This window comes from Hyperolius riggenbachi, chromosome 4 (genome assembly GCF_040937935.1).
Source record: "Hyperolius riggenbachi isolate aHypRig1 chromosome 4, aHypRig1.pri, whole genome shotgun sequence".
NCBI classification, from domain to species: Eukaryota; Metazoa; Chordata; class Amphibia; order Anura; family Hyperoliidae; genus Hyperolius; species Hyperolius riggenbachi.
The window spans coordinates 399787127-400846217 of NC_090649.1; the positions used below are offsets into that span (position 1 = coordinate 399787127).

At 43.0% G+C, this 1059091-nt stretch overlaps 3 protein-coding genes across 14 annotated transcripts in view; 2 read left to right on the forward strand and 1 right to left on the reverse strand.

Annotated features, from left to right (window-relative positions):
• The first annotated feature begins 187904 nt into the window (after positions 1-187904).
• On the forward strand, positions 187905-964516 carry SLC8A1 (solute carrier family 8 member A1). Of its 12 annotated transcripts, XM_068232265.1 has the most exons (13): positions 187905-188710; positions 190027-190096; positions 253191-253374; positions 438785-440621; positions 701438-701544; positions 724187-724204; positions 731374-731442; positions 753757-753887; positions 778507-778606; positions 800755-801030; positions 820737-820793; positions 950182-950325; positions 964247-964516. In XM_068232265.1, the coding sequence occupies exons 4-13, from the start codon at positions 438826-438828 to the stop codon at positions 964438-964440; spliced, it is 2892 nt and encodes a 963-aa protein (XP_068088366.1). In that variant the 5' UTR covers positions 187905-188710; positions 190027-190096; positions 253191-253374; positions 438785-438825; the 3' UTR covers positions 964441-964516. The 12 variants fall into 12 exon arrangements, with proteins under 12 accessions (XP_068088366.1, XP_068088365.1, XP_068088367.1 ...); XM_068232273.1 differs by lacking the exons at positions 187905-188710; positions 190027-190096; positions 253191-253374 and adding exons at positions 395511-395826; positions 951472-951618 and having other exon boundaries at positions 964247-964327; XM_068232264.1 differs by lacking the exons at positions 187905-188710; positions 190027-190096; positions 253191-253374 and adding an exon at positions 393545-393998.
• On the reverse strand, positions 964121-974591 carry MTLN (mitoregulin). Its single transcript, XM_068232275.1, has 2 exons — positions 974231-974591; positions 964121-964297 (listed from the first exon to the last, which is right to left on the reverse strand). Exon 1 carries the CDS (start codon positions 974449-974451, stop codon positions 974281-974283), a length of 171 nt encoding a protein of 56 aa, XP_068088376.1. The 5' UTR covers positions 974452-974591; the 3' UTR covers positions 964121-964297; positions 974231-974280.
• Positions 974592-1007539: 32948 nt separating this feature from the next.
• The window catches only part of LOC137570883 (two pore calcium channel protein 1-like), a 77674-nt gene continuing 26122 nt past the window's right edge, over positions 1007540-1059091 (forward strand). Inside the window, exons 1-8 of the mRNA XM_068279591.1 lie at positions 1007540-1007814; positions 1018235-1018317; positions 1025414-1025528; positions 1043178-1043306; positions 1045528-1045644; positions 1049189-1049307; positions 1055641-1055742; positions 1057656-1057782. Coding sequence (XP_068135692.1) covers positions 1007716-1007814; positions 1018235-1018317; positions 1025414-1025528; positions 1043178-1043306; positions 1045528-1045644; positions 1049189-1049307; positions 1055641-1055742; positions 1057656-1057782 — 891 coding nt within the window. The 5' untranslated portion in view covers positions 1007540-1007715. The remainder of the gene's footprint in view (positions 1007815-1018234; positions 1018318-1025413; positions 1025529-1043177; positions 1043307-1045527; positions 1045645-1049188; positions 1049308-1055640; positions 1055743-1057655; positions 1057783-1059091) is intronic.

The following is a 1059091-nucleotide window of genomic DNA, read 5'->3' on the forward strand; positions in this document are numbered from 1 at the left end:
AGTAGCGCTACACGCTCCGCGCCGAAAAATGGGTGTGGCCATGGACCAGAATGTAGGTGTGGCCACGGGTGGAGACAAATTTACATGAACTTAGCAATGTGGGACATTAGATTAGGACAGTGGTGGCGAAACTTTTGGAGGCCGAGTGCCCAAACTGCAACCCAAAAGTCACGTATCTATCTCTAAGTGGCAACAGCAATTTAAACTACATACAAACTTTTCAACTCATACATGAACATTATGGAAAATCCAAGGTTTAATGCTATTGTCTCATGATGATGATTCAGCTTTTCCATAGTCTCGCAGTTCGCAATCATGTGACCCCCAACAAGACAAATTCAGGAATCATGGGCCCCCAACAAGACAAATTCAGCAATCATGAGGCCCCCAACAAGACAAATTCAGCAATCATGAGGCCCCCAACAAGACAAAATCAGCAATCTTGAGGCCCCCAACAAGACAAAATCAGCAATCTTGAGGCCCCCAACAAGACAAATGCAGCAATCATGAGGCCCCCAACACAACAAATTCAGCAGTCATGAGGCACATAAATAGAGAGCATTTCACATAAATAGGCAGAAGATAGTGACAGGTGCCCCCCCCAGTAAGTGACAGGTGTCCCCCCAGTTAGAGAGTGACAGGTGCCCCCCAGTAAGAGAGTGACAGGTGCCCCCCAGTAAGAGTGACAGGTGCCCCCCAGTAAGAGAGATACAGGTGCCCCCCAAGTTAGAGAGTGACAGGTGCCCCCCAAGTTAGAAAGTGACAGGTGCCCCCCAAGTTAGAGTGACAGGTGCCCCCCCAGTTAGATAGTGACAGGTGCCCCCCAAGTTAGAGTGACAGGTGCCCCGCCCAGTGAGATATTGACAGGTACCCCCCAAGTTAGAGTGACAGGTGCCCCCCAAATTAGAGTGACAGGTGCCCCCCCAGTTAGATAGTGACAGGTGCCCCCCAAGTTAGAGTGACAGGTGCCCCCCAAATTAGAGTGACAGGTGCCCCCCCAGTTAGATAGTGACAGGTGCCCCCAAGTTAGATAGTGACGGGTGCCCCCAAGTTAGAGAGTGACAGGTGCCCCCCAGTGAGAGTGACAGGTGCCCCCCAGTGAGAGTGACAGGTGCCCCCCAGTGAGAGTGACAGGTGTTCCCCCAGTGAGAGTGACAGGTGCCTCCCAGTGAGAGTGACAGGTGTCCCCCAGTGAGAGTGACAGGTGCCCCCCAGTGAGAGTGACAGGTGTTCCCCCAGTGAGAGTGACAGGTGCCCCCCAGTGAGAGTGACAGGTGTTCCCCCAGTGAGAGTGACAGGTGCCCCCCAGTGAGAGTGACAGGTGTTCCCCCAGTGAGAGTGATAGGTGCCCCCCAGTGAGAGTGACAGGTGCCCCCCAGTGAGAGTGATAGGTGCCCCCCAGTGAGAGTGACAGGTGCCCCCCAGTGAGAGTGACAGGTGCCCCCCAGTGAGAGTGACAAGTGCCCCCCAGTGAGAGTGACAGGTGTTCCCCCAGTGAGAGTGACAGGTGCCCCCCAGTGAGAGTGACAGGTGCCCCCCAGTGAGAGTGACAGGTGCCCCCCAATGAGAGTGACAGGTGTTCCCCCAGTGAGAGTGACAGGTGCCCCCCAGTGAGAGTGACAGGTGTTCCCCCAGTAACAGTGACAGGTGCCCCCCAGTGAGAGTGACAGGTGTTCCCCCAGTGAGAGTGATAGGTGCCCCCCAGTGAGAGTGACAGGTGCCCCCTAGTGAGAGTGACAGGTGTCCCCCAGTGAGAGTGACAGGTGCCCCCCAGTGAGAGTGACAGGTGTTCCCCCATTGCCTCGCCCGTTACCTCTCTCCTGTGCCCCGCTGCCTCACAGCTCACTAGCTCAGACCTCACAGATCGCGGCGACTGAAAAGCAGAGCGCGCGCATAACACCCGCGTGGCAGAACGTCACATGCGGAAGTGACTGATTTCACTTCCGCATGTGACGTACTCCGTGCGGGTGTTATGCACGTGCTCTGCTTGTTTCAGTTGCCGCGATCTGCGAGGTCTGAGCTAGTGAGCTGTGAGGCAGCGGCAGCGGGGACACAGGAGAGGCCACACAAGAGGGAGCAGGCATGGCGCCCATAGCGCACGCCATGCCTGCATCACGGGGAGAGGAGCGGGCCACAACAGGAGGCCTGGCGGGCCAGATGCGGCTCGCGGGCCGCCAGTTGGACAGCGCTGACTTAGCCAATCTGGAGCACTGCTGGAGTCAGCTGACCGGCTGATCAGCTGACTCCCCTTCTACTTGCATAAAGGTCCTGTCGCCTGGCGCGCACGCGCGTAGCCCTCAGTCTATGTGCAACTGAGGGACCAGGCAAACCTCCAACATGTAACTGCGCGGTGGAGGCCGCCGGCTGAGACGCGGATACAGCCGCCATGCCGCTCACCGCCGCGGTGGCCTCTCCACTATCTATTACAGTGGGAAAATACAAATTATTGATGCCAAGGACCCCAAAGCTCACAAACTTGGTCATTGAGTGACTGTATGTCCAGGTTACAAAAAGTAGGCGGAGCCAAAACCAAATTTCACTGGGAAAATGTAGACTGCAGGCCTTCTTACACTGTTAATGACAGGGTTCCCAAACTTTGCCCAGATGGTTACTGGGTGACTGATTAATATTCAGGGAAGTGGGTGGAGCCTATAATAGCCAATCAAAATTCACCTGTTCATTTTCAAGGGGAATATTTAAATTGCTGCCATTTTTACACTGAAATGGAGAAGCCAAACGCTCTGAAACCCCCAAAGCAGAAACACTCCACTGGTGCAGGATCAGGCAAGCCACGCCAGAAGTAGAATCAACAAGGAAGGATCCGCAGTCACAGCGAAGTTGTAAAAGCTGGTATTCTTTATTGAAATACGCCACAAAAAATGACACACATAGGACCAGGGAATGACTGACGCGTATCGGGCTCAAAATCTGCCCTTAATCATAGTCATACAGATTCTAAAAGAGGTGGAGACTTTATAGCAGGAGGAAGAGGGAGGGGAAAACCCCACACCCAATCATTCCGAAAAAAGCCAACACCCCTTAAAGAGAACAGCATACATATTGTAATGAAAGACAACCCACATAGTTAAATAGAAATAGTGCATCATTACAAAAGTGCAAAAATGTAGCAAAATTTGTAAAAAACATCTCAATATTAAAATTTCATACAAGTAGTACAGGTAAGTATAAAAACTGGCAACTGAAAGAAAAGAGTGTGGTAATAACAGATGCCTCAAACCTGCAAAACTTTGCACAGTTGGTCACTCAGCGAATAGGATTAATATTCAGAAAAGTGGGTGGAGCCTACAAAAGTGTATAAAGCTTCACCTATTGCTTTTCAAGGGAATATTTCATTGCTGCCATTATTGCACTGTTAATGGCACAGGCCTCAAACCTGGTACAGTTGGTCATTGGGTGACTGGGTTCAAATTCAGAAAAGGGGGTGGGGCCACAAACAACCTATCAGATTTTTTCATTTCAATGCAAATTATTGATGCCAAAGACCACAAAGCTCACAAACTTGGTCATTTAGTAATTGTTAGGGTTAGAAAACTGGGTGGAGCCGACACCAGCCAAATACATACCCGGGCAACGCCGGGCAATCAGCTAGTATAAGATAAAACAGACATTAAAGACAAATAAAGATGTTTACTGCTTTAGGACCATAGATAGCTTCATACTTAGACAACATTTTTATCTTGCACTAAAACGCTAAAACAAATTTTAAAAAACATTCATCCATTGATTACATATAAAGTATTACAATTAAACGTTTCATTTTTGGAACTCCCTCTGCTGATTTGACTCACAAAGTTCTGTTAGTGGAAAGTTCCTCTTTGTTGTAAAAAAAAATTAAGTCTCTAATAAGCCCTATTGTTTTTTTATGAATATATTGTGTCTAATTTACTGGCATGTACAAAAAAAACCCAAAAAACAACTTTCTCAAACTTACAAACTTACAAGACTTGCTAACAAAGCTTGCTATTATGACCAGCAGATGGCGCTACAAACAAATAGTATAACTGAATTCACATTCCCATAATCTAATAAAAAAAAAATAGCTATAAAACTCAAAGTGCTATTAAAAAAAAATAGCATGGAAAAAAAATCACTTTAAAGAGGAACTGCAGTGAAAATAATGAAATGAACAAAAGTGCTTAATTTTTACAAGAATTATGTATAAATGATTTAGTCAATGTTTGCATATTGTAAAATTTTTCCTCTCCCTGATTTAAATTCTGACATTTATCACATGGCAACATTTTTACTGCTGGCAGGTGACGTCAGTGGAAGTAGCTGCTGCTTGCTCTTTTGGCAGTTGGAAACAGCTGTTATTTCCCACAATGCAACAAGGCTCGCACAGCGTGATGTCAGCACGATGGTCCTCACGCGTACATGCAAAAAGGGCGTCAGGAAAAAAGGGTGCCTGGTGTAAACGTTAATCTGAAATATCGTTTATAAAACAATTATATTTTAATACTTTGTTTACAATAATGTTTTACAAATTCAAATCATTAAATAATGTCTATGAAATTTTGTATTGGTAAAACGCTATTCTCTGTAGTTATGGACGGAATCTTATAATAACGTTTGTATATTCACAATGATGGTTATAATTATTATGATTTAAAATGGATTTTACATAAACGATGTTTGAATACTGTTGTTGTTTTTTTTTTTATCATTTAACCAGATCATTATCCAAAAACAAATCTTTACATTTTATAATACTATACAGTTTCTAAATGATATTTTGTAACAATTTTTTTTATAAAATTGATAAACCTTTAAAAAGTCATTTAGTAGAGATTAAAAATTAATTCACATATTTCAAGAAATAAAATCATTAAAAAAATATAAGTATGTTCGTAATAACTGTAGTAAAACATTAGTAAATATTACTAACATTTTACTACAACTAAACCTAAACCTATTCTCACACAGAACCCTCCCTCTACCTATCCCTAACCCTTAGACCCCCTGATGGTGTCTAACCCTAAGACCCCCCTGGTGGTGCCTAACCCTAAAACCCCCCTGGTGGTGCCTAACCCTAAGACAAGTGTTGGGCGAACAGTGTTCGCCACTGTTCGGGTTCTGCAGAACATCACCCTGTTTGGGTGATGTTCGAGTTCGGCCGAACACCTGATGGTGTTCGGCCAAACCGTTCGGCCACATTGCCGAACTAAGAGCGCATGGCCGAACGTTCCCCGAACGTTCGGCTAGCGCTGTGATTGGCCGAACGGGTCACGTGGTTCGGACCCGAACGCGCTCTGATTGGCCGAACTGTCACGTGGTTCGGGTAAATAAATACCCGAACCACGTCATATCTCCGCCATTTGTCTGTGGGTTTAGCTTTGGGTAGGCAGGCAGGGTAGTTCGCGCTCCAGCCACGCTAGCCAGGGTCCCCCCAGTCATTGTGTCGCTGCTAGGAATAGTAGTACACCGCTCGCTCAGCCACACTATATAGCATTGTGTTTACTGCCACTCTGTGTACCTCGCTCAGCCACACTATATAGCATTCTGTTTACTGCCACTCTGTGTCTGCTGGGAATAGTAGTACACCGCTCGCTCAGCAACACTATATAGCATTGTGTTTACTGCCACTCTGTGTACCTCACTCAGCCACACTATATAGCATTGTGTTTACTGCCACTCTGTGTCTGCTGGGAATAGTAGTACACCACTCGCTCAGCCACACTATATAGCATTCTGTTTACTGCCACTCTGTGTACCTCGCTCAGCCACACTATATAGCATTGTGTTTACTGCCACTTTGTGTCTGCTGGGAATAGTAGTACACCGCTCGCTCAGCCACACTATATAGCATTGTGTTTACTGCCACTCTGTGTACCTCGCTCAGCCACACTATATAGCATTCTGTTTACTGCCACTCTGTGTCTGCTGGGAACAGTACTACACCGCTTGCTCAGCCACACTATATAGCATTGTGTTTACTGCCACTCTGTGTCTGCTGGGAACAGTAGTACACTGCCGCTCACTCAGTCACCCCATTACTATATAGCATTGCTGGGATCTGTAGTACTCTGCTCACCCACCCATACTATTGTACTGCCAGTCACTGTGTATATTGCTGGGATCTGTAGTACTTCACTCACCGTCAACTACTATATAGCATTGCGTACTCTGCCAGTCAGTGTGTATATTGCTGGGATCAGTAATACTCCACTCAACGTCAACCACTATATGAGCTCACCATGAGTTCCTCAGAGACCTCCGCTGTGAGCAGCACTCCCAACAACAGCAACAGCAAACGCCCCACGCAAGCTATAACATCCACCCCAGCAGCCAGTGGTCAGTGGCCAGTGGTCGTGTGCTGCTGCTGCTGCTGGGTTAGCGTTGCCGGTCCTTGTTTATGGAACCTCTCATCTTTATTACATTTATGACTGCATGGCGGTAAAAAGCATGCTATCCGCACGCTTCTTGTCCTCATGCAAGGCCTGGGTTGTTGTGTCTCAAAAAGCGTGGCCTTCTCCTCCTGCGCCTCCTCCTCCTGTTCCATCACGTGTGCTGCTGCTGGTGCTGGGTTAGCATTACCGGTCCCTTTTCCTGGAACCTCTTCTCTGTATTACATTTATGACTGCATGGCGACAAAAAGCATGTTACCTGTGCAAAGAAACATGACATTTTCCACATTTAAAAGACAGTTTTTCCTTTGAAACTTTACAATCAATTTTCTCAAAAACTCAAAAACTTTTCCTCTTGTACCCACTCCCAAGGTGCACATACCCTGCAAATTTGGGGTATGTAGCATGTAAGGAAGCTTTACAAAGCACAAAAGTTCGGGTCCCCATTGACTTCCATTATGTTCGGAGTTCGGCGCGAACACCCGAACATCGCGGCGATGTTCGGCGAACGTTCGCGAACCCGAACATCTAGGTGTTCGCCCAACACTACCTAAGACCCCCCTGGTGGTGCCTAACCCTAGGACCCCCCTGGTGGTGCCTAACCCTAAATCTCCCCTGGTGGTGCTTTACCCTAAGACCCTCCTAGTGGTGCCTAACCCTAAGGTCCCCTTGGTGCTGCCTAACCCTAAGATCCCCCCTGGTGGAGCCTACTGCCTAACCCTAAATTCCCCCTGGTGGTGCCTAACCCTAAATCCCCCCTTAGTGGTCACTTTATTGTTTGAATAATAATGTTTTACAACGAGTAAGTGATAACATTTTAGTTAAATACGATAGATATGTTTAGTATGTTGTTTGTAACCATTATTTGTCAGATTTAGCTATTGCTCGGTTTATCAGATGGATAATAGTGTTTTATAAGTATTAAGTGTGAAAAAGATATATTATGATTTTGTTGTTGCGCAGTTTATTTGGTGGATAATAATGTTTTACAGAGTTTTAATTTTAAAAAAAAGTATATTATGATTTATTTGACGGCTTTATATGTTGAAAATAATGATTTATGAAAAGTGATTATTTAAATATTACATTACGATTTAACTCAAAACTATAAATACGTATTATTTTATGTGTAAGGCCCCGTTCACACTTGCGTTTTGGCAAGTAAACGGACCGGATCCTGATCGGATCCTGATCGGATCCTGACCTGATCCTGATCAGAACCGTACGGTTCCGATCCGGATCTGGTCCGTTTGTATCAGGCATGCATCAGGCTGCCATCCGGATCCGTGGGCAAAAAATAGTTAAATATAAATAAAAAAATGTTCGGGTCAGCAGAAGGTGCACCTGGTGCACATGTACAATCAGGTTCCTCCGCTGTAGGCATCACCTCCACCTCCGATATTCTGCCAAACAGCTCCAGCACGTCTGTCACTGCTGCTCCACTCCAGACATGCTTGGACCATGTGTCCCCATCCGAAATGGCCGCTTGGATACGCATAGAAAGTGGGGTAGAACGTCAGGTTTTTGTAGGCAGTGTGTTCTGTGCCTTTCGTTTCCCATTGGTTTCTGTGTTCCTGATGGTGCTGTCAGGCTCAGGTCAGGCTCCGGTCAGGATGCGTGGGATGGAGATACGGACACAAAAAATAGCGCATGTTGGAAAAGAGTCCGGAGTCCGGATCCGGTCCGGCTCCGTACTGTGCGGAACGTACGTATGTGAACGTCCGCATAGCCTTTGCATTGCTATGCGGAACGTACGTTCCGTTTGTACAGTATGCGGTCCGGATCAGATCCGGAAAATCCGGATAGCGAACGCTAATGTGAACCGGGCCTTAACGTTACTAGTCGGCGGTCGCCGGCGAAGTTGAAAACATTAAATATCATGGATGCAGTTTGAAAACATAAATTATCACGGGCGCCCTTTTTTCCTGCTCTGCGCCTGTTAAACGATATTTAATATGGGAGTCAATGGCGGCGCCCTTTTTGTCCACCTGCCTCATGTGCCCAAATTTCCTGCTTCCGGTCCTCACATCACACTGTGGCAGGGGTTTCACCACAATATCAGCCATACAGGGCCCCCTGATGATCCGTTTGAGAAAAGGAAAAGATTTCTAATTCGAAAGGGGGTATCAGCTACGTATTGAGATGAAGTTCAAGCCTTGGTTATGGTTTTGCCTGAAATTCTCTAAAAAGCAAGACTAAACTTTCTAAATCCAAATGTTCCAAGAGTGTTAAAGAGAAACTGTGACCAAGGATTGAACTTTATCCCAATCAATAGCTGATATCCCCTTTCCTATGAGAAATCTTTACCTTTTCTCAAACGGATCATCAGGGGGCCCTGTATGGCTGATATTGTGTTGAAACCCCTCCCACAGTGGGATGTCAGGACCATCGTGCTAATATCACACTGTGGGAGCCTTGTTGCATTGTGGGAAATAACAGCTGTTTCCAACTGCCAAAAGAGCAAGCAGCAGCTACTTCCACTGACATCACCTGCTAGCAGTAAAAATTTCACCATATGATAAATGTCAGAATGTAAATCAGGGAGAGGAAAGATTTTACAATGGGCAAACACTGACTAAATCATTTATAAATAATTCTTGTAAAAATTAAGCACTTTTGTTCATTACATTATTTTCACTGCAGTTCCTCTTTAATCGACCCTATAAGCAGACTTAAAAACAACAAATTGAAATCTACTCCCGTTTTGCAGCAGAAAATCTGGAGGAATTGGTAGCAGTTGAAAATAATGAATTGTCACAACTTTTCTAGTGCCAATCTCTGTTCCAGTGGGTTGGGTTCAGGTTCCAGTACCTGTCACTGGCTTTAGGATAGCTAGGGTAGCTGCCTCCAGGGGTTCTTGTTCTTCCATACCTAGTAACTGCCACAGATCCTGCTACATTGACTGCTTTTGGCTATTTAGGGATCCTAAATTAACAATAATAGAGATCCCATGGCTCTTTCTAGCTCCAGACTTCTATTTTCACCATATGATAAATGTCAGAATGTAAATCAGGGAGAGGAAAGATTTTACAATGGGCAAACACTGACTAAATCATTTATAAATAATTCTTGTAAAAATTAAGCACTTTTGTTCATTACATTATTTTCACTGCAGTTCCTCTTTAATCGACCCTATAAGCAGACTTAAAAACAACAAATTGAAATCTACTCCCGTTTTGCAGCAGAAAATCTGGAGGAATTGGTAGCAGTTGAAAATAATGAATTGTCACAACTTTTCTAGTGCCAATCTCTGTTCCAGTGGGTTGGGTTCAGGTTCCAGTACCTGTCACTGGCTTTAGGATAGCTAGGGTAGCTGCCTCCAGGGGTTCTTGTTCTTCCATACCTAGTAACTGCCACAGATCCTGCTACATTGACTGCTTTTGGCTATTTAGGGATCCTAAATTAACAATAATAGAGATCCCATGGCTCTTTCTAGCTCCAGACTTCTATTTGTATCATAACAATTCCTAGATCCTTTACCTATTCCTGCCTTCTCAGTTCTGAGAACCCTGACAGTCCTGAGCTCAGACTGCTCAGTGCTAAGAGCTCTGCCAGTGCTATTTCTTGCCTGGTAAGTTCTAAAACCCCTGCTGGTCATGGTTCCTGCCTGTCTACTCACCTCAGAGAAATCTGACAGACTTTTTGCTTGCTCAGTTATGAAACCCTCCCATGTCTGAGGTTTTCATCTGCTCAGTTCAGAACTGCCTATCTGAAAAAACTCCTGTCTACAATTTCTCAAATTTCTTACAATACTAGCAATTTTGGTTCCTGTCTACATCCATCCTGACCCTTGTCTGTCTTTGTTTGACAACTGAAGTAAGAAGAATATGGCTGCCATATGTATATTTTAAACAATATCACTTGTCTGGCAGTGGCAGCCCTCCTGATCTAATTGGCTGGAGCAGTTCTGAATAACACCAGAAACAAGCATGTAGCTAATCTTGTCAGATCTGACAATAATGTCGGAAACACCTGATCTGCTGCATTCTTGTTCAGGGTCTATGGCTAAAAGTATTAGATGCAGAGGATAAGTAGGATAGCTAGGAAACTGGTATAGCTTAAGTACTTAAGTACCGTGGTGATTGAAATCTACGTCATGTTTTGGTGGGCTCCTGGCTAGCCCGACATAGATTTCAATCACCGTCCGCAGCACGCATTCACCGTTCCCGTCGCTCCCCACTGATCGTGACGCTCAAACCCGACATTTCTCGCCGCATCTCAAAGGCTCTGCCTGTCTCTATGACGGCAGAGCCATGTGAGTCGGTCAGGAGACGATTTCATTGGCTCCTGGCCATGACTATCAATATAAGCCGCTCCCATTGGTTTACATGGATAGACACGGTTAGGAGCCAATGAAAGCGACTCCTGACCGGCTCACATGACTCTGCAATCATAGAGACGGCAGAGTCTATGTCCTTAGGATCCCGGCGGGCGGCGGTGACGGCGGTTGCGGCGGGTATGCACAGCGATTCGTCAGGATTCTGTCGTTCTTGTACCAGCGGTCTCTGGTCCTTAGGGGGGCAGAGACTGCTGGTACTTAAGTGGTTAAAGAGTACCTCAATTATAAATTACAGTTTGCTTTAAAACTAATAAATTGCCAAGATATATAAACTCACACATGATAAAGTTTGATTTTATCACCCGCAGGGTCTGTATTCCATATATAGGGCTTGATTCAGTAAACGGTGCTAACCCAGTTAGCACGCCTAAAGACTTTGGGCGTGATAACTAGGGTGCTAACTGGGTCAGCACCGTTTACTAAATTTACATCGCGTGCAAAGTCCCACACTGAAAACTTTGCGTGCCCACAGAGCGGTGTGCGCGAAATGTCGCATCGCAGTGCGACAAAAACGGTGCGTTAATGCGCCTATAAGGTCGCATTGCGTGCGACTTTAACGTCACATGGTGTGACATTAAGGTCGCACCCAATGCGACCTTATAGGCGCATCGGGTGCGCTGTTTTCGCGGTGCTCGCGCAAAGTTTTGCGTGCGGGACTGTGCGCGTGATGTGAATTTAGTAAAGGGTGCTAACCCAGTTAGCACCCTAGTTATCACACCTAAAGTCTTTAGATGTGAATTTATCATGCCTAAACTAACTTTAGGCATGATATAGGGCTTTTCACAGGCGTGCTAACACTTAGCACGGTTTACTGAATCGAGCCCCTAGTCTTGAAATCCATGCCCCCAGTGTGAAATTGGGCCCTGTGCCTTTTTTTTTTCTTTTCAAGCCATAGGTGCAAAGGATGCTGGTGGATTGATGTCATAACTCCACCCCTCATGTCCATGATATCTAATCTAGGCAGACAGACAGACATCTGAAATAAGAATTATAGCAGACAGACATGATAAGATAGGCTGCAGCAGTTTTCTGGTGTCTTCTTTCTCCTACACATTGTGAAAAGAGAAGTATTTTGATTCAGGCAGGTAGACAGCAGGGAAGGGAGGGGCAGGGGAGTTAACCAGGCTGAAGAGGTGGACACAATGCTTTCAGCTTTAGGAGGAATAAGGAAGTGCTACTTACAGTTATAAATGTGAGTCTGTTCTATCCAATATGATGTACCAGATGTAAACTTTATATGTACTTCTAACTTTACACAGTGCATAGACTACATCTATATATTGCCATTCAGACCTTTTTTTGGCTGGAGGTGGCCTTTAAAAGAAAATAAATATGGCAGCCTCCATATCCCTCTCGCTTAGGGGCATAACCATAAATCATGGAGCACCCAGCAAAATTGTGATGGGGCCCTCACATGTTACACCCTTTCACTTACCAACCCCTTGAAAACCTCACAGCCTGGGGGCCATCCAGAAAGGGTCATAAAACAAGTGAGGACATCAAAACCTTCACACCCATAACAAGTGTAGCCACAAAAACACCTGATCTGAAGGATGGACCCATTTACTCAGTAGGAGTAAAGTAATTGGGGCCCCCTTACAGCCCCAGGCCCCCCTGCAGTCACAAGGACAGCTCCCCTCTAGTTACGCCCTTTAATGGTTGGTTGTATAGGCTGTAAAACTTTTTTTTTCTTATTACCACTGTCTATGCTTCACAATCTCAGGGTTACAGCAACACAAAACTAAATATCCAGCATAAATGTTTGTGGCTTTATGGAGAGCTGTACAGCATTGTTTCTTTTTTCTTTTTATCTGCTTTCTGTGGGTTTTAGATTGTATTTGAGTGCCTTTTCTCACACTTGGTGGGGAGAATGGGGCACTAATTCAGAAGACAGTGACACTTTCACTCCTAAGAAACCCCGAAACTGAAAACTCGGATTCCTTAAACATTGAACCAAAACACGTGGGCACCCACGCTCCAGCTACACAGCAAATAGGCATGATACTTGACCTAAGGAAGCGATTGTACGGTCGCGAAACACGTTGTCCAAGTGCATAATAAACTGTTAACTTTTTTCAGTCTGATGAGTCTTCTTACAAGGTAAGAACATTAATTCTTACCATACATAACAGAAAGGTCTTTATGAAAAATTGTCTTCTCCTATGGGCGCCTCCAATATGTTTGCTTGTTTAATAAGTGTCACCCTACCTTGTGATGTATTCACCACTATAGCCCTATAGGGCAAAATTCTTCTGCGGCAGCAACCACCGAGGCCAAGTGGAGATGGCATTTCTCCACATGCATATATGACTGGTTGCCTTTATAAGCACCCCACAATTGTGAGTATATATTCTTTAAAACTTTGACCCTTTGTGCTACAATATCATACAATATTGGGCTCACTAGCCTGAAAACTATAATTTTGCAATACAAAGTTAATTTTAAAAGTACAGTGGCACTTTGCCTGCAAGTAGCATATTTCAAAATGAATAAGATGTGAAGTTATTAATTCTGCCTAAAGCATAATTCATATCAACGTTACAAATAATAACATGCAAATGTCATTAGGAACTGTTCATCAGAAACAGATTTTTCAATTTGACCAATGCAAGCTATGACTGACAGTTTATATCTTCATATTTAATTTTAATACATGAGCCTTCGCTCTTGACTCTCCCAGCTTCAACTCTTGATTTCCTATAATTGTATATCAAATTCAATCAACAATGACACATATAAGATCTTATAATCATGAGCCCTAAAATCATCATTTTCACACTGCCATCAATTTATTAAAATAGATGTACCTTTTTCATCAAAGCCATTAATTTCTAGAGGCAAAACTAATCCATAGCATGACGAATGATGAACTATCTGCATTTTCCAGCTTAGAATCTAGTTATGGGCTTCACTTGTTACAGAGCTAGACTTACTCAATGCAATTTTTGGCATGCAAGATTGTTTGATTAATTTTAAAGGGAACCTTAACTCAAAAAAACCCCCATGAGTTTCACTTACGTGGGGCATCTACCAGCCCCCTAAAGCCATCTTGTGCCCTCAACGTCACTCATGGCTACACTGGTCCCCCGCTTCCAGCTAGTTTCATTTTTGCCAACTGGGAGTCGGCCGGCCGCCATGCATACCTTTTTACTCATTCCCACTGGTGCAGAAAACTATCGTGGACATTAACAAGTAAGTTTTTACGCGTTACGGGTGCAGTGCATAAAAATGTATGCATGACACCTGTTGTTACAGGTGTCATGCATAAATTTTTACGCATTGCACCCGTAACGCGTTACGAGTAAAAATGTACTTGTTAACAGAGGCGGCCTTTGGGGGTGGCAAGTGGGGCGATCGCCCCAGGCCCTGCACATAAAGAGGGCCCCGCCAACCCATGCTCATTTTGGTGGTAGTGAAGAAAAGGTCTACAGAAGTCTAGCTGTTTGTGTTCTGAGCAGTGTGTCATTTACAAATACTCAGATTTTCTTATTTTCTTTTACACACCTTATATTTTGCACCAACCCCCCTTTTGTTGCTTAGGTTTTCGTCTTCAATATGCTTTACTGTTCTATGCCGTTTGCATTTTTGTAATGAATTTCTGCACTAACATGAGGCTTGCCAAATGTCAGATTAAGGTAACGCACGAGAGCCTCAGCCTCAGGGCCCCAGGGGCATTTAGGTCAGTCAAGCATGGACTGGAGCCGGAGGGGGCTCAGGCTGGAGCTTCCAGACTGGCTGGGGATTGGTGCTAGGTTTCATGGGGAGCTAGGGATTGGTAGAGGCTAGCTGGGGAGCTAGGGATAGGTACAGTTTGATTACATTACGTATTGTAATTGTTCCTATATTGGTTGGCTTAGGGGCCTTTCACAAATTTTTAAACAATAATAAGGAATAATGCTTTATGGCCCATACTGACGGGCTACAATTGTCGCCACAACCACGTGGCACGCGCTTGTTGCGGCGACAGGTCGCCCGTGAGTATGGCGCGCGCGCCCCGAACCATCGCTCGTCGCTGCTGTCCCTAGGCGATTGGCACGGTCAATCGCCTAGCGACAGTTGCCGCCGCAACTTCGCCGCAACTGTCGCTAGTCCGCGTGTGTATGCGGACTAGCGACAGCAACCTAATAGCCAGTGCACTGAGTTTCCGTGGGGGGGGAGGAACGTCTGCGACAGCTTCCATCGCATCACTAATCCCTCTTCCGTGGTGTGTATGCGGAGGGACCTAGCGACGAGCTGTCGCCGAACTGTCGCACACACGCTCCCGTGTGCTAGCGACTAGCTACATAAGTAGCTCGTGAGTATGGGCCATTAGAGGTTGACAAGTCCGTGACTGTGGTGGTTATGGTACATGGCCTTCACTTATGGCTCTAGGCCCTGCATATGACACTCGCCCCAGGCCCCGCGTACTCTAAGGCCACCTCTGCTTGTTAATGTCCGCGATAGCTTTCTGTACCAGCGGGAATGCGTAAAAAAGTACGCATGGTGGCCGGCCGACTCCCAGTCGGCAAAAACGAAACTAGCTGGCAGCAGGGGGCCGGAGGAGCCATGAGTGACTGCAAGGGCACAGGATGGCTGCAGGGGGCTGGTAGATGCCCCAGGTAAGTGAAACTCATGGGGTTTTTTTGAGTTTAGGTTCCCTTTAAAGTGGATATAAGCTTACACTAAAAATGATATAGCAAATATAATTGATACTTTGTTATTTAATGTTATTAAAAATACTTTTCCATTTCAAGCCCAGAGTTGGATTTCTGGATAGGTCACAAAGTCCAAGGTGTTGGGTGGCTATTGCCTAAGGGGGCGGCTGGACACGTAAAAGGGGTTGCTGAATATTGAAGAGAAACTTGCAAATAAAAACGAAAGGCTATAAATGGGGATCATCTTAAGAGGATAGGCGCTTAAAGAGAAACTGTGACCAAGAATTGAACTTCATCCCAATCAGTAGCTGATACCCCCTTTTACATGAAAAATCAATTCCTTTTCACAAATGGATCATAAGGGGGCTCTGTATGGCTGATATTGTAGTGAAGCCCCTCTCACAGGAGAGTGTGAGGACCATTTTCCTGGCAGTTTCCTGTCTGTGAACCTCGTTGCATTGTGGGAAATAGCTGTTTACAGCTGTTTCCAATGGCCAGAAAAGCAAGCAGCAGGTACATCGAGTGACATTACTTGCCAGCAGTAAAAATGGCACCATGTGATAAATGTCAGAATGTAAATCAAGGAGAGGAAAGCTTTTACAATGGGCAAACATTGACTAAATCATTTATACATAATTATTGTAAAAATTAAGCACTTTTTATTACATAATTTTCACAGGAGTTCCTCTTTAAGGTAGCTGTTCATGAAAAGGAGTGACTGCTGTACATGGACGTTAAAAACTGAATATGGGGCTGAGGATGGAATGGGAGAGGCACTGTTACACATAGATAAGGAGCAACAGGAAAGTTGGCCTAGGGGTGGAAAAGTGTAAATCCAGCATTAACAGCCATAAGCTATAATGTTTCAGATATTGCCGATGATTTTATGTACCTTGCAACTATGGCAACACAACACTCTTTTGTATAATGAGAATTCCAAGTTTGCATTTCTCTGTGTGATCTTAAGATGAAAAAATAATTTTTGTGGAATGAAAATGTTTGTGAAGTTCATTTTTGTGGAATGTACTGCCACAGGAGGTAGGCATGGCAAATTTTATATCTGTGTTTAACCTCCTTGCCGGTTATCCCGAGCTCAGCTCGGGGTAACCTGCGCAGGAGGATTTCTCAGGCCCCGCTGGGCCGATTTGCATAATTTTTTCCCCCTACACGCAGCTAGCACTTTGCTAGCTGCGTGTAGTACGCGATCGCCGCCGCTCGCCGCCGATTCGCCGCTACCCGCCGCGCCGAGCCGCCCCCCCCCGCCCCAGACGCCTGCGCAGCCTGGCCAATCAGTGCCAGGCAGCGCTAAGGGGCGGATCGGGGTTCCCTCTGACGTCACGACGTCTATGACGTCGGTGACGTCATCCCGCCCGGTCGCCATGGCGACCGGGGAAGCCCTGCAGGAAATCCCGTTCTCAACGGGATTCCCTGCATACTCTGATCGCCGAAGGCGATCGGAGTGGGTGGGGGGATGCCGCCGCTTAGCGGCTATCATGTAGCGAGCCCTGGGCTACATGATTTAAAAAAAAAAATTTAAAAAAAGTGCGGCGCTGCCTCCTTGCCGGATTTTTTAGACCGGCAAGGAGGTTAAGGGGGGCTTAGATGCTTTCCGTGCGTTGAAAGACATCCATGGCAATAATTACTAAGTTTTTCCTGGTCATGCTGTTCCAGGGATTTTATCTGATTGCCATCTGGAGTCAGGAAGGATTTTTTTTCCTTCTGGGGCTAATTGGACCATGCCTTATAATGGTTTTTCACCTTCCTCTGGATCAACAGGGATATGTGAAGTTGCAGGATAGTGTTGTTCTTTAGTTTCTGGTTGAACTTGATGGATGGATGTCTGTTTTCCACCCAAATAACTATATATATATATATATACATACCTCCCAACTTTTTGAGATGAGAAAGAGGGACACTTAAGCCACACCCCTGGCACACCCCTGATCATGCCCCCATCACACCCCTAGTCACGCATACCATAAATATTTCATAAGAAACCACACTGGTCCTTTCTATCCTGTTTCATTTTCCTTCATATTAACATTTTAAAATTATTAATATATCAATTTAAATGATGGGAATAAAGTTTACAGTCAATCAAATACATTTTTAGTAGAGAAATATTTATATTTACATAGAAAGAGGGACAATGTCCTGAAAAGGGCAAATATAAGGAGGAAAGAGGGACAGAGGGACAGGGCTCCCAAAGAGGGACTTTCCCTCCAAAAGAGGAACAGTTGGGAGTTATGATATATTGTAATGATCTGCTCTGCTGTCTGCACAGGCAGGCAGCTTTTTGACCATTTTTCAGGTCTGCATGCTGCAGGTCCCTGGAAAGGAGACCTGTTTTCACTCTGCAAGTTTCAGACTTGCTGTTCTGGTGAGGGATTTGCATTCACTCATCTGGTTATTGATAGCTCTGCCTCTTTTGAAGGCTTGCAGTATAAATGCCATTTCCTCCCAGAATTCCCTGCTGGTCATAAAGGTTTGGTTCTGCTGGACTTACCTTGAGTTTCAGCCCCTCTGCTGATTGTTTGCTAATATTGTTTTAGGGTAGTTATCCTTGGGAGTGCACTAGCATTCCTTCTAGTGCAGTCAGCTTGTTAATTATCTGTATTGCCTAGTTCTGTTTTATCTGTTGCGATAGCACTTTCTTCAACGGCGGCTGACAGTGAATCGCTCTGTCTGTTTGGATCGCATTCGCCCTAGCGGTAGAGGCGGTGGATCTTTTTGTATTCTGTCTTGGAGTGTAAGCCAGAGCAGCGGTTGCTACTGGTTTCTCCATCTGTCTGTCTGTTGGGATCGCACTCGCCCTAGCGGTAGAGGTGGTGGATCTCTTGGTACTCTGTCTTGGAGTGTAGCCAGAGCAGCGGTTGCTTCTGGTTACTCCTTCTGTCTGTCTTGCCCGGAACGAATGCTTGCTGTGGTCTGGGGGAGGCAACCGATTAGCAAGCGTTCGCTTTCTTTGTTTGTTTTCTTTTTTCGTGTTTCATTTGTTAGTCAGGGTTGGTATGCTTTGTCGCTGTTGCGCTTAACGTGCGGTGACCGTGCTTGCACGCGCGTTGTCGCTATTGCGCTTAACGCATGGTGACCACGTGTAGCTAGTCCTGTCTGTTCTTTCGTGTTAGATTATAGTTTGTTATTGGTTCTGGCTTTATTCATCCTATGATCTGTCTTTACTCAGTCTTGTGTCTCTATTAGCAATCGCTATTCTTGCGATTGCTTTCTCACTTTGGTCTTCGCTGTTGTATGTCAACCGTCGCCGGGTGGCGACTAGATTGGTGGACATACATACATTACATTTTGTCTCTGTACAATTTCTATCTGGCATCTGTGGCTGTGCAGAGGCTTTATTCCTCTGCACTCTACAGCTCCATCTGCCGGTTGGAATTCCTCTCTACAGGTGCATTTGCACCAAAGCTGGGTTCCCTTTCCAAGCGCTTGTGGAGGGTTTCCGTAGTGTCAGCGCACATGTTGTGCGCTGACCTCGGACGGAGATAATTCCACAATCATTACATATAAATATATATATATATATATATATATATATATATATATATATATATATATATATATACCAGTCCGTGTTTCATTAATTATATAGGTAAGGAGTATATCTAAATTAAACTTTAGATGTGAAATTTCAGAGTCTTTGTTGACACATCCTTCTACTACTACTTTACCAGCTTATGTCAGTAGACTTGTGTACCTGGACTGCTTCTCGTGAAAAGAGAATTACATAAGGAACCTTCAAAAAATAACCACAGCTACAGCAATAAGGAATTCCTTTCTGGCATCTCTTCAAAGTGCCCCTCGTTAGGTCATCAGGGTTTGACCTCATCATGCAATCCTGGGGGCCTGACCTGTGTGTAGCTGCACTTCCCTCACCCACAGGCATACTAACATACTCATCATGTAACCCTGGGGGCCTGACCTGTGTGTAACTGCACCTCCCTCACCCACAGGCATACTAACATACTCATCATGTAACCCTGGGGGCCTGACCTGTGTGTAACTGCACCTCTCTCACCCACAGGCATACTAACATACAGATCATGTAATCCTGGGGGCCTGACCTGTGTGTAACTGCACCTCCCTCACCCACAGGCATACTAACATACTCATCATGTAACCCTGGGGGCCTGACCTGTGTGTAACTGCACCTCTCTCACCCACAGGCATACTAACATACTGATCATGTAATCCTGGGGGCCTGACCTGTGTGTAGCTGCACCTCCCTCACCCACAGGCATACTAACATACTCATCATGTAACCCTGGGGGCCTGACCTGTGTGTAACTGCACCTCTCTCACCCACAGGCATACTAACATACAGATCATGTAATCCTGGGGGCCTGACCTGTGTGTAGCTGCACCTCCCTCACCCACAGGCATACTAACATACTCATCATGCAATCCTGGGGGCCTGACCTGTGTGTAACTGCACCTCCCTCACCCACAGGCATACTAACATACTGATCATGTAATCCTGGGGGCCTGACCTGTGTGTAACTGCACCTCCCTCACCCACAGGCATACTAACATACTGATCATGTAATCCTGGGGGCCTGACCAGTGTGTAGCTGCATCTCTCTCACCCACAGGCATACTAACATACTGATCATGCAATCCTGGGGGCCTGACCAGTGTGTAGCTGCATCTCTCTCACCCACAGGCATACTAACATACTCATCATGTAATCCTGGGGGCCTGACCTGTGTGTAGCTGCACCTCCCTCACCCACAGGCATACTAGCATACTCATCATGTAATCCTGGGGGCCTGACCAGTGTGTAGCTGCACCTCCTTCACCCACAGGCATACTAACATACTCATCATGTAATCCTGGGAGCCTGACCTGTGTGTAACTGCACCTCCCTCACCCACAGGCATACTAACATACTCATCATGCAATCCTGGGGGCCTGACCTGTGTGTAGCTGCATCTCCCTCACCCACAGGCATACTAACATACTGATCATGTAATCCTGGGGGCCTGACCTGTGTGTAACTGCACCTCCCTCACCCACAGGCATACTAACATACTGATCATGCCATCCTGGGGGCCTGACCTGTGTGTAACTGCACCTCCCTCACCCACAGGCATACTAACATACTGATCATGTAATCCTGGGGGCCTGACCTGTGTGTAGCTGCACCTCCCTCACCCACAGGCATACTAACATACTGATCATGCAATCCTGGGGGCCTGACCTGTGTGTAACTGCACCTCCCTCAGCCACAGGCATACTAACATACTCATCATGCAATCCTGGGGGCCTGACCTGTGTGTAACTGCACCTCCCTCACCCACAGGCATACTAACATACTCATCATGCAATCCTGGGGGCCTGACCTGTGTGTAGCTGCACCTCCCTCACCCACAGGCATACTAACATACTCATCATGCAATCCTGGGGGCCTGACCTGTGTGTAGCTGCACCTCCCTCACCCACAGGCATACTAACATACTCATCATGTAACCCTGGGGGCCTGACCTGTGTGTAGCTGCACCTCCCTCACCCACAGGCATACTAAAATACTGATCATGTAATCCTGGGGGCCTGACCTGTGTGTAGCTGCACCTCCCTCACCCACAGGCATACTAACATACTCATCATGCAATCCTGGGGGCCTGACCTGTGTGTAACTGCACCTCCCTCACCCACAGGCATACTAACATACTCATCATGCAATCCTGGGGGCCTGACCTGTGTGTAACTGCACCTCCCTCACCCACAGGCATACTAACATACTCATCATGCAATCCTGGGGGCCTGACCTGTGTGTAGCTGCACCTCCCTCACCCACAGGCATACTAACATACTCATCATGTAATCCTGGGGGCCTGACCTAGTGACCTGTGTGTAGCTGCACCTCCCTCACCCACAGCCATACTAACATACTGATCATGTAATCCTGGGGGCCTGACCTGTGTGTAGCTGCACCTCCCTCACCCACAGGCATACTAACATACTCATCATGCAGTCCTGGGGGCCTGACCTTTGTGTAACTGCACCTCCCTCACCCACAGGCATACTAACATACTGATCATGTAATAATGGGGGCCTGACCTGTGTGTAACTGCACCTACCTCACCCACAGGCATACTAACATACTGATAATGCAATCCTGGGGGCCTGACCTGTGTGTAACTGCACCTCCCTCACCCACAGGCATACTAACATACTCATCATGCAATCCTGGGGGCCTGACCTGTGTGTAGCTGCACCTCCCTCACCCACAGGCATACTAACATACTGATCATGTAATAATGGGGGCCTGACCTGTGTGTAACTGCACCTCCCTCACCCACAGGCATACTAACATACTGATCATGCAATCCTGGGGGCCTGACCTGTGTGTAAGTGCACCTCCCTCACCCACAGGCATACTAACATACTCATTATGCAATCCTGGGGGCCTGACCTGTGTGTAACTGCACCTCCCTCACCCACAGGCATACTAACATACTCATCATGTAATCCTAAGGGCCTGACCTGTGTGTAGCTGCACCTCCCTCACCCACAGGCATACTAACATACTGATCATGCAATCCTGGGGGCCTGACCTGTGTGTAACTGCACCTCCCTCAGCCACAGGCATACTAACATACTCATCATGCAATCCTGGGGGCCTGACCTGTGTGTAACTGCACCTCCCTCACCCACAGGCATACTAACATACTCATCATGCAATCCTGGGGGCCTGACCTGTGTGTAGCTGCACCTCCCTCACCCACAGGCATACTAACATACTCATCATGCAATCCTGGGGGCCTGACCTGTGTGTAGCTGCACCTCCCTCACCCACAGGCATACTAACATACTCATCATGTAACCCTGGGGGCCTGACCTGTGTGTAGCTGCACCTCCCTCACCCACAGGCATACTAAAATACTGATCATGTAATCCTGGGGGCCTGACCTGTGTGTAGCTGCACCTCCCTCACCCACAGGCATACTAACATACTCATCATGCAATCCTGGGGGCCTGACCTGTGTGTAACTGCACCTCCCTCACCCACAGGCATACTAACATACTCATCATGCAATCCTGGGGGCCTGACCTGTGTGTAACTGCACCTCCCTCACCCACAGGCATACTAACATACTCATCATGCAATCCTGGGGGCCTGACCTGTGTGTAGCTGCACCTCCCTCACCCACAGGCATACTAACATACTCATCATGTAATCCTGGGGGCCTGACCTAGTGACCTGTGTGTAGCTGCACCTCCCTCACCCACAGCCATACTAACATACTGATCATGTAATCCTGGGGGCCTGACCTGTGTGTAGCTGCACCTCCCTCACCCACAGGCATACTAACATACTCATCATGCGGTCCTGGGGGCCTGACCTTTGTGTAACTGCACCTCCCTCACCCACAGGCATACTAACATACTGATCATGTAATAATGGGGGCCTGACCTGTGTGTAACTGCACCTACCTCACCCACAGGCATACTAACATACTGATAATGCAATCCTGGGGGCCTGACCTGTGTGTAACTGCACCTCCCTCACCCACAGGCATACTAACATACTCATCATGCAATCCTGGGGGCCTGACCTGTGTGTAGCTGCACCTCCCTCACCCACAGGCATACTAACATACTGATCATGTAATAATGGGGGCCTGACCTGTGTGTAACTGCACCTCCCTCACCCACAGGCATACTAACATACTGATCATGCAATCCTGGGGGCCTGACCTGTGTGTAAGTGCACCTCCCTCACCCACAGGCATACTAACATACTCATTATGCAATCCTGGGGGCCTGACCTGTGTGTAACTGCACCTCCCTCACCCACAGGCATACTAACATACTCATCATGCAATCCTGGGGGCCTGACCTGTGTGCAGCTACACCTCCCTCACCCACAGGCATACTAACATAGTCATCATGTAATCCTGGGGGCCTGACCTGTGTGTAGCTGCACCTCCCTCACCCACCGGCATACTAACATACTGATCATGTAATCCTGGGGGCCTGACCTGTGTGCAGCTGCACCTCCCTCACCCACAGGCATACTAACATACTTATCATGTAACCCTGGGGGCCTGACCTGTGTGTAGCTGCACCTCCCTCACCCACAGGCATACTAAAATACTGATCATGTAATCCTGGGGGCCTGACCTGTGTGTAGCTGCACCTCCCTCACCCACAGGCATACTAACATACTCATCATGTAATCCTGGGGGCCTGACCTGTGTGTAGCTGCACCTCCCTCACCCACCGGCATACTAACATACTGATCATGTAATCCTGGGGGCCTGACCTGTGTGCAGCTGCACCTCCCTCACCCACCGGCATTCTAACATACTGACGCGCAAACATTTATATAAGGACGTGTTCGCAATTTTTTCTTGAATTAAGTCATTTTTTTAAGCCACAATTAAATTATGCTACAAAACTATAATAATCAACGTTGTTATTTATATAAATGTTGTCAAAGTGGAAGATATGAATGCATTTATTTTCAGGTTGGGCATATATTGTATGTCACACGAAGGCCATCAGAATCAGGAACGCGAAGTACGCTGATAGCTGGGACGATGACCAAACACAGTCATGTTCTCCTGGGGCCTCCCTATCACAGGAATGTCACCGGCCACTTAGTGATTAATGCAAGTCACACTGAAAGTGAAAGGTTACAATGGAGACCTCTCCACTTGCAATTCAAACAGTAATTCTAGCCATTGTCAAACAAATGGTTCCAATTGTTAGAGTGGTTTAAGAACACTTCTGTGGATGAGAGTGATTTATATGTAAATAACTATGCAGTGCATTGTGCGTTCATTACAAGTACTGATTTGCCTAATGCATAGCATGCAAACAGCTTAATTTAAACCGAAGACGTGTTCATACAGTACATACTGCTCAGTGTTCTCCCCAGATTTCTTATCCAGCCGGGTGGCATGAAAAAGAAGCCAGGTGGGGTGCAAGGGGGGTATGCAGGGCCGGGACTCTGCTTACAACATAGGAGGAGGAGGAGGAGGCATGCTGATATAACAGTCGGGTGCTCACCAAATTAGCAGGGTAAAGCACCCGTCTTAAAGAGCCTGGGGAGAACACTGAATATGGGTGTTATAGTTTTATTTCATACTGGGGTGATTATTGCATGAGTGGTTAAAGGACAACTGAAGTAAGAAGAATATAGAGACTGTCATATTTATTTCCTTTTAAACAATACTAGTTGCCTAGCAGTCCTGCTGATCTATTTGGCTGCATTAGTGTCTGAATAACACCAGAAACAAGCATGCAGCTAATCTAGTCAGATCTGACAATCATTTCAGAAACACCTGATCTGCTGCATGCTTGTACGGGGTCTAGGGCTAAATGTATTAGAGGCAGAGGATCAGCAGGGCTGCCAGGCAACTTATTGCTTAAAAGAAAATATGACAGCCTCCATATCCCTCTGACTTCAGTTGTCCTTTAAAAAGGAACTCCAGTGAAAATAATGTGATAAAAAAGTGCTTCATTTTTACAATAATTATGTATAAATGATTAAGTCAGTGTTTGCCCATTGTAAAATCTTTCCTCTCCCTAATTTACATTCTGACATTTATCACAGAGTGACATTTTTACTGCTGGCAGGTGATGTAGCTGCTGCTTGCTTTTTTGTCAGTTAGAAACAGCTGTAATCAACTATTTCCCACAATGCACCAAGGTTCAAAGACAGGAAACTGCCAGTACCACGGTCCTCAGAGTTTCTTCTGGGAGGGGCTTCACCACAATATCAGCCATACAGAACCCCCTGATGATCCATTTGTGAAAAGGAATAGATTTCTCATGTAAAAGGGGGTATCAGCTACTGATTGGGATGAAGTTCAATTCTTGTTCATGATTTCTCTTTAAACTAAGGAAGTGTTTGGGCAGCATGGTTGTGTATGGGCAGCATGGCGGTGTAGTGAATAGCACTCTTGTCTTGCAGAGCTGGGTCCTTGGTTCAAATCTTAGCCAGGGCACAATCTGCAGGAGTTTGCGTGTTCTCCCCATATCTGTGTTGGTTTCCTCCCACATCCCAAAACATACAGATGATTGGCTTCCCCCTAAATTGGCCTACACATACATACATACACTACACGATACATACATGGACATATGAGTATGGTAGGGATTAGAGTGTGAGCCCCTCTGAGGGACTGTTAAGTGACAGGACAATATACTCCATACAGCGCTGCGGAAGATGTTGGCGATATACTAAATAATATTATGAGAATAATATTATGGGGGTTGAAACACAGCATTCAGCAGCAGCCTCCATCCCCAGCAAGTCATCTAATCTAAATTGCAGCTGACTGCAGTGATTGTTTGTTTTTTTTATTAGGTCCCCTAGCTTGAAATTGAAAGCTCCCTGCACTCTCACAAGTCCTTTGGAGACTCTGTATTGTATACTCTGCACTTTATCAGATTAAGGGCTCGTTTCCACCATAGCGAATCCGCATGCGGCGACGAGATGCGGATTCGCTTGTTACACTGAAGTGGCCGGGGCTGTTTCCACATGTGCGGCGTGCGGGAGCGATTTGGCGGCGGGCCAAATCTGCACGACGGGACCCACAGAATTCGCCTGCGTCGGGAATCTGTGCGAATCGCCGCTAATGTATTTAATAGTAAAAACGCATGCGTTTGTTACATGCGTTTTTACCCGCGATTTCGCGTGCGATTTCGCACCTTTTTCAATGTTATTTTGCCCTGGCAGTGTCATGGTTAATTTCGCATGGCACCCTGCCATGCGAAATCGCACGCGAAATCGCGGGTAAAAATGCATGCGGAAACGCATCCGCATGCGTTTTTACAAGATGTTTACAAAACATTAGCAGAGACATACCAGTGGAAGGGCGATCATCAAAGTTAATGTTAAGTTCTCCAGGCATCAGAAGAGCTTGTGCTGAAGACAAGCAGTCGGGAAACAGGGGGCGGGGAGGCAGAACTCAGAGCCGTGCACTGCTTGATCCCGTGTGAGTCAGCCTCGGAGCTGCCTGAAAGGGATGGGACTGGCTGCTGACATTCATGCAGCCAGCCCAGGTCAGAGGAAACACATTGTGTGGATTCACTGGGGGAGCAGAGTCTGCCTGTAGCTTTAGGCTCTCCCCCCAGCCTCGTCACACTAGTATGCCTGCATGTGCATCCAGCCGTCTTCTGTTGTGTCTGAACGTGCTGCCCATTACATGGTCCCGCCCCTTACAACCCGCGTGAGGTCACACAGCCAGAGGGAGCGCTCCAGCAGCGTACAGTGTCAGCTTTGTGCGAGAGCTGGACGCTGATTGCTAGCAGGCTATGGAGTGCTCCTGCCTGCAGTTTAAAGTTTATAGAACCGACTTTTGTCAGGCGCGCAGGGTTTTAAAACACCCGGGCGGCCCACCCACCTAATTAGTCCTGGGGAGAACATTGCTGTTTTTAGGATTCAAAGTAGATCTCCAGGCCTGCAAGTAAAAAGTCAGCAGCTGTCCTGCAAAAGAAACGTATAGTTACCTGCACTGCCTTGTCCCTCAAAGCCGTTCCATAGCCCCCAAATCATCCGACCTCTGGCATGTAGTTCCGCCTCCCCAAATACAACTGCCGAGATGTTTACTGGTGGTTATCTCCCGGGAGAGCCACGCACCAGATGTCAGGTGGTTTGGGGTCTTTGGGACGGCTTTGAGGGACAAGGCCGCGCAGGTAACTATGACTTTCTTTGACAGGACAGCTGCTTGGTTTTTACTTTCTGGCTGGAGATCCGCTTTAAGATGTGTAAGCCAGATTTTAAAGGGTGACATCTTTCCTTTGCAAAGTTACATGCTATGGAGAGTGATAGAACCATAATCACACAGGCCCTTATTCTATACACTTTTCCTCCTATGTTTTCTCCTAGGAGATCATTTTTCATCTTCTGTTTAAACTAACTTTCCAGCATTCTGCAATTGAAAAAATATCAAAAAGTAGGTAAAACGTATTGCCAAAAGTAATGGGTATTTGCTTGCTTGCTGGTGGCTTAAAAGGCATTTTATTGATAAGGTGTGAAAAAATCACCCAGGAGCAAAAAAGGAAATTGAATGATGGCCACAGTGTCCAGGGATATGTTATTGCAGTCAGTAATGAATGGGGCTGGCAGTTTTCAGCGAAATTCCACCAATGGTCAAGCAGTTTTATCCATCTCTTATCCCTCCCCGAACATGTGATATGTACTGCATGTATATACAGCTTTACTAACTGTTGTATATATTATTTGCACCTTTCCTTCACTGAACATGTTTTGCTTCATATTTTGTGTGTTCTGTAGCATACACTGCAAAAGTGGCCACCAGGAAAGCAGGAAATTTAGGCTCCAGAGGTGCCACAGATGTTTTGGCACTGCTATAGGCTCCCATATAAATATAATTCACAGATGGAAATTTGGGGAACCTCCACCTGGAAATGATATTTGTATGAGCGCCTATGGTGGCACCCAAACTTGCAGTGTCTTTTTTTTTTTTGTCATATTTGGGGCAGGTGGGAATCAGGGGCATAACTAGACTTTATAAGGCCCCCCTGCAAAAAGGATTGCATGGGGCCCTCATAGTCCCCAAACCTCATGTGGTTCATGTTATCGGGAGCCAGTGAACGGCCGCAGAGAGTGTTCTGCTGTTAGGCAGCATCTGGAAGCAGGAAATAATTACAAACACTCCCTCTACTCTTTCGGGAAGAGGTGGCGGAGACAGTTTTTGTGAGCAAAAGCAGAGTTTTTTTTTGCCAATTGGCTGTACTTGCGGTTGGGGAGAGGAAGGAGGAGGGTCCCCCAAAGCCCCTGGGCCCGCCTGTCCTGGCAGGAATTGCAGGAGTGATTGTTACACCCATGGTGGGGACAGTTAAGATGAGGTATCGGGAAGGAGGTCTGTAGTGGGGGGTGGTGGTTAAGTTTTGGCATCAGGAAGGGCGTTTGCAATGGGGTGGGGGTGGTTAAGGTTAGGCGTTGGGGTGGGTGGGCTAGGCATCAGCAGGCGTGGTGGTTAGGCATTGAATGGGGAAGGAATCTGTGCTAGAGTAGGACTAGGTTTAGCTGTAGTAAAATATCAGTAACATTTACCAATATTTTACTATCGGAATTACCCTTGTAGAATAGTAGAATATTGGTAAATGCTACTGATTTTCTACTATCGGCTATTTCCTTGTGCCCATATTTCCTGTTGCCTTTATTTCGCAAACACCACCAGATCCCTTGTCAGTGATGCCTATAACACAGAGACATCATAAAACATTATGTTGTTGCTATACTATAAGTTGTAAGGTGCTGCATTCTAACTTAGTGCACTTAGGCAGGTAAATGGGAAAATTCTAAAGAATACCAGGTGGCCAAGCATCTAAAGCGTAGCCCACTACTCCTAGGACCAGAAGGATCAGTGCATACTAGGCAAGTAGGCATGCTTGTTTAATAACCAGCAGTTTCTAAAGAAATTACTTCTGGCACTGTAATATTATTTTTCGTTGACTGTTCTCAAAGTCAGAAAAAATGAATTTCTTAATTAATTTCATAGAGTATGCCAATAACAAATGATAGCAAATGTTCCCTTGTAAATAGACAGGTGTATAATATATGCCAGTATATACATGATAGAGAGGCATCAAATGTATTTTAATGACATGCATTTTCACATTAAGTATGTAAATATACAATACAAAATAGTATTAATTTTAATTAAAATGCATATAAGTAAAATAGCCAGTAACGATTATTTAAATTTCACAACATCCTATTATTTCTAATATGCATTTTTGCAGCTAATAACATTACCATTAAAAGATAAAAGCTCTACGAGTAAATCATGAAACGTCTTGTTTCTTCTTTAATTTGGTTGGTGTAATATTTTCTATGCCAGGAGCCATGGAATGAAAATGTTCATTTAAAAATAAATATCTTTAGAGAAGTGTAATCAATTATGTCTTCAGAAAACAACACAGAAGTACGTTCAATAATAGGCAACCGTCAGCTGAAATGATCAATTGATTTCTCAGAAATTCTCCTTGAGGAGAATTCAGAAACCGGCATGTGAGTGATTTGATCAGCTCTTTAGTGCTAAGCCTCTAATTGGCTGGTTGTGATCTTGTGGTCATGATTCATGTGTGATTCCCATGTAGCTTAAAACATGGTCACCAGGTCACATGATTGTGAGTAGCCAAACACAGACTTACAAATCAATCACCTGATCAATTCCTTAAATTCTTCTCTGTGCATTCTCCCATTGACTGATGGTTATGTCTAGAACTCATGGAGAAGCATGTGGTCAGTTTGGGCAGGTGGATAGATATGTAAGTCTCTGATTTGCTATTCATGATCATGTGCTAAAGTAGGATGTGATCACAGCAAATCAGGGCTTTGCAAATTGCAAATCTATCAGCTGATCAAACACAATCAATCACATACTTCTTCATGAGTTCTCCTAGACAAGACCAGCAGTACTTCCAATTCCTTTCTTTAGTAGAATAAATTCTCCTCTAGAATAAAGGCCCGTACACATGCTAGATGGATGTCACACGATGGGGATCAGGAATCAATCCCTTGGGAGACATTGCTTGACCGAGACTGTACAGACACATAGTTGGACCGTAGGCCAATGACGTGTTCTGTTGCAATGCTGGGAGGCGAAGCAGCGCAGATGTGACATCACAAGGTGGGCGGGGCGTGCAGGAAGAAAAGAGTTATCAACCCTGAATTGATCCACCTGGCCAATTTCTGGCCAATTGGCAGTTGGGGGCTGCTGCTCACACACCAGACTTTAAGCTAGCAATTGTTCTGGCCTAAACTTGATCAACTCTTGTTGTGAATGAGCGTTGCACATATAAAGGGATTCTGAGACACCTTTGTTTTAGCTGTTTTAGCTTTTCATGCACAGAGACCAGAAAACCCCAGTTAAGATGTAAGGCAGAAATTACTACAAGCTGAAAAGCAAACAGAAAAATGCTGGCTGAACACTTAATAACAAATATATAAACAAAATAAAACAAAAGATGGCTTTTTTACATTTGCTTGAAAGATTGAATTTATCCTTTAACATTTACAAATGTTCTGTAAATGTAAACGTTTCAGTGGCATATCTGGAATAATGATCTTTAAAATAGCTTTGTCATTGTGGACAGAAACATTTTATTACGCACAGCTAACTTCATGTTGAAGGTCATTGCCAGCCGCCTCCAGTAGGCCTTCTGTAGATTATTTCTCTGCCAATCTCCTTCTCTGCTTCCTCTAACCATCTACTCCTGTCATGAAGCAAAATACCTGTCTCCAATCCTCAGGTGTAAGCAGCCCTTCTCTGACTCACTGGCTGCATAGACTTCTGGGATAGTGATACTGAACCTATCGTGCTTCCCTGAAGTAACAGCCTTAGAATTAGTATGCAGCTGTGGCTGGAAAATGTCATCTTCTGTAAGAAGATTCTCAGACAGGTCACGACCAATTTCTTTAAAAAGCCAATTTCCAAGTTTGGTTAGTTTTCTTAAATTAAGTTTTGGATAGAGTAGGAATGGATTATGACATCTTTCGGACTTTAAGGGCCAATTCACATGGATGTCTATAGGGCGTTAAATTATGCTCACAGCACTCATTGTTTAAGCCCTGTCCATTCAAATGAATGATGATTAATCATCATTTGCACAAATGCCGTTCTTGATCCCATTTTTTCCATCCTCTCGTCCAGGATCAGCTAACCATGGTGCTTCCGCGTCCCCCTGCACGGGGTCTAAACATGATGCATTTGATGAATGATTGGCATCACCGCCGAAGGTTGTCCAATGCTTTTGTGCTCGTTAGTAGAAAAGAATTTGACCAAGTTGCTGGGATGCTGGTTCAGATGCCTGCCTGAACCAATCCTTACAGCTGCCTCTGTTCCCACTAGGGAAATCTTCTCTGCCTTTCTGCCACTAGGACCTCTATGCTTACTGTGAACACTGTTGGTCCATAGAACAAATCAAGAGTACCCTGCCTTCTGCTACATCAACCATGGTTTCCATGTGACTGTATAGGCATCAGTTTGTCAGTGAGGGCAAGCTGGGGACCAACGGCCCACTTCACCAGCTCAATTAAATTTTGTTCCGATTTTTGCCATTAAAATGTTAAATGCATATTTTCCCCTAAAATTATATTAGGTACATGCATTAGTAAAAACAGTAGGGTACCTACAAGGAGGCTCCAGGTTTTATCATGGCAGGGGTAACACTCAGGCAGAAATGATGGAGGTTCCAACAGCTTTAGGTAGCTCCTCCCTCTCATACTTGAGGTTGGATGGACCCTCTTTCCGATCTGTGACTCCCAGCATAAGAGGTGTTTTGACCGAGGCCTGCAGGTTATGTACTTCAGTGGTGTGGAAGCTCCTCCCTCTGGTCATGTAGCTTCGCCCCAACAGGAACATTTCTGTGGGCAGCTCGACTCGTTGTTTTCTTTTTTTACCTTAATAATGAGGACGTTTTAAACAGAAAGGCCATCTCTGGCAATTCTAGATGACTAAATGGGAATCTAAGCTGCTGCTAAGTATTAGGGTGTTGCATTGTTGGCAGAGGTGTCATATTCTTGCTTTTCTCCATTCCCTTGCTTCTGTGTACTACTGCATCCACACACCTGCACATACTGTATACTGCTGCTCTCATCACCAAAGAAAAGATCATCAAGGAAGTGTAGGTAATCTAAGAATCTGGCATATTTACTTTGGCTGCTCTTGACTCATGGCTCTCACATCTGAGCAAAGATGGATGCAAAAGATAAAACACCAAAGACCCACTGAAGAATCAAATATATACCAGATTCCGGTTGCGGGAAAAAAGGGCGCAGGCAGCTAGTGGACAAAAAGGGCGCCGCCATTCCCTCTCATAATAAATAACGTTTAATGGGCGCCGAGCAGGAAAAAAGGGCGCCGGAGATAAATAACGTTTACAAACGGCGCCCGGAGATTTTTAATGATTTATAACTGTGCTTGTGGTGATTTACGTTTATAATATGCACCCGTGCCGAATAACGTTTATAAAAATACTAAACATATTTATCTTATTTAACTAATTAAAACATTATTTAAAGTTTTATCCCTTACTGTTTGTAAAACATTATTATTCACAAAATAAAGCGATCAGTACGTAACGTAAATTGCAATATATTTTTTGCAGCCACAATTAGTAAAACATTATTAGCCACATAATAAAGTGATCAGTAAGGGGGGGTCTTAGGTTTAGGCTCCACCAGGGGGGTCTTAGGGTTAGGCACCACCAGGGGGGTCTTAGGTTTAGGCACCACCAGGGGGGTCTTAGGTTTAGGCACCACCAGGGGGGTCTTAGGTTTAGGCACCACCAGGGGGGTCTTAGGGTTAGGCACCACCAGGGGGGTCTTAGGTTTAGTCACCACCAGGGGGTCTTAGGGTTAGGCACCACCAGGGGGTCTTAGGTTTAGGCACCACCAGGGGGGTCTTAGGGTTAGGCACCACCAGGGGGGTCTTAGGTTTAGGCACCACCAGGGGGGTCTTAGGGTTAGGCACCACCAGGGGGGTCTTAGGTTTAGGCACCACCAGGGGGGTCTTAGGTTTAGGCACCACCAGGGGGGTCTTAGGTTTAGGCACCACCAGGGGGGTCTAGGGGTTAGGGATAGGTACAGGGAGGGTTCTGTGTGAGAGTAGGCTTAGGCATAGTTTTAGTAAAATTTTAGTAATACTTACTAATGTTTTACAACACTTATTACGAACGTAGTTATATTTATATCATCGTTATAAAGAATATTTTCAGATTTTATTATAAGAACAAACCATAAATGAAGGTTATTCACAATAATATATAATTATAACAATTAAACATATATTATCGTTTTTTGAATAAACGTAATTATAAGTTTCACTTTTCAAACAGGGAAGATTAACGTTTTCACAATTGCCGATTTCATGAACATTATTTAATGATTTATAATTTTGTAAATCATTATTTGTAAACGAAATATAGCACACTATTTTTATAAATGCTATTAATGATTAATTATTAATTAGCGTTTACACCCCCCACCCTTTTTGTCCGGGCGCCCTTTTTGTACGTACGCCAGATTCCTTACCCTTCCATGTAGGCACTTGCATTTGTTATAGGCTTAACAACTGCATCTGAAGGTGCATAATGATTGCACTTTTCATTAAGGGGGGATAATGGCTGCATTTGTTATTTAGGTACAAAATTGTTGCCCTAGTCAGAAAAGTACATGAGGCCGTCCTTGTGTTATTTAATGGTTACTTGTTATATGGGGTTTATATGGCTGTATGTGTTACATGAGGATATAGCAGCCACACATTTTACATGGGAAATATTAGGAATTAGATAAGCAATGCATTATGAGCACACTCATTATAAAGGGCATTATGGATTCACTTGCTATTGGCAACCATTGGTCATACAAAGTTTCAGCACACAACTAGATCACAAGCTCATCACTTACCAGCGCTCTAAATTACATAGTTAGTTTGGTTGAAAAAGGACATCCGTCCATCAAGTCTAACCAGAAAAGAAATTAAAAAAAAAAATACATCAATAAATAAAAAACTGAACCTGCACAAATCCCAGTTGATCCAGGGCAAGGTGAAAAACCTTACAAGGCCTGGGTCAATTAGCCTTAAAAGAGAAAAATTCCTTCCCAACTCCAGATGGCAGTCAGATAAATCCCTAAATCAACTCTTCCAGAAATTACCTAATACTTATAGCCGTGGATGCCCTTCAATGCAAGGAAAGCACCCAAGCTCTCTTTAAATGCAGATATAGAGTTTGCCATAATTACTTCCTGAGGTAAGATTTTCCAGATTTGAATCACTCTCACTGTGAATGAAACCTTTCTAAATAGATGGTAAAAACGTTTTTTCCTCCATACGCAAATCATGTCTAGAGATGGTCCGAACCTCCAAATTTCAGTTCGCGAACCGGGTTCGCGAACCTACCGCGAAAGTTCGGTTCGAGCGAACTTTTGCGAACCGCAATAGACTTCAATGGGGAGGCGAACTTTGAAAACTAGAAAAAATTATGCTGGCCACAAAAGTTATGGAAAAGATGTTTTAAGCGGTCTAACACCTGGAGGGGGGCATGGTGGAGTGGGATACATGTCAAAAATCCCGGGGAAAAATCAGAATTGGACGCAAAGCAGCGTTTTAAGGGCAGAAATCACATTGAATGCTAAATTGCAGGCCTAAAGTGCTTTAAAACATCTTGCATGTGTATACATCAATCAGGGAGTGTAATTAGAGTACTGCTTCACACTGATACCCCAATTTACTGTGTAACGCACCGCAAACAGCTGTTTGCGTAGTGAAGGCCATGCTGGACTGGTGCGCCCCATGGCTAGAGTGCAGGCCATGGCGGTTTTCAAGCCCATATGGTTGCCGGGCTGTGGTAGCTCAATGATAGAACAACAGTGACTGTCCAGCTGATCAAATTTGGTCTGTCCACAATGAAGCAATGACCTTATTATCTTTGGTGTGCCACCCCCACCCGAGACACTCATATAGCCGGCGGTCATTGCTTCATTGTGATACGCAAGCCCCTTCCCCGAGTCGAGGTAATGATCACGAAGGGGAATGGGCACATATACATGCCTTTTGTTTTGTTGTTGCAGCCGCAGTGCAGCCAGAAAAATTAGGCAGGCATGTACACACACTATAAAAATTAGTATAGCGGCTAATGCTAGCAGCGGCCTTAAAAATTCAGGAATCCACCTGGAGTCCTGGACCTTGTTGGTGGTGGCAGAGAAGGCAGTCAAGCGGCCTGCGGGCAGAGATGCTGTGTGGGGAGCGACTTAGTCTTGGGGCAGGCAGTCACACGGCGTGCAGGCAGAGATGCTGTGTGTGGGGACTGACTTAGTCTTTGGACAGGCCTGAGCGTGCTTTGCAGACCGGGCATCCATGGTCAGATGGACCCTTGACCCAACGCTGTGTGTCAGAGATGTCACCACTTGCCTTTCAACATCACGGTACAGTTTAGGTATCGCCTTTTTTGAGAAAAAATTGCGGCCTGGTATCTTCCACTGCGGTGTGTGGCTTTGCTTTTGCGTGCTGCTTTTCCTCAGGTGGTCGTCCCATAGCAGTTTGTGCTTTGTAATCATGTTCCTTTGTAAGGTAGTTGTCCCTACGCGGGTCTTGATCTTTCCACGGCTCAATTTTCGGTGGCAGAGAGTACAGATGGCAGTGCTCTCATCTGAGGCAAACACACACAAAAATGTCCACACCGCTGAGCCCTGGGGTGATGGCACTTTGGTGGTGGCTAATACAATGTGCAGTCACACAGGTGCAGTTAACAGGTATGCACGGAGTGGTATATCACACTGCGTGCACTAATGTAGGTAGGTGGGTGCACTGAACACAACAGGTAGGTATATGCAGTGATGGGTTTATAATGTGCACCTGCCACACAAAGACAGGTACCGGACAGGCACAGTGACACTGCGTGCGCTCACGTAGGTAGGTGGGTGCACTGTGAACAACAGGTAGGTGTATGCATTGATGGGTATTATAATGTGCAACTGTTACACACAGACATGTGCCGGACAGGCACAGTGATACTGCATGCGCTCACGTAGGTAGGTAGGTGCACTGAAGTGAACAACAGGTAGGTATATGCAGTGATGGGTATTACAATGTGCACCTGTCACACACACGGTAATCACTGAATATGCTGGGCCTGGCAGTGGCACACACAGGTGGAATTACCAAGGCTGGCTATGCAACACAAGTGTCTGTGGGACACACACACAAAAAAAATAGATCACAAGAACAAGATTAGCTCTCAAAAGAGCTGTTGAGGGGTGATTTTTTAGCAATAAGAATCAGCAAGGAGCAAGCTAAGAAGCCGACAGGAGCCTAACTAAGCTTTCCCTATAGGTCTCTGCACAGCAGCTCTCCCTTCTCTGATTACTGCAGGCACACGAGTGAGTGAAAAGCCTGATGCTGCCTGCCTTTTATAAGGGGGGGGGGGGGGGGGGTAGGCCTCCAGGAGGGAGTGTAGCCTGATTGGCTACAATGTGCCTGCTGACTGTGATGTAGAGGGTCAAAGTTGACCCTAATGATGCACTATGGGGGCGAATCGAATTCCCGGAAAAGTTTGCGTTCTCTCCTGAACGCGAACCACCGAAGTTCACCGCGAACCGTTTGCCGGCGAACCGTTCGGGCCATCTCTAATATTAACAAGCTGACACACCATTGCACTCCAGTGGTTCTGGGGGTGTGTTTAGCTTTCAGGGACAACAAAGGGATGATTTGCATATTTATCAGGGATGCATTGTGGGAGACTTCATATGCTCACTCCAACCTGGATAATCATAAACACCTTCTGTTTTGCATTACATTTTAAGTAACAAAGCGTTTTCCTCCTTTTTAGCTCCTTATACACTTCTAGGAGTTCTAGTTCACCATGATCTTGCTGGGCAATCTGTAACCCCTTGTAATGTTGGGTTATGGATAAATGTTACAGATGCGATTCATTTTTGAGATGTTAATGTATGAAGATGTCCAATTAGCACATTATCTGGCTACTGCAGGAGGTAAGAGGAAAACAACATCGATGACAAGGAATAGTAAGTGCCGTAGTGCACAGCACATTGTAAATAAAATTATACCTCCAGCAGCTTGAGGCAAATTAGGTACATGCTCTGGGTACACCCAGAAACAATTATTTTGTAGAAACCGGTTTATGTTAATTAAGACAATTAAACCGGTGAAATTGCTTATTAATGTCATACCTTGAAGATGTTTGGTAATGAGGCTTTTCCACGTGCTTAGCTGGCAGGCTGCTTGCTAAGGCTGATTCAGTTTCAGCCAAGCAATTCAATCTGCATAGTCTGTTTTAGACCTAATTGATGTGACTGTTCTGTCACTCCGCATCTATTCTTTGTTACACATTTGGGAGTCATCCAACTTGCTGTGGGAGATTATGCTGATGGTTTTTGCCAGCAATATGAAATGAGGTACCCTTTCAAGGTCTAGCCTTAATTTAAAGGATGGCAATACATGCTTGCCAGAAGAAGTATGAAGCTATGAAAGTACTAAGGGACTGGTATAGGACGGAAACAACTGTAATTTACTGATAAATCTATTGGTACAAATTATTAAAATAATGTAAAGCTGGGTGAATGAATGAATGAATGCTATTCTAAAGATTTACTCTTCTTTTCTACTAGTATCTATAGATGTCATAACTACATAATCTATTTTTGCATAGTTTGTAGATAGTTTGCAGAAGAACGTTGTTAAATATTATCTTTCAACTCCTTCCTATATGCAACTGCTATAACTTTTTTAAGGAAACTTGCTACATACCATGACAACAGTATATGGCTGGGTGTTCAAGACTCCCAGGATTCTCCTCTCCAGTGGCGGCTCCAGCTTCAAATTTTTGACGGGACACAAAGGGGGCATGATGGCTGGCTGGTGGGACCTATTTGGGTGATCAAAATCAACATTTGTATGGTGAGCTTTAGATATTTTTTGCCTAATGCAAGTGATTAAATTAAGGCTAACTAGTTCAGCAAGGATAGCAACCAAATGTTAACATCCCAAGCAGAACTCAGAGGCTTTTGAGCATGCTTGTGAGCCATCTCTTAATGTTAACATAGACTCCCATTGGCACAATGGGTTTGGGGGATGGTTATTTCTACTTTTTTTTAAGTATTTAGACCAATTTTCCTTGTTTATGCATACATGCTATTGAGATGTTATCTTTTTCAATAAGTTCAATACTGGAATGGAGTTACCCAAAATAAATAAAAAAAATTAAAAGCAGTTTAAAATATAAGATACCTTGCCTCACAGATGAAGATACACCAAATTCGGACAATACAATTTATTGAAAAAACCACAGGCAATGCGATTTGCAGGTTTACACCTCAGGTCACACCAAATATATAATATCTTGTGATAAGAGCTGAATGGCTTGGGGTGTCTATAAAACACAATCTATTGACCTGAGGAAGCGGATATGTACATGTGAAATGCGCTTGTCTGGTATTTTTTAATAAATTGTTTTGGCTAAATTTTGTGTATATATCTGGCCTTTTAAACTGCTTTCAATCTTTGTATCTAGTGTGGGGCACCTCCATTGCAGTATTTAGTATTGGACATCTTGTTTTTACTATACTTGCAAAAATTCCATTTTCCATTGGAGAGCAACCAATTCTTTCCAGGGACCAACAGTTGGATACATTTCCATTGCCGTTTGTGCTTACATACTACACCCTACGGGAATCCCAATCTCTTCTGTTTTTTCTCTGTCTGGAATCTCTACAGGTGACCCTAGACTTCCCCCTCCTTTTTTGATAACTTACTTATGAGTGAGGGTATAGTACTTGGTTCCATACTGATAGCTTCAGTTTTGTTAAATCATTTGTAGATTAATGTTAAACAATGTAAGAGGTTTTCATTCCCTCTATAAATGAAAACAGGCATATATTGATTATGATTAAATACTCACCTTACATACTTTGTATCTTGTATCATTTTCCCACAAATTAATCACCTAACTATGTTAGCTGGAGAAATAATATTTTTTATCTTTTCCTAGCTGCAAAAAAACATAGGGGTACAGTGGTTCTAATTATAAATCAATTGCCACTCCAAACACAGTCCATTAAAGCGGTATAAAACCCTGACATACTATTCAATAAAAACATGTTTTCCTACTTTTTATATGCCATATGGTTATCACATTTGCTTTTGTGCATAAGTATTATTCATTTAGAAATTATATGTTCCCAAGGTACACTTTTTTGCACTGAAAGCTGACTTTGCATTTTATTTATAACTGCTTTATTCATGTTCTAACAAGCAGAAATGCTTTCTAAATTGTCTGACTTTGTTCAGGGGACCCGGCAGTGTAGAAGTGTTTATTTACATTCCTCACTTGATACAATTAAACACAAGATAACATTATCTACAACTTCAGATGTGTCCAGATTTCTCTGCACTGAACTTTGAAGTCGTGTGTTTAACCCGTTGAATGCTGTTCTAGTAAAAAAAAAATGCTGGTTGTATATAATATGCTGTAAATAATCTATTAGAACAAAGAAGAAATGCTGGGTTTCATTCCGCTTTAAAGCTGATATATCTGACAGATACATACAGTAATTATCAAAGGTCTTTTGATTCACAGACAATACTGTAAATTTAAATACCCCACCTGAGAAATCTGTGGAAACTCTTATTATTCTTAGGGCTTGATTCACAAAGCGGTGCTAACCTACTTAGCACGTCTAAAGTCTTTAGACGCGCTAGCCAGGGTGCTAAGTAGGTTAGCACCGGATTTCTCAATCAGATCGCGCACTAACTTTGCGCGCGCAAAGTTTTACGTCCCATAGGCTGTAATGGGCACTTCGCGCAGAGCGCCCTGCGCTCTGTGCAGTCCGCGCGTAAAGTTTTACGCACATAAAGTTTTGCGCGCGTAAAGTTTTATGCGCGAAAAGCTTGTTTAGACGTGCTAAGGGGCTTTTCACAGGCGTGCTAACAGTTAGCACCACTTTGTGAATCAAGCCCCTAATGTTATAAACAAAATAAATTACTTAAATTTGATATGGTATGGGGATATTAACATCGCTATCTATCCATACTTAGATAGAGCATCTAAAGCAAGGAAAAGATCTCACATTGCATAAAATCTAACATACTGGCCTCCATGCCTTCTAGGAATATAGTGGATACTTGAAGAGAGTCAGATGGAAATGGAAGGGTATACATATACTGTATGATATTCAACCGGGCAGAGACATTCCTTGTGTATCAATGTTATTCTCACAACAACACAATCTAAAACTGAGCTACTATACTCTAGCACTATGGTACTCTAGAGCTATATCTCTTGAGCTTGTGAACCTAGCAGATCATGATTAATATTGTCTGACTTTATAGAAAAAACACCATACTGAAGGAGACTTAATGAGTCTAGTTTTACTATCCCAGAGGTTAGAACCCTCAACCAGACCACATTACTTAATATTTTTCAATTAACTGTAATGATGGAACTGGGCCAGATTACCCTTGGTTAGCACATTAATCCAATATAAGGGGGATCATCGCTCTCAAATGCTAACAAAAGAAAGGCCTCTTACATTTGTAGAAATCTAGAGCATAAGCTTTGGAAATAAATAAAAGCCAACCATTTAACTTATCAGGATCACTAAAACTCACTTCCATTCTACTTTATCTTCTTATGCTAGGTACACACAATTCCATTTTCTGACAGATTTACTGACATATAAATTATTTCAACAGATCAGATCTGATTTCCAATCGATTTTCTGATTAATTTTCCATATAAGTGAACTAAGAATTGTTCAGAAAATTGTTTAGAAATCAGATAGATCGGTATTGTGTGTACCTAGCCTAAGACAAAGACGAATAGTAAATAGTCTTGAACTAGAAACTGCAAGTTGTCAAATAAAAGAAAACAATAGACTTTTGCTTTCTACAAAATTGCAACTACCAACAGTGCGCCTTCATCGAACTCTAAAAATATATATAACTATAACACATTCAAAACTCATTATGAACAAAATATTTGAAAGCTCTGACATTTCCTCCTGCGGTACAAAAATGTAAGTCTACTTGTGGCTAGCTGCATCCATGTGTATCAGTTTTCATTCAATTTATTAGATTAGAGATTAGTGCATAGTTTGCATCTGATTTGCATTCAAGGTGTGAATAAATCCCTGGAGGGGCGGTGCACACCTCTGCTGGTTTCATTTCATTTTCAGCCTAGGAGCGAGGCCTATTTCTTGCTGTTCTTTGTAAAAAAATGTGTAGTCCATTTATGGACTAGCAGCCCCAGGTTTTAACTATGTTAAATTGTCAGTTAGTGTTAGGTCTCTTCCGAGAGGGCACATCATTGTCGTGGAAAAGTCTAGTATTGAACAATCTGTGCACAGGCTGTTTTTGAAGCTAACGACCTCCTTTGCTGCATCTGTTTTGAATGCAAGCTGTGTAAGTTGCCCATGTTTGGGCTCTACACATCCACGCAGCTAGTCAATTTGGGTGCAGCCTATATTTTAAAGAGAACCTGTACTGAGTACAAATATTTAAAATAAACACAATGAACATTACATAGTTACCTTGCCATCAGTTCCTCTCAGAAGCTCACCATTTTCTTCTGGCAATAATCCCTTCCAGTTCTGACAATATTTTGTCAGGTCTGAAATATATCAGTTTCTGTCAGTAAAATATCAGTTGCTGTCAGTTATAGCTGAGAGGAAAACTGATGTACCAGTTAATGTCCATGGTTCCCTATGGCTCAAGTGGGCGATGTTACAGTTTAACTGTGTGCTGAAGCAGAAAGCTGTTATGGGTAATGGCCATTTTCAAAATGGAGGACGGAAAATTCCCTTGATCAAAGTGAACAAACAGGACGCGGGACAGGAGAAAGACACTGAGGAGTAGACTACATGGAAGGTAAGTATGACTTGTGTATGCTTATTTTGACTTTTCATTTTCAGTACAGGTTTTCTTTAAAGTGCTGCCATTTCCTCCTGTTGAACAAAAATGTAAGTCTACTTGTGGCTATCTGCATTCATGTGTATCAGTTTGCATTCAATTTATTTAGATTAGGGATTAGTGCATAGTTTGCATCTGCTCTGCACACCACTGTTGGTTTCATTTCATTTGCAGCATAGGAGGGCTGCCTTTTTCTTGCTGTCATTATGAAAACTGATATAAGATCCAACTTCAATTTAACCTTAACAAATACATTATATGTGTAGTATAGGAAGCCTGTTGATTCTGGCACCAGTGGTAGACCCAGGTCTTCCCATGGCACAGCGTTTAAGGGGAGATTAGTCTTCACCAGAGCATCCTGCAAGAGTTGATGAGACACCAACACTCATGGACTACTGAGTACTTTGCTGCACCACCAGGTCATGGAACTTGGAATTGCCCCAGAAAATGAGAGAACAGGGAAGTACCCTTATTCACACTGCAAGAAATATGTGCTAAAGGCAAGGTGCAATCCGCATAATCACACTGCAAAAAATATGTACCAAAAAGTAAAGTGCAGTACCAAGAACAGGAAATATGTGCTAAAGGCCAAGTGCAATATCCTATAAATACACTGAAAGAAGCATGTGCTAAAGGCAAAGGGCATTACTAATAATCACGTTGCAAGAATTATGTGCTAAAGGCAAAGTGCAGTTCCCATAATCACACACACACAAAAAATAAGTGCTAAAGCAAAGTTCAATACCCATAATCACACTGCGACAAATATATGCTAAAGCCAAAGTGCAGCACCCATATTTGCACTGCAAAGAATATGCGCTAAAGGCAAAATGCAATCACGCTGCAAGAAATATGTACTAAATGCAAAGTGCAGCTTCCATATTCACACTGTAAGAAATGTATGCTAAAGGAGGCAAAGTGCAGAACCCGTGATCACAGTGCAAGAAATATTAGCAAAATTTGAAGTGCAGTACCAATAATCACACTTCAGGAATTCTGTGCTCATGACGAAGTATAGCTCCCTTAACCGGCAAAAAATATGTACAAAAAGAAAAGCGTAATACCCATAATCAGGATCGGACTGGGCCACAGTAGTACAGTTTTTTTCCTCGGTGGGCCCCACATCCAGGTTTCTGGTGGGCCCTCCCCCCACCCCTCGTCTGAGAGAGCTCCAGTCGCTGCCTGCAGCACAAAAAATTCTCCTCTCAGTACTGTAATCACTCATGCTGAGACCAGTGGCGTAGCTAAGGAGCTATAGGCCCCGATGCAAATTGTACAATGGGGCCCCCCAAGCACTCTATACATAACAATTGATACGATACACCAAAACCTGCCAATGGCAACTACAGTGTCAGAGGTGCAAGAAGGGGATGGGGAGGAGTTTGTTAACAACTATTCAAAGTATCTATAGAAGTGATTATTATGAGCACAGGACCAATAGAGAGTTAATACTGTAGTTAAGGGAGGACCCTTCGGGGCCCCTTTGGCCCAAGGGCCCCGATGCAGTCACAACCTCTGCAACCCTTATTGCTAGGCCCTTGGCTGAGAGGCTGCTGCAGGCTGGCTGTGCTATGGTGGCTCCGCCCCCCATGTGATGCTGGACTGGGGTGGCAAAGTTCAAAGACTCCAGCGTGATGTGTATCAGTAGAAGCTGTCAGCCAAGGCCAGGGGAGTGAGGTGAGAATTGTGCTGTAATGTGGTGCTAAAGCCTGGCAGCTTACACTGGATTGACCCTGCATTGAGAGCAGCCACTAGCCTGAAATAGATGCAGGGAAGCCATCCTGACACAGAGGCTGTCAGTCTTGGGTGTTCTTGGTGAATTCAAGCTGCAGGCTGCAGCCATAGGCGCACATCACGAGTCTCATCGGGGAAGGGGGGGGATGGGGTGCGGGCGCACATCACGGGCGTCATCGGGAGGGGGTGCGGGCGCACATCACGGGTGTCAGCGCAGGGGGGGGATGTGTGGGCCCCAGGTTGAAATTTCTTTGGTGGGCCCCCAGTGTCCCAGTCCGACCCTGCCCATAATCACACTGCAAAAAAAATGCACTAAATGCAACATGCAGTATCAGTAATGGCGCTGCAAGAAATATGTTCTAAATGCAAAATGCAGTACTCATAATCACACTGCAAAACATAAAGTGCAGTAACAATAATCACACCACATTAAATATGTGCTTAATGCAAAGTGCAGAACCCATAATCACACTGCAAAAATATGTACTAAAGGCAAAGTGCAGTACCCATAATCACACCGTATTAAATAAGCGCTAAAGGCAAAGTGCAGTACCAATAATAAAACTGCAAGAAATATGTGCTAAAAAAATGTTCAGTAATACCGATAAGCAACAAGTATGAATCTGAGTAAAGTGAATTCTGTTGAGCTGTTTTCAGTTATCACGTGTGCTCATTGTTTTGTTTCAAATAAGGTTGATAGTGTCTGGTTTTTGGCCCATGGTTCCTTTGCCCCAGTTGACCTCAACCATTCCTTTCCAGCCTGAGACAGCCATTCCCTGCCCCTTCCAGACAAGCTTTCCTTAGCAAGAGCTTTGTCATCGAATGATGTAATTCATATCTGCATGATTCATGATTGAATGTGCTTTTACATTATTAGTGCTGGAGCAGGGTTAACATCAAAGCACGTCTCGGTCTATTCACTGCTGAGAGTGCTGCAGCCCCTGCTTCTAAGTCACTGGGTAAAAACTATCCTGGTGGAATAGATCATAAGCACTCTTTTATTACTAAATATTAGGGTTATATAAGCCGTCTCCTATCTCAATTTACTGTCATAAAATGTTTGGCAGAGTTGGCTGCAGTGTATCCTGTACTCCAAGACCCAGCTAAAAAACTAATTACTTGAACATTGTTCCTGCTTCCTTGGGACCCATGCAGGCACAATGATTTTTAGTTGAAGAGATGGGTTGCTCTGACAACGTACTCTCGAAATGAATACACTACAAAAAGCACTACAAAATCAAGATATTAAGCTATTACGGTTTCCAAATGTAGGAACTCATGCTGCTTTAAAATGCTGCACAAATGTCAAATGGCAGATTAAAAGGCTTTCAGTTGCTAGCAGATCACAGGTTTATTCAATGAACAGTAGACAGACGTCCATATGTTTCTGAAGCTTCGCTCTCATTATCAAGGACACTTCAAAGATTCACATCATTCGGGCTGCATTCTGAGATAGATCAAGGTTAATTTTTGATTTCACTTTGTCCCTCCTGGTCACGTCCCATTCCTAAGCTTTGAAGTAGGTGTGTGTAGAGCGGTGTTGGTGAAATCACTAGATATTGAGGGTGTGTAGGGTGACCCTTTACATTGCAAACATATTATATTCCAAATTCATCTCTGCGGGTCTTACTCTTTTGACTCAGGACTGCTTCCCCCCCTCCACTCTCTAAACTTTGATTCAGGGTGATCAGCCAAAGCAAGAATTCCCTTGTGAAACAAGAATATTAGAGATATAATGAAACATTTGCTTAATATGCCAGTTATCCTCACCTCCACTTTGACTTTTGCAAATCACAGCAACTGATAAAAACATAACTTATCGCTTTGATTTTTGATATCCCAACTTCCATACCTCTGATGAAGGCAGTTTATACGAAAATGTTTTGCTCATCCCTTATAGAGATGGACATAAGATTCTTCAAAACAATAATTTCTTCATTAACCCAGGAAGTGGCAGCTATGCCCTAACTATTATTAAATCGCTTAGTGTGTTAATTAATTTAAAGCTAACCTGACAAAAACAAAAATCTCCCCTAGGGAATACTTACCTCAGGAGGGGGAAACCTCTGAATCCTAAAGTGTCTTCCCCCGTCCTTCTCTGGGACCTCTGAAGTGTGGTCTCCCTGCATACGCGATAGCTCCATCCAGTTGTGGATGTGTTACTGCAAAGGCACAGACGGGTCATACACAGTGGTGTGGACCCAATCTAGCCCATATTTTTCCCAAAAAAAGCCCAGTGGGACGGAGCTACTACGCCTGTGCAAGGCGCCGACAAGTGGGATTTTGGATGTCCTAGCACTGGAACGGAAAGGACAAGAGAAGCCTTTGTAGGATTCAGAGGCTTCCCCTTCCCAGGTGAGTACCCCGTAGGGGCACTTTTTTTTTGTTACAAGTAAAACTTTAAGTGTCAAGATCAGTGGAGATTTGCTGCTGATTATGATTTTTCCTCTCGTTGATTTTTTCCACTTATCTCTATAAATAAACAGCTAGTCTGCAGCATAAATATTTTTTATTTTTAATTATAGTGATTTCATTTTTTTTTAAAGTGCTCCCATTCAAAAGACAAAATGGCAGTGCCACTGAAGCTGTGTGTGTTTCTTAACATACCGCTGCATTTCACCAAGAGCTAAGAGCTACTTGACAAACAGCAGTCCTAGAGAAACTCAACACAGAGGGGTATTATTTCACATTGGTCAGGTATTAGTTAAGGAATTCAGTTTTCAGGGGTAGTTATGTCATTCCTCCAGCGTTATTCAGCTGGCACTAACCTTTTGTTTGCATATAATCCTCTTCTTTGCACAAAAGAAAAGAAACATCATCCCTTGACTCACCATTTCTTCTTTTCTCTAAAAGATTCCTTACAGCTTTAAAGGCGTTATCAGGAAAAAAAATGAGTTTCACTTACCTGGGGCTTCTACCAGCCCCACGCAGCCATTCTGTGCCCTCGTAGTCACTCACTGCTGCTCTGGTCCCCCTCCATTAGCTAGTTTAGTTTTTGCCGACATCGGGGTCGGCAGGCCACATTGCGTACATTTTTACGCATTCCCGCGGTTTAACGCGTAAAAATGTACGTGTTAACTAACCCGTAAAATGTATGTGTTAATGTTCCTGCACCAGCGGAAATGCATAAAAATGTATGCAATGCGGCCCGCCAAAAAGACTAAACTAGCTGACGGAGGGGGACCAGAGCAGCAGTGAGTGACTACGAGGGCACAGGATCGCTGCATGGGGCTGGTAGAAGCCCCAGGTAAGTGAAACTAATTTTTCACTCCTTTAAAGCTACTATCACTAAAAAAAATTTAAGCAGAACAGCATTCAAACAGTTAAACACAGCACTTTGTCCTGCCATGGAAAACCCCTTCCGCTTGGTATCTGATCCAAAAGTGGAGATAACAGTATATTTTGTTTATATTCATCAGTTGTTACATTGTGTCTAACAACTCAAATGAGCTCTCTATGAAGCCCTCTCTGCTTCAAGCATGCACACAGTTCACAACAGCTTACTAGAAGATTTTAATATATAATAAAAAGCAGCTTGAATAAGATTCAATGGCAGCTTTCAGAGCAGATAAACTGTACTTTGGAAACTTGTAATTAGTAAACAGACAATATTACTTGTGCACAAAAGCAAATATGGTAACTGTATGGGTGATAAAACGTAGGAAAACACATTTCTGTTGAATGTTATGTATGTTTCAGACCACTTTAAAGTAAATCTGTAGTCTTAGGCGGACAAATATATGGATACTTACCTAGGTAAAGGGATGCATCTGGATGGTCCAGATTCTTCCCATGTCCTCCTTGACATTGGACCCTCTGAACATATCCAACAAGGGCTTGTTGGAAATGTTCTTGTGGCCGCAATCCCCTTCGTAAACTACCATGGCTGCACTGCACCTGCATAATTATGGCCACGCCTGTGTAGTATGCCAAAGCTGCTCATCCACAAATGGCTCCACGTTACTACACAGGGGCGGCTTAACCTGCATGGACGCCACACAGCCACATTAGTTTATGAAGGGGTACACGGCTGCTAACTGTCAGAGGGTCCCGGCCAATGGCAGTGGTGTGGAGAAGGAAACAGTAAGCCTCTGGACTATGCAGAGACTTCCTTCTACCCTGGTAAGTATCAAACTTTTTGTCCCTTGGAGATACAGGTTACATGTGGGGGCTCAGGGCAGGATGAGTAGAGCTCTTATCATTGCCAATTAGAAGGCATAAGTTCGTAGCGCTCGCTATGCTACTTTGATAAGGAGTGCTATCTCTGATAAGGCATGTTATCTCTGATAAGGAGTGTTAACTTGGATAAGGCATGCAATTTGTCTTAGTGAATCAAGCCCAATGGCCCTCATTTACGCAAAGAAAAAAAAAAACATAATGCATGTTATACCAGTAAGGTGCACATTTCTTGTGTAAATGGCAGTAAAATGTATGTGCACATTTGAAGAGGACACATCTGAGGAGGAGAAAAAACAAGATCTACTTACCTGGGGCTTCCTTCAGCCCTTGCCAGCCTATCTGTCCCTCAGCGCGACTCTGGTGTTCCGGGGTCCCCTCTGTTGCATCTTCTGCACCTGCACAAGTGTGGCCACAATGCTCACGGTCGCGCTCTCATGGCCGGGAGCATTTTGCACAGGCGCAGCACTTCTGCACCTGCACAGAACGCTCCAGGGCACATGAGTGCAATCTCGAGCCATGTGGCCACGCGCTCACGCAGGCACAGAGGATGTCGACCTGGCGAGGTCAGCATCTGCAATGGAGGGGATCCCGGGACACCGGAGATGCGGAGAGGGACAGATAGGCTGTAGATCCTATTTTTGTTCCTCCTTGCACCTGTCCTTTAAGTGCTTAAAATTAATTTTTGTTAGCGTAACAGGTGGTAGTCAGGCATCTATAGTTTCCAAATGCTTCATTTGTAATCCACTAGCATGACTGGCAAGGAGCCAGACTGATCCTCCTAAAAGTTACTGCCCATAGCAGCAATCGTTAAAGTAAAAAAAATAATAATAAAAAAGACATGCTTTTTTAATATTGTACGCATGCTTGCAGACAGCTTACAAGACTGCAACTTGCAAGCAGTCCGCAAAAATGCTTACAACATAAATATTTAAACAAAAATGTTACCTCTTTTAGTGCAAAAAAATCGTACGCCAATTAAACACTGGGGAGGTTAATAACCACATTCTGCCTCCATCCCCCTCTTCACTTTGCTGTGTTGAAATTGCAAGCACTACGGTTTTGAGCGTTTGGAAACATGCCATAATCCATTGCTAACTCTACTAGTTCCTCTGACAGGTTGAAGGACCCGATTATATCACTCATAAAAATGCAAGCAACCGTCTGTATGAGAAGCCATGCATCAAATCAATACATCACACGACAGCCTTGATTCTTATCAGATTAGAGAATAAACCTCTTTGGAATAGAGGCTGCAATGTGATGCATCGATCACAACTTCCTGTGTTTCATGCAGGAGAATCAATCATAATGAATAGGACCAGCCCACTATCTGGCTGTGTGGTGCTCGCAATAAGCAGAAGATCAAGCAATATAGGAAGGATAGCACAGCATATAACAGCTGAATAGTATGGCCTGGGATCCCCAGCTGTCTGCACATTGTGTACTGAGCACAATTATCCACAATATATTAACAAAATCATTGGAGTTTATCTATTATTCAATTATTCTTCTTATTATGTCGGTGACATGTTACAGTGCAATCAGCATAAAAAGCTCTCAACTAAATTACTGCACATATGACTAACTGAAACAGTGATCTTACAAGACGGCATCGAGGTGGATGCAGCAAATGACCTTCATCCTCCTATGTGTATTAAATCTATTCGGGGGCCTGATTTGTTAGATGTGTTGCCAAGCAACGGAGAACGTCTGATGCTCCAACAACATTTAAGGTGAAGCAATTTCTGACCAGCTATGAACTGTAAGCTGGAATCAGTAAAGGTAAAAATTACACACATTTATCTAAACTGACCCCATGTCATAAAATGACCACCCATGTGTTTAACAAAGACTGTACGGTGAAACCCTAAAAGAGCACCTTGTATGGCTATAGTCTCATGTACCATAATAAAAATCGCATTATAGGACCTATTGTTCCGTCATTTATTATGTTGTCAGTAAAAGCACAATGAACCACATGCAATTCACATTTTTTTCCTGAGTGGCTTTAATAGACGTGGTCCCTGCACTTTGATTTGCCCAATAGGCCCAAGTGACAGACTTAGAAGGAGAGCGAGTAAGTTAGCAGCGTATGCAGCTCTGTACTACTGTGTGTAGCGTACGCATAACTCGCGCTTCACTCATTAGGATGCTCTGCTTTAGCAGCACAGCTTAATGAATCAACCCCATTGTCAATAAAATTCATATGAAAGCACCAGTAGGCTAAAAAATACTCAACATAATTTTGATAACTGTTTTCTTACCAGCTGATACAAAATGTCTCCGACCTGTCGTTATGTCGGGAACTCCCTGTTCACAGCTCATCATGCTCTGGACCTTCACATAATAAGCCCTGCATTCTCTTCCTCACAGCTTTCTCTGTGCTGGCTTCTACTCATCATTCAGGACTAGATTTAGCACAGGGCACTCTAGGCTCGAGCCTAGTGGCACTAGTGTGCTGAGAGTTGATGGGTGGCTGTCAGGGTTTGTAATGGTGTATATAATACAACAGCCATTTTGTATAACTTGTATACATTGGAAGCCATGTTTCGTTTTCTGTCTGCTGTGTACTATGTCATATGTGTATGTCTGTTAGGAGACAGTCTGGCAGCTGGCTTTGCATTCAATTTCCAGCAAGGAAACTACAGCCTACTATAATTGTCTGTGTCAGTCTGTGAACCCAATTTGAATAGACCAGCTAAATTGATTAGACCCCTGGACATTGTACTAGCCTCCAGCAAGGAAGCAGTTAATTAAATAATGACCTAACCATTTGCCCTGTATCTCCTGATGCCCTTTGCAAGGGCCTGCATTGCTTTGAACTCTGTATACATGTAAACAGCCCCGTTGTCCCAATATACCATCGGACTGACTGAGTCTTGGAAAGTTGAAAGCTAAAACAGGAACCTTTGGAATTTGCATATCGCAGCAAGCAAGGATGTGTCAGAGGTCTCTGCAAAAAGTGATGACACAATTTGGGGAAATTGGATTATTTCTGGAACTGCATATTAAGTGGCCCTGGGCTACAAATCGGCCTATAAGAGGCAACATAGAACATTTAGAACTTGTACTTCTCTGGAGCTAGCAACATGCAAGAGGTGCCCCAGCTACTGGTCAGAATGGCGTGCTCCTTGCAAACAACGCTCTGATCAGTATGCTGGCAAAGTTTGATTCCCGTTTTTATTTTTTTTATGAGCAAACTGTCTTGTTGTGTGTCTTTGTATTTTTACTTTGTTTTTGTAAATCTTTTGTATATATTTCTTTCTGCACTGTTCCACTTTTTTCTGGAATATTAAATATTTATTTAATAAGCTAGACTTCTGATGTACTAGCAGAGCTCATAGTCCTAGATAGAGACTGCAGTGTAATTTGTGTTACAAGTTCAGTGCCTGATTGTAATGCTGGGATTGTACCTTGCTTCCGTGTGATTGCATTGTGTGTGTGGCGTTCCCCTATTTTGGCCTAAGTGCGCAGCTGACCCAAATACGAAAACGCTGGACTGAGTGCAGGCCACTCGAGAGCAGAGTGGGAATTGTCAGAGTGTCTAGCAGCAGCTAGTGGTGGCAGAGTGAAGTGTAGTTGAGGGAGACAGCCTTGTGTTAGCTTGATTAAGGCTGCTTTCCCTCTCGATCTGGTCAACCCCCCAGTCGGGAACTGTCTCTACAGGCTTGCCATGGGGCCGGTTCCTGACATATTGGGTTCAGTGCCAGAATTTTTTTTTTGAACAGCACATGAGCCGGTCGCTAAGGGAACTGAAGAAAAAGATTTACAGTGGTTATTACCCCACCCTTCCTGCTCGAGATCAAGTCTGGCCAATTTCACCGAAAGCGAGGAGGGGGGAATAATGCTGCTGGATCGTCCTTCTCATTTGCACCCCAAACTATTGCAGACCTTTAACTGCGTGCGACCGATCCACGCCGATTGGCGTGAACACGGCGGCAGACCCTGGACCACTCCACGCCAACTGGCTTGAAGTGCTAGGGGAGATTTTATTCCTGCTTGAATGATGGAGCTCCGCTCCGTCATCAGCCTCCCACCTGCTAAGAGACTGTTAGACGGCAAAGCCGCCATCTAGTTACATAGTACAGCGCTGCGATCTACGGCAGTGCTGTACTGGGAGACACAGGAGTTATCGGCTGTCATAGGCTGATGCCTATGACAGCTGATCACAGTGATTGGCTGGCGGGCCTATAACAAAAATAAAAAAAAACAATAGTGCCATTTATTTAAAAAATATTACAATAAATATTTATAAACAAAATAAACATCCTGGGAGCGATCATAGCCCACCAACAGAAAGCTCTGTTGGTGGGCAGAAAAGGAGGGGGAATCACTTGTGTGCTGAGTTCTGTGGCCCTGGAGTGAGGCCTTAAAGCTGCAGTGGCCTTAATTGTAAAAATAGCCTGGTCACTAGGGGAGTTTAAGACCGTGGTCCTTAAGAGGTTAATAATTTTACTTCCTCTGCTTTTGGCAGAGCAGAATCTCAGATCCCTCCCCTCTGGCTGTCACTCTGTGTTCTCACTGTACTTTTTCTCCGATGTTTCCTGCTTTCCCCTGCACTGGTGCATTGATTTTGGCAACTCTAATTCCACTCCCAGGTCTCTGTCCATGTGCTATGCAAGGCCGTATGGTGACACTGGGGCTGATAGTCAGAAAAATACACATACAATGTATTGTATACATGATCTGCAGATGACCCCTGAGGGGGTTGTGGGTGCAATGGGGACATGGGAAGCAGAGAGAGGAAGAAAAGGGAGACTGGGCTGCAGTAGCAGCAACTATGGCACCGCCTAAAATGTGTGTGATAAAATGTGAGGAGGGGAGGGGGTAGGGAGAGTACCTAATGACATGTGCGTGAGATGGAGAGCATAATCAGATATTGTGGGTAGCGATGATCGTAATCAGTGATAATTAATATTACACAAAATTTCAAGTACATTTTTGCAATTATGCATATACGTAATTACAATTTGTAAGTTCCATTGATTTCGTATAGTCATTCCTAATTTCACATAAAATTTTGCGTAATTTTTGCGTAATTTGTGCCAAATTTTGCAGTGAATAGTAAAGCCACCGTACACACCAAAATTGTTACATATGTTAAGGAGAATAGTGGGAATTTTCCAAAAAGACCTTGTAGTTTTTGAGAAAATCGATTTTAACCACTTCAGCCTACAGGGTTGAAATTTTTTTGCATCTGAGCATCTTTCACCTCCCATTCATTTGCTAATAACTTTATCACTACTCGACACAATGAATGGATCTATATCTTGTTTTTTCCGCCGCCGCTTTCTGTGGGTGATACATTTTGCTGAGAATTAATTTATTGTAAATCCATTTTAACAGGAAATTTAAGAAAAAAAATGGGAAAAAAATCATTATTCCTCAGCTTTTGGCCATTATAGTTTGAAATTAATACATGCTACCATAATTAAAACCTATGTACTTTATTTACCAATTTGCCCCGCTTATTACACCATTTAAATTATGTCCCTATCACAATGTATGGCGCCGATATTCAATTTGGAAATAAAGGTGCATTTTTTCAATTTGCGTCCATCACTATTTAGAAGCCCATCATTTAATAAATCATATTGATATACTCCTTTGACATGAATATTTAAAAAGTTCAGACCCTTAGGTAACTATTTAAGGTTTTGTTTTTTTTATTATTGCAAAAAATTTTTTTTATTAAAACTTGTATGTGGGTATTTTTTGGTGTGGGAGGTAAACAGGGGATTTTTCATGTTTAAAAATGTATTTATTTAATACAAAGTGTGTTTTTGATGTAGTTTTCTATTATGCCACAAGATGGCAACAGTCAAAAAGTCCTGGGAGCAATCCATCTCGCTCCCAGGAAGAAGAAAGAAGACCAGAGCCCGTAGGAGTGCGCGCAGCCCAACTGGATAAAAATTTTCGTCCAGTTAGGCTGAAGTGGTTAAAAATGCACAGGAAAAATGGTTTTTAAACTCAGAAAAATGACAGATTAAAAACATTTTTCTTTGCATTTTTAAAATCGATTTTCTCAAAAATTGCAAGGTCTTTTTGAAATGTTTTTTTTTACTTGAAGCCACTATTCTCCCTAACATATGTAACCATTTTGGTAGCAATAGCATGTATGGAGGCTTTGCTATTAACCACTACTGTAAATTCCGCACAAAATTGTGCGAAATTACACAAAAATTATGCAAAATTATGAAATATTAGAATTAAATATGAAATTAATTACAATTTTCCCCAACATTTTGCGTTACGATTACGATGTATAATTGCGAATTACGACATAATTCTGCTCGTCACTAATTGTGGGGAACACATAATAAAATGTGTGTATTTGGCGTGAGGGGAAATCAAAGTGGGAGAAAACGTAACTGGAAGGAGGGAGGATAATATAAAATATGATGAGGACAGCATATAAGAGTGTCAAGTGTGAGCATTGTGTATGTGGAGAGGAGGGGGAAAGCGCATAGTGATAGTGGAACTACCAGAGAACAGCTAATATGGGGGTGGGGAGCACATCCAGAAGGGACCCCAACTTCTTCCTTCCATGCCACTGCCAGTAGCCTCCTCTTATTTAAAAGAATACATATATTGAATGACATTTATACATGTAATAGTCAAGTGTCTTTAGATCTGTTTAAAAATAAGTGTACCTTTGGATTTATTAAATAATTAAATTCAATTCTATGAAAAACCCGATCACAAGACAATAAATATTTTTCTTAATCTTGAAAGCAGATTTATAATTGTTTTTTTTTACTTTGTGGGTAACTACAAATTAACACGTGGCCAGCAAATATAAGCAGTGAAGTAAGATAAATTCCCCAGTTTTTCTAAAAAAAAAAAAACCTTCATAGGCCTCAATTCACTAAGCAGATTAGACTGTCTACTGACGGTTTGGTCAGTTGCATCAAAGGGAAATTCACTATTACCAAATGTTTTAGGCCTGTTTTTAGACCTGGGTTCAAACCATTTGGTAATTAGGTGGGTAAAGCAGGGGAAATGATCAAAAGATGCAATTCACAAACAAGTAGCTATGACTGGCATCCTTCTCCTCTGATAAGCTCTACTCTGCATACAATTAAACTCCTGCATAATTAATTCAAAGGGTTCCATCCTCCCATCTAAAATACCTCACAGAATTACTTTACCTACAGAAATCAATTGGTCTAATCTCTGTCAGAAAAAGTGGGTGTGGTTACTCCTTGTTAGACCAGGTCTAAAAACAGGTCTAAAACATTACACCAAACCATCAGTAGACTAAAAACCATTTGTAGACTAGTCTACACTGCTTAGTGAGTTGAGGCCATAGTGTAAAACACTAAGGCCCATATGCAATTCACTTTTTCTCCTTAGTTGATATTTTTACACTTTGTCATAAAATACCTTTTAAGCCACCAGAAAGGAAGCAAGAAAATACACTGAATAATTTTGATAGTACGTTTTTACCTACTTTTGGTATTTTTTCAATTACAAAGTGCTGAAAAGTTATTTTAAACAAATGATTAAAAAGTATCTCCTAGGAGAAAATGTAGGAGAAAAGATGAATTGCATATGGGCCAAAATCTTGAACCTTGGAAAAATGTCTGAACTACGTAATTTCATTAAAGAAAGCCTGACAGCAGAGTCCCCTCATGGAACTGACTACTCCTCTACAAATCTGAGAACTGACTGCTGATGTTACATTAAAAAGCACGTCTATAGTATATACCGTAGTAAAATAATCTGTGCAATAAAAACATTTCAGTTCTTGGGTGAGTAGCAGATTTATTTTCATAGGTTTCTAAACTGTATTAGACTGATATGGGGTCCTGGCTCATCATGGGAGTCCAAGGGGAATATTAATAAATGGATAAATATTCTCTGACTTTGTAATCTTTCCATTCCTGAGACATACTGTTTTACCATATTTTTAATGGTGTGAAGTTGTTTTTTAACCAAACTATGTTATGGAATTCATTCTATAAGTCCATGAAAACATTAAAAACATAGTAAAAAGATGAAGAAAACAAATTCACAAAAACAGTTTTAATAGTAGTTGAAAGTGATAGTAAATAGGCATAAAAAAGAGGTTGATTGAGATTTGGGGAGGATTTTATGTCCACATTAAACACTTTGCATCCGGACCTTGTTTCCCACTCATGGACCAGAGCAGTTTTGACAGTTTAGCTATGTCCTTATTTAATCAGAAATAACTGTATCCCACCTTATGACACAGAAATGAAATATATATTGTTTTTTACAAGACAAATAGGCTTTCATTGTATGCCATTTTCCCCTCAAACAATTTTGTTTTCTATGAATTTTAATGGAAAAACAAGCAAAAAATAGAAAAAAACACATTATTTCTCAGTTTTACCAATTCCAGTTTAAAAATAAAAAGTGCTACTGTAAAAAACACGCATTTTGTTTGGCTATTCTTACCGCTTATCACAAAACTTAGATTATGTCCCTGTCACAATTTATGGTGACGATGTCTGATTTGGAAATAATGCTACAGAGTGTATTTTTCACTATGAACTGAGAAAATAAAAGTATTTTTAATGGTAAAAATTAATCTCATTAGCTCGGGAAACATATATTCCTGTTCACCAATTAGTCCTGCATCAGATAGTGCCAGAAATGTGCACAGGAGCAAGCCCAATCCTGCACAGCACTACTTCTGCTACAAGACGTATATCTACTGACTCGTGGCTTAGATGAAGTCACAGAGGACGTAGATATACTGTAGTGGTGGATAGTGTTTAACCAGGCTATATAGGGGCTAAAAGCTAACATTGAGCCTGTGTCTATTGTGGTGGCTCTCTTCAGTTTGGGACCATTTGTTTTCTTTTTTTTTTTGATTCAAAGGTTTTTATTAAAATTTTTGTCATACATCAGTAAAGCAGAATACAAACAGTGTAGTAGTTGCATACATTTGTCAACATCAGCACAATTCAAGTTTTATGATTAGCCCATTAAGCCAGACCAAAGGCGCTAACACCCATTCAAGTCTTTAATGCTTCTTGGCCAAGCCTGCAGCGTAGCTTTAACTACTTTGGAAGGCATCAAGATGGGAACATGCAATAACAGTGTATTGTGTTGAAGCAACTGATGCCGCAGTATCAGACAGAACATAACTGTACTGAACATATCAGAAATTCGACAGAAAAAAGGGACCATTTGTTTTCTAAATGTGGGTATAGAAATCATTAAGGCAAACACAAAAAGAGTCTGTTTACCAGGGGATGGGTGAAAAAGTGCAAATGAAGCTTTTATTGAAAGCAGTAATGACAGACTCGCAAACACCCAAAAAGTTTTTAAAAGCTCCTGGGTTTTCATACGACGTTGTGTAGAATAACTGTGCCTTTAGAGGGATCACCTGGACAGGTTAAAAAAAATCTAAAAAAAGTAATCTTGGATAAAATAGATTTTTGATTAGTGAACTAGAAATATTCACTAACCGCTGGCAGCCCATCCAGACTGAAGGCAATGCTGGATGATAAGACTGCACTGTTTGAAGCAGTATTATTCCACCAACGACACCTAGAGGACCTGATTTCATTTCAGCTTGTGTGTTGTAAATGTATCAAATAAATAGATTCCATATATTATCATATTCATCAAGTTTACTTGCAATTCAATCCTCTATATAGTCATGTATCAACATGAAAATAGTGTTTAAATACCAGGTAGATTCACTGAATGTATAAATTCCTTAGGTGCTTATATATTACTCTACCACACAAGAGTTGTAGAAAGGCATAAAACTAAACTGTAAGACTGTATTATAAGACAAAACATATGTATGAAAGCTTTCAGAAAACAAGGACAGAACCACAACCCAGTGCAAAGCAAAAAGTTTATTAAGCTCAAATTATCAATTGGTGCAACGTTATGCAGTTTAATACCAAAATACAGGTACTAGGTTCTCAACGTGTGGTACGCGTACCCCAGGGGTACTTCTGATGGTTCCAGGGGGTACTCAGGCTTGATGTACTTAACCAAAAATAACTAATTTAGAGTTTTAGAAAATGATAAATTCTAAAATTGTATTTTAGCTAATTAAAAGTAATAGTAAATGTTTGGAAATGGATTAAACCAATTATTATGTACTATGATTAAATATATATTTGTCAAGGGGTACCTGTGGTAATGTTTACTATGCTTGGGGGGGGGGAGTACTTGGTGAATAAAGGGTTTTAAAAGGGGTACATACCAATAAAATGTTGAGAAACACTGCTCTATAGCATTCCATGCTCTTAAGATACACACCACCTTATCCACACCACCATCACTGCTGGCTCCGGCAAGACACAATAGGGTTTTTTTTGGACAGCACCACTCTGATCATAGACCACACTAGAGACTGCCACAGGTGAAGGTTTTTTGAAAAGGTCAACATGCCACCAAAGACGCCAAGAGATGTACACAATGTTATAGTAACAGGGGGCAGTAGCTTTGTATGCATCAAGCAGTCCCGATCTTCCGGGTCCTTGCGAAGAACGTATGCTTTGGGGTAGGGTCACCGTGTCACCGTGTTCATATGCTCACTTCATCTGCAAAGGCATTCAAGGCACATTGCTGATGGTGGACCAGAGTGGAGAGGAGCACTTCAGCTAGAAACAAAAATAGGCCATGCGCACCAACACATTTCACTTTCCCACAGTCACGGGCTTCCTCAGGGTGTGTGGAAAATGCATGTTTTGAAAGAGTCCATTACAGGTAGGTTGTACTTGCTTTTATATGTTTAATGACCAGTTCTGAATAGTCCTTGAATGCTCACTGCGATATTGGAAGACCAACCAACATAGGCTTTCTGGGAGTTTGCATTAACTTTTTATTCATTTTTGTCACCAACTGATGAAAAGGAAATTTCTAAATTTGTCCTAATTACTTTTTTTTATATAAATTCTGATGCAAAATCCTTCCTTCTATGAAATAAAGCACTCAGTGCATTTGTGAGAAAGAATGTAATCAATAAAATAATGTGTCTGACTATTTTATATTACCTATTCTTGTAGTATTTCCCGTCATATTAAGAAATAGCAGTTGTTGTGGTGATAGTATAATACAATCCCATTTGAAAAAAAAAGTAGGAATGCTGTGGAAAAAAAAAAAAATCTAATGACTTGCAAATTATGTAAATCCCAATTTAAAAAATTTAATTAAACTATTGCAGATGTTAAAAGTGAGAAATTTCATTAAAAAGGCTGGGGCAGGGGCATTGCGACAATGTGATGGTTTTACAAAATATCTATCCTTCTACAGAAAAAAATAATCAAACACATCCAGTGAGCCAGTCAAAAAACTGACTGAGATGCACATTTTCTGCTCACAATAAAAATACAAGCTTTACACTAATTGCCTCAGTCCCATTCCTGCTACAGTTTTGTGTCCAGGCGATATTAACGTTTTTACATGCAACTTTTTAAAAAGTTTTTACACTAATATAAACTGAACTAAGTACTTGTGACTTGTGAGGAGTAAGAATATAAGGTGGTCAGCCTGAAGCTTGAATATATGTTTCCCATTGCATCTTGCCCAAGCTCATGTGACTAAACCTTTTGATGATTGGAACCGCAATGGGTGTAAGGAAGTGGGAATGTTTAATAGTATTGATAATCATAATTCGCAATTGCACATAGTAATGCAAATTTTTTGGGAAAATCGTAATTAATTTTGCATGTAATTGTAATAATTTGTAATTTCTCTTAATTGTTTGTGTAATTTTTGCATAATTTTGTGCCAACTCTAGCAAATAAATAGCAAAGTTCCCCTGCATGCTATTGTAAGCAACATTTCTACATATGTTAAAGTGGATCCGAGGTGAACTTTTACTCATTGCATAATTGTGTTCCTTTCCTATTGTTTATAGGGCATTCCTCAAGCCAAATCCTTTTTTGGTTTTTGTTTTAATACTCTAATTCCCTATAAACTAAATAAACCACACCCACAGGTTTTCAGAGAGCCTTGGCAGTAGCAAGGGCTCATGGGAGCTCAGTCTGGGCAGGAGGAGGAGGAGGTGTTACTAGCCATTGATTTCAGAGGCAGAGGGGAGGAGGGAGGAGGGGGGGATTAGGTTTTTTCACAGGCTGAGTGCTCAAGATACAGATAAGCCTGCCTCTGTGTAATGTTTACAAACAACATGGCTGCTGTCATTGTATCACAGGAAGCAATAATCATTTTCTATTAAAGCTGTTTGCAGCTAGATTTGCTGTGTAAATCTAAACTGTACATAAGATATATAGACAAGTTACTTGTTATAGTTAGTTTTTCATCTCGGATCCGCTTTAAGGAGAATAGTAGGTAAAAGTAAAAAAAAATTACAAGTAGGTACAAGTACAAATTTTCGAAAAGACCTTGATTTTGAAAATGCAAGAAAATTTTTTGAAAAAAACACAAAAACATTTTTGACTTATACCCAGTATTCCTTTTAACATATGTAGCAATTCTGGGGACAATAGCATGTATGGGGACTTTGCTATTCACCGCCAAAGTCAGCACAAAGTTATGCGAAAATTCATGCAAAATTAAGAATGATTATACAAAATCAATGGAATCAACAATTTGTAATTATGTATAGGCGTAGTTGCGAAGAGTTACAGGAAATTTTACGTAATCGTAATAAGCTGATTACGATCATCACTGTTTAGTAGTGGGCGTCACTTTTTCTTCTCCATTTTCCTGCACTTCTCTAATTCAGATGTGTATGCTGAAGCATGGAAATATGTTTACACATGGTTTTCTCACTCCATGCAGTGATTTCCACAACAGAATGTGGTCTGTTTTAATCAGTGCCGTCTGAAGGCCCGAAGACTACAGCCATCCAATATTGACTTTTTGTCTTGTCCCTTTGCAACAGAAAAAAATCTATGTTTTCCCTTTTGATGTTGCATGTATATAGCTGTCTGTACCATCAGCCTGCAAACAAACAGGATGTAAGCCCGACGAAGGCTGCAAGGCCAAAAGCCTGCTTATTCTTATTCTTTTTAGTTAGCCAATAAATGGTATCATCCGGATTTAAAACTTCTTGCTTAAAATGTCTTATAGTGTACATAACTTTTACAGTCTTTAGTTGCCCCTGACTCAATTTTTATGAAACGTGCTACTGAGATGCTGGATAGTGTACTGGTTAAGGGTTCTGCCTCTGACACAGGAGACCAGGGGCCATATGCAATTCACTTTTCCACCTGAGTTTTCTCCTAGGAGATAATTTTTCATCTTCTATTTAAAACAACTTTCCAGTACTTTTCAACTAAAAAAGTACCAAAAAGTAAATGATAAAGTACTATCACACTTATTTTGAGTATTTTCTTGCTTTCTGGTGACTTAAAAGGCATTTTATTGACAAGTTTAAAAATACCACCTAGGAGAAAACTCAGGAGAAAAAGTGAATTGCATACTGTATGGGCCCAAGGCTCAAATATTGGCCCTTCCTGTTCAGAAAGCCAGCACCTATTCTATGAAGAGACCTTGTGCAAGACTCCCTAATTCTGCCACTGCCTGAAGAGCGCGCCCTAGTGGCTGCAACTCTCTGATTACACCAGGAGTAAAGCGCAATATAATTGTTCTGCCTCATGTCTACTAACAGCAAATGCAAAATGAGCATATGATTTTCTTAATGCAACTGCCTCAGCTTCAACATTGGCTATGATGTCTTTGCACTAATTTCAATTAAATATAGCATTTGAATGCCTTACAAATCATTGCATTCTGTTTTGATTTACATTTTAAATAGCATCTATTTTTGGGGGGTGGCGAACCAATTGTTCTAATCATAATATTGGTACCAGTAATAATATTCTTACATAGTATTAGTATATAATTGACACAGCAATGGTTAAATACTATTTTTATTATGTGAAAGCATAATTCACAGGTTTCTTCTGGAAGATGGCATAGCCTAGTCATGTGGCTGACCTGATGCATTGTCCTTTCAAGCTGTCTTGTACATACCCTTAGCTCTTATGACTGCCACAGAGCACAGGCTGTTTGGTAATAATTATCAGTTGTTAATGTTCTGCTTGCCTCACAGACATCTTGTGTGCAATAGCCTGACAGCAAGATAATTGCATTGAATACCACAGTTATGTAATATACACAGACATGTGGAATAGGAGCAATCACATTGTTTGCAGGAATGTAATAAGCACTGGGCAAACGTTAAAGGGCTATTAGGTACAAATCTATCTGGTAGAAACTGGTGTAATGGAGAACGTGAGTGAAAAGTGTAAATTTCATCTGTAAAATGACGCATCTACCAGCCACCAGGTTACTCATGGTTGGGCTTTCTGTATTTGCTGACCTATTGCTGCACAGTTTTTTAATCCTTGTGCTCTGTTCAGTTTTTATTTTCCCTTCTCTGTTCTCAGGCCCTTCTCAAAACTCCTGCTGTCCTTTGTACTCAGCTGTTCTCTATATACTGCATGAATAAAGTTTTGGAGATCTGACGGAAGACATTCACACAGTTCTAATACAGTTCCCCTTTCTTAAAAAAAAATAAAAAAAATGAGAAGCTGGTGTACTCCAATTTTTCCCTCCCTGTGGCTGCTACTAGGAGACAATATTTGCACTTCAAAATACAACAGTTGCTTGAGTTGGGAAATGCATACAGTTGAGCAGGTGAGCAAGGGGAAAAGGAGGCCAAAGCAATCGATCAATCGATCAACACATCAACGATGCTGACTCAAAAATGTATTAAAAATTAAAGGGAGTCTGAAGTGAAAATAAACTTATGATATAATGATTTGTATGTGTAGTACAGCTAAAAAATAAAACATTACCAGCAGAGATATGAGTCTAATATTTTTTCCAGTACAGGAAGAGTTAAGAAACTCCAGTTGTTATCTATACAAAACAGCCACTGATCTCTCCAACTTTCAAAGTCGCAGAGAGCTCTGTCTTCTGAAGCTTATTATCTCAAGTGTCTGTCACTGTATTTAGTTTGCAGAGGAAAGTTTAAACGTTCACTAGCCTGCTCTGTGAAATCATTTAGAATGCTGAGTGTAATGTGTAAACTGCAAATATTAGAGAATGATGCAGTGTTATAACAAAAAACTATATAACTGAAAATAAAAATATGAGAATATTTTCTTTGCTACTAATATTCTACAAATTATCTGTACTATACAACCAATTCATTATATCATAATTTTCTTTTCTGCTTCAGTGTCACTTTAAAGCATTACATATTAGAGAAAGAAGGCTAATGCATTGGTGCTCCTATTATTATTATTAAACTGTATTTATAAAGTGCTGACATATTACTCAGCACTGTACAATAAATAGCAAAGACATTACAATGTTACGCAGAGACATTATACAATGGTACACAAAACAGTGATGTAGCAATAAACAATGGCACACAGATTGCAATGAAGGGATAAATATAGCAGAAGATTCACTGATTGCATATGGTGGAGGAGAAGAGCACACTGGGAGGAGGGCCCTGCCAAATAGGCTTACAATCTTAACCACCTAATGACATGCTGACTTATAAAAATCTTGCATTCAAAACTTTCAAAACGTTTTCTGTTGTTATGGTTTGGAGTTCTCACACACTTTGGAAATACTGGCCCTTTAATTTCCATTGCCAAACAGTTGCATGCTGGGGGATCTTTTTATAATATATTCCTCCTCTTCTCTTTAATTCTCCCTCCTTCTAATGACATAAGACATTGCACTTCCTAGTATAGACTTCAGTGTGGGAGTGTCTGAAGACTCTGGGTGGAAGACGGGTAACGAATACATAATTAGCAAGAGGAGAAAAAAAAGAGTGAGGGAGGAAATGATGTCAGGATTAGCTTCATTCAAAGGTAACCAAGATGGAAACTGTCTAGAATAGGATTCTCTGCTTTTCCTTTATAAAATTCACAGGAATCATAACGTGGACAGTGCAAATACATCTGTTATGTAAGTAGAACTAATATTTATCTACTTTTACATGTGTTTTTTATTTCTAGGTTAGCATGGGTGTCACTTGTTCTTTAAAGGACAACTGAAGAGAGAGGTATATGGAGGCTGACATGTTTATTTCCTTTTAAGCAATACCAGTTGCCTAGCAGCCTTGCTGATCCTCTGCCTCTAATACTATTAGCCATAGCCCCTGAACAAGCATGCAGCAGATCAGGTGTTTCAGAATTTAAAGTCAGATCTGACAAGACTAGCTGCATGCTTGTTTCTGGTGTTATTCAGATACTACTGCAGAGAAATAGACCAGCAGGGCTGCCAGGCAACTGGTATTGGAAATAAATATGGCAGCCTCTGTATACCTCTTACTTCAGTTCCCCTTTAACCACTTAAGGACTGCAGTCATAAAACCCCTTAAGGACCAGAGTCTTTTTTTCCATTCAGACCACTGCAGCTTTAACGGTTTATTGCTCGGTCATACAACCTACCACCTAAATGAATTTTACCTCCTTTTCTTGTCACTAATACAGCTTTCTTTTGGTGCTATTTGATTGCTGCTGCGATTTTTAGTTTTTATTATATTCATCAAAAAAGACATGAATTTTGTCAAAAAAATGATTTTTTTAACTTTCTGTGATAAAATTTGTCAAATAAAGTAAAATTTCTGTATACATTTTTGTCCAAATTTATTGTGCTACATGCCTTTGATAAAAAAAAAAAATCTGTGTATATTTATTGGTTTGGGTAAAAGTTATAGCATTTAAAAACTATGGTGCAAAAAGTGAATGTTCCCATTTTGAAGCATCTCCGACTTTTCTGAGCACCTGTCATGTTTCATGAGGTGCTAAAATTCCAGGATAGTATAAATACCCCCCAAATGACCCCATTTTGGAAAGAAGACATCCCAAAGTATTCACTGAGAGGCATGGCGAGTTCATAGAAGATTTTATTTTTTGTCACAAGTTAGCGGAAAATGACACTTTGAGACAAAAAAAAAAAAAAGTTTCCATTTCTGCTAACTTGTGACAAAAAAAAAAATGAAATCTGCCACGGACTCACCATGCCCCTCTCTGAATACCTTGAAGTGTCTACTTTCCAAAATGAGGTCATTTGTGGGGTGTGTTTACTGTCCTGGCATTTTGGGGGGTGCTAAATTGTAAGCACCCCTGTAAAGCCTAAAGGTGCTCATTGGACTTTGGGCCCCTTAGCGCAGTTAGGCTGCAAAAAAGTGCCACACATGTGGTATTGCCATACTCAGGAGAAGTAGTATAATGTGTTTTGGGGTGTATTTTTACACATACCCATGCTGGGTGGGAGAAATATCTCTGTAAAGGACAATTTTTTGATTTTTTTACACACAATTGTCTATTTACAGAGATATTTCTCCCACCCAGCATGGGTATGTGTAAAAATACACCCCAAAACACATTTTACTACTTCTCCTGAGTACAGCGATACCACATGTGTGGCACTTTTTTGCACCCTCACTGCGCTAAGGGGCCCAAAGTCCAATGAGTACCTTTAGGACTTCACAGGTCGTTTTGAGAAATTTGGTTTCAAGACTACGCCTCAGGGTTTAGGGCTCCTAAAATGCCAGGACAGTTTAGGAACCCCACAAGTGACCCAATTTTAGAAAGACAACACCACAAGGTATTCTGTTAGGAGTATGGTGAGTTCATAGAAGATTTTTCTTTTGTCACAAGTTAGCGGAAATTGACACTTTGTGGAAAAAAAACAATAAAAATCAATTTCCGCTAACTTGTGACAAGAAATAAAATCTTCTATGAACTCACCATACCCCTAACGGAATACCTTGGGGTGTCTTCTTTCTAAAATGGGGTCACTTGTGGGGTTCCTATACTGCCCTTGCATTTTAGGGGCCCTAAACCGTGAGGAGTAGTCTTGAAACCAAATTTCTCAAAATGACCTGTGAACTCCTAAAGGTACTCATTGGACTTTGGGCCCCTTAGCGCAGTTAGGGTGCAAAAAAGTGCCACACATGTGGTACCGCCGTACTCAGGAGAAGTAGTATAATGTGTTTTGTGGTGTATTTTTACATATACCCATGCTGGGTGGGAGAAATATCTCTGTAAAGGACATTTTTTTATTTTTTTTACACACAATTGTCTATTTACAGAGATATTTCTCTCACCCAGCATGGTTATGTGTAAAAATACACCACAAAACACATTATACTACTTCTCCTGAGTATGGCGATACCACATGTGTGGCACTTTTTTGCACCCTAACTGCGCTAGTACCTTTAGGATTTCACAGGTCATTTTGAGGCATTTGGTTTCTAGACTACTCCTCATGGTTTAGGGCCCCTAAAATGCTAGGGCAGTATAGGAACCCCACAAGTGAGCCCATTTTAGAAAGAAGACACCCCAAGGTATTCCATTAGTAGTATGGTGAGTTTATAGAAGATTTTATTTTTTGTCACAAGTTAGCGGAAATTGATTTTTTTTTTCACAAAGTGTCATTTTCCACTAACTTGTGACAAAAAAATAAAAACTTCTATGAACTCACTATACTACTAACGGAATACCTTGGGGTGTCTTCTTTCTAAAATGGGGTCACTTGTGGGGTTCCTACACTGCCCTGGCATTTTAGGGGCCCTAACGTGAGGAATAGTCTGGAAAGCAAATTCCTCAAAATGACCTGTGAAAAGGACGTTGGGCCCCTTAGCGCACCTAGACTGCAAAAAAGTGTCACACATGTGGTATCGCCAAACTCAGGAGAAGTAGTATAATGTGTTTTGGGGTGTATTTTTACACATACCCATGCTAGGTGGGAGAAACATCTCTGTAAATGGACAATTGTGTGTAAACAAATCAAAAAATTGTCATTTACAGAGATATTTCTCCCACCCAGCATGGGTATGTGTAAAAATACACCCCAAAACACATTATACTACTTCTTCTGAGTACGGCGATACCACATGTGTGACACTTTTTTTCAGCCTAGTTGCGCTAAGGGGCCCATTCACGGGTCATCTTGAGGCATTTGGTTTCTAGACTACTCACGGTTTAGGGCCCCTAAAATGCCAGGGCAGTATAGGAACCCCATAAGTGACCCCATTTTAGAAAGAAGACACCCCAAGGTATTCCGTTAGGTGTATGGTGAGTTCATAGAAGATTTTATTTTTTGTCACAAGTTAGTGGAAAATGACACTTTGTGAAAAAAACAAGAAAAAAATCAATTTTCCGCTAACTTTTGACAAAAAATAAAATCTTCTATGAACTCGTCATACACCTAACGGAATACCTTGGGGTGTCTTTTTTTTCTAAAATGGGGTCACTTGTGGGGTTCGTATACTGCCCTGGCATTTTAGGGGCCCAAAACCGAGAGGAGTAGTCTGGAAACCAAATGCCTCAAAATGACTGTTCAGGGGTATAAGCATCTGCAAATTTTGATGACAGGTGGTTTATGAGGGGGCGAATTTTGTGGAACCGGTCATAAGCAGGGTGGCCTCTTAGATGACAGGTTGTATTGGGCCTGATCTGATGGATAGGAGTGCTAGGGGGGTGACAGGAGGTGATTGATGGGTGTCTCAGGGGGTGATTAGAGGGGAAAATAGATGCAATCAATGCACTGGGGAAGTGATCGGAAGGGGGTCTGAGGGGGATCTGAGGGTTTGGCCGAGTGATCAGGAGCCTACACGGGGCAAATTAGGGCCTGATCTGATGGGTAGGTGTGCTAGGGGGTGACAGGTGGTGACAGGAGGTGATTGATCGGTGTCTCAAGGTGTGATTAGAGTGGGGAATAGATGCAAGCAATGCACTGGCGAGGTGATCAGGGCTGGGGTCTGAGAGCGTTCTGAGGCTGTGGGCGGGTGATTGGGTGCCCTAGGGGCAGATAGGGGTCTGATCTGATGGGTAGTGGTGACAGGTGGTGACAGGGGGTGATTGATGGGTGATTGATGGGTAAATTAGTGGGTGTTTAGAGGAGAGAACAGATGTAAACAATGCACTTGGGAGGTGATCTGACGGCGGGTTTGTGGGGTGGGTGATCAGATTGCCCGCAAGGGGCAGGTTAGGGGCTGATTGATGGGTGGCAGTGACAGTGGGTGGCAGGGGGTGATTGATGGGTGATTGACAGGTGATCAGTGGGTTATTACAGGGAAGAACAGATGTAAATAATGCACTGGCGAATTAATAAAGGGGGGTCTGAGGGCAATCTGAGCGTGTGGGCGGTTGATTGGGTGCCCGCAAGGGGCAGATTAGGGTCTAATCTGATGGGTAACAGTGACAGGTGGTGATAGGGTGTGATTGATGGGTGATTGATGGATAATTAGTGGGTGTTTAGAGGTAAAAACAGATGTAAACAATGCACTTGGGAGGTGATCTGACGTTGGATCTGCGGGTGATCTGATGGTGTGGGTGGGTGATCAGATTGCCCGCAAGGGGCAGGTTAGGGGCTGATTGATGGGTGGCAGTGACAGGGGGTGATTGATGGGTGATTGACAGGTGATTGACAGGTGATCAGTGGGTTATTACAGGGGGATAGATGCATACAGTACACAGGGGGGGGGTCTGGGGGGGAAGTCTGGGGAGAATCTGAGGGGTGGGGGGGGTGATCAGGAGCCCCAGGGTGCAGTTAGGGACCTAATAAAAAATAGCGTTGACAGATAGTGACAGGGAGTGATTGATGGGTGATTAGGGGAGTGATTGGGTGCAACAGTGGTCTGGGGGGTGGGCAGGGGGGGGTCTGATGGGTGCGGTGGGCGATCAGAGGGAAGGGGGGGCAGAATCAGTGTGTTTGGTGCAAACTAGGGTGGCTGCAGCCTGCCCTGGTGGTCCCTCGGACACTGGGACCACCAGGGTAGGAGGCAGCCTGTATAATACACTTTGTATACATTACAAAGTGTATTATACACTTTGTATGCGGCGATCGTGGGGTTAACAACCCGCTGACGCTTCCGAACGGCCGGCGGGTTGTCGTCGCGGGTGGGTGGATCCTATTGGTGGTGGATGCGCGCGCGATCCCCGGCCCGAAAGAGACCCAGGACCCGACGCCAATCTGCATTACGTGGTCCTGGGGCTGCCACTTTGCCACCGCCAATCTACAGTGGGCGGTCGGCAAGTGGTTAAGGATGAGTCGGCAAGAGCAAAATTCTGTTTCAGCTGAGGCAAACTGAATCTGATTGCTAATGGATGCCGGCTGTGGCAGAGGGGGTTAACTCGCATCCACCAACACTCATTTTCAGTTTTGCCTAAAGGTGTCCATTAACGGTACAACTTTTTCACCAAATGCGATCTTTCAATGCCATTTTTACGTATAGAAAATTTGCCGTTTATGAAGGCAATCGACAGAGAACAATTCTTTCATCAATTGCTTTATAGGTGTAACGATCGGTGTCAGCACGCAGAGAGAATCTGATTATTGGTGATCTGCAGTATCACCAAGAATGCAGATATATACCTGATTATGAATGATCTGCAGAATTACCAATAATACAGATATAGTTCTAACCTCTGGACACCTATGTATACTCGTGAGTGTTTGGTGTAACAGTATGACTTTGAGTAACGCATCTGATGAGCAGGTGATCTTAGACAGTATAGGCAATACTGCTCACAGAGAGCACAGAACCTTCCAGCAGCCTGAGACTCTCCAAGGGGTGGAGTCAGGCTGAGGTAGGAAGGACCAGAGAGTGAGTGACACCTGAAGGTGGATGTCACTGACAGATCTGGAGGCTATCTCTTAAGAGGCGAGATAGCTCTCGAGGTCGGGCAAGCCAGGTCGGCAACATACGGACAGACAAAGTACAAAGACAGAAAACTGATTCGGTATCTAAGGCAGGCAGGGTTTGGCAACGGAATATCAGATATGCGAGGTACCGAATCAGAAAGTGGAGGGATAGTCAGGAAAGCAATAGGTCATAACAGATATCAAACAATGCCTAGTCTTGGGTGTGAGGTCCGTGGTCTCTACACCCTGGAACTAGTCTGATGTATAACAGAATGATAACACAAGTTCCCTAGTCTTGGGTGTGAGGTCTGTGGTCTCTACACCCTGGAACTAGTCTGATGTATAACAGAATGATAACACAAGTTCCCTAGTCTTGGGTGTGAGGTCCGTGGTCTCTACACCTTGGAACTAGTCTGATGTATAACAGAATAATAACACAAGTTCCCTAGTCTTTGGTGTGAGGTCCATGGTCTCTACACCCTGGAACTAGTCTGATGTATAACAGAATAATAACACAAGTTCCCTAGTCTTGGGTGTGAGGTCCGTGGTCTCTACACCCTGGAACTAGTCTGAAGTATAACAGAATAATAACACAAGTAATCTGGCTCAGTGTGAATTCCCAGGTCCTCCTGGTTCAAACACACTGTAGGATCTGACTAAGGTCTGAGTGCTTCCACGCAGTGATCGCAACGGCAGACAATTTGAGAGTGGCCAGCAGTAACCATATATAGAGCAGTGCTCTCTGGCGCGGCCCTAAAGTGATCAACCAATGGTTACCAGCTCTGAGGTCAGCTGACCAGCCTGGTCAGCTGATCCCCCCTTGGCCATCATAAAAGTTCTGCCTTTCAGCGAGCGCGCATGTATTCCTAAACCTATGTGAACTAACAGGCTCAGCCACCCCAGCTGCACGCTGCTGCGTGCAAACCGCCGCGCTGGACGCGGAACCAGCAGCCTCGCTATCAATACATGCGACGGCTTTTCCGCTTTCTGCCATGTCACTAGATGCACGCTTCCGCGGCGGCTTTTCCGCGTTTTCTCACAATAGGATAAAATCGATCCGAAAGTTGGAAAATATGATCGCATTTAAAGAAAGAATCATTTAGTCAATGTGAAAATTCGATAATTGCCTTTAGATTACTTATGATCATTCAAATTGCATCAAAAGATCGCATTTAGTGAAAAATGGTATCATTAATGGGCATCTTTAGGCAAAACTGAACTTTGTTCTCACCTGCTCATCCTTTCAGGGAAACATTGAAGCTCATCTCACACTAGTTTCACTTTGATTTCATGTTTTACCATTAAAACCAGTGGCATAACTACAAATCATGGTGACTCCAATGAAACTTTGATGCCCCCCATGTTCACTCCCCTTTTCTTGTCTTCCTGTGGTGCCCTTCATGGCCTTGGGACCCATCTCACAAGGGTTATAAAACATGGGTGCCCATCATGATTGTCACACCCATAACAAGTGTAGCCCCAAACACACCTGATCTGAAGTATCGGAGGAAGAGAAGGTTAATAGTTGGAGCCCCAACAGCTCTGGGCCTGCTTGTGATCGCAGAAGCTGCTCCTTTCTAGTTCCACCCCTGATTAGATTTGGTGATGGTTTTCACGTGTAGTTCTGACTGCATAGGTTTTCCTCATATGCTCGGTTTCTGTTGCCTGGTTTGTAGCAGATTCACTTCAGATATGAATAAACATTTATTAATGATATGTAGAAGTATTCATTTTGCTGTCAAAATAGTCTTATACTCAAGATGACTTTGTGCCCTTCCTGTTTCAATTATAATACCACGTGTTCATTTTAGGGTTAGCAAATCAAGCAAGGGACAAGATGATGTTGACAGTGTCTCTTATTCATGTACGTACATAAGGTATCACCAAGTTAAATTTCGACATATTCATGGTACATTAACTGAATTAGCCCTAACCCCTTGGAAAATTAAAAGAGGTCATAAAATCAAATATATTGCAGAGCAATGCTGAACCCAAACACCTTTTTATTCAAGTGCTGTCATTAAAATTGATATTTCTGTAAACAAGTAACGTGTAACATTTCAGTTTCTGCAATTTTATTGTATCTTGCCACTCCTCGTCAACCCCAAACATCAGATAAAATACAGTGTTGTATTATACAAAACTTGCAAATACCATAACTTCTAGTTATTAGCTAGATGTTAACAACTATCAAATAAACAATTTTTCTGTAAAACCCACATTCCTATAGAGCTTTTACCCAGCAACATTAAAATGCTTCTTAGAGGTCTCTCAGCACTGCCTGAGTTAAGAAATTAGTTTTGGTCACCCAGCTGAATGTAACAATTGTGTCGGCATCGGGGGGGGGGAGGGGGGATTGCAGAGCTGTAATGTGTAGCTAGGTTACACTTCTTACTGGATGTAAACGGTTTACTTTAGACTGCGTGGCAGAGAGAGAGACACACACACAGACTGGCACGCATACAGAGATGTAGGTGTAACGCTCGGTGAAGCACAGAGAGGTCTGATTACCGGTGACCTGCAGCGTCACGGGGAATACAGACGTATACCAGATTATATGTGATCTGCAGTATCACCGATAATCCAATATACTGGCTAACCTCTGTTCACCGGAGTAGAGTGTAGTGTTAGGTGTAACAGTAACAATTAGAGGACTAGGCCTCAGTACAGTAAGACGTACTGTACAGATTACTTCCGCAACCCTGAGCTCTCCAAGACGGGAGGAGTCAGACTGCTAGCAGGAAGTATCTTCTGAAAGTCACCCTCAGGCGGAAGGGTTACTAACAGAACGAAGAACCTCCTCCAATGGTGAGGTCGGTTCTCGAGGTCGGACAAGCCAGGTCGTACACACACAGACAGATAAAGTACAAGATCTAGAGGCAGAGGCGGAGTCAAAGTACAGGCAGGGTTCGGCAACGGGGTATCAGAAATATCGGAGTACAAAATCAGGAGGCAGAGGCGGAGTCAAGGTACAGGCTGGGTTCAGCAACGGAGTATCAGAGATAACGAGGTACAAGGTCAAGGTTCAGAAGGATAGTCGAGGCAGGCAAAGGTCATAACAAATAATCACAATCAAACTAGTACTTTAAGCTATCAACAAATCTAGCTTAGTGTAGGATTACAGCTCCAGCTGGTCCCGGCACACTAACGGATCTGACTAACGGATCTGGGTGCTCCCACGTATGTGAACGCAACGCCAGACACCCAAGAAATGAACAGCCAGCAGTATATATACCCATACTGCTCTCCAGCTCCACCCCAAACACAGGACCAATGGGGAGTGGAGCCAGAGTCAGCTGACCAGCCTGGTCAGCTGACTCACCCATTCAGGCATATCTACCTCCTGAGTGCGCGCGCGCGCGTCACTCTAAAGCCTGAGGGACTATGAGTCCCAGCTGCAGTAGCCCCGTTCTGCGGTGTCTCCGCAGCGGGGACACCTGCCCCAGCCGCCGCGTCCAACGCGGCGGCTTTTCCGCGTTCAGCCTGTCTCTCCACGGGGACAGCCGCCTCACGCTGGGAGGAGGCGGCTGCCTCCCCGTGCGAGCGGCCACTGCACGCGGGAAGAGCCGCCGACCGCTGGCTAATGGCGGCGGCTCTTCCCCGCTTACTTACAGTACCCCCCCCCCCCCCCCGAGGAGTGGACTCCGGACAGCTCCTACCAGGCTTCTCGGGATGCAACGCATGAAACTCCCTTCTTAACTCGTCCGCATGCATGCGGTTCCCAGGTACCCATTGCCTCTCCTCAATGCCATACCCTTTCCAATGCACGAGATACTGTACTGAGTTCTGTACAGTACGTGAATCAATTATCTTCTCCACCTCGTATTCAGGTTGGGCATCTACCAACACAGGAGGGGGAGGAGTGGGACCCACCTGGACCGCTGGCTTAAGAAGGGAAACATGAAAAGACCTTACCCCCCGCATGCTAGTGGGAAGTTCGACAGTATAAGTAACATTGTTGATCTTTTTGGTTATCGGAAATGGACCCACAAACCCTGGGACCAAGCTTATTAGAAGGTTGTTTTAGGGCCAAGTGACGTGTGGACACCCAAACCGGGTCTCCTGGTTGGAATCTCCACTCCACCGACCGTCTCTTGTCGGCTTGACCCTTCTGACTCAAAAAGGCCTTCTCCAGGTTATTTCTTACTGTCCCCCACAGGTCCTTGAATGACCTTTGCCAGACCTCCAGGGCTGGAAACGGAGTGGAGGCTATAGGCAATGGGGAAAATTTGGGTGATCTTCCCGTCACTACTTGAAAAGGCGAAAAACCGGAGGACAAGTTTTTTAAATTATTTTGGGCAAATTCTGCAAACGGCAGAAATCTGACCCAATCGTCCTGTGCTTCAGCTACATAACACCTTAAGAACTGCTCTAATGATTGATTTATTCTCTCAGTCTGGCCGTTGGTCTGAGGGTGATATCCAGACGAGAAAGACAGTTTTATGTCCATGAGCTGGCAAAAAGCTTTCCAAAAACGTGAGACGAATTGAACTCCCCTGTCTGAGACTATGTTTTCGGGAATACCATGTAATCGAAAAACATGCGTAATGAACAACTCGGCCAGTTCTTGAGCGGAGGGGAGTCCTTTTAAAGGTACAAAATGGGCCATTTTGCTAAATCGGTCGACCACGACCCAAATGACCGCCATTCCCTCAGACCTGGGAAGTTCGCCTACAAAATCCATGGACAGGTGGGTCCACGGTTCAGTCGGGGTGGGCAATGACTGCAAGGTACCGACAGGTGCCAGCCGGGAGGGTTTACTCTTGGCACATGTCACACACTCCTTCACATATTCCTTGCAATCCGCTGCCAGAGAAGGCCACCAGGCGCATCTGGCTACCAAATCTTGTGTTCTGGATGCCCCCGGATGCCCTGCATTCTTATGTGCGTGGAACATCTCCAGAACCTGAAGGCGAAACGGCAGAGGAACGAACAGAACCCCTGCGGGCTTCCCTTCCGGGATGTCCTGCTGAAAGGGACTCAGCGTCTCCCTCCAATCCTCCCAAGTTCCAGTGGCTGCCAGTATCAATCTCTGAGAAATAATGGTCTCAGGAACGGAGGGCTGTGCTGTCTCTGCCTCAAAGCATCTGGACAAGGCATCTGCCTTAACATTCTTGCTCCCCGGGGTATATGTAATGATGAAGGTGAACCTGGAGAAAAATAGCGACCATCGAGCCTGACGAGGGCTCAACCTCTTAGCCCCCTCGATGTATTCTAAGTTCTTATGATCGGTGTAAACCGTAATGGTATGCTCAGCTCCTTCTAACCAATGTCGCCATTCCTCGAAGGCTAATTTGATGGCCAGGAGCTCCCTATTACCAATATCATAATTCCTCTCTGCAGGGGAAAACCTGCGAGAGAAGTAAGCGCAAGGGTGCATTCTACCCTGCAAGCCTGATCGCTGAGACAGCACAGCCCCCACTCCTACCTCTGAAGCATCCACCTCCACAATGAACGGGAAGGACGTATCCACATGTCTGAGGATGGGTGCTGAACAGAATAGGCCCTTCAGAGTGGAAAAAGCATGTAAAGCCTCAGGAGACCAGTGAGTTGTATCTGCCCCTTTCTTGGTGAGACTTGTAAGGGGAGAAATGACTGTGGAGTACCCCTTTATAAACCGTCTATAGTAATTGGCAAAGCCAAGAAAGCGCTGAAGAGATTTCAACCCCACCGGCTGTGGCCACTCCAGCACAGCCGAAACCTTGGCAGGATCCATTGACAGGCCTGTGGTGGAAATTATATACCCCAAGAAGGCGACGGACGTTACTTCAAAGATACATTTTTCAAGTTTTGCATATAAGGAGTTCTGCCTTAACAGATTCAAAACAAACCTCACATGGTCTCTATGTTCAGAGAGGTTGTTGGAGAAGATAAGAATATCATCAAGATAGACTAAAACAAACTTCCCCAACACCTCTCTGAATACCTCGTTAATGAGTTCCTGGAAGACGGCCGGGGCATTACAGAGCCCAAAGGGCATCACCAGGTACTCGTAATGCCCGTCTGGTGTATTAAAGGCCGTCTTCCACTCATCGCCCTTTCTTATGCGTATCAAGTTATACGCGCCCCGCAAATCTAGTTTAGAGAAGATTTTAGCGTCTGTAATTTGTGTGAACAAATCGTCTATCAGCGGCAGGGGATAGCGGTTCTTGACTGTAATTTTGTTAAGTCCGCGATAATCAATGCAGGGTCGCAGGCCTCCGTCTTTCTTTTTAACAAAAAAGAAACCAGCTCCAGCAGGTGACCGAGACGGCCGAATGAAACCTTTGGCCAAGTTTTCACGTATATAATCCTGCATGGCTACTTTTTCGGGTCCCGACAGGTTGTACAAATGACCCCGGGGGGGGTACACATCCTGAACGGAGGTCAATGGGACAATCGAAAGGGCGATGTGGGGGCAACTTGTCTGCTGCCTTGGGACAGAACACATCGGAATACTCGGAATATTGGTCGGGTACCCCTTCCACCTGAATTCTGGTTTGCCCCAGGGTCAACTTCCCCAAACACTGCTGAAAACAACGAGGTGACCAAGTGGTTAACTGCCCTGTGGCCCAGTCTATTTGAGGTGAGTGGAGTTGCAACCAGGGCATGCCTAGGATGATAGTGGAGGTTGACATGTGCAATACAAAAAATGATAATTGTTCCCCATGAAGTACCCCTATAGTGACCTTCACCTCCGGAGTCTGAGACAGTGCACGATTCCGTTGCAGAGGGGAATCGTCCACTGCTGTGACCTGAATGGGGGGTCTCACAGGAGTAAGGGGAATACCCAACTCCTGCGCAAACTCAAAATTCATAAAATTGGCCGCTGAGCCCGAATCAATAAATGCCTCAGTGGCCATAGACTTATTCTCCCATGTAACCGTACAAGGGAGCAGTAACTTCTTTTCCTTAAGGGGTGCAGTTTGTGTGCCTAGGGTGTCACCCCCCACTATTCCTAGGCAAACTCGTTTCCCGACCTGTTAGGGCAGTTTCGCACCCTATGCCCTGCTGCTGCACAGTACAGGCACAGCTGTTCTGTCATTCTTCGCCTTCGCTCTACCTGGGTCAGTCTCGACCGACCAATCTGCATTGGTTCGGGCGGCGGCAAGGCTGGGGAGGGAGAGACAGGCGGAGAAGGTGTTACTAGGGGTGTAGCGGACGGTGCCACATATGATGTCACCCTGACACGGTGACTGCCCCTAGCCTGCCTCTGATGGCGAAACCTGCGATCCACTCGGATGGCCGATGATATGGCCTCATCAACTGTCTTGGGCTCGGGTACTGTTAACATTAAGTCGGAGACCTCCTCCGACAACCCAGACAAGAAGTAATCCATTAATGCAAAGTTGTCAAATCTAGCCGTGACTGACCACCTACGGAACTCTGCCGCATAATCCTCAACCGAACCTCTGCCTTGCCGCAATAGTTTGAGCTTCCGCTCAGAGGACGCAGCAAGGTCAGGGTCGTCGTAGATTACGGCCATGGCCTTAAAGAATTCTTCTACTGAGGTCAGAGCTATATCAGTAGAGGGTAGGTTATATGCCCAGGACTGGGAGTCGCCAGTCAGCAACGTCTTAATAAAAATGACCCGTTGGGTCTCAGTCCCCGAGGATCGGGGTCTTAACTCAAAATACGATAATACTCTACTCCTGAAATTCCGGAAGTCAGACTTGTGGCCGGAAAATTTGTCAGGTACAGGCATACGTATGTCATCACTAGGAGGGGATCGCACTGAATCAACTGATGTCTGGAGGGTTCTCACAGAACCTGATAAGGCATCAATTAAGGCTTTGTGTTGGCCTAGTGATTGATGAATGCTATCCACCGAAGTGGCCAGCATGGTCAGAGGATCAGTGCGTTCCATGAGTGTCTTTTGGTCTGGCGTTCTGTAACGCTCGGTGAAGCACAGAGAGGTCTGATTACCGGTGACCTGCAGCGTCACGGGGAATACAGACGTATACCAGATTATATGTGATCTGCAGTATCACCGATAATCCAATATACTGGCTAACCTCTGTTCACCGGAGTAGAGTGTAGTGTTAGGTGTAACAGTAACACTTAGAGGACTAGGCCTCAGTACAGTAAGACATACTGTACAGATTACTTCCGCAACCCTGAGCTCTCCAAGACGGGAGGAGTCAGACTGCTAGCAGGAAGTATCTTCTGAAAGTCACCCTCAGGTGGAAGGGTTACTAACAGAACGAAGAACTTCCTCCAATGGTGAGGTCGGTTCTCGAGGTCGGACAAGCCAGGTCGTACACACACTGACAGATAAAGTACAAGATCTAGAGGCAGAGGCGGAGTCAAAGTACAGGCAGGGTTCGGCAACGGGGTATCAGAAATATCGGAGTACAAAATCAGGAGGCAGAGGCGGAGTCAAGGTACAGGCTGGGTTCAGCAACGGAGTATCAGAGATAACGAGGTACAAGGTCAAGGTTCAGAAGGATAGTCGAGGCAGGCAAAGGTCATAACAAATAATCACAATCAAACTAGTACTTTAAGCTATTAACAAATCTAGCTTAGTGTAGGATTACAGCTCCAGCTGGTCCCGGCACACTAACGGATCTGACTAACGGATCTGGGTGCTCCCACGTATGTGAACGCAACGCCAGACACCCAAGAAATGAACAGCCAGCAGTATATATACCCATACTGCTCTCCAGCTCCACCCCAAACACAGGACCAATGGGGAGTGGAGCCAGAGTCAGCTGACCAGCCTGGTCAGCTGACTCACCCATTCAGGCATATCTACCTCCTGAGTGCGCGCGCGCGCGTCACTCTAAAGCCTGAGGGACTATGAGTCCCAGCTGCAGTAGCCCCGTTCTGCGGTGTCTCCGCAGCGGGGACACCTGCCCCAGCCGCCGCGTCCAACGCGGCGGCTTTTCCGCGTTCAGCCTGTCTCTCCACGGGGACAGCCGCCTCACGCTGGGAGGAGGCGGCTGCCTCCCCGTGCGAGCGGCCACTGCACGCGGGAAGAGCCGCCGACCGCTGGCTAATGGCGGCGGCTCTTCCCCGCTTACTTACAGTAGGTGATGATTGTTTACACACATTTGAAGCTATATTTCTGCTTTCTATCATTCTGAACTCATTTTACTCACAGTTTTACTGCTAGTGAGTACTCTCTCTGTATGCTGGATGTCCTGGGCACAGTCTGCCATAGTAATGCCCACAGTGACTCTTCTCTGTCATTTTTTTCTTCACACAAATGAAAAGATGAAAACAATTCCTTGTATTGCTATTTGCTAGTAATTACTGGAAATATATGTGGCATTTAACTAACTTTGATAGTTGTCCTCTCTGCTGTGATACCTGTAGTCATGTGACCAAGATTTGGAGTCTTCTTCTTTTCCACTTCCTGCAGAAAGTAAGGCATTTCTACATCAAGCAGTGCCACATTAGCAGGCCCGCGGTTCAATCGATTATCCATCAGATTTCTGCTGAAATTTGATTGAGGCTTATGCAAACTGGGTAGTATATCGATCACTGCTACATGAAGTTCAGATTAGGGAGTGATTCATTTTTTGACAGATCAGGCCATTATTGACCCTGTGCATAGCTAGCCTAGCTTAGCTGTATTTACATTACAATTATCCTTTACAGCCCAACTAAAACCAAAATTGAACAAGGAAAATTCTCATAGCAATCATGGTGTTTAGTGTAAAATATAAATATTACCTCTGGAACTGAACTTTGTAAGTTGAAAACCCATTCCAGAGCTCTGCTTGCCTGCAGCTGTGCACGTAGCCATGCAGGCTTAAATCCTCTCTTGGCTCTAGCTTGCTTTCACCAAAATAATGACTTCCAACTGCTCAACACTTCCTTCCTCTGGTTACAAATCCCACCTCCTCATGTAAACATGCTATAATGCAGGGATTCTGGAAAATATATGGAATCTATTGTGGTGAATTCGCTCTATTGACGAAAACTCTGCACAGGCCCTGGAGACCACAATAACATTGTGTGCCTTTTTCAGCTGCCACCCTGTGCACACAACAATTTTACCACCATTTGCTGAGTACACTCCAAATCATCTGTCTATGCGTGTAGACAATAGGTTGGTGAAAGGAGTAGACTTTGCAAACAAAGAACACAGAGACACCAGAAGCCCGGATAGTGTAGTATGTACAAATAGGGTCTGAAGAGAGTGTGCAATAGAGACTATGGTACTCACAAAGGTGGGTTGCAGCGATGAGCAATCGTCCAATGAACGCCTGTGGGAAATAAGCATCCCCAATCGGGTACGGAGTATTCGTACGTCAGTCGTTCTCTGAAAAAGCCTCAGGGGAGTCATCCCTCACAGAGGGAAATAGGAGGTACACTTGGTGGAGAGGCACCCAAAAGTATAAAAAAATTACAAAGTTAAAATCGAGGTGGCTTACCTCATAGACGACAACACTTACAGTATTGTTCAAGAAGTTCATTAGCACAAGGCAACACGTTTTGTGAATCCAAAATGTCTCACTTCATTATTTATTTAAGTATTTATATAGCACCAACATATTGCACAGCGCTGTACAGAGTATATTGTCTTGTCACTAACTGTCCCTCAGAGTAGCTCACAATCTAGGCCCTACCATAGTCATATGTCTATGTATGTATCATGTAGTGCATGCATCATAGTCTAGGGCCAATTTTAGGGGGAAGCCAATTAACTAATTAACTTATCTGTATGTTTTTGGGAATATGGGAGGAAACCGGAGTGCCCGGAGGAAACCCACACAGACACGGGGAGAATATACAAACTCCTTGCAAATGTTGACCTGGCTGGGTTAAGACCGGGGACCCAGCGATGCAAAGCAAGAGCGCTAACCACTATGACATCGTGCTTCATCAGGCCGATTATCTGTGCCTAGGGATCAAAACAGAGGAAGCTCGATGTAACACCCATACATATGGGAATACTTGGCAATTATACATGGATAAATGTTTAATTGAATAACCAAACGATTCGCTGTGAAACTATTTCAAAATTTGTCGAGTGATGCCTGTGCACTGTTAGTAAGGTCATGCAAATCAAAGCACATAACTTTGTATATGAGCAAGCAGCAACAATATCCAAAAGCCACAGTAGAAATGATAATAGCTCATATTGATCTGCTAAAAATATCTACCGGTAATATAGACTACTGCATGTAAAAATAGGCACATGCCATACAAAGTATAAAGAATAATAATAGGGAATAAACTTCTTGAACAATACGGTAAGTATTGTCGTCTATGAGGTAAGCCACGTCGATTTTATCCTTTTACAGTTTTTTTTGAATGCTTGCACACTAAAATTACAACTTTCCCACAATTTACAAAACCTAACACTCAAAGAGCAAAATACATTCTCAAAGAGGCACAACTATAAGCACATTGTCAGCTTCACACTTTTTGCAAAACTCACTAAACACAATTTGTGTACATTTTACTCAAAAATCATTCATATAGACACTTCCTTGCAATATCAAAGCAAAGGCTCTGAAATGAACACTCACATGAGCCAATTGGTTAAACACAGTCCTCAGGTGTGCACACACACAAGTGCATCATTTTGCACACACCAATCAGGTTTTTAAACACTATAAAAAGGCAACAAGACGCCTATCTTCAACAAAAATGGATGGTGTCAGAGCAAGAGGGAGAGTGCGGATGGGAGGAAGCATCCAGACAGAACAAGGTGGATGTGGAGGTGAAGGCAGAGGAAGAGGAAGAGGGTGAGGAAGACCCGGAGGAGGCATAAGACATGGACAAAGAAGGCAACAAAATCTTTCGAATGAAATTCATGCTACGCTTGTGGACCATGTAATAAACCATGCACTTACAATGAGGGAGGCTGGGTTAAGAGTTAAGCCTAACCTAAGCAGGTACACAGTGGCATCAGTAGTTTGCACATTTCGTCAAAAGAACAGGTGAGGAACCTATCTTCTGTCAGCAGTGTAGTAGTGTGTGTAGGAACCTTTTGTGAATACTTCACATAAATCGATACTACTCACACTGAGTGGTTGTCCAATTGCAACTGGATTTTTAGATTTTGAAGAAACCCATCACCACCCAGGTCTTTACTGTAAAGGTGGGTACACACATCAGATAAAAGTCTGTGGGAAATGAAAAATCACAGACCAATTTTACCCCCTACCATGTAGTATGAGAGCCATACCTATATAGTCTATTCTATTGATCTGAACTCCCATCAGATAAAAATCTGTGCAAGATGCTGTATCATAGATGATTAATGCAATTTGCAGGAACTGATCTTTTGCAGATACTGATCTTTTGCAGATACTGATCTTTTGCATGTGTACAGCATCTTTGTGTACAGCATGTTGCTAAGATTTTTATCTGATGGAGAGTTCAGCTCAATAGAACAGACTGTGTAGATATGCTCTCATACTACATCAAGGGTGGTAAGATTGGTCTGTGATCTTTTATTTTCCAAAGACTTTTATCTGATGTGTGCATGTAGTTTTAGTCCACTGGCTTCTCTCTACTGTAATATACATGTTTGGGTCAGCAGTAGAAGGAGAAGGGGGGGGAGGCAATCTGCAAAGAAACTTGGATCTACAGTGAAAAATGATGAAAAAAGGAAATAAAATACATTTTAAAAATTACAGTAAGGGCCTGTCTATGCTCATGCATTTTCACAATAAAAGTATATCAAACTGCTGTAAAATGTGCATATACTGTAGTATTCCTTTTTTTCCATATATATATATACTGTGTATATATATCCGAACATTTGTATATATATATATATATATATATACAGTTTATATTTTTTTCAGCCCTGAACTGAATTATTTATGTTTTTTACAGCTAGCCTAATGCTGGGAATACACGGCCCAGATTCTTCTTATCAATCGAGCCGCTGATGGCTCGATGGATAATTTCCGACATGTCCGATCCCCACGCGGATCGATTCCCCGCTCAGACAATAGCGGTAATCGAGCGGAAGATAAGGAAGCGCCCGCAGGGACGAGCAGGAATCGATCTAAGCGACCGCGGGGCAGCGCGGGGACGCATGGGAACGCGTCGGGAGTCGATCCGGCGGCTAATCGAGCCGCTGGATCGGACCGTGTATGCCCAGCATAAGAGTACAAAGGTATATTCAGCAAATACAGTATGATAACTGTAAAAAGTTTTTTTGTTTACTGTAAATAAATGCTTTTCTTAAATTGTCACAAACGGACTTGAATAGATGAAAAGCAAAAAACATTTTCATTGGTCTGAATAACTTGTACCATGTAGTGTTGAAGAATGTATTTTTACACTTTCTCTATGGAAATGCTAACAGTGTTTTAAGTTAAACACTGGAGTGTTTAAATGATTTAAACAGAATCTGCTCATATGATGACGTGTTTATCTGTTTGACAAGAAAATAGGGTTCAGGCAAGAAAGTGTACAGTTTTGACTAATGTGGTCCATTTTGCACATAATCTGAGGTGTTGTGCTACTTGTGTGTGGTGTTGTGAAAATTGTTTGAAGTGTTTTGAAAAAAATTAAATTTTTTTGAAAATTGTGCTTAAACAATTGTAAAAAACTGTAATTGTTGTATATTTGTGGGCGCCTCTCCACCGAGTGTCTATGCGTGTGTGTGTGTGTGTGAGTAAGTGTGTTTATGTGCAAGTGTTTGTGTGCCAGAGAGTCTGTTTGTGTGATGTGAGTGAGTGAGAGTAGTGTAATATACACCATATTACACCTACTCTACTACTACTCTGTTTGTGGCGATGTGTGTGTGTGTGTGTGTGTTTGACCATGCACATATGTGTGTGCATTTGTGTGTTTGTGTATGTGTGAGTTTGTGTGTGGTATGTGTGATGTGTGTGTGTGTGTGTGTGCACTCACACATGTGAATGCTTGAATAAATGTGTGCACATGCACACCTGTATGTGTGGGGTATGTGTGCGTGTGGTATATGTGTAGTGTTGTATTATGTGTAGTATGTGTGTGGTGTGTGCGTGTGTGTTTTGTGTATGCATGTGTGACCCAGGTCTCACAGTCAGTAAACCTGACATAGCTTGATTAGCTATGGGCTCTATAATGATTTGTGTATATACACTTTTATTTTTATTTATGATATATTATTCTGAATGAAGCATGTGTAACATGCACCATCAATTATTACAGCATATTTAACATGTCCACATTTCTAGGAATCAATATAATATTCTAGAAGGTAAATGCATATTTCATATGAACAAAGTGCCTGCACATACAGCTTACTGTGAGCGTCAAGATACCATGTAGCACGTCATGTAAATTATACCCTCAGCAAGCATACATCAACTATATCACAGGAACTTAAAGAACGGAATTTCACTTGCCCCTGTCTCAGCGGATAAATTCAGCCTGTTATTCCAACACGTCCTGCACACCTCTGCATCCATTAATCTTTTCTATCAACATTCAGCCATATCGATTCACTTCAAAGTCCTTTTATTTTCAACATACCTTTTTTCCTGAAAGCTATATAGTTCCTTAAAGTGGACCTGATACTCTTGCACAGGAGATAAGGGAAACCGTGAGAAATAAACCCTGTAGGTGTTAAGAGAGTTTATCCTGTCTATTTCCCCCTCATCTGTGACTAATCACAAGTTCTAGTTTGATCTCTGCCCTGTCACCTGACTGCCACGGCAGATAAAGCAGATAAGCTCATTTGAAAGCACAGGATGTTAACAATATGTCTGCTTCCATTAAAGCAGGAAGTAGATACACTGGAGTTGTAGTTCAGGATTTGTATCAGCTGTAACAAAGAAATGTTTTTGTTTAAGGGTTATTATGCTGTTGCTTATCGTTTAGAGCGGAGAGGAAGTTCTGAGGTCATGTCCGCGTTAAGAAAGTGTTTTCTTTTATTACAATTGCTAAAAACCTGGTTATTAATCAGCAGCCCTTTTTTTAGATTAAAAAAAATGCATTGCTACATCTACAAATACCACTGTATCACTTTGATCCTAAAATACCCACATCCTGGAACAAAGAGTTTGAAGATGACTTAGATGATGCTGTTTATTCACCGTAGCACCAGAGGAACCGCGGTAACGCTGCAGTAACATAGGTGCCAAATAAAAGTAGGCTTTTCTTTTTATCTCCTATGTGTTGGATGACGCTGAGGGCTTCCAGATAGTTACACTTTGACAGCTCGGAGTTACTGTTGGGAACAGGTCCATGTATGGAAGCAAATGCACAAAAGAATAGATAAGCTGATATTCAGCTATGCTAACCATGTTTAGAGACACTTAAAGGACAAGCATCACAAGTCCTGTCTTTCTGGTAAATGTAGAGGACCTATTGCATTGGGTCCTTTCCTAGTTGAGTCCATGAAGGAGCTGCAGGGACATTAGCACAGAGGTAAGTGTAATGAACTGCCTAGATGATGATTGAACATTTCAGAAAATGCCGCTGTCATCTGTTTCCAGGTGGCTGAAGCACTGTCAGACTTGTGGTTCATTAACATTCTGATTTGTTAGAGTTTATAATGGAATTCTGATGCAGCAATGCCCTGATCACCACATCTCGGCAAAATAGCAAACCTGGTGGCTTAATATTCATTTATTTCTCGGAAAGATGGCAGATCTACTCCGATACATATAGAAATCTCTGCGGGAAAAGAAAGGAAATCTAAAGGGACTTTTCTCTGTGACGTTTCTCAAGGTCATCAGTGCAAACAGACATCTTCCATGCAAATGCTACAGGCAATAATGTAAAATGACAAAAGAGGGGTGATATGTAATAACATGATGGCAAGCGTCAGAGAAGCTCTCTAATACATTGCTGTAGGTGGTTAACTGGTAGCATTTGATGCACAATAATGCAGAGCAACCAATCACAAGTCAGCTTTCATTCATCTGACTGCAGTAAATTGCTAGAAGTTAATACCTGATTGGTTACTTTCTTCATGTGGTTACTCTACACACCCTTATTTTATGAAATGATAAAAGAGCACAATACAGAAGATAACTTTGTTATACTTATCCTGTTTATACATTTACATTTTTAAATCCTAAGATCAATTATTGGATGTCATCAATAGTTTATGTACTTTGCTATGTGATACTGTCATCATTTTTAGCCTTAGAGTATAGGATATTTGAATTGCAAGCTAATGGTGGCCACTAATGATCCAATCTTTTTCAACCAATCTTTCCATTGCTATCTAATATAAGGGAACTGCCTATAGTATCCAATTAATATATTCCATCAGTTTACTCTTCTGCTACATAAATTTGGTAAGATTGGATGAAAGAGATTGGATCATTAGTGGCCACCATAAGAGTCTTGAAGAATTGTGTAAATTATGATTACTCCTGTTTCGTTAGTTTGAATTCTGAGGTCTGGAGTGATTGTGGAAGTTGTATCATTGTCTGTGAATTCTATTGTTGATAAGTGTTGCCCATTTTCCTATAGCTGGGGCTGGACACATCTACAGGCCCTAAACAAATTAGAAGTAGATTAGAAATAAAAAATGCAGATGCAGGAAGTAGATGCTGCAGACTGAGGCCTGAGCACACTTTTGTGTTGTTCTGCAAGGCATCTGGCTGTGAATTTTACAGAAATGCCTGACATCTCTGTTGTTCTCCATTGCAATGCTGTCCGACGTGCCTGCATTCAATTATACTGAATGGGACAATGCTACATTGTAGACAGAAATGTATTCAGCTAAGCGTTCTCAGAGCGTATGTCTATGTGATGGTTCAGTGTGACCATCACACAGTGTTGTCCATGCATATCACACTCTAAGGCCTCTTCCAGATGACCAGCTGAACTGGGCACTTGCTGAGCAGTTCACTATCCCATTTGCCGCCCATGAGTGCCATTCAGGGTGCAATTTTAATGTAGCCAAATGGCGACGGTTGTAACACCACACGTGTCAATGCTTGACATGCGGTGGTGTTACTACACGGCAGAAAACATTGTATCTGAGCATGACCGTGATCAGCTGTGACTCCATGGGGGAGGGGGGGGGGTACCTGTTGAACTCTGTTACTGAGCATTAGGAATGGTCAGAAATGCCCATTTTCAATTCCGCAGAAATTCCATTTTTTGCCATTTTACGGATTTCATTTTTCTGTTTTCCAATTTTCTGATTTCCGTTTTTACGATTTCTGTTTTTTACTAATTTCCACATAGTATTTTATGTGTTATTGTTTGCACCGGAGAACACAAAAAAACGGAAAATTGGTAAAAAACTGAATCTTGTGATTTGCCTTGCATTACCACGGTAATCCGATTTTAGCAGAAAAATTCTGCATTCTCTGATTGGTCCAATGCCTCCGAGTTCTGTGACTGGGCTAAAATTGCAGAGTTGCAGTAAATTGGATTTCCAAAGAATTCTCATTTCCAATTGCCGTTTACCGAATTCCATGAAATGCGGAAATTTCAATTCCATGGAATCCGATGAGCATCCCTACCAAGCATCAACCGGAGCCCGGCTGGTGCAGGAGATCAGCTGACAGGCGGTGAATTCACTGTCTTCAGCTGCCGATCTGAAAGAGGCCTAACACACATTGCTGTACTTAGATCATTAAAGCGGATCTGAGATGAAAAACTAACTATAACAAGTAACTTGTCTATATATCTTATCTAAAATTTAGATAGTTTACGCAGCAAATCTAGCTGCAAACAGCTTCAACAGTTTATGATTATTTATTCCTGTGATACAATGAGGACAGCCATGTTCTGTTTGTCACATTACACACAAACAAGCTGATAGCACCTCCAGCCCTCAGCCTGTTAAAAACTCCACTCATTCCTACTCTCTCGTCCCCTCTGCCTCTGAAATCTCTGGCTAGTAACCTCCTCCTCCTTCTGCGCAGACTGAGCTCCCATAAGCCCTTGCTTCTAAGGCTGAGAGTGCCAGGGTCTCTGGAGAAGCTCTGGGGGAGGCTTGTTTAGTCTATAGGGAATTAGAGTATTAAAACAAAACAAAAAAAAGTATTTGGCTTGAGGAATGCCCTATAAACTATATGAAAGGAACACAATTATGCAATGTGTAAAAGTTTATCTCAAAAGATCAGATCCACCTTAAGAGCAAACAGATGACCATGATGTCCATCATATGCTTACTTCTCTATAAAATAAGAAGTGTGATCTAATAATATCGTACTGTGCAAATGCTACTGTGACCTTCTGTGTAGAGATATTTCTTAGCATATTACATTTCCGAGTAAAGTAAACCCTCTGCAGCCTGCTGTGTAACATGAAATGATAGGTATCAGGATCGTAGTTCGGTGAGATGGGGCTCCCTAGCCTCCATCCCCAGGCCTGATCAGTTCTAAACTAATTAATATTACAATCTAAGTTCTTTTGAAGAAGTCTGACTAGGGTGCCACAGTTGTGTTTACCTTCATTATATCCAAAATCGATTGTGATTGCTGCCTTTGTAAATCACTGCATAAGTCAGACAATCCGCCTCCTTATGAGTTGGGCCTTATGGCATTTGCATAATCTGTCATATTTGTTTTTATGCCCTCAATATTTTTCTGTGTGTGACAACAGTATTGCCACTTCTCATTATTTCATTTTTGTTGTTGTTCTGGTTGGTTTAAAGGGTCACTTAAGTCTCTTTAAAAAAAAAATGAGTTTTACTCACCTGGGGCTTCCAGCAGCCCCCTGCAGCTGTATCATGCCCACGCCGACTCCATCAGATGCTCCTGGCCCCACCGGCAGCCACTTCCGGTTTCGGCGACAGGAGCCGACAGGCCGGGAACGCGAGTGATTCTTCGCATTCCTGGCCACAAGAGCGCCCTCTATGCTATATGCTATAGCAACATAGAGGGCGCTATTGTGGCTGGGAACGTGAAGAATCACTCACGTTCCCGGCCTGTCGGCTCCTGCCGCCAAAACCGGAAGCGGCTGCTGGCGGGGCGAGAAGCATCTGATGGAGTCGGCGTGGGCACAATACAGCTGCAGGGGGCTGCTGGAAGCCCCAGGTGAGTAAAACTCATTTTTTTAATGAGACTTAAGTGTCCCTTTAAATGGCATCTGAAGTGAGAGGTTTATGGAGGCTGCCATATTTATTTCCTTTTCAACAATGCAAATTGCCTGACTGCTCTTGTGATCCTCTTCCTCTAATACCTTTAGTCATAGACCCTAAACAGGCATGCAGATCAGATGGTCTTCTTACCATTTCCCCTTTAAAGCGGACCTGAACTCAGAAGTCCTCCCTGCTCTAAAAGATACACAACAGCATAATAACCTTTAAACAAAAAAAAAGATTTCTTTGTTACAGCTGATACAAATCCTAAAAGAAATCTGCACTGTTTCTACTTTCTGATTCATGGAAGCAGACATGTTTTTAACATCCAGTGCTTTCAAATGGGCTTATCTGCCATCTATGCCATAGGCAGTCATGTGACACGGGGGAAGGTCAGATTACAATTTGTGATTATACACAAATGAGGAGTGATTAGACAGGCTAAACTCCCTAATACATACAAGGTGCATTTTCTCTGTTTTACTTTATTTCCTGTGCAAGAGTTAAGGTCCACTTTAAGTTTGACTGCATTTATGCTTGGTTCAGGTGGACGATTCAGACACTGCCAATGCAGGAAAGATCAGCAGGACAGCCAGGCAACAGGTATTGTTTAGAATGAAATAAATATGGCAGCCTCCATATCCTTCTCACTTCAGTTGTTCTCTTAAAACAGTGAGGTTAACTGCTGATTATTTCATGATTAAAGTACACCTTGTCCAAGGAAAGAAAAACAATTTTGTCAAATTCAGCCTGGTTCCCTGAAGAGTAAATAGAAGCCAAAAGAAAGATCAATTTTGTCAATTTCAGCCTGATTTCCTGAAGAGTAAATAGAAGCCAAAGAGTTTGTAAGATTGAGTAAGGTTTCTGATACGGTTTTAGAGCTGGTAAGTTCAAAGGAACATCATTTTAGTTTGTCTTTGGATAGTGTACTGGTAAGACTGTTGCATTTGTAGGATTTGAGCCTTTAACCAGGGTTCAAATCCCGGCCAGTACAAGCCAGTACATAAAACAGTAAGAAGTCTTTGTGCAAGGCTCCATAATGATCCTGGTCACCTGTGAAGTGCACCCTAAGTGGCTACAGCCCAGAAGGGCTTTGAGTCCAAGAGGAGAAAGGCGCAATATACATTTTCTGTGTCATGTTTTAAAGATCAACACAACAGACTTGTCACCGCTATGCTATACAACAAGTAACTCTCAAAATGAAACACTTACACGTTGGGTATCAAAACATATCAGTTAGTTCTGGAGCAAGTAAGATATTTTAGGCTAAAACAATCAAATCTACTTATTTTAGCCAGTCTTTAGAAATACATAAGGGTGCAGGCACCACACTTTAACTGGGGGTACAGTAATGGGGATACAATAGGGCAATATCAGGGGCATAACTACAGGGGAGCAGCCCTTGTGACAATGCATGGGGGTACAGAGCTGCAAGGGGGCCCCAACTACTACTTCTCTCCCTCTGATAAAGGGGTCCAGCTAGTGGCTCAGCAATAGGGGGTGCAGAGGTTGTGACCGCTCCGGGCGCTTGGGCTAGAGGGGCCCTCCCTCTACTGCAGTATTGGCTCTTTATTGGTCCTATGCTGGTAATAATACCTTTTATAGATGCTTTTATAGATGCTTTTAATAGTTGTAGTCATTAACAAACTGTTCCCTATTCCCTCCATGAACCTCTGACACTGTGGTTGTCCTTGGCAGGTTTTGGTATTACTTGTTATGTATAAAGTGCTTGGGAAGCACAATGTAAAACTTGGGGCCCACAGCTCCTTAGCTACGCCCCTGGGTCCATCCTTCAAGTCAAGTTTTTTTTTTGGGTTACACTTGTTATGGGTGTGAAGATTACAATATCCACACCGTTTTATGACCCTTGCAAGATGGGCCCCAGGCTGTGAGTAATAATTTGGCAACAATAAGTTGGCGAGGGAATGGTGAGGCCCTATCAAAGCTTTGCCGGGAGGGGGGGGGGGGGGGGGCATGATTTCTTGCTATGCCCCTGTGCAGTGTAATGGTGTTTATTTGCTATATTCAACTGAATTAAAGTAGACTGTTATGTTAAGCACTTTACTTCTTTAAAATAACACAGAGTGATAACTTAATGTGCTGGGGGTGGGTAGATCAAACACATATTGGCATTTTAGCACTGGATGGTTTCGTGATGTTATCAGAGCTATGTGTGCATCCCGCTATGGGCCTGCACAGCACGACCTGCTGACAATGTCGTGAAAGCTGTCCATTTTCTTTGGCAACCTGTCACAGTTCCTTTATAACTCCCTGTTGTACTCTCTCAGTACATCTTCTGCAGAAATCTGTGTCCAGTCAGCATGATGCAATGTAACTAACACAAAGGATTCTGGATGTGCTGCCAGTGCATTTCCACAAGTTTCCGTCTGGAGAGCCATCCTCGAGGAGGCCCGGCATTGTATCTCGCTATTTCCTTTTCACATTTTTATGCAGTTATTATTTTGCTTAGCTTTTGTCTGCATGACACTATGCTAGGAGTCTGCAGAGCCGTGCTTCCTACAGCTGTGAGTACGCAGCCCAAAGGGAAAATCCTGTCATGAATAGATGCACAGACATTAAACAGCTTTCATCATCCACTCTCTGAGCTGAGAAATCTTTTCCACTTTTAACCAGGTTTATACACAGAAGTCCTACTGCCTGCATCTATATGGTCCTATAAGGCATGCAAAATTCAAGTAATTGAACTGAATTTTAATAGAACGGATAAAAGTGCTTTGTTTCACTCAAACCGATTTCACATTTCAGAATAAATGAATCACTCATTTCTCTGTGTGTTCCAAGTTCAGATGGTGATATTGCTTAACCTCTTCAGGACCATAGGCTTACACCCCCCTAGTGACCAGGCTATTTTTTATAATTTAGGCCCCTGCAGCTTTAAGGGCTCACTGCAGGACCACATAACTCAGCACACAAGTAATTCCCCCCCCCCCTATTTTTTGCCCACTAATGGCCCGTACTCACGGGCTGCAGAAGTGGCCTGTCGCCAGCACACGTGAGCGTGTGGGCGACAGGCCGGCGACAGCTCCTCGCCAGGTCCCTCCGCGTACACACGCGGAAGAGGGACCAGCGGCGAGACGGAAGCTGTCGCCGACGTTCCTCCACCCCCCGCCGGAAGCTCCATATACCACAATGGAGGTTGCTGTCGCTAGTCCGCGTACTCACGCGGACTAGCGACAGTTGCGGGGGAGGTGTGGCGGCGACTGTCGCCATGCGATTGAAACTTTTAATCGCATGGCGACATGAGCGACGGGCGACAGTTCGGGGTGCGCACGCGTGCGACAGCCCATACTCACGGGCGACCTGTCGCCGCAACACGCGCGCGCCGCGTGTTGAGGCGACAAAAGTCCCTCGTGAGTATGGGCCATAACAGAGCTCTCTATTGGTGGGCTATGATCGCTCCCAGCATGTTTATTCTTTTTTTATATAAATATTTATTTATTTATTTTATAATAAATATGGCTATTTTTTTCAAGGCCCGCCAGCCAATCATCATGATCAGCTGTCATAGGCTTCAGCCTATGACAGCCGATCACTGCTATGTCTCCCAGGGGACATCTGTGTCACATGGCTTTCCCCAGTACAGCGCTGCCATAGATTGCAGCGCTGTACCATGTAAATAGATGTCTCCTAGCGGCGATTGCTGCTGGGAGACTGATGGCGGAGCGGAGTGATTCCCCACCACTTTTTTGCCCACCAACATAGATTTCTGATGGTGGGCTCTGATTGCTGCAGGGATGTTTTTTTTTTATTATTTATGTATGGGGGTTTTTTCCAATAAATTTTACTATTTTTTTATTTATTTTTTGTTATCCCCGTCCTCCCTCCCCCCGCTAGCCAATGACAGCGATCGGCTGTCATAGGCATCAGCCTATGACAGCCGATCTCTCCTGTGCCTCCAGAGGGGACAGCCGAGTGACACGGCTGTCCCCTGTACAGCGCTGCCTTAGATAGCAACGCTGTACATTGTAAATAGATGACAGTTTCGCCGTCTAATAATCTCCTAGTTGCGATTGCCGCTGGGAGATTGATGATGGAGCGGAGCTCTGTCATTCAAGCAGAGATGATCTCCTGCAAAACACGCCCCCAGGACTTGATGCCAATCAGCGTTAGGCGGTCCTGGGGGAGCCACTGCGTTCACGCCCATCGGCGTGACGTGGTCATAAAGAGGTTAAAAGGAAAGAAATATGGCAACTTCTATATCCCTCTCACTTCAGATGCCCTTTAAGAAGTGGACCCCCAGATACCCACCCTCTATCCAGGGGAAGTGAGCATAGGGGTAATGACATACCCTTACCCATTTACATATAGAGTTGGTCTAAAATAAAAATGTAACCACGAATATCCTTTAATGTACTTAATAAATCATAAATACTTACCTTCAGTTACTCCCATGACAGTATCCTCAGAAATAATACCACACCATATCCTCTCAATACGCGAAGAACGACTGAGAACACCGCATGCGTCGATCCCTGCCCCAACGACCAATGAACAGCACCACACACATCACTCCTAGTCCTAGACTTGCTATACTAAGTTTAGCAAGCCCCGGGGCATCTTAAAAATTCCTTTCCAGTGCCCTCTATTGGTCTTTAACAGACTAATGAGGATTCCCATTGATCAGTCAAAAGACCAATTGGGGGTGGTTGAAGGATTTTTTAAGATGGTCCGGGGCTTGATGGTCCGATGGCCCCCACTGTCATCTGCAATAACACAGGGCAGGGTACCCACACAGCACCCTGCCCCTTGACACCAATAGGGGCACTGGAGGGGATTTTAAAGATGTTTTGGCTTGCTATATTTAGAAGTTTAGCAAACCCTGATACAACCACCCTCTCCACGACATCCTAACATTAAGAAAAAGAAGGGACACCGAGAGCCCAATATAGTGTAGTAAGTTGGGTGATGGGTAAATAGAAAAGTATATGATAGATATACTGACAAGTCAGGGTTACCAATTAGGCAACCACTGTGTAGGCAGGTGAGGAGATTAGGCCTGTCCTCACTCAGGATTAAGATGTCGCTCTCTGTGGATTAGGAGAAGAAAGGGAATTCAATCCCTCCACCAGGGGTGGATGCTGATATTGTAAGGAGAACAGAGGCGCCAACAGAATAAAATATATCTAAAAACTTTAAAATTCCTCAGGAAACGGTGGTGGACTCTTTTCCCCGAAGCAGACATGATACTGTCGGTTTTAGTACAAACAAATGTATTTATACACTCCAACATACAGCGCAATGCGTTTCGCGGGTATATTCCCGCTTCTTCAGGCAATAACGAACAGGAGTGCACACAGTGCAGTCTTAAGGTCACGATAAGCGCCTCTGTAAAATCAATTTAATCAAAAACTACAAGGTCTTTTTTCCCTCTTGTTCTTACTGTTCTCCTTAACATTCCCTGCAAATGTGGTGATTCCAGTCTGTATGGGGGCTTTGCTATTACAGCTAAAGTTGGCAGCCATTGACATCTCTTTAACCTGCTGGGCGGTCTGGACGAGCTCAGCTCGTCCAGTACCGCCGGAGCCTGCCGCTCAGGCCCTGCTGGGCCGATTTGGCTGAAATAAAAAGCAGCACACGCAGCCGGCACTTTGCCAGCCGCGTGTGCTGCCTGATCGCCGCCGCTCTGCGGCGATTCGCCGCGAGCAGCGGCGAAAGAGGGTCCCCCCAGCTGCCTGAGCCCAGCGTAGCCGGAACAAAAAGTTCCGGCCAGCGCTAAGGGCTGGATCGGAGGCGGCTGACGTCAGGACGTCGGCTGACGTCGATGACGTCACTCCGCTCGTCGCTATGGCGACGATGTAAGCAAAACAAGGAAGGCCGCTCATTGCGGCCTTCCTTGTTTATTCTGGGCGCCGGAGGCGATCGGAAGAACGCCTCCGGAGCGCCCTCTAGTGGGTTTTCATGCAGCCAACTTTCAGTTGGCTGCATGAAATAGTTTTTTTTTTATTAAAAAAAAACCCTCCCGCAGCCTGCCTGGCGATCTTAATAGAACGCCAGGCAGGTTAAAAAAAAATGTAAAACGACGGGAATCGACGGGAAAATCGAGTGCACGAACGCACCGTGTGTATCCAGCATAATGTTTTTGGCCATAGAACAAGCATGCAAATTAGGTGCTCTGATTAAAGTCTGACTAGACCCCATGCTTGTTTAAGGTGTGTGATTCAGACACTACTGATGCCTGAAAGATCCACATAACTGCAGTGCAACTGGTATTGTTTATATTAGTAATATGGAAATAAATATGGCAGCCTCCATATGCTTCTCACTTCAGGTTCCCTTTAATCTCTCAGAAGAGAAAGGAGAGGCAGGATGAGATGATCGGTATACCCCCTCCCAACCACTTCCTGTGGGTGATGATTGTCCAGGGGGAGAAGTCTGGGCACCAGTCTCTCAAATAAGATTGTACTGTCATTCAAACAGGAAACTAGGTCACAGGATAATAAAGTATTCTAAATATATTTATTAAAAAAAGTACAAATGTGCAATGTACAATATTTGACAATGAATGCAAATTTTCTAAGCACATTCATAAAAAAGGGAGACTGAACTAGGACCTTAGTGTTCATGCACACTGTGGCCCTGATTTAAAAAAGGCAAGTAAGAAATGTTTATACAAGCAACATAAGTTTCACTGTGCACACAAGCCACTCGCGTTATGTAAGTGAACTAACCCGACCCTGTCCACTTGTTCGGTACTGAAATGGTGCTGAACTGTGGTGTACAGTAGTGTTAATCGAACACCCAGTTATTCGGGCTCGGGTCGGCTCGGCCGGACATGGTCCAGATGTGCGGGATATTGGGCCGAACACCGAGCCTAATTGAAGTCAATAGGGACCCGAGCAGGCATGCTCGGGTCCCCATTGACTTCAATTAGGCTCGATGTTCGGCCCAATATCCCGCACATCTGGACCATGTCCGGCCGAGCCGACCCGAGCCCGAATAACTGGGTGTTCGATCAACACTAGTGTACAGCAGTATGCAGGTGTTCCATGTTCAATATGCCGAATTTGAACACCAACATTCAATAAACAAAGAAGAAGCTTTTCTCAATGTTTTATCTAAAAAATGAATAAACATTGATTGAGAAGGTCATAGTTTTTATCAGATTTAAATATTAAATTCAATTCCACTATTAATTCATGCATCTCATTTAGGGCAGCGACACACCACCTAGCACTTTTTGATTTGTTTTCGTTTTGTAAAAAACATTTCCATTGATTTGCATTCAAATCATGGTAAAATTGCAGCAAAATAGCCGAAATCTCGATTTTTCTAAAAATTTTAATGCAGGTCAATGGGATTGAAAAGGTGCTCGGTGGTGTGGCACAGCCCAGAATGAAAATGTTAAATGATGTGCAGTCTTGGTTGGTCAGCTGCTGTGCTAAAATAAATTTGCCACTGTAGGCTAAGAATGCTTGGCAAGGGCTTGGAACAAGTTGTTATTATTTCAGTTACCGCTCACATTACATTATACTGTCAAAGTGTGAAATACCCACACTAAAGCAGGACACACTGGGTAAGATTAACTGAAGGCTGGAAAATTCTGAGGAACATATCAGATGCAGCAGACCTGAACTGGATTTTTTTTTCTAAATGATCGTGTTTGCAGATTGCAACCCTTGCTTTGTATCAGCCTACAAAAAGGACGGCTAAAAGGTTAGTGAGATGCAATTGTGTGCATGCACCTACAGCAAGAATCCATCTTAAATAAATCTAGGGTAACTATTAATTTAGTCATTAGTAATTGCTTTTAGCAATGCTAATTATGAGCCAACATAATTTAGAGCAAAGGTTGCTCAAACCCACTAGAGCGATTTTTGTTGCGTTTAAGGAGCAATTCAAAATGCTAGCGATTTCCCTAAATGCTTAGCTAATGTTAATGGATGGGCCAAATTCCACTGGAGCAATTACGATTACCAAAATCGCAAATGCAGGACATGCAGCATTTTTAGCGTTTAGCAATTAGCATTACAGTTTCTGTTATTATACTTTATACATTATAAGACTAAAAGATAAAAAAAAAGTCAACATAAACAAACGCCCCAAAGTTTCCTATTTCCCCTTATAATATTTAAAGGGGAAATGGTAAGAAGACCATCTGGAGTCAAACATGACAAGGACCATCCGATCCTGAGCTTTGCCTGTGCATTGGGAAAAATTGGCAGCTCTCCTGATCAGGCCTATCTGAAATGACTACCAACAGAGGTGTGCAGAGCCCCCCAGAGGCAAATACACGAATGCAAACATGAAATAACAAAATGGGTGCAGCTAGCAATAAGTAAACTTACATTTCTATACAGCAGCCTGTCTTGGGAAGCACTGCCACCTCCCCCTGCTGTTTGCCTGTGTAATGCCAGAACTGAACAGGTGGATTTGGATGGACTTTTCTTTTTTAAAAAGCACTGCACTGCAGGATAGAACTGAAATTTGATGAAAGAAAGTCAAGCTTATGTCCTTGCCTTAGGAGCTAAAGTTCCATTATTCAGCATTGACAATCCACCTCATTTTAAGAGAAAAACTAAAAGCTGTTAAAGTATGATACTTTAGATTCTTGAGGCAGAAACATTTTACATTATTGTTTCTGTCTGCGTAGGAAAAAAAGATTGCTTTATTGTATTCATTCCGAGTCTGACAGTGGCTGGCATAAATCAATGAATAGGTATCTACAACAAAAAGTACTTGATGACAGGTTATCTTTAGGAAAGCATTTTAGCACACATAGAACCAAAAGAAACAGTCCTGCGCTCTCTTCACACACTAATGGCAAGGTGCTCAAAAGAGTGCTGCTCCAGATACTGGGTGGCGCCAGTGAGTCTGTGCAAAAATACAAAAGGAACAGGAGCGCACCTCTAGTGCAATAAAAACGTTTTACTAAAATTGACATGCTTTAAAAGTTACACTCACAGTGTATCAGTTGGTACATGCACCTGTCAGGCCTGCCAGCAGTCCTCTCCTCTCACCCGTGCTTGGCCAGAGCAGCGGGGACCAATGTTACTGGTGGGGAGCTGGAGGCGGTGGGCGGAGCCAGGACGCGCGGATGCCGTCTGACGTCACGACGCGTTTCGGCGTTAACCACGCCTTCGTCAGGTGACGCGATGGCGGGGACGGCAGTCTTTTATCTACCCTCGTGTGGGAGGGGAAGGAGGAGAAAACTAAACGAGTTTCCAATGCGCACAAGGAGCCGCCTCTCCAGGCTCGCTATTTGATACATAAATATTTTAATAAATACAATATAACAACAAATACATTTTACATTAAAAAACTGTTATAAAAATAATAGTGTGTGTCTCTATACTTATGGACAAGTACGAGTGAGCTATTTCAGCTGGACTCTAAAGATGAAAATGGCAAATGTGCACCCGTTGGAGTGCAAAAATATGCCATTGAAAATTGCTTATATAAAGCCACTGCAAGTATATAATACTGGCCGATGGGCATTAGATGCTGCAGGTTTACACATTGAGCGCTGCAGAGCTATGAAGATGTGAGTGCCCGAGACACGAGCAATCAGAGCGAGGCATCTAGCCGCTGATCCCTTAGATGACCTGGGAGGGAGGGAGGCTGAGTGCAGACTACACATCAAGCCCGGACTATCACAGGAGGAGGGGCATGCCCGGATTCATCTGTTGCATGCGACATTAAGGTCGCACTGGCCACAGAGGGGGTCAGTAATCCCCCACTGTATAGTGGGAGGAACGGAAATAGTCGCTTGAGGTGTCCTTGTGCATCAATTGCACACCCTGATTACAGTTAATTTCATGTTAATGACAATAAGAATTCTTTTCTCGCCACGGGAGGCTTCAACAGACACCTACTCCATTGCTAGAGTGGCGGGGCCGAAATGCTGGAATGTCCACCTGGTTAGATTACAAGGCCAAAAAAAAATTAACTAAACTGGCTATAGATGGAGCAACCAGATCATAATCATGTACATCGCTCTAGTTATATAAATAATATAAATGTCGCCTCCGTAATCAATTTGGGTCGGAGGCTACCCACTGAACTGTGGGGGAGGTGGATTAGCAAAGATAAATGAAAGGAACGGGCCACGTAGGATGGATATCAAGTGGCATATTTTTGCACTCCAACGGGTGCACATTTGCCATTTTCATCTTTAGAGTCCAGCTGAAATAGCTCACTCGTACTTGTCCATAAGTATAGAGACACACACTATTATTTTTATAACAGATTTTTAATGTAAAATGTATTTGTTGTTATATTGTATTTATTAAAATATTTATGTATCAAATAGCGAGCCTGGAGAGGCGGCTCCTTGTGCGCATTGGAAACTTCTTTAGTTTCCTCCTCCTTTCCCTACCACACGAGGGTAGATAAAAGACTCCCGTCCCCGCCGTCGCGTCACCTGACGAAGGCGTGGTTAATGCCGAAACGCGTCGTGACGTCAGACGGCATCCCCGCGTCCTGGCTCCGCCCACCGCCTCCAGCTCCCCACCAGTGACATCGGTCCCCGCTGCTCTGGCCAAGCGCGGGTGAGAGGAGAGGACTGCCGGCAGGCCTGACAGGCGCATGTACCAACTGATACACTGTGAGTGTAACTTTTAAAGTGTGTCAATTTTAGTAAAAAGTTTTTATTGCACTAGAAGTGCGCTCCTGTTCCTTTTGTATTTTAGCACACATACCCGGGAAGAATGTATAGCGCTTAGTACAAGCTCTGATATGTTCCAGGGAAGTGATTACGCAAATTTAAAATACAAGGTACAAATGTACCCATTCAATCTCCTGGCCTCTCTGTCTTATATATGATGACCTTACCTACTGCAAAAGGCCAGAGACTGATCTGGCCATTGTCACTAGCCCATATTATCTTGGCTCAGCAAGGCATGCAATAGATAATGAAGAAGTTTGCTGCCACACTCACTGAAATTACTAAGTAGGCAAACGAATTAGAGCAGACGGTCTGTGGAATGTATGTCCAGTCTTAAGCAGCCCATACACTCAGCCGATTTTCTGGCCGACCGATCGATCCCGATCGATCGATCGATCAATCGATTGCAAATCGGTTGGCCAATCGACCGATCGACGGCCGATTTCGATCGATTTCGATGGATTTCCATCGAACTTGCAGGGTGGAAAATTTAGGTCGATCTGATGAGATTGCTTATCAGTTTGCATTGGCCTTAATGGAAATCTGATGGCAAAAAATGCCATCAGATCGAATTTCAATAGATTTCAAACAGAAATCTATTGGAATTCTATCCTGGTAAAAAATGTTCTAAAAACGCATCAGATAGATCATCAGATGCATTTCTTATCTATCTGCTGCCAATCTGACGAGTGTATGGGCACCTTTATTTATAGATGAGCTCTGCTCTGAGAAAGTTTCAGAGTGAAGGGATCTGACCTGCTAAGAAATATAGCGTATATTATTATTATAGGGGAACCAAAAAAAAAAAAATTATATATATATATATATATATATATATATATATATATATATATATGTTCTTAGTACTTTTACACCATGGGTTTAAACATCATTCGTCTATCCTGAATACTTCTCTGCCTAAGCCGGGAGGTGTAATGAGTACATTTCCCAACAAGCACCAGCGGATGGCTACACTACGGGCTCGATTCACAAAGCAGTGCTAACCCAGTTAGAGACTTTAGGCGTGATAACCATTGCACCACGCTGGTCAAAAGCCAGTTTAGGCGTGATAAGTTTAGGTGTGATAAGTTTAGGTGTGATAAGTTTAGGCATGCTAAGTTTAGATAAGTGTAGATAGCGTGCAAAGTCCCGCTCGCAAAGCAGCGCTATTAAACTCTATGCAAAGTGCACCAGACTTTGCTAGCGCAAAAATTTTGATCAGCTGTGCACTGCGGTGCTAACGCAGTTGGTGCTTAAACTTATCATGCCTAAACTTATCTTACCTAAACTTATCATGCCTAAACTTATCACACCTAAACTTATCACACCTAAACTTATCATGCCTAAACTGAGTTTAGGCGTGATAAAGAGCTTTTCACCAGCGTGCTAACTGTTAGCACCGCTTTGTGAATCAGGCCCTACATCTCCCAGCATGCACTGGGGATGTGCTGGAACTTGAGGGCACTTTGAACTGTGGCATTGTGGCATTGACAGCTGCAAGATGGATGTTCTCATAGAGATGGGGCTACAGACCAGCCCCCGCAGGGTGGATCTGTCAGAAACAGTCTTATCAGTCTGCCGACAGCGTGTACACACGTCCTACTGTCGGCAGAACGCCCGCCCAGCGGGAGGATCTGACAGACCCGTCGTTAGCTAACGCGCCATTATTAGTTTTACATTCTCATGCAGGCTTATCAGTAACTGAGTTGCAAAAGTAGAATTCTGAGACTCCCCACATTGCTGTGGTTAGACTTGTCAGTCACTGAGCTATGCAGCCCTGGCTGAGCCACAACACCAAGCTCTCCAGAGTGCAGATTGTTCTTTGACGGCAAGAGATAAGAGCTTCAGATTCTGACCGAGCTAAAAAGAGAGAAACCTGTGCAGACTAAATATAGTATGTGCTACTTACAGACTGAAGTGAAAATTATGCAACAAGAGCTGTCTTATGTAAGATAACAGCTTCCACATTAGTTGAATGTAATGGGGTTATTCACATTTTTTACACAGACCACATTACTTTTGGTCAAATATTGATAATTGTCAATAAGGAGTTGGGAGGTTTTTGATTGTATGTTATGCTGGATTTATTTACTTTTAAAGGATGGACATTTAATGAAAATAACTATCAAAACAAATTAAAAACACCATCTCTATCCAAATGGGAATTAAATAGGCCTAGATAGCAATATTAATCTTGTAACAGATGCCCTAGAGCTAAAACTATAGTATTTATGTGAGGTACGTGAAAAAATACAATATCCATGTATATCAAGAATTTTGTTAAAATCATCGTAAAGCATAGGAACGATACTGAACTTTACTAACATACATTAGAGTTGAACTACCGGTATACAGTATAAATGTTCTATTAAATTATTGATAGACAAATGAGTATAACTGTAACAACATGGATTAGGATGAATTGTCAATCAAATGGCCACCTTGAGTAGTATGGAAGTCCCTGTCTTATTAGAGAGGGGAATGTAATGCAATATATGGGTCCGGTGTGGGAAACAGGTAATTTGACCTTTATGTTACTATGTTAAATTAGGCATCGCCTTAGATCCCAGGGCAATATTGCAGCTATGTAATTCAGATTGTTTAATTTTGGATAGCACGGTGGTGTAGTGTATAACACTCTCACCTTGCAGCTTCAGGGCCCTTTCACAAAGGAGCGGTGCAGTGCAGTATTTTTACCGCACCCCACCGACGGACAATGAAAGTCTATGGAGACTTTCATACTTCCGCCGTATGGTGCGACACAGTGGAAGTGACGGTTTAGCACCACACGGCTTCTGCTTTGACTTGCGGTGATCTATGCTCGGCCCGGAAGTCATGTTAGTCTATGGTGACGCACGGATATTGAAACAACTACCGACACAGTGCGCATGCGCGGAAGCGTATTTTTACAATACGCCTCCGTGCAGTTCTGCATACCCTGAAACAGGAAGTGACCGCGTCAGACAGGGAACACCGCATACTAACGCAGTGGTCCCTAAAGGCCTGTTTCTGGCGGACCGATGAGGATCGTCAGAAGCGACTCACCGCATCGCTAACGCTGGTTTACAGTGGGAAACCAGCCTGAGGGTTCATGGTTCAAATCTGGGTGAGGAGACCCATCTGAATGGAGTTTGTTTCTCCCATGTTTACATCGACTTTCTCCGGTTTCCTCCCACATCCTAAAAACATACAGATAGATTAATTGGTCCCCAAAAAATATTGGCCTTAGACGGCAATAGGAACAGAGACAATCTTGATACTGAGAGACAAGGCATGGGCAGAGAAGAATCAAAATGAATTGCAATTGCTAATACAAGTAGGGAATACATCCAGGGTGTCTTATTGTTACATTGCAACTACTGTATAAAGCAGGGGTGTCCAAACTTTTTAGGCCAAGGGCCATATCACCATTCTTGAGATTGTTAGGGGGCCAACCCAGTGAAAGTAAACACAATATTTGCTGATTTCCCCTAGGCACACTATGCCTACTACATCTTGTCAAATCGAACATTTTCACAGGAAAAAAAACGTATACTGCGTTCGTGTGCCCTTCTGTATGCGGGCATAGTGCCCTTCTGTATGTGGGCATAGTGCCCTTCTGTATGCGGGCATAGTGCCCTTCTGTATGAGGGCATAGTGCCCTTCTGTATGCGGGCATAGTGCCCTTCTGTATGAGGGCATAGTGCCCTTCTGTATGAGGGCATAGTGCCCTTCTGTATGAGGGCATACTGCTGTTGGTACAGTGAAGGCTGCTAATGAACGGCTGCTGCTGCTGGCATAGTGGTGGTTGATGGTGAGTGGCTGTTACTGCCTATTCTAATCACTATAGCACTACAGACAAGCGGAGGAAGAGGCAGAGCAGCGATACAAGGTGACACCTGCATGCAGCACCATAGCAACGGTCTGCGAGCTGCATGCAGTTAACAACATAAGAGAGCTTGGGGGAGCACTGGAAAGGTTCAGCGGGCCACATTTGGCCCCTGAGCCGGACTTTGGACATTGGAAAAGATAGCAAAAGTCTACACATTGTCATTACTACAAATAAAACAGAGGTTTAACCTTTTTATAGACAGGATGATGAGCATGAATGACATACTAAGTCACTTTAATCTGAACACTGACTTGCTCTGATGCACAAAGCTAACCAGTCATTCCACGTGTGCTATTAATAGGTGATAAACCATTGGTAGCAAGTGATAAGTCCTGGCCATTATGTGATAAGACACGGCTAGTGAGTGAGGAAGATGACAGACAGGCGTCCCCTGCTGTCACAGGATGTTTGGCACCTCAGAGTGCTCAGTAATTTCCAGCCTTTTAGAGCTAGTGATAAATGTGGATTCTACAATCAGTTTAATTAGCCATATTAATTTGTTAATTGTAAAGGTGTGTATTTATTCAGAACAGAGCTGTTAATAAATAACTGTGGCACTTTTATGAGCGGCAAACAGAACCTGCAATCTTCTTTATGCTGATGATAAACAATGTTGGGTGTGTAAAGGAGAGGACCCCTATGACCTCTCCCATTTGTCACCCACCCACGGTGCAGCCTGATCATGCAGCATTTCATCTCATCCACATTCACAGCTCTCATCTCTAGTCTGGCAAATGCAAGACTGCAGGGAACGCGAAATAAAAACTATACTGCCATCTAGATCGCTCATTGCAATTCACTGTTAAATAATATTTATCCTTGCTTGTAAAGTGGTTTGTTGGTTTGTAGTGTATGGACAGTTTCCCAGAAAATATTCTAATTACCACCTGACTTAAAGGTCTGGCTTAGCTTCCTTTCTAGTTTATGCCTCTATTTCAATCCACGTTAACCACTTAAGCTCTCAGTCGTTTTCACTTTATGCATCCGAGCAATGTTCACCTCCCATTCATTAGCCTATAACTTTATCACTACTTATCACAATGAACTGATCTATATCTTGTTTTTTTCCGCCACCAATTAGGCTTTCTTTGGGGGGGGGGGTACATTTTGCTAAGAGCTACCGTACTGTAAATGCATTTTAACAGTAAGAATAAGAAAAAAAATGAAAAAAATTCATTATTTGTCAGTTTTCGGCCATTATACTTTTAAAATAATACATGCCTCCATAATTAAAACCCACGTATTGTATTTGTCCATTTGTCACGGTTATTTCACCATTTAAATTATGTCCCTATCACAATGTATCGCGACAATATTTTATTTGGAAATAAAAGAGCATTTTTTCCGTTTTGCATCCATCACTATTTACAAGCTTATAAAAAAAAATAGAGAGAAATATTTCATCTTTACATAGATATTTAAAAAGTTTAGACCCTTGGGTAAATATTTATGTGTTTTTTTTTATAGTAATTTTTTTTTTGTTTTTTTTATTAAACATTTTATGTGGGCATTTTTGGGAGGGTGGGATATAAATAGTGATTTATTTTGGGAAATATTTGTGTATTGTAATGTTTTTTTACTTTTACTTGTAGTTTTACTTTTTGGCCACAAGATGGCAAACTTGAGTTTGTTTACATGACGTCACTCTAAGCGTACAATGTACGCTTAGAGGGACATAGCTTCAGAAAAAGCGTAGCTTCCGAGAGAAGCTGTCGCTTTTTTCAGCGGGGAGAGGAATCAGTGATCGGGCACTATAGCCCGATACATTGATTCCTGAGCTACCGAATCCACGGCCGGGAGTGCGCGTGCATGCACGCGCGCGATCGGCCGCGGGAGCGCGGATGTCCTCCTTGACGTTTTTATACGTCAAGGAGGACAAAGTGGTTAAAGATGTTTATGTATTTATTTATTTTTAAATAAAGTTGTTGTTTTTGAAAAGGAAAAAACCAACGGTGCAGCAATTTATGATAACCTCATCTCTTTCTCACTGACATCTATGCTTCTGTTACTTCTCTACTTCCCTCTCAGGCAGTTAACCTTCCCGCCACTTACACACTTACACAGGACTATATTTACTAAATATATAAGCTTAGAAAGGGTGGTCTAACCATTATGTATTATATGGTGAGAAAGGACATACAGTTAAAAACAAGCACCACCCTAATCCTCTGCACTGGAAAACGCTCTCTACCAGTACCACATGTAATGTTTTTTTGTTTTTTTTTATTAAACATTTTATGTGGGCATTTTTGGGAGGGTGGGATATAAATAGTGTTTTATTTGGGGAAATATTTGTGTATTGTAATGTTTTTTTACTTTTACTTGTAGTTTTACTTTTTGGCCACAAGATGGCAATCTTGAGTTTGTTTACATGACGTCACTCTAAGCGTACAATGTACGCTTAGAGGGACATAGCTTCAGAAAAAGCGTAGCTTCCGAGAGAAGCTGTCGCTTTTTCAGCGGGGGAGAGGAATCAGTGATCGGGCACTATAGCCCGATACATTGATTCCTGAGCTACCGAATCCACGGCTGGGAGTGCGCGTGCATGCACGCGCGCGACCGGCCGCGGGAGCGCGGATGTCCTCCTTGACGTTTTTATATGTCAAGGAGGACAAAGTGGTTAAAGATGTTTATGTATTTATTTATTTTTAAATAAAGTTGTTGTTTTTGAAAAGGAAAAAACCAACGGTGCAGCAATTTATGATAACCTCATCTCTTTCTCACTGACATCTATGCTTCTGTTACTTCTCTACTTCCCTCTCAGGCAGTTAACCTTCCCGCCACTTACACACTTACACAGGACTATATTTACTAAATATATAAGCTTAGAAAGGGTGGTCTAACCATTATGTATTATATGGTGAGAAAGGACATACAGTTAAAAACAAGCACCACCCTAATCCTCTGCACTGGAAAACGCTCTCTACCAGTACCACATGTAATGTTTTTTTGTTTTTTTTTATTAAACATTTTATGTGGGCATTTTTGGGAGGGTGGGATATAAATAGTGTTTTATTTGGGGAAATATTTGTGTATTGTAATGTTTTTTTACTTTTACTTGTAGTTTTACTTTTTGGCCACAAGATGGCAATCTTGAGTTTGTTTACATGACGTCACTCTAAGCGTACAATGTACGGTTAGAGGGACATAGCTTCAGAAAAAGCGTAGCTTCCGAGAGAAGCTGTCGCTTTTTCAGCGGGGGAGAGGAATCAGTGATCGGGCACTATAGCCCGATACATTGATTCCTGAGCTACCGAATCCACGGCTGGGAGTGCGCGTGCATGCACGCGCGCGACCGGCCGCGGGAGCGCGGATGTCCTCCTTGACGTTTTTATACGTCAAGGAGGACAAAGTGGTTAAAGATGTTTATGTATTTATTTATTTTTAAATAAAGTTGTTGTTTTTGAAAAGGAAAAAACCAACGGTGCAGCAATTTATGATAACCTCATCTCTTTCTCACTGACATCTATGCTTCTGTTACTTCTCTACTTCCCTCTCAGGCAGTTAACCTTCCCGCCACTTACACACTTACACAGGACTATATTTACTAAATATATAAGCTTAGAAAGGGTGGTCTAACCATTACGTATTATATGGTGAGAAAGGACATACAGTTAAAAACAAGCACCACCCTAATCCTCTGCACTGGAAAACGCTCTCTACCAGTACCACATGGAACACTCACACCATCACACAATACCTACACATGGCAAGGACCAACACTTGAAGTGTCTTACTATTACTAAGGGTCATACTATAGAGTCCTACACCAACTCCATTGGAAAAAATAAACAGTTTGAATGTGTTCCTTATAGTACACCTGTAGCATTAAAATATAAAACAAAGTTAGATACAGTAGAGTCTCAGTTATCTGGCATTGACAGGGACCTGCTGATGCTGGATAAGTGTGCTTTCTGGTTGCTTGGGATTCAATGTTAAAATAGACCTAGCTAATACAGTACTATACCTCACTTGGTTCCATGGCACCCCAACGTTAATATACTTTCAGTAATGGTATTTTAACACTCTATACAGAGTTCAGAGTTCATGGTATGTATATACCATGAACTACCATGAACTCTGAACTCTGTATGGAGTGTTAAAATACCATTACTGAAAGTCTTCAGAGTTCATGGTATGTATATACCATGAACTCTGTATAGAGTGTTAAAATACCATTACTGAAAGTATATTAATGTTGGGGTGCCATGGACCCCAGTCTTTAAGTGCAACAGAGCCTACAAACAGCCTAAGAAGTTGGCCTTCACCACTGTGAGCACTGCCAGTGATTTGTGCTGGTTGGTTGAGAGACTGCTGGTTACTTGAGTTCCGCATAACTGGGACTCTACCGTACTTACTTCAGTAGGGGGAAGCCTTTGGATGCTCCCCGATGTCTATGACCCCTCTGCTACTGGCCAGGACTATCGTCCTCTTCGCGGCCTGTGCTGCAAGCATGGCCTTCCATGTGCCTGCACAGTGCGGCTGCCCTTGTACACAGAGGGGACTGCAACCACAGCAAGCAATCCACAACATTAACGTGATGGATTCTTCAGAGCCTCAGAGGGTCTCATTGCAGCACAGGAGGGGCGAAGGAAAACCAGGGAAGCATCTGGACCATCCAGAGCAGACCATCTCTGGGCAGACAATCCACTTACTATAATTTGCCCAGTTATACCAGGTGTCTAAGAAGAGGAGAGCGCATTGATAAACAAGCTTAGTAATCATAGTGCTCTGATATGACCTTATTTGTGTGTATAATGAGGCTGACCAGAAACAGAGGAGTACAAGGGCTTTCTTTCCTGCACTGTGGGTGTGGCTGCTGCTGATGCCTGCGCTGCATCATTGCAATTGTTCAGACTGCCAGAGAAAAGAGAAGGCACAGACTGAATCTGTCATATAAGATTTAAGCCTATAGTGCATACAGTCTGTCATGTGGGAAGGCAATTACGTAATTTATGTGAGTCAATCAAGGGACTTATAGACAGATTAACTCAAGTGTAACGGAGTGCCTTCATAGAGCTAGGAACATCTGTGCTTGGAATGAGGATTAAAGAAGAACTATAATTTCTTCACCATATGTCTATATTCTCACTCATTATACAGCATTACCTTATAATGCAGAAGATCCTTAACATGGCTGATTCCTTTACAGATCATTTGCTGTTTCTTTTCAAGCACAACTGGCTGTAATCAGCCAGCAGTTCCTTCGCTATACTTTGGAAGATACCAAGACATTCTATTGTTAAAATGATGTATCTAGTCATGTGATCATCAACTCTTGCCAAGATTTTAAGGTTTCTCCTCAGAACACTAAATAGGATTGTGGAAGCTTATTTACACAGGCTCAGCAATCACTATCTGCGTGATCTAAGGACAGAAACAAAGGCAAGAAGCAACACATATGCCAGAATCACACTGCAGGCTTAGAAGTGGGCAGCAATCCCAGAGAGCATTAGAACCAAAAACCAAAGGGTCAGATTCACATGCCTTATGAATTAAATTTATTGAGGACGTTTTTTCTTTTCGTTACAGTGCAAGATGTAGGTGTGATTTTCCACTTCAAATTAATTTTGCCGAAAAAAAAGACCAGACCAAAAGTCAAAGCCATACATGCACTTTATTATCAGCACATGCTCATTGATCAAAGGAACCCAGGAGGGACACTATTACTAGGGTATTGCCGGGTATTGCCGAGAGTAGAATACCGGTACTGTTACCAAAATTCTACTATCACCTTACCTGACCTATCTCTCGCACTAACCCTCCTCTACCTACACCTAACACTACCCTCCCCCCACCTACTAATGATGCCAACCCCCTATGCCCCCGCCCCTTACCCACTACCTACACTTAACACTATCCTATAATGGATGTAAGGTTCAACTACATAATAGCCAAACCCCAGGTGCCCAGTTACTTACCACCACTGCTGTCTCCCCAATATCCCGTCTCTTACTAGTATTTCCATTGCCCAATTTACCCTTTTGGCACTCGATTATACTACAGCGCTGAAAATGCTTGTATTCTGTGAGATTCATTATTTTTTGAGGGCCTACTACAATACTGATATCAGAACAATATACTGTAGACAGGATGTACACACACACACACAAACACAGCCCCAGGACCCCTTAACACCAATTGGCATCAAGTCCTGGGGCTGCACTTTGCAGGAGATTGCACGCAGGCTGCGCGCGCATCTCCTGCTCGGGGGGCGGAGCTCCGCCCCGCCTTCAGTCTCCGAGCAGCAATCGCCACTCGGGAGACTGTTAGACGGTGAAACCACTGTATAATCATCATGTACAGCGCTGCGATCAGCAGCAGCGCTGTACTGGGGACAGCCGTGTGCAGACCCGGATTTACATCACAAGAGCCTATAGGCACAGACGTCCTAGCACCCTAGACTTTGCCCTCCATGAGCCTAGAGACACCCACCAAACCGCACCCCAAGTGTGCTGGCTGGCCCAGCTGTCACTTCTCCATTCCCTTGCCCATCACAGGTAGCTACAGGTGCCGCTTAATACTAAAGATAGCACTGTCTACATAATACTAAGTAGCTCGGGGTGCCCCCGACTGAAGGGAGACCTGGTCAGTGGAATGCTGAGACCTAGGTGAGTAACCTCTCATTTACAGTACATCAAGGCAGAGCGGGCAATTGTCACTTCAAGCATTTTTATTGTTTCTTCATGCCGCACCTAACATCCATCACACAAGTGTAAAAAAGTGATCAAACCTGTTGACACTGATGCTGGGGTGTGCAGGGTTCGGGTGACCAGGGGAAGTGAAAGGACGGCACTACAGCCGTTTCACGCCCACTGGCGCTTGTTCACATGCTTGTCCTTGGACACGATAGCCGCAGCACAGGGGTGCTCAGGGGTAAAGATTGCCTGGCTGTATAATGCTTATGCAGAGTTGCATACCCCTTTTCTAGAGTCTGAGTGCCGAGTTGTTATTGTTTTCTCTAGTGTACTAACCTCTCATTTACACTTCACTTGGGACTCTGCATAGTTAAGGCAGGAGGGAGGAGCTTGGGGAGGGGAGAAAGCCGCCTTTCCATCATCATGCGCCTGTAGGCACGTGCCTACAGTGACTTATGGTAAATCCAGCCCTGGCCGTGTGACGCGGCTGTCCCCTCCATGGTGTCAGGAGTGATTAGCTGTCATAGGCTGAAGTCTATGACAGCCGATCACAGGGATTGGCTGGCGGGGGGGGGGGGGGGGGAAGGAGGGCAGGGATACAAATGAAATAAATAAATAAATAAAAACATTTAAAAAACACGCATATAAATATTTACATAAAAAAATAAACATCTGGTGGCCGATCAGACCCCACCAACAGAGAGCTCTATTGGTGGGGAGAAAAGGGGTGGGGGATTCACTCGTGTGCTGTGTCGTGTGGCCCTGCAGCTTGGCCTTAAAGCTGCAGTGGCCTATTAAGCAAAAACTGGCCTAGTTTTTAAGGGGGTTTAATACTGTAGTCCTCAAGTGGTTAAGTTGTATAAATGTGCATAAAAATTGTACATAATTTGACATTAACACAGAATTATTTGTATCTCATTGACCACCCCTAACACACACAGACATGCATAAACACACATTTGCATACATTCCATCACCGAATCGTCAGGGGTGATTAAATAGGCAGCAGGAGAAAGTCATCTGAGGAATGACGAAGGTGACCTGCCATGGGTCCAGGTTGGTCATTAGGGATGGTCAAACATGACGATTTCCATTTCCAACAGAATTGCACTTTCCGAGAAGTGCCTTTCCGATTGTTGCGGAAATCAGAATTTACAATTACCGATTTCCACCAAATGTTTTTTTTTGTTGTTGTTGTTATTTTTGTCAATAAAGTTAGTCAGTTGTAAAAAAAAAGAAAAAAAATAGTGGAATTGATTATTTTTTGCAGATGTATGCTATTATACGTAATTCATATTTCCGATTGGCAACCGCTGTACGCGTCTGTATTCTCTGATTGGTTTAATACTTCCAAGTCTTGAGATTGGCGTAAAATTCCTTAGTCTCAGTAATGTGGTATTTTGTCAGAATCCTGATTTCCACATACCTTAGCGGAAAGCTGATTTCAGAATCTCATCCTTCCCTATTAGTCTTCTTCAGCACCTCAACTTTTAACAGGTTGCCAAATATTATTGTAATAAATAATGTGAATTGATTATCCCAGAAGAAAAACACAACAACAGTAAAGGCAGTTCAAAAGTGAACCAAAATAATGCAATTTTAAAAACTTTAAGGAGGAACTGTAGTGAAAAGTATTGGAGCAGAGTGGTAGGTACACGTAGATCTAACAAGTTAGAACCCTTTACTGAAGAAAATATGCAGAGATAAATTGTATACAACCCATCAGGAAATGCAGCTTACTTAGAGCAGAGAGGAATACAGAATTAGCACAGAAAATCACAATACCATAGAGATCATCATCGCACTTTACAGACAGTGACATCTTATGGCTGCTTTACTATACTGCAGTTATAATGTTGCTAAATCCAACAAAAATAACGTAAGGAATAAAATTGCTTATTTTTTACAATATTCATTTATAAATTATTTAATCAGTGTTTGCCCATTGTAAAATCTTTCCTCAACCCGATTTAGAATTCTAAAATGTACCACAGGTGACGACATCTTTAGCCCTGCCAGGTGATCTCCGTGCATAAAACTCAGTAAATGATCATTCCGCAGAGGCTGATATGGCTTGCTTGGCAGTTGGAAAAAGCCATTATTTCTCAGAATGCAACGAGGTTACACAGGAAACTGTCAGGACCATGGTCCTGACATCACACTGTGGGAAGGGGTTTCACCACAATATCAGCCACACAGACCCCCCTGATGATCTAGTTGAGAAAAGGTAAAGATTTCTCATGGGAAAGGAGGTATCAGCTACTGATTGAAATGAACTTCAATCCAGAGCGAAGTTCCTCTGTAAATTCTATTTCTAAAATATGATGTTGCGGTAGTAGCATTTGGGATAGAACCAGAATAATCAGATCAGAAGGCAGACATTTTCTTTGTAATAGTCTTTGTCGAGTTATTTAATGTTACAAAAGCACAGTGACTCTCTAACAGCGTGGCAGACAATGACTCCCACTGCAGGCCTCAAGGGCAAACTAAAGGTCGAATGAGCTTACTTATCCAAAATCTATTAATTCTGCTATTGTCTGCTGATGAGATACAAAGTGACCTAAACCTTGAGCACAGTTATATTTCCTTAGAGGAGAAAAACGTAATGAAAAGAAAATAAGAACAAATTAGACTGATTTGCCGGCAATAAAATCTCCATCATTTTCAGCAGGATGTGTATTTATGTAATGAAAAGCTGGCCATGTTATTACCTTTCCCTTTTATAGAGTAGTTCTGGCAATAAGCATTTTGTTCTTCATGTATTTTTCATGTCATGCACACAGAATGTTATATTTCCATATAGTAAATTTAGCAGTCGGCACCATCCAATATAAATGCTCTTTTATTCTTCAATATCCATATCAGCCATAATTGCAACGTTTCGGAGTGACAACACCTCCTTTATCAAGCTAAGCTGAATGTCAAATGCATCACAATACAAAATCATTATCCTTTTATACCCAACATGGAGGGCTACTAGCCAATAGCGCTGCTTTACAGCTCTCAACCTATCACTGCAGCCCGTGCTCAAGCCGGACCTGATGGGGAACTGCGCTGCTATGTGCCCATTGGTCGCTGTCAGTAGGCTCCCGCCCATTCCCATTTCAAATTTCAAACCCTCCGGTCGGCACGATGCGTCCAAACGGCCGCTTGTGCCACGCGTCTAACCGCCCGACCGCCCATTGCGGACCTGACGGGAGACTGCGCGGCATGACGCGTGCGACGGCCGCGTCCAACGCGTCCAAACGTACGCGTGGCTAACGCGCAAATAATGCACATGATGGGGGTGGGGGTGTAGAGGCGGTCCGTCATATGTTGGAGGTGGCATCTGACTACACCCAGGCACAGATTACATTTGTCTGTGCACTTCTAGAGATTGTACTTACATGCAATTATTTTCTGTTTGAGGACACGTTTTATATGCAGCTTAGGGGCACAGCTATGGGGTCGAATGTGGCCCCATCCTACGCAAATATCTACATGGGCATGTATGAGGAAATGTATGTGTACACTAACAGGTTGTTTCAACAACATGCCGTACAGTGGTTTAGATATATCGATTATATTTTTTGCGTGTGGGTGGGGCCACATTCGACCCTTGAGACCTTTATATCAGAATTGGCGGGACAGTGCCAGGAGATTAAACTTACGTTAGGAATAGATGCAAGCAATGCACTGGCGAGGTGATCAGGGCTGGGGTCTGAGGGCGTTCTGAGGGTGTGGGCGGGTGATTGAGTGCCCTAGGGGCAGATAGGGGTCTAATCTGATAGGTAGCAGTGACAGGGGGTGATTGATGGGTAATTAGTGGGTGTTTAGGGTAGAGAACAGATGTAAACACTGCACTTGGGAGGTGATCGGACGTCGGATCTGCGGGCGATCTATTGGTGTGGGTGGGTGATCAGATTGCCCGCAAGGAGCAGGTTAGGGGCTGATTGATGGGTGGCAGTGACAGGGGGTGATTGATGGGTGATTGACAGGTGATTGACAGGTGATCAGTGGGTTATTACAGGGAAGAACAGATGTAAATATTGCACTGGTGAATTGATAAGGGGGGGTCTGAGGGCAATCTGAGTATGTAGGCAGGTGATTGGGTGCCAGGCATGGGCTTCCGAATTCCGCGGAAGCTAAAATTCCGAAATTCCGCCGGAATTGGGGTTTCCGCATGGTTCCGCGGAATTCGGAATTTGCAATCCGGAATTCGGAATTTGCAATCCGGAATTCGGAATTCCGGCAAAATCGGAATCGGAATGAATTGACCAATCAGGAGATGCGGAATGAGTTGACCAATCATAATCAGCGGAGAGTTACTGCGCTAAAATAACGGTTTCAACATTTTTTTTATCCAAATTTACAAAATACAAATCAACTTTATTAACAATAGATATTTCAAATGAGCGATTGAGTGTTTCCTCCTAAATTTACGGAAATCCGTTTAAAAATTACGGAAGTCCGTTTAAAAATACGGAAAGTGCACGTGGCGGAATACCGCGGAATTCCGCGGAATGTAGCGGAATTCCACCGGAATGTATCGGAAGCGGAATTTCGGTAGTGGCGGTATGCTGAATTACCGCGGAATCGGAAATTGGCTCTTCCGACCATGCCTGTTGGGTGCCCGCAAGGGGCAGATTAGGGTCTGATCTGATGGGTAACAGTGACAGGTGGTGGTAGGGGGTGATTGATGGGTGATTGATGGGTAATTAGTGGGTGTTTAGGGTAGAGAACAGATGTAAACACCACACTTGGGAGGTGATCTGACGTCGGATTTGTGGGCGATCTATTGGTGTGGGTGGGTGATCAGATTGCCCGCAAGGGGCAGGTTAGGTGCTGATTGATGGGTGGCAGTGACAGGGGGTGATTGATGGGTGACAGTGACAGGGGGTGATTGACAGGTGATCAGTGGGTTATTACAGGGAAGAACAGATGTAAATATTGCACTGGCGAATTGATAAGGGGGGGGGGGGGGTCTGAGGGCAATCTGAGCGTGTAGGCGGGTGATTGGGTGCCCGCAAGGGGCAGAGACAGGCGGTGATTGATGGGTGATTGATAGGTGATTGACAGGTGATTGACAGGTGATCAGGGGGATAGATGCATACAGTACACGGGGGGGGGGGGGGGTTCTCCTCCTGCTGCCGATGATGTTGTATTTTACTACTAAAGTCTGTATTCCCACCGCCAGGGTCCACGGCTGCTTACAATTTTTGGGCACAATTATCAAGCTGTGATACCACCAGTGAGGTACCATGCCCTCCTGTCAGGGGCGAGCCTGGAGTGCCTGGCACCTGGGTGCAAGATTTTCTCTGGCGCCTATGGGAGTGGTTAAATTTACCGCGCCCAACCACATAACCACACCAGTGTCCTGCCTAATCACACCCACACCTTCCACCTCTTTCCGCATGCATGTGATACCCCATTCCTACCCCTCTTCCATGGGCTTGCTCCTGGCTGGCTTTGGCTTCCTGCGAGTCTGCTAGTCTCTGGACTGACTCAGGCTGAGAGGCTCTGCGAGTGCGATGCAGTCACACACTGCGTATTTATGGCTGCCTGCGGCCACCCTACTCTCGCTGTCGTAGGCTCCTCCCCCCGCCAAGCCCAAGCGTGAGGTGGGCTGCCTGTATCTTTCCCGTTGCGCCGCGCAGCCTGCCAGTGTTGCCAACCTTTCACGTTATTTTTTTACTGACAAATACCTAAAAATTTACTGACAAGAGATTATTTTTACTGACAAAATTTCCCCACTAAATGCACATAAGAGACAGCTTTTCCCCATGTAAATGCACATAACAAGAGACAGCTTTTCCCCATGTAAATGCACATAACAAGAGACCGCTTTTCACCTGCAAATGCACATAAGAGACCGCTTTTCACCAGCAAATGCACATAAGAGACCGCTTTTCACCAGCAAATGCACATAACAAGAGACCGCTTTTCACCAGCAAATGCACATAACAAGAGACCGCTTTTCACCAGCAAATGCACATAACAAGAGACCACTTTTCACCAGCAAATGCACATAACAAGAGACCGCTTTTCACCAGCAAATGCACATAACAAGAGACCGCTTTTCACCAGCAAATGCACATAACAAGAGACCGCTTTTTACCAGCAAATGCACATAAGAAGACAGCTTTTCACCAGCAAATGCACATAAGAAGACAGCTTTTCACCAGCAAATTCACATAATAAGAGAGATTTTCACCAGTAAATGCACATAATGACAAACAGACAGTGTCCCCAGAATATATAGCCAGGGATATATGTCCCCAGGATAGGTAGCCAGGGGGTATATGTGCCCAGGATAGGTAGCCAGGGGGTATATGCGCCCAGGATAGGTAGCCAGGGGGTATATGCGCCCAGGATAGGTAGCCAGGGGGTATATGCGCCCAGGATAGGTAGCCAGGGGATATGCGCCCAGGATAGGTAGCCAGGGGGTATATGCGCCCAGGATAGGTAGCCAGGGGGTATATGCGCCCAGGATAGGTAGCCAGGGGGTATGTGCGCCCAGGATAGGTAGCCAGGGGGTATGTGCGCCCAGGATAGGTAGCCAGGGGGTATGTGCGCCCAGGATAGGTAGCCAGGGGGTATGTGCGCCCAGGATAGGTAGCCAGGGGGTATGTGCGCCCAGGATAGGTAGCCAGGGGGTATGTGCGCCCAGGATAGGTAGCCAGGGGGTATGTGCGCCCAGGATAGGTAGCCAGGGGGTATGTGCGCCCAGGATAGGTAGCCAGGGGGTATGTGCGCCCAGGATAGGTAGCCAGGGGGTATGTGCGCCCAGGATAGGTAGCCAGGGGGTATGTGCGCCCAGGATAGGTAGCCAGGGGGTATGTGCGCCCAGGATAGGTAGCCAGGGGGTATGTGCGCCCAGGATAGGTAGCCAGGGGGTATGTGCGCCCAGGATAGGTAGCCAGGGGGTATGTGCGCCCAGGATAGGTAGCCAGGGGGTATGTGCGCCCAGGATAGGTAGCCAGGGGGTATGTGCGCCCAGGATAGGTAGCCAGGGGGTATGTGCGCCCAGGATAGGTAGCCAGGGGGTATGTGCGCCCAGGATAGGTAGCCAGGTGGTATTTGTGCCCAGGATAGGTAGCCAGGGGGTATGTGCGCCCAGGATAGGTAGCCAGGTGGTATCTGTGCCCAGGATAGGTAGCCAGGGGGTATGTGCGCCCAGGATAGGTAGCCAGGTGGTATGTGCGCCCAGGATAGGTAGCCAGGGGGTATGTGCGCCCAGGATAGGTAGCCAGGGAGTATGTGCACCCAGGATAGGTAGCCAGGTGGTATGTGTGCCCAGGATAGGTAGCCAGGGGGTATATGCGCCCAGGATAGGTAGCCAGGTGGTATCTGTGCCCAGGATAGCTAGTGAGTGACAGGAGCGCGCCCTGCCGCCGCCGCTCCCTCCTCCGCTCCCCCTTCACCTTTCAGCAGCTTCAGTCAGACCTCAATCAGCGTGCGACCCGACCAGGAAAAGGGCGCCGGACGCACCCGCTCTATATGCGGAAGTGATGTCACTTCCGCATATCAGTGCGGCGTGCTAGGTCCTAGCGCCCGCCCGCCTGATCGAGGTCTGACGCGGCGGCTAGAGGGAGGGAGCTTGAAGCGGCGGCGGCGGCCACAGTGGGAGAGCGGGGCCAGGCGGCGCCTCTCAGAGGCAGGCGCCTGGGTGCCTTGCACCCGCAGCACCTGCCCAGGCTCGGCCCTGCCTTCTGTGCTGCTGCTACTGAGTGCTTAGTACTCCTCCTACTGCCATTGATGTTGTATTTTCCTACTAAAGTTTGTGTTCCCACCGCCAGGGTCCAAGGATGCTTACAATTTTTGGGCAAAATTATCATGCTGGGGTATCACCAGTGAAGTTACATGCCCTTCTGTGCTGCTGCTGCTGAGTTCTTAGTCCTCCTCCTGCTGCCGCTGATGTTGTATTTTACTTCTAAAGTCTGTGTTCCCACTGCCAGGGTCCACAGATGCTTACAATTTTTTAGCACAATTATCATGCTGAGGTACCACTAGTGAGGTGCCATGCACTTCTGTGCTGCTGCTGCTGCTGAGTGCTTGTTCCTCCTCCTGCTGCTGCTGATGTTGTATTTTACTACTAAAGTCTGTGTTCCTACTGCCAGGGTCCACAGATGCTTACAATTTTTGGGCACAATTATCATGCTGAGGTACCACTAGTGAGGTGCCATGCACTTCTGTGCTGCTGCTGCTGAGTGCTTGTTCCTCCTCCTGCTGCTGCTGATGTTGTATTTTACTACTAAAGTCTGTGTTCCTACTGCCAGGGTCCACAGATTCTTACAATTTTGGGCACAATTATCATGCTGTGGTACCACCAGCAAGGTGCCATGGCCTTCTGTGCTGCTGCTGAGTGCTTAGTCCTCCTCCTGCTGATGTTGTATTTTACTGCTAAAATCTGTGTTTCCGCCGCCAGGGTCCACGGATGTTTAACATTTTTGGGCACAATTATCATGCTGAGGTACCACCAGTGAGGTGCCATGCCCTTCTGTGCTGGTGCCGAATGCTTAGTCCTCCTCCTGCTGCCACTGATGTTGTATTTTACTACTAAAGTCTGTATTCCCACCGCCAGGGTCCACAGCTGCTTACAATTTTTGGACACCATTATCAAGCTGGGATACCACCAGTGGGGTACCATGCCCTTCTGTGCTGCTGCTACTTAGTGCTTAGTCCTCCTCCTGCTGCCATTGATGTTGTATTTTCCTACTAAAGTCTGTGTTCCCACCACCAGGGTCCACGGATGCTTACAATTTTTCGGCACAATTATCATGCTGGGGTATCACCAGTGAGCTGGCATGCCCTTATGTGCTGCTGCTGCTGCTGAGTTCTTAGTCCTCCTCCTGCTGCCGCTGATGTTGTATTTTACGACTAAAGTCTGTGTTCCTACTGCCAGGGTCCACAGATTATTACAATTTTTGGGCACAATTATCATGCTGAGGTACCACCAGTGAGGTGCCATGCCCTTCTGTGCTGGTGCTGAATGCTTAGTCCTCCTCCTGCTGCTGCTGATGTTGTATTTTACTACTAAAGTCTGTGTTCCCGCCGCTAGGGTCCACGAATGCTTACAATTTGTGGGCCCAATTATCATGCTGAAGTACCACCAGTAAGGTGCCATGCCCTTCTGTGCTGCTGCTTACTGTTGGTGATGACACACCTTAGTCCTCCTCCTTCTCCTTCTCCTGCTACCGTTGATGTTATATTTTCCTTCTACAGTCTGTGATCCCACTGCCAGGGAGCACAGCCTAGTCTGCCACCACACCTTACTCCTCCTGCTGCTGCTGCTGCCGTTGTTATCTTATCCTCCTGCAGTCTGTGTTCCCACCACCAGGGTCCACAGAAAACTCTGCTGCCATGTCATTGCTATCGTTGCAAAAAAAAAAAAAAAAAAAGGTCAAAAACCTCTCCGGGTGTTTTTGTAGTGTCGTAGTGGTAGAGGACAGAGGTAGGTTTACACTTACAGCTGCGGAAAATGACAGTGGTTTTCCATGGAAAATTTCTAATGTGCGTTTTAACGTGCGTGTCACGCATGGTCATACCCTTATGGTGCGATCAAGCAATCCTGCTCATATGCAGCTCTGTGGTCCAATGAACAATTGAACACGGCTAAACTAAAAACAAATATATGTATATACTGTACATACATACATACATATATATATATATATATATATATATATATATATATATATATATACAGTATATACAGATAGATAGATAGATAGATAGATAGATAGATAGATAGATAGATAGATAGATAGATAGATAGATATCAGGCACTGCATGTCCTTCAGTTCGTTTGTTTGCAGTCTGAGTTAGTTTGTGTTCTGGATGACCTGAAACGTACCCAGGTTTCCTGCAGATTAATGTAGACAGAAAATTAACTGATGTCATACTGAATATGAACTGAAAGTTAACTGAAGTCAATGGCCTGCTGCCTTTACCAAAGTATAATTATGCTTGAAAAACAAAATGAAAACAAAAATGTTCCCTGACCAATAACAATCAAGTTTTCAGCTTTCAGCACAGTTTAGTATAATCAGACCATTAAAAGCTGATTTATGTTTGAATATAATGGACCACCAACTTAGCGCACTGCTCATTAATTAAAGGTCTATCCTGGGATTTCATTAAGCATATCTGTTATCCAGCAAAGGAGGTCATATTCGCTTCAACATGCAAGATGCAAATATCTGATAATGGGAAAGTGGAACACTTTATACACGAATAACACTGTTTACCAGTCTAAGTAGAAGTCATAAGAACAGAAGAGCATCCCTGAGGAAGAATTAGTAAATGCAGCAAAGTGCAAATATCAAACAATGCCCCATGGAACTCTGGGAGAAAAGTCTTAGCAATGGATGGTTTTCTGTTGATGCTTACCATTTACTAATAACCGGGTTTTCCATTATCATGATCACACATTTTTTAAAATAATGTGGACAACTTTCTGTGTTTCTTAAAGCAACAGTTAAAGATAATAATTACCATTATCATCATTGATTTATAAAGTGTCAACATATTCTGTGGCACTGTACAAAGTAAGAAACAAACATGAGGTACATAATAATACAGACAATAGTGTATAGCAATATACAACCCTTCTAGGGGCGTGTTTATGTCAATGTTCATGCAAAAGGAGGAAGAAAAAGAAACCCTGTATACAGCACCACTCAAAAAGCCATTTAGGTATCAAAAATATCACATATCTTTATTATCTCAAAATTGACAATGTATTGCACTTCATAGAATACTCAATCGTTTAAAAACACTTAAAAGATGGGGCACGAACCCAACAAACACTCTCTGCCTTAATACCCCTATGCATAGTATACTGTACAAGGTGTGTTTATGTGTGTATAGTAGTCAAATACACAAGAGCCTCATTATCCAGATAAGGAATAATGTAGCTTGTCCTCATAGGGCTCAGTTGAGCCTTAATCGGATAGAACCCGGGTTCAGTATGGACTAATGTAAGAGACAGCAATGTACTGTCATATGTGATGTGAAAAAACACAAATCTGAAATCAAAAAAGGGGGTTATAAGTGAACAACATGTGCAATCCAATTGAATATTATGAAGTTAGTGCATAGAAACCACTATAGGAAAATGCAGGACCAGTGAATAACAGGTGACAGCCTGTAGTGAAAGAAAGAGAGGAGACAATACTTAGCCCGGTATCATCGAGGTGGAGGCTGGCACAGCGGGGCAGAGAGAGGCAGAAGGTCCCCCTAACCAAGACGACTAGTTTCGCGGGTATTAGCCCGCTTTATCAAGCTGTGGGGGGAGAGACCGTCGGTCTCTCCCCCCACAGCTTGATAAAGCGGGCTAAGACGGTCTTATTATACCAACCCTAGCACACTACATGTATATACAGGGGTAGCGGATCAACTCTCTTTTTTTGTATGTCAATGTTCATGTTACCTATTTTAATTATTATTATTGTTTGATAAAGCACCAACATATTCCGTAGCGCTGTACAAAGTAAGAAACAAACATGGGATACAAAATAATATAGACAATAATATACACCAATATCCAAAATACAGAGTTGGCACAACATACAGAATCGGTACAAAATACCGATGTAGTAATTATGAATAGAGATGGCTCGAACTGTTAGCAGGCAAATCTCTATGGGGGCAGTACTACTTCCGGGTCGCTATGACCCGGAGTAGTACGGCTGCGCTGGGCCGGCGGTGCGCGTCTTTGATCGCGCTCCCATTGCCGGGCACTCTCTGCGCATGAGCGTAATGTCACTCCTGAGTGTGCTTAGAAGGGCTGTCTGGCCATCTTTCCTTCCCCTATGGTTACTTTTTCCAGGACGCACCAGTGTAGATCACTTACAGTATAATGGATGGATTGCATTCCAATATATTGTACAACTTAACTGTCATATACTGAATTCTGTCTAATGATCTGCTCCACTTTCTGGGAGCAGGAAATTTGGGTGCCGGAGGCACTTCAGAAGTTTAGGCTGCACCCTATTTCCTACCTGGACTATGTGGCTCACCTGATCTTTTGGTTTGGTTTTGTTAGCCACTTACTTGTGTTTTTTTCCACACCAGTTTTTCTGCTGTCTAAGTAGTTCTGCTTACTTAGCTTTTCCTTAGGGCTAGTTCACACTCGGCGCTCGGAGCGCCGCTAGCCCACGTTCGGCTCGCAATCACGATTTTAACAAAAAGTCTTGCGATTCTTGCGTGCTTTGCACTTGTGATTCCCGTTCAATAGAACAGGAATCGCAGCACAATCGGCCCCAAAACGATGCATGCAGTGCACGTTTGTGATTAATCGAAATCACAACCGCTGCAGTGTGAATGTATCCATAGATACATTATAGCAGCGCTTTGCTGATCGCCGGCGATCAGCAAAGCGCAGAAGAATCGCCCCAATGTGAACCAGCCCTGCACCTGCTGGTGCATCAGTCTGACAGAGTGGGGCAAGTCCATGTGTGATTTGTTTTGTTGTCTAGCCTGCACCTCTGTGTCTTCTTAGGTCCATCCATTTCCTGTAGATTGGTTGCATTGTCCAGTTCTAGTTTCCTGATTCAGAGACCTGCTTCGCCTGGAAGGTTTCCATTCATCCTGTACCTACCTTATTCTTGGTTACAGATTTCATTGCCAGCTACACATGTCTGTGGCTTGCCCTGATCCTTGACTTGTCTTTGACTATAGCTATGCCTCATAGAATAGTTTGTATACTGATTCTGATGTCTTATGATACACCTGTGTCTCCACCATTTGTTACCTGTGCTTTCTTTAGTGCAGCAAACTTTAGAGATTGCCACCTGGGAGAAGCCTCACAGCATAGTTATATAGCGTCAAACAATGGACTATTCTTGGACTCCATGCATGATTCTGAGTCCATGTATTTCCACTAGAGGCACAGTGATGTAACCTACAGTCCCTGTAATGATTACAAGTGGCCAGCAGTGCCCAGCTGATAATGACACTTAAATACATAATTAAGGCTTAATTACCCATGCAATTACCATTTCCTTCCAGCTTACTGCGTTTGATGATGCCCCAAAGGTGTTATCAATGAAACAACAACACATATCAGGGGATGTCCAAGAGATTTTTTTTCCGTTCAGCCCCTCCAGGTGACTGCAACCTTTTTAAGGCCCATACACACGTCGGATTTCCGCGAACGACGGGTCGTTTGAACGTCCCGTCGTTCGCCCGCTAAATCCGGCGTGTGTACAGGCTGTCGTTCGCTTGATAAGGGCGAGTTTAAACCCTTATCAAGCGAACGACAGCCTGTACACATGCCGGATTTAGCGGGAGAACGACGGAACGACGGGACGTTCAAACGACCCGTCGTTCGCGGAAATCCGACGTGTGTATGGGCCTTTAGACTCAATGCTAATAAGAAAGGAATTATCTGAACAAACTGAGAGAGGATAATAGTACGTTCACAGGAGATACTGTATGCACATTCATTGGTGAAGGTAGGACATCAAACAATGTGAAGTACACCATTCATATCGCCTTTGTGATCGCTGGGTGCTTGATCTAGGATGGTTTATCACCATCAAAAGTCAAATAGTCAATGCAACGGAAATTTTTTTCAAAATCGAAAATGCCACTTTTGATGCATTTTATCGAAAATTTGCAAGCAACACTGAAGCTGGTACTGTTGCATCTATGGTAGCCAAATAAATAACAGAACTTTCTATTGGGGAGATGGCTGTTTCAGAGACAGTGGTGAATATAAGGTGTGCTCTTCTGACTTAAGGTGCGTGCAGGCTTCAGTACTTAATTTCTCAATCAACAGCTTGGGACCGAGTGCTGTAAAAATGCATCACCAGCCTGTTGCTATGGAGAGTGAAGAAGGGACTGCAGCCTTGCAGCCAGTTACTTCAAGCCTGCTGGGTGAGTATGAAATCAGTGGGCCCCGCTGACGCATCCAGCACTCTTTCAGTGATGTTTCGAGGCCGCTGTACACCCAGCAGTTTCTTGCCACCGCCAGCACCAACAATCTAGGAATGATCAAAGATAAGCAAATTGTTCCGAATTGATGCAAATGTATGCACATTCTTATGCAAATGTATGCTGCTTGAAAACTGACCAATCAATTTAAACCTGAGTTTAAACTGATTGGTCCATTTTCAAACTGCATACACTTGTATAAAAATTTGCATAATTACGGAACAATTTGCATCTCACTGATCATCCCTACTGGGCGCCTTGACCGAGAACCATCTAGCGTGTGTACTAGGTTTGATTCTATTGAGAAAACAGAATACTATTCTTTTTCTTTATTTTTTTTTTATTTGCATTTTTCTAGCAAACGGCCTAGTATTTACTAATAGGTCCTATAATTACAAAAACTAGCAACTAGTTATTCAGTGAACGCACGTAGTGTGGGGCATAGATTGAAGTATTACAATTGCTTGGCATCTATTCTGCCTGTACGATAACCATTTAAAGAGTTGTAATTTATATCTAGCACTCTCACAAAAAAGTAGGATAAAAATGTATAAAATAATAGTTGCTATTGTTTATAAAATAATGAAAGGTATTTACCATGGGACTTTTACACATCAGTCGTGAAATATCTACAAGTGTGGTTTAGTCAATTGATGTGCCCTCTGGACATTAAACTGACGTATTCCGCAATGAATAAATCAGTTAACTTTTCTTCAATCAATGCAGAGTTCTTTTTTGGCAGGAACAGAATTCCACCAGAAATCAATTGGCCTTTCAAAAACAATTTTCCCCCTTGGATCTGCTATATTTAATTCCCACAAACAACTTTAAAATTAATTGCACGCTGCAGATGAAATAACTTGAGTCCTACCATTTTTTCAGGAGATTAATCATTAAGCCCTGGAAAACAGTACAGTAAACAAAGGAGATTTTCTCTAAACTTGCTTTTTGACAAGCTGTCACAACTAAAGCTAAAATGGAGAAGACGCAAAATACAATGGATAACATTAAATTAAACCCTGCACAGAAGCCAACTTTTCATATAGACCTTGCTTTGCAAAAGGGCAAAATGTTCAGCACTCTGCTTAGGGAAGCAGGGGTGATCTCCTTATCAAAGAGCATTAGCACTCGATGCCTCAGGCAACATTGCAGGGCTATTGCTATACAGTCAAGTCACTATGTGTATGAAGGAAGAGACGGCACACCACTGGCTATGCAAACTTGCTGTGTATTAGTCGAACAAAACACTACATGTTACGGATAAAACATCCTTCATCAGGTGTAGAACCGTCTACACCTGATGAAGGATGTTTTATCCGTAACATGTAGTGTTTTGTTCGACTAATACACAGCAAGTTTGCATAGCCAGTGGTGTGCCGTCTCTTCCTTCATACACATGGTATATGAGCTGTACGAGCAATCCAGCTGAGGCAAGGCACTGGCAAGTGTTCAGGGATTGTGAGACCTGAGGTAACTGTTCCCATACACCCAAGGGTGGTATACAGTCAAGTCACTAGCCTGCAGGCTAGCAATGCGTTCTGTTGCTATGCAGGAGGGGGGAGGACCGATGAAGCGGTGCAGGAGTGATGTCATGCATGCGGCGGCCAGGGTAAGTGGCGAGATGATGTCAGCCAGATTGACCTGCCAGAAGTGTCGGAAAGCATCAGGGGTAGCTGAACAGTTGCTAGATTCTCAGCAGAGGTGGTCACCATCATTTAAGCAGAGGCTTAAATGATGATGATACATTTCTCCAATTTATCAAAACCTTTCTGCCTTTGGAACTCATATGGCAGATTTCACAGAAGGAGTGTTTAAAGGGACTCCGAGCAGTGCAGTAACTATGGAAAGATGCATACCATTTTTAAGCCCTCTTTCTCCTCTTTCCAACAATATATAAACCGCCGCCCTACGCCTTTTAGTTTTCGCTATTTGCGCAATCAAAATCGCAGCAAATGCGATTTTGATCGCTAATATAACGAAAACTAAAAGGCATAGGGTGGCGGTTTATATGTCGTTGGAAAGAGGAGAAAGAGAGCGTCAAAATGGTATGCATCCTTCCATATTTACTTGTATCGCACAGAACGACTTTTCCCCAAAGTCGGCAGCTTCATTCAGCTGCCGACTTTGGGGAAAAGTCGTCCTGTGTAATACAAGCAACTATGGAAAGATGCATACCATTTTAAAGCTGTCTTTCTCCTCTTTCCAACGACACGTAAACCGCCGCCCTACGCGACAGCAGCGATTTCGATCGCGAAAATAGCGAAAACTAAAAGGCGTAGGGCAGCGATTTATGTGTCGTTGGAAAGAGGAGAAAGAGAGCTTCAAAATGGTATGCATCTTTCCATAGTTTCTGCACTGCTCGGAGTCCCTTTAAGAAATATAAATCACTAGTGGGTGATAAGCCACCGGCATGTATCCAAAACTAATATATTGGTTTGAAGTGTACTGGCCATTTAATAATGATACGTATAGTGATAGTGACATTTGTATGAAGGTTCTTATTTGACCAGCTTATGATATACCCAAAGAAAAATAAGGTACCGTCAAGTGGACTCAGAAAAGGGTGTCTTGTTAAAGAGGAACTGTGTTATCTTCGGTAGTTATCTTCAGGCGCTTTTGACCTTTCCACTGAAGGAAGAGGCGTTACCCAGAAGTGGATCTAAGCGACCACGGTCTTCGCCCACACCCCCTTGAGGGGAGTGCAGGATTTCGCTGCCTAGTGCCCAGCCAGGTCACAACTGGGATAACCTCAGCAAGTGGTCAGGAGAACAGCGACTCTAATATGTGAGATGAGCAGACGTAATCAGACAGTAGCCAGAGGTCCGGGGCAGGGGAGAGCAGCGTAGTCGGGTCACAGGCCAGAGGTCGGGGCAGGCGGCGATCAGGCAAAACAAAGTACAATCCAAGAGTCGGGGCAGGCGGCAATCAGGAGAGGTAGGGGTCACAAGCCAAGGGTCAAATCCAGGAGTCAGTTCCGCAAGCTAATAAAGTTTCCACGGGGCTTACGCCAAGCTGTCAGAACGAGCAGCACTGGAGTAATGGCCAGTGCTGCCTTTATACAGGATTTTGGCGCCAAAATTAAAGCTCTGCGCATGCGCACGCGTGCGCAACAGCTTGCGCGCATGCGCACACCGCGCAACGCCGTGCACCGCCAACCAGGAAGTCCAAACACAACAGCCAAGGACCCCCTGTGCGTGCGCACCCCGGAAAGGACACAAGACCGACGCCGGGACCTGAGATGGTGAGTGTGACAAACTGTAGTGGAAATAACATGAATAACATTTCTTATGTTTTACAATATGAATTTATAAATGATTTAGACAGTATTTGCCTTCTGTTCCCGCCATGTGATCTCTGCACAGAATGTTCGTTACTGAGAGTTCTATGCACAAAGGGAGATTCTGCTTGCATGGCAGTTGGAAAAAAGGCATTAATTCCCACAATTCAATAAGGTTCACAGACAACAAACTGTCAGGACCATGGTCATGACATCACACTATGGGAGGGTTTTCAGCACAATATCAGCCACACAGACCCGCACCCCCCGCCGCTCTTTTTGAGAAAAGGTAAGGATTTCTTGTGGGAAAACGGATATCGGCTACTAATTGAGATGAAGTTCAATCCTGGGTTAAAGTTCCTCTTTAAAGCTACATTATCATTCTTTGGATGCAGTTGACAATGACGTTTGTTGTTTCAGCAGTTTGTTGGAACTCAACTGTTGGTGATAATAAAGCCAAGTGGCTCTGTTCATGGAAGGATTTTAGTAACTGTTATTTCAGTTTTCCACTGTTCATGCACAAACACCAGCCAGTTGCAAGGCTTTCTAACAGTAATTACTAAACGGGAGAGTCAGCTTGGTATCAACGTTTGAACAGTCCCAGCTTTGTAGAAAGAGAACAAAGGCATTGCTGTATTATTGTTGTTAATGCAGTATACTTATTTGCTAATACATTGTGCAATACTTTCCAATAGATTACTCAGAGGTGTAAATCACACTTTATAACAAACACATTATTATGATGTATTGATGTAATGCTGACATTTTCCACACTGCTTAAGTGCATAATTCTGTCCCTGGCTGTACCTCAGAGGAGCTCACGACAGTGTTATGTCCCTGTCATAGGCTAAGGGTCAATTCACACGGGCATCTGACAGGCAGTGAAGTCACCCCCTGTCAGCTGCTATCCTGCATCGGCTGGGCTCTTGTTACTGCCCGGTACCGGCGCTGTACAGGCGGTCCCCCCAAGGAGGGATATCTGAGCGCTGCCGTAGCCATACTCAGGCTCAGGGCCGGGCCGACACATAGGCTCGAGAGGCTGGAGCCTCTGGGCGGAGCTTACTGCAGTGTGGGTGGGGCACAAGGAGCAGATCTGTGTTGTGCCTGGCTTGCCGCCCACCACCCCTGCTGTTTTCATGCTGCGTTCAGTCACCACTGCTGGCTGGCTGCTGGGGAAGACTACTGAAGCAGATCAATCAGCTATCTGCTGCTCGCTGTCCCCAGCCTCTCCGCCCTGTGTGCATAGAGAGGAGAGCGCCCCTCCCCTCCTGTCTTCTCCTCTGTCACTGTGACACTGGGGGGCGGGGCTGAGCACAGAGAAACCCGGGCAATTCAAGAATGAAAGAGAGTCGGAAGGAGACAAGACAGGTAGCTATGCGGGGGAGGGGGGAGAGGATCTGTGAGTAAGGGGGGTGAAGAAGTGTTCACAGCAGAACATGCAGGCATGATTCTGCTCACATGCAGCACACATTGCCTGTGTTACTGATGCTGAATGGATCCATTTCCCTTATGCTGCTGCTGCCACGAGTGTACATGAGACACTCACAGCTGGGAGCTCTCTCTCTCTCTCCCCTTCTTCTCTGACAACCTGAAGCTGCTGCATGATAATGTGGGGGTTGCTAGATAGATAACAGGAATAACTGCAGCATTATAGGCCAGAGCTGGGCTTCCTGGGCAGCACTTTACAGAGTACATAGTCATGTCACTGACTGTCCTCAGAGGGGCTCACAATCTAATCCTACCATAGTCATAGTGTAATGTCCTACCATATTATTATTATGTATTTATATAGCACTGACATCTTCTGCAGCACATTACAGAGTACATAGTCATGTCATAGACTGTCCTCAGAGGAGCTCACAATCTAATCCTACTATAGTCATAGTCTAATGTCCTACCATATTATTATTATGTATTTATATAGCACTGACATCTGCTGCAGCACTTTACAGAGTACATAGTCATGTCACTGTCTGTCCTCAGAGGGGCTCACAATCTAATCCTACCATAGTCTAATGTCCTACCATATTATTATTATGTATTTATATAGCAGTGAAATCTTCTGCAGCACATTACAGAGTACATAATCATGTCACTGACTGTCCTCAGAGGGGCTCACAATCTAATCCTACAATAGTCTAATGTCCTACCATATTATTATTATGTATTTATATAGCACTGACATCTGCTGCAGCACTTTACAGAGTACATAGTCATGTCACTGACTGTCCTCAGAGGGGCTCACAATCTAATCCTACCATAGTCTAATGTCCTACCATATTATTATTATGTATTTATATAGCAGTGAAATCTTCTGCAGCACATTACAGAGTACATAATCATGTCACTGACTGTCCTCAGAGGGGCTCACAATCTAATCCTACCATAGTCTAATGTCCTACCATATTATTATTATGTATTTATATAGCAGTGAAATATTCTGCAGCACATTACAGAGTACATAGTCATGTCACTGACTGCCCTCAGAGAAGCTCACAATCTAATCCTACCATAGTCATAGCCTAATGTCCTACCATATTATTAATATGTATTTATATAGCACTGACACATTCTGCAGCACATTACAGAGTACATAGTGATGTCACTGACTGTCCTCAGAGGGGCTCACAATCTAATCCTACCATAGTCATAGTCTAATGCCCTGCAGCCCTACCATATTATTATTATTTATTTATATAGCACAAACTAGATATTTAATCAACAGCTGAATGCATTATTCTCCTCCTTACCCCACCAGCTAGAAGTCATTACATTGTGTTCCTTCTTCCCCTTCCCCACAGCAACAGCACTCATCACTTTAGCTGTAGCCAAGAGATGTGTCTGTATAAGCTTGTGGCCAAATTTATCACCCTGGGAATTGGATTCTGGTCCCTACAAGAGACAGTTATAGTTTGTGTGTATACTTTTAGACTCAGAGGGGGCAGTTAATAAAAGTGGGCCCTGGGTACTGAAAAGTAGAAATCCAGCCCCGTACCATGGGCACCCTGCGATTCCCCTGACAACCCCCCCCCCCCCCCCCCTCCATTGCCAGCCAGAATGCATCTCACGTGACGTCAGCCAGTCTGTGTGATTTCTCCCCCCCCACTACTTATGCTGCTGAACATGCAGTTCAGTCATCAGAGAGCTGCACATGGGCAGTAAACTTACGGAGATGGCCGGGGGGGGGGGGGGGGGGACGCACTTGGGCAACTCAGCCTCTGTTGATGGTGGACCTTGTCCCGGCCCTGCTCAGGCTCGACATGTTGCATCCCTTCGCCACCCAGTAACCCCACAACACCGTAAACCCACTGTGTGTCAATGCTTGACACGAGTGGTGTTACAACCTCTGCAATTCAGTTCGGGATTGGTGGGGGTTTGGTTAGGGTTAGGCATTGGTAGAGTGGGGGCTCATGTGAGAATAGGGGTAGGTTTAGCAATAATAAATTATTAGAATAATATATTTAAAAAGAATATTTAAAAAGTATAAATATATAATAATATTTTAAAAAAGAATGGTGTGCTAACTAATATTTTTACGTAACGCATGAACACACACACACACATATATATACAGTGTGTATATATATATATATATATATATATATATATATATATATATATATATATATATATATATATATATATATATATATGTATTTTAAGTTATAAAACAAAGCAGAAATGATGACCATTTCGAACTTACGCGCAGTAAAACCTTATCTCACTGTTTCTTGGCTGTTGAATTGGTTCAGGAAACAGCACTGTGTTCGACCCAGTGAGTCGAATAGCTACGAGAAGCCAACTGAAGTTTGTTTGTTTTTGTTTTTTAAACTCGTCTTGTAGTGGAAAACAGTATGAGACTCTTTTCTTTGCTGCTAATGCTCTATTTCTTAGCTGTGCTACACACACAATTCATTATCTCGTAAGTTTATTTTCGATTCAGGGCATGTCTACATTTGGGCATGAATAATCCTGGCAAATAAAGTCTTTACACAAGTACTTTACTATATAATAATAATAATAATAATAATTCATTTTTTTGTATAGCGCCTTTCTCCTGTCGGACTCAAAGCGCTTGCGAGGCAGCCACTAGTACTGATAAACATTAGTCTTTCATATATTTTAGATTCATTACACACAACTGAAGTAGTTCAAGCTTTTATTGTTTTAATATTGATGATTTTGGCATACAGCTCATAAAAATCCCAAATTCCTATCTCAAAAATTTAGCATATTTCATCCGACCAATAAAAGAAAAGTGTTTTTGATACAAAAAAAAGTCAACCTTCAAATAGTTATGTTCAGTTATGCACTCAATACTTGGTCAGGAATCCTTTTGCAGAAATGACTGCTTCAATGCGGCGTGGCATGGAGGCAATCAGCCTGTGGCACTGCTCAGGTGTTATGGAGGCCCAGGATGCTTCGATAGCGGCCTTAAGCTCATCCAGAGTGTTGGGTCTTACGTCTCTCAACTTTCTCTTCACAATATCCCACAGATTCTCCATGGGGTTCAGGTCAGGAGAGTTGGCAGGCCAATTGAGCACAGTAATACCATGGTCAGTAAACCATTTATCAGTGGTTTTGGCACTGTGAGCAGGTGCCGGGTTGTGCTGAAAAATGAACTCTTCATCTCCATAAAGCTTTTCAGCAGATGGAAGCATGAACCCACTTTTGAACCAGAAACAGCGGCAGAGGCGCCTGACCTGGGCTACAGAGAAGCAGCACTGGACCGTTGCTCAGTGGTCCAAAGTACTTCTTTTGCTTAAGGCCGCTATCGAAGCATCCTGGGCCTCCATAACACCTGAGCAGTGCCACAGGCTGATTGCCTCCATGCCACGCCACATTGAAGCAGTCATTTCTGCAAAAGGATTCCTGACCAAGTATTGAGTGCATAACTGAACATAATTATTTGAAGGTTGACTTTTTTTGTTTTAAAAACACTTTTCTTTTATTGGTCGGATGAAATATGCTAATTTTTTGAGATAGGAATTTGGGGTTTTCATGAGCTGTTTGCCAAAATCATCAATATTAAAACAATAAAAGGCTTGAACTACTTCAGTTGTGTGTAATGAATCTAAAATATATGAAAGTCTAATGTTTATCAGTACATTACAGAAAATAATCAACTTTATCACAATATGCTAATTTTTTGAGAAGATCGTGTATACATTTGATTAGAATTGTGACAGCACAATGCAATGTTATTTTTTTTAAAAAAGCTATATAACTGAAAATAAAAATATGAGATTATTTTCTTTACTACTAATGTTCTATTCATTATCCATACATATCAGTTCATTATAAGTTTTTTTTTTTACTTCAGGTTTACTTTAAGGACAAACGTTTTCTCACAACTTTTCTTATGATAGGAGAAACCAGAAGTGAGAGGAATTGCTCTCAGGCAGATGTAGAAGTGGCCGCCATACTGTGCAGGGAAATGTCAGTCTTGCAGCATATAGATTGCATTGTGCTCTGGCTGTGACATTAATTATATACAGTAGGTACGCAGAGCACTTCCTCCCTGCATTACAAGTTGTCCACTGGGAAGAGATTAGCTGGAAGCACTTCTTTAGCTCTTTACTCGTCTTGGTGGTGATAAACAATCCTGCTGCCTAGCGCCACCTACTGAATAAAATGAGAATATTGATCTGTACATTCTTCACAAGGTCATATATACTGTATATGTGTGATTTTAATCAAGAACACATTTTCTTCTTTTATATATCTTTGCTCATCATACCACCTTGCTGCTACTAAAAAAGAACATATAGTTGCCGATTTTGCATTACAGTTTTTTTTTATTACTCAGGAATCTATTAATTAGTATTATAGCAAAACCTCATTGCTGCCAGTGTAACTGTTGGGTATAAAGTCAAAAATCAATTATCTATTTTTATCTGTAAACAAGTAATAAGGATGCTAACCAGGTAATCCAAAAGTTAAAATCGCTATTACTTTTCTTGTTGATAAATGATCATTCCCCAGTTTACCTCACTCTTATTTGGTACACACAAAATTTAGTGCGCAAAAAGGAAGTTGCAGGGCATGCTGGGTAGGGTTGTCCTTTTTTGCTTTTATACTTCCTCCTCAGACTTAACTAATGCAGCCTGATTGGCTGAAGCCTCTTTCCCTCCTGTTTTCCCCTCCCACACCTCTGTTCCTCTCTGATTGGCCAGTATTTCTCACGCTGAGACAATGCACTTTCTATAGTGGAGGCATACACAATCAGGCAGAGGACAGTCAGGGAGGAAATTACATCAGGATTGGCTTCAAAATAGTCACACTTAAAATGGGAAATGCTAGAAAAATCACTAAAATCAAAATGTGGACAGTGCAATACATATGTTATGTAAGTAGAGCAAGTATTTATCTACTTATACATGTGGGGGTTTTTTATCTGAGATAGTATGGCTGACAGCTCCTCTTTAAGAATTCAAAATATTGCTTTATTAATATAAATTAATAAAGCAGCCAGCAGAGAATGAATCCAATATGGCCACCACCAGTGCTTTTTGATAAAGGAGTGGGAGGTCCAGGAGGGGGTGCTAGCTGATTGGCTGCCATGTGTCTGCTGACTGTGAGGTAAGGGGCATGAGTAAGGGGGAAAAGTTTAGCTCAATAATGATGTATAGGGGGCAGCTCGAACACGTCAAATGCGAATAGCAAAAGTTTGCAGAATACTGTTCGCCGGCGAACTGTTCAGGTCATCTCTAGTGATGGCAGATAAGTTTGCCGGGAGAACAGTTAGACAGGTCACGACAGCAGCCATACTAAAGATCTTTATTTGAAAAATCATACTAAAGACCTTTATTTGAAAAATCTAGAAAGTATATGTGATTTTTGGCATTTGCGCATGAAAAAAAAGCCTCTGCAAAAATACATCATTTTTGCAGAACATTTTGCACTTGATTCCCCTTCGCCATGCCACTGCCCGGGTTTTCGTACACTTTGTACACCTTTTTTAAAGAAATTGTGGCTGTAGAGATGCCCTGAAGGTTTCCAAAGTTCGCCCTACCATTAAAGTGAAACTATCATATTGTGAACATTTTTGCGGACCCATTCGCGAACACAAATTTGCAATGTTCGGACATCCCTACCAGGAAGGGCACCGTGGAAACCAGGACGCCACTGCCGGGAATCAGGTAACGTATGGTCCCAGCCTCTCTCCCCTGCCTGTTTCTCACTGATGCAGTGCCGCCAACACCTTTTGCAGCACACCAGCGATGGGCACTACAGAGTTAGCCACATCACATACAGAGACACGCAGGCAGCAGCCGGCCAGAGCATCCAGGTGCCTCCGCGGTTGGACATTTTGGGCAGGCAAAGGGGGCCCCCATGGGGCCCAGGAAAAATTACTCTCTTTGCCTTACTTGTAGAGCCAGGGTTTGTTGGATCATGAGTTCGTCACCACCAACCGGCATGGAGCTACCTCTGTCACATGCTATGCCTGTTAGAACCCTTATTCCAACTTGGACACAATAAAAGCAACACACACACACACACACACACACACACACAGACACACACGCACACAGACACACACACATATATGTTGTACATATCTCCAAGAGTAAACACAGACACACACACAGACACACACGCACACAGACACACACATATATGTTGTACATATCTCCAAGAGTAAACACAGACACACACACAGACACACAGACACACACACACAGACACACACAGACACACAGACACACACACACAGACACACACGCACACAGACACACACATATATGTTGTACATACCTCCAAGAGTAAACAGAGTTTTTTCTGTGTAGCTGTCACTTATACTAAGTAGTAAGACACTGGCAGATCTGACACATTTTGGACTAGTCAATCTCCTCATTGCGGATCCTACGTATGTCTTAATTTAGAAACGCACTTGCTGAATGGCTGCAGCTCAGTCCAACTGCCAAAATAGTGTGCAAATGGGTAAGGAAATTGAATAGGATATTTGTACAGATTATAACCAGACAAGTGCTTTTGTAAAGAATGAAGAAAATACTGAGAATCTACCATGAGGAGATGGACTAGTCCAAAATCTGTCAAATCTATCAGATATTTTATTACCTACTGTATGTGACAGCAACATAGTGCATTTTAACCTGGGAGAAAGGCACATCTTATTTGTTCTGTATTTTGAACGCAACAGTTTTCCGTGATTGTTGTCGTTTAAGGTACCGTGCTGGACTACAGTGCCTTGCAAAAGTATTCAACATAACATAAAATTAGGGTTTTTTTACACTATAGGCGATTTCGATTTCCAATTTCACATGCGATTCTGATTTTTGTTCTGATTAAAAAAAGTAGGGCAAGTTGAGTTTTTTCTGTGTTTTTTTCTCAAAATCGGAAATCGAAATTGCAGTTTACAAAGAAGCATGAGAAACATTTAAATTACAAGCTGGAATGTAAGGAAACAGGTACAAAGCCAAGGGGGGTGAATACTTTTGCACGGCACTGTATTTTTTCTTTTTTGATTCTTATCATTTACGTTCTCCTGTTTTCTCCACTGGTTTCCAATGCCTTTTAAAGTGTGAATACGACTTTTGAAGGCTTGATGCAGCGAACTTCCACCCAGTGTCACTGATATTGTTCCTCTTAAAGCTTCCCAGATGCCCTATAAAGCACAAAATATATAACAGCAGCAGAGACGTGACACTAATAACTCTGTATTTAATACACACTTCCACATAAAGCTATGTAGCCCTGGAATGTGCTCGTCGCCACTCTTTTACACAAGTAAACATTTATGTCAATCATTTTTACACTTTCACATAAGCTTTCCTCTTCATTTATAAATGATGGAATGTTAGTGCTACCAATGAGACGCCCGAAGCATAACAATATATACAAAAAATGTACATGGTCGTTAATTATAATACCACAAAACCAAGGCAAATTATACATCATCCTTTTATACCTAGAAACTGGATTTTTATGAGCAACAAGAATGAGTATTGTGGAATTAAGTTTAAATTCCTGTCTAGTATACTATGGAGCAAAATCATAAAATCTGAAGCTAAGAAAACTTAAAGGGACCATGAAATGAGTAGATCATGTATATAAAATACAGCTGCCAAAGTAAGATGGTAATTACCATTGTCATTTCCCAGCACTGCATCCTGTTTCCCCCTATCTTACTGTCACATGAGAGATGTTAGGAGATAATGATTCCAAAATCCTGAGTTTTTGCCATTACCGTACTGGAGGCAGGAGTGGACTCCTTCTTGCAACTGAGCAGTTGCCCATGGTCTCTAGGGTCACTACATTTGACATTCAGTCAACATGTCCTGAAAATAAAGTACAAAGCAGTGATGCTCGGATACCCCTTTTTATTATTCGAGTTTGGTCGAATTCGAATAGTAAATTATTCGAATTCGGTCGAATATTCGAGTCGAATATTTTTTACTATTCGATTCGACCTCGGACTTCGAGCTCACTATTCGAGTCGGTATTCGAGCTCATTATTCGAGCTGACTATTCGAATTGACCTTAAATAGCTTCCAACACTTGTTTTGAGGGTGAATGATGCAAGAAACATCTTTTTTCCCAAGTAACAACAGCAAGTGATTATGTGGGGATGTTCCTTTAAAAAAAAAAAAAAAGGTGGAAAGAGAAGAGAAGTTGTGTCCAAAATTCTGTTCAGTAGTGTATATACTTCTTCTTCTTCTTCTTCTTTATCTTCTATATCTTCTTCTTCTTCTTCTTTTATATCTTCTTCTTTTTCTTCTTCTTCATCTTCTTCTTCTTCTTCTATATCTTCTTCTTCTATATCTTCTTCTTCTTCTTCTTCTATATCTTCTTCTTCTATATCTTCTTCTTCTTCTATATCGTCTTCTTCTTCTTCTTCTTCTTCGTCTTCTTCTTCTTCTTCTTCATCTTCTTCTTCTTCTTCATCTTCTTCTTCTTCTTCATCTTCTTCTTCTTCATCTTCTTCTTCATCTTCTTCTTCTTCATCTTCTTCTTCTTCTTCATCATCTTCTTCCTCTTCATCTTCTTCATCTTCTTCATCTTCATCTTCATCATCATCTTCTTCTTCATCATCTTCTTCTTCTTCTTCATGTTCTTCATCTTCTTCATCTTCATCTTCTTCATCTTCTTTTTCATCTTCTTTTTCTTCATCTTCTTCTTCTTCTTCTTCATCTTCTTCTTCTATATCTTCTTTTTCTATATCTTCTTTTTCTATATCCTCTTCTTATTATTATTTTTCTATTTCGTCTTCTTCTTTTTCTATATCTTCTTCTTCTTCTCCTTCTTCTTCTTCTTTTTCTATATCTTCTTCTTCTTCTATATCGTCTTCTTCTTCTTTACTTATTTCTCTTTTATATTTTTTTTTAAAGAAATGCAGCTATTTTTGAGCGTAATAAATAGCTGGTGGCGCACGCATGTTGGAAGCGCCATTGTATGTGCTCCCTGGCAGTGGAAACACACAGACAGCAGGAGGTAAATTCAGCAGCAGCAGCAGGAGGAGGAGGATGATTGTGTGGCAGCAGGCAGTCAATGAGGCAGGCAGCGAGACATAATAGGCTGTGTGGTACCTAGCGGTGGTACCAGGCCGTAAATACTCAGCATGAGGTTCCAGACAGCGGTCGTGAAGCCCACATCGTGTCCAATACACAACTGGGACAACACAGTTTTCAACCCGGGCACCTCAGAAAAATTAAACCTTTTTTTTTTTAATGGTTTTTTTGTTTTGTTTTCACAGCAAATTACACAGATATAGCTATTGTTTGACGTAATAGCTGGTGGCAGAGTGGCAGCAGAAGGTAATTCTGTGTACCCTGGCAGTGGGAAACACAGACAGACAGCAGCAGCAGCAGGAGGAATGGAGGAGTAATGAGAGTAGCTATTGTTGGACGTAATAGCTGGTGGCAGAGTGGCAGCAAAAGGTAATTCTGTGTACCCTGGCAGTGGGAAACACAGACAGACAGCAGCAGCAGCAGGAGGAATGGAGGAGTAATGAGAGTAGCTATTGTTTGACGTAATAGCTGGTGGCAGAGTGGCAGCAGAAGGTAAAATCTGTGTACCCTTGGCAGTGGGAAACACAGACAGACAGCAGCAGCAGCAGGAGGAATGGAGGAGTAGTGTGAGTGTGGCAGCAGGTAGGTAGGCAGCGTTACATAATAGCCCTGGTACCTAGCGTTGATACCAGGGCTGTAAATAAACACAACAGGAGGTCCCAGACAGCGGTCGTGCAGCCCACATCGTGTCCAATACACAACTGGGACAACACAGTTTTCAACCCGGGCACCTCAGAAAAATTAAACCTTTTTTTTTTTAAAGGTAAATACAGGCAGCAGGGGCAGCTATTGTTTGACGTAATAGCTGGTGGCAGAGCAGCAGAAGAAGGTAAATCTGTGTACCCTGGCAGTGGGAAACACAGACAGACAGACAGCAGAAGGGCAGTACACAGCAGCCCACTGTAGATGTAAAATGTGTGGCTGCAGGCGACGTAATAGTCAAAGTGAACCAGGCTGGCTTAGTGAGCAGGAGCCAGGAGGTGGTAAAGGGTGGTAAGGCACATTAACGATGGTTCTTCCGGCAGCCAGTTCATGTCCCCCTCTCGCCGACAACAGGGGCCAGGAACTCGCCTTCCACCCACGCCTGGTTCATCTTGAGAAACGTCAGTCTGTCCACAGACTTGTGAGACAGACGTGAGCGTTTCTCGGTGACCACGCCACCAGCTGCACTGAAGCAGCGCTCGGACAGCACGCTGGAAGGGGGGCAGGACAGCACTTCCAGGGCGTACTGTCCCAGCTCGCTCCAGATCTCCAGGCGCTTGACCCAATACTCCATGGGATCAACAGGGGCATCGCTGTCAAGCCCGCTGTAGGACCCCATGTAGTCAGCCACCATGCGGGTCAGGCGCTGGCTGTGACCGGAGGAGGATGCTGCTGCATGCACCTCCTCTCTAGTCACTGCTGCTGGAGCCTCTACAGTCCTGTAGAGCTCGTTACTGAGAGACAGCAGGTCTGTGGGGCGCTTGCTGCTGGATGCAGGCACCTGCTGCTGCCTCTGTGCTGGCTGGACAGTGGGGGTGGAAGGCTGGGGGAAGGCTTCCTCCAAGCGCTCAACAAGGGCCTGCTGCAAGCTCCTTATTTGTTGCGCTGGGTCACCTCCTGCAGGAGGCAGGAACTGGCTCAACTTCCCCTTGAGGCGCGGGTCCAACATCATGCTGATCCAGATGTCCTCCCTCTGCTTCATCTGGATCACCCTGGGGTCTTTGCGCAGGCACGTCAGCATGTGCGCTGCCATTGGGAAGAGGCGGGCCACGTGTGCTGGCACATCGACGGCAGTGCTGTCCTCATCCTCCTCCTCTGCCTCCTCAGCCTCATCCTCTCTCCACCCCCGCACCAACTCAGCTGCGCTGTGCTGATCCCCCTCATCAGCAGCAAGGTCAGGGACCTCCACCAAGTCCTCCTCCTCCTCCCCCTCAGAGGTGGACTGTGCAGCTGCTTGCCGCTCCTGCTGGTCCAAGGCTGCCGCTCCCTGTTCCAGCAAAGCATCGAGGGCCCTGTTCAGCAGACAAACCAGGGGCACCCACTCGCAGACCATAGCATGGTCCCTGCTCACCATGTTAGTGGCCTGCAGAAAGGGAGCCAGCACTAAGCACACCTGCTGCATGTGCCTCCAGTCGTCATCGGGGACGATGGACGGGATGTTGCTGGTCTTGTCCCTTTTCTGAGCGGCGGAAACAGTGGCCAGGGCAAGGTACTGGTTGACAGCGTGCTTCTGTTCAACCAGACGCTCCAACATCGCCAGGGTGGAGATCCAGCGAGTTGGAACGTCAAGGATCAGCCGATGGCATGGCAGCTCCTGCTCCTTTTGCACGTCTTCCAGGCTCGCACAGGCTGCAGCCAAGCGCCGGAAGTGACGCACAACGTTCCTTGCCGTTTCCAGCAGTTCGCCCATCCCCTGGTAGGTGCGCAAGAACTTCTGCACCACCAGGTTCAGCACGTGGGCAAGACAGGGGATGTGGGTCAGGTTTCCCCTGTCAATTGCGGCAACCAGATTGGCCCCATTGTCGGCCACCACCTCTCCGACTCTGAGGCCTCTGGGGGTCAGCCAAATCCTCTCCTGCTCCTGGAGTTTGGCCAACACATGGGTTGCCGTCAGTTTGGTCTTCCCAAGGCTGACCAACTGCAGCAGCGCTTGGCAGTGGCGGGCCTTCACGCTGCTGCTGAGGCGGGGGGTTTGGCCAGGGGTGCCGGAGGATGGCAGAGGATCGGAGAAACCTGCTGCAGTTCCCCTGACCCTGCGGGGTGGCACCACCCACTGTGTTGCTGCTGCTGCTGTGCCCGCTGCTCCCCCATCCCCACCCCCTTCCACCAAGCTGACCCAGTGGACAGTGAAGGACAGGTAGCGGCCTGTCCCGAAGTGGCTGCTCCCGGAGTCCATGGTGACGTGGACCCTTTCACCAACCGCGTGCTCCGGCCCTCACTCCACATTGGCCATCACAAAGCGGTGCAGTGCAGGAATGGCCTTGCGGGCAAAGAAGTGTCTGCTGGGGAGCTGCCAGTCTGGGGCTGCACAAGCAAGCAGCGCACGCATGTCGCTCCCCTCCTGCACGAGCGTGTACGGCAGGAGTTGGGAGCACATGGCCAGCAAGCCGTTCAGCTGCCGCACGCGACGGCTGCTGGGAGGCAGAGCCCTAACCACCCCCTGGAAGGACTCGCTCAAAAGGCTCTGGCGTGGCCTTTTGCTAGCACGGGAATCAGCGGACACAGCAGAAGAGGCCACTGAGGACTGGCTGCCAGAACAGGCCTCAGTGTCGGCAGCAGGAGTTGCAGAGGGGGGAGGAGCAGTGCGTTTCCGCACTCCTGCTGGTGCTGCTGGAGGAGCAGGAGGGCGGGTGGCTGCTGTTGATACAAAATATAGGTAAAAGGCTGCGCATCCCTGACCCAATACTATACAATTGAATGGTTAATCGCTGTGGCGCACACCGCCCCCCCTGGACTAAAATGTACGCCCGCATCCAAACAATGCAATACTGGTCTATGGAGAAATTTTAGCTTCCATCATAGTTTTGCATGCAAAAATATAGATATACTGGACATCTGCACCAACGTTGAGGTAAATCTCCAGAGCAGATGTCCTAACACTAAACTGACCTAAGTTAAAAGCAAATGTCTTTACCCTGGCAGCAGCTACACTAAAATGTGTAACTTACATTCAATACAGACAGCAGAAAACAAAGCAAGCGCTCACCAATATGGGCCGCATCTGAATGACTCTCCACCTCATATGCACTGCTTAAATAGCTCAAATACACACTCAGCAATCAGACAGATGCAAAACATATGCAAAACTAAACTAAATACTTACCATGCAAAACAGGATAGCACAATGGGTGCTGCTAGACTGGTAGTTACAGAACTGTGGATACAAAATATAGGTAAAAGGCTGCGCATCCCTGACCCAATACTATACAATTGAATGGTTAATCGCTGTGGCGCACACCGCCCCCCCTGGACTAAAATGTACGCCCGCATCCAAACAATGCAATACTGGTCTATGGAGAAATTTTAGCTTCCATCATAGTTTTGCATGCAAAAATATAGATATACTGGACATCTGCACCAACGTTGAGGTAAATCTCCATAGCAGATGTCCTAACACTAAACTGACCTAAGTTAAAAGCAAATGTCTTTACCCTGGCAGCAGCTACGCTAAAATGTGTAACTTACATTCAATACAGACAGCAGAAAACAAAGCAAGCGCTCACCACTGGTGAGCGCTTGCTTTGTTTTCTGCTGTCTGTATTGAATGTAAGTTACACATTTTAGCGTAGCTGCTGCCAGGGTAAAGACATTTGCTTTTAACTTAGGTCAGTTTAGTGTTAGGACATCTGCTCTGGAGATTTACCTCAACGTTGGTGCAGATGTCCAGTATATCTATATTTTTGCATGCAAAACTATGATGGAAGCTAAAATTTCTCCATAGACCAGTATTGCATTGTTTGGATGCGGGCGTACATTTTAGTCCAGGGGGGGCGGTGTGCGCCACAGCGATTAACCATTCAATTGTATAGTATTGGGTCAGGGATGCGCAGCCTTTTACCTATATTTTGTATCCACAGTTCTGTAACTACCAGGCTAGCAGCACCCATTGTGCTATCCTGTTTTGCATGGTAAGTATTTAGTTTAGTTTTGCATATGTTTTGCATCTGTCTGATTGCTGAGTGTGTATTTGAGCTATTTAAGCGGTGCATATGAGGTGGTGAGTCATTCAGATGCGGCCCATATTGGTGAGCGCTTGCTTTGTTTTCTGCTGGGTGGCTGCTGTTGCTGCTGCTGCTGCTGAAGGCTGTGCAGTGAAGGGTGTGGTGCCACTGCCAGCACCAGATGCCTTCAGCCTCTGGAACTCCTCATGCTGGTGGAAATGTTTAGCAGCAAGGTGGTTGATGAGCGAGCTGGTGCTGAACTTTAAGGGGTCTGCACCTCGGCTCAACTTCCGCTGACAGTGGTTGCAAGTGGCGTACTTGCTGTACACTGTGGGCATTGTGAAAAATCGCCAGATTGGTGACAAGAACAACCCCCTACGGCCTGGAGCCGCTGCTGCCTGTCTCCCTGTGGTGGTTGGGGGGGGGGGGGGGTTGGGTGCGGCTGGTGGTGGTACTGGCAGATGCTGCTGCTGCTGCTGCTGCTGAGCCTGAGACACCAGCAGGCTGTGGGACCTGCCTACTGCTGCCAATGCTTGCAATGATGCGCCTCCTTGCAAGGCCCACAAGCGCATCCTCCTCCTCCTCCTCAGAGCTGCTGACGACGACATCCCCAGGAGCTAGTGGCACCCAGTCTTTGTCTGTCACCGTGTCATCATCATCCTCCCCCCCTGAAACATGTCCTGCTGGGATGATGACCCCCAAACTCCTCTCCTGATGCATGGATGGGCTGCTTGACTGTCGCCACAGTCTTGCTGTCCAATCCCTCATCCCCCAAAGTGCCCATCAGCATCTCCTCCTCCAAATCGCCAACAACAGCAGACAATACCCTGATGGTGCCTGGGGTAGAAATACTGCTGAGTGACAGGTCGCCAACTTGTGACGGTGAACTGGCCTCCTCCCCAGGCCCTGCTGGGCGGCTGCTGCGAACAGGGGTGGTGGTGGTGGTGAGGGTGGAGGCCTCGGATGCAGAGCTGATGGCGGGCTGCTCATCCTACGTCATCAGTTGCACCACAGTGGCTGCATCCTTTTCCTCAATGGGACGTTTCCGACCCGGCTGGAGGAAAATAGGAACAGGTACTACACGCTGCTGCTGCTGCTGTGTCTCTGCAGCGTGAGTTGCAGATGCTCCTGCTGGGCGGCGCCCAAGGCGTCCACGGCCAGTGGCTAGAGGCGGAATGTTAGCCACTGACGCAGCTGCTGCTGCTGCGGAACTGTGCATGGTGGCGCGGCCGCGGCTTGCCACAATGCTGCTCCCTCTCCTCCTGATTCCCTTGCTGCCCTTCCCCTTGCCCAAACCGCGCAGGCTGCCACTTCCAGACATCTTTGATGTTTTGGGCGTAAACAAAAAATTTTTTTAAAAGGGCGGGTGAAAAAGTGGGGTACTTTAATGGAGTGGGTTGGTGGGTGAGGTGACACTAATCAAAAAGTGATTAGATCGCTAAGTGATTACTAATACAGTACTAATACAAAATACAATAATTCAGTAATCAGTAAGTGTGAACAGTGAACAGTGAGTGTGTCCCCTAGTACACTAACTAGAAAATACAATAATCAGTAGTAATCAGATTCAGTAGAAGGAAATAGAGTGTGTGTAGTACACTACAGACAGTGCACGCACACACACACACGCAGGAGCTAGCCTATGAACAGTGACTGAGTGTCCCTAGTACAGTAAGTAGTAACAGTAAGTACAACTAGAAATTACAATAATCAGTAGTAATCAGAAGGAAATAGAGTGTGTGTACTGTACAGACAGTGCACGCACGCACACACGCAGGAGCTAGCCTATGAACAGTGACTGAGTGTCCCTAGTACAGTAAGTAGTAACAGTAAGTACAACTAGAAATTACAATAATCAGTAGTAATCAGAAGGAAATAGAGTGTGTGTACTGTACAGACAGTGCACGCACGCACACACGCAGGAGCTAGCCTATGAACAGTGACTGAGTGTCCCTAGTACAGTAAGTAGTAACAGTAAGTACAACTAGAAATTACAATAATCAGTAGTAATCAGAAGGAAATAGAGTGTGTGTACTGTACAGACAGTGCACGCACGCACACACGCAGGAGCTAGCCTATGAACAGTGACTGAGTGTCCCTAGTAGTAAGTAGTTAGTAAGTACAACTAGAAATTACAATAATCTATAGTAATCAGAAGGAAATAGAGTGTGTGTACTGTGCACGCACACACGCAGAAGCTATGAACAAACAGTGAGTGTCCTAGTACAGTTACTACAAAATACAATCACTCAGTAGTAAAGGACAGCAGAAACACTGGTATAATAACCACCTGAGCGGTCTGGACGAGCTCAGCTCATCCAACACCGCCGGAGGCTGCCGCTCAGGCCCTGCTGGGCCGATTTTAATGAAATAAAAAGCAGCACACGCAGCCGGCACTTTGCCAGCCGCGTGTGCTACCTGATCGCCGCCGCAGCGCGGCGATCCGCCGCGTGCAGCGGCGAAAGAGGGTCCCCCCAGCCGCCCAAGCCCAGCGTAGCCGGAACAAACAGTTCCGGCCAGCGCTAAGGGCTGGATCGGAGGCGGCTGACGTCAGGACGTCGGCTGACATCCATGACGTCACTCCGCTCGTCGCCATGGCGACGAGGTAAGCGAAACACGGAAGGCCGCTCATTGTGGCCTTCCGTGTTACTTCTGGCCGCCGGAGGCGATCAGAAGAACGCATCCGGAGCGCCATCTAGTGGGCTTTCATGCAGCCAACTTTCAGTTGGCTGCATGGAATAGTTTTTTTTTAATTTAAAAAAAACCCTCCCGCAGCCGCCCTGGCGATCTTATCAGAACGCCAGGGTGGATAAACTAACAGAGGACAGGAGGACAGCTGCCCACACATGCAAGGCCCTGAGGCCTAAAGCTGTGTAAGCTTGCCTGCAGCAGCTGGCTGTCTCTATGTAACACACAAGCTACTAACTAAAATACAATGTCTATCTAACTAACAACAATATAGGTGTATATAGGAGGTGTATGTGAGCAAAAACGCTAGGTGAATGACCACAATAAAGCTCTTGCTAAGCCAAAGCACAAAGGAGCAGATCTCTCTCTGTACAAAGTCAGGCAAGGACGGAAAAACGGAACATGGCGGCCGCTATTTATAGGGTAGGGGCTGGCCAGGGTCCCCCTCTGTGATTGGCTGCTGTCAGAGGGCCTGGGAGCCCTCTGATTGGCTCTAAGGACATCAATCTGGACTATGACGCTATTCGAGCTCGGTATTCGAGTTCGAATAGCGCTGTTAGCTCGAATAGCGCGAATAGTGAATTAGGCTATTCGAATTAACTCGAATAGCCCATTCGAATAGCTGCAGCTATATTCGAGCTCTGCTGAGCATCCCTAGTACAAAGTACACTACATCAAAGAGCAGGTGAGGCCCCCCTGCAAAACTTATAGGGAGGCCCCTTCCTACATTCAGCCCTCCCCTCCACTCCTGTGCTCCCCTGGCTTGGACTTCCCATGGGGCTTGGACTTCCCCGTTCTTCTACCGGGTCCCCCATCCTATGCTCCCCTGGCTGTGCCACCCAGGCCTACAGATCAGCATGGCTGCAGTGACGGGACTTACCTTTTCTCTGTCAGGTCTCTCCAGTGCTCGCGCTGCAGTCACTGGGTGTCACTGTCCAGACTGACAGAGGTCAGAGAGGAGACAGTGACACTTAGTGGCTGCAGCCGAATAGCAGGAGAGACCTGGTGGAGAAAAGGTAAGCCCCATCACTGCAGCAGTGCTGGTCTGAATTAAAGAATACAACCAGAGGAGCACAAAATGTAGGACCTGATGGAAGAGTATGAAAGAAGTCCAGATGACCTCCTTCCTGCTTGCACCCTCACCCCCACCCCACACATATCCACAGGGGCTGCTACCTCATAGTTACACCAGTGGTTAAAGAACAACTGTAAGGTATAAAAAAATAGTTTAACTTACCTGGGGCTTCTACTGGCCCCCTGCAGACGTCCTTTGCCCACGCCGGGACATACCAATCCTCCTGTCCCCCGCTGCGGCTTACTTCCTTATAAGTTCCTATACCTGTTCTAATGTGGTCTGTGTTATTGCAGCCTTCTCTAGTTGCACAGTGGCTGTGTTATCTCTGTTATATGATCTAATCTTCTCTCTTCTGTCGGCTCTGTCGGCTGAGGCTGGAATGTGTGGAATGTGCTGCACTGCTTGTCATTGGCAGAAGCTGTACACACCCTCTCCAAGCTCTGTATGAGTCAGAGACTGAGCTACTCTCACACTCTAGTTAGAAGCCATGTCTTTTGTTTGTAAACACTGCCTAAAAATGGCAATTACAAGCCAGGATTGCAGCAGGGAGTGGCAGAAACAGCACAGAGGGGCCCAGGAGAACATAATGAATAGAATGGTATGCTTTTTATTGTAAGAATTTTAGAGTACAGATTCTCTTTAATGGTAAGTACATAATTAATCCATTGCATATGCAGCACACTGCAATGGATTTAAAAATGCCTGTTGAAATGCACGGTACCTGCATGTCGTCAGGGAGCACACAGCTCAGGTCATGTTATTATGACGGAGGCTAATGCACTGTGCAGATGGTAATGGGCCCATTGTGGGCCCATTGAAGTACAATGCTGTGGGAATATGAATGCACTGCAATACTGGTAGCATGAACACACCCTTAGTTCTCAATGTTATACTCGTGTAACGTCTGAGCCACAATGAGAGCATAACACAGCACACACTCTGCAGGTTATAATGTGCACACTATTCTTCATAGTATGAAGCGATCTAATAGTTTGCTACCACACGTTATCCTAAAACACACTGTAGAAAGTACATTTGGATAATGCAGTCTATTACAATGCAGAGATATAATCATGCCCATACAATGTGTGTTCACATCCAGCAACGCACAGCAATGAGCATTAGGCAAAAGTTGCCATTCACTACTTAGATGAAAAGATTCATTTTTAGGTTTTTATTACAGCCTGCCTGTAATCTTTTGTCTTGCTCAGAACTGATTGATAACATCCAATTAATTTTGAGAGTCTAATTGACTGAAAGCATCATCAGTTAGAATGAAATATAATAAAGGTAGAATATATGTCACTCTGAAACACACTGAGCTGTACAGCACCTTGCTAAGTCACCAGTAACTTTCAGTCTTAAAGGACAACTGTAATGAGAAGAATATGGAGGCTGCCGTTATTTCTGTTCTTATCCAAAACCAGTTTCCTGGCAGCCCTGCTGATCTATTTGGCTGTGGTAGTGTCTGAAACACACCAGAAACAAGCATGCAGCTAATCTTGTCAGATCTGACATTAATGTAAGAAACACCTGGGTCTTGATTCACTAACCGGCACTAAGCTGGTTAATGTGCCTTATCACAACCGGCACTAAGCTGGTTAATGTGCCTTAGTGTGTCTTATCTGAACTTAGTGCCCCTTAAGTAGCTTTGTGCATCGCGCACTGCACCGCGCACAGCGCGCACAACGTAATGCGTCAATCTTTGCGTCGCACCCACTATACTGTATATGATGCGACCATAGGGTCGCATAGGATGCGATGATAACGGTGCACTGATGCGGCGTTTAGGTCACGTACAGTATAGCGGGTGCAATGTTATTGTGCAGTGCACGATGTAGCTTTGTGCATCTTTTAGTGTGCGCAAAACTACTTAATGGGCACTAAGTTTAGATAAGTTTAGATAAGGCACCTCAGATAAGGCGCACTAACCTCAGATAAGGCACACTAACTCAGATAAGGCACACTAACTCAGATAAGGCACACTAACCTCAGATAAGGCACACTAACCTCAGATAAGGCACACTAACCTCAGATAAGGCACACTAACCTCAGATAAGGCACACTAACTCAGATAAGGCATACTAACCTCAGATAAGGCACACTAACTCAGATAAGGCACACTAACCTCAGATAAGGCACACTGACTCAGATAAGGCACACTAACCTCAGATAAGGCACACTAACCTCAGATAAGGCACACTAACTCAGATAAGGCACACTAACCTCGGATAAGGCACACTAACTCAGATAAGGCACACTAACCTCAGATAAGGCACACTAACCTCAGATAAGGCACACTAACTCAGATAAGGCACACTAACCTCAGATAAGGCCCACTAGCCTCAGATAAGGCACACTAGCCTCAGATAAGGCACACTAACCTCAGATAAGGCACACTAACCTCAGATAAGGCACACTAACCTCAGATAAGGCACACTAACTCATATAAGGCACACTAACCTCAGATAAGGCACACTAGCCTCAGATAAGGCACACTAGCCTCAGATAAGGCACACTAACTCAGATAAGGCACACTAACCTCAGATAAGGCACACTAACCGGCTTAGCGCCGGTTAGTGAATCAAGCCCCTGATCTGCTGCATGCTTGTTCAAGGTCTGTGGCTACAAGTATAAGAGGCAGGGAATCAGCAGGACAGCCAGGCAACTGGTATTGCTTAAAAGGAAATAAATATGGCAGCCTCCATATCCTTCTTTCTTCAGTTGTCCTTTAAAGAAGGCATAAATGATTTAAATTGAACAGCACTTTGTACAAGAATTTGATCTATGAGATAAATCAATTTAATAATCAGCTACAAATCAGTTGATCAGCTGAATTTGATTAATCGCTGGCAGATTATTAAATATGGAGCCAGATTTAGCCCTCTTTTCCACGGGCAGCTGAAGATGGTGAACTCACCACCGCCTGTTAGCTTCTCCCACTCACCTGGCAGGCGCTTGCTAGCACTCGGTACAGGGAGTAGACAGGTCCCCCCCCACACACACACACATTGAGTTGCATCTTAGCATGGTGGTTGCTTTTTGCAGGTGCAACACATATCTTTGGATTATCCAGAAACTTCCCTTTTCTAAGGTATCTAATTTTCTCCCAAGTAATTTTCTCCCAAGTATTGCCTTCAGGTACACATTAATGGTAAGAAGAAATGTGATTGGGCAATATGGGAAGGAATTTAAGACAGCACAAACTTTAGGAAGTGTTAGACACAGCCACATGCAGCACTTCTTACTGTCCTTGTACCTTGGAAGAAAATTGGTTCACCAATAAAGGTATAATAAAGTGGTACCAGATCTGAGTTGAGGTAATTTGCCGTGTTTTATTGGCCTGCAGATGGCAGTGCAGAGCAGTGATAGGTGTGACCTGGTCTCTTACAAGTTCACAGATGCTTTTTCTGTTCATAATCTAAATTCAAGGTTGCTTTTCTGTATTGTTAAAAAAAAAAACTCTCTTAAAGGGAAGGTTCAAGCAAAATAAAAAAATTAGTTTCACTTACCTGGGGCTTCTACCAGCCCTATGCAGCCATCCTGTGCCCTCGTAGTCACTCACTGCTGCTCCAGTCCCCCGCTGGCAGCTTGCCGACCTCGGAGGTCGGCAGGACGCATTGCGTACATTTTTACGCATTTCCGCTGGTACAGGAACATTAACACATACAGTTTTACGCATTCCTGGTTCAATGCGTACATTTTTACGCATTGACCCAGTAATGCGTAAAAATGTATGTGTTAATGTTCCTGCACTAGCGGGAATGCGTAAAAATGTACGCAATGCGTCCCGCCGACCTCCGAGGTCGGCAAGCTGCCAGCGGGGGACTGGAGCAGCAGTGAGTGACTACGAGGGCACAGGATGGCTGCATGGGGCTGGTAGAAGCCCCAGGTAAGTGAAACTCCTTTTTTTATTTTGCTTGGACATTCCCTTTAAGGTGCCCATCAGTGGTACAATTTAAGCAAACCATTGACCTTCCAATCTGATTATTGCGATCAGATTGGAGAGTGTGGATAGTGCCAATCAATAGCAAACAATGGTATTGTTGATCAGATTATCGATACATTTTGTAGATCAAATTTTCTGAAATGATCAGATTTGTTATATTTTCAATCTCGTTTATGTGGCCCGAGCAGAGTTTTACATTTCCTTCTGATCAAAATTATCATATAAAAGGCTGTTCATTCTTTAAAATTACTCTGTCAATAGGCACCTTTAGCAACCTATATATATGAAATGATAACAATTCTGGCTCACATGCAATAAGAAAGTTAATCCTACACGATTTAGGTTGTCCCAAATTCAAGCTGCATTCTCTTTGCATTCAGTTTTCATGCAAGCCAAATGTATTTGCCTCTCATTGATTACCAGTGGCATCACTGGGGGTGTGGCAGGTGCGGACTTCACCAGGTCTCACCAGCACAGGGGTTGACACCAAGATCCAAGCCAAGGGAGGATGGAATAAAGATATGTAAATATAGGCCTTTTTTACTACAAAAAAAGTATTATTGTTTTTGTTCAACCTGATTTGTTGGAAATTGACGAGTTTGCGCAGCAGGGGACACCAACCCTAGTGATACTTCTGTTGATCACCTCTACTTTCACAGCTTTCCAATACCCCCATCTACATATGGGTGTAAGAAATACGACAACTGCACTGTCATCTGTAACAACTTTTCCATCATTTATCAAAGAAAAGCATGTGTTTAGCACTGCTTTAAAAGGAACACAAGGTGTGAGACCTATGGAAGCTGCCATATTTATTTCCTTTTAAACAATGCCAGTCACCTGGCAGTCCTGCTGATCTTTCTGGTCAGTAGGGTCTAAAGCACATACCCGAAACAAGCATGCAGCTAATCTTGTCAGATTTGTCATAGACATCTGATTTGCACGCTCGTTCAGAGAGTCATGTGTAGGCTGCCATATGTATTTACTTTTAACCTCCTTGCCGGTTATCCCGAGCTCAGCTCGGGGTAACCTGCGCAGGAGGATTTCTCAGGCCCCGCTGGGCCGATTTGCATAATTTTCTTTTGTTACAAGCAGCTAGCACTTTGCTAGCTGCTTGTAACACCCGATCGCCGCCGCTCGCCGCCGGTCCGCCGCTATCCGCAACGTCGTGCCCCCCCCCCCTCCAGACCCCTTGCGCAGCCTGGCCAATCAGGGCCAGGCAGCGCTGAGGGGTGGCCCGGGATTCCCTGTGACGTCCCGACGTCCATGACGTCGGTGACATCATCCCGCCCCGTCGCCATGGCGACCGGGGAAGCCCTGCAGGAAATCCCGTTCTCAACGGGATTTCCTGCATACTCTGATCGCCAAAGGCGATCGGAGGGGCTTGGGGGATGCCGCCGCTCAGCGGCTATCATGTAGCGAGCCCTGGGCTCGCTACATGATTTAAAAAAAAAAAAATTTTAAAAGTTCCACGCTGCCTCCTTGCCGGATTTTTTAGACCGGCAAGGAGGTTAAGCAATACCAGTTGTCTCGTTCTCCTGCTGATCCTCTGTAGAGATGTAGCGAATGGTTCGCCGGCGAACGGTTCCAGGCGAACTTAGGGGGTTCGCGTTCGCCTGCACCAGGCAAACTTTTGCGGAAGTTCGATTCGCCCCATAATGCACTATGAGGGTCAACTTTGACCCTCTGCATCACACTCAGCAGGCACATTGTAGCCATTCAGGCTACACTAAGCCCTGGAGCCCCCCCCCCCTTTATATAAGGCAGGGTCTGGCGGCCATTACACTCACTCGTGTGCCTGCTAGAGAGAGGAAAGGGACAGCTGCTGCAGACTTTTTCTCCTAGGGACAGATTAGTTAGGTTATAGGCTGCTTTGCTTGCTCCTGACTGATTATTATTGCTTTTAAAGCACCCATCAACAGCAACAGCTCTTTTCAGAGCTCATCCTGTACATATTTTTTTTTTCTGTGTGTCAAACTGACACTTTTGTTGCATGTACAGCCTTGCTAATTGATAGTGTGTGTGCCACTGCCAGCAGCCCAGCACATTCAGTGACTACCTGTGTGTGTGACAGGGAGATGCACATTGTACTACCCAGTACTGCATATACCCAGTACCTGTTGTGTTTACTTAACCCACCTCATCACTGCATATACCTAGCTTTGTGTTGAGTAAACCCAGCTCACTGCATCTAACTACCTGTTGTGTTGAGTGAACCCACCTGGCCACCTCACTGCATCTAACTACCTGTTGTGTTGAGTGAGAACCCACCTCACTGCATCTTAAGTACCTTTACTGTTCAGTGAACCCAGGTCACTGCATCTAACTACCTGTTGTGTTGAGTGAGAACCCACCTCACTGCATCTTAAGTACCTTTACTGTTCAGTGAACCCAGCTCACTGCATCTAACTACCTGTTGTGTTGAGTGAGAACCCACCTCACTGCATCTTAAGTACCTTTACTCTTCAGTGAACCCAGCTCACTGCATCTAACTACCCAGTACCTGTTGTGTTTACTTAACCCACCTCATCACTGCATATACCTAGCTTTGTGTTGAGTAAACCCAGCTCACTGCATCTAACTACCTGTTGTGTTGAGAGAACCCACCTGGTCACCTCACTGCATCTAACTACCTGTTGTGTTGAGTGAGAACCCACCTCACTGCATCTTAAGTACCTTTACTGTTCAGTGAACCCAGCTCACTGCATCTAACTACCTGTTGTGTTGAGTGAGAACCCACCTCACTGCATCTTAAGTACCTTTACTGTTCAGTGAACCCAGCTCACTGCATCTAACTACCTGTTGTGTTGAGTGAGAACCCACCTCACTGCATCTTAAGTACCTTTACTGTTCAGTGAACCCAGCTCACTGCATCTAACTACCTGTTGTGTTGAGTGAACCCACCTCACTGCATATACCTAGCATCCCCCCGAGATGGACAAAATGGACAAAGTAGGTAGAGGAAGAGGTAGAGGCAGACCCAGAGGAAGGCCACCAGGCACCGGCAGGTCTGTGCGAGGTGGTGTTGCTGTGATTTCGTGCGGACCTGGCCCAAAATACAGTGCTCAGAAGAAGGCACGTGCCATCACTTCCCAAAATCGTGAGGAGGTGCTTGAGTATTTAACACAGAACACCTCATCTCCCGCAGCCACCAGCGCTACAACAAGCACCACATCCGCTGCATTTGACACTTCGCAGGAGTTATTTGGTGGTGGTGGTGAAATCACTGATTCCCAGCCACTACTGCAACAACAACAAGAAGGCACAGGTACACCACCTCATACGTCTGAGTTAGGTGGCGATAGTATGGAGGAGGGGGATGATGAACCACCTGAAGTTGGTGCACGTGAGGAGGTGTCTGAGGAAAGCGCAGCTGGCCAGGAGGATTATGATGACGATTATACGGATACCACATATGATCCCGGTAGAGAAGATGACCAGGGGGACAGTTCAGAGGAGGAATAAGAGAGGAGTAGGAGGAGACGACTCCATGATAGAAGCAGAGGGAGCTTATCCTCAGAAAAAGCTGGGGGCAGTGTCAGGCGCCATGTATCACCAGCTATTGCCAGCCAGCCAACATGCCCTTCAACGTCAGCTGCTGATGCCACCGTAGCGCCATCACCCCAGGGGGGCTCAGCGGTTTGGAAATTTGTTCACGTGTGTGTCTCAGATCAGAGCAAAGCCATCTGTTGTCTCTGCCAGCAAAAATTGAGCCGTGGAAAGGCAAACTCTCACGTAGGGACAAGTGCCTTACGAAGGCACCTGGAGAGAAGGCACAAACAGCTATGGCAAGAACACCTGAGGAAAAGCAGCACCCCTCAAAAGACAAGCCACGCTCCTTCTCCTCTTCCTCCTTCAGGTGTATCGTCTTCATCCACTTTCTCCCTTGCACCTTCACAGCCACCCTCCTCCACACCGCCTCTTCCCTTGAGCGGTTCCTTCTCCTCTGCCCACAGCAGTACCCAGCTGTCCGTGAAGGAAGTATTTGAGCCTAAGAAGCAAATGTCTGCCAGTCACCCTCTTGCCCGGCGTCTGACAGCTGGCGTGGCGGAACTATTAGCTCGCCAGCTATTACCATACAAGCTGGTGGAGTCGGAGGCTTTCCGTAAGTTTGTGGCCATTGGTACACCGCAGTGGAAGATACCAGGCCACAATTATTTTTCACAAAAGGCCATTCCCAACATGTCTTGCCTGAAAGCGGAGAGTCACACTGGAGCAGCTCTCCTGGCTGCTCTTAACAAACAGGTGGAGCAATGGCTGACCCCACACAAGCTTGAGATCGGCAATGTGGTGTGTGACAATGGCAGCAATCTCATTGCTGCGTTGAATTTGGGAAAGCTGACACACATACCCTGCATGGCACATGTGCTGAATCTGGTCGTACAAAGATTTGTGTCCAAGTACCCAGGCTTAGAGGACGTCCTGAAGCAGGCCAGGAGGTTGAGTGGGCATTTCAGGCGCTCTTACAAGGCCATGGCACGCTTTGCGGACATTCAGCGTAGAAACAACTTGCCAGTGAGACGCCTGATTTGCGATAGCCCGACTCGCTGGAATTCCACCCTGCTGATGTTTTCTCGCCTGCTAGACCAGGAGAAAGCCGTCACCCAGTACCTGTATCATTACAGTACAAGGACACAATCTGGGAGGATGGGGATGTTGTGGCCCAACAACTGGACACTGATGCGAAATGCATGCAGGGTCATGGAGCCCTTTGAGGAGGTGACCAAACTGGTGAGTCGCGATGAGGGCACCATCAGCGACTTGATCCCCTACGCCTACTTCCTGGAGCGTACCGTGCGTAGAGTGGGGGATACAGCTGTGGAGGAGCGTGAACGAGAAGAGTTACGGCAGCAGGAGTCGTGGGAGCCATTTACACCTGAACCCGATGTTCCCACAACACCTGTGGCAGCACAGAGGGGGGAGGAGGAGGAGGAAGAAGAGGAGTCGTGTGGGGAAGGAGAGGAGTCAGACTCTGATGATGGTGATGATGAGGAAGGTGTTTCTGTGGAGGAGGAAGAGGCGGCGGAAGAAGAACAACCGCGGCAGCCGTCACAGGGGGCTTCTGCTGCTCCACGTTCCCGTGGTATTGTTCGTGGCTGGGGGGAGGAAGAGGAGTTGCATCCCGTCACTGAGGAAGAGCAAGAGGAGATGGAGAGTACGTCTGCATCCAGCTTTGTGCAGATGTCCTCTTTCATGTTGTCCAGCCTGTTGAGGGACCCCCGTATCAAAAAACTCAAGTCAAATGACCTGTACTGGGTGGCCACGCTACTAGACCCTCGGTACAGGCACAAAGTGACGGACCTGTTAACAACTCAACACAAGGCGGAAAGGATGCAGCACTTGCAGAACAAGCTGTCGATGATGCTTTACAATACGTTTAAGGGTGATGTGGCTGCACAACGCAATCAAGGTACCACTGGCAGTAACCCTCCTCCTCCCAAGTCCACGCAGGCAAGGACAGGACGCTCCAGCGATCTCAGGGTGATGTCGGACATGCGGACGTTCTTTAGTCCAACTCCTCGCCATAGTGCTTCCGGATCCACCCTCCACCAATGCCTGGACCGGCAGGTAGCCGACTACCTGGCCTTGAGTGTGGATGTAGACACTGCGAAAAGCGATGTTGCCCCCGTGGACTACTGGTTGCTTGACCTGTGGCCAGAGCTGTCCCAATTTGCCATACAACTTCTCTCTTGCCCTACCGCAAGCGTCCTGTCAGAAAGGACCTTCAGTGCAGCTGGAGGCATAGTTACTGAGAAGAGAAGTCGCCTAAGTCACGACAGTGTTCAGTACCTGACCTTTATCAAAATGAATGAGGAATGGATCCCGAAGGGCTACTGCACGACCGAAGACTAAGTCAGTCCTCACACACAGCATTTCTGCCTGCAGGCTGCTTGCCTTCTCCGCCACCACCAACAGGGTCCAGGACTCTAGGCGGATTCCTGAATTTTTAAGGCCGCTGGCAACACTAATTTTTCTGGTGCGTGTACATGCCTGCCTAATTTTTCTGGCTGCACTGCGGGCGGCTGCAACAAAAAAACAAAAGGCATGTACATGTGCCCATCCCCCTTCGTGATCATTACCTTGCCGCGGTGAAGGGGCTTGCGTATCACAATGAAGCAATGACCGCCGGCTATTTGAGTGTCTCGGGTGGGGGTGGCACACAAAAGATAATAAGGTCGTTGCTTCATTGTGGTCAGACCAAATTTGATCAGCTGGACAGTCACTGTTGTCCTATCATTGAGCTACCACAGCCCGGCGACCATATGGGCTTAAAAAACGCCACGGCCTACACTCTGGCCACGGTGCGCACCAGTCCAGCACGGCCGTCACTACGCAAACAGCTGTTTGCGGTGCGTTACACAGTGAGTTTGGTGTGTCAGTGTGAAGCAGAATTCTAATTACACTCCCTGATTGATGTATACCCATGCAAGATGTTTGAAAGCACGTTAGGCCTGCAATTTAGCATTCAATGTGATTTCTGCCCTTAAAACGCTGCTTTGCGTCAAATCCAGATTTTTCCCCGGGACTTTGGGCATGTATCCCACTCCGTCATGCCCCCCTCCAGGTGTTAGACCACTTGAAACATCTTTTCCATCACTTTTGTGGCCAGCATAATTTTTTCTATTTTTCAAAGTTCGCCTCCCCATTGAAGTCTATTGCGGTTCGCGAACTTTTACGCGAACCGAACCTTCCGCGAAGGTTCGCGAACGGGGTTGCCAAACAAGTAGTATTGTTTAAAAGGAAATAAATATTGCAACCTCCATATCACTCTCTCTCATGTCGGGTACATTTTAAAGTATTAGAGGCAGAGGATCAGCAGGACAGCCAGGAAATGTACTTTATTTAAAAGAAAATAAGCATGTCAACCTCAATATCCCTCTCACCTCGGGATGCCTTTAACTATCCAGCATCTACTGACATTTAAAATATGTTTCTTTTCCATATACAGTAAACGTACCATGAGATCTGGCTATGTGTGTAAGTAAGCTTACTGTAAAGTGGATCGGAGGTGAACTTTTACTCATTGCATAATTGTGTTCCTTTCCTATTGTTTATAGGGCATTCCTCAAGCCTAATACTTTTCTGTGTTTGTTTTAATACTCTAATTCCCTATAAATTAAACAAGCCACGCCCACAGGTTTTCAGAGAGCCTTGGCAGTAGCAAGGGCTCATGGGAGCTCAGTCTGGGCAGGAGGAGGGGGAGGTGTTACTAGCCATTGATTTCAGAGACAGAGGGGAGGAGGGAGGAGGGGGGGGGGAATTAGGTTTTTTCACAGGCTGAGTGATCAAGATACAGATAAGCCTGCCTCTGTGTAATGTTTACAAACAACATGGCCGCTCTCATTTTATCACAGCAATAAATAATCATATTCTATTAAAGCTGTTTGCAGCTAGATTTGCTGTGTAAACGATCTAAACTTTAGATAAGATATATAGACAAGTTACTTGCTATAGTTAGTTTTTCATCTCGGATCTGCTTTAAGTAGTCCAGAGGTCGAAACAAATGAGTGCAATCTCCTGGAAGACTTGGAAAACACGGCACAGTCTGTTTGTAGAAGATATGGTTTATTTTCTGATTATTATCAGTGAGTGAACTTTACCTTCAGCCACAAAGCGCAGATGAACCATAATAAAGGATCAGAAAAAAAAGCATGCAAAAATAATTTCAAACACTTCAAAGTATTTATTCATAATATGGCAAATGCGTACAAAAGAATATGGTGATTACATGCTGCTTTTTTAGTTGAGCCAAGTTTATAGGGTTCAGCCACACCATGTTCTTCCTCCTCCATCATGCATGTTACCCAGAAGACTGCGGGCAGCAGTGCGGCGGAAAAAGGCAATCTGTTGTCATGTGAAGATGTGAATGAGCCCATTGCACAACTTGAGCAATGGATTGGAACATGTGAATGGCTTGCATTATGATGTGATGGAATGTGCACAATATAAAAAGAGCTTAAAACTAACCTGAATTGAAAATAAACGAATGAGTTAAACAATTATTTATATTGTCTTCTAACATAGGACTTTTTTTTTCCTTTTTTAAAAATCCTAGTTTTATTTTTGTGTTTAAAAGCTAAAAAAGTAAGTTTATTGTTTTTGTTATCTCAGCTTAATGACAAAGTCTTTAAATGTTCCAGTGCCTCAATCCAGGGGCATAACTAGACTTAATAGGGCCCCCCCCTGCAAATAGGATAACATGGGCCCCCTTGGTCACCGAATCCCATGCGGGTCATGTGATCGGGAGCAAGCGAATGGCAGCAGAGGGTGTTCTTCTGTGAAGCAGCATCTTGAAGCAGGAAAAAATTACACTCTCTCCTGCACATGGTTTTTGTGCACGAACAGGGAAGGGGGGTGTTTATAATTGGCAGCACTTGCAGTGGGGGAGAGGGAGGAGGGGGCCCCAAAGCCTCAGGGCCCCCCTGCGATGGCAGGGGTCGCAGGGGTTATTGTTATGCCCATGCCCATGCCACAATCTATAAACTATTGAACTTTTTTATGTATTTCCTACACTCAAAAGTAATTTTCTGCCAAGTGTGTTTCTGCCAAGTGTGAGGCCCCCAAAACAGTTGTCGAAATGTACTGTATGTGGTTATTGTCACAATAAAGATGTGCTAATTCAGAAGGTGTGCTGACAATCCTTGGACTACTGCATTTGTTTGGTGGTTTGCCATGCTGCCAGCATAACGCTTTGGATATGGTGTGTACACTGTAGTGTGTTGGAACCGTATCTATAGGATCCAGATGCTTAGGTAAGTCTGTCTTTTTTTACCCGAGGTTCGTCTCCGGTTCCCTTTAATTAGGGAGAGGAGCTGTTTGTCAATAATTACCACTATTTAAAACACATATAGAAGTGATCATTACCAGCATAGCACCAATAAACAGACGGCCGCTCTGGTTCAGAGGCCCCAGTGTGGCCACACATTCTGCATCCCCTATTCCTACACCTCTGGATGCAGATCTGAGAAAACTCAGTGAGATATACTGTGTTACAGAGATCACTAAGCTATCAAGCAGGAGGAAAGAGTGGATGCAGCAAAAAGATGGCAAAAATCACAAGGCTAAAGTCAGAGCGTGAGCAGATATTTCTCCATGGAGACTGGTATTTGTATTGTGCGTAGCAATATGCTATATTGCACTTTGACACAAAAATGACATTTGAAGCAGCAACGTGCAAACATTCAGTATGTGTCAGCAGCAGTGGCATGGGAACATGAAGAGGAACACAAGCCTGTGACCAGATGTACAACAGACTACCACATCCTGCCCATACACCTTTATCTAACACATCTACTGCTACTGATTGCATTATACTCACTATGAGTCTCAATATTTATTTCACTATATATGGGGGTGCTAATATAAAGTGGGTTGAAATTTAAAACTGGGACCAAGTGTCAGGCCAACCTTAAAGGGACACTTAAGTCAAACAAAAAAAAATGAGTTTTACTCACCTAGGGCTTCCAATAGCCCCCTGCAGCTGTCCGGTACCCTCGCCGTCTCCCCCCGATCCTCCTGGCCCCGCCGGCAGCCACTTCCTGTTTCGGTGACAGGAGCTGACAGGCTGGGGACGCGAGTGATTCTTCGCGTTCCCAGACACACTAGCACCCTCTATGCTGCTATATGGTATATGAGATATGCTATAGCAGCATAGATGGCACTATTGTGGCCAGGAATGCGAAGAATCACTCGCGTCCCCAGCCTGTCAGCTCCTGTCACCGAAACAGGAAGTGGCTGCCGGTGAGGCCAGGAGGATCGCAGGGAGACGGCGAGGGCACCGGACAGCTGCAGGGGGCTATTGGAAGCCCCAGGTGAGTAAAACTCATTTTTTTTTGTTTGACTTAAGTGTCCCTTTAATGTCTAGTGGTTACTCTCCTCCCTTATAAACTTCCCTGGTGTCTAATGTCTTCCCATTCTTATAAAGTTCCCTGGTATCTAATGGCTTCCCTCCCCTATACAGTTCCCTAGCATTTAGTGACCCCTTCAGTCCTCTGTACCGTTCTCTGGTGTCTAGTGGCCCTACTTCTTATCTATACAGTTCTCTGGTGTCTAGTAACCCACCTACCCTAGCCACTTCCCTGGTGTCTAGTAGCCCTCCTCCCTCCCCTATACAGTTTTCTGGTGTCTAGTAGCCTTCCTCCCTCCCCTATACAGTTCTCTGGTATCTAGTAGGCCACCTTCCCCTATACAGTTCCCTGTTATCTAGTGGTCCTCCCTCCCCTATGCAGTTCCCTGGTGTCTAGTGCCCCCCTCTCTCCCCTATACAGTTTTCAGGTGTCTAGTCCAGCCAGAGTGGCTGGATGGTGTAATGGTTAAGGGCTCTGCCTCTGACACAGGAGATCAGGGTTCGAATCTTGGCTCTGCCTGTTCAGTAAGCCAGCACCTATTCAGTAGGAGACCTTAGGCAAGTCTCCCTAACACTGCTACTGCCTATAGAGCGCGCCCTAGTGGCTGCTGCTCTGGTGCTTTGAGTCCGCCAGGAGAAAAGCGCGATATAAATGTTTTGTTTTGTTTTTTGTTTTTTTTTAGTCCCCCCTCCTTTCCCCTATACAGCTCTCTAATGTCTAGTAGGCTTCCTTCCCCTATACAGCTCCCTGTTATCTAGTGGTCCTCCCTCCCCTATACAGTCCCTTTGTGTCTAGTGCCCCCCCCTCTCCCCTATACAGTTTTCAGGTGTCTAGTGCTCCCCCTCCCCTTTCCCCTCTACAGCTCTCTAATGTCTAGTAGACTTCCTTCCCCTATACAATTCCCTGTTATCTAGTGGTTTTCCCTTCCTCCCCATATACAGTTCCCTGGTGTCTAGTGCTCTCCCCTTTCCCCTATACAGTTCCCTGGTGTCTAAAGCCCCCCTTCAATACAGTCCCCTCCCCCCCTCCACTATACAGTTCTCTAGTATCTAGTGGGCCTCCTTTCCCTATATAGTTCCCTGTTATCTAGTGCTTTACCCCTATGCAGTTCCTTGGTGCCTAGTGGCCCCCTTTCTTCTCTATACAGTTCCCTGGTGTCTAGTGGGCATCCTCCAGAGGGTTCCCACATTCTCCTTGTCCTTACTGCTGGTCGCTGGGACCCTCTGGAACATCTGGACTGTGCTCCTCTTCATGCACGAGCAAAACAGTCACAGCCATTATGCATGATGTGGGGTCTGGGGATCTGTTGTTATGCCCCTGCCAGTTATAGATGTAATAGTAAAAATGTCCGTGCACGTGTTGAATTTTCTGGCAGTTAGGTTCACTTAGATAAAATCTGCCAGTGATCTACTGACCCCTGCAACACCAAGCAGTATAAAGCCTACTGACTCAAATTATCAGTCTAAACTGATTATTAGTCAAAAGCAGGGGCATAACTAGAAATCACTGGGCCCCCAGCAAAACTTTGGATTGGGCCCCTTCCACCAAACCTCAAACCTGCAGAGAATAGAAAGTATTTTCTCTCTGTGCCCAGACTCCTCAAACTACAGTACACAGCACTAGGGGAGGGGTGGAGAGGCTGGGGGTGGAGAGCACTGTACACAAGACCCTGCTGAACACTGAATAGGGATTGTCTACAAATCTTTGTCAGCAAAACTTTGTATGATTCCTTATCAGCGGCTGAGTAGATGCAGTCATTAGAACAATTGTGCAGAGAGCAGAAAGCCTTTTCTCTCCCTGCCCTTAGTTGTCAGTCTCTGAGGACAGGGCCCCCTGCAGCCTGCATCCCTTGCAGGCTCTATTGTTACGCCCATGGTGAAAAGTGTGATCAGACCTGGCAGTACATTCCTATAGAGAAAATGGGGTTAGTAGGACCAGCAGGTGATCAATGCCCATATAGTTTTTATATTGGTTCAAGTAGCGGCGCTAAACCTAATGAAGATACAATTAGATTAATTCTCCATCAGATGTCTGCAGAAATATTATTCCCATCCCATGGAGCAAGTTATTAAATCAATTTCTACTCCGCAGTGGAGACATTGACGGTTTGCCGGATTGAGCTGCCATTGACAGGAACACGGCCACCCTACAACCTACATCGGATAGAAATGTAATTCACTCGTCAATGTAAATTCTGCCATCTTCATCGGAAACAGAATTATGTGTTGTAAATCCGCAGACTAGAATAATAGCAAAGCACTTCATCCATTTAAAGAGCTTCTGAAATCTACTGTGAAGTAACTCCTTAACCAACAGCTGAATTCTCCTTATTAGGGGTAATTTCACTCATGAGTGATTGTTTTTCTTCAACAATCGCTGAAGCTTGTTGGCGGGGCTGCTTGATTAAAAAGAATTCAAATACTTTCTACAGAGAAGGCTTCCCGTTAGTGTGACAGGGAGGCTTCACTGACAGGTTCAGCTGATCCTTTCTCTGATCTCCTATTACTACTGAACAAACACAAGGAGCTGCTGCTCTAATACCCTTAATTCTATGCCAGGCGGAAACCATTCTGCTTATTTTGCCGTAAATCATCTGTAGCATTTAAAACGACGAAAGGCCTTCTGTCGTGCTGAAGAAAAAAACCTGGCACGCACTTAATGTCTTTAATGTGAAGTAAATAATAGACTACAGCAGAGAAATAGTATATAGGATATGTAGAGACTGATTTACTAAGCCAAGGGACTTTATCAAAGCCTCTCAGCTCCCTGGGGTTGCTTGACCACCACAGTAGGATGTAGTGTATCCCGCCCACCAAGCAAGTGGACGGGATGTGAAGGGATCGTAATCTCCCACTGTGGCCTGCATATCATACCAAATTATAATTATACTCCTAGAAACGACTTTTAGATACCCCCCAGTTTTATATTATGTTTATATACTTAAAGTGACACTAAGGGCCCTTTTCCACCAGCGCGTTTGCGCTGGCTGAATCGCAAAACCGCAAACCGCTAGCGATTTTACAATCGCTACGGTTTGCTTTTTAACATAGGAATCGCGGTAGGTCATTTCCACTACCGCGATTCGCTTTTGTCGGGAACGCGAACGCGCGGCGGAGCGATAATTGCCGCGATTTTGCTATGCAGTGCATAGCATAGCAAAATCGCGGCCGCAAACGTCGGGGGAATCGCCGGTTTTGCGATTCAGCAATCGCTAGCGTTCAGCGTGAACGCTAGCGATTGCAGGTGGAAAAGGGCCCTGAAGCAGGAAAAAAATCATATAATGAATTGGTTTTGTTGTACGGATAATTACTAGAACATTAGTAGCAAAGAAAATATTCTCATATTTTTATTTTCAGTTATATAGTTGTTTTATAATATTGCATCATTCTCTAATATTTGTAGTTTACACACTACTCAGCATTCTAAATGATTTTCCAGAGCAGTGAACTTTTGAACTTTCCTCTGCAGAAAAAGACAACTAAATACAGTGAAAGACACTTGAGATAATAAGCTTCAGAAGACAGAGCTCTCTGCGATCACTGGCTCTTTTGCATAGATAACAACTAGAGTTTCTTAACTCTTCCTGTAATGGAAACAATATTAGACTTAGGTCTCTGCTCCTAATGTTTTATTTCCTGTCTGTACTACACATACAAATCATTATATCATAAGTTTATTTTCACTTCAGATTCCCTTTAAAAAAAGTAAATTTATTTTTTTTGTCTACGCTCAATGAACCAGTCTATCCCCTATCTCAGAGTGCTAAAATAAATGAATAAATGACCTTTTTTATCTATCCACAGCTCTCAGACACCCCGTTCTCAGCCAGGAAAGTATTTTATGGCTGTAATTCCTTATCAGTGAAGGACACTATAGTCCAACTGGAAAAAAATAAACTGTCAGTTGCATAGCTGAATATTAACCCTTTCAGGTTGAGAAAGAATCTCATCATGAAACATGTCACTTAAGGTTCCCTTTAAGCACTATGGAGAATATCATCATCAATAGCTGGGTATATATCATATTTTACAATAACTAGAATCTGTACATTCATTCTGATACATAAAACAAAAGCTTGATGCTGTCTCTGTCATAGCCAGAGAGATTTACAGACCATCTATCTATCTATCTATCTATCTATCTATCTATCTATCTATCTATCTATCTATCTACAGTATCTATCTATATGAAGTATAGTGCTGCTAAGATATCCCAGTGTGACATGTGTTCAGTGGTTATGGGAATGGGCAGGCCTTGCATAACACAAGGGAAACAGATCCATCTGTGCACATTATGCTGCCTGCCTCCTTTCCAAATGTTACGCTGTGGACTTTGGCAACATCAGTAGATCCACTAAAACATGTGTAACATCAGTCGTAGTTGTCCCGATAGTTGTCTTAGAATATCAGTCATCTATTCTAACTAAACAGAAACATGCTGTAGAAACAGCAAAGAGCTATGTCAGCAGTGAGATTCGTATTTTTTATTTTGTTTTGAGTAGCAATATACCATAATGTTAAAGTATCTAAGTACAAACATGTAAGGTGTATGAGGGATGTGTGTCTGCAGTGTGTGCCAGCGGTGACACAGGAGCACAAGCCAGTGACCAAATGTACAGCAGAGGGGATTTCCTGCCACTTCCTGCCCATAGACCTAGTAGGTCTAGTAATACTGTTGCCACATCCTATTGTCAGCTACCAGGCTGAATGCTGACTTTGTTCTGTTTCTACTCTTTCCTTCTTCACCTGGTGGTAGGCAATAACACAATAAGGTAGCATAGCCACCCTAGCTGCCTGTTTTTTTGTCAGTCAGTGTCACATTGTCGCCTCAACTGCTGTCTTGTACTAACATGCTGCTCTAAGGCCCCTTGTTACTTGACGTTGCCATGTGACTGTACTTCAGTTGCACCGCAATGGCCCGGAAAGGTCGCATCGCACATTAATGGTGCTGACATATAGTGAGGCATGCAGTATAATTTGACTATGCTTTACTTTAGACCGGAATGTCATACTGTTCATGCACTGTTCATGCACTGCATGCAGTGCATTATTGCGGCAGTACCCAGTACCCACTACCCCGCACTGTAATCACTGTCATAGCCCTATAGGGCTATCATTGCTTCTGCATTGTGATACATCAATTTTGTGCAGTGAGACGCAACAGCAGAAGTATGAGGGCTGAGGCAAGAAGACTGCAGCCTAGTCACCCACCCCCTTTCCTGGCCAAGTACCACCATTCTCTAGCTACCAGCCTGTTATGTACAGTGGGTGATGGATAAATCCCCTTTACGTATTGTCATCAGTGGCGTAGCAATAAAGAATGCAGAAGTTGTGAACCCACGGGTGCCCCTGGACCAGAGGGGCACACTAGGGCCCTCCTTCATCCATCTTATCAACTTTTCACTGGTGCTATGCTGGTAGTAAACATCTCTAGAAGTGCATTGCATAGTGGTAATCCTTAAAGGACCACTATCGCGAAAAAAGTAGGCAGTTAAAAAATGTGACAGATGACAGGTTTTGGGCCAGTCCATCTTTTTAAGGGGGATTCTCAGGGCTTTCTTTGTTTTCAACAGCATTTCCTGAACAGCAGTTTAAAGAGGAACTTCAGCCTAAACAAAAATACTGTCATTAAATTACATTAGTTATGTTAATTAAAATAGATAGGTAATATAATCTCTTACGCACACTGTTTTAAAAGAACTGGCAAATGTTTGATTTCATGAGGGCAGCCATCTTTTTGGTTGAAAGGAGGTGACAGGGAGCATGAGACACAGTTCCAACTGTCCCGTGTCCTGAGCACCTCTCCCAGTTGCTAGGCAACATGGATAACAACATAGGAAATCCCATCATGCTCTGCACAGCATCAGGGAAAAAAAGCCCGGGCTTTTTTTCTTTGATGCGTGGAGCTTAGCTAAAAATGCAGCTAAAAATCATGCTTTGGTAAGAAAAACAAAGTTCTGATGCTGTGAAACTGTTAAAGAAACACCAAGCCTTTTCAGTTCTGCTGAGTAGATTTTTAGTCCGGAGGTTCATTTTAACTGCCAAAATAGCAAGATACCAGCCGGCCTCCCTAATCACTTGCACACTATTATGTCAGCTAGATTTTGCAACTGTTGTTCAGGAAATGCTGTTGAAAACAAAGAAAGCCCTGAGAATCCTCCTTAAAAAGATGGACTGGCCCAAAACCTGTCATCTGTCACATTTTTGTAACTTTCCTTACTGTAAATATATAAATATACCTCTCTAACACTGCAGATGTCCTCGGTAGGTTTTGGGGCTCCATATCAATAGAGTGCTTGGGACCCCATGTCCCAAGCACTGGGGCCCCAAGCTCCTGACTTACGCAACTATTTTTTACTGCTACTGTTAATCAGTGGTGCTCATCACAAGCTCGTGATCACGAGTAACTCATGATCACAAGCTGTTTTTCACAAATGCCGATCACAAATGCACTCGTGATCGCACTTGTTACCCGACTTGTGATCACGAGTTACTCAAGATCACGAGTCGGTATTCGTGATTAAACACCCGCCGACTTTAGCGGTTAATTGCAAAGCCCCCTCACATGCAAATTTGCAGGTTACAAGATCAGGGCTATCCAAGCAACCCTGCTGTTAACAAATGTGATTACTTCTTACTGTATAGTGAGTAAGCAGCCACTGTAGTACTATACTAAAATGACTCACTGCCCCTTGGGGTCTCTGTATAGGTGGAGGAGATCCAAGACGGAAGTAGTAGGGCTTACCTATGCATGTTATGAATAAGACGTATTATCTTTGCATGTTTTGGATAATAAGTAAGTGGTAGTTGTATACATGCAGTGTTCTATGGGCTTAATTTAAAGTGAACCAGAGACGAAGCACCCTTGTGTATTTTACCATGTATATCGGTAAGAACATTAGAGAAAACACTTACACTCTCTGTTTCATCCTCACTGCTTAAAGTGTCTGTTATCAGCTGTGATAAGAATCCCGGACTGAGCATTCAGTCTGGCTTTGCAGGGAATAATTATAGCTGAGTTATTATAGCAGAGCCACAAGGGGGCTTGGGCTTGAAAAGACACCAGAGAAGACAGACTTAGCTATAATCTTTCCATAGCAAAGCCAGACTGAGTGCTCAGTCGGGGATTCTTATCAGAGGTGATAACAGTCAGATTAAACAGAGAACAATAAAACAAAAAGCAGATTAGGTGTTTACTGTCATGTTCCCACTGATTTATAAGGTAAAATACATGAGGGTGCTTTGTCTCTGGTTCTCTTTAAATAGCCTCGATAAAGGGGATTTAGTTGTTTTCTGTATGATTTGCATTATAAAGTACGATTGAACTCAGCAGCTGCCGTGTTTTACATTTAAAGCTAATATGTGACAGTGTAGCTGCTGCCTTTGTTAAGTAGCATGTCAGCGTGTCTGGACAATATACAGTATGTTTCGTGGAACTGAAACCATAGCCATTGTTGTCATGGTGATGGTACACACTCATGCTTCAGACAGCAATGGTACTTATATATCAATATATTATTCCAGCAACAACCTGTATCAGTGCTCCAGCTGCAAAGTAAATTTTTTATTCAAAATGTAGTATGTGGATCATCACATATGTTTAATGATCAATCATCATGGTATTGATTCCAGCAGTTGAACTCAGGGGCGTAACTATAAATCATGGGGCCCCCCAGCAAAACTTTGATGGGTCCCCCCAATGTTTACATCCAGGGCCAGTTCTAGACTTTAGCCACCTGAGGCAAACTTGTGAGAAACCGCCCCCCCCACCCCCCAGCCGTGGGTGTGGGGGGCCACTGAGCTGGAGGGGGTAACAGGCAGGAAGGGGGCTTTGGGCACCTTGGCAGGGAGTGGGGTCAGACCCCCCCTCCCTCACCTGGGTCCCCCGATCTGCGCTTCCCCTCTAGCTTTTAAGTCCAGCAGCAGCAAGGCAGCGGGCAGGGATGACTCACCTCTTCTGCGTTCCAGCGTGCATTCCACTCTCGTCACTTCCTGCAATGCTGTCCACTTACAATACAGTGGGCGGCATTGCAGGAAGTGACGAGAATGGAACTCACGCTGGAACACGCAAGAGGTGAGTCATCACCGCCTGCTGCCTTGTATAAACACGCTGCTGCAAGACTTAAAAGCTTTGGGAGAAGCACAGATCGGGGGACCCAGGTGAGGGAGGGGGGATCTGACCCCCTTCCCGCCACTGTGCCCAAATCCCCCCTTCCTGCCCGCTACCCCCTCCAGCTCGGTGGCCCCCCACACCCACAGCTAGGCAGGTGCCGCCCCCTGCCTGAGTAACCCGCCTCACCCCACCTCATGGGCGAACCGGCCCTGTTTACACCCTTTCACTTGCCAACCCCTTGAGAACCTCACAGCCTGTGGACCATCTTTCAGGGGTCATAGAACAAGTTTAGACATCATAACCTTCACACCCAGAACAAATTCAAATACAGGAATTATTAAGTGTAACTACAAAAACACCTGATCTGAAGAAGGGACCCATTCATTTAGGAGTAATGTAGTAATTGGGACTCCCTTACAGCTCCGAGCCCCCTGCAGTTGAAGGACTGCTCTTGTTACACCCCTGGTTGAACTACAAAGTTGTGAAGTGTGCCCTTTGCTAAGTCACTAATTGTAATATTTCTTTTGATCTATTATCGTTTTTATTACATTTTGAAAAATATGACATACAGATGAGAAAAACAATATACAGTATAGGACATAGGCAAGCGAAATCTCAACTTATAACCAGAGGCGTAGCTAGGCTTTTCAGCGCCCAGGGACAAAAACAGTTTTTGCGCCCCCCTCTGGAAAAATTGGGCATGGCCATGCATCAGAATGTGGGTGTGGTCATGGGTGGAGCCAAATGTACAAATGCTGTTTAGATAGCCAGATGTGCCCCTTTCCCCGTTTAGATAGCCAAATGTACCCCCCTTTAGATAGCCAGATGTGCCTCTTTTTCCCTTGTCTATATAGCTAGATGTACACCCTATAATTGTGTGCCTCCTTTGTTCTGCTGCTGTTAACACTTCTGCACTCCTCTGCAGAGGGAGGGAGAAAAGAAGGGGCACTCCGGGCAGCCAGCCACCTGCCTCTCACTCACTTGGGGGTGCGGTGGCCATGCACTGCGCCCCCATACAGTGCTGCACCCGGGGACATGTGTCCCCCCTTGCCCACCCATAGCTACGCCTCTGCTTATAACTGTGGATTCTCGCATGCGTGGGTCACATTTTATGATAACAATAAGACAACCAGTAGTCAATATTATCACAGAAGAAAATCAGCCTGTCAAGGTTATAATCCAAGCATCACCATGAAAACATAGCACGGGAAAAAGCCAAGAGATAGAGAGAAAAAGCTAAATACAGTGCTGCCCATAATTATTAATACGCCTGGCAATGATCTAAGCAATGCAGAAATTTAAAAAATGTTGGTAGCGATAGCGTGGAACGGCGGGAATACGACGGGGAAATCCTGGAACCTTTCCTGTCCAGCAGAAAGTATGTCACTGGGTGAGGGATGACTAGGGGCGTGACGGGGGGGGGGCGGTGCTATGCATATGACCCTGTTGGCGTACTCTGCCGCAGGGTCATATATATTATGCTTTGTGAGTTGGGATGTGATGCGATGGAGGTGGAGCTTTGCACCGCAAACACAATAGCCAGATGTAAAGCCAACCTCAAAGAACAAGCATATCAGCTGGTGCTGAACTTTCAGTTATGGTGGACAATGGTGTTCTAAACTTGTGAGTGGCTTCCTATAGTGTTCATTATACGCACCGGGCTTTGTGCCTTACCTCTTGTACTTTCTGCTTCAGGAATCAGAAACAGTACGTAATGGTCACATTAAGTGGGCAGAGCTGAAATTAGGGTGCTGAGATTTATAGTTAGAGATAGTCAGTCATTGATGGATATAAATGAAGTTATAAAGATACAGCACAAAGTGGTAGGTAATTTCATCCAATAAAACCTATGTGAAGGCAAGATACTGTATTAGCTTTGTGTGGCTGAAACCCAAATGGAAACTACACAAGAAATCTAAATGTAAAGCAATAAAAACAACACTGATGCTGGTCTATGGCAATTTGTTACACATTTCATAAAAACAATGCTTCTGTGTTTTGGAGCGCTGACTGCAGGTGGAAAATATTATCAGACTTGGTAATTTCTTCTGCTGGTGTTGCTTTTGTTGATTTTATAGGGAAAATGGCCAATAAACACTCAGAAGAGCAAAAAAACACCCTGGAGGTTCCAGGAAGAGATTGTGAAACAATAAACAAGAACAGTTATACTGCCTAGTGTAAATATAACTTCAGATAAATACAATGTAAAATCTGTTCATTATTTAAGATTATGAGATTGATTTAGTAAGGCTTGGGCAAACTTGGCCCTCCAGCTGTTAAGGAACTACAAGTCCCACAATGCATTGCAGGAGTCTTACAGCCACAGTCATGACGCATAAAGGCAAATGCATTGTGGGACTTGTAGTTCCGTAACAGCTGGAGGGCCAAGTTTGCCCATGCCTGATCTAGAAGCATGGATTACAAAAAAAAATATTATGGAATTAAATAAAAGGATATACATTTATAAATTTACTATATATAAAAAAATATTTAGTTATAAAAAATGTATGAGATAAAAAATAGCAAACATTTGCAATATCAAAGTATAGCAAGGTTTTCTTAAAGTGGAATTCTCAGCCATAAAATCAAATTCTATTTACTGTGTACTGTGTTTATTATGTAGTCTACATGCATTCTGCACTGCAAGCGTTCCAATATAATCATAAATGGGTATGCTGTTATGAATCTTATTACAGTCACCCTGGAATTATTCTGGTACATTGCTGGGGAGAAGGGAAGATCGTTATCCCTCCTCCCACATTCCTGCTCTTCACTAATTGGCTAAGGCCAGGTAGTTGAGTGCGATACAAGGCTGAGAAGGGGAATACACCTCACCCCACTGCAGAAGCTGCTGAAATACAAGCTATGCTGTTCTCATGTGTGTTTACAAATCAAGCTACTGTAGATATGACAGTGCAGTTACCAGGAGAAAAAAAAGAGTAAGGGAGAAAATTACATCAGGATTGGCTTCAGCCAGAGGCAGTAAAGATGGAAAATTCCTGACACGTTTTTCTCTCTATTTACTATATACAATTCACTGAAATCAAAATGTGGACAGTACAATACATGTGTTATGTAAGCAGAACAAGTATTTATCTACTTATATATGTGTTTTTTTTCCTGGGATAGTATGGTTGTCCCTGCTGCTTTAAAGCAAACCTTAACTAAACTCTCCTTCACGTCCTTCAAATGATTGCATCATGCAACCAGAGAGGCAGGTGTGTACTAGCCCTGGCCTAAGTGAATGTTGTAGAGATTTTTGTTTCTTGCATCCTAACACCTACAACAGGTTATCAACATGTGGTATGCGTACCTCTGGGGGTACTTCTGATGGGTACAGGGGGTACTTGGGTTTGATAAAATTAAGTAAATTATTTTAACCACTTCACTTTCAGGGCGGAAGCAATTTTCCCCTGTCAGCGCTCCTCTTATTCATTCGTCAATAACTTTATTACTACTTATCACACCTAAATCATCTTGCTTTTTCACCACAAATTAGGCTTTTTTGGGGTTTATACTTGTTTTTAGTAATTACTTTATTTTCTATGCATTTTATAGGGAAATACAAGAAAAAAAAATATACAATAGTTTTAAAATGAACAATACTACTATAGATAAAACCCACACATTTTATTTGCCAAGTTGTCCTGGCTATTACAACAACATTGAGGCCCTGTTCACAGTGGTCAGTTGTGTTGCAAAATATTTCTACATGTTAACTCACTGACCATACAATTCTATGGTCCTGTTCACAGTAACGGATTGCTTTATTGTAGCTCACTGCATGCAGGTTTTGCATTAAAGTCTATGTCCAGTCCTCATTGCAGTTCACATCTATTTTTATGTGTACATTATGCAACTGGCCATTCTGAACCTAGCCTTAAATTATGTTCCTCGTACAATGTATGGTGACAATATATTATTTGGAAATAAAGGTGTATTTTTTCTGTTTTATCAATAATTATAAGCCCTTATTTGCTAAAATAACAATACACTCATTAAATGCATATTAAAAAAAAAAAAAAACTCAGACCCTAAGGGCCAGTTCACATTACAAACGCGGATGGCCACGCATGCGAAACGCAATGCGTACGAACCCATCCGCGTTTGTATGCGTTGCGTGGCTGATCCCATCACTGAAAAGTGAATGGGACAGCCACGCGTTTTTGCTAAATCTGCGTGCAGCATGCGTTCCCGGACCGCACAGGTCCGGAACGCATGCAGTGTGAACATCAGACAGTGCACTCTATGCAATGTCTGATGTCGTGCGTGTCGGGCCACCCGCACGCGTTTCCAAAACGCGGCTGGAAACGCGTGTAGTGTGAACGGGCCCTAAAGTAACTGTTTATGTACTTTTTAACATGTGTTTATGTTTGGTAGTTATGATACTGAGGTTTGTTTATTGACTTAGTGTACATGTTTATGTTATTACTAGAGGAGAAGGACACCAGTGGTGAAATGCCCCTGGTTCAGGCTTATCAAGGTGTAAACACCAGTGAGTGCTCGGGCAGGAATCCATAGTATTCTCGGTTGGAGTCTTAGGGTGCGTACACACATCAAATCTGGATTGGCCAATCACTAACCAATTTTACCACCTCCATTTAGTAAAATGGCCTACAAACTTTTAATACTATGAACAGTTTGTATAGGGAACCTTTCATACTACATGAAAGTGGTGGAATTGGCCAAGCATTGGCAAATTAAAATCAGATGTTTGTATGCATCCTTAGTCAGTACCATACCCATGGGATTGTAATTTATTCTGAAAAATAACAACAGCAGGGCTATCATCACATCTCATCAGCGGGTATGGGCTGAAGGGTAAAAACAATTGAATCACTTCAAAAATTGCCTTTTTTCAAGTTTTTTTTTAAGAGATTGATGTTTGAGTTATTTTGAGTTAAGCTAATGCTTCTTTTAATCATTCTGGCAAATGCATGAAAGCGCAATTATTTAAATTTAAGTTTATATTTATAATCTGACTAATGCAGAAAATAAAAATGTTTTCATAAACGAAATGTAATGCATTTGGATGCATACATGACAGGAACATTTATAACCAGATTTATGCGTGTTTATTTCCTGTCTGACTTCTCTGACAAATAAATTAGACGTTACTGAGCATATAAAAGAAGCATATATTACAGAAGCTCCCAGGATTTTGATTATATCTTCAAACTGTAAGCAGTAGCTTCATAGATGGAACCAAGTCCCCCCGTCCCCCCCCCCCTCCCCCCGCCACACACACACACACAGAGAACCAGCAACAGATCTGAGGTCCAACCAGTTAAATGCCTTTCCTAGCTATAGAAGGGCAGATGATTTGCTGCTTTGTTCCTGACACCCTGAAAGCTTGTATCTGAGCTCACCCCTTTCCGCTGAATTTATGACACAAGGGGGTTGATTCACTAAAGCGTGATAACTGCTATGACAGCAGTTATCACGCGATCTGCCGCATGCTGCGCTTTGTGCGCGCAAATCATTACTCCGCGTGTTAAACGAAGGTTTGCACCATGCGCTTGTTTCATGCACGTGATCGCGCGCAAACCTTCGTTTATCACGTGGAGTAATGCTTTGCGCATGCAAAACGCCACGCGCGGCAGATTGAGTGATAACTGCTGTGATAGCTTTAGTGAATCATCCTCAATGTCTGCTTTCCTTTGGGAGGTTTTTTTTTTTTTTTTTTTGTCACGACCTATCCAACCATAAGATGCTATGCAGCCTAACACAGACACATATTTATACATTTATCCACAGAAATACTTTAATATTTCTAATATATTGACTTGGCTGTGTTATAGGTCTTATTAAAGAGAATATGTACTGTAAAATTCTTACAATAAAAAGCATACCATTCTATTCATTATGTTCTCCGGGGCTCCTCTGTGCTGTTTCTGCCGCTCCCTGCTGCAATCCTGGCTTGTAATTGCCAGTTTTATGCAGTGTTTACAAACAAAAGACATAGCAAGTGATAGGCTGAGAATAGCTCAGTGTGTGAGTCATACAGAGTGTGCAGGGGGCCCGGAGAGGGTGTGTATAGCTTCTATCCAATCACAAGCAGCACAGCACATGCCAACCTGACTGCCTGAGCCCGACAGACCCGACAGAGGAGAAAAGATTAGATCATATAACAGAGATAACACAGCCACTGTGCAACTAGGAAAGGCTGCAGTAAGACGGAGCACATTAGAACAGCTATAGAAACTTATAGGATAGAAGAAATAAGGCTCAACATTTTGTTACAGAGTCTCTTTAAAGCGGACCTGAATGCAGAACGTCCTCTCTGCTCTAAAAGATATGCAAGAACATAATAACCTTTAAACAAAAAACAGTTCTTTGTTACACCTGATACAAATCCGGCAATAAATCTGCAGTATCTCTACTTCCTGATTCATGGAAGCAGACATATTGTTAACCTCCTGTGCTTTTAAATCACCTTATCTGCCATCTCTGCCATAGGCGGTCATGTGACACAGGGGAGAGATCAGATTACAACTTGTGATAAGACACAAATGAGGGGGATTGAACAGGCTAAACTCTCTAAATACATACAGAATGCATTACTCTATGTATTTCTTCAGTCCTGTGCAAGAGTTCAGGTCCACTTTAAAGCCTCCCTAAGCACTGACAGTAAAAAAAATAATAGTAATAAGGGCCCGTGTGAGCACTGAAGCAGACTACCTACATCCTTTTACTTTGTCTATTTGAAGTCCCATTTATAAGATATTTGTTTGGGCAAAAGTAGCTCGGAACTAGCACCCTCTCCCTTCTTGCTTCTAACGCAAACATATTTGTCTCACAGAGGCAGAAATGAACTGTTTAGAGTCAGGTGTGTTATAATTTTAAGAATTTGCAGAAAACAAGATGGCAGCCTCCATGGCACAGTTATTACATATCCTCCTGCTTTGGCCAGCAAGGTTACATGGATTTGTGAATCAGGTTTGCTATAAGTGCAAAGTGGGTCCTGTTTAAAGCGGATCTGAGATGAAAAACTAACTATAACAAGTAACTTGTCTATATATCTTATCTAAAGTTTAGATAGTTTACACAGCAAATCTAGCTGCATTCAGCTTCAATAGAATATGATTATTTCTTCCTGTGATACAATGACAGCAGCCATGTTGTTTGTAAACATTACACAGAGGCAGGCTTATCTGCATCTTGAGCACTCTGTCTGAAAATACCTTGGCTCTCTGAAAACCTGTGGGCGTGGCTTGTTTAGTTTATAGGGAATTAGAGTATTAAAACAAAAATGTATTTGGCTTGAGGAATGCCCTATAAACAATAGGAAAGGAACACAATTATGCAATGAGTAAAAGTTCATCTCCGATCCACTTTAAGAATGTCATATTACAATATGGTTAAAGCTAATGTTAAAGAGACTCTGTAACAACATTTTCAGCCTTATTTCTTCTATCCTATAAGTTCCTACTGTTCTAATGTGGTCTGGCTTACTGCAGCCTTTTCTAGTTGCACAGTCTCTGTAATATATCTAATCTTCTTTTCTTTGTCAAGCTTTGTCGAGCTAGAGAGGAATGCACTGCCTCTGCTGTGATAGTGAGAAGTTATGCACACCCCTCCACGCCCCCTGTAGGCTTTGTGTGTGTGCTTTGTTTATTAGTCACAGACAGCTTTCTGCTCTCAATTTCAGCTTGTCTGAGGGGGAAGGGAGCTGCCCATGCTGAGAAACTGTAAGAATCCCTGACCGGAGTTCACTATGTAATAAAAACTTGTAGTATACTGTAACATGATATATATATATACACAAACATCACTTCCTGGTTAGCGGCCACGTGTTTTGTTTGTAAACACTGCCTAAAACTGGCGATTAAAAGCCAGGATCATGGCGGGGAGCGGTGGAAACGGCAAAGAGGGATCCAGGAGATCACAGTGAATCGATTGGTATGTATTTTATTGTACAGTACAGAGTCTCTTTAAGCTGAAAACAAAAAATAGATACTCACCTATAGAGAGGGAAGGCTCTGGGTCCTATAGAGCCTTCATGCTCCTCTCATGGTCCCTGCATTCCAGCAATGTCACCCTGGATTGAATCCCATGCCATGGGAGGCTTCGTAAGTCTTCGGGAGCCCGAGTGCTTCCAAAGACAGGCGGCTCTGTACTGTGCATGCATGAGCATGCTTGCGCATGCAGAGTACGAAGTCGCCCATCTTCAAGAGTACTCGGGCTCACAAAGACTTCTGAAGCCTCCCGCAGTGGCAGAGAGCAGTATTTGACCAACTGATTTCAAAATCGCGTACGCTTCCCTTCTTGCACAGGAAATAAAGAAAGCATGTCTTTAACCCTCAATGGTAAAAACAGAAAGCCACTCTCTCCTGTGTATTACCTGGCTACTATCCTAGCCATCTCCTCCCACAGCTAACCTGTTGTAGTCTATTGTAAGCTCAGCCACACCTACTCCTAGCCCAGCAGCAGACAATTTGCTATTGTTAGAAGCAACTAGGGATGCTCATTCGGATTCCGCGGAAATGCAATTTCCGAAATTCCGATCGGAAATTGCATTTCCGCATCGGAATGCGGAAATCGGTAATGCAAGTGCCGTAGGCGGATTTCCGCCGGAAATTGCGGAAATTTCCGCCGGAAATCACGGAAATTCCACCTGACTTTAACATCGATTTTCTCAAAAACTATAAGGTCTTTTTGAAAACTTTTTTTGCATATTGTTCACAAGATTCAGTTTAATAAACCCTGAAAATTTGGTGTTTCTAGAACTTAAGGGGGCTTTGCTATTAACCGCTAAAGTCGGCGTATTTTTACTGTAATGTAATATGCAGAAAATCTGCATCTGCCGATTTTCTGCATTTTACATTACAGTAAAAATCCGCCGAATTTAGCGGTTAGTAGCAAAGCCCCCGTAATTCCTAGAAACACCAAATTTTCAGGGTTTATTAAACAGAATCTTCTGAACAAGATGCAAAAAAAAGTTTTCAAAAAGACCTTATAGTTTTTGAGAAAATCGATGTTAAAGTCGGGCGGAATTTCCGCGATTTCCGGCGGAAATTCCGCATCGGAATGCGGAAATTGGTAGCGGAAAGCGGAATCGGTAATTGGTACATGACGGAATGCGGAATTACCGCGGAATCGGAAATTGGCATTCCGACCATCCCTAGAAGCAACACAAGAGCTGTACATGGTCCAGGCTCCATTTATTATTGGCACAATAGACACTAGGAAAGTCAATAAATGTCATAGCACAACTATTTTAAATATTTTTATTCGGTTCAGGTTCACTTTAAGACATTGTTACTATGTCTTTGCTATAAGCTGAGCTTAATTTCTTTCTCAACATTAGTTTAGCTTTAGCCTATGACTGTATAAAGTCATTAATGAGTATTATCTATCAGAAAGCACAGTTTGTAATTTAATACGATTCCGTTTGGTTTTCTCACCAACAACACATCAAGGACAAATTAAACATTTCACTAATGCCGTCCAAGCTCTCCATGTTCTGGTAAACATCAGAGCATCTGGCTAGGGACTTATGTGACATTTTTGTCGACCTCTGTTTATCCTGCATTTCCACAGGTGCATTTGATTGCAAACATGCTTGAAATACAAATGGTCTAGAAAAGGAATTAATGGGTGTTTTAGAGCAGTATGACTTTCCAAGCATGAAACTACACAACTTTCAGAATATGAAATCAGACCATGGGCTTGATTCACAAAGCGGTGCTAACTGTTAGCACGCCTGTGAAAACCCCCTTAGCACGTCTAAACGAGCTTTTCGCGCATAAAACTTTATGCGCGTAAAACTTTATGCGTGTAAAACTTTACGCGCACACTGCACAGAGCGCAGGGCGCTCCGCGCGAAGTGCCCATTAAAGTCTATGGGACTTAGAGCGCATAAAACTTTGCGCGCGCAAAGTTAGCGCGCAATCTGATTGAGAAATTCGGTGCTAACCTACTTAGCACCCTGGTTAGCACGTCTAAAGACTTTCGACGTGCTAAGTAGTTTAGCACCGCTTTGTGAATCAAGCCCCATGTGTTTAAAAAAAAATCCTAAAACATGAGTCATTGGAGCGTCAGAATGAACATTTAACACTTGTTTAGAAAAATATCTATTATATTAAAAAGGCTTGAATGGGATTATAAGTACAATGTAAGCATCCAGATAAAATGTATAAACAAATAAAAATCCTTTATTAACACAATTGGTCTAAAATAGACAGAAATATATACTCTGTAAAAAAAAATAAGAACAAAGTACACCTAAGTTTTTCCATACATAGAAATAAAATATATACACACAAGTTTAAAATGCTAAAAATATGGTATCACCACACTTTCTGAAAGACGGCCCAAGCACAAATGATTGAGACCAAATATGAAGGTTGGCTTTAAAGGATAAGTCCAACCTAATTAAAAAATAAAAATCCACTTACCTGGGGCTTCCTCCAGCCCCTGGAAGCCGTCCTGTGCCCTCGCCACAGCTCCGGTGGATCCCGGTCTTCTCCACTGCAGATGCCGACCTCGCCAGGTTGGCTTCCGGGTTGGCTTATTCTGCGCTCCACAGTGCGGCTCACTTGGTCGTGATGATGTCATCAGGACTGTACTGTGCAGTACAGTCCAAATATCATCCAAATATTATATCCATCCATTATAGTAATAAGCAAGAAGCCCAGCCTTGAGCATAAAGCTGATTCTTTTTGTCTGATATAACAAGTGATCTTAGAACCGGGTGGTGTACTTTAATGTAAAAAGTGAAGGTCAATGTCAACAAACATTTCACCTAATCTGCCCAAGTTAAACACTCAGAATGATGCTTGTTTGCTCCAAACATTGTATATTGTTTGTTTATAACTATTTTAATTTATTTTAAGATTTTATCAAAATTAAAAAAAAAATGTTTGGACTCCACTGCCCTGAACAGTGCAATACACAGTCATATTATTGATGATTTCAATTATCCAGACATTAACTGGGGTATTAAAGCTACTCACTCTAGTAAAAGTGACAGATTTGTGCCAACACTACAAGACAATTACTTGCCTCATATGGTAACTGAAGCAACCACGAGGGACCTACTGCTTGATTTGGGCAGTTCATATAGACTAGATATTATATCAAATGTGTAAATTCGAGAAGCCTTGGGAAATAGTGATCATGTTATGGAAACATTTAACCTGGTATTTAACAAAACTGAGAGAAAGGGGACCAATTGAACTGTGAATTTTAAAAAGGCCAACTTTAAGAAGCTGAGGGACTACTTAATACTTGTAAATTGGGATAGTGAATTACAGGATAAGGGCACTGAAATTAAATGGCAAACTTTCAAACAGATTATTAATGACTATTGTAGAATGCACATACCTTATGGGAATAAAAATACTAGATATAGTAAAGGCCAGGATGCCAGTTCTGTTTTGGACATAATTAAGTATAAAGAAAATGCCTTTGGGGCCTTTAAGCTTGAAGGGACTTCATCTGTATAAAAAATAAAGGAATGTTCCAAAAAATAAAAAGGAATGTTCCAAAAACTGAAACTATAAGTCAGACTTGCAAAACTGGAAGCTGAAAGCAAGTTGCTACGTTCCCCAGAAGTTTTACAATTATATAAATGCAAAAAGAAAGAATGCCTAGAATATATAACTTTTAAAAGATCAGGCAGGGAACTTGATTGTGGCCAACAACAATTTAAATAAAGCTGCTGTCTCATGCACTTACCGACATACAGTTAAAAACATGTACCTGGCCAGGAATGCGCGTTTTATCTATTACGGGACCAGATCCAGTTTATCGCAAGGTGTAATCGCCCAGCCTCAGCCTATTGCCAAAAACACCAAGCACAACACGGATCTATATGATCCTCTACCATCAGGTGTGGCTACCGCAGGAGTGTTCGTGCTGGACCATCCACGTGTAACGCCAGCACGCTGAGCCGACTCCTTTGCACAGACAGGAACCGGTTCGAATCAGTGGCTTGAGCGAATGTCAGCGCGGCAGCAACACTCGTATGACCTAAGTGCACTGGTGGATAGGAGACAAAGGCCCATATGCAATTCCTTTTTTCACTTGAGTATTCACCTAGGTGATAATTTTAAACTTGTCAATAAAATGTCTTTTAAGCCACCAGAAAGCACAAAAAAACACTCAAAATAATTTTGATAGTACTTTTTAACTTACTTTTTGGTACTTTTTTAGTTGAAAAGTGCTGGAAAGTTATTTTAAATCAAAGATGAAAAATTATCTCGTGGGAGAAAACTCAGGTGAAAAGGGGAATTGCATATGGGCCAAAGTGAGCTGGAGCACCAACTCATGCGCAAGTATAGGTGGTTGTTTTATTGCCAAGCACATCAAAAACATTAAGAGGCTTTACTATCATCCAGCAGCCCTTGTTCCATCAAGTGGAGTTAGATGTCTTGCTTGCCTGCAGCAGGCTGAAACGTATTCATTGTTCAGGAAGTCTTTGGACGAAAACTGTTTGGAAAACTGGTGTTTTTGAGTCTATAAGGAGAAAAACGGCTGAAAATATCACAGAGTGTGTGGTGTTCTGGTGATGGTAGAGGACCATATAGATCCGTGTTGAGCTTGGTGTTTTTGGCAATAGGCTGAGGCTGGGCGATTACACCTTGTGATAAACTGGTTCTGGTCCCGTAATAGATAAAGCGTGCATTCCTGGCCAGGTACATATGTTTTTAACCGTATGATGGTTTTTAAATGATGTTATGTGACAAGCATGCAGCCAAGGCTAATATTAAAGTGATTTTGGAAGTGCATGAGACAGCAGCCTTATTTAAATTGTTGTTGGCTATGAAGTGGTTAAGCTGCTGGCTCCTTACAAGCAAGTTGCACATCATATCTTTAAAGGGGAGGCTCTCCTTTGTTTTCTTGTGAACTTGATTGTGGATGATAGAGCTAAAGCTGAAATTTAAGTGAATGCATTACGGTGCTTCTCTCTTTACCAAAGCAAGGCGTTGTCTTATAAAATAGCTTAGGGTTGTTCCCAATCGACCTCATTTAGTGTGAATTGCCTAACACGGGAAAGCAGGGGCATAACTAGAAATCACTGTGCACCTTGCAAAACTTTGGATGCCCCCCCACTCGCCTTCTTCACAGGTAAACTGAGAACCAATGTTATTCAATTCGCAAGTGCACACTTGAATGTGTTTTCCCCATGCAGACAAACATAGACAGCAGTGAAGCACTGCACGCTTTTTCTCTATCAATTACATTAGCTTTTGTGATAAAACGTGCATGTTTTCACACATACAGACACACATGGGGCTTTATGGACTAAGACAAATAGCATGCCTTATCAAAGTTAGCACGCCTTATCAGAGTAGCATAGCGAGTGCCACGAAACCACTGGGGCTCAGGGCAGGACGAGTGCAGCTCTCTTCATTGCCAATTAGCAGGCATAAGTTTGTAGCGCTCACTCTCTGATAAGGCACATTAACTTTGATAAAGCGTGTTATCTATGATAAGGCATGCTATTTGTCTTAGTAAATCAAGCCCATAGTGTGCAGAAAATGCATACAGAAAACTGACAGATGAATGTGCTCCCAGCCTCAGCATATTACACTCATTCTGCCCATCTCTGATAGAGCAGAACTGGCTCTGGAGACTTCTTCAACATCACTACAGTACACAGCACTTGGGGAGGGGTAGTGAGGTTAGGGGCTGGGCACTGTACACAAGAGCCTGCTGCACACTGAATAGGGACTGTCTAGAAACCTTTGTCTACAAAACTTTGAAAACTTTGTATGATTTCTTATCAGTGGCTGAGCATATGTAGTGGGTCAACTAAGTGCCCTTAGTTGTCAGTCTCTCGGGACAGGGGAAAAAACGTTTGCGCACTTTCCCTCACGGGCTTAACAATAAACCCTGCAAGGTATGCAGCCACAGGGGGGGCCAAAAGCCGAGGGGACCCCGCTTGGCTTCTGGGCCCCTGCAGCTGCATGCCTTGCAGGGTTTATTGTTATGCCCCTGAGGGAAAGTGTGCAGGCATGTTTAAATAAGATCAAGATAGAAAACACACCTAGCCAAGATGGCATCCACACCAGGTATTAACCTCTTCCCAACCGCCTAACGCTGATAGGCGTCGGAAAGGTGGCAGCCCCAGGACCGCCTAACGCCGAAAAGCGTCAAGTCCTTGGGCGGGGTTTTGCAGGGGATCGCACGCGCCGATGCACGCGCCTCCACGCTGAGTGATGGAGCGGATCTTATCTTATTTTTGTGATTCTCTTTTAAGTGGGTCAGTTCCCTTTCCCTGTTGTAAAGTAGGGATGGACTTTTGTGATTTCTTGTTCACAAACACTGTCGCAAATTTTTCCTCAAATATTTACAAATCCATTGAGCCCCATTGACTTTAATTGCAGGTGAACTTCTAAAACCTCCAGGGCATCTCTGCAGCCACAATTTCTTTACAAAATGTGTGCAAAGTGTCCAAAAACCTGGAAAGTGGCATAGCAGAGTGGGATCAATGGAAAAATAGTCACCACAAATTACGTATTTTACATAAATGCTTAGAGTTGAGCTGAAATTTTCGTAATTTCGCATTACTATAATTACGCATGCGAAATTTGCGATTACGATGCGAAATTAGCGTAGCGAAATTGCCATTAAAATCGTAATTGAAAATACCGTAAGCGTAATTTTCAACGCGAAATTTCGCGTTTTGTTCATGCCGTAATTTCGCATTAAACGCTACCGTAATTTCGCGTTAAACCGTAACGCTCCGTATAATATAAAAAAGCCGCCGACTTTAAGGGTTAATAGCAAAGCCCCCTTAAATGCTAAGAGCCTCAAATTTGGAGAATATATTAAGGAGATCAGGAGGAATAAGAGGAAAATTTTTTTTTTCAAAAAGACCTTATAGTTTTTGAGAAAATCGATGTTAAAGTTTCAAAGTAAAAATGTATACATTTAAAAACCCGCCGACTTTAACGGTTAATAGCAAAGCCTGCTTAAAGTTTAGGAACACCAAATTCCTAGGGTATATTAAGGGGATCAGTGGGAATAAGAGGAAAATTTTTTTTTTCAAAAAGACCTTATCGTTTTTGAGAAAATCGATTTTTAAGTTTCAAGGGCAAAAATGTCTTTTAAATGCGGAAAATGTCAGTTTTTTTTGCACAGGTAACAATAGTGTATTATTTTCATAGATTCCCCCAAGTGGGAAGAGTTTTACTTACTTCGTTCTGAGTGTGGGAAATATAAAAAAACAACGATGTGGGGTCCCCCCTCCCAGACCTCTTTAACCCCTTGTCCCCCATGCAGGCTGGGATAGCCAGAATGCGGAGCACCGGCCGCGTGGGGCTCCGCACCCTGACTATACCAGCCCGCATGGTCCATGGATTGGGGGGTCTCGGAAGGGGAGGGGCAGCCAAGCTTTCCCCTCCCCCTCCGAGCCCTTGTCCAATCCAAGGACAAGGGGCTCTTCTCCACCTCCGATGGGCGGTGGAGGTGGAGGCCGCGATTTCCTTGGTGGGGGGTTCATGGTGGAATCTGGGAGTCCCCTTTAAAAAGGGGTCCCCCAGATGCCCACCCCCCTCCCAGGAGAAATGAGTATAGAGGTACTTGTAGTACCCCTTACCCATTTCCTTTAAGAGTTAAAAGTAAATAAACACAAAAAACACATAGAAAAAGTATTTTAATTGAACAAAAAACATAACCACGAAAAAAGTCCTTTAATATTCTTAATTAACCATTAATACTTACCTGTCCCTTTAAATAAATGATCCCACGCAATATCCTCGGAAATGTTCTATCAGTTACAATGTAACAAAGTTATTACAATGTAACAACTTTGTTACATTGTAACTACGCCGCACCCGATGTCACTCACCGCCGCCGCCGCCGCCGCCGCGTCTGCGCTGCAGGACCCGACAGAGCTCTGAGCTATAGCTCAGAGCTCTCGAAAGCATCTTTGTATTTGGGCTCCAAGGAGCCCCATTGGTCCTTAGCAGACCAATGGGGTTCCTTCTGATTTGAAGGAACCCCATTGGTCTGCTAAGGACCAATGGGGCTCCTTGGAGCCCAAATACAAAGATGCTTCTCAGAGCTCTGAGCTATATAGCTCAGAGCTCTGTCGGGTCCGTGCAGGACGCTAAGTCCCCGCCGGCTCCGCTGCCCTCCCCGCCTCTCCCACATGTCACCCACATGTCACCCACATGTGGGTGACATGTGGGTGACAGATGTGGGCGGGGTGGACAGCGGGAGCTGCGGGGACTTAGCGTCCTGCACGGACGCGTATGCGGCGGCTGAGCGGCGAGTGGCGTCGGGTGCGGCGTAGTTACAATGTAACAAAGTTGTTACATTGTAATAACTTTGTTACATTGTAACTGATAGAACATTTCCGAGGATATTGCGAGGGATCATTTATTTAAAGGGACAGGTAAGTATTAATGGTTAATTAAGAATATTAAAGGACTTTTTTCGTGGTTATGTTTTTTGTTCAATTAAAATACTTTTTCTAAGTGTCTGTGTGTTTATTTACTTTAACTCTTAAAGGAAATGGGTATGGGGTACAAGTACCTCTATACTCATTTCTCCTGGGAGGGGGGGTGGGCATCTGGGGGACCCCTTTTTAAAGGGGACTCCCAGATTCCACCATGAACCTCCCCCCCAGGAAATCGCGGCCTCCACCTCCACCGCCCATCGGAGGTGGAGAAGAGCCCCTTGTCATTGGATTGGACAAGGGCTCGGAGTGGGAGGGGAAAGCTTGGCTGCCCCTCCCCTTCCGAGACCCCCCAATCCATGGACCATGCGGGCTGGTATAGTCAGGGTGCGGAGCCCCACGCGGCCGGTGCTCCGCATTCTGGCTATCCCAGCCTGCATGGGGGACAAGGGGTTAAAGAGGTCTGGGAGGGGGGACCCCACGTCGTTTTTTTTTTATATTTCCCACACTCAGAACGAAGTAAGTAAAACTCTTCCCACTTGGGGGAATCTATGAAAATAATATTTTTAAATGCGGAACATTTTCCGCATTTAAAAGACATTTTCGCCCTTGAAACTTAAAAATTACGGTAGCGTTTAATGCGAAATTACGGCATGATATGACTGTAATGCGAAAATTACGCGAAAATTACGCTTACGCGAAATTTCACGAAATCCTTCTTCATTACGATTATGTACTTACGGCCATAATCGTAATTACACTAATTACGCGAAATTTCGCAAAATCGTAATTAGGTCATTACGCTCATCTCTATAAATGCTTTTAAAAAAATGCAGTTAAATGACAGATAACCTTTCATCCCCTCAGTAGTGTTCATTTACACATATCAAAAGAAAGAGCAGTGAATTTCATGCCAGGGTTTCCGGCTGGTCAGTACTCAGTGCATAATGACCACCTGGAAACCCAGTGGAACTTGGAACACTTTGGCCAGGGATCGCTGTACATCCGTAATATTGCTGCATAAGGATCCCTGGCAACTAAACTTATTTTTAGACGATAAAAAGTTAAATAAAAAAAATGATGTGAGGTCCCTCCTTGCAAGCTTCACCCATGTAGGCTGGGATAGCCAGCATACGGAGTCCGGACTGGATGTGGCTCCATTCCCTGAGCTATACCAGTCTTCATGGTCCATGGTATGGGGGGAGTGGCTCTAGAAGAGAGGGGTGGCCAAGCTTTCCACTCTCCCCCAGAGCCCTTGTCCAATCCAGGAACACAGGGCTTATCCCCACCTACAGACCCAAGGACTGGAAGGGGTGTATGGCGAATAAACTCTGGTGGAATCTGTGAGTCTCCTTTAAGAACCCCCAGCTACCCACTCCCTCCCCAGGTGAAACTAGTATAGAGGTAGTGATGTACCCCTTACCCATTTTCACAAAGAGATAAAAAAGAAATAAAGACACAACTATGAAAAAGGAACTCTTTCCCTGCCAAGCATGTACTAGGTACATTGTGGCTGGAAAAGGCTCCAACTGCCAACAAGGTACCTAGGACGTTGTTTGACAATTTGTCCCTGGAGAAGCAGTGGGGAGGGGAGCCGACATCATTCTTCCCTCCCTCCACATGGTCACCCCACGCCCCCATGAACAGTTGGAGCAGCAGTCGGTGTATAATTACCATATATACTCGCAAGCAAGACACATTTTTCACCCCCCAAAAGTGGCCCAAAAGTTGGGGGGTTGGCTTGCTTGCGAGTTAAGTTGCAGTATGGCTAGGTGGGTAGGTAGTGACCCTCCCAGCTCCCCCCGCGGCCGCCGCTGCTATTACCTTAGGCAGCGCCGCTTCCTCTATCCCCGTCCTGCTCCGGTAACTAATTCACAGCAGCGCGGCGGCTGCTATGTGATGACAGAGGAAACCATAGAGAGCAGTCCCCATAGTAACGGCGATACATATCGCCGCTACAGGAAGCCGCTCTCTATGGTTTCCTCTGTCATCACACAGCAGCCGCCGCGCTGCTGTGAATTAGTTACCGGAGCAGGACGGGGATAGAGGAAGCGGCGCCTCCAAAGGTAATAGCAGCGGCGGTCGCGGGGGGAGCGGGGAGGGGCACTAACTACCTACCCACCCACCTAGCCATACTGGGCACTATACTAGCCATACTGGGCACTATGCTAGCCATACTGGGCACTATGCTAGCTATACTGGGGCACTATGCTAGCTATACTGGGGCACTATACTAGCTATACTGGGGCACTATACTAGCTATACTGGGCACTATACTAGCCATACTGGGCACTATACTAGCCATACTGGGCACTATGCTAGCCATACTGGGCACTATACTAGCCATACTGGGCACTATACTAGCTATATTGGGACACTATACTAGCTATACTGGGCACTTTACTAGCTATACTGGGGGACTACCTACCTATACTGGGCTCTTTACTAGCTATACTGGGCACTATACTAGCTATACTGGGTCGCTACCTACCCATACTGGGCACTATACTATCTATACTGGGACACTATACTAGCTATACTGGGCACTATACTAGCTATACTGGGACACTATACTACCTATACTGGGCACTTTACTAGCTATACTGGGCACTATACTAGCTATACTGGGTTGCTACCTACCCATACTGGGCACTATACTAGCTATACTGGGACACTATACTAGCTATACTGGGCACTTTACTAGCTACTCTGGGGGACTACCTAACCATACTGGGCACTATACTAGCTATACTGGGCACTATACTAGCTATACTGGGACACACTGGGGGGATCACGCGGCCAGCATTTCATACCCTCGGCTTATATGGGGGTCAATCATTTTTTCCTGTTTTTTCAGGTAAAAGTTGGGGGGTCGGCTTACATGCGGGTCGGCTTGCTTCCGAGTATATACGGTACTCACCCAATCACTCACTCCATGCCATGTGTCCCCTGCTGGCAGCCGTCTCCTCTCTGTTTCCTCTATGATGCATGATTACATGCGCAACATGCAGAGATCAGGCGGCCAGAGAGGTGCCTGCTGCCAGAGGGGACACCACATAGAGCAAGCATAGAGCAAGAATTACACACTGCACCACTGCACCTCAACTCTGCAGGGGGCCGCAGGAGGGGGGCCCATGTGGAGGGAGGGAGGATTATGTTGGCCTCCCTCCCAGCAGTGACACCTATACCTGTTACCTATACAGGGGGAAATTATACTTACTACCTATACTGGGGCAACTATACCTGTTACCTGTACTGTGGGCACCTATACCTACTACCTATACTGGGGCACCTATACCTGCAACTTATACCTGCTACCTATACTGGGGCACTTATACCTGCTACCTATACTAGGGCAGCTATTACTGGCTACCTATACTTGCTGCACTAATATCTGGCTACCTGTACTGATAGTACCTATACCTGGCTACCTACTGTATACTGGCTGCACTTATACCTGGCTACCTATATTCGGGCACCTATACCGGGCTACCTATACTGGCTGCACCTATACCTGGCTACCTGTACTGGGGGCATCTATTTCTGGCTACCTATACTGGCTGCACCTATATCTTGCTACCTGTGCTTGTGGCACCTATTCCACACTATCTATAATGGCTGCACCTATCTGGCTACCTGCACTGGTGGATCTATTCCAGGATGGACAGGAAAAGTGGGATACCATGCATATCTAGTATTGTTGAATTCAGTAGAAAGAGTAGGGGTGTAGAGAAACAGATAGAGGGGGGTGGATAGAGACGGATAGAGGAGGGGTGGAAAATGACACAAATAGGAGAGGCAGAGAGGGACAGAGAGAGGAGGGGTGGAGAGAGACAGAGAGAGGAGGGGTGAAGAGGGACAGAGAGCAGAGGGGTAGAGAGGGACAGAGAGAGGAGGAGTGGAGAGAGACAGAGAAAAGAAGGGTGTAAACCTATGTGTGTGTCATTGCAACAGACCCACGCACCAAGGGTTAAATATGCATTCATTTCGTTTTTGTGGGAAGTGCTGCTGTAAAGAGAGCCTGCAGTTGCAACCAGGGGGAGCCCATTATCAGAAAAGAGGAGAGAGAAGCTGGGCATGTGCAAGGGGAAATGGCAGTTGGGTTTTAGCAGTTGAAGGCTAGTTAGGGGGAGGAGCCTGAGATTCCATGGAGACTGAATTGATGATGCAGCAAGAAATGAGTGTGTGATGTTGAGGCAGGGAACACACTTGACTGTTTTCGTACGCGTTTTCTGCACAGAAAAACTGAGAACTCATGTTAATCAATGGGCTAGTACACACTTACTGTGTTGTTCGCACGCAGAAAAAAAACTGACATTCTGCATCCTGAATCTGCACATTTTGGCAGTTTTCTCTATCAATTACATCAGCTGCTGTGAAAAAACGCGCGCGTTTTCCTGCATGGAAACACACTTGGTGTGCAGAAAAAGTATGCAGGAAAACGCGCGCGGAAAACTGAAAGTCAAGTGTGTTCCCTGCCTGAGGATATAGAGCAGAGAGACAAAAACAGAGACCAGCCATTGGTGAGACAGATGGAGCAAGTCAGAGCCACAGATAAGAGAGCTATACTGAAAACTAAAGTAAGGAAGAGAAAGAGAGCTGCAGACATGAGGGACCACTCACAGCTACAGGCCAGTAAAGAGCGGCGATACTTGAGAGATAAACCAGAAGAGAAACAGTAAGCAATAAGAAAGAAAGACCAGGATATTACAATTTACCTGTAACAGAGAGAGATAACAGAAAACAGCAGAGACATAACAGTGACACAGGGACAACAGGACAGCAATGCATACAAGAGTGAGACAGAGCAACAAGTGACAGGATTACAGAAAGAGTGAAGACTGCAGTGCAGTATCTGGAGAGATTGTATGACAACAGCTGGCAGACAAAATACAGAGGAGACAGCGGTGCTTCTTATATGTTAAGTGATCATTCACAATCAGCAATTCAACATATTTGTTTCATCCTGGATGTTGCTAGGTAACCATCAGATATTTGTCTACTATTCCTTCTGTCTTATGAAAGAATTCAGGTCCACTTTAAAAAGACAGTGATGAAGAAGTGGCAGACAGCGGAGTTCTGTGTGAGGAAATTTCTGGCAAGTTAATGCTAATAAACTGTATCACATATGTATGTTTCCTGAACTAGCCTTGATCCTAGCAGGTGGATGTATACAACAGGCCTACCTATACTCATCTGCTAAGAAGTTTATGAATGTGTTGTGTCACTGAACTTTTTTATCCATATGATACATAATACAAATATTTCTTAAAAAGAACTTGATTGGTGTCTGGAGGATTTCTTTACAGTTAAAGCATTACAGAGGTGTTACAAGGGCACAGAGAGACAGAAAGAGGTGGGGTGGAGAGGGACAGAGAGAGGAGGGGTGGAGAGGGACAGAGCGAGGAGAGGTGGATAGAGAAAGAGAGAGTAAGGGCAGAGAGAAACAGAAAGAGGAGGGGCAAAGAGGGAAAGAGAGAGGAGGGGTGGAGAGGGACAGAGAGAGGAGGTATGAAGAGGGACAGATAGAGGAAGGGTGGAGAGGGACAGAGAGAGGAGGGGTGGAGAGAGACAGAGAGAGGAGGTGTGGAGAGGGACAGAGAGCAGTGGGGTAGAGAGGGAAAGAAGGAGGAGGGGTGGAGAGGGACAGAGAGAAGAGGAGTGGAGAGAGACAGAGAGAGGAAGGACACAGACAGACAGAAAGAGGAGGGGTGGAGAGGGAAAGATAGAGGAAGGGTGGAGAGAGACAGAAAGAGGAGGGCTGGAGAGGGACAGAGCGAGGAGGGGTGGATAGAGAAAGAGAGAGGAAGGACAGAGAGAGACAGAAAGAGGAGGGGCGAAGAGGGACTTAGAGAGGAGGTGTGAAGAGGGACAGAGCGAGGAGGTGTGGAGAGAGACAGAGAGAGGAATGGTGGAGAGAGACAGAGAAAGGAGGAGTGGAGAGTGACAGAGAGAGGAGGGGTAGAGAGAGACAGAGGGTGTTCGAGGGGAGGGGAAAAAATGTACACAAGACCTGTGCTTTTCAGTGTTAAATTAACATGTATGAATTTGTAGATCTTCAATTAAAATTGAGGAATAAAGTCATTCCTCTTCTGCAGCTCAGACAGCACTAGCCCTGTTCCAGGTGCTTATTTGGGCTAAGATGATTCATTCCATGCCAGTCCATGTTCCAGTTTATTTCAGTTTCATGAAGGCATTAAAGATTTCTCCTCTGTGCCTTAAAATAGAAGAGGGCTGCTTATTTCATTTTTTTTCTAATAATCCAACTTGAAACTTTCTTTTTTTTTTACCACCAGGTCACAGTTGGCTGTTTACTGAGATTGGATGCTGCGTAAATCAGACTCCATATTTCTCTGAACATCAAGGGTAAGTTATTCCTTCAGTTTTGTCCTCCTCTGGAAATAACGAGTTATAAGATCCACTGAAAATATCTTTGCTTTGCTTTCCCATTTGCCTTTCCTGCAGCCAAAATAAATAACGAAGATGAAAAAAAGAAAGCAAGGTGTTTAGATAAGGAGTTCTGGGTTTACATTTTCTGGAAAATTAGGCTCAGAAATCTCTCTACCGAAAGCCTGAAAGTACTCTTAAGTTAATTAAATTGGCAGGGTACAAGCTAATGACTAAAGGGTAATTAAAATTGAAGTTAGAATATATGAGATGCATCATTTCAGCGAATGATTATATATTACTTTGCAATATAAACCAATATTGACTAGATCAATAATATTAATGCCAAATCAAACTGAAAATGTAACTGAAGATCTCATGTAAAGGTGGAAAAGCTCTCCGTGGCCCATAGGCAATTACGTTTTTCATCCACTCTTTAAAATAATTTTTAGCACTCTGAAATTGAAAAAGAAGTTCCCCAAAGACTGTCAAGGATTAAAGCAAACTCTTCTTGCAATTGCTTTAGGGGTTGGTACACATACCCACATATGGTGGAAATGTAAGAAAGTACATCGATTACGGATAAGAGTTTGCACCTGGGCCTCGTCATTACTCAATGTTCCCATCCCCAACAATCCTGTACACACACTCTTAGGCCTTCCGTATCCGAATCTGTCTTCCACTCAAAATGCTCTGATTAATTTTATTTTCACAGCTACAAAATTAACAATAGCTGCTTCCTGGAACTCCACAACCCTGTCCTTTGACCAGGTTAAACAACGACTTTGTCACAACTCCAGATTAATGGACAACATGAAAAAATTTGATAAAATATGGACTCCACTTTCAAACTATATATTAGGGTCTGAGATGAATTCCCAACTCAGGCACTATTAACCTGGGCTAATGTGTTTAGTTCATAACTTCCTCATCTTGTGGAGGAATGGGCAAGCCCCCGCTCTCATGGTCTTCTCTTTTTCATTACCTCTTCTTTCTTCTTTCTCTTTCTCTCTACTCATTTTTTATCCATGAATCGTAAATCTAACAAGGTATATTACTACATAGGCCAGTATTGGCGTCATACCCTCGGGAAACCGCCCCTCCTTATTGATTGTTTTGTTACAGTTAAATCTTTTCTTGACTGAGATAACGATCCTGTCCCACTGGAAACAGGACCTCACAAGCCCCCAGATGCATTCATGGGATGACAGCCCTGCCCAACCATATTTGGTCCTGTGAATGGGCAGTTGCTATTCTCCCAAGCTGTGTTGTTAAGCTTTTCAATACGATGGCCCTTTACTACTGAATTACTCCATTATGGGGATGCCACTATATGATTATCAACTCCCTGGTTTATGATAATTATCTCTCGCGGGTGTCTAAGCCTTCAGGGTTCATATTGCTATGCTAATACCGACATAACATATACTGTATTTGCACTATTTTCCTGTTTGGATACGATTTTGTATTATAAGATTCATTATCTTGGTTATTGTTCTTGTTCTTGTTGATGATAAAACTAATAAAAACTATTGAAATATGAAATTGAAAAAAAAAACAAAAAGAAAGTAAAAAAGTACTATCAAAGTGATTTGGAATATTTTCTTGCTTGCTGGTGGCTGTGTCTCTGACACTGGGGTATAACAATAGCCCCTGCCAGGGGCCCAGGAGTGGGAGCTAGGCGGAGGGGGGGGCAGTTCTGCAGAGCAGCAGCAGAGCATTATACATTACCTTCTCCTGGCGGCAATACAGGTCCTTTTCATTTTCTGTTAAGATTATTAAGTGCTGTGCAGCGAGCCAATCACCCTGCATCCTCTGTCCCTGTCACATGACATGGGACTAAGGTGGCATGGTGATTGTCTGGCTGCATGGCACTTGCAAACTGAACAGGAAGTGAAGAGGGTCCTGTATTGCTGCTGGGAGCAGGTAATGTATAGCACTCTGCTGCCGCTCTGGGCCTGGCTGACAGATCTCTGCAGGGTTTCCATTTGTGAAAAGCTTGGAGTTTTGTTTTCAGATATGGGCCCATATGCAATTAACTTTTTCTCCTGACTCTTCTTACACGTGACATTTTCACAACTTGTCAATTAAACTACCTGTAGTGTCTGGGATTAGCAGCACAATGCACGGCAATAGATGTGTTGCGTTCGGCCATCTGTGTTTGCAAGTGTGAACGAGGCCTATATAGATGAGAAGAGTCTCACTCACTGCTCATGCTTCAGCCCAAGATGCTGGGAACCATTATTACTCCAAAGTGGTTCTACAACACATAATAAATATCGGCTTCCATTGAAAAGAGTTTATAATTGCCGGAGCTCTACTTGCACAGGGAGAGGTAGAGAAATGCCTCTGATGACCAGATCTCATTGCTAGTGCAATAAGTGGCTCTCGCTTTTCCTATTAACATCCTGGACAACATCCAGCAGTGGAGCCAATCTGTGTAAACCTAAGCAAAGAAAAAAGCATCTGCTGTCTTTAACAAGTCAGGATTATTCTCTAATTCCACAAAGTGCATTGAAAAAGATTCATCAAGGAAATTGGTTTATTGATACAATCAATTTAACCTTTGTGCTCCAGGTCAGCAGCACTTTCTGTATTGGTTGGATGTACGTTATATCATGCAGGTGTCATAGTTGTACAAAGATCTCATAGGAATTTACTCTCATTACAGTTCTGCAAAGTAACAACTAAAGATAAGCCGACATCAAACCTACAAACTTTAGATAAGATATATTGACAAGTTACTTGTTATAGTTAGTTTTTCATCTTGGATCCGTTTGAAGTTTCTTTTACAGTCATTATAGTGGCTAGATAGTGTACTGGTTAAGGGCTCTGCCTTTGACATGGGAGACCAAGATTTGAATCCTGGCTAGGGTCAGTAACTATTCAGTGAGAAGACCTCGGGTAAGACTCCCTAAAACTGCAGGGTGGCACCTTGAACGTGTTACTACTATATATATATATATATATATATATAGATAGATAGATACTGTATATATACTAAGATGGTAAGTATATGTATATACTTTGTGGCTGCAGCTCTTGAGCACTTTGAGAAAAGTGCTATACAAATGTTAGGATTATTATTATATAACTAGTAGACCGTCTATGTCGAAACCCTGCCTCCCTCTCCTCCCCTCACCTCTCCTCCCTTCCTCTTTCTTCCCTCTCATGTCCGTGTCCGCCGCACATTCACCGCACATGCACGCTCCCCCGCCGGCTGCCGCGCGCACGCCGCACACCCGCCTCTTCTGGCCCCGTTCTCCCGCAGCGCTCCTCATTCTCTGCATCCCTCCCTGCACATACGCAGTAGCGCAAAACACGGGACACACACACACACAAACAGGGAGTGCAGGGATGGGACGCAGAGACCGTTAGCTTTTATTATAGAGGATTATAATACAGAACTGCATCAGAACCGTACGGTTCTGAACCAGTTCTGTATAACAGATTATTTCTAACACCAATGCAAGTAAAGTGGGGGGAGAACATGACAGAGACTATACAGGTGCCCATTCTCCACATCTTTTCCAGATCAGGTAGGTTTACTGACCTAAGGAAGTGGGCGAAGACCCGTGAAATGCGTTATCAACAGCTTTACTTTTTTACTAATAAAATTCCTTTCCAATACTTTGGCTTTTGTCTGAAGAGCTAAGACACCTCTTTTTTTTAAAAAAAAATGTGTAGCCATTAGAGAACATACATTATTCATTTATACATAATGGACGCCTCCAAGAAACCCCCTTTTTGGTCTAGTCACTAGGCACCTTCTCAGGAGGAGATCGTTATTTTTTCCTAATTTGTCATTCCCTACAACGAGGAAAAATCTGAGAGAGCAGGCCAACAGATTCCAGAAGATCTGGATTATGAGCGGGGACGGTTGTTTCCCCGCATGCGAACACGGTGGTTGCAGGCTGCAACCTACCTTTGTATACCCACAATTCATGTTTATTTCTGATCTAACAATACTGCACCATTTGGCTCCTAGTTTACCCTTCACCTCATAGAATCTGGACACCTATACAACAGCTATAGGACAGAGCAATGACTATATGAGCAGCTACAAGATGTCCCCTGTGGTTCTTCCATTGACCAATCACTTAATTGTTTTGGGTTAACTATGCTGAAAAAAAAATATATATATATATACAGTATATATATTATATATGTCAAAAGAAAGAGAAATTGTTCCATCATGAAGTCGTATATTCAGATTATTGCTTTGTATCATTTATGAAGACCTTTTGATCCCTTGTGAGATTTGGCAACAATGACTGCCTGCCATGATCTCTTCCTGGCTAAAAATAAACGTTTGCCTTTTGCTCAGTGCAAGTTAAAAGCCTGACTGCATTAAACCATAAACAGTTCAAATGCATCATCAGGGCAATCAAATTGCCACATGGAGGAAAATATTGTTTTATCCCTAGCTGTAGGCCACAGATGTTGGTGATCCTCTGCAATGCAGTTACTCAGAGAGACATTTGTCATCCCAAAGAGTATACAGACTGTAATAAATGTCTTACAGTAACCCTGGCTTTGGGAGAAAAATGTTTGCTTTGAGCTGGGCAATAAAAATTGAAACACTATATCATGCCGCTCTGAAGGCATACTCAATATTTTCCTGTGGCCATGGTGGCCAGACGTAGTATATAAAACCTATTGGTTACTGAGGCTCATGCTGTATTGCATTTAGAGCACAATGCAGTAAATTATTTGTAGACAGGTTCAGTGTTACTTAACTAGAATACAGTTCTGCTATTCAATTGCCTTGGGTTTCTATCACAGTGCAGGTGTTGCTGAGTGTCTTATATACTCCACAATGACCACTTAACGTTGAATGAGAGGGCATTCAGTACATTTCTATGGTCCCACAATATGCAATGTGATATAGCAGCCCGTTGAAGGGCAGTACAAGACCTATTTTCTTTTCACATTACGCAGGGTGTATGCTAGGAAAGTATATTCTGTTGTACTGGTCCAAGCCCTATCCCATAGAGCCATATCAATCCCTGCCATGCACTAATGAGGACCAAAAGTCTGAAAACAGGCTGTCTGCATGTTGGGTTGATGTGGCTCTGTAAAATGTATAAGCAGGCCTGGGCCGAGGCAGAGGCGAGAGAAGCTCCAGCCTCAGGGCGCAGTGTAGGAGGGGGTGCACGACTCACTCAGCTATCATTCCCCAATTGTGTTTGAAGCACAGAGAAATAAGAAAAGCGGATACAGAGCAGTGACTGCAAGCCAAATAACTAGAGATTAAGGTGTTGGGGGCTTAGGGGCACCACTTAGTCTAATAGCAATCAGTGTGTGACAGCTGGAGTGAGAGGAATGGAGGGGGTGCAAAACTCACTCAGCTTTCATTCCCCTATTGTGTTTGAAGCAGAAAGGAATAGGAAAAGGGGATACATGTGTTAAGCTTGGAGGTGTATTCTCCACAGTCAGCATGCAACACATAAGCTGACGTGAAGGAGGTACACACACTAGCACAAGGAATCAGGATATCCCCAGTTTAGTGGAGGAGAGGACTGACTCCAATAGGAGATTGTGGTGCACAGAGCCGGTGCAGATCCGAACAGCCACAAACAACACTTTCGTAATAAAGTCTCAGCGCAAAGTAGCGCTGAGCGCATAAACCAGGACTGAGGAGATCAGGACAGGTAGACAGAATGAACGCTTGCTTAACTAGCCACTACTTAGTGACAGCAAGTGTCCACAATAAAACAGACTGGAATGAGGCAGCCAATGCGTTTGCAGCAATGGCGTGCCTCACAAAGACAGGACAGGATAGTCAGGAAATAGCAGGATCAAGATAGATGAACGTAACACAGATAAATATACAATAAGTATGATTTCCTAGCGTATTACAATTACAGCTATCAATGAAACTATTTGTAACGTCTGACTAACATATGTATATATCGGCAATGAACCGATATATGACATAAGCAGGAACTCTGACTAAGACTGGAGTAATACAGGGAACAGGACTCAGAAGGATTCGCTATCTCTTCGCAGAGATGAACGCAATCCACAAACAGGACCAGGAACAGGATACTAGCTCAGCACGGGTGCTCACGATACGCGCAAACTACCAAAGCGTGCTGGAAGGCTGACTGACTGAATACAGGAAATAAACAGTTCGTGTACGTATATATCAGCGACACTGATGTATCAACGTAACACGAATACAAAGAAAATAACAAAATGCGCAAGTATGCGTATATATTGGCGATGAACCAATATATGACACAAGACAAGCAGAGTAACAACTTCTAGAACAAGAGCAGAACTAGGAGGACTCGCTGACCCCTTCGCAGGAGTCAGCGCAGTCCACACGGACTAGGAACGAGGTGGGGCACGGGCAGCGTAACAGACAGAATCTGAGACTATGGTAGCCCATGAGGCATTGCAGGAAGCAGTTCTTTATACTGAGGTCATCCAATGGGAGCAGACCTGCAGATTCCCACACAAGTGAATGGTAATTAATCACAGGCTGATAGCAGGAAAAGGCAGACAATGATATGCAGCCTGCAGGAAAGGGATTGCCCCTCCATTGCAGCAGACAATGTTTGTTTACACAAAAGCATATTAAACTGTCATTAACTTCAGAGCGACTGCAGATGGAATCAGCAACTAGTTTAAGTGCAAACCAAACTATGCAAGCAAATGCATGTAATGACATTAGAACTGCTTGGTTTGCAATACCACTGCAGTCAGCAGTAAACGCTGCAGAAGCGATCATAACAACATGGCAGTGACTGCAAACCAGATAACTAGAGATTAGGGGGTTGGAGACCCTGGGGCACCTCTTAAGGCCCATACACATGCCGAATTTCCGCGAACGACGGGTCATTTGAACGTCCCGTCATTCCGTCGTTCGCCCGCTAAATCGGGCGTGTGTACAGGCTGTCGTTCGCTTGATAAGGGTGAGTTTGAGCAATCCGCAACTCGCCCTTATCAAGCGAACGACAGCCTGTACACACGCCCAATTTAGCGGGCGAACGACGGAACGACGGGAAGTTCAAACGACCCGTAGTTCGTGGAAATCCCTGGGCCTTTAGTCTCATAGCAATCAGTGTGTGACGGCTGGGGTGGGAGGGATGGAGGGGCGCACTTTGGTGTCTTAGCCTTGGGTGCTGGAGGATCTTGTTCTGGCTCTGTGTATAAGCTATAAGTTTGCTATCCAGGATGTAGGCCTGGCTTCTGGGGCATAAAGAGATAATTTGCATATTCAGTAGTGATGCATTGTGGGAGACCACAGTAGCTCAAAATTGATTTATCACAAATACCTTCTGTTTTATTACGGCCAAATCACGCTGAGACTTTGTTCACATCTAAAATAGACATCGCAGATTTTTGATTTTGTGAGTGATTTTTTTTCCCCCTTCTGGCACTTACCTGCGTGCTATGATTTTGTGTACAGCGCTTTGCAAAGCGATTTTGCAGATAGATTCTATTTTTTCACTTCCTGTCTCTACCATATACAGACAGATATTGCAATCAGATAGACAATCGAGAGATGAAGTTGGGAGCGTACCTAAAAAACAAAATGGATGAAGTCAGCTGAGGAGGAATGAGCATGATGGTAGATGTTTATTTCTGGTTCTTGTCGTTGTATATTTTCTTTACACTTAAGCTGGCCACTAACAGTCCAATTTCTAGCGAAAAATCGTTCGAGCGATCAGAAATTCTGATCGGACGAAAAATCGTTCACTACACCATTAACTAACCAATCATTGCTTCCTGTCTATCACAACCACCAAGAAAATCCAAATTTTCGTTCGACGAAAATTCATTCGGGCAACATTTTTTTCACTCGTTCATAATCGATTGGGTACTTATCCGTTAGCTGGGCGCATCCGGCAGGTGGCGCTAATTACTATTCCCCCTCCAGGCCGACATGGATAGTAGGGAAAGATGTAACTCTGGTGGAGTTTTGTCGCCACCTAGAGGATGCGCCCGGCTAACGGATAAGTACCATCGATTGTGTACACCAATGGAGATTATTTACAACCAACCCGATCAGAATAGATTTTTCGCTAGAAATTGGACCGTTAGTGGCCAGCTTTAGAGTTACAGATGCACTTTGAGTTCAGATGCTTAAACGTGACCAGTGGTCAAAATTGACCTCCTATCCTAGCTATATGCAAACAGGCTGCCAGCATCTTAATTAACAGACTGAATGCAGGTGAGATGGTGGAGTGTTTGAATGTGAGTCTCAGCCTTGTAGGCTGGATTTAAAGAATGTTGACATTTAATCTTCACTACCATGAAAAGTACCTCCCAATCTGATCTCCTGGGACTTTGTCTCTCTAATCCATTATTGGTGTGGCATGAAAATGGCAGTCTCCTTACCAATAGATTGGTAGTTGTGCTAGCCAATAACAGCTTAGCTGTATTTTTGGCCAGCCTGGCACTGAGTGTACCTGACTACTAACCTTGCAGACTCCTGTCTCCTGGAACAGTAATTGGTGGCACGGCTTCAGCAAATATTCACAAAGCAAGAATGTGATGATGTAGCTCTGAGTTTATAAAGCTTGTTCAGTGTTGCCTGGTGTTTCCATAGATACATGACACTAACCGGATGCTCATGTAAGAAATCTATTCCAGAATATCATATTGTTATCAGATAGTAGTTACTCTTCAGATGCAGCAGACATTTGTCTTTGAACATTGCTCTTTGTAGTCAGAGAACCACTCCAGCTAGATAGATTTCCCTGTCTTATTCCTTAGGAGGCTACTGTGTTGTGTTGTGTTGTCCTTTATTAGAGCATGTACAAAATATGGGAATGTTTGGCAGGAATAACAGTTAATGACAGTGAGAAGAAAACTATCATTCTATTATCTCTTTGTATGTTAGCAGTTTACTTGTCATACTTACGAATCCTTGTCGCCTGGTAGGCACAGCCAGGGGTCCAGTACGAGGCACGAGCACGGAGGGGGCCGCCATGTTTGTTTACTTTGTTGCGTCACGCCAACCAGCGTGACGCGTATCAGACCACGTGCATGCGCGTCCGCTTCTGACCAAGTCTATGCGGACGGTAGTACGCATGCGCGACCTCCCGCTGACGGGGTTACGCATGCGCACCTTCACGCGGACGGTTCTACGCATGCGTGGCGTGCGTCAATTGGCGCCAAGCGGCCTATTTAAACCTGCCCTGACAGTACATCAGTGCTGTCTGTTCGCACAGCTTGTCAGCAGTCGTTCCTGTGACTCTGCCAGCAAACTTCTTGATTGATTACCTGTTACCCGACCTCGGCTTGATCCTGACTACGCTCGTCTTCCGCCTGCCCCGATCTTCAGCCTGCTTACCGTTCATGAAAGTACTCTGCCTGCCTCGACCCCAGCTTGTCTTCTCATCACGCTTGAACTCTGCCAGCCCTGACCTTGGAACTGTTTTTGACCTCGCCTTGCCTGTGGACTCTGTACCTTGTTAACTCCACATTGCAGTGTCACTGTTCTCTGAGCCACTGTAGGGGCTTCTTGGAGCACAACCTGGTGGGCACTAGGCAGCGAAGTCCCACATCCCCCTCCTGGGGGTGTGATCCTGCATTCCCCTCAAGGGAGTGTGGGTGAAGACCCGTGGTCACTTAGACCTGTGCTCCGGGTGGTCTCGACATCAGTGGTAAAGTCAACAGCATCCCTGTGAAGCATAACAACAGCATCCTTGTGAAGCTTAACAGTAACAGACAGCCAACATGAACACTACTGGAGTTCCGTCTGATATTGACACTCTTTGCAAATTGGTCTCCGAGCTCAGCCTCTCTGTTCAGCAGGTGCAAGGCAACTATTTGCAATTACAAACACAGATCCAGAATCTTCCTACCATCAATCCTCCTGTTGTTCCAACTAATGTTACGGTCACAGCTCCTCCTCCAGAGCCTAAATTACCTCTTCCTGAAAGATTTTCCGGAGATCGGAGTAAATTCAGGACTTTCAAGGGAGCTTGCCAGTTGATGTTCTCTCTCCAACCCAGAACATATGCTACTGAAGTGGCCAGAGTTGGAACAATCATATCCCTGCTTCAAGGTGAACCTCAAGCATGGGCCTTGCAGCTCCGTGATCAAGATGACCCTGCTTTGACCACTGTGGCTACTTTGTTTGATGCTCTTGCAGAACTATACGACGATCCAGGCCGAGTAGCTTCCGCAGAGACAGCTCTCCAGAATCTTCGTCAGGGTCGCAGGCCTGTGGAAGAGTACATTTCTGATTTTCGCCGCTGGAGCGGTGACACCCAGTGGAATGATGCGGCATTGAAATTCCAATTTCGTCTGGGACTATCTGATCTGCTTAAAGATGAGCTGGCCCGAGTGGGTATTCCAGAGACCCTAAAAGAACTAATACAGCTTTCCACTCAAATAGACAGACGTCTAAGGGAAAGAAGACTTGAGAAGTCTGGTGCCACTCGTTCTGCCTGGAATCCACCGGCCTTTAGTCATCCTCCACTGCCCTCACCTCCATCTGACTCTGCGGGGGCCAGTAGCTCTGATATACCTGAACCTATGCAATTGGGAGCAACCAGATCTCCATTATCAATGGAGGAACGACAACGCCGCCGAGAGTCTCGTCTATGCATGTACTGTGGATCTGCTGGCCATTTCCGGAACAACTGTCCAATAAGACCTCCTGGTAAGCCTGACTATGAACTGTCATCAGTACCTCCGGTTGTAGGTACTTCCTCCACTCATGTTCCATTGTTTCTGTCATTACAGGGCCCAGACAGAACTATCCAAGTCAAGGCCATCATTGATTCTGGTGCCTGCTCATGTTTTCTGGACATTCAATTAGCACAACATCTTGATTTGCCTATCTGTCAAAAGAAGATTCCTCTTCCCATCCAATTAGCGGACGGGACACACCTTGCTTCTGGACCCATCACCTCGGAGACCTATCCTGTACTTATTATAACTCCCGAAGATCATCAGGAATTCCTGACCTTTGACTTGATTCCTTCACCTCTCTTCCCGGTCATCCTGGGAGTTCCTTGGCTCCGGTCTCACAATCCACTCATTGATTGGAGTTCAGGGTCTGTGACTTTTCAGTCTAAATATTGCCGTCAGTTCTGCTTGCCACGAGTGGGACAACTGGCCTGTCTCAATTCAGCCTTGGAACCTCTACTACCTAGTGCCTATCAGGACTTCAGGGATGTCTTCGATAAAAAATCAGCTGATACGTTGCCTCCCCATCGCATCTATGACTGCCCAATTGAGTTGCATCCTGGAGCAGAGATTCCTTTTGGCAGAGTCTTCCCTCTTTCTGAACCTGAATCAATCATCCTCAAACAATACATTGAAGAGAACTTAAGCAAAGGGTTCATCCGTCCTTCCACCTCTCCGGCAGGAGCAGGGATCTTCTTTGTAGGGAAAAAAGACGGTTCTTTACGACCCTGTGTGGACTACAGAGCATTAAATAAGATAACTATCAAAAACAGGTACCCATTACCCCTTGTACCAGATTTGTTCCAGAGACTTCGAACTGCTAAGATCTTCACGAAGCTTGACTTACGAGGAGCTTATAATCTGATCCGTATTCGTGAGGGAGAAGAGTGGAAGACTGCCTTTCGTTCTCGCTATGGACATTTCGAGTACCTCGTCATGCCATTCGGTCTTTGCAATGCTCCTGCTACGTTTCAGCATTTCGTCAACGACATTTTCAAGGACTTTATCGATATATTCATGGCAGTGTATTTGGATGATATCTTGATCTTTTCCGCTACATTATCTGAACACAGAGGCCATGTCAAGAAAGTGCTGTCTCGTCTCCGTGTCCATAATCTTTATGCAAAACTTGAGAAGTGTGCTTTTGAACAGGACAACATCCAGTTTCTGGGCTTACAAATTTCATCGGTAGGAATCAAGATGGACGAACAGAAGGTTTCAGCTATCTTAGACTGGCCAGTTCCCAAAGACAGAAAAGGAGTGCAACGTTTCATCAGATTTGCAAACTTCTACAGAAGATTTATTCACAATTTCTCGGCCATTGTGGCTCCTATCACACAACTTACCAGCACTCATCAACCTTTTAGGTGGACTTCCAAGGCCCAGGTAGCCTTTGAAAGACTTAAAAATCTGTTCACGTCAGCTCCAGTTCTTCAACATGCAGATCCTTCATGACCTTTTATACTAGAGGTAGACGCTTCAGAACTTGCTGTGGGCGCTATTTTGTCACAACGTTTCGGAACAAAGAACTTGCTTCACCCAATGGCCTTTTTCTCTCGTAAGTTGAATGCGGCTGAGAAAAACTATGACATCGCTGACCGAGAATTATTAGCCATCAAAGCCGCCTTTGAGGAATGGAGATATTTACTGGAAGGGGCACTGCATTCCATAACTGTGTTTACTGATCATAAGAATTTAGAGTACCTGAGGACTGCAAAACGACTACGCCCGAGACAGGCCCGCTGGTCTCTATTCTTCTCCCGCTTCGACTTTCACGTTACGTACCGACTTGGCAGTAAGAATGGGAAGCCTGATGCATTATCCCGGATGTTTGTAGAATCTTCCAAAGAATTGACTGGACCTGACACTATTCTCCCTCCCAAGAATTTCCTATTACTTCAAACCGGGCTCCTGGAACGGATTGAACAAGTATCTTCTTCATTACCTGCTGATGTTACCAAGGAATTGCAATTACGAGAGGGGGTGTTCTTCCTCGAGGATAGGATCTTTGTTCCCTCAGAACTCCGATTGAGTATCTTATAATTATGTCACGACAACAAGTTAGCGGGTCATTTCGGGGTAACAAAGACACAAGAACTGCTGCAACGAAATTTTTTTTGGCCTGAGTTAGTTACAGATTGTAAAGACTTTGTTTCGTCTTGCAACATTTGTGCCCGCTCTAAGAATCCTCGACACCGCCCGTGGGGGTTGTTGACACCGTTACCTGTCCCCTCTCGACCCTGGGATATGTTAGCCATGGACTTTATTACAGATCTGCCACCTTCGGAAGGACATACTACAATTTTTGTGGTAATCGATCGGTTTACCAAGATGGCACATTTTATTCCAATGAAGGGTATTCCATCTGCTGTCACTACCGCTGACGCCTTTCTCAAGCATATAGTGAAACTCCATGGTCTACCATCTGATATTGTCTCGGATAGAGGAGTTCAATTTACCTCGAGATTTTGGAAGGAACTCTGTTCTCAGCTCAACGTTACCCTCTCTCAGTCTTCAGGCTATCATCCACAATCCAATGGACAGACGGAACGTACCAATCAAACCTTAGAACAATACTTACGTTGCTTCACTTCAATATCCCAAGAAGATTGGTCCTCCCTGCTTGCTACAGCAGAGTTTGCCTACAATAACTCTATCCATACATCCACCAAACAAACACCTTTTTATGCTAATTATGCCTTTCATCCTGCAATACTGCCCACCTTACGTTCTGATCCTGCTGTACCGGAAGTCCAATCAAGATTAGCAAGCCTTTCTGAGAATTTTGGGAGATTACAGGAGATTCTGAGGCAATCACAGGCTAGAGCAAAGTTTCAAGCAGATAAGAAGAGATCAGCTGCTCCTAATTTTCAGGTTGGTGACTTAGTCTGGTTATCCACAGACAATCTCAAGCTAAAGTGTCCCTCTAAAAAACTAGGTCCAAGATACATTGGCCCGTTCCAGATCGAGAGGAGAATTAATGCGGTAGCCTTTAAATTGAAACTTCCGGGAGCAATGAAGATTCACCCAGTATTTCATGTGTCATGTTTTAAGCAAGTGATCCCTGACTCTTCCTTCAACCGAACTACTCCTCCACCGCTACCAATCATGATTGATGGGGCAGAAGAGTTTGAAGTAGAAAAGATTCTGGACTCCAGAATAACCAGGAGGAGACTTTTTTATTTAATCAAATGGAAGGGTTTTGGAGTGGAGGAGAATTCATGGGAACCAGCTACCAATATTCATGCTCCTAGGTTAGTCAGGGTGTTCCACCAAAGACATCCCGAGAAGCCAAGTCCTGGGGGCATCCAGAGGATGCCCTTGGGGGGGGGGGCAATGTCATACTTACGAATCCTTGTCGCCTGGTAGGCACAGCCAGGGGTCCAGTACGAGGCACGAGCACGGAGGGGGCCGCCATGTTTGTTTACTTTGTGGCGTCACGCCAACCAGCGTGACGCGTATCAGACCACGTGCATGCGCGTCCGCTTCTGACCAAGTCTATGCGGACGGTAGTACGCATGCGCGACCTCCCGCTGACGGGGTTACGCATGCGCACCTTCACGCGGACGGTTCTACGCATGCGTGGCGTGCGTCAATTGGCGCCAAGCGGCCTATTTAAACCTGCCCTGACAGTACATCAGTGCTGTCTGTTCGCACAGCTTGTCAGCAGTCGTTCCTGTGACTCTGCCAGCAAACTTCTTGATTGATTACCTGTTACCCGACCTCGGCTTGATCCTGACTACGCTCGTCTTCCGCCTGCCCCGATCTTCAGCCTGCTTACCGTTCATGAAAGTACTCTGCCTGCCTCGACCCCAGCTTGTCTTCTCATCACGCTTGAACTCTGCCAGCCCTGACCTTGGAACTGTTTTTGACCTCGCCTTGCCTGTGGACTCTGTACCTTGTTAACTCCACATTGCAGTGTCACTGTTCTCTGAGCCACTGTAGGGGCTTCTTGGAGCACAACCTGGTGGGCACTAGGCAGCGAAGTCCCACATCCCCCTCCTGGGGGTGTGATCCTGCATTCCCCTCAAGGGAGTGTGGGTGAAGACCCGTGGTCACTTAGACCTGTGCTCCGGGTGGTCTCGACATCAGTGGTAAAGTCAACAGCATCCCTGTGAAGCATAACAACAGCATCCTTGTGAAGCTTAACATTACTATAATAAAAAGAACAGGACATTTTGGTGCTGGAGGCTCTGAGAAAATGTAGTGCTCCACATGTGCCCACTGGAGGCACCCGATAAAATAGCAGATGTCAAACTTTTGCAGTGCCAAATATTTATCATAATACTGCGTGGATATTGGCAGGTTTGCGAAAGGGGTTAAGGGTTAGGCATTGGTGGGTTGCTGTCAGTTAGGTTTAGGCATTGATGGGGGGACTGGTAAGGTTTAGGCATCAGTGTAGAGTCAGTTAGGGTTAGGCATTGTTGGAGGGGTCGGTTAGGGTTAGGCATTGTTGGAGAGAACGGTAAGGGTTAGGCATCAGTGGCTAGGTTCCGTTAGGGTTAGGCATCGGTAGAGGGAGGGCTCGTGGGAGAATAGGATTAGGTTTAGCGATAATACATTTTACCCATCTTTTACTATTGCAATTACCACTGCCCAATAGTAGAATATCAGTAATTTTACCAATATTCTACTAGCAGCTACTTCTGTGGTGCCCGTTTTGCATGTATGTGCATTAGTTGCCCATGGAATTGAGAAACAAAAAAGTTTAAATCTAGTTTGAGGAAAAATTAGACATGCTACGTAGTAAGTAACACTGTAGTGCATCTATGCCTATGTTTTGTGACCAATTTACATACATCTACATATACGGTATTTGAAAGCTTGATAACTACATATGATCACTTGCTTTCTAGAGATGAATTCCAAGCACATATAAACAAACAATATTCCATTTATTCTTTCTTTTACAACAATCCAACAGTGGATTACTTTAATCATAAGAGTGATTAAGCTTCAAAAGATAACTAAAGTGAGAAGAGTATGGAGGCTGCCATATTTATTTACTTATAAAATATACCAGTTGCCTGGCATCCATGCTGATCTATTTGGCTGCAGTAGTATCTGAATAACACCTGAAACAAGCATGTAGCTTATCTTGTCAGATCTGACAATAATGTCAGCAATACCTGGGGCTTGATTCACAAAGCGGTGCTAACTGTTAGCACGCCTGTGAAAACCCCCTTAGCATGTCTAAATGAGCTTTTCGCGTGCACTGCACAGAGCGCAGGGCGCTCCGCGTGAAGTACCCATTAAAGCCTATGGGACTTATCGCGTGCATAGGACTTTGTGCGTGCAAAACTTTACACGCAGAACTTTGAGCGCGATCTGATTGAGAAATCCGGTGCTAACCTACTTAGCACCCTGGTTAGCACGTCTAAAGACTTTAGACGTGCTAAGTAGGTTAGCCCCGCTTTGTGAATCAAGCCCCTGATCTGCTGCATGTTTGTTCAGGGTCTATGGCTGAAAAGGAAATAAATATGGCAGCATCCTAATTCCTAGCGCTTCAGTTGTCCTTTAATATAACCAGAGGTGACAAGAGCAAGAAGGGCATGGATGCCATGGGAGGAGCATGACCTGGCCAGGAATAGGCTTGGTATAGTGTGAGGGGCATAGGCAGAGACAGGAGAGGTCCGATTTAAACTTCTATGCGGGAAAGTCCAGTTGACTTTTGGGACCCACTACAACTCTAATGCCAATATCAGGCTGCACTGCAGAAGCCTTAAGGTGGCCACACACGATACAATAAAATTATCCGATTTTACAGCAATTCGATAAAAACAATCGTATCTCCCGGAAACAAAAAAGCTTTTTTTTTCATTCGACTGAAAAATCCGATCGGATTTCCCATTTTATTCGCTTTATATCAATCCGGAATGTCAGATATTTCTCTTCAATTTTTTTTAAGATTGTATGGTGTGTGTTAGATTGTCAATTTATTAATATACACACCCAAGCAATTTTCTCAGAGTTTCCAATCAGTTTTATCACAATTGGGAAAAAATTGAACATAGGTGTGTGGTACATTGGTCTTATTTCTGAAATGTTACACTCAGTTAGAAAAATTGATTGCAATTCTTAAATTGAACAGATATTTAAAAAATTGTAGCGTGTGTGGCCACCTGTAGAGCTGAAAAGCATGCAGTTTTTCAATCAGGTGCACAGACATCCAATACAAAATCACTTCAATCAAATGGATTTTTAAAAACTTGCCTGGTGTTTCTTTCAACTCTCGTCAAGTAATTTCCTGAAAACCAGACATGGAAAAGATCAGCCTTGTACACCTATTAGGCTCTATTTACAGTTCAATTTAGCATAAGCAATCTAAGCAATCTAGTAATGGAAGTTTGTTGGAGAAAAGAAAGTTCTGAGAGCAGCAATGATGTGTCTTTCTAATCTAGCCCGCCAACTGGAGTAAATTGGTGACCAATCTGATCTCCTTACTTACAAGGGAGAAAAGTGAGGTTACTGGCATTAAGGTCTGGTGCACACCATGCAATTTTCACTTCAGATCCTATCTCCAGCCGAGAAACTCATTTGATTGGGCAAAAAAAATATACAGCTTACTGACTGCCAGAGACTGATCCGAAGCTCAAAATTCATCTCTTTCTCAATCGAAAAGAAAATTGGACAGACTGGAAAATATTGATCAAAGTACTGGCTATCATTCTGTGTGTTTGTCCTTTGAATTAATTTTCAATCAATAACTAATTGGGAAAATGATTGGAAATCTGATATCTGATCAGCTTTGAAAAAATTGCATACATGTATATGCTAGCTTACGTCTATATCCTTGGGGGGGGGGGGGGTTAGGGATCAGGAAGGGTGTCGGAAGGGAGGGTATTAGTGTTAGGCGTCAGGAGGTAGGATTCTATGCGAAATTAGGGTTAGGTTTAGCTATAGTATGGGTGTTTAATATATATATACAGTATTTTAGGATCCTTCTTTACACTTAAATAGTAGAATATCTGTAAATGTACCGATATTCTACTATTGCCTTTCCTGGGCTCCCAAATTTCCAGGTGCCCTTTTATTACGTATGCAAATTATCTCCTAGGTGAAATCTTAGGAGAAAAAGGGAACTAGATCGGGCCCAGTGCACGTCATAACATACACATTAATTCAAAGCCAGCATGCAGCGAGATAGAATAACACAATCTGTTACAATGCAGAGGTGTGAACAGTCCCATAGAATTGTATGGGCAGTGAGTTGACTGATATAAAGTGAATGTACAAAAATCCAGCAGAAACTAAAATCAGATTTACAAACATTTTGTCAGAAACCAAAGCTTAAAGGGAGCCAGAGACGAAGCACCCTCATGTATTTTACCATATATATCAGTGGGAACATTAGAGAAAACGCCTACCCTGCTCTCTGTTTCATTCTTCGCTTTTCAGATTGCTTCTTCTCAGCCCTGATAAAATCCCTAACTGAGCATTCAGTCTGGCTTTGTTCAGGAATCATTATAGCTGAGTCTGTCTTCTGTGCTGTCTTTTCAAGCCCAAGCCTGCCCCCTTGTGGCTCTGCTCAGGAATCATTATAGCGTAGTCATTCTAGCAAAGCTAGACTGAATGCTCAGTCGGGGATTTTATCTGGGCGGATAAGAAGCAATCTGAACAGTAAATAATGAAACAGAGAGCAGGGTAGGAGTTTTCTCTAATGTTCCCACTGATATATATGGTAAAATACATGAGGATACTTCGTCTCTGGTTCCCTTTAAGGTCCCTTTTACGTTTGTCTTGCGTTGCGTTACCCTGTTGTACTGCAGCACACTTACGGCATTGCGTTGCGCCAAAGTGCCCAATCCGCCACTGAGCCGTCAAAAAGTCAACAACACATTACCGTGGCATGTCAGTGGGAACATATCAGCAGCGGAAGTAATGTAAGTCAATGGACGACACAGAAATTTTAAACATGTTGGCGGCAGCAGCCAGGTGTTGGTGCCACAGGCCAGGTGTAAAACCAGCCAAAATAACAATATCAACTGTGTTTTTACACTGCCTGAAATTCACATTTTTCTTTCACTGCAGTATGGAAAGTTTTAATACAGTAAACCAGAGTACTATTTAAAGTCTGCACTGCAGCAATTTTTTATAGCAATATGGTATGTTTAATCATCTTACTCAATGATCAGCTGTGCTCATCTTGTATGACTTGTAGACTTCAAATAGGCACAAGTAAATTGCATCTAGCTAAGCTTGTCAGCCACAAGGGAGCTCTTACATTTTTATAGCATTAACCACAAAAAATATACAGTATGTATAATTTTTTTTTTTTTTCGCTTGTCCCGGAGGTTTGGCCTAACTGTAGGAACTGTGCAATGCCAGCAGGATTGTGGGTATGTTTTTTATAGCTACATTAACAAGCGTATCTAAGCATGCTAATAACAGAAAGCTTTCTTTCTGGACACTATGTCCAGAAGGTGATTGAATCCCAGCTCCCTTTGTACAGTTTATACAATGATGCAAGCCTGTTGTCAAGGTGACGTTTGCTTTAGGAGGGAGAGTAAAGGTAGCCATATATCTAGCGATTCTGAGTCAATCAACGAAGCGATCAACTTTATTGGGAAATAGACTCCAGTATAGTTGATTGAAAGTCGATCGACTAGTGAGCCACACACTACAAGCGATTCCTATGCGATTCACCATCACTAATAGATCTGTGCATTGTTGTGTCTCCATGCTCTGAATGCAAAAATTGATCGAATGATATGTGAGCAGCTGCCAATTCCTGTGCGATTGACCGATATATTGCATCCTGCTCGATCGAGTAAGCTGGTTGATTCGACATGATATCAGCCACTTTTCATGGATTAGGAATTCTGAAACACACTCAATTCGCTCTCGATTCCTTTGATCATGTTATCGAATCGAATGGTCGATCGTACTGCAAAATCGCTAGATGTATGGGCACCTTAAGCTGTGGCTGTAGGGAGGGAAAACACTGAGCAGAGTTAAAGAACAAACAAAAAGCAATGGGCAGAAGTGAAGTCACCTTTGGCATCTCAGAGAAACAGTAAAGATGGAAACAAGCAGAAATATTATTTTCTTCTTTTCATATCACATTTCTCCTAAATCTGACAATAAGGATGTTAAAGGGACTCCGAGCAGTGCAGAAACTATGGAAAGATGCATATCATTTTAAAGCTCTCTTTCTCCTCTTTCCAATGATATATAAACCACCGCCCTGCGTCTTTTAGCTTTCGCTATTTTCGCGATTGAAATTGCCGCGGCCGCGATTTCAATCGCGAAAATAGAGAAAACTAAAAGGCGTAGGGCAACGATTTATGTGTCATCAGAAAGAGGAGAAAGAGAGCTTTAAAATGATATCCATCAAGCCATAGTTATATTGTATTACACAGGAGGACACTTTTCCCAGTGTCAGCAGCTCCATTCTGCTGAATGCAGCTGCTGACTTTGAGAAAAAGTCGCCCTGTGTAATACAATATAACTATGGCAAGATGGATATCATTTTAAAGCTCTCTTTCTCCTCTTTCTGGCGACACCTAAATCATTGCCCTACGCCTTTTAGTTTTCTCTATTTTCGCGATCGAAATCGCGGCCGCGGCAATTTCAATCGCGAAAATAGCGAAAACTAAAAGGCGTAGGGTGGCGGTTTATATATCATTGGAAAGAGGAGAAAGAGAGCTTTAAAATGATGCGCATCTTTCCATAGTTTCTGCACTGCTCGGAGTCCCTTTAAGCTAAATATGTAATTCCTTATTGGGTGATTTTTTTTTCCCAGCCCACTTTAAACGAGCACACACTAAATGTAATTGTTGCCCAGGACTCCATTGTGGCTAGAACAGGCCCTGATCACAACATAACATGGTTACAGGTGTCCCCAACATTATTGCCCCCCACTTCAGTAATTCACCGAGCTGGATAATCCTCAGATGACTCCTTCTATATTTTCTTCTTCAGCCCACAGCAGGACATCTCTACTCATCTATCCCTCCCATCTCTCTATGAGACCGAATGTTGCTGTTCGACAGAGAGCCCAACAGCATTGAGACTTAAATGTCACACGGAACTGTTGCACACAAGTTTTAGGGGATGGAATTATAACTGAATAAGGGCTTGTGATGATTTGCTCAGCTGCCTGTGCAGGCAGGCAGCTTTTTGACCATTGTGTAGGTTTGCATGCTGCAGGACTCTGGAAAGAAGAGCTTCTGTCAGTTTTGCAGCTTATGCTTGCTGAGGTATTTGCATACGTTGTCATGCAAATTGCCTGGCCACATTCATTGGAAGCGTGGACTATAAGTACTATGTGTGTCCCACAATGCTTTGCTGTTCATAAGGAGTCTTCCTGTGAAACACTCTGGAGAGTGTCAGCCATGCTCTTGGTTTGAAGATCAGCTTAGAGTAATTCCTGGAAACTGTGCTAGGCAGATTCCATAGTGCAGTCAGGATTGTTTATCTGTTTGTTTGTCCTGTTGCTGTTGTCCTGTCCCAGCGGTGGTCGACAGGAAATGGTTCTGATCTCTGTTCTTGGAGTATAGCTGGTGCAGCGGTTGCTACCAGCTATCTCTTCTGTTCTGTCTCCTGGGATCGCGCTAGCCACTTTCCGCTAGTGCTGTGGATCCTTCTGTTCTGCTACTCTGTACCTGGATCGCGCTGGCCACTTTTCGCTAGTGCTGTGGATCCTATCTCTCGCTTGTCCCTGTTTTCGTGTGTCTGTCTTGTCTGCTACGACCGCTTGCTGGAGGCTCGGTGAGGTAACGTTAAGCAAGCGTTCGCGTCCTCTGTTTCATGTTTGTCTGTCGATGGTTAGTTAGGCGTGCTTGTCTCTATTGTGCTTATCACGTGGAGACCGCGCATAACCACGTGCACTGTTGCGAATGAGTGCGGTGTTCGCGGTTAGCTAGCGTTTGTTGTTTTCCGTATCTCTTCATTGTATTATTTGCTGTGCCTTTGCTACCCTCGTATTCTGTTCTGATCTGCCTTGTGTCACGCCTGGCGATTGCACCTCTCGCGATCGCGTTCCTATTTCATATCTGCTGTTGTGTGTGCGCGGTCGCGGGGTGGCGACTGGATTGCCGCACACACATACAACCTGTCCCTTTGCTCGTTCTCATTCGCAATCGCAAGAGTGCGTTCTGCGCTTCGTACAATTCCTGTCTGGCATTTGTGGAGGTACAGAGGATTGGTTCCTCTGCACTCCCCAGCGCCATCTGCCGACAGGAATTTCCCTCTACAGGTGCGTAGCACCTTTTGCTGGGTGCCTGCAATTACACGCTTGTGGAGGATTTCCGCCGTGTCAGCGCACGCATTGTGCGCTGATCACGGAGAAAGTTCCACAATCGTTACAGTATGAACAGCCCAACCCAAAACCCCAGTGTAGCCGGAATTTCCGATTTGTACGATTTTGTCGAATATGGCTCTTGTACCTTTAAGAGATTTAAAAAACTTGAACCTGAATCAGCAGACGAATTTTTGTCTGAGTGTACGAAACTGTTAGCGAACCCTGAATTCCAATGCACCTGGGCCCCCCAAATGGTCTACATTCTGTTGGGGGGCGAAATGTCAATGTGGGCTTATGGTGTGTTAGATCATACTACCCTGAGTCAAAGACCCCTGGAATTCTTGGCCTTTTAAATTCACAATTGGCTGAGATTACCTCAATTACCATACCCCTTAATGAGTTGTTGTCAGCAGCTCAATCAGCTGTTCCATCTACTCTTTCATCCATAAAGCAGCCATCCAAAGCCTCTAAGTCTAAACGTAAAAGATCTAGGAAGGCTTCCCAGCGGAAAGATCCGTTGCCCATAGCAACCACAAATAAATTGGTTATTTCTGTCAAGTTAGAAATGGGCAGACCAATGGGGTTCCAATGGGGTTCCTTCTGATTTGAAGGAACCCCATTGGTCTGCTAAGGACCAATGGGGCTCCTTGGAGCCCAAATTCAAAGATGCTTAGAGAGCTCTGAGCTATATAGCTCAGAGCTCTGTCGGGTCTGTGCAGCGCAGACGCGTATGCGGCGGCTGAGCGGCGAGTGACGTCGGGTGCGGCGTAGTTACAATGTAACAAAGTTGTTACATTGTAATAACTTTGTTACATTGTAACTGATAGAACATTTCCGAGGCTATTTCGAGGGATCATTTATTTAAAGGGACAGGTAAGTATTAATGGTTAATTAAGAATATTAAAGGACTTTTTTCGTGGTTATGTTTTTTGTTCAATTAAAATACTTTTTCTAAGTGTTTGTGTGTTTATTTACTTTTAACTCTTAAAGGAAATGGGTAAGGGATACAAGTACCTCTATACTCATTTCTCCTGGGAGGGGGGGTGGGCATCTGGGGGACCCCTTTTTAAAGGGGACTCCCAGATTCCACCATGAACCCCCCCCAGGAAATCGCGGCCTCCACCTCCACCGCCCATCGGAGGTGGAGAAGAGCCCCTTGTCCTTGGATTGGACAAGGGCTCGGAGGGGGAGGGGAAAGCTTGGCTGCCCCTCCCCTTCCGAGACCCCCCAATCCATGGACCATGCGGGCTGGTATAGTCAGGGTGCGGAGCCCCACGCGGCCGGTGCTCCGCATTCTGGCTATCCCAGCCTGCATGGGGGACAAGGGGTTAAAGAGGTCTGGGAGGGGGGACCCCACGTCGTTTTTTTTTATATTTCCCACACTCAGAACGAAGTAAGTAAAACTCTTCCCACTTGGGGGAATCTATGAAAATAATACACTATTGTTACCTGTGCAAAAAAACCTGACATTTTCCGCATTTAAAAGACATTTTTGCCCTTGAAACTTAAAAATCGATTTTCTCAAAAACTATAAGGTCTTTTTGAAAAAAAAATGTTTCCTCTTATTCCCACTGATCCCCTTAATATACCCTGGGAATTTGGTGTTCCTAAACCTTAAAGAAAACCTGAACTGAAAATAAAAGTCAAAATAAGCATACACAAGTCATACTTACCTCCTGTGTAGTCTACTACTCAATCTATTTTTCCTCTCCTGCCTCCTGTTTGTCCACTGTGATCAAGGGAATTCTCTGTCCTCCATTTTGAAAATGGTTATTACCCTATAACAGCTTCCTGGTCAGGACACTGTTAAACTGTAACATCGCCCACTTGAACCATAGGGAAACATGCACACATCAGTTCTCCTCTCAGCTGTAACTGACAGCAACTGATACATAACTGAAAGCAACTGATATATTTCAGTTCTGACAAAATGTTGTCAGAACTGGAAGGGATCACTGTAAGAAGAAAATGGTGAGCTTCTGAGAGGAACTGATGGCAAGGTAACTATGTAATGTTCATTTGAAGTTACCTCATGTGTTTATTTTAAATAATTTTTCTCAGTACAGGTTCTCTTTAAGCAGGCTTTGCTATTAACCGTTAAAGTCGGCGGGTTTTTAAATGTATACATTTTTACTTTGAAACTTTAACATCGATTTTCTCAAAAACTATAAGGTCTTTTTGAAAAAAAAAAATTCCTCTTATTCCTCCTGATCTCCTTAATATATTCTCCAAATTTGAGGCTCTTGGCATTTAAGGGGGCTTTGCTATTAATCCTTAAAGTCGGCGGCTTTTTTACATTATACGGAGCGTTACGGTTTAACGCGAAATTACGGTAGCGTTTAATGCGAAATTACGGCATGAACGAAACGCGAAATTACGCGTTGAAAATTACGCTTACAGTAGTTTCAATTACGATTTTAATGGCAATTACGCTACCGTAATTTCGCATCGTAATCGCAAATTTTGCATGCGTAATTATAGAAATGCGAAATTACGAAAATTTCGGCTCAACTCTAATTGTTCTTGTCTTTCTGGGGTAAAGCATGAGAGTCTTGACTTTGTGCAATCTGAAATGAATGAGTATGCTGCTGTGGTTGATTCCTGTGCGAATCCTGAAGGATTCTCTCCTGACAGTGTGCAGTTTGAATCTGTGCGATCTGATGCCTGTTTCTCGGATGTTCCTGCAGATTGTGATCGGCATGAGTCTGCCGGTTTCCTCAAGGATGTGTGGGATCCTTTGTCATTTAGAAACAGATCTTTGAGATCTTCCATCTGTGACCCTGCTTTGGGGAAAGTTTCTCGACTGTGCAGCGTCAAAAGTAAAATTAATGTGCCTAATAAAGTTTATCCTGTTGATGCCGCTATTTCTTCTGCAAATGAGTCTCTGTCTCACCCTGTTCTCACCTGTAAGGGCCCGTTGCCTGGGGACAGTTGCTCCAGCGTTTCAGTCCTAGATGCCTTGCAGTCTGCTCCGCAGATCGCGGAGGTTTGCGCTATGGAAGCGTCAGTTTCACAACCTAAAGTGATTTTTGATTCGCAGATTTTGCGTCCTGGCTCCTCGGATTTGACATTGTTGACCGAATCTAAGAGTGAGACAGCACTTCGGTTTTGCGAATCTGACTCTGAAACATTGTTGCTGGGTCCAGAGAGAGTTTCTCTGAGCCTGCCCTGTACCATGAATAACAATATGATGTCCAATCACACTGACATTTGTGAGTCCCTTTCTTGCTCTGAGGGAAGTGCTGATTCTGCACCCTGTACTCTGGATGAGTCACTGTGGCCTTGCTTAGAATCCCATGCAGTGTCCCTAGAGGCTCGTCTGGGTATTGCCACTATACTCACCTGTTTTTCTGCAGTTTTGGAGTTGCAAGCTAGTTTGACTGCTACGCAGAATTCTGGGTGCAGCTAGATTAAAGTTAGGGAGTCAGTGTGTGGTTCAGTGAATATTCCTGTACATTCCGCTCATGATGATGAAATTCAGTCTCAGTCTATGGTGGAACCTTCCCTGGGACATCTGCCCTGTTCACAAAAAAAAGTTCCAGTTTTGCCCTGATAGTACAGAATCCTTCTTAGAAAACATGAAAAATGATGTTCCTGAGGTCTTGTTTGATGTTCTGGAGGTCTCCGAGTTCCTCCCAAAGGGTGCAGAACTTGTAGGAGATGTCTCCTGCCCCCTAAGTCCTTCTGAGGTGTTGCCCTCTTCCGTAGGCATTGCTGCCTTGCTGGCTACCTTTTCAGCTCTGGTGCAGCTTCAGTCATGTGTAGTCAATGATGATATTGCAGTCACAGAAATTTCCGAATTTGAATCTGAGTCTTCTTTTGAAAGTCCAGTGCTTGAGACCATTGCTCGTGATGATTTTCTGCCTGGTCCTAGTTTTGGTTTACTCATGTCGGACTCTGAGGTTGGCAATTCCCCAACATGTCCTGAGGTTTCTCCTGTGCTGGTGTACCCCAATGTGCTCTGTGACCCAGAAAGCCCAAGTGTGCCTCGGTTACCAGCATACTCAGATGCTTCCTCGGTGGAGACATGTTCTGATTTAGCCTGCCTGCTTGCATGCCCAGAAGTGGTCCCTGAAAGTCTTGATCTTGATGGGTGTCCTCGTAATTCTGAGTCTGGAATTGTCATTGGTTCCATAGGGGTTCTTGATAGTTCTGCATGTGAGCCTGGTGATTGTTCTGCCCTCTTGGGATCTCTGTGGAGCTTCAAAAGGTTCTGGGAGATTCTGGGAGAAATTTTGCTTGGTACCCTGGATAAGATCAACGGTGGCTTTTGTGTTATAAGGGACACTTCGAACAGGTTTTGTGGCAGATTTGGTATTTTCGGACGCTCCTTGGAAGGTGGTGGGTATTGTCTGGAGGGTTTCGGTGGCTTCTTCTCTGGTATCCACAGTCCTGATGGGTGTTACGCTGAGACTTGTAGTGCTGATGGGCATGTTTCGGTGGCTTCTGTTTCAGATGAGGTCGGTTTCGGGTGGACTGACTCTGGAATTGGACTTTGTCGGGCTGTCCCGACCTTCATGAGTCTTCAGTTTGAGTCTGTTGCTAATAGCACTTTTGATGGTCGTCTGGAATTCGACCCTGGAGGGGGGGGGGGGGTACTGTGATGATTTGCTCAGCTGCCTGTGCAGGCAGGCAGCCTTTTGACCATTGTGTAGGTTTGCATGCTGCAGGACTCTGGAAAGAAGAGCTTCTGTCAGTTTTGCAGCTTGTGCTTGCTGAGGAATTTGCATACGTTGTCATGCAAATTGCCTGGCCACATTCATTGGAGGCGTGTACTATAAGTACTATGTGTGTCCCACAATGCTTTCCTGTGAAACACTCTGGAGAGTGTCAGCCATGCTCTTGGTTTGAAGATCAGCTTAGAGTAATTCCTGGAAACTGTGCTAGGCAGATTCCATAGTGCAGTTAGGATTGTTTATCTGTTTGTTTGTTCTGTTGCTGTTGTCCTGTCCCAGCGGTGGTCGACAGGAAATGGTTCTGATCTCTGTTCTTGGAGTATAGCTGGTGCAGCGGTTGCTACCAGCTATCTCTTCTTTTCTGTCTCCTGGGATCGCGCTAGCCACTTTTCGCTAGCGCTGTGGATCCTTCTGTTCTGTCTCCTGGGATCGCGCTAGCCACTTTCCGCTAGTGCTGTGGATCCTTCTGTTCTGCTACTCTGTACCTGGATCGCGCTGGCCACTTTTCGCTAGTGCTGTGGATCCTATCTCTCGCTTGTCCCTGTTTTCGTGTGTCTGTCTTGTCTGCTACGACCGCTTGCTGGAGGCTCGGTGAGGTAACCGTTAAGCAAGCGTTCGCGTCCTCTGTTTCATGTTTGTCTGTCGATGGTTAGTTAGGCGTGCTTGTCTCTATTGTGCTTATCACGTGGAGACCGCGCATAACCGCGTGCACTGTTGTGAATGAGTGCGGTGTTCGCGGTTAGCTAGCGTTTGTTGTTTTCCGTATCTCCTCATTGTATTATTTGCTGTGCCTTTGCTACCCTCGTATTCTGTTCTGATCTGCCTTGTGTCACGTCTGGCGATCGCACCTCTCGCGATCGCGTTCCTATTTCATATCTGCTGTTGTGTGTGCGTGGTCGCGGGGTGGCGACTGGATTGGCGCACTCACATACAACCTGTCCCTTTGCTCGTTCTCATTCGCAATCGCCTCTCTTGTGATTGCGTTCTGCGCTTCGTACAATTCCTGTCTGGCATTTGTGGAGGTACAGAGGATTGGTTCCTCTGCACTCCCCAGCGCCATCTGCCGACAGGAATTTCCCTCTACAGGTGCGTAGCACCTTTTGCTGGGTGCCTGCAATTACACGCTTGTGGCTGATCACGGAGAAAGTTCCACAATCATTACAGGGCTTAGGGAGATAGGAGACATGGTTTCTCTAGTAGGAAATGTACAGCTTTTCTACTTCAAAAACTGGCTCAAGCCAGTATGTAAAACAGTAAGGGTCTTTGGGCAAAGCTCCCTAATGATCCTGGTCATCCATGGAGCACACCCTAAGTGGCTGGAGCCCTGAGGTGCTTTGAGTCCACCAGGAGAAAAACACAATATAAATGTTCTGTGTCTTGTTTTACCTTATTTGAACTGGATATATTTTTGTTATAGCAACAAAACATTTGCTAGAACACAAATAGATATCCCATTGAAACTTATTTATGAAACGTTTCATTTCCCTTTGGATTGCTCACAAACAATGTATGTTCACTTATGTTTTTCATTTGGATTGCCCACTCAGAATATAGGTTGACTTATTTTTCTTTGGATTGCCCACACTCATTTTAGTTTTACTTATTTTTCTTTGGATTGCCCACAGAAATGTATTTTGCTTTGGAATTCCCACACACAGTATACTGTAGGTTCACATATTTTTCTTTGGCTTGCCCATGCGCAATAAAGGTTCACTTATTTTTCTTTGGATTGCCCACACAATGTATAGGTTAATTTATTTTTCTTTGGATTACCAATAATATAGGTATCCTTTAACTTCTTATATTCATTGGACTGAGTTTTTTTTTCATACCATGGCAGCTCTAGTCATTCAACAATTTGTACTGTTAAAAAAAAGAAACTAGAATAAGCAAATTATCATAAACTATAATTATCAGTAGCATTTCTGTAACAGAGAATTTCTCCGTAGGCTGGAATATTGGAGTATAAAATAAAATTATCCATGAAGCACTACTTCACCTTTTAGAAAAAATTGAGTGCTTGTTCTAAAAAGTCAATTTCAAGCATCTTGGAGAAAGTATTAACAATATTGAAATGAATAATGCAGGACTGTGCTCTGTCTCATAAAGTGACAAGCGATAGCACAGGATTATTTGAATGATAGTAATAAATATAAACGCCGGGTAGATGAATAACAGCTGCACAATAATATTGTGATTAACATTTTTATTATTGTTCCCTTCCTGCTTTCAAATATCAACCATATTTGAGGCAAAATGATAAAGAATTGATATTTGTCCCACTCATTGTATTGTTTGTGTTGCAAGATAAAAACATCTTACAAAGAAATGGGAGAATTCTTCACTCTTGTTTGTTGGCTGTTCCCAGTTGTGCCTTTTGTGTCATGTTATAGTCATTCGCTAAAATATTGCTGCTGAAGTGCATGTGGTTAGCTTAAACTGTTTCGCTCTAAGATGTTTCTTCTGAGTATAAAGCTACAATGGGAAATGATTGGGATGGAGCCAATCTGGTGTAGTATGTTAGAATATAAAATAATACAGATGTGAAGTCATGCTATACTCACAAAATTGTGTTACCACCAGATAGCCACTCTGAAGACTTGTAGGGGTTTGAAGCCCACCCCTACTCAGGAGTGAATAGTCTCCAAGTGTCCACATGCTCTCTGATGTTGAAATTGGTGAGAAAACACTACTAACCCTACACCTAGGTTTGATGTATATACTGTAACTTATTAGAAAGTGTCAAAAAAGGGGAGCCCAGAGGTGTGAGAGGGCCCCAACTACTAACCTTCCCTTTCTCTGAGGCTTCAGATCAGGCGTTTTTGTGGCAACACTTGTTATGGGTTTGAAGATCCTGATGGCCACCCTTGTTTTATGACCATTGTATGATGGACCCCCATGTTGTGAAGGTCACCAGCGGGAGGCAAGGGAAGGTTTGTGAGCATTAAGGGGGCCCTTATCAAAGTTTTGTGTGCGGCATGATTTCTAGTTACGCCCCTGATAAGAAGGTAACAGAGCTTATCTCCAAACCATTAGTTTGGAAATTTTATTACGAACTCGGACGGTGCATTTCATGGCAATTGCCACGTGTGGTTGGAACTGACTCTTCACTGTGGACCTCCTACCTACATGAAGCTACTTACATACTTCAGATTTTCATTGACTGAAGCAATCACTGCTGATCAGTTTAGCTGTAAAATGGAAAGTGTGTAAGGTCCCTTAATGTCAATGGTTTCTACTAAAGCAATTTGTCAGGATAGATTGCTCTTAAGTGGGGATTTTTGCATTTGTGGGAACTTCAAATACAGGTTTCCCAACTGGAGGCCTCTCAGGAAGGTTATACGCTTGTCAATGTAGCCTACAGATAAACCTCTCTCAGATCATAATCTGATCATAGATTTGTAATTGATTTCAACATTAAATCTATTAAAAACCCATCTAACCGCAGTGTGGCACCATTCAATGTAGTGCAATGCTATGTCGATCTGCCGCTGTTTCTTACCAAGCAATATCTTCCATCTGGTATGATCTACCAATTTAAACTATTTTGGCTTAAAATCGATTGGTCGATTGGTTGATCGAGCCAGCATGCTGGGTCGTGGTCTTTAGCAGATTCAATCAAATTGTCCAGATGTAAAAATCTACCAGTGCAGATCCAGTTTAATGCATCCTCCCTCTCCCCTGTTCATAGAGGTAATTACGAAGCCCGTTTCATTTCGAGTTGATACAGCATTACGCATTAATTTTGTATGAAAATTTCTGCAGCTCAAAAAAGAAGCAATCTGCTGAGGTAGAATTTGATTGGTGCATTTTCAAGCTACATATATCTGCAATCAAAAATTTGCATAATCCTTCACCAGCTTGAAATTATTTGCATCTCATTGACCATCCCTATGAATGAGAAAGTCCACGTCACAGAAATTCTCCAATCACACCTTACCTAGAATGCTTTTGTGGAATCCTAATACAGATTTAATTTTTATTTTTTTCACATAATTTTTTTTTTTTTAGAAAATAAGATTTAACTTTTGGCCAGTAATGACTTTTGGTTTCCTACTTCTTTGGTTGGAAATATCGGCTACTTTTTCCAATATCATAAAATAATGGTTTCTGTTTATTTCTGCTACTTTTGTGACACAAGAATCAATACAATCCTTCCTTATTCTTTTGTCAGTAATGATCTAGTCTATTATTGACTTTTCTTCCCTTGCGGACTCTTCCCTTGTGTATCCGCACACTGCCTTGCCTTGGAATTGTGTATTTGCAACGACCAAATAATTTGTTAAACACAACAATACTATTCTTTCTCCAATGTCACTGCTCTCTGTGTCCTCTCCTAACCTTGCTTTATTATCCTTGCTGCTCCTTGTCCTCCTTCATAACTTCCCATTAAACCCTCCCAAGATTACAACAGAAACCTGTGTTTGACCAATCTTTTCCTCCAACATCTCAAAGAACTGGTTCATAGCATCCTCATTATTTGCTATTACAATTCCGGGCCCATATACAATTATAATTATGTACACGTTCATACAGTTTGATGTGGTTTTCCATTTCTACATACAATGTCATATTTCTTTTATTATCACACTCTCATCTTCTAAGTGATGTCTTTTTCACCAAATAATCCAGGTTACATTTACCTTTATCTCTACTTGGTCTACCACAACAGAAAACTCCAAACGTATTGTACATGGGCCTATTTTTAATTTACTTTTTCACCTGAGTTATCTCATAGGAAATCATTTTCATCTTCTCTTTAAACTAACTTTTCAGTCTTTAACAGTTGAAAAAGGACCCAAAAGTCAGTGAAAAAGCACTATCTAAGGGCTCGTTTACACTAGGGGTGTTTTCAGCCTTCTTTCACGCGCAGGCGATTTTCAAAATCACCCACAAAATGCTTGTGCAATGAATCTCTATGAGAAGGTTCATATCAGCGCGGTTTGTGCACCGTGCGTTCAGCAAGGTGGTGCCTGCAGCCTGTACCTTTTTTGGGACGATTTTCATATAGTGGAAGGTATAGGAAGAGCACTAAATGCTCACAAAACCACTTTATGCGGTAATTGCATTCGCGTTTTACAATGTATTTATTCTTTTCCGGGTCAAAGAGTTCACTTCCTGACTTGTGTCAGGGTGTGAATCTCAAAACCACTCTGGCAAAGCGCTTAGAAAAGCGTTTTTTCTAAAAACACAGCACGCAGTGGAGCGCCGTGAGGGGAAAAAAAACACACAAAAACGCAAACGCTTGCGGTTTTAAGTGGGAATTTTTGTTTTTTTGACAGCAGACTGTAACTTTGACTTATCCTTTAAAACAACATCACTACTTCTTGTTCATTCCCATTATTGCTACTAATATTCCAAAGCCTGAATCTCAGTATACTTTTTGCACACCAGGTCGTGTCCAGTGAAGTTCCTTCTTTTGCTTCTTAAAGGAAACCTGAAGCAATAGGTATATGGATCAGGAGGATCCCCATTGGTTGTTAAGGAACCAATGGGGAGCATTGGAAGGAAATTTAAAGATGCTTTGCTCTCAGCTGTACTTAGTATAGCTGAGAGCACGTCCTATGCGGATACCGCTGCCCTCCCTGCCATCCACGCCTATCACCCTCACCCCTGCTGGCATCCAGTGCACCCATGGGTGGTGCACTGGTGTTTCTAGCATGTAAGGGTGCTTTGCTATTAACTGCTAAAGTCGGAGGGTTTTCAGGTAATAATCACAGCCCGTGATCACGGATAAAATCCATGATCACAAGCCGGATTTGGACCACAATCACGGGTGCATTCGGAACTGAATCCGTGATCAAGAGGTGATCACAAATTTGGAATCCGATCTCGTGCTCAGGAAAATCAGCTCGTGATCACGGTTTACCCATGATCACAGGGTCATGATGAGCAACACTGTAAGTAATTAAAAAATACTGCTATATCAAAACAACACACTAAAGTGTCCCAGCGATGTGAGGGGGAGTGAGGACGCACATGGCCATGGCCGCGCAGGCGCAGTTGCCAACAACTTGTGAGACAACTTGTAAGACAGCAGAAGTGAAAGTGCGCCATGGCGGGGGACCGGAGGCTGTTATTGTTGGCCCCTGCATGCGGCACCCCAGCTACGGCCTGCGAGCTGCATGGAGAGAGCTTAGGGGGCCACCAGAAATGGCAATGTACAGTGGAGAGGCATACATTTAAAAGTATTTCATGTTAAAATGTGTGTGAGATGTACGTGATAGTAGAATATAGTACATTTATGGATATTCTAAATTGAGACTGAAGTGGTTTTTAAATAAAAAAACAGATACCTAAGGAGGGGGAAGGCTCTGGGTGCTATAGAGCCTTCCCGTTCCTCTCCTGGTTCCCTCATTTCAGCATTGTAACCCTCATTAGCAGTCTTTGACCGATGGGTTGAAGACTGCTCTTTTGCCGCAGGAGTCTTCGAAAGTCTTTGGGAGCCCAAGTGCTTCTGTAGAAAGTACGAAGCCGTCCGTCTTCAGGAGTACTCAGGTTCCCAAAGACTTCCAAGGCCTCCCATGGTGGGAGATTTACACAGGGTAGACAGCACTGGAACAGGTAGACCATGAGTGGAACAGGGAGGCTCAATAGGACCCAGAGCCTCCCCACGTCTTAGGTAAATATCTGTTCTTTTATTTAAAAATCACTTCAAGGTTGTTTTAGTAGAATATCTTTAACTTTACCAATATTCTACTATCACTTAACCTAACCTTCCTCTTCTACCTACGTCTAAAACGAACCCCCTGCCCTACCTACGTCTAACACTGAGTGCTCACCTACACCTAACACTAAACCTCCTTTCCTCGCACCTACTACTAACCTTCCTTCCCCCATAGTTAACTCTGCCATTCTCTCTCTCCCCACCATTTATTTACTCCGGCACAAGCTACTGCAGCTAAACGGAATTTTGCCACCGCCATTAATTATGGAAGCCAGAGTTTTGCTACTTTATTACCTTTGTGTCACTGCCATGGCCACAATTCCACATCCTCCTATGTTGGCACCCACATATATTGGGCATGATCTGTGCCCAAATTAATTGATTGAGTGGAGAGGACTCTTTTCTAATATCAATGTTGCTTCATTTAATCTATCTTATTTTAGCTTAAAAACACTGAGCATATTTTGAAGGGCGGTCTGTGCATAAAGGTTTATGCAATTTCGAGATGGAATCTTTGTTGTGCCATTAACTGCAATCCTTTCATATAACACGGTAAATGTCAAATAGCTCAAGGTGACCCTTCTTAGAAGCAGCCAGTAATACACTGAGCTTCTCACCGTGTTCCCAGACTCTTTACAAGGGCCTTAAATGTCCTGCAGTGTGTACTTAAAATGTAATATCAGGCATTTAGCTGTTCCTGCAATGACATCGCACACCTATCTTCTTTATACGTGGGTCAGTATTGTCATTCTAGACAGGGGATGGCTTGCTGGTTAAACATCAAGTGCAAGGTGCTGAAATGCAAATATACACAGTGCTTCATTCATTCATACATTCATTATCTAAAATGGGAAGATGGCTGGGAAGTCCAGGTAGATGAAAAATAATCCATACTTTATTTTTCCAAGGAAGTGTAAAAATATACTTGCTACAAAGAGCTTCCGGTATAGTAGATGAGGATGAACTCTTAAATCAAATCTTTCACAAACCTGAACTATACAAAGTAATGATCTGATAAAAAAGACATTTTAGCTGCAATTCTGAAGCACTGTCTTTAGGCCTCCTTTCCTTAATGAGGAACTTCAGCCTAAACAAACATTTTGTCATTAAGTTACATTAGTTATGTTAATTAAAATAGATAGGTAATATAATCTCTTACCCACCCTGTTTTAAAAGAACAGGCAAATGTTTGTGATTTCATAAGGGCAGCCATCTTTTTGGTTGAAAGGAGGTGACAGAGAGCATGAGACACAGTTCCAACTGTCCTGTGTCCTGATCACCCCTCTTAGCTGTGCACTCTACGCTTCAAATCTCAAATTCAAAAAACGAATTTGTGCCAAAACAGCAGAACAGGAACAACAACATTAGAAATCCCATGATGCATCGGGCAGATTTCTTTGATGGGGCAAAACTTAGCTTCTGTGCAGCTAAAAATGAGGCTTGGGTAAGAAAAACAAAGTTCTGATGATGTGAAACTGTTTAAGAAACACCAAGCCTTTTCAGTGCTGCTGAGTAGATTTTTAGTCTGAAGATTCATTTTAAGAAGCTAAAGAAGGTGAATTGACCTTCTCCCATCCACCAACCTGGTGCTTGTTAGTGCTCGGCATGGATGGTAGACAGGATTGTTACCGAACGGTGATATTCGGCTGTCTGTAATTGCAGTGAATGGTGCTTGTGGATGGCAGCCGGGAGGCTAAACTGCTCGTTTGTTGGGAAAATAGGCCTTAAAGTGAAATTCCCAATTGAGTTGAACTTGTACCATTAGCTACAAAGGGAGTAAGAGGCGCCCAAAAGTAGATACAACTGAATTAAAAAATAGAGGTGGCTTGCCTCATAAACGACAAATTTATATGAATTTAATAAGCACAGACAATGCGTTTTGTGGGTCTGCGCCCACTACCTCAGGTCAAATAAAGTGTCTAAGAACATCAATTTGCTTGAGCACAATGATACAAATGTACACACACATACTGTAGATACTCGACTATAAGTCTAGAAATGTAGGTCTGATTCACTAAATAAAAGTATAGGGGTCGACTTATACTCGAGTCATGGGCAGCACTGAGCACACTGAGTAATGTGTGTATTACCAGTGACATTCCCATTTGCAGCTATTTACCTAGTGGTAAGTGACACTTTCTTCATAAAGGAAATGCCAATAAAACACAGAAATATATATATATATATATTCAAGGAGAAAGACAGACAATAAAAATTATATAATTATAACAATTACCTTGCAACACCATTAGCTATGTTGGGATTTTGCAGGAAGTAGTAGGTAGGTCTGTGCTACAGTTTTGTTGTACCCTGTTTCTGTTCTGTTTTGGCATCTATGTTAAATGCAATAAGCTGTTTTAATTCGTTCTCCTTATCAATGATATCTTAGATGATAGGTAAATATTCCACTCATTGCCAGTTATAAGAAATTGGCCACACAGACAAGAGAATAATAATAATAATGTATTTGTTAATAATAATAACAACAGCTTATCAATTGTGAGTGATATGATACTTTCATTCTTGAATGATAAATATACAATGTATCTGTAATATGTATTTTAACACAGACCATTTATTTACGGTAATTCTTTATGGAATGCTTTCAAATATGCATTCTACTAATTTATAGGTTTTATTACCTATATTAACTTTAATCAAGTGCATTTAATACTGGTTAAATCATTGTTACAATGCAGTAGAACATTGCCAAGAGGCTGCTTAGACACTTCACTCAACAATAGGCAGGATAAGCAAGCTTCAGTTCATTGAATGGATCATTAAATGCCCTTTATTGTATTATTTTGTTACAAAGCGAGTTGCAAACTGAGCATGATCATGCCACTCATTTATAATCCAGTGTTTTACGTTATAGATCTAAATAATAGGCACTTAAAATATATATTCAAACTGGTTCTCTACGAAAAGTTGGTATTACAAAAAATGATATTTAATCTTAGTTATTATTATTAATAAGCTACATAGTGCCATCACTATAGGACCACTGTGCAACTCTTCATACATATGGAGCATCAATACCAGACTATGGGCTTGATTCACTAAAGTGTGATAACACAGTTATTACGTGTTAAAGTTTTTCACACACAAACGCGCGTACTGCAAATCATTGCGCGTGCGTGTTAAAAGATTAGCAATCACGTGAGATAATTTTAGTCGCGCGTACGGCGTTGTGTTCACGCGATACGTACGCTTTTCATGTGATAATTACGGTTAAGCAGATAGTTTGGTACTGAAATCAGCAATGGTGCTGTAAAACATGTGAGTTAATTCAATTACGACGTAATTCATTGCGCGCAATATTCTTTATGAGCAGTGTGTAATTTAGTTTCCTGCTGTTTTCAATTGGACTATTTAGGGTGTGTATTAACCACTTCACCACTGAGGGGTTTTACCCCTTGAACACCAGAGCAATTTTCACCTTTCACCGCTCCTTCCATTCATTTGTCTATAACTTTATTATTACTTATCGCAATGAAATGAACTATATCTTGTTTTTTTCGCCACCAATTAGGCTTTCTTTAGGTGGGACATTATACCAAGAATTATTTTATTCTAAATGTGTTTTAATGGAAAAATAGGAAAAATTGTGGAAAAAAATTATTATTTTTCAGTTTTCGGCCATTATAGTTTTTAAATAATGCATGCTACTGTAATTAAAACCCATGAAATGTATTTGCCCATTTGTCCCGGTTATAAAACCGTTTAAATTATGTCCCTATCACAATGTTTGGCGCCAATATTTTATTTGGAAATAAAGGTGCATTTTTTTCAGTTTGGCATCCATCCCTAATTACAAGCCTGTAGTTTATAAAGTAACAGTGTTATACCCTCTTGACATAAATATTTAAAAAGTTCAGTCCCTAAGGTAACTATTTATGTATTTTTTTTTTAATTACAAAAAAATAATAATTGGGGAGTGTGGGAGTTAATGAGTTAATTTATTGTGTAAAACTAATGTATTTGTATATGTAAAATGCTTTAGGGTGTAGTTTTACTATTTGGTCACAAGATGACCACAGTGAGTTTGTGTTCATGCGACCTGTAAGCGTCCGGAAGGACGCTTACAGGAAGCACTATGAGGCTGGGAAAATCACAATGATCGCGCTGTTTCTCATAGAAGCAGCAGATCATTGCGGGGGCTTAGATCAACGAACGGGAATGGATTTTCCCATTCATTGATCTCCAGGCGAGCGGGCAGCGGCGGGAGCGTGGACAGCGGCGGTAGCGCGGGAGGTATGGATTTCTCCTGCCCTTGGTTTTATAAGGGTGGAAAAAGGGACGGAGAAATCCATACCGCGGGGGGTAAAGTGATTAAAAGGAGGTTTTTTTGAGGGGGGGTTTGTTCTACGCTCATTGCGCGCAAAGTTTCAAGGAGATTGCGTGATGTGCTGTGTGCAGTTAAAACGCGTGATCTGCATTCCGTTCGGGTGATCTGCAGTGATACTGATGTTTATCACTTTAGTGGATCGAGCCCGATGGCCTTTATTCACTTTTTCTCCTAAGTTTTCTAGGTGAGATATGATTAGGACAGGGAAGAGAATCCTATCTAGCCTCTTGTGTGAGGAAAGGGAATATTCAGGGTATATGTTTGAGATGGAAGTAGCAGGAGGCAGTTAATATGAGGTTAATACAAGGCTTACATGAAAAATAATGTTTATTATCAGACAGCGGGCAATTGGAGTTGAGGTTATCGGTGTGTTATGTACATTTATAGTGATTACAAGTAGCAGAGAAACAGAGATAGCGGAAAGAGATATCTAGTAACGCTTTCCTCATTTAACCATTTAACTTTGAAGAAACATGATAACATAAGAATAATGAATTCATTTTTGCGTTCTCAGCATAGAAATGATACTGAAATCTGTATGACCGTATTCATTCTCACAGAATCTATGGCATGTTCACTTATCTCTGAGCTATGTCTGACTTGAGCATTGATGTGAGTTGCAGTATTTGCACAGCCACCTACTTGGGTTGAACCAGTAGCACCAGCCCCTTTCTCTGCTTCTCTGACTGACTGCCAGTGGCCAATGAAAAGGAAGAAACAGGGGTAGAGATAGAGATGCCCATTCCTAGAACAGCATCATTTGAATTTATCAGTGTGTGCAAGGGATTATGGGAAGAGGCACTTGGGGTAATTTTCGGGTAACTGCCTATTTCACCTCCCATTTAGTAAGCTGCAGAACAGGGTTGAAAATACTGTACTTATTCTATAGATTCTATTCTATATTTCTTCTAAGAGAACTCTTTAGATGGCTAAAGAAATTACCATTGTTATTAAGATTGTTGTTGTGGTTATCTGCATTAAACTATTGCTGCTGCTAACAATAACAGCAATAATAATACTCACCTGACTTTAAAAAAAAAAATCAATTTGTAATGGATATGATAAACATATAGCGCGCAATCTTCTGAAAAACAGAGCCCCAGGACTTGACGCCAATTGGCGTTAGGCAGTCCTGGGGCTGCCGCCGTGGCCACACCCACAATGAAAATTGTCTGACTCTACTTATGACCCTCTGGATCTAATACATTTATACAATTTTAAACTTTTGGGGTCAAATCTGGTCCAGGGTGCCTTGCAATTTTGTTTCCCCACTTTGCATTACTGTTGGCCCATGAGGCTTTAGTGCTCATGTTCCACCCACTCCCACCCCCTTACCCCTGTTATAAAGCACCCCTCTTGTGCCCTGGGCTTCTCCTGGGCCAATTAGCGCTGTGGGGTCTGGGAAGTGGGGAGGGGGGGAGGGGGGCCCTATTTCATTCTGCCCTTCCATGGACCCCCTTCCTTTGTTCTCCTGTTGCAGAGCAGAGCGCAGCGGTGTACCTTGATCAAGTCTCACCTGTTCCCTGTGTCTTCTCTGTCCATCCTATTCAGTACCAGTTGGCTGCTCACTACTTCCTGTTCTCCTGCATGTTGCGTGATTACACACAATGAGCAGGCAGAGAGCAGCCAGCTAGTATTGAGGAGGATGGACAGAAGGTGATTAACTCATCTGAATGTTTTTGGGATGCGGTAGGTACCTCAAACAAACACAAGAACATACAAACTCCACGCAGATAGTGTTGTGGACTTGAACCTCTGACCCCAGCATAGCGAGCCGAGCGCGCGCTATCCACTATGCCACTGCGCCGTCCATGATATACAAATAAAGATATATTTGTTATTGCAGTTTATCTACTATACAAAATAAAATGAACCTAACGGTCTACTTACGGTATATGTGTCATTTGGGATTAAATATGATCATATGTGACAAAAAGAAAAAAAAATACCAAAAGTCCTAAATAGAACACAAAATGCATAGAGGTACCGCTCTACCACCTACCACACAGTCTGCCAATTACTCTGTTTAGTATTCCGTTATAATGTAGAATAGTTGTATCTGGGACAAAACACCATCTGGAAGGAATGACATAAATAATCTAGTATCTAAACACTGAAGGCTTGCTATATGACGTTTTATAGAAAATGTGGAATATAATTACAAGTGATTGATTCCATAAGCTCAAAGCAAAACACATGGCGGTCATCACATACATCCCTAATAATCAGAGTCTTGCATACACATCCCACTCTCCAGAATGAGCTTAAAGGGGCACTACAGCGAAAAACTGTAAAATTTAAAATATGTGAAAACATATACAAATAAGAAGTAATTTTTTTCCAGAGTAAAATGAGCCATAAATTACTTTTCTCCTATAATGCTGTCACTTACAGTAGGCAGTATAAACCTGACAGAAGCGACAGGTTTTGGACTACTCCATCTCTTCATAGGGGATTCTCAGCAAGGCTTTTATACTTTATAAAGATATTCTCGAAAAAGGATTCCCTGCTCCCTACACAGTTTTTTGGCAGTTGGACGGAGCAACTGCCATTCACTAAGTGCTTTTGAAAATAAACATATCCCTGAGAATCCACTATAAAGAGATGGACTAGTCCAAAACCTGTTGCTTCTGTCAGATTTCTACTACCTACAGTAAGTGACAGGAACATAGGAGAAAAGTAATTTATGGCTCATTTTACTCTGGAAAAAAATGTACTTCTTATTGGTATATGTTTGCACATATTTTAAATTTTACAGTTTTTCGCTGTAGTGCCCCTTTAATGTAAATTAATCACCTGTCCTGTTTAGAGCCTATATTCTTATCTTGATAATTAGCTGAGTATATAAAGCACCATGCTTTAAATAACAAATGTAGTTTGTAGCAGATTAAACAAGTTCGGTGTTTATGTTCTTTGCAAACAACTGGTGGGGGGGGGGGGGGGGGTGGGCTGCAGCGAATGCACAGAAACTGCTTGTGGAGAATTTCTAATTTAGCAAAACTGAATATTTTTGTTCAAGATATCCATTTCACTTTTCTGAAAATCTTCTGCAATTTTAACCACTTTATTCCCAAAGGGTTTTTACCCTAACGGACCAGAGCAATTTTCACCTGTCAGCAATCCTCCCTTTTATATGCCAATAACTTTATTACTACTTATCACAACAAAATGATCTATACCTTTTTTTTCACCACTAATTAGGCTTTATTTGGTGGTACATTATGCCAATAATTATTTTATTCTAAATGCATTTTAATGGACATAATAAAAAAAAGAGAGAAAAAGATCATTATTTCTCAGTTTTCAGCCATTATAGTTTTATAATAAAATATGCTACCATAATTAAAACCCACATATTTTATTTGCCCATGTATCCCGGTTATTACACATTTAAATTATGTCCCTTTCACAATGTATGGTGACAATATTTGGAAATATAGGTGTAATTTTTCTGGGGTTTTTTGTGTCTGTTCCATACTAACAGTAGTTAGCCAATAAATGGTATCATCCTGATTTAAAACTTCATACTAACAAGCGTTTAGGGCCCTTTTCCACACTAGCGATTGCGATTCAACAAAAGTCCAAAATTTCCCGGCAATTTCCCAATGATTGCAATCGCGATTTTGCTATACTATGCACTGCATAGCAAAATCGTGGCAAAAATCGTTCCGCATTGCGATGTGTGTGTGTGTGTGTCTGTGTGTGTCTGTGTGTGTGTGTGTGTCTGTGTGTGTGTGTGTGTGTGTGTGTGTGTGTGTGTGTGTGTGTGTGTGTGTGTGTGTGTGTGTGTGTGTGTGTGTGTGTGTGTGTGTGTGTGTGTGTGTCGACAAAAAGGTATAAAGCAATTAAAACTATATAAAAAGGTAAGGTATGGTAAGTTACTCAATAGTCTAGATAATCTTATCAGTTATACAGGTAGAACAGTGCCATCTACAGGCCTGATGCATGAACACCACACTATGCCAAAATATCACTCCTTTTTGTGCCTCAATATATTGGCATGTGAAGCATTAGCAGAGAGTAGTAAGTGTGAACAAATATTGCGATAGGAGAAGAGAATGTTCCACCAGTTCCAGCCTAGACCCAGCAGTACCTTAGCTTGGTATTTAACCCCAAAATGACCCTTGTTAGGTAACATTACCTAAGTGTGTCACTCAACAAACAGAAATAGAACCAGCAGAAGAAGAAGATAGCTAGACAAGGTGATGGCCTAAAGGGCTAAGGCCTTGTTTCCACTTAGTGCGCTTCTATCCGCTTCTGTCCGCTTTTTATCAGCACATCAATGTTACAGATTGATACATGTTGTTGAAAAGCAGACAGAAGCGGACAGAAGCGCATAGATGGAAACGAGGCCTAAGGGTAAACATCTTTACTTTTGTGCAAAATGAACCATAATGGGTACACAGAGCAAAAGGGAATGGGAAGGGAATGGGAATGGCAGAGGAAGATGACAGATCACTGTGGGTGTAGCTTTCTTCTCCATTGTCACACTGCCTCTTTGTGGAGATACACTATTCTGTAGAGCAAGGACTTGGAATTTAGAGAAAGAGCAGAGAGTAGGGGAGGATGTGGGATTCCTAAGGCTCCTAAACTAAAGTCTTCTCTCAGTATTTGTAATTCATTATATTTTCCTATGTTGAAAGTACTGTGCTTTGACTTCATTTTTTAGTTACTTATTACTTAATGAAGTAATAGATACCAACCCTGTCACCAGTATCACTTAATTAGGGATGGTGACATTTGGCCAATGGAAACAGCTTAGTGGGGCAAAAAGTTCAAGTTCAATTAATGGTGAAAGCTGCGGAACATTAGCCACTTCACCACTTAGGTTTTTTTTCTCTTCCAGATCAATCTTAACATTTCAGTGCTGCTTGTATTCTTTTGGCAATAACGTAATCATTACTTATCATACCTAAATGATCTATATGTTGTTTTTTGCCACAAATTAGACTTTCTTTGCTTAGTAGAAATATTTTATATAAAGGGAATAATGCATTTTAAAGGGAAAAAAAGTATTTTTCATAAAACATGCTACTGTAGATAAAACCCACACATTTTATTTACCCATATGTGCCATTTATTACAACTTTTAAATTTTGTCCCTGGTACAGTGTATGGTGAAAATATTTTATTTGAAAATAAAGGTGTATTTTTCTAATGTTTTCCAATGTTTTTGGTTTTCTCATTGCACACTGTCAATAATTACAGCCCTTATTTGCAAAAATAACTGTAATATACCTTCATGGCATAATGTTTTATAAAGCTATGTGTAATGATCTGCGGGCAAATTCCAGTCAGCGCACACCGCGTGCGCTGAAGCAGAAGGAAATCACCACAGTCACAGTAGCAAAGTACCCAGTATAGATTTGTAGAGGAGAATTCCAACCAGCAGATGGAGCTGTGGAGTACAGAGGAACAAGTTCTCTGTACAGCCACAGATGCCAGATTGAAATTGCACGACTAAGCAAGACTGGGCAACAAAGTAGCAACTCAGAAGAAAGCAAGAACAGAGACAGAATACGTGAATGTCTACCAATCTAGTCGCCACCCAGCGACGGTAGACCTATCACATCAGAACAGACCAGAGTAAGAAAGCTAATCGCAAGAGAGGCGATTGCTATCAGCAACACAAGACTAAGCAAAGACAGAGCATGAACTGAGTAAAGAAGATACAGCAAATAACTGCAATCTGAACGCCAAAGAAAATAACAAATGAACTAGCTAAACACGGTCACCGCACGATATGCGCAACAGTAATTTTGCTTCCATCTGCTGAAAAGCTTTATGGAGATGAAGATTTCATCATTTTTAAGCATGACCTGGCACCTGCTCACAGTGCCAAACCACTGGTAAATGGTTTACTGACCATGGTATTACTGTGCTCAATTGGCCTGCCAACTCTCCTGACCTGAACCCCATAGAGAATCTGTGGGATATTGTGAAGAGAAAGTTGAGAGACGCAAGACCCAACACTCTGGATGAACTTAAGGCCGCTATCGAAGCATCTTGGGCCTCTATAACACCTGAGCAGTGCCACAGGCTGATTGCCTCCATGCCACGCCACATTGAAGCAGTCATTTCTGCAAAAGGATTCCCGACCAAGTATTGAGTGCATCACTGAACCTAATTATTTGAAGGTTGACTTTTTTTGTTTTAAAAACACTTTTCTTTTATTGGTCGGATGAAATATGCTAATTTTTTTAGATAGGAAATTTGGGTTTTCATGAGCTGTATGCCAAAATCATCAATATTAAAACAATATACAGCTTGAACTACTTCAGTTGTGTGTATTTGAATCTAAAATATATGAAAGTCTAATGTTTATCAGTACATTACAGAAAATAATGAACTTTATCACAATATGCTAATTTTTTGAGAAGATCCTGTACAGTCTCTTTCATACTTAGTAAACCATTTGCTGCAAAAAATATATCTATTAGAAAAAAGCGCAATGCACGCAAAAAAATGTGTAATTTATTGATAAATTAGTAAAACGTATCTTTAAGAATAAAAAAGGGGCAGAGAGCTAGTCATAGAATTGTTTTTCAGGGTATTTTAACCATTCATATACTGTATGAATAAAAACAACACAGTTACTAATACATCTGTAGACATGTTATGAGGGTTTAATGTGCAAAGTGTCCTTTTGCTCCCCTCTATTTAAATGAACTTGAATAAATTATCACACAGTGTGTTATAACAATATTTAAAGGGGCACTGTCATGATATATAGTACAATGCAGTCAATTATTCAGAATACCCACTTTTATAGCATTTATCCTGGTTTCAGGATCAGGAACACTTCTTATATCTATATATTGCTGTATATTGGTTTATAACCCTGTCCTCCCAGTGATGCTTAGCCTAGGCTGTTTAGCTATGCCAGATTCTCCTCCAGAGAGGAGGCCTTATTTTCACTGGCAACAGAAAAAAACTTTTCTCAGATCTGCACCTGACAGGACTAAGCATGTCGCCCCCTGTGATAAATTTCAGAATGTAAATCAGGGTGAGGAAAGATTTTACAACAGGCAAACACTGCCTAAATCATTCATAAATTAATATTGTAAAAATAAAGAACAATTTTATCATTACGCTATTTTTACTACAGGTCCTTTTTAACTGTTCTTTGCATGTTATGAAAAGTCCACATATATAATGTCATAACTGTATGGAAGCAGCAGATGTTTGTAATTAAAGTGATTGTCCACTTAAAATATCCAAGCTGCTCCAGTCTAAAACATCCAGACGTTTAAAGCACAGTGTCTTGCTAACAAATCCTCTACAATAAACATGAAGTATTCAGACGGACTATGCCTGACATGATTATCATCGATCAGTATCTATGCTTGAAAACTCTGTAATCCCATAATGGTTTGCAAAGCTTATACAGTATAGCACCATGAGCACATAATGTTCTAATATACTAAAACATAAAATATACACCACATGCATGCATCATTTAGCCTGAGTGCCGTTATTTAGAGTGCATATACTATACTTACAAAATGTAGCTGAAACATCTACTTAACCTCTTGAGGACCACAGTGCTAAATTCCCCTAAAGACCAGGCCATTCTTTACTAAAATGGCCAGTGCAGCTTTAAGGCCAAGCTGCAGGGCCGCACAACACAGCACACAAGTGATTCCGCCCTCCCCCTTTTCCCTCCACTAACAGAGCTCTCTGTTGGTGGGGTCTGATCGCCCCCCCCAGATGTTTTTTTACATAAATATGTATTTGTTTATTTTTCTAATATATTTAACTATTTTTTAATAATTTTTCTTAATTTTATATTTCCCCCTCCCTCCCCCAGTCAGCCAATCATAGCGATCGGCTGTGATAGGCTTCAGCCTATCACAGCGTATCGCTCCTGTGGGACACACGGGGACAGCCGTGATCGCAGATCGCAGCGCTGTACTATGTAAATAGACGGTGGTTACGCCGTCTAACAGTCTCTTGTGCATCGATCGCCGGTCGGAGACTGAGGGCGGGGCAGAGCTCCGCCCCTCAAGCAGGATATGCGCGCGGACCCTGCGCGTGATCTCATGTAGTAGCCGGCCCAAGGACTTGACGCCAATTGGCGTTAGGCAGTCCTGGGGCTGCCGCCGCAGCCACGCCCATTGGCGTGGGGCGGTTGTTAGGTAGTTAAAGGACCACAAGGGAGGGAAGAGGCGCCCAGATGGTGATAAAATTTTTTTAAAAACAATAAAATGAAAAAGATTTGCTTACCTCAAATGAAGACTAATCCATATAAACAATGAATTTTATCATGCACTGGCAACGCGTTTCAGAGGCGCTTTATTTGCGCTTACCTGGCATTTGATTTGGCCTGAGGAAGTGGGCTTAGACCCACGAAATGCGTTGCCAGTGCATAATAAAATGCATTGTTTATATGAATTTGTCTTCATTTGAGGTAAGCCACCTCAACTCTTTTTCATTTTTTATAGTTTTTAACACAATGTTATAATCATCTGGGCGCCTCTTCCCTCCCTTGTACATCTACACCCTCCTTTGGAGGGGTGTTCTAGTTGGCCCCTTGTGGTGTCACCACACAGTGCACCATCTAGCCTCTTTTTACTAGAGTGCAACCTTCATCCAGCCTTCTGGATACCCGAGTGGAATCGGGTTTGTTGATCTCCAGCTGCCTGCAGTTGATGGTTGCCCCTCTGCCACCTCCCTTTGTGAGTATTCTTTTTCACCACCTACATCTGTCTCTCACATATTGCACGGTGCACCATCGGGCTCCCATTGTCTCTGTGTTTTGGTCTCCTCAGGGTGCTCATTGATCACCCCTAACCTCCACACTTCAAGGACCACTATCACAAAAAATTGCAAAATTTAAAATCCATGAAAGCACATAAATAATTAATACATTTCTACCAGAGTAAAATGTGCTATAAATGACTTTTCTCCCATGTTGCTATTACTTACAGTAGGTAGTAGAAATCTAACAGAACTAACAGGTTTTGGACTAGCCCATCTCCTCAGGGCTTTATTTATTTTCAAAAACACTTAGTTAACGACAATTGCTCAGTCCAACTGCCAGAACAGTGTGCAAACAGGTAGAAGGAAACCTACAGCTATGTACAAATCCTTTCTAGGGAGTGCTTTTGTAAAAAATACATTAAATAGAGATGAACTAGTCATAAACCTATCAGTTCCATCAGATTTCTACTAATTACTCTAAGTGACAGCAACATAGAAGAAAAGTAATTTTTGGCTTGTTTTACTCTGGAAAAAAACATGCTTCTTATTTGTATGTGTTTACATGCATTTTAAATGTTACCATTTTTTTAGATAGTGGTCCTCCTGAGAATGGCTGAGAACTGACCAGATGCTGGAGGAGTTCATTTATTTGATCCAACACCAGCCACTGCTGCACTCAAGGCTGGATTTCTACTTTTTGTGCCCATAGGCTAAGTATGTTGTGGCTTCCCTTTCCTCTGCAGCAGCGCCCCTCCCATGCCATGTGCAGCCCCCTCTTCCTTGTGTATCATCCATATACTGTAGACCAGTGGTCCCCAACCTTTTTTAACCCAAGGACTGCTTCTGCATCAGGCAATTTTTCCAAGGACCAGGCGGATGCAAGCGGATGTGGGGGACGAGGGTGTTATTGCACGGGGGGGCTTGTTCTACAGGCAGGGTCGTTACTTAAAGAAGTCCTGGCAACACCAGCCCTACCTAACCATTATCTTCATCACCCTCAGCACTTTGGAAAAGATGTCTTCGCACTGCACTGGGGCTGCTGCATAAGCCAGCAGCACAAGGTACATGGGACTGCATTCAACACTCATTACATTACAGGATCATCAATATTATTTAAAGCTTAAAAGAAAAACTCAGACACCAACAGGCGGTTAACAGGCCGCGGCCTCTTTATTGATTAAGGGGGAGGGATAACCATTGTTTACCTTTTTATTTTATTTATTATTTTTACTTATAACTTATTCAAACCAACCAACTTTATCTTTTGTTTGTTACAACCTTAACATAACCAACCGAGACAAACAAAGGGGGATTGCTGGTCTGGGGACCCGACACAATCCCTACCACCATTGTCCTTTCAAAAGTCCAAAACCTCCCCCCCCTTGTATCACCAAGGCCCGCGACAGCGACATAAAGAAATAAAAAGGGGGGCGGGCGGGCAGCTGCTCAGTTCGATTCTCAAGTGTGACAGCCCCTGTGACAGGAACAGTTTTATGGACAGCTGTCAATCACCCTGATTGGTTCCTACACGCTGGAGGGAAAAGCTACACCCAATCCTCTTCAAGCTGCAGCTGATTGGCTCACAGCCCTCTTCTGCTCCACGACAGCAACCTTGATGAGGTAAGCTGGTCTCCACTCAGCATCTGTAACACATAAAAAAGACTGCCAGTACCACAGCTTATTTAACCCTTTCCATTCCGTTTCAGCATTCCCATGCTCACATCAGCCTTAAACAGGCTGCTGTTTGTCCATGGGACTGCATTCAACACTCATTACATTACAGGATCATCAATATTATTTAAAGCTTAAAAGAAAAACTCAGACACCAACAGGCGGTTAACAGGCCGCGGCCTCTTTATTGATTAAGGGGGAGGGATAACCATTGTTTACCTTTTTATTTTATTTATTATTTTTACTTATAACTTATTCAAACCAACCAACTTTATCTTTTGTTTGTTACAACCTTAACATAACCAACCGAGACAAACAAAGGGGGATTGCTGGTCTGGGGACCCGACACAATCCCTACCACCATTGTCCTTTCAAAAGTCCAAAACCTCCCCACCAGGTAGGCCTAAGGCCTGGCACCCCCCACCCCCACGGCCTGTTCCACCATCTCCTGCACGTTAACATTAAATATATCCATCCCGATATCTGAGAGATGCACTCCATCCGAACGATACATTCCCTTGATACCGCCTTCCAGCTCCCTGTGGCGATAGGCAAAACCTTGGACTGCAGGCATGAACTTGCATATGCGCCTATTCACCTTTTTTCTCATTTTTTCAAGATGAAGAGACTCAGGATTAGCCAACCAAATCAAGCGTGACACGATCTCCGAAAATACCAGTACCGTTTCTGGTAACATTGACTTCAAAGTGATGAGATCCGTCTTTATGTCATGGATTAACTGCAGGGTCCGTAATTTCCCAATATCATTGCCACCAATACCACCGGCGGCCGCTCCGACCGGAGTGCTTCTGAGACCAGTGGAACCAAACCCTCCCATTGCAACCCCCGAACCCCTTTCCAAGATACTGTAATGCCTAAACCTTCCAAATCTAAAAGCTCACCATATGGTCTGCGAGCAGCTCTCCTACCAGCCCAAAATACGTAAGAATGCCCGCAGAGCCAAACAGACCTTCTATCCCTGCCTGAAACAAAACAAATAGTTAATAAACACATAAACGAGGACGAACATACAACATGAACCGCCTGGAATCCCACCTGCCTAACCGTTTAATCAAATCTGCACTCAAGCCCAACCTAGCGGCTTCAGTGGCTGCGCCAATCCGAAACGAATGGGTGGAAAAGCGCTCCTCCTGGAGCCCAAGTATACACAAACAGCGTTTTAACACAGCTGAAAATTGAAATTTAGTGACAGGTACACCATCAGCATTACATAATAAAGAAACAGAAGACACACGAACGGATAAAAAAGACTGAACAACGAGAACTGGACACAGCAGAGACCCCGGCAAGGCAAACAAAGACAGCCATACTCCCCTAGCCTCTCTATCCATTTTTGACCTACATATATATAGCTCCACCCTATCTGAGCAAACCCGCACATGATGTTCTTCCAGCTGAGAGTGTTTCGCTTTTGAAGGGGCCACCAATTCGGACACGCGGAGCGCCGCAAAAAAGGCTAGGCAAAAAGCGGTTGTAAACAAAGAGATTTCATAATGATCTGAACAGACAGATCGCAAGACCGTTGTCAGACCGACAAGTAAATTAAAACTGATTGGACGCCTAAGATCGACAGTCCTGGAATTGGCCTTAAACCCCTTCAAAAACTGACGGACTACAAAATAATGATTAACCGGGGGGGCATTAAATAATTTTCTAAAAAAGGATATGCCAGCTAATAATTTGCACATGTGACTATGAGACCAATGAGCACGGAGACCTTCACATAAAAAGGCCAGCACTAAATCCGCATCATCCAGCAGAGCAGAGATAGAGATCTCCTGACAAAACTGGCACCAATGCGACCAGGCTGTAGAGTACGCCTCCCATGTCTTCTGCGCCACAGACTGTGACACCAAAGAAGAGACTACTCCCATATCACATCCCACAATTGCTCCGGGCAGAGGTCCCCTTCCGGCGCTGCATCCGGGATTAGCCTCCTGAAGTCCTGCAAACGCTGCCGGGATAAGCAATCTGCTATTACATTCTCTTTACCCGGCACATAAGCTGCCTTTAACCAAATATTATAACGCAGTGAGTAAAAAACTAATTTACGGAGCACCTTCAGCACAAAAATAGACCGAGAAGTTAAACAGTTAACAGCAAACATTACTCCTTTATTGTCAGTATGTAGCAGTATACGTTTGTTCTGAAAGTGCTCACCCCACAGAACTAACGCAACCAACACCGGGAACAATTCAAGAAGTACGATGGATTTTGTGGCACCTTTTTTAACCCACGATACCGGCCAGGGCTCGGCACACCACCTACCCTCCCAGAAGGCACCAAAACCCACTGACCCGGCTGCATCTGTAAAAAGATGTAATTCATCAGCAGCCTGAAAATCAGACTGCCAGAAAGTACGTCCGTTATAAAAGGCCAAAAAATGCTTCCATACAAGCAAATCATGCTTTACCTCCGCTGAAAGCCTCACATGTAAAACAGGTGACCCCAACCCGGATATGGACAACGCTAGGCGCCGGGAAAAAACTCTACCCATGGGCAACACTCTGGTGGCAAAAGCAAGTAAACCCAGAACCGATTGGATCTCTTTCACGGTCGATTTCTGTTTAAACAGAAGCCTGTCAATTTTTTCCCGTAGATCTACAATCTTTTCATCTGGGAGGCGGCACTCCTGCCTGATGGTATCGATACAGATACCCAAGAAACAAATTTCTGTGGAGGGGGGAACTATTTTGTAAGGTGCGAGGGGAACCCCAAAATATTCCATCAGTTCTATAAAAGTCTGCAATAAAGAGGAACATAACTCACTATCCCTCCCACCTACAAACAAAAAATCATCCAGATAGTGTGTCACCCCCCCTCCCATGTCATGTTCATAAAGCAAAACCCACTCTAGAAAGGAAGAAAAACGTTCAAAGTATAAACAAGACAATGAACACCCCATGGGGAGGCACCTATCAAAATAAAAGAAATCCCGAAACTGAAAACCTAGTGAAGAGAAACCTAACGGGCAAATAGGTAACAGTCTGAAAGCAGATTTTATGTCCGTTTTGGCCATAAGGGCCCCCGGACCAAAGGATTTAACCAAAGACACTGCTTGATCAAAAGTAGTATACTTAAAGGGACTCCGAGCAGTGCAGAAACTATGGAAAGATGCATATCATTTTAAAGCTCTCTTTCTCCTCTTTCCAATGATATATAAAACGCTGCCCTACGTCTTTTAGTTTTCGCTATTTTCGCGATTGAAATTGCCGCGGCCGCGATTTCAATCCCGAAAATAAAGAAAACTAAAAGGCGTAGGGCAACGATTTTGGTGTCGCCAGAAAGAGGAGAAAGAGAGCTTTAAAATGATATCCATCTTTCCATAGTTACATTGTATTACACAGGCCGACTTTTTCTGCTGAATGGAGCTGCTGACACTGGGGAAAGTGTCGTCCTGTGTAATACAAGTAACTATGGAAAGATGGATATCATTTTAAAGCTCTCTTTCTCCTCTTTCTGGCGACACCAAAATCGTCGCTCTATGCCTTTTAGTTTTCTTTATTTTCGCGATTGAAACCGCGGCCGCAGCAATTTCAATCGCGAAAATACCGAAAACTAAAAGGTGTAAGGCGGCGATTTATATATCATTGGAAAGAGGAGAAAGAGAGTTTTAAAATGATATGCATCTTTCCATAGTTTCTGCAGTGCTCGGAGTCCCTTTAACTGATGACAAATCCTCGGGAATGGAATCGTTCAATGAACCCCCTTTTGGGAACGAAAGATGATGGATAATCCTGAATTCCCCCGGCTCCTTTTTAGGGACAACTCCCAGGGGGGACAGGCGAAAATTCTCAAAGGGGGGGTCACGAAACGGACCGGCTATCCTACCCGCTTCCAACTCCTTCTCAATTTTTTCTTGCACTACCTCAGGGAATTGCTGTACAGATTTTAGATTTTTAACCTTCTCACACCCTATACCCTCGAAAGGTGGTATAAAAAATCCGTCCCTAAAACCATGAAAAAGGAAACTAGCTATCTCCTGATCTGGCAGGATCCTTAGCCATGGGATTAACCTTTCCAGCCGTACCGGACTCGGTCCCTTTAAGAAAGGGCTCCCTTTGTGTGTAAACATTCTGTGAACCTGAATTCCTTTTCACGCATTTTGCAAGCGAATGATTCCCAGCGCATAAAGAGCATTCGTGCTTAAATTTGCAGTTTGCAAACTTGCATTGCCCCTCATTAAACGCAAAACAAACGCCCTTGCGAAGCGTGGTATTTCCCTGAACCGCCGGCTTTCCAGGCTGACCTCTATGCGGCAGCATCAGAGAAAGCCACAGCTCGACATCCTTAGCACCCCAATGCAAATTAGAATGCACTGCCAATTTTTGTCGGAAGATCTCATCATATAAGAACCAGCTCAATGGCCCATAATTCTTATATGCCTCCAAAACAGTATCAATGTGCTGGAAAAGTCCCACACTCTGCTCCGGATGTTTTTGCAACAATATACCAGCATAAATGCAGAATGCCTGCAACCAATTAGAGAAAGTGCGCGCCACCGGGCGCCTTCTATCACTTTCCACATCTTTGCTGTCCTTTGCAATGAATTCCTTATTTAATGGTAGCAACGACAAAACGTCCACATACTCTAAACGCCAAATTTTTTCGCGCACTGCCATAGGCAGGTGGTAACCAAGCGGGGATTTGCTGCATGGGAGGACCCCTTTGTAAGAGGTCTCCGCTACACCAGGTGCCAATACAGGTACCTGAAGCTCTGCAGGTAATAACAATGCTGGCACTGTACTAACATCCTGGGAAGGTGGTGGAGGCGCGGGCGCAGAAGGGACTGTGGTAGTGGAGGGGTGACCCAACCAGACCGCCGCGCTATTGGTAGTGACCGGGGTCACAGGCGCTGGGAGCGGGGGGTCTACATTAACCTGTGCGGCTGAGCCCTGTCCCACGACCCCTTCCCTGCCCTGCGCCAATAAACCCAAAACAGATTGCAGCATTACAAACATTGTATTCAGCCTGTCTGGCTGTGTGCCCAGCAACGGCCCCAGACACTCACCCAGCTGCTGCTGCACTGCTGCCTGGGCCTGACCTCCGGGCTGGCCTGCTGGAATTGCTGGTGCTGGAAGGACAGCCGCCGGACCCGCTGGAACACAGGCTGGAGCAAGTGGTTGGACGGCCGGAGAGGGTCCCGCCTGAAGAAACCCTGGAGCCGGAGGATGAAGAGCCGGAGGGATGAAGGCCGGAGCTGGAGCCGAAGGGTTGAAGGCCGGAGCTGGAGCCGGGGAGATGAAGGCCGGGGCTGGAGCCGGGGAGATGAAGGCCGGGGCTGGAGCCGGGGAGATGAAGGCCGGGGCTGGAGCCGGGGAGATAAAGGCCGGAGCTGGAGCCGGGGGGAAGAAGGCCGGAGCTGGAGACGGGGAGGTGGAGGCCGGAGCTGGGCGGGCCGCAGCCGCTGGTTGCGGCGCAGCACCCTGCCCAGATGCTTGGGATGCCAGTCCGTTCTGTCCCGCTCGCTTGGGACGTGCGGGAGGCGGGGTGTAAGGCCGCTTCTGCTTCCTCTTGCGACCAGAGGAAGCGCGGCCGCCATCTTTCCGGAAAGTCCGGGGGGTAGATCCGGAAGCCGGGCCTTGGAGCGCATGACCAACTTCCGGTCCTGCGCCGAGGGGTTGCGCTCTGCTCACTTCCGCCCAGCGAAGGCCACTGGGCCCAGCGACCGCCGGAGGCGGCGGGGAAACAGCCTCCACCAGTGTCGGAGCTGCCGGAACGTCAGGTGAGGGTCCCACCAAGCCACCGAGACCAGGGAAAACAGCGCCAGCATTGGCAAAGTCACTGGCAGCAGGACCACACGGCTGAAGGTCCCCGGGCGATGGTGCAGCAACCGGAGCAGGAGGGAGAGGGTCCGCAAGCTGTGGAACCACAGGGGGAGCGTGTTGTATGCCACTGGGTCCAGGCAGAGGTGGCAAAGCGGCGAGCAAGGCTGAAAGAATCCTGTCGCCGTCCGGTAGTTGTGCCCGCAGAAGTAGCTCCCTCAAAGTATGTTCCGACATCGCAGATGATCAGAGAAAGCTGAGGAGAATCACCTGAGAACAACACAGAACTTCAGACAGCTGCTCAGTTCGATTCTCAAGTGTGACAGCCCCTGTGACAGGAACAGTTTTATGGACAGCTGTCAATCACCCTGATTGGTTCCTACACGCTGGAGGGAAAAGCTACACCCAATCCTCTTCAAGCTGCAGCTGATTGGCTCACAGCCCTCTTCTGCTCCACGACAGCAACCTTGATGAGGTAAGCTGGTCTCCACTCAGCATCTGTAACACATAAAAAAGACTGCCAGTACCACAGCTTATTTAACCCTTTCCATTCCGTTTCAGCATTCCCATGCTCACATCAGCCTTAAACAGGCTGCTGTTTGTCCATCTGGTGTGACAGGTGGTGTGAAGGGGGGTACTGCCTGGGCTTCCTTATCTATTGGCAGTCATTTCCTGCCCTCATATGCCTTCCCTCACTTTTGCCCTTCCTCCCACCCCACAGCCTCTTTACCCTCCTCCCCACAAACACTTCACCCTTTCCTCCTCCCTACACCCACTTCACACTTCCCTACACCCATTTCCCTCCTCCCCACACTCACTTTTACCCTTCCATTCTTCTTCCCACTCTAGCTTCCAGCATCAGCTTCTCACCTCCGTGCAGACTGAACTCTGTGGCTGGCAAGAGACCAGAGCGTCCCAGTCATCCTCACTGCTGCCACCTGGTGTGTGTACAGACAAAAAGCATGCTGCATTACAAATAATAGACACTAGGTGGCAGCTGTAACAATGACTGACCGCAAACGGCTCTTCACTATAACTTCCGGCAAACTTCGTGACACTTCTCTCTGCACCGTGATGACAAATGGCACAGCCCAGCTCAGAGCAGCCTGCGGCCCTGGTGCTTAGACCCTCTCTTTCACAAACAGCTTCCTTGGACATCAATTTCCCCTTTTCATGTGTTGCACCCAATTTTTATCCTTCTCTTTCATATGTAGCAACCCCTCTTTCATGGCCAGGTGCCCCTTTGGGCTGCAACCGTCCAAGGCCCAGGCCTTTGTGGCATTCCCAGAAATTCAGCCCTGGCTGCACTGCTTTGCATGTTGGGTATCAGGTCACGTAATGTGACTCCAACCTGACTCCACCAGCTGCATGCTTGTTGCAGTTGTATTGCTAAGAAACTACTGAAGCTATAAGGTCAGATGAGCAGTCATGTAAAACATGAAATGGTAATAGCAGTCTTTATGTTCATGTCATTTCAAGCTTCCTCTAAAGCAAAGGGCAGAGATCCTAAAACTGTACATTTGTTATTATGCATCCTATGTTAAATGTATGCATACCGATTCCTGATTCTGGCAGGGTTTTAGATGTTTGAGATTCCTTTGCTGTGTCAATTTTCCATTGCAATCTCGTAGCTTCCAGCTTCCCAGCATGCTGTAAGATGTTTTGATATATGTCATCATGGATCATGTCAGAAAGTAGATAATGTAAATAGAACTTGTATAATCTCGAAATTAGCCAGTCACTCTTGGATGCCTGCAATTATTTTACTTTCTCCGATAATTTTCTACATAATTCCTGTGTGTGCTAAACTGCCTAATTGCTTGATATTTCCAGGAGCCTCATCTGCGACGCGCATTTAACCGTATTCTATCACAAATAGACCTTTTTCAGAGCACGGAATCCACAATCTTAAAGCCCAAATGTCCCTATAACCTATGCACAGTAAAACGGGTCTAAGGCCTCTTTTACATTTAAAGCAGAATATAACCCTGCATTTCAACTTTGCTCTAAAATATTATTTACAGTATATTATATGCAACCAGCATTTTTTTTTACTAGACCAGCATTGGAAGGGTTACACACAGCTTTAAAGTTCCTTTAGATTTCTGCAGACGCATCCGAAGCTGACATAGATACATTTTGTTTACATAAATGTATCTAAGTGTTGAATGTGACTCATCTCTCTGACTGAGGAACTGGAGAACAGCCAAAGAGTGTGTAACATTTATAACTTGTTACATTGTATTTAGTTAAAATGTATCTATCTGAACTTCTGCATATCTCTCCACGGAACTTTAAACCTCTGTGTTTAACCCTTCCAATGCTGGTCTAGTAAAAAAAAATGCTGGTTGCATATAATATGCTGTAAATAATGTTTTAGAGCAAAGTTGTAATGCAGGGTTATATTCCGCTTTAATGCATTTGCACACGTTTTTGTGAATGTGTATCTGTAGTAAATTGCATATATGTACCAATCGCCATAGAACTCAGTTGTAGCATTCAGACTACGTGTTGCTTTGAGCTCATTTTTCAAATGCACCACAGTGCAGGCTTCCTCATCTAGGGTCAGCTGTTACTGAAGCTCACTATGTTTCATTACAAACTAACAGGCCCCGAAAAGGTAAAATGTTGAGGCATAGGGATAAGGTACATTGCTTCATGCTGATAGCACAGTGTGATCCAGGCAACTTCACTAGAAAAAGTAGGTGAGGATCCAAGGAGACATACATGCAAAAACAGCGCCGGGAAATCTTGCTGCAGGGTGAAGCCAAAAAACGTCTCACCCTGCTTCTGTAAAATTCCCGGAGGCATTAATTACTGTTCCCCCTGCAGGCCGCCATGGACTCAGTGGTAAGACGTAATTCGGCTGCTAGCTATTGCTGGCTGCAAAATTATGCTGTTTTAAAAAGTAATTTGGGCTCCGTCTTTTGATAGCGCCCAAATTACTGTCTAAGCACAGCTATAGCTGTAATCCACATTACAGCCTATAGGGGCGCATGGTGTACCCAAATTTCAGTTTTTTTTTCTATTATGTGTACAAGTCTTTTGGGCTCTTTCACATTTATGTGTGGTGCTGTCATTGTGTATGGTATGCATGATAACATGAAAGTCCATTGACTTGCCTTTTATGTTACCATTCGTTACCATTCACAGTACAGAAAGCGTTGCGATGTAACGTGCCCAAAAACACTTTATCGCACAATGCACGTGATTTCCCATTAGGTAATTTGTGCTTCACCTGCCAATGTTCACACTGAAACAGACACCCACTGTGCATGCCATGCATGTCATGCGTCAGTAACACATGCGCAAAATTGTGTTTGTGCATGCACTGACTAGTGCAGTGATCTGCAAACTTGGCTCTCCAGCTGATAAGGAACTACAAGTCCCACAATGCATTGCAGGAGTCTGACAGCCACAGTCATGATTCATAAAGGCAAATGCATTGTGGGACTTGTAGTTCCTTAACAGCTGGAGAGCCAAGTTTGCAGATCACTGGACTAGTGTGAAAGAGGCCGGAGGCTCTGTACAGAGTAGTCAGTTGTGTTTGAGAGTAATTCTGCATGTCAACTCACTGCCCATACAATCCTATGGCCCTGTTCACAGTACTGCGTTGTAACTGATCACATTACTCTAACTTGCTGCATGCAGGCTTTGTATTGAAGTCTATGTCCAGTCTCCACTGCAGTTCACACTCGTTATAATGCATGAGTTATGCAACTGAGTGACCACTGTTGACCTAGCCTTAGTCAACAGTCATAATACAAAAATCATCCATCTTACCTACAGGCCCTGTTCACAGTAGTCAGTTGCGTTGCAGAATAATTCTGCATGTCAATTCAGTGCCCATACAATTCTATGGGCCTGTTCACGGTAACGGATCGTGTTATTCTAACTCGCTACATGCAGACTTTGCATTAAAGAGAAACTCCAACCTCGAATTGAACTTTATCCCAATCACTAACTGATACCCCCTTTTACATGAGACATATAATGATTTTCACAAACAGACCATCAGGGGGCGCTGTATGACTGATTTTGTGCTGAAACCCCTCCCACAAGAAGCTCTGAGTACCGCGGTACTCTGGGCAAACTGCCACAATGGCGTCAATTCACCAGAGGTTACCAACCTATTTATCTCTTGGGAGGTAATTTACCTCCTGTGATATCTCCAAATAGCAATTCTCCAGAAGTATAGGGGAAAATATCGACAGAGAGAAATGCAAGAGATAAATGTGAGATAAGTATGAGATAAATAAGTGATAGTTAGTAGTTAGTTTTTCTCCAAATCACAATTCACCAGGGAAGAAAGGGGGTGTGGCCATTCGTTATTTTTTCATCTCTTTATCCCCTGAATGAACCTGGAGATATCATGGTTTTCACACAGCAGCTGCTGCTGTGGAAGATGGAGCCTTTTGAGCTTACTCTGTTAGGCCTGGTGCACACCAAAAACCGCTAGCAGATCCGCAAAATGCTAGCAGATTTTGAAACGCTTTTTCTTATTTTTCTGTAGCGTTTCAGCTAGCATTTTGCGGTTTTGTGAAGCGTTTTTGGTGTAGTAGATTTCATGTATTGTTACAGTAAAGCTGTTACTGAACAGCTACTGTAACAAAAACCACCTGGCAAACCGCTCTGAAGTGCCGTTTTTCAGAGCGGTTTGCGTTTTTCCTATACTTAACATTGAGGCAGAAACGCCTCCGCAATCCAAAATCTGCAGCAGCCCGGGAGTATGCATTTCTGCAAAACGCCTCCCGCTCTAGTGTGCACCAGCCCATTGAAATACATTACCCAAGCGTATCCGCAGCCGCAAGCGGATCGCAAAACGCAGCCGAACCGCTCTGGTGTGCACTAGGCTTGCTTCTATTATGAGGAGACGAAGGCGCAGGAGGAGGGTCTGTTTAATCGCCCCTCGTATTTTTCGTGAAAGAACAGTTCTTGATAATTTTACTGAGACAGAGGTGGAGAAGAAGTTCAGACTCACTCATGATATGATTTATGATATGATCCGGCAGTAAAAGGTGGGAATACTCTGGTCACGTAGTGGTAAAACTCCGCCTCCTACCCACAATGCTTCACTTTCAAGCTTACAGAGAGGAAAAGTATCCCATGTAAATCATTAATACCGATTACGTAACTCTCTGCTTTCTCACACTTTCCTCATGCATATCTCTCCATTATCCCCTGCTATCTAACATTTTTCTCTCTGTCCTCTCACACTGGTGAATTGACTCCAGAGTGTTAAAATACCTCATGAGATAAACTACCTACCTTTTTTCTCTTAGTAAATCCTCTCTGGTGAATTGACGCCAATGTAACAATGTTCACAGACAGGAATTAGCTGTTTACAGCTGTCTCTAACAGCCAAAACAGCTAGGAGCAGCTACATAACCTGCCCACAGTAAAAATGTCACCATATAATACATGTCAGAATGTGAATCTGGGAGAGGAAAGATTTTACAATAGGCAAACACTGACTAAATCATTTATCCATAATTATGGTAAAAAATGAAGCACTTTTTTTTACTACATTATTTTCACTGGAGTTCCTCTTTAAAGCCTATGTCCTGCCTACATTGCAGTTAAAGAGACTGAAGTCTCTAAAAAAAGGTCTTTTTATTTCATAAATATGTTTATTATGTTATCCCTAACTAAACCGCTGCATCCCCGCCGCAGTACGCTACCTAAATCCCCCCAAACTCCCCGGGGGGCAATCCGGGCAGCGCTTCCGTGTGAGGCAGGGCTATGAGCTGCAGCCCTGCCTCACACGCGTCTGTTAGCGGCGGATCTCCACCTCTCCCCCGCCCCTCAGTCTTCCTTCGCTGAGAGAGGCGGAGATCCGCTGCTGACAGACACGTGTGAGGCAGGGCTGCAGCCCATAGCCCTGCCTCACATGGAAGTGCTTAGGGCAGCAAAATCCACAACCAAGAAAGTCATAGATTTTGTGGGGGAGAGGGAGGGGGGAGTTTGGGGGGATTTAGATAGCGTACTGCAGCGGGGATGCGGCGGTTTAGTTAGGGATAACATATTAAACACATTTATGAAATAAAAATACTTTTTTTAGAGACTTCAGAGTCTCTTTAACACACATTTTAACATGTGCTTTATGCAACTGACCACTGTGAACCTAGCCTCAGCATCAAGTCTTCAAAATATCCCTTGTTTGTATTGTGATAGCATCATAATATCACGTATCACAAACTCATATCACTGCCATGTTGAACACTAATCCTCTGTGATTTGCAGTGAAGCTGAAAAATTCCACAAGTGGGCCAAACACTGACTGTGTGATCTGAACACTGACTGTGTAATCTGAACACTGACTGTGTAATCTGAACACTGACTGTGTGATCTGAACACTGACTGTGTGATCTGAACACTGACTGTGTGATCTGAACACTGTCATTTATTCTGTGATATGAACACTGACTGTGTGTGATCATGTGGCATTTGTTAACCATTTACTAGCCGCCATGCCCTGACCTGGCCCAGGAGTTTGCTGCAGGGATTGGCAGCAAGTGACAGACAGTGTTGTTTTATAACCATCTATTTTGTAAGAAGATTAATTTGTAATGCAATGTTTGAGTCTGTAGTAATTTTAATCATTAAAGGTGAAAAAAATGTGTAATTCTTTTATTATTTTCTCCTTAAAGGTTGCCATACACTTATAGATTTGCAGCAGATTCGACCATCAGATAGATTTCTGTCAGATGCCTGCCAAGTTGAAATCTATTGGAAATCTATTGAAAATCGATCTAAATGCATTATTGGACCATTAGATTCAATGCAACTCTATGGGTCATTAAACTGCTGCCAGCAGCAGATCGACCTAGATTTATCATCCTGTCAGATAGATCAAATCGATTGAAATTGATTGAAATCAATCGCAAATCGATCAATTTGCTGATTTGAAAGAATCGATCAATTCTATAGAAATCAACCAGTGTATAGGCCCCTTTAGTTTTACAGTATATATTACATTTGTTGCAAAATAAAATGCACTATAATTTCATTTTTGTATACAATGAACAGAGGCGCCAAAAGTATAAGATTAGATTAAATGAGCTTAAAAACCAACTTAAATGGCAAAATTGAAGGAGGAAGTGGTGGTCTTACCTCCCTCAAGCAGACACGACAACGACTGCGATTCAGACAGTCAAACACATTTATTAGGAACTCCAAAAAGAAATGCAACGCGTTTCGCAGGTTCAACCCCGCTTCATCAGGCAATATAGGGAGGAGTATCAAACAAAACAGATTGTTTGATACTCCTCCCTATATTGCCTGATGAAGCGGGGTTGAACCTGCGAAACGCGTTGCATTTCTTTTTGGAGTTCCTAATAAATGTGTTTGACTGTCTGAATCGCAGTCGTTGTCGTGTCTGCTTGAGGGAGGTAAGACCACCACTTCCTCCTTCAATTTTGCCATTTAAGTTGGTTTTTAAGCTCATTTAATCTAATCTTATACTTTTGGCGCCTCTGTTCATTGTATACAATTTTGAGTCCACCCTTGGTGGAGGGTTGCTACCCTTTCTTCCTGTCTACAGAGAGCGACTTCTTAATCCTGAGTGGGGTCAGGACAATCTCCCCACCTGCCTTTACAGTGGTTGCCTGCTGGTGACCCTGACTTGTGAGTATTTAGCAATACAAACTTATTGCCACCTTGTCCAGTACGAATTACACTATTGGGGCTCTTGGTGTTCCCTGTTTTTATAATTTCATTTTTGTCCTAGTATGTTGCTGTCACTTACAGTATCTAACACAAATCTGTTAGATGTTGCAGGTTTTGGACTGGCTTTCTAGGGATTTTCTTTTATTCTTTACAAAAACACTCCTTAAAAAGGACCTATTCAATGATCACTACTAGCCTGCATCCTTATGTATCACTATTCTAGCTGATGGACTGTGCCACTACCATTCAGGGGGTGCCTTTGAAAATAAAGGAATTCCTGAGACTAACCCAAAGGGGATGGACTGGTGGCTTAAACCAGTCAGATTTTTGATACCTACTGTAAGGCCTCTTTCACAGTGCAACGGTAAAGTCGCACATTAGAAAATGTTCCAACGCAGACTAACGCACAGCAATGCAAAGTCTGTGCGACATTTACAGTGCATACGTTGCGTTGTGTGTAATATTTAGAAAGTGCTGCATGCTGTGCGTTTAGCAATACATTTGCTGCGTTATGTGTGTTGCACATGCTCAGTAATGTTTTTTTTGTTTTTTTTTTAAATGTAACACATGCGCCGTTTTTGTTCAATCAGTTTGCAACGAAAATAGCACACCAAGAGACACATAACGTAGTACAAAATAAGGTCCAATTTTATAACCTACATGCGCTGCGTTAGGGGCACGTTGTACGACTTTAACGTCGCATCAAACACACCATCCCACTGTGAAAGAGGCCTAAGTGATAGAAACATGGGCACATATGCAATTAACTTTTTCTCATGAGTTATCTCCTAGGAGATAATTTTCAACTTCTCTTTAACCACTTGAGGACCGCAGTGTTAAACCCCCCTAACACCAGGCCAATTTTCTCTAAATAGGCCACTGCAGCTTTAAGGCCAAGGTGCAGGGCCGCACAACACAGCACACAAGTGATTCCCCCCCCCCCCCTTTCTCCCCATCAACAGAGCTCTCTGTTGGTGGGGTCTGGTTGAACTACCCCATAGACTTTCATTGCCCGGGGGTGTGGTGCGGTAAACTTACTGCAACGCCTCAGTGTGAAAGGGCCCTCTAAGTACTCTCACAGTTGCATACATGTGAATTTGGCTCATGTGAACAGGGACAATGCAACCAAAAGACTACATTGTTTAATATTGTAGCTCTATTGATATGTATTGTTGACATATGAAAAATGTCAAAAAATAGACAAATAACATTTATATTGCACTTTTCTCCTGGTGGACTCAAAACGCTTGAGCAGCAACCACAAGGGCACCCTCATTAGGGAGTAGCAATGTTAGGGAGTCTTGCCCAAGGTCTCCTCTTTGAATAGGTGCTGACGTACTGAGCAGGAAGAACCAAGATTTGAACCCTGGTCTCCTGTGTCAGAGGCAGAGCCCTTAACCAAAAAAGAGTTTAGTTTCAGGTTAAAACGCATGCGCACAAGCACCCACTTGCACGCATGTGTATCTCTGGCCATGCATATGCACCAGTGTACACATACTCCTATTCAACCCGATAAAAATAATAAAATAGTGAGTTCAGTGTTAATTAACTATATTTAGCAAAGGTGTATGTGAAAAAAATTACATGAGAATACTGCGTCAGGACAACATCAAATTACACAAAAGTAATTATTATTTTTTAATTATATTTAAGGCATTGAAATGAAAATAAAAGAAAGACCCAATATATAGGTCACCGCTGTAAGCCGAGAATCCCAGGACATCACCGTGTTCTGCTTCCTGTGCACAGGGTGATTGCGACAGACAACGGCAACCACAGAGCCGGACATTGCACTTTCTGGATCTTCGGGAATCAAACTGACAGAATTGCAAGTCAGGTCAGTTCCTTTGGTTAATAATCATGTATTGGTTCACTTCAAAATGGGCAATTATATTGCAGTCTTAAAGCAGGATTGTCAAGCACAAAATGAAATTCCATTTACCCCCTGCTCTGTGCTTATTCTGCAGCCTGCAATCTGGCCCTATCTCAGTCAGCCTGGCTCTATTTGGTACATTGCCAACAAAAAGGAAGCTTGTCATCTCCCTTCCCACATTCCTACTCCTCACTGATTGGATGAGGGCAGTTCAGTGTGAAGCTGCTGAAATGCGATCTATGCTGTGTGTGTTTACAAAGTAAGCTCAATAGGACAGTGCAGGTTCTAGGAGAAAAAAAAGTAAGGGAGGAAATTACATCAGGATTGACTTCGGTCAAAAGCAGTAAAAATGGAAAATGCCCGAAACAGTTTTCTCTTCATTCACTATATACATTTCCTTGAAATCATAATGTGGACAGTACAATACATATGTTATGTAAGTAGAACAAGTATTTATCTATATGTGATTTTTTTTTCTTTCCTGGGATAGTATGGCTGCCTTACTGCTTTACAGCGAATATAGCATCATTTGTGACTTCTTAAAGGATACCCCAACTGAAATGTGACATAATGAGATAGACATGTGTATGTACAGTGCCTAGTACACAAATAACTATGCTGTGTTCCTTTTTTTATTTCTCTGCCTGAAAGAGTTAATTTTAAGGTATGCAAGTGGCTGACTCAGTCCTGACTCAGACAGGAAGTGACTACAGTGTGACCCTTACTGATAAGAAATTACAACTATAAAACACTTTTCTAGCAGAAAATGGCTTCTGAGAGCAAGAAAGAGATAAAAAAGGGGAATTTCTTATCAGTGAGGGTCACACTGTAGTCACTTCCTGTCTGAGTCAGGACTGAGTCAGCCACTTACATACCTGATATTTAACTCTTTCAGGCAGAGAAAGAAAAAAAGGAACACAGCATAGTTATCTGTGTACTAGGCACTGTACATACACATGTCTATCTCATTATGTCACATTTCAGTTGGGGTATCCTTTAAATAAGGCCTACAGGGAATTGTTCCAAACTCTGTGTAGTTTGTAATTTTCAAAACAAATGATCTTATGCATACAAATACTGGGCTGCATGTTTTTTCCCCACCTACTTAACAGCCAATTTAATCATTAATAATATAATTTGCACAAATTGACATTCATTCCTCAAATCTGTTTCTCAAGCATTAATTTACTGCACTTATGAACTCCTCCTATTATTCTTACTTGATTGGAAAAATGTAAAGATTGTATCACAGTCAGTTTCAAGTGTTTTCCTTCTTAATTGCTTCCTATTTAGTAATGGAACGATTGAGTAAACACTGGGCTTGTGCTCCATTTATTAAAGGTAACAATTATTTGTAGGTGTGTGAATCAGGCAGTCATTTTTTTCCACCCACTGGAGCAATCTTTCTAAACACAGCCTGCTAACTCCCATAGGTCACAGAGGTTCCATGCAGACTGCTGACTCCCATAAGTCATGCAGGTTATAGGCATACAGCTTACTTCAGTAAGTCACAGAGGTGCTGTGCAGACATGTAAACCATATGGCCAAGCCAAAGATTGCTTCCTAAGTCTATTTACCTGCACCAGGCTCATGCACAGATATACGTGTGTGTAAAGGTGGGTACACACATCAGATAAAAGTCTTTGGAAAATAAAAGATCACACACAGACCAATTTTACCCCCATCCATGTAGTATGAGAGCCATACTCTACACAGCCTATTCTATTGAGCTGAACTCCCCATCAGATAACAATCTTTGCAAGATGCTGAAAACAAGGATGCTGTACACATGCAAAAGATCAGTATCTGCAAAAGATCTGTTCCTGCAAAAGATCCGTTTCTGCAAAATGCATTCATAGTCTATGAGATCTGCAGATCATCATACACACCTTGTTTAACGGACATTCATTTGCAGATCAGACAATTATCTGCAGATCTGAAGATCCATCCTGGTGGATCTGATCTGCAGATGATTGTCCGTTAAACAAGGTGTGTATGAGGATCTGCAGATATCATAGACTATGAATGCATTTTGCAGGAACCAATCTTTTGCAGATACTGATCTGTTGCATGTGTACAGCATCATTGTGTACGTCGTCTTGCCAAGATTTGTATCTGATGGGGAGCTCAGCTCAATAGAATAGACTGTGTAGGTATGGCTCTCATACTACATGAAAGAGGGTAAAATTGGTCTGTGATCTTTCATTTTCCAAAGACTTTTATCTGATGTGTGTACCCACCTTAACTCATCATATGCTGTTTTAATGCAGCTTTTAAAGCATGAGCACCTGAGTATCTGATATTTTGTATGTCCTTATGCATGCATGTCTGTGAATTTTTAACGTGATCTAGCTATCATTGGGTGTATTCACTAAACCCCAGTAAACTTAAAGAGGAACTCCAGTGAAAATAACGTAATGTACAAAAGTGCTTACTTTTTAAAATAATTATGTATAAATGATTTAGTCAGTGTTTGCCCATTGTAAAATCTTTCCTCTCCCTGATTTACATTCTGACATTTATCACATGGAAACATTTTTAATGCTGGCAGGTGATGTCAGTGGAAGTAGCTGCTACTTGCTTCTATGGCAGTTGGAAATGGTTGTTATTTCCCACAATGCAACAAGGCTCCCACAGATTGATGTCAGCACGATGGTCCTGACATCACACTGTGGAAGTGGCTTCACCACAATATCAGCCATACAGAGCCCCCTGATGATCCGTTTGAGAAATGGAAAAGATATCTCATTGGAAAGGGGGTTTTAGCTACTGATTGGGAGGAAGTTCAATTCTTGGTTATGGTTTCTCTTTAACATGTGTCGCCTGAGCATGTTGATGAGTGCTTCCAGTGAAAAAGACAGAGCCTGTCATATAAGGTTGCCAGGCAGGGCCGTAACTGCAAATCATGAGGCCTCCCAGCAACACTTTGAGCCTCTAATGTTCATCACACCCCTGGTAACCCTCACAGCCTGGGGACCCATCTTGCAGGGATCTGAAGGATGGCCCCCTTTATCGGAGGGAGTGTAGCAGTAGTTGGGGCTCCTTACTGCTATGGACCCCCTGTGGTCACTGGGACTGCTCCCTTCTAGTTACTCCCCTGCTTCCAGGGTCGGAGGGTCTCAGGGTTAATAACTCACTCGCTTTCCCTTAATTTATCAATGTTAGAAATTCCGCCCATTTCCTTGGAAAAACCACCATGGCATATTTTTTCTAAAGTCTTCCAAAGCTCTGGCCACTCCCACCTGAATTGCTGCAACCTAATTGGTGGAAGCTGGGCTGAAGTCGAGCCATGGAAACACAAGTAAGGTTGGCTTGACATTTGGAAGACTTCGGAAACCATGCCCGTTATTGTCTAGCCGGTAATACGCAAAGGTAAAAAAGGGTCCACAGTAAAAAGAAGATAGCCGCTAGTAGAATAATGGTAAAATTACTGATATTCTACTAGTTAATTCTGATAGTAAAATATCAGTAATCTTCACTGATATTTTACTAATGTAACCTTACCTAGCTTTAGAGGCCTAGCTAGGTTTTTCAGCACCCGGGGACAAATACAGTTTTTGCACTGACTGTGGATTTCTGAGGGACAGGTGTAACTTATTACGGGAGGGTAAATTTTGTTGGCAAAACTATTAGCAATAAGCAGACGCTGAACTAACTCAATGACAAATATGGAGCATTAGATCCTGGGCAAAAAAAATGACGGTACTGTAAGTGCAGTGAAAGTAGATGAGGAAAGGAGGGCTGGAGGGAGGCAGGGAGGGGAGTGAGCAGAGAGCAGAATAGAAGATCTGCCCTTTCCTTATTCATTCAAAGCTGCAGGAACTGGGAAGCATAGGGAGATGGTGCAGTCCAATCCAGCACCCCATAGATGCTGCACCCAGGGACAGATGTACCGCCTTGCCCGCTCTTAACTACACCTCTGCCTAGCATGAGCCCTCCCTCTTGGTGCCTAACTCTAACCAATCCCCCTGGATGTAAACATTTTGTTTATGTGTATTGTGCCAGTAGAATTTTAAGTCCAGACAACTTGGTTCTTGCAGTTCTAATAGGAATAACAAATCCCAGCTTGCATGGTTGGACTTATAATTCCAAAAACACTGCACATATGCACAGATGGGTATAAGAAAAAATGTCCTTGCTCTAAGTATTCACGTGTTGCGTTGGAGCCTGAAATAAAGACACATGTGATGAAAATAATTTCCAGCTGTATTTACTCAATCCACCTAAAATCAGCCAAGTTAAAGATGTTATAGCAACAAGTCAGAAAAATAGATAAATAAAAAACACAATCATGAAGCTGAATAAATGATCATTCTCCCCACAAATTTGAGTCTGTTGGAACAGTTCTCTAACTTTGCACATTCAGACTGTGCAATACTTGCATACCACTGGCAGACTTCAAGCTTTAATCTTCAAGCTGTTCCACAAATTTTCAGTGTGGTTTAGGCTCAGACCAAACTACCCTTTTTATCCTTCCGCCACTGTGTAGTCAATTTTGCTGTGTGCTTTGGGTCATTGTCATGTTAGAATGCAAACCTTCTTTCCATTGGCAATGTCTGCAGAGGATAGCAGATTTTCTTCAAGAATGTGATGTTGAGCTGTACTGGCTTTCTACCAGATATACCTTCTTGTGTTGGGGCCAAATTACTGATCAATTCATCTTTATCCATTTGGACTTTTTTTTCTTCCAACCTTCCTATATAAGCCCCACTTGTGGAGCACTTCAAAGTTGCCATATACTCTTAGGCCACATACAGACATCAGACCATAGTCTTTGGAAAATGAAAGATCACAGACCAATCTTACCACCCTTCCTGTAGTATAAGAGCCATACTCTACACAGTCTTTTCTATGGAGCTGAACTCCACATCAGGAAAAAATCTTGGCAAGATGCTGCACACACAGATGCTGTACAGACACAAAAGATCAGTATCTGCAAAAGATCTGTTCCTGCCAAAAATCCATTCCTGCAAATTGCAATGATTGTCTATGAGATCTGCAGATCATCATACACACATGATTTAACTGACATTCATCTGTAGATCTGCAGATCTGAAAATCCATCCTGGTGGATCTGATCTGCAGATGAATGTCAGTTAAATCATGTGTGTATGATGATCTGCAGATCTCATAGACTATCATTGCAATTTGCAGGAATGGATTTTTGGCAGGAACAGATCTTTTGCAGATACTGATCTTTTGTGTCTGTACAGCATCTTTGTGTGCAGCATCTTGCCAAGATTTTTTCCTGATGTGGAGTTCAGCTCCATAGAAAAGACTGTGTAGGTGTGGCTCTCATACTACATGAAGGGTGGTAAGATTGGTCTGTGATCTTTCATTTTCCAAAGACTATGGTCTGATGTCTGTATGTGGCCTTAGTTTCCTCAATGATCTTGCTACCAGTTTGGATGGACAAACTGACCTGGCCTGGGACTGGTCCTCATGATACCAAGAACTTTCCACTGCTTAATTATGGATTTTACTGTGCTCCTAGATATTCATAAAGCCTTTGAATTTCTTTTTGTATCCATCTCCTCATTTATACCTGTACATAACTTTATCCCTGATACCTTTTGACATTGCCTTGCCACGCATAGCACTGGCGTATCTAGACGGGGGTTCTGGATGTATGGAACACCCCCCTGAGACTCCTGTACCTTTAAAAAAAAATTCCCTGAAATCACTGAAGCAGACAAGCTTGGTAAATATACAGAGGCTTGCCTGCAGGGTCTGTGGGAAAAACTCAGCTCTTTCCCTATTGTAAAGACTGCATGTAGACAGCTACATAAAGTATGTCACAGGTTGAAAAGTTTTTGACAGTCCCTAAACTCCAGGAGGGCTGCCTGCAGCCTTACATTCTCCACACCCCTATGGACAGTATACCTATATCCTTCCCCTATTCCCACAACCCCCCCACCACCATGTTGTTAATGTTGTTATTATTATTATTATTATTGATTTATAAAGCGCCAACATATTCCGTGGCGCTGTTAATGTTTTGTTTTTGCTTTGGCAATGCTAAATGTATTTGGTCCTGCCAATAAAGCTTTTTTGGATTTGGCTTGCAGGGACAGGAGACACAGTACATGCAAGTAGCCTCTGTGTTATGTGGGACTGCAATACAGTTAAGCTATCTGCTCTATCTCTCTCCACTCCACCTGGGTGGCAATCTCCCCCCAGGTCCCCTTTCATTCAGTGATTTAGGGCTGGTGTCTGGTGTATTCAGGTTTGTTGTTGTAAGGCAATGCAAAATACTAGGCTAGCTGATAAAACTGAAATTAAAGGGCAGGCAAGCTGGTAAATGTACACAGCATGATGCAGAGCTTGCCTGGAGGGTCCGTGGGCAAAAATCTGTCTCTCCCCTATGTTATAATGACTGCATGTGTGGATAAGGTGTTAAACAAGGTGAACATTTTTTGACAGTCCCTAGACTCCAGGAGGGCTGCTTTCTGACTTGTGTGAGAGACTGGCAGGGACAGGAGTCCTATTACAGGCAAGTAGCCTCTGTGTGATGTGGGACTGCAATACAGATAATGCTCCATCTCAGGCTATTCTCAATTTCTCTCCACTCCTCTTCTCTCTGGGCTAGTGCACGCCAAAATCACAATAGCAATCGCTAGCAATTAGTGAGTGCGATTTTCAGAGCGATTTCTGAATGAATCACTCAAAAAAATGCTACATGCGGTATACCTGCGATTTTGAAAAAAATCACAACGCTGCTGTGGGAACATTAGCCAAGCGCTTTTCAAATCAATGTTGATTTGAAAAACGCTCAGAAGCCCTCTTGGTGTGCACCAGCCCTCCCTCATTCACCTTTGTTTCCCTCTTCCCACAGCTGGCTGGCTGTGTCTTCTTGTCATACAGGAAAGCTAAATAAAAGTGCAATCCTGGTGAGGCAAATTACTATTATTTAGTATTTATATAGCGCCGCCATCTTCCGCAGATGCATATATCCCTGCATCATATGGGTATCGATTGCGCTATGTGACATATTCCACTGAATTGTCCAAACTAAGTCTATCTCCTGTTCCTCTCTCGGGGAGTTGTTCCAGCGCTGTCCCCCGTTCAAATTTGCTGCTTCCAGAAGCCCTCAGAAACACTTGTATCCTTGAGTACTTCCAAAGATAGGCAGCTCCGTAATACGCCAGCGCAATTTTGTGCATGGGCAGTATGGAGCCACCTGTATTCGGAAGCACTCGGGGACATAAGTGCTTCTGGACCTTTCAGGAATCCCCCCCTTAAAAATCCTGCGTTTGCCCCTGCATAGTTCAGTACTCCAGGAATTAATGCTCCTATGCTGACCAAAATAACAACTGATCACGGGTGGAAGCCAAATGTAATTGATTTAATTCACATGTGATTTTAGGGAGGGCAAAGGTGAGCGAGAAATGACTGATTCTGTTTTGTTTTTGTTTTTGTTTATTTTCTAAACTATTGCCATTATTTCTTTTAATTGGCTGTCTTAAGTTGGATTGAGAAAATGCAACCTGAAAATGTATTTTTCTACACATCTTCATATAAGGCTGCAAAGCAATACAGAACAAATATTACGAAGAAGGTAATTTCTTTTTATACTCCCTATATATAAAGTACCCAGTATGCTATGTTTGTCTGTATAAATATCTATAAAGTGGAAAGTTGCACAAAAAAGATGGGAGGGGGGTTGCGGGAATCCATAAAAAGGGGAAAGGATAGCGGTTGAGGTGGCAGAAGCTACGGATAAGGTCTATATTATATGGGTGACATTGCTGCTGTGCCATGTCACAAAGACATGTCTCTAGTGGCTTCAACATGCTACCGTGACTTATCCCTAGAGGATGCAACACATCACTGGAACATATTACTAGCAGCTCCAGCTTGTGCCCGGTAACAGACTTGTATATGGAGCTACTGCCACCAGTAATGTCTCTTCTCAAAAACAGCCTTCAGTTGCTTCTTGTTCTCTACTAAAAATATACTAATGAACTACACTTCAAGAGACATATTACATCAAACAGCATAGTTGCCTGTGTGACAAGTCGTTAAATCAGCACAGGAACAAAGGCTGTGTTAATCATGATGGTAGATCAGGGTTGGAGAGGAAGCATAGAGGATTAGTCCAGCATGGGGAAAGAGGAAGTGGAAATGAGTGATGGTGGAGCAGAATGGCAGAGAGGGCAGGGCAGGTGCATCATGAAGGGCTAGCAAGGAGGAGCAGATGGCAGATATCAGTAACAAGAATGGCGGAATAGGAGGTAATAGCAGGAATTACTGATGACAGATGTGATTATGACGAGGAAACAATGATAAGTCATAAAGGACTGGCATGGGGCATTAGACAGTACAGATCAGTAATTGTGGAGTAGGATGGAAGAAAGTGAGGCAGTTAAAAAGATGGTCGGAGAGGAGGAGCCAGCAGAGGTCATAAAGGAATTTATTAAGGAATTTATTAACGTTCATAAAGGAATAATTTATTTTGAGCATTTCTTCCGACGGACTCAAAACACTTCAGGGCTGCAACCACTTAGCGCATGCTCCACAGACGATCATTAGGGAGTCTTGCCCAAAGACTCCTTTCTGTTTTACATACTGGCATGAGCTGGGATTTGAGGTAGACAGGATGGGGGAAGGGGACAGGATGGGGGAGCACAAGCCGAGAACATAGGACCAGGGGAACAAATGGGACAGGAGGAGCACACAGGAGGGGGTTGCTCAGGGATGGCAAGGCAAAAGCCTTAACCAGTATGCTATCCAGCTGACCTCAGAAAGCAGGGCTGGTAGAAGAGGAAACAGGAATTATCGATTACAGATGTGGATAGGAGAGGGGGCGCCAAGGATAAGCCATAGAGAACTGGCTTGGGGAAGGAGGAAGAGATCATTGATGGTGGAGAAGTATGCAGCAGCAGGAATAAGTGATAGGAGATCAGGATAGGAGAGGAAGCAGAAGGTATCAAAGGTGTTAGATCAAGATGGAACAGGAAGCAACAGAAGTTATTTATAGTTGAAGAGGAAGATCATGGCAGTGATCAAGGTCAGATTTGTGCCAAGGCCCCAAAGGCTGTGGCCTAGGGCACCAGGAAGCCAGGGGGAGGCAGTGGGCTGGCACACTAAGGCAGTTACACAGCCAAACATGTATACCGCAGCAATCATAAACCCAGTCCGCAGCTGCCCTGCTTATACAGGGGAAAGTAGTGGAGCACTGGTCCTGTGCTCCCCCCATCAACCCCCAAGGGGAGGGAGCACAGGACCAGGGAAGGACCAGGGATGGAGGAGCACAAGCTGAGAACACAGGACCAGGGGGAACAAACGGGACAGTGGGGACACACAGAATGGGAGTGCTCAGGACGGAGCGGTTGAGAGGGGCGGAGTTAGTGACGTGGGACTTGGGGAGGTAAAATGACCAAATCCAGCCCTGACAGTGATGGCAGAAATATGGGTCAGGAAGCAGTGGCAAATTGGTTCTCACTCTTGGATTGTGTGGCACCCATAAGGTCTTGCTTTTGGCCCACCAATGTCTCAGTACATACCTGACTATGGGAACCACAAAACAACCTAACCAACTCATCTCATAAGCACTAATTAGGTAAAAGAGGCACCCTGGTATATGATAAAAATGTTTAAAAACAGTTTAAAATCGTTAAAGAAATGAGGTAGCTTACCTCAATGACGAAACATCTTTGTGGTATAAAAGATTTTATCAGTGATAGCACAGTCAACGCGTTTCACGGGTCTGAGCCCACTTCATCAGGCCAATAACAGTGCCAAACCAAATGAAACGTCCAGCACAGAAAGGCTTCCTATGCTGGACTTTTCATTTGGTTTGGCACTGTTATTGGTCTGATGAAGTGGGCTCAGACCCATGAAACGCGTTGCCTGTGCTATCACTAATAAAATCTTTTATACCACAAAGGTTTTTTCGTCATTGAGGTAAGCTGTCTCATTTCTTTATCGATTTTAAACTGTTTTTAAACGTTTTTATCATACACCAGGGCGCCTCTTTTACCTAATTGGTGCTTTATATACCCCACACGCCACCCGTCTGAGGGGTGGAAGCAGAATACCCATGGTCTTACTACGGTCGAGAACTGTTTCTTATCTTTCTTCAAGGAGAGGGACCACATCCAGGTCCCCGCTGACCTCCCCGAGTGGAGTCGGGTTTATTGTCTCCACCTGCTTCCTGTGGTTGGTTGCCACTCTGCAACCCACCTGTGTGAGTATTTCTTATACACATTTTCTACTATCATATTGTTGTTACATACTGTACAATTGGGTTCCCTTTTTGTCTCCTGTGCTTTTTTCTAGAGGGTGTTCTCACACCCACAGCCCACTACAACTCATCTCATAGGTTTAGAATAAACATAAAAAAATTGATGGGGGTCTGTTCTTGAAAGCAAGGAGCAGGTTTGATTCCATATGCTGATGGAGCATTTTCAGCTCTTGGTCCGGTGTGTGTGCATGATCATGTACTGTGTGTTTTGTGAATGGTGTTGAATGTTGAGGGCATGAGATATTTTAAGCGGTGAGCTAGTGGGTGATTGGTGTTTTTCATTACTATCAGGTCTATATTTATGTTAGAATTTAGTGCTTTAGAAATTGAATGTTATACAACTGCCTCTTCCATACTGTTGTAAACTTATATAGGATGGTTCGGCCATGTTGCTGTAATGCTTTATACTAACAATACACATGAATATCCCTCAACTAGGACTAAAATTTAACTTTCATTAATAAAAATTAAAAACAAGAGCTGCTGTATAAAACCATCAAAGATGTCTGAGCGGGTAAAGATGTAGGGGGAAACTATGGTAAGTATACAGTCATCGGAGAAATAAATCTCACAATCCTCCTTCCATTACCCAGATTATATACATAAACACTACCCCCACCAAAAACCCGACATGTTTCACTTCCCAAAGGAAGCTTTTTCAAGGGAAAAGTACATAAGTGCAGAGTGCTAAAAATGCGCTAAGGTGCATATATACTGTATACATATTCAATCAATATATCAGTACATCATGTAGCATAATGGCCATATGATAGCAGCCGGCCCATAGGCCAGCTTTTTCTTTCTGTTGTATGTTGTTTTATCACAGGGAGAACGAAAGTTTGTGCGCATGCCTTACTGTTTGTAATTTTTTTATGCAAAAAAAAAAAAATCAAAATGATTTTTTTTTTTTTAAAAAACAAAAAACATTCAACAGAGATTACCTGCCAGTACTAGAGAAAGTGCCACCTGTGATCAATTTCAAAAAGTAAATTAGGGAGAGGAAAGATTTTGGGCACACACTGACTAAATAATTTATACATGAATATTATAAAATATAATCAATTGTATTCATTATGTTATTTTGACTACAGTTTCTCTTTAATGTATCTGGAGATGCAAATGACTGTAAAGAACAGATGCCATAAATACCGATGCTTTGAGTCTGTTTATTTCCTTTATTTGATTATATCTGTAGCAGAGTGAGAATACTGATCTATGACTCATTTTATCCACAGTAAACCAAAAACATCAGACATAAAATAGCTTTCACAGGACTGATAAACTAAACAAATTCCAAGTTAATCTTATTAATTACAATCTCACAATAATCTTGATTAGCTTTTTTCCTGCGTAATGACTGTGTTTGTTATAAGACACACTTATGCCACTGATTTTATTGGAAAATTGTCACCCCTCCTGAGTATTGTCTTCAGGGTTTTGCCAATAAATCGGCATTTTCCTGTACGGAGCTTGTGGTATTGTTCTATTGTCATGATTACATATAGGATGCATGCATTCAGGAATCAGCCAGTATTGAATGCTGGGCAGGCTTCTAAGCTGTACAAGGGACTTTTGTCTCAAGAGATGTAAACATTTATCTGGAGGGAAGGAAAACTTATGGGCTAGTGCTTTCTTATGCTGGATACACACGATGCGTTTTTTCGGTCGATTTCCTGTTCGACCGATTTTCGATTTGTTTTTTTACCGCTCGATTTCCCACTTGATTCTCTTATCTTTTCTTATCAAATTCCATTCACTTCTATGAAAAACTGAGCGGTTAAAACGATCGAAAGTAATATATCGGGCATGACAGAAATGATCAATCAAACGCATCTATCGAATGAAAAAAGTAACGTGTGTACCTGGCATTAAAGGAAATCCAAGGTGAAAATTTAAGAGGCACTATGCCAAAAAATTTTAAATTTAAAATATCTGCAAACATAGACAAATAAGAAGTATGTTTTTTCCAGAGTAAAATGAGCCATAAATGACTTTTCTCCTATGTTGCTGTCACTTACAGTAGGTAGTAGAAATCTGACCGAAGCAACAGGTTTTGGACTAGCTCATCTCTTCATAGGGAATTCTCAGGAATTTATTTATTTTCAAAAGCACTTAGGGAATGGCAGTTGCTCTGTCCATCTGCCAAAAAACTGTCAAGCAAGCAGGGAAGCTGGCCAGCATTGTTGTTTAGGGCCTGTTTCCACTACACGCAGATTTGATGCAGATTGGATGCAGAAAAACTGACTCTAATGAATTCCTATGGGCCTGTTTCCACTAAACGCGATTATTCTGATGCAGATTATCCCATAGTCATTCATCGGAGTCAGTTTTTCTGCATCCATTCTGCATCCAATCTGCGTGTAGTGGAAACAGGCCCTAAATCCTTTTTAGGGAATATCTTTATAAAGAATAAAAGCCTTGCTGAGAATCCCTTATGAAGAGATGGAAACATCACTTGTTATTCAGTATGTAGGCCACATCAGTAATAACAGGGTAAAAAGACCCCGCTAAGTCATGATAAAGGAGCTACCAGGAGATGCTGGTGCCACATGGCCAACTACAAGTGGAGAAAAACTCTACTTCTGGATAGCACAGGTTTCAGTTCTCTTAGCAGGGGCGTAACTAGAGAGGAGCAGCACCTTCTATTGCAGGGGGGTCCAGAACTGTGGGAGGCCCCAACTACTAACCTTCCCTTCCTTCGATACACAGGACTATACTTCAGATCAGGTGTTTAATGACCCTTGTGAGATGGGCCCCAAGGCCTTGAAGGGCACCAAGGGGAGGCAAGGGAAGGGGTGTGAACATTTACAGCTTCAAATCACAAATTGCTTTTGTATCGTTACACTTTTAATACAACATCAAGTGAAGCATATTTATTTTAGACTTGATATTATATTATAATTGTGGTTCTGCTTTTAGACCATCAGATCAGTGTGCTAATCAATGAATGTCTGCAGGGGCATAACTAGAAACCACTGGGCCCCCCTGCAAAACTTTGGAGGGGTACAGAGGCTGGGGGTAGAGAAGCACTGTACACAAGACCCTGCTGAACACTGAATCGGGACGGACTACAAATTGCAAAACTTTGTATGATTCCTTATCAGTGGTTGAGCAGATGCAGTCATTAGAACAATAGTGCAGAGAGCAAAAAGCTTTTTCTCTCTGGGTGCCCTTAATTGTCAGTCTCTCGGGACAGGGAAGGGAAAATTCTCTCCCCACAGTGCCCCCTGCTGCTTCTGGGCCCCCCTGCAGCTGCATCCCTTGCAGGGTCTATTGTTACGCCCCTGGATGTCTGCAGTTGCCTTCCCTATCTCATGCACCATTTGCTACCTGAATAGAGTCCTACTAAAAGAGTAGACACAAAAATATGCAGGTTGTTCTCAGGAATTAGTGATGACAGAGATGGAAGAGATAGCAATGATTTATGCCAGACTGTACAGATAACAGTTACAGTATCCTGGAAGGCTAATGGCGCCTCAAACAGTGAAGCACACCACAGATAATCATGACGGCCATGCAAGTGGCTGATGGGTTCTTAGATAACTGATATGAGGTTTTCCTCTTTTTACATTATTTATGCTGTGTATCTGATCACTTTGAGAAGACATTACTGCTCAACAAGATGTGAGACATTTACATGCGTACCAGTTAGGCAATCCCAGGATCTTCTATTTCTGCCCATAAATGCTAAAAAGTTGACATGGATGAACTCCAGTTTATTTCTATTATGTATTCTAAACCTATTTATTCACTTGAACTGGGTCTTCTTATCTTTCCATGTCTCTTCCACAGGCCACCTCTATTCCCTCATCTCTGTTCCCCACTGTCTCTTCTATCAGTGGTATGGCTGTCATTGTGCAGCCAGCTCTAAAATGCTAGCGATCAATAAATGGATCTCATATGTGACATCTGTGATTAATATGTTTCTTAACTATCATTATCTATGTGTAACATCTATATGGTGAAAAAGCATGTGCGGGTGGAATGTTTTCCCTGAGTTACTTCATGCCTGAAAGCAACTGTTGTATGATAAATGTATATGTATGCAGATTTGTTTTTTTGTAAGGAATGGATAACCCTGAAAACCTACAGTTCCAATAGTACAGTTCTAGTACAGTTCCTCTAGATTAAGTACAGTTCTAGTACAGTTCCTCTAGTACAGTTCTAGTACAGTTTCTCTAGTACAGTTCTAGTACAGTTCTAGTACAGTTCCTCTAGATTAAGTACAGTTCTAGTACAGTTCCTCTAGTACAGTTCTAGTACAGTTTCTCTAGTACAGTTCTAATACAGTTCCTCTAGTACAGTTCTAGTACAGTTCCTCTAGATTTAGTACAGTTGTAGTACAGTTCCTCTAGTACAGTTCTAGTACAGTTCCAATAGTACAGTTCTAGTACAGTTCCTCTAGATTAAGTACAGTTCTAGTACAGTTCCTCTAGTACAGTTCTAGTACAGTTCCTCTAGTACAGTTCTAGTACAGTTCCTCTAGTGCAGTTCTAGTACAGCTCCTCTAGTACAGTTCTAGTACAGTTCCTCTAGTACAGTTCTAGTACAGTTCCTCTAGTACAGTTCTAGTACAGTTCCTCTAGTACAGTTCTAGTACAGTTCCTCTAGTACAGTTCTAGTACAGTTCCTCTAGTACAGTTCTAATACAGTTCCTCTAGTACAGTTCTAGTACAGTTCCTCTAGTACAGTTCTAGTACAGTTCCTCTAGTACAGTTCTAGTACAGTTCCTCTAGTACAGTTCTAGTACAGTTCCTCTAGTACAGTTCTAGTACAGTTCTAGTACAGTTCCTCTAGATTAAGTACAGTTCTAGTACAGTTCCTCTAGTACAGTTCTAGTACAGTTCCTCTAGATTAAGTACAGTTCTAGTACAGTTCCTCTAGTACAGTTCTAGTACAGTTCCTCTAGTACAGTTCTAGTACAGTTCCTCTAGTACAGTTCTAATACAGTTCCTCTAGTACAGTTCTAGTACAGTTCCTCTAGTACAGTTCTAGTACAGTTCCTCTAGTACAGTTCTAGTACAGTTCCTCTAGTACAGTTCTAGTACAGTTCCTCTAGTACAGTTCTAGTACAGTTCCTATAGATTTAGTACAGTTCCTCTTGTACAGTTCCTCTAGTACAGTTCTAGTACAGTTCCTCTAGTACAGTTCTAGTACAGTTCCTCTAGTACAGTTCTAGTACAGTTCTAGTACAGTTCCTCTAGATTAAGTACAGTTCTAGTACAGTTCCTCTAGTACAGTTCTAGTACAGTTCCTCTAGATTAAGTACAGTTCTAGTACAGTTCCTCTAGTACAGTTCTAGTACAGTTCCTCTAGTACAGTTCTAGTACAGTTCCTCTAGTACAGTTCTAATACAGTTCCTCTAGTACAGTTCTAGTACAGTTCCTCTAGTACAGTTCTAGTACAGTTCCTCTAGTACAGTTCTAGTACAGTTCCTCTAGTACAGTTCTAGTACAGTTCCTCTAGTACAGTTCTAGTACAGTTCCTATAGATTTAGTACAGTTCCTCTTGTACAGTTCCTCTAGTACAGTTCTAGTACAGTTCCTCTAGATTTAGTACAGTTCCTCTAGTACAGTTCTAGTACAGTTCCAATAGTACAGTTCTAGTACAGTTCCTATAGATTTAGTACAGTTCCTCTAGTACAGTTGCTCTAGTACAGTTCTAGTACAGTTCCTCTAGATTTAGTACAGTTCCTCTAGTACAGTTCTAGTACAGTTCCAATAGTACAGTTCTAGTACAGTTCCTCTAGATTTAGTACAGTTCCTCTAGTACAGTTCTAGTACAGTTCTAGTACAGTTCCTCTAGTACAGTTCTAGTACAGTTCCTCTAGATTTAGTACAGTTCCTCTAGTACAGTTCTAGTACAGTTCCTCTAGTACAGTTCTAGTACAGTTCCTCTAGATTTAGTACAGTCCCTCTAGTACAGTTCTAGTAAAGTTCCTCTAGTACAGTTCTAGTACAGTTCCTCTAGATTTAGTACAGTTCCTCTAGTACAGTTCTAGTACAGTTCCTCTAGTACAGTTCTAGTACAGTTCCTCTAGATTTAGTACAGTTCCTCTAGTACAGTTCTAGTACAGTTTCTCTAGATTTAGTACAGTTCCTCTAGTACAGTTCTAGTACAGTTCCTCTAGTACAGTTCTAGTACAGTTCCTCTAGATTTAGTACAGTTCCTCTAGTACAGTTCTAGTACAGTTCCTCTAGTACAGTTCTAGTACAGTTCCTCTAGATTTAGTACAGTTCTAGTACAGTTCCTCTAATACAGTTCCTCTAGTACAGTTCTAGTACAGTTCCTCTAGTACAGTTCTAGTACAGTTCCTCTAGTACAGTTCTAGTACAGTTCCTCTAGATTTAGTACAGTTCTAGTACAGTTCCTCTAATACAGTTCTAGTACAGTCCCTCTAGATTTAGTACAGTTTTAGTACAGTTCCTCTAGTACAGTTCTAGTACAGTTCCTCTAGATTTAGTACAGTTCTAGTACAGTTCCTCTAGTACAGTTCTAGTACAGTTCCTCTAGATTTAGCACAGTTCTAGTACAGTTCCTCTAGTACAGTTCTAGTACAGCCCCTCTAGTACAGTTCTAGTACAGTTCCTCTAGATTTAGTACAGTTCTAGTACAGTTCCTCTAGTACAGTTCTAGTACAGTCCCTCTAGATTTAGTACAGTTCTAGTACAGTTCCTCTAGTACAGTTCTAGTACAGTTCCTCTAGATTTAGTACAGTTCTAGTACAGTTCCTCTAGTACAGTTCTAGTACAGTCCCTCTAGATTTAGTACAGTTCTAGTACAGTTCCTCTAGTACAGTTCTACAACAGTTCCTCTAGATTTAGTACAGTTCTAGTACAGTTCCTCTAGATTTAGTACAGTTCTAGTACAGTTCCTCTAGTACAGTTCTAGTACAGTTCCTCTAGTACAGTTCTAGTACAGTTCGTCTAGTGCAGTTCTAGTACAGTTCCTCTAGATTTAGTACAGTTCTAGTACAGTTCCTCAAGTACAGTTCTAGTACAGTCCCTCTAGTACAGTTATAGTACAGTTCCTCTAGATTTAGTACTGTTCTAGTACAGTTCCTCTAGTACAGTTCTAGTACAGTCCCTCTAGTACAGTTCTAGTACAGTTCCTCTAGTACAGTTCTAGTACAGTTCCTCTAGATTTAGTACAGTTCTAGTACAGTTCCTCTAGTACAGTTCTAGTACAGTTCCTCTAGTACAGTTCTAGTACAGTTCCTCTAGTACAGTTCTAGTACAGTTTCTCTAGATTTAGTACAGTTCTAGTACAGTTCCTCTAGTACAGTTCTAGTACAGTTCCTCTAGTACAGTTCTAGTACAGTCCCTCTAGATTTAGTACAGTTCTAGTACAGTTCCTCTAGTACAGTTCTAGTACAGTTCCTCTAGTACAGTTCTAGTACAGTCCCTCTAGTACAGTTCTAGTACAGTTCCTCTAGTACAGTTATAGTACAGTTCCACTAGATTTAGTACAGTTCTAGTACAGTTCCTCTAGTACCGTTCTAGTACAGCCCCTCTAGTACAGTTCTAGTACAGTTCTAGTACAGTTCCAATAGTACAGTTCTAGTACAGTCCCTCTAGATTTAGTACAGTTCTAGTACAGTTCCTCTAGTACAGTTCCTCTAGTACAGTCCCTCTAGTACAGTTCTAGTACAGTTCCTCTAGTACAGTTCTAGTACAGTTCCTCTAGATTTAGTACAGTTCTAGTACAGTTCCAATAGTACAGTTCTAGTAAAGTCCCTCTAGATTTAGTACAGTTCTAGTACAGTTCCTCTAGTACAGTTCTAGTACAGTCCGTCTAGTACAGTTCTAGTACAGTTCCTCTAGTACAGTTCTAGTACAGTCCCTCTAGATTTAGTACAGTTCTAGTACAGTTCCTCTAGTACAATTCTAGTACAGTCCCTCTAGTACAGTTCTAGTACAGTTCCTCTAGTACAGTTCTAGTACAGTTCCTCTAGATTTAGTACAGTTCTACTACAGTTCATCTAGTACAGTTCTAGTACAGTCCCTCTAGTACAGTTCTAGTACAGTTCTAGTACAGTTCCTCTAGTACAGTTCTAGTACAGTTCCTCTAGATTTAGTACAGTTCTAGTACAGTTCCTCTAGTACAGTTCTAGTACAGTTCCTCTAGTACAGTTCTAGTACAGTTCCTCTAGTACAGTTCTAGTACAGTTCCTCTAGATTTAGTACAGTTCCTCTAGTACAGTTCTAGTACAGTTCCTCTAGTACAGTTCTAGTACAGTTCCTTTAGTACAGTTCTAGTACAGTTCCTCTAGATTTAGTACAGTTCCTCTAGTACAGTTCTAGTACAGTTCCTCTAGTACAGTTCTAGTACAGTCCCTCTAGATTTAGTACAGTTCTAGTACAGTTTCTCTTTAGTTTGTTTTTGTTATGTTGGCTGTAAAGCGGACCTAAGCTCAGAATTTCCTCTTTGCTCTAAAGGATACGCAACAGCATAATAACCTCTAGGCTGGGTTCACATATGACATAGCGTGAAAAAGTACCGTTTTAGGATGGTGCGTTTGTGATCTCCTATTGCGTTTTTACCGTGTTTTTGGTGCGATAGCGTTATTTTTACACAGTTGCATTTTTCATCCGTTTTGCATGCATTTTAATGCGTTTGCTAATGTAAAACGCATATGCGTTTTGTATGCCTTTTTTTATTTTATGCAAATCACTAGGAAGACAACAAGAAGCGGAAACACATCAGAGATCTTTAATTTTTAATTAAAAACGCATGAAAAAAGCAATGCATATGCATTACACTTTCATTGTGTGCGTTGTGGCAGCCCGCCTGCATATTATGCAACACTACCAGCATTTGCGGAACGCATTCTGTACAAACGCAGTGAAACACAGCTTCTTCTCCGTGCCATAGACAAACATTGCTGCATAAAATGCAGCGTTTCCCGCTACGCTAGCGTTTCTGCTATGTGCGCACCCAGCCTTAATAAATCTGCAGTGTGTCTACTTCCTGCTTTCATGGAAGCAGACATATTGTTAACATCCAGTGTTTACCAGTTAGCTGCTCTGCCATGGCAGCCAGCTGACACAGCTGAGAGATCAAATTACAACTTGTGATTGGTCACAGATGAGGGAGAATTAGAGAAGCTAATTTCTGAAAATACATAAAGGGTGCATTTCTCTAGATTTTTCTTATGTCTTGTGCAAGAGTTCAGGTCCACTTTAAGGAACACTGCAACACACCTCTAGTGCAAATCTAGTTATTCAAATAATGATATTGCTTTTCTCTACTCTTGGTACCTCTAAAACAGATGTGAGGCAGAAAGAGGTGCATCTGGAGGAAGTGGTCAGGGGAAGGTTTTATTGGAATGCAGAGCAGAGCTATTTCTGAGCAGCAGAGTGTAAATTTACACATCAAGATGCATGGCTCTGGTCAATGTGTCTCATGCTGCTTCTCCTTTTTTTTGCAGTTGAATTGATCATTCTCTCCCAGAGGTTATTTCCCAGTTAAGAGCAGTGCCATATAAATCATTCTGTAATATGTCTGTGTACATCTGTTTTAGCCTTTTTGATCATCATTTATCAGTTAAAAGTGTAAAAAGACATTGGCTTTCTTTGTATATTATCAGAAAAAGAATGTAGGTCATATTTGTGACTTTGGTTTTGTTGTACTTTTTGACCATTCTAATGTCTGAGGACAATTACAGGTTTGATCTTCCTATATCATAGTGAAAGAGCAGTAAGTATCTGATGGTATACAGTTATGATCTACCTGTTGAGCACTCCAGGGTTGCATGGGTCCATGTTTGTGTGTGCACCTTGGGGGTCATCAGTCTTTTGTGCACTGCGTATGCCCAGGCAGGTGCCAGGCAGGGCCAGTGCTTCCATTGGGGCTAAGGGGACTATTGCCCCAGAGCCTGTGCCCCCCCCCCCCCCCCCAAGATGCCCCCTCCAGCTATAGGGACCCATGAGAGCTGGGATGGTGTGTTTAATCAGCGGTGAATAATGCAAACTCCAAAAATGCTTTTAGGGGAAATACAGTATGATTGATTAGATCAGGCCTGGCAGCCTGCTCAGGGGCCCTGGAGAGGATTTGGTTGGAAGGGGGGGGGGGGGGAGGGGGTCTCCCAAATTACTTTTCCCCAGGGCCCAAATGCAGCTAAAACTGGCCCTGGTGCCTGGAGTTGGTGTGAATTGCAATGTGCCAGTGCAGGGGCAAAGGAGGAAAATTCCAGTGCTGGGACCCAGCAGTTCCAAAGAGGTCCCCTGCACTGCGCAGGTGCAGATAGCTTGCATTTGCGCAGTAAATCTCAGTGGAAAACATTAAGCCGATCAGCTCCGTGCTAGTGAGCTGTCTGCGCCTGCACAGTGTTGGCGACAAGACCTTGTTGATGGGCTTATGGGGGTCTCAGCACTGGAATGGTGAGGAGGAGGGCGATGGGGAAGCCTCGGGAGGGTCTAGATGCTTTCCTCCCTCAAGGTAAGTACCCAATTTTAGACCTTTTTCCTTTTAGGTTTACTTTAGAGTACATGAAGCCCTTTTGGGTGGATTGTGATAACAAATGCTAGTAATGCAACCTATTCCTTTCTATTTATCTAAATTACAAAAAAAAAATAAAAAAAATAACAAGCTGACACATCATTGCATTCCAGCAATTCTGGAGGTGTGCTTAGCTATCAGGGCAACACAGAGATGATTTGCATATTCAGCAGTGATGCATTGTGGGATACCTCAGATGCTCACTCCAACCTGGATCATTGCAAATACCTTTTGCTTTAAAGAGGAGCTGTTAGGTATAAGGTCTCAGAGAAAATAAACACATATATCAGTAGCTAAAGATTGGCTTTATTTACATTACATATGCATTTCACTGTCCACGTTTGGATTTCACAGAATTTGTATATAGTATATGCAGAGATAGATGCTCCTGACAGCTCATGGCAGGCTCCATGTTTTTCTGTCAAATGTGTCGTCATGTCCTGCCTGCTTCCTGATCACAGATAAGCTCCTACTTGAACAACACAGTGTGCAGTGAATATTAAGAAGGCAACATTTTTGTCTTGCATAGCATTTTAGTAAGGAGGCTTTTTGGTCTCCTTCAGGGCCTTACACACTCCTAGGAGTTCTGGTTCACCATAAGCTTGCTTTGCAATCTAAAAACAAATATAATAATTCTTGCCACACAAAAAGAACATTTCTATGGGAAATTAGTGCAGGGCAGATAAGGACAAGCTGATTAGCAGGTCTCAGTAAAGTGGTGAGAACGTGTAATTTTCTAAAGCGTTTTTCCAAGTGTGCTTCTCTACAGAACAGACTGTTCGACCCGGAGTTATCTTGATAAGGTGAAGTTTAAATGACTTTTTAGTTCAGCTCTGTCAGAGCAGTGACTGGAATCCAGCAGTCACATGTATGGGGGGCACTTACATTCTACATAGCTGCTTTTTTAGCATCAGATTTGTTTTTTTTTTACCCCGCACAGTATTTATTCTGGTGTAGCAGGTTCAGTTAGCAGGAAGAGTGATGATAATAGTTGTGTATTGCCTCAGCCACTTTACTGAAGAGTTGAATAAACTAAGATCCAGCAACAACTGGTTCTTTTATACCTGTCTGGAAAATATTGTGATACAAGTTAGATAACAACAATTATTACATGTGTCTGATAAGAGGTTACTCTATTTATACAGCACATGGTGTTTGCGATTAGCTTTAAAAAGATCTGGATAGGAGAAGTAATTTAGCTTGGAAACAGTTGATTGACCTGTATGCACTAGCTTAGACACAAATCTTTACAAGTGAAAGCATTACTTAATTGCCCTATCCGATAATTTAAAGGCATATTATAATACAGTTTAATAAATTAAAATGTGTACAGACATGCAACACGCAATGTTTTTGTGCATTGTGTGTCTGTACATTTTACAATCAATATAATTTTGCTGGCTGAGTCATGAAGCTTCATTTACTATAGAGAGGAGAACTTTAGAGTGCAATTTTATGGTAGAGAAAGACGTCCTCCCCCTATTCCAGTATCACCGATGCTGCTCAGACGAAGCAGCAGCCAGTCTCTCCTTATAATAATAATAATACAATAATACAATAACATTTGTAAAGCGCTTTTCTCCCATAGGACTCAAAGCGCATAGCTGTGTCTCAGATTAATACAGGGTTTCAGGCTGGGTTGTGTTACAGAGGAGATAGTCAGATGTTCATGAATGCCAGACTAAAGAGGGAGGTTTTCAGTTTAGACTTAAATGCTTCCAGGGATGGGGCTGTCCTGATTGGGTGTGGCAGGGAGTTCCAAAGTGTAGGGGCAGCATGACAAAAGGCTCTGTCTCCAAAGGTTTTGAGGTGGACTCTGGGGGTGACCAAGGTGTTACGTCCTTTTGATCTAAGATTGTGGGGGGGGGGGGGGGGGGGTGATGCAGTTGCAACAAGTCCTTCAGGTATCCAGGGCCCAGATTGTGCAAGGATTTGAATGTCAGTAAGCCAATCTTAAACAGAATTCTCCATTTTATCGGTAGCCAGTGGAGTGAGCTCAGGGTTGGTGTTATGTGGCAATGGCGGGGTTGGCTCGTTAACAGCCTTGCGGCGGCATTCTGTACTAATTGCAGGCGGCGTAAGTCTTTCTTATGCAGGCCTGTGTAGAGGACGTTGCAGTAGTCTAACCTTGATGTGACGAAGGCATGAACTAGGGTTGGAAGATCCTCTGAAGGAATTAGGTGTTTAATCCTTGCAATATTCCTTAGGTGAAAGAAGGAATGTTTCACAACAGCTGAGATTTGATTCCTGAAGCTTAATTTCCCATCAATCAGTACTCCCAGGCTGCGCACACAGTCTGAGTTGTTCAGGTCTGAGCTCCCTATCCTTAGCGGTGTTGGTTGAGACTGGAGCTGCTTTGCTGTTGAGCCCTGGCCCTCGATAACAAGAACCTCAGTTTTGTCAGCATTAAGTTTTAGCCAATTATTATTCATCCACTCCTGAAGCTCAGCTAAGCATGCGTTTATTTGTGGAGTAGGGTCTGTGACATCAGGTTTGAATGACAAATATAGCTGGGTGTCATCAGCATAGCAATGATATGTCAGGCCATGTTTTTGTATGATTTCTCCAAGTGGCAGCATGTATATGGTGAACAGTAAAGGGGATAATATTGCGCCCTGAGGTACACTGTATTTTAGTGGTACAGGGTTGGAGAGGAAGGGCCCTAAGGCTACCCTTTGTGTTCTGCCAGCCAGGAAGGAGTTGAACCACCGGAGAACAATGCCATCTATGCCACAGTACTCTTGTAGCCTGTTGAGTAAGATTTTATGATCGACTGTGTCAAAAGCCGCTGAGAGGTCGAGCAAAATCAGGATGGAACATTGACCCTTGTCTCTTGCAATGAGCAGATCATTGCAAATCTGGGTGAGGGCTGTTTCACAGCTGTGATATTTCCTGAAACCAGATTGAAGAGGGTCAAGGATGTTGTTTCTGGAGAGCCTGGCTTCAAGTTGGAGGTAGACAGCCTTTTCAATAACTTTTCCTAGAAAGGGGAGGTTTGAGACAGGTCTGTAGCTGTTTAGAGCATCTGGGTCTAAGGATGGTTTCTTGAGTAGAGGCCTGACGATTGCTTCTTTCAGAGTAGAGGGAAACCACCCTTCTTGTAAGGAGCCGTTGACTATTTTGTGGAATGCCGGTGTAAATAGTTCAGGGCATTTCAACATGAACTTAGTGGGGCCAGGGTCCAGATCGCAGGTAGTCTGGCGAAGGTTTGAGAGGATATCCAAGATGTCTTTTTCAGTGATTACCTTAAAGTCAGACCATGGTGGTAGGTTATTTTTGCACCTGTTATATGGCTCTGCATGGGTTTCTGGGGCTGTGAATTGAATGGCAGATCGTATGGAGGAGACTTTGTCTGAGAAGAAGTGGGCAAATTTCTCGCACAGTTCCTGTGAAGGTCTGATGCTGGATTTCCTGCAAGATGGATTGCAGAGACTGTCAACCGTGCGGAAGAGTTGGGCAGGTCTGTTGGCTGCATTTGCAATTTCGTGAGACAGGAATAAGGACTTCTTTTTGTTAATCATCGTTTGATATTTTTTCAGGTGAGCAATTAGGGAAAGTTTGTCATCAGGAGACTGATGTTTGCGCCACCTTCGTTCCAGTCTGCGTCCCTGTTTCTTTAGTTCCTTTATAGAGTTGTCAACCCAGCGAGCGTGATGTAATGGTGCGGAACGTTTAATCTTTAAGGGAGCTATGGCGTCAAAAGCGGCTGAGACATCGTGGTTATATTTAAGGACCATGGATTCAAGGCCTAAGTTGTGATCTGTCAGTCCACCTAGATTGAGGCTGTTCTGAAGGTGTTGGGGTGTCAAACCTTTCAAGGAACGATATTTTATTAGTTCTTTCACTTGGTGTTTTGTAGCCGGTGCTGTAAAGGAGAAGTGGACAGTGTGGTGGTCTGACCAAACTACTGGATCAATTTCCACATTGGATATTAGGAGTTCTGAATGGAAAATGAGGTCCAAAGTGTGTCCTTTTTTGTGGGTAGGGAGGTTGACGGCTTATGAGCCCAGATCACTTGATGTCCCCCTCCCACACAGAGAAATAATACCCTTTGGACTTTTTAGCGCTATCCTGTTATCAGGAATGTTTATTCAGCCAGATACAAGTGTTTTGGTCTCTAATGAATTCTCAGGACAGCTGAAATTTGACTTCACCCACAGCAAAGATATAGCGCTGGTTTATTATCTCCTGCAATAAAAAAACAAAAAAAAAAGAACACAGACAAGTTCTAAGTAGGCTAGGCACTCTATGTATCCATGTTTATCTCATCATGGGTCTGATTCACAAAACTTTCATCATCTCATCTTACTTATTAACGCACAATGTATCTCTCTTTAAATTACTTAGCTCATGATTTATCTCTTCTTATCTAACCCAACTCATGAGTAATCTCTTCTAAACTTACTTAAGGGGTACTAAACACCGGTACACTTCTTTGTTTTTTACAATGAACCACCTCATAAGGAAGGTTAAATTATCGTATGCCATTGAGGTGTTGGAGTTAGGGAGAGTGCCATTGCTTACCTACGGGGGGGGGGCTGTTCCTGGAGCCCCCCATCTTTGTGGAGGTAGCCGTCACTGATTGCAGCTGGCTGCACTTCAAAGAATCCGCCTGTGTAGCGCGCTCCCAGCCTCAATGCATATTGAGAGATGCAAGTATTTTGGTACATTACCCACTAGTTGATAAAGTCGAATAATCTAATAAAACTCAGCTATACCTGGAAGAAGATAGGAAATTCCCCTTTGTTACCCCCATTGTATTCTCATTGGAAATACAATTGACCTGCTTCTACACTGCCACCATTGAGTCCATCCTCTGCTCCTCCATTGTCATCTGGTATGCGTGTGCAACCACTAGCGATAGGCTCAAACATCAAAAGTCAGCAACTCTGCAGAGAGGATCATTTGTTCTCCCCTGCCTTTGCTAGACCTCCTACAAGCCTCCAGACTGAAGTCAAGGGAAGGCCAAACAGGATTGTGAACGGCCCCTCCCACCCGACAGGCACTACTTCAACCACCTCCCCTCAGGCTGCTGCTTCAGGTCTGTCACCACCGAAACCTCCAGGCTCAGGAACTCCTTCTTCCCCAGGCTGTCCTTCTGAACTCTACCCCCTGCAATATCCCCTAGGTCCCATACCTTCCCCTTTGCATTGTCGTTCCGGCCTTGTCTAGGCCCTCTTTATATTTCTGACATGTATAAACGCTTGTCCCTAACGTCTGTTCCTGCACTATTACCGATGCCATGTGTACCACAAATAATTCCGGGTGTGACTTCAGGCAGTCGATTCTGATTCTGAAAACATTACAAACAAGTGACTACATTTCTCCACTTACAACTGTGCAGGACATATTACAACAACTACAGGAGACGTAGCATGGAATCTAAGGAAATCTCACTTTCAAGTTTATCATTAATTTTAAGAATATGATAGGATGATGAGTTTTTGATGCAATTAGCTAACAATAGGCTTGGCAGGTTTGCAGTGTGTGATAGATGTCCCATTTCAGCTATACATTCACCGTGTTTACCAAACTTGTCCTCAGAAACCACTTACAGCTCTGTCAGACCTGAGAAAGATGTAGCTCATAATTCAAAGCGTCAGCACCATTTCCACATGTTTGATGTTCAGTGATGTATGAATCTGTCATCCACACACACTCAGCCAGGTAAACACACTGACAGGCAGCAGCATGCACAGCCTTCCACTCCAGTATATTTATTGCCCACCAATGTCCTTTAGTGTGATTGCCAGGATTGTCTATGACTGACAGCCATCATAGAGTCTGAGAGCGGCCTTCATCCTACAGACCAGTGAAACTTGTAAACCTTGCTGTAGTTTGCAGAAAGGTGCGAGCCAATAAGCTGCATCTGACTCCGCTTATCAACCACTTGCATAAACCTCAAAGTGAATGTCACATGACTAAAAAAAAAAAAAAAAGTCAGCTGCTTACCTATTGACAGGGAAGGCCCTGTATCCGATAGTGCCTTCCCTGTCTTCTCTTGGTTCCCTCGTTCCAGCATTGCTTGTCACCCCCATAATGTGTACTCAACCAATTGGTCTAATACACGTCCATGAGCCCTTTGGAGATTTCAGAGGCACTTATGCTCTTCAAGGGCTTCCGATGACGAGTAGCTCCGTACTGCACATGCGTGAGCACTCTTGCATGCTTACTCGCTCATGCGCAGTGTAGAGGCTCCTGTCTTCGGAAGTACTTGGGGCAGAGCCGGGACAAGGTCCTCCAGCACCCAAGGCTGAGACACCAAAGTGCGCCCCTCCATCCCTCCCACCCCAGCCGTCACACACTGATTGCTAATACACTAAGAGGCGCCACAGGGCCCACAACCTCCCCAACACCTAAATATCTAGTTATCTGGCTTGCAGTCACTGCCATGTATCCCCTTTTCTTATTTCTTTCTGCTTCAAACACAATTAGGAATGACGGCTGAATGAATTCTGCGCCCCCTCCTACACTGCGCCCTGAGGCTGGAGCCTCTCCAGCCTATGCCTCGGCCCGGCCCTGGTGGCAATTTAAATAGGGGTGATGTCGCTGGAATGAGGGGTACTAGAGAGGACAGGAAAGGCGCTATAGGATCCAGAGCCTTCCCTGTCCATAGGTAAGTATCTGACTTCTGCCCAGGGAGTTCTGTCAATGGAATCTGTACATGGAATAAGGGTTCTGCTACATTTGGAGAGGATACTGTACATGTAGGAGAGGCTGCTATAAATGGCGAGGAAGAGGGCAAAGCATCTAAGCACAGGGGTTAAAAGATGGCATGCAGGCACAAATAGTAAATCCGGGCCTGTACGACAGCATTTCTCTTGCCCATGCTCATACAAGTGAGATGTGTTGCAACAAGGTGGAAAAAAGGTTCTGCGTGACCATGTTGTGCCAGGACCCTTCCATCCTTCCATGTGTTAGCTGATGGAGCAGAGTTGGTACACGCAGATAGGCACCCGGTATAACAAGTTAGAACTTTTACTGAAGAAAATGTGCAGAGATAGATCATATACAACCATCAGGTAATGCAGCTTACTTAGAACAGAGAGGAGCACAGAATAAAAACAGGAAATCACAATACCATAGAGATCATTGCAGCACATTACAAACAGTGACATCTTGTGGTTGCTTTACTATACTGCAGTTTAAGTAATCCCATTGATAATTCTACATTAGCTGATGCAGAGACTGTGATCGCGAGGGGAGCTCTCCTCAACCACTGAATAAGCTCTTCATTGATCCAATGCCGGTAATCATTATTTCTATGGATACATGGAATAGTGCTAATCATTATCAAAATGTTCCCCTCCCCCTGCTAACATCTCTTACACTGCGGCTGTCCTTGGCAGGTTTTGGTGCTCCATATAAGTTGTTACAGATAGAGAGGGGGGGGGGGGCAATGTAAAACTCACACTATGGCCCAAAGCTGCTTTGCTATGCCCAGGGCCATTTTTAGCAAACCAGGCAGATACCTGGGGTGACAACTGTAGGCTGTAGCAGCACAGAATTAGTCTTAGCACACTGTACTTTATGCCCAACTGTTACTTCCATTAAGAAAGGGATGGATGGTACTTTTAACACCTATATGGGCACTGTTAGTGTCGATTGTTGAAACTCTGTCCAGGACAATATTCTAACCTGTAAAGACCCAGGTTGTACATAAACAGCATCATGATTGTAAAATGAATAAAAACACACAAAGGAGAGAGCGCTCTAAGTGTCAGTAAAATATAGGAAAACTTCACCCTGTCCCAGACAAGTCTCACCTGGTTAAAATTGGCTGTCAAAGGCAGCCTCTCTCAGCATTCGTCCCTTTTGCGGCCAGGGGCCGGGCTCTCGATCTGTGGTCAAGACACTGGTGCAGTATCCAGTGGGGACTGCAGGAAGGATGGGCCCTCGGACCGCTGGGTGAAATGATACACAGTGTAACTGCTAGCAAGCTAGATCATTTGGCTTAGGCATGTGCTCTCCTCAAGGTCAGTGCAGTAGGACAGAGAGCGGCGTACCTACGTCATGCATGGCTCGTAGTCATATGCACAATAGCAGCGTCACGCGGTTGTTGAGCACCGCCGCGGCGACAACTAAAAACAGAGAGGCTAGAGGGCTTTTAGGCATATAAAAAAAGGGGAAATAGTTTATTTCAAATGTGACGCGTTTCTCAGAGACTGCAATCTCTGTTTCATCAGGCTATGTTTGTAGAATGGATACACACCCTTTACAACATTTACAGCAAGGTTTTTGTTTTTTTCTGGGGGGGGGGGGGGGGGGGGGTGGTAGTCAGCTTAGGCCAGTGAATTGTAGAATGCCTGATCATAATTTGTTTATCCTTTGCAAACTTGTATTTTGGGACACAGCATTGTTTCTATGTAAACTATCAATTTCTTATTGTAGCCAGTTTATGCTCTTCCTGTTCACTAGATTGGGGTAGGGAAACAAAGAATGCCTTGTCTGGTACCCCAAAACGACCAGAAACAGCCCTGGCTATGCCACTGAGTTTGTGATATTGCTGCGACATGCACACAGCCACACCAAGTACTGGATTCATTGCAAAACATTCTCTATGTATATTTTGGAGCAGCTTTACTACCACTATAGTTTTGACAGCTGTGCAGCATGTTGGTATTGAATTACCTGTGTTCACACATGTCCAACAGTCTTAGCCCAGTGATGAATCAGGGATGGACTGATAATCACAGTACAGTAGTATATCCACCCTAAACTCCAGTTCACCTGTATCTATGCTGGTTCCTGCCCACAATGCCCAGCAGATAATCAGAGGATGTAAACAATATTCACGCAACAAAGGCAGCTGGCATATAAACTCTGTAACCTAACCCTTCCCTCTGCTTGGCCATGCTGGGCATCAATTACTCCAAGGATAAAGCTAGGTATGAGGAGGAAAATAATGGACCCATTGGTATTTTTCTGTTCAAATCCAGGTTTCCTAACTCAGAAACCCGGATAATGCTGCCCGCAGCACTTCCAGACCATCACTTACAGGCCATTTCTTGGGCAGTGCAGGCAGGGCGACCACCCTGGGCACAGACCGGCAAGTAGAAGAAAGGGGGCAAAGGCAGAAGGACATAACCGCTACAGAGCTGGTGACGCACGGTGCAGCCAAATGGAAGAAGAAAGAAGATTACCAGCGCGATCACCTTTCTTGGCTCCTCCTGGACTGCCTGTGTCCAACCTCAAGTCATCATCACGTCACCATCGTGTGATGAAACGTGATGTCCTGTAGCGGTACTGCAGGCTGTCAGTGCGCGGCGCCCATGGAGGAGTCGGATTTCCAGGCTCTCTTCGCCTGTGTGTTTTCCTGGTCCCTGCTTCCTCCTGGATGAGGGGCTGGTAACTAATAAGTAGGCAGATCTACTTGTGACCTGTGGCTGTGTGACTGTCCCTAAAGAGTAGAGATGGCTCGAACCTCCAATTTTCAGTTCGCGATTCTCGAACTCGAACTTCCGAAAAAGTTCGCGAACCTGTGAACTTTTCTAACAGCAATAGACTTCAATGGGCAGGCGAACTTGAAAAACTAAAAACACTGTTTCTGGCCACAAAAGCGATGGAAAAGATGATTCAAGGGGTCTAACACCAGGAGGGGTGCATGGCGGAGTGGGATACACGCCAAAAGTGCCAGGGAAAATTACGAATTTGCCGCACAGCAGGGTTATAATCCTTAGAGGCAGAAATCACATTGCATTGCTAAATTGGAGGTCTAAAGTACTTGAAAACATCTTGTGTGTGTATACATGGATCAGCAGTTAGTGTAAGTAGTGTACTGCTTCACACTGATAGACCAAACTCACTGTGTAACGCATCGCAAACAGCTGTTTGTGTAGTGATGGCCGTGCTGGACTGGTGCGCACCATGGCGAGAGTGCAGGCGATGGTGGTTTTCAAGCCCATATGGTTGGGCTGAGGTAGCTCAATAACAGAACTGTCCACAATGAAGCAATGACCTTATTATCTTGGGTCAGGTGTGCCCCCCAACACACTCATATAGCCGGGCGGTCATTGCTTTATTGTGATGCGCAAGCCCCTTCAACGTGGCAAGGTAACGATCACGAAGGGGAATTGACACATGTACAGTATATGCCTTTTGTTTAGTTGTTGCAGCTACAGTGCAGCCAGAAAAATTAGGCAGGCATGTACACACACCAGAAAAAATAATTATTGTTTTTGTTAGCGGCCGCTGCTAGCAGCGGCATAAAAAAATCAGGAATCCACCTGGAGTCCTGGTCTGGACCCTGTTGGTGGTGGCGGAGAAGGCAGTCAAGTGGCCTGCAGGCAGAGATGCTGTGTGGGGACTGACTTAGTCTTGGGGCAGGCAGCAGCGGCCGGCAGGCAGAGATGCTGTGTGGGGACTGACTTAGTCGTGGGGAAGGCAGTGACACGGCCTGCAGGCAGAGATGCTGTGTGTGGGGACTGACTTAGTCTTCGGGCAGGCAGTAGCCCTCTGGGATCCATGCCTCATTCATTTTGATAAAGGTGAGATGCTGAACACTTTTTTGACCTGACTGCTGGTGGTATAATACAAAGTGCAATCACACAGAGGCACTGGTTCACTGCGAACTCGAACCAGCTAAGTTTGCACGAATAAGTTCTCTGGCGAACCGTTCAGACCATCTCTACTAAAGAGTAAGGGTTCACGAGTCCACGGGGGTGGGAGGAAAGGGGAGCGCAATTTTTACACACTCACCCTGGGTGCAATTTAGCCTAGAAAATGCCCTATGAAGATGCGCTCCCATCACATGACCCAATGCTTCTTCTTTCCAGGCCAGAAGAAGGATTCATCAGGGTCACATGCAGCACAACGTAGATTGCAGCTTCATGACTCTCTCCACAAATGATGGTCCTGATGGCATTATTCGGGTTTCTAAATTAGGAAACCTGGATTCGAACATCAGCACTACCCATTGGTAGTACAGTGATACTGGTAGTGGCTGTATAGTGCACTGGTTAAAGGGAACCTAAACTGAGAAGGATATGGATTTTTCCTTTTAAAATAATACCAGTTGCCTGACTCTCCTGCTGATTCTGTGTCTGTAATACTTTTAGCCACAACCCCTGAACAAGCATGCAGATCAGGTGCTCTGACTGAAGGCAGACTGGATTATCTGCTTGCTTGTTTCAGGTGTGAGATCCAGATACTACTGCAACAAAGAGATCAGCAGGACTGCCAGGCAACTGGTATTGTTTAAAAGTAAACATCCATATCCTTCTCGGTTTAGGTTCCCTTTAAGAGCTCTGCCTTTGACTCACGGGACCAGAGTTCAAATCCCAGCTCTTCCTGTTCAGTAAGCCAGTACCTATTCAGTAAGGAAACTTTGGGCAAGACTCCCTGACACTGCCACAAAGTGTGCCCTATTGGCTGCAGCTCTGTCGCTTTGAGTCCACCAGGAGAAAAACACAATATAAATGTTCTGTGTTTTGTCTACTTGTCTACACAGCACACTGTGATCCTGTGTGACAGCTACAGTGATCAGGGCCGGATTTGTACTCTTTACTGCCCAGGCCAATGTCAGCCAGCCGCCCCCCTTCAGTATAGGTAGTGAGATTACCCCTCCCCCTCTCCCTCTAGTATAGGCAGCCTGATGACCCCCCTCCAGTAGAGGTAGCCAGATGACCCCTCCCCTCTTTCCTTCTAGTATAGGTAGCCTGATGACCCCTTCTCCTCCCCCACCAGTATAGGTAGCCTGATGACCCCCCTCCAGTATAGGTAGCCAGATGATCCCTCCCCTCTTTCCTTCTAGTATAGGTAGCCTGATGACCCCTTCTCCTCCCCCACCAGTATAGGTAGCCTGATGACCCCCCTCCAGTATAGGTAGCCAGATGACCCCTCCCCTCTTTCCTTCTAGTATAGGTAGCCTGATGACCCCTTCTCCTCCCCCACCAGTATAGGTAGCCTGATGACCCCCCTCCAGTATAGGTATCCAGATGACCCCTCCCCTCTTTCCTTTTAGTATAGGTAGCCTGATGACCCCTTCTCCTCCCCCACTAGTATAGGTAGCCTGATGACTCCCTTAATCCCTCTCTTTCTGACTCCCCCTCTCTCATTACAGCTCGCCTCCACACCGCAGCAGCCATCAGTATCACTCACTTCTCTGCGCGACTCCTGTGCAGAAGCTTCCTCTTCCCCTCCATCTCCAATGCTGCCCAAGTCCGTAGCTGCCTGCCACAATGTCAATATGCACAGAGAGCAAGGTGGCAGCTGTACAGGTGGCTGGCAGCAGGGAGATTAGGCGCTCACCTGATCTCCCTGCATTGCAGCATTTGCAAGGTTGAAATTGCTGCACCAGTTTAGCCTGCTGCTTTGGTGCCCTTGCTCCTGCGGTGCCCTAGGCCATGGCCTAGGGGCCTTGGCCTAAATCCGGCCCTGACAGTGATTGTAAGCAGCAGGATGCTATGCTTTCCTTACTGTACAGCTCTGTCTGTACTGGATATGACATCACCACATAACAAAAATCTCCTTCTAGAGCTTTCTGTTTTATGAGCTGTGGGAGGGGGAGGTAAGTGAGATATTTGCACAAAGTGAAATTACTTTGGGATAAAGGCAGGTAGGATTGTTATATGGGCAGCAAGGAGTTGGGAGACAGATGTGTATTGTATATTACCCAGGGGCGCCTTTACCTACTGACCACCCAGGCAGCGGCTTGGAGAGGCTTTGATGGGGAAGGCGCAATAAATTACTGTCAGTCCAAGGGGAAATAAAAATTCCTGTCCTGAAAGACCGTTGTAAGGGACTGGAGAGAAAAAGATTTCCTTCTGTTTTAAGAAGGCAAATTACACCAAGCTTTGCTTTTTTAGTAGGAGGGCATTTGGTTCCTTTTATCCCCCTATACATTCCTAGTAGCTTGGGTCACCCTGAGATGCTTGGTTACTCTGCTCTTTTCACAAATATTCTTCTGCTAAGTCACTAAAGAATCATTCAGAGTTCAGAATTATAGATACTCCCTAAGAAGAAGGTGTCTCTGGCTTATAGCTGTTCTCTGCCCCTCCACAGAGGAGACAGTGCCCTACCCCCAAATGTTACTGAGTCTGCAGAGGGAGTGAGACAAACAAACAAACAAACAGTAAACTCTGCAGACAGCTGTGTGCTCTGCTAGAATGTCTGCATGTCTAGATGTCAGGAGGATCGCCATGACTAGCTATGGATCATCTGATCCTCTCCCCTACACAGCCTGCACTTCTCCCTGAATTCAACAGGACAGTGTTTGAAGTGTGTAATGGACACAGTGGGGGTTGCAGGTTTTGTCTTTCATTGTGCGTGAGTGAATAGGAGGGCAGCATCTAAAGCTCAAACAATGATAATGGACATGTAAGCAATGTGTGTAATTACATCCATCACTACTTATAATTGAAGATGGCATAATAATGTATTTCCATTAATGCTGTCTGTTTGCCCTCTCTCTAATGCTATGTACCACCTCACGATTTTTCCAACGATTTTCCCGATGTTAATCAATATTTTTTTTTTTGAGCGACAAGTAGTCATTTACACGATGTCGTGACATCGCTTAGCGTTGTGTGGTGAAAAGTGACCGTCACTGAGGATCAAGTAAAGTACTGAGGTCGCTTGACTTCTCGTTAGCGCCCGTCCTGTAATGTCACGTGACATCTTACATACCCGCTGGCAGGAAGATGAATCGCTGGACGCTTGTCATGAGGGACACCTCGCTGGATCCATCTTCCTGTGTTGTTGCAGTCACTGTGGTGAGTGTGGAGCTTAACTTTGCTTGCCCTCACCCTCTGCTCATGCTCCCTCTCCCACTGTCTCTCTGACCAAACAACTGCTACTTGGGGAACAATGTGCACAACTATGTACACTAGTCTGAGCACACTACAGGGGAGCCAGTAGCATTTGTAACTATTATTGTGTATTTATGTAGCACTGACATCTTCAGCACTTTACAGAGTACATAGTCATGTCACTGACTGCTCACTGGAGCTTACAATTTCATCCCTACCATAGTCAAACTGTAATGTCCGACCATATTATTATCATGTATTTATATAGCACTGACATCTTCTGCAGTACTTTATATAGCACTGACATCTTCTGCAGTACTTTACAGAGTACATAGTCATGTCACTGACTGTCCTCAGAGGAGCTCACAATCTAATCCTACCATAGTCATAGTCTAATGTCCTACCATATTATTATTATGTATTTATATAGCACTGACATCTTCTGCAGCACTTTACAGAGTACATAGTCATGTCACTGACTGTCCCCAGAGGAGCTCACAATCTAATCCTACCATAGTCATAGTCTAATGTCCTACCATATTATTATTATGTATTTATATAGCACTGACATCTTCTGTAGCACTGTAGAGAGTACATAGTGATGTCACTGACTGTCCTCAGAGGAGCTCACAATCTAACCCTACCATAGTCATAGTCTAATGTCCTACCATATTATTATTATTTATTTATATAGCACTGACATCTCCTGAAGCACTTTACAGAGTACATAGTCATGTCACTGACTGTCCTCAGAGGAGCTCACAATCTAACCCTACCATAGTCATAGTATAATGTCCTACCATATTATTATTGTTTATTTATATAGCACTGACATCTCCTGGAGCACTTTACAGAGTACATAGTCATGTCACTGACTGTCCTCAGAGGAGCTCACAGTCCCTACCACAGTTATAGTCTAATATTTTCAATATAGGATTGTTTTGGGGTAAACCAGTTGACTTATTAGTATGTTTTTTAGGATGCAGGAAATGTCTGAAGTGTCTGAATACAGAAACTCCATGCAGATTTTGCCCTGGCCAATGTTCAAGCCTAGGACTCAGCACTAAAATGCAGTAGTGGTACCCACTGGGCCTCTATTCTACTCATAGATATCTGCTCATCCATGTCATCAATTATGACCCTCTACTACCCTTCCTCCCTCCATTCTACTTCTCTTCTCTTGTATCACTTACACTACAAACACACTGTGCTTATCTCCAGAATGGATTATGAATCAAACTGTTAGGCCCAGTGCACACCAAAACCGCTAGCAGATCCTCAAAACGCTAGCGGTTTTGGAGCAGATTTCAGAGCGATTCTAGGCATGTTTAGAGACATTTTCTAAACATGCCGAGCGTTTTTGTGAAGCAGATTACAAATATTGTTACAGTAAAAGCTGTTACTGAACAGCTTCTGTAACAAGTACGCCTGGAAAACTGCTCTGATCTAGCGTTTTTCAGAGCGGTTTGCATTTTTCCTATACTTTACATTGAGGCAGAATCGCTTCTGCAAACCGCAAATGTGCAGCAGGAGGCACGTTTGCGGTTTGCTAAAAACCTCAAACCGCTGGTGTGCACCATGCTATGGAAATACATTAGCCAAGCGTTTTCACAGACAAATGCGGTTGGCGGATCGCTGCTAAAACCGCTCGGTGTGCACTGGGCCTTAAACCACCTTACCATATCAGCCCTTCAATGTCATGATATACCCCCTCTAGTCCTACCCTAACAGGTGGTAACATATTTGCATATCTCATAATGTTTGTGAAAAATTATTTTGAAAGTAAGAATGTCTTGCTTGATAATCCAATCTTGCAATGTGACTGCCATTGGAACTTGTAGTGTGGATGCTGTATTTATTTGAGGTGCATACTGGCAGCATGTGCTGTATGGCATACAAGGCTGATCATCCACAAGGCAAACTTAGGCAGCTGCCTAGGGTCTAGAGAGAGTTTAGGGGCCTGGTGGTTGCTAGCCCCCACCAAATCTAACTAAATAAGCCAGGTGACCATCAGTGGAGGGCTAAGTGTTATCTTGCCTAGGGCCCCATTTCATAGTTATCCCTCTCTGATGGCTTATATCATGTGTGAAGTGTTCTATAATGTATATGATTTTTGTTTTATTTTTTATGGGGGGGGGGGGGGGGGGGCGCCACAGGATTTCTTGCCTGGAGTGACAAGAAGGCTAGAGGCGCCCCTGATATTACCTACCTGTTTATTGCCTACATGTAATTTGACTTTAAAACAGAAGCAAGAAACATCTCAGAAAATGTATGATGTATTTCTGCTCCCTCCTTCATCCTTCAGTGTGGTGCCTCTTTCTGCTAGCTCAACCATCATATTGGGGTGAGTTTCCAGAGACAGCGAGAGATGTTGAAATGATAACAACTCGTCTCCAAATCCAGCTTCAAATTGCTTTAAAGTGACTCTGTAACAAAAATTACAATGTTTTTTCTACCATCCTACACGTTCCTAAACCTATTCTAATGTGTTGTGGCTCACTGCAGCACTTTCTACTATAACCATCTCTGTAATAAATCAATGTATCTTTCCCCTGTCAGACTTGTCGGCCTGTGTCTGGAAGGCTGCCAAGTTCTTCAGTGTTGAACTGTTCCTCTATGCACACTCCAGTGTGTGTTTTATTTACATAAGCCAGCAGCTTCTCTGCTATCTTATCAGTGATAGAAGAGAGCTGGATAAAAATCCTCCTCTGGAGGCTGTGAAAGGAGCTGGTCTGTCACATACTGAGGAATTAACGACATAGGCAGAGCTGTCTGCAGGAAGCCTGTAATGTTCAGTGCATGAGAGAAGCTGGGGACAGAAGGTAAACACACACAAGTGATCTCTTGAGATTCAGAAGTAAGGCTGTATACAGCCTGCTTGTGTATGGATGTATTTTCTATGTGTGGACATATTGTACATCAACCTACTTCCTGTTTTGGTGGCCATTTTGTTTGTTTATAAACAAACTTTTTAAAACTGTTTTTGACTACTTTTAATGCGGCGGGGAGAGGTGAAATTGTGACAGAGGGTAATAGGAGATGTCCCCTAACACACTGGTATGTTTACTTTTGTGCGATTTTAACAATACAGATTCTCTTTAAGATGGCTTTCAACTACCTGCTATTTTATCTCAAGTTGTGGTGCAATTACTGTAGAATAACAACTAGCCATTGTTGATGTTGCTGACTCGCTGTGGACGAGTTAAGAACACTGAACTGTTCTGAAGGTTTTCTTTGCTTTCCTATTTTTCTGCCTGTACTACTTTTTATGAAGTAACTAGAATGTCCAGTATTTTAGAACCTTTTCTGTGACCTCAAATTGCCATCATGTGACCTCAGCATTGCTTCTGTTTGAGAGGATCCTCAGCCCATCCCAGTATTTTCTTTCCCTTGATTTCTGCCTTTTTCACTCTTATTTCAATCTCCTTTCTTAAAAGATATCACATAAACATGAGATAAAAACACACAGAGGTGAAGAAGGTAAAGGATATACAGGAATCAGGATCACAAGACAAAACACAGAACATTTGGCCACCACTTCCCAGAAAACAGTTGAAGGATTTAACAAAATAATCTCTAATAATACCAGGCTATTAATTTGTAGCCTGGACACCCTGAATGCAGTACTGGAGCAGGGACGTTTTTAGCCATAGGCAGCCTTGGCAGATGCATTGGGCAACCCTGCTGCATGGAATGCCAAAAAAAAAATCTTACCAAGCATGTGTTCTTTATGGATTTATTATACAAAACTCATTATTATATCATGGAACAGATAAAATAGAATTATGGTCTACGTACTAGGGGAAATATTCACAGTATATGCTATAAAACTAGCTAGCCTACTATTTTTTGAACAGCAACACAGGTATTTCAAATAAGTTTAAAGAGACTCCGTAACAAAAATTGCATCCTGTTTTTTTTCATCCTACAAGTTCCAAAAGCTATTCTAATGTGTTCTGGCTTACTGCAGCACGTTCTACTATAACCATCTCTGTAATAAATCAACTTATCTCTCTCTTGTCAGACTTGTCAGCCTGTGTCTGGAAGGCTGCCAAGTTCTTCAGTGTTGTGGTTCTGTGATGCATCTCCCCCCTCCAGGCCCCTCTCTGCACACTGCCTGTGTATTATTTAGATAAGGGCAGCTTCTCTCTTCTCTCTTATCTTTTACAAGCTGGATAAATCCTCCTCTGAGCTGGCTGGGCTTTCACATACTGAGGAATTACATACAGGCACAGCTGTCTGCACTCTGCAGGAAGAAACAGCCTGACATTTCAGTGGAAGATAGCTGCAGGGGGAAAGAAACACACAAATGATCTCTTGAGATTCAAAAGGAAGGCTGTATACAGCCTGATTGTGTATGGATGTATTTTCTATGTGTGGACATACTGTACATCAATCTACTTCCTGTTTTGGTGGCCATTTTGTTTGTTTATAAACAAACTTTTTAAAACTGTTTTTAACCACTTTTAATGCGGCGAGGAGCGGCGAAATTGTGACAGAGGGTAATAGGAGATGTCCCCTAACACACTGGTATGTTTACTTTTGTGCAATTTTAACAATACAGATTCTCTTTAAGGCTGGTTTCACAGTGGGACGTTACAGGCGCACGTTAGAGCAGCCTGTAACGCACCCCACCGCACAGCAATGAAAAATCAATGGGCTGTTCACAGTGCCCACGTTGCGTTACATAGTAACGGTGCGCCACCAGACAACGTACTGCATGCAGTACTTTGTAAGCGGCAGAGCCGCGTTAGACTGCTTGCACATGGTCAGTAACGTTGGGGAGGAGCGGAGAGCGGCCAGGCACATGGCTAATTAATATTCACTGCACTCAGTGATATGCAGTGTTTACTTCCTGGAGCGGCCGCTCTCTGCAGCGATTGGCCGGCGGGACCACGTGATGCCGCATGCAAGTACGCATCACGGCATCACGGACGCCAGAGTGAGCTGCACAACGCGGCTCACTCTGACGTCCAAAGCAGGGAGCACCAGGCGTTGCATTAGGGGCACGTTATGTGACCATAACGTCCCCTAAAACGCAACGTCCTGGTGTGAAACCAGCCTTAAGGGAACCTGAAGTGAAAAGCATATGGTGGCAAGCCAGAACTATTTGCATGTCCTTGAAGATCTCTAGCGAGGAAACAACAGGCAGCAACAGTGGCCGAGTCTCTCATGTTAAAAACATAAAAAAGCACAAACAAATGAAAACATAATTTGCTAAAAATATTTATTAAATACAAATGTATTAGTACAATTAAAAGGTTAATAAAACAGCAACAAGTAATAACACTAATACTGTAACTAAATCAATTTTGCAAGTGAACTCATACAATTCTATGGGGTTGTTCACATGTCTGGTAACAGATCGCAATATTCTGATTCGCTGCGAGCAGGCTGTGAATTAACATGTATGGTATGTGTCCATTGCAGTTCACACTCATTATCCTGCTGTAAGCTAGGTTCACAGTGGGGCGCTTCGGCGCAGCCGCAGCGTAAAAGCTACATTGTACCACGGAAGGTCACACAGCAATGCAATGTTCACAGCCCCAGTTGTGGTGCAGTCTAGCAGCATGTGCCAATGCATTGTATGCAGTGCTTTGCCACAAAACGCATGTGTTAACCGCGGCAGTGAAGCATACTTTTCATTGACTGTATGTATCACTGTACACAACGGTCGGATAACGTGCAGTACGCATTTTACATTACGTTGCTTTCCTGCTCAACAGAGAGCACAACAACCCCATGTGAACCTGGCCTAATAGTAAGAAAAGTCCCAGGACTGACAGGTAGTTGTATTAGTGGTAATGAAGTGGATAAGGTAACGATGGAAAATCAGTCATTTTCAGATAAGTATCTTTTTTTTATGCTCCTTGTATTGAATATTTCTGATAGCAATGAAGATAAGAGTGGAAAGTTCCATGTCACAGACATATGAGCAGACACCCGTGGGCAGTGCTCACATACTCTGCCCAATAATTGTAATCGCTGGTAGGGAACACCTTAAGAAGGTCAAGCAGTTTGCTATCTAACTCCAATTTCCTTTCCAATTAATGTAGTTACACATCAACCTTCAGTGTCAGCTTACACAAGCCATCCTGTGGCTGCGCATCAGAAGGATTCTTTCACATAGAAGATATCCTATCTGGAATCCCTCACCCTGAGCAGTAAAGGAAGATGACAGGACCCTATAAGCAATCCCGGACATAGATTGGACCTTTTAAGTCAATACGCTTCCAATGTTTCACTTCCATGATGAATACTAAATGCCTTAAATATATGTATGTGCTATAAAAATCAAGCAGTCGCCATAAACATTTACATTCAAGGCTGCTGCAATTACAGATTACTGGGCGGCTTTATCTGCACTGGTTTTCCATGATTGTAATGGAAGGAATGTCATGGCATACAAACATGCTCTGCAATGAAAGGAAAAGTGGCTTAGTTTTTTTTTTTCTTTTTTCCTTCAATGATCTGTAACAATCTGAATCTCTATCGTGAAATTGTTTTTAACGATTTCCCTCCCTACCTAGTATTGCATTCAGTTTTACCGTTATTTCATTTTATTGGTTCCTTTCATACTAGGGGTCATATGCAATTCACTTTTTCTCCAAAATTTTCTCCTTGGTGATATTTTTACGACTTGTCATAAAATGCCTTTTAAAGAGGCTCCGAAGTCTCTAAAAATCTGTTTTTTATTACAAAATCCACTTTAACATAATAGTCCTACCTAAACTGCCGAATCCCCGCCGCTCTTATCTAACTAAATCCCCCCAAACTCGCCGGGGGGGTACACCGGGCAGCGCTTCCGTGTAAGGCAGGGCTATGAGCTGCAGCCCTGCCTCACGCGTCTGTCAGCGGCGGATTGCTACCTCTCCCCGCCCCTCTCAGTCTTCTTTCACTGAGAGGGGCGGGGGAGAGGCGGAGATCCGCCGCTGACAGACGCATGTGAGGCAGGGCTGCAGCTCATAGCCCTGCCTCACACGGAAGCGCTTAGGGCAGCAAAATCCACGACCAAGAAAGTCAGGGATTTTGCAGGGGAGAGGGAGGACGCATTAGGGGAGATTTAGATAGCTTACAGCTGTGGGGATGCAGCAGTTTAGGTAGGGCTAATATGTTAAAGAGGATTTTGTTATAAAAAAACGGATTTTCTAGAGACTTCAGAGTCTCTTTAAGTCACCAGCAAGCAAGAAAATACTCAAAATAAATTTGATATTACTTTTTCACCAACTTTTGGATACTTTTTCAATTGTAAATTGCCGAAAATTTAGTTTACAGAGAAGATGAAAATTATCTCCCTGTCCTCAAGGCCCACCAACAGTACATGTTTTGCAGAAACCCACAAATATGCACAGGTGAGGTAATTAGTGTCTCAGCAGAACAGATTAACTACCTCTGTGGATTTCCACAAAACATGCAGTGGTGGTGGGCCTTGAGGACAGGGTTGGGGAACTGTGTCCTAGGAGATAACTCAGGTGAAAAACATAATTGCATATGGACCTAGGGACCATATGCAATTAACTGTTTCACCTGAGTTATCTCCTAGCAGATAACTTTCATCTTCTCTTTAAACTAACTTTTCAACATTTTACAACTAAAAAAGTACCAAAAAGAGATGGTGAAAAAGTACTATTACATTTATTTTGAGTACTGTACTTTCTTGCTTGCTGGTGGCTTAAAAGACATTTTATGACGAGTTGAGAAAATATCACCTAGGAGAAAACTCAGAAGAAAAAAAGCGATGCAAGGATATTCCTATTGGGCTATCACAATGTGGTGGGGCGAGACCTATCGGGGTAACATATTGCATGCCGTGCGTTTACAGAAAAATCGAAGAGGAGGTGGCTGTACACCTTGAAAAGGGAAGCACAGAGACATCGGGAGCCCAAATAGCGCAATATTTGGCCATCACAAGAATTATGCAGAGAAGTAGAAATAGTAGTACTCACAAAGGTGGCTTGTACTGTGGTAGGCAACCGGGCAACTGACCACATGAGGCAGGTGAGGATTCACAACCCCATCTCCACTGGGGTGTCCAGGAAGTCCTGGAAGCGGTCACTCTCTTATGGAAAAAACACCAGGTACCGATCATGACGGTGCCACGTGGAACCAAGAACACCCCTCCAATGGAGGGTGAGAAGCGCAGAGTGGATAAAGAGTTACCCAGAAATATATACAATTAAATAAAAAAGCAACTAGAAGTGGAAAAAGGAGTTGGCTTACCTCAATAAAGACAACTTTATATAAACATTTAATTTATTATCCACTGGCAACGCGTTTTGTGGGTCTGAATCCACTTCCTCAGGCCAAATAATAGTGCCAAACACTAAACATAGCCAAGCAGGGAACGCCTCTTCAAAACTGGTGCTCCCTGCTTCTCTATATTTAGTGTTAGGAAGAAGCTATCTTCCAATACTCTCTCGTCTCTCACCTTTCCAGGCCTATAACAGGACCTCTGTGCCGGTGCCCACCTCCTGCAGGTACACCACCCCTGCACAACCGTAGTACTAGCACAAATGGAGACGGCACACAAATGGCTTCAGTATTGCACTGTATTGAAAAGCATTCAGAGGCACACACGACATGTTTCGGGCAGAGCCCTTCCACCTTAGGAAGGGCTCCGCCCGAAACATGTCGTGTGTGCCTCTGCATGCTTTTCAATACAGTGCAATACTGAAGCCATTTGTGTGCCGTCTCCATTTGTGCTAGTGTTAGGAAAAAGCCCCTGCAACCACTGCAAGGCCCATGGTTATGAGGGCTCCCGTTTACTGTGTCTCCAATACAGGAGTCCACCCCCTCCACCAGATTGTTGTTGTGGCCTCCTTTGTTCTACGTGGCGAATCATAATGCCCACACTTGTTAAATTCCCACTTGCAGATGGGTCTGTAGGCTGTGCTAATTGCCATGGGGAAGGTGGATGTGGGTAAGGACAATTGGGGGGGGGGGGGGGGGCATAAAAACTGTTCATGATTTTTAATTGTCTCAAAAATATGATGTGCCAAAGGTTCCTGAGTTTGATATTAAAAATTGAATAAGCTTTTCGTAGACAAGATAAGAAAACATGTCCTTTGAGAACTATTGAATCAGAGAATTCATGAGCAGAAATTTAGTGAGAAGGGTCAGGCCTGCCTTGCCTGTCTGCCTGCCTGCCTGTGTTCTGCCTGCCTTGCCACCTCTAATGGCATCAACCAGCAGTCATGTGATGCAACCTTAAGTTGTAGTAAGGTTCGTCTGCACTTATCTGATGAAGGGGACCCACAGTGGCCCCGAAACAATTGTCATGCTTCGTGTTTGACATATGATGGATCAATAAACGACACTTTTTTGCTCTACTGAGAAGCTGGTGTGCGAGCCCACTCTTGAACCTTACTACAATTATTGGATGTTGGCTTTGCATCCAGGACTCAGCACCCGACCTTGGACGGAAAGGTGTGCCGCTCCTAATCTCACTGTTACCTTAAGTTGTAGGTCACATAACAGAGCTCAGTGACAGAAAAAAAGAGCTAACGTATACACTCAATAATGCCAATTAGTGAAGCTGCCCTCTTCATTAATGAGAGGTCTAATTTTAAGTAGTACAGTATTGCTGCTCTTATTAACATTAGTGCGCAAGCACAAAAATAGCAACTTAAAACATCTGTTCCGCCACTGGATTTCCTCTAAATATGGTCTACAAGTTATTCAAGTGGTTGAAGTGTAATTTATGCACGACTTGTGTTTCCTTGGCTTCTTTTAATCATCCTGGGTTTTTTTCTTAGATGATTGTCAATTAAAATGTTCAAAGCTGGGAGATGTATTGTCTTCCTGCTGCATTGCACCTGCAGTGTGCGGTTACCAGTAATTACGTGGACATTTTTTTTTCAGCTTGCTCAATTATGCTGCATACGATTATACAGTATATAGTATATGCTGAAAAGTCACCGTGATAGAGCACATTGTTGTTGCTTTCTTATCCAAAGTCTAATGGCTTAAAGAGGAACTGATACCCCTTTTCCCATAAGAAATCTTTACTTTTTCTCGAATAGATCATCGGAGGAGTCTGTATGGCTGATATTGTGGTGAAACCCCTCCCACAGTGTGATGTCAGGGCCTAGGTCCAGACAGTTTCCTGTCTGTGAACCTTGTTGCATTGTGGGAAATAACCAGTATCTCCCTCTGTGCATATGTACAGTATATCTAGAAAAAAAACAACCTTTTAGCCTTGTTAGGGGGTGTGATTGTAGAAAAGGGCAATTGGTGCTGTTTTTTATGTCTGCCAATAGTAAAGATGATGATGTGCAGGCTGATTGTGGATCATTTTTTACTTCTCACTTTGCAACGTATTGATTTTTTTTATCCCCCCCTTTTCGCTTAAGTTCCTCTTTAAAGCGGACATGAACTTAGAATGTCCTCTCTGCTCTAAAAGATACGCAACAGCATAATAGCCTTTAAAGAAAAACATTTCTTTCTTGCAGCTGATACAAATCCTAAAAGAAATTTGCACTGTTTCTACTTCCTTGAAGCAGACATATTGTTAATAGCCTGTTCTTTCAAATGAGCTTATCTGCCCTCTCTCCTATGGCAGTCATGTGACATATGGAAGAGACCAAATTACAACTTGTGATTAGACACAGATGATGGGATTAGACAGGCTAAACTCTCTAAATACATACAGGGTGTGTTTCTCTATGTTTTCCTCCTGTCCTGTGCAGGTCCACTGTAAGTATTTTCTCTAAGAAGCAGAGAATGTAGTTCTTTTCAGCTACTTCGTCTCTTGACACAGATGTTGTTCCACTGCAGCCTCTTCCATGGTGGGCTATGGTGCCTCTGTAAAGATCCGTACACACGCCGGACTGGAGGCAATGACGGCGGATCGCTCAGAAACAGCCGTATCAGTCCGCCGACAGTGCGTACACACGCCGGACTGTCGTTGGAACGCCCACCCAGCGGGAGGCAACGACAGACCCGTCGTTGCCTCCAGTCCAGCGTGTGTACGGACCTTAAGGCGTACCAGACACTCTGCCTTTGTATCAGCCCCTATGCCCCAATCTACCTCCGCAGTCTTCACCTTGTGCGGCGTGACCTCGCCTGAACAGGAGAGAGAGCAGCATCTACCTGACTTCAGTTACACTAAGGCCTTAATGCACAAGGTATATAAGGGAGATAATCTCAACCAGTTATGGATTACAAAAACTAAACATTCTAAAGGTTTTTTTCCCCAAAGTACTTGTAAGGATTCCTCCTGTGGCGTGTTCTGTCCATTGCGGTGGAGCCGCAAACGGACAGTTCTGGCTTGTCTGCTTGCATTCGGTTGTGCATTCGCAATGAGTCACATTGTCATTTGCAATTGCTCTGCAGTTCTGGGCAGCTCAGAATGCTGTCATTATTCCACCAATGGCTTACAACAGCTGAACTGCAGCCAGATAGCCCTGGATTTCCTGCATGCATGTTGTTGCATAGGACTGCATGCATTGGTTCAGATAGTCTTTCAGCAGTGGCGTAGCTAAGGAGTTGTGGGCCGCAATGCAAGTTTTACAATGGGGCCCCCCAAGCACTCTATACGTAACAATTGATACGGCGCACCAAAACCTGCCAATGGCCAGTACAGTGTCAGAGGTGCAAGAAGGGGATGGGAAACAGTTTGTTAATAATTACCACTATTCAAAGTATCTATAGAAGTGATTATTAAGAGCAAAGGACCAATAGAGAGGTAATACTGTAGTTGAGGGTGAGCCCTTTGGGGCCCCTCTGGCCCAAGGGCCCCGATGCGGTCGCTACCTCTGCAACCCCTATTGCTACGCCCCTGTCTTTCAGCTAGCAAATGGTACCCAAGCCAGCTCAGGATTGAATGATTACCATTCAGCTGTGTGGAGATTAGCATGCTTGCATCCATTGGCTGATGCCAGCATAAAAGTCTGCCTCCCCTTTTAGACCTTGCCCGTCATAGTTTCAGCTCTGTTTAAGCTGTTACTGGGTCCCTTGATACTGTAAAATATATTCCTTGTCTTGTTACCTTCTAGTTCAGTTATCTTGTGGAGCTACGATTATATATTTCCCACGGGGACATATATAAGTACTCCTTCTAGTGCAGAGAATTTGTATTGTTTGTATTGCCTAGTTAGTTTGCTGTATTGCTCCAGTCTAGATCTAGCTAGTCTCCTTGCTTATGTTATATATTGGTTCATTGCCAATATATACATATTCTAGTCAGCGTTTGTTATTTTCCTTGTATTTGTGTTACGGTGATATGTCAGTGCCACTGAAATATACGTACTCGAACTGTTGATATCCTGTGTTCAGCTAGTCAGTTTTTAGCACGTTTCGGTAGGCTGCGCTTAGCGTGATCCCCCATGCTTAGCTAGCATAGTCCTGTCCTTGCGAGGTAGCCATTGCTGCGGTTGCTATTGGTTACCTCCCTCTTGTCTTTGTGAATGCTTACTGTCACTGAGGCAGTGACTAGATTCGCAAGCATTCATTCTGTCAGCCTCTGTCCTAGTCCTGTCCTTTCGAGGTAGCTATTGCTGCGGTTGCTATTGGCTACCTCACTCCAGTCTGTCTTGTATCTGTCTGAATGTTTGCTATCACAAGAGCAGCACAACATAGCACTGCGCTGCCATTGCGTCTTATCAAAAGCCCAGAGCTGCAGTTGCTCTGGGCAGCCTGTGTAGCCTCTTCCATTATCCAGCTCTCAGCGTTGTTGTGCTGGGTGGTCAGAAAGTATGACCCCCCCAAGCATTACAGTACTGTGATTCAACACTTCACACGCTCACTCATACAGATTCCCTTTAAACAGGATGTAAGCAATCTGATAAGCCCAGATAGAGACAGGTGAGGAAATTCTGGGTTAGTGAGAAATGGAACACATTCAGATAAAAATCCACTTCCTGTTTCACAGTCAAGCCTTTCAAATCTTTTAAAGAAAAAAGAGCCCTCTCTTTTTTACAAAGCTAATCACAATAAAAGCCTTTGAAACTAAAGAAAAAAGAGCCATTGCTTACAATGTCGTAATATCTATGGGATGACTCCTCCATGGTATGATTTTGTGTTGGGCCCGTGATAATGTAAGGCATGCCAGCCACTCTGCCTTTGTACCAGCCCCTATGCCCCAATCTACCTCCGCAGGCAGCAAACAAGACTTAGTCAGGAACAGGCTAAAAATCAAAGGCAGGGTAATCGATGACAAGACTATATCAAATATCTAGACAAGAGGCACCAAGCAAATAGACAAGCTAACGCTATCACAGGCAACTGGGAAATGACACAGGAATGCTTTTATACTCACTATCCAATGAGGTCAGACCTAAAACATCCAATACAGGTAAGTGGTAAAAAACTCATGTGCTGATCTGAACTGCAGGGTTATTGCAAGTGGCAATGACATGCATTACAAATGCTAGCAAACTTATGCAGCTGTATGTGTGCAGGGAAATCAGAGCTGCCAAGCTGCCGCTTAGCTGCGACAGCCCACAGGTGGATTCAAAACAGTATCTAATGCTGCACAGAAATGCAGGGTAATTGCTGATAGCAATGTCATGCACTACAATTGCTAGCAAACTTATGCAGCTATATGTGTGCAGGGAAATCAGAGTTGCCAGGCTGCTGCTCACATCTCAGCTGCAACCACCCACAGGTGGATTCAAGGCAGTATCCAGTACTGCTCAGATCTGCAGGGCAATTGCAGATAGCAATGGCACACTACAATTACTAGCATACTTATGCAACCGATTATGTGCAGATATATCAGAACTGCCATGCTACAGCTTAGCTGCAACAAACAGGACACAATAGATGGGAGATCATGACAGCCTCTTTCTTTTCCAATGTCGTGAATTTCATTTTCAGCCTCTAACATAATTACATAGTTAGTTTAGCTGAAAAAAGACATCCGTCCATCAAGTCCAACCAGGCCAACCTCTGCATAACCCTAACACATACATCCAACACTATATAATGGCCTCAATTCACTAAGCTTATCTCCTGTCTTTAATAACTCTTCTAGAGTTGTTACCATGGTGATAAGGCATGTAGTATTCAGGAAACATTTTACCTAAGGCAAGCCTAAAGTTAACTCTTCTGTCTTTTAATTAACTTTCCAATCCTTAAAATAACTCCAGAGTTAAAGACAGGCTGTTAATTAGCTGCATGTGAAAATAACTACAGAGGAGGTAAATTAACTACAGAGGAGGTAAATTAACTACAGAGGAGATAAATTAACTACAGGAGAGGTAACTTAAGGAATGAAGAGGTAAGATAACTCTCTCACGTGTGGAGGTAAATTTTCTCTTGCCTTATTATCTCTAGCATGATCTTAGTGAATTGAGGCCAATGACTCAATCTACACCTCACACCTTTGCTTACTTCACAGCCCATCAACACAGTGACTGGAAGCTGCTTTGTATATTACTATAGATGCAGCACACTCTTGAATCCATCTATTATGTATCATAGCTTCTAGCAGAAGCAACACAAGAGCTTCTTTTCTATGAAGCTAATTGTCGTGTTATTGATTTTGATGTTATATCACTTTAGGGTAGAGACCGTGACCTAAAAATAACTCTCTTAGGCCTCAATTCCCTAAGATCATGCTGGAGATAATAAGGCAAGAGAAAACTTACCTCCACACAGTGAGAGAGTTATCTTATCTCTTCATTCCTTAAGTTACCTCCTCTGTAGTTAATTTACCCCCTCTGTAGTTAAGTTACCTCCTCTGTAGTTTAATTTACCTCCTCTGTAGTTATTTTCACATACAGTTAATTAACAGCCTGTCTTTAACTCTGGAGTCATTTTAAGGTTTGGAGAGTTAACTTAAAGACAGAAGAGTTAACTTTAAGTTTGCCTGAGGTGAAATGTTTCCTGAATACTACATGCCTTATCACCATGGTAACAACTCTAGAAGAGTTATTAAAGACAGGAGATAATCTTAGTGAATTGAGGCCAGTGTGGGAATCTTTACCATCTGCCTTGCCTATCCTAAGCCTAAGTTCAAAACTAACCTTCTACTCTAACCTATACCTACACTAACTTTAATCTTTCAAAAACTAACACCTCCCTAATAGGTTATCATGCACCCTCACCCTAATCTGAGCCTTTTTACTGGCAATACATTAACACTATCCATAACCCAAATAACTCACCTTAAGTCTTGTAAACATGCTAGATGGTTCTCGGTCAAGGCACAGAACCATTATCCTCCTCCTTACCCTTCCCTCCGCATGCCGCTCCAGGATAACGTCCCGAATACTGCAGGCAAAGCTAATTGTGTGTGTGTGCATTGTATTGTATTGTATCTTTGCTCTCAAACTATTGATTTATCACCACCGCAGTCTTCCTGACTCTCAAAACCAGACTTTCACTACCAATGGCAAAACAGTGGTTGGGGAGGTTAAAACATTGGAGAAGTACTGAACTCTCCAGCAACAGATCAGAGGTGGGACTTTAATTTTTAACTTTTAAAAGAGCTTTAAAAGCAAACCTGGGAGATCAGTAGGAGATGAAATCAGATACTTACATAGGTACAGGAAAACCTCTGGATCCTCCAGAGGCTTCACACGTTCTCCTCTCGACCACTGTTGGACACTGAGACCACCTGGAAATTTGAGGCCATGCTCGATCACGGGCAGGAGCACGGCCATGCACACTCTTCAACAAGCACTTGTCGAAGAGGTTTGTGGGGTTCCAGCTCTGGTTCGGTGAAGGCTAGGAGGACAGGAGAATTCCCAAAACTGTGGTAAGTACCCATTTGGGGCACCTTCCCCCCCTACAGGTACATTTTTAAGGTCTCAGTTCGAGGCCCTCACCATAGAGATGGTTAATAAGATGCTAATAACTCCAACTTCCTTGCTAATTTAATGCAAACTGCATGCAGCTGGGAATCGACCAATGAAAAGCAACATGAGGAATGGACATCTTGAACTATCCCAAGCACAGGTGAGCTGTTGGTAGGTCTTCCAGTTCCCAATCAGATCTGCACTAAGCAACGCCACATATATTCTGATTGGTCGGCACAAGGGCTGTTTGTCTATTGGTTGGCTTCCCTGCACATCTCTTCTGTTGTCCTTCAGTAGTTCATTCTATACAAATATAGTATGTTTTATTAAATTATTCATATCTTGTGATTATAATCTAATCCATAGAAATTAGAACACAAAGCATCCGGGAACCAGCAGCAGCAGTATGCTTAGTAAACCTTTAATGCATCCCCAAACCGCATGACATACAAAGTGAAATGCCTCATTATAATCTAATAAAGTAAAACATGATTTGCATTCATTGCAAAAGGTGTCCATTAATGGTCCAATTTTTAGATAACGATCTTATTTTTGATAGAATCATTCAGAACGAAAGAAAAGATCATATTGAATCGATCCACAACACTAAAGAATCCAATTTGCAATCATATTGAAACAAGTAGAGCGGGGGGGGAGGGGGGGGTGCTTTTTCAGTCGGTTGTTCAAGCAATTGGCAAGCATATGTATCCAGCTTCAGGCATTCCCTGCTGGTGCTGGATACTCGGGACTCTGCTGTATAATAAATTATATGCGTAGTATGGATACGGAATAGAACATTAGTAGCAAATAAGAGAGTCTCATATTTCTATTTTTAGTTATATAGCTTCTTTTATAACATTGCATCATACTGTCTGTTGCAGTTTTAAAACCACACTCTATAGTTTAAGCTATCAAACAAAGAGCTAATGACCATTTGAACTGCAGTAAAACCTTATCTCAAGCTGTCTGTCACTGTTTCTTCACTGTTGAAGGGCTTCAGAAAACAGGACTGTATTTGACCCACTGGGTCAAAAAGCTCAGAGAAGCTCTTTTCCATATACAGCAAGTGAAGTTTTTTTTTATCTCTTTCTGTACTGGAAAACAATATGAGACTCATTTCTTTGCCACTAAGGGCTTGATTCACAAAGCGGTGCTAACCTACTTAGCACGTCTAAAGTCTTTAGACGCGCTAACCAGGGTGCTAAGTAGGTTAGCACCGGTTTTCTCAATCAGATCGCGTGCTAAATACTGCGCGCAAAGTTTTGCGCGCGCAAAGTCCTATGCGCGAGCTAAGTCCCATAGGCTTTAATGGGCACTTGCCCTGCGCTCTGTGCAGTACGCGCGTAAAGTTTTACGCACATAAAATTTTGCGCGCGTAAAGTTTTATGCGCGAAAAGCTCGTTTAGACATGCTAAGGGGGTTTTCACAGGCATGCTAACAGTTAGCACCGCTTTGTGAATCAAGCCCTATATGTTCTATTTCTTAGCTTTACCACACATACAATTCATTATATCAATTTTCACTTCAGGTTTGCTTTAAGGGGAAATAAATATGGAAGCCTCTATATTCGTTTCACTTCAGTTGTCCTTTCAAAGGAACCTGAAGTGAGAAATATTATTTAAAATAAACACATGATGTAGCTGCAAATGAATATTACATACTTACCTCGCCACCAGTTCCTCTCAGAAGCTCACCATTTTCTTCTTACAGTGATCCCTTCCAGTTCTGACAATATTTTGACAATATTTTGCTCCAGTTCTGACAATATTTTGTCAGAACTGAAATATACCAGTTGCTGTCAGTTATATATCAGCAGCTGTTAGTTACAACTGAATGTGCAAGGTAATGTCTATGTTTCTCTATGGCTAAAATGGGTGATGTTACAGTTTAACAGTGTGCTGACCAGGAAGCTGTTAGGGGGTAATGGCCATTTTTAAAATGGAGAATGGAGAATTCCATTGATCACAGTGGACACATGGGACGCAGGAGAGGAAAAAGAGATTGAGTAGTAGACTTCACAGGATGTAAGTATGACCTGTGTATGGAAAATTTGACTTTTTATTTTCAGTTCAGGTTCTCTTTAAGCGACTAGCCATAATTTTATAGTCACATGACTGCAGAATTTGATGTTTCCAAGAGAAAAAAATTTAAAAAATGATGTCTGTGTGAACAGGCACGTCCCTAAGCTGGATTAGTACCAAGGTTTGCAGACCTCTTTCATCAGCGGGATAGCCAGTTTTCCTTAGAAGAGAACAAAAAAAGGTATAATAATTCTTTGTGGCTGCGGCAGATGAAATGCAGTAATGAGATAGCTCCAAGAAACGAGCTCTCCAAGAAGCTGCCGCTCCGGCCTGAAATCATTTAACTGGATTTTTGCTTATTGGTGTTTATTTTTCATCCCATGCTTTGGCTTAATAGGGGAAAATCCAGAGCCTGACAGAAGGCCTGTTCTGCGATTCCCCTCCTTAGTGAGGTGAGCGGCCCCAGCAGGATGCAGCAGTTCAGTCTTGTCTCACACATTACAAGGTATAATGGGAGGTTAGGTTCACTGCAGTATTGCTCTGTAAGCTTCACTACAGGGATGGACCCCGCGCCAATGCATCCATCAGCCTCTGTCAGGCTATGCAGCAAGACGCATTTAGCAATTCAATAATGGCAGCCAGCATGTCCCTGTCCAATCCTCTCATAGCAGGGACTGCTACTCCACAACCTAGCTTACTGCATTTTTCATCATATGCAAATCCGACGGCTCTCATTGAGTGCTCAAAGGATATTTAAACAAGGCAGTGTGTGGGAAGCAGCATTCTATTATTGACTGGAGATCTTATGCTGAGCAAATATGTCAGAGCTGCCCAGTGTTGTCATGTCTCAGTGTCCTTTGTGGCTCACGCGCCGATGACACTCTTTGATGCACTTACGAGGAAATGATTGCCAAGCTGCATGTTATATGAGCAGCCCTATTTATCCCGGGTCTTCCTGCTGATGCAGCACAGTCTTATATACATTTGTGTCAATGGATTGTCAATTACTGTATTCATCAGAGGAATAGTGACCAATATGATCAAGTCATCTAGTAGTCAGCTCTTGGCAGATATTTCACTGAGGATTAGTTTTCCTTGCTCTAGATCCTAGGTTCTCAACATGCGGTACACGTACCCCAGGGGGTACTTCTGATGGTTCCAGGGGGTACTCGGGCTTGATATACTTAACCAAGAATAACAAATTTAGTGTTTTAGAAAATGATAAATCTTATTTAAACACCACCAAATGAGTATTTTAGCTAATTAAAAGCAATAGCAAATGCTTGGAAATTGTTTAGAACCAATTATCATGTACTATGATTAAATATATATTTGTCAAGGGGTACTTGTGATAATGTTTACTATGCTAGGGGGTACTTGGTGAGTACAGGGTTTTAAAAGGGGTACATACCAATAAAATGTTGAGAAACACTGCTCTAGATCATGCCTGACAGATCATATCCTGTAAGCTGAACCCGGCAGACTGTTCTCTTCAGTTACCCATGGATCATCTGCAAGGCAATTCTGGATCATCTGCAAGGCAATTCTAGGCAGTTGCCTAGGGCCTGGAGAGAGTCTAGGGGCCTGGTGGATGTTAGCCCCAACCATATCTTACAAAAAAAAAACAGGTGACCGTCAGCGGTGGGCAAAAACTGCTATCTCACCTATAGCCCCATTTCATTTTAGGGCAACTGAAGTAAGAGAAATATGTAGGCTGCCATATTTATTTAGTTTTATGCAATACCAGTTGCCTGGCAGTCCTGCTGATCCTCTGCCTATAATACTTTAAGATATAGACCCTGAACAAGCATGCAGCAGATCAGGTGTTACTGATCTTATTGGCAGATCTAATAAGATTAGCTGCATTCTTGTTTCAGGTGTGTGATTCGGTCACTACTGAAGCCAAATGGATCAGCAGGGCTGCCAGGCAACTGGTATTGTTTAAAAGGAAATAAATATGGCAGCTTCCATATCCCATGCATGCCCATGAATAAGTCATGTGCATTACTGTAACGTTTTAAAAAAAAAAAAGTACATGTAAAAAAGGAGCCGCGGTATTCTGGGTGCCGAGGATAGCAGCTTCTGTAAAATTAAAATGACCGATAGTCTACCATTGGTCAATGGGTAACAGGGGCGTAACTAGAAATCACTGGGCCCCCCTGAGTAACTTTCTATGGAGCCCCCTCCCAGATGGGGCTGCGCGATGTACAGAAGAACTTGCTGCACACTGAATAGGGACTGTCTACAAATCTTTGTCTACAAAACTTTGCGTGATTTGTTATCAGTAACTGAGCAGATGCAGTCATTAGAGCAATTGTCCAGAGAATAGAAAGCTTTTTCTCTCCGTGCCCAGATTCCTCAAACATCACTACAGGACACAGCACTACGGGAGGGGTAGAGAGGTTGGGGGCCGGACGCGGGACACAAGAGCCTGCTGAACACTGAATAGGGTCTGTCTACAAATCTTTGTCTTCAAAACTTTGTATGATTCCTTATCAGCGGCTGAGCAGATGCAGTCATTAGAACAATTGAGCAGAGAGCAGAAAGTTTTTTTTCTCCTTGCCCTTAGTTGTCAGTCTCTCAAGAGTGGGCCCCATGTAGCTTCTGGGTCCCCCATGGCTGCATCCCTTGCAGGGTCTATTGCTACGCCTCTGGTGGGTAATATGATAGTAGAATATTGGGGATTTTTACCAATATTTTACTATTGCTAAACCTAACCCTATTCTCACTTCTCACTCTCCCTCTATCAATGCCTAACCCTAACCGACTACCCTGCCCCAATCTCTGCAGACATCAGCGCTGCATTCGCTGCTAAAAAATACCTCCGACAATATTTGCACCTCCTTAAAACAAAAATGTTTGGACCTTAAGGAAATTAGCCTACAGAGCCTCAACATTGCTTTAGATTGTTTCTCTATCATATAGAGACTGTGCCATAATTCTGCATCAGAGCAGTAATTGGTCTAATACCATATATGGGATCTATGCTTCCCTATGGCCTAATAAAGTGACAGTGCCATCCTATTGCCGCATAACAATATGCACATAACATTAGGCTATTATTAGGGCCAGTAAAATCAATATTGCTACAAGATTCTCTGCCCTTCACCAGAACTGCCACTAAGAGATAATTAATTCAATTCTTCTGTCAAGTTCATCCTCAGCTAGAGTGGCCTGTTTTACATTGTTAGCAACATTGTGTACAGAAATGGTGGAGTTATTTTGCTGTTGCTTTCTTGTTTATTTTATGAGATAAATGCAGTCCAGCAAAGAGTCTGAGTCCGCTGTTCAGAAATAACCTGTGACACAGATCACAGATATTACTGTAGATAATACATTAGGAAACAGTCTGACCTTTGCTTGCACAGTATACATGTAAGCAGGCAGTTTCATGTCTGCTCCTCTGTATCCACAAAGACACCCTCAGCTTCACTAATAGCCATTCCTGTCTTGGGGCATAATGAGACGCTGGTCTCAGGCAGCACCCTCTAGGGTCAGCGTCAGAGAACATTCTCACTTTGTCTCATGGCCTTTTTTCCTGTGTTCTTTTGCTTTGGAGATTTATGCCGCCCATGAAGTAAATGTAACCAGTGACTGCAATAGCATTTGGGCTTCGCTTCAATTGCATGAGGCTTAGTGGTGCCAACAGGGGCCATTTTATTGCTTTATAAGAATAAGAATGCTTCTGGTGAAACTCATCTCACAACAAGCTTTCTGTCATAATTAACCAACAGTGTGTGGGCTATTTCCAAAGATGTATGTACTGCCTCTATAGTACTGTATATAACTGATTACAAAACACTGTGACAACAATCTCTCTGTCCTCCCTCTGATACAATATTGTAATATATTTATACAACAATGAGGTTTCAAACAAACATAATATTGGTTAAAACCTTACTTCATCAGTTTAGACAAGACACAAAGCGACAGAACTGCAGCCGCTAGGACACACTCTATAGGCAGTACGTTAGTGTGTAGTGTTAGGGAGTGTGTAGTGTTAGGCCCGGTTCACATTAGCGTTTTTTTTGCGGAATGTACTGGAACATATACTGCATGTAATAATCGGTGTAGCAACACAGATGTCTGATTATTGTGTGATCTGCAGAATCACCAATAATACAGACTCTATACCTGATTGTGTGGTGATCTGCAGTATCACCAATAATGCAAGTATACAGGATCTTCTCAAAAAATTAGCATATTGTGATAAAGTTCATTATTTTTTGTAATGTACTGATAAACATTAGACTTTCATATATTTTAGATTTAAATACACACAACTGAAGTAGTTCAAGCCTTTTATTGTTTTAATATTGATGATTTTGGCATACAGCTCATGAAAACCCAAAATTCCTATCTCAAAAAATTAGCATATTTCATCCGACCAATAAAAGAAAAGTGTTTTTAAAACAAAAAAAGTCATCCTCCAAATAATTATGTTCAGTTATGCACTCAATACTTTGTCAGGAAGCCTTTTGCAGAAATGACTGCTTCAATGCGGCGTGGCATGGAGGCAATCAGCCTGTGGCACTGCTCAGGTGTTATGGAGGCCCAGGATGCTTTGATAGTGGCCTTAAGCTCATCCAGAGTGTTGGGTCTTGCGTCTCTCAACTTTCTCTTCACAATATCCCACAGATTCTCTATGGGGTTCAGGTCAGGAGAGTTGGCAGGCCAATTGAGCACAGTAATACCATGGTCAGTAAACCATTTACCAGTGGTTTTGGCACTGTGAGCAGGTGCCAGGCCGTGCTGAAAAATTAAATCTTCATCTCCATAAAGCTTTTCAGCAGATGGAAGCATGAACCCACTTTTGAACTAGAAACAGTGGCAGAAGCGCCTGACCTGGGCTACAGAGAAGCAGCACTGGACTGTTGCTCAGTGGTCCAAAGTACTTTTTTCGGATGAAAGCTACTTTTACATGTCATTCGGAAATCAAGGTGCCAGAGTCTGGAGGAAGACTGGGGAGAGGTAAATGCCAAAATGCCTGAAGTCCAGTGTCAAGTACCCACAGTCAGTGATGGTCTGGGGTGCCATGTCAGCTGCTGGTGTGGGTCCACTGTGTTTTATCAAGGGCAGGGTCAATGCAGCTAGCTATCAGGAGATTTTGGAGCACTTCATGCTTCCATCTGCTGAAAAGCTTTATGGAGAAGCTTTATTGAAGATTTCATTTTTTAGCACGACCTGGCACCTGCTCACAGTGCCAGAACCACTGGTAAATGGTTTACTGACCATGGTATTACTGTGCTCAATTGGCCTGCCAACTCTCCTGACCTGAACCCCATAGAGAATCTGTAGGTTATTGTGAAGAGAAAGTTGAGAGACACAAGACCCAACACTCTGGATGAGCTTAAGGCCGCTATTGAAGCATCCTGGGCCTCCATAACACCTGAGCAGTGCCATAGGCTGATTGCCTCCATGCCACGCCGCATTGAAGCAGTCATTTCTGCAAATGGATTCCCGACCAAGTATTGAGTGCATAACTGAACATAATTATTTGAAGGTTGACTTTTTTTGTTTTAAAAACGCTTTTCTTTTATTGGTGAGATGAAATATGCTAATTTTTTGAGATAGGAATTTTGGCTTTTCATGAGCTGTATGCCAAAATCATCAATATTAAAACAATACAAGGCTTGAACTACTTCAGTTGTGTGTATTTGTATCTAAAATATATGAAAGTCTAATGTTTATCAGTACATTACAAAAAATAATGAACTTTATCACAATATGCTAATTTTTTGAGAAGATCCTGTAGAATGCTGAGGTACTATGGTAATAGTGTTTGGTGCAACAGTAAAGAAAGGGTAGATCTCACCAGAGGAGCTGGTGAGAGCTATCAGTGACAATGACAGATTAGTTTGACAAAACCTCACCAGAGGAGCTGGTGGGCACTATCTGCAAATAGTATGTGCTAGGCCCCACCAGAGGAGCTGGAAGGTACTAGCTGAAATAGTAACTGAGTAGCTAAAGAGCTCACACCAGAGAGGCTGGTGAGTGCTATCAGTAATAGTAACCAGATAGTTTAACTAGACCTCACCAGAGGAGCTGGTGGGTACTATCAGAGTACCTCTCCAGTGACAAGGGCTCACTGGAGAGTAGAAGGGTCAGACAGGCAAGGTTCAGCAACAGAGTGGTTGGTAAAGTACAAAAATCAGAAGGTAAGAGAATGGTACAGATTCAGGCAGAGATTCGGCAACTAGATCAGATGTGCAGAAGTACAGAAACGTTAAGCGAAAGCAGAGTCAGAGATAAGCCAGAGTCATACACAGAATATCAATAATACAATAAAGCAATAATCCTAGTCTTGTGTGAAATCCCTGGTTTCCTCCCAGATCAAAGCACACCGGATACTAGTCTAAGGTCTGAGCGCTAACACTGACGTATTCGCATCAGCAGACAGTTTGCAAGTGAGTGGGGAAAGCTTTTGAAGCAGCGACGAGAGCCCACAGCCGCGCCCATGCCCAAGCAGCCAATCCGGGCGCTGTGCGTCTCTCCTGACGTCAGCCGACCGGCAGGTCAGCTGACGCGCCTTCTCCCAGCATAAAGGTCCTATCTCCGCGCGCGCCCGCACGAGACAGCGACCCTATGAGCAACAGACAGTCCCGTCCCCGGCGTGCTAGACGCCGGCGGAACGGATGAGGCCTCAGAACAGGGAACAAAGGTGGCTGCGGAGACATCCTGCATACCCGCAGCCACCATCACAGGGGATGTTACACTGTACAAACAGAACGGATGTGAAAGGATCCAATGTTAACCTATGGATCCATTCACATGCGTCTGTTGGTACGGATACAGGCCCTAATCTTCTGGACCGTTAAGCCCAGCAGAACGGAACCGGATAAAAAGTGCTGCAGCATTGGGGCAATGGAAAACGGAACGTTTCTTCACACTAGTGAAGAAATGGACCGTTCAACGGGGGATGGGGAGTTGTGGGGACGCAAACCTGAGCGGCGGGAGGGCGAGGGAGGGTGCAGCAGCCGGTCGGGTGGGTGAGGGAGGGCGGTAGAGGCTTCCGTCTTCTTCCACGTCATGTGACTAGCGTGTAATCACAGCGGAAGAAGAGGAAGCCTCTACCGTCGGCTTCAAAAGAGCATTAGGTATGTATTTAACGGCAAACTGAGTGAAAACTGATCCAATCGTTCATTGATCAGATCTGTTTAACTTTCTATTTGGCAGTGTGCACAGAGCCATCCGGATCCGGTGAAGTGGAGACCGGACTTGCTCACCGGATCCGTTTGGCTCAATACGCTAATGTAAATCAGGCCTAAGCTCTCAGGTAGTGCTGATCCTAATCTGCTAAGTACGTTTACACAAAATTTCATGTCAAATTTTGCAATTATGGCAATATGTATCTATGATTTGGAAATTCAATAGATTTTGCTTAATCCATTAGTAATTTTGCATTATTACGCATAATTTCACATAATTTCCGCATAATTTTGCACCGACTTTAGTGGTTAATAGCAAAGCTTCCATACATGCTATAGTCACCAAAATTGCAATGTATGTTAAGAGGAATAATGGGAAGTCAAAAAAGTCCAAAAATAATTTTTCAAAATGACCATGTAGTTTTTGAGGAAATCAATTCTAAAAATTCAAAGAAAAAATGTTTGTTTGTTTTTTAATTTAGCAAAATGTCATTTTACTGAGTATGAAAATCATTTTTCCTTTGCATTTTTAAAATCAATTTTCTTAAAAACCGGGTCTTTTAAAAAAAAGTATTTTTTTTTTTACTTGTGCCCTTTAACATACCCTCCAATTTTTGTGACACTAGCATGTATGGAGGCATTGCTATTAGCACATGTATAGCAAGGATCCTTTCCCACCAGCAAGTGTATAAGGATCCTTGCTACACATGTGCTACACACTGGATTTGGGGAGCATATGTCTGTGCATGCAAATTTTATACTGCCTGTGTGCTGAAGTGGCCTGAGAGCTGTGAAATGTACATTAGGCTTAATAAGAATATGGGAGGCACCCAGGAGCAAGATTGTTTTTACACTGTAACTGTCAACTTGGGTATATTTGCATATTTTATATATTTATTTATTTATATTTGGATATACTTGTATGTTTTACACTATTGAAGTAAAACAAAAGTTTGCTTTCTTAAAGAGGAGCTGTTAGGTATAAGGTCTCAGAGAAAATAAACACATATATCAGTAGCTAAAGATTGGCTGTACTTACATTACATATGCATTTCACTGTCCACGTTTGGATTTCACAGAATTTTTATATAGTATATGCAGAGAATGATGCTCCTGACAGCCCATGGCAGGTTCCATGTTTGTGAAGCCAAATGTGTCGTCATGTCCTGCCTGCTTCCTGATCACAGAGGAGCTCGTACAGAATAACACAGTGTGCAGTGAATATTAATGAGCCATGTGGCTAGGAACAATAGCGGACTCCTGCAGTGTACTCTGCCCGGAGATTTATCTGTGCTGTGGCTGGACTGAGTTAGAAGCTGCTGAAACTTGATCCCGTCTTCTCCTTAGCAGCCGAGGGGAGGGCCCCAGAATGCTTTGCAGTATGGAATGCGGCTTGCGTCCTCCTTAGGAGCTTAGCTTTGCTGATAAGCACACATCAAATGTAAGAGATTTTTATCTTTAGTAATGCCTTTTTGGCTTCTGTCTAAACTGTTTAACACAGGAGAATAGAGGTTTAAATTAGCTTCTGCAGCCTGACAGTTACTCTTTAAAACAGAAAGAATTTGCGATAATTAAGGTTGGAGTGAGCTTGAGATGTCTCCCAGTGCATCACTGCTGAATATATGCAAATTAACCAGTGTTACCCTCAGAAGCTAAACACACCTCCAGAACCGCTGGAATGCAATGATGTGTCAGCTTGTTAATTTGTACAGAGCCATAATAATCCAACATGCATACAGACTGTTTCGGATTGTTTGATCCTCATCAGTGCATAGCATGGATTAATTTGGCTCTATGGAGTAGGGCTTGTAACACCGAGAGGTACAGACTAACCAGCAAGCTCATGGTGAACCAGAACTCATTGGAGTGTGTGAGGGGCTACAATGGTCCTAAAAGCCCCCTTACTAAAACAAAAGTTTGCTTTCTTAAAACAGAAAGAATTTGCGATAATTCAGGTTGGAGTGAGTTTGAGATGTCTCCCAGTACATCACTGCGGAATATATGCAAATTAACCATTGTTACCATTGTTAACAATGGTTAATTTGTATATATTCAGCAAGCCTTATGCTGTCCATTCAGGTCATCTGCCACTCATTTGGGTCCCTGCACAAAAGAAATGTGAACAAATTGCAAATGTTTAGCTTTTGTGCTTGCTAGAGGTACCTGGCCCTTAGGGTTAGAGTAGGTCAGTGGAGGAAGAACATGTGGGGTTACTAGTGTTAATTTGCACTGTCACTATCCCTATACAAGACTCATACACTGGTATACAAAAAAAATAATTTTTACACATAAACATTTGCTGTTGCAAGTGAATCTACCAATACCACATATCGAAGAGTTACTGCTTCTTCGGCTATAAACAGGATGCTTTTAATTAAAACAGGTGAATGGCTTGAAGCTTTTTTTCCTAAGTACTGTAGTTAAACAGGAAGTTTTCTAAATGTTTACCACAATTTAGATTAATCATTAAACCTGGAGTTCCAATGATCTATAGGCTGAGGATCTGATATGTGACAAATATCTTCTGTATAGTTCCTTGGCGTTTGCAGCAATAATAGATGACTTATATTGTTTGTCTTTCATGTGACATGTTGTACTTGATACTCACATTTGTTAAAGCGGATCCGAGATGAAAAACTAACTATAGCAAGTAACTTGTCTATACATCTTATCTACAGTTTAGATCGTTTACACAGCAAACCTAGCTGCAAACAGCTTTAATAGAATATGATTGATTATTCCTGTGATACAATGTCAGCAGCCATGTTGTTTGTAAACATTAACCAGAGGCAGGCTTATCTGCATCTTGAGCAAAAAAACCTAATCCCCCTCCTCCTCCCTCCTCCCCTCTGCCTCTGAAATCTCTGGCTAGCAATACCTCCCCCTCCTCCTGCCCAGACTGAGCTCCCATGAGCCCTTGCTACTGTCTGAAAGTGCCTTGGCTCTCTGAAAACCTGTGGGCGTGGTTTCTTTAGTTTATAGGGAATTATAGTATTAAAACAAAGACAAAAAAGTATTTGGCTTGAGGAATGCCCTATAAACAATAGGAAAGGAACACAATTATGCAATGAGTAAAAGTTAATCTCGGATCCACTTTAAAGGGAACCCGCGGTGAAAGGTATATGAAGGCTGCCATATTTATTTTCTTTCAAACAATACCGGTTGCCTTGCAGTGCTCCTGATCCTCTGTCTCTAATACAGATCAGGTACTTTGACTCAGCTGACTGGTTTTACTGGATTAGCCATATGCTTGTTCCAGGGTTTTGACTCAGACACTACTTATGCCAGAAGATCAACAGGGCAGCCAGGCAACTGGTATTGTTTACAAGGATATAAATATGGCAGCCCCATAAGCCTCTCACCATGGGTTCCCTTAAGGTGACACACATTAGAAGAGGATTCCCATCTAATTTAAGGTGGCCACTAACAATACAATTTGCCAAATGAAGGTTTATGAATGATTCTTCGTATGAATGATTGGAAATGAATAAATGTTTGGAACATTCTGTACTGATCATCTGCCAGAACTAAAGATGTCGCCAGCTGTGATACATTTCATAACGTAAATCAGGGGGAGGAAAGATTTTACAATGGGTAAACACTGACTAAATAATCTGTAAGTGAATATTTTAAAAAATAAGCTATTTTATGCATTATGTTTTTTCCACTACAGTTCCTCTTTAAAGAAGCAGAATGCTAGTTTTTGTTGCAATGCGAACCACAAACTATGCATAGCAGCAGGCACACTCAGTTGTAATCAGATGTAATCAGAGGCTATGCTATATAGCACATCAATCACTACACCCAGGAGCTACATGAGAGCCCCAGCATATTCCTGAGTGGCGTAGCTACCATAGGGCTGCAGGTGCTACAGCACCGGGTGTAGCCATGGCTAGGGGTGCTGCTGTGGGGCTCAGTCACTGTGTTCTTCTACCTGGGATCTTTTCTCATAGTTTGGGCAACATTCGGGAAAATAGCAGCATGCAGTGCAGGGGACTGTACTATTTCCTGCACTTGATGGAGCACCTCTTCCCCTTCCTGTCCCATGGGCAATTTGTCTCCTCGCTCTCTACACACAGCCTGCACTGAACGAATGTGCAGAGCAGCATGGTGAGTAGAGAGAATGGGCTTGATTCACTACGACAAATAGCATGCCTTATCAGAGTTACCATGCCCTATCAGAGTAGCATAGCGAGCGCTACAAAATTATGCCTGCTAATTGGCAATGACGAGAGCTCCACTTGTCCCGCCCTGAGCCCTTGCGGGTTCAATCCCTTTGAAGGACATTATCCCCGAACTTTGATTGGCCCAATAGGCTGCTTGTCAAGTTTCCTGTCAAGTGACAGGCAGCCTATTGGGCCAATCAAAGTGGGGAGATAATGTCCTTTAAAGTTATTGGACCCGCAGGGACTCAGGACAAGACGAGTGGAGCTCTCGTCATTGGCAATTAGCAGGCATAAGTTAGTAGCGCTCGCTATGCTACTCTGATAAGGCGTGTTAACTCTGATAAGGCATGTTAACTCTGAAAAGGTATGCTATTTGCCTTAGTGAATCAAGCCCAATGATTGCTGTGCTGCAGCTGGGACATTACTAGGGAGAGGTGGCACTTTTGTGCCTTTACCTCTTTATCCCGCCCTGCTCCTATGCATCCCCCTCTTTCGTATTTCCCACTTTTCTGATGTCCTCAGAGGAGCTTACAATCTCATCGTACCATATTCATAGTCTAATGTCCTACCATATACTCTATACTGTATAGAGTATAGAGTTTCATAACGGTTAGCTCCATCCACATCCTGACAACTCCTTTTCCCCCAAAATCCCCCAAAATTTGCAATGACTAGGGCACTTGGCACCCCAACCCGTCAACCATCCCATCCAAAAAATGGGTTGGGTTTTTTTGGGGAAGGTGAGGGGGGGTGTCTGTAAATAATCAGCATCGGATGTCAAATTCCCTAGGTACGTCACTGATATTCCTACATATCTTAACAGTTGTTACAGACTAGCTTAATAATTGACTGGATGGGGAATGAACTGTGTTGACCTATGAACTTTGATAAAGCTGCTTCTGTATTTCCGCCTTACCTCTAGATGAAGTAAGACTCCAACTGACTCATCAGCCTGTAGTCAGTCAACTGTTATCCTGTTACGTTCTGCTGTTGCCGTTACGTAAAATTTCCATGCAGCCTGGCTGTGTGAAGATAATAATATACAATATGTGTCTGACTAATTTATCTACTGGAGAAAGGTACATGTCCAATGCCACAACTTACAGACAGTTTACAAGTGTATCTTCTTCAGGTGTCATATTCCGCAATACCTCACATCACTCACTATCCAACTCCAAAGCAATCACTTTCTGTCACCTGACCAGGGCTGGTTGTCTCATGAAGCAAGGTGAAACATTTGTATAAGGGCACAGAGATACAGGGGAAGCATGTTTGTACTGTGTTTACACTAACAGCATGCAGTCAGAGTAGGAGGAGAAGCAAGAAGATAGCGAGCGAGGTGAAGAGGTCATCATCGGGGAAAAGCAGCTTGTTGTGCTCTGTGAGGAGTCTGACAGTGAGTGATGAGGGGGGAGGCAGGCAGCAGCAGTGATCATTTGACTTGCACAGCAAAAGAGAGGAGGTGGCACTGCTGTCCTGACTGAGGAGGAATGGAGTGGCTGAGGGTGAGCAGTTTATTTGTCAATCACTCACAGCCAGCCAGTGTGGTATTGTGTGTCATGTCATGTGGGAACACTAAATGAAGGAGAGTAAATTGTCGGGTGCTGTGCGATCATTCCAAATTGGGGGGGGGGGGGGGGGTGGATGGGCGGAATTGGGGGGGGGGGTGGAAGTCTAGAATTGGCCCTGTACCTGAAATAATCATCATCGAAACCTGGGCTTGCTATAATTAGCCAAAAAGCTCAGTCAAATCTTTTCCTTAGGGTGCATATACATTTAACAATTTTTATAGCAGATTAAATGTTAGATTACACTTTTGAACCAGAAGACCCCTTTGATCAATGTTTGATTGTTTTGTTGATTGAAAATTGATTGGGAAATTGGAGATTTAGTGGGAAGGATTGCAAGGTGTCCTCAGGTAACAGCTTTATACTGAAATGAGTGCCATCTAGATGCAAGAATTAAGTAGCTGTGTGCCTCCAGATACAGGAACTAGCAGTCAGGTGCCCCAGATATCAGTATTAGGTAGCTCGATGTGCACCACCCATCCCATGTAGAGAAGCTGCAGTGAAGTAACCTACCTGTTTTACTGCTGCGATCCTTCCTGCCTCTGATCAGCACACCTCCTCTGTCTCCTGGCTCAGCCCCACCTCTGTTTCCCGGCTTACCAAAATGACATGCCAGTGAATCATGTGATTAAAGATATTGCAGCAAGGAAAGACATGGATTTGGGTCTGTTGGAGATGAAAGGTGGATCACGTCACTGGAGTTTGGACAGAGTTACCTCTCTGCTCCACACCCTATTCTGCAGTTCAGTGGGTCCACCATGAGCCTCCATTAAGTTGCCCTCTGCTGGCACAGAAACAATAATTAAGTAGCCAGGTGGCTCCAGATACAAAACTTAAGTAGTCACATGCCTCCAGACAGAGGAGTTAAAGGGAAGGTCCAAGCAAAAAAAAAAAATGAGATTCACTTACCTGGGGCTTCTACCAGCCCCATGTAGCCATCCTGTGCCCTCGTAGTCACTCACTGCTGCTCCAGTCCCCCGCTGGCAGCTTTCTGACCTCGGAGGTCAGGGCCAAATTGCGTACATTTTTACACATTCCCGCTAGTGCAGGAACATTAACACATACATTTTTACGCGTTAGTGGTGCGTTAGTGGTGAAACGCGTAAATTTTTGTTCCTGCACTAGCTGGAATGCGTAAAAATGTATGCAATGTGGCCCTGACCTCCGAGGTCAGAAAGCTGCCAGCGGGGAACTGGAGCAGCAGTGAGTGACTACGAGGGCACAGGATGGCTACATGGGGCTGGTAGAAGCCCCAGGTAAGTGAATCTCATTTTTTTTTTTTGCTTGAACCTTCCCTTTAAGAAGCTATGTGCTCTCAAATGCAAGAACCAAATAGTAAGGTGACCCCAGATATCAGGATTAGGCAGCCGGATGTACTCCCAGTTAGCTGTATTAGGTAGTTCTGTGAACATCCCAGATAGCAGTAGTAAGTAGTGCTGAGAGACTCCCAGTTCATAGTATTAGCTAGCCAAAAATATGCCCCCCAAGATAGCAGTGCTAGGTAGTACTTTGATCCCCCCAGACAGTATTAGGTACCCAGATAAAGTATAAGGTATCCACATGTGCAGCCCCTCATGGAGAGTAGCTGCAGCAGAATATGCTATAATTAGTAACATACCTGTCTTTGAAAAGGGTAGGAACATGAATTGCGAGCCTCTTTGGCATTATTCTGCTTTTTGTGTTTGGCAGGTATAGCTGAAAAAACATACTCCTCTATCTGTGAGATCAGTATCTGTCTGCTGTAATGAATAGTGTTTACGCAAAGCACTGACAGAACATTACACGCTGTGGAGCAGTTTATGGGATCGTATTCTCTTTCACTGTCTAATCTTAATCCAAAGTTTCAATCTTTTGGCCAAATGCTTCATTCATACTTCATTTATTATGGAAACTCTAAAGTAACAAACCTGTGGAAATTAAAGGTGCAATACGGTCAATAAATTGCTTTCAGTTGCATATAAAGGATCCAACATGTACATCATTTTCATCCACACGCCCCACCGCTTATATGAATTACTTTTAAAGCAGATCTATAGTCACAATTTAATAAGTGCCCTTAAAGTACCATGGCTAACATTGATCACAACAAAAAGCCAGTTCAGCCCCTAGTAAATTTGCATTGATTAGCAGCATATAACATTTTTTGCATGGCAAGTCTGTACTTTATGCAATAAATTTAAAATTCCTCCTCTTACTCCATTTGCTGTAGACTTGACAGTGCAATTTTACTGCTATTTAAACTACTTCCCTATTCCATCATCACCCTTAGATAGTAAGGGTGGAGCTGGTATGGGGCAACAGCCAGGCTACCTCTTTTGGTACAGATCAGCCACCTACTTCCTCCCTCTTCTGCAAGTATAACTCTTTGTGGCCAGCTCTGCAACACTACAGTCTTATATACTCTATACTCTACTCTAATCCAGTGCCACTTCCCTATGGAGTTCCACAGGGTTCTGTACTATCACCATTACTCTTTGCAGTCTACATGCTCCCACTGGGCAAAATAATCCAGAACTATGGCCTAGGATACCATTGTTATGCAGATGACACACAACTGTATCTGTCCTTCAAGCCTGGCACCCAAGACCCATCAGCATCCATAAATGCGTGTCTAGTGGATTTACAAAATTGGATGAACACCAGCTGGCTGAGGCTGAACTCTGACAAAACAGAGGTGTTGGTGGTAGGTGGTCCACACATGATGGATACAGTTCTAAACGCTCACCACCTCAAACTAGCAATTGGGGGAGATACTGTACAGTATAAAGACTGTGCGAAACCTTGGGGTGATCCTGGATGGGAATCTAAAACTCAAACAGCAGATATCAGCTGTCGTCAAGTCTTCCTTCTTCCATCTAAGAAATATAGCGAAAATCAAACACCTTATCCCAGCTGAAGACCTACCTGCCCTGGTTCATGCATTTGTATCCTCCCGCCTAGACTACTGCAACGCCCTGTTCATCGGATCTACAGAAAAGGTTCTGCGCCCCTTACAGCTAGTACAGAATGCTGCAGCCAGACTCCTAGCCAATGCCCCCCGCAGCTCACACATCACCCCAGTACTGCAAACTCTTCACTGGTTGCCAGTAAAATGGAGAATCAATTTTAAGATCTGCCTGCTGACATTCAAGGCTCTACACCACATGGGACCCAAATACATAGCGGATCTATTGGAACTTTATGCCCCTCCACGCACCCTCCGCTCTGCCAACAAGATGAAGCTGATTATTCCCAGGATACACTTAACATTTGGTGCTCGGGCCTTTTCCTACGCAGCCCCTACTCTATGGAACTCACTTCCACAATCAGTACGAGAGGCTCCCTCTCTGGACAGCTTTAAAAAAAAAGGCTAAAAACTCACCTCTTTTCCCTAGCCTTTGAGACTGCATAATGCAGGGTCACAGCGCTTTGAGTCCCCAGGGAGAAAAGCGCTATATAAATATTATTGTTATTGTTATTGTTGTTATATCCCTTGTTCCTGCTCATTGTATATAAAAAACATATAACTATAACTGCATCCTACCCAGTGTGTTTATAAAAGGGTTACAGTAAATAAAATAAATGAAGAATGGTTTCTTATTGTAGATAGGTCAGGTTGATGACAGGTACACATTATTATTATGTATTTATATAGTGCTAACATCTTCGGGGGTAACCAATTAACCTATTATATTTTTGAGATGTAGGAGGAAACTGAAATGCCCAAAGAAAGCCCACGCAGACTCGGGGAAAACATACAAACTGTAATCAGAGAAAAAGCATGTGTGCATCAACCAAGTGAACCTGACAAATCTGGCTTTGCAAATTTGGCCTATTGGCTAATCACGAGACATTGCTCATGCAAATAAGCATTTGCTTTCGCATGCCTAAATATGCAGGGTCAAAACCAAAAACCGCAAAACAATCGCCCTGCGGGAATTAGTTCATGCTATACAGCACTATCCAGGGGCGCCACGAGGAGGCTTCCCATTGCCCCCATACAACCGGGGGGCCGCGGGGGTCCCAGGCACTCTCACCGCCTGGAACCCACACAGCGGCACCCCGGAGGTGGAGGCCAGGGGGTGCAGGCGATCTCCCCAGCGTGGCCAGCGCCGGGAAGAGCCGCCCGCACACACCTCCCAGGATTAAAAACAGGCACTTACCTCAACGTCCATTGCGTTCTGCTATATGCGCATAACCTGGGCGCGACACATAAGGGGCGGACAGGCGCAGATAGCCTGCTCCAGGGCTCTCACCTCCTAAAACAAGCCACTCACTACCTGCCCTCAGAAGAAAGAAATGCAATGCTAACTGTAATCAGAGAAAAAGCATGTGTGCATCAACCAAGTGAACCTGACAAATCTGGCTTTGCAAATTTGGCCTATTGGCTAATCACGAGACATTGCTCATGCAAATAAGCATTTGCTTTCGCATGCCTAAATATGCAGGGTCAAAACCAAAAACCGCAAAACAATCGCCCTGCGGGAATTAGTTCATGCTATACAGCACTATCCAGGGGCGCCACGAGGAGGCTTCCCATTGCCCCCATACAACCGGGGGGCCGCGGGGGTCCCAGGCACTCTCACCGCCTGGAACCCACACAGCGGCACCCCGGAGGTGGAGGCCAGGGGGTGCAGGCGATCTCCCCAGCGTGGCCAGCGCCGGGAAGAGCCGCCCGCACACACCTCCCAGGATTAAAAACAGGCACTTACCTCAACGTCCATTGCGTTCTGCTATATGCGCATAACCTGGGCGCGACACATAAGGGGCGGACAGGCGCAGATAGCCTGCTCCAGGGCTCTCACCTCCTAAAACAAGCCACTCACTACCTGCCCTCAGAAGAAAGAAATGCAATGCTAACTGTAATCAGAGAAAAAGCATGTGTGCATCAACCAAGTGAACCTGACAAATCTGGCTTTGCAAATTTGGCCTATTGGCTAATCACGAGACATTGCTCATGCAAATAAGCATTTGCTTTCGCATGCCTAAATATGCAGGGTCAAAACCAAAAACCGCAAAACAATCGCCCTGCGGGAATTAGTTCATGCTATACAGCACTATCCAGGGGCGCCACGAGGAGGCTTCCCATTGCCCCCATACAACCGGGGGGCCGCGGGGGTCCCAGGCACTCTCACCGCCTGGAACCCACACAGCGGCACCCCGGAGGTGGAGGCCAGGGGGTGCAGGCGATCTCCCCAGCGTGGCCAGCGCCGGGAAGAGCCGCCCGCACACACCTCCCAGGATTAAAAACAGGCACTTACCTCAACGTCCATTGCGTTCTGCTATATGCGCATAACCTGGGCGCGACACATAAGGGGCGGACAGGCGCAGATAGCCTGCTCCAGGGCTCTCACCTCCTAAAACAAGCCACTCACTACCTGCCCTCAGAAGAAAGAAATGCAATGCTAACTGTAATCAGAGAAAAAGCATGTGTGCATCAACCAAGTGAACCTGACAAATCTGGCTTTGCAAATTTGGCCTATTGGCTAATCACGAGACATTGCTCATGCAAATAAGCATTTGCTTTCGCATGCCTAAATATGCAGGGTCAAAACCAAAAACCGCAAAACAATCGCCCTGCGGGAATTAGTTCATGCTATACAGCACTATCCAGGGGCGCCACGAGGAGGCTTCCCATTGCCCCCATACAACCGGGGGGCCGCGGGGGGTCCCAGGCACTCTCACCGCCTGGAACCCACACAGCGGCACCCCGGAGGTGGAGGCCAGGGGGTGCAGGCGATCTCCCCAGCGTGGCCAGCGCCGGGAAGAGCCGCCCGCACACACCTCCCAGGATTAAAAACAGGCACTTACCTCAACGTCCATTGCGTTCTGCTATATGCGCATAACCTGGGCGCGACACATAAGGGGCGGACAGGCGCAGATAGCCTGCTCCAGGGCTCTCACCTCCTAAAACAAGCCACTCACTACCTGCCCTCAGAAGAAAGAAATGCAATGCTAACTGTAATCAGAGAAAAAGCATGTGTGCATCAACCAAGTGAACCTGACAAATCTGGCTTTGCAAATTTGGCCTATTGGCTAATCACGAGACATTGCTCATGCAAATAAGCATTTGCTTTTGCATGCCTAAATATGCAGGGTCAAAACCAAAAACCGCAAAACAATCGCCCTGCGGGAATTAGTTCATGCTATACAGCACTATCCAGGGGCGCCACGAGGAGGCTTCCCATTGCCCCCAGTTAGCATTGCATTTCTTTCTTCTGAGGGCAGGTAGTGAGTGGCTTGTTTTAGGAGGTGAGAGCCCTGGAGCAGGCTATCTGCGCCTGTCCGCCCCTTATGTGTCGCGCCCAGGTTATGCGCATATAGCAGAACGCAATGGACGTTGAGGTAAGTGCCTGTTTTTAATCCTGGGAGGTGTGTGCGGGCGGCTCTTCCCGGCGCTGGCCACGCTGGGGAGATCGCCTGCACCCCCTGGCCTCCACCTCCGGGGTGCCGCTGTGTGGGTTCCAGGCGGTGAGAGTGCCTGGGACCCCCGCGGCCCCCCGGTTGTATGGGGGCAATGGGAAGCCTCCTCGTGGCGCCCCTGGATAGTGCTGTATAGCATGAACTAATTCCCGCAGGGCGATTGTTTTGCGGTTTTTGGTTTTGACCCTGCATATTTAGGCATGCGAAAGCAAATGCTTATTTGCATGAGCAATGTCTCGTGATTAGCCAATAGGCCAAATTTGCAAAGCCAGATTTGTCAGGTTCACTTGGTTGATGCACACATGCTTTTTCTCTGATTACAGTTAGAAAACATACAAACTCCATGCAGATATATTCAAAGGAATTCAAGCAAGGGGACCAGCGCTGCAAGTTGAGAGTGCTAGTAGGATTAAATAGGAGAAGGAGGATCCGCAGAACTTAGTGGGATGAATAAAAGCTGGTATACTTTATTAGAAAAATCCACATACAACAACATGAAACAGCCACAGGATCAAACTGACGCTTGTCAAGCTCTAAGTTCGCCCTTAGTCATAGTTGGGATTAAACCCTTTCTCGCACACTAAACAGGGCACAGCTGTAGCTGCAGTGCTAGCCACAAAGAGATCATCTCTTTCAGTAGAGGAAGGAGATGGGTGGAGTCAGGTGATCTGCTGTAGAAGGAACCTTCCGCTTGCTGCAAGGAGCTACAGGTCCAAGCTAGAAACCATCAGCCAGGTATTTTAAACATGTTTACTGCGTAAAGAACAAGGTAAATGTAGTCAGCCTAAACCAGATCTGCCATGCACTATTAACCAGCAAAGTTTGAACTATATACTCCATTCTTGATAAGCTGCAGTAAAACTGCTGGCTCAAATTTTCCATGTCTGTAAAAAGTGTTTCATTTGTCATAGTCACACCCGTATAAGCAAATCTATTTAGAATCTATATTGGTAGCAGTAACGACATATGTGTGATATTGATCTCACAGTTGTAAACATTGCTTATACTCATGGAAAATTGTTAACACTGCGATAGGCTTGTAAATATTTCACAAATATCGTGTCTTTTGCTCTTAAGTAGTTAGAGTTTATTTAATACATTATTCAAACTGTAGAGATGAGCAGATTCAGGTGGCCCAAGGATTGATCTGCATCAGGGACCAGGGGCGTAGCAATAGTCATAGCAGCCATAGCAACTGCTATGGGGCCCCAGAGAAGAGGGGGGCCAGGTGGAATTTAATGTGTTCACCATTAACTTTGCTTTGTTGCTCCACCCTCTGACTTTGTCTTAGTGCTCATGGACTATACACAGTTTAAATTGTATGAGATTGTAAATTACCAAATCAACTCATATTCATAGAGTGGGGGAGGGTAACATTGCTCAGGAGTGCCTAAATATGATGGCCCACTGAAAATTTTGCTATGGTGCACCATAATGTTTAGCTACGCCACTGTCTGGGATGGTAGTCGATATACCTTGTGGCAGTTTCTCATTGTGGGAGACATACACTTTTCTTGCATCAAATGTAGGTAGCAACATCAGCAGAAAGGGGCAGGGCTGATAGTGGGACTGAGTCAGCAATGGGTGAGGGAGAAGCTGCAGCAATAAAATCAGCAGGAAGAGGCAGGGCTCATTGTGGGTCTGGATCAGCAATGGGTGAAGTTGCAGCAATAGAATCAGCAGGAAGAGGTGGGGCTGATAGTGGGTCCTGGTCAGCAATGGGTTAAGTTGGAGCAATAGAACCAGCAGGAAGAAGCAGGGCTCATTGTGGGTCTGGATCAGCAATAGGTGAAGTTGCAGCTAAAGAATCAGCAGGAAGAGACGGGGCTGATAGTGGGTCTTGGTCTGCAGTGGGTGAAGTTGCAGCAATAGAATCAGCAGGAAGAGGCAGGACTGATAGTGGGTCTTGGTCTGCAGTGGGTGAAGTTGCAGCAATAGAATCCGCAGGAAGAGGCAGGGCTGATAGTGGGTCTTGGTCTGCAGTGGGTGAAGTTGCAGCAATAGAATCAGCAGGAAGAGGCAGGGCTGATAGTGGGTCTTGGTCTGCAGTGAGCGAAGCTGCAGCAATAGAATCAGAAGAAGAGGCAGGGCTGATAGTGGGTCTTGGTCTGCTGTGAACGAAGCTACAGCAATAGAATCAGCAGGAAGAGGAAGGGCTGATAGTGGGTCTTGGTCAGCAATGGGTTAAGTTGGAGCAATAGAATCAGCAGGGAGAGGCAGGGCTGATAGATGGTCCTGGTCAGCAATGGGTTAAGTTGGAGCAATAGAATCTGCAGTGAGAGGCAGGGCTGATAGTCAGTCCTGGTCAGCAATGGGTTAAGTTGGAGCAATAGAATCAGCAGGAAGAGGCAGGGCTGATAGATGGTCCTGGTCAGCAGTGGGTGAAGTTGCAGCAATAGAATCAGCAGGAAGAGGCAGGGCTGATAGTGGGTCTTGGTCTGCAGTGGGTGAAGCTGCAGCAATAGAATCAGCAGGAAGAGGCAGGGCTGATAGTGGGTCTTGGTCTGCAGTGAGCGAAGCTGCTGCAATAGAATCAGCAGGAAGAGGCAGGGCTGATAGTGGGTCTTGATCAGCAATGGGTTAAGTTGGAGCAATAAATCAGCAGGGAGAGGCAGGGCTGATAGATGGTCCTGGTCAGCAATGGGTTAAGTTGGAGCAATAGAATCTGCAGGGAGAGGCAGGGCTGATAGTCAGTCCTGGTCAGCAATGGGTTAAGTTGGAGCAATAGAATCAGCAGGAAGAGGCAGGGCTGATAGTGGGTCTTGGTCTGCAGTGAGCGAAGCTGCAGCAATAGAATCAGCAGGAAGAGGCAGGGCTGATAGTGGGTCTTGGTCTGCAGTGGGTGAAGTTGCAGCAAAAGAATCAGCAGGAAGAGGCAGGGCTGATAGTGGGTCTTGGTCAGCAATGGGTTAAGTTGGAGCAATAGAATCAGCAGGGAGAGGCAGGGCTGATAGGTGGTCCTGGTCAGCAATGGGTTAAGTTGGAGCAATAGAATCTGCAGGGAGAGGCAGGGTTGATAGTCGGTCCTGGTCAGCAATGGGTTAAGTTGGAGCAATAGAATCAGCAGGGAGAGGCAGGGCTGATAGTGGGTCTTGGTCTGCAGTGGGTGAAGCTGCAGTAATAGAATCAGCAGGAAGAGGCAGGGCTGATAGTGGGTCTTGGTCTGCAGTGAGCGAAGCTGCAGCAATAGAATCAGCAGGAAGAGGCAGGGCTGATAGTGGGTCTTGGTCTTCAGTGAGCGAAGCTGCAGCAATAGAATCAGCAGGAAGAGGCAGGGCTGATAGTGGGTCTTGGTCAGCAATGGATTAAGTTGGAGCAATAGAATCAGCAGGGAGAGGCAGGGCTGATAGATGGTCCTGGTCAGCAATGGGTTAAGTTGGAACAATAGAATCTGCAGGGAGAGGCAGGGCTGATAGTCGGTCCTGGTCAGCAATGGGTTAAGTTGGAGCAAGAGAATCAGCAGGGAGAGGCAGGGCTGATAGTGGGTCTTGGTCTGCAGTGGGTGAAGTTGCAGCAATAGAATCAGCAGGGAGAGGCAGGGCTGATAGTGGGTCTTGGTCTGCAGTGGGTGAAGCTGCAGCAATAGAATCAGCAGGAAGAGGCAGGGCTGATAGTGGGTCTTGGTCTGCAGTGAGCGAAGCTGCAGCAATAGAATCAGCAGGAAGAGGCAGGGCTGATAGTGGGTCTTGGTCTGCAGTGAGCAAAGCTGCAGCAATAGAATCAGCAGGAAGAGGCAGGGCTGATGGTGGGTCTTGGTCAGCAATGGGTTAAGTTGGAGCAATAGAATCTGCAGGGAGAGGCAGGGCTGATAGTCGGTCCTGGTCAGCAATGGGTTAAGTTGGAGCAATAGAATCAGCAGGAAGAGGCAGGGCTGATAGATGGTCCTGGTCAGCAATGGGTTAAGTTGGAGCAATAGAATCAGCAGGGAGAGGCAGGGCTGATAGTGGGTCTTGGTCTGCAGTGGGTGAAGCTGCAGTAATAGAATCAGCAGGAAGAGGCAAGGCTGATAGTGGGTCTTGGTCTGCAGTGAGTGAATAGAATCAGCAGGAAGAGGTGGGGCTGATAGTGGGTCTTGGTCAGCAATGGGTTAAGTTGGAGCAATAGAATCAGCAGGGAGAGGCAGGGCTGATAGTGGGTCTTGGTCTGCAGTGTTCCAGAACTATATATTCTCATTTAATATATACGGTTTATAGAAAATACAGGATTGCATAGACGAGGGTATTGTGTATACTGCATTTTCACTCGTAATTCAGTAATTTATTTATACATAATTAAATGGCAAGTTTAAAGTAGTTTAACTTTATTACAAAAGTGCAAAACAAATACAAATGAGAGACGTTTGTTGATCTAAGGATTGCAGAGTAAAACCCAGTTCTGTTTTTTTGTTTTTTTCCTTTTGCATATTTGATTGCGCTGTAATTCTAGATCATTTTAAACTGTGGATTATAAAATTATATTGCTTGAGAAACTTTTCAAACTTTTCCACTCACAAGTGCACAGAATCCTTCAGTCAGCAGTAATTATTTTTCAGAGCTCCTATAAAAAAGGTCATTGGCTTGATAGAAAGGTATAAAGAACAAGTCAGAGTACAAGACAGGATAGAATGAGAAGTGGTTCTGGACAGAATGAGCGCTGACAAACGACCTGTGTCCCTGCACTGCATTATTCAACTATTACTCGGCTTATATAACTGTATATGTTTTTTGAAGCAGACCTGAAAGCAGAACTTCCTGTCTGCACTAAAAGATCAGTAACAGCATAATAACCAAAAAAGTAGGCAATTTTATTAAAGAGGAACTGTAGTGAAAATAACATTAATACAATTGTTTATTGTTTTTCAATATTCATTTATAGAATATTTAGTCAATGTTTGCCCATTGTAAAATCTTTCCTCTCTCTGATTTAGGGCTGGTTCACACGGGCGTCTGCTGAGCTTTTGCTTGGCGTCGCGTTCAAACGCCAGCGTTTAAACGCCAGCGTTTAAAAGCTAGCTTTTGAAGGCTTTTGGGAAGCGTTCAAGGCTAGCAGTTCTGGTCTCTGCTATAGTTTCCTGGCGTTTACCGCCTCTGAAAGCAACATGTTGCTTTCGAGACTAGACGCAACGCCGGGATCTACCGCCAGGCTTTCATGAAAGCCTGCAAAAGCCAGCTCTAAACGCTCCCATTCACTTGCATGGGATGGCAGTAGATCCCAAAAAACGCTGCGTCTGAAACGCTGCGTTAAACGCCACAAAAACGCCCGTCTGAACCAGCCCTTACTTTCTGAAATGTATCACAAGTTGTGACATCTTTCGTTTTGACAGGTGATCTAAACGGAATGTTTGTTACTGAGAGTTTTATGCACAGAAGAAGATACTGGTTGCTTGGCAGTTGAAAAAAACGGTTATTTCCCACAATGCAATGAGGTTCACAGGCAGAAACTGTCAGGACCATGGTCATGACATCACACTGTGGGAGGGGTTTCACCACAGTATCAGCCATACAGACCCAATACAGATCCCTCTGATGATCTTAGAGATTTCTCATGGGAAAGTTGGTATCAGCTACAGATTGGAATTAAGTTCAATGCTTGGTTAAAGTTCCTCTTTATTTAAATTATGTTTCCTACAGTCTCTTTTTAAACTTCTTTTAACCACATCCACTTTCACGATGACACTCCTGGAAGATAGGAAACACTGTAACAGCAACATAATTTGTGCTATGATAAACAGGATAAATAGCTACTTGGAACTTGTGTTTTTATTGACAGTAGCAGTTTTAAAACTATTATCTATAACATTAAAACTGCTCACTTTAATGAAGTTAAAATCAGTAAATGGGAAGTGGTTAAAGAGACACTGAAGCGAAAAAATATATATTATATAATAATTTGGTTGTGTAGTATGAACAATTACTAGAAGATTAGCAGCAAAGAAAATATTCTCATATTTTTATTTTCAGGTATATAGTGTTTTTTCTAACATTGCATCATTCACTAATATGTGCAGATTACACAACACTCAGCATTCAAAATGATTCTTTCAGAGCAGTCTGTGAACCTTCGACCTCTCCTCTGGCAGAGAAAAAGAAAACAGTTGAGATAATAAAAGTCAGAAGACAGCCCTCTCCATGACTTTCAAAGTCATAGAGCTTAATGGCTTTATTGCATAGAGATAACAACTGGAGTTTCTTAACTTTTCCTGTACTGGAAACAATGAGACTGATGTATCTGATCTTAATGTTTTGTTTCTTAGCTGTACTACACATACAAATCATAATATCATAATTTTTTTTTTTGCTTCAGTGTCTCTTTAAGGAATAATTACAGAAAAAGGAGTAGTACATAGACACTGGTGTAGTCAAGAAACTCAATCTGAGTGCCACCTACGACTGAGTGTATGATAATTATTCGGACACTAAGAGCATTTAATCATCAATCGAGGTAAATAAATGTATTTAGGCCATGGACTGGATGAATGATTCAACATCCCACAGTGATAGTATAAGTGCAGGTCTCAGGTGGATAGCCACATAACAGCAGACGTCCCACTATATTACTATACTATCATCAACCCTAAAGGTACCTAGAGACATGAAATACATGTCTATACAATACCAAGACATTCACTTGATCATTAAAATGTATCTAATGTTTCAAATAAATTAATACCTCCATGGGATCTGCCATCTTTTCTGGACATTCCAAGACATACTCTAGTTACATTGTTTGGTTGGTTGAAAAAATACATCCATCCATCCAAGTCCAACCAGTAAAAATAAAATAAAATATTAACAAATAAGTAAATAAAAACACCATCCTGAACCTTCACATATACAAGTTGATCCAGTGGAAGGCAGAAAAAAAAAAAAACATTACAAGGCATGAGCCAATTAGCTTTAAAAGAGAAAAATTGCTTCCTCCAGGTAACAGTCAGATAAATCCCTGCATCAACTCTCCCGGGAATTACCTAATAATTATAGCCGTGAATACCCTTCAATGTAAGGAAAGCATGCAAGCCCTCTTTAAATGCAGATATAGCGTTAGCCATAACTACTTTCTGAGGTAAGATATTATAGGCCTGAGGTGAGATATTCCAGACCAGACTTCGGACCCCTGCAATCTATTATGAATGCAGCTGCCAGGCTCATTCACTCCTCCCGCTGTTCCTCTTCACCTGTCTCTCTTTGCAAGTTCTCTTCCCTGGCTCTCTGCCCCCCTTAGGATTAAATGTTAACTGCTCTGCCTGGCCTACAAATCAATCTGCCAAACCTCCCGTTCATACATCCCAGATCGTCTCCAGAGATTCACCCCAACCTGCTCTCTCCACTACTCAGATGTCCACCTGTCAGAGCACTCGCTCACTCGTGAAGCTCCAGGACTTCTCCAGAGCAGCTCTTACTCCATTGAAACCCCCCCCCCCCCCCCCCAATATCAGGCTAACCCCCACCTTCAAGGGATATGGAGGCTGCCATATGTATTTCCTTTTAAACAATACCAGTTGCCAGGTGCCTGGCTAATCCTCTGCCTCGAATGCTTTTGGCCAATAGAGATGGCCCAAACCTCCGATTTTCGGTTTGCGAACTGTGAACGCAAACTTCCGCAAAAGTTTGGTTTGCGCAAACTTTTGCGAACCGCAATCAAATTCAATGGGGAGTCGAGCTTTGAAAACTAGAAACACTTTGTAAGGATTCCTCCTGTGGCGTGTTCTGTCCATTGCGGTGGAACCGCAAACGGACAGTTCTGGCTTGTCAGCCTGCATTCGGTTGTGCATTCGCAATGAGTCACATTGTCATTTGCAATTGCTCTGCAGTTCTGGGCAGCTCAGGATGCTGTCATCATTCCACCAATGGCTTACTACAGCTGAGCTGGAGCCAGATAGCCCTGGATTTCCTGCAGGCATGTTGTTGCATAGTACTGCATGCATTTGTTATGATAGTCTTTCAGCTAGCAAGTGGTAATCAAGCCAGCTCAGGATTGAATGATTACCATTCAGCTGTGTGGAGATTTGCATGCTTGCATCCATTGGCTGATGCTAGCATAAAAGTCTGCCTCCCCTTTTAGAACTCGCCCATCATAGCGTTCAGCTCTCTGAGTTGTCGTTGTGTCTATGCTGTGAAAATTGTTATTGAAAATGTATAATGCCTTGCTCTGTATTGTCATGTCTGCTGGATGTTTGCTATCGCATGAGCAGCGCAACATCGCACTGCGCTGCCATTGCGTCTTATTTGTAGCGATATCGAAAGCCCAGAACACGCCACAGGAGGAATCCTTACACACTTATGCTGGCCACAAAAGTGATGGTAAAGATGCTTCAAGGGGTCTAACATCTGAATTTTTGCATGGATGAGTGGGATAGACGCCAAAAGTCCAGGGGAAAAATCTGGATTTGACGCAAAGCAGCGTTTTAAGGGCAGAAATTACATTTAATGCTAAATTGCAGGTCTGAAGTGCTTTAAAACATCTTGCATGTGTATACATCAATCAGGGAGTGTAATTAGAGTACTGCTTCACACTGACACACCAAACTCACTGTGTAACGCACCGCAAACAGCTGTGTGGCTAGATGGTGTAATGGTTAAGGGCTCTGCCTCTGACATGGGAGACCAGGGTTCGAATCTCGGCTCTGCCTGTTCAGTAAGCCAGCACCTATTCAGTAGGAGACCTTAGGCAAGTTTCCCTAACATTGCTACTGCCTATAGAGCGCGCCCTAGTGGCTGCAGCTCTGGCGCTTTGAGTCCGCCAGGAGAAAAGCGTGATATAAATGTTATTTGTCTTGTCTTGTCTTGTGTGTGTAGTGACGGTCGTGCTGGACTGGTGGGCACCATGGCGAGAGTGCAGGCTGTGGCAGTTTTTAAGCCCATATGGTCACCGGGCTGTGGCAGCTCAATGATAGAACAACAGTGACTTTCCAGCTGATCGAATTTGCTCTGTCCAAAATGAAGCAACGACCTTATTATCTTGGGTGTGCCCCCCCACCGAGACACTCATATTGCCGTCGGTCATTGCTTCATTGTGATACAAAAGCCACTTCACCACGGCAAGGTAATGATCACGAAGGGGAATTACCACATGTACATGCCTTTTGTTTTGTTGTTTCAGCTGCAGTGCAGCCAGAAAAATTAGGCAGACATGTACACGCACCAGAAAAAGTATTATAGTGGCCGCTGCCAGCAGCGGCCTTAAAAATTCAGGAATCCACCTGGAGTCCTGGACCCCTTTGGTGGTGGCGGATAAGGCAGTTAAGTGGCCTGCGGGCAGAGGTGCTGTGTGGGGAGCGACTTAGTCTTGTGGCAGGCAGTCACGCGGCGTGCAGGCAGAGATGCTGTGTGTGGGGACTGACTTAGTCTTCAGGCAGGCAGCAGGCCTCTGGGATCCAAGCCTCATTCATTTTGATAAAGGTGAGGTACTGAACACTTTTGTGACTTAGGCGACTTCTCTTCTCAGTGACAATGCCTCCAGCTGCGCTGAAGGTCCTTTCTGACAGGACGCTTGAGGCAGGGCAAGACAGAAGTCGGATGGCAAATTGTGACAGCTCTGGCCACAGGTCAAGCCAGCGCACCCAGTAGTCCAAGGGTTCATTGCTGCTCACAGTGACTACATCCACACTTAATGCCAGGTAGTTGGCTACCTGCCGTTCCAGACATTGGTGGAGGGTGGATCCGGAAGGGCTAAGGTGAGGCGTTGGACTAAAGAATGTCCGCATGTCCGACATCACCATGAAATCGCTGGAGCGTCCTGTCCTTGCCTGCGTGGACATGGGAGAAGGACTACTGGCAGTGGTACCTTTATTGCGTTGTGCTTTGACATCACCCTTAAACGCATTGTAAAGCATAGTTGCCAGCTTGTTCTGCAAGTGCTGCATCTTTTCTGCCTTCTGGTGATTTGGAAACATCTCCGCCACTTTGTACTTATACCGAGGGTCTAGTAGCGTGGCCACCCAGTACAGCTCATTCCCCTTGAGTTTTTTTATACGGGGGTCCCTCAACAGGCTGGACAGCATGAAAGACACCATCTGCACAAAGTTGGATCCAGACGTACTATCCATCTCCTCTTGTTCTTCCTCAGTAAAGTCAGGAAAGTCCTCCTCCTCCCTCCAGCTACGAAGAATACCATGGGAACTTTGAGCAGCACAAGCCCTCTGCGATGGCTGCTGCGGTTCTTCTTCTGCCGCTGCCTCCTCCTCCAAAGACACACTTTCCTCATCATCCGAGTCTGACTCCTCTTCCCCACACGACTCTTCCATCTCCTCCTCCTCCCCCCTCTGTGCTGCCGCAGGTGTTGAGGAAACATCTGGTTCTGATGAGAATTGATCCCACAACGTTTCATCCTGTAACTGTTCCTGTTCATGCTTCTCCACAGCTTGATCCACCATCCGCTCAAAGATTTCCTTCACAGACACCTGGCTGCTGTGCGCAGAGGAGCAGGAACCGCTCAAGGTCAGAGGCGGAGTGGAGGAGGGTGGCTGTAAAGGTGAAATTGAGAAAGCGGTTGAAGATGCTGCACCTGAAGGAGGAAGAGGAGAAGGAGGGTGGCTTTTCTTTTGTGCGCTGATTTTGCTCTGGTGCTCTTCCCATTGCAGTTTGTGCCTTTTCTGCATGTGCCTTTGTAGGCAGTTGTCCCTACGTGGGTGTTGGCCTTTCCATGGCTCAATTTTTGGAGGCAGAGAGAACAGATGGCATTGATCTGATCTGAGTCAGACACATTAAAAAATTTCCAAACCGCTGAGCCCCCCTGGGGTGATGGCACTATGGTGGAATCAGCAGCTGACATTGAAGGGCATGTTGGCTGGCTGTCCATAGGTGTATCTGATGACGAGCTCCTTCTGCTTCTTTCAGGAACTCGTCTCCTCATACTCCTCTCTGACTCCCCCTCTGAACTGTCCCCTTGGTCATCTTATCTCTTAGGATCCCACGTGGCATCCGTATCATCGTCATCATCATAATCATCCCTCCCAGCTTCACTTGCCTCAGACACCTCATAAACTGCACCAACAGCAGGTACTTCATCCTCCTCCTCCTCACACGTTACGTCCATAGTGTCGCCTAACTCAGACATTTGAGGTGGTGTAACTTGCTTAGCGCCTTCATCTTGTTGTAACAATAATGGCTGTGCATCAGTGATTTCCCCACTAAATAACTCCTGCGAAGTGTCAAATGCAGCGGATGTGGTGCTTGTAGTAGCGCTGGTAGCTGTAGAAGATGAGGTGTTCTCTGTTAAATAGTCCACCACGTCCTGACAATCTTGGGAGTTGATGGGACGTGCCTTCTTCTGAGCACTGTACTTTGGTCCAGGGCCGCACAAAATCACATCAGCACGACCTGCCGGGTGGCCTTCCTCTGGGTCTGCCTCTACCTCTGCCTCTACTTGTTTTGTCCATATCAGGGGAGATGAAGTGAAAGGTATGCACTGACTTGACTAATACAATGTGCAGTCGCACAGGTGCAGTTAACAGGTATGCATGGAGTGGTATATCACACTGCGTGCACTCACTTAGGTAGGTGGGTGCACTGAACACAACAGGTAGGTATATGCAGTGATGGGTATTACAAATGTGCACCTGTCACACACACATTCCGTGAACAGGTACAGTGACTGGCGGTAATAAATATCACACTGCGTGCGCTCACGTAGGTAGGTGGGTGCACTGTGAACAACAGGTAGGTATATGCAGTGATGGGTATTATAATGAGCACCTGTCACACACAGACAGGTACCGGACAGGCACAGTGACACTGCGTCCGCTCACATAGGTAGCTGGGTGCACTGAAGTAAACAATAGGTAGGTATATGCAGTGATGGGTATTATAATGTGCACCTGTCACACACAGACAGGTACCAGACAGGCACAGTGACAATGCGTGCGCTCACGTAGGTAGGTGGGTGCACTGTGAACAGCAGGTAGGTATATGCAGTGATGGGTATTATAATGTGCACCTGTCACACACAGACGGGTATCGAACAGGCACAGTGACACTGCGTGCGCTCACGTAGGTAGGTGGGTGCACTGTGAACAACAGGTAGGTATATGCAGTGATGGGTATTATAATGTGCACCTGTCACACACAAACTGGTACCGGACAGGCACAGTGACACTGCGTGCACTCACGTAGGTAGGTGGGTGCACTGAAGTGAACAACAGGTAGGTATATTCAGTGATGGATATTACAATGTGCACCTGTCACACACAAGTCAGCACCATCTCTAGTATCAATAGCTCTTTATTGTTCAAGTCATAGGATCATCATCCCTTCAGCGACAGCTCCGCTGTTTCGATCCTCAGATCTTTCTCAAGCCAAATAGGATTATGTCACACTGTTAGATCACAAAAACACCCTTTAAATAGGTGTCCATGAGCCCCAGCACCAATCAGGTGCAGGCATCTTGGACCAATCGGAAAGCAGCAATGGTGGGGCGGACCACATAGAAGACTGCAGTCTTAATATGTAAATGGGAAAATCCCATAATATCCCAAGGCCAGCCCACATCCTCCAACCTCCCTCCTATATGTTCCCAGGCGGACCACAGTGAAAACCGCCCATTAACTATGCTAATATATGTTAGTTTATGCGCATATGCGCACACCTTACCATCAGCTGCTGCGCTGGTCGCCGCTGATTCCTCCCCGATGTCTGCCGCTTCCTGAAAGTCACGATGACGTCCCAGCGTCATGTGACTAGAATGCATCATGTGACAACGTCACATGGTATAGTCGTCACCAGGGGGCGTGAATCACACGCTCCTCATCACCATGGTGACATGTACACTGCGTATAGTCGGCTATTAAGCCGCCTCACCGCGCTGAAAACGTAAATAAACACTGCAGCAAGAAATCGAGGACTCACCACCGGCTTCCCCGCAGCAGCATCAGTACTTTAATCACAAGGGGGAGGGAAGAAAGGGGGAAAAAAACCATCTCCGCTGACAATTGGATACCAAGATGCCCTATAAATACAAAAATATACATGCAATATTAAATATTAACCAATCTCATTCACAGTAAAGATACAGCACAAAATATTATACTAAATACATGGCAATAACTCGTACTCCTTATTAAGACCACCCCTACCCATCGTTCCTAACTTGCGGATCCAACTAGCTTCTTTTAACAACAGCATCTTATGTCTGTTACCCCTTCTCGGGTGTTGGGGCGCATGATCTATTACTTGCACCCTCAATTGTGACACTGAATGTCCATTCTGTTTAAAATGCAAGGAAACTGCCTGATCCTCATCCCCTTTCCTAATCGCACTTTTATGTGAAGATATCCTATCTTTTAACGGCTGGGTTGTTTTGCCCACATATCCTAGCCCACATGGGCACTTTAGCAGATATACTACAAATGTCGAATTACAATCGAAATATCCGTTAGCATAGAATTTGCGGCCGCTAGAGGGGTGTGTAAAGCAGTTTCCTTTGTTAATCAGACTACACATGTGGCAGTGGAGACACGGAAAGGTGCCCCTCCTGACACCACTCTCTCCTGGTTGTTCAAAAGTCTTCACTACCTTGTCCCTAATAGTAGGTGGCCGCTTAAATGACATCAGAGGAGGATGCCTAAACTCCTCAATATGAGGAAAGGCATCCTGAATGATTTTCCAGTGCTTTCTTATCACTGAGCCAATTTGGGTACTCCAACTCTTGTATGTAGTTACGAATGGGATTCTAGGGCCACTAGGTCCTTTCCTAGTTATTCGATTTTTCTTATGTAAAATTTCTTCAGGGTATCCTCTTTTCTTAAACTTATCCTGCATCTGTTGAATCCTAATAGCTCGCTTCACTGGGTCTGCCACTAGCCTCTCTACTCTGGTCAATTGACCACTAGGGATATTATCCTTAATGTGCTGTGGATGAAAACTCTTATATTCTAACACAGAATTCCGATCGGTTGGTTTGGTGTACAGGTCTGTAGACAACTTATCGCCAGACCTATACACCATGGTGTCCAAGAAGGGCACCTCATCCACCGCCACATGTGCTGTCAATACTATGGATGGACAATTAACCCTCAACTCACCTATGAACATGTCTAAGGTCGAACGTGGCCCCGCCCACACGCAAAAGATATCATCAATAAACCTCCACCAGCATCTAGCATGCTGGCGGAATAGGGCATTATTATACACAAACGCTTCTTCATATTGGCCCATAAATAAATTTGCGTAGGACGGGGCCACGTTCGACCCCATCGCCGTTCCTCTCCGCTGCACAAAAAATTGTCTATCAAACAGAAAATAATTTTCTTGAAGAATAACCCTTAACAAGGAAACCACAAATTTTCTCTGGAGGGTAGATAAATCAGTTCGAGTCAGCAAATACCAATCTACAGCCTCTACACCCCCATCATGAGGGATGGAGGTGTAGAGGCTCTCGACATCCAATGTTACCAACAAACATTCTGGAGCAACTGCTGTTAAATCATTTAATCTGTCAATAAACATACTAGTATCCCGTAAGTATGAATCTATGGACTGCACCAATGGTTGCAATAATTTATCAACAAATTGTGCGAGGGGGACAAAAACTGAGTCCACCCCCGACACAATAGGTCTACCGGGTGGAGCAGTTAAACTTTTGTGTATCTTCGGCAGAGTATAAAGTATCGGAGTTCTAGGATGTTCCTTGATCAAAAATCTAGCACAGTCCTGGTCTATGATATTTTTCTCTAATGCATCATCTACCAGTGATTTAATGATCTTCTGAATCCTAAAAAGTGGATCCACATCAACTTTTACATATATTTCTTCCTGCGCCAGTTGTTGTATTATTTCCTGCCTGTAATAATCCGTATCCAATACTACTACTGCTCCACCCTTATCAGCTGGTCTGATTGTAATTGACCGGTTCTCCTGTAAGGACTTCAATGCCGAACGTTCTCCCATAGTTAAATTGGAAGTCACATGAAAATTCCTCTTGCTATATTCTGTCTCTAATTGCTGTAATTCCGCATTAACCTTGTTGATAAATATATCTATTACAGGATGACTTGGTGGATTAAAAGTACTTTTGTTCCTCAATCCTAAAGGTTTTAAAGCAAGTTCTTGTTCCTCTCTCACTTCCTTGGAGATTGGCCATGGAGGAATTGATGCAAAATACTGTTTCAATTTTATATTCCTAAAAAAACGGCATAGATCTAAGTCCACTTTAAAGAAATCCGGCCCTGACGTAGGGCAATATCCAAGTCCATGATTCAATACACGGGTTTCATCCTCTGTAAGAGTATACTGTGATATATTAACAACTAGTTGTTGGCCCGTTGGGCTCTCTGGCGTAAATTCATCTTGCTCACGTTTGCGCTGTTTTTGCCTTTTTTGTTGGAACCTCTTTCCTCCCCTCCTTCTTGGTCTCCTATCCGAGTTGGGGAAGAATCCCTCGACGATGTTAAAAAATCTGTAGAGGAATTGTCACCCCCCTTCGGTTGCCGTGGTCCCTTACCACCACGTTTGGGAAACGGCTTACGTCCTCGTTTTTTTAGGCTAAAGCCTTCCTTCTGCCATACATAAACATATCCACCTGTATAATCGGACAGGTCACGGTGGTATTTGGATCTCTTTGTCTCCTCTACATTCTTCCGATATGTCTCCATCTTTTCTTTAAGGGTATCACTGTAGTCCTGTGCAGTTGCTGGATATAACAGACTTCTCAGCTGTTTATCAAACGTTGATATCTTTTCTTGGATCTTAGGGATTTCTTTTTGAATACGATCAATCATGTGCAACATCGCGTCAAACGACGCACGATTCCAAATACGTTCCCAAACGCCACAAAAATCTTTCTCACGTCCAAACATCATTGGTGCCACCTGGGCCCTCATGGATCTTGGGATCTTCCTCTGCTGATGATATTCCGCTAGTGTTGCGGCGTGCAATTCATAATTGATCAATGTTTTACTCCATGTCTCCAGATCCCGCTTAATGAGTTTCTCATCTGGTTTCTGTAAGAAAGAATTCCCTTTTGTGGCTGTTGATAAAATCCGCGCTGTATCCTCTCCTGAGAACAAGGAGGTCTCACTTGCACTTTCTTGATCCAACTCCATGTTGCTATCTGCCCCCTGTGCAATATAACAGCAGTAATTCAGAATCAAGCAAGCACCCACGGAGTGGAAATTGTTGATGTGCTCTGACTTGCAGTGTCTCTGCACAGGTAGACACCTAAACAGCTTCTCCTCCAATCAAGTCAGCACCATCTCTAGTATCAATAGCTCTTTATTGTTCAAGTCATAGGATCATCATCCCTTCAGCGACAGCTCCGCTGTTTCGATCCTCAGATCTTTCTCAAGCCAAATAGGATTATGTCACACTGTTAGATCACAAAAACACCCTTTAAATAGGTGTCCATGAGCCCCAGCACCAATCAGGTGCAGGCATCTTGGACCAATCGGAAAGCAGCAATGGTGGGGCGGACCACATAGAAGACTGCAGTCTTAATATGTAAATGGGAAAATCCCATAATATCCCAAGGCCAGCCCACATCCTCCATGTGGGCTGGCCTTGGGATATTATGGGATTTTCCCATTTACATATTAAGACTGCAGTCTTCTATGTGGTCCGCCCCACCATTGCTGCTTTCCGATTGGTCCAAGATGCCTGCACCTGATTGGTGCTGGGGCTCATGGACACCTATTTAAAGGGTGTTTTTGTGATCTAACAGTGTGACATAATCCTATTTGGCTTGAGAAAGATCTGAGGATCGAAACAGCGGAGCTGTCGCTGAAGGGATGATGATCCTATGACTTGAACAATAAAGAGCTATTGATACTAGAGATGGTGCTGACTTGATTGGAGGAGAAGCTGTTTAGGTGTCTACCTGTGCAGAGACACTGCAAGTCAGAGCACATCAACAATTTCCACTCCGTGGGTGCTTGCTTGATTCTGAATTACACCTGTCACACACAGACAGGTACCGGACAGGCACAGTGACACTTGCGTGCGCTCACGTAGGTAGGTGGGTGCACTGTGAACATATGCAGTGATGGGTATTACAAATCTGCACATGGCACAGTAGTAATTATACCACCAAGGGGCCAAAGGCCAGCTGTGACTGACTGACAGGGCTGTATATAATGCAAGTGGGGCACACCCCAAAAAAAAAAAAAAGGATCACAAGAACAAGATTAGCTCTCAAAAGAGCTGTTGAGGGGTGCCTTTTTTTAGCAATAAGAATCAGCAAGGAACAAGCTAACAAGCCTACAAGAGCCTGACTAAGCTTTCCCTATGAGAGTCTGCAGCAGCTCTCCCTTCTCTAATTACAGCATGCACACGAGTGAGTGAAAATCCTGATGCTGCCTGCCTTTTATAAGGGGGGGTGGGGCTCCAGGAGGGAGTGTAGCCTGATTGGCTACAATGTGCCTGCTGACTGTGATGTAAAGGGTCAAAGTTGACCCTAATGATGCACTATGGGGGCGAATCAAACTTCCTGAAAAGTTCACATTCGCGAGCGGACGCGAACCACGGAAGTTCGCCGGGAACCCTTCGCCGGCGAACCGTTCGGGCCATCTCTATTGGCCATAGACTATGCAGCAGATCAGATGTTTCTGACATTATTGTCAGATCTGTCAAGATTATCTGTATGCTTGTTTCTGGTGTAATTCAGGCACTTCTACTGCCAAATAGACTCGCAGGGCTGCCAGGCAACTGGTATTGTTTAAAAGGAAATAAATATGGCAGCATCCACAACCCTCTCATTACAGTGATCCTTTAAAGACTCATCTGTTTACCATTGCTTACCTGCCACTTCATAGCTCCAGCCCTCTTCCTCCCTTATGTGCCCCCTCCCCCCATCCTTAGATTGTAAGCTTATTTGACAGAGCCCTCCTTTCCATGTGCTCTTCTCTGCCACCAGATGGACTGCACAGTGATTTGACTGCTAAAATTATCCCTACATTGATTCATCACTATTTTGGGTAACATTGTTGAACGCTATCATTTCTCGCCTGTACAGTGCTGCGTAATATGTTAGCACTTTATACATAAAGTTTAATAACAATAACAATGGGATAATATGTAAATAGCATAATATGCGTCAAGGAAATAGTTTAGGTTGCATCTTTTACATATGCCATTTACGTACCACTTGCTAAACATCACATAAGTTATTGGCATAAAGTAATGTTTACTTAGCCACTTGAGTACCAGAGGTCTCTGGCCCCTTAAGGACCAGAGACCGCTGTATCACCGCTACCACCGTTCACGCCCCACACCTGTGGCCTGAGCCGAACCGCTCTACCGCCTCTATGACGGCAGAGCTCTGTGAGCAAGTGTGATTAACCTATTTTGGTTCCATGTGCGCTACCGCGCGCCCCCGCGGCCGATCGCGCGGGTGCACGCGCACTCCCAGCCGCGGATTCGGTAGCCAGGGAATCAATGTATCGGGGTATGGTGCCCGATCACTGATTCCTCTCCCCCGCTGAAAAAAAGCGACAGCTTCTCTCGGAAGCTGCGCCTTTTCTGGCCGTTCCCTGCCCGATGCGCCACTCTAAGCGTGTGTTACGCTTAGAGTGACGTCATGTAAACAAACTCATGGCCGCCATCTTGTGGCCAAAAAGTAATACTACAGCTGAAAATAAAAATACATTAAAATGCACACACATTTACATTATAAATCTATTGTTTACCCCCCACCCTCCCAAAACTACCCAAATAAAATGTTTACTATAAAAAAAACAAACATTACAATAAAAAAAAAACATGTAAATATTTACCTAAGGGTCTAAACTTTTTAAATATCAATGTAAAGATGAAATATTTCTATCTTTTTTTATTTTAAACTTGTTAATAGTGATAGATGCAAAATGGAAAAAATGCACCTTTATTTCCAAATAAAATATTGTCGCCATACATTGTGATAGGGACATAATTTTAATGGTGTAATAACCAAGACATATGGGCAAATACAATACGTGAGTTTTAATTATGGAGGCATGTATTATTTTAAAACTATAATGGCTGAAAACTGAGAAATAATGAATTTTTCCATTTTTTTCTTATTCTTTCTGTTAAAATGCGTTTACAGTAAAGTGGCTCTTAGCAAAATGTACTCCCCAAAGAAAGTCTAATTGGTGGCGGAAAAAACAAGATATAGATCAGTTCATTGTGATAAGTAGTGATAAAGTTATAGGCTAATGAATGGGAGGTGAACATTTCTCTCGTGAAAACCACGGAACCTGAATGGGTTAATGTGAGCCAATGAGATGAAATCAGCTCCGGACCGGCTCACGGAGCTCTGCTGTCATACCGACAGCAGGGCGAGTGAGCTGCGGTGGGGAGAGAGCGAAGCGTTCGGCAGGAGCGACAAGAGTGGTGACAGCGTGTGGCGGGGGTGAGTGAAATATATGCCCTGGCAGGAATAGCAGCTCCCAAACAATGCACAGATTTCAATAAACGCCTTCCGAAAGTTAGTTAAAAATTAGTTAATCTAGCCCTATGTGACTCATAAAGCTGCAGACAGAGGTAAACTAGCTGCACTGTTGCTTGGTATCTAGTTGTATATAATTGTCCTGACTCTTGGCACTAATTGCTTTTTTCCCCTCTTTAAAATATTAAATACCCTTTAATGTGTCTCTCCACCTTCACATAAAAGAATAAAATAAAAGTGATTCCATCCAGAATGTGTGTGTGAAGAGAAGTCATTTCATGTAACATCTTTATCGTCTCTCACCTCTTTCTTTGCTTTGATCCTCTCAGCTGGTGCTCAGATGTACTGATAAGTCTTATACATGTAGGAAACAGAATATCGTTAGTATTTCAGAAGAAAGATTCTGACAGACGGCCTATTCGCCATATTATAACAAGGCCTCAGTCCACACTAGGTCCAGCATTGTGACCGCACAGGCAGCAGATTGAAAATGGGTAGTAAAATACTACAATTACCTTGTGTAGGTCAGTTTACAGTGGTGTAGCAATAGGGGTTGCAGAGCTCTCAACCGCACCAGGGCCCGTGGGCCAGAGGGGCCCCATAGGCCCATCTCTCAACTGCAGTATTAACTCTTTATTGGTCCTGTGCTTGTAATGATCACTTCTATAGATGCTTTGAATGATAATAATCATTAACAAGCTATTCCCCATCCCCTTGTTGCACCTCTGACACTGTGGTTGTCCTTGGTAGATTTTGGTGGGCTGTATCAGTTGTTATGTAAAGAATGCTTGGGGGGGGGGGGATGTAAAACTCTCACCGGAGCCCATAGATCCTTAGCGGTGTCACTGTCAGTTTATACATATCCAGTTGTGAGTTTGTTTTCGTTCCGTTCCTTTAGGCTGAGTTCACACGAGCAAGGTGTCCAGTCCTGTTCTGTCAGTTTTTGACAGTTGGCATTTGTGTGTGAGTTTTCTATTGCTTGGTTCACGCATAAATCTGTACATTTCTGGTTCTGTGTTCACACATAAAGGTGTAACTTTCCGGTACAGTCCAGTCCTGCATACAGTATGCAGAAAGAGAAGAACTTGTTTAGTGTTCTAAAAAAAAGCATCTAAACAATGCATTGAAAACGCATACCAATGCGTTTTATGTGTGACCCATACACTATCTTTATGTGCATTTTTGCATGCTTTTTTTAAAACGCATGTGATTCAGATACCGGTAGGTGTGACCCTGGCCTAAGGCAGCATGCACACTCTTCCATGGAAATTTGTATGCAATTCACCACATGCACAAATATGCATTTCACTATTTTTTATTTAGTTTCCTCACATTTTTCATCTGCGGTTTTGTGATTTTTGTGCTCGTTTTTGAGAGATCAGATTGCGATTTTTTTTTGTGCATACCAATGAAGTTAATGTACACAAAATGTATCTAAATAACTTTAAAATCTTCAACATTTTTCACAGAAAACGTAGAAAAATCAGTTATAACGTATAAGAGTTTTTACTTGGGTCAGGGACTTTCATGAGTAAAGTGCACACGTGTAAGCATACTAGAGGGGAATTTGTATTGTTACCTCTCATCATTCCAGCTGGTATATAGCCCCCATTTAGCCAATGCCTTCCTGTGTGTCCTCAGCTCATTGCGCAATAATTTAACCCTGTTCTGTGTTTAAGCAGAAAGTAACTGTGACCAAGTCAGCCAGTAATGCCAGTAATGTACATTATACCTACAACATTGATACACTGTTACACACTTTGTTAAACACCTGCTAAGCTTTACATGCACTGTCAGCGCATTGTATTAATTGGTGCCTAAGGCCCAATGTCTTTTTCAGGGAAGGCCTTACTATTTTCATAAGATGCAAATTCTGCCTGTATTACAACAGCATGGATTCATAGAAGAGTCTAAACAGGTCTGCCTGTAACCCCGGCAGACCTGTCACCTACTGGAAACATTATGAAATGAGAAATACAATATAGGAGGCCCAAAACTGTTGCTCAAGTGAATTCCTATATCAGGAAAGAATAGGACAATATTTCACTTTCAAAACTACAGGAAGTAGTATCCTCAGTTCCTAAATGTTTATAGAGTGTTGCTGAAAGAAGAGGTGATGCAACACAGTGGGAAACCGAACGCCCCTGTCTCTAGTTTTAAAAAAATGTTTTGGCATCAAATTAAAAATTATCAAACATTTAAATAATAATAATAATATTTCTCAGTTACAACATTTGCTACTGACTTTGTGCTATTTTCAGTCAAACACCGAGTTTACATGATTTGTAAATCATCAAATTTAGTTTTTATTTACAAGTAAGGAAGGGGCATATCCACAAAAGTTTGGTAAAGTTGCCATGAGGGCATGCATGGTAATTTTACCATTACATGCACTGACAATTAGTCCATGCTACCTAGGTAACACAAGCATTGTCAGAGGAATGTGCACTGCCTAAGTAGAGCAATGTGTGTTACCAAAGCAACAATCACATGACCTAACATAGGTAATGCAGGTTGCACTAAGTGCGCAGTAATATTGCCGTGTGCTCCCTGTGCACAGCAACTTTACTGAATTTTGTGAATATGCTCCAAAGCCTTTGAACCGTTTAGGAAACTGTTGTGCTGTAACGAAAAATGGATCATCTCCTTTTAATAACACTTTTCTACCAGCCCATATGATTTTTTTTCCTAATTTTCTTATTTTAACACTTCTTCAACAGTTTGTGATAATAGCTTGTTTATTTTATTACACATATGAGAACTATCACAGTAGTTTGCAGTTGCTTTTAACAGGTGAGAATGGGAGAGGAAAATGTTTTGGGAAGATGCTTGCCTCGGGTGTTGTTGTGTTAACTCGCTTAGTGGCGATGTGTGGTTTTCCATCCCTTCAAATTCCAGAATCACACCACAGATTTTGTTTTATCTTTTCAGGCAGTCTATGATGATAAACAGTGTTACCTTATAGGACAACTGTAGTGAGAGGTATATGGAGGCTGTCATATGCAGTTGCCTGGCTGTTCTGCTGATCCTCTGCCTCTAATACTTTTAGCCATAGACCCTGAACAAGCATGCAGCATATCAGGTGTGTAATGATCAGTGATGTATCTGATGATCAGTACTAGCTCTATCAGCACAATAGTCAGTCTTTTATTCAAAGTGTGATCACACGTGATTGGGTGCACAGTAATATACAGGAACACCAGAGAGTGATAGCCCTTAGAGACAGGGGCTATCACTTATAAGAGAGTGGTTGTACAGGCAATGTCAGTAACAGATCGGTAAGGCAGAGGTACAGAATCGTTAGACAAAATCGTAGTGAGTATTCAGGCAGAAGTCAGCAACAGATCAGATTGGCAAAGGTACAGAATCGTTAGACAGAATCGGATGAGTATTCAGGCAGAAGTCGGCAACAGATCAAATTGGCAGAGGTACAGAATTGTAAAGCAGAGAGTAGTTGGAGGTACAGGCAAAAGGTCAAACACAGTAATAATCAATAACAGTAATAATATAATTCCTAAACTAGTGCGAATCCCCGGGGTCCTGCCAGTTCAAGCTTACACGGATCTGACTAAGGTCTGACAGCTTTCACTGCGAAGTTTCAGCAACAACAGACAATGAGCTACTGACATCCCCAAGCTTAAATACAGACAGGCAATTCCAAACAACCTGCCCAGAACAGCCTGACCAATCAGTAGCTAGACCCAGCAGCCTGATGTCAGCTGACCAGCAGATCAGCTGATCCGTCTCCCAAGCCCATAAAGGACCTGTTGCTCCGCGCGCGAGCGTGCGGACCTAAGCTGATGTGCTACTGAGAGACCTGTCCTGCCAGAGGCTGCGCGAGATGTCTGGAAGGACGCGGCAGCTGCCGCAGTGACGTCAGATGTGGAAGCGGCGGTTGCACTGCTTTCCGCCGCTGAGGTAATACTGCTATACCTGACAAGGTGTTTCTGAGATTATTGTCAGATCTGACAAGATCAGCTGCATGCTTGTTTCTGGTGTTATTCAGTCACTACTTCCGCCAAACAGACCAGCAGGGCTGCCAGGCAGCTGGTATTGTTTAAAAGGGAATACATATGGCAGCCTCCATAGACTTCCCACTACAGTTGTCCTTTAAAAAGGAACTGAAACCAAGAATCGAACTTCATCCCAATCAGTAGCTGATACCCCCTTTCCCATCAGAAATCTTTACATTTTCTTAAAGAGACTCTGTAACATCAAAAAGATCCCCTGGGGGGTACTCACCTCGGGTGGGGGAAGCCTCCGGATCCTAATGAGGCTTCCCACGCCGTCCTCTGTCCCACGGGGGTCTCGCTGCAGCCCTCCGAACAGCCGGCGACAGAGCCGACTGTCAGTTCAATATTTACCTTTGCAGGCTCCAGCGGGGGCGCTGTGGCTGCTCTCGGCTCCGAACTACACGGAAATACCCGATCTCAGTCGGGTCCGCTCTACTGCGCAGGCGCCGGAAACTTGCGCCTGCACAGTAAAGCAGACCCGACGGCGATCGGGTATTTCCGTGTAGTTCGGAGCCGACAGCCGTCAGAGCGCCTGCGCAGGAGCCAGGAAGGTAAATATTGACGTCATTATTCTCGGAGGGCTGCAGCGAGACCCCTGAGGGACGGAGGACGGCGTGGGAAGCCTCATTAAGATCCGGAGGTTTCCCTGACCCGAGGTGAGTACCCCCCAGGGGATCTTTTGATGTTACAGATCCTCTTTAAATAGATCGTCAGGGGGGTCTATATGGCTGATATTTGGGTGAAAACCCTCTCTCATTGTGATGTCATGACCTAGATCCTGACAGTTACCTGTCCGTAAACTGTGTTGCATTGTGGGAAATAACGGCTGTTTTCAACTGCCAAGCAACCAATGTCTCCCTCTGTACATATATATATATATAAACAACCTTGCAACCTATTGCATTGATAGGGGGTGCAGTTATAGATAATGGCAGTTGGTGCAGTTGGTCTGTTTTTTTCTTTGCCAGTAGTAAAGATAATTATGTGCAGGCTCATTGTGAATCAAACAAATCTGAACAAATTACATGCCGAATATAAATCATTTCTTGATCTTTCTTCTATTTTTTTTCTATTTGTTTCCCCTGTTCGCTAAAGTTCCCCTTTAGGGAGGAACTTTAACTGAGGATTGAACATCATTCCAATCTGTAGCTGATACCCCCTTTCCCATGAGGAATCTTTACCTTTTCTAGATTATCAGGGCGTATGGCTGATATTGTGGGGACACCCCACCCACAGTGTGATGTCATGACCATGGACCTGACAGTTTGCTGGCTGCGAACCTCGTTGCATTGTGGGAAATAGCCGCTTTTTCTAACTGCCAAGCAAGCAGGATCTCCCTCTGTGCATAGAACTCTCAGTAACGAACATTCCGTACAGATCACCTGACAGAACTATGTCACCACCAGTGATACATTTCAGAATGTAAATCAGGGAGTGGAAAGAGTTTACAATGGGCAAACACTGACTAAATAATCTATAAATGAATATTGCAAAAAATAAGCAATTTTATTAAAAATGTTATTTTCACTACAGTTCCTCTTTAAATTCCACTGCATCACCACTAATGAAATATGCATGAGTCTTACTTATTGGAAACCAATATTTACATATCAGAATTAAATTAACGGAATTACCTTTCAAGCGCCTTAGACAAAATGTAAAGTTCATATTACTCCTGCTCTGACACAGGATGACCCTTTGTTGCATACTCTTCAGAGATATTGGTTAAATATTCATGTCAGTGTTGGGTTTCAAGGTCACAATCACATGAGCACATCCATTTTTTTTTTTCGTCTCATGGTTGACAAGTATATTGAAAGGTTTAATGCTTATATTTCAGAGCAGTTACAATAAAGGCAATACTTTGGGTAAGCCTGTGGGAAGGCAATATGAGAAGGCACTGATGACAAAAACATCTTTCAAAGTTTAGGGGTAGACTTGTAAGCCTAATAGTAATGTAAAGCATTATAGCATGCAGACCTAAATTGCCTAAGAAATCTATAACTTTGTGACTAAAGCTAAAAGCTATAGAAAGGACATTGACCTTCTAGAAGTGGTACAAAGACAGGCAACTAAATTACTCAGAGGGATGGAAAATCTCACTTACAAAGAAAGGTTGGACAAACGGGGCTTATTGAGGTTGGAAAAAAGACGACTGAGAGGTGACCTGATTAACCACTTAACGACCAGCTAACGCCCATAGGCGTCAGCAGGTCTTAAGTGAGTTACCATGGATCGAGCGGCCTTTCCATGTCAGTTCACGGAGGGTGTCTCTGTGAACAGCCGGAGAGCCGCCGATCGCGGCTCGCCGGCAAAATGTAAACACGCGGGGAAGAAATCCCTGCTGTTTACATCATACGGCGCTGCTGCGCAGCAGCGCCGTAAGGCAGATCGGCGATCCCCGGCCTCTGAATGGCCGGGGATCGCCAGCATATGATAGGCTGAAGCCTATCCTACAATGCGCAGGACGGATATCCGTCCTGCGCCGCTCACAGGGGGAGGGAGAGGGAGGGAGAGGGACGGAGCACAGATCAGGCAAACCACCCCTGGTCTTTAAGTGGTTAACATGTACAATTACATTAGAGGGTTGCACAATGGACAAGGGGACATAATCTGTGTATGGAGGAAAATCGTTTTTGCCATCTATTTAGAAAGGGGTCCTTCACAGTGAGAGTGGTTAAAATCTGCAATATCTTACTTTAGGAAGTAGTTATGGCAAACTCTATATCTGCATCTAGAGAGGTTGGATGCTTTCCTTGCATTGAAGGGCATCCACAGCTATAGTTACTAGGTAATTCCAGGGAGAGTTGATCCAGGGATTTATCTCACTGCCATCTGGAGTTGGAAAGGAATTTTTCCCTTTAAAAATGAATTGGCCCAGGCCTGGTAAGGTTTTGTGCTTTCCCCTGGATCAACTGGGATACAGTACGTGTGGGTTCAGGATGGTGTTGGGTTTTGTTGTTTTTTTTTTTTTTCTGGTTGAGTTTGAGTTTTTTTTCAACCAAAATTACTATGTAACTATGTAAATATTCAGAATGTTACTGTTTGCAGTTAGTACAATATCCAGGAAGCTATGTTGTATGGTTCAAGCACATGTCTCTGAGTTTTTTTCCCCATATTCCCACGAATCCCTCCCTACTTTATCCAAATTAGGGTCTCAACTTCCAAAGCTCCATCTTTCATATTCACCAGTAGGATTTATTCATTTTGAGTGTGATGTCAGTCTACAATGCTTTCAGGATCAGCTTCCTTTGCCCATATAATGACCCATTCCCAGCCTCAATCCCATAGGGAGCAATGCGAGGAAGACTAGTTAGCAAGTAATCCCCACCTGCCATCATACAATCCTCAGAACCAATCCCACAACATCACATGGTGCATTTCACAACTCTCACTACTGAAACCATAACGCCCTCAGGGCACAACATGGAGGTTACTGGCTTTGGGACCCACTCCTAGAAGGCAATGCCTTATGTGAGTTCTGAGTAGCACACTTGGATGGTGTGGAATTGAACTTACAGAAGGTGCTGTCGGAGGTTGTATAGCTGGGATATTGGGTTGGTTTGCCTCCTGAATTCGTAGGGGTTTAGTATGCATGCAGGTAGTTTTGGGGGATGAGAGATCTTTCTGTTAGGTGGAAAAGACAGGAGTGGGAAAAGGAGGGGAAACAATTATTAATGGAAATAGGTTTTAACCCATTTTTTAAAAAGTGGTAGGCTGTATATTCTCTAATGCAGGGAACACACGTTACCTTTTTTCATTAGATAGATGCGTTAGATTGATAAATTCCGTCATGGCAAATATTCCTCTTGATCATTTTACCGCTCGATTCCTCATAGACGTGAATGGAAAAAGATAAGAAAAACGAGCTGAAGATAAGAGAATCGATTGGAGAATTGAGCGAAAAAAACGATCGAGCGGAGAATCGAACGGGAAAAATTTATTGTGTGTTCCCACCATAAGAATTACAGCAATTATGAGACTTAATTAGGCATGATTTACTTATATTGCTATGTTCTGGATTGTGAAAAAAAACACGAGTGTTCTTGAAAATCTGGCTTAGATTAATGCTCAATTCCAGGAGGAATAACCATTTTGGACAGTGTGGAGGTTGTAAGGACTTCCTTGGGGGAATTTTCTATCACTTTCCTGTACGTGGGACCTCCACAAAACTTCCTCACTTCAGTAGGAATTATGCTAATCCCACAAATTTGAAATGGTCTTCATAAAATGTTCTATTTGTTGCTGTCTTTGCCGGAAAGATTCACCCATTTTCTGTTATAACAGGAAATCAGAGAAATTGTCTCAGATGGGACTAATAAAAAGCCTCAAAAAAGCTCTAGCCCCTTGCCGTGCTATCCAAAACTAGAGCTGCGTACAAACAGGAGATAAATGTTACCTGATGTTTGCTTTAGGCGACTTCCCCATCCACAGTCAGCATGCAGATGTCATGTTCAGCTCCATGCCAAGAAACCTGTGTTCTACGGAGTGGGGAGGACAAACAGCAGAAGTCCTAATCATGGCTGAGTGGTACCTAACTTGGTCAATCATAGGAGGAAGATAGCCAACAGCCCAAAAACACCTGTACTCACAATAACTGATAGTGGTGCTCAGAACTCTGAAACCCCAACCGCCAGGCAGATCTGTATTGATTCTTCTGAGGAAACGGGATAGACCCATGAAACGCATTGTTATTATCTTGCTTATAAATTTACCATAATCCTAGCTGCTGTTTAGTTATTTTCTTCAGGGAGGTAGGCCAAAACTTTCTCTCCTTTTTAACCTGTATTCAGTTTTTTTTAATCTTATAGTATATTTGTCACCTTCACCTACCAACTGTTCTAATGCAAATTCTATTGGGAGGTTTTAGTTTTATCTCTGTAACTCCCCTATTCATCTGGAGCGTGACAATCCGGTTCCTACCTCCTATTGTCGAGACCAGAGTGGGGCAGGTTTCTCCCCACTAGCTTATAACAGTGGTTGTATCTTCTTTGTGAGTAGATTTCTATTATTATTTCTATTTCTATTATTATTATTTAGTAGTTATGCAGTCTTCCCCAGCACTCTAAAGAATTTATTTAGTCTTGTCACTAACTGTCCCTCAGAGGAGCTTACAATCTAATACCTGCCACAATAATATGTCCATTGTAGTCTGGGGCCAATTTAAGGTGGAGCCAATTAAATTATCTGTATGTTTTGGGGATGTTGGAGGAAACCGGCGTGCCTGGAAGAAATCCATGCAGACACAGAGAGAACATACAAACTCGATGCAGATAGTGCCCTGGCTGGGATTTAAACCCAGGACTCAGCGCTGCAAGGCGAAAGTGCTAAACCCCTACACCACCCTACTGTCCACCAATATTATCCTTTTTACTGGTTTTGCATTGCATTGGAAGTCACTCATGTCCCCAATGATCTCCAGTTAGCAAATGGATGGAATGCAACACACAAAATGCTACAGCAATAAGAAAAAGAAGGTATCAAGCTCATGCTTATTTTCATCACTTCATTCTTACTGATGTTCTTTGAATGCTTTGTGTGCATTGGGTTTTTGTGCACATGTGACTAAAGCTGCTTCAGCCTTTTATAAGGATTAGCTATGTTTAAAAAGGAATACAAAAAAACACATGTTGTACTCATGTAAGTTTAGAGATAGTGTGTCATTTATTGAAGCCAAATAGCTGAGTCCAGACACTCAAAGATAGCTGAAGCAGTATTGTATTCTATCAGGTGATTGACTGAGGAAATGCAGATCCCCATTATCAATGTGTACAATATCGGTTTCTGATAAAGGGGATCTGCATACCCACAAAAAAATTGTGTGATGGAGTATGCAGAGTCTGTAGACCCTTCTGTTTGGCTTCAGTACACAGAGGTAAGTGAGTGCACCTCAGCACCATCGGGAGCAATAGGAATTGTGCATTGTGCAGTTCTGACACTTCTTTTCTACATTGCTCATCTGTTATCTCTTCCCTTTTCCTGCTGAAGTTGCAGCTCTGCTTCCTATATATAGATGATAACTGGAGTAACGCTACATACACACTGGATTAAACATATAACCGCTAAAATCCGCTACAGGCAAGAATCTAGCATGTGTATAGGAGTCTCCCTATACGTGTGTGTGTGGTGTGAGTCCGTATGTGCATGTACATGTATGCATGTGTCTGTCTGTGTCTACATGGTTACACATGTTTGTGTGTCTGTGTCTACGTGTCTGTGTTTACTTGTGCGTTTGTGTCTATGTTTGTGTGCATGTGTGATTGTGCATGTCTGTGTGCGTGTTTACATGTATTTACATTTGTTTGTGTGAGTCTATGTGAGTTTACATATCTGTGTCTGTGTGTCTTTGTGTGTCTGTGTGTCTTTTTATGTGTGTGTATGTCTATGTAAGTGTGCATGTGTTTTATGCATGTCTGTGTGTGAGCGTTTGTTTGTATGCGTTTGTCTTTGTGTGTCTAAGTGGATGTAAATAATATCTGTGTCTGTGTGTCTATGCATCTATGTGTGTGTCTTTGTGTGGGTGTATGCATCTATGTGTGTGCTTTTATGTGTGTCTGTGTATGTCTATGTAGGTGCCCGTGGTGTGTCTGCGTGAGTATGTGCGTTTGTGTGTGTATGTGATTGTGTGTGCATAGTATATGTGTGTGTCTACATGTGTGCATGCGTGTCTATGTGGGTGTGCCTGTGTGTATGTGTGTGACAGAATCAAATGACCTTCACAAAGTACCGGTATCTATAAGGCTTGCAGCAAAATTGGCCTAGGGCTTCTAACTAATTGATTTTAGTGTGCTGCATCTGCGTATTGTTTTATACAGCAAGACAGATCGTACCTACCATTTTTTTCCCTCTTTTCCTTAAAAAACACAAACCTTTAATATTTTTTCTATATCATTTTCAGTGAATAAAGTAGAAAATGGCCTGGTTTTTAGACCATGATGTTCTGCAATGAAGGTGTGTGGCTGGATTAAGTGGTAAAAAAAAACCCTGCATGATTAAAATTATGAAATTGCTCAGCGTTAAAGAGGAACTCCAGTGAAAATAATTTAATAAAAAAAAGTGCTTCATTTTTACAATAATTATGTATAAATGATTTAGTCAGTGTTTGCTCATTGTAAAATCTTTCCTCTCCCAGATTCACATTCTGACATGTATTACATGGTGGCATTGTTACTGTGGGCAAGTTATGTAGCTGTTTCTAGCTGCTCTGGCTGTTACAGACAGCTTTAAACAGCCATTTCCTGTCTGTGAACATTGTTATATTGTGGCAGTTTGCCCAGAGTACCGCGGTATTCAGAGCCTCTTGTGGGAGGGGTTTCAGCACAAAATTAGTCACACAGCGCCCCCTGATGGTCTGTTTGTGAAAATCATTCTATTTCTCATGTAAAAGGGGGTATCAGCTACTGATTGGGATAAAGTTCAATTCTTGGTTGGAGTTTCTCTTTAAAGGTTATCCTATTACAATACTCACATTAATATAATCTTCCTAGAACTGGACATAGGTTAGACAGTAGTACAGTACTTGGATCCTACCTGATGGTCTAACGCATAAGCCATCTTTTCTATTGATAGGAAGGTGCATAGTCATGCTGAGGCTGATTGGTTAAGTCAGAGAAGTGGAGTGGAGTGAAGATGGGTACACCTTGCACATAAGTGGACATTTGACGTCTTGAAAGATAAGGAATGGCTACCTTAGGGAAAAACACAGAGAGAATGGGAGCCCCAGTGGTGCAGTATTTTCTGTTCAAATGGAGAATCAAGTAGTATAGGAGGGTAATCACAAGATAGGGTTGCTGTAAAGGGCAGCCAAGCAATATAGCCTTACGGAGACTAACCATCCCCACTCAGGTACGGGGGCCACCCAGGTGGATAATAAGAACCCCCAAAAAATGCTTTTAGGGAACATATGATGGCCACCTAATGATATTGTATGAATGTGGTGGGGGTATTGAATTGGGCCTGGAAGTTGGCTCAGGGCCCTTAAGGTTAATTTGGTTGGAAGGGGGCTGACAGGGAGCCCCCATTGTAGCCGAAACCGGCCCTGGGGTCACCACTGTACTTCGGTCCCTGCCTCAGGAAAAAGACAGGCTGGGACCAATCAATCAGCTGACAAGAAGCTCCCAAAAAAATTAAAATAAAATCTTCTATGAACTCATCATACACCTAACGGAATACCTTGGGGTGTCTTCTTTCTAAAATAGGGTCACTTGTGGGGTTTCTATACTGCCCTGGCATTTTAGGGGGCCAAAACCATGAGGAGTAGTGTGGAAACCAAATGCCTCAAAATGACTGTTCAGGGGGTATAAGCATCTGCAAATTTTGATGACAGGTGGTCTATGAGAGGCCGAATTTTGTGGAACCGGTCATAAGCAGGGTGGCCTCTTAGATGACGATTGTATTGGCTCTGAAGTGCAGAAAGTGCAGGATGTTCTCAAATCGTGACCTGGACATGGCAGCAGAGAACATGGGCATGTGATGTATTGGGTGCGTAGACCAATAAGACCGCAATACATTCTTTTTGACTAGACCCATGTTAAGGAGAAGGCCCAAAAAAATGTTAAGTTTGGAAACTTGGAGTGGTTTCCACCGAATAGGCTGGGCATGGTAGCTTCTCGGATTGGCGGTTGCGTATTGTGTGGCATAACGGTTGATCTCAGCCACAATTAAGTCATAGAGATCCACGGTGCAGAACAGATGAAAAAGTCTAGGGCCAATCCTATATTATCTGTCTCCACCTGGACTCCAGACTGGGTGGTGAAAGGGGGCAGTACCGGTGCGGTGGAACCAGGGGATTGCCAATTGTGATTTGCTAGCACCTCTGGGAGACTACAGGTAGTACGGGCCTGTTTTGCTGATGGCTGCGACTCGGGTCTTAATGCACGTGCCACCGAACCAGTTTCTACTACCATGCTGGTGCTCGCCACTTCACCAGGGTCTACGGTAGTACTGGTGCTAGGTCCAGGAGATTCTACGCTGCTGGTGCATGCCTCACCAAGAAAACTCGGATCAGCGCTAGCACCACTCTGCTGCCCTTGAGTCTGATCCTGCGGTCCAGTGTCATGGGGTGTGGTATGCCTGGCTCTAGCCGGGACCTCAACCTCATCATTGCTATCGGTCAGAGAGCCACTGCTGTTCACCGGTTCGTATTCTGACCCGGATGATTCGTCGGATGAGGCTTCCCAATCGCACTCACCCCACTGGGCCAGAATCTCGGCGGCCTCTTTAGCGGAATACCCCTTTTTTTGCCATGGTGGACTGCTAAATTTAGGGGGTATTCCTCTGAGACTACCCAGGAAAAAAAGCACCTACCTAGCAAAAGGGAGTACTTGTGAAGTAGAAAGCTGTGGTCACTGAGTTTTGATTAAAAAAAAAGAAAAATCAAAACTGATCTTTACAGCGCCACAGTTATTGTACAGTGTTTTTTGCAGTGATCAGGAAAAAAAATGCTGTCACTGCGGTGGGGCGGGTGAGGGTTTGGCCAGGTGATCAGAAGCCCGCAGGGGGCAGATCAGGGCCTGATCCCATGGGTAGGAGTGCTAGGGGGTGACAGGAGGTGATTGATGGGTGTCTCAGGGGGTGATTAGAGGGGAGAATAGATGCAATCAATGCACTGGGGAGGTGATGATCGGAAAGGGGTCTGAGGGGGATCTGACGGTTTGGCCGAGTGATCAGGAGCCCACACGGGGCAAATTAGGGCCTGATCTGATGGGTAGGTGTGCTAGGGGGTGACAGGAGGTGATTGATGAGTGTCTCGGGGTGATTAGAGGGGGGAATAGATGCAATCAATGCACTGGGGAGGTGATGGGGGGGGGGGGTCCTGAGGACGATCTGAGGGTGTGAGTGGGTGATTGGGTGCCCGCGAGGGGAAGATGAGAGTCTGATCTGATGGGTATGATGGGTAGCAGTGACAGATGGTGACAGGGGGTGATTGATGGGTGATCAGTGGGTGATTAGAGGGGAGAACAGATGTAAATAATGCACTGGGGAGGTGATCAGGGGGGTCTGAGGGCGATCTGAGGGTGTGGGCGCGTGTTTGGGTGCCCACATGAGGCAGATTATGGTCTGATCTGATGGGTAGCAGTGACAGGTGGTGACAGGGGGTGATGGGGTGATTGATAGGAGAGCAGGGTGTGATTAGAAGGGGGAATAGATGCAAGCAATGCACTGGCGAGGTGATCAGGGGGGGTCTGACGGCGATCTGAGGGTGTGGGTGGGTGATTGGGTGCCCGCAAGGGGCAGATGAGGGTCTGATCTGATGGGTATGATGGGTAGCAGTGACAGGTGGTGACAGGGGTGATTGATGGATGATCAGTGGGTGATTAGAGGGGAGAACAGATGTAAATAATGCACTGGGGAGGTGATAAGGGGGGGATCTAAGGGCGATCTGAAAGTGTGGGCGGGTGTTTGGGTGCCCGCAAGGGGCAGATTAGGGTCTGATTTGATGGGTAGCAGTGACAGGTGGTGACAGGGGGTGACGGGGTGATTGATAGGTGATCAGGGTGTGATTAGAGGGGAGAATTGATGCAAGCAATGCACTGGCGAGGTGATCAGGGGGGGTCTGAGGGCGATCTGAGGGTGTGGGCGGGTAATTGGGTGCCCACAAGGGGCAGATTAGGGTCTGATCTGATGGGTAGCAGTGACAGGTGGTGACAGGGGGTGATTGATGATGGGTGATCAGTGGGTGATTAGAGGGGAGAACAGATGTAAACAATGCACTTGGGAGGTGATCTGAGGGTGGATCTGCGGGCCATCTGAGGGTGTGGGCGGGTAATCAGGTGCCCGCAAGTGGAAGGTTAGGGTCTGATCTGATGGGTGGCAGTGACAGGTGGTGACAGGGGGTGATTGATGGGTGATTGACAGGTGATTGACAGGTGATCAGTGGGTGATTAAAGGGGAGAATAGATGTATACAGTACACGGGGGGGGGGTCTGGGGAGGATCTGAGGGTGTGGGGGGGGGGTGATCAGGAGCCCCCAGGGGGCTGTTTAGGACCTAATCTAAAATATAGTGTTGATAGTGACAGGGGGGTGATTGATGGGTGATTAGGGGGGTGATTGGGTGCAAACAGTGATCTGAGGCGGTGATCGGGGGTGGAGGTCTGTGGGGTGCTGTGGGCGATCAGGGGGGCAGAGGGACAGGATCAGTGTGTGTGTGTGTTTACATGCACAGCTGCCTCCTCCCCTGGTGGTCCCTTGATCACTGGGGCCACCAGCACAGGAGGCAGCCTGTATAATACATTTTGCATACATCGTACACATTTGTATACAGATCGGGGGTTAACAATCCGCCGGCGCTGCTAATCGACCGGCGGGTTGACGTTGCGGGTGGGCGGAGCCTAATTCCGTCGGATGCACCTGCATCTATGCGCGCGATCCCCGGCTAATTAGTCCCCCAGGTGCTGCCGCCGATCGGCGTTACGCAGTCACTTGCATACCTGATTTTTAAACCTTTCAAGCAGAGAAAGAAAAAAGCAACACAGCATAGTTATTTGTGTGCTAGGCACTGTACATACAGATGTCTATCTCATCATGTCTCATGTCACCTCGGGTATCCTTTAACCACTTGAGGACCACAGTCTTTTCGCCCCTTAAGGACCAGAACCTTTTTTTCCATTCAGACCACTGCAGCTTTCACGGTTTATTGCTCGGTCATACAACCTACCAAATGAATTTTACCTCCTTTTCTTGTCACTAATACAGCTTTCTTTTGGTGCTATTTGATTGCTGCTGCGAGTTTTAGTTTTTATTATATTCATCAAAAAACACATGAATTTTGTCAAAAAAATGACTTTTTTAACTTTCTGTGCTGACATTTTTCAAATAAAGTAAAATTTCCTATACATTTGAGCGCAAAAGTTATTCTGCTACATGTCTTTGATAAAAAAAAAACATTCAGTGTATATTTATTGGATTGGGTAAAAGTTATAGCGTTTACAAACTATGGTGCCAAAAGTGAATTTTCCCATTTTGAAGCATCTCTGACTTTTCTGACTACCTGTCATGTTTCATGAGGTGCTAAAATTCCAGGATAGTATAAATACCCCCCAAATGACCCCATTTTGGAAAGAAGACATCCCAAAGTATTCAGTGAGAGGCATGGTGAGTTCATAGAAGATTTTATTTTTTGTCACAAGTTAGCGGAAAATGACACTTTGTGACAAAAAAAAGTTTCCATTTCTTCTAACTTGCGACAAAAAAAAATGAAATCTGCCACGGACTCACTATGCTCCTCTCTGAATACCTTGAAGTGTCTACTTTCCAAAATGGGGTCAGTTGTGGAGTGTGTTCACTGTCCTGGCATTTTGGGGGGTGCCTAATTGTAAGCACCCCTGTAAAGCCTAAAGATTCAAGTAGTCTTGAAACCAAATGTTGCAAAATGACCTGTGAAATCCTAAAGGTACTCATTGGACTTTGGGCCCCTTAGCGCAGTTACCACATGTGGTATTGCCGTACTCATGAGAAGTAGTATAATGTGTTTTGGGGTGTATTTTTGATGGGTGATCAGTGGGTGATTAGATGGCGGAACAGATGTAAACAATGCACTTTGGAGGTGATCTGAGGGTAGGTCTGGGGCAATCTGATGGTGTGGGAGGGTGATCAGATGCCCGTAAGAGGCAGGTTAGGGTCTGATCTGATAAGTGGCAGCCACAGCGTCATCACACTGACGAAGCTCACGTTGGTGGGCGTAACGCGTATGTGGGCGTGGCCTACACGCTGGACACGAGGAGCACCACTGGCGTCCATACGAAGGGATGCGTGATATACGGTCAGCCGGCAAACAGTCACGAATACAGGTACCTGTATACTGCGGGACGCCGCAGAAGGAAGTCCTTGCCATTAGAATCGGCGGCGAGAAGGTAATACCTTTATGCTGAAGGGAAACTTTGTTTGGAAATCATCCAGCCGAGCGGAAGCCAGGTTGTAAGATGATGGCATGGTGTTCAGAAGAGGGACTGTACACTTATATTCACATAAGGAAGTGTTAAAAGACTTGGCTATGCAGAAGTATGTTGCAGTTATTGAAGATTAAAACTCTGAACTGTGCATCCATACTGCAGGATTAGCTATCTGGAAGTCATACTCCGGAGTGAATTATTGAAGTGGACTGAGCCACCGCAGACTGAAAATCAGTATATTAGCCTCTATTCATCTAGTTAATGGATTGATCAATCCTTGGTGGATGAATGTGGGTGTTTGAGTATGGTTGTGACCAGGAGCGCTCCTTGGAATTTCCAGTGTGGATTTTGGGGGTTTTAATAGGTGGGGGGTTTTGGAGGGTCCGTTGTTGTGAATTTTAACCTTGATACAATAAAGTGAATACTAGTAGATGAGTGGCGGTCCTTGAATTTTGTGCTGATAAGTGGCAGTGACAGGTGGTTATTGACGGGTGATTGACGGGTGATAGACGGGTGAATGACGGGTGAATGACGGGTGATTGACAGGTGATTACAGGGGAGAATAGATGTATACAGTACACAGGGGGAGGGGTCTGGGGGGGGTCTGAGGTCGTTCTGAGGGTGTGGGTGGGTGATTGGGTGCCCTAGGGGCAGATAGGGGTCTAATTTGATGGGTAGCAGTGACAGGGGGTGATTGATGGGTGATTGATGGGTAATTAGTGGGTGTTTAGAGGAGAGAACAGATGTAAACACTGCACTTGGGAGGTGATCTGATGTCGGATCTGCGGGCGATCTGATGGTGTGGGTGGGTGATCAGATTGCCCCGAAAGGGGCAGGTTAGGGGCTGATTGATGGGTGGCAGTGACAGGGGCTGATTGATGGGTGATTGATAGGTGATTGACAGGTGATTGACAGGTGATCAATGGGTTATTACAGGGAAGAACAGATGTAAATAATGCACTGGCGAATTGATAAGGGGGGGTCTGAGGGCAATCTGAGCGTGTGGGCGGGTGATTGGGTGCCCGCAAGGGGCAGATTAGGGTAACAGTGATAGGTGGTGATAGGGGGTGATTGATGGGTAATTAGTGGGTGTTTAGAGGAGAGAACAGATGTAAACAGTGCAATTGGGAGGTGATCTGACGTCGGATCTGCGGGCGATCTATTGGTGTGGGTGGGTGATCAGATTGCCTGCAAGGGGCAGGTTAGGAGCTGATTGATGGGTAGCAGTGACAGGGGGTGATTGATGGGTGATTGACAGGGGGTGATTGATGGGTGATTGACAGGTGATTGAGAGGTGATCAATGGGTTATTACAGGGAAGAACAGATGTAAATAATGCACTGGTGAATTGATAAGGGGGGGTCTGAGGGCAATCTGAGCGTGTGGGCGGGTGATTGGGTGCCCGCAAGGGGCATATTAGGGTCTAATCTGATGGGTAACAGTGACAGGTGGTGATAGGGGGTGATTGATGGGTGATTGATGGGTAATTAGTGGGTGTTTAGAGGAGAGAACAGATGTAAACACTGCACTTGGGAGGTGATCTGATGTCGGATCTGCAGGCGATCTATTGGTGTGGGTGGGTGATCAGATTGCCTGCAAGGGGCAGGTTGGGGGCTGATTGATGGGTGGCAGTGACAGGGGGTGATTGATGGGTGGCAGTGACAGGGGGTGATTGATGGGTGATTGATAGGTGATTGACAGGTGATTGACAGGTGATCAGTGGGTTATTACAGGGAAGAACAGATGTAAATAATGCACTGGCGAATTGATAAGGGGGGGGAGATCTGAGGGCAATCTGAGCGTGTGTGCGGGTGATTGGGTGCCTGCAAGGGGCAGATTAGGGTCTAATCTGATGGGTAACAGTGACAGGTGGTGATAGGGGGTGATTGATGGGTGATTGATGGGTAATTAGTTGGTGTTTAGAGGCGAGAACAGATGTAAACACTGCACTTGGGAGGTGATCTGATGTCGGATCTGCGGGCGATCTATTGGTGTGGGTGGGGGATCAAATTGCCCGCAAGGGGCAGGTTAGGGGCTGATTGATGGGTGGCAGTGACAGGGGGTGATTGATGGGTGATTGACAGGTGGGTTATTACAGGGGGGATAGAGGCATACAGTACACTGGGGGGGGGGAAGGTCTGGGGGGGGGGGTCTGGGGAGAATATGAGGGGTGGGGAAGTGATCAGGAGGGAGCAGGGGGCAGTTTAGGGTTAAAAAAAATAGCGTTGACAGATAGTGACAGGGAGTGATTGATGGGTGATTAGGGGGGTGACTGGGTGCTAACAGTGGTCTGGGGGGGTAGGCAGGGGGGGTCTGAGGGGTGCTGTGGGCGATCAGGGGGCGGGGGGGGGGGGGAAATCAGTGTGCTTGGGTGCAGACTAGGATGGCTGCAGCCTGCCCTGGTGGTCCCTCGGACACTGGGACCACCAGGGCAGGAGGCAGCCTGTATAATAGGCTTTGTATACATTACAAAGCCCATTATACAATGTGTCAGCAGCGATCCGGGTGCTAGTAACCCACCGGCACTTCCGAACGGCCGGCGACTTTCAGCGCGAGGGGGCGGAGCCAGTCGCCGGTCTCATTTTCATGGGTATAAACATCTAAAGCCACGTAATGTATATAGATGCAAAAGACACCCCTCTCCACTCGTGCTTGTGTTCAGTACGCTGCATCCCTGGTAATAAAATATAATATATATATATACTTGTTGGTTGTTGCTAAAGCCTTTGCTTTATTTGTCTGTATGAAATCCTCTCTGGAACTGATGCAGCCCTCCAGGACAGATCGTAGAAAGTACATCTCCCATGGAAAATATAAGAATACACCTCCTTCCTCGGGCACTTACAAGATAATAACCAAACCAATTAAAAAGTAAATATGATAAATACTGTGCTCAGTTATATAAAAAATAATAATAATTAGATATAAACAGCATTAATTAAATGACTACATATAACAGCAGTTAATCTAATAAAATAATTACATTTACAAACATGAATTATCTGCAAAGGACAAGGGGGTTGGTTCATTAAATTACCTTAATGCATTTAATTCCTGTTTTATATTGTGTATTAAGAGTTTTGATTGATTAACTTTATCTCATGCTTTGAAAACAATAAAGAGGGTAACCAAAATAGCCACCCCCACCGAGGAAAATAGGTAAATGAGCGAGGCAGGGCTTCTCAACACGCACAGCATGCTACAGAGCGCCTGAGTTTGGCGCGGCTATAGCAGCAATGCTATAGGCCACGCCTCTCGTACAGGTAAATCGGGGATTGGGCGTTTGCCGGACCTCAATTACTTCTCCCTCTGAGTTGCTTTGACTCAGAGGGGGTATAGTAATTAACACCCTCAGACATTCAGCATCAGCAGGACGAGCCATCATGCAGCTCACCCTGCTCCAAAGACACCGGGCGGTGAAAACCAATGTACGCAAAATGAGGGCCTTTCACCAGTCCCCTTGTCCATTTACTATTAACACAGCAAGCACACTTATTTGATTAACATGCATTTTGCTGTATGTCTCAAAAAGCATACCACCACACTGGCCATGGAATTCAATGTCCCATTCAGGAATTGCCCAACCTGTCCAAAGTGTACAGGATTTAAAAAGAACCCGATGCGTAACAAATTTTTAAAAAAGTAAATACTTAAAGGGGAACTGAAGAGAGAGGTATATGGAGGCTGCCATGTTCACTGAAGCGGAAAAAAATATGATATAATGAATTGGTTGTGTTCTATGAATAATTACTAGAAGATTAACAGCAAAGAAAATATTCTCATATTTTTATTTTCAGGTATATAGTGTTTTTTTAACATTGCATCATTCTCTAATATGTGCAGATTACTCAACACTTAGCATTCAAAATGATTCTTTCAGAGCAGTCTATGAACTAATGACCTCTCCTCTGGCAGAGAAAAAGACATTTGTTTACTTACAGTTGAGATAATAAAAGTCAGAAGATAGCCCTCTCCACAACTTTGAAAGTGGTACTAGAGCTTAATGGCTTTTTTGCATAGAGATAACAACTGGAGCTTATTAACTCTTCCTGTACTGGAAACAATTAAGCTGGCCATACACTGGCCCGATTTGTCGCCGTTTCGACAGCAGATTCGATCACTGGGATCGAATCTGCTGCCAATCGTTCGCGCTACACGCCGAATTTCGATCCATTCCGTCCGATCCTGTCGATCGCGCCGTGCGGAAAATAACCGTCGATCGCCCGCGGGTAAAGAGCGCATCGCTAGCGGCGTTCGAGTGCCCAACGACCGACGCAATAGAGCCGCAATACATTACCTGCTCCGCCGGCGCGACTCCCGGGTCTCCGCTCTTCTTCTCCGCTGTGGTCTGGTCTGGTCTCCGGCATGCTTCCCTTCTTCCTGTCCCGGCAGGAAGTTTAAACAGTAGAGGGCGCTCTACTGTTTAAACTTCCCCCAGACAGGAAGAAGGGAAGCATGCCGGAGACCAGACCAGAGCGGAGAAGAAGAGCGGAGACCTGGGAGTCGCGCCGGCGGAGCAGGTAATGTATGCGGGATGGGGGGAAGCGGCGGCAGCACCACCACCACCACCACAGATTGTGAACGGTTTCAGGCTGAAATTGGTTCACAATCTGTTTGCAGTAAAGGTAGCCATACGATCCCTCTCTGATCAGATTCGATCAGATAGGGATCTGTCTGTTGGTCGAATCTGATGGCAAATCGACCAGTGTATGGCTACCTTTAGACTGATGTATCTAATCTTAATGTTTTATTTCTTAGCTGTACTACACATACAAATCATAATATCATAATTTATTTTTTCGCTTCAGTGTCTCTTTAAGCAATACCAGTTGCCTGGCAGCACTGCTGGTCTATTTGTCTGCAGTAGTATCTGAATAACACCAGAAACAAGCATGCAGCTAGTCTTGTCAGATCTGACTTTAAAGTCTGAAACACCTGATTTGCTGCATGCTTGTTCAGGGTCTATGGCGAATAGTATTAGAGGCAGAGGATCAGCAGGGCTGCGAGGCAACTGGTATTGCTTAAAAGGAAATAAACATGGCAGCCTCCATTTACCTCTCTCTTCAGTTCCCCTTTAACTAAGTAGAGGTAAACCTCTGGTTCCTCCAGAGGCTTCCCATGCTTTCCTCTGGTCCCCCGTAACTTACAGGGGCCGCACTCCTCTTCTGCACTAGTGGCTTCAGCTTACTGCGCAGGCGTGGCCGTACTCCCTCAGACGCAGTACAGCCACAATCGTGCCTGAAGAGGAGTGCAGCCCAGATGTGATTACCGCCAAGCCCTTGTCAGTAATCTTCTGGGGGTCTGTGCTTGGCAACGGGGGACAGGAGGACAGCATGGGAAGCCTCTATAGGATCCAGAGACTTCCCTCTTCTTTAGTATGTATTTCCTTTTTTAACTGTGTGACATGACACCTTGGGTAGACTTTAAAATTGTACAGCTTTCTGTTTTTTCCTGTACAGAGCGTACATTCCCAATTACAATGTATTTTGATGCAATCCAAAGAAGATGCAATCCACATCACGCAGAAGATGATCACAATAAGTAAATATAAAATAATAATGATAATAAGGCAAGATACCACCACCAGTTAAATTAGTCTACCATCAGTCTAAGCCCTAGGTTCTCAACGTATGGTACGCGTACTCCAGGTGGTACTTCTGATGGTTTCAGGGGGTACTCAAGCTTTATATACTTAACCAAGAATAACAAATTTAGAGTTTTAGAAAATGATAAATCTTATTTAACCCACACCAAATTAGTGTTTTAGCTAATTAAAAGCAATAGGAAATGCTTGGAAACAGTTTAGAACCAATTATAATGTACAACGATTAAATATATATTTGTCAAGGGGTACGTGTGATAATGTTTACTATGCTAGGGGGTACTTGGTGAGTACAGGGTTTTAAAAGGGGTACATGCCAATAAAATGTTGAGAAACACTGGTCTAAGCTGAGAGTAGTAGTTGGATAATATAAGCTTTAATAGATTGTTATGGTCTGTATATATTCAGGATAGATTTCAAAGCACAAGGTCAAATGTTAAAAATACAGAATTTAAAATCTGTAAAAAGTCTCACAGCATATAGCTAGAGTGCATATATTGCATACACGTACCCTGTATGTGTTTAGGATTAATATTCAATCAAAAAAATCCCTATTCAAAGGTACAAAAAATATATAAAATCGCATAGCATGTAATTCAAATCCATATATTGCATACAGTTGTGTTATAAATGGAGTGTATATAGGTATGAACAACTCTGAGAGTAGTAGTTGGATAATATACGCTTTAATAGATTGTTATGGCTTGTGTATATTCAGGATAGATTTCAAGGCACAAGGTCAAATGCTAAAAATACAGAATTTAAAATCTATAAAAAGTTGCACCGCATATAGCTAGAGTGCGTATAATGCATACACATACCCTGCGTATGTTTAGGATTAATATTCAATCAAAAAAAGATCACTATTCAAAAGTTCAAAATATTTAAAATCGCATAGTACGTAATTCAAATGCATATATTGCATACAGCTAACTGGGTTGTTATAAAAGTTGTAAAAGTTCACACCGCATTGGGAGTATTCACCATAAATTCTGTGACAAAGAATGCAATATTCAGTCTACATTCAACAATCAACCCCCATTCACTCCTGAGCCACCCGATGCTGTTTATGCACAAAAATGTGCTAAGAAAAAAAAAAAAAAAAAAAAAATTGGTCAGATAATTCTAGGACCAAAATGTCCGAAAGCAGGGGGGTGGGGGGGGGGGGGGATGATAAATGATGGATATTCTAGCAGTAGAGACTGAGCTTGGAGTACTTCTCGTGGTTGCGCTTCAATTGCGCTTGCGGAATTCCGCCGGATGTAGATAATGGTGGTTCACAAACTTGATGAACGGATCTTTTCCCCGATCAGCGGGGGTACTCACGCTCCTGCAGCTATCCAGGTGTACAGCGGTTGGTGTCGTCCTGTGCGGGGCTCCGAATGTCCTTGTCCGCAATCCAGGTGCGTATCTTCCGCTGGTTGCAGCACTCCAGTTCCAGTGTAAGTGCTCCCTGACAGCGTGAGAGCTGTGCAGTGTGACAAGAGTCCTTCCGGATCTGCCTAGACGCCGGTGGTATGCTTCCGGGTATGGATGGTGACGTCACCCTTCTAGCGTGTTCGCAAGCGTTGGGTCTTCTGGTCTGCAGTACCTGATGGCCCTGCTGACACGCTATATCCCTCCAGCTGACGCGTTTCTGCGGTCCCGGCCGCCTTTATCAAAGCTTAATGGAAGTATACAACCAGCGGAAGATACGCACCTGGATTGCGGACAAGGACATTCGGAGCCCCGCACAGGACGACACCAACCGCTGTACACCTGGATAGCTGCAGGAGCGTGAGTACCCCCGCTGATCGGGGAAAAGATCCGTTCATCAAGTTTGTGAACCACCATTATCTACATCCGGCGGAATTCCGCAAGCGCAATTGAAGCGCAACCACGAGAAGTACTCCAAGCTCAGTCTCTACTGCTAGAATATCCATCATTTATCATCCCCCCCCCCCCCCCCACCCCCCTGCTTTCGGACATTTTGGTCCTAGAATTATCTGACCAATTTTTTTTTTTTTTTTTTTTTTCTTAGCACATTTTTGTGCATAAACAGCATCGGGTGGCTCAGGAGTGAATGGGGGTTGATTGTTGAATGTAGACTGAATATTGCATTCTTTGTCACAGAATTTATGGTGAATACTCCCAATGCGGTGTGAACTTTTACAACTTTTATAACAACCCAGTTAGCTGTATGCAATATATGCATTTGAATTACGTACTATGCGATTTTAAATATTTTGAACTTTTGAATAGTGATCTTTTTTTGATTGAATATTAATCCTAAACATACGCAGGGTATGTGTATGCATTATACGCACTCTAGCTATATGCGGTGCAACTTTTTATAGATTTTAAATTCTGTATTTTTAGCATTTGACCTTGTGCCTTGAAATCTATCCTGAATATACACAAGCCATAACAATCTATTAAAGCGTATATTATCCAACTACTACTCTCAGAGTTGTTCATACCTATATACACTCCATTTATAACACAACTGTATGCAATATATGGATTTGAATTACATGCTATGCGATTTTATATATTTTTTGTACCTTTGAATAGGGATTTTTTTGATTGAATATTAATCCTAAACACATACAGGGTACGTGTATGCAATATATGCACTCTAGCTATATGCTGTGAGACTTTTTACAGATTTTAAATTCTGTATTTTTAACATTTGACCTTGTGCTTTGAAATCTATCCTGAATATATACAGACCATAACAATCTATTAAAGCTTATATTATCCAACTACTACTCTCAGCGCTGTTCATACCTATATAGACTCCATTTATAACACAACCAGAGGTGGTTGGGAACCCCTGGCCAGTGAACAGCAGCGGGTGAAAAGAACCACACTATCCCCATCTGTACTCCCATACCACCTAAGCGCCTCTCCACCTTTTTAAAACTTCTTTAACACTGGTCTAAGCTATCTGAATAAACTTGGGTATCTATATAAGGAAAAAAGGGTGTGTCTTTAACTTAGGGATTAAAAAAACCCTCTAGCTCTGCACGCCAGTAGTAAATATGATATCTCCCATGCTGCGTGAAGCTTTTATTCTATGCCACACTGAGAGGGTAAGAGGATTTTTTTTATCTCTCTTTTCCTTATCTCTTCCTCTTTTCCTCATATCACACTCTGTTTTCCTTTGTTTTGTAAAAAAAAAAAATCTCTTAACAGTTCCTGTTTAAAACAGTAGGGAGTCTTTGGGCAAGGCTCCCCAATGATCCTGGTCACCCATGGAGTGCGCCATAAGTGGCCGCAGCTCTGGAGCACTTTGAGTCCGCCAGGAGAAAAGCGCAATATAAATATTATGTGTCATGTCTTGTCCTCAATGGAGCTGTTATGTATACCATTAACATGATATGCAATTTGCAACAGTGTTTGGTCTATAATGCAGTCAAAATGGCCAATTTTTACTTTGTTTGTAGTGTAGTTGAAACACCAGTCTGGCATGGAAAACCGAATTTGCTAACATTGCTTGTCACGACAAGTGAAGGCTAGTTTGTTGTACAGGTGTAAATGGTTTAGTAAATCATCCAGGCATGGTTCTAACAAGGATGTCATCCTTTCTCGAGGAACTTGCAGCACCATAACTTTGTGAACATTTGTCACAAGATTGTTTTTTCTTTAAACGACTTGTTTTGTGTTAAATAGTACGAGATCTGCCAAGATGCTGTCAGAAGGGAGTGTTGGCAGTCCAGCACACATTGTTTTGCAAAGGCAAACATTGTGCCACGGCTCCCTTCTAGCTAATAACGGGCACTGTGTTATGTGAGCTAATGTGAATACTGTCATGTTGCATGTGGAATGCACTCCTGCAATACATTATGACAGAATCACATAATTGCTGGAGAAATGTTATTTAAAGGGGACCTTAAGTGACATGTGACATGATGAGATAGACATGTTAATGTTCAGTGGCAAGCATACAAATAACTATACTACATATATACTCGAATACAAGTCGACCTCGTGTATAAGTCGACTCCAACATTCAACCCTCTTAAGCTGGGTTTTATTATTGACTCAAGTATAAGTCTACCCAACAAAGTTAACAGTGATACTTGGGGCTCAGGAGGGGTTAATGACTGCACTGCATAAAGTATTACAGTCATTAACCCCTTCTGTCCCTTAAGTGCAGCCAATACCTCCTCCAGGCCCACAAGTGTAGCAATTATTCACTCCCCTTCCTACAGCCCAGTATTTCCCCTCTGCCCCTTTTCTTCTTAATTATTGTGTCCAGTACTTTTTAGACCTGTGTTTTCTTGGCATTTCCTTTCCTCAAAGTGTCACTTACCAATGGGTGAATTGCTGCAAAAGGGAATGTCACAATTAGTATACATATTACTCATTGTGCTCAGTGTTGTCCGTGACCCGTGTATAAGTCGACCCCTATACTTTTATGAAGTGAATCTGACCTAAATTTCTAGACTTATACTTGAGTATATACAGTATGTTACTTTTCTTTTTTCTCTGCCTGAAAGAATTAACATTCATCTATGCAACTGACAGTTCCTCTTCAGTCTGGACCTAGTCGGGCTATAGCGTAACCCTCACTGATAAGGAATTGTAGCAACAAAGCTTTTTCCTGGCAGAGAATAGCTTCTGACTGTAGGGGATAGATACAAAAGATTAATAGTTCATATATTGTATCTCTCTGGGACACAGAAACACTGTTATTGAGCAGAGACAAAACAATTAATCTACTCTTTTTAACATAACATAAAACTGTGTAATATCTAAATTGTTTATCTCATCAGGATTTTTCGCCCTAAGGTTCACTGTAAAATACAGAAAACTATTTAAATAATGGTCGGTTCTGATGTCACTCTAAAACCTTATATGTATATTAAACTTTCATTGACTGAGACAATGTTTAAGATAAAGTCAGTTTTTTTGTATTTCTGTAGCACCAACATCTTCCACAGCGCTGTACAGGGTATATTGTCTTGTCACTTAACTGTCCCTCAGAGGAGCTCACAATCTAATCCCTTTCATAGACATATCTTTATGTATGTATCATAGTCTAGGGCCAATTTAGGGGGAAGCCAATACATTTATCTGTATGTTTTTGGAATGGGGAGACATGGGGAGAACATACAAACACCATGCAGATCGTGCCCTGGTTGGGATTCAAACCGGGGACCCAGCATTGGAAGTTCGAGAGTGCTAACTTCTACACCACAGTGTTGCCCAGGTACTATCAGGCAGGCAGACAGACAAACAAAATTCTAGAGCTCAATCTTCAGGAACCTCATATAGGTTTAACTGAGGGCAGCGCTAGAGGTGTGTTACCCAGTTAAAGGAAATGTCCAGGCTATAGAAAAAAAAACATCTACTTACCCGGGGCTTCCTCCAGCTCCTGGCAGCCACTATGTCCCACGCCGCAGCTCAAATCTCAGCCACGCCCAGGTCCCTGCTGGTGCAGAGGCCAACCTCACGGGGTCATCCTCTACTGCGCCTCAAGTCCACGTTGTCCAGAATGTACTGCGCAGGCGCACTTGATTGAAAGTGGCGCTCGTGCAGGCGCAGTAAAGGACCACCTCGTGAGGTCAGCCTCCTCACCGGCAGGGACCCCGGGCCAGCAATTGAGAGCGTGGCGTGGGACATAGCGACCGCCAGGGGCTGGAGGAAACCTCGGGTGAGTAGATATTTTTCTTTTTCCTATAGCCTGGCCATTCCCTTTAACAGCATATTTTCATTTAACCTTCTGTACCTGCATAATGTACACTCAATGGCGTTCAAACACAGAAACCATGGCTCTGCCAGGCGATCTATTATTACTGTACATTGGCTTTGTGTCTAGGAACGCCATGTATGACTATCATGACTGTGCTCTACCCGCAATAAGAAACCATTTCTCAGTTCTTCCTTATTTAACCCTCATATAGAAACGCTGGAAATATCAGGATCAGAAATGTCAGGATAAATTCTTTATTACACACTGAGCAGAGAGGAACTGGACAAGATGATGATGATTATTATTTCATTATTATCATTGATTTATATTGCACCAGCATCTTCCATGGCACTGTACAACAGAATACAAGGTATAACAATACAATTTAAACAATACAGTTAACAGTACAAGACAATGGTGGATTACAGCTTATGCCGTCAATAAATCAATAACAGATTTTTACATAATGGTGGAAGATATGCACGTACATTACACAGAATTAAGAGTCAATGATGATGAGAGATGATGAGACTGTGACGAGCTGCATTGTTGAACACAACAGCAGAAATGGGAGGCAGGTTGGGTCACATGATCTCTGCCTAAAGGAAAAGACTAGTTAATGCCCCCTTCCAGCCTTGATGGGTGGTGATGGGATAGTCATAGGGGTACAATTTTGAAAAGCTCACAAACAGCCTGTTCTCTCAGCACCTGTCTTTGCCACAGGAAGACCGTTTTGCAAACCCTGCCAGCCAGGTGATGAAATGTTAACAATGCAAAAATGGCTTATGTGCAATGCACGGTACTTGAGATGGAGCAGAGTGGTCTGTACATGGAAATAGGCACCCAGCACAACAAGTTAGAACTCTGAAGAAAAACATGCAGAGATATATCCTACACCACCACCACCAGGAAATGCTGCTTACTTAGAACAGAGAGGAACAAGAAATGTACGGTATGTTGGGGATCAATGACAGTCTGCCCTCCATGCTCTACAACTGAACATCCTCTGGTGAATGGTAACCAGCCATGTTGCATTGTTTTAGATGATTGCTATTGCATTCCTAGCATAGCCCCCTGCTCCTCTCACTCCTCTCACCCAACACCTACTTTTCAGTAATATAGTACATGCCAGTTGGCCCAGCACAGCAGTCATATTTGTAGAAGAATTGCTTCACTCAACCTGGTTATTATCTAATGGTATGCACAGATTCGTAGATTGCCTAGTCTGCTTGTGCTCTGGACGCTATGAATAATATTAATAAAGGTAAGGTGAAACAAGTACAGTTGTTTTCACTATATAAAATACATATCTGTGTATCGTCAGTGATTGCTGTGCAGGAGTTGATCACATGACAGCACAACACACTCACATAACCAGATAGTGCAAAACGGCTCTCTATTCCAGATTTATGTATTGCCACCACCACTTCTGTCCTTCAAACAAATGGCTGTTTTTGACAGTTTTTTATAGCCTCCGCTGCTTTCAGGAAAATGAATTCAGCCTTTGTGACCTAAGCAGCAGGTGACATCTCGCTAGATGACTTTAAAGCTCTCATTTGGGCTGTGACATATTCAGGCTGACATTAAAAAGTGTTCTGTTAGCCGATTTGTATACATAAGCTGTTTGTCATAGCATGTTCATGTTTTCCTAATGTTCTCAAGGCAAGTGCATGGAAAAGATGACATATCACTATACCTGGGGAGGACTAAATAAAGGAATAGAATGCAGCTCCATTAAAAATGCCTCGGGTACAAAGGACAGCGTTAGAATCATTATCAGGGTTTAATCATCTTAGTGTCCCTGTTGGGGACATTTCTCCTCATACTACAATAAGTGAGCTATTGTTGTTTTCCACATGCATAAATAGTCAGTACTGTTTGTTGCTCCAGTCTAGTGGATGACATGGCCAATCCACCCCAACCTGGCTTTGCTATACAATGTAGTCCACTGGCTCAATGGACAACTATCAAAGTTAACCAAAATTCTAAAAGCCACATATATTTCCAGTAATTACTAGCAAATAGCAATACAAAAGGTTTTTTTCATCTTTTTATTTTTTATGTGAAAAAAATATAAACATTTATGGAGAATAGTTTCCACTGTGGCATTACTATGGAGGACTGTGTCCAGCACATCCAGCATACAGAGACAGTCCTCACTGCTGTAATCCTGTGACTGGAATCTCTTTAGAATGACAGAAAGCAGAAATATAGCATCGAATAGCATGTCAATAACCCATCAGCTGTTCCTATGTCTCCGTCTGCCTCATGCAGTGTAAAATAAATAGAGATTACAGACAGGAAGTGCTCATTCTGAATGGGAGGTGTAAGCATGCAAAAACAGGAAGAAAGTACAGGTCCTTCCATTCAGATCCTTTCTCTGTAGCAGATAAATCTCTGAGCTGTTCTTATACGATCTGTGAGAAAGCAGTGTGTGTGTGGGCATGGCAGAAACAAACTATAAATAATTCCTCTGTAAATAGTGACAGAGAAGTGGAACCTATCCACATCGTACAGCTGTGGCCCCAACGCCAACTTTCTTATAAAACGCTGATACACAGGCTGTGATCAGAGACTTCTGAAAAGCTTTCTATTGTTACTGGCGAAAAGCTCTATAGGTATGTGGGGATTATAGAATGACAGTTTCTTTGATAGTTGCTCTTTAAGGAGCTGTGGAACCCTCTTCCACACTCAATTTACTCTCCCTAGAGTGGGATAAAATTCTGACATAATAGTCAATAAAAATATGTTTTCCTACTTTTTATTACCCATACAATTATCATATTTGCTTTTGTGCACAAGTAATATTATCTGTCTACAAATAACAAACTCCCAAGGTACAGTTTATCTGCTCTGAAAGCTGCCATTGCATTTTATTGCATGGCTGCTGTATTTATATAATCTATCTAGTGATCACTTCTCAGCTCTTTCTGCTTCTCTGCTCAGTACAGCTCAGTTTGCTAATGTTTACTAAATGTATCTGACAAAGGAATGTAAACACCTCTAATGTTACCACCTCTTCAGATGCAGCCAGAAGCTGCCCACTGAATCAAGGAGCTTTCCACTGGAGAACAAACTGCTGTGATTAACCGTTTGAATGCTGTTCTGCGACAATTTTTACTTTTTGTGGTAGTAGATTTTATTCATTAAAAAATATTTTACAGCAAAGAGAAAATGCTGAGTTTTATACCATTTCAAAGTGAAGCTAAACTCAATGAAAAAAATAGCCAGTTTAAATTACCTGGGGCTTCTACTGGCCCCCTGTAGCCACCCTGTGCCTGCAAAATTTGCTGATATTGCAAACGCCCTGCATGCAGCATTTTTTTAGCTATTTTGAAGCAATTGTGTTTCAATGTTACTGAAACGCAAAGTGCAATCGCTTCAAAATCGCTTTCCTGTACAGTGAAAAATTGCAGAAAAATTGCTTCGCAAAATGCTAACTTTTTGCAATTCCCACACATTAAACACATAAGCACTTTAGAACAATTGCTATAATATTAGCAAACCTGCATATAAAGGAGTACATCCAGGAGCACATGTCAATAAAACTCCACTTCTTTAATTACTCTTCTCATTAAAAAATTCTTCTAGCAACCGACAGTGGAGTAAGTAAAAAACATATACTTATCAGACGTATGGCACAGATATCGAGGTGCGGAGGATGGTTGATGATCGTTTCGCCCAGTAGGCTTTCTCAAGTCACGGTCTTGAGAAAGCCTACTGGGTGAAACAATCGTCGACCATCCTCCGCACCTCGATATCTGTGCCATGTGTCTGATAAGGATATGTTTTTTACTTACTCCACTGTCAATTGCTGGAAGCATTTTTTAATGAGAAGAATAATTAAAGAATAAGAGTTTTATTGATGTGTGCTCCTGGATTTACTCCTTAGTATTGCTATACAATCCTTGAATTCTGTCTGAAAGTTGCACCGTCTTCTGCATTGGAGTCAGTTGAGCCTAGCAAGCAATCATTTGATGTGCATGAAGCTTTTTTTTCTGTTTACTATATTAGCAAACCTGCTTTGGGTATCGCACTGGCTGTGGTGTTAGTGAGTTTCTTCTGGGTGGTTTGACTTTCACCCACACCCCAAAAATATACTGGCAGGTTAACTGACTACTCCCCTAGACTCTTGTCGGGACATTCGAGTGTGAGTCCCTGTTAAGGGTTTTTTAGTGAAATGAATTGTTCAATGTCCTCTGTAACATGCTGCAGAAAATGTGTTTGCATTATACTGTATAAATGTGCACAGTCATTTATGAGGCTGTGCCCTCATTGAACCCTTTACTGAACACATAGAGCAGTTTTTCAGGTTTTTAAAAGGTGGGTGCCAAGGCAATTTTCATTTGATTGGCAATTCTCCCATTTTCTCAATAGCAGATTTAACAACTGCTTTGTAAACTGCTCTGTAACTGCTTATTAGCTATGTCTACCCATTAATGATTTTAGGAGTGGCTAACTAGGTGTAGAGCGTGGGCTACGGTCAACAAGGTGGTCAAGAACAAGCAATTTCTCAACCACTGCTGGCTCCAGTAAGGTATCATTAGTCTGCCTGGCATCTACTGTAAACATGATCAACTGGAAGGTTGCCAAACTATGCAGATCACATTGTCAATGACCCAAAAAGCACCATGCAGAGATATTAACCTGAGACTGAAACCATTTCTTCTGCTTGGCTTTGTTGACGTGTCTGCTGAGGAGGACTCGACAATACGATGCCAAAGGAATTCTGAGGAAGCATGGAGGGTCCTAGTTCTGTTTACAACAGCTATGTCTATTGCCTTCCCATAGTTCCTCTGACTTGCAAATAGACATTGCTGGCTTCAAAATGAGTGACAGCCCAGCAGGCAGGTCCTGGTGCTAGAGGAGAAGCTGTGAAAAAAACAGGCATAAGGGATCACATGAATTTAGCAACATCTCCACACAGCTTCTACTTTAAAGGACACTTGAACTGAGAGACGGGAAAGTGTCGGTATCCTTGACACCTTAAAAGGAAGCACAGAGGCAATGGGCGCGCATATAGCACAATATGTACTGAAAATGAGACATAGTAATATGTATGACAAAAGTTTACCCTCAAACGTGAGGTGCATAAGGGGCAACCGACCACTTGAAGCATGTACAACCTGACTTCACTTGAGGTGTCCAACCTGGACTGGATGCGGCCGCTCTCTTGGTAAAAAAAAAAACAAAAAACACAGAAAAGGCCTACACAAGGGCATCAATCATGTGGGGCCAAATGTACCCCTCCAACCCAAAATGGTGGGGGGTATAATGCATGAGGGGGTTAAGAGGCGCCCTAGGATGACTAAAACTAAGTTAAAAACCCATAAGGCAAAAAAGTAAGAGGTGGCTTACATCAATAATGACAGTCTTGTAAGACTATAACGTTTTATTAGCACAGGCTACACATTTTGTGGGTCTGAGCCCACTTCCTCAGGCCAATTAAAGTGACAAAGTTTTAAGCAGCATTGTTCTGGCTGCTTAACCCTACGACACTTTAACTGGCCTGAAGGAGTGGGCTCAGACCCAAGAAACGTGTTGCCTGTGCTAATAAAACGTTATTGGCAGCACTCCTAATCAGGGTGCAAATGAAATGAAACCAACAGAGGCATGCACCGCCCCCCAGGGACTTTAATACAAACCTTGAATACAAATCAGATGCAAGACTATGCAGTATGCACTAAACCCTAATCTAAATAAATTGAATGCAAACCGATACACATGGATGCAGCTAGCCATAAGTAGACTTACATTTTTGTATAACAGGAGATTTTGGCAATGCTCTCCAAATACAGGCTGACCCCGAGTTGACCAGCTGCATAGATGTACAGAGCCCAAAACACGGGCAGATTACACAACTTACATTCAAAACAGATGCACCAAAGGAGGACGTTAGCTTCCAAAACAGTTTGCATGCAGATTGTTAAGTACTAGACTCTTCTACGGTAATGACATGACCTCACGGAAGAGACCTAACCACTAGCTAAACCTAACCACTAGCTAACAGTTAAAACATAGTATGAACCTGAGGCTGCTAGCCATAAATGGTCTACACATTTTCTAAAGAACAGTGCTCCCAATCAGGCTGCTACTGAAATGAAACCAACAGAGGCATGCACCGCCTCCCACGGAATTAAATACACACCTTGAATACAAATCAGATGCAAAACTATGCACTAAACCCTAATCTAAATAAATTAAGTGCAAACTGATCAGTTATATTTGTAAACATAAGGAAACAAAACAGATATAGTCATACAATTTTAAGTTTCTGGTGGGCTGATCATAATTGTGTGATTATGGTACTGTTCCAGCCCCCATTAGCTACACTGCACTGTATATTAGAACTTCTAGTCTTTGTGTTGTTGTTCAGGCCAGGTTTGTACTTATGATGGCTGCCTACATAATTCTGTCTAAGAAACCAATGTTCATCAACGCTCAAAATCCTGACTACAATCCTGACTACAAAGCTCAAAATCCTGACTACGACAACAGTAGTTTCAGTCTTTCCATTGTGATTTTTAGTGTACAAATGACACATAATTGCTAGCACTAAATCAAGATGCTTACAAAATGATCACTTGGTAAAGTGAGTTATGTTTTTCTATGATTTCTCCCAGAGGCATAGCTAAGGAGCTATGGGCCCCAGTACTTTGCCCCCCCCCCCCCCCCATGCACACTATACATAACAATTCATACAGTGCACCAAAACCTGCCAAGAGCAACCACAGTGTCAGAGGTGCAAGAAGGGAATAGGAAACCGTTTGTTCATGATTACTACTATTTAAAGCATCTATAAAAGTGATTATTACCAGCACAGGACTAATAAAAAGCCAATACTGCGGTTGAGTGAGTGCCCCTTTGGGCCTTTCTGGCCCATGGGCCCTGGTGTGGTCGCAACATCTGAACCCCCTATTGCTACACCACTGATTTCTCCTATAGGAGATTGCTGATTTCTAATCCGCAGGCTATCTAGACATTGGGCTTGATTCATCAAGCAGAGCTTCTAAAGCAGCGCGACTTAATGCGCCGTAGTGCGCCCTATGCACACCTTACATAGCAGTGAGCGCTGGCATGTAAGGAGTGTGCCTTCCTTAGTTATGCGCATTGGAATGCACGAAGCAATGCACGTAACATTAACTGCGGGTGACACTGCTTCTGTGAAGTATCGCCACCATGATACTTCACTCGCAGCCGCTACTGTATTCATTTACATTGCTATTTAAATGAATACAGTAGCGGCTGCGAGTGAAGTATCACGGTAGCGATACTTCACAGAAGCAGTGTCACCCGCAGTTAATGTTACGCGCATTCTTTCGCGCATTGCAATGCGCGTAACTAAGGAAGGCACACTACTTACATGGCAGTGAGCGCTGTTATGTAAGGTGTGCATAGGGTGCACTATGGCTCATTAAGTCGCGCTGCTTTAGCAGCACTGCTTGATGAATCAAGTCCATTTCCCTCTACTTAGCAATGAATCTAACTTTTTTGTGACAGCAGAGCAGTGGAAACTAGTGCTGTTTGTGTGCCATAGCTGTTAGTAACATTAGTAGCAATTGTGTAGCCTCCTAGTGGCCGTGACCTGCAGCAACAACAAGGTGTCCTGTGAGTTGTAGCAATATTGGAAGGGCTACAGTATTAAAGGGGCACTACAGCGAAAAACTGTAAAATTTAAAATATGTGCAAACATATACAAATAAGAAGTACACTTTCCAGAGTAAAATGAGCCATAAATTACTTTTCTCCTATAATGCTGTCACTTACAGTAGGCAGTAGAAATCTGACAGAAGTGACAGGTTTTGGATTAGTCCATCTCTTCATAGGGGATTCTCAGCAAGGCTTTTATTCTTTATAAAGATATTCCTGAAAAAGGATTTAAACAATGATGCTGGCCAGCTTTCCCTGCTCGCTACACAGATTTTTGGCAGTTAGACAGAGCAACTGCCATTCAGTGCTTTTGAAAATAAATATATCCCTGAGAATCCCCTATAGAGAGATGGACTAGTCCAAAACCTGTCACTTCTGTCAGATTTCTACTACCTACTGTAAGTGGAAGCAACATAGGAAAAAGGTAATTTATGGCTCATTTTACTCTGGAAAAAAATGTACTTCTTATTTGTTTATGTTTGCACATATTTTAAATTTTACAGTTTTTCGCTGTAGAGCCCCTTTAATGACACGCCCACAGCTTTTAGTTAATTGATGATGTCATGCTGCCGCAGGTCCACAATAGTCAAGTCATTATTTTATACATAGAGCTACTCAGGAAAAGTGCCCTCCAGCCCAGTCTTTTCAGCTGCAAATACAGACAGATAATTGAGTCAGAAGCGTAATGAAATAGTCATGGCCGCATCTTCTCTTGGGGGAAGATCCTGGAAAGATACCAGCAGGCAGTATGTGCTTCCCAGAGTGCAGGGAAAAGGTTTCCCCCGGAGACAGATCCTGCAGCCTGCTCTGACCTGATCACCACAGTCCTATCAGTTTCTTCAGGAGAAACCCTACATACAAGGCCAGATAGATTATCCTGTTTGTGCTGAGTACAGGAAATTCATCTGATATCAGCAAAAAGGAATTCCCTGTTTTTCAATCAATGATAGCTGGACTGAAAGCCTGTGCTAAAATGATTGATGCATGTTGTGTCTCCTGTGCTTCCCTGTTGCTTTAGGTTGTAGGGCGGGGTCTCTCATTTTTGTCCTCTTGTAACTTGGCGCACCTTTTATTAGTCACAATGCATAAAGCCCCATACACACTCTACCAAAAATCGTATGTAAGTGCAGACTCTCCGATGCATTGCTGAGAGATCCGGAGTGCTGGATTGTCTCTGCCATTTTTCTCCTCCTGACCCCTCCCACTGGAAGCCCCGCTCCGTTGGATGCTGCTCTAGTAACAGTGGGGCCCCCGGGCAAAATTAACCCAAGGGCCCCCTGAAAGACCCTTGACCACAACTAAAAAGCGGCATTATGGTCCCATTTTTGCAAACGTCCCCCCCTTTCCCCCAGGCCCCTAAACAGCCTGCCCCTCCCAACTGAACAGCAGAGTAATGCTGCATCCCCGCCTCTGAAAACTCAATTAGTACCCCCAAAATCCCAAGGCAAAAATCCACAACTTTCCAGGTCAGGGATTCTGCTTCCCGGGGAGGCAGAGCATAGCGCTGTAGCTCTGCCTCCATTTGTGTCAATCTGCGCTGATCGCCGCTTCTTCCCGCCCCTCTCAGTGAAAGAAGACTGAGAGGGATGGGGAAAGCGGCGATCAGCGCAGATTGACATGAGTAGAGACAGAGCTACTCCCCAAAGCTCTCCCTCTATGTGGAAGGAGTCCCAAATCTTCCCCCCGGGGATTTCGGGGGGATTAATTGAGAGTTCAGCTGCAGGGATGCGGCATTTCAGCTAGGGCATTAATGCTGAAGAGGCCTGTGAAGTAAGAACAGGTATTTTTGGAGGCTTCAGACTCTCTTTAAAGCTAATGGGAACCAGGTTTTTTTTTTTAAAAAGTCAGATACATAAAAAGAGGGAGGCTCCGGGTCCCATAGAGCACTCCCTCTCCTCTCCCGGTGCCCGCTGCTGTCCTGGCTCTCCCGTACCGGTATTGGACTGTTTCGGTCAAATACCGCTGTCTCCCAGCCGAAGGGAGGCTTCGGAAATGCTTCGGGAGCCCAAGTGCTCCCGAAGACGGGCCGCTCTACACTGCGCATGCGCCCTCTATGACGCGTTCGCGTGTGCGCCACCTGTCTTCGGGAGGACTCCGCTCCCAAAGACTTCCGAAGTTCCCTCGGTGTGGGATGAGAACAGAGGAGCCAGCGCAATAACAACAACAACAAATGACATTTGTAGAGCGCTTTTCTCCCATAGGACTCAAAGCGCATAAGCATGGCTCAGACCATCGTGGTACAGAGGAAGAGTTTTATAAGTCCGGAAATGCCAGGCTAAACAGGTGGCTTTTCAGTCTGGATTTGAATAGCTCCAGGGATGGTGCTGTCTTTACTGGGTGTGGCAGGAAGTTCCAAAGAGTAGGGGCAGCATGACAAAAGGCTCTATCTCCAGATTTTTTGCGGTGCACTCTGGGAGTGACCAAGTTTATAGAACTTGCTGATCTGAGGTTGTGAGAGGTGTGGTGGAGCTTCAGCAAGTCCTTCATGTATCCAGGGCCCAGATTGTGCAGGGATTTGAATGTCAGCAGTCCAATCTTGAAGAGTATTCTACATTCTACTGGTAGCCAGTGCAGTGAGCGAAGGATCGGTGTAATGTGACAGTGGCGAGGCTGGTTTGTTAGCAATCTGGCAGCAGCATTCTGCACTAATTGCAGGCGACGCAGGTCCTTTTTGTGGAGGCCAGCATAAAGGGCATTGCAGTAGTCCAGCCGTGATGTGATGAAGGCGTGAACTAGGGTTGGAAGATCCTCTGGGGGAATCAGATGTTTAATCTTTGCAATGTTCTTCAGATGAAAGTAGGAAGATTTAACTACGCGCAGCACCGGGTCCACCGGGAGAGGAGAGGGATAGCTCATTAGGGCCGAGCCTTCCCTCTCCTTAGGTGAGTATCTGCCTTTTTTTTTTAAACCGGGTTACATTAGCTTTAAGGCTGAGCGACACAGTAGTTTAGAGGTTATTCACAAGGTGCTGCTATATTCCTGTTGAATGTATCTGGGGAGATTGCCTTGCCAGCCGCAGTGAAAGAATCTTAGGCTGCTTCTACCATTCAATGTAACCTTGACCTTGCAGAAAAGCCAATATAAGGATGTGCCAGTGTGCAGAAAGCCACCTGCTGGTGGAGCAAGTGTATGACAGTCCAGGTGTACAGTGCCACCAGCAGGTGAAGCCAGGTGAGGAAGGACTCATGATCCAAATTATGGTACAAGCTTTTTACACATGAGCACTACTGTAGTAGTTAATGTACAGTAGTTACTGTAGTTGGAGGAGGATGAAGTAATTAGAGTACTATCTTTTTTTTTTTGCTTTGATCATGGCATCAAAAGATTCATCTAGGATTGCAAATTGCAAATTGTGATAGACACGAAGCCCCGTTTAGAGACAATCTCTGTGTGAAGTAAGTAGACATACTTCCTCTACTTAGAAACAAAGATGAGAAAATGATATTTAGATTATACAAAAACGTAACTGAATACCTCACAGACTGCATTGGACACGTAAAGGGAACCTTAACTGAGAGGGATATGGATGTTTCCTTTTAAACAATACCAGTTGCTTGGCAGCCTTCCTGCTCTCTTTGGCTGCAGTAGTGGCTGAATCACACACCTGAAACAAGCTTGCAGCTAATCCAGTCTGACTTCAGTCAGAGCGCCTAACCTGATCTACATGCTTGTTGGGGGGCTGTGGCTAAACTTATTAGAGACGCAGGCTCAGCAGGAGAGTCAGGTAACTGGTATTAATTTAAAAGGAAAAATTCATATCCTTCTCAGTGTAGGTTCTCTTTAGGCCTTGTTCACATTGCGTTCCATTCGCATGTCCGTCCGCGTTGGGCGTTTTTTGACGCATATTTTTTTTTTATTCCTGGCGCTTGGGTAAGCGATTCGTTTTTGAGCTAAGCAGTTTTCTAAGCGTTTTGTTCCGAGCGGTTTTGTAATTCCCTCCCTGATGCAAGTCAGGAAGTGAACTCTTTGACCCGGAAAAGAATAAATACAATGTATTTATTCTCACAAACGCAATCGCCTTATTGCGCGTTTTTTACGCGTTTTCCGATTTTCCTATACCTTCCATTGAGGCGCAATCGCCCTGTAAATGGTACATGCACCGCTTTGCTAGCCGCACAGCGCACGACCCGCGCTGATATGAACCTTCTCATAGACATTCGTTGTCCACGCGGTCGGGGGCGTTTTTAATAACCGCACGCAGCCGAAAAAAAGCCGAAACCGCCTGCAGTGTGAACAAGCCCTCAAAGATGAACTGTAGTGAAAATAACATGATGGATAAAATTACTTATTTGTTTTACTGTATTCAATTATAAATGATTAGTCAGTGTTTGCTCATTGTAAAATCGTTCCTCACCCTGATTTACATTATGAAAGAATCATATGTGGCAACATCTTTAGTCCTGTCAGGTGAACTCTGCAGAATGGTTGTTTACTGAGAGTTCCAAAGCCACTACAAATAGTGCCTGATCTCCCAGAATGCTTTGGGGAGGGAGGGGGATTCCACATAGCTAATCAACCTAGGCTAAGCATCACTGGGAGAGTTATATACCAATATACAGCAATATATAGATAAAGGAATTGTTTCTGATGCTGAAACCAGGAAAATTACTATGAAAGTGGGAATCCTGAATACTTTACTGCATTCTACTATATGTCCCTACAGTGCCTTTTTAACTTACAATCTAATGTCTTTTGGGTTGGTTTTGGAGAAAGCCAGTAGATCCATCTATATATCTCTGCGACCATGGGGTATATTCCACACAAAAAATCACATACAGTGTTTCCCTGAAAATAAGACAGTGCCATATTAATTCTTACTCAAAAAGATAACATAGGGCTTATTTACAGGGGGTGTCTTATATTTTGATGAACAAGCAAGTTCCTGTGCTGTGTGTCCTCCTGCCTTCCGCACTGTGCCGCCTCTTCCTCTGCTGGGTCCACCTCTTGTGTGCACCTGTGTCCCCCTTGTACCTTTAGTGTCCTCCTGGTGTCCCCCTCTGTCCCCATGTTCTCCTCTGTCCTCCTATGCCCAGTGTCCTTCCGCTGTGCCTTCTGCTGTCCTCCGTTTCCTCCTTCATCCTCTTCTTACCTTCAGCTCCATGCCGCACTGTCTCCCGTTTCCTCTGTTGTCCCCCTGCAACCTCTTCTTTCCCCTCTGCTCCATGCCGCTGTGTCCCCAAGTTTCAGCCTATGGGGAAGAAGTACGGCAACTTGTGTTTCTAGGCAGCAGGTGAACACAGCTCCACTCCACCACTTCAACTGCAGTGCTCGACCCAGGTTAGCAAGACCAAGGATACAATACAGAGGAAATGGTCCGCACTTATCAGATTAAAGCAACCTTTATTGAGGACATATCCCAATTAAAACTTGACAGGCATCATGGCTGACATGTTTCGGACTCAACTGTTTCGGACAGTTGAGTCCGAAACATGTCAGCCATGATGCCTGTCGAGTTTTAATTGGGATATGTCCTCAATAAAGGTTGCTTTAATCTGATAAGTGCGGACCATTTCCTCTAACTTGTGTTTCTACTGGAGCTGATGGTCATGCAGACCATGGCTTCGTTATTGGGCCAATCAAGTGCAGTGATTGGCCCAATGATGGAACCATGGTCCTGCCCGTGTGACCATCGGCTCCAGTAATAACACTAGTTGCCATACTTTTTCCCCTTACTGCCGCTAGGGCTTACTTCCGGGATAGCGCTTTCCCTTCGAGCATGCTCGAAATATCTGCTGGGGTTTACTTACTGTCTTAATTTCGAGGAAACACAGTACACGAAGAGCGTACATAACGTTTACATTATACAATCTACATAGCGTCGATGCAACGCCTAAGTTGTTTGTATAACTGGCAACGCAGAGCACATCTGACAAATTGTGAGATCGCCATATGCAGTGGTGTAGGCTAAATATCAAACAGGCTACTCCTTCCTGGTAAGAGCCGTACGGTGTCTTTCTTTCCGGTACTTACACTCTGTTTCCTGGAACTTTCTGGTGTTCCTCTTTCCACTTGCACATTATAGCTTGTCACTAGACTTACTTGATTCTGCTGTATACACTCCAGCACCTTATTACCATTGTAGCACTATGACTATCAGGAGAATAGTGATTAGATTCTATATAGACCCTTTTATATTTGCCTTGTCTACTGGCATTATGAATTGTATTGGCCCTGGCCCCATGGTTCTGATCATGTGTATAATTTTGCAGTGTCTCATCATTTATCGTCATTATTATATTTTTATTATACCCAGCTCCTTACATAGTATGGTCATTTTAACATTAGTGCATTATTTCTACCATGCCCATGTTGTTTTTTTTAATATTCTGTTTTTCTCAATCTGCATAGCTTAGACTCAGAGTACCTGCAGTGTAGTTCTAAATACAATTGATGTTATGTAAGTATGAATTTGGATAAGTGTGTTTTGTTTGCCCCTTAGCTATTAAACAATATTGTCTCATGAAGTTACAATTTGACCATGAGATCAACATTGTGTTGCATTCTGGATCATCTGGCCTTGGGGACTCCCCTATCCTCCTCAGGTGCTCTATAGGTGTGTACACATGTCTGATTTTATGCCCGATTGTCGTTCAAACCGGACGTTTGAACGACTTGTCATTCAAACAAATAAATCATTCAGACTCATTGTACACACAGACGACAAAACCGTGGATTAAAGGTACACTTTTCATTGCTTCAGTGCCTCGCTTCTCTCTTCACCATACTAATTTAAATGTCGTTTGACTCGTCAATGGACTGGATAGACGTGAATGGACCGGACCAAAAGACTGATTAAACGACTTGTTGTTTGAATGTCTATAAAGGTCCGTACAAACGCCTGATCAAAGGCAACAACGGGTCCGCCGTCGCCCGGCGGACCGCTCAGAAACAGCCTTATCAGTTCACCGACAGACTGTACACACGCTGTACTGTCTGCTGAAAACACGCCCAGCAGGAGGTGACGACGGACCCGTCGTTGCCTTTGATCAGGCGTGTGTACGGACCTTTAGTTTCAAAGTAATAGACTTTCAAACAACAAATCGTTTGTACACATGTACAGACCTAACTGTCTTTTGAACGACAGTTAGTCCACGGATTCACCGAGCGGATCAGTCAAAACTGCTACTATCAGTTTAACAAATGAACTTACACACGTCCAACTGTCGTTCAAACAACCGGTTTGAAAGACAAGTCATTCAGAAATATCAGACGTGTGCACGTACCTTTAGACACAGGGCGTGGGTACCCCATGCTACATAGCATTTATATTCATGATGACTTAATACGCACTGTGTGGGTACCCCATACTCAGCGATTATACTCATGATGACATAATACGCACTGTGTGGCGGGTACCCCATATTTAGCATTTATACTCATAATGACACAATACGCACTGTGTGGGTATTAGAGATGGTTCGAACCTCCGATTTTCGGTTCGCGAACCTCGAACGCGAACCTCCGCAAAAAGTTTGGTTTGCGCGAACTTCTGCGAACCGCAATAGACTTCAGTGGGGAGGTGAACTTCGAAATTTAGAAACATTTATGTTGGCCACAAAAGTCATGGAAAAGATGTTTCAAGGGGTCTAACATCTGAGTTTTTGCATGGGGGAGTGGGATACACGTCAAAAGTCCCGGGGAAAAATCTGGATTTGATGCACAGCAGCGTTTTACACATTGCATGCTAAATTGGAGGCCTAAAGTGCTTTAAAACATCTTGCATGTGTATACATCAATCAGGTAGTGTAATTAGTGTACTGCTTCACACTGACACACCAAACTCACTGTGTAATGCACTGCAAACAGCTGTTTGCGTAGTGACGGCCGTGCTGGACTACTGCGCACCATGGCGAGATTGCTCTTCCTCACTTAGTGATGTCAGGTAATGTCTGACTGCCTTATCAACTTTCGATGGTTCTTTCTCTACCATTGTTAAAGCTTACATCTATTTTTTTAAATACTTGTTCTGCTTGCTGTTCAGTACCTTTAACGAGAATCTGTTATGGAGGGCAAGTCTGCCATTCATTCAACTGTGTGACTGATAAACAAGTTTCTGTATTACTTTCTCAGTACCATGGTGACCACGGGTAATGACCGGGGAATCAGGGTTCGATTCTGGTCCGGAGTGGGAGCCTGAGAAACGGCTACCACCACACATCCAAGGAAGGCAGCAGGCATGCTGTGGGCAAAGGCGCAGGAACGGCTACCACAACAAATCCAAGGGAGGCAGCAGGCATGTCATGCAAGTCCCGACTCAGGGAGTTATTGACGAAAAATAACAATACAGTAGGACTTTCGAGGCCCTGCTGTATATGAGACTAATAAACTTTAAATCCTTTAACGTGAATCTGTTATGGAGGGCAAGTCTGCCATCCATTCAAGTGAAAGGTATGCACTGACTGCCAGGTATAATACAATGTGCAGTCACAGATGCAATGAACGTTATGCAGTGACTGCAAACAGCTGTTTGTGTAGTGACAACTGTGCTGGACAGGTGCGCACCATGACGAGAGTGCAGGTGATGGTGGCTTTCCAGCCCACATGGTCTCCGGGCTGAGGTAGCTCAATGACAGAACAGTGACTGTCCAGCTGATTGAATTTGGTCTGTCCACAATGAAGCAATGACCTTATTATCTTGGATGTGCTAGCAGCTAGTAGCGGCCTTAAAAATTCAGTAAATCCACTTGGAGTCCTGGACCCGGTTTGTGGTGGCGGAGAAGGCAGTCAAGCGGCCTGCAGGCAGAGATGCTGTGTGGGGAGCGACTTAGTCTTGGGGCAGGCAATCACACGGCGTGCTGGCAGAGATGCTGTGTGTGAACTGTGAAGGCTGACTTAGTCTTCGGGCAGGCCTGACCGTGCTTTGCAGACTACGTGGTCAGATGGACCCTTGACCCATCACTGTGTGCCAGAGATGACACCACTTGCCTTTCAACATCACGGTACAGTTTGGGTATCACCTTTTTTGAAAAATAATTGTGGCCTGGTATCTTCCACTGCGTTATGTGGCTTTGCTTTTGTGTGCTGCTTTTCCTCAGGTGGTCATCCCATTGCAGTTTGTGCTTTGTCATCATGTGCCTTCGTAAGGAAGTTGTCCCTACGCGGGTCTTGGTCTTTCCACGGCTCAATTTTTGGTGGCAGAGAGTACAGATGGCATTGCTCTCATCTGAGGCAGACACACAAAAAAATGTCCACCTGCTGAGCCCTGGGGAGATGGCACTTTGGTGGTGGCGGCTGACTGAGTGTTAAGTGGGGTGCCAGAATCAGAGCAGGAGGAGGAAGATATGTCACGCTTCCGTGTGGAAGCTGAGGAAAAGGAGGTGTTCTGTGTTAAATAGTCAACTATGTCCTGACAATCTTGGGGGTTGGTGGCACACGCCTTCTGAACATTGTACTTTGGTCCAGGGCCGCACGAATTCACGACAGCACGACCTCGAACAAACCTGCCGGGTGGCCTGCCTCTGCCTCTGCCTGTTTTGCCCATATTGGGGGGGATGAAGTGTAAGGTATGCACTGACTTGACTAATACAATGTGCAGTCACACAGGTGCAGTGAACAGGTATGCAGTGACTGATATGAATATAATGTGCAGCTGTCACACACACAGCTACCGTGAACAGGTGCAGTGACTGACTGGTATATAACACTGCATGTGCTCACGTAGGTAGGTAGGTGCACTGAACAGGTGGGTATGCAGTGATTGGTATTACAAATGTGCAGCTGTCGCACGCGTACCGTAAACAGGTGCTGCAACTGGTGATATATAAAACTGCGTGCGCTCACGTAGGTAGGTGCACTGAACAAGTGGGTATGCAGTGATTGGTATTACAAATGTGCAGCTGTCACACACACAGGTACCGTGAACAGGTGTAGTGACACTGCATGCGCTCACATAGGTAGGTAGGTGCACTGAACAGGTGGGTATGCAGTGATTGGTATTACAAATGTGCAGCTGTCACACACACACTGAATGTGCTGGGCTGGCAGTGGCACAGTAGGAATTACCAAGGGGCCAAGGTCCCACCAGCAGCTGCGACTGACTGACAGGGCTGTATATGCAACACAAGTGTCTGTAGAACACACACACAAAATAGATCACAAGAACAACATTAGCTCTCAATAGAGCTGTTGAGGATGAGGAGTGCCTTTTAGCAATAAGATCAGCAAGAAGGAGCAACCTAACAAGGCTAACACAAGAGCCTAACTAAGCTTCCCCTATGTCAGCAGCCAGGTTCTCTCCCTCCTCTAAGTACTGCAGCCACACGAGTTAGTGAAATGGCTGATGCTGCCTGCATTTTATGAGGGGGGGGGGGCTCCAGGAGGGAGTGTAGCCTGATTGGCTACCCTGTGCCTGCTTACTGTGATGTGAAGGGTCAAAGTTCACCCTAATGATGTAGTATAGGGGGCGGTTGGAACTCGCATATAGTTCGTTGTTCACCGTGAACGCGAACCACCGAAGTTCACGCGAATACGTTTGTGGGGAACCGTTCGGGCCATCTCTAGTGGGTATCCCATACTCAGGATTTATACTCATTATGACACATCGCATGCTGTGTGGATACCCCATACTCAGTTCTTTTTTTAAACCAGTCAAGTTTATTGAGAAATAAATGAAATTAAAGTTGTTGTACATTTACAATCCAATGATCACATTGAGATTATACAAAAAAAGCATCACAAACAGGGCCGAATTTCGGGAAAGGTCACAAGGTCCCTGGCCTAGGGCGACTACCGGAACATAAAAGAGAGATTGCTATCTATCACAGAGGATGCTGGAACTCTGGAGCAACATATGAAAAGGGGGAAATGATGATCAAAAGAGGCTGTTCATTAGAGAATTACAGAACGGATCCCGCGGATCCATTGCAGAGTGACAAGTGTGAACAGCTCCTATTTATAAAATAGGATCTGTTCACAGTCAGTTTAGCGATGAGTGGAGAATAAACAAAAAAATGTCCATACTCCGCTGAAGTGGGAACACAGCCTTACTATGGTAACCATAGTGCCCTTGTGGTTGGCAAAACGTATGCCCTTCAATATTAAAATCACATGCAATGTGAATGGGCCCCTACAAGTGCCAGTTCACACGGCCGGTGGTTTGGCCAAATTCTAAACACTTTACAGCTACAGAGCAGGAAAGCATTGGGTATCGTCCCTTGTCCTTCCCTTGTTGCTTTGTGTTTTGAGACCCTAGGGGGATACAGGACGAGCAACCCAGCAGATGCTAGAAGCTACATACAGCGCATCAGAAAACTAGGTGGACCATGGCGTTGGTCTAGATGTCCAATCGACAGTAAAAGCATTGAATGCTTCCATTCACCTCAATGCGGGATGTGGTGGGTCTCGCCCATAAATTACGGGAATGAACCAGCCTTAAATAGCCCCTAAAACGTGTCATATTTTCTACTAGAGTAACACTATCGCTTTTATAATACAGGTGGCAGCCATGGGATCAGTAAATAATGGCGCACAGCGCCTATGCATAAAAATGGCGCCGCATTAAAAAGATACGCTTATCGCTATTTATCGTTAGTACTGCATAATGATGGCTAAGATAGAAGACCGAGAGCCCAATATAGTGTAGTATGTATTAGTAGGGGATGGACAGTATTATGAAATGTAAGTAATATACTCACAAACCAGGGTTGCCTCTGAAGCAACCACTGTTCAAGCAGGTGGGGAGAACAAGCCTGTCCCCACTCAGGAGTAAAACGTCGCTCTCTGTGGATAGAGGAAATTGTAGGGTAGATCACCCTTCCACCAAGGGTGGACTTCTGGATGCGTAAAGGTGTACAGAGGCTCTGAGGTGCCAAGCATCATCCTGACTAAACGCTGTGTTTTTGCTCCTGTCCCTTATTGCCTGAAGAAGCGGGTTTTTGCCCGTGAAACGCGTTGCGACTTTTACTGGGAGTAATTGAATAAATTGTATATATGTTTTGAAAATCGACAGCCTTTTTGTCTGTTTATGGTTGGCTGGTCCACCACCGCAACCAAAACATTTTAAACTTTTTAGCTACTTTTATACTTCCGGCGCCTCTGTACACCTTTGTGCATAATAATGACGCACAGGGAAAAAAGAAGAAAAACGGCACACACTAACGTTATTTATCAATAGTGGCACACAGTAACGTTATTTATCAATAGTGGCACACACTAACGTTATTTATCAATAGCGCCCTACATAAGCCAAACTGCAGACGTTATTTAACTGCAAAACGGGGAATGGATTTAATGTAACACTGTCAAGGTTAGGGTTAGGCACCACTGGGGGGGTCTTAGGGTTAGCACCATCAGGGGGGTCTTAGGGTTAGGCACCACCAGGGGGGTCTTAGGGTTAGGCACCACCAGGGGGGTGGTTAGTGTTAGGCACCACCAGGGGGGTGGTTAGGATTAGGCACCACCATGGGGGTCTTAGGGTTAGGCACCACCAGGGGGGTCTTAGGGTTAGGCACCACCACGGGGGTCTAAGGGTTAGGCACCAACCAGGGGGTCTTAGGGTTAGGCACCACCAGGGGGGTCTTAGGGTTAGGCACCACCAGGGGGGTCTTAGGGTTAGGCACCACCAGGGGGGGTGGTTAGGGTTAGGCACCACCAGGGGGGTCTTAGGGTTAGGCACCACTAGGGGGGTCTTAGGGTTAGGCAACACCAGGGGGGTCTTACGGTTAGGCACCACCAGGGGGGTTTAGGGGTTAGGGATAGGTACAGAGAGGGTTCTGTGTGTTAACGGCAAATAACAATAAGGCTTTAACGTTAAATAACAATAAGGCTTTAACGTTAAATAGCGATAAGCGGCAAACGGATTAGCGGCAACACCGTGCGCCATTATTCGCAGGCGCCATTTTCAGATGGATGCGGCAGCCATATTCAAAAGGTAAAACTAATAGCTGTTTCTGGAGTCAAGCTAAAGGTGACCACTAACAGTCCAATTTCTCGCAAAAAAAATTGTTTGAGCAATCAGTAATTGTTGGTTGTAAATAATCTCCATTGATGGACATGATCAATTATGCACGATTGCATTTTCGGTGAACTAAAACTTGGATTTTCTTTTTGGTTGTAAAAGATAGGAAGCAAAGATTGGTTCGCTGATGGTGTAGTGAAAGATTTCACTTCCGATCAGAATTATCTGATGGAAGAATTTTATCAAACGATTTTTCGCTAGAAATTGAATCCTTAGTGACCACCTTTAGGTATCTCTCTTGCTCTGAGTATCATACAGTTATTTAGGAGGTTCACACAGACAGAACTTGCCTTGGAAAAGTTTCCAAGTTTTTTTTTCTTTTTTGCCTGAAATGTAAGGGGGAAAGCGGGAACTTGAAGTAACGTTGTATGATCAATGGGGTGGGAGTGTCTGGATGTTGATAAGAGGGCTGGCTCTCAGCCATGATGCACTGCTAAGCCTGAGCTCCCTCACTCACAAACCAGAGGAAATCGGAAAATATTCCCAACCAGAGCAGACAGCTGGAGGGGGGGAAAAGCAGAGAAAGGAGAAGAGGGAGACATATGCAGCTCGGGAAAGAGAAAGGAAAAAAACCCTACTGAAGGATAAAATAATAAACTTTCCAAAGGCATTGGATGTTTTGTCTGCGCTGAGGATGCACAAGGGAAGAGAAAGCTGAAGATCCTGATCTTGGGGAATGTGCAGCGTATAATCAGCAGTGTGTGACTGTACGTGTGTGTGAGTGTGTGTGTGTGTTGTGTGTGTGTGAGAGTGCTTCCTCTCTCTGCTGGTAGCTGCTACTTCTGCATGGCATTCTCTGCAAGGATTCGCTGCTTTTCCGTTATGGTCAAGGCGTCTTCTTCCTGATCTGGACCTATTTAAAGGTGGATGCGAGCGGAGGTTTGCCCTTCACAGCTGTGCCACACACACCCTGGATCACACAAGGTATGCCATTCACTTGGGGGTTATTTATTGGACGTGGAAACAATGGAGCCAGATGAAAAGCACTCGTTATCAGCGGCAGCACATCGTCAGGCTTTTCCTTCTTGCCATTACATAGGACGTCCTGGTGTGTTGGATGGATGGATGGATCCCCCCTCCTCCCCATTCACAGAACCTCCCGGGTGATTAGGACAGTCTGCAGATTAGAGCACGTAATGCGATTACTGCATTAATAAAAGGAAAAGCATTTTCACCCAGCCGGTGCCCTTCATTGTCCACCTCCTGCTGTATTTGCTGACCCCGTGCTGTACTCCCATCCCTGGTGGCACTGGCATGGGGTCCATTCATACATCATGTGCTCCAAGCCTGGACATAGGGGATCCCCCTCAACTTTCACTGCTGGGCTGAGCTGGCATCTCTGGATGAGGCAGCTCATTAGCAGTGGCACCAATGCCCAGAAGTACATCAATGCCCAGCAGTGACACCAATGCCCAGCAGTGACACCAATGCCCAGCAGTGACACCAGTGTACTGCATCAGCAACGTGCTCTGCATGATAGACACATGGATGGATGGGTAGATCATTATATCTGATTATATCTGAGATAGATTACATTGTTAGACCTGGTAGAGGTAGTTACATTGTTAGACCTGGTAGAGGTAGTTACATTGTTAGACCTGGTAGAGGTAGTGGCCTGCAGGGTTAGGGGTGAGTTTGTAGGTTGGCTAGCTTGGAGTAGGCACTTGAAAGCTCACCCACATCCTATCAGGTGGTTGCAGCTGCACACCAGGCAGGAAGGGGGTTAAGGTTTGGGGATTTCATCATTTGAGGTAGGACCAGTGGACAAGGTGGACAGACTGAGTCTGAGACAACACTGGCCTTGGTTTCTGGAGCCATCCCTGTGCAGTCTTGTATGTATGGGGGTCTTGGACCATCAAATGTTCCTTCCTTCCATAACATTACATTTTATTTTAATCGATGCTAAAAATGTTAAAAGAAAGAATACAACTAATGCATTTGGATAAATGGATCATGGAATAATATGGAATGTGTGGACAACTTCTCAGAAGTTACAACACTGCAGCATCAGAAGTGTTCCACTAGGTATAGGTGGGTGCCAATTAATGGTGCCTCGTGAATTACGGAGTCCTCCAATTATGTTCATATTAAACATATATATCTATATATATATATATATATCTATATCTATATCTATATCTATCTATCTATCTATCTATCTATCTATCTATCTATCTATATATATATATATCATATACATGAATGTGTATATGTGCCGTTTGCAGGCTGGCAGTGTATATTGAATATAATTCCGGTGCATTGTGATGGTTGTAGCTCTTGTGAAAGTTTCCAGTGTTGCTGTTTTGCTCCAGTGTGCCCGTTGCGTGCTCGTGTGCCAGTTGCCCGCAGTGCGCTGTTGCCGGTCCCCTCCCTCCCTGTCTCGCGGCGCTGGAAGGGTTAGCAGCAGGCAGTGAGTAGTAGGAGGAGGAGGTGAGGAGCTCCCAGGAGGGATGTGCAGGGAATGGGCCCGTCTGCTGTTGCTGTAGGTGGGTTATTCTGTAGAGAGGTGTCCCTGATTCTCTCTCACGGATGACTGGGTGATTCCCCTGCCAGGTATGGTCACATTGCTGGCTTCCTGCAGGAGACAGTGTGTGCGAGCATCCTGCAGGATCAGCAGTGATACTGCAGCCACGCTTTGCTGGGGACGCTGGAGGGGTTACTAGTGACATGGGGCTTTCCACTTAGACCTTCCTCTGCCTGTCACAGGGGCTGCTGCAGGAGCTGATGAATGACTCCAGGCTGAGAATTGAAGGTAAATAAGCTCACTGCGGATTCTGGTCCTGGAAGGGGGCTGCTTGTGTCTTTGTTTCTTCTGTCACCATTCATGTCACCTCATCATTAGTACCATTCTTTAACCTGTTGGCTGCCACTGACATCTGCAGTGTGTGACAATGTGCTGCAGGCTGCTGGTGTCAGTACAGGGGCAGAATCAGGACTCCATTTTTATGTGGAAGCTCAGACACTTTTACTACAGCTAGTGTGTGTAATCTAGTGTATATATGTTTTACTATGGTGTGTGTGTGTGTGTTTTACTTTATCCAGTCCTTATGTGTAAATATTTTACTACATCCAGCCTATAGGTGTATGTGTTTTACTCTATCCAGTCTATATGTTTGTGTTTATCTACACCCATAATATATGTGTATGAGTTTTAGTGTGTGTGTGTGTGTGTGTGTGTGTGTGTGTTTTACTACATCAGTCTATATGTGTTTTACTACATCAGTCTATATGTGTATATGTTTTACTGCATCTAAAGTTTGTGTATTTTAACCCATTTAATCTAGTGTCTGTATTTTACTATCACTACATCCACAAGTGTATTACTGTTTACCTATGCATGTGTTTTGGTGCTTTACTACATAGCCTATGCAAGCTTTACTTCATCTTATTCATGTATTTATGTTTCTGTGTCTTTCACTTCATCTAGTTGTATGCTTTACTCATTTACTACAGCTAACCTGAGTGCATGTGTTGTACCACACAGTGTATGTGCTATACTGCATCTAGTGTATGTGTGCATGCATTTGTATATCCGTTCCTTACCTGGGCCATATATGTATACATTTAGCTGCAGCAGATTTCATTGTAGCATAGAGCACCATGACATTGTATCCATCAGATCAAACAGTTTGGACTGATCTCAGGAAGCAGCGTGGAATCCATTCATTTCTGCATATGTCAGACAACAGATTTCTCAGTATACTGGCACAGCTGTTGCTTCCTTATTACCAGCCCATCTCCCATCTCTTATTCCTGTACTCTGCGCCTGGCATACCTGTTATACCAGCAGAATCAGTGATCAGGTGAGGGATAGCAGGGATCATACAGCCAGACAGGATAGCAGAGGGCATGGAATATACCTCCCTAGCTGAACCCATGTGTGAGCCTTTGTACTGTGCCTGTTTCCGTATCGCTTGGTTTATGGTTATATTATATAATAAATGTTTCTTAGTACACTTTGCTCGTGGTATGCAGCCACCTCCATAGTGATGTAGTTCATGTGGTGAGATAGTCCTTATAGTGCAGCAAGCCAAGTGACATACCTCAGCACACGTGGAGGACACAGGACCTAGCCCTTTTGCATTGCAGATATCACTAATATGAATCATTACAGCCCGTATTAGGATACTGAAATGATCTTTAAAGCATTTAACATTTTCCAGTGTTTTATTTTATCTATTAGGTCATTTGTTGCATATTCTTTCTTTTCAGTCAGTTAGCGCGTTTGTATTACTACATGGCGTGGGGAGAATGATTACTGTCTGGTATGGCTTCTCCTGTGCTGCTACACAACTACAACCCCCATCATGCTCAGCTCTGCAGTGGCCAGACAGGATGCTTGGGGTACATTGTTGGCTGTGGTGTTTTAGAGGCGCTGCAGCCTGTCACTGGCATGGTGTGCTGCCTGTTGTGCCCTGTGAAGGATTAGTAGGTGCCAGCCATACCAGCCAAGCTGCATTGCTGTCCATATTTTGTAGTAAGCGTTTCTCTGCATCGTATTGATTATCGTGGAATCGTGTATAAAATATGTATGTGAAGTGGAAGCCTTACAGATAGTGTGTGGTGAGGTGAGGTAGTGCTGTAGCCTCGCTAACAGGGGGCAGCTGCACAGTGCTGAATAATGCAGAGGTGCGCAAATTAATATGAAGTTTAAAAGCAGAGAAATATTAGAAGCCGGCTCCATTGACAGCAATTGAGAGAATGAGTCAGAAGTTTGGAGCACTGCTGTCATTTTTAAGGAGCTCTGGCAATCCAGCTACTGAGGTTTGTCCAGTGCTGAAAACACACACAAACACCATATACACACAGACATACATACTGACACATATACCCCACATACACACTGATATACACACACACACTGTATACACACTGATACACCCAACATACACACTGACACATATACCCCATATACACACTGATATACACACACACACCGTATACACACTGATACACCCAACATACACACTGACTGACACACACTATATACACACTGACACATACACCCCATATACATTACACACTGATATACACACACACACCATATACATGCACCCCACATAGACACTGACACACACTATACACACACTGACACATAAACCCCATATACACACTGATATACACACAAAATATACACACTGATGCATACACCCCACATACACACTGACATACACCATACACATGCTAACACATACACCCCAAATAGTATACACACTGATATGCACACAACATACACACAACATACACACTGATACATACACCCCACATACACACTGACACACACTATATACACACTGACACACACTATATACACACTGACATACACCATATACACGTTAACACATACACCCCATATACACACTGACATACACCATACACATGCTAACACATACACCCCAAATAGTATACACACTGATATACACACAACATACACACTGATACATACACCCCACATACACACTGACACACACTATATACACACTGACACACACTATATACACACTGACATACACCATATACACGTTAACACATACACCCCATATACACACTGATATACACACACCATATACACACTGATACAAACACCCCACATAAACACTGACACACACTATATACACACTGACACACACTATATACACAATAACATACCCCACATACACACTGACACATACCCCATATACACACTGATATACCCCATATACACACTGATATACACACACACCATATACACACTGACTGATACACACACCCCACATACACACTAAACACACAATATATACACACTGATATACACCCCAAATACACACCCCATATACACACTGACACATATACCCCAAATACACACTGACATACACCATACACTGTGACACATACAGCTGTATACACACTGACACATACACCCCAAACACACACTGAGACACACACGTCATATACACACTATGGAGTTGGTAACAAAAACGATCCTCCTCAGTTTATGAAACCACCAACCCCGACTCCAGGTACCCAAAATTGCTCTGACTGTGACGCCTCGATTCCGACTCCACAGTCCTTGCAGGGCTATGGAGTGGGTACAACAATCATCCAACAGTGACTCCTCAGTTTATGAAACCACCGACTTCAACTCCAGACACATACACCTCATATACATACTGACATACACACTGACACATACGTGCCATATACACACTAACACACTCACTCACTGACATATACACACTGACACATGCATAATATGGTACACACAAGACACAACATACACACTATAACATACACATATACAATAAACAGGTTGACATTGCAACATATACACATCATACACATGCTGGATGACACACAGACAAAAACTGCGCTCACAGCACTGACACACTAATGCACATACATAAACACCACACACATTGTTGCACATACATACACACCCCATACACGCATGCACACATACACTGGTTCACTTGCAACACACTAACACACACAAAAAAACAACACACTGACTGACACACAAAACACAATTTTCAAGCACAAACCACACTCACATACCATGTACATACAGGTGCACAAATAGACTGAAGACTGACACATTTACAACTCAGAGACATCACAACATACAGGCATGCTAATGCACCTAGATACCACACACACTAATGCATATATATAGACAGCCTGATGTACTTGCACAACACACTGACAAAGACACAACTTTCAGACACACACACCCACCCACACACACACACACACATACACCCACGCACACACACCATGCTGACACAGACACACAAATATAGTCTTGTGCTGCAGTAGTTTTTTTTCCTGTTCTGATAAATCACAGCTGATCTGACCCAAAAAGGCTATAGGGTGCACAGACGCTACATTGTATTTGTGTAAGACTGATTGTTGCATATATTGAAAGATAGTTTAATAGGAAATGACCTTGTCTCCGCTGCTTTGGTAGATCAAAATTTAAAAAAGGGTTTGGCATATGCTGGGAGGTCTGATCTCATAATGTTGTTTCTACTTTGAAAGGAGAAGTGAAATTTGTGTGAATACTGAATTCCACACATCTGACATTGCTATGTGTGAGTGTGGGAATGGTGACTGTGTTGCAAGAGGAACCTGTCATTGTTGTACTAGTGAGTTTCACAATTTTACTGTTATCGTATTTATAGCAAACAACTGCTGATGAATTTATGCTAGGCTTTACTGTTTTAAAGAGGCCCTTTTCTCACATCTGTCCTTATAAAAAACGTTTTCCTAATGAACACCTGCTACTTGTTCTGTTGTCACTCATAATTTCTAAGATGCAATCCCAACCTGAAACAGATGCATAGGCTGCCGGTTGTCTGCACACACAGTCCCTCCTCCCAGATGGCATCATTTGATTTATGAACAGGAGAACCGTGATCTAGTGGGTGTACCTAGCTTTAGGCTTTATAAGTCTCTCTGCAGGTCAGGTCAGGTCAGAGTGAGATGCCTCCCGTTTGCGCACTATCCTAGTGGCTGGATAGTGTAATGGCTAAGACCTCTTCCTCTAACAAAAGGGACCTGGGTTTGATGTTGGCTTTTCTTGTTCAGTAAACCAGCACCTATTCAGTAAGGAGTCCTTGGGCTAAATTCCCTAACACTGCTACTGCCTGTAGAGCGCCCCCTAGTGGCTGCAGCTCAAGCACTTTGAGTTTGCCCGGAGAAAAGCGCAATATAAATGTTATTTGTCTTGTCTTGTCCTCTTCATAGAACCAAACATATCTGCAGACTGATTATGAGGAAACTTGTCTCCTGTCACTCCAAACAATCATTAAAGATTGTTTCAACTATAATACAGTGCATTTTCTGCCTGTAACATTGACATTTTTACCTCAGAGTATGCAGATCAGGTTTCCTGACCCAGTTGTGACATCACTGGTTGCTCAGGGACATTTCTGGCAGACGGAAACGGCAGAGGAATCTTCTGTATAAGGGCCCGTTTCCGTTCACCGCATGCGAAATGAAGTCAATGTTAGTCAAAGGAACCGCTTTCATTGACGCAAATTTTCGATGCAGCTAAATTCATGGATAGCATGCTGTAATTTTCCGCAGTTCCCATCTGGGTCCCATTGGGGTTGTATTGATGGTCGCACCCCACGGCGGCAATGCAGTCAGTGGAAACGGGCCCTAAGATGTACTGAATGGGGGGGAGGGGGAGAAGGTGTGCCACCAGTTTGATGGCCTCATAGCTTTGTGCTATAGTATGAAGCTGGAGAATGCTATCTGCACAACAGTACAGGCAATTTTCAGTCAGATTTCTCTTGCAGTCTGATCAAGATTGAGGAGGAAAGTGGAACTGCCAATAAAAAAATCAGTGGTGAGTCACTTGCTGAGGCAAGGTAAAGGTGGCCACTAACTATTCAATTTCTAGCGAAAAATCGTTAGAGCGATCAGAAATTCTGATCGGAAGTGAAATATTGTAATACATCGTTCACCACACCATCAACGAACCAATCTTTGCTTCCTATCTATCACAACAAACAGGAAAATCCAAATTTTCGTTCGACGAAAATTCATTCGGGCGACATTTTTTTCACTCGTTCATAATCGATTGTGTCCACCAATGGAGATTATTTACAACCAATCCGATCAGAATTTTTGATCGTTTGAACGATTTTTCGCTAGAAATTGGACCGTTAGTGGCCAGCTTTAGGCTAGGTGCCCACTATAGATCGCTAATTGCAGTCACAAATGCTTAGGGTTTTTTCTAGTGTTTTCTACAACTTAAAGCGATTTTTGGAAGCAATTTTATTTTAGTGCTTGAATTTGCAGAGCGATTGCAATTCGATTAGCGATATCCTTTTTTTTATTTTGGAATTCCAATAGTAAAATCACTGCAAACAGTGTTCTCCCCAGGCTCTTGTAGCCGGGTGCTCCACCCAGCTAATTTTGGTGAGCATCCGGCTGTCATCGGCTTGCCTCCTCATCCTCCTCCTATGGTGTAATCCCGTCAGGCCCCATCCGGCTACTTTTTCATGCCACCCGGCTGCAAAGAAATTCTGGGGAGAACACTGACTGCAAAATTGCTTTTGTACAGTCATTGAAAAGCGATTTTGAGGTGGTCCTATTGGAGCACAATTGCCCCAAAAAGTGCTGCCGGGACCAGTGGAGTAGCTAAGTAGCTGTGGGCCCCGGTGCAAGTTTTTCATTGGGCCCCCCAAGCACTCTATACATAACAATTGATATGACGCACCAAAATCTTCCAATGGCAACTACAGTGTCAGAGGTGCAAGAAGGGGATAGGGAGCAGTTTGTTCATGATTACCACTATTCAAAGCATCTATAGAAGTGATTATTATGAGCACAGGACCAATGGAAAGCTAATATTGCAGTTGAGGGAAGGCCCCTCGGGGCCCCTCTGGCCCAAGGGCCCGATACGGTCGCAACCTCTGCACCCCTTATTGCTACACCCCTGGCCGGGACTCTCGAATCTAATCGCAATTGCTCCTGTGGGTTTGTGTATTGTGTTTATTGACTTTCATTAGCATAGCGCTTTTGGAATCCCAGCAATTGTCAACAATCCCAAGATGCCGCTAAAATCACTTTAGTGGGCCATAGCCCTGAAAGTGATTCTGTAGTGCATCCTTGCAAAATATTTGACATTATTTCTTGAAAAAAAGTGTTTAATAAAAGTGCAGAATGATTTGATTGGTCCATTTTCAATCTTAATAGATTTTCATAACATTTTTTGAATAATTCTTCACCAATAATTATTTGTACCTCATCGACCATCCACAGGGATTGCATGGGAATCAAGAAATTTAGCAATGAATTAACAGCTCAGGTGTCAATTGGCAAACTTTTCATATGGCTGCATAAGAAGGACTAAAGGGGGTTAAGGCCCCATTTACACAAAATCGCTAGCGTTTTGTGACAGGGATTTATTCACGTTTTTTGGGGTATTTTTACTGGACATTTTTGCAATTTTTGAGCGATTGCGATTCGCTTATTTAACATTTCAATTGCGATTGATTTAAAATCTGCATGCACCGCATTTTTGTTTACCACAAATCGTGTACTATTAATTACACTAGTGCTTTTCAAAGCACTAGCGATTGCCTGCGATTCGGAAATCTGCGGAAAATTCTCGCAAATCGCCCCAGTGTGAATGGGCCCTAAGTTTAGGAAACCTCAGCTGTGCCTGTCATTAATGATTTGTGTTTCAGGATATCACAATGGATTGATATGTATGGATCCAATACAGGTTCTCATCTGCTCTAGGGTCACTTTTTCAATAACGTTTTCCAAGCTTTCCATTTTTTAAGTAAAAGCCTCCCATATAACTATTGATCCAGAGTTCAGTATGGTGATTTATGTAACACTCTGCGCAGATTTAGTAAGGAAACAACAGAACTGGCTTTTTACATGTCCACTTCACATCCAGACAGCACTGAGTGTCCTTAGTAATAGACCATTCATTAACCACTTAATGCATCTGCTGCAGAGCGATCATGTTTGTCACTCAGGGGAGTATATATGCCGGGAACGCGAGAGCAGCAGAGGCGTTACTTACTGGATATCCTCTCCACTCCGCTGCAAACTACGCCAGATGCACGGCTCATTATTTATCAACTGATTTATTTATCACACTGCCGCATGATGCAGCACCTTATTTGCCTTGCAGGGTGCTGGCTTTTAGCACTGCTAAATAGTTTTTAAGTAGGGTGAATATTTATGTACTGTTCTATTATTGCCTAAAGACCAACTCTAGGTGAATATGTTTTCCCAGTCTGCCATAGCCACTCAGTAGCAGAGCTTGTTTCTGTGTATTTAATAACTTTGATAAGCTTGTCTGATATAGATCATTGTTGGGAGACCTCTACTGATATCAGCTGCACTTTTCTCAGAGAGTCCAGTCTTTGCTCCGCCCCTTCACAGTATGATTAGCAGGATAAGCCAAACCAAACAGCAACAGAAGTCCTACTATGAAAGTGTGTCCTCTACTCCTGCTGTGTCACAGTGTGTACTTGTTGTGTATGGAGGTTTGTTATCTGTATCCTCTATTGGTTGTACAGCACTGTGTAATATGCTGGGGCTTTATACATGAAAGATACTTATTCTTATTTCTCTGATCACAGAAATAGAACAGTATTGCTTTCCACGTGGCCAGAATGTAATGTAACAGCATATTATTATCATGAATAACAGCTTCGTACACAGGCTAGCAATTAGCAGGAAGTGGGTGAAGGGGAGGGGGGTGGAAAATTGGGAAAACCCATTTTGAAAATTGCCAAAGGGGAGGCCAGTGTCATTAGGTGACATCTGTGCACAATGAAGATTTCAGAAATTGTGTACATGGCCTAAACTTATGTACAAAGACACAGAATCTGACCACAATTAAAATTGACCACCAGGATTGAATTTGATCCTGCCGGTGACACTGTGGAGCCCCAATACTGTACAGACGCATTGCTAGGCTATAGAAAAGCAATGAGTTATTTTTCTATGAAGAAGCGAGGTGGTACAATGGCGCCAGGCACAACACAACAGCTTCCACTGACAGTACTGGGGGAAACAATGGACTTGATCACAGAATGCTGCCTTACGATCCACCTCGGGACACCTCTACCAAAGCTACAGTCTTGATAGAGGCGCTTATCGTGACCTTGAGACTGTACTGTGTGTACTACTATTTGTTATTGCCTGAGAAAGCAGGAATATACCTGCGAAACGCGTTGCATGGTTGTCTGGAGTATATAAATAAACCTGTTGTTGTTAAAAAGCTGACAGTATCTTGTATACTTCAAGGAGGCGAGGCCACCACCACCTCCTGAGGAATTTTAAACTTTTTAGTACCTTTTATCCTTCTGGCGCCTCTGTTCACTCTTCTAAAGCTACAGTCTTAGACAAGAACAAACTCAGAATCAGAATCAGAATCAGAATTGCTTTATTTTATTTATTTCGCCAAGCACGGCTGGGCCGTGCCCGGAATTGGATTTGGCACAGAGATTATGGCATAATAGAGTAACAAAAACGTAACATTGGAAGTAAGACAACACAGGTTTACAGAGTCAGCATCACGATACAGAAATTCAACATCAGTAGTACTACTATACGCTCTAGCAGAGAACAGTGATCATGGGCAGCAACAGACATGGTCAGATAACAGTTCGTAGACGGCTACAGGGGGAAGCATTTGTAGAGAGGGCAGAGTTCAAGAGTCTGACTGCCGTGGGAAAGAAAGTGTTCCTGCGCCTTGAGGTCTTGGACCGGATGGACCGAAACCTCCGGCCCGATTTGTGTCGACTGAAAAGGCTGTGGCCCGGGTGGGAGAGGTTACCAGCGATTTTCGTTGCTCTGGAAAGTAGTCTAGTGTTATGGATGAGGTCTAAGGGGGGAAGAGGTTTTCCAATTATTTTCTCCGCTGAGTTGATGACCCTCTGAATTTTGTATCTGTCGCTAGCGGAGGAGCTAGCGTACCAGACCAGGATGGATGAGCAAAGGACCGACTTAATGGTGGCAGAGTAGAAGGATCTCAGAAGTTCCTGAGCCATACCAAACTTCTTTAGTTGGCGTAGGAAGAAGAGTCTTTGCTGCGCCTTCTTCTGAGTTGAGATGGTGTTTGCCCTCCAGGTCAGGTCATCAGAGATCGTCGTGCCCAGGAGGCGGACGCTAGATACCCTAGTGACTTCAGCTCCGTCGATATAGATTGGGGGTGGGTTTTTGGCATGCTTTCTGAAGTCAATGACCATCTCAACGGTTTTGGCTGTGTTTAGGACTAGCCTATTCTCTCTGCACCAATTGCAGACTCTGTCTACCTCCTGTCGGTAGGCCTGCTCGTCGCCCTTACTGACAAGGCCAACAATTGTAGTGTCGTCTGCAAATTTGATTACTTTGACGGAGTTTGCAGTGGATGTGCAGTTATTGGTGTAAAGAGAGAACAGGAATGGTGACAGGACACAGCCCTGGGGGGCTCCTATGTTGGTCACTCTGGGACTGGAGAAGATATCGCCCAGCTTGACGACCTGGGACCTGTTCGAGAGAAAGTCTGAGATCCATTGACAGAGAGTTGGGTGGACGTTGAGCTCCATGAGATTGTCATGCAGAATGCGGGGGCAGATTGTATTGAAGGCAGAACTGAAGTCCAGGAGAAGGACTCTGGCATACGAGTCTGGCCTGTCCAGGTGATCAGTGATAAACTCTAGGCACATATTGATGGCATCGTTGGTTGACCTGTTAGTTCTGTACGCAAACTGGTATGGATCCAGTCGGTCCAGTGTGCTGTGTTTGAGGAGGGACAGGACCACTCTTTCAAAGGTCTTCATGACCACGGATGTTAGGGCCACAGGCCGGAAGTTGTTCAGGTCGGATCCTCCTTGCTTTTTCGGTACAGGGATGATGGTGGATCTCTTGAAGCAGGTAGGGACCCTCCCTTCACTGAGAGACCTGGCAAAGACAGAGGTGAGGAGGGGGGCTAGCTGACGTGAGCAGGATTTCAGACAAGCTGGTGACACGCCATCAGGGCCAGAGGCCTTCTTCGCGTTTAGGGTAGACAAGAGGTACTGAACGTCGACCTCGGTTACTCCCAGTGGGCTTGAGCATGGGCTGAGTTCAGTTCTTACAGAGGCAGGGGTGGGGAGGGCAACTAGTGTTAGTACTGGGTTCAAAGTAAGTCCTCCAGTCTGTGGCATTCTGCTTATGCGCAGCCTGGACACGTGTGCTCCTATCTGCACCTGAGCAGTACTATTGCGACAGGCTGTGGACGACTTACTGGGACCAATGGTGGAAGATCCAGAAGGCATGGCGGAGGATGGTGAGGCAGTGATCAGCCTGGAGGGGGCTGGACTCACTTAAAGAGAACCTGGCATGGCATCATATGGTGTATTTATACTTACCTGGGTCTGCCACCAGCCACATGGGGTGCGGGGGGCCCCTTGCCGTCCTCTTCGGCCCCTATAAATACACCATATGATGCCATCTAAGGTACCCTTAAAATACTATGCGCGCAAGCTAAACAACAAACTGCACAACATTTCTGTATTCAAAAACATCAAAGTTGTTCAAACAACAAGATACTTGTGCAGGTTGATCCACCGCATGGATCTGACAAACCACCTGCTATCAGTTGGTCGTCTTATTATTATTTATTGTATTTACTGTATAAAGCGCCAACATATTACGCAGCACTGCACAATAGATAAATGGGTTAACATACAAGGTAGTACATACAGGAAACTCACAACATAACATGATCATGCAAATGATTTGATAACAGTACAGTGTCATAGGTCAAAATAGAGACTGTTCTATTTCACAAGAGGGGTGATTGACAGTAAGATTGCATAATCAAGCTGGAAACACTAGGGAGGAGGGCCCTGTCAGAGGCTTACTATCTAAAGGGTGAGGGTGGAGTCAATAGGTACATCTGTTGAGAGGAGAATAATACAGAACGTATTATGGTGCTGGTGTAGGGGGGTATGCGAGCATGAAAAGGTGAGTCTTAAGAGCTTGTTTGAAGGTATTAAAGGTGGGGGCGAGTCTCATGGCTGGTGGGAGCAAGTTCCAGAGAGTGGGGGCAGCCCTAGTGAAGTCCTGCAATCGTGCATGGGACTGGGATATGCGTGGTGCGATTAGGCGCAGGTCATTACAGGATCGGAGAAGGCGGGATGGTATGCGCCTGTGGACCAGATCAGAGATGTAGGTCGTGCAGGTCTTGTGCACGGATTTGTAGGCCAAGCACTGGATTTTGAAATTGATCCTAAATCTGATGGGGAGCCAGCGTATGGCTTTAAAGAGCGGAGTCGTAGAGGCACTGCGATGAGTCTTGTTGTTTGCCAGCCGTACACACGCCCAACTGTCTTCCAACAGACCAAGTTTAGATGATAGCTGGACAGATTGTTTGGATGTGTGGACGAACCTTAAGATGCAAATTTTCTGACTCATGTACAGATTTAATACATATTGTATTCAGCTTGGAATTGGGGCCATCAGATGCTCTTCCTGCTGATTTGATCTTGCTCAATTCATTACTGTATTCAATTTGCATTACATTTGCACACAAATCAGATAAATAAGCATCTTATTGGCCATCTCTGCGGAGTGTTTGGAAAAGCAGTATATGGCAGTGATATGTGCTGGAGTAGTTTGGCTAAAATAAAATGGTTGCCGTTGGAAGCGGAGTGTTTCCCAGACTATCTGCTGTGACACAGTTATTTAACAGCAGCCCAGGTCATTTGTCACCTCTGCCCAGCTTTTTATATGCTTATTACTGCTTTATACCATGCTAATGCTAACCTAATGGTTCCTGCATAGGACGCTGTGTGTCATTAACATTGAAAGTTTCATTGACATGAGTCACTACCTGAGAAGTATTTAGGGCAAGAGGATGTTTAATACAGGTGTGATGCAGAGATTGTGTTGCGAAGTTTTGCAGTTGAAATAACACTAATCAGTGTGTGTGGTGACTGACAATAGTGAGAACTTCATTAAGGCAGTGAAAACAAAGACTAGGATGCACTCTGCAACCAGATTTACCTTTAGGGGAATGAAACAAGAATGTTTATTAGTTGCTAAGGGAGCCACTCAACATTTATTCACATTTTCTCTCCAGAATGTCTCTCCCTTTCCTTCTACTACAGTATTTATCTCCCGACCAGTTTCTCTCTTTATTTGTTTTACTCACATCTTCTCTCTACTGTATTTATCCCATTTGTACCACCAAACTGTCTCACTGATTTTTGGCCTCCATGAGACCTCTGAGGGTGTCCTCTGGTATCTGGCACCAAAATGTTAGTATCCGATCCTTTAGGTCCTGTAAATTGTGAAGTGGTTCCTCCATGGGTCAGACTTTCCACAGATTGTTGATTGGATTATGACCTAGGATATATGGAGGACAAAGAAAATGTGATTTATCAGACCCGGCCATTTTCTTCCATTGCTTTATGGTTCAGTTGTGATGCCTACATGTCCATTGGTGACACTTTCAGCAATGGACAGGGCTCAGTAAAGCAGGGCTGTGGATTTGGAGTTGGAGTCGGGGCAATTTTGGGCACCCGGAGTTGGAGTCGGAGTCGTTGATTTCATAAACTGAGGAGTTGGAGTTGGGAGTCGGAGTCGGATGATTTTTGTACAAAATCCACAGCCCTGTTAAGTATTAGACTATAGAGTCGGAGCCATTTTGGGTACCCGAAGTTGGAGTTGGAGTCGGAGTCGTGGTTTCATAAACTGAGGAGTCGAAGTCGTAGTTGGATTCGGAAGATTTTTGTACCGACTCCACAGCCCTGCAGTAAAGGCACTCTGGTTTGAGGCTAAAAGGCAGCATGCAAAGCAGACTGTAGTGGATCATGTGTTCTAACACCTTTATCTTATGACCAGAGTTGTGGCAATGCCCTTCTCAGCCCCACCCTTAACCCTTTTACACTTTTTCTAAAATCCAGCTATATGGTTTACTATGTGGCTCTATTGTTTACATGAGGATCTTAATGGCCTGCTCCAGTAAGTTATGCTATCCAACCAAAATGCTATTAGGGTGTAATCAATAAGTGCCACTTTTACTGCCTGGGGATATCCTGCCCCCTGACAGTCCAGGGCACACCTCCTTTCATAAAGTACCGCAGGGAGGAGAGGCGTGTCACTCAGGTATCCTGGAAGGCAGCGCTATTATGCCACACTGTTGAGATGGGGGTGGGAAAGGATATCTGTGACTGTAAAATATAAGCACTGCTACTTATATGGCATAACTCAATCTATTCATACAGGCAAGGACCTCAATTAACTAGGTTAAGGGCAGTTTGGAAAAATAATTTAGGTTGGTAAAATACTGCATTCAGTATTTTACACTTTTTTCCAAATTCACTACGATTTTTCGCATGAGGTAGAAGTTCGGTAATTTACAAAACAAACATGCTTACAATAATAATAATAATAATAATAATAATGCTTGAATTCACCTAAGCCCTGCTCGGTAACTCGTACTTACCAGCTGTGGAGCAGGTCCGCAGTGAGGCAGGAAGCTGTGTGCATGAGTCGGGTTTTCTGTCCAGTGTATCCCTGGCATTCCTTTAGATGTGCTGCAGCCACCAGGGGGAGCTCCTCTGTATAAGAGTATACAGATATTCACATCTAAAGGGACGCAGGAAAGCCTTATAAAATATTTCCCTCCCCTGCTTTGCCGGAGTGAAGTCCCGCCTTCCAGGGTGCCGGACAAAAGGGTGAGAAGCAGGGCTGCGTGGCTCTCCCTATTGGCTGCCTGGCTCTCCCTATTGGCTGTCTGCTACATCTGTCACTGTTACCGCATGGAGAGTGTAAGTTATTGGCTGGTCAGAGCTAAATACAGAACACTTTTGCTTGATTTACCAAATGCGTTAATTTTTGTGAATTGCAATTCCTTGACATTTCTTGAGGTATTTAAAGCACAAGTCTGTAATTTACCTCACTAGTCGGTAATTTTTTTTTCAGTGCAGTAATAGATGTAGTGAATTGGCATTTGGCAAGGTGATCAGTAAAATCAGCTGTTCTCTACATTACCAAATGTGGTAATGCTTAAATGTTTTATGGCTGTAATTCCTTATCAGTAAGGGTTATGCTATAGTCCGATCCATTCCTAAGACGGACAGAGACTGTAACTTGCATACCTGATTTTTAACATTTTCAGGCATAGAAAGAAAAAAAGGAACACAGCCTAGTTATTTGTGTGCTAGGCTCTGTGCATACACATGTCTATCTCATCATTTCACTTGTCACCTCGGTTGTCCTTTAACGAGTAACTGTTAGGCATTAAATGCAAAATAAATTTTCTATTGCAGGGTGTTACACAGCAAAAAAAGGGTGCTACCGAGGCAATTCAAACATTTAAAATCAATCTTACTTGATTGGCTGAAGCCTCTGTCACTCACCTCTCTGTGCTGCGATTGGCCCCCTGGTCTCCCCTTCACTGCGGTGGATCTAGCCATTGTTAGAGCGCAGGGAGAGGGGGGGCCAGAGGCTATCTCCTGTCTCTGTCCTCTGCCCCCCTCCTCCAGTAGCATGTCCGCTCAGTCTCCGCCCGCCTGCTGCATCTGCCGCCGCCGTATTCCCCCTCTTCCCCGCACTGATCAATGGGGAAGGATAAAGGCGACTCACCTAACACACAGACTCACCTAACAATGGTTCCAGGCGCTGCAGTTCCCCTCTATACTCTCTGCACTGCCGCCGGCGGTAGTGAAGAGAATAGATGAGAACAGCAGCGCTTGGATCCATCATTAGGTGAGTCTGTGCCTGCTCCATTTATCCTCCCCGCTGTGCTCAGAATAAGTGCGGGGAGGAGGGGGATCGGGAGTGGGGGAGAAGAATCTACCCTAGGAACCAAGATGGCCACTGCCAGGAGGGGGATAGTTCATTAAGAAGATTAAAAAATTAATGAAATCTAATAGGTGTACAGTGCAATACATCTGTTATGTAAGTAGAGCAAGTATTTATCTACTTACACATGTATTTCTTTAGGGTGGCATATCATGGCTAACAGTTGTTCTTTAATGAACTGAGGCCCTAGTGGTTATAGTTGATGTACAGGCATTGTAGATGAAAGCATGGTGTAAGGTGAACTTCCTGTTCCTGGGAATACTGCAGAGATGCTCCTCTGGGCAGCAGGCGGGTAATGCGCTATCAGTCATACCCACAGGCACGGCATGGTGGGGAGTCATTAACACACTGTTTCCAAGCCACTGACCTCAGTCACTGGACAGAGATCAACTGGCAAAGCCAGTATATTCCTCTCGCTCTTCTCCTAGCTGTGATCATAAACCGAATGCGAAATAAAAGTAACACAAAATGAATAAAAACATATGATTTATGTATTTCTGGCTACAGCAAAATTAAAAGAAAAAACACTTATGATGAAGGGGTTTCATTGCGCTAAGTGCATATTTCCCTTCCCTGCTGCCTCTTTGTGTCATTTTGCAAGATATACAGTCGGAGCTTGGAAAGGCTGCCAATGAGAGTGTATGCAGCAGATGGGGAGGGTGACTTAACATGGGATGAATTTTAGTCTGGCAGAGTTTGCAGAGAGAAGAGACAAGAGGAAGACACATCATTCTTTTCACAGCCCAGAGGATGCAAGATTAGTTGCCGTGCAACAAGCTGTGTGTATTTTGTGTAGCATACTCACCACTCCTTGTGCAGAAAACAGACATTCTTGCTATAAATCACAGAGTAGACCAAACACAGGGACTCCCTTTCCATAATAAAAAAAATACTTAGCACAAACAGCTCACATAAGGACTGAAGTCTCTGTGTATTCATGGATGGATAGTGTACTGGTCTCTGCCTCTGACACAGGAGACCTGGGTTCAAATCTTCCTGTTCAGTAAGCTAGCAGCTATTTAGTGAGGAGACCTTGTGCTAGACTCCCTAACAGTTCTACAGCCTACTGAGTGTGTCCTAGTGGCTGCAGCTATAGTGCTTTGAGTCTGCCAGGAGAGAAGCACAATATAATTGTACCTTGCCTTCATCTTTTAAGGTGCCCATACACTCGTCAGATTGGCAGCAGACAGATAAGAAATGCATCTGATGATCTATCTGATGCGTTTTTAGAACATTTTTTACCAGGATAGAATTCCAATAGATTTCAGTTTGAAATCTGTTGAAATTCGATCTGATGGCATTTTTTTGCCATCAGATTTCCATTAAGGCCAATGCAAACTGATAAGCAATCTCATCAGATCGACCTAAATTTTCCACCCTGCTAGTTCGATGGAAATCCATCGAAATCGATCGAAATCGGCCGTCGATCGGTCGATTGGCCAACCGATTTGCGATCGATCGATCGATCGATCGATCGCGATCGATCGGTCGGCCAGAAAATCGGCTGAGTGTATGGGCTGCTTTAGTTTGCATTATAAAATGAAGGTACCATTACTGCAAAAAGAAAAAATGCAGACGGGCCATATCATGCCAGTCTATTGTCACAGAAAAAAAGGCCAACAATGTTGTGAGATACCTCTACACTGAATGATAAAAAATTGTTAACTTGGGTGGCAAAAATCATGTGTCTGGATGGTCCAGAGGTTTCCTAGATACTCCCCAAGCCCACCCCTGCTGCCCAGGTCACTCTTCTTCTGGTTGTACTCCTGGATGTGTACAAGTACATCCATTCTGTCACCCCAGGGATAGAGTCCTAATTGCTACTGGAGACAGTAACTGAAGTGGGCCCCGCCTCTCATTTTCACCTGCCTTCAGAGACCTAACAGCTCATGAAAGGCAGGTTGGGAAAACTGCAATGCTTCTTTTTGGTGAGCTTGCACGCCTGTCTGCAACCTTATGTCTGTGGTGCATTTTAACTAATCTCAGAAATGTTCAGATGGCTTCAGCCATCTGTTAGTTTATCACACTTTTATAGAAACTCAGAGCACTGAAAGGACTGCCATAGTAACCGATCCGGTTGTCTCATTTTCACCTGCAGGTTAGAAAATGAAAGCAAGTCTCCATGTAAACGTCAAAAGCTTGATTTAATTTGAAGAGCTAGCAGAGCGCTTGTCTTAGCACACACAGAGGCAGCCGCATTCTTACACAGGTTAGCATGGAAGCGTTTACTCATACAGGGCAAGTTATAACACAGCTGTTTACATAAGACTCTGGATCTAAAGTTCAGGTTAAACGTGGCTAATTTGCATAGCACACCGCTGCCACCTTAAAGAGCGCGCTGCCTGTGTTTCCTGAGCTAGAATTGATTGCTTTCTTTGGCACGCTTGTACTTCATGGCATACATTATGATGAAAGGCCTCATGCCTTAATGGTTTCATACTAGACTAACCCACAGGCATTCTACCTTTGTGTAGGTGTTCATTTGGCAAGTGCCAATGATCAGCCTGCTATCTGCAGATTGCACCAGACATTATAGACTTATCAAAATAGGGTCTAGCTAGAGTCAGCAATTGTACAAACAGCCAGCAATACAGCAACTGTCTCAGGCATGAAAGCTGTACAGATACCTGTGTATTGTTTGTATGTTTTAAGAGGACCTGAACTCTTGCACAGGACACAAGGAAAACAGAGAGAAATGCACCCTGTGTGTTTTTAGAGAAGAGCCTGTCTAATCCCCCCCTCATCTTCAAGCAATTACAATCACAGCTGATTTCTCAGCTGTGCTAGTGCAGAAATCCAGCAGCCCCTGGCAGACACAGCTAATACGTAAACACAGGATGTTAACCCTTTGTCTGCTTCCATGAAAGCAGATAGTAGACACACTGCAGATTTATTGTAGGATGTGTATCAGCTGTAATAAAGAAATGTTTTTCTTTAATGGCTATTATGCCGTTGCTCATCTTTTAGAGCAGAGAGGAAGGTCTGAGTTCAGGTCCCCTTTAATGGAAAGGGGAGGAGGGACAATGCCGGGTCCGGCGGGTGGGGTAGGTATGCATACAATGCGCTTGTTTGTCACTTGTATAGCGATCTGGTGGAATGAATCTCTAAGCAGCATCAAGGGGCAGCTGGGCACATGCTAGAGTCTCAGCTGAGATGACACCTAACCACCATCTTGTTTGGCCAGAGACCATCTAGCGAGTGTATGATGCTTAAAGGGATACTGTAGGGGGGTCGGGGGAAAATGAGCTGAACTTACCCAGGGCTTCTAATGGTCCCCCGCAGACATCCTGTGTTGGCGCAGCCACTCCCCAATGCTCCGGCCCCGCCTCCGGTTCACTTCTGGAATTTCTGACTTTAAAGTCAGAAAACCACTGCGCCTGCGTTGCCGTGTCCTCGCTCCCGCTGATGTCACCAGGAGTGTACTGCGCAGACACAGACCATACTGGGCCTGCGCTGTGCGCTCTTGATGACATCAGCGGGATCGAGGACATGGCAACGCAGGCGCAGTGGTTTTCTGACTTTAAAGTCTGAAATTCCAGAAGTGAACCGGAGGCGGGGCCGGAGCATCGGGGAGCGGCTGCGCGGGCACAGGATGTCTGCGGGGGACCATTAGAAGCCCTGGGTAAGTTCAGCTCATTTTCCCCCGACCCCCCTACAGTATCCCTTTAAAGAAAACCTGAACTGAAAATAAAAGTCTAAATAAACATACACACATCATACTTACCTCATGTGTAGTCTACTCATCAATCTCTTTCTCCTCTCCTGCGTCCTGTTTGGCCACTGTGATCAAGGGAATTCTCTGTCCTCCATTTTGAAAATAGCCATTACCCCATAACAGCTTCCTGGTCAGCACACTGTTAAACTGTAATATTGCCCACTTGAGCCATAGGGAAACATGGACACATCAGTTCTTCTCTCAGCTGTAACTGACAGCAACTGATATATAACTGAGAGCAACTGATATATTTCAGTTCTGACAAAATGTTGTCAGAACTGGAAGGGATTATTGTCAGAAGAAAATGGTGAGCTTCTGAGAGAAACTGATGGCAAGGTAACTATGTAATGTTTATTTTAAATAATTTTACTCAGTACAGGTTCTCTTTAAGATCTCTAGGTGTCATGCCGGGTGACTGCTCTAACCAAAGATGAAGCATCACATTTGTCTAATAGGAGCACAAAGATGTGAGCATTTCCATTAACATCCCTGGCATTCAGTTTCCCCAGGATTTCTGTGCAAAAAGTGATCCAATTAATTTTCACAACCTTTTTTCCTGTAACTTGCCAAAATGTGTCAAGCAAGAGTTTAGTATACAGTGCAGGAGAGTATTGACGTGTATGCACATCAATACTGTTCGCAGCATGTTTTGTATTGACGTGCATACACGTCAGTACCGCCAGGGAGGTTAAGCTAGGGATGTTTTTATTATATTGATGAAGAAATTCTGGGGCCAGACAAGCAATGCAGGCAATTATATCGGGCATGTGAATATTATTTTTCAGTAGTACCAGTGGTGTCCACTGAAGAGGACCTTTAATGCAAAATTGAACTTCCACCCTTTCCCACGCAAAATATTTACATTTTCTATAATAGTTCATCAAGGATGGCTGATATTGAGATGAAACACCTCCCACAGTGTGATGTCATTGCCATGGCCATGAACCTCATTGCATTGTGGGAGATAGCGGCTGTTGCCAACTTCCATGCATGCAGTTTCTTCCTATATAATCCTTTTAGCCTATCACATTAGTGAGTGTGTTTATAGATAATTGCAGAAATACACAGCAAGTATCGATGTTATTGTATTTAATCATTTTTGTTTTACTTTGCAATGTTTTGATTTAACCTCTAACACCCCCCCCCCCCCCCCTTTTCTTTTGAAAAAGTTCCCGATGGTGGTAGTTTTTTAACAGAACAGCTCTGAGGGAAGGGGGAAATTGAGATAATGATGTAGTTATAAGATAGCACACAACATTTTTGTGCTTGCTTTGCCTTCATCTGGGCACAGATGAAAACTATATCAGATATGCTAGCAAGAAGATTGCACAGATGTTACCTTACTGTACAGATGCTTCTGCAGCTAAAAATTGTTTAACCCTGCAGATTGCTCTTTCTTGGGAGATTGGGGTCTGCAGCTCTGATAGGCTGTGATAGGCTGTAAGAAGCAGGTGAGCAGGTAAATCAGAAAGCTTATGCACTGACCGCAACAAGCTCTGCCACAGAGTACCTGCTCAGCCAGGACTGGGCATAGCTGTCTTGTGCACCTGTATGCTATATAATCTAGCTTTCACTATTAAATAGGTGACAGAAAATGCATCTTGCAAATTTTTCCAAGTCCTTTGTAGGTACCTAATGATAGAACATATTTAAATTAGGTTTTTAAGTGCCTTGATAAGTGTATGTCAAAGGACCACTATCACAAATAATTGTTTAACCCATTAACAGCTTCAATAGATTGTCTCTTGTTTTAGATAAGTGCACAGCTTTTGACCTCAGTTAGCAGAACTCATTGTGTTGTTAAAGTGAACCTAAAGCCTCCTGGCCGCAATAGCAGCATAGGGGGCGATATACAGGCTGGGAACGCGAACAATCACTCGCGTTCCCATGCCTGTCGGCCGGTGACGGCCAAACCTGAAGTGCTCGCCGGCGGGTCCTGGGACATCGGAGCGGAGCTGCGAGGGCACCGATCGTCTGCAGGGGGCTGAGGGAAGCCCCAGGTGAGTTCATCTCATTTTTTGGGGTGACTTTAGGTTCACTTTAATTGTTGGAATGTTTTGATCTCTCTCTCTAGCAGAAAATATAGAAACTGAAAGCAGAAGTCCTCTGTTATTGTCTCATACTGCCCCCTAGTGACAATTGGCCATAAGTGCACATTACAGCAGACCTATTTAGAAGCAAGCAAACAAATAAAGAAATACAAAAAATGTGTTTTAAAAAATTAACCTGTAATACTTGCAAGCCTCTTAATAAATTTAAGGCTAAAGGGCACGCATAGAAGATGTGCATTTGTCCCAGAGTAAAATTCACAATATATTACTTTTTTTCCTATGTTGCTATCACTTACAGTAAGCAGTCAAAATCTGACAGATTTGACAGGTTTTGGACAAGTCCATCTCCTCACGAGGGATTCTCAATATCTCCTTCAAACTTTACAAAGCACTAGTTGGAAAGGATTTATACAAAGATGTCAGCCAGCTTGCCTACATATTTGCACACTGCTTTGGGAGTTGGACTGAGCAACTGTGATTCAGTCAGTGCTTTTGAATGTAAAGAATTCCTTGAGAATCCCCATGAGGAGATAGACTAGTCAGATTTTTACTGCTCACTATAAGCAACAGGAACATAGGACAAAGGTAATTTATAGTGCATTTTACTTCGGGAATAATCTATATTTTACATGTATGTATTTGACATTTTTTTTGTGTTAGTGGTCCTTTAAATAAATCAGTGAACATGTATAACATATGAGGCAAGTAAGATAAGTGTATGTAACCCCCCCCCCTTTCCCCTGTATTCACACTGCCATTGCCACAGACGTGCCTAATCCAGCATCAATACTGGGTTCCACCCACTCCCCCTGCCAAACGTGCTCCCAATGAACTACAGCTGCTTTGTCCCAATGCAGCGGTGAATGGAGCTTCTCTGGTGGGTGGGTTGCCGTGGATACATGATGCTACCTTGATACACAGCTGAAAGAATTTGCACTGGCAGATTTCAGCAGATGATTGCTTGTGAGTAATTTAAAGCAATCCTGTGTAAAAAATAAGCTTAACAAGTTCGAAGTGTGTATAGATATATAACAGGTGATATTACGATATTATGATATTACAGTCTTGCCAGCTGCCTGCTTTCTTATCTGCGGTCTGTAGATTCTCTAATTCACATTTTCTCTCTTGGGGAACAGTAAGGCTGTAGCTGTGTGCCCTGCAATGACCTTAAAGAGAAACTGAGACGGGGTGGGGGATTTAAAACAATGATACATACCTAGGGCTTTCTTTAGCCCCCTCCAGGTCGATCGCTCCCTTGCCGTCCTCCTCTGCCGCATGGACCCTCCACAATTTGGGCGCAAAGTCCTCTGGTCTGGGGCGTACTGCGCATGCACAGCCTGGCCACAGGAGCGCAACAGGGGAGCCTGCACCGACTTGCCCGACTAAAGGATTCTCTGGCCTGAATTGGGGAGGATCCAGACAGCGCCAGATTACGGTGAGGGAGCTATCAGCCTGGAGGGGGCTGGAGGAAGTCCCAGGTATGTATTTTTTTTTTTTTTGAAAACCCCCCGTCTCAGGTACACTTTAAGGTGCCCATAAACAGTACAATTTTGCTCATCAGCTGTGATCTTTCGAAGCGATCAAATTCTACAGAATACTGCGCAGTATGTGGTGAAAATTTTTACGATTCTATGGTCGAATGGAACAGAAAATGTAATCGATCTGAATGTTGGATTTGTGATCGAAACTGAAGAGAGAAAAAGTGCTGATATACCCATTTATGGGAACAACCAAAATTTACGTTCTGCTTACTTATGATCATAAAAATCACGACGAAAGATCGCATCTGATGAACAAAATTATAATGGTAATGGGGCCTTATCTCTGTAAATATGATGAAAGTGACTGTTGCTTCCCCTAAAATATTTGTGTTTCTTCCAAATGTCATTTTGTTGTGATGATTTACAACTGAAACAAGAAACAGGACTGGTTGTTATGGGCAACGAGCAGAAATACTTCCAACACATGAGACCCTGGGCTCTTTTGCCTTCCATTAGAAAAGCTATTCTAGGTTTACTGAATGCTGATGCCCACTTATCCTGTCACCAATATCAAATAACGAGGGATGTGATACTTAGCCAATCGGAGGAGCAGCTCAATACAGCAGGAAGGGGTGGGACAATTTGCGCCTCAGATCTCAGTTTTACACAATTTGCATAAGAGAAAAGGTAATATAAGACGGTGGCATAGCGGTTAGCGCTCTCACCTTGCAGCGTTGGGTCCCTGGTTCGAATCCCAGCCAGGTCAACATCTGCAAAGAGTTTGTATGTTTTCCCCGTATCTGTGTTTGTTTTCCCTGGGCACTCCGATTTCCTCCCACATCCCAAAAGCATACAGATAAGTTAATTGGCTTCCCCCTAAAATTGGCCCTAGACTATGATACATGCACGACTACACGAAACATACATAGACATATGACTATGGTAGGGACTAGATTTTGAGCCCCTCTGAGGGACAGTTAGTGACAATACAATATATACTCTGTACAGCGCTGCGTAATGTGTCGGCGCTATATAAATACTTAAAATAAATAAACAAAGAAAACTGCATTGAAGCCAAACAAGGAGCAGTCAGAAGATGATAGCCTGTATCGTGTTTTCACAAGTTTAGTTTACAGGCAGAGCAGTTACTTTGGGCTAGGCAGGGCGGTTAGTGTTAACTACTTCCCGACCGCCGTATAGACAAATGGCGGCCGGGAAGTAGAAGCCGCAAGGACTGCCGTATTGACAAAATGCGGCGGTCCTTGTATGGGCATGGGCGGAGCGATCGCGTCATCCGTGACGCGATCCTCCGCCGGGATTCGGAAGCCCGGCATTTTGCCTCTGCTCGCCGGCCACTTAGCAGCGCCGGCGAGCGGAGGGATCTCGGGGATCCACCAATCAGAAAGTATAAGGCACTTTGTTAAGTAAACAAAGTGCCTTATACATGCTTCCTCCTCGCCTCGTGGTCTCATTGTTGCAGAGACCACTAGCGAGGAGGAAGCATTTAGTAAGTACTTGCCAAACAGCGTTTTTTGCCACAGCAGCCCCCTGATCACCCACCCCAGGCCTCATACCCCCCCTGATCACCCCAGCAGACCCCTGCCCAGCACCCTTGCACCCCTATAAAACCCCCACCCCCCCCCACCTGCCACTAACTAGCGACACTATTTCTTAGTTTAGGTCCCTAACTGCCTCCTAGTCACCCCTGATCCCCCCCCTACCTTTAGATCACCCCCAGACCCCATCCCAGACTACCCCCCTGTATACTGTATACATCTGTATACAGCTACCTTACCCTCTGATCCCCCTCTGATCACCTGTCTATCACCTGTCCATCACCCCTCAGCACCCCCACCCATCAGAGCAGACCCTAACTGCCCCGCGGGGGTAACCGATCACCTGCCCAGGCCCTCGATTGCCCTCATACCCCCCTTCTGATTACATCCCCTGCTCTTTGTTTACATCTGTCCTCCCCAGCAATCACTAACTGATCTTTGATCAGTAACCCCCTGTGTCTGCCTCTCATCAGATCAGGACTCAGTCTGCCCCGTGCAGGCTCCTGATCAACCCCTCACCCCCTCAAATCGCCCTCAGACCCCCCCCCCCTAATCACCGTCCAAGTGCATTGTATTTGACTGAGCTGCGCTTGTATTCGATTGTGCTGCGCTTGTATTTGATTGTGCTGCGATTGTATTTGATTGTCCCGTGATCTGCTTCGATTGTCCCGTGATTGTTTGATTGCCTGAGACCCCACTTCCCACCACACCCAACCCCCCCCTCCCCCCCCCACCACACCCAACCCCACCCTCCCCCCCACCACCTCCAACCACCACTTTCCGAGTGCATCAGATTTGCTTGTGCTGTGATTGGAGTCGATTGTGCTGTAATTGTATTTGATTGTCCCGTGATCGGCTTCGATTGCCCCGTGATTGTTTGATTGCCTGAGACCTCACTTCCCGCCACACCCAATCCCACCCTCCCCCCATCACCTTCCGAGTGCATCAGATTTGATTGTGCTGTGATTGGAGTCGATTGTGCTGTAATTGTATTTGATTGTCCCGTGATCGGCTTCGATTGCCCCGTGATTGTTTGATTGCCTGAGACCCCACTTCCCGCCACACCCAATCCCACCCTCCCCCCATCACCTTCCGAGTGCATCAGATTTGATTGTGCTGTGATTGGAGTCGATTGTGCTGTAATTGTATTTGATTGTCCCGTGATTGTTTGATTGCCTCTGAGACCCCACTTCCCACCAACCCCAATACCTCTCAAATACTCCCTTTTTGCTAGGTAGGTGCTCTTTTTTTCTGGGTAGTCTCGGAGGAAAACCCCATAAATTTAGCAATCCAAAATGGCAAGAAGGGGGCTTTCCGATGACGAGGTATACAGGTACATGGACCAGTCGGATAAGTTCTTTTGGGAAGAATCATCCGTCGAATCTTCCGGGTCCGAATTTGAACCTGTAGAAAGCAGTGGTTCCCTGACCGATAGTGATGACGAGGCTATGGTCCCGGCTAGAGCCAGGCGTACCAGACCCCAAGTCGTTAGACCGCAGGTGGCGCAGGATCCGCCTCAAGGGCAGCAGGGTGGTGCTAGCGCTGTTGATAGTTTTCTTGGTGAGGCAGGCACCAGCAGCGCAGCATCTCCTGGACTTAGTGCCAGTGCTTCCGTAGACCCTGGCGAAGTGGTGAGCGTCAGTATGGAAGTTGAAACTGGTACGGTGGCAAGTGCAGTAGTACCCCCGTCGCAGCCACCAAGAAGAAGACGGGCCCGTAGTACCCATAGACTCCCAGAGGTGCTGGCACAACCAGATTGGCAATCCCCTGATTCCGCCGCACCCGTAGTGCCCCCTTTCACCGCCCAGTCTGGAGTCCAGGTGGCGACAGCTCATCTAGGAACGGCCCTAGAATTTTTGCAGCTGTTCATCACCCAGGTTCTCTTGGACTTAATTGTGGTTGAGACCAACCGTAAAGACACACAATTCATCACCGAGCACCCGGAGAGCATGTATGCCCAGCCTTTCGGGTGGAAACCAGTCCAAGTTTCCGACATTAAAATCTTTTTGGCCCTTATCCTTCACTTGGGACTAATGAAACAAAATGTATTGCGGTCGTATTGGTCTACGAACCCAGTACATCATGTTCCCTTGTACCCTGCTGCCATGTCCAGGACACGATTTGAGTCCATCCTGCGCTTCCTGCACTTTAACGACGACGAAACCTGTCATGAAAAGGGAGACCCTGCTTATGACCGGCTCCACAGAGTTCGGCCCCTCATAGACCACCTGTCCTCAACATTTGCAGATGCTTATATCCCTGAACAGAACATCTGCGTAGACGAGTCCCTCTTACGCTTTACCGGGCGCCTTGGCATCAAACAGTACATCCCAAGCAAGCGCGCCCGGTATGGGGTGAAACTGTATAAGCTCTGTGAAAGGGCCACAGGCTATACATGTCGTTTTAGGGTCTATGAGGGAAAAGACTCAAAATTGGAGCCGGTCGGATGCCCTGACTACCTGGGGAGCAGTGGAAAGGTTGTGTGGGACTTGGTGTCACCCTTGTTCCAGAAGGGGTACCATCTTTTTGTGGACAATTATTACACAAGTGTGGCCCTCTTTCAGCACTTAAAGTTAGAAGGAATCCGATGCTGTGGCACTGCGCGGCCTAGTCGCCAGGGCTTCCCCCAACGGCTCATTACCACCAGACTTGAACGGGGGCAGAGGGCCGCCTTGCGTACTGAAGACCTGCTCGCGGTGAAATGGAGGGACAAGAGGGACGTTTACTTTCTGTCCACCATTCACACAGACACGACAGTCCAAATTCAACGGGCAACTAAGGTCATTGAAAAGCCCCTTGTCGTCCACGAATATAATGTCAACATGGGAGGGGTGGACTTCAATGACCAGAGGTTAGCGCCCTATTTAATGACCCGGAAAACAAGACGCTGGTATCAGAAAGTGTCTTTTTATCTGATTCAATTGGCAGTTTACAACAGCTTTGTTCTCTACAGTAAGGCTGGGAGAACTGGATCTTTCCTCCAATTTCAGGAACAGATCATTCTGGACATCCTGTATCCAGGAGGTGCCAGGCCCCCCCCCCCCCCCCCCCCCAGATGCAACTAGCCGACTGCATGGTAGGCATTACGCCTATCAGATTCCGTGTGCCCCAGGTCAACGCATCCGAAGAAAACGTTGTCGTGTCTGCAGCAGGACTGGAAGAAGGAATGACACCAGTTTTTATTGTCCCCGCTGTCCTGACCAGCCTGGCCTATGCGTAGGGCCGTGTTTTGAGAGGTACCACGAGCAGGTACACTATTAGAACCTAGGGAACTCCAGACACAGGAGTAGGCACACACTCAGTGGTCTTTTGCACATTGTCGCAGGGAGAGGAGAGGTAAGCTTGAAGACCAAACGGGTAAGCATAAAAGTGGGAAGAAGGATCGGTTTCCATGCTTGATATTGCTGATCTGTCCTGGGTTGGCGATATAAGACGGCATGTTTGAATTTCCCTTGAGTGTGGACACCCCCGGTTTATATGTGATTTGGGCCTATGATGATGCTTTAATGCCACACAGAGTCATCTCTATTGGCAGGCATATTGCTGTATCCTACAGGCATAATGCTGTATACTAAAGTTCTGAGGCCCAGTCACATAAGTTGGTGGCTCACCCTGAGTGCAGGGTGGCACGGGGTGTCTCTCTCCTGAGGTTATCACTGCCATTGATGTGGAGGAAGATCTGCCATTGATGTGGAGCAAGGTATGTTTGCCGTTCATTTTTCCTTTCAGCCCAGAGTGCATTACTTGTATACCCAATATAAGGAGTATAGCAGAAACTCCTAATACTGGCCATACATGTAATGATTGCAGAGACCCTAAAATGCCAGGACAGACTCCACAAATGACCCCATTTTGGAAAGAGGACACCCTAAAGTATTATGTGAGGTGCACGGTGAGTTCATAAAAGATTTTAGTTTTTGTCACAAGTTAGCAGAATTTTTTTTTTATTTTTTTTTTAACAAAGTGTCATTTTCCGTTTACTTGTGACAAAAAATAAAATTTTCAATGACCTCACCATTACCCTCATGGAATACCTTGTTGTGTATTCTTTCCAAAATGGGGTCATTTGTGGGGTTTGTTAACTGTCCTGGCAAGTGGGCGGGGTGCTAAATTGTGAGCACCCCTGTAAAGCCTAAAGGTACTCATTGGACTCTGGGCCCCTTAGAGCAGTTAGGGTGCAAAAAAGTGCCACACATGTGGTATCGCCGTACTCGGGAGAAGTAGTACAATGTGTTTTGGGGTGTATTTTTACACATACCCATGCTGGGTGGGAGAAATACCTCTGTAAATGACAATCTTTTGATTTTTTTTACACACAATTGTCCATTTACAGAGTTATTTCTCCCACCCAGCATGGGTATGTGTAAAAATACACCCCAAAACACATTGTACTACTTCTCCCGAGTACGGCGATACCACATGTGTGGCACTTTTTTGCACCCTAACTGCGCTAAAGGGCCCAAAGTCCAATGAGCACCTTTAGGATTTCACAGGTCATTTTGCGGAATTTGATTTCCAGACTCCTCCTCACGGCTTAGGGCCCCTAAAATGCCAGGGCAGTATAGGAACCCCACAAATGACCCCATTTTAGAAAGAAGACACCCCAAGGTATTCCGTTAGGAGTATGGTGAGTTAATAGAAGAACCAGTAATGGCCCATTCACACTTGAGAAGTGGCAAAACGGTTTGCGGGGGTGATTATCGCGGTAAAATCACTATCCAAATACTATACAAATTCACGTTTTTGCGATCGCGATCAGCACTTTAATGGCATGCTAATCGCGATCACTCTTCAATCACGGCAAAATGCTGCGTGCTGTGCATTTGCGATTGCTAATAATCGCGGAACGCCCTCAACCGATGCCAATAGATCACTGTCATATAGTTACAGTTGCGCCAGTGCTTTAAAGTGATTGCACTTTGGCGATTAGTGGTAAACAGACACTAATCGCCCTGGTGTGAATGGGCCCTAAATTCTGTTTACATTATTGTTTACATTGACACAGTGTTTTTCTGCCAGTCTCCTATTCTTGTCATTAAATTACTTATAAAGCCATTTTTTGAGTGGCTTTCAAAACCTGAGACACGATCCTTAATAACATCAGAAGAATCTTGCCCATTAGGCGTCTTGGAGAAGGTTTTACTCTTCAGAACTGAGTTAAAAGAAAAAAAAAACATTAATTAACACAGATCTATACAAAGCTCTAATATAATTTTCTGTATTGACTTTAGAGAACTTCCTCGCATGAGGGCTTGCTTAATGGAAAGTAAAATAAATTGTGTGCGTTATTTAAAGACAGGCGAGCATGTCACAGTCGGGGAAATATAGGCACTGCGCATCTTAAGAGGCTTGGACTGCAGCCTGGGTGATAGCCGTGTATTTGAAAATACATTAAAGGTATTTCTTGTTATATAAATATTTTTAAAAGACTGCAGAAAGTAGTTAAAAGCAACGGCTGCAGCTGCAGCTTGAGAAAATGTGTTTTCCCTTTGTGGCGACTTCGAGAGTGTCTTATAGTAACAAGAGGTCACTGGATGAAATTTCCATAAGTCATAAATCCCCGGCAGATATGCCTATATTTAGTAAGGGAGGATAGGGAGGGGACACGGTAGTAATTACCATGTATGTCACTTTATATAGGTGAGATAGGGTGGGTGAGGCGGGCGGACGTGATTGGCTTGTAGATTGCCGAAGCTTTCTAGGCCAGATATTGTTCATCCCTCTGGCCCCACCTCCGCTGCTGTCTCCACAAGCCAGTCCTCGTCACCCTACATTACATCTGGCAGGATGTTTCATGTTACCTGTGCTCAAGTCATTGGCTTGCTACTCATGTTCAGACTTTCTGCAATCATTTGTCTCGCTGTGATCTCTGTTAAATGCGAGCTGGCAGAAGTGCCGTGCAGCCAATACATAACGGGGTGAGCATAAAATCCAGTAATAGCCAGGCTAGTATGTACTTGATAGTTAGTTCATGTGCGGGTGCTGCAGTGACGGCAGTCTGATGCTTATACAAAGCGTGCTGCTGGCACTACAAAGCTTTGTGTGCACCACTGCAGAAAACACTGCTCTCTGTAGATCTAATCCTGTGGCTATGTGGGGGATTATAATTGTCCGTTTGTAGGCTTTCAGTTCCCCTGAAATGAGTTTCCTTTCTTTAGTGGCGAACTACAAATTAACTTCATATACAATTTTTATTGACCTAAAGTGAGACTAAAAGAGGAACTTTAACCTAGGATTGAAGTAAATCCTTATCAGTGTAACGATCGGTGTAACACAGAGAGGATCTGATTACTGGTGATCTGCAGTATCACAGAGAATACAGATATATACCCGATTATTGATGATCTGCAGTATCACCGATAATCAGATATATCTCTAACCTCTGGACACCTGAGTAATATGAGTGTTTGGTGCAACAGTAATACTTTGAGGAGAGCACTCGTATAGAGGGTGCAAGGCAGTAAGAGATACTGCCCAAAGAACAGGTTCCTTCCAAGGCCTGAGGCTCCCCAAGGGGAGGAGTCAGGCTGAGAGTGGGAAGGACCAGAGTGTGAGTGACACCAATGGTGAAGTGTCACTGACAGATCTGTGAACTATCTCTAAACAGAGGAGATAGTTCTCGAGGTCGGACAAGCCAGGTCGGCAACAGACAGACAGATCAGATACAGAGGAAAGAGACTGATACGGAATCCTAAGGCAAGCAAGGTTTGGCAACGGAGTATCAGATATAGCGAAGTACCAAATCAGAGATCAGAAGAGAGGTCAGGAAAAGCAGAAGGTCATAACAAATAATCAACAATTGTCTAGTCTAAAGGTGTGAGCTCCTTGATCATCACCACCCTGGAACTAGTCTGAAGATATAACAGGATGGTAAGGCTAATTCCTAGTCTTGGGTGTGAGCTCCATAGTCATCAACACCCTGGAACTAGTCTGAAGAATAACACAGATAATATACAGAATTCCTAATCTGGGGTGTGAGGGTCGTGATCATCAACACCCTGGAACTGGTCTAGAGAATAACACAAATGATATACAGAATTCCTAATCTGAGGTGTGAGGTCCTTGGTCATCAACACCCAGGAACTGGTCTAAAGAATAACACAGAATCTGACAAAAAGGTCTGAGTGCTTCCACGTAGTGATCGCAACGGCAGACAACCAGAGAATGACCAGCACCCAGTATATATAGCAAGGCGCTCTCCAGCGCCTCCCCTAAGTGCTGGACCAATGGGAAGTGGTGGAATTGTCAGCTGACCGGCTTGGTCAGCTGACTCCCTTCTGGCTGTCATAAAAGCTCTGCCTCTCAGCGTGCATGCGCGTCCTTCTGTACCTGTGTGGACTATCAGTCCCAGCCACACCAGACCTGTGCTGCATACCATCCACTGTGCTGAGCGCGGAACCAGCCGCACCGCTATCAGAGCATGCGGCGGTTCCTCCGCGTTCAGCCATACTGCCAGATGTAGGCCCATGCGTGCAAACCGCCGCGTCGGACGCGGAATCCGCCGCCTTGTTCTCAGGACATGCGGCGGTTTCTCTGCGTTCAATCATGCTAGCAGATGCAGGCCCACGCACGCAACCTGCCGTGTTGGACACGGAATCAGCCGCCTTGCTCTGAGCACCCGCGGCGGCTTTTCGGCGTTTTCTCACAATCAGTAGCTGATACCCCTTTTCCTACAGGAAATTCTTACCTTTTTGCAAACAAATCAGGGAGGTCGGAATGGCTGATATCGTAGTGAAACCCCTCCCACAGTGTGATGTCATGACCGTGATCCTGACAGTCTGCTTTCGATAAATCTCATTGAATTGTGGGAAATAACGTTTTTTTTCCAACTGCCAAGCATGCAATATCTCCCTCTGTGCATAGTACTCTCAGTAACGAACATTCCGTACAGATCACCTGGCAGAACTAAAGATGTCGCCACCTGTGATAAATGTCAGAATGTAAATCAGGGAGGGGACAGCTTTCACAACACTGACTGAATAATCTGTAAATGAAATCATTTTATACTGTGCTGATAGTTAACTTGTGACTTCTATAGTTCTGACTTGTGGAGCCCCTAAGGAGGTTGGGGCCATGGGCAATTGCCTAGGGAAGAACCGGTGATGCTTTTCATGCCTATGTTTGGACAGCGATCCACAATTGAGAAACTTGCATAACTAGTACAAAAATAATCATTGCTATATGTAGGGGGCACAAAGTAATTTCACCGCTACTTCCAACATAGCAATTAGCTACCTAGGTAATACATACTAATTTTACGGAATGCAAAGCAAAGTATTATATTCTTAACATTAATATACGGTAGCACATATCCCTTTATGAAGGACAGTATTGGTGATGTGCTCCATTTTATGAGTACTTTCTCAAGTACTCTTTAGGAGGGGTATCTTAGGAGCACACCATTAGGACCCGTCTACACTGGCACAAAAACATTTCAGCATTGTGGAACAGAACAAATCTAAATGGATGCGACCGGATCCTATGCAGATGATCCGTTCACATTATTCCGTTCGGAACAGATTTGTTTGGTCCATGAGTTTTATGTGACAATTATCCCAGGTCTGTATGTACTTTATTAATTAGTTCCTTCTCCCATTTTTTTTAAGGGCTGGTCAACACTGGGGCGATTCCTCAGCGCTTTGCTGATCGTCGGTGATCAGCAAAGCGCTGCTACAATGTATCCCTATGGATACATTCACACTGCAGTGGTTGCTATTTTGATTAATCGCAAACCCGATGCATGCAGCGTTTCGGTGGTGATTCCTCTGTGATCCTCGTTCTATTGAATGGTAATCACAAGCGCAAAATGTGCTGAATCGCATCGCAGATGCAAACACAATCCTGGTAAAGCGCCCAATGGGAACCAGCCCTAATGCATAAGATAGTAATCTTCCATGAATTGGTCATGCACAATGTTTTGTGAATTGCTTGTCTGTTCTTTTTACATTATGTAAATATATATGCAATGTTCCAAGTTTGATCTTCATTTTGTTGAGACAATAATGTAGTTATATTTGAGAAACTGCTGTACGGACTCTGAGGAAGACTCATTCTGCTGCCAGATCCTTGCACTCTAGCCCTTTAGCAGCCAATTTATTTTGAGACTTGCAAAGTGCTCCAGGCCAATTTATTTTAGCACATTTTTTTATTTTTTTATTTGTTACATATCCCGGCTTCTAATTAGTACTGCTGTAATGTTTATATATGGCCACTTATCACTAGTGGGCAGTGTGAGACAATAACAGAGTATTTCTGCATTCCGTTTCTATATTTTCTGCTAGTAAAAAGAGATTAAAGCATTCCAAGAATTTACAGCACAAGTTCTGCAGACTGAAATCGAAAGCAGTGCACTCACAAATGAGATAACTCTATTGAAGTTGCTAATGGCCACTTAGTGTATGGATAGTGTAATGGTTAAGAGCTCTGCCTCTGACACAGGAGACCAGGGTTCGAATCTCGGCTCTGCCTGTTCAGTAAGCCAGCACCTATTCAGCAGGAGACCTTGGGCAAGTCTCCCTAACACTGCTACTGCCTATAGAGCGCGTCCTAGTGGCTGCTGCTCTGGCGCTTTGAGTCCGCAAGGAGAAAAGCGCTATATAAGTGTTTGTCTTTTAATGGGCTAGATGGCTCTCTCTGGGTCACATCACGGAACTTTGCAAAGGGAATTTGTCTGGAGCGGCTGCATTTAATATGATAATTATTTAATAAATAGTCTGTATTTCACATTTAAAATATACATTGTACAATATACTACAATTTACAATACATTGCAAGTATAACGGAATAACCTTGGAGAGTGAAGGAGGTTTTGAAGTAATATATGAAGTTTTAATTCTTGCTTTGGCAGAATTCTGAACCAAGGAGGCAAGAACAGAGAAATCCCTTTTAAAAATGTATTCTCTAATGATATTAGCCTGAATTGTATTTATATTTTACCAGTATTAGAACCTACAGCAGCTGCAGACGGAAACTGAAAGATAATGTGTAACAGTGTTCAGCTACAGAATGCCTTGATGGCATACTGTGTGCTAGATGCATTGTTGTACTAAAGCCACCCTTTTTATCCCAGTGCCAGTATCTATCTGATAGCAAAAAAACTGGATTGTTCAGAAAACACGCTGCTATTTTTAATTCATTACTGGAGAATTTACCAAGAAATCATTTTTCGTGTAGCATACATGCAGATGATAGGCAGAGCTGGATTATGCAGATAGGAGATAGCGCTTTTCCAAGAAAAAAAGGTTTTAACTAACTATACATTAAATTTACAAGGAAATGTATTTCGCGCATGTTGCATCCTGCTGATCCACTATTTGATGGGTGCGTTTTACCTCCTCTGTATTAAAGTGGACCCAAATTAAAAATACAAGATTTCAGAAATAAAATCTATTTTCTAAATTATAATAATAAATAGCAGCCTTTTTTCAGCTGCATGATGACAAATATAAAATATTTTACATTTATTGGAGGAACCCCTCCCTTCCTTTCAAATTGCCGGGACAGAATCTGGCAAACTGGTGGAGTAGATGGTGTCCAGCAATGAAGGAATTGCTAATGGCTGCCCCCAGTATAATCCTAGTAATGAAAAGAGAAGGGTGAAAAGCATGCACTGAAATTATCATATTTTTGAAGGAGTGTTTATTTATCTTTGTATGAGTCAGAGTGGTGCAACTAAATATTTTTAATCAAAAAAATGTTTGGTTTGGGTCCGCTTTAAGCAATACAATTAACAACTTGGCTACATGAGAACTAAGATGGTATCCAGGCAGGATGACAGACTTCCACTCTGAGGAGGAGGTGTGGCAAAGCATAATGTACAGCAGCATAAGCAGGAAATATACCGTAGCTAGCATATGAAATCAGAAAATATGGCTGCCAAAATGAGGATTAGCTGAAATGATTTCTCAGAATCCTGCAGGGTTTTTTTTCTCAACCAATTAAGATTTCAATTTTTTTGAAACTGTACAAGCGGTCATTTGGCTATGGCTGGCTGCAGCATGTTTTCGCTTGTCAATTGTTTAGAATAGTAACATTTATCAATAAACCATACAAAGGTTTATGAGAAGTTAAGTGTCAGGGTATGATTTTATTGTAGTCTAAAAGCAAAAAAAAAGATTTTTTTTTTATATAAATCTGACATTTTGTCATCCTCCTTAGTGCCCTTTTCCGCTGGTCGCATTTTGATCTGATTTTTTTTTGTGGATTGCAAGCAAGTTGGTGATCGCAAGCGCACTGCTATGAACATGGTTATCACAGTGCCTTTTTTGGCCAAACTCTTAACACACTGCATGCACTGCATGTTTTTTTTTCCCTGTTGGAAATGGCAGATGCAGTTTCACTGTTGAACGCGTGTAATTATCGTGTTGAAACACACAGTGAAATAAAGAAAATTCTAATCACATCACAGATGGTTTGTGATGCTGATTGCATTTTTCAATGGAAAAGGATCCTAAGGCTCGGTTCCCAGTGGTCAGTTGCATAACGCACACGTAATAATGTATTATAATGACTGTGAACTTCATTGGAGACTGGAGATGGACTTTAATACAAACCCTGCATTCAAAATCAATCACATTCTTACTCTTGCCATTGTTCCAGCTTTCATCAAATCAGCTATAAGAATTGACACTTTTTGCCTTATACAGGTATATCCCTCCCCATGACAGGTGCCATTGTACTAAGGTTACATGAGCAGGGCTGTGGAGTCTGTACAAAAATCATCCGACTCCTCAGTTTATGAAACCTCCGACTCCGAGTACCCAAAATGGGTCCGACTCCTTGACTCTGACTCCTTAGTCTAATACTAACCAGGACTGTGATTTTAGTACAAAAATCATCTGACTCCTCAGTTTATGAAACTTCTGACTCCAAAACCGACTCCAGGTACTCAAAATGGCTCCGACTCTGACTCCAACTTCGACTCCCCAGCCCTGTTTCTGAGGTCTCCTGGCAGTAATGTTATGGTGCATGATATATATATATTCCAGCCAGAAATACCATTACATGAGTTAGAATCTCACTCATGGCACAGTATTGTACCCATTATGCTACTATGTGGTTTCATTATATTTAACCACTTCACTACTGAGTGTCTTTTCTCCTTCTGTACCAGAGCAATTTTCACCTTTCAGCACTCCTTCCATTAATTCGCCAATAACTTTATCACTATTTATTACAACAAAACAGTCTATATCTTGGGGTTTTTTTCGCCACCAATTAGGCTTTCTTTGGGTGGTACATTTTGCTAAGAATTATTTTATTCTAAATGTATTTTAAGGGAAAACTAAGAAAAAAAATATTATTTCTCAGTTTTCAGCCGTTATAGCTTTAAGATAATGCATTCGACCATAATAAAAACCCACACATTTTATTTGCCCATTTGTTTAAGTTATTAATATGTTTAAAATATTTCCCTAGTACAATGTATGGCACCAATATTTTATTTGGAAATAAAGGGTTTATTTTTTCAGGTTTATGTCAGGGTTATCCCTAATTACGAGCCCATCATTTCTAAAACAACATTAATATGCGCTCTTGACATACATATTAAAAAGTTCAGCCCCTAAGGCAGGGGTCCCAATACGTTTTGGGTCGAGGATCGGGTCAACATACTTCAGACTGTTGGGGGCCGGAGTATACGTTAAATGATGTAGAAGTCTTTGCGGGCCAGACAGTGAACCTGCAGTGGACAGCAGTGTCACCTGTTGTGGAATTTGATTGGAAACCAGTGAATTACTGCTTTCTGGCTTCCATGTGGATGGGTGGTGCCAGCACTGCTATTCTATATGCAGACCATCAATATTTAAAGATGTAGCTGACTGCATCTATAAGTAATACATTTTGTGTGTGGGGGGCCGGTAAAAAAGCCTCAGGGGGCTACATTCAGCCCGTGGGCCTTAGTTTGAGGACCACTGCCCTAAGGTAACTATTTATGTATTTTTTTGTCATTTTTTTTGAAGAATATACTATTGTTGGGTAACTGGGAGAGTGTGGTAAGCAAGGGGTTCATTTTAATGGTATATTTGTCTATTTTCTGTAAAAAAATTGTATGTAGGTGTAATTTTACTATTTGGCCACAAGATGTCCTTGTGCATTATTTCCTGTTAGCGTACTATTAGTACACAAACAGGAAGTAATGCGTGGACGTGTTACTTCATTAGGTACAATGACCGCAGGTATCTCATTGAAGACGCAGATTATTGACACAGGGACAAAGATCAATGAATTGGAATAGTATTCCCATACATTGAACTCCCCACTGTAAGTGGCGGCGAGAACGCGCTCAGGAGCAAGTGAGATATGCCATCTAAAACCACATAAGTAGTTAAAGCCGACCTGAACTCAGAACTTCCTCTCTGCTCTTAAAGATACGCAAAAGCATAATAACCTTTAAAGAAAAAAAAATATTTGTTACAGCAGATACAAACCCTGCATTAAATATGCAGTGTGTCTACTTCCTGCTTTCATGGAAGCAGACGTATTGTTAACATCCTGTGTTAACTCTGCCATGGCAGTCAGCGTACACAGATGAGGGATCAAATTACAATTTATGCTTAGTCACAGATAAGGGGGGATTAGACTAGCTAAACTGTCTAAATACATACAGGGTGTATTTCTCTGTGTTTTCCTTTTGTCCTGTGCAAGGGTTCAGATCCACTAGGCTTCACCCAATGGTTTGCATTTAGTTCCTATTTCTTTTATCAACCAATATTTTATTGCTAGATTTGTTATATTAAGTTTAATCTGAAAAAAGCTGGTTATTCTTTTTATAACTGTAAATGTCTTCAAACCACAATATTCAATTGCGGTTCCTAGCTTGCATGTTTAATGAAATCATTTTTTCATGTTCAGAAGTACACAAGGGAAAATCCAATAATAGATTGCTGGAGTCGGTGTGAAAATATTTCCCTTTGTAAATGCATTTTCTTAATTCATTCTCATGCTGAATACAATTTAAAAGTCAAATGATTGGAATATAGATTATACTGTAACTGTTTTGTTGTATTTTGATTTCCAATCAAAACTGGGCCAGTCGCAATCCAAAGTAACTCATAGCAGCTAATCAGTTCAGCTGGTTGCTATGGGCTGATGTACCTTGCAAGTCATTATCAATTGGTACACAGCAGTATCGTGCTAATAATATACACCATAGTTGGGCAACATTCGCACTACAGCTGTTAACTCTAAGGGCCCGTTCTCACTTAGGCGATTAGCGGGTGATTCATGCTAATTGCCGAAGCGCTAGCACTTATTAAAGCGCTAGTGCAATTTTAACCTATGGCAGTGATTGTCGCCGATTGCGGGTGTTTCGCAATTACCGACAATCGCAAAACGTGCTCCCTGTAGTATTTTGCCGCGATTCAGGAGTGATCGCAATACAGTGCTTATAAAAGTACTGATTGCAAACACTCTGAATCGCGAGAGTGTATAGTGATTTTACTGCGCTAATCGCACAAAACGTTTTTCCGTTTTGCTACTTTTAAATGTGAATGGGCCCTAGGGGCTGACTCTCAGTAACTGCTCACAGCATTTTTAAACCCGCCACCACCACACCTACGTATGCCAAATAGTACAATCTTATTTTTTACCAATCAAAATTCTTATTGAGGAAAAAATAACATTGACATTAACATGAATGTCAAAGGTTCAAATTCAAGATGCAATTATTTGTGAACATTATATCAACTTCACATTGGAAAAGGGGGGGGGGGGGGGGGGGACCACTCAACACACCACCAATTAGACAGGCGGACTGGGTTGAAAAATTAATTGTACTTCTTGAATTTAAAAGAAACACAAAAAATAATGTTGTGTGTGGCCATCTTTAAGGTAGCCACACACCATACAATTTTTTAAAATATGTCTTCAATTCAAGAATTGCAGTCAAGTTTTCTGACTGATTGTTATATTCAAAAATCTGACCAATGTACCACACACGTGTTCAATGTTTCCCCAATTATGAAAAACTGATTTAAAACTTAACTCTTTCAACTGTTAAAATCCTGGCAATAAGGTAGATTAATTTGAGGAGTAATTGCTGGATTGGGCTGCTGTTGACACATGTATGGCCGAGCCCTCACCATACCCTCTACCTTATACCTAGCTCATAATCTATCCCCATTCTATGTCTAAAATGTACATAGACATTGACCCTTAAAAAGAACCCAAGGTGGGATTCTAAGAATGAAATCTGCGCTCAGAGGCTGGGTCTGCTTATACAGCCCAGCCTCTGTTGCTATTTCAATCCCCCCTAAGTTCCCCCTGCGCTCTGTTCTCCCCCATAAATCACAGCCGCGTTGTGTGGGCTGTGTTTACTTTTGTCCTGTCACTCTCCGCCGCTCCCCCGCCTCCTCCATAGCTCCGGTCCCCGCCTGCATCCCTTCCCTCCCCGCTGATTGGAGGGAAGGGACGCAGGTGGGGACTGGCGCTATGCAGGAGGCAGGGGAGCGGCGAGAGTGACAGGACAAAAGTAAACACAGCCCGCTTTGACACGCTGCGTGTCGGCAGCGCGGCTGATGATTTATGGGGAGAGCGGAGCGCAGGGGGAACTTTGGGGGGATTGAAATAGCAACAGAGGCTGGGCAATATAAGCAGACCCAGCCTCTGAGCGTAGATTTCATTCTTAGAACCCCACCTCGGGTTCTCTTTAACCACTTCGCCATATCTGGACGCATATATCCGTCCAGATAGGCAGTGGTGCTGCAGCCGTGTGTTGCGCGCGATCGGGCGCGCGCCCGCGCGCGCCCCCGCTCCCTCCCGCTGCCCCCCGATCAGTGAATGGGAATATAATTCCCATTCACCGATCCAAGTCCCCGGCAGAAATACCGACGCTTTCTCATCAGAGAGCGTGGTATTTCTGCCCCCAGGAAACAACTTCTCTTCATTTTAGTTCCTAGATGCGACATCGTTCGCATCTAGGAACTTTTTGAATGTGGCCATCTTGTGGCCAAATAGTAAACTGCACCCACATACCTGTATTGAATAAAAAATACATTATTTTACATCTAAAATTGGCTATTTACCTCCCAAACTAAAATTACCCAAATACATTTTTGTATTAAAAAAAATAATAAAAAAAATTACAATTAAAAAAAAAACAACTACATAAATAGTTACCTGAGGGTCTGAACTTTTTAAATATACATGTCAAGAGAGTATCTTATTACATTTTTTAAAATTATAAGCTTGTAAATAGTGATCGACGCAAATTGAAAAAATGCACCTTTATTTCTAAATAAAATATCGGCGCCATAAATTGTGATAGGGACGTAATTTAAATGGTGTAATAAGCGGGACAAATGGGCACATAAAATGCATGGGTTTTAATTACTGTAGCATGTATTAATTTTAAACTATAATGGCTAAAAACTGAGAAATAATGTTTTTTTTCCATTTCTATCTTAATCTTCCTGTTAAAATGTATTTACAGTAAAGTGGCTCTTAGCAAAATGTACTACCTAAAGAAAGCCTAATTAGTGGCGGAAAAAACGAGATATAGATCAATTAATTTTGATAAGTAGCGATAAAGTTATTAGCGAATGAATGGGAGGTGAACATTGCTTGGATGCATAAGATTTTCGAAGCTGTAGGCTGAAGTGGTTAAAGGGAACCAGAGATGAAGCACCCTCATGTATTTTACCATATATAGCAGTGGGAACATTAGAGAAAACACCTACCCTGCTCTCTGTTTCATTCTTCTCTGCTAAATCTGCCGGTTATCAGCTGTGATAAGAATCCAAGACTGATCATTCAGTCTAGCTTTCACCAGATTGGTTATAGTTGAGTCAGTCTTCTGTGATGTCTTTTCAAGCCCAAGCCTGCCCCCTTGTGGTTTTGCTTTGCTGCTTCGAGGATAAATAGCAGCAAAGCAGAGCCACAAGGGGGCAGACATGGGCTTGAAAAGACATCACAGAAGACTGACTCAGCTATAAACATTCCAGGAAAATCTAGACTGAATGCTCAGTTGGGGATTCTTATCAGGGCTGATAACCGGCAGATTTAGCAGAGAAGAATGAAACAGAGAGCAGGGTAGGTGTTTACTGTCATGCTCCCATTGATATATATTGTAAAATACATGAGGGTGCTTCATCTCTGGTTCTCTTTAAACAGGCCTGAAGGTGGCCATACACCATACAATCTTGATTGTACAGATTTACCAAATCTATGAAATATAAACGCCAACAGACATACATGCTTTGATCACTCTGATCATATTTGCCAGAAATGTATATATACAAGCTGCATTGATCATAATATTAATAGATTTCCAGCATAAAGTTGATCAAATTTCGATCGGATGGAAATCTTTATTGATTAGAAATGGTGGGGGAGCAGCGGTAGATCACTGACCCATATCATTGTTTGATTGAATTTTAATAGATTTCATGGTGAAATCTACTGAAAATCTGTGTGCAGTGTATGGGGGGGATTTGATCCCTCTCTGATCATCAGATTCAGATCATCTGGTGGCAAGCTAAGCCTGTACGGCCACCTTAACAATTACCAGTTACTCACACTAATCCCTTGAGTTCATCTTTTCCGTTCCAATAATATTAAACCGAAGAGGCAACTATTAACCCTTAAAGGGACACTATCGATTAACATGTGTTTTTTCACCTGAGTTAGAGAGAGTTCCTGAAGTGCCGGTAAATCACCATGTATACATTTCATTTGCTTATCTCTTGTTTACTGTAATAAATTCCTTTCACTCTGAACTGACGGCACTGTCTGCTCATTTCTGACGGGAGAGTTAATGAGGGGAGGGGAGTTTCCCTCACAGCGTAGTTAACTCTGTGTAACTGTGTGTGAGAAAGCTCTCAGAAGAAGCTGCATGTTTCTGAGCTGTCTGCAAGAGAGCAGAGGAAATGTAACTGGTTTTACACGTGTAATTGTCTGTGACAGCACAGCTATTCATATATTTTTTTGGCTTTCAGGGAAAAATACTCTGTAGTCTGATATGCAAAAAACAACACTGGCTTTGCATTGAAACAGACACCCCTTTGCAAATGATTTGTCCCAATAGAGCTAAACCCTACACAAAATTAATTAAAGCTTTTGCCTCTGATATTTAACATGAAAAATTGGAAAATGTTTACACAGCTACTTAGACATTATTTGTACATTGTCATTGTAGTATTGATATTATTCCTTTAAACAGCCTCATACCAATCCTAGCCATGTGCTGGCACCTAACAGTATGTTACTGGCACTGCATACGCAGCAGCTGATTAGTCCTTTGTGGAGATAAACCAGCACAATAACATCTGCAGCAAATTGTATACACTAATAGGGAATAAGCTGGGCTCTTTTTCTTATGGCATGCTAGACGTGCCTGACCAAGATGGGTCAGTGCCCAAAAGTACTGCTTCAAGGTCACCAGCCCTCTAGTGACAGATTCTGAGTGATGCCGTAGGTATTCAGAGAAATGGGAGTAATCATAGCATAAGACTTGGTTCAGCTTTATCTTATGGCATGTTTAGAAATAGCATTTTACTAAAAGTATCTGGCATACACAGGATATCTTTGGCATTTGTAGTGAAAAATATATATCTTGTTTGTTTCTTTGTGTGTGTTCCCAGTAACTTAGCTTTTTTTTTCTTTTTATGTATTGCAGATTTATAGAGATTGGGAAGGACGTCTATTTTAGCCATAATCATGCTGAATTTAAGCAAAATATCCTCTTTTCCTGCTGGATTTCATCTGCTTGTCCTTGTGTCTATCTTGTGCCATGTGGGGGCAAACCATGGTGAAACCACAGAAGCTCCGGATGGAGGAAATGGAACTGATCCATGTAGCGGTACCTACTATTGCAAAGAAGGTGTCATCTTACCTATATGGGAGCCACAGAACCCAGCATACGGTGATAAAATAGCACGGGCCACAGTGTATTTTGTCGCCATGGTCTACATGTTCTTAGGAGTATCTATTATAGCTGACCGTTTCATGTCCTCTATTGAAGTCATTACCTCTCAAGAGAAGGAAATAACCATCAAGAAATCAAATGGTGAAACCACGAAGACAACTGTAAGGATATGGAACGAGACTGTATCTAACTTGACCCTTATGGCTCTTGGTTCGTCCGCTCCCGAAATTCTTCTTTCTGTCATTGAAGTCTGTGGACACAATTTCCAGGCAGGGGATCTTGGTCCTAGCACCATTGTGGGCAGCGCTGCATTTAATATGTTTATCATTATTGCACTCTGTGTCTATGTTGTTCCTGATGGTGAAATAAGGAAGATAAAACATCTCCGAGTCTTTTTTGTTACTGCAGCATGGAGTGTTTTTGCCTACACTTGGCTCTATATGATCTTGTCCGTTTTTTCACCCGGGGTTGTGGAGGTGTGGGAAAGCTTGCTCACTTTTTTCTTTTTCCCAATCTGTGTTGTATTTGCTTGGGTCGCAGACCGTAGGCTGCTGTTTTACAAGTACGTCTATAAAAGGTACCGTGCTGGAAAACAAAGAGGAATGATCATCGAAACAGAAGGTGATAGACCATCGTCCAAGGCAGACATTGAAATGGATGGAAAAGCTCTCAACTCCCACACAGAAAACTTCCTTGATGGCTCATTAGTTTTGGAAGTTGATGAGAAGGACCAAGATGATGAAGAAGCCAGGAGAGATATGGCTAGAATCCTGAAAGAGCTGAAGCAAAAGCATCCTGAGAAGGAAATGGAACAGTTGATTGAGCTGGCTAATTACCAAGTTCTGAGTCAACAGCAAAAAAGCAGAGCATTTTATCGCATCCAAGCCACCCGCTTGATGACTGGTGCTGGCAATATATTAAAGAGGCATGCTGCAGATCAAGCAAGGAAAGCTGTCAGCATGCACGAGGTTAACACTGAAGCTATAGAGAACGATCCTGTCAGTAAGATTTTTTTTGAGCAGACAACTTATCAGTGCTTGGAAAACTGTGGCACAGTAGCTTTGACCATTGTTCGTCGGGGAGGTGATTTAACCAACACAGTGTTTGTAGATTTCAGAACAGAAGATGGGACTGCCAACGCAGGCTCAGATTATGAATTCACTGAAGGGACTGTTGTGTTCAAACCTGGAGAGACCCAGAAAGAGATCAGGGTTGGCATTATTGATGATGACATTTTTGAAGAAGATGAAAATTTCCTGGTCCACCTCAGCAATATTAGAGTTAACTCTGAGACAACAGAGGCAAATCTTGAAGCTAATCATGTGACCTCTCTTGCATGCCTTGGATCACCCTCTACAGCCACTGTTACTATCTTTGATGATGACCATGCAGGCATCTTTACATTTGAGGAGCCTATTACCCATATCAGCGAGAGCATTGGCACAATGGAAGTGAAAGTGCTGAGAACCTCTGGAGCTCGAGGCACTGTAATTGTACCTTATAAAACTGTTGAGGGCACTGCAAGAGGTGGAGGAGAAGACTTTGAGGATACCTGTGGACAACTGGAGTTCCAAAACGACGAGATTGTGTAAGTACAGAAATCTAGTTCTTCTTCCATGTTCTTATGCTGAGAAATAAAACCATGTTTGTCTAGCTAAAATACAAACATTTTACAGTGCTTAGGTTGGGGATTGTCTTAAATTATAGTTCCATGAATACAAATAGAGTAATTATGTGTTACATCAAAGAGTGTTTAATTGCATTTTGTTTCGAGAAGATTATTGGAACTGAGGCACCCAAATATTTCTGCAGTGTAAAAGCTCAGTTTCTTATGTTTCATTATTCACTATAACTTGTGTACCATACTGTGTATAATGTAATTAACTACTCTTCTTCACACACAGTGATTCTTTTTTCAGAGTGAAAGTAGATAAATAAATATGAGGGGGAAAAAGCAGAGAGCCATATTCACAAGCCTTAGTAAACATGAAATATTTGAAGTCTTAAGGACCAACATCAGCGGGTACAGGTAGTACAGTTCTGGGCCCAAGGGGATAGGACTAGCACGGGAGGGAGGGGCTGTGATGGCCCTGAAGTATATTTTGTATGTGTCCAGAGCATTGGTATAAAATCTGATGGAAGTTCACTCATATGTCATTCCAAAAACAAGGGAATGGCTCTACCAATACACCCGTCAGTTGTTTCCTATGGATGGTTACACCAAGGCGCCTACGCAGCTTTACTGGCCCAGCATTACTTGCACTATGTTGGACGTACCCCTAGAACTTTTCAAAATTCAGCTGGTCAAATTTATCTGGGTTTTGGTTTTAGGTGTTTTTCAGAAATTCCTGAAGAGATGGCTGGCAGGCAGTTTGAAGTTGCAGGGCATGTGGATACAGGTCAGGAGCAGACTGGCAAATCTGTGCTTATAGTGATATTGGAGTCTGATAGAGGAAATATATTTGCCAAGGAGGGTTGTGTTTAGAGAGTGGAGAAGTGAACCAACGCCAGAGTTTTAGAGAACACTGACAGAGAATGGTGAGGCTGAGGATGAGGCACCATTAAACCAAACTGTGTCATCTACCCTGGTGACAGGAGTGTTTTCTCTGCCACACACTAGTTTTATCAGGTATCTGGGAGAATTTAGCTGTAGTCAGGTTTCATCTATCTGCAGAGAAATTAGGATTTATATTAACCTAGTACCAAAAATCCTAGTCTCTCTGTAACGGGCCATTATTACTCTTTATGGGAGCTGGCTGCATAATCATAGAGAGCATGACTAGATGCCACAGAGCTTTATCTTTCAGCCCAGATATTGAACCATTAAACCAAAATAATAATGTGAGATTCCAGGAAAGTTCAATTTAGGATTATTTCTATAGACATAAAATAAGAAAAAAGGAACACAGGCAGATTCTTAAGTACTATATACACATTTGTATAATCATTCTACATTTCACTTCTGGTACCCTTTAGGGTCCTTTTACACTTGCAGGTAATTCCTGCGTTGCGTTACCCTATTTTACTGCAAGGGACTGCAAAAGCAAAAAATAGATAATGGAGACTTTCTCACTTATTGCGGTCCGTACGCCGGACGTATCCGAGCACAGGATGCTTGGGGTGATGGAAGTCTATGGGCGTGGCATGTAGTGTAAATGACGGAGTGATTTCTGAGTGACGTACTTTCTGCCCAGCAGGGAGTACGTCACTGAATGGGGGCGCTATGCATATAACCCTATCAGCGCACTTTGCCACAGAGTCATATGATTGCCGTTTTTTGCTTTGCGGTGGGATGCGGCATGAGTAAAAGCGACCCTAAAGTAGTCCTGTAAATTTAAAAAAAGCAGGTCAGATACTTACCTCAAGGGCGTAACTAGACTTAATAGGGTCCCCCCTGCAAAAATGATATCATAGGGCCCCATTGGTCCCTGAACATCATGTGGGTCACGTGATTGGGAGCCGTCGAATGGCAGCAGAGAGTGTTCTGCTGTGAAGCAGCGTCTTTAAGAAGGAAAAACTTACACATGCTCCTGCACTTTGTTTTTTTAAGTGAACAGGGAGGCTTTTTTGCCAATTGGCTGCACTTGTGGTTGGGGAGAGGGAGGAGGAGGGGCCCCCAAAGCCTCTGGGCCCCCCTGTGATGGCAGGGGTCGCAGGGGTGATTGCTACGCCCATGCTCAGTAGATGGAAGCTTCTGGATCCTCCAGTTGCCAATCCAGCGCTGGCACTCCCTGGAAATTTGTGGCCGCGCTCCTGTCTGTGAATGAGCGTAGTCGCAAGACTCCTTTCACCTGCACAGTAGCGCAGAGTTATTGGGCTTGAGCCCAATCGTCTTTGTGTTACTGCGCAATGCAGCTGGGCTCGTTCACAGGTGGGAGCGCGGCCGTGCACACTTTTTTGAAAAGCCTTTGTGGAGGAGTTCGGGGGGGGTCCCAGCGCTAGATCAGTGGAGGCAAGGGGGGTCAGAGGAAGCCTCTGGATCATCTACTGAGGTAAGTAGCCATTTGGGGCATTTAGAGGCAAAGAAACAATACAACAACCAGATACATGACATAAACAAAGGAGGTAAGCTAAGGCCCCTCCATATTCCTCTCACTTGAAGTTTTCAATGTTTATTGAGCAGAAAAGAGAGAATTAGAGACGTAGCCTCAAACAGTTCCTCTTCATTACATACTGGCAAATTCTAGAGTGTGCTTATCTGGCAAGGCAATAAACAGCTGAGGGGGATGGAATCTCTGCAGAGCTTTTATTGTGTGTACACCTGGTAATGAATCTTTCAATGTGTAATGAGGTAGTTTACGTGTATCTCAGAGCAGATCTTCTTGCGCTCCATCAGTCAGAGCTTTCTCTGGGCACATGCAAACAAATGAGCAAGGAAACATTTAGCACTTGCAAGCAATCCGGTAATTGTAAGCCTGGGCGCTGGGCCTCTGATTCCTGACTTGTTAGCGAGCACATGCTGCCATGCTGTTGCTTGGAGCTGCAGTTTGAAATATAATTATTTATTAAGAGCTATTCCTTACGCAATGGAAAAGGGAATGTTGTATTCACAAGGCAGGCAGTGTGGTTAACACTTCGCTGGGTATGTTTAGTAGTTGGAGGCATGCATAACAAAAAGCTTTGGATGTTCCTGCAGGAAATCTGTTTTGAAAAATAATTAGCATGCAAGTAACAGCGGCCCAGGAAGGCAGAACACAGGCAGGTGTTTTCTGTAGGGAAGGAAGAATTGTGGGGGGACCCCGGGATTACACTTCAGCTGTAAACACTGTTAGCGGAGTCACAGTTAGTGGAGGTGCCCTCTGTAACAATTCTCAGCCAGACTTACAAACAGGAAGTTAAGCTTTCTTACAAATCATTTGATTTATTCTCATCCTATACCAGTGATGGCTAACCTTGGCACTCCAGCTGTGGTGGAACTACAAGTCCCATGAGGCATTGCAATACTCTGACAGCTCTAAGCATAACTCAGGGAGGCAGAGCTATGATAGGATTTGTAGTTTTGTCACAGCTGGATTGCCAAGGTTAGCCATCACTGTCCTATACAGTACTGTGACTCCCCTTATTAGTCCTTAAATAGAAGGCTAGGGGTGGGGCCTTACTGCATAGGTGGGTTTGGCCTCACTGTATGGGGGGGAAGGGGAGGCTCACCTTATTATTGGGTTTGGGGTCTGGACGGATAGCATTTAGCTGCAAACCTGAAATTCTTGCCCAGTGGCAGGTATAGCTGGCTATTGTACAATAATACAGTACATATAAAAGTAAAACCCTCGTTTCCACAAGGGTATTCAATTTTGCTTGTGTTTTTCTGTATGCAGATTTTTACGTTCTTGTATGCATATTTTTATGCAAATGTCCACATGTATCTAGCACAAATGACAATCAATGCATACGTGTTGTGAAAATCAGTCCAACTTCTTCTTTGTTTCCGAACTGACTCCCAACTATTCTATTGAAATGACATTGCTTTCAATGCTAATGCACATTTTTGCAATACGAATTCACACTCAGTGGAAATGGGAACTATGACGATTTGAAGATTGATTTTTATTGAAACTATCGATCAGACAGGATGGAAAATATCGATTTATCGGGGGCGGAGAAGAGCTGCGTTTCATCAATAGCCTATAGTGTTGCGCTGCAGTCCAATCAATTTTCAATTGCTTTCATGCTGGAAACTATTGGAAATGTACATGTAGCGTGTGGAAAGCATGGATGCCTCTCTGGGGGGAGGAGGGGAGGGGTGGAGTGGATGTTAGGCGTAAGGGATAAGTTACAGTTGGTTTCTTGATGTTTTGTGAGATGTTTCAGCAGAAATCCTTAATTGGACAAACTGTCATGTAGACCCTGAAAGAATTACCAAATAACATGAAAGTTTACTGAGATTCTGGCAGCTCCTCAGAAGATGACAAAGACCAGCTCTGACGCTGAAAATGTTGAGTTATGCTGGCTTGCTCAGACCACACAAAACACAAATACAGGACAAGACTGTCTAGAATAATCATTACAGAAACCTGCTACATTTCCTGCTTTCTTAAAATATGACTTTAGAAACGGAATAGTCCTTTTTTATATATATTTCCAAGCAGCAGATCAATGAATACTTTCCGCTAGACAACACGGCTTCCCTTAGGGCTTGTTATTCCACCGTCACAATTATCTTATATGGTGTATATTATTTAGCACAACGACACGGGAATAATGACAAGGGAAATAGAGGATGCCATTGCTGAGTTTTTTCAAAGGTGTTTATATCTTGTGAATTTGTGATAAGTTACTAAGCCAGTGTAGTAAGTTATAGCAGTATGAAAAATGTAACCAGCAGGCTTTTTTTGGCAGGTCATCCTGCTGTGGTGGCATTTACAGAAAGCTAGCAAAAAACAATACAATCATGTACCTTATTATCAGTCTTCTCCCTGACAGACGAGGCTTTTAGCGTCTATTCACTTTTCAGGAAACAGAGCTTAATTCGACAAGCTGTTCAACAAGCTCTTTTGCATAGATAACAACTCAAGTTTTTTTTTACTGTCATCATGAAGCTGCCACTCGATACTTGTAACAGGGCCCTTACTATTAGTATTTTAAGCTTTTAGTATCCTTACTGTTAGTAATAGCATCATCACTGTGAGTATTTTAGTTTTAGGAGTTTAAAGGATAACTGTACTTTCATTGTAAAAATTATTTTTGGTCCAATGCACTTAAAGTGGACCTGAATTCAGAATTCCTCTCTGTTTAATAATAACCTTTAAACAAAAAAAATTCTTTGTTACAGCTGATACAAATCCTAAAATAAATCTGCACAGTTTTTACTTCCTGATTCATGGAAACAGACATATTGTTTACAGCCTGTGCATGCAAATGGGCTTATCTGCTTATTTGCCATAGGCAGTCATGTGACACAGGGGAGTGATCAAATTATAACTAGTGATTGGACACAAATGAGGGTCAATTACACAGGCTAAACTCTTTAAATACATACAGGCTGCATTTCTGTTATGTTTTCCTTGTGTCTGTGCAAGAGTTCAGGTCCACTTTAAGAAATGTAAGTGTCACTCTTTATCTGTGGCATGGCGTCACAATATTACCAATATTACATGCCAGGGAGAGCAGGGTATAGAGAGAGGAATGAGTGGGCACAGTTTAGATCTCAAGCCACTGTCTTTCTCCATAAAGAGTTGGACTCAGGTTCACTTTAAGTACCAAACACATGGAAGTACAACTGAACCACTGCCCTACTTTAGCTATGGGAGCATGAGCTGGGCTGTTTGTTGGTTTGAATGAGCAGTCTGTGTCCAAACACTGACTTCTAATGCTGGGTGGAACCTGTCTACTTCTAACTTGCTGCCTTGCGGCTTCAGGTGATGCTTGGTTTAACCACTTCGCATCCAGACCTTGTTTACCCCAATGGACCAGAGCAGTTTTGACATTTTAGCTATGTCCCTATTTACGGTAATCAGCAATATTGTTTTATACCTACGTATGACACCTAAATAAAATATATTTTTTTTTTCAAGACTAACTAGGCTTTCATTATATGGCTTTTTTTCCTCTTGAACATTTTTTTGTTTTCTATGCATTTTAGTAAGTAAAAAAGGAAAAAAATTTAAAAACACATTATTTCTCAGTTTTACTAATTCCAGTTTAAAAATAGAAAAGAGCTATTGTAGATAAAAAACACACATTTTGTTGCTATTTCTACTGTTTATCACAAAACTTAAATTACGTTTCTGTCACAATTTATGGTGAAGATATTTGATTCTGAAATAATGCTACAGTGTGTATTTTTCACTACTGAGAAAATAAAAGTATTTTTAATGGTAAAAATCCATCTTATTGGCTCAGGGAACATATATTCGCTTTCACCAATTAGTGCTGCAGCAGATAGTGCCAGGGGTTTTGCACAGGAGCAAGCCCAATCGTGCAATGCACTGCTTCAGCTGCAAGACGTATACTGTATCTACGTCCTCGTGGCTTAGATGAAGTCACAGAGGACGTAGATATACTGTAGTGGTGGAAAACGTGGTTAAGCTGCAAAATTCCTCAGAAGCAATGCTGAGTGCAATTTCAGTTTTCAAAGAGTACCTGAGGCAATATGTGCCATGATGAGATACACATGTGTATATACAGCGCAAAACGTAATAATAGCCAGACTGTTTTACTTGTTTTATTTTGCTGCCTGAAATAGTTAATTTTTTGGCATGGGAGTGACAGCTTCTGTCTAGTCAGTACCTTTTTGGGAATTTAGTAAATATCACTGATAAGCAGATTACAGCCATGAAACTTTTCCTGGCAGAATAAAACTTCTGAGAACAGAGGGAGATAGAAAAAGGTCAATAATTGTATTTTAATTTAGAGACACTTAATATTTTGCCACTGAGCAGAGACAACAAAACGTTCAATCTGCTTTGTAAATATTTAAATATTAAATAAAACCAAAAGGGTATTTAAAAAAAATTCTAGGAGTAGGAGGATAAATATAATTGTTTATGTCATCAGTTAATTTTCACCTCGAGTTCACTTTCTATCTGCTTCGCTTCTGAAGTTTAATAGTTCCAGTATAGCATAAGTGCAGTTACATTTTAAATACTTGTATACATTTAGCAGTTTTCTTCCTATATTGTCCGGAACAATAAAATGTCAATAGATTGCTTGTAATGTGGCCTGCTGGCTCCTAGTTTGTCCTGACTGGCTCCTGAATGCTGGATTTAGTTGTCTGTCCTTTGTGTGTACAGCATACAGGTCTCAGTGGCTGCACATACCACAGTATTCTATTATGATAACATCATAGCAGCTGATTTCCAGTTATCCCTTCAGTTTCCTGGAGCTTTCTGTGAACTTTCTGCTGCAGTGGCACAAGACAACATCCAGATGCTTTCATGATTCAGTAAACATGATGCACAGAAAATATGAAAATGACAGCAGCTTAGTTAGTGTAACCTAGCGTACAAAACACAATGTCGATTGAATCTGCTATCTTGGCTGACCTGATCATCATGCTCAGGCACAGGAACTTGACACTGCTTGCCTTTTGTATTTTTGCTTTTGTGATTTCTCACTCATTCATTTTTTTCTGCCTGTGGTTCAGATTCCATACCGGTACTGTAGAGATACATGCAGTAGCTCTAAATCAAAAGTGATGTTCATTTTGCTGATTCCCACATTATTTTTTTTACCCCAGGGTGTTTTTGGGTTGGGATTACAGGGGGTACTTGAACTTGTCATAATCAATCCATTATAGTAAGTTTGGTGATTAAAAATAATTATGAATTGTATAGTAAGTATTTATAGTCAATTAAAAGCATCCATTAATCTTTCAAATGAAATATAAATGCATTAAGGGGTACTGGAGAAGATGTTACCCACGGTAGGGGGCACATGATTGGCACAGTCATTGATAATGGGGTACATGTTATAATAAATGTTAAGAGACACTGCTCTTTAACACCTCAAACCAGTAGGGGCTTGATTCACAAAGCAGTGCTAACTATTAGCACGCCTGTGAAAACCCCCTCAGCACATCTAAACCAGCTTTTCGCGCGTAAAACTTTATGCGCATACATTTTTACGCGCGTAAAACTTTATGCGCGCACTGCGCAGGGCGCTCCGCGCGAAGTGCCCATTAAAGCCTATGGGACTTAGCGCGCGCATAGAACTTTGCGCGCAAAACTTTGCGCGCGATCTGATTGAGAAATCCAGTGCTAACCTACTTAGCACCCTGGTTAGCACGTCTAAAGACTTAAGACGTACTAAGTAGGTTAGCACTGCTTTGTGAATCAAGCCCTAAATGGGTTTCCCCAGGACTGTGGAGTTGGTACAAAAATCATCCAACTCAACTCCTCAGTTTATGAAACCTCCGACTCCAGGTACCCAAAATTACTCCGACTCCTCGACTCCGACTCCTTAGTCTAATTTTTACAGGGGCTATGGATTTGGTTCATAAATCATCCGACTCCTCAGTTTATTGAAACCACCGACTTCAGATACCCAAAATTGCTCCGACTCTCCGACTCCACTGCCCTGGGTTTCCCAACAGTCATTTTATTATTTAGAATGAGCTTTTTCCATCTGTGTTTTTGCTATTGTAGGAGTTTTAGCAAACCTTGCAAACCTAGGTTGATATTTATACAGTGCCAACCCTTGGGCTGCATTCTTTGGAGCCTGCCCACTCACTCTGCTTCTCTCATTTTGAAAAAAATGAGGTGGCATAGAACACTGACAGACCCTTCTGCATTTGGCCGTCCAGGTGTGGAAGCCTATATGCAGGGAGTATAGCCACACTCCATCTTTCACACTAAATTATAGCTTTGCAGTAAAGGCTTGCTTGTGGTCGGGTGGGCAGGTGAGGTCCATGTGTAGCCAGGAACCTGCCCACCTACAGAACTATGAACCAGCCTTTGCATCAGGAGGTTGGGTTATGGGCAGGTGGGACAGAATGGACAGGCCTTTTATCCCTGCTTTCTGTCTTCCATAGTTGGAAGGTCAGATGCAGGACTTGTCAGGGCTAACCTCTAGCTTAGTTTTTTTATAATAAGTCTAGCAGAGAGAGTGGGAAGCATGCCCAGAATGTAGCTCTGCCTTTATGTATATATTGATACAGGTAGCTTCACTGCCTTCAGTGGTGGTTAATGCCTTTAGCAAAAATAAGGAGTTAAACTTGAGAAGTGCAATGTGAGTAACCAGAGGTATAGGGCTTAATCACATTGGATTTGGGAATTCAATGTTTTGTTTGAAATGCAATATATGATTTGACTGTGTTATGTAGAAACACCAGTTCCTGAAAATGCAAAGTAAAACCTTTAAAATGTTCACTGAATAACATTTGCCAATGAAAAATTGGGCCCACACATGAAGGTAGCTCCAGGTCTTATACAGTGCATGATTAATAGTCTGCTGAGGCCTCTCGTTGATTAATAAAGAGGTCCCCAGGGAGTTTTATAGTAAACTAAAGGACACTCTTCTGTTCAGCAAGTAACTTTACCTCCAATTAACTTCGGCAGACCACAAAGGTGACTACAGGCAAGGAAAGTGTCTGAGGTGAAATGACGCCACTGCCTGGTGTTGCCTCCGAGCGACGACGTGAGGACACAAACAGATGTACCTTCTGGTGACAATCTGGACTAACTGCAGTTCCAGTGTTGTTCTCTTCATACTGATGTCTTGTTTGTGTTTCTATATGTAAAATATGAGGTAAATTGTGATCAGTGTGGCCAATTTTGCATGCCTGTGAGGTGATATAATTGAGGAAAAGAATTCAGTATTGTGGTGGGAGAGGCATAGCTTAAAAATTAGGCAGTTCAGCTGGAACAGGTCCATTAAAAAGGACATGCAAAGAAATGCACACTTAGATGGACAGGACTCTGTGCTCCAAATATCATTTACGCCATTTCCTTCCACACTTTAAGCATTAGCTCACCAAATCTTTACTGAAAAGTCAAGCTTAGCTAATAAGGCAAAGACAGATGTGCCAGTGTAGCAACACATAGCAGTCAGCTTTACAACTCGGATAAATGGAAGATTTGCTATGAAACTAAAGGCCTGTACAGAGAGTCAGAGATACAAAAAAAGTTGTCGTCATATACAAAATAGACAATACTGTATTTTTCTATTACATATTTTTGTTGTTAAACTAGTATTGTATAAACTGTTATAAGCGTTGGTTATTTGGAACTGTTTGTGCAATAGACAGTACTTATTCTATACAGGTGAATAAACAACGAGCTGTATAGAATGGTGGAAGTTATGCATGTACATTTCTCAGCAGTGCTGGAGTGCACTAGGACAGCCATTCCTGCCCATTGAAGCTTACTATCTAAAACTAGGCATACATGGGTTGATTATCGTCCAAGCCAATTAGAATTTGTTCTGATAGTGATTCATACTATGACCCAGGTGAGGGTCGCAAACTTTTCTCACCTAATGGAAAATAATCTAAAAAAACAAATTCAGAATGACTTTCCTGGATGATGTTTGCTCTTTAGAACCTTAGTAAATTATTAATTGTTATTGAGATAGCTGTTGACATACACTTTTCTTGCTTGCCACAAGAGGTCGCTGTTGGAAGACAGGAGATGAGCTCACTGTTACATTGAGTGGGAACACGTATCCCTTCATTAAAGACTCTTGAGTAGTGCTGCTGGTTATAGTTCCTGTGGCTGTGAATCACAGGTTTTTTAGCCATAGTAACTGTGATCTGAGCAGGAAATGAATACAGTGCTCCTCAAACAAAGCTCAGACACCAACAATAATGTGTATGCTTTTTTGACCATTCATAACTATCTAAAAGTAAAACAAAAAGTTTGGACTGGAGTTACACTTTAAATTCCAGGAATAAAAAAGTACTCCCTGCATCCTCTGGGCCCCTATGAAGTAATATATAGTAGTGGCAGTGTTTAGAAATACATGTCATTAGTGTGGAAACCTGAAGACAGGTGCCCTACATGGAGCTGACAGCCAGACTTCCTTTGGCACTCTCCAGGAGCCTGGCTGATCTGATATCACTTCCCCCATCATGAGGCACCTTTTCCACTTCATAGACTGACTTAGTGGAGGGTAGGTGCCTGCGATCTATTCACAGGAGGGGTATGACACACCATCCCGTGCCCCATACTCAGGGGAAGGAAGTGACACCAGAAGCTGTAGATACAATGGAGAATATAAGTGGTGTCACCTTCTCACATGCTAGAGCAGGAACAATTAACGATGCCATGACACCTCTTGAAATACAAAATGGAGGATCTTTGTGACATCTTCAAGATACTTAAAGAAAACCTGAACTGAACATTAAAAATGTCAAAATTAACATACACAAGTCATACTTACCTCCCATGTAGTCTACTCCTCAATCTATTTTTCCTCTCCTGCATCCTGTTTGTCCACTGTGATCAATGGAATTCTCTGTCCTCCATTTTGAAAATGGCCATTACCCATAACAGCTTCCTGGTCAGCACACTGTTAAACTGTAACAACACCCACTTGAGCCATAGGGAAATATGGACACATCAGTTTTCCTCTCAGCTGTAACTGACAGCAACTGATATATAACTGAGAGCAACTGATATATTTCAGTTCTGACAAAATGTTGTCAGAACTGGAAGGGATTATTGTCCGAAGAAAATGGTAAGCTTCTGAGAGGAACTGATGGTAAGGTAACTATTTAATGTTCATTTGAAGTTACCTCATGTGTTTGTTTTAAATAAGTTTACTCAGTACAGGTTCTCTTTAACCTTCCTGGCGGTAAGCCCGAACTGAGTTCGGGCTATGCCGCCGGAAGGCACCGCTCAGGCCCCGCTGGGCCGATTTGCATAATTTTTTTTTTGCTGCACGCAGCTAGCACTTTGCTAGCTGCGTGCAGTGCCCGATCGCCGCCGCTACCCGCCGATCCGCCGCAATTCCTCTCGCCGCGGCCGCCCCCCCCCCCCCAGACCCCGTGCGCTGCCTGGCCAATCAGTGCCAGGCAGCGCTATGGGGCAGATCGGAGTCCCCTCTGACGTCACGACGTCGATGACGTCGGTGACGTCATCCCGCCCGTCGCCATGGCGACGGGGGAAGCCCTCCAGGAGATCCCGTTCTTTGAACGGGATCTCCGGATCTCCGATCGCCGGCGGCGATCGGAGGGGCTGGGGGGATGCCGCTGAGCAGCGGCTATCATGTAGCGAGACTTTGTCTCGCTACATGAAAAAAAAAAAAAAAATTAAAAAAAAAAGATTTGCTGCCCCCTGGCGATTTTTTTGCAAACCGCCAGGAGGGTTAAATATCACTAGCAAGCTGATTTTGATCTGCAGGGAAAAAAATCCTGTACTTCAGCTTTAAAGAGAAACTCCAACCTAGAATTGAACTGTATCCCAATCAGTAGCTGATACCCCCTTTTACATGAGAAATATAATGATTTTCACAAACAGACCATCAGGGGGCGCTGTATGACTGATTTTGTGCTGAAACCCCTCCCACAAGAAGCTCCAAGTACTGCGGTACTCTGGTCAAACTGCCACAATGTAACAATGTTCACAGACAGGAATTAGCTGTTTAAAGCTGTCTGTAACAGCCAGAACAGCTAGAAGCAGCTACATAACCTGCCCACAGTAACAATGTCACCATGTAATACATGTCAGAATGTGAATCTGGGAGAGGAAAGATTTTACAATGAGCAAACACTGACTAAATCATTTATACATAATTATGGGAAAAAATTAAGCACTTTTTTTACTAAATTATTTACTGGAGTTCCTCTTTAAGCCATGTTTGCTTTATCTACAAGTATCTGTAATGTTAGGATAATAAGTCATAACTGTCACTAGGTCTGCATAATCTTTAGTGTATGTCCTACACAATAGTTGACCTTAACAATAAAGTTTTCCCATTTTGAACTGTGCTTTGATTATGCTCGTTCAATCAATATGCACCTTTCCTGCCTTAGGATAAGGTATGTAAATAAATAATGGGCTGATATTTTCTGTGGAGATGTGCGGCAGTGTGCCTGATGGCATGCTTTTTCAATGCATGCTGAGCTTCATTATCGAGTACAATGTGCTGCTCTGCCCTGAAACAGACCCAGAGCATTGAAGTGTGGAGATATATAGGTCACCAACATATCATTTGGCCTTCAGAAGATGTATCATTTAGTCACAAAGTCACATCGCTCCCAAGTGCTGGGAAGTTGTGCCATAGAACCACTGCCTCTCTCCCAGTTTCATGGTGAACCATTTTAAATCACATAATCCATGATTCACTGAAATAAGAAATGGACTAGATGAAATGTGATACATCATTTGTGCATCATTAGCCAGCAGTATCACAATATTGCAATTCTCAGAAGATTTTGAACATTCTTTTGCCTTTTCCAAAAAAAAACTATAATCTATATACTGTAAATATATAACATTTCCATAACATTTTTTTATTATCTTTAAAATGGCTTGTTCCACTTCCCTTAAAGCAAACCTGAACTGAAAATAAGCTGATAAGATAAACAATTGTATCTATCCTCCTACTCCTAAATATGAGGCAGAATGGACATTTATATAAACATCCTATTTGCACTAAAGATGTACAAATGTCTATTTTGCAGCAAGTGGTTAAAGGGACTCAGAGACGAAAAAGTATAATACATTTATACATACCTGGGGCTTCCTCCAGCCCCATCAGCATGGATCGCTCCCACGCCGCTGTCCTCCATCGCCACTATTGCCGGTACCGGGTCTCGTCACTTTCGCCGGACGCGGCCAGTAGTACGCATGCGCAGGGAATCCCTCTGTCTCGCTGGCGCCTGCTTTACACATGCACCTGCGCAGGACGGAGGGAGAGCACTGCGCTTGCGTCAACTGGCCCTGACTGGCCGAAGTGATGGAAGCCGGTGCGGGCGATAGAGGAGGTGGAGGACTGTGGCGTTGGAGCGATCCATGCTGATGGGGCTGGAGGAAGCCCAAGGTATGTATAAATGTATTACCGTATACTTTTCATCTCTAAATCTCTTCGAGCTAAAAGAAAAAAGGTTTAATGTTTTTATCGTCCCAGGTGAATAACTCAATCTAGTGTTCCAGAGCCACAATCTATGAACTATTCACCTTTTATGTCTGTTCCCTGCACAGAAAAGTTCTTCTCTGCCAGACCAGATTTTTTTTTTCACTTGTAATTGCCATAGTTAATAGTGAGTGTTATGCTATAGTCCCCACTAGGTCCAACTAGAGAGAAACTGTCATTTACATACCTGAATCCTTAACCCTTACAGTGAGAAAAAGTAAAACGAAGCACAGCCTATTTCTATGCTAGAATGACACTGTTCATACATATGCTTATATTGTCATGTCCTGTGTCAGTTTTGGTACCCTTTAAAGGAAACTATTGGTGGGAGACTGCTAAAGGGGGAAACAGCGCAGGGATGATGGGACCAGGAGAGGAACGGGAAGGCTCTATAGGACCCAGAGCCTTCTATCTTCTTAGGTGAGTATCTGTTTTTTGTTTATTTTATTTAGATTCACTTTAAATACCAGTAAAATTGCTGTGTGTGGCCATTTTCATGCTGGTTCATGAATATACCCCCATGTCACGTGTCGGATCAGGTTTGCTTTAATGTGGGGCCAAGCATAATTTTATTTATGCGATAAAAAAGAAAGTGTGAGTAAGCAGCATAGATAGCAGGTTTATGCATGGGTAATTGGCCTGGTGAGATCTGCATCTGTGCTGTTTGCTTTGCTATGATTGGTGGATAGAAAATTAGAAATACATACACACGGTACATAGGAGAACAGTAAGCACAGAATAACTTGGCTTGCTTGCACTTCAGCTCACAGTTCATGATGATGAAAATCAATAGGAGTTCCCAGTGGGGTATATAGACAGACTGCCTGTAAGTTCAGTCCAGCTTCTAACAACGGTCAGTGCCAAGTAGTAATGGTCTGTTTCATGAAAGCATCTTCCTAATACAATTCCATCCTCCATCACTCTGGGTCTGTGCAGACCTGTTTACAGTTCAGGCTTGTTGTAACCTGATTTAAAAGCTAATGGCTGTATAAACAAGAGAGGATAGTCAGAGTTTCACATCTAAGGTTTACAAAGTCTCACTATGGACTGGAGCTTTCACACTTGTGTCATTTTAGACTATAATGATGTTATAGCTCCAACAGAATAATATACACTGGCGATAAAGGTTCACTTTATTGCCACAAGACAAATCTATTCTTGCTACACAGCTGTGACAATAGACATGTCTATCTAGTGTTCTACACAGTCCTATGCATTATGCAGGAGAACAGAGGTGCCAAAAGGATAAAAGGAAGCTAAATGAGCTTAAAAAAACTAATTCTTGGTAAATAGAGGAGGTAGTGGTGGACTTACCTCCTCCAAGTAGACACACAACGACTGTAGTAAAGACAGTCAATATATTTGATTTATTGACTCCAAATATGCAACGCGTTTCGCAGGTTTGATCCCGCTTCATCAGGCAATAACAACGGAGCAATAGCATATGTGGTCAGTGGAAGAGCCAGGCACCTGGTTTTTACAGTCCTATGCATGGCTATTCAAAGCTCTATCCAGTAAAGATATGCTCTACAAAAACTACAACTAATGCTGCTTGTTTTTTACTGAGATATTTTTTGCTACTTGTGCATAAAACCTCCATGTAGCTTTGTGGCTTTAATATGAAAACAGGTAGTCAGGAAATGAGAAACATCAGCAAAAACTAGTTTGGGATTCTAACGTTTCTCCACTTCTCTAAAACAAATGCTGTATTGAGGTTGTCCCTGTCTCTATTGGTGGGATTTACTTACTTTCTGTTTGGAAGGGATACTTCCTGTTTGGACAGGAAGTGATGTAATTTATACACATGAGGACATAGTACAGCAATGAACAACAAACAAACAACAGAGGATCCAATCCATTATCACTCTATCAAAAGCTGAGATAAAAATTTATCCTGCATTAAAACTTAAAGTACCCCTGAAGCATAAATTATTGATAAAAGCCCATGGTGGGCTAGATTACTTCCTCTTGAGTCAGCTGATGCTGCTCATTGTCCCTTCCCTGGTCTTCTTAATATTCATACCTCCCCCCCCCCAAGCTGCACCACCCAATTGAGAACTGTGCAGGCACAGCTAAAGCAAGCGCTCACCCACATGCGCAGGCACAATTTAAAACTCAGGCTAGTGCTGTTAATAATCACTCTGCCCCATTCAGAGGAACTTCAGGGCAGCTGCGGAGCTAAGAGCACCGAATACGGGGAATGGAAGGGGGGGGGGCGAGGACAACAAGCAGCGGCAGCATACTCAGGAGGAGGCAACCTAGCCCACCATGATCAGTAGCTTTCCCTCCATTCATGGGTACTTTAAAACAAGCTGTAAGCAGCCATAGAGAATGCCAAGAGCTGACGAGACAAGCAAAGCTGAACATGATGGGAGTTGTAGTTTACTTTCCTCTTAACTATCCGCTTCTCTTCACAGCAAAGGTTTGTTTTTGTTTTATCTAGCAAATGTATGCCTGTTGGGGCACGGAGCTCATTTAATAGAGACATCTGCTCTACTTTTATATTAAATGTAATTATACATGTGGCTTTTACATCATTTCCAAGTCATGTACGCTACAAGTCATGGAGTTAAATATCCCGCCTGTGGTTTTGTCTCTTAAATGAAAGATCAACAGACTGGCGCAGACTTCCTTTCTTGTGGAAACATTTTTTAGACCTTTTTTTTTTTTTAGATTGCTTTGTCTAGGAATTGTGTTGCTAAATGATTTCTCTTGCGCCTTGCGTTCTTGCAGCTCATCATCTGAAACTCAATTTAGGGAGCATAAATATACAAAACAAAGCAGCAGCATTTCTCACGTCTCATTCCAGTATTATTTTTCATGTATCTGTAATGCTTATCTACCCTGGGTAAACTGTAACATCCGATTATCATTCCCTGTCATTTTGTTTTATGCCATGCCAGTAGGCACAGCTGTGTCACTCGAGTATTGCAGTGTGTGTTACTGCTGAACCAGCATCATCAGAGCTTCATGTGTTATTATGTATCTGAAGAAAGTAATATATTGCCCAAGGAAAGAATTCAAAATCATCCTGTCATTTGGTAGCCTGATCAAGATATGGCGAGCCTCGCTCACTGTTGCTAAGCAGAATTCTATCTGATTCTTATATACAGGAGGGCTGGTTTCAGGCATAGGAGTGATACTCTTTTGCCTAGGGCACCAACTGCTGGAAAGGCCCCAAAGTACAATGCCGGACATATTGTGGAAGATGCATCTAATTCAGGGCAAGGAGAATTGGAGAAAATCTGGGGCTAAACAGGTGTAGAAGCAAGTGTTCAGAGTAACCAATCAGAATCCTTGATTTGGACATATATTTTTACACCTGTTGTGCTCCAGTTTTGTTTACACTGCTTTTGATAAATCGTCAACAGTCTTCTTCATAGAATTGTACACAGTTTCTTGTTACTGGGAGGAAACCGTAGTAGAGGTACAGGGTAAAACATTTATAGGTTACGCTTTAACACCTATCTAAGCCAACAGCACAATAACTAACCATAGCATAATAATGGTGTGTCAAGCACTATTAATGTCTAAAAAAAAATGCAAGTTTACCACATGGCTAGCTGCTCCCATTTGATATTTTATGTTTACATTCCATGTTTATTCAGAGGTTAGGGCTCTAGTGCATAGTTTAGCATCTGTTTAGAATACAAGGTATGTATTTGCCTCTAGGGGGCTCTGCACGCCTCTGTTGGTAGTCAGTAATTTGCGGCCTGGTTTTAGACCAGGCATGGGCAAACTTGGCCCTCCAGCTGTTAAGGAACTACAAATCCCACAATGCATTTGCCTTTATGAGTCATGACTGTGGCTGTCAGACTCCTGCAATGTATTGTGGGACTTGTAGTTCCTCAACAGCTGGAGGGCCAAGTTTGCCCATGCCTGTTTTAGAATATGCTGCCATCTCTCCCCTGTAGGCACTTTAATGTGTTTATTAAGTTTGCAGCACTTTTTAAATCTCTTAATTAGTTCTGCAATGTATTTTTCATGTAAATGCATTCTTTTTTGCAGGAAAATTTACAAAACGAAAATGCGCATACATAGCAAATAAAAATCGCAAAAAAACTGCAGTTCTTACAAAAACACCCAAACCCCCCACAAATGCAGAAGGAAAAGTGTGACCGGCCCCCTAAGACGTTTATTTGCAGTATCCTACCACATTTTATTTGACAAGGTAGAGAAAAATAAAAATTAACCTTAAAGGGAAGGCCCAAGAATAAAAAAAATCTACTTACCTGGTGCTTCCTCCAGCCCCTGGCAGACGTCCTGAGCCCTCACCACAGCTCCGATCCCAGCCCAGGGTCCCCTCCGTTACATATGCCAACCTCGCCAGGCCTCGGCATCTTCTGTGCCTGCGCTGGTGCTGTTTTCGGTCACACTCACGTGGTCCGGAAGGGGTTCTGTGCAGGCGCAGTGGTTATGTGAGCGCAGTCACGAGCGGCACACTTGCTCATGCGTAGTAGATTCCAGTCAGCATCTGTAACGGAGGGGACCCCGGGCCACTGGCTGGTAGCAGAGCTGTAGTGAGGGACAGATCAGCTGCCAGGTCCTGAAGGAAGGCCCTGGTAAGTAGATCTCCTTTTTTTATCACACCTCAGATCTTCCCTTTAAGAACTGTATATTTAAAACGGAATTGACTGTATTATGTGCGAGAAAGTGCAGGGGTCACTTTAAAGTGTAAGAGCAACTCTAAAAGACATTAGAGGATGTGTTCACTGCCTTATCCCATGGATAATGTATTCTATTGCATTATTGATTTTGCTTCTGAAACTTGCTACAACGCTACAGCCCTTTCAGATGATGGTGCTGGTCCCAATCTAGTTTGTCTTATAAATGTTGACACCATCAGGCTACAAATGGCTCTTAACCTGCAGCTGGCCTGCATTCATACTATTATTAAAAGGACAGATGAACTGAAGTCAAAGGTCCATGTACACTATGCCTATGTAATCTAAGTGATGCTTGCTAAAATACTGTATTAAGGATTAATTAAAAAAAATCCTGTGAAAAAGTGGATGTTACTCTGAGTTGTCAAGTAGAACATTTCTTCATTATGGTAAGAAACCCTTTCAAACGTTGACTTTATATATCTTCTCTTTAAAGGAAACCTTAAAGGACAACTGTGATGATGCTGTCATATTTATTTCATTTTAAGCAATATCAGTCGCCTGGCTGTCCTGCTGATCCTCTGCCTCTAATACATTTAGCCATAGACCCTGAACAAGCATGTGCAGATTAGGTGTTTATTACATTATTGTCAGATCTGACAAGATTAGCTGCATGCTTGTTTCTGGTGTTATTTAGTGCAGCCAAATAGTTCAGCAGGGCTCCCAGGCAACTGGTATTGTTTAAAAGGAAATTAATATGGCAGCCTCAATATTCTTCTCAATTTAAGTGTCCTTAAAAGAGTGGAGTTGAGTGTTATTTACCCGGGGCTTATTGGATATTATACAAGGGCATTTGTATTACATACATATACATAAATAATTTTATTCTGATACTATTAAATGATTGGCTTTAAAGAGGAACAACATCCCAGGATTAAACTCCATCCCAATCAGTAGCCAATACCCCCTTTCCCACGAGAAATCTATCCCTTTTCTCGTCATCGGGGAAATCTGTATGGCTGATATTGGCCTCAATACACTAAGCTTATCCCCTGTCTTTAATAATGTTTCTAGAGTGGTCACCATGGTGATGAGGCATGTAGTATTCAGGAAACATTTGACCTCAGGCAAACCTAAAGTTAACTCTTCTGTCTTTAAGTTAACTCTTCAATCCTTAAAGTAACTCCAGAATTCTAAAGTTGAAGACAGGCTGTTAATTAACTGTGTGTGAAAATAACTACAGAGGAGGTAACTTAAGGAATGGAGAGGTAAGATAACTCTCTCAATGTGTGGTGGCAAGTTTTCTCTTCCCTTATTATCTCCAGCATGATCTTAGTGAATTGAGGCCATAGGCCTCAATTCACTAAGATCATGCTGGAGATAATAAGGCAAGAGAAAACTTACCTCCACACAGTAAGAGAGTTATTTTATCTCTTCATTCCTTACGTTACCTCTTCTGTAGTTAATTTACCTCCTCTGTAGTTAATTTACCTCCTCTGTAGTTAAGTTACCTCCTCTGTTGTTATTTTCACACGCAGTTAATGAACAGCCTGTCTTTAACTCTGGAGTTATTTTAAGGATTAAAGAGTTAACTTAAAGACAGAAGAGTTAACTTTAGGTTTGCCTGAGGTAAAATGTTTCCTGAATACTACATGCCTTATCACCATGGTAACAACTCTAGAAGAGTTATTAAAGACAGGAGATAAGCTTAGTGAATTGAGGCCATTGTGGTTAAACCCCTCCCACAGTGTGATGTTAGGACAGTTTCTTGTCTGTAAACCTCGTTGTGGAAAATAACTTTTTTTTCCCAACTGCTAAGAAAGTAGTATCTCCCTCTGCATAGAACTATCAGTAAACGAACATTCGCAGAGATCACCTGGTAGGTCTAAAGATGTTGCCACCTGTGGTAAATTTCAGTATGTAAATCAGGGAGAGTAAAAATTTTGCAATGGGCAAACTCTGAGTGAATAATGTATGAGGCCTAGTGCACACCAAAAACCGCTAGCAGATCCGCAAAATGCTAGCAGATTTTGAAACGTTTTTTCTTATTTTTCTGCAGCGTTTCAGCTAGCGTTTTGCAGTTTTGTGTAGCGGTTTTGGTATAGTAGATTTCATGTATTGTTACAGTAAAGCTGTTACTGAACAGCTACTGTAACAAAAAACGCCTGGCAAACCGCTCTGAAGTGCCGTTTTTCAGAGCGGTTTGCGGTTTTCCTATACTTAACATTGAGGCAGAAACGCATCCGCAATCCAAAATCTGCAGCAGCCCGGGAGTATGCGTTTCTGCAAAACGCCTCCCACTCTGGTGTGCACCAGCCCATTGAAATACATTACCCTAGCGGATCCGCACCCGCAAGCAGATCGCAAACCGCAGCGGAAACGCTCCGGTGTGCACTAGGCCTGAATGAATATTGTAACAAAATAAGCAACTTTATTTATTGCATTGTTTTCACTACAGTTCCTCTTCAAGGGGGAAAGAATGTAAACATTTTTACTATAGTAGTCCTTGTAGTAATGACAGCCATTCATAAAGATTCATAAAGTCTGTTATATATGAAATATGAAAGGCTTGTGTTTCTGGAAGATGTGACTAGAGGGGGAGTTTGGTTACAGCCGCTGGGCAGTGCAGCACACATTCATATTGTGGTCTTTCCAGCCTCACAGAAGCATAAGGCTGGAAAAACGGTGCAATTAAATTGCAGGATAAATTATGTTTCAGGCTGGTAAAACTTTCCTGGCAGATCAGTCCGAGGGGTGGAGATACAGATCATGAAAAATATGTGACTGGTTCATTTAAAGTCTAGCGGTTCCACCAGTGCGGTTCCCTCGAGAGGCTGACAAACAGCAACTGGCAGAAATACATTGTGACGACAAGCTTAGAAAATTCTACAGCAAGCAATCTTGACAGCTTATCGGGTTTCATTCTTTGTTTTCCTAAAACATGAACACAGCAATGAGAATTGGTTACTAGGTGAAACTTTTCAACTTTTATTTTCATCCTTTTTATACATCAGGCCTTTAAATGTGTGAGAGAGAGCAGAAGTGACATGCCGGGATTCAGCGCATGTTCATGTCCACCCATGTTCTTAATTTAGATCCATCAAGTGTTGAGCAACACCTACTTTCTAACATGATGACATCTCTGGAGGAAATCATTGCATCACATCCAGGCTGCACGAGACTCTGTGTAATTGCTGTGATTTGCATGGAAAATGCGGTGCCACTCCTTCCTTTTCTTCTTCAGTAGACTTGTTCTTTATCTGTGTGTGATATATACATACATATTACCCCCCCCCCCCCCCCCTCCCAATTTATACATCAGAAGGTCTTTCCTTAGTAGACCTTCTCTGCTTGACAAACTCAATAAGTCTTGACTATCATTTTCTTGCCATGTGACAGTTTCAGGATGTTTCTCTAGTGTTTACTGGGAGATTTGTGTCAAATTTGAATGGAACACCAGCGATAGAGATGTATTCTGTTTTTACTAATGCCTAAAAAAAGTCTGCCAATTTCTGTAGGCTACCAAATAGGAACTTGACAGCTGGGCAGGGGCGTAGCAATAGGGGTTGGAGAGGTTGCGGCCGCATCTGGGCCCTTGGGGCAGAGGGGCCCCGGAGGGCCCTCCCTCAACTACAGTATTAGCTCTCTATTGGTCCTGTGCTCATAATAATCACTTCTATAGATACTTTGAATAGTGGTAATTATTAACAAGCTGTCCCCCATCCCTTTCTTGCACCTCTGACACTGTAGTTGCCATTGGCAGGTTTTGGTGCGCCGTATCACTTGTTATGTATAGAGTGCTTGGGGGGCCCCATTGTAAAACTTGCATCAGGCCCCCCAGCTCCTTAGCTATGCCCCTGCAGCTGGGCGTTTGTCTAACTACTCAGAAAATATCCTCTCTTAGGGCTTGTTCACACTATGAGCGTTTTTGATTTTTTTTTAAAGAGCTGGTAGTTTTATAAATTACTCGAAAAGCGCTTGTGCAATGATTTCCTATGACAGTGTTCACATGTGAGCGTTTTGATTTTATTAAAATTGCAAACGCATTACATGTACCATTTTCTGAGCGTTTTTGCTCAATGGAAAGTATAGGAAAACCGCAAAGTGCTTTTAATTGCGATTTCCCGAGCGCTTTTAAGAATAAATACATTATATTTATTAATTTCCAGGTCAAAGAGATCACTTTCTGACTAACGTCAGGAAGTGAAAATCTTAATTGCTCAGCAAAAGCGCTTACAAAAAACGCAAAGCGCAGGGAAAAGCGCTTTGAAAAGCTCTCTATAAATCGCTCAGAGCATGCGATGGCGCTGGTGATTTATAATGTGAACAAGGCCTAAATGCCCATTTAAGAAGACTAAAACGCCATACCAGTATGCATGTAAATGACATGTGAAGCCACTAATGCTGGAAACGTGCAATACAATTTCCAGTGCGATCGACGGGAATCGGGCGATTATTTCTGACATGTCCAATCTGTTTGGATCGAGAAAGGAATCTATTTTGTGAAGTTATCAACGGAAAATCAATTCCTTTATCGATCGGGAGCAGTTTGAACATGTACACATGGTACAACTTCCCATGCAATCACTCATCGATCCAGCAGGAAATTGCATCGTGCGTTCCCAGCATAAGGTGTAATAAAGAAACCAGATGCTTTTCTGTCTCTGTTCTCCTCCACTGGTCTGTGATTACATTCTTCATAGGAAGAGCCTTTACTTCTCCTTTATTTGAATTGCTACACCCCTGAAGGATTTTGGTTTTTCCCAGGAAATCTAGCCTACATTTACCAATGTTCTTTCTCCTGCTCCACATCTTTCTGTCTCTCCCCACCTCTGTTAATATTGCTCTTTCCCTTCCCCTGCTGTGTTTCAAGTCTCACTTTTAAGCTCCGCCTTCCTGTTCGCCTCTCACCCCCCTTGGCGGATATCTCGCTTTCCTTTGTACCCTTCGCCTCTTTAGTTTCAAGCCTTTCTCCCCCATACACCTACACACACCACAGTGTAATTTCCAGCCTCAGGATTTCTTTCCATGCGGAGCCATTGTTCACCTTGCTGTTTTTCCGTTTTATGCAAGGTATGGCTCTCAGTATGGATAAAGAGAACAGATATTTCTTCCGCAGCCTACATAAGTACACTGATTCATTTCTTTCTTACGACGCCCTATTGAAACAGAGAGAACATAAGGTTGTGAGATTGCTGGCTTTGTAGCCGGTCCAGAGAATGCATAATCATATATTACAGGCTTCCTCCACAGTCATTTCTGCTCCGAGGTAATGGAATGCAAAAATGGAATATATTTTCTTCTCTTCTTGTTTTTATGACTTCATATATTCCTTATAGCAATTCTGGTTTAATAAATGTTTATTCCAACCATGCAAATGTCCTGCCTTATTGTCTCTGCCCCAAGAAGCAAACATATGTTATTTTGTGGCTTTTAGCCTGTAGGTGTATGTGCTGATTTCCACTTTTACATTTGAGGCGTTTTAATCATCAAAATGTGCGCTAGATCATAAAAAATAAAAGAGTTCAATAATATTGGATGTTTCTGTTGGGGAAATACCGTCTTGCTTATTATTAATATAAGTTATATGAATTATGGATGTCGCTGAGACTTTATTAAGAAATTCATAAGCGCCACAAGATTACCAAGTATACTGAAGAAGGATATTGGCACATAGTAAGCACAACATGGAACTTCCGGGAGCGCTAACATACATGGATGAAAAATATCTCCTAAAATGTCCTGAATTGATCTTGAAGAAAGCATAGATTTATTATTATTTATCTTAGCATTTCATGGCAGTTGTAATCAGACTGAGAAATGCAGTAAATGTCCTGCTATTGTGATTTCAGTTGCCATGGAATGCATTTGAAGCACTCCTGTGAATAGTCTTTCCTGGAGTCTGTTGGAGTGCCCATGCCTTCAATTCACAGTAGACATCGGGGATGGAATCTCAAACTAAATGACAGCGGGCTTGCTGGAATATACCCCTGCTAACTTCAAGTGTACCTGAGACAAAACGGAAAATAAATGTATACATACCTGGGGCTTCCTCCAGCCCCCTTTCAGGCTGGTCGGTCCCTCACCGTCTCCTCAGGCTGCCACGATCCTCTGCTAGGCAGCCTGGTAAGTCCGTTAGTTGACGTAGTCCAGCCGCGTGTGCTTCCCCTTCACCTGTGCAGTAGTACTGCTCCCGGTGGCCAGACTGCGCCAACTGGAGCGACTGGTGGATTTACTGGGCCGCCTAGTGGTAGATCAGGGTGGCCTGGGAAGAAGGTGAGGAACCGATCAGCCTGAAGCAGGCTGTGGGAAGCCCCAGGTATGTATAATTTCTTCCTTCCTGATCATCTCAGGTACAGGAAAAGGTATATTCTAAAACAAAATCAGGTTAATTAGTGGAAATATAAGCATTTTAACTGGAACTATTTTTTTTAACCTAATAACCTAGTGTTTATACCCACCTGCCTCTATCTATCTATCTATCTATCTATCTATCTATCTATCTATCTATCTATCTATCTATCTAGGCCTTTTAGCAGACTGAGGTCTTACTGTTGCACATCACCTACTTCCTGTGAACTGCAAGTCCCGCCTCCTCATGAAACTGCAAAGTTTTGACTGAATGTAGTCACTGAGTGCTTCATAAGCAAAAAGACAGCCAGCGATTGCCTACTATAAACAACCAATGTTTTCTGTCTATTCTCAGGAGAAGGAACATATCTTGAAAGCTACACCACATTTAATAAGAAAAAGGGAGCCTTGTGTGTAATCTATTTTAATTATCTATAAGACACATATGGCGTGATTTAGTGTTAAGTGTGGTCTTTGAAGTGAAAAAAGAACTCATACTCAATCTTCAAACAGCCAAAAACTCTAAAAAAAATATTGCCTATAAGATGACTGGATGTTTGAAGTGAGTATTGATTTCCCTTTAGCTGATAAGGCCCATAGTGTACACTACTGAGCGGCTGTACAAATGTTTTATTACTTGAAACAATGTGGTGTGGCTGGAACTCCCCTTCTGATTGCATGTGTGTGAGCAGGTGACACAAGTAATGTCTGTGATGGAAAAGCTTCTGAAATACCCTTTTGCTTTCCTAGTGACACTTGTTTTGCTTTTGTATTCCTTGTACTGACAAGCGTGAAGTGTGATGTAACGTTTGTAGTATTATTTGTATTCTGTCTGAAGGTTACATAGTTACATAGTTTGCTTGGTATAAGACTTCCATCCATCAAGTTCAACCAGGAAAAAAACAAACTATAAGAGTTAAAGGGGCACTACAGCGAAAACCTGTAAAATTTAAAAGATGTGCAAACATATACAAATAAGAAATACATTTTTTCCAGAGTAAAATGAGCCATAAATTACTTTTCTCCTATGTTGCTGTCACTTACAATAGGTAGTAGAAATCTGACAGAAGTGACAGGTTTTGGACTAGTCCAGCTCTTTAAAGGGGATTCTCAGGGTTATATTTATTTTCAAAAGCACTTAGTGAATGGCAGTTGCTCTGTCCAACTGGCAAAAAACTGTGTAGCGAGCAGGGAAGCTGGCCAGCATCATTGTTTACATCCTTTTTGGGGAATATCTTTATAAAGAATAAAAGCCTTGCTGAGAATCCCCTATGAAGAGATGGACTAGTCCAAAACCTGTCACTTCTGTCAGATTTCTACTACCTACTGTAAGTGACAGCATTATAGGAGAAAAGTAATTTATGGCTCATTTTATTCTAGAAAAAATTTACTTCTTATTTGTATATGTTTGCACACATTTAAAATTTTACCGTTTTTCGCTGTAGTGCCACTTTGAGAATCACTTATCTTACACCCCATCAATAAACATAATTGGCGAAGTAACAGCCTATCCTATCCCTGCACAGTAGGAGCCCTCTTCCATTGCATGCATTCTGATACATATTTTTGAACACACACAATGCCCATTTTCCACTAATGAGATCAAATTTTTCTCCTAACACAACCATAGTCATTGCTTCAATGCTTATGATGTGTAATGACAGCTTCTAGCACTAGACCTGTGGTGACTTGTTATTTTTACACAGATGACATTACTTTGGACAATAGCAAATAGGATAAATATATGGGTAGGGAAACATGTTTTTATTGTATTTTATGTCAGACTGTAATTTTGCTTAGATATACTTTAGAGGAACTCCAGTGAGAATAACATAATGAACAAAAGTGCTTAATTTTTACAATAATTGTGTATAAATGATTTAGTCCATGTTTGCCCATTGTAAAAGCTTTCCTCTCCCTGATTTACATTCTGACATTTATCATTTGGTGACATTTTTACTGCAGGGAGGTGATGTCAGTAGAAGGAGATGCTGTTTGCCTTTTTGGCACGTGGAAACAGCTGTTATTTCCCAGTATGCAACAAGGCTCCCGCAGTGTGAGGTCAGCACCATGGTCCTGACATCACACTGTAGATGGGGTTTCACCACAATATCCACCATACAGAGCCCCCCTGACGATCCGTTTGAGAAAATAAAGAGATTTCTCATGAGAAAGGGGGTATCAGCTACTGATTGGAATGAAGTTCAATCCTTGGTCACGGTTTCTCTTTAAAGCAAACCTGAAGTGAGAAATTCCCATTATTGATATTTAGTAGAGAGAAGACTCTGGATAGTAGTATTATTATTTATTATTATTTATATGGCACCGACAGTGCTATACAGAGTAAATAGTCTTGTCACTATAGGTTCGTACACACGCTGGACTGGACGACTGGAGGCAACGACGGGTCCGTCGGTGGACTGATACGGCTGTTTCTGAGCAATCCGCCGGGCCCTACCATGTCCATTGTACTTTAGTGCCAATTTTAGGGGAAGCCAATTAACTTATGTGTATGTTTTATAGAGCCTTCCCATTCCTCAATGTGGCCCATTATCCCAGCACTGTCAGCCAGTAAAGCCGTTCGACAAACAGCTCTGTGGAACTTCTTGTGTCCTCGAATGGTTCCAGGGACTAGTGCATTGCTACTGCCCATGCTCAAGTTTAAACTCCCGCATTCTCAGTAGCAATGCACTAGTCCTCGGAACCATTCAGGGACATGAGTAGTTCCGAGTGCTGTCTGTTCGACTAATCAGGTTGAATAGCTTTACTGACCGACAATGGAGTAACGACTGGACAGGCAGAGGAACAGGAAGGCTCTCTGCTATCCAGAGCTTTCCCTCGACTGAGTTTCTCACTTTAGGTTTTCCTTAACTACCTTGCGACTGCTCCACACTGATTAGTGATGGCCGCTAGGAGACTGTTAGATGGCGAAAGCGCCGTCTATTTACTATGTACAGCACTGCGATCTACGGCAGCGCTGTACTGGGGACAGTCGTGTGACACGGCTGAGCCCCTGGGCTGCACAAAAGTGATCCGCTGTCATAGGATGAAGCCTATGACAGCTAATCACGCTGATTGGCTGGCTGTGGGAAGGAGGAAGGGTAAAAAAAAAAAAAGAAAGAAAGAAATGTATTAGTAAAATAAAGAAATAAATATTAAAAAAATAAATAAGTAAACATTGGGGGAGCGATCAGACCCCACCAACAGAAAGCTCTGTTGGTGGGGAGAAAAGGGGGGGATCACTTGTGTGCTGAGTTGTGCAGCCCTGCAGCAAGGCCTTAAAACTGCAGTGGCCTATTTAGTAAAACATGGCATGGTCACTTAAACCCCTAGGGGGGTTTAACGGTCCTTAAGTGGTTAAAGGGTCTGGAAGCCTGAAGAGCAAAGCAAACCACCCCTGTGATCTGGGATGATGTCTTGATACCTTATGCATGAGGAGAGAGAAGTGAAGGAGTCGTGGCAGCCAAAACAGAAGATAGCTGCTTTCCACTACCGTGGTGCAGTTACAGCACTGAAGTGTGCAACCATGAACCAATCCTGCTTCTAGTTTGTGAAATGTCATCAATCAATTTCCAACAACCACAGTTATTGGAAATATACAGTAAGTAACTGTAGGTAATCATTGCTCAATTGGGAAAACGTACTGAATTCTGAATGTAGAGCTTGTGATGCCTGAAGCCCTGAGCTCCATCTACTACCATGGGTGGCGTGATGAGTTAAATCTCAGAAAATTGAGACTGCATCTCAGACCTGCATAGTATTGATCAGTGGAAGGAGCTGCACAATACACTCCAATAGTGACAGGCACAGTCATCGGATGACAGGTCTCTCAGTGTCTTTGTTCCTCATCCAGGTTAATATTGACTTTCCAGAGAAACCAATGTTACATTGCAGATGTATATTGTTACAGGTTAGGATTTTATACCTAAACTGCTACATAATTAGCTGGGCAGTGGAAACCACTTCGAACTTTGAATTTTATTATTTTTGAACCTACCTTTTTCTGTAAATTATTACATTTCTATGAAATACAGTTCTTAAAAAAATGTATCTGAATTATAACTATAAATATTTTATTTATCATAAAAATTCAGAATAAAAAATGTACTTGTAAAAAATTTACAAAAATATAAATGCTGTTATAGGATTTTTCTAAAAAAAATTCCAGTTACCAGAGATGAGGTCTTACACCTAATTTCTGTAAACTACAAAGGTCCCCTCTCCTCACATGGACACTTGGTTTCTACTATAATGCAGGGATGGATCCTGGGAAATGTAGTCAGGCATACATTATACTTAGTGTGTCATGTGGTCACACCTGCCCAGCACTTTGTGTGTCATGTGGTCACACCTGCCCAGCTGAATCCAAAGATTAGAGAGCAGAGGGTGAACTGCAATTCTGAGCACATATCACCCATATCAGGGTACTCCATGCAGTTTGTTGCTGCATTCTCTTTCTAAACCCTTACCAACCTGATTGCCATTAATTATTTTGTTTTGTATTTAGTTGGCATTTAAGGCGTCCATAGACAGAAATAACCTTGAGAAGAATCTGCTAGGTGAAAATTTCCAGGCTGGTGGCTAGTATTTTGCTGAAATGTGAGGGGATTTCCTTCAACCCTTCCATTGCCACTGGTGTAAACATGCAGGCTATCCGGACAGGAATGGTCATGGAAAGCTCTTCTGTGAGCCTGGCCATCTTCACTTCCCTCTCTCTGCATGGGGAGCTTTGTAAAGTGTAATTCATCATGTATCATTATGATCATTTCCGTTGCGTGAGGCAGTTGTTTGCATAAGGTGATCCCTGTATGCAGATGTGTTTGATCACCACTGTAAGCTGTATAATCCTGCTCATTAGATGTAGTGCATTGATAGGTGTAGAATCCGGGTTGAGTGCTCACATGTTTATTATCCACAGATCCCAGCGGCCTCTACTTCGGTAAGCCGACAAAAGCGTATCATTAATCAAGCATGGCTCTGCCCTTATCACTTTAATTGAATTCTATGGGGGATTGAAGGCGAGAGATTGTCAGCCATATGCCATGATCCCGTGAGATTTAAAGCCAAGGCCGACATACTATCATCTTTCCATTGAAAAATTTCCAACTGAGAGGATTATGGAAATGATTAAAGCAGTTTAGCCAGAGCATTACCTGGAAAATGAATGGCAGGTTCATCTGCCACATGGCAGCAGAGTATGCCGCTTCTGCCCATTGGCTTTATGGATACCATTATTTTTATTTAGTACTTATATAGCGCCGACATCTTCTGCGGCGCTGTACAGAGTATATTGTCTTGTCACTTAAAGGATACCCGAAGTGACATGTGACACGATGAGATAGACATATGTATGTACAGTGCCTAACACACAAATAACTATGCTGTGTTCCTTTTTTTTCTTTCTCTGCCTGAAAGAGTTAAATATCAGGTATGTAATTGGCTGACTTAGTCCTGACTCAGACAGGAAGTGACTACCGTGTGACCCCTCACTGATAAGAAATTCCAACTATAAAACACTTTCCTAGCAGAAAACGGCTTCTGAGAGCAAGAAAGAGATAAAAAGGGGAATTTCTTATCAGTGAGGGGTCTGAGTCAGGACTGAGTCAGCCACTTACATACCTGATATTTAACTCTTTCAGACAGAGAAAGAAAAAAAGGAACACAGCATAGTTATTTGTGTGCTAGGCACTGTACATAGACATGTCTATCTCATAATGTCACATGTCAGTTCGGGTATCCTTTAACTGTCCCTCAGAGGAGCTCACAATCTAACCTCAACCATAGTCATATGTCTCTGTATGTATCGTGTAGTGTGTGTATTATCGTAGTCCAGGGCCAATTTTGGGTGAAGCCAATTAACTTATCTGTATGATTTTGGGGTGTGAGAGGAAACCAGAGTGCCCAGAGGAAACCCACACAGACACAGGGAGATCATATAAACTCCATGCATATGATATGTATGTATTTGACGTTCCGGGGGTGTATGCATGTAAAGTGAATCCGATGCATTGATAATAATATGTGCTGTTTCTCCATATTGTACGTAGCTGTCTCATATGCCTGCTGATCGTATGAACTCCTTTTTTATTTCAAGGGCATTTCTGTGTCCTTTTATATGTTTTTACACCATTTACCTTCAATTTACTCCATTGTTCCCTTGTAGCAGATGACACTGGAAGCGCTGGGGCAGAATCCCAGATAAAACAAACCAGCCACAATGGCATTAGCTCAGGACAATGTGCTGGAAAAACAGCATTGTATTGCATGTGAAAGAATTCCATTATACCGGCCTTCGAGGGAGCAAAAATGTATAGAAGAGCAGATATAACGCATCTATCTCCTCAACCATGTAGTCCCTGAGGACACTTCCTAATGGAGAACGCACAGCATCCTTACATATAACCTTCATTTGTCAGGAAGCTGACGGGGAAGGAGCAACTATGCAAGATGTGGGCTGCTTTAGCTCCTGTTTAGTATAAAGCCTTTAATATACTATTAAATTACTGATTGTTATTGTACACTGGCTGAACACTCCACAGTGCTTTATTGACAAGCTTGTCATCCAACTTAAGAGTGCAACTACACATTCCTGCTACATTCATAGGCACTGTTCAAGGCCTCGTTCACACCTAAAATGCGCTTTTTCTCCCCCCCCCCCTCCTGGCGCTCCACTGCACGCTGCATTTATGGTAAAAGTGCTTTTCTGAGCACTTTTCCAGAGTGGTTTTGCAATTCACTCCCTGACGCAAGTGAGGAAGTGAACACTTTGACCCGGAAAAGAATAAATGCAATGTATTTATTCTTAAAACGCTCACGCAATTGCTGCACAAAGCGATTTTGTGAGCGTTTGCGTTTTTCCTAAACCTTCCATTGAGGTTTAACCTTCTTCAAAAATGGTACAGGCACCGCTTTGCTGAACGCACAGCGCACGAACCGCGCTGATATGAACCTTCTCATAGAGATTCATTGCACAAGCGGTTTATGGGCGATTGAAAAAAGGGCAAAAACACCCTTAGTGTGAACAGGCCCTTCAAGAATAAATGGTATTTCATAATATGATATACTGTATATATGTGTGTACAGATAGATATCTATGTCTGTACCACATTTACAAATATACACACACATTAAGAAATACAATAGCTGTGTGTGTCTTTGTGTTGCTATATCAGCGGTCATGGGTGTTTGTCTGGCTTTCAGGGGCATAAAGCAATGATTTGCATGTTCAGGAGTGATGCATAATGGGATGCTCACTGAGGGGCCTGTTTCCTCTAAACATGAATTCATATTGCGTTACTCCGCAATGCATCTGCAACCAATGTATGGAGTAATTTCCATTGAATGTGGTTGTGCCATTGTGGAGAGATACGGTGCACTGCAAGGAAAAATATAGATTGCACACTACAGATTTCTGCAGCATGTATCCAATTCCACTAGCAGTGTAGTGACAGCCGCATCCAGACTTCCATGTTGTCCTGGAAGACACCCGTGGGGAGACGCAATGCAGATAGCTGGATGCAGAGAGCATCCGCCTAGTGGAAATGAGCCCTTGAAATGAGGCTTGTTCACACTAAGGACGTTTTTGCATTTTTTGTAAGTGCCATCGATTTTGAAAATCGCCCTAAAAGCGCTTGTACAATTATTCCATATGAAAGTGTTCACATCTGAGCAGTTCGATTCCGATCCGCTCACCAAAGCACTACCTGTACCGTTTTTGGGGCAATTAGCCTAAAATGGAAGGTATAGGGAAATCGCAAAGCGCTTTGTATAGCGATTTCCTCAGCGCTTTTAAAAATAAATACATTGTATTTATTCTTTTCCGGGTCAAAGGGTTCACTTCCTGACTTGCACCAGGAACTGAAAAAACAAATCGCTTTGAAAAGTGCTTTACACACGCAACGTGCAGGTAAGTGGCGGGAGGGGGGGGGGGGGGGAAATCACGCAAAAAAAAAAACAATCGAGAATTTTTATTTTAGATGTGGACAAAGCCTTAAAGCTGAATACCTTCTGTTTTAAGAAGACACAATTGTATGTAGTATGAACAACAGAAAACTTTGTATGACCATTGCATTGCTACAGTGAAACATACAGACAATGAAAAGCATGTTTCACAGTTACTGTTAACTCATTTATTATGAGGCAGTACACTCTATGCAGTGTGTTGGGATGCCTGCATACTATTGGATTGCACCGCACCGGACGCACTGTTCTGGGTTACTATGCGTCTGTTACTACGCACCACTGTGAACGTAGCCTCACTTTAGTCACTGTTCAAGATTGTTCTACTTTCCATTCAGTCTTCTAACAGCAAGAGACCAGTTTGTGCTCAGATAGGTATTTATGTAGCCTTTGCTTCTTCCAACACTCTGATGTGACTGCTGCAAATCCACATCTCTTATCTGCAAACATCCTTTCCCCCTACAGGGAGACTGCAGTGCCTGGAGCATCACAGCCTTCCCTGCAATTATAAATAGGACTGCAAGAGTAGCCAGCTGGTTAATAATCTGTTAATTAGACCTCGACAATGGAAGCATGTTCTTATGTACTACTGTATTCCCCCAGCTCAGTCATTCAGTGTGTGGAAGTGTAAACAGCATTTATTAGTGTACGCAGTGAATGGAATATCACACATGTAATGCTATGGTATAAACTGCTTGTTTGGAAGAGCTGACAGCACATAGAATTTAGCTGTGTAATTAGATAGGGTGTATAGCAGTGTGTGTGCCTCTCAATGTAAGGCTATCCTCGTGCAAACCCACACCCGAGGTGCTGTGACATTAACTAATTATGGGACATTAGTCATATTACTACATGAAAGCTATAGGCTGGTGCACTGCAGAGCTGGTGACATGACATTGCTGCTCATTGTCAGGCTCTAGTGATAGATTGTGTATTAGACAGCAGAGATGTCAAGGACTAGGGAAAATGTTACTTGACCTCAGTAAACTGTGCACTATCATCAATCCTATTAAACAGAGCTGATATTCTGTCATTGTGAGACCAGACTTTCCTTCACAAGAGGATACAATAATTACCCTTAAAGAGAACCTGAACTGAAAATTAAAAGTCAAAATAAACATAAACAAGGCATACTTACCTCCTGTGTAGTCTACTCCTCAAGCTCTTTCTCCTCTCCTGCGTCCCATTTGTCCACTGTGATCAAGGGAATTCTCTGCCCTCCATTTTAAAAATGGACATTACCCCATAACAGCTTTCTGGTCAGCACACTGTTAAACTGTAATATCGCCCACTTGAGCCATAGGGGAACATGGACATTACCTTGCACATTCAGTTGTAACTGACAGCAGCTGATATATAACTGACAGCAACTGGTATATTTCAGTTCTGACAAAATATTGTCAGAACTGGAAGGGATCACTGTAAGAAGAAAATGGTGAGCTTCTGAGAGGAACTGACGGTAAGGTTAGTATGTAATATTCATTTGCAGCTACATCATGTGTTTATTTAAATAATTTTGCTCAGTTCAGGTTCCTTTTAAAGCTGTACAGCGGTCTCTGGTGGTTGAACAATGGGGCATTCAGTTAGTCAGTTAGTGTTGTTTTATTTAGCAGCTTTAAAGGAAACCAGAGACTTCAATGTAAAAAGATTTGCTACCTACGCAGGGCTCCCTCCAGCCCCATGAGCACTGATGCGTCCCTCGCTGTCCTCCCGAGTGGCTCCGTCCAGCCACAATCTCTCCTGGGAAACTGGCTCAGTCGCGCCAGTCGGGCTCTTCTGCGCATGTGCGCCCCGTATCGGTGCTCATGGCACTGGAGGAAGCCCTGGATAAGTGTCAATTCTTTTTACATTGCATTGATGTCTCTGGTACACTTTACAGTGAACCTGAACCAAGTACAATTATTTGGAATAAACGCAAAGTACCTGCAAATTAATACTACATACTTCACCGTCAGTTCCTCTCAGAAGCTCACCATTTTCTTCTTACAATGATACAAAGGGCTTGATTCACAAAAGAGTGCTAACTGTTAGCACGGCCGTTTTCGCGTGAATTTTCGCATTGCGCGCGCTCGCTAATTTCCGCGCAAATCAATATTGTTTTCGTGCGCAAATGTGAATTTTCGTGCAAAATCGATATCGTTTTTGCACGAAAATTTGCGTTTGCGTGCGAAAACGATATCGATTCACGTGAAAATTCACGATCGCGCGCAGTGCGAAAATTCACACAAAAACGGCCGTGCTAACAGTTAGCACTCTTTTGTGAATCAAGCCCAAAGATTTTGTCAAAACTGGAATATATCAGTTGCTGTCAGTTACATATAAGTTGCTGTCAGTTATAACTGAAAGGGCGACTGATGAGCAAAGCAATGTCCATGTTTCCCTATGGCTCAAGTGGGCGATATTACAGTTTCACAGTGTGCTGACCAGGAAGCTGTTATGGGGCAATAGCCATTTTCAAAATGGAGGACGGAAAATTCCATTGATCACAGAGGATAAACAGGACGCTGGAGAAGAGAAAGAGATTGATGAGTAGACTATACAGGAGGTAAGTATGACATGTGCATGGGCGTCCGCACATATGGCAAAACCGGGCATCTGCCCGAGCCTGGCCGCCCGCTGCCCCCCCCTGGCCGCGTGCCCGTGCAGCCAGCAGGAGGGGAACACGCAGAGAAGAGAGAGAGCGCTATGGGCACAGTGGGGAAGGGCGGACGTCTCCCCCCCCTTCCCTCACCTTAGGGGTCTCTCTCTCCCTCGCTGTCCCCTCCGGAATGAAGTGTGCAGCGGCTGGCAGCGGTGGGCGGAACATACCTCCTCTCGCTCCTGCGCCGGAAGTTCTGGTGCCGCACTCTGGTCTGGATCAGGCCAGAGTAGCGGCTAATCCATCCGGCGCGTGCGACGAGAGGAGGTAAGTTCCGCCCACCGCTGCCAGCCGCTGCACACTTCATTCCGGACTCCGGAGGGGAGAGCGAGAGAGGGAGGGAGAGCCCCCTAAGGTGAGTGCCCATAGCTCTCCCTCTTCTCTCCGCTGCTCCCCTCCTCCTGCACACATGGCCACTTTTTCTGGGGACATATCCCCCTGGCTACATATACCGGGACATATACCCCTGCCTACATATACTGGGACATATACCCCTGCCTACATATACTGGGACATATACCCCTGCCTACATATACTGTCTGGGACATATACCCCTGCCTACATATACTGTCTGGGACATATACCCCTGCCTACATATACTGTCTGGGACATATCCCCCTGCCTACATATACTGGGACATACACCCCTGCCTACATATACCCCTGCCTACATATACTGTCTGGGACATATACCCCTGCCTACATATACTGTCTGGGACATATACCCCTGCCTACATATACTGGGACATATACCCCTGCCTACATATACTGGGACATATACCCCTGCCTACATATACTGTCTGGGACATATACCCCTGCCTACATATACTGTCTGGGACATATACCCCTGCCTACATATACTGTCTGGGACATATACCCCTGCCTACATATACTGTCTGGGACATATACCCCTGCCTACATATACCCCTGCCTACATATACTGTCTGGGACATATACCCCTGCCTACATATACTGGGACATATACCCCTGCCTACATATACTGGGACATATACCCCTGCCTACATATACTGGGACATATACACCTGCCTACATATACTGGGACATATACCCCTTGCCTACATATACTGGGACATATACCCCTGCCTACATATACTGGGACATATACCCCCGCCTACATATACTGGGACATATACCCCTGGCTACATATACTGGGACATATACCCCTGCCTACATATACTGGGACATATCCCCCTGGCTACATATACTGGGACATATACCCCCTGCCTACATATACTGGGACATATACCCTTGCCTACATATATTGGGCACATATACCCCTGGCTACCTGTTCTGGGGACATCTCTACCCCTGGCTACCAGTTCTGGGGACATCTATACCGCTGGCCACCTATTCTGGGGACACCTATAGACCTGGGGCTACCTATTTTTGGGGAACCACTGCTGTCAGATTGAGTGTATTTTGGGGAACTGCTGCCAGGTGAGAGGTGTCTACATATTAAGGGGGCATTCTGCCTATTTATGTGAAAAGCTGTCTATTTATGTGCCTCATGACTGCTGAATTTGTCTTGTTGCGGGCCTCATGGTTACTGACTTTGTCTTGTTGGGGGCCTCATGATTTGTTGGGGGCCTCAAGATTGCTGAATTTGTCTTGTTGGGGGCCTCATGATTGCTGAATTTGTCTTGTTGGGGGCCTCATGATTGCTGAATTTGTCTTGTTGGGGGCCTCATGATTGCTGAGTTGGTCATGTTGGGGGCCTCATGATTGCTGAATTTGTCTTGATGGGGGGGGCCTCATGATTGCTGAATTTGTCTTGTTGGGGGTCACATGATTGCTAACTGCGAGACTATGGAAAAAGCTGAATCATCATCATATGAGACAATAGCATTAAACCTACTTTTTCTGCTTTTTAAAACAGAAAATGAAACTGGGAGGTTCTAAAAAAAATGAATAATTTTTTTCAGGAGTACGATGGATGAAATTGTTTATCTTCACAGTTTATTTTCAACTTAATTTTCCATAATGTTCATGTATGAGTTAAAACGTTTGTATTTAGTTTAAATTGCTGTTGTCACTTTGTGATAGTAAAGTGACTTTGCAGTTTGGACACTCGACCTCCAAAAGGTTCGCCACCACTGTCCTAATCTAATGTCCCACCATTGCTTAGTTCATGTAAACTTGTCTCCACCCACGACCACACCCACATTCTGGTTCATGACCACACCCATTTTTCGGCGCGGCGCGCTACGCGCGCCACACAACACCAGCCCAAATTTTTAACTCCCCACTTTTTGCCCCCCCCTGGAAAATTTTCTGCGGACGCCCATGGACATGTGTATGTTTATTTTGACTTTTAATTTTCAGTTCAGGTTTGCTTTAAAGCAGAACAGGCTTCTCACCAAACAGCCAATCAGTATGTTTTCTACACTCAAAACAATCACTAACTACCTTATTGAGAATCTATATGTAGTTTTAGTGTACACTGCTATTGGTTAAACAAGGAGGCCAAATACAAGATTTTAAAGTGGAAAAAAAGAATTTGGAATGGGTTTGGGATGTTTGACTTTACATTCAGTCTTAGCTAGCTACCCACTGAGTTCAAAGCAGGCAGGAATTAACTCCAAATACAGCAGAATAGAACAGGTTTAACATCATTTAGAAAACAGCAACATAAGCCAAACACTGCTGCGTGGGAACTGATTCTCATTTCAAACCTTGCTTCTAAGATATGTTCAGATTGCTTCAATCACAGTCTTCAGAAGGACTTCTGGCCACTGTGCAGCCTCCTGAGACACTGGGCTGTGACCTTGGCTCACAGACACCATGCTGTGACCTTGGACATCTCACATAGCATGCAACAATGACAAACTGATCTTAAAGAGAACCCGAGGTGGGTTTGAAGAATATTATCTGCATACAGAGGCTGGATCTGCCTATACAGCCCAGCCTCTGTTGCTATCCCAAACCCCCCTAAGGTCCCCCTGCACTCTGCAATCCCTCATAAATCACAGCCACGCTGCTGACAAACAGCTTGTCAGAGCTGTCTGTGTTTATCTCTATAGTGTCAGTCTGCTGCTCTCCCCGCCTCCTGCAGAACTCCGGTCCCCGCCTGCATCCCTTCCCTCCCTGCTGATTGGAGGGAAGGGACGGGGGCAGGGACCGGAGCTATGCAGGAGGCGGGGGAGCAGCTGAGACTGACACTACAGATGTAAACAGAGCCTCACAGCACGGCTGTGATTTATGAGGGATTGCAGAGTGCAGGGGGACCTTAGTGGGGTTTGGGATAGCAACAGAGGCTGGGCTGTATAGGCAGATCCAGCCTCTGTATGCAGATAACATTCTTTAAACACACCTTGGGTTCTCTTTAATTTTCCTCCTTACTATATTTTTTTAGGAAAGTTTTAACAATATAAATATACGCAGTATAGTGGTTCATGATTGGAAGGGCATTTGCCATGTCACAATGTTTGCATCAGGGAATGGGACAGTATTTTAACCCTTCTAAATGTTAAGGATGTCAACGTTATTCTTTTTAAAAAGCCCAATATTTGGCTGTCATACTGACCTCTTGGTTAGAGTGATATCTAATTCACACACCTGGCACAAGCATACATCAGGAGCACCTGATCTACATATCTTGTTGTGAGTCAGCACCCTCTACAACATTTACACAGAGATTTAGCATAACAGCCTAGCTAATAACACTTGTTAGTAGAATTCTGCAATGGTTACTTCCACATTGTTGACATTTCAAATGTTCTTTAACCGCTTCCCAAGCACATTTTTCCCCCTTTAAAACCACAGCAATTTTAACATCACGCTCCTCCCATTCGTTCACCATTAAAGAGAAACTCCAACCAAGAATTGAACTTTATCCCAATCAGTAGCTGATACCCCCTTTTACATGAGAAATAGAATGATTTTCACAAACAGACCATCAGGGGGCGCTGTGTGACTAATTTTGTGCTGAAACCCCTCCCACAAGAGGCTCTGAATACCGCGGTACTCTGGGCAAACTGCCACAATGTAACAATGTTCACAGACAGGAAATGGCTGTTTAAAGCTGTCTGTAACAGCCAGAGCAGCTAGAAACAGCTACATAACTTGCCCACAGTAACAATGTCACCATGTAATACATGTCAGAATGTGAATCTGGGAGAGGAAAGATTTTACAATGAGCAAACACTGACTAAATCATTTATACATAATTATTGTAAAAATGAAGCACTTTTTTTTATTAAATTATTTTCACTGGATTTCCTCTTTAACTTTATTGCTGCTTATCACACTGATATTATCTATATATTAATTTTTTGGGGACAAACTAGGTTTTCTGTGGGCAGTACTTTTTGCTAATAATTATTTTATTTTATATGCATTTTACAGAGAAGAAGAAAAAAACATTATTTATCAGTTTTCATCCATTCTAGTTTAAAATGATGCAATTGTAGATAAAACCCACACATTTTATTTCCCTGTTTTTCCCAGTTATTACAATTAACTTCTGTCCCTAGTACATTATGGTCTATATTCCCAATATAGTCCCTAGTACAGTATGGCGATAATATTTTATTTGGAAATAAAGGTGTATTTGTTTCTGTTCAGTAAGTTCTTTATACTATATCAATAATTACAAGCCTTTATTTACAAAAAATATCAATAATATGCCTCCATGAGATACATATTAAATAAGTCCCTAAAGTAACTATTTGTATTTTTTTTTTTAAATGTTGTAATTTTTTTTTAAAATGTGTTTTATTTTGGTAACTATCGGGTACGGCAAAAGGGGATAAAAAATAGTAAAAATGTATTTAATTTTAATATTTTATAATGTATACGGGTGCATCTTTACTTTTTGGCCACAAGATGGCTCCACACTTAGTTCGAACTGTACATAGGAAGTATTATGTGTAAATGTTTACTTGCACTTTGTGAATGAATGCTGGCATCTCAATGACGCCGGCTTTCTTTCATCACAGGCACTGTGAATGGCTTTGGGAACAGCTGTTTCCCATTCACCGATCACAGAACGGCAGGATTGCAACCAAGGCGACCGGGATCACAAATGGCCATGGTAAGTAAACAAATATGCATATCTACACCCCTGATCTGTGATACACACACACAGTATTATGTGTGTGTTTATGTACAGCAGATACAGTCTTACTGCCCTTCAATTTCTACAGGGTTGTCTAGAGGGTTGTCACTGCGAGGGTGTTTTTTGCCCCCATTTTACAGGCAGTCACGTGGCCACTACACTTTTGTTCAGAATATATTTTCAGTTCGACATTGTTAAAGCTGTCAGTACATCCAGCAAAGCAATGACGATCTTTCCAGCTTGTAGGATAAAAGACTGTGTAAAATGTACTGATGTCTTAGAATCTGGGGCAATAAGATTCGTTTGGGCCCTGGTTAAAAGACTGTCATCCTACCCAGTCATTAGTAAGTAGGGCACAACAAGTTATGGCTTAAAAATAGCTCGCTGTCCTCCGTCTGCTGTAACTGGTCTAATGCAAATTCCACTCCCAAAGGATGCTTGTTGTTTTCCTACAAAACGATGACAGTAGATTATAAACTACCTTTCATTTATCCTTTACATTTAGCTTAAATGTTTGAGGACCTGCAGAGAATACAGCTCATTTGGGAGGAGAAAATCAGCTTGTTCTTAAATGTCCATAGTACCCAGAGGACATATGACTGTATTAGGCCTTGTAAAATTTAATAAGAGATGATTGCTTGTGTCGGTGAACAGCTTATTTTGTTTCAGGGAACTCTAGTGATCTTAGCATTGCAATAAATAGTTCTAGGATTACATTAGTAGCATGGATTTATAGGAATATACTGTAAACTTACTGAATGTATAGTCCACGTTAGGTGGTGTTTAAAAGATGTTATGTATCAGTATGCAGTGTAATGCCAAAGCTATTGAATATTCTCATCTTTATCATGTTCTGTGCGTCATAAAACGTTTACAAGAACCTGGCATGAATTTATAGCCATGTAGTTCACACTTTATCCACACCTGATATATACTGCATGAGTCTCAGCTTGCTCTTTTGGAGGGACACTTCCTCTTTTGGAAGCAAAGCCCCTGTTGCTCTTTTCAATTCATGGGGCCCTCTTTCATATTCTATGTAGAAATCTGGGAAAAGGTTGGGCCTTTTAAAGGACACCTGACCTGAGGTAAGCTAAGGTAAGCACAGAGGTATGTTCATACTGGATCCACATACCTCTGTGCATTGTCCGTTACTCTCTTCGTTTCCTCCAGTCCTCGTGATCACTCTTTGAAAAATGTGACTTTTGGCTAAATTCTAATTTTCACACAGGAAGAGGCAGGCTTGCTTTGATGTTTCCTTCTGGGAATGGGAGGGCGATAAGAGGGAACATTACACCAATTTTCCAGTCTGAAAATTTGACTAAGGCCAAAAGTCACATTTTTCAAGAAAAGATTACCATGCCCAGGGGGAACAAGAAGAGGAATGGACAATGCAGAGAGGTGGATCCAGCATAAGCATATCACTCTGCTTACTTTAGGTAGCTCTGCCTCCTGTCAGGTGTCCTTTAATAAGCTTGAGTTCACCCAGACAGTTTTGAGACTTCAAACCTGCTGTTAGTGTTAGTGAGGTAAAAACAGTCCTGTCCATCCACATATATGTAGTTGGAGGGTGGCAGAAAACACGCAGTATCTAGAGCGCAGCTTTCAAGCATGTATGTTTATATGGGTTGTGCAGGTTTTTTCATTGTGGTGGGGATGGAAGTGGAGTCTTTAGCCATCTTAGGGGCTGATATGCTGCCAAACTGATTCCCAGCGCAGAAGACATCAGACCAAAGGACATGTAGGATGGACCTATGCCTTCCTATGGGATTAACACATTTCCTTTTTTGCCATTTCCGGGTTTCTTTATTGCATTTTTTAGATGGCAGATGCATTGCTATTCATCCCATAGAGCAGTGGTTACCAAACTTTTTGGGGTGAGGGCACCCTTGATGGCTTTGAAATTTTTTCAAGGCACCGCTCGGCAAAAACTACAGAAATGCTGTTATGACCCTTAGCAGGCAACGACTCACTCCAAGTAGCTAGTGATGCTTATTAGGCACTGCGATTCTTCTCATGTTCAACTTCAACCATAGTTGCAGGGACTAAAGGTTAACTAGCAGGTAATGCAGCCACATTGTATATCAATGTGCAGTTGCATTACCTGATGGTATTGCATAAAGGATGGGGATGCATGCTGAGGCACCCCTGAAAGGTGTCCGCCGTCGGACACTGTCCGAGGCGCACCAGGGTGCCGCGGCACCTAGTTTGAGAACCTCTGCCATAGAGTGTCAAGAAATCAACAACTGCATAAGTTTTATAGCATCAAGCAGGAATAACTGGCGGTGCAGCAGTTACATTGCTTCTCAAGATCTTGTCATACAAGTATTGGGATCTGGTGGTGCAAAGATCAGGATCCAGTGGTGTAAGGAGTAGTCAGGATCTAGTGGTTTAAGGATTGAGATTCAGCGTTACAAGGAGTGATCAGGATCTAGTGGTTGAAGAATTGAGATTCAGTGGTACAAGGAGCAATCAAGATCTAGTGGTTGAAGCATTGAGATCCAGTGGTACAAGGAGTGATCAGGATCTAGTGGTTTAAGCATTGAGATCCAGTGGTTCAAGAAGCGATCAGGATCTAGTGGTTTGAGCATTGAGATCCAGTGGTACAAGAAGCGATCAGGATCTAGTGGTTTAAGCATTGAGATCCAGTAGTACAAGGAGCGATCAGGATCTAGTGGTTTGAGCATTGAGATCCAGTGGTACAAGAAGCGATCAGGATCTAGTGGTTTAAGCATTGAGATCCAGTAGTACAAGGAGCGATCAGGATCTAGTAGTTTAAGGATCGAGATCCAGTGGTGCAAGGAAGTAGATTGAAACTCATCGAATGTTTTTGGATGAAGGAATTTATTGATCATTTGGTGGATTGAACTGAGGAATGGGTGACCATACAAAATGTAAAAATACAATGCAGCTTATTTATCAATAACAGGGTAAAAAGCTGGAAAACAAGAGGTCGATTGCTACTACTTGAATCCATTCTGATCAGGATGTTTATTGATCACTTACTTGATATAACCCAGCAAGGGGTGGCTTTAGAAAATGCAAATATACAATGGAGTACCAAAGAAAACAAAACTGGACTTCAAGTGGAGCAGGTGCTCAAAGCAACCAATGAGGGTTTTAATTGTTTAATGAAAAATCATTCTGATTGGCTGATGGAGACAACGCCCCACTTTTGCTTCAGTTTTCTTTTTCATCTGACCATCTCTCTGTCTGTCTTTGACATTCTACTATAATAAACTTAAAGCAAACCTAAAGTCAAATTAGAATTAAAGAAAAAATACATGGTTGTATAGCTTCTAGTTACACAGTGCATATTGGTTTGTTTACCGCCGGTCCGCCGCTGCTCTTTCACTGTTATTTTTCTCTTGAAAAAATCCGGTACTTCCTTTTTAAAATGGCTGTGACCTCTGGAAGTACTTCTGGGTTGCAGCTACAGTCGGCTGACGAGTGCGAACATACACGCCCATGCTGCATGCTAAGATAGTATCCTAATATCCTGCAGCAGTAGCTTCTCTGCGCTGTATCCCAGAGTCCTGTGATCTCACAGCCTCTGGAGCATGCACAGGGTGGGCGGTGATATGGAAATGGAGGGGGCGGAGATGGCCACAATTGACGTCTGTGAGGTAGAGAACAGCTCCGCCTCTTCCTGTTTATTACTAAGTGGGTTGAAGAGATAAGAAGGGGTTCAGGGGGGACTCGCACAGCTTTGGAAATACTGCAAAAGAACCTATGAGAAGCATGCTGACAAAAATATACTTTTAAATAAGAATAAAAAATGACTAGGTTTGCTTTTGCTTTAAACAGCTGGTTCTCAGAAACAATACTGCAGATGGTGATCATAATAAAACAAACTTAGCAGTAAAGTATCGCTGGAAATTCTATATAAAACGGGCAGTTAAGCAATGATTTGGCCCCAGGCCTGGCATCACAGGACACCTCCTTATAAAGTGGATGGCTGAAGCTGTGCAGGCTTAACAACACAGCACAATGTAGACAAGCTGAACGTTCCTGAGTGGAAAGTGAAGGAAAACCTTTTATACTCTATAGGTTATTCTCACATCAATGAGCCCCGACTGGATCCAGGAATTAAGCTGCTGTATATAATTAGAATGGGAATATGTAGGAATGTCGTCTATAATGCTGCTTTTGCAGAGCTGGATTAATCATAAAGGCTTATGGATTATATACTTTGTGACTTTAAACTGAATGAGGAAAAAACATTGAAAGATGATTGTATACATTAATGTTAGAATGACTGTCTCTTACTGTGCCCATAGCTGAGGTACTCTGTGCAGCCTTGGCTTGCTTAGAAGTCACATTCATTCTTGCAAACTAAACATAATGGCTGTACTGCTGCTGTTTTTCATGTTAGTGCGCAGAGATGTTTGTATTGTAATGGAATTCTGATATTTATTGTTTCGTTCAGTCCCCAGGCTCTCTGCTGGGGCATTCATCACTGCACAATGTAGGGTTTAATGTATTAAAGTGGATCTGAACTCTTGCAAAGGACAGAAGAAAAACAGAGAGAAATGCACCCTATATTTAGAGAGTTTAGTCTGTCTAATTCCCCCTCATCTGGGACTAATCACAACTGTAATTTTATCTCTCAGCTGTCCGCTCAGAAATCTCTGCTGTGACAGAGTAGCTAATTTGTAAACATGGGATTTTAACCCCATGTCTACTTCCATGAAAGCAAAAAGTAGACACACTGCAGATTTATTGCAGGATTTGTATCAGCTGTAACAAAGAAATGTTTTTCTTTAAAGGTTATTAAGCTGTTGCTTATGTTTTAGAGAACAGAGGAAGTTCTGAGTTCTAATCCGCTTTAAAGTAGAACTCCAGCTATGAAAACATGACTAAACTCTCCACTGAATGTCCCCGCTTTACAGGATTTAATGTTTAAAAAGCACCTTAATTCCTATCTTCATCTATTGTGCTCTAAATTTCCTCCCAAACCACCATGATCCTGAGAAGTGTAGAAGGTCACGCCTCCTACCCAATGGTACTGCTCTATAGGGCTGTAAGTAACAGTCCTGGCCACATCCCATAGTGCAGGCGCTGTGCCACCTGGGCAGGAGCACCACACGTCTGATTGGAAGGAGGCATTAAGGCAAAGGGCCTGATGGTCACCACATGAGCATCAACTGGAAGTAGGATTCATGTATTTATGTATTGATTTTGTTTTTTTACATCATTGAACTCCAGTCATGTTTTTAGGAAGAAGCAAGGGTTAATTAACCTCCCTGGCGGTAAGCCTGTGCTGAGCACGGGCTATGCCGCGCAGGAGGATTTCTCAGGCCCTGCTGGGCCGATTTGCATAATTTTTTTTTTTGCAACACGCAGCTAGCACTTTGCTAGCTGCGTATGCACTCTGATTGCCGCCGCTCTGCGCCGATTGTCCGCCGCTCGCTGCTCCGCCCCCCAGACCCCGTGCGCTGCCTGGCCAATCAGTGCCAGGCAGTGCTGAGGGGTAGATCGGGACTCCCAATGACGTCACGGCGTCGATGACGTCATGCCGCCCGTCGCCATGGCGATGGGGGAAGCCCTCCAGGAAATCCCGTTCTTTGAACGGGATTTCCTGATCGGAGATCGCCGGAGGCGATCGAAGAGGGTGGGGGGATGCCGCTGCACAGCGGCTATCATGTAGCAAGCCCTGGGCTCGCTACATGATTTAAAAAAAAAAAATTAAAAAAACTGCTCTGCTGCCCCCTGGCAGTTTTTAATAGACCGCCAGGGGGGTTAATTGAGCTCCCAGAGTCCCACTTCATGGCAAAGGGTAGATAAAGAGCTCTAGGATAAGGACAATAGATCATCAGAGCACTGTCCACCACTTTAGAAAATCAGAACTCTCCTTTATATACAGGCGGTCCATGATTTACGATTGCCCCACTTACGAACAGCCCATTATGTGGGAAGAAGTGAATTTTTTTTTTAAACTCTGTAAATTACGCTCTACTATATAGCAACAAGTCCTGAGTGCTGCATATACATTTTAGACATTTTAAAGCGAACCTGTGATCCGGTGACAGAAATCAATTGTATTTCGAAATCGTAATTTACATACAATTGAAAATGTATTATTATTATTATTATTATTATTATTGATTTATAAAGCGCCAACATATTCCGTGGCGCTGTACAAAGTAAGAAACAAACATGGGGTACATAATAATACAGACAATGGTGTACACCAATATACAAGATACATAATTAGTGACAAAATACAAAGAATGATACAAAATACAAATTATAGAATTGGTAATGACAGTGATAAAATTAACATGATAAATAAAATGTATAATGGTTACCAAGACACAAAAGGGGGAGAGAGCCCTGCCCTTGCGAGCTTACAATCTAAAGGGAATGGGGGGAAACAAGAGGAGGGGTAGTATGCAGCAACTATATAGAGGCTTTGTGTTTTAGGATACCTAGTAGGAGTGCAATTTGGTCTTAGTACAAAGGGAAGTGGCCTAAGGTAGAGCATATGCTTGTCGGAACAAGTGTGTTTTTAGAGAGCGTTTAAAGGTAGCAAAGGTTGGCGAGTGACGGATGTGTTGTGGGAGGGCATTCCAGAGGAGGGGTGAAGCGCGTGCGAAGTCTTGTAAACGTGAATGTGAGGAGTTGATTCTAGAGGAGGACAACAGAAGATCATGTGCCGATCTGAGATTGCGATTGGGTTTGTATCTGGAGATTAATGAGGATATGTACTGGGGGGAGAGATCGTGGAGAGCTTTGTAGGTTAGGGTTAGGAGTTTGAACTGAATCCTCTGGTTTATTGGCAGCCAGTGAAGAGCTTGACAAAGAGGGTCGGCAGAGGAAGATCGAGAAGAGAGATGAATGAGACGAGCAGCTGAGTTCAGTACTGACTGGAGCGGGGCCAGTTTGTTAGACGGTAGTCCACAAAGTAGTACGTTGCAGTAGTCCAGACGAGAAATTATGAGAGTATGTATTAACATTTTAGTTGTGTCTTGAGTGAGAAAGGGACGGATGCGAGATATGTTTTTGAGTTGGAGATGGCAGGAGCTGGTTATGGAGTGAACATGAGGAATAAAAGAGAGAGATGAATCGAATATCACCCCCAAGCACCGAGCTTTGGGAACTGAAGTTATGGGAGTGTTATTAACATTTATTGTTACTTCAGGCAGGGAGGTGGACAGAGACGGTGGAAAAATTATTAGTTCCGTTTTACTCATGTTAAGTTTTAGGAAGCGAGAGGACATGAAGGAGGATATAGCAGACAAGCAGTCAGGAACACGTTTAAGGAGGGAGTTAAGGTCTGGGGCAGAGAGGTACAGTTGTGTATCGTCTGCATAGAGGTGGTATTGAAACCCGAATGAGTTGATTAAATCACCAAGACCATGCATGTAGATGGAAAAGAGGAGGGGACCAAGGACAGAGCCTTGGGGAACCCCGACAGACAAAGCATGAGGAGAAGAGATCTGATCTGAGTAGGAGACTGTGAAGGACCTTCCAGAGAGGTAGGAAGATAACCATGTGAGAGCAAGGCCCTTTATTCCGACATTTGAAAGTATTTGTAGGAGTAAGGTGTGGTCGACAGTATCAAATGCTGATGACAGGTCAAGAAGGATGAGTATGGAAAATTGACCTTTGGATTTGGCTGTAAGAAGGTCATTGGCCACTTTGGTAAGGGCTGTTTCCGTGGAGTGGTTAGAGCGGAAGCCAGACTGGAACTGATCAAGTAGGGAGTTAGCAGATAAATAATGGCTTAATTCTGCATGTATATGGCGTTCAAGTAGTTTGGATGCAAATGGGAGAAGTGACACTGGGCGGTAGTTGGCAAGTGTGGTAGGATCTAGAGAGGGTTTTTTAAGTAGTGGTGTCACAACAGCTTTTTTAAGTGGGGACGGAAAGATGCCAGTAGAGAGGGAGAGGTTAAATAGCGTTGTTAGTGCAGGCAAGAGAGATGAGGATAGCTGCGGAATGAAATGGGAGGGAATAGGATCCAAAGAACAGGTGGTTAGATTAGCTTTGGCAATTTTAGAGGAAAGAGAGTGTTCAGAGAGTGGAGAGAAGGCAGTTAGAGAACAGTCAATGAGAGGTGTGGAGGTGGGATTTGAGGGCCGCATGGAGAATTCACTTCTGATTTTGTCAATTTTATCAGTGAAGTATGTTGCAAATTCTTCAGCTGATAAGCAAGATGAAGGAGGAGGAGGAGGGGGATGGAGAATGGAGTTGAAGGTGCTGAACAAGCGTTTTGGATTGTGTAAATGGGCGGATATTAGGGAAGAAAAATAGGACTTTTTTGCCACAGAGAGTGTGTTTCTGAAGTTGTTCAAGGCAATTTTATATAAGATGAAGTCCTCACTTGTGTTACTTTTCCTCCAGCGCCGTTCAGCTGCTCTAGAGCATCTTTTTAACTGTTTAGTGGTTTTGGTCATCCAGGGTTGGCGACAGACATGGTGAGGGCGGGTCTTGACGAGGGGGGTGAAGTCATCCATGACTTTTGTAATGGAGCTGTTGTAGTGTATAGCAGCCGAGTCTGGGTCAGTGAAGGATTGTTTGAGGAGAGGTGCCAGGGCATCAGAGACAGTTTGAATGTCAAGATTGCGATAGTTTCTTCGAGTATGTGAGCGTGCTTGTGCCAGGGTGGTAGGAAAAGAGGAGGAGAGAGAGAAGCTAAGTAGGTTATGGTCAGAGAGTGGTAGTGGATCATTAGTAAAGTCAGTGACAGAGCAGAGACGAGTGAATACAAGGTCAAGCGTATGGCCAACAGTGTGGGTTGAGGTAGAGGACCACTGAGACAAGCCATAGGAGGAGGTAAGTGATAGAAGTTTTTTGGAGACAGTGTTATTGGTGTCAATAGGAATGTTAAAATCACCCATGATGATGGTAGGGATGTCAGAGGAGAGGAACTGGAGAAGCCAGGCAGAGAAATGATCCAAGAAAACAGAAGCAGGGCCTGGAGGGCGGTAAATAACTGCAATTTGGAGGTTCAAGGGAGAGTATAGTCGGACTGCATGGACTTCAAAGGATGGCAGGGAGAGAGAGGGAATAGGAGTAAGAGGCTTGAAGGAGCATTTGTCTGAGAGGAGAATGCCCACACCACCACCATGCTTATTCCCACCTCTAGGAGTGTGGCTAAAGTGGAAACCTCCATAGGAGAGGGCGGCAGGTGAGACTGTGTCAGAAGGGGTCAGCCAGGTTTCAGTGATCCCAAAGAATGTGAAAGCATTGGAAATGAAAAGATCATGGATGAAGGGCAGTTTGTTGCAGACTGAGCGGGCATTCCAGAGGGCAGCCGAGATCGGAGGGGGTGTAGGGGGAAGGAGTGGAATATTAATAAGGTTACAGTAAGAGGGAGGGAAATTTGATTTATTGCAAACAGTGTGATTAGCAGGGGGGAGTGGGGGACCAGGGTTAGGTGAAATGTCCCCAGCAACAAGGAGGAGGAGTAGGCAGATATAGCGGAGCAGCAGTTGTGGTGTAGACTTATATTTAGACTTGGTGTGACATGGAAGGTGAGGTTGTAAGTACAAGAAAATCTCATGAGAGGCGAGCTGTGGAGTGGATAGGAGGGATGGTGAAATGTACAGCATATTGCTGACAGCAGGGGGATGTAGTGTGTGGAGAGATTTGAGGATGGTTGGGGAGAGCAGGCAGATAGTAAACACTAGGTTAAACATGTTTGCAACTAACCAGAGAAGCAGAGTTTTCTGTCAGTTCCTTCTGTTCCCTTCTGGTTCAATTTCTGGTCTAATTTTGGTCGTTGTATTTTCTTTACACTTAGAGTTATAGATGCACTTTGAGTTCAGATGCTCAAAACTGACCAGTGGTCAAAATTGACCTCCTATGCTAGCTATATGCAAACAGGCTGCCAGCATCTTAATTAGCAGACTGAATGCAGGTGAGATGGTGAAGTGTTTGAATGGGAGTCTCAGTCTTGTAGGCTGGGATTTAAAGGAGACTCTGTATGGGGCTGGACAGAAATTTTACTCACAGATCAAACACAGCATAGAACACTGCATAAACAGCTGGCAAGGCAATAAATTATATGTTAATTTAAGGCCAAGACCTAGATAAGGCCAAAAGCTGGGAACTAGTGGAATGGAACCAAAGATCAGAGGTTGACACACATTTAAAACCAGGAATGTCCATAGTCAGATAGCAGGGCATGGTATGCTACAAACAGACATATAATAAGGCAATCAGATAGAAATCGATAGATGAAGTTGGGATCGTACCATAGACAGACAGATATTGCAATCAGATAGAAATTGATAGATGAAGTTGGGATCGTACCATAGACAGACAGATATTGCAATCAGATAGAAATTGATAGATGAAGTTGGGATCGTACCATAGACAGACAGATATTGCAATCAGATAGAAATTGATAGATGAAGTTGGGATCGTACCATAGACAGACAGATATTGCAATCAGATAGAAATTGATAGATGAAGTTGGGATCGTACCATAGACAGACAGATATTGCAATCAGATAGAAATTGATAGATGAAGTTGGGATCGTACCATAGACAGACAGATATTGCAATCAGATAGAAATTGATAGATGAAGTTGGGATCGTACCATAGACAGACAGATATTGCAATCAGATAGAAATTGATAGATGAAGTTGGGATCGTACCATAGACAGACAGATATTGCAATCAGATAGAAATTGATAGATGAAGTTGGGATCGTACCATAGACAGACAGATATTGCAATCAGATAGAAATTGATAGATGAAGTTGGGATCGTACCATAGACAGACAGATATTGCAATCAGATAGAAATTGATAGATGAAGTTGGGATCGTACCATAGACAGACAGATATTGCAATCAGATAGAAATTGATAGATGAAGTTGGGATCGTACCATAGACAGACAGATATTGCAATCAGATAGAAATTGATAGATGAAGTTGGGATCGTACCATACCATGTATGAAAAATATTGTGTAAGCGAAATTAGCACATCAAGATCATCAGTCACTAGGACAGGAGGAGGCACAAAAGGGGGACAGGAGGGCAGAGGTGGTACAGAGGGACACAGTGCAGGCAGAGATGGCACCACCAGAGGGGAACACTGAGGGAACATGGGTACAGAGCTTACACAGTGGGGATGGCAAATAGGGGCAGACGGAAGGCACATGGGAACCAGAGATGACACAGAGGAGTAAACTGGTGGCACAGGGGGGTCACAGAGGAGGTACAGGGGACAGAGATGGCACAGTGTTCTGACAGATCCAGGTTAAGAACGAACCTACAGGCCCTATCTTGTTCGTTAACCATGGATTACCTGTATATGGAAATATTAACAGTGCAATCTTTTTTTTTTTCTTAAAAGAACAGTGACGTTCTGTTAGCAGATCGTCACTTCTTTATAAATAGGTTCCTAAGCTGTAAAATGCCAGTCTGCATACAGGAGCTGAAAACCTGATGACATGCATCCACTTCCGCGTGTCACGGTTTTCCAGCAGGCCTCCTGAGCACAGGTCTTCACACGCTGAGGTAATGCGCATTGCTGATTAAAGTAATGGCCTCTTCTGCAGCTCCAGCCTTATAAATAGATAGCCTGTTTGCTCAGTTTTGATAAAGAAGAGCATACTTTGGTTGCTGGGTGTTCAGTGTATGTAAAAAGCATGTAATTTTCTGATCTCATGCCTACCATATATAATGTTGTTTTATAATCCCAAAATGCCTTATTTTGCACTAGATTAACAGTGAGATGATTAATTGCCTTGTCAGAAGATAAATCACTAATAATCTCCAGCTAAAGTGTGATTTGCAACCTGACGTATTTTTTTAAGAAGCCATAACTTGTGCCAGTATGAAAGAGCGCTTTCTTCTAAACTGTTCCATACGTCTAATATAAAATATATATGTGGAGATTTTCCATTGCCATAAGAATTGCCGTTCCTCAGAAGACATACAAAGCTTGCCTATGGATGAAACCATGTCTTCAGAATGCTGCATATTTATGGCTGTGGATGGGCTCTCTGCTGTGTTTAAGCAGGTCTGTCACAAACTCAGGCCACAGAAGGTGAGCACATGGAGGAATATGTAAACTGGGGATAGATTCAGTGAAAATCAGCTCCATAGTTGCAGATATAGGCTGCTGAAACATGGGCCTCAATTCACTAAGCAGTTTAGACTAGTCTACTGATGGTTTTTAGTCTACTGATGGTTTGGTGTAAATCAGTTGCATCAAAAGGGAATTCACTAATAATTACCGAATGTTTTAGACCTGTTTTTAGACCTGGTGTAAAACATTTGGTAATTAGGTCGATAAAGCAGGGGAAATGATAAAAAGATGCAATTAACAAATGAGTAGCTATGACTGACATCCTTCTCCTCTGATGAGCTCTTTTCTGGATACAATTAAACTCCTGCACAATTCAAAAGGTTTCATCCTCACGTCTAAAATACCTTACATAATTACTTTATCAACAGAAATCAGCTGGTCTAATCACTGTCAGAAAAAGTGGGCGTGGTTACTCCTTGTTTGACTTTGTGAATAGCATCTTTTGATCATTTCCCCTGCTTTACCGACCTAATTACCAAATGTTTTAGACCAGGTCTAAAAACAGGTCTAAAACATTACACTAAACCATCAGTAGACTAAAAACCATCAGTATACTAGTCTAAACTGCTTAATTAATTGAGGCCATGATCCAGGAAATGTGGGCGCCTGCTGTCGGAAGTTGCTTGGGCACCCCATAGGTGCCCATTCAAATATCAGTTTTAAGGGGAAATTATTTTTCTGGAGATTGGCGTGGGGAATTTAAGTTATCCATGGAGGGTGGTTAAGGTTAGCCGTGGGGGCTGGTTAAGGTTAGCCGTGTGTGGGGTGGTGGTTAAGGTCAGCCATGGAGGGTATAAGGGTACGGTTAGCCATGGTGGTGGTTAAGGCTAGGCATGGGTAGAGGGAGGGTTTAGTGTTAGAATAGGGTAATTTCCAGTGAATGAAGCTGAAAAAACTCGTTTTGGCGCCCTTTTTTTTCTTGGCGCTCTTTGGTATAGATGAATTGAAACAACGTGTAACGTTCTATGAGCAGTACTATACCATTTTCCAGCCTTAAAGGAAATCCAAGGTGTTTAAATAGTGGCTGCAGGCATATGTGACCAGGAGACTGCATGCTTTCCACTCCCCCGTTAATGGCCATCCCTCTCCGTTCATGTGTAAAAAGCCCCCCATTAGTAAGCCAAGTCATGCACTACTGCGTAAGAGCTGGTCCAGCGATGCATCGCCTCGATTGCGCTCCTGTGGCCGGCAACGTTCTGCGTATGCGCGACTATAGGACAACATCCCGGACGCGATCAAGGAGGCACGCCGCCAGGCCAGTGCACGTGCGCACTACTTGGCCCACTTTCATGCACTAACGGGGTCTTTTACAGACAAAGCAAGGGGGAATGGCAGTGAATGGGGGAAGCAGAAGGACTACTTAAACAGGTCGGTTCACCTTGGGTTCATCTGAAGAGTACATCAGCATGGTAAAATGAGGTGTTTTCACTATATAGCCACTCATTAGTCACTTTTAGTGTGCCAGTCTGCCTAGCACAGATCAAACGAGAATAGTTCACCACTCAAGGCCAGCAAGGGATGTGTGTGTGGAAGTTTCTGCATTGTTTTTATGTGTTTACCTATTAGCTTGGGGGGGGGGGGGGGGGTTGACATTTAATTATGTAATGAGATATCACTAATCTACAAATCATAAAGGGAACCTTTATAATTTGTATATTAGTGATATCTCATTACATAATTACAACGTCATACAAATAAAGCAAATGCCAAATCCCCACATTAAAAAAGCACATAAATGTGCATTTCACCAAACACCAGCACAGATTTTGGCTTTCCACATGAACGTGTCTCCTCTCACCCAAGATGGCCGCGTGCCAAGAGCCGACTTGTGGGCGGGCACTGACCCCCTGCTCTAAACAAATGCTGTGAATGTCCTAATAGAATTATAAGTCCAGCGTTTCAGGAGACCGCTGTGCCAAATCATTAAATTAGTGACCCCGGCAGCCGCGGATAGTTAAAACAAACAATGCCTTGGACTGATTGTAATTGTGAGGGGAGACGTAGCAAGAGTTCAGGAAATTAATTTGAGTGCTGAGTGAGTCAGATGAGATTCACATTCGCGACAGGAACTAAAACATGTTCAGGCTGGTGATGCTGATAAGCAGAATGCTTTGCATAGTTAATTTATATGGTATGACTAGGAGGATTTACTTCTGGTAAAGTGTATTTCCACTCTCACAAATGGCACTGGGCAGAGTTCTTTGTAACAAGGCTGAAATTCAATAGTCTGCTAGGATTAAAAATAGTTTTGCTTAAATCCTGCAATTGTAGTGTTAAAACCTCTTTAGCTAAATAAAGACCTTGTTTCCTGTATAAATGCTCTCTACGTAGAGCAAGATAGAGGGACAGCCCTCCTCCTGTGACTTATCTGACTTAAGCTACATACAAACCTGCAATAACCGTCAGCCGAAACAGTCGATAATGACTGTTTCAGCCGGTGATCGTTATGTGTGTACAATGGCCGCCGATCAGTATTGGCCAGGCATCGTTAAGGATCCGTCCTGTCGGATCCCTAATGACCCCCGATGCCCAAGCATGAACGGTCACAATGCTATTTTCAACCCCGCTGTCCGATTGAAGCCGCTCGGTCGTCCGTCGATCATTGTCGTTCCACCCCATGTGCCATATGCCAGTATGCTGTCATATATCACATGTAATAAACAGCTTTAAATGCACATTGTAGTGCTGACCCATCTGTTGTTTTTGGACTGGTACTACCCAGGAGGCACTGGGGTTTGGGTCTTGGCCTGCAATTGTCTTTGTTGCCTCTCGGTGGCACAGACTAACCAGCAAGCTCATGGTGACCCAGAACTCATTGGTGTGTGTAAGGGACTACAATGGTCCTAAAAGCCCCCTTACTAAGATGTTAAGAAAAACAAAAGTTTGCTTTCCTAAAACAGAAAGAATTTGCGATAATTCAGGTTGGAGTGAGCTCGAGATGTCTCCCAGGCAAGGTACAATGGTTAATTTGCATATATTCAGCAGTGGTGCCTGGGAGACATCTCGAGCTCACTCCAACCTGAATTATCGCAAATTCTTTCTGTTTTAGGAAAGCAAACTTTTGTTTTTCTTAACATCTTAGTAAGGGGGCTTTTAGGACCATTGTAGTCCCTTACACACCCCAATGAGTTCTGGGTCACCATGAGCTTGCTGGTTAGTCTGTGCCTCTCGGATTTACAAGCCCTACTCCATAGAGCCAAATTAATCCATGCCATGCACTGATGAGGATCAAACAATCCGAAACAGTCTGTATGCATGTTGGATTATTATGGCTCTGTACATATTAACAAGCTGACACATCATTGCATTCCAGCGGTTCTGGAGGTGTGTTTAGCTTCTAAGGGTACAATGGTTAATTTGCATATATTCAGCAGTGGTGCCTGGGAGACATCTCGAGCTCACTCCAACCTGAATTATCGCAAATTCTTTCTGTTTTAGGAAAGCAAACTTTTGTTTTTCTTGCCTCTCGGTGCTCCACTCCATTTGATTTTTCCTGTGGAAAAAGGGCCAAAGAGAAAGGTAACAGGAGAATTGGCAGGACTAGGGATAGGGAAGTTGGGTGCAGACGTGATTGGACATTTGATAGGGGTATGATGAAAGGTAATGTGCTAGGGACATCTTTTGACAAAATATCTGCATGAATTATGTCTTTATTTCCTATATGTTCTAGTTGGGTTGTTAGATTGTGTTCTACAATTATATATTCCTTTCGTTGCTGTTGTTGTTTTTTTAATGGAACAAGATGAATGATCTCAGGGACTGAAGAGATTTTCAAATTTCAGTAGACTCGTCTAAACTGCTCAGTGAATTGAGGCATTGATGTTTATGTGTGCTTTTGAAATTTGATAAGAATGGGGAATGATTATAACCTCTGCCAAGGCTTTTACTGATGTCTCTGTTCCTGTTTGCATCAGTCCTTGACCTTTTGGTACCCACAGCTTTGTGGTGAGTGGAACTTCTTCTTTTTTTTGTTTTGTGAAATGTATTTTCCATTCATTCCAATGAAGATTCCACTATGGGCTGGTGACAGTGACCAGCTCTGTACTGTTTCTTGTTGTATCTTGTATGGCAGTTTAATATAACTCATTAGAGCAGAGGCACAGCCAATAAAGACAGACCTTTCCTGCAGTGATAATTACATTCTGGTAATATTTTAAGACTCTCAGCAGTCTTTGGATGCTCAGTCAGAGCCTAATGTGTGGTATTCTTTAAATATTTACAGATCTTTTATGAGTGTGAAATTACTTGTGCGTTAGTTTACATTACAAGATTTTTTTCTGCAAAGCTGTTGAAGGCATACGCATCATCTCTGATTACAGAAAGTGTACAGTTATCTGTGCTCACACAATGTTAAATAGGCCACATTTGTCCCCAAACTACTGGTCACTAGGGATGGTCAATGAGATTCAAATACTTTAGAGTTGATGCAGGATTATGCAAATTGTATAAGCACATTTATGCAGTTTGAAAATGGACCAGTCGAATTTTACAACTGCAGGATTTGATTGGTTTCTTTTCAAGCTGAATACCTTTGCATACAAAATTTGCATAATGCTGAATCAACTCAAAATTATTTGCATCTCATTGACTATCGCCACTAGTCATATGGTTGTGTACTGGTTTTCCAAACCTCTCCGTATCATCTTGCTGGGGGTGTCTTTGTTTTGCTGCTCCAGTCTTGTGGGGTGCTTCACCTATTTTGATGTATCAGGGTGGGTGAAGGGAGGTACAGCCATCAAAATCTTAAGGTGCCCATTAACAGTACAACCTACCATTGATTAGATCAGGCAAAGATGGTAGTACTGATCGACGACGAACAATCGATTTATCAATACATTTTTGGATCATTTCCATTGGGCACAATTGGATCAATTGTGCTTTCCTTCCTGTTTGTGGTCCTGGTCGACCATTTCTAATAAATCGCAGTTTGGATCGGTTGGTCTTGGTCGACATCCAAGTGATTCTACTGTTAAAGGAAGGAAAGTAAACTAATGAAATAAAGAATTGTATCTATCTTCTTTCTCCTAAAAAAATACTTTTTAAGATATTCAACAGTTTTATCTTATAATTAAATCTACCTTACAAGTTTTTATTGGTTTATTGTTTTTGCTCAATGACACATTATTTGAAGTACGCCAGAGCTAAAAATCTATGAACTATTGAGACTTTTTATCTCTTCCCTGCTATCAGAAGCCATTTTCTGCTAGTGTGGGTCACGCTGTAGTCTGACCCAGTCCTGACCCAGACAGGGTTTGCCACTTACATACCTGATGCTTAAGTCTTTCAGGCAGAGAAAGAAAAAAAGGAACACAGCACAGTTATTTGTGTGCTGGGCACTGTACATACACATGTCTATCTCATCATGTCACATGTCACCTTGGCTATCCTTTGATGGGCACATTTAGCCCTCTGCTCAAGCATGCAAAGACAAGCACATGTTCTCTAGGCAAATCTAGAGAAGGGAGCATACACAGGGAGCTTTCTGACCTGTACTGTCAGCAGCTAGGCAGATTATAGCTTGGTGAGAGAACAAACCACAGGGGCAGTGCATCAGAGTAAAGTACCAGTAAAATTGGTGTGTGCTGCTTGCACATGGAAATTGTAACTTTTTTTTGTGAAGATCCCCCATAGTCCTTTGTGACTGGCTGCTTTGCTTAGTCCTGCCACTAGAGGACACACTTTGGTTTGAAAGAGAAATTCTCTCTTTTTTTTGAAACACTTAGCCTATCTCCTGCAATTCAAACAGTGACCTCTATTGGTGGAAGTGATTGGAATCTGACACATATGAGACAGCCAGTGCCTACAAAGATCGCTTATGGTGCCTATCTTTATCCTTGATGGACCATTATACTGCTTTATATCTCAGGAATTGGTAAAGTTCACTGTAACCAACTTTTCCTTTAGGACAAGAAAAGGAAAGTAATTACATATTGTCATCATGTATCCTCTCTGTGAGTTGCTGGCCTACATAGCGACATTTCTTTTTTTTTTAAAGGCTATTGAAAGGAGTTTACAAATGTGGTTTTCGGTGTTATCACTCCGCATTCAGATTTAACTTGTAATCCGTTTGTCAAATGCTCCCCTCGCCATGCAGTTTTAGAATATTTTTATCATTATTTGTTCTGATAAGACCGCATTCCTCTGGGCTATTTTTTCCTCTTGTATTCTTTTGTACACAGTGCAGTATTTTTGGGCAGACCAGCCAACCACTAATTACTATACAGTAACTCTCAATGCGAGCAATTTTTCTATCATTCTCCCATCTTGGCAAAGCAAGCCTCAGCCTTTTGTTCTCCTAATCAGATAAAAAGGAACGCCCCTTGGATTTCAGAAATTACATTTTCCCAGCTTAGTGACTAAAGATGACTATTCAGAAAGCAGTTTTAGGTCTCAGAGCAGAGCAGGAATTCCACACAGAAAACCTCAGTCTCTGGATTTATGAAATATCGTGTTGAATTATTTCATGCACAGATGTTTCCAGGCTTCTATTTTTCTATGAAACAATTGTCAGGTTCTCACCATTTCGGCTGTGTGAACTGAGAACGCTCAGCTCCTGGGGAGGTCAGCTTATATGCTTGTTCCTTTCACAGACTCTTCTTGTCAGACCCATCTGCAATAAGGATTTTTACTGTGAAGATTATATTCCCCTCTGTGTGTGAGAAGGGAGATGAGGCTGCCAAGTATTGGAGAATTTAGATGTCTGTAGTTCCTTGTGTGACTTTTTTTATGTCTAAATGTAGACTTGAAATGATAAAGTGACACTGAAGTGAAAAAAAGAACCTATGATGTAATGTATTGTATGTGTAGTACGGATAATTAATAGAACTTTAGTAGCAAAGAAAAGTTTCATATTTTTATTTTCAGTTAAAGAGGAACTCCAGCCTAAACAAAAATACTGTTATTAAATTACATTAGTTATGTTAATTAAAATAGATAAGTAATATAATCTCTTACCCACCCTGTTTTATAAGAACAGGCAAAGGTTTGTGATTTCACAATGGCAGCCATCTTTTTGGTTGAAAGGAGGTGACAGGGAGCATGAGACACAGTTCCAACTGTCCTGTGTCCTGATCACCCCTCCCAGTTGCTAGGCAACGTGAATAACAACATAGGAAATCCCATCATGTTCTGCAAAGCATCAGGGGAAAAAAGCCTGGGCTTTTTTTCCTTGATGGGTGGAGCTTAGATAAAAATGCAGCTAAAAATGATGCTTTGGTAAGAAAAACAAAGTTCTGATGCTGTGAAACTGTTAAAGAAACACCAAGCCTTTTCAGTTCTGCTGAGTAGATTTTTAGTCCGGAGGTTCACTTTAACCCCCTTGCCGTTCCAATTCTGACGGGAAGGGGGCGGCCCAGCACTTTTTTTTACATTGTTTTTTTAAAATCATGCAGCGAGCCCAGGGCGCGGCGAGCGGCGGCGATCGGAATATGCACGCAGCTAGCAAGTGCTAGCTGCGTGCAGTAAAAAAAAATTGAAAATCGGCCCAGCAGAGCCGGAGAAATCCTTCTGCGCAGGTTACCCCGAGCTGAGCGGGATAACCGGCAAGAAGGTTAAATAGCTTTTTTTTTTTTTTAACATTGCATCATTCTCTCATATATGCATTTTGCAAACTACACTCTGTACTGAGATCTATGAAACAGGGCAGAGCTAATGCCCCTTTGAACTGTCCTGCAGTAAAACCTTATATGAAGCGATGTCGCACTGTTTCTTTGATGTATAAGTGCTTCAGAAAAAGCATTCTAGATGACCCAGTTTGGAATGGAGAGATCAGAGAAGCTCGTTTGCATAGATAACAGGTGAAGTTTCGTAACTCTTTCTATACTGGAAACAATATGAACCTTGTTTCTTTGCTACTAGCGTTCTGTTTCTTAGCTGTACTTCACATACAATTCATTATATCATCAGTTTATTTTCACACCTGAATAGACAGGAATATGGAGGATGACTTATTTATTTCCTTTTCAACAATGTGGATTGCCTGGCTGTCCTGCTACTCCTCAGCCCGCAATGCCTGGGACACACGATGCAATTTCCTGTCAGATAGACGGGTCCAATTGATTATTTCCGACAGGTCTGATCTGATTTGCAATCATTTTTCTGATCAATTTTGTATAGAAGTGGTCCTAAAATCAATCAGAAAAATGATTGGACCTGTTGGAAATAATCAATTTTAACCAACTATCTGTTGAGAAATTGCATGGTTTGTACCATTATATTCGCAACAGACCATAAACAAGCATGCAGATCAGGTACTGTGACTGAAGGCTGACTGGCTTAGCCCTATGCTTCTTTCAGGTGTGTTATTCAGACACTGCGGATGCCAAATAGATTAGCAGGATGCCAGGCAACTGGTATTAGAGCAGTCGATTGTATTGGACGGAAGATATCGTTCAATCAGCAGCGGGTCAGGAAGGCAGATCAATGACCCATAGCATTGCACAGGATCATAGATAGGTTTTTAATAGATTTCATGCTGAAATCTATTAAACATCTATGCCTAGTGTGTGGCAGTATGAGATCTGACAGGGATTCATCTACTGCTTCTCCCAATAGCCCTTATATCATATCATATATAGCAGTATTTGTATAGCGCCTTTCTCCTGTCGGACTCAAAGCGCTTGCGAGGCAGCCACTAGAGCGCATTCAGTAGGCAGTGGCAGTGTTAAGGAGACTTGCCCAAGAAACTCCTTACTGTAATAGGTGCTGGCTTACTGAACAGGCAGAGCCGAGATTTGAACCCAGGTCTCCGATGTCAGAGGCAGAGCCCTTAACCATTACACTATCCATACTGTCCTCATGATGTCCCATTGTCTTTTGTGTGTCACTCAGCCGGCTCCAGTATCCTAAACCAGTCAGGACCCACCGGCAAAATTTGCTTCCCTTTAGAGTTGTACTAAGGCAAAGGTCATCAGACTTATCCTCAATAGGTAGTACACGCCCTCAACCCGACTAGTTTCGGCATCCTGCCACCATCAGGGGTGCTAATGGTCAAATCTGGTGGTCATCTATATGTGTAGGGCCACCTTAAGTGATAGATAGCTGCACCTCTCACGGCACAACCAATCTATGCATAGAACCCTATAAATACACATAGACGTTATTTAGATATTAATCTTGTTATGTAGTAGTCCTCTCAAATCACCTGATCACATCTTTGTTTTGTGGCACTCTTTGGAGAAAAAAATGACAAATTCTTTTATTTGCAGGGCTAAGATAATGGAAACAGATTTCGGTACCACATACATATCTGCTCACAACAAATTTTTATGTGTGAGCTACTTGGGCAGGATGCAAGAAATGGATCCTGAATATCTCCCAGTCCTGTCATCCTTCCAAAAAGCTGTTTCACATTTTTTTGCAGCATCAGAATAATAACACTAAATTTGCTCTGGGTCTGCCAAAACTGACAGCTGTGCATGGAGCGAATCCCATTTTTCCATACATGCATCCCTGATCTTTGCATTTAATATGTATTTACAGTATAATCAGATAATGGAGCCATGGGCAGATTATGTAAAGGAATTTCACTCTTTGAGCACTATATGTATTTGCTGATCCGTGATGTCATAGGGATTTACATCTTACCGCACAAAATGAAAGAATAACAATTTCTAGAGGTGCATCAGTCATAAAGGGGGTGCAGCATCAGTAGGATTTACTATACATGGCTCAGTGCAAGATGTGCTACTTTCATAACTTCTGCATACATTCTGTGCTTTTCAGATGTCCATTTATAAGCGGAAACAAATTGATTGCTCCCTGTGAATAATATAACTCTTCTTAACCAACACAGATTTGTATCCAAGGGCAACGAAAATAAACATATGTGCCTCAACATAAAAATAAAAAATGCTAAAGAAACTAAAGAAACAAAGGCATGTGTTAAGTCTGATTTTCAAGAAAGGCTTGTTGGAACCATAAAATTGTTGCTGAACTGTAGCACTACCAAATGGAAAATTTGATTAGAAAGGGTCGGACTTTTTCTAGCAAAGATTCCTTTGCTGCAATGTAGAGTGGTGTTGTGTGGTAACTTCTCCAAAATGGAGAAATGGAGAAATGTGATGTTCCTTAGCAACAGAGAGATGCTTTTCACTGTTGATGTGCAGTATGACTTTCTTAAAGAAGTGACACCCATGCTAACCTAGTAATAAAAAACACATATATAAGTAGATAAATACTACTTCTACTTACATAACAGATGTATTGTGCTATCCACGTAATGATTCCTGTGAATTTTACAAAGGAAAAGCAGAAAATCCTATTGCAGGCAGTGGCCATTTTGCCAAACTAATGCTGACATCATATCCTCCCTGACTCTTGTTTCCCCCCCTCCCTTCTCTTGCTCATTGTGTATTCATTAGCTGCCCTCCTCCCAGAGTCTTTTTTTTATTTACACATCCAATCACTGAGTCACCTCTGCCTTGCTTGTAAACACAAGTGATCAGCTAGGCAGGGAAATAAATGGAAGAGGAGGAATATATTATAGATAAAAAGAACTCCCAGCATTCAAAATAACTCCCAGCATTCAACTTTTTGGCACTGTTTGGCACTAGGGCCAGTGCTCCTATAGTATGTGATAACTCCAAACCATAACAGCAGAAAAAGTTTTGAATGCAGGATTAGCATCTTTATCACTTAATACACTCAGACCAGTTGCTGTTGAAATTTGATTTTTATGGTGACAATACAGCTTTAATAGGCTGATGGGAAATTACTTCAAAGAGAGAACTGCAATCAAGACCTGCTTCTAAAGAGCTTTATTGAGCACAACATTGGTATAACAGGGAACATATTCCAATGTGCTTTATCAGATAATGATAACAGTGCAAGATCATAGTTTGTAACCAATCACTGCAAACTGATGTGGAACTTCTTAGAGAATGACAAACATCAAAAAAACGTCATGGCAAATAAAATAATTCAATGTAAAAACTGCATAAATGATAAGTACGTAAGTAAGTAAGAACTATATAAATCTTATTACATGTAGCAAAAAATAGTCTTTAGTGTTGAAATCATATAGAACAGAATCACAGTTAGCCTGGGCTATTGCTGGTTCACAATACAAAGTTCAAGTGCCTTTGGCACAGTCATAGAGCAATATAATAAGAGCCCGTTTCCACTAGTGCGGTGCTTTTTCTTTGCGAAAAAAGCATAAACGAATTTGCATGCGGATGTGAATTCGTATGCGTTTGTGTGCAAAATTTCATGCGAATTCGCGTGCGTTTTCGTGTATCTTTGTAGGTATGCGATTTTAACTATATCAGTGCCTGTGTTCTTTTACATTAATTTTACACGAAAATGTATGCAAATTCGCATGAAAATTCGCATAGCAAATACGCATGCAAATTTCCTATTAATTACATTACATGCGAATCGCACACTAGCCTTGCAGTGTGCAAATTCTGATGGCTCTACTGTGCAGATTTTTCCTGCACAGTAAAACGCTCAGTTTACCTGACTAGTGGAAGCAGGCCCATTGACTATTATTGGCTATGCGCATCTGCATGCAGAAAAGGCATGCAGATTCGCTCTAGTGAAAACAGGCCCTGACGGGGGAATAAGATGTATAATAAGAAATGTAACACAGCACATACAGTAAATATGTGGAATAATCACAGAATGTGAATAAGTAACGGGGACCGCTACAAACACCAAAGATGGTTAAGCCCATAGAAGACCTATCTGCCGGGAAATGGGTGGGTTGGGAAGCAGCCGGATCCTCTAAGTGTGTTGCAGAACCATGTAAACTCTTAAGCACATGCCCTCCACCACAGAGTTCAATCATTTTACTGTATCATATCTGGCCCAACTAAACAACCAACTCTATTTAAATACTGCGCACGCACCATATCCGCATTCAAATGACTTGTACACACGTGGCGAACCTGCATAGTAGTTGGTCAGTTGATCTGCCGGTTGGATCAGGCAAACCGCCTCTTATCAGTCGCTCATCTAGTCATTTTCCATGTGTACACACGCCCAACTTATTGTCCACGCTAGTAATGTATTTTTAGATTTCGATTTTAGATTTAATGCATCAGTGGCCTGTGTTGAGAATTGAGCAAAAATGTCCAGTGTACTTTGAATTATGACTCCCAGCCAATCCTCGCATCAACTTTTCCTGAGTTTAGACACCCCACATGCAGGACAAAATTAATATAGAATTCAGGAGTCTGCCAGTCCAGTCCAGGAGACAGAAACTTTTTAGGCGCTGCATGTATTAATAATGACTGTTAGAGAAAATCTAGAAAGTTAGCGGCCAGTTGTAATTTTCAAGGTGCCCCGGCTAACTGATTCCTGAATTATTTGACAAGCCCTGGGCTGAAATTTGAGTTCCTCCTGAGCTACACGATGTAGTATGACCTATGACCAGCAAGCTTGCAAAGAATCATGGCACTTAGTCAGGTGTACAGAGCAGCTTCCTCTCAGTGACTGAACTTTGTTAAGTCTGAGGGCTTTGAAGAGTTTAAATACTGGAAATAATGGCGCTTCCTTAAAATGGAAAGCATTCCCCTCTTGTTTAAAGATGATTAATGGCGTGTGCACACAAGTGAATTACACACAGGCTAACAGCTCCCTTTGGTAAAGCATCTAAGGAACTGGACTGGGCTGAGCATCTTTTTCTCTCAAGAAGCTCCCTGACCATATATGGTCAAGACCTTAGCTCCTGTCTTGAAGACTCTACTCCACTGTTTAACTGTGTGCTCCAAGAGCCAGACTGTGGATCATGCAACTGTTTCATTGCTTATTACATTGTATTCTTCTCTTTCCTATACAATTTCCACAGAAACATTGTAAAAATGCTACAATGCATGTATGTGATAAAATGTGTGTTCCCTGCCAGCCATGGAAACACGTTTTTCTATTTACGTGACTGCAATGATATTTATACAGTATTGTTCAGATTACAAAGACTGGGGACAGCCCAGAGAGTGTTTACTCGCTCACTTCTAGAGTGTAGTCCGGGACTCAGAACTGGGGAATCCAAAACAATGTGCTGCTAGCCAATACATCTACATTACAGCTTTTCCTAAAATGACATATACAGCTGAGGTGTTATTCACATAAGTGCAAAATTAGCAATAACAAAAATATCCACTAATAGAGGTAGAGGAGTAGATTTAGCCTATCAAAGACTCTAGCCACTGATGAATGAAGCCATGGCCAGCTAATTGTAAGCAGGTAATTTGGGCATAAAGTCTGGCTGGTATTGTGGGTGCCGCCATAGACCGCATTGTTAATTGCTGCAACAGCGGTGCCGAGTGTATAATTTGGGCACTAGAGGTCGTGTATTATATAACTGGACTCAAGATAGTGCCAAACATAGTAGCGAAGGTGCTACTTTAAGCCAAACTCCATATAGCAACAAAGTGGTTTGAGTGACACCAGGGGTTCTGCTTTCAAGTAGGCAAACCCCTAATATCGGCGGAGAGAGTCAGAGAGCGGTGTAGTGGGGAGATTAGTGTTAGAAGTAGGTGGGGTGAGGGTTAGTTAGATAGGCTAGGTAAGCTAATATTGGCAGAGAGAGTCAGGAAGTGGTGTATGGAGTAGACTAGTGTTAGAAGTAGGTGGGGGGAGGGTTAGTGAGATAGGTTAGGTAAGCTGATATTGGCAGAGAGAGTCAGGGAGTGGTGTAGGGGATAGATTAGTGTTAGCAGTACGTGTGGGGAAGTAAGATATGTTAGGTAATCTGATATAATCAGAGAGAGTCAGGGAGCGGTGTAGGGGGGAATATTGGTGTTAGATGTAAGTGGGGGGATGGTTAGTGAGATAAGTCAGGTAAGCTGATATCGGCAGAGAGAGTCAGGGAGCGGTGTAGGGGGTAGATTAGACTTAGGTGTGGGGAGGGTTAGAGAGATAGGTTAGGTAAGCTGATATCGGCAGAGAGAGTCAGGGAGCGGTGTAGGGGGTAGATTAGTGTTACAAGTAGGTGGGGGAAGGGTTAGAGAGATAGGTTAGGTACGCTGATATTAGCAGAGAGAGTCAGGGAGTGGTGTAGGAGGAAGATTGGTGTTAGACATAAGTGGGGGAAGGGTTAGTGAAATAGGTTAGGTAAGTTGATATCGGCAGAAAGAGTCGGGGAGCGGTGTAGGGGGTAGATTAGTCTTAGAAGTAGGTGGGGGGAAGTTTAGTAAGATACTTTAGGTAAGGTGATAGTACAATATCGGTAATGTTACAGATATTCTACTACCGGCATTGTCTCAAATTTACGCAGATGGCCTTGGTGAAAATGTTTTATTGTAGCAGCTCCCATTATTCCATGTGCCTCCCTTATACTGCCCCAGCTGTAATGCTACCATTACATTGCCTCCATCCTGCTTGCACAGTCTATGCAGGTTGCAGTCTCTGCAGGTTGGGGAAATTTACAGATAGTAGGTTTATATTTTAACAATGAGAAAAAAAATGGATAATTTATAGAGACTGTTAGTTCACATATTGTTGGCTATCTTATTTAGGGCCTGTTTCCACTACACGCAGATTTGATGCAGAAAAACTGACTCTAATGAATGCCTATGGGAAAATCTGCATCAGAAAAATTGCGTTTAGTGGAGACAGGCCCATAGGCATTCATTAGAGTCTTCTGCATCCATTCTGCAGACAATCTGCGTGTAGTGGAAACAGGCCCTTAGGTTAGTACTGTAAATGTTCTTTACAACAGCCACCATGTATCAAGCAGTTGTCCTGTATGTGTGTCACACCTGCCCTGTACCCTGCAGACACCAGAGGTTTGCTTGTTCACGAGGTGAAAACAAACTGATGAGATAAAGAATTGGATTTGTCCTACTCCTAAAAATTACTTTTTTTAGATATCCCGTGGTTTTATTTTATATATTTAAACATTTACAAAGTAGATTGAATGTTTTGCTGTCTCTGCTCAGTGGCATCATATTAAGAGTCCCAGAGTTAAAATATATGAACTATTGACCTTTCTCTATCTCTCCCCACCCTCAGAAGTTGTATTCTGCCAGGAAAACTTTTATGGCTGTGATTGGCTTATCGGTGATATTTACTATATTCCTGACAAGTTACTGACTAGACAGAAGCTGTCACTTGTGTGCCAGAAAATTAACTCTTTCAGGTAGCAACATAGAGAAATAGAAACTGCCTGGTTATTAATATGTTTTGCACCGTGCATACACATGTTTATCTCATGATGTCATATGTCGCCTCGGATACACTTTAGTTTCAAAAAGATTTGGATACACTTTAAATAACACATTTGAACTCTTTGATATTTCTTTCAGTGCTTTGAGCTTTTTGATCACCTTAGATTGTATCTTTGTACTGGACATTATGTGAATAAAATGTGCAACATCAAAATAAAAAAACACATTTGATAGGCTGACCCGGTATTAGGTTCACCAAGCTTGTAGTCTTGGCAGTAAATGCAGATGGACTGCTCATGCCTGTTTTATTTTCCATACAAAGTAAAATGCATGAGAGTGTGTAGCTCTAGTCATTGTGGTGTTGCTTGTTTTCGTGGAATAATGAATGAAAACACCAAACCATTTGCCTTGCACAGCTAAACTGCTGAAATGTTAGAGATCTATTTGAAAAGATGATGTGAAGTGCCGTAGATATGTGTGAAGGTGGTGAATATAAACATCCAGTTTGCTCCTCCACATGTGAGATTCTGTAGTATGGAAAGAAACTGCCACCCCAGGGCACCGTGGCAGACACTTTGGGAACCACTTGTGTAACAGGTTTAATGACGTGAGAGTTGTAATACAAATGTCTTTTGCTTTTACACTCTTATATTGCGCTTTTATTCCTGGTGGACTCAAAGTGCGGCCACTATGGCGCAGTAACAATGTTAGGGAGTCTAGCCCAAGGACTCCTTGCTGAATAGGTGCTGAATAAATAAATAACAAATGAGACCTTTGCAAGAATAAGAAGAATAAACCATGACACAGACCTGGTCCACTAAGCTAACATTCTAAAGTCTCATGCACATACCAGAGGAAACTCGGCTTTGGGCCCTGTACACACTGGCTGCCTTGCGCTGCGTTTTTAAAATCGCACATGTTCTTTTTAAATTGCAAGGTTTTTTGAAAAAACATGAAAATTGTGATGACCTGTACACAGGGGTGCGATGCATTTTTAGAAAAACGCAATCGCAGTGACTGCTGCGCTTTTTAAGCGCTGTGCTTGAAAAAACTTAAAAAATACAATGGATGCGATTTTCATTGTGTTTTAAGATTAACAATCAGGAAAGCAGGAAAAGATAGCCTCAGCATAATCACATCACAAACGCACAAAAATCGCAAGTAGAATTTTGATTAAAAAACACAATCGCATCACACTGCGTTTGCGATTGGTAATTTCCAGTCTGTCCAGGCCCTTAGCCAATGCTTCAGTTCCCTCTCAGCCCTGAATCTAGGTTGTGCACAGCTGTCTCATTTTTTATGTTTATTTTTTTCAATGTTGATCACTTTGTGCTTTGTCTTGTGTCTGTATTGCGTTTGTTCCCTAAAATGTTGCCCTAATGATCAATCAAAATTCATTAAGGGTGACATTCCTTTGACGTGTGTATAGAGCATACATGTCAATCTCTAGCCCGTAGGCCAAATCTGGCCCACAGAGCCATTACATTTCGCACTCAGGTGGCTTCCCCACTTTGGATTATGTTTGTCCCACTCTAGATCACCAGCAAAGCTACATTGGAGGTGAAGCCTTGGATCACCAGGGAAGCCATATGGGGGAGGGGAAAAGCACTAGGCACCAGGGAACTTCAGTTGAGGAAGAGGGGGCTACTAGACACCAGTTTAGGGGTGGAAGGGGGACCACTAAACACCAGGACACTGTGTAGGAGAGGGAGGGGAGCCACTAGACACCAGGGAACTGTATAGGGGAGGGAGGGGAGCCACTAGACACCAGAGAACTGTATAGGGGAGGGAGGAGGGTACAAGACACCAGGGAACTGTATGGGGAGGGAGGGGGCCATTAGACACCAGGAGGGCGTTAGCCACTAGGCATTGAGGTTGGCCCGCGACTTGCTCCCAGTGTTCAGTTTCGGGCCACTTTGTATTTGAGTTTTCCACCACTGCTTTAGAGAATGGAAATATAGGGCACAACAGGTAGAGAAGCTTTGTGTTAACTAGTCCAGTGTGATGTCCTACTTACTGAGGGTTAGGCGACACTGACTCCATTCATGCAGTAAGACTGAAAATGCACATGAATAATAATGAATGAATCACTATGAAACCTTACATAGTTATGATCATTAGTCACAGATGTAAACTTGTGGTTTTTCCTGATCAGCAAGGTAAATTGTTTTATACTTGTACTCACCAGAGCCATGAATTCTTTAGATATGAAATAAGGACTGAAAGTGAACCTGTCATGTGGAAGCTAGTATGGTCAGCCCAGATTTATTGAGCTCTGTAAAGCCTCGATCCTTCAGGCAATACTGCAGGGCTGACACTATACAGACATATCGATAGCCTGCAGTCTAGCGACATGTTTCAATAGTGAATGGACCGCTCGGCCCTATGAGTTAAAAGCGCTCAGTAACTTTATTAAAAATCAAGACATTACATGTGTGATGTCTTGATCTTAAATTAAGTTACTGAGTGCTTTTACCTCACATGGTTGAGTGTCTGTAACTGTTTTTACTGGAGGTTCTGCCTTGCTTGATCCCATCTCCCAGTGAGGAGGTCCGTAGTCAAGCAGTGAGTTCCTTGGTTGTCCATAGCGACATGTTTTGTTGCTATTCAAGTGGTGGAGGACTGATGGAGCAGCATGGTTGTGATGTCACGTGGAGGCCCGGTGAGTGAGGAGAAAAATGCCAGCTCGGGTTTGCTTTAAGTTGTTGTCAATACATATAGTGCGAAAGAGCCTTCACTTAATATTGTGAGTATTGTGTTATTTCTCATATACTATATAATAATATCCCTGTCGCTGCATCCTCCTGCGTCCATGCGTCAGGTACTTGATGCGCATGTGCAGCACGTGGCCGCGGGCAGGCTTCTGGCCGCGGTAGTAGACAGTAGATCCCTGCCATGTGCGCACGTGGGGGTCGTCACAGTTGTGTGGGGCACGGCTTTGGACAATGCTTGCCAGTTCCCTAGTGCCCAATAGTAAACGGACAGGCCTTGTTACCTGTTACATATAATGCATACAATATTCTTATTAGCCAGCCTGTTTTATGTGCTTTGTCTTTGGTTTTGCTGTGCAGTTATATTAAGCGACCGGTGTGATGAAAAACTGTAGAATGTAAAATATATATGTGAACATTTGTCCCGGAGTAAAATGTATTGTACTTGACTTCTCTCACATATAACTGTCACTTACAGTAGGTATGAATGTGACTGCTCTGAACCTTATACCGACAGGATTTGTACTAGTACATCTCCCCTGATGATCGTTAAATGTTTGCATCCAAAGGTCTTCATCAGACAGCATTTCTGATTTTTCCGCATGAAATACAGGCTGATCTGAGAAGCATGACAGTGTGCATCCATGTGGAGAAGCAAAGATGTATAATGTGATTAGGGGAGATACACAACAACCAATTAGAACTCAGTTTTCTTAATAAAGCAACCCTTAGATGTCTCCTCCATATTTGAAATGATTTGGTGTCTGTATTTCTGAGGAAATTCACGGGTAGAGGTTTTAGCGGGAAAAGCATGGCTTTCCCAGAAATCACGTGGCTTGTTTGCTGTTCGGTTTACCTTGGAAGAGAAAGTGCTCTGTTTTTTATCATGTGACTAAGCCCAGGCAAATAAGAATACTGTTACAATCCAGGGATGCGCTACATAAACATCAGACAGTCAGACATAAGCGTGGAAGCCAAAAACAATTCTGCTAAGGAACTGTAATGTCAACAATAGTTATTTTTAAGCAGCCAAAATGGAGGAAAGCATCTTGTTACGCTGGGTGTAGCTTTTGAAAGAGCAGCCTTTTGAAAGCCATAGTATAAATCACCATCCGCTACAACGGTTTACAGCATACCTTACTGAGTCTTGACAGGAAGACCCATTAACATCAGTATGTGGAAACATCTTGTAAAGTATAGTATGAGAGCGTTTTAGCCTGTATCCCCACAGAACTGGATAATTTATGTAAATGAAATGGGTACATGGAAATATGTGAAGCCAGGCAGGCTATAGGGATCTTTATTTTTAGCTAAGATGCATCATATGGCTCTGAAATGCTCTTAAAAGGCACAAGTACTGCAATTCACACAGCAATGTAAAGACTGAAAAATTACACATGCAGAAAAGAATTTGAGTTTTCAGCGCTATGTATTTGACATGCGTCTCAGGAGTCTTAATAATTGATAAATAAATCATAGTGGATAAGTGGAAGGTGCATAGCATAGTAAGCAGGCCCGGATTTACCTCTCAGCAGCTTATAGACTCAGATGTCTTGGCACCCTAGACCTCACCCTCCGTGAACCTACAAACCCCCAGCAAACTGCACCACAAGTGTGCTGGCTGGTCCAGCTGTCACTTCTTCCTTACCCGTCATAGGTAGCTACAAGTGCCCCTTACTATTAGGCAGCCAGAGGTATCCTCGGTATTAAGTTGCATCGGGTAGGAGCAGAGTGAGACACCTTTCTATCATCAGGCGCCTGTAGGCACATGCCTAGAGTGTCTTATGGTAAATCCAGCCCCGATAGTAAGCAAGTACTGTATGGCTAGACCGCATATTTCTACAAATACATAGCTCTCTGAATGAACAGTCACAGGCTGGGCAACTGTCCCAGCAATGGCAAGCAGACAGACAACCAGGAAAGTCTACCAAACTACCTTTCCTTCAGGGAAGACTATGGTGGGAATAAGGTGGATGATCGAGAGTCATGAGTGTGATGGAGATTGGGAATCATGATCACGAGTGTGCTGGGTATTAGGAATCAGGAATCAGAACTGTACTGGGGATTAGGGATCAGGAATCACGAGTGTGCTGGATATTGAGGATCAGGAATCATAAATGTACTAGGGATTAGGAAACAAGGTTATGAGTGTGCTAGGGATTAGGGTTCAGGAATCATAAGTGTGCTGGGGGTTAGGAATCATTATCATTAGAGTTCTGGGCAAGTGGGGTATTATGAGTCTTAGATCATGAGCGTCCCTGGGAGCAGGGGGCTGGGGGCATGAGTGTGGTGAGAATTGGGGATCTGGGATAGTAAGGGCACTGGGTATCAGGGATCATGAGTGTAGTGAGAATTGGGGATCTGGGATAGTAAGGGCACTGGGGATCTGGGACCATGAGTGTGGTGAGAATTGGGGATCTGGGATAGTAAGGGCACTGGGGATCTGGGATCATGAGTGTGGTGAGAATTGGGGATCTGGGATAGTAAGGGCACTGGGGATCTGGGACCATGAGTGTGGTGAGAATTGGGGATCTGGGATGGTAAGGGCACTGTGGATCTGGGATCATGAGTGTGGTGAGAATTGGGGATCTGGGATGGTAAGGGCACTTTGGATCTGGGATCATGAGTGTGGTGAGAATTGGGGATCTGGGATGGTAAGGGCACTGTGGATCTGGGATCATGAGTGTGGTGAGAATTGGGGATCTGGGATGGTAAGGGCACTGGGGATCAGGGATCATGAGTGTGGTGAGAATTGGGGATCTGGGATAGTAAGGGCACTGTGGATCTGGGATCATGAGTGTGGTGAGAATTGGGGATCTGGGATGGTAAGGGCACTGCAGATCAGGGATCATGAGTATGGTGAGAATTGGGGATCTGGGATGGTAAGGGCGCTGGGGATCAGGAATCAGAGGTGTGGTGAGAATTGGGGATCTGGGATGGTAAGGGCACTGGGGATCAGGGATCATGAGTATGGTGAGAATTGGGGATCTGGGATGGTAAGGGCACTGGGGATCAGGAATCATGGGTGTGGTGAGAATTGATGATCTGGGATGGTAAGGGCACTGGGGATCAGGGATCATGGGTGTGGTGAGAATTGGGGATCTGGGATGGGAACTGGGAATTAGGAATCAGGGAACATGAGTATGGCGGGGATTAGGGATCAGGGGACATGAGTATGTTGGGGATTAGGGATCAGGGATGATAAGGGGATTAGGGATTATGAATGTGGGAGGGATCATAGGGAATAAAATACAGAGTGTCTCCATCCTATTACAGCATTATGCAGAGGTCCACATCCATAGCAGAGTTTGTATTTGAGAGCTGTATATTGTGATCTGTAACATATTTCCTGATGTGAGCTGAACATGAAGCAGAATTCACACATATAATATGTAGCAGACTGGAGCAGCTCATGAATCTTGTATTTTAGTTTTACACTCTATAAACACAAGCCTTGCATCCTCTTGATATCTGTGGGGTTTGTCTGCATTCTCATTGGAGCAGCCAAGGCGTTCTGTGTACCTCTCAATGGGCTCAGGGCTCTTGTAACAAAGCTGTTAACCCTTCCTTGACTCGCTTACTAGCGGAGATGTACACTTGTCAGCGGAAGTGTGTGACTCTCTTGGGAATCCCAATAGGTAACGTTTACACTTGTTATTTCTTCCATTCGTTTTTGTGAATAATAGAATCGGTGCTGAACTCCCTGCCGTAACTGCGACAGCTCGGACAATATATTAACAGAAAAAGCATCCAACAGAGTTGTCTAGACCTGAAGAATGCTGAAGACCGGCCTGGTGGTTTCTGTATTTTTTTAAAGCAGAGCTAGAAGACCAAACACAGCAGTGCAATGTATAGCAAATTCACACTACCAACAGTGTATAAATATCTACTCCTTAAAATAAACCAGTTGTGTCCATGATGTCCATAAAGTGATGGTGATGGTGGTATGCTTATTGCAGTCACTGTCCCTTGGTCCTCTCTTCATGTCTCTGTTGCAAGGGCGTAACTATAAAAGGAGCAGCCCTTGTGACCGCAGGGGGTCCAGAGCTGTAAGGGGGTCCCAACTACTACTTCACTCCCTCCCATAACGGGGTCCATCCTTCAGGTCGGGTGGCTACACTTATTATCAGTGTGAAGGTTATGTCGTTCAGAGTTGTTTTATGACCCTTGCAAGAGGGGCCACCAGGCTATGAGGGTCATCCAGGGTAGCCAAGAGTGGCGAATATTTGGGGGGCCTCATCAAAGTTTTGCTGGAGAGCCCCATGATTTGTAGTTAGGCCACTGCTCTGTTGTTCTGGATTAGTTACTTTTCCTGAAGGATCCGAATGATAATCAAGAATGTTACATAGTTACATAGTTATTTGGGTTGAAAAAAGACATACGTCCATCGAGTTCAACCAGAATATGGGAATGTCTTCCCATCATTCCCAACAGACATCTCTGACCAGCTTGTCTATTTACCAGCTTACCTGCTGCTGTTTCTCTACTCCACTGTATCACCATGGCATGATCTCAGAAAAGCCCAGCTAACCTTATGTCTGGGTGTGTCCCGAACCCTCACCACCATCCCCCTTTTTCTTCGCATTGGTAATTTGCCAGTTTGCAAACCTCTATTTACAAATTAAAAACCAGTTCTGGTAAACAAATAATTAACTTTTGAACAGGGATGGTCAATGAGATGCCAGTAACTCCAAGCTGATGCTGGAGTATGTGAATTTTGTATGAGAATTTATGCATTTTGAAAATAGATCAATCAAATTCTATCTTGTTAGGATTAAGTTGGTCCATTTGCAAGTTGCGTAAATAAATTTGCATGTAGCCCCTCAGAATGAAAGAAAATGTATGCTGTAAAATGATTTTCCTCCCCCATGAGGCAGAACAATCACAGAAGAGTCCTTCATCAGTGGGTCCAGCGGATAGATAATATGGTGACTTCATCACGCGGCTCTGTTTCTTCGGTCCTTCTAGGGGCATATAAGAGAGCTCCATGGAGGCTCCTTGTAGAAGAAGTGGTTTCCTGGCTGACAGGACACGTATTATGAAGAGAACTTTACTAAAGGGATACTTAAGCCAGGAATAAAAAATAAAAAATCAGTCTTACTTTCATGGGGCTTCTACCAGCTCCCTCCAGCCATTACATGCTCTTGCAGTCACTCACAAGCCTCCAGTCCCCCCCCCCCCCTGCCGCCAGCTGGTTTCGTTTTCACTGACAGGCCCAACAGGCCTGGCCACTTGTATATTTCTTCACGGTCCCATCCACAATATCATCCTGCGCCTGTGCAGAATGCTATTGAAGATGGGAACATGAAGAAGGATACGTGTGGCCAGGCCTGCGCAGGTGCATAGAGCCCGCCGACTCCCTGTCAGGGCCTTTCAGCAAAAATGAAACTAGCTGGTGGCGGGGGACCGGAGGCTCCGTGAGTGACTGCAAGGGGGCTGGTAGATGCCCCAGGCAAGTAAAACTGATTTTTTTTTATTCCTGGCTTAAGTGTCCCTTTAATATACAAAGCTTCTGTTTTCCTTGGTGTAAGCCAGTCCTATTAACGGTCAGTTGGCTGCTGCATTTGATAGGTTAAATAATATCCTTCCTGGTGTCTTCATTGCAATGGTAGCTGGCAAATGGAGAAAAAAAGTATGCATTTTATTATGCAGTAGCTAATGGCAAGATAAACTCTCACACCCAGAAGCCTTTGACAGAAAGATGGGGCTGCCTGTCAGCTCTGATAACGTATTTTGCAGTGCGTTCACCATAGAGACGGCTCTCCTCTCTGGTGGGCGTATGTGTCAGTTCTCAGTGACACTCTGCTCGGTAATGGAAGCTGCCAAATCACAGCATCGTCTAGACATATTAAGCCTAATTTATTAAACCATAATGGCATTTGTTTGTTTATCTCTTGTTTTAAATTTACAAGCTAGTATTTTATTTAGTTTTGATCATCTATTTAAAACCTGCATTTTGTAAATATGTGTTTAATACATACTGCATCTGCCAGCACTGCCTGCATGCCTGGAGGCACCCACCACAATCTCTAGAGCATGCAGGTAACCCATTACCTTTTAGGGTGATGGTGATTCTCTTGTATAAATCATACTAACGTTTGTGCAATCCAGTTTTTCTGCAGTTTGGATCCATTTCAGTACACCAACCATACATTACCCAATCCATCACAGATTCCTTGCAGGCTCTGTATGCATGTGAATGGGGGCTATAAATTCCAGGGTCAACAATCTATTGTATGTGTCCATATGTTGCAATGTCCACCCATATAAAGGAGGGGCATAATCGCTCAAAACGTGTTTACATACATATTAGACCTTTTTCTGTGAGACTTCATAATTCAATAAGGCTTTGTTCACATTATAAATCGCCAGCGCTATCACAAGATTTTTATCTCCGCTTTTTCTCGTTTTTTGCACTTAGAAAATCGCCAGGAAGTGAACTCTTTCACCTGGAAATGAATAAATACAAGGGGCTTGATTTACTAACCAGCGAGTGAAATGCCAATTAGTGCCCCATAAGTAGCTTTGTGCGCACTAACAGCCGTGCAAAGCTACATCGCGCACAGCACCTCGCATAGTGCGCGCAGTGCAGTGCGCCAATAATAGTGCGTGGTACGATGATAACGTCGCACCCGCTATGATGTAAATGGTGCGCTGAAAATGGCGCATCGGGTGCGCCCCGAGCGGCGCATCAATGCGCCATTTTGGGCGCACCCGATGCGCCGTTTTCGGCGCACCATTTACAGCATAGCGGGTGCGACGTTATCATCGCACTGCGCACTATTATCGGCGCACTGCGCGCGATGTGTGGGCGCAAACCACCTATCGCCCTGGTTTGAGCCCACAAAGCAATAAGGCTCACTAACCGGCTTAGCGCCAGTTAGTGAATCAGGCTTAATGTATTTATTCATAAAAGCGCTGGGAAAATCGCTATACAAAGCACTTTTTTAAGTGCTTTGCGATTTCCGTATACTTTCCATTGAGCAAAAACACTCAGAAAATGGTACAGGCAGCGCTTTGCTGAGCGGATCGGAAACGAACTACTCAGATGTGAACTCTCTCATAGGGAATCATTGCACAAGCGCTTTCAGGGCGATTTAGTAAATCGCCGGCGCTTAAAAAAAATGAAAACGCCCTAGATGTGAACAAGCCCAAATAGTTTTGTGCCATTTGCCAAGTTGATAAAGTGTTGAACAGACCTTTAATAAGAGTCTGTGACAATCACCTCTTTGACAGTTGCAAAATCCACAGGAGATTGGGTGTGCTTTTGTTTCTCTGTTTGCCTTTATCAGTGCTGAATATGGTGTGCAGGAAGAAGCAGAGCAGGGTCATCCACAAGGCAACTTAGGCAGCTGCCTGGAGCCTAGTGGGTGTCAAGAGACCCGCATGCCACCTTCTTTGACCCCTCTCCACCTCAGTTTACCAAAATGACTATAAGCGGGAACCAAAGCTATTTACCTTGCCTAGGGTTCCATTTCAACATAATCCATCAAAAGTAGGTAACTAACAGCTTACCAATTTCGTGTGAAAATAAATGGGGTTCTGATCACCCATTAAAAGGTTCCTGAAGTGAGAGGGATATGGGGGCTGCCATATTTATTTTCTTTTAAACAATGAACATTGCCTGGCTGTCCTCCTGATCCTTTTCTGCTAATGCTTTTAGCTGCAAACCCTGAACAAGCATGCAGATCAGATGTTTGACTAGATTAGCCGCATGCTTGTTTCAGGTGGACGGTTCAAGATCAGCAGGACGCCAGGAAACTGGTATTGTTTAAAAGGAAATAAATGTGGTAGCTTCCCTTATTACTTCAGGTGTCCTTTAAAGCAAACTTGAAGCAAAAAAACAACAACAAAAACTAACAATATAATAAATTGTATGTGTAGTACGGATAATGAATAGAACATTAGTAGCAAAGAAAAGAGTCAGGTTTTTTTTTTTTTTATGACATTGTATCATTCTGTCACGATTGCAGTTTACACACTTCACTCTGTCTTTTAAGCTATAAAACAGAGCAGAGCTAATGACACTTTGAACTTCCCTGCAGTAAAAGGTTATCTTGAACTGTCTCTCACTGTTTCTTGGCTTTTTAAGTGCTTTAGAAAACAGGACTGCATTTGACCCAGTGGGTCGAATAGCTCAGAGAAGCTTTAGGTTTGCTTTAACCATTTTAGCCTTTTGGACGTGATTGTCACGACCAAAAGGCTGCTGCTGCATGCCCCTGCGTGTGCGCGCTCCCGTGCCGCCGCCCGTTAGCCCGGAGATAGTTCCCATTCATTGATCTAAGACCCCGGTAGAAAGACTAATGCTGGGCATACACGGCTAGATAGTGCGCCGGTATCGAGCCAGCGGCTCGATGCCGGCGCGTCACCGCTCGTCTGCGCGTGCTCGCGGATGGATTCCCGCTCGTCCCCACAGGCGGTTTCTAATCAGCGCTTCGTTTTTTCTATTGTTCTGCCCGCCGTTATCGAGCGCAGAATTGATCCGGCGAGCCATCAGCGGCTTGATTGATTAGAAGAAACCAGCCGTGTATGCCCAGCATTAGATTAGAAGCTGCGATCTTTCTGAAGAAAAAAAAAGTTTCCTGTCCTCCCTATACTTCCTGGAAGTGAGAGTGCTCGCTTCCAGGAACCCCCCCCAAAAAGAAAAATTTGACTGTCGCCATCTTGTGGCCAAATAGTAAAACTACATCTACATACTTTTTTTTTATTATATAAACACACATTATTACATTTAAAATTAACTGTTTACCTCCCACGTCAAAAATTACCCAAATAAAATTTAAAATTAAAATTAAAAAACAAAAACATAAATAGTTACCTAAGGGTCTGAACTTTTTAATATGCATGCGAAAAGGGTATATAACTAACACCTTTTTGAAATTATAAGCTTGTAAATAGTGATGGACGCAAAACTGAAAAAAAATACACCTTTATTTCCAAATAAATTATTGGTGCCATACATTGTGATAGGGACATAATTTAAATGTTGTACTAACCGGGACAAATGGACAAATAAAATACATAGGTTTTAATTATGGTAGCATGTATTATTTTAAGGCTACAATGGTCGAAACCTGAGAAATAATATTTTTTTTCCATTTTTTCCTAATATTCTCGTTTAAAATGCATTTAGAAAAAAATCATTCTTAGTAAAATGTACTACCCAAAGAAAGCCTAATTGGTGGCGGAAAAAATAAGATATAGATCAATTCATTGTGATAAGTAGTGATAAAGTTATTGGCGTATAAATGGGAGGTGAAAATTGCTCAGTGAAAAACGACTGAAGGCTGAAGTGGTTAAGAGGATTCAAAGTTCTTTGAAAAGGAGCAAGGCCTGATTCCATTTTTATCAGTATAGCTTCACACAAGAGAATCAGCAGTACCAAAGAGAGGACATTTTTTTTTCAGGTCACCTCTTTTTTATGAACAGGCCCCTCAGGCTTTAATAGAAAGTCCACACAAAAGAACGCCGGCTCTTAGATAGTTAGGTTTCTCTTTTACGCGGTACTCCTTGTGTGATCCTATTACCACTCTACAAGAAGTTTGTGCAACTAACAGGCTGAGTGAACACGTAGCAGCTGCCACTGTGATACCAGATGTGCTGTGCTGCTAAATTACGCAGCTTTACAATCACCAGAAGGGAGCAGCCGCAGCCTCCATTCCTTTACCCTGGATAGCTTGCTATTCTTGACCTCTTCTGGATCAGGAGGATTTCCACTTGACAGGTCAACATCTGCTTCCCCAGTGTTTGTTCCAAGGTTGATTTTCAAACGGTAATGCTGGCCTTTGCTGTGCTTGGCGAAGCAGTGAGATATGATGTGCTGCGGGCCTGAAATCGCAGGCGTGGTGCTGCATTCTCTCCTCTCCCGCTCTGTACTCCAGCTATTTTACAGAAATCAGTGAGAGATTCACTCATGTTGTGATAAGGTGAGGAAAACAACAGCAGGCTGCAGAGGAGTGATTGATGCCTCTTATTCAATTAAAAGGGTTTGAAATGCGTGAGATGCTCAGTGATTCTCTAGGGGGGCCAATAGAGACTAATGGAATTACTGATAAGTTATGCAAAAGATGAGCACATCTGATTAAAATCCGAGCTCATGAATCAGCACTTTACCTAGCTGTTGGTTCCTGGTGTTACACACTGGCAATGGATTTGTGCCAATCATTCAATCAACCTTGGAAGAAAAAACAAAAACAACCTTGCAAGGCCTGCTGATCACAGTCCCTGGTCAGTTATTTTTCTTTATTGGAGGACAAGATAGATTAATTAATAAATTGGTAGAATTTTTGAGTTGAAGAGGACCTGAACTCGGCACTTCCTCACTGCTCTAAAAGATACACAACACCATAAGTTTTAAAGAATAGCATTTCTTTGTTACATCTGATACAAATGCTGCAATAAAATTGCAGTGTGTCTACTTCCTGCTTGGTATGCCCAATCACGCACACCCAATGTAGTCCTATGGCAATTACCGATGGTCATGCTAGGAGTGTCTGTCTGTCTCCATCACTCTGTAAATACCTTCACACTATTTATAGCCCATATTTGTCCGTTCTCCTCATCCCTTGAAGGCTGAAACCTAGTAGGGAAGGAGAACGGGCTATCCCTTAAAGGACCATTCTGTAATCATAAGGTGCACTGGATACTGCAAATCTTTGCATATACCTTATAGCAGTGGTCTTCGAACTACGGCCCATGGGCCGAATGTGCCACCCTGAGGCTTTTTCACCTCCAAACACAGAATGTATAACATATGGATGTGGCCCACTGCACCCTTAAATATCGGGGGCCCACATATAGAATAGCAGTGCTGGCCCCACCCATCCACATACTGTAGAAGCCAGTGAACATCAGGTGCCACTGCTGTCCAACTGGACGGCAGTTTAGTTTGACACCTGGGTATGCTTCACTGTATGGTGCACAAACATGTTCTTTGGAATGACTGAATGACTGCTGCTGGGAGTTCTCCTCTGGGCATGATTGGGAGTGAATCAATACCTAGATTCAATGTAATGTTTTTCAACATAATTTTATGTATGTTCCAGCCCCCCAGCAGTCTAAAATATGTTGATCCAGCCCCTGACCAAAAAAGTTTGGGGACCTCTGCCTTATAGGCTCTTTGATGCAACTAGGGTTCAGTTTGCATGGACCCTCAATGTGAGTTATATGTTTTTAAACTGTTTTATCTTGGAACATAATAAATATTTTGCTGTGCATAGACTAAAAGCACGTTTGTTGTTTATACCCTGGTGGTGGCCATGTTACTTTGATGTTGAGCACTGGTGGCTGCAGCCTGTACTAAGCACCCGAAGGTTTACAGTGTTAGGGCCGAGGATTGCAAAGCTGTAGATGGGGGCTAGCTAGCGTTAGGCATTGATGCAGAGAAGGTTAGTGTGAGAATAGCATACAACAGGCAATAGCAGAATATTGGTGATTCTACAATGGATAACAGGTGATTGTAGAATATTGGTAAAATTAATGATATTCTACGATCTACTATAACGACTATCTATGTGCCCATTTTACCTCGCAGCTTTATTTTATTACATGAACACTGTTGGAGAACCTTTATATCCTAACATATATAAACAGCAGTTGTAGTTGAAAATATTTAGTAATGAAAAAATACAAAGCTATATTTTCTGTTAGTAGAGAGAGGTCAAAGCATTCCAAGAATTTACAGCACTAGTTCTGCTGTCTGAGGTCAAAAGCACTGCACTTATCTCAAACAAGTTAACTCCATTGAAACTGCTAATAGGTTAAGCATACATACACTGCTTTAGTTTGTGACAGGTGCATTCTAAAGTACCATGTAAAATGAACCCAAATTTCTGCATCAAACCTTCTACAGATTCTACAGATTACTCAGACCTCTTGAGTATTATTGTTCAGTTCCAGCACTTACTGTACTCATTATATGATGATGATATATGTTTTTTAGTGAAAACATCTTTTTTCCTAATTTATTAACCTATTTTGGTTCCTGGACGTAGAGACTACGTCCAGGAACCATGCGCGCTCCCGCGGCCGATCGCGCGCGTGCACGCGCACTCCTGGCCGCGGATTTGGTAGCCAGGGAATCAATGTATCGGGCTATGGTGCCCGATCACTGATTCCTCTCCCCCGCTGAAAAACCGACAGCTTCTCTTGGAAGCTGCGCCTTTTCTGGCTGTTCCCTGCCCGATGCGTCACTCTAAGCGTGTGTTACGCTTAGAGTGACGTCATGTAAACAAACTCATGGCCGCCATCTTGTGGCCAAAAAGTAATACTACACCTGGAAAAAAAAAAAAAAGAATTAACACACATTTACATTATAAATCTATTGTTTACCTCCCACCCTCCCAAATAAAATGTTTACTATAAAAAAAAACCATTACAATAAAAAAAAAAAAACATGTAAATATTTACCTAAGGGTCTAAACTTTTTAAATATCAATGTAAAGATGAAATATTTCTATATTTTTTTTATTTTAAACTTGTTAATAGTGATAGATGCAAAATGGAAAAAATGCACCTTTATTTCCAAATAAAATATTGTCGCCATACATTGTGATAGGGACATAATTTTAATGGTGTAATAACCGGGACATATGGGCAAATACAATACGTGAGTTTTAATTATGGAGGCATGTATTATTTTAAAACTATAATGGCTGAAAACTGAGAAATAATGAATTTTTCCATTTTTTTCTTATTCTTCCTGTTAAAATGCGTTTACAGTAAAGTGTCTCTTAGCAAAATGTACCCCCCAAAGAAAGCCTAATTGGTGGCGGAAAAAACAAGATATAGATCAGTTCATTGTGATAAGTAGTGATAAAGTTATAGGCTAATGAATGGGAGGTGAACATTTCTCACGTGAAAACCACGGAACCTGAATGGGTTAAAAATGATCATCACCTTCCATGAAATTCCCCTACATTACACTTCCAGTCCCAAGCAAAGACCATGTGAACTGCTATAGTCCGTATATAGATAATATCTCAACTGCTAGCAATTTTAGATGTTTTCTTCATTTTGAGTTTACAAGCTAGAAATGCCTTTTCTACCCTAGGGATACAAAAACTTTCAAGGAAACACAATTAAACAAAATGGACTCCATTTGTTAAATCCCCAAAGAAAGAAAAAAAATGCTGGATGATTTTGTTCATTGCATTGTTTGGGCAGCTCAGGGTCTTTTTCTTGTTAGTGGCATTTGCTAGAAGTGATTGTAAACAAATGTTTTGTAAGCATGTTGAAGCAATAGTCAGAATGATAGCCAGCAGATGTGATGTCATGTTCACCGAGGAAACAGTGCACAAACTTTGCTGCAAGGCAGACTCTCTTCTGAGAGGAGAGGAAGCTGACGCACACACATCAGCACTTGGGAACAGGGATCTCTTATGACATCATTTCTTCATCCCTGCTGTGTATTTGTTTTTTCATTGTGTTGCCTTTCAGCAGTGGTTGTCTTCCTTTCCTTGTTTGTGATATTTCTTTCCATTTATCTTTTGAGCCAGGATACAGTTCATCAGCTGGGTTTCTGGGATTTGCCTTGTTAACACATCATAAACCAATTAGTCTAGCTTTAATCATGACTAAGATCATTAGCTTAGGTATATGGACTGCCAGGAGTCTCCTGGGAGGTATAAACTGGCTGTGGTGGATCATAGCCAAGAACCTGTTTTTGTTCTCCACATACTTCCTACATTCATTTAGGACAGGAATGGAGAAGTGATCTCCTCAGGCTTATAAGATTTAAGCCCGGAAGAGAAAATTGACAAGTGGAAACTGATTGGTTGGCACCATTTCTTTCCACCGATCAAGCTAGTGTTGATTATCGCTTAAAGGTCCACTATTGCGAAAATCATAACATTTTAAGTACATGTAAACACATACAAATGTGAAGTACATTTCTTCCAGAGTAAAATGATCCATAAATTACTTTTCTCCTATGTTGCTGTCACTTACAGTAGGTAGTAGAAATCTGACATTACCGACAGGTTTTGGCCTACCCCATTCTCTCAAGGGGGATACTCAGATTTTTGGTTATTTTCAAAACCACCAGTGAATGGCAGTTGCTCACTCCAACTGCCCAAAAAGTTTGCAGTGAACAGGCAGGCTGGCCGGCATCTTTGTATAAATTCTTTTCAGGGTGTGTCTTTATAAAGAATAAAAGCCATGCTGAAATTCCCCCATTAAGAGATGGACTAACCCAAAACTTGTCACTTCTGTCAGATTTCTACCACCTACTGTAAGTGACAGCAACATAGGAGAAAAGTAATATATGGCTCATTTTGCTCTGGAAGAAACCTACTTCTTATTTGTATGTGTATGTGTTAACATATATTTTAAACTTTACAATTTTTTTGCGATAGTGGTCCTTTAAGTGTAGAAGTGACCAAAGGTTCATTGAGCTGCACTTCACTGAGACATAAACTTACCTCAGTGCACGCTGTCACTTGGAGGGAGTCAAGGCAGGAGAAAGTTCTGACGTCAGCTGTACCTTCCGGGAGCAGCAGCTAGCTGTATGCCCAGAGCACAAACATTCCCAGCTACACCTCTAATGTTAAATGTATTTGGATGACCAGTACACAATACATTGCCCATTCATGTGGGTTTCAGAGGATTGTTCTGTCCATACACTATACTATCTTGATTGTACAATCCTGTCCAGTTTTACTAAGGGTGCCCATAGATCACTTGATGTTGCAGCCTGATCGACCTTTTGAGTTGAAAATATTGTGAAATTAGAAGAGAATCATTCCCAAAACATGACCGACTAGCTGAAATCAGTGGAATGGATGGATTGGAGATCTCAGAAAAATGTAGGCTGCAAAAACTTGATCGGATGGGCGGTGCTAAAGACAATGGATATAGAGACGACCGATGGACCCAGTGGACCTCCTGGCCACTGGTGCATGTGTGAACAGACAGAATGGATACAGGAAATCACAATACCATAGAGATCACTTCATTTTACAGACAGTGACATTTTGTGGTTGATGTGGTTGATTTATTATACAGCAGTTTTAAGTAATTTTGTTGATACTGCCAACACTGTGTACATGCTGTGACCTGCCACACACAAAACATGCATGAAATGTAGGAGCAGTTAACATGCCATTAAGAGGCAATGCAATTATCCCTTAACAGCCATTCCTGGGGATTGGCCTTAAAGGATAATAGAAGCAAAATCAGCTCCGTCCTTATGGCTTATATCTATTTCCTTGATCATTCTGTGGAGTTCGGAAAACGGGGGAAAATTTAACAAGTTGTCTTTTTCTAGCCATAAAGATAAATGAGTAATAGGAGTATACTTAGCAGGTATTAAGAAGAAGGTGTTATTTGACACGTTTGTTAATTAGAGCTGCCTAGGATAATGAAGTCAGCGCCCATATGATGTTTATGAGATCTCCTGAAATATTAGAGTTTATAATAAGCGCTGTAAATGTTGAAATGTGAATCTACACACTTCCCAGGATGTTCGGTTTTCATTGTTTGTTCCTTGTTATCGACACAGTTTATAGATGAGCGGGAAATAGAGTCTTAATTAAACTTTAAGTCAAATAAACAGCTTTCAGTGTTGCCAAATTGATATTTAATAGCCTATTATTATGATTATTATTATTAGAAAACTGGTTCTGTTAAAACTTTCATCTGCAGATCAAAAACTGCTTTATTTATATAGGGTCTTTTGGTAACTGACCTGAAATCCTGTAGGAATGCATTCTGAATGGAACAAGTGGAATTCACTCTAGATTCACTGCTAACCTCGGGGGACACTAAATACATTAAAGTCAATGGGGGTCTGAAAGAGCCAGCATTTTTCATACTTCATAATGCACTGATGATGGCCTCAGGTTCACAGGGCTAAGCTGACCAGATCACAAATTGCTTGCAAGCCTTTCACCTTGGTAAATATGACTCATGTTAACGTACTCATGTTTTGAGGCAGACGTGCAGGATGCAGTCTTTCAAATGACCACCTTAATGGGTCGATCTGAGTAACCAAAAGCTAAATCATGATCGATAACATATGTGATCACAACTAAAGGGCCTCCTCTATGGAACAGTCAGAATTGTCCACCTGTTCCAAATGGTTTGCTGAAGAGAAAAAAAATTACTTAAAGCGGATCCGAGATGAAAAACTAACTATAACAAGTAACTTGTCTATAGAGTATATTTGAAATCGGCGCCGGTAGAATTGGGCGCAGGATACAGCGGTATATAGCTGATCATGCTTCTGCACAAGTCCGGGCCGATTTAATTACTATTCCCCCTCCAGGCCACCATGGATAGTGGGGGAATGAAATAATTCGGCTTCCAGCGATTGCTGGAGGCCGAATTATTATGTTTTTAAGCAACCTCGGCTCCGTCTTCTGACGGAGCCGACGTTACTCACTGAGCGCTTCAATAGGAGTGATTCCTATTGAAGTCTATGAAGGCGCCGGCTGCGCCCAAATCTAGCAGCGCTGAAAAGCACTGTTCCATGTCTATATATCTTATCTAAAGTTTAGATAGTTTACACAACAAATCTAGTTGCAAACAGCTTTAATAGAATATGATTCTTTCTTCTTGTGAAACAATGACAGCAGCCATGTTGTTTGTAAAAATTACACAGAGGCAGGCATATCTGCATCTTGAGCAAAAAAACCTAATCCCCCCTCCTCCTCCCTCCTCCCCTCTGCTTCTGTAATCTCTGGCTAGTAATACCTCCCCCTCCTCCTGCCTAGACTGAGCTCCCATGAGCCCTCGCTACTGTCTGAAAGTGCCTTGGCTCTCTGAAAACCTGTGGACGTGGCTTGTTTAGTTTATAGGAAATTACAGTATTAAAACAAAAACAAAAAAAGTATTTGGCTTGAGGAATGCCCTATAAACAATAGGAAAGGAACCCAATTATGCAATGTGTAAAAGTTCACCTCGGATCCACTAAACCCAAAACAAACTCCCCCAGCAGGGCTACAGTTGCGTAGTTCAACTCAACTCTACGTCGGTCACTTCTCCCCCATATGTTTGCAGTGCATAGTCCTATATGTGGGCTCCTCCCCTCTCAGGCAAGCATCTAAATTAGGTATGTCAAACTGCAGTTGCTCAAATGAACTGATGGGACTTAATCAGGAAAGGTGTGTTTAATCAAGTAGGACGCATTTTCTCCATTTCTTAGTCATGCTATCTCAGTCAACACTGGCGTGGATATGGTTCTCCTCAAAGACTGGAGTTCGACACCTTTAATTTGGTGCTAGAACTATATTGTCTCCTAGTTCCAGAATGTCCTACCTAACCTAGAATAACATCAATTGGCTGACTCATCCTTACTGTGCCATGCTAGGCAAGATGATACGTAGCAGTTCTGTCTTACCATTCCTAGTGCCTCACATGGAAACGAGTGAATACCAAAAGAGAGGATGTGGTGGGCATATTTCACAAGGGGAAGCCATTTCAATGCACTAGGTGACCATCACTACATCACATGGCAGAACATTATTGCATTGAGAAGTGAAGACCATCTCACTATGGCCACCATCAGTAGGTGAGGATGACCTACATTAGCGATAAACAACACATTTTGCCTGGAGTTCTGTAGAATATAAAGACGTGTTATGCACAGGGTTGCTTCATTTACAAACACCACTGTGAACAGGACTCTGAAGCATGGGAAAACATAGGGTCAAGCCTCAATCTCCAGGCTGGACTATAGATTACAGTGTTCTCTGTTTTATCTAGAAAGCATTGCAATATATGAGAAACATATTTTTCTCATGCTTAAAATTCCAGTTTATTAGTTTTTTTCTGTCTATATATATCATGTTCTGTTTTTCACTTATAAGGGCAGAGTATTACTACAACATGACATTCAGCTAATTAGGAATACTTCAGGCATATTTTCCACTGCTTACAGTTGTGGCAAAGGATTTCTCATGCATGAGAATTTATGATTCAAATAGCTGGTGTGTGAGCTACATAGAGAACAGTTAAACCTGTCCCAAAATGTTCCTTAAATTCCTTGTGACTGGGTAAAATGGGAAGACATTATGATCACAGTACTTTTGTATTCTGGAAGCCAGAGTTTGAAGATTCTCTTCTTTCAATCGAAAGGTTGCTAAAGCTAAAATGTCTAAAATATGCAGAGGTCGTGGTGAACCTACCTCCCAAAAGCAGACACAGAACTGTCACTTTCAAAAACACATAATTTTATTGACATACTCCAAAAAGTGTTGCAACGCGTTACATTGGCATCAGCCCGCTTCATCAGGCAATAAACGAGGAGTATAAAAACTGAAAAGTTAGAGACAGAATGCTATATCAGACTCATGTTCTTAAGGGTAGAGGTCATGGTAATATATATATAGTAATGGTGCATCTTGACAATCAAAAATAAACAGTTTGTGTGGCTTGTAGAAAATCATCACCACCATCAGGAAATGCACCTTGCTTAAAACAGAGAGAATACAGAGTGAATACAGGAAATAAATCTCCAACGGCTGGGCCTATACTAGGATTTGATCAATTTGGATGCAGAGCAGCAGACAATTGAGTGGCTTTCAGCTGGTGGGGCGATGAAAGGAATAATGTGGTCACTTTTGCTAAAGATCTGGTGTTGTGGATCTATCGGTGACTTTGGGAACACTAGATTCTCAGCCAAGATGCTCCTGAACAGCTGCCTCCATGTAGTTTACCCTAGAGTGTGTACCTACCCTGTTTCAATGCAAATAAGACCCACCCCAAAATAAGCCCTTGCATGATGAATGCTCAATATCGCACGCAACAGACCCCGCCCCCTTTCAAAAAGTAACATGATGGAATTTAGGTTTTGTCGGAGAGTTATAATCAAAAATAGAATGTAGATTGCAGTAGAATGCAGTAAATTATTCAGGATACCCACGTTTACGGTAAACACTTCCTATATCTATAAATCACTGTATATTGATATGTAGCCAAGTGATGTTTAGCCTAGGCTGTTATGTTGCAAGTCATGATGTAGCTCAAAACAAAAAAATACAGAAAATACTTGTTGCTGTTACTTTAACAAGACCTTGGAAAACAATGATCTGTATAGAACTGAGATAACCAAATTTGCCTTGTCTTTTATGCTGGGAATACACGATGAGATTTTTCAGCAGATTTACTGTCCGATCAATTGTTTTTCTGTTCGTTTTTCTAATTGATTTCCATTCACTTCTATGAGAAAACGATCAGAAAAACGAACATAAGATCGGACATGTCGAAAATTATCGAACCATCTATCTGCCAAAAAATGTCATGGTGTATACCCGGCATTAGACATGAATGTAGTGTAGACAGACTGTAAGTAGCTATATTTGAGTGCTTTTTCTAGGTTATCATTGACATTACATACAGCAGAGTTCTTAAACTCCTTTTTTTTCCTAATCTCGCTTGTTAAACGCATCCTTTGCGAGGCGTGACCTTTAATCCAGGCTGGCTGCACACATGAGAATATGTCATTTGCAAATGACCAAAGCTTGGTCTTCATCTCACCCTACATGAACTTTTACTCAGAGCCTCCAGACACATTGTGCCGGTTGCCCGGGGCATAGCCTCGTGTATGCCGGGTATCAAGAGAAAACAGGACATTTTCCATATCACGTTTTTTTTTTCTTTGTTAATGTATATGACAATAAATCCTTGATTGAAACTGTTCAATTGATTATAATTGGGTGAACACATGCCTGTCCATAAGTACTCGAAATATTAGATTCTATATTTAGCATACAGTGGTCTCCTCACATGGCTAGATTATAAACAGCAAATTTTCATTCCAATATCCAGACACTCTGCTGTTACCTAGATACAGAGGCTGTTTAACCCTTTCTGGACCAGCACCCTCTGCCCCCTTAAGGACCAGAGGGTGCTGGTCCAGCAAACCTGCCGCTTCCCGACGAATCGCCGCAAGTTACCGTAGCTCCCGCCGTACACGCCGCTCTGTCCCCGCCGCAGGCTGCTCTCTCTGCCGTCGCTATGACGGCAGAGCGCTATGCGCCGGTCAGGAGCCGCTTTCATTGGCTCCTGACCCTGTCATTCCATGTAAGCCAATGGGAACGGCTTACATGAGTGACAGGGCCAGGAGCCAATGAAAACGTCTCCTGCCCGACTCACAGTGCTCTGCCATCATAGAGGCGGCAGGGCATCACATTGCGGCGGGGGCAGAGCGGACCGAGCGACGGGGACGGACAGGGGCGCACGGTCAATGGGACGTAGAGTTTACGTCCGGTCAGGATTGCAGCGCCCCCTGCCCGCCGTAGATTTATACTCGCTCAGTCCGCAGGTAGTTAAAGTGGACCTGACAAAAGGAGAACATAGAGAAAGGCACCCTGTGTGTATTTAGACAATTTAGCCTGTGTAATTCCCCCTCATCTGTGTCTAATCACAAGTTGCAATTTGATCTCTTCCCTGTGTCACCTGACTGCCACGGCAGATATTTCATTTGTAAATACAAGATGTTAACAATATGTCTCCTTCCATGAAAGCAGAAAGTAAAAACATTGCAGATTTATTGCAGGATTTGTATCAGCTGTAACAAAGAAAAAGTTTTTCTTTAAATGTTATTATGCTGTTGCTTATGTTTTAGAGCAGAGAGGAAGTTCTGAGTTCAGGTCTGCTTTAAATAGCCAAATAGTCTTTCTCTGTCTGAGGGCAAAGCTCTCTGCAGCTGTACTGAACTCTCTCCTCCTTGGTAGCTCACTGTAAATAGGCCTTTCTCCTCTTCAGCCTCAGTATACATGGTCTAATAACACAAGGGAGAGTGCACATTTATCTCGCCTTCTAAGAGATTTGTACAGTAATCCTGGTACAGGCTTGTGTGTTTTAATCGTGCCTCACCCAAGGCAAAATTACCTCAGGGAAGCACAGAGGTATGTTCATTCTGCCTGTTCCTCTCCTCATTCCCCTCAGCCTCCATAATCACTCCTTGAAAAATTTAACTTTTGTCTAAAGTCACATTTTTTGACAGGAAGAGGCAGGCTTCATGTTATGTTCCCGCTTATCCCCCTCCCATTATTTCCTCTTCCCTCCCCATTCACTCCCCTAAGGGGTATGGAAGCGGGGGTACTTTGCCTCAAGTTAGGCATCATTAAAGCATATTCTGTGGAATGTATCAAGGGGTCAGTGCACTTAGCAGGAATGAACTGGACAGGGAGATGTTAGGGCCCTTCTGATGTGTATCTGCAGTGCTGGCCACAGAGAGTAATCTCTGAACGGTGAGTCAGGCAAGGTTAGGTGATCTGCCTCTGGAGAAGCAATAATGAAAAATAGAAAGAATCAGTATTGGAAGGATCCTGTTTAGAAAATGAGCTGTGAAGAAAGGTTGCATAACCTCTGTCTATCTGCCGGTCCACCTACCTGTCTGTCTGTATGTTTACCTACATACCTGTCTATCTCTCTTTCTCAACTGGGATATAAAACGTTTCTATATAAAGTTACAGTTAATCAGCAGCTATTTTTGTTCAGAAATATTTAAGCCAACACTGTGCAGCACGACTCATCACGCAAACAATCACAATTATATAGTAATAATGACTTTCATAAACTGATCACACAGATAAATGCATATGATTAAAATGCTCAGCAAGTAAAAAATGCAATCTATCACACCATTAATCAGTGTCTGACTTACAGCACTAGAAAAATAATATCAATTCATTAGTGCTGTGCACTGTGCGGCAATCCCATTACTGCCAAACAATTGTTGTCCTTGTGATTGTATCAGTTCCAATCTTAACGCAAGCTAAACACCATTGATTTCTAATACCATTCCAGCAATATCACCAGTCTGTCGGCACAAATGGCACAATAGCTGGGAGGGAATTGTGGGTAGCATGCTTCGCTTACATCTGCTAGCTGCAGAACACACCCAGTTACAACAGATTATTTCTCATCTATTTTTTTGTGGAGGGAAGGTCGATTTTTTTTACATATTTAATTTGGCAACTAAATAATGAAAACATTTTTTGCCGTGATTGCGAAAACAAAATTGAGATAGCTGCAGCCCATTTGCTTGCAGGCCATAAAAAGCCTGATTGTAGTTTTAGCCCTGTCAAAATAACAGGTTTTGTATGATGTAATTTGTTGTGTACAGGTACATTAGGTGGTGCAGTTGTAAATAACTTGGCCAAGTGATTATGGTGTTAGCGCCAAGATTTCAAGCTTAGGGCCCTTTTCCACTAGCGCATTTGCGCTGGCCGAATCGTGAAGTCGCAAACCGCTAGCGATTTTACAATCGCTTTGGTTTGCTTTTTAACATAGGAATCGCGGTAGGTCATTTCCACTACCGCGATTCGTTTTTGACGGGAACGCGAACGCGCGGCAGAGCGATATTTGCCCCGATTTTGCTATGCAGTGCATAGCATAGCAAAATCGCGGCCGCAAACGTCGTGAAATCGCCGGAATTGTGATTCAGCAATTGCTAGCGTTCAGCGTGAACGCTAGCGACTGCTAGTGGAAAAGGGCCCTGTATGGAAGCTTTGTACTTATATAAAACAGTCAATCAAAGTAATGGAATGTATTTCATATATCATACAATACAATAACCTTTGTAAAGCGCTTTTCTCCGATAGGACTCAAAGCGCATAGAGGGATGGAGAGGTCCTGATTGGGTGTGGCAGGGAGTTCCAAAGTGCAGTGGCAGCATGACAGAAGGCTCTGTCTCCAAAGCTTTGGAGGTGGACTCTGGGGGTGACCAATTTATTACAGCTTTTGATCAAAGATTGTGAGGGTTGTGATCACATCAGCTAGGCAGATCTCTCCTAAGCAAAAATTACTTTTTTTCCCCTCAGTATTGATAAAAAGGCAAACAAACCTGTTCACCAAAAACAAGTAGACAGCTTTATAAATCTGAGGTGGTGATCAGATATTGAAGAGTGTAGAATAAAGATGTGGAGATCCATTATCAGATTGCAACGTCCTCATGAATAGGTCCCTTTGTGTCCGTCACAGTAATAAAGAACATACTGTACACATGCAGCTAGCTGCAACTTCACACATTAGCCCCATTCATCACTATGTCAATTGTCTGCAGATCATCTGTAGTATGTTGAAATGAAGGCAAGGTGAGATCGGTATAAAAGGTATCACTGTTCATTATGAGCCAATGTGATATAGACTCTACTACTAATTGTAATGCATGACTGTGCAGCAGACAGTTCTCATTGCCATATTAGTAGGAGGACCAGAAGATGCAAACACTCCCCCAACATCTCATCAGCCAGGCAGCAAGCAGGGGGCTTTCTTCTTCAGAATTTCCCCATATATAGTTACTGTCTGGCCCATGTTGGCTGCCTCCTGCATACCTGACAAAAGTGAACTTATCCTTCAACTCACCAGAGAGGTTCTCTCTTGCATCAGGTCATTTGGGCGCAGGGATCAGCAGTCGTCTAATAGATGGCTTTGTAAATTAGCGTTCGTTTGGGCGCCAGGGTTAGTGCTAGAAATTAGGAGGGTAGGGGTTAGTTTTAGGCAATTGAAGAGGAGGAGGGGTAGTTTTAGGCATTAGGAAGGGAGGGTTCAAGTGAGAATGGGTGCCGAGTCAGTGCATGATAAAATATTGTTAATGTAAATTACAGTATATTTTACCAACCAGTACCCAGCTCTTGCGGTGGCCCCACACACACATTTTCTCTAGCAGACGCAGCTCCATTAGTGAGATCTCTCTTCCTCAATTTTCAGGGCTGTCCTATGATGTGCACATGGTAAAAAAGGTGCCCGATAAAAAGGGTGCCAGATTTAGCTGCTAGTAGAATATCTGCAAAATTACTGATAATCTGCGGCTTCAAGGAATTCTGTAGGGGGGTCGGGGGAAAATGAATTTACCCGGGGCTTCTAATGGTCCCCCGCAGACATCCTGTGCCCGAGCAGCCACTCACCGATGCTCCAGTCCCCACCTCCAGTTCACTTCTAGAATTTCAGACTTTAAAGTCTGAAAACCACTGTGTCCTCGCTCCCGCTGACGTCACCAAGAGCGTACTGCTCAGGCACAGACCATACTGGGCCTGCGCAATACACTCCTGGTGATGTCAGCGGGAGCGAGGACACGGCAACGCAGGCGCAGTGGTTTTCAGACTTCATAGTCTGAAATTCCAGAAGTGAACCGGAGGCGGGACCGGAGCATCGGTGAGTGGCTGCGCGGGCACAGGATGTCTGCGGGGGACCATTAGAAGCCCCGGATAAGTTCATTTCCCCCGACCCCCCTACAGTATTCCTTTAAGCAGCAGATTATCAGTAATTTTGCAGGTATTCTACTAGCAGCTAAATCTGGCGCCCTTTTTATTGGGCACCTTTTTTACCATGTGCACATCATAGGACAGCCCTGAAAATTGAGGAAGAGAGATCTCACTAATGGAGCTGCGTCTGCTAGAGAAAATGTGTGTGTGGGGCCACCGCAAGAGCTGGGTACTGGTTGGTACCGGGTAAGTTCAACTCATTTTCCCCTGACCCCCCCTACAGTATTCCTTTAAGATAGTAAAATATTGGTGATCTTTACTGATATTTTACTATGACCCAACTCAACCTACACTCACACAGAACCCTTGCTCTACCGATGCCTAACCCTAAAACGCCCCTAGTGGTGTCTAACCTTAACCCACCCCCTCAGCCCCCCCCCCCCCCCCCCCCAATTCCCTGATTCTCCATTCCTCTGTGAAGATTACATGAGGTTTGTTAGATATAAGGAGAAGCTACCAGTTCACTATTATCCCTCAGCATATAATGTGAGCTGTGGGCATACAGACCCTTTCCGATCTTTTATTGTACTCCATAGTTTTCCTTTTGAAGCTTGTTGCAGCCCTCGTGTACTTTTTCTCATGGTGATCTCTATGGGCCAGTGACTCTTAGAAGCTTCCCAGCAATGTTTTCTGCAGACAGGGATTTATGATGGCATTGTAGAACGTTTATGAATAACTCTGTATTTTTAAATTACATTATCTCTGGTCTGACATCAGCAGATCGAGTCTGGGACACAGAGCTTGCCAACTCTGGGGCTAATGAATGAGGACACAGGAATTGATTTCCAGAGGTGCAGCACATATCCCAAAACTTAATATCATTAACTTACTCTTGGGTAACGTTCATTGATTATACTGCCCTCATATTGTTTTGTCTTTATCCCTTGGAGTTCTGTGATTAAGAATCTTGGAAGGCCATTATCTGAATTCCTCCTAGTAATCCAGGATGTAGAGGGGGAGAAGTCAGCACCCAGGGAGATCCTATGAATAACTGCATCAACTATGTTCAAATGTGAGGGTCCCTATGCATAACACAACTGTAAAGAGTCCAAGGACGCCTCCTTGTTTTTATGGGCTGCACACAGCATTGTGGCAAAGCATATGCCAGGTGTTCTGACTAGACTCTGCATTACTCTGCTATGCATATCAGGTGTTCTGTCTTGACTCTATGAGGCCTCTTTTCCACGGACAGTTGATAGGCAGTGAAATGCCTCTCAAACTCTTACAACTGCTTGCTGCAACCTGATAACTGCTCACTGCTGCTGGTAACTGCTCACTGCTGCCTGGTAACTGCTTGACGAGCACACAGTTCAACTGTCCATGGAAAAGAGGCCTAATACTTAGCCATGCATATCAGGTGTCCTGACTAAACTCTGCATTACTCAGCTATGCATATCAGGTGTCCTGACTAAACTCTGCATTACTCAGATATGTATATCAGGTGTACTGTCTAAACTGTATTACTCAAGTATGCATATCCAGTGCTCTGACTAAATTCTACATTACTCAGCTTTGCATATCAGGTGTCTTGACTAAACTCTCCATTACTCTGCCATGCATATCAGGTTTCCTGACTAGACTCTGCATTACTCTGCTATGCATATTAGATGTCCCGACTAAACTCTGCATTACTCAGATATGTACTGTATATCAGATGTCCTGTCAAAACTCTGCATTACTCAGCTATACATATCAGTTGTCCTGTCTAAACTCTGCATTACTAAGCTATGCATATCAGGTGTCCTGACTAAATTCTCCATTACTCTGCTATGCACATCAGGTGTCATGACTAAACTCTGCATTACTCAGCTAGGCACATTAGGTGTTCTGCCTAGACTCTACATTACTCTGCTATGTATATCAGAGGTCCTGTCTAGACTCTGCATTACTCAGCTATGCATATCAGGTGTCCTGACTAAATTCTCCATTACTCTGCTATGCACATCAGGTGTCATGACTAAACTCTGCATTACTCAGCTATGCATATCAGGTGTCCAGACTTAACTCTGCATTATTCAGCTATGTATATCAGGTGCCCTGACTAAATTTTCCATTACTCTGCTATGCACATCAGGTGTCCTGACTAAACTTTGCATTACTCAGCTATGCATATCAGGTGTCCTGATTAAACGCTCCATTACTAATCTATGCATATCAGGTGTTCTGAGTAGACTCTACATTACTCTGCTATGTATATCAGGTGTTTTGACTAAACTCTCCATTACTCAGCTATGCACATCAGGTGTCCTGACTAAACTCTGCATTACACAGCTATGCATATCAGGCGTCCTGACTAAACTCTCCATTACTGAGCTATGCATATCAGGTGTTCTTACTAGACTCTGCATTACTCTGCTATGTATATCAGGTGTTTTGACTAAACTCTGCATTACTCAGCTATGTATATCAGGTTTCCTGACTAAACTCTGCATTACTCAGCTATGCACATCAGGTGTCCTGACTAAACTCTCCATTACTGAGCTATGCATATCAGGTGTTCTTATTAGACTCTGCATTACTCTGCTATGTATATCAGGTGTCCTGGCTAGAATCTACATTACTTAGCTATGCATATTAGGTGTCCTGACTAAACTCTGCATTACTCAGCTATGCATATCAGGTGTCCTGACTAAATTCTCCATTGCTCTGCTATGAACATCAGGTGTCCTGACTAAATTCTCCATTACTCTGCTATGCACATCAGGTGTCCTGACTAAACTCTGCATTACTCAGCTATGCATATCAGGTGTCCTGACTAAACTCTGCATTACCCAGCTTTGCATATCAGGTGTCCTGACTCTGCTATGAACATCAGGTGTTCTGACTAGACTCTACATTACTCTGCTATGTATATCAGGTGTCCTGTCTAGACTCTGCATTACTCAGCTATGCATATCAGGTGTCCTGACTAAATTCTCCATTACTCTGCTATGCACCTCAGGTGTCATGACTAAACTCTGCATTACTCAGCTATGCATATCAGGTGTCCAGACTTAACTCTGCATTATTCAGCTATGTATATCAGGTGCCCTGACTAAACTCTGCATTACTCAGCTAGGCATATTAGGTGTTCTGCCTAGACTCTACATTACTCTGCTATGTATATCAGAGGTCCTGTCTAGACTCTGCATTACTCAGCTATGCATATCAGGTGTCCTGACTAAATTCTCCATTACTCTGCTATGCACATCAGGTGTCATGACTAAACTCTGCATTACTTAGCTATGCATATCAGGTGTCCTGATTAAACTCTCCATTACTAATCTATGGATATCAGGTGTTCTGAGTAGACTCTACATTACTCTGCTATGTATATCAGGTGTTTTGACTAAACTCTCCATTACTCAGCTATGCACATCAGGTGTCCTGACTAAACTCTGCATTACACAGCTATGCATATCAGGCGTCCTGACTAAACTCTCCATTACTGAGCTATGCATATCAGGTGTTCTTACTAGACTCTGCATTACTCTGCTATGTATATCAGGTGTTTTGACTAAACTCTGCATTACTCAGCTATGTATATCAGGTTTCCTGACTAAACTCTGCATTACTCAGCTATGCACATCAGGTGTCCTGACTAAACTCTCCATTACTGAGCTATGCATATCAGGTGTTCTTATTAGACTCTGCATTACTCTGCTATGTATATCAGGTATCCTGGCTAGAATCTACATTACTTAGCTATGCATATTAGGTGTCCTGACTAAACTCTGCATTACTCAGCTATGCATATCAGGTGCATATCAGGTGTCCTGACTAAATTCTCCATTGCTCTGCTATGAACATCAGGTGTCCTGACTAAATTCTCCATTACTCTGCTATGCACATCAGGTGTCATGACTAAACTCTGCATTACTCAGCTATGCATATCAGGTGTCCAGACTTAACTCTGCATTATTCAGCTATGTATATCAGGTGCCCTGACTAAACTCTGCATTACTCAGCTAGGCATATCAGGTGTCCTGACTAAACTCTGCATTACTCAGCTATGCATATCAGGTGCCCTGACTAAACTCTGCATTACTCAGCTATGCATATCAGGTGCCCTGACTAAATTCTCCATTACTCTGCTATGCATATCAGGTGTCCTGACTAAACTCTGCATTACTCAGCTTTGCATAGCAGGTGTCCTGACTAGACTCTACATTACTTAGCTATGCATATCAGGTGTCATGACTAAACTTTGCATTACTAAGCTGTGCATATCAGGTGTTCTGACTTAAAAAAAAAAAGATACCTAGGTGGAGGGTGGATAGTCCAGAAGCTTCCCATCTCCTCGCCCCCCACCGTTGCCACGCATGGATTCTCTGAACATATCTGACAAGAGATTGTCAGATAACTTCTTGTGGTTGTGCTCCCCGCCATGCATGAATGCAGCTTCATGCTACTGTTCAGCCGTACTCCCGCAGGCAGAACAGCCGCACTCATGCATGAAGAGCAGTGCGTACACAAACTTTCAGAGGATCTCGGGCAGCAGCGGTGGTCTCAGGGGAAGATGTAGGAACCCTTTGGAGGATCCAGAGGCTGCCCTCTCCTTAGGTAAGTATCTTTTTTTTTATTTAAGTTGAAATCCACACAGAATATCAGAATAAGCCATTACTGAACCCCTCCCCCCACCCCATCCCTTTAATAAACAGACTGATAAAATCTGTGGACTGTAAACCTGTAATCTCATCCATGTCACCATGTAGCACCTACACATCCTATCCTATGTCATCCTCTTACCAGATTGAGGTTAAACACAGGGAAGGGGCAGAGCCAAAACAATGAGATTATTACTGATTCTGAATTACATCCAATAAGGATGCACTCTTTGGTCTCCAATATATTTATTTCAGTTGGAAGACCCCATATTATTAGTCTGGTATGCAATACACAACACACAAATATAACCTTATTAGAAACAGATTCAATGGAGGTGCGTCCCTGAATTGTCGCCCCTGATGTGCAGCATGAGAGGTGAGGGAAGCCAGACTAGCCTAACTATGCAACACTCAGATCAAGTTTGATATGATGTCAGAATCCTATTAGTACTTGAATGGTCGATGCTGCAGGCTCTTTTTCTGTAGTCCAGAGGTAAGAGGAACGCATAGGGAAACGCATCACTTATGTCACAGATTATTGAACAACGCTGTCCCTTGTCTTTTGAGGCAAATTGTTCCTGTCTGAAGTATAGTCCAAACAGCATGTCCACAAGGTTTCTAAAAATGCTGCAATGCGCTTGTTTAGAGTCAAACAAACTGTGTCACTGTCAACAGGGCTGCGGAAGTACAAAATACATAAACTCCACTGTGTGGTAAAGCTTAGTGTGTCCCCATTTACCGCACCACGTGGCATTTGCCACCTCATCACTGTGTGCTTTTTCCTTGTTGGTGCTTGGAGCTTGTATCTGGGTTACCCCCGTGGACAGCAGCGGTGGGACTCTCTGCAACTCCCTGAATAACATGGACCTGCGGGGTTCAAAGCATGCTGATTTGTTAATCAGCCAATAAGAGTAATGCTGGGAATACACGGTTCGTTTTTTGAGCCATTTAGATGGCTCGATAGATAATTTCCGACATGTCCGATCTCCCGTTTGATCGTTTCACCGCTCGATTTCTGATAGAAGTGAATGGAAGTGAATGGAAAAAGATAAGAAAAACGAGCTGAAGATAAGAGAATCATCTGCAGAATCAAGCGGCAAAAACGATCGAGCGCAAGAAACAAACCGTGTATTTCCAGCATAATAGTGGGGGAAAAGATCCACAGCACCTTATTTCAAAATGAAGCTGGCTTGTCCAAATGTGCTTTAGCATACCTCAAGCAGCTCTGTTTGTGCTGTGGGCAGAGAAAAGGCTTCCTTTGCATCACTCTCACATACAGCATCTCATTGTATAAAGTGTGCCGAATGGTTGAATAATGCACAGTGACTCCATTTGCAGCAAGATGACGTTGTAGGTCTTTGGTTCTGGTCTGTGGGTTGACTCTGACTGTTCTCACTATTCGTCGCTTCTGTTTATTCAAGATTTTTCTTGGTCTGCCACTTCAAGCCTTAACTTGAACTGCGCCTGTGGTCTTCCATTCCCTCAAACTGTGGAAACAGACAGCTGGATACTGGTCTGTGCTACATGGTATATACACATATGTGTGACGCATAGATTCTCCAGCAATATTTTAAATTGTTTTTAAGGTGGCTAATTTTTGCATGCAATTAAGCCAATATGTGCAGTTATTGGATTATTAATAAATTGATTTATCTGGCAAACACATCGTGAGCCCTAGCCGTGTATATATTGCTCCTGAGCTGAAATCTCTGAGACAGCTTTCTGTATCCTTCCCCTAAACCATGATGGTGAACAATCTTTGTCTTCAGGTCATTTAAGAGTTGTTTTGAGACCCCCTTGTTGCTACTCTTCAGAGAAAATGAAAAGAGGAGGGAAACTTATAAACAATGGGCTTGGCAAAGTGAAGGAGATGATGAAATGTATCTGCAGCCACAAACACGATGTACAGTTGCTCAGTTTAGACTCACGCCATGGTTACAAGTCAATTGTGAGATGAAGGGTCTCCATTCAACATGAGGACGGATGGGTAATTACTTTGCCATGAGCCAATTAGGTTTAGGCTTCTTGCACACCAAGACGTTGTGTTAGGTGGCACGTTAAGGTCGCATAACGTGCACCTAACACAACGTATGGTGCTGCAAAAGCCGACGGTAGAGTGAGCCGCGTTAGGCTGCTCGATGCCCATAATATCTCCCAGAGTGGCGCTGATTGGCCAGCGGGACCACGTGATGCGGAGCGAGACACTCCGCATCACGTGGTCCCGCCGGCCAATCAGCGCCCGCCAGTGCAGTGAATATTAAGTAGCCATGTGCGCGGCTACTGTAGCTGGCTCTCCCCGCCTCCTCCGCCCCCCACTGCGCATGTGCAAACAGTCTAACGCGGCTATAGCCGCTCCAACGCCGTAGCATGCTGCACTTTGCACAGAACGTGCAGCGTTACATGTAACGCAACGTGGGCTGTGTGAACAGCCCACTTGTGTTACATTGCTGTGCGTTGGGGGAGCGTTACAGGCGCACTAACGTGCGCCTGTAACGTCTTGGTGTGCAAGCAGCCTAAATGAGCTAAGCAGCCCAGGCTCTCACTGTTCAAGCAGACCCTGGCCAGGGAGGTGAAGTGATTTGCTTCTTCTATTTCCAGTTATGACTTTTATTTTAGATTTCCAACAGAGCCCTATAAAGGAAGATTATTTCTTGCAGTTCTCTTCCCCAAGGACGAGTTAAACGATCTGCTTTTATTCCCAGGGATTATTTTGGGACATACGTTAGTAAACAACGTCTTCTTTTAGCTGATGCTGGAAAATAAATTGTCATCAGGTGGGAATGTGTAATTGCTCTATACATTCTGTAGATTACCTTGGTTTACCGCCTGCTGATTCAGTGGTGTGGATGATGCTCAACGATCTTTCCTTTTTTATATATGCTAAAAATAGCGTAAGACGAGTCTTTGATTACTAATGGAAAGTATACTTGGACTATTGCTTTGGTTTCTGTTCTAAAATACAAACATGTAGAACATATTATAATTTGCAGTGCACAAAACGTTGTGCATTGCACATTAACTATTTTTTTTTTGGGGGGGGGGGGGGGTTATTACCTGGTTGCTTTGGCTTAGTTTGTAATGCTGGCTTCCTGTGCTATTGTCAGACAAAGCATAGCTGGAGTGAACAGAAAGCTAGGAACTATTCAGACTCCTCCCCTTATCCCATCATCACGCACAGGAGGTAGTCAAGGAGGAGCTGGGACAGGCTATCAGACAGTCTGTTTCTGTGAACACATAGCTGACCCATCCTACCTCCTTCTGTCCTCCACAATATGGAGTGGAAGTGGGTGTGGTCAGAGTATGGCTCTGTGTGGAGCAAGAAACTCTTAAGAGCATGTTAACACTTGGGTGATTATTAAGTGATTTCCCATAAGCTAGTTCAGATGGGGAATCACAGCCTATAAAAATCAATAGACTGCTTCCGAATTTGCATATGGGAGGATTCTTGTTGGTTCACTGAGTGGTGGACCATAGAGAATCCTCCCTGGTGGAGGGATGGTTCCCATTGGTATGTTGCAATCCACTGGGAAGCTTCATATGCTTATGCGGGAGGGTTTAGATCTGTGTACAGGCGCTTTTCCCCTGCAGTGGACCAAGCAGCGGTGCTTTAGAACCAGTGGAAGGTGAAACAGGGGGATAGCTGCAGCAGCGGACCAGCTGCACAACAGAAGATAATGTGAATGACATGCATGGACATACAACGGGCCACAGCATATCCATAGCGAATTCACTGTGAGCGCACCGTTGTGCATTCCATACAGTGAACCTAGCCTAATACAAATTATGGGGCCCAGGGCTAAAATTGTTGCGGCCCATAACACTTGGATATCAGTGGATACAGCAGTAAACACAAACAAAGAAAAAGAAAAAGTACATGTAGGCAGAGGAAATAGCCTGGGACTACTTTGATTGGGAAGCAGAAAGCCAGAGTGATAATACTACTATGTATGGCCATGTGATCAGAAGATCTGGTGAGTTAGATCTGCACAGGTGGTGGTGAGGCATACCTCTGTGACAGGAGACATCTGCAGATTTCAGGACACTGCCATAGCACTGGATTTGTTTTGATTTAGCTAGAAGCTTGATGGCCATAAGAGGAATCAGAACAGAAATGTATTTTCCTGGTCGCGTTTCTCAGGCAAAGGTGAGAGCATGTTTTGTTTAGTCAGAAGAAAGTGGCGCATAAAACATTCTTTTTTTCCATTTTAGCTTATTTTGCTGCTTTTTAATGCTTTGACAGAGGTTTGAGGAGCATACCTATTTAATCCAGGCCTGTGCCATATGGTGCTGCTGATCTGTTACAAGGCTGGCTGAGGATTTGTCGTCTTTCTTTTTTTCGCTCACTGAAGATCCTTTCGAGGCAATTTTCCCCCGACCTCGTAGATGCGCTCCGCTTTTTCCACTTGTAGTAAAGATAAATTGAATCAATATGTTCAATCTTATCTGAAATGCTCTCCTTCTAACACTTAAACGGCTGAAAAATACAAAACTGATTTACTATAAACAAACTCCTCCACAGTGTGCCGTACTTACCAAACATGGCTTGTGAGTCTTGTTGCTAAGCAGAAACATATATATATATATATATATATATATATATATATATATATATATATATATATATATATATATATATATATACAGAATATATTTTCAGATTGGTCCTTACCTTTAGGCCCCTTTTACACTCACACCATTCCACCACACAAAAACGACCTATCCCGTCACAGAAGCAGATAGTCCTATCACATTCATTGCGTTGCGGTGGGTCCGGTTGTTACAACACATGGGCTGCAGTGCGTTGTGAGCGTTTGACCCAGAGGTGAAGCACATTTTAATTGGGCAGCATGGTGGCGTAGTGGTTAGCGCTCTCGCCTTGCAGTGCTGGGTCCCTGGTTCAAATCCCAGCCAGGGCACTATATGCATGGAGTTTGTATGCTCTATACATGTCTGCATGGTTTTCCTCCAGGGACTCTGGTTTCCTTCCTCACCCAAAAACATACCAATAAGTTAATTGGCTTCTCCCTAAAAATTGGCCCTAGACTATGGTGTGTATAGCATACGATACATACATATGACTATGGTAGGGATTGGATGAGTCCTTTTGAGGGACAGTTAAGTGACAAGACAATGTAGAGTGCTGTGGAAGATGTTGGCGCTATATAAATAATACAAATTGTAAAGTATGCCTTAGCCTGTATGGTACTGCGCAGCGTGATTGCAGAACACAACAGTCGCACTGCTCCGAACTGTGTCAAGTGTGAAAGGGGCCCTATAGTTATCATAAAGGAGTCTAAATTTATAGGTAGTAGCTCGAGTAGTTACCCTGTTTTTACTCTATACTTTACACGGTTAGAAAAAGCAGTAACACTGTAGCTGGGCCCCTCGTCATAGGAGTTTGTTATGAGATTATGCCTAACAAGATGCATGCTGGTGTCATGAATTCACCTGCTCAGCAAGTCTGCGAATGTTTCTAGCAGTTCAGGAAGTCAGTGAGAGTTTCCTTTCCTCTAAGGTTGCAGATGGCATCCCCAGCACTCCTGCAGACGTGCAACAGCCTGCACAGTCTGGCAATTCCAGTGGTGCTTCTATCCGCAGTGCTTTTCAGCGCTGCTAGATTTGGGCGCAGGCGGCGCCTCCATAGACTTCAATAGGAATCATTCCTATTGAAGTGCTCAGTGAGCAACGTCGGTTCCGTCAGAAGACAGAGCCGAAGTTGCTTAAAAACATAATAATTCGGCCTCCAGCAATCGCTGGAAGCCGAATTATTTCATTCCCCCACTATCCATGTCGGCCTGGAGGGGGAATAGTAATTAAATCGGCCCGGACTTGTGCAGAAGCAGGATCAGCTATATAACGCTGTATCCTGCGCCCAAGTCTACCGGCGCCGATTTCAAATGTACGCGCTTCTATCAGTTCAGGATGTCAGTGTGAGTGTTACATTTCCTATAAGGTAGCAGATAGCATCCCCAGCACTCCTGCAGACATGCAGCAGCCTGCACAGTCAGGCTATTCCAGTGGTGGTTCTATCAGTTCAGGACTGCAGTGTGTTACATTTCCTATAAGGTAGCAGATGGCATCCCCAGCACTCCTGCAGATGTGCAACAGCTTGCACAGTCTGGCAGTTCCAGTGGGCTGGCTCTGCAACACAGAATTTCCTGCATTCCTGTAGACATGCAGAAAGTCGCACATGGTGTCCGCTTTAAGAGGCAGACAGGCGTTCTCACTTGTTCCTCCTATGCAGACAGGCTTGTGTTTGAAATTCCTGTTAGATCCACCATTAGGCCCGTAGCCTCAGTGAAGCCTGCCTAATGGATTAAACATATGAAAACATACTATATCTGTTGTGTCTTGGGAGGCATCTTATAATACAGGGATGTGATGAAAGTAATACATTGTTCTATTGTGCTTCAATCAATACCATGTATTTTCTTTTTTCCCCAATACTGCTCCTGGGAATATACAAATTATATATCTTGTTACTTATTATGAGTGGTCCATTTATAAAGAGCAATTGAAGTTTCTATTTTCCAGCGTGTCCCATTGAGATTCCTTGACGTCTACAGTCAATGCCTTCACTGTCTATTGAATTACCTCCTAAATGTTTTATTCTTGCATTAGTGGTTTTTAATCCTCTGACAGCAGTATGAGTCCTAGCATTCAATTATAGAGTGGGCTATGCTTCAAAGTAAGTTCATCCGCATTACGAAATGGAAAATCTAGAGGCCTCCCACTAAATTATGGTTATTTGATCGAAATTCAATTATTTTCTGCATGCCTGCAATATAACAGTCTTGTTCTTTGTACATACAAAGTATATATATGTGTATATATACAGTGGCTTGCAAAAGTATTCGGCCCCCTTGAAGTTTTCCACATTTTGTCATATTACTGCCACAAACATGTATAAATTTTATTGGAATTCCACATGAAAGACCAACACAAAGTGGTGTACACGTGAGAAGTGGAACGAAAATCATGCATGATTCCAAACATTTTTTACAAATAACTGCAAAGTGGGGCGGGCATAATTATTAAGCCCCCTTTGGTCTAAGTGCAGTCAGTTGCCCATAGACATTGCCTGATGAGTGCTAATGACTAAATAGAGTGCACCTGTGTGTAATCTAATGTCAGTACAAATACAGCTGCTCTGTGATGGCCTCAGAGGTTGTCTAAGAGAATATTGGGAGCAACAACACCATGAAGTCCAAATAACACACCAGACAGGTCAGGGATAAAGTTATTGAGAAATTTAAAGCAGGCTTGGGCTACAAAAAGATTTCCAAAGCCTTGAACATCCCACAGAGCACTGTTCAAGCGATCATTCAGAAATGAAAGGAGTATGGCACAACTGTAAACCTACCAAGACAAGGCCGTCCACCTAAACTCACAGGCTGAACAAGGAGAGCGCTGATCAGAAATGCAGTCAAGAGGCCCATGGTGACTCTGGACGAGCTGCAGAGATCTTCAGCTCAGGTGGGAGACTCTGTCCATATGACAACTATTAGTCGTGCACTGCACAAAGTTGACCTTTATGGAAGAGCGGCAAGAAGAAAGCCATTGTTAACAGAAAAGCAGTCCTGTTTGCAGTTTGCCACAAGCCATGTGGGGGACCCAGCAAACATGTGGAAGAAGGTGCTATGGTCAGATGAGACCAAAATTGAACTTTTTGACCAAAATGCAAAACGCTGTTTGTGGCGGAAAACTAACACTGCACATCACTCAGAATGCACCATCTCCACTGTCAAATATGATATTGGCAGCATCATGCTCTGGGGGTGCTTCTCTTCGGCAGGGACAGGGAAGCTGGTCAGAGTTGATGGGAAGATGGATGGAGCCAAATACACGGCAATCTTGGAAGAAAACCTCTTGGAGACTGCAAAAGACTTGAGACTGGGGCAGAGGTTCACCTTCCAGCAGGACAATGACCCTAAACATAAAGCCAGGGCAACAATGGAATGGTTTAAAACAAAACATATTCATGTGTTAGAATGGCCCAGTCAAGGTCCAGATCTAAATGCAATCGAGAATTTGTGGCAAGATCTGAAAACTGCTGTTCACAAACACTGTCCATCTAATCTGACTGAGCTGGAGCTGTTTTGCAAAGAAGAATGGGGAAGGATTTCAGTCTCTAGATGTGCAAAGCTGGTAGAGACATACCCTAAAAAGACTGGCAGCTGTAATTGCAGCAAAAGGTGGTTCTACAAAGTATTGACTCAGGGGGGCTGAATAATTATGCACACCCCACTTTGCAGTTATTGATTTGTAAAAAATGTTTGGAAACATGTATGATTTTCGTTCCACTTCTCACGTGTGCACCACTTTGTGTTGGTCTTTCACGTGGAATTCTAATAAAATTGATTCATGTTTGTGGCAGTAATGTGACAAAATGTGGAAAACTTCAAGGGGGCAGAATACTTTTGCAAGCCACTGTATATATATATGTATGTGTGTGTGTGTGTGTGTGTGTGTGTGTGTTCTTAGAATTAGAAACACCAATATTCCTGCTTATATATGTACAGTAGTTTTATAATCAGTTACAGTAGGTAAGTAATGGCAGTAATGTGCATTAAAACATACACATGGGTCAGGGACTTCTACTACTGTGGCCAGGCCTGAGTTTAAATCATGGAAGCCTATAGGCACAGATGTCCTGGCACCAGTGGCGTAGCTAGGGTGTTTGACACCCGGTGCGGATAATTTACCGACCCCCCCCCCCCCCAAAAAAAAAGCGCAGCAGCAAAAAAATGGGTGTGGACATGACATCACATAAGTGGGGGTAACTGTAATGTAACTGTAACAGTAAGGCAGTGGGCTAATATAGGTAGCCGGAATAGTTGCCCCCAGCATAGGTTAGATAGGTAGGTGCCCCCAGTATAGGTTAGTTAGGTAGGTGCCTCCAATATAGGTAGCCAGTATAGTTGCCACCAATATAGGCTAGCTAGGTAGGTAGGTGCCCCAATACATGTTAGATAGGTAGGTGCCCCCAGTATAGATTACATAGGTAGCTGACCCCAGTATAGGTTAGATTAGGTAGGTGCCCCCAGTATAGGTTAGATAGGTAGCTGCCCCCAAGTATAGGTTAGATAGGTAACAGCCCCCCAGTATAGGTTAGATAGTTAGCAGCCCCCCAGTATAGATACACCACACATGCTGTATACACACACTGTACACAGATACACACACTGTACATAGACACACGTACACACACACCACACAAACTGTGCACACACACACACTGTATATACCACACACTTTACACACACAGACACACCATACACACTGTACACAGACATACACACTCTACACACACAGAGCACCCAAGCGCCCCGTTTTCGGCAGGACGGTCCCGATTTTGGGGGGCCGTCCCGCGCTGCCCCCCCCTTTGTCCCGGCCGCTGGGGAGAGAGGGGGGAAAAACCCCGATCGAGGCACCAGCCCGGGATGCGTATGCGGCATGGATGCCCGCCGCCATTAAGCTTCTCCCTCCCTCCTAATATGCCCCCAGTGTCTCCTTCCCCCCGCAGAGTAAACAAATGTGCAACGGAGCAGGCTGTAACTCTTACCGTTGCCTCTCCGCTGCGTACTGGGATCCCATCTGCTCTTCTCGCGGCTTCCTGACACAGGAAGCCGCGAGAAGAGCAGATGGGATCCCAGTACGCAGCGGAGAGGCAACGGTAAGAGTTACAGTCTGCTCCGCTGCACATTTGTTTACTCTGCGGGGGGGGAAGGGGACACTGGGGGGCACATTAGGAGGGAGGGAGAAGTTTAATAGCGGCGGGCATCCATGCCGCATACGCATCCCCGGGCTGGTGCCTCGATCGGGGTTTTTTTATCCCCCCTCTCTGGCCACCCACACCCTCCTCCTCCTCCCCACCCACTTGCACCCTCATGCGCCTCGCTTTCGGGAATAGTTAATTCAAAAAAAATAATTTAAAAAAAAAATGGTGGGCGTGACACACACACACACACAACACACACACTGTACACAGACACACACTGTACACAGACACACACACACTGTACACACAGACACATCACACACACACACCACACACTGTACACACACACTGTACACACAGACACACCACACACACACACAGATCCTGCAAACTCTCCTCTCCTGTACATCTCCTGGTGGGTGCACTATGGCTGCTGTCTGCATGCTGTCCTGGGGAAGCTCCAGCCTCAGATTATACTCAGTGTTGGCAGCTATGGGAGGGGGTGGGGTTACTCTGCCTGACATCAGACACTAGTGCCTCACAGACTTGCACTGAAGTTTTCCAGCACTAGTCAGCTGCTGAGAAGCAGCCAGCAGTGCTCGTGCAGTCGGTGGAGGTCTGTACAAGGTAAACACTGAGCGGAGGGTAACTATACTTTACCTGGTCCTGTTAGGATACACACAGCTTCTCCACTTCTTTATAAGTTGTATGTGCTGTGCAGCCAGCCAATCACCATGCGGCTTCACTCCCTACAAGGTGATTGGCTGGCTGTACGGCTCATGCAACTGCTAAGGAAGTGGAGTGAAGGAGCCGTTGTATCATAACAGGATGAGTAAAGTATAATTACCCTCCGCTTTGTTTATTATCTACCGACCACCCCCCTCCTCCGAGCTGCAACCACCGTGACCTCCTAGCTGCCCTGCCACTGCAGCTGAGCTGCACAACATGTGGGGACACACACACAGCACTGGCTATGAGTGCACCTCCTCTAGGGCGGCTGGGGTCACCCCACCTGGTGTGGGTCGCACCCCCCGCAACCCCCTCACGACGCTACTGCCTGGCACCCTAGACTTCACCCTCCATGAACCTACAAACCCCTGCTGAACCGCACCGCAAGTGTGCTGGCAATCCCGGCTGTCACTTCTCCCTTACTTCCCTTGCTTGTCATAGGTAGCTACAGGTACCATTTAGTATTAGGTAGCCAGAGGTACCCTCAGTATTAAGTAGCTCCAGGTGCATCCAAGTATTAGGTAGCTAGAGGAATCTCAATATTAAGTAACTAGAGGTGCTCCGGACTGCAGGGAGATCTCATCAGTGGAAAGCCGAGAGCAGAGTGAGTAACCCCTCATTTATACTTTCATCAGGACTCTGCATAAGGAAGTAAGGAGGAAGGCACTCGGGGAGGGGAGTGAGCCACCTTTCCATCATCAGGCGCCTGTAGGCATGTGCCTACTGTGGCTTATGGTAAATATGTCCCTGACTGTGGCAGTATTGTTGGTGCCAGGTGGACAGGCATGACCATTTCTGATGCTCCTGGTTTCCTAGGATTCTCATACACAGCAATCTATAGAGCACTAGTGTCCATTGGGCTTCATGCAGCCACTTAGTACATATGCCAACAGATTGTTTGACCTATGAGAAAAACCTAATATCAACCTCTCACAGACTCTACAATACCAGTGATAATCGTAATCTGGTATTTATGATTATGTGAAATTTTACGTACATTTTTGCAATTATGGCCATACGTAATTACAGTTTCGACATTCTAGGGATTTTGTGTAATCCATGCATAATTTAGTGTAATTTTTGTGTAATTTCATGCAGGCTTTAGCAGTTAATAACAAAGCCCCCATACATGCTATCATCACTAAAATTGCTACCTATGTTAAAGAGACACTGAAGGCTTAAAATCACATTTTTATTTTAAAAACCTCTTAAGGATGTTTGTCCTAACTAAAACGCTGCATCCCCGTGGCTGAAATCGAATGAAATCCCCCCAAACTCCCGTCGCAAAATCCATGACTTTCTTGGTCGTCGATTTTGCTGCCCTGTGCGCTTCCATGAGAGGCAGAGCTTTCAGCTGCAGCTCTGCCTCTACACGAGTCTCTGCCTCTCCTCCGCCCCTCTCACTGAAAGAAGACTGAGAGGAGCGGGCACTGATGGACGCGTGGATAGGCAGAGCTGCAGCTGAAAGCTCTGCCTCTCACGGAAGTGCTCTCCGTATTGTGCCCCGGGGAGTTTGGGGGGATTTTGTTAGATTTCAGCCGCGGGGATGCTGCCTTTTAGTTAGGGCAAACATACTTAATATGTTTTTAAAATAAAAACGTGATTTTAAGGGGGAAACAAGACAAAAAAAACTTCGTAGTTTTTGAGAAAATCTATTTTAAAATGCAAAGGAAAAATGTTTTTTGTTTTTTTTTAACTCAGAACAATGAGCGTTTAAAAACCATTTTTCATTTGCATTTTTAGGTATATATTTTCTACAAGGTCTTTTTGAAAAATGATTTCTTTGCCTTGTTCCCACTATTCCCCTTAACATACAAATACATTCTGGTGATGATAGCATGCATGGGGGCTTTACTATTAACTGCTAAATTTGGCATGAAATTACGTGAAAATTATGTGAAATTGCACAATTACGGTCCCTGATTATGTTTACAAACTAAATTAATTACAAATTTACCCAAAATTTTGCATCACGATAATGCGAAATTGGGGCTCATCACTATACAATACCACCAGCAGAATATATTGTAAACAATTCTAGAATGAACAGAGGTCAGCAGACACAACTGAGATCAGCCTGTCCTAGCATTTTGGCTGTGAAGGAAAGGGCTACAGAAGTCTAGCTGCTTGTGTTCTACACAGTAGCAAGTCATTTATAATCCCAACCTAATAATCCTAATAGGGATAGCGTGTATAGCGCTTTTCTCCAGTTGGGTGCAGCTATTAAGGGCACTCTCGAGTCTTGCCCAAGGACTTCTTAATGAATAGGTACTGAACCCTCGTTTCCTAAGTGAAAGGCAGCGCCCTTAATTAGTACACTATCCAGCCACTCTTTACAAATACACAGATCTTCCTATTTTGTTTCATGCACCTTATATTTTTCCCCTCCCTTTATTTCTTTTTTTTTGTCTTCTTTACTATACTATGCCGTTTGCATTTTTGTAATGACTTTCTGCACTGACACGAAGCTTGCCAAATGTCAGATTAAGGTTACGCGCGAAACGCGGTGTCCAGCCGTGAATCATTTCCCATCGCTGCAAGCAGTTTCATTTAATAGCAGCTATGTCATTTTTGTGTATGACGTTCATACATTTGCAAATTGCAAATATTTTGCAAGGATTTGCTCTTCGTATCCCTCCTATTGTCACAAGCACGCCCCGATGACATCATCAAACCCTCAACTATCCACTAATTAAATTAAATTCACTCATTGCATTATATTGACTAGATGGGATTAGATGATCCATGTTATTCGTGTGTGCCACCAATTGTCGCTGGCCAGGGATTTCCTTGTTAGCCCTGCAGGCTGTTCCTATGAAATCCCATGGAGTTTAAATAGAAATTAAACTGAAAAAAATGCATTTGTCATTATTGAGTTATCCGTAGTATTAGTCTGGTTTGGGTCCAGTAAAATTAAGTGAAGCTGTTCAGTAGTTGATGACATTTTCCGGCACGCACGCTGATTTGAGGATGTTTTGAGAAAAAGTCATGTTAGGAAATTAATCCTTTAAATAGAGGATATGTACATTGGACTAGGAAGAGCGACCTGCTGCTTATGAACGGCTGTCGCGCTGTTTATTAAATTTCCGTTAACAGTAGTTGGATTGCATTGGAGATCTTCATTAAGCTTATATTTAATAGGAGGCTTACAAATGTTCTGATCTCATGAAGAGAAGCCATTGACATGACTGATAAGCTGGAGTTGTCCAGCTGTGTCTTTTATATAAACATGCAGTGGCCAGATAGTGTACTGGTAAAGGGCACTGCCTCTGATGTAGGGGACCATGGTTTAAATCTTGGCTGTGCCTATAAGGAGTCCTTGGGCAAGACTGCCTAACACTGCAAGGTGGCGTATTGAGCCCGTCCTTAGTAGCTGCAGCTCTCAAGTGCTTTGAGTCCAACAGGAGAAAGTGTTAGCATTATTAATGTAAATAGTGGTAACAAACCATCTCCAGCGTAGACCACTCCTCCTTATCAGTAGGCGTTCATTCAGTTCTGAGAGAAAAATTCCCATTTCATGTGTGACGTCATCGCCCTGCATCACACCTCTCATTCCATACAAATATTACTTGCGTCCCCAATCTGTTTAAATAATTGCTTTCTGCATGAAAACGTTCAATTAACAGCTACACTAAACAGAGAATAAACGTATGATTTTTATTAAAGCGGAACAGTAATGATCTATATTAGAATGTAATAAATTATTCAGGATACACAGGATACCCATTTGTACCTTAATTTTGTACCTTACTTATCCTGGTTTCAGCATCACAAATGCTTATTATACATACATACAGTATTGTTGCATACTGGTATATAGCCCCACCACCCAGTGTTGGATGTCACACAGTCACCTCCTCGCAGAGCACTCTGGTAGATCATGTGATGTTCCTGCTCACTTCACAGTGAGAAGGGGAGGGGGGGGGGTGTTGAAGCATCCCATACTGATTCACTTTGCCAGCTGTAAAGATGCCAGCATCTCTGATTAATTTAACAATGTAAATCAGGTTGTACTTTACAATGGGCAAACACTGATTAAATCATTTAAAAATAAATAGAATATATTTCATGTTATTGTTTTCAAGTGATGGGTTGAAATGTTTGAGAAGTCAGCCATTTCAGTGCAACGTGAAATCTATTTTTTTTTTGTATTAAACACACAGAGAAATAATGGCTTTTACATTTTTTTCAACACTATACCAGTGCCAGATGCAAGTGTTTTAGATTCTAATTAATTTTTAGGAGTTCTGCAGGTGCAACTTACGGTAACTTCTCTATTCTAAACTATACTCATATAGCACTGATTCATTAATATTGCAATTAAATAAAAAGTGAATACAGGCAAGCTCTAAGTAAGATTAGTACTACCGGTATATGTACTTACATTTGCCTCACCATGTTGCATGTCACTTCAGGTATGCTTCTTTAAATATTGATTGAAAAGCAGGAGCACAACAGGGTATAGTTAATAGTATTTCTATATGTATTGGTATTAAAAAGCCACCACCAATTAAAAAAGAAGGTTTGCACAATTATTAACCATGCAATGATATATAAATATACTGATGACGAGCACTCCACATCTTTTCACCAATGTAGAACATTTAACAAATAAAATCCCACATTTTTGCTATTCAAGCTATATACATCTTAGTGTGTGCTATAATGTTGAAGAGAATCTGTACTGTAAAATTCTTACAATAAAAAGCATACCATTCTATTCATTATGTTCTCCTGGGCCCCTCTGTGCTGTTTCTGCCTCTCCCTGCTACAATCCTGGCTTGTAATTGCCATTTTCATGCAGTGTTTACAAACAAAAGACATAGCAAGTGATACGCTGAGAGTAGCTCAGTGTGTGTGTCATACAGAGTGTGCAGGGGGCCTGGAGAGGGTGTGTATAGCTTCTATCTGATCACAAGCAGCACAGCACATTCCAGCCTGACTGCCTGAGCCCAACAGACCCGACAGAGGAGAGAAGATTAGATCATATAACCAGAGCACATTAGAACAGCTATAGGAACCTATAGAATAGAATAAATAAGGCTCAACATTTTGTTACTGAGTCTCTTTAATGCTTCATTACATTTATTTTTAATCATGCACAGAAATGTTCTCATGCATTCTGCTATCACTAGTGATGATCATTCATAGAACAATTATTTTCCTACACATGCTGCTAAAACCTTTAATCTGATATCGGATTGACAGTTTCTGATGGTAGCTTGATGAGGTGTTAGAGGGCAAACAGGTAGCTCTACTGACAATGGAGTGGGATAGAAAATCAATGTTGGTCTTCAAAGACAGGCATGTGCATTGCTGCTTGTGCTCCTCCATGTGACTCCTCCCCATCTATGGCCATGTAGAAGGTCATTGGCTGGTGGAAGCAGAGCAGTGTCATGATAAAGCTAAACTGATGACATTTGTGACCAGTGTTGGTAGCATGGAACATTCAGCTGTCTCTATCTCATACCTTTGGCATCACATGGTTCATAAATACGGTTTTGGAATATTTGCATAAACTGGTATATATATAGTGGTTACAAGTACAGGGACAGTGAGTTTGATATTTATTTCATTCAATTTAATGAATAAATCATTTAGATACTTGGCCTGATAAATTGGTCTTATGGCTCCAAACACTGAAGGATAGTACTGTTATTCATTTAGAAAGAATTGCTTTTACATGTTCAAACTGTTACCCATTACTTTTTGAAGGGTTGCTTTCTGGAAAAAAAAAAACGTGATTTAAAGGTAAACTTTTCATTAGAGAGATCAGGAGTCTGCCATCTTCACCTCCTCTGACCAGAACACTTCCTGAATCACTCGCCTGGTGCAAGTTTATTGATCAGCTGTTCTGACTGTCCTGGTCTGCATGTCTATTCTAGAAGGCATTAAGCCCCATCTACACGATACGATTCTTTGTACAATTCGATTACGATTCTATTTACGATCCGATTAAATGCGACATGTCCGATCGGGATTCAATTCGATTCAATTCGATTTGTTGCCATTGTTTTGCAATGGCAAAGCAAATTGAATGGAATCGAATCCCGATCGGACATGTAGGATTTAATCGGATCGTAAATAGAATCGTAATCGAATGGTACAAAGAATGGTATCGTGTAGATTGGGCTTTAGAGAGGATTAGCATTCTTAGAAAGAGGTCAAGACTGGAGCCTATGTAGCTCTCTAATGCTTTACTTTAATGTTATGCAGTGTAACCCTGTGTATGAGGTGTGATTTCTAGAATCAAGCTGCTAGATTATATGCAACCAAACTAAATGAAGATCTCATGTTTTGCAGATCTAATTGTACCTCATTATTGGTGCAGAAATGTAAGGTCCACTTTAAACTAGCTGAGCAGGGCGTGTTCTTTATTACTTATCTTCCAATCCTAGTTCACGCCTTCATTACATCACAGTTGGACTATGTAGGCTTTCCAAATAAAGACCTTCACCACCTGCATCTAGTACAGAATGCTGCCGCAAGACAACAACCCAACCCCGCCATTGCCACATAACAACAATCCTTTGCTCACTACACTTGCTACCCATAAAATGGAGAAACCTTTTCTAAATTGGCATGCTATGATTCAAATCCCTACATGAAGGATTTGTTGCAACTGCGTCTCACCTCCCACAACCTCAGATCAAAAGGATCCAATAACTTGACCACCTCCAGAGTCCAACTTAAAACCTTTGGAGCGAGAGCTTTCTGTCATGCTGCCCCTACCCTTTGAAATGCCTTGCCAAACTTAATCAAGACAGCTCCAACCCAGGACACATGTAAAAGCCACCTGTTTAGTCTGGTATTTATGATCACATCACTTTTTCCCCGTTACACATCACTATATGCTGATTTAAGATAAGCTTATGCGCTTTGGGTCCCCAGGGAGAAAAGCGATTTACAAACGTCTCGTTGTTGTTATTTCATTATATAAAGAAATCACAGAAAGAATCAGCATAATGTACAATGCCATGAGAAATAAGAGCCAATGTAGTTGTTATATAACTTCCCACTGAAATATACACTGACTTAGCTATTCTACTTTTAATTGCAGTTTTTCACAGATCTAGCAAGAACACTATGATAAAAAATGAAAAGTTGTGACTTGCTGGGATGCTTCTTTTTAAGTAGCTAAACACACAGAATGTACATCAGGGTTTTTCCCTGAAAACAAGTCTTTTTATTCTCCTGAGAATAAGAATACCGAGCTACTATCAAAACTTCTCTCAGGGGTTTAGTCAGTGCAAGGAAAGGCTACAACCTCAGGCTTTATCGCTGTTGGAGTGTGAATTGGAGTGAATTTTACTCACTCTCTCCTGCTCTTGTGTATGTCACAAAGGTCTGGAAATTTGAGAAATGTCCTAGGGATAGTTTCATTAGAATGTTTTTTTTTGCAGAGAATATTAGCAATGCTTTATGGTTTTTATGGCAGCTACCTCAGAAAGTGGAAAGAGAGGAAGGAGCAGAGTGGGGGCTGGCAGCTGCCTCAGAGTGGGGGATGTGACAGCTATCTCAGAGGATAGAAAGAGAAGGGAGAGCAGGGTGGCAGCTACCTCAGAGGGGGTAAAGGCATGGGGAGACCAGAGTGGGGGGCTAGCAGCTATCTCAGAGGATGGAAAGGCAGGGGAGAGCAGAGTGGGGGGGCTGGCAGCTACCTGAGAGGATGAAACAGAGTGGGGGATGTGGCAGCTACCTTAGAGGATGGAAAGACAAGGTGGGCAGAGTGGGGGGCTGACAGTTACCTCAGAGGGTGGAAAGACAAGGGGAGCAGAGTGGGGAGCTGGCAGTTACCTCAGAGGATGGAAAGACAAGGGGGAGCAGAGTGAAGGGCTGACAGCTACCTAAGAGGGTGGAAAGAGAGGAGGCAGCAGAGTGGGGGGGCTGGCAGCTATCTCAGTGGGAGGAAAAGGCAAATGGGAGCAGAGTGGAGGGCTGGCAGGGGAGGGGGGGGGGGGGGGCTGGCAGCTATCTCAGAGGGGGGAAAGAGATGAGGAGGAGGCAGAGTTTAGTGTTGTAGTGTTAGCTCTTGGAACAGAGGTTGGGATATACTGTATATTTTTTACATTGTTAACCACTTTACACTCCCATTTAACTATTTAATAATGAGTGGCATGTGTGCCGGTCTTTCTATGGGCACAGCTGCAATCTTCATGAAGCTTCCAATTCCTGTTTATGTAGGCCTCAGTTATGTGCATAACTTTTTCATGAATTGTTATTAGAATCTGAAAATTGTTTCAGCAAGGCCTGAGCTGGAAACCTCATTGTGAAGTAAATGAAAACCCGCTCTAGCGTAAGTGGGTCATGTAAAACATTCCATGATAATAGAACACTTCCAGTCCTTTTTAGTAAGGCTTGGTAGAATGCATGGCTATGTGAAAAGTGTAATAATCTGTATCAACCTTCCAGATTTCAATTTACTGCAGTTCTTACAATAAACGAAGGTTGTCAGTTGGTCACTGCGGATGAAGCCCTTTACACACACTTACATTTTTGTTGTTAAAGGAGTTATCAGGGAAAAAATAATAAAACAAGCGCTACTTACCCGGGGCTTCCTCCAGCCTCGAGCTCCCAGCATGTCCCTCGCCGCAGCTCTGCCCGCAGCCGTTCGCTGCAGCTCCATCCCGGTCCCCGGTGATGACGGAGGTCCTGTACTGCGCCTGCGCGAGCGGCGCTGCCAATCACCGCCACGTGGACCGGTGCAGACTGCGCAGTCCGCTCCAGTCCAGGTGGTGGTGATTGATAGCGCCGTTCGGCCTGACGTCATCGCCGGGGACCAGGACAGAGCTGCAGCGAACGGCTGCGGGCAGAGCTGTGGCGAGGGACATGCTGGGAGCTTGGGGCTGGAGGAAGCCCCGGGTAAGTAGCGCTTGTTTTATTATTTTTTCCTTGATAACTCCTTTAAAGGGAACCTAAAGTGAGAGGAATATGGAGGCAGACATATTTATTTAGTGTTAAGGATACCCGAGGTGACATGTGACATGATGAGATAGACATGTGTATGTACAGTGCCTAGAACACAAATAACTGGGCTGTGTTCCTCTTTTTTCTTTCTCTGCCTGAAAGAGTTAAACATCAGGTATGTAAGTGGCAGTTCCTGTGACCCTCACTTATAAGAAATCACAACTATAAAACACTTCCCTTGCAGAAAATGGCTTCTGAGAACAGGAAAGAGATAAAAGGTCTCAATAGTTCATAGATTTTAGCTCTAGCATACTTCTATGAATGTGTCATTGAGCAAAAGCAATAAAACAGTCAAAACTTAAAAAGTAGATTTAAATATAAATTAAAACCTTGGAATATCTTAAAAAGTCATTTTTAGGAGGAGGATAGATACAATTGTTTATTTCATTAGTTTATTTTCACCTCGGGTGCCTCTAATACTTTTAGCCATAGACCCTAAATAAGTATCTACATTAGAACATTAGATGTTTCTAAAATAAATCTGACAAGATTACAGCGCTCCCAATTGTCCCTCTTTCGGAGGGACAATGCTTCTTTGGGAACCCAGTCCCTCTGTCCCTCTTTCTTCCTCATTTGTCCCTCTTTCAGGGCTGATGTAAAGATCAATACAAATATATGTATTTTTCGCTTTTTAAATTGATATACAGTATTTCTTATTTTCAAATGTTAATATGAAGAAAAGTGATGGTAAAAAGGACCCGTGTGGTTTGAATTATAAAATTACATCTTTTGCTTATGAATTCTTTATGGTATACCTGACTATGGGTGTGGCAGGGGCGTGACTAGGGGTGTGGCAGGGGTGTGTCTTTAAGTGTCCCTCTTTGCTATCACATACATGTTGGGAGGTATGAAATTAGCCGCATACGTGTTTCTGGTGTGGGATTCAGACACTACTGACTAGAAAGATCAGCAAGATACCAGGCAATTGGTATTTTTTAACAGTAAATAAATATGGTAGCCTCCATATACCTCTCAATTCAAGTTGACTTTAAAAGCTATAATTTGGTGACCTGTTAGCCAGTTTAGCACAGATTGACACTTTTAAAAGTAGCGTTACATAGCCACCATTGAAACATATTACCGTATCTGTTTGGCAGACTGGCGAAATGTAGCCCAAAGACTTTCCTTGCTGTCATATATGCTACTTTTTGTAGCAATACCTGTCCTGACTGGCAATCTTTTATTCCATTCAACTAAATGGAGCTGCATGTCGTCAACGTAGGTTAATTACAGTACAATGAATAAAGCACTAAGGCCCGGTTCACATTAGCGGTGGCCGTCCGGAATCGCCGTGCCGGAGCCGCACCGCTTGCAGAACGGACGGAACGGACGCACGGCATAGCAATGAAAGCCTATGCGTCCGTTCACATGCGTCCGTTCTGCCGGACCGGAGCCGGACCGGATCCGGGCCGGATCCGGACTCCGGCCTCCGTTCCAACATGCGCTATTTTTTGATCCGGCTCCTCCGGCAGCCGTATCCGGGGCGGAGCCGGACTGCACCATCCGGCCAATACAAACCAATGGTAACCGGAGAGCGCACAACACACTGGCTGAGAAATCCGGATGTTCTACCCCACTTCCTATGCGGATTGTTGCGGCAATATTGGATGGGGACACATGGGCAAGCATTTTGGAGTGGAGCAGCACAGCTGGATCCGGATCCGGAGATGTTGGCAGCATGTCGCAGGTGGAGGTGAGTGCTAAACAGCAGAGGGCCTGATTCCACAGGTCCCCCTTCTGCTGACCTCCCAGACCCCAACATTTTTTTTGTTTTTTACGTTACTTTTGCCAAACGGATCCGGATCGCATCCTGATGAACACCTGATGCAACCTGACGGGATCCGGATCGGATCCGGATCAGAACCGTACGGTTCCGATCCGGATCCGGTCCGGATCCGGTCAGGTCATCCGGTCCGTTTGGCAAACAACCGCAAGTGTGAACCGGGCCTAATTGCCACTATAATAAGTCTGATGGCTTATTGTAAAGATAGCTTTGGGAAAGTAGTGGTCAAAGTTTAAAAATTGTAGAACAAAAAAAAAGTCAGTTGTTGGTTGGCTACTTCTTTTCAAAGTGGGATAAAACTCTGACATAACATTCAATAAAAATGTGTTTTCCTACTTTTTATTACCCATACAGTTATGATACTGTATTTGCTTTTGTGCAAGTAATATTGCCTGTTTACAAATTACACATTCCCAAAGTACAGTTTTATCTGTTCTGAAGGCTGCCACTGCATTTTATTGCATAGCTACTGTATTTATATATTAAAATCTACCCAGTGATCACTTCTCAGTTCTTTCTGCTTGTCAGCCCAGTATAGTTCAATTTGGGCAGTGTGCTAATGTTAACTAAATGTATCTGACAAAGGAATGTAAACACCTCTAATGTTATCACCTCTTCGGATGTGGCCAGAAGCTGCCCACTGAAGCAAGGAGCTTTCCACTGAAGAAGAAAGTGCTGCGTTTAACTGTTTGAATGCTGTTCTGCTACAATTTGTCTTTGTGGTAGTAGATTTTATGATGTAAATAATCTTTTGAAGCAAAGAGGAAATGCTGAGTTTCATACCACTTTAAATGGCCTCTGCCAGACTTAAATGTTTTTATTTTTTAAAAACAAGCCTAAAAAATTATCCTATAAATGCCCTAGTTCCATATGTCCAGCTTAGCACTGCAGCTGTAAATTGCTGAAAATAATAATAGTAAGAGAACTCTAAAGTTTATGATTCTGTTCATCCAGTTTAAGTGAACAGGCATTAAGGATGCTATTACTTTGGTCATTCAGAGTCTTAGGCTGGGTATTAAATGAGGCATTAAATAATTTGCAGGATTTTGCTACTAGCATCTGCGTGTGCAAGAGAGAGATCCTGTGAATCTGATTATGCCTGGCACCTGCTAGAGCAGAACGAATTCACGAGCCCCTTATAATTTCCTCCTTAGATGATATGGTGGATCATACACTACACTGAGCTACAATGTTACATAAGACTGCACAGCCCAAGTGGGTGTGAAGTGCAGAGGCCACAATTGGACACAGTTCAGCACAAGTCTTTAATAGGCTCTACTCTCACTAGTTCTCTCAAATAAGCTTTTATTATTTGCCATACATAATAATCCAGTATTTCAAGGCCATGCTAGGCTCCCTTACTGAGGAGTAAACAATAAATAAATAGCAGTTGAAGAATTAAAGCTTATTTGAGACAATTGGTTAGTGTACTGACTATAATGGACTTCTGGTGGACTAACAGTCCGCCCTTCACAGGTATATACTGTATACTATAGACTTGACTGATACGTTATTCAGCATCCCTTCATGAAATCAGCCAAATCAGCACTGGATAGTAAAACACGATCGCAGAAGTAGTTCCATCAATAAATGTTAGTGGTTATATATCTACTACATTGTTCTGTATGCTCACATTTATAACTATACCTCTAGATGTTCCGATGTTCATGTGTTCCTATCCAGAAAGGAGAAACAGGAACAATTTTGCGAAATGCAAAACTGTCCCGGTGTGTATAGGGATGTGGTCCACGGCAGATGAGTCAGCCTACTATGTTGCTTCCTCTCATCAATGCACTGCACACTGCTCTCCATGTTCCTGACACTACTGCCCTCACAACCAGAAGTTCAGCTAAGAAAGTGGAAATGTTGGGGATATGGAGAGCAGCCTAGAGCACAGCATCTAGAAGACCTTCTGCTGCGGATAGTTCCACTGTACTTATTGGGACAGTTTCGCATTTCACTCATGCCTGTTATCCAGTTATGATTCAGAAGATCAGAGGAAGGTAATGTATTTATTAGTGCAAATAAGAGGAGTAGCAGACACACTACTTTTGTATGCAGAGGCTGTAAGGGTCAATCAAGAAGAGGTAAAGGTAGGGTCATGAGCATTAAGGGGACCCATCAAAGTTTTGCTTGGTGGGGGCCCATGATTTGTAGTTACGCCCCTGAGATGCAGTAGTTGTTTATCAGAGTTTACATGGACAGTGTGCTCAGAACACGATGCTTAGGATCCCTCAGAAGTCAATCTCTTCACTAGCTGGCTGTCTGTAACTGCAGCTGCTGGCCAGAGGTCATCTTATGTTTTGCTGATCTGATGCCCTCTATGAAGAATAAGCTGCTTTAGCCTGACCACTTACAGAGAGGTGAGAAATGAAATCATACTTTAATCCATAGTAGACTAAGCTAACCGCAGCGAGCCAAAACAGCTGGGAGTGGAGAGGCCTCCTTGGCTTTTGGAGGATTACAGAGGGCAGCCAGGGTTGATTGCTGCTGGCTGACTATATGCTTTGCCCACAGGCGGAATGTAGTGCCTATCACACATAGACGTTTGTCACCTGGTGAGATCTTGTCTCTCATTCAGATAGTGACACAGTACTCTTCAATACATCCTCTCAGTGTTCATCTATGAAGCCAGTGTATCAATGTACTTGTCTGACAGAGACAGCTGTGACGTTTTCTGCACATTCAGGCCGACTGATCTCTTTATTCACAAACAAGCTCTAATGAAAGGTGAGGAGTGATAGTTTGTCAGAGTTCAGCACCCTGTAAGGATGTAGATTTCTAGTGCAGTAATCAGCTTCCTCTTTCTCTCTGGTACATGCAGCCTGGAAATGTTGACTTCATGTGGAAGAAATGTGATTGTCTGAAAACAGCCAGTGTTTCTAGACACATACGTGTGTGCGTAACCTCCTCACACACTGCAGCAGAGAGACACGGACCTCCTCACACACTGCAGCAGAGAGGCACAGACCTCCTCACACACTACAGCAGAGAGACACAGACCTCCTCACACACTACAGCAGAGAGACACAGACTGTAACCTCCTCACACACTGCAGCAGAGAGACACGGACCTCCTCACACACTGCAGCAGAGAGGCACAGACCTCCTCACACACTACAGCAGAGAGACACAGACTGTAACCTCCTCACACACTGCAGCAGAGAGACACGGACCTCCTCACACACTGCAGCATAGAGGCACAGACCTCCTCACACACTGCAGCAGAGAGACACAGACTGTAACCTCCTCACACACTGCAGCAGAGAGACACGGACCTCCTCACACACTGCAGCAGAGAGACACAGACTGTAACCTCCTCACACACTGCAGCAGAGAGACACGGACCTCCTCACACACTGCAGCAGAGAGACACAGACTGTAACCTCCTCACACACTGCAGCAGAGAGACACAGACTGTAACCTCCTCACACACTGCAGCAGAGAGACACAAACTGTAACCTCCTCACACACTGCAGCAGAGAGACACAGACCTCCTCACACACTGCAGCAGAAAGACACAGACTAACCCCGCTCACTATATAACCATTCATTACTGCATACAGTGTTTGTTAAAGGGTCAGGGAACCTAAAGTGCATTTACTGATGTAGGTTAGATATCCTCATTTCATGCACAGCAGAAAGCTTCTGCAGTCATACAAGGAACACAGGCTACCTGCTGATTGGCTACAGGCTTTATTCTGGCATTCCTCTCACGCAGCCAGATGCCGCATTGGCTCATGCTATGCACAGGCATTTGTATTCTGTCACACAAAGTCATGGTTTGTGGTCACATTTGGTGACGGCCTGACCTCTGTGCAGGCATCTCTCCTCTAGTCTTGGATCTCCATAGCAGACCAAATAGCAGTCAGCCATACTGTATTTATTTTGAGGATTGATATTCTATTGTAGCATGGAATCCTTCTCCCCAGTCTGCTACATGCAGCCCAGCAGTCAGCCAAGCATGCCTGTATGTGGAAGGATCTCTGCACAGACTGAACATCTATCTATATTCACAGTTCAGCTTCCCTCCCTACTGGCATACTTCCCACCTAAAACTCCCTTCCACCCCCCTACTTACATGACCCCCCCCCCCCCCCCCCCCCCAGGTTGAATTGATGATGTCATTCTAAGCTTCCGGTTCTACAGAAGGACTGTCATATGATCATTCTCTCTCTCCCTTTACTGTAAGTTGCAGGTGGTGTGGCTGTTATCTTGACTAACCTTCTCCACTTGTTTGGGTTAGTTGCAGGATCGTGGCAATTATATAGTATACAGCAGAGTGTGGAGCTAAGTTTGGTGAAGGGTAGAAGTGGTGGCTAGTCCCCTCCTATTCTTCTTTATAAGGAGGAGTTGTGGCCCAGGGACAGTGGTGGGTCCAGGACAGTGCAATTCAGCACTGTGGCCAAGATGTTACATGCAGTGTGCTTCTAAGGTGGGGGTCATATGAGCACTGAAGTTGAAGACCCCCATTGGTTAGCATGGAGGGAACTTTCTAGGTCTACATCTGTAGGTTATATAGGAAGGCTTAGGGGTTGGAAGGTTACTTTAGAAAAAAGTCAAGGAAATAGGTTTGAAGGTAGTAATCAGATCATGACTATTAGCTCCTTTCTTCACGCAGCTTATTTTCTATATTACCTGAAATCGCCCAGTGAACTAACTAATTGTTTTATTTTACACATTGAAGTCGAGGCCAGTATATATATATATATATATATATATATATATATATATATATATATATATATATATATATATATACTGTATATATATATGTTTATATTTTTTATCATCATACACCTGGGAAGGACTCCAGAGTGAGCACATGACAAAAAGGTGTGGTCACATGACCCTAGTGCTGGAACCAGAAATAAGTTCCTGGCCAGCGGTACTCTTTAGGCAGAATGTTTGTTTTGTAATCCCAGTGGAAGCACATTATTAAGAATCGCAGCTACGGTCTGCTTGTGAGAAAATCTGCTTTTAGGATCATTTGCTTTCCCAAAAGATGAACACAAATAGAGTTTACGCTAACTGGAGCGTGGCTTGAATGTCCCCATTTTTATTGTAACTTTTATTGCACATGCCATGTAATCTGCTAATTGATTTAGTGCTCAACCTCTAAAGCCATAGTACAGAGAAGGAGGCTTTTCTCCATAAATGTGCACTAGAAGAACTTGCATGACTTGGGGAGCTCTGCTTTCTGATATGTTCTGCATTTCACCGCTAGTAAAATTGATCAGATTGATTCCTCTGTTGCTGGTAACATCTGTGTTTGGCCACTTATCAAACAGCCAGTGATAAACCGGGCAATAAATGTTATCAGGCCTTTTTATCCTGTTTAAAAGGTTAATATATTTGCAAAATATTGCTATTTCCCTGCCGGCTTTTAAAAGTCAATCAGCAGATTATTGTCTCCAGTACATTATAATGCAATGAGCGCTTCAGCCATCTGTCATTGGAGCTGGATAAGCGATTGGCCACTCATTAAATATATGGGACAGTCAGAGCAGAAGGCATCAGAAACATGGATTGCTCTCTGCAGCGTACAGCCGCGTGACTAAATGTGGCTCTCCTCAGGTAAAAAGGTGTTGATGTAACACTGACAACAATATATTGCAGAACCACGGGCAAAAACTACTAGTTCTACTTTTAAATCTCCATGTCCTCTTTATTATAAAAACAACCATATAGCCAGGTTTGCTGGGATTTTTTTGCAGTTTTAGAACTGTTTGTCTGCACTGGTCCTGTCAGCTTAACTATTGCTGAAATACCGGTAACAGGGCTGTTAAAGCAGCAGGGACAGCTATACTATCCAAGGAAAAAGCTCATACTGTATATACAAGTAGATAAATACTTGTTCTACTTACATAATATATGTATTGTACTGTCCAAGTTTTAATTTTTGTGTATGTTATATAGTAAATAAAGAGAAAACTGTTTCAGTCATTTTCCATGTTTACTGCCTCTGACTGAAACCAATCCTGATGTCATTTCCTCCCTTACTCTTTTTCTTCTCCTAGAAACTGCACTGTCGTATCTAGCTAGCTGTGTAAACACATGTGAGCACAGCATAGATTATATTTCAGCAGCTTCTCCATTCTCGGCCTTGTGTCACACTGAACTTACAATCAGCCAATCAGTGAGGAGCAGAAATGTGGGAGGGGAGATACGTTTCCCTTTCTTCAGCAATGTACCAAAGAGAGCCAGACTGACTGAGATAAGATTTCTTACAGCAGAAACATTCAGTATTATATTGGAATGCTTTCAATGCAGAGTCAGATTTTAGACTGCATAATAAACACAGAGCAGTGTGTAAATGGAATTTTATGGCTGACAATGTCTCCAGCTTAAGCTTGGTACAAAGTTTAAATCATTCATACAAAAATGGATGTTATTGTGCAGGCAGATTAGGAATGAGTGTTGTGAAGACACGTTGCCTGGCTCCCAGCCTAGTAGATTGCCCTGTTCTATGGAGGGGGGAGGATGAGCAAGAAAACTAGTGAAGGTTTTATGTTTGTTAACAGGACCCAAAGGCTGCCGTTGACAACCCTATGATGGCTTTATAGGGAACCAAGGGATGAAAATGGAACTGTTTACTCTCTAAAGCATCCAAGCATATCTCTGCTGGATTGCACAACCAGTCAAGTGGTGCCTTTATTTCCTGCATTAGCTTTACATTGCCTTTATTGATGATGATGATGATTATTTATTTATATAGCAGAAGATGTTGATCTTCAGTAGCGTTATGTTTGTGTGTAAGTCAGGGAAGATGAGATCTCACCCAGGCCACCAAAATTTCTGCGTGGTGTGAATCACAGCAGAGCCGGATAAAAGTTTGCACGATCCATCACTGCTTAATATGCAAATCATCCTTTGTTCTCCCCGTTAGCTAAATACTCCTTCAAAACCACTGGAATGCAATGATGTGTCTGCTTGTTAATTGTACAGAGCCACAATACTCCAACATGCATACAGACTGTTTTGGCTTAGTTGATCCTCATCAGTGCATGGCATGGATTCATGTGCCTCTAGCCAGATCATCCACAAGGCAACTTAGGCAGGTGCCTATTGCCTAGAGAGAGTCTAGGGGCCTGGTTTTCTTAGCCCCCAGCAAATCTTACCAAAAAAGCTAGGTGGCTATCAAGGGCCCCAAAATGATAGCTTGCCTAGAGCCCTATTTCACCTTAATCCAGGTATGCCAAACCAGTCCTACGAGGGCCGAGGTCCTCACACATTTTTGACACAGCTCAAATTAATTGATGGGTCTGAATCAGGAAAGGTGTGGTCCATCAGGTAGAACACGTTCCTCTTTCTCAGTCCATCCTAAACACTGGCATGGACCTGGCCCTCCAGGCCTGGAGTTTGACACATGTGCCTTAATCCATCTCTGATCACAAGACAGGTGTTTATTCTGTCAGCAGGGGGAGCCATTCCAATTATGTATTCTAGTTGTATTTAGCAACTTTGTGTTTAATCTATGGGGTGGCTTTGCATTACCTTGCACGACAGCAAAGTTAGCCATACATCTAGCGATTTGGTTGTTCGATTGACCATTCGATTTGATCATTTTATAGAATCGAGAGGGAATTGAGTGTGTTCCAGAATTCCCAATCGATGTAAAGTGGCTGATGATACTGTATGTCGAATCGACCAGCTTACTCGATCGAGCAGGATGCAAGATATCAGTCGATCGCACAGGAATTGGCTACTGCTCACATATTATTCGATCAATTTTTGCATTCAGAGCATGGAGACAACAATGGTCAGATTAATTGGTGAAGGTGAGTCATATAGGAATCACTTGTAGTGTGTGGGTCACTAGTCGATCGACTTTCGATCAACTATACTGAAGTCGGTTCCCCAATGATCGCTTTGTTGATCGAATCAGAATTGCTAGATGTATGGCTACCTTAAAGAGAAACCGTGACCAAGAATTGAACTTCATCCCAATCAGTAGCTGATACCCTCTTTTACATGAGAAATTTTTACCTCTTCCCAAAGGAACCATCAGGGGGCCCTGTATGGCTGATATTGTGGTGAAACCCCTCCCACAAGAAACTCTGAGGACCGTGGATATGGCAGTTTCCGGTCTGTGAACCTCGTTGCATTGGGGGAAATAGCTGTTTACAGCTGTTTTCATCTGTCAAAAAATCAAGCAGCAGCTATATCACCTGCCAGCAGTAAAAATGTCACCATGTGATAAATGTCAGAATGTAAATCAGGGATTTAAAAGATTTTACAATGGGCAAACACTGACTAAATCATTTATACATAATTATTGTAAAAATGAAGCTTTTTTATTACATTATTTTCACTGGAGTTCCTCTGTAGAGACAATAACAGAATTGCAGCGGTGTCCATTGTACTGGTTGGATTAGTGCTCTGCATTGCAGGCAGAATGTGTAGAAAAGCTTCTTCCTGCAGTTATAGAATCTGTTACTTTGTATTGAGCCTTCCCTCACACATCCATCCAGCATCAGAGGAATGCAGTCACACTGTCATCGCTTCCAGCTTGTCAGACTGCACATTGGGCCAGTGTTAAATATGGGCACTTTGCTGGTTGGTATTGATCTCATTCCTTTTCTGGTAAATCAGCCGGTGCTCCCTCTCCCCACATCAAGGTAATGCACTTTGGGGGTCACAGTATCAGCTGGTCACATCTCAGCGCTTTTCCAAGGTCGCGAGTTGGAGCTTTAATTAGACAATGGTGGATCCGTAATATATCGCCCTACAAACCTGTTAAAGAAAATCTATTCCGCGAGACCGAGGCAAATCAGTATTGATAAAGCTCGTTTGGCCTTATGATTCGCTTGGTCAGCGATGTTTACTGAAAAGAAACCGCACTCGTGTAATTACTAAGCCTGCTTGTGTTTTTTATGTGCATGGTGTGGATTTGAATCTTGGAAAAAAACATAAAAATCTATATATAATTAGAAGGTGTTTGTTTCTAAAATGCTGAAGAAGTCATTTCAATGAAATTATTTGTTTTCTTTACAAATAAAGTATATTTAAAGGATCTGATCCTAATCAACCGTAAGCAAAGGAAGGTTACAAAGATAGCTTTGTACCTTAGTACTAGTTTTGGTGGAAAACCTTCTTCAGGCCTGGTTTCCTTGGGAGCCCTTTACATGCTTGTTCAGGGTCTGTGGCTAAAAGTATTAGGAAACAGGCAAAAAGGGCACAGGAGCCCTTACAGAAAAAAGGGTGCCGCCACAGGTGCCCATTATAAAAGCCGCGATTTATGGCAAAGAAGGGAAATTTGGAGGCACGGAAGCACCCAATAAAATCACAGGCATTGAGGCTTGCCGACTTGCAAATTGCAGCAATATATTGTGGGTGCAATTTTATCAGGCACCTCCTGGCACCCAAATTTTCCTTTTTTGCCATAATCACAGCTTTGCAGCAGGGGGTAGGTTAAGGTTAGGAGGGGGGTTGTTAAGTCTTAGATGTCACGGTGGGGGTGAGTGTTAGGCACCACCTGGGGGTAAAGTGTTAGGCATAAGTGGAGGGAGTGTTAAAGGTTAGCTAGGTATCGGTAGAGGGAGGTCTCAGGGTTAGGCATCAGTAGGAGGTCTCAGGGTTAGGCATCAGTAGAGGGAGGTCTCAGGTTTAGGCATCAGTAGAGGGAGGTCTCAGGGTTAGGCATCGGTAGAGGGAGGTCTTAGGGTTAGGCATCAGTAGAAGGAGGTCTCAGGGTTAGGCATCAGTAGAGGGAGGTCTCAGGGTTAGGCATCGGTAGAGGGAGGTCTCAGGGTTAGGCATCAGTAGAGGGAGGTCTCAGGGTTAGGCATCGGTAGAGGGAGGTCTCATTGTCAGGTAGCGTTAGAGGGAGGGTTAAGGGTTAGGCATTGGTAGAGGGAGGGTTAGGCATTGGTAGAGGGAGGTCTTAGGGTTAGGCATCGGTAGAGGGAGGTCTCAAGGGTTAGGCATCGGTAGAGGGAGATCTTAGGGTTAGGTAGCGGTAGAGGGAGGGTTAAGGGTTAGGCATCGGTAGAGGGAGGTCTTAGGGTTAGGCATCGGTAGAGGGAGGGTTGATAGGCATCGGTAGAGGGAGGGTTAAGGGCTACTCATCGGTAGAGGGAGGTCTTAGGGTTAGGTAGCGGTAGAGGGAGGTTTTAGGGTTAGGCATCGGTAGAGGGAGGTCTTAGGGTTGGGCAGCGGTAGAGGGAGGTCTTAGGGTTAGGCATCGGTAGAGGGAGGTCTTAGGGTTGGGCAGCGGTAGAGGGAGGTATTAGGGTTAGGCATCGGTAGAAGGAGGTCTTAGGGTTAAGCATCAGTAGAGGGTGGTCTTAAGGCTAGGCATCGGTAGAGGGAGGTTTAGGGTTTAGCATTGGTAGAGGGAGGGTTCTGCGTGAGAGTTGGGCTAGGTTAAGACATAGGTAAAGATTACCAATATTTGACTTTTGGAATTTAGTAGAATATTGGTAATTTTACCGATATTTTACTAGTGGCAGTCCCCACACCCTTTTTTCAGACGCCTTTTTTACATGAATGTCAGCGGCACTGTCAGGCATCTGGCATTGTTTAAAAGGAAAAAAATCTGCCAGCCTCCATTTATCCCTCTCACTTCAGGTTTTCTTTTTAGGTAAACAGAATCCCATTAACTCATACTGTATCAGTTATTACAATTCACTTTTAAATATCTTTTCCCCTGTAATCTGTTTTGAAAGTTCATTAAAGACATCCAGCTTGGCATGTGTGTCATGGTGTGTGTGGAATAAAGCTAAATTAGCTTGTCCGGTGACAACAATGCTAAACCATTTCTGACAGGTAAAATCTGCCATTCTGTTGTCTTTGAAGATCACAGTGAAGTGTGAGGCAACCCATCCAGTTGTTTCTGGGCCTGTCAGCAAAGCCCTGCAGGAGATCTGACAGCTTACAGGAGAGGTAGTCACACAAATGAGTAGCAAGAAACAGAGAGACTGCAGCTACTGAAAAGCTGTGGCTCCCCAGTTACCAGTGAGAGGTCTGGAAGTTGGGGTGCAGATGGCTCTGGACAATTTAGAACAAGCTCCAGTTGGGGAGGAGGCTTTTTGCAGATGGACTATCCATCCATTTTACAGAGGGTGTTGTCCGGTCTTTAGGGGATGACTTTAAAGTAGACTTGAACTCTTGGACAGAAGGAAAGCATAGAAAAATGCATCCTGTATGTATTTAGAGAGTTTAGCCTGTCTAATTCCCCCTGTGTCAGCTGGCTGCCTTGGCAGAACAGCTAAATTGTAAACACAGGATGTTAACCCTATGTCTGCTTTCATAAAAGCAGGAAGTAGACACACAGCAGATTTATTGCAGGATTTGTATCAGCTGTTATGCTGGGAATACAGCATAAGTTTTTTCAGCAGATAGATGGTTCGATAGATCATTTCAGACATTTCCCATCTTTTCGATCCTTTTTCTAATCGATTTCTCATAGAAGTGAATGGAAATCGATAACTAAATCGATCGGAAAATCGTTCGAAAATAAGATCGAACAATAAACCAACTTAAAAATCTCATTGTGTATTCCCAGCATAAGAAAGAAATGTTTTTCTTTAAAGTTTCTTATGCTGTTTCTTATATTTCAGAGCAGAGAGGAAGTTCTGAGTTCAGGTCCGCTTTAACATAAAAGGCTTTCCGGTTTATTTGTAACTGTCAGATAACAAAGCCGTTAGCTGTGTGTTCTGCAGGCCTGACTACACTGGACGTTTATTTGATAGCTGTAGAACACTTTCTGCACTGCAGCATCCTGATGAGGGATCCATCTGAAAATGGCGCCTGCGAATAATGGCGCATGGTGTTGCCGCTAATCCGTTTGCCGCTTATCGCTATTTAACGTTAAAGCCTTATTGTTGTTTAACGTTAACACACAGAACCCTTTCTGTACCTATCCCTAACCCCTAAACCCCCCTGGTGGTGCCTAACCCTAACCACCCCCCTGGTGGAGCCTGACCCTAAGACCCCCCTGGTGATGCCTAACCCTAACCACCCCCTGGTGGTGCCTAACTCTAACCACCCCCTGGTGGTGCCTAACCCTAACCACCCCCTGGTGGTGCCTAAACCTAAGACCCCCCTGGTGGTGCCTAACCCTAAGATCCCTCTGGTGGTGCCTAACCCTAAGACACCCCTGGTGGTGCCTAACCCTAAGACACCCCTGGTGGTGCCTAATCCTAACCACCCCACTGGTGGTGCCTAACCCTAACCACCCCCCTGGTGGTGCCTAACCCTAAGACCCCCCTGGTGGTGCCTAACCCTAAGACCCCCCTGGTGGTGCCTAACCCTAACCACCCCCCTGGTGGTGCCTAACCCTAACCACCCCATGGTGGTGCCTAACCCTAAAACCCCCCTGGTGGTACCTAACCCTAACCACCCCCCTGGTGGTGCCTAACCCTAACCATCCCCCTGGTGGTGCCTAACCCTAAGACCCCCCTGGTGGTGCCTAACCCTAAGACACCCCTAGTGGTGCCTAATCCTAACCACCCCCCTGGTGGTGCCTAACCCTAAGACCCCCCTGGTGGTGCCTAACCCTAACCACCCCCCTGGTGGTGCCTAACCCTAAGACCCCCCTGGTGGTGCCTAACCCTAACCACCCCCCTGGTAGTGCCTAACCCTAACCACCCCCCTGGTGGTGCCTAATAAACATACACAAGTCATACTTGCCTCCCGTGCAGTCTACTCCTCAATCTATTTTTTCTCTCCTGAGTCCTGTTTGTAACCCTAAGACCCCCCTGGTGGTGCCTAACCCTAACCAACCCCTGGTGGTGCCTAACCCTAAGACCCCCCTGATGGTGCCTAACCCTAAGACCCCCCTGGTGGGGCCTAACCCTAAGACTCCCCCCTGGTGGTGCCTAACCCTAAATCTCCCCTGGTGGTGCCTAACCCTATCCACCCCCCTGGTGGTGCCTAACCCTAACCTTGACAGTGTTACATTAAATCCATTCACCGTTTTGCAGTTAAATAACGTCTGTAGTTTGGCTTATGTAAGGCGCTATTGATAAATAACGTTACTGTGGGCAATAACGTCTGCTGTTTGGCAAATGAACGGCACTATTGATAAATAACGTTAGTGTGTGCCACTATTGATAAATAACGTTAGTGTGTGCCGTTTTTCTTCTTTTTTCCCTGTGCGCCATTATTATGCAGTACTAACGATAAATAGCGATAAGCGTATCTTTTTAATGCTGCGCCATTTGTATGTATAGGCGCTGTGCGCCATTATTCACTGATCTGCTGATGAAAGTGTCTGTTGTGAGCAGTGAGGGTACCAGAAGAAAGCACAGCGGTCTGTGAGGTCTTACACATGTGCTTAAAGAGAACCTGTACTGAGTAAAATTATTTAAAATAAACACATGAAGTAACTTCAAATGAACATTACATAGTTACCTTGCCATCAGTTCCTCTCAGAAGCTCACCATTTTCTTCTTACAGTGATCCCTTCCAGTTCTGACAACATTTTGTCAGAACTGAAATATATCAGTTGCTGCCAGTTATATATCAGTTGCTGTCAGTTACAGCTGAGAGAAGAACTGATGTGTCCATGTTTCCCTATGGCTCAAGTGGACGATGTTACAGTTTAACAGTGTGCTGACCAGGAAGCTGTTATGGGGTAATAGACATTTTCAAAATGGAGGACGGAGAATTCTATTGATCACAGTGGACAAACAGGACTCAGGAGAGAAAAAATAGATTGAGGAGTAGACTGCACGGGAGGCAAGTATGACTTGTGTATGTTTATTTTGACTTTTAATTTTCAGTATAGGTTTTCTTTAAAGGCTCAGAGTCACCCTTGGAAGGAGAGAAAGTAAATCAATAATGGTACAAATAGCTCTCTCTTAGAAGTAACAAGCTAATGCAACATTTTTTGGATAGAAGGATAAGATTATTGCACATGAAAAATAATGACTCGTTGTCTTTAGGGGCTTCTGACGTTCTATCTGTGTTGGCAGCATTCTGCCTGGTCTTCATTCTGTGTATGGAATGACAATGCTGCTACCCTTTATATGAATTGTTCTAGAAACACACCAATCTGCAACCTGTAAAGATATAGCAGTGTACAATTCTTAAAGAGGAACTGTAATCAAGGATTGAACTTCATCCCATTCAGTAGCTGATACCTCCTTTCCCACCAGAAATCTTAACCTTTTCTCAAATAGATCATCAGTTGTGTCTGTATGGCTGATATTGTGGTGAAACGCCTCCCACAGTGTGATGTCAGGACCCAGGTCCTGACAGTTTCCTGTCTGTGAACCTCATTGCATTGTGGGAAATGAACAGCTGTTTCCAACTGTCAAGCAACCAGTATCTCCCTCTGTGCATATGTATATCTATAAAAAACAACCTTTTAGCCTATTGTATTGTTAGGGGGCGTGGTTATAGATAATAGCATTTGGTGCTATCTGTTTTTTTTTTCAAGTCTTCCAGTAGTAAAGATGATTACGTGCCGGCTGATTGTGGATCAAACAATATGGACAAATTACATGGCGAATATCAATCATTTCTTTATCTCTCGTCTATTTTTTAACTTTTCACTTTGCAATGTAATGATTTTTCCCCCCTTTTCGCTAAAGTTCCTCTTTAAATATGTATTTGCTTTTGTCAGCTGTGTAGCGCAGCGGTTATTCTGCTACGTAGGTATGGGGGTGGTAATGGCAGGAGGCCCGGTTCTTTGTATTGCAGTCATGGAACACAGTGGGTCTCTGGGAAAATGACAGAACTCAAGTTGGATGTCGGGTAGTTCTGACACTTGCAGAAAGGAGGTTGGTTTCTATTAAATGTCTTTTTATTTTGTGACTCCCACCTTTGCCATGCTTCATTCCCAGTGTAAGTGCAGGACTTTTGCTTGAATGTGAACAGAGAAGAGGCCATTGCGGACCGGGTAATGAGTTATTTCGGGTGCTATTATAAAGGGCCAGGCTACGCATTGCTGTAATATGCTTCTATAACAGGATGGCTTTCCAGGTCTGTAAGGCTAACAATCCACTGGGGAAGAAATCACAGTCTCTCTCTGCTAATGGATCCGGACAGATTTTACAAGGACCGCGCCATACAAGGGTGTAAAAGGGAATTAATTGTGACAAAGAGCTGAGAATATATTATCATGACAGGTACATTAGAGTAAATCTTGGTAAGATAGAACATTTCCTGTGACATCTGCACAACACAACTTGTTTGTTGCATGTTGAGAATGAGAGAAATTGTGTCACATGACTTGATACATACACAGGGCATATATTCTTACTACAAGGCAGCTACCTCTTCAAGGTTTGCTTTCACTTTAATTAAAGCTTAAAGCGGACCTAAACCTGGGACTTCTTCTCTGCTCTAAAAAAATAAGCGACATTATAATAATCTTTACAAAAAACATTTCTTTGTTACAGCTCTCAGAACTCCTACTGAGATTCTGCACTGTAATTACTTGCTGGTTTTATGGGATCACAGAAACAGTTAAGGTACGTACGCACGCACTACATCAAGCAACGACGGGTCCATCAGACCCTCCCACTGGGCGGACGTTCTGCCGAGAGTAGCACGTGTGTACATGCTGTCGGCAGACTGATAAGGCTGTTTCTGAACGATCCGCTCAGCGAATCGTTCAGAAACAGCCTTATCAGTCCGCCGACAGCGCGTACACATGCGCTACTGTCGACTGAACGTCCGCCCAGTGGGAGGGTCTGACTGTCCCATCGTTGCCGGATGTAGTGCGTGTGTACGCACCTTTAGCCCCCTGTGTTTACATATAGTCTGTCTGAACGGCACAAACCTCTGCATGGATCAGACAGGGCTGACAGCTCAAATTACAGTGGCTCATTACTAGCAGATAAGGAAGAATTAGACAGGCTGTTATCTCTAAAAACACAGATGGTGGATCTCTCTGTGTTTTCCTTCTCTCCTGTGGAAAAGTTTAGGTTCTCTTTAACCTTGTGGGAACTGAGTGTAGTAAATCCTACGCTGCACTGCCTAACTCTGAGGCAGGCATAGGATTTACACCACCTGCCATTTCCGCTCCCAATGCGATTGTGCGCACCTGAGAGGGGAGATTAAGCTGTCATAGGACAGCTGACATCTCCCCTCAGTGATCAGGAGCCATCGCGATTGGCTCCTGATCACATGATCACTATGATCGCTGGCCGATTCTGCCCTGACTCTGATACTGGCGCATGTCCCCGAGCCCAGGGGCGGTCAGTGTGCTTGAAGGACCTGCATGACGATACAGAAGACAAATGAGTAGATCTGTAACTGAGGCGGGAAACAGCTGTATTCATGAAAAGACTAGCTTTACCCTCCTTCCAGCTCCTCCCCCATTACCTCATATGGGTAATGATTGGCTAGTGGAGGAGTTTTGGCAGCTCACAGACTTGCTGTTGCCTCAGGCAGGCAGCATGTGACATTAGCACAGGAAAACAGCATGACAAACACAGTCAGCCAGATAATAAAAAGTTAATAATCCAGAAGCAGTTTAAGTGCAATGCAAAAAACTTTTTGCATAGCAGGCTTTTGTAGGTTCCACACCGTTATCCATTAAAAAATACAATCCTGAACTGGGGCTTGAAGGTAAACATACAATTGGTTGTTCAGACAAAACACCCACTCCTGCTTTCTTATAGTTTTAATGAACAAATCCGTATTGAGATCAGCACTGAGGCTAATTAGTACATACTGTGGGTGTGCAGCTGTTCCTGAGAACATATTAGCGGCATATAGTTTCCCCTGGTAACATGTAAAATTCATTGTGAAATAAAAAATAACAATGCGTTTACCTCTAATAAACGTGTGCAGACAAATAACCCCAGCTAGTGTGAGCGATAGAGAGACAGGTAACTCTCTTTATGTGTCAGGATTTATGTGTTTCCAGAACTGAATTAAAGGCAGAGGCAATTCCGTTTATGGAAAGAACATGTGGGAGGAAGGATAAGGATAGGTAATGGGTCTTTTGTCTGGGCTCTATGTAATACTGGTTGCTAAACCTACCTTTTGTTGTCTTTGTTGGATCGGAAGCAATGCGGGCTTCATTTATAGAGAGCAGGGATATTGCTCACATGTCAAGCAAACGTTATCTACGTATGAGATCTACTACCATCATTATCATTTCAAGGAAAATTGAATTGGTTGCAATTGTTTGTTTTTTTTACACCTGTAGCATTTATAAGGGCTGGTTCACATGGACTTGTTCAAACTGGCGTTTAACCGCTAGCTTTTGGGAAGCTTTAAAGGCTAGCGGTTCGGATCCCTACACTGATTCCTTGGCGTTTACTGCCTCTGAAAGCTGCATGTTGCTTTCGAGACGAGACGTGATGCTGGGATCACCTGCCAGGCTTTCATGAAAGCCTGCAAGCACCAGCCCTAAATGCTCCCATTCACTTGAATGGGACAGCGGTAGATCCCAAAAAACGTTGCGTCTGAAACGCTGCAAAAGCGTATGTGCGAACCAGTCCTAAATCAGCCCCAGCGCTGAAGACTATGCTGGGAAAAGACTAAATGTGTAACATATTTTAATGCTACAATTATTCTAAGCAACAAGTTTTGAATTAGGATGATACCATTTATTGGCTAACTTAAAATAATAAGAGTAAGCTTTCGGCTGTGCGGCCTTCGTCAGACTTCAGTCCCGTTTGCTATAAGATGTTGGAACAGAAAGCTTTTAGGCGTGATAACTGAGTTTTTAGGCGTGATAACTGAGTTATCATTCTTTTGTGAATCAAACCCCAAGACAGCAAAAAATGCTCTTTATATAGCGGGGGAAAGAGTTTAGCATGTCCAAGGTTTTTAATGCTGTCCCCATTAAGTCATTTTTACTTTTTTATTGTCCCAATGTCAGAATTGATGAGAGCAGAATGTCAGAAAATCTCCTCAATGTAAACACAGGCAGTGAGAAAAATGTGGTGGATGTTATCATTTTTCACCACTCTATCCCAAGAAAAAGATCTGCTGGAGTTGCCCTTTAACTCTATTTCTCAGCTTGTTCCTCTAGTTAAAAGGATAGAGCACTCCGCTACCACCAAGCTCTGTTTTATGATAAGGTCCTGTTACCATTAAGTAACTTGCTGAGTAGATGATGTACTGCTAATATTTCTTACAGAGAGCCAGTTCTGAGTACACTAGCATGCCCTAATGTGTACACAGGCCTCTTCTAGCCTTCCTGGTAAATGGACAGCTGTGTCTAATGAACAGCTATTGTTCTTTGCAAGGTAAGTAGCTCTTTTATTGGTTTGGTTAAGACATTAGTCTGCAAACAGATGACAGCTTTATTTACTTGCCTATACAGACTCCACATGGCGTGAATCAAAGGAGAGATACAATTAGATGCGCTAAGAAGGAATAATTCTAGGTTTTTTTTTAATTTTCTTTATTTAGCATTTATTGTTTTTTCAATGTGGGGTCATGAAAGCTTCTGGAAATGTATCACGCTGTCAAGTCATAGTCGATAAAGTGTGAACAGGGAGCAGTGCTGACTTGAGGCAATAATGTGTTAGGTTGGAGATGCTTCCTCTGGCTCTCCTGCTTAGATGAGGGAAATTGATGGCACACCATTTCCTATAGCCACAGGTGTAGAGAAGATAACATGAGAATCATCTTGGCAGAAAGCCTGGACCTCCAGTCATGAAGCTCACTTTATGAACAGTAGTGTCTGTCAACCTCTCACACAGCCTGTAGCGTTGTACGTGTACCAGAGACAGGGGAGGAGTACCACAGCAAATAATCCAGGCATAGATATAGAATACAACACAACAATATTGATTGAAATGCTCCAGTGTAAGTTTTTTTCAGATCTAAAGTGTGGTGACATAATAGTACTATCAAAAGCAACAAATGGAGTTGGCACACCAAGTCTTTATGCATGCAAGCAAGATAATCCAACGATAATCCCTGAGATTTGTCTCTTTCTCAGGGAACACATGTAATTATTATCACTGTAATCATGAATAAAGAAGCTATGGTAGGTGGACTTGAAGTGGTTGCAGACAGACATATCAAAAACATGCTATCAGTCAGTGGATTAGTGCAGGTCTTGGAAATGAGAAAACAGCTCCTGCTTTGTGCAGCAATGTGGGACATTACTTCCTGTACTCCAAACTAGGTACTGTTGCTGTAGTTACAAAGAAATGCAGTTTGAACTTCATTTCAGTTCTGGACATTTTTAATTGACTGCAATTTTTTAGGAAAAAAAATAAGTAGAAAAAGACCTGTACAGCCATCTATGTTCATAAAAATTATATAATGAAATTGGATTTTCTTTTTCCTTTCAGGGTGTCAGTAAAACAGAATGTAATACTTGAGTTTTGGAAAGTGGCTAAGAAAGTTATATAACCCCATTATTACATGCTAAGAATTCCAGCCCATAAGCTTTGGATAGTTTCTCCTTTTCCAGATTTTCCACAATGTGCGAGCCATTTTATTGATGTATTTGTTGATCCGTCAGAATCCATGCGCTTTATGATACCTCTACTAACACCACGACTGAATTACAGCTAATAAAATGAGCCTCTTTCTTGGCGAGTTTAGAATTCTTTGTCATTTAATTTAATAGCACAGATGGCCGGGCAGTAGGCAGAAGCCAATTTCATTTTGTTGGACTAGGAAGGAGGAGAGGCATATATACTATTACTGATGTACTTCTAGTGACAGGAGCATGGCTGTAACAAGGAAATAAAAACCAATGTTCTCAACAAGAGCCTCACTGCCTTCCTGTTATTGGGTCTTGGCGGACGTCCCCTACCAGCGGATAATAAAAGCAGATACGGCTTTCTCCTCCGTTATATATCCTGAAAGCAAAGTGCAGAGTGACATAAAAAATAGATCTACTGGAAAATCAATCAATAGCCAGAAGTGAGGTATTCCAAAATCCGGAACGGTAAAGCAGGGCTCACGCTTGGTAAGATTTGAGTCCGATTGTGATTTTCCAAAAACGTGATCGCCACATGTGTAGGGCATTTCGATTGAATCGTATTTTATTTTGTGATTGCGTGGGAATTTGACTTTGCAACTTTTTTCTGTTGTGTGATGTATTATTCATCTCTGGGGTGGTGGAACATCAAGCTTTTAAACCTCAGTACTGAAGGAGAAAAGGGAAACAAAAAGAGCACCAGGAGCGCCAATACTATAGTATTTCTGGACATTCGGGTCTATAGAAAAGTATATAATTGCTACTCATAAGCATGGGTTGCTACAGGCAACCACAGTTCAGGCATGTGGAGAATACCTTCTCCGCACCGATATGATGACTTAGCAGGGTCACACTTTAAAAAACAAGGAACCACTTAATGTAATCACAGGGGTAGCTCCTAGAAAGGGGTGGGAGACAGTGACAGATGGGAGGAGGAGCCACAAATGTGTAAAACAATCCTATAGTGAGTGGAAGTAATAGGAACAGTCTTACTTTGTGTAAGAAGGTTAAAAGTTGTATTTGACACTGAATGTCTATTTTTGGTGTCATGTAAAAGTCTTAACCTCCTTACATGAGGTAAGCCTTCTCACATCCAGTGATGATTCATTTTTCAATGCAAGTCAATGGAATTGCAGAAAAATCACATTTTACATGAAAAATCAACATGATGTGGAAGTTAATTAGAAGACTTTCATGTAGATTAACTTCATTGGTATTACCCAAAAAAGCACAATACGAACATTCCCATACAAACGCATAGAAAAATCGCAAAAAAAAACCTAGCACATATGTTGGTTTCACAAACTATGCAAAAATGGCTGAATCATGCTTGTGGAAAATCAGGGTTTCTCCACAAGGATGCAATCTCTTTGTAAACCGTTAATTCGGTTTCTTTGGTGACTCAAATTGTTTTAGGAAGTCAAAATGGTTAACAGTTTATATAGATTCACTTACTAGATCGTTTGTAATAAGGAAACCTTATCACTTCCATAGACCATTTCTAATTCATCTAGATCATTATTATATTTTATTTTTTTGCACTAACCACTAACATCTGAGCAGTGTAAATGTATATGAGTACTGAGGACAAGTGGATCTGCACTTACAATGGGGTGCCCAATGGCTTTTGGGAGACGTGCTCAGAGATCAGGAATGCAAGGGGGGAGATGGGCTCCTTAATTTAACTGATTCGCTCCTGCGCATAGTGAAATCTATGCTGTGTTTATGGATGTTTAATTCTAACATGGTGTAGATTTAACTACATAAGCCTCGCTGTGCTCGCTCACACGCACTGCTGTGCATCTATCAGTAGTCAGTTTCATTAGTTTCTGACCACGTGATCACTGTGAGCCAATCACAGTGATCACAGAATAATAATGACATTTTAAAATAAGCCTCTGGTCCTTAAAGAGGAGCTGTTAGGTATAGGGTCTCAAAGACAAAAAACACATATATCAGTAGCTAAATATTGGCTGTACTTACATTACATATGCATTTCACTGTCCACGTTTGGATTTCACAGAATTTTTATATAGTATATGCAGAGAATGATGCTCCTGACAGCTCATGGCAGGTTCCATGTTTGTCTGTCTCCTATGAAGCCAATTGTGATGTCATATCCTCCCTGCTTCCTGATGATTCCACTCACAAAAAAGCTTGTAATGAATAACACTACTGTGCAGTGAATATTAATTAGCCATGTGGCTAGGAACAATAGCGGACTCCTGCAGTGTACTCTGCCCGGAGATTTATCAGTGCTGTGAGCTGGACTGCATTACATGCTGTTGTAACTTGAGCCTGTAACTTCTCACTAGCAGCCGAGGGGAGGGCCCCAGAATGCTTTGCTGTATGGTATGCGGCCTCTCGTCCTTTTTAAGGGCTTGGGAATACAGAGCCTTGCTGTCAGCACACATCAAAAGTAAGAGAGATTTTTAACTTCAGTATTGCCTTTTTGGCTTCCTTCTAAACTGTTTAACACAGGAGAATCGAGGTTTAAATTAGCTTTTGCAGCCTGACAGTTACTCTTTAAGGGGGAAGAACAGCAAAGTACCAGGGAGGTTAAATGGTCTGCTAGATCCTGTAGAAGGAATCCTATATTTTTCTCGTTTCAACTCTCCAGGCACAAATGCTATTGTACTATGCTAGTAGTCTTCCATTTTTTTTATTATAACATTATTTTGTCCAGACAACAGAAACAAACACCCAATTAGTTACAGTGGTTAATACCTGCTTGTTTTATTTTCCTAAACAAAATGACATTAATAAAATTAGACTCAAATTGCACAGCATCAGGTGACAATAATTACTTACAGTATTGCAGTGAAGGATGATACTTCTTTCCAGTAAAACTAATGACACCTGGTAGGCACAAAAGCAGATTGAACAAAGAGAGGGCCCTTTTCCACTAGAGCAATTGCGACTGCTGAATCGCAAATCGCTAGTGATTTTTAAATCGCTAGGGTTGTTACCTTATCATAGAAATCACGAGAAGTATTTTCCACTACAGTGATTCGATTTAGAAATCGCAAACCGCAATCGCTTTCTGGAGCGATTTTTACAATGATAATGCAATGCAAAGAAAAATCGCAAATCGCAATCGCATAACAGAATTAATTAAAAATCACAATCGCTGGTGTTTGTGGTTTGTGATTGCGATTGCTAGTGGAAAAGGGCCCTACTGTTGTCGCTGTGTTCATTTTACCGGTAAGTGATCTTGTTTGTTTTAATACCTTCCTAAGTGCTGCTAAAATGTTACAGTATATAAAGAATACTTTCCTACCTATTCTGTGGTTTCTATTAACTGGCAAAAGATAATGGAGTCGAATAATGGCCCTCCTGTTACTAACCGTTATTTCACAGTGACATCCCTCTAGTCTAGTGCATAACAAGTGCTCCTTTGGTGCATAGTTTGGGAAATATCATTGTGGTTTTAGGGATTGCAGTTCTGGTATCTTAATGCTCACTGGCCTGTTTTGTGTGTGTGTGTGTGTGTGGGCTACACATATTTAAAGAGGAACTTTAAAATGTAACCAAGGATTGAACTTAATTCTAATCAGGAGCTAATACCCCCGTTCCCATGAGAAATCTTTTCCTTTTCTGGAATAAATCATCAGGAACATATGTATGGTTGATATGGAGCTTGATTCACAAAGCGGTGCTAAGTAGCGGTGCTACTTAGCACGCCTAAAGACTTTTGGGCGTGATAACCATTGCACTAAGTAGGTTAGCACCGTTTTGAGGACTAAACTCACACGCAAAGTTTTGCATGTGCAAAGTCCGGTGGACACGGAACGCCGCTTTAGTAAATCAAGCCCATGGTGGTGAAACCCCTCCCACACTGTGATGTCAGGACTATGATCTTGACAGTTTACTGTTTAACGTTGCATTGTGGAAAATAAGATCTGTTTCCAACTGCCAAACAAGCTATAGCGGAATGTTAGCTTACTGAGAGTTCTGCGCATAGAGATCACTTGCCAGTACTAAAGATGTCGCCACCAGTTACAAATTTTAGAATGTAAATCAGGGAGAGAAAAGATTTTACAATGGGCAAACACTGACTAAATAATTTATAAATTAATATTGTAAAAAAAAATAGGTAAAATTACATTATTTGCACTACAGTTACTCTTTACCTTCAAGTATGGCAAAACGAATAAAGAATTATGGTTAATGCCTGCAGCTGGGTGATGGATTAGAGCTTGAAATTAAATAGATATAAGAAACCACAGACTACTTTAAACTGTAATTGTCCATCCAGACCCACAATGGCAGTTTTCAGGGTAATCTCCCTATAGGTATCACAGTATATTAAGGTAGACCTTCCATCTCTTCTGTGGACCCCTTGGGGTAATTAGACATATGCTTGGTATATTTGAACAGGTGTGCACCTAGCATGGCAGCTCCACCAAGGAATGGTCATGGGGGTCCTTCCAACCCTCTAGTAGCTCACAAAATCTAAATCAGCCTTGTGCTCCTGCTTACAGAGAGGACTTATCAAGTCCTGCTAATTCCACCTAGATGTGAATATAGATGTCACTGTCAGTTAAACTGCTACAATAAGCTTCTTCAGAATCTTTCACACAATTAACAGCTGTATTTGAGAGCGAAGCAGTAGGGAACAAATCCTGCAGGGAAAACGTGAGACAGAGCTGTCCAAAAATAAGGAAAATGTGATTAAGCTGTAGAGAGAGAATATTGTCTGTTTCATTGTACGGATCATATCTGGGAATTGGGAGATCCCATCAGCTGAGTCTTATAATATTCAGCAAGCCATCTACTGATTCACTTATAGACATTGCAGAGCAGTGATGGAGGAAACACAATGTATGACATACTACTGCTGAAATATACCTGCATTAATTACCGAATCCCCCTGAAATATACCCACATTATTTACTTAGGCCCGATAGGATGGCTTTATGTACCTCAGGAAGATTCCATTACCCTCAATATGACAGTCACTCGAAAGGGTGAGCTAATACATTACATGTTACATTACAAATGCATTCAGTTTGCAGAATTTCTTGCACACACAGACACATAGTTACACACGCATCACTATCATTCACACCACTAATATATTTACACACACATACTTGGACACGCCCAGCACTAATATATACACAAACCACCAACACACACATGAAAAAAAGAGCGCATTGACATACATACAAACAGCACTACCACACAATACACTAATGCTGGGAATACACGTTTCGTTTTTTAGCTGATTAGATGGTTCGATAGATAATTTCCGACATATGCAATCTCCCTTTTGATTCTTTCGCCGCTCGATTTCTGATAGAAGTGAATGGAAAAAGATAAGAAAAACGGGCGGAAGATAATAGAATCAACTGCAGAATCGAGTGGCAAAAACAATCGACATGAGAAACGCACGGCAGAAACGAACCGTGTATTCCCAGCATTAGGTGCACACACAGCACTAACAAACACAAAGAGAAATTCAGTACTAACACACACAGACCACTAACACGCACTTTGAAACACATAGACAAAAATAACACACACACATATCAGAAACAATGCACACCATTAACACACAGACACGCCGCACACACACTCACAAATACAGCACTAGTACACATACGTACCATTAACAGACACACACCCCTAACATACAGACAAACCACTAACGCACGCATATATACATACATTGTGCATTTTTCCTTTCCAGCATATTGACAAGCCGGAGTGCAGACATTGCCTATCATCATTGCTATACATCTTCCCTGACTTACACCATACCTATTATTCTTTTATTAAGGAAGCTCTTGTGCAGATGCACCTATTGCAGACAGGAACACAAAGCATTCTGTTTGATGTTTATCCAGCAGCTCTCTCTGACAACAGAGCGTTGTGAAGCCTTTGTCTGGAATAATGTTCATTATGTCACAGCGATGTACATTTAACCTGTTTCCAGAAGCAGCTCTGCCTCTGACAAAACTGTGCCGCGCGAGCGCCATGGGACGCGGCTAATGAACATTGCATGTAGCTGGAGACTTAAATTATTAAGCTTGGAGAAGTGCAGTTTATAGGTGAATAAAGCTCGCATGCACATGCAAGAAATCATGTTTTAGCACCAGCACTGAATGGAGGCAAACGTCTCTAGCAGAGTTTGAAAAGATAATGACTTAGAAGAAGCTGTGGGTCCCCTGCCTGTCTTTTTCTCCTTGTTTATAAAATGATTTGTGACAAGTGAAATGCAGTATGAAATGCGATGTTAGATAACTGCATTGCAGAGCTTAGCTTCCCCCAGCAAGAAAGAGGTCTGCCTGTCATCCTAAAAGTGTAACATGCATCTTCAGCCATGGAAATGGGACAGTACGGCTTTCATTCTGGTCAGGCAGTAATCTGATCATTACTTTGCTTTACAGACAATAACTGCAGACTCTAAGTCTGACAAACCAGGTCATTTGGGCTCGATTCATGGCCCAAGAAATGGGTGCAGCCATGAGCACCCATGTTAAATCAGAGAATTATCTCCTATAGCTGGTAACTTGGCCTCCAGAGGTGCCAGAGGAGGAGATATTGCCAGGGATGAAACTTTGGCAGCGGACAATTCCAGCCTTGAAAATCTTAATTACCCTTGGCAGCTGGGGGCCTAGGAGATAGCGATGGGGAAGTCCAGGGCATTGAAGAAGATAGCGACTGGGAAATCTGGGGCATCAGAGGAGATAGCGTTGGGAAGTCTGGGGCATCAGAGGAGATAGCAGTAAGGGAGTCTGGAGAATCAGAGGAGATAGCGGTAGGGAAGTCTGGGGCATCAGAGGATAGTGGTAAGGAAGTCTGGGGCATCAGAGGAGATAGCGGTAGGTAAATCTGGGGTGTCAGAAGAGATAGTGGTGGGGAAGTCTGGGGCTTTGTAGGAGCTAGCAGCGGGGAAGTCTGGGGCATCAGAGGAGATAGAAGCGGGGAAGTCTGGGGCATCAGAGGAGATAGAAGCGGGGAAGTCTGGGGCATCAGAGGAGATAACCAGGAAAGTCTGAGGCGTCAGAGTAGATATCAGCGGGGAAGTCTGGGAAATTGAAGGTGATAGCGGCCAGGAAGTCTGGGTCATCAGATGATATAGTGGCGGGAAGTCTGGGGCTTCAGAGGAGATAACGGCGGAGAAATCTGGGGCGTCAGAGGAGATAACGGTGAGGAAGTCTGGGGTGTCAGAGGAGATATTGGCGGGGAAGTCTGAGGCGTCAGAGGAAATAACGGTGGGGAAGTCTGGGGCCTGGGAGGAGATAACGATGAGAAAGTCTGGAGCATCAGAGGAGATATCGGCGGGGAAGTCTGGGGTATTGAAGGAGATAGTTGCGGGGAAGTCTGGGACATCAGAGGAAATGACGGTGGGGAAGTCTGGGGAGTCAGAGGAGATAGTGGCGGGGAAGTCTGGGGAGTCAGAGGAGATAGTGGCAAGGAAGTCTGGGGCGTCAGAGGAGATATCAGTGGGGAAGTCTGGGGTATTGAAGGAGATAGTGGCGGGGAGGTCTGGGGAGTCAGAGGATATAGTGACGGGGAAGTCTTGGACGTCAATCAACCCTGACACCAAACTACAGTTTCCATAGCTTTCAAAGGAGTAGGAGGATTTAACTTTTATGGATAGTGAGGAAACAGAAAGTTGTACAACCTTGGAAAACTTCCCTATACTGAGTTGATAAAATCTAATTAACAGTCAAGGGGGTCATATTGATCACTACTACCCAATTAGTGTTCAATGTATGGCTAGTTTAACAGTATCAAGTGAGCTACGTTGTTTGAATACAGCTACTTATTTGAGGCTGTTTTGCGCATGCAATAGCTTAGTAATGTTTGTGGTGAGCACGCGGTCAGGCAAAGCAGATTCTTTCTTAGCCAATAAGATCTCTGATCGCCAGAGTCATGCTAACAAACTAAATCAAGCTACTCAAGTAAAGGGACAATTTTATTCATAAAAACGCTTGCCCAATTATCTCACCTCCTCTGAACAATGGCTAATTAAATCTTACATAAGCCCAGTCGTGACTAGTTTTTATTAAATATTCAATGTGACTTAACAGCAACAATAGAATAGAAAAATAGAATTGTTTTTTTTTTAAGTGTAATGTAATGTGAAGTTGAGCTCGCTTTGTGACTATAATCATGGATTTAATTCTGATGAAGCAGAGAGCTGTCGCTTCTGTAATATGATGCAGAATATATAAATCTTAGACATATTTCTTCCGGTGATATAATACTCTTCCCTCTTGTTTAGGAGGAGAAATAGTCCTCACCTTCTAGTCATGTAATATGTGGTGATATCCCAGTCTGGTCCCCACAGACCCTCAGTAGGGCACAGAGCCACCAAGTCGCTGTATTAATGATGGCCATAAATTTTGCCCAGCTTTCATTTGTGACAGTTGTGTTCTGCCTCTTGGGCACATTACAGGTTCTCTTGCTGTGATTATACAATTCATCTCTATGCTTCATCTATGGATGACAGGGGACACCTGGAGGACAAGTGACCCAGAATACTGACAGCGACAGAGTCCCGCACATGTCTTCAGGCTAGAAGGGAGAGAATTTCTAGCTTATCCGTATGACTATGACACATTGTTCCTTTTATGTTACCATACGTTTTACTCTTAGGGCTTAATTCACTAAACCGTGATAACTCAAATATCACACCTTATCAAAGATATCACACCTCTTCAAAGTTAACACGCCTTATCAGAGTAGTGTAGCGAGCGCTACAAACCCGCAGGGGCTCAGGGCAGGACAAGTGCCATTGCCAATTAGCAGGCATACGTTCGTAGCACTCGCTATGCTATTCTGATAAGGCCTGTTAATTTTGATAAGGTGTGATATCTTTGATAAGGTGTGATATTTGAGTTATCACGGTTGAGTGAATCAAGCCCTTAAAGTGAACCCGAGGTGAGAGTTATATGGAGGCTGCCATGTTTATTTGATTTTAAGCTAGGCCAGTTGCCTGGCTGTCTTGCTGATCCTCTGCCAATGACACCTTCAGCCATAGGCCCTGAACAAGCCTGCAGTAAATCCGATTTTTCAGACTATATTGTCAGAACTGATAAGCTTAGCTGCATGCTTGTTTCTGGTGTACTTCAGACACTTAAATAAAATAAAAAGGCAACAAACCCACCTTTGTCTGTAAATAATCCAAGTTATCAAATGGAAAATGGATTAAAAACAGTAACAATCTGGGATCTGTCAGAAGGCGAGGGAGGAAATGGAAACAAATGGATTTGACCACTTTAAGACTAGTTTCCTGTCTATGTATGTGATATCTCCTATAGTTGTGATATTAACATACTTATTTGTAGAATTATTCCTAGTGGAATGCAGCCAGCTTCCCCGCACGTTATATTCTGCCTCGTTATATAAAAATATAAATGCTGGAGGAGAAATAATGTGTGAAGTTGCAGGCAGCTTTATGGTGTCATTATACAGCTCAGCCTAGCAAGAGTGCTGTCATCTTTACAGCCATAATGCAACACAACAAAGAGCCCAGTCAAGTGGGGAGCAGGGCAGCCAAAATGAGCACCATAAATATCCACTATGGCATAACATTATGCTGTAAGGAAACACATTCCCCTGATGTACTGCACGGACTCCCTGTAAAGTTCAGTGTGAGACCAGCGTGTTTTATGAGTGGGTGCTATTTGTATACTGCTTGTACACATTCCAGGACACTCCGAAGAGGACTTTTTATAACAGTAACTTTACAGTTGGATGAAGTTGTAATGTAGATTGATCTGAACAGGATGCATACTTGCATTCCATCATCAGTAGTACTGCTTCCCAACGTCCAATTCAAATAGAGGTTTCAAAGCCCCTGTCGAGGAAAATGTTTTATTAATATAATTGTGTCCCTCCCACTCCTTCCCCTTGTGACAGCACAAATCTTGTCTGCAGGCTAAGATAACCACAGTGCCCAAACTCCTCCTATCCCCCACTGGCTACGCCCCCCTCTACATAGACCCCTACAGGTGAGGTGTTGGGCGGGGCAATCACTAGACATTTATCCTTACATTTGTCATGCATTGGTCTCTGCACCGATGCATAGGCATATGGTCTCCTAGTGCAGGGTAGATGCCAGAAGGTACGTCCTAGTTACATTCTGGCAGCTAATAGAATAAAGATTGGAAAAAAAAACAGTAAATGCTATTTTGGAACCATAGGTTATACCCCAAGTCAAAATTGCATAGGCTCATCAGAGTTTGTAACATTTCTGTGTAGGAGTGTACTGTTTCTTCTCCACCCAACGGACTGCTGTTTTTTATGTCCTGCTAGCTTAAAGTGGGAACCAAGTACTAACGTTATTTTCCTGCAGTTTCTCCCAGGTTTCTAATAGCTATAGAAGCTGCCATGTTCCCCCCTCCCCTTCTAGCTGCATTCATTTATCCAGGAGGTGTAAAGATAGCGTCTGTGACTTTTCTAAACTCTTTGAACCTCAGTGTACTAATACCCCACTCCCCCCCCCCCCCCCCCCCCATTTTTAATGTGATATTGAGAAGCCCTGAGTGAAAAAATGGTGCCTGGTTCACTTCAAAGACACATCAGATCATCAAAATGTATTTAGACAACAGATACAATTTTAAAGTGAAGCTAGCAGTGCATGACTCTAACCTTCTTTTTTTAAAGGAGCAAAGGTAGAAAATTCCTTGAACAAGAGATAACATTTTAAGGTGAAGCTTTTTTAAAGTAGCAAGGGTGGAAATTCTTAGGAAGGAAATAAAGAAGACACACATACTGAAATTTGAGGATCAGCATTTATATGAAGGGTGGAAACAATTTATAAGAGGTGTGGCTAAACCACTACTGTCCTATTTCTGTGACATGAGATGAGATTTGGGCTCTACATTCTCCACAGAAGAAAGACTTTTCTGGCTGCACTCTGATAGTATGGTGTATCCAGCAATAAAACACACACAAGCAAATAGCTTTTGACTTTCTATATTTATTACTGAATCTGGTGCTTTGGCTGCACTTCTATAAATGATTCCATGCACAAAACCACACTTGAAAAAGTGATTGTCTTGCTGAATCCTGCAGACTGCGCTGCCATCCTCTTGATATGTTCTATTTGTGAGTCATGCCAGCAAAGTCCTATAACCTTAAATCACCACCTTGGAAGGATAGATGTTAGTCTGGCCTAATCAAAGGCTTTACAGTAATGGCTTTCCATGGCCGGCCAAGCACTTTGCATCAATCAGGGATTTCTTGTCAGTAAAATACAATGCTAGAATCTTTCGCTGTAATAAAGCGGTACAGGAAAAATCATTAGCCTTAAACTACAGTTCTATGTAATCTTCCTGCAGTCACTTTTTATAGCTCTCTGGTTTATGTTTTTAAAATGACAGACCTTTTGTCAGTTTCATCCATGTCTTGGCAGACTTTTAAAGGGAGCCTGTTACAAGTTTAAATATTTGAGTCCTTCATATTGGCAACTATAGGTGAAATCCAATACCTTTTCTATTAAAGTGGACCTGAACGCTTGCACAGGACAGAAGGTAAACAGAGAGAAAAGCACCCCGTATGTATATAGAGAGTTTAGCCTGTCTAATGCCAGGTACACACAATGGGCTTGATTCACAAAAGAGTGCTAACTGTTAGCACGGCCGGTTTCGCGCGAATTTTCGCGCGAAACGATAACGGTTTCGCGCGCAAACGCGTTTTTTGCATGAAAACGATATCGATTTCGCGTGAAAATTCGCGATCGCGCGCAATGCGAAAAATTCGCGCGAAACCGGCCGTGCTAACAGTTAGCACTCTTTTGTGAATCAAGCCCAATGCCATTTTCTGACAGATTTACTGTCAGATCGATTATTTCCAATATGTCCGATCTGATTTCTGTTTGATTTTTTTGAACGGTTTTTCATAGAAGTGAATGGAAAGTCGATCTAAAAATCGTTTGGAAATCAGATTGGACATGTTGGAAAAATCTCACTGTGGGTATCTATCATTATTCTCCCTCCTCTGTGACTAATCACAGGCGTAATTTGATCTCTCAGGCATGTCAGCTCAGGAATCTCGGCAGAGCAGCTGGTTTGTAAACACAGGATGTTAACTCTATGTCTGCTTCCATGAAAGCAGGAAGTGGACACACTGCAGATTTATTGCAGGATTTGTATCAGCTGTAACAAAGAAATGTTTTTCTTTAAAGGTTATGTTGTCGCTTATATTTTAGAGCAGAGAGGAATTTCTGAGTTCAGGTCCCCTTTAATGAATAAAAAAATCATAAAAGGATGTTCTGTAAGCCGCTTCTTTACGTGTTGAGTAGCAGTTTTTCTGCATTATGGAAAAATGCGATCTGGTATCTTCAGATTGCACTGCGGGGCCCTGAAACACATAACCTCAAAGACCCAAAGCTAATCTGGCAAAATAGAATAAAAAGTTACCTCACAGTGGTTCCCAGTTGCTCAGTAAGTGCTCACTTCTGGAAATCTGACTCCCGTATCTGTGGAGTAACAGTATTATATTAACTAATTAGATTTGCCGCATAATCAGAGGATAGCATGCCCGGCCTTTTCTCTGCTTTTCTGTCTCTCTCTCTCTTTTTCCTTACTGGGAATATTGCCAAGTAATAATTATAAGCCTTGCAGTGTGCTCCAGTAATCTGCGATGGCAGAACTAATTTAAAGCTCTCTACAGGTAGTGATTTTATTTCTGCTCTTCCTGTTCATTGGGGCTCTTTACTGTCCACATTGGCAGCACTAAATTGGTAACTTCTCTGCTCACTCATCTGTACAACAAAGGAAGTGAACTAGTAGTTAGCTGAAGGAGCCTGGATGTTAGGCCTCATGCTGCTGACCTTCGGACAGTGTTTCCTATCATTGCCATCCCATAAACACACCTGTATATATTTCCTGCATTTTAGGATAGCTTGTGTGTATGAACTGCTCTCTGGGGGAAACTAAATAGGAAAACAGCGGGGTTTTCCAGAGACAAACTTTCCATATACACCACCTTGGCTGCCTGTAGCCAATACTAAAATATTGGTATTTAATACAGATTTTTACGATTAACCAGCCGGGCGGTATGGACGAGCTCAGCTAGTCCATCACCGCTGGAGGCTGCCGCTCAGGCCCTGCTGGGCCGATTTTCATCAAATAAAAAGCAGCACACGCAGCCGGCACTTTGCCAGCCGCGTGTGCTGCCTGATCGCCACCGCTCTGCGGCGATCCGCCGCGAGCAGCGGCGAAAGAGGGTCCCCCCAGCCGCCTGAGCCCTGCGCAGCCAGAACAAATTGTTCCGGCCAGCGCTAAGGGCTGGATCGGAGGCGCCTGACGTCAGGACGTCGGCTGACGTCCATGACGTCACTCCGCTCGTCGCCATGGCGACGAAGTAAACAAAACACGGAAGGCCGCTCATTGCGGCCTTCCGTGTCACTTTTGGCCGCCGGAGGCGATCAGAAGAACGCCTCCGGAGCGCCCTCTAGTGGGCTTTCATGCAGCCAACTTTCAGTTGGCTGCATGAAATAGTTTTTTTTTATTTAAAAAAAACCCTCCCGCAGCCACCCTGGCGATCTTAATAGAACGCCAGGGTGGTTAAAGTGTTAAATATTGGTATTAAATACCGATGTTTTACTGTAGCTTAGCCTAACCCCAACCTTAACCTCTCCCCCCACACACACTACCTACCGAATGCCTAAACCTAAACAACTCCACACCACCACCACCATGCACACACTACCTACCTAATGTCTAAACCTAAACAACTCACCCACCATCACCACGCACACACTACGTACCTAATGCCTAAACCTAAACAACTCCCCCCCACCACCACGCACACACTACCTACCTAATGCCTAAGCCTAAACAACTCACCCACCATCACCACGCACACACTACCTACCTAATGCTTAAACCTAAACAACTCCCCCACCATCACCATGCACACACTACCTACCTAATGCCTAAACCTAAACAACTCCCCCCCATCCACCATGCACACACTACCTACCTAATGCCGAAACCTAAACAACTCACCGACCATCACCATGCACACAATACCTACCTAATGCCTTAGCCTAAACAACTCCCCCCCCCCCCCCCACCACCATGCACACACTACCTACCTAATGCCTAAACCTAAACAACTCACCCACCATCACCATACACACACTACCTACCTAATGCCTAAACCTAAACAACTCACCCACCATTACCATGCACACACTACCTACCTAATGTCTAAACCTAAACAACTCACCCACCATTACCATGCTCTTACTACCTACCTAATGCATAAACCTAAACAACTCACCCACCATCACCACCACCACGCATACACTACCTACCTAATGCCTAAATCTAAAGATACCAGTGCCCAAATACTGATAAAATGCATTGGCACCTGTGGTGGTGACCAATTAAGCCACTTGCTGCATGTGCCCCAATTTACTGCTTTGGTGTTAGAGAGGTGAAGGCTGAGGAGGAGTCTATTAATGGTTACAACTAATCAAAGCACACTTAGGCCTCTATTCATAAAACATTTGTGGTGAAAAAATTAGTGGAGGAAAAATACCGTATCGGTATTTTAGACTTCTGGGTGGTCATTCATAATAATGTTGCCAGCTGCGATAGCAGTGCGGAGATTTCCCACTGTAGCCTGGCGGTAGGCTGTCGGTAGCCTTGCGGAAACACACAAGCTGGCAGAGTCCCTCCGTGCGCTGCTCTCTCTGCTGCTGCTTGGGAGGTCTGTCCCATTCAGTTACATGGTCTCCGCATGCTTATCGCTATATCCGAGGAAGCAGTATTTCCTGTCCGCATACCACTTCCTCTAATATTTATAAATTGACATATTGTTACTTTTTCTAGATAAATCTAGAAAATCACAGCACAAGGCGGAAATGTATCGCTCTGCTGGGGAATTGTAGCTTTTCATGCGGAAACAGCTTTTATGAATTGAGACTTTGCTAAATGGTCGGGAAAGTCAGCTGTTTTGAGCATTACCGCGTGCGGGAATGCCTTATGAATAGAGGCCTTAGTGGTTGATTCACAAAGCCGTGCCAACTGATAATAGCACAGCCTCGCTATGCTTCGCAAAAAACGTTATGCTCACTATAACAAATGTTTGCGCGTTTACTCGGCACAACACACTCAAAAGTATGTGTTGCACCGCAGGAGCGCGCACAAACATTTGTTGTAGCGCACGTTAAATTTTATGCGCGGTAAACCACGTGCGAAGCATAGCACGGCTGTGCTATCAGTTAGCATGGCTTTGTGAATCAACCCCATAGAATTGATAATGACCAGCTTAGCATCAATAAACAGCTAATAAAGCTGTTGAAGGAGGGCTCCTGCTTGGCCCCTCTGATCCAGGGGCCCTGGTGCCTCACTACCTCTACACCCCCTGTTGCTACACCACTATTGGCTGCTAATCCTAGACAGAACTTGTAGCAGTGCCACACACAACATGCATGCGGCTATGAAGCTTGACATACACACGTTACAGCGTAAGCCACACAGAAAAATGTATTCTGTGTGCTTTTTATGCCGCACATGACTCTCGCGTACAACTTTTCCTCAGGCTATATTATATCAATAATGCGATGATCTAATTACAGCAGCATTACTGTTACACAGCACAAGCTTGTAATGGAAATTGCACACATCGGGGCCTGATATACCAAAGGCATCAACAGGTCAGTGAACATCAGCGATCGCAAATGATGCTGCAGAAATGGCCTTTACAAGAATCAAATGAAAAAATGAGCTACAGGTGTGTATGTGCAATACAGCAGCTACTAAATTACTAAGCATTTCATTTACAGTAACACCGGAACGGACTGTAAATCCCCACTTCCAATTTGTCATTGAGGCTGTTCATTTAATAGAATTTTCACCTTCTAATTCTATTTTCAAAGTCGGAGCACATACAGCACATATTATTTACTCCCCTTTTTTATTTACCAGACCTGAGAAGTTTATCCTTGTCTACTTACATGAAAGTCAGTGGTGCAAAGCAATATAGAAAGAGGAACATTTCCTGCTGAGGCTGATAATGTTAATTTATTAGACATTGCTTGGTTTTCTAATGAAATCAAGAACCAATCAACTGATGCGAGGTGCTCTGTTATTGTTATGGCGTTGAACAGCATGAGGCTCGCTAAATTAATTTTTTCCTTCTGTTATAATTTTTTTTGTATCAGCAGTGGCTGAAGTGTGTGATGTGTGTATGTTGTGATGTGCCTATGTATCTAGCTGGGTTATTCTTGGCTTTCCTTCCAATCATATTTTTAGAATGTATTTTGATGGCCAAAACCCAAGCTTAGCTAAACTGAGTATGCAGTATCCACCTCTCCCCACACACAGCAACCTACTGGGTAATTAGACAAAAAATCCTACATACCTTAAAGAGGATCGTTAACCGAAGATTGTACTTCATTCATCCCAATCAGCATCTGATACCCCCTTTACCACAAGAAACCTTTATCTTTTCTTGAATCGATCATCAGGGGGGTCTGTGTGGCTGATTTTATAGTGAAACCCCTCCCACAGTGTGATGTCATCACCATGCTGCTTACAGTTTCCTGTCTGTGAATCTTATTGAATTTTGGGAAATAACTGTCTTCTGTGTATATGTATATATATATATATATATATATATATATATATACTGTATATATACATATATATATATATATATATATATATATATATATATATATATATATATTATTTTAGCCTATAACGTTGTTTGTGGGTGTGTTGGTGCTGTGTTTTTGTTTTGTTTTCATGTCTTCCAGTTATAAAGATGATAACCCGTAGGCTTAGAGAGCTTCAAACAGCATGAACAAATTACACATTGGCTATCATTCATAAACCTGTTGCCGGTAAAGAGAATCTGTGCGGGAAAACACCGCTGTCGGTGTTTTAGACTTCTGGCTGCTCATTCATAAAAATGTATCCAGTTGCGGTAGCAGTGCGGAGATTCCCCGAATTAGGCTGGCAGTGGGCAGGCGGTAGGCTTGCGGAAGCACAGGAAGCTGCGGAGTTGATACATTTCTCCGTGTTCCGCTCTACTGCAGCTGCCTGGGAGGTCTGTGTCTCCATTCACTTAACATTGTTATTGCCACATCAGAGGGAGCAGTACTTCCTGACCTCACACCGCTTGCGGTGATCTTTATGAATTAACATTTTGCTACATTTTTTACAATAATCACCGCACAAGGCAGTGATTTATCGCTGTGCTCGGTAATGTCAGTTTTTCATGCGGAAGGAGCCTTTATGAATGCAGATTTAGCTTCGTGGTCGGTAAAGTCAGCTGTTTTAAGCATTTCCGCATGCGGAAATGCTTTATGAATGATAGCCAATGAGTATCAATCATTTCTTTATCTATCTTTTCACTTAACAATATATTGTTAAGTGAATTGTACATTGTATATTTATATTAACAATATATTTTCCCTACTACTATCTTTCAGTAAAATTCCTCTTTAAGGTTCTATGTTGAGTTGTAGTCAAGTGATTGCTATTGCCATTGTTCTTGAGACGTTCCCAGCTATAGCTGCACTATCTCCATCAGCACAGGCTGTATAGGAGTACATGGGGTGTAATGTTACTATCCATTGATATAGCACCCCAGTACAACTACCTAAAAAACTAGTACAATTTTGAAGAAAAAATGACTGTCAATAAATAGTATTTTTATAATAACTTAAATGGTAGTAAAAAAAATAAGGCAATGCATTTGTCATTAACACAATTCTCACAATCACAAAGATCAGTTTTTTAATAAATGGATCCTGTTAGAGACTAAAACACTTTTTCTGGGGTATCCTCCACACAACCGCTTAACTAAAAAAAATTGAAAGTTGGCATGCTTGACGTTGGCGGTGTCCAGAATGCTGTAGGCAGCTTACTGGAAAATCTGAGATTCCATCCAAATCCCAGCTCATTAAGAAAATTGCAGAAATCGGAGGAAATGACCTCAGAGACTCTTAATGCACAAACATAATTTGAAAATGTGCGGAATATTGGATATATTATTGTCTTTCCAAGGAAAAGTTTGGCTATCCTAGACTTGTTTGGGGTATGGTCCTAATATATGGGCGGAGTGATACTGTTTTTGAGATACAGTAAATTGGCAACCACAGTGAGGAAGGAAAGGAGAGGGAGGACTAAAGAATTCTCACTTTTAAGATCATATTTTAGAATGCTGGAGCTAATTTACATAGCCGATGGATATGGTACAAAAATGCTGGTAGAGTTACAGTTTTCAAAGCAATGTTAGGTAAGAGTATTAGTGGTTTTAGAGTGATTCAATGGGTAGGGAAAATTGCGGCGGGGGTTTAGGATACGGCCAGACGTCAGCATATGGAATGGGAAGGCTGACAGGAAGGTCATTTGGCCTGGCTGGATGAATGTATCATTTACATATTACAGGCACAGAGATTTATCATTTTTTTCCACCTGTTTACTCCACTCATAAATATTCAGATTTCTGGATGGATTCCTTGCGATGGGTGGTTACTCCAGTGGAAAATTGAAAGAAAAAATTCAAATAAAATAGTTAATTAAAATGACTGACTGGAGGCTAAAAAAATGGGAATGTCTATCAGATAGAATATTGATGGAAGTCATAATGGACACTGTGAAAGGGGCATTCCTGAAATTTTGCATAGGCTTTTATGATATTGGATAGTTTATTATGTGATCTCTGGAGTTTTACTTATTCCCCTTTTTCTAAAGCTGAAAAAAATGTAAACCCAATATAATTTCTCAGTACTGTATTTAAATGTAAGCTTTCACTTAACGCACACATCACTAGATTCAGTAGGGGGCAATATCAGTCACATTGTGGTTTACTATTGTGAGTAAGCAAGTGCTTCTTTCTCTTTCCTATAGGTACCTAGGCAGATTTTCCTGTGCACACCGAGGCAAAAACTTACTGTAGGCACCTAGGCAGAACTTCCTTTCTGCAGCACGGAAGAGCTTTCTGTGTGCATCTAGGCAGAACTTTTTTTTGTAGACAGAACCTTCTGCATGCACATAGGCAGAATTCCTGTAAACACCTAGGCATAACTTTCTATAGGCACATAGGCAGAGCTGTCTTTATTTTCCTTGGCAGAACTTCCTGTATGCACCAAGGCAGAGTTTTGTGTAGGCACCTATGCACAACTTTCTTTATGCACCTAGGCAGAAGTTCTTGTATGTACCTCGGCAAAACCTCATGTATGCAACTAGTCAGAACCTACTGTAGTTGCCTAAGGCATAACTTCCTGTAAACACCTAGGCAGAACTTTCAGTAGGCACCTAGACAGAGCTTCCTTCATGCACCTTGGCAGAACATCCTGTAGGTACCTGGGTAAAGCTTCCTGTAAGCACATAGGCAGAACCTCCTGTAGGCACCTGGGCAAAATTTCCTGTAGGCACCTATATAGAGATTCCTGTATGTTTCTAGGCATAACTTTCTTTATGATGCTAGGCATGGAATCACTCATATAAGAAAGCTCTTGAGAGGCCCAGGGTGTTTAATATGCACATCTTGCACTTCTTTTGCTGCCAAGACCTGGCCCATCAGTGAGACATCGGCATCTTTCTTATATTTCTTAATGTTCTGCACAAAATGTAATTTTTCCAAAATAAATAAGGTAATTTCAGTTTCAAAGATCAACTTCAACTAACACCTGCCTGCTGACCCCATTCAGTCAGAAACACTCCCAGTTCAGTTGCTGCATAAACATGGTGTGAAGAAGAGTAGCTTTGTTAGCTGAAGCCATGTCTGCTTGCTGAATTATAGCTTGCCATGGCTGTTCGTCTCAAGTAGGGTCCCTAGCTTCATATTGATTGTAATGTGATAATCTAATGTTTAAATGTTCAGCAGCCACTGAGGTTTTAGGATTATGCACTGGCCCAGTAGGGACAGTTATGAGCATCCCAAGGGGAGGGGCTTTGCTCCAGAGTAGTCCAATTAGAGAGCAGTTGTTGCGGTCTGGCATTAAAATATTGAAGGGAGGGGGTAGTTGTGTATAGCGCAGGGTTGAGGGGCACTTAGCTTCTCCACTTAGCAAGAACTGATTTGAGGAATAAGACAAATAATTTCAGGCACCTTGAAAGGCTTATGCTTTAGTCTGCTTTGTTGGCTTGGTCATGTTTTGATCACATTACAGAAGTGCACTGTGTTTACCTTCAAGTCTTCCCTGTGTGACTCTCCATGTTCTGTAGAGTGAAATCCTTGTGCAACTGTGTATTTTACTAACTGCAGAAACGAAGGTGATTCAAAGAATAAAGGTCACTCTCTGAAGCAGTTGTTCAAGAAATGACCCGACTTAACACAGAGAATAAATGGATCTGAGGAGAGGAGTTGTTTGTTCTCTAATACTCAGAAAATGGCTTTGTGTAATAGGCATTGTCCTCAATTCACTAAGATCACGCTGGAGATAAGGCAAGAGAAAACTTACCTTCACACAGTGAGAGAGTTATCGTATCTCTTCATTCCTTATGTTACCTCCTCTGTAGTTAAGTTACTTCCTCTGTAGTTAAAGAGAATCTGTATTGTTAAAATCGCACAAAAATAAACATACCAATGCGTTAGGGGACATCTCCTATTACCCTCTGTCACAATTTCGCCGCTCCTCGCCGCATTAAAAGTGGTTAAAAACAGTTTTAAAAAGTTTGTTTATAAACAAACAAAATGGCCACCAAAACAGGAAGTAGGTTGATGTACAGTATGTCCACACATAGAAAATACATCCATACACAAGCAGGCTGTATACACCCTTCCTTTTGAATCTCAAGAGATCATTTGTGTGTTTCTTTCCCCCTGCAGCTATCTTCCACTGAAGTGTCAGGCTGTTTCTTCCTGCAGAGTGCAGACAGCTCTGCCTGTATGTAATTCCTCAGTATGTGAAAGCCCAGCCAGCTCAGAGGAGGATTTATCCAGCTTGTAAAAGATAAGAGAGAAGCTGCCCTAATCTAAATAATACACAGGCAGTGTGCAGAGAGGGGCCTGGAGGGGGGAGATGCATCACAGAACCACAACACTGAAGAACTTGGCAGACTTCCAGACACAGGCTGACAAGTCTGACAAGAGAGAGATAAGTTGATTTATTACAGAGATGGTGATAGTAGAACCTGCTGCAGTAAGCCAGAACACATTAGAATAGCTTTTGGAACTTGTAGGATGATAAAAAACAGGATGCAATTTTTGTTACGGAGTCTCTTTAAGTTACCTCCTCTGTAGCTAAGTTACCTCCTCTGTAGCTAAGTTACCTCCTCTGTAGTTATTTCCACATGCAGTTAATTAGCAGCCTATCTTTAACTTAAGAATTCTGGAGTTATTTTAAGGATTGAAGAGTTAACTTAAAGACAGAAGAGTTAACTTTAGGTTTGCCTGAGGTAAAATGCTTCCTGAATACTACATGCCTCATCACCATAGTGATAACTCTAGAAACGTTAAAGACAGGAGGTAAGCTTAGTGAACTGAGGCCATTATGTTTTTTTTTTTGCATTTGCCTAGTGATACTGTAAAATGATTTTGTGCACCATAATGCATTGTAGCCTTCAATAAACTCACTCAGGCCAAGAATATAGTGGAATGCCCAAAGCTTTCTACACAGGCTACCGAGAGTCCTTAGATAACGCCTAATAAAGGTAACTACTTCACTTCTATAAAGATCATGTAGAGTCATTGTGTGTGCAGCTATACTGTATGTCATTTTTAATTTTTGGACTCGTCGGACCTGATTTAAGGATCCCTTTCTTGAAAGCAAACTTGTAAAATTCTGGCCATTGCTGGGACGTCCTCCAGCAAAGCAGAGAACGTCACTGACTCTCATAATGCAAAGTTTGAACATAGAAAAGGCTAAATGTCTATTTTTGTACCTTGCCCTTCATTTGTCAGTAAGTGGCTGAGAACTAGGAAGGTGAAATAGTCTTTGCTCCACATTTTGACAGTTAGCACTGTCTGGCATATGGGATTACTGTGCAGAAAATCATCTCTCTATAGGAAAATCTCTTCAACAAATGAGAACTTTATCTTAGGTCTAAAGAACCTTAGACCTTTGATCTGTTCTCTTATTTTAGTGCATAACAAATCCGAGTGTATGATCTTATTCTCTGGGATAATTTTATTTCATGGCAGTGAAACTCGGGCTTAGTACACATTTAAAGAAAACCTATGTATACATGTATTTAATAAATTCAATGCATGTACAAATTCAATGAGTGATTAGTAGCTACTCCTGTCTGTTTTAATTATGTGTGGCTTGTAGATTTTATAATTCATGTTTTAAAAGTTTTAAAACTCTGACAGACACAAGAAGTCTGTCCTCTGCCTTTACCCCCCCCCCCCCCCCCCTCCCCAGTGTATGTGAGAATGACTGCTGGTTCCATGAAATGTATGTTCTGCTTCCAACTGTCATGTGACCTTTGAACAACTGTCATGTTCAAATGAAACGAAATATGACTGGTTGTTATGGGCAACAAGCACAAGTACTTTCCACACCACCTCCCAGTCTGGTCTCAGAGATATACATTTAACTGAACATTTTTCACTACTCTAAATATGCAGGTGACACCTTTTGTTAACAGGCAATCCTCTTGATAAAAAGCATAGGGATGCACAATACTGCTAGAGCAGCAGATAAAATAGTGATGGACTGTTTGTCTCAGTAGGCTAGTTTAAGAGGAAAGACAGAGCTTGTCAGACTTTATAGCGAGTTAAATACGTGTATAGATATAATGACTGATAATACAGGTTCACGTGTGGTCTGTTTTTTTTTTTTCCGTCAAAATTCTTACCTTTGTGTGAGGTCCAAAGAAAATTCCTCCTAACATCCAAACTCATCAGTGTATGCGAGAATGGCAGTTTAGTTTTCCTGATTCTTTGGTCTGCTGGAAGCTCCACTGTTTATATTAGTTTTATTTAGTAACAACAGCTTTACTGTGGTTAAAGCAAAGAACTAATTTTTGTCTCTACAACCTATCTTTCTCTCTCCCTCTTGTTGTCTCGTTCTCTCTGTCTTTGTCTTTCAACATCTCTTGCAGTCTCTTTCTCTCTCCTTCTCTCACCCTCTTTCTCCCTTTCTCTTGCTGTCTCTCTCTCCTGCTTTCACTTTCGGTGTCTTTTGTTGTTTCTTTTTTGCTGTCTCTCTCTCCCGCTCTCTTGCTCTGTCTCTGTCTTCCAATGTCTTTTTCTCAGTCTCTCTCTCTCTCTTGCTGTGTGTCTCTTTCTCCCACTCTCTCTTGCTCTATCTCTCTCTTCCCATGTCTCTCCCACTCTCCCACTCTTTCTTGCTCTGTCTCTCTCTTCCTGTGTGTTTCTCTCTCCCACTCTTTCTTGCTCTGTCTCTCTCTTCCCCTGTGTGCCCCCCCCCCCCATTTCTTGCTCTGCCTCTCTCTTCTTGTGTCCCTCTCCCGCCTCCTCTTTCTCAGTCTCTCTGTCCTCATGTGTCTCTTTCTCCCACCTTCTCTTGCTCCATCTCTCTCCTTCTGTGTGTCTCTCCTCCACATTCTCTTGCTCTGTCTTTCTTTTACTGTGTCTGTCTCTCTCACTCTCTCTTGCTCTGTCTCTCCCTCCCTGTTTCTCTCTCTCCCACTCTCTCTTTCTCAGTCTTTCTCTCTTGCTCTGTCTCTTTTCTGCTGTGTCTCTTCCGGTTTCTCTTGCTCTGTTTCGCTTCCTGTGTCTCTTTCTCCCACTTTCTCTTTCTCAGTCTTCCTCTCTTGCTCTGTCTCTTTTCTGCTGTGTCTCTTCCGGTTTCTCTTGCTCTGTCTCTCTTCCTGTGTCTCTTTCTCCCACTCTCTCTTTCTCAGTCTTCCTCTCTTGCTCTGTCTCTTTTCTGCTGTGTCTCTTCCGGTTTCTCTTGCTCTGTCTCTCTTCCTGTGTCTCTTTCTCCCACTCTCTCTTTCTCAGTCTTCCTCTCTTGCTTTGTGTCTCTTTCTCCCACTCCCTCTTGCTCTCTGAAGATTATTTTTTTACCAGATCAGATGTCAGAAAAAGAGCTACTATTTTATGGTGTATGCATTGTACTTACGCCTGTACACTGCGTAAAGTCAAACCTTTGCTTTTGCCACACTGTATAAAGCTGTTTCTGCTAAATGCATACCACACAAAATAAAAGGTGGATAATCATACATTGAAAACCTTTGAGAGAAAGTGAATAGCTGTTGTCACAAGCATTGAGGACATGTGTTGGAGGAAGGCACTTTTTTCCTGACCACACACAAAAAAACTGAGGAAAATACTCAAAAGGACAGAGGAAAATACGCAAAAGGACAGAGGAAAATCTTGCATGTCATGTCTGCTCTCTCCTAATCTGGTAATACCTAAGTGATGATTTATTTCTATAGATAATGCATAGTGTTGTCCTGTTACATCTAATTAAAATGCTAATACAGTTAACACATAGAAGGGGAGCATGATTAACAGCTTCATGAAGTGCAGATCAATACTTTTAATCTCCGTTCTTTTAGTTTTAGTCCCCGCTCATTCCTGCATTGTAGCACTTGACTGCTTCAGTCAATAACAGGCAAGCACATAGTGGATTGAATATAATAAATATATATGCTGCTGCCTCGGTACTGCTCAAGGAACATCACCAAGGATATGAGTGTGAACATATAAATCCTGGCAAGTGAGATGAAGTGTATTAGGAATCTCTCTCATACAGACAGTTATCTCTTAGAGGTGATTGAACCACGCTGGATACTGCAGAGAATTTATTTCTTCCTATTAATAGTCTTCTCCTTAAAAACATTTGTTCCGTTAAAGTGTGCGGTAAGCAGTGTTTTGTAGAGTTCCCTTGAAAACATTCATAGCTCTTATTACTCCTTCAGTCATACACATTCTTAAAGGACAACTAAAGTTAGAGGGATATGGAGGCGGCCATATTTATTTCCTTTTAAACAATACCAGTTGCCTGGCAGCCCTGCTTGTTCAGGGTCTATGGCTAAACGTATTAAGCTGGGTACAGACAGTACAATACTTGCATCAGATCGACCAGATAATTTCCGATCAGATTCCGATCAATAACGCAATTGATTTTGGGGTAGTTATCAATGCAAAATCGCATTACCAGATTACCCGTCCATCTGATTGAAAATTGTACTGTGTATGGGGCTTCAGAGATAGAGGAACGGCAGATAGCTAGGCAACTGGTATTGTTTAAAGCAGGATAATTAGCCATACTATGCCAGGGAAAAAAGACTCATATATAAGTAGATAAATACTTGATCTACTTACATAACACATGTATTGTACTGTCCACGTTTTGATTTCAATAAATTTTATATAGTAAATGAAGAGAATTCTGTTCCTGGTGGGAACCATGTCTTTTGACCACAGTTTGAGGCTAAATACTGATGTAATTTCTTCCCTTAACTTTTTTTCTTGTCTCCTCCAATCACTGTGTCACCTGAGCCTTGCTTGTAAACACAATTGAGCAGATGATCGTGTTTCATTTAGGCAGGTAGGCAGGGAAATAAAGGGAAGAGGAGGAATATATTATAGATAAAAAGAACCCCCAGCATGCAACTGTTTGGCAATGGCTATTAAAGGGCCAGTGCTCCTAAGGTATGTGATAACTCCAAACCATAGCAGCAGAAAAAGCTTTGAAAGTTTTGAATGCAGGATTAGCATCGTTATCACTGAATACACTCAGACCAGTTGCTGTTGATATTTGATTTGTATGGTGACAATCCCGCTTTAAAAGGAAATAAATATGGCAGCATCCATATCCCTCTCATTACAGTTGACTTTGAAGGAATATCTAAAATTTCAATGGAAGAAACATATTTGCTCCAGGACTTCCATATACATTGCATAGATTTAGCAAACATTATTGCTCTCAGCTATTAGTACAGGTGAAACAGTTTTTTCAGTTATTTTTGTATCTTGTTTAACTAGATAGTGTCTAATTAGTTCATATCAGCAGCTGTGAATAGACTACAGGAGCACTGCATCAGTAGCTCTCCCTGTACAGTAAACTCTGAGGCTTAACCCTTTCAGTGCTCCCTGCAAAGTGAAACCATATTCTAAACTTCAGGACTAAATTTAGGATTTCCATATATTGTAATGAAGATCTTTTTTTCTATCAGTTTAGTAAAGTTTGAAATTAATTGCAATAAGCTATTAGAGAAATGTGTTCATCAGTGTAAGATTTGTATGTGACTCATGTTACATGCTTCCTGTGCCATAATACTACTACTGTATCACACATACAGATTTGAAGATTAGCTTTCTCTGGTAGCCATCTGCTGTGATGAAATCACTGCCAAAGAGACAGTGTTTAGTTGTACTGTAGCTCAATGCCTTATACTATAGATCGGAGTCATTAAATACTGTAGGATATCTAAAAAAAGTCATTTTTAGGAGAAGGGGGATAGATATAATTATTTAAGTCATCAGTTTATTTTCTCCTAGTGTTTCCCACAGAGCGTGAATGAGTTGGTTGCTGGGGGTTGCTGCTACCAAAAACATATTGTTAAATAACCCAAAACTTTACTACTCACTACCTGGAAATCATTCTCACTTTAACCCTCCCCTCCTATTGCCTAAATAGAACCCTTACCTAATGTCTAACTCTAACCCTCTTCCCTTTAAGTGAATTAAGGGAAACCCCCCATACACTTAATCCTCCCTCCCTGCTCTAAGTGCTCAAAACGAAGCTCCTAACACCGGCACCAAAGCCAATTGTCTGCAATTGGCTGCAACCATTAAAGTGACACTGAAGCGAAAAAAAATGATCATATAATGAATTGGTTGTGTAGTACAGATAATTAATAGAACATTATTGGCAAAGAAAATGATCTCATATTTTTATTTTCAGTTATACATTTTATTTTAATAACATTGCATCATTCTCTAATATTTGCAATTTACACATTACACTTAGCATTCTAAATGATTTCACAGAGCAGGCTAGTGAAGTTTTGAACTTTCCTCTGCAGAAAAAAACAAAATACAGTGACTGATAGTTGAGATAATGAGCTTCAGAAGACAGCGCTCTCTGCGACTTTGAAAGTCGTGGAGCTCAGATAAGCTATTTTGCCTAGACACTAACTGGAGTTTCTTGACTCTTCCTGTACTGTAAACAATATTAGACTCATATCTCTGCTGCTAATGTTTTATTTCTTAGATGTTCTACATATACAAATCATTATATCATACATTTATTTTCACTTCAGATTCCCTTTAATTCTTATGAAGTAGGCTACTAGCCGCATTGGGCGTCCAACTCACCGCCTGGCTACCTAATTACCGACACTTAACACAGATGTCTATTGGATGCCTGCTGATCCCTGTGCCCAAATGACTTGCACATAAAAGCAACTATTCTTAAAACTCTTAAAACTGTGCTTTCATAAGCTTCTCTGCATTTGGATGATCACATCTACATACAGAGTGTAGTTTCCCCTGCTGCTGTGATCACAACTCATTTGGGAAAGCTGGAAGGTAAAAATAAGTTGCTGCCATTCCATGGGACTCCTGCAACCTCTGTGCTAGCGGTTCCCAGCTCTCCAGGGCCATAGGACATGCAGCTCACATGAACCATTTGGACAGAACTGTCTATTTGTAGCTGCAGACTCTATTTCTATTTTCTGCCTGGTTTCCATGCTACATAGAAACGCACGTTTCCTGTGCTTACCTATGAAGTACAGGGCTTCCCTGCTGAAGCATGAGGCTCTGAGGAGCTTGTCACAACACTGTTACCTCACACACCACCTTCATGTGACAGGAGAGCCAGCAGCAAAGGACATCATTACTTTTTAACTCTTTGTAAGGATTCATGCAAATACTTTTTACATCTTCAAAGAAATATAAACAGAAACAAAACATTGCTGAAATATTTATCCAGCGCTTTTTAGATTTTAAGCAATGACCCCATTCTCTTAAAGAGGAGCTGTACTGAAAATGACATGATGAATACGATTATTTTTTACAATATTCCTTTATTAATTATTGACTTAGTGGTTGCCCACTGTAAACTCTTTTGTAACCTTTTTCTCACCCTGATTTGCATCCAGAAATTTATCACAGGTGGCGACATTTTTATTCCCGTCAGGTGTAGCTCTGTGGAATGTGTGTTTACTTAGAGTTCCAAAGCCAGTGGATATAATACCTGGCCTCCCAGAATGCTCTGGGAAGATAATTCTGCCTAGCTTAAAAGCCTCGGCATGTGACATCACTGGGAGGGTAGGGCTACTTTCCAATATACATCAATATATAGGTGTAGGAAGTGTTTCTGATGCTGAAACCAGGATAACTGGAAACCAGGATGATCCCCCCCCCCCCCCCCCCCCCGCCACACACACACACACACCTCTTGGCCGCCCTGCTCCCTTGTAGTTATGCCAGTACAACAGTACGTAATATAAGCTGCCCCAGATTAACTCAGGTCTTACATTTCAAGTTTTCTAGGTAAGTGGAACGGCATTTAGTAGATTACACGAACAAACATCTGGTGAAAACTGAATTTGAATCGGGGCCAGAAGTGTCTAGATTTTCTTTCTTGCATTTACATTCCTTAAAATAACTGTCTCCTATTTTCTTTAGTAACATTCTAAGATGGCTGTGCTGTTGCTTAGCAACATAAATTATGTCCAGGATCAATACTTAAATCCACTTATTTAATGAACGTCTTGTCGTTAGAGAGTACCTGTCGCAAGCCTGAACAGCAGGACGTTAGCCTATACTTATAAAAAGTAGAACATGCATGTAAAAATGATCAGTAGTTCCACAGATTAGACCAGTGTAATATTTTGGTATGTAGTTTTTACTGAAGGTAGCCCCTTACAATGTGCTTTTTATAATAGCCGTTTTTAGCCTCCTTACTCCACTTGTAGAAAAACAAGATATAAGGAGCAGGAACAATGGTTGTCATTGTATTTAAGATTTAATTGAAAATAAAATCATATAAGTGCTAAACTAGCCATTTCATTATTTAATGTTGTTAAAAATGAATGTCACATTTCAGGCTGCAGCCAGCTAGAATTTCCGAATCATCCGTCTACATGATCTTTCCGGCCAACGAAAATCTGATGTGTGTGTGTCTCAGGAATTGCCTATAAGCAAGCTAAAAAGACTATATATATATATATATATATATATATATATATATATATATATATATATAAATCTTATACAAACCAACAATGATTACATAGGTAGATAACATAGATAGATGGATGGATGGATAGATAGATAGATAGATAGATAGATAGATAGATAGGTAGGTAGATAGATAGATAGATAGATAGATAGATAGATAGATAGATAGATAGATAGATAGATAGATAGATAGACATGGATGTATTAGATATATTGATATATAATATATATACAAATAGATAGATAGGTATGGATATATTAGATAGACAGATAGATAGTGGATATATATACAGTATATATATATCTATAGAGAGAGAGTGTTAGATGTGGTAGATTTAGATTGACAGAACTGAGAGACTGCTGATATAAATGTTAAATTACTGGCTCAAGAAGAAGAATAGATCACATTATGTGGCTGACTTGTAGTGGAAATGAAAGTTGCCATTCTATATGTAAAGGGAGCTACTGTATACTGAGATAGGATTATTAAACACAATACAAACTAATAGCTCTTGACACATTAGAATACCATATATGGCACCTGAGGCTAGCATAGCTAGTTCCAGCCTAGCCACGCATAGATCTCGCTGCTTTCCTTCTTGCGGAGAATCCTTATAGCAGTCCTCTTGATTCCACATTACGTTAGTCATGTGTAATGTAAATGCCCCTGTAGAATGTTCTTGTTAATTGAGATGATCCTGCACCGTCTTCATTCCTCAGGCAACGCGTCCCCAGAGGGTGACTGTTTACCTTCCTTAACAGACAGGGGAGAAGCAGCCAGCACAGGGGGAGAATGCAGAGATCTCCCACAACACTCGTCAAAATAGATTGTTCCTATTTTGGAACACAGCGGAATAATTATCACTGAGGAGCTGCAGCTCCTTCTCTTTCACTGACTGGTCTATAGATGCCTTCCCTGTTATCTTATTATCTAATGCCGTACGGAGATCCCTGAAAATACATCACTTTAATTCTACCTGCAGACACAAGGATGTGCCGATCCAACCACCTAGCTGCCTCCCGGCCGTGCTGCTCCGGCTCCTTCTGCCCCGATAGGATGAGTGAGCTGCAGTGCACATGCCTCTTATCACAGGAGAGACATTAACAATCAAGACAAAATTGCACCCTACTTGATTGTTCTGTCCTCGGCTGACATTGGCAATGTTAGCTGGCAGCAGACAGTCATTAGATCATTACCTGACACAGCTGAAAATGGAATGACTGGAGTCTGGTAGTGATCTAGTATTTCCTGACCTCTGCCAGGTGTGGCTGATGGACTGAGAACAACGCAAAGGCTGCAAATATTAGCCCATTTCTACAAAATGCCAATTGCCTGACATCCTGATGTGTGGTTTCAGTGGGATGAGTCACACATCTGCATTGAGCATGCAGCCAGTGGTGTCAGTAAAGATCTGCAGACTTGTTCTGAGTCAGTGATTCAGAAAATATTAAAGTCCACCTTGTTCCAGGGAAAAACAACACATTCCCGTGAGGCTTACTGCAGCCTGTCTTTTGGATACCTACCTTGGTAGGGGGAAGCCTCTGGAAGGCCCTGTCCTCCTCAGTCAAGACGATTCAGCGACAAGACCCCAGAGGTGCGGCTGCACTGTGCCTGCGCAGTAGCGTAGACTCGATTGGGCTCTAGCAGAAAAAGCAGAGTCCGATGGGGTCCATGCTACTGCATAGGCATAGATGGCTCGTGCTTGCACATTAGCCATGGACCCGATTGGGTTTGGCTTTTCAAGCGGACCGTGCTAGTGTACATGCGCGAACCATCGACAATCGGCTTATCATAGGGTCCCAGTGCTGGACCGGGACGGTGAAGTAGAATGGGGGAAGACTCTCCTGGATCCAGGGGCTTCCCCCTCCTGAGGTAAGTCCCGTAGAGGCACTTTATTTCCCTACAGGTATACTTTAAATAAGACAGCACACTGAATACACACAATATTCTCATGCGTGGTGTTTCAGACAACGCTTGCATACATACGTGTTGTAACACATGCGTTCCCCATAGCTGCGCAGTGTATGTCAATAGATATACACACATGGGGTACATGCATGGGTTCCCCTAGCTGCACAGTGCTCATCTGCTGACAAACACACATGATGTACATGCATGCATTCCCCATAGCTGCGCCGTGCTCATCAGCGGACAAACACACGTTGTGTACATGCATGCATTCCCCATAGCTGCGCCGTGCTCATCAGCGGACAAACACACGTTGTGTACATGCATGCATTCTCCATAGCTGTGCAGTGCTGCTCAGCGGACAGACACACGTTGTGTACATGCATGCATTCCCCATAGCTGTGCAGTGCTCCTCAGCGGACAAACACACGTTGTGTACATGCATGCATTCCTCATAGCTGTGCAGTGCTCCTCAGCGGACAGACACACGTGGTGTCCATTCTTTTTTTAGCTTTTTTCCATGCACCAATGCGCATAAAAAATACATATAGATGGAAACAGTCCAGTGATTTTCTATAGGCTGTCAAGTCTGGGTTTCTTTGCTGGAAGACACCCACGCATGGATCTACTGGAAATTCACCCTAAATCTTTTATTTTTTAATGCAGACAGTCTTAATCGCTTGGCAAGTAGGAAGAAAGCAATGGCATCCTTTACAGTCCTCTAATATTAGGATTGTTTTAAAATAAACATACAACTGTAACTAAAATAGATAGTTTTTTTATAAAAATATGGGACACCTTTTTTGTATTTTTTTTTTTTACTAATAGCATGCAGCACTTAACAAATCTCCTGGCGCTTTGTAAGAACAATTGCTTACTCACCCTGTCGTGCTGGCTGATGCCTTTCATAGTGGAGAAATGAAAAGTGTCACCCTAATGACAGATACGCGATCATTTGTCCTCCGCGGTGCCACCCTCTCTGGAATGGATTCTATCAGCTGTAAAATTAAAAGGACATTTTAATGCAAGGCATTCACTTTGCTTCAGAGGTCACATTTGTGATGTCAAAATCACCAGAAGTTTGAAAATGGGATTCAGAGCAATTTCAGAACTGGTTGATTTAATAAAACGGCCTGTTTACATTATAACAAGATATTTTAACCACTTCAGGGCCGTAGGCTTACACACCACTAGTGACCAGGCTATTTTTTACAATTTAGGCCACTGCAGCTTTAAGGGCTCGCTGCAGCTCCGTACAACACAGCACACAAGTGATTCCCCCTCCCCTTTTCTGCCCACCAACAGAGCTTTTTGTTGGTGGGCTCTGATCCCTGCCGGCATGTTTGTTTGTTTATTTGTGTGTTTGTCTGGGTTTTTTTAAATAAAATTTTGCATTTTTTTTCTTTGTTTTTTAACACCCCCGCCAGCCAATCCTAGCGATCCTCTTTCATAGGCAGCAGCCTATGAGATGGGATCGCTCTGTGAGTCTCCCCAGGGGACAGCCGAGTGACACGGCTGTCCCCAGTACAGCGCTGCCATAGATTGCAGTACAATGTAAATAGACGGTGTTTTGCTGTCTAACAGTCTCCTGGCCGCTATCGCCCCCCGTTTCTTGGGGGTATGGGAGGCCTACATGTGGCGCCCCTGTTGAGATGCAAAGACTTGTGCTTGGGCCAACTCCTGCAGGGCATAGCAGTAAGTTAGTTTAAGACCCTGTACATTCTGGCAAGGGGATGCGATGTGCATTTGCTGTGCCTCTTTAATCTGTCTATAGACATTTTGGCAGTCAGTATATAAGACTCCTGGTCCTCTTTTTATTTTGAGGGCATTAAAGTATGAAGCTTCACTGCTCTGCTACTCTGCATACCCCCCCTCCCCCCACTCCCCTCCCCCGGTATATTGTTACGCCTGTGTCTTTACAGACTATCAACCTAATATTTCCTGGAAGGTGCTGTTGCGCTTCAGTCACTTACTTTACAAATTTGATTGAATTTTACTGTTTGTTGGTAAAAGTGAAATTAACACAAAGTGTAAAACAACAAAATGTGATTATAAATCAAGAAATATAAGTTTTCCTTTCAGTAACGGAAGACAGGGTGTCAGAATGAATTTCCATTAAACAGCTATAAATGACGGCATGCAATTCTGCCAAACCTTGGATAGGCATCACTTCCGAAAAAAACTCAGTAATAGGAATTTAATGAATTGGAAATGTGTGTCAATGAGCTCCATCTTATGCATAATTAATACTTCATTTTCTTGACATTTACATTCTGTTGCAATGCATTCGGCTCCCATACTGCTTTCCTTTGCATTATATTTTCTACATGATAAGCTATAGGGCCAGAATCCCTTTCATATAGGCATGATAATAGTGTAATGCTGTCTGCAATCCCCAACGGCAGCACTTGTTTTACAGATAACCTCACATACTAGATGTGTGGTGATGAGTTGACCATCATTCTGATGAACTCCTGGGTTATATGTACAAAGCATCCCCTGTTGTCTTTTGGACAAACAACAATGGAGAACTTAAAGCGGAACTTTAACCAAGGACTGAACTTAATCCCAATTAATAGCTGATACCCCCTTTCCCATGAGAAATCTTTACCTTTTCTCCAACAGATCATCAGGGAGGTCTGTATGGCTGATATTGTGATGAAACCCCTCCCAGTGTGATGTCATGACCATGGTCCTGACAGTTTGCTCTCTGTGAACCTCATTGCATTGTGGGAAATTACAGCCTTTTCCAACTGCCAAGAAAGCAGAGCCTTCCTCTGTGCATAGAACCCTCAGTAACAAACATTCCGTACAGATCACCTGGTAGAACTAAAGATATTACCACCAGTGATTAATTTCAGAATGTAAATCAGGGAGAGGATAGATGCACTTATTTATCTCAGTTTATTTTCATTTTCAGGTCAGGTTCGCTGATGAATTGTCATCATTTCTTTTTATGTGACGTCGGTGACAGGATAAGTGGACAGTGGTGTAGTGACTGCTGATCAATGGGGGTAGCATAGTATGGGGGTGGGCACAATTTATAGCTCAGTCTTCAGTCACTCTCCATAAACAATAAGCTCATGTTAAGTAAACCAGTGGACCTGGCCTGGATTTTTTTACACTGAGGGCCCTTTCACAGTGGGGCGATAAGGGGCAGCATTTTTTTGCAGCAGCTTACCTCAGGGCAGTGAAAGTCTATGGGTGCAATCATATTGCCTGCGGTGCGCTCTGCCAGAAGTACCCTATCTAAAGTGAGCGCATACTTAAGTTACCATGCGGTGATGTGCGGTGTACCGGGATGTCATGTACAGTAAGTCTAGGGCGACACGCGTGTTTTTGAACGACCCGCTGCAGTTTTACACGTCGCGCATGTGCAGAAGCATATTTTACCAAAACATTTCTGTGCACCAATAGGAAGTGAGCATCACTTCCTGCTTGGCTGGCTGCCAGATGGGGATTACAGTGTACTAACGCGGTAATCCCCGAAGCCCTGATTTTGGCGGTGCGGTGTGGCCCGCCAATCTGCAGTGTAAAACCAGCCTTTAAGGTGCCCATAGACCGGACGATTATGGGCAGATTCGACAAAGAGACAAATTTATCTCTAATCGAATCTGATTAGAGATAAATTTGTTGTTTGTTGATTCTGCCCATACACTACAGGCCTATTCCCGTCCGATTTCAGCATTAAATCTTCAAGGAATCGGCCGAGTCCGCTCCGCTGCTACCCCAATGTATAATGTGCTCCCTGTGTGTGCATTTATACGTTACCTGTCCTGTAGCAGCCTCTGTGCAGTGTCCATAATCCTCCGGGCGGCTCTCCGTACACATTACTGGCGCATAGCGTCTGACGTCAGACACTATGCACCGACGTCAGACTATATGCGCCAGTGGCAAGTACGGAGAGCCGTCTGGAGGTTACGGACACCGCGCGGAGGTTGCTACAGGACAGGTAACGTATGAATGCACACACCGAGCACATTTAGACATTGCAACGGGGGTTTCTTCATCTCGTTGCTCGTTCCGGAAATCGCTGCCGTACCGCCACACACCCCCGACCAACCAACTTCGGCCCGACATCTTGCGGCATGCGCGATCGACCATGCAACCAATTTCCGTCCTGAAATTGGTGGTTTTGTCGGTCGGGCAGGCACTTGGCAGCACCAATTTTTTTTAATCCAATTTGATTATAATAATCAAATTGGATGGTCGGCCAAGTCGCCTGACATATAGGCCACCTTAAGTCCTCCACTACATTTTGGTCTCAGAAAACTTTTATATGTTTGGGCCGCTTAGGTGTAAACATTATGTCAACATACAAGCAGAGCATATTTTCTTGATTCACTATGATAGTCAAACGCTTTGCAGTGACTTTTCCGAAAATACACAGCTTCCTGTAGGGACTGGCAGTGTTATTTGCAGTGATTTCTTCTCTTTTTTTATGTTTTTATTTGAAATTTGGAGACTAAATCACAAGTGAACTAATTTTGGAATTGCTAAATATAGTTTAAAAAAATCTGCCTTCAAGCAAATTGACTCGTTGAGATAATCATGAAAAGTTTGATTTTGTGCCCCCCCCCCCCCCCCCCGACCGAAAAAAAACTATCCCAGCAGCACTCATACCAAATATGCTTCTACTGCATGTTTCTTGCTGTTTGCATTGATTTCTGCTTCTGCAAGTCATTCAGACAAGCTGTCAAATTGCTTTTATACAGTGATTTTAAGCCTTAGTGGGGGGAAATTATCAAACCCACATAAGGAGCCAGGACTATAAATTCTATGAGCAAACAACGGGCTTTGAGGTTATAATTCCAATGTATTCGTTTAATAATTGGCCCCCTAATGCGACAGGGTGAAAAGCACTTGGTTTCCTTTTTCAAATGTCTCTCAGACTTTAACATTTTCAAAGACATGGAGGTAGTGATGGATAAAAATGGCTCTCATAGCAGTATGACATCTCTTTAAATAAAGGAGGGATTATTAATCCTACATCAAACATCCTGTGGCTGGTGTCTAAATTCGCCACTGGAATTAAAATGGTGGTGATATGCGAAAATAATGAAAAAGTGCTATATAAAATCGGAAATTACTGAAAAGTTTTTCGATGGCATTTCACAGTGTTTTACTTCTTCTTCTGCTGTGATGCGGCTGTCTAAGTATCCCAACCTTAAAGAGAAACTACAACCTAGAATTGAACTTTATCCCAATCAGTAGCTGATACCCCCTTTTACATGAGAAATATAATGATTTTCACAAACAGACCATCAGGGGGTGCTGTATGACTGATTTTGTGCTGAAACCCCTCCCACAAGAAGCTCTGAGTACCGCGGTACTCTGGGCAAACTGCCACAATGTAACAATGTTCACAGACAGGAATTAGCTGTTTACAGCTGTCTCTAACAGCCAAAACAGCTAGGAGCAGCTACATAACCTGCCCACAGTAACAATGTCACCATGTAATACATGTCAGAATGTGTATCTGGGAGAGGAAAGATTTTACAATGAGCAAACACTGACTAAATCATTTATACATAATTATTGTAAAAATGAAGCATTTTTTTACTACATTATTTTCACTGGAGTTCCTCTTTAAAGCAGCAGGGACAGCCATACTATCCCAGGAAAAAAACACATACTGTGTATATGTGAATAAATACTTGTTCTACTTACATAACATATGTATTGCACTGTCCATGTTTTTATTTCAGTGAATTTTATACAGTAAATAAAGAAAAACAAACTGTTCCTGGCATTTTCCATCTTAACTCCCTCTGACTGAAGCCAATCCTGATGTCATTTCCTCCCTTACTTTTTCCCCCTAGAAACTGCACTGTCATAGTAGCTTGCTTTGTAAACACGTGAGCACAGCATACATTATATTTCAGCAGCTCACTGAACTGCCCTCAGCCAATCATTGAGGAGTAGGAATTTGATAACACAGCAGTAGAGGAATGTGTGCATCAAACACCAAGCAGGAATTTGGAAGGGGTGATGGCAAGTTTCCTTCCCGTTGGCAATGTACCAAATAGAGCCAAGCTGACTGAGATAGATTTATTACAGCAGAAACATGTCTGAATAGATTGGAGTGTTTGCAGTGCAGGGTAAGGTTGCAGGCTGCTTAATAAACACAGAGCAGTGCATAAATGGAATTTGATTTTGTGGCTGACAATCTCTTGTTAAGTAGTACAAGCAGTAGAGTGTTGTACCATGTTAGCCATCGGTAAAAACAAGAAGTTTCGAATCAAGATGATACCATTTATTGTCTCACTTAGAGGTAAATAAAAAGTAAGCTTCAGCCAATCCTTCTTCTGAAGAAGGCTTATTAGCCGAAAGCTTACTTTTTATTTACCTCTAAGTTAGCCAATAAATAGTATCATCCTGATTCGAAACTTCTAGCTTTAAGAAGTAACAGGCATTTTGTGTAGATAATTTCCTGTAGTAGTGCTCCGTACATCTCTCATAAAGACACACTATAAAACATTGCTAATAGAAAAACATTAGCAAAATATTTGGCCTTTGCATGCTGAGTCACTGAGACATTGAACCTTCTGAGGGTCTTGCAGAGGGTCATAGATTGATAGGTTACGCATCCTCAAGGTGAAGTCTAATGTCCCTATTTTTCACTACAGGCTGCATTATAGTTTGGAGGTTTATAGATTTTCAAGGTGACCTGTAACATCCTCAGATTTCAGTAAAGCTGGCATGTGAAGACTAATGAAGTATTAATAGCGTGTCAGGTCATATATACAGGTAAATGGAAACTGGGACATACTGAGACAAATGCAGTACGGGTGGCACAGGAAAATCTGGCCTAATCTTCCACGAGTGCTAGTTTACCGGCAGATGCTGTGTGCTTACTCACACCCTGCTCTGTGTATGCTCCCCAGGTTTATTGACGCCTGTGTCTGGCTGGATAGTGTAATGGTTAGTGCATCTGGCACAGGAGACCATGGTTCAAAACTCGGCTCTTTCTGTTCAATAAGCCAGCTCCTATTCAGTAAGGATTCCATGGGCTAGACTCCGTCACACTACTACTGCCTAGTGAGCGCCCTAGTGGCTCCAGCTCAAGCGCTTTGAGTCTGCTGCCTGTTGAACGTTACTTTTCACAAACATCACACGTGTAGAGATCATTGAGATGCTAATACAGTGGAACCCTAGTTTGCAAGCATAATTCGTTCCGGAGACATGCTTGTAATCCAAAGCACATCCAAAGCACATAAGGATTAATGGAATCCCAGTTGATTTGTTCCACAATGCAAAAACAGTTATAGTAAAATAGTATATAATAAAAATGTAAACAAGACTTTCACTATAACTACAGAATAATTACCATTTGTTGTTTTTTTTTTGTGTGTGTGGCTTTAACAACGAACTTATCCAATGGCAGTTACGTTTGGGCATTTCGTGGAAATGTGACTTTGCACAGTCTCTACACTAAGTACAATCCTGCAGAGCCAAAGGTAGAAGAACTATTGTCTCAGTTGTGATGACGTGACGCATGTATACTTTTTTATGCTTGTATATCAAGTTGTTGCTTGTACATCAAGTCAAAATTTCACTACATTTTTTGCTTGTATTGAAAAGTGCTCTTAAACTAAATTACTCCCAATCAAAGGTGTTACTGTAATTCTGGCTTTCGTGCAAATTGTATGCAGCTTGGAAGTGCGCTGAATGCACTTCCTGTTGACTTTAATTGATCCGCTATCAAGCTGCATACAATCTTATTGACCTCTTTGCTTATTGCTATGGAGACAAAGTAGAGGATGAACAGTCACCCTGGAATGAAAATACACAGAGACACCAGGAGCCCAAATGGTGCAGCACGTCACAAATGATAGAAGAAGCTAAAAATATAAACAAAGAATACTCGCAAAGGGAGGTTGCAAAGGGGCAACCAACCACTGCAGGCAAGTGGAGATCAATAAACCTGACTCCACTGGGGGGGTCCAGGCTAGCCAGAGATGGTCGCACTTTTCAAGAAAAAGGCCCTAGGGGCCCGTAAATGGGGTCTGAGCCAAGGGGGTCATACAATGCACAATAGAATGAAAAAGCGTCCAGAATATAATAAAATGAATTAAAAACAGTAAAATAAATAAGGTTTGAGGTGGCCTTTGATCGCTCAAGACTTGGGTCTTAACACAGTGAGGCACATGATTTGGCCTGAGGAGGTGGGCGGATACCCACAAAACGTGTTGCCAGTGCTATTAAAGTTCATTTTATATGAATTTGTCTCCATTGAGGTAAGCCACCTCAAACTTTATTTATTTTATTGTGTTTAATTCATTTCATCATTCTCTGGACGCCTTTTCATCCTGTTGTGCTTAATGCTATGCTATAGCTCAGCGTCACTGTCCATTGGGCTAATGACCTGAGTGCAATAAGTGAAAGGGTGAATTGCAAAGGTCTGGTGAGATAAGGTAATGTAAAATTAGACTACATGACCGATACCAGCTTGTTCTGCTTACCCAGCCCTCCAGCCAGAAGTAGCATTTGGAGAAAGAGCAGGATGCCCAGGCCTCACCAGATGGCCCCCTAATCATCAGTTTGGGGCTTATTTCACAAATAAATATAAATCCCTATGTAATCTGTGACCTTGATTCAATAGAACATTTGCAATGCCAAAATAGCCCTGTGTGTAATATAAAATGAGTGAGGAGAGCAGAATATTTATGTGTAGAGTGCGATATGTATGCACGGAGGCCTGTCTGTTAACTCAGCACAAATAGACAGAACAGAGACAAAAAAAAGGCCGGCGCTATGAATAGCATTTGATGGAGGATGAAAAATGATCACATATGCAAGTCTGATGTGAAGATGTTCCTTGAATGCTGAATGACAGGGCTTCCCTGATCCCGGGGAAAATACTCGTCCGCAGCATTTCTCCGGGGACGGGAAACTAGTAGCGCTCAGCAGATATAACCTCCAGCGTGACCTTCACGGCTGTGAAAAGCCAGTCTGCAGATGTTCTCCTACAGAAAAAAAGTACAAATCACTCGAAACAAAATGGGACAACATGTTCTGTTGTGTGCATTGTTTTATATTGTGCTGCGTTTTTCCTTTTTCATCAGTTTTTACTTTCATTCAGAAGAATTATTCATAGAAGTCTGGCAAAAACCCTCTGATTCCAGTATTATTGTGCACAAAGTTGGTTTCATTGCTTCCGGGATGAAAGAATAATAGAGGTCATCATCATCATCTAGATCAGGTGTATCAAACTCAAATACAAAGTGGGCTGACATTGAACACTGGGACCAAGTTGTTAGTCAGTCTCGATATCTAGGGGCTATTAGACACCAGAGACCCTGGTGTCTAATAAATCCCTTCCATCCCCTACACAGTTCGCTGGTGACCCCTCCCTGCTTTACAGATACCTGGTGTCTAGTGACCCCTCCCCTATACAGTTCCCTACTGCTTACTGGTCCATTCTCACCTATACAGTTCCTTGATGCCTAATGACCCCCCTCCTTCCCCTATACAGTTCACCAGTGCCTAGTGCTTTTCCACTCCCTCCCCCATATGGCTTCCTAGGTGATCTAGGACTTCACCTCCAGTATAGCTTTTCTGATGGTCTAGAGGGGGCCAAACATAATACCAAAGTGGGGAAAGCACATGAGGGCTAATTTTGATGATACTGTGGGCCAGATTTGGTCCACAGGCCGAAGTTTGACATGCATGATCTAGATGTAGGGAGATTTGTAATCACACAAGCACCCAAATTACTCAGTAGGCACCACTATAGCCTTAACCACTTGCCGACGGCTACACGCCGATGGGCGTGGCTGCAGCGGCAGCCCCAGGACCCCCTAACGCCGATTGGCGTAAAGTTCTGGGGCTTGCATTTGCAGGAGATCGCGCGCACGCTGCGCGCGCATCTCCTACTTGGTGGGCGGAGCGGAGCCTTCAGTCTCCGAGCGGCGATTGCCGCTTGGGAGACTGTAACGGCGAAATTGCTTTGTACAGCGCTGCGATCGGCAGCAGCGCTGTACTGGGGACAGCCGTGTGACACGGCTGTCCCCCTGGAGGGCAAGAGAGCGATCGGCTCTCATAGGCTGAAGCCTATGACAGCCGATCGCCGTTATTGGCTGCCTGGGGGGGTGGGAGGGATGGAGGGAATAAGATACATAAAAAATACAGAAATTTAATTAAAAAAAAATAACATAAATATTTATATAAAAAAAAAAAAAAACACTGCAGGGGCGATCAGACCCCACCAATAGAGAGCTCTATTGGTGGGGACAAAAGGGGGGGGGGGGGGGGAATCATTTGTGTGCTGTGTTGTGCGGTCCTGCAGCTTGGCCTTAAAGCTGCAGTGGCCAATTTTGAACAAAATTGCCTGGTCACTAGGGGTGTTTAAGCCCACGGTCCTCAAGAGGTTAATTCACATTACAGCCTATGGTGTTCCTCAAATCGCATCCAATTTACCTGTCTTATTCATTTAGGGACCTTTTCCTTTGATTTTTGGATAGAACTCTATTTGCAAATCTCACGTACACCCTGTATCAAGGATTGGCAGAGAACATTTGTTCCTTGCATGACCTCCTGATCCCTTGTTTGAATAGAGCGGCCATGGACAATATTATGAAAGGATTGCCATAGTTGTCTTAGAATTTTTAAAGAGAAAGCAATATTGATGAAACCTCTCACTGATCATTAAGCGGGCCGGATTCAGTTGTTTACCTAGTTTCTATAGTGCTTTCCTGGCAAGTTGTATACATTTTGGAAAGTGTTCAGAATGCATTCCAAATGCTGGCAAAGAAGTCAGCAAACAGCAGATGGGAGAAGGTTGCTCTAATACTCATTGCAGCTATTTGAAAACCGCTTGCCAACTAATGGCACCCATTATTTTCAGCCAAAATGAATGAAAAGCAGTTGGAACCGTAAGATGGCCACTGGCCCCATGCCCTTTGCCCCTCTGCCTCTTTTTGTACCGCTTCTTACTCTCTATTTATACCTCTGCCATCCTGCCCCTAGCTCTCACGTATTCTAAATACCCTTTCCTCTTCAATTGTCATCTCCTGTTTCTCAAATACTTTTGATACAATGTTGCCTAACACAATCCTTTGTGTGTGGTCCAAGTAACAGTTGACTCAAGATAAGTGTACAAATTCTGTCCTATAATGTGAGCTAACGTGACACAATAGAGCATCCTGCTGCAGCTTAACCACTTGAGGACCGCAGTGTTAAACCCCACTAGTGACCAGGCCATTTTTTACTAAATGAGCCACTGCAGCTTTAAAGAGACACTGAAGCGAAAAAAAAATTATGATATTATGATTTGTATGTGTAGTACAGCTAAGAAATAAAACATTAAGATCAGATACATCAGTCTAATTGTTTCCAGTACAGCAAGAGTTAAGAAACTCCAGTTGTTATCTCTATGTAAACAAGCCATTAACTCTCCGACTAAGTCTGACTTTTATTATCTCAACTGTAATTGAACTGTTTACTTTTCCTCTGGCAGAGGAGAGTTCATTACTTCACAGACTGCTCTGAAAGACTCATTTTGAATGCTGAGTGTTGTGTAATCTGCACATAATATAGAATGATGCAATGTTAGAAAAAACACTATATACCTGAAAATAAAAAGATGAGAATATTTTCTTTGCTGCTAATCTTCTAGTAATTATTCATAGTACACAACCAATTCACTATATCATATTTTTTTTTCGCTTCAGTGTCTCTTTAAGGCCTCACTGCAGGGGCGCACAACTCAGCACACACGTGATTTCTCTCCCCCCCCCCCCCCCCCCCCCACACACACACACCTTTTCTCCCCACCAACAGGGCTCTATGCTGGTGGGGTTTGATCGCTCCTCAGATGTTTGTTTGTTTTTTTTTATAAATATTTTCCTTTCTTTTTTTAAATAAATTTACTTATTGTTTAAGTAAATTTATTATCACAAATGTATTATTCAGCCTATCACAGCGGATCGCTCCTGTGTCCCCCAGGGGAACAGCCATGTCCACGGCTGTCCCCAGTACAGTGCTGCCTTAGATCACAGCACTGTACATAGTTATTAGATGGCGGTTTCCCCGTCTAGCAATCTCCGAGCTTCAATCACCGATGGGAGACTGAAGACGGAGCAGAGCTCTGTCATTAGAGAGGAGATGAACGCGCTCTCCTGCAAGCCCAGGGGCGTAGCAATTGGGGTTGCAGAGGTTGCGACCGCATCAGGGCCCTTGGGCCAGAGAGGCCCCGAAGGGCCCTCCCTCAACTACAGTATTAGCTCTCTATTGGTCCTGTGCTCATAATAATCACTTCTATAGATACTGTGAATAGTGGTAATCCTTAACAAACTGTTTCCCATCCTTTTCTTGCACCTATGACACTGTAGTGGTCCTTGGCAGGTTTTGGTGCGCCGTATCAATTGTTATGTATAGAGTGCTTGGGGGGCCCCATTGTAAAACTTGCATCGGGGCCCACAGCTCCTTAGCTACGCCACTAGGAAGCCATTCACGCCAGTCAGCATAAAGTGGTCCTGTGGCTGCCGCTGCATTCACGCCAATTGGGAGCTTTAACCGAAGGAAAGCACTTCATTCCAATCAGTAGCTGATACCCCATTTCCCGTGAAAAATCTTTTCCTTTTTTCAAATAGCTGATATTGCTGACATCCCACAGTGTGATGTCATGACCATGGTCCTGACAGTTTGCTGTCTGTGAACTTCGTTGCATTGTGGGAAATAAAGCCAAGCAAGTAATGTCTCCCTCACCTGGCAGAACTAAAGATGACACCACCAGTAATAAATTCCAGAATATAAATCAGGGAGAGGAAAGATTTTACAATGGGCAAACACTGACTAAATAATTTATTGAATACTGTAAAAAATAAGCAATTGTATTAATTAAGTTACTTTCAGTACAGTTCCTCAGCCAAGGATGTTTCAGCTTGGAGGAATAGGAAGCTGTTGATGTTGTGGCAACCTGTACATTGTACTAGATTATTACCAGAAACAACTGTCCTGTATTTAAAATCTATCATGTACACATAGCTTTACTCTTTCTCTCACTCTCCACCTCTCTCCACCATTAGGGCTCATTTCCACTATCGCGAATTCGCATGCGTTTTTCGCATGCAAATTCGCATAGCAATACAAGTGAATGGGACTGTTTCCACTTGTCAGGATTCCTGTGCGTTTTTCTGTGCAGAAAAAATTCGGATGGCAGAGCCATCAGAATTCGCATACCGCATACCGCTATGCGAATCGCATACAATGCATTTAATAGGAAATTCGCATGCGGTTTGGGTATGCGAATTTCCATGCGAATTTTCATGCGAATTCGCATAGAAACAATGGAAAAAGCACACCAGCACTGCCATGGTTAAATTCGCATACATCGGCAGCCATGCGAATTCGCATGAAAATTCGCATACACCCGCATTTTTACCGCGGCGATTCGCACTGCACAAGTGGAAATGCAGCCTATGACCTTACTTAGGCTTCCCTGCACTCAAACCTTTGGAGAGCATAACTGATTCAGCACATTTGACCTGAAGTTATTGCTAATTATCTGCAATTAGGTGACTAAAGTTTGCAGTTGTAGAAAGAGTTAGTGAAAGATTAGTGGTTGTGTTATTTTGTACAAGGAGAACATTCTATCATAAATCCATGTTCTGTAACCTATGAGAGCTTTAGTGTACCAGGTGGTAGATGTCTTCCAATAGGAGGCTGAACGGCATACCTGTCTGTGCGGTCCGGTTACTAGCTGCATGCTTGTCTGTGTAGTCCAGTTACTAGCTGCATGCTTGTCTTTGGGGTGCAGTTACTAGCTGCTTGCTTGTCTGTGTAGTCCGGTTACTAGCTGCATGCTTTTATGTATGGTCCAGTTACTAGCTGCATGCTTGTCTGTGTAGTCCGGTTACTAGCTGCATGCTTGTATGTATGGTCCAGTTACTAGCTGCATGCTGGTCTGTATGGTCTGGTTACTAGCTGCTAGGGCTGATCACCATGGAATAATCACGAGTAACCACGGTGGTTACTCGTGATTCAAATTAGCTCTAATTGCCCCAACTGAGCGGGTAGATGCGGCGGCGTTAATCACCCCTAATGCCGCTCTCCGCCCAGCGTTTCAACGAGCTTGTAAGCATCCTAATTGACGCGTTGCAAGCCTCGCTATGGAGCACTTCCTCTTTCCGGCTTGAAGGAGGAAGTGCTCCATAGTGAGGTTTGCAACGTGACCCTTCTAGCTGCATGTTTGTCTGTGTAGTCCGGTTACCAGCTGCATGCTTTTCTGTGTAGTCTGGTAACTAGCTGCATGCTTGTCTGTGTAGTCTGGTAACTAGCTGCATGCTTGTCTGTGTAGTCTGGTTACTAGCTGCATGCTTGTCTGTGTAGTCCGGTTACTAGCTGCACGCTTGTCTGTGCAGTCTGGTAACTAGCTGCATGCTTGTCTGTGTAGTCCGGTTACTAGTTGCATGCTTGTCTGTGTAGTCTGGTTACAAGCTGCATGCTTGTCTGTATAATCTGGTAACTAGCTGCATGCTTGTCTGTGTAGTCCAGTGAGCACCCTTCCATTGCCTGTTCCTGGTGCTAGCAAGTGCCCAGCTGGTGCTCGGGTGCAGCTGACAAGTGACAAATTCACTGCTTTCAGCATGTGAGAGGTTAGTAAACACATTTTCGTATTTACTGTTGGTGCATACATACCCAGACATGCAAACGCGCGTACACACACATACATGCTCGGTGGCCCTCATACTTGGTTAATTTCCCTGTTTCTAACACATTGCTTTCAAGAACTGACTTTTCACCATCAGCATGTACATTTTTGACCAGGGCCCTATTTTATGTAGAACTAGAACCAGACTCTGTCAGTGATGCTAATGTTGTGGATGGTCAGTTGCTTTTTATGTGTGTGTATATGAGTATATATATGTATAGTTTTCCACAGCCGGTAAAAGGCACAGTCTTATTATGTAATGTTTTTGTTGTATTTACACTTGCCATGTTGCTTCATATGTCGGATGCCCTTGAGCTGTCATTCCAGAGTACACTACGCTAGGCTGAAAAACATAAACTAATTATTGTGCTAAAACACGCAGGCATAGGTCTGCTACAGAATGAGAGCAGGAGCCAGAAATATGGCGATGACTGATTCATTTATATCTTGTTTGCTTAGGCTTTATTGATTATTTATAATATTCTCCTGACCTCAGTACAAGGGTGCAGAACGTTCTCATTAATTGCTTTAATTAACCTAGTCAAGGCAGTCCTAGCTGCTGTGTTCTCGACAATAATCACACATAGCTTGATGTCATTGATATTCAGAGAAGATCGCATCATTTTCTCTCATGTTAGTTGTAATCATTTGTTTCTTGCTCTTCTAAAAAAGCCACAAAAGATTTTGCTTGTTGAATTAAAAAAATAAATTGGATGCATTTATTTAGAGAATTGTAATTTTCTTTTTCCTTTCTTTCCTTTTTTTTCATTTTGAAATAACACATTGTGGTTCCACTTCTGTGGATGCATATCTGTAATTATTATTAGAGGCATATCACCCCCAGAGGATGTCAGGATTTCCATATATGTACCCCTGTGTGGAGGGGGATTAAGGCTTAATATGACCCTAGGCAAGATAGCCAGACTGACTCTTCCTATTTTCTGGTATGATGAGGTGGTAATATCAGAACAGATATCAACCAGGGCCCTGGATACCAATTGGGTCCTAGGCACCTTCCTAGGTTGCTTTGTGGATGATCCAGTTGTGTCCCAATGTAAGAAACGGATCACTGTAATGGAAACGTATAGCCTAATCTCTCTCAGTATTGAGAGAAGGTGGGTGGTGTCAGGTGATCTCCTCTGTGCTGGGGAAGTACCCTTCCAATCTTCTCAGTCCCACACATGATTGCACGACTTTTCTAGGGCTGCACCCACACTCTGGAACTTACTCTCACCAGCCATCAGACACGCCCCCACCTTTAAAGAGAACCCGAGGTTGGTTTGAATAATGTTAACTGCATGCAGAGGCTGGATCTGCCTATACAGCCCAGCCTCTGTTGCTATCCCAAACCCCCCTAAGGTCCCCCTGCACTCAGCAATCCCTCATAAATCACAGCCACGCTGCTGGCAAACAGCTTGTCAGAGCTGGCTGTGTTTATCTCTATAGTGTCAGTCTGCTGCTCTCCCCGCCTCCTGCAGAACTCCAGTCCCCGCCTGCATCCCTTCCCTCCCTGCTGATTGGAGGGAAGGGACCGGAGCTATGCAGGAGGTGGGGGAGCAGCTGAGACTGACACTACAGATGTAAACACAGCCTCACAGCACGGCTGTGATCTATGAGGGATTGCAGAGTGCAGGGGGACCTCAGGGGGGTTTGGGATAGCAACAGAGGCTGGGCTGTATAGGCAGATCCAGCCTCTGTATGCAGATAACATTCTTTAAACACACCTCGGGTTCTCTTTAATGCCTTCAAACGAGCCCTACATGCTCCCCCCACCACATCAGTACCATAATATGTTCTGCTGGGCACCCTCTCAGCAGACGCAAGTATTGTCTCTACCCTCACCCTTTGGATTGTAAGCCTCTGGCAGAGCCCTCCACCTTAGTGTTTCCAGTTTGATCATGGACCCTCACTGCTGGCCACCCCTCTCACAGGATAAAATGAACTTGATCTATTTCTGCCAAAGACATTGGACTCTGCATGATCTTGCTTCTCGTTTCTTGTTCTGTGCTCCAGTTTGTCCTATGTTGTTTGTAAACCCAATTATCTATGTACAGTGCTGTGTAATATGTAGTCACTTTTTAATGCAATAAAGGAAAGTAATAAAAAGAGGCTATGGGTTGTAGCTAACCAGGTTCATTCTGTAGATTTTATATGGATAGTTGTCTTGTATCCAACATACAGCTGATGATGCAGGAGACATCATCAGTCTTTCTGTTTTCGCCTGTTAGTATAGTCCATCAGGCTAGAATAATGTTCACATCACAACTCTTTCATGGTCTCTGCCAGTTGTTTTAGATTTAAAGTGAACCTCATAGAGGTAGGTCAGGCTTGTGTCTTGAGGGCTTTCTAAGCGGTTATGTGTTCAATCTGTCTCCCTAATTCACTATACATGAACTTTTTTAGTCAAAGAATAGACAAAATTTACCATGTATGGTCCTCTGGAAATGTTATAACTATTTGGCTCTCCAAGACCTCCTCCATACAAGTTTGATTTATCCATAAAACCACTGTCACTGCTACGTGCCGGGGTGACATTAGGGGTTGGAAGCCTTAAAATTGTGAATTTGGAATTGGCAGGTAGTCAGGAGGAAATGTTCTGTGGCCCTGTTATTCTATATCTGTAGGATTTGTAATGGGCATTCATCATGGATATTATCCAGGACATAACAAGCTCAGCTGATTCCCATATCTAATTCTCTCCATTAGTGAGAAGTGTGACTACAAACCTCTGTTACAGGCAAATGTACTTTATTGTATTATAATTGAATTGCAGACACAACATGTCTTACTGATAAATGCTGTGACTGCTGCAGATGCCATATGCAGTTACATAGGAGCTGTCCCTCTTAAAGCAAACCTGGCCTGAAAATAAACTTACAGTGAGATGACACTCAAATCTATGGTCTACGTATATTAAATTACCGCATAAGCTAATAAGAAAATATATTCATGGGTTTGAAGCTACTTCACTCATAAGCTAATTGATTTCATTGCAGTTGCCTTAAAGAGACACTGAAGCGAAAAACAATTATGATATAATGATTTGTATGTGTAGTACAGCTAAGAAATAAAACATTAGGAGCAGAGACATAAGTCTAATATTGTTTCCAGTATAGGAAGAGTTAGGAAACTCCAGTTGTTATCTAAGCAAAAAAGCCATTGAGCTCTATGACTTTCAACGTTGCAGAGAGATCTGTCTTCTGAAGCTTGTTATCTCAACTGTCAGGCATTGTATTTTCTTTTTCTCTCTAGAGGACAGGTCAATAGTTCACAAGACTGCTCTGTAAAAACATTTAGAATGCTGAGTAGTGTGTAAACTGCAAATATTAGAGAATAATGCAATAATAACTGAAAATAAAAATATCAGAATATTTTCTTTTCTACTAATCTACTAGTAATTATCCATACTACACAACCAAATCATTATATCATTTTTTTTTCGCTTCAGTGTCTCTGTAAGGCTTGTACACATGTCCAACAAATCTGCCCAATTGTAGTCCGCTTATGGTCTGTTGGAGGACAATCAGGCTTGTGTAGGTGTGGCAAACGACTAGACGAGAGAATTATAACAGGTGGTTTGCCCTATCCATCCGGCGGATCAACTCCGCATGACTGTTGGGCTGATACGTGTATACAAGTTGTGTGTATGCCTGAATTCATTCATGTCGTGCAGTCCGTCGTTTCGCTTGCACATGTAGTATGTAGATGAGTTGGTCGTTAAGTCGATTGGCTCGCAGAAAATACAAGTCGTGTAAATAGTTTGTTGTGGGGTCAGTCATGTTGTGGAGTTGGTCGTGTACTTTGTTGGACTAGTGTAGGCACCTTTACTTATTAGATTGTATTCAGCTAGCACTAAGCTGTGTAAATAATTGCAGAATATATCCTGCTGTATCCAAGCGAGAAGCAGAGAACTATACCTTGTTTAGTAATTCATTAATTACACGACAATCCCTGCAACCAGCAATCTTATCAATTAGCTGAAATGTAATATGCCTTGGAGGGACTTTAAAGGTGCCCAAACATTACTCAACTTGGTGGCCGATACACCATCCGACTCGATAATGATAATCGAATCGGATGAAGAAAAGTGCCGCCAAGAGCATACCCGATTGACGATGTGACCAATTTTGGGCTGAAATCCGGTCGGCCAAATTTGGCCACCAAAAACACTAGATGTATGGGCACCTTAAGGCTGCTTACACACAGGGACGTTACAGGCGCACGTTAGTGCAGCCTGTAACGTTCCCCCAACGCACAGCAATGTAACACAAGTGGGCTGTTCACACAGCCCACGTTGCGTTACATGTAACGCTGCACGTTCTGTGCAAAGTGCAGCATGCTACGGCGTTGGAGCGGCTATAGCCGCGTTAGACTGTTTGCACATGCGCAGTGGGGGGCGGAGGAGGCGGGGAGAGCCAGCTACAGTAGCCGCGCACATGGCTACTTAATATTCACTGCACTGGCGGCAGCTGATTGGCCGGCGGGACCACGTGATGCGGAGTGTCTCGCTCCGCATCACGTGGTCCCGCTGGCCAATCAGCGCCACTCTGGGAGACATTATAGGACTCGAGCCGCCTAACGCGGCTCACTCTACCGTCCTCTCTTGCAGCACCATACGTTGTGTTAGGTGCACGTTATGCGACCTTAACGTGCCACCTAATGCAACGTCTTGGTGTGCAAGTAGCCTAAGAGATAGTTGATTTTATTTGTGGTAATGGTATGCTGTACCTTTTTGGAGTCTCATGTTTTTATTTTTAATGTAAGTGCTAAAATTGTAACCAATATAAACATCAGCCATGTCAGTATGATGTAGAATCTGGATAATTCAGCTCCCAACAATTTACTTGACAATAACATGAGATCCCAACCCCTTCTATCTGCTAACCTAAATGTATTAAGCAGGCTATAATATATAAAATCACCTAACAAACACATTTAACAAAATAATGTGAAATGCCCTCTTCATATAGCCTCTTCTTCTTGTCTTGTAAGCTTAAAAAAGCCATTATTTCCCCCCCTGAGTAAGTAATACTGAGCATTTTTAAGGTAGCATTTGTAAGGTAAACAAGCCTTGCTGAAAATAAGGGCCCTGCTTGGTTTCTGTATATGAAATGACAGATTTGTTTGAACTACAAACTGCTTTTAAATGACAGTAGCTGCGGCTTTCAAGGGTGAAACGTTTCCGGTGCGACATTAACATTCAGAGAGTGGAGCTTAGCCTCCTGCACTGAGGTGATCTGCGGTCTGAGGAACTGTTTAGTGTTTTCTATCAAGAGAATATGTAAATAGCCTACCTCCGTTTTCTCCCTAATCATTCTAATGAGCGCAGAGAGTAGGGGTATACTGCTAGTGAGATGAGGTACCCGGATGAATTATAAATGGTCTGTTTCCTTATTAAAATGTAGAGATTTCTGTGTTCCCAGCATGCCTCACACAGCACGTGTCAAAATAGTTTTAATGAAGCTTTCATCACATGCTGAAGTATATCACAGAGCTCTGGGTATTTGAAATAGACATGACTTGTCCATTTAGAAGTCTCTGGTCATTCTTATTCCAGCATAAAAAATATTACATTTTAATATGACATTTACTGAATGTCACGCTTTTCATTTCAATTGCATAATAAAAGTAATCATATTCCACTAATGTCGTTGCTGGCTTTATGTATACAGTAGATAGGCATCCAGCAAGAAAATGCTTCAAATCAATAGTGTGTGGTTGGTGTGTGTGTCTGCAGGCACGTGCATGCAAATAGTGTAATGCAAGCAACATGTGTATTGTATATAGTTGCGCTCAATGTGCAAAATGTGTTACATACTTTGCATAAAGCCCATTCATGAATATATGTGTTTGTCCATATGTAAGTCTGTCAGTGTAGCATCAGTGAGATCTTATAGGTGGGACACATGGGTGGGACTTCCTGTTTGGGTGGTCCTATATAAGGTGAGGTCTTGCAGGTGGCGGCACACCTGAGGAAGGGTCAGTGCACCTGTAACATGTAGGGTGTTCAGATGCTCATTAAACTATAAATGCACATTTGTAGAGAGACCATTGCCACTGGCACTTGCAGTGCTGTGAGAACTCTTCCGAATACCTCTACCTCTGCAATGTACAGCTATAGGGATTCGATGCGCAAAGTGCATTTTTCCTGTCCGAATTTATATGCCGTGATTTAGGTCTTGTGGAAACAGGCCCTAAAAGCAGAGGCACACTTATCTGCTTTGTTGTGTGCATTTCACTGCACACCGCAAAACGCGCACTGCCATTGCCAATGGGCCGTTGTAGTCAATAACTCACTCAGGAATGGCACGTTATTTGCATTTGTTCAGATTTAGCGTGTTGGCAGTTTCAACATAATTACTTTGAACTATAGTATAGTAAAGCAACAACAAGATACCACTGTCTGTAGAATGACGTGAAGATCTCTATGGTATTGTGATTTCCTGTATTCATTCTGTGTTCCTCTCTGTTGTATGTACGCTGCATTTCCTAATGGTGGTGTATATTTTATCTCTGCATGTTTTTCTTCAGTAAAGAGTTCTAACTTGTTATAATGGGTGCCTACCTGCATGTATCTGCCACTCTGCTCCATCACAGCGTCCAGGTTCTTCCCTGTGGTTTTAAAGCAGATAGCATTCTGCTATTATCTGCACGACGTTGCAATTACAATGTAGTTCTGCCACATCCTAGAAATCGCAAATGGGTGTGGTAAACCGCATGCCAGAAAATGCAATTGCAAAAGCGACCACAGAGCGAACGAAGAAACCTGTAAATCACAGGGAAAACTGTTTTGACAAGTGTGCTCCCTATCTAATGCTGGTAACACACGATACGTTTTCCCCGTTCAATTCTCCACTCGATTGTTTTTTCCCGCTTGATTCTACACTCAATTCTCTTATCTTCCGCTCGTTTTTCTTATCTTTTTCCATTCACTTCTATGAGGAATCGTGCGGTAAAACGATCCAGAGGAATATTGGACATGATGGAATTTATCAATCGAACGCATCTATCTAATCAAAAAACGTACCATGTGTTCCCAGCATTACACTTGGCTTATACTTGAGTCAATCGTTTTCACCTGTTCTCTCAGTTGAGGGTTTGGGATTACACTGTAATCGGTTCATACTGAAGTGTGTGTGGTAAATCACTGCACAGATACAGTATAGATAACAGTCCGTGACATCCAGACATTCATGTGTCGTGGCTGCTGGTTTCGTCAGGCGGTCTGGCACTTGGTTTCCAGGGACTCATTATACTTGGATAACATATTTCTGCTTAGTTTTACTGGCAGTGTTCGCAGCTCCTGAAATCCCTGCTGGATAACTTGCATACTTCTCCAGACTTCAGGCTCTCTTCTCTTGCCCTGTGTGCATTTCAATAAGGGAGGGAATTTCCTATAGCCGACCAGGTGGGAAATTCTGTCTGCTTGACATAATATAGGGATATTCATCATTGTACCACAGCTCATGTACCGCACATCTGTGTGTCAAGCTCACACTGTATTCATTGCCATATCATTTGGCAAGAAGATATTAATGTATTCCTAGTTTGTCTTCCCTAGTTATCTTCAGGAAAACTGATTGTGCAAAGGTAATAATATTTATACTTGCACATTCTTTAAATTGTTAGTATGTTAACTGTATGCCCATCTTTAGACTTACAGAGACACTGAAGCGAAAAAAAATATATGATATTATGATTTGTATGTGTAGTACAGCTAAGAAATAAAACATTAAGATCAGATACATCAGTCTAATTGTTTCCAGTACAGGAAGAGTTAAGAAACTCCAGTTGTTATCTCTATGCAAACAAGCCATTAAGCTCTACAACTTTCAAAGTGGTGGAGAGGGCTGTTATCTGACTTTTATTATCTCAACTGTTATTGAACTATTTACTTTTTCTCTGCCAGAGGAGAGGTCATTAGTTCACAGACTGCTCTGAAAGAATAATTATGAATGCTGAGTGTTGTGTAATCTGCACATATTATAGAGTGATGCAATGTTAGAAAAAACACTATATACCTGAAAATAAAAATATGAGAATATTTTCTTTGCTGCTAATCTTCTAGTAATTATTCATAGTACACAACCAATTCACTATATCATATTTTTATTTTCGCTTCAGTGTCTCTTTAGGTGTGCTTACAAGAACTTAAAATGAGGCTGTGATAAAGTCACCTTCTGGTCAGGTGAAAAATGTGTGAAAGTGGTAGCAATCTTCCCATGTCTGTGTACGCCTCTCCTCAGGTGCATAACTACAAATCATGGGGCACTCAAGCAAAACTTTGATGGGGCCCGTTAATGTTTGCAACCCTTCCCTTGCCTCTCCTTGGTGACCCTCACAGCTCGGGGGCCCATCTTGCAAGGGTCATAAAACAAGGGTGGCCATCAGGATCTTCACGCCCATAACCTGTGTAGCCACAAAAACACCGGATCTGGAGTATCAGAGGAAGGGAAGGTTATTAGATGGTGCCCCCCCCCCCCTGCAGTCTCAGGGGCTCCTCCTCCCTAGTTACACCCCTACCCATCTTCGTAGCCGCATAGCTTACTCTATGTTTTATGGATTTAACTGAATTTGAGGGCTTCATTCAGTGCCGCATTGACTTGGTCATTAGGGCAGAGCAATGTCTTGGGTCCATTTGTCATTATTTCACTCTAGCATTCCAGCGAAGGGAACAGTCACAGCTAGCAGGGTATCTTACCGCAGGGTGAAGCTGCTGAACGGTTACCCATAATCCAAATAAACTTAGAGGCAGCTGTCTGAATCTAAACAGGAGGGCTGTAAAATAACTCATTACTTTATGCATGTTTGAGAGAGAGCGAGAGAGAGGAGTTTGTGTTTGCGTGTGTGTGAGAGAGAGAGAGTGTGATTGAGAGAGAGAGAGAGTGTGTGTGTGTGTGTGTGTGTGTGTGTGCATGAGAGAGAGAGTGTGTGTGCATGAGAGAGAGAGTGTGTGTGAGTGAGAGTGTGTGTGTGTGTGTGTATGTGTGAGTGTGTGTGTGTGTATGTGTATGTGTGAGAGTGTGTGTGTATGTGTGAGAGTGTGTGTGTGTGTGTGTGTGTGTGTGTGTGTGTGTGTGTGTGTGTGTGTGTGTGTGTGTGTGTGTGTGTGTGTGTGTGTGTGTGTGTGTGTGTGTGTGTGTGTGTGTGTGTGTGTGTGTGTGTGTGTGTGTGTGTGTAAGAGAGAGAGAGAGAGAGAGTGTGTGTGGGTGTGAGAGGGAGAGAGGGAGGTGATGTTTTAGGGGACTGAGTCCCCCTCTCATTCGACCTAATGCTGTTCATCTGTTGAAGAGAGACATGCTGCAAAGCTTTCAAGTGGTTTTCCACATTAAGATTATTGCCAACCAACCTGCGACTCTGTGTAGGAGTGTTTGAATAGTCTCCATAGCAACTGAAGAGTTACAAAAATGTCATATTATGCCGTCTGTGTGATCTGACTAGCGTGCGCTGACTAGTTCAGCCCCTCGAATCTAGCCATTCTATCTGCAGATTATGTGCTAGGAGCAGTTACTTGCAGTTAGCCTTGCGTTAAGTCTGTTTTCCTGAGCGATAGTGGCCATTAGCACTATTGATGCTATTTAACAGAGTGCACAGTCTCAGTGACATTTCCAAACAATTTCTTTCAAAGGCTTCAATCCGCATCTAAGATAAAATGTAATGGCTTTAACTCTTTTCATGACAGATTTACCTGTAAATGGATGTCCTTGACAGCATATTGTAAGTAGATCTGTTAAATCAAATTCATGCATTTTCAGAACCATTTGAGTTGAGATTTGTTTTTGTCTGGAGTTGTCTGGGCATAGTCAAGTAAGAACACAACTAAAATCTGCATAAACACATCATTTTTTAATGACAACTATCACAAAAAATGTATAATACTTATACATAAATGTACATTTTTTTCAGCGTTAAATGCACTTAACATTACATTCTACCTATGTTACTGTCACTTACAGTAGGCAGTGAAAATCTGACAGATCTGTCAGGTTTTGGACTAGTCCATCTCCTCATAGGGGATTCCCAGTTACTTCTTTATTTATAAAAGCACTTGGTGAACTGCAGTTGCTCAGTCCAACTGCCAAAGTCGTTTTCAAAGGAGTAGGGAAGCTGTCCAACATCTTTGTATAGATCATTTCTAAGGAGTGCTTTTGTAAATAATAAAAGTAATGCTGAGAATATCGTATGAAGAGATGGACTAGTCCAAAATCTGTCAGATCTGTCAGCTTTTTACTACTTACAATAAGTGACAACAACACAGGAAAAAAAACAAAACAACAATTTCTAGTGCATTTTACTCTGGGAAAAATGTACAGTTTATATGTATGTCCTTTAATATACCAGTTATATATAACGCAACAAGCTGCATGGATTGTATTATCGATTGATTTGTGACAAAGTTCGATTAAATTACGATCAGACGGTAAATTTTAATTGGTGGGGAGAGCAGGTAGATCAACGGCCTATAGCATTGCAGATAGATGTTCAAAAGATTTCACGGTGAAATCCATTGAAAATCTTAAAGAGGAACTCCAGTAAAAATAATTAATAAAAAAAGTGCTTCATTTTTACAATAATTATGTATAAATGATTTAGTCAGTGTTTGCCCATTGTAAAATATTTTAAATCCCTGACTTATATTCTGACATTTATTACATGGTGACATTGTTACTGCTGGCAAGTGATATAGCTGCTGTTTGCTGTTTTGGCAGTTGGAAACAGCTGTAAACAGCTATTTCCCACAATGTAACAAGGTTCACAGACTTGAAACTGCCAGAAGTGCCTCGGTCCTCAGAGCTTCTTGTGGGATGGGTTTCACCACAATATCAGTCATACAGCACCCCCTGATGGTTTGTTTGTGAAAAGGAATAGATTTCTCATGTAAAAGGGGGTATCAGCTACTGATTGGGATAAAGTTCAATTCTTGGTCGGAGTTTCTCTTTAAGGTGGCCATACAGTTTCTGATCAAATTGGCTAGAAATCAACTCAACGGGTGGCTTGAACTATCGATTTCCACCCAAAATCGATTGAACCTAGGTTGATTGATGGCAGATTCACAGCTTATAGCGGTGCACTGGATTGAACAGTGCAATGCTGCGGTTCGATAGATTTTCTATAGATTTAGGCTTCTTGCACACTGCAAGCGATTCAGATTCAGATTCCGCTTTTTAATCTGTTTTTACTTCCGATTCCGATTCAGATTTGCAGTTTGCTCCCTGCACACTGCAAATCGGAATCGGAGGTAAAAACTGATTAAAAAGCGGAATCTGAATCGGAATCGCTTGCAGTGTGTAAGAAGCCTTAATTCTTAAATCTATTGAAGATCTGTTCTTAGTATGTGTGGCAGACATCAGATTTGATCTGGCAGGAATCTATCTGGTGGTCAATTCTGATGGAAATCTATCAGTGTATGACTAGCTTTAGTGCAGTGTATGGGGTGATCCATCCCTCACTGATCAGAATCAGATCAGAGAGGGATTGATCTTTTTGCCATATTGGGTAGGAATCTAAAAGTGCTGACGCTATCCGATTTGATTTCCGATCGATTTTTCTATCGATTTTTTGTTCACTTCTATGAAAAATTGTTTGAAAAATAAGAGTAAATCTGTCAGATAATTGACTCATGTGTACCTAGCATTAGACCACCAAAATAAGCTTTTGGCTTTCCTTTATAGCTACAGAAAGGGTTTTAGTGTGTATGAAGCTGTGTTATCACTGGCTGAACTGGTCTTCATCACCATCTTGATGCCTCCTCCTGTCAGTTGCCACACCTGAAGATCTCAGGACCATCGCAGCTGATGACCACAGTAATGTTCCTACTCCAGTAGCACCCTCAAAATAACTGATGGGTACATCATGCATGATTATTCACAGCCAAGCTGCTAAATTGTTCTATTCTTTCCAATAATTAGCATGACAGGTGCTTGGAAAATACATACTGCAACGTAAGAGCTATGAGCTTAATAATGAGAGTATCTTGGATGAAAGCCTACAGATGGTCATGGGAGGAGAGCCCTTCTCCTATCACAGCATTTCTTAACATCCCCTCAGCCGAGTTTGATGTATTATTCATTAGAATTTGTAAAGTTCCGACAACGCTTAGAAAATGTGTCACCATGATTAATCCCATACTTATTTTTTATTTGTACCCTGGTATAAAGGCATGCTTTTATAAAATCTTTATGACATATTACTTGCAGAGCTCCAACCGGCAGAAAAGTTCTTTTTAAGAGCAGTATAATTCACAAATCCAATTAGCAGTATATGTATAGCTTCAAGTACAAACACACCATTAGGGAAGAAGTATTAGAGAACTCTGATGTATTTCATAATTTTTCAAAAATGTCTGGAGGAGACGTTGCCATGGTGATAAGCTACAGAGACGCGGATGATGTGCTACACCACTCCGTCACCCATTCTGTAACAGACTCAGTGCCGGTTGTCTCATCAGTCTGCTCTATGTGGGTTGGGAGACGTGTGGTATCATTTGGAAATGTAAGGCCTGGTTCACATTAGCGTTTTACTGTGGAGCCGGTCGTAAGGCTCCGGCCATCAGGATCAGGAAAAACTGTCAGTTTTTACAGCCAGTGTGCTGTAAACTGTCAGTTTTCTATTTGTTACTATGTAGCTGCAAAACCTTCCGTGTCCGTTCCGCTGAGCAAAACGGTACAGCATTTTTTCATCCGCTCAGCGGAACGGACCACGGCACCATACGGCCGGTTCCGTTGGCAAACGTGAATTGAACCGGGCCTTAAAGACAGTGAAAATAATAGACCTTCAGAATTTTATGTCACTAAATATTACACTCAAAAAGGAATAGACATGCAGCATAAGAGTACTCTTAAGTTTGCCAAACAATATAACTTGTATACAGTATAGGTGTTTTAATTCCTTATCGTATGCAAAGAGGGTTTCAGAAGCACTCCAAAAATACCTTTGAGTTAGCAGAGAAGGCTTGTTTACATGCCAGCTTTCCAAAGAGACAACGGCCTGTGTCTGGCCCAGTGCACACCAAAAACCTCTAGCAGATCTACAAAACGCTAGAGGTTTTTGAAGCAGATTTTCAGAGCGATTCTAGGCATGTTTAGAGAGATTTTTTAAACATGCCTAGCATTTTTTGGAGCGTTTTTGTGTAGCAGATTTCATATATTGTTACAGTAAAGCTGTTACTGAACAGCTACTGTAACAAAAACACCTGGAAAACCGCTCTGATCTAGCGTTTCTCTGAGCGGTTTGAGCTTTTCCTATACTTTACATTGAGGCAGAAATGCATCTGCAAACCGCAAAAATGCTGCAGGAGCCACGTTTGCGGTTTGCTAAAAACCTCAAACCGCTGGTGTGCACCATCCCATTGAGATACATTATCCAAGCGTTTTTACAGGTGGCAGCGGTTTTGAAAACGCTACCAAAAACGCTTGGTGTGCACCAGCCCTCTCTGTGGCTTTCTTTCTGGTGCTAAAGTTTTTGAGGTACGAATATTCATGTGGAACTGGCCTAAAAGTTTCTAAAACCTTGTTTTTCTTAATGCATTGAGTTAGCCTAATGAGAGAATCAGTGAGTTGCAGTTTGTTTGTTTGTTTGTTTGTTTGTTTGTTTTTAAATGCTGCAAAATTTTGTTGCAGTTTATATGCAGCTTAGTTGATTCAGATTTAAGCTGTGTAACTAAATGAAATTTGCCAGCGGAAAAATTATTATCTCCCTAATCATCTCCTTTAGTCAAAGAATAATTTTTACCCAGAAGCCTTTGCCTGATTACTAACATGATACAATTTTCCATGGCTAACAGTTTTAGTTTTTAATACATCTAACATTATAAAACTGCTCGTATTGCAACTATGTATACATTATTTAGAAATGCTACCTTATATTATAGTTATATTTTACTGTAGTGCCTTGTTCTTAGTGAGTATTCCTCAGTGCTGCTGTTTAGCAGAGCACTAGCCATGGTGTTGCCAGACATTACTATAATATGCCTGTCCATTGGCTGGAGGGGAATAAGCGATTAGTCTTTGCATACAAAGTGTGGAAGCTTATCAGAGATGCCAGACATTATTCCTGTGACACCATTCTGGCAGGTGTTTACATTTTTCGTAAATAAGTTTGCCCTCTGGCATGTTAAATAACTGTTTCATGTAACGCCATGCTTAAACTGTTGTCTGCTTTGTGATGGACAGAGTCAATTGTCAGATATTTAGCTTATGTTTAACTAATGATCTAGAAAGTGGGGAGCCATAGGGAGCTGGCAAAAATGCCCTCCTACATGGTTATTGGGCAGACTAGAGCTGTTATAACCCGCAGGGCTTTATATATTGATAACTGGCCTATCCGGTATTTACTCTGTGACTTATAATAGTTTAGTCACATAGGAAGATTTGTGTTAAGGACCCATTTCCGCGCACTTAAAAATGCATTACATCTATCAGGCCGTGATAATCAGTTGGCTGGTTTGCAGTTCATGCATTTTTTCCACTCACATTTTTTTTAAACGCCGTACATATTTTTATTGCATTGCCACCAAAAAGAATGTGTATGTAAAAATGCAAGTCTAGTGGAAATTTAACCTTGCCCCTTCTGTATCAGTGCCAAAGCTAATTTAAACCTACTGTAAGGGGTATTTCGGCAGCTAAAATTGCATACAAACAAGTAATTGGTTCTGCCTTTTTTGTTGTTTTTGGTCTCTGATATGTAATCCTCCTGGGCTCATATGCAATTCTCTTATTTTCCTGAGTTTTCTCCTATATGATATGTTAAAATCTTGTCAATAAAATGCCTTTTAAACCACCAGCAAGCAAGAAAATACTCAAAATGATTTTGTATAGTACTTTTCAACTAATTTTTGGCACATTTTCAAATGCAAAGTGCTGAAAAAGTGTTTTAAACAAAGTGTTATCCAGCTTCATGCGCAGACAGCATGGCTAGCACCAGGAGGTGGGCGGATCATCAATATCCTGGCTTTGTGGAGCAGAGCCAATCACAACTCTGGCCAAGCAAGTACGGTGACTCAGTTGAAAAAGTTAACTGCATATGGATCCTGGTGTGTTGTAGGCTGTTACCTGTGAAAGAGGAGGGATCACATTACCTTTGCAACTAGTAGCCCAAATGATTTCTCTTTTAATCTTAGAGTAAGATTGCATGTTTTATATTCATGTTCTATGCAGCCAAAAGACACATAAAACATAACTGCTCCAAGAATTTTTGAGATTTTTGCCCATCAAATGCGAGTGGCTGGATACATTCATGGTATGGATTTTTTAGTGAAAGGTCATACTCTCGATCAGATCCTTCAGATCGAAATCATGTGAAAACAAATAAGCTGATGGACACAATCAGTCCTTATTCATATTATCAATTGTTTCCTTAAAGGAAGGTTGGCGTGGCACATTTTATTTTACAGATCTATGAAAACAGCTGAATTTCATATTGCGAATTTCTTAGATCCATCAACATTGTGAATCGATTCAAAACGATTTTTTTCAATGATCTGAACCAAAATATGATCGTTCATTAAAAATCGCATTTGTTAGTGGACATCTTAGCACTCCATGCTGGCTTACTGAGCTAAGTGGCTTCAGCTCTGATGCACTTTCTATTATTTCATTTAATTCTCATATTTAAATGAGGCAGAATCAGGACCGCAAGACTCTCAGTAGCTGAAGTTACATAAGCCATCTTCAGCCTCTTTCCTCGACTGCAGGGGAGGATTTTTTGTACTCAAAAGCATAAGCATAGCATAATAGTAAGTAAAAGTGAAGAGTATATGCTAAGAGTCAAAATATATCCTATATATTCACATATAAGCTGATTTTCTAGAACAAAAAAGTGTCCCAAATGTGGCGGTGGTTGGCTTATATATATTGAGCCTTATTGAGAGAAAAGCACTATAGAAATGCTATTGTTATTATAGTTATATGCGAGTCATGTGTGGGGATAGTTACCTCTCCTTGTTCCTGGCAGCGATCTTCACATCTCCTGTGCAGCTCTCCTTGCCAGATGTCCAGGTTTCACTTTCTTCTTCTCCTAGGGAGCCACTTTCTGTTTCCCTTGCAGTTTCCTACTAGGCCACCAGATGTCAGCAGTGAGTGCAAAGCTGCAAAGGAGACTAGAAGATGGCTGCCCACAGACCAGAAGACACTGAAGCCTGGATCTCTAACAAGTACAGAGCTGCACACGAAACAGTAAGATGGCTGTACAGAACAAGGAGAGGTAGCTATATGTACATTGCACAGCACTCTGCATCATCGCATACATACACTCTACTGAACATACACTCTGCTGAACATACAGTACATACACTCTGCTGAACATACATACAGTACATTATCACATACACTCTGCAAGCATGCTTCACTCTGCATCACATGCACCACATATGGGGGTGGACTAGGCGGAGACATTGGGGGGTCGGCTTATCTGCGGGTCACACATTATTAGGGTTTTTTCCGGGGCAAAAGTTGGAGGAGGGGGTCGGCCTATACACTGGTCGGCTTATACACAAGTATATATGATACACATATATGAAAAATAATTTGGAAGTCAACTCTGGTTGGGGCACATTTACACATACATGTGATAAATGGAGGATTCTAGTCTTATTCCATTTTGTTTAAGAGGTAACATTTCTTCCCAAGTTATCCTGTGAAACAAACAAAGCTATTTATTTCAGCTAGACCAGAGATAACCCCTGAGCCTCGCTTTGCTCTCACTCCGCTTTGTATGGAGTAGCTGAGAAAGTAATTGGAAATTATTATTTCAAAAGGCTAGTGTAAGATCTCAGTACCCAGGTAGTGCTGAACTGTTTTTAGATCTAATCTACATAATGGATGACATTAAAACTGTCTCATAGCTCAAAGAAAAGTGAAGTGCACTTGACTTCATAAATAATCCAATGCGGGAGATAGCGTGTGCAGTAATTACAAATGATAACAGCAAGTAATGAATATGAAATGGAGTTTGTTCTGTGGAACAAAACACTTAAAGGGTAAGGGAACTCGTAGCATAAATATAGTACATCCACTGATCAATGATGCTGGGACTGTAATTCATTGTAACTCTTCCACCCTGCAGAACTCTTGCACAGGACAGAAGGAAAACATAGAGAAATGCATCCTGTATGTGTTTAGAGAGTTTAGCCTGTCTAATTCCTTCTCATCTGTGACAAATCACAAGTGTAATTTTACCTCTCACCTGTGTCAGCTCAGCAATATCGACAGTCCTTAGCAGAGCAGCTAATTTGGAAACATGGGATGTTAAACCTATGTCTGCTTCCACAAAAGCAGGAAGTAGACACACTGCAGATTTATTGCAGGATTTGTATCAGCTGTAACAAATTAAATAAATGTTTTTCTGTAAAGGTTATTATGCCGTTGCGTATCTTTTAGAGCAGAGAGGAAATTTTGAGTTTAGGTCCTCTTTAAGTACATGTGCTTCCTGTTAGTAGGAGTCTGTATACTGCATAAGGCACTACTATGAGCTCTTCCTGCTGATCTGACATCTTCACTGTGCCTCTCCCTGCATACCCCACAATGCTGTCCGAATTCATTACATAATAATATCTGTAGTGTGTTACCTGCACATGAGCCTAAAAGACCTGATATATAGATCACAGGTATAATGCACGATACAATTTCCTGACAGATTTACTGTCAGATCGACTATTTTCAATAGGTCCGATCTGATTTCCGACTGATTTTCTGATCGATTTCCCATAGAAGTGAACAGAAAATCGATCAGAAAATTGATCGGAAATCAGATCGGAACTGTTGAAAATAGTCAACCTGTCAGTAAATCTGTCAGAAAATTATATCGTGTGTACCTAGCATGAGACTACTACACAGAGTGATGGAAATCTGAAGGTGGAAGAGTATACAGGTACTTGTGTGTGGGGTACAGACACAGACAGAACATTTATATAGCACTTTTCTTCTGGCAGACTCAAAGCGCCAGAGCTGCAGCCACTAGGACACACTCTATAGGCAGTAGCAGCGTTAGGGAGTCTTGCCCAAGGTCTCCTACTGAATAGGTGCTGGCTTACTAAACAGGCAGAGCCTAGATTCAAACCCAGGCCGCCTATGGACCAGCTTTAGGCTCCATAACCATTACACTATCCAGCCATGTACAATATGATAGCAAAAATAGAACATCAGTAAATGGTGAACAGCCACAAGGGGCATCCAGTAGTAAGTACCTGGAGTGAGCATATGACAGTATCCTCTGATTATAAATTGGGAAGTATCAGGCACTCGTACCAGGGGTGGCTGGAGGGTGTAATTCATACATTTATAGGGCTTATAGAATATGGACCTGGGTGTTTTAGAAGTTGAAAGGAGGGTAAAGATGTGATCTGATGCTTTGACCAACACTTCTGTTTTATCTTTCTGAATTTATACATCAGCCCTAATGTCTATGTCAGTATAACCACTTTAAGATCAAAATTGATTTAATGTTAATTGATTAGATATGTTGGGCCGTATTAAATAAATATTAGTTAAGCTGACATGTATAGGGAGTGCTTGGCACGTTTACTGTTACTAACACTACGTAGAGTGCATTGTGCAATAAGCGTAACCCATGTTACCTAAGTAACGTGAGTATTGAGTGAGTATTGCTAGGGTACCGCGGGCAATGCAGGTAGCATAGTGCATGGTATCCAGGTAATGCAGGATGCATCGATTGCAAGACATGTGCTAGATAATCGGCATAAGTATAAGCACAAATAACAGCAACATTGTTGTACAATCCCTGCACATGGCATCTTTACAGATATTTAGTGCATATGGCCTGTTGGGGCAATATATTTCTGACAGATTCAATCAGTGATCGAATCTGATGGGTATCTAAGGGGAATATCGATACTTGCATGGCCAGCTTTAGGCTCCATATATATCTGCACAAAATGTCATATTTGCAGCCAAAAAAGGCCATAGACCATGATTAGCTTTCCAGATAAGACTGCCAAACATGTATAGTTTACATTTATGTTTTCACAAAGGCCCTCTCCAGCAGTAGTGCTAGGCCTGATAAGGAGACAGTTCTGGAGGTGCTCCTGATCTGGGTTCACCTCTCACTGCCAACTCTTCACAAAATATGATGAACTATGTTGAACTTTAGGCAGCTGATCACTATTGTACTACTCTGAGAAAAGGTGTCCCTTTATAGTAAACTACGATCAGGTTGACTAGGATAGTGCATGTTAGGGAGAAGCTGGGGTGGACAGGGATACGTTATATGACAGGGTTAGATCTATCCAACAAAAGGTTAGGTTTTAGCATACATCAAATATTACCATTGGGCAAAGGTTTCCTGCATTCCCACATGCAATGTCTAAAAATAATTGTGCATAAGCAGAATCGCAGCATCAGAAAAACAGCAGGTCATTTGAAGTGATGGACATGATGAAGATGAGTTGGTTTTAGGGCTTTTCTCTTAAAGGGACACTGTAGGGGGGTTGGGGGAAAAAGAGCTGAACTTATCTGGGGCTTCTAATGGTCCCCTGCAGATGTCCTGTAACCGCGCAGCCACTCACCGATGCTCCGGTCCCCGCCACCGATTTACTTACGGAATGTGTGACTTTCAAGTTGGAAAACAACTGCGCCTGAGCGCCCTCGCTCCCGCTAACGTCACCAGGAGTGTATTGTGCAGGCCCAGTACGGTCTGCCTGCGCAGTATGCTCTGGTGATGTCAGCGGGAGCGAGGACACGGCCGCGCAGCCACAGGGGTTTTACAACTTTAAAGTTCGAAATTCCAGAAGTGAACCGGAGGCGGGGCCGGAGCATCGGTGAGTGGCTGCACGGACACAGGACATCTGCGGGGACCATTAGAAGCCCCAGGTAAGTTCAACTCTGTTTTTCCCCCCACCCTCCCTACAGTAGTCCTTTAACAGTGTATGATGAAGATGAGGTAACTGAGGCAGGAGCAGCTGTGTTTTGCATAGACATCACTTAAAAATGCTTTTGCACAGACATCACAGGAAACACTAATGTTGATGCCTCGTGTCACCATGAACACTGAGCGGCTGGTATCGATCCTCTTCTGCCACAGTCCTGGTTTCCACCGTCTAACTGCATAACTTGATGCTTGGTGAAGCTTGCCTAAGTCTCTGTATTTAATAAGTTGACTACTTTCGAGCGTGCAGTTGTGAACAGCTGAACAATTCATGTTCATTAGAAGAGAATCCAACTATAGCTGGGGGACAGATAAGAGAGTAATTGCCTCCTAATTTGTCAGTAATCCTAAACAGCTCCCACAATGATTAGTGTATGACACAAGTCCAAGCTCCATGTCACACTTTGTCTGTCAAAAGGACGATCAATTAGCAAAACTCAATCACCTGGTAAAACACCTGCTATTATCATTATAATCATCTGATACAGTTCACCTTCAGATACATTACATAGCGTTATATACTATATATTTTATTTTTATGTTAGCTACATGTTCATTCTCTTACATTTACTAATCATCAGCAGATTACTACTTTCCCCATAATGCATTTCTAGGCTTTAAAGCAACTATTTTAATACTCCAGCAACTTCCTTTCCCTATAGGCTATTGTCATGCCAACCATGACAGGTATAGCTTAACGATTTGATGCCTGTCTTCGTTGTAAAGGGATTTCTGCTGTAAAGAGAGCTGGTAAAAAAATAGAAGCTTTGTGATAGTAAAAGACTGTGAGGTTAACAATCATTTGCCTTATTTCACTATCATGCAACAGGTAATGGGAAATGTGTTGAATTTTTTGGTCATTATAATTTTAATGTGTAAAACAATAAAATGGCCTGAACTACAAAGTGATTATTTTATGTTATTTGCCGCAAGCCACGCAGCACATATACTGTATGTGCACGCAGGATTTTTAGAAGTATATTTTTTGCTTTCACTGTAATCTTTTTATGGCAGAAAATAATTATTGAATTATCCTTTGTACTGTGGTCATTGTTCACTTTTCTTATGCAGATAATGGGCGGATTTTTATAATTTTTATTCAACAAAGTGGGGTATCGGTTGAAAAGGGCGCCTGAGCTGCCTGTATGAAAAGGGCGCCGCCATAGACATCAATGTTATTTCTGGAAATATGGGCTACAAGGAGTAGAAAAGGGTGCCCGAGTTTTGATATAGGCTACAAGCAGGCTCCCCTTTTGTAGCCCATATTTTTTCGGCTACAAGGTTTTCGGCTACAGTAGGGCACCCCTTTGTAGCCCATATTTTTTCCGGCTACAAGGTTTTCGGCTACAGTAAGGTGTCCCTTTGTAGCCCATATTATTGCCTTTTTTTGTAGCCTATGTTTTTATATGGGCTACAAGTGCTGGAAGCCGAATTATTTCATTCCCCCACTATCCATGGCGGCCTGGAGGGGGAATAATAATTTACATATCCCGGAGTTTTTTTGTAGCCAAAGTTATTATATGGGCTACAAGCACTGTAAGCCGAATTATTTCATTCCCCCACTATCCATGGCGGCCTGGAGTTGGAATAGTAATTAACACATCCCGGAGTTTTTTTGTAGCCGAAGTTTTTATATGGGCTACACCAGGCGCCTTTTTTGTAGCCGAAGTTTATATGGGCTACACCAGGCGCCTTTTTTGTAGCCGAAGTTTATATGGGCTACACCAGGCGCCTTTTTTGTAGCCGAAGTTTTTATATGGGCTACACCAGGCGCCTTTTTTGTAGCCGAAGTTTATATGGGCTACACCAGGCGCCTTTTTTGTAGCCGAAGTTGGTATATATGGGCTCCACCAGGCGCCCTTTTTTACCGGCGCCCTTTTCATATAGACCCCAAAGTGGAACAGCTGGGTCCCTAAAGTATGTTTGTATAGGGGAAGTGATGTCACTACACGTGCACACAGGAACATACCAGCATAGGGTGGTGGCAGTAGGGTCCCTATAGTTATTGAATTAGGGAAAGCGATGTCACTACATATGTGCACACAGAGGATATGCTAGCATAGGGTTACATAGTTACATAGTTACATAGTTATTTTGGTTGAAAAAAGACATACGTCCATCGAGTTCAACCAGTATAAAGTACAACACCAGCCTGCTCCCTCACATATCCCTGTTGATCCAGAGGAAGGCGAAAAAACCCTTACAAGGCATGGTCCAATTAGCCCCTAAAGGGAAAAATTCCTTCCCGACTCCAGATGGCAATCAGATAAAATCCTTGGATCAACATCATTAGGCATTACCTAGCAATTGTAGCCATGGATGTCTTTCAACGCAAGGAAAGCATCTAAGCCCCCTTTAAATGCAGGTATAGAGTTTGCCATAACGACTTCCTGTGGCAATGCATTCCACATCTTAATCACTCTAACTGTAAAGAACCCTTTCCTAAATAAATGGCTAAAACGTTTTTCCTCCATGCGCAGATCATGTCCTCTAGTCCTTTGAGAAGGCCTAGGGACAAAAAGCTCATCCGCCAAGGTATTATATTGCCCTCTGATGTATTTATACATGTTAATTAGATCCCCTCTAAGGCGTCTTTTCTCTAGACTAAATAAACCCAGTTTATCTAACTTTTCTCGATAAGTGAGACCTTCCATCCCACGCATCAATTTTGTTGCTCGTCTCTGCACCTGCTCTAAAACTGCAATATCTTTTTTGTAATGTGGTGCCCAGAACTGAATTCCATATTCCAGATGTGGCCTTACTAGAGAGTTAAACGGGCAATATTATGCTAGCATCTCGAGTTTTTATTTCCCTTTTAATGCATCCCAAAATTTTGTTAGCTTTAGCTGCAGCTGCTTGGCATTGAGTACGATTATTTAACTTGTTGTCAATGAGTACTCCTAAGTCCTTCTCCAAGTTTGATGTCCCCAACTGTATCCCATTTATTTTGTATGGTGCTAGATAATAGGGTGATTGCAGCAGGGTCACTGAAGTATGTTGTAATAGGGGAAGTGATGTCACTGCAGGTGCACACAGGGGACATACCAGCATAGGGTGATAGCAGCAGGGTCCCTGAGGTATGTTAGAATAGGGGAAGTGATGTCACTGCACATGCACACAGAGGATATACCAGCATAGGGTGATAGCAGCAGGGTCTCTGAGGTATGTTGGAATAGTGGAAATGATGTCAATACACAGGTGCACACAGGAGACATACCAGCATAGGGTGATAGCAGCAGGGTCCCTGAGGTATGTTAGAATAGGGGAAGTGATGTCACTACACTTTCACACAGGGGACATACCAGCATAGGGTGATAGCAGCAGGGTCACTGAGGTATGTTAGAATAGGGGAAGTGATGTCACTGCACGTGCACACAGAGGATATACTAGCACAGGTTGATTGCAGCAGGGTCCCTGAGGTATGTTGGAATAGGGGAAGTGATGTCACTACACATACACACAGGGGGCATACCGGCATAGGGTGATAGCAGCAGGGTCTCTGAGGTATGTTAGAATAGTGGAAGTGATGTCACTACACATGTGCACACAGAGGATATACAAGCATAGGATGATTGCAGCAGGGTCCCTGTGGGTATGGGGGAAGCAGCCATTTAGGGGGGGATGCATTTTTATACCTGCTAATCATTAAAGCTATCATTAGCAGCACTGCATAGCTGGGAATTATATATGAAATATCCAATCTGTCATAGAAGCTGAACACATATGGCCAACTTTTTATCAAGCCTGTGAACATGATTTTTCTGCAATTGAAGATTTTGACAACTTTAATAAATCAGGCCCAGCACTGGGCTCTGCGTTATGCCAGCTGCTAGTGAGATTGGAGTTAATACTTCAAAATGATGAATAAAATGGAAAGGTCAATTTTAATTACTTTAACAGTTTATCCCACTTTAGCACAAAACTCTAAATAACATATCATCACAAGACAACATACCAGTCCTCTTGTAACTGTATGGTAGTAAATATTATCCTTCACCTATAAATATCTGATTTGGGGTTAAAAATATCCAAACATTACTGTTAAAATCTCTCCAAAAGTGAAGATCCTGCTACACTGATAGATATCTTTTACAAGTCATATACTGTTACCATGGTTACTGACAAGTTTCCTTAAAAAAAATGACAGCAGCTGCAGCTTGTATCGTGATAATGATAATGGGGCATATCCTCTAAATTGTGGTTAAATTGCCCCTGCGCAGGAGAATTTTAATGCGTCTTCAGCCCCTAACATTGCATGCATTGCGCAATTAACGCAACACATGCATTGCTAGGGCAATGCACATAATGCTACTTACACAGTGCCTCTTACATTAGCACTGCATGTGTTATCTAGGTACTGTGAGCTGCCCAACAATGAATGCTACATTAATAGCATAAGTAAGTAAGTAAGCATAGCTTCCTGCGCATGGCAATTTTACCACAATTTAGTAAATATGCCCCAATAGCACTGAAGTGGAATAAACTTTCTCTTCTATTTTAATTATCAGTCAGTTGCCTTCCCTGGCAGTTAATTTTTCAATCGTTTAATGATATTTGAAGTATACTATTACCCCCAAATTCTCACTTTCTTAAGTGTATAATATGATGAACCCCGTACATTTTTTCCCCAAGTTTCTAAGTTTCATTGATATTATCTATGGGAAATCAAGATAAAGAGATGTCTGACCGATATATTTCAGTTCCACATGCCTGGGCTGACCATGTGATGACACTTCCTTCTACCATTTCCTTTCCTTGCCTGTCTCAACAGCTCTACAAAAGTAATTACCTGAAATATAGTTACACTTCAAAGTCGATACTTTTTACCTGCTGGGGAGCAATACATTTATTTAGGTCAAGAGATGCTGTAGAAATAGACTTGTGTAAATTGTTTGTAATAACTTCGTTATTTTACTAGATGGGGATTTAGGCTTTGTTCCCACTCTAACGGAGAATGGACATTTTTTTGTCCATTCTATGATCATTGCTAAACGCACAGTGAGCAGCTCCTATTTTATAAATAGTAGCCGTTCACACTTGTCTCTCTACAATGGATCCGCGGAAAGCATTGCAGTAAGCAGACTGCTCTTCTGTGCAGTCTGCAATAATCTCGGACAGACGGATCTCCCATATAGCCTAGGGGGAGCGCATCCGTCCCAGGCTTAAGCCGGACCGCGGCGGACCAATCGGAGCAGACACTACACCATTTGCTCCCACTGGGCACATGGTGGTCCAGCACAAGTGGGAGCAGAGCATTAACGACGCTTTCACGTAGTCCCACTTGTCTTTGACAATAAAGTCTTATTATTTTTAAAGGTAACTAAAGCAATAGTGTGGCTGTAAAAATTGATGAAACTACACTTGTTTAAATTAAAAAGTGCATGATAGTTCCTCTTTAAATACATTTGTTTACAATCCAGTTGGGCCCTTTAGTTGTTTATGATGCTAGTTATAGGCAAAGCGGTTGCCCTTCTCAGGAGCAGAATAAAGAGTTGTTTTGTAGCCATTGCTGGCGGGGAGAGATGGAACTGGTCTAATGAGCTTGTCACTGGTCCCTGCAGCAGAGAGAGAATTAATAGAAAGCCCGTCACTGAGCACGTGATAGGCCTGATAATACATTCACAGCCTTCCCTATTCCCTTGTCCTAGTGTGACTCTTCATAGTAATGTAATGAATAAAAAAATCAAGGTCGTTCATTATTGTGTTCTGGTCCTCTGCTTCTCGTCGTATGAGTTATAATAAGCAATATGACTTTGTGACTACATTTGCATTATTTAGCATTTTTTATGACATTTGGAATGTGAGAACGTTGGTATGATGAATGGAACTGGAAATGTAAATAGATTTGCTAACAAGTTTTGTACTTTCCGTGCTGTGTCCCAGTAGTTTATTTGTTTTTATTGTAAGCTAAGAGATTTTAAAATCAACACACAGCACTAAATACACCATCCAATAGCTTCCTAAATAGCCCATCCAAATATTACCCTTTGTGTCAAATGAGGTTGAAGTGTACCTGAAGCAAAGAGAAAATAGATACTTTCCTCCATATTGGGAAGCCCTTAGATAGTCCAGAGGTTTCCTGTATCTTACAGCCCACTGTTTCAGCGTTGTATCCCCAAAACTTATTTGACAAGCGCTTGTCAAATAGGTTTGTTATAGTCATGCTCTTGTTGTCTATAAGACAAAACAAAGTGCATCTAAGCAGCACACAAGCAGCTTTTTTCTACTGGACATGTATGGATATTACTTGTGCATGCCCAGTCTGGATTTGCTCATATGTAGTCGGGAGTGTGACCACAAGAAGGTGGATTCTGTGCAGGAACAGTGGTCTCAAAGAACATCTGGGATGCCTCTGGACCTTTCAAATATTTAAATTTTACTCTTCCTATCACAGGTTTAAGGACCAAGCCAATTTCCAAACTTCTACACTTCCTTTGCTTAAGTTGAGAGATCTCTGGCAATTTTTCGTTTACACAAACAATTTTTTTTCAGGATAAATAGGGCTTTCATTTGATATTGTTTAATTATAATAAATCTGTAAATTTTGGGGGGTTTTTTAAAGAAAAAATATACTTGAAAAATGAAAAAAAATCTGAATTTTTCAACCAAAAATATGTAAATATCTCAAATTGCAGTAGTATGTCTTTTGGAAACTGATTGTTGAATATGTTTTTTTATGCAGAAATGTAAAAATTATGTAGATTAATTATATTTTAGGTACACTGCAGGGGTACTAGAGGTGAAAATTAATATTTTAAGAGAGAAAATGATAATTATGCAATCAGGTGATTAGGAGCCAATCAAAATCACTCTTCATTCATTCCAGAAGGTGTCAGCTGTCAAAGCGTGCCAGAGTGCTGTTGTTAAAATCTACTATGTGTCAGAAGCTAGCATTCATATAAGGTCAGTTACAGTAATTTCACTATGGGCGGTACTGAACTTTAAATTAATGCAGCGTTAAATCCTAATTTATTTTTTTTTTTTATAAAATTGATCATGTGACCTGGGGCTTGAGTGTTGGAAGAGCTATGCAGTTCAAGCTGCAGGGGGTTGGGGCACAGAGAGAGCTGTATGAGAAGACTGCAGCCTATGGCTTGGGAAATCTGTGTAATTGTTGATGGAGTGGCTTCTTCAAAGATTGTTCAACCCTTAATATCAAAGACAGCCGATTAGTCATTTCTTGCATTCACACTGTGCATCAGCTGCAGCCCCCTCTACAAGGTGCCCGGTTACCTAGCTACTGCAAGTTATTGTTTTTAGATAAGGGCTGTTTACATACGAAATCGAATGTTTTCCCTTCTAGAATTCAGCTGCTTCAGTTCTTGAAATTCCAGCAGAAGAAAATGGAGCAGCATCACTTTTTCTTATACACTTTACAAAAATACTTCATTTTGCCGATGTCAAAAGATGATAAAACGTATTATATCTGTAGAGCGCCATGGCTGATTTGTGCATTGTAAGTTGAATTGCATGTTCAAATATGCACAGAAGAATAAATGCCTACATTTCGAGTACATGGATTAGAAGTAATGTACGTCACAGGCTGGTAATGTTTGTCTTAATTTGTTCAAACCACACAAAAAAAGTACAGAGGATGAAAAGTACTAATATCCTCTTCTATACAGTAGGTGTATCCAGTGAGTGAAAGTCAAAGGATGAACTTCAGAAACCAAAAAAGAAAAAAGACAGTGAAAGCAAGAGAGCCAACCTAGTGTAGTATTTCAGAGAAAGGGATAAAGAACTAGTAAAAGAATAATACTTACAAAACTGGGTTGCTGAAAGGCAACCACCGCAAACAAACAAACCCTGCTGGATCTGATATCACAGCTTCCCCTGGGTGAACAAGGTTGGGTGAACAATCTAGTTAGGGGCCCCAAAAATTGTGAATTGCTTGGAAGCAGTATGAAATAAATAGTCTTACCTCAGTAGAGGAGAGAGAGTTACAATTATTCCATTTATTGGGCACTAAATGACAACACGTTTCGCAGGCCTTACCTGCTTCTTCAGGTCAAGAAATATGGTGTCTGTAAATTGAGCACCTCAGACTTGGAGCACTTTACAATGCAAAGGATTACTGCACCGCTTTTCGGTTGTTGTTCTACAGGTTGCATGCTCTAAAACTCACCAGTAATCTAGAGGTCAGTCCACGTATTAATTGGACATTAACAGTAAATCCTAGAGCAACATAAGAAGCCTAAGCATAGTAACAAGCAGGGTTTATGGGCAGCTTCCTCTAAGAATGTGAAGCTGGCTCAGCCTACAAGCCCCTTGCCAACCCCTGTTACTATTTCATCAGTTTTCTCCTGACAAAACATGTGATTTAAGCTTTATTGCATAATATAATAATGACTGTAGTTATTACTGATTCTGTGAAATGAAACATAAAATTCACTTATTCTCAGTTTGGAAACTGATTGTTCATGAATACAGTATCTGAATGAAGATCATGAACATCTTGTGTGTTCTGGCATTTAGTCAACTTCCTCCTCTCTAGTTATTAGGGTCGGTTGATTGCTGGGGAGCAGCAGGAAGAGCTGTGCAATCAGATACTTCATACATGTCCCAAGTTATTCTTATCAGAAAATGGCTGACTATATGTGATCCAGGAGGCAGTGGCACTGGCATGCATTAGCGTTAAGATGCACCACCTGCATCAGTAGAGCAGTGGTGGATTTGGTGAACACAACAGAGTATTTATACATGTTTCAGATCTTGCCACTAATATTACCACTTTAAATCATAATCATTTCTTCTTTGCTGGACTCGTTTTTCCAGTAGTTTCTCACAACTTTTCTTTAAAGACTTTTGTGGGTATCTTTCCTGATGAAGAACTTCTTGATCCTGCAAACTGTCCGTCAACACGGCTTATCTTAGCAGAAATCTCTGTCAGAGTTTAGCTGAGCATGGCAGCGAGAGCTCATCGTCTGCACATCTGTCTCTTACAGATAGCAGCATCACTCACAAACGTTCACAAACTTCTAAACGTTTAATGGATGGAAGGATGGAAGAACCAAGATCTACCGGATATGTTCAAATGTCACTCTAAAATGTTTCTTGGCTGAATGAAGAAACATGCATCAGATTTGCCATTTTGGTGCACAGTGCCTCAGTTAAACTTTTTTTTCACATTTTATTTGCGTGGTTTTAGTATTTCTATGGCTTTTGTTTTTTGTTCAGTGTCCTTATTTCAGACCTATTGATTTCATTGAGCAGTGATACAATACAGCCAACAATAGATACACTCCATACAGGTAGTTACTGTATATAAAGTAATTATCTAATGGAGTGTGTTAAAAGGCTCAACCAGGGTAACTAAGGAAAAAGAAGACAAAAGTGCTCTGTCTTGAAAGCACCAAACAAACCATGCTAATTAATTGATAGAATTCTTTATAATATTTAATCATTTAATTTAATTTCATTTAATCATTTAATTAATCTAATATTTAATCATATACAATGCGAAAAGGCAACACTGGGCAATGGTACTGATAAATACAAGGTATAATGCCCCCCAAAAAATCAATGACGGGCCACAAAAATAATAGTCACCCTGTAATCATAATAACTGGAAATATGTAATAAAGTGTAAAATTTGAATATAAATCCATGTATAATATAAAAAATACATTGCACTCAATGGAAAAAAAAGTACAATCAAATGAAAAAATTACATTCCAGTAATATATCCAAGATGCACCTATATCAAGGCAGTATACAAGCAGTTCAATATTAATTAAGTCATTGTATCAATTAGTTAGAATAGTTTGGTGCTTTCAAGATGGACTACTATACTCTTCGTTCTCTGTGGATTCTATTGAGCAGTGATTCTCAACCTTCATAGGTGTCTTCTACACAAATAACCTATAATTAAATATTAATTACGAAAGCTATAAAAACGTTCCATTCAAATCAAATTTTCATAATTCCTACCAATAAAACCTACCAATAACTGTTGTGTTATAAGTTAAAATAAAATTGATTAAAAAAAAATTTAAATTATTAAAATATGTGGGTATGTTCTTAACACTGACCTCTCTTGTACCTACACCTAACGCTTACCTCCCCTGTACTTACACCTAACACTGACCTCCCACGTACCTACATCTAACACTGACCTCCCACGTACCTACACCTAACACTGACCTCCCAAATACCTAGACCTAACACTGACCTCCCACATACCCACACCTAACACTGACCTCCCCGTACCTACACCTAACACTGACCTCCCACATACCCACACCTAACACTAACCTCCCACATACCTACACCTAACACTGACCTCCCACGTACCTACACCTATCACTGACCTCCCACATACCTACACCTAACACTGACCTCCCAAGTACCTAGACCTAACACTGACCTCCCACATACCCACACCTAACACTGACCTCCCCGTACCTACACCTAACACTGACCTCCCAAGTACCTAGACCTAACACTGACCTCCCACGTACCTACACCTATCACTGACCTCCCACGTACCTACACCTAACACTGACCTCCCACGTACCTACACCTATCACTGACCTCCCCGTACCTACACCTAACACTGACCTCCTAAGTACCTAGACCTAACACTGACTTCCCACATACCCACACCTAACACTGACCTCCCACATACCTACACCTAACACTGACCTCCCATGTACCTAGACCTATCACTGACCTCCCAAGTACCTAGACCTATCACTGACCTCCCACATACCCACACCTAACACTGACCTCCCACGTACCTACACCTATCACTGACCTCCCACATACCTACACCTAACACTGACCTCCCAAGTACCTAGACCTAACACTGACCTCCCACATACCCACACCTAACACTGACCTCCCCGTACCTACACCTAACACTGACCTCCCAAGTACCTAGACCTAACACTGACCTCCCACATACCCACACCTAACACTGACCTCCCACGTACCTACACCTAACACTGACCTCCCACATACCCACACCTAACACTGACCTCCCACGTACCTACACCTAACACTGACCTCCCACGTACCTACACCTAACACTGACCTCCCACGTACCTACACCTAACACTAACACTGACCTCCCCTGTACCTACACCTAACACTGACCTCCCACGTACCTACACCTAACAGTGACCTCCCCTGTACCCACACCTAACACTGACCTCCCAAGTACCTACACCTAACGCTGACCTCCCTCATACCTACATATAACACCTCCCACGTACTTACACCTAACACTGACCTCCCACATACCTACACCTAACACTGACCTCCCACGTACCTACACCTAACACTGACCTCCCTCATTCCTACACTTAATACTTACCTACCACGTACCTACACCTAACACTTACCTCCTCTGTGCCCAAACCTAACACTGAAGTCCCTCATACCTACACCTAACACCTCCCCCTGTAGCTGCACCTAACACTTACCTCCCCATACCTGCACTTAACACCTCCCCTCGTACAGACACCTAACACTTACCTCCCCTTACCTACTACACCTAACACTGACCTCCCCCGTACCCACAACTAACACTTACCTCCCCTGTACCTACACCTAACACTGGCCTTTCCCATACCTACACCTAACACTGACACCACAGCTAGGAGTTCCACTACAATCCCTGTCATAGTCCATCAGAGCCTAGGGTCAATTTTATGTATGTTTTTCAGGATGTGGGAGGAGATGATGCAGTTGTGATTTTTGGACACCTGTCGGGGCATTAAAATAAAATTTAGATCTTTTGCATTTTAATCTTAATTGTAGCTGTGTGCATAGGGGGGTAGAATCAGAAGTAGAACATATGCATGCACATTAATCACAGTTACAGATTTACAAATAATGCTAAAGGTGATCCTAACATTTCATGAAGAACGTGTAATTAGGTAATTATTGCTTTAGCATACTACATAGCTGTAATCTCTATGGGCAAAAACCTCAGGTCAGCAGTAGAATTCATATGCTAACAGCTAAATGAATTATTTGAATGCTGTTCTATTCTGCTTTTGAAATTGAATCTAGATTTAAAGCCAGGATCTGAAGAGGGAACACACATCTACTAATTGTGAGGCCTTTTGTTTTGTTTTAATTAGATGACTTAGGGCTCTCTGAGGAAAAGACAGTGAAAGCTGCAGAGAAACATGTCTTCTGATAATCTAATGCTTAATATAATAGTGGGCAGCTGACAGTGCCTGGGCTTAAAGAGGAACTCCAGTGAACATTTTACTGTTGGCAGGTGATGTAGCTGCTGCATGGTTTTTGGCAGTTGGAAAAAGCTGTAAACAGCTATTTTCCACAATGCAACAAGGTTCACAGACAGGAAACTGCCAAAAGTTCAAACTTTTCTTGTGAGAGGGGTTTCCTGTGGGGGGGGGGGGGGGGGGTTCACCACAATATCAGTCATACAGCGTCCCCTGATGGACTGTTTGTGAAAAGTAATAGATTTCTCATGTAAAAGGGGGTATCAGCTACTGATTGGAATAAAGTTACATTTTTGGTTGGAGTTTCTCTTTAAGTCTTCCAGATATTGTCTTTCAATTTATTTCTGGAGGATACAGAGGAACAGAAACCCAGTTTCTAAAATGTGTCAATACTGTATGAATGAGTCCTGATCTGTCAGCTTTGTACATTGCTGTCCGTATGTGCCCATTCAAAATTCTGCCATTTTTGAATGGCTATAGTTGGGCCCTGTTTCCTCTTGTGCCATATGCTGGCACTCGTTCTGGTGTGATTACGCTTCCGAATGCCTCTAGCCGTGCCATGCATAGCGATGGATATTCTCAAGCATGATGCAATAACTTGCTGGCTGCCTTTCACATTTTAAAGGCTACGTGCAAATCAGGTTAGTAGACAATGGGATTGGGGCAAATATACTTAAAGGGAACCTAAACTGAGAAGGATATGGATTTTTTATTTTAAAAATAATACCAGTTGCCTGACTCTCATTCTGATCCTGTATCTCGCATACTTTTAGCCACAGCCCCTCAACAAGCATGCAGGGCAGGTGCTCTGACTGAAGTCAGACTGGATTAACTGCAGGCTTGTTTCAGGTGTGTGATTCTCAGTTTAGGTTCCCTTTAAGGTACCCATACATCTTTCGATCTGCCACCAAAGCAACCATCAGATAGATTCCTCTCTGGTCAAATCTGATTAGAGAGTAATATATGGTCTGCCCACACACTGCAGACCGATTATTGGAAATAATCCTAGCACCATCACCTCTGCCTGCTGGGCTTGCAATCCCCCCCCCCCCATCCCCACCGGGCTGCGGGTGAGGGCTGCAGGCCCACTTGTCACATGGCATGACTCCTCGCCTCCTTTACCCCTTGACACTGCCACGCGTAGTGACATCAATACGCGTGACAGTGTTATGTGGTACGAATCCAATTGGAGAGAGATCTGTCGCCTGCCCATACACCGCAAACCGATTCACGATCAATTTCAGCATGTAGTCTCTCAGGAAACAGCCTTGTGTCGCCACCCCCATTGCTGTCCCCTCCCCCCACTGCAGTATACTGTGTCGGGGGTCCCAGTGTGTTTGTTGCTCACCCCAACCCAAAATTGGTTGCATCATTGATCGGTCATGCTCTTGGCTGCACCAATTTTTATCTGATCCAATTATAATCGAATTTGGATGGTCGATGGGCTGCCAAGTCTCCTGATGTATGATCACCTTTATGGATCAACCCAAAAGAGTCTAATCTTGGTGCTTTTGGAGTTGTTTTTAATTTTCCATACTCATCAGCGTACAGCGCTCTGTATCTGGGAAATGATTTGCTTTTTAGATTATTTGAATTCCATTTGAGTTGGCAAAGTTTTGTCTGTGCCTCACAGCTGGCATTAGACATCTTGTCAGGCAGAGCAGACACACATCACAGACAAGTAGAGCTAGCATTGGCTGAGAGTGCCATCAAACTTATGACAAGCAGCCCACAGTGTCCCTGCAGAGATCACAGACAGGACAAGTGTCTCAGCTTTTGGGGTCAGTTCGGAATTGTTATAAAAAACAGACAAACTCCCAGAGTGTATAATATTTTCAAGAAGCTAGGGCTGTGACTGTGTTACAGGACCTGTCATCCATTGCTGTCTATTATAAGGATGCAGAGATGGGGAATCACTCTGCCAAGCAGGCTGTGCAGTTTTCTCCCCTGTACTACATTTCACTAAGAAAATTCCTCAGTGCTTTAAAGTGGACCTGAACTCTTGCACAAGACAGAAGGAAAACAGGGAGGAATGCACTCTGTATGTATTCAGAGAGTTAAGCCTGTCTAATTCCCCCTCATCTGTGACTAATCAAAACTGTAATTTGATCTCTCAGCTGTGTCAGCTGGCTGCCTCTGCAAAGCAGCTAATTTGTAAACACAGGATGTTACCCTATGTTTGCTTCCATGAAAGCAGGAAGTAGTGCATTTGTATCAGCTGTAACAAAGAAATGTTTTCTTAAAGGTTATTATGCTATTGCTTATCGTTTAGAGCAGAGAGGAAGTTCTCAGTTCAGGTCCGCTTTAACAGAGATAGGAAGATCTAACTAGTGTTAAATTCAGTATATAGAACGTTACAGGTTGTAGCGGCTCCAAGCAAGTAACCTAGAAATGGTGCTGTAGTGTGACATATGCAGAGATGCACTCGTTTCCCCAAACTGCATCAAAATGTGAGACACAGAAAAATCTCTGATTTTTAAATGCCTATTTAATATGGTTGATCCATCTGGCCATCCATATGTGATCCACAAATGAGAACCAGGCAGCTACTATACAGCTAGTTTCAATCTAAAACAAATAAAAAAAATTGCTTCAACCACCTTATATAATCAAACACAGTAAACAATGTTGGCATGCTGGGACATGATAAAAACAGGCTATTTGGCCCGCCGTACCACTGAAAGAGGAAAAACAAAAACGTGATTGGTGGCAGCTGTTGAAAAGTAATCCAGAATTCATTATTGGCTCCTCCGTGTACTTTTTGCTGCCACTGTAGCAAGTTAAGGCTAAACCCAATGTCCTGGTGTAATGGGATCAGTTACGTTCTACCCTGATGTAGGCCTTCAATATTGCTTAATATCGGCTTCTGGCTGGAAACAGCACTTTTTGTCTCTTGCTTACCGAGAAGCAATGAATCTATTAATGGGATTCTCGTTCCTATTTAATTCACCCTGAAAAGTGTTGTGTTTGCTCTTAGAGTATTGTGGAGCTGCTAGCTGTATACATGAAGGGTGATACATTCAATAGACAGATACATATATTTTGGTGCTTGTTGGATACAATTACAGAGCGATCACAGCAGGAGACACGCAATGTAATCCGAGAAGATAATAAGAAAACAAGAACACTGGGACAAGCGCAGGAAGGAAACGTCGCCTTGACTTCTGGGATTTTGTTCCTATTTCCAATAAATGTCAGCCCATTATTAGATTAGCAACATTCAGGTAAAAAACTATTTGTCAAATTCATATGTAGATATTGGCAAGCCTGAGACGTCTGCTGCCCAAGTGTTGTCGGAATGTGTTTCATTGTCCAGGGATTGTTTTACTGCAGTTTCTGAGACGGAAAGTCAGATTGTGGCTTCCATTTGGCTTATATTGGAGTTGTTCGTCTGATGGAGCTGATCATTGGCCATTTACAAATTCTAAACAGACAAGCCTATTATGGCATGGCTGCATCTTTCTCCCCAAACAATAAGCTTCAGCTACTGTCATACTGTGAAAAGGTCTTTTGTTTTTAGTACATAGTTTGGGTTTTCTTGCTCAATCCATGGCTGTTTGCTTTAAAGTGCACCCAAGGCGACCCTAAGGTTAAAAAAAACACAGACTTACCTAAGAAAAGGGAAGCCTCTGGAATCTCTGGAGGCTTCCTGTATCCTCCTGGAGACCGCTGTAGCTGCCTGAGACCCTCCTGAAGATTGCAACCATCATGCATGGGCGTGGCTGTACTGCACTTGTGGGAATACGCCTGTGCCTGTGCAGTAGTATAGAGACCCTCATGCACGAGTGGGTCCACCTTACTGTGCAGGCATGGCTGTACTTGCGCAGACCCAGAATGGCCGCGCTCGTGCATGAAGAGGAGCGCAGCCTCGATCTAAAATCTGACAAGCTTTGGATTTCTTTCAGGGGTACGCAAGCAGCAACTGTGGTGGCCAAGAGGAAGTGGGAAGCCTCTGCAGGTTCCAGAGGCTTCCCTCTTAGGTGAGTATCTGTTTTTTACCCTCAGGTACACTTTAATGTGAAGGCAGTTTAATAAAGAAATGGCTCGTCTTACGTATCACTGAGCCGTGTGAGAAGTATGTTTGTCTGAACTAAAACTATAAAATGTCAGCCCTATAAATCATTTTATTTGCGTCTTTCTGAGTTGGGCCTGTGATGAATTGGCGTCATGGATACAGTTGAAATCAGAGCGGCAATCTTTTCTTGAAAGGGGAAATCTCCTTAGGTACCTCAGGGAGATGTCTGCATCATAGTGAAACACTAGCACAGACATTTAAGATGGAGGATGTTGAATGAATCTGAGCCCATTCTCGGTTGTCGAACTCAGCCGCTCTCTTAACAGCTTTATGGTCGGAAAAATCAGGTTGTTTATAATGGAAGACCCCTGGCTAATCATTCATGGACATCTTCATTTATGACAACTGATAATTACCCGATTCTCCTTGTCACTATTTTTTTTTAATGCTTTCAAGAGCCGGACAGTCAATTACTTAGCATGTTTCTCCTTTCACGATGACAGATACTAAGACAATATTCACCAGAATATCTTGCTGGCCTTGTCATATGGATGACTTAGTGTAACAAGATGCTATGCTAATCACGTAACTCATTATATCACAAGATACAGGAAGGGCCCCTTAGCAGCTGCACAGTCTGCTATGGCTACATTTACACTTTTAAGTAAGGATTCATAAACAGAAGCTTCATTGCTGGTTTGTGATGCTCGATGCAGGCTGTGATGGATAACCCATCACAATGGATTCTATGAAAAGAAGCATCAGTTGGATTAATGGTTTCCTCTTACTATATTTAACACTACTGTGTTTCCTCAAAAGTAAGTCCTGTCCTGAAAATAAGCCCTAGCTGGAATTTTGAACATGCTCGAAATATAAGCTCTACCCTGAAAATAAGCCCTAACAGCAGTTAAAAAGGAGGAAGAGGCGGGGACAAAACGGTGCGCTGCTGCTCGGGAACTCATGGAAAAGCATGTAATCAGTTTGATCAGCTAATAGATGTGTAAGGTTCTGATTTGCTGTGATGACTTCCCGGTTTAACACATGATCATGAGCAGCAAATCAGAACCTTACAAATCTATCAGCTGATCAAACTGATCACATGCTTCTCCCTGAGTTCTCCTAAGCATTGCCATCCCTACCAGCAAGCGGGGACACAGCGGTGCGGTGCCGATCAGGCACCGGTCTTGTCATCCCAGCACACAACAAGGTTATCAGCTGTGTGCAGGGATGACAGGGCAGGTGCCTGATCAGTACATGGTGTTCATAGACATATGTCATCCTGTGAAAATAAGCCCTAGCACATCTTTTGAAGCAAATCATTGTAAGAGGTGCAAACCTGGCAAGCCTTGGGGTAATTATTAGGAGGGTATATTTCTATTCCAGCACCAGGACAGGACCAACAGTAAAGAGGTTGTTGGAGAGACAGATATTTTACCTTGCATGAGAAGGCAATAGTTACCCTAATGTATTTAGTATGGGTCTCACAACATTGTATGGATTGTGATGGCAAGTCTGGAAAGCTTCATACCACATAGTCAGTGGACGAGTCATTGCACATGGCTGCTTTTGTAATCACTCTCACTACAGTTGGCACAGAACACGCCTTTGTCTTTTCTGTGCTTTTGAATATTTTGGTTTGATGCCCAGTTAATACTACAGCCCTGTTTATTATTCTGGTAGTAGCTGGATTCCTGGGTCATTTCAGTGCAGGCAGACAGTAGTTTATCCTCTGTTATTCCACCTTCCCGGACTATACGCCGAGCTGGGGCATACAGCATTTTATATATTCAGGCATTTATTTCCAGTTGCCGGGCAGGCGGAAGAGTTTGACAGTGATGCAGTGGAAGGAAGAAATAGAGAAACTGTCTGGTTTAAAGTGCTGTTCTTTTTCTAACAGACATTTCTGCACCATTCTTCAGTTTTTCCGAGCACAGCTAAGGATTAAATAAGTGGCAGGTTACATTGCCCATTTGGCTTCCCATGCTCAGGCAGGCAGAACATCACTGACTCATTCAGTGCTGAGGGCGCCGGTAGCATCTCCACACACTCCACCGCGCTGACAGCTCTGTGGTGCCGGCACAAAGGGTTAACTCTTCACCCAACACATCGACTCATTCGCAGACTGTTCTGCTAGGGAAGGTCTCCAGCAAGACGTGATGCACAATGTATTTCAAAGATATGCCTGGGAGGTGTTACCTTTCCTTTATTTGTGGGTATTTTAGTCTGATGTGCATGAATTATTTATCTTTATTCAGTATGAATCTGTAATTCTGATTTACAGCGCAAAGATAAAAGCAGGACCTTTCTTTCCATGAGGCAAGGCGCAGCTTTTGCTTTAGGCATTGCAGTCTAAGGGCTGACAGAGACAACAAGGGCTTTAAAGTAGAACTCTGGGTTAAAACAGTTTGCTGTATAGAAACCCCTGTCTCTGCATTCAAAGGGAAATACTACTTTTGATGAAAAAAACAAACAAACAAAAAGTCACATTTTCAGTTTTGCGCTCAGTTTGGTTTGATTCTCTACATATAATGTATGCAAGGATTGATAGCAAGCATTTTTTTCAGCTTGATTGCATTGCTTTTTTGGGCTTATAAAACTAAATAATTTTACAGGGGGTTTTACTAAAACAATGTTTGCTAACAGTTAATGGATTAGTCGTGGTGTTGACAAGGCTACATTTATACTCATTGTGCCCCTAGGCACAACAGGTTTTATCAACAAACCTGTTGTTGATAAAAAGCTGACAGTATCTTGTCTACTTCAATGTGGACTCGCCTCCTTGAAGTAGACAAGATACTGTCAGCTTTTTATCAACAACAGGTTTATTTATATACTCCAGTCAACCATGCAACGCGTTTCGCAGGTATATTCCTGCTTCCTCAGGCAATAACAAATAGGAGTACATGCAGTACAGTCTCAAGGTCACGATAAGCGTTGCATGGTTGTCTGGAGTATATAAATAAACCTGTTGTTGTTAAAAAGCTGACAGTATCTTGTCTACTTCAAGGAGGCGAGTCCACCACCACCTCCTGAGGAATTTTAAACTTTTTAGTACCTTTTATCCTGCTGGCACCTCTGTTCACTCTTATATTACCAATATCCACCCCTGGTGGAGGAGTCGATCCCCATCTCTTTTTTCCTGATCTACAGAGAGCGACTTTTAATCCTGAGTGAGGACAGGTCTAATCTCCTCACCTGCCTGTACAGTGGTTACCTAGGAGGTAGCCCACTTTTCTGAGTATATACACTATATACTTTTCAACTCCAACCTATTGTTTTGCTTACTACACTATATTGGGCTCTCGGTGTCCCCACTTTTGTTTAATGCACTTTCTATAGTGAAGGGCGGGCAAATCAGGCAGAGGAGAGTAAGGTAGGAAATTACATCAAGATTGGCTTCAAAATAGCCACACTTAAAATGGGAAATGCTAAAAAGGATTTTCTCTTTTTTTACTGTAGAAAAAAATCACTAAAATCAAAACGTGGACAGTGCAGTACATATGTTATGTAAGTAGAGCAAGTATTTATATGTGTTTTTTTCTGAGATAGTATGGCTGACAGCTCCTCTTTAAATTGCAAAAAGACTGGTGCTGTTTTTTTTTATTAAAATTGAATTTCCCTATACATTTCAAAAATACTCAGCTCCACTTATCCAAAAATACTAAAAAATGTAATTGTAGCAATATACAATGTAGGAGGAATGGGAAGATGGAACAGTAAGGAAATTAAATAGGATAGTCCAGAGGCTTCCCCCATCTTCCTCGACCCTACCAATCCAGTTCTGGGACCCTCTAAACATATTCCACAAGACCTTATCAAATATGTTCCATGAGGCTTCTTCTTCCGTGCTGCTCCGTGCTGCTGTGAAGGCCCCTCTATGCAGGGTGGCCACGCCCATACACAGACGGGAGTGCAGCCTCGAAGAAGCAGGGGGTCCCAGCGAGCAGCGGTAGGGTGAAGGAGGATTGGAGAAGTCTCTGGACCATCCAGAGGCTTTCCTCTGCTGACGTATGTATTTAACTTTTCAACCCTCGCAGGTTTGCTTTAACATTTATATTCAATGGATCCATATCATAGGAAGCAAATATAATTTCAAATGTCTTGAAATATAATTATAATTATACAAAGGTTACAAATGCAGGGAACTGTGTAATATCCTGACTTTTGGCGAAGCGGTTAATTCCGCTTTTTCTCTGCACATCCCATTTGTTCCTTTTTATATCTAGTCTGCTGCTAAACTGCTACTCTGTACAGATTTTCTTCTTTTCCTCCTCGCCATTCACGCAGCATATGTTCATGGATCATAATAAATCCTTACACTTTTTCATAAACTAAATGTCATCTTCCAAGGACAAAGAGTATTATACAAATGATAGTGGTGATTATTTCTTCTATGAAATCCTGTGGCCTTGCTGTGCTCTAGAACCCAATCAATAATGCTGATTAAGACTTAAGCCCTTATCATGTGGACAGAACATTTGACTCCAGAGAATATTAAATAGTCTTATTGACCCACTTTCTACAGTATAACGGCGCATAAAACAGTTTCTAGCACAAACATTTACAGTGCAATTATTCCTGCTAGAATCAGCCAGTAGAAGCATATAGCAGTGTAATATTCAGTTTGTAATGGTGACCAGATACAAAATGATCCAAATAAAGGGGGGATCTGTTACAAGGATCAAGTAGGCAGAAATTGAACAAAGACAAGACAAAGGACATTTATATTGTGCTTTTCTCCTGGTGGACTTAACCCTCCTGGCGGTATAAAAAAATACGCCAGGAGGCAGCGCGGCAGTTTTTTTAAAAAAAAAAATTTCTATATCATGTAGCGAGCCCAGGGCTCGCTACATGATAGCCGCTGCTCAGCGGCATCCCCCCGCCCTCTTCGATCGCCTTCGGCGATCTCCGATCAGGAAATCCCGTTCAAAGAACGGGATTTCCTGGAGGGCTTCCCCGGTCGCCATGGCGACGGGTGGGATGACGTCACTGACGTCGGGACGTCATTGGGAGTCCCGGGCCACCCCTCGGCGCTGCCTGGCACTGATTGGCCAGGCAGCGCACGGGGTCTGGGGGGGGGGCGCGCGCCGCACCGGATAGCGGCGATCGGGCGCGCAGCGGCGGCGATCGGGGTGCTGGCGCAGCTAGCAAAGTGCTAGCTGCGTCCAGCAAAAAAAAAATTAAACAAATCGGCCCAGCAGGGCCTGAGCGGCACCCTCCGGCGGCTTACCCCGAACTACGTTCGGGGTTACCGCCAAGAAGGTTAAAGCACCAGTAGCAGAGTTAGGAAGTTTTGCACAGGGTCTCCTCACTGACTAAGGGCCTATTTCCACTACATGTAGATTGGATGCAGAAAAACTGACTCCAATAAATGCCTATGGGAAAATCTGCATCGGAAAAATCACGTTTAGTGGAAACAGGCCCATGGGCATTCATTGGAGTCAGTTTTTCTGCATCCATTCTGCTTCCAATCTGCGTGTAGTGGAAACAGGCCCTTACTGAACAGGAAGAGCAAAGATTTGAACCCTGGTCTCCTGTGTCAGAGGCAGAGGCCTTAACCAGTACACTATCCAGGCACCAAATGAAGATGATGTCCATGCTGGTAAAACAGGTTTCCACCCAGGAAACCATCACTTGTTGGACAGTATGAATTACCATTTGTTAAAGGAGAACTGTAGTGAGAGGTATATGGAGGCTGCCATATTTATTTCCTTTTAAGCAATACCAGTTGCCTGGCAGCCCTGCTGATCTATTTGGCTGAAGAAGTGTCTGATTCACACCAGAAACAAGCATGCAGCTAATCTTGTCATATCTGTCAAAATTGTCAGAAAAACCTGATCTGCTGCATGCTTGTTCAGGGCTATGGCTGAAAGTATTAGAGGCAGAGGATCAGCAGGATAGCCAGGTAACTGGTATTGCTTAAATGGAAATAAATATGGTAGCCTCTATACACCTCTCACTACAGTTCTCCTTTAAAGTGGACCCAAATTAAAAATACAAGATTTCAGAAATAAAACCTATTTTCTAAATTATAATAATAAATAGCAGCCTTTTTTCAGCTGCATGATGACAAATATAAAATATTTTACATTTATTGGAGGAACCCGTCCCTTCCTTTCATATTGCCGGGACAGAATCCGGCAAACTGGTGGAGTAGGTGGTGTCCGGCAAAGGAGGAATTGCTAATGGCTGCCACCTGTATAACCCTAGTTTTTAACCTCTCTGGCGGTCAATTAGAACCGCCAGGGGGCAGCGCATCACTATTTTTTTTTTTATTTTTTTTTTAAGTCATGTAGCTAGCCTAGCGCTAGCTACATGATAGCCGCTGAGCAGCGGCATCCCCCTACCTACTGCGATCGCCTCCAGCGATCAGCGGAAGCAGGAAATCCCGTTCAGAACAGGATTTCCTGCTGGGCTTCCCCGGTCGCCAGTTACAGTTCCCCGGTCGCCAGTTACAGTTCCTCTTTAAAGGGATTCCGAGCAGTGCAGAAACTATGGAAAGATGCATACCATTTTGAAGCTCTCTTTCTCCTCTTTCCAACGACACATAAACCGCCACCCTACGCCTTTTAGTTTTCGCTATTTTCGCGATCGAAATCGTGGCAGCCGTGATTTCAATTGCAAAAATAGTGAAAACTAAAAGGCGTAGGGTGGCGGTTTATGTGTCGTTGGAAAGAGGAGAAAGAGAGCTTCAAAATGGTATGCATCTTTCTATAGTTTCTGCACTGCTCTGAGTCCCTTTAACCACTTAACATCTCAGTCGTTTTCAGCTTATGCATCCGAGCAATGTTCACCTCTCATTCATTAGCCTATAACTTTATCACTACTTATCACAATGAACTGATCTATATCTTGTTTTTTCCGCCACCAATTAGGCTTTCTTTGGGGGGTACATTTTGCTAAGAACCACTTTACTGTAAATGCATTTTAACAGGAAGAATAAGAAAAAAAATGAAAAAATTCATTATTTGTCAGTTTTCGGCCATTATAGTTTTAAAATAATACATGCCTCCATAATTAAAACCCACATATTGTTATTGCCCATTTGTCACGGTTATTTCACCATTTAAATTATGTCCCTATCACAATGTATCGCGACAATATTTTATTTGGAAATAAAAGAGCATTTTTTTCCGTTTTGCATACATCACTATTTACAAGCTTATAAAAAAAAAATAGAGAGAAATATTTCATCTTTACATAGATATTTAAAAAGTTTAGACCCTTAGGTAAATATTTATGTTTTTTTTTTATAGTAATGTTTTTTTTGTTTTTATTTGGGGAAATATTGGTGTAGTGTAATGTTTTTGGGTATTTACTTGTAGTTTTACTTTTTGGCCACAAGATGGCAATCTCGATTTTTTTTACATGACGTCACTCTAAGCGTACAATGTACGCTTAGAGGGACACAGCTTCAGAAAGAGCGAAGCTTCCGAGAGAAGCTGTCGCTTTTTCAGCGGGGGAGAGGAATCAATGATCGGGCTCCCTAGCCCGATACATTGATTCCGTGGCTACCGACTCCGCGGCCGGGAGTGCGCGTGCACGCGCGCGATCGGCCGCGGGAGCGCGCCTGTCCTCCTTGACGTTTTTATACGTCAAGGAGGACAAAGTGGTTAAAGAGGAACTGTAACCAAAGATTGAACTTCATGCCAATCAGTAGCTGAAACCCTCTTTCCCGTGAGGAATCTTTACCTTTTCTCGAATAGATCATCGAAGGGTCTGTATGGCTGATATTGTGGTGAAACCCAGGGCCGAGCCTGGGCGGGTGCTGCGGGTGCAAGGCACCCAGGCGCCTGCCTCTGAGAGGCGCCGCCCGGCCGCCGCTCTCCCCCTGTGGCCGCCGCTCGCTCGCTCCCTTCCTCCCTCTAGCCGCCGGCGCTGCGTCAGACCTCGATCAGGCGGGCGGGCGCTAGGACCTAGCACGCCGCACTGATATGCGGAAGTGACATCACTTCCGCATATAGAGCGGGTGCGCCTGGCGCCTTCTTACTGGTCGGGTCGCCCGCTGATTGAGGTCTGAAGCTGCTGCAAGGTGAGGAGGGAGCGGCGGCGGCAGAGGCAGCAGCGGCGGGAGGGGAGGGTGGGGTGCGCTCCTGTCACTACCTAAACGGGGACCCTATACCCCCTGGCTACCTATCCTGGGCACATATTACCCCCTGGCTACCTATCCTGGGCACATATTACCCCCTGGCTACCTATCCTGGGCACATAATACCCCCTGGCTACCTATCCTGGGCACATATACCCCCTGGCTACCTATCCTGGGCACATATACCCCCTGGCTACCTATCCTGGGCACATATACCCCCTGGCTACCTATCCTGGGCACATATACCCCCTGGCTACCTATCCTGGGCACATATACCCCCTGGCTACCTATCCTGGGCACATATACCCCCTGGCTACCTATCCCGGGCACATATACCCCCTGGCTACCTATCCCGGGCACATATACCCCCTGGCTACCTATCCCGGGCACATATACCCCCTGGCTACATATCCTGGGGACACTGGCTGTTTGTCATTATGTGCATTTGCTGGTGAAAAGCAGTCTCTTGTTATGTGAATTTGCTGGTGAAAAGCAGTCTCTTGTTATGTGCATTTGCTGGTGAAAAGCAGTCTCTTGTTATGTGCATTTGCTGGTGAAAAGCAGTCTCTTGTTATGTGCATTTGCTGGTGAAAAGCAGTCTCTTGTTATGTGCATTTGCTGGTGAAAAGCAGTCTCTTGTTATGTGCATTTGCTGGTGAAAAGCAGTCTCTTGTTATGTGCATTTGCTGGTGAAAAGCAGTCTCTTGTTATGTGCATTTGCTGGTGAAAAGCAGTCTCTCGTTATGTGCATTTATATGGGGAAAAGCAGTCTCTCGTTATGTGCATTTACATGGGGAAAAGCTGTCTCTTATGTGCATTTAGTGGGGAATTTTTGTCAGTAAAAATCTTTTGTCAGTAAATTTTTAGGTATTTGTCAGTAAAAAATAACGTGAAAGGTTGGCAACACTGGCAGGCTGTGTGGTGCAACGGGAAAGATACAGGCAGCCCACCTTGGGCTTGGCAGGGGGGAGGAGCCGACGTCAGCGAGCGAGAGTAGGGTGGCCGCAGGCAGCCATAAATACGCAGTGTGTGACTGCGTCGCACTCGCAGAGCCTCTCAGCCTGAGTCAGTCCAGAGACTAGCAGGCTGTCACTCGCAGGAAGCCAAAGCCAGCCAGGAGCAAGCCCATGGAAGAGGGGTAGGAATGGGGTATCACATGCATGCGTAAAGAGGTGGAAGGTGTGGGTGTGATTAGGAAGGACATGGGTGTGGTTATGTGGTTGGGCGTGGTTAATTTAACCACTCCCATAGGCGCCAGAGAAAATCTTGCACCCAGGTGCCAGGCACCCCAGGCTCACCCCTGGTGAAACCCCTCCCACAATGTGATGTCAGGACCTAGGTTCTTACATTGTGGGAAATAATGACTGTTTTCAACTGCCAAGCAACCAGTATATGCCTCTGTGTATATGTATATTTATAATACAAACAAACAACCTTTTAGCCGATTGCATTGTTAGTGGGCGTGGCTATAGATAATGGCAGTTGGTGCTGTCTAGTTTTTCATGTCTGCCAGTAGTAAAGATAATTACATGCAGGCTGACTGTGGATAAAACAACATGAACAAATTACATGGCGAATATCAATCATTTCTTGATCTCTATTCTATTTTGTAACTTCTCACTTTGCATGCATTATTTTATTTTTTCCTTTTTTCGCTAAAGTTTCTCTTTAAGCGCTTTTACATGGGCAGCTGACAGGGGGGATATATGACCCTGCTTATTGCTTGACTGCCTTTCAGGGGGAGAGGTGGGATTGGTCAAGGTCGCTGGCTCTACCTTCCTGGCAACTGAACCTGCACTTCTTTCTATAGTAAAAAAAGCATTGAAGAAATTAATATTTAAAATGCAGCTTCTCTAGTGATGAGCACAAATTTTGCATAATCGTAATTTTGCATCGTAATTCGCAACTATGATGCAAAATCGTAATGCAAAATTTGGGGTAAAATCATAATTTCATTTGTAAACATAATCAGGAAACTTAATTTTGCATAATTTGTGTGTAATTTGGTGCGACATTAGTGGTTAATAGCTAAGCCTCCATACATGCTATTGTCATCAGAATTGCTATTGTCATCAGAATTGCTATGTGTGTTAAGAAGAATAGTTGAAAAAGGACAAACAAAATAATTTTTCAAAAACACCTTGTAGTTTTTGAGAAAATCAAATTTAAGAATGCAAAGGGAACATTATTTTTAAACTGTAATTTTTCTGAGCTTAAAGGGGAACTTCAGCCTACAGCCAACAAACATACTATCATCAAGTTACATTAGTTATGTTAATTAGAATAGATAGGTAATATAATCTCTTACCCACACTGTTTTAAAAGAACAGGCAAATGTTTGTGATTTATGGGGGCTGCCATCTTTGTCATGGGGGCAGCCATCTTTTTGGTTGAAAGGAGGTGACTAGGAGCAGGAGACACCGTTCCAACTGTCCTGTGTCCTGATTACCCCTCCCAGTTGCACACCCTAGGCTTCAAATGTCAAATTCAAAATGTCAAAAAAAAAAATTGCACCAAAACAGCAGAACGAGAACAACAACATCAGAAATCCCATCATGCTTCGCACAGCATCAGGGGAAAAAAGCCTGGGCAGTTTTCTTCTGTGCAGCTAAAAATGAGGCTTGTATAAGAGAAACAAAGTTCTGATGCCGTGAAACTGTTAAAGAAACACCAGGGCTTTTTAGTGCTGCTGAGTCGATTTTTAGTCCGGAGGTTCACTTTAATATACATTTTTCTTTTTTTAATTTCTTTTACAGTTTTAAAATCGATTTTCTCAAGCTGCAAGGCTTTTTGAAAAAATATTTTTTGACTTGCTCCCACTATTGCCCTTAACATACGTAGCAATTTTGCCGACAATAACAAGTATAGGGGCAAAATTACAAATGGATTATATGACATCAATTGAATGTCCACATCCTTGTTACATATCGCCGTCATTGCAAAAATGTATCTGATATTTCGCATGAACATAATTAGCAGATTACAATCATCACTAAGCTTTTCATGTGGCAATTAATGCAGCCTTCGACAGTGCAGCATTGTATCCAGGGTCAGGACCTGTTTCCCCTTCGACCCTCTCTCATGATTCATGTCTGGCACGGAACACATTCGGAATGGAATCTCTATGTTCTCTTCATAGGTTTCCCCCGGTCACTCTGGTTTCCTCTTACATCACTGCAGCATACAGGGGGTTAGTGGTTAATGGTGCAGCACAGCAGAATATGTCTCCTCCTCTGCTACGGTCTCTGAAGTGACCATTGTGAAGGCTTGCTTAAGCAAGAAAAGTACAGTGCTTGAGATGCTTGCCGACCAAATGAGACATAAGAAGCGGCAGATTACAGGACGCAAAGAACGAGTGACCATAGTAATCCTTTATGTGGATTCTAGGCTGTGCTTTCATGTAATTAGCTCCATTACAGATACAGAGCACTCCATTACTTGAATACAATTTCAGTAAAGAATAGCTGCATTATCTTGGGTCCTCGAATAGATCACAGTAAAGTGCATTGCAATGATACCTTAACGATACTGGTTATCTGAAATAAGGATTGTCTCGTGTTTTATTTCACCCGGCTTCAGCCAATCTTTTCCTTGGTGGTGCTACTCCCTCTTTAGGCCTCCGGCGCTTATAGCAGCTCATTAAACGACATGCTAGCAGATGTGTGGTTGTATACATTTGTTTGTTCGGATGATCATTAGTAAACACGTTTTAATTAGTTCCTGTTGTGTTCTGATGTGTTTTATTACGCTGCAACAAAATCACGTTAATAACTAGCCTGAGATAATAAACCATGGAAAGAAGATTCCCCCGAAAAAAATCATTTTAAAATGAAAGCAGTAGTTTACTTTTCCATGTTTCTTATTGTTAGAGAAGATGAGAAGGAGACATTACTCACACAATTTTTATATTTGACTCAGCTGTACCGGAGAAATTGCCTTTGGTAAATTAAATAAGATAGATAGCAAAAGGGTTCACTACTCCCTCATTTGCTTTGCTGCTCTCCCTCCCTTCTACTACTGCGATCAGTGACCACACATCTGCTGTGAGATTTGACAGCAATAAGTCCCTCTTCTTACACTTGCAGACAAACATGCAGGACCCAATGAAGGGAAGCTGCCCATAACGCTTTTACTGCTAGATTGCTAAGACCAGCATATGTATTTTTTACATTATATACATGAGTACTGCATACTGAAGGATTTTAGTTTTTGCCCAGTGATATACAATTTCCTCATTGAGACAGAAGAGATTTGTGTTATAGAGTATGCTTCTCATCAATAGCAATGTATTTTACTGTTTGCAAGCTAGATTGATTTTCCTATCAGTTAGATATTGTTTGACTGTAACCTCCCAATGATGCAATTTTAAGTCACCTATGCTGTCTAATACAGCATATGTCTAGTTTAAAGAGGAGCTGTCAGCCATACTATCTCAGAAAAAAAACATATATAAGTAGAGAAATATTTACTACTTAAATAACATGTATTGCACTGTCCACATTTTGATTTTAGTGATATTTATACAGTAAAAAAAAGAGAAAATCCTTTTTAGCATTTCCCATTTTAACTGTGGCTATTTTGAAGCCAATCCTGATGTCATATCCTCCTTTACTCTCCTCTTCCTGATTTGCCTGCCCTTCACTATAGAAAGCCCATTGGCTCAGCATGAGAAACATTGACCAATCAGAGAGGAACAGAGGTGTGGTAGGGGAAAACAGGAGGGAAAGAGGCTTCAGTCAATCAGAATGCATTAGTTAAGTCTGAGGAGAAGTAGAGAAGCAAAAAAGGACAACCCAGTATGCCCTGCAACTTCCTTTGTGCGGCAATGTACCAAATAAGAGTCAGGTAAACTGGGGAATGATCATTTATCAACAAGAAAAGTAATAGTGATTTTAACTTTTGGATTGCCTGGTTAGCATCCTTATTACTTGTTTACCAGATAAAAATAAAGAATTGATTTTTGATTTTATGCCCAACAGTTACACTTTAAGAAATGGATATGAACACCTAAAAATACTGTTGACTCTTTGCATGTGTAGCTCTCCCCAGGTGCACTCCAAAAGCTTAAAGTAAATCCACTTTTTTGTTGTCAACAACTTATGACTATGCTAAATGCTACTTGCTATTCCCTATTACTAACCCCATCAAGCCTTTCAACCATCTCCATCAAGCCTTTCAACCATCATAAGTATAATGAAAGGCCTGATTATGTAGGATGAGCAGCTTTGATTCAGAAGCTTGTGATCACTATAACGCTGGTATGTAATTTCCACATTGTGTGACATGCTTGCTTTAGGAGAAGATATGGTTATTTTATATTGCTATGCTGCAGTATCGCATTTTATATGAGTCTGTGCAAACCGGAATGTCAGAAGAAGATTTCTGAAATAAGCACCTCCAGCTATTCGCAACCGCCTGATTTTTTTTCTTCCCTTCTCGCCCAGCAGAAGCGGCCTCAGTATTTGTACAACAGACACGCCGCTAGAAGGACGTCCGCTGAATACTCATTGCCCGGTAGTGTAAAGTATTGTGTCGGCGTCAGCACTTTATATCATTCTGAATGTTTTGTTCCTGCATTGCCTCGGCAAGGACTCCCCTCTGGGAACAAACTTGATGTTTAGTTGTGGGCAGAAATCAAAGCGATCCAATCAGCCCTGTTTCCAGTGCGGAACTTTATGTCCAACTCTGACAGCTCGGAAATCGGATTGTCCATAGTAGCTAAACCAGAGTGACAGCTTTGACTCCAATTTTGTATATGAAAAGGGGAAATCAATCATGTCTCCTTACGAACTGATGAGAGTACATCTGCTGCAACACATATATGTTGTATAATATAACTGTGTCATTTAAGAAAGGCTGCATATCAGAATTTGTTTTAAAAAGATCTGTTTATAGGATTTCCATTCCCCTAATGTTGAATTATCTTAAAGTGATCCAGGGGTAAAAAAAAACTTTTAACATAATGAATTCTATATGTGTAGTACGGATGTAAAATAAAACATTCGTAGTATAGAAAAGAGTTTCATTGTCACAATCTCACCTTCACCTCGTTCCAGCGGAGAGAGTCAGTCACTTCCAGGTGTCGGCACAAATGACCAGGCTCCTTGCAGAGTGGGGATGTCATCTTCGGAGTTCCCGTGGGTGCAGGCAGGCTTCCTCGAGTGTTGCCAAGTGACGGCAGGGTGTGGGTAGTTCGGCGTACACTCTCCGGCACCATCACTAACCCGAAAGTGATTGGCTGTATTGCTAGAGTCATTCACTATTGGGGGAAGTGCATTCCTTTGGACAGTGTTGTTGGTGGCTCTTTCTTAATGCCTGACACTAGTAGCTCAGCGGGATAGGGTTAGTCACTGGAGCAAGCAGCTGGGTGTCATTCTATTGCCTTCTGTTGTGAACTGTTGCCTTACTACTCTCCTGACTGGTCCCTGGACCAACCTTTGCTAGTTTTGACCACTCCTCTGTCTCCCTTTTCTATACCTTTGTGTATGACCTTTGGCTAGTTTGACTACGTTATTGCATTACCCCGTTTGTCAGTCATCTGATTCCTGTGTGTGACCCTGGACTGTTTTCTCTGTGTTGCTGGTACCACTGTCTAGTGAGTCTTGGTGATTCCACTGTCTACTGTCAGTTTCTATATCTGGTGCATTAAGGCCTGGGTGTAAACATGTACCCATGATTTTTAGTTACCCCTCTAAGCAGACACTTTTTAAAAAACGCAATCTAGGTCTGCTGGATCATTAATGTTCTCCAGCTTCATTAATCAACTCTGATTGTTGTAGGATAAAAGCCGTTAGTTCTAATTATGTGCTTGTTCCCATTGTTTAGCACCTGGAACTCGATAGTGATATTTTAGGGTTTCCCTAAGGAGGCATTTCTATGAGAATATAAACATGGAAATACATTCAAGAGCGATTAATATTCTGCTATCCTTACAGTGTTTGTATGCTCACGCTATTGCGATCCCAGCAGAACGGTTTGTCTTTTCATAGCCAGCCAGCTTCTGTAGAAGCATGTGAAATCTTTGAGTATTTTCACCATAGAGGACAAGGCATTTGAGCTGCCCTCTCATTTGTTCCTCCATATGTTAGAATTACACACTGTAGTATGCAGGCAACTCTCCTGGGCCATCCATGTAAATTCAATAGCAGACGTGCTGACATCACTTCATGTGGGCCCGCCATTAGGGACTGCAGCTCAGCCAATAATTTATGGTTGATTACAGACATTTAAAGAACAAGTTTATAATAAACCTAACCGAGATATTGTTGACTTCTGTATATGAGCGCACCGTTTTTTATAATACACTTTTTTTTGTGAGGAGCAATTTTTGGTCTTGGTTATATGTGTTTAGTGAAAATAACCTGTATTTCCCATTTCCCCATAGTAACCAATTAGGTACGAGTTTCTTTTTGGCAGCTATTATTGTCCCATTCATGGATAACATGATTTTTTAAGTAAATAAAGTTTATTTATGGGAATATGTATGCTGTTGAAATTTTGTTGTACTTACGTTGAAAGTTAGCCTGGGGAAAAAAATCCTAGTTTAGTTTTGGAGAGTATTGTTATGGGCTAGGACCTCCATTGGATTTTATTTCTGTTTTGTGTCCCCAGTTGTAATAATGTCCATTTGTTCCTGTCTGGACAAGAAATAAGATAATCTCACCAAGAGTGACAGAGATGGCAACAAATTAGACTTGTAGTACAGAATAGGCAAAAGCTAGAACCCCTATCTGCTGTCTATTGTGATACATCAGAGACAGGAAGTGAAGTCTCAGAGACAGGAAGTAAAAATACTCCCTCTAATGAGGTTACAGACAGCTAAGAACATCCCCCCTAAAGAAAGAGGAAAATATTTGTTTCTGGGGCAATTAAGGCCTCTTTCACAGTTCGACTTTAAAGTCGCACGTTAGAAAATGTTTAACATGGACTAACGCACAGCAATACTAAAGTCTGTGCAACATTCACAGTGCACACGTTGCGTTTGTATGTAACGTGTAGCATTATTAGAAAGTGCTGCGTGTTGTGCGTTATATACGTTATTAACTGCGTTGGGCTGTTTGCACATGCTCAGTAATGACCTGGAAGCATACTTTCCATTGCCTGTATGCCTACTGTATGCGACGATAACAGGGCATAGAGTTGCGTTGTGACATTTTTGGGACGTTGCGTTGTTAGTTTGCGCTGCGACTTTAATCAAACTACAATGTCCCACTGTGAAAGTAGCCTTAAAGTAAGTCCTTGATCACATATGCGTTTTTTGTTTGTTTCTATGTTAGTTTTAGTTGTATTTTATCCCTTTTTAAGATACAGGCATGTAAACCCCATCTAATGCATTGTGCGTACATTGAGCAAGCTGCACTTATTGATGATATTAGTTTGAATAATGTCTATTGAGATCCTCCACTGTTTCTACAGCTGTAAACTGTTTTCTGCAGTTTCATGCAACCGAATGGTAGCGTTTCTAGCCCTACACGTCATTGTTTGACACACAATGGTGTTACCTTACAGCAAAAACACACGGCATGTCACGTCTGAGCATGGCTGCACTCAGATGGGTGTCCTCTTCAAGCTTCTGCCTAGCACTAACAAGTGCCTGGCCAGTGAATGGGAATAGCTGACAGACAGTGAATACAGATTGTCCAACAAGCTCATGATGAACCAGAACTCCTAGGAGTGTGTAAGTGGCTGAAAGAGACCAAAAAGGCTCCTAACTAAAATATTATGCAAAACAGAAGTTTGCCTACTTAAAACAGAAGGCCTTCAGCCTCCAATGTGAAGGAGGCCTAGAGGCACCTGAACCAACCTACCCAAGGAGAGAAGCCCATGAGGATGGAGGAGTGGATTCACTGTGCATGTTCACTTATGCTTTCATGGGCACTACTGCATGATTTTGTATGGGCATATATTTTTTCCTTAAAGGAGTCAACAGGGAAAAATAGTAAAATAAGTGGTACTTACCGGGGGCTTCCTCCAGCTCCAAGTTCCCAGGACGTCCCTCACCGCAGTCCGCTCCGGCCCACGTGGCGGTGATTGACAGCTGCGCTCACGCTGGAGGTCGCTCTGACGTCATCGCTAGGGACCAGGACGGACCTGCGGCAAACGGCTGCGGGCAGAGCTGCGGCGAGGGACGTCCTTGGAGCTTGGAGCTGGAGGAAGCTCCTGGTAAGTACCACTTATTTTACTATTTTTCCTCTGATGACTCCTTTAAGGCCTGTACCGACCACGTGATTTTGACAGTGAAGGTTCACGACAAATGACCGTTTTCTGTGGTATTGTGCAACATCTTTTAACATTGTTTAACTTAAATCTGTTAAACGATTTTTGTTGATGTGTGAGGATCACGACCGTCATGACGATTGCAGATGATCATTCTGATCCCCGTAGACTCCAGCGCAAAAGTAACGCGATCGTATTGCACCCGGCGTGTGCTGTGGTGTGTGCCCCCAGCAGAGGATGGATGGGGAACAATTAATCGTCGGGTCGCTGGTAGTTCCCCAATCCATCTTTTGCCGTCTTCTCTTTGGATACATAGTTTTAGATGAGATATGCTACATCTCATGTGGGGTTTCCAGACATTGCTGCCTTGTCTGCAGCGCCTCACTTGTACCTAGACTGTCTCAGCTCAACTCTGCAGGAGTAATATCACTGCTAAAAAAGCTCAGCATGTTAAGCTAAACAAAGGCATGCCACATGCTTCAGCTGTAATGACCTTTACCAGCTATTGCTCTCACATTTATCACTGGAAATCCTATTAAAATCTGTAACCTTGAGCTCTTCTTAATGAATAACTAATAAGACCAAAAGCCTTTAAAATGTAAGTGTGAAAAGAAATGGTGACATAAACTGCCGATGCCTCTGTGTAGTTCATTTACGCCTTAGAATATGAACAGAATTTGCAGCCATAGGAAGATCTGAAGATATCACACAATTCTAATATAAAAAATGTATAGAACAAAAACATATTTGACATTATTTATTTAAAGAGTCTGAAAGAACACAGTGCTGCTTAGTACAAGCGTTTAGATACTGCCTTTTTATTTTCCAGATGCATTGTGGGGGAAGTCAAGGCAGAAATTGATTACTGTAGGTAAAAGCAGCAAAGTACTTGAAATACCCTTCAGATGCTCCGATAAGCCCTTTTCACTCCAGGGGGCAAGATTATCTTATTATAGCATCCATGTGTTGCTAGGCAACCGTTATTGCCGCTATATAGACTTCTGGAATGCGGTTTTGGGTTTTGTTTTTAAATAGTGTACATGCTGAAGAGGCGGTCCTTCTACAGACTAACTCACATTGCTAATAATTCCTGGCATTTTTGTGGCACAGCTCTAGTAAAATGTCAGATCTGTTCTCAATTAGAAAGTTCACACTACAAGGCTAGTGCTAGCTGGCTTTGCTAAAATTCCTGCTGCGTGCATTTTGGCTGACTACTAATTTGACCTCCATAGGATTCAATGGAAAATGCCTGTTACGCCTGTAAAATCACTGATGAGCAGCAGCCAGTACCTGCTGTAAGCAGTAGTTGGTGCCAGAAGTGCATCGTAATTTATGTTTTAGGAACGTGTTTTAATGTATATGAAACATGTTCTGAACCCTCTGCTAAAATTCTCCAACTGAAATGATGTGCGGCTGTAGTGCCATTAAACATTAGATGGGACTCAGTCTTTGCATGCTAGCAGAAACTCAGACTCCTCAGCCAGTGTTCCTCATACACCACTAGGTACAGCAAATTATTCGTCTCATCTATGACGCCCTCTTCCCCTCCTGGTGTGAAATTTGGTTTGCTCTGCCCCCTGGTCTTTCCAATGCAGACTGTGGCTACTTAGTGCATCTACCGAAACAAATTATTGCTTTTGGGAACTTTTAGGAGGAGTTACATGTTAAAAACTTAAATCTGAGGTTTATTATGGGGACTAGAGACATTAACCAAAATGTGAATGCTTGCGTCAGCCAAGCATTCCTGTTTATGTAAACAGAGAGGAACACTTAGGGAAGAAGACAACAGGAAGCAAATGCTGATTATGATTTCAAAGGGAAGAAGACGACAGGAAGCAAATGCTGATTATGATTTCAGATGGATAATGATAACTGGGGGATGGTTTTTCTGAATTGATAATCACTCCACTGATATACATCCTCCAGCCATACTTTCCTAATTCCACAGACATATTTTTTTAGAGATGGTTGAGAAAGAGCCAGTGATACTTCTTGTTACTAAGCAGTTAGGTTTTTCTGTACACCTGCCAAGACAATGCAGAGGTAAATGTAGGGATATCACGTATTTGAGGTATATATTCCTTTAAGTATACAGCTTGGATATAAATGGATTATTGAGATTCATGCAAGGCTGCTGTGGATTGTAGAATACTAGATGAAGATATAGTGGATAGTGTCACTGAAAGTGAAAACATTTCCATAGATGTCTGCTGATCTTGGAATTAGAAGTGTACAATAGATGGCTACCATGGAGTGAATAATGGTTATCCAAGTACAGATTGCCTTTCATTCAGATTTAATGTGAAGGCTACAGATAAGCTGGGGAATGATCTGACTCTGGTCTGCTTTAGCACACAGGCTGTGAGTTTTTGTCTGTAACTGTATTTCTGATTATCTCATGTGTACTTTACCAGGGATGCTCATCTGGATTCCGGATACCCGGGTAACCCGGATATCCGAACTTTTTAAAGCTATCCGACTGGATTCGGATTCCGGATACCGGGGCCCAAATCCAGATAGCTATCTGCGGATATTTGGCCGCATAACCCGGATATCCGCGGATATCTGCGGATATCCGGATCCGAAATACTGTAACTAAGGTGATGACATCCTGGAGCCAATCAGAGGGCTCCCAGCAGAAGCCCTAGCAACCAATCACAGAGGGGAACCCTGGCCAGTTCCACCTGACCTAATTTAGCCAATCAGAGGCCTCCCAGCCTAAGCCCTGGCACCCAATCACAGAAAGGAACACTGGCCAGCCCCCCTGTATAATAAGAAGGGCTGCCATGATTAGACAGATCGTCCTAGCTTGCTGAATGCTCACTGAGAGACATACTCCAGTGCTGGTGGCCTAGCAACTAACGGCTGAACACAGTTATATAAACTAGCTGTTCAGTGATTAACCCCTTCACTACTATCACTACTCTATTGCTAAATCGTTAATTAGCTTGATTGATGTCTCATAATGTGACAGTTAGAGTGTGTGCTCCAGTGCTGCTGGCCCAAGGGCTGTACACAGTGATAAGCTGTTCAGTGATTAACCCCTTCACTATCACTACACTATTGTTAAATCATTTATTAGCTTGATGTCATTTGTGTGACAGCCAGTGTGTGCTGCATGCAGCTGCTATGTATCCGTGTGTGTGCTGTGCACAGACCACGCCAGCTGCTGCCTGCTGGCCAGCTATTAGCCTTAGGTATAGGTTAGGTTAGGGATTAGGTGATAGGATTACTGTGTTATTGTGTAGTTAGTACTGTAGTACAGCAGTCAGTGCTAGTAGTTGTTAGAGTAGTAGTACCACTGTGTTAGCTTTCTACAGAACTGCTGTGCTGTGAGCAGTGCCAGTGTGACAGTTAGTGTGCACTAGTGTCTTTTCCTCTGCTGTCTGACTGTCACTCGGCACTTGTCACGTGTCATGTGGCACTTGGCACGTGTCACGTGGCACGTGCCAAGTACCTATAAGGTAATTTATAGCAACAATAAAGTACAAAAATAATTTGGTATTTTTTTTTTTTTGATATTTTTTTTTCATTGAAAGTTTAGCTTCCCTTTAAAACATGTGTAACCTAACCACCAAACACGTACTAATACCCAGCAGGACAGAGTACAAATAAATCCATTCTAAACAGAGGACAGGTATAAAAATCCACATGTCCAACAAAAGTAATTCAGTAGATAGCTAATATGTTCAATGATATATATCCCGCTGTACACCATCAATGAATTCTGTCATTATTTATCAATCTGAATTGGACTGTGTTACTTTCATTATTATTGTATTGATTGTCTCTGGAGGCACCATGGAATGAAGTGGTTCCCACAGGCTTCTTTGTCATTATATTATATCATTATTTCATAAACTAAGTGTGTATTTCTGGTGGGTGGTGGTGCTCTCTGCCAAAAGCACACTGCAGTCCTCAGAATCTTTGTAAAAAAAAAAAAAACTTGTGAGAAAACCTACTTACTGAGGTGTTAACCAGAAACACAAGGACAAAATTCTGGGTCACCCTGAACAGAGATGGGATGAGGTGTCGTCCAATCACATTCAAGGACATTTTAAAAAAAAAACAGTTCATAAATCCAACAGGACACTCAAAGCTGACAATGGTAGGATTACTATCATTCAAGTTTAGACCATTCTCGTCATTGTATGTCCTAGTGGTGACTGTTTTTTATCAATGTCTGTGTCCAAAAGGGGCATCTGCTTTCCACACCAAAGACATATTTGGGAATGACCTTTATAGTCAATAAGATAATTACACCTTTTTGTGTCAAATTAGATTCAAAATCAATGCAATGAATTCATCTTACACGAGCCTGCCAATATTGTATGCGCACGTGATGTCATAGATCTTCATGAGCTTGGTAAACTGAGGTCATGAACCTGGGATGATAGAATTTGGACCATTAACCAAATTATCTTGTTCAGCGCTTTCAGCTACAAAGAGCAAACTTGTAAAACAGGTAGTATGAGATGCTTGGACTGGAGCTACCATTATTATTATTATTATTATTCAGCATATTTTTGTGCATCTAGAAAGCCTGACCTTGCATGATAGAGGAAAGTGTAGAACGTAGAACCGCTGACCTGCTGCAGTCATTTTGCACAGTACAGACAATAAGTAAACCTCCTACCAGCTCATTCCACCATTGGTTAATCACACAGGCCTACATAGAAAGGGAAAGTGTTTGGTTTCAGTGGACTCCACCCATTCTGCTCACCTCTCTGCCTTTCCTATGGAGTCTCTCTGATTGGCTGAAAGAATTCTATACAGCACACTACTTATGTCTTACCTTACTTCCTGCTAGAATCCAAGTGATTGCAGGAAGTGACATCTGAATCACAGGACTACTGTTCAGCCTATGTGTTTAGAACATAATAGTGGCTGCCGACTGAAACACACACTCGTGCTGTGTAAAAGTGCCTTGCATTTGTTACATTCTGCTCTGTCTGCTTTATATGAAGTCAAATGTAGTTGCTGAGAATAAAGCAGACACTTTTCACCCCATGTCATTTTGATAAGTAGGAGTATTGCAGAGCACAGCATGGAATAAAATGATATTCTCTGTTGCTGTATTTCTCCTTCATTGTGAAAACTTTTCTTTCTGCCCAGTCATAGTTTCCTGGCAGATGTAAAGCAGAGATATTATTGTGCATGTCATGTATAATGACTCTCCCACCTGGAACAGACTGTGACTGGCACACGTTAGAGTATCAATATAACAAATGAACCTTTGGGCCCAGCTGGGTTTAGAAATAAAGTAGACAGGCTGGCAAAGTACAGCTGAGAACAGGAAAAGCTTGTTTGCCAGATGGGATTACGAAGCCTCAGCTCCAGCAGCTGCGAATATGAGTGTCTGTGTCCTGCTGGATGATGCACTCAGGGCATGTTGATGGCATTTACATCCCATCCTTTAGCTGCAGCGTGCCTTCTACAGTCTGCAGCTGCAGAGGAAAAGGAGGTTGGCATCAGTGTGAAGTATGTGTGATTACTGTAACTACGACACAGCTCTGTGTGATCAGTACTGGTCACACTTTCATTCATCACTCCCTACATCTGCCATGTACTATAGTCACAGCAAAAGAGACTATAGCTCACTGTAATCACTAAATCTTCTGTGTGATGGCTAGCAGGAGAGATAGCGAAATGAAAGTGGTTTTTCCTGTGCTGCAATACGAAAAACCGGCTCTACAGATTTATATGAGCCATTGTTCTTACTGACGTCCATTGGTCCACAGGAAATAGCTTGAACTTCTACTACTGCAATCAGGAATAGGGCAGTTTTATTCTACATTTTGACTTTTTTAAATCCAGAGAACTTTTAGCGTAGTTTCTCAAGGTGTTAGCAGTTTGGGAAATACAAATTCTTAAGCCTGGCTCCTACATGATATATTGTAGCAGAGCTGATAGCACAACCCCGGACATATACCCATCCCTTGTGGCTGCACACACATATTTGCATATGTGTCCCAATCCGTTAATGTATTACGTACACACATAATAAAATGGGGGAGGGGGGAGTTCAGTCCACCAGTCCACTAGGGACAGGATCTTTTCTGTAGAATGAATAAGAGACCCTCCCTAAGTTTGTTGCTGGTTCTCATTAGTTGTCACCATTTTTAGTGACTTAGCAGTTGCAGGATTGCAGCTGCAAGTCAAAATTAAAATTTTCAAGATGATACAGTTACAGGTGGTTACTGCAACATCAAGGCTGCTTGGTTTTGATGTACTTAGGGGTGTATTTAGATGAAGGGTGTCATCTTAAAGAGGGAGATAGAAGTGTCTAAATGGGAGTCTGGATAACCCCCTTTGAGGCAACTAGGCTTTAGGCAGCTCAAGAAATTCACTGTTTTAGAGAGAGCGCTCTAAAAACAATAGGTACAAAGCATGTTTGCCTGTCCAAGACAGGTCTCACCTGGATTCAGATGGCTGTCGGTGAGCTACAGCCTGTGTATGCTTCTGTCCCTTTGAAAAGCCAGGGACCAGGCTCTCAGGATGGCAGCGCAGTGGACTTCTCCAGGAGACACAGTCAGCCTTAGTGTCCAGGGGGACCATCCAGATGTCCCGTGGGTTGGAAGGAAGCAGTGGCGCTTGTCCCACAGCGATGCTACCAGCTCTTCCCTGGTGGAAGTCGGGAGATTGGTGTTCGCGTATCAGGCGCAACCATAAGCTGTATGCAGGAGAGGTAGGCATCACACGGTTGCTTGGCAGTACCATGGTGACTCCAGATAATGGACAAGGAAGCGTTGTACTAGTTTATGGCCTGGCATTGCCCGGCTATGTATTTGGCTGGTGTTGGCTCCACCCACTTTTTCTAACCCTAACACATACTGTAATTACTCAATTACTCAATGACCAAGTTTGTGAGCTTTGCGGTCTTTGGCATCAATAGTTTGCATTGAAATGAAACAAATCTGTTTGGCTGTGGCTCCACCCCCTTTTCTGAATTTCAACCCCAGTCACCCAATGACCAACTGTACCAGGTTTGAGGCTTGTGCCATTAACAGTGCAAGAATGGCAGCAATTAAATATTCCCCTTGAAAATCAATAGGTGAATTTTGATTGGCTTTTGTAGGCTTCACCCACTTTTCTGAATATTAATCCCAGTCACCCTGTGACCAACTGTGCAAAGTTTGAGAACCCTACCATTAACAGTGTAAGAATGGCTGCAGTTTATATTTTCCCAGTGAAATTTGTATTTGTCTCCACCCACTTTTTGATTATGAGGATAAAAAGGATCCTATATGTTATTCCAGGTAGAGTACTATGTGTGTGCCAAATTTTATTCAAATCCGTTGACATTTATAATATTGGTGAGATACGTTTAGTTTACATTGCTTACTTTACCAGGAAAGCAATTAAGCAGATTGAATTTCATACAGGTATGAGGCAGTTTTCTTATACATGTAATAAGTGCTGCCATCTTTACATCCAAGGGGTCTATCTCTGTTCACAACTATTCAAAAATAAATCGTCGCACTCACTATATGTACTCTATCAACCTGCAGAAATCATTCCTGCTTGATTATTCAGAATATGTGTCAATAGTTAGGTTTCTGAGGGGGAAAAATCCATTGACATTACACATTATCTCCTGTCACAGCAGAGGAGGTTCAATAATTGCTTTGCGATAATGGAGTCAGTATGCCAGAGTGCACAGATCACAGCATAAATAATCTATGGCTCTCCTGGATTCCACCCTCTGTGAACAGCCGGCAGGAAAGTGCAGAGTGTGACATTTCCTTCACTGAGGAGAGATTCCATTATTTTGGCAGTGGCACATCTTGGCACAGTCAAGCAGAATGGATCAGCTTAGGCTGCATTGCGCTCGGGACTGTAAATGGGAGAGGTTAATTGACTATTTTGTTGGCGATTCACAGATGAAGATTACATGAGTTGCAGGCGTTGTGGGAGCCAAATATTTTTACACCTGCATTACTGGTATGGACTTCTAATGAGAGTGCAGAGCCATTGCAGGACAAGCGATTGTGCAGATATTGTTGAACAATCAGTGCCTTCCTACTCTCTCACAAAGATGAAGTTACAGGCAGATGTTCCAGTTGTCCCCAACCTTTCTCAATGCCATATATATATATATATATATATATATATATATATATATATATATATATATATATATACATGCATACTTTTTTTTAAATATATACATTACATATAGTCTAATGAGTGCCTGTAAACTAAAAGAATTTCCCTGTTGCCCCAACATGCTTGCCCGATCATAATATTAAACAGATTTCATGTCTGAAATCTATTAAAAATCATTATGCCGTGTGTGGCAGTGATCAACATCTGTTCACAGGGGGATCTGTGTGTTGGGCACTTCGGGAGAAAGTCTACCAGCAGGCTTTAGGGCCTTTTCACACAGATAGATATTATGGCTAACCTGCCAGGTGCTGTACTTCACATAAGACCCTGCATAAAAGGGACAGTTTGTAGTTATGGCTTTGTGTTTCTCTGGGACACCATGTGGGTGGTGCTTAGTTTGAGAAGCAAGTTTACACACAGTGTAGAGTGGAGGTATTGGGGGAACAGACAAATCTAACAGGCTGTGATTAACCATGATTTACCTTCTTTCTTTGCTCTTCATTATCTTGTGGCTCATTGATTTATTATTACTAGCTAAAGCTAGAAACTGCAACCAAGATTAACTCCACACCTCTCGCTGTGACACAATGCAGCACAGATGATCATCCTACAGTGAGAGACTGCTTCACAGAGTTTGGATCTTAGGAGACAGTATGCACTTATGTACAGAACGCTATAGCATTTTTAACAAAAGTGTAGTTAGATTCAAAAGCATATGCAATGAAAATAAGTAAAAACTAGAATCTTTATTCTATTAAAAGTTCAACTGTATTAGACTTATTCTCCTTAGTGATACCATGAGCTGAATAAATGAGAAAAACCCTGGAAGACACTGGAGGGCATGGAAATTCTATTTTTTGAAACCAGTCTATAGGAGCATTCAAGGTTATCTGGAAATCCTGTGACCTTTCTGCTCAGCCTTTGTTTATTGGGTTGGAGAGACTCTGTGTAATTTATAACATAGAATAGGCGACAGTGGTGGAATGTAAAATTCTCATAACACTGTTCCTGCCTTATTAACCGCTGACAGCAGCTCTGGCCCAATCAGCCGGTGGAATGCATAAAGCTGATTGGAGCATAACCACTGTAAACCCTTTTGTGACAAAATATATGTGTGTATTATAGTAGAAAGCAAACTCCAAAAGGGAAACAGCATCACTGTAGTTGAGCGTGATTAATGAGCTGGATAGTTATTTCATTGTGTTTTCCGGTTTATTATTTAAATGCCAGTAGTAGTATATTGTCTTCATGTTTATCCTGACAGGTTTATTAAATGAAAGGTCACTAGTCAGGGCTTGAACTGACAATATAATTATGGCTTCCATGTATCCCAGATTTCCCAGGACACTGGTAGGGTAGCCGCTGGCGGTGCGGCGCTTGGGCTGCTCAAGTCTTGTATTATACTGGGAATTTTCATTCTGGTTAATTGGAAAAATCATAATTTGATTCTGTTTTTTTCCAGTAAACCTGTCTTGTCACCCATGTTAAGTGAATATTAGTATTACATGGTTTTATACTATATCCCGCAAGCCTTGCTTTGGCTGGCAGCAGAAGGGGGTAGGAAAGCAATGTATGGGGATTCCATTGCCGACTACTAATTTAACCTGTGCAACTCCTTTTCCTACTTTATCAAACAACCGCATCACCTTGACTTGCTCCACTTTTGATAAATCATTCTCTTTAAAGGAAACCAAAGACTAAAAAAAATAAACGTTTTATACATACCTGGAGCTTCCTCCAGCCCCATGCGCATGGATCGATCCCACGCCGCTATCCTCAGTCTTCTGTATCGCTGGTACCGGGTCCCGTAACTTCCTCCAGTCGAGGCCAGTCTGACGCAAGAGAAGTGCACTCTCTACTTATCTCTCCGGCGGCTGCCTACTGTAAACAACAGCAACATAGGAGAAAAGTAATTTCGAGTCCATTTTCCTCTAGGAGAAATGTACTTTCTAAGTAAGTGTACACTTGAATTTTACATTTTTTAAATATCGGGTGACAGTGCTCCTTTAAGCTAAAGCCAACCAATTAGAATCAATGGTAGCATCCAAACACAAAACATCTTCCCGTGAATATGTATGTTTGGAGGGACTACACATGCCAAAGGTGTAGGAGGTGGAGGGAAGTAGGAGAGTATCCCAGGTAGCATTTCATTTCAATGAAGGACAATAATGATCATCTGAGGACACCCTGGTTCTTGCCTCCAACATGGCTCATGTAGAATATACAAGCAGAAATTGGACAATACCCATTGAGTGATTTCCTAATAAAACTGGTTGAACTAAACAGAAGACATGCTATCTGCCATTTAAGTTTATCAGAGATTGTGGCATGAACTTATCAAGAGGTCCAGCATAGACCTTGTTACTTCAGTACCACTTCAAACATGGTATTATTTTTATCATATAACATGGTATATCTTTTATCATGTAGCAAGGATAGCGTTTATCATGTGCTGTCTGGTGAATTTTGTGTTTCACTTCTGTAAAAGAATCATAAGTAAAATAATTTCCCCTTCCATTTAGCTTTACAACCTGTTGCCTGTTGGCTTTCCCGGTATCTTTCAACCATATAATTTGCAAAGCCCATAGTTTATGAATGATAGTTTATGAAACATATTATATTCATGTTTCCAGATAAACCCTTAATTTGACTAATACTTCAATTATCTTTAAATGGATAAATTGATCACAGTATTCTTCTATGTAAGTCATAGAAAGGAATGCAGTATTTTTCTGTTTTTATTATTAGTAGTAGTAGTAGTAGTAGTATTATAATTATTATTAATTTATAAAGCACCAACATATTCAGTGGCCTTGTACAAAAAAGTAAGAAACAAACAAACATGGGGTACATAATAATACAGGCAATGGTGTACACCAATATACAGAATACAGAATTGGTAACAACATGCAGAAGTAATACAAAATACAGAATTGGTGATTACAGTGACAAAAGTAACACGATGAATAAAATATATAACAAATTCCAAGACACAAAAGGGTGAGAGAGCCCTGTCCTTGTGATCTTACAATCTAAAGGAATAAGGGGGAATACGATCTTTGAACTTATTCCATGTTTCACCATCCCCAACAGTTTGTCTTTGTGGCACTTGCTTGAAAAAAATGTTCTTTTTTTCTTTAGTTAGTATCTCTAATTTGACCTTGTAATGCATTATTTGATCAGCTGACCAGCCCTCCTTTAGGGTAAAACAATCCTCAAACAGTAAGAACGTGTTCCAACTCTTAGCATTAATGCTGTCACTGATGTATTTTCCAATGGTAAATATGTACACTGACAGCCTATATTCAAAATATTCTTAGAAATATCAAGCTGGGAACAGATTTGACATTTTCCCATCTTCCCCTAAGCAGTTTTGTGTCATGTGGAAGCTTATCTCTTGTATGACCTTTGGTGACCAGTACCTTTGATGTTCCATCACAAAATGTCAGTAAAAAGATTGAAATATGGCTTTTTACTGAACAACTTTGGCAGCAATAAAAGCTGAAAGAAAAATGCAGGGAAAATTGTTATTATCTTTATATTTTTAAAGTACCAACAAAATATGCAGTGGTATAATAGGGGAGGGGCACAAATAACAAACTTCTGTAAATGGCAAATACGAAGTCTGACACATTAAATGAGCAAGCTGTTTGAGCTTACATTCTAAAAGGAAGGTGTTACAAGATCCAGCAGGTAGGTGTAATTGGGTTGTAGTAATGAATAAAGTATAGAAGATACTTTATCTCGATTGATTTAGTGAAGGGTTAGCAGCTGGCAACTTGCATGGACAGGTCTTTGTAAAATATTGCTTCTTCCTTCTTTATCGTGTCTTCTCTTTGAAGCACCTAATAATTAAAAAAAATGATACATACTTCAGGTTCCCTATCTTTATGCTCATGGCTTTCGCAGACACTTCCTTTTCAGTCCTAAAATTCTCTCCTGGAAAAGTCCTACACTGTAGCTACAAAACCTCTGCAGAGTCTAGCTTTTCAGTCCAGGCAAAGTCCTACCCTTCACTATGGGAAAAGTCCTCCAGTGTGGTTACAAACCATCTGCATGCCCTTCCATTTCTATTCAGGCTACGTCCTATACTCTAGGCAAGGGGTGTCAAAGTCAAATACAAAGTGGGCCAAAATTGAACACTGCGACCAAGTCATGGCCCCACCTCAATGTTTAATGGCCCGCTCTTAGCTAGTGCTGTGACCCAAATGATTAGATCAGACAGCATTCTGAATGGGATCCTTCATCTAGTATAGGCGTACCCTCATCGGGGGTATCTTTGTATTCCCACGTATCCTATCACTCTTAATGTATCACAATAAGCAAAGAGACCAGCTCTATATAATAGTCCAGCGCACAAAGCACCTTATAAAGCAGACACATGACAAATGCGACGGATACACTTAAAAATGTGCATTCATTGCGCACTAATTCCCATATGACCTTTCGATGTATGACTTGACTGCAAATCATCAGCAGCCTCTTGTCTGAACTGTTTACTAATATTCTGCCCCCTTATAATTAAATTCTCACCCAGGATGAGACAAAGAACTCATCGCAAGGAGCATGTTAACAAATGAGACCTCCCGTTTTAGTTCCAGCGTTCTGGCCACTTGGTGGATCCACTATTTATCTTCTTTATAAATGGAAAATATGTTACGGTCTAAAAATATGAACTCTAATTTGTTTATGTGAGTTTGCTTTGTCATATAGCGTGTGACAGAGTGCCTGCTGTTGCTTGGGATTGATTGAGATATTTTGTCTAATTACGCTAGCCAAGAATAGCCCTTCACATGCCCACGGAATGAAATCAGTAAACAGAGTAATACATATTGCTAGAGATTTCATTGATTTTGCTGCTAATGGTTTGGAGATGATGTACTGTTCTGCTAACCTTCATCAGCTGCTGGGGGCCCGTGCCAAGATCTGCTCTTTTATTCACTCCAGCCTCGGCTATTATTGCTTATGAATTCCCTGAAAGCCCCATTGCCTGCTCCTCTGACAAATGCCACTTACTTTTTTACCTGCTGTCCTATTTGTATTCATTAAATTAGTCGCTGAGGTAAATAATGGCAGTCACCTTACATATTCATAACAGCCATCCGCTCTTTGTTTGCCAACCTAGAATGCGGTTAGAGAGTGGTTGACCAGAATGCAGATGAGTTTGTTTGAAGCATGAAGGACAAGTTAGAGAAGCCTCAGGGAGTGTTATACCGTATATGCATATATATATATATATATAGAGAGAGAGAGAGAGAGAGAGAGATTTCTGCAAAGTCTGGCCTGGAAAAGGATTATCTTTGGGATAATGGAATGCAAATAGTAACCTCTGTCAAGTTTCATTGGCAAAACGAACAACAGGAGTAGCAAGAATAGTAAACAGTAGTAGAGACAGGCTCCAGAGTTTGCTCAAAATGTGCCATTTAATGGATTAGTTGGCAGAGAATGACCTCTTTCTGAGTCAGAGGTGGCTTCCGCAGCTAAGAATATTGTTTTAAAAACATTCCTTCATGAACTGTAGCAAGGTAGTTGAAGTTATTGATAGTAGACTCTGGTTGGAGCTGCTTGGCTTGGTGACCGTCATACTGTTCAAACTTCATGAAGTGGGAAATAGACAATTCTGGGAAGATTACCTGTGGAAATGGATGGTATACTGGCTCGTGGCCTGGTCATTTAAAGTAACCATGAAGTGACCTTCTGCGCGTTAAACCACAGGTAAAGCTGCACTGCAGGAGGCCTTATAGACCAGCCAAAATATTTTCTAAAAGATCCCTCTCCTGCTGAACGTCCTGGTGGTATAGTCAGTCAGCAGTCTCATCTATCCTAGCCCCATACTTACTGTTTATATGATCATGCTCCAACCTCTGCACTGGTGCAAAGTCTACAGAATGCTGGGAGTATGATAAGCATTAGGTTTAGAGGATTGGTAGGGGAGATTAGTTGTGGTTGTTGGGGTTATAAAGTTAGGCATCAGAAAGGAGATAACGCTGGTGTACGAGTTAGTGTTAGACCTCAGGAAGGGGTTAACAATAAGAAAAATAGTTAGAGTAAGGCTTCAGGAAGAGGTTAATGATGGAGGGGGGGGGAGGTTAGAAGAGAGTAGGGGGTATAGGTTGGAAGGGAAATTAGAGTTAAGTGCTACAAATGGGTTCAAGTTAAGCCTTGTACAGCTTGACTTACGTCAGCTGAGGCTGCCAATAACGACCGCCTCAGCCGACAAACAGGCGTATGTACAGCACCCGACAACCCCCAACTCGCTAGCGATCCACCGGAAGGATCTACCCAACCCCAGCCACGCTGATCCCATTGTTCATGCTGTTCCTCTTCTTTCTGTGTGACATCACGCATGCGCCGCTCGTCGTCAGTCTGTCGTCCCTTCGCATAGCAACACAGTGTGGTGTCAGCTACACAGCTGACATGCATGTGTGCAGCTCAGCGATGTCACCCAAAGGGATCAGCTCCTGATCCCCGATGGGCGACATCAGTTGGGCATGTGTACGCACCCTTAGAGCCTTCTTACACTTGGTTGGTATGCGTTAGTACGCGTTAGTATGCGTCAGTGTACATCTTTTCCATAACAGTGCATTGTAAAAAAAAAATATGAAAACAGTGGGAACTGAGCCATAGGAGAATATGGACATTGTCTGAATGACAATTTGCCTCACTTTTCCTGAGACTCTATGTTTGCTGGTAAAGCTACCCAGCTCTATGATAGGCCAATATAGTGTCACAGGAAGAGGAAGAGAGCCAGGATAGACTTGACTTTCACCAGTGAAGTTGGTATTTGTATATTAAATCACTTTCTCCAGTGAAGTTGGTATTTTTATATTAAATCACAGAGGCAGGGACGTTTTTTACCATAAGCACCCTGTTTTTTTGTGTGTGTTTTTATTCTAGTGGACTTCTCCTGGAGCAGCCTGAGCAGCGACTTGTTGGATTACTAGACCTGATCGCACCCAGGGGAGTTCCATAGCCCACACCTTCTTCTTTCTGATTTTTACCATAAGGCACAGTAGGCTTAGGCTTACAGGTGCCTAATGATGGAAAGGTGACTCTCCTCCTCAAGTGTTTCCTTCCTTTTTTATGAAGAGTCCCAAGTGGACTATAAATGAGAGGTTGCTCACCCAGCTTTCAGCATTCCACTGATGAGATCTTCCTTCAGTTGTGGGCACCTCTAACTGCCTAGTGTTAGGTACCTGTGTCTATCTACACCAGGCAAAAGGAATAAGGCAGAAGTGACAGCTGGGCCAGCCAGCACATTTTTGGTGTGGTTCGGCGGGGGTTTGTAGGTTCGCGAAGGGTAGTGTGCAAGAACATCTGTGCCAATAGCTCCTGTGATGAAAATATGGGCCTGTCTAGAAGTATATAGAGTAAATAATAATTTATAGACGGGTGTTTCAGGCTATAGCTCAGTATAAATATAGGTTTATTTTTAGTAAATTTAGCAACCATTGAAAAACTTCAGATTTTTACTTACAGGCATCACAGGCATGTTTACTATAAGGGAACAGACTGAATTTGAACTGATGAACTTGCTAGTAGTAATCAGTGCTGATTACAGGAATCCTGGGAACACAGCAATGTATATAGAAGTGATAGCGGAAGTCAGAGGACATCTGCCAGGGCCAAGCCAGAGCCTCGAGTGACAGCGGAAAGCAGTACAGCAGTTCTTTTTTTTTCCCTTTTTCATAATGAAATATTTCCATTAAAGTTCACAAGTGAAGCCTACTTGCTGGGTGCTAAAGAAATTGGAAATTGTAGAATTAGACTAATTCTGAAACAAGTGCAGCCTGCTGAGCGTAATGTCAGATAAATGAGGCTCGCCGAAGACTTCCTTGCACTGCAATTTCTTCAATGAACGCTCTCATGAATTTGCTTAGCAAGTGCCTTGATTGAAGCATGATGAAAATGGCAAACACGGAGCAGTCAGTCTGAAAGCATCATAACAGAGTGATTGCACATTCAGCCTGGTGAGGTTATGGGAACACAATCTGTGGGGATGGTTCACAGCTGCTGTGTAAAGTACTGGATTAAAATCAGAGCTGAACGTCTCTTCACCCCTACTGTCTCTCTGCTTTCAATGACAGTGTAGATATATATAAAATTGGGTAATATCCTTTTTGTTAAAGAGTGAAGGATCAAAACACAAGTCCTTTTGAGGGCAATCCACCCTGCCCTCAGTGACCTGGATAATTTATAGTAAAGGACTTTTTAGAAAAAACACAGAGGTGAAGTGCAGTTTGGCAAAAACTTTATAGAAAAACTTTATTAGTACAAAACATCAAAAAATCCGCAAAAGTTTAAAAGCTTTTTCAATTCCACACATATCAAAGGTCTTCATATGGTTAAATCATTGCCATGAGGCATAGAAGATTGAAGCCGATAAGTGAGTATTGTATTCTGGCTTGATTTAATTTTTGAAGGAGGTTTTTTTGTATCTTATAGGCAACGACACATGTTCGTTTCGGGCTCCTTATATCATAAGCTTGCCCTTCATCAGGCCGCAATACAAGTTTCTAAAAATACAAACAATAAAAACAAATATTAACAACAAAACTCAAGAAACAATCAGCTCAAAAACAGAGCAAAAGGCAGGGAAGAAAAGCTCCACCATTGTGATTTCCGGTGTGCAATCCACCCGATACAGAATAAATTCTGGAATTGCACACCAGGAAGAGAAATAGAATATAGACACCAAACTATTCAATGATAATAGGGCTCATATCATAGGATAAAGAAGAGGAAAACCGCTAAAGATCACACACCATTCTAATACAGAGGGTTAAAATAATTCAAAATGCCAAAAAATCCACAAATAGGCAGAAAAGAAAGAAGATCCACAGCAGGTCTGTACCCAGGACTAGTAAATATCAGTCCATACAGAACTGCTAGTCACTAAAAGTCCCCAAAAGACACCCAAGATCGAGAAAATTAGAATAATTCAAGACACCAGGAATCCACTGAAAAGGTGCAAAGTAAAATACAGGATATACCAAATCCACATATTTTGGATGTAAATGTAGAATACACTCGCACAAACCTGTATAGCACAGAGGATCAACACCAGGCCAGAAAAATGGAAAAATTAGACACCGGCATCCAAACCAAGTGGATGCACACAGGGAACTGTAAAAATGCAGAAATAAATGCATGTGTAAAGAAAATAAAATACAGATACCCCAACATACAGTGCCCCCAGTGTCCCCCTCTAAATATAAATATAAACCTAAGTACATCAGCCTAGGAGTACAAATCCCTTGGCAAGAAAAGCTCTCCATAGTATAATATTAGATAAAATATAAAATATACATCCACAGAGTTAATTGTGCAGTACTGCAACTAGAACACATATCTCGCTTTTCATGGGATTAAACATGCCCAGAAAGTGTAGTAATACTTACTGTTCCACGGCGTTGTAAAGAAGCGCTGCTAGGCTGGAAACCCTGGCTATAATGGCGCTCATCCCTGTTTAAATATACGCACTAGGCGTCCTGCACTGGTCAGCGCGCATGTGCAAACCTATGGCCAATCAACATCCTTCTCTTCCAACTGTGCGTACCAGCACAAACCTGCCGGGACGCACCGATCTGAACCTAAATGCGCAGTCGCAATGCTGCGCCAATGGGAAGCAGGCAAATGGGCGATAACTATTACCCTGACTTCCTCCTTAATACGGAAACGCCAGTCTGCCTATAGCACAAGACAGGGGCGTGGTATAAGGGCTGCACACAGGCGGAAGTGCCATGACAATCAGGTTAAATGAATACGGAACTAAATTGCAGTCTGTGGTGAAGCGCAAAGTAGGGAAAACACTCACACAGCCAGGGGGCGGAAATGCCAAACACAACGGGCTGAGTGGAGGCAGAAATGGAGAACGCTTTACAGTGGAATGCAAAATCTAAAGACCCCACATTATATCCAATAATAATGAGCGGAAATACAGTGAAATTGATCTAATAAACTAAAATTAGACCCCAGAAAAATCATGCCAGTTTCCTCAATCTAAAAATATAGGCAGGTCCAGGGTATATCACCAAAAAATATATAAGTACCCCCTATAGTAAGATAACAGGGGTATCAATGAAGGGACAAATGAAGAGGGTCATTAGCATATTAATAGAAACACCTCTAAACCCCATAAGCTGTGTAGTTCAACCCCACTAAAAGCTTCACAGATATTAGAGACACCGGCAGGCACTGCACGTTAAGGACCCAAAGAAAATTTTTTTTTTTTTACCAAAATCCAGCCTATTGGTTCGTGCAAGTATAATCCCACATCAATAATCCAAAAACCTAAAAGGAAAGAAAAGAAAAGAGAAGATATGAGCACAAACATAAAGAAGGCAACTACCTAAACATACATATAGAAAATGATAGAGAAAAACTCCAAAAGATGTTCAGTGACCACTTATTGAGGTCTATAATCAATATTTAGGCCAGTAGGATGTAATGTTTGCAAGAACTTTATCCACCAAGCTTCCTTATGCAATAAAGTGGATTCTCTGTTGCCACCTCGCCTGAGAGGGTGGACTATGTCCAATACACAAAATCTCAACTGATTCGCTGAGTGGCCCATTTCCACAAAGTGCTGGGCCACTGGAGAATCGATTTGAGAGGGGTCCAAACCCCGTTTAATGGCTACATTAATTCGAGACTTGTGTTCAGTAATGCGTTCCTTCACTGCCCTCGTGGTTTCCCCAACATACATCTTGCCACATGGGCACTTAAGGCCATATACCACAAAATTGGTGTCGCATGTGGCATAGTGAGAAAATTTAATAGGGAACCCCTTCATAGGGTGATTAATACTCCTCCCCTTCAGGACTAGCTGGCAACATGAGCAATGCAAACAAGGGAAGGTGCCTTTCCGTTGGGGAGCCAATAGTCTCTGAGTGCTAGCTCTTGTGGGTCCAATGTCTGCTTTAATTAAATGATCCCGGATAGAACGTGCCCTCTTATAAGCTATCATGGGGACCTGTCTAAAGGCTGGAATTTCAGTACCAATGGAACGCAGGATAGGCCAATGTCTTCTGACCAACTTTGCAATGACAGTGTGGCAGCCTGTTTATTGGCTGGCATTGTATTGCTTGGTGCACATGTTTCAAATACAATGGGCAATAACAAAATAATGAGCTTGTTTAATTCTGTCAGTTGCCAGCTTTATGCCTTATCCGGGGGATGGCTGCCGGTTCCCTTTCTCTCTTTAACATCTCCCAGGTGGGATGTCTTCCTTCCTCCTGCTGCTAAGCAAAATGCCAGCAGAACGCATGGAAAACAGTGGGCTACCAAATTTGGTGTTTTGCTTCTTGATGAATTTGGCACTAGGCTTTTCACAGTATGTGTCTATAAGTTATTTTCTGTCACCTACAGCGTTACTCCATTTTCATTAATGAATAGCACATACACTGATCACCTGCTTGATTTTGTATATGTCCCACTTGTACCACCAAAAAACCTCTGCCCAGCCGAAGTGTGGACTCCACAAGACCTCAGAAGGTGTTTGCTATCTGCATCCATAACGTTATCACAAAGCAGGTCATTTCAATGCTTGGCTCCAATATAGCATGATTGCTATGCTACGCACCCCACACAAGGGTAATTTGGGGATACGGTGATCGCCAGACCCCAAATTACAATTGCTACAACTCAGAGGGGGAATAGTATTTAATGCCGCCGGCCATACATACGCCATTAGCAGATTTTCATTAATGTCCTGCAAATTGCTAGGTGGTTTCTCCATGGATTGGACTTGTTTTCCAGTATTTCCCATATTTTTGGAGGCCATAGAGAAGGTGATTTATCAGACCAGTTCACCATAGCCCAGTTCTAACGTTCATGTTTCCAATTCTACATGTTTTTGGTGTTGGGCAGGCATGAGCATGGGTCGTCTGAATGGTCTATGGTTACACAGTCCAATATGCAGCAAGCTGTGATGCACTTTGCATCCTCAGGTCTCTGATTAACACCTACTGAGCTGCATACCTTGCCACTATTCAAACTAAAGGGCTGCCTAAGGCTGGAGTTTGAGCTTACGGGGGATCTCTGCTCCCTGTCCCAGGCCTTCATGTGGACCACAGGGCTTCCATCTCTCCTACCTATTAACATGAAATGTAGTCTAGTAATAAGACTTCTCTCCCTGGTACCTGAAAGGGTTATCTCTACACTTAAGTCGAGATATGTTTTAAAGATCTAAGTCTGATGCCGTTGTTTTGTACTGCATATTAAAACTTAGATTTGCATGGTTTATTTTTAAAGCTTATTTTTCTCTCTGCATGATATCAGACAGCTTTTCAGCTCTGACGTTGTGGTTCATTGTTTGTCAGATTGCTACACCTACATAAGTAGCTATAAGTAAATGCTTTTTGTGGGCAGGATCCATGTGCTGTTAAAGCTTAGTATAAACTATTTTATCAATTTTATTCTACAGGATTGCATGCGTTATGAGAGTAGGTTTGAAATAAATGGAACCTAAAAGGGGCAGAAACAGGAGAGGTATGTGGAACAAGCATGAACCTACCTCTGAGTTTACCTTAGGTAGCTTGGCCTCAGGTCAGGTGGGCTTTAAGCACTGAAGATTTACGAGTAGTATTATATTAGTCCACCTAAAATACATATTTCATTTATGTTTTTTTTTTTTTTGTTATAATAAAGGTTCACTGAAAAAATCTCCATGATTGTAAGCTACCTAACTTAATTAAAGCTAACTGTCATACTGTAATTAATTGCATTTAACTGGCCTGTAATATCCTTGTACAAAGTAGTGTAGAAAAGTTTATCACAGTTTTCATGTTTACTATACATTGTGGCTTGATAGTAATAAAATGGTAAAAGTTATTACCGTAATCCTTAATATTTTGAAGAACCAATGCCCTTAAAGAGACACTGAAGCGAAAAAAAAATATGATATAATGATTTGTAAGTTTAGTACAGTTAAGAAATAAAACATTAGGAGCAAAGACCTAAGTCTAATATTGTTTCCAGTACAGGAAGAAATAAGACACTCCAGTTGTTGTCTATGCAAAAGAACCATTGAGCTCCACGACTTTCAAAGTCGCAGAGAGCTCTGTCTTCTGAAGCTCGTTATCTCAACTGTCAGTCACTGTATCTTCTTTTTCCTGCAGAATACAGGTCAATAGTTCACTGCCCTGCTCTTTAAAGTCATTTAGAATGCTGAGTAGTATGTAAACTGCAAATAATAGAGAATGATGCAATGTTATAAAAACACAATATAACTTAAAAATTGGAGAATATTTTTTTTGATACTAATGTTCTAGTAATTATCTGTACTACATTACCAGTTCATTATATCATATATTTTTTTTCGTTCAGTGTCTCTTTAAGCCATTTGACTTTAGTAATGCAGCAGCAATATGTGTGGAAACAGAATGCTTTAACAGGCAGTCTCCATATTCCTCTCACTTTAGTTTCCTTTTAACTGACATAAGGCATCCTGCCTCCATTTTATTGCTGCTGCACTGCTAAAGCATGGCTTTAGTGCTGGAATCCTTTTATGGCTAACTCTGCCATCAACCGTACTTCAAATCAATAACTGGACAATTGAAAATGTACTAACCTTAAATGTTATAGCTTCATGATATTTGTATCTACAAAGAATTGGTGTAATCTTAGTTACTAATGATGAGTGAAAATGAAACCTTATTGTAATGTCATATGATACGCTATTTTATTTCAGGTTACTGAAACTGATAACATTAATGCCTGGGTTTTGCAGCAGTTCACTGGTTTACATAGAAATTGATTTGGTGCTTCTCTTTGCCTGTCTTGGGTCATGTGTCCTTTGCCCGACTTCCTGCTTTCTACCCTTCTGCCTTCCCCCTGTTCTGCTTACTGTACAAAGTGTGCCTCTAATGTTCTTCCTGCTTCGTTCTATGCTTCCTCTCTTCAATCTTTCCTTCTCTTCTTGCAGCAAAACCATATCAGTGAAAATTATTGATGATGAGGAATATGAGAAAAACAAGACCTTCTACCTTGAGATTGGGGAGCCACGTCTGGTGGAGATGAGTGAGAAGAAAGGTGGGGGATCTGCTGTCATGCCGAGCCCTAACCAGTACTATGTCTGACTTCAGCAAATTTGAATGGCTTGTTCAAACCATTGACTCAAATGCACACATCCATTTACGTACAGAAACGAGGGGCTCTAGTTCAATCCAGATAGCTTTACTTAACCTTAGCGGATGACTTTCAAATTGATGTTCATTATACAGGCTCTGTACGGCTTTCTGTTGGACAATTCTACATCCAGTTTATTTTATGTGATATATATATTTAGATAACGGTACATTGATGTAATGTGGGGCCCCTCAATGTTCTTGAATGGATATGTGCATTTTCCTTTTTCCATAACCTCATAATAACCATCAAGCTTTTAGATGAACTTTGAAGCATGTGTGTGAGACTGCAAAACATCCATTTCCCTTTGTCTTGTGTCCCCACAGGAAGTACATAACCCTTAGAATACTTGACAGAGAGGAGTATGACAAAGAGTCCTATTTCTACCTTGTGCTGGAAGAACCAATCTGGATACGAGGAGGAATGAAAGGTGTGAGAGTATAAATAAGACAAATCAAACAGCTCAAAGGATGAACTTTGTCTTCTTTTTGTAATTCCCGACTCTCACAACTTGCTCTCTCTCCTCTTGCTTAGCATCTGAACTCTGTGCAACGCTTCCTGTACAGCCTAGCCAGCTCTTTGTTATTACTCTCTTATCTTTCTCTAAGCAGGCCTGACTCATGATAAAACCTCCAAGTATGTTAGGTAGCTATAGAACCATCAGGGTTAACTGGAGAAGATAGCTACTTACTATACATTAGTCACCAGCTACAAAGAGGGGTTTTACATAGTCATCCCTGTCTCCATCTCTGATTTCTTCCCACTGATACCAATGTCATGTATAACTATATAATTGTACAGATGCTTTTTCATTGCACACAAGGCCTGTATTATGCAATCAAGTCTCAGTAATAAACCTAGTGTATTCTAGCACAAGCCTTCCCATGGACGTGCTATAAATAGTCACATTAGACAGTGTTTTGCCTTTTAGAAATTCCCTGCTGTGGGATTATCAGAATAAAATAGTCCACAAGCAACTTCCCTTTGTTTGCTGTGGTCTAAAAGACATGGGGGGTAGTTCAGTTTCTGGTAGCTGAATTGTGCATCTGAAATTGCTTGGAATTAATCACATGAAGATGGAACATCGGGTTTCTTACAGGTAGCACACACAGGGTCATGTGACTTTGATTAACTGGACATGACTAGAGCCTTACAGTAGTCGTGAGTGATTTATTACAGTTGCATGCTACTGTGTGCCCGGCGCCATAGGCAGGCCAATGTTCCATCTGTTGCTGATCACATGTGATTAATAACATGCAATTTAGTAGCATGATTGCAGGGCTTGGCCTTAGGATATAGCGTTAAGGCTACCAATCCCCACCAGACACAAGCATGAGTCTACTCAGAACTGATATGTTGGTTGTGAGCAGATAATGGCTGGTTGTATCACAGCTACTTATGCCTCTTATGGGCCTAAAAAGTCACATTCCTTTTGCTGAAACCTCCATAGCGGAGCACAGTGAGCCATGGATAAGTGAATCTGGGAACCCAAGTAGGCTCTTGAAGTTTCTAAAAAGTTTGTGAAATTCAGCAATCATCTACACTGAGTTAAATAATCAAATTCAGGTTCTGACCTTTTTTTTAGTTTTTTGGTTAAATAGGCACCAGTGTTTCATGTAGAGCACTAAAAGGACCTAAATGCCCTGTACAAAACTTTATACTGAAAAGAACAGATTTGCCATCTTTTGGAGGATCTGAACTGTAAAAAAAAATAAATCTAGATACTTATGTAGAGGGAAGCCTCTGGATTGTCCAGGGGGTTTCCCGATATTACACCCCTCCGTTCCTGCACTACGACCCTCTGAAAATAATCACCAATATTGTTGAAGTAGGTACTCCCCTCCATGTACGAGTGCGCTGCACTACTCAGACGCAAAGTACGGCCTGCCGGTAGCACGGAGCCGCTTGTGCACAGCTTTTTCCTCCAGGCATGAGCGGCTTTATGCTATTGCGCAGGCAGGAACCCTACTGGCACCAGCGCAGTGCAGCCGTGTTCATACACAGAGGGGAACGTCAGCCGCGAGGAAAAAGAAGGGAGTATCCCCATAGTAGTATTAGTATAAAGGTTCACTTTAAAACAGGCGGTAACTGCACACAATAACTATCCCTTATCTGAAATGCATCATCTATATTTGATCACTTGAGGATGCCATGTAAATCATTTGTTTTTGCCTCTGTGAGTAAATGTATCCAGAGCCAACATTTTCTAGAAACCTATATCCTTAATTATACAGAATAATAAACCCAACATAGGCTGGAGACACGCCAGAGAGGGTTTTTTGGGTCATTTTCTGTTTTAAAAAAAAGGCTCCCATTGACTTGCATTAAAATCACGGTAAAATTGTTGCAAATTTGCTGTGAAAATCGAGATTGTGGCTGTTTTGCCACAATTTTACCATGATTTTAATGCAAGTCAATGGAAGCGGTTTTTGTTTTTTTCAACACATAAAAACCCACAAAACGCTCTCCGGTGTGACAGGGCCCATACTGTACTTGCCTTCTTTAGTGCAAAGTATAGAAGTGAATGAGTTTTGTTGGAGCAACAAAAGGGGCCACCCAGCTAAGTTATGAGGATCCCCAACAACCATTATATAATGAATGAAATCATTCAAATTCATATCTTTTCATTGGTGATGGGCAAATTCCCTAAATGAAAACTGGATTAATAATTAAGATTAAAGGTTATAGGACTGCATTTTCTGACTTAATTACCCAATGATTTTCATGGCTTCACCCACTGTCCTAGGCTGATGCATTATGGGTATCCTATTTTGAAGAAAGAGAAGTGACCTTATGCAGCTACCTTCTGTTTTAAGAATCAAAACTGTACTTTGTCACTGTTCGTCACACATAAAAGCAGTGATCGCATTTTCATTAGAAAGGACAATTGCTTTTGCATGACAGTTTTAGGTAACAGTACAAATTCAGAATGAAAAGACCAATTACACCGTAGAAATCCCAGCCGGCTGTTAAATTGTCAAGATAAAAAGCACCATTTTGCCATGCAATCACATTTACTCTGATTGCAGTGGCTGTCACGTCACAAATACACATACCATTGACAAGTTCACTAATGAGAGTTCTGCATGCGCTTTCTTAATTACTTACCCACACAGACGTCGTGGCAGCTACTTACATTGAAAGGTACTAATTCTATTGCCTCTAATAAAAACATTGTGCATGTAGGTTTGATATTTAAATTTAAAAACATGAATATGCATGTTCCAATTTTTTCAGTGTTAAAGGAATTATAATGCAAATATGGAGTGAGATTTAGGTGAGCTATTCTTAGAAAGCTAGTTTTGTTCACAAAACACATAAATATATATTGACCTAATAGCAAATCTGAACAGAAAGTGGCAGGTTAAAGCACTTAAAGGCTCCTTACATCTCTCTTGTCCACCAAAAAGTAGACAATTTGTATCGTTGTCCAGTCTAAGTGTAGAGGTCAAGTACCCATGGAATTTAGATTCTCTGTTGACATTTAAACCAAACCTGAAGAGTAATATGGAGGCTGATATTTATTTCCATTTAAACAATGCAAATTGCCTGGATGAGTACCCCTCCCACGTCTGTGATGTCCACTCCCATCAATACTGCCTTTCTGAGTGCCTATGGCACACCATTCCTACACCAGCTATACCCCCTCCTGGCCCACAGTTCACATGGACTGGCCACTGCTTCAGTTCACAGGCCAAGTACCTGTCAGGTGCGAATGGAGGTGGACTTTATAGTCGAACCCTTAGCTTAGGGAGCTGATCCGAGCGTTTTGACGGTTCGCTCCTAGTTTGCAATTAGAAAGGTAACATGAAAGTCTATTTGACTTTCATGTTAACTTTCACATTAGATGAAGCATTCCAGAGCGTTACGCTACAACGCATCTAGGAGCTTCGTAACGTCCAGCCATGGCGTTTTCCCGTCGGGTAAATTAGAACTACCACCGCTAATCAGTGTTCCACCGCAACTTCCCCACGTCACGCTGTAGGCCATAAACGCATGCAGGAAATCAGCTCCTGCACTTGTTGGGTTATGTGAAAGGACACTGAGTCAATCAGCTGAGCCAAATAAATAAAAGTAGCCTGCATTGGTGAGGTGAAATGTTGGTTTATTAAATTTAGAAAGCTCCAAAAAGGCCCAAGAAAACAATATCAATCTTATAGGGCTACTTACTATTTCCCATGCTGCTACACCTGCAAACAATAAAAAGCTTTGCTTTAATTTTACCTCAGCTTTTTTACTCAGCCTGAAGTGAATATCGAACTCCAGCAAAATATGTTTTATGTTTGGACAGAGCTGGAACAGGTTGGAGCCTCTGTTTCCATTGCTGTCTGTGTCACAGAGTTCCCCCAGATCACTGTTGTGAGGTGAACTTCCTGTTTTCCCACTCTGGAGTGCATTCTCTCTTTGTTCTCCTTCATACTAGGGTAGTGCTGCTGGTGCCCTATTGTATTTCCTATAAGAATATATCATGGCTCTACAACACAGAAGGGAAACAGGAAGTTCACCAATACCCAACTCTTGGATTCGAAGATAAATTTTCCCATCAGGGACACAGACAACAAAAGAACCTTAACAAATAAATTGTAAAAAAAAATAATCAGTTTTACTCACCTGGGGCTTCTACCAGCCCCCTGCAGCCATCCCGTGCCCTCGCAGTCACTTGCGGATTCTCCTGTCCCCCGCTGCAAGCTAGTTTTGTTTTCAGCTGACAGGCTCACTGCGCAGGCCTGGCCACGTGTCTCCTTCGCGTTCCTGTCCGCGGGTGCAGGACGCTATTGAGGACAGGAATGCAAAGAAGACTACACATGGCCAGGCCTGTCGGTGAAATGAAACTAGCTGGCAGTGGGGGACAAGAGGATCTGTAAGTGACTGCGAGGACACGGGATGGCTGCAGGGGGCTGGTAGAAGCACCAGGTGAGTAAAACTGATTTTTTTTTTTTACAAGGCTTAAGTATCCCTTTAAAGGCCCACTATCATGAAAAACTGTGACATTTAAAATACATATAAAATGTACATTTGTCCTAAAGTAAAACGTACTATAAAATACGTTTTCTGATTTCGCTGTCATTTACAGTAGGTAGTACAAATCTGACAAATCTGAGATTGGACTAGTCCATCTCCTGTTGGAGATTCTTATTTCCTTAAAGCAGTTTTCTCACTTGTCAAAACCACATGCGTTTCCTGCATGTGAATTCAAATTCATGACTTCAAACCAATGTAAGTAAATGGTATCCTTCACAAATATAAATGTGAATTTCCTATGCTTTCCAGTGTTTTCTCATTGACAATCATTAGGTACTGTTGAAAACTGCACTACTAATTTAACGGTTGGACTGACTAAATGCTTTTCAGTGAGTTCTTTTGAAAACAAAGAACACCTTAAAGGACTCACCAGGCAAAAAAAGAAATGTAGTTTTACTTACCTGTATTTTTTCACCTCGTGGGTCCTTTATTCTCTAAATCAGGGATCTCAAACTCAATTTACCTGGGGGGCCGCAGGAGGCAAAGTCAGGATGAGGCTGGGCCGCATAAGGAATTTCACAATCGCGGCGCATCGCCGCCTCTGCCGCCCCTCTCACTGTTCCTTCACAGAGAGGGGCGGAGAGAGGCGGCGATCCGTGCGGTGATTGACGTGAGGAGGGGCAGAGCTGAAGCTGAAAGTTCTGCCCCTTCCAGGAAATGCCGGCGGATTGCCCCCTGGGCGATTTGGGGGCTCTGCAGCCATCGTTTAGCGGTGGATTACTTGGGACCACTGAAGCAAACTATAAGGAAGCTTTTGCCGGAGAGGGCCACAAAATATTGTATCGAGGGCCTCAAATGGCCCGCGGGCCGCGAGTTTGAGACCCCTGCTCTAAATGAACCCGTCACGCCAATTGCCGTGAGCATGGTGGCTCCCCCAGGACCGCTTAATGCCGATTGGCGTCAGGTCCTGGGGGGCGTGTTTTGCAGGAGATCGCACGCATCTCCGCTTGAATGACGGAACTCCACTCCATCAGTCTCCCATTCGGCAATCGCCGCTAGGAGCAGATGGTGAAGCCGCTGTACAGCGCTGCGATCTATGTCAGCGCTGTACTGGGGCAGCCGTGCGACACGGCTGTCCCCCTGGGAGGCAGAGAAGCGATCCGCTGTCATAGGCTAAAGCCTATGACAGCTGATCTCTGTTATTGACTAACTGGAGGGTGGGTAAAGAAAATAATTAAACAAATAGCTACATTTATTCAAAAAATAAACAAATAAATAATACAAACAAACACTGCACCACCATTTAGAGCCTACTAACAGAAAGCTCTATTGGTGGGCTTCTGTTGGTGGGCAGAAAAGGGGGGGATCATTTGTGTGCTGAGTTGTATGGTCTTGCAGCGGGCCCTTAAAGGTGCAGTGGCCTAAATTGCAAAACATATCTTAGTCACTAGGGGAATGTAAGCCTATGGTCCTCAAGTGGTTAAGCATTCTTCATGAGGAGATGGACTAGTCCAAAACCAGTCAGATTTGTACTACCTTTTTATAAAAGACAGTGACATAGTAAAATTAAAAAAAAAAACGTTCTACATAGTGCATTTTATTCTAGGATATCTTACATGTATGTATTTAAAATTTTACACGACAGCTGAACTCCAACCATACAATAAATCAAATGGCCACATGATTATTATTATACTTTGTATTTATGAAGCTCCTACATCAGGGGTCTCAAACTCAATTTACCTGGGGGCCGCAGGAGGCAAAGTCAGGATGAGGCGGGGCCGCATAAGGAATTTCACAATCGTGGCGCATCGCCGCCTCTGCCCGCCCCTCTCACTCTTCCTTCACAGAGAGAGGCGGGGAAAGGCAGCGATCCGTGCGGCAATTAACGTCAGGAGGGGCAGAGCTAATGCTGAAAGCTCTGCCCCTTCCAGGAAATGCTGGCAGATTGCCCCCCGGGTGATTTAGGGGCTCTGTAGCCCTCGTTTAGCGGTGGGGATGCGGCGGATTACTTGAAAGCTTTTGCCAGCGAGGGTCACAAAATATTGTATCGAGGGCCGCAAATGACCCGCGGGCCGCGAGGTTGAGTCCCCTGCCCTACATAGTGTGTAATGCTGTACCTCACATAGGTCACATTCAGTATTTCCGGCATACCTAGACGAAGCATTTCTATATCATAAATGACTTCTGTATCCTAAAAACATTTCATTTTAAAAAGCTTGTAATGATCTGCTTTAACCCTCCTGGCGGTTTGCTAAAAATCCGCCAGGGAGCAGCAAATGCGTTTTAAAAAAAAAAAAAATTCTATTTCATGTAGCGAGACAAAGTCTCGCTACATGATAGCCGCTCCGGCGATAGGAGATCAGGAGATCCCGTTCAAAGAACGGGACCTCCTGGAGGGCTTCCCCCGTCGCCATGGCGATGGGGCGGGATGACGTCATCGACGTCGTGACGTCAAGGGGGACTCCGATCCACCCCACAGCGCTGCCTGGCACTGATTGGCCAGGCAGCGCACGGGGTCTGGGGGGGGGGTGGCTGCGGTGCGGTGGATCGGCGGGTAGCGGCGGCAAAGTGCTAGCTGCGTGCAGCAAAAAAAAAAAATTATGCAAATCGGCCCAGCGGGGCCTGAGCGGTGCCTCCCGGCGGCATAGCCCGTGCTCAGCACGGGCTTACCGCCAGGGAGGTTAACTAGAATTCCTGTGTAGGGTGACAACTTGATTTTCTGTCTGTGTATGATTTAAAGGACCACTATTGCAAAAAAAAAAAATTGTAAAATTAAATATACCGTATATACTCGCATACAAGCCGAATTTTTGACCACCAAAAAGGGGGCCAAAAGTTGGGGGTCGGCTTGTATGCGAGTCGTGGGAGGTGGGCCCCCCCCCCCCCCGCCCGCTCCCTCCCTCCGCGGCCACCGCTGCTATTACCTGCTTTAGGCAGCGGCCGCTTCCTAATCTGGGTTCCCCTCTTCATCATGCGTACCGTAAGTGTATCACAGCAGCGCGCCCGGCGCTGCTGCTGTGACGATGCAGGGGGCAGGAAAGAGCGGTTCCCCTGGTAACGGCGATATACATCGCCATTACAGGAAGCTGCGCTCTTTCCTGCCCCCTGCATCGTTACAGCAGCAGCGCTGGGCGCGCTGCTGTGATGCAGTTACGATATGCATGATGAAGAGGGGAACTCGGATTAGGAAGCGGCCGCTGCCTAAAGCAGGTAATAGCAGCGGCGGCCATGGGGGGAGGAGGAGGAGGGGGGCGCTATACTGGGCACTATACTAGCTATACTGGGCACTATACTGGCTATACTGGGCACTTTACTAGCTATACTGGGCACTTTACTGGCTATACTGGGCACTGTACTGGGCACTATACTGGCTATACTGGGCACTATACTGGCTATACTGGGCACTATACTGGGCACTATACTGGCTATACTGGGCACTATACTGGCTATACTGGGCACTATACTAGCTATACTGGGCACTATACTGACTATACGTGGCACTATACTAGCTATACTGAGCACTTTACTAGCTATACTGAGGCACTACCTACCCATACTGGGCACTATACTAGCTATACTGGGACACACTGGGGGGATCACGCGCCTGCACCAATCCAGCATTTCCTACCCCCGGCTTATATGGGGGTCAATCATTTTCCCCTGGTTTTTCAGGTAAACGTTGGGGGGGTCGGCTTATATGCGGGTCGGCTTATATGCGAGTACATATGGTACATATATATATATATATATATATATATATATATATATATATATATATATATAATGTACATTTGTTTCGGTGTAAAATGCACTATGAATTACTGTTTTTTATGTCACTGTCACTTATAGTAAGTAGTAAAAATCTGACAGATCTAGGGAAATCTCAGTATTTCAATTATTGTTTCCAAAAAAAAAAACCTCCAAAAACTCCAAAGACGCCAGCCTGCTTCACTACTCATTTGCACACTGTCTTGGCAGTTAAACTGAGCAACTGTTGTTACGTGCTTTTGAAAATTTGAAAATTAAGGAAACACTGAGAATCCTACATGAGAAGATGGATTAGTCCAAAACCTGTCAGATTTTACTACCCACTGCAAGTGTTTTGGAACACATGTACATCTTATATGTATGAATTTAAAATTATAGAATTTTTCGCAATAGTGGTTCTTTAATCATGCAGTTCAAAACTGCACAGTACATTTTTAAAGGGACTCCGAGCAGTGCCTGTGGGTATGCCTTTAAGCATACCCACAGCTAATTAATTATATCCTCACACCTACCAGCATGATGTTTGTAATTATATCCCCCTGGGTTCCTTGTATTTTATTGCATTGTGCTGAATGGAGCTGTCGACACTTGGGAAAGTGTCGTCCTGTGTAATACAATGCTGAATAAGGAATCCAATATGGTGGCCGCAATTTCGATCATGAAAATAGCGAAAACTAAAAGGTGTAGGGTGGCGGGTTATATATCAATGGAAAGAGGAGAAAGATAGCTTCAAAATGGTATGCATCTTTCCATAGTTACTGCACTGCTCGGAGTCCTTTTAATGAGGACCTCATAGTCCAGGAGAGCCCACGTACCATGCTCACACCATTCGTAGTGCACATTTCCCAGGCAATGTGGTGTTTGCTCTAAAACAGCTCCCTTTCCTTATGTTGTGCCTTAATGCCCAGTCCAACCACTCCCCCTTTCTAAAAGGATATTAAATGAACTCGAGTCTGAGACATGCAGTTGTGTTGTATTCTCTGTAGTCAAAACTTTGAGAAAGCTACAATTAAATGGCCTCCTCCGACCCACAATATATTAGCAAAAAATGAAAAATTGCTAAACTATATTGCAAGAGTCACTATTTCCAAAGAAAAAACGTAAAAAAAAATAAATACTTAGAATTCTTTATTTAAAAGGGCACTGATTAAATTCTGCCATTGAGCTGTTTGTAACCAGTTTGTAAACTACTTGGAATACACTGCGATTTATGACTCTAATTTCAGTAGAGGAACAGTGTGAAGAGGGCACCCTCTACAGGTCATGTGTAGTAAAGTTATTACTTTGCAACTTCCCCCTAGTTCCTTCTCCACATTCAGCATTATTGGAATGCTACAAATGGCAATGCTTTCCTCTCTCATCGAAAACATTGCAGGTAGCAGGAATTTATTTGATATTTTTGAGTACACCTGTGATTTCTATGCTCAGTATACAGTGTATATATATATATATATATATATATATATATATATATATATATATATATATATATATATATAGTTCATAGCTAAAAAAAAATTTTAATAAATGAGTGCCCTTACGCTAGTTTAACTGACAACCAAAAGCCATTCTTTCCGCTCTGTCCACAACAAGTAAGCTGATTTGGCTGAAGTTAATGAGATTCACTATTGGAAATGGTGGGTAAGCCAATAGAATCTGATAACAGGGATACTTAAAGGAATACTGTAGGGGGGGGTCAGGGGAAAATGAGTTGAACTTACCCGGGGCTTCTAATGGTGTACCCACGCAGCACTGATGCTGCGTCCGACCTCCGGTTCACTTCTAGAATTTCAGACTTTAAAGTCTGAAAACCACTGCGCCTGCGTTGCCGTGTCCTCGCTCCCACTGACGTCATCAGGAGTGTATAGCACAAGCTCAGTATGGTCTGTGCCTGCACAGTACACTCCTGGTGACATCAGCGGGAGCGAGGACACGCAACGCAGGTGCAGTGGTTTCCAGACTTTAAAGTCTGAAATTCCAGAAGTGAACCGGAGGTGGGAACCAGTGCATCGGTCAGTGGCTGTGCGGGCACAGGATGTCTGCGGGGGACCATTAGAAGGCCCGGGTTCATCTCATTTTCTCCCGACCCCCTACAGTATTTCTTTAAGCATATCAGTTTCAGCAGCCAGCAAGTGCTCAACCTTCCCATCTTGACCTGCCTAAAAGACCCTCATTGGGTTCATAGCCTCTTTACAAACACCACCTAAAAATGTCAAAAACTGCAGCATAAAATAAACACTTCAGCATAAAAAGTGAATAATCCATGTTAAGCAAACTATTCCAACCTGTACACCTGTTCTTAGACTGTCTCAGATGTACAATAATATATGAGGATATTAGCTTTGTTTCACCCAGTCATTACTTCTGTTAATTTTGTCCAATATGCATGTCAAATGCCGCTATAGAAAATATGATAATGAAAGGAGCTTCCGCCTTGACTTTTACCCCTCTAAAAGGGAGAAATTAGTCCATTACCATACAGTGCATAAAATACGTAATACTGTAGATTCTCGGGTAAGATACAAAAGCGTCATAATTAGTGAACATGCATATTAATTAGAGCAGTGATTTTACCAATAGGGTGCCAGGAGGTAACTTGGCGGCTATGTGATACAGCACATCAGGTTGCTCATTTGCATTGTAACCCTAAGATAATTTAATTAGGTTTATGTTGCTATATGGGATGGGTCAGGGCTCCAATATTTCTTATTAGAGCCTTTTCTTGTTATTATAGAAATATCCTTATGTAGTATATTGTATTTAGCTAGTCGTCATTCCCTTTTATGGTAGTAAATAACAATGGTTGCAAATTAAAATACAATGGAAGACTTAAGCTTTATATATAAATATACATTTGCAGATCACGACATTATACTGAAGAAAAGGGCCATAATAATTACACACCATTAAACAAAGACTTAGGTTCTGCTTGACCAAACCTTAATTAGAAAATTATTTGATGATTAGTTATTTTAATTAAGTTAAACAACTAGAAATAAAAAGCATGAAAAGCAACACTGCTATCTAGTGGCCACATAATAGTACTACACTCTTAAAAACAAAACTTTTAGGTTTAATTTCATTACAGAGTTTGAAAAAAAGAAACAAAGACAATTGAGAACAGCCTAAATTTATATATTGAACGACTCTTTTATTTTCAATTTCTATTAGCAAAATGTATTATAGTTCAAGTACAAAAGCAAATGTTTTTCAGAACTATTGACGATGGTTTAAAGCTGAATTCTAGGAGAGCTGATGATTGTGTTAAAGCACTACCTCGTCTCCTGTATAATAAAGTAAAACAGCTTTTTTTTTCCTTTGAAAGACTGCCATAACATTATTTTGGGGTCATGTGATTTCCACTGGACTCTTCACTATTGTCTGTTGAAACACTGTAGGTAGTGCCAACAGCAGTGCATTATGGGAGGGTGTGTGGCTTAGACTGCAAGAAAGTCAGACATTGACTGGTAGTCCTGGGTGAAAAGTAATTTAAGAAATTAGATGTTTAATACATATATAAGCAGCTGATTTGACTTTACTATAGAAGGGATTAAAGTAGCATTTGAGCAATCTATGCGGTTCCTGGAATTCAGCTTGAAAAGCACCCATCACCTACACTCCCATAAAGCAGCCATTTTGTGGAATGAATTGTTGTGCAGAGTGATACAGTAATTTCTCTGAATGAACCATGTCTGTGGCCTGGACCAATCTGCATGTGAATATGGCTGCCTCAGTGATGTCACTGGTTTTCAGAGAGCTGATTGGATGCATTCTTGCAACAACATGATTAAACCACCAAATGGCAGCTGATAGTTGATATGAGCGTAGCAGCTCTTTGCTGATCTTTCTGTGGTCATTTTCTCCATTATCGCTTCTCATCTGTGTTTCTCATCCTGTGTCTGTCTCCTATGTGTTCTCTTTGCAGCCCTGTTGTTGAATGAGCTTGGTAAGCATTCCATTTCCTTTGATTTCCACCTTTACAGTTTCCCTGTCTGCTCTATAGTTGTGCTTTTACCTTATGTGTACTTCTCATTGCTTTGAAGTTTCGTTTTCTGATTTACCCAGCAGTAGTAAAGATGTTTCATCACCACATTTTGCAATAAGATAAATGTATTTAATGATGATGTAGAGATGTGTACTGTATTTACACTGTGCTAGCTAACCTGTTTCTGCATAAGATAGCAACCATGGTAATCATTCTAAGCAGAATTGATTGGAGTGAGCTGTTGGATTTTGGCAGCTAATATAGATAGTTGTAAATATTTGTTTCACAAATCCACTGAAATCATCTGACCAGTTTTTTGTCATCTGTGATGAATAATCCAACATTATGTCTAATCACACACCAGCCTTCCTAGCCAATATGGTCCACAAGGACTGCTGAGAGTCCAACACTGGGCTTGTACAATTCTCTGCTTTACTGTGAGATTCTCACTTATTTCAGGCAGTTAATTGGTGCAAAGTCCTTCTTTGGACTATGCAATTTACTTTTCACCCACATTTTCTCCTAGGAGATAATGTATTCATCTTCTATTTAAAATAACTTTCCAGCACTTTTCAACAGAAAACATACCGGAAAAAAAAGTGAAAAGGTACTACCAAAATTATTTTGAGCAATTTTTTGCTTCTTGGTGGGTTAAAAGGCATTTTATTGACAAGTTTAGGGGGAACAAAATGAATTGTGTATGGGCCCTGTTCCTGATTCAATTCACTTTTTCTCCTGAGTTATCTTCTTGTTGATATTGCAAACCTTGTCAATAAATTGCCTTTGAAGCTACCAGCAAGCAAGAAAATACTCAGAATCATTTTGATAGTGCTTTTTCACCTGCTTGAAAGTTATTTTTAAACAGAAGCTGACAACTTATCTCCACATAGGAATAGGGAGAAAGGGGGAATTGGATAAGGGCTATTAATGTGGAGACTTGGTGGAGATGTAGGGGAGAAGCCTCTTGTCATTGAGGAGGCAGGAATATTGTTCATATTTAGTTAGGTGGGATATCTGTTATGATATGATATGGGAAGCATTTGATGATGAATTTAAGTATTCTGATTGGGTGGAGGAGAAGGGAGGGGTTTGGTTTTTGTTTGAATTTGTTTTATTTTTTGTTTTTGATAAAAGTTCTTGGAACTATTCTATTTTTAAAAAGAATAAGGGTCCAAATGCAATTCACTTTTTTTCCTAGGAGATAATTTTTCATTTCGATTTAAAATGACTTTTCAGCACTTTGCAATGGAAAAAAGTACCAGAAAGTAGGTGAAAAAGCACTATCAAAATAATTATGATAATCTATTTTCCTTGGAGAGAACTACGGAGAAAAGGTTAATTGCATATGGGCCATTGTCTGTTATTTTACAGTTTAAATAATGATATATATGGATAATTATGTATGTTTTCTCTGAATTGAACATTTAAAGTGTAACTCCACTGCTGCTAACATAGAAGAAAGAATGTAAAATGATCATTTTGGAAGGTTGTTTAGATTTCCAGACAAAGCAATATAAAATGATTGTTTCGACCAAGGTAAATGTAAAGTGTGTACATAGTTTAAAGGACCACTATGATGAAAAGCAGTAAGATTTAAAATGATTTAGGAAGTACATTTGTCCCAGACTTATATGAACTGTAAATTTATTTTCGTTGTTACTTACAGAAGGTTTGTTAATCTTACAACCACTTACTGAAAGGTTATGGGCTAATCCATCACCTCATGAGAGAGTGTTAAGGTTTCAACTGCCAGGATAGCGTCCGTTCAGGTAGGAAGTTCTTTGGCGGGGTGATGTTGAAACAATAATGAGAATCTGGATAATCCCCCACAAAGAGGTGGACTAGTCAAAAGCCTTTTGGTAAGAGGCTGAGAGTCATCAGATTAAAGTACCTTCTGTAAAGGTGCCCATACACTCGTCAGATTGGCAGCAGATAGATAAGAAATGCATCTGATGATCTATCTGATGCGTTTTTAGAACATTTTTTACCAGGATAGAATTCCAATAGATTTCAGTTTGAAATCTATTAAAATTCGATCTGATGGCATTTTTTTGCCATCAGATTTCCATTAAGGCCAATGCAAACTGATAAGCAATGAAGCGATCTCATCAGATCGAAATTTTCCACCCTGCCAGTTCAATAGAAATCCATCGAAATCGATTGAAATCGGCCATCGATCGGTCGATTGGCCAACCGATTTGCGATCGATCGGGATCAATCGGTCGGCCAGAAAATCGGCTGAGTGTATGGGCCCCTTAAGTGTTAGCTAAAAAGGAAATAAGTCATTTTACTCTGGGACATCTTGTTTATTACATTTTAAGTGGTTTTGTCATAGTGGTCCTAAGTTTTATATTCACCACATTTGAAATATTCAGAAATGGCGTTTTTCCTCTTAAATTATCTCATCTTACTTTTCACCTTACTTTGTGCGCATTTAAATTTTACTCCTTGGTAATGAATCTAGCCCAAGGAGAGATAAATAGTGAGTTAAAGGATACCTGAACTGAGAGTGATATGGAGGCTTTTTTATTTCTTTTCAAACAATGCATATTACCTGGCTGTCCTGCTGAATATGTGCCTGTAATAGTTTTAGCCATAGACCCTGAAAACGCATGCAGATTAGAGCATTTGACTAGATTTTCTGCATGCTTGTTTCAGATGTGTGATTTAGACACTACTGATGCATGAAAGATCAGCAGGACAGTCAGGAAACTGGTATTGTTTAAAAGGAAATAGAGCCTCCTCCATATCTCTTTCACTTCAGGTATCCTCTCATAGATAAGCTGAGATGATTCCTGAGATAAGTTTTGTGACTCAGTCACAATGAGTTTTTCAGAAAGACAGTGGAAGATGAAAAGCAATGATGATACATGCAAAAACGGCACCGGGAAATGTAGGCGCAGGGAAAAGCCAAAAAACGGCTCACCCTACTCCTGCAAAACTCAGAGTTATTTACTATTTCCCCTCCAGGCCACCATGGAATCAGGGCTGTGTGGCTCTATCTTTTGACAGCGCCTAAATTACTGTGTGAGCGCCACTATAGCCATAATTCACATAACGGCCTATGGCGGCACATAATGCGCCCACATTACCAGCGCCGTTTGTGCCTCGAGGTGAAAATACTTCGGAAATTAGATGCAGAGATCTTGCTCTGTCCACAGCATACAAGAAGTGAGTGGATTTTTCAGCCTGCCAGCACTGCCGTTCTGTTGCTGAGACAGATGCTTTTGGGTTCTTCCCCAGGCCAGTCATGATAAACCGAACTGGATGTGTCGGCCTTGCTAAAAGATAATGGCAGCCTGTAAAGTCATTTTGGAGTCACACGGACCTCATAAAGCCACAGTAAATACAGTGCAACCCATCCTGCTCCATCATTAAGAATGCCATCAGTGTACACCCAAGGGTTCTGCAGATAATAACAATGCCATTTACATCACATCATATGGAGCTGCAAAAATGCATTGTGGCACGAGTGCTTACAGGAACTATATTACGTGACACAGCAGGACTGGGAAATAGCCAAAGTAAAGACAAAGAGAACTAATGGGATGAGTTGTGTTTCTGAGGCTATCCCGCTGCACTGATCAACAACCCTTCCATTGGCAGACATGTAGCCTTTTCCACCTTCTCAAGAAACAAACTGTAACAATATATTGAAATGAAAAAGAACTAAAGAGAACTGATAGTACAATCACATGGAAAATATCTGCGTATGCCATATGGGTGTGTAGCAGTCTAATGATAAATACAGTTTAATGCACAGACAGCATGCTGAGTGCTTCAGAATAAAGCAACAGATGGTTGGTGAGTGTGACACAGCATAGATAAAGTCATTATCTGTGCCGGTATAGGATGTGCAGCAAAGTATACAATAAATAAAGATTACAAGTCACACTGATTAGCAGATTTTTATTTATATGGTTACCCTTGTATAAAGCAGAAAAAAAATAATTAAATTTAGAATTAGAGCCTCTCTACACTGCATAATTGAGAAGGCAATTATTATCTAGTGCGTCACACTGATAGTCACTATAAGGAAACACTAATGGTTAATCAAAGTAGAATATGTTTGTCCAGATCCATCTCAGGCATGTTTCACCGCTGTTTTTAGAAGAATGATCTGTTCTACATAGTTACATAGACATAGTTACACAGTTGTTTGGGTTGAAACAAGACATACGTCTATCGAGTTCAGCCAGAGAACAAAGTACACCAGCCTGCTCCCTCATACAGTATATCCCTGTTGATCCAGAGGAAGGCGAAAAACCCTTACAAGGCATGGTCCAATTAGCTCCAAAAGGGAAAAAATACCTTCCCAACTCCAGGTGGCAATCAGATAAAATCCCTGGATCAACACCACTGGGCATTACTTAGTAATTATAGCCATGTATGTCTTTCATCGTAAGGAAAGCGTCTAAGCCCCCTTTAAATGCAGATATAGAATTTGCATAACTACTCCCCCCCCCCCCCCAAAAAAAAAGCGCAACCACACCTGATCTGGAGGAATTGCCTGAAGGAAGGAGGGGCTTATCCCCATAGTAAGTTCTATGCCACACACCTCATGCAAGAGTTAAACATACACATGAGACTAAGCATTCTGTGCACCCATTAGTCCATCCTTGGCCTAAGTCATGAAAAATGAAAGCTCCAGTTCAGGCATAACTTCTTTATATATATGCTTTTTATACAACTTTATTTAAAATAATTATGCATATGTTTTATATTAAAGTGCAGTTTTTGCAAACTAAAATACCTGCTGCACAAATTCATAGATTCTCGTGACTTTTTGTGCAATCTCTAACTGCCTGCTCACACTCCTCCAGTCATTATGAAGCTATGCATCCCTACTGGAGGCTGACAGGCATGACAGACTGTGGGCGTGGCTATTTCAGCTCGACTGAATGTGAGCAGACAGCTATAGGTCAATTACTTGGTGCAGCAGGTATTTTCCTTGTTTATGTTGCAAAAAACTACACATTTTCCCCTAAACTATTGGTGCATAATTAAGTTAAAATAATGTTCTGTTAAATGTGTATAAAAACATTGAACATGGTATGACTTTCTATTGTAAACACTGCTGTTAGAGGCAGAAATAACCTTTTAGTGTCTGCACCACTGCAGCATCAGATGCTATGTGGAAACATAGGGGCTTCCCTTGAGTTTTCTTACCTTCATTATTTCTTGCAGACAGCACATGTACCAGTGTTTTGCAATGTATGTAGCGGGCATTGTACAAATAGCACAGCTTGCTTTATACGGGTAACATGCACATTGCTTGTATAAGTGTTATACAAGCAATACGCGCATTATATACTTAACCTGAGTTGCACTATTTGAGCACCGTCCATAAATGACTTTGTGTAAATGCTGGTAAAATGTGCGCTCTCTGTGAGAAATAAGTAAGGTGTGATAATTCTGTATTTACACGGTTACTGAATCTATCCCAAGGAGAGATAACTCATAAGTGAAGCCAGATGATAGATAAATCATACGTTACAGGATAGCTGTACCCACCTACAAAAAAAAGTTACACACAGCAAAGTCCCGATTATCCAGAACTCAGGCAACTGGCATGCCTGTAGGATAACCGAGACTTACCAAGTCTCCAGCAATGTCTTGCAGCCTTCCTCTTGCTCCGAGTTGGCTCCTAGCAGCTTTCGGCATGCATGGCTATCGGCATGCCGTGTGACCCCAAGCGAGTCAGGTGGCCCACCGGCTTACATCCACAAGGGAAGCCTGAAAGCAACTATCAATCCGCTATGAGCAAGCGGAATGCTGCAAGACATCACTGGAGGCTCTGTGAGTATTTGGGGGGGGGGGGGGGGTTTGCTTGTTAGGCTGGTTGCTCAAGCAACCGGCAAGCACATGTATCCAGCATCACAGGCGATCTCAGCTGGTGGACTCTGCTGTACTCACCTAAGAGGGAAGGCCCTGGCTCCTATAGAGCCTTTCCGCGGTCCACTTTCGGTCTCCTCACTCCACTGTTCCTCATTCAATCTCCCATCAGCTGCATCTTCCGGTCTCTTCAGAAGGTTTCGGAAGTACTCACGTCTCTGAATACTTCTGAAGATGAGGAGCTACGTACTCTGCACATGCGAGTGTGGGCAAGGATACATTCAATATGTAGCTATATATGAGAATAGGAATTTTTTTTCGATGCTGAAACCTTTAAATTACCTTAAAAGTGTGTGTCCTGAATAATTTAGTGAATAATATAGTGCATTCTACTATATGCCACTACAGGGCCTCTTTAAGTCAAATAAGGAGAGATAAAGCATTGGTTAAAGGATACACGAAGTGACATGATGAGATAGACATGTGTATGTACAGTACCAAGCACACTAATAACTATGCTGTGTTCCTTTTTTTCTTTCTCTGCCTGAAAGAGCTAAATATCAGGTATGTAAGTGGCTGACTCAGTCCAGGCAGGAAATGACTACAGTGTGACCCTCACTGATAAGAAATTCCAACTATAAAACACTTTCCTAGCAGAAAATGACTTCTGAGAGCAAGAAAGAGGTAAAAAGGGGAATTTCTTATCAGTGAGGGTCACACTGTAGTCACTTCCTGTCTGAGTTAGGACTGAGTCAACCACTTACATACCTGATATTTAACTCTTTCAGGCAGAGAAAGAAAAAAAGGAACACAGCATAGTTATTTGTGTGCAAGGCACTGTACAAACACATGTGTATCTCATCATGTCACATGTCACTTCAGGTATCCTTTAAGACAGATTATGGGTCGGATGCATGTACCACCGGTAATATTGCCTTGCTCAGGCAGCGCACAGTAATATTACCCGTATTAACGACAGCAGCATACCACATGTGCAAATAGTGTGAGGCTTGGTACACAAATAACTATGGCAATGTGAGTTACATTACTTGGTTTACACGTGTCATAGCAGCACCAGAGTTACACACGTTCCTGCACACAGCAATATTAACAGCAGTTCGTACAGCAGGCCCCTGGAGAGATAAATCGTGAGTTAAGTCAGATAGAGAAAGATTAAACATTAGTTAATAAGTGTTAGTTAATTAGGAAGATGAGATGATTCATGAAATAAGTTTTGTGAATCAGCCCGATAGGCTCAGCAGATGAGTTCATTCTCAGTATTCCCAGGAAGCGGTATGACCAGCCATGAAGAAGGCAAGTCCTGCCGCTCTCTCCAGAAAGGTGTGAGGACGCAATCCGCTAACAGAGCACAGCAGAGATGAGATAATGTGCACAAAAGTGCTGTTCCTTCACTCAAAAAATGTATTTAATATGTTAATTTTACCAACCTGGAACTTTTTCTTTATTAAGTTGTTCAGATGTATTATTTTTCCAATTTTCAGTCCTTGCCTTTTGTATATTTTATACATGGCCGCTGTCACACAAGCAATATAATGAGAGAAATAAATGGCTGCTGCCAGTCACTTATATTCCCAGCAATGTTCTGCAGTACATGCCTTCATAGGGAGAGGGTAAGTAATTCAGCTTAAAAGCACTTTTAATAGACCGATTTGTAGCTGGCTATCTCTTTCTATAGGAGGGCATTTGCAGCAGAAAGCCGGTGGGATTACGTGTTTTGTAGCAGCAATTTATCTCTAGCGTTCCATCGCTCTTGTGACATTGGCCTAAGTGACAAGCAAGGTGGAAACGGCTGTGCCTGACTGATAAAACTTCACTTTGCGGTGAATCTGTGCCGTACTTCATATAAAGAGTTCTTTTGGACGGCACAGCTCTGAGAAGGAGCAATCTCCAAACAATGAAGTGGGATGACGCAGTGTAGCTGGCACCACAGGGTAGATCCAGTAGGAAGATGAGGGTCAGCCTACTGCTCACATGCAAGTTAATGTGCACCTTATTCTCCATACACTCGGATGATTGTTCCAGTTTCACACAGAATCCCTTTCTTATACTGTACCTTATACTGTTGCTGACTTATACTTCTATATATATACTCTAAGCATTCTGTGTGCAGAGGCATAACTAGAGGATAGCAGTCCCTGCAGGGGGGCTCAGAGCCTATTTTACTCCCTCTGATGAATAGGTCCATCCTTCAGATCAGGTGTTTTTGTGGCTACACTTATGGGTTTAAAAATTATGATGGCCACACTTGTTTTATGACCTTTGTAAGAAGGGCCCAAGACTGTGAGGGTCACAAGGGGTTTGGCAACTGAACATATGATAATAATCTACACTTTTTCCTACGGTAAAAGTTGCATGACAACATTTTAGCAGTTTCGGTGAGAGTAAAGAGAGCTGAGCTCCTGGCCTTTCTTGTTGGTGAGTGAAACCATGTATTACATTACAGTATCACTATGGAGTACTTAAAAGGGGAGTGGCTTCCCCTTCTTCTGGGTATATCTGTGGAACAAAATCTTATTTTCTCATGCAGTTTTCATTAGAAGTAACTTCTGAATATCCCTTTTGCCATCATATGCTTAGATTATATTATAGTTTATATTTCTTGCTATTAACCTACTGTTACTTCAAGCTCAGGAGCACTCAGGCATGGTGTAGCAATAGGGGATGCAGAGGTTGCAACTGCACCAGGGCCCCTGGACTAGAGGGGCCCACTATGGCCCTCCTTCATCCATCTTATTAGCTTTGCATTGGTACTATGCTGGTAATGAACACCTCTATATGTGCATTGAACAGTAGAAATCATTAACAAACTGTTTCCTTACTCTAAATACACCTCTCTGACACTGCAGCTCTCCTTGGTAAGTTTTGAGGCTCCATATCAATAGAGTTCTTGGGGCCCCATGTAAAACTTGCACTGGGGCCACAAGCTACTTACTTTCGCCACTGATAAAGTAGGAATAATGCGTGACTTTTGTAAATACAAGATTTTGATCATTCTAGAGTGAATACAAATTCTGATTATCTGATTGGTAGTTAGGGTACTGCAGATACTGTGAGTTACATAGGTAATATTATTCTCATATTGAAATATGGTTACACTAGTACAGTGGTCCTCAAACTATGGCCCGCGGGCCGAATGCGGCCCCCCGAGACTTTTTCACTGGCCCCCCCAAACACAAAATGTATAACTTAGATGTGGCCCACTGCACCTTTAAATGTTGATGCCCTGCATATAGAATAGCAGTGCTGGCACCACCCATCCACATACTGTAGAAGCCAGTGAGCAGTCATTCGCTGGCTTCCAATCCAATTCTGCAGCAGGTGACACTGCTGTGATGTCACCTGGGTATGCTTCACTGTCTGGTGCACAAAGACGTTCTTTGGGCACTGCATGACAGAATGGCTGCTGCTGGGACGTCTCCTCCGGGCATGATTGGAGGGGAATCAATACCTAGATTCAATGTTATGTTTTTCAACATCATTTTATATATGATTCGGCCCCCCAGCAGTCTGAAGTAGGTTGACCCCGGCCCTTGACCAAAAAAGTTTGAGGACCCCTGCACTAGTAGACCCAAGCTCATTTTAAAATGAGGTCTAGGTCTTTCATTTAACAGTGCGCATGCACGCACACCCGCCGGCTCACTGGCCCCGTCCTGTCTCAACGACTATCTGGGTCCGTGCTGCGCACATGCACAGTAGCAAGAAGCACGGGCCCAGCTACACAGAGACCGGCACACGCAGGGACACAGGGATTTTATTATAGAGGATAGAACTTCGTTTTTTTCTGTATGCCTGAAAATAAATAGCTGATATTGACTGCAGCGAACGGAGGAATAATGAATAAAGTGAGTTCTTCCTAGCTAGAGTTGTTATAGAAAAGATAAAATTGCCTTCTGTAAGTTCTCATTAAGCAAGACATAACCTTATCTCACTAATTGTTTTTTTCTTTCTTTCTATCTCTGTCTTTGACTTTAGGTGACTTCACAATTACGGGTAAGTGCTTATCCTATATTCTTCTATTGAACATTATATATGCCCAGTTGGGTTTTATAGTTCTCTGCATTTCATGTTAGTGCTTCATTAATATTCTTATCTCTTTTAAAGGAAAAAAGTTATTTGGTAAGAGGTGATCTCTGAAAAGTGTGAGATTATTTTAACATCACTTGAATTAAATCTACAAACACGTTTTAGTTATGTGTGGTGTGCAACACAGATTAGCTCTCCCCCACTTGTATAGTCTTTTATTGACAGGTTTGTGATGAAAATTGTGCATGTTGTATTAATTTTTGTTGTGCGGTTTATCACACTAGCTTGTTAGTGTTTTATTTTTAGTTTGTGTTCTGTTCAGGGGTTGGTTCCCACCATAAGTGATGCAGTGCTGTAAAACCTAGGCCACTACCAGCAAGTCATATAGCTTGTAAATAATGTATGCACTACCTTACTGTCGGGATTACTGGTAAAACTGGCAACTTTACTGTAGATTAGTGAATAATCCCATACAGTATAATGTCACCCACTTAAAAAAGTAAAAAACTAGCTCCAACTTTCTTCTTTTCTAAGCCTTTTATTTGAATGTGAGGGGTACGCTGTTCAGGTATACTCTTAAAGTAAACCTGAGACAATCACAGCAAAATGATGTATATTTACCTGTGGCTTTCTCTAGCCCCCTGTAGTCTGTTGGCTCCCTCTGTATCCGTCCTATCCATCCCGTCCTGCCGCTGTGTAGTCTGCTATCACAGTCTGGCTGCCAAGAGCGTTCTGTGCAAGCGCATATACAGTTTTAATGATCTGCACAGGGGCAGAGCGTGATCGAGGGTGTGCGTGGCTGGGTCCATGCATGCACAGTAGGAGATCAAGTGGACAGTGAGGGAGCTAATGGACCACAGTTGGGCTGGAGGAAGAAGCCCCAGGGAAGTATAAATTCTAATGCTGTGATTGTCTCAGCTCCACTGTAATGACAATGCTTCATGTCTTTATTTGGATATGTAGTTTTTATTAAAGAAAAACACACACCACTATTCTCAAAAATATGCCCTCCAAGCAGGCAATTAAAAAAAACTTACTGGATAGAACTGCTGCATCCCTTACATCCACTGCTGCCTTTCACAGTTCTCCAACCGTAAAAAAACAACAAACCAAACCCAATTTCTCTGAGATCCTCTAAAATCTCTTGGGCACTGTCTGAGGTCACACAACAGCTGCTTTCCATCTGCTTATTAAAGAATACACTTAATTCTGTAAGTAGACAAGACAAGACAAATAACACTTATATCGCGCTTTTCTCCTGGCGGACTCAAAGCGCCAGAGCAGCAGCCACTAGGGCGCGCTCTGTAGGCAGTTGCAGTGTTAGGGAGACTTGCCAAAGGTCTCCTACTGAATAGGTGCTGGCTTTCTGAACAGGCAGAGCCGAGATTCGAACCCTGCTCTGCTATGTCAGAGGCGGAGACCTTAACCATTACACCATCCAGCCACGATGGCTGCTTAATATAAAAGCTATAAACAAACCTGTAGACACTTATAATACATGGACCTAGCATTTGTCTGATGTTTTGAGTATTTCAGAGTGTTTATTCAAACCCCCCAGCCCCCCCGCAGGAAGTACCTACTTTTTGTACTAGAAAGTTTCCAGCAACACCTTGTAAACAGTTGGAAGCAGTAATTGTAAGATGACTCCCGATCAGCAGCATTAGGGAAGGCTTTGGGGTTTGGTAACATAAAGCAGAACACACTAGTACATCTAATACACAGGAGCTGTTATTTACACTCATCTTAAATCCACATTTTTCCCCAAAACTTTCCATTTTAGAGGGTCACAGGATCTTAGCTTTCTATGGTAACTAATTCACATTTGTGCTATTAATACATAAAAGCTCATCAGTTTAAGAGCACTAAAGGTGACGTGGCTGGACCCTTCTCTAAACATTCTATTAGAAGCAAATTTATTTACACGATCATAATGAAGGGAAAAGATTTAGGCAAAGTTTCTTATTTAACTGAAGGAAATATTTGAATGTCATATAAGGAAGTTGCGGTGTAAGTTCACCCCGTGCTAATCACCAGGGCACACGTAAACGGGCTGACATATTAGTCAGTGCATACTGCAGAGGACTGGGTACATGTGTTCACCTAGCCATAAATGGTCCAGCCTGCTCTAGTAAGACATCTGCTGAGATCCACAGGCTTCTCCAGTGGGGTCATCATAAGACTACGTTTACAGTGGTGCATTGCAGCATAACGGCCACACTGTAACACGACGTTCTGCACTGCAGTGCACCACCTATGCAGTGTTCACAGTGCGTCAGGTGCGGTCTGAGGGCATGCGCACTGCATACAGTTACTGCAAAACGTGCATGTTAAAGAGGACCTAAACTCTTCCACAGGAGAGAAGGATAACACAGAGTAACCCACCCTGTGTGTATTTAGAGATAACAGGCTGTCTAATTCTAGCTTATATGGAAGTAATGAGTCACTGTAATTTGAACTGTGCCGTTCAGACAGGCTATATGTAAACACTGGGGACTAACCATTTCTGTCTTCCCATGAAACCAGGAAGTAACCACTCTGCAGAATCTCAGTAGCAGCTCTGTGGGACATAACAAATAATTTTTTTTCTGTAAAGGTTATTATGCTGTTGTTAATCTTTTAGAGCAGAGAGGAAATCCTGGGTCTAGGTCTACTTTAACAGTGACGGTGAAGCATACTTTTCATTGACTATATGCTTCACTGTATGTGACACAGATAAAGTACGGCGCAACTTTCCCATTGCCTTGCGTTCCTGCTGTTACAGGGAATATTGCGCCCTCTGTGAATATAGCCTAAGGAGCTTACAACTATACAATTATTGTCACCCTTAAAGTGGAATATAACCCTGCATTTCATCTTTGCTCTAAAACATTATTTACAGCATATTATATGCAACCAGCATTTTTTTTTTACTAGACCAGCATTCAAAGGGTTACACACAGAGCTTAAAAATGGAGTGCAGTGATTTGCAGACACATCCAAACTTTAGATAATGTTATCTTGAGTTTACTTAAATGTATCAAGTGAGGAAAGTGGCACATTCTCTGACTGTGCACGAGCTGCTGAAGACAGAGAGACACTGAAAGCATGTCTGCCTGCAAAACAGCAACAAATAAAACCAGTTATTAATAAAATGCAAAGTCAGCTCACAAAGCAAAAAACTGTACTTTTGGAAACCTATAACTTCTAAATGAATAATAATACTTATGCACAAATGCAAATATGATAACCATATGGCATATAAAAAGTAGGTAAACATGTTGTCATTGAATATTATGTCAGGGTTTTAAACCACTTTAATGATTGTGCGTACATCTTTAGAGTGACCATTCAGGGCACCAATATAGACATGCTCCTCCGCTGTAACATAGCAGCATGTAAAGTTCAGTGTACTGGTTTCTTAGTGCCTTAAGAAGAAAAGGTACAGCGAGGTTAATGTCAAGGTAGGCAAGTCCCTAAATTGCTATAATAATTAGTGACTTAGATTAGCAAAGAAGCAGTAATGAATTAAAGATAGAGATTGGATTCTCCCCATTGAACCAAATGGAAAGGTTAACACAAAGCTGAAATGCTCTACATTACCACTACGGTTTCAGAGATTCACAAATGCAGTAATAGGTTTTTCTTTTCTAATTGTAAATACAATTTAAAAAAAAGTGGAGTAAGCTTTTATTACTAGTGTGGCAAAGCCGAGACCTGTCTGCATTTAAACCAGGCTTACCTTAATTAAACATTGGAGAATAACTCCTTAGAGTGCAGCACTAAAGAGCTTTCCGCAGTATTTATGGAGTGAAAGTAACAGAGGAACCATCCTTTTTAATTAAATCCTTTTCCCTTTTAAACTAAAGATATAATTGAAAGTGTGCAAATCAAGAAATAGATTTGCTTAAGGCAAATGTTATATGCATGTAGGCTTAGTGTATCCTCTTTGAATCATTTACATTCATTAATATACATGAGTCAATGACTGATCTAATGCTAAACTACTTAAACTAGTCATACTCAGATAGATTATTACGCTAACCCATTTGTATGAACAGTTATGCATGGCACTTCCAGCGTTTGGGCTTCACATACTCTGTAAGTTCCTGCTTCACAGGCCTGTGGCACTTAGGTATTGGAAGATGTAATGTGAGAAGACAATGGAAGCCACCATCTTTATTTAACTTTTTAAATACTTCAGTTTCCTGGTTGGCAGGTTCATGTTTTAATTTTAATAGTGTCTGAATCAGGCCTGGAACATGTATTCAGCCAGTGTAGTCAGATCTGAATCTGGTTGCTTGTTGCATACCTCAAAGCTTGTGGAAAAGAAAAAAAGAACACAGGGACACTGGGAGCCCAATCTAGTGTTATAGTCTGGCAAATGGGTGAAGTAAATTCAAATGATCAGTATACTCACAAGTGTGGGTTGCCAAAGGAAACAACCACTCATAAAGCTTGTGGGGAAGTACCGTCCTCACTCGGCCTTGTAATCAGACATGGAGTCGTGGCTCCAAAAAAGTTTCCCCCTACTAGTACCTTGAAGGGTGAGTACCCTATCTAGGGTCATTGTGGTATAACTGTATAGTAGCAGGAGGTTTCCAAAAAATGAGAATATATTTTAAGGTAGTAGTTATGTACAGTATAGTGATAAACTAGTCCTACCTCAAAGAAGGAGATTCACAAGAGTACAACAAAACTTAGCTTTATTCTGCACTTAGGGCAACACGTTTCCCAGCGTAAGCTGCTTCGTCAGGTCAGTTATCACGCCTTCTCTGGAAACCTATATGCACCTTTCAGTTATACTGTTGTATTGCTTCTGAAATCGTTGTATATCTAATCTGGGTTAGTGATTCAGAGTATTAAAGCCAAGTGATTCGACTAATAACCAGGCAAGTAGCATTTAACAAGTAAAGATGGCACCTTCCATATTTCTCCCACTCAGTGATTTCTTTCCTCAGAGTGCATATTCTAACCCCTCCTCCCCCCCAAAAAGTATACAAATTTAGATTGACTTAGGAAAAGCTAGCGTGTTAGATGTTAATGCTGCCTTTGTCCTTAAAGCAAACCTGTGATTTAAAAAAATTAAATACTTACCTTATCCTCCAGAGGCTCCCTCTGCCTCGCCGATCCACAGTGCCTTCTACATGAAGCTCAATGCTCTGCCCCAGCATAATAGTATGGGCCTGCTCGGGCTTCGGCAGAAAAAGCCAAGCATGATCGGGTCTGTGCTACTGTGCAGGTGACTTGCGCTTGTGCAGTAGTAAGTATGCGATCAGGCTAAACTTTTTCACCAAAACCTGAGCAGGTCCGTGCTACTGCGCATTTGCAGCTGAGATAGTGCTGGAAAGTCCTGATGGAGGAGAATGGGGGATACCTATGGAGGATCCAGAGGCTTCCCTCCCCAAGATGAGTACTCATTTGGGGTACTTTCTTATCACAGGATTCCTTTAAGTCATGAACTGAAGATAACGCTTTTTAGAGAGGAACTGCAAATGGCAATAGAGTATTTTAGAAAAGACCTTAGTGACACTCAAAAGAAAAACACTGAAAAAGTCTTATGATGTAGTATGGCAGACACAATAGGAGCAATCAAATCAGATAAAGTATTTACAATGTAAAGGTGGCCATACACTGGTCGGTTTGCCATCAGATTCGACCAACAGATAGATCCCTCTCTGATCGAATCTGATCAGAGAGGGATCGTATGGCCACCTTTACTGCAAACAGATTGTGAATTGATTTCAGCCTGAAACCGATCACAATCTGTGGAGCTGCCGCTGCTGCCGCCCCCCCCCCCCCCTGCATACATTACCTGTTCCGGCCGGTGCGAGTCCCCGCTGACACCACTGTCTTCTTCTCCGCTCCGGGCTCCAGACCATTCCTGCAGCTACTGAACTTCCTGTCCAGGGGAAGTTTAAACAGTAGAGGGCGCTCTACTGTTTAAACTTCCTGCCAGTACAGGAAGTTCTGTGTAGCTGCAGGAACCGTCTGGAGCGGAGTGGAGAAGGTGACAGCGGGGACTCGCGCCGGCCGAAACAGGTAATGTATACCCGCTGCATTGCGTGAGTCGTCGGGTATTCGAACGCTGCTACCGACGCACTCCCGACCCGCCGGCAACCGAGAAAAATCTTGGATGGGTCGACGGGAACGATCGATTTCGGACGGAAATCGATCACTCTGTCAGCGGTGTGCGCGGCAATTTCACAGCCGTTTCGATCACTGTGATCGAAACGGCTGTATATCGGCATGAAAATCGTTAGGTGTATGGGCCCCTTAAGGGTGTCCTAGAGACAACCAACCACAAGGCAAGGGTACTAGTGGTCATCATGTTACAGATTATAAATGCTACATTCAGGAGTGTGCCACAAAGTCTCTAATAGGCCATCAGAAAATAAATGACACAGAGCATTTCTATCATGCTTTTTCCCTGGTGGACTCAAATTGCTTGTGCTGCAGCCACTAGGGCATGCTCAGTGGGATTGGAATAGCAATCTTATTCCTTTACTAGACACTTCAGCAATATAAGAAGTTCCATTGACATCTTATTATTGTGCCACCTTCTTTCTAAAATGGCCACTTCAAATCTAAAACAGTTGTTGATGGAATCAGTACAATGAATTAAGAGGGAGTAGTTGGTGAAGTCATTGTGAAACCACCGCATAGTTATTATATGGCTACAGCTGGATTTGCACTGGATTTCTGCTCCTTCCGTTGCAGACTCACTTAATAAATGTGCCCGTTGCCACTAAATACATGGATATAGTTCTAAGCTGTACTGCAAAGCCTTTAGTTATAGCCTGTTCTAGCGTAGATGACCTGTGGTGTCAAGCTTATTCTCTTTATGACATCCTTGTAAGGAACCACTATGCCCTGATTGTGATGATTCAGATTGTTACCGTTTTTTTTTTCTGTTAAAGGACTCTTTTTTGTAAGATTCCAGCTATAATACAATTGGAAACTTGCAGCTCAGCTAGTCAAAAATAAAAAGTGATTTTCTATTTTGATTTTTTTAAATAATTGATCTACACCAGATTTGGGTTGAAATGAATTCACATTTGAAGTGTCTGTGTGATAAATACTCCACTAACAGCATCCAGTCTGCTCATTGTGAACATCATTCAATCAATGTTTTCCCTCTTTATTGGTCGCTTTGCTAGGTAAACCTGTCTACAGGTTGGTTCAATTTAAGGAACATCCTTTGCCATCTGCAATAATCAGCATTCCAGGTATACATACTGCTTGTTACAGTGTGCCATCCGATTGCTTTTTAACATTAACCACACTCATACCTGCTGTGTTTTTCTTATACATTTATCTTATTATCTAACATTATATTAACTCTTTTGCTGACCACAAAAAAGCATTTTGGATTGTGTGATGGCACTTTTGATTTAGTAAAATAATCACATCTATGCAATATGAAGTTAAAGTTAAAAACAATTACAATTAACTTTTAGAATGTGGGTAGCCAGCCAAATGCCCAAGTGTGAAAGTCCCTTATAAATTAATTGAACGTTCACACTGGCATTTAGAGGTAGCGTTTGCCTGGCTGGGTATTTCAAATCATTGTCTTTACCTCATTTGCAGTGGTTGGATGATGATTGTGTTGTAATTAGAGACTGCCAAATACCTACCTAGTGCTAGTGTGATCCTTTGGTAGAACCTGTGGAACTTCACAAACTCCTACCTTATTTAGTTGTTCTTTACTAGAATTAATTTATTTAGCAGGAAAAAAAGTGTGTTCTAAATAGGGATGATCGAGGATATGCATTTTTTCTGAGTTGATGCAAATGTATGCAAATCTGTATGCAAATATATGCAGCTTAAAAATTTACCAATCAATTTAAAGAGAATCTGTACTCTAAAATTCTTACAATAAAAAGCATACCATTCTCTTCATTATGTTCTCCTGGGCCCCTCTGTGCTGTTTCTGCCACTCCCTGCTGCAATCCTGGCTTGTAATGAACAGTTTTAGGCAGTGTTTACAAACAAAAGACTGGCTTCTAACCAGAGTATCATAGGCTGAGAACAGCTCACTGTGTGATTCATGCAGAGCTTGGAGGGGGTGTGTAAAGCTTCTGCCAATGACAAGCAGTGCTGCACATTCCACACATTCCAGCCTCAGCCCGACAGACACGACAGAGGAAAGGAGATAAGATTTATTACAGAGACAGTGCAACTGGAAAAGGTTGCAGGTAGACAGACCACATTAGAACAGGCATAGGAACTTATAGGATAGAAGAAATAAAGCTCAAAATTTTGTTACAGAGTCTCTTTAAACCTGGGTTTAAATTGATTAGTCTATTTTCGAACTGCATATATTTGCATAAAAATGTAGCATAAATTCAGAAGTATTTGCATATCATTGATCATCCCTAGTCTTGAGTTGTTACTTACAGGTTTTATATCTGTTATTCTTCGCTTTAGTAGCTTTGCCTCAGCCAGTATACAAATTGTTATATACACACGGTTGAAGTTATAACTTCTTAAAAATGGTTGCTGCTCTGCGAAATGCACATTAGGATTTCTTATTTTGCTTTTACTGTAGCAAGAATGATACTGTAGGAGTGTAAATCTGTATCCTTCTTATACTGTATATGTTCACTTTAAAGCAAATCTGAAGCGAAAATAAACTTATGAGATAATGAATTGTATGTGCAGTGCAGATAATACAGATAATCCATAGAATATTAGTAGCAAAAAAAAGTCTCATATTTTTATTTTCAATTATATAGCTTTATTTATAACATTGCATCATTCAGGCTACATTCACAGTGGGACGTTGCACAACGCAGCATTACAACGCAACGCAAAAAAAGGTGGTAACACAGATTAACGCTACGTTACCGTCGCATACAGTAGGTACAGTAAAGCATACAGGCAATGTAAAGTATGCTTTCCTGTACCGGGTAATGTGTGCAATTAGAGGTAACGCACCATCACGCTAAACGTTACAATGCGACGCTAACGTTGCCCTGTGATTGTCCCGTAGGCTTATCATTGCATTGTGGTAAGATGCGCTATAAGAGTTTGTAATGCAGCACCGTGACTTCCCACTGTAGATAAGCCCCCAGTTAAGAAATGTCTGTAAATCTAAGCAGAAGTGATGACCCTTTAAACTTTCTGCAGTAAAACTTATCTCAAGCTGTCTCTCACTGTTTCTTGGCAGTTTACGCTCTTCAGAAAACAGGTCTGAGTTTGACCGAGTTGGCACAGATAACAACTCAAGTTTTTGGTTTTTTTTTAACTCTTTCTGTACTGAACAACATGAGACTCTTTTCTTCGCTACTAATGTTCTATTTGTTATCCGCACTACACATACAATTATCTCATACGTTGTTTTTTCACTTGAAATTTGTTTAAAGTAGGATTAATAACATCAATTTAAAATCAATTTACTTTGTCCATCTCCTCCTTGGCAACTCACTACAGTCACCCCCCCCCCCCCCCCCCATGCCCTCCCATTTTATTATGTTGGACCCACATCTCCTAGGAGGGCAACACAACTATATGAGGGCCCACAATGATCATTGTCTGCTCAGCTTGCTTAAGCCACACACCGCAGTGGAGACAGACAACCAGGATAGGCAGCCAATCAGTATGGTAGTGTGGCTTCAAAAGGTGGACCTGCTTTCCTGCTATGTGGGTGCTGCAAACTACTTCCACATATTAGCAGACATTTGTAAATATATCCAGCACAGGTTTTTGGGATCTCTTGCGTTCTCCAGTATCTTCCTGTTTTAGGGAATTTGTGTATAACTTGCCCAATATCTCCTGAGTTCCCCTGGTAAGGAGTCACAGACCCTGGGCCTTTTCCCTTTGTACATCTGAATGTGTTTCTTTGAATAAAGGCTGAGAAAGGAATACCAAGTTGCCTGGGATTCTTTCATTTAGAAATAACAATGGATTTGCTTTTGCTGTGGATTAAGCAGTAGTGGATTACCAGTATGATAACGATATGAAATGTGGTTCTTCAAAATTGGCTTTCTTTTACAAACATCCTCGCTAAGCTCTGACACCTGGAAATGTTTATCAGTTCTCGGCACATTTCAGTGAGTTGCTGTATTTTATTATGTGTCATATGCAACATGTGCATCTAATCCTTCGCCTCCACATACACCTGAATAACAGTGTGGGTCGGTTTAGGAAATTGCTTTTATATGACTGTATATGCAGAATAAACAGATGTCTGCGGTTTCTGGATCAGGTTGACTAGTAAATCCTTTTAATTCTGCCCTTCTTAATCTGAGATTAGCATAATTCCGCAAAACACGGATAAAAACATCATTGTTAGTTGTTACCTGTCACCTGGGCTGCAAATACACACATTTATACCATAATACAGTTCAGATACTTAAATAGCTTACAAAAAAGCCAAATCATGTGCTAATCAATTTATTAAATGTAATACTGACCTGGGTCAAGCTAATGTTGAAGTTAATGAAATTGCTGTAGTAAATGCTGAACACATGACAAGAGAACATCAATAATACGATAAAGAAAAATCAATATAGGGAGGGTGTATTTGGTCTGGAGGAAACAAGAGCGCTCTCTGGTGCATTAACTTTTTTTTGCACAGAAGGATAAAATCGAATACACTTACAAGAAAATAAATGATCAATCGCATGTCACCCTGTGCAGGGTTAGAACTAGTCCCACTTGTCCTGGTCCCTGGGAAGATCGCTGCCATGTCCAGCGGCGGGCGTCCCTGATGTTAAGAGCTGTTTCCTGCAAGTGGGTCGGAAGGGTCCTGTTCGCTATAGTGCCATCAGCGTCATAATATCCCCTATGCTATGACATAATTGCACTTAGATTATAGAACCTCTCAATTATGTCAGAAAAGTTGTTAAATACACTTGAACAGATGAGCCAGTCATAGAGTAAAATACACTGAAAACTGTTTGAAAAGGGAGGGAGCAGTGGACTTACCTCCCCAAAGTAGACTCAATTTTGTCAAATTTCTGACAAAAATTGGCTTCATTTGACTACACCTTAGTGCAACGCGTTTTGCATACATGATCTGCTTCATCAGGCAAAATAGAGAGTAACTGGAATGAGTGTAGTTCAAACCAAGCATCTCTGTCAAACCAAGCGCCTCTGTCACAGCCCCCCATCCCGCCTTTTTGACTGAAGACAGACAGTTGTTAATCACATGTTTTGTTTTGTTTTTTCCTATTGTTTTCCTTTAATCCAGTAGCGCTTACGCTCTGGAAATATATTGAGCCCTACAGTGACCATTATTGGCTGCCTCTACACAAGAAACACAATTGTAGCACCTTTCTATGAGAGTTTAACCATTTACCGCCATCCTAACGTATTAAAACGTCATGCTTACCGCTATTAACAGCAACATGACGTTTTAATACGTCGCGCATTCCCGCCGCTGCTACCGCTGTGTGTCCGCCGCTACCGCCGCCATTACCGTCGGGATCCCGTGCTGGGCGATTGGGGAAGAGGACCGAACAGTCCTCTACCCAATCGCAGTGCCTGGAGTGAATGGACGTGACCGCGAACAGCGGCTACGTCCATTCACATAAACAGGAAATGTAACAGTTTAATAAAGTGTAAAAAAAAAAAAAAAAAAAGTGAACACGTCCTATGAGTGTTCACTAGCGCCATCTTGTGGCCAAAAAGTATATTACACCTACAAAATACATACATTTTCAAGTATATACACATCATTAATAAAATTACACTTCCAACCCTCCCCCCCAAAAAAAACACTTGTAAAAAAAAAAATCAGCTTAAAAAAAATAAATAAATAGTTGCCTTAGGGACTCAGCTTTTTTTATTCTATATTTTATGGGGGAAAATTAATTTTAATTTATTACATAGGGGCTTGTAATTATGGCCAGAACAAACAGAAAAATAACCACTTATATTTCAAAATAATATACTGTCGCCATGCATTGTGGTAGGGACATAATCTAAACGGTTTAATTATCCGGACCACTGGGCAAATAAAACGTGTTTGTTTTATCCACAGGAGAATGTTTAATTTTAAAACTATAAAGGCTGAACACTGAGAAATAATGATTTTTTTTCTTTTTTTTTCTGTTTTTCTCATTAAAATGCATTTAGAATAAAAAAATTCTTAGCAAAATGTACTATCCACAGAAAGCCTAATTGGTGGCGAAAAAAACGAGGTATAGATCATTTTCTTGTGATAAGTAGTAATAAAGTTATTAGGGAATAAAAGGGAGGAGCGCTGACAACTGAAAATTGCTCTGGTCCGTTAGGATAAAAACCCTTGGGGGTGAACTGGTTAATAATTAAAGAATAATAAAAAAATCTTGACTCCTTTTTAGTTATTTATAATTTGCAGGAAATGTCTGAAGGATTGGATGCACAGATAAATGATCCATACCCTTAATATATACAGAAGAAATGAAAAATACATATGAATACTGTATTTCAGTTTGCCGTAGGATAAAATCTAGATAAGAGATGAATCTTTTAAAAAAAAAAAAAAAAGGTGGCCAGTCTCTTGGGTTTTCCATCAGAGGTCAAGACAATATTCTACCTACTATGGTTGCGTACACTCCTTATTGCTACCTGCGGCAAGACATTAGACTGGCTGTGCCCATAAAGAGTTAAAGCCTCAGAATACATCAATCCGCTGGCTTTCCTCGGTTGATTAACAAAAAAAATGTAACCTTGGTTAGTTTGTGATACCTCTGAGCCAAATGCTTGCAGCTAGATAATGGCACATGTTATTTTTCATTAATTATAAAGAAGAGAAGTATTTCACATTTTGTATTAGTTACAGATAATTTTCTGTCTCCAGAGATGAAAGGCTAAACAGCTCATCCTGACAGGTTAAGGCCTCTAGCAGTGGCATTACTTGATAACCAAAGCCTTTATTATTCATTTTTTTTAATAAGCTGATTCTGCAAGACTGCTAGACAGGTTGTCCATAATGCTACTTGGTTGCAGTATTTTCCCAAACAGCTACTCGTTATATCTGTGAAAAGGTTTTACGGTCAGTCTAATAGGACCAGCCTTTAGCTCACAGCTGGCCAAGTCAATTCTCAGGGATCACAACCCTAGCAGTATTTCAACATTTTTCTCTTTGACTTGCATAGGAAAAGATATCCCGCAACAATGAGTCAAATAAAAGTCCAGTCTTTATTGCAACATCTATAGACACTCAGCTGTAAAAGCTCAGGCGTATCAGAGCGGAAATAACTCCTTAGTCACAGCTTAATACACAAATGATCAAGACAGGTAATGTAGACATACAAGACACATATGTGCAAAACATCAAGCAACTTCCATATAAACAAAGAACACTAGATGGGATTTAAGGTTAGTATATGATACTGCCGCTAAATCCAACCACATAAAAAGTATATTATATTATTATCGTCTCCCATTTTTCATTTTTCCTGTTCGTTGTTTATATGGAGGTTGCTTGATGTTTTGCGCATACAGTCAGGTCCATAAATATTGGGACATGAACACAATTCTAACAGTTTTGGCTCTATATACAACCACAATGGGTTTAAAATGAAATGAACATGATGTGCTTTAACTGCAGACTGTCAGTTTTAATCTGAGGGTATTTACATCAAAATCAGGTGAACAGTGTAGGAATTACAACATTTTCTTCAGCAAGTGAAATGCATGCTCAATCGAATTCAGGTCAGGTGATTGACTTGGCCATTGCATAACATTGCACTTCTTTCCCTTCAAAATCTCTTTCCCACAATTTGATTGATTAAACTGTGCTCCACAAAAAATGAATAAATGCTCAATAGGGTTTTAAGTGGAGACTGTTTTTGAGGAGTGTGGATTAATGCATATCACTACGTGCAAAGTATCAAGCTGCTATCTGGTGAGTGGATTCACGAGGGGGGAACCTTGTTTCTAATCCCAGTGGTGACGGCACATCCCCCTGGAGTGCAGCACGAGGAGGAAATTGCACTATGTCCAAACAGTGCTGAGCACTATGTGCGCTCTTTTTACTCTGTTTTTATTGTAGGGGTCATATCTCTGCTGGAGATTAGGACTAAGCATGCGCAGCAAGTGACTTGTGAAATTCAAAATCTCTTTGGTTGCTTTTGCAGTATGCTTTGGGTCATTGCCCATCTGCACTGTGAAGTGCCGTCCAATGAGTTATGAAGCATTTGGCTGTATAAGAGCAGATAATATTGCCTGAAACACTTCTGAATTCATTCTGCTGCTTTTGTCAGCAGACACATCATCAATAAATACAAGAGAACCAGTTCCATTGGCAGCCATACATACCTACGCCTTGACACTACTAACACCATGCTTTACTGATGAGGTAGTATGCTTAGGATCTAGAGCTGTTCCTTTCCTTCTCCATACTCTTCTCTTCCTAGTACTCTGGTACAAGTTGATCTTGGTTTCATCTGTCCATATGATGTTGTTCCAGAAGGCTTTTTAGATGTCGTTTGGCAAACTCTAATCTGGCCTTCCTGTTTTTGAGCCTCTCCAATGGTTTACATCTTGTGGAGAACCCTCTGTATTCACTCTGGTGAAGTCTTCTCTTGATTGTTGACTTTGACAAAAGCAGCAGGATGAATTCAGAAGTGTTTTGGACAATATTATCTGCTCCAGAACTCATTGGACAGTGTTTCACTGTGCAGATGGAGAATGACCCAAAGCATGGGATGAAACCCAGCATCTGGTGATTTCTATGCATTCCAGACTTCAGGCTGTAATTGGCTGCAAAGGATTTGCAACCAAGTATTAAAAAGTGAAATTTTGATTTATGATTATTATTTTGTCTCATTACTTTTGGTCCCACAACAAGTGGGAGGAACATATGCAATCTATTGTTATTCCTACAATGTTCACCTGATTTTGATGTAAATACCCTCAAGTTAAAGCTGGCAGTCTGCAGTTCAAGCACATTGTGATTGTTTCATTTCAAAACCATTGTGGTTATGCATAGAGCCAAAAATGTTAGAATTACAATACAATAATAAATTACAATAACATTTGTAAAGCGCTTTTCTCCCATAGGACTTGTGTCGATGTCCTAATTATTATGGCCCGACTGTATGTGTCTTGTATGGAGACCATTTTATTTAATCTCTGTAATGATGATTGTCATTAGGTCTGCTTTAAAACAGGTATGACGCCCATTTGTGGGAGGGTCTCATTTGTCTATATTTGTGTATTAAGCTATGGCTAAGATGCCATGACAGCTCCGATTTTCGTGAGCTTTTACTGCTGAGTAGGGATGATCAATGAGATGCAAATTCTTCTGAAATTATGCAAATTTTATGCAAATGTATGCAGTTTGAAAATGAGCCAATCAGTTTAAATCCAGGTTTAGATTGACTGGTCCATTTTCAAGCTGCATACATTTGCATAAAAAATTGCATAAATTTGCATCAACTTGGAATTATTTGCATATCTGTGGACATCCCTACTGCTGAGTGTCCATAGATGTTGCAATAAAGATTACACTTTTATTCGACTCATCAGTGTAGTGAGATATCTTTTCCTATGCAAACCTCCAGTGGCACATCGGTGTGGTTGTAGCAGCCCTTTTCCTTTTTGTATGTCTCTTTGGCTGTCAGAATACATTTTTTTCATTCACAAACCAAAATTATATTTATAATATACGTATGTAATTGCCAAAAATATTGCTGGGAGAGGGATAGGACCGCATGTACAGATGTCTTTCACCTTACTGACAACAATATGTATACATACTGTAGCCTGTCAACGCTCTGAAACTATCTCGCGATTATCCTGATTTCTTTGTGTTCTACACTTCACCTGATTACAGAATTTGACAAAAAATGTAGCCCTGTTGTTGACATTAGGGATTGGGGTAATAAATACAAGGGCTGACTGAAAGGTAAAATGAATCTGATAATTCCATAAGTTTGCAAGGTTTTCATTTTTTGAAGTAGCATCCTTCAAATTGACAACCACCATGCTCAGATATAACACCATGGGGGCTGCCAGTCGTCGGCCCATGCCGAGCGATAGCAAGTGGCCGACCAGTGGACTGAAGCAGCTGACAGGCGGGTAATACATCACCTTCAGCTGGCCATGGAAAAGAGGCCTTAGAGCATTACAACCATGACAATTTTCACCTGAAAAACTTTTCTCCACATAGTAAGGTTTTCCAGAATACCACTGAACTGTCATTTTGTTTTTGGGTACAATTAGGAATCCACATGTCACAATGAAATTCAGGAATTTTCTCTGAAATTTTAACAATGCTCTTGCTCACCTCAGCTTATTGATGCATCCGCTGTCCCATGAGATTTCTGAGTACCTTCCTCGCACACATGTGACACATTTTCTGGTGTCTGTCACAATGTTTTAAGCCCTGTTTGACAGTGCCAAGTAAAACCAAAAGTTTCCACCACTGACATCCAGTCCAACACAGCAGCACAATTAATCATTAAATCACCATATTCTTGCTGTGAAGAGTTTCATTACCACTCCTTCCAAGTTTACCGCAAAATGTAATCAGACACTATTTTCATAGTCTCACAGGAACAACATTTCGCTATGACAACACATACAAGGTTCTTTCACTGTTAAAAAGTTTTAATCCTGCCGCTAGCTGTAACTTATTTAGGCCCTTTCTTTTGAGTTATTCGCTCCAGGCTCTGCTCCCACTACCGGGTGGTGCCAGTACGCTAATTGCAGAAAAAACAAAAGGGAACAAGGGAGAGCTCCAATGGTGCGTTAACTCTTTTTTAATGCAAATGATACGCATAAAAATTGCACTTACACTCTTTGTGCAAGTAATGCACATGTAGGAGGCCGCCTGCAAGTCCTCTCCAACTCCTGAGCCTGGCCAGGGCTAACAGGATCCGTGCGTGATGGTAGCAGGTTTAGGCGTTTCGGTGTTTAGCCACGCCTTCTTCAGGTCACCTGAAGAAGGCATGGCTAAAAGGCAAAATGCTTTGTGACATAAGATGGCTTGCCGTGAGGAGACCCAGCCGGCGTTTTCCCCCCTAATCCTGCTACTATCGCGCACGGATCCTGTTAGCCCTGGCCAAGCTCAGGAGTTAGATAGGACTCGCAGGCGGCCTCCTACATGTGCATTACTTAATTTTTACGTGTGTCATTTGCATTAAAAAAGAGTTAACGCACCATTGGAGTGCTCCCTTGTTCCCTTTTGAAGGTTCTTTCGCTCACTGTGACACCACACTGAAGAATACAGTGGTCCAGCTGCAGGTTCAGAAATGTTGATGTATGATGTTCACAAACACTTGCACAACATTCCTGTGTCTATATCCTTGAAAAAGAAACAGTCTAATTCATTTTCAGTCAGCCCTCGTTATTTAGTGTTGAGTCATGGGCCTTGTTTACTAAGGCATCTCTAGAGATCTCTACTGGAGATATCATCAGTATCATCAGTGATTTAGCAAACCTGGACTGGATTTTTTAAACATTATGTCCCTTATTCAATTAACTTTTTCTCCTAAGTTTTCTTCTAGGAGATAATGTTTCATCTTCTGTTTAAAATAACTTTTCAACAATTGAAAAAGTACCCAAAAAATAGGTGAAAAGTACTCTTAAAATAATTTCCTTAACCTCCTGAGCGGTATGGACGAGCTCAGCTCGTCCATTACCGCCAGAGGGTGCCGCTCAGGCCCTGCTGGGCCGATTATCTTCAAATAAAAAGGAGCACACGCAGCCGGCACTTTGCCAGCCGCGTGTGCTACCTGATCGTCGCCGCTCTGCGGCGATCCGCCGCGAGTAGCGGCGAAAGAGGGTCCCCCCAGCCGCCCAAGCCCTGCGCAGCCGGACCAATCAGTTCCGGCCAGCGCTAAGGGCTGGATCGGAGGCAGCTGACGTCCATGACGTCACTCCGCTCGTCGCCATGGCGACGAGAAAAGTGAAACAAGGAAGGCCGCTCATCGTGGCCTTCCTTGTTACTTCTGATCGCCGGATATGCATGTAATATATTTTTTTTTATTAAAAAAAAAACCTCCCGCAGCCGCCCTGGCGATCTTAATAGAACGCCAGGGAGGTTAAAGGAAAGGTCCGAGGAAAAAATAAAACAAAAATCTATTCACCCGAGGTTTTCTTCAGCCCCTAGCAGCCATCCTATGCAGCTCCGGTGGCTTCCGATCCTTCTGGTGCAGACCTCAGTGAGCGGCTCTCGGAGTTGCGCTGATTAGCGAGGGCACAGGACAGTTGCAAGGGGTTGGAGGAAGCCCCAGCTTAGTAGATTTTTGTTTTTTCATGCTGCTCGGATATGTCCTTTAAAAGACATTATAGTGTGAAAATATAACCTCCCCTCACACACAAACCATGGGCCCCCCTGCAGCACTCCCGGCTCCCCACTCCAGAAATGAGCGCATCGGGTGGCCAACTCACCTCTTCCTGGTTCCAGGCATTGACGGAGCTCTGTGAGCCACCGTCTTCTATGTCTCTAATGCCGCTGAGGAGCATGCAGAGCCCCGTCGCCACTTGGAACCAGGAAGGGGTAAGTTCCCTGCCCGCTTCCATTTTTTCTGGAGGGGGACAGTGTTCTCCCCAGAATTTTTTTTCAGCTGGGTGGCATGAAAAGGTAGCCCGGTGGAGAAGTAAGGTCCCTTTTACACTAGGAAAGTGTGATTGCAATTGCGCTGTGTTCACGCAACCTACAATTTCCACTACCAGTGATTGTGCTGTATAGCTGCCAGAAACAGAGCACGATCGCCCGATGATTGCAGTTCTCAAAAAAAAAATATAATAGTGGGAAATGAGCACTGTAATTTGCATGTTATCACTGTTAACTACACAAACGCAGAATGCTCCAGACTATAGGAGCATGAGCGAGAAAGGTGCACAGATGAGACTTTTCATGCAACCAGCTGTAGTTGGGGATCATTTGGAGGGGACAGCAGCAGCCTGAAGGGTAGCAAAACCACGGAAAGGGACCAGATAAGACTGCTAGGGGCTGGAAGAAGCCCCAGCTAAGTAGATCTAATCTCTAACCCCCAGTGCAAATGTCCTTTAAGGTATTATTATGAGACTGTCACTTTTATTGAACAATGATACGTTGGCACTTTTTTGATATTCTTGACTTTGCATGGATACACACTTCTCCCCATTAAGATGCCACATTCCTTTAGTGACCTCTCTTTGAATTACTGAGAAGTGGTATACTGTAGTCCGTGTGCTACTTGTTTGTTTCCTGTTGCTGGAAGCTAATTACCTGGATGCCTTGTAAAGTTGAAAAAGTTCATTAGAGGTCCTCTTCAGTATGGGTGTGCTGGAGTGACTGAGCTGTCACTGTGTAACGTGCCATGCACTGTGCCCGTGCGTTCTGTGTGTGGAGCAAGTATGATAGGATGATCTCTCCTCCCTGGTGTGACTACAGCTGCTGCTGCTGGCTAGACGGACTTGTGAGGGGTGGGGAGCACACGCTTCCTCTCTGTTATTACTGGCTGGGGGGAGGCACCAAGGAGTAAACACACTGACTGGCGGTTTGAAGAGAAGGAAGGAAAGAGATCCTTCAGCTACCCGGGACCTAACCGCACGCATGTAATAAAACAGCGAAATCGGGTCTCTGGTGGACGGATGCCTGGCTAATTATGGCACACGGGTGGCTAAATTTTACCTGGGCGGCTGCCAATCTTACCCGGGCGCGCCGCCCGGGTAATATGCTCTGGGAAGAACACTGAAGGAACCGGAAACAGTGAAGGGGGGGCCCGAGGTGGGGGGGGGGGGTTCAAGTCCCCCTCCCCACCACTGTGTGCCTGCTGCTCCCCCCTCCAGGTTACCTATACTGGGGGCGCCTATAGACCTGGATACCTATACTGGGAGGCACCTATACCAGACTAATCTATGCTGGGAACACCTATACTGCTATCTATACTGGGGGCACCTATAGCTGGCTACCTATACTGGGGGCACCTATAGCTAGCAAACCTATAGTGGAGGCACCTTTAACTTACTATCTATACTGGAGGCACCTATAACTGGCTACCTATACTGGGGGCACCTATAACTGGCTATCTATACTGGGGTGCCTATAACTGGCTACCTATACTGGGGACACCTATAACTGGCTATCTATACTGGGGGCACCTATAACTAGCTGCCTATACTGGGGTCACCTATACCTGGCTACCTATACTGTTTTCTTTTTTAATATCCTGCCTGGCATGCCTTTCCAAGTTCTGTTTTTTTCCCAAAGGGGGGGGGGGGGGGGGGCAAGGATACTTCTGCATTGTTACAGTCTTTCATCCTGCTCACCTACCTCTGCCTTTTCAGCTTAGTTGCTGACTTGTAGATTTAAACACTGTCCATGAAACTGAGAAACTTTTGCTTTTTTCCTTTGGTGTGGCAGATGTTGGTCTGGCAGTGAATGAAGTGCTCGTCGTTTATTTTTATGGCTTGTGTAAAAGTATCTACTTAACTAAGGCATCACTTTTTTGGCAAGACAAGTCTGAAAAAAATGACTTGTTATATAATAAGTATTCTTCATTGTGCAGATGGTGAAAAGATGATATGCAAAAAGTATATTTCTGGCCTTCAAAATGTGGTCACTTGCCAGCCGTCCATTGATCCTTCCTTGGCAGGTAAAACATTTTGTCCATTCCCTTGTACAGACCTTATATCATGCCAAGTGGATTTACAGCTGAGAAGATGAGATGACCGTTTCCATACAGTGTTTTTGATGAAGGAAGAAAATGTCTTCCTAGCTGGCACAACCTCATGCAGTAAGCTTGGAACAAATATGAAATAAAAGATGTTCTTTCAAAGAGCATAAATTAAATCCAACGAGAATATAGAGTATAAACTGACATTTGGTGTCATTACAGAACAGTCCCCATCCCTGAGTCCCCTAATAAACCAGAAATGCTCATTCTGAGTAAGGTAAAGCCCATGCCTCAAGTAGTGAGTGGTTGGAGTGAACAGTAAACAGAGGATTTTTCTAAGAGAAAAAATAGCACCTCCTCTCATGATTGATGTTAAAGTTACTGAAATGTCTATTTTAAGAACAAATCAGATGGCAATCACGTATGTAGTTTTTATGTCTGTGGATGCCCTTCATCCACTAGTGAAGGTCATAGATGTTGCTGCATTACATCTGTCTGCAGGCAAAGAACCGTCTGTCTGTCTGTCTGTCTAGCAATGGTTTTTGTATTCTATTTTACCTTCTGCTTCATGAAGGGTGTGCAGGAACCACCCTGCTGTCCTGCTCAATTACATCTGCCTTGCCACAGTCCTTCATCCTGCTCACCTACCTCTGTCTTTTCACAGTGCTTCATCCTGCTCAGATACCTCTTCCTTGTCATAGTCCTCCATCATGCTCAAATACCTCTGCCTTGTTACAGTGCTTCATCCTGCTCAGATAACTCTGCCTTATTATAGTCCTTCTTCCTGCTCAGATACCTCTGCATTGTTACAGTCCTTCATCCTGCTCACATACCTCTGCCTTGCCACAGTGCTTCATCCTGAGCTGATACATCTGCCTTGCAATAATCCCTCATCCTACTCAGATACATCTGCCTTGTCATAGTCCTACATCCTGAGCAGATACCTCTGCCTTGTTACAGTCTTTTCTCATCCTGTTCAGATATCTCTTCCTTGTCACAGTGCTTCATCCTGAGCAGATACCTCTGCCTTGTAATAGTCCTTCATCTTGCTCATATACATCTGCCTTGTCATAGTCCTTCATCCTGCTCAGATACTTCTGCCTTGTCATAGTCCCTCATCCTGCTCATATACCTCTGCCTTGTTACAGTCTTTTCTCATCCTGTTCAGATATCTCTTCCTTGTCACAGTGCTTCATCCTGAGCAGATACCTCTGCCTTGTGATAGTCCCTCATCCTACTCAGATACCTCTGCCTTGTCATAGTTCTTCATTCTGCTCAGATACCTCTGTCTTGTCATAGTCCTTCATCCTGCTCAGATACCTCTACCTTGTCATAGTCCTTCATCATTCTCACATACCTCTGCATTGTTACAGTGCTTCATCCTACTCAGATACTTCTGTCTTGCCATAGTCCTACATCCTGAGCAGATACCTCTGCCTTGTCATAGTCCTTCATCCTGGTCAGATACCTCTGCCTTGTCATAGTCCTTCATCCTGCTCAGATATCTCTGCCTTGTCATAGTCCTTCATCCTGGTCAGATACCTCTGCCTTGTCATAGTCCTTCATCCTGCTCAGATACCTCTGCCTTGTCATAGTCCTTCATTATTCTCACATACCTCTGCATTGTTACAGTGCTTCATCTTACTCAGATACCTCTACCTTGTCATAGTCCTACACCCTGAACATATACCTCTGCCTTGTCATAGTCCTTCATCTTGCTCATATACCTCTGCCTTGTCATAGTCCTTCATCCTGCTCAGATACCTCTGCCTTGTCATAGTCCTTCATTATTCTCACATACCTCTGCATTGTTACAGTGCTTCATCCTACTCAAATACCTCTGCATTGTCATAGTCCTACATCTCGAGCAGATACATCTGCCTTGTCATAGTCCTCCATCATGCTCAAATACCTCTGCCTTGTTACAGTGCTTCATCCTGCTCAGATAACTCTGCCTTGTCATAGTCCTTTATCCTGCTCAGATACCTCTGCCTTGTCATAGTCCTTCATCCTGCTCACATACCTCTGCATTGTTACAGTCCTTCTGCACACAAATGTACTACCAGTCTACATAACTATGGAATATGAAGGCTAGTAAAAGACAATAGTTACTAAGATTGCTTGTGATTAGTTGCTGTGATCCAGTGGCTGGTGTGACATGGACCATTTTGCCCTAAAATATGGATTTCTGCCCCTCAGCCTAGGCTACTGTGAGTAGCTGAATAAAGCCATCGTCTTCATACATTACTCATTAGTCAGTGACCTAGAACACTAGGATGGCGTCTGAGCTTGTATTCTTTGGAAAACTTTGTCATTTTCCTCAGTAACAGGAAAGGGAGAAGTTGATTGGTTGGTAGAAGAAAAACAGAACTGATCTACAGCCAGATGCTTCGCAGTTAAGGACCTGTTTCATTTGCAGGCTTCATTCATGGTTTTTATGTCCAAACAACAATCTCTTTCCTATGTTGCTTCACCTCACTTTCTGTCTGCAATTGCCTGTTAATCATTAGGGGCTACAATCCAGAGAACTTAATTTGATGGCAGTACACCATTTTCATTTAATTAAAAACATACAGAGCGTCACAGATACAATAACAGTGCTATTAGTAATATAGGACAAGTACTTTTTCATCCTTTCTAATTGAGGCTTATTGCTGGACGTATCACAGTTTTGCACAATAACCTCTTATTTCCATGCACCGAATTATTAAATTGCTGCATTGGCCTCAATTCACGGAGCATTATCAAACGTTTATCAAACACTTTATCAAACGTTTGATAATTTACCTCATGGGTAAAATCTCATTTTGAATTCACTAAGGTGTTATATATTTGTTGAACGTTTTATCGGTAAAACATTCGATAAATATATAAAACCTTAGTGAATTTAAAATGAGATTTTACCCATGAGGTAAATTATCAAACGTTTGATAAAGTGTTTGATAAACGTTTGATAATGCTCCGTGAATTGAGGCCATAGTGCTAGTAAATTTTAATTGAGCAGCTCTAAAACTTTTATTCTACTGGGATAAATTATAATATCCATAAGCATAATAATACAGCATACCATTCCTACCAAGAGACTTTTAATATATTACTGATATAGGGCGTCCCTATTTATATTGCATAAGTAGGCTGAAATTAACCATAACCTGAAGGTTAGTAGTAGTTAATTTCAGCGCAGGTTTCCCACATTTGTTTCTGATCACGAGAATCCAAACAACAAGTGTAAATAAGATAAAACATAATAGTTTACCAGCTATTAACAACCCATGTTATAAGGTTGTCAATCATGCGTGTGGAAAAAACTCACATGCGGGGACTCAGATCTAAAAGAGTGCTGTACATAAAAGCAAAAAAGTAAAAATGACCAGCACTTGCCATAGCATGAGGACTTCCTCCAGAATAGGTTACGCCTCCATTGCAGCCCAATTCCAATCACAACGGACTGTCGCCGTTTCGAACGGATAAACCGCTCTTTGTCAAGTGAAAAGCTTTTCACTTGACAAAGAGCGGTTTATCCGTTCGAAACGGCGACAGTTAGATAGTTACATTCTGGGAGTCCAGATGTCATGGCTATTTTTTGTTCACTCTTTTTGTGAATAAATACCCTGCTTTTTAAGAATTGGCAAGTGCTGGTCATTTTTACTTTTTTGCTTGCATTAAGTCTGTATCAGCCATACTGGCTAGACCTGGCACAGCCGTTGAAGCAAGATAGGTGTGCTGTCCAAGAAGTACAAAAAAAAAAAGAGTGCTGTACATAAGAATCCCGGGTTGAGACTGCTGTTGCTGTGTGACTCCTGCTGTGTGACTTCAACTCGACAGTTTCACGCACTGGTGTCCCCAGGGTTGAATTGCTTGTGTTAAACATTTTATTCTAATTTTAGCAGATCAAATAAAGTCTTCACCTAAATATTATGTGTCCATCCCTATTTTTGATAATGTGGCTAAAAACACCTGAGTGATTCCCAGCGGGAGATGTTGCGTTTCATTCCACCATGGTTCATGTTCAAATGTATCAGCACACCGCTTTCAGAATGCTTAACGCTCTTTTTATTGAGCTATGTGTTCCATAGAGATATTAAAGCCGACAATTGTTTTGGGGGCCATGCAGGGTCCTGCTTCATCAAGGCGTGTGGTTACTACTCGGGACATGGCTACGTCCTAGTATCAAGCACCCGACCTACACTAGATGGTGTGCCCTCTATAACCTTCAAACCTCATTCCACCAGAGGGCATGGATGCTACAGAGGACCCTGTGGAGTTCTACTTCCAGGATAGAATAGGCCAGCCAGCACACACATGATTGACAACCTTATATCATGGCTTGATAGTAGCTGGTAAGCCTTTGTGTTTTGTCTTATTTACACCTGTTTTTGGATTCATCTGATCAGAAATGAAGGTGGGAGACCTGCAATTAAATTTACTACTAGTTTTCACTTTAGGACTTGTCTTTCTTTCAGCTGCGGCCATCAGTACCTACTGGACATTTGGCGCTGTTTCTCTGTTTTCCTATTTATAGCCTGAAGGTTACTCTAATAATAGACAGACAGACACAGAACATACATATCACACTTTTCTCCTGGCGGACTCAAAGCACCAGAGCTGCAGCCACTATAGGCAGTAGCAGTGTTAGCGAGTCTTGCCCAAGGTCTCCTACTGAATAGGTACTAGCTTACTGAACAGTAAGAGCCGAGATTCAAACCCAGATGTCCTGAGTCAGACACAGAGCCCTTAGCCAGTACACTATCCAGTATAATAATAGCTAAAGTAGCTTTAGAGGTAACTATAGCTTTAAATGTTAAAGCTGCTTCATGCCGGGGTAATATGTTCCAGTCCTATCAAATCAAAGCTCTATTACCCTAATGAAATGTAGTTCAGATTCAGAGGTCAGTTTAATCAGCTTCCTGCTGTGTGCTGCATTAGCTCGTATAAGCTTCCACTCTTGCCAGAGTTTGTAGGTAATGTACAGTTAAAGCTTAAATCAACCAGCTTCAGCATTACTTCTACAAAGATCCAATAAGCTCACAGTAATTAGTAAGATGATACTCATGTTTAAAGTATGGTAAAATGGAAGCCTATTACATTCTACAAGTATAATTAATATGCAGAATTAGAGAGCATCAATCAGCCTCTGTCAAACAGTAAGATGAGAAGGAGGTGGACCTCGGGGGAATGACAAATCTTCCTTTTATATTTATGAGGCTTTTAGTGTAATAAGACAGTTTATTATTATTATTTCATATTTATGTAGAGCTGATATTTCGACTTTGCTTCACGGAGTATATAGTGGTGTCACTAAATGTACAGTTATACTATGCGTGTTGCATTGCACTATGTTGTCGCATGTGAACTTTCTGCCAATACAACTGTATTGGCATGTTCACTTGTCTCCATGCATTGTCTGGTGCATTTTCTACAATGCAATCTTGGATATTGTGAGCTAAAAAGGAACATGATATAAAGCAATTGCTCATGCAAATAATGTGCATGTTTTAATGTACAGTATGTGTTGCATTATGTTTGCATTGTAGCATTGGTGATATGCAATGCACATATTGTTAACTTTGCCTAACTATCCCTTAGGGCCCGTTTCCACTATCGCGAATTTGCATGCGTTTGCCGCATGCGAATTTGCATAGACAATACAAGTGGATTGGACTGTTTCCACTTGTCAGGATTCCTTTGCGTTTTTCTGTGCAGAAAAAATCTGCACGGCAGAGCCATCAGAATTCGCATACCGCATACCTTTATGAGAATCGCATACAATGTATTTAATAGGGAATTCGCATGCGGTATTGGTATGCGAATTTTCATTCGAATTTGCATACGATTTCGTGATGGTTAAATTTGCATACATCGTCATCCATGCGAAATCGTATGCACATTTTTACCACAGTGATTCCCACCGCACAAGTGGAAACGGGCCCTCAGGATTAGAAGTTGAGATACTCAGTAACAATAAAATAATAAAAAACAGTTTAATGTCCTCTGGACTGCATTATTTTAAATATACGTCCTGCAGGTAGGTGCCTGACAGGACATAGATTTCAACTTGTTGGCTTCTCTCTCTCGCCACTACCAATGATCGTGCCACTCTGCACTCGCCACAGGCCCCTCTCTCTGCTGTCTCTATGTTGGCAGAGTTCTGTGAGCTGGTCAGGAGCCGCTTTCATTGGCTCCTGACCGGGTAATCACTGTGAGCCAATCACATTGCGACGGCAGAGGCGGGCCTAAGGCAATGGGAGAGCGGCAGTATGTGCGGCGATTCATCAGGCGGCGACGTTTTGTGGTACCAGCAGTCTCTGGTCATTAACCCCCCTAGCGGGAACCCCGAGCTACTCATGGCAGAGAATAGAGCGCAGCTGGCATTTTTACTCACCTCTCGGGAGATCCAGATGTCGGTAGCCATTCACCTTCCTGTCCAAGGCTCTGAATCACTCTGGTGATATTGCCTTTAGTTATCTCACTACAGAGTTACAGCGCCACCCAGAGGATTGTGGGAAAATTGCAGCACTGGAGCCCAGGGAGGTAAGTAAGTGCAGGGGCTGCTGCTGGCTTTCTGGCGGCATGATTTTTTCCTGATTCTAGGGTCCTAAACGTGCTGAAAAGACCCTAATATCTGGAAATAATCATACCATCAAGGAGTTTAAGGGGCCAAAGACTGCTGGTACGCAAGGGGTTAAAAAGAATTAAATGTTACCTTCAAGAAGACCACTGTTTAGATTTCACAGTATTGTAAGAAGACAGCACAATAGACAATGCACTTCAAGGCATACAAACCTGTTCCTCAGGCCAAATACACTTGATTTTTACAGAAGCCTTAGGCACTACTACTCCATACGGCTTCTGTAAACAGCACATGTACTGTATTTGACTTGAGGAAGTGGTGTGTGTTCTCTGAAATGTGTTTTCTGCTGTGCTATCTTCTAAAAAAAAACCTGTGTTTCTGGAGAGTTGACTACTTACCATCTTTTTAAACTGTTTTTACTTATTGTAGTGTTTTTGGGTGCTTCTTTCTTCTGGGAGGTCAATTTTTTATGATTTTCCTATCATAAAATTGTTTTTTGGAGAGCAACCATTTTTTACTTACAACGTAAAGTGGGTTTCATAGTACCCCACATGCAATCACAGTGGTTTGTTCGGCGAACATACTACACCAAATTGGGCTCCTAATGTCCCAGTATTTTCACCTTTTTATTTCCTACTCCTGGCCCTAAGAGGATCTAGTATTAGTCCTCCATCTGCATTCCCATTCCGAATTTTTATTTTTCATTATCAATCATAATTTTGTTTGGCCAACATATTATAAATGATCTTGTAAGTTTGCCTCTCGCAAATATGTCTGTTAAAAGTTGATGTATTTGTTGTATAAAGTGCATAATTATGTAATGTATGCAATTATGTACCATTTATTGCATCCTGAATGCAGGGCCGGCGCTACCATTAAGGCAAAGGAGGCAGCTGCCCCAGGGCCCCAGAGCTTGTAGGGGCCCCCAGTAGCTACAAGAGGAAAAAAAAATTCAAATCGGCCTTATAGTTTTTGAGAAAATCGATTTTAAAGTTTCAAAGGAAAAAAATACACATTTAAAAACCTGCCGACTTTAATGGTTAATAGCAAATCCACCTTAAATGCTAGAAACCCTAAATTTGCAGGATATGTTAAGGAGATCATTAGGAATAAGAGGACAAAACAATTTTTCAAAAAGACCTTATAGTTTTTGAGAAAATCGATTTTAAAGTTTCGAAGGAAAAAAGTATACTTTTAAATGCGGTAAATGTCACTTTTAGTAGCAAACCTAACGGTAGTGTAATTTTACATGCTTCAAACGAAAGCGCAATAAATTTCCTGACGGGGTTTCCAGGGGGTCTATGCGCAGCCACAGCGCTTTGGCCAGGAATCGCTATACAGCCGCAATATGGCTGTATGAAGATCCCTGGCATTTTTTCCTATTTTCCCAATTTTTATTTTTTTTATGTTTAGAGTGTGGGAATTTAAAAAAAAAAAAAAAAAATTATGTGGGGTCCCCCCTCCTGAAACTTTTTAACCCCTTGTTCCCCATGCAGGCTGGGATAGCCAGAATGTGGAGCTCCGACCGATTGGGACTTCACACCCTGACTATACCAGCTGCAAAAAAGGTCCCCTAATGCCGATTTTTGTTCCGGGGTATATGTTGGGGGGGCCCCCCAGGTTTATTTTGCCCTGGGGCCCCATTGTTGCTTAAACCGGCCCTGCCTGAATGCTAGAACATTCAAACAGAGCCAAAAATCTACATCTTAACGGAATACAGTGGAATACCTAGGAACATGTTCTGTACTTATTCTTAAATTATAGCTAAAATTGAATCTTTTACTTAAATTGTACCCTTGTTTTATAAGTAGCGACATTACACTATTCACGGTGTTAAATCCCCAAATTCAGGAACAGATTTTTCATGCATTTTATGGAACATTGTCTTGAAATAACATTTGTTCATAATGCTTATGTTCTTAATGCATACCTGAAGTAGAATTTAAAATAAGATACTTATCCCAGTAGTGGAAAGCCTCTGGATTCACCAGAAGCCACCAATCTAGAGCTGGTTCCCTCTAAGCATATGCGACAAGGACTTGCTGAATATTCTCTCGTGGCTGTGCTCCCATCTGAGTATGGGCTTCTCTGTACTGTGCATGTGCGCACACAGTCCGTGCTTGCCCACTACAACAGAGTCGTTCGTGCACAGCTTCATGCTACTGGGCCTGTGACGACTGTGCTCGGGCATGTGCAGTATGGTTACGCTTGTATATGGATAACAGCATAACCATGAAGAAGAAGAAGGTCCCAATCAGCAACGATAGTTAAGAGCAGGCTCTAGGAAGCCTCAGAAGCCAGCAGAGATTTCCCATTACTTACCATAAATAAGTAACTAACTTTCAAACTTTTCTCTTTAAAGGTTTGCTTTAAGAGTTGTTTGTCTTTATTGTCTAAATACAATTAATCCATATCTTTATTTGCAGAGGAAAATGAGGACAAGGAGCCTCTCACAAGCAAAGAGGAAGAGGAAAGACGCATAGCTGAAATGGGTCGACCAGTTTTAGGAGAACATGTCAAACTTGAAATAATTATTGAAGAATCATATGAGTTCAAGGTATTGTCCCCCTTATCTGGTTTATCTATTCTGTGCCTCATTTTACAGTTTATCACTTTATTTCCTTTTTATGACTTCTATCATACTGTTTTGTACTTGAAACGCTGGTGCTCTTGTGTATACAAAATCTGACTTGACTTGAGGCACATAACTGCCCTGGAATAAAACAGCAGTCTGCAGACTGACAGGAAATTCTAGCTGCAGTGAATTCTATAAAGCAGCTATCCTGAGGGTAAAAAAACATTATTTTTATTACAGGGTTCTTGGATAGGTAAGGCAATATTTTTGCCTAATTTCAATAATGTTTAATTCTTTCCAATCCTATGTCTATGTCCAACATTAGCACTTTCCAGTATAGGGCCAATGTCGGACATAGTCCAACATAGGAAAGCATGTCCACCACTGGGGCACTGTTGCTGCATGAAATATGGCATAGCAGCATCCTTTTTATTTGATCACCACTGGCCCCTCTGAGCTAAATCATTTAAATATTATGTGGGCGCTTTTGGGCTCGCCACTAGGAGCATTGTTACCGTATGTAGTCTGTGGATCAACGTGCCAGACAAAGTTCTATAGCCTTCAATCATGGCTGCCTCAGCTATAGTGACCCTGCCGCTGTTTCTACCACTCTTCATAGTGTATCCCCCATGCCATTGTGTGTTGCCTGCAACACCTCCGCCACTCTTTTACTGCAATGACTATTCACCTCACTGAGCAGCATTGGATAGGAGATCTGCCTCTGTGGTTATTAGTGAGATGTGACTCTGTAGATATCCTACTAGACAGGCACATTTTCATACTGGGGAGGATCCAGGACCAACATACAGCATGGTGGGGAGAACCAGCAGCAGAAGGCAGCATACACTGAGGTGGGGACCAAGAGCAGTGGATACAAAATCGGGAAGTTACCAGACGCAGAGATTACACTATAGAAGAGACCGCAATTAGGGACCCTAGGGACCCTGATTGCCAGGCTCTCCCAGACTCCATAACAGATCATGTGGTAGTTTCTGCATGCCTGGCTCTCACAACCTTTGGAAACCTATGTGCATCGGGTTAGCTACATAAGGCTTAAGGCCTATTGTGCACACATCTTGGCACTAGCTGCTACTACTACATAGATACTCATTAGTATGCAGTAAGTGTGCTCTATGTAGTGGTGGATAAAATTACAGGCCTACTATAAGTGCACTTGTCTCCTTTATCTAGGAAAGTAGAATGTATATAGAATACTACTTTCTTATTCACTGGAATATTTTTCTGTTTTGGAGAATATCTATTATATGTAATTTTCCCAGATCACCAAATCCCTTCACATACACTGACCACGGTGAATTAAAGTTTTGCTGACTTAGGAAAACATAGACCTAGAGACATAGAGAATGATTGAACTTTATAGGTATAGATCAATAATGTTTCTCTTCAGACCTGAATAGAATGCTAGTGTCCCATCTCTGTTTTCTGGTCTCTGTGAATTTGTATTGGCATTTGCTCATGCAGATTAATATTACTGGTAATTGAAAATAAAGACAGTTTGGGTTTGGCGTGAGATTGCTTAGTGTAAGCAGTTCCTTAGGGACTGACAGAGATAGAGGATTACTGAAAGTGCAAATAGATTAGATACTTTATGATAATCTGAGATACTGAGATAAAGCTTGATTTAAATATATCTTCTTCCGGTGAAAAGCATTATTTTCAAATTATAAGATAAGGCTAGGTGTGTGTGTGTGTGTGTGTGTGTGTGTGTGTGTGTGTGTGTGTGTGTGTGTGTGTGTGTGTGTGTGTGTGTGTGTGTGTGTGTGTGTGTGTGTGTGTGTGTGTGTGTGTGTGTGTGTGTGTGTGTGACAACTCATTAGGAAGCATCTGATCATTTTGATTTGCCATGAATACATTCTGCTTCAGCACATAGGCCTTGATTCACAAAGTGGTGCTAATGCATAGCACGGCCATGCGTGTAGCGCACAATGTTACTCGCACAAAGTTTTAAGCGTGCACAGGTTTACACGCACGATCTAACAAACCTCTTTGTGTGTTAACATGTCACAATGTGCGCATTGTGCCACGTTAAAGCGTGAAGAGCTTTGTTAGCGTGCGTGTAAACCTGTGCGCGTTATACGCATAGCATGGCTGTGCTATGCATTAGCACGGCTTTGTGAATCAGGGCCATTGAGATGTCCAGCAAATCACAGCATTGGGGCCTGAGCCCACTGACAGAGTTGTGTCCGCTTCTTTCCGCTTTTAAGCATCTGTAACATTGATGTGTAACTGAATAGCGGACACAACTGCGTTAGTGGGCTCGGGCCCTTACAAATCTATCCCCTGACCAAACTGATGTCCATAGTTTCTTATACACATGAACATCACTACATAAATCCATGCTTTGGTCAATGGATTGAATGAAAATTTGCCAATTTCTGAACTCTGAGACTAGTGATAAAGATGGATAAGGCATTTCCATCTTCCCATGAGAAACAAGTTAATGCGTAAGAAAGATGTACACAAAGTTCATTATTGTTCAAGCCTGTTCCTCAGTCTGAAATTCACTGTAGCAGCTTCTTGAAACGTCCAAAACATTTGCTATGCCTCCGTAATGCATTAAATGCATGCTTTTTATGCTTTAAAAAGTCAGTCTGAAGCACTTTTGCAGGGATTATAATATGAAAAAGCACTGCCAGGGGACAGGGGCGGGGGAATATATGGCAGCACTACTGGGAGATCAATATATAGAGAATTATTTCTGGGTGATGACCACTATATTGGGAGCACTGCTGAGGGAGGAGAATATGTGGGAGGGCTAATGGGGGAGACCAGCATATATGTAAGTGCTACAAAGGGTGATCTCTATATGCGGGAGCTCAACTGGGGAGACCACTATATATGTAGCTCTACAGAACGGATGGTCCAAAGATGTACTACGTGGGAGATCACTATATGGGGGAACATTACTGGGGGACGGTGGGGTCACTATATGATGGGAGCACTGCTTGGAAGATCATTATATGGGGGAACACTACTGGTATAGTCTCTATATAGTAAGAGTACTATTTGGACAAAACAGTTCTTCACAGGGTAGTCAAGCTGGTCAAATGCTAGTCAAGTTTTAGGTACTTTGTAGAGGAATCAAGCTTCAAGGGACAATATAGGTTTGTCATGCAATAGTCAGGCTCCAAGTCCAAATACTATTTCAAAAAACCTTTGGTCTCGGGAATAGCTCAATCCTGCTTAGGAGAGCTGCTGCCGGTGCCAATCCTCCAGGTAGGTACACCACTCCTACCGCCACACAGTGAAGCTGTTGATAAAGTAGAAGGAGGCACTCCACTGGCTAGAACTTGCGTTCAATATATTGCATGTCTGCACACTACATGTTACGGGCTCCACCCTTCATCAGGTGTGACTCCCTACACCTTCACCAACCACCAATCCTTAGTAGGCAGTCCATTGCTCGGTTACCGCCCCTCAGGTGGGGCTGTATCAATTAACACTAGTCACCCAAGTGATATACATACAATTTCTATGCATCTATTTTGCATTAAATCACATACAACCTGTTCACTTGTACAGGCTGCATAGTGATTGGACACTCAACTGTAGTATTAGGTCAGGGATGCGCAGCCTTTTACCCGTATTTGCATGGTGATTGAACAAAAACTTAAAAAACTTAAATCAAAAACTCCAAAGAAAAGGATATTTGTTCTTACACGGGGCACTACCCATTAGGGTCTACCCCGGCAAATACCATTTGAAGAGCTTCTCTTCCGTCTCTATTCTTTCAATTTCATTAACTCAATATTCTGTATCCATTCACCTGCAACAACAAGTCATAAAAAGCACTTGAAACTGATGTGATCATTCATCCCTCTGGGGGTAATACAGTCAAAACTACAAATCCATTTTACTTCCTGTTGGAGCAACACCTGCTCACGATTCCCCCCCTCTAGGCAGAGGCTCCATATAATCAAGAACCCTCCACCTTAACTGTGGTGCTGAATGACCTGAGTCTTTAAAGTGGCTTGCAACAGGGGTATCGTGGCCCTTTTCTCCTTTAACAAAACCTGTTATGTCTCGTTTGTGTTCCTGTATTCTAGTTTTCACCGATCTGGTTGTCATGCCCACATATACGAGCCCACGCGGGCATATCAACGCATAAATTGCATGAGTTGTTTCACATGTAAAATAACCTTTGATCATCACCTTTTTACCAGTATGTGGGTGTAACAAATATTCTCCCTTTATTATGGAATTGCAACAATTGCAAGACAGGCAAAGAAATGTTCCATTTTTCACTCTACCAAGAAACCTGGGATTTTTGCATTTGCTTAGATCTTTCGTACACACTTGTTCGCCTATGGTCTTGCCCCGTTTGTAAGCAAATACTGGATAATCTTTAAACAGTTTATCAAACTCTCGGTCATTCTGCAGAATTGACCAATATTTTATTACGGCTTTACGAATATCATTGGACAGTCTGTTGTATTGGAGCACATATGGTATTCTCTTTTGTCTTATCTCTCTTCTCTGCTGAAACAATAGGGATTTCCTGTCAATCCGCCCTACTTTCTCACAGATTTTCTCAAGGGATTCCTTGCTATAATCTTTTTCTAAAAATTAAACCTTTAATTTGTCAGAAGCCTCCCAATAGTCTTTATGTGTAGAGGAAATCCTCCTGGCTCTGAGGAATTGTCCCCTAGGAATCGCTGCTATACAATTCGGTTCATAATAACTATCTACTCTCAATAGACTATTCTGATCTGTTGGTTTTGAGAACAACCTAGTGGACAATTTCGTTCCTTCCTTGTGTATGGCCACATCAAGGTAATTAATCACTTCACAAGAAATCTCCGCTGTGAACTTGATAGTACTGTGCATCTGATTTACTTCAGAAATCATTTGTGCAAACAATTCCTCAGAATCATTCCATAATATCAGTATGTCGTCCACAAATCTGTAGAACCCCACAATGTAGTTTTTGTATTTCTCATTCTGCAAAAACATATTTTGCTCTATCTCGTGAACGAAAATGTTTGCAAAAGAAGGTGCTACAGGGCTGCCCATACCCGTGCCTTGTTGTTGCATGAAGAATTCATCTTCAAATTTAAAATAATTTTTACACAAAACCACCTCCAAACAATCCATCAAAAAATAGATCTGTCTGTTTGGTAGATTGGTTTCCAGTAATTTGCTCTCAACGCTTTGCATCCCCTCTTGGCGTGGAATAGAGGTAAAGAGACTCTGCACAAGTCCAAATACAGTGACATAGCTAGATGCAATAATTATCTACAGTATGTGCTTGCTTACTATGGCCATGTCTGTTGATTTGGATGTGGTGGACTATAACAGCTTCTACATAGAGAGAATGAAGGGTAACGTGCACCGTATAAGCTCATAGCATTTCTTTAAAACTATATTTTGCTATGAAAATGTTGTTAGATATATAATAATCTACCGTAAACTGTAAAGAAAAACCCTGAAGCTCGGTAGTAATATCCGGTGGTATATCAATCAATCCATTCTCACAGCAATGCGTAAGGGCAATGAAACAACAGCTGTTTCCTTTACATGATTGAACAACAAGTCAGCAGTGTGAAGGGAGATACATTTCTCATAATATAATGCTTTTTTAACCTCTTTACCTTCTGTCATTTACTCCTGTTCCTCCTTCACTCTGCCTAACGCTAAAACAACATAATTTAAAAAAACATGATATCATGATAACACCACTTGAGTGGCCAAAGGACCCATTGATGATTTATAGGTTGGAGAAATTTTTAATGCAATTGACAAAGTTTGCCTCACAGCCCCTGCTGAAACCAGCCATGCTCCCGTGTCATCCCCCAGCCCCCCCCCCCCCCCCCGTTCCCCTTCCCCCGCACTCCTTTATCTCTCATTTGTGCTACACCTTCTGTTCACCCGGTAGGAGGGTTGAGCATCAATTGGCCTAAACCCTAAGCTGGGTATCCATAGAGAGATTGTATCATTACCGATCTATCTTTCACCATCGCAAATGATGGGAGTCCATTGACATTAGTGAACTTTTGAACTACTGTTCACCATGTGATCCATCATGAGGGTCATTCAAAACTGACGATTGTCGCAGTTCGTCGGCCATCTTTAGCCTTTGTTTCACAATTTTTTTGTTAAACTGTGTTTAGCAATGTTGCACAAAAAGATAATTCGTCTGGCAAAATCATTTAAAAAATGTTGCTGTGTATGTACCTTTACTGTTATGGCGTGAATGGTAGTAGTGGTGAGTAGTAGCTCAACCACCACTCATCCTCCCAGAATGCATCTCTCTATCACTCAGAGATGGTACACAAGAAGGGGAAGGTCACTTGATTATGCTACTATAGCAATGTTTGACATATAAGACCTTTTCTATGTTTTCTAAGTTTGGATTTGTTACTAATGTGCACAGAGCATAGAAGGGAGAGGAAAACGTGGACAGAGGCCTTAAATATCTTTAATAATATCCTGAGGACCTTATTTACTCAATTTTGAACAAGATCAGCGTGCGAGTTATGTTCCGTGAACTGTTCAATCATTTTCAGTACTTTTTAGTTACCATAAATCCCCAATAGCCCTTGGCCCTCAGAAAACAAAAATCTTGGAGTCCAGAACTTTTGATAGTTATGCTGTGTTGATAGTTAACAGTATGTGAATAAATTACTGTTTTCTTGCTGGTAGCACGCAGGGCTTACATGCAGCACTAGAAAGGTGAAATAAGGAACATAATTAGTTGCTATGGGCCAAAAACCGTTGTAGCTGTAAATTTTGAATAATTTTTTTCAACTTAGTTAACCATGTAGCTGTACAACAGGAATAGCTATCCCTTAAGACTGCCTGGATCAGAAGCCCAGCATAGAAAGTCTCTCTGTTCACATTATCATACTATTGTTATTCTATCAGCTTATAGAAAAGTAAGAAGACACATTTGTTTGGCTGCTCCTCACAACAAAAAAGAGATTTTCTGGTTATCTTTGCAATTTTTGACAAGTTATACCTGGATATACGTTAGGCCTAATTCAATTGCCATTATAAAAAAAGAAAAAAAACTTGTGCATTCCAAATACACTGCTCTGTGTAGTGTGTTAGTTGATGAGTTATTCACCTACTGAAGTCACTTATCTACAGTTTGTTGCCTAACTGTAATCTAGTCAAAATAATTATTTTCTTAATCTTTTTTATTTTTGTTTAACACTTTCATTATCGGACAATTCAGGCCCCTTATGGCTCATACACATTGCCAACTGATGTCGCCCATCGGGAATCAAGACATGATCACCTTGGGCAATATCACTGGCCCGAGCTGCTTACACACTTTTCAGCTGTATAGCTGACAATGTGCTGTGTCGCTATGCCGGGGGTGTGGCGCAAACAATGGGATTGGTGGGGGGATCAGTGTCGCTGGGGTTGAGGAGATCTGTCCAGTGGATCGCTTGCAGGTTAGGCATTGTGGGTCGTTGGGTGCCCTACAGACGCCTGATTGTCGGCTGAGGCCACCTCAGCCAACTTAAGTCAGGCGTGTATACGAGGCCTTAAAGATCAGAGCCGTCCTTTTCCTGTTTTACACAGTGATCACTGTGATTGGTTAACAGGGATTACAGGGTCAGCAACCAATGAAATTGGCTCCTGACTGGTGTACGCAGCTCAGCTGTCATTCGGCTACAAGAATGGCAGTATCGCTCATCCACAGGTGATTGAGATCTACACCCTGGTAGGGACAACAGGCGGTAAACAGGATGTAGCATTCAATCACCTAATTCCAGAAGGGGTTCATTTTCTTATCATTAGTTATGAATGATGTAGTAATCTAATCTAGCACATGTACATATATCTCTGGCTGCTAAGCGTTATTGTTCTTTATAAAAGATAAAGAATCTATCTATTGCTGGGTACACACGTTGCAATTTCCCGCTCGATCCGCGGAATCGATCGATGATTTCCAACAGGTTCGATCGGGTTTCGATCAATACAGCTGTCGATTTTGCATGTTAAGTATGCAAAATCGACGGCTGTATCGATCGAAACCCGATCAAACATGTCGGAAATAATCGATCGGCGGGAAATCGCAACGTGTGTACCCAGCATATCACGCTATCACTAGTGCCTCGTGCATACTAAAGAAGAGTCGGCCAAGACGATCACTATGCAAGTGCTTGGACAAGAATCTAGCATGTACAGTTGCCCCATGAAGTTGTTTACTGTTATTTAACAAAGGCTAAAGCTTTGATTTAACACTTAAAATTAAGAGTAGCTCCTCAGAAAGCCTCCCCTTTTTTGTCTATAAAGGTTATCATGCTGTGGCTATCATTTTACAGCTGAGAGAAAATTCTGATTTTAAGTCCATGTTAAGAACCTTTAATTCTTTAATTTACATAGAAATTATTGCAAATATTGGGCTGTTTGTGGACAACTCTGTACTTGAGTTGATAAGCTAATGTTTGGTCAATCAGGCACCACTGAATACAGAAGGAAAATCTAACATAGGCCTAGTGCACACCAAAACCGCTAGCAGATCTGCAAAACGCTAACGGTTTTGGAAGCAGATTTCAGAGCGATTCTAGACATGTTTAGAGAGGATTTCTAAACATGCCTAGCGGTTTTGGCTGCGTTTTTTTGTGTAGCAGATTACACAAATTGTTACAGTAAAAGCTGTACTGAACAGCTTCTGTAACAAAAATGCCTGGCAAACCGCTCTGAAGTAGCGTTTTTCAGAGTGGTTTGCGTTTTTCCTATCCTTTACATTGAGGCAGAAACGCTTCTGCAAACTGCTAACGTGCAGCAGGAGGCACGTTGGCGGTTTGCTACAATCTTCAAATCGCCGGCGTGCACATCTCATTGAGATACATTAACCGAGCGGTTTGACAGGCGGATGCGGATCGCATCAAAAACCGCTCGGTGTGCACTGGGCCATAGTGAGAATATTTTACTAAAGTTTTCTGGAGCTGGATATTTGTCTTACATAGTTACATAGGGGAGAACACTGAAGGGAAATGGCAATCTTTTAAACTTATTCTCAATCAATATTGTAGTATGTATATCCCATATGGAAACAAAATGTCTAGGAATAAAAAAAAGCCTCTATGGATGAATAGAAAGGTTAGAGATAAAATGAAGGAGAAAAAGAATGCCTATAAGGTCCTAAAACAGGAGGGGACCGAGGCTGCATTAAGCAATTATAAGGAGTGCAATAAAAGTTGTAAGAAAAAAAATAGGCTGGCAAAGATTGAAGCTGAAAATCAAATCGCTAGTGATATCAAATCTAAAAAGGTTGACTGTATTGGACTCCTAAAGGATGAGGGTGGGAATTCAATGGTGGATGACCAAGGTAAGGCAGAGTTACTAAATGCTTTCTTTGCTTCTGTCTTCACAAGGAAAACATCACTGTTATATTCAATACTTAACGCAGGAAGAAGTGAAGGCAAGACTAAATAAATTAAAAATACAGTGGGTTGCAAAAGTATTCGGCCCCCTTGAAGTTTTCCACATTTTGTCATATTACTGCCATAAACATGAATCAATTTTATTGGAATTCCACATGAAACACAAAGTGGTGTACACATGAGAAGTGGAACGAAAATCATACATGATTCCAAACATTTTTTACAAATAAATAACTGCAAAGTGGTGTGTGCATAATTATTCGGCCCCCTTTTGATCTGAGTGCAGTCAGTTGCCTATAGACATTGCCTGATGAGTGCTAATGACTAAATAGAATACACCTGTGTGTAATCTAATGTCAGTACAAATACAGCTGCTCTGTGAGGGCCTCAGAGGTTGTCTAAGAGAATATTGGGAGCAACAACACCGTGAAGTCCAAAGAACACACAAGACAGGTCAGGGATCAAGTTATTGAGAAATTTAAAGCAGGCTTAGGCTACAAAAAGATTTCCAATGCCTTTAACATCCCACGGAGCACTGTTCAAGCGATCATTCAGAAATGGAAGGAGTATGGCACAACTGTAAACCTACCAAGACAAGGCCATCCACCTAAACTCACAGGCCGAACAAGGAGAGCGCTGATCAGAAATGCAGTCAAGAGGCCCATGGTGACTCTGGACGAGCTGCAGAGATCTACAGCTCAGGTGGGAGACTCTGTCCATAGGACAACTATTAGTCATGCACTGTACAAAGTTGGCCTTTATGGAAGAGTGGCAAGAAGAAAGGCATTGTTAATAGAAAGCATAAGAAGTCCTGTTTGCAGTTTGCCACAAGCCATGTGGAGGACACAACAACCCTGTGGAAGAAGGTGCTCTTGTCAGATGAGACCAAAATGGAACTTTTTGGCCAAAATGCAAAACGCTATGTGTGGCGGAAAACTAACACTGCACATCACTCTGAACACACCATCCCCACTGTCAAATATGGTGGTGGCAGCATCATGCTTGGTCTCTTCAGCAGGGACAGGGAAGCTGGTCAGAGTTGATAGGAAGATGGATGGAGCCAAATACAGGGCAAACTTGGAAGAAAACCTCTTGGAGACTGTAAAAGACTTGAGACTGGGGTGGAGGTTCACCTTCCAGCAGGACAATGACCCTAAACATAAAGCCAGGGCAACAATGGAATGGTTTAAAACAAAACATATCTATGTGTTAGAATGGCCCAGTCAAAGTCCAGATCTAAATCCAATCAAGAATCTGTGGCAAGATCTGAAAACTGCTGTTCACAAATGCTGTCCATCTAATCTGACTGAGCTGGAGCTGTTTTGGAAAGAAGAATGGGCAAGGATTTCAGTCTCTAGATGTGCAAAGCTGGTAGAGACATACCCTAAAAGACTGGCGGCTGTGGTTGCAGCAAAAGGTGGTTCTACAAAGTATTGACTCAGGGGGGCCGAATAATTACGCACACCCCACTTTGCAGTTATTTATTTGTAAAAAATGTTTGGAATCATGTATGATTTTCAATCCACTTCTCACATGTACACCACTTTGTATTGGTCTTTCACGTGGAATTCCAATAACATTGATGCATGTTTGTGGCAGTAATGTGACAAAATGTGGAAAACTTCAAGGGGGCCGAATACTTTTGCAACCCACTGTATACAAGGCACTTTGCCCGGATGGCATGCATCCTCGGGTCCTAAGGGAATTAAGTTCAGTTATAGATAAACCCCTTTATCTTATCTTTTGTGACTCTCTTTCAACTGGCAGAGTCTCAGTGGATTGGCGTACAGCCCACATTTTCCCATTATTGAAGAAGGGCAAAAAATTAGATCCAGGAAATTATAGACCTGTAAGCTTAACATCAGTTGTATGCAAACTATTTGAGGGGTTACTAAGAGATACTATACATGACTTCATAGTATAAAATAATCTTATTTCTCAGCATCAACATGGGTTTACTAAAGACAGGTCCTGTTTGACTAACATGCTCAGCTTTTATGAGGTAGTGAACGCTAATGTGGATATTGGGAATGCTGTAGATGTGATAAACTTGGACTTTGCAAAGTCCTTCGACACTGTTCCCCACAAAAGTCTGGTGCAAAAGTTGAGGATGCAAGGACTTGGGAAGAGTCTGTGTGCATGGATAGGGAACTGGCTAATGGACAGAAAACAAAGAGTTGTGGTCAATGGATCATACTCAAAATAGGTGACTGTTAGCAGTGGGGTCCCACAATACTGGGTCCAGTGCACTTCAATTTATTTATTAAAGGGGCACTACGGCGAAAAATTGTAAAATTTAAAATATGTGCAAACATATACAAATAATTACATTTTTTCCAGAGTAAAAGCGACAGGTTTTGGACTAGTCTATCTCTTTATAGGGGATTCTCAGGGATTTATTTATTTTCAAAGGCCCTTGGTGAATGGCAGTTGCTCTGTCCAACTTCCAAAAAACTGTGTAGCAAGCAGGGAAGCTGGCCAGCATCATTGTTTAAATCCTTTTTAGGGAATATCTTTATAAAGGATAAAAGCCTTGCTAAGAATCTGCTATGAAGAGATGGACTAGTCCAAAACCTGTCACAGATTTCTACTGCCTACTGTAAGTGACAGCATTATAGTAGAAAAGTAATTTATGCCTCATTTGTACAAAAACGTACTTCTTATTTGTCTATGTTTGCACATATTTTAAATTTTACAATTTTTCGCCCCTTTAATGACCTAGTAGATGCAGTAGAAAGCAATGTTGCTATTTTTGCAGATGATACAAAATTGTGCAGAATCATCAACTCTCAGGAAAATAGGGACATATTGCAACAGGATCTGGATAGGATGACTATATGGGCACATAAATGGCAGATGAAATTCAATGTGGAAAAATGTAAAGTCATGCATTTTGGTCATACCAATGGTCTAGCACCATACAAAATAAATGGGATACAGTTGTGGACATCAAACTTGGAGAAGGACTTAGGAGTACTCATCGACAACAAGTTAAATAATTGTATTCAATGCCAAGCCACTGCAGCTAAAGCTAATAAAATTTTGGAATGCATTAAACGGGAAATAAAAACTCGAGATGCTAGCATATTATTGCCCCTGTTTAACTCTCTAGTAAGGCCACATCTGGAATATGGAATTCAGTTCTGGGCACCGCATTACAAAAAAGATATTGCAGTTTTAGAGCAGGTGCAAAGACGAGCAACAAAATTGATATGTGGGATGGAAAGCCTCACTTACCAAGAAAGGTTAGATAAACTGGGTTTATGTAGTCTAGAGAAAAGACATGATCTGTGCATGGAGGAAAAAACGTTTTAGCCATTTATTTAGGAAAGGGTTCTTTACAGTAAGAGTGATTAAGATGTGGAATGCATTGCCACAGGAAGTAGCTATGGCAAATTCTATACCTACATTTAAAGGGGTCTTAGATGCTTTCCTTGCGTTGAAAGACATCCATGGCTACAATTACTAGATAATGCCCAATGATGTTGATCCAGGGATTTTATCTGATTGCCATCTGGAGTCGGGAAGGAATTTTTTCCGTTTTGGGGCTAATTGGACCATGCCTTGTAAGGGTTCCTCGCCTACCTCTGGATCAACAGGGATATGTGAGGGAGCAGGCTGGTGTTGTACTTTGTTCTCTGGTTGAACTCGATGGACGTATGTCTTTTTTCAACCCAAATAACTATGTAACTATGTAAGTGAGGGCTATGAATTGACAGTGAAACAAGAGTTGTGCAGTTGCATTCAAGTACAAGACTCTGCAAAATCCTTCTTTTGTTTCTTTTAATAAATGCAGGCAAAGCTTGCAGGATCCCTTACGTTGTGCATTCATCACCTGCCCTGGAGAAACTCCGTAAATCAGGCCGTATGGTAGCTTACTGCCATGGACACATACAGAGCTGGTTGCTAATCCTTCACCTTTGTTAAAGTCACAGATGAGGAAAAAATCAATGGGACAATAATTGCTCCGTAACCTTGATAGTTTCCCCTGAACATTTTTGCTAACAAAGGCAGAGAGGATGGGCAGAGCTATAATTTTCTTCTGTGCAAAGTTATGGTGCGCTCTGTAGCCATTCCAAGCAATAGTATTGATTAGACAGAAAGCATTTTCTTAATGGAAAAATGAGGCAAACAGTTCTGATGCTGATCTTTAAATAAAGTGAACCTTTTAAATATGTGTTTCATCAGAAGTTTCTTGCTCTGAGATACTCTTGCTTATAAAATTAGAGTATTTCTGGAGAAAGGGGGCTGTGTACATTCTTGAAGGACGCCTGAAATGAGAGGGATATGGAAGCTGCCATATTTGGTGAATTTTAACCACCCTGGCGTTCTATTAAGATCGCCAGGGCAGCTGCATGAGGGTTTTTTTTAAATAAAAAAAAAAATATTTCATGCAGCCAACTGAAAGTTGGCTGCATGAAAGCCCACTAGATGGCGCTCCGGAGGCGTTCTTCTGATCGCCTCCGGCGCCCAGAATAAACAAGGAAGGCCGCAATGAGCGGCCTTCCTTGTTTTGCTTAGATCGTCGCCATAGCGACGAGCGGAGTGACGTCATGGACGTCAGCCGACGTCCTGACGTCTGCCGCCTCCGATCCAGCCCTTAGCGCTGGCCGGAACTATTTGTTCCGGCTGCGCAGGGCTCAGGCGGCTGGGGGGACCCTCTTTCGCCGCTGCTCGCGGCGGATCGCCGCAGAGCGGCGGCGATCGGGCAGCACACGCGGCTGGCAAAGTGCCGGCTGCGTGTGCTGCTCTTTATTTCATGTAAATCGGCCCAGCAGGGCCTGAGCGGCACCCTCTGGCGGTAATGGACGAGCTGAGCTCGTCCATACCGCTAAGGTGGTTAAGTAATACCAGTTGCCTGGCTGTCCTGCTTATCCTTTGCATCTAATACTTTAAAGAGTAATTGTCGGGCATAAAATCAAAAATCAATTCTTTATTTTTATCTGGCAAACAAGTAATAAGCATGCTAATCAGACAATCCAAAAGTTAAAATCTCTATTACTTTTCTTCTGTACATTAGTTAAGTCTGAGGGGAAATAAAGAAGCAAAAAAAGACAACCCAGCATGCCCTGCAACTTCCTTTGTGCGGCAATGTACCAAATAAGAGTCAGGTAAACTGGGGAATGATCATTTATAAACAAGAAAAGAAATAGAGATTTTAACTTTTGGATTGCCTGGTTAGCACCCTTAGTACTTGTTTACCAGATAAAAATAAAGAATTGATTTTTTGATTTTATGCCCGACAGTTACTCTTTAAGCCATACACCCTGAACATGCAGAAGCATGCAGATCAGAGGTTTCTGACAAAAATCTGAAACATTAGCTGCATGCTTGTTTTAGGTGTGTGATTCAGATACTGCTGCAGCCAAAGAGATCATCAGGACTGCCAGGCAACTGGTATTGTTTAAAAGGAAATACGGTATATTCCTGCGTATAAGACTACTTTTTAACCCTTGAAAATCTTCTAAAAAGTTGGGGGTCGTCTTATACGCCGGGTATCATTGATGCTGGATGATACGTCCTATCCTGTTAATGCCTCTCAGAACTCGCTGCTGAGGACTGTAGTGAAGTGGCGCAGGTGCACATGTGTGAGATCTGAGAGGCAGAGAAGGAGGTAAATAGGATACGAGGGTGGGCCAGACAGGTGAAAGAGGCGTGTTTTATGGGCACAGCACAATCTATTCTTGCATACCGCTCTGATAAGCAGGGAGACAAGACAAGACATATACTTCTTCCTTCAGGTTCCCTTTAAAGAGAATCTGTATTGTTAAAATCGCACAAAAGTAAACATACCAGTGCGTTAAGGGACATCTCCTATTACCCTCTGTCACAATTTCACCGCTCCCCGCCGCATTAAAAGTGGTTAAAAACAGTTTTAAAAAGTTTGTTTATAAACAAACAAAATGGCCACCAAAACAGGAAGTAGGTTGATGTACAGTATGTCCACACATAGAAAATACATCCATACACAAGCAGGCTGTATACAGCATTCCTTTTGAATCTCAAGAGATCATTTGTGTGTTTCTTTCCCCCCTGAGGGGGGAGTGCATAGCAGAACCACAACACTGAAGAACTTGGCAGCCTTCCAGACACAGGCTGACAAGTCTGACAAGGGAAAGATACATTGATTTATTACAGAGACTGTGATAGTACAAAGTGCTGCAGTAAGCCAGAACACATTAGAATAGCTTTTGGAACTTGTAGGATGATAAAAAACAGGATGCAATTTTTGTTACGGAGTCTCTTTAAGGAGGGACTTTAATAGAATCCAGTAAATTATTCAGGATACCCACTTTTATGAAAATATCATAAGTTCTTCCTATATGTCTTCTTCTTTCTATATCTATATATTGCTTTATATTGCTATGTAGCCCTGCCCTCCTAGTGATGCTTAACCTAGGCTAGTAACCTATGCATCATTCTCCTCCCAGAGCCTTCTGGGAGACCAGGCATTGTTTTCACTCACTACAGAACTCTCAGTAAACAAACATTCATAGAGCTGCACCTGACAGGATGATAAATGTTGTCACCCGTGAAGAATGACAGAATGTAAATCAGGGAGATGAAACACTGGGCAAACACTGACTAAATCATTTATAAAGTAATATTGTAAAACAAATAAGCAATTTAATTCACTATGTTATTTTCAGTACAGTTTCTCTTTCAAAATTTGATATGTTAATGTGCCTCTCACACTATGGAAGGACATTTTTGTTTGCTAGTATTATTTTATTTAATATGTGGTATGTTTGGCACAAAATGGCTGTAAGGTGGGGGGGAATTGTCCCCTGGTTTGGGCCTGCTAAACAACATTACCCTTTACATGACCGCTCCACACCAATTGGCGTGGACCGCCTAATGCCCCGGGACTGCCTAACGTGATCAGCGTGCAGTACTGGGGGCGGAGTTTGCAGGGGATAACACGCGCCGGTGCGCATGCATCTCCACTTGAATGACGGAGTTAAGCTCCGTCATCGGTCTCCCAACAGCGATTGCTGTCTATTTACTAGGTACAGCACTGCGATCTATGGCAGCGCTGTACTGGGGACAGCCGTGTTACATGGCTGTCCCCCTGGGAGACAGGAGAGCAATCGGCTCTCATAGGCTGATGCCTATGACAGCCAATCGCCGTTATTGGCTGGCTGGGGGAGGGAGGGTGTTCTTAAAATAAATAAATAAGGACATTTATTTATAAAATGATAAAATAAATATTTATGTAAAAAAAACATCCTGGCAGGGATCAGACCTGACCAATAGAGAGCTCTGTTGGTGGGGAGAAAAGGGGGGGGGATCACTTGTGTGCTGTGTTGTGCGGCCCTGCAGTGAGGCCTTAAAGCTGCAGTGGCCTATTTACTTAAAAATGGCCTGGTCTTTAGGGGGATTTAACACTGCGTTCCTCAAGAAGTTAAAGGCCAGCTGGTAACACTTCCTCTGTGCCCACATCTTGTCTCTTCAGTGTGGTAAACTTTCAGTATTGCTTTTTAAAGGACCACTGTAGAGAGAAATGTTTAATATTCAGCTACCCCTGGTGTCGCTCATGCAATGCTAGCAGAATAAAAACCCCAACATTTTGGGTAAAAACAAATGCTCATAAATGAAGACAGATCTGTGCGCAGGGATGCTCTCGGAATCAGGAATTCCCCTCTTCACTTTGTCTCTTTCAGCTTCTTCAGTTTAAGTGAAGTGAGGAAGAAATACACTTATATGCACACATAATCTACTGACTCCATCCAACAAAAGCAAAATGGCACTCATTGTGCAGAAGTTAACTGAGTGCCTAGCTGATGATGTGTAACTGAAGGCTGGTGCACACCAAGAGAGCTTCTGAGCACTTTTCAGATCAGCAGCGTTTTGAAAAGGGCTTGGCTACTGAAACCCTATGAGGGTGTTCCCACAGCAGTTTCTAAAATCGCAAACACGCTGCATGTAGCATTTTTGGAAAGATTCAGCTTGAATGAATGAGCAAAAATGCTGAGACTCATTTTTAAATAGTACATAACAGGAATTGAGGCTAAACATTCCATACATATTATGAAAACATCAAACAACAAAAATGACTAATTGACCTAGGGACCTGTGTCTGTATTGTAACATAGCTTTTATTGAACATCCCTAAAATAAGAACAAAAAAAAAAAAAAGAACAGCCCTTTCATTTGAGTTGGAGGATAACTGCAATACAAAAAGCTGCACTGCTCAAACCCTGTTATTTAGTTGGATATGGCCACACAGTTATATTAATTTCATGTTCTTGCATCAACCCAATTATAAGTACTTTTCTTCGGCCACTTACATAGCAGCTTGCAGCTGTTCAAAGTCAAAGCGCCACATTAAAACAACACAGTTACTGCAGCCAAACATTTCTCCTGCCAGTGATATGCTAAAGGCAGGTTGTGTAGCTGGTTCTGTAGCTTTCAGAAGACAACCAGTCAATGCTGTTCAAGTCATGTGATGACTGTGATTAATGGCTATCTAATGCTGGGTACACACGGTACGATTTTCCGTGCGATTTTCTGACCCGATCGTTTTTTCCGCTCTACTCTGCACTCGATTTTGCGCTCGATTCTCTTATCTTCGCTCGTTTTTCTTATCTTTTTTCCATTCACTTCTATGAGAAATCGAGCGCAGAATCGATCGGGAGTAATATCGGACATGAGGGATTTTATCAATCGGATCCATCTATCGCATGGAAAATCATACCATGTGTACCCAGTCCCTCTGTTCTCTGTTCACAACTTTGCAGCACAAGGAGAGATAAGGCTGCTGGCAACACATCATCTGTGTCTCTAGTGTCTCTAAAAAATAAAGCATAGCCCTTTAAAAAAAATAAAAAATAAATAAATAAATTATAATAGTAAAAATAATAGTGGTTAACCAACAAATGAACAACCTTATATGACCCAGAGACACAAATTAAAACTGTTCACTCCCTCACTGAGAACTCTGAAGTGTTTCGTGCCTTCATATTAAGCATGCTCTTAAAACCTACACTAACAGATCTGAGTCCTTACTAACAAGTTCTTGCTTTAAGCACAAATGCTATGAAAACCCTGCATCTTAGGGTATAATTACTACAATATATATTGGCCTGAACTCTATCAATGCTGGATAGTGTACTGGTAAAGAGTTCTGCCTTTGACATGGGAAACCAGGTATTAAATCCTGGCTAGTGACAGTACCTATTCAGCAAGAAGTCCTTGGGCAAGACTTCAAAAGAATGCAGGCTGGCCTCTTGAGCACGCCCTTAGTGGCTGCAGCCCTTGAGCTCTTTGAGTCCAACAGGAGAAAAGCGCTATACAAATGTTAGGATAGGATAATGCTACTCCCAAGCCTAAACATATCAGCAAATGGGAGCATGCATTAAATATTACCTTTGAGCTGGAAGATTTGCATTATGTATGGAAAAACTTACCCAAAAGCTCTATTTGCACCAGCGCAGTTGAAACACACTATTAGGTTTTGTTTCATTACTATTTGACCCCTGACAGGTTGGTCACGTTTAATAACAACATGACTGATCACTGTTTCAGGGGCTGTGGGCAGAGAGGTACATTTCTGCATGTTTGGTGGACTTGCCCCAAGGTATGCAAACTTTGGCATAGATCTTATATCATATATTCAGTAGTGGGCAACCAAGTCTAGCCCCTTAGATGTTACTATTTGGTCTTAAACCTGGTCAGATCTCGATTGTGCAAAAATTAACAATAGCCAAGGCATTAGGATCTCCTAACTTTAATTTTGACCTGGTGGTGAGGACACTTCTTGGCTATGCTATGTTCTATAATAACATAAAAGCCCTTAAAAGCCACTATGGATGACAAAATGACTAGTTTTGAAAAGATGTGGCAACCTCTGTATACCAAATATTATCATTGTCTTCCTCCCTAACCCTAAATATATGAACTCAAAGGACACACATAAATAACCCGTTCTTACCCTTCCCTGCCTCTCCCTAAACTGACATCTCTCTGGCAGCTGAACTAAGGTGTGGTCTATTCCTGTTTTTGAGGCACTTACTGCCTCCTTCAGTTATGATTTACTTTTATGTTTGCCAGTGTCACAGCAACGACTTTCAATTTTATTAAGAATTTGATATAGAACTTCAGGTTGTCGTTCTGCTGGTTACAATTCCATGTTGATACAAGAACTGGGTTTCATCTTCGGTACATAAAGCTCAAAAGCTACCAGAGAATACAGTGGGTTGCAAAAGTATTCGGCCCCCTTGAAGTTTTCCACATTTTCTCATATTACTGCCACAAACATGAATCAATTTTATTGGAATCCCACACGAAAGACCAACACAAAGTGGTGTACACATGAGAAGTGAAATGAAAATCATACATGGTTCCAAACATTATTTACAAATAAATAACTGCAAAGTGGTGTGTGTATAATTATTCGGCCCCCTTTGATCTGAGTGCAGTCAGTTGCCTATAGACATTGCCTGATGAGGGCTAATGACTTAATAGAGTGCACCTGTGTGTAATCTAATGTCAGTACAAATACAGCTGCTCTGTGAGGGCCTCAGAGGTTGTCTAAGAGAATCTTGGGAGCAACAACACCGTGAAGTCCAAAGAACACACAAGACAGGTCAGGGATCAAGTTATTGAGAAATTTAAAGCAGGCTTAGGCTACAAAAAGATTTCCAAAGCCTTGAGCATCCCAAGGAGCACTGTTCAAGCGATCATTTAGAAATGAAAGGAGTATGGCACAACTGTAAACCTACCAAGACAAGGCCATCCACCTAAACTCACAGGCCGAACAAGGAGAGCGCTGATCAGAAATGCAGTCAAGAGGCCCATGGTGACTCTGGAGGAGCTGCAGAGATCTACAGCTCAGGTAGAGGACTCTGTCCATAGGACAACTATTAGTCATGCACTGTACAAAGTTGGCCTTTATGGAAGAGTGGCAAGAAGAAAGGCATTGTTAACAGAAAGCATAAGAAGTCCCGTTTGCAGTTTGCCACAAGCCATGTGGGGGACACAGCAACCATGTGGAAGAAGGTGCTCTGGTCAGATGAGACCAAAATGGAACGTTTTGGCCAAAATGCAAAACGCTATGTGTGGCGGAAAACTAACACTGCACATCACTCTGAACACACCATCCCCACTGTCAAATATGGTGGTGGCAGCATCATGCTCGGGGGGTGCATCTCTTCAGCAGGGACAGGGAAGCTGATCAGAGTTGATGGGAAGATGGATAGAGCCAAATACAGGGTAAACTTGGAAGAAAACCTCTTGGAGACTGCAAAAGACTTGAGACTGGGGCGGAGGTTCACCTTCCAGCAGGACAATGACCCTAAACATAAAGCCAGGGCAACAATGGAATGGTTTAAAACAAAACATACTGTATCTGTGTGTTATAATGGACCAGTCAAAGTCCAGATCTAAATCCAATCGAGAATCTGTGGCAAGATCTGAAAACTGCTGTTTACAAACGCTGTCCATCTAATTTGACTGAGCTGGAGCTGTTTTGCAAAGAAGAATGGGCAAGGATTTCAGTCTCTAGATGTGCAAAGCTGGTAGAGACATACCCTAAAAGAATGGCAGCTGTAATTGCAGCAAAAGGTGGTTCTACTAAGTATTGACTCAGGGGGCCGAATAATTACGCACACCCCACTTTGCAGTAATTTATTTGTAAAAAATGTTTGGAATGATGTATGATTTTCGATCCACTTCTCATATGTATACCACTTTGTATTGGTCGTTCACGTGGAATTCCAATAAAATTGATGCATGTTTGTGGCAGTAATGTGACAAAATGTGGAAAACTTCAAGTGGGCCGAATACTTTTGCAACCCACTGTATATTATGCAACCTGTTAGCTCAAGAGACTAAATTCTCCGCGTAAACAAATGTATTTTCGAAGTGAAAATAACGACAATATGCACACTTGACCTTTATGCATTGTATCTTTGTTGTTATGGGGTTTTTTTCAGACTTTTCAATAAAAAACTGAAACAAAAAAAAAAATTAAGAATTCCAAAAACAATCAATATACTAAACATTTTATAGTAAACTAAAAATAAATTAATAATAGATTAAGGGATGAATGATTGTCATAATTTTAAAGCATACCTGGACTGACATGTAACATGATGAGATACACATGGTAACATACAGTACCATTTCTACTTTGCCTGTGTCCCATTTTTCTGTATGGAAAAACGAGTGCACGACAGAGCATAGATGTCAGTCTAGAAATGTCATAGAACTTAGGCTTACTGACATTTTTTAAAAATCATAGCCAGCTGCAAACTGAAAATGGAAAAGTAATTTAATGACATTAAATTATAAAAAATTAAAAAAATGCAGCATAGATACAATTTTTAACAAGAGGGATTTTATACTTTATTAATAATTTTATTAATTAATTTTTTTCATGGGGAAAAAAAAAAGTATTTATTTATTTTGTTGTATGACAGAGAATATTTGTCACCAAAGAAAAGTCCTGTCTGTCCTTAAAGTGTAGTGTGCTTGAGGTGAAAAATAGTTATCGATATATACTTACCTAGATGTTCTAGAACAGGGTTTCTCAAGACGCGGTACGCGTACCCCTGGGGGTACGCGAGACTACTGCCGGGGGTACGCCTGCCATCCCCGCAGCCACAGACCTCCGATCATCGCTGCCTGCTGTCCCCGCTGCCTCCAATGACCACTACACTTCAGATCAACAGGACAGTGAAGGCGCATGGTCCCTGCGCACAGTACTGCAAAAAAAAACTTAAAAAAAGTTGAGAAACACTGTTCTAGAAGGTCCGCAAGGCTCATTCGTCCGGGCCTCCTTTTCATGTTGCCACTGTATGACCTGTTCCTGCACAAGACTAGCACCAGTCAGAGCCTGGCATATGCGCAGTACACTTTGTGTGATTCCGTGTATTGTGCTTTTGAGCAGCCGTGGCTGAGAGCATCCTGGGCATGTGCAGTTCATAAAGTATCATAATTGATCATATGCAGGACGCTCCTGATGATGGCTGCAACACAGCCACAGAGGAGTGAGAATATAGAGGGTGGGAGACTTGAGTTTCAAATAGGACATTCATTGGCAAGACAGAGGGATGGCAGCCTCTGAAGAGTCTCTTAAAGGATACCACAACTGAAATGTGACATAATGAGATAGACATGTGTATGTACAGTGCCTAGCACAAAGATAACTATGCTGTGTTCTTTTTTTTCTTTCTCTGCCTGAAAGAGTTAAATATCAGGTATGTAAGTGGCTGACTCAGTCCTGACTCAGACAGGAAGTGACTACAGTGTGACCCTCACTGATAAGAAATTCCAACTATAAAACACTTTCCTAGCAGAAAATGGCTTCTGAGAGCAAGAGAGAGGTAAAAAAGGGGAATTTCTTATCAGTGAGGGTCACACTGTAGTCACTTCCTGTCTGAGTCAGGACTGAGTCAGCCACTTACATACCTGATATTTAACTCTTTCAGGCAGAGAAAGAAAAAAAGGAACACAGCATAGTTATCTGTGTGCTAGGCACTGTACATACACATGTCTATCTCATTATGTCACATTTCAGTTGGGGTATCCTTTAAAGAGGAGCTGTTAGGTATAAGGTCTCAGAGAAAATAAACACATATATCAGTAGCTAAAGATTGGCTGTACTTACATTACATATGCATTTCACTGTCCACGTTTGGATTTCACAGAAGTTGTATATAGTATATGCAGAGATAGATGCTCCTGACAGCTCATGGCAGGCTCCATGTTTTTCTGTCAAATGTGTCGTCATGTCCTGCCTGCTTCCTGATCACAGATAAGCTCGTACTTGAACAACACAGTGTGCAGTGAATATTAATTAGCCATGGGGCTAGGAACAATAGCTGACTCCTGCAGTGTACTCTGCCCGGAGATTTATCAGTGCTACGCGCTGGACTGATTACAAGCTGCTGTAACGTCTCAATTAGCAGCCGAGGGGAGGGCCCCAGAATGCTTTGCAGTTTAGTATGCGGCTTGCGTCCTTATGGGTCTATAACAGCCTTGCTGATAAGCACACATCAAAGGTAACTGAGATTTTTATCTTCACTAATGGCTTTATGGCTTCCTTCTAAACTGTTTAACACAGGAGAATAGAGGTTTAAATTAGCTTCTGCAGCCTGACAGTTACTCTTTAAGCACCAAGTTAAGTACTGTATTTTTCGGACCATAAGACACACTTTTCTCCCCCAAGAATGAGGGGAAAAAGTCAGTGCGTCTTACGGTCCGAATATATGGCCCGGCGCGCCCCCCACATAGAAATCCCCGCAGCTCGCAGCTTAAGTACCAGTAATCCTCACTCTTATTACCAAATCTGTAAATCTCGATACACAGCCCAGCGCCTGCCACATAGAAATCCCAGGACAGCTAAATTACTGTTAATAAGCACTGCCACCACAGAGCCTGTAAATCTCAGGACTACTAATAAGAATCAAAGTTAATTGGAGCAGATTTATCACAACCAAAAGAAAAAAAAAAGCAGCACACACATCAATTGTTTCACTTTTGCAATACATTTCCCTCCATTTTGCATACTCTTGTGTTGATAAATGTTCCCCTTTGTCTTGTACCTGTCTGACATTAAAATATGTATTTAATTATTCTTGTCTTATGCAGCAAACACATATCCATGTGTGCTAGATGGCTGTGGATGCAGCTACACTGTCTGTCATCAGATCTTGTCTCATGGGGCATGTGCTTCTCTGCTTGCCATGTGCTCCTGCTTGCCAGAACATTCTCTAGCTCTTGTCCTGTCAAATATCCCCAGTCACTAACAGACAGAGCTTTCCTATCAAACCTTTTTAATTTTAGCACATGTTTTATTTGTTACATTTAATTGCTACTAAATTGTATTGTGTGATGTGTATTTATGACCATTTGTCCTAGGGGGGCAGTGTGAGACAATAACAGAGGATTTCTGCTTTCAATTTCTGTATTTTCTGCTAGCAGAGAGAGATCAAAGCATTCCAAGAATTTACAGCACAAAGAGTTCTGTCTACCGAGGTCAAAAGCATTGCACGTATCTCAAACGAGATAACTTTACTGAAATTGCTAATGGGTTACAAGTGATACATTTACTGAGTTACAGGATAGAAGAAACACCATATTTGCATTTTAACTGTACCATTTAAAGACTTTTGCTGCAGGGATCTCTAAAGTACAGCTACACCTGCTAAACGCTTACATTTTGCTTTATAATTTTGTGTTAAATGTAAGTGCAAAGTTCTGACGAGTCCCTTGCCTCTATTCTGTCTCTGCAGAGTACTGTGGACAAACTGATTAAAAAGACAAATCTCGCTCTGGTGGTTGGAACGAACAGCTGGAGAGAGCAATTCATTGAAGCGATCACCGTTAGTGCTGGTAAGTTTGTATTATTGCAGATGGCCTTTTCCTTTTGCAAAGAAAGATTCTGAGTTTTATAGAGAATACATCATCTTAATAATGTTTGTCTAAACATGGTATCATGTGGTGTACATAAGTATAAAAGATGTGCCTCATAGGAAAGTTATTAAAGGTCCCTTTTGCACTCCTGTCAGAAAATCCAACTACAGAGAGCTGTGCCATTGTGAAACAGTAACAGAGTACAGCAACCTTCACATTTATTTGTAAAGGATCATTTCGAATTAAAAATGATCAAGGTTATTGTTTGCTGGTTTTATTAATATACATTTTTATAGATTACATTGAGGAATTGGGCAGTTATACTGCAGTTTGCTGAATGTATCCCTTGCTATATCATGGATTGCTGCACTTGTTATATAGCTGTACTTGGCATGGAGGGATGTGAGGACAGCATTTATCTTAATGAGATAATTGCTGTACTCGCTATACGGGACTTGATTGCAAAACTGGTGAGATAGGCGCTGTGATGACGATGATGATGATGTTGACTGTACTTGTTATATAGCTGTACTTGGCATGGAGGGATGTGAGGACAGCATTTATCTTAATGAGATAATTGCTGTACTTGCTATACGCTATACTGGTGAGATAGGCACTGTTATGATGATGATGACTGTACTTGTTATATGGGGGACAGGATGGCTGCAGATGTTTTAGTGGAACATAATGGTTGTACTAGTAAAGGTTGAGACATAATGACCATATGGAATTCACTTTTCCTCCTGCATTTTCTCCTAGGAGATAATTTTTCATTGTTTCATTTAAAATAAATTTTCAGCTCTCTGCAATTTAAAAAGTTTCAAAAAGTAGGTGAAAAATCACTGTCAAAATTATATTTTCTTGCTTGCTGGTGGCTTAAAAGGCTTTTTTTTAAGGTGTAAAAATATCACCTAGGAGAAAACGTAGGAGAAAAAATGAATTGAATAAGGGCCATTGACTGCAAAAAGCTGTATATGTTAGTTAATACATTGCATATAAAGTATTGATTTTGTACCAAACAATGGGTTTTTTTCTTTATCCATCAGGAACTGTTGTGTTTGTAAGCAGCACATGTAAAGTTTAGTGTAATTTACGTAACTTGCGTTATACATGCAATCTCTACAGTAGAGTTATAATAGCCAATGTAGGCTCTACATATATAACACAAGCTACGCCCTTTGCACAACATGCTACATACCGTGATGTGCACATTTTTCCATTACAATGTTGCAATGTTTTTTTCTTGATAAAGGGACTCTCTGTTGCCCCGAAACACTGGATTTGATGCATGCAGCTTTTTAAGCCCTTTGTGGCGACTAAAAGTGCCAACTCCCTCTGTTTGCTTTATTCCTAGCAGTGGAAACCTATATCGGTTTTCTGACACTTCATTTGTTTGTCTATCCCATAAGAAGACAAAGACATATTGGGAGTGACTTTACTAGTATACATAGGCCTGGGATTCAGGATTCTCCAGAGACCATGGGACTGAAGATTTGGCAGCTCTTTGTGCAACATGCTACATACCTTGATGTGCACATGTTTCCATTACAATGTTGCAATGTTTTTTTCTTGATAAAGGGACTCTCTGTTGCCCCGAAACACTGGATTTGATGCATGCAGCTTTTTAAGCCCTTTGTGGCTACTAAAAGTGCCAACTTCCTCTGTTTGCTTTATTCCTAGCAGTAGAAACCTATATCAATTGTCTGACACTTCATTTGTTTTTCTATCAAGCCCAATCTACACGATACGATTCTTTGTGCAATTCGATTACGATTCTATTTACTATCCGATTAAATCCGACATGTCCGATCGGGATTCGATTTGATTCAATTCGATTTGCCATTGCAAAACAATGTCAAATCGTAATTGAATCGAATCCCGATCAGACATGTCGGATTTAATCGGATCGTAAATAGAATTGTAATCGAATCGCACAAAGAATCGTATCGTGTAGATTGGGCTTTAGAGGACAGAGATATATTGGGAGTGACTTTACTAGTATACATAGGCCTGGGATTCAGGAGTCTCCAGAGACCATGTGACTGAAGATTTGGCAGTTTGTCTCAGTAAGGACTGAACTGCGTCATGGAACATTTATAATGACAGAACTAAGTTCACCAGTGCTTGATTTAATTATTGACATTAAGTATGAACCATACTGGCATTTGCTTTATTTAAAAAAAGCAATATTTTATTTTTCTAAGAATGTTTCAATAAAACTTTGCTTGAAGTCATGTTAATTCCCGCTGTACAGTTAGTACTGTGCGTTCCTTTTATCCTTCATTACATGGGAGATTTATGGAATAAGGCCTGAGCTATTATTTGCAGCATAGAACTGTGGCAGTAAATCAGTCGTCACCTATGTCTGAGTCCTTAGCTTGGCAACTGAGATTTTTCTTATTATTATTATTGGGATTTGCTTTATTTTTACTACTAAATGGCCTTCAAAGGCAAAAGAGCAGAGAATATTGGTTTAGCTGTGACAGACTCAAAGAGCAGAACAATAATACCTCCCCACTAGTTTTCCTTGTGGCAGAAATAAAGTAGTATTAAGGTTATATCTCCCTGATCTGAACATAGACAGCGGGAGGAAGTGATGTCAGGCTGTCTATAGAAACTATCGCTATCTTTACACTTTCTCTCTTGTTGATTCTCATGGCAAAATACAATTAGGCAAATTATCAGTGGAGGTTCTTCTACTCTTCACCCTCTCTTTTCTTCATAGCAGAAAACCAAATCTGCTTGCTTGCTTAGTGACAGCTTGTGAAAGCGTAGCAAATCACTATCATGGAATGTCTGTACCTAGATCATTGTCATCATTTTGTCTTAAATAGGAACTAAACTCAGAACCTCCACTTTGCTCCTAAAGATAAACTATTGCATGATAAACTTTAGGGAGGCAAAATTCATTCATTACAATTGATGGAAATCCCAGAAAAGAACTGAAGTGTTAACTTCCTGCACATTCCTGGGAACACAGAAAGGGTTAAGCTTCAGTGTTTACTTATTATCACAAAGCCACAGCTAACAGCACAGCTCACGGCCCTGATTCACAATAGCCGATAACAGCTAATTAAACAGGCTGATCTCTCTAAACACACAAAGAACATTCAGCAGTGGATTTCTTAGAAACTATGAAGACTTCTCAAATGTGCAAAAGGTTTAGTCTGCTTTAAATTTCACCTTAGCAAGGTTGATATTTTATTAGCTCCACAGGCAATATGTCCGAATGATGACCACACCCTAAGTACATTTTGCTCATTGCTCCTAATATGAGTGAAGTCTACTACACATGAAGGGTTCAGGCAGAGTTCAGACATGTGCTATAAAGCAAGTGTCAGACCACATAGAGACTTGCACACTATACATATAAAATAAACTGAAGGATAAATGAGGTATAAGCCAGTTATTCATTCATCTATGAATTTTTATTATGGTAGCATTACTGTACTGACAGAAAATGAAAAATGAAGTTCATTATAATATATTGGTTATAGCATTAAAATCCATCACAGTAATAGCCCTTTTTATCATAGTTGTCCTTTTGAAGTGATCCTGTAGTGTATTACTGCATCAAAAACTGATGGTAAGACTGCATATTTTTATTATTGCTTAAAATTTGTATCACTTTGAATCATTCCCCACAGCGCTGTACAGAGAACATTGGGAGCTAATATGGTTGAGGTGAGCCAACAAGAAAGTGCATTGGGCAATTCCACTAATGTGATTGGGTAAACAGCACCCTATCAAACTTCGAAGTTTCAGATAGGTTGTAGTAATAATATGCCCACACTATTTGGCTAGTTAGAATGCTTCAAGTTGTAGACTTTGCTGTGATTGGAGAACTGTTCCTTATGGACTTTCTGGATGGGTCACCTAAACCATACTAGCCTCAAACAGTGTGCCAGTTATATAACATACAATGTGCAAATTGCGCAAGCTGTGTTTTCTGAACAATGCATGTTTTACTAGTATAATGCACTTTATGTAATTTGTGTAGCAGGCATTTTACTAGAAAAATGTGCAGTGTCCATAATAGCACATAACTAGCGTAAGCACTAGTAAAAATGTCATGCGCTATCTACACACAGCAATTTGACTTCAATTTTGTGAATTATTATTTAGCATTTATATAGCACTAACATCTTCCGCAGCACTGTACAGAGTATGTTGTCCTGTCAATTAACTGTCCCTCACAGGGGCTCACAATCTAATCCCTTTTTGGGAATCCCTAATTCCTTTATTTGTATGTTTTTGGGATTTGGAAGGAAACCAGAGTGCCCAGAGGAAACCCACACAGACACGGGGAGAAAATACAAACTCCATGCAGATAATGCCCTGGCTGGGATTCAAACCGGCACCCAGCACTGAAGGCGAGAGTGCTAACCACTACACCACCATGCAGCCTCAGTGCCCCCTCAAAGTGACTGACAATCTTGTGTTCCTAATATTTCAATTCCAACAAACAACAAAAGCAGGTGTTTTTTTAGAACCAAAGTTATTTTTCTCTTTAAAACTTTATTCTTTCTTTACAACCTCTCCAAATCATGGACAAAGTATGTAGATACAAAGGCCAATCCGTCACTTTCATATAAAAAGATAGCCTGACACGTGTTTCACGGTCATAAACCGCTTCCTCAGAGGCACATCGCATACAAACATCCAAAGGTCAGTATAAACATCCCACGATCTGGATTGAGGAGAGAAACTGCCCTCAGCGGGGATGCTGATTCGTGTAGGTTGCAACCTAAGCGCTTCTGAGGAAGCCATTTATGACCGCAAAACACGTGTCAGGCTATCTTTTTATATGAAAGTGACGGATCGGCCTTTGTGTCTACATACTTTATCCACGATTTCGAGAGATTGTAAATAAAGAATAAAGTATCAAAGAGAAAAAGAACTTTGGTTCTAAAAAAAACCCTGCTTTTGTTGTTTGTTGGAATTGAAATATTTTGATATATTAAGGGTGAACCATACTGTACCTTTTATCTTGTCTATGATAATCTTGTGTTCCTGCCACTCTATTGCGCCTATCTAGGGGAAGGCCAGTTATATTACCAACATGTTTTGGTTTAGGGAAGAAATCCATGCAAACAAATAGAATACATGATAAGTCCATGTTCTGTGCAAAACTCAAATCCAGGATTCTGGTATTGAGCATCCTGGCCTACAGTCCTATGCTATCCAATTACCCAATCTGTTTTTTCCTTGACCTCCTGCAGGTTAGATGAAAATCCTACATATAATCAGAGGTTAGTTCTGTTCCCCACTCTTATTTTCCCATTACTTGCAGTGTATGATGCAGCCAAGGAACAGGAGGAGACATTGCTGTACTTTCCAGTAGTATGTAATAAGTCTTATCAGGTGAGAAAAGCCAAGTAAAGAGAGGTATTCTTGTCCCCATCAGCAGCACAACACTGCTGACAGATGAATGGCTGCTAAGTATTGAAAAGTTGCATTACTAAACCTTCTTACCTAAATACTGGTAACATTATTCTGAGCATTTCCTTGTTTGCTGGTGGCGTAAAAGTCATTTTATTGATGAGGTGTGAAAAGATTACCTAGTAAAAAACTTAAATAAGGACCACGATTTAATATGGCAGAAAAAATGACTTTTCATTATATCATGAAGAAGTTGATTCACTACATTTATCTCATGAATGATTTCACCTTACTTGATATTTCCTATTTTTCTCCTCAGGTGTAAAAAGATTTAATTAATGAAATCAACAGATGAGGGGAGACAAGTCGTCAAACAAACAGATAAAGGGAGATAAAAGGGCCCAATCCAATTCCCTTTTCTACAAGCTTTTTCCTAGGTGCTATTTTCACACATTATCAATAACATGACTTTTAAGCCACCAGTCTGTAAGTTTTCACCTACATTTTGACACTTTTTCAATTTCAGAGGGCTGAAAAGTTTTTTTTAAACTGAAGATGAAAATGATCTCCTAGGAGAAACCTTAGGAGAAAAATATAATTGGATCGGGCCCTTAAAAGGCCCTTAATTAACTTTTTCTCCTAGGAAATATCTTTTTTATCTTCTGTTTAAAGCACCTATTTAGCACTCTGCAATTGAAAAAGTACCAAACGTAGGTGAAAAATACTGCCAAAATAATTTTTAGCATTTTCTTGAGAAAGTTTAGGAGAAAAAGCGAATCACATAAGGGCCAAACAGAGATAATTTATGAGTTGAGTTTTGTGAATCAACCTGAATTTTTTTCCTTTTGGAAGTCTATGCAGCGAAAAATATTAGGAACGTAAAATCACATGCGGAACTCATGAATTATACGTAACTGTAGACTTGAGGTCTTAAAGTGAACCTCCGGACTAAAAATCTACTCAGCAGAACTGAAAAGGCTTGGTGTTTCTTTAACAGTTTCACAGCATCAGACCTTTGTTTTTCTTACCAAAGCATCATTTTTAGATGTATTTTTAGCTAAGCTCCACCCATCAAAGAAAAAAAAGCATGATGGGATTTCCTATGTTGTTATTCATGTTGCCTAGCACCTGGGAGGGGTGATCAGCACACAGGACAGTTGGAACTGTGTATCATGCTCCCTGTCACCTCCTTTCAACCAAAAAGATGGCTGCCATCATGAAATCAAACATTTGCCTGTCCTTTTAAAACAGGGTGGGTAAGAGGTAATATTACATATGTATTTTAATTAACATAACTAATGTAACTTAATGACAGTATGTTTGTTCAGGCTGAAGTTCCTCTTTAAGCTTTATACACAATTTCGGTTTTCTTTGTTTTTCTTTTCTGTTTGGATTTATTTTTTAATTTTTTTTTCAGGGGGGGGGCGTCCCAAACTATCATTCCTCATCATTTAACTAGAAATCCAGCTGAAATGATGAGGACACGGCTGTGTAAAATGCTGCCCCAAAATTGCAGAGGCAACAAAAGTAACAGTAGAGTTAGAGGTCATGTAATTGAAACCAACATCGGTCATCGCCTTACTTTTTTATATAAGATTGCTCCCCAATGAATCATTGACTTCAGTATCATCAGCTTCGAGCACTGTATCAACGTCTATCATTGCTGTCAGTTTCAGAGCTCGCTTACTGATATATCTGTCCAGGGGCATAAGAATGACAGAGTTATTTGGCCTCAAGAAGAAAGGATTATAGAACATATCTCAATCTTAGGCTGCCTTCTGGATGATATGAAAAATCTTTAATAACTACATATCCAACGCCTTACATTTGGATTAGAAAATGTATCAAACCTAAGGTAGCCTCTGTTTATTTTTTTAATTATTTTCAGAGCTTTTTAATACCAAAATTAGATGAAGCCTTTTATTGTGCCATGTTCCAGTCTTTCCAGAGACGAGTCCATCGGGACACCAAACAGAATGTATTTCCCTGTTAATTAAGGAACCATTTAATATCTTCATCACAAATTAACCTAGCTGTGGCCTGACACATGAACCAAGAACTAAGCTGTGGTCAATTAGGTATGACCTAAAGCTCTCACTGAAAACCACAAACGTTGTGAGCATTGTTTTTGCTGACCTTGAAAAAAAAACGGTAAAATGGCATAAAGCGTATTCCAAGTTCTGTAAAATAAAACTGCCACTTCCTTAAACTAAATAAAGTTGTAGACTATGCTTGTTGCATATTATAGATATGCTTCTTGTTTGCAGTTAGTGCTAGGAATGTGTGTGAGATATGTATTGCTGAGTTATCTGCCCATCACACTATTATTATTATTTAGTATTTATATAGCACCGACATCTTACGCAGCGCTGTACAGAAAATATAGTCTTGTCACTAACTGGCCCTCAGAGGAGCTCACAATCTAATCTTTACCATAGTCGTATGTTTATGTATGTATGGAGTAGTGTATTTATTGTAGTCTAGGGCCAATTTAGGGGGAAGACAATTAACTGATCTGTATGTTTTTGGGATGTGGGAGGAAACCAGAGTACCGGGAGGAAACCCACACAGACACGGGGAGAACATACAAACTCCTTGCAGATGTTGACCTGGCTGGGATTTGAACCAGGGACCCAGCGCTGCAAGGCAAGAGAGCTAACCACTATGCCGCCATGCTGCACGTTAATAGACTAACCAATCAATTGTTGCATTCTGTCATACAGCTTTGTGTAGGAAATTTTCTTGCTGCTATTGACTTTCTCACCACCTCCACTCTCTCCCCAGAGAAAACCGGCATTTTTTTCCATGGGGAGAGAGGGGAGGCGGGGCCACACACCGGAAGTCGGATGATCTGGGGTTTTCGGCACAGCTTTGTGGGACAAGGCAGCACAGGAAACCTGCTAGATTTTTTCATTAGGCAGGAGATTCGCTTTAAAGTGGATCAGAGATGAAAAACTAACTATAGCAAGTAATTTGTCTAAAGTTTAGATGGTTTACACAGTAAATCTAGCTGCAAACAGCTTCAACGGTATATTATTATTTCTTCCTGTGGTACAATGAGAACAGCCATATTCTGCTTGTCATCATTACACCGCCAAGCTGTGCTGTATCTCCACCCCTCAGCCTGTGAAAACTCCACTATCCTCCCCTCTCTACCCCCCTGCCTTTGAAATCTCACCAGCTCTAGGCTGGTAACGCCTCCTTTGGGAAAAGCCTTCTCCTCCCCAGACTGAGCTCCCATGAGCACTGGCTACGTGGGACTCAGAATGCCTAGGCGCTTGAGTATTTGGCGTGAGAAATGCCCAATAAAATATATGTAAGGGGGCACAATTATGAAATATGTAAAAGTTTATATCAGATCCACTTTAAGTATCTCACTTTAAAAAAAAAAGTTACAAGTTCACATTATGACCTTCGGTCAGACTGGTAACTGCATTGTTATCGAGCATTGCTTGAAGCAGCTATATAACGTAGGTGATTTTCTGTAATTATTGCTCTGTGTTGGGTGTATAAGCCAGTGGGCAGGAGACTGTGTGTAGGAGTGAATGCTTTAGATTTACTTCTGCGTTACTTGTGCCCCAGTCAAGAATAATGTTGTGTCAAACAAAACCTTTGAGTCTGTAGGACCTGTTTATCATGTTTATTAAAGTTACTGCTCCAGTGACCCAAGGCATGTGTAGGATGATGCAAATGAAAGCACATCCATTTGTACAGAGCATAATCAGACCTGATCTGAAGAAACTGTTTCACCAGAAAAATAACTTGCCTGGTAATATGCTACACAGCATTTCTAACCAGTGTGGCTAATTATTGGCCCAGCTGCAAAATTGGCATTGTCCATGCAATGTAACATTACTGAGTGCAAGTCAAATACAGCAAGCAACACAATGCAAATACTGTAATTCTAATCTTCCTGTTGTTACAGTGCAGGCATTACCTCCGTTTCATGTCCTTACGCGAATCAAAAATAATGACTGAGGACATCTTGTGGCCAGATAGTAAAACTACATCAAAACACATTTTATTCAATAAAAATACCTACTCTTACATCTAAAATTAACTATTTCCCTCCCACACTCCCCTATAGTACCCAAACATATTATATATATATATATATATATATATATATATATATATATATATATATATACAGTAGATCATGTTGTTGTGATTAGTTGTGACAGGTGAAAATTGCTCTGGTCCTAAAGAGGTTAAAAACCCTCAGTGGTCAAGTGGTTAAAGTGGACCTGAACCCTTGCGCAGGACAGAAGGAAAATGTAGAAAAATGCACCCTGAATTAAATTCGATAGTTTAGCCAGTTTAATTCACCCTCATTTGTGTCTAATCACAAGTTGTAATTTGATCCTCCCCTGTGTCACAGGACTGCCTATAGCAGATAGGCCCATTTGAAAACACAGGCTGTAAACAATATGTCTGCTTCCATGAATCAGGAAGTAGAAGTTGTGCACATTTATTTTAGGATTTGTATCAGCTGTAACAAATACATGTTTTTTGTTTAAAGGTTATTATGCTGTTGTGTATATTTTAGAGCAGACAGGAGTTCTGAGTTCAGGTCCACTTTAACCACTCTGTAAACACACTCACACAATGTACACTTATTCTGTAAGCACATGACCTGTACACTTACCCTTACTTTGTGCACATATGCACTGTACACTTTCTCAAGCAGTACAAAGTAAGCATATTGAGCAGTTCATTTCATTAACTGTTCCTCATCGGCACTCACAGTCTAATGTCATTACAACATTCAAGGCATACTTTTTTGGGAACCGATTATCCTGGGAGAACTTACTAAGTCCACACAGATAGTTTCCTCACCACTTGGCCACAGTGCTGCCAAACTATTGTCAACTAAATCAAACAGTAGTTAATAAGTCCAGGATAGGCTTTTGGAATCACCTACATTCTCCAAATAGAAGTAGCTTAGTAAATTAGAGTCATTATGTTAGCTTGTGCTGAGATGTCTCAAGGAGCCACTTCTGTTGTTGTGCAATCATTGGTATCAGTATCTGTATGCACCGGCAGTAGACTAAACAGGCACATCCTTATAAACAAGATTAATGCAGGTGCCTGGATAACCAATTTGGATAAACAGGAAAGCAAAATGAAATAGGATGATCTAAGATCTAAGAACAGACCCTTAAATATGTCTGAATCCCAGAAAAGTACTAGGATTTCACAAGAGCAATACTCTGTTTGTGACTAGACCACCAGACACAAGCAAACCCAGTGGAAATGGTTCCTCTTTAAGGAACAATCAGATATTGCAAAAACAGAATGAACCAATAAATTCAATTGGAGAAAAGATAGAGAGGAGTTGGTAGACCTGGAGCCGGAGACATCATTGTGGTTAGAACCGTAGTATACCTGATCGGCGACCTTATCATAAAAGGGAATCTGAAATGAGAGGCAAATCGTGGCGCAATATTTATTTCATTTTAGACAATACCAGTTACTTGGCAGTCCTGCTGATCTCTTTGACAGCATTAGTGTCTAAATCACACACCTGAATTAAGAATGTTTTTATGCTAGTCAGATTTCAGTCAGAAACATATAATATGCATGCTTGTTCAGGGTCTATGACTAAAAGGATTAAAGGCAGAGGGCCAGCAGAACAGCCAAGTAATATGCATTGTTTAAAAGGAAACAAATATGTCAGCCTCCATATCCCTCTCACTGCAGGTGTGTTTTAAGAGTTTATCCACTCGAAAATAACATTACATTAACCCCTTGTATTCTGCCTTTTTCTGATTTTTCTTTGTAACAGTCAGGTTACTTGGAAAGTCACATAGCACAGATTCCCCTTCATCCCCGTGAGTAGATATGTTTCAGGAATAGAGCTAGTTAGCTGCAAGCCAGATAGAGGTCTCACTGAAGTACTATCACTTCACAGATGAGAACCTTTTTTTACGTTGTCACATATTCCTGCAGGCTTGTATTGTGACAGAAGTTATCCTGGGGCAATGATAAAATTAATGGGCTTCCTTTTTTTTTAAAGCTAGTGCACTTGTATGACAGAAGAATATGTGTTCCTCAAGATAGTAACAGAAAGAATATAAAGATTTGTACAAATTACACTTCATGCTGATTTCATAGTTTTTATTTTGTAATTTGTAGAGCTAAATGTGTGTGCAATAAACCATAATTGTATGTTTATCTGAACTTCCTATTTAGGATATCTAGATACATAGATCTGCACACTGTGGCCAATCCATCCTGACATTTGTAAATAATCATGTCATATTCCCTTCAGCTAAAGAAGCTAGGCGATACACAGGAGACTGGACCTCTTATGGCTCGAGGTGTTGTTTCTGTTGGTCAGGGAGGGGCTACCAACATCACAGCTATAGCCGCTGCCTCACCTTAGCCATTTGAAGCTCCACCTCCTTGTCTGTCTGCCAACTTCTTCATGTAGACAAGAGATTACATCAATACTGTTTGGAACTGGTAGTACATGTTGGGGGGCACTAGGCTATAGTGGTCTGATCTTTGTATACAGGCAACCTAGGCAGGAAAGCTAGTTTAGACGTTTTGTTGTAGTTTGTGTAAAATGTTGGAGATTTAGCAAGTATATTTTGATTTATATGAAAGAGGAACACTAATAGCCCCTTTTCAGTGCTGGAACAATGCAGCACTCATGGCAGGAATGCTTTTCTTCAGTTTGAAACGCACACAGTATATAAGTATAAGAGAATGCATTACAAATATGTGATGTCAAAAATGATAGTTATCTCCAGCAAATTAGACCGTTTATTAAAACGCTGCATAGATAACATCTCTATAATATAAACATAGGCCCTTAACCACACAAGTAGAGCCCTCAATCATACAGCCCGGTTTCTGCAGTGCCCACAGTGCTGTCTAAATATATATACAGTAACCTGTATATGTGTGTGTGTGTGTGTGTGTGTGTGTGTGTGTGTGTGTGTGTGTGTGTGTGTGTGTGTGTGTGACGTGTGTGTGTGTGTGTGTGTGTGTGTGTGTGTGTGTGTGTGTGTGTGTGTGTGTGTGTGTGTGTGTGTCTATTTAAAACCCACGTGTGACATGCCCCAGGTGATTGCCCTTATTGTCTACCCCTTGCTACTTAATCACTTGTGGGTCGAGGCTAATTTTCCTTATTTTTCACACTCATGTTGTCAAAATAAGGTGCATTTTGCTCTTTAATAAGAGCGTTATCCTGTATTAGCATGTGTAAGTAATCAGTGTGTTTGTTGTAATGATTTTATAAAAGAAATATCTCTGGTTTTAGAATGGTCTATTCCTGGACTTCGATCCGTAGCCTGACATACCCTTGTTGATCTTAACTCAGTGTGAGACATTTAAGAGTAACTGGCTTAAATATGAATCTGAACTTGAGAAGACTGTTCTGAAGGACAACAACGGATGCTGCTATTAGTATCAGATGTTGTGTTTTGTCTCCTGTGGATTCTTTCAATTAAAGGTTCGAATTACATTACAGTCATCAAAGGCAAGTGCCACAGAGCCTTGTCCGGGTGTATTTGGAGATGGCACATTGCAGTCAGTGTCAGGGAGTCTGCAGGGACTGTTCGAGGTCACTCGGACTGAGCTTCTAGCAATTTTTCATTTTATGATACTTCTTTTTGTGATTAACTTAATTGTGACTCTCAGTGCAGATGTTGCCAGCTGCCTCTCAATCCTGCTTATGACAGCTTATCCCAAAAGCCTGCATACATCCTCCCGCACAATCCAACACAAGCCAAATTAATCATTCCCTAAGGGGATTGCTTTTGGACAGATTTATGTTTGTGCTATATTTTTATGATTTACCAACTAGAAATTTGTTTAGATTGCAGAGATTGGATGGGTCTGTCTGTCTGGCATTGAGTATAATGGTTTTAGGTATATGTATGAAAACTGTAGGTAACCACTTGTCAGGTAATAGCAGGCTTCATGTCAGAACCATACAAACATTTTTCCATCTCTCGGAACATTAGACATATTGGCTTCCTGAAACATAGGCCAAGAAAATGTTTTAACCCTTTAGCAGCTAAAATAAAACTTTATTTGGCTGCAGGGCGTATGTTACCTGCCGCTGGAGAAGTGTTCCTTCCTCAGCCTGGCTGGCTCAGCATGGTATGCAGAGTGGGCTGGAGGAGCTTTTATAGTTACCTGTCCGAACGTCTGGATCGGCTTCTTTTTCCTCGTCCGTGGTGGTGATGTAATCACAGTATGTATTCTCGGTTCAGATCACATTAAATGACATTTGATCGGGATCTAGGAGACCATTACACTGCCACCCATCACTGCCACAGTCTCCTGGATCCTCATCATGTCAAATGATGTGATCAGGACCCAGAAGGCCTGCCGGAAGTTCAGAGCTGCCGGTGAAGGAAGAGAAGAAGCCTTTCAGAACAGGTCTTCTCTCAACTGCTCTCTGCCTCGTTTGGCTGCACTAGGTAGCCGAACGAGATTCAGAATGCACAGCAGCTTTTAAACAAAAAATTTCATTTGAAGCTGCTAATGGGATAATGTAGGCCTTAGAATGAGCATTATTATTTTTTCAAGTCTTTATAAAAGCTTAGAAGTTAGGAAATCTTGTTGTAAAAGTTTGAAGTCCCGGCTCTCCGTTTAATGTGTCAGCCAATAGTAATCTTCATGCATGTAAAGGTGTGCATACATCTAGCAATGTATGGGCAGATCGACTAAGAGACAGGTCTTTCTCTGATCAGATCTGACTGGAGAGAGATCTGTTGGCTGCCCATACACTGCAGGCCAATTCCTGATTTATTGCAGCATGAAATCTCTTGGTAATCGCCCTTGTCATGCCACCGCCTGGCCACTGTCCCCCTAATTGTAAATATGATCCCCTCAGGGTGCATTGCAATCTCATAAGCTCCAGCTGCACTGACTGCTGGTCTTCTCTGCTGTCTCCCCCGAGCGCTGCAAAAACACGACGTCATTACATGGTTGCACATATACCACATGGTGCTGCACCCAGGGGTGACAGCAGATAAAACTGAGAGTCACCGCAGCTGGAGAAGGTGAGATTTCCAACCCACAGGCACTGGGTTAGACACATTTACATTTGGGGGGACTGCAGCCAGAGGTCCGTCGCATTTGTAGGTGTTTGTGTTATCACGCGTTACTTCTGCGCTCCCTTTACACCAAGATTTTCCAGCTTGCTCGATTGATTCATTTAACCGATTTCTATCTGAAATCTGATAACTTGTCTGTTTGCCTTTTGGGGCTGTGAGGTCTTAGTACTGAACGCAAACCTATTATCGTTTCAAACATATTATCCCTTTAATGATTCTTGACATGCAGACATCTAGAAGTTCCTGATTGCACACTCATGTACTTCACAAAGTGCCCCAAAAATCCAGGATTCATGGGCACTTAGCCCCACCACTCATTAACATGATCTTTAACCCTTAAATGCATATTTTGGAGAAAAGAAAATCTGATAAATACGATAAATACAGTTTTTGGAACATCATGGGCTGCCATCCAGACATCTTACACATAGACTGAACTTTTTGGGAAATGGAGCTGTAGCTCCTTTAATCTATATGAGGCTTTCTGGTTTTTGACATGAACACTTTTTGCAGATATACATTTTCTGGTATTTTTTATATCTCATTTGAACTGACGAATTCACTTATTTGGTGCTGTTTTAAGGATTTTAAAGAAAGAAGGAAACGGACAGTTGAAACTGCCTTATTTTTCTTGGAATATTGCTATGACCTGGAGGAATTTCATCTTTCACAAAGATATTTGGCCTTTCTTTAAAGTGAACAATTGGCTATAGGACACAAAAATATTTTCCAATAGTCTTAAGAAGTTATTCCAGCCAGATTACTGAAATCTCCATGACATCTAAATTTCATATGCACTAGCTTCCTAAACAAGAGAGCTAAAGCAGTAGTAAAGTATTACATCTCTGACTATGGCCAAATATTAATGGTGGGAATTTTTCACACCTCAAGCTAGCACATCCCATGCAATTTCTTTAATGTTTCAGATAAAATCTTATGGCAATGTTTTGGATCCCCACAGGGTCCCTATATCAAGGCGACATTTGCACAAGGCAACCATCTCACTGCTGCATACACATACTATAGATCTAGTCATTGTATGGGTAAATCACCTTTAAGCACTCACTGCAAGTGATGTGCACAACATGAGCGCTGCATAAGATTTTATATGAAACATTAAAAAAATTGCTTGGAATGTGGCAGTTTTTGCATTATATGGTCTACAGGGGTGCCAACCCCTTATTCTCTGTAGCACTCCCGGAATACTAAAAGTTGCAATCCACTTGTGAGTGCAAGACAATCCATTAAACACAGACCTCCAGCTATCTGTCGGATCTATCTCCATTTGGAATCTCTCTATTATGGAGTATCCAAAAACTTTTTATAATCCGAAATGACAGGTTGTTTATTACTGGACAGTGTTGGGGTATTTGACCTGACTAGATTGATGGGTGCTACAATAACTGTGCTAATGACCAAACAAGACATCATCCACTCTAGCACTTCCTAAGTCTCTGCCTTGCACAGCTCCCTCTTGCTTTAATCCTCCAGTAGTGAACAGGAGTGAAGTATAGATATCATGTAATACTTAAAGAGGAGCTGTTAGGTATAGGGTCTCAGAGAAAAAAACACATATATCAGTAGCTAAATATTGGCTGTACTTACATTACATATGCATTTCACTGTCCACTTTTGGATTTCACAGAATTTTTATATAGTATTTGCAGAGAATGATGCTCCTGACAGCTCATGGCAGGTTTCATGTTTGTCTGTCTTGTATGAAGCCAATTGTGATGTAATATCCTCCCTTACCCTGCTTCCTGATGATTCGACTCACAAAAAAGATCAGGATCAAAGAGCCTAATGGTTCATGATCCAGACAACACTACTGTGCAGTGAATATTAATTAGCCATGTGGCTAGGAACAATAGCGGACTCATGCAGTATACTCTAATGCAGCCATTATCAACCTTTTTACCCTGGAGGAACCCTGCAAATAACTTTTGGATCTTAAGGAACCCCTGCAAACAATTTTTTTAATCTCGAGGAACCCCTGCATTTATTTTTCCAGAGGTATGGTCTTTAAAATTAGGTGAGGCTGTTAAGTTCACTAACTCCTATTACACTGCCACTCATTCTTATGTGCTCATTATTTTTCTGACCCCCAATTTAGCGCTTTTTCCAGTACCCCCTATAATATTGTGCTCTATTATACTTCCTCCACGATGGGGGAAAATGCCAAGGAACCCCTGCAGAGTCCTGAAGGAACCCTGGGGTTCCAGAGAACCCTGGTTGAGAAAGCCTGCTCTAACAGAACATGTGCCCTGTGAACAGCACATTGATTTTTCAGTGCTGTGAGTTAGGCTGCTGTTACAAGCTGCTGTAACATGAGCCTGTAACTTCCCACTGTGAAAGCAGCCTTAGGGTGGGATAGGGAAATGAAGGGGAGGGCCAAGGTAGTGCAGTGGGGAGAAGAAGCAGCCCCAAAATGCTTTGCAGTATCTGTTATGCGTCCTGCCGGCCTCCTTAGGAGCTTGGGAATAAAGAGCCTTGCTGTTCAGCAAACATCAAAGTAAGAGAGATTTTTAACTTCAGTATTGCCTTTTTGGCTTCCTTCTAAGCTGTTTAACACAGGAGAATAGAGGTTTAAATGAGCTTTTGCACCCTGACAGTTACTCTTTAACCTAAAAATAATGTTAACACTTAGCAGCAACACAGCATGGAAAGAACATAAACTACAGGCTGGTTATAGTCAGCAGCATAGTTTCATTTCTTGACACCCCCCCCCCCCCCCCCCCCAAAAAAAAAATCTGATTGTTCCACCAAATGTTCAGGGGCTGCTCCACTCTAGTTTTGCCCCTGGCTACAGTATTATGCAGTGACTCACATAATATGTAGTAAAATCAACACTTCATATCAAAGTATCTATTTGCCCAGCACGCTAAACAACTATGATCGGGGTGAGAGACTGATATGGCAGTCAGCACTTTGAGGACATGATGGCACTATACTACTTCCCTGGGGGCATTGAGGCTGCACTTTTCTTAGGTTACAAGATAGTTTCATGTATATTGTTGCAAATTATACAGGCGGTCCCCTACTTACAAACAGGTTACTTTACAGGAGATTGTTTATAAATTGAAATTGTTTGTACATTGAGTCCTGTGTTATATATTAGGAAATGTGGATAAATTATTTACTTTCAGACAATTTTGGATTTGGACATATAGTGTAAACAATGTTTATTGGTTGTTTTTTTATGTGCAGATTATACAATACTGTAACATGTAACAACATTAATAAGTCATTAGAAAAACAGTCATGTATATTTTGTACATGGACACAATTTTGTTTGTATGTATGAAAAATTGTAAAGCGAGACATTTGTAAGTAAGGAACTGTCTGCATATAGGAAATATGATGCTGCGTAAGTGCGTGTTATTTGGGGGGTATAATGCTGAACATTTTATAGGAGAAATGTGATATTAGATGGAGGCATGGTGGTTGCGCTATAAGTGTTTCATATGGCAGATTATTAGTATTATTATTGATTTATAAAGTGACAACATATTCTGTGGCACTGAACATGAGAGCTGTACCTCTTATTGGAGGCATGCAATGTAGAACATGGTGGGCATGTTTGTATGTATTATTCTTGTTATAAATGTTACTGTTTTGTGTTTTATGACATTAGTGTAGGAAAAAGCTATGTATATTGCTTAATATCCCCACAGCCCATCCCAGCAATGTCACCCAAGGGCTCAACTTTTGATTCCTGATGGGGAACATCAGTTGGGCATGTGGATGCACCCTTAGGAAGATGTGTGAGAATGGGGCACGAGGAGCATTGATGTTTGCTTGTGACCCAGTAATATATGAGACATATGGGTATTGACCCCACAAACAGTCTTCTGTGACCATTTCCATATTTTCTCCTTAGGGCTCTTTCACATCAGACAATGCGAACAGGAGCCGTTCTCCTGCACGCGCTGTCTGCCTGCGGCGTGTCGTCGGGTATCTGCGGTGCGACGCAATCAGCGGCGGTAGCTGGTAATTAAACCCGATGGAAAACGCCGGCTCGCGGGTGCGTTGGAGGAAAAACTGCACCCGGGTGCGTTGGAACCGCAACGCATCGAAACGCAGCGTCGAGTGTGAAAGGTAAAATGAAAGTCTATGGACTTTCATCTTACCTTGGTTAACGCAAACGGCTGCCGTTTGCGTTAACGCACAAAGTCTGCCCTAATGTGAAAGAGCCCTACAGTTTATGGTATCCAGATATTCCCAATAAAGATCTTCATGTAATTGGGCAGGTAGGCAGCTGAGCAGCTGAACTGCTCAATAAATGAACAGTTCAGCTGTCTGTGGAAAGGAGGCCTTACAGATATGAAAGTCCTCAGTAGACAGAACAGAGCTGTGCTTTCTGCAGGAGGGGCAGTGCAGAACTGACTAGGATTCAACTAACTTGTTTCCACCCACTACATCATTTTGGGCGGATTGACCTTTTTAAGATTTGTGAGTTGCCAGCTTGAATCATGAGAGCATCAGGCCAAAGACCAAAGCATTTATCCAGAATCAATGCTCTCATCAAAGGCTTTCTGTGATTGTAGAAGATACAGTAAGTCGGATGTGTAATGTTGATTTAACACTTAAAATTTCCTGTACGTAGCAGCAATATTCCAGTAACACAAAATGCTTGTAAGGCTACAACTTCCTCCAGCCTAGTTTGGACGATTATCAAAAGCCATTTCAGCATTTTATATGTTCAATAAATCCTAGAAATGGGTTTACTTTTGGTTTAAGAGCTTTTATTTTGTTGGAATGATATGCAGAGCAGTCATAGTTGGTCAATAGCATAATCGGCGGCACATGTGACATGTGTTATATGCTGCTTGCTTTAAATTGCAGTCAAGACGCTTGACAGTAGAGTAAATATTTAAAGAACCACTACACTATTTTTGAAAATTCATGGTAATGCCACAGCAACTGCTTCCTCACTATATTGGTCCTTTAAATAGAAGGATGGCTTTTCTATAGATATAGTTTGGGGTAGTCGTGCTAGATCTGTTTACAAAGCAGTTGCTGTGGCATTACTGTGAATTTTCTAAAATTAAGCAAAGTGTTGTTGCTTACTGCTATGGTTTTATTTTTTTGTTGCTTACCACTATGGTTTTATGGTTACCTGTTTACAGGGAAACTATTTCTAAAGCTCATAAATGACTGATAGTTATAGTACATCTCCTCTGATTTAGCTTATTATTTAATAATTTAATGCAAGTCCTTAGTCTATTGCTAAGCATGATGTTGTCAAAGAGGAGGATGGGAAAAGTAAACATTACACCAGCTCCTTCTGTTTTTTTTCAAAAGGATTGTTTAGTGTATGGCAAACTGTAGGCGTGGAAGGCAGAACTCTCATTAGTTAGTACAGATGAGCTTAGCTTAACTTATCATTAACAGTGCAATTTTTGGAAAACAATCATATTTTTGATCAGATTATTCCTATCACATTGTGTGGAAAAAAAAGAAGGTGGTGTGCTCAATAAGTCCTAAACAATTGCATTACTGATTTCATAAAGGACACCCGAGGCGAAAATAAACTAATTAAATAAATGATTGTATCTATCTTCCATCTCCTAAAAATGACTTTTTAAGATATTCCACAGTTTTATTTTATGTTAAAATATACTTTTTAAGTTCTAACGTTTTTATTGTTTTCGCTCAATGACACATTCATTGAAGTATGCTAGAGCTAAAACCTATGAACTATTCACCATTTTTATCTCTTTCTGCGCTCAGAAGTCATTTTCTGCTAGGAAAGTGTTTTATAGTTGGAATTTCTTATCAGTGAGGGTCACACTGTAGTCGCTTCCTGTCAGGGCTGAGTCCGCCACTTACATACCTGATATTTAACTCTTTCAGGCAGAGAAAGAAAAAAGGAACTCAGCATAGTTATTTGTGTGCGAGGCACTGTACATATCCATGTCTATCTCATCATGCCACACGTCACCTCGGGTATCCTTTAAGGATATGGCTGATTGTTGTGGTTTAGATACCTTCACAAGTTGGATTCTTTACTGCTGTGGATTGATTAAATATTATTTTTTTCTTATGATATGCATGATCTTATCCAAAATAAGATTGTGGCAAAAATCACTCTCATTGGGCAGGGGACCAACAAAGACTGGGTGTAAACTCCAGACAAGGTTGAATTATCATGAAATTGTTGTACTGCATGTGTGCCTATTACTGCAATTGTATAACTGCTATTTCACTTACCATTTAGTCATTCTCACTATGGTCTGCTATGACACAGAAGAAGGTTGCATGTTTTTGCTACTTAATAGCGGCTGAAATATGACCAATGGCCTCTAACCTGTAATTAGTGTTCTCTCTTTTCCCTCGAGCCCTAGTTTGATGCTGAAGGGACACATGATGATTAAACAATGAGAGACCAGGACAATATACAGCCCTGTTATTAAAAGAACAACCACAGTTGGTATAAGATAATTCAACCGTGTGAGCAGGGCCTGTGCTCAGAAGCGCCATTCCATGTTTAAGATGCAGTGCAGCACTAGGGATAGGTCCAGCGTATCTTTATAAACAGCAGCGCTGGCAAAGTCTGCACTAACAACATTAAGTTCAGACGTTCAGACATATGGCAGCCAGTGTCTCCATGTCGTTAAGCGCTGGAATCCACCGCATGGCAGTGTTAATCTCAATGTGTTTACCAGTGATTGCTGGTCATTGCGCAAGTCCATTGGTTGATCCAATTTTCCATGATGCTGCATGTAGCTTGAAGCTTAAGTTGCATTTGCGATTTCACATCCCCCTACATAACGCAGCAATGGCAACCGATGCCAAGTGCTCAGTAGCAGAAAAGCATTTAGCATTGGCGAATCGAGACTCTGTGAACCAGCCCTAACTGATAGTAGTAGGCTTCTTGTGTTTACAACTAGATTACTATAGTTTATAAATCACAGTTTATAAATCACCCCCTTAGTGGTATAATATTTCTTAAAGAGCAACTCCAGTGAAAATAATGTAGTAAAACAAAGTGCTTCATTTTTTCCCATAATTATGTATAAATGATTTAGTCAGTGTTTGCTCATTGTAAAATCTTTCCTCTCCCAGATTCACATTCTGACATGTATTACATGGTGACATTGTTACTGTGGGCAGGTTATGTAGCTGCTCCTAGCTGTTTTGGCTGTTAGAGACAGCTGTAAACAGCTAATTCCTGTCTGTGAACATTGTTACATTGTGGCAGTTTGCCCAGAGGACCGCGGTACTCAGAGCTTCTTGTGGGAGGGGTTTCAGCACAAAATCAGTCATACAGCGCCCCCTGATGGTCTGTTTATGAAAAGCATTATATTTTTCATGTAAAAGGGGGTATCAGCTACTGATTGGGATAAAGTTCAATTCTAGGTTGGAGTTTCTCTTTAATGCACTGTATAATCTGCCTATGAAGTTTATAATCACGCAGGAAGTATTTTTGTTTTGTATGGGGACCGGGACAGTTACCACACATGGAGCTACATTGGAAGATTTGCCAATAAACATAATGTTCACACGTTTCATGCACTGCTGGGATTGTTCACAGCGATCCTGTCTCTGCATGTTATCAATAGTCCATAAGATGGATATTTTTCATCTAATTAGGTCTAATCCATCAGCTGTTATTATTTATTGGCTTGTAAATAATCATGTCTTGCTCCTTTGTATTGTTCACAGGGGAAGATGACGATGACGATGAATGTGGAGAAGAAAAACTGCCATCCTGCTTCGACTACGTGATGCATTTTCTGACCGTCTTCTGGAAAGTTCTATTCGCCTTTGTCCCGCCAACAGAGTACTGGAATGGCTGGGCCTGCTTCATTGTGTCCATTTCAATGATTGGCGTCCTGACAGCGTTCATTGGGGATTTGGCCTCTCATTTTGGCTGCACTATTGGCTTGAAAGATTCCGTTACTGCGGTCGTGTTTGTCGCCTTGGGAACATCAGTACCTGGTAAGCGGTTGGCATTGTGAATTAATTAGAAAGGAATCTGGATGTGAAGCATTGTATTCCCACAAGGACACAAGATATTGTGCGTTGTATTTCTGTTCAAATACGCAAATGTACTGTATATTTTCTAAAGAAATCCTTTACTTGAGGAGCCAACCTTGAGCTTTAGATTTCTGAAATTCAAAAAACTTTCTTTTATATCTTAAGACACCGAATAATTCATATATTTATACTTTCATATTAGAACAAATATATTGTTAGAACAAAGATCAGAATGCCTTTCTTGCAGGACTGCTCTGGAGTCCGGGTTTTGGTTTCTACAATTTATTTTAAAGATTTCTGCTTGAGGAGAATTCTCAGAGAAGCATGTGACAGATTTGATCATGTGATCGATTTCAAAATCTCTGAGAGGTTGGTTGACCATTCAGAGGAACACAAATCAATGACTCTATCCAGTCGGTCAAATAATGCTCGTATGTTGCAATATATAGCCTTGTTTAATTCACCTTTTTCTCATAAGTTTTTACTCCTAGGAGATAATTTTTCATCTTCTGTTTAAAATAACGTTTTAGCAATCCACATTTTAAAAAGTACAAAAAGCAATTGATTTGTTCTTGCTTACTGGTGGCTTAGCAGACATTTTATTTGTTAAATTGTGAAAAAAATCACCTATGAGAAAACTTGGGAGAAAAGGTGATTTGGATTGGGCCAGTTGTGTGGCTGGTGAGGTGGATTACTAAAGATGTACAGTGAAGAGCAGCAAAGCTTATATTGTTCACCTCAAAGATCCAGTCTAGTGCAGGCAAGACATGAGGAGAAATACGCTGATCTGAGGTGGTAACAGGTAACTAAATGAGCTGTAATATTGCTGGAATATAACTAGCTATAACACTAGTCTGTGTTTACACTCAGACTGGTTCCCTGGCTGCCTGCTTGTGATGATGATTCACTCCAGGCTGCATCCACTTTACAAGCTGCTGAGAGGGGCAGGCCACTGTTTACAATTAGCATTATTAGTATCTTTATCAGTCAAGAGAAGCAAAGATAATAAACACACATTGCTAGAATCTTTAACCCCTTACCACAATATCAATAAAATTCTTTCAGCACGGTGATAACTAAACTATAAACTGAGGAGTTGATTGCAACTCCCCTGTGCAGAGACATGGTCTAGCCCTCTGGGAGCGGTCAGTATTAGATACATTTTGTATCTAAAACTGAGGAGGGTTTTACAGCTGAGAGGAACAGCTGTGTGAGGAATCAAATTGCTCCTAGTACTTGTCCTAATGTGTGCTACAACATACAGCATTTAAAAATAAATGCATAGATCTATAGTATTCCTTTAAGTGACCCTTTAAGGGGAATGTTCATTTGATACATTTTTGAACAGAGCTGCTCAGTTTACTTTAAGAAGACAAATTAAAAGTGTTCCATAATCAGTGACACAAACATAAATAATTATTTGTTTTGTTTGAGATTTTCAGAGGAGAGCAGCTGCAGTGCCTGATTCTGTACATGCTGCTTGTCTGGGATGAGACCTTTATAAAATCTTGTCCCTACATTATACTAGCTACTATATGATCAGTACACTTGGGGTCATGACATATGTCACTTTTAGTTGGCTACAAAGCAAGCCCGTTAAGCTACTGCTTACTAGTAGTGGTACATGGTCAGTAACAGTTGCCTAGTTTAACATTACACTAACTGCAATTGAAGATTTGTTGGTATTGCAAATCTCAGCTAAATGTCACCTATGCATTTTTACCAAACAAAAAGATTGTTTTAGTTGTCATATACAGTATATAGCCTTGAAGAACTTGCCCAAAACGCAGGAACTCAGGCAGCCGCAGCAACCAGAGCAAGAATATGAGAGTGGGATCAGGATGTACAAGGATCAATTCATGTAGCATGTCAGATACTGAGGGTGCAGACAGGATTTAGAACTGTGTGCAAGAGGGCTTTTTGGTCCCGTTTAGCCCCTTACACACTCCTAGCAGTTCTGGTTCATCACAAGCTTGCTGAGCTCTGTAACTCCAAGCAACCATGCAAACTGAAATCTGCTTTGAAGTAGCAGTAAAAATATTTTTAAGCATTAAATTTAAAAAAAAAATTAAAAAAGCATTCAACATCCAGTTGTCTTAAAAAAAAAAAAAAACTTCCTGACTTAACAATTTTCACTATCCATCATAAATATCAAATCACCAGCTAGAAATTTCAATATTATTTTTTTAAATCAGTGGAAGGAAAAATATTTAAGTGTCCAAACACATAAAACATGCATCTGTTTTTATCATCAGCTCTGTGTTCGGCAGGAGATTGCATTTTCCCCTTGTGATAAATTATTCACAGTACTGATTTAACATTATAAACATCTTAATAGACTTCTTTTCATAGCAATTTTTCAATAGGCGGCTCTTGTGAAATGTTAATCTCAAGTAGGTTTTACTCAAGAAAAGCACTTTCGGGACTCTTGACGATTTTACTTCTTTTTATACATTGTAGGTACAGCTGCTTATATGTATATATTCTGCCATGTATTACTTTAGAATGCGGACATTTTTTATTCACAAGTTGAATGTAATTTAGAAGAAAATAGGCTACAGGTCCGTTACACATATATTTCATAAAGGACAATAAGTATAGTCTCCCTTCTCAGCAGACAAGAATCATGGTGGCTGAATGTATTTTTATTATTTCTAATGTGGTTTATGCTGACATTTTCTTCATGGCGCTTTTCAACGTTTATTGAGTGATTCCCACCACTTACTGTTCCAAAAAGGAGCCTATAGTCTGATAATATTGATAATTTGCCACATTTTATGGTCCTCCTCTTCTAAAGGCTAGTGGGGAATAAGTAACAGGAGCACATAGAGAAAACTCACACAAGCTTTAGATGCACATACAGGCTTCATGAAGACAATGTTTTGGCTGGTATTTAAACCTAGCCTCTGGTGGGCTATTCCATTATGCCTTGAGTCTCCACAGGGGCCAAACAATAACCAGGGATAAACGGGGTCATTGAATCCTTTGCTCGAAAATGATCTTCATGCGGACTCTGGAAAACAGGCATCTTATGTGATACCTGTGATCTGCTGGTTAGGGATGATCAATGAGATGCAAATATTTCCGAGTTCATTACAAGATTATGTACATTATTATTCAAATATATGCAGCTTCAATACAGACCAATCAATTTATCCTTGGTGGGACTTGATTTGTCCATTTTCAAGCTGCATATATATGCATAAAAATGTACATAATCCTAACATGAACGTGGAAATATTTGCATCTCATTCATCATCTCTACTCCTGATATATGTCTCACTTAGTGCTTTTACATTTAAGTCCACAGAGTTTACAAGTTCACAGAGTACTGATCAAGCTTTACAGATCAGTGATTTGCTAAGAAAATAGACACGTGCGCATGCATGCGTATGCGTGTGTGTGTGCATGAAAAGGAGGAGGGGTTTGGAAGCTGATTCATTCCGATGTGTGCGGCATGCTTTACAGCATTTGTGGGAATTATGACAGACATGTTATTATCATATTGATTTATTGTAAACAACTCTTACTCTGCTTTATTTTACTAAATTTGCAATTGTAAGATACTACACCAGACAGTGAGCAGCACTGCTGCTTGTCTGTACAATACAGTCTTAACCTCCTTGGCGGTATGAAAAATACCGCCAGGAGGGAGCGCAGCAGTTTTTTTAAAAAAAAAAATTTTTTTATCATGTAGCGAGCCGAGGGCTCGCTACATGATAGCCGCTGCTGAGCGGCATCCCCCCGCCCGCTTCGATCGCCTTCGGCGATCTCCGATCAGGAAATCCCGTTCCTGGAGGGCGCCATGGCGACGGGGCGGGATGACGTCACCGACGTCACTGACGTCGGGACGTCATTGGGAGTCCCGGGCCACCCCTCGGCGCTGCCTGGCACTGATTGGTCTGGGGGGGGGGCGCGCGCCGCAGCAGATAGCGGCGATCGGGCGGGGGCCGGCGGCGATCAGAGTGCTGGCGCAGCTAGCAAAGTGCTAGCTGCGTCCAGCAAAAAAAAAGTTATGAAAATCGGCCCAGCAGGGCCTGAGCGGCACCCTCCGGCGGCTTACCCCGTGTCACACACGGGGTTACCGCCAAGGAGGTTAACCAGCTTTTACTGTTCGTCATTGATGGAAGGAGGGGGTGGAGCAATACAGGTATTTTAGCTCTAAATCAAATTACAAGATTATGGTGTCCTGAGTATAAGCTAAGTCCCATGTTTTCTAATCTAAATGTCTATATACAATACTTGTAACTAGTTCATTTTTCCACAGCCTGTAATACAATAACAGATTCAGATCTAGGTGTACAGATCATGTGTGCTAACTGTACTGTGACTTAACTGGCTGAATTCTTGTTCCAGGCCAGTAAGTGACTCAGAAGTTATCAAAAGGACAGCAATGACTGCTTATTTTATTGAAAGGGAGGCTAGTGATGGCAGTTCCAACAGTTTAATATCCTTTATAAACTAAATAAGGTTCCATTAAGCTAATATTATTATCCACCCATACTATGTATCGGTAAATCCACCATCGTTTTATACAAACATTGGGCCTGTTTTACTGAGGTTATCTAAAATAGATGAACACTGTGTAATCTGAGCGACCCAGAAAATGTAGTCTGGATTTAAAAAAAGGTAAGATGTTTGTAACCCTCACTTAGACCATAGAAATTTGTAAAATAGCAGTCGTGTAATTACATGCATCTGTGGTGAGAAATATTTTGTAGCAATCCAGATAATCCTAATTTACAGTATTACAAATTCTAGGTACCCCCATGTGGCTGCAGTAACATGACTACGGTTTGGCCAACTTTTTTTTTCATCAATCTTCACTATGGTTTGCCATGACGCTGGCAGGGTTCCTAGATCACTTAAGTTTGGCAGTGTTCTCAGGTCTTGCAGAAGCTTTGTGAATCAGGACCATGATGATTAATGGAAGTCAGACCACTATTACAATGGTAAAAAGGCTTGCCATGTAGTAAGAAAGTAAAGCACTAATAGTCAAGATAGCAGATGCCTGTTTTACAGAGCAGTCCTGTTAGTGCTTAACGAGCCAGTGCTATCCTTCTCATTCAGAGCAATATCACATTTTTATTAACTCAATGATATTGGTTTGTTTAAACTTCCTCGAGCAGAGACAAAGTCATGTGAAGGTTATATGGATGGATGCTTCCATGTCTTCTCGTATTATAACATACTTTATCATTAAGACAGGTAAAGAACATCCCATCTTCTGTCATTCTGGCTTCTTGTCGCTCACCTACACTTGTTATCATTGCTGTTTCTCGCTTCTTTGCAGCATTGTCTTACATGAACTAGGTCTTATATTTTATGCAGTGTGATTTGCATAGTGTATACAAGGGTAATCTGAGATGTCAATGCCTCATGCAAATCATTTTAGACTTCTGCATTCTATGGATATTGGTTATAGGTGGGAGCAAAACCGCGAGACAGTCTTGTGCTTTGGAAATTTACATTTTGAATTTCTTGCACCACTGAGTTCAGTATCAAATATAAGCCAGCAATAGAGGCCATTATTGTGTGTAGCATATTTAATTCTGTGTGTGGCTATTATTCTGATATAGCTCAGTAATGTTTAAATCAACCCTTTCATTTTCTACCAAATAACTCATTTTAGATATATTTAAAATGAGATGTTTTGTCCCTTGAGAGCTGTTCTTAAACCATTGCACTATATCATTATGCAAGTACAGGAACTTGAATATAAGGAGCTGCCATGTAGGGACAAGTGAGAACACTTTTATAAGATGTGAAACTGGACCTGTATGAGTGCGGGGAGGGGTGCAGAAGATAGAGTTAAAGCGGATCCGAGATGAAAAACTAACTATAACAAGTAACTTGTCTATATATCTTATCTAAAGTTTAGATCGTTTACACAGCAAATCTAGCTGCAAACAGCTTTAATAGAATAAGAATATTTCTTCCTGTGATACAATGACAGCAGCCATGTTGTTTGTAAACATTACACAGAGGCAGGCTTATCTGCATCTTGAGCAAAGAAACCTAATCCCCCCTCCTCCTCCCTCTTCCCCTCTGCCTCTAAAATCTCTGGCTAGTAATATCTCCCCCTCCTCCTGCCCAGACTGAGCTCCCATGAGCCCTTGCTACTGTCTGAAAGTGCCTTGGCTCTCTGAAAACCTGTGGGAGTGGCTTATTTAGTTTATAGGGAATTAGAGCATTAAAACAAAAACAAAAAAGTATTTGGCTTGAGGAATGCGCTATAAACAATAGGAAAGGAACACAATTATGCAATGAGTAAAAGTTCATCTCGGATCCACTTTAAGTTACCTGTATTGCCTCCACTGTTCTCCAGCTTTTTGACACCTCCTCCTTCGCACCTGAAGTACCAGTTGTGAAGGAGTAAGTGTCGGAAATATGGAACGCAGCATGCAGCGCAATAGCAAGAGGCTGCAATACAAGTAACTTAACCCTCTCTGTCCCAGATCTCACCTTGCATATTTCTCCCTGCTTTTGTCTGTTTAAAGGAAAGGTTCAGGGAGGGTGGGTAAAAAATCAAAATCAATTTCCACTTACCTGGGGCTTCCTCCAACCCGTGGCAGGCAGGAGGTGCCCTCGCAGCCGCTCCGCAGGCTCCCGGTGGTCTCCGGTGGCGCGCCCGACCTGGCCAGGCCGGCTGCCAGGTCGGGCTCTTCTGCGTTCCAAGGCCTGGAACTTCTGCGTCCCACGCCGGCGCTCTGACGTCATCGGACGTCCTCCGGGCTCTACTGTCACAGTTTATCTGCACATGCCTATAACTAATAGTTGTATTGATTTTATACTTTTTTGAGATTCCCCAGTTATATGTGAAAAAAAATAAAAGGCTCACTTTAAAAACCTTAGGTGTTAAACAGTGGTGGGTTTAGAGGTGGAGTTAAGATGTAAAAAGAAAACTTATCAAATAGTCATAGAAATGATGAATTCTCATTCTTCAATCATTAGCTTACTGATTGTTAGTTGCTCCCTTATCTAGGATTAGTTACTTTTTTCTACTTTGGAGCTAACAATTGGCCCAGTCAGTCAGGGCAAGCGCTTCTTTGTCAGATCCCTGACTTTATACTGACGCCATGTTGTCTTCAGGCAAAGTATGTCTAACAGTCTTAAATCACAGAACATTGTACAGTATTTGTTGTCATTATCCGCAGACAAAGTAATGCTAAATAACAAGGTGATAATCGGTTGTTCTTAGGAGCCACCACAAATACAAAACAAGGATCTAGCAATGAATACTGACTTTTTTATGGATTCACTCTGTGCAAAGAACAACTTTTAATAGAACATTTTATTTTCTTAGCATCCTTTTCTGCATGTTTTTAAATAAGTGCGCAGCTCCCTTCACAGCTCAGTGTTGTGAATTAGATCTTTCTTTTCTCCCTCTACTCATGACAGTCTCTTTATTTCCTCTGCTCATAGAACTGTGCTTTTGTGTCACATGTTCTTGGTTGATGTTCCGTGTCCTTCAATCAGTGTGCATTTCATCGCTAATGGCTCTGATGTCTACACTACTGCTTAAAGTGAATCTTAACTTTCAAAAGCAACTTGTCCCTCAGATCCTCATTTAGAGTAAACTTCACATTTTTCTGAAGAACAACGAGGTAGGATTCCTTGACATCCTCAGCAGCTTAAAAGAAAGCAGTAGCAGAAGGCATCAGTTAGTTAAAGGACAACTATCCTGAACAATTGTACAATTTAAAATACATGCATATAAAATGTAGATTTCTCCCAGAGTAAAATGCACTACAATTTTTTTCCTATGTTGCTGTCACTTACAGGCGGTAGCGAAAATCTAACAGGTCTGATAGGTTTTGGACTAGTCCATCTCCTGATGGGGGATTCTCAGGTACTTCTTTATTTACACATGCACTTACTCAACGCCAGTTGCTTAATCCAACTGCCAGAATAGTCTGCTGCGATTAGAGAGGCTTGCATCTTTGTATAGATTATTTTCATGGAATGCCTTGATAAAGAATGAAGTTAATACTGACAACCCCTCATGAGGAGATAAACTAGTACAAGATAAGTCAGATCTGTCAGCTTTTTATTACCTACTGTAAGCGACAGCAACATAGAAAGCAATAGGAAATTATAGAGCATTTCACTCTGGGAGAAATGTACATTTTATATGTATGCATCTTAAATTACACAGTAGTTGTCATTTAAGTGTAGACAATAGCTGGCTAGAAAGATTAATAGCAGTATATAGGGACAGTAATTGAGTTCTGAAACAATCAAGGCCATGCATGAACACAGGTAGAGCATGTTGCTGCACAGTAGAGCCAGATCAGTCCTCCAAGTACTTCCTGATTTAGCTGAACACTGCAGCAGCTTCATATAAACACAGCTTCTAAATAATAATCACCATCAATAAGAGAGACTTTCACAGAAAGAAAACTGGCCGTAAAGACGTCTGAAAGGGATCCCAAGAGTCCAATATCTCTTGAGTTAAATAGGGATATTATTTTGAGCTACCTTCTTACTTAAATGTCCTCCTTAAATTCAAGTGTCATCATGCAGTACCAATTCTCTGTGGCCATCAAGGGCAGTGAGACTTCCAAAAACTAACCCTATGACTACATTCACTGTGGTGAGTTGTAGTGCTTTGCATTTGACCATATAATCGCATTGCTAAGTACTTTATGCTTCACTGTATGCGCTGGTCTGCATGCATAACGTAAGTTGTGACTTTTCCCCTCCGTTGCATTTCATGTTTGTTTTTGCAGGGAATGCAAGAACACTCCCCACTGTGAACGTAGCCTATAACAATTTATGTACAAGTAAAAATGAGAATTACAATGTTCAGCGTGTGTGTGTGTGTGTGTGTGTGTGTGTGTGTGTGTGTGTGTGTGTGTCTATGAGTGCGCTAACACAGCAACTGCACATAATAATGTGAGGCTGTATTAATTTCCATCACCAGAGCATCCTGGTTTTACGGTTCTATACAGGAGCTGAATCATATAAATATAATCTCTAGTAATGTATAATCATTCTTATACAGGCTGGCTTAGACTGGTGGATGAATGATACAGTATCTTATAATACTTAAAGAGACTCTGTAACAAAATTTTCATCCTTATTTCTTTTATTCTATAAGTTCCTACACCTGTTCTAATGTGCTCTGTCTAACTGCAGCCTTTCCTAGTTGCATGGTGGCTGTATTATCTCTGTTATATAATCTAATCTTCTCTCCTCTGTCGGGTCTGTTGGGCTGAGGCAGTCAGGCTGGAATGTGCTGTGCTGCTTGTGATTGGATAGAAGCTATACACATCCTCTCCAGGCTCCCTGCACACTCTGTATGACTCACACACCGAGCTACTCTCAGCCTATCACTTGCTATGTCTTTTGTTTGTAAACCCTGCATAAAAATGGCAATTACAAGCCAGGATTGCAGCAGGGAGTGGCAGAAACAGCACAGAGGGGCCCAGGAGAACATAATGAATAGAATGGTATGCTTTTTATTGTAAGAATTTTAGAGTACAGATTCTCTTTAAGTCTAATGGCTACTTGAATGTTCATTTTCACCAAGTAACACCCTAATGTAGGCTTGGAATGTTATTCATGTCACCCCATTTTTTTTATTGTTCTTTTCCTCTCTTTCTATACTGGAAATAACATATTGGGTGGTTTGTACTGAAATGTAGCAGCCAACAGCATGAGCTAAGAAACTGGCAGCTGTGCTTGTAGGCAGTCAGGAAATACCAGTATCTGGGAGACATCTTTATAAGCTATAGGGCAGGAATTCAAGTCTGTTCTAGAGTTGCCGGACACAAAATATTTTAATGACATTATAAAGCCAAAATACAAAATCTACATCCTTAAAGCTGACTGGTTCCCCAATGAGTTAATTATCGTCAGATAGTATGCAATAGTGCTGGCCAAACATATGTTATGAAATAGGCTAAGCCAAAGCATTCAAGCGGATTTAATAGGTTAAACTGAAATTTATGGAATTAAGTGGCAAGCCTGATGTCTGTAAACTTATTTAAGTTTGGCAGATGTATCACTCGGTTTGCCAGTTAATACTGCAGTTTGTAATGCTTGGGATTAAAGGAAACCTAAAGGGCAAGGAAAATAAATGAGTTTCACTTCCCTGCGCAGGGCGCTATTGCAGACGGGAAGGCAAAGAAGGATACGCGTGACCAGGGCTGCGCAGGCCTAGTAGCCCGCCGACTTCGAATTGGCAAAAACGAAACTAACGCGTGGTAGGGGAACGGAGGATCGTTGAGGACCCGGGATGGCTCAGGATGACTGCAGGGGGCTGGTAGAAGCCCCACGGAAATTAATCTCTTCTTTTTCTTGCCTTTAGGTTTCCTTTAAAGCAAACCTGTACTCAAAGTCTTTGGTAAAATAAAATACTTTATGCCACTCACTTGACTGTCCTGAAGCTGTTATTAGTGATGGTCCTGTCTAGGAGAGTTCATGGAGAAGCATGTGATTTGTTTGGTCAGCTGATCGATTTGCAAAGGTCAGATTTGCTGTAAACACATCCTGCTTGATCATGACTAGCAAATCAGAGACCGAAGGTGCCCAATAACAGTACAATTTTTCACTAAATGTGATCTTTCGATGCAATTTGGACGATCGTAACTAATCAGAAGGCAATTATCGATTTTTCACATTTACTGAACGATTATATCTTCAAATTTAATCATAAAATCCAACTTTCTGGATTGATTTTATTCTATTTAGCAATTGACCAAAGAATCGTTCATATCGATTGCCTTCGTAAACAGCACATTTTCTATACAATTTGACTGGAAAAATCGCATCAAAAGATCGTATTTGGTGAAAAAATTGTACTGTTAATTAGGGCTGAGCTCTTGGATTCCGAATTTCGAGTTTGGCATCGGAATTTGGCAGTTCCGAGTATCGAATTCGAATTTCCATTGACGCCAATAGTGCCAAATTCCGCGGTTAATTGTGAAGCCCCCGTACATACTATCATCACCAAATTTGGCATGTACATTAAGCAGAGCAGAGCAGCTTCCATCCTGCTCTGCCGCTGCGGGGGGGGAGGGGGGCGTGGCGACACCCCCTCGCTTACAGTCACCCGGTGCACCACGCCCCCTGCGCTCTGTGGTAGGAACGCCCCTGTGTGGGACCACTTCCCCTTTAACAAGCGGATCCACAGATGTCCTCCCCAGGGGAAAAGGGTATAGCAGTATATAGTACCCCTTACCTATTTGCACAAAGAGTTAAAAAAGAAATAAAAACACGACAATGAAAAAAAGTCCTTTATTATTCTAAATTAACCAGGGATACTTACCTTGCGATAATCCCACGCCAGTATCCTCAGAAGTGGTCCCACACCAGTATCTTCTTAGGATGTCCCACGCACCGGCCCAACTCCCAGGGCTGAATGGCTGTAGACAGCCTCTGCAATCTGCATTGCATAAGCTGGAAACACGAAAATTGTTTTCTGAAACAAGAATTTTCGTCAAACAGTGCCACATACAAAATGGCTGCTAGGGAATCCCCGTTCCCCAGAGGCTACCTCAGAGTGTCAGAATAAGCATTATTTCACATGAATGGGTGGGTCCAGGGGACCAGCGCACCTCCTGCTCTGGTCACCTGAACCCACCATCTATGTGAAAAATGGCTGGTTTTGCAACTCTAGTGTGGCCTCTAGCGATCAGGGATTTCAAAGTGGCCATTTGTTCGTGTTCCCAGCCTCTGCTATACAGATGCAGAGGCTGACTGTGACCATTCAGTGGCAGGAGTTCATCGATGTGGGAGGGTGGTGGGATGTCCTGAGAGGATATTGGCGTGGGACCACTCCTGAGGATACTGGCGTGGGATTATCGCAAGGTAAGTATCCCTAGTTAATCTAGAACAATAAAAGACTTTTTTTCGTTGTCGTGTTTTTATTTCTTTTTTTAACTCTTTGTGGAAATGGGTAAGGGGTACTGTGTACCCCTATACTCCTTTCTCCTGGGGATCCGCTTGTTAAAGGGGTCCCCCGGATGGCACCATAAACGCCCCCCCCAGGACGTCGGCGGCCCCCACCTCCACCTGGGGCACCGGAGGTGGGGAAGAGCCCCTTGTCCATGGATTGGACAAGGGCTCTGGGGGAGAGGGGGAGGCTTGGCCACCCCTCTCCTCCAGAGCCACCCCATACCATGGACCGTGCGGACTGGTATGGCTCAGGGTGCGAAACTCCATGTGGCCGGGACTCCACATTCTGACTATCCCAGCCTGCATGGGGGACAAGGGGTTAAGGAGGCTTGGGAGGGGGGTCCCCACGCTGTCTGTTTTCATGAAATGTATACCATATGTATACAGAACTCGGAATGCAGTAACCTGTACTGCAGCAGTGTCATTTTACACAGTTTAAAAAACATTTTTCCTATGAAACTTTGAAATCGATTTGCTCAAAAACTATAAGGTCTTTTCACAATTTTTTTAGCTTGTTCCTACACATCTGCTTAATATATACATGCCAAATTTGGTGATGATAGCATCTATGGGGGCTTTACAATTAACCGCGGAAGTTGGCACTATTGAATTCAATAGGAATGCACTCGGAACACGAAATTCGGTTTTCGCATGCGGTACACCGAATTTCGGCGAAGTTGGAATTCAGCTGTTCCGATCAGCCCTACCGTTAATGGGCACCTTTACATTTGTATCACCTGACCAAACTGATCACATGCTTCTCCATGAGTTCTCCTAGACATGACCATCACTAGCTGTCATGGCTGTTAAGATGCCTAGGTCATTCAAGTAATGCCATCAGATTTCCCTCGATTCAAAGGGTATAAGCCAACTTTAAGATATAGATACCACATATTACCGTGGATAAGCCAGACTTTTAATTACAAATTTTTGACACCTTCTTGCTCCGTGCCATTAGTGCCTTTTATGGTATTTTTTTTCTCAGTCATCATTTCCGTCCCTCTCATCATCAATTGGCTCTTCAGTGTGGCACCCACTCCCACCCTTGTTGCTGCAACACAAAACATCACTACATAATTCACCTTTCTGTGTGCAGCAGCTCCCTTAATGTTTATGTTACATTGTCTTGTGAGGCAGTAACTTTAACCTTTTCCGGACCGCACTAGTTGAAATCTACGTCCTGTTGATGGCTGTGCGGTTCTGACGGAACGTAGATTTCAACATCTCTGCCGCATGGTCCCACTGCTCTCCCTGATTGCACCGTTCTGCCCCCGCCACAGATCACTCCCCCTGCCAAAAGTATGATGGCAGAGCTCTCTGAGCCGGTCAGGAGCCAATTTCATTGCCTCACAGGGGATTCTCCGGAATTCCTTTATTTTCAAAAGCACTCCCCCAGATAAAAGTAGCACAAACAAATTGTCAGAATAGTGTGCATAGGAGGAGACGACCTTTCCGGCACCATTGTAAAAGTCCTTTCTAGGAAGTGCTTTTAAAAAGAATTTTGCAAAGGAATCCCCCCCACACATACACACACTTCCCTTACTGATAAGTGCTGAGAGGCAAATAGATCAGGAGGGACTTCCAAGCTCCCAGGGTCTCTCTTTGCTTGTTTCCAAGTTCTACAGCTGGGATGGGAATTACACAGTCTTTGGCAAGAAACCCCTGTATAGTTTTTGGGTGAGTTTTTTGAATTTCACATGTAATTACTGTAAATTTAAAACAAACAGATCTAAACAATTTATTTTACTATTCACCCACACTAGGCTGTGCTTTTATTGTGAGTTTACACCTGTACCTGATTTTGCATGTAAGATTTAATTAGACAAAAAAAAGAACACACATATTTTCCCACCAGTGTTCACCATTAGTGAGTCAATAAATAAGTTGAAGCCTCCAAAAATGTTAAAATATGAGATAAAATAGGCATTAAAGGCATTAAGAAAGTTTAGTGCATCAACGCTAAGTGTTCGTATCATTATCATTTATATTGTAGCTTCTAAATCCCTGTGCAGCAAAAAAAAAAAGAAATTACATGTATTCCTGTATCTAACTGCTGAAAGATGGGAAAAAATGTGTATGTTTGCAAAAGGTGGGGGGGATGAACAGTGGAATTACCATTATCATTGTAACATGGTTATACAATTCTCCTGTGGAATCAAGAGGGTTTTGATTCCATTATTTTCTATTATGCTTCTAAGTAAGAACATTTAGTGATAATCATGGGGAGAATGATCACAGCTAATTCAAAGACTGTTACATTTTTTTCCTATGCTTGTAACACACACAGCGCTTTGTATTGCACATCAAAAAAAGAAAGAGGTCATGTGAGTTTATTAAACACGACCAGGCTTCTATCCTAATCTTTATATCGGGAGCTCATGGTAGATCTCTGTACTGTATGTTTGGCTGGATAACGCTGTCAAATAATGGGAAATGTCAAGGCTGCCCTTTTACCTCACATGCAGGAAATACAAGCTTTGTTGTGCTACAGAGGTATGCTATTATTATGTCTGAGGCTGTTAGCTGTGTCAGAGATTTCTGTTTTCTCATGTAGATTACTACCAATCAACCACCAGCTTGCAGCACAACTTAACATCTGCCAGAAGTGTACTGAGAATTAACTGATTGATAGTACGTCGCCATTTTTCTGATTTCACTGGAATTACTTCAGCCAGCTTAAAGGAAAAGTGCAGCTATGCATAAGTAAACCATCCTCAATAAAGCAAGAAATGCATAGTGAAACAACAGAGTAAAAAGCAAAACATTTTACCATCTACTTATTTACCTGGGTGGGTTTGGCATTTTAGCTAACCCTCTTTTTAAAGGGAATCTGAAGTGAAAATAAACTTTAAAATTATTTGTATGTGTAGTACAGCTAAGGAATAGAACATTAGCAGCACAGATATTGTTTCCAGTACAGGAAGAGTTAAGAAACTTCAGTTGTTACCTATACAAAAGAGCTTCTCTGAGCTCCAGGACCTATTTGGTCATTGCTTTCTGGAATATTTATACATCAAAGAAGTCAGAGACGGATTTAGATAACATTTGTACTCCTGGAAAGTTGAAAAGGTCATTAGTTCTGCTTGTTATTGTTTAAAATACAGAGTGTGGCGTGTGATTGCAAATATTAGAGAATTATGCAATGTCATATATATATATAGATAGATAGATAGATAGATAGATAGATAGATAGATAGATAGATAGATAGATAGATAGATAGATAGATAGAAATCTAGAAGGTAAAATATAAGACTATTTTCTTTGCTACCAATGTTAACCTATTAATTATCAGTACTATACATACAAATCATTACATCATAAGTTATTTTCACTTCAGTGTCACTTTAAGGGGGTGACTAAATAGAACCACAATACTTACCATTCTATATACATATGTATTGTCCCACCCTACTGCCGCTTAGATCCCGGCATTAAATACTATTTGCCCTCTGAGTTGTAGCGAAGTGGAAAGCACGAGTTCTAGTAACGCACCACCATTGTATGTAATTTAGTTATTCCATTTGTTATATTTAACTGTTGTGGCCATGATGCAAAAAAAAAAAAAAAGATGACTCTGCTGAGGTAGGTATGCGATATTAAATTGTGAACACTGATTATATCTACAGTATATATTCCTATTAGCAGCATCTCAATAATATTTTAGTACAGGCTGTGGTGACTCAGATATAATTGATACAAGGGTTTATTATAGGTTAGAAAAGCGCCACATTTGTTGAAGACTATTTTACAAGAACTGTTTATTTCAGAATGCAGTTTAGAGCACACAACTGGAAAATTCAGTTGATGACAAGTACATTAAATCAGGCGAAACAGCATATGAGCCCATAACAAGAAAATAGACATTTTCATTTTAGTCTGTATTGCCCATGAAATACATAATGATCTTTGTAGCAAAATACAAGTTAAACTGTTACCATTTTGAGTTCTTGAAAAACAGATTAAGTGTTAACTAGTCACAGTTGAAAAATTGGCAGCACGGTGGCGTAGTAGATAGCAGTCTCGCCTTGCAGCAGTGGGTCAGATTCAAATCTCAGCTATCTGTACGGCTTTGTATATTCTTGCTGTGTCTGTGTAGGTTTCCTCTGAGCACCCAGGTTTCCTCCCACATCCTAAAAACATACAAATAAGTTAAGCCCTCCCCCCTAAATTGACCATAGACTACAATGGACATATGATTATGGTAGGGATTAGACTGTGAGCCCCTCTGAGGCACAGTGACAAGACCATATACTCTGTAAAGCACTGTGGAAGATGTTGGCACTATATACAGTGCTGCCCTCAATAATCAATAGAAAAGCCTTTATTGGCTATTACAGCAATCAAACGCTTCCTATAATTGAAGACCAGCTTTTTGCATGTCTACACAGGTATTTTTGCCCATTCATTTTTAGCAATGAGCTCAAAATCTTTCAGGCTGGAGAATCTTCTTGCCATCACCCTGATCTTTAGCTCCCTCCACAGATTCTCAATTGGATTCTAGTCAGGACTCTGGCCTTGCCACTCTAAAATGTTAATTGTGTTGTCTGCTAACCATTTCTTTACCACTTTTGCTGTTTTGGGTCATTGACATGCTGAAATGTCCACTGGTGCCCAAGGCCAAGTTTCTCTGCAGACTGCCTGATGTTGTCATTAAGAATCCTCATGTATTGCCCTTTACTTCATGGTGCCATTTACTGTGATTAGGTTCCCTGGTCCATTGGCTGAAAAACACCCCCAAAGCATTAGGTTCCCACCACCATGTTTGACAGTGGGTTTGGTGTTCTTTGGGTTGAAGGCTTCTCCTTTCTTACACCAAATGAAGGAAACATCATTGTGACCAAACAATTACATTTTTTGTTTCATCTGACTATAATACAGAAGACCAAAAACCTTCTTCTTTGTCCAGATGAGCATTTGCAAAGGCCAAGTGAGCTTTTGTGTGCCTTATCTGGAGAAGTGGCACCCTCCTTGGTCTGCTTCCCCGGAACCTAGCAGTGTGCAATGTCCGTTGGGTTGTCTGCCTTGAGACATTGCCACCAGCAGATCCCAGATTAATCAGGATGGCTTTGGTGGTGATCCTTGGATTCTTTTTCACCACTCTTTTGGTTTCTAACCACGTCCTATGAATTTTCCACAGTGCGAAACATCTTGTATTTTTTAATAATACTTTGCACTGTAGCCACTGGAATTTGAAAACATTTAGAAATGTCCTTATAGCCCTTTCCTGGCTTGTGAGCAGCCACAATGCGCATCCACAGGTCCTCACTGAGCTCGTCTTAGCCATGACTGTCCACAAAATAACTGCAGAGAGCTGCTGTTTTTCACCTGTTAAGGTTGATTAAAATAGCTGTTCCCAATTAATCTACATAATTAGGATGCTTTAGAACAGCTTGGACTATTTGGAATGGTATAGAACTTTGCATTTTCCCACAGACTGTGACAGTTTGTGAAGGGTATGAATAATTTGGGACTGGACACTTTTTGCTCAAATATAAATAAAAGCTGAGCATCATTATGTTTTTTTCCCATAATTAATGCCTGTTGTACATCGTTTTATTATCTTTTGGGAGACACCTATGTTATTTCCCTTCAAAAAATTACTTGCTAGTTGAATTACTTGCTATTGAATTGAGTAACTTTGAGTCAAAATTTTACAGGTGTATGAATAATTATGGGCAGCACTGTAAATACTAACTAATAATAATAAAATAGCTTGTATTTAGTATATATGTTACGGCCAGAACCTGAAGTTTGGCCACTTCGCGTTCTGGCTGGCCACTTCGGGTTCTGGCCGGCCAATGTGCGAAGTGGTCACTGCGCTGTGGCCAGTGTTAGAAATTAAATGATTCCTGAAAGATGAATGTATTTTCTGGCCTTCTCGCTGTAAGGCCAAAACTGTAAGGCTGTGATCCACATTTTAGTTTTTAAAAGCTATGTACTTATAATCTAGACGATCATGGCTGAATCTACCCTCCAGAATGTTTTGGATGCTCACTGTATCAATTACACAACACCCCAGTGTAAACATAGCCTTCGCCACCTGCACCTGATCTGATTAATCACTAGTGCTTAAAGATAACCTGAGATGATGCTAATGCCCTTATTTATACTTACCTGGGGCTTCCTCCTGCCCCATGAGGTGTGTGGGCTCCCTTGCCGTCCTCTCCAACAGCTCAGTTATCTTCTAATTCCCTCAGGTAATGCGGCCGGCCTCTCTCTTTGGTACATGCACAGCTCACAGTAGTACTGCACAGGTGCAGAACGATTCCAGGCACGGGAGTGTGTCAGGGACACACACGCAGCCGGGCATGTGCTAAACTGTACGACTGGCCGCGCCTAGGCAAATTATACTGGGGGTAACTAGAAGACAACGGAGTGGCCAGAGAGCATGGCAAGGGAGCCCATGCAACTCATGGAGCTGGAGGAAGCCCCAGATAAGTATAAATAAGGGCATTAGCTTCATCTCAGGTATCCTTTAAAGAGGACACTTAGTTTAAATTTGACATTCAATCGATAGTCTTCTGAATTTTTCATAACAATCTGCAGGGTCTTTTTCTTCCAAATCCTTCATGGAGCCCCATGTCCACTAGCTTCCAGCATGTAGTCTCACCGACTTGCAGAAATGGGATGCGGCCCTATTTCAAGTAGAGAAAGCTCTAAGGACCTTTTCTGCAAGGTTGTTATAACTTTATATTAGAAGACTATACATTTCATGTGGAATTTACACTGAATTTGCAGGTTGCTTTAAAAGAAAACTTAGTCTTGACATAAAAAGTCAAAAAGATCCATTATTCTTGCATCTAAGAATAAACAAGAGGGGCTTTGCTGCATATAACCTAATTAATAAAACTGCCTGTTATTTACAGTATTACATTATTTGGTCTTTTTTTTTCTATTGTAAAATCTTTCTTCACCCTGATTTATGTACTAAGATCTATCACAGATGGTGACATATTTACTGTTGGCAAGGTGCATTATTGTGGGATATTTGTTGTTAAGTGAACAGAATCAACAACACCTGGTCACTCTGCATCCTCTGGGGCAGAATGCTGTGACTTCATAGTCTAAGCTAAGCATAACTGGGAGGGTGGGAGAACATACAACATAGCAGAAATATGTGCTCATAGAAAGTGTTTCTGATAGGGAAACCAGTATAATTAAAGCAAAATTTGGTACCCTAAATAATTTATTACATTCTACTATATGTCGTTATGCTTCCTCTTTAAAGTGTACCTCAGATGAGAAGCGTCTCAGGTACCGTACTTACCTGGGGCTTCCTTAAGACCCTGCTCGTCCCTCGCTGTCTCCCCAGGTGGCTCCTGTCACTTGCAATTCACCCCGAAAGACTGGCCGAGTTGGGCTTCATTGCGCAAGCGTGGATCAGCCAGGTCGCGCTCCCCTGTCTCGCTCTCACAGCTGAGTGGGATCGTTCTGCACTTGCACAGTACTACTGCGCAGACGCAGAACGCTCCCAGGCCAGGCGTTCGGACGTGACTTGGCCAGGCTTTCGGGCTGAATTGCAAGTGACAGGAGCCACCCGGGGAAAAGGTGAGGGACAAAACACCTCAAGGAGGCTAAAGAAAGCCCCAGGTAATGGTGTGGAACCTGAAACAATTCTTTTCTCAGGTTCCCTTTTAGTTTTACTTTCTATTTTTCAGTCTAGAACTGTAAAAGCCAATAGAAGATTCTGGAGCACTTTTACATAAAGCTTGTCATTTTTCTTCTGAGGACATAGCTAATGATGTCTCCTTTTTTTCCACAGATACATTTGCAAGCAAAGTGGCAGCTACTCAGGATCAGTATGCCGATGCCTCTATAGGTAATGTCACCGGTAGCAACGCAGTGAATGTGTTCCTGGGGATTGGAGTAGCCTGGTCCATTGCTGCCATTTACCATGCAGCCCAAGGACAGGAGTTTAGAGTTAACCCTGGCACCCTGGCTTTCTCTGTCACTCTTTTCACCATATTCGCATTCATAAACATTGGTGTCTTGCTCTACAGACGGCGACCTGAAATTGGTGGTGAGCTAGGTGGGCCACGGACTGCCAAGCTTCTCACAACAGCCCTCTTTACCCTCCTATGGCTCTTGTACATTTTCTTCTCATCTCTGGAAGCCTACTGCCACATACAGGGCTTCTAAAGAAACACTTTGGCATAGTAAATATATAAATATATATAAATATATGTAGAATGAACAGAGGAAATCAAAGACATTGCCATTTCCACTTACCTGCTGATGGAATGCAACAGTAGGAGCATTCCTTTTAATGGGTAGAAGCAAGAATCTAAGGTTTCTTACCCAGGGGGCATCATGTTGAACCAGGCATGGATGCAGGGACATCTTTGCAACTGTACCTAAACAATGTATTATAAATGTTTGACTACTTTTATTTTTGAAATGACAAATCTGAATGCTACTTGGGCCTTTTTTGTTAAAATGTATAGATGCCGGAATTACTAGTAATTGTTTTTTTTTTTGTTTTTTTTTTTCTGCTGTTGGGGAGGGGAGGGTTGAGTGCCTGGAGGAAATTTTTTATCATCATCTGATATCCAGGTGGTAATATAGTCCAAGTAGGTTGTCATGAAGGCATGCAATGGGTTCAAAAGTCATATTATTATTCTACATATCACTAGGGCAAATCCTGCCATGTCCTATTTGATGAATATGTGGACAAGCAATGGTTAACTGAAAGCAACCAAAAAATAAGTATCCTTCTCCTCTCTAACTAATTGTTTGCATTGTAATTAGCATGTGTTCATCACAGTTCTAAATCACAAACCTACATTAAGTCTTTCCCATTTGTGCTTTGCCTACATATCACCATCACCTTATAGTACAAGATGCCCTATTATGGCCTTTTCTCTCACTTAGACCACCTCCAGAATAATCTGGGCAAGAGTCTTCTGGGCCCTTTCCATCCATAATCATTGTCATGTTTTGGAATGTCTTTGTGCTATGTCTTTGTGCATGGATGAAAAGTATTTATGTATGCATTAACCTAGAGGTAACCCCTTTTACCAATGTTGACTGAATGTGAAAGTCATGGGTGTGCTTTTGTGTTTAGGTTTTCTTAACATTATTTTGGTAGTTTTTTACATGAGTATTGGATTGATATAGTTAAGATTCTACTAATCCAGCAATGGTCTGTATGAAGGGACAACAGCGGCAAAGTAATAACCCTTTCTTTGTGTTGCCTGCTGTAGGCTAGAAAAAAAGTTAAAATATGGGTCAGTTGCTGAAAATTACCAAAAATGTGCCTAGGGATTAAAATAATTATTTAAAAATAAAAGTATTTATTTGAATTTAAATATTTTATAGTAAACGCAGAAGAGGCATATGGCTTGCGGCTAGTGATGTATTTATTAGTCATTCTGCCATTCATTACTTTTTGTTAATAATGTTCTAAGAGCAGTGCCATTACTTTTTAGTTAGACTAGTTCTTTATAAAATTTGCAAAGAAAACAAGGTTCAAGCTATTATATTCACCTAATTTACATTTTATCTTCCTAATCCCTCAGAGGAGGTTTATCATCTACACATTTAATTTCTGGAAATCCTTTTGTTATATTGCCCACATTTTTGAGATTGTGCACCGAATAATTTTTGCATAGAAATAAAAAGGATGTTGGTGTATAATTTTGTTACAGCTTGGCCTCAAGTGCATTACGTGAGATGTAAAATGCTAATAGGTTTCACTAATAACAAATTTTATCAAAATCTGCATTTCACAACTTTACCCAGAAAAAAAATGATGAGTATTGTACAATATTGTTCAATTAATGTACATTATTTAAAAAAAATATGGGGATATTACTGTTGCTGCATAGCCAAGCCACTGACCAGCATTTGATTTTAAACAGAATTGTAAACAATTAATACAAACACTAACAGGTACAGTTTTGTAGGAAAAAGGAAGGAAAAGTTATGATTTAAAATACACACATGTATACACGAGAGCTGACCTAAAAATCTGTCATTTCACACCAAAACAAAACACACAGGACCATGTAGCATTTTATTCTTCAACATAACCTCCCTTCCATGACTTTAAATGACTTCTTAAAATATTGATGCATATGTGGTAATAGAAATGCTTCATTGTCTTGAAACTGTATATGTATCAATGTATATTTTATTTTGCCAAGTGTCAGTGAAACCATCTTTAAACAGGTCTATATTAGGATCTTACCACAGAGAGCCTCGCCTGTTGCTTCAGTATGTATCGCTAATCGTATAACTGAGCAGAAAATTCCCTAAACATCAAATTCTCCATTGACATGGAAAGTAATATGGAAACTAACAAATAAAAACCACGAAATGCCAATTACTTGACTATTAGATTAGTTAATTATGCAGCAGCCAGCTAATTTATTGACAAAAAGTGGCTTTATAATGTTAGACGGTGTCTACTTCCTGTGTTGGTAAAGATTTGCATGATAGGAAAATGTTCTGTTAATCAGAAATCTCTATGAGCAGACGACCTGCTAACTAGATAACTGCTAAACTGGGTTAGACCTGCAGCACCATCATTTAGTTTTTATATCGAAATGTATAGTTTCTAGGAACTATTAAACAGATTATGGTCACTTTTTGGCCAGGAATTAATGCAACTAAGAATGTAACATGCTTGTTTGTACCTGAGCAAACTCATGATTTACTTTTTTTTCCCCCAAGAAGAGCTTGAATACCAGTTATTCATACAGTTACGTATTCCCCTTGGCATACTTAATAAGTGATATGTCTTTAAACTGTTACCTAGTAAAAAAAAAAAACATATTAACAGTATTCTTAGCCCTGTGGGGTTGATTTACTGAAGCGATTTTTGCAGTAGCATCGTTATGTTTTATTGAGAAATAACCAACATCAATTTTAACATTGCCAGTGAAGCTGTATTTACTTCAAGCATCAACCTTAAAGAAAGGTCCTTTAAAGATCATAATTGCTAGTTTATGTATGACTAACTGACCAGAATGATTCTAGCCCTTTATTGGGCCACATAGAAGGATGACTCCTTTAGTAAATCACCCTTACTTGTGATGGCAGCATAATGATGTTATTTTTAGGGACTAGCTTCTGAATGCTCGATCTTAGGTTCGCATGAAATGAAAGTTTTACACTTGTGGGTCAAGGCAGGAGCAATCACTCACCATTGTCACCGTCTGTGGCCATTGCATTCCACGTTGCGTTTTACATCACTCTGATGCTTCCTCTATCAGGCTTTGAAGGAGGAAGCATAAGAGTTATGGAACATGACTTGGAACGTAACGGCCAGAGGTGTCGACAAGGGTAAGCTAACTGTCCCTGCCATGGCCCGCAAGTGTAAAATGATTGTTTCATACAAAACTCTGATCGAGCACTCAGAAAGCTCATCCCAAAGTTATATTCCTTGAGCAGTTCTGGAAATATGGTGTCTTGTGTTACTTGGAATTTCCTTTTCTTAATGGAATGGCAGCTTTTTATGCATATAACAGCATAACATTTTTTTTTCTTTACTTTTTTTTTTAAATATGGCCGACATTTAGGAGAACTGTAGGTTTGGTATTAAGTGTTCATTACTGTGTTCCTAAACAAAAGGAAAGTATTTTTCAAACTGAGCAGTGCAGACTTTGAGGTTTTATACAGAGTGTAAAGTAAAGCAAAATATACTACAACGCTGCTTTATCGAAGGAAAATGTTTTGTCATACAATACCTCTTCACAATCTGCTAATTTTATCACGGGGGAAAGTTATATAAGGATCCTAAAAATATCTTGAATTAAGTACATTCAGTCCCCATCTCGGGAACAAGAATTCTTTTTTGTTATTTTCCATTGCTTCTTTTTTTATAGTGGCTTTTGTGGTTTAGCTGGAGATTTTTTTAAAAGTTTCATTGATACATCATACATCTGCCGTCGTTACGTAAAAATAAAATTTATCATTTCAGTTTCATTAATCTTAAGTAAATCAAATGATAATCCAGATATGACAAAATGTACAAAACACTAGATTTAATTGGCTACTTTTAACCATAAACATTCTTTTCAAGTAATTGCAGCCACACTAAACAAATATCTCCTGCATAACAAAACTGGTATCAGACCACCATGTGTAAAAGATGGCGAATCCCTCGAATACATTGGCTATAGAAAGTCTATTGTTTCACATTTATTTTGATATATTTTATTTTGTGCCAGAATTGCCAGCATTTAATACTTGAGCATTAAAGAGAAAAATTCTGTATGTCTGAATTTCATACCACTCTAAAAGCATTTTTGTATTTGTCAGGGATTTTCAGAAGTGCCACATTTTTCTCTTATTACTTACTGCCAGTAATGCGGGTATTGCAAAAAGTGATTTACTAATGGTTAAACAGTTTTACCAAGTTCTCCTAGAAACCCTTAGTAAATTGGTCTCATAGTTCTTTGTTTTATTATTTTTTCATTTTGTTTTTATCTTTCTTCACATTGGAAGGGGGAACATGAAAAAAACTGAATTAGTTTAAAATGTGATATTGTAAGTTTTATGGCAGGGTATTTTTTATGAATGTACTGCTATGGAAAATTGCAAAAAAATAAATAAATAAATAAATAAATATATAAAATAAAAAAATATATATATACAGTTTGACATTTTAGGTAGCTTGTTATTATAAAAGGAATTTATATTTATGATTTTTTTCAATATTTTTCTCTCGCTTTTGCTTTGTCACATTTTTGCTGGTAAAATGATCTTGAAAACACTGCCCACTTTAATAACATATGCTTAATTTAGTAACAAATCTAACTAAGTTGCCTCTTGGGGTCGTTTAACATGTCAGTCTGGATCTCCTGGCTTGGGGTTCTGAAATTAACATAATCATTAAAAAAAATCTCAGTGAATATTTGCTTTTGTCTTTCGGGTATATAGGATTGTCTATCTTGGATTTTCTTTCATTTTTCAAATGTATTAGTGTGTCTTGTGCACCAATGTAAGCACGTATACTGTGATAATTGTGGTTCACGTCCAAATGACATCTATCACATAAATGATGTTTTATTAATGACATATGACAATGTACATATGATGTATTATCTATTTTCTTTGTCAGTTGGCACTCTTATTTTTTTTTTCTTTCATGCTTACAAAATAAAAACTAATAAAAAAATTTGTTGTGAGAAACATTTTTCATGATGCGTAGTCAAATCATTATCATGTACAGACCACATATCATTCATAACACATGTCTAAATTTGTCATATCATAATATAGCAGTGCAAGTATGAATTTATTTAAAAGGAGAAGTGTCTGCCAGGATTTTAGTGATCAGATTTCGTTTTTATTATATCATTAGTCTTAAGGATACATTTTTTACTAAGGCCAACAACTTATTTAAAAAAAATACATTAACCAATATATCAAATGTTTGATACTAAATTTAACATTTTTCTCAAACTATCTGCCAAACTGACTGAGGAAACAATGTGTAGTATCACTCCTTAAATTATAACTATAACAGTTAAAAAGTTTCAGTGTAACAGTGTAAAAGTTAGATACTCACCTAAGAGGAGGGAAGGCTCTGGACCCCTTAAAGCCTTCCTATTGTTCTCTGCATCCACTTATTCCACCATTGGGCCCCCTGTTCCAACTCCCATGTGCTCAGGATGGAGCTGCTCATCTTCCGAAATACTCGGAGAGCCAAGTACATCCAAGGAGACCCATAGATGCAGCTGCCAGGAGATATAAAAGGGGGCCCAGTGTGGGAATAAGGAGATGCCAAGAGGAATGGGAAGACTCTAAGGCAGGGCTTTTCAACCTGTGGTACGCATACCACCAGTGGTACTTTACTGTTAGCCAGGTGGTACACACCAGGTTTGCCTGTCACTTCTCCTGGTCCCATCTTGCCTCCAAAAAGTTTGTCTCCCCCTCACTAGCTCCTGGCTGTGCTGCCCTGCGGCATATTTCAGACCTCAGATCAGCAGTGAAGAGACAGCCAGGCGAACAGTGCACAGTGACGGTGCCTATACAGGAAGTGACATCACTGCTCACTTCATGCATTTGAAGTATACGCACTGTCACTGTGCACCTTTCACCTGGTTTAAAGAGACTTCCCCTTCCAGTAGAGAGGATCGAGCACTGGGACCCCCCAAAATATCTCCTTGGCAGCATGCCCACATGCACAGTAGCGGCTCGCCACTCGGATTCTGGTGGAAACAGCCGTGCCCCATCGGGTCTGCTCTACTGAGCAGTCAAAGTGTTGGTACTTGAAAATTATTAGGTGATAAAAGTGGTACAATTAGTGAAAAGATTGAAAAACTGCTCTAAGGGATCCAGAATTCTTTAGGTGAGCATCTAACTTTTTTATGAGGTTAGATTTGTCCTTTAACACATGGTAGCATCTACTGAGCTCTAGGTTTACTACATGATGATTTTGGCAAGGACCACATAAAATGTGCTAGCTTGCTCAAAAGTGTTAAAGAATATGATGGGATTAATCAGATATAGTAGTATTTTTATCTTTGCATTCCACAATACTCTGAAACTCTTACCTGGTATTTATCCATTTCCAGATGTAACACATTCTGTCCAACACTTCATTGTAATTTCAATTGTTAGACTAAATATATGCTTGAAAATTGCCAAATTATATTAAGCAAACAGAAACAGGTATATTTTATGCCACGTAATCAGTGCATATCATTGTCTGTACCCACTTTTGTTTTCATACTGTAAAACATTATTCTGTCCTAATTTGCCATTGATGTTTACATTTTATTTTATCTTATTTGTTTTCATGTGAGACATTTGTGCAACATGTGTGGCAGTTTACTAAAGGTTGCCATATGTAATTTGGGATATGTCAGACATCAAATTAGGTCAGATGAAAGTATTTAATTTGGCCATTGGCTGTTGAAATGTGGGGCCATATGTAATTTACTTTTCTCCTGACTTTTCTCCCAAGAGATAATGTTTCATCTTCTTTTCAAAATAACGTTTCAGCATCTTACAATTGAAAAAGTACCAGAGAGTAGTTGAAAAGGGACTATCAACATTATTTTTAGCTTTTTCTTGCTTGCTGGGTTTAAAATGCATTTTATTGACAAGTATGAAAATAGGTGGAAAAATATCATCTGGGAGAAAACTCAGGAGAAACAAATTAATTGCATATGGACTGTGGTGTCACAATTTATATCCATTAGCAAATGCTCATTTTTGCACACTATCTTTGCTACTACTGTTTGAAATTTGAATAAATGTAAGTTTAACTCCAACTTAATTTAAGGTTTAAGATTAGGTTTTCATTATATACTGAAAGAAAATACTATAAACATCCATGGCAGAAATCTGCACATATTGGAAAGTTAAATTGGGAGTAATTGACTAAACAGTAACTTTTACAACTGATTAGCCTTTACTTGTAATACACGAGGCTTAGAGGAGAAGAGAATCATCAGAAACTGATCTGGTATTCGGAGTGAACTCAGGCCAGTCTAAAAAGGCTTGGTAAACCAGCCTTACTTTAATGAAAGACAGTATGTATTTCGTACTTTACAGGCTTTTTATTTAAATGTGTTAGTAATTTGGATTTCCAGTAAATTCTGAACAATTATTATTACTAAACAAAAGCATGGATAACAACTGGAAACAATTTTCTATTAAAGACGCCACTAAGAATTTAAATGGCACAAGTCAATTAGTAAGTCTCCAATTGCTTCCAAAAAGTAGGTTTGCAGATCATTTAGCATATTATCCCTACAAGTAATTATTTGCAAAAATGTCAAGAATCTTCTCAATAAGTGGTGAAATTATATTTGAAATACAATTGATATTAGGTTATTAAGAGAAGGGATACTATTTTTTAATAAATTAGCCTCACTATGCTGTAATTAATTTTGTGTTCCATCTTTTATTAAAGCACTGAAAGTATCCATTTAAAGGAACACTGACAAAAAAACCCTGAAAAATGTAAAATACATGTGTACACATACATATAGGATTAACATTTGTCCCAGAGTAAAGGTAGCCATACACTGGTCGATTTGCCATCAGATTTGACCAACAGATAGATCCCTCTCTGATCGAATCTGATCAGAGAGGGATCGTATGGCTACCTTTACTGCAAACAGATTGTGAACCGATTTCAGCCTGAAACCATTCACAATCTGTGGTGGTGGTGGTGGTGCCGCCGCTCCCCCCCCCCTCCCGCATACATTACCTGCTCCACCGGCATGACTGCCCCCGGTCACCGCTGCTCCATCTCCGCTCTAGTCTCCGGCCCCTGCATGCTTCACTTCTTCCTGCCTGGCAGGAAGTTTAAACAGTAGAGCGCCCTAGCCGGGCTAGAAGAAGTGAAGCATGACGGACCCGGAGACCAGAGCGGAGACGGAGCAGCGGTGACCGGGGTGAGTCACGCCGGCGGAGCAGGTAATGTATTGCCACTCTATTGCGTCGGTCGTCGGGCACTCGAAACGCCGCTAGCGACGCGCTCCCTACCCGTGGGCGATTGACGGTAATTTTCCGCACGGAGCGATCGACGGGATCGTACGAAATAGATCGAAATTCGGCGTGTAGCGGGAACGATGTGAAAGCAGATTCGATCCCAGTGATCGAATCTGCTGTCGATCTGGCGGGAATCGGCCTAGTGTATGGCCAGCTTAAAAGGCACTTTAAATTAGCATGTAGCAACGTGCTGTTCTGGCTTTTGTACTTTGCTACTGCCATTCATGCAATGCTTTAAAAACAATAACGTAAACCTTGAGAAATCCCCATGAGGAGATAGACTAGTCCAAATCCTAAGATTAGGAACTATCAGATTAAAGCTGTAAGTGACAGCAACCTAGGATAAAAAGTAATTTACAGTTCATTTTAGTATTGCTTTTTTACTTTTTTACAAGGTAATGTTTTTATATAATAGTGGTCCTTTAAACTCAAGAAAGGAAGAAGGAAAGGCATGTTGATTGTAGAAAATGGGTTTATATATGACCATATATCAATGATAAAAACATAATTACAGTGCAATGAAGCGTAAAAATTGTTTATCTATATTACAATCCTTTCTAAAAAGTGTACTTGATGCTATGATCATCAGTTGAATAAATTATGCTAGAAGTGAATAGATTGTGATATTACAATTAAGTAGTGTTAGGAAGACAGAACATCACAAATTAACAGCCTTCACACTGTAGGTTCCCTGTGCTATCAGAGACTGGTATGTAATGTGCTAGTGTCTGAAAATTGCACAGAAGCAATTGAACTGGATGCAGTACTAACATTTGGAATAGCTTCACTCATCACAACATGTGATTTTTGCACATTGGTCTAGAGTGTTTTATAGCAGCATAGGAATTAATGTAAACAAACATATATTTAACGAATACAGTTGTAATAATAAAAAGTAACATAGGTGGTAAATCAGTTATGTAGCTTGATCCCCCTAATAAAGTCATAAATTACAAGTATAAAAAGAGAAAAGTAATGATTTTATTTATTCTCCCACTTGTAAGAGTTCAGTTGGTGGGCAAATAACTAGTGCAAGCTTTATTTTACTATAAACTATGTAACAAATACATTACTAAGTAGAATACCTTCAAATTGTATGGATGTAATATGGCATAACTTGTTAAAGCAAATATTAGGCATACAAGCTAATCCCTGCCATAGTCAAATGTTTATTATAGGGCCAGTTTTTAGGGGGAGCCAATTATGTTTTTTGGATGCGGGAGGAAACCAGAGAGCCCAGAGGGAACACGCCCAGACATGCGATGAACATGCAAACTCTGTGTAGATAGTGTCCTGGCTGGGATTTGAACCAGAGACCCAGCACTGCAAGGCCAGAGCACTATTCACTACGCCACTGTGCTGTACATGATCCAAAGAAAGTTTGCAACCTTCACCCTTATGGCAGAAAATAGTGAGAAAAAGCAGTTGTACAATTGCAGTACATACATTTTATAATAGTCCTGACTTTTTACAGAAATGTTCTCACCACACCACTAAATTGGAAGGTAGAATATAAAATTAAAAAAGGCTTAGCTTTGGCTTCTAAGATGTCATATGTGGCCACTAAGATGTCATATGTGCTTTAAATATTTTGTAAACTCTCTGTTAACCACAATCCTAATATAGCCCAGTTTAATTTCATCTTTCTGAAAATAACTGTGTAAAATATATTTTATAACTATGCATTATCACTTCAGTTTTGAGGTTCCAGCATTTTTTATACATTATATGTGCTGAATATCATTATATTGAAGTAAAGGGAAAAAAAACATCAAAATATAAAAATTGGCAGGGCTCCCTGCTGGAAATATACAGTTAGGACCCCAGTACCAAGTCCAGGTGGGAGGCACAGAATTGTACATTTTATGGGGGAAAAGAAAGGCCTTAAGTGTACGTTGTATGTGGCCCACAACATTTATCAATATAAAATATTATTGAAACCTCCGAGTCGCAGAACAGAAATGTTCCAGCGACAAAAGTTTTTTTGTAGTAATTTCTTGTGCAGAGTTTCTATATAGCTTGTTTCAGATACGTGTCCTGTATACAAGTGGATTGGCAAAATAAAAAGAATTCTGGCATGTATAAAAATGCATTTGGGGTTAGAATCCTCTACTAGAGTCACTTTAATTCTAACAATACAATATGTTTTCCAGAAATTCTGCTAATCCAGTCTTAAAGCAGATTTATCGGATGCTGCAGATAAATGTGGCATCGTCATGTTCCCATATTGAACCATACTTTTAAACCATAGCGGATTTCTGTTATGTTTTATTATTGGTTTTTTTTTTTTTTTTTGGGGGGGGGGGGGGTGTCTACCTTCCTGGGAGCTGCCATGTTGCTGGTAATGTCAGCACTACACAATAAATGTGGATAATTCTGAGGATTTCCAGCCTGCTTTTCAGGTGCTATTTGTCACCTCAGCATATCAGCAGAAAGAATTAACTGGCAGATATTTTCTGTTTCTGATCTCTGCTTTGTTTGGTGCATGTTTGTCCAGCATGGTATGCACTTAATGGAATGTAACCATCAAAAGTTGCTTAGTTGTTCACATTAGTACAGAATGTACACTGACGAGATAATGTAGACATATTCAGTGTTCCGTCTTTAAAAAAACAAAATTGTGTTCATTTTCAATGCACCTTAACTAGTTATGTCCCTGAGGCAGTATATCTACGCCCCGCATTTTATCTTAAAGAGAAACTCCAACCTAGAATTGAACTTTATCCCAATCAGTAGCTGATAGCCCTTTTTACATGAGAAATACAATGCTTTTCACAAACAGACCATCAGGGGGCGCTGTATGACTAATTTTGTGCTGAAACCCCTCCCACAAGAAGCTCTGAATACCGCGGTACTCTGGGCAAACTGCCACAATGTAACAATGTTCACAGACAGGAATTAGCTGTTTACAGCTGTCTCTAACAGCCAAAACAGCTAGGAGCAGCTACATCACCTGCCCACAGTAATAATGTCACCATGTAATAAATGTCAGAATGTAAATCGGGGAGAGGAAAGATTTTACAATGAGCAAACACTGACTAAATCATTTATACATAATTATGGTAAAAAATGAAGCACTTTTTTTTACTACATTATTTTCACTGGAGTTCCTCTTTAAGTCCCAGGGGTGTAGATATAAGTCTCTTGGGCAATCACCTGCTGTGCACATTCTTGTTGCTGCCTGTTAGTACACTGATCAGTGAATGGGAACATAGTTCCCATTCACCGATCTAAGTGCCTGTGATCAATGATCACTGCCATCAATGAGATGCCGGGGGCCATTCAGAAAATTAAAGTGAAAACACTCACGCTACACTCCTGTAAACATTCACAGTACACAGGAATAAAGTGGGGGGTATCTAGTGGTCAAATAGTAAAATTACACCTACATACATTATATTAAATACAATTATTAAATAAAGATACATAAAATCCCCCATTAATTAACCCCTTACCTCCCCACCCATAGATACCAAAATAACACACTTAAAAAAATAGAAAAAAGTAAAAAGCGACAGGTAAAAAAAAATAGTTACCTTAGGGACTCAACTTTTTTAACCACTTGTGTAATTTGAGACAGATTATCTACATAATGCGGACTTCAATTTGTGCTATGAGACATAGATAATTGTCTATTGAATCTGATGGCCACCGCTCGCTCCTGCACATGTTCTCATCGCCGCCCGTTAGAGTGGAGATGAATCAATGGAAATGCTGTTCCCATTCATTGATCTAAGGCCCCGTGTCAATGAAATGCCTGTGGTCATTGTAATTAACAAAGTAACACGTCCATGCATTACTTCCTGTTTGTGCACTTATAGTTAGGCTAACAGGAAATAATGCATGAGGACATCTTGTGGCCAAATAGTAAAATTACACTTAAATACATTTATTTTAATAAAAAGACCCACACATACGTTTAAAATCAACACCTTACCTCCCACACTATTCCATAATTACCCAAATAAAAAATTTGCATTAAAAAATGACAATTTAAAAAAATACATAAATAGTTACCTTAGGGACTGAACTTTTTTAATATGTATGCCCAGAGGGTATATTACTGGTTATTTTGAGAGAAAAAAATGGGCTTGTAATTGTAAATAGTGATGGTTGCAAAACTGAAAAATGCACATTTATTTTCAAATAAATTATTGGCACCTTACATTGTACTAGGGAAATATTTTAAACGTTGCAATAGCCGGGACAAATTGGCAATAGCCAATTACAATAGCATGTATTATTTTCAAACTGTAATGGCTGAAAACTGGGAAATAATGATTTTTTCAATTTCTTTATTTTTACCACCCAAACATAGGTGGCAAAAAATAAGCTATAGATAATTGCATTGTGATAAGTAGTGACAAAGTTATTGGTGAATGAACGGGAGGAGTGCTGAAATGTGAAAATCGCTCTGGTCTGTGAGGCGAAAATTTGTTAAATCTATGAGATCCTTCACCATTCTTCATTAACTTCTGATGTGGGCACTGTTTTCTCTACAGAAAAATAAAGGATAGCCGGTCTTTATAATGACTAGTCTTTGCATGGATTTAAGTATTATTGATAGGGGTAGCAGTATAATGAAGTGGGTAGATAGCAAAGTGCAGTAATCTATAGCATCCAATTAGAATTAATCTTTCACTGATTTGAATTAAGTAAACTGAAATGGGATGCTGCCTGTTGTTCATCACTGCCTTATTTAATAAGCTTTTAAATTGGTTTATTTGTCTTGTGCATCCTTGATGCACAGTCAAAACATTTTACTTATGAGTACTTTGTCCTTTTTAAAAAAAACTTTTGCTGTGTTCTACTAACCCATGCCAGGCCATCAATCACTGAGACATGGAGATGTAATTAAATGTTGTTACAGGAGTTCTAAGCTAATCCCTTAGGAGAAGATTAAAATGAATATGGGCTTCAGTGTAACTTCCATCTGTTAGATCTATGGTGCGCCTTTGTGATGCCGTTCTGCAGAGAAACATTGCACTAGAAACAGCTCATCATCTCTTTCTGTAGTCATTTAGCATACACTATTTTTACCAGGGCCCTGGAGGTATTGCAGTTATTGCTAGAAAGTGTGTCATGTGACCTTTACAGCTACATGCAAGCAGAATGAGGTTCGCTTGATTATAATGAAACTCAATTAATATAGGGTATATGCACTGAAATGGAAAATATATGCAAAATGAACATCTGTCTCAGTAGATTTGTCTGTGAATAGTTCCTGAATTAAACAGAGCGGCCATATTGCCTTCCTGTATAACTGCTATAAGTATGTGGCTCTGCGGGACTTTTAAAAAAATATCTCTCCCTGGTCTGCGTAATCTCAAGCAGTCATCAAGTTTAGACATAATGCCCTATATACTGCACATGCATTAGAAGTGGAAGGGTGGAAAAGGAAGCCAGAAATCAGGTGAAATAACTGAGAAAAATAAGTATTAACTATATAAACTTTATTGAACCACAAATATAACATAACTTTCTATTATAGTAATAATAAAAAAGAAGCCATAAAAGTTCTGAATGTACCAAACAAAACTGCAATAAATAAAGGGTTTGCCAATCTCAAAGCACTTAGCTTCTAAGGTTAAAACAATTATTTATTATAGGCATACATTACAAAACGCACTGGAAAGCAAAGAATTAGCCTTCCATGAATACTTGGTTGTGTGCCAGCCTACCGTTTTACTGTATGTATATTTGGAGGTGCATTTTAAACAGAAGGCAGTACTTTGTGAATTTATAATTAGCAATTTCAAAACATACAGGACCCAGCGGATAAGTCAAGAAATGGTGGCGATACCTGCTACTAAACTACACACCCACTAATAGCTGTAAAACTCAAAATGCCATAGACAGCTGAGTTTAGCGGTGATGGATGTGTGATCATGGTGGGAACGTGTGGGACAGGAGCTAAGCTGTTGAAATCTACGTCCTAGCAGAGATAAGAGGTGTCAAACAGGACAAAGAGTTTAACAAGATGCATCTGAAACAGGTTCAAATAAATGTAGTCTGTTATTAAAGGTAGCTTCTATTAGCTGGCACTGTAATGTGTCTGAATGTAGGTTTCATTGTCTGTAATTCATCTTCTGTCCAGGCAAATATCCTAAAAACCTGGCTGCACTCTGGAAATAGGGGCATCATTTTGGCTTTAACTTTAGAGTGTATTGCCGATGTACATCCAATACACAGAAAAAGAGCAGAACCTCTGGGCACCTTCTGTCCAATTGTTTTATTGCAGTGTTAAAGTGGTGCGTCTACGATGCATCCATATGACTGGTCCTCAAGTGATGGTGTGGTGGAGGTGGGGGGGTGCCGAGCACCAGTTGGGGCCTGCGACGGCCGTTTCGCATCTCAGTGGACGCTTGGTCACGCTATGCTCCAATTTGTGCCACTCACATCTTTTTCTTTTTGGCAAAATAACTGTATTGCCGATGTAACCAAGAATAACCTGCACTACTCAGTTGCTGGAGGTAATGCAAGGTTCTATTAGGTGTACACAAAGTAAAAAAAAAAGAGTTCTGTGTACTTCAGAATCAGAAGGGACATCGACTCTCCCCTCTCTCTGTAGGGATCCTAATTTTATTCAGTACAATGCCTTATAGTAAGCCAGTCACCAATATTACATTGACAGGAAGGAAAGTCTTTATATAGCAAAAGTGATACATTGATATTTATATTAATTTAACATTAGCAGAAAAGCATGACATTTACATTATAACAGTTGACTGTATTTGTCTTGTGCATTCTTCTATTTCTGAATTACTGGAGATTTTAGTAACTAGAATATCTTACAGTTAAGCTTGTCTTTCCTCTTCCAGAAAATACAGTATATCCTCTGACAAATGTATTGATTACTTAAAGCTGAGTAAAATGTGCATGGATAAAACAAATCATTTGTAGGGGCTTATTGGTCATCTCTCAGCCAGTTTCTTATTCCCTTCCTCTGACATCCCAATATCTGGATGGCATCACCTCTGTTGTGGTAATAATCAGGATAGACAGTGAGATACAGGCTACATTTCTAAGGGCTCTGGCTCTTTAAATGTGATCAGGTTAATATAAGTCATATTGAAACTCTACATTTTACCTTAGAGGGAAGGTTCAGTGGCTAGTAAATTTATTACCAGAAATGGTTAATTATATATATACAGTATATATATATATATATATATATATATATATATATATATATATATATATATATATATATATATATATATATATATATATTACTATATGTAGCATATAAATATGTTTTTAATTTTAGACATGTGTATTGTTATAAATTAATTTCACATTTGTTTGGAGCACCATCTGCTGGTTATACTTGGAATTTTTGAATGCACAAACAGTTATTTAGATTTTTAGTAAACATAATATTAGTCCATACTGATTAGCAGAACACAGTTTTCAGTTCCCCCGATTAGACAACTTTGTTATTGTGGCAACAGAACCTTAAATATTGAAAAATAAAAATAAGTGGCAATTGGAAATAATTTTTGGTACCAAACCTACGAAATCAAATAAAATGAAAATGAAAAAAAATCACTGTACATTTTTATGTTTCAACACAAATTCATTCTTCCCGTGTCTCTTACAGAATAAACTAATTCTAAGCAGTATACATAGGCATTGGGAATTTCCGCGACATTCCTTCTGTGGTTAATATAGCAGACAGAGGAACTCTGGCTGCTCACACCGCGTACAACTTGTGCCATCAAATAAGTTTCCTATTTTCAAACTGAAACTATAAAATCCTTTATTAATAGAGTTGTGCTGAGCAACATTGGTTTGTCTCTTCACATCCTTGATGACCAGTTTATAGAGTTCTGCCATCTGGTGAGAATTCTACGGATATGTAGATTTTTGCTATACAGACCTTGTATTCCACTTAAGTATCTGAGGACACCAGTTTATTCACACTGAGATATTAGGTCAACTTTGCTATAGGTAAAGGAGGGTGCTCAGATTACTAATTTAAAGCTACTCCGTCAAAAGAGAGGACAGAGGTGATCATTTCTGGACAATTCCTTTAATAATCCATTAGACCAGCTCAAGTGGCACATGAGGCCTGCATGGCCCTGATTTGAGGTTAGACATGTTGGTACTCCATAAAATTGCTAGACTTTTTATGCTAGTCATACTAATCTGTGCTCTAACAACAACAAATGGAGCAGGTATTACTCTACTGTTTTATTACACTTGGGACCACTACATTGTGGTTCCCTTTTACAACCTGAATACATTTTTTTATTCCTCTAATAACAAGATTGTACGATTGGTAAATGTATTATTTAAGCTACATTTTCCTGCCTCTACCATAGGATACCCACTAGTATGTAATGTTTCAAATAATACAATACATCTAAAAAAAAATCTAGTGTTTAACCCATTCAGGTTCCGTCGTTTTCACGTGAGAAATGTTCACCTCCCATTCATTAGCCTATAACTTTATCACTACTTATCACAATGCACTGATCTATATCTTGTTTTTTCCGCCACCAATTAGGCTTTCTTTGGGGGGTACATTTTGCTAAGAGCCACTTTACTGTAAATGCATTTTAACAGGAAGAATAAGAAAAAACAGAAAAAAATTCATTATTTCTCAGTTTTCAGCCATTATAGTTTTAAAATAATACATGCCCCAATAATTAAAACTCACGTATTGTATTTGCCCATATGTCCCGGTTATAACACTGTTAAAATTATGTCCCTATCACAATGTATGGCGACAATATTTTATTTGGAAATAAAGGTGCATTTTTTCCATTTTGCATCTATCACTATTTACAAGTTTAAAATTAAAAAAATATAGAAATATTTCATCTTTACATTGATATTTAAAAAGTTTAGACCCTTAGGTAAATATTTACATGTTTTTTTTTTTTTTATTGTAATGGTTTTTTTTTTTATTGTAAACATTTTATTTGGGTAGTTTTGGGAGGGTGGGAGGTAAACAATAGATTTATAATGTAAATGTGTGTTCATTTTAAATTTTTTTTTTTTACAGGTGTAGTATTACTTTTTGGCCACAAGATGGCGGCCATGAGTTTGTTTACATGACGTCACTCTAAGCGTAACATACGCTTACAGTGACGCATCGGGAAGGGAACGGCCAGAAAAGGCGCAGCTTCTGAGAGAAGCTGTCGCTTTTTCAGCGGGGGAGAGGAATCAATGATCGGGCACCGTTGCCCGATACATTGATTCCCTGGCTACCGAATCCGTGGCCGGGAGTGCGCGTGCACGCGCGCGATCGGCCGCGGGAGCGCGCGGTAGCGCGCATGGTTCCTGGACGTAGAAACTACGTCCAGGAACCAAAATAGGTTAAATAATGAATATTCATGATATTCATATTTATAATAGGTAAATTGCACTTTTGCACACATATTCATATATGATCCTCAGCACCATTTAGAGAAAACCTTGCTTGAAGGGACAAAACTTCCAAAATTTGTCTTCCTAAGGACTACTGAGATTTACGTACAGCAACTATTTATTGTAATTTTAACTGTTCAAATATCTTCTTTAATCACCTAGAGGCATACCCCTTTGCTACTGCGGGATTAATAATTCCTCACATGTAATCTAGGTTATTGATATTATTATTATTATTATTTTGTAGGCAATGTTCTCAGTCCACAAATGTATGATATTATCAAAGTGGACAATCAAAGCCGGTATTGGATATAATTATACACTTCCACAATTAGTGAGTAGCTCCAAAACTATAATGCACTTTTAAATTCACTAGGAGAGAAGTTACTAAGGGGCTAATGTAGATTAGAGAAATGCAAAAAGCTTTAACGAACCATTGCTAGTATATATAAGGAAAGCTACAGATGCCATCAAAACAAACCAGTATAAAATGTTCAAAATCACTGCTGAAGGTCCAGAATGTGTCTACGACACCTGCGCAATTGGTAGTGTTTTTTATATGCTCTGATGAAGCCAGATGTAGGCAGGTGAAACATGTTGGTGGGTGAAGCTTAGGTCTGGAAATATGTGGTGTAACGTGACATGCAGAACTGTGTACAATGGCTACTGACGCTTATCCTTACTAGCAGGTATATCAGGTAATGGGATGTAAGCAATATACCAGTAATTTCAGCATTTTATATTTGTGAAGGCAGAGAAAGCAACTGGTAAATAAGAGTGTTTGCAGACCCCCTGTGGCATGTCAAACACATATGATTTGCATTACTGCATAAGAAATATTCAGATGTGCAGTCATGCACTTTAAAGTGACTGGCTTAGTATCTGTTCGCATAATGGGTAAATCTATATGGAGCCTATTTGACTGTGGTTTGCGTTGTGTTTGAATGAGTGCTTTTCAGTCTTCGAATGTTTTTCATCTTAGCGCTTCATTTTATCCCATAAAACGTATCTCTGCTGCCAGCGTCCTGCACCATCTCTGTTACCTGTACCATATTCTGCACACACTGATTTTGTAATTAGTATTTGCTTGTCTGTCATGCACAGTTCATTCCTATTACAATAAGTCACTTGTGTACTGTATTTCAGTAGGTGTCCAGCCAGTAAATACTAATATATTATTTTTTCAGGGATAAACATACATATAACCTCAGTGCTCAAAGTCTACAAAGAATCTACTGACTTCCAGCACTAAAGAGGTTAAGATATAACTTTATTTAGATATATGTAAATAGTGTATTTACAGGATATATGCTTAATTTTTGTGCTGTAACTCAGATATAGGTCTTTTTGCTGCATATGTACAATACACCAAAAGCCATAATCTTATTTTTATTATATTAGCAGGAATGAAATCAGTTACGTCCTCTATGAGCAAACAAGGGTATGTTTTAAATAACATAAACACCGATAGCATAATAGTGGGTAATGTAAGCTAGCGCTGATTTCAATCAGCTGTGTTGTCAGTATGTTGGCAGTCAGACCCTTCTACGGAGCCTAATATGCCTTCATTAAAGTGATTTGAATGGAACACTTGCCATTTGAGCAATCAGTTGATTGTACCTTAAGAGTTGTGTGGAAAGTAATATCTGTCATTAAATATGAAAGCAAGAGGGAGTTTATGGATTAAATTAAAATTGATGTTTTGACTGTACCATGATCATCTTGTATATATGAACTCAGTAGAGACTTGGAACAAAAAAATTCTTTACGAAAAAAAAGTAGAGGCTGTAAAAACAAAATAAGCCCTAGTGTGACTTTTGTGAAACTCTTGTACAACGTATACAATATATGTATGTGTGTGTAGTAATAGGATCAGTGTTTGGTAGACTGCACTGGTATGGTCTGGATCAGAAATGGTTGCGGAGAATCTCTTTGTGGTTCTCAAACCATTTCTTAACTTAAGTTGACCAAACTACGGAAATCTGTAATCTTTATAGAAAACACCAACTCTGTGTCCAAAATCCACACATCAATCTGCCAATGTACTTATCCTTCGTAGTTCAGGGTAAAAAACATAGAGTAAATTAATAAATAAACAAAACTATGTAATTTCATTTATTGCATTTGGAACTGCATTTTACATATATATTTTATCCACTTCTCTAAAAGCATTCGAATTTTTGGTCACATTAACAGATTGCACATTTATTCAGTGTTGGTTTTCTGGTGCTGTATCCTATTAGTGTAGAATATAAAGTATACAGTTTACTGCCCAATTTTATAAAGATCGCCCACCTACCTGACCTAGCCAGATACTAACTACCATGCTTGGCTAACACTAACCCTATCCTTCGCCTAATTCTAAGCTTCCACTCCTCCTCTGCCTAACACTTACTTTAACCCCTTACTCACCATGAGTTCCCTAATAGCTCTAATAAAAGGCCCCAGTCTGATTTTTTTCACCTGAGCTTAACCCAATTTTTTACCGTTTAACTGATCACGAACATTCACCTATTTTCCACAAATAACAGGACCTACATAGCCAATAGGCCACAAACATTCCATTTGGCTACAAACTTTGGGTCTTCTCTGTTGTAATTGGAATCTATCCAGTTGCAGGGAGGGTATCTATAAAAGATGATTTGGATCAACATTTATGCACTATCACTAGCACTGTAGAAAAAAATGTACATATATTATGGGATAAAATATAATCCACCGCACTGAAGGACACAATAAATACAATGTAAGATATGAACAATCCTGTATTAAATACCATCCACAAAATCAAACACAGATAGTAAAATTGGTGTTGTAAACACTCTTAAAAGTACACAAAATTGAAATGCAAATAAAAAAGGTAATCAATGACTTGGAGATAGACCATTTACAATGCTCATGTTAACACATAACACAGATAAATATTAAACTACATAATAAAGTTGGATATAAAACCTTTCTTATAGTGATGATGAAACAAATAAACAAAGTAAAAGCTGTGAAGGGATTTATGATAAAAAAGAGACAATGGCGCCCTCATTGCTGTATTCTAAGATAGTTTATGAATGTTGACTCAAATCATATATATATATATATATATATATATATATATATATATATATACATCTGCATTTTTTTGACGTTTAATTGTAGGGTTTATTGTGGCTTTAGCTGTCATGTTGTTTATGGCAGTATTTACTTACAATTTTCTGTTTGTTCTAATCCCTGCACTACCTCTAATCCATCCCGAGCATTATTATAAAAGCCCTAACATTGTTCACCTGTTGGGAATGGGAATAACAATTACACCAGTTTCTCTGCAGGTGTGCCATGGTGATTTTGCATTTAATAGGCTTGTTTGGAGTCTGACAAAAATGCCCAAATTAGCTATAAGATATGGCTAAACAATTAGCACTGATTTGTTGGCAACTAAATTGTATTTTTGTAAATAAAAACAAATGATGGGCTTAATAAATAGCAATCTATCAGTGCAGAATAAGTAGACCAGTAGAAATGGGCTTTCTTTTGGTTGCTGGCAATTATAGCATACATTATAGTAGGTTTGTCTGGTCAGTTTGGTTGTATGTTAGCCAAGGATGTCAAATCATTCCCATGTCTGTGGTTTCTGAAAAGTTGCTTTTAACTGAAACAGAAAATAAACCAAATGTTTTGGGTATTATGGAAAAGAGTTACAAAAACAGATATTGTCTTTATTCCCATTGCAGTGTACAAAATGCAGTTTCATATTCATATATAGCCACTAAATATATACTAAAAGTTGTGACAATAATGTATAATATTTTGTCACCCAAAAAAAATGCACAGGCATGAGTAAGGGTCAGTTTTAAAAAAAATTCTCCCATGTTTGGTTAATAATCTTATATAATTTTGTAATGATTACCACGGAAATAGAGCTGATGGACTTTTTACAAAGCATTGTGTGCCATCCATCTCTTAAGCCCTCTGGCATTTGCTTAGCCGACACTGATAATGGTTGTATTAAACAAGTGTGTGATTTATAACACCATTTCTCTACAGTTTTCAAAGAGGTTGTGGTTAATGATGTTTACAGATGATTGTACATTGTTTAAACTGTAAATGTGATGCAATATGCTTGTTGAAATGGTATGTATGTGTTTTTTTCCAGATGTGTGTAAATATAGCTTAAAATAGCTATTCTATATACATACTATACTGCCAAAATGGTTCTGCTTGATGTATACTACACGTTTTAAATACAAAAATGGGGTGAAAATTATTTAATGTTCCAAAAAAAGAAAAAAGGTTTTGTTTATGAAAAAATATATATAAAAATATTCCAACCTAATACTGCAAAGATGTAAATTCAACTTTTACACAAAGAAACCAGCAAAGTGGAGATGAATGCTTTTTGCATGATACGATATGCATTTTCTACATGTCAAGAATGTATTGTCAAGGGATTTCTTTTACCTTTACTTGGTACTTGCGGTACTTGGGAACAATTCAAACAAGAGGAAAGTTGTGATGTTACGGTTTTTGAATGTCTACTGTAGCCATGGATACATCACCCCAACCAAGATTTCTTATAAAACACAAGCAGGTGCTCGGATTTCAGATAGCACCGCTTTTGTGTGCAAGAACTCTGATCGGTAGATGTACGTCCGAGAAATTTATTGATCACTGTGCATTTTGTTAATTCGATAGAAGATAACCCTTTAATAAACTGTGCCGATTAAAGTGGAACGGACTATATCTTCTTCAACTTCTACCCTTAAGTGATTATAAACATGTTGCAAACTCTGTACAATGGGTACAAAAGAAAATAAATGACATTTTTTCCTGCATGCTGCCTGACGTATGTTGTGATTTGCAGACTACAATTTATAATAAAAATTGTCATATATGAAAGGTTATCTATTACAAAAAGAAAGCAAAAAAACTGAAGACTGATGTGTCATCATGGTGTTTGTGTACTTAGTGCTGTTGTTTGTCTATTTCAAAAGAGTTGTCTGTCATTTGTGTATATTGTGGCTAGCCTTTTTACCTTGTATCACTGTAATATGTTACCCTTCCCTTGCCTGGAATAGCCCATTGTGTAAAGATCATTGTCCATCACTTGACACCTTTCCTAACACTGAAATATAAATGTTTGTAAATTCTTCATTCATTTTGTCTCTTTGTATGTATCTCTGCTAAGCTGCTTTGTGAGCCTTTGATTTATAATATAAGAACATGTTGGTGGTAGTAGGGGAGTGTTCAGTTGGAGAGTGTTCAGTAGAGACGTCAGTTCTTTAAGGGAAACCTGAGACGTGTCTAATGGATGTATTTTTCTTACATGAAGCTTCCACCAGCCCCATCAGTTACGTGGCTCCTTTGCCATCCTCTCCAGCCACTCCATTTTTTTGTTATGCCCCCCAGTAATCTGGCCAGTATAAGTAAGTATAATACATATAAATATGAAAACACACATTAGACACGTCTCAGGTACACATTAATAAAAGGGTTAAAGTAGATAGATATGCTCATAACAAATATGCCTGATTCGTGGCACTTGTGATCAGTAATGCAGTTATAACTGATTACTCATTTTGCTTGTGAACGAAGAACTCACCAGCTGCCTTTGGTTTGTACAGATGTCCCCATTAACAACTGTTTGTACACATTCCCCATTGTGGGTGTGCCTACGTATCTGGAAGATTCCATGGCCTGCCCCTTCACCCTAAAAATCTTTTTATCACAAACAGCATCTCATGCCTCTAACTTCTTCCTGCAATTCCCTCCAACCTTCCCCCAACTTAGATCCCTCCAACCTTTCCCCAACTAACAACTTCCTTATTTTTATGACCACAACTTACCCCGACTCCCACACCAATAGTTTCCCCTGCCTCTCTCTTTTCTCGATTATGAACCCCCAAGTTCTGTACAACTCTTCTGCCTCTGAACAGTTTCCCACCCCTTTCTCTTTTATACACAAGTATATTCATCCATAACTGTCTGCCACATGATTATTTACAACTAATATCTATAATCTGCTCATCAGGTCTGATGACCTTAACCTGTATACTTAGATCAGATATTATCCTTCTTGACGTGGAGATTAGAGATATATGAATGATCATGTGACATACATCAGCAGGGAAGGGGGAGTAGAGCAAGGAGAGCAACGTGAAGCTGGTGGACCTATAGGAGTAGTTTTACATGTACTGACTGCTCTTAATGGGAACGTGAAAGGCTGTGGTAAACAAAAAGTAGCAGGAGGTTACGGAAATTTTGCCACCAAATAGGAGAACAATTTGTCAAAACCATCCTGTTTGCTGGATGAGATTACTTATTTTGTCCAGTTTTTTCTCCACTTTTCTAAAGTGTTCTCTCCAGCTCCAGAGAAATTTACTAAGTGAATTTCACAAGAGTGATATCAATAGAATAATGACATTAACAAAATGTTAGATCCTTTAAGAACATTTATGGCCTGTAATAAGTATGTAAGAGAGCTGCTGCTCCATTCGACTGTTGGTCAGTTTTTTCAGCTTGTCTTTCCCTGTGAGCACAAGGTTGACCCTGATCACTTTTTTCTGTACTGCTGACATGAACTCTTTGTGGCCAGCACTGCAGTACTATAGCTCTACAGAGTATCATCATTTTCTGTCTAGTTCCTCCTGCTCAGTGTGTGAGAAAGCATTTACCCTTCCCACAGCTTCTCCAGTGTGTTTATAAAAACAGCTCAACAAAAGAGCAGTGAGAAAAGTCTTCTTATTACACGCAGAGCAGGAGTATGAGAGGTACATAAGGTGTTTATAAAATTGCAGGGCTGGTCACAAACAGTTAAGCTCTGTTAGCAACAGGCTAAAATGGGCTGGATGAGGATATCTGCTTTGTGCAGCTAGCTACATGAACTCCCACTCTCCTGGCAATTAGAGGCTACTGAATGTAACCTGCTAAAAGCTAGACAAATATTTTCAATATATTTATTGCAAAAAATACTGACGTTCAATGCTAATTAATGCAAATTTACTATTATATACTCTAAAGAATGGGGAACTGAACTAAACCTTTAAGATGCAAATGATTGTCACAATAAAACAAATCCATGACAATAAAAGCATCTTCTAATGATCACATGTGCACCATGATATTGCCACTTGTGCAGTGGGAGGAAAAGAAATAACCAGCGGTTCTAGAATGGAGACGACCACACAGTGGTTCTACGTTTGCTGCACCTGCCTTGTTTCCAGTAATCCTCTAGCTGACGTGGTATTGTGCAGCACACCGGTGGGTACCTAAAGACTCAGTGCTGTAAAATGAACTTGAGGCCTCTTGCACACTGCAAGCAAATCAGATTCAGATTCAGATTTTTAATCTGTTTTTACATCCGATTCCGATTCAGATTTTTAATCTTAACTGCATGCTGCGTTTTTTGATCCGTTTTTCTGTTGAATGTATTCAAGAAAAATCGGAAACGGAATCGGAATCGGAATCGGAAACGGAATCGGAATCGGAATCGGAAAACGGATTTGCAGTGTGCAGGGAGCCTCAAAGTGTTCCACTTGGATTTTAGGATTGTCTGGCAAATCTGGCCAGCAGAACAAACTGAATGCTGACATAAACTCAGTCTGCCTATGCAGTACCAGGTACTGGTGTTGATGTTTGAATTTGGCATGGCCAGTTTAGAATACCCTGATACTCTTGATTACCACTGTTCAGCACTGAACAAGTAGACATGGTTAGGAGGAGTTCTCTGGCTTGCATGTCACGTTGTGTTTCACATGACTCCGATACTTCCTCCTTCTGGTTTGGAAGGAGGAAGCATCAGAGTCACATGAAATGCAATGTGACACACAAGTCAGTGAACTCCTCCTGACCATGTCTACCTGTGTGCCGGGAGTATTCACGTGTTCCAAAATCGCTATGCTGAATTTGAACACCAACCCTACCAGGTACACCTGTTTATTGGTTGTTAACTTCCTTGATTCAGGTCTTATCACTAGGGATGAACAGTGATATGCAAATACTTCTGAGTTTATGCAGATTTATTTAATTTTTATACAAGTATATTCAGCTTGAAAATTGAGCAATCAAGTCCCACTCAGGTTTAAATTTATTGGTCCATTTTTAAGCAGCATATATTTGCAATTTCATTTGCATAAATTTGCATAAACTCGGAAATATTTGCATCTCATTGATTATCCCTACTTATCACTAGATTTACACAGTATCTCACAGAAGTGAATACACCGCTCACATTTTTGTAAATATTTTATTAACCACTTGAGGACCCACCCTTTACCCCCCCCTTAAGGACCAGCGCTGTGCTGAGTGATCTGTGCTGGGTGGGCTCTGCAGCCCCCAGCACAGATCATGTAGCAGGCAGAGAGATCAGATCACCCCCCTTTTTTCCCCACTAGGGGGATGATGTGCTGGGGGGGTCCGATCTCTCATGCCTGCATGTGGCTGGCGGGGGGGGCAGCTCAAAGCCCCCCTCCGCGGCGAAATTCCCCCCTCCCTCTCCTACCTGCTCCCCCCCCCCGGAGATCAGGGCTGCACAGGACGCTATCCGTCCTGTGCAGCCAGTGACAGGACGTCCCCTGTCACATGGCGGCGATCCCCGGCCGCTGATTGGCCAGGGATCGCCGATCTGCCTTACGGCGCTGCTGCGCAGCAGCGCCGTACAAATGTAAACAAAGCGGATTATTTCCGCTTGTGTTTACATTTAGCCTGCGAGCCGCCATCGGCGGCCCGCAGGCTATTCACGGAGCCCCCCGCCGTGAATTGACAGGAAGCAGCCGCTCGCCCGAGCGGCTGCTTCCTGATTAATCAGCCTGCAGCTGGCGACGCAATACTGCGTCGCTGGTCCTGCAGCTGCCACTTTGCCGACGCGCGGTATGAGTGCGCGGTCGGCAAGTGGTTAAATTGTCATGGGACATGACTAAAGATATGACACTTTTATACAATGTAAAGTAGTCAGTGCACAGCTTGTATAACAGTGTCAATGTGCTGTCCCATCAAAATAACTCAACACACAGCCATTAATATCTAAACCACTGACAACAAAAGTGAGTATACCTCTAAGTGAAGAATGGCAAAATTCTGCTCAATTACACATTTTCCCTCCTCATGTCATGTTACGTCTTAGTGTTACAAGGTCTCAGGTGAGAATGGGGAAGAGGTGGGTTAAATTTGTTGTTCTCACTATCGCACTCTTTCATACTGGTCACTTGAAATATAACATGGGACCTAATGGCAGGGAACTCTGTGAGAATCTCAAAAAAAAGACCATACAGCTTTTTAAGAGGACAGGTTCCACTCAGAGCAAGCCTTACTATGGTCAGCCAAAGAAGTTGAATGCACATACTCAGTGTCATATTCAGATGTTGGGTGAATATTGGCAGCATTGACCCAGAGATTGAAGGGGTGGGGGGCAGTTATGTCAGTGCTCATTCCATACGCCGCACACTGCACCAAATACTTCTGCATGGCTGTCCTTCCAGGTGGAAGCCTCTTCTAAAGAAGTTAACCAAGAAATTCAGCCGTTTGTTGAAGGACATGAATTACTGGAACTATATCCTGTGGTCTAATGAGAACAATATAAACTTATTTGGTTCAGAGGGCATCAAGCATGTGTGGCAGAAACCAGGCGAGGAGTACAAAGACAAGTGTGTCTTGCCTACAGTAAAGCATGTCATGGTTTGGGGGTGCATGATGATGGCACTGGGGAACTAGAGTTCACTGAGGGAACAATGAATGCCAACCTGTACTGTGACTTACTGAAGCAGAGCATTAATAGACGTGTGTTGAGTTATTTTGATGGGACAGCAAATTTGCACTGTTATACAAGGTGTACACTGAATACTTTATATTGCAGTGTCATATATTCAGAGTTGTCCAATAAAAAGATATAAAATATTTACAAAAATGTGAGAGATGTACTCACTTTTTGTGAGATACTGTAAATTAGGCTTATGTGTATGCGAGCACAATTTCAAAAACTTTTGACAGAAAATAGCACTTACAATTCCTTTTGTATTTTCAATGGATACAGCTTAAAGTAGCTTAACTGGTCAGGAAAACAGATGTGACAAGCAAAAGTCCTTGTATTTCTGTCTTATGCACTCGTTCCTCTTGTCTCCCACTCTGTGCGTCTTCAAGTTTGTGTCCACCTGTGTTGTTCTGTTTGTCTTTCAGGATAACAAATATAATGCAATATAATGCACTAATATTAGATTAGTAGAATAGTCTCTTTGTGACAAAACTCAGGGCTTCTGACACACTGACAGCAGTGCTATGGTGTTTTGTGATGGTCCTTCTCCCACCACATTGTCCATGTATTCTTCAAAGTGAAAATATCACTTTCTAAAATGTCCCCAGTACCCAGTGCCTCTAGTGTTTCACCATATAATATATAATTACAAAAATGTACCTGCCCCCACTGTGTCAAACTACACTATCAAACATAGAATGAGGCCAGTCCCCCCCCCCCCCCCCCCCATTTATGATCTGCTGGCAGTGTAAGAAATTTATAGATAAAGGATCCACCACCATGATATGTGTGAGGGTTGTGCTGAATATGCTAAGATACTCTGTTGTTGGTCTGACTGGCATTCCCAGTTAGTTTTCTTACCTTAAAGCAAACCTGTAATCGATTAAAAAAAAGGGAAAATAAATACTTAGCTAAGTAATGTGAATCCTCTAGATGCTCCAGATGTTTTGAAGATTCTCCTCAACCTCACCACTGCTGCCCCTTTTCTTGTTTACTGTCTCGCTTGTACACGGACAGGAGGTGGCCGCGAGAAACATATTCAACAGTTTTGTTGTATACATCCGAACGCTGGAATGGGGAGGTGTAATAAGATTGTGGAAGTCTCAGGAGTATACAGAGGTTTCCCTCTACTGAGGTAAGTATCTACTTTTTTTAAATGAGGAAGTCTTTAAAGCAAACCTGAAGCCTGGAAAAATAAGAAAACAGTTTGATGCTCATTACTATTAAAGGAAGCCTCAACAATTAGAGGCTCCAGAAGCTTCCCTGAGGCTCCATGACTCTTTAGCTTTCATCTGGGACCCTCTTAATCTTCACGGCTGCATTTCCCTCTGTGTACGAGTGCCGCAAACAATATTCTACAGAAATGTTAAATACTGAAGGGCGTAGGAAGACCAGACCATGCAGATGCTTCCACCTACAAAGTAATTATATAACCTTTTTTTCTGATGTCAGGTACTCTTTAGGGTATTATAATATATAGTTTAAAGGACCACTACCATTAAAATTTGTAACATTTGAAATATATAAATCTAAAAAGTAAATTAGTCCCAGAGTGAAAACCACTATAAATTTATTTTTCCTATGTCAATGGCAGCTAGTAAAAATCTGACTTTGGAATAGTCCATCTACTCATGGGGGATTCTCAGTATTTTCTTCATTCTTTACAAAACCACTCCCTGGAAAGTATCTATACAAAGATGCTGGCCAGCCTTCTTACTTGTTAGTTGGATGGATGTTTAGTAAATGCTTTTGAAAATAAAGAATGCCCTGCCAATCCCCCATGAAGAGATGGACTAGTCCAAACTGAGTCAGATTTGTACTACATACTGTAAGTTACAGCGAAAAAGGAAAAAAAGCAAAAAATAGGAAAAAGTTACTCGGGGCCGAATGCATATCTTATTTGTATGTAATATTAAAATAATGAATTTAAAAAGTTTGCCTTATGTGTACAAATGTATAAAATCATGTCTGAATATTAATTTTTTTTTCATGAAAGTGGGTTCTTTTAGCATTAAGCTGATATTTTGGGAGTCCCAATGCACTTTTACTAGTTCCCGCAAAAAACGGACATTTTAAAACGATCTGTTTTGCAGGACAGATGATCAGAATCCACCTGCAGAGTGGAAAAGGGTGGGCGCCAGTGGGCTGAGAGGATGTGGGCAGGAAATCGTACAATGACATCTACACTGTCTTGTCAAACTTTATTATTTATAATCAGTGGCCCAGAACTCAGTGTGTGTGGGTTGAGTCCTGCATGGACAAACTCTGTACATATATTTTTGCCATTATATTTGCCATTGATTGCTAATAATTTTCAGTTCATGCAATTTTTAAGCTGCATAAATTTGCATAAATCTTGGATCAACTCAGAATTATTAGCATCTCATTTACTGTCCCTCTTGATTACAGGTTTTGCCATAATGACATGTGAAATAAACTGCATTTTTGAACAATAAGAATATTTTATTTTATGTACTGGAGATAAAGAACCAGCCAGCCTGGCATAAGTCATATGTGCTCAACACATACAGTGACCTGATTTTTCATTCTATCTCTGCATATCTCTGCATTCTATCTCTGCATATGGAATGTTTATTTATACCTGTGAGACATTGGTGAGATCATTTAAAATAAAACTGCTCTGAGGCAAAACCCACCTCAAGCCCCTAACACACGCTAGATGAACTTCCAAGAATCCAGGGACCACCAATGCTATTTAGTCGAGGGCCGAGTGCATTGTTCTCACCACTCACTGGGCTCCCGCCATCCCCTGCATTGCATTGCATTGTCAGCCTGCAGACTAGTGATGTGTATTGACAGTGTCATCCCTACAATGTCAGCAGATGAATCGGGTCCCAATTTCCCAAAGGGCAACATCCATTTAGCATAAGTATGGTCCTTCAGAAAACCACAGAGGCATGTTCATTCAACATAGTCACACAACTACTGCTTGCCAATGTATGTGTATCCAGCTGACAAATAAGGTGTTCCTGTGAATGCACATAACCAGTTTCGTAAATCCAACTTCCCAGCTCTCCTCTAAACAGCTAATGCATCATTAGCTCTGTGTTTGAGGGTCAACTATACTTTTAAGTGAGTGGTGTGGTGAAGTTTCAGTGTCATCTGGATATCTTCAGCGCTTCAGACACTTTTTCATAGATATGATCTAGGCAGACAGTAATTGACAGCATTGACATTTGACAAATATACTTGGCAACCTCAATACAGTTACTGTAAAAACAATCAGTATACTTAACTATTTTCCTGATTTACAGTGGCACAGCTCTTGTTAGAGGCATTGCCTTTTAGAGATACTCTCCGACCATCTGACCTGCTACAAATTGCATTATTATTACATTTTTTACATTTTTATTATTAACAACACATCTCTTCCTAATTGTAAACTGACCATATCTGCATTGTAAACTAGCTAATGACTAATCTCTGCCTATCTACAAATTGCTTGTAGCAAAGACATTTCACCCATATGCCAGAACCTAAATATTGCTGAAATTATTAAAGTAAATAAACTGCCAAATTATAAGACCAGCAAGCAATTTAAAAAAAAGCATGTTTTAGTAACAGTTAAAATAACTGCACAGGGTCAGGAAAATTCTTTGTGTGGTACAAATAAAAAATCTGTTCTGCAGTCCCCCACATGTGTCCTGAAAGGATCCAAAAAGGAATGTACGGTACATGATGACCTGATGCAGATGTGCTCTTGGTGAAGTGAGGAACATCTGGGCTTTAAACAGTTAAGTGAAAAATAAAGATGAATATTGAGAGAACAAGGAAGCAATCTTCATGTATTTATCATTAATGAGCATTATCTTTGGACATCCACTCCAGACATGTAGAACTCAAGGAGAGATCTAGGAAAGCAGCGGGAACAGCATCCACTTGCAGGAAAGTAGGTGTGCCTCTACTTAAGGTCGCTGCTCCCTGAGACCAAATCACGTCCAACCACAAAAGAAGTCAGCACCACCTATGCAGTAAACAAGATCTTCTATTGCTGTATGCAAGCAGAGAGACAGCTAGTAACAGCAACAGCCCTCTCTATAGCTGTACAATAAAAGCTACTTTTTTTTACTGCATAGGTGGTGCCGACTATTTTTGTGCTTGAACTCAAAAAAGAGCAGTGACAAACTGAGGGCTAAGTCAGACTTAAGGTGCCCATTAATGATTAAATTGCCTGAATGATCTACCATGTGATCAATAATGAATGATCTATATATCAGTTGTTCCGTTGATCAGTTTTTCAGATCAATTCCCCCGATTACATGGACTAAATTACATTTTTTTCTCCCTATTTATGGGCCCAAAAGATCTGTTCCAACTGATCTCGATTATCTGGTCAGTTGTTTGGGAGATTGTACCATTAATGGGCTTCTTCCACACAGAAGGCTAAAGGCGCTAAAGTCAGTTTCTCAATTGTACCAGCAGAGGGCGATCTTTCATCTTTCATGCTCGGTACTGGTGGCAAAGTGGCGATGCCTCCAAAAGATTTCATATAAACGTTTTAAACCATTCAGAAGAGCTTTCCTGCTGACATCTGTTCATAATGCAATGGATTCACTGACCAATTAGAACTAGGTACACAACCTCAATCAGTGTCTACCCTTCATCCTTCCGGTGACACTGTGGATCAGTGTACAGATGTGCTCCATGGCTGTAGCTGAGAGACGCATCTGTTTCTATGTAGAAGTGATAAAGGTGCAGCTGATGATGTAGTAGCTTCTGGCAGTCAGAAGAGCAGGGGAACAATTAGATTGGCCACTTCTTAGGTGTTGCTATTGCTAATGATTTGGCATGTCAAATACTTATGTCACGGGAGGACACTGTGTGCATGCTAGATTCTCAATTGAGTGGATCCTGAATGACCACCTTGGTATCTAAATTCTGTGGTTGTCACATCCAGCTACTGACAAATTTGGGTGAAGTTACGACTAGAGGGGACATGATCTCTGCAGTTGAGCTTAGGATGCCAGTACTTCATCACTGTACACTCTGCATCTGTAACTCACAGAGCCGCAGGTGGAGGAAAGGACTCAGAGGAGATATCAGTATGCCCATGGACAACCATCGGACCCTACCTAGGATACCTTGGGAACAATATAGCTCATCATGGAGAAAAGTAAATAGAAGCATTACTCTGATCTAGCTCCAAATATTTTCATAAGAAAGGTCAGTAATACCATAAGAGAGAGATGTGTTTAAAAAAAAAAGTAATACATATTTGTATATGTATTTATTCCTGTGAGGAACCCATTGATGGACTTTTTGCTGTTGTAAAATAAGATCTGCTACGTACACAATTTTTCTTGATTGAGCAATTATCTCCTCCTCTCACGCACTTGGTTAGGAGACCTGATAGCAATTATTCTCCTCTACTTTTCTCTATAAAAATGAATGAAGAAGAAGGTTGATCAATCATCAACTGCTCATTTAGGATTTTTGCCATGATAAGGTATGCCCTTGAGAGATGGATCTCATGAGACTAATCTACCACAAATCTCCTACAGTAGCACAAAAAGAGCAATTTCATCTCTGAGATTTTCTTTCAGTCTCCGAGATTGCCTGTGCTGCCCTAGGCTTATAGAGGCTCTAACAGTTTAATGTCTTATCCAGTTTGAATTCTTAAATGGTCTGAGGCCTGCACAAAAGGCTAAAAATAATGTGTATAGTAGTAGTAGAAATGGTTGGTGGACAGTAATGTGCTGATTTACTACCCAGCTTTAAAAAAACAAAACAAAAAGAAAAACATGGTTACTCCAATGTACCTGTCTTTCAGTTTCTTACATTTACACGCCTGGAAGCACTTTTGACACGTACTCAAAATTTAGTAAGTCAATTTAAATGTTCTTTTGCATCATATAGAAGTAATGTAATTAACTAGATACACAGTGTTAATTAACCAGAACTAATAAGCAGAGCAAATTAAGTGTGCCCCATTGAAGCTCTAGAAATGTATTTGAAAAATGTCTCACATTTTGCATGTCTACGAACAATGGGAAGATTCAGAATCGGGAGAGATTGTCAAGGCAGAAGCTTGCCTGTTAGAGGAATTTTTGCAAAAGTATAGTAAGAGTACATGACACACATTTTCACCAAAATGAAAACTTTCATAAAAATGTGGTTTCTGGTCATCTATGTTCCAAAACACGGCCTTGTCATCTATTAATGCTAAGGACAGTACTCTTAAGGTAGCCATACACTGGTCGAATTGCCATCAGATTCGACCAACAGATAGATCCCTCTCTGATCGAATCTGATCAGAGAGGGATTGTATGGCTGCCTTTACTGCAAACAGATTGTGAACCGATTTCAGCCTGAAACCGTTCACAATCTGTGGTGGTGGTGGTGCTGCCGCCGCTCCCCCCGCCCACATGCCCGCATACATTACCTGCTCCGGCCGGTGCGACTCCAGTCCCCAGGTCTCTGCTGTCTTCTCCACTCTGGTCTGGTCTCCAGGTCCGGCATGCTTCACTTCTTCCTGCCCGGCAGGAAGTTTAAACTGTAGAGCGCCCTCTACTGTTTAAACTTCCTGCCGGGCTAGAAGAAGTGAAGCATGCTGGACCCGGAGACCAGACCAGAGCGGAGACGGAGCAGCGGTGACCGGGGTGAGTCGCGCCGGCAGAGCAGGTAATGTATTGCCACTCTATCGGGCACTCGAACGCACTCCCTACCCACGGGCGATCGACGGTAATTTCCCGCATGGAGCGATCGACGGGATCGATCTATTTCGGGACGAAATAGATTGATATTTAGCGTGTAGCGTGAACGATGTGACAGCAGATTCGATCCCAGTGATCGAATCTGCTGTCGATCGGCGGGGAATCGGCCTAGTGTATGGCCAGCTTTAGCCTGGTACAGAACCCCTGTGCAGTTCTGTAAATAGAACCTTATTGCCCTCAGACTTATGCTTCAGGGAATGTGGTCTCCCAGCTGATTGCTTACACTGTTGTGTGCCCAGCCCTAATTTGACAGTCTATGCTTTGGCTGTATACAGAGGTGTGCAAAAGTCAGGAAACACTGTCTATGGAAGAGAAATTATGATGTCTGGCACTGTCAAGCTGTTTATTCCACTACAGAGTAGGAAGTATCACAAATGCAGCGATAGTGCAAAAATCATCCAATACTGTACTAAACCTGTTAGCGGGTCTAGGGAGTGTAAATGTGGTGGTTGACACCGGGGTGTGTGGCCTGATGACCACTTTGCATTTCTTGCTTCTTCTCGGACTAAAAGTGCATGGGGACTGAGAGCAGAATAGGATAGCATAGGATCCGCCACTGTACAGTATGTTGCTATGTAGAAATCCCCCCAGCCAAAGGATGGCCCAATCAGTGTCAATAAATGATGCTAATGAAGGGGGCGGGGACATACTGATCATGCACGCTGGGTGTCAATGCCTCTAGGAGTTGGGGCTAATTGCCAATTTCTGAGGCTTAGTGCCAATGTATTAAGGATACATATTTTCAGACAAGTTATGTGGACAAACATGGGCATTACAAATCTAAGCACAGTCACAGTACAATACAATACAATAACATTTGTAAAGCATTTGGTTTTATAGAAGATCTTCAGGTTGATTCACAGCATTATGCTGCAACATATAGATTCATACATGTTCTTTTCTGCGAGTTACAGTGTATGTGGTTGAAGTCTTACCGCTATATAAAGCATAAAATAATGGGTAACAGATAAGAGGTACAACATTTGTGAGTGCTAATGTGTTATAAAATATATAGCAATACACTTCTGCTCACTTCCCTGTTATGTTATGCACTGTATAAGTACTAGCTGACCTAAGCCCATTTAAAAACGGGCTCTAAGCCTTTCACCGCCGCCCGACCACCGCGCGCGCACCCGTTTCGCGCACCTGCCCGCCGCGCACGCACCCGCCCCGCCTGCTCGGCCGGCAGGCCCGCCTCCTGCCCTTTCCTGCATCCTGTCCCAGCGGCGGTGTCGGTCCAGGACATGCGCAGTAGCACAAAAGCACTGACACAGGGACAGGACGCAGGGACACTTGTGTTTTATATACTGAGATAGATGTTAGGCTTTGAGCAGTAAGATGTAAGAAGTATCATGCGCATAAACTGTTGATCGCTTAGAATATCGTGTAAATCTGTGAATTACAGCATAATGCTACTTACTGAATCAACCCCCTTATACTAAGTAAACATGACCAGGTCAATCAGTAAATACAACCGATATGTTAGATTTCATGCAGAGGGTGGTATTGCATGACTTTTACAAAACTCAGTAAAAGCTGAGCAAACCAACCCCAGTGGCCAAAAAAAAAGGAAAATGAATACTCCCCTAAAAGCAATTTTCCTTATCAGGTGCATCTCATTGGCAGCATACTGAGTGGGTCAGCTCAGCCAACTAATCCTGATTGGACAATTTAACTATAAAGCTGTGCCTCTAGAATGTGGCCTTTAATTTTGTGCGTAGCATCCTCCCAAAAGGACAAATTGGAGGGTATGCCTAGACTGCCATGGAGATGCACCAGTAGAGAAAATTGCTTTTAGGTGAGTATTCATTTTCCTGTTTTCTACGTGCCTCCATGACAGCAGGCTTATTTGGGGAAAGAAAATTTGCCAAAAATAAATTGTAATGGTGATTACAAGATTTAGGCCCAGTTCACATTAGCGTTGAGCAGAACTGAAGCTGAACGTCCGGTATGCGATGTGGATCCAATGTTAACCAATGGATCTGTTCACATCCATCCGCTTGTACGGATCCATTGTTCGTTCCGCTCAACGGACAAAAAAATGCTGCGGGACCTATTTTTGCAGACCGTTATGGGCAGGGGAACGGAAACGGAAGGTTTTTCAGCTACATAGGAACAAATAAAAAATGACAGTTTACAGCACACTGGCTGTAAAAACTGACCATTTTTACCTGATCCTGATGACCGGATCTGTACGTCCAGCTCCACAAAAAAACGCCAATGTGAACCGGGCCTAATTCACATAGTAGTGGAAGCAGAAACAAAGACACTTTCCAAATGCAACTGAAGAAAACACTGGAGTCTACTCTGTAGTAGTCTATAAAAGTGTGATGAGATAACCAACTTGCAGCTTTACATATAGTAACAGCATCAGACCCCAGCAATCGTTGCCCAAGAAGAGGACATACCACTTGTAGAATGAGAGGTAGTAGCATCAGCCAAATCTAGCCCTGTAAGCCCTTTGAACAGACTTTTTAGTCCATGTTGATATGAATCTGGAAGATACGTCTTAGCCCCTGAAGGAATGAGAGAAACATGCTCGAATTTTCTAAAGGTGCTGGTTATATACAAATAAGCATTCAGTTCTGAAACAATGTCCAGAGGATGTGGTTCAGTGGAATTTTAATCTTGAGGATGGTGAGGTAAAGTCCATTCTTAATTAATATGAAAGTTTGAAACTACCTTTGGTAGAAAAGGAGTCATAGGGCATAACACCACTCTGTCCTCAAAAAAAGTAAGAAAAGGTTCTTTGTGACTGAGAGCATGGATCTCTGACACGCGGGTAGCAGATGTGTTACACCACAAGTAAGACAGTTTAGTGCATAATAGTCCAAAGTGAACAATTAACGGAATGTAGAAAAACATCTGAAGCAAGGAAATCCCACTTCGGAAAGTAGCACCTTTTAAGTGACCTAAGCTTCAACATTGGTTTCAGATACTGCTGTGTCAAAAGCCTAATCTAGATGGAGCGATCCGGCGAATCGCCTCTTCCGTATCCCCGCGCGTACCCGCCGCATCCCCGCTCTTCCGCGCGTGCGTCGGATTCGATACCCGCTCGTCCCCGCCGGCGCCGCTTATCTTCTGCTCGATTCCCCGCTATTGTCCGCTCGCGTGGAATCGAGCGGTGGCGAGATCGGACCTGTTGGATCTTATTAATCGAGCCGCATCAGCGGCTCGATTGATAAGTAACATCGCTCCGTGTGTACCTAGCTAAAGGTAGAGACCAATGTTTTCCTGTTACTGCTCACGACGCAGAGGTCTGTTTCTTTAGGGTCTGAACACCCCCAGAAACAAGCATGCAGCAAAACTTGTCAGATCTGACAATAATAGTAATTTCATACGCATGCGCAGTGCGCTCCTGGCCACGAGCAGCCTGGCCAGCACCTGCGCAGTCACCCTCCCTGACTCCAGTGACTTAGAAGAAGATCCCGGGAGCTTTCCAGTACAATATGGGGGGGGGGGTAGAGAGGAGAATGGGGGGAGTGGTAGGCATCAGCACAGGTGAAAGTAATGCCTGCTTGCCACGTTTTCCATGCTTCGTTTTACAGCTCTGGTATCCTTTAAAAGGAAATAAAAATGTCAGCCTCCATATCCCTCTCGTTACGGTTGTCCTTTATTGGGAGAGATGTCAGTGGCTCCTTTATGAAAATATTTCGAATCTATTAAGCTTGCTTTCTGAAATTGGAAATCTCTATCTTTTCTAATGAACCATTTACTATACTGTAAAACTCATTCCGACTTGTGGATTACTACTATAAAATTTCCAATTTTAGATGGCAAAACAACTATTTACAATAAAGGCTGTAACAGAAGAATATTATGTGAAATATATTCATATATAAAGAAGGCAGCTATTCAATTACATTGTTACACAAAAATTCTAGGGAATATAAAATGTCATTTCTTACGCAATCAGATTAGTGTCTTAGGGTGGAGGATTCCCTGCAGCTGTTTGTGCACTGAAGCAAAAGCAATAAAAGTGTAATTATTTCTTAGTCTGTTCTCATATAGAAAATGTATCAATACACATGAAGAAATTCTGCGCTATGACAATGTGACTAGAGAGGTATGTAACTAAAAACCAGTGTTTCAGTACTTTCTAATATATTACTAAGGGCCCGTTTCCACTTGTGCGGTGCGAATTAGTCGCGGAAAATGCAAAAACGAATTTGCACGTGAATGCGAACTTTACCACGTATTTTACCGTGAATTCGCTGGTGTTTTCGCATATGTTAATGAGTATGTGAATTTAACCATGTCAGTGCCTGTGTGCTTTCACGTTGATTTTATGCGAAAACGCCCGCAAATTTGCGGTAAAATGTGCGGTAAAATTAGTGTACGAAAACGCATGCGCATTTCCTATTAAATACATTGTATGCGAATCGCACACCACAAGGCAGTGTGCGAATTCTGAGGGCTCTGCCGTGCAGATTTTTTCTGCACAGAAAAACACTCAGAAATCCTGACAAGTGGAAACAGTCCCATCCACTTGTATTGTCTATGCGAATCTGCATGCAGGAAACGCATGCAGATTCGCTCTAGTGGAAACGGGCCCTCAAATTGTTATTCAGTTACATTTCCTGCATATATTATTTAAAGAGGAACTTAACCACTTGAGGACCCACCCTTTACCCCCCCTTAAGGACCAGCGTTGAATTCTGTGATCTGTGCTGGGTGGGCTCTACAGCCCCCAGCACAGATCAAACACCAGGCAGAGAGATCAGAGTTAAAGGATACCAGAGTTTTACAGCTCTGGTATCCTTTAAAAGGAAATAAAAATGTCAGCCTCCATATCCCTCTCGTTACGGTTGTCCTTTATTGGGAGAGATGTCAGTGGCTCCTTTATGAAAATATTTCGAATCTATTAAGCTTGCTTTCTGAAATTGGAAATCTCTATCTTTTCTAATGAACCATTTACTATACTGTAAAACTCATTCCGACTTGTGGATTACTACTATAAAATTTCCAATTTTAGATGGCAAAACAACTATTTACAATAAAGGCTGTAACAGAAGAATATTATGTGAAATATATTCATATATAAAGAAGGCAGCTATTCAATTACATTGTTACACAAAAATTCTAGGGAATATAAAATGTCATTTCTTACGCAATCAGATTAGTGTCTTAGGGTGGAGGATTCCCTGCAGCTGTTTGTGCACTGAAGCAAAAGCAATAAAAGTGTAATTATTTCTTAGTCTGTTCTCATATAGAAAATGTATCAATACACATGAAGAAATTCTGCGCTATGACAATGTGACTAGAGAGGTATGTAACTAAAAACCAGTGTTTCAGTACTTTCTAATATATTACTAAGGGCCCGTTTCCACTTGTGCGGTGCGAATTAGTCGCGGAAAATGCAAAAACGAATTTGCACGTGAATGCGAACTTTACCACGTATTTTACCGTGAATTCGCTGGTGTTTTCGCATATGTTAATGAGTATGTGAATTTAACCATGTCAGTGCCTGTGTGCTTTTACGTTGATTTTATGCGAAAACGCCCGCAAATTTGCGGTAAAATGTGCGGTAAAATTAGTGTACGAAAACGCATGCGCATTTCCTATTAAATACATTGTATGCGAATCGCACACCACAAGGCAGTGTGCGAATTCTGAGGGCTCTGCCGTGCAGATTTTTTCTGCACAGAAAAACACTCAGAAATCCTGACAAGTGGAAACAGTCCCATCCACTTGTATTGTCTATGCGAATCTGCATGCAGGAAACGCATGCAGATTCGCTCTAGTGGAAACGGGCCCTCAAATTGTTATTCAGTTACATTTCCTGCATATATTATTTAAAGAGGAACTTAACCACTTGAGGACCCACCCTTTACCCCCCCTTAAGGACCAGCGTTGAATTCTGTGATCTGTGCTGGGTGGGCTCTACAGCCCCCAGCACAGATCAAACACCAGGCAGAGAGATCAGATCACCCCCCTTTTTCCCCACTAGGGGGATGATGTGCTGGGGGGGTCCGATCTCTCCTGCCTGCGTGTGGCTGGCGGGGGCACCTCAAAGCCCCCCTCCGCAGCGAAATTCCGGTTCCCCCTCTCCTACCTGGCTCCCTGGTGATCGGGGCTGCACAGGACGCTATCCGTCCTGTGCAGCCTGTGACAGGACGTCCCCTGTCACATGGCGGCAATCCCCGGCCGCTGGTTGGCCGGGGATCGCCGATCTGCCTTACGGCGCTGCTGATTATTTCCGCTTGTGTTTACATTTAGCCTGCGAGCCGTGATCGGCGGCCCGCAGGCTATTCACGGAGCCCCCCGCCGTGAATTATAATACAATAATACAATAACATTTCTATAGCGCTTTTCTCCCATAGGACTCAAAGCGCTTAGGCTCTCTCAGATTCAGTAATTAGTAGGATGAAGTATTCACACAACAAAAGTTATATTTCTGCAAATGCCAGACTGAACAGGTGGGTTTTCAGTCTGGATTTAAACACGTCCAGAGATGGGGCTGTCCTGATCTGTTGAGGTAAGGAGTTCCAAAACGTAGGGGCAGCATGACAGAAGGCTCTGGGACCAAAAGTTTCTAAGTGGACTCTGGGTATGACTAGATTATTAGAACCTGTGGATCTGAGAATGCGGGGATTGCTTCGCAGCTGTAACATATCTTTCATGTATCCAGGGCCCAGATTATTCAGGGATTTAAATGTCAGTAGGCCGATCTTGAATAGGACCCTCCATTCTATAGGTAGCCAGTGAAGGGAATGCAGGACTGGCGTTATGTGGCAGTGACGGGGTTGGTTGGTTAGCAGTCTGGCAGCAGTATTCTGTATCAGCTGTAGGCCGTACAAGGCCTTTTTTGGAAGGCCAGTGTAGAGAGCATTGCAGTAGTCCAGTCGGGATGTGATGAAGGCGTGGACTAAGGTTGGCAGATCTTCTGGGGGTATGAGGTGCTTGACAGTTGACAGTTGACAGCGCAAGCGGCTGCTTCCTGATTAATTAGCCTGCAGCCGGCGACGCAGAACTGCGTCGCTGGTCCTGCAGCTGCCACTCTGCCGACGCGCGGTATGAGTGCGCGGTCGGCAAGTGGTTAAATAAGAGCGAAAAGGGGAAAAAATAAATCAATGCAATGCAAAGTGAGAAGTTAAGAAATAGAAGATCGATCAAGAAATGATTGATATTTGCCATGTAATTTGTTCACATTATTTGATCCACAATCAGCCGGCACGTAATCATCTTTACTACTGGCACACATGAAAAAAAAAACTAGACAGAACTAACTGCCATTATGTTTAACCACACCCACTAACAATGCGATAGGGTAAAAGGCTGTTTTTTACATTCTGTAGCTATGCATATGCAAAGAGGGAGATACTGGTTGCTTGGCAGTGGGAAACAGACGCTATTTCCCACAATGCAGTGAAGTTCACAAACAGGAAATTGTCAAGACCTAGATACTGACATCACACTGTAGGCGGAGTTTCACCACAATATCAGCCATACAGACCCCTCTGATGATTTATTTGAGAAAAGGTAAAGATTTCTTATGGCAAAGAAGGTATCAGCTACTGATTGGAATGAAGTTCAATCTTTGGTTACAGTATCTCTTTAAAACATGTCAATAAAAATGTCAGACTGCGCTTGTTTTCTTCAAACCTCAATTGGTTAATTTGTCTTTAATAATAAAATATAATAAAATACACGTGAAACATGCAATTGGTTAATTGTATAAAAAACCTTCTAATAAGGTAATAATTAATAAAAATCTGCACTTGAGCAGTAAAATTAACTGTGAAGGGTTTTTGTTGCATCCAGCTGTAACGAAATTACATGTTGTACAGAGGTGTACCTCCTGTTCACTAAATATAGTTCTTAATTAAATGCAATATATCCTCCTGATATGATGGTTAGTGCACAGATAGTGTTTATTGCAAGTCCAGCTACTTAGACTGGTGTCCTGTGTCTTTATGGGCAATGTGCATTCTGTTAATAGATCGCTTATAAGTCTCTTATGAGAGTATTGATAGGCATTAGTTAATTGCAATGCACTTGCTATGATAGATAGTTTACTTGACAATCTGGACTTAGTCCGTCCAGTGTACTCACACTCCTTCATTGTTGTTAGGCAGCAGATGGTACGTGATGGGAGCCGCTCAATCCCACTTGCTCCAGCCGGCAGCAAAGTGGGAGAGACTGGACTGGCTGCTGAGTAAAGTCCGCAGCGCCGGGCAACTCGCCCGGGTCCCGTAGGGTGTGGAGGGCGCCCTCTCACTCGGGGTGTATGCTGTCAGGATTCCGTCCAGTCCAGGGATCGCAGCTCGCGCTGAACTGCCACTCCTATGGGAGCCGGGCGAGTTGCCCGGCGCTGCGGACTTCACTCAGCAGCCAGTCCAAGCCGACGATCGTTTCGGGCCTATCTGGTCCCCTTTATCAAATAAGCAGACAAACATGTACATGTAATACACAAAACATCATTCATATGACCCTGCAGCAGAGTGCGCCGACAGGGTCATATGCATAGCACCTCCCCCAGCATGCTCTTCGCGCCCCTTGCCACCCCTCGCTCAGTGATGTACTCCCTGCTGGACAGGAAGTACGTCATTGAGATTCCCAGGTTTCCTTGTCGTATTCCCTTCATTCTGTACATGCGCACTGCCGTCACCAACATACTCAAAGTTTCTGTGTTGCCCACCGATTTTCATTACTTTGGCAGATGTGTTGCCACAGAAGAGTATGCTAGGCCTCATTTCCTTGCATTGTTGTTGTGTTACTCTGCGGTAAAACAGGTCATTGTAACACACACTTGCAAGGCAAGTGTAAAAGGGGCCTCAATCTTAATTCAAAGAAAAGTTTTACACTTTGTCTCAAACAAGACTGGTTCCAGTGAAATGGACTTCGGCCTAGTAAAGGCACCAGTGTTTCTGTAATATCATATATACAAATAAAGGCGAAGCTCGAAGAATTCGAATATCATGCAAAAGTTAATTTATTTCAGTAATTCAACTTAAAATGTGAGACTAATACTTCTTACATGCAAAGCGAGATATTTCAATCCTGTATGTGTTATAATTTTGATGATTATGGCTTACAGCTTAAGAGAATCCCAAAAATCAAAATCTCAGACCATTAAAATATTTTTAAAATGTTCAATTATTTTAGCCTCAAAGGGTCAGACTCTAATTAGTAATTAATCCAAAACACCTGCAAAGGGTTGCTATTTCATATATTAGTTTCACCTTTTAAGTTGAATTACTGAAATAAATGGACTTTTGCACAATATTCATATTGTTTGAGTTTCACCTGTATAGTGACTGAGTCCAAGCTAATTTGAATGGCCCAATGAGCCATTGCGATGATATCTTCCACTGCATGCTAAGTCAGGGCCTCACTGTTCTGTGCTCCCACGTTCACCTTGCAGAGTCTACACAGCGAAAGCAGTAGCACTTCCCTCACCTGCTCCCGGCACCTCCAGCGATGAGCGACCTCCTCTCACCCTGAATGCTCACTCTAGTGTCGACTTCTCCTGCATGTCACGTGTAATTAAGTGACTCAAGAGAAGACACTCCTTTCGTTAAACAATATTGCGTGATATCGCAAAAGAATTGTCACGCAAAATCGTTCAGGAAAATAGCTTAGTGGATATGGGCCTTAAGGTCCTCTCTAATGTTCCCAACCTTTAGTAAGATAGCCCATCTGTATGAGAAGACCTTCATGTCTCATGTATTATTGCTTCTCTTCCCATTTCAGCTTACCCAGTAAAACTTATGTAACTATAAAAAGAAAGTCTTGTCTGGATAGCGTCCTATTTCAGGTGCTTGTAATTTACAGTAAATGTGTAGAATGAGACCCCCTTTCCTTGGAACCTCAGTGTCAGCCTATATATATATTATGGCAGCATCATTAGTGACAGTAGACTTGGCTCTCACCTTCTAATGAAATATACAAATGCCAAATGTAGTGCTTTATTCACAGAGTTGTCTTTTGTATTTTGTTAAAAAAAAACAATGCAGTCACATAACGCTGCTTTTAATGTTCCTTTGGGGAGTCACAAAAATCAGCTGATTTATTCAGCAGATATGCTGCACTGTTCCTCTAGAAGCTGAAGAACGTGTTTTCATTATTCTTTTCTTACTGCCATTTGTAATGATGATCCATAAATATATCAGACACTAATTAAAAACATCTGCAGAAATCCATTTTTTTGTCATTGCTGCTATTTGATTTGTATTGCCATAAACATTATTATGTACCTTTCATGGAATAGTTTTCATTATTTACTTGTAATGCTACACTGTGCAGTTGTTATCAGTGCATAAGCAATGGCTATTGAATCTGTTTTCATAATAGGTTATTATTAGTTGCAAGAATGCATAAGAGTTTATGGTATGTACCATCCAGGGTGGAGTGAGCATTCCCCAGGTGGGCTTGTTTATGTAGCTGTGCTTTACAATAGTACCTGTGTGTTAGGAAGTGGATTAAGGGTGCACTCACAGAGGGGTGTTTTTAGGCATAGGCATTCCAGGCCATTGCCATAGCCTGGAGTGCCTTGGGTCCTGGGGGCACCATGCCCCTGTATTAAGCCCCACCCCTGTATTAGGCCCCACCCCTGCTGGTGTTCTATCCCCTGCTTCTTCTGTGTGTGTGCAGCAGCAGGAAGTTTGGAGTCCTGTGTCCCTCTGGGCCACAGCTTCCCCCCATGCATCCTTTTGTCCCCCTGTGCCTTATTCTATGCCCTGTTTCTCCTACTGTCCCCTGTACCTCTCTTTTCCCCCCTGTTCTTCCTTCAATCCCCCTCTATCTCCTTTTTTCCTTCTGTGCCTCCTTCTGTCGCCCTTTGTGCGTCCTTCTGTCTCCCTCTGTCTTCTTCCATCCCCCTCTGTCTCCTTCTGTCCCCCTTTGTGCCTCGTTCTGTCACCTTTTGTGCCTCCTTCTGTCTCCCTTTTGTGTCTCCTTCTGTTTCCCTGTGCCTCCTTCCATCCCCCTGTCTCCTTCTGTCCTCCTGTGCCTCCTTCTGTCTTCCTGTGTTCCTCCTTCTGTCCCCATGCCTCCTTCTGTCCCCCTTTGTTACTCCGTCTGGCCCTCCTGCCTTCTTCTGCCCCCTAGATGCTGGACACTAGGCTGAGTGGTGAGTGGATAGGCGGAAGCACAGCACAGGACTCTGGACAGCACTGGACACAGCTTCTGCTGCGCTATACTCTGCATCAACACACAAAGCTGAGGTAATGCAGGAAGGGGTTGTGCAGCGAAATGTGACAGGATGGGTGAGTTGTTTGTATCTCGGGGACTCCCTGTATTAAGCATCCACCTTTTACATCACATGGTTCATATTCTTTAGTAGGTGCATGTGTGTGAGTTTTTTTTATGTTTTTTGGGGGGGGGGAGGGTACACAGGTAAAGCATATTTACACTTCTACACTTCTCGTTGTCATTATTGCCAAGTATTTATCTTGATCTCAGAGCCCTGCCTTCATAATGAAGCCCTATAGACAAAGCTGCAATGTACGGTGGCCCTAAAATGCAAGACAGTAATGTGTTGCTTGGATCCACGGTGTCAGCAGTATTGGTAATGGCTGTCATTTATATAAAGACCTTCTGAAAGACAAACCCCAACGCCACCACCGAGATCTATTTCAAGGCACAGCATTGTGTTGTGGCAAGCCTAAATCTTATGATTAACGATCTGCTTTTCTAGTTTTAGAAAGTCCGTACAATGAAGGTTCTTATCTTTCCTAACCTCATCCTTTTGGCCTATCGTGCGCCGTCAAAGCAAAGAGTGATGTTTTCAATCCAGAGGTGTCCCTGCTCTGTACAAGAAACACTGCTTGATTAATGGGCCTGCTGCAATTTAGTCTGCGCTTAGCTCTTTGATTAATGCTTCCTAATTTAACTCCGAGGAAAGACCGGAATGGCAAAATCTTCAAACTTAATTGACCTAGTTTGTAACTATTACCTCGGTCTAATAGTTTGCATTAAATATGCCTTGTATACAGTGACAAAAATACAATATAAACAGTGATGTTAATCTCTGTCGGCGAGTGCAGATCCAAAAGTACCCATTAGACTTTTGGGGCGTAAGTGCCTGGCAGTGGCTGTTAGACGCAGAACCAGCAGAGCATATCTTTTCATATTAGTGTTCCGAATTATTGTGGAAGTTGATCATTTATATGACCCTAAAACAACAAATATGTCCTACTTAAAAGTCTAGCCTACACCTGGCAGCAATAGTTTCACTGCTGAAAAATGGAAAAATAGCAGAACAACAATGGCAGAGTACATGTTTTATTAAAGTGGACCTTTATGCAAAGTGTTTAAAGTGCTGCTGTATGACCAGTTCTGTGATACCGGAGGGGGAGAAAATTACCTGCTATAAATCTTCATTTCTTCTAGACTCTCCTATTTGCTTTTTTAATCAGCAGAACAAGGGGAGCGAGGGGATAGAAAAGTTAACTTAGTGACAGATTGACATAAATCTAAAGCAAAAATTGAAATAATGACTTAAAGGGAACCTAAACTGAGAGGGATATGGATGTTTCCTTTTAAACAATACCACTTGCCTGGCAGTCCTGCTGATCTCTTTGGCTGCTGAAAGTGTCTGAATCACACACATGAAACAAGCATGCAGCTAATCCAGCATGACTTCAGTCAGAGCACCTGATCTGCATGCTTGTTCAGGGGCTGTGACTAAAAGTGTTAGAGTCACAGGATCAGCAGGAGAGTCAGGCAACTGGCATTATTTTAAAAGGACAAATCCATATCCTTCTCAGTTTAGGTTTTCGTTAACCTCTTGACGACCAGCTAACGCCGATTGGCGTAAACTGGTCGTCTGCGGGTTACCATGGAAACGGCCGCTCCATGTCAGTTCACGGAGAGTGTCTCCGTGAACAGCCGGAGAGCCGCCGATCGCGGCTCGCCGGCAAAATGTAAACAGGCGGGGAAGAAATCCCCGCTGTTTACATCATACAGCGCTGCTGCGCAGCAGCGCCGTAAGGCAGATCGGCGATCCCCGGCCTCTGATTGGCCGGGGATCGCCGGCATATGATAGGCTGAAGCCTATACCTCAATGCGCAGGACAGAAATCTGTCCTGCGCAGCTCACAGGGGGAGGGAGAGGGAGGGAGCGGGCGAGACGGCGGAGAACGCTGCGGAGGGGGGCTTTGAAGAGCCCCCACCGCTAAGCAAATGCAGCCGGCGGCGATCAGACCCCCCCAGCAGGACATCCCCCTAGTGGGGAAAAAGGGGGTAGTCTGATCGCCCTGGCTCACTCCTGATCGGTGCTGCGGGCTGGAGAGCCCACGCAGCACCGATCAGTGCAGAAAGCCCTGGTCGGCAAGTGGTTAAGAAGAGTGAAGCCTCCAGATCCAGAGGATTCAGGGGCAAACCCTGTTTTTTCAAATGGGGATTTCTGAAAGGTCTCTCTCAGCCACGCAGTGAGAAATAGAGGTAATTGGATGCAAGAGGGCTATCAGATGAGCGGCCCAAGACCAGGAAGTATTCAGCGAGCTTATCCATTCAGACCTCCCTCAGTGCTTCTTCTCCTATCGCTACAGAAGTCAGCTGATTGTAAGTATTGTTATTTGTATCTACTGGCCTCTGCAGCATATTCAGTGAATATAGATAATAATGAGGACAGCTGGCATCTGAAATGAAGGGGAAAATGAAGCCTTCTGCAAGTTCCCAACTTTCATTTTTACTAGCACACAGCGGGGCACAAGGCTGTGCTCATACCTGGCTCTGTTCTCTGTTAAGTTCCCCAGAGCTGCGACAGGCTCTGTACACACACTGCTGCCACATTCAAAGTCAACTGTAGCTGGTACAGAAAAGGGGTGGGGTGGCACATAGTGCAGGCAGCAGCATGGTGTTGTGAGCTGCAGGATGTCTACAGACATTCTGGTGTCTTAACTTGTGCCTATCCCCAGACACAACATCGCCCTGATCTGAGGGGGGATTCTGGGCACCAATAATCCCCCTTAATGTGCCCTTGCGATTCCTACATCCTTCTCAAGACTATTGCCGCAGCGCAGTGCCCTCTAGATGTTTGCATCCATGCTCCTCTTCATGAATGAGTGCAGCAATGCATCACCCATGCCTGAATGAGTTATATTCGAGTGAAGACTAGCACCACCAGTAGTATTAAGATCTTTATTGAATCACATCAGTGAAAGATGTTCTGGTGGCTTTAGCAGCGACAGCCAGCTGTTTCTTGCAACTGCCCTTCGTCAAGCTGTATTGTACACCAATGGGTGGGCAATACAGTTTCACGAAGGGCGGATGCCAGAAACAGCAGGTTGTCGCCACCGTTCGCCGGTTGTCACCGGATGCCAGAAACAGCAGGTTGAGACAGCAGGGGTCACTAACTGTCCCTCTGAGGGACAGTTAGTGAAAAGACAATACACTCTGTGCAGTACTGCGTAATATGTCGGCGCTATATAAATACTTAAATAAATAAATGTTTGCTTTAAAAAAATTAATTACAATTGAAATGACCTAGGTATATTTTCTTTCCCTTTTATTAAAGGGACCCTGAGCAGAACAAAAAAATGCCCTAATGAACCTACCTGGGGCTTCCTCCGTAGTCCATGAGGTCCCTCTGTGCTCCCTCCGTTCTTCCGCTGGCGAGTGACTTCGCCAGTAGTTGAGCGCAACTGTGCATGTGTGGCACCTCAGTGCGCCTGTCTCACTCGAACATGAGCGTTCTGCCCACGCGTTGTTCATTCTGCGCATGCAAGTGGGCAGACCACTCATGGTGACAGGCGCGCGGACGGGGCAGCACATGTGCAGTTGCACACTACTCCTGGCAAAGTCACGTGGCTAACGGAGCTGCCAGTGGAAGAACAGAGTGACCCCAGAGGATGCTGAGTGACCTCACAGGAATTGCAGGGCTGGAGAAAACCCCAGGTAAGTTCACTATGGTATTTTTCTGTTCTGCTCAGGGTCCCTTTAAATCATTAGGGAAAAAATGAAAAGTTGTAAGGCCCAGCAGCGCAGATTACAACCAATGCCTATGATAAAAAATGCCGTAAACCCTTCAGTTTATTACCAACAGTCTACAGTCATTATTGATCCAATGTCACTAATTAGTTAACAGCTTTCTGTGTGAGTAATTATGGCTGTAATAGCTGCTAAATAGTCAGAGTGCTTTGCGAATGTGAGGATGAGATGTCTGACACCATCTCTGGCAAAGTGAATGTAATAATGAGAGATGCTGCAGCTGGCAGAGATCTCCAGCAATGTTCAAGCTGAACTCAGGGATTATACGGAGCTCACAAACAGAAGACCACATACGGCATCCGATAACTCTGCTGCTGCAAATGCTGCCAGATTGTACAAACAATAGTTATCATTGTTGAGGATACTTCAAATATTTCATTTTTGTACATATAAATACAGTGGGCCCGATGCAATTCACTTTATCTCCTAAGAGACAATTTTTTATCTCTGTTTGAAATATATTTCCAGCACTCTGCAACTGAAAAAGTGCCCCAAAAATAGGTGAAAAAGTACTGTCAAAATTATTCTGAGTATTTTCTAACTTGCTGAGGACTTAAAGAGGAGTTTCAGCCTAAACAAACATACTGTCATTAACCTCCCTAGCGGTAAGCCCGTACTGAGCTCGGGCTTTGCCGCGCAGGAGGATTTCTCAGGCCCTGCTGGGCCGATTTGCATACTTTTTTTTTTTTGCAACACGCAGCTAGCACTTTGCTAGCTGCGTGTGCACTCTGATCGCCGCCGCTCCGCGCCGATTAGCCGCCGCTCGCCGTGCCGACCCCCCCCCCCCCCCCCCCGACCCCGTGCGCTGCCTGGCCAATCAGTGCCAGGCAGCGCTGAGGGGTAGATCGGGACTCCCAATGACGTCATGCTGCCCGTCGCCATGGCGACGGGGGAAGCCCTCCAGGAAATCCCATTCTTTGAACAGGATTTCCTGATCGGAGATTGACGGAGGTGATCGAAGAGGGTGGGGGGAGGCCGCTGCACAGCGGCTATCATGTAGCGAGTCCTAGGCTCGCTACATGATTTTAAAAAAAAATGTTAAAAAAAACTGCTCTGCTGCCCCCTGGCGGTTTTTAATAGACCGCCAGGAGGGTTAAGTTACATTAGTTAAGGGTAATTAAAATAGATAGGTAATATAATCTCTTACCCACCCTGTTTTAAAAGAACAGGAAAATGTTTGATTTCAGGGGCCGCCATCTTTTTGGTTGAAAGGAGGTGACAGGGAGCATGAGACACAGTTCCAACTGCCCTGTGTGCTGATCACCCCTCCCAGTTGCTAGGCAACGTGAATAACAACTTAGGAAACCCCATTATGCTTTGCACAGCATCAGGGGAAAAAAGCCCGGGCAGTTTTCTTTGATGGGTGGAGCTTAGCTAAAAATGCAGCTAAAAATGATGCTTTGGTAAGAAAAACAGAGTTCTGATGCTGTGAAACTGTTAAAGAAACACCAAGCCTTTTCAGTTCTGCTGAGTAGATTTTTAGTCGGGAGGTTCACTTTAAGGTCCGAGACACACTGTGAGTGCTTTTCTGACCATCAGTGCTGTGTCTGCATTTTTTAAAAAACACTTCCATTGACTTGCATTAAAAACATGGTAAAATCACGGCAACATTTTTGCGATCTCGATTTTCTTCGAAAAATCACTACTGTACTCGAGTAGCACTACAGTTGCTATGGTAACCCACATTACTAACAGTTGTTATATGCATCAGCCCCATTAATCCTCCCCTACGTACGCCTGCCACTAGCCCCCTACCAACACCTAACACCCCTAATGATTACTAATTGAAACTGCTTATTCTGTCCACCAATAAATCCTGCCATTATTGCCACTAGGTATAATTACACAGCTGGTGCAAGTGAGTGTGACATTACCATTATTGTCTAAGGGGCGCAAAAAAATAACCAGGCCCGAGCGGGCACCATAATTACCTGTCTCGTTTCCGTCCTAGCGCCTGGGCTTTAGTCATATACGCAGCACGGGTTTTATAAGCATTCAAGAAACGGAAAGAGTTTCAGACTTTACTGTTGCATTATTAATGATTACTTTAGAAGTTCTCTGCTGTAACAGAGCAGCAGACAAAACTGAGTTTCGTGTTCCGAAAGTAAACTATGGAACTAGCTAGGAGTTTTATCAAATCCTTTTTTATAGTGCATAATAGACAGACAGAGTGGGTGATTTCCTAAAGAATAGGTGCAGCATATAGCAATGACAGATTTGCATTCACTTAACATGTCCGGTCATATGCTGATGATTTAAAGCAAGTTCATGCAGAGAAAATATATTGAGCATATATCAGACTGTCTGCAATCCATTGGCTTAAACTGGGTGTGTATGGGCATTACAATAGCCCCTGCGACCCCCTTGATGGTGGAAGCTGTAGTATATTTTACTGCCTAGTCGGCAATTAAAATAGGGATTTAGATAAAGAAAATGCATGATGGGAGCCTAGAATTAAAGTTTTGGCAACATCTTTATCAGCTATGCAGTCTTTAGAAATTAATTACACCCAGTCACAGCCCTAGCTGTGGGTACCAAGGGACCATGCCAAGTACAATGCCATGTAACTAGAGGGGATCAGAGTTGTCGGGAGCAGAGTATGGGGACTAGGAAAGGATAGGTTGTGCGGAGTATAGTATAGCTATAAGTGGAGTGGTGGGGAGCATAGTAGAGTGGATTGCTGATGAGCAAAGTATGGGAGACTAGAAGAGGAGTGGGTTGTTGGGGAGCACAGTTTGGAGAAACTGAGTGGGGTAGTGGGGAGCACAGTATGTGTTAGGTTTTGTGGACAATGAGTGGCAAAAGGGAGCTTTGCAACAAGGACCCATGATTTATAATTATGTTCCTGTAATAAAGAATAGAGATGGCCCGAACTGTTCGCTGGCGACCTTGTTCGCGCGAATCCGAGTGGTTTGCATTCGCAGTGAACCGTGAACACATAGCGAGTTCGACCCGCCACACATCATTGGGCTAAACTTTGACCCTCTACATCACCAATAAGATGTCAGGATCCGCACCGTCTAAAATTCTTCATTTAGTTATAGATCAGGCTTTCTCAACCACGGTTCCCTGGAACCCCAGGGTTCCTTGAGGACTCTGCAGGGGTTCCTTGGCATTTTACCCCATCGTGGGGGAAGTATAATAGAGCACACTATATTAGGTGGTACTGTAACAAGAAGCACTAAATTGGGGGGGTCAGGAGACAGTATAATGAGTGGCAGTGTGATAAGAGATAGTGAAATTAGCAGCCTAATCTACTTAAAGACCATGCCGCCTGAAAAATAAATGTAGGGGTTCCTCGAGACCAAAAAAATGTTTGCAGAGGTTCCTTGAGATCCAAAAGTTATTTACAGGGTTCCTCCATGGTAAAAAGGTTGAGAAAGGCTGTTATAGATCAATAAAAAAGGCATATAAAATGATGTGCCAGGTCGCCATGACGCGCGGCGTTTCAGAACTTAAGACATCAGATGGCATCAAAGTGTGTGTTTGATGCCATCTGATGAAGGAACTATGTTCTGAAACGCTGTACGTCATGGCGACCTGGCACACCATTTTTTATGCCTTTTTTATTGAGCTATAAATAAATGAAGAATTTTAGACGGTGCGGATCCTGACATCTTATTTGGATTTGATTCCTTGATTACTCCAGGGGAGATCACAGCACGTCATTATCCATTGGTGCTATCACACCTTCTTTTCACCCTCTACATCACAGTCAGCAGACACATAGCAGCCAATCAGGCTGCACTCCCCCTGGACCCCCGCCCTCCCCTATAAAAACGCTGCTGCGTCGGCCATCTTCTCAATCTGTATGCTGCCTGCTTAGTGAGAGAAGCGAGAGACATTGCTGCAGAGATAGGGAAAGCGTTAGTTACGTCTTGTTAGCTTGCTCCTTGCTCATATTTGTTGCTGAAAAGCACCCCAAAAAAAGCTCTTTTGAGAGCTAATGTTCTTGTGATGTTGTTTTTTTGTGTGTGCGACTGACACTGACTGCATATACAGCCCTGTATGTTACAGTTGGCCTTTGCTATACTGTGCCAGGCCCAGCGCACTGTATTATACCAGTCAGTGCATACCTTTCACTACATCTGTGACTGCACCCTGTTTTATATACCAGTCAGTGCATACCTTTCACTGCATCTGTGTGACTGCACACTGTTTTAATTATCAGTCAGTGCATACCTTTTACTGCATCTGTGTGACAGCACACTGTATTATACCAGTCACTGCATACCTTTCACTGCATCTTTGTGACTGCACACTGTATTATACCAGTCACTGCATACCTTTCACTGCATCTGTGTGACTGCATGCTGTTTTATATACCAGTCAGTGCATACTTTTCACTGCATCTTTGTGACTGCACCCTGTTTTATATACCAGTCAGTGCATACCTTTCACTGCATCTGTGTGACTGCACACTGTTTTAAATACCAGTCAGTACATACCTTTCACTGCATCTGTGTGACTGCACACTGTATTATACCAGCCACTGCATACCTTTCACTGCATCTGTGGGACTGCACACTGTATTAAACCAGTCACTGCATACCTTTCACTGAACCTGTGTGACTGCAGGCTGTTTTATATACCAGTCAGTGCATACCTTTCACTGCATCTGTGTGACTGCACACTTATTATACCAGTCAAAGCATACCTTTCACTGCATCTGTGTGACTGCACACTGTATTATACCAGTCACTGCATACCTTTCACTGCATCTCTGTGACTGCACACTGTATTAGTCCAGTCAGTGCATACCTTTCACTTCATCTGTGTGACTGCACACTGTATTAGTCCAGTCAGTGCATACCTTTCACTGCATCTGTGACTGCACATTGTATTATACCCGTCAGTGCATACCTTTCACTTGAATAGAGATGGCAGACTTGCCCTCCATAACAGATTCTCATTAAAGGATTTCAAGTGTATTCGTCTCATCATTATACAGCAGAGTCCTCCTGTATTGCTATCTACTGCATCTGCATCTGTGTGACTGCACACTGTTTTATATACCAGTCACCGCATACCTTTCACTGCATCTGTGTGACTGCACATTGTATTATATCAGTCACTGCATACCTTTCACTGCATCTGTGTGACTGCACACTGTTTTATATACCAGTCACTGCATACCTTTCACTGCATCTGTGTGACTGCACACTGTATTATATCAGTCACTGCATACCTTTCACTGCATCTGTGTGACTGCACACTGTATTATACCAGTCAGTGCATACCTTTCACTGCATCTGTGACTGCACATTGTATTATACCAGTCATTGCAAACCTTTCACTGCATCTCTGTGACTGCACACTGTATTAGTCTAGTCAGTGCATACCTTTCACTTCATCTGTGTGACTGCACACTGTATTAGTCCAGTCAGTGCATACCTTTCACTGCATCTGTGACTGCACATTGTATTATACCCGTCAGTGCATACCTTTCACTTGAATAGAGATGGCAGACTTGCCCTCCATAACAGATTCTCATTAAAGGATTTCAAGTGTATTCGTCTCATCATTATACAGCAGAGTCCTCCTGTATTGCTATCTACCTAAATTTAGACTTGCGTGCCGTGCCTGCTGCCTTCCTTGGATGTGTGGTGGTAGGCGTTTCTCAGGCTCCCTCTCCGGACAGGAATCGAACCCTGATTCCTGGCCCGTTACTCGTGGTCACCATGGTACTGAAAAAGTACCATGGAAAATTTATCACACAGTTGAATGAATGGCAGACTTGCCCTCCATAACAGATTCTTGTTGAAGGAACTGCACAGACAGCAGAAAAAGTAATTTAAAAAAATAGATGTAAGCTTTAACAATGGTAGAGAAAGAACCATCGAAAATCTGAGCAGTGATGAACCCCTGGACTACTGGGTGCGCAGGCTTGACCTGTGGCCAGAGCTGTCACAATTTGCCATCCAACTTCTGGCTTGTCCTGCCTCAAGCATCCTAGAAAGGACCTTCAGCGCAGCTGGAGGCATTGTCAGTGAGAAGAGAAGTCACCTAGGTCAAAAAAGTGGCCAGTACCTCACCTTTCTCAAAATTAATGAGGCATGGATCCCGGGGGGCTACTGCCTGCCCGAAGACTAAGTCAGTCCCCACACAGCATCTCTGCCTGCTGGCCGCTGCTGCCTGCCCCAAGACTAAGTCAGTCCCCACACAGCATCTCTGCCTGCAGGCCGCTTGACTGCCTTCTCCGCCACCACCAACAGGGTCCAGGCCTCCAGGTGGATTCCTGAATTTTTAAGGCCGCTGAACAAAAAGAATAATAATTTTTCTGGTACGTGTACTTGCCTGCCTAATTGTTCTGGCTGCACTGCGGCTGCAACAACAAAACAAACGGCATGTACATGTGTCATTTCCCCTTCGTGACTGTTACCTTGCCGTGGTGAAGGGGCTTGCGTATCACAATGAAGCAATGACCTATATGAGTGTCTTGGGGGGCATACCCAAGATAATAAGGTCGTCGCTTCATTGTGGACAGACCAAATTCGATCAGCTGGACAGTCACTGTTGTTTTGTCATTGAGTTACCTCAGTTGAAAACCGCCATCACCTGCACTCTCGCCATCGTGCGCACCAGTCCAGCACGGCCATCACTACACAAACAGCTGTTTGCGGTGCATTACACAGTGAGTTTGGTCTGTCAGTGTGAAGCAGTACACTACTTGCACTACCTGATCCATGTCTACACACGCAAGATAATTTCAAGCACTTTATGCCTCCAATTTAGCAATGCAATGTGATTTATGCCTTTTAGGGATTATAACCCTGGTGTGCGGCAAATCTGTAATTTTCCCCGGACTTTGGGCATGTATCCCACTCCGCCATGCCCCCCTCCAGGTGATAGACCCCTTGAAACATCTTTTCCATCACTTTTGTGGCCAGAAACAGTGTTTGTAGTTTTTCAAGTTCGCCTGAACATTGAAGTCTATTGCGGTTTGCAAACTTTTGCGGAAGTTCGCGTTCGAGGTTCGCGAACCTAAATTCTGAGGTTCGGGCCATCTCTAATAAAGAATGGCTTTTAAACACAAAACATGCAGTTCATATGTCTCAGTTGTTAAATTCATGAGCTGAACACTCTACTTCTTAAAAAAAGAAATGTATCTGCACAATTGTAATTCGGCAGAAAGGTTGCATGGGAGTAAGAAGTCTTGTCTCATATAGCGCTAGATTCCTAAGTTCAACTCATGAGCCTGGATGCTATTTGTGTAGTTTCTATGGTTTCTTAATGTTTGTGAGGGTTTTCTCTCACATTCCAAAAACATACTGAAAGTAAATTGATTCCTTACTCCAAAATTGGGCTTAGACTTAGGTAGGGACATTACACTGACTATGGTAGGGATTAGATTGTGAGCTCCTCTGGAGGACAATTGGCAACACAACTATGTTCTCTGTAATGTGCTGCAGAGGATGTCAGCATTATATAAATACATAATTTCACAATTTATCCAAATTATAAGCAAAAAGAAGGAAACATTTATATCTGAATTTTTCTGTGTCCGGCAATGGAAAAAGGCACTGCTTTTCTGTCATTTCTGTTTCCTGTGAGGACAGCTTTATTACTGAGGTGGGCCCTCTTGAAAAGTAATCTAGATGTGCAATCTGATTTCATGAAAAAGATCCGAGAGAATGTTGGCCTTGTTTCAGTTTAACACTTTGGTTTGGCAACAGCACGAGAGATCAGGCTTCACCGGCCAAACAGATTTTTACATACCAATAATGACTGAAACAGCACTTTGTGTTTCTTGGGGACATTTATGTACTGGCACATTTCCCTGAGAATTGGGATTCATCTGCCTTACTTTATATTTTGATTACCAACAGGAAAACGTATTAATCTCAGATTATTTTTTACTAAAGTCCTCTAAAAATAACTTAAGCATGGCTAACCGCTAGCCAGTGGCACATCTGTCTGATTACGAGCTTACAGCACATCACATAGATGGCAGGACAAAAACTAGCATCATTAGAACCACACTGGGAATTGATTTTCGTCAGGAATGGGAGAGATGTGCTCTCCAATGTGGGGGATATAATAGAGATACACAATCCATAGGAGATATTTCAGAGGATTGTCAATATGTTTCTAGGAGCTGCAGATTGTGATAGCATACTGATGAACTTAATGGTAGGTATATAATAGGTATGTATTGAAATTTTAGTTAGCAAGCACTGCTATCAGCATCCAAGGTGATGTATTGGCTGCATGTGAAAGCATTAAGAAAACAGTGCTATTTACCAGAATGCGATTACAGGTGGCTTTGCACCATTAGACCAGCTACTAGTCATTACTGGATGTTTCGTTATCTAAATTAGCTTTTACCCATCTAGCGCAAGTTAAAAGACCACTCCAGGGAAATAAATAAGCAGTTAAAATCTGACACAACCGACAGGTCTTGGACTAGTCCATCTCCGCATGGAGGATTTTCTTTGTTTTCAAAAGCATTTCCTGAACAGCAGTTGCTAAGTCTAACTGCCAAAATAGTGTGCAAGTGAGTAGGGAGGCTGGCTGGTATCTTACTATTTTGACAGTTAAACTGCCTTTCAGGAAATGCTTTTGAAAATAAAGAAAACCCTGAGAAACCCCCATGAGGAGATGGAATAAATGTGGAACACCTGACTCTTGAATATTTACTTATGTGCTCGGAGTCAATTCATAAGTATCTTTTTGCAGAAGATCCAACAAACTGCAAACTGGTCCAGGGAAAATTTGTATTTGCTTCTTACTAATATTGCTCAATTATCATTGACAAAAAACATGTCATTCTTTTCATTGAACCATATAAGTCATCTATATATTACTTTGTTCTGCTGCTGATGTTTCTGGGACATTGTAGCAGATCTTATAGAACAGCGAGTCAGGTAGAGCTACATTAGGAGGATGATAGAACACTCTCTGCCAACTCTCCCCTGTTAGGGAACAGATGGAGAATTCTTGTACCCCTCCTAAATGTCTGGTTACTCTGCACCATGTGATTCAGAGAAGCAAGATGGGGAGTGTAATGCAATCAAATCCTTCCGTTACTTGCATAAAACCCTAGTTCCAAGAAAATAAGTTATCTTAGTTTTAGATACAGTGGCTGTTTCTAAAAACTGTTTTTGACTTTGTATTTCTGTACTGTGTCCCATCTGTTAGAATTTCTATGACTTCCTGTTCAGACAGGAAGTGGAACACATGACACCATGACACTTGCATTGGAAGTGAGGAAATCTCGTGAAAAGTAACAGATACAGCACCAAATTAAACAATTTTGGACGTGTGAAGGAGAGTTAGATTTAATTGCTGTCCCTCATTTCCTTTCCCCCAGTGAAAAATAGAGCAGAAGACAGAAGCTAAGATCAGTGATGACTCAACCCCTATACTGAATCAGTTGCTGTCAGCTATAGCGCAATTGACAGCTGATAAGAAGAAATGTCCATGTTTCCCTATGGGTCCATTTATAAATTGACCCATAGGGAAACATGGAAAATACCTTCTCATCTAGTATCTGTTGTGTTATAGCTGTTAGCAACTGATTTAGTGTAAACCCAGCCTAAAGGTGGCCACACCCCATACAGTTTTTAAAATATCTTTTCAATTGAAGAATTGCAATCAATTTTTCTGGCTGATTGTAACATTTCAAAAATATAAACATTGTTTTTTCTCCAATAATGAATTTTGATAAAAATTCATCAGAAAAATCCAACACTCCCTATCTTCCTTTTGGAAATAAAACAGGAAAGTCGATAAAAAAAACCCCAAAATTATGCTATAATGAATTGTTTGTGTAGTATGGATAATTACTAGAACATTAGTAGCAATGAAAATATTCTCATATTTTTATTTTCAGTTATATAGGTTTTTTTTTTATAACATTGCATCATTCTCTAATGTTTGTAGTTTACACACTACTCATTCTACGCATTCTAAATGATTTTACAGAGCAGGCTAGTGAACTTTTGACCTGCCCTGTGCAGAAGAAAAAACAATACAGTGACTGATAGTTGAGATAACAAGCTTCCGAAGACAGAGCTCTCTGCGACTTTAAAAGTCGTGGAGCTCAGTGGCTCTTTTGCATAGATAAGAACTAGTTTCCTAACTCTTCCTGTACTGGAAACAATATTAGACTTATGTCTCTGCTCCTAATGTTTTATTTCTTAGCTGTACTACACATACAAATCATATTTTTTTTTCGCTTCAGTGTCTCTTTAACCACTTGAGGACCACAGTCTTTTCGCCCCTTAACCTTCCTGGCGGTAAGCCCGAGCTGAGCTCGGGCTATGCCGCGCAGGAAGATATCTCAGCCTCTGGTGGGGCGATTTGCGCACTTCAAACTGCTGTACGCGCAGCTAGCACTTTGCTAGCCACGCGTACAGCTCGATCGCCGCCGCTCTGCGGCGATCGCCCGCACGCAGCGGCGCAAGAGGGCCCCCCCCCCCCGCCAGAGCCCTGCGCTGCCCGGACCAATGAGTTCCGGGCAGCGCTATGGGCTGGATCGGAGACGTCTGACGTCAGGACGTCGGCTGACGTCCATGACGTCATTCCGATCGTCGCCATGGCGACAGGAGAAGCCAAACAGGGGAGCGCGTTATATACGCGTTCCCCTGTTTGCTTTTGATGCCGGCGACGATCGCACTAGAGGGACACATGCGCCCTCTAGTGGTGTTTCATGTAGCTACCACTCTGGTAGCTTTACATGAAACAAAAAAAAAAAGGATTTTTGCCTAAGTGGCAAAAAAAATTAACCGCCAGGAGGGTTAAGGACCAGAGCCTTTTTCTCCATTCAGACCACTGCAGCTTTCACGGTTTATTGCTCGCTCATACAACCTACCACCTAAATTAATTTTGGCTCCTTTTCTTGTCACTAATAAAGCTTTCTTTTGGTGCTATTTGATTGCTCCTGCGATTTTTACTTTTTATTATATTCAGCAAAAAAGACATGAATTTTGGCAAAAAAATGATTTTTTTTAACTTTCTGTGCTGACATTTTTCAAATAAAGTAAAATTTCCTATACATTTGAGCGCGAAAGTTATTCTGCTACATGTCTTTGATAAAAAAAAAACCATTCAGTGTATATTTATTGGATTGGATAAAAGTTATAGCGTTTACAAACTATGGTGCCAAAAGTGAATTTTCCCATTTTCAAGCATCTCTGACTTTTCTGCGCACCTGTCAGGTTTCATGAGGGGCTAAAATTCCAGGATAGTACAAATACCCCCCAAATGACCCCATTTTGGAAAGAAGACATCCCAAAGTATTCAGTGAGAGGCATGGTGCGTTCATAGAAGATTTTATTTTTTGTCACAAGTTAGCGGAAAATGACACTTTCTGACAAAAAAGAAAAAAAAAAAAGTTTCCATTTCTTCTAACTTGCAACAAAAAAAAAATGAAATCTGCCACGGACTCACTATGCTCCTCTCTGAATACCTTGAAGTGTCTACTTTCCAAAATGGGGTCATTTGTGGGGTGTGTTCACTGTCCTGGCATTTTGGGGGGTGCCTAATTGTAAGCACCCCTGTAAAGCCTAAAGATGCTCATTGGACTTTGGGCCCCTTAGCGCAGTTAGCCTTCAAAAAAGTGCCACACATGTGGTATTGCCGTACTCAGGAGAAGTAGTATAATGTGTTTTGGGGTGTATTTTTACACATACCCATGCTGGGTGGGAGAAATATCTCCGTAAATGACAATTTTTTATTTTTTTTTACACACAATTGTCTATTTATAGAGATATTTCTCCCACTCAGCATGGGTATGTGGAAAAATACACCCCAAAACACATTATACTACTTCTCCTGAGTACGGCGATACCACATGTGTGGCACTTTTTTGCACCCTAACTGCGCTAAGGGGCCCAAAGTCCAATGAGTACCTTTAGGATTTCACAGGTCATTTTCAGAAATTTGGTTTCAAGACTACTCCTCACGGTTTAGGGCCCCTAAAATGCCAGGACAGTATAGGAACCCCACAAATGACCCCATTTTAGAAAGAAGACACCCCAAGGTATTCCGTTAGGAGTATGGTGAGTTCATAGAAGATTTTTTTTTTTTGTCACAAGTTAGCAGAAATTGATTTTAATTTTTTTTTCACAAAGTGTCATTTTCCGCTAACTTGTGACAAAAAATAAAATCTTCTATGAACTCACCGTACTCCTAACGGAATACCTTGGGGTGTCTTCTTTCTAAAATGGGGTCATTTGTGGGATTCCTATACTGCCCTGGCATTTTAGGGGCCCTAAACCGTGAGGAGTAGTCTTGAAACCAAATGTCGCAAAATGACCTGTGAAATCCTAAAGGTACTCATTGGACTTTGGGCCCCTTAGCGCAGTTAGGGTGCAAAAAAGTGCCACACATGTGGTATCGCCGTACTCGGGAGAAGTATTATAATGTGTTTTGGGGTGTATTTTTACACATACCCATGCTGGGTGGGAGAAATATCTCTGTAAATGACAATTATTTGATTTTTTTTACACACAATTGTCCATTTACAGAGAGATTTCTCCCACCCAGCATGGGTATGTATAAAAATACACCCCAAAACACATTATACTACTTCTTCTGAGTACGGCGATACCACATGTGTGACACTTTTTTGCAGCCTAGGTGCGCTAAGGGGCCCAACGTCCTATTCACAGGTCATTTTGAGGCATTTGTTTTCTAGACTACTCCTCACGGTTTAGGGCCCCTAAAATGCCAGGGCAGTATAGGAACCCCACAAGTGACCCCATTTTAGAAAGAAGACACCCCAAGGTATTCTGTTAGGAGTATGGTGAGTTCATAGAAGATTTTTTTTTGTCACAAGTTGGCGGAAAATGACACTTTGTAAAAAAAAACAATAAAAATCCAATTTCCGCTAACTTGTGACAAAAAATAAAATCTTCTATGAACTCACCGTACTTCTAACGGAATACCTTGGGGTGTAGTCTTTCCAAAATGGGGTCACTTGTGGGGTTCCTATACTGCCCTGGCATTTTAGGGGCCCTAAACCGTGAGGAGTAGTCTAGAAAACAAATGCCTCAAAATGACTGTTCAGGGGTATAAGCATCTGCAAATTTTGAAGACAGGTGGTCTATGAGGGGGCAAATTTTGTGGAACCGGTCATAAGCAGGGTGGCCTCTTAGATGACAGGATGTATTGGGCCTGTTCTGATGGATAGGAGTGCTAGGGGGGTGACAGGAGGTGATTGATGGGTGTCTCAGGGGGCGGTTAGAGGGGAAAATAGATGCAATCAATGCACTGGGGAGGTGATTGGAAGGGGGTCTGAGGGGGATCTGAGGGTTTGGCCGAGTGATCAGGAGCCCACACGGGGCAAATTAGGGCCTGATCTGATGGGTAGGTGTGCTAGGGGGTGACAGGAGGTGATTGATGGGTGTCTCAAGGTGTGATTAGAGGGGGGAAATAGATGCAAGCAATGCACTGGCGAGGTGATCAGGGCTGGGGTCTGAGGGCGTTCTGAGGTGTGGGCGGGTGATTGGGTGCCCTAGGGGCAGATTAGGGTCTAATCTGATGGGTAACAGTGACAGGTGGTGATAGGGGGTGATTGATGGGTGATTAGTGGGTGTTTAGAGGAGAGAAGAGATGTAAACACTGCACTTGGGAGGTGATCTGATGTCGGACCTGCGGGCGATCTATTGGTGTGGGTGGGTGATCAGATTGCCCGCAAGGGGCAGGTTAGGGGCTGATTGATGGGTGGCAGTGCCAGGGGGTGATTGATGGGTGGCAGTGACAGGGGGTGATTGATGGGTGATTGACAGGTGATCAGTGGGTTATTACAGGGAATAACAGATGTAAATGTTGCACTGGCGAATTGATAAGGGGGGGTCTGAGGGCAATCTGAGCGTGTGGGCGGGTGATTGGGTGCCCGCAAGGGGCAGATTAGGGTCTAATCTGATGGGTAACAGTGACAGGTGGTGATAGGGGGTGATTGATGGGTGATTGATGGGTAATTAGTGGGTGTTTAGAGGAGAGAATAGATGTAAACACTGCGGTTGGGTGGTGATCTGATGTCGGACCTGCGGGCGATCTATTGGTGTGGGTGGGTGATCAGATTGCCCGCAAGGGGCAGGTTAGGGGCTGATTGATGGGTGGCAGTGCCAGGGGGTGATTGATGGGTGGCAGTGACAGGGGGTGATTGATGGGTGATTGACAGGTGATCAGTGGGTTATTACAGGGAATAACAGATGTAAATATTGCACTGGCGAATTGATAAGGGGGGGTCTGAGGGCAATCTGAGCGTGTGGGCGGGTGATTGGGTGCCCGCAAGGGGCAGATTAGGGTCTAATCTGATGGGTAACAGTGACAGGTGGTGATAGGGGGTGATTGATGGGTAATTAGTGGGTGTTTAGAGGAGAGAATAGATGTAAACACTGCGCTTGGGTGGTGATCTGATGTCGGACCTGCGGGCGATCTATTGGTGTGGGTGGGTGATCAGATTGCCCGCAAGGGGCAGGTTAGGGGCTGATTGATGGGTGGCAGTGCCAGGGGGTGATTGATGGGTGGCAGTGACAGGGGGTGATTGATGGGTGATTGACAGGTAATCAGTGGGTTATTAGAGGGAATAACAGATGTAAATATTGCACTGGCGAATTGATAAGGGGGGGTCTAAGGGCAATCTGAGCGTGTGGGCAGGTGATTGGGTGCCCGCAAGGGGCAGATTAGGGTCTAATCTGATGGGTAACAGTGACAGGTGGTGATAGGGGGTGATTGATGGGTGATTGATGGGTAATTAGTGGGTGTTTAGAGGAGAGAAGAGATGTAAACACTGCATTTGGGAGGTGATCTGATGTCGGATCTGCGGGCGATCTATTGGTGTGGGTGGGTGATCAGATTGCCCGCAAGGGGCAGGTTAGGGGCTGATTGATGGGTGGCAGTGACAGGGGGTGATTGACGGGTGATTGAAGGGTGATTGACAGGTGATTGACAGGTGATTGACAGGTGATCAGGGGGGATAGATGCATACAGTACACGGGGGGGGGGGTCTGGGGAAAATCTGAGGGGTGGGGGGGTGATCAGGAGGGAGTAGGAGGCAGATTAGGGACTAAAAAAAAAAAATAGCGTTGACAGATAGTGACAGGGAGTGATTGATGGGTGATTAGGGGGGTGATTGGGTGCAAACAGTGGTCTGGGGGTGGGCAGGGGGGGGGGTCTGAGGGGTGCTGTGGGCGATCAGGGGGCAGGGGGGGAGGTGATTGATGGGTGTCTCAAGGTGTGATTAAACGGGGGAAATAGATGCAAGCAATGCACTGGCGAGGTGATCAGGGCTGGGGTCTGAGGGCAATCTGAGCGTGTGGGCGGGTGATTGGGTGCCCGCAAGGGGCAGATTAGGGTCTAATCTGATGGGTAACAGTGACAGGTGGTGATAGGGGGTGATTGATGGGTAATTAGTGGGTGTTTAGAGGAGAGAATAGATGTAAACACTGCGCTTGGGTGGTGATCTGATGTCGGACCTGCGGGCGATCTATTGGTGTGGGTGGGTGATCAGATTGCCCGCAAGGGGCAGGTTAGGGGCTGATTGATGGGTGGCAGTGCCAGGGGGTGATTGATGGGTGGCAGTGACAGGGGGTGATTGATGGGTGATTGACAGGTGATCAGTGGGTTATTACAGGGAATAACAGATGTAAATATTGCACTGGCGAATTGATAAGGGGGGGGTCTGAGGGCAATCTGAGCGTGTGGGCGGGTGATTGGGTGCCCGCAAGGGGCAGATTAGGGTCTAATCTGATGGGTAACAGTGACAGGTGGTGATAGGGGGTGATTGATGGGTGATTGATGGGTAATTAGTGGGTGTTTAGAGGAGAGAAGAGATGTAAACACTGCATTTGGGAGGTGATCTGATGTCGGATCTGCGGGCGATCTATTGGTGTGGGTGGGTGATCAGATTGCCCGCAAGGGGCAGGTTAGGGGCTGATTGATGGGTGGCAGTGACAGGGGGTGATTGACGGGTGATTGACGGGTGATTGACAGGTGATTGACAGGTGATCAGGGGGGATAGATGCATACAGTACACGGGGGGGGGGGTCTGGGGAGAATCTGAGGGGTGGGGGGGTGATCAGGAGGGAGTAGGGGGCAGATTAGGGACTAAAAAAAAAATAGCGTTGACAGATAGTGACAGGGAGTGATTGATGGGTGATTAGGGGGGTGATTGGGTGCAAACAGTGGTCTGGGGGGCGGGCAGGGGGGGGGGTCTGAGGGGTGCTGTGGGCGATCAGGGGGCAGGGGGGGGGAATCAGTGTGCTTGGGTGCAGACTAGGGTGGCTGCAGCCTGCCCTGGTGGTCCCTCGGACACTGGGACCACCAGGGCAGGAGGCAGCCAGTATAATAGGCTTTGTATACATTACAAAGCCTATTATACACTTTCCGTGCGGCGATCGGGCAGCTAGTAACCCGCCGGCGCTTCCGAACGGCCGACGGGTTACAGCGAACGGTGGGCGGAGCCAGTCCCCGGCGGCTGATCGCGTCACAAATGACGCGATCGCCGCATAGCCACTCCCGCAGCCGCCCCCGCCGATGGGCGTATTGCGGTCGTTTGGGCCCGGACTTTGCCGCCGCCCATCGGCTGGGGGCGGTCCTTAAGTGGTTAAATAGGCCATGTATTAACATAAACTTGTGGTTAGTGATTGTACTTAAAAGATACCAGAGCCGAAAAAGTTTGGAGAGACGGGGGAGCAGGCATGAATGGGGAGCTGTCCTGATGACCACCGCTCCCCGTTCTTCTCTGTCCCCCTTCTACCATCCCTAAAGCCCCTATGGAAGCCTCTTTTGGGTCGCCGGAGTCGGGCTTCAGTACGCAGGCACTAGCCCGGCTGCGTGCATCCCTCAACGTGCGACCATGGCCAGGTGCATGTGCATGACATCACGATTACGTGATGCGCAGCACACTCCCGGCCATGGTCGCACACTGAGGGATGCGCACAGCTGGGCTAGTGTCTGCATACTGAAGCACGGAAGAGGCTGCCGAAGGGGCTTTAGATATGTAAGGAGGGGGAAAGAGGAGAACGGGGGGAGCTGTGGCCATCAGGACAGCTTTCCATACATGCCTGCTCCCCCTGTTTATCCAAACCTTTTCAGCTCTGGTATCCTTTTGAGTTCACTTGAAGCCATCCCCAGGCCAGATAGGGAACTGCAAGTCCTTGTTAGGACAATGAAAGGCCACCTGCTTGTGCATGGCGAGAGTCCAGGGCTTCCAGACTCAGGATAAAGCCACCTGCTGGTGGGCTGTGAAAGTCCAGAGCAGTCCAAGTCAATACTGCCACCAGCAGGAGGAAATGGCAACACATAGTTTGTGATGCATACATCTTTTGGGAAACGAACGCTGATGATCTCTGTAAATGGAAATAATGCTCGCATATTCCAGCCATAGTTCTGCATATTCCAAACATAGTTAGGTCTAGGTTTAGGTCAGTGTTGACATTGGTCTAGTATTATGATTTGGGAATTAGATTAGGATTTATAATACTATAATAAATATATAGTATGAACACCATGGTCCACAAACTTTTTTTGCTATTTAAGCAAAAAAAGGTGATTTGCATTGATGTAATTTCATTTAGCTTTCAAAATGCATTGGCATAACAAAATCCTGATGTGAATATTGGAATTTGGAGCTCTGTGAATTTGGTGCACTCATCCTTACTGGCCAGTTGCAACTCCCCAATTAATTTCTAATAGTTGCTCGCATTAGGCCTCTTTAGGACTAAGGCCCAGTTCACATTAGCGTTTTTTACCGGAACGTATACTGTACAAACGGAATGGATGTGAATGGATCCAATGTTAACCTATGGATCCATTCACATGCCTCCGTTGGTACGGATACGTTCCGGTCCCCTGACCTAAAAATTCCTGCAGGCCCTAATTTTCCGGACCGTTCTGCTTAGCGGAACGAATCCAGACAAAAATGCAGCATCATTGGGGGCAACGGGAAACGGAACGTTTTTTCACACTAGTAAAGAAACGGACTGTTCCACGGGGGATGGGGGCATGGGCCGACGCTAATCTAGCGACGGGAGGGTGAGGGGAGGGTGCAGCAGCCGGGCGGGTGGGCTAGGGAGGCTTTATACATACCTAATCTTCCGTAGCAGCCGGCGGTAGAGGCTTCAGTCTTCTTCCGCGTCATGTGACTACATGAGGCGTCATGTGACTAGTCACAAGACGCGCTGTGTAGTCATAGCGGAAGAAGAGGAACCCTCTACCGCCGGCTGCTGCAGAAGATAAGGTATGTATTTGCTGAATGAAAACGGATCTGATCAATCATTGATCAGATCCGTTTTCATGTGTGAACCAAGCCACGGACTGAGCCATCCGGATACGGTGAAGCGAAGACCGGATCCGCTCACCGGATCCTTTTGGCTCATTTTGCAGATGTGAACCGGACCTAAGCATTAGGTTAGTATTAGGCACTAGATTAGTGTTAGGCTATTGCTAAGCTTCAAGGAGAGTTAGGTTTGGTAAGTTAAAAGCATATTATCATTCAGTCTTGGAGCTAAAATCATTGCACTGAACCTGCTGCTGCTGCATGGAACTGGAGCACCAGGAGAGAGGAAAGTCTCATCGTAGATATCGGTGGAAATACAGAAGTAATAATAAGGCTATTTTCAACAGTCTGTTGAATAGATGATATGTGACACTTCAATATGGTATAGTGTATGCAACATTCATGCCAACTGGAAAATATTGTATAAATCTATTCATTTATTTCCAGCATCCAGAATATATGTCAAGACTAATTATTTACCATACCATGACCTTCAGTGACACTGCAGTACATATTTTTGAAGATATACAAGCAATGAATAAAATATAAATAGTATGAGAAGTGTGTATACAAAATACAAGGTCTGTCCTAGCCTGGATGCTGGATAATGCAAGCGGCAGACACCACAAGATCAGCCCTAATCAGGAGAATATGGGAGTACAATTAGTTAGAATAGCAAAGTAAGAAACAAGGATATTCCTCTGACATGTTCCACTGAGAGGATAAGCAAAGAACAAACATTACATCGCAAGATTCAAGTAATAGACCATTGGCTTTAATGCCAATGACACTAAAAACACAACTCTCACATTTCTGTGACTTTAAGATGCTCATCGTCGCTCCTCTTTATTGACAGCATGATTATACTGCATTATTATTATTATTATTTACTGTATTTTAGTTAATGTCAATCACTAAGAAGTAATCCTTGTTTAAAGGGACCCTGTGTGCTTTTTCCTGGAGAAAATACTGTACAGGTTGCCATCTTATAATTACGCCATGTCATTTTTCTTGTCTCTGAAATGAGCTCTTCTCATATTTTATGGAGTGAGACTCGGGCCAGCCAGCGTCATGTATTGTTCCCGCCTCTTCCTGCCTAACTATTGATATTTAAATAGCAGTAGTTTAGGAAATCAGCTTTCTAGCACATCCTGCAGGCTTTTTGCCCGTGAGAGACAGATAACATCTATCCTCCTCATACTTTACAGCATACATTTGATAAAGGCGTCCATTCACAAGAGTGCAGAAAATAGCCAGTAGTAGAATACTGGTATATTTACTGATGTTCAACCACTTCATTCATATAGTATAGTAATATTTTACTAAATTTTACTATGACCTAACCTCCTCCCACTCTCACACAGACCCCCCCCCCCCCCCCCCCATGGTGCCCAACTTTCACTACCCCTAACCTTAACATCTCCCCCTCTACTCTGGGCACCTAACCTTACCCCCCCCCCCCCATGGGCAACTAATCTTAAACTTACTTAACCCATACTTACCCTACCACGTCCACTGATATTCTGTTTCAACATCCTGCTACAGATAGCAGCATTCATAATATTTTGTTACAACTTTAACAGAATCCAGCGATAATGTTGATATTCAGGTAGCAGGAGCAACGTAGCGATTTTCGTGTACTGTGTATGCACACAATACTCCCGCCATTGGGAGTGTAATGGAGAGGCATGTAGCCGCCCAGCTTTGCGGGGGTCACTGCAGCTGGCCGCAGGGACTCGGAAGGATGGCGCAGGCACAGGATGACTCCAGGGGGCTGCAAGAAGCCCTGGGTAAGTTAAAGGGAACCTAAATGAGAAGGATATGGATTTTTCCTTTTTAAGTAATACCAGTTGCCTGACTCTCCTGCTGATCCTGTGTCTCTAATACTTTTAGCCACAGCCCCTCAACAAGCATGCAGATCAGGTGTTCTGACTGAAGTCAGACTGGATTAGCTGCATGCTTGGACTGCCAGGCAACTGGTATTGTTTAAAAGGAAACAAACATCCCCCTCTCAGTTTAGGTTCCCTTTAAACTCGTTGTTGTTTTTTTTTACACTCTCTGGCCCATATGCAATTCACTTTTTCACCTGTGTTTTCTCCTAGGTGAAATTTTCAAACTTGTAAATAATATGCATTTTTAAACCACCAACAAGCAAATAAATACTCAAAATAATTTTGATAGTACTTTTTCAAGTACTAATTTGTACTTTTTCAGTTGCAAAGTGCTAAAAAGTTATTATAAATCGAAGATGTAAAATTATCTCCTGGAAGAAAACTCACGTGAAAAAGTGAATTGCATATGGGCCTCTGTCTCCTTCAGCAATGGATTCACCCTTCCTTGATGTTCCAGCACTTACTTTAAGACTTCTAGCCATTTACACACCTGTGAATCCCTTTATCTTAGCCTTTTATCAGACCCAGGCAGGTACCCTTCCAGCTGACACCAAAGCCTATAGTGGCATAAAGATTAAAGATGGACCAACATTCCAGATCCCAGGTGCCATATAACACAAAACAACAAAAAAGCATCACAACTGTCAGGTAAATATCCCAGAGGAACAAACAAACAATCAAACCCCTCTGGACCTCTTACTCTTCTTGAACATTGAAAATAGGCAGGATTATAAATCACATTACCAAATCATTCCTCTTATATAGAAGCAACTAAACCCAAGTACTGTGGTCCAATCCGAATCCATTTCATGCATCACCTCAGGGGTCAAATGTGTCAGTCAGCCGACCGTTCATTCACTTTCCTAGACGACTTGGCTGACAGTCACTTCTGACCTCATTATTCCTGAATTGGAGCGGTGCTGGATCCTGAGGGACTTGAATTAGGTAATCATTTTTTTCTCTGCAGGCACCAATAATTCACCAACACTTACTGACACACTCACGTTTTTTCAGTATAGTAGATCTGAACTTTTGAGGTCAAGTCCACTTTAAATGTTTTCAGAGATTGACTGCCTACAAAGAAAGCTGGAAAAAAAACATTATTTTACAATTTATCAGGCACAATTACATTTCCTCTTGATAAAGCATTGTGTTAATCCATAACTCTGACTCACATTACAACAAATTTAAACATTTGTCACTAAATATGCACTTTTCGCATTAGTGTGAATAAATTCTCTTGTATATCATAATATCCAAGAATAAAGCTTCACAAGTATAATTAATAAAGCTGTTCTGTCGCCAAAGAAAACAGATAGCAAGTTGTGATCAAAAAAGAAATATAAAACTGAAATACAAAGAAAGTTATTTGCCATTTTGCAATGTCTGTCCATTCTGCTCTTTCCAGTCATAGCAGTGCTGTGTTAGGGCTGGTTCAGACAGACGCTTCCAGTGCATTAAAGTGAATCTGAAGTGTACATAAAAAAAACATACTTCCCTTAGGAGAGGGAAGGCTCCGGGTCCTATAGAGCCTTCCCATTCCTCTCCTGGTGTCCTCGTCCCCCCACAGGCTCCTCCGTTCAAATCTACCGCTGCTGGAGGCTTCAGAAGTCTTTGGGAGCCCGAGTGCTTCTGAAGACGGGCGGCTCTGTACTGCTCATTCGTGCAAAAGAGTGCTTGCAAATGCGCAGTATGGAGCGGCTCGTATTTGAAAGCACTCAGAGACTTCCGAAGCTTCAAGCAGCGGCAGAGAGCAGTCTCCGACCCCCTCGGTCAGAGACTGCTAACAGGGGAGCCTGCGGTGGAACGCGGGAACCAGGAGAGGAACGGGAAGGCTCTATAGGACCAGAGCCTTCCCTCTCCTTAGGTAAGTATCTGTTTTTTTTATTGTTGTTTTTTATTTGCGCTTCAGACTCCCTTTAAAAGCGGTGTTTTCATTGCAAGTTAAAAGTGTAGTTTAAAGGCATCTACCGCCATTACATTTATTTAAATGGGAAATTTTTTTGCAAGCAACTGCAGGCTTTCAAAAAATTACAATTGATCCTGTTATCTCGTCTTCTCTTGGACGCTAAAGTCGTTTCTGCCGCGTCGCCTTGTCTCCGCTGGGGTGAAAAATGCAGATTACTGCAGAAAGTTGACAAATGCCTTGCTACACACTTGCAGAAAAGCATTTAACCGACATGTTCAGCAGTCCCCCAAGTGAACCAGCCCTTACTCTATCAGTTAAAGAGGAACTGTAATGACATATACTAGAATGCATATGCTAGAATGCAATTAATGTTTACCTAACCTGCCTTCCTAAGGTCCAACACTAACCTCCCTTCCTAATGCCTAACACTAACCCCCTTCCCCAGCAACCAAGGTAAATACTAGACACTTGCCTAGTGTTAGCAGTTCATTCCTTTAAACTACTAGCCGATTGGCTAACATTAAGTAAAACAGGTAACCATAGTAGTAGTCGATCGGCTAGTGAAAAAGGATCATTTGCCAAAATACTAGCTGATCAGTTAATATTAAGTAAAACAGTAGTAGTAGCCCAGTCCATTGGTCAGTGATAGCTGATTTCACAAACTACTAGCCGAGCAGTTAATATTAAGTAAAGCAGCTTAACCGTAGTAGTAGCCAATCGGATAGTGATAGCCAATCAGTTGACGAATTACTAGGCGATCGGTTAATATTAAGTAAAATCATTGCTGCAAACAGGTCACCATAGTACTAACTGATCGGCTAGTGATAGCCAATCAGTTGCTCAAATACTAGCCAATTAGCTAATATTAAGTAAAACAGGTAACTGTAGTAATAGCCGATTGGCTAGTGATATACAATCAGTTGCCGAACTACAAGCTGATCGGCTAGTGATAGTGGAATAGCTACCAGTGTGTGCCCAACTCACCACCTCAGCACTGTGTAACCTCAATTTAACACTGTGGGCTATTACACAGCTGCCGAACCCAGCACCCAATTCATCTGATCCTGAAGATGGGACTGAAGGATATTTCGACAGGACTGAAGGCTTATTATTGGGACCTTCATGATCAAGAAAGGCTTTACAAGCTTTCTGTCTGGACCTTTCACCAAAGTGTGCAAGAGTGGTCAGCCAGGAGTGTCGGTACAGTCGTGAGATCGTCATCTAATGCACGGCCAACCGTCTCCCCAAGTCTAGTGAAGCATTCATTAAGTCTGCCCATCTTCATAACCACAGCATGAAAAGCAGATGGAATTCACAATAAGCACAGCCCATGATGAAGCAGTTCTGGCATTTTCCTCAGTACAATACATGAAAATCTATACAAAGGCTGCCTAGAAGACAATCTACAGAGTACGGTTATTCTTTCAAACATCTGCTTCATTATTGTGGTTTACTAAAGCGGGATTTGCATTATTATTGGATAACAGACAATTGTGTGTTCCCTATTGCTTTTCTCTGCTAAAAGAGTCTTTTGTCAAACCTGCTTAAAGTTTCTTTGCAATCCTTCACAATAACCACGAGATGAAACCCTGTTTCTGTGGCAGCCTCTAAGTACATGATATTGATCCTGTTTCAAGTACTGAGAACTAAGGCTGCTTAAAGCTGCCTGAGCCACATAAACACGGTAATTAGGATTGACCGCCGATGATACTAAGGAAGTAGAAAAATGCCTAAGCTTGAAATAGTCTGCTGCTGTCAATAGCCAGCATTTCATAAAAGAAAATAAGTGGAGAGCTTAAAATTAATGTTCTGCAACTATCACATATGCAATTGCAATAAATGGCATAAGAGGCTGCTAGAACTGCTATGGGAAAAGTGCTTATAAAATGGCATATCGGTGAAAAGATGCTCTGCGAAAGCAAAGCAGGGGGTTGATGCTGTCTATCTCATAAACAGGCAAAACCAATCTGATTTCTGGGTACCTGCAATGGGCACAAACGGTCTATCTATCTATCTATCTGTCTGTCTATCCATCCATCTATCCATCCCTCGATCTCTATATCAGGGCCGGGCCGAGGCATAGGCTGGAGAGGCTCCAGCCTCAGGGCGCAGTGTAAGAGGGGGCGCAGAATTCATTCAGCTGTCATTCCTAATTCTGTTTGAGGCAGAAAGAAATAAGAAAAGGGGATACATGGCAGTGACTGCAAGCCAGATAACTACATATTAAGGTGTTGAAGAGGTTGTGGGCCCTGTGGTGCCTCTTAGTCTAATAGCAATCAGTGTGTGATGGCTGAGGTGGCAGGATTGGAGGGGCGCCCTTTGGGGTCTCAGCCTTGGGTGCTGGAGGACCTTGTCCCAGCTCTGCTCTATATCTATGTATGCATGTATCTATCTATTTAGGTGCTATGCTAAAATAAATCATCTAATCCCAATAAGGCCACAGCTATATACTAACATTGGGTGCAAGAATCACCAGGCTCTACTGGCTGTTGTAAGCTGTTGTGCAGGCCGAGAAGAGGTTAGATTGTGGGTGGTACAAGGACAATGAAAAAGGGTTAGGTTGTGGGTGGTATACAGACAGAGAAATGTAAGGCTTGGCAAACTATTTACTCACAGTTCAGCTCCTATGCCCTAATCTAACTCCACCTATTTACCCTCTGTGGCACATCCCCGCTTGAACAGGAGGTGAGAAACAACACCTGCCTGACTTCGGTTACACCCAGGTCTGTAAAGGTACGAAGTATAGGAGCTGAACGTAGAGTGAGCAAATAATCTCCCAGAGCTAAACAGATCAGATAGCAATTCAGTAACAGTCCAGGTCATACACAGGCCAGGCGGTGCTCAGCAGAATAGTCCAACAAGCAAGGTAAAAATCCAGGAATCACAGCAGTAATAATAGAGAGCACCCAGCACTAGCACAGCTAAAGCTATCACGGGCAATGAGTGACTGATACAGCAAGCCATATATACAAGTGCTCATCCAATCTGTGGCTGGCCACACAAACAGTATACCAATCATGCACCAAGACAACCCTTCCTATGTGTCAGCTGATAGGAAGGCAGCTAACACGATGCAGAGAAAGAACATGTGTCAGCTGACCGATGTGTCAGCTGACACTATTATTTACATCGCCTGAGAGAGTTCTGAGGCTGGGAGAAACGAAGAGCCCGCCCACTGCTATGCACATGCTGGCTCTCAAAGTGCACATCACCATCGGGGATGGTACCCGGAAGTGAAGAATGGCGCGCGAGTCTCGGCTGAGCCAGCCACATCGCGGGAATCTCCAGGTAAGTTCCTAACAAGAAGAGAATACATTGTAGTTTTGCAGACAGAGAAAAGGTTAAATTAGACAGATAAGGAGTTCAGCTTTTGAGTAATTCAACCAGCGGCATAGCTAAGGAGTTTTAGGGCCCAGTGCAAATTTAACATTGGGCATCCCCCACCCAAGCATTCTATATGTAACAATCCATATAGCTTAACAAAAACTGCCAAGGACATCCACAGTATGACAGGTGTAAGCAGAGGGAGGGAACAGTTTGTTAATGATTACCGCTATTCAAAGCATACATAGATGTGATCATTACCAGCATAGCACCATTGAAGTGCTATTACTGCGGTAGAGGGAGGGTCCCTAGTGGGCCCCTCTGGTCCAAGGGCCTCAGGGTAGTCGCAACCTCTGCATCCCCTATGGCCACACCACTAGACAGAGAAAAGGTTAGACAGTGAGCAGTTCTTCAGACAAAGAAGGGGTTAGATTGTGAGCAGTTCTGAAGACAGAGAATAGGTCAGATTGTGAGCAGTTCTGCAGACAGAGGATAGGTCAGATTGTGAGCAGTTCTGCAGACAGAGAACAGGTTACATTGTGAGCAGTTCTGCAGACAGAGAACAGGATAGATTGTGAGCAGTTCTGCAGACAGAGAACAGGTTAGATTGTGAGCAGTTCTGCAGACAGAGAATAGGTCAGATTGGGAGCAGTTCTGCAGACAGAGAATAGGGGCCCGTTCACACTGCACGCGTTTCCATATGCGTTTTGGAAACGCGTGCGGGGGGGCCGACACGCAGGACATCAGACATTGCATAGAGTGCAATGTCTGATGTTCACACAGCATGCGTTCCGGACCTGTGCGGTCCGGGAACGCATGCTGCACGCAGATTTTACAAAAACGCGCGGCTGTCCCATTCACTTTTCAGTGATGGGATCAGCCACGCAACGCATACGAACGCGGATGGCGTGCGTTCGTACGCGTTGCGGTCCGCATGCGTTGCGGTCCGCACTTTGTAGTCTGAACGGGCCCTTGGTCAGATTGGGAGCAGTTCTGCAGACAGAGAATAGGTCAGATTGGGAGCAGTTCTGCAGACAGAGAATAGGTTAGATTGTGAAAAGGTCTGCAGAAAGAGAATAGGTTAGATCAGCCTTTTTCAACCTTTCTACCCTGGAGGAACCCTGCAAATAACTTTGGGAGCTCAAGGAACCCCTGTAAACATTTTTTTGATCTCGAGGAACCCCTGCATTTATTTTGCAGGAGGCATGGTCTTTAAAAGTATGCCTGTTTATTTCACTACCCCCTATTACACTGCCACTCATACTGTCTCCTGAGCCCCCAATTTAGTGCATCTTGTTACAGTACCACCACAGTACCCCCTATTATAATGTGCTCTATTATACTTCCCCCACGATGGGGGAAAACGCCAAGGAATCCCTGCAGAGTACTCAAGGAACCCTGTTTGAGAAAGCCTGGGTTAGATTGTGAGTAGTTCTGCAGACAGAGAATAGGTTAGATAGTGAGCAGTTCTGCAGACAGAGAATAGGTTAGATTGTGAGCAGTTCTGCAGACAGAGAATAGGTTAGATTGTGAGCAGTTCTGCAGACAGAGAATAGTTAGATTGTGAGCAGTTCTGCAGACAGAGAATAGGTTAGATTGTGAGCAGTTCTGCAGACAGAGGATTGGTTAGATTGTGAGCAGTTCTGCAGACAGAGAATAGGTTAGATTGTGAGCAGTTCTTTAGACAGAGAATAGGTTAGATTGTGAGCAGTTCTGCAGACAGAGGATCGGTTAGATTGTGAGCAGTTCTGCAGACAGAGAATAGTTAGATTGTGAGCAGTTCTGCAGACAGAGAATAGGTTAGATTGTGAGCAGTTCTGCAGACAGAGGATCGGTTAGATTGTGAGCAGTTCTGCAGACAGAGAATAGGTCATATTGTGAGCAGTTCTGCAGACAGAGAATAGGTCAGATTGTGAGCAGTTCTGCACACAGGGGATAGGTTAGATGGTGAGCAGTTCTGCAGGCAGAGAATAGGTCAGATTGTGAGCAGTTCTGCAGACAGAGTATAGGTTAGATTGTGAGCAGTTCTGTTGGCAAAGAAGAGGTTAGATTAAAGATTAGAAGGCATTCAATTAGAATGCATAAAACCATTAGAACCTGCATGCCTTCTGTCGGTGCTGCTTAATTTCTTGATAGTGCTACATCTGAGATTCATGGTAAAGCATAACGTAGTATATCAGTAGAGGACATGTCCAGAACATCCATGGTGCTGCCTTTTACTTGGAGGTTCAAGGTCAGCAGTAAAGTAATTATTGTCTCATCTATAATGGAAAAAATAAAAGATTATATACATTTTAAATTATCAATGTAATGTACATGCAGAGGAGGTGTTGAGTGCATGGTAAAGGCCGAGAAGTTAGCTTCTCTATTATGCTAGCATACAGCATGTGGCGCACACACTCACCAATAAGGCCAAAACTCTCTACTAACATTGGGTGCAAGAATCACCAGGCTCTACTGGCTGTTGTAAGCTGTTGTGCAGGCCGAGAAGAGGTCAGATAGTAGGTGGTAGACAGACAGAAAAGAAGTTAGATTGTGAGTAGTTTTGCAGACAGAGAAGAGTTTAGATTGTGGTTGGTACACAGACAGAGGAGAGGTTAAATGGAGGGTGGCACACAGACAATGAAGAAGGGGTTAGGTTGTGAGTGATATAAAGACAGAGACTAGGCTGGATAGTAGTTCTGCAGGCAGAGAAAATGTTATATTGTGACCAGACAGAGACAGAGAAGGGGTTAGATAGTGGGTGGTACACAGGCAGATAAAAGTTTAGATTGTGGGGGGTACACCGAGTAGAGGTCAGATTGTGGGTGGTACACAGTCAGAGAAGAGGTTAGATTGTTAGTAGAACACAGACAGAAAAGAGGTTAGGGAATGTTAAACTTACCTGATCGCCGATTCCAGCATTGCGAATATCCATGGCAACAGAGCAGGTGTTCCTGACATTATTAGCTATGCTTGTTTCTGGTGTTATTCAGACACTACTGCAGCCAAAGAGATTAGCAAGGCTGCCTGGCAACTGGTATTGTTTAAAAGGAAATAAATATGGCAGCCTTCATATTCTTCTCACTTCAGCTGTCCTTTAACCTCCCTGGTGGTGCATTTCTGTCTGGAATTATGAGCCTAAAAGCGGTACATTTTTTTTCAAGAATTTTAGGCCTCCAATTCTTAAGTCATTACTCACCAAAATATTTCAGAATAAAAGCCTGGCAGACATTCTGCATATAAATAAAAGACTTGAGCACATATTTGTTGAAATAATTACATTTATCAATAAACTGAAAAAATAGGAAAAGTGTACAAATAAAGCAGCAGATTATTATACAGTATGTACAAGTATAATGGCCCGAACGGTTTGCCCGGCAGGTAGTCCTCATGGATATCAGCTACCCGCGTCCGCAGTGGGTAGCGAATACATAGCGCGTTTGACCCGCCTCCTATACTTCGTCATTGGGCTAAACTTTGACCCTCTACATCACAGTCAGCAGACACATGGCAGCTAATCAGGCTGCACTAACCCATGGATCCCCCCCCCCCCCATAAAAACGCTGCAGCATTGGCCAAGTTCTCAGTCTGCTGATGTTGTAGTGAGAGGAAGGGAAAGACATTTGGAGATAGGGAAAGCTTTAGTTAGGCTGTTGTTAGCTTGCTCCTCGCTGAATTTTGTTGCTGAAAGCACCCCAGAAAAGAAGCTGCTTTGAGAGCTTATATTCTTCTGTGTTTTTTTCTTTACACAGACAGGCATAGATACATCCCTGTCGCAGCTGGGCCTAGTTGCTGTACTGTGCCAGGCCCAGCACACTCTGTATATATCATTGCATATCTTTCCACTGTATTTGTGATTTAACTTCCAAAAACATAGCTGTCTTTGTAGGTGACACTGCATATAGATACAGCCCACAGACAGTTGCCAGCCAGGCCAGCTGGCATTTGTAGTCCCACCACTTGCAGCACACTATATTACCATACCATTGCATATCTTTTCACTGTATTTGTGATTTAACTTACTAAAGCATAGCTGTCTTTGTGGGTGACACTGCATATAGATACAGCCCACAGACATTTGCCAGCCAGGCCAGCTGGGGTTTGTAGTCCCACCACTGGCAGCACACTGTATTACCATACCATTGCATATCTTTCCATTGTATTTGTGATTTAATTTACTGAAGCATAGCTGTCTTTGTAGGTAACACTGCATATAGATACAGCCCACAGACATTTGCCAGCCAGGCCAGCTGGGATTTGTAGTCCCACCACTGGCAGCACACTCTATTATACCAGTGAATACCTTTCCTCTGTACCTGTGTGACAGCACACTCTATTATACCAGTGCATACCTTTCCTCTGTAGCTGTGTGACAGCACACTCTACTATACCAGTGCATACCTTTCCACTGTATCTGTGATTGAACGTATTATACCATAGCTCCCTTTGTGGGTGAAACTGCTTACAGCCCACAGAGAGACAGGGACAGTTAGCTAGGCTGTTCTTTATTGCTGAAACCACCCAAAAACAAAAACCCTTTTGAGGGCTCATATTCTATTCTGTGTGTGTGTGTGTGTGTGTGTGTGTGTGTGTGTGTGTGTGTGTGTGTGTGTGTGTGTGTGTGTGTGTGTGTGTGTGTGTGTGTGTGTGTGTGTGCCTTGCAGTTCTATTATCGTCTTCTATTACAGGCCAGCACACTGTCTATCATCATAAGCTGTGCTTAGCTTCCAATTGTATCTGTTATTGATATATGTGTGGGTTACACACTGCATACGGCGCACAGTCAGTTGCTGGCCCTTGTAGTTCTACTATACTATTCTAACTATTGCAAGCAAGCCAGCACACTGTCTATCATAAGCAGTGCTTAGCTTGCAATGGTATTTGTGATTGAAAGTACTATAGGATATCTCTCTAAGTACTAGACACTCGTTATAAGCACAAAGAGGCAGAGATTTTACCACATTACGAGAGGGCAGAAAGGATGCAGTCAGAGGCGTATCTATGATAAACGGCGCCTATGGCAAACACTGAATTCCGCCCCCGGGGAAGGGGATCCGCTCTCCAAATATTAAGTCTTGGGTGAATTGGTTGTGTCTAATTTGAGGTGAATAAGGGCTTGTAAGAATGGAGTATGGCAATAAGTGAGCCTATACATATCCCTGAAATAACAGTTAGGCAGCTTGTCCACCCAAAAGATGTAACCAGGCAGCAGAATACCCCCAGGAAAAAACTAGAATCTGGATGCTACCGAGCAGTGCTCCTGTAGGTGGCACCCATGGCACATGTCATATCTGCACCCCTGTAGATACGCCTCTGGATGCAGTACTTGCAGAACAAGCTGGCAAGTATTCTTTACAGTGCGTTTAAGGGTGATGTCACAGCACAATTGAAAACAGGTGCCAGTAATCCTCTTCCTCCTCCCATGTCCACGCAGGCAAAGACAGGACACTCTAGTGATCAGATGGTGATGTCGGGCATGCGGACTTTCTTTAGTCCAACGCCTCGCCTCAGCCCTTTGGGTTCCACCCTACAAGAACGCCTCAACCGGCAGGTAGCCGACTGCTTGGCCTTAAGTGCAGATATAGACACTCTGAGCAGCGATGAACCCCTGGACTATTGGGTGCACAGGCTTGACCTGTGGCCAGAGCTGTCAAAACTTGCCATCGAACTTCTGGCTTTCCCCTCCTCAAGCGTCCTGTCAGAAAAGAACTTCAGCGTTGCAGGAGGCATTGTCAGTGAGAAGAGAAGTCGCCTAGGTCAAAAAAGTGTTCAGTACCTCACCTTTATTAAAATGAATGAGGCATGGACCCCAGAGGGCTACTGCCTGGCCGAAGACTAAACAATATATATATATATATATATATATATATATATATATATATATAGCACTCACAGGACAAATCACAATAGAATGCAATAAAAAGTCAGTTTAAGTGACACAATAGTGTTCATCAAGTGGAGTGCTCCCTACTTATTGTGTAAAGCCAGAGAAAGTTTGTATGTAAATGGGCCTGCTGCCCCTTCGGTACATTTAAATCAAAACATAGCAGCAGTAATAAACAGCCTCAAAGTTTGCTTCTAATGCAGTGAGATTAAATCGCAATACAGTTTAATTAAGGTATTCGCTTAGCCAAGCAAAAACTCGCTACTTACTCACATATATAAAAAGGCAATAAATTCAATTTGAGCTCCTCTAGCCACAGATAGCCGATAAAGGTTGGCTTCAGCAATAAAGAAAATGCCACCATTTATATTACACCGTGGCATAAACAAATTAGATATATCGATAGCCTTAGGTGTACAGCAAAGCAGCACACCAGAGATTTACACTAAAAGCACCATTAAATACAGAGTGAGAGCAGACAAAAAACTCTACCACTACAGTGGGCATCAGGCTGGGATGCATGGAGAGGACAGGTCAGCTATTGTTGATATAACAGTTTAAATCAATATCTATATTAAGACCATACGGCTCCAGGCACCCCAGCCTATGTATCCACTGTGTCTCCAATCGGGAGACCTCACGGGTACGGTTGCTCCCCCTCCAACCCTCTGAACCCCACAAATTTTGGTCCCACGAAGACATTTATTATGGCTTGGTAAGCTCAGTGATACCTGACCTACAGGTGAATCCAATTATGAGAAAGAGTATTTAAGGGGGACAATTGTTAGTTTCCCTCCTCTTTTATTTTTCTCTGAAGAGTAGCAACAGGAGGGTCTCAAAACAACTCTCAAATGACCTGAAGACAAAGATTGTTCACAATCACGGTTTAGGGGAAGGATACAGAAAGCTGTCTCAGAGATTTCAGCTGTCTGTTTCCACAGTAAGGAACATATTGGGGAAATGGAATACCACAGGCTCAGTTCAAGTTAAGGCTCGAAGTGGCAGACCAAGAAAAATCTTGGCTAGACAGAAGCAACGCATAGTGAGATCAGTCAGAGTTAACCCACAGACCAGCACCAAAGACCTACAACGTCATCTTGCTGCAGATGGAGTCACTGTGCATTGTTCAACCATTCAGTGCACTTTACACAAGGAGATGATGTATGCAAGAGTGATGTAGAGGAAGCCTTTTTCTCCACCCACAGCACAAACAGAGCCGCTTGAGGTATGCTAAAGTACATTTGCAGGGCCGGCCTTAGGTTTCACAGCGCCCTGAGCGAAACCTGATTTTTGTGCCCCCCCTTCATCCTCTTCCTGTGTGCGCGCACACACAGGCCCATATGCAAATCACCTTTTCTCCTAAGATATCTCCTAGGGCGGTGATTCCTAACCTTTTTGACGTTGTGGCACATCACATCACGCCAAATGCTCAGATCTCCGTGACACGTCACATATGTATAATAGAAAAAATACTATTAATAACCTTGAATGGGTGGAAAGAGTGCATTATCCTGAATGCACTTAAAATGAAGGCTTGAACCTTTCAGGAATAATAATAAAAACTATTAGTGGGACAGTTAGCCGTCCCCTTCGCCCAAATTAAGAATGATAGCACAGCACCGACAATGCACTGGCGAACTGAGGGGGCTATTCCGGGTGTCTGGAACCTCCCCCCTGCACTGAGCTGTGTATTCAGCCAGGGAAGCCCGCATAATATAAACAGCCTCATTCTCCCTCCCTTCTAACTTCTGGTGCCTCCCTCCAGCTAATAGAATGAGAGAGGCAGCCTAGCTTCCCTCACAAGAAGATACAGCCTGCAGTGAGAGAATGTTGATTATGGAGTCCTGGACTCTCCACAGCACAGAAGTGTCAGACATGATGAAATTAGAGTGCAGGCAAGCTGGTAAATATGCACAGCATGATGCAGAGCTTGCCTGGAGGCAGGGGCATAGCAATAGGGGATGCAGAGGTAGCGACCGCATCGGGGCCCTTGGGTCAAAGGGGCCCTGTAGGGCCCTCCCTCAACAGCAGTATTAGCTCTCTATTGGTCCTGTGCTCATAATAATCACTTCTATAGATACTTTGAATAGTAGTAATTATTAACAAACTGTTCCCCGTTCCATTCTTGCACCTCTGACAATGTTGTTGCCATTGGCAGGTTTTGGTGCGTCATATCAATTGTTATGTATAGAGTGCTTGGGGGCCCCAATGTAAAACTTGCATCGGGGCCCACAGCTCCTTAGCTACGCCACTGCCTGGAGGGTCTGTGGGCAAACATCTGTCTGGTCTCTCCCCATTGTTATAATGACTGCATGTGTGGGTAAGGTGTTTAACAAGCTGAAAAGTTTTTGACAGTCCCTAGACTCCAGGAGGGCTTCTTTCTGACTTGTGTGAGAGACTGACAGGGACAGGAGTCCGATTAAAGGCAAGTAGCCTGTCTGATGTGGGACTGCAATACAGATAAGTTCTCTGCTCCATCTCAGGCTATTCTCAATTTCTCCACTCCTCTCTCTGGGCTAGTGCACGCCAAAATGACAATAGCAATCGCTAGCAATTTGTGAGTGTGATTTTGTGAAGTGATTTTCAGAGCGATTTTTGAATGAATTGCTCAAAAACATGCTACATGCAGTATACCTGCGATTTTGAAAAAATCACAACGCTGCTGTGGGAACACTGTCATAGGGTAACATTAGCCAAGCGCTTTTCAAATCACTGTTGATTTGAAAAACGCTCTGAAGCACTCTTGGTGTGCACCAGCCTCCTTCATTCACCGTTGTTTCCCTCTTCCCCTAGAGCTGGCTGTGTGTTCTTGTCATACAGGAAAGCTAAATAAAAGTGCAATCCTGGTGAGGCAAAATATTATTATTTAGTATTTATATAGCGCCGCCATCTTCCGCAGATGCATATATCCCTGCAACTACAGACCTGTGGCGAACTTACCATTCCTATCAAAAGTTATCGAGAAAGCAGTCGCCAACCAGCTAGAAGCCAGGCTTACAGATAACAACATCTTTGATACTTTTCAGTCAGGATTCAGGAAAAGGCACAGCACTGAAACAGCATTAGTCCGAGTAATGAATGATCTACTTACTGCAAGGGACAAGGGTGATTGCTCAATTCTGATTCTTCTTGACTTGTCAGCAGCATTTGATACTGTGGATCATGAAATTCTTATCCAGCGACTGAAGAATTACTGTGGCCTAAGGGGTACTGTTCTTAGATGGTTTCAGACCTTCCTATCTGGCAGGACACAGCAAGTATGTCTGGGCACACACTACTCTAATCCAGTGCCACTTGCCTATGGAGTTCCACAGGGTTCTGTACTATCACCATTACTCTTTGCAGCCTATATGCTCCCACTGGGCAAAATAATCCAGAACTATGGCCTAGGATAACATTGTTATGCAGATGACACACAACTGTATCTGTCCTTCAAGCCTGGCACCCAAGACCCATCAGCACCATAAATGCGTGTCTAGTGGATTTACAAAATTGGATGAACACCAGCTGGCTGAGGCTGAACTCTGACAAAACAGAGGTGTTGGTGGTAGGTGGTCCACACATGATGGATAAAGTTCAAAACGCTCACCACCTCAAACTAGCAATTGGGGGAGATACTGTACAGTATAAAGACTCTGTGCGAAACCTTGGGGTGATCCTGGATGGAAATCTAAAACTCAGACAGCAGGTATCAGCTGTCGTCAAGTCTTCCTTCTTCCATCTAAGAAATATAGCGAAAATCAAACACCTTATCCCAGCTGAAGAACTACCTGCCCTGGTTCACGCATTTGTATCCTCCCGCCTAGACTACTGCAACGCCCTGTTCATCGGATCTACAGATAAGGCTCTGCGCCCCTTACAGCTAGTACAGAATGCTGCAGCCAGACTCCTAGCCAATGCCCCCCGCAGCTCACACATCACCCCAGTACTGCAAACTCTTCACTGGTTGCCAGTAAAATGGAGAATCAATTTTAAGATCTGCCTGCTGACATTCAAGGCTCTACACCACATGGGACCCAAATACATAGCGGATCTATTGGAACTTTATGCCCCTTCACGCACCCTCCACTCTGCCAACAAGATGAAGCTGGTTATTCCCAGGATACACTTAACATTTGGTGCTCGGGCCTTTTCCTACGCAGCCCCTACTCTATGGAACTCACTTCCACAATCAGTACGAGAGGCTCCTTCTCTGGACAGCTTTAAAAAAAGGCTAAAAACTCACCTCTTTTCCCGAGCCTTTGAGACTGCATAATGCAGGGTCACAGCGCTTTGAGTCCCCAGAGAGAAAAGCGCTATATAAATATTATTGTTATTGTTGTTGTTATCATATGGGTATCGCTTGCGCTATGTGACACTATGTAGCATATTCCACTGAATTGTCCAAACTCTATCTCCTGTTCCTCTCTTGGTGAGCTGTTCCAGCGCTGTACCCCGTTCACATTTGCTGCTACCAGAAGCCCTCAGAACCACTCGTGTCCTTGAGTACTTCCAAAGATAGGCAGCTCCGTAATACGCCAGCGCACTTTTATGCATGGGCAGTATGGAGCCACCTGTATTCGGAAGCACTCGGGGACATACGTTCTTCTGGACCTTTCAGGAACCCCCCCTTAAAAATCCTGCGTTTGCCCCTGAATTTGCACCACGCGTTATAGCCGCAGTGCGCCCCCCCCCCCCAAAAAAAAAAACGCCCTCAGACTCAGTATAGGTAGGTAGACAGACAGGTGCCCCCAGTATAGGATCTCATGTGTAGGTGCCCTCAATATAGTTTGCCAAGCATAGGTGCCCCCAGTATAGGAAGTCAGTTGAAGGTCTCCACCCATAGGTAGCCAGGCGTAGGTGCCTCCAGTATAGGTAACCAGGTGTTGGTCCCCTTAGTAAAGGTTGCCAGCTATAGGTGACCCCAGTATAGGAACTCAGGTGTAGGTGCCCTCGGTATAGGCAGCCAGCTATAGGCGCCCCCTTGGAAGCCGGCGCCCTGAGCGACCGCTCCAGTCGCTCAGGTCAAAGGCCGGCTATGTACATTTGGACAAGTCAGCTTAATTTTGGAATAAGGTGCTGTGGACTGATGAAAAATTGAGTTATTTGGGCATAACAAGGGGCATTATGCATGGAGGAAAAAGAACACAGCATTCCAAGAAAAATACAAAAATACCTGCTATCTACAGTAAAATGTGGTGGTGGTTTCAACATGCTTTGGGGCTGTGTGGCCAGTGCAAGGACTGGGAATCTTGTCAAAGTTGAGGGACGCATGGAGTCCACTCAGTATCAGCAGATTCTGGAGACCAATGTCCAGGAATCAGTGACAAAGCTGAGGCTGCATCGGGGCTGGATCTTTCAACAAGACAACGACCCTTAAATGAAAACTTAAGTCTGATTATATTTCAATATAAAGTTATTACCGTGCAGCAGTGTCAGAGCGCTTCCTTATTTCATAAAATCCGCCGCTGTCCAAGCCTTAGATCGGCTGTTATCCTCTCCATGATTATTTTTAATTTATTCAAAATGGCGCTGCTGGCCGGAACTACTTCCGGGTCAGCCAGGCTCCTTCCCTGTTTATGTCACTACTCGCGCTGTGTGTACTCGTGCGGTAGTTTCACTGCTGGCTCGTGCATGTCCAAAGCTGCGAGAAAGCGAGCATGTGCGCATGCGCGCGCTAGCCCGGCGCCGCGCAACCCGCACGCCGCGCACACTACACAGGGAGTGCGAGCGCGCACGCAGCCGAGATGCTACTGCTCGCGCAGATCAGTAACTTGGGGCGTGGCTGGCGGTATTAGGACCTAGCGCAGGAGGGAGCCTCCTACTGTTTATGATCCTGGGTCATTCGGCGACAGGCGCCGACAGGGGAGACTGACGGGGAGGATTGCCAGGCAATGGAAGGCTGCAGGAGATAAAAGACACTGCAGTAAGTGTCTTATGACAGTAATCTGCCATTATGTATGTTTGCAGAGATTTTTTTTTTGACTTAAGTGTTTCTTTAAACACTGCTCAAAATCCACCAAGACATTCATGCAGAGGAACAAGTACAACGTTCTGGAATGGCCATATCAGTCCCCAGACCTGAATATAATTGAAAATCTGTGGTGTGCGTTAAGGAGAGCTGTCCATGCTCAGAAGCCATCAAACCTGAATGAACTAGAGATGTTTTGTAAAGAGGAATGGTCCAAAATACCTTCAACCAGAATCCAGACTCTCCATGGAACCAACAGGAAGCGTTTAGAGGCTGTAATTTCTGCAAAAGTAGGATCTACTAAGTATTGATTTCACTTCTTTTTTTTTGGTGCCCAAATGTATGCACCTGTCAAATTTTATTTAAACAATTATTGCACACTTTCTGTAAATCCAATAAACTTCATTTCAATTCTTAAATATCACTGTGTGTGTCTCCTATATTATATATTTAATTGACATTTGTAATTGTAACGACCAGCGATTTATACAGGAAAATTATGAAAATTAACAAGGTTGTCCAAACTTTCGCATATCACTGTAGATTTAATATGGGCTTTTGCTGTCAGTAGACTTCACTTTTGTTTGGGATGGATTTTTATGTTTGTTTGTTTTATTTTACCTTTCTATATATAATGCACCCCTGACAAAGGCCATTACGTCTGAAACATGTTTGGTTTGGTTTTTGTAGGGTGAAAATCTATATGCACTTTCCCTTACCCTCTATATTTAGCTGTGTACGTCATTGAGTTTTCATACTCAGTCACCATATAAGATTTAATATTATTTTTCCAAGGCTCTCAAAGCGTCTTGCCCTGTTTGTTCTGTCGCCATTCAATGTATTTGTCACCAACTGCAAATATTCAGTGATTGTTTGTTGCTCACAACAGAACAATTAGTGCAGTAGGGAAAGCATGGATTTCAGGATAATAATATAAATGAGGGAAACATTTTACTGTAATAAGCTTGATTGCTCTGCGATTATCACTCATGTTTTTCAGGTAACCCGCAGCTTTCTGCTGCATTTTCAGTTATTGCTTTCATATATCATTCTGGTTCGTTATATTAATCTGGCTCCCAGCACTGGGTCTGGTGAAAGACAGACAAATAAGATAAATACATTGCTGCAAAAGGAAACAATGTCATAAAACTGATTCACTAAAACAAATAACATTTCACTTAACCCAAAAAGAAGGTAAAAAAAAACTTCATAAAAGTTTACAACTTTTTTTTTATTACTGCCAATATAAAAATTCATACCAGCTATTTTATTTAATGTTATGATGCAGATCGTAGCACACTGCGTTTCTTGGAACCTCTAGAAATCCCTCTGTATTGTAATATGCTGACATTGCGCAGTGGGAAAAGGGGCAGACTGTTCTTGACCTCACTTTCCACTGTACAGCAAAGCAATGCTGAATTAGGGTTATTATTATTATTGTTATTGTGTATTTCTATAGTGCTAACAGCTTCCGCAGCACTTTACAGAGTATATACAGTACATATACAGAGTATATACATATTCAGAAATTTCTGGGCCCCATCTGAAAAAAACCTACTGGGCTCGCCTCACGCCAAATCACCACTACCTAGCTACCACTAATACTAACCTCTAACACTAAGCTCAATGCTGCTGCACCTAATAATAGCCTCACTGCAATAACACCTAACACAACCTTAACACCACTACACCTAACACTAACCTTCCTAATACCGCTACACCTAACATTAGCCCCCCTACTACCGCTCTCCTACACTAACCTCACTGCAGCTACACCTAAAAATAACTTTACTACTACCACTACACCTAACACTAACCCTGCTACTACCACTACACCTAACACTAACCTCACTGCCACTTCACTTAGCACTACCCTTGCTGTCACTACACCAAACACTAACCTTCCTACTACTGCTACACCCAATAATAACCTCACTGCCACCACTTACTTCCCCCTCCTACTACCACTTCTTCTAACACTAACCTGCCTACCGCAAAACACCTAACACTAACCCTTTCATTACCACTACCTCTAACACATCTATTACCACTACACCTAACACTAACCTCACTGCCGATACACCTAACACTAACCCTCCTACTACCACTACTCACTGCTGCTACTTCTAACACTAACCTTCCTACCGCAACATCTAAGACTAACCCTTCTATTACCACTACACCTAACACTAACCTCAATGCCGCTACACCTAACACCAACTCTCCTAACTCTCCTACTACTCCTACTCACTGCCTTCCTACTTCTACACCTTACATTAACCTTCCTGCTACCACTACACCTAGCATTAACCCTGCTACTTCCACTACAACTAACACTAACCTCACTGCCACTTCACCTAACACTAACCCTCCTACTAACACTACTCACTGCCATGTCTTCTTATAATAACCAAAATGGCATGCATTAAACGCTAGGACACTTGTGGTTGGCCCCTAAAACGTCTTCATTTCTAAGATAAATATACATTCAGACATCTCCGTATAAGCATACTTTTGAGAGTTTTCAAGAGTTCTTTTGTGGTATAATATCTCCAACTCTTATGCTGTTGATGGTCTTTAAAGTGGTATGAAACTCAAATCTCATCTATAAACTAAAGAATCAAGCACAGCATAAAGCTAACTACTTTGCTCTGAAGCTAACTGGTGTTATTGAACCATAAATTATCAGATTGACTTGAGTTATACTAAGCTGTGTAAACAATGCAGAATAGCTTATGCTGTATGCAGGAGGGAAGCAGAGAACTTTCTGTACTTTGTTTGCACAGCAATTACTTAATTACAAAACAATCTCATAAGTTGTCCTGCAACCTGCACTGTTATTGATCATTGAGGTGTAAACATATAATTAAAGTAAAACTGAACTGAACTGAAAAGCAAAAGTCAAAATAAACATACACACGTCATAATTACCTCCCGCGTAGTCTGCTCATCAATCTCTTTCTCTTCACCCATGTTTTGTTTTTTCCACTGTGATCGGTGGAATTCTCTGTCCTTCATTTTAAAAATGGCAAATACCCCATAACAGCTTCTGGGTCATCTCTCCGTTAATCTGTAAAATCACACACTTGAGCCACAGGGAAACATGAACATTACCTTGCACATAAATTGCCCTTTCACTTATAACTGACAGCAAGCAATATAGTTGACTAGATCTAGTGAGAACTGGAAGGAATCTACCATCATTTCTCTTGATTTTGATTTCCTTTAAAATTATGCTCTAAACAACATTTATGTTTGGAAATTAGGAGAAATATTGTCAGCAGTTCTTAAAAACTAAGGCAAATCTGTTAAGTTTAGTATTTTCACCTATAAGAGATAAAACCAGAGAAAATTAACAACTTTGGAGTGGCCTCACTTCAATCCCTTGTCTCCCATTCAGGCTGACATAACCCAAAAAATGAAGAGCCCACTGACATGGGGCTCCACCTCCTAAGCTGCACCGATTCTGCAGGGTGCTTTGGAGTAGCAATCTCTGGAGATTTGTACAGTGGGAGACATGGCATTGTTTTCATACAGAGGTTGTACCCGAATGATTTATCCGCATGGATGTGCAGAGCTCCAGAAACTGGACAACATTACACAACTAGCACTCAAACTGGTATAACAAAGGATCAATCTGTATTCAAAATCTTTTAGATTAGAATTAGTACATACTTGCATCTGTTTTGCATTCAAGGCATGTATTTAGCCCCAGAGGAGCTCTGCATGCCTCTGTTGGTTTTCATTTCAGGTGCAGCCTTGGGTGCTGTCATTTGTCTGCCTGCTTGATTGAATCTCTGGAGATTGCCAGTTCAAAGTGCCCTGGCAATTCACGCTAACTCCCGCACCAGACACCACGTGCAGGTAACCCGTGAACACAAATTTAGGCCGTGGCTTCCACACAGGAAGTAGGCCAAAATCCGTGGAAATTTAGTTTTGAATGCAGTTGCCATGAGGATTATGGGGGACGCCTGACCGCACAAATAACGCACTGACTTTCTGACCCCCCACATTTGGATGGGGTAAAAGTGCATCTTATGGTCCAAAATATATGCATTACTGAATTAAATCAGCCAGCTTGGAAGACAATGAGTTAAAGGGGGTGGGGATCAGGGGCATCGCTAGCCCTATTTTGGGGTGGCACGTGCCCCCAATCTGACCTGGGGTGCCACGGATCTCCGCCCGGCTGCTCTGTCAGCGGCTCCCTCCAGCCGCCGCCGCCGCCGCGTCACTCAGACCTCAGGATCAGGCGGCGAGCCGGCGACCAATCGTGCGGGCGCTAGGACCCAGCGCCCGCACTGATATGCGGAAGTGACGCCACTTCCGCACATAGAGCGGGTGCGTCCGGCGCCCGCTGGTACTGGTCGGGTCGCCGCTGATCCTGAGGTCTGCCAGGTGAGGGGGGAGCAGCGGCGGCTAGAGGGGGGGCCTCCCTGTCACTCACTCACTACCTGGGGGGAGCGGCGGTGGCTAGAGGGGGGGCCTCCCTGTCACTCACTCACTACCTGGGGGGGAGCGGCGGCGGCTAGAGGGGGGGCCTCCCTGTCACTTACTCACTACCTAAAGGGCCTCCCTGTCACTCACTCACTGCCTAAAGGGCCTCCCTGTCACTCACTCACTGCCTAAAGGGGCTCCCTGGCACTCACTCACTCCCTAAAGGGCCTCCCTGTCACTCACTCACTTCCTAAAGGGGCTCCCTGGCACTCACTCACTCCCTAAAGGGGCTCCCTGGCACTCACCCACTCCCTAAAGGGGCTCCCTGGCACTCACTCACTCCCTAAAGGAGCTCCCTGTCACTCACTCACTCCCTAAAGGGGCTCCCTGGCACTCACTCACTACCTGGGGGGAGCGGCGGTGGCTAGAGGGGGGGCCTCCCTGTCACTCACTCACTACCTGGGGGGGAGCGGCGGCGGCTAGAGGGGGGGCCTCCCTGTCACTTACTCACTACCTAAAGGGCCTCCCTGTCACTCACTCACTGCCTAAAGGGCCTCCCTGTCACTCACTCACTGCCTAAAGGGGCTCCCTGGCACTCACTCACTCCCTAAAGGGCCTCCCTGTCACTCACTCACTTCCTAAAGGAGCTCCCTGTCACTCACTCACTCCCTAAAGGGGCTCCCTGGCACTCACTCACTGCCTAAAGGGGCTCCCTGTCACTCACTCACTGCCTAAAGGGGCTCCCTGTCACTCACTCACTGCCTAAAGGGCCTCCCTGTCACTCACTCACTCCCTAAATGGGCTCCCTGGCACTCACTCCCTAAAGGGGCTCCCTGGCACTCACTCACTGCCTAAAGGGGCTCCCTGGCACTCACTCACTGCCTAGAGGGGCTCCCTGGCACTCACTCACTGCCTAAAGGGGCTCCCTGGCACTCACTCACTGCCTGAAGGGGCTCCCTGGCACTCACTCACTGCCTGAAGGGGCTCCCTGGCACTCACTTACTACCTAAAGGGCCTCCCTGTCACTCACTCACTACCTAAAGGGCCTCCCTGTCACTCACTCACTGCCTAAAGGGCCTCCCTGTCACTCACTCACTGCCTAAAGGGGCTCCCTGGCACTCACTCACTCACTCACTCCCTAAAGGGGCTCCCTGGCACTCACTCACTCCCTAAAGGGGCTCCCTGTCACTCACTCACTCCCTAAAGGGGCTCCCTGTCACTCACTCCCTAAAGGGCCTCCCTGGCACTCACTCACTGCCTAAAGGGGCTCCCTGTCACTCACTCACTGCCTAAAGGGGCTCCCTGTCACTCACTCACTGCCTAAAGGGGCTCCCTGTCACTCACTCACTGCCTAAAGGGGCTCCCTGTCACTCTCTCACTGCCTAAAGGGGCTCCCTGTCACTCACTCACTGCCTAAAGGGGCTCCCTGTCACTCACTCACTGCTTGAAGGGGCTCCCTGGCACTCACTCACTGCCTGAAGGGGCTCCCTGGCACTCACTCACTACCTAAAGGGGCTCCCTGGCACTTACTCACTACCTAAAGGGGCTCCCTGTCACTCACTATAGGGGTCCCTGTCACTCACTACCTAACTGGAGGCGCCTGTCACTCACTAGCTAACCTGGGGATCCCTGTCACTCACTACCTAACTTGGGGGGGCTACCATATTAAGGGGGCATTCTGCCTATTTATGTGAAATGCTGTCTATTTATATGCCTCATGACTGCTGAATTTGTCTTGTTGGGAGCCTTATGATTTGTTGGGGGCCTCAAGATTGCTGAATTTGTCTTGTTTGGGGCCTCATGATTTGTTGGGGGCCTCATGATTGCTGAATTTGTCTTGTTGGGGGCCTCATGATTTGTTGGAGGCCTCATGATTGCTGAATTTGTCTTGTTGGGGGCCTCATGATTGCTGAATTTGTCTTGTTGGGGGTCACATGATTGCTAACTGCGAGACTATGGGAAAAGCTGAATCCTTATCATATGAGAAAATAGCATTAAACCTACTTTTTTAGCTTTTTAAAACAGAAAATAAAACTGGGAGGTTCTAAAAAATTGAATACATTTTTCAGGAGTAGGATGGATGAAATTTGTTTATCTTCACAGTTTATTTTCAACTTGGATTTTCCATAATGTTCATGTATGAGTTAAAACGTTTGTACAGTATTTAGTTTAAATTGCTGTTGCCACTTTGCGATAGATAAGTGACTTTTGGGTTGCAGTTTGGGCACTCGGCCTCCAAAAGGTTCGCCACCGCTGTCATAATCTAATGTCCCACCATTGCTAGGTTCATGTAAATTTGTCTCCACCCGTTACCACACCTATATTCTGGTCCATGGCCCACCCATTTTTCGGTGCGGCGCGATAAGCACGCCGCACAACGTGATCCTCATATTTTTGGCACGCTAGCTGCAGTGTGCTGAATTCTGCTGCCTACAGTATGTACAGTATAACGCTGTTCTCTAGTGCCTGCACTGTGTGCTGATTTACCTCCAGTGTGTACAGTGTAAGGTGTTACTCTGTGCCTTTACTTATTGTAAACCAGCTATATTGTATGCTGATCTCTGCTACTTTCAGTATGTACAGTATTAGCTGTAAAGCCTGGTACACACATACAATTTTGATTAGCCAATTTTAGCTCTGTTCATAAAATTCATTGTCTGTTGGCCCACTTACTGCACGGGGGTGGTAAAATTGGGGGTCAGTGATTGACCAATCAAAATTGTATGTGCGTATACATCTGATCTATGCCTATACTGATTGTAAATTATCTAAATAAAGGACAGGGGGCTCCATCCAATATTTCGATGGGCAGGCCCGTTATCTGTAGCTTACACCGCTGCTAAGTTCATGTACATTTGGCCCCACCCATGGTCACGTCCACTCAACTCATGTCCACGCCCATTTTTTGCCTCCCGCCTGGTGCCCACAGGTGCCCCCGATCTCCAAGGACCCTAGAAACGCCCCTGGTGGGGATATATGTCTTGTACTTGCGTCTCTCGAATGAGGAGGACGGAGGAGGACGGGGGAAGCCGCAATAGGGTCCAGAGGCTTCCCACTCCCGAGGTAAGTATCCCCCAGGGGTACTTTGTTCAGTACAGAGTCTCTTTAATGAATCACCCCCTTTGTGTATAGTATGATGTACAATATTTCCCATACCTGCAACACTTGTTAAAAAGGCTATATCTTTTTTTCCACGTTTTCATCCTGCACTTCTGAAGAATACTTACGTGAAAGATCTTCAGTAATTCTGTGCAAAGACCTTGTTAATTAATTTACTTTCAAATAAATTTAGCGAAAAGTAGCTTAAGAAGATGTACAAGTTAACTAGAGAGCCTGCCGGAGGCAATATTTAATATGTTCTGACAAATTAAAACTATAAAGGCTGCTGCCATGAAATCTATTGGAGGTGGGCAGGATGCCAGGAAGCCAGTGCCAGCATTGTACTATGAAAATGTGTAGTGCCTGCAAAAAAAAATAGCAAAGTCCATTAGAAAAAGCCATCTACAATACACACTCATTAAATCTCGGCATTTAGGCAAGCTAAGAGTGAGAGAAGATCAGAACAAGTTTAGAAAATGAAATTCAAGGTCAGAAGTCCAACAAGCAGCTAAGAAAAAGCTTACGCTCACTTTTAGCTCTTTGTTCTAGTCCCAGATTGAAATGAAATCTTAGTGGCTTCTTGCCAGTGAAACAGACTTAGAGGCGTGGCAGTGGCTGACCATTGATGGGCATATGCCCCAACAAGATGCTGTTCCTGATCATGTGATCACATGCTCTTCAGCTTAACAAGGTCACAAAAAGCTGTTGAGACATTACTTAAAAAACATAACAACAGCAGAAGAAAAATCTAGCAGTCTCAAGATTCACAGAAGATAAACATTCATCTTCCTGCTCCACAATACTACTTCCAGTATCAAGCTAAACAATTTTGTTGTAAAAAAAATGTTCTTACAGTAGCCGTGTACATCACTACAATTTGCCCCTTATGCCCTCCAAGCATAGCAAGTGTAAACTTGTGTCCAGTATGTTAGCCAAAAATAATTACCATATTTTTCGGCATATAAGATGTTCCAGATTATAAGATACACCTACGTTTAGAAGGCAAAAACCAAGGAAAAAAAATATACTAAACCTGGTGCGTCCATGGACCAGGAGCGTCTTGTAGATGTTCTCCCCAATTATTGTGTCTCACTTGTACCTCCTGTGTCCTCTTGTGTCCCCCATGTGTACCCCATATGTCCCCCTCCCCCCCATGTGCCCCCTTCGGTTCTTCTGTGTTCTCCTGTGCTCCCCAATGTGTCCCCTTCTGTCCTCTCCCATGTGTCCCCTTCTGTCCCCATGCCCTCCTTTGTTCCCCCAGTGTGTCCACTGCTGTCCCCGTGCCCTCCTTTGTTCCCCCAGTGTGTCCCCTTTTACCACCATTGTGTTTCCATCTGTTCCCCTGTCTGTTCCCCTGTCTTCCCAGTGTGTCCCCTTCTGTTCCCCTGGGTCCTCCTTTGCTCTCAAGGGGAGCGGAGGAGACATGGGGACTAGAAAAGGACACTACAGGGAGTTCCAGCATGGTGGTGGGTTGGTGGTTTGTATTGGCGGGGCGTTTCCTTGTATCTGGCATATAAGATGCAGGGACATTTTCTCCGCATATATGGGTCTTATATGCCAAAAAATACAGTAGGTAGCGAGCCCTGGCAGTTGATATGACTGGGGTTAGCCCCTTGTGTACTCCACAGGTGTACAAGATTGCCATGTTTCTCCTTTCCCTGTGGGATTCCCAACTCATCTGCCCTTTGGGGCAAGAGCCACATGATTATGTATAATTACTGAAACTGTATTTAGCCTAAAATAATATAAAAAGAACAATTATAGTGCGTATATATACTGTAATTATAGAAAACACTTTTTTTTGTCAAAGTTCATGTGTGTGCGTCTACTGTCTAGTGGCCAAATGTAAGGAGTAAATATTATATACACACATTCAATAAATCATGTATCTCAATAATTCTCAAAAAAAGGGAAAACAAATTAAGATGTAGATATTAGATACAAAGAAGAATAGCTCCTGGCTGGAACACAGAGATCTGAGATGGTCTGTGAGAGGCGATTCAATTCCTCAGAACCTGCCCGTGCTGGTGGTGAGAGCCCACATGGGCGTGTGTCAGTGTCATACTTAGCCAGCAATCCGCCATTTTATATGGTCCGCAAACAGCTCTTCAGCCAATCAAATGCAATAATATACACCCAAGTCTGCAGTACCAAATCTAGCAGGAATTGCATAAGTTCAGCAAAATTTAGGTGAGAGGCTTTATTTAAAAACACACATGCTGGTGGTGCACATGGCAGGTGGGGGAACCGACCTCTGCCATTGCCCGGGACCCCGAATGTCCCCATGCAATACCAAGAGGGAGAGTACAAGTGAGCCCCAGTGCTCCCACCACAAGGGGGGGGGGGCTCTATATTTGCTGCATGCAAACCACACAAGAAATACTTACTCCCAGGCAGCAATCCGCCATTTTATTTTTATATGGTCCACAAACAGCTCGTCAGCCAATCAAGTGCAATGGTATACACCCGTGTCTGCAGTACCAAGTCTAGCAGGAAATGCATAAGTTCAGCAACATTAAGGTGAGAGGCTTCGGTAGGAAATAGATTATGTCACCGGCAGGAGGCACCGTGTGCAGGTATGCCTCTCACTTTGGCCCCCTCCCTATCTAACCACTTACCTGATACCGCATACTGGAAGCAGCAAAAAATAATTTTAAAAACACACATGCTGGTGGTATCAAGTATATGGTTGTACCGGTTGGCACACTCCTCCATTAGTCCATGCATTCCTATTTTGCCTCTCCTCTGTGACCCGGCCCATGTAACTACATAATATGCTGCTGGGTCAGCGAGGCCAGCAAGGATGAAGACGTGAATGTATGGACTAATACAGGAGTGTGCCAGCTGGAAGAGCTTAGTCACTATGCTGCTGAAAAGCCTGGGGGCCATGATACATTTGTCAGGAAAATGGGGAGCAGCAGCCGACTTAAGGCCCTGGGGCAATTGCCCAATTTTCCCCTATGGAAGTGCCGGCCCTGGTGGCAGGCAGGGTGAGTGGGGAGGAAAGCTCTCTAGGCTCTCTAGGCCGAAGCGATCTGCCAGATTGAATGCTGGCCTAGGTGTCTGGGTGCATTGGGGTCCACTATATACACGCTAGATTCTAAACAGAGGTGGTCATTATCACATGCCTCAGACCAGTTTCATCACGCATGTGTATGAGGTTTTAAATGTGGTGTTGCCCGTCCCTCACAACTGCTGCACATTGACAATGTAGTAGAGTGTATGACTCCGCACTACCATTGTCGCAGTCTTTTGCCCCTATTGTTTGCTAAATCCAATTTTAGAGAGGAAACAAATCATTTAACTCTAAAGATGTGAGAGGAAACCAAAGTGCCTGGAGAAAACACAAACTAACAAAGGAAAAATATACAAACTTAAAGCAGATAGTGTTCTGACCCAGGCAGAACCAAGGTCCACATTGAGAGTGCTATGCACTAAAAAACTAAATCCTATGTATTCTATTGCCCAGATCCTACCCACTAAGTCATTATTGAACCATATTGGTCAATGCCTTTTACTGATGAAGGCAAATTTAAGATTAATACAACTGTCTGCAAATTAGATTTGCCTGGCTCTGTACAATTGTTAAACTATAGTCACACAGAACACCAGCAGCTCTGGATGTTGAGTTTATGTTATCAGGGACATAAAGGAATGATTTGCATATTCATTCACTGAGCAGAAGTGATGCATCATGGGAGTTTCTGCTTCCTCACATCATGCTGAATAATTGAAAAAAACTTGTGTTTTAGGAAAGCAAATTTAGAGTTCTCATAGAATTTTGTTAGCAATCCTAGAATTGTCTGTCTAAAAGCATTGATTCATTTAGGTTATGTTTTGTGAGAACTAAGAAGAACTAAAAGAACTTTAAAGGGATACTGTAGGGGGGTCGGGGGAAAATGAGTTAAACTTACCAGGGGCTTCTAATGGTCCCCCGCAGATGTCCTTTTCCCCCCGCAGCCACTCATCGATGCTCCGGCCCCGCCTCCGGTTCACTTCTGGAATTTCAGACTTTAAAGTCTGAAAACCACTGCGCCTGCGTTGCCGTGTCCTCGCTCCCACTGACGTCACCAGGAGTGTATAGCACAAGCCCAGTATGGTCTGTGCCTGCGCAGTATGCTCCTGGTGGTGACATCAGCGGGAGCGAGGACATGGAAACGCAGGCACAGTGGTTTTCAGACTTTAAAGTCTGAAATTCCAGAAGTGAACCAGAGGCGGGGCCAGAGCATCGGTGAGTGGCTGTGCGGGCACAGGATGCCTACGGGGGACCATTAGAAGCCCCGGGTAAGTTCAACTCATTTTCCCCCGACCCCCCTACAGTATTCCTTTAAAACCATTATTGAAACTTGCTTTTGATATCATCTGTGTCATCGTTTCCACATCAGAATATAGTAAAGGGTTAATCACAGAGACAAATTCTGTTTTTATTTGCTTGATGGATGTCAAATAACTGGTTATTAAAAAGCTGCAAATTGTCAATTAATGTCAGATGTGCAGAATAAAGAACTGTAAAGTCTGACTGCACCTGTTGCCATGTCAACTGGAATTCAAAGTACATTTTCTGTATGTTTTTAAGATTCTAAGTCCTAAGCTTATATTATTTAACAGCATAAAGAAGCGGAAAAAAACAAAACACATTATGGCAGTATAATAATTTCCACATAAATATCGTTTTTCAAAAGCACACAGTATCAAACAGTACAATTATAGCCTTCTTTGTCATTAAGGTAATACAGTTATTATCAGTAGCCTTAGATATTTAATATATATATAAGTTTATTGATATTAACACATTAACTAGTGTGGATTTGGCAAGATATGAATGGCAAATGACTTAAGAAGCTGAAAAACTAGTGGAAATACAATATATATATTTATCTGCTAAAGATTGTCAGTGTTGTCCAGCCAGCCCTGTAAGTTAGATAGATGAGCCATACTGCACAATCAGCACTGTGATCTCACATTTTGATTGATCAAGATCATGGCAGGAGATGAGGTAGATGGATGGCCCAGAGGGTAGCACAGCATTGAGCAGTGCAATGCTGCAGATACTGTATATTGATTGTGTACAGTGTGGAAGGAATATAGATCTGACTGGAGAGAAACTGCCATTTGCATACCTACATTCTTAACCCTTACAGTAAGGAATGGCACTGTACAAACACATCTATCTCATCATGTCACATGTCAGTTCAGATACCCTTTAAATATACACCTTATATTTAGACAAGACAAGACAAGACAAGACAAATAACATTTATATTGCGCTTTTCTCCTTGCGGACTCAAAGCGCCAGAGCAGAGCAGCAGCCACTAGGGCGCGCTCTATTGGCAGTAGCAGTGTAAGGGAGACTTGCCAAAGGTCTCCTACTGAATTAGTGCTGGCTTACTGAACAGGCAGAGCCGAGATTCGAACCCTGGTCGCCTGTGTCAGAGGCAGAGCCCGTAACCATTACACCATCAGCCAACTGCTTTTAAAGGTAGAACCCACACAAATGGTGCTTTACTCAGTATTTTGCCACACCAGTAGTCTACAGCCTCCTTACCTCATTACCTATAACTGGATTGCCATACATATCTGCATTTTATATTCCATAGAGACATACATTCCATGACATTTACAATACTCTCAAATAAAGTGCAAGGGGGTTTTATTCTCTGCACAAGAGGAGGATTGGCTTTCAAGTCATACAGTAAATTAAAAGCTGATATTTTGCACAGGACCGCTGCCCTAGATTTTTTTTAGCCCAAATGGTTCCAGAGAATTTTTCACAACTTACATTAATAAGACTAGAGAAGCTGCAATCGTTGTACATAACCTATAATACCATTTGAATTTATTAATGTGGCAAGAGACCCTGACAGCAGGTTTGTAGTTTTGCAGTGCAGAATTACTTTCAAAGATTTCTTATTGGTATAATGTATACAATATAAACTGTGCTGTGTACGTGCCAAAAGGTTGGGCACTGGTAATTCAGATGGTGTACTTTACCAATAATTATTAACGCTACAATAGGTTAATCGTTAATATTTTATTAACGATTCCACCCTATCTACAATTAACTCCCTAATGTCATTTCTCAATGTTATACCCCTTCATATATAATAACTCAAAACTAAAAGTAGAACCCCAGTAGCAGACTGAGGCTTTATAACAATGTAAAGGGGGAGTAGGCAGGGGTAAACTGATGGGTAAACCCCTCCCTGAGCAGTGCGATCTTATGTGTATATTAAGCCCATTTCATTAGAGATTCTTTGCACAAATACGATTTTGACTAGGAAGAATGGAAAAAGTTTAGATCTTATATGACGTTTGAAATTCTGTAATAATGATGTGTTTTCAGTGACAAATCTTGACGGACATTTTTTATAACAGTGTTTAATGTAATGTAATGGTATATTGCAAAATCTGTTAATTGTCAGTTAAACTTTAATCCCTTGCAATTAGTTTCCACTGTAATCTGTCTTCTGTTCAACAGAAACATTCGTAAATTAATTTAACTATAACCCTAAACTAAACCACAACACTGCTAGACAGATCTCTATCCATACTGCATGCAGAACTATTTCAAATCATGTAGACTGTAGACAATGTTGCTGCTCTCAACAAGCAAATGTATTGACTCTCTTTGTATAAACTCATAAACCCTTCAGAATATTAATAAGGCAGCACCAAATTAAAGTATCATGATTACAGTTGTAAAACTGCTATAAAAGCCTTCTGAAAGTTTCTCAAGAAGTTCTCTCTTAGAGACCTTTTTCACTGAGCGCGTTCCAATCTGAAAATTAGATTGGATGCAATTTTCTACAATTTAGTAAATCGCAGGGGAACCAAGATTATCACTGTAATTGTTGTGCCCTTTTACCGCTGCAGTGATCAGGCACAATGTGTTTTTTACTGAAACACATTTACAATGCTTGCTGCAGTTTTCCTGCAATTGCGTTTAGGTAGTAGTCTATGTCAGCGCACAAAGACCCCAGTACTATGTAATTTTCCTGCGAATAACCTATGCAGTGGGAAAACCTCCCCCTCATCTTTCAAAAATTGCAATTGTGCCCTACATAACGACTATAGCACGGAAAATGGCATCACATCATACAGAAAATTGCATCTGAAAAATACTGCAAATCACAATCAGAATCAGCGCATTCTGGAATAGGACAGTAGGTTTCACCATGTGTCCAGAACATAAACATCCATGTCTCCTGTCAACTTAAAGGGAAGCTAAAGCAAGAGGGATATAGAGGCTGCCATATGTATTTCCTTTTAAACAATGCATATTGCCTGCCTGTCAGTGGCGTAGCTAGACATCATGGGGCCCCATAGCAAAACTTTCATTGGGCCATCAGATGTATCACCCTACCCTATAATTGGCCAATTTACATTCCCATGCAATCAACACTGTACATAGTTCATGGGCAGTGAGACTGTCAGAGGGTGGAGAAACATCAGATAGTTAATGGTGAATACATTAAGTACCACCTGGGTCCCCTATGCTCCAGGGCCCCATAGCACCTGCTATAGCTGCTATGGCTATTGCTACTCCCCTGCTGCCAGTCCTACTGATTCTCTGCATTTCATACTTTCAGCCGTAGACCCTGAACTAGCATGCCGATCAGGTTCTCTGACTGAAGTCTGACTGGATTAGCTGCTTGCTTGTTTCATGTGTTTGATTCAGACACTATTGCAGCCAAAGAGATCAGCAGGATAGCCAGGCAACTGGTATTTCTTAAAAGGAAATAAATATGGAAGCCGAGCTTTAGGTTCCCTTTAATACAGGCAATTTTGCATTCCAATTTTCATGGAATATTTTTGCATCATGAAACATGTTTCTTTTGGCAACCCTTTCATTACCCATATAGCATGTTACCACCATAGTCCTACCTTTGATTTTTGATTAATATTCATCTTAAACTTGGACAGAAGCAGCAGGCTAAGCTATAGCATATATGTAAAAAGACTTGCAGTATAAAGGATACCAGAAATAGCAGCTAGTAGTATAGCGCACGTGTAAAAAAGGAGACCATCAACAAGGGCACCAGAAATAGCCACTAGTAGCATGTTGGTAAAATTATTGATATTCTACTACTTAAAGGAATACTGTAGGGGGGTCGGGGGAAAATGAGTTGAACTTACCCGTGGCTTGTAATGGTCCCCCGCAGACATCCTGTGCCCGCGCAGCCACTCACCGATGCTCCGGCCCCGCCTCTGGCTCACTTCTGGAATTTCCGACTTTAAAGTTAGAAAACCCCTGCGCCTGCGTTGCCGTGTCCTCGTTCCCGCTGATGTCACCAGGAGTGTATAGCACAAGCCCAGTATGGTCTGTGCCTGCACAGTACGCTCCTGGTGACATCAGGGGAAGAGGACACGGCAACGCAGGCGCAGGGGTTTTCTGACTTTAAAGTCAGAAATTACAGAAGTGAACCGGAGGCGGGGCTGGAGCATCAGTGAGTGGCTGCGCGGGCACAGGATGTCTGCGGGGGACCATTAGAAGCCCCGGGTAAGTTCAACTCATTTTCCCCCGACCCCCTACAGTATCCCTTTAATTATGATAGTAAAATATCGGTAATATTTACCAATAATTTACTATGACCTAACCCAACTCTCACACAGAACCTCTTTGCTCTGGCTCTCAATACCTGTAGTGGGTGGGCCCAGCTCCAACTGCAGCAGTCCCTTAAAGTGTTTAAATGGGCACTACAGCGAAAAACTGTAAAATGTAAAATATGTGCAAACATATACAAATAAGAAGTACATTTTTTCCAGAGTAAAATGAGCCATAAATTACTTTTCTCCTATGTTGCTGTCACTTACAGTACGCAGTCGAAATCTGACAGAAGTGACAGGTTTTAGACTAGTCCATCTCTTCATAGGGGATTCTCAGCAAGGCTTTTATTCTTTATAAAGATATTCCTGAAAAAGCATTTAAACAATGATGCTGGCCAGCTTCCCTGCTCGCTACACAGTTTATTGGCAGTTGGACAGAGCAACTGCCATTCACTAAGTGCTTTTGAAAATAAATATATCCCCGAGAATCCCCTATTTCTGTCTACTTATCCTTAGAATGGTTACAAGATAGTGTTATTGGCAGACATTGGCCGCTAATTCACTAAGCTCCGTAATCTCTTGACCTGAAGAAACGGAGGGTGTCTCCTCCAAGAAACGCGTTGTCTGTAAGCCCAATAAAGTGACTTTTAGTCACTTTCTGTTCCCCTGTAATCCTTTGATATAGTCATGGTAAGCGTTGCCTCGCAACCACGTGACTTCTCAGCCCTCCGTACAGCCGCCAGCCACTAGCAGCACTGAGACAGTCTGACACCTTTCCCTCTGCTCTGGATTCCCTCCAAGGAGACCAATGATCGCGTCTAGCTACACCGCACCTTCCTTCCTACATCCTGGACTCCTCGCTGAGGTCTTGTGCCCTCTGCTGACTGGAGAGCCCGGTCCCCGGCCGCCATCTAAGAGGGACACAAGCTGATTGTTACCGACAGCCACTACATTCCAGGTGAGACCTGTCCTGGATAGGACACTGTGATTGCAACTTTCTGCCAGTCTCAGAGGGGTCTTTTTGTTTGTTTTTAGCCATGTTCATTGGACCACAGAGCTGCATATGAGCAGGATTGCCTAATCGCACCAAAAGAGGATACTCCAAAACCCCATTCTATGGCTATTTTAAAAACCTATAACTAATTCTGTATATGTAAATTGTTGTAGCTCAGCTATAATAGGTAGGTATCAGATATTGTTTTAATAAATATCAGGAGCTCAGCTATAATAGGTAGGTATCAGATATTGTTTTAATAAATATCAGGAGCTCAGCTATAATAGGTAGGTTTCAGACATTTTTAATAAATATCAGTAGCTTAACTATACTAGGTAGGTTTCAGACATTTATTTAAAAATATCAGACTCTAGAGAACAAAAACAAGAAGTAGCTATATGGAAATCATTCTGTTTTGCTACTTCTGGCCATAAAGTATCATAAAAGTCATTACACAGCTAAACAGTGTGTATATGTTGCCAAATTCATGTACATAACCACAAATAAGAAACAATTCCAGCTATTCCATATGGAGCTTGACAAAACATTGGATTAACTAGCCACCAATCTCCAGGATTATATTTTAAATAAGGAGTTAGCCATTAGTAAGTGGTTATCTTGGTCAGTCTTGGCTTTTCAGGCACATATTAATCTGTTTTAGGAAAAATGAATAAAAGCAATCCTTGCCAAGTAATATAAAATCGTATCTCCAGAGCTCCATGAAGTATGTGTTAAATGTAATAACATTTCCAATTTTAGGGAAAACATGATGAATGCTAGCATATTAAGAAGCCAACTTGGCACCTATTACAGCGTAATGTAAAATCTTCCAAATTCCCGTTTTGATTTGGCGTCTAATAATCTCTGAACGTTTAAACCATCCTAACTGCTCAGAGGTGTCCTGGATTTTGCGGTGAGTGTGACACTTCCTGGAAAAAGGTTCTCTTGATGCCGAGCTTCAGTGAGACCTCAGTATGACACGCAGAAGCCCCAAAGAGCTTAATCTGTTAAATGGTGTGAAAGAGGCCGCTGAAATGCTGATAATTGCAAATGACATGTAACATTCTTCCACCAGCCTGGAAAACTGCTGGAGCTCAAAATGGATTTTAAAGATTCTTCTTCCTTCATAAAGGCTTTGTTGCTTAAAATATGAGTTGTTGCAGCAGTTTCCTTCATCCACCTGTATAAGCATTTATTCTTTATTAGTCCTTGTTCTTATCTATATCTGGTGTAAAAAATGTATACATATGTTTCACCGCTGTTATATTTTATTTTTTTCTGATTTCTTTTATTTGTAGATTTGTATGATGGTGATATTTATACATGAGTGTCCCTACAATGTCTTAAAATACCATTGTTAGGGGCCATTGGCTCACAGTGGCCATATTGAATATGGGCAGAGCTGCACAGCACATGTATGCATGAACCCCAATCCAGAGATTAAAAAATTCTGTGTCTGCAGCACATTGCTCCATCGAGGGAGGTTGGTTAAATCTCTCCACGTTGTTGGTTTGCCTACCCATTCAAAGTGTCCAGCTCAGCATTGTGTGTGTTTTCTGTGCCTACTGCCTATCTGCTATCTCTTACTGAGTCTCAAATAACATTTTCTTCTGAAGACTGTCCTGCCTCTAACCTCATGTGCACCAGGGGAGGCAGCCAGGATGACCACAGAACATCTTGAGGGTAATATTTTTTTAACAAAAGAGGGCCTAGTCATTTACTGGAATTATGTCTCAGCCCTGAACAATCTCACAGTTAAAGATCACATTTAAGTGGTCATCAAAATACTGTAGATCAGCTTCTAAGGTAGCCAAACATGTTCAAGACGTTGACGCTCGTACAGAGCAAGAGATTACAGCACGTTCCCCGATATCCAGCACAGGCAGGGATTATTATTATTATTATTTATTGTATTTATAAAACGCCAACATATTATGCAGCGCTGCCTGATGTCAGATATGTGTGCTTGCCGGTTGCTTGAGCAATCGGCTGAAAATAGCACAAACCTCCCTCATGCAGGGCTGAAACTACTTACTTACCCTCCAGGTGCCCTTCCTGTACCCTCTGATGTGGGTCACATGACATTCCGGGACTCGTACATAGATGCAGGGAAGCCACATGAAGTATTGAATATGGTCCCTGGAGGATCAGTAAGTTGCTTCTGCTGCAAAACTCTGCATATTGCTTAAATACAGGGGTTGGACAAAATAATGGAAACACCTTGAAAATCAACAAAATATATTTTAATATGGTCTAGGTCCATCTTTTGCGGCAATTACAGCCTCAATTCTCAGAGGTATTGATTCATACAAATTGTGAATTGTTTCCAAAGGAATTTTAGCCCATTCTTCAGTTAAAACACCCTCCAGTTCTTTAATAGACGATGGTGGCGGAAATCGACTTCTTACTTGAATCTCTAGTAACGACCATAAATGCTCAATAATGTTGAGGTCTGGGGATTATGGTGGCCAGATTAGATGCACAACTTCATTGTAATGTTCCTTTGTTGCCATTCTTTAACAATTCTAGCTGTATGGATTGTGGCATTATCATCTTGAAAGATGGCATTCCCCTCCGGAAACAGCTCTTGAACCATAGGATGAACTTGGTCGCCCAAAATTCCTAAATTGTCTCGGCTGTTAATTCTTCCATGAAGGGAAATCATTAGCCCGGCGGATTTCCAAGAAATAGCACCCCAGATCATCACGGAATCCCCGCCATGTTTAACGGTTGGGAGAAGGCAGTCTGGATGAAATGCTTCTTTCCGCTGTCTCCAAATGTACACTCAGTTGGAGGTCGGAAATAAGGTAAATGATGATTCATCAGAGAAAATCACATTTTTCCACTGCTCGAGGCACCAATTCTGGTGCTTTCTACACTACACGCTACGCTTTGAAACATTTGTCTTTGAGAGCAAAGATTTTCTAATTGCAGTTCTTCCGTGGAATCAAGATTTGTGCAGCTCCCGACGAACAGTTTTTGTGGAAACTGGGTTCTGTAGGTGTTCATTCAGCTCTGCAGTGATTTTAGGAGCCGTGGTCTTGCAAGCTTTTCTAACAATTCGATTTAGAGTCCGACGGTCTCTCTCAGACAACTTCGACTTTCGGCCACAACTGTGCTTTGCTGAGGACGTTTTTCCTTCTCTTTCAAAGGCAGTCATTACTTTTGAGACAGTACCTCTTGAAATGCCAAGCATTCGGGCAGTTTCTGTTACAGTAGCGCCTGCCATACGAACAGTCGAACACCAACAATTTGGCCTCTTTGAAAGTCTGAGAGATCTGCCATTTTTATAAATTATAACCAACTTTGGTTTAAATATCTGTAAAAAAAACAATTATTTTAATTAAACATATCCAATAAAATAATAAACAAAAAAAATGTAATATATGTCAAGTTTTGATTGCTTAAACATGTCCAAAGATTATGATGCCAAAATGTTAGGTGTTTCGATTATTTTGTCCAACCCCTGTACATTTTCATTATCGCCCTCAGGCATGCCAGTTATCTGAGACTTCAGTTGCCTGAGTTCCGGATAACAGGGGTTTTCATGTTTATGAAGAAAGAAGTTGTTCAAGCATGAAATCTTGCAATGAATATGAACAGCAATGAAGGTTCCCAGTGGAGTCTAGTCGCCCACATAAGGTTACCAGAATTTCCTCTGCCCAGACAAGAGATTCTTCACAAAGGGGCTTAGACCACCCAGATATGTTAACCTCCTGGGCGTTACGGACAAGCTCAGCTCGTCCAGTAACGCCGCGCTGGATTGCTTAGGCCCTGGTGGGCCGATTTGCATATTTTTTTAAAACTCGCAGCTAGCACTTTGCTAGCTGCGTGTCTTACCCAATCGCCGCTGCTCGCCACCGATCCACCGCTACCCACCGCGAAAGAGGGCCGCCCCCCGCAGACCCCTTGCGCAGCCTGGCCAATCACCGCCAAGCTGCGCTATGGGGTGGATCGGGACTCCCCCTGATGTCACGACGGCGATGACGTCGATAACGTCATTCCGTTCGTCGCCATGGCTATGGGGGAAGCCCTACAGGAAATCCCATTCAGAACGGGATTTCCTGATGGGTTTGATCGCCGGCGGCGATTGGAAGGGTGGGAGGGAGGTAGCAGGAAGGGGGGAATCATGTAGCTAGCGCTAGGCTAGCTACATGATAAAAAAAAAATTAGGTGAAAAAAAACATCCGTGGATTTAAAACGCCAGGGAGGTTAACTATGCTGAGAGAGCTATCATCCCACTATACTACAATAGTTCAGAAGCTGGGCAATTGCTCACAACTTCATCATCATATCAGGACAAAGAGTTGTCTGGTCAGGAAGAATAGTTGCCATTAAAGTTCGATTTCTCACTAGTGGAATCTCTATTCTTGGCAGTCAAAAAAAAACATAGACTGGGAGGAGACTGAGTCACAGGCCAAAAAAAGATACTATCCACATTAAAAAAGGAGGGGTGTTTCTTTTTCTTTCTTTGAAGGTCAGGGATATACTTTAAGAAAATGCTATTTAGTAAGGATATACTTTAAGAAAAACGTAATAGAGTGGCAAAAAGACTCCAATTCACAATCAATGTGCAAAACCATATCCCCTGAATGAAGGGGATACAAAATTCCTGATAAACCGTCAGTCCATGCATCAGTTATGAATGTAGTAAAACATCTAACGCTTTGTATGGTAGTCGGTTACATTTTGAGACAGTCTCAACAAAAACATTTAAATGATTTAAAGGACCACGATTGCAAAAAAAAGTGGGCAGTTGATATCTGACAGAACCGACAGATTTTGGGACAGTCCATCTCCTCATGGGGGATTCTCAGGGTCTTCTTGGTTTTCAACAGCATTTCCTGAACAGCAGTTTAACTGCCAAAATAGTAAGATACCAGCCGGCCTCCCTAATCACTTGTACACTATTTTGTCTTGCAACTGCTGTTCAGGAAATGCTATTGAAAACAAAGAAAACCCTGAGAATCCCCCATAAAGAGATAGACTGACCCAAAACCTGTCAGCTCTGTCAGATTTTAGCTGCCTATTTTTTTCATGATAGTGGTCCTTTAACCACTTAAGGACCGCAGTGATTGAAATCTACACCGTTTTGGTGGGCTCCTGGCTGGCAGGGTGTAGATTTCAATCACCGCCGCAGTGCGCATCCGTCATTTCCATCGCTCCCCGCCGATCGCACAGCTCAAACCCGACATTTCTCGCCGCAGCTCACTGGCTCTGCCTGTCTCTATGACAGCAGAGCCATGTGAGCCGGTCAGGAGCCGATTTCATTGGCTCTAGGCTGTGTCTGTCAATGTAAGCCACTCCCATTGGCTTATTATTATTATTTAGTATTTATATAGCGCCGACATCTTTCGCAGCGCTGAACAGAATATATATAGTCTTGTCACTAACTGTCCCTTGAAGGAGCTCACAATCTAGTCCCTACCATAGTCATATGTCTATATTGTGTAGTGTATGTATTGTAGTCTAGGGCCAATATGGGGGGAAGCCAATTAACTTATCTGTATATTTTTGGGATGTGGGAGGAGACCGGAGTACCCGGGGAAAACCCACGCAGATACATGGAGAACCTACAAACTCCTTGCAGATGTTGATCTGGCTGGGATTTGAATTGCCGGCATGTGGCGGTGACGGCAGTTGCGGCAGGTATGCGCAGCGATTCGTCGGGATTCCATCGTTATTGTACCAGTGGTCTCTGGTCCTTAAGGGGGCAGAGACTGCTGGTACTTAAGTGGTTAAAGAAGGTCTATGCTACAGCTGGGGGTGCTGGAAGAATGACCATAACTCTAACTTCAGTTGCAAGAGCTTTGAGAGCCGGGTCAGAAAACAATGACAACCAGATAAAGATGGATGCATCAAAGGAAGATATTTTAGTAACAGTGCAGGATGTCAAGATAGCATCAGAGTTTATAGGTGAACCTTTTTTTCGACTGTGTTAGGGTTTCATCTTGTGTGATGTTGTCCTCTGTTATTGCTCACAGGGTATTATTATTATTTAGTATTTATATAGCGCTGACATCTTCCGCATCGCTGTATGTAGTATATTGTCTTATCACTTAACTGTCCCTCAGAGGGACTCACAATCTAATCCCTACCATAGTCATATGTCTATGTATGTTTCGTGGATTAGAAAGAAAGGATGGTCCGCACCGTATGATGTTATTATATTGTTATAAATCTTAATTCAGGACGTATCCAATAAGAACCCCAGCATCACAAATAGCTGACATGTTTTGGACCACTATGGTCCTAATCATAGCTAACAGGTAAAAAGCAACAACTCCAACTATATACACACCCACAGTGCCGACATCTTCTGCAGCGCTGTATAGAATATACTTTCTTGTCACTTAACTTTTCTGCAGAGGGGCTCACAATCTAATCCCTACCATAGTCATATGTCTATGTATGTATTGTTTACTTTCTTTATTGTAGTGTAGAGGCAATTTTAAGGAGAAGCCAATTGACTTATCTGTATGTTTTTGGAATGTGGGTGGAAACTGGAGTGCCCAGAGGAAACCCACACAGACACAGATAGAACATACAAACTCTGTGCATATAGTGCCCTAGCTGGGATTCAAACTGAAGACCCAGCACTGAAAGACGAGAGTGCTAACCACTACGCCACTGTGCTTAAGCCTTGGACAGCTGACCTAGCGTTCAAACAGGCAGGGTACAAGATACCATTTGTAGGTTTAACACTTTTTGGACCAAAGATAGAGGAAGCAATATAACAAGTGACAGGAGGTAAATCAGCTATGATACCTCAATGTAAGACATTGTAAAGTAAAGGATTCCTACAAAGCAATGTGGCACAGCAAAGACTTAAAGACACCAGGTCTAATTGCCCGGGTAGGTAATATCGTAAAAAATGGAGATAAAAACAAGCCAGTCAGCATAAAGATGAACTAGAAAGCTCCTTCTAACCAACCTGTAATGATCCGCTCAGCTGTCTGCACAGGCAGACAGCTGTTTGACCATTCTTTAGGTCTGAGTGTTGCAGGTCTCTGGAAAAGAGACCTGTCTTCTCTTTGCAGCTTTCAGAGTTGCTCTGCTGGTGAGGAATTTGCATATACTGGTCATGCAAATTGGTTAGCTGCCTCCTTTGATGGCTTGCAGTATAAATACCTTTTGCTCCCAGAATTCCTGGCTGGTCATGATGGTTTGTTCCTGCTCAACTCTCCTGGAGTGTGTCAGCCTTGCTATTGTTTGCTAAAGATTGTCTTAGAGTATTCCTGGGGACTGCACTAGGCATCCCTTCTAGTGCAGTCAGGTTGTATTCTGTATTGCCTTGTTCTGTCTCTCTGGCTCGATTGTCTTGTCGCCAGCGGCGGTCAACAGGAAATCGTTCTGTCTGTCTGGGAGTGTAGGCCAGAGCTGCGGTTGCTACTGGCTGCTCCATCTGTCTGGATTGCATTAGCCCTAGTGGTAGTGGCAGTGCTTCCTTCTGTATTCTGCCTTAGGGGTGCTAACCAGAGCAGCGGTTGCTACTGGTAGCCCCATCTGTGTGTCTGTCTGGATCGCATCCGCTCTAGCGGTAAAAGCGGTGGTTCCTTCTGTGTTCTGCCTTAGGGGTGTTACCCAGAGCAGCGGTTGCTACTGGTAAGCCCCATCTGTCTGTCGTGTCTGGTAAGAACGCTTGCTGTAGGCTCGGTGAGGCAACCGTTTAGCAAGCATTCACGTTCTCTATTTCATGTTTGTGTTTCATTGGTTAGTTAGGGTGGCACGCTTATCACTGGGCGCCTAATGCGCGGTGATCGTGCTTAAATGCGTTTGCTGTTGCCAATGAGTGCGGTGTTCGTGTTTAGCTAGCGTTTGTTATTTTCCTTGATGTTCTGATTGTTGTTGTTCGCTGTGCCTTTCTTGCTACTCTCGTGCTCTGTCCTGCTCGGTCTTGTGTCACTTTTGGCAATTACCACTCTTGTGATTGGCTTCCCACTTCGTTTTCGTTGTTGCGTGTTCACCGTCGCTGGGTGGTGACTAGATTGGTGGAAACACATACATTCTGTCTCTGTGCTCTTTGATTCGGTCTTGTGTCACTTTTGCAATCGCCACTCTTGCGATTGCGTTCCCACTTCGGTTCCGTTGTTGAGTGCTCACCATCGCTGGGTGGCGACTAGATTGGTGGACACACACATACATTCTGTCTCTGGGTTCTCTCTCTTTAAGGGCTATCTTGCCCTGCATTGTTTCTACTCGTACAATTCCCATCTGGCATCTGTGGCCATGCAGAGGCTGTGTTCATCTGCACTCCACAGCTCCATCTGCCGGTGGGTGGGAATCTCCCTCTACAAGTGCATTGCACCAAATCTGGGTTCTATCATTTAATACGCTTGTGGAGGACTTCCGCAGTGTCAGGGCACATCTTGTGCGCTGACCTCTGAGATAATTCCACAATCGTTACACAACCATCCTCAGTCAAGCCTTTTTGACATCAGGCCAATTCAGGCTTCTCCAGGCTTGCAGACTTCAAGCAAATTTGGAAACAGAGCATTGCAGATCCTTTGGTCATATCCATTATTTCAGGGGGCCACTTGGTCTTTCCAGCACACACCCATAAGTTTTGCCTCTACAGAGATAACTATAAAGGAAGACCAGAACGTGGCTTTTTTCAAGTTTGCAAGAATACGAGAAGTACCAAAGCAGAAACAATTCAAAGGCATATGCCCTCCCATATTACTTGTCCCAAAGAAATCAATCTGGCGGTTGGTGCCCAGTCATAGGCTTGATACAACTCAACCAATCAATAAGTGTCAAAAAATTCAGGATGGAGTCCTTGCAGACTATTATCTTATCCGTCCAACCAGTATGTCCTATGCTGTATGTTTGCGCAGCATGTATTTCCATATCCCAATACTCAGAAAATTAAGAAGATTTATAAGGTTCATCATATCAAATGTTCATTTTCAGTTCACATGCCTTAAATTCACAACCTTTTAGCCTGCTGACCTCACCGAAAACTTTTTGAAAGGTTCTCCAAGCAATAATGGCACTACTGAGATTACAGAACATAAGAGTTTTGTACAATCTGGATGATGTGGAATTGTTAGCCCAACCAAAAGAAATCATCCTTACCAAACGCACAATAGTTCTGTAGACCCTAACAGATTAGGGTTGGGTAACAAACTGGGGAAAAGAACCAGCTCATGCCCTCCAGAACACTTGCATATCTACGAGTTGCCTTCAACAGCTATCCAAGGAGCTATAAACTCTCTCACACCATTGCAATAATGCAGTGGCTGTTTGTTTCTGTGTGTTATACGTTTCTGCGAATGCAAACTTTGAGTGCAAGGGTTAATAATGATTTGCATTTGATTTGGCCACATCCCTTTGCACCTCCCTTTCCCCTATTTATGACCTGTGTAGGATGAGCAGAGCTATTTTGTATGTCTGCTTCTGGAAGCAATGTTGGCTAGGCTTCAAGCTGTTACTCTTCTATCTTTATGCCACTACAGGCCATTATTGCAATGGTGTAAGAGATAGGGTGTAGCTCCTTGAATGGCTGGTTGGATGCATACATATGTGTGTGTTCCCTTTATTTAAAGGTTAAGATCTCCAGTTACTCCCAGTCCAAATTTCAAGTTGCATACATGAATTGTCTGCACGCATGTGTGTATGCTGGTATGTGTGGATCAACCCTAAAGAGGGTACCTTGACAATTTTGGTGGGTTGTCTGAATTTGAGACTGTTGCCACATTTTTTTGGAGAACTAAGACCCTCTTTTTATTTGGCAGGTGCTGTTGCTGTGTGTTGTGCGTTGCTGCAAGCACAAGCATTTAGTGTAGGGCCTGGTTCACATTGGCAGAAAAACAGTCCATTTAGCAGGACTAGACGGACTGGATCCTAATAGAGGTGAACAGATCCAACATTGACATTGAACACACACTAATCGGAACAGTTAAAAAATGAATCCGTTTTTGATCAGTCCAGTGTGAACTGGGCTTTAGGGTTAAAATTTTATTTGCTATTTGTACTTCAGGTATATCAATGACTTTGCCTTTCCAACGTAGTTCCACTTCACACTGTCTTACCTTTAACGTTTGGTTGTTCCCTCTCTTACAGTTACATTTTCTGTACCGTACAATGACTATAAAACACTGATCATTTAGAGCTTAAAAAAGCAGTAGCTTTGGTTATCACCACCAGGATCTGTGAGTTACTAAAACGAATATTACAAGCGGTTTTTATGCTTCTCTGGCTATTTGGAATTACTTGTACTGAATTTATAATATAGCTACATTTGGAATTGGAATTTTGTTTTATACGTACATAGCTGCCTTTAATGTGGTATTGCTGTAGGGCACTTGGCTTTGCACACTTGCCTGTGCGACTATGTATTATTTATATGGCTATGATATGAATTTTGGCTTTGTCAATTTAGCCCGCTGCTTACACAGTATTATCCAGCCTGCTACTAATTGCAACCACGGTTCCATTATGCATTGTGCCTGAGGCTATAGATTAATAGGCTCCACAATTGTTTCAGTTTAAGCTTAAAGTGACCCTGTAGAAATACCAAGCACTATACATTGACTATATGATGATAAAGTACATAATAAATATGATTTTTATTTATATAGCGCCAACATCTTCAGTAGCACTGTACAACGTACAAAAACATACAATAATGGGTAGCATAGATACATGAGCAGTTCAACATACAATATAATCAGGACAACCAGTGATAGAAGTACAGATACATACAAGTGATGTGTAGTTTGAAAAACATCACTAATACTGATAGATTAAACAATTGTTCAAAACGGAGGCAGAGTAAAAGCTATTACTCGGAAGTAATATCTTTATTCAAATAGACTCCAGAGAAATAGCTATTACTGTGGAGTCTATTTGAATAAAGATATTTTTCAGTGAATAACTGATCGTGTGCCTGCTTGTGGGAGGTAAGTCCACCACTACCTCGCCCTTTTTAAACATTTTTTAACTATTTTATCCTTATCTGGTGCCTCCATTTTGAACATTTGTTTATTGTGAGTGTCCACCCTTGGTAGAGGGGTGTTACCCCCTTTTCTTCTACTTCTACGGAGTGCAACATTTTTAACCCGAGTGGGGTCAGGTCTAATCTCCCCACCTGCATACTGAGTAACCCACCTTAGTGAGTATATTCTCATGCAGTATATTTACTCTTTTGACCAATCGGTTTGACATATTGCACTATTGGAGCTCTCGATCTGCTTTGTTTTTCAAATACTGATAGATGTTCATTTGATAAAATGCACAGAAACAGGAAACAGAAGAGAGAGACAGCTCAACTTGGTGCATGCTGTGCACCGCATAGCGCCTGGTATTGGTGCGACTATAGCTACAATGCTATAGTCCGCGGCCATGTACCGGTAATTCGGGTGCCAGAAATAGCTGTACCCCAAATTATGTCTCCCCTTCCCCCTCTGAGTTGCTATGACTCGGAGGAGGAATAGTATTTATCGCCGATGGCAATTTCAGTGGCACCAGGGTGAGCCACCATTCTCCTCACCCTGCGCCTAACTGCCTGGTGATGTTATAATATGCACACATAATTAGATCTTACCTTTAGCGACAAAACAATTTATTGTTCTAGAGCTAGACTCAAGCCAGAAAAATGACTGTAACTTAGAATCTCAGGAAGAAGTCTCTCCCCTTTAACCTTTTTAGCCTCCCTATTGGTCCTTTAATGTGATAAATGGTTACACTGATCAACCTGAAAGTCCAGGAGCTCAAGCCACCTTACTCTTATGGTGTATTTAAAGTACCCCTAGGGAGAAACCAATTGAATGAAGAGTATCTTTCCCCTAAATGTGTGCTGATGCTGCTTGTTGTCTTTGTGGGACCCCCCCCCCCCCCCCATTCCCCATCACCGGTCTTAGCTTCTCCCCTGCCTCCCAGATGTTCCAATTCTGAAACTCATGTCTGCGAAGTGAAAAGAAGTGCTCATGGATGAGTCCTTGCTGCACACATGGTTGGAACTGCACATGTGCAGTTCTTAATAGCATGCATCCACCAGCTGAGCTAGCTTGAAAAACAATTGCCTGAAATTTCCTAATAAACATTTACAGGACTGGGGACGGAAAGAGGGGGGAGGAGGGGGGGTCACGGAAGAGCCGTGAGATAAGAGAACACAATCGCAATTGGTTTGCTGCACCGATTGCCGTTGACGTGCCAGATCAGAATCTGATGTTTAGGGCTTAGCAGGCAGCCAAGCCTGGGGGTCTCTGTTTTCTTCATAGCCGTTAGCAGAACTTTCTTTTCATGAGACAAGTTGGCTCTCTGATAAGAACTGTTTGTGTAATTAACTCCTTCAAAAGGAGTTCCTTCATTTGACCAGGGACATCTAGGTGTGAAGGCTTCCCAGCAGTAAGCCCTAAATGGCAAAGTGTTGCTATTTTCCTGTAAGGGCAGGATACACTCAGCAGGAGATCCGACTGCTCGGACTCCATTGGAAGCAGAGAGAAAATAAATGTTGTATATGATTTTAGCCTATTTAAGGAATACCGTGTCCAGGACGGTTATGAGAGTTATATCATTGGATTCATGGTGTTTTGATGGACATTTTGATACCAGTCTTGTGGGGCCAGGGATAAGCCATGACAAAGTATTAAAAATCTCAGGAACTACACATAATATGGGAATCAAGTTTGATGTCATATGAACTGTCATATTCTGAGGTATTTGAATCTGTGATTGTGATGTGTGTGTGCGGGAAACGTAAGCTGAGTTATGAGATATGTCATATTTGGTGAATGGGAAATGTCCGTCCCAGGAGGGTAAGTGCCCCTGTCCAGCCCCTGGGCTGAACCTGATACCCCACCCAAAAATGTGGGTCATTCAAAAGAACTTGCCAGGAACCCTTCCCTTAGTCCTCCCCTGTGTACCATCACCTGATCAAGCCAGCCAGCCAGAGGACCACGTGGCTGGCGGCCATTTGCCTGAACCGAAACAAAGGACATTTTCCATGTGCTCAGATTTTCCAGAAAGGACATATTTTCACCTGACCTTAAAGAGAAACTGTGACCAAGAATTGAACTTTATCCCAATCAGTAGCTGATACCCCCTTTTACATGAGAAATCTATTCCTTTTCACAAACAGACCATCAGGGGGTGCTGTATGACTGATATTGTGGTGAAACCCCTCCCACAACAAACTCTGAGGACCATGGTACTCCTGGCAGTTTCCTGTCTGTGAACCTTGTTGCATTGTGGGAAATAGCTGTTTACTGCTGTTTCCAACTGCCAAAAAAGCATGCAGCAGCTACATCATCTGCCAACAGTAAAAATGTCACCATGTGATAAATGTCAGAATGTAAATCAGGGATTTAAAAGATTTTACAATGGGTAAACACTAACTAAATCATTTATACATAATTATTGTAAAAATGAAGCACTTTTTTATTACATTATTTTCACTGGAGTTCCTCTTTAAGTATACGTATTTTTCTGTCCTTTTTATTTTCATACTGCGCTATTATTGTCTCTATAATTGTTTATTTGAATGATTTTCTGTATATATTAATTATTTATATTGAATTTATAATTAAAGACTTCTAAAAAGTCATTTATTTGTTCAGCTACCCCTGGTATTCAGCCGCACAAACCGAATCCTAGCTTCTGAAGTCACTGCTACTGTTGATAGCTAGATAAAGTAGGGTGTGTTTAACTGTTTTATTTGAAGGTATTAGTATCAGTGCAGTTAGGTCTCCTACCCTTCTTTAGGAGTGGTGGCAGTTATACCCTGAAATAGTGTGTAATTTGTATTACTGTAACTCAGAAGCGCCCTTCTAGTCTGTCTGCTGCCAAAATTCCGGAGGTTTCAGCGCACCGATTGCGACCACAGATTGCATGGTCTGTGTGCTGAAGCCAATTGGAATCCACTGTGCGGTCCAGCCACTAGAGGGCGTGTGACAGGGGGTACTCCAAGGACAATGAGGAGCGGCAGCACTCTCGGAAATCTAACCCACCATGGAATTCATTCATTTTTACCCCCCTGGTTCAGAGTTACTTTATCATCATAATATTTGATACTGTATATCATTAATGTTTTGATTTTTTTTTTTAAAAAATAGGCTACGGAAGACTGAACCTAAAGCTGTGATGATAAATGCATTTTTTGCTTCTATCTTTTCAATGGACGCAACTGTGGTTTGTTCACACTCTTCCATGTTCAACATCATCTGACTAATGTAGGAACGTGTGCTGACACATCTAATTAAAAATAACACGCATGATCCAGTTGGTATTAAAGTGGAGTTCAGTTTCCCCATTTCCTTTGACTGTTTTTTATGTGGGTTAACCTCCTGAGTGGTATGGACGAGCTCAGCTCGTCCATTACCGCCGGAGGGGAAAGCATGGCCCAGGGAGATTTTAAAAAAAAAACTTTTTGTACATCATGTAGCTAGCACTTGGCCAGCTACATGTGTTGTCCAATTGCCGCCGCTCCCCCCCAAACTCTGCAATCAGGGGCGTTATACGTACCCCCCGCTGGTGCAGCCTCTTCCATCACCACCAGGCGTCGCTATGGCGATCGGGACTGCGCATGACGTCATGACATCGATGACGTCAAACGTCATGTCTGATCGTCGCCATAGCAACGACCGAAGCTGAATGAAGAAGTTACGGCTCTCGCCGGATCCCGGATCGGTACATATAGCCGACGGCGATCGGTGGCGGGACACAGCACCGGGGCAATCAGGGGACACATGTAGCTAGCCTAGTGCTAACTACATCATTTAAAACAAGTTTAAAAAAAAAACAATTGCCCTCCTGCAGACGAAAGTCCGCAACAATTGAACGCCAATTAATTCCTTATGACTGCCATACATCTGATTTTTTTCCCTTTACACAAGAAGGGGAAAAAATCAGGAATAAAAACCTATGGACCTGTAGGCCTAACATCTGTTAGGTATACACTGCTTAAAGATATCCTATGGGAAGGAATACAAAATTACACAGTTGAGAATACTATAATGTGACATAACCAATATGAGTTTACTAAGGATGGTCTGATCAACATGCTCAGCTTTTATGAAGACATGAACAGATCGACATGCTGGGAAATCAATAGATGTATAATACTGGGAGTTAGTGAAGCTTTTGACACTTTTCCCCACAACAATCTGGTACTGAAGCTGAGGATGCAAGGACCAGTCAAGAATGTGTGTATGTAGGCACAGAACCGACTAAGCTACACAAGGGAAAAAAGTAGTAAATGGATCATACTCCAAATGAAAAACTTCAAGATCAGTACTGGGCCCAGTGATTAAAGTCAGTTGGATAGTAAAGCTGTATTAATCAGGGTTTTAGGACCAAAACTGACCCCTTCCTGTAATTCAAACAATGTTAGGATCCAACTACCTTTTCCCTTTTGTAGTATCGGCTACAAGTTCATCATCAGAATAAAGGGTGTTGCCAACACTTTAGCTTTAGCATCTGGAATCTATTTATAGAAAAGTATATAGTGTGCACTTACCTGTTTCTTTTGTACTGGATCCAATTATCTTTATTATATTTATTAGTGACCTAGCAGTTAGAATAGAAAGTAATGTCTACAGATGATATAGAATTATGTAGAATTATCAACACTCCTTAGGGCAGTGACCAACTACAGAACGATCTTGACCTCATGGCAATACTAGCAGGCAAAACAGCACATGAAATGTAATGTCAATAAATGTACAGACATCCGTACCGTATGCCATGTAAAAAGCAGCTAATGCCCACAGGACTGGGTTGCATTAAACAGGAAATAGGAATATGAGACACTAGTGTACTGCTGCCTCTGATATCATGTGATATATACAGTACTGTGCACATATACAGAATAATAGAATGTAATATGATAATTGTTATGCAGTAAGATATAATGAGATGCAATATATGATTGGATATGATATGCTGTTACATACATTGGCCTCAATTCACTAAGCTTATCTTCTGTCTTTAATAACGTTTCTAGAGTGATTACCATGGTGATGAGGCATGTCGTATTCAGGAAACATTTTACCTCAGGCAAACCTAAAGTTAACTCTTCTGTCCTTAAAATAATTCCAGAATTCTATAGTTAAAGATAGGCTGTTAATTAACTGCGTGTAAAAATACTGTAACTACAGAGGAGGTAACTTAACTACAGAGGAGGTAACTTAAGGAATGAAGAGATAAGATAACTCTCTCACTGTGTGGAGGTAAGTTTTCTCTTGCCTTATTATCTCCAGCATGATCTTAGTGAATTGAGGCCAATATATGATATAAGATAATGGCCTCAATTCGCTAAGATCATGCTGGAGATAATAAGGCAAGAAAAACCTTGCCACCACACAGTGAGAGAGTTATCTCATCTCTTCATTCCTTAAGTTACCTCCTCTGTAGTTAAGTTTCCTCCTCTGTAGTTAAGTTACCTCCTCTGTAGTTAAGTTACCTCCTCTGTATTTATTTTCACACGCAGTTAATTAACAGCCTGTCTTTAACTTTAGAATCCCGGAGTTATTTAAAGGATTGAAGAGTTAACTTTAGAGATCTCACCTTAACTTAACCTCCTTTGCGGTAACCCCGAGTCAGGTTAAAGAGAATCTGTATTGTTAAAATCGCACAAAAGTAAACATACCAGTGCGTTAGGGGACATCTCCTATTACCCTCTGTCACAATTTCGCCGCTCCCCGCCGCATTAAAAGTGGTTAAAAACAGTTTTAAAAAGTTTGTTTGTAAACAAACAAAATGGCCACCAAAACAGGAAGTAGGTTGATGTACAGTATGTCCACACATAGAAAATACATCCATACACAAGCAGGCTGTATACAGCATTCCTTTTGAATCTCAAGAGACCATTTGTGTGTTTCTTTCCCCCTGTTCTCATGCACTGAAGTTTCAGGCTGCTCGTTTCTTCCTGCAAACAGCTTTGCCCTTGTCTGTAATTCTTCAGTATGTGAAAGCCCAGCCAGCTCAGATGACGATTTATCCAGCTTGTAAAAGATAAGAGAGAAGAGAGAAGCTGCCCTAAATAAATAACACACAGGCAGTGTGCATAGAGGGGCCTGGTAGGGGGAGTTCATAGCAGAACCACAACACTGAAGAACTTGGCAGCCTTCCAGACACAGGTCGACAAGTCTGACAGGGGAAAGATACATTGATTTATTACAGAGACAGTGATAGTATAAAGTGCTGCAGTAAGCCAGAACACATTAGAATAGCTTTTTGAACTTGTAGGATGATAAAAAACCGGATGCAATTTTTGTTACGGAGTCTCTTTAAGGACGGAAATCTGTAGCTCAGAGTGGTAATCCCGAGTTGGATCCATGGAAGGTGTGTAATGTGCAGGGCTGCCACAGATCTATCTACAGTAGCAGTATGGTTTTTAGGGTCTAAAAGCTTGTGAAAAAATTGCACCGCTTTTAATCAATAAAATCTGGAAGTAATCATACCACCAGGGAGGTTAAAGGGACTCTGAAGCGAACAAAAATTGCTATTTTTACCTGCTAGTTCATTTCAGAAGACTCATTAGATGTAAACCGCCGCATTCCCGCCGCAAAGCGAGCGCTTTAGACCCCCAAATCCTGGGGCAAAAATCCATGACCATCTTGGTCGTGAATTGTGCTGCCCTGAGAGGCAGAGCTTTCTGCTATAGCTCTGCCTCTCCTGACATCAATTGCCGTGTGGATCTCCGCCTCTCCCCCGCCCCTCTCTGTGAAGGAGGAGTGAGAGGGGCGGGGAGAGGTGGCGATCCGCAGCGCTTGACATCAGTAGAGGCAGAGCTGCAGCTGAAAGCTCTGCCTCTTTCAGGAAGCGCCGTCCAGATTGCCCCCCCCCCCCCAGGGATTTGGGGGGTCTAAAGCGCTCGTTTTGCGGCGAGGATGCGGCGGTTTACATCTAATGAGAGTACTAAAGCAAACTAGGAGGTAAAAATAGCAAAGTTTGTTCGCTTCAGTTTCTCTTTAAAGACAGAAGATTTAACTTTAGATTTGCTTGAGGTAAAATGTTTCCTGAATACTACATGCCTTATCACCATGGTGATAACTCTAGAAATGTTATTAAAGACAGGAGATAAGCTTAGTGAATTGAGGCCATTATAGGTTATGATAAGATATAATAAGATACAACCACACAGAAAGTAGAGCCAGAAAGTTCATCTGAGCTGGTGGATACATTGATTCAGTTGAACTTGGTGGGCAGATTAAACTATTGCGTACACTAAAAACGCAACTACCACAAAAAATGCTCTAACATCCAGTATTAATGGAAAAACCATGCTCAAATTTTATTTAGGGATGTATCCATAACTGGTTAAAAACAATTAAAGTGAACCTAAACGCAGAACTTCCTCTTTGCTTTAATACACACAATGCAATTTTCCTTCAGATTGACGGTTGAAGCAATCATTTCTAACAGGCTCTATCTGATTCCTGATTATTTTTCTAATCAATTTTGTATAGATGTGATCAGGAAAATCGATCAAAAAAATGATCAGGAAACTGTCAGGAATAATCTGACAGAAACTTGTATCGTGTGTACTAAGCATTGTGTGTACTAAGTGTACACAGCATGATCCTTTATGGTAAACAAAAATCTTCATTACAATTTATCTGAAAAAAAATCCTGAAGATTCACTTGGTTTAACTTTAGCAGAAGCCACCGAAAGGGTCAAGCCTCAGTGTTCACTATATGAAGAGCAGCCTAGGCAGATCTCTCCTGCAGTCTATTCACAGACGCTGATAAGAACTAATTTCTTCAGCTACCATATGTATAATAATGATGTTTCATTGTGTTCTGTACAAGAGGTTGGGTCCACTTTAAAGTTAACCTGAGGTGAAAATAAACTGATGAGATAAACAATTATTTTTATCCTCCTACTCCTAAAATTACTTTTTTAGTCATCCCAGGATTTCATATTTAAACATTTAGAAAGTAGATTAAATGTTTTGTTGTCTCTGCTCAGTGGCAGCCTATTAAGTGCCCTTAAATGAAAATACATGAACTATATTGATTCTTTCTCTCTCCCACTGCTCTCAGAAGTATGTAGAAAAAACTATTTCAGGCAGCAAAGAAGACCGTAAAAAATAAGGTCACTTTTATGGTCCCAGTTAATTTTACCTATACAGTCGTCGGGAGAATGGTGCATAGAAAGGAGAAGATGTTGAAAAGTATTTGGAGGTGGTGAGAATGTGAGGAGATAAGTGAGGAGAAGTGCGTAGGCCTGGTTAGGGAAACTGTACTGCTAATAGTACTCTGCAGTAGTGCTGTTCCTTCAGCACCATTCTGCCACCCTGGAATACCTTTTTTAGTTGTTTAGTGGATTCAGTCAGACATAGGCCTCGATTCATCAAGACTTATCGAATTGGTTAACGGCAGTTCGGTAAAATACCGAATTCGTTAAGTTGATTTCAGGATTCATCAAATTTATCTACAGCTGTTAGCGAGCATTCGGTAATAATTCGGTAATCATTCGTTAGTGATGCGTTTAAACGGAAGAAAGTGCAATTCATGAAAATGAAAGTGGGCGTGGTTTTGCATTATATTTAGGATTAGTTATCTCCTTCACTGCTCTGTCGTTATTCCTGTCAGATCATTGCTGGCAGAGAAGATGGAGCCATTTGAAGTGGTTATGTATCAGCTGAGAGTGATTCAAAGGCGCAGAAGGGCAAGAATAAGGTCTAGAATCATATCAATTTGCAAGAGAATGGATTTATTTGATATATCAGGACATCTGCATTTCTCTTGAATCATCTTGTAAGAGAACACAGGCAGTGCCAGGGTTAACTAATTTGCTAGCTGCACTACATTTTTTTAGAAAAGGCTCCCATCAAGCCGTAGCTGGCGAAATTATGGGATTGTCCCAAGCCACTTCCAGAATCCTGGTACAGGTATTAAGCCTTATTCAGAATGTTGCTACGTGGTGTTAAAAGGACTGCCTTTTTACCCACAATTCCATGGGAATCTTATGGCCTTGTGTTAAATTACCGCTGTAAAATGGAAATATCGACACGTTACAGAATGGTTACCGAATTGTTATCGATATTTTATCGAATTCACACTGAATGCGGAAAAACCTTGATGGATACAACTAGAAATCGATAAACTTCGAATTCGGTAATTTAACAAACTGGAAAAAGTTATCTCAAAGACAATGATGAATCGAGGCCCTAGTCGCTTATTCATGTAATGGGAGGGTCTCAAGGTCAGTGTGGGAAGGTTCAGGGGATGCAATGCTTCAGCCAAGGAATGGATTTCAAGGTTCCGATAACCCCAAGGCTACAATAGCCCCTGCACAACCGAGTGGAGTACATGCTGGGGAGGTGGAGACAGAGGAACAGATTGTTAAAGATAAAAAGTTGTGGTCTGACAATGGTAATAAGCAGTTATTAAAGCTTTAAACAGAGCAGAGTCGAATAAAGACAAGGTCTACAGTGTGGCCATCTTTGTGGGTGGAGTTAGAGAACCACTGTGAGAGGTCAAAAGAGGAGGTGAATGAAATAAGCCTAATGGGAGTGCAGGGGCAAACCCAGGATTTTCAAGGGGAGGATTCCATGCACAATATAACGATCAGGAGCAGTTTGGATACAGATAATAGTGAGGACAGCCAATATCTTAATGAAGGGGAAAGTGAAGCCTTCTGCAAGGTCCTTCTTTTTTACTAGCACACAGCAGGGACAGAGGGCTGTGCTCATACCTAGCTCTGTGTTCTGTCAAGTTCCCCAGAGCTGCGCCAGGATCTGTACACATGCTGCTGTTCTATGCTCTGTACAGACGCTGCTGCATCCAAAGTCAACTGTAGCAGGGAAAGAAAGTGCTGGCAGCAGCATGATGCTGTGAGCTGTTGGATCCATGCAGACATTCTGGTGTCTGATTTTGTGCCTTTCCCCAGGAACTGCACCGGCCCCACTCTAAAGGGGGGATTCAGGGTACCAGTAATCCCTCTCTAAACTTGCCTATGCAGTAGGGCAATTAGGGTCTATGGGAACATTGAAGTCCCCCATAATGAGAATATTTGTCAGTGCAGTGATGTTGTCTATAAAAGTAGAGGCTTGTCAAGGATGATGTTAGATGACTGCAACCTGGAAGTGATGCAGAATAGAGTAGACATAGATAGCATAATCCTCAAAAGATTAACTACAGCTCGTCCATACCGCCGCAGGGGATCGCTTGGCCCCAGGTGGTTTTTTTTTTTATAAAAATTGTTTTAGATCATGTAGCTAGCACTTGGCTAGCTACATGTTTCTCCCGATCCCCGCCAGCACCCTTTGATCTCCCCTGATCGCCGTCCTTATACATACCTTCCCCCAGAACCTGTGATGGCGAAGCCTCTCCAATACCCTCAAGCGTCGCTATGGGAAGGATCAGCACTGCGCATGACGTCATGATGTCGATGACATCAGACGTCATGTCTGATCATCGCCATAGTGATGACAGAAGCTGTTCGGGGAAGTTGCGGTTCTCGCGGGATCGCGGCTAGGTGAATATAGCCGGCGGCAATCGGGGGGATCAGTGCAGTGCCGGGGGACTTGGGGCACATATGTAGCTAGCCTAGTGCTAGCTACACTATTTAAAACAAATTTAAAATAAAAATTTCCCTCCTGCAGGTGCGTGGCCGCATCAATTGAACGCCAGGGAGGAGACTGTGGACATGCAGGTGTAAGTGGTTTAAAAGAACAGTGATCAGGAAGGAGAATGCCCAGCCCACACCCATGTTTGTGTTACAATACCTGTCCAAGGCGTACGTCACGTACACCACACACGCACGCACGCACGCACGCACACACATACACACACACACACACACTCGTAACAGCTCTTTTATGTACTATGGGAGTATGTTCAGTAGAACCCGCGCATGTACAATGGGTGCCCAGAAAAAGTATTGTAACATTTTGCCGCCAGATCTCAAAGTGAGGCCAAACTGTTCAACGTATGAGAGGGCAGCTGGACACACAGTGTCAAATGGGTTTAGCCATGTCTCAGTGAGCCCTAGGAATGTGAAGGAGTTAAAAATGAATAGATCATGGATGTTTGCCTACCTACTGAGAGGGCATTCTGGAAGGCACCAAATATAGGAGGGGAAATTTTGTAAGAAATGGCAATGTTAACCAGCTCATTCAGGTTTCATATGTTAGGGAATGAAGGAAAGTAAGGACTGTCAGTGCAAAAAGAATTTAAAAACGCAATCATATTTAGTGGTCTCTCCTCATGCCCACTGCTCCCCCCGTTCTCCTGCACAACCCCCCCCCCCCACCCCCGGTAATGCCTACTGACCCCCGAACTTACTTCCTGGTCAGGGTGGTCGCGGCTGACTACACAGGCGCTGCATGGCAGTGTGCATCCTTTGGTCGCACGCCCGCGGCCAGGAGCGCTCTGTGAATGCGCACTAGGTAGCTGTGATTTAGTGTGCATGCACAGAGCACTCCCAGCCACAGACGCAAGATCAAAAGATGTGCAATGCTGGGCAGCGCCTGTGCAGTCAGCTGCAACCAACCCGATCAGGAAGTAAGTTTGGGGGGTCGGTAGGCAGTACCGGAGAGTGACGGAGGAGAACAGGGGCGTTGTGGGCATTAGGAGAGCAAACTAAACATGCCTGCTCACCCCGTTTTTAAATTCTTTTTGCGCTAAGGTATCCTTAAAATTGGATGCCCACCCTAGAGGACTGAAAGGTTTACATTTTTCACTGCTTATTTTTGAATATGGTTTTGAATCACATTACAATCAGTCAAGATTGAGAAAAAATCTTTCAAATTATTCTGTCCATTATTTGTGGAGTTGATGAGACACTAATACTTCCGCTCCTCCAATTCCAATTTCAAATTTATCCAGACTCCTCTTTACAGCTGTATGAACTGGGCAGTAAAAGTCCATGGGTGTATATTTTAACCACCTATATCTTGACAGTTCCACAAAATTCTTAGCAAATGCACTTTTGCCCCTTAGGACATTTTGAGGTAAATATGACAACTGTATGTCGGGAAATATCCATATCTGTCTATGTTCATATCAGTATAAAAATAACTTCTGCCTTTACAGTATATTCAGAGGTTTATGATTTTATTACAGTCAATGGCCCTGATGTAAGGAGAGAGAATAGCACTTTGTATTTTTTCACTTGCAATATAACCCTAAAAACTAAAATGTAGAAATCTATGAAGAAATTTCCTGAATTAGGCAAATGCTGTATCTGAGAGACTACTTGCAGGTAAAAATAATGTACAGATAAGGTGTTGCATGATTCCATTTATTGAATGACAGAAAATGAGCTTCTGAAATGTTAAAGGACAACTGAAGTGAGAGGGATATAGAGGCTGCCATATTTCTTTCCTTTAAACAATACCAGTTGCCTGGCTGTCCTGCTTATCCATTTGGCCGCAGCTGTGTCTTAATAATACCAAAAACAACCATACAGCTAATCCTGTCAGATCTGACAATGTCAGAAGCATCTGATCTGCTGCATGCTTGTTCAGGGTCTTTGGCTAAAAGGCAGAGAATCAGCAGCATAGCCAGGTAACTGGTATTGTTTACAAGGGAATTAATATGATAGCCTCCATATCTCTCTGAAGTTGTCACACTAAAAAAAAATACAGATGTAGTTTCCCGACACTCAATTGAAGTGACATTAGGTTGTTGTATAGAGGAGTACTACAACAATATGATGCTAAGCGTACAGTGGGCCGTATGCAATTCACCTTTTCTCCTGACTTTTCTCCCAGGAGTTAATTTTTCATTTTTGATTTAGAATAACTTTTTAGCACTTTGCAATGGAAAAAATAGCAAAAAGTAGGTAAAAAAGTACTATTAAAATTATTTTGAGTATTTTTTTGTTTGCTGGTGGTTTAAAGGACATTTTATTGACAAGTTTGAAAATTTCACCTAGGAGAAAACTCAGGTGAAAAAGTGAATTGCATATGGGCCAGTATGTCTAGAGGGTACATCTGTCATTCTTCTTAGTTCTTAGTTCCATGCATGATGTATAGTTTCGCCTCTGTATATGTGAGGGAGAAAATAGAATTTTAAAAATGTACTTTTTCCTAGATGTATAGTTATCCAGTAAACCTAACTAGTGAATGAGTAAATCCAGTTATCTTAAACCTAAACCTATCACTTTACTGAAAAGATACATATAACCATGGAGTCTACATATGAGCAGCCTTACTGTTTCCACCAGCTGCTTACTCCTGCTTAAATACCTCTGGGGTAGGGGGAACCTTTTATTCCTCTAGAATGCGTCCCGCAGCCTGAGTGTCTCCCTCCCTTCCCCCCTCCATCCGGAAAATGAGCGCATGGTGAAAGACTAGGTTTTAACTCACCCTAACGCACTTTCCAGCGGGTATCTATATGGCGATGGTGGTGCCATGTGACACGCTGGTACACATTGATGGCAGGTCACATGACGTCGCTGTTGCCATGGAGATCGGTGGGGTGCATGAAAAAAGGGTGCCAGGACAGAAGGGTCCGGCTGGATAACGAATTGGTGCTGGTGGATAACGAAATCTCAGTAACAATAAACATTGTTAACAAAATTGGTTAACAATAAATACTGTTTCAAAACAGACAGAGATAATAACGAAAATATATTAACGTTCAAAATCAAAATCGTTACATAATTCAACAATACAGCTTAACTCAACCTTACTCTCACACAGAACCCTCCCCTGGTGGTGCCTAACCCTAACCACCCCCCTGGTGGTGTCTAACCCTAACCACCCCCCTGGTGGTGTCTAACCCTAACCACCCCCCTGGTGGTGTCTAACCCTAACCGCTCCCCTGGTGGTGCCTAACCCTAGCCATTCCCCCTGCAGAAACAGCCTTACACACATAAAAAACAATAATATCTTTGATAACGTAAAATCTGTACATACAAATGAAATAATATGACTAATCTATAATGTTGCAAGCTTCTAAAACAATAACATATTTCAAAATCTTTAATGTTCTACTGTTAACGATAATTATTGGGCACCCTTTTTTCTGCTTTGGGCGACTTATTATTGATAAATGCTTTAGAGTTTTTGGCGGCGCCTTTTTCGTCCACTAGCCGCCGGCACCCTTTTTTCCTGCTTCTGATCAGTGCTTGAGAAAGCAATTGGGTAAGTTGCTTCTGTTGAACGTGCGCTGCACTTATTTTTGAAAGGACAGCAGAAGGAAGAAGGGGAGAGAAGTGGAATCTGCCCTCTATCACCAGGCCAGCTCCATAACAGCTTGTAGTTTGCCCAGCCCTGCGCTAGGGGCTTCTCCCACATCCCTAAAACATGTAGATAAGTTAATTGGCTTCCCCCAAACAATGGAGGAGGAGGACAAGTAAGGAGAAAGCACACCCTATGTGTTTAAAGTGAACTAAGCAGCTCCTGGCTTCAAATAGCTGCAAGGGCTGCCATTGTTCAGAAGCTCAACCCTGCTGTTTTACAACTAGCATTGTCCAGGCTAGGTGTGAAATTCTTCAACTGTAACTGATGTTTTCTGTTTGAAGTACAATGGGGGTTTGTTTGTGGTCAGTTAAGTCTAATGAGGTGATTTCTTATCTGTGTTCAACAATCTCCTGCTCAGCGACCACAGGTCCTTTGCGGACGGACAAAGTGGCTATTTTAACCCTTAGATGTAAAAAAATGAGGTAAATTGAAAGGTTTTTTTTAATAATAAACCACATTTTTAGAATGCATTTTTAATTTGCTATAGAGCTGCCCTGGGTGTTAAAAATGATGCTCGGTTCACTTTAAATAAAGCCAAGTGAGAGGCTCATGCTGTTATTTTGTCTCTCACCTCAGATGTTAGATACACCTTTTGTATAGCAGCATCAGCAGACTTCCAACAGCAATGGGACTACAAGGACCAGAAGACCCAGAGTCAGGTGGGGAGCCCAGAAACTAGAGGATCACAAGTCACAGTGGATTTAGGGATGATCTACAAAGGTAAACACTATTTTTTTTTTATTTCAGGTATTAAAAAACAATAGAATAATGGCATGTACATTCTTAAAGGGCCACTAATATGTCCCTACGGCATCCTCGCTTCATCAGGGTGACTGTATATAACAATGGATGCCTGGTGTCTACATGACTTCAAGTGGATTTAAACTCATAACTTCCTCTCTGCTCTAAAAGATAAGGCAGGCACAGAATGATAACCTTCATTACAATTTATGGAAATCCAAAAAATGAAGTTTTAACAGGATGAACTGTGCAGGGAGCATAGAAAGAGTTAAAACATCAGTCTTTCCTGCAGAAGCAGAGCCAGCCAGAGCCACAGCTCTGCTATGAGTCACATCTGATAAACTAATTACACTTTGATGGAGCTAAAACAAACACACATGACACACTGCAATTGATTTCTACAGTACTTTTATGTGGAATGAAATCTTGACATTGTGTAATGTTCAGGTCTGCAATCAAAAGATGGTAAAAACATGATGTCATCAAGCCTTACAAGGTAATCACACAACATGACACTTTTTTTCAGGCACTACTGAACATTAGTGTATGAGAAACACACTCTCTCAGGGATCCTATGGCAGCACACTGGGGTGAGGGATATTGGATGGGGCCACTCTTGTTATTATGGGTAGCATACACCACACTTATAATAAGGGGAGCCTTGGAGGCCACAATTATAACTGCATTATTTATTTTAGTATTTATATAGCGCCAACATATTACGCAGCGCTGTACAGAGTATATTGTCATTGTCACTAACTGTCCCTCAGAGGGGCTCACAATCTAGTCCCTACCATAGTCATATGTATGTATCGTGTAGTGCACGTATGGTCTAGGGCCAATTTTTGGGGGGGAAGCCAATTAACTTATCTGTTTGTTTTTTGGGAATGTGGGAGGAAACCCACGCAGACACGGGGAGAACATACAAACTCCTTGCAGATGTTGACCTGGCTGGGATTCTAACCGGGGACCCAGCGCTTGCAAGGCGAGAGCGCTAATTACTACGCCACTGCATTTGTCATTTGGGGGCTACTGAATGTTGCAGTTGTCCGTTGAGGTGTAATGATTTCTGCACTTGTCATTTGGGGAATAATGATTGCTGCATTTCTTATCTGTGGGCCAAAGGTAGCTGCATTTGTCATTTGGGGACTAATGATGCTCGCACACGGACGGGAGCACAGCTGGGAAGAAGAGGGTCCATCGGTAGGCAGTGGTGGGCTGCAGGAGGATAGGAGAAGCCTCTGGATCATCCAAAGGCTTTTCTCTACTGAGGTATCTATCTTTTTCTCACATGTTTACTTTAAGCATTTGAATATTCAAGTTAAATAAATGAAGGATATTAAATAGTAAATAAAATAAAGATATTTTATGCAGGAGTTCCTGTATATTCAAACATTTTTAAAAAGCTCTCTCTGGGCAAAAAAAGTTGAGAAAGGCTGGTCTATGTGGAAATTGCAGGGAAATTAAAGCGGATTCTTTTTAAATAGTAGCAGTAAAATGTAGCCATCAACAGTCGCTGACCTGGGCTGTGATAAACTGACAGGCATAAATTGTCACAGACAGTAAATTACATATCTTCTTTGGTGAAATCAAGCAATTACAAAAGAGCTGTAGGCGAGGTAAAAACCTCCTAATACAATTTAACTAACCTGTAATCCTTTTTGAATTAGATTTTATGAAAGGGAGCACAGCCATGGCAAAATATGTTATTTGTACAATCTAAATAAAGCATATTTGCTCAATAATATGGTTAGAAAGGATTTGCTGTACACTCAGTCCTCACAAGTCTTCATATTTTGTACTAGGTATTAAAGAAGAACTGTAGTGAAACGAACATAATAAATCAAATTGCTTATTTATTTTACCCCATACATTTATAAATTATTTAGTCAGTGTTTGCCACTTGTAAAATCTTTCCTCATCCTGACTTATACTCTGAAATATATCAGAGGTGGCAACCTCTTTAGTACTGGCAGGTGATCTCTGCGGAAAGTTTGGTTACTGAGAGTTCTAAAGCCAATTGAAAATATGCCGGTTCTACCAGAATGCTTGGGGGAGGGGACAATTCCGCAAACCTAATCAGCCTAGACTAAACATCACTGGGAGGGTGGGGCTACATAACGATATACAGCAATATCGAGCTATAGGAAGTGTTTCTAATGCTGAAACCAGTATAATCAATATTATAAAAATATGGTCCTGACATCACACTGTGGGAGCCTTGTTGCATTTTAGGAAATAACAGTTGTTTCCAACTGCCAAAAAAGGAGCACCTCCTTCCAAAGAGATCACCTGCCAGAATGTCACCATGTGATACATTTCAGAATGCAAATCAGGGAGAGGAAAGATTTTACAATGGGCAAACACTGACTAAATAATTCATAAATAATAATTGTAAAAATTAAGAATTGTTTTTCATTGTGTTATTTTCACTGCAGTCTCTCTTGAAATGTTGTCAAGCTTCCCCACACCTCTCCTCCCTCTCTGCTTCTTAGTAGTGAGTGTCAAACTACACTACCTTCTGTATTTTGGTACCATCATCTCCATGTCTGCTTAGGTGGTGCCAGCAAACATAAGCAGTAAGGAGGAGCAATGGAAGAACATGGATCAGGTATTTCCACCTACCAGTGCACAGTTTCACCCTGTCTGCCACTATGGCTGATAAGTTGCAGCACCAATTCTCTTCTGATTCGAAAACAATTATTGAATGAGAAGGTCGACTAGGTCACAATATCGAGTAACGTATGGGCACCCTAACAGACAAAAAACGAACCTATCTATACAACAACAACAATTTGGAAAGCACTTTTCTCCCGTAGGACTCGAAGTGCATAACAGGGGCTCAGAGCAGTAATTGGTTGATTGGTAAATTTTGGTAGAGGAAGAATTCTGAAGTCCGCAAATGCCAGGCTAAACAGGTGGCTTTTCGGTGTGGTTCTGGATATGACTATCTCCAGGGATGGGGCTGTTTTTACTGGGTGTGCTAGGGAGTTCCAAAGGGTAGGGGTGTCATGACAGAAAGCTCAGACTCCAAAGGTTTTGAGTTGCACTCTGGGAGTCAACAAGTTAATGGATCCTGCTGACCTGAGGTTGTGAGATGTGTGGTGCGGCTTCAGCAAGTCCTTAATGTATCCAGTGCCCACATTGTGTAGGGATATGAATGTCAACAGCCCAATCTTGAAGAGCATTCTCCCCTTTACAGGTAGCCAGTGCAGTGAACGAAGAATTGGTGGAATGTGACAGTGGCAAGGCTGGTTTGTTAGCAATCTGGCAGCAGCATTCTGTACTGATTGCAGGCAATTCAGATTCTATAGTTTGGGTCAAGTTATACACTAATAGTTAAGGCCTGCATGCAAATATAATGCAAGTTATATGCAACTAGGAATTGGGCTAATCAAAATTGTCAGGAAGTACATTTCATTGCCCATTTGAGGCCTCTTTCACAGTGCGACATTAAAGTAGCACGTTAAAATAACATTTAACGCAGAATAACTCACTGCAATGAAAAATGAATGCCCCATTCACAGTGCACACGTTGCGTTGGTGACTAACGCTGCACGTTAAGTGAAAGTACTGCATGCTGTGCGTTATACACGTTATTAGCTGCGTTGGACTGTTTGCACATGCTCAGTAATGACTTGGAAGCATACTTTTCATTGCCTGTATGCTCTACTGTATGCAACGATAACGGGGCAATAAGTTGCGTTGCAACTTTTTTGGGGGCTTTGCGTTGTAATTTAGATTGCGACTTTAACGTCGCATCAAAACACAACGTCCTACTGTGAAATAAAATATATATTTAATTTACATTAAATAGGCATGCAAGCTGAAATTAGCATTTCACTGAATAATATCTATTTGGCTTGGCTAGCTAATTACTAGTTCTTCAATCCATTCAATCTATCATGCTTTAAAAAAAATTGTGATAAATAGAATAGATTAGGTGACCAAGAAATTAAGTAAAGGAAGACAGCTGTGTGAAAAATGGCCGTTGAAGTATTAATGGGAAATGAATTATTCTTATAACTTAAGTCAAACTTCAAGGACTTTAGGAGCGATTAATTTTCATAGAGGGCAGCCTGGGATAACACTGATTTCAGAACACCTGACCCAACCTGGAAAGATCAAATAAAATGTGCTGCCTAATTAAGTTTGACAAGCCTCTAAAGGACTAGAGATTTCCTTCCAACCAACGCTGAAATGTAATGGAACAATTTACCTCACATTGCATATTTTCATATTCTTCAAGATAGGATCAGAAAACATTGCAGTCTGTAAAAAAAAATGTATAAATGGAACTTGTAAAAGAAAAAAAATCTTTTTTTTTATATATATCTGGTTATGATTATTAGAATTCCGCAGAGGAAAACCACACAAATAACAACACTCCCCTCTAGTGGTCTGCTGTGGACAACTCAGTTTGTGCATTTTTGCCAAAGAAGTTCCTTATACCAAATGCTTTGCAGTTGAGACTGGTGAGACTCAGGGGCCTTTCACACTGGGGCTGTGCGGCGCAGGGCAATGAAAGTCTATGAGGCTTTTCATACTGACGCTGTGCAGCACGAAGCAACATTTTCTGGCGCTATTGTGCGTTACTGCACAGTTCTGCCGCGACGTGCAGCGGAAGTCGTATAAGTCTATGGAGACGAACGTGTATGAAAACCCGCCGCAAGTTTTCCACATTGCTCATGCGTGGAAGCGTGTTTTTAGCAATACGCATCTGCGCACATGAGCTGCGGCTTGGGACATGTCGGCTGCAAGGGGCTGGAGCAGGGTCGGACTGGGACACTAAGGGCCCACCAAGGAAGTTTCAGCCTGGGGCCCCCCCCCCCCGATCCCCTCCTCCTCGCCACCCCCCCCCCCCCCCATTTTGGGCTCACATACACATGTACTCTAGAAATTTTGCATGAGTTTATGGTAGGGAAAAGATTGTGAGCACTTCTGAGGACAGTCTCCAATAGGGATATGTCCACATGCGGCGCGCGCAGCGCGCCGCAGCGAAAGTAAATGGGTGTCACCACGCACTGGAACATCGGCGTGGTCACGATGAGTCATGGGCAGACTTAAAAAAACAAACAAACACAACATAAGTAGCGGTGTTATTCACAGAGATTAGGTCCGACCAGATACATTTTAGATAAAATATTCAAGTAGTTACATGCCTCATGATAATTCATCAAGTAGTCAAATCGCAGCAGATTTTCCGACAAAATGCAATCAGGTTGGCGGCTGATACCCCCACAAAATGCAATCAGATTGGCGGCAGATACCCCCCAAAATGCAATCAGGTTGGTGCCAGATACCCCCCCCCCAAAAGTGGGCAGCAGTGACCAGAAAATCGTAATGTGGGCAGCAGACACCTGAAAATCGCAATGTGGGCAGCAGTGACCAGAAAATCGTACTGTGGGCAGCAGACACCAGAAAATCGTAATGTGGGCAGCAGACACCTGAAAATCGCAATGTGGGCAGCAGTCACCAGAAAAGCGTAATGTGGGCAGCAGACACCTGAAAATCGTAATGTGGGCAGCAGACACCAGAAAATCGCAATGTAGGCAGCAGTGACCAGAAAATCGTAATGTGGGCAGCAGACACCTGAAAATCGTAATGTGGGCAGCAGACACCTGAAAATCACAATGTGGGCAGCAGACACCTGAAAATCGTAATGTGGGCAGCAGACACCTGAAAATCGTAATGTGGGCAGCAGACACCTGAAAATCATAATGTGGGCAGCAGACACCTGAAAATCGTAATGTGGGGAGCAGACACCTGAAAATCGCAATGTGGGCAGCAGTGACCAGAAAATCGTAATGTGGGGAGCAGACACCTGAAAATCGTAATGTGGGCAGCAGTGACCAGAAAATCGTAATGTGGGGAGCAGACACCTGAAAATCGTAATGTGGGCAGCAGTGACCAGAAAATCACAATGTGGGCAGCAGTGACCAGAAAATCGTAATGTGGGCAGCAGTGACCAGAAACCCCCCTCCCTCACCTAGGGGCCCCCCCTCCAGAATTGCAGCCAGCGGCAAATAATCACTTACCAGCATGACGGAGATGAGATCCGTAGCTCTGCGTGCCGCTGGCTGGTCTGCTCTCTGCTTCCTGAACTGACTGTCCAATCACGCTCTCGCAGTACTTCCTGCGAGAGCGTGATTGGACAGTCAGTTCAGGAACCAGAGCAGACCAGCCAGCGGCACGCAGAGCTACGGATCTCATCTCCGTAACTCATGCCGTTAAGTGATTCTTCCCCGCTGGCTGCAATTCTGGAGAGGGGGGGAGCGCGGAAGGGGGGCCCCTAGGTGAGGGAGGGGGGGGGAGGCTTCCGCCCCTCCCCGCCGATCTGTGCACAATGTCCCCCCTTCCTGCGCTTAGCCCCCCTCCTTTTTAGCACTGGGGCCCCCAGGAGGCGAGACGGCCGGGGCCCACCGATGGGACCATCGGTGGTTCGGTGGGCCTGTCCGAGGCTGGGCTGGAGGAAGCCCCAGGTAAGTAGATCGGGCTAAGGCAGAGATTGCTTGATGATTCCTTTAAGTATTTTACAACTGAAAAAGTATCCGAAACTGGGTGAAAAAGTTCTATCAAAATTATTTTGAGTATTTTCTTGCTTGCTGGTAGTTTAAAGGGCATTTTATGGCAAGGTGCAGAGCAGGGACAAGGTCCTCCAGCACCCAAGGCTGAGACACCAAAGTGCGCCCCTCCATCCCTCCCACCCCAGCTGTCACACACTGATTGTTATTAGACTAAGAGGGTTACAGGGCCCACAACCTCCCCAACACTTTAATATCTAGTTATCTGGCTTGCAGTCACTGCTATGCATCCCCTTTTCTTATTTCTTTCTGCTTCATACACAATTAGGAATGACAGCTGAATGAATTGTGCGCCCCCTCCTACACTGCGCCCTGAGGCTGGAGCCTCTCCAGCCTATGCCTCGGCCCAGCCCTGGCAAGGTGTGAAAATATCACTCAGGAGAAAACTGTTCCTAAGGAACTGTGTTTTGCACAACAAATGAAAATGTAAATGTTAGACACTAAGAATAGGAATTCCTTCAGCACAGCTTCACCAATGGCAACCTTCCATCCCATAAATGCCTAGCATGACCTCTGATCTGAAGTCAGCTGGCCAGTGATGGTCATGAACCATGCATGCCCCAACGGGAACGCGGGTTGAAAAATGCTGTTACCGCGGCACAATTCATTCCTGTTGGCCAGCTGAATTCAGGTCAGATGTCATGCTATACATTAAAATTGCGCGATCGTGTAAAATTAAAAATCCATACATATGGGATGCACATTTGTCCCAATGTCAACTGTACTATAAATCACTTTTTTCCTATATCTTTGTCACTTACAGTAGGTATTAAAAAAAATGTACAGATCGGACAGATTTTGGATTAGTCCATTTCCTAAAGGGAGATTTTCAGCCTTCTCTATACAGCATTTTCAAAAACACTTTCTTAGTGCTGGTGCACACCAAGAGCGCTTCTGAGCGCTTCTAAAAATGCCAGTGCTTTGAAAAGCGCTTGGTTAATGTATTTGGATGGGATGGATCACACCAGAGCAATGTGATTTTCTCCCAAATGCAAATGCGGGTCATGCAGCATTTCTGCTGATTTCTAAGGCGATTCAGCCTCAATGTTAAGTATAGGAAAGTGGAAAATCGCTCGATCAGAGCGATTTTCCAAGCGTTTTTGTTACAGCAGCTGTTCAGTTCCAGCTCCAAAAATTGCTAGGCATGGTTAGAAAATCACTAAGCACATGCCTAGAATCGGTCTGAAAAAAAAAATCACTTCAAAAAGCACTGAGCGTTTGCGATTACGCTAGCACTTTTTGGTGTGCACTGGCCCTTAATGGAAGATGCTAAGTCCAACTTCCAGAATAGTGAGTAGAGAAGCTGGCCTGCATCTTAGTCCAGGACCTTTCCACAGAGTGCTTTGGTAAAGAAGAAAGGAGATAGGGCCCGTTTCCACTTGAGCCGCATGCGTCTGCAAGAAGCACGGCGGCACTTCCGGGTCTGCGGCTACGCAGATGAATCCCATCAGCCGTGCATGGCATGCAGCCTCCTGCACGATTTCGGATGGCAATGTCATCAGAATCGCCAACGGCACCATTGTACCTTATGGGCGAGTTTTCCCACGCGATTCGCCTGCAGGGAAACTCTTTGGATTTGTTGCGGAAACCACGCCAGTGGAAAGGGGCCCTTACTGAGAATCTGTCATACTGTAAGTGACAGCAACAAAGGAAAAAAGTAATTTATGGTGCATTTTACCCTAAGAAAAATGTACCTCTTTTATGTATGTATACATTTCTTTGCAATAGTGCTCCAATAAAATGAAGTGTTCGTTGCTGGAGAACCTATGCCATAGGGAATCTAATAGGCGCACATGTATCGATTTCTCCAGACGTTTTGATCACTTTGGTCGAATCTACCAGAAATCTTTTGCCCCAATATATCTGATGGATTAATTTTCAAACAATATAGGAAAAGTTGTCATGCATCTATCTGCACTATGTTTGTGTCCCAATCGATGCTCAAAGGATTTCTGCTGAAATCTACTCAGATTGAACATGTAGTATGGTGTAGGAATCTATCATTAACCAATGGCGGAGAGATTAATTGGGTTGGCATATCAGGTCTTAAAGGAAACCAGAACTGACCTAAAACAAAGATTTGATACTCACCCGCGGCTTCCTACAGCGCTTTGGACAGGGACTATATAGTAATTCAAGGGAATGTCCAAGCAAAATAAAAAAATGAGTTTCACTTACCTGGGGCTTCTACCAGCCCCATGCAGCCATCCTGTGCCCTCGCAGTCACTCACTGCTGCTCCAGTCCCCCGCTGGCAGCTTGCCGACCTCGGAGGTCGGCGGCATTTTTACGCATTCCCACTAGTGCAGGAACATTAACACATACATTTTTACGCGTTACTGATTTAATGTGTACATTTTTACGCATTGAACCAGTAATGCGTAAAAATGTATGTTAATGTTCCTGCACTAGCGGGAATGCGTAAAAATGTACGCAATGCGTCCCGCCGACCTCCGAGGTCGGCAAGCTGCTAGCGGGGGACTGGAGCAGCAGTGAGTGACTACGAGGGCACAGGATGGCTGCATGGGGCTAGTAGAAGCCCCAGGTATGTGAAACTCATTTTTTTATTTTGCTTGGACATTCCCTTTAACGCCAACTGGAAATTTGACACAGCAGGGTGAGTCATTTTTTCAGCTTCACCCAAATTTCCCGGAGTTCCTTTTTAAATGTAAAGGAAACCCAAGGTGAGAGGGATATGGAGGCTGACATGTTAATTTCCTTTGAAATAATGCACATTGCCTGGCTGTCCTGCTAATCCTCTGCCTCTAATACTTTAAGCCAGAGACCCTGAACAAGCATGCAGATCAGTGATCTATGACAAATCTGACAAGATTTGCTGCATGCTTGTTTCAGGCGTGTGATTTGGACCCCACTGACCAGAAAGATTAGCAGGACTGCTAGGGAACTGGTATTGTTTAAAAGGAAATATATATGGCAGCTTCCATAGGCAGGGCCGGCCCTGAGAAAAGACACTAGTACACACTAACTGTCACACTGCCACTGCTCACAGCACAGCAGTTCTGTAGAAAGCTAACACAGTAGTACTACCGTGTTTCTACTAAAGTAAGACATCCCCTGAGAATAAGCCCTATCAGGACTTCCTAGCATGTTTGAAGTATAAGCCCACCCCCGAATGTAAGCCCTAGCAGCAGCCCACATGACACCAGCAAGTCACGCTCAATACAAAGCCTGGATACAGGAGAGCAGCAGTATAATGTGAGTTCTACAGTCCTGTATATGTGTCAGGCAATTTGTGTTTTTGTTGGAGCCAGCCCTCCTGATCTGTCCTGATAAGCATCAGAAGCACTTCACCTTTTCTCAGGACACACAGCTTATCCTATCATAGCTCTGGGGAGCCTGACAGAATTCTCTGCCTGCAAGAAATAGACTCTTACCCGCATGATCAGCAGAATCAATTTCTTTTTAAGGCGGAATATAACCCTGCATTTCAATTTTGCTCTAAAACATTATTTACAGCTTATTATATGCAACCAGCATTTTTTTTTTTTACTAGACCAGCATTGGAATGGTTAAACACAGAGGTTTAAAGTTCCGTGGCGAGATATGCAGAAGTTCAGATAGATACATTTAACTAAATAGAATGTAACAAGTGATAAATGTTACACACTCTTTGGCTGTCCTCCAGCTCCTTCTCAGTCAGATAGGCCTGGTGCACACCAAAAACCGCTAGCAGATCCGCAAAATGCTAGCAGCATTTGAAACGCTTTTTCTTCTTTTTCTGTAGCGTTTCAGCTAGCATTTTGCGGTTTTGTGAAGCGTTTTTGGTGTAGTAGATTTCATGTATTGTTACAGTAAAGCTGTTACTGAACAGCTACTGTAAAAAAAAAAAAACGACTGGCAAACCGCTCTGAAGTGCCGTTTTTCAGAGCTGTTTGCGTTTTTCCTATACTTAACATTGAGGCAGAAACGCATCCGCAATCCAAAATCTGCACAGCCCGGGAGTATGCGTTTCTGCAAAACGCCTCCCGCTCTGGTGTGCACCAGCCCATTGAAATACATTACCCTAGCGAATCCACACCCGCAAGCGGATCGCAAACCACAGCAGAACCGCTCTGGTGTGCACTAGGCCAGAGAGTGAGTCACATTCCACACTTAGATACATTTATGTAAACAAAATGTATCTATGTAAGCTTCGGATGCATCTGCAGTTCTCTCCAGGAACTTTAAAGCTCTGTGTAACCCTTCCAATGCTGGTCTAGTAAAAAAAAAAATGCTGGTTACATATAATATACTGTAAATAATGTTTTAGAGCAAAGTTGAAATGCAGGGTTATATTCCGCTTTAAGTGAGAGCCAATACAGTGGCTTGCAAAAGTATTCGGCCCCCTTGAAGTTTTCCAAATTTTGTCACATTACTGCCACAAACATGAATCAATTTTATTGGAATTTCACATGAAAGACCAACACAAAGTGGTGTACACATGAGAAGTGGAATGAAAATCATACATGATACCAAACATTTTTTACAAATAAATAACTGCAAAGTTGTGTGTGCATAATTATTCGACCCCCTTTGATCTGAGTGCAGTCAGTTGCCTATAGACATTGCCTGATGAGTGCTAATGACTAAATAGAGTGCACCTGTGTGTAATCTAATGTCAGTACAAATACAGCTACTCTGTGAGGGCCTCAGAGGTTGTCTAAGAGAATATTGGGAGCAACAACACCGTGAAGTACAAAGAACACACAAGACAGGTCCAAGACAGGTCAGGGATCAAGTTATTGAGAAATTTAAAGCAGGCTTAGGCTACACAAAGATTTCCAAAGCTTTGAACATCCCAAGGAGCACTGTTCAAGCGATCATTCAGAAATGGAAGGAGTATGGCACCACTGTAAACCTACCAAGACAAGGCCATCCACCTAAACTCACAGGCTGAACAAGGAGAGCGCTGATCAGAAATGCAGTCAAGAGGCCCATGGCCGCTCAGCGGATCGTTCAGAAACAGCCTTATCAGTCTGCCTGACAGACTGTACACACGCTGTACTGTCGTTGGAACGCCCGCCCAGCGGGAGGGTCTGACGGACACGTCGTTCCCTGTAGTACAGCGTGTGTTCGAGCCTTCAGGCTAATAGCTGGCCAGCAGGGAGCAGCTTGCCTGGTCTGTGCACAACACACAAACAGACACATAGCAGCTGCCTGTAGCACACACTCTGATTGTCACACAAATGACATCAAGCTAATTAATGATTTAACAATAGTGTCGTGATAGTGAAGGGGTTAATCACTGAACAGCTTACCAATGTGTACAGCCCTTGGCCCAGCGTGCTGCTGGGCCAAGGGCTGTACACATTGGTAAGCTGTTCAGTGATTAACCCCTTCACCTACTTGTCTTGGTAGGTTAACATTGTGCTACACTCTGACTGTCATACAATGACATCAATCAAGCTAATTAACGATTTAACAATAGTGTAGTGATAGTAGTGAAGGGGTTAATCACTGAACAGCTTATCACTGTGTACAGCCCTTGGCCCAGCAGCACACTTTGACATCAATCAAGCTTTTCGGCTTCACCCTGCACCCAAATTTCCCAGAGTCCCTTTTTAAATGTAAAGGGAACCCAAGGTGAGAGGGATATGGAGGCTGACATGTTAATTTCCTTTTAAATAATGCACATTGCCTGGCTGTCCTGCTAACCCTCTGCCTCTAATACTTTAAGCCAGAGACCCTGAACAAGCAAGCAGACCAGTTGTCTATGACAAATCTGACAAGATTTGCTGCATGCTCGTTTCAGGTATGTGATTTGGACCCTACTGACCAGAAAGATTAGCAGGACTGCCATGGAACTGGTATTGTTTAATAGGAAATATATATGGCAGCTTCCATAGGTCTCGCACCTCGGGTTCCTTTTAACAGACCCTTGCTTGTCTAGTTTAGGTTCAGAACCAAACTTTGTACTCTGGTCATTGATGACAAGTAACATTTTTTCAAAGGTAGTAGCTGATTATAACCAGTGCTGCTCGGATACCCCTTTTCAAAATCCGGATTGACCCGGATCCGGATACCCAGATATTCGATCCGGGTCGGATATCGGATTTCAAAATTTTCCAATCCGAATCGGATATCCAACCCTAGTATCCGGGATATCCGAACAAATTCGGATATCTGGATAGAAAAAACAGAAGTGGCCTTTAAATTGCTTTAAAAACGATTTTTAGGGTAGGTTAAATCACTGAACAGCTTTAGGTTTGTAACTGTGTAGGCCACTTGGTAGGCCACCAGCACTGGAGCATGTCTCTCAGTGAGCATTCAGCAAGCTAAGACGACATGTCTCATCATGGCAGCCCTCCTTATTATACAGGGGGGCTGGCCAGTGTTCCTTTTTGTGATTGGGTGCCAGGGTTTAGGCTGGGAGCCATTTGATTGGCTCAATGAGGTCAGGTGGGGCTGGCCAGGGTTCCCCTCTGTGATTGGTTGCTAGGGCTTCTGCTGGGAGCCCTCTGATTGACTCCGGGACATCAGCTCCTTAGTTACAGTATTTCGGATCCGGATATCCGCAATATCCGCGGATATCCGAGTTATGTGGCCAAATATCTGCAGATAGCTAGCCGGATATCTAGAGAAATCCAGAATCCGATCTGGATAGCGTAAAAAGTTCAGATATCCGGGTTACCCGGATATCCGGAATCCTGATGAGCAGCACTGATTATAACCCCTCATTGCTACAACAATGGATTTCTATTTAGCATGAATACCCAAGCAGCTCGGGGTGACCCAAAACCACTAGGAAAGTGTAGGGGACTAAAAGAGACCAAAAATGCCCTCCTACTAAAAAGCCAATGCTCAGTGTGCTTTGCCTTCTTATAACAGAAGGTATAGTAGAAAGTGAACAGAGGCGCCAAAAGTATCTCCTGCTAGCCCCAAAGACAGCCATTCACGCCAACCGGCGTGGAACGGTCCTGGGGCTGCCGCACTGCTTGGAATTGGCGTGGAGCAGTCGGCAAGTAGTTAAGTGAGCTACGGTGGTCTCCCATAATGCATCACTTCAGAATATGCAAATTATCTCTTTATGCCCCTGAAGCCAGGCTTACATCCAGAACTGCTGGTGTATAGCAAGCCTCAACTTATACATTTTACAGAATCTCATCAACCCAACATGCAGACAGCCTGTTTCAGCATGAATGACTGTTATAATGACTCTTTTAATCAAAGAAAAGACATGCCATTAGCGGACTTCAAAACCAATTGTACTTTAATATTCACAAATCTAAAACCATGTATTGCACTTTAATTTCCAGTAAAAAGTTTTACAAAAGTGAAACAATATAAAATATTTATTTTATTTCTTTTCTCTCCAAAGATCTTCATCTTCAGCAGATTCAGTTCAAGCTGATCCAATTCTTCTTATGTTCTGCAATAGAAGAGAATAATGTTATCCAACATATATTGCCCAGAAATCCAGCCAAACAAGAGAACATGATCGCTGGTCTACCATGCCTGGATCCTCGGAATATGTCTTTCTCATATGCAAGAACAACTTGTACATTTGCATAAAAAAAAAAACTGATATACTGTACTAATTTTGGTGAACAAGCCATTTTGTAATTTTGAAGGGAAATAGATGTGAATGAAACACATACTGCATTTTTCTGAATAAAAGAGGTTTAGAGGCAAGAAAAAAAATCAGGGAACAAAATAGTAAATCTGGTGCATCTTCCCCCCCCCCCCCCCAAAAAAAAGTCTCTAAGCTACTCTAAGCTGCACTGTCCAGATACTCTTCATTAAACCCTGCTACCCCCCACCAGTTACACTGCACTACACTAACCTCTGCTGCCCTCCCAGCTAAGCTACACTGCACTAACCCCTGCTGCCCTTCCAGCTAAGCTACACTGCATTAACCCCTGCTGCCCTTCCAGCTAAGCTACACTGCACTAATCCCTGCTGCCCTTCCAGCTAAGCTATGCTACACTAACCCCCTGCTGCCCTCCCAACTAAACCACACTAAGCCATCCTGCCCACCCAGCTAAGCTTCACTACACTAGCACTTGCTGCCCTCCCAGCTAAACTATACTGCACTTGCTGCCCTCCCAGCTAAGCTATACTACACTAACCCTTGCTTCCCTCCCAGCTAAACTACACTAACCCCCTGCTGCCCTCCCAGCTAAACTATGCTACACTACACTACAAACTCCTGTTGCCCTCTCAGCTAAGCTACACTACCCCCACCCCCTGCTGACCTCCCACCTAAGCTACACTACACTACCACTTCAGTGCTTACCACAACATGCCACAGTGCTCCTTTTCCCCTCGCTCTTGTCCTGCTTCTCCACACGTTCCATTTCTCCTCCTGCAACTGCCAAAACAGCGGTAACACTGAGGCCGCCTTCTGCTATACAACTCTGGCCCTTCTTCCTGGTCGGCTCCATTCTTCCATATTAGTGGTTCCCCCACACTGCATTAACCCCAGCAGCACACATGCGCCACACGTTATGCGTGACCCTGGCACATGTGTGCTGCTGGGGTCACTCAGTATATGGGAAACACTAATGCGGAAATACAGAGTCGACCAGGAAGAAGAGACTGGAGCTGTACAGCGGCAGGCAGCTGCAATGTACCGGAATATCAGAATATACAGGGGGAGAAGAGAAATGCATGCAGAAGCAGGACCGAAGCGAGGGGGAGAGGAGCGCAGCGGCAGATGCAGTGCTTCACCGCACACTCTGAACCAACTTTTACTGTATCTTCCCCCTCCTATTTTGGGGGAAGAAAAAGTGCATCTTATATTCTGTAAAATACGTTATTTACTGAAAAAAGGGGGAGTTATCCGAGCCCTGTAGAGGCTTTCCATGTCCTCCTCAAAGCAGGTGCTTTCAGGGCACGGAACCAGCCACATAGCGCCTGAGTTGGGCGACATTATAGCACTAGTGCTATAGTCCATGGCCCGTGCATGGGTAATTCAGGGTACTGGCAATCGCCGGACCCTGAATTACTTCTCTCTCCATGTTGCTACGACTCAGAGAGGGAATCGTTTTTTACACCACTGGTAAATTCAGCAGCAGACTGAGTGGTCATTCGGCTCACCCTGCGCCCAATTGACCAGGGGGGGGCGTACACATACATACGCATCCTCCTTGATGCTGTTCAATGGTACCTTCCAGAAGATCCGGCAAGCCTGGGATGGATTTCTTGTGAGGGTTTGAGCAACAACGGAGGACAAGATGACAGCCTGGAAAGCCTCTACAGGATCCAGTATGTGGTTTTTAATCCGAGGTACGGCTTGGGTGTACTTTAAAGATATTAAAAAGTTCAGTTCTGTTTTACTAAAATAGAAGGTATTTGCAACTATTAAAGAGACTAACAACATTTTCAGCCTTATTTTTTCTATCCTATAAGTTCCTATACCTGTTCTAATGTGGTCTGGATTATTGCAGCCTTCTCTAGTTGCACTGTCTCTAATCTTCTTTTCTATGTCAAGCTTTGTCGACCCAGGGAGGAATTGGCTGCCTCTGTTGTAATGGGACAAGTTATGCACCCCCTGCACGCCCCCTCCAGGCTCTGTTTCAGCGTGTCTGTGTAATGCAGTTTGTGAGGCTGAGGGGGGGAGGGGGGGGGGGGGGGGGAAGTAGCTGTCTGTCACATGCTGAGAAAACTGACTAATTTCAGACTGGAGTGCAGAAACTTGTAGTATACTGTAACATGAGATAGATAGATAGATAGATAGATAGATAGATAGATAGATAGATAGATAGATAGATAGACATACATACACACAGTGGCCTCAATTCACGGAGCATTATCAAACGTTTATCAAACACTTTATCAAACGTTTGATAATTTACCTCATGGGTAAATCTCATTTTAAATTCACTAAGATGTTATATATTTATCGAATGTTTTACCGATAAAACGTTCAACAAATATATAACACCTTAGTGAATTCAAAATGAGATTTTACCCATGAGGTAAATTATCAAACGTTTGATAAAGTGTTTGATAAACGTTTGATAATGCTCCGTGAATTGAGGCCAGTGTGTGTGTATATACTGTATGCATATATTTATATATTTACACATACATCACTTCCTGGTTAGCTGCCATGTTTTTTGTTTGTAAACACTGCCTAAAACTGGCGATTAAAAGCCAGGATCACGGTGGAAACAGCAAAGAGGGACCCAGGAGATCACAGTAACTCAATTGGTATGTTTTTTATTGTACAAATCGGACAGTACAGATGCTCTTTAAGCTTTAGGCCAGCCAGAAGTAAGTTCCATAATGCATCACTTCAGCACAGCGCAATATGTAATTATTTTAAATCCCTGAAAAGCCAGACATACCTCCACATAAAATCATAACATTCAAAGTCATTTCTGGACTCTTTGAGGGAACTGAAGTGAGCAATGCAACACAAGTGGGCTGTTCACACAGCCCACGTTGCGTTACATGTAACGCTGCACGTTGTCGGGAAAGTGCAGCATGCTACGGCGTTAGAGCGGCTATAGCCGCGTTAGACTGTTTGCACATGCGCAGTGGGGGGCGGAGAGGAGGCGGGGAGAGCCAGCTACAGTAGCCGCGCACATGGCTACTTAACATTCACTGCACTGGCGGCCGCTGATTGGCCGGCGGGACCACGTGATGCGGAGTGTCTCGCTCCGCATCACGTGGTCCCGCCGGCCAATCAGTGCCACTCTGGGAGACATTATAGGAATCGAGCCGCCTAACGCGGCTCACTCTACCGTCCTCTCTTGCAGCACCATACGATGCGTTAGGTGCACGTTATGCAACCTTAACGTGGCACCTAATGCAACGTCTTGGTCTGCAAGTAGCCTAACTGTTAGTTGTTGGGATGGCTGTCAGGAAGCCACCTGCCTGCACCCTACAGCGCTTATTCAGCTCCTGGACTAATGTATATAGTCATCTAATGCATGAATAAAATGATTGGAATACAGCTTGGACATGGTGCTACCCTCTCTATTGTTACTGATTTTACTGAATAGGCTGCTGCTAGAAGACATCAAAGCCTTATGTTGAGGCTTAATTTACACATAAAAAAAGGTGTCCAGTCCTGTTAGTTTTTGACAGTTGGCATCAGTTTTGTATGCGGTTCTATGGCTTTGTTTACTCATAAAAGGTGTACATTTCTGTCCCAGTCAAGTAAAAGTAATAGAAAACTGATGCAACCAGAAACAGAAGATATGGACTCTGGCACTCTCCAAGAAAATGTCTGTTTATTGGACACGTGGCTTACAGCTACAACATCTCCCGATGTACAGCTGTTTCACGAGCTAGGCACGCCTCCTTAGGATACACAGTGCCTGACACCTTACCCTCCCACCTTAGTTAAATACAGGTGAAAACATAAGCCCGCCCATTCAGGGAGGGAAAGTGGTAGAATAGTTGAAATCACAAAACCTGGAACTTTACAGGACAACATTTTTTTTAAAAAGGTGTTTGCCTCATTCTTTTCATTAAAACCCGTATTTCCCAGAGCCTCAGCAATAATAGGGGCCTTTTCTCAATAATTGATCATCCCTTGAACCACCTCTACTATCCCTATCCACAACCTCCAAGCCTGCAAAAGAAAAGCTGCGTGGATTTCTCTTAAATGTTCGATCATGCCTTGGGGCTCCCACACCGCTTTTGATCAAACTCCTATGCTGTAAAAACCTTTCCTTCAAAGGTTGGGTAGCCTTGCCGATATAATATTGGCCACATGGGCACCACACACATTAGATGACAAATCTAGTTCGACAACTAATAAACTGTTTAATTTTCCATGTAATAGCAACTATTTTCACACAGTTGCCCTTTACCATGGAGCGATAATTACCCTCATGTGTACCTCATGTGTTTTTTAGAAATATTACTGTTAATCAAAAACTTTCTGCGCTGCAAACCTAGGTAGCCGGTAGACAGTTGGCTTCTTCTAATCCCTCCCTGCAGAGTCGTGAGTGGAAGGAAACCAAAGGTTTACGCTCACCTATTAGCCTCTGCTTGCATCGGGTCTCCATGGCCACAGGGCGTCACATGAGATGCCATCAGGATGTGCCAGCGTATTACACGCTGGCACATCCTGAATGCTTGTCATGCGACGCGTGTCACCCTGTGGCCATGGAGACCCAACACAGAAAGCGGCGAGTAGGTGAGCGTTAACCCTTGGTTTCCTTCGTTCACGACTGCAGGGAGGGAGAAGGAGGGAAGGAATTTTAGGAATGTGGCCCAGGCCACCCAAAGTTTGCCTCGCCCTGATCTAACCCTATTGCTTGGCTGCTTTAGTTCCCCTCACTTCTTATGCCTAATACACACCATACAATTTTCTGTTAGATTTTTCTGTTAAGGTGCCCATACACTTGCCCGATTTACCGCCGATAGACAGCAGATTCGATCACTGTGATCAAATCTGCTGTAAAATGGATGCGCAAACGCTGACCGTTCGACCGAGTTCTGCCCGAAAACGATTGATCCCGTCGATCTGTCTGCGCGGAAAATTTCGTTCGATAGCCGGCGGGTTGGAAGTGCGTCAATAGCCGCGTTTGAATGTCCGACACTAGCGGCAATACATTACCTGTTCCGCCGGCGCGTGTCCCCGTGGTCCCTTCTCCGCGCTGGGCTCCGGCTGGCTTCACTCACTTCCTGTAGGGGGAAGTTTAAACAGCAGAGCACCCTCTACTGTTTAAACGTCCCCCGACAGGAAGTAAAGTGAAGCTGGAGCCCAGAGCGGAGTAGAGACAGCAGAGACTAGGGGACTCGCACTGGCCGGATCAGGTAATGTATGCAGAGGACGGCGGCGGCAGCGGCACAGATTGTGAATCAGTTTCATAGTGAAATCGATTCAAAATCTGTTTGCAGTGTAGGCAGCCAATAGATCCCTCTTTGATCAGATTTGTTCATAGAGAGATCTATCTGCTGGTCGATCTGGTGGCATAATCGACCAGTGTATGGCTGCCTTTACATTTTCTGTAAGATTTTCTGTAATTAGATTATTTTCTGTAAAGTACTGGTAGGGCCGGTTCACATTGAACTTATGAACCCAGCGCATCCGCTCCTGCGCTGCGTTCCGCTCTGTCAATCGGAAGGATCATGCATGTCGGGAACGTCCGCACCAGTGAGCGGAACACAGGTAGCGGAAGGGAGCGCAACGCAGCAATGTGAACTTTCCCATCGGGAAGGCATTGCTTCCGCTTCTGCGTTCCGCTCATCGGAGTGGAACGTAAGCTCAATGTGAATCGGCCCGTAGAGACTGGTGCATTGTCTTCTGGTTATCTCCTGCTGAGTAGAACAATGCTTAATTGCTCGGCAGATAGATGGTTAGATAGATAATTTCCAACATGTTGGAAATTATCTATCTGGCAGGTAAATCTAAAGGGTCCCTTACGCTGAGCCGATTAGCGGTCGATATCGATCGATTGCAAATGGATTGACCGGCCGATCGATTTGCTGCCGATTTTGATCGATTTCAATCGATCTGACATGCTGGAAAATATAGGTCGATCTGTTGAGATTGCTTATCATTTTGCATTGGACCTAATGGAAATCTGATGGCAAAAAAATGCCATCAGATCGATTTTCAATAGATTTCATACTGAAATCTATTGGAAATCTGTTCCTAGTAAAAAATGTTCGTAAAAGTAGCCATACACTGGTCGATTTGCCATCAGATCGACCAACAGATAGATCCCTCTCTGATCGAATCTGATCAGAGAGGGATCGTATGGCTGCCTTTCCTGCAAACAGATTGTGAATCGATTGCAGCATGAAACCGATCACAATCTGTGGAGCAGCTGCTGCCGCACCCCGCATACATTACCTGCTCCGGCCGGCGCGAGTCTCCGGTCTCAGCTGTCTTCTTCTCCGCTCCGGACTCCAGCTTTACTGAACTTTCTGCCGGGGAAGTTTAAACAGTAGAGGGCGCTCTACTGTTTGAACTTCCTGCCGGGACAGGAAGTTCAGTGAAGCTGGAGGAGCCGAGCATGGAGAAGTGACAGTGGAGAGAGCGGGAACACGCGCCGGTCAGAGCAGGTAATGTATTGCCTCTAGCGTCGGTCATTGGGCATTCGAGCGCCGCTATCGACACACTCCCGACCCGCCGACGATCGAGGAAAATCTTCCGCACGGACGGATCAACGGGAATCGTCGGGAACGATCGATTTCGGACAGAAATCGATCATTCGGTCAGCGTGTGCGCGACGATTTCACAGCCGATTCGATCACAGTGATCGAATCGGCTGTATATTGGCGGGAAAATCGTTAGGTGTATGGGCCCCTTAAACACATCAGATAGATCAGAAATCTATCTGATGATCTATCTGCTGCTAATCTAGCGAGTGTATGGCCACCTTAACAGAAAATCTTACAGAAAATTGTATGGTGTGTACTAGGCATTAGGCTACCACCCCACATCACTGCTGCACTCACCTCCCTACCAGGAAAATGTATATTAAAAAAAAAAAATGCAGGGCATTAGACCACTAGGGTCCAGGAAATATAAGGAGGGGGAGAGAGACCACTAAGGCACCAGGGAAAGATATATGGTGGGAGGAGGGGGGAACCACTAGACAATTATTCAAGTATTTTATTTTACTTCACTTCAAGGACCCCATAGGTAAGGGTTGGTGGTGGTGTAGGTTGTGGATACAGTGTTATAATAGCTACACACCATGTAATTTCCTGTCCAATTCACAGGTCAAATTCATAATTTCCAACATGTCCGATCTGCTCCTGAATGATAGCGGGATCTGTTTCGTACAGTACTGATCTGAAAATCGATCCCATTATCAGGAGTAGATTGTAAATGCCAGAAATGATAGATTCACCCCATGAATCGGCTGGGAAACTACATGCTGTGTACAGGTGTTCCAACATTTTAGCATACCCGACAGAATAGCATACAAATGCTACTGAGCATGTGCAAAGTCATGCAGGTCATAAATTAACCCCATAATCCCCATCAGCAGCAGTAACTTTGCAACCTGAGTTAGCTGCCTGGGTCCTGGTGTGCAATGTCCACTATTCAAGTGGACATAGAGTTAGAATAATTAAAGAGACTCTGTAACGTCAAAAAGATCCCCTGGGGGGTACTCACCTCGGGTGGGGGAAGCCTCCGGATCCTAATGAGGCTTCCCACGCCGTCCTCTGTCCCACGGGGGTCTCGCTGCAGCCCTCCGAACAGCCGGCGACAGAGCCGACTGTCAGTTCAATATTTTCCTTTGCAGGCTCCAGCAGGGGCGCTGTGGCTGCTTTCCGCTCCGAACTACACAGAAATACCCGATCTCAGTCAGGTCCGCTCTACTGCGCAGGCGCCGGAAACTTGCGCCTGCGCAGTAGAGCAGATACAAAAGGAGATGGTTGCATCCGCACTCCGAGTATAAGCTGTATAATTACATGGTGTGCTAGCTACAGGATCAAAAGAGGAGTTTCTGAAAAGGAAGGGCAAAAGCGATCCTGTACAAATTGCTGCACCACCAATTATAAATGTAACAAAACTTTATTGGACATTCTACAAAAACATCAAAACATTAAAACAGTTACTGTAACCAGCAAATCACCACAATGCGGTATAATGTGGGAAAACAAATACACAAATGCCTCACCTCCTATATCTCAAATAGACCCTAATGGCTGCCAACAAAGTACTCAAAGTGGGTTCATGAGATTGAGCCCACCATTGGGTATGTGAGACCCGGGTCTGAGCTAATAGTCTGAAATTGAATAATAAGGGTGAGTTTCACCAGGGAAGGATCTCCTATAAACCACCGTGAGAATAAGATCAAAAAAGTGCTAAGTGCATGACAATATGCTCATGGGCCATGAGAATTGATAAACAAACATATATGGACAGTGCATATAGGGATCATGGATCCCAAAGTATTAAGGGATATACATACATACGCTACGTATGTATATCCCTTAATACTTTGGGATCCATGATCCCTATATGCACTGTCCATATATGTTTGTTTATCAATTCTCATGGCCCATGAGCATATTGTCATGCACTTAGCACTTTTTTGATCTTATTCTCACGGTGGTTTATAGGAGATCCTTCCCTGGTGAAACTCACCCTTATTATTCAATTTCAGACTATTAGCTCAGACCCGGGTCTCACATACCCAATGGTGGGCTCAATCTCATGAACCCACTTTGAGTACTTTGTTGGCAGCCATTAGGGTATATTTGAGATATAGGAGGTGAGGCATTTGTGTATTTGTTTTCCCACATTATACCGCATTGTGGTGATTTGCTGGTTACAGTAACTGTTTTAATGTTTTTATGATGTTTTTGTAGAATGTCCAATAAAGTTGTGTTACATTTATAATTGGTGGTGCAGCAATTTGTACAGGATCGCTTTTGCCCTTCCTTTTCAGAAATGCGCAGTAGAGCAGACCCGACGGCGATCGGGTATTTCCGTGTAGTTCGGAGCCGACAGCCGTCAGAGCGCCTGCGCAGGAGCCGGGAAGGTAAATAATGACGTCATCTTGTATGGAGGGCTGCAGCGAGACCCCCGTGGGACAGAGGACGGCGTGGGAAGCCTCATCAGGATCCGGAGGCTTCCCCCACCCGAGGTGAGTACCCCCCAGGGGATCTTTTGATGTTACAGATCCTCTTTAAAGAGACTCTGTAACAACAAAAAGATCCCCTGGGGGGTACTCACCTCGGGTGGGGGAAGCCTCCGGATCCTAATAAGGCTTCCCACGCCGTCCTCTGTCCCACGGGGGTCTCGCCGCAGCCCTCCGAACAGCCAGCGACTGTGCCGACTGTCAGTTCAATATTTACCTTTGCTGGCTCCAGCGGGGGCGCTGTGGCGACTTTCGGCACGGAAATAGACGGAAATACCCGATCTCCGTCGGGTCCGCTCTACTGCGCAGGCGCCGGAAACTTGCGCCTGCGCAGTAGAGCAGACCCGACGGCGATCGGGTATTTCCGCCTACTTCGGCGCCGACAGCCATCAGAGCGCCTGCGCAGGAGCCAGGAAGGTAAATATTGCGTCACGGCTGTACGGAGGGCTACAGCGAGACCCCCGAGGGACGCAGGACGGCGTGGGAAGCCTCATTAGGATCCTGAGGCTTCCCCCACCCGAGGTGAGTACCCCCCAGAGGCCGTTTTGTCGTTACAGTTCCTCTTTAAGTTAGCTGGGGGAAGGATTGGTTACATAGTGGTAATTCATTGTTAATGATTTATAAAGCTATTATAGGCATTTTAATAATTGGTATATTATTTTTTACTATTTATTGATATAGAAATCCATGTACTTGTATTTTAAATTCATGTACTTGTATTTTAAATACATGCAATGCAGTACAGAGTAAATGAGAAAAGGCAAAAGGAAACGAGCCTGCGGTGTGAGTACCTGTAAGGCAGATGAAGCAGCTATCAGTGCAGCAGAAGAAGCAGCCAGCCTCAGGACAGGTCTAACCTCTTCTGGGTCTCCTGCAGCTTGTCCTGCAGCCGCTTCTTCCTCCAGTCCAGGTATTTCCTGCGCTGCCTGTTCGCCTGCCAGCCCACCACCACTCCCGCAGCGAAGCTGAGTAAGACGGCCAGATAGAGGCTGCGCTCTGACACTTCCCCCATCTCTGCTGACCACTAAGTCCCCGCACACCGTGCTGCAGCACGTGAAACTGTCACCAAGGTCGTGGGCGCAGATATCGCGTCATATCAGCTGTGTCTGCACAGAATCGTCATCACACAGCTCCCGAGGTACAGAGCCAGAAACAGCCATATTGAGAATGGCAGGAACTGTATCAGCGGCAGTGTGCAGTTCCAAGTTCCGCCACATGGTGGCGACTGAGCTGCATTCTATTCTGAGTCTTTCCTGTGGACTGCTGAGAAGATACCGAGGCTAGTTGCAGTCAGTGATGAATAGAGATGGGAAGTTCGGATCTTTTCAATGATTCGGATGATTCGAATCGGATCATTGAAAAGATCCGGATCTTTGATCCGAATCTCGGATCATTTTACTAGCGAAGCATTGGGGGGGGGGAGGCGCGAAATGACTAGCAGGACAGGACTTTCCCAGCGGTGGACAGAGAAGGGGAGTGGTTGTGGACACACAGAGAAGGGGAGAAGATGGACAGAGGGCAGGGAGTGGACAGAGAAGGGAGGAGGGACGAGCAGAGAGCATAAATGTTTGTTTGCACACAATACCCACATGCTGCAATCATATGAATTTCACCTATATGTTCATCTGTATACTTCGAATGCAAACGTCGCACAGTGAAAGAAAGCATTCCCCAAAGCATTCCCAGGAGTGAAGTGCAGCTGTTTAGAGCAGTGCAGGAGGATCATATTGCACTGCAATCACAGTGCCTGCCCTGCCCTGTCCTAGCCCAGCACGCTGTCTACAAAGTTACTGAGCTGTGCCAAAAGTTTCCAATTTGTTCAATGTGCACAACTACGGAACAGACAGCCTATAATGAGCAGCACATTATAGCCAGTATGTGTGCTCTACACATGTCTGGCAGTGGCACCGATGTCCCCTCTCTCTCATCTACCTGTCCCTGCAAGCCTGGCTCCCCTCCAACAGAGCGATCCATCTCTGTTCTGCTTCTAGGACCCCGCTGTCCGCTGAGAGGGGGCGTGGCGCTCCTGGCCCGCCCCCTTTGCGATCCCAATCACTCATTTTGATGATTCGGATGATTCGACTCACAAAAGAGATTCGGATCAAAGATCCGAATCGTTTATGATCCGGACAACACTAGTGATGAATAGCTCTTTTCAAGTAAAGCTCAACATCGAACAATATCATTTGTGGGCCCCTAAAGCTACGTCTACACGTAGCGATCCGGCGATTCCCTGCTCGTTCCCCACGAGGGGACAATGGCAGGGAATCGAGCGGAAGATAAGCGGCGCCGGCGGGGAGGAGGACGAGGGCGGATCGAATCCGACGCACGCGCGGGCGAGCGGGGACGCGCGGGGATGCAGAAGAGGCGATGCGGCAGCTAATCGAGCCGCCGGATCGCTCCGTGTAGATGAAGCTTAGCAGGCAGCTAAAAGTAGGTGTGGCCATAACTAAATTGGGTGTGGTTACACATTGCATGTATTTACCAATACAGTCTATGGCAACCTTCCCTGAGGCCCTTCCCTGAGGCCCAGAAATATTTCTTGATGCATACATGTAACATCTGCAATATACAGGTTACTGAACAAAAGCAAAACTTAAACCCAATCCTGCATCAAGACAGAGCATGACATGACAGGCTCTGTCTTTTATACTTGAAAGCACAACTGAGGTGAGAGGGATATGAAGGCCGAAATATTTATTTCTGTTTAACCACTTCGGGACCGGCCGCCTAACCCCCATTACGGACCAGGGCATTTTGCGGTGGAGGGGGGGGGTGCGCGCTTTTGGGGGGGGGTCGGGCGGCCAGATCCCGTCTGTGGTGTGCTGGGCTGTGTGTCCCCCATGGAGGCAGGTGTCCCCCCTGTAGCTGGAAGCCATCACTCACCTTCCAGGCTCCAGCGATGAGCTGCAGAAGCCACCTCTTCTCCAGCTGGCATCTCCACTCCAAATGACGCTCAGGGCGGGTCGCGGCTTGATGACCATCAAGCGCTGATGTCAGATGGAGCAGAGATGCCGGCCGGAGTGGAGGGGGGCGCCGATCGTCGCTGGAACAGCAGGGAGGTGAGTGGATCCTCTTCTTTTCCCCCCTGCCGCCGCTGCTGTCAAAGTGATCACTACGATCCGATGGCAATCGTAGTGATCACGTGATCAGCAGCCATACGCGATGGCTGCTGATCACTGAGGGGAGATGTCAGCTGTCATATGACAGCTTAATCTCCCCTCTCGGGTGCGCACGATCGCCTCGGGAGCGGTTCTTTAGCGCGGACAATTGAATCAACGTCCGGTCAGAACGGTGCCACCACTTGCCGGACGTTGATTCAACCTACGGCGGTCCCCAATAGGTTAAACAATGCACTTTGCTGATTCTCTGCCTCTAATACATTTAGCCATAGACCCTGAACAAGCATGCAAATCAGATGTTTCTGACTGAAGTGTGGAGCTGACTGCAGCAAATGCAAATACATCTAGGCAAAGATGGTGCAGTCTGCAGTGGCAGTGTGCAATATAGACTACCTGGCTGGAACCCAGTACAGAAGGTGAGTGAGCTAGGAGGCAGGAGGTACACTGGGAAGTAAGGCAGTGGACTGAAAACAGGGTGGCTCCAAGATTTTTGTTTTTGCATGTGCTATGCAAGTGCTAGATCCACCGCAGGGGTAGGCGACCTGCGGCGCGCTAAAAGTTGGCTTGTCCGTGCACTGGAAAGTGGGCGTGGTAATGATGGGTCATGAGCAGGGCCAAAAGTACATGAACTTGGCAGCAGTTAGTAGTTCACTGACAGTGGACATCAACAGGAAACTTTGAATGAAGCACCCGTCCCTCTCCTAATGAAAAAAGGATGTCCTACTTACTATTCATATAGCAGAGATTAGATTGTACGCTTCTCGGAGGACAGTCAGTGACACGACTATGTACTCTATAGAAGATGTAGAAGATGTCAGTGCTATATAAATACATATTAATATGGTAGGACATTAGACTATGACTATGGTAGGATTAGATTGTGAGCTCCTCTGAGGACAGTCAGTGGCATGACTATGTACTCTGTAAATTGCTGTAGAAGATGTCAGTGCTTACTGATACCGACTGACCATAGTGCTTGGTTCGAGTCAATGCCCTCCGGTCTGTCTCCGCACCTGAACACTTAAGGTGGGTGGGCTAAACAATTGCAATTACCTGGTGGGGGTGGGGGTGGGAATAGATAGCCTGGTGGGAGTGGGAGGGTGGACATATAGATAGATAGATAGATAGATAGATAGATAGATAGATAGATAGATAGATAGCCTGGTGAGGGTGAGCAAATAAGATAGATAGCCAGGGGGGCAGATCAGATAGATAGCCAGGGGGGGGGGGGGGGGGGGCAGATCAGATAGATAGCCTGGGGGGGGGGGGCAAATCAGATAGATAGCATGGTGGGGGGAGGGTGAGCAGATAAGACAAATAGCTGGGTGGGGTTAGGAGGGTGGGCAGATAGATAGCAGGGTGGGCAGATAGCTAGCAAGGTGAGAGGGTGGGCAGAGAGCTAGCCGGGTGGGCAGATAGGCAAAAAGGGGGGGGGGAGAAGTGGAGGGGCGAAAATTGGGGGAACATCCCGAAAAATGGGGTTAAGTTCGCCGAAAAATGGGTGTAGTCATGGACCAGACTGGGGGTGTGGTCATGGGTGGAGACAAATTTACATGAACTTAGCAATGGTGGGACATTAGATTAGGACAGTGGTGGCGAACCTTTTGGAGGCCGAGTGCCCAAACTGCAACCCAAAAGTCACTTATCTATTGCAGTGCCAACAGCAATTTAAACTAAAATACAAAAGTTATAACTCATACATGAACATTATGGAAAATCCTAGTTGAAAATAAACTGTGAAGATAAACAATTTCATCCATCCTACTCCTGAAAAATGTATTCATTTTTTTAGAACCTCCCAGTTTTATTTTCTGTTTTAAAAAGCTAAAAAAGAAGGTTTAATGCTATTGTCTCATATGATGATGATTCAGCTTTTTCCATAGTCTCGCAGTTAGCAATGTGACCCCCAACAAGACAAATGCAGCAATCATGAGGCCCCCCATCAAGACAAATTAGGCAATCATGAGGCACCCAACAAGACTGATTCAGCAATCATGAGGCCCCCAACAAGACAAATTCGGCAATCATGAGGCCCCCAACAAGACAAATTCAGCAATCTTGAGGCCCCCAACAAGACAAATTCAGAAATCATGAGGCCCCCAACAAGACAAATTCAGTAACCATGAGGCCTCCAACAAGACAAATTCAGCAGTCATGAGGCACATAAATAGACAGCATTAAACATAAATAGGCAGAATGCCCCCTTAATATGGTAGACACCTCTCACCTGGCTTCTGAATTCTCCTCTACTGGCTGCTGTGCCTGGCAATGCTGTTTTTGTCTGGATCGGGGATGATGTGTGGGCTGAAAGGCCTGGCGGTGATGCTGTGGCCGGGCTGGCGGCGATGCTGTGGCTGGGCTGGCGGTGATGCTGGGATGCGCTTGGCTGGTTGAAGTAAATGCTGGCCTGACTGGTAGTGATGCTGTGGCCTTTTTGACAGTGATTCTGGGCTGGTTGGCTGGTGGTGATGCTGGGCTGGCTGGCCTGGATAGTTTAGGTAGTGACAGGTGCCCCCTAGTTTAGGTAGCGCTCGGAGCCTCCCAGCTTAGGTAGTGACAGGGCCCCCCAGTTTAACGACAGGGACCCCCCAGTGTATGTAGTGACAGGAGCCCCCAGTTCAGGTAGTGACAGGTGCCCCCCAGTTCAGGTAGTGACAGGAGCCCCCCAGTTCAGTTAGTGACAGGTACCCCCAGTTTAGGTATGACAGGAGCCCCCCAGTGTATGCAGTGACAGGTGCCCTCCAGTTCAGGAAGTGACAGGGCCTCCCCAGTGTATGTAGTGACAGGAGCCCCTAGTTTAGGTAGTAACAGGGCCCCCCAGTTTAGGTAGTGACAGGTGCCCCCCAGTTTAGGTAGTGACAGGTGCCCCCCAGTTCAGGTAGTGACAGGTGCCCCCAGTTCAGGTAGTGACAGGTGCCCCCCAGTATAGATAGCCAGGTCTATAGGTGTCCCCAGTGGCAGCGGAGAGAGAAGAGAAGCGGTGGGGAAGGGAGGACGTCTTCCCTCCCCGTCCCTTACCTTGGGGCTCCCCCTCACTCACTTCCCCCTTTAGAATTAAGTGATGCGGCAGGTGGCACACTGAGAGAGTCACTCGTGGCGGGATGGAGAATAGAGTCCCGCCGCTGCCTGCCATATCACTTAATTCTAAAGGGGGGAGCGAGAGAGAGGGGGAGCCCCAAGGTGAGGGAATGGGGGGAGACATCCCCACTTCCCCGCAGCTGTGCCCACCGCTTCTCTCCTCTCTCTACTGCCACCCCAGGACGGGCAGGCGGGCCGGCCTCTTCTGGGTTCGGGTGGCTAGGGGGGCAGCAGCTAGCAAGGGGAGTGCGCATGCCCCATTTTGCCCTATGTAGGGATGCCCATGTCCAGGTGGCAGGGTGGGCAGATAGGTAGCCGGCTGGGAGGGTAGGCAGATAGGCAGCCGGGTGGGCAGTTAGGTAGCCGGGTGGGAGGGTAGGCAGTTGGGTAGCCGAGTGGCAGGGTAGGCAGATAGGTAGCTGGGTGGGTAGATAGGTAGCCGGGTGGGCAGTTAGGTTGCCGGGTGGGAGGGTAGGCGGATTGGTAGCCGGGTGGGCAGATAGGTACCCGGGTGGGCAGTTAGGTAGCAGCCTAGCCGGGTGGGAGGGTATAGGTAGCCAGGTGGGCGGATAGGTAGCTGGGTGGGCAGTTAGGTAGCCGGGTCAGAGGGTAGGCAGATAGGTAGCTGGGTGGGCAGTTAGGTAGCCGAGTGGGAGGGTAGGCAGATAGGTAGCCAGGTGGGTAGATAGGTAGCCGGGTGGGCAGTTAGGTAGCCGGGTGGGAAGGTAGGCAGATCGGTAGTCGGGTGGGCAGTTAGGTAGCCGGGTGGGAGGGTAGGCAGATAGGTAGCCAGGTGGGCGGATAGGTAGCCAGGTGGGCAGTTAGGTAGCCGGGAGTGGGAGGGTAGGCAGATAGGTAGCCGGGAGGGCAGTTAGGTAGCTGGAGGGTAGGCAGATAGGTAGCCAGGTTGGCAGATAGGTAGCCAGGTTGGCAGTTAGGTAGCCATGTGGGAGGGTAGGCAGATAGGTAGCCAGGTGGGCAGTTAGGTAGCCGAGTGGGAGGGTAGGCAGATAGGTAGCTGGGTGGGCAGTTAGGTAGCCGGGTGGGAGGGTAGGCAGATAGGTAGCCAGGTCGGCAGATAGGTAGCCGGATGGGCAGTTAGGTAGCCGGGTGGGAGGGTAGGCAGATAGGTAGCCGGGTGGGCAGTTAGGTAGCCGGGTGAGAGGGTAGGCAGATAGGTAACCGGGTGGGTGGGAGGGTAGGCAGTTAGGTAGCTGGGTAGGTAGATAGGTAGCCGAGTGGGAGGGTAGGCAGATAGGTAGCCGGGTGGGCAGTTAGGTAGCCGGATGGGAAGGTAGGCAGTTAGGTAACTGGGTGGGTAGTTAGGTAGCTCAGTGGGGGCCCCGACTCCTATGCTCCCTGCCTCACCTGGGTGTCCCCCCTCCTATTACGAGTGGCGGAAGAGCGGCGGTTACAGCAAGGTTCCGGCGGGGTAAAGCAGAAGATAGAGGTCCAGCTTCCCGGTCTACGCTGTCTCCTCTGTAATTGCTGCTCGCACTAAACCAGGAAGCAGTGCGAGCGAGCGGCATACAGAGGAGACAGCTAAGACCAGGAGGCTGGACCTCTAGAGTCTAAATTACCCTGCTGGAGTCTTGCTGTAACCGCCGCTCTTCCGCCGTTCGTAATAGGAGGGCCTTTCCCCCCGAGGTGAGGGAGGGGGAGGATAGTAGTCGGTCCCCCCGGGGGAAAATAAAAAAGAATAAAAAATAACCCGGCAACAATTATGGGCCCCTGGAGAAATGGAACGGGAGGGGCCCTCGTGCGCTGGCACGGCCTGCACAGCCGTATGTCCTCCCCTGATTCCTGTGTCACAGTGGGCACAAGACGACAGAAGGAGGCACAAAAGGAGACAGTAGCAGGGGTGCCTCTAGGCATAGGCAGTACAGGCCATTGCCTGGAGTGCCATTGGTCCTGAGGGGCGCCATGTTGTTGGATTAAGCCCCACCTCCAAATTAAACCCCACCCGGACTAAGCCCCATCCCTGTGGATGTTCTATTACTTGCTTCTGTTGCATCTACATAGCGTAAGTTGCAGGCAGCTGCCACCTCTGTACCTTGTGCATCCTTCCTTCCCCCTTTGTGCTTCCTTCTGTCTCTTTTATTCCTCCTTCTGTCTCCTTGTGCCTCCTTCAGTCCCTTGTGCCACCTCTGCCTCCTTCTGTGCCCCTTTGTGCCTCCTTCTGTCCCTCTGTACCTTCTTATGTCCTATTTGCCTTTATTTGTCCCCTTGTGCTACCTCTGCCCCCCTGTTCCTCCTTCTGTCCCTCTCTGCCTCCTTCTGTCCTCCTGTGCCTCCTTCTGTCCCCCTTTGTGCCTCCTTCTGTTTCCATGTGCGTCTTCAGTCCCCATGTGCCACCTCTGTCCCTATGTGCGGGGGAAATGTGTTGGGAAAATGGCGTCCAAAGGCATGCACTGGAGACTATTTTTGTCTCCGGTGCAGGGCTTCGGGTACAATTTCCCCATAGCCCTGCTCTGCCTGTCAGGAGCTGGAGTTTTGCAGCCAGAGTTGCTGCACAAATAACATCGGGGGAGCTGCTGCGTGCCTGAGGGAGGCCGGGAGTGGAGTCTTCTGCATGTCAGTAAAAATTTTTTTCTTATAGTTGCAGGCAGGCATCAGGGCTATTAGGGGGAACTAAAGGGAAGGGGGAGGGGAGCCCTTCCTATGTGTATTTTCTGGTGAAATGCTGCCGCATTATGACTATTTTCATGGGGGGGGGGTATGGGGGCGGGGCCCACAGGTTTTCTCGCCTGGAGTGACAAAATGGCTAGAGGTGCCCCTGAGTAGGAGGCACAGAGGGACACACAGGGGGCAGAGGTGGCACGGGGGACTGAAGGTGGCACAAGGAGACAGGAAGAGGCACAAACAAACGTGAAGCATGGCTTCGCTTAGGAGGCATGACTTCATTCAGGGGTAGGGCTTCCTTCAGAGCGGGGCTAAGTTCAGGGTCAAGGTGCCCCCTGGGACCAATTGCACTCCAGGCAGTGACCTGTACTGCCTATGCCTAAAAAAGCTCCTGGTCAGGAGAGTTATGTAGGTGCAATAGTGGCTTTCCATTTGGCTCCAGCAGAAATAGCCGGAAACTCACACCTGTGCAGTAGAGCAGACATGATCGGGCATGGCTATTTCCGCTGGAGCCCTAGCGAAGAGCTGCTAGTGTGCATGCTCTCACCAATAGATGTAAAGGTACTTATGTATTATGCCGTCCAAGCAGTTACACACTCAGGAAGAGTTACAAGTGTATACAATGTTTCAATCCCTTCAGCGTTAGCAAGTGTATACAATGTTTCAATCCCTTCAGCCTTAGGGCCCGTTTCCACTATTGCGGTGCGTAATCGCCGCATATCACCGCTGATGAAATCGCATAGGCAGGGTATATGCGATTTTAACCATGTCACTGCCTGTGTCAATTTACATTACTTTCAATGCGAAATCGCACGCGGATCGCGGGAAAAAACGCATGCAAAAAATTGCATGCGATTTCCCTATTAAATACATTGTCTGCGATTCGCCTGCATTCCACACGCAGGCGAATTCTGCAGGGTCTACCGTGCAGAAAAATCCTGCACAGAAAAACGCAAATGAAAACTGACAAGTGGAAACAGTCCCATCCACTTGTATTGCCTATGCGAATCCGCATGCGTTGTCTGCATGCGGATTCGCGCTAGTGGAAATGAGCCCTTAGTGTCTCAGTTTACAGCCTGGAATCTCTTTCAATAGAGGTGCTGTGGCTATTAGGTGTAGAATGGACACATTTACCTACATAATAAATTACAGTACATAACTTAAAGAGAACCCAAGGTCGATCTTCGGGGGGCAGATGGGACACAGAACCATGTTCTCTGCCCAATGACATGGCTCTGTGTACCCAACCGCCACTCTCTGCCCCTCCCTCCACTGCCACGCTATAGCCCCCCCAGAGTTTAGCGACAAGATTCATTGCTAACTCAGAGGTAAACAGAGGGGAGAGGAATTCCCTGTTTAAAATGCTCGTCAGGGGCATTCCTACAGGGTTTCCTGAGCTGCCATTGGGCAGCTCTCTCCCCTGGCTGTGCCTCCTGCCGCTCCCCTGCCTCCCTGCACGCTGTGAGAGACAACACAGTCTCTCAACGCAGCGTCATGACCCAGAGGTCATGAAAGTGAAAGTGGGCCATTGCGGCCCACGGGAGCGGTGGTTTTTGCGGCTACCTGATCCGCTAAGCCCTGCGGATCAGGTAGCCTACCTGTTGTTTTTTTTTTTTAGCCCACCTTGGGCTCTCTTTGAAACACAGGGAAAAAATAGTTTAATAACATTAGTAACCCTTACCCCCCCCCCCCCCCCTCCTTAACCCTACCCCTTCAGCTCCACCATCCTTAAAGAGGAACTCAAGTGAAAATAATGTCCAATCCAATCCAATCCAAAAAAGCTTTATTGGCAGGACCAAATACATTTAGCATTGCCAAAGCAAAACAAGGCATTAGCATAATGTAATAAAAAAGTGCTTAATTTTTACAATAATTATGTATAAATGATTTAGTCAGTGTTTGCTCATTGTAAAATCTTTCCTCTCCCTGATTTACATTCTGACATTTATCACATGATGACATTTTTACTGCTGGCTTACATTGATAAACATGTCACTGGAAGGAGATGCTGCTTGCTTTTTTGGCAGTTGGAAGCAGCTGTTGTTTCCCACAGTGTAAAGAGGCTCCGACAGTGTGGTCAGGACCTCAGAGCTGTGAGATTCTGACATCACACTGTGGGAGGGGTTTCACCACAATATCAGCCACACAGAGCCCCCTAATAATCTGTTTGGGAAAAAGAATACATTTCTCATGGGACAGGGGGTATCAGGCTATCAGCTACTGATTGGGATGAAGTTCAATTCTTTGTTACGGTTTCTCTTTAACTCCTAACCTAAACCCTAACCCTTAATCCCCTCTCCTTAACCCCTAACCTTAACCACCCTCCTTCCCCAGCCTAGCAGAGGAGCTTAACAACTTCTTTGCTAGATTTGAAAAAGACAACAATCGGCCTCCAGTCAACTTTGGGCCCACTACAGACTCACAGCCCTTAATCCTTCACATACATGAAGTGCAGAAAGCACTCACAAATATCAACACCAGGAAAGCTGCAGGTCCTGATGGTGTGCAAGGACGTGTGCTCCAGGCCTGTGCTGGTCAACTAGCGAAAGTTTTTACACAAATATTCAACCTCTCTCTGTTCTTGGGTGTAGTTCCATCATGCCTTAAATCTACAACCATTGTGCCAGTTCCAAAAAATCCTAGGATAACCTGTCTTAATGATTATCGACCAGTTGCTATAACCCCTGTCATCGCCAAGTGCTTTGAACGACTGGTAGCCACACACATCAAGGCCTCCATCCCAGCAAATCTAGATCAACACCAGTTTGCTTACCGAACAAATAGATCGACTGAGGATGCCATCTGTGTAGCTCTCCATGCTGCCCTCTCACACCTGGAAAAGCCCAACTCCTATGTTAGGATGCTCTTTGTTGACTACAGCTCAGCATTTAACACCATTGTACCTAGCCAGCTGACCAACAAACTCCATGCACTAGGTCTTGCTCCCTCCATATGTACTTGGTTATTGGACTTCCTTACTAATTGCCCTCAAACTGTCAGGCTAGGAAAACAGACATCCTCCACCCTAACCCTGAGCACTGGCGTGCCACAGGGCTGTGTATTAAGCCCTCTCCTCTATGCACTTTTCACCCATGACTGCCAGCCTATCCATACCTCAAACATAATTGTTAAGATGATACGACTGTTATTGGGCTTATATCAGACAATGAGGAAGCTGCATACAGAGAAGAAGTTAGGAAACTGACTGCATGGTGCGACATTAACAACCTGTTATTAAACATAAAGAAGACCAAAGAAATTATTCTGGACTTTAGGACCACCAAAAAGACCACTCACCTACCGCTAATGATCAATGCAGAGGCTGTGGAGAGAGTTCCCAGCTTCAAATTTTTGGGAGTCACCATCGCAGAGAACCTGTCCTGGGCTGACAATGATTTAGCTCTAACTGGCAAAGCACAACAACGCCTGTACTTTCTAAGGAGCGCTAACCTCCTACAGAAGCTGCTGGTCAATTTCTACAGATGCACTATAGAAAGCGTTCTGACCAATTGCATGACGGCCTGGTACAACAGCTGCACGAAGGCTACTAGAGAAGCCCTGCAGCGAGTTGTTAAAACAGCAGAAGCCATTATTGGCACTGAACTACCATCACTGGAACTTTTGTATAATACTCGCAGCGTGAGAAGGGCCAAAAACATTATCAAGGACAACACTCACCCTGGAAATGCCCTGTTTGAGCTCCTTCCATCAGGTAAACGTTTTAGATCAATCCGCACACACACAAACAGACTGAAAGACAGCTTTTTCCCATCCGCCATAAACTTGATGAACTCTAAATCCTCTTTGAAATAATTTACACTGTGTACAAATTGTTTAAACATCTGTAATACCTAGCATACTTGTATAATTCCTTCCCTTCCTTGTTACTATCACTATGTTCACTATATGCACCATGGGGTTGTCATGAAAAGTAATTTCGTTGTGTTACACAAGGACAATAAAGTGAATTGAATTGAACTGAATTAACTCCTACCCTTAACCCCCTCTCCCCCTTAACCTAACCCTTAACCTCCCCCCTTGACCCTTAACATTAATCCTCTCTTTAACTTCTAACCTTAGCCCTAACCCTTAATGGCCCCCTTAACCCCTAACCTTAAACTCCCCCCATCCTTAACTCCTAGCCTTCCCCCTCCTCAACTCCTAACCTTAAAGAGACTCTGAAGTCTCCAGAAAATGATGTTTTTACTTTAAAAACCTCATTAACATTAATGCCCCTCTTAAAACGCTGCAGAACCCCTGCTGAAAATCCCCTCAATTAACCCTAAACTCACGGGGGTACAGGGCAGGCAAAATTCACAGCTTTCTTGGTCGTGGATTTTGCTGCCGCCTCTATGCGCATCAATCAGCGCATATCTCCGCCTCTCCCCCGCCCCTCTCAGTGAAGGAATACTGAGAGGGGAGGGGGAGAGGCTGTGATCCGGACTGATTGACACGCATTGAGGCAGAGCTGCGCTGCCTCTATGCGGAAGGAGCCCGCGATGTACCCCCATGAGTTTCGGGTGATTGAGCGGGTTTTCATCTGCAGTTCTGCTGCATTTTAAGAGGGGCATTAATGTTAATGAGGTTTTTACTTTAAACTTTTATTCACACTTCAGAGTCTCTTTAACCCCTAACCTTAACCCTAAAGCAACTCCCCCTCTTTAAACTCTAACCTTAACCTCCCTCCTTAACCCCTAACCTCCCCCTCCTTAACTCCTAGCCTTAACCCTCCCCCCCTCCCTAACTCCTACCCTTGGGGAGGGGGTTAGGGTTGAGGTTCGGAGTTAAGGAGGGGGGCTTAAGGGTTAAGGTTAGGCATTACCTACTTAAGGACCACAGTGATTGAAATCTACGCCTTGTGTTGGTGGTTACTTGGCTGGCATGGCATAGATTTCAATCACCGCCGCAGCGCGCATCCGCCATTTTCGCCGCTCCCCGCCGATCTCGCCACTGATTCCCGATGTCTCTCGCCACAGCTCACTTGCTCTGCCTGTCTCTATGACGGCAGAGCCATGTGAGCCAGTCAGGAGCTGATTTCATTGGCTACTGGCCGTGTCTATCAATGTAAGCCGCTAAGCTCCGCCCCATCAAAAGAAAACTGCCCAGGCATTTTTCCCCTGATACTGTGCAAAGCATGATGGGATTTCTGATGTTGTTGTTCTCGTTGCTTAGCAACTGGGAGGGGTGATCAGGACACAGGACAGTTGGAAATGTGTCTCATGCTCCTTGTCACCTCCTTTCAACCAAAAAGATAGCTGCCCCTATGAAAGCACAAACATTTGCCTGTTCTTTAAAACAGGGTGGGTAAGAGATGATATTACCTATTTTAATTAACATAACTAATGTAACATAATGACAGTTTGTTTAGGCTGAAGTTCCTCTTTAAGGGGGGAGGTTAAGGGTTAGGTTAAGGAGGAGGGAGGTTAAGGTTAGGAGTTAAGGAGGTGAACGGGGGAGGTTAGGGGGGAAGTTAAGGGTTAAGGTTAGGAGTTAAGGAGGGGGAAGGTGAAGGGTTAGGGTTAATGTTAGGGGTTAACCGGGGGGGGGGGGGGGATTAATGGTTACTAATTTTACTAAACTAATTTTTCCTATTACTTAGTTTTGTGCTGTAATTTATTATGTAAGTAAATGTGTTCATTCTGCACAGCCACAGCACCTCCATTGAAAGAGATTCCAGGCTGTAATCTGAGACACTAACGCTGAAGGAATTGAAACATTGTATATACACTTTTCCTGAGTGAGTAACTGTCTGGACAGCATAACAGGTAAGTACCAATGTAAATATTATGGACCCTGTCGCTGCAGGAGTCCCAGCGATAGAACGAGCTGGCGGAGGACGGGGAAAGCATCATTAGGATCCAGAGACTTCCCCTTCCTAAGGTAAGTATCTTTTTTATTCATTTAATTAAGTCACAGGTGTCCTTTAAAGTGAACCTGTTAGTGTCTTTAATCGATTAAGTACTGACAGGCTTTGGCGACTAGAGCCTTTTTCTCGTTATGCTGGTTTGTGATCACTGTGCAACAGTACAACATTTTTTTTGTGGGTTGATTGGAGTATACGCCTTTCTTTATTTTTTCCTAAAGTTTGTTGCTTGTGGTCACTGTGATTGGCTCACAGTTATCACCTGGTAAGGAGGCAATAAAAATGGCTCCTTGCCCATAGGAGGAAGCTCTGACACATGACAGCCAAGTCTGCTTCAGTAGCATCTTGTCGGGATTGCAGAAAGCGGAAGGATGCAGAATCTACACCACATCAGAGCTAGAGAGATTCTCACATACACGGTCCCGAACCAATTAAATCGGACCTTAAAAGCATAATAACCTTTAAAGAAAAAACATTTCTTTGTTACAGCTGACACAAATCCTAAAATAAATCTGCAGTTGGTGTACTTCCTGCTTTTATGGAAGCAGACATATTGTTAACATCCTGTGCTTTCAAATGAGCTTATCTGCCATGGCAGTCAGCTGAAACAGCTGAGGGATCAAATTACAACTTGTGATTAGACACAGATGAGGGGGAATCAGACAAGCTAAACTCTCTAAATACATACAGGGTGCATTTCTCTATGGTTTTTCTTCTGTCCTGTGCAAGAGGTCCACTTTAACTACCTGGGGACCGCCAATGGGCGTGGCCGTGGTGGCAGCCCCAGGACCACCTAATGCCAATTGGCGTCAAGTTCCAGGGCTGCAGTTTCCCAGGGAATGGCCGTGCGCATGCGCGATCGTTCCCTGCCACTTCACGGAATGATCGCGGCTAGCAGGCTGTTTGTAAATGAAAGGTCCCCAGCAGCGCTGTACGAGAACGGCGATCCCGGCCTTTGATTGGCCGGGGATTGCCGTCCTCTCATAGGCTGATGCCTATGAGAGGCGGAACAGGACGGACCGCTGTCCTGTTCCATAAAGATCATGGAGGGGAGGAGGGAAGGGGAGGGAGGAGGGAGGGAGGGAGAAACAGCCTCATAGAGTCTTAGAAAAAAAAAAAACAGCCACAGTGATCGGACACCTCTGGCGGCATGTCCCCTTAGGGACAAAAAAAGGAGGTGAGTTTGATTGCTGGGCTGTGCAGGAGGCTGAAAAGCCTGCACAGCCCAGCTTAAAGGGGAACTTCAGCCTAAACAAACATACTGTCATTAAGTTACATTAGTCATGTTAATTAGAATACATACCGGTAGGTAATATAATCTCTTACCCACCCCATTTTAAAAGAACAGGCAAATGTTTGTGAATCATGGGGGCTGCCATCTTTGTCATGGGGGCAGCCATCTTTTTGGTTGAAAGGAGGTGACAGGGAGCAGGAGACCCCGTTCCAACTGTCCTGTGTCCTGATCACCCCTCCCAGCTGCACACGCTAGGCTTCAAATGTCAAATTCAAAATGTAAAAAAAAAAAAAATGCACCAAAACAGCAGAACAAGAACAGCAACATCAGAAATCCCATCATGCTTTGCACAGCATTAGGGGAAAAATGCCCGGGCAGTTTTTTTCTGTGCAGCTAAAAATGAGGCTTGTATAAGAGAAAAAAAGTTCTGATGCTGTGATGAAAGGCACATCTGGCTACCTATATGGGAGGGGGCTACCTAATAAAGGACACATATGGCTTCCCATATGGGCAGGCTACCTAATATTGGGGCACATCTGGCAATCTATATGGGAGGGGGGCTACCTAATGTTGGGGCACATATAGCAAACTATATGGGGGGCTTCCTAATATTGGGGCTCATCTGGCTACCTGTATGGGAGGGGGCTACCTAATACTGGGGCACATCTAGCTTCCTATATGGGGGGCTACCTAATAATGGGCACATCCAGCAGCTGATTAATCAAGGTAATTAAGTCAGGTAAATAGTTATAAGCTGTCTGAATCTAATTTGCCCTATGCAAAGTAGTGGTATAGCCCCCAATAAAGCTACTTGTGCTTTTATTTTTTGTTTTTTCACTTGAAAGGATCATTGATTGATGGTGCTTGGTTAAAAACTACTGTACACAGGTGTACCCCGAAGTCATTGACATCTCCTGCAACAACAGATTGAAATTGGAACAATCAAATGCCATTGCAGCTGTTTTGATATTTATTGGTCCACTTTCAGACAAATTTTATACCTGGCTAGAGCATTGCAGTGCAATCCTTCAACCCCCTTGCATCGCACCAAAACTCCAAAACATCGATTCATAGGATGCTGGGGCTGAGTGCGGCCCCAGGGTCTTATGCATAGTGCCACCCCCGCACGCACTCTGCATGCCCTTCATCGCGCGGGGCCCAGTGACGTACTCCCTGTTGGACAGGATTTGCGTTGTTCCGCGCATGTGTGCCGCACTGCCGCCGCCAACGTACTTAACCACCCTGGCGTTCTATTAAGATCGCCAGGGCGGCTGTGGGAGGGTTTTTTTTAAATAAAAAAAACTATTTCATGCAGCTAACTGAAAGTTGGCTGCATGAAAGCCCACTAGAGGGCACTCCGGAGGCGTTCTTCTGATCGCCTCCGGCGGCCAGAAGTAACACGGAAGGCCGCAATGAGCGGCCTTCCATGTTTTGCTTACTTCGTCGCCATGGCGACGAGCGGAGTGACGTCATGGACGTCAGCCGACGCCCTGATGTCAGCCGCCTCCGATCCAGCCCTTAGCGCTGGCCGAAACTATTTGTTCCGACTGCGCAGGGCTCAGGCGGCTGGGGGACCCTCTTTCGCCGCTGCTCGCGGCGGATCGCCGCAGAGCGGCGGCGATCAGGCAGCACACGCGGCTGGCAAAGTGCCGGCTGCGTGTGCTGCTTTTTATTTCTTCCAAATCGGCCCAGCAGGGCCTGAGCGGCACCCTCTGACGGTAATGGACGAGCTGAGCTCGTCCATACCGCTAAGGTGGTTAAAATTTCTGCATCACCTATTGACTTACATGCATTCTGTCACCATGGAAGTCTGACGGTAACAGGCTGTTGACTTCACAGCACGTTGTTGGCAGAACAGAAGCTTCCAGCGTAACGCAGTTAGTTTACTAAGCCCCATACACTTTCTTTGCTGTTGCATTTTCCTGCATGCAAAAAGGTAACGCAATTCAAAAAATGTGCCCTAGTGTAAAAGAGGCCTCAATCTGCCAAAACTTATTGACCACCTATATTGCCCAGAGCTGCGGAGTCGGTAAAAAAAAAATCATCCTACTCCGACTCCTCAGTGTATGAAACTCCAGCTACCCAAAAAATGCTCTGATTCCTTGGCTCTGACTCCACAGCCCTAGTATTGCCTACCACCACCTTCCTATCACTAGAAATGTACTCATAACTAACTGCCTGTAATTAGAAACTATCTATTACAATGTTTATTAATATAATGTCCTTGTAAGTTGTATTATCTGCTTGCTACTGGTAATATCAGTCTATATTTGGTAAATTCTACATATCGTTGGTTAGATCTGCACATTGTTGGTATTCCCTATTTGTCTTTGATAATATCCACATTACCATGTGTGGTTTTAACTAGAAAAATGGGGCATGATGTGAGGGGTGAATTGGGATTTTTACACATATGATATTACTTTGGGATAAAAGCAAGTAGGATAATTGTATTGGCAATAATGAGTAGAGGGAACAAACTTGTTCTGAATATTTTGCCCGACTGTATTTCTATTTTAATGTAGCACACTTTACAGTTACCTGCCTTGCTCACCATCTCTACTGTCTTTCTTACTGTTCTGGATGACCACTCTGCTCCAACTCATCGTGCTTCCAGACTTCTCCTTGCCCAACTCTCACTGTCCTCTGGCATGCTATATTGTGGGCTGCTGCTTGGATTTCAACACATTAGCTTGGCCCCCTTACCAAATCAGCCCTGGCTTATGATCTCTTACATTCCATAAGCGTGGCACATTGTTTACCACTTCACCGAGCTAATAATACACTGAGCCTAAACGGTAACCAGACACGTAGCAGACAATGTAAGGTGTGAGGCTTTATTCATAGCTTGGTCATTCCAGTCAACACATTAACTTACCAAGAAAAATACTGCATATTGAGCTTAGCCAGTCTCTGTAGGATCACATATGTCTCTGCACATCAGGATCATCTCTAGGCAACTCCACAACTTATATGAATCCTGTGTACTGCATGAAATATCGCTTTAAAGGTACTTCATACAGTTATATGCAATTTAATCCAAATACATTATTACAACCATTCTGATCTCTGATCGGGTTTACACTTTTAAAAAACTCATATAGGCCCAGTGCACACCAAAAACCTCTAGCAGATCCACAAAACGCTAGAGGTTTTTAAAGCAGATTTCAGAGCGATTCTAGGCATGTTTAGAGACGTTTTCTAAACATGCCTAGCGTTTTTGGGAGCGTTTTTGTGTAGCAGATTTCATATATTGTTACAGTAAGGCTGCTTACACACTAAGACGTTACAGGTGCACGTTAGTGCAGCCTGTAATGCAGCCCCACCGCACAGTAATGAAAAATCAATCAGCCCATTCACAGTGCACACGTTGCGTTACATTGTAACGCAGCACATCCGTTGAGAGTGCTGCATGCTGTGCGTTATGCGCAGCTAAGCCGCGTTAGACTGTGCGCACATGCTCAGTAGTGTTGGGGAGGAGTGGGGAGTGGCCAGGCACATGGCTAATTAATATTCACTGCACGGTGTGACGAGCAATGTTTACTTCCTGGAGCGGCCGCTCTGTGCGGCGATTGGCCGGGCGGGACCACGTGATGCCGCATGCATCCAAGAGTACGCATCACGGCATCACGGACGCCAGAGTGAGCTGCACAACGCGGCTCACTCTGACGTCCACATCAGAGAGCACCAGGCGTTGTGTTAGGGGCACATTATGTGCCCTATAACGTCCCCTAAACGCAACGTCCTGGTGTGTAAGTAGCCTAAAGCTGTTATTGAACAGCTACTGTAAAAAAACGCCTGGAAACCCGCTCTGATCTAGCGATTCTCAGGCCCAGTGCACACCAAAACCGCTAGCAGATCCACAAAACACTAGCGGTTTTGGGTGCGGATGAAAGAGTTTAGTCCCAGAGCACACGGGGGAGAACTTGATGAGATCCGCCGACCGCATCCGCATCAGCATCCGCATGGCTAATGTATCTCTACGGGCTGGTGCACACCGGCGGTTTGAGGTTTTAAGCAAACCGCAAACGTGCAGCAAGAGGCATGTCTGCGGCTTGCTTAAAACCTCAAACCGCCGGTGTGCACCAGCCCATAGAGATACATTAGCCATGCGGATTTTCAGGCGGATGAGGCCGGTGGATCCGCCCAGTGTGCACTGGGCCTCAGAGCGGTTTGAGCTTTTCCTATACTTTACATTGAGGCAGAAACGCATCTGCAAACTGCAAAAATGCTGCAGGAGCCACGTTTGCGGTTTGCTAAAGACCTCAAAGCACTGGTGTGCACCATCCCATTGAGATACATTAGCCAAGCGTTTTCATTTCACTGTGCATACAGTTTCAACCAGTTTTTCCTAAATCTTTGTGTTTTTAAGTTAAATATAAAGACCTGAAACTTAAAACTCACGTATAGGAATAACTATTTGATTGAACTATGCCATAATAAGTAGGGATAAAAAAATTGCATTCTCAAGGAGTAAAACACCAGAAAAGTTTAGGCTGGATTCACAGTGGTCCGTTGCATAATGCACACGTTATAATGAGTGTAACTGCAATGGAGGGTGGACATAGAATTTAATACAAAAGCCTGCATGCAGAATAACATGATTAATCACAACGCAATAGTGTGAACAGGCCCATAGAATTGTATGGGCAGTAAGTTGACATGCAACTGAGCACTGTAAACTAGTCTGAAGTGTACATAGACATTTTTTAAACCAATCTCTGGTGCTCTCTGCAAGGGGAATGAGTCACCTTACTAGAAAGTGGTCCATCAGCTGCGTTCTTGGTGAAGCTACAACAGTTCAGAGCTTAAAGGAGTACTGTAAGGGGGGTAGGGGGATAAAGAAGTGAATTTACCTGGGGCTTCTAATGGTTCCCTGCAGACGTCCTGTGCCCATGCAGCCACTTACCGATGCTCCGGTCCCTGCAGCCAGTTCACTTCCAGAATTTGCTACTTTAAAGTCACAAACCACTGCACCTGCGCAGCCACGTCCTCGCACCCGCTGACGTCACCAGGAGTGTACTGCACAGGCACAGTACGGTCTGTGCCTGCACAGTACACTCCTGGCAACACAGGCACAGTACGGTCTGTGCCTGCACAGTACACTCCTGGCGACGCAGGCACAGTACGGTCTGTGCCTGCACAGTACACTCCTGGCGACACAGGCACAGTACGGTCTGTGCCTGCACAGTACACTCCTGGCGACACAGGCACAGTACGGTCTGTGCCTGCACAGTACACTCCTGGCGACACCGGCACAGTACGGTCTGTGCCTGCACAGTACACTCCTGGCGACACCGGCACAGTACGGTCTGTGCCTGCACAGTACACTCCTGGCGACACAGGCACAGTACGGTCTGTGCCTGCACAGTACACTCCTGGCGACACAGGCACAGTACAGTCTGTGCCTGCACAGTACACTCTTGGCGACACCGGCACAGTACGGTCTGTGCCTGCACAGTACACTCCTGGCGACACCGGCACAGTACGGTCTGTGCCTGCACAGTACACTCCTGGCGACACAGGCACAGTATGGTCTTTGCCTGCACAGTACACTCCTGGCGACACCGGCACAGTACGGTCTGTGCCTGCACAGTACACTCCTGGCGACACAGGCACAGTACGGTCTGTGCCTGCACAGTACACTCCTGGCGACACCGGCACAGTACGGTCTGTGCCTGCACAGTACACTCCTGGCGACACCGGCACAGTACGGTCTGTGCCTGCACAGTACACTCCTGGCGACACCGGCACAGTTCGGTCTGTGCCTGCACAGTACACTCCTGGCGACACAGGCACAGTACGGTCTTTGCCTGCCCAGTACACTCCTGGCGACACCGGCACAGTACGGTCTGTGCCTGCACAGTACACTCCTGGTGACACCGGCACAGTACGGTCTTTGCCTGCACAGTACACTCCTGGCGACACCGGCACAGTACGGTCTGTGCCTGCACAGTACACTCCTGGTGACACCGGCACAGTACGGTCTGTGCCTGCACAGTACACTCCTGGCGACACAGGCACAGTACGGTCTGTGCCTGCACAGTACACTCCTGGCGACGCAGGCACAGTACGGTCTGTGCCTGCACAGTACACTCCTGGCGACACAGGCACAGTACGGTCTGTGCCTGCACAGTACACTCCTGGCGACACCGGCACAGTACGGTCTGTGCCTGCACAGTACACTCCTGGCGACACCGGCACAGTACGGTCTGTGCCTGCACAGTACACTCCTGGCGACACAGGCACAGTACGGTCTGTGCCTGCACAGTACACTCCTGGCGACACAGGCACAGTACGGTCTGTGCCTGCACAGTACACTCCTGGCAACACAGGCACAGTACGGTCTGTGCCTGCACAGTACACTCCTGGCGACACAGGCACAGTACGGTCTGTGCCTGCACAGTACGCTCTTGGCGACACAGGCACAGTACGGTCTGTGCCTGCACAGTACACTCTTGGCAACACAGGCACAGTACGGTCTGTGCCTGCACAGTACACTCCTGGCGACACCGGCACAGTACAGTCTTTGCCTGCACAGTACACTCCTGGCGACACCGGCACAGTACGGTCTTTGCCTGCACAGTACACTCCTGGCGACACCGGCACAGTACGGTCTGTGCCTGCACAGTACACTCCTGGCGACACCGGCACAGTACGGTCTCTGGGTTGTAAATCTGGCCCTGATTAGAGGTAATTGCAACAAACCCAAAGTATGTACAGGGAATTTAAGTTTGCAACACGTGAGTCGATAGACGCAATAGACCCTATCTGTATGAATGAGATGTGGACGTTTTCGCCACATTTGTGACAAACACAGTCAGTCTTTATTAAGAATATTAAAAACAACAAAGTGGGACCTCAATAGGTCAGCAATCTGATAACCGCCCCCCGCCCCCCGAATGATGGGGTGTTAACACCCTGTTAACCTTCCCTGTTAGTGAATAGTGATCACTATTATTGGCTCACAGTGACTACAGCATTAGGAACCAATGAAATTGGCTCCTGTCCGGCGAAGCTCTGCTGTCATAATGACAGCTGAGGAAGTGGGCTGCAGCCACGATACAGCAGCCCGCTTTGCATGGCTGATTGAAATCTACACTCTGGCAGGGATAACAGCTCCCAATCAGGGCGTACATATCAATAAGCGCAGTGTGGAATGGGTTAATATGACTAATGTTTGCTTTGTGTCTGATATTTTTATAAGCTGTTATAAGGAAGAATATGTTAGTTCATGTGGAAATCATGTGCAGAGAGGTTCTGATTCTTTGAATCCTGCACATGTAATACACATCATTGCATTTTGAACACAGCTTCATTTTGCAAATCTTTAGTGCACATCAGTTAGGTTATCACCTCAATGTGTAGGTTTCAGTTAAGACATCCTGTATCTGCAAATCTAAATCACTGATGAAAAGATTATTGCATAGGAACAAGATACTAACACAAAAATACTTCAATATTTCAGAGTAAATTTCAAGCTGCTCTATTGTGTTCCAAAGATGCCTATAAACTGTAAAATGTCCTTACCATCTGTGCTACTGAGTCTACTGAATGGCAATTCTAATTCATGTATCTGCCTTCCTCTGCAAAGTGCACCCTTAATGGTGCTTTTACTGGACAGTCCTAAAGGAAATGGAGATAATTTGTGAACATTTCCATCTACGCAAATGAGCGAAAGGTGCTAAAACTGCTCCACAGCAAATATTACTAATTTGTTTCCTACTATATGGGAAATCAAAAACATTACCAGATTGTAGAATAGTAAGGGTTCTAAGCATGTGGTACTAGTAGAAAATGTGCACAGGACCGGCTGCTGAGGCTCAATGGAGTGCTCTAACCCCAGAAGAAGACCATCATAGTGTATAAGGAGAGAACAGTACGGCTGGGCGCATTCAAAAATAAAACGTCAATTTATTGAAAATCATCAGCATGTTTTTTAATGATTTTCAATAAATTGGCGTTTTATTTTTGGATGTACAGTGTGTTCTCTCCTTATACACTGTAAGGGTCCTTAGTACAGTGTTAAGCTTGGAGGTGTATTCTCCACGGTCAGCACGTGATGCATAAGCTGACAGAAAGGAGGTACACACACCAGCACAAGGAATCAGGATATCCCCAGTTTAGTGGAGGAGAGGACTGACTCCGATAAGAGATTGTGGCGCACAGAGCCGGTGCAGATCCGAACAGCCACAAACAATACTTTCGTGATAATGTCTCAGCGCAAAGTAGCGCTGAGCGCATAAACCAGAACTGAGGAGATCAGGGCAGGTAGGCAGAATGAACGCTTGCTTAACTAGCCACTACTTAGTGACAGCAAGCGTCCACAACAAAACAGACTGGAATGAGGCAGCCAATGCGTTGCAGCGATGGCGTGCCTCACAAAGACAGGACAGGATAGTCAGGAAATAGCAGGATCAAGATAGATGAACGTAACACAGACAAATATACAATAAGTATGTTTTCCTAGCGTATTACAATTACAGCTATCAAGGAAACTATTTGTAACGTCTGACTAACATATGTATATATCGGCAATGAACCGATATATGACATAAGCAGGAACACTGACTAGCACTGGAGCAATACAGGGAACAGGACTCAGAAGGATTCGCTATCTCTTCGCAGAGATGAACGCAATCCACAAACGGTAACAGGACAGGATTCAGAAGGATTCGTTATCTCCTCGCAGAGATGAACGCAATCCACAAACAGGACCAGGAACAGGATAACTAGCTCAGCACGGGTGACCACCAAAACGTGCTGGAACTGACTAACTGAACACAGGATATAAACAGTTCGTGTACGTATATATCAGCGTCACTGATGTATCAACGTAACACGAATACAAGGAAAATAATAAACGTGCAAGTATGCGTATATATTGGCGATGAACCAATATATGACACAAGACAAGCAAAGTAACAACTTCTAGAACAAGAGCAGAACTAGGAGGACTCGCTGCCCCCTTCGCAGGAGTCAGCGCAGTCCACACGGACTAGGAACGAGGTGGGGCACAAGCAGAGTAACAGACAGAATCTGAGACTATGGTAGCCCATGAGGCATTGCAGGAAGCAGTTCTTTATACTGAGGTCATCCAATGGGAGCAGACCTGCAGATTCCCACACAAGTGAATGGTAATTAATCACAGGCTGATAGCAGGAAAAGGCAGACAATGATATGCAGCCTGCAGGAAAGGGATTGCCCCTCCATTGCAGCAGACAATGTTTGTTTACACAAAAGCATATTAAACTGTCATTAACTTCAGAGCGACTGCAGATGGAATCAGCAACTAGTTTAAGTGCAAACCAAACTATGCAAGCAAATGCATGTAATGACATTAGAACTGCTTGGTTTGCAATACCACTGCAGTCAGCAGTAAACGCTGCAGAAGCGATCATAACATACAGTTTCTGATTAGTTGGTGGGGGTGGGTTGTTCCTTTTTTATATGAGGAGCCAATGATGCTCTTAAAAGTAACTCGAGGTGTGAGACCTATGAAAGCTGTGATATTTATTTCCTTTTAAACAATACCAGTTGCCTGGCTGTCCTGTTGATCTTTCTGGTCAGTAGGGTCTAAATCACACACCTGAAACAAGCATACAGCTAATCTTGTTAGATTCATCATAGACATCTGATCTGCAAGCTTATTCAGGGTCTATGACTAAAAGTATTAGAGGCAGATGATTAGCAGGGCATTATTTAAAAGGAAATACCATAAGCATGTCAGCCTCCATATCCCTCTTGCCTCAAATTCCCTTTAAGACTGCCATTATCATGTCATGTGCATTGCCAATTATCAATGATCCAGCTCCTGGCAACCTTTGTGCCTATTTCCTGGTTCAGTGTCACAGTAAGAACAGTTGACAGATGCTAAAAACAAAGACCTGTAATTAAAAAAAAAATCTATCAATAATGAGGTTTCTGAGACTGAGTGAGTATAATTTTATTTCTAAAAACAGAAGGCATTTGCTATAATTCAACTTAAAATGGAACTAAACTCATAACTTCACACTCTACTCTAAAAGGTTAGGCACAGCATGACAACCTTTATTGGAAAAAAATCTTTACATTTTATGTAAATCATTAAAAAAACCCTGAAGTTTTAACTTGGTTTTGCTTTTGCAGGGAGTCCTGAAATGGTTAAGCCTCAGTGTTTACTGTATGAGGAGAGGTCCCTCTGCTCTCCTGCAGTCTATTCACAGTTGCTGATAAGAACTAATTATGCAGTTTGACCTAGCTAAACAAATACAGAACACAGATGTAACGATTGTGGAATTATTTCCGTGGTCAGCGCACAAGATGCGTGCTGACACTGCGGAAATCCCCCACAAGCGTATAAAACAACAGAACCTAGCTGTGGTGCAATGCACCTGTAGAAGGGAATTCCCACCAGCAGATGGAGCTGTGGAGTGCAGAGGAACACAGCCTCTGCACTGCCACAGATGCCAGACGGGAATGTACGAGTTGAAGCAATGTAGGGCAAGATAGCCCTCAGAGAGAGAGAGCACAGGGACAGAATGTATGTGTGTCCACCAATATAGTCGCCACCCGGCGACGGTGAACACAAAACAGCGGAAACCAAATGGAAACGCAATCGCAAGAATGGCGATTGCCAATAGCGACACCAGACTGAGTAAGACAGAGCAAAGGAACAGACACAGCAAACAATAATGATCAGAACGCCGAAGGAAAATAACAAACGCACTCGCTAAGCGCGGTCGCTGCACGAGAAGCGCAACAGCGACAAAACACGCTAATGGCGCGGTCTCCGCACGAGAAGCGCAACAGAGACAAAACACGCCAACCCTAACTAACCAATGTAGCACGAAAATGAATAAAGAACGCGAACGCTTGCGAAACGGTTACCTCACCGAGCCTACAGCAAGCGTTCGTTCCAGACAAGACAGACAGAAGGAGTAACCAGTAGCAACCGCAGCTCTGGCTCACACTCCCATACAGAGTACAGAAGGAACCACCGCCACTACCGCTAGGGCGGATGCGATCCAGACAGACGGAGAGATGGAGCAACCAGTAGCAACCGCTGCTCTGGCTTGCACCCCTAAGACAGAGTACAGAAGGAACCACCGCCTCTACCGCTAGGGCGGATGCAATCCAGACAGACAGAGAGATGGAGCAACCAGTAGCAACCGCTGCTCTGGCTTGCACCCCTAAGACAGAGTACAGAAGGAACCACCGCCTCTACCGCTAGGGCGAATGCGATCCAGACAGACGGAGAGATGGAGCAACCAGTAGCAACCGCTGCTCTGGTTTGCACCCCTAAGACAGAGTACAGAAGGAACCACCGCCTCTACCGCTAGGGCGAATGCGATCCCAACAGACAGAACCATTTCCTGTCGACCGCCACTGGCGACAAGACAATCGCAACAGATAGACAATACAAGGCAATACAGATAATTAACAACACAACCTGACTGCACTAAATAGGAGTGCAAGGAGCACTCCCAAAGGGTAACTACTCTAAGCTAGCAATAATAGCCTACTATGAGCAGAGGGCTGAGACTTCCAGGCAAGTTACAGGAACAAGCCATCATGACCAGCAAGGAATTCTCGGAGGAAATGGTATTTATACTGCAAGCCATCAAAGGAAGCAGCTAAGCAATTTGCATGACAAGTGGATGCAAATTCCTCAAACAGAACAGCAGATCTGCAACTCTCAGAGTTAAGACAGGTCTCTTTTCCAGAGACCTGCACTCAGACCTAAAAAATGGTCAAAAACCTGTCTGCCTGCGCAGACAGCAGAGCAGATCATTACAACAGAGAAGTGAATTTTTCCAGCAACTATATGTAGAATAAAGACTTTTCACTGTGTGCTGTGAGTTTGAATCCGCTTTAAGTAAGAGAGCAAATTATACTCAGTGCTGCTTTTTAGTAAGAGTGCTTTTCAGTCTCTTTTAGCCCCTAATGGCTGAGCCAGACTGCAGCGTGCTTTTTAATTGATCAGCGCTGTGTTTGCAATTTTAAAAACACACTCCCATTGACTTGCAGTAAAATCGAGTAAAATCATGATTTTTTAAAAAAGTCGTGATTGCATCGATTTTGCCACAATTTAACCACTTAATCCTATCTGGACTTATATATCCGTCCAGATAGGCTTCACTGCTGCCGCTGCCTGGTGTGCGCACGCTCCCGCCGCATTCCATTAGCCCGGAGATCAATGAATGGGAACAAACTTCCCATTCATTGATCTAAGTCCCAGTATGAAAGACCGACCAACAAGACGGTTCCGTCTTTCACAAATGTCCCGTTCACTCATTACTTCCGCTTTGCGGAGGAACTTTCTGCATGCAGAAGTGAGCTGTGAGGGCATCTTGTTGCCAAATAGTAAAATTACATCTGGAAATAAAAACTTCCAAATAATGACATTTTTTTACTTTTAAAATTAGCCCCTTACCTCCCACACTCCCCGAAAGGTACACATACTGTTTTTTGTAAAAAAAAAAAAAAAAAATATACAATAAAAAAAATTACATAAATAAGTACCTTAGGGACTGAACTTTTTTAATATGTATGTAGTAAAGTATATTACTGTTATCTTTTAAATTATGGGTTTGTAATAAGTGATGGACGCAAAACTGAAAAAAATGCACCTTTATTTCCAAATAAAATATCAGTGCCATACATTGTGATAAGGACATAATTTAAATGGTGTAATAACCAGGACAAATGGGAAAATAAAATACATGGGTTTTAATTATGGTAGCATGTATTATTTTAAAACTATAATGGCCGAAAATTGAGAAATAATAAATTTTTTCCATTTTTTTAATCTTCCTCTTAAAATGGATTTGTAATACAATAATTCTTAGCAAAATGTAACACCCAAAGAAAGCCTAATTGGTGGCGGAAAAAACAAGATATAGATCATTTCATTGTGATAAGTAGTGATAAAGTTATTAGCGAATGAATGGGAGGTGAAAGTTGCTCTGATGCATAAGGTGTAACGACACAGAAGGCTGAAGTGGTTAATGCAAATCAATGTTTTTAAAAATCCAAATAAAGCCCTGATGGATCGAAATGTGCTCTGTAGTGTGGCTCAGCCTTTATACGTTTCTGGTGGTTCTGGCTCACTTACTATGAGCCATCTGGGGATTCTATGAGACCTTATGGTGATACAATGTTCTGAATAGTTATGACGATGTCAAAATCCAAACAATAATAGCCGGTTAATAATAGCCAGAGCTGTCAGCACACTGCAGTGCAGTGTCAATGTCCATGAGCTCGGTCCCACATGGCTGCCATTTGCCTAAGCATTGCTTATTGCTGCCAAGTGAGGGGAAGTAAGGTTTACTGCTGTGAATCAGTCTTTAAAGAGTACCCGAGCTGAAGCTCAGGTACAAAATTAGATACCTACCTAAAGAGAGGGAAGCCTCAGGATCCTATTCTAATGTCCCCTGTCACAACCCCCCAGCACAGCCCCCCCCCACTCCACAAGATTAGTGACAAGGCATTGTTGCTAATCATATCGGAGCAGTAGCCACATGAGCCTGCTTGCACATGTACGAGCTGAGCAGCTCCGTGCTACTCCACATGCGCGGGTGGGCTCACGCAGCTCCTGCACGGCCGCGCTTGTGACAGAGGAGGAGCGCGGCTCCAATCTTGAGGGGAACCGCACTCAGCGACAGGGAACAATGGAGTAGCAAGAGAACCCTGAATATGATCCTGAGGCTTCCATCTCTTAAGGTAAGTATCTGATTTTGATCCCAGTCACTTTAGCACCACGGCACAGCTTCCTCGCTCCCGAGAGATCTACCGCACCGTTTGCACTCACTGCTACATTTGCCAGGCACTCACCCGATGTCTGTCACTCACCACCACTACAGCTTCAAGCACCCCGGAACTCACCCAAAATCCACCACTTCGTGCCAGGCTCCCGTGGCACTGTCGCTCCCTTCTGATTCTGTGCTGACCCACCAGGATGCTGCAGCTGCTTTTTCTTCTGAGATTAGTGGAAGCGGGAGCCCTGGTAAATGCATCGCCAAAGCTCCCACTAGGGTTTCTCATTCGTTCACTAACTGGACCAATGAGAATCCTCCTCAGAACCTCTGGATGGTGATGAACCTCTTGTCATCTTGACATGGACAAGGGTTTTGCAGTAAAGGGGAAATATTTCTTCCAATCTCCTGTAACGTCATGTCATGAACCATGTAGGCTGGCATGGTTCAGTAGTGGGGGTTGGCTCAGCCATAATGCCTATACTAGCCAACATGGAGGAAAAAGAAAGAAAGTTAATGGTAACCTCCTACCCGCAAAAAAAAAAAAAAGCTTTTATTAACCCCTTCTCACCCATGCAAACTGGTATAGCCAGGATGGCTGAGCCAATCCACATGGGACTCCAACATACTAAGGACCCGTTTACACTGCACGCCGGATTTCGGCAACGCGTGCAGGAGGCAGACAAGCATGACATCAGAAAGTGCATAGACTGCACTGTCTGATGTTAACACTGCATGTGTTCCGGACCAGTGCTGCATGCATTTTTGTAACAAAACGTGCGGCTGACCCATTCACTTTCAGTGAACGGGATCAGCCACGCGAACCATACAAATGCAGATGGCATGTGTTCATACGTATCGCGTTCCGATCACATGGCCATCCGCGTTTGATGATGTGAACGTGGCCTAAGCTACACCATGTACATGATATGGGGAGTTCTGTAAGAGAGGGGTGACAAAGCCCTCCTCTCCCACAATGCCCTGTCCATATCAAGGACAAGGGGCTCATGCCCACATCTATGTGTTAGAGGTGCAGCTTAATACCCCCACACATATGGGCATAGGTAATGGAGGGACTTATGGAGGTGTTCGGGAGCCTCCTTTACTAATAAGACTCCCAGATGTACCCCCTTTTCCTTTTAAAAAAGGTATAGGGGGTCAATTTGACCCTCTACCTATTTAGTGTTAAAACACAGCTTATGGAGGGACCACACTTGTGTCTGTGGAGAACGCACCTGGTTTTACACAGACGATTTTGGGCATGTAGTGCAATGTCACCAACCATAAGCTGCTGGCATCCGCTTCCTCAGAGGCACACAATGAACATAAATATCAAGTGCAGGTCAATAAAATGGTACCCAAACCACAATCTATAGAACCAAAGTGTAAACGCCATCCATGCCGACTCCACGTTTAAGGGCAGCTCCCTTTAACGTGGAGTCGGCGTGGATGGCGTTTACACTTTGGTTCTATAGATTGCAGTTAGGGTACCATTTTAATTACCTGCACCTAATGCTTATGCATACTGTGTGCCTCTGAGGAAGCGGCTTGTTGGCCGTGAAACACATGTCACACAATCTTTTTGTCAAATTGGATTTCTGAACTGTGTCTACACCCTATATCTGCAACTTACAATATTTGTGATTGAAGAATGAGTGAAATTGTTCCTTTAAAACCCTTTTTTGTTTAGACTTTTGCATAATGTGCATTATCTTGGGGTGGAACTGAACTGTTTTGCATTTTATTCCGGCTATCTAGCTCCTGTAGAATGCAAATTTACTGGGAGTTGTGAGCAACTGGGTATGTGCAGCCCTTCTGTGAGCCTGGCTCAATCATGTACCCATCGCTGTAAGCGTTCTGTGCAAGCACAGTTCATTCTTTCGGGCGCAGAATGGGCCACCCATATGCAGTTGCGCACAACTTCCGGCAAAATTGCGTGCTATCAGAACCACCAGGGGACTGGGGAAAGCCCCAGGTAAGTTCATTTTTTTTTTGTTTTAGCGTCTGTTCAGGGTCCCTTTAATGAGAACCCGAGACGGATTCTAAGACAACGATAGTTACTTACCTATGAAGAGGGAAATGTCTGGATTCTCCAGTGGCTTTCCATGTCCTCCTCGAGACCACTGCCACTGGAATCCAGGATCCTATGGAAGATTACAGACCAGTTTGTGCAGCACCTGCGTGAGTACAGCCTGCACTTTAGCACTGAGCTGCTCATGGACAAGCGGCTCTGGCCCCCAGAACATATCTTCGCAGGTAGTAAGGGATCTGTATACCAAGTTTTGTCGGACAAGGCAGACATACACACAGAGTCCGATTTTATACCGTTTTGTGTCTTGGAATTTGTTACTCATTCAAAAATAGAATCCGCTTCCACTTGTTACAAAACATGGATCTGTTCACTACGGAATGCGAGAAAGATCACAGAGTCCCAACTTGGCACATTTTCCTGGACCGGACGGGAAAATGCATCCAATGGCAGCCTATGAGAGCGGACACTATCTGTACTCAATAGGGCAGTCGCCGCATCCACGTTTCCCATTTCAATCGCCAACATGACATAATACCTACATGTCCTGCCACCCATCACCACTGCTCGGTCCATTCTAAACAGCTCGGTGGCTGACAGAAGCATGGGGATCTCCATTGGGCTTTAAAAGGAATCCTCAGCAACAGGGAGAATTCTTATTGGTTCATGTTAAAGAATGAAAATTCTCCCTGTTGCTAGGGAGAATTGGCCTGCTGCAGCCAATGGAGAGCCACGTGCTTCTGCTGGCCTCCGTGTAGAATAGATGGACCAAACGGCAGCGGGACAGGAGAGCAGCGATGCGTACAGGTGGACATGAATGACGCAGGAGAGGACGGGCGGACGTGATCAATGCAGGGGAGGATGGGCGGCTTGGAATGGATGGGGTGTGGATGTGGAACAGATGGGTTTGATTGTTGCATGCGAATGCGCTTACCGTTTCCATGCTGCATCTGCTCAAGTGTGAACCAGTCCATTTTATTCATCATATTACATTTGTCATTGTAATAATAAATTCTGTATTTAATTTGTACCAGTGTCCATATTTGATGTATACAATTGTCTGTATTAATATGTACCCCATGTTTGTTAGTTGTTTTTTCTTTGTACAGCACCACAGAATATGATGGTGCTTTATAAATCAATACCGTATATTCCGGCGTATAAGACGACTGGGCATATAAGACGACTCCCAACTTTTACAGTTAAAATATAAAGTTTGGGATATACTCGCCGTATAAGACTACCCCTCTTCCAACGCACACCACATTAAAATAAAAAAAAAATCATATATTGGTGCTATATATGGACATATTCTGGTGCTGTACTGTATGTGTTACCCAGTATATAACAGTATAAAGTCAATTGACTGGTTGGATTGGTCAACTCTCCCTCTCCATAAGTGGATTGGTCAGCTCTCCTTGTCTCCCTGTTTATCAGAGCGGTATGGAAGAATAGATTGCGCTGTGCCCATAAAACACGTCTCTTTCAACTGTCTGGCCCACCCTTGTATCCTATTTACCTCCTTCTCTGCCTCTTAGATCTCGCATATATGCGCCTGCACCGCTTCACTACAGTCCTCAGCAGTGAGATCTGAGAGGCGGTAACAGGATAGGGCGCATCACCCGGTATCAATGACACCCGGCATATAACTTTTCAGAAGATTTTCAAGTGGTAAAAAGTAGTGTTATACGCAGGAATATACAGTAATAATAATATATACTGTATATCAGAGCAGGGACAAGGTCCTCCAGCATCCAAGGCTGAGACACCAAAGTGCGCCCCTCCATCCCTCCCACCCCAACCGTCACACACGGATTGCTATTAGACTAAGAAGCGCCACAGGGCCCACAACCTGTCCAACACCTTAATCTCTAGTTATCTGGCTTGCAGTCACCGCTATATATCCCCTTTTCTTATTTCTTTCTGCTTCATACACAATTAGGAATGACAGCTGAATGAATTGTGCGCCCCCTCCTACACTGCGCCGAGGCTGGAGCCTCTCCAGCCTATGCCTCGGCCCGGCCTTGCTGTATATAAATTGTATTCTGATATGTAGCAATAACATTACCAGAGAAGAATGTGCATGATCCAGTAATCTCTGAGTGGTTTATGCTGGAGATAATTATTTTGGTTGTACTGGAAGGGTTATGGAATTGCTCAGTGGAAAGTGGAATTGCTCAGTGGTCCACAAGTCTGTGTAAAAGTATTCCCTTGTTTTGTACAGTTACAAAATCCAGACTGTGTCACCAGCTGGTGCTCAGCAATGTGCAGCCCTGAGCGGGATGTTTGTTGTGATGGGAGCTCAGTATCTCCTCTGTATCCATCTTCTGCGGAAGGTGAAAGCTGAGCTATTCCCTCATTCCTGCTGAGCTGTTTCCGTTCGGTCACGTGAGCTGAGCCTGCAGGAGGGGAGCCGCTCTGGCCGCACTGACTTGTTACATGATAACTACTTGCATGGAAAACTCTCGGAACACTCCAAAGGCTGCTGCCTAATGGGCAGGGTTCACGTGAACTGTACAGCTCCACGCATTGCCAGGACAAGCACTGTTTCCATCAATAACTTCATAACTTTTAATTGATAAAACTCCAAGAATGCCAGAAAGTGAAGCAAAATCCTCCCGTGCGAGCCTCAGCAGCTGCGGACATAACGGGACGGAAGGATGCACAGCGGAGGCGGAGGGGTCAGATCAGGTACGATGTATATTTATATGTATATATTTTTTTTTACAATACAATCTGTTTAGAACTCTTGTACTCCGAATCTGCCGGTGTGAAAATGATTTGGAATGAACCTGAACAGTGAGGAAAGTTGAACGGTGCATTACTTATCCCAAATATGCAGTTCACAGTTGGATTTGATTATCCCAAGGAAGGACTGAATTCTGGGAATGTTTGGGGGAAAAAAAAAAAGAAACTGCAGAAAAGTATCAGTGACAAGTTTGACTGATTATTTTCTGCATTAATGCTGATGTACTGAAAGATACACAACAATTCATTCTAATTTTACTTTTATATAAGAAAAACGTAAAACCAAGCTTATTTGTTATGAGGTATTTCCTGAGGGCTCTTTTACATCTGTCAACGCGTGCAGGAACCGTTCTCCTGCACGCGTTATATGGCCTGTGGTGTGTCGTTGGGATTTTGCGGTGCGAATCAATCAGCGGCGGTAGCTATTAATTCACCCGATGGGAAAATGCGGGCTCCTGACGATTAAAAGCTCCCGGGTGCGTCGAACCACAACGCACCGAAACGCAGTGTCGGGTGTGAAAGGTAAAATGTAAATCTATGGACTTTCATTTTACTTTGTTTAAAAGCTGGAAATGAGCTCTAATGTGAAAAAGCACTGAAGGGTCCTTTTCCAATGGCACAAAAAATCGGACCGCTCATGTTTTATTGATCGATTATGTAAATCACGTGCATCCTTTTCCATTAGCGCGTTTTTATTTTCCCTGAATCGCAATCGCTGGCCTGGATGTTTTTTGCTGTCATCATGCTCTGTTCTTGGTGGTTCACAGCGCAATCGCAGCAAGTGGAAATGCAAGGTTGCACAATAGCATTGCAGCGCGATTTTGTGTGCGAATTCCTCAACCCAATGACTGCTGATCAACTACAATGGGGTTACAAAAAGGGGGAAAAAATCTATATGACCATTAGCACATCTATGTTATATTATGCATTTGTTATATTGGTGGTTTCTACTGCACTTCACAGAGTATGCTGAATGCTCATGTTATAAAAGGCTAATTTTACACTGGGGTGTTGCATACCCTGTAAAAACAAAATCGCAATGAATGTAAAAAGTGGCAATGTGTGTTGCAATGTATACAGTGAAGCATGCAATTCACAAAAAGTATGCTTCACTGCAACTGTAAACATGCACATTGTCCCTGTACCGTACAGCATGCCTCACATTATTCCAGCGGATTCCGTTGCACCGCACTGCTAATCCACCATTGTGAAGATACCATTATGATATAATTGCATAATAGTGATTATATTATCAAGCACAATGTATCCATGTGACTGTTGCCTAAATGTCCTTCAGAGGAGCTAGCAATCTAATGTAACACCCAGAAAATGCAGTTGGTGGTGTGTGAGGGAGCAGTGATCTCCTTCCTGTCTCTTGGCACAGGAAAGCATCACATTATTGAGGCAGGGAACACACTTGTCTTTCAGTTTTCTGCGCGCGTTTTCCTGCATACTTTTTCTGCACACCAAGTGTGTCTCTATGCAGGAAAACACACGCGTTTTTTCTTAGCAGTTGATGTAATTGATACAAAGAAATGACAAAATGTGCTGAGTCATGATGCAGAATGTCAGTTTTTTTTCTGCGCGCGAACATCATACTAAGTGTGTACTAGCCCACTGATTAACATGAGTTCTCAGTTTTTCTGTGCAGAAAACGCGTACGAAAGCTGTCAAGTGTGTTTCCTGCCTTTAGCTACTCAACTTTGCTGTTAAATTGTAATGAGACTGCTAAACATTTGCAGATTTTAGATTAGGGTGGTGTTTAATGTCTTGGGTACATTTTTAGTTTGTTTCAGAAAAAGGCATTTCAGTAGAAAGTATTTTACCTCAAATTTTGAAATCATTCAATTCCATTTGATTGACTTTTTCAGGAGAGAAAAAGTCTGTCCTATCTCCTAATCCAGGGAAATACTTCTGAGTGTTAGGCCCGGTTCACACTTGCGGTTGTCTGCCAAACGGACCGGATGACCTGACCGGATCCGGATCGGAACCGTACGGTTCTGATCCGGATCCGGTCAGGTTGCATCAGATGTTCATCAGGATGCGATCCGGATCCGTTTGGCAAAAGTTAAGTACAAACCAAATAAAATGTTGGGGTCTGGGAGGTCAGCAGAAGGGGGACCTGTGGAATCAGGCCCTCTGCTGTTTAGCACTCACCTCCACCTCCGACATGCTGCCAACATCTCCAGCTCGTGTAAAGTCACTGCTGCTCCACTCCAAAATGCTTGCCCATGTGTCCCCATCCAAAATCGCCGCAACAATCCGCATAGGAAGTGGGGTAGAACATCCGGATTTTTAGCCAGTGTGTTGTGCGCTCTCCGGTTCTCATTGCTTTGTATTGGCCGGATGGTGCAGTCCGGCTCCGCCCCGGATACGGCTGCCGGAGGAGCCGGACCCAAAAATAGCGCATGTTGGAACGGACGCCGGAGTCCGGATCCGGCAGAACGGACGCATGTGAACGGACGCATAGGCTTTCATTGCCATGCCGTGCGTCCGTTCCGTCCGTTCTGCAAGCGGTCCGGCTCCGGCACGGCGATTCCGGACGGCCACCGCTAATGTGAACCGGGCCTTATCCATCAGATTTCTTACATTTTAAACATTTTCTTACATTAAAAAGTATGGTAAATGCAATAGTAATTTAAAATGAAGGGTGTTTTATTTATTTTTTTAATTGGCGGTTTAAATTTTTTTTGGTGCTAGTGTAGTGTAGGGGGCCCAGTAGGAAACCTCATAGGGAAATTCCTCTAATGTGATTGGGTGGACAGCACCTTCTCGAGCTGCTAGGTTTCAGATAGGTTGCAGTAAACTACACCTACATTATTCGGTCAATCACAATACTTCGTGCTGTAGAGAGTGCTATATTTGCAGAACTGTTCCCTATGAGGTCGCATTCACCATGGGACATTATGGTCGCACGTTATAGTCTTATAACGCTGCTTACCGCACTGCAATGCTAATTCCATGGGCCGCTCACAGTCCAACGTTAAAAATGTTGCGTTGTGGTAACTCACTGCTTGCAGTGCATTGCCTCTTAACACAGGCACGTTGCGACTTTAACGTTGCATTAAACTGCAACGTCCCAATGTGAGTACAGCCTAAGGCTTCCTGCTGGGTCCCCTAAACTAACTAGTACCTTTTTATTTTTGTTTATCAGTGACAAAACCCTTTTTTATAAATTACATATTTTGCTTGGATGGGATTGAGTAGTGGGTGTGTCTTGTCTGCTTTATTCTGCAGACTGTTTAGTCTGATGGGAATAGTCAATAAGGCCCAGTGCACACCAAAACCGCTAGCAGATCTGCGAACCGCTAGAGGTTTTTGAAGCCGATTTTCATAGAGATTCTAGGCATGTTTAGAGAGGTTTTCGAAACATGCCTAGTGTTTCCCAGTTTCTCAGAGCAGTTTGAGCTTTTCCTATACTTTACATTGAGGCAGAAACGCATCTGCAAACCGCAAAAGTGCTGCTGGACCCACGTTTGCGGTTTGCTAAAAACCTCAAACCGCTGGTGTGCACCATCCCATTGAAATACATTAGCCAAGCGTTTTCACAGGCGGAAGCGGTTTGTGAAACGCTTTAAAAACCGCTCGGTGTGCACCAGGCCTAAGATGCAAGTATTTTTGAGTTGATGCAGGATTGTGTAACTTCTGCATGCAAATGAATGCAGCTTGAAAATAGACCAATCAAATCTCGACAACGTGGAATCCCAAGGAATAAATAATTAAGGTTAAAAATACATACAGTACTGTATATTGTTAAGGTAGTATAGGAATGATTGTGAAGCAAATAAGTAAATATTTGAGAATGGGTTTGACCATTTCTTTGGCATGCACTTCTCAACTACAACATTAGAGGGGGTTTCAGAACGTGTCAAAAATTACTTTCATCCATAATTGCAGCTACAGAGTGGGCTATAGTGATATCCTGGTATACATCCATCTGTGATATCAATAGCATTAACAAACATGAAAATAGAGGACATCCCACCAGTAGTCACTTCATCACCGCTTCTTATAGCCTTTCTCTTTGGGGTTTATGGGGAGGCAGTGGCTTTTGGGCAGAGAGGCAGAGCCAAACTGCCACTTACCACCACCCCTTCCAACCAGAACATATGATTTACAATTTTGAAAAAATAAAAATACAAACGACACTGCCATCCCCTAAGCCTTTCTAAGGCCTGGAACCCACTAGGAGCGCTTTTTCTGAGTGCATTTTGATTTGAAAAGCTCTTGCTAATGTAATGCTATGGGTGTGATCCCACTTCAGCGATTTGATTTTATAAACTTCCCCCATAGCATTGCATTAGCAAGAGCTTTTTCAAATTACTAGCGCTTAGAAAAGGCTTCTAGTGGGTTTGAGCCCTAACACTTTATGGCTGGAATTTGACAAGAAAGCTGGTCCCTCAAGCGGGGCTCTGCATTTCAAGCAATACTAGCCCAATTGGTTCTTAACATTGGGAGGTGGTGTTATACTTCAAGGGGTAGTGTTGTAGATATTACACTGCATGCTTAAATACCCATGAACAGATGGGGCAATAGTATTATATGAGGGATACTTATCTGGAATCTGAAATAATTCTGTAGAATTGCCTGTTTTGACCTCAGCTTGTTCACAGAACTGATTAACCTCTGCCTGTCCTAATCTCAACATGTCTACCGCATTGTCTGAATGACATCAGCTGCAACTCAAAGTGAACCAGAGGTGAGGGTTATATGGAGGCTGCCATATTTTTTTCCTTTTAAGCAATACCAGTTGCCTGGCTGCCCTGCGTATTCACTGCCTCTAATACTTTTAGCCATAGACCCTGAACAAGCATGCAGCAGATCAAGTGTTTCTGACAATCTTGTCAGAACTGACATTAGCCGCATACTTGTTTCTGGTGTGATTCAGAAACGACTGCAGCCAAATAGACCAGCAGGGCTGCCAGCCAACCGATATTGTTTAAAAGGAAACAAATATGGCAGCCCCCACATCACTCTCACCTCAGGTTCACTCTAACCTGCCTTCAGTATTGCCTATCCGTCCATCTCCTTGAAAGCTTCCTCATTTAGGATCGGTTCTCACATGCGCAGAAAACGTACCCGTTCAGTACATTTTCTGCACTTCCACTGAACGCAAGAAGTGGATCCTATTTTTAAAAATAAGATCCGCTTCCAGCTGTGGAAAAACGGATCCATTTTCCGCATTGCATGATGAATGAAACACAGAGTCTGAACCTGCTGTTTTTCCCCCCAAAATGGAACGCAGAACACCGGGTGCATGAATGCAATAGAAGCCTATGAGAATGACTGGTGTTCGTTTTCACTAGGCTGGTTGCCCAGTCCATTCCGTCAACTTCGATCGCTGCCATGCAAATACTCAGGTGTTTACCAGTTCTGCTGCTGTTGACTCCTGCGCTCGGTTACGGTAAACAGATCGGTGCCAGGCAGAAGCATGGGGGATCCACACTGAATTTTAAAAGATCAACAGGAATCCTCAGCAACAGAGAGGATTCTCATTCGGCTCATGGTTGACAAATGAAAATTCTTCCTGTTGCTATGGAGAATCGCTCTATTGTAATCCCAGTGTTCTCCCCAGAATTTTTTCCCAGCCTGGTAGCACGTTGGGGCATTGCAAGGCCGGTGCTTCTCTTCACAACTCTGCTTACAGCACAGGAGGAGGATGAGGAAGTGAGCTGATGGCAGCTGGGTGCTCACCAAAATTAAAATCACAAACACTGGTTCACACGACAGCCGGGGGCCCCAGCCTCTCTCACTTGCTGCGGCCCCCAAACCACCATGCGATACCCAGAGGGAAATGTGGGCGAGCCCTGGCTCTCTCACCTCCAGGGACTTCACCCCTGATGGGTGATGGGGGCCCCAGAAAGTGAGAGAGGCTGGGGCCCCCGGCTGTCGTGTGAACCAGTGTTTGTGATTTTAAATTTCTGTTTTTGCAGCTACCAGGATGCGGTTGACAGGTGAGTAGTTAGGCAGGGGACTGTGTGGGAAATGCCTACACGCGGCGGTCCCTGTAAAAGATGTAATCAACAATTACGTCCAACCAAGCCTCCAACCTGAATGCTAATTTATGCAGATCCTGCTAGATTGGTATGGCAGGCAAAGGGTGTATGACCGTGCACCTGATTGGCTGACTGGCGCCTGCTGGCCAGATAAAGGTAGGAAAATGCCTGAACTGGTAGTGAGCAATTGTGTGTGTTGCAGTTTGCTCACCAAAATTAGCCGGGTGGAGCCATCTTTTGGTGACCAGATAACATCCTCCTGATAATAGCTTCCACCAGGGGTGTTGCTAGGCTCCTAAGAGATCCGGGGCACTTTCAGGCCCCCCAGCTGGAAAATGGGTGTGGCCACGCACCAGAATGTGGGTGTGGTCATGGGTGAAGCCAAATTTACATGAACTTAAAGAGAAACTCCGACCAAGTATTTAACTTTATCCCAATCAGTAGCTGATACCCCCTTTTACATGAGAAATCTATTCCTTTTCACAAACAGGCCATCAGGGGGCGCGGTATGGCTGATATTGTGGTGAAACCACTCCCACAAAGAAATTCTGAGTACATACTCTTGGCAGTTTCCTGTCTGTGAACCCTGTTGCATTGTGGGAAATAGCTGTTTACAGCTGTGTCCAACTGCCAAAACAGCAAGCAGCAGCTACATCACTTGCCAGCAGTAAAAATGTCACCATGTGATAAATGTCAGAATATAAATCAGGGATTTAATATATTTTACAATGAGCAAACACTGACTAAATCATTTCTACATAATTATTATTTTTTTTATTACATTATTTTCACTGGAGTTCCTCTTTAACAGCCGTCTAAGTAGGTCTGCCCAGCAAAATGTTGGACGAAGCCCCCTCTCCACTAATACAAAAAAAAAACCAAAATGCAGCATCCTATACAATAAAACTGTCCCTGCGTCATCCACATTCCCTGTCTGTCCGTGGCTTTTTTTGTACTGCTCATGTGCGCAGTACAGACAGCCGTTGGGACAGGAGGTCGGGCCAGGGAGCAGGGCGGGCGCGCGCACGCACTGACTGGCGGCAGTAATTTCACTACCTAGAGTCTGTTTTTAAACAGGCTTAGGTAGACTCGTATCACATAAATAGGCAGTGTCACTTAAACATAACTAGGCAGAGTTACCTGGCTTCTGTGCTGGCTGGTCTGGCTTTCTGCTGGGCAGCCTGGCAGTCCCCACATAGTATTCCCTGACCTTCTAGTGGACCCCCTCCCATTCTCCCATGGGTCTCCCATTGAGGCATCAAAACTCCCAGCAATGCCTCCATAAAAGAACCACAGCTCCCTGCATGCCCCCATAAAAGCATCACAGCAGTCAGCATGGCACCACAGCACCCAGTATGCCCACATTGAGCTGACTCTGCCTTGGGGACATCTGGGGCACCCCAGAATAGATCCAGGGCATGTGCCACCGATCTTTGGGGCTAGCAACCCTCCTGGCTTCCACCAAAACTTGATGATTCTCATCTGATGTAGGTAGACGCATGCTCGGCATTCCGTCATCTCCAGGCACTGCAGCACAATGAAGCCCTGTTTTAACATTATCATAGCACAATCATGGTAAGATTGCACATCTCACATCTTTATCAACACTGTCATGTATAAGCCCCTGCTACAGGTGTATTATAATATCACTGTACAGTATTGCTGCATTTTTTTTTCATATCATCTGGCCTTCAAGGAATTAGAACTACCTTTCTGTGACAGAAGTTTCTCTTTCTAGATTCATTTATATTAACCATAGTCTAGCTCAACAAGAAGATAGATAATCATTAACTAGAGAAGACTAACTGCCAGGACTGGACTTTATTTGCTGGTAATGAAGTATGAAGTATCTGCTGGCATCAGTAGGTCTCTTCTGACACAGAACTGGACTTTACTCTTTAAGGCATCGTTTACACAAGGAATAACTGAAGAAATGTGCATTGACAATGTAAGACTTGGGGTCCAAGCTGGACTTTCAACCATTTCAATGACATACTGTAGAGCCCTATTTTTAAAAATGTAAATGCACAGGCATGCTGGCTGGCATGCATAGATGTAAACAGGGCGCCGGAGATAGCCGCTATCAGTAAAATAACTGATATTACACAACTTATCATAATTATGATAGTAAAACATAGGTAATCTTTACTGATATTTTACTATGACCTAACCTTACCCTACTCTCCTGCTCTCTACCAATGCCTAGGCTTCACCCCACAACCTTCCTGGTGGCGTCTAACCTTAACCCCCCCCCTCCTCGCCATGGTGCTCAACTTTAAACACATACACCCCCACCCCTGTTGGTGGCTAGCATTAACAACCTTCCACCCCCCCCCCCCGGTGCCTAAACTTTAACGCCTTCCCTCTGGTACCTACCCTTAACACCCATGCCTAACCTTAACCCCCCCCCTCATGGTGCCTAACCTTAACCCCCTCCCCCCTGTGCCTAACCTTAAAGGAGTCATCAGACAAAGAATAAGAAAGCCTATTTACTTACCTCGGGCTTGCTCCAGCCCCTTGCAGCTGTCCGCATTACACCGCAGACAACGTGGGCTTGATTGACAGCGGCGCTTCACGCAGGCGCAGTAACAATGACCTCAAGGTCGTCCTCTGCACCGTGCGGGGACCCCGGGCCGGCGGCTGCGAACAGAGCTGTGATATAATGATAAATAAACCTTGAGTACCCAAATTACTGTTTATGGCCGTTAATTACAGCTTTTAACATTGCCACCTATGGCGACCCCATTTTTCAACAGGGTGCCTCTGAAGCCTTTTTACCTGCTTGGGCTGGGATGGCTGCGATCATAGTAAATGTTTCTGCACTGGGCAGTCTCTTCACTGCCTAGGCATTGTCTATAATCTAATGGTTAATCAGATGCAAATAATATCTGCATCCATGCAAATTTAATGCAGATTGTATGCAGCTTGAAATTGAACAAATCAAAATATTTCCTTTTGATTCTGATTAGTCTAGTCTTGTGCGGCATATACTGGTAATTTGCATGAAATTTGTATGCAAGCTAGAATTACTTGCATCAAATTGACCATCTCTTCCAGACCAGAATCCCTTCTATGGCTAGAGCAGCATCTCTCATCATGTGTCTCGCCAGTGAGTTACCGCTCATCCTGGTGGGGGTCAGCACTTGGGGGTGGGGTGGGGGGTGTCTTGAGGATCCACTTATGCCAAAGGCCAGTCCTGTGTGAGACCATCAGTCTCCAATGCATCACTTCACACTATAATCCACAGTTAAAAATAAAGCTAAAACGGCAACATGCACTGACTTAGGCCCAGTGCACACCGAGCGGTTTTTGGAGCGATCCGCCGGCCGCATCCGCCTCTAAAAACGCTTGTCTAATGTATTGCAATGAAATGGTGCACACCGGCGGTTTGCGGTTTTTGCCAAGCCGCAAACGCGCCTCCTGCTGCGCGTTTGCGGTTTTTGGAAGCGTTTCGTCCTCAATGTAAAGTATAGAAAAAACGCAAACCGCTCTGAAAAACGCTAGTTCAGAGCAGTTTGCCAGGCATTTTTGTTACAGTAGCTGTTCAGTAACAGCTTTTACTGTAACAATATGTGTAATCTGCTACACAAAAACGCACGCAAAACCGCTAGGTATGTTTAGAAAACCTCTCTAAACATACCTAGAATCGCTCTGAAATCAGCTCCCAAAACCGCTAACGTATTGCGGATCTGCTAGCGGTTTTGGTGTGCACTGGGCCTTATTGCACATAAAAAGCAGCCATCTTTCACTAGTCTGGATGTCTGTCTATGTGGTTGCCATGAGTAATGCATTGTTCAACTCAGTAATTCTCTTCACACTGCTTTATTACATAAGCTAGGATGGGCTTAATTCACCAAAATGTGAGATGTTTGAAATTCTAACAGCTCCGTCTTGCATCATATCAGAATTGCTTTGAATTAAAACAGCTGTCTGAAATTGCATTGATTTTATCTCCAGATTGAAATTTGATACACAATTAGCTGACAGCTGTTTATAAAATGCCAGAAATGAAGTTATGAGCAACTACTCCATTGATTTTATCTGATTGCCATCTGGAGTCGGGAAGGAATTTTTTTTTCCCTTTTGGGGCTAATTGGACCATGCCTTATAATGGTTATTCACCTTCCTCTGGATCAACAGGGATATATGAGGGAGCAGGCTGGTATTGTACTTTGTTCTCTGGCTGAACTCGATGGACGCCACGTAAGTCATTTTTCAAACCAAATAACTATGTAAAATTATGTAAAAATACTCCTAGGAGAAGCGCTATTACAATTTTAAATACCAGCACAATACCTCACACTCTTTGTGAATAGTATATTACTTTGGCAAGTCCTTATTGCTTTTTATTTTTCTCTTCTGCATAGAAACTTCTATTGGCTGCTGCGTATGTCTACGATGCTCAATACAACAGAAACATTCCCTTTGAAACATCGCCTGAGGCAGTCAGGTGAGTAAATTTCCCTTTATTACATGGAAGTAGTTTTCACCATTTTGAAGTGGGCACATTTGAATTCTGAACAGTTTGTATGGGACCCGGGGCTGTGTTTCAGCATCACTTTGAGGGCTCAAACGAACTTATTAGGCATCGCGGGCGCCCAACTTACCCCTCTATGCCAGTATTACAATGGTGGCCCATGGCGGCACCCCAAAAATTGTTTTTTTTGCGGCGATTTGGGGGGGGGGGGGTTTGCTGTGGGGAGTCTGTGGTTAAAGTTACCCGGGGGGGTGGGGTAGTTTCCCCAGCACCCTTTTTGCATGTACCCCTTTCTGCCTGCCTATACTTGGGGGGTCCTTATGGCAATCTATATTATGGAGTGGTTTAGGGCCACATCTGGCTACCTATACTTGGGAGCCCTCAGACTGCCTATACTGGGGCCATTATCGCTACCTATTCTTGGGGGGGCTACTTCTGCTTGCCTATACTGGGGGCCCTCTGGCTTCGTATATGCATACGAGAGGAATCGGCGCAGGAGACTTGGGCGCAGGATACAGTCGGTATATGGCTGATCCTGCTGCTGCACAAGTCCCGGCCGTATTAAATACTATTCCCCCTCCAGCCGCCATGGATAGTAGGGAATGAAATAATTTGGCTTCCAGCAATTGCTGGAGGCTGAATTATAGTGTTTTATAAGTAACTTTAGCTCCATCTTCTGACAGCGCTGAAGTTACTCACTGCTGCGCCCAAGTCTCCTGCGCTGGAATGAAAGTGTTCGTTGTATATTGGGGGGGGGGGGCTACCTCTAGCTACTTATACTGTGGGGGTCCTTCTTGGTACCTATACTTCTGCTATACGAAGTGACTTGGGAGCTAGCATACCTGGATGTTTCTTTAAGCCTCTGGGGATGCTGTGCAAGCATCTCCCCAAAGGCTATGAGCAGGTGGCTGCTAGTGCATAGTGCATGTGTGATTACAAATGCTGCCATTCAATTACATTACGTCATCACCAGATGGGGCTTGTTCCGCAGCAGATTGGCAGCTGAACCCCACAGGCTTGCACACAGTTCTGCTGTCCAGTTGCAGGAGGCCTTAGAGAAATGGAGATGCACAATCCAACTACAACTAGAGATGGCCTGAACGGTTTGCCCGCGAACGGTTCCAGGCGAACTTTGGGTGGTTCGCGTTCGCCAGAGAAGGCTAACTTTTGTAGAAGTTCGGTTCGCCCCCATAATGCTCCATTAGGGTCAACTTTGACCCTCTACATCACAGTCAGCAGGCACATTGTCACCAATCAGACTACACTCACTCCTGGAGCCCCATCCCCCCTTATAAAAGACAAGGTTCTCCAGCCGTTTTACTCACTCGTCTGCCTACAGTAGTTAGTTAAGGGACAGCTGCTGACAGACTCTGCTAGGGAAAGCTTAGTTAGGCTCTTGTGGGCTTGTTAGCTTGCTGATTGTTATTACTTATATAGCACCCCACAACAGCTTCTCCCTCCTCCCTCTCTCCTTCTCCCCCTCCTCCCTCTCCCTCCCTCCTCCTCCCTCCTTCCTCCCTCCTCCTCCCTCCTTCCTCCCTCCTTCCTCTTTCCTCCCCCCTCTCTCCCTCCCTTTTCCCTCCCCCCTCCTCCCTCTCCCTCCCTCCCCCCTCCCCCCTCCTTTCTCTCCCTCCCTCCTTTCTCTCCCTCCCTCCTTCCTCCCCCCTCCTCCCTGCTATTTAGCATTGAATGGGATTTCTGCCCTTAATACACTGCTTTGTATAAAAACCACATTTTTGTTCTGGGACTTTTGACGTCTATCCCAGTTTCCCTCCAGGTGTTTGATGCTTTGAAACGTCTTTTCCATTACTTTTCTGACCAGAATAATTTTTTCTAATTTTTCAAGTTCACCTCCCCATTGAAGTCTATGGCGGTTCGCAAAAGTTCGCGCGAACCGAACTTTTGCGATAGGTTCGCAAACCTAAAATCGGAGGTTCGGGCCATCTCTAACTACAACTAAAAATCTTCTTTAAAGGAATCGTCAGGCAAAAAAAAAAATGAGTTTCACTTACCTGGGGCTTCTACCAGCCCCATGCAGCCATCCTGTGCTGTCGTAGTCACTCACTGCTGCTCTGGTCCCCCTCCGTCAGCTAGTTTTGTTTTTGCCGACCTCGGGTCAGAGTACATTTTTACGCATTTCTGCTGGTGCAGGAACATGAACACATACATTTTTACGCATTGCACCACTTACGTGTAAAAATGTATGTGTTAATGTTCCTGCACCAGCGGGAATGTGTAAAAATGTACTCTGACCTCGAGGTCGGCAAACACGAAACTAGCTGCCAGCGGGGGACTGGAGCAGCAGTGAGTGACTACGAGGGCACAGGATGGCTGCATGGGGCTGGTAGAAGCCCCAGGTAAGTGAAACTTTTTTTTTTTTTTTATGCCTGACGACTCCTTTAAAGGACTTACGAGGCCAAGTATAGAAAAAAATAAATAAAAAAAGTTAGCTACCTGCATCAGCTTGTAAGGCACGGAGGACGCCATCCGCGCCCTCCGTGCCGTTCCGCCGGGTCCCCGCCGCTCAATAGCCCCCCGAACGGTCCCCGACCGCGCGGCCCAGGTCGGGCTCCCCAGCCTGTACAAAGATGGCCGCCGGAGCTGGCCGCGGCTGCGCAGTCTGCATAGCCGCTAATGCGGCTGCGCAGCTCTAAGGCCAACACTACTGTTACGTGGATCGGGGGTTGGCCTTAGAGTTGTGCAGCCGCACTCGCGGCTATGCGGACTGCGCAGCTGCGGCCAGCTCCGGCGGCCATCTTTGTACAGGCTGGGGAGCCCGACCTGGGCCGCGCGGTCGGGGACCGTTTGGGGGCTATTGAGTGGCGGGGACCCGGCGGAACGGCACGGAGGACACGGACGGCGTCCTCCGTGCCTTACAAGCTGATGCAGGTAGCTAACTTTTTAAAAAAAAAATTCCTATTCTTGGCCTCGTAAGTCCTTTAAGGGCTTGTTCACATTAGGGGCGATTTCGTTTTTTTTTAGCACTGGCGATTTTAAAAATCACCTTAAAAGCACTTGTGTAATGTTCGCTTATGTGTCTATTCTCACATAAACAATGAGCTTTCTATCCAATCGCAAACGTGGCTTCTGCACCATTTTCAGAGCATTTGCGCTTCAATATAAAGCATAGGGAAATCGCTAAGCGCTTGAAAAAGTGCTTTGTATAGCGATTTCCCAAGCGCTTTTAATGAATAAATACATTGTAATAATTTCCGGGACAAAGAGTTCACTTCCTGATTGAAGTCAGGAAGTGTAAAAAAAAAAAAAAAAAAAAAAAAAAAAAAAAAAAAACTACACAAAAGCACTTTGAAAAGCACTTTTTGTCCACCACACCACCCCAGTGTGAACCCATCCTTTAAATGTCAGCTGGACAGGAGGTAAGGAAATTTCCCCAGCAGAGACACAGTAATCAAAGGCAACAGAGGTCCTTAGCATTCCTTACTAGAAGAATGTTTTCTGTACTACCGGTAATGCCCAATATTCTCCACCATTTACTTGTGGTTGACACCTGATCCACCTAAACAGCGAAGGAGCATAAATCTTCATCAAAAAGGACAAAATCATGAATAAAAACCAGCTAGAGCTGCTAATCCTTCCCAGTTTGTCCAAAGCTAATACAAATGTTTTGGCTAGGGTTGGGCTAGAATGGCATGTGATGCCGTGGTATTTATTTCTAACCACACAAACGATGTTCAGCAAAATTCTGGGGACATTTTGTGTTTAAATAATGATAAATATACTTTGCAGCGGGATTTTTATAACCCGACTCTGCTGAAGTTCTGCTTTTTTCCTCAAGCATAAAATACATATTGTTTTCCTGTTTGCAATGACTGTTCCTAAACAGGTCACATAAATAAAGAAGCCTTCTGAAGGGACTGAAGGGAAAAGTCTGACCATTTTTCTTTCTTTGTTTTTTTTCTGGAAGTGAAATGAGCTACAAGAAGCGAATGAGAGGTGCTTCCCTAACTTCTCAGTTTAAATAGTACTATATTCTTGAATTTCAGGTTTCATTGATGCAGAGGTGGCGCAGAATCTGAAGGGCATTACAGAGTGGTACCGCGAAGCAGGCATTTGTATTGAAGTAAATGACACTGAAACTATCTATTTAGATGGTGGCAGTGCGGCACGCATGCACCAATAGGCCGAAAAACAGTGATGTACTTCCTTTCCACAGCGGGCACATCACTGTTCGGGGGGCTGAGTTATGCATATTGCCCTGTCGGTGCACTTTGCTGCAGGGTAATGTGCAAGGGAAAAGGGCATAGTGCGATTGTCCTGCCCTGCGGCTCTCATGCCGCAGGGCAATCCCATCACTACATTGGCTTGATTCACTAAACCGTGATAACTCGTAGCACGGCTGCGCTAGCGTTTTCATGCGAAAACGCTAGCGCGGCTGTGCTATGAGTTATCACGGATTAGTGAATCAAGCCCATATGTTTACTGTTGCCTGTTCATGATAAATTGAAGTGACAATTTAGCAGAGATGGTTGCACGCACTGCTCGCCTGTCCTCTAAATCAGTTCCCCAACCCTGTCCTCAAGGCCCACCAACCATGCATCCACAGATGATATCAGCTCTGCTGAGACACTAATTACCGTATATACTCACAAGCAAGCCGAATTTTTGACCCCAAAAAGTGGGTCAAAAGTTGGGGTGTCGGCTTGCTTGCGAGTCATGTTGTAGAAATCCCGCTCCCCCCACGGCCGCCGCTGCTATTACCTTAGCTCGGCACCGCTTCTATTCCCCTGTCCTGCTCGTAATTCCCAGCAGCGCGCCCCACGGCGGCTGCTGTGATGAGGGAGGGAGACGTAGAGAGAGAGAGCGGTTCCCATAGTAACGGCGATACACATCGCCGCTACAGGAAGCCGCCCTCTTACCAGTGAAACCAATATAACATCTCAACATTCACAAATATACATTTCTGACATTCAAAAACAAAACAAAAACAAATCAGTGACCAATATAGCCACCTTTTTTTGCAAGGACACTCAAAAGCCTGCCATCCATGGATTCTGTCAGTGTTTTGATCTGTTCACCATCAACATTGCGTGCAGCAGCAAACACAGCCTCCCAGACACTGTTCAGAGAGGTGTACTGGTTTCCCTCCTTGTAAATCTCACATTTTATGATGGACCACAGGTTCTCAATGGGGTTCAGATCAGGTGAACAAGGAGGCCATGTCATTAGTTTTTCTTCTTTTATACCCTTTCTTGCCAGCCACGCTGTGGAGTACTTGGACGCGTGTGATGGAGCATTGTCCTGCATGAAAATCATGTTTTTCTTGAAGGATGCAGACTTCTTCCTGTATCACTGCTTGAAGAAGGTGTCTTCCAGAAACTGGCAGTAGGACTGGGAGTTGAGCTTGACTCCATCTTCAACCCGAAAAAGCCCCACAAGCTCATCTTTGATGATACCAGCCCAACTCAGTACTCCACCTCCACCTTGCTGGCGTCTGAGTCGGACTGGAGCTCTCTGCCCTTTAGAATCAGAATCAGAATCAATTTATTTTCGCCAAGTAAGTTTGCACCTACAAGGAATTTGTCTTGGCAGTTGCTTAACAAACACAAACAAAAACAATACAAGGACAGACAGTGTAAATATTACAATTTACCCATCCATCTGGCCCATCAAGACTCACTCTCATTTCATCAGTCCATAAAACCTTAGAAAAATCAGTCTTGAGATATTTCTTGGCCCAGTCTTGACGTTTCAGCTTGTGTGTCTTGTTCAGTGGTGGTCATCTTTCAGCCTTTCTTACCTTGGCCATGTCTCTGAGTATTGCACACCTTGTGCTTTTGGGCACTCCAGTGATGTTGCAGCTCTGAAATATGGCCAAACTGGTGGAAAGTGGCATCTTGGCAGCTGCACGCTTGACTTTTTTCAGTTCATGGGCAGTTATTTTGCGCCTTGGTTTTTCCACACGCTTCTTGCGACCCTGTTAACTATTTTGAATGAAACGCTTGATTGTTCGATGATCACGCTTCAGAAGCTTTGCAATTTTAAGAGTGCTGCATCCCTTTGCAAGATATCTCACTATTTTTTACTTTTCTGAGCCTGTTAAGTCCTTCTTTTGACCCATTTTGCCAAAGGAAAGGAAGTTGCCTAATAATTATGCACACCTGATATAGGATGTTGATGTCATTAGACCACACCCCTTCTCATTACAGATATGCACATCACCTAATATGCTTAATTGGTAGTAGGCTTTAGAGTCTATACAGCTTGGAGTAAGACAACATGCATAAAGAGGATGATGATGTCAAGATACTCATTTGCCTAATAATTCTGCACTCCCTGTACTAGCTATACTGGGCACTATACTAGCTATACTGGGCACGATGCTAGCTATACTGAGGCACCACCTACCCATACTGGGCACTATACTAGCTATACCAGGACACACTGGGGGGATCACACGGACAGCATTTCCTACCCCCGGCTTATATGAGGGTCAATCATTTTTTCCTGGTTTTTCAGGTAAAAGTTGGGGGGTCGGCTTATATGCGGGTCGGCTTGCTTGCGAGTATATACGGTACCCCACCTATGAATGTTTGTGGTTTCCTGCAAAACATGTTCTGTTTAGATTTTTTTTTTATTTTTTCCTTAATAAATCAGACAATGCCCAGACATTGCCACATTTTCTCCTTCTTATAACGTGCTTAGAAAAGCTGCTGAAACAACATCTCTGCTTTTGAAAAAATGTAAATTGACTTTCAAAGGCATTTTATACCCCCTGATGTGTTGCCAGTGTGCGTCTTCTTTCGAACAGAGCTCAACATTATACTGCCTTTAAAGATGATACTTATTGAAGCTGTAATGTAAATAGTCTGTTCTGCAAGTTGACTCCTCACTTCAAATGGGTGAACTGGCTTGGCAAGAGTGTTTAAAACAAGACAGGTCAGTGGAATTTTCCAATTCGATGACCATCTGGATCGGGGTGGTCCATTCGCTTGCAGAAAATAACTATGCAGTAATTTTATATTACTTCTGTATAGAAGCATTGCAGGTTATAAAGCTTTTTATCTGCACTGGTTGCTGTGCCATAACATGACATATGTTTTCATTACAGACTGTACTATTTCTATAACCACTGGGCTATGCAGCTAGCAACCTATGTCTGTATCACTATTGATCTTGCTCTGGCAATTTTTGAGGAGCCTGCTTTATATCCTCTTCCATTCCTGGTAAGACTGGATCATGGAGTGTATCACATGTTAACATATAGCATAACAAATGAAAAATTAATAAGAAAAATCAGTGGGTTTACATCAATTTCACCAATTCACAAGATAAAGGGTTCTGCAGGCAGATATATCGGTGTAAAGGTGCCCATTAACAGTACACATTTTTTCACCAAATGCGATCTTTGGAAGCAATTTTTACGATCGAATTGTATAGAAAATTTGCCGTTTATGAAGGCAATTGATAGTGAACAATTCTTTGACCGATTGCTTTATAGGATAAAATCAATCCGAAAGTTGAAAAATGTGATCGTATTTGAAGAAAGAATCAGTAAATGTGAACATTCGATAATTGTCTTCAGATTACTTACGATCGTTCAAATTGCATAGAAAGATTGCATTTAGAGAAAAATTGTACTGTTAATGGGCACTTTTAAAAATCTGAAATGTAATGAATTGGTCTTATACTACCACGTCTGCGCAATCTGTATATACATGCCTGACCTTTGGCTTAAAATTGTTTTGATTGGTATTGTATTGCTTAAACCTTTTTGGACCAAAATGGTTGAAATGTACGCCCTGTTTACATCCTGCTATCTTTGCCAGAAAGTCTATTTCAGTCACTCACCCCTGCACACTCACGTCATCCTCGATGGTCCTTTCACTCTGTCCCCCCTGCAGCCTGCTCACTCTCCTGCCATAATGACAGCAGAGTCCTGTATGCTAGTCAGGAGTCAGTTAAATTGTTACTGCTGTGAGCCAATCACAGCTCAGTTTTTGAGAAAAAGGTCACTGGTCCTTAAAGGGACACTGTAGGGGGGTCAGGGGAAAATGAGTTGAAGTTACCCGGGGCTTCTAATGGTCCCCCACAGAGATCCTGTGCCCGTGCAGCCACTCCCCAAAGCTCCGGCCCCCGCCTCCGGTTCACTTCTGGAATTTCAGACTTTAAAGTCTGAAAACCACTGCGCCTGCGTTGTCGTGTCCTCACTCCTGCTGATGGCCCCAGGAGCGTACTGCGCAGGCCCAGTATGGTCTGTGCCTGCGCCGTGCGCTCCTGGTGACATCAGAGGAAGCGAGGACACAGCAACGCAGGTGCAGTGGTTTTCAGACTTTAAAGTCTGAAATTCCAGAAGTGAACCGGAGGTGGGACTCTCGCATCGGTGAGTTGCTACGCGGGCACAGGATGTCTGTGGGGGACCATTAGAAGCCCCGGGTAAGTTCAACTCATTTTCCCCCAACCCCCCTACAAGTATCCCTTTAAAGGATATACGAGCTAAAAGTACAGACTAATCCTGGGAATACACGGTTCGTTTTGAACTGTGTATCGAGCCGCTCAATAGATTCCGACGTGTCCCCGCGGGCGCCCGCTTCCCGCTCGTCCCCGCGGGCAGCTACTTATCTTCTTTTTGTTTTTTCCTGTTGTCCTGCCTGCGGTATTGAGCGGGGAATTGATCCAGCGGGGTATCGGACAGGTCGGAAATGATCAATCGAGCCATCAGCGGCTCGATTACACGGTTCAAAACGAACAGTGTATTCCCAGCATTAGAGTACATACATTGATCCCTAAATGGTATCCAGTCCAAGTCTACATCCTCCATTTCCCCCTGCAAACCCCCCTCTTTTTCCACAATTCAGCCTCTACTAGGCCCTGACCACCTAGCTTTTGCAAATGCGCAGTTGGATACTGGACACCACTTTGGCCTTATCGCCAAAAAGCAGCAGCGCTGTGATAGGCACCCTTGGATAGTATAGTTCCACCTCCAGAGATCCAAATCAATATATGTTCTTCTCCTAAACGTGCAACTCAGTGCACAAGAAAAGGAAAATATGGAGTCTCTCAGTGGAATGATCAACTGCAAAACTTTATTCAAATGGATGAATGTTTAAAACAGATAAGATCAACTCACATCTAGAGGGTCCTACTCCAGTAGGAACCCCTCTGGCAATAGCGCTTCCCACTCCGTGTGGTACTACAGATACAAGCGATCAATGTGGCGTTGCCCGCTCTCTTCCCGACTAGTTTCGGCCTTCCGCCGTCATCAGGGGGTATGAGAGCGGGCGGGCAAACCATACATATATATACAAATAGTCATAATTACCTTTCACCAGTAAGCATGATTGCGGAATGACAGCCGCCGCTCGTAGCGGGCACTTCCGGCTATCATAGGAACTACTTCCGGTTCACTGGATGAACCAGGCCATCACTGGAGCGCGCGTGCGCCTCACAGTGATACACGGCCTTTGTTGGAGCGCAGTTGCGCTTCATCTCATTAAGCGGCTAGTACGCCGCACATAAAATTCACATATATCTATATAAATTTATAATGATGAATCATGCTCTTATGGGAAAGACTTCATAATTAAAAATTCGTTATAAACAAATTAAGATCATATAGTATCAAGCAAGTATTGGCACATATTGACTACCAAAATTCTACCACAGCCTATTGTGTATCAATAAATTACATATAAAGAAACATATAAGAACATGTACACCATAAAAAACAGCACAATTAAAACAGTCCATAAAAAATCTCTTTAAAATAAAAAGTATAATGTATGTGTGTGTATATATATATATATATATATATATATATATATATATATATATATATATATATATATATATATATATATATATATATATATATACATATACATATATATATATATATATATATATATATATATATATATATATATATATATATATATATATATATATATATATATATATATATATATATATATATATATATATATATATATATATATACAATCCTGTCTCATTGAGACAATGTATCAGTGTCCTACAAACTCCCTCTTGTGGTGAAAGGGCAAATTGTTCTTCTTATTTTGTTTGCCATAATGTTCAAATTAGATAGGAATCCTCCTGCTCCATCCTGTGGGCAAACAGTGTATTGCACATCTGTCCCTTTAGTTTTAAACAGTACACTATGTTTCTTAACCTCCCTGGCGTTCTATTAAAATCGCCAGGGAGGCTGCGGGAGGGTTTTTTTAAATTAAAAAAAGACTATTTCATGCAGCCAACTGAAAGTTGGCTGCATGAAAGCCCACTAGAGGGCGCTCCGGAAGCGTACTTTCGATCGCCTCCGGCAATCGAAAGTAACAAGATAGGCCGCAATGAGCGTTTTCCTCGTCGCCATGGCGACGAGCGGAGTGACGTCATGGACGTCAGTCGACGTCCTGACGTCAGAGCCGCCCGATCCAGCCCCTAGCGCCGGCCGGAACTGTTTGTTCCGGCTGCACTGGGCTCGGGCGGCTGGGGGGACCCTCTTTCGCCGCTGCACGCGGCGGATCGCCGCGGAGCGGCGGCGATCGGGCAGCACACGCGGCTGGCAAAGTGCCGGCTGCGTGTGCTGCTTTTTTCAGATTGAAAATCGGCCCAGCAGGGCCTGAGCGGCGACCTCCGGCGGCATACCCCGAGCTCAGCTCGGGATTACCGCCAAGGGGGTTAATAGGTTATTATATTTATATAAAAATAGAGAGCAGCTTACCATCTCACTCCACTATCCTTTCATTACATTGTAGCCAACATAAATATTCCCACCTCAAGTGTTTCTTTCAGGTATTTTCAACTGTTGGCCAAAAAACAATTTAAATTAAAATCTATATTTAAACCATTCGGATACATACAATTCAGTTTCACTATCCAATTCATCTCCAACTTTGCCAGATCTCTATCCATGTTGTTCCCTCTCCAGTTTCTTTTCACTTGGTCAATAGCTGTAAAAACCAAACCCCTAGGATCGCAACCATGTTTCTCTTTAAAATGTGCTGAGACAGAATGATCCATAAAACCACTACGTATGTTCTTTACATGTTCATAGGTTCTCTCCCTGAGTGCCCGCGTCGTCAAACCCACATATTGTAGGCCACACGGGCACCCAAGGAGATAAACCACCATCTTAGATTCACAGTTCAAAAGGTTCTTAATAGGGAAGGTGTCTCCTCCCATTTTACTAGTAAAGGAAGAAGTTCTCCGGGCAACATTCGGACAATGTCTACAAGCAAAACAAAAACCACATTTGTAGAACCCTTTGAAATCACCCAAAGTGCCAGTTGATTGATTTGGAATGTCTACAGCACTTTTAGTTATTAAATCCCTCACATTTGGTGCTCTTCTAAATATCACTCTCGGTTTTTCAGGTATACAATGTGACAGTTCATGATCCGCCCGCAAGATGTGCCAGTGTCTTTGTAGAATCTTCCTGATATCTCTATGTTGTACACTATAGTCTGTAATCATTGACACTTCCGGTTCTTTCATATTAATTGGCTTTTCCTTAAATATTATCGTTTCTCTATCTTTCCGTGTTACCTCTTCCCGAACTTGATTGATTTCTTTCTCATCATAACCTTTTTCTAAAAATCTTTGTGTTAATAGGTCTGCTTCGGTATTAAAGTCTGACAATTGCGTACAATTTCTGTAAATCCTTAGCATTTCGCTCTTGGGCACTGATTTGAGCCAGTTTTGATGGTGGCAACTATCACTGGGTATATAACTATTCCGATCCGTGGTTTTAAAGAAAGTTTGGGTTTTTAGACTGCCCTCTTGTTTACTAATGGTTAAATCTAAATAATCTATTTTTGTTGTGCTATAATCGCATGTGAACTTGAGGTTTTCTTCATTCCTATTGATGAACTCAATAAAGGCCAACAAAGATATTTCATCCCCCTCCCACATAAACACCACGTCGTCTATGTACCTTTTCCAAAATTTCAATGCAATATGTCTTCTTGGGTCTATAAATTTCTCTTCCCACTCAGCCACATAGAGGTTAGCGAGACTGGGAGCATATTTAGCTCCCATGGCTACGCCAACCTTCTGTAGATAAAAATTGTTGTCAAACCAGAAATAATTTCTGCTCATGGCAAATTCCAAACATTCAAGTAAAAAATGTATTTGCTGTTGGTTAAAATTTCCTGAATTAGTTAAAAAATGTTCTACAGAGGATATACCTTTTTTCTGGTCAATGACCGTATATAAGGATGTCACATCAGCTGTGACTAAAAAACTATTCTCAGATAATTGCACATTGCCCAATAATTTAATCAGTTCTTTTGAATCTTTTAAATATGAGGGCACTGTAACTACCAATGGCTGTAGGAAATTGTCCAGGAATTCTCCCAATCTTGACGTTATGGAGCCGATGCCGCTGACAATCGGCCTCCCTGGTGGTTTAACACAATTCTTATGAATCTTTGGTAGCGCATATAGTACTGGTGTTCTGTAGAAGGAGGGGACTAGATATGTGGCCTCCTTATCTACCAATAAACTTTCCTCTTTACCCTTACTAACAAGTTCTGTCAGTTCTTTCATAAATTTGGGGCCTGGGTCTTTCTTCAATTTTTCATAAGTGGTATTATCTTTTAAAATATCCTGCATCATTTCGTCATATTGTGTTTTCGATAAAACAACTACCCCCCCGCCTTTGTCGGCTGGTTTTACTATTAGCTCCTTTTTATCCGTAAGGCTTTTAATAGCATCTTGAATATTTCTTTGATTTCTTACCTTTCTCATCTTGATATTTTGTAAATCCTTATTAATAAGACTATTAAATGTCTCTATTTCATGATGATTTGAGTGAGGGGGATTGAAGGTGGAATTATTTTTAAGTCCACTAATTAGTGTTGATCTACTCAAACTAGTGTCCACAGTGCTTGTGGTAGGAGCACTGTTATTGGCGAAATACTTTTTAAGGTGCAACTTTCTAACAAACTTTTGGGCATCAATATATGTTTTTGTTTTATTCAGTGGTTTTTCGGGAGCAAATTTCATTCCTTTATCCAAAAGTGTGATTTCATCTGCAGTTAAACTAATTCCACTTAAATTGAAGATCCCTTCTCCTCCCATTCCTTTCTGTCTTTTTTGCTTACATTGTTTCCTCCTTCCTCCTCTACATCCTCTTCTTCTGAGGCTTTTCTTTTTACCTTCTCCTAGTGTACTGTTTAAAACTAAAGGGACAGATGTGCAATACACTGTTTGCCCACAGGATGGAGCAGGAGGATTCCTACCTGCCACAGCCTCACTATCAACCTACCCAACCTTACTATCCGCCACGTAGATATCCTCAACCTTCAGGTCCTCCCTCGCCAGGATATAGACACCCAAAGAAATTTCACAGAGGATGGCGACCTCAACCCACATATCACATACCTACCTACAATAAATATTCTCCGTTACAAACTATTCCCAATGTTGTGATCTCAGAACCAGAAACCCCAAGTATTAACACTAATCACCATTTTTTAGGCCTGGGAATGCCTCCCAGAGAGAAGGTAAAAAGAAAAGCCTCAGAAGAAGAGGATGTAGAGGAGGAAGGAGGAAACAATGTAAGCAAAAAAGACAGAAAGGAATGGGAGGAGAAGGGATCTTCAATTTAAGTGGAATTAGTTTAACTGCAGATGAAATCACACTTTTGGATAAAGGAATGAAATTTGCTCCCGAAAAACCACTGAATAAAACAAAAACATATATTGATGCCCAAAAGTTTGTTAGAAAGTTGCACCTTAAAAAGTATTTCGCCAATAACAGTGCTCCTACCACAAGCACTGTGGACACTAGTTTGAGTAGATCAACACTAATTAGTGGACTTAAAAATAATTCCACCTTCAATCCCCCTCACTCAAATCATCATGAAATAGAGACATTTAATAGTCTTATTAATAAGGATTTACAAAATATCAAGATGAGAAAGGTAAGAAATCAAAGAAATATTCAAGATGCTATTAAAAGCCTTACGGATAAAAAGGAGCTAATAGTAAAACCAGCCGACAAAGGCGGGGGGGTAGTTGTTTTATCGAAAACACAATATGACGAAATGATGCAGGATATTTTAAAAGATAATACCACTTATGAAAAATTGAAGAAAGACCCAGGCCCCAAATTTATGAAAGAACTGACAGAACTTGTTAGTAAGGGTAAAGAGGAAAGTTTATTGGTAGATAAGGAGGCCACATATCTAGTCCCCTCCTTCTACAGAACACCAGTACTATATGCGCTACCAAAGATTCATAAGAATTGTGTTAAACCACCAGGGAGGCCGATTGTCAGCGGCATCGGCTCCATAACGTCAAGATTGGGAGAATTCCTGGACAATTTCCTACAGCCATTGGTAGTTACAGTGCCCTCATATTTAAAAGATTCAAAAGAACTGATTAAATTATTGGGCAATGTGCAATTATCTGAGAATAGTTTTTTAGTCACAGCTGATGTGACATCCTTATATACGGTCATTGACCAGAAAAAAGGTATATCCTCTGTAGAACATTTTTTAACTAATTCAGGAAATTTTAACCAACAGCAAATACATTTTTTACTTGAATGTTTGGAATTTGCCATGAGCAGAAATTATTTCTGGTTTGACAACAATTTTTATCTACAGAAGGTTGGCGTAGCCATGGGAGCTAAATATGCTCCCAGTCTCGCTAACCTCTATGTGGCTGAGTGGGAAGAGAAATTTATAGACCCAAGAAGACATATTGCATTGAAATTTTGGAAAAGGTACATAGACGACGTGGTGTTTATGTGGGAGGGGGATGAAATATCTTTGTTGGCCTTTATTGAGTTCATCAATAGGAATGAAGAAAACCTCAAGTTCACATGCGATTATAGCACAACAAAAATAGATTATTTAGATTTAACCATTAGTAAACAAGAGGGCAGTCTAAAAACCCAAACTTTCTTTAAAACCACGGATCGGAATAGTTATATACCCAGTGATAGTTGCCACCATCAAAACTGGCTCAAATCAGTGCCCAAGAGCGAAATGCTAAGGATTTACAGAAATTGTACGCAATTGTCAGACTTTAATACCGAAGCAGACCTATTAACACAAAGCTTTTTAGAAAAAGGTTATGATGAGAAAGAAATCAATCAAGTTCGGGAAGAGGTAACACGGAAAGATAGAGAAACGATAATATTTAAGGAAAAGCCAATTAATATGAAAGAACCGGAAGTGTCAATGATTACAGACTATAGTGTACAACATAGAGATATCAGGAAGATTCTACAAAGACACTGGCACATCTTGCGGGCGGATCATGAACTGTCACATTGTATACCTGAAAAACCGAGAGTGATATTCAGAAGAGCACCAAATGTGAGGGATTTAATAACTAAAAGTGCTGTAGACATTCCAAATCAATCAACTGGCACTTTGGGTGATTTCAAAGGGTTCTACAAATGTGGTTTTTGTTTTGCTTGTAGACATTGTCCGAATGTTGCCCGGAGAACTTCTTCCTTTACTAGTAGAATGGGAGGAGACACCTTCCCTATTAAGAACCTTTTGAACTGTGAATCTAAGATGGTGGTTTATCTCCTTGGGTGCCCGTGTGGCCTACAATATGTGGGTTTGACGACGCGGGCACTCAGGGAGAGAACCTATGAACATGTAAAGAACATACGTAGTGGTTTTATGGATCATTCTGTCTCAGCACATTTTAAAGAGAAACATGGTTGCGATCCTAGGGGTTTGGTTTTTACAGCTATTGACCAAGTGAAAAGAAACTGGAGAGGGAACAACATGGATAGAGATCTGGCAAAGTTGGAGATGAATTGGATAGTGAAACTGAATTGTATGTATCCGAATGGTTTAAATATAGATTTTAATTTAAATTGTTTTTTGGCCAACAGTTGAAAATACCTGAAATAAACACTTGAGGTGGGAATATTTATGTTGGCTACAATGTAATGAAAGGATAGTGGAGTGAGATGGTAAGCTGCTCTCTATTTTTATATAAATATAATAACCTAATAAGAAACATAGTGTACTGTTTAAAACTAAAGGGACAGATGTGCAATACACTGTTTGCCCACAGGATGGAGCAGGAGGATTCCTATCTAATTTGAACATTATGGCAAACAAAATAAGAAGAACAATTTGCCCTTTCACCACAAGAGGGAGTTTGTAGGACACTGATACATTGTCTCAATGAGACAGGATTGTATATATATATATATACACATACATTATACTTTTTATTTTAAAGAGATTTTTTATGGACTGTTTTAATTGTGCTGTTTTTTATGGTGTACATGTTCTTATATGTTGCAGTAGGGTATTGTACCGTGTTAGCCATCAGTAAAAGCAAGAAGTTTTAAATCAGGATGATACCATTTATTGGCTAACTACAAATGAATAAGAATAAACAAGTTTTCGGCCTTGCAGCCTTCGTCAGGTTTATATCCTGTTAGTTTGCAAGCTGGTGGTACAGACAGCTTATATACATGCAACATCACAAGGAAAAACAGATATTTTTTTCAAGCATAAATACATCATTAAGATGCCTTAATACAAACAGACCATCTAAATGGGGTAAGATAAGGATCCTTGTTTACTTTATTGCTCACAGACCTGGTATTAGGATTGACCCAGAGGTATCGTAAATTCTTAGTTCACAAGTTCAGCTAGGGTGGCTGAGACAGTTCATATATCATCAATCTCATACCAATATAGAAAGTTGTTGTCCTTATTCAGACCCTTCTGCACAGCTTTGAAACAATTTATAAATTTTGTTTCTGCTATTAATCGGTCATTTGACGTTTTGAAGCCGCCCTTCAGGGCAGTGACACGAGGATCATCCATGCTGTGTCCGTTGGACCGAAAGTGTGTAGCAACTGGGAGTCCAGATTTGGTATCATTAATAGTGTGCCTGTGTCCATTCATACGTTTGCGCAGAGTTTGTCCACTTTCTCCCACGTACATAACATTGGGGCATTTAGCACACATGATCAGATATACCAGATTGGTGGACCCACAAGAAAATTTACCTTGTATTCTGTACTCCTGTTGTGAACCTGGTATCGTTACCCTGTCAGTGGAGTAAATGTGTCTGCAGGTCCCACATATTTTTTGTCGGCAGGGTGATGTTCCGTTTTGTTGAGGCCTATTCAAAGAGCTCCTGACAATCATCTGTTTTAGATTGTGTGGTTGCCGATATGACAAGAGTGGAAGTTTAGGGAATATCGTTCTCAGTCTGTGATCCTTGTGTAAAATGGGATGAAGTTCCTTAGCAATCCTCCTTAAGATTTCCAGGTGTGGGTTGTAGGTGACAACCAAAGGGACACGTTCCTCTTTCTGGTTTTGCTTATATTTCAGGAGTTCAGTCCTAGGGATGTTGCTGGCTTTCCTGATTTGGGCCTCAGCCATGGGAGGACTGTAACCTTGTTTAATGAAAGTGTTCTTAAGGTGATCCAGGTGCTTGTCTCTGTCCATCCTGTCAGAACAAATCCGGTTGTACCTTATAGCTTGGCTGTAAATTATAGAGTTCTTAATGTGCTTGGGATGCAAACTGTCATATCTTAGGTATGTGGGACGGTCTGTAGGTTTGCGATACACAGAGGTTTGTATGTTGTTACCCCTGATGTATATGGTGGTGTCCAGAAAGTTAATCTCTGTGTGAGAGTAGGTAAGATTCAATTTGATTGTAGGATGGAAGGCATTGAAGTTCCTGTGGAACTGGAGAAGATCATCCTCACTTGCGGACCAGATGATTAAAATATCATCAATGAAGCGGAAGTAGGCCAAGGGTTTTATGCCACATGCATTGAGGTATTCCTCTTCGATTTTGGCCATGAATAGATTTGCATACTGTGGAGCGAATCGCGAACCCATTGCCACGCCCATCTGCTGTAAATAGAGGTCCTGTCCAAAAGTGAAATAATTATGAGTGAGAATGAATTTGATCAGTCCAGTAATAGGCTTTACAGGTATGCCCTGACCCTGAAGATATTTACGGCAGGCCGCAATACCATCATCATGGGGAATGTTCGTGTACAGGGACTCCACGTCCATCGTGGCCAGTATGGTTCCCTCAGGTACTGGGCCGATGGCTGACAGTTTGTTCTGGAGGTGGGTGGTATCCTGTAAGTAGCTGGGTCTTTTACAGACAAGAGGTTTCAAAATGTTTTCCAGCCACCCTGAGATGTTCTCTGTAAGAGTTCCGCTCCCTGAGATTATGGGCCTGCCAGGGTTTCCCTCTTTGTGGATCTTGGGAAGCATGTAAAAGCAGGCTGTTCTAGGCTCTTCAGGGATAAGGGTCCTTACATGTAGTCAGATGTTTGCAGGCAATCTGTTAACCATCCTATTAAGTGCCATCCTGTAGCCTTTTGTGGGGTCCCCCTGTAATTTGGCATAGTGAGCGGTGTTGGATAATTGTCTTTGTGCCTCCTGGATGTAGTCACTGGTGTTCATTATGACTATGGCACCACCTTTATCCGCTGGTTTAATAATAATGTCCCTATTCTCCTTAAGGGATCTGATGGCCTGTCGCTCCTGTGGTGTTACGTTCTGGGCCAGTGTCTTTCTTTTACTCAGGATCCTGTCAGAGATTCTGCGTCTGAATTTGTTTATGTATTTATCCAGGGCCGGGTTTTTTCCTTCTTTGGGGGTCCATCTTTTTTTCTTTTTTTCCTTTTTAGATCTGGTGCGTTTTGGTCCATTATCCATTGTATCACAGGCTTCCTTATCATGGTAGTGTTCCTTGAGTCGCAGCTTTCTGAAAAATTCCTCCATATCTCCACAGAGTGCAATCCTGTCTATGGGTCTCGCAGGGCAGAATGACAGGCCTTTGGAGAGTACTGACATTTCAGCTTCAGTAGCCTGATAAGAGGAAAGATTCATTACACCTGTGGGTTGCAGGGCAGAATGACAGGCCTTTGGAGAGTACTGACATTTCAGCTTCAGTAGCCTGATAAGAGGAAAGATTCATTACACCTGTGGGTAATGAATCTTTCCTCTTATCAGGCTACTGAAGCTGAAATGTCAGTACTCTCCAAAGGCCTGTCATTCTGCCCTGCGAGACCCATAGACAGGATTGCACTCTGTGGAGATATGGAGGAATTTTTCAGAAAGCTGCGACTCAAGGAACACTACCATGATAAGGAACTCTTACAGAGAACATCTCAGGGTGGCTGGAAAACATTTTGAAACCTCTTGTCTGTAAAAGACCCAGCTACTTACAGGATACCACCCACCTCCTGAACAAACTGTCAGCCATCGGCCCAGTACCTGAGGGAACCATACTGGCCACGATGGACGTGGAGTCCCTGTACACGAACATTCCCCATGATGATGGTATTGCGGCCTGCCGTAAATATCTTCAGGGTCAGGGCATACCTGTAAAGCCTATTACTGGACTGATCAAATTCATTCTCACTCATAATTATTTCACTTTTGGACAGGACCTCTATTTACAGCAGATGGGCGTGGCAATGGGTTCGCGATTCGCTCCACAGTATGCAAATCTATTCATGGCCAAAATCGAAGAGGAATACCTCAATGCATGTGGCATAAAACCCTTGGCCTACTTCCGCTTCATTGATGATATTTTAATCATCTGGTCCGCAAGTGAGGATGATCTTCTCCAGTTCCACAGGAACTTCAATGCCTTCCATCCTACAATCAAATTGAATCTTACCTACTCTCACACAGAGATTAACTTTCTGGACACCACCATATACATCAGGGGTAACAACATACAAACCTCTGTGTATCGCAAACCTACAGACCGTCCCACATACCTAAGATATGACAGTTTGCATCCCAAGCACATTAAGAACTCTATAATTTACAGCCAAGCTATAAGGTACAACCGGATTTGTTCTGACAGGATGGACAGAGACAAGCACCTGGATCACCTTAAGAACACTTTCATTAAACAAGGTTACAGTCCTCCCATGGCTGAGGCCCAAATCAGGAAAGCCAGCAACATCCCTAGGACTGAACTCCTGAAATATAAGCAAAACCAGAAAGAGGAACGTGTCCCTTTGGTTGTCACCTACAACCCACACCTGGAAATCTTAAGGAGGATTGCTAAGGAACTTCATCCCATTTTACACAAGGATCACAGACTGAGAACGATATTCCCTAAACTTCCACTCTTGTCATATCGGCAACCACACAATCTAAAACAGATGATTGTCAGGAGCTCTTTGAATAGGCCTCAACAAAACGGAACATCACCCTGCCGACAAAAAATATGTGGGACCTGCAGACACATTTACTCCACTGACAGGGTAACGATACCAGGTTCACAACAGGAGTACAGAATACAAGGTAAATTTTCTTGTGGGTCCACCAATCTGGTATATCTGATCATGTGTGCTTAATGCCCCAATGTTATGTACGTGGGAGAAAGTGGACAAACTCTGCGCAAACGTATGAATGGACACAGGCACACTATTAATGATACCAAATCTGGACTCCCAGTTGCTACACACTTTCGGTCCAACGGACACAGCATGGATGATCCTCGTGTCACTGCCCTGAAGGGCGGCTTCAAAACATCAAATGACCGATTAATAGCAGAAACAAAATTTATAAATTGTTTCAAAGCTGTGCAGAAGGGTCTGAATAAGGACAACAACTTTCTATATTGGTATGAGATTGATGATATATGAACTGTCTCAGCCACCCTAGCTGAACTTGTGAACTAAGAATTTACGATACCTCTGGGTCAATCCTAATACCAGGTCTGTGAGCAATAAAGTAAACAAGGATCCTTATCTTACCCCATTTAGATGGTCTGTTTGTATTAAGGCATCTTAATGATGTATTTATGCTTGAAAAAAATATCTGTTTTTCCTTGTGATGTTGCATGTATATAAGCTGTCTGTACCACCAGCTTGCAAACTAACAGGATATAAACCTGACGAAGGCTGCAAGGCCGAAAGCTTGTTTATTCTTATTCATTTGTAGTTAGCCAATAAATGGTATCATCCTGATTTAAAACTTCATGTTCTTATATGTTTCTTTATATGTAATTTATTGATACACAATAGGCTGTGGTAGAATTTTGGTAGTCAATATGTGCCAATACTTGCTTGATACTATATGATCTTAATTTGTTTATAACGAATTTTTAATTATGAAGTCTTTCCCATAAGAGCATGATTCATCATTATAAATTTATATAGATATATGTGAATTTTATGTGCGGCGTACTAGCCGCTTAATGAGATGAAGCGCAACTGCGCTCCAACAACGGCCGTGTATCACTGTGAGACGCACGCGCGCTCCAGTGATGGCCTGGTTCATCCAGTGAACCGGAAGTAGTTCCTATGATAGCCGGAAGTGCCCGCTACGAGCGGCGGCTGTCATTCCGCAATCATGCTTACTGGTGAAAGGTAATTATGACTATTTGTATATATATGTATGGTTTGCCCGCCCGCTCTCATACCCCCTGATGACGGCGGAAGGCCGAAACTAGTCGGGAAGAGAGCGGGCAACGCCACATTGATCACTTGTATCTGTAGTACCACACGGAGTGGGAAGCGCTATTGCCAGAGGGGTTCCTACTGGAGTAGGACCCTCTAGATGTGAGTTGATCTTATCTGTTTTAAACATTCATCCATTTGAATAAAGTTTTGCAGTTGATCATTCCACTGAGAGACTCCATATTTTCCTTTTCTTGTGCACTGAGTTGCACGTTTAGGAGAAGAACATATATTGATTTGGATCTCTGGAGGTGGAACTATACTATCCAAGGGTGCCTATCACAGCGCTGCTGCTTTTTGGCGATATATCTACTGTTTTGGAGGCTGAGGATTCACCCCTACAGTGGCTGCAGTGTGTATCCTTGGGGAAAGAATATTGACTGGTATCACGTGAGGCGCCTCTGTTGTATTATTACCACTTTGGCCTTGCTCCCATTTTCACATGCACTGCTAATAGTTCTGTGAGTGCACAACGTCATAAGGAAGTGCGGGCAGCGTGGTGTCCAGAATCCATTTCCGCATGCGCAAAAGCTAGAATATCCAGTTAAAAGGTCTCAACTACAGGTTATCTGGGCCTAGTTCAGGCCGAATTGCAGAGAACCAGGGGGCGGGCAGACAGAGGATACAGTCCTGGACTGTATACCATTGTGGATCAATGTACAGTGCATCTGGAAAGCATTCACATCACATCACTTTTTCCACATGTTGTTCTGTTACAACCTGGATTCAATCCATTTTATTCCTCAGAATTCTATACACAATTCTATACACAACACCCCATAATGACAATGTGAAAGAAGTCTTCTTGAGGTTTTGGCAAATTCATTACAAATAAAAACAACTGAGAAGTCACATGTACATAAGTAGTCACATGTACATAAGTAGTCACGGCCTTTGCTCAATACTTTTTTTTTATGCACCTTTAGTAGCCATTACAGCCTCTACTCTTTTCTAATATGATGCCACAAGCTTGGCACACCTATCCTTGGCTGGTTTTGTCCATTACTCTTTGCAGTCATCTTTTCCTTTATCCTGACTAGTCTCTCAGTTCCTGCTTCTAAAAACATCCCCAAAGCATGATTCTGCCACCACCATGCTTCACTGTAGGGATGGTATTGGCCTGGTGATGAGCGGTGCCTGGTTTCCTCTAAACGTGATGCCTGGCATTCACACCAAAGAGTTCAATCTTTGTCTCATTAGACCAGAGAATTTTGTTTCTCATGGCCTAAGAGCCCTTCAGGTGCCTTTTGGCAAACTCCAGGCGGGCTGCCATGTGCCTTTTACTTAGAAGTGGCTTCTGTCAAGCTTTTGCATGTTGTCATTATGGGTTGTTATGTGTAGAATTCTGAGGAAAAAAATGAATTTAATCAATTTTGGAACAAGGTTGTAATATAACAAAATGTTGAAAAAGCGATGCGATGTGAATACTTTCCGGATGCACACTATGTACTATTTAACGCTTTCTTTTAGCTTGGATATCTTTAAGGCCCAGAGACATTCGGTCCACAAAAGGTCTCAATTACTTGCACACTCCTAGAACACAAATACGGTGTACATTAAAGAGAAGCTGTCAGCCATTATTATCTCAGAAAAAAAACACATATATAAGTAGATACGGTAAATACGTGCTCTACTTACATAACATATGTATTGCATTGTCCACATTTTTAGTAATTTTTCTGCAGTAGAAAAAAGAGAAAATCCTTCTTAACATTTCCCATTTTAACTGTGGCTATTTTGAAGCCAATCCTGATGTCCAATCCTGATTCCTCCCTTACTCTCCTCTGCCTGATTGTGCATTCGTTGCCCGCCCTTCACTATAGAAAGTGCATTGTCTCAGCATGATAAATATTGCCCAATCAGAGAGGAACAGAGGTGTGGGAGGGGAACATAGGAGGGAAAGAAGCTTCAGCCAATAAGGCTGCATTAGTTAAGTCTCAGAGGGAAGTAGAGTAGCAAAAAAGGACAACCCAGCATGCCCTTCAACTTCCTTTGTGTGTACCAAATTTTGTGTGTATCAAATAAGAGTCAGGCAAACTGGGGAATTATCATTTATCAACAAGAAAAGTAATAGTGATTTTAACTTTTGGATTGCCTGGTTAGCATCCTTATTACTTGTTTACCAAATAAAAATAAAGAATTAATTTTTGATTTTATGCTCGACAGTTACACTTTAAGAACTCCCTGTACATGGAGAAGTTAGTGATACCTGTGAAGCAAAATCCAAAACTGTGCAAACTTTTTCACTGGTGCTGTGCACAGTTTGGTACAAATAGTCACATTAGCCAAATGTGCCACTTTAATATAAGGTAATTAAAGGTGCTTCATGTATAACAAGAGGGAAAAATGGCGTCCAAGAACAGCTAAAATTTGAAAGGTTGAGGTGGCTTACCTCAATGACCACAAATAATGAACTTTAATACAACACTTTTTATATCCACAGCGCTATCAGATTCAATAACCACATAAGGGCACCTGCCCCTCTACTTCCCAAAATGTTTTCCACTCATGCATTTCCCTCATTCACAAACTCACTGCAGAGAGTGTGAATGAGGGTAATGCATGAGTGGAGATAACTTTGGGTAGTAGAGGGGCAGGTGCCCTGATGTGGTTATTGAATCTGATACTTCACGCTTCTTATTATTGATCAATAAAGGTTTTAATACTTTTTTTTTTTTTATAGCACTGTGGCTATAAAGTGTTGTATTAATTTTCTGAGAAGTATACAAAGGATACTGTCATCCATTTAGCTGCTGCAAGCCCCTCCACTTTTTAAGCGTAGGTGTCATTCATATTTATAAACAACAAACTTTAATTTAAACTAGGCAATGCATTTCGCCTCTGAGGCATCTCGCGCTCCAGTTTGCAATTGCTTTGGCACTGTATTTGGCCTGAGGAAGTGGGCAAGGACACACCAAACGCGTTGCCTAGTGCATATTAAAGTTTGTTAATTCTATACACGAATTTGTCATCATTGAGGTAAGCCACCTCATCCATTCCAATTTTAGCTGTTTTTTTAACCCAGTTTTATCATCCCTTGGGCGCCTCTTTCCCCCTTGTGTCACCCACCCTCCTTTGGGAGGGTTGTTCTATTTGGTTAGGTGTTTTCCCACCCCCATAAACAACTGGAATCTTTTACCAAGAGTGCGACTGCGCACAGTGGATCTGGACACCCGAGTGGGTCGGGTTCGTTGATCTCCACCTGCCTTCAGCGGTCGGTTGCCCATCTACAATCTTCCTTTGTGAGCACCACCATCCACCACTATTTTGCTCATCATTGTGACACGGTGCACCATTGGGGCTCCCGTTGTCTCTGTGTTTTTTCTTTCCAGGGTGTTTTTAGATCGCCCTACACAACTGCTTCATGTATAATATCGCTAATTTTTTTTTTTTTTTACTTTATATTACAGGCTACTTCCATAGTTGAAGTCTTCTGCTTATTGGCTTTCTTTGCACGACTCGTGCATTTTAGTAAAGTCACACCTCGCAGTGTGTTTTGGAAAGACACAAAGAATATTTGCGTAATTGTCACGATATTGGTAAGTACTTAGTGGCATAGCTTGCTAGACAAAAAATCACCAGGTGTCTACGATCTCACATATGCGTTTATTAAGTAATCCAATAAATACAGCCATGAAAAACCCCTCCTATCCCCCCTTAAAAAAGTGACAATTGTCGGCCGTCTAAATACATCAGCTGATGTTACACTCGCACATACAAGCACTACCCCACACAATCAGGTGGCCACCACAATAATCGTCCAAGATGAACAAATTGGTCTAACTTCTGGACTTCTCAGTCCTTTTTATAGTTGAACCAGTTCCCCAAGTCCATCAAAAATTGTGGGTACTAACTGCCCTGGGTATTAAAGCATAAGTAAGCATAAGTAATTTTTTTCCCTTAGTGGCATAGCAATACGGGTTGCAGAGGTAGCTACTACACCAGAATCCCTGGACTAGAAGGGCCCATAAGGGACCTTATTTCAACTGTTGCATTTGCTTTTATAGGTTTAATGCTAGAAATGATCACCTCTATAAATGTGTTTAGTGGTAATCCTTAACAAACTGATACCTGGAAAGAACAGCTGCAGTGTCATAGAGATGTAAGCACGGGCGCTGCTTAACCTCCTTGGCACGGGCTATGCCACGCAGGAGGATTTCTCAGGCCCTGCTGGGCCGATTTGCATACTTAAATTTTTTGCTAGCTGCGTGTTCACTCTGATCGCGGCCGCTCCGCGCCGATTAGCCGCTGCCGGTCGCCGTGGGAAGCCCTCCAGGAAATCCCGTTCTTTGAACGGGATTTCCTGATCGAAGAGGGTGGGGGGATGCCGCTGCACAGCGGCTATCATGTAGCGAACCCTGGGCTTGCTACATGATTTAAAAAAAAAAAATAATAAAAAAAAAAACTGCTCTGCTGCCCCCTGGCGGTTTTTAATAGACCGCCAGGGGGATTAAACCCCTCTGACACTGTAGTTGTTCTCTCCTGGTTTTGGTGCTGCATATCAATTGCTTGAGAAGAGCCCAATATACAACTCCTACTGGGGCCCATTGGTCCTTAGATACACTAGCGCCACACCCCACTTAGTGACATACTTCCTGCTGGGCAGGTAGTACATCACTGGGATTACGGTCAGTCTGCACATGCGCACTGTGTCGCACCGGGCTTCTGTCGTGCATCGTCCAATTACTTACATTACTGCATAATTAGTTTGGTAGGCTGGATCATGTGGCAACATGCTGCAGCCTTTGTGTCGGCATCAAGGAAATTTGGACACTTCTGAAGTACTGCGTTGCATTGTGTGAAATATGCAAGTCTCTGTAGACTTGCAGAGTAATGTGGTGTGACATAGCGTGCAAGTGGCTTGATAGATTTGTAAGGCTCTGATTGGCTGGTCATGGTTATATGTTAAACCAGTAAGATGTCACAGCAAATCAAGTCCTCTGACTACTCATGTTTCCTGATTGGTGGATTTTACAAAAGGTAAAGTCAGCAGTGGGCAGGAAGATCTAACAAAGTGAAAGAAACCTGATCATAACAGAGGTCAATAAGAGCAGTCACCTGGAGAGGGAGTACATAGGCACATGTTAGAGAGCCCTGATGCACAAATTCATGCCTGTCACCTCTCTAAAGCCTCATACTCACGGGCTACAACTGTAGCAAGTCGCCCGCCCCCCCCAAAAAAAGCAGCGACAGCTCGTCGCCAGGTCCCTCTTTGCTACAGCCGTACACACGGCGCACAGAGGGACGGAGATTCGGCGGAAGCTGTCGCTGAAGGTTCCTCCTCCCGACGGAAGCTCCATACATTGTGTATAGAGTTGCTGTCGCTAGTCCGCATACACACGGCGGACTAGCGACAGTTGCCGGCGATTGACCAAGTCAATCACCCGGCGACAGCTCTTACTAGCGACGTGCGTGCGTATTACGCGCGTGCCACGTTGTTGCGGCGACAGTTGTAGCCCGTGAGTATGAGGCTTAACTCAGTCCTGCTGTAAGAGTGGTGTGAGTTATGCTAGGTACACACCATACAATTTTCTGTTAGATTCTTCTGTTAGATTTACCTAAAACATGGAAAACAGCTATGTGGCAGGTAAATCTAAGAGAAAATCTAACAGAAAATTGTTTGGTGTGTACCTAGCATAAGAGGAATTAGTTTTCTCCAAATATAAATCATATTTGTTTTCTAAGCTTTGATATATATTACAGGCAATGCAGTGATGGGGTAAAAAGCTTATTGGATTTTTCTTTTTTTCTCCCAAATAGCTTAATTTAATCGATCTGATCATTTATGGAGCTTTGAGCATAGCCCTCATTCCAAGTGTTCGATGGTCAAGGGTGCTACGGCCCATCTATCTGGTTAATTTTGCTGAAAGCAGGCAGGTAAGAATTACTGCTCTCATGTTTGTTATTGTTTATGTTTACTATTGGCTTACAGAAGTCAGACAAGACAATCCTTGGATGGTAAAAACAAAACTCCTCAGGAGCGATGCTGTTGCGTGACCTGCTCAGGGCCAATCAAACTTTTATAGTGAATCTGAAGTGGGAAATTAAATAAAAGTTAGATACCATATTTTTTGGAATAGAAGACGCACCTAGAGGTAAAGAAACAGGGGGAAAAAAAAAAAATACTAAACCTAGGTGTGTCTATGGTTCAGGGGTGTCTTATGGGCGTACATCAAAAAAGGGCGTCGGGAAAAAAGGGCGCGTGGTGTAAACGATAAACAGTATTATCGTTTATAGAAATATTGTGTAGAATTTCGTTTACAAATAGTGTTTTAAGAATTTATAAATCCCTAAATAATGTGTATGAGATCGGCAATTCTTAAAATGTTAATCTTCCCTGTTTGTAAACTGAAACTTATATTTACGTTTGTTAAAAACCCTCCCTGTACCTATCCCTAACCCCTAGACCCCCTGTTGGTGCCTAAACCTAAGACCCCCCCTGTTGGTGCCTAAACCTAAGACCCCCCTGTTGGTGCCTAAACCTAAGACCCCCCTGTTGGTGCCTAAACCTAAGACCCCCCCTGTTGGTGCCTAAACCTAAGACCCCCCCTGTTGGTGCCTAAACCTAAGACCCCCCAGTTGGTGCCTAAACCTAAGACCCCCCTGGTGGTGCCTAAACCTAAGACCCCCTATGGATAATAATGTTTTACAGACATTAATAAATAAAAAATGTAAATAAAAAAATGTAAATAATTTTTTGGGGTGGATAATAATGTTTTAGAAATGTTTTAGAAATAGTGATTTAGTATCTTTATAAACGTTATTCGTCACGGGCTCATTTTGTAAAGTTAAATCATCACAAACATAGTTATAAATCCTTAAAAATCTCCGGGCGCCGTTTGTTAAAACGTTAATAATCTCCAGCGCCTTTTTTCCCCTGTTCGGCGCCCATTAAACAATATTTATAATGGGAGTGAATGGGGCGCCCTTTTTGTCCACTTGTCTCATGCGCCCAAATCTCCTGCTTCCGTCTTATGGACCTTTACCCCCCAAAACTGTCTCTAAGCTAGTCTATCTAAGCTACACTGACCAGCTACACTACACTAACCCCTGCTGCCCTTACCAGTTACGCTGTGCAACACTACACTACACTGCACACTAGACTATACACTACACTGCACACTAGACTATACACTACACTAGACAATACACTACACTAGACTCCACGCTACATTAACCCCCTGCTACCCTCCCAACTTCAGGATCAGGCGGCGAGCCGGCGACCAATCATGCGGGCGCTAGGACCCAGCGCCCGCACTGATATGCGGAAGTGACATCACTTCCGCATATCGAGCGGGTGCGTCCGGCGCCCGCTGGTACTGGTCGGGTCGCCGCTGATCATGAGGTCTGCTGCGAGGTAAGGGGGGGCGGCGGCTAGAGGGGGGGGGCCTACCTGTCACTCACTCACTCCCTAAAGGGCCTCCCTGTCACTCACTCACTCACTCCCTAAAGGGGCTCCCTGGCACTCACTCCCTAAAGGGGCTCCCTGGCACTCACTCCCTAAAGGGGCTCCCTGGCACTCACTCCCTAAAGGGGCTCCCTGGCACTCACTCACTTCCTAAAGGGGCTCCCTGGCACTCACTCACTGCCTAAAGGGGCTCCCTGGCACTCACTCACTGCCTAAAGGGGCTCCCTGGCACTCACTCACTACCTCAAGGGGCTACCTGGCACTCACTCACTGCCTAAAGGGGCTACCTGGCACTCACTCACTGCCTAAAGGGGCTCCCTGTCACTCACTGCCTAAAGGGGCTCCCTGTCACTCACTGCCTAAAGGGGCTCCCTGTCACTCACTGCCTAAAGGGGCTCCCTGTCACTCACTGCCTAAAGGGGCTCCCTGTCACTCACTGCCTAAAGGGGCTCCCTGTCACTCACTGCCTAAAGGGGCTCCCTGTCACTCACTGCCTAAAGGGCTCCCTGGCACTCACTCACTGCCTGAAGGGGCTCCCTGGCACTCACTCACTACCTAAAGGGGCTCCCTGGCACTCACTATCGGGGTCCCTGTCACTCACTACCTAACTGGAGGCGCCTGTCACTCACTAGCTAACCTGGGGGTCCCTGTCACTCACTACCTAACTTCGGGGCTACCATATTAAGGGGGCATTCTGCCTATTTATGTGAAATGCTCTCTATTTATGTGCCTCATGACTGCTGAATTTGTCTTGGGAGCCTTATGATTTGTTGGGGGCCTCAAGATTGCTGAATTTGTCTTGTTGGGGGGCCTCATGATTTGTTGGGGGCCTCATGATTGCTGAATTTGTCTTGTTGGGGGTCACATAATTGCTAACTGCGAGACTATGGGAAAAGCTGAATCCTTATCATATGAGACAATAGCATTAAACCTACTTTTTTAGCTTTTTAAAACAGAAAATAAAACTGTCAGGTTCTAAAAAATTGAATACATTTTTCAGGAGTAGGATGGATGAAATTGTTTATCTTCACAGTTTATTTTCAACTTGGATTTTCCATAATGTTCATGTATGAGTTAAAACGTTTGTATAGTATTTAGTTTAAATTGCTGTTGCCACTTTGCGATAGATAAGTGACTTTTGGGTTGCAGTTTGGGCACTCGGCCTCCAAAAGGTTCGCCACCACTGTCAGAATCTAATGTCCCACTATTGCTAGGTTCATGTAAATTTGTCTCCACCCGTTACCACATCTATATTCTGGTCCATGGCCCACCCATTTTTCGGTGCGGCGCGATAAGCACGCCGCACAACGTGATCCTCATATTTTTGGCACGCTAGCTGCAGTGTGCTGAATTCTGCTGCCTACAGTATGTACAGTATACGCTGTTCTCTAGTGCCTGCACTGTGTGCTCATTTACCTCCAGTGTGTACAGTGTAAGGTGTTACTCTGTGCCTTTACTGATTGTAAACCAGCTATATTGTATGCTGATCCCTGCTACTTTCAGTATGTACAGTATTAGCTGTAAAGCCTGGTACACACATACAACTTTGATTAGCCAATTTTTGCTCTGTTCATAAAATTCATTGTCTGTTGGCCCACTTACTGCACGGGGGTGGTAAAATTGGGGGTCAGTGATTGACCAATCAAAATTGTGTGTGCATATACATCTTTGATCTATGCCTATACTGATTGTAAATTATCCAAATAAAGGACAGGGGGCTCCATCCAATATTTCGATGGGCAGGCCCGTTATCTGTAGCTTACACCGCTGCTAAGTTCATGTACATTTGGCCCCACCCATGGCCACCCCTACTCACCTCATGGCCACGCCCATTTTTTGCCGCGGCGCATATACCTCCCCGCCTGGTGCCCACAGGTGCCCCCGATCTCCAAGGACCCTAGAAACGCCCCTGGTTTGAGCCCTCAGTCTGGTGCATTTAGATATCTGCACTGTTTAGATGTTCTTTGTGAATGACTTGATTGCCTTGTTTTTATTTGTTTGATGTATCTGCAGATTCGGCGAGCGTTCCGCAGCATTAGGAACACATTACCTGAGATCCTTTATGTCTTCCTGCTCTTCATGTTCAGTGTCCTCATTTTCTCTCTCATGGCTCTGAAACTCTTTGGTAACAGGTAATGCACAATATAATGTATTTTCCCACATCTTTATTTTCATATCTTTGCCTTTGCCCCTGTAGTTATTTATTTAAGTGTAATGTTAAGATCACTATTGTTGTTTGTATAGAATTGCATTTTTAAGACTTGGTATACGCCATGCAATTTTCACTTCCGATCCCACTTACGATCGAGCAAATTATCAGATCGAGAGAAATATATACAGCCTACTTAGATTGTCAGCGACCCTTCCCAGACTCCAAACCAATCTCTTTTTCGACCAAAAGCAGATCAGACATGCTGAAAATATTGATCGAAATACTGGCTATCGTTTCGTGTGCATGTCCTTTTGATTTATGTTCAATCCATAGCCAATCAGAAAAATTATCAGAAATCTGAAAAAATCGCATGTATGTGTACACTAGCTTTCTTCTATATCCAATCTATGTTGGAACTGAATATCGATCTGATCACTCGCTCGAGTGGATCTGAAGGGAAAATTGCATGGTGTGTACCAGGCTTGATTACGTCAGACCGAACAGACCACTTCAGAAACCCTGTTGTTTACCAGACATGATTTACAGTTCCGTGATGTATTAATTTTTTTTTAGATACCATGTCCGCTTTTCATAGAAGCCCCAAATTAGAATATTGTAATTTTCAGAAGAAATGGGGATTTTTTTTTGGGGGGGGGGGGGGTAGAATTTAAAGGCCGACATTGAAGTTGTCAGGTACAAAAATCTGCAATTACTCTGAGGGATGGAAGGTCTTACCCAAGATAGGTCACACAAATTGGACTTATTTAACTTTGAAAAAGAGATTACTTTAGAAGGAAACCAAATCAACATTTTAAATAAATCCAGTAGCAATTTAAAGACTTAGCAATTTTTTTTATATCTAGGTTTGTGCAAAGGATAAGAGAACATCAGCTACACATGGAGGAACTGAGTTTTTACCACTTGTCTAGAAAGCAGATGTAGAATATTTTACAACAGGTGATAGCTATTGCAAATTTGATGCTCTCATTTAAAATACACTTGGATTATTTCCTTACATTGATGGGCATTTCCAGTCCACATTGCTACATGTGAGAAGATACATTGATCCAATCCGGGTGAGAGTTTTTGCCTTTGTGGCTTTTCTTTCCTCTGGATTGAGTTGCTGTGAGACTCAAGAGGTTGAGAGTTAAAGTACAGCTCCTGTGGAACATTGGGCCTGAACACTAAGGAGACAATATTTTGTACCCCTGGATGATACTGAGGACTTTTAGAAGTGGGTGCAAATCTTTTGCCTTTGAGATTCCATGAAGATGTGGACCAGGTCCACTTCCTCATTTTAGAACTAGGATGTTTCTTTATTATCCATATGACTACCGTAAGCTAGTTATATACTGTCTACAGAGAGCCCATCTTTTCGTTTTTACCCAAATGTGGAGAACATTCTAAACAGAAGGGTAGCTGGAAAGAATACCTTTTTATTGGGGAATGAAAAATGGGTGTCTGGCAGTGCTGTAGTCTTCTAGACCAGAGTTCCCCAACCCTGTCCTCAAGGCCCACCAACAGTACATGTTTTGTAGAAAACCACAAATATGCACAGGTGAGGTAATTAGTGCCTCAGCAGAGCTGATTAACTACCTCTGTGGATTTCCACAAAACATGCACTGTTGGTGGGCCTTGAGGACAGGGTTGGGGAACACTGTAGACCATTGTTGTTATGCCTTACATTCTTTGTCTACATTTACTGTATCCGTGACATTTGTGTATTGGAGAGAATACTGAGGCAGATTTTTCAAAACCAATGCAAGAAAAACAAGAGCAGAACTGGTATACAAATAGAGCAGATACCTAAATCAAGGATTCTTATTGGTCATTATGAGCAGCTGATCCACTTCTGCACCTGTTTGCAACATATTTGGTCCTATTCTCCTTGCACTGGTCTGATTAGCCTGCCCCAGTGTGATCTACTAACATAAACTCAAGATAATTAAATTAAAATCAAGCAATCCCTGTCAATCAATCAATCTTTGTTAGAAATTATTAGTATCTTTGATTCCGTAATTTTTTTTTTCTTCCTCCTTTTGAGTGTTCTTTTTTTCTCACCCTATCTGTACAAGACCTTCATCTTCTCTCTTTTTTTTTTTTTTTTTCTTTTTTTAAGTTCTTTTTTTTTTTTTTTTTTTTCTTGATTAGCTCAGAGCCTAGCCACAGTTTATGAAGGCCCAACCATATTGATAGGCTTCATCACCACGCTCTTGGTGTTGGGCATAAAGTCTCATCATATTTGCTAATCAGAATTTGCCAATCAAATTTAATTATTTCATAAAATTAAATAAAGGGGAGAAAAGAAACAGACCAAAGATGAAGAAAAGTACCGCATCCTCCCGCGTACAAGACGCGCCCCCCCCTCAGCAACCACGGAAGCAAAACTGTGCACCCGACAGCTCAACATTTATCTACACACTGCCCTATGCTGGACACCACACACGCACACAGACACGCGCGCACACAGACACGCGCGCACACAGACACTTGTGAAGTCTTCAGCTGTACTATAATACATATAAGATGAGAAATATATAAGGGCCCTAGAACAAAAATGATTTCTCATTTCTTATTCTTATGTTTTATCTCTTTTCTCCCCTTAGACTCGATGATCTAAACAGAGAAATTTCACTTTGCTATTTTTCACTTCAAATAGCCAATTAGATTCATGAAAATGTCATGTCTCTTGAGTCTGTTTGGTTATTTGTGAAATGAAAAGAAGCCAAATAGTTGTTTTTTTCTCTGCATAGTATCAAGGCCCTTATCTATGCATTACATTTTCAGCATCCGGCAAGAAAAATTGTATAAAGAGCTAGCTAACCTAATCGGACTGCTTACTCTGAGTTTAACTTGTATTTGCTTGTTAGACTATAGGAAGCCTATTTAAGCGGATCCGAGATGAAAAACTAACTATAACAAGTAAAGGTGGCCATACACTGATAGATTTGCAGCAGATTTGACCATCAGATAGATTTCTGTTAGATGCCTGTCAGGTCGAATCTGACAGGAATCTATCTGATGTGTGCCACATACTAGGAACAGATTTCCAATAGATTTCAGAATGAAATCTATTGGAAATCTATTGAAAATCAATCTAAAGGCATTACTGCACCATTAGATCCAATGCAACTCTATGGGCCATCGATCTGCTGCCAGCAGCAGATCGACCTAGATCTTTCATCCTGTCAGATCAAATCGATCGAAATTGGTCGCAAATCGATCGAATGGGGAATTTGATAGAATCGATTTCTAAAATCATCTAAAGTTTAGATAGTTTACACAAAAAAATCTAGCTGCAAACAGCTTCAACAGTATATGATTATTTATTCCTGTGATACAATGATAGCAGCCATGTTTTGTTTGTCACATTACACACAGGCAATCTGATAGCATCTGCAGCCCTCAGCTCAATCCCCTCTCCTCCTCCCTCCTCCCCTCTGCCTCTGAAATCAATGGCTAGTAACCTCCTCCTCCTGCCCAGACTGAGCTCCCATAAGCCCTTGCTACAGTGCCAAGGCACTCTGAAAAGCTGTGGGCGAGGCTTGTTTACTTTATAGGGAATTAGAGTATTAAAACAAAACAAAAAAGTATTTGGCTTGAGGAATGCCCTATAAACTATAGGAAAGGAACACAATTATGCAATGAGTAAAAGTTTATCTTGGATTCACTTTAACCCTCCTGGCGGTTTAAAAAAATCCGCCAGGGGGCAGCAAAGTAGTGTTTTTTAAATTTTTTATTTTTTTTTCATGTAGCGAGACGGCGGCGATCGGAGATCAGGAGATCCCGTTCAAAGAACGGGATCTCCTGGAGGGCTTCCCCCGTCGCCATGGCGACGGGCGGAATGACATCACCGACGTCGTGACGTCAAAGGGGACTCCCATCCACCCCACAGCGCTGCCTGGCACTGATTGGCCAGGCAGCGCACGGGGTCTGGGGGGGGGGGGGGGCGGCTGCGGCGCAAGGAATAGCGGCGGATCGGCGGGTAGCGGCGGCGATCGGATGCTACACGCAGCTAGCAAAGTGCTAGCTGCGTGTAGCAAAAAAAAAATTATGCAAATCGGCCCAGCGAGGCCTGAGCGGTGCCTCCCGGCGGCATAGCCCGTGCTCAGCACGGGCTTACCGCCAGGGAGGTTAAGCACTTAAGGAACTACCATGAAAACTGTAGAATTGAAAATACATGTGTGTACATTTTGTTCCAAAATAAAGTGCACTGTGAATGATTGTACAGTAGAGTCTTGGTTATCCAGCATTGGAGGGGATTGGCTGAATGTGCATTCTAGCTGCTTGAGACTCAATGTTAAAAATAGACCTAGCTAATAAAGTATCATACCCCACTTTACAGTATATACATACCATAAACTCTGTATTACATGTTAAAATAAAGTAATTGAAAGTATATCAGCCGTCAGGAGCTGTGGAACACAGTGTTTAAGCACAGCAATGACCACAATTAGCCTAAGATCTTAAAGGGACTCCGAGCAGTGCAGAAACTATGTAAAGATGCATATCATTTTAAAGCTCTCTTTCTCCTCTTTCCAATGATAAATAAACCGCCGCCCTACGCCTTTTTAGTTTTCACTGTTTTCGCGATCAAAATTGCCACGGCCGTGATTCGATCGCGAAAATAGAGAAAACTAAAAGGCGTAGGGCCGCGGTTTAATATGTGTCGTCAGAAAGAGGAGAAAGAAAGCTTTAAAATGATATCCATCTTTCCATAGTGACATTGTGTTACACAGGGCGACTTTTTCTCAAAGTCAGCAGCTCTATTCAGCAGAATGGAGCTGCTGACTTTAGGAAAAGGTCGCCCTGTGTAATACAACTTAACTATGGAAAGATGGATATCATTTTAAAGCTCTCTTTCTCCTCTTTCTGACGACACATAAATCGCCACCCTACGCCTTTTAGTTTTCTCTATTGCCGCGGCAATTTCGATCACGAAAATAGCGAAAACTAAAAGGCATACGGCGGTTTCTATATCATTAGAAAGAGGAGAAAGAGAGCTTAGAAATGATGTGCATCTTTCCATAGTTTCTGCACTGCTCGGAGTCCCTTTAACCAGCACCACTGTGAGTACTGCTGGCGATTTATGCTGGTTGGTTGAGACTGTTGGTTAGGTAATTTCCAGATAACTGGGACTCTACTATATTACTATGCAGCTTTCCTTTACAGTAAGTGTTCCAATGTTCTAGTTGACTAAACCTCCGCACCTCCATTATAACGTGTGCCTGATAAGTATACACTGTTGTTCATTCTTATTAACTGCATGGAATTATTTTACTGGATATCATTAAAAGTTGTTCGTTTAAAGGCTATGGTGAGCTCTTTTCTCTTATTTTTGAATGTTCTGGTTCTTACCTGTTACCGATCGGTTTTGGCCCAGTATTTCTCATGGGAGAATCTAAGTGCTTCCTTTATTCTTTTAAAAGCAGTCCCTGGCATGGATCTCTACAAAGATGGGTAGTCTACTTACACATTATTCTGGCAGTTGGACTGAGCAACTGCTGTTCAATAGGTGTTTTGAAAATAAAAAAGCCCTGAGAATCCCTCATGGATGGACTAGTCCAAAACTGGTACGAGGTCAGAACCATTAGTCTAAAAACACGTATTGTAAGTGACAGCTACTCAGAAAGAAAGTAATTTACAGTGCATTTCACTGTGGGACAAGTGCTCATGTTAAATATACTGTATGTGTACACATGTATTTTACATTCTACAGTTTTTCATCGTAATGCCCTTGTAAGGTTAAGTAAAAAAAAATAAAGCAACAAAAAAGTTTCATATACCTCAGCCTCCTTCTTACTTTTGTGGCTCACATAAAATTGTTTTGTGTGACTGCAGGGGAGTTGTTGATTGGTAGTGTAGACTAGTTATTGGGCCCTGTATCACACTAATATGTACATATATGATGATGAGCAGTTACATGGCTTGTATCAATACTGTATTCATGAGCACCAAATGTCTTAACATCTACTGTACTTAAAAAAAAAAAAAGAAAAGAAAAAAAAACACAGGTCAAGTCTTCTTCAGATTAGCTATTTGTGACAGCAGCAAATTGTAACTTTGAAAATGGCTTTAAAGCACTGCTAAAGCTAAAGTAAAAAGCACGCAGTAAGATTAGTGCTGACTAGTTCTTTACTGCTCACTACTCCCCCTCCTGCTGTTTTCTGTTGGCATTGGAGATGTGCAAACCTCTCCCTGCTAAGCTTCGACACTGTCTTTAGGCTATCATTTCAGGTGACAGAACTCTTGTCTGCATGAGGTCTTAGTGCTGTGAATAAAGGTATTATAGAAATAATGAATTTGTTTACAGGAAGCTCAAGACAGCTGATGGGGAGCCTTACTTTGAAAACTATCTTGAAGTTGTATTTAACCTTTATGTGCTGGTGACAACCGCTAATAGCCCTGATGTCATGTAAGTTGAAGTTGCGTTAACCATATTCTGTTCAAAATAATGTAATATCCTGAAATTATATACTAAATAACATTCACTTACTTGCCATAATGATAAAGAAATTTCAAGCCAGAGTAAACTATAAGGGATTGTTTCCACTAGTGGCTGCATATGTCTCAGAGACTCATGCTTCCACCCCTTGCTCTGATGGAAGAACGCATCTGAATCCTTGTAGCCCTGCCATGCAAGGCTTTTTTGGATTTGCTTGCATGATGCAATATTTTTCTTTGTCGACTTTCTGTTTCTTGCCCCGCACTCAAATTCAAAATATTGTTACCCATCTGAATTCGCTTGTGGGGGGGGGAACGCTGTGAATCACCCCTTGTTGAAATGAAGGCTTAGGCTTAGAGTAAGTGTTTCCATGAACACACATTAGAAAGAACTCAATCTGCAAGTTGTTGGCAATAGAACCTAGCATGTGTCTAGCTGTTCCCCCCGACATACTTTTAATCGCTAAATGACAAGTTTGCCACAAACCGCTCAACCACCAAACAAGAAAAGAGGTAAGCCCCTTCTTACTTACCTGTGCAAAAAGATGCTGCTCACACATTATAGGAAAATATGAATCTCATGACCTAGATATACTCATCCCTTGATGTAAAAATGGGTGTAGAAAGATGTATATACATGTTTGTGTTTGTCTGGGCTAGTTTCTTCGTGCAGCATTGTATTTAGCGTTTCCCAAGTGCTAGAGATAATCTGCACATAGTCCTATAGTCCTAGGCCTCCTCTGAAGCGGGTCGAGCCCGCATGGTGCGCTAAGGCTGCCTCTTGTCTCCCCCCAGCATCTTGGACTTCTCCATCCGCCTCTCACGTAAGCCCTGTCCTACCTAGCACCTCAGGAACTTTCTCCTGCATCTGCCATTTCCCTCTTCCACTGCAATTGCTTCCCTTGCATCCCCTCATCACACTCCTCTTCTCCTTACTGAGCCTTTGCTCTTTCATATGTGCGCTGGTTGCACTCTTTATACTTAGGCACTTTATCCATAATGGTCTAATAATTTACTGTATGCCTTTTGAACCCTGTTGGAATATTGTTTTTACTGCACTGATCTGTGGGATACTATTACCTCTGTTGTGTGACATTGCAATTTACTAAGTGGATGATGTTTTTTGTACATATTCCTTTGTCATGTATCACATTAATTTTTACAGGCTCATGCTGTTGGAGAATTCCTTTTGTGCCTAATGTGATCCATATATTTTATAATTACCCCGATATCTCTATAATTTTGAGAGACAGAGCTTGTCACCCCTATGGTGATATTTTAATTGTTTTTTCCAAATTGTTCATTAAATACACATGTGATCAATACTGGTCTGAATTGTCACATAGAAATAATTTTTATAATTTCTGTCGGCATTAAACAGGTGTTTTCTCATCATAGAAATGCTGGGGAAATGGCTTAATGTCATATTTTATTATTTATCATCTAGCATTTGGGTGTATTTTGGAAACAAACGTGTGTTATAGTCTAAATTTATACTCCTTTTTGAAATATTGCATCTGCTCTGCATAAATTAGTTAATAAACCTTTAGGCTGAAATCCAGCCAAATATTTGTTTTAGATTTTAATAGATTGGAGAAGAGAGACGCTTTATGAAGTGTATAGGTTTCTCTTATTGGCTCTGATTCACAAAACAACACCATTACCTTACCATTGCTTCATGAATCGGGGGCTTTTGTTTCCAGAATCAACAGATTCTTCTATTTTCCTCCTCTTGACAGCATGGGAAATGAGATGCTCTCTCCACCTGGGACACTTACAGAAATAATCTAACCTCTTTCAAGCTTATATACAGCTGAAAATGCATTGGACTCGATTATATTTCATGTGCATGTTCTCTTGTAACTTATTTGTTACTTTATTTAGGATGCCAGCTTATGACCACAATGGATGGTATGCCATTTTCTTCATTGCCTACATTATTCTGAACACTTACATCTTCATGTCGGTCTTCTTAGCAGTTGTCTACAACAATTACAGAAAGCATTTGAAGGTACTATTAATACCGGTAATGTGTCAGTAATACGAGTGTTCACAAATCTAACACAGTAGCTTTGGCTATCTTCCACCAAATTCTCAAGTCTGTGTAGCCACATCTTCAAGATGCTGAGATAAAAGCAATAAAGACATAATAATCTTGTCTTTCGACGCATTATGTTTTTGATACATGTATGTTTGTACAGTTGTACTTGAATTATTATCATTATCATCTCAACTTACATTATGCAAACCACTTCTAACATGAGTACATTCAGGCTGTGTTCCCACTTGACGTGCGGCCAGTGGGAGGGGACAGTGTAGTGTCTGCTGTGGTGCGGCTGGAGCCCGGGGTAGATGCGTTCTACCCATAAGCTATATGTTAAACACCTCTGCTCTTCTGGGATTATTGTGGACTGCGGCCCGCTTACCGCATCAGATCCATTGCGGACTGACAAGTGTGAACAACCCTTATATATAAAATAGGAGCTTTAGGCTGGGTTCACACGTAAAAGGTGTCCTGTTTTTAACAGTTAGTATCAGTTTTGTATGAGTTTTCCATGGCTTGGTTTAAACCTAAATCTGTACATTTCCAGCTCAGTCCTGTCCTATCAGTTTTGCATCAGTTTTCTATGGCTTGGTTCATACATAAAAGGTGTACATGTCCTGTCCCGTTTTCTATTAGTTTTCTATGGGTATATTCACACATAAAAGGTGTACAATTCCAATCCTGTCACTGTCAGAGAAAACTGATGCAAAACGGACAGGTCTGGACTGGAAATGTACAGATTTATTGTATGTGTGAACCAAGTGTTATACTTTAGTGTAAACATAGTTGACTTCACCAGCAATCTACTGCAGCAGTAATTTAATTGTGTGCATGAAAAAAGGTCACCAGGAAAAAAGGGCCTGGCTGGATAATGAAATGGTGACGGTAGATAACGAAATCTCAATAATGATAAACATTATTAACTAATTATTTTTAATTATCAACGAAAATACTGTTTTAAAACAGACTGGAGTTGATAACTAAATTATATTAACGTTAAAAATCGTAATGTATTTCAACAATACAGCTTAACCCAACCCTATTCTTACACAGAACCCTCCCTGGGTGGTGCCTAATACTAACCACTCCCCTGGTGGTGCCTAACCACCACCACCCGCTGATGCCTAACCCTAACCACTCCCCCAGTGGTGCCTAAGGGATAGGGAAACCACCCCCCTGGTGATGCCGAACCCTAACCACTCTCCCTGCAGAAACACCCTTTTACGCATAGAAACGGTAATAACTTTGATAACATGAAATCTGTACATACAAACAA

What these genes read in the sequence shown, in the direction of transcription:
- SLC8A1 (XM_068232265.1), top strand. Translation starts at nt 438,826, where the DNA reads ATGCTGAATTTAAGCAAAATATCCTCTTTTCCTGCTGGATTTCATCTG. An exon ending in TTCCAAAACGACGAGATTGT is followed by an intron (nt 440,622 to 701,437) that starts GTAAGTACAGAA and finishes CTCTTCTTGCAG; the next exon opens with CAAAACCATATCAGTGAAAA. An exon ending in GTATGCCGATGCCTCTATAG is followed by an intron (nt 820,794 to 950,181) that starts GTAATGTCACCG and finishes CTCTCACCTCAG; the next exon opens with ATGTTAGATACACCTTTTGT.
- MTLN (XM_068232275.1), bottom strand. Translation starts at nt 974,451, where the DNA reads ATGGGGGAAGTGTCAGAGCGCAGCCTCTATCTGGCCGTCTTACTCAGC.